Genomic DNA, 1153433 nt, shown 5'->3' with positions numbered 1-1153433 from the left:
GCAGTCTCTCTTTTGTCATTCAGAAAGCCCCATGTCAATTCAGATACATAGTTGAATGAAGTCTTCCAGGTTACCAGGGGTCTCCACTCTGGTAAGCTTGTCCTTAACACTCTCAGATAATCCCAGTCGAAATTTGCTCTGCTGGGCAGCAGGGTTCCATGTGGTATCAGTCACCCAGCAATGAAATTCTGCCGTGTAGCGTCGCCCTTGTTGAAGGTTATGTAACCTTCCTTCAGCTGTAGTACAGCAATTGGGATCATCAAAGATCTGATCCATAGAGATAATGAAGGCAGCAAGGTTATCGAGGAGATGACTGTTGGTCTCTACAAATGGTGAGGCCTATGCAAGCGCCTCATCAGTGAGGAGGTTGATGATAAAGAATTCCTTTTTTCCATCACTGGTAAACAAACTGGGCTGCATCCGAAAATAGATTCAACCCTGATTCAGGAAACCTCGGTTTTGGCAATGATCTCCACCAAACTTCGCTGGCAGTGGCATGCAGGCATCTGGCACTGAATTGCGCATTTCCAGAAGATTCCTCTGTAACCCCTCGATCTCTGTTTACATTCCAGCAACCCTCTCCTGGTAGGAGGAACAAAACTCTTGAAGCTCTGTGATTTGTTTCCGCAGAGTAGTTACTATGGAGTATATTTTGAGGCGTGATTATTCTGTAGCAGTCTCAGGCACTAAGTCCAGGTCTGGAGAAAAGTCACGGAAGAGCCAGGGGTCAGCAACGGGAGGTCTCGCGTCATGGTACAAATGGAGAAGGCGGGCAGCATTGTCAGAAGGGAAGCCAGAAGTCAGTATCATGAGGTCTCAGTTTTTTGATGGCAGAGAAGTAGGCAGCTTGATCAAGGCTTGTGGGGCACAATAATCACACAGTGGAAGGAGGGACAAGGCAAGGTTTTTATAGTGTGTCCTAATCAGGAACAGGGTGGAGTGAAGACAGGGAAATAGAGGAGCATGGCTAGGTTTCAGCAGGAGAGCTGTCCAAGATGGGCTAGTGGAGATAGCTGCCTAATGGAGTGCAGGAGGTCCTGGGTGCGAGCCCTAACAAAATGCGTTTTCATTAATTCATCAGAAGGAACTAAGGCAATTAAAAAATAAAGACAAAACACAAGGTTCACCCATAAACACAAGGTGACCTCCTGGACTTCCAATTTGGCTCCAAACCTGATGTTATATGGGATTGTGAGAGCCTGATATGGGGGATATGACTGTCTAATACAAGTTATGATCTGTGAAGAGGTGGCAATAGGCCTAATTGTAGTGTTGATCACTGTTAAATGTTTAGATAGTGGCCAGATGACCAAATATTTTTTGTACGCCTTCCATGGGAGCTCTTAAACAGTGTGGGATTGTGAGAGCCTGATATGGGGGATATGACTGGCTAATATAAGTTATGATCTGTGAAGAGTTGGCAATAGGCCAAATTTTAGTGTTGATCACTGTTAAATGTTTCGATAGTGGCCAGATGACCAAATATTTTTTGTACGCCTTCAATGGGAGGTGTCAAACAGTGTGAACGTTGCTATGCTGCAAGCAATAAAATTGGGAGATGCCATATCTGGAAAAGCTATTGTTGTGGACTGAGTTTGCATGTTGTGTGCCACCCATTTTATAAGGGAAAGGATGATCTGAGTGTGACTAATCCTTATTATGTCACTACAATTATTCACATTATATGTATGATGTATATAATTTTATATATATATATATATATATATATATATATATACACACACTCTTCAGATGTAGTATACTACAGTTCATGTACAAATAAATGAAAAGGAATAGTGTAAGCATTCACAACACAACCTAGCATGAACGTAAGATGTAGACTATCAAATGTGGACACAGGGATTCTATGTAGAATTCAGCCTTGGTGTACAGGTAAGCATCATGTTATATAATGGAGATGTAAGTTTCAAAATTATGTATGGAGAACATATATTAAATATAATATTAATACAGAGATTGATATAATTAAGTGTATGGGCCTTGTGGGTGCAGAGTGTTAAGGCATCAGAATGCAGTCCTAAGCTCTCATTCACGACCTGAAGGTTGCCGGTTCAATCCCCACTTGGCTCAGGTAGCCGGCTCAAGGTTGACTCAGCCTTCCATCCTTCTGAGGTCTGTAAAATGAGTACCCAGCTTCCTGGAGGGTAATAAACAAATTACCTAAAAGTGCTGCGAATTAAGTTGACGCTATACAAATAACAAGTCCTTTCCCTTAAGTAGCAGTGATGCAGATAAAGGTAAACAGAAAAAAAAACTGTTATTTGTATAGCATCAACGTATTCCGCAGCGCTTCATAGTGGGGTGCCTTATTTTAGGGATATCAGGACCCATACAAAAGCACTGAAACTGCATACATCCTGAAGAATGCAAGTATGATGAAAATAACAATAAGGGCGCCCACCCACAGGCGTTTTTTTTCCCTGCGAAATTCGCAGCATTTTTTTCTCTGCAGGGGTCTATGGGACTTGTAATGTTAAAATCGCGATCGCACAAAATCGCAATTTACCGCGAAATCGCGATTTTGCGCGATCGCGATTTTAACATTACAAGTCCCATAGACCCCTGCAGAGAAAAAAATGCTGCGAATTTCGCAGGGAAAAAAAAACGCCAGTGGGTGGGCGCCCTAAAGCAGTAGCTGCTGACAGTGTTTTTTCATGTAGTAATGTCCAGTGAAAATAAAGATAATATGTCACAGAACCTGTTTTTGTAAGGCCTTAGTAACTAAGCTTTGATCCTCAGTCATCTAAGCAGCCTTAATACCATCTATATTAAACCAAACAAGTTTTTCATTGCTCTTAATTAAAGGACTGTTCAACATCTGGCACTAATAGCACCATTTACAGAGGCCACTAACCTCATCCTCATTCATACATACAGATTAATGACTGCAAGGCATAAAAAATGTAGTTTTTTGAGCCAAAGCCAGAAATGAATTCGAAAGATATGGGAAATATAGAGTAAGAACTTTTCCTTCCTGCCCTATCAACTTTTGGCTTTGAGATGAAAAATGGACCCCAAAAAGCACCTTTTGGGAAAAAAAAATTTTCTTCTCAGAATAACTAAGGGGTCTCAATTAGAGCTGAGCGAACGTACTTGTCCGAGCTTGATGCTCGGGCGAATATTAGCGTGTTTGGGATGCTCGTTACTCTTAACGAGTACCACGCGATGTTCGGGTTACTTTCAGTTTCCTCTCTGAGACGTTAGCGCGCTTTTCTGGCCAATTGAAAGACAGGGAAGGCATTACAACTTCCCCCTGTGACGTTCAAGCCCTATACCACCCCCCTGCTGTGAGTGGCTGATCAGATGTCACCCGAGTATAAAAGTCGGCCCCTCCCGCGGCTCGCCTCAGATGCCTTGTGAGTTAGCTGAGGGACAGTGCTGCTGGTGCCGGAGCTGCTGTAGGGAGAGTGTTAGTAGTGAGTGTAGGCTTCAAGAACCCCAACGGTCCTTCTTAGGGCCACATCTATCCGTGTGGAGGCTGCTGTTAGCAGTGTTGCCCTTTTTTTTTTTTTTCAAAATCGGCTGTGCAGAGCATTGCGCCCTGCAGTAATACTACAGGGACAAAAGTGGTGGTTAGGCAGGGAGAGTGTTAGGAGTGAGTGTAGGCTTCAAGAACCCCAATGGTCCTTCTTAGGGCCACATTTAACCGTGTGCAGAACTGTGCAGGCTGCTGTTAGCAGTGTTGCATTTTTTTTATTTTTTTTTTAATCGGCTGTGCAGAGCATTGCGCCCTGCAGTAATACTACAGGGAGAGAATTGTGTAGGCAGGGCCAGAAGACATATATTATTGATTGAATATAGTCAGTGGGCCTTTTCTTTAACCAAAAAAGGGAAACATTCTATTTGGCCTGCCTCTGAAAGTCCTCAGCGTTCTGGGTACGTGTGTGGTGGGTGCAGAACGTAAACAGAAATCATACGCAGCCAGCTACGTTTAACAGCAGGCTTGCGCCAATTTCTTTCCTGCCTGGGAAAAATCACCGCTCTGCTGTAGTTAATAACTCTGCAACCCTGCAGTTCTGTGACACATTTGCAGGGCCAGAAGACATATATTATTGATTGAATATACGCAGTGGGCCTTTTCTTTACCAAAAAAAGGGAAACATTCTATTTGGCCTGCCTCTGACAGTCCTCAGCGTTCTGGGTACGTGTGTGGTGGGTGCAGAACGTAAACAGAAATCATACGCAGCCAGCTACGTTTAACAGCAGGCTTGCGCCAATTTCTTTCCTGCCTGGGAAAAATCACCGCTCTGCTGCAGTTAATAACTCTGCAACCCTGCAGTTCTGTGACACATTTGCAGGGCCAGAAGACATATATTATTGATTGAATATACGCAGTGGGCCTTTTCTTTACCAAAAAAAGGGAAACATTCTATTTGGCCTGCCTCTGACAGTCCTCAGCGTTCTGGGTACGTGTGTGGTGGGTGCAGAACGTAAACAGAAATCATACGCAGCCAGCTACGTTTAACAGCAGGCTTGCGCCAATTTCTTTCCTGCCTGGGAAAAATCACCGCTCTGCTGTAGTTAATAACTCTGCAACCCTGCAGTTCTGTGACACATTTGCAGGGCCAGAAGACATATATTATTGATTGTACGCAGTGGGCCTTTTCTTTACCAAAAAAAGGGAAACATGCTATTTGGCCTGCCTCTGACAGTCCTCAGCGTTCTGGGTACGTGTGTGGTGGGTGCAGAACGTAAAGAAATCATACGCAGCCAGCTACGTTTAACAGCAGGCTTGCGCTAATTTATTTCCTGCCTGGGAAATCAAATCACTGGTAATACACCATGCTGAGGGGTAGGGGTAGGCCTATAGGACGTGGACGCGGGCGAGGACGCGGAGGCCCAAGTCAGGGTGTGGGCACAGGCCGAGCCAGTGCGGTGGCCAGGGGTAGAGGCAGGGCCAGACCGAATAATCCACCAACTGGTTCCCAAAGCGCCCCCTCGTGCCATGCCACCCTGCAGAGGTCAAGGTGCTCTACGGTGTGGCAGTTTTTCACAGAGACGCCTGACGACCTACGAACAGTGGTGTGCAACCTTTGTCGCGCCAAGATCAGCTGGGGAGGCACCACCAACAGCATGCGCAGGCATATGATGGCCAAGCACCCCACAAGGTGGGACGATGCCCGTTCACCGCCTCCGGTTTGCACCACTGCCTCTCCCCCTGTGCCACAACCTGCCACTGAGATCCAACCCCCCTCTGAGGACACAGGCACTACCGTCTCCTGGCCTGCACCCACACCCTCACCTCCGCTGTCCTCGGCCCCATCCAGCAATGTCTCTCAGCGTAGCGTCCAGACGTCGCTAGCGCCACAGTTTGAGCGCAAGCGCAAGTACGACGACACGCACCCGCATGCTCAAGCGTTAAACGTGCACATTGCAAAATTGATCAGCCTAGAGATGCTGCCGTATAGGCTTGTGGAAACGGAGGCTTTCAAAAGCATGATGGCGGCGGCGGCCCCGCGCTACTCGGTTCCCAGTCGCCACTACTTTTCCCGATGTGCCGTCCCAGGCCTGCACGACCACGTCTCCCGCAACATTGTACGCGCCCTCACCAACGCGGTTACTGCCAAAGTCCACTTAACAACAGACACGTGGACAAGCACAGGCGGGCAGGGCCACTATATCTCCCTGACGGCACATTGGGTGAATTTAGTGGAGGCTGGGACAGAGTCAGAGCCTGGGACCGCTCATGTCCTACCCACCCCCCGAATTGCGTGCCCCAGCTCGGTGGTGGTATCTGCGGGGGTGTATGCTTCCTCCACTAAACCACCCTCCTCCTACGCAACCTCTGTCTCGCAATCAAGATGTGTCAGCAGCAGCACGTTGCCAGCAGTCGGTGTCACGCGGCGTGGCAGCACAGCGGTGGGCAAGCGTCAGCAGGCCGTGCTGAAACTACTCAGCTTAGGAGATAAGAGGCACACGACCCACGAACTGCTGCAGGGTCTGACAGAGCAGACCGACCGCTGGCTTGCGCCGCTGAGCCTCCAACCGGGCATGGTCATGTGTGACAACGGCCGTAACCTGGTGGCGGCTCTGCAGCTCGGCAGCCTCACGCACGTGCCATGCCTGGCCCATGTGTTTAATTTGGTGGTTCAGCGCTTTCTGAAAAGCTACCCCCACTTGTCATACCTGCTCGGAAAGGTGCGCCAGCTCTGCGCACATTTCCGCAAATCCCACACGCACGCTGCCACCCTGCGCACCCTGCAACATCGGTTTAATCTACCAGTGCACCGACTGCTGTGCGACGTGCCCACACAGTGGAACTCTACGCTCCACATGTTGGCCAGACTCTATGAGCAGCGTAGAGCTATAGTGTAATACCAACTCCAACTTGCGCGGCGCAGTGGGAGTCAGCCTCCTCAATTATTTACAGAAGAGTGGGCCTGGTTGGCAGCCATCTGCCAGGTCCTTGGAAAATTTGAGGAGTCTACCCAGATGGTGAGCGGGGATGCTGCAATCATTAGCGTCACCATTCCTCTGCTATGCCTCTTGAGAAGTTCCCTGCAAAGCATAAAGGCAGACGCTTTGGAATCAGAAACAGAGGCGGGGGAAGACAGTATGTCGCTGGATAGTCAGAGCAACCTCATGTCTATATCTCAGCACGTTGAGGAGGAGGGGGAGGAGCATGAGGAGGAGGGGGAAGAGACAGCTTGGCCCACTGCTGAGGGGACAGATGCTGCTTGCCTGTCATCCTTTCAGCGTGTATGGCCAGAGGAGGAGGAGGAGGATCCTGAAAGTGATCTTCCGAGTGAGGACAGCCATGTGTTGCGTACAGGTACCCTGGCACACATGGCTGACTTCATGTTAGGATGCCTTTCTCGTGACCCTCGCGTTACACGCATTCAGGCCACTACGGATTACTGGGTGTACACACTGCTCGATCCACGGTATAAGGAGAGCCTTTGCACTCTCATTCCCGAAGAGGAAAGGGGTTCGAGAATGATGCTATACCACAGGGCGCTGGTGGACAAACTGATGGTAAACTTCCCATCCGACAGCACTAGTGGCAGAAGGCGCAGTTCCGAGGGCCAGGTAGCAGGGGAGGCGCAGAGATCAGGCAGCATGTACAGCGCAGGCAGGGGAACATTCTCCAAGGCCTTTGCCAGCTTTATGGCTCCCCAGCAAGACTGTGTCACCGGTCCCCAGTCAAGGCTGAGTTGGCGGGAGCACTGTAAAAGGATGGTGAGGGAGTACGTAGCCGATTGCAGCACCGTCCTCGGTGACGCCTCTGCCCCCTACAACTACTGGATGTTGAAGCTGGACACGTGGCCTGAACTCGCGCTGTATGCCCTGGAGGTGCTTGCTTGTCCTGCGGCTAGCGTCTTGTCAGAGAGTGTGTTTAGTGTGGCTGGGGGAATCATCACGGATAAGCGTACCCACCTGTCAACCGACAGTGCCGACAGGCTTACACTCATCAAGATGAACAAAGCCTGGATTTCCCCAGACTTCTCTTCTCCACCAGTGGACAGCAGCGATACCTAAGCAATACGTAGGCTGCACCCGCGGATGGAAGCATCGTTCTCTCTCACCATCCAAAACGGGGACATTTCTGCTTCATCAATCTGTGTATAATATTCCTCCTCCTCCTCCTGCTCCTCCTCCTGAAACCTCACGTAATCACGCTGAACGGGCAATTTTTCTTAGGGCCACAAGGCTCACTCATCTAATTTTTCTAAACAATTTTTATACGTTTCAATGCTCTTAAAAGCGTTGAAACTTTAACTTGAACCAATTTTTCGTTCAACTGGGCTGCCTCCAGGCCTAGTTACCACTTAAGCCACATTAACCAAAGCGATTAATGGGTTTCACCTGCCATCTTGGTTGGGCATGGCCAATTTTTTCTGAGGTACATTAGTACTGTTGGTACACCAATTTTTTTGGGCCCTCACCTACAGTGTAATCATAGTAATTTCTATGTTCTTCGCCTGCACTCATGGTACAGAAAGGTGTGTGGGGTTGGCCTACACTTTAGCTACATAAATGTCTATACTGCAGCTACTGAAATGTGAAAGAGACTGTTATCTCCCTAAACTGCTGCAATGGGAATGTTACTGGGGCCTGTCTTGAGTGCTACTATTACTGAAATGGAACTAAGACTGCGCTCCCCCTATACTGCTGCTAGTGATATGTTAGTGGGGCCTGTCCCTAATGCTACCGCTGAAATGTTAATAATTGTGGGCTCTGCCTATACCGCTGCTAATGGTATGTCACTGGGGTGTGGAAACATAGGCTTCACAAAGACATGATGGCGGCGAGGCCATTTCCCACCAACGCTGTTACTGTTAAGGTGCATATAACCACGGACACGTGTAGAGGACACATAGTGCCTCCAAAACATCCCCCTCCTCCTCCAACAATGAAAACATTCTTGGCAAATACCTTTGCATTGGTCCGTCTGGTGGCAGTCCAAGAATTTCACCTTTAACGACACAACAAGAGAGCACCACCACCATCCCCCCGCCACGGCCCACTTAATCCTGGCCACATTCCGAAAACCAACTACATAAAACCGCGCTACCAGGTCCGCAGTCACCACCACATTACCACCAACGAGGTTACTGTTAAGGTATATATTACCAGTCAGACTGGGGCATGCAGTGTGGGCCGAAACCCACCTGCATTAAGCACGACATTACTACCTCAGCTGTGTTGGGTAATGCAATGGGATATTTTTATGTACCGCCGGTGGCTTCCTGGCACCCACCCATGCTGTGGGTCCACAGAGAATTATAAATGCATCTGTTTCCACTTCTAAAGAACCCCAGTCTGACTGGGGCATGCAGTGTGGGCCGAAGCCCACCTGCATTAAGCACAACATTACTACCTCAGCTGTGTTGGGCAATGCAATGGGATATTTTTATGTACCGCCGGTGGGTTCCAGGGAGCCACCCATGCTGTCGGTCCACAGGGACTTCACAATAGGGAGTTGTACCTGCCTGTGTCTATGAATTAAAAACCGTGGTCTGACTGGGGCATGCAGACACTTGACAGAATGAATAGTGTGTGGCACATAGGTTCCCCATTGCTATGCCCACGTGTGCAGCTCCTGATGGCGGTGGCACAGGATTATATTTCTCATTGCTTCTGTACAGCATTGTGGGCTATCGCCCCGCCCCTTTTAAAGAGGGTTGCTGCCTAGCCGTGCCAACTCTCTGCAGTGTGTGCCTGCGGTTCCTCGTCATGGCAGACGCACTTATAAATAGACATGAGGGTGGTGTGGCATGAGGGCAGCTGAAGGCTGCGCAGGGACACTTTGGTGTGCTGTGGACACTGGGTCGTGCGGGGGGGGGGGGGGGGGGGGGGGTTGGGCAGCATGTAACCCAGGAGAAGTGGCAGCGGAGTGTCATGCAGGCAGTGATTGTGCTTTGTTGGAGGTAGTGTGGTGCTTAGCTAAGGTATGCATTGCTAATGAGGGCTTTTCAGAAGTAAAAGTTGTTGGGAGGGGGGGGGCACTCTTGCCGGTATTGTGGCTTAATAGTGGGACCTGTGAACTTGAGATGCAGCCCAACATGTAGCCCCTCGCCTGCCCTATCCGTTGCTGTGTCGTTCCCATCACTTTCTTGAATTGCCCAGATTTTCACACATGAAAACCTTAGCGAGCATCGGCGAAATACAAAAATGCTCGGGTCGCCCATTGACTTCAATGGGGTTCGTTACTCGAAACGAACCCTCGAGCATCGCGATAATTTCGTCCCGAGTAACGAGCACCCGAGCATTTTGGTGTTCGCTCATCTCTAGTCTCAATTCCTTCAAACTTCCTGTCCACTGCCTGTAGTCAAGTAAAGCCTGTCTCTAACAGCAGACATACTGAGGTGTATTACAGTAAGTGGGAATGGGTCTTTGCTTGATGCTGTCTCAAGCTGCCCATAGAAGTGCATGGAAATGGGAATGTGAAGTAGGAGGTAGCTGCTGGAGGGAGATGGAGGCAGAAAGATTCACAGAGATATGGCTGCAGTTTCTAGTAAATCTTTTATCTCACCTTAGTTTCACTGAAGCAGAAGAATCACTTATGTTGATACAAGAGCGTTTCACTGAGTGGATTTTTTTTTATAACCTTAAAATATAACTTTTATTAATAAATCACTATAAAACAACCGGGCTTCAAACAAACAAAACACTTATATTGTCAAATAGCACCCTGAGCGGGAGAGATAGTTCCACTTGGAGGAAAATAGGACTCCAAGTAGCAATTTGTCAATCTTGCGGAGCACTATTTTGGAGCTGCTAAGTTGGTGGTCAGACGTGCCAAGCTAGAAACATAGGCAAACCCCTCAGCACAAATATGTAAGAAAGTGTTCCCATATAGCAGCTCCCAATTACTTCCTTAGTAGGTGGTCAAAATACGTAGGACTAGGAGCATCAACATGCACCTCAATAACAGAGCGCAAGAGGATGTCCCATTCTAGTAGCTCTAACTGAGAAATCTCCCTCCGGTGTTTAAAACTAAAAGAGAAAATATGAAAGGGGTCTTTCAATTTCAAAAGAAAACATCCCAAATTTTAAAAGAAACATCATAATAGGGATTATTGTCAGATGACCCTATTCCCACCTATCTTGAATGTCGTAATTGGTGAAATAATGGTCAGGGATTTGGTTCTATCTCCAATTTGACGCATTAAAGTCAATACATCTAAATCAACAATACTGAACATTACTCTTCCCTGACAGAAAACAGAAGACATTAAAAGGAACACACTATTTGACTATTTTGACTATATTGGGATTAAATTACCAAATAGGTTATCAGACTTATTCAAAACTAACATTCTACGGCTTTAAAAAGAAATGAAGGTATTGCTTCACTTACATGATCTCCCCATAATTTCTTGGTTTCGGAGGAAGAACCTTATTAAAACATACGTGCTCCCCAAACTGTTATATAAAATACAAATGCTCTCTATACATATTCCACAATCATTTTTAAAGAAAATTTGTTTGCTTTTCACACACTTCTTTTGGAACCACAGACGCCCCTATCTGACCTATTCTCTGATGACAAAGAAAAAATACAGTGGGGTAGTGGGTCTTCCAGACCTGGTAGAGTATTTTAAAGTGGTTGAATTGAATAGATGGCAAGACCTAACGTTTGCAATGAAAAAAAACACAGACTACAAAGGCTAGCAAGGAGATAGCTTCTTGAGAGATGTTTGGTCTCCAAGGCCTAGTGTTTACAGGTCAAAAAACTTCAGCCTGGTATTAAGAGGCATCTGTGAGACATGGGACCCCTTAAATTCTTCATGGCACTCGATGCATCATCAATTACTCCACTTAAATTACTGCCAGTTATAGCAAAGGAAACTATTATCCAAACAGAAAAATCTGGAATGTATTTGGAGGTTTAACAACTGGAAATCTACAAGTAATAAGACACAAAGCCCCCGTAGAGATAATTACTACATTAGTCCCAAAGAGCAAGATCTCTGGTTTACACCTAGCAGAGGTTATAAACTACATAACAAGCTTTAAAAAACAACACCACTCCTCAAGACCACTGACTGATTTTCAGAAACTAACTAGTAATACAGAGAAAAAGACAAGGAAGATAGGTTCACTAACAAAAATTTTTAACCAATGCCTCATCCTCCAGTAGGCCGATTTATATTTCTTCTTGGGAAAGACATCGGGTATTAAGATATTTAATGCAGAACTGAAAACAATTTTTAAGGTCACATATGGGGCCTCCCCATCTGTTCAACTGCAAGAGACTCATTATAAACTTCTAGCCAGATGGTATAGAACCTCAGAATGGCTTCATAAATACAAATAGAGTTGGACAGATGTTGGAGATGCCAAGAACACACAGGGTCTTATTTACATATATGGGGCAAATGCCCAAAGATTTAAAAAAATTCTGGTCAGAGATTGAAAGGGAAATGGAACTAATCCTAGAGAAAAAGGTGTTTTTGTCATCTGGTGTAATTTTCTTAAGTAGACCCAACATGTCCTTCAACCCTCTCAGAGAAAAATTAGCCTCATATTTAGTTGAAGCTGCAAAAGCTTTAATACCTCTCTTCTGGGGAAACCCAAAATCTCCAACGTTAGCTCATTGGAAAGACAAGGTTAAACAAATGTAAAGATTTGAAGAAATCATAAGTTGGTCCAACCAATCACAAACATCCTCTAGTAAAAGAGGGTCACCATGGCAGAAATACTCAACTCAAGCAGAACACAATTGACGTCCATCCAATATAACAAAAAAATATATAGCAATCCTTAATATGAAGAGTACAGAATACATGCAGCAAGTTGTAATAGAACCTCAAATTTATGGGACCGTAGAATTAAAGAAATGGTGTAAACCAGCAAGATAAGAAATAGTGCAACAATATCCTCCCTCCTCCCTTCCCTTATACCTGAGGATCCTGAGATCTCAACTAGAGATAAGTTAGTTGATTGCACTTGGAAGTTTGTTTATTGCCCTCACAACTGGGGTTATGTCAAAGACTGTTTTTGACTAATGTAATGAAAACCCTACCACCCACTTCCCCTAGAATAAGTGTGCCACCACTAGGTTTATTCCACCACTAAACAGGGTGGAATAGACCTATGGAATGCCTTGAGTTGCAGGGAAGGCATATAGTAGGTTTTTCTGATTATGACAAGGTATTTGTGTCACGAGTTGTAGGGAAAGGCACTAGAAGTCTATCCCGCTTATGACAAGAAAAGTACTTGTGTCACAAGTTGCAGGATAAACCTGAGGTGAGTTGCAAGGGGAGGGTAGAAGAGTATGTAATGGTTTTGCCCCTCCTCAATACAGACCAACCTAGCAGAGACAAAGTGTATCTTCATATGTGTATATATAAATATATGTATGTGTTCTTTATGTGTACACATTCCAAGTATATAGTATATTCACAATATTGGGGTATACTTATTTAAATACTACTGAATTATGATACTAAAATACAATAATTATGTATTTGACAAGCCTGGTAGGTACATTATAAATAAAATTAAATTAATAACAAGGATTTACTTAAAAAGTGTGTCACATTTAAAATGTGGGTACATTTGTGATGTCAGAGACATGCCTAATTGATATATTAGGGGTAGACATGCTTACAGCGTTATAAGCAGTAATTGAATATACCCTAAATGGTATTAGGCTCTTAATAAATCTGTGCAGTTCTTATACTTGAAGATTGCAACAACAATTTTTCCTCCTATTAGCAACTAATTTTTGCGCCTGTACCTGAGGAGTTATGGGCCCCTTATTGTTATGGTACCTTATGCGGTCATGGAAATACTGTAAAGAGCACAAACTAAACATCCTTCAGCTGCGAGGCTTACTAAATATGAGACCACCCTACTAGCACCCTCACATTCAAAATAGTTCTAAATGCAGCTACATTACTTCCAATAATTTGGCCTGTAATGCAGCTACTTAATGCAAAAATTTGGGGGAGTTAGAGAGTCAGATGTCCTCCCCACAGCCTGTGACCAGAGAGTGTAGGCCCCCTTCTGGGGCACCACGGCCCCCTGGAAACTACCCCCAAAGTGAGCGACCCTACTGCAAGCACTGTCAGGGCTATGACCTTCTAGAATGTACTTGCTGGAAGTTCAACAGGGTTTAACCTAAATCTAAGGATTGTGCCCCAAGTGGACTAAGTGTAGGTCCATCTCCCTCCAAATAGCTGTCAAAGTATGTTGGCCCAAGCCCTGAAGTTACATTGTACATAGACGGCATACTTCTTCCAGCCCTTTTAGATCCTGTGTCACAAGTCACCACTATTAAAAAAGACGATTTTGAAAAGTACTGGACCTTAAACGCTCTGATCTGCCCACCAAAACCACTGATCTATGTTATGGCTAGCAATGACCAGCCGGTACCCATGGTAGGGTATTGAGAACCTACCGTTCTCACTGGAAGGGCCAAATTATTGAAACAAGGATTCTGGTAGTAAACGTGCAAGATAGAAATGCTCCCTAGGATGAACATTCTGCGAAATTGTTAAGCTGAAATGCTGGAAGCCTTGCAAAAGTGCGTTCCCACAGCATGCCATGCCTAACAGATAGTGTTGAGAAAAATCAAAGTGGTGGCGGTGCGACAGAGGTTTGCCAATCCCAAAGGCCACATAGGTCAAGTCCGTATTAAACATGTTAGACGAGTGGTGCTGTCCACTGAGTTAGAGATTTGGTTATGGTGTCAGACCAGGCCTGAACATTAGGCAAAAGATTATCAGGCATTACTCGAGCCTATTCCTATTAAAAAGCATGCCTTCCTGATGGGATAAAAATCCCCAAAATAGTTGAATTTCCCATCTAAAAAAGTGTAATAAAACTTATACAATACATGTACCCCAAAGCTTGTCCCAAAACGAGCCCTCATACAGCTACATCAACAATAGTTTGGTCCTTGCAATGCAGCAATGTCACTCTTAGTCCTTAAAGCAAAAAAGAAAAGTCACTAAGGAACAAATACTTGTTAAAGGGGTTTCCCAGTCACTGGCCAACCCCTTTTTAATAGCGCCCCCTTTATTAAAATAAAAAACGGAGTCATATTTACCCCTCTGCAGCCGCCATGATCCCACGCTGCAGCCCACTGTAGTCCAAGAGATTCCTGTGATATGATGTCATAGAAAATCAGGTGAATGTTGCAGCTTCTTATTGGCTACAGCGTCACTGCCCATCTACTGGCATCGTCACTCACATCCCAAGTGCCATGATGTCAGCAGTTCAAGAACGTAACACTGCTGACTGTCATTGGCTGCAGCATCACCCTCATTTCTACTAGCATCATCACTCACATCCTAAGCACCAAGATGCCAGGAGTTCAAGAACGGAATGCTACAGCCTCCCATTGGCTACAGCAGTCACATTATTGCCTGTGACATTATAAACTTTTAACGCTTTGCAATGTCTTTCTTCAACATGCCATATCGTGTTGCTTTGTCGCTAACGCTTGTGCCATCTATATGTTTCTGAAAATGGGATCAATGAAGATTGGAGGTCATCCCACATAATATAAGCCCTCAAAGATGGAAAAATAAAAATGTTAAGGCTCTTAGAATATGGCAACATGAAAATAAATCTTAAAAAAATGTTTTTAGTGTACAAAAATGGCAAAGCATGACAACTGTATAAAAGTGGTATCGCCAGAATCATAGTGACCTAGACATGAACGTAGTAAAATTAAATTCAAAATACAAATAGCAATAAAATTTTTCCCCAATCCCTCTAAAAAAAAGTTAATAGTAATACATTGTGTATACCCCAAAATGATGCCATTAAGAATACAACTTGTTCCACAAAAAACAAGCTTTTGCATGGGAATGTCAACAGAAAGATTAAAAAGTTATGGCACTAGGAATGAGACAATAAATAAAAACTGAAAAATTAGTTGGTCTTTAAGACACAAACCAACTTGGGTAGTAAAAGGTTAAGAAAGTAATTCTGAATATTATGCAGTGTAACAAAAGCCAACTGATTGGTAGTATTTGCTTGCTATAACTATGTCGGTCCACTAGATGGAGATGTTACACTATTTATTTGACTGCCTACACTACTAAGAATCATAATAAAAGGTATCTACATTGTGTTTCTTGTGTTCCACTTTTTTTCAGATGCAAATGATCTGTTTATATCAGTTCATTCAGGATCATTTTTTTACCAGAAAAAACAAGGTACATTTTTGTAGAAAACAAAAGTAGATCCATAAAAACTGATTCAAGGCTCCTTCACACTGGCGATCGCAATATCACCAAGAGAAAATAACGACAAAATCGCATATGTGCTCATGAGATGTTTGAGCTCAGAGATGCTTCTTCTTGACAAATTATATTGCATTCTGCTACCATTTTCTCGCACAATTTTTTTCACATGATAGACAATGTTAAAAACACATCACAAGAAAATCGCACGTTCATGCATTGTGATGCGATAAAACAAAGGCTCCATAGTGAAATGTTGGTGATAAAAAAAGCTGCAAAACGCTAAATATATTTACATAGCTGTCTGAATAAGACAGTTCTAGTTTACATAGTAATCAAAGCCAAACCTGTCTGCTGTGGAATTTATACACACCTAGGGGGAATTTATTGAGACCATAATGCACCTAATGTATGAACAGGCTCATATATTGGGCGTATATTGGGCTGTCCATGTGACAAAAAATAAATCTACGCCAGCTACAGTTTCTGCCGTAAATTGTACATAAATCAGACAGGCGGACATGCCCTCTCCCTGCAGGACACGTCCCCTCCCAACAAGCCACAGATGATTTTCTCTGAATGGAATGAGCAGACGTAAATTGTAAAAAGTCACAACTTTGTGCTAAAATTTGCTACCCTTCTACGCCAATTTTTACTTGATAATAGTGTTTACATGTGTTGCATATAGCTAATGAATCATGTCCTGCAATGCAACAAGATATTATTTTTGAGTATAATAGGCCACTTACACACGGGCAACAGTGATATCGCAGCTATGTACACACGATTTTGTAGTATCAATAATGCTTTTTTCTTGGGAAAAATGTAGCATTGCGTCGCTGCTACCCATGATTTTCTCGCGCGATAAAATCATGCGATTTTGTAGTGAGAAAGTTAATAGGACATTCTAATGTTAAAAATCGCAAGTTCGTGCCATGCGATTCAATAAACAAGGAGGCCCCATAGAAAAGCAAGGACTACAAAGAAATTGCCAATTGCAGCTGTATAGAGCATGCCGCGATTTTGTAGTCTCGCAATGCAATTGCATCTCAATTATAGGTCTAACAAAGCCTTCGGAGTTTTGCATTTACATAAGAGTATTAGACCCACCAGGGGCTAATAGGCTCAACTGCTAGTGAGACTTTATAGTATGCTGTAATACAGAACTACTGCAGTGTACTATACAAGTGATCAACCATTTGCATGGCCAAGTCCTGTAGTGGAACGGAAAAAAAGTTAAAAAAAGTTTATGGAAATGTTTGAAAATTTTTAAAAAGAATGAAAAAGAAAAAAAAAATCAATATTTGCCAGAATGGCTGTTTTTTTTGGTCACCTTACCTCTAAGGGTGGACACCCACTGGCGTTTTTTTCTCCAGTGCGCTGCGAGACTAAAGTTAAAGCCTTGCATCGCAGTGCGAGAAAAAAGCCAGCATCACGCTGGGATATCGCCAGTCTTTTCAATGGGGCCAGTGGCAGTAGCGCTAGCCCCATTGAAAAGAGAAGCAGAATGTCGGGTACTTCTGCCACAGCTGTCACAGCTATGGCAGAAGTCCCCGGCATTCTATCCCATTGAAAGCACTGGTTTCTGCCAAGCCCCACAGTACGATTATCGGGGAAGGGCTTGAAATATAAGCCCTTCCTCGATAATTTGCAAAAAGTGTGTAAAAAAAAAAATTACTCACCTCTCCGGCGCTCAGACGAGTCCTGGTGGCTCCCCTGCACTGCTATTCAGCTCTTTCAGCAGTCGGGGATTTAAAAATCCCCGCCTCCTGAAAGGGCTGTGCAGATTGGCTGAGGGCTCAGCCAATAGCAGCTACTGCTTAGCTATTGGCTGAGCGCTCAGCCAATGACACATAGCCCTTAGCTATTCATTCATGTATAGCTAAGATATAGCTGAAAGAATAGCTAAGGGCAGTGTTGTCATTGGCTGAGCGCTCAGCCAATAGCTAAGCAGTAGCTGCTATTGGCTGAGCCCTCAGCCAATCTGCACAGCCCTTTCCGGAGGCAGGGATTTTTAAATCCCCGACTGCTGAAAGAGCTTAATAGCAGTGCAGGGGAGCCACCAGGAGGACTCGTCTGAGCGCCGGAGAGGTGAGTAAATTTTTTTTAGTTTTTTTACACACTTTTTGCAGATTATCGGGGAAGGGCTTATATTTCAAGCCCTTACCCGATAATCATTCCGCGGGGCTTGCCAAAGCAGGGGATGAAGGAAACTCCTGCCACAGCTGTCACAGCTGTCACAGCTGTGGCAGAAGTCCGCGGCATTCTCCCTATGTTTTCAATGGGGCTAGCGCTGCTGCTGCTGGCCCCATTGAAATCACTAGTAATATGCCGGTTCTATACCGGCATCTTTCTTGCGCTTCGAGGCGAGAGTTTTCTTTTGCAGCGCAAGAGAGAAAATATCGCTGGTGAGTGTCCACCCTAAAAAATGAAATAAAAGAGGATCAAAAAGTGTTGTGTACCACAAAATGATACTAATAAAACTATAGCTTGTCACACAAAAAATAAGTCCCTGTCAAAGGAAAAATTAAAAAGATAGTCTCCCTGAGGGTGGACACCCACTGACATTTTTTTCTCCACTGCGCTGCGACAGTAAGTGAAAAGTCTCGCAGCGCTGTGCGAGAAAAACCTAGTAAATCGCTGGAACATCGCCAGTCTTTTCAATGGGGCCAGCGGCAGCAGCGCTAGCCCCGTTGAAATGATATGGAGAATGCCGCGGACTTCTGCCACAGCTGTGACAGCTGTCACAGCTATGGCAGAAGTGCAGAATGATATCCCATTGCTTTCAATGGGATTGGCACTGCTGCCGATACCATTGAAAGCAGTGCTTTCTGGCAAGCCCCGCAGTATGATTATCGGGGAAGGGCTTGAAATATAAGACCTTCCCTGAAAATCATCAATAAGTGGTAAAAAAAATTAAAAAATTCTCACCTCTCCGTCGCTTAGACGTGTCCTACGGCTGCCTCCCCGGCACTGCTGTCCAGCACTTTCAGCAGGCGGGGATTTTAAAATCAGCACTATCTTAGCTATTCATGAATGAATAGCTAAGCACTATCTGTAATTGGCTGAGCACTCAGCCAATAGCTAAGCACTAGCTGCTATTGGCTGAGCCCTCAGCCAATCAGCACAGCCCTTTCAGGAGGCAGGGTTTTTTAAATCCCCATCTGCTGAAAGTGCTGGACAGCAGTGTCGGGAAGCCAGGTGTAGGAAGCGTCTGAGTGACGGAGAGGTGAGTAATGTTTTTAAAAAATTTTTTACCACTTATTGATGATTTTCAGGGAAGGGCTTATATTTCAAGCCCTTCCCCAATAATCATACTGCGGGGCTTGCCAGAAAGCACTGCTTTCAATGAGATCGGCAGCAGTGCCGATCCCATTGAAAGCAATGGGATATCATTCTGCACTTCTGCCACAGCTGTGGCACTTACAGACTTTTCACTTACTCTCGCAGCGCAGTGGAGAAAAAAACGCCAGTGTCCACCCTGAGACTACTTTCACACAGTAGAGAAAGTTGCACGAGTTTTCTGCAATGCGAGAGTCCGAAAAAAATCGCACAAATATGAAATATTATTTTCGATGTGCTCATTCCCATGTGCCAGGTTGTGAGAATTTAAAATCATTGCATGATCTATCTTGGTGCAATATGGCATGTTTTCCTAGGCCCCCAAAGTCTCGTATCGCCACGTGCTGTCTTGCGATTTTTCTGCCATGCGATGCATCTTCCCGCCTGTTGCTATGGCAAGTTATGCAAATTTAAGCAGATGTGCTGATCAGCTCCTGAGCAGTGTGGAGGCCTGTTAGTAGTGTTCTGAGGCACGCATGTATGTGGACAAAGAGTGGCTGATTTCTCTGGTGCAGGAAAGCCCTATCCTGGGACACCAGGAGGGAGGAATAGCATGTCGGTAGTCAGAGGGTCCTGGTGTGGGAGCAGGTTGGTGATCAGCTTTATGGGCACATTAGGAGTCAGCTTGCCCAGCACGCACCAAAGTGAGCCGTTTATAAATTTCTTATTGTCCATGTATTTAGAATACTTAAGTATCCCTGTGCATTTCTATTGTGGCCTGCATAGTCCGGAGGCCCTTTTTTGTAAATGTTTGTTTCTGGAACATGCCGTAAGTCTGTTCCTTTGTCTTATCCCCTCTCAATCTCAGTCTGGTCCTTTTCAAGGCTATAATGCACATACCATGTGAAATTGTTAATATGTTGTTGAATGTTTTTTTTTTGCATGGGGGAAGTGTCCTGTGGCTATATGTAGTGCGCTGCGGCATAGAGCTATCATATTTTCTCTCCTTAAAAGCGTGCTGCCCCCTTTTTGGCGGCATGTGCTCCCCTTCCATGCACGAGCCCTTTTTTATTGCAATAATATGGCTTTGCTTTAATGCACCTCTGTCTCAAGGCTGGCAGTTGCAGTGTTTGTGATAGAATGATACAAGCGTATAAAATATGCATTACCTTTTGCAATACAGGCTAATTTCTCATTTGTGCTGCTCCAAATTTGCTTTTTGTTTCTGGGATTGACGTATTTTGGTTTGCCCCTCAGCTGCACCGCTCAAACGCAGCCCTGTCTTAGCCTGCTATGCCTTGGCATTCTCAAATCATGTAGGTAGAGATGCGGTGGTCGTGTGATGCATAGAACTGTTGACTGCAAAATTACCCCAAAATCAACTTTATCTAATTGTTTTTTTTAACCTTTTTGCTGACAGCGGAGGAGCTTCACAAGAAGTGGTGTAGCTGCAGGGGCCAGTATAGAAAAGAATCGTCCACCAGACCAGCCAGTGGGTCAGGGGCAACTCGGAAGCACCACTGTTACCTCACCCTCCATTTGGCATCTCTTTGCCTGGTCCTAGAACTGTGCCCAAAAGTTTGTGTTTTACTTAATGCCTTGACCTTCATGTCTGCATTCTGCCATGTAATTTACTAAAAATGAAGCAGCTTTGGAACCTCAGACACCACCATTTAAGCATCATCACTTGTATTTATCTGATATATGCCCGGCCAGTGAGCCTTGAATAGTTTTTGGAGTTAAATGCAGTTTTGGTGAAAATGCCTCCATAGCCTCACTTCTCTATGTATGTCACGGAAATGTTACACTTTCCTAAGTGATGTTCACGCAGGTGCGTAAAGTGCTGTATCACCACTCTAAAAGTGTAGTTAATGCCTCATAGGTAGAGTGGTATTTTACAACAAATGGCAACTCTGCTCTCTTTTTTTTCCTTCAGGCAAAAAAAGGAGACAATTTCAGGTGCCTACCTTAATTTAGGCATGTAGTTGGGGGGCACTTAGGCTTTAACGCAGAGTTTGGTGCCAGTGTTTTTTTTTTACTCTAATGAGCCACAAATTTAAGTTCTCCCCTTGAAAATAGAATGCTTTCTCCTTGGCATCTACATACCAAAGGAATCTTTGTAATCTCAATGCCAAAGGCATGTATCAGGGGTAGTATCAATTGCAAGGGGCAAAGTTTGAGCATTTTCTCTACGCATCAGCGCAAAATCTGCAACTTCCTCGGAAGAGGTCTCCTTCCTTTAATATTGCACTGTTCTGACTAACCGGCCTTGCTCTATACCCGTGTTTTGAACCACTTTGCTTGTCCATATTAGCTCAGAACATGGTTGTTCCCATGGGCAGGAATCTAGCAAAAGCACGTAAACATTGGGTGCTTGTTGAAAGAAATGATTATGCTTCCCCTGGAGCCTGCAGTCCTGTCAATGGCCATGACATTACATGCCTTGGCCTTTTAACATGCCCGCCATCTATTTCATGTATGGCCACTGGGCTTGATATGCCATAGTAACTTATTTTCACGCAGACATCTTTGCTCTCCACTTTGTTGATTGTCCAAAAGCGTATTGCATCTTTTACATTAAAGGGGTTGTCCCGCGGCAGCAAGTGGGGTTATACACTTCTGTATGGCCATATTAATGCACTTTGTAATATACATCGTGCATTAAATATGAGCCATACAGAAGTTATACACTTATCTCCTCCGGTGCTGGCATCCTCGTCTCCATGGCGCCGACTAACGCTGTCTTCTCCTTCCATTAGACGCGCTTGCGCTGTGCGGTCTTCTGCTCTGTTCAATGGGGCCGCTCCAGCGTGCTGGCGCCGCCGAGGTCTTCTGCGCACGCGCAGACCAGTACTTACCCGAATCCCGGCGCTGCTGCGACTTCGTACTTACCTTGGTAAGATGGCCGCCGGGATCTTCACCCTCGGTGGACCGCAGGTCTTCTGTGCGGTCCACTGCCGATTCCAGCCTCCTGATTGGCTGGAATCGGCACACGTGACGGGGCGGCGCTACGAGGAGCCGCTCTCCGGCACGAGCGGCCCCATTCAGAAGAAAGAAGACCGGACGATTAGACGCTGAAATTAGACGGCACCATGGAGACGAGGACGCTAGCAACGGAACAGGTAAGTGAATAACTTCTGTATGGCTCATAATTAATGCACAATGTACATTACAAAGTGCATTAATATGGCCATACAGAAGTGTATAACCCCACTTGCTTTCGCGGGACAACCCCTTTAACATTGTCACCGCCTGCCTTCAAGACAGGCTTGCTGCCAAAGCACATATTCCTCTGGTGCAGTCAAATAAGCAGCATATTGTTGCACATACGCAGCATAGAGGGAGGAGACCTGCCGAGGGGTGGCAAAGGGACACTTTGCGGCTGCTTAAACTCTGTTTCATATGGGCCGTCATGGATATGGCAGTAGGTATGCAGCATGGAGACAGTCCTGAATTATGCCTGTGATGTGGTCAGGAGCCAGCTAGAGTGTTCCCTGGAAAGCATGCCACCTGGCAGCTAGTATACGAAACGCATACTCCACATATTGCCATGCCCTAGATAGTGGGTAGTTAAATACTTGACGCAAATTATTCAAGTGGTGATGAGGAAAGGTCGGCAACAGGCACTGCGTTAGTCCAAAACTCTCATCTGCAACCATTACAAAAGAAGCAGGAGGTCCAGTCATTCTCGAAGGTTGCACGGTGGAGGGAGTAACAACTCTTCTGACTGCAAGAGCTGACCCATATGGGAAGCCGTGAACATGCGCACATCCGCCATGCTCCCATAGGCTCCAATATCCACAACCACAAATTGATACTGACTGTTAGCCAAGGCTAACAGTACAACCACAAAATAATGTTTGTATTTGAAATATCCAGACCCAGATTACAGCGGCTTATGCATGTGTATATGCTTCCTGTCCAACGCACTCATAAAGTGTGGGAACTGTGCTGGAGTCCGGAAACCTTTAGCTATTTGGATCCAGTGTTCCGTAGCAGTCTGGTGTATCACTTCCCGCTGCAGCCTCTTCCATATTATCTCACACGTGTCATGCACGATTTTTGCAAGTGTAGAGATGTGAACGAGTTTCCCATGGCCAGGAATGTGAAAAAGAGGGGAAAGAATTAGGCCCCATCAGCAAGCAAACTCTGACCAAACACACCAGCAATTACGCGCTTTAGGGACGAGCGTGGTAAGTATACAGCGCCTGTTACAGACCTTTAATTATGACCAAAACAGAATTGCAGAATAGCTTTAACTCCGCTGCTCAGCCAGTATAACCGAAGTATGTTGGGCTCACGGCTGACTGACACTGCTGAAGGTTGGAGGAGAAAGGAGAGTCATGTTTTCCAAAAATTTGCCATGAACACAAGGTAGCAAAGAGTGAAATAAGCCAACTGCGAAGATATGACTGAATCTAGCCAGAAAATGCAAAGCACACGAACAAATGAAACCACTCTTTGCTCTCCTACAAAAAATATGTAAGTGCAGTACCTTACTCAGGTGAGTAGCAATTTGGCGAATTGAGAGGGGTCTGGACCTTCAAATTGGGTCATCACCTTCCCCTGTTTAAGTTTGTCGTCCAATAAAATCGTGCAAGGAAAACGCAAGTTGCTGCGATGCGAGATGTTTTTCAGGGAAAATCCCTCGCAGACATTGCGCATTCCATGATAAGATATTGCCACAAGTTTCTCGCAGCAATATCACACTCACCAATGTGAAATTAGCTTTAGTTTGCACTGTCTAACTTTGAGATAGCATTAGTAAATGTGCCCCAATGTATTCCGTTTGTGGTGACTTTTTTTATGACTTTATAAAGTAGTTGGCTGTAATCTTGAAAATAACCTGTGTCTTTTTACAAAGCATACAGTTTAAAGGGCTTTTCTGATCTTTAAAATTGATGTGTAAATGGTTTATATTCATCTGAAAGTAAATCTTGCATGCACACATGTAACCATGCTCCTTGTGTTCATGTTCCACTTGTATGTCTTCCAATACTATGAAAATATAGTTATCTCACCTCTCCTAAATTCTCTACTCTTTGTCTCTAGAGGGCATATGTTTCACATTTTGGGCAGCAGCTAGTCCGGGGTCAGTAAGCAGCAGAACAGCAGAGTAGTGTCTCAGTAGCAGATGTGTTGACAGGAAGAATTGAAAGTACTACCTAAGGGCTCATCCACACAGGACCTAATGTTTAGCAAGAAACATCATCTGCAGATTCGCTATGGAATTAGCATTGAAATCCATGTTGGATTCTTGACAAAATTCTCATGCATTCAGTGTAGATATTGCGGTAGATTCTGCTGCAGATCTCACATTGCTCATTTAATGGTGAAATCCATAGTGATAATCCGTAACATAAACTGACAGGCTATGGATTTAGACACTGTGCTGCATGCAATTTTCCGCACAGATTTTGCTCAAGGTTTTATTAAAACCTCATTCACTTTACTGTTACTGTAAGTACTGTGCATTTTCTGCTCAGAGAATCCAGGTAAAATAACCCAAAGAGTATACCCTTTTTCCATATAACAGATTGGCATAGAAGCATCTGTATACAAAGGCAAATTCTGTGAGAAGGGAGAGTAGAAAGCCCTGGCAGCATCTAAACAAAGGTGTAGCACCAAGCTGGCAAGATACAGACAATGAAGAACAACTACTTCTGAGCCGTTTTTAAATGATCCGTTCAGACATATTTATGTACTTTTTTTATATTTTTTGTAAAATATGTATTAATAAAACAGATAATTAAAATTACAGATTGTTTCCATTTTTTCCCCATAAGTAAAGACATACATTTTGCAATATCTGTTATTACCCTTTGCTAACATCTATCAGAGCTGTATGGCAGATGTGTGTGGAGATTGCATGAAGCAGGTTGAGGAGCTGAGCCTGCTCCATATCAGGGACTGCTGTGTTACACAGCTGACACCGAACTGCAAAGATAACTCTGATCTCAGGTATTGAATCCGGTACATACCACAGTCAATGCTGACCATAGCATCTAAATGGTTAGATGTAGGAAGGTGGCTCCCTCTGTGACATGAACGCCTCCCTCCATGCAATGCAATAGTTGGGTGCTGTTAAGGTAGACGGATGCCATGTCTTCCCGACATCCCCTATAGCTTATGGCTTTGGAACCACCTGTTGCTTATGGCCACCTGTTTGGAATCCTTCCATGTGTTTGTAAAGGAGTCCTTATTAAACAGTTATGCCTAGAACAAAAAAAATAAATAAATACATTTGATTTGTGTTGGTCATTTTAAAAATAGAGCTTTAATTGTGCCTCGAGAAATGAAACATAGTCAATGTCAAGTGATGAAGGAACATATTTAATGAGTACTACTGCTATTATTAGGAAATTAAATAAATATCCATCAGATAACAAAAAGAGCTTGGTTTGTTAAGGTACATCTGTTTTCTGTAGACGGTACGTGCTGTTGTGAGGAAACTGTGTTTGTTGCTAAGAAACTGAGAGAAAACCAAATCCCCGAGTGAGGGCTATGTACAGGCACACCTGCCCGTAGACTGGTTATTTGCTTAACTGCAATATGTCTTGCATAGATTACTGGGTGATTGGACATCAATGTTATTTAACTGAGTTGCCTTAAAAAGTCTATTTGTTTTAGGCGGATATATGACATAACATATGCGACATTACATAAGCATCCGTATGGAATATAGTATTCTATGCAAATCTGTAAAATTATTCATCAAATTCAGTGCATTAAAAGAATATGAAAAATTAAAATGAAAGGTGTATATATAAGTATGCTACAAATCGCATGTATGTAAAGCCCATGCTTTGCCTATAGGTTCCTTCACGTTTGCGATATTTTGTAGCATGTGACATTGCTAGTCAAAAGCCTCACGGGTTTCGCGATATGCACGCGACTTGCGAAGTTTTGTAGCCCATGTTACTCTATGGTGCCTTTCTCTCTTTAGCATTGCATCGCACGAAAATGTAGTTTTTACTGCAGTGTGATGCAACTTTGACAGTAGGAAATCCTACTGTCAAAGCCCTAGCTGCAGAAAAAAGAAAACATACATCACCTAAGAAGCACAGTCCGGCTCTGCTGCATCTTCCCTCCAGTGTCCAGCACTTGTCTTCAGCATCTCTTTTGGCTGTGGATTGGAAAATCCTCACCTCCAGGATGCGCTGCCTCTGATTGGCTGAGGGCCACGGCTCAGCCAATCAGAGCCAGCGCTCGATGAATCAATCACAGCCAATGAATGAAGGTGGGGATTTTCCAATACCCGGTCAGAAGAGATGCTGAAGACCAGTGTCGGGGACTGGGGAGAAGACGGTCCAGAGCCGGATAGCGTTTCTTATGTAATGTATTCTTTTTTTAAATTTTATTTCTCCAGATAAGGCTTATTTTCAGGGTAGGGCTTATATTTCAAGCCCTCCCCCCAAAAATCCTCACATGTGATGCTACAAAATCGTGGTATCGCTGCAAGAAAATGCAGCAATATTGCGGTGATATCGTGTCACCTGTGTGAAACAGGCTTTATACTGATCTTGATGATCTTGAGTTGCAACTCACATTTTATCCAACAGCTCCATTTGCTGTTATACAATCCTTTGAGTTCAAATCTCTCAACATTTCACCCTTGTTCAATGTTTGAATTTAGTGTATACTAGTCTGAGAACTATATGCATTCTTTTAGGCCCCCTTTCCACATGTCATATTTGCTATGAGCTTTCTGCAGCAGTAAACTCTCAACAAATATGCCCCAACTCCGCACCTAAATGGGAATGTGGAATCAGCCATGTTTTCACTGAGATATGCTGTGCGATTTAATATTTATATTTCAAGTCTTGAAATTTAGATGCTGCAGATTAAGAATCTGCAGCGTTTTAAAAAAAACACCATAGGAAGAATATTTTTCAAATCCCCTCCACATGGCTTGTACTGTAAATGCAGAACATACGGTCCATGTGAAGGTGGCCTTACTTTTTTACTATAGGCACTGTACAATAATGACATAGAAAAAACAAATATCCCAGTGTGCAATGCAGAAGAAAGCAATGAATTTTAGGATCTTAGTTGTTTCATCTAAAGCAATAACTGATTCTAGAATTGGCCAATAAAATCTGAATACAGTCTGTACCTCTGGATTTTGCAAAGTAAAGGCCCCTTTACACTGCACAATTATTGTGAAAACCACTCGTTAGATCAAGTGATAAATCACTGATTGGATCTTTCATGCAGACTAGAGATGAGCGAACACCAAAATGTTCGGGTGTTCGTTATTCGGAACGAACTTCCCGCGATGCTCGAGGGTTCGTTTCGAACAACGAACCCCATTGAAGTCAATGGGCGACCAGAGCATTTTTGTATTTCGCCGATGCTCGCTAAGGTTTTCATGTGTGAAAATCTAGGCAATTCAACAAAGTGATGGGAACGACACAGCAACGGATAGGGCAGGCGAGGGGCTACATGTTGGGCTGCATCTCAAGTTCACAGGTCCCACTATTAAGCCACAATACCGGCAAGAGTGGGCCCCCCCCCCCTCCCAACAACTTTTACTTCTGAAAAGCCCTCATTAGCATGGCATACCTTTGCTAAGCACCACACTACCTACAACAAAGCACAATCACTGCCTGGATGACACTCCACTGCCACTTCTCCTGGGTTACATGCTGCCCAACCGCCCCCCCTCCCCCCCCACAGCGCACACCAAAGTGTCCCTGGGCAGCCTTCAGCTGCCCTCATGCCACACCACGCTCATGTCTATTTAGAATTGCGTCTGCCATGACGAGGGACCGCAGGCACACACTGCAGAGGTTGGCACGGCTAGGCAGCGACCCTCTTTAAAAGTGGCGGAGCGATAGCCCACAATGCTGTACAGAAGCAATGAGAAATAGAATCCTGTGCCACCGCCATCAGGAGCTGCACACGTGGGCATAGCAATGGGGAACCTATGTGCCACACACTATTCATTCTGTCAAGGTGTCTGCATGCCCCAGTCAGACCGGGCTTTTTAATTCATAGACACAGGCAGGTACAACTCCCTATTGTGAAGTCCCTGTCGACCCACAGCATGGGTGGCTCCCTGGAACCCACCGGCGGTACACAGAAATATCCCATTGCATTGCCCAACACAGCTGAGGTAGTAATGTCGTGCTTAATGCAGGTGGGCTTCGGCCCACACTGCATGCCCCAGTCTGACTGGGGTTCTTTATAAGTGTACAGATGTAGTAAAAACTCCGTGTGCACCTACAGCATGGGTGGGTGCCAGGAAGCCACCGGCGGTACATAGAAATATCCCATTGCATTGCCCAACACAGCTGAGGTAGTAATGTTGTGCTTAACCCTTTCCAATCCAATTTGTATATGGTTTTCCTAGGGGGCTTACTCTTTTTCTGCTGTTATACAACGGCGCTATATGCTGGCTAAAGCCAGTACTGCATGAGCTGACACGTAGGATAGGCTCCAACAGCAGAGAGGCTGGCAATATACAGTAAGAGAACCCCGACGGACGTCTAGCAACAACGGAGCTGTACAGCCTTAAACCCTAATGTCTTCACAGGTCACACAGTGGACTGGAAAGGGTTAATGCAGGTGGGTTTCGGCCCACACTGCATGCCCCAGTCAGACTGGGGTTCTTTACAAGTGGACACATGTAGGTTAAACTCCCTGTGGACCCACTGCCTGGGTGGGTGCCAGGAAGCCACCGGCGGTACATAGAAATATCCCATTGCATTGCCCAACACAGCTGAGGTAGTAATGTCGTGCGTAATACAGGTGGGCTTCGGCCCACACTGCATGGCCCAGTCAGACGGGTTCTTTAGAAGTGTACAGATGTATTAAAAACTCAGTGTGCACCTACAGCATGGGTGGCTCCCTGGAACCCACCGGCGGTACATAAAAATATCCCATTGCATTGCCCAACACAGCTGAGGTAACGTCAGCTGTAATGCAGGTGGGCTAAAAATTAATTTGATTACACTGTAGGCGAGGGCCCACAAAAATTGCTGTATCAACAGTACTAATGTACATCCCAAAAATTGGCCATGGCCAACCAAGAGGGCAGGTGAAACCCATTAATCGCTTTGGTTAATGTGGCTTAAGTGGTAACTAGGCCTGGAGGCAGCCCAGTGTAACGAAAAATTGGTTCGAGTTAAAGTTCCAATGCTTTTAAGCGCATTGAAACTTATAAAAATTGTTCTGAAAAATTATTTGAGTGAGCCTTGTGGCCCTAAGAAAAATTGCCCGTTCAGCGTGATTACGTGAGGTTTCAGGAGGAGGAGCAGGAGGAGGAGGAGGAGGAATATTAGACACAGATTGATGAAGCAGAAATGTCCCCGTTTTGGATGGTGAGAGAGAACGTAGCTTCCATCCGCGGGTGCAGCCTACGTATTGCTTACGTATCGCTGCTGTCCACTGGTGGAGAACAGAAGTCTGGGGAAATCCAGCCTTTGTTCATCTTGATGAGTGTTAGCCTGTCGGCACTGTCGGTTGACAAGCGGCTACGCTTATCTGTGATGATTCCCCCAGCCGCACTAAACACCCTCTCCGACAACACGCTAGCCGCAGGACAAGCAAGCACCTCCAGGGCATACAGCGCTAGTTCAGGCCACATGTCCAGCTTCGACACCCAGTAGTTGTAGGGGGCAGAGGCGTCACCAAGGATGGTCGTGCGATCCGCTACGTACTCCCTCACCATCCTTTTACAGTGCTCCCGCCGACTCAGCCGTGACTGGGGAGCGGTGACACAGTCTTGGTGGGGAGCCATAAAGCTGGCCAGGCCCTTAAAGACTGTTGCACTGCCTGGGATGTACATGCTGCTCGATCTACGCACATCCCCTGCTACCTTGCCCTCGGTACTGCGCCTTCTGCCACTAGCGCTGTCGGCTGGGAATTTTACCATCAGCTTGTCCGCAAGGGTCCTGTGGTATAGCAACACTCTCGAACCCCTTTCCTCTTCGGGAATCAGAGTGGGCAGGTTCTCCTTATACCGTGGATCGAGCAGTGTGTACACCCAGTAATCCGTCGTGGCCAGAATGCGTGCAACGCGAGGGTCACGAGAAAGGCATCCTAACATGAAGTCAGCCATGTGTGCCAGGGTACCTGTACGCAACACATGGCTGTCTTCACTAGGAAGATCACTATCAGGATCCTCCTCCTCCTCCTCCTCCTCCTCAGGCCATACACGCTGAAAGGATGACAGGCAATCAGCCGGTGTACCGTCAGCAGCGGGCCAAGCTGTCTCTTCCCCCTCCTCCTCATCCTCCTCATGCTCCTCCTCCTCCTCCTGTACGCGCTGAGAAATAGACAGGAGGGTGCCCTGACTATCCAGCGGCATACTGTCTTCCCCCGCCCCCGTTTCCGAGCGCAAAGCAGCTGCCTTTATGGTTTGCAGGGAATTTCTCAAGATGCATAGCAGAGGAATGGTGACGCTAATGATTGTAGCATCGCCGCTCACCACCTGGGTAGACTCCTCAAAATTACCAAGGACATGGCAGATGTCTGCCAACCAGGCCCACTCTTCTGAAAGGAATTAAGGAGGCTGACTCCCACTGCGCCGCCCATGTTGGAGTTGGTATTCGACTATAGCTCTACGTTGTTCATAGAGCCTGGCCAACATGTGGAGCGTAGAGTTCCACCGTGTGGGCACGTCGCACAGCAGTCGGTGCACTGGCAGCTTAAAGTGATGTTGCAGGGTGCGCAGGGTGGCAGCGTCCGTGTGGGACTTGCGGAAATGTGCGCAGAGCCGGCGCGCCTTTACGAGCAGGTCTGACAAGCGTGGGTAGCTTTTCAGAAAGCGCTGAACCACCAAATTAAAGACGTGGGCCAGGCATGGCACGTGCGTGAGGCTGCCGAGCTGCAGAGCCGCCACCAGGTTACGGCCGTTGTCACACACGACCATGCCCGGTTGGAGGCTCAGCGGCGCAAGCCAGCGGTCGGTCTGCTCTGTCAGACCCTGCAGCAGTTCGTGGGCCGTGTGCCTCTTATCGCCTAAGCTGAGTAGTTTCAGCACGGCCTGCTGACGCTTGCCCACCGCTGTGCTGCCACACCGCGCGACACCGACTGCTGGCGACATGCTGCTGCTAACACATCTTGATTGCGAGACAGAGGAGGAGGAGGAGGAGGAGGGTGCTTTAGTGGAGGAAGCATACACCTCCGCAGATACCAGCACAGAGCTGGGGCCCGCAATTCTGGGGGTGGGTAGGACGTGAGCGGTCCCAGGCTCTGACTTTGTCCCAGCCTCCACTAAATTCACCCAATGTGCCGTCAGGGAGATGTAGTGGCCCTGCCCGCCTGTGCTTGTCCACGTGTCCGTAGTTAAGTGGACCGTGGCAGTAACCGCGTTGGTGAGGGCGCGCACAATGTTGCGGGAGACGTGGTCGTGCAGGGCTGGGACGGCACATCGGGAAAAGTAGTGGCGACTGGGAACTGAGTAGCGCGGGGCCGCCGCCTCCATGATACTTTTGAAGGACTCAGTTTCCACAACCCTATACGGCAGCATCTCAAGGCTGATGAATTTTGCTATGCGGACGGTTAACGTTTGAGCGTGCGGGTGCGTGGCGGCGTACTTGCGCTTGCGCTCGAACACTTGCGCAAGCGACGGCTGAACGGTGCGCTGAACTACACTGCTGGATGGGGCCGAGGACAGCGGAGATGAGGGTGTGGGTGCAGGCCATGAGGCGGTAGTGCCTGTGTCCTGAGAGGGGGGTTGCATCTCAGTGGCAGGTTGGGGCACAGGGGGAGAGGCAGGGGTGCAAACCGGAGGCGGTGAACGGCCTTCGTCCCACCTTGTGGGGTGCTTGGCCATCATATGTCTGCGCATGGTGGTGGTGGTGAGGCTGTTGGTGTTGGCTCCCCGGCTGAGCTTTGCGCAACAAAGGTTGCACACCACTGTTCGTCGGTCGTCAGGCGTCTCTGTGAAAAACTGCCAGACCTTAGAGCACCTCGGCCTCTGCAGGGTGGCATGGCGCGAGGGGGCGCTTTGGGAAACACTTGGTGGATTATTCGGTCTGGCCCTGCCTCTACCCCTGGCCACCGCACTGCCTCTTACAACCTGCCCTGCTGATGCCCTTGACTCCCCCTCTGAAGACCTGTCCTCCTGAGTAAGCGTTGCACACCAGGTGGGGTCAGTCACCTCATCGTCCTGCTGCTCTTCCTCCGAATCCTCTGTGCGCTGCTCCCTCGGACTTACTGCCCTTACTACTACCTCACTGCAAGACAACTGTGTCTGATCGTCATCGTCCTCCTCACCCACAGAAAGTTGTTGAGACAGTTGGCGGAAGTCCCCAGCCTCTTCCCCCGGACCCCGGGAACTTTTGAATGGTTGGGCATCAGTGACGATAAACTCCTCTGGTGGGAGAGGAACCGCTGCTGCCCAATCTAAGCAGGGGCCCGAGAACAGTTCCTGGGAGTGTTCCCGCTCCTGAGCAGGTGTTATTGTAGTGGAGTGAGGAGGCTGGGAGGAAGGAGGAGCAGCAGACAGAGGATTCGGATTGGCAGCAGTGGACGGCGCAGAACTGCGGGTAGACGATAGGTTGCTCGAAGCACTTTCTGCCATCCAGGACAGGACCTGCTCACACTGCTCATTTTCTAATAACCGTCTCCCGCGTGGACCCATTAATTGGGCGATGAATGTGGGGACGCCAGAAACGTGCCTCTCTCCTAATCGCGCAGCAGTCGGCTGCGACACACCAGGATCAGGAGCTCGGGCTGTGCCCACACCCTGACTTGGCCCTCCGCGTCCTCGGCCGCATCCACGTCCTCTAGGTCTACCCCTACCCCTCAGCATGCTGTATTACCAGTGATTTGATTTCACAGGCAGGAAATAAATTGGCGCAAGACTGCAGGCCAAATATAATTTTTGCCCTTTTTGGAAAACGAAAGGCCCCACTGCCTCTAGTGAATGAATTATCTAAGTTTAATAACTGTGCTGTGTCCCTGCTAATGTGTCACAGAACGTGAGGGTAGCAGAGTTATTATAACTCTTGGAGAGCAGGTATTTTTTTCCCAATTAAGGAAAGCAAATGGCGAAGCCAGCAGTAAAGCGTAGCTGGGTGCGTCTGATTTAGCAATGTTGTTCACGCAGCTCACACGTCTCCACCGCCCTTAGGACGGACAGAGGCTGGACAAATAGATTTGTTTTCAGTTTTTTTCCACCAAAAGGCAGCACTGCGTATATTCAATGAACATGAGAAGTTTAATAACTGTGCTGTGTCCCTGCTTATGTGTCACAGAACGTGAGGGTAGCAGAGTTATTATAACTCTTGGAGAGCAGGTATTTTTTTCCCAATTAAGGAAAGCAAATGGCGAAGCCAGCAGTAAAGCGTAGCTGGGTGCGTCTGATTTAGCAATGTTGTTCACGCAGCTCACACGTCTCCACCGCCCTTAGGACGGACAGAGGCTGGACAAATAGATTTGTTTTCAGTTTTTTTCCACCAAAAGGCAGCACTGCGTATATTCAATGAACATGAGAAGTTTAATAACTGTGCTGTGTCCCTGCTTATGTGTCACAGAACGTGAGGGTAGCAGAGTTATTATAACTCTTGGAGAGCAGGTATTTTTTTCCCAATTAGGGAAAGCAAATGGCGAAGCCAGCAGTAAAGCGTAGCTGGGTGCGTCTGATTTAGCAATGTTGTTCACGCAGCTCACACGTCTCCACCGCCCTTAGGACGGACAGAGGCTGGACAAATAGATTTGTTTTCAGTTTTTTTCCACCAAAAGGCAGCACTGCGTATATTCAATGAACATGAGAAGTTTAATAACTGTGCTGTGTCCCTGCTTATGTGTCACAGAACGTGAGGGTAGCAGAGTTATTATAACTCTTGGAGAGCAGGTATTTTTTTCCCAATTAAGGAAAGCAAATGGCGAAGCCAGCAGTAAAGCGTAGCTGGGTGCGTCTGATTTAGCAATGTTGTTCACGCAGCTCACACGTCTCCACCGCCCTTAGGACGGACAGAGGCTGGACAAATAGATTTGTTTTCAGTTTTTTTCCACCAAAAGGCAGCACTGCGTATATTCAATGAACATGAGAAGTTTAATAACTGTGCTGTGTCCCTGCTTATGTGTCATAGAACGTGAGGGTAGCAGAGTTATTATAACTCTTGGAGAGCAGGTATTTTTTTCCCAATTAAGGAAAGCAAATGGCGAAGCCAGCAGTAAAGCGTAGCTGGGTGTGTCTGATTTAGCAATGTTGTTCACGCAGCTCACACGTCTCCACCGCCCTTAGGACGGACAGAGGCTGGACAAATAGATTTGTTTTCAGTTTTTTGGCACCAAAAGGCAGCACTGCGTATATTCAATGAACATGAGAAGTTTAATAACTGTGCTGTGTCCCTGCTTATGTGTCACAGAACGTGAGGGTAGCAGAGTTATTATAACTCTTGGAGAGCAGGTATTTTTTTCCCAATTAAGGAAAGCAAATGGCGAAGCCAGCAGTAAAGCGTAGCTGGGTGCGTCTGATTTAGCAATGTTGTTCACGCAGCTCACACGTCTCCACCGCCCTTAGGACGGACAGAGGCTGGACAAATAGATTTGTTTTCAGTTTTTTGGCACCAAAAGGCAGCACTGCGTATATTCAATGAACATGAGAAGTTTAATAACTGTGCTGTGTCCCTGCTTATGTGTCACAGAACGTGAGGGTAGCAGAGTTATTATAACTCTTGGAGAGCAGGTATTTTTTTCCCAATTAAGGAAAGCAAATGGTGAAGCCAGCAGTAAAGCGTAGCTGGGTGCGTCTGATTTAGCAATGTTGTTCACGCAGCTCACACGTGTCCACAGCCCTTAGGACGGACAGAGGCTGGACAAATAGATTTGTTTTCAGTTTTTTGGCACCAAAAGGCAGCACTGCGTATATTCAATGAATAACAACTGTGTTGTCGCCCTGCCTATACAATTCTTTCCCTGCAGTATCAATGGAGGGTGCAATGGTCTGCAGAGACGATTTTGAGAAGCAAAAAAAAATGCAGCACAGCTAACAGCAGCCTGGACAGTACTGCACACGGATAAATATGGCCCTAGAAAGGACCGTTGAGGTTCTTGAAGGCTACACTCACTCCTAACACTCTCCCTGCCTATGCAGCACTTCTGTCCCTAATGCCGGGTGCAACGGTCTGCAGAGGCGATTTTGAGAAAAAAAAAATTGCCACTGCTAACAGCAGCCAACACACAGCTATCAGTGGCCCTAATAAGGACGTTTGGGGGGTCTTGAAGCCTACACTAACTACCAATTCTTTCCCTACAGCAGCTCCGGTACAAACAGCACTGTCCCTCATCTAACTCACACCGCATCTGAGGCGAACCGCGGGAGGGGCCGACTTTTATGTTCGGGTGACACCTGATCTTCCCAGCCACTCACAGCAGGGGGGTGGTATAGGGCTTGAACGTCACAGGGGGAAGTTGTAATGCCTTCCCTGTCTTTCAATTGGCCAGAAAAGCGCGCTAACGTCTCAGGGAAGGAAGTGAAAATAACCAGAACACCGCATGGTGTTCGTTACGAATAACGAACATCCCGAACACCCTAATATTCGCACGAATATCAAGCTCGGAAGAACACGTTCGCTCATCTCTAATGCAGACCATTAAGTCATTGTTGGTCTGCCGTTGCATCTGCTTTTGCAAACAAGCAGTCATTCATCTTCACTGACCAATGGTCTCTCCTGTGTGAAGGCTGTGCTCCTGGAACTTCATAGAACTACAGGTACCAGCAGCACAACCTAACACAGACATCCCAACTATATGTATTCATGCTGCTGCTGTATTTTATATCATGTGACCAGACAAAATGTTTTTAAAAACCAGTCTAGTTTTGAGTGCGAAAGAGGGGTATTAATAGCCCATTCTCACCTCAGGGCATATATTTATCCCTGGGTGAGAAGGGATTTCCGAGAATGGGCGTTCACTGTGATTGACAGCCAGCCTCTCATTGTTAATGTCTTAAATACTGCAAATAGGGTTGAAAGCAACATGTAAAGGGCTGACAGAGGGAAGACATTCCCTCTGTAATGTGATTGGCCTTCTGCCATGTAATTGTGGAGGGCCAATGTGTTGCCACATCAACTGGATGCCAGTCAACAACCTTTGGGTCTGCCATGGCCTGTGATAACCAATAATGCATTGCAGTACAGAAATACAGCAGTGTATTATCAGAGCGATCGTAGCAATACAGGTTCAAGTCCTCTACAGGTACATAAAAAATGTAAAAATAAATAAATAAAAGAGTTGCTTTTCTGTAGATGGCCAGAGGTAACAAGCTTTGAGGAATGTGCTGCAGTTTGTGTTGCTGATTTTGTATATGCACTTGTCTTTTTTTGTGTGGCTTTTCGACTGCAGAATATGTTGCTTTATTTTCATATATAACATCAGCAAATGCAAATTTCTAAGCAGGTTTGCAATGGAAATGCTTCAAAACCTGCAACTAACTTGTATTTCTGGATTTTGGTGCAATTTTTATTTTCTCCATTGCTCTCTATGGCTAAGGGCTTATTCAGATGACCGTATATCGGCCAGGTATTCACGCTGGCCGATATACGGCATCCCTCTCTGCAAGGGGAGGAGGCTGGAAGAGCCAGGAGCAGTGCACTGAGCTCCAGCCCCCTCTTTGCCTCCTCTTTGCCCCTGGGCACTATTTGCAATGGGAGAGGCGGGATGAGGTAGTGCTAAGTCACAAAAACTTAGCCCCGCCCCTGCCTCCTCTCATTGCAAGTAGTGCCAAGGGGCGGAGAGGGGGTAGGAGCTCAGTGCACTGCTCCTGGCTCTTCCAGCCTCCTCCCCCTGCAGAGAGGGACGTCGTATATCAGCCGGCGTGAATACCAGGACGATATATGGTCGTCTGAATAAGCCCTAAATCTGCGGTCTTTCCACACAATTTCCACAACATCAATAGACATGCTGTGTGTTCGTAGTTTGCAGCATTTTTCTATTTTCTTGCATAGAAAAATTATTTTATGTGTGAAGGGGATTTGTAAAATCTCATGCAGTTAGCTTGTGCTGTAAATGCTGCAGAATTTCCACAGCAATTCTACTAGCAGAAATTCTTGCTACTTCCTGTGTGACAGCAGCCTGAAACTTTTTAAAAAATATATATGTACCCCAAAAATGATACAAAAAAAACTACAGCACATCACACACAAAAACAGCCCCCACAGAGGTCCATCAATGAATGAAAAAATAAAAAAGTTATGGTGTTTTGAATGCAACAATGCAAAAAAAAAAAAAAGATTTTTATTGTTCAATAGTGGAAAAACCTCAAGAAAGTAAATAATTTCGCTAGTGTCATAATCGTACCAACATGCAGAAAAAAATGTTCATGTCATTTATACTGTGTGATTAATGCTGTAAAAAATAGCTGAATTTATAAAAGTTATGCAATTTATGATATGTGCATAAAATATAGTACCAATAAAAATGACAGCAGGAGGTCTTCTGCTGCATCCTTATATCCTGCTAACTTGTTGCTGGAGCAGTTGTTATGCAAATGTTTCTAGAGCTGACCCTTGGAGGAAGTTGCTATTGGCTTGCCTACTTTAAAATATCTTTTGATTGTGCAGTTTGGTGCAGTTGATAGCTGTGACAGTATTTGTTTAGCCCAGTAAATTCTTGCCCATTTTTTTCGGTCAGTGGTTTGTACTTGTTTGTTTTTGTCTTCCGTGGTTCATATTTCTGCATTGCTTATAAGCTTCATCTCTAGTTCCCAGAATCCTCTTGTTCTCAAAGATATTGTTTTAGACAGGGATGCCAGTAGGGGCAATCGAGGAATACTTAAGAACACTCTCTGTTGTTGAGGGAAACTGACAGGGCGAGATTTGAGAAAGACATACAGTAGAGAGAGCTAACATTTGGAAAGCACTTCTCTGTTTGTTATTTTTATTCCATTCCATCTGCTCCAGTCTTTACTGCCAGTTTCATCATATTCATCATTATCTTCATCTTTATCATCTGATTACCTCATTCTCTGCCTTTGACATCTAAAGGTGGTATCATTTGTGTTTTATTGTGCTAATATGTGTTTCCTTTCAATTTTTCAAAAAGTTGTTCAGTACATTATATGGTAGATTAAATAGTACTATTGAAAAATAAAACGCGTCCCACTAAAAACAAGCCCTCATACAGCAACGCTGATTGATAAGTAAAAGAGTTATGACTTTTTAAAAGTGGCAAGGAAAAACGAAAATGAGGGAAAAAAGAGCCATATTCTTAGGAGGTTGAGAGAAGGTTACAGGATTTACATCTGTCTTATGCTACTTTGTATTCTGCATGGCTGAGAGTTGTGATCCAGGGAAGACTTTTCTTTGATAATTCTAGGGATGCTGGCTCCTAGATTAATAAACAAGTACAATATTGATATAATAGTAATGAGTCATCCTTTTTACTAGTGAATTCTTAGTAGAATATTTGACCATTTGAAATTAGATTATTTGTTAGAGAGGTTGTAGGTTCCTGGCTACTGCTCCTTAAAATTAGTGATCCTACTGTGAAATCACTTTTTTTTACTATTATCACTACACCTAGGAGATTAGAGCCCTAGGGAATATAAGTATATGTGTATGGAGTTGGGTGTGGTATAGTATGTTTTATATTCCCTTTTCTTCTGGTCTACCTAGTGATGCAACCCATGTCTTAAATTATAATTTAATTATATGTGTAAAACATAAATAATAATAATTATTTACTATGGTTCAAGAGGTTAATCTAATTTTGTGGAATGAGGGATAAAACAGATAAAATATATGTTGCTTTTTTCCTTTATTGAACAATTTAAACCAGCTATTGTTTGAGTTTTAGAAAAACATATAACAAAAAATAATATATACTTGCTTCACCATTCTGTATGGACACATTCTTTTCATTCTGTGTACTCGGGTTATTTGCGTGGAGTAAGAGTACTGATGCATAAAAATATCTCTTTTTAATATGTCATCTTTTATTAATTCCATGTTTGTCTTAGATGTATTATTGCATAAAAGAAATATTTTTAGTGGCAATATGTATACCTCCCCCTTAGTATTTGAGCAAATGAATTAAGAAGGTGATGGTATTTATGGCTATATTCCCTGCTGTTCCTACATTAATTGTGGGTGATTGTAATAATTGGCTGGATCTCTGTTTGGCCAGATTTCATAAAGGCCCTATAGTGGCTTCTCCTTCCCTAGCTGCTTTAGGTTTACAAACCTAATGGAATTAGGTTTTTATGATTCTTGCATATTGAGAAATCCAGAAGTACCAATTTACATAATACTCTTTCGAGAATAGATTTCCCAGGTACCCCATGCTTCCTTACGTTCATAAAGTGGAATATGTGCCATAAACTTTGTGTGATCACTCTCCACTTCACTTGTCATTGACTATGAATAGTGGGATATTTGCTTTGGAAAGAATTTGGAGTTTAAATCCTTTTTGGTAGAACACGCTTGATGATAATGCTAGAATGGAGGAGGCTTTGTTGGAATTTTTTCATATTAGCTCTTCCTCAATGTATGTAGTGTTGGATGCTATAAAGGCATTTAAACATGGTCATTATATACAGAAAATTAGCTTACATAAGTTTAAATTTCAGGATGTGATTAGGGCCTTTCAGCGATGCAGAGCAAGCGTATATATATTCTGCCAATGATCAGGCCAAAGTTAATTGCAAAGAGACACAGTCTCAATTTGCAGATCATCTCAAAGATGTTGCAAAAAATAAGTATATTTTTGTGAAGCCGAAGATCCTTAGAAACATAGTATGTAAGGCCGAAAAAGACATATGTCCATTCAGTTCAGCCTATTAACCCCTCCCCCCAATGTTGATCAAGAGATAAGAAGAGAAAAAACAATGAGGTAGAAGCTAATTTTCCCCATTTAAGGGGAAAAAAATCTTCCTGACTCCAGACTGGCAATCAAAATAATCCCTGGGTCAACAACCATTCTTAAAATATTAATGATTATAATTAGAGATGAGCGAACACGTTCGGCTCCGCCCCTTTTTCGCCCGAACACCGAACTTTGCGAACACTTCAGTGTTCGGGCGAAAAAGTTCGGGGGCCGCCGTGGCAGCGCGGGGGGGTGCGGCGGGGAGTGGGGGGGAGAGGGAGAGAGAGAGGGCTCCCCCCTGTTCCCCGCTACTGCCGCCCGCGCCGCCGCGCATCTCCCCGCCCCCCGGCGGCACCCGGACACTTACGCGCGAACACTGCAGTGTTCGGCAAAGCCGGTGTCCGGGTGCGGATGTGTCCGTAACGGACACGTTCGCTCATCCCTAATTATAATATATAATACTAGCTGATATACCCGGCTTCGCCCGAGGTAATTTGGTACTGGTGTTTATCTGAAGTTCACACGGAAAATCATAGGAAGTCATCGTTACTTTAGAGATACCGAGGAAAAAAACATATGTTCACCATTTTGCATGGTTCTTTGCGTTACCCAGGAAACACCACGTGGAGGTAACCATGCGACGTTTCCTTTATATAAAATGACATCGGGAAGTGAGAGAATTAGATTACGTACGTTAAATTTGGATGCTAATTCTTTTGCGCTTAGAATTAAATAATCGACTTGGAACCCATTAACTTTTCCTATTTATGACATAATCAATGCTCGTGCCAAATTTCAAGTTTCTATGACATCGGGAAGTGAGAGAATTAGATTACATACATAAAATTTGGACGCTTATTCTTTTGCACTTAGAATTGAATTATCAAGTTGGGACCCAATAACTTTTCCTATTTAGGACATAGTCAATGCTTGTGCCACATTTCAAATTTCTATGACATCGTGAAGTGAGAGAATTAGATTCCGTATTTAACATTTGGACGCTAATTTTTTTGCGCTTAGAATTGAATAATCGAGTTGGGACCTATTAGCTTTTCCTATTTATGACATAATCAATGTTCGCGCCAAATTTCAAATTTCTATGACATCGAGAAGTGAGAGAATTAGATTCCGAACGTAAAATTTGGACACTAGTTCTTTTGCGCTAGAATTGAATAATCGAGTTGGGATCCCTTTACTTTTCCTATTTATGACATAATCTACGCTTATGCAAAATTTCATGTTTCTACGACATCGGCAAGTTGGAGAATTAGTGGCGAGTCTGTCAGTGAGTGAGTCAGTGAGGGCTTTTGTCTTTATAAATATAGATTCCATCACTCAAGGAGAGGGAAAGAAGCCTGGCCCTAACCTAGCAGGGAGTGTGGTCCCTGCCTAGAGCAGGGACATCGCCTCTATAAAGGCGGCCCAGCAGTCTTCTTTCTGGGCCCTGATTGTCCCAATAGGAATCCCAGGAGAGATGCACCAACACACAAAGCAAAACAGAAATGAAAAGGAACTAAACAAACTGAAAAGAAACCAGCAGCTACTTATTTGCAGGTTGTGAAATACCCAGCTCCAAGCTCCAAACTCCAAGTTCCCCACTGTGGAATGGAATAAGCAGCACAGGTCACCAGTAGAGGTGAATATATATATAGCCCCTCTGCTCCTGAACACTGGCAGAATGAATAGCAAACCACACCTCCAGCCTACTCTCAGGCATGGCTAATTCAGCATGCTTCCATGCAGCAAAGGCAGTAAGAACCAACAGAACTCTGCACATAGTGAATTAATCCCTAACCTGCTAAACAAGACAACAGGTCTTTGCCCTGTGTTGAGGCCACCATGCCACGACGTTGTCACAACCGACAGGTCACGACTAACAGTCTGGAGGGTATATTCTTTAGAATTTCAAATGCAACAGTTAAAGGGGTGGGGAGAAAAAAATGGGGTAGAGTTGAATGGCAGTTTAGTTTCTAAAATTATAGGTTTAACCCCACCCCAATTTATAGAGCTTTATGATGCTCCCCGTAGTTATTTTTTCCAGTTCCTTCAGTCACACCACACGTTTGTTGCTGAGGCCCGCTCAGTATCTGTGCTTACATTTCAACACCCTTTGATGAATTTTCTTAGGTGTTCTGGAGCTATGAAGTGTGCAATATCTTATTTATATAGACAGATGCTTTCTTACTATTTACAGCAGTTCGCAGTAAAGGTAAAAGAAAAGTGGGAAAAAGATTTAGGCCATATTAGTGAAGACAATTGGGGCTCAGCACTGCGCATGATTCAATGATATTTCTATCTGAAAGTCGGTGAGTATCACAATTGAATTTATTGCATAGAGTTTATGATACTCTAATAAAGTTTTTTAACATGAGTATTAGATTAAATTTAGACTATCCAAAATGTTATATGGATGGTGCAGATTTAAGGCATATTGTCTGGCATTGTGTAAATTTGCGTTACATTTGGAATAAGTTACAAGTAGAGATGAGCGAACACGTTCGGCTCCGCCCCTTTTTCGCCCGAACACCGAACTTTGCGAACACTTCAGTGTTCGGGCGAAAAAGTTCGGGGGCCGCCGTGGCAGCGCGGGGGGGGGTGCGGCGGGGAGTGGGGGGGAGAGGGAGAGAGAGAGGGCTCCCCCCTGTTCCCCGCTACTGCCGCCCGCGCCGCCGCGCATCTCCCCGCCCCCCGGCGGCACCCGGACACTTACGCGCGAACACTGCAGTGTTCGGCAAAGCCGGTGTCCGGGTGCGGATGTGTCCGTAACGGACACGTTCGCTCATCCCTAGTTACAAGTGATAATTTAAAAGAATTTACCTTGTCAATATTGATCTGGATTCCAGAATTTGCATATTGGGTATTGTTGATGGACATACTTTTTTGGGAATTCAGAGAGAGTTGTATCAGGACATAAGCTGACTACTGCCCATTGGATGCAGCTTGCCTCTCCACCCTCCCCAGACAATAGGAGATTTTGCCGCAAACATAAAAGATGTTATATCTGTTTGACTATGTTTGAGGAAATTTAAAAAGGATAGTTCACACTGAGTGCTGGTTGCATTGAGGTATTGTAGAAAAGGTGAAAAGATTATGGGACTTAGAGAGGGTGAGGGAGAGAGGTGAGTTGGGTGTTTCCTTTCCTTTCTTTTTTTTTCTTCTTTTTTTAAATCCTTTTTATATGTCTAAATATTTTTTTGTTGGGGATGGGGTAGATTATCATTTGCTTACATATAGTTGTGATTATTTGCAGTGTTTGGGTGAGGTGTATTATGCTTTTGCATGTATAAATGTGTATAAATTATAGGGTAATTGTTTTTAAATATATAACTTCCATGAAAATTATCTGTTTTAAAAAAAGAAAACAAAAAGAAAAATCCTTGGGTCCTGACATTCATGTGGTTGTTACTTTGCCATGTACCACCTCACTAAACATCATTGCTGGCAAAGTATACCCCTTCATGCTATTAGAAGTCAATAATGGCAGGATAATGTACCCTGCTGCACTGAGAAAATTGTTCAGGAATGGTTTGAGGAACATGACAAAGAGTGCAGGATGTTGATTTGGCCTCCAAATTCCCATGGTCTCAATCTGGTTGATCATCTGTGAGACATGCTGGAAAAAAAGTGTGATCCATGGAGGTGCAATCTTGTACCATACATGACTCAAATGATTTGCTACCAAAATCTTGGTGCTAGATATCGTAAGACAACTTTACAGGTCTAATGGAGTCCATGGTCTGCTAGGTCTCAGCTTTTTGCAATATGAGGAGAGTGAACACAATATTAAGCAGGTGGTTTTAATATTATGAATGAGCAATATATATATATATATATATATACACACAAACATTGGATATAAAAAGTTTACACGCCCCCGTTAAAAAGCCATGTTTTTTTATTAGAAAAAAATCCAACAAAGATGAATCATTTCAGATTTTTTTTCCACCTTCAATGTGACCCAATATCTTTACAATTCCATTGAAAAACAGACAGAAATCTCTTATGGTGGAAACATTTTAAATGAAAACTAAAATAATATGATTGCATAAATATACACACTTTAAAACTAATACTTTATTGATGTACCTTCTGACTTTATGACAGCAGTCTTTTTCTGTAGGTGTCTATCAGCATAGCATATCATGACTTGGCAATCTTTGTCCACTCCTGCTTGCAAAAGTGCTCCAAATCTGTCAGATTGCGATGACATCTCGTGTGTAGCGCCCTCTTCAGGTCAACCCACAGATTTTCAATGCGATTCAGATCTGGAGTCTGGCTGGGCATTCAAAACCTTTGCTCTTCTTCTGGCCATTCTTTTGCTGGTTTGGAGGTATGCTTTGGGTCGTTGTCATGCTGAAAGGTGAAAATTCTCTTCATCTTTAGCTTTTTAGCAGAGGCCTGAAGATTTTGTGCAAAAATGGACTGAGATTTGGAACTGCTCATAATTCCCTCCACCTTGACTAAAGCACCAGTTCCAGCAGCACAAAACATCCTCAAAGCATAATGCTGCCTCCAGCATGCTTCAATGTGGGTATTGTGCTCCTTTGGTAATGCTCAGGTTGCATTTGCACCAAATATACCTTTTGAAATCACAGAAAGTGTATTATCACTTGTGTCTGTTTGTGCTCCTCCATATAGCAGTCTGGACTCTGCATGTTTGTGGGATATGTGGTTTATATATCTGCCCTCTTGCTTCAATGTGTCAGTAAGCATGGCCACTTTCTGTGATTTTTGACTGTTTGATAATTCCTTTTCTGTGATTTTAACTATTAGTGTAGGGACCCACAAGAAGCGAGGACCCTTGCCGTGTGTTATGGGCTCACATATTCTAGCTAAAATATCAGCTAATGCCTCGCATTTATCGGTACTAAAATATAAAACATAAAGTGCGGCTTCAACGGTTGGGGGAACCCAGGGTGTCAGTGCTATTGTGGTATACGTTTGGGGTCCAGGGCAGCCCGCTGGTTTCAAATATGGCAACATTAATAGGTTGCAAGCCTGCATGGAGCTCTACATGTATCATGTGGTCTCACATCTTGTATTGACTTTCTTGTGCAGGAAATAACAAAAAGCAACCACCCCCTCATTATAAAGAGGGTTTGTGAGTGGTTGTCTCATCAGTGTCCTCACATTTGTCTGTTTTTGGCTCCTCCATATAGCAGTCTGGCCTCTGTATGTTTGAGGGATATGTGGCTTATATGCCTGCCCTCTTGTATAAACATACCTTTTGAAATTATTGCCAAAAAGTTCAACCTTGGTCTCATCAGACCATAATATGTTCTCCCACATACTTTTGGCAGACTTGATGTAAGTTTTGGTAAAATATATGGATGTTCTGCTTTGTTAGAAAAAGCACTAATGCATATACAAAGCGTTTTTCTCTAATGCATATACCTTATGCCCTAAACTCTATACCCTATTATTGTATCAATAAAGCGATATTTGCATTATGTACATGTTGGCCGAGTCTCTCTATTTGTTCTTGTTTTAGGGGGATTTTTTTTTTAGTAGTGGGCTTATAACTTTATATCTTTTGAAGAAAAGGTAACAATAGACTGTGGTTTATTTTGTCTCCTCCCCCCAGTGTTTCATTCTCATGTTTGCCTATTCGAGTAGAGTGATTATATTTTAGCCCATTAAGAGACCTAACACTATGATGCGAATGATAGGTCAGTTTCAGTATATAGTAGCGAAGAGTAGTGGCGATTTAGGTTTTAGCGCATGAGCTATACAAGGAAGGTCCATTCTTCTAATGGATTGAATAAAGACGCATCCTAGGATGTAATATTTTATGGAATAGATTCCCATTTGCTGCCTGCTCTGCTTTTCTCTGTAGAATCACTGTAAATAATGGCAGCTGGGTACTGACTAATATTTATCATGAGTTTAAAGGTCATTAGCTAAATCTGAATACAGCCACACCCTCAAAATATAAAAGGGTATTCACACTTATGCAACTACATTATATTAGTTTGTTTTCCAATGGAATTGTACAGATAATGGGTCACATTGAGGGTGGAAATAAATTTAAAATGATTCATCTTAACATTTTAACTGTGGAGTGTAGACTTTTTATCTCCACTGTGTTTATTGGAAATATTGGAAATACAGAAAATCTAAATAAACAGATCACACATTAACATTTCTGACTAATATACCAACAAGAGTGTGATGATACAGAAATATAATGGTTATTGCTGAGGGAAATCATTATCACTTAAAAGATACAGAAGTTTCTGTAACAGTAGTTCAGAAACATTAGAGGCGCCATAAACCTATAAAACATTACCAATAAAATATTACTGAGCAGCACTAAGTCTGTCTTGGTGACAAAACAAATGTTTAAAGTGCTAAGTGATCCTTCGATCATCTGTCATATTTACTTGCAATGAGAAAGGAGAAGTGATGTGGACTTGTGAGGATGATCTGTAATAGAAAATGTATCAGCATAAGAATAAGTGGAGCACGGTCTGCTAGAATCAGAATTTATAACAACGTTCTCTATCAAATGAAAGCAGTGGATAATATCATAATGTTTCATTTGATAAGAAAAGACTGTGCAGTGGTTAAGTCATAAATTAGCTTGAATTCAAAATTATGATCCACGTGAATATCATGTTATCATGCACTGAAACGTACCTGATATTTTGCAATGCTCCTCAGATATGACTCAGCTATAACAAAATACATTTTTGGCCGGCTGCACATGAGCGTTATTCACTCCGTGCATATTTGCTGCGGGCTGCCCATTGCCATGCACTATCTTGGTCAGTATGCACATGTAATAGACTGTAATAGAGCCTTTACATACACTACCGTTCAAAAGTTTGGGGTCACCCAAACAATTTTGTGTTTTCCATGAAAAGTCACACTTATTCACCACCATGCGTTGTGAAATGAATAGAAAATAGAGTCAAGACATTGACAAGGTTAGAAATAATGATTTGTATTTGAAATAACATTGTTTTTACATCAAACTTTGCTTTCGTCAAAGAATCCTCCTTTTGCAGCAATTACAGCATTGCACACCTTTGACATTCTAGCTGTTAATTTGTTGAGGTAAGCTTGAGAAATTGCACCCCACGCTTCTAGAAGCATCTCCCACAAGTTGGATTGGTTGGATGGGCACTTCTGGCGTACCATACGGTCAAGCTGCTCCCACAACAGCTCAATGGGGTTCAGATCTGGTGACTGCGCTGGCCACTCCATTACCGATAGAATACCAGCTGCCTGCTTCTGCTGTAAATAGTTCTTGCACAATTTGGAGGTGTGTTTAGGGTCATTGTCCTGTTGTAGGATGAAATTGGTTCCAATCAAGCGCTGTCCACTGGGTATGGCATGGCGTTGCAAAATGGAGTGATAGCCTTCCTTATTCAGAATCCCTTTTACCCTGTACAAATCTTCCACCTTACCAGCACCAAAGCAACCCCAGACCATCACATTACCTCCACCATGCTTAACAGATGGCGTCAGGCATTCTTCCAGCATCTTTTCATTTGTTCTGCGTCTCACAAACGTTCTTCTTTGTGATCCAAACACCTCAAACTTGGATTCATCCGTCCACAACACTTTTTTCCAGTCTTCCTCTGTCCAATGTCTGTGTTCTTTTGCCCATCTTAATCTTTTTCTTTTATTGGCCAGTCTCAGATATGGCTTTTTCTTTGCCACTCTGCCCTGAAGCCCAAAATCCTGCAGCCGCCTCTTCACTGTAGATGTTGACACTGGTGTTTTGCGGGTACTATTTAATGAAGATGCCAGTTGGGTACCTGTGAGGCGTCTGTTTCTCAAACTAGAGACTCTAATGTGCTTATCTTCTTGCTTAGTTGTGCAACGCGGCCTCCCACTTCTTTTTCTACTCTGGTTAGAGCCTGTTTGTGCTGTCCTCTGAAGGGAGTAGTACACACCGTTGTAGGAAATCTTCAATTTCTTAGCAATTTCTCGCATGGAATAGCCTTCATTTCTAAGAACAAGAATAGACTGTCGAGTTTCAGATGAAAGTTCTCTTTTTCTGGCCATTTTGAGCGTTTAATTGACCCCACAAATGTGATGCTCCAGAAACTCAATCTGCTCACAGGAAGGTCAGTTTTGTAGCTTCTGTAACAAGCTAGACTGTTTTCAGATGTGTGAACATGATTGCACAAGGGTTTTCTAATCATCAATTAGCCTTCTGAGCCAATGAGCAAACACATTGTACCATTAGAACACTGGAGTGATAGTTGCTGGAAATGGGCCTCTATTCACCTTTGTAGACTTTGCACAAAAAACCAGGCATTTGCAGCTAGAATAGTCATTTACCACAATAGCAATGTATAGAGTGCATTTGTTTAAAGTTAGGACTAGTTTAAAGTTATCTTCATTGAAAAGTACAGTGCTTTTCCTTAAAAAATAAGGACATTTCAATGTGACCCCAAACTTTTGAACGGTAGTGTACATCATTAGCTAGGGCCTTTATACAGTGTTATTATTAAATTAAACAAAAGTAAGTTGTCCAGTTTCATATAGCTGTCATGTAGTTTGCTCAGTGTCAGTCCAGCACAGAAAATAATAATCTTTATTTATATAGCGCCAACATATTTCGCAGCATTTGCAACACTGGAAAAACAGAAACAATACCATGGTTACATAACATAATCAAGTAAGAAATGTGATACAGGGTCAGTGGCGCTATTGCTCTCTACCAGCATCTTAGCTCATTTTCTATGTCAGCACATTAAAACAGAAGTATGTAAAACATGGACCTTATTTGGGACATTATATATTGTGCATGGATTTTAATATGTTACACTAGATATGCAATTACAAAACATATTAGCAGTATAATACATGTAGTGCAGACAGAATGCGGTATAGCACACATAGAACTGCATTAAAAGGTATCATATCTACAGAATTACTTGGTTTCTATTACTGAGAACAATCACACTTTGCTCTACTGGCTAACACGGTACTAAACCTTTTATTCCGTTAGAACTGTATTGCAATGTACATCAGAGGGATGCTAGTAAATAACTAATCTGTGCACATTAGTAGTACCTTGTATCACAGAAGGGGAAATATAAAAACAAGCTATCACTGAAAATGGCCACATACTTACTGACATAGGAGGGCAAACATGTGCACCAACCTCAGCATGCTGGCAGCCATACTGCAAAATGAGGGAGCCAATTACACCCGTGGAGGACACCGATGAGACAGCCACTCACACAGCCTCCTATATAGAGGGGGGGTAGCTGCTTGGTGTATACTTCTGCACAGAGTAGATACAAAGTGCCAGACCTTCTGATACATATGCACCATGCAGAATAGTGACCTATTAATGATGCCGTAATAGTTCAGCGGGTGCTCTGCACCTTAAAAAGTGAACCCCATTGGTACTGCCACCCTGGGCTCCCTCAGCATTTAAAAGCCACACTGTATGTGAATAATACATAATAAATGTGAGGTATTAGTTGGATTTTGGCCAAAATACTTGAGCTCACAAGCCAATCGTCAAGGCTCTTCGCTTTTTGTGAGTCCCTACACTAATATAAATGTATCACAGAAGGGAAAATATAAAAACAAACAATCACTTAAAACAGTCATATTCTTACTAACACAGGAGAGCAAACATGTGCACCAACCTCAGCATGCAGGCAGCCATACTATTAAGTACCTTAGCTACTTATGGGCTCTGCCCAATGTACTGTAATGCTTTAACAGGCGTTCTACAAGTGACTATTTATGCTGATTGACTATTTATTGTCAGTTGAATATGGTATCATGTATTGATGGCCCAGAAAAGATCATAAGATGAGAGGAAATACTGTAATCCAATTACATAACTTGAAAAACCACTACTTACAGTGTATATATATATATATATATATATATATATATATATATATAGAAACTCATTCATACATATTGTATCTTTTCCTGCAAAGCCTGTTAGAAATGGAGCAAATTCTTTACTATACTTCATAGCTAGAATTTACATCACAGGCATTTGAATTAGCAATTATTCAGTCAGTGGAAAAATGAAAATCGTTAAACAATCCTTATATTTAGCAATTGTTTGCCGTCACCTTTATTAACTAAAGACAAATTGCAAGCAGGCAACCCCCTTCCTCTGCACACCAGGTGCCACTAGAGGAATACAGGTGATGGTTATTGTTTGAAACTCCACAAAACGCCTGCTGTCATAAACTGCCCCTATATACTAGTATGGATTCCGCAAGGGGTTTTAAAAATCTGTCCCAGTTGTCACGTGACTCCTTTAGCAGTAGTGTTCTTGCTTGTGAATGTAATAGTTGAAGATAAATCATTTCTGGAGTATCTATGGAAGAGCGATTCACTTTGTAAAAAGTAGATGGCAGTAGTATACAACAAGGTTGTAGTCTTGTTTCTTCTTTAAATTTTACTTAGATTAGATAATATGCAAAACTAATTAAAAACTGAGTGTTAAATTAATCACTATTATTAATAGCAACCCACTTTGATTTACAAAGAAAACTGCTACCACACAAGAACAGTAATGACTTGTTAACAAAGTTAACTTCTTGGTAGTGTGCTTTCAGTAGGAATAAAGGGGCAGATTTACTATTCGTGTTGCACCAAAATTTTTGTGCAAATCATTTTAAACAACTATATTATTGGATTGTGCAAAAAGGACAGATTTTTACTTTGTGCCTTGCTAGAAACATTTGCAAAGGGGATAGAAAAGAGGGCACAAATGTGTTGAGTCGTTAAATGGATCAGAGTTAGTAGTGGTGTTCGTATTAGATGCCAAAAATGCTCTAAAGTATATCATGCAAGGGAAGGTGTAAGGAACAAATCTGAGTCTAAGATTCACTAAGTCTGTCACATGCAACACTGTTATAGATTTGGCACATTTTCTGAGCTCCCTAACTTTTTGCTATCTATATATTAGACAACCTTAGTAAATCTACCCCATAGTTTTCAGAATTGATATGAACATATTGCATCGGTAACAATATAAATAGAATATAGATATTGTGAGACAGTGACTGACAAAGTGCTGGAGGGTGGATACGTGCCACCGAGCGGCCTGGGCTCAGGGGAGGAAGCCAGCATTTGGGTGTCAGTAACACTAAGTTACTGACGCGGTGTAGTGTAATGCAGTGGCTCCAAGCCGCATAGTACGGGTCGGCTTTTCCTGGAGTGGTCAAAGCAAAGGGTGGGATGGCCACTCCCACATACCAGGTGAGGCTGGTACCAGGCCTTATAAAGCCTGGGCCTGCAGGTCCTGGGGAGATGTGGGCTGAGAGAGCGAGAGAGACGGCTCAGTGGAGCTAGGAGCCCGGCTAGCCCAGTTTGTGGCTGAGAAGGCCAGAGGTTAACAGGGAGACACCCCTAACCTCCACACCTAGGAGATGTGTGTGCTGAGACCTCTGCAGGTCTGAGGACCGGACTGGCTGTGCGCAGCATGCAGTATTTCTGACAGTGAGTAGTCAGGACCGAGCTATGTGTAGTGAGTGCTCAGATGAGCAGGTGTTCATTCCTGTTTTGCTTTATTTTGTGCTGAAATAAACCCAGGCGAAGCCCAGACTACGAACTTTATTCCGTGTGTCACTGTCTCTGGCTGTGGATGCCCTGGTTGCTACCTATCCTAACGCTAGTCCCTCACAATATGTATTTATTAAATGGTTCTGAGTACAGTTGAGACTGCAATTATAAGGCTCTTATGGTGACAAGTGCCATAATGTAGTAGGAGCCCATGACAAAAGAAGAGTCTGAGTCTTTCTGATTTGTCCCAATAATTCAAGATCACTCGTCTGCCTGTTATTACATAAATATGCTTGTCTTTACAGCATGTAATGTTATTGGTTGGAAAGACCTGAAGAAAACCTAAGGGGAAAAAAAAGCTATTTGAATCTGACATAACACTTTCCATATCTTTGATCTCAGTAAAAAGGTTAAGGCCTTAGTCAGACGGGCGTTTTTTCGCGCGATTTGCGGATCGCATGACGGATGCGCATCCGCAAATCGCGTGACCGGTGCCCGAAAATCGCCCGAAAATCTGCTGCTAGCCGCGTTTCATTAGAAATGGGCCGGAGCTGTCCAGCACATTGCATTCAATGGAGCCGGCAATACAGCGGCTCCATTGAAAGCAATGCGCTGCGGGCGAGTGTGGGATGAATTGTCGGGAAGGGCTTAAATATATAAGCCCTTCCCTGCAATTTATCCAGAAAAGTGTTAAAATAAAAAATATATACATACTCACCTGCTCCCGGCAGTCGGAGTTCCCCGCGGCCGGCCTGCAGTGGGTGTAAAGGGGGTGTGAGTCAGACCTGCCCCCTGATTGGCTCAGCGGGCAAACATCGTTCTTCTCTGCCACAGCTGTTACAGCTGTGGCAGAGAAGAATGATTTGTCTTCTATATGTTCTCAATGGGGTCGGCGCTGCTGCTGCCGGCCCCATTGAGCGCATATAGAGAAGAGAACAGGAATCGCAGATCGCAGATAGGTGCGATCTGCGATTTCTGTTCTATAATTTATCGGACGAGCGCATAAAAAGCGCTCATGTGTCCGATACCATTGCAAAGCAATGGTTTTAAAAAATCGCCGGACGCATGCGCATGCACAAATCACGCAAAAAAACGCCCGTCTGACTAAGGCCTAAGAGAGTCAACTAATAATAATAACTCTTATTTTATAGTGCATGCATGTTACATCAGTTGATATTGGGTTAGGTCCCCACTGGACAATCTAGCTGTATATTTTAGAGCAAGGGAGGAAACCCACGCAAAAACATGGAGAAGATACAACCTCCATACAGATGTTTGTCCTTTGTGGTATTTAGTCTCAGAACCCCAGTGCTGCAAGACAACAGTATGAGCCACTGAGGCCATATAAAAGATGTTTAGTGAATTTCATATAAAGACTAGAGATGAGCGAACGTACTCGTTCGAGCTAGATACTCGTTCGAGTATTAGCATGTTCGAGATGCTCGTTACTCGTAACGAGCACCACGCGATGTTCGGGTTACTTTCACTTTCATCTCTGAGACGTTAGCGAGCTTTTCTGGCCAATTGAAAGACCGGGAAGGCATTACAACTTCCCCCTGCGACGTTAAAGCCCTATACCACCCCCCTGCAGTGAGTGGCTGGCGAGATCAGGTGTCACCCGAGTATAAAAATCGGCCCCTCCCGCGGCTCGCCACAGATGCGTTGTGACATAGCTGAGGGACAGTGCTGTTGGTGCCGGAGCTGCTATAAGGAGAGTGTTAGGAGTTAGTGTAGGCTTCAAGAACCCCAACGGTCCTTCTTAGGGCCACATCTAACCGTGTGCAGTACTGTGGAGGCTGCTTTTTGCAGTGTTGCACATTTTTTTTTTTTTGGTATATCGGCCGTGCAGAGCATTGCGCCCTGCAGTAATACTACAGGGACAGAAGTGGTGGTTAGGCAGGGAGAGTGTTAGGAGTGATTGTAGGCTTCAAGAACCCCAACGGTCCTTCTTAGGGCCACATCTAACTGTGTGCAGAACTGTGGAGGCTGCTTTTTGCAGTGTTGCACTTTTTTTTTTTTTTGGTATATCGGCCGTGCAGAGCATTGCGCCCTGCAGTAATACTCCAGGGACAGAATTGTGTAGGCAGGGCCAGAAGACATATATTATTGACTGAATATATGCAGTGGTCCTTTTCAAAAAAATATTGGGCAAAAAATCTATTTGGCCTGCCTGTCACTGTGCTCAGTGTTCTGGGTCCGTGTGTGCTGGGTGTAGTAGTTCTACAAATAAATACGCAGGCAGCTAAGTGTTACAGCAGGCGTGTGCCAAATTATTTCCTGGCTCAGAAATCACTGCTCTGTTGCAGTTAATAACAGTGCGAAACTCTTTAGTTCTGTCACACACTCCAGGGCCAGAAGACATATATTATTGATTGAATATACGCAGTTGGCCTTTTCAAAAAAATATTGGGCAAAAAATCTATTTGGCCTGCCTGTCACTGTGCTCAGTGTTCTGGGTCTGTGTGTGCTGGGTGTAGTACTTCCACAAAATCATACGCAGGCAGCTAAGTGTTACAGCAGGCGTGCGCCAAATTATTTCCTGGCTCAGAAATCACCGCTCTGTTGCAGTTAATAACAGTGCGACACTCTTTAGTTCTGTCACACACTCCAGGGCCAGAAGACATATATCATTGATTGAATATACGCAATTGGCCTTTTCAAAAAAATATTGGGCAAAAAAATCTATTTGGCCTGCCTGTCACTGTGCTCAGTGTTCTGGGTCCGTGTGTGCTGGGTGTAGTAGTTCTACAAATAAATACGCAGGCAGCTAAGTGTTACAGCAGGCATGCGCCAAATTATTTCCTGGCGTTCTGTAAACGAAGTCAGCCTCCAACCACAGGCCAATAAGCGGCACATTTAATTATAGCGTTCTGTTTCTGCACTACTGCTAATACACCATGCTGAGGGGTAGGGGTAGGCCTAGAAGACGTGGACGCGGGTGAGGATGCGGAGGCCCAAGTCAGGGTGTGGGCACAGGCCGAGCCAGTGCGGTGGCCAGGGGTAGAGGCAGGGCCAGACCGAATAATCCACCAACTGTTTCCCAAAGCGCCCCCTCGCGCCATGCCACCCTGCAGAGGTCAAGGTGCTCTACGGTATGGCAGTTTTTCACAGAGACGCCTGACGACCGACGAACAGTGGTGTGCAACCTTTGTCGCGCCAAGATCAGCTGGGGAGGCACCACCACCAGCATGCGCAGGCATATGATGGCCAAGCACCCCACAAGGTGGGACGATGCCCGTTCACCGCCTCCGGTTTGCACCACTGCCTCTCCCCCTGTGCCCCAACCTGCCACTGAGATCCAACCCCCCTCTGAGGACACAGGCAGTACCGTCTCCTGGCCTGCACCCACACCCTCACCTCCGCTGTCCTCGGCCCCATCCAGCAATGTCTCTCAGCGTAGCGTCCAGACGTCGCTAGCGCCACTGTTTGAGCGCAAGCGCAAGTACGACGCCACGCACCCGCACGCTCAAGCGTTAAACGTGCACATTGCAAAATTGATCAGCCTAGAGATGCTGCCATATAGGCTTGTGGAAACGGAGGCTTTCAAAAGCATGATGGCGGCGGCGGCCCCGCACTACTCGGTTCCCAGTCGCCACTACTTTTCCCGATGTGCCGTCCCAGGCCTGCACGACCACGTCTCCCGCAACATTGAACGCGCACTCACCAACGCGGTTACTGCCAAGGTCCACTTAACAACAGACACGTGGACAAGCACAGGCGGGCAGGGCCACTATATCTCCCTGACGGCACATTGGGTGAATTTAGTGGAGGCTGGGACAGAGTCAGACCCTGGGACCGCTCACGTCCTACCCACCCCCAGAATTGCGTGCCCCAGCTCGGTGGTGGTATCTGCGGGGGTGTATGCTTCCTCCACTAAACCACCCTCCTCCTCCAACGCAACCTCTGTCTCGCTATCAAGATGTGTCAGCAGCAGCAGCACGTCGCCAGCAGTCGGTGTCGCGCGGCGTGGCAGCACAGCGGTGGGCAAGCGTCAGCAGGCCGTGCTGAAACTACTCAGCTTAGGAGAAAAGAGGCACACAGCCCACGAACTGCTACAGGGTCTGACAGAGCAGACCGACCGCTGGCTTGCGCCGCTGAGCCTCCAACCGGGCATGGTCGTGTGTGACAACGGCCGTAACCTGGTGGCGGCTCTGCAGCTCGGCAGCCTCACGCACGTGCCAAGCCTGGCCCATGTCTTTAATTTGGTGGTTCAGCGCTTTCTGAAAAGCTACCCCCACTTGTCATACCTGCTCGGAAAGGTGCGCCAGCTCTGCGCACATTTCCGCAAATCCCACACGCACGCTGCCACCCTGCGGACACTGCAACATCGGTTTAATCTGCCAGTGCACCGACTGCTGTTCGACGTGCCCACACAGTGGAACTCTACGCTCCCCATGTTGGCCAGACTCTATGAGCAGCGTAGAGCTATAGTGGAATACCAACTCCAACATGGGCGGCTCAGTGGGAGTCAGCCTCCTCAATAATTTACAGAAGAGTGGGCCTGGTTGACAGCCATCTGCCAGGTCCTTGGAAACTTTGAGGAGTCTACCCAGATGGTGAGCGGGGATGCTGCAATCATTAGCGTCACCATTCCTCTGCTATGCCTCTTGAGACGTGCCCTGCAAAGCATAAAGGCAGACGCTTTGGAATCAGAAACGGAGGCGGGGGAAGACAGTATGTCGCTGGATAGTCAGAGCAACCTCATGTCTATATCTCAGCGCGTTGAGGAGGAGGGGGAGGAGCATGAGGTGGAGGGGGAAGAGACAGCTTGGCCCACTGCTGAGGGGACAGATGCTGCTTGCCTGTCATCCTTTCAGCGTGTATGGCCAGAGGAGGAGGAGGAGGAGGAGGAGGAGGGGGAGGAGCATGAGGAGGAGGGGGAAGACACAGCTTGGCCCACTGCTGAGGGTACCCATGCTGCTTGCCTGCCATCCTTTCAGCGTGTATGGCCAGAGGAGGAGGAGGAGCCTGAAAGTGATCTTCCTAGTGAGGACAGCCATGTGTTGCGTACAGGTACCCTGGCACACATGGCTGACTTCATGTTAGGATGCCTTTCTCGTGACCCTCGCGTTACACGCATTCTGGCCACTACGGATTACTGGGTGTACACACTGCTCGACCCACGGTATAAGGAGAGCCTTTCCACTCTCATTCCCGAAGAGGAAAGGGGTTCGAGAATGATGCTATACCACAGGGCGCTGGTGGACAAACTGATGGTAAACTTCCCATCCGACAGCGCTAGTGGCCGAAGGCGCATTTCCGCGGCCCAGGTAGCAGGGGAGGCGCAGAGATCAGGCAGCATCTACAGCGCAGGCAGGGGAACACTCTCTAAGGGCTTTGACAGCTTTATGGCTCCCCAGCAAGACTGTGTCACCGCTCCCCAGTCAAGGCTGAGTTGGCGGGAGCACTGTAAAAGGATGGTGAGGGAGTACGTAGCCGATCGCACGACCGTCCTCGGTGACGCCTCTGCCCCCTACAACTACTGGGTCTTGAAGCTGGACACGTGGCCTGAACTCGCGCTGTATGCCCTGGAGGTGCTTTCTTGTCCTGCGGCTAGCGTCTTGTCAGAGAGTGTCTTTAGTGTGGCTGGGGGAATCATCACGGATAAGCGTACCCAACTGCCAACCGACAGTGCCGACAGGCTTACACTCATCAAGATGAACAAAGCGTGGATTTCCCCAGACTTCTCTTCTCCACCAGCGGACAGCAGCGATACCTAAACAATACGTAGGCTGCACCCGCGGATGGAAGCATCGTTCTCTATCACCATCCAAAACGGGGACCTTTTTGCTTCATCAATCTGTGTATTCTATTCATCCTCCTCCTCCTGCTCCTCCTCCTGAAACCTGACGTAATCACGTTGAACGGGCAATTTTTCTTAGGCCCACAAGGCTCAGTCATATAATTTTTCTAAACAATTTTTATACTTTTCAAAGCTCATTAAAGCGTTGAAACTTTCACCTGAACCAATTTTTATTTTAACTGGGCTGCCTCCAGGCCTAGTTACCAATTAAGCCACATAAACCAAAGCGATTAATGGGTTTCACCTGCCCTCTCGGTTGGGCATGGGCAATTTTTCTCAGGTACATTAGTACTGTTGGTACACCAATTTTTGTGGGCCCTCGCCTACAGTGTAATCCAATTAATTTTTTGCCCACCTGCATTACAGCTGACGTAACATCAGCTGTGATGGGCAATGCAATGGGATATTTTTATGTACCGCCGGTGGCTTCCTGGCACCCACCCATGCTGTGGGTCCACAGGGAGTTGTAAATGCATCTGTTTCCACTTCTAAAGAACCCCAGCCTGACTGGGGCATGCAGTGTGGGCCGAAGCCCACCTGCATTAAACATGACATTACTACCTCAGCTGTGATGGGCAACGCAATGGGATATTTTTATGTACCGCCGGTGGGTTCCAGGGAGCCACCCATGCTGTGGGTCCACAGGGAGTTGTAAATGCATCTGTGTCCACTTCTAAAGAACCCCAGTCTGACTGGGGCATGCAGTGTGGGCCGAAGCCCACCTGCATTAAACATGACATTATTACCTTAGCTGTGATGGGCAATGCAATGGAATATTTTTATGTACCGCCGGTGGCTTCCTGGGACCCACCCATGCTGTGGGTCCACAGGGAGTTGTAACTGCATGTGTCCACTTCTAAAGATCCCCAATCTGACTGGGGCATGCAGTGTGGGCCGAAGCCCACCTGCATTAAGCACGACATTACCTCAGCTGTGATGGGCAATGCAATGGGATACATTTATGTACCGCCGGTGGGTTCAAGGGAGCCACCCATGCTGTGGGTGCACACGGAATTCCCATTGCGGAGTTGTACTTGCCTGTGACTATTTATAAAAAACCGCGGTCTGACTGGGGCATGCAGACACCTTGACAGAATGAATAGGAGGTGGCACAGGATTGGATTTCTCATTGCTTCTGTACAGCATTGTGGGCTATCGCCCGCCCCTTTTAAAGAGGGTCGCTGCCTAGCCGTGCCAACCCTCTGCAGTGTGTGCCTGCTTTTCCTGTGGCAGACGCACTTATAAATAGACATGAGGGTGGCGTGGCATGAGGGCAGCTGAAGGCTGGGCAGGGACAGTTTGGTGTGCGCTGTGGACACTGGGTCGTGCGGGGGGGTTGGGCAGCATGTAACCCAGGAGAAGTGGCAGCGGAGTGTCATGCAGGCAGTGATTGTGCTTTGTTGGAGGTAGTGTGGTGCTTACCTAAGGTGTGCATTGCTAATGAGGGCTTTTCAGAAGTAAAAGTTGTTGGGAGGGGGGGGCACTCTTGCCGCTATTGTGGCTTAATAGTGGGACCTGGGAACTTGAGATGCAGCCCAACATGTAGCCCCTCGCCTGCCCTATCTGTTTCTGTGTCGTTCCCATCACTTTCTTGAATTGCCCCGATTTTCACAAATGAAAACCTTAGCGAGCATCAGCGATATACAAAAATGCTCGAGTCGCCCATTGACTTCAATGGGGTTCGTTACTCGAAACGAACCCTCGAGCATCGCGAAAATTTCGTCTCGAGTAACGAGCACCCGAGCATTTTGGTGCTCGCTCATCTCTAATAAAGACCATAGTAAATTACGTGTTATCCCATATTTATTAAGGCTGAAAATGTACAGTATGTAGGTCCTGTAGGTAAGATTTAACATTTTGGAATTGGCAATCTTTGGATAGTTTATTGCACACATAATTAGTTTAGATTTAGTAAAAACATTAATAGTAAAAGGAAATGTCAAGATATAGAGTGTGTAGTCCAAATCCCCCATTATTTGAAATGGGACAGTGATGCACATACTGTCGTACCTTCATTTAAATGATTTGTTGAATCACAGGGCACAGACACCTCACCACACACTGGCATCTTCTGTCTTGTTTCAGTGAAATGTGAGGAAATGTTTAAAGCTGCACACTTCCTTTAGTTAGGTTCACTGAATCAATATGGTATGATTTAAGCACTGTACAAATATAGCACTCTGTGCTATGGAAATAGACTATAGACATTTGGCACTATTAACGTAGCACGCCGATCATCCATTTGGCAGATGATATCTCTATATTTCAGTGGCAGCACAAGCAAAATACTAGTAGCTTGTATTATTCTAATAATTTTGTAGGCCAATAGTGGGAACCCATTTATCCTGCTTTATTATTGGATCAATATATCGGTCTGTTATAATGTGAGCAATCCCAATGAATATGGAATTGTTGCACTTTCTCTACATAAACATAGCTCTGTAAGGGGTGGTATGTGAAAGGCCGCACTTGTTGGTGCAAACACATGTGGCTTATTTCTCATGTAGAGGCACAACAAACTTTGCGGTTACTGTCATTTTATGTAGTACACAAGCCAAATGTTACAGTCTCATGCAGACCTATACAGATGGTAGTTTCTCTTACATTTGGTGGGCACAGTTTCTTTAACCTCTTAATGAACACCCACCATAAATGTATGCCAGGTAAGAGCCAGGCCTGCTCTATAGCCAGCAGGTGCGGCTGTTTCTGACAGCCTACAACCATCTGCAATGGCTGCAATCTGAGCTAGTTGTTGAATCAATCTTGCAACAGGTCTTGCTGTAGCTCATTCACTTCCTACACATACACTCACCAGAGACATAGAAAATGCAGGCTTGCTATGACTAAGGGCACTATGTATTCCTGAAACATGTAAGCAGCTATTTTTGTTTTGCTATAGATTTTATGGAAGTTTTGTTATAAAGCTGGTATATTAAAAGAATATTAATACTCCATATATAATAAAAAATGGATGCTGGAGTTTTCCTTATCCTGACTGTATTATTAGACACCAGTATTCTGATGTTTCCCCCAGTATATGGTTACGGTGTTCAAATCTGCATCTGAGGCTAGATTAGGAAGTTGTGTCACATATTCCATCACATTTGGTAGTAAAAATAGTACTGCGTGCAGAGTTTCCTTTTATACATTTTTTCCAAAATAACAGACACCTTGGTAGGACGCAATGCACTTTATTATAAGTCAATAGAATCTGTCAGGTACCATTGGTGCCATCTCTGTAGCCTTATTATGAAGTAAAGAGAAAAGGTATAAGGGCTCAGTCAAACGGGCGCTTCCGGGCATCGACGCGCCTGTCTTCATGCGCGAAGAAGACGGCTGCACTGCAGGTACGGACGACTCTCCGCAGCCCCGGAAGAAAGAACACATGACCGGCAATAGAGCCAGTCATGTGTTCTTTCTGCCGGCAGTGCAGAGAATCGTCCGCACCTGCAGTGCTGCCATCTTATCCTGCAGGAAGACGGGCGCCTCGGTGCCCCGATGTGCCCGTGTGACTGAGCCCTAACTAATATTAACTTACCTACAACTGATCGAATTGCCTCATGGATAACGTGATCATTCAATAGGAAATATCAAGAAGCTAAATTATCTAGTAAAAAAAGTTTAAAGCAAAGTAAAAACTTCCTGAGCCTTTTGTGAAAGTTTCAATTATTTCAAAGAGGCTCATAGGCTGCATTCCTTGTTGCTGTGGCAACTCAATAAGAACATCTAACAAAGCTTTACCAGAAGCTAAAAAAGGAAATGTAATAATCAATGAACTGCAGACTGTTATTTCTGAAGAGGTAAGTAACATAACTTTATGCCAAATATTTGCAAAAGATATAAAAGAGACAAATACCATTCTGTGACATACATTTTTTTGTTGTTATTTCTGGTTTTTCCATAGAACAATCCTATTATTATATTCTATAATATATCCTAATAAACATATTGCATATTATGTTTTCATGTGATGTTAAGGAGACACAGATGCATAGCTTATTACAAGACATAGCCCTGATAGAATAAGGTCTCTTGCAGAAGTCAAGATGTAATGATGCTGCCAAAAACCACATGGATGTATGAGTACTGTGGCCTCCTCATTGTATACAAGGCACAGCTCTGCATATGATGTTGTGATTGTGCCTGGTATTGCAGCTCAATTGCATTCACTTGAATGAGTGTGAGTTGCAGAAAGCAGTGTGATTGATGAGCATGATGTCACAGGCTAAAGAAGACACCATTGTACTTACCCGAACACCGCAGTCCCCTCCAGCGGGGGTGCCTGGAGTCAGACCCGGGCTGATGTGCTATTGATGTCTTATGCTAAGGATGGGTCATCAATATGTAAATCTTGTAAAACCTTTAAACTACAGGAAAAATTGGTTCAACAATTATATTAGAAAAATATTAGAGAAATGTATATATTCATATTCAAAAAGAGGATTACATATACTCATTAGGCCTCATGTCCACGAGGAAAATCAGGCCCACTGCGGATTCTTCATGCAGAATCCCGCAGCGGGTCCCTCCTTTCCCGCGGACATGAGGCTAAAAAGAAGATTAAACTTACCTGTCCGGACACTGCGGATCTTCCCTCCGTCGTGGCCGGATCTTCTTTCTTCGGCCCGCGCCGGGGAGCAGAAATTCAGGTGCGGGTGTGCCATGGATCCGGACGGCTTCCATCGGCTTCAATAGAAGCCTGCAGGAGCCGTCCCCGTGGGAGACCCGCACCAAAAATGGAGCATGCCGCGGGTGTTTTCCCGCACACGCAATCCGCGCATCAGGGGAAAATGACATTCGCAGGTATTTAACTACCTGCGGGTGTCCAATGCATACCTATGGGGCGCTGATCACGCTGCGGGAAAAATGCTGCGGATTTTAAATCCCATGTTAGCCGTGGACATGAGGCCTTAGAGGCTTGTTGCAGCCAATCCATTTGCAGACATTATTCTTCGTTTATGAAAGTACATGTTCCAGGTTTTTAGCAGAACTAAGTAGAACAGCATCAGAACTAAGCAAAAATGTCAGAGGCCAACGTTTTAATCCAAGCACAGAAGGGATTTCTGTGTGTCAAATCACAGCTAGACTGAAAGCCTCTAAGGGAACTGTAAGTACAGTAACAATTTAAAAGGTTGAAACTCGGTCAATTTGTATACTACAGTCAGACAGACCAACAGTGACTACACCATTAAAAGACCAATACATAAATCTCTGAGGGAGAGAACAGCAACTTCATCTCAAATACTGAATGTGCCAAACAAAGATACATGACTAAGGACATAGTACATGAATGAAACATAAGCGTTTGTTTTTTCGCAGCTTGGTTTTCATGCTGGTTTTTATGTCCTGTTAAATAAAGCCTCTTCAGATGACTCTGCCTGGTACTGCATCAACATTTTTCCATTGCTGTTAAGCCCTTAGCGACTAGAGCCACAGCTCATTGACATAGCTGTATGAAAGCATGTTTTTTTGGGGGGTACAAGTTGTATTTTCTAATGGCACCACTAGAGTATTGTATAAATTCTATTAATTGTTTGGGGAGGGGAGATGGGGGGAGGGGAGATGTTTTGGGGTTTTGTTTTTATGGCGTTCACCATTTGGTAGAAATAACATGGTAACATTCCTAACTGGATCAGCACGATTACTCCAATACAATGTTTATATATTTTTTATATTTATGTGCTGATTTTTAAAATTTGTTTGGTATTTTATCCATTTAAAAAGTGTTTTTTGGAAAGACACTTACTGCTGCACCTATTAAAAATGGAAAATTCTGTTTCCCTTGCTAAACTGCCGTGTGAGACTATATCATTACATAAATCAATGGTTGATTGAAACCTGCATTGTTGATCATTAATGGCTCTAAAGCAGCTTATAACCCAACAATGCAAAACAATTTTTGTCATTTTTTTTTACTCATTCTTGACTCCTCTATTTGCAGACCACGAGAGTCACTTGCTGAATATAAATATCCTTCTCAACAAAACGAACGCTACTAATCTACAAAAAAATCTTACTGTTCCAAGCCTAAAATGGGCTGAAAGTGATCCAAATCTGCAGCTCCTGGGAAACTTACAGATTTTTTTCCTTCTGGCTCTCACGACACTAGTAGAGATGCGGATTACAGCCCAGAACCAGAACAAACAGCAGTAACCTCTCAGGAACAATGTTCTCCATCACAACATTTCGTTTCTTGCTCTTCTACATCTGAGACAGCGTAACAAAGCTCTACTTCCAGAGATGTCACTAAAAGAGGTATTCTGGGATCCTTACAGGTCTCTCCCAACTCTAAAGGGCATCTAAAAAAATCCTCCATCCACTCATACTGGTCTACGAGTGCTATGCATGCAACCCCTATATTTGCGTCTGTTATGCCCCGACATCGCTGTGTTTCCTCCATTTCTCAGATAATTCCCAAGTTCCCCCAAGAGATGACCCTGCCTATGACAAATAAAATAAACTGAGGTCCCTAATCTACCTGTTGAAAGAATCCTTTAAAAATATATATACCTCCGAGAAAAATCTGTCAGTTGAAGCGTCCATGATGGGCTTCAAGGGCCGGCTTTCCTTCTGGGAGTTTATCCCATCCATACATGACAGGTTTGGCATCAAATGATATGAGGTGTGTGAAAGTACTACAGGATTTATCTCAAATTTTTTATATATGATGGTAGGAAAAGCCATCTTAATCCCTCAGATTGCCAAAACAACATTGGCATAAACAAGAAAATTGTTTGGGAGCTCATTGGGCCATTTTTACACAAGGAGTACCATGTATACACAGACAATCACTACAACAGTGTCTTACTATACAAATCTCTCAGTGCTGCAAATACAGGGGCCTGTGGGAAAATAAGGAAAAACAGAACGGGATTCCCACAACCACTGGTGTTCAGGTATGTGGATAGGAGAGTGTCATACACACTTGCAAGTGACCCACTGCTCACAGTCAAGTGGCATAACAAAAAAGACATCTGCATGCTCTTGGCTGTACACAGAGACACCTCAGTAGCAATAAGGGAGAGGAAGGGCTGTAATGGACGAAAGAAAACCTATTTGCGTCACAAACTACAATAAATTTATGGGAGGTGTAGATCTATCCGACCAGGTGCTTCAGCCATACCTGGTCGGATTGCTTTACAAGCAAAAGACCAGGGCCTGTTATAAAAAGGTAGCTATCTACCTTATTCAGATTGCTACCTATAATGCATATGTAATTTACAAAAAGTCCTAGGGAATGCTCATTTTCCTGCAGATTCATAAGCAGCTTGTTGAGTGCCTTCTGTTTGAGACCACCACAACTCAGCAAGCTTACAAGTAGGTTTGAAGGCTCACAGAGTGCCACTTTTTACAGCCCATCCCTGCCACTGAGCTCAAGAAACACCCCCAATAATAATAAGCACAAAAGAACTAGCGCTAGAACATTTGGGGTGCCACTCCCCAGTTTTCCCTGCTTGAAGCTAATAAAACAGTCATGAAAGTGGCATTTTTTAAATGAAATTTTATTGGCACAATACACACTTAGACAAATGGGCTACGGGGTCTAGATTTCAAAATAGGGTCATTTGTGGGGGGCATTCTATTGTTTGACATTTTTTCCAAATTGTTCCTACTTTTGGCATTTTAATAAATATACACAAATTCTAGCAGTCTATCTTTACCACCTAAATGAAGTACAATATGTGTGAAAAACAATGTCAGAATTACTTGGATATGCAAAACCTTTACGGAGTTATTCTATGTTAAAGTGACACTTGTCAGATTTCCAAAATTTGGCCTGGTCATTAAGTCACAAACAGGCTTGTTCACTAAGGGGTTAATGATAATGTTAGTTTTTAGTCATTTTCAAATCTTCTCTCCCTTTAATGCTATTTATGAAGTTTGGATATGTTAATATCCCCAAATTGTTATTCACCTTTAGTGCAATGGACACTAGGTGAACACTACTATATTGCTTTTCTGTTTTTTTTATTTGGTCTTCTGTTACTTTTGTTTTTGTTATATTTCTGAAAGGTTTTTCCTTATGCTATGTGTCCACCACTATGTCCATCATGACATCGTCAGCACAGTTTTTTTGTTTATTTATGCATCATGCCTATTACTATTTTTTAGTTAAATGTTAAGGGCTTGAACCGTCCATTTAATTGCAGTTTGCTATGTAGCAAGGCCCTCAAGCAACACACTGATGTATTCTTTGCTCATGAAATGCATTTTATAAAAGATAAACACCGTTAAGGTTTTCATCATAAATTCATACATTACCCAATGCAACCTGCTGTTTTCTGAATCTCATTTTTGATCCAAACCCCAATAGGTGAAAAAAGGAGTATTAATTGCAATCTTTAACTCTGTATCATTTTTCAGCAGGATTTATATGTAGATCCTTTAGGTCATTTTATATATTTTTTCTGTGTTGATTAATAATGCCTTTTTCACTTAAGTGAATGTATGTATATTTCCAATATAAGCAGCAAGCTAATTTTTTTTCACGTTTTGAAAGAAAATGTTAAGATACGATACAGCACTTTGATAGTTGGGGGTGACTTCAATTCATTCATGGATCTGACTCTAGATTCCATTTCTGGATTTAGATTACCTTCCCTTATAGTCCTGCTTTTGCAGAGAGAGGAACTTGATGATGTTTGGCGCTGTATTCATGGCTCTGAGAGAGACTATAAATTTTTATCTTTGCCTCATTCTTCTTATTCAAGAAGTAACTTATTTCTCTTGGATGCCAGAGTATTGAGGGAGGTTATACAGACAGAGATCAGAGCTATCACCTGGTTGGATAATTCCAATTGTCTTTATCACTAGACAAGAAGTTTCCCTATTCTCCTTCCTTGGAGACTTAAGGAATTCTTCCCCATCTAGAACATGAATCTAACTTGAAAACCAAATTAGAAATGTTTTTTACCATTAGCGCTCAGTCGGTTTCTAGCATCTTATCAGTGTGAAATGGGCATTCCCACTGAGAAAATGCTAGAAACTAACTAGCCTATTAGAGGGGGTTAATGAAAAATATTGTTCTATGGCTAAAAGGAAGAGGAAGGAAGAATTAACTTCCCTGACCTCTCAAATTAATACCATTGACCCGCTAAATAATGCTAATCCAACACCTCAAAGAACAGAAGAGACTTTTAGGTTGTGAGCCAGTCTTTGGTGGTAAAACATGATATTATATTTCAAAAAATTAATATGCAATTTTACGCACATGATAAATACTGGGTCACTTGACCAAACAACTTAAAAGTCTTAAAACTGAGGAATGGATTAGATATCCTTTAGACTCTGGCGGGCATAAAACTACTCATCCCCAAGAAATTGCTAATGCATTTGCCTCATATTACTTCTTTATTTATAATATATCTAAGAGAAGATGCAAATACACAACAACCCCAATTGAAAGAAATTTCACATTTTCTCCAGAATATTAATCTCCCATGCCTGTCACTAAACCAGTTAGCTTCTCTTTCTACACCAATCTCTAGGTCTGAAGTTCCAGGACCCATCAAAACGTTAAAACCTTTCAAATCTCCAGGCCCAGATGGCTTCTATAATGGTTCTTATAAAAAATACACTTACCTTCTGGTCCCCTATCTGGTGACAGTGTTTAATGAGGCAATGCATAAGGATCCCTTCCCCTCAGAAATGTTAGAGGCCCTTATTGTCACTTTACCCAAACCTGTCAAAGAAATTACTTCCCCAGCTAATTTTCCCCTTATTTCTCTATTGAATACTAATGTAGAAATGTAAGCTAAGATCCTCTGCATCTGACTCTTTTCTATTCTTCCGAAGTTGGTTGCTGCAGATCGAGTAGGTTTTGTCCCACAGAGACAGGCTCCCATGCAACCGATTGGTTCTTGAATCTCATTAAGACTGCTGAACTTGGTTGCATACCTTCTTTGTTCCTAGCTCTAGATGCAGTAATTTTATCAAATTCACTGGGGTTATTTAGAGGTTATTTTAGGGAAATTTGGTTTACCTAATCCCAGTAAATCTGCAAACTTTTCATTATATTAGGGACCATCTGCATTGTTTGCTTTTTTTTTCATCTGGACGCATTCCCGAATTTCTAACAGTACTCGACTCTTATTTTTGCCCTTCTTATTCCTGAACAGATTAGAATAAATAATAACATCAAAGGAATTAAATAAGAACATCATAAATACAAAATAAGAATATATGCAAATCATATCTTCTTAGCTTTAATGGACCCTATCTCTTCTTTAACCCCTTTAGGAGCAGGCTGTTTTGTACCTTAAGGACCAGACACTTTTTAGGGATTTTACTCATGTGGCAGTTTTACTGCCCTATTTTGTTTCCTTTAGCTACCAAAATTATTTTTGCTGTGTTTTTTTTCCCGTGACATATAGGGCGATTTTTTTAGCCATTTTCTAGTTTTATTGGGGGTAAAATGCTAAAAAAAAAAGATTTGTTTTAACATTTATAGTTTTTTTTTAAATTTGGTATATTTATGCTAAAATAACGTATGGGAATGGGTTTCTCTATTTGTTTCAGACGTTTTGATATATAATATGTATAGTTTTGGTTAACGGGGCGCACACCTTCTTTGGTGTACATCTTCTTTGAATAAAAGGTGGGTATTGATTGAGTCCTCCATCTTAGGAGTTTCTCTGATTTCTCTTTTGGGGGTTAAATCTCCCCCTTTTTTGCCTCACTCCTTACTGAGGTTGCTAATCTCGGCCCATGTCTGGCAGTATTATGTTTCTTCATCAGTATTTCATCATATACAACTATGGGAACAGGACTAAACATCAATTCTAACTGGAGGAATGCAGGATAGCTTTGTCTTGGACTGAAAATGTTACACATGGAATCGGGCATCGGGAGTTCTTGCAAAAAATATTTGGTAAAAGTTGGTATCTAACTCCTGCTAGACTCGCAAAATGAACAATTCTATCCATGAAACATGTTGAGAGGATGTGGCCTCAAGAGTACCTACTTCCGTATGTAGAGATCCTGCCCTGTCATTCGCTCTTTTCAGAATATGATTTTTAAATTTTGTGGCCCCGGACGCGACACTGGCTCTTTACTTTTTGTTTACAGATAAACTCCAATCTTCTTATTCAGCTATTATCTCCCATATCTGTCTTGCATCTCACCTTACAATTGCCAAAAAAGGAAATCTTCAGATGCACTTTTTCTGAATTTAAACTTTGAACTGTTTTCGATGTTATTTTTTAGTTCCTAAAGGGGACTTGAAGTTGGGATAGTTCAATTGTTAGGATAGAATACTGCATTAGTTATGTAATGCATTCTATTAAGCCTATCGCATCACCATAATAGATTCTGTGGGGGCAGGGTCTAATAGGATGAGTTAAATGGCAGACACAGAGACCTTTGTTAGGCTTCCAGCTGCCATGGAAACCCATGAAGGGTGCCAATGGGTGACAGAAGGGTTCCTCTCCACCCATCATCTGCTTACATGCTGAAATCACTATTGATTGTGGCATGTAAGGGGTAAAATTGCCATGTTATGAGGTTTATCCACACTTGGCTGTTAGAGTAGTCAGAAAAAGCCATTCCCTTAAAAAGATTTATGTTCAGGGTAAAAGCACATTAGTGAGGTCAGTAGAAAGGCATATGAGCCATCGCTAAGGGGTTAACATGCCTATCCCTAGGGAAGTCTATGCATTGGTGCTTTGAATCAAACAGCAGTGTACTCATTTTCTCCTCTCCTGTATAGTAGCATAGTATGTTAGGTCACAAAAAGACATGTTCATTCAGTTTGGCCTATTATCCAGAGGAAGGGGAAAAAAATGAGGTGGAAGCTAATTTTCCTCATTTAGGGGGGAAAATTCCTTCCAAACTCCAAGTTTTGCAATCAGAATAATCCCTGGATCAACAACCCTTCTTAAAGTAATTAGTGATTATACCATGTAATATTGTAAGGCATTCAGGGCTCGCTTAAACTCAGTTATCAAATTTGCCATCGCCATGTGCTCGGCAGAGAGTTCCATAGTCTCACTGCTCTTACATTAGGAACTTTCTTTCCTCTAGATATAAAGGATGCTCCCTTGTTACAGTTGCAGTCCTGAGTACAAATAGATCATGGAAGAGATCTCTGTATTGACCCCTGATATAATTATTAGAGATGAGCGAACACCAAAATGTTCGGGTGTTCGTTATTCGGAACGAACTTCCCGTGATGCTCGAGGGTTCGTTTCGAACAACGAACCCCATTGAAGTCAATGGGCGACCAGAACATTTTTGTATTTCGCCGATGCTCGCTAAGGTTTTCATGTGTGAAAATCTGGGCAATTCAGGAAAGTGATGGGAATGACACAGTGACGGATAGGGCAGGCGAGGGGCTACATGGTGGGCTGCATCTCAAGTTCACAGGTCCCACTATTAAGCCACAATAGCGGCAAGAGTGCCCCCCCCCCCCCCCCACTGTCAGCATAAAGATCGTCCTCCTCTGGCACAGCTGTAACAGCTGTAGCAGAGAAGAACGATGTTTGCCCATTGAATTCAATGGAACCGGCAATACAGCCGACTCCACTGAATGCAATGGGCTGCCGGCGATCGCAGGATGAATGGTCGGAAAGGGGTTAAATATATAACCCCTTTCCTGCAATTCATCCAGAAATGTGTTACACTAAAAATATATACCGGCGTATAAGGCGACAGGGCGTATAAGACGACCCCCCAACTGTCACCTTATACGCCGGTAATACAGTGGAGCAAAGAATAAAAAGCATTACTTACGTTTTTAGATGATCTGCGGCGCTCCTGCAGGCTGTCACTCCCTCCTAATCCACGGCAGACAAGCTTTCTCTATGAAAGCCTTGAAATCCCCGCCTCCAGAAACACAGCCAATCACAGCCATTCAATGACATCATTGTCATTGGCTGTGATTGGCTGAAGGCACATGTGCTTCTGGAGGCAGGGATTTAAAGTCTTTCGTGGAGAAAGCAATACTCTGCCGTGGACCAGGAGGGAGTCACAGCCTGCAGGAGCGCCGCAGATCATCTAAAAACGTAAGTAATGCTTTTTATTCTTTGCTCCACTGTATTACCGGCGTATAAGGTGACAGTTGGGGGGTCGTCTTATACGCCCCGTCGCCTTATACGCCGGTATATATTTTTAGTGTAACACATTTCTGGATGAATTGCAGGAAAGGGGTTATATATTTAACCCCTTTCCGACCATTCATCCTGCGATCGCCGGCAGCCCATTGCATTCAGTGGAGTCGGCTGTATTGCCGGTTCCATTGAATTCAATGGGCAAACATCGTTCTTCTCTGCTACAGCTGTTACAGCTGTGCCAGAGAAGAAGGATTTGTCTTCTATATGTTCTCAATGGGGTCAGCGCTGCTGCCGCTGGCCCCATTGAGCGCATATAGAATGCATCCATAGCGAGCAGCGGGAGGGGCAGATTTCAATACTCGGGTGACACCTTATCTCCCCAGCCACTCACAGCAGGGGGGTGGTATAGGGCTTAAACGTTGCAGGGGGAAGTTGTAATGCCTTCCCTGTCTTTATATTGGCCAAAAAAAAGCGCTAACGTCTCAGGGAAGAAAGTTTAATTTACCAGAACACCGCATGGTGTTCGTTACGAATAACGAACATCCCGAACACCCTAATATTCGCACGAATATCAAGCTCGGACGAACGCGTTCGCTCATCTCTAATAATTATACGTAGTGATTAAGTCATCCCTCAAATATTTTTTCTAAACTAAATAAGCTCAATTTTGATAACCTCTCTTGGTATTGTAGTCCATCCATTCCATTTATTACTTTAGTTGTCTACTCAAGCTCTGAAATGTCCTTCTTGAGTATTGCTGCCCAAAATTGTACACATATATCCTATGTATGGTCTACATACACATAGTTGTAGTGACTTGTAAAGAGGAAGAACAATGCTCTTTTGATGCACCCCATGAGCCTATTTGTTTTGGTAGCAGCTGCCTGACATTGGTTGCTCCAGTTAAATTTACAGTTAACTTAAATCTCCAAGTCATTTTCCATGTAAGCTTTGCCAGTGGTTTCCCATTTAATGTGTAATAGTGACATGTATTTCCCGTACCCATGTGCATAACCTTACATTTATCAGTTTTAAACCTTATTTGTCACTTTTTCTGCCCAAGCCCCCAGCGTATCCATATCTACTTGCAATCGCCTTGTGTCCTCTCTAGTGTTAGCTACTTTACACAATTTTGTATCATCTGCAAATATTGATATTTTGTTTTATAATCTTTCTACCAGGTCATTAATAAATATATTAAAAAGAATAAGGCCCAATATTGACCCCTGTGGTACCCCACTAGTAACAGTGACCCAATCAGAGTATGTCCCATTACTAAACAACTCTCTGTTTTCTATCACTGACCAGTTACTTACCAACTTACACACATTCTCACCCAGACCAAGCATTCTCATTTTATATACCAACTAGAGATAAGCGAACGTACTCGTCCGAGCTTGATACTCGTTCGAGTATTAGCGTGTTCGAGATGCTCGTTACTAGAGGCGAGCACCACGCGATGTTCGAGTTACTTTCACTTTCATCTCTGAGACGTTAGCGCGCTTTTCTGGCCAATAGAAAGACAGGGAAGGCATTACAACTTCCCCCTGCGACGTTCAAGCCCTATACCACCCCCCTGCAGTGAGTGGCTGGCGAGATCAGGTGTCACCCGAGTATATATATCGGCCCCTCCGGCCACTCGCCACAGATGCATTCTGACATAGTTCAGGGAAAGTGCTGTCTTGCTGGAGTTGCTATAGGGAGAGTGTTAGGAGTTATTTTAGGCTTCAAGAACCCCAACGGTCCTTCTTAGGGCCACATCTGACCGTGTGCAGTACTGTTGAGGCTGCTTTTTGCAGTGTTGCCCTTTTTTCTTTTTTTTTTGTATATCGGCCGTGCAGAGCATTGCGTCCTCAGTCTGCAGTAATTTTACATAGTATAGGGCCAGTAGTGCTGAGGCAGGGACAGTGAAAAAGGTGAAAGACATATACTGTCTATATAGGCAGTGGGCTTTTCCAAAAAAATTTGGGAAAAAACATTCTATTTGGGCTGCCTGTGACCGTCCTTAGTGTACTGCGTCTCTGCTGGGGGTAGTAGTTCTAATTAATACGCAGCCAGCTAAGTGTTACAACAGGCTTGCCCAAAATTCTTTCCTGGCTCTGCGTTGGCCGTTACATCACCGCTGTCATCCTGTCCAGAGGGAAACAGTCTGCAGTAATTTTACATAGTATAGGGCCAGTAGTGCTGAGGCAGGGACAGTGAAAAAGGTGAAAGACGTATACTGTCTATATAGGCAGTGGGCTTTTCCAAAAAAATTTGGGAAAAAACATTCTATTTGGGCTGCCTGTGACCGTCCTGAGTGTACTGCGTCTCTGCTGGGGGTAGTAGTCCTAATTAATACGCAGCCAGCTAAGTGTTACAGCAGGCTTGCGCAAAATTCTTTCCTGGCTCTGCGTTGGCCGTTACATCACCGCTGTCATCCTGTCCAGAGGGAAACAGTCTGCAGTAATTTTACATAGTCCAGGGCCAGTAGTGGTGAGGCAGGGACAGTGAAAGAGATATACTGTCTATACAGGCAGTGGGCTTTTCCCAAAAAATTTGGGAAAAAACATTCTATTTGGGCTGCCTGTGACCGTCCTGAGTGTACTGCGTCTCTGCTGGGGGTAATAGTCCTAATAAATACGCAGCCAGCTAAGTGTTACAGCAGGCTTGCGCAAAATTCTTTCCTGGCTCTGCTGTGCGTTCCGTAAGCGAAGTCAGCCTCCAACCACAGGCCAATAAGCGGCACATTTAATTACAGCGTTCTGTTTCTGCACTACTGGTAATACACCAGGCTGAGGGGTAGGGGTAGGCCTAGAGGACGTGAACGTGGACACGGGCGAGGCACGGAGGCCCAAGTCAGGGTGTGGGCACAGGCCGAGCTCCTGATCCAGGTGTATCGCAGCCGACTGCTGCGGGATTAGGAGAGAGGCACGTTTCTGGCGTCCCCACATTCATCTCACAATTAATGGGTCCACGCGGTAGACCTTTATTAGAAAATGAGCAGTGTGAGCAGGTCCTGTCGTGGATGGCAGAAAGTGCATCCAGCAATCTATCGACCACCCAGAATTCTGCGCCGTCCACTGCTGCAACTCTGAATCCTCTGGCTGCTGCTCCTCCTTCCTCCCAGCCTCCTCACTCCATTACAATGACACATTCTGAGGAGCAGGCAGACTCCCAGGAACTGTTCCCGGGCCCCTGCCCAGAATGGCCAGCAATGGTTCCTCTCCCACTGGAGGAGTTTGTCGTGACCGATGCCCAACCTTTGGAAAGTTCCCAGGGTCCGGGGGATGAGGCTGGGGACTTCCGGCAACTGTCTCAAGAGCTTTCAGTGGGTGAGGAGAACGATGACGATGAGACACAGTTGTCTATCACTCAGGTAGTAGTAATTGGAGTAAGTCTGAGGGAGGAGCGCACAGAGGATTCAGAGGAAGAGCAGCAGGACAATGAGGTGACTGACCCCACCTGGTTTGCTACGCCTACTGAGGACAGGTCTTCAGAGGGGGAGGCAAGTGCAGCAGCAGGGCAGGTTGGAAGAGGCAGTGTGGTGGCCAGGGGTAGAGGCAGGGCCAGACCGAATAATCCACCAACTGTTTCCCAAAGCGCCCCCTTGCGCCATGCCACCCTGCAGAGGCCGAGGTGCTCAAAGGTCTGGCAGTTTTTCACTGAGGGTGCAGATGACCGACGAACAGTGGTGTGCAACCTTTGTCGCGCCAAGATCAGCCGGGGAGCCACCACCACCAGCCTCACCACCACCAGCATGCGCAGACATATGATGGCCAAGCACCCCACAAGGTGGGCCGAAGGCCGTTCACCGCCTCCGGTTTGCAACGCTGCCTCTCCCCCTGTGCCCCAACCTGCCACTGAGATCCAACCCCCCTCTCAGGATACAGGCACTACCGTCTCCTGGCCTGCACTCACACCCTCACCTCCGCTGTCCTCGGCCCCATCCACCAATGTCTGTCAGCGCACCGTCCAGCCGTCGCTAGCGCAAGTGTTGGAGCGCAAGTGCAAGTATGCCGCCACGCACTCGCACGCTCAAGCGTTAAACGTGCACATAGCCAAATTTATCAGCCTGGAGATGCTGCCGTATAGGGTTGTGGAAACGGAGGCTTTCAAAGGTATGATGGCGGCGGCGGCCCCGCGCTACACAGTTCCCAGTCGCCATTACTTTTCCCAATGTGCCGTCCCAGCCCTGCACGACCACGTCTCCCGCAACATTGTATGCGCCCTCACCAACGCGGTTACTGCCAAGGTCCACTTAACAACGGACACGTGGACAAGCACAGGCGGGCAGGGCCACTATATCTCCCTGACGGCACATTGGGTGAATTTAGTGGAGGCTGGGACAGAGTCAGAGCCTGGGACCGCTCACGTCCTACCCACCCCCAGAATTGCGGGCCCCAGCTCGGTGGTGGTATCTGTGGCAGTGTATGCTTCCTCCACTAAACCACCCTCCTCCTCCTCCTCCTACGCAACCTCTGTCTCGCAATCAAGATGTAACATAGTAACATAGTATGTAAGGCTGAATGAAGACAATGTCCATCTAGTCCAGCCTGTCTATCCTCCTGTGTTGATCCAGACGAAGGCAAAAAACCCCAAGGGCAGAAACCAATTTAGACCTTTTGGGGAAAAAAATCCTTCCTGACTCCCTAATGGCAATCAGACTATTCCCTGGATCAACCCCTAATAGTTCCTACCTGCCTGTATACCCGGATTGACAATTAACCTAAGACTTGTATCCTATAATGTCCTTCCTCTCCAGAAAGACATCAAGTCCCCTTTTAAACTCCTCTATGGATTTTGCCATCACCACTTCCTCCGGCAGAGAGTTCCACAGTCTAACTGCTCTTATAGTAAAGAATCCCCTTCTATGTTGGTGATGAAACCTACTTTCCTCTAATCGTAGCAGATGTCCTCTTGTTACCGTCGCGGTCCTGGGTGTAAACAGATCTTGGGAGAGATCCTTGTATTGTCCCCTCATGTACTTATACATGGTTATTTGATCACCTCTTAGCCATCTTTTTTCCAGGGTGAATAATCCCAATTTGGATAGCCTCTCTGGATATTCCAGTCCCGTCATTCCATTTATTAGTTTAGTTGCCCTTCTTTGAATCCCCTCAAGCACTGTGACATCTTTCCTGAGCACCGGTGACCAGGACTGTACGCAGTATTCCATGTGAGGCCTGACAAGTGCCTTATATAATAGAAGGATAATGTTCTCATCCTTCGCCCTTATACCTCTTTTAATGCACCCCAAGACTTTATTTGCCTTTGCAGCAGCTGACTGGCATTGGTTACTCGAGTTCAGTCTACAATCCACTAGTACTCCCAGATCCTTTTCCATATCACTTTTCCCTAGTGGTACCCCATTAAGTGAATATTGGTGACATCCGTTTCTCCTGCCCATGTGCATAGTCTTACATTTTTCAACATTGAACTTCATTTGCCATTTTTCTGCCCAAGCCCCCAGCTTATCCAGGTCCATTTGTAGCCGCACATTGTCCTCCGTTGCATTAATTATATTGTATAATTTTGTGTCATCTGCAAATATTGATATTTTGCTGTGCAGCCCCTCTATCAGGTCATTGATAAATATGTTGAACAGAGTGGGGCCTAATACTGAACCCTGTGGCACCCCGCTAGCGACTGTGGTCCAATCAGAGTACGAACCATTTATTACCACCCTCTGCTTTCTATCTCTGAGCCAATTTTTTACCCATTTACACACGTTTTCGCCCAGTCCGAGCTGCCTCATTTTGTATATTAGCCTATTATGTGGCACGGTGTCAAAGGCTTTAGAGAAGTCCAGATATACGAGATCAATAGATTCTCCCTGGTCCAGCTTAGAGCTTACTTCATCGTAGAAACTGATCAGATTTGTCTGACATGAGCGACTCTTCATGAATCCATGCTGGTGAGGAGTTATTCCCTTGTTCTCCTTGAGGTACTCATCAATGGCGTCTCTCAGAATCCCCTCAAAAATTTTTCCCGTTACTGAAGTGAGACTTACTGGCCTGTAGTTACCAGGCTCACTTTTGCTCCCTTTTTTGTAAATTGGAACCACGTTGGCAATGCGCCAATCCAATGGTACTACACCAGTCTTGATAGTGTCTAGAAATATTAGATATAGCGGCCTAGCTATCTCGTCACTTAGTTCCCTTAGTATCCTTGGGTGTAATCCATCTGGGCCCCGCGATTTATCAATTTTAGTCTTCTTTAGTTGCTTCCGCACCTCCTCCTGCGTTAGGTATGAGATATTTTGTGATGGGTTCATTTTATTCCCCTGCATCTCGTGTGGCATTTCCTTTTCGTTTGTGAATACACTTGAGAAGAAACTGTTTAGTAGATTTGCTTTCCCTCCGTCATCATCAATGATCTCTCCTGCATTATTTTTTAAAGGGCCAGTGCTCTCCCTGCAAATCCTTTTGCTGTTAATATAGTTGAAAAATAGCTTCGGGTTGTTTTTGCTCTCTTTGGCGATCAGTCTTTCTGCTTCCTCCTTGGCAGTTTTGATCTTATCTTTGCATATTTTGTTTTTTTCCGTGTATTATTTTAGCGATTCTTCGCTGCCTTCTTGCTTTAGTAGTTTGAACGCTTTCTTTTTTTCGTTTATTGCCCCTCTTACCGTCTTGTTGAGCCACATTGGTTTCCTTTTAGTTGAGTTTCTTTTATTTTTAAAGGGAATGAACTGCTCACATGAGGTGATTAGGATCCTTTTAAACTTTTCCCATTTGTCCTCTGTACCATCATTTTTGAGGATGTTGTCCCAATTAATGGTACCGATAGTAATTCTGAGCTGATCAAATTTTGCTTTACTAAAGTTTAGTTTCTTTGTCGCTCCTTGATAAGGCTTCTTATTGAATGACAGCTGGAAGTTGATTATATTGTGGTCACTGTTCCCCAAGTGTCCCTCAATCTGCACCCCCTTTATACGTTCCGGTTTGTTAGTTAGTACTAGGTCCAGAATGGCCCTCCCTCTTGTTGGTTCCTGTACCAGTTGGCTCAGGTAATTGTCTTTAATTACTCTCAAGAACTTATCACCCCTGTGTGATTTGCAGGTTTCGTTCTCCCATGTTATATCTGGATAATTAAAGTCCCCCATGATAAATACTTTGTTGTGGTTTGACACCTCTTCTATCTGCCCTAATAGTAAGTTATCAGTTTCTTCTGTTGCTTTTGGTGGTCTATAGAAGACCCCTATCAGGATTTTGTTATTTTTTCCTCCCTGTATTTCTACCCACAGAGATTCCACCTGTTCTTCTCCTACCCCTATATCCTCCCGTAGCCTCAGCTTCAAGTTCGAATTGACATACAGACATACCCCTCCCCCTTTCTGGTTCCTTCGGTCCCTTCTGAAGAGATTGTACACCTGCAAATTCACTGCCCAATCGCACTTATCATCAAGCCATGTTTCTGTAATTCCGACTATATCATAATTTTCATCGGCCATTCTCGCTTCAAGCTCACCCACTTTACCAATCAGACTTCTTGCATTCGTGGTCATACAATTTATATAGTTTTTTTTGTTATTTAAATTTGTTTTGTTGCTATTCATACTAATGGCTAATCTATCACTTCTATCTGTACTAACCCCACCCCCTGCTCGACCCCCATTCCCTTTGCTTGGACCCGGGTCGCTAGTTACACTGGCTACCCCACTATTTCTCTTTTTGCCCTCCCCCCAGTCCCTAGTTTAAACACTCCTCAGCAGCAGCAGCACGTCGCCAGCAGTCGGTGTCACGCGGCACGGCAGCACAGCGGTGGGCAAGCGTCAGCAGGCCGTGCTGAAACTACTCAGCTTAGGAGAGAAGAGGCACATGGCCCACGAACTGCTGCAGGGTCTGACAGAGCAGACCGACCACTGGCTTGCGCCGCTGAGCCTCCAACCGGGCATGGTCGTGTGTGACAACGGCCGTAACCTGGTGGCGGCTCTGCAGCTCGGCAGCCTCACGCACGTGCCATGCCTGGCCCACGTCTTTAATTTGGTGGTTCAGCGCTTTCTGAAAAGCTACCCACGCTTGTCAGACCTGCTCGGAAAGGTGCGCCGGCTCTGCGCACATTTCCGCAAGTCCCACACGGACACTGCCACCCTACGCACCCTGCAACATCGGTTTAATCTGCCAGTGCACCGACTGCTGTGAGACGTGCCCACACGGTGGAACTCAACGCTCCACATGTTGGCCAGGCTCTATGAGCAGCGTAGAGCTATAGTGGAATACCAACTCCAACATGGGCGGCGCAGTGGGAGTCAGCCTCCTCAATTCTTTACAGAAGAGTGGGGCTGGTTGGCAGACATCTGCCAGGTCCTTGGAAACTTTGAGGAGTCTACCCAGATGATGAGCGGTGATGCTGCAATCATTAGTGTCACCATTCCTCTGCTATGCCTCTTGAGAAGTTCCCTGCAAAGCATAAAGGCAAACGCTTTGCGCTCGTAAACGGAGGCTGGGGAAGACAGTATGTCGCTGGATAGTCTGAGCACCCTCCTGTCTATATCTCAGCGCATTGAGGAGGAGGAGGAGCATGAGGAGGATGAGGAGGAGGGGGAAGAGACAGCTTGGCCCACTGCTGAGGGTACCCATGCTGCTTGCCTGTCATCCTTTCAGCGTGTATGGCCTGAGGAGGAGGAGGAGGAGGAGGATCCTGAAAGTGATCTTCCTAGTGAGGACAGCCATGTGTTGGGTACAGGTACCCTGGCACACATGGCTGACTTTATGCTAGGATGCCTTTCCCGTGACCCCCGCGTTACACGCATTCTGGCCGCTATGAATTACTGGGTGTACACACTGCTCGACCCACAGTATAAGGAGAACCTTTCCATTCTCATACCCGAAGAGGAAAGGGGTTCGGGAGTGATGCTATACCACAGGACCCTGGCGGACAAACTGATGGTAAAATTCCCATCCGACAGCGCTAGTGGCCGAAGGCGCAGTTCCGAGGGCCAGGTAGCAGGGGAGGCGCAGAGATCAGGCAGCATGTACAGCACAGGCAGGGGAACACTCTCTAAGGCCTTTGACAGCTTTCTGGCTCCCCAGAAAGACTGTGTCACCGCTCCCCAGTCAAGGCTGAGTCGGCGGGAGCACTGTAAAAGGATGGTGAGGGAGTACGTAGCCGATCGCACGACCGTCCTCCGTGACGCCTCTGCCCCCTACAACTACTGGGTGTCGAAGCTGGACACGTGGCCTGAACTCGTGCTGTATGCCCTGGAGGTGCTTGCTTGTCCTGCGGCTAGCGTCTTGTCAGAGAGGGTGTTTAGTGCGGCTGGGGGAATCATCACGGATAAGCGTACCCGCCTGTCAACCGACAGTGCCGACAGGCTTACACTCATCAAGATGAACAAAGCCTGGATTTCCCCAGACTTCTCTTCTCCACCAGCGGACAGCAGCGATACATAAACAATACGTAGGCTGCACCCGCGGATGGAAGCATCGTTCTCTATCACCATCAAAAACGGGGACCTTTTAGCTTCATCAATCTGTGTATTCTATTCATCCTCCTCCTCCTGCTCCTCCTCCTGAAACCTCACATAATCACGCCGAACGGGCAATTTTTCTTAGGCCCACAAGGCTCACTCATATAATTTTTGTAAACAATTTTTATACGTTTCAATGCTCATTAAAGCGTTGAAACTTGCACCTGAACCAATTTTTATTTTAACTGGGCTGCCTCCAGGCCTAGTTACAAATTAGGCCACATTAACCAAAGCGATTAATGGGTTTCACCTGCCCTCTTGGTTGGGCATGGGCAATTTTTCTGAGGTACATTAGTACTGTTGGTACACCAATTTTTTGGGCCCTCGCCTACAGTGTAATCCAATTAATTTTTTGCCCACCTGCATTAAAGCTGACGTTACATCAGCTGTGCTGGGCACTGCAATGGGATATATATGTATGTACCGCCGGTGGGTTCCAGGGAGCCACCCATGCTGTGTGTCTACAGGGACTTCACATTAGGGATTTGTACCTGCCAGTGTCTATGTATTAAAAACCCCGGTCAGATTGGGGCATGTAGTGTGGGCCGAAGACCACCTGCATTTAATGGGACATTACCTCAGCTGTGATGGGCAATGCAATGGGATATATTTATGTACCGCCGGTGGGTTCCAGGGAGCAACCCATGCTGTGGGTCCACAGGGAGTTGTAACTGCATGTGTCTACTTCTAAAGAACCCCAGTCTGACTGGGGCATGCAGTGTGGGCCAAAGCCCACCTGCATTTAACACGACATTACATCAGCTGTGCTGGGCACTGCAATGGGATATATTTATGTACCGCCGGTGGGTTCCAGGGAGCCACCCATGCTGTGGGTGCACACAGAATTCCCATTGCAGAGTTGTACCTGCCTGTGACTATTTATAAAAAAACGCGGTCTGACTGGGGCATGCAGACACCTTGACAGAATGAATAGTGTGTGGCACATAGGTTCCCCATTGCTATGCCCACGTGTGCAGCTCCTGATGGAGGTGGCACAGGATTGGATTTCTCATTGCTTCTGTACAGCATTGTGGGCTATCGCCCCGCCCCTTTTAAAGAGGGTCGCTGCCTAGCCGTGCCAACCCTCTGCAGTGTGTGCCTGCGGTTCCTCCTCATGGCAGACGCACTTATAAATAGACATGAGGGTGGTGTGGCATGAGGGCAGCTGAAGGCTGCGCAGGGACACTTTGGTGTGTGCTGTGGACACTGGGTCGTGCGGGGGGGGGGGCAGCATGTAACCCAGGAGAAGTGGCAGCGGAGTGTCATGCAGGCAGTGATTGTGCTTTGTTGGAGGTAGTGTGGTGCTTAGCTAAGGTATGCATCGCTAATGAGGGCTTTTCAGAAGTAAAAATTGTTGGGAGGGGGGGCCACTCTTGCCGCTATTGTGGCTTAATAGTGGGACCTGGGAACTTGAGATGCAGCCCAACATGTAGCCCTTCGCCTGCCCTATCCGTTGCTGTGTCGTTCCCATCACTTTCTTGAATTGCCCAGATTTTCACAAATGGAAACCTTAGCGAGCATCGGCGATATACAAAAATGCTCGGGTCGCCCATTGACTTCAATGGGGTTCGTTATTCGAAACGAACCCTCGAGCATCGCAAAATTTTTGTCCCGAGTAACGAGCACCCGAGCATTTTGGTGCTCGCTCATCTCTAATACCAACCTTTTGTGTGGCACAGTTTCAAGTGCTTTGGAAAAGTCCAGATACACAAGATCCAATGCCTGCTCCAGTTTATAACTTATCTCCTCATAGAAGCTAATCAGATGGGTCACTCCTGTCAAGCCATTCATAAACCCATGCTGATATGGAGTTATACAGCTAAAAAAAACCTTCACAGATTTAACTAAAATTAATCTGTTATTAAATAACTTATTAAAATCTAACTATTGGTACTTAGACAAAAACTTGAACATATTTTACTGACTAGATCAAGTATCTAGTTAAATATATGAGAAAAACACTATCATTGAAATAGTGGTAATTAAAACTTTTTATCTCTTCAATCCTTGTACCCAAAATAGTGTTGGGCTTTTGATGTAGGAAAACAGGGAGAAGATTCAGCAGACGTCTATAGCACACATACACTGTAGTGTCAAGTGTGTTTCCACTCTAGAGTATCCTGAGTTCTCAAGGGTGGAATATGTTACTTTGGAGGCAACTAAGCCAAAAAGGGGCTCTAGTTGTTGTTTAAACTAATCCTGGTCAAACTCGTTTTTCTAGCGGTTAATAAATCATTAGGGACCTCGGTAGACCTCCGGAAATGGTGTTAAACTATTTCTTATCTGACAAGTGTGTAAGCACCGTATATACTTGAGTATTAGCCGACCCGAGTATAAGCCAAAAAAAAAAAACTGGTTAAACTTATTGACTCGAGTATAAGCCAAGGTATACTCGAGTATATACTAGGTAAAAAAAACCCCTCCATACTCACCTCCCAGCCGGCGTCTGTGTCCCTGGGGGCGGTGCGGAAAGCTGCTAGAATACTCCCCTCTGCTGGAATCTGTCATCCTGACTCTGCTGTCAGGCTGTGATTGGCTGTGAATGATCGAGCACTGGCTGTGATTGGCCAGCGCTCGATCCAATCACAGCGCTTCCTTCCACAGCACTGACAGCGGGGGATTTGAAAGCTGAGCAGGGAGAGGACAGCGGGGAGAATTCTAAAGCAGCTTGCTTCAAACTGAATAGGCACAGACACATTCAACCAAGTGTATACAGTGAGAAAAGCTCATCTCATCCAAAACATAACAAGGAGTTCAAGATGTTGACTTGGCCTCCGAATTCCCCAGATCTCAATCCGATCAAACATCTGTGGGATGTGTTGGAAAAATAAATCCAATCTATGCTGCTAACATCTTGGTGTCATATACTACAGGATATCTTCAGAGGTCTTGTTTAATCCATGTCTCAGTAGAGACACAACAGTGCCACAATATTAGGCATGTGGATTTGATGTTATGGCGGATTACTGTATATATGCAGATGTAGAAACTGTTAATATGCTGTTGAACGTTTCATGATAACGTAACTACAATTGTCACATTTGTGTAATATTATTATTATATATATATATATATATATATATATATATATATATATATATATATATATAAATACACATACATATACACATACACAGCAGTGAAAAGTTAACTTGGAATTCTACAGTATATACTAATATTGCACATTATTTTCCCTAAAAGTTTACTATGAAAACCTAAAAAAGGCTCCAGTCATCAAATCTATGAGAAATGATGAATTTAATATGCTTTAACTTAGGCACCTCCATTTGCTGACTCTTTAGCAGAACTGGTAAATTAGGATAATGTAGCTTTACTTAACACTGAAAACAGTTTTCTAAAATGCTAATGATAGCAGATTTTGAGTTCCTAAGCTGCTGTTTCACAAAGTTTAAACCCCAGAAATTATCATAAATTTCTCATTTCAGAAAACCACGATTCATTGTTTTAACAATTTAAAGTTTTAGAATAAAATCTACGCAATCTATTCCATTTGTTACACTTATACACTGACTTAAATATCAATTTGTCTCTTTAACTGGAACGTGTCATCAGAAAATGACCTTTTGTTTAAATCATGCTTTTTTATTATACATATTTTTAAAGTGATTTTTAAAAATTATTCTCCTTACCACTGTGTATATTTAAAAAAAGATTCTAATCCTGGGAATGAGCTGGATCATAGTATATTTTTGCAAGCAATGCAATCACCATATGCAAGGGGAGTATACAGAATGACTAGGTACATAATGACTCCTAACGAGCATATCACCAAGATTGGGGCTTTGTCTCACTGCCATTAATGGTCTATAGGAGAGAGCAGTAGATAATACTGAATCAGACTTCAATATTGGCCAGTATTTAGTCAAAATAGAATGAATAACATCCCATTTGTTATTAGAGGTGGAAATAAATCTAATGAAACCATCTGATTATCTTGACTGTTTATTTAATTTTTATATCTTTGACCTAGGAATCCTTTTAGCATCTCTATATCGGGCTATATCCACGTTCCAAAAAACTATCCCCAAGATCATCTCACTACTGCTCAAATTTATCATCCAATGAGCAGATCAGCGTCATCCTGAGGAATTGACCAACTGGGACAGCCCTAATTGTTGAGCGAATATGGAAAGAAGATGCATGTAACAATGAATTAACCAAGGTCTCTTTTCAAAAACCGTCAGTTTGCAATATACTGTCAGAATCTTTTTCAAAGACAAAAACTCAATGTGAGATATATATTGGTATGTCAACTTGATATTCTGATCATTGAGATTACGATAAAACATACATATATCGTTAATTCTTCCTCAGACCCCTGCCAAATAAATAACAAATCATCAATAAAGTGTAGCCAACATAATACTTGCTCCGCAGCTTGTGAGCCAGATTGGACATTTGCTGCCCGGCCTCATTTGTTGCTTGGTGTGCATGTATGACTCTTTTTTTGTCTGTCTTCGTTCCAACCACTGAATGCCATGTGTCGGGCATCTTTTTGCTTGTGAATTGCCACGCATGTGCCGCTGTCTGCATTGCTATTTCCCTGTCATTAGAGTTGAGCGAAAATGCTCGTCCGAGCTTGATGCTCGTTCAAGTATTAGCATACTCGATGGTGCTCGTTACTCAAGCGAGTACCACACCGTGTTCGACCCCTTCCCGCATTAGCACTTCCTGCTGTGATGTGCCAGCATGCGCACGTACACAGCAGTATGTGGCTGGCTGGCTGACTGGATGAGAGAGAGAAAACAAAAAAAAGGTTGGCACCCAGCGGGTCCAATACAAAAATGCTCGAGTCCCCCATTGACTTCAATGGGGTTCGTTACTCGAATAGAGCTAATATTATGAAAAGCTCGACTCGAATAACGAGCACCCGAGCATTTTAGTACTCGCTCATCTCTACCTGTCATATGATCATTGGGAGAGGTATATTAGGAGGTGTGGGAGCGCTTGTTTATCACCCCTTGAGAAAGGAAACAAAACACATGGCCTTTTGATTCCATTGGTAGGCATTATTCTTATATGTGACTTTGATACTGTTTAGTTATATGCAGTTATCCTTATTATCATTTACAAACACTTTATTCTTGGAATATATGCATGTGAGTACCTAATCCGATGCTTTGGGACCTGTATATTAACATGAAATTTGCTTTACACTTTATTTTTGACCCACTGGATCCATGGTTTTAACATAGTCTTTTTGTGTCATTTGTGTTATATGTATGTCTTTAATAAAGTGATTGTTTGGCTTTATACTCATTGTTTTTTTTTGCGCTAATACTTAGTGTTGGAGTAGCCTTGTATTATGGGGAGTATTGATATATAATGGTGAATATGCTCAGCCCCTTTATTTGGAATTCCTGTATGCTTTTGTATGTGCTTAAATTGAATAATACTCTAATACTTCCCTTTCTGTACAGCAGCCTCATGGGAGGGGACTGAATAACTTCTATGGGAGAGTGTTTTCGGTATGATCTGTGACATATGCACAGGTCTCTGTGGAAGAAGGGGAGACTAGGTGGACTATGATATCACCGATCCTGAATGGTGAGTTCTGTGTACACATTCAGAAATATTCCCATATTTCATGTAAAGTAAATCATCTTACCAGATGACTTCTTTTTTTGAACTGTGCCATTCTGCAGATATTGGAATAACAATCTCCTGGTTGTTGACAGCTTATTAGCAGGGGATACAGCCAACATTGTTAAACAACAGCGATGATCATGTGGCCAGGATCTCAGGAGCATGCATGCTAGCGTGCAGAGGCATAACTTGAAGCTCCCGGGCCCCGATGTAAAACTTGTAACAGGGCCCCCAACTATAATGCTTTACTCATAGTATTAGGTTACCCATATGGAGAAGAGAGGCCTTATGGCCCCCTAAGGCTCCTGGGCCCGGGTGCAACCGTATCCCCTGCATCCCCTATAGTTATGCCCCTGCCAGAGTGATAGAATCCTAGCTGGCCAGTTTTCTGCTTGTCTACTGAGAACTATAAGACATCTATAAGATGGTTTCTGAGTATGTACAAAAGCATTGATGTCATATAGACTTTATTATTTGTTAAACTGTAATGAATCAAGGATACTGATAGTTTATTACTAGTGTTACTTGTTGTAAATGTCCAGGAGGTAAAATCTCCGCAAATTTCATCAAATCTGACCTATTGGCAAAAATCCCTAAAAAATCAAATTTCCCAAAATACCTGCTGGAAAGGTCAGAATGCAGCCAATTAGCACTTGATGATGCCACCAAATGTGTCTTCCATCTTGCATATGGGCAGCAATTTCATGACTTAACCATGTATAACATAGGTACAGTGTAACCAGTAGCCATTTTACAGCTGAGCACAGGACGGAGAAGCTGCATCCTGTTTATATGCCATCTTGTAGTGAAGTACACAGAAGGGCCTGTATAGGGCTGCAGACAGAACTTCTGGTACTGCAGTGAAAGGGTTAACGCCAATGGGTGTGGCAGGAAGCTACATAAAAGTCTCTTCCTGTCACACTCAAAAGTGGGAATGTTGGCTGCTAACCAGAGAAGTGGTGAGGGATGCCGCATCAGGGCTTTAAACCTGAGGGCCAGTGTGGACCAGTCTGGGCCATCATGTGTCTGATAGAGGAAAATGCCCTCTAGACACCCTAGGTGGGGTAGTGATGGTGGCCCAGTGAGTTTGTGAACCCTGGACATTTATGTACTTTGTATGCTGTGTATGTTGTACATGTTTGCTGTGGTGCTGTGAAAAATAAATGCGGGCAGGTGCCAGATTTAAAGGAGATGTCCCGCGCCGAAACGGGTTTTTTTTTTTTTAAACCCCCCCCCCGTTCGGCGCGAGACAACCCCGATGCAGGGGTTAAAAAAACCACCCGCACAGCGCTTACCTGAATCCCGGCGGTCCGGCGTCTTCATACTTACCTGTGAAGATGGCCGCCGGGATCCTCTGCCTCCGTGGACCGCAGGGCTTCTGTGCGGTCCACTGCCGATTCCAGCCTCCTGATTGGCTGGAATCGGCACGTGACGGGGCGGAGCTACACGGAGCCCCATAGAGAACAGGAGAAGACCTGGACTGCGCAAGCGCGGCTAATTTGGCCATCGGAGGGCGAAAATTAGTCGGCACCATGGAGACGAGGACGCCAGCAACGGAGCAGGTAAGTATAAAACTTTTTATAACTTCTGTATGGCTCATAATTAATGCACAATGTACATTACAAAGTGCATTATTATGGCCATACAGAAGTGTATAGACCCACTTGCTGCCTCGGGACATCTCCTTTAAAGAAATCCTTGTGTCTGAAGCCATTTTCTGCACGTGTAGTATCTATTCCAGTCCAAGAGAGGTCGTCGATCGGCAGACAGGAAGCTCCCTTGCCACAGCCTATATAAAATATTGTCTGTTGTTAGAAAGATATATTCTGCAAAGGATATATTGCTGCTGGTGTGAAAGCGTACAAATCAGCAGAAAAGTTAAATGGGGTTGTAGGAACCAGAAAAAGCATCATGATTATATGCCTAATAAAAAAGTGTTCTGTACATTGTAAGATATATTCTGCAGAGTGTATACTTCTGCTGCTGTCACCGTATATAACAGCAAATCAGAGAGACAAATTATACTTTGGGTTGGGAAACATTGCAGTTCTGTGTTTGTGGCCTTAGACTTGTTCAAAGTTGCGAATCAAGCTACTACTAATTATTTGCAGGCTTTACACAGCCACCTGTAGAGTGAGGGGAATTAAATTACGCTGCACTAAACAAGGACAGATTAGAATCTACAATGTATACACTCTGGCCTTTCGTTCTTGCATATCATGCTGCTCTGGGATTGTGGCAGAGCAGGTGGTATTTTTTGTGAATATGAAAAAAACAAACAAACCCAAAACAGGGAAACAGCAAACATCATAGTGTGCGTTAGCAGCCTCAAACGTTGTTCAAAGTCATGACTCCGGCCACTATAAATTATTTGCCTGTCTTATGCAGCTACCTGTGGAGTGAGGGGAAATATATTACATTGCACAAAACAGACACAGTTCAGAATCTACAATATGTACACATGATACATCCCCCTGCATTCAATTCAAGCCGAAACTATTCTGCTGAGCTCCTCTGTGCTGCTGTTTATCTGTTCTTACTGCATTTTTAATATGTTTTTACATGGTACATTCCGCTGCCTAAATGAAATTTTGCTTTTCTAGTTATTTCTGCCACACACCTTCCCCAATAGCTTCTTCACTTAGCCTTGCTGGAGATGTTTTTTTTTCTTTAACTAAGTTGATCAATAATCCCCCCCTTCCCTTTTAGTTTTATTAGGTATGCAATGCTAGCTTCAACTGCCTAGTCAATATAATTTAAGTAGCCACTGCCAGATGTATCCTTGTTGTCTCCTAAATATGATAAAATCAGTGTTGCCATCATAGCCATGCGAGTAAGCTGAACAAAGTGTGAGCTAGATCAAGTGTTTCACACAGTTAGACATGGCAGTTCAATAGGGTAGAAGACAGGTAGGCCGCAAACTCTGCCTAAATGCCTTGCGCTTCACAACTATCACTAATGCTGTAACCTTTAGCATTAATATGGTAAATATCAGCAGAGGGGAACTCAGCAAACTTGTAGCATGATAAAATCAGGTCCTTTTTATTTTATTTCTCCATCAATTACAATAAAGTGCTGCGATGTTTCGACCTGTTATAGGTCTTCGTCAAGCATAACAGGTCGAAACTCCGCAGTACTTTTTTTTGTAACTGATGGAGAAATAAAAAGGACCCGATTTTATCATACTACAAGTTTACTGAGTTCCTGTGTGATGATCTTTACCATATATATGCTAGCAATTGGAGGGTCTTCTAGTCCGGACCCATTTGTTTGATAGTGCACCGCCTGTGATTCCCTGCCGTATTGGATAGCATGGATGTGCTGCTGCCTATCTCTGAGCCAGTTCTTTACCTAGATACATATGTTTTCACCCAGACCAAGCTGTCCCATTTTATATATCAATCTATTGTGCGGCACAGTGTCAAATGCTCTAGAGAAATCTAGATATACAAGATCAATAGATTATCCCAGGTCCAGCCAAGAATTTACTTTATTGTAGAAGCTAATTAAATTGGTCTGACATGATTGACCCCTCATTAACCTGTGCTGATGAGGAGTTATTCCGTTGTTCTCATTGAGAGAGAAGAAGCCCCGCAGTGCTCGGAATTTCCCCTATAGCAGGGAGAGGGAGTGGAGCTATGGGAGATTTTCTCCATAGCAGGGAGAGGCGGAGCGGGGCTATGATGACCTTAATTACTCATAGCCCCGCTCTCTCTCCCTGCGATGGGGAAATACCCCATAGCTCCGCTCTCTATCTCTGCTCTGTGGAGCCCCCAAAAATATCCCATAGCACAGAGAGAGTGGATGGGTTAGAGAGAGTTGGCAGAGCTATAGGGCTTCTCCTAGAGAATACCCATAGCAAATATAGAAGGGGTGGGGCTAGATGATGGATCCCTTTAGCCTCATCCCCTCCTCCCACACTTGTGAGGAAGTCCTCGTGGAAAGCTCTATAATCCTGCCCCTCTCTCTCTCCCTGCTATGGGGAAATCACTTGGGGAGAGGTAGAGGTAGTCCCCTACTGCCCCCTGTTGCTGGGAATTGCCCAGCAGCAGGGCTGGAGGAATACCCCACAGCTTACAGCAGGACATTTAAAATGTGTTGCCCAGAAGCACATTTTAAATGTTCCATTGTAAATCCCTGTTAGTCCCTGCGGGGATTAACGGAACCCTCGGGGAGTCCCCTCATCACCATGGGGACTAGGAGTTTACAGCTGGACATTTAAAATGTGTTTCTGGGCAGCAGGTTTCAAATGTCCTGCTGTAAGCAGCTGGGAATCTATTTCATTAACTCCTGCACTCATAGAAGTCAATGGAAACTCCTGCACAACTCGCACCAAAGATAGGTCAGATCCTATCTTTGTTAGGTGAGCGCCGTTTTGCTCACCTAATATTCTTTCATGTGATCGCTTTTATAGGAACCCATTGGTTCTTTTAGAAGTGCTCTTTTTGCACGCCTATTGGTGCACAAAAAAAGCAGAGGCCTTAAACTGTAAAACAAAATGTAAAAGTATTGGGGTAAATTTATGAAGTCTAGTTTTTGGTACACAAGTTTCTGGTGTAACTTTGTCAGGCCATAATAGGCCATAATCCTTTTCAACAAGCATCGATACTGGTTAAATGCAAACCAATGGTGCTACAATGTTCAAGATATGGAACAGTTAGAACACAAACATAAATGGAGAGAGCACCAGAATTCCTAGGGTGGGTTATGACAGATATAAAGAAAAAAGTTTGATACCGTGTTAGCCAGTAGAGCAAAATGTGATTGCTTTCAGTAAAAGAAACCAAATAATCTTGTAGATATGATACCTTTGTAGTGGCTAAAAAAAGGGATGATGTTATAGCAAGCTTTCAAATCTATTTCATTATTGCCCAATAAAGAACCATATGTAGATTTGAAAGCTTGCAAAAAGATCATGCATTTTTGTTAGCCATTAAAAGCTATCGATATTATTTGGTGCTCTTACTGAGAACAATGACATTATGGGATATACAACACTTTTCAATCAAAACTGTCAAAATGTAAAGAGTTTTACATATTAATTTTATATTAATCGGAGCCTGTAATGCTCCAATCATCCAGCATTGTCCATGAAATTCAAATATGCAAAGTCTTTAAAAGGAAACTGAACCCTCCAATACTGGGTGCAGCCTTCTCCTCTGTCTCTCATGCAACTCCAGTACTCTGTAGCAACACACAGGTGTACAATGTTCCTGCCCTGAAAGCTACTGGTACTTCAAATGGCCAAAAAGACTCAGATACCAAAGCTTCTAAGGCTTATAATTATTTCCCAACTGGTATACATAGAGAAACATGGAAGATACAAGAACAAAAATGTATGGATCCAGGTTAAAAGTAGAAATTCACCAATACTTTATCATACTCACAGGAGTCTCTTCTTATAGAAACATATATAATAATACCGCATTCCATGCCCCTCCTTGGGGAAGCAACAAAAAACTAGTCTGCACTTACCACAAATAAAACACCACATCCAGGGAAACTCTAATGGATGGATACCTGACTATATATTATCACTGAACCACCTGTGACATATGGGTAAATGGAGTGCATGACATGTAGGCAGCCACTTCTACATAAATGCACATACAACAAAAACCAAAAGTCTGTACTTCCAACAAATAAATGAAATGTGAAGGTGCACATAAGCCATGGCCGCAATAACTACACTAGCAAGCACATGCTTCAGCATTCATGCACATTTAATATCTGCATAGAAAATATAAGGTTCTTTGTGCACTATTTGATCAAATGATGTGGATGCAGGGAATGAAGCTGTACTTGGTATTCCAACTGGAGAGTTTAGCTACCTTTAAAGGGGTATTCTGGCGATTCAAAGTGAAAGTTACATGCTTCATCAGGCGATAACATGTAATTTTGCATATTACATGTTTTACAAAGCTGTAGAGATATTGTTCTACCTGTGGTTTCCCCTTAAGTGGAAACGTTAGGGAAATTTTGAAAATGTTCATCAGTCTCTGGAATAACCCTTTAAAGACTAAAGAGAGTTTGGTCACACTGTACTCTTTATTGGATACACTTTCATGGGTAGCACTAAAGGACTGGAGCATTACAGGTGATTGATTGCTTTTCCTGTCTGTCCCAATTGTGGAGCTTTGGGATTAATTTTTGCCAGCTGACATACACTTCTAAAATACAAGTATGATAATAACCATAGGACTCTTTCAGATCCTAAATGTGTTCTGTGGGCAGAGTATAAATAGTACACATACTGTATCTCAGTGCAGGAAAAGGTTAAAATGAGACGTGACATCTGCACTAAGACATACAGTTCTGTGCAAAAAATGTAGGCAGGTGTGGAAAAAATGCTGCAAAGTAAGAATACTTTCCAAAATAGATGTGTTAATAGTTAGAGATGTGCGAGCATACTCGCTAAGGACAATTACTCGATCGAGCATTGTCCTTAGCGAGTACCTGCCCGCTTGGAAGAAAAGGTTCGGCTGCCGGCGCGGGTGAGAGGTGAGTTGCGGCAGTGAGCAGGGGGGGAGTGGGGGTGAGAAAGGGAGAGAGAGATCTCCCCTCCGTTCCTCCCCACTCTCCCCCGCTGCTCCCCGCCCGCCGCCGGCAGCCGAACCTTTTCTTCCGAGCGGGCAAGTACTCGCTAAGGGCAATGCTCGATCGAGTAATTGCCTGTAGCGAGTATGCTTGCTCATCTCTATTAATAGTTTATTTTTGTCAATTAACAAAATGCAAAGTGAATGAACAAAAAGAACCTAAATCAAATCAATATTTGGTGTGACGCCCTTTTTTCTTCACAACAGCATCAATTCTTCTAGGTATACTTGCATGAAGTCAGGGATTATTGTCTGACGTATGATTAACTAATTATACCAGACAAGTGATAATGATTAGCATTTTTATATGTAGGCTAAAACACAGTTATTAACCGAAACACAATTAGCTGTGTACATACGAGGCTTAAAACTGTGTGAGGAACAGCCAAACTCTGCTTCAAAGGTGAAGTTGTGGAAGACAGTTTCATGTCACAGGATTGAGCACAGTAGCAAGACACATGGTAGCTACACTGCATCATCAAGGTCTTTCCCAGGCAAAGATTTCAAAGCAGACTTGTGTTGCAAGAGGTGCTGTTCAAGCTTTTTGAAGAATCACAAAGAAACTGGCAATGTTGAAAACCGTAGACGCAATGTTCGGCTAAGGAAAGACACATCATGCTTACTTCCCTTCATAGTTAGAAGAAACTAGTGGGACTCAGGTACATCCATCTACTGTTCAGAGACGTCTGACCAGAAGTGGTCTTCGTGGAAGAATTGCAGCCAAAAAGCCATACTTTTGACATAGGAACAAGGCCAAGTTACTCAATTGTGCATAAAAACAAAGGAACTGGGGTACAGAAACATGGCAGCAGGTGCTCTGGACTGATTGAAATATTTGACTGAAAGCACTTTAACGAAAATCAGTTTGTTTCTGTTTTGTTATTGTGATAGTCGACTTACAGGCAGTGGAGCTTTGCCAACAGGATAAAAAAATAAATTATGTTTTTTTTTTTATTTACGAGAAAACTGATTGATAAAAAGTAAACATGCTGGTGAATTTCACATTCATAGAGGTAAAATAAGTATTTCTTCTAAATACTATAGTTGGTGCAGAAGTCATAGGATGCAGCACAGATTAGCTTTTCAACATTTTTTTAAACTACAGTATGTATTACAAAGGCAAGTCTTTGGTCTGTAATTTACTGTAGATGCAGGATTCACTATAGAGTACTAAGCACATATTGCCAGAAGTCATAAATTATTAAGAATTTAATGTTTTATTTTCAAACGTCATTGACTGTTTTCTAGAACCCAAATAATACAAGTTAGATTTCATAGCTTCTCACAGATGAATTGTCAGCAGAGGGAGTCCTTTTACCACAGAGCAACTTCTTGAGCTGTTCTGTACATCCTTTTAGCTTCTTTACTGTATGTAAGAAATCATGAAATATGCTCTGAAAAGAGTCCAGGAACATACAGTTAGTTTAGATATGTTCAGGTTGTCCTGATCCTATCAGCTACACAATTTATGCTGCTTATGTCAACAAAAATAATATCATGTTAGGATACCAGTGACTACTGAGTTCTGTATTTACGTGACAATAGTTACAACATGCTTAGAGCTGTGCAGTATTTTATAAGAAAATATAAAACAATACTGACCAAATACCCTTAATTTCTGCTATGTCCCAAGGTTATAAGTCATAATTGAAACAATATTCTACAGGTCTATGAACATCATCCTACATTCCATCCTTGTTACATTGTGTGCACTCCATCAAATTGGAATGGAACAAACAAAGGAAAAATACCAATACTCTGACCCAGAAACCCCATAATAGATTGACTTGTGTCCTCTAGGGAACTTTGTATTGCATTGCAATCACACTGCATTACTAAAGCTATTCTATATTCACAAAAAGGTTCAGTGGAATGCTAAATAGAAATGAACAAATCCTTTCCCTTGATTCACAAATCCATAGAATAAAATAATCTCAGACCTGATTCGTCCATGCAACCAAAGCAGCATAATGACAGTAAGACTGCTAAACAATTTGCAAATCGTAACTCAAATTGGGCATAACATTTCATTCATGTCTAGTGCTAAAGAAGTGTGTTTTACATTTTTCTGTCACTTTCCTTATTTACTAAGTATGGGGCACATTATTAATTATTTTCTACACATAGATTATACCTACACTTGTCATATGTTCTAATGTTGTAGGGGCAACACCACAAAGAGAATAATTCTCTACATACTGATACAAAGATAGCATGTGGATAACCCCCAACACATATCACAGCATACACAAAGCATAAAAAATGGTAGCAGCAACCAACCACAAGATTATGTGATTATGTGGTATATCTAATATAAACCTACATGCTTTTTCTTGCACCACACTTTGACCCCTTTGCTGTAACTTTGGTGTATGATGTTGGTGTCATTAGATGACACACACACTCACCGGTGCCGTAAAATCATCAAATGTGAGTTTAATACATTCAGGGACCTATCAGGCAGGTTGAAAGTTACAATGTTAAGTCTATGGGCGTGCGCTGCTGTGCTTCAGGCATGTGCTGGAATGAGTGAAGCGTTGCTAAGCAACACAGCATACACTGCTAAACTGCACCATACACTGCCCAACCAAGATGACAAAGAGACAGAGAGTGAGACAGAGAGAGAGAAAAAGAGAGAGAGAGAGACAGTGATAGAGAGACAGACAGAGTGAGAGCAATAGAGTTGGTAGGAAGTTGCTTAATCGCATGCTTTACCAATTCAAAAAATGTTTGTATTGAAAGGAAAAGGCAAAGGATAACAAGGTGGTAGAACGTAATCTACAAAAAAAAAAGAATATCTAGCTTCCCTCTGGTCACTTTCATGTAAAAGGTCCAAAAGATCTCATAGAACCTGTTGATTACCATTAGGCATTCCATCCACCATCAACGTTGTTCGAGAGCCAGAGAATCAAATTTTGGATAATCACTGTGAATTTATTCAGGGTTTGTGTTGGAGAAAAAATAAGACCTTATGTAACACAGACGCCTCTGTCACATCTGTCTCCTGAGACCTGTGGTTCTGTAGGTGCTCTGGAGTTCTTCTGCTCAGGTGTGTGGGGGGGCTCTGCTGGCTGGATGTGTGTGTCTCTAGTCAGCCAATCACTCTATGTCAGTACACCTAAAAGCTGTCTTCCAAGGTGTGGGCGTGGTCAGCTTTCTCTGTTCTCATTCTCTCTCTATGTGTGGTGTGAGCAGGTTCTATGTGCGGTGGCTGCAAGAAAGGTTTGTGCTTTGGGTTTTGTTTGGTTATGTTGCTGGACTCCTGGTTAGTGTACGGACTGGCAGTATAGCCAGGAGCCATGATGTGGCCCGCTAGCTGTCATATTTTGATCAAGATGTCAACAAATACCTGGTATTTAAAGCATTTACATCTGCTACTAGTGTTTGTGTATTGGCTGCTGTATGGTGTGATTCTGTCTCTGTTTCTTCTTATCCTGTCTAGTTTGTCCCTGTCTGTGGTGACATGTGTATGCAACCTAGCCTGGGTATGTGGGTTCTTAGGAGCAGCAAGGGCCCAGATCTGAAGACTGCTGGGCCGCCCTTTATTAGGGCAATGTCCCTGCTCAGGTAGGTCAGTGTCAATTACCCTAGTAGAAGATAGGGAATAGTGTTAATCTGTGGTAGTTTTACCTGGTGTGCCCTATTATTCTGAGTCACGTTCATGTAAACCTGGTGCTCTCTTGCTTACACAAACGTAACTGTCAGGATGTGCTGCTGGGATCTGTTGTACTATGTACTCCTAGCAGCACAGCTACAGGTTGTTGAGGGTTAATTGAGCTTGCTAGGTGTGGTACTTCCTGCTAGCCAATCTCCTGTGCTTACATATAAACCCAGCTCCTGATCAGTCGCTGGCTGGGCCCCAGGGTGAGCAGTCATGTTACTTCTGTGGTCTGTAACTTGTTATCAGTCATGTTCGGCTTGTTCCCACTCTGATCTGTGTTTGCAAGTAGGTTTGTTGTGTCTCTCTGCTTCCAGTGTGTCAGTTGGTGGATCCCTGACACAATCCCCTATGTCAGCTCTGTGGCTGACTGTTTATCCCCCCTGGTATGACCTGTTGCAAGCTTGCTGTGTCATCTGTGACCTGCTGGTTCATGTCCGTTTATACATTTATTTCCTGTCAGTTTTCTGTCAGCTTGCTGTGTGCCCTGTGCTCGGTCCTGTTCCTTATGCAAGCTTGCTGTGTGATCTGTGTCTTGCTGGTACATGTCCGTTTGTACATTTAAATTCTGTCAGCTTGGTATTAGCTTGCTGTATGACCTGCGATCTGTGTCCTGTCCTGTTGAGCCTTCTGTGTGAACTCTGTCCAGTTCTGCTGGACTCCTGGTTAGTGTAGGGACTAGCGGTATAACCAGGAGCCATGAAGTTGGTCCACTAGCTTTCACGTTTTGTACAAAATGTCAACTAAATACCTGGTATTTATATTCAGCTTATCATCAGTTACTAGTGGTTGCATTTTGTATGCTGTGTATTCTGGCTCTGTGTGTCCTGTTCAGTCCCTGTCATTTGGCATGTAAATGTGTCCTGTTCTGGTGTGTGGCTCCTAAGATCAGCTAGGGCCCAGTTCCTAAGACCACTGGGCCGCCCTCTTATTGGGGCGATGTCCCCACTTAGGTAGGGCCATGTCATCCTCCCGTGTAGCACAGGGTCAGTTGCCTGAAACCCATGTGAATACCGTGTGCAACCTGTGTGCGTCCATCCCATCCCCAGTCCTCTTGGTCATGATCGTGTGGGCCCCGTGCTTAGTTTGACCACACGATCATAACAGTAACATAATGCTCCTCTTTTAAAACTGGGAGGCATTATATTGCATCATGTTGCATGATGTTATATTATGTTAATGACATGTCTGTGTTACTGTCGGTCTTGGTTTATGTCTATACTCAATACTATGTCTGATGCACCCGTCCACTAGTGTTTGGATGCTTGGATCTTGTTCTGCATGTCTAACCTTCCGTTGGTGGGCAGACGCTCGAACCATATTCTGTCCCCTTTGTCCGCTGCTAGGCCTTTTTTTGTCTGTTCTTGTGTCTAGCCTTCTGGTGTTATTCACAGTATGATCTTGTTCTGTCACTTACTAAGTCATGTGAGTGCCTTGTGTGTGCTCAGTCTTTGGTTATGTCTGTCCACAAGTCCTCTTCACAGTTTACCTTTTGCTTCAGTTCCCTGTGTGTATGTACCTGTCTTTTAGGCTCTCTTCTGCTGTACAACCTGTACTAGGCCCGTATGAAAAGGTCCTGTGGGATGTTGTGTCAGTAGAAGTGGTTGACATCCTTTTCCCTCTGGCTTGTACACTCTTTTTGCAGACTTCTGTGACTGAGGCTGGTTATGTAAGGCGCAGAGGTTCTAGTTTGAGGTGCACAGTTTCTGACTCTTTCCTATTTGCAATCTTTGCCTTGGTGTCAGGGCCTTTTTAGATTAATCCTGTACACGTGCATGGTTAGGAGGAGTTGAATTTATTTTTTTTTAATATACTTTAACCCCTTAATGACGCTGCCCCCTTATTTTTTCTATTTTTGCTTTTTCCTTCCCCGTTTAAAAAAAAGTCACTCCTTTATTTATCCATCAACGTCGCAGTATGAAGGCTTGTTTTTTGTGGGACGAGTTGTATTTTTCAATGGTGCTATTTAATTTACCATATAATGTACTGAAAAATGTATGTAAAATGAGTAAAATGTAATGTGAGTAAAATGAAAAAGAAAATAACATTCCGCCATATTTCAGTGCGTCTTGTTTCTACGGTGCACAATCTGCAACAAAAATGACATGATAACTTTTTTTTTTTTTCAAAGATTTAATTTTTATAAATTATTTTCTGCTCACAATAACTTTTTTATTTTTCCATTGACATAGTTGTGCTAGGGATCATTTTTTGCAGAAGTCCTGTAGTTTATATTAGTACCAATTTGGAATACATACGACTTTTTGATCGCCTTTTTATTGCATTTTTTCTGGGAGACAGGGTGACTCAAAGAGTGCATTTCTGGTGTTCGTTATTTTTTTTTCCGGACAACATTCACCATATGGGGTAAATAATGCACTACTTTGATAGATCAGACTTTAACGGATGCGGCGATACCAAATATGTATTTTTCTTTTATGATTTAAATTTTTTTATTATAGATATGGAAAAAGGGGGGTGATTTAAACTTTTATTACTTTTTTTTTTACAATTAATAAAACTTTATTGCTCTTATCTTCACTTTTTTAAGCCCCCCTGGGGGACTACAACATGTGATGTTTTGATTGCTCCTGCAATTTGACAGGAAGTCTATAAAGCCATCCTTTCAGAAGGCCCCCGGCTGCCATGACACCTGTATGGCTCCCTGTGATCTCACGAGGAGGGGACTGTATGGGACTCCAAACATTGTTCACGGGATTTAAATGTGACTGTCAGAATTGACAGTGGCATTTAAAGGGTTAATAGCCACAATTAGCGACTCGGCTGATTGCAGCTATTGCCAGCGGGTGTCAGCTGTAAAAAAACAGCTGACGCCTGCACTGTATGAAGAGAGGTTGCCCAGCAACGTCTCTTCATACATAACCTGATGCTCCAGGACGTAAATGTACGTCCTGGAGCAGGAAGGGGTTAAGGGTCCAGAGGCCTCTTGATTAAAGGGGGGGTATTGTCTTTTCTATCTCCTGAGACCTGTGGTTCTGCAGGTTCTCTGGAGTTATCCTGCTCAGTTGTGGGGGATTATGCTGGCTGGGTGTGTGTGTGTCTCCAGTCAGCCAATCACCCCAGGTCAGTACACATAAAAGCTGTCTACCCAGGTGCGGGTGTGGCAGCTGTCTCTGTTCTCATTCTCTCTCTCTCTCTGCGGAGTGAGCTGGTTCTATGTGCTGTGGCTGCAAGAAAGATTTGTTTTTTGGGTTTTGTTTGGTTATGTTGCTGGACTTCTGGTAAGTGTAGGGACTAGCAGTATAGGCAGAAGCTGTGAGATGGCCTGCTAGCTTCAATATTTTGATCAAAATGCCAACTAATACCTGGCATTTATGGCATTTACATCTGCTACTAGTGTTTGTGTATTGTCTGCTGTATGGTGTGATTCTTGCTCTGTGTGTCTTCTTAACCTGTCTAGTTTGTCCCTGTTGGTGGTGACATGTGTATGCATTCTTACCTGAGTGCGTGGGTTCCAAGGAGCAGCAAGGGCCCAGATCTGAAGACCTCTGGACCACACTTTATTAGGGTGATGTCCCAGCTCTGGTTGGTCAGTATCAATTACGCTATAGAAGATAGGGAGAGGTGTTTTACCTGGTCTTCCCATTCTGGGTCACGTTTGTGTGGGCCCGATGCTCTCTTGCTCACACGAACCTAACAGTCTCCTCCTCTGAAAGTTAATAGGTGGATAAATTGATCATTTGAAGTTGGTCACTAGTCATTTCTAAAGTTTGTGTCCCAGTCTTTTTTTTCTTATGTTTACATCTACTCCATCAAATCCTCTGATTTCTGACTGTAAAAAAAAATCACTAGAACTCAATTTCTCAGTTTTAGATGTAATACCATTTGTGGCTGTATTGAGCCAAATGCCCATCTTATTTCCCAAGGGTTTTCATATATAGGCACAGTTATTATCACATTGAAATGTATTTGTTTTAAATGACTTGAATGACTTCCTTCTCAAATGTATTCAAGATGTCTGTCAATTTTAACTGTTTCCCCTGTTGTTCCATATCAAAAGTGGAAAATTAAGATTTAAGATTTTTAATCTGTATTTTAACCTGTCCCAACAGATTCTAATCATGTGCCTTTATTTCCCTAGGAACTATAACAAGACTGAAGTACTCCTCTAAACTATGACTTTCCCCCCAATTTTTAGTAACAGCCTCATGTAAATCAATCAATTTATTACATACCTGTGTAAAATCATAATCCACCACTTTAGTTACTACAGAACAAAATACCCTGGAGACCTGGCCATGCCACGCTGCCTTCCTAGCCTCCATAAAATACATTTTTGTCAAGAAGTAATCAAAATAAATGCATGTCTTTGAACAGAAAAATCAACCAGACAGCAAAAAAGGTAGTTGAAACATAAACTAACTGAACAAAGCGAAAACAAGCAGGTGGGCAATGCCATTAGACCTCATGTTGTTTGGCTGCTATGAACACATTAAGGATTATTGCATCCTGAGCAATAACTTTGTTCCATTTCTGATTTTAAGTGTTTTTAATGTTTGTGTCCTTGAATAAAGCTTTATGCATGTTTTTAGTGTGCATCTCCATTACTGTGTTTGCTTTCTTCCTTTTTTTTCATTAGCTGTTGTTTATTACAGGAGTTGCACCTCTCTTTAATTCACTTGGTGGTGCCCACCCACTTGTTTTTTTTCTTAAAACACTTAAAATCTAGTGAACAACTTAAAATGATAAATTTATCCACCCATGTACTTTTAGAGGATCGGTTTAAAAGGGTCTTAGTTTTTCTCCAACACAAACCCTGGATAAACTCACATTGATTAAAGCCCTAAGCTGTTGTATTTTGTAGAAGAACTAAAATTGGAGTGCGCTTAATAGTCCCTTTAATGCCCTTTTGTTGCGAGTACGGAACTCAAGCTAGCTAACAAGAGCTGTCATTTCAGAGTTTTCTAGCACTGTATCTGTGTAATATAACTTTAAATATTCCTCTGATTAATCTCTACTTATTAGTAAGGTAAACACACATACAATTAGGGATCATTTTTTTTCCTGATATTTTGTACAGTTCATTGGAAACTTTTGTTAGCCAATACCATTTTTTTACAGACTGCAAAAGTAAATACGGTGAACACATGAATACAGGAAAAATAATGAATCTAAAGACTTGCACACTGTCAGTCTGTCCCACTAGAGTATTCTAGGATTCTCCATTGGGCCCAGGCCATGGCAAAATAGTGGACTCCAAAAGTGCAGCAAAACTTAACTTTATGTGAAGCTGATCTTGGAGCTAATTGCTTGTCAATATCCCTATCAAACATGTTTGAGGAATTTAGGTTAGTCTGCAAAGTAGTTGAACAAGGATATTGTATATAAATAGTGAGGAAGACAATGAGCTTTCCAATTGGTTGGGGCTTGGAGGGTCCATAGTCACATGGTTACATTTCAGTTGCAGCCTGATGAGGAAGAAATAAAAAAAACAAGACCAATGTGAAACAAGGACTAAGTTTAACTAATGACTATATGGAATTGAATACAAGGTATTGGGATTTATCCCAGTACACTTTATGGATCAACACTTGAGTTGGTACATTTTGATATATGGGTACAATTCGAGGAACCTTTAAGTTGAATGGGAATTTAGGACACTTTTGTCTAGGATGACACTTGGGTGTCAATTCTCAATTTCACCCGGAAGCCCTATCTCTCACTTTATCTTTTTTATTTTTAGTTTTTCTGAATATCTAAGGGGGAATTGAGAATTGATTGTGGGGTATTTAGGCCATATGGCTCTAGCTGCAGTTACCTACACATCTTTATCAGGAGACTTAGCCTTTAGGTAGCATTAGACAGCAACCCTCCGAAGGTATTGTGACCTAAGTGAATCAACTGCAGCGTACGCTGTACTTAGTCACAACTGCTGGGATCAACATTGGGATTGGTGTGATTGCTTTAAGGGTTCCTGATGAAATGTCTATACTAGACATAGAAACGTGTGGAACCTTGAACAATTACAAATAGGATCAGTTTATCAAAACAATACACATCTCCAACAGTGAGGCATTATATACCCTGTGCCCCGTGGGAACTTAGAACTAGTTTTTTGAGTAACCAGACAGGCCTCTTTGCTAGTCTGGCTATCTCACACCCTTTAAGCAGAGTACTATTTAATTTCTGCTTTCTTACTGGCAGTTTTTGGATCAGAAGGAATTTTACTATTTATCTGACTTGCTTCATTTTTTCAAATAACAGAGTTGTTGTTGGCATAATACACCATCCCTTTCTGTCTGGATAAATCCAGTCTAAAGTCTCCATTGACTTTGGGTTGCCACAACAAATTCCGAACGAGGCAAGCCGATACAAGCAATTTCCCTATATGGATAGTGACCTATCCGACTCCAATCAAGTGAGCTGTGGGGGATATATGCTTGGTGTCTCTTTTTCTGTTTGCCTGCTTTTGTTGGCCCAGTAATTATTTTAATCAAGCTTAAAAAAGTTCTGTATTTTAATTGTCTATAACTGTGAAGAGTCACAATTAAAGAATCCCACCAACACACGTAGACACATGACTAAACTCTATCACTTCTTAAACACACTAATTGATCACGAAGCTTCCAAAACAGCACTCACCAAATGGACCATAGACATACCTGAACTGACAGTACCACAACTACTAAAAGTACTAAAATACCTCCCTTCGAGCAAATATGTTGAGATGAACCTAGAACTCTACCACTGAGCATTTATAACCCCCGTGGCAATGTCACAAAATGGGAATATATCCCAATGATAGGTGCTTGAGATGCCGGGAAGTGGGGGTGGGCCTCTGCTACTGTCTGTGAGATTGTGCCATGGTCCAGAGGTTCTGGGCCAGAGTGCATTTCTTTACCATCACAAACCTAACTTCAGGAGTCCCATTTGCTCCGATATGGGCAGTCTTTGGATATATTGACCTGGACAAACTGAGATGCTCGCCAGGAAGCCTAAGCTCCTACACTTCGCGGCCATGGACGGGGTCAAGACAATCTTACAGACATGGATCGACACAGCCCCCCTTGCCTTTAAACTGTTTCTAGAGAAGCTCTCCTTCCTTATGCGGATGGACTGGGTGGAAGCCTCCCTCCAGAGGGAGTCATGGGTGAAAAGGTTCTTTCAGGTATGGGAGAGCTTTATAGACATCCTACCAAATAGAGTGAAGACGGCCATAGAGGAATCCTTTCAAATATCCATATGGTATATGCAGAGATACATGTCAAGGGATCCCCAAACCAGGTGTGAGGGAGATTCACATGTTGGCTAGAGATTCATGATTGAGAACAATAACTCGGACTTACCTGAGAATATGCAAGAGAGGAGAGAAGCAAGAAATCGAACTAGTAATAAGTAGGGTGTCGACTTGGTTTATTGTTACTTATACTGTTGCAAAAGGTCAAAAGGTCAGACCTGAAGTTTGTCCCCCCCCCCCTCCCTTCAACCTCTCCCTCCCTGGTCCCTTCCCCACAACACATTTCTCCCTCTTCTTCCACTTTTCTCCTCTCCCTACACTACTCCCCATGCCCCCCTCATTCTTCCCTTCCATGCAAAGTAGACTGAGAAATATGACAGACAAAATTCCAGAATTCGAGAGAATCAATTGAAGGTCATATGACATGAATCCCCCCGGAATATAACCCGTACCGCCGTAGATATGATCGCAAGGTTATTGTCATGTAACTTGTATGCGAGGGAAAGCTTGGTGTAATTGTTAAAAGAAAAAATTCTTTCCATAAAAACAACTTGAATAAAAGGTTCTGTCTATCTGTTGTAGTTTTCATTTTCCACTTTACATACGGAGGATCATTTAAATATCCTCCATTTTATCTGCACTATTTAGTTTGCTCTATGGCTGATGTTCCTAGCTTGATTTTTGAGCATAAAAGTTAAAATTAGCCTGTTGTATTACATTGCATCAGTTATGCCTTGGGCATATGGTCTAGGAGAATAACATTTCAAAGAGTTGTAGAAGAACAGTACATTGTGCTCAGAAGCAATAGTGATGAAATATTGAGTACTAAATGATCACTCTTATTCTTGCACCACACAGTCAATAAAGAGGCAGTAGAAATATGACTCTCATTTCTATTTTATTACAATAAAAGGAAAAACGTACGAAATCTTTAAGTAAAAAAGTTACAGCAAAATGTAACATCTAAAATCAAGTTAAAGTGTCCATACACATTACAGCAAAGCTGACGGAACCAGATGACTATCTAGTGTGTTCAGACATCTATTGAGGAAAGAAGGATGGGGCATATTGTATTTCAACACTACCAATCCATTGACCCCACTGTAAATAAATTGTTGCCAGATGTGCATTGCCATGGCTTAGTCTAGTCTCATCATTGAAAACTATGCCAAACTCAGTGTGTATGTGTACTGGAAGTCAGGAAAAGTAGCTTTTTGGCGACAGGTGGTAGAAGTGTATGGTCACTATTAGTCTAAGGGTGGCTTCACACGTCATTCATTCGGGGAGAGCTGTCTGTGATTGGCTGAGCACCTCAGTAGATCAGCACCGCAGTGCAGGGGAGAGCAGGAGGACACTCGGCTGAGCCCCGCAAGCTGAAGCAAGGTGAGTATCTTTTTTTTGTTTGTTTTTAAAACCATGTTTACTTGATTTTCAGGGAAGGGCTTATATTTAAAGCCCTTCCCTGAAATTAATTGCCGGCAGCAGAATCCTCTACCGCAGCTGAAATGTGTGACAGCTGCGGTAGAGAATTCAAGAATTCCTCTGCTGTATCTGTCACAGATGTGGCAGATGTAGCAGCAGGGAATTCTTTTTATCAGCAGGATGAAGGAAACATCTGCCGCATGCGGCAGATATGTTCTTCATCCCAGCAGGGGTCACGGCAGCGGCAGAGAGATAAGTATATACATATATATTTTTTTTTACACTAAAATTTTTCTTTTTCAGGGAAGGTCTTATATGTAAAGCCATTCCCTGAAAAAGAATGCAGGGGTGCTGGCAGACCATTGTTTGCAATGGAGCCGCCGGCAGCAGCCATGGCTCCATTGAAAACAATGCACGGACCTGCATTCACACGTGTTTTTGCATGTATATGGGTGCGCACCTATGTACGTGCAAAAACTTGCTTGTGTGAAGCCACCCTAAGTCAGGTCTGCACAGCATGCAATCCAGCAGAGGATTTCTGGTGGCCCACAAACTGTGAAATGACACTAGCCTCTTGACATCATAGTCATGTCATATTGAGGACGTGGTAATGGCAAAATGAATGGAGGAGTTTAAGAGGGGACTAGACGTCTTTTTGAAGTGCTACGACATTGCAGGATATAGACATTAAATAACCAGTGGGGTTGTTGATCCGGGTCTTGGAGTCAGGTAGGTGTTTATGCTGCAGTAAATGCATTTTAGAGTAAAAAGTGTTATGAGATCCTGCTTAAGCTTTTTCTTAGGCTCCTAGCAATGTACAGAATAAACCTTGCATACATATTCTGAGTCTGAGTCTATAGGCTGGTTCACACAGGCATAAGCACATTTATGGGCTTCTACAGTGTGTAATATGCAGCAAGATAGGACATTGCGTGAAAAATATGCTCATGTGAACAAATTCATTGAAATCAATGGGTAATATTTATTGTGTATTAAATGCAAAAAATGTAATATGTAACATGCGGGGCAATTATGCTCATGTGAATGAGGCCCTAAATAGCAGCATGAACCAACGGTCCAGGCTCATATCTATTCATTAGCAGATAAAGAATACTGGGATTTGCAAAATACTTTAATCATTAAACTATAGAATAGTTTTTTAACAATTTACTTACAAATTGAACCGCTAATAAATTATCTGAAGCCCCAAGAGGTTTGCCGATTTTAATTTAGGCCTCTACCTACTGTCTCTGTACGTAACCAAGAGTCAGAGACAAAATGTGTAGGTTGTTAAAATGAACAAAATATGAACCCCTTAGTGACCACCCCTTGGCCTTTTGACGGCGGTCGCTAATGGGCTTTATTCTGATGTGCCATCTTTCTATGTCACTGCATCAGAATATAGTTGTGGGGTTGGGAAGTTTAATTAATCTCATCCACAGAAAAGAGAATAATTTGTTGATCGTTGAAGTCTAACCGCTAAGATCCCCACCAGTCTCAAGAATAGGGTTCCTCTGTACCCCTCCTTTTCACTGCCACTTTTTGTACCCCGACAGGGAGGAGGAGACGGAATGCAGTCCTGTTCATGCAAGCACTGACGCTCCATTGACTTTCAATGGGAATGTGGAAATAGTTGAGTGGCAAGCGCTCAGCTATTTCCCTCAGCCTCACTGAAATGAGTAGAGTGCTTGCACTCCATTCATTCTGATGTCTCTGTGAGAGAAGAAGCAACCCACTAACAACAGGCTAGGCAGGGGGAATACAGCACCGCCATTGTCGAGATCAGTGTGGGTCTCAGTAGTGAGACCCAAACCATCAACAGGTTATTCCCCATCCATTTTTTTACATAATCCTGTATGTGGTCCTTCAAGAACCATTCAAATATTTAAATTTCCTAGAACTCCATTTTAAAAATAGGCACCACATTTGCTTTGTCCTAGTCTACTAGCACTAAGCTAGTCAGTAGAGAGTTCTTTAAGGAATCTTGGGTGCAATCTATCTGGTCCTATAGCCTTGTTTATATCTATAATGTTGAACTTAGCTTGGACAATATCTATTGTCATCAAATTAAGTATATTAATGGATGTGTCCACATCACTGGCACTGCCTACATCAGCTACTGTTACTTCTTTTATATATACACAGCTAAAGAATCTATTTAGTAGAAACATAGAAGATTGATATCAGAAAAAGACCACATGGTACATCTAGTATGCCCTTATTATTTTCTTAAACTTTTTTTCTTAGGCTGGGTTCACATGGGGCGGATTTGCCACGGAAATTCCGTCCGGAATTTTGTCGCGGCAAATCCGCATGTGGCTGCTAATCCCAGGATTAGCCAGCCATGTGGATGAGATTTCTCAGAAATCTCATCCACACAGGATGGCAAATCCGCTGCGGCAAAGCCAGCAAAAGCCACTGCTGCGGCGCGGATTTGCTGACCGGAGCATTTTCATTTTTTTTTCCGCTGCGGCCGCGCTCTCCTCTATGGGAGTGCTGGCCGCAGTTGAAGAGCGAGCGGCCGGCCGCTTCAAAACCGCCGCGGGTTTTGAAGCAGCGGTTCTCCCAGCGGAAATCTTGCAGTTTTTCGCTGTGACCAAACTGCGAGATTTCCGTCCAGAATCCACCCCATGTGAACCCAGCCTTAGGATAGATAAACTGAATGGTCACTTTTAGAGATGAGTGAGCACCAAAATGCTCGGGTGCTCGTTACTCAGGCCGAGCTTTCTGTAATGCTTGAGAGCTTGGCTCGAGTAACGAATCGAGCCCTTTTTCAAGGTGCCTCATGCTCTGCATTGTTTTCAATGGAGCCGCGGCTGCTGCCGGCGGCTCCATTGAAAACAATGGTCTGCCGGCACCCCTAAATTGTTTTTCATGGAAGGCTTTTACATATAAGCCCTTCCCAGAAAAACAATAATTTTAGTGTAAAAAAATTACCCTCCGCCACTGCTGTGTCCCCCATGCGGCAGATGTTTTCTTCATCCCCGCTGCTAAAAAGAATTCCCTGCTGCTACATCTGCCACATCTGTGACAGATTCAGCAGATGAATTCTTCAATTCCCTACTGCAGCTGTCACACATGACAGCTGCAGTAGAGGATCCTGCTGCCGGCCCCCCAGTAATTGGATTTCTGGGAAGGGCTTTAAATATAAGCCCTTCCCTGAAAAAACAGTAAAAGTAGTGTAAAAAACAAAAAATACATACTCACCCACCTTAAGCTGCCGGGGCTCAGCCGCGTCTTCTCTGCGCTATCTCGGCTCTGTAGTGCTGATCTATCAGCAGGCAGGGATTTAAAATCCCCGTCTGCTGATAGATCAGCACCACAGTGCAAGGGATAGCAGGAGAAGACAGGAGAATTGAAGAATTCCTCTGCTGCATCTGTCACAGATGTGGCAGATGTAGCAGCAGGGAATTCTTTTTACCAGCGGGGATGAAAGAGACATCTGCCACATGCAACAGATGTGTTTTTCATCCCCGCTGAGGACATAGCAGCGGCGGACAGGTAAGTTTTTTTTTTCTTTCTTTCTTTTTTTTTACACTAAAATCCTTGTTTTTCAGGGAAGGGCTTATGTGTAAAGCCCTTCCATGAAAAACAATGCAGGGGTGCCAGCAAACCATTGTTTTCAATGGAGCCAGCTTGCCGTCAGTCATATGCAGTACAGTTTTTTTCTTCAATATTGTATGTCATCATTTAGCGATGTTAATTGCTTATGGGCTGTGGGTCGGATGGCCTTCATTGACTTCAATGGAAACTGTCCACACGAAGTCTGCGGCAAAATAGAACATGCTGTGATTTTTCCTCCGCTTGCGGAATACGCAATTCGTATCCAGGAGAGTGAGCGAAAAAGCAAACCTAAATGCTTTTCAATGACTGTATTTTGCCATGGATCCTCCATGTGAACACCGATTGCAGATTCCGCAGTGGGATCCGACCAAGTAAGTGCGGCCTAACTTGAATTTTCCTCAACCTTAACCCGAGAAATCATACCCTCATTTGTTAATGCTGCCATAAATCTAGAATGTTTTCTATTGGATAATCTAACAAACTATTTTTGACCTCACAGTCACCAAATCCTTGTTATCATTATTTAAGGGTCCCACATGCTTTGACCATGCTTGGATTTTTGAATTTATATTTTTGTTTAGCTAACTTTGGCAACTTGCCTTTACTTTTAGTCAGCGTTATTATCTTTCACGGATTTTATAAAGCTGTTTGTTATTTTCAAAAGTTCCATTAGTTTTGTATTTTTAAATGCCCTTCTTGTTATTTATTGCCTTTCTAACATTTGATTTGAGCCATACTGGGTTTAATTCTACAGTTTTACTCTTGCTACTCATAAAAATAAATTAAAATAAATTGTCGTACATAAACAAGTAATTGTTCTGAATTAATATTAATATACACTATATGGACAAAAGTATTTGGACACTGCATGTTTTTCAGAAAAAGTGCTTTATTTTTCTATTTAGTAACGTGACAGTTTATCAGACAAAAGGATGCATGTTCTTTTAAACCTTTTAGATCTTAGCTAGAGATGAGCGAACGTACTCGTCCGAGCTTGATATTCGTGCGAATATTAGGGTGTTCGGGATGCTCATTACTCGTAACGATCACCACGCGGTGTTCTGGTTACTTTCAGTTTCCTCTCTGAGACGTTAGCGCGCTTTTCTGGCCAATTGAAAGACAGAGAAGGCATTACAACTTCCCCCTGTGACGTTCAAGCCCTATACCACCCCCCTGCTGTGAGTGGCTGGGGAGATCTGATGTCACCCGAGTATAAAAATCGGCCCCTCCCGCGGCTCGCCACACATGCCTTGTGACTTAGCTGAGGGAAAGTGCTGCTGCTGGTGCTGCTGTAGGGAGAGCGTTAGGAGTCAGTGTAGGCTTCAAGAACCCCAACGGCCTTTCTCAGGGCCACATCTACTAGTGTGCAGTACTGTGTTAGCACAGTATTTTTTTTTTTTTTGTCCAAAATTGGATCTGCAGAGCATTGCGCCCTGCAATAGGCACAGAAGTGGGGGTTAGGGAGGGAAAGTGTTAGGAGTTAGTGTAGGCTTCAAGAACCCCAACGGTCCTTTCTAGGGCCACTTCTATCCGTGTGCAGTACTGTCCAGGCTGCTGTTAGCAGTGTTGCATATTTTTTTTTTTTCCTCAAAACCGGCTGTGCAGAGCATTGCACCCGGCATTAATACTACAGGGATAGAATTGTGTAGGCAGGGCCAGAAGACATTTATTATTCATTGAATACACGCAGTGGGGTCTTCCCTTTGCTAAAAAGGAAAAAAATTATATTTGGCCTGCCTGTGTCAGTCCTAAGGTCTCCGTGTACGTGTGTGCTGCGTGGACAACGTACAAAAATCAGACGCAACCAGCTACGCTTTACTGCAGCCTAGCGCCATTGTCTTTCCTGACTGGCAAATACCTGCTCTGCTACAGTTAATAACTCTGCTACACTATAGTTGTGTGACACTTTTTGAGGGCCACACCACAGATATTAAACTTCTTGTTTTTCATTGAATACACGCAGTGGGGTCTTCCCTAAGCTAAAAAGGAAAAAAATTATATTTGGCCTGCCTGTGTCAGTCCTAAGGTCTCTGTGTACGTGTGTGCTGCGTGTACAATGTACAAAAATCAGACGCAACCAGCTACGGTTTACTGCAGGCTTGCGCCATTGTCTTTCCTGACTGGCAAATACCTGCTCTGCTAGAGTTAATAACTCTGCTACACTATACTTGTGTGACACTTTTTGAGGGCCACACCACAGATATTAAACTTCTTGTTTTTCATTGAATACACGCAGTGGGGTCTTCCCTAAGCTAAAAAGGAAAAAAATAATATTTGGCCTGCCTGTGTCAGTCCTAAGGTCTCCGTGTACGTGTGTGCTGCGTGTACAACGTACAAAAATCAGACGCAACCAGCTACGCTTTACTGCAGCCTAGCGCCATTGTCTTTCCTGACTGGCAAATACCTGCTCTGCTAGAGTTAATAACTCTGCTACACTATAGTTGTGTGACACTTTTTGAGGGCCACACCACAGATATTAAACTTCTTGTTTTTCATTGAATACACGCAGTGGGGTCTTCCCTAAGCTAAAAAGGAAAAAAATTATATTTGGCCTGCCTGTGTCAGTCCTAAGGTCTCCGTGTACGTGTGTGCTGCGTGTACAACGTACAAAAATCAGACGCAACCAGCTACGCTTTACTGCAGGCTTGCGCCATTGTCTTTCCTGACTGGCAAATACCTGCTCTGCTAGAGTTAATAACTCTGCTACACTATAGTTGTGTGACACTTTTTGAGGGCCACACCACAGATATTAAACTTCTTGTTTTTCATTGAATACACGCAGTGGGGTCTTCCCTAAGCTAAAAAGGAAAAAAATTATATTTGGCCAGCCTGTGTCAGTCCTAAGGTCTCCGTGTACGTGTGTGCTGCGTGTACTACGTACAAAAATCAGACGCAACCAGCTACAGTTGAGTGCAGCCTTGCGCCAATTTCTTTCCTGCCTGGGAAATCAAATCACTGGTAATACAGCATGTTGAGGGGTAGGGGTAGGCCTAGAGGATGTGGACGCGGCGGAGGACGCGGAGGGCCAAGTGAGGGTGTGGGCACAGGCCGTGCCAGTGCGGTGGCCAGGGGTAGAGGCAGGGCCAGACTGAATAATCCACCAACCGTTTCCCAAAGCGCCCCCTCGCGCCATGCCACCCTGCAGAGGTCAAGGTGCTCTACGGTGTGGCAGTTTTTCACAGAGACGCCTGACAACCGACGAACAGTGGTGTGCAACCTTTGTCGCGCCAAGATCAGCTGGGGAGGCACCACCAACAGCATGCGCAGGCATATGATGGCCAAGCACCCCACAAGGTGGGACGATGCCCGTTCACCGCCTCCGGTTTGCACCACTGCCTCTCCCCCTGTGCCCCAACCTGCCACTGAGATCCAACCCCCCTCTGAGGACACAGGCACTACCGTCTCCTGGCCTGCACCCACACCCTCACCTCCGCTGTCCTCGGCCCCATCCAGCAATGTCTCTCAGCGCAGCGTCCAGACGTCGCTAGTGCCACAGTTTGAGCGCAAGTGCAACTACGACGCCACGCACCCGCACGCTCAAGCGTTAAACGTGCACATTGCAAAATTGATCAGCCTAGAGATGCTGCCGTATAGGCTTGTGGAAACGGAGGCTTTCAAAAGCATGATGGCGGCAGCTGCCCCGCGCTACTCGGTTCCCAGTCGCCACTACTTTTCCCGATGTGCCGTCCCAGCCCTGCACGACCACGTCTCCCGCAACATTGTACGCGCCCTCACCAACGCGGTTACTGCCAAGGTCCACTTAACAACGGACACGTGGACAAGCACAGGCGGGCAGGGCCACTATATCTCCCTGACGGCACATTGGGTGAATTTAGTGGAGGCTGGGACAGAGTCAGAGCCTGGGACCGCTACCCACCCCCAGGCCACAGTGAATTTAGTGGAGGCTGGGACAGAGTCAGAGCCTGGGACCGTCCTACCCACCCCCAGAATTGCGGGCCACAGCTCGGTGGTGGTATCTGCGGCGGTGTATGCTTCCTCCACTAAAGCACCTTCCTCCTCCTCCTCCAACGCAACCTCTGTCTCGCAATCAAGATGTGTCAGCAGCACGTCGCCAGCAGTCGGTGTCACGCGGCGTGGCAGCACAGCGGTGGGCAAGCGTCAGCAGGCCGTGCTGAAACTACTCAGCTTAGGAGAGAAGAGGCACACGGCCCACGAACTGCTGCAGGGTCTGACAGAGCAGACCGACCACTGGCTTGCGCCGCTGAGCCTCCAACCGGGCATGGTCGTGTGTGACAACGGCCGTAAGCTGGTGGCGGCTCTGCAGCTCGGCAGCCTCACGCACGTGCCATGCCTGGCCCATGTCTTTAATTTGGTGGTTCAGCGCTTTCTGAAAAGCTACCCCCACTTGTCATACCTGCTCGGAAAGGTGCGCCAGCTCTGCGCACATTTCCGCAAATCCCACACGCACGCTGCCACCCTGCGGACACTGCAACATCGGTTTAATCTGCCAGTGCACCGACTGCTGTGCGACGTGCCCACACAGTGGAACTCTACGCTCCACATGTTGGCCAGACTCTATGAGCAGCGTAGAGCTAGAGTGGAATACCAACTCCAACTTGCGCGGCGCAGTGGGAGTCAGCCTCCTCAATTATTTACAGAAGAGTGGCCCTGGTTGGCAGCCATCTGCCAGGTCCTTGGAAAATTTGAGGAGTCTACCCAGGTGGTGAGCGGCGATGCTGCAATCATTAGCGTCACCATTCCTCTGCTATGCATCTTGAGAAGTTCCCTGCAAAGCATAAAGGCAGACGCTTTGAGCTCGGAAACAGAGCCGGGGGAAGACAGTATGTCGCTGGATAGTCAGAGCACCCGCCTGTCTATATCTCAGCGCGTTGAGGAGGAGGAGGAGGAGCATGAGGAGGATGAGGAGGAGGGGGAAGAGACAGCTTGGCCCACTGGTGAGGGTACACATGCTGCTGGGCTGTCATCCTTTCAGCGTGTATGGCCTGAGGATGAGGAAGAGGAGGAGGAGGAGGATCCTGAAAGTGATCTTCCTAGTGAAGACAGCCATGTGTTGCGTACAGGTACCCTGGCACACATGGCTGACTTCATGTTAGGATGCCTTTCTCGTGACCCTCGCGTTACACGCATTCTGGCCACTACGGATTACTGGGTGTACACACTGCTCGACCCACGCTATAAGGAGAACCTTCCCACTCTCATTCCCGAAGAGGAAAGGGGTTCGAGAGTGTTGCTATACCACAGGGCGCTGGTGGACAAACTGATGGTAAACTTCCCATCCGACAGCGCTAGTGGCAGAAGGCGCAGTTCCGAGGGCCAGGTAGCAGGGGAGGCGCAGAGATCAGGCAGCATGTACAGCGCAGGCAGGGGAACATTCTCCAAGGCCTTTGCCAGCTTTATGGCTCCCCAGCAAGACTGTGTCACCGCTCCCCAGTCAAGGCTGAGTCGGCGGGAGCACTGTAAAAGGTTGGTGAGGGAGTACGTAGCCGATCGCACGACCGTCCTCCGTGACGCCTCTGCCCCCTACAACTACTGGGTGTCGAAGCTGGACACGTGGCCTGAACTAGCGCTGTATGCCCTGGAGGTGCTTGCTTGTCCTGCGGCTAGCGTCTTGTCAGAGAGTGTGTTTAGTGTGGCTGGGGGAATCATCACGGATAAGCGTACCCACCTGTCAAACGACAGTGCCGACAGGCTTACACTCATCAAGATGAACAAAGCCTGGATTTCCCCAGACTTCTCTTCTCCACCAGCGGACAGCAGCGATACGTAAGCAATACGTAGGCTGCACCCGCGGATGGAAGCTACGTTCTCTCTCACCATCCCAAACGGGGACATTTCTGCTTCATCAATCTGTGTCTAATATTCCTCCTCCTCCTCCTGCTCCACCTCCTGAAACCTCACGTAATCACGCTGAACGGGCAATTTTTCTTAGGGCCACAAGGCTCACTGATAATTTTTCTAAACAATTTTTATATGTTTCAATGCTCTTAAAAGCGTTGAAACTTTAACTTGAACCAATTTTTCGTTAAACTGGGCTGCCTCCAGGCCTAGTTACCACTTAAGCCACATTAACCAAAGCGATTAATGGGTTTCACCTGCCATCTTGGTTGGGCATGGCCAATTTTTTGGATGTACATTAGTACTGTTGATACAGCAATTTTTGTGGGCCCTCGCCTACAGTGTAATCAAATGAATTTTTAGCCCACCTGCATTACAGCTGACGTTACATCCGCTGTGTTGGGCAATGCAATGGGATATTTTTGTGTATCGCCGGTGGGTTCCAGGGAGCCACCCATGCTGTAGGTGCACACAGAGTTTAACCTACATCTGTCCACTTGTAAAGAACCCCAGTCTGACTGGGGCATGCAGTGTGGGCCGAAGCCCACCTGTATTAAGCACGACATTACTACCTCAGCTGTGTTGGGCAATGCAATGGGATATTTCTATGTACCGCCGGTGGCTTCCTGGCACCCACCCATGCTGTGGGTCCACAGGGAATTATAAATGCATCTGTTTCCACTTGTAAAGAACCCCAGTCTGACTGGGGCATGCAGTGTGGGCCGAAGCCCACCTGCATTAAGCACGACATTACTACCTCAGCTGTGTTGGGCAATGCAATGGGATATTTCTATGTACCGCCGGTGGGTTCCAGGGAGCCACCCATGCTGTAGGTGCACACGGAGTTTTTACTACATCTGTACACTTGAAAAGAACCCCAGTCAGACTGGGGCATGCAGTGTGGGCCGAAGCCCACCTGCATTAAGCACGACATTACTACCTCAGCTGTGTTGGGCAATGCAATGGGATATTTCTATGTACCGCCGGTGGCTTCCTGGCACCCACCCCTGCTGTGGGTCCACAGGAAATTATAAATGCATCTGTTTCCACTTGTAAAGAACCCCAGTCAGACTGGGGCATGCAGTGTGGGCCGAAGCCCACCTGCATTAAGCACGACATTACTACCTTAGCTGTGTTGGGCAATGCAATGGGATATTTCTATGTACTGCCGGTGGGTTCCAGGGAGCCACCCATGCTGTGGGTGCACACGGAATTCCCATTGCGGAGTTGTACCTGCCTGTGACTATTTATAAAAAACCGCGGTCTGACTGGGGCGTGCAGACACCTTGACAGAATGAATAGTGTGTGGCACATAGGTTCCCCATTGCTATGCCCACGTGTGCAGCTCCAGATGGAGGTGGCACAGGATTGGATTTCTCATTGCTTCTGTACAGCATTGTGGACTATCAGCCCGCCCCTTTTATGGGGGGGTCGCTGCCTAGCCATGCCAACCCTCTGCAGTGTGTGCCTGCTTTTCCTGTGGCAGATGCACTTATACATAGACATGAGGGTGGTGTGGCATGAGGGCAGCTGAAGGCTGGGCAGGGACAGTTTGGTGTGCGCTGTGGACACTGGGTCGTGCGGGGGGGTGGGGGTTGGGCAGCATGTAACCCAGGAGAAGTGGCAGCGGAGTGTCATGCAGGCAGTGATTGTGCTTTGTTGGAGGTAGTGTGGTGCTTAGCTAAGGTGTGCATTGCTAATGAGGGCTTTTCAGAAGTAAAAGTTGTTGGGAGGGGGGGGCCCACTCTTGCCGGTATTGTGGCTTAATAGTGGGACCTGTGAACTTGAGATGCAGCCCAACATGTAGCCCCTCGCCTGCCCTATCCGTTTCTGTGTCGTTCCCATCACTTTCTTGAATTGCCCAGATTTTCACACATGAAAACCTTAGCGAGCATCGGCGAAATACAAAAATGCTCCGGTCGCCCATTGACTTCAATGGGGTTCGTTACTCGAAACGAACCCTCGAGCATCGCGATAATTTCGTCCCGAGTAACGAGCACCCGAGCATTTTGGTGCTCGCTCATCTCTAATCTTAGCATATGCCCTCCCATAATTACATAGTGTAATTAGAACTTTACCAGTAATTTGATATGGCTACATAAAGATTAAAATGTGTCTATCATCCTAATGTTTTTTGTTTTATTTGCAGGGAATACACATTCCATTAGCAGACACAAGCTTTAATGGACTTTGTAAAAAGAGCTTAATTAGCTTATTCCGAAGTGAAACTGGGGGACCCAGACAAGTTTTGTATTGTGTGCAAAATATGTATAGACCACCTGCGACAATGGTGGAACGGGAAAAGGAAGTGCATGAAATTCTTCACAAAAGAAAATGATTTTGTTTTCTGCAACAATGTGCAAGGGTTACTCGTGAAACGGAATGTGAGAAAATACACACCAAGCAAATGGCGGTTGTTCTTAGATAGCTCCAAACAGTCTAAAATGTGTACTTCTACACAACAGAAACAGATTCAGGTCAATTCCTATTGGTCAGTCAGTTAGTATGCGGGAAGAACAGGCAACGATAGCCATAGTCCTACAGAAGATAGCGCATCGCGATTTACCAATGGATCATCTGAGTGGATTTGAAAATGGTGAATTTCCTTCTAGGGCAGCAGGGCAGGTACACAAAGAACCTATGTTTTCTATGTCTGTGGAACAGCAGAGCTAAAGATCAACACTGGGTAAGAAAACAGTGGCCTTTGAGAAAAATCATGGTTCCTGTAGAAAAAAATATCACAGAACCTTTGGTGGACAGAGAAAAGATCATATTGCCACCATTGCACATTCAACTTGGTTTGTTGAAGCAATTTGTAAAGGTTCTCAGGAGAGATGGAACATGTTTAAGCTACAAGTATACAAAATGTCCTGAGCTGAGCATGGGGAAACTAAAAGCAGGTATATTTGATGGACCGCATCTATGAATAATATTGAGGCACGTACGTGGTCATCGTTCTGTGTGCTTGTAAAGAATTTTCTTGGAAACAACAAGGCCTCTAACTACAGTTCACTCATGGAGAATATGCTCACTGCATTTTGTACACCTGGCTGCAACATGAGTATCTGTACAGTCATTTGGATTGATTTCTATTGTGTTTTGGTGGTCAGTGATGCACAGAGAGAGCAATTTTACCAAGAAATAGGGATCATGGAATAATGGTACCACAGACAATAAAATATGGTGGTAGACGACTGTTGGAGAATCCATCGCGAATGTCCAGGAACATGGCATCATAGGAAGTCACAGAAATTAGGTTTAACAGTGATACATTCCAATAAAAAACATTTTGTTTGTAGTTCCTTTTCTGAGCTTCCTGGAATATATTCTTCCAATACCATATATTTTTGGGTTGGCACAATGGCCGTAGAACCTAACAATATGCAGCAAGCCAGACTATAAACCAGAGGAGCTAAACTGTCGACTGCAGACTTATATGCAGCCACCCACTCAACCCAGCCCAGATTGAGGAGGAGTGACTGCATGCAACTAAATCTGCAATGTGAACGATACCACAGAAGCCAGCCAATAAATGGGTGCGTCCCACAATACAGGATTACAACTCATGCTGACATGGCAGTGGGTTGCCCTGTATCTCAACAGTGGGCCACACCGGCTGACATCTTGGGCTCCCCCAGAAGTGTATAGCAAACCGCATAAAGAAACTACTGATACACACTAATAAAATGCGGGTGTTGGTTAGCATTTTGGCCAAGACGCATAAGCTGACGGGCCGAACGGCAAGGCCACACCGTGTCCGTCATTTTTCAGTGAAATATGTTTTTGTGTTCTCCCTCATCTCTGTGATTTTGGTTATGTTTAGGACAGATCATACATTTTCAACATATTGGTTTGTTGCATACTGTGAAAAACACGGGGCAAATCAAAATTTATTAACACATGCAATCATCTCTCCTTTGGAAACATGGAGGTGCACACATCCTACCACCCCCATGCTTCCAATTGTTATTCTCTAATTTACATTCTGTGTACAAATGGGTGAATAAAGAAGCACTGACCTTGATGCACCAGTAGGCTTCTGATGGAATTTCTCCTAAAATAGTGTGTAGTCTTGGTATAAGTGGAGGTCTTCCTGAATGATTTTTTTTACAGCTTGTAGGTCATGAACCATCCGATTCTGACCAGGTTTCCCTAGCTTAGCCACTGCGTGCAGCCATATATTTACAGGAGATTTTATAGAAACTAAAATCCCCTGGTTCCCAAAAGACTTAATCAGTTCTCTTTGTTTCTGACAAAGAGGATACTGAGGAATGCTGGGTAACTTGGCTCCAGATTTAAGTTTGATAACCACTGGGTCTGCTTATTTAATCAGGCCCACTGGAACACCCATTTTAGCCCAAACATCCTGAAGAACATTTTCCGATTCTGGAGAAATGTCCTTTTCAAGAGGCTTAATGACTACCATCAGGGAAATCAGAGTCTCCAAAATAATAAAATTGTCTGATTCCACAACAGTTACAATACGTCTCTCCACTGGATACTGAATGTTAGCTTTTAACTTCATTAGTACATCTTTTCCAAGCAAATTGCAAGGAACCGAATCACTAATGATAAATGAAACAGACGGATCAATTGAACCTATAGTTACAGATGATTGTTCATCTTAATTCACTATAATTTGTTTACCCCATAATCCTACAAAATGAATTAATCCAGTAGTTTTGAAATTTAGGTGTTTGATCGCTTGAGAACACTGCGAGCAACTTTGGTATCCTATCTTTTCTTTTTTAGATCCTAACAATCTCTCTTGATGTGGCCCATTTTGTTACAATGGATGCACTTCACATTGATAAAATCTAATTTTCTTCCTTCCTTAAACTCTACTGTGCTAGTGTTTAGAATATTTCTTAGAATTGAACTGGCTATGCTCATCAGTTCTGAGACTTATTTGTTATGCCAGTCTGCATGACCAGAAATTAATCTGTCATGAAAATCGCTATTCAGGTCAGACACTAATGTAGTTGTTAATATCTTTCCCATTCCTTGATCCTCTAAAATTCCCACCTACTTCTTCTACAACCTGTCTAAACCTCTCAAAATATTATTTCACTAGTTCTTTAGCTTTCTGCTGAATATTGGTCACTCTAACCCATGATTGTCGAATAAAAACGCCCTAAATATTATCCCGAATCTGAGACATATTGTACAGCCTTCTGAGGGGTATTGCCCTGTTCTCCTGGCAGGATGAGCTTATTACATATTGCAGCTGTATCTATTTCCCCAGAAGTTGTTTTCATTATTTGCGAAAGATCCCTCCTTGTATTTGTCCAATGGAAAAGAATACTAATACGTAGGCAAATACACAAACAATAGATCATGCTGCATTTTTTTTTAAACTTCTGTAAAAAATACAGCCATATGATTAACCTTATAGATGAACAATAGCTCTGTATTACAGTCCCCTCAACGGAGACCTAATATGGAGCAAATACATGCTCATCTGAAAGTGACGTATTGCTGGTTTCAGAAGAGCATATAAAACATATCCATAATATAGATCTGTATTAGACACATATTTCATAGACATTATATCCATATATCATTAGTTATTCATGCATATTTGCTTTCATATTTTTATTCATTTCTATTGGTTAAACACTGACCTGTATTTGCCCAATAGAAAAGAATACAAATATGGAGGCAAATATGAAAAAAAATAGTGCTGACTTTAAAAAAAACTGCCAAAAGAAAAATACAGCCATGTGATTGACCCTGTAGATTTACATTAGCAACATATTATGATCCCCCCAACAGACCTAATATAAAGCAAAAATATGCTGAGAGCAGCCTAAGGGCTCATGTCCACGGGCAAAATGACATTTAAAATCCGCAGCGGATCTCCCGCGCGCGGATCCGCACCCCATAGGGATGCATTGACCACCCGCGGGTAGATAAATACCCGCGGATGGTCAATAAAAAGGAATTTAAAAAATCTGGAGCATGAAAAAAAACGTGCCATGCTCCATTTTAGTGCGGATCACGCTCCGGATGGCCCCCATAGACCTCTATGGGTGTGGGAGATCCGCTGCGGATTGTAAATACTAGTTTATCGGGTGCATGAGATCCGCTGCGGATTTAACCCCTACCCGCTCCAGGACGTACCGGTACGTCCTCGGAGCATGGTACTTACCGCAACAGGACATACCGGTACGTCCTGGGGATAGTGCGAGATCACATAAGATCCCGCGCTATCCTGCAGCGGGAGCCGGCTGTCAGTCACGGCCGGCGTCCCGCTGCAACAGCGGGGGGGGCATGGCCCCCCCCCCCCACCCGCATGCCCCCACCCCCACCCCGCTGTTAACCCCTTCCCTGCCGCGATAAGTAGATCGCGACAGGGAAAGAGTTGACAGAGAGATCGCGCTCCCTCGGTGTCTCCGGCCGGCGAGAGCCCGGCCTGTCGCCATGGCAACAGGACGCCAGACACTGGCGTCCTGTATTGCCTGTGCCTATAATCGCTGTATAGGCGATAAGGCATGGGGGAGCAGTAGCTCTGCCATGCCTTATGACAGCGATCATAGGCACAGTACTGCAAGTCCCTCAGAGGGACTAGAATAGTGTAAAAGAAAAGAAAAGAAAAATGTAAAAAAAATGTAAAAAAACACCTTTTTTTATGCTTTTTCTAATATTAGCATAAAAAAAGGGAAAAAATAATTAAAACCCCACATATTGGGTATTGACACGTCCGTAACGACGTGTACAAAAAGTTGAACGCGCTTTTTATTTTGTACGACAAAAAGCGTAAAAAAACACGCTAAAAAACAGAGGCAAAATGCTAATTTTTAGCATTTTGCCTCCCAAAAAATGCTATAAAAGTGATCAAAAAAGCCGTACATTCCCCAAAATGGTACCAATAAAAACTACAGCTCATTTCGCAAAAAATAAGCCCACATAGAGCTCCGTATTTAGAAAAATAAAAAAGTTACAGGACTTTGAATGCAGCTATAGAGAAACAAAATGATTTCCAATAAAAAGGGGGTTTTATTGCAAAAAAGTGTAAAAACCTAAAAAAAATATAACAATTATGGTATCGTTGTAACCGTACCGACCCCCAGAAAAAATTTAGTGTGTCATTTATGCTGCATGATTAACGCTGTAAGAAAAAGAAAAAGAAATCTATGGCAGAATTGATGCGTTTTCTCTCCCTGTTATCATAAAAACTTCTTTTTCAGTGGCCTTGCGTTTTTTTTCACGCGCAGATGCAAAAATGCCATCCGCGTGCATACACGCGTGAAAAAAAACGCATCCGCGTGTCATCCGCATGCAATAAAATACAATAAAATACTATTTTAAGCTCATCCGCACTGCATCCGCGGCCCAAATCCGCGTTACAAATCCGGAGCAGATTTGATTTTCCCCGTGGACATGAGGCCTAAGACAGAATAGGACATTATATTATAATGCACAGCTGTTTAGGAGTTGTAAGTTGTAACCAAAATTATTACTAAAAGCGTCATTTAGACAAAAAGAAATGGAAAAATCTAATAAAGGAAGTATAAAACAGAACTTGTAATGTCAGATTCATAAGTGGCATTCAGTTAGTACTGTCACTAAAAATTTACCATTCTTTAGGACCATGATTTCTGTTTAACTCAACCAAAACACTCCAAATTGACAAAAAGTGTTTTCTAAACTAAATATATTGCAGAGTGCACTGTACTAGTGGATATTTTTCATTCTGAAATAAGGAGGGAATTACATGTGAACAGTTCCATGTGTACCTTGTTGACTCGCTGATTGCAATTTAATTCAGAATATCTACTCTTTGTACCTTTACAGCTGACAATGCAATTGTTTAAACATCACAGTTTTCAGCCTTCAACTTATCGACAAAAAGAAATCAGAGCTAGTTCCTTCAAAGATAAAACATTCTAGAAGATGTACGGTATATTAGAATTCATAGGAAGGATCTACCATGTTTCCCCGGTATAAGACAGTGTCTTATATTAATTTTTGTTCAAAATGGTTTAACTTTTTTACATGTATAGCTGCCTGGACACTATTTAAATTGACTTTTTAAATTAACTGTTAGCAGGGCTTTATTTTGGAGTAGGGCGTATATTTTAAGCATCCTCAAAAAGTCTGAAAAATCATTTTGCATCCTCAAAAATTCTGGAAAATCATGCTATGTCTTATTTTCAGGGTATGTCTTATTTTCAGGGAATTATATATTTAACAAAATATTTGGCCGAATGATACTTTTGTTTGACTAAAGCTAAATTTAGACGGGCAAGTGTGATATTGGGACGTGAAATTCAGCTGATATGGTGCTAATGTGTGATGTCTCAGTGGAGATGAGGCGTTTTTGTATGTTTAAACCACCTCACATCACTTCATGAAAGAAAGCAATCCTCCGCTAAAAGGATGGATAAATCTTGCATCGCACTTGTGTGCACCTCGCACGTTATGCAGTGCTGTGTTGGCCCATTGAGAACAATGGTCAATGCATTCCGAGGTGTTTCAAGGGAATGCCCAAGGATAGGAAATGCTACAATTTTCCCCCGCATCGTATTGCATCGAAAAAAATTGCTCATGTGTATGACCCCATTTAAAGGAATGGGGTTCATATTTATGCGAGATTTGTGTGTCTCGAATATACAAATCTTGTACGAATTTGTCAGCTATGTGAAATCAGCCTTAACATGAAGCACATAAGTTTCTAAGATGAAATGTAATGAAAGTGCACAGTTCCTGTGAATATGCCATAATTGTTAAAGACAGGAATGCTCCTTTAAGAATGGAAGATATTTTTAATGCTACACTGAAATCAACTCCAATGGGATTAGTTTTTTCTAATACTTAAAAACTGCAGAATTTTGGCTTTTTTATTTCTAGAGCTTTTCTGTAGTGTCCTCCTTCAAAGACTCATGCTGAAGGCTGAATGTTCATTTTCTGAGAGGTATCTCTCACAATCAATTTTGGATTGGCCAAGTGCGAGTGTTTCTAGAATAAATTGCTGACAGACAGCTATGACAACAGCTTATCTTTAATTGGAACAGAGGAGCAGCATGTCAGTCCCATACATATTTGATGGTTAGATGATCCCAGTGAAAATGGCAGGTTTGGATGACATTCATCTACGAGGAATGTGTATGGCCAGCTTGAAATAATGGTTTTATCTTTACAATTTTATACAGTATAATGCTGGAGGCCTTTGGCAATGTAATTGTCTGGGGATATTTTCCTCCTTCAGAGCAGGCAGGCGCTCTATGTCTTGGACATATAAGACACACAAAGAAAGGAAAACAAAGGAAAGCAGAGTTACAAGCTTACACTCCTTGTCTTCACCAATTTTGAACCTCGATTCTTATAGTCATGCCTTTTATTCTTTATAGCTATGTGGTGTGCAGATATTTGCTTAAAATAATAGCAGGAATAATGCAATGTACATGAATAATCTTTCTCAGAATACAACTAATACTAAACTAGTTGCTATAGCAACACTTCAGCAATCCATTCAGGATCGTATCAATGCAGTAAAACTAGATGAGATGAAGAATAGATAAAGGTAAAATAATGAGTATCACAAGATTACTTAGACATATTTTGAAGATAGAATGCAAGTCAGTAACATCTTGGCAGCTCTTACATGTTGGAAATTTTAATTTAATGGTTACAGTTCCAAACCCTTCATCAGGTCTACAAGAAATGTCTATTATTTTATCTGAAAAAAAGCCTTGTGAGATGTCAGATTGCTCCTATGAGTTACTTTCTCAAAAAGATACATTTTGATTCTAAGTTCTTCCAAGCAAAGTCTTCATTTTGCATTTCATATCATGGTCAGATCTACAGTATATGTATATGGCCTCCTCAACAGCCAATGTAAAAGTGTACTTAAGTTTTCAAAGAAATTTCAAAAGCAGCCTAGGTCTTCATTGGCAATTGCTTTTCTCCTGTTTGCATCCAGTTTGAACTTAATCAATTAGGTTTTACATGTAGATTTTCCTAGATTCCTAGAAAAGAATACTCATCTATAGTAGCAATAGTAGATATATGTATCATAGTTTTATAATATACCTTCTTGATTGGTAAATCCATTTTTAATTATGTTATTAAATGATTGCATGACTCTGTATGTGTTTAAATATTGGCGCGTACTGCACTGTATTGTCTGTAACATCACATGGGTGTAATGAAGGATTCTGAACACAGACTGCTGCCTAAGTTTCCTTTTTATGCATTGTAAGGACTGTGAATCTAGCATACTGGGTGTTCACTATCATACGCACTTGTATTTTTCAGTGCTGCTGATTTTTTGCTACATTATATTATAGAACAGTAAGTACTGAACAGATTGATATATAGTTTTATAGGAAAAGATTTCTTTATAACTTGTATGTTATTCCTTTAACTCCCTGCTCATTCTGAGCTTAGAAGTCTAGTGGAAGTCCTATTAATAATTGACAGTAGAGATGAGCGAGCACCAAAATGCTCGGGTGCTCGTTACTGGAGACGAACTTTTCGCGATGCTCGAGGGTTCGTTTCGAGTAACGAACCCCATTGAAGTCAATGGGCGACTCGAGCATTTTTGTATATCGCCGATGCTCGCTAAGGTTTTCATTTGTGAAAATCTGGGCAATTCAAGAAAGCGATGGGAACGACACAGAAACGGATAGGGCAGGCGAGGGGCTACATGTTGAGCTGCATCTCAAGTTCCCAGGTCCCACTATTAAGCCACAATAGCGGCAAGAGTGGGCCCCCCCCCCTCCCAACAATTTTTACTTCTGAAAAACCCTCATTAGCAAGGCATACCTTAGCTAAGCACCACACTACCTCCAACAAAGCACAATCACTGCCTGCATGACACTCTGCTGCCACTTCTCCTGGGTTACATGCTGCCCAACCCCCTCCCCCCCCACCGCACGACCCAGTGTCCACAGCGCACACCAAAGTGTCCCTGCGCAGCCTTCAGCTGCCCTCATGCCACACGCTGGCCTCATAGTCACACCACCCTCATGTCTATTTATAAGTGTGTCTGCCATGAGGAGGAACTGCAGGCACACACTGCAGAGGGTTGGCATGGCCAGGCAGCGACCCTCTTTAAAAGGGGCGGGGCGACAGCCCATAATGCTGTACAGAAGCAATGAGAAATCCAATCCTGTGCCACCTCCATCAGGAGCTGCACACGTGTGCATAGCAATGGGGAACCCATGTGCCACACACTATTCATTCTGTCAAGGTGTCTGCATGCAGCAGTCAGACCGGGGTTTTTTATAAATAGTCACAGGCAGGTACAACTCCGCAATGGGAATTCCGTCTGCACCCACAGCATGGGCGGCTCCCTGGAACCCACCGGCTGTACATAAATGTATCCCATTGCAGTGCCCATCACAGCTGAGATAACGTCCGATTAAATGCAGGTGGTCTTCGGCCCACACTGCATGCCCCAGTCTGACCGTGGTTTTTAATACATAGACACTGGCAGGTACAAATCCCTAATGTGAAGTCCCTGTGGACACACAGCATGGGTGGCTCCCTGGAACCCACCGGCGGTACATAAATATATCCCATTGCATTGCCCATCACAGCTGAGGTAACGTCATGTTTAATGCAGGTGGGCTTCGGCCCACACTGCATGCCCCAGTCAGACTGGGGTTCTTTAGAAGTGGACACATGGAGTTACAACTCCGTGTGGACCGACAGCATGGGTGGCTCCCTGGAACCCACCGGCGGTACATAAATATATCCCATTGCAGTGCCCATCACAGCTGAGGTAACGTCAGGTTTAATGCAGGTGGGCTTCGGCCCATACTGCATGCCCCAGTCTGACTGGGGTTCTTTAGAAGTGGACACATGGAGTTACAACTCCGTGTGGACCGACAGCATAGGTGGGTCCCAGGAAGCCACCATAGGTACATAAATATATCCCATTGCATTGCCCATCACAGCTGAGGTAACGTCCGATTAAATGCAGGTGGTCTTCGGCCCACACTGCATGCCCCAGTCTGACCGGGGTTTTTAATACATAGACACTGGCAGGTACAAATCCCTAATGAGAAGTCCCTGTGGACACACAGCATGGGTGGCTCCCTGGAACCCACCGGCGGTACATAAATATATCCTGCTGCATTGGCCATCACAGCTGAGGTAACATCAGGTTTAATGCAGGTAGGCTTCAGCCCACACTGCATACCACAGTCAGACTGGGGTTCTTTAGAAGCGGACATATGGAGTTACAACTCCGTGTGGACTGACAGCATGGGTCGCTCCCTGGAACCCACCGGCGGTTCATAAATATATCCCATTGCAGTGCACATCACAGCTGAGGTAACGTCAGGTTTAATGCAGGTGGGCTTCGACCCACACTGCATGTCCCAGTCTGACCAGGGTTTTTAATACATAGACACTGGCAGGTACAAATCCCTAATGTGAAGTCCCTGTGGACCCACAGCATGGGTGGCTCCCTGGAACCCACCGGGGGTACATAAATATATCCCATTGCAGTGCCCAGCACAGCTGAGGTAACGTCAGCTTTAATGCAGGTGGGCTAAAAATTAGTAGGATTACACTGTAAGCGAGGGCCCAAAAAATTGGTGTACCAACAGTACAAATGTACTTCAGAAAAATTGCCCACGCCCAACCAAGTGGGCGGGTGAATCCCATTAATCGCTTTGGTTAATGTGGCTTAATTTGTAACTAGGCCTGTAGGCAGCCCAGTTCAAATAAAAATTGGTTCAGGTGCAAGTTTCAACGCTTTATTGAATTGAGAATTGAAACGTATAAACATTGTTTACAAAAGTTATATGACTGAGCCTTGTGGGCCTAAGAAAAATTGCCCGTTCGGCGTGATTACGTGAGGTTTCAGGAGGAGGAGCAGGAGTAGGAGGATGAATATAATACACAGATTGATGAAGCTAAAAGGTCCCCATTTTTGATGGTGATAGAGAACGATGCTTCCATCCGCGGGTGCAGCCTACGTATAGTTTAGGTATCGCTGCTGTCCGCTGGTGGAGAAGAGAACTCTGGGGAAATCCAGGCTTTGTTCATCTTTATGATTGTAAGCCTGTCGGCGTTTTGGGTTGACAGGCGGGTACGCTTATCCGTGATGATTCCCCCAGCCGCACTAAACACCCTCTCTGACAAGACGCTAGCCGCAGGACAAGCAAGCACCTCCAGGGCATACAGCGCGAGTTCAGGCCACGTGTCCAGCTTCGACATCCAGTAGTTGTAGGGGGCAGAGGCGTCACGGAGGACGGTCGTGCGATCGGCTACGTACTCCCTCACCATCCTTTTACAGTGCTCCCGCTGAATCAGCCTTGACTGGGGACCGGTGACACAGTCTTGCTGGGGAGCCATAAAGCTGTCAAAGGTCTTGGACAGTGTTCCCCTGCCTGTGCTGTACATGCTGCCTGATCTCCGCGCCTCCCCTGCTACCTGGCCCTCGGAACTGCGCCTTCTGCCACTAGCGCTGTCGGATGGGAATTTTACCATCAGTTTGTCCGCCAGGGTCCTGTGGTATAGCATCACTCTCGAACCCCTTTCCTCTTCGGGTATGAGAATGGAAAGGTTCTCCTTATACCGTGGGTCGAGCAGTGTGTACACCCAGTAATCCATAGTGGCCAGAATGCGTGTAACGCGAGGGTCACAAGAAAGGTATCCTAACATGAAGTCAGCCATGTGTGCCAGGGTACCTGTACGCAACACATGGCTGTCCTCACTAGGAAGATCACTTTCAGGATCCTCCTCCTCCTCCTCCTCTGGCCATACACGCTGAAAGGATGACAGGCAAGCAGCATGGGTACCCTCAGCAGTGGGCCAAGCTGTCTCTTCCCCCTCCTCCTCATCCTCCTCCCCTCCTCCTCCTCCTCCTCAACACGCTGAGATATAGACATGAGGGTGCTCTGACTATCAAGCGACATACTGTCTTCCCCCGCCTCCGTTTCCGAGCGCAAAGTGTCTGCCTTTATGCTTTGCAGGGAACTTCTCAAGAGGCATAGCAGAGGAATGGTGACGCTAATGATTGCAGCATCGCCGCTCACCATCTGGGTAGACTCCTCAAAGTTTCCAAGGACCTGGCAGATGTCTGCCAACCAGGCCCACTCTTCTGTAAAGAATTGAGGAGGCTGACTCCCACAACGCTGCCCATGTTGGAGTTGGTATTCCACTATAGCTCTACGCTGCTCATAGAGCCTGGCCAACATGTGGAGCGTAGAGTTCCACCGTGTGGGCACGTCGCACAGCAGTCGGTGCACTGGCAGATTAAACCGATGTTGCAGGGTGCGCACGGTGGCAGCGTCCGTCTTGGACTTGCGGAAATGTGCGCTGAGCCGGCGCACCTTTCCGAGCAGGTCTGACAAGTGTGGGTAGATTTTCAGAAAGCGCTGAACCACCAAATTAAAGAAGTGGGCCAGGCATGGCACGTGCGTGAGGCTGCCGAGCTGCAGAGCCACCACCAGGTTACGGCCGTTGTCACACACGACCATGCCCGGTTGGAGGCTCAGCGGCGAAAGCCAGCGGTCGTTCTGCTCTGTCAGACCCTGCAGCAGTTCGTGGGCCGTGTGCCTCTTCTCTCCTAAGCTGAGTAGTTTCAGCACGGCCTGCTGACGCTTGGCCACCGCTGTGCTGCCACGCCACGCAACACCGACTGCTGGCGACGTGCTGCTGACACATCTTGATTGCGAGACAGAGGTTGCGTAGGAGGAGGAGGAGGAGGAGGGTGGTTTAGTGGAGGAAGCATACACCGTCGCAGATACCAGCACCGAGCTGGGGCCCACAATTCTGGGGGTGGGTAGGACGTGAGCGGTCCCAGGCTCTGACTCTGTCCCAGCCTCCACTAAATTCACCCAATGTGCCGTCAGGGAGATATAGTGGCCCTGCCCGCCTGTGCTTGTCCACGTGTCCGTTGTTAAGTGGACCTTGGCAGTAACCGCGTTGGTGAGGGCGCGTACAATGTTGCGGGAGACGTGGTCGTGCAGGGCTGGGACGGCACATCAGGAAAGTAGTGGCGACTGGGAACCGAGTAGCGCGGGGCCGCCGCCGCCATCATACCTTTGAAAGCCTCCGTTTTCACAACCCTATACGGCAGCATCTCCAGGCTGATAAATTTGGCAATGTGCACGTTTAACGCTTGAGCATGCAGGCGCGTGGCTGCGTACTTGCGCTTGCGCTCAAACACTTGCGCAGGGTGCGCACGGTGGCAGCGTCCGTCTTGGACTTGCGGAAATGTGCGCTGAGCCGGCGCACCTTTCCGAGCAGGTCTGACAAGTGTGGGTAGATTTTCAGAAAGCGCTGAACCACCAAATTAAAGAAGTGGGCCAGGCATGGCACGTGCGTGAGGCTGCCGAGCTGCAGAGCCACCACCAGGTTACGGCCGTTGTCACACACGACCATGCCCGGTTGGAGGCTCAGCGGCGAAAGCCAGCGGTCGTTCTGCTCTGTCAGACCCTGCAGCAGTTCGTGGGCCGTGTGCCTCTTCTCTCCTAAGCTGAGTAGTTTCAGCACGGCCTGCTGACGCTTGGCCACCGCTGTGCTGCCACGCCACGCGACACCGACTGCTGGCGACGTGCTGCTGACACATCTTGATTGCGAGACAGAGGTTGCGTAGGAGGAGGAGGAGGAGGAGGGTGGTTTAGTGGAGGAAGCATACACCGTCGCAGATACCAGCACCGAGCTGGGGCCCACAATTCTGGGGGTGGGTAGGACGTGAGCGGTCCCAGGCTCTGACTCTGTCCCAGCCTCCACTAAATTCACCCAATGTGCCGTCAGGGAGATATAGTGGCCCTGCCCGCCTGTGCTTGTCCACGTGTCCGTTGTTAAGTGGACCTTGGCAGTAACCGCGTTGGTGAGGGCGCGTACAATGTTGCGGGAGACGTGGTCGTGCAGGGCTGGGACGGCACATCAGGAAAGTAGTGGCGACTGGGAACCGAGTAGCGCGGGGCCGCCGCCGCCATCATACCTTTGAAAGCCTCCGTTTTCACAACCCTATACGGCAGCATCTCCAGGCTGATAAATTTGGCAATGTGCACGTTTAACGCTTGAGCATGCAGGTGCGTGGCTGCGTACTTGCGCTTGCGCTCAAACACTTGCGCTAGCGACGTCTGGACGGTGCGCTGAGAGACATTGTTGGATGGGGCCGAGGACAGCGGAGGTGAGGGTGTGGGTGCAGGCCAGGAGACGGTCGTGCCTGTGTCCTGAGAGGGGGGTTGGATCTCAGTGGCAGGTTGGGGCACAGGGGGAGAGGCAGTGGTGCAAACCGGAGGCGGTGAACGGCCTTCGTCCCACCTTGTGAGGTGCTTGGCCATCATATGCCTGCGCATGCTGGTGGTGGTGGCTCCGCGGCTGATCTTGGCGCGACAAACCTTGCACACCACAGTTCGTCGGTCGTCTGCACTCTCAGTGAAAAACTGCCAGACCTTTGAGCACCTCGGCCTCTGCAGGGTGGCATGGCGCGAGGGGGCGCTTTGGGAAACAGTTGGTGGATTATTCGGTCTGGCCCTGCCTCTACCCCTGGCCACCGCACTGCCTCTTCCAACCTGCCCTGCTGCTGCACTTGCCTCCCCCTCTGAAGACCTGTCCTCAGTAGGCATAGCAAACCAGGTGGGGTCAGTCACCTCATCGTCCTGCTGCTCTTCCTCCGAATCCTCTGTGCGCTCCTCCCTCGGACTTACTCCAATTACTACTACCTGAGTGATAGACAACTGTGTCTCATCGTCATCGTCCTCCTCACCCACTGAAAGCTCTTGAGACAGTTGCCGGAAGTCCTCAGCCTCATCCCCCGGACCCCGGGAACTTTCCAAAGGTTGGGCATCGGTCACGACAAACTCCTCCAGTGGGAGAGGAACCATTGCTGGCCATTCTGGGCAGGGGCCCGAGAACAGTTCCTGGGAGTCTGCCTGCTCCTCAGAATGTGTCATTGCAATGGAGTGAGGAGACTGGGAGGAAGGAGGAGCAGCAGCCAGAGGATTCAGAGTTGCAGCAGTGGACGGCGTAGAACTCTGGGTGGTCGATAGATTGCTGGATGCACTTTCTGCCATCCACGACAGGACCTGCTCACACTGCTCATTTTCTAATAAAGGTCTACCTCGTGGACCCATTAATTGTGAGATTAATCTGGGGACGCCAGAAACGTGGCTCTCTCCTAATCCCGCAGCAGTCGGCTGCGATACACCTGGACCAGGAGCTCGGCCTGTGCCCACACCCTGACTTGGGCCTCCGCGTCCTCGCCCGCGTCCACGTCCTCTAGGCCTACCCCTACCCCTCAGCATGGTGTATTACCAGTAGTGCAGAAACAGAACGCTGTAATTAAATGTGCCGCTTATTGGCCTGTGGTTGGAGGCTGACTTCGCTTACGGAACGCACAGCAGAGCCAGGAAAGAATTTTGCGCAAGCCTGTAGTGAGACGTAGGTGCGTATGACTGAGCTAGTGGAATTCACAGCGCAGAAGCAGTCAAGTGTCCAAAGGCCACTAGTAGGCCTTAAGTATTTTGCTTCTATTTTTGTAAAGGCTGAGCTGAGACAGCAGACAGATACTGAGGGCAGCGTATATATGTATACTGTTTCCCTCTGGACGGGATGACGGCGGTGATGTAACGGGCAACGCAGAGGCAGGAAAGAATTTTGCGCAAGCCTGCTGTAACACTTAGCTGCGTAATAATTAGGACTACTACCCCCAGCAGAGACGCAGTACACTCAAGACGATCACAGGCAGCCCAAAGATAGTATTTTTCCCAAATTTGTTTGAAAAAGCCCACTGCCTATATAGACAGTATATCTCTTTCCCTGCCTCACCAGTACTGGCCCTATACTATGTACAAGGACTGCAGACTGAGGACGCAATGCTCTGCACGCCCGATATACAAAAAAAAAAAAGTGCAACACTGCTCACAGCAGCCTTAACAGTACTGCACACGGTCAGATGTGGCCCTAAGAAGGACCGTTGGGGTTCTTCAAGCCTAAAATCACTCCTAACGCTCTCCCTATAGCAGCAGCAGCATCAGCAGCACTGTCCCTGATCTCTGTCAGAATGCATCTGTGGCGAGCCGCGGGCGGGGCAGATTTAAATACTCGGGTGACACCTGATCTCCCCAGCCACTCACTGCAGGGGGGTGGTATAGGGCTGGAACGTCACAGGAGGAAGTTGTTATGCCTTCCCTGTCTTTCTATTGGCCAGAAAAGCGCGCTAATGTCTCAGAGTTGAAAGTGAAAGTAACTCGAACACCGCGTGGTGCGCGTCTCAAGTAACGAGCATCTCGAACACCCTAATACTCGAACGAGCATCAAGCTCGGACTAGTACGCTCGCTCATCTCTAATTGGCAGCTATCTCTATATGTACAGTCATATACAGACAGCTGTCAATAACTGATAGGACCGCCCATCGGACTGTTCACCTCAGAATTTAAATGAATAAAATACAAATTGTACCAAATCTTTTCCAATAAAACTATATCTTAATCCTGTTCTATAACATGCTGTCTGCAGAATGGACTGTACTTTCAATGTGACAGATTCCCTTTGATGAAGTTCATGTAACACAATACAATGTAATTTCATCTGAAATTTCACAAGTGAATGAATTATTATATACTGCTACTGGAATAAACCATTACTTGAGACTAGTGAGTGTCATGCTGCTTTTCTATTTGGAGGAACTTTTGAATGGGACTGCTGCTTGTTTCACAGACCATCACTAGCCTAACTTGTTTTCAGCTCTCAGAATCTGAAAGTTTGTATAGTTGTAGCGATACAACATTTCTTCATAGTAGGAATTCTGCAATTGTTTTGGCGAATTTTGCAATTTCATTGTCCTGTTGCCAGACTTTGCAAAATCATAGTCTAACTAACAATCTATTGTGGAGGGTACCTGATGTGATTTATAGGATTACCCATAGGGAGCCCAGTTCTGAAGGTACAGCTAGATGGGAATATTGAGGAGTAGAGTATTAAAGACCTAGTACTTTAAATAGAATGACAGCAACCTCGCACAAAATAGGAAATTTGTGAGTTTGCGTCTTTGGATAACTTCTGTGGGACAATAACTGGGAATGTTTCAGTAAATATAAGCATTTAGTAATAACTATCATTTTACCAAGTTCGTTCTCCCTGCAACTAAAAGTGAGAGCGCTCCTGAACTTACCTTTGATGTATGCCTCAAGGGGTCTAATATTTTTCTGTAGTGCCAGGTCTGGGTCTCTGGTGCTAATAATATCTAAGTATTTAAATTCTGCCCTTGATCAGGCTCACAGTAGGAATTGCTAAGGGTGGACATGAAAAGTACCAAGTCATTAGTGTATAGACCAATGGTATGTTGGATCTTTGAATATCCATATGTATATCGGAGTTAAATGATGAGGAATTGCTCATCTTATCACTCCTCTGCATCACTGAACCCCACAGAGACTCCAAAAATGTAAAAACTTTTTCCCCTTACACAAGGATTTAAATATTGAAAAAAAAGCAAAAAAACTCTGCATAAATAGTATATCCATAACAACCTGTATTATAAAATATTACATTATTTATCGAGCACAGAAAATTCCATTAAGAAATCCAAAATAGTTGTTTTCTGATCATCGTGTTTCCCCTAAACAGCAATAAAAAATAATTTTAAAAAATAAAATGCACCTCAAAATGGGACTGATAGCAGAGATCAAGAGAGTGCCGGCGGTCACAAGATTGCTGGGCAGAATGCTAAAGTAACACGTCCACATTTTCTCTTCAACCTCCTGATTTCGGCTGTGAGTGACAGCTGAGGTCAGGAGGCTCCTGGCGATCCCATGATCGCCGGGCAGAATGCGGAAGTGTTACTTCCACATTCTCTCTGCATTACATAGCGCTAATTGAGCGCTATGCAATGTGTAAAGGAGAAGGCAGAAAGGGTTAAAAACCCTTTCTGCCTTCTCCTCGGGGGTCCTCGATGAGTACCAGTGTAGGAGTGTATCTGCACCCGATGTGTCTGACGAGCGGGTGAAGATGCACTCCTGCACTGCAGGGGCGGGCCTGTTCCGACATCGGAGCTATAGAGGAATTTCATGATGTCGGAACAGGTCAGTCATTGGAGTGGAAAGGGTTAAAGCTAAAATGAATTACATCACTAAGGGGTTAAAAATGCACTTAGCGCAAGTTAGCTCTGCATCAAATGCATTACATGAGACATACTTTCAAAATCGACAATAAAAAATAAAAATAACCATTTAAAAGAATTAAGGGCTTTAGCTGTATTAAGGAGAGCCAAAGCTCAGTTCACACCCATCCCTGTTAATCTATGCAATAATTTCAACTTTGTGGATACCGTCCATCATAAGTCTACCGGAAAGGAAGACTAATTGGTCTGGACCTATGAGAGATAATATGACAAAGTTTAAACTGGTGGACAAAACTCCAATAAGGATTTTGTAATTTAAATTGAATAGTGAAATTGGCTTTTGTGATCCACATTTAAGAGAATTTAGTAATAGTACCAGTAGTAGTACCAGCTATACTCAGGGTAAGCAACTAGGATATGGTACATGCGGTGAAGTAGACAGCTGAAATGGAGTTTGACTGTCCTTGTCAGAGTATTCTCAAAATAGTGGATGTCATCCCACAATGTATTTTACCTCTCACCAATGCACATAACTCCTGATCATATAGTACTGAGGTCATCAAAGGTCCTTGACAATAATGAATTTTTACATAGTAGGCAAGATAATAATGACAATGTTAAACACTAGATGGAGCTATGACCAAGTACTTATGTGTATGATATATAACATAGCAGTGAACACGATGGTAATACTGTCATAACTGCAAACATTCCTACAATATATGGATGATATGTCCCATGTTCATGGAATATTGAGTATTTTGTCCTGGGGAAGCATGTTCTGAGCATTGCAGGGAAAGAGTTGTTTTGGTGAACTAAGTGAACCTGATTCTTCTGTTCAAAGGAAGTTTTGTTTTATGGATAATTCACTGTGCTTTCTCTTTGAGTTCCCTTAAAATGTGGCCACTGGAGACTTGCACCCTATTGCCAAATCTTCCCCTCTGCATGCAGTTTCACTTTTGATAAATGCTATGGTGAATTGGAGACACCCTTTTAAATAGTCCTTGCTAGTTTCCCAAATGGTAAATTGGATCAGGAAGCCCTGATCATCATTACCTTTTAACAACACAGGACATAAGTTTACATCCTCAATGTGGGGTACTTAACACAACAGGACGTGAACTTACATCCTGTGGAACCTTTTTTGTGCATTTTCCCCTATTGGTATAAAAAAATTGCACATATTTCATTGTATCCATAACAACCTGTGTGATAAATTAAACACGCACAAGTACAGATGTAGCAAACATCAACTTGACATTCAGCGCATCATGATAACTTAATTGCAATGTACTAAAACGACTTATCTAGTTAGGATAATAATTGCTAATTCTTTAGCATAATAAAATGGCTATTTTAACTGTGAATGAGGAGTTCCTATTAGAAAACAGGATTCAGCAAGTGATGGGTCAATCATATTACTTCTCTTATTCTGCTTAAAAGGACTAGTTAGCTCCATTATTCAGAACTCAATCAGATTCTTAAAGACTCACTCCCTTCACAGTGAAAGTTAGTGAAACACAGTAAGCTAAAGGTAAAGTCCTCTGGTAAAGCACAGAGTCATGACTGACTCCTACGGTATAGAGAGATTAACCAGCAGCACATAATTCCAACCAACATAGAAAGGACTAGAAAAGTGCAACAGCCACAGTAGAAATACAAACCACTATTCCCAAGTAGAATCCATAATAAAGAAGAGTCTGTGGCAGCATAAACAGGTGCAAAATAGATCCGTAGGTTTATTCCTCCATGCCAAGAATGACTCTTCTTTTCTAACTCCTAGGGTGACATCATTGCCTTCCCCAGTCATCTTTTACACCCCAGCAAGCAACTCATTTTACCAACCTCAGATGGTTGGAAGGCTGAGTCAACCTTGAGCCGGCTACCTAAACCACATGGGGATTAAACCCGCAACCTTGAAGGTCATGAGCGAGAGTATTTCTGCTGCCTTAACACTCTGTGTCACAGGAGGCTCATAAAACACAGTAGAAAGAGGCAATAAAGAAGTTTTATTTAAAAGGAATCTGTCACTTCCTTTTAGCTCTATAAGCTAAGCTTATCGGCGGAGAGCAGGTGCCCCGTTGAGTCCAGGAATTTAAGTGTAATACTTACCTTCCCCATTGTGTCCTCAATATGAGTGCTGAAAGCCGCCGCTGCAGTGCATTAAGCGGCACACTAAGTAGTCTGCCCATTTTAATTTCATAATGGGAGGCTTACTTAGCAGCCCTACTCAATGCGCTGCAGCAGCAGCTTTCAATGTTGTGGGGGAACAATGGGGAAGGTAAGTGTAATACTTACCTCCTCAGACTTAGCGGGTCACCTACTTTTAACCCATAAGCTTAGTCTATAGAGTTGAAGTAGGTGACAGTCTCTTTATCTAAAAACTAACAGGGAAATATATTTTAAGCTATTACTGATTACACCCCAAAAATCAGTAAAAGATACTCTTTAAGTATGCTGAAGATTTTACTTTAGTTTAAAGGAGATGTCCCGAGGCAGCAAGTGGGTCTATACACTTCTGTATGGCCATAATAATGCACTTTGTAATGTACATTGTGCATTAATTATGAGCCATACAGAAGTTATAAAAAGTTTTATACTTACCTGCTCCGTTGCTGGCGTCCTCGTCTCCATGGTGCCGACTAATTTTCGCCCTCCGATGGCCAAATTAGCCGCGCTTGCGCAGTCCGGGTCTTCTCCTCTTCTCTATGGGGCTCCGTGTAGCTCCGTGTAGCTCCGCCCCGTCACGTGCCGATTCCAGCCAATCAGGAGGCTGGAATCGGCAATGGACCGCACAGAAGCCCTGCGGTCCATGAAGACAGAGGATCCCGGCGGCCATCTTCAGCAGGTGAGTATGAAGATGCCGGACCGCCGGGATTCAGGTAAGCACTGTGCGGGTGGTTTTTTTAACCCCTGCATCGGGGTTGTCTCGCGCCGAACGGGGGGGGGGGGGTTTAAAAAAAAAAAAACCCGTTTCGGCGCGGGACATCTCCTTTAAATAACTTTAAGCTTTGTTATTATGGTATACCCTGAGGAAAACAAGCTTCTGAACCCCTGAACAAGGAAGAAAACTATACTTAAAGTCACAAAGGAAGAGCTTTTCTTGTCTTACTAGTTTGGTCAGCACTACTTTAAAATGTAAGAGCACCACTCAAATTCCTCATTATCTGGCACCCATACTGCTTTGAGTGGGAAGTTTGCTACTGCACTGTAGATATAATATTATCTGTAATGTTAAGTATCAGAAACTGGATATATTATGAAAAAAATGATTCAATGTACTGAAATAGAAGTACTGTTTGCTATACTAATCTCTGAAAAGTAATTTGTAGTGTAAATCTGTTGTAAGAAGATATAAAAGTGTAAACTCATAATATGTAACATTAGTACACAGTGGATTGAATACACCAGATTCCTCAGTTTTCACTGTTTCTGGACAACTAAACCAAAAATGATGGCAGTCAAACATTCTTACAGGCAGATTGTGATACTAAAAGTTAATCATAATGATTCTAAATAATCATTCAGAACAATCACTTGAACACATTATCAACATCACTGTGTTACAAGGGTATATTTTCTGGTGTAAAAATCAGTATTCTTCCCTATATTCAGGGTACTGAATTCAAATATGGCAACCAAAATTATCGGTCAGCCAAGATAATGGAGTTATAGATATCATAAGAAAGTAGAAAATTCAATATTCAATTGAATGGAAGTCTTCAAACAGAGCCTGGACAAATATCTGTCTGGGATGATTTAGTGACTCTGGGGGTCCCTTTTAACTCTACGATTCTATGATTCTGTTGTAACAATTTGTTCCAGTATATTGACCAATGAAACCATGGGCCTCCTTTATCAAAACTGTCTAACAGTAAATCCCGGAGAGATGCAGCGACTTATTAAATGAGCACGGTGAAAGATTTCACTAAGACATATGTGCAATTGAAAAACAGTATGAAGTAAAGCAAATCCCTGTGATGCCGGCTGATTACTGCTGGGATATTCCAAGGGAGAACACTGGCGGACAGAAAAGACAGAAGTGACTTCTGCAAACATTGGATCTAACTTCCCAGATTTTCATGCCACTTATGGAAGTTCTTTGTTATTATACATCTACCAGCTGGTGATCTCACGCTTAGAACTGTATGTTACGCCATTCAAGAATTGTTGTTTATAAGTACATTTATGACAAATTTTTTATGGGAATTATATCTACATTTTTTTATTCTACTGTAAAGGTTATTGTCTGCAAATCTATTCATGACAGTCAAAATGTGAACACTAATTTGGAATCAGCACCCAAAACTCTGTAAGAAAGAAACATTTTGTCTGGAAAAAAAAAAACTGTAACACAGAGAGTGATTTGTAAAATGATATGATCAAATCAACAGAAATGCATTATTACTTATCAGGCAATTGCCATCAAGACTACCCAAAAAATATAATACCATACACAGTAAAATCATGATGAAAATGATAGAATAAAATGAATAGAAGCAAAGCAACTAATTTCCCGTCCTATATTGAAAACAATCTGTTATCTCTGACATACATTGAAGACATAATTATTCAGCACACCACAGGTGCTGTGAAAAAGTTTATACATCATGCAGCAGAATAAAAAGGTTGGTACTGTTGGGCTTATAGAATCCCTAAACAGGTGGTCAACTGCTCATAGCTTTTGCTAATATATGCAATCAGGAGAGGATGTTATTTTTGATTAGTTTTAATCCAAATTTAACATGCCACATACCTAATTTTGCAGATTTCTTCAGTTAAAGGGTTGTGCATTACCAGAAAAGACTTTTATCACCTATCTGTAGGATAGGCAATAAAAGTCTGATTGGTGGGGGTATCACCACTGAGACCATCACAGATCCCAAAAATGAGGGTTTCGTGACCCCCTCTCCTCTTCACTGTGGGATCGCTCCACCCACTCACTGTGATGTGGAGACTGAATGAAACAGCGGGGGTATATGCATGTCGCCACTCTATCCATTTCAATGGGGCTAATGGAAATAGCTGGATGCAAGCGCTCGGCTATCTCCACCAGTTCCACTGAAGATGATTGGAGCAACACCATTCATGCCTGACTGCAGCTCCATTCAATCTCCTCCTTTGGGGGTGCAGTGAGCCTGCAGTGAGGAGAAAAGGGGAACACGGAACCAAGGCCCCCACAAGGAGGGGACTAAGCTTTTCCAAAGTAAGGGGGCCATGGTCACGGGTCTTGGGGGGGCCCGGGACAGGCAAGTAAGAATTAAATAATTTTAAAATCTGTAAGTATTATTATATTTTTAAAAGGTGTCTTTTGTAGAACTGCATTATTATGAAATAGGTTGTTCATAGACAACTAATATTTTAGCTTAGTAAGTTAGTTGTCTATGAATTAGGGAACCTTACAATAAGTGGAGATTTTTCAGGGATTTTTTAACCAGCAGGTTGGAATAATTGATGTTGGGAATCTGCCAACACTGTTTGCCACGTTCAGCATCACTCTAACAGAGACATTCACGTGATCATCCCTTCTTTTCTCATCCATTGCAATATTAGTTTTTGTATTTCCACTAAACAATGAGAATCTAACAACACACATACAGTTTTATTGAGTTTGTAAGTGATATGGTTGTTTTAGATAGTTGAATCATCTTATTATTCATTTTGTCGAGATAAGTAGAACAGGTTTTTCTTTAGATCGTTAATCTTTTAGTTATTCTGACTATAACAGAAAAGTGAATTTGATATGGTTAATAAATTAAAAACATTTTTTTTTTATCGATAGTGAATAGTGATGTTACTTTCAGATTTGGTGAAGCCAAAAGGTTAAGTTCAAACTACAAGCATAAATCAGGCTCCTTAAAACGAACAATTCAAGCTGAAAGATTGGTGAAAGAATCTTTGGTCGTCAAACTATTCCAAAACTTTTTAAGTCAAATACTGAAGAACAAGCAAATGAACAGCGTCAGCATGATTTACTTGCAACGTCTGTTGAATCTACCAGTACCATACTACAGCACAAATTCACTTCCAACTGCAGCCAACCTGTTCTTCTGCCGGGCTAAATTTAGAAATTATTGAAAATACTTCATCTTCTGAACCTGAACGAATCCCAGAGGATGATGAAAAGGAAGTTTCAACTGATATATTTTCATCTTTGAATCCTGATGATGACAAAAACGATGATGATACAAATCTAACACTGAATTATGATAACACAGCTCTGGACGACCCAGGAACGTGGCCATTAAAAATCACAGACCGACTGAGACTATTTCTTCTTATGCTGTTTTTTCAAGAATTCAGTCTCTTGCAAAAACTTTTTCAAAGGATGTAAATGGTAAACTCTTTCAGGATTTGCTGTTGTAAAAGAAAACAGCTGATGAAAGAACAGGGAAACAGTTTCCACACGAGTAGTTAATGTGGAGTAAATTAAAAGAAACTATGCATTATTTACCCTGTAACATTTTTTCTGATAGGATCAACAATACAAGTACGAGTAAATCAAAATTAAGCCAGTTATCCAAAGATGGCTTTCCTCCAAGTAAAGACTTTTTTCTCCAAGAATGGACTTTTCAGATATCATAGATAAGTTCAGCAAGAAAAAAGCCAGAATATTTCACAGCGCAGCATCATAGACAAATACAACAACTTTTATAGTTTACTTCCTTTTTAATTATATCTTCTTTAGTTATGTAAATTGTCAGCAATATCTTGTAAAATTCAAATCTTGACTATTTTTTTTTTTTTTTTTACTGTTAAGCAGCTAAACTCTAGAAAGACCAAAAAGGTCTTTTTGAACTTCCAGTTTGTCTTTTTGTTCATTATTTCTACTTTTTTTCCTATGGAGCCATGACATTTGATTACTTTCTTAACTAATAAAGGGAAGTACTGGGTTAAAAAAAAACTATGGGGTGTGCACCCCCTTTCCAAGATAATTCTGGAAAGCTGGAAAAAGCCTTCTGGAAGCCCTGCCATGAGAGGCAACAAGTAGCTGCTGGACATTCCTGAACACATTGCTGGGCTCTCATTGTCTCGCGTATGCAATGGTCCCCAAACCATCACACCAGCAATGAGAGCAGTGGGGGCAGTGTGTTGCTCCACAGCAAAGGCAGGATTGAGGCATTGCCCCCTGGGTCTCCAAACACGAACCGGCCATCATCAATGCCCAAATTAAATGTAGATTTGAAACTAAAGACAACCCAGTGCTACTCCATAGAAGTCAAGTTTAATCGTTCACAACACCACTGAAAACAGAGGCAATGGTGGGTGGGTGTCAAAGGCAGTACACATAATGGGTACTATGAGACCAAATGATTAACTAAATCATCCGAGATGGATGTTTGTCCAAGACTTCCATTGAAGAAGAACTTATGACCTCCCATGGCAACCTGTTCCACTCATTGATCACCCTCACTGTCAAAACATTTTTTCTAATATCTAATCTGTGGCTCTTCCCTTTCAGTTTCATCCCAATGCTTCCAGTCTTTTTTTCCCGCAAATTAGAATAGGGCTGATCCCTCTGCACTGAGACAGCCCATCAGATATTTGTAGACAGCTATGAAGTATCCTTTCAGCCTTCCTCTTTTGCAAGCTAAACATTTCCAGATCCTTTAAGCATTCCTTAAAGGACATGGTTTGTAGACCACTCACTATCTTGGTAAATCTTCTCTGAATTTGCTCCAGTTTGTTGAGGCCTTTTTTTAATTGTGATGCCCAGAACTTGACACAGTATTCGAGATGAGGTCTGACCAAGGAAGAGTAGAGGGGAATAATTACCTCACATGATCTAGACTCTATGCTTCGCTTAATAGATCTCAGAATTGTGTTTGCTTTTTTTGCTACTGCATCACACTATTGACTCATGTTCTGTCTGTTATCTATTAGTATACGCAAGTGTTTTTCACATGTGCTGCTGCTTATCTCAATTCATCCCATTAGGTATGTGCTTTTTTCATTTTTCTTGCCGAGATGTATGACTTTGCATTTCTCCTTGTTAAATACTATTCTATTAGTCTCCACCCACTGTTCAAGTTTATCCAGGTATTTTTGAATCCTCTCTCTCTCATTTCCAGTGTTAGTCAATCCTCCTAGTTTTGTGTCTTCAGCAAACTTGATCATTTTCCCCTCAATTCACTCCTCTAGATCATGTATAAAAATATTGATCAACACTGTTAGAGCTTTGTGGTACCCCATTTGAGACATTCTTCCCACTTTTTGAATACAATCACTCAGACAGTTCTGAATCCACCTAACCAAGATTTGGTCATTTTTTTCAATGAGGATGGTATGAGATACTTTGTCAAATTCTTTACTGACATCAAGATATACTAAATCTACTGCATTTTTCTGATCAAACAAGTCCATGATTCTGTCATAGAAGGAAATTAGATTTGTCTGGCATAACTTGTTTGTTACAAACCCTTGTTGGTTCTAGTTAAATACTCCATTCTCAGCCAAGCACTTATATACATGCTGTTTGATAATTTGTGCAAAGATCTTTCCTGGTATAGAAGTCAAGCTCACAGGCCTGTAGTTTTCTGGGTCCACCTGCTTCCCTTTTTTAGGAATTAGAGACAATTTTAGGAATTCTCAAAGATTATGGCGAGTGATCAGCAATTACCTCTGCTGATTCCTTCAGTATCCTAGGATGTAATTCATCTGGACCTGCAGACTTAAATTCATTAAAGTTAACTAAGTGTTCCCTTATCATTTCTCTGCTTATAGATAGCCTGCATTTTTTTATTCCTTCAATAGCACAGGAAAGATTAGTTGACCTTACATTTACTTTCTGAGAGAAAACAGATGCAAAATAGGAATTTAAAAGTTCGACCTTCTCAACATCATCTTTAACCAATTCAACACTTTCATCCTGTAAACAGCCTATAGCATTTTTTATTTTCTTTTGCATTTGTCAGACCCCCCCAAATCTTTTTTTATTGCTGTTGACTAGAAATAAGCAAGCCTTGCTCATCTCGAGTAACTGCCTTCTCCTCCGAGCGTACTCGGGGGGGGCAGCGGGGGAGAGCGTAGGGGAGAGTGAGAGAGATCTCTCTCTCTCTCACTCCCCCTCGCTACTCCCCGACGCTCACCCCCGCCGCCCCTCTGAGCATGCTCGGAGGAGAAGGCAGTTACTCGAGATGAGCGAGGCTTGCTTGAGTGACTGACCTTACCGAGTGTGCTCGCTCATACGTGTGGCAACCAGGTGTGACTTTGAATCAGCACCGGAATTCCGCAACCTATTTTCTTAAAACTCACATAAGACTCAGGGTCGTCCAGCATACTTTGCTAGAAGGTAGGGGTTTCCATCTTAAACCCCCTGCCTCAATCCCCCCTTTTACTCTACCTATATATCTGTTTATTACTCCCCCTGTTTTTTTTCTTTTTCCTCTTCTCTCTCCCCATTCTCTTCTTCGATCTTCGCTTTTCCTATTTAGTAGTTTTGGTTTTTTTGGATGGTACTAAGTTAGCTGCCTACCTCATTGTTGGGATCCGTTAGCACAATGCAACGCTGTAAACAATCAGCTATGTAGGTAGTTGCTCAGTCTTTACATTGAATAGCTCAATACTCTGTGATTTTCAGAAGGCGTTAAGGATGGCGCTGGATCCAAGTTTCTCAATAATGTCTTATCCTGTTATATGTTATATTTAAGGGTCCTGCATGACCTACTTGTTAATTTGTATGTATTTATATTTGCTAAAAATCAATAAAGAATGATTAAACAATATACTTCTACAATCAAAACCAGTGATTGGTAGTTACTAGTTATCATAGAGCAGTGAGCTGCAGGAAAATCCCAGGTCATCACCATTCACAAGTGATCCTGTCTATGTCTGCTGCTGTAAATGGCATCCTGTATTCTGTCAATGGATTTTCAGGTATCTGGAGCTCCTAAGGGAGCATTTCTGATAATAGTGCAATATCGAAGAATTCACACTGTAAACGAAGCACAAGGCAATAAAAAGGTATCAAGATTAAGTAAAATGTAGATTGACTCTGAAACCCAAAATGTGTCCATAAGACGTTATATATTTTTCCTGCTCTCATATTTGGCTTTAGAGATTATTGATTGTTATTCCTGAGAATTATGTTTTATTCTTTCAGAGAAATATACACTGTTCAAACCAATTAGAGGAGTGTTTTGTGAATGTGAAAAATTGTGTAGTAAATATGTCGAAATGCACAATGAATGAGTTTGTTTAGAAACACAAGTGAACATTCTTATTTATGTTTGATCTGACTTGTTTTAAAGGCGACATCTCTGAAATTAGCACAATTTATACATACTGAATATTCAATCTAGTGTTGTTTTAGGCTGTAATATATGACATGTTATTCCCTTTATAACATAAGTGGTTGTGGAGCAAGAAAACACTGTGTCAAGTTCATTTGCCTACTGCAGTGACAGTTCATGCAATCAGCCAATTTGCAGTTGAAATGTGACATACCTTTAATTGGCTCTCGCCATTTTAGAGATATCTTTTATTTTAAATAGTATCCATTTCTGCACATCTAAGTCATTCTGTTATACTGCAATTGATTCTCTGATTTTCTTTGAAGGCAGCAAATGAGCTTCTGTCACAGTTTATGATGCTGTGTTATAATTGAACGTCCATGGAAAAGGAGTATTAATCCTCTATTTTAATAAGCTGCAGTGACAACAGATCTCAAAGAAAAAAATGGAAGACCTTTGTGTTTATGTTCATGGGTAGGACCCAAGGGAAGGTGTGGGGTTTCCCCGAGGCCCTGGCTGGGACAGAATCTAGGGTACCAGTTTACACCTGGCTAAGTTTACAGTTAGGGGTCATCATACCCAGTTCCCATGTTTCAGGGCGAGCACCCACTGGCGTTTTTTTACCTGCGTTTTGCGTTTTGCGTTTTTCCTGCACAGGCATAGAGATAACATGTGTTCCTGTCCACTGGCGTTTTTTTTGCGTTGCGTTTGCGTTTTTAACATAGGAACTGTCAGTTGCATATGTGTCCTTATTTTTCTCCTAATGCACCCATGAAAGTCAATGGAAATTAATGGAAAAGCCGCGAAAACGCAGCGAAAACGCCGCGGAAAACGCGCGGAAAAATCACGGGAAACGCGGCGAAAACGCTGCGTTTTTTCCCGCGGAAACCGCAAACGCCAGTGGGTGCTCGCCCTCAGGAAGCAAGGAAATTAGGCTCACCTGTCCAGGTTCGGGCCACTTAAGGTCAGGTACGGGAAGATGCTTTACTTCATTGTAGAACCCCCTTGGAAGTGGGACCCAGTAGGATCACCAAGAAAAGCTTGTGTAGTCAGGCATGATGCTTAAAACTTTTATTAGTGAACAGTTAAACTTGGGCTGTTCAAGCCAAAATATATGATAAGCAACAAGTCCCTTGTCTTTGGATTAACAATGGAACCAAGTCATTTTTGAATGCAGAATTCTCATGTCGGGACTCAAACCTGGGACCTCCTGTGCTCCGGATGGTGTCTCTCCCCAGTGAGCTATCCAGCTTTCTGGACAAGCTCCTCTGCTGAACCTAGCCTTGTTCCATGCTCCTGTGAAATCTAGTTCCTGTCTCCCTGTCCTGGCCCCGCCCCGCTTCTATTCAGGCTCACTATAAAAGACTGACCCTGCTACTGCACCAGCGCGTGATTATTGTGCTGTGACCAAGCTCCTCTTCTCCTTCTCCACAAGAAGCGACCCAAGACCTTCTGATATCGACTCCTGGATTTCCTCCCAACAACACTACCCACTTCCTCCATATACACCATGACCTGAGACCTCCCGATAACAACTGCTAGATTTCTTCCCGACAAGCATACCCACCTCTTCTGTCTGCACTGAGACCTCCCGATAACAACTCCTCACTTTCCTCGCAACAACACTACCCACCTCTTCTATCTGCACCGCAACCTGAAACCTCCCGATAACAACTTCTGGCTTTCCTACCGACAATGCTACGCACCTCCTCCATCTGCAGCGCAACCTGAGGCCGCCCAGTAATGACTACTGGCTATCCTGACTACTCTCTAGATCTGCACAGCTACTACACCTGTGACCCCGACCCAGCATCTGAAATGCTACACCCCAGTAATTGTAATAAGCTCACAAAGTCCATAGGACAGCAGTTAACAGTGCCTCTTAGCGCAGCCATGCCATTTATACATTTAAATTAAATACTAATTTATATATTTGTACATTCCTTTTTTCAACTTACACAAAACCAAGCCACTTTAATACATAAGTGGGCTCTATGCAAAGTTTTCCTGAGCAGGCTGCAGTCCTGAATATTGTTAGCTGTCTTAAGATGTCTACTAGAGATGAGCGAACGTACTCGTCCGAACTGGATACTCGTTCAAGTATTAGCGTGTTCGAGATGCTCGTTACTAGAGGCGAGCACCACGAGATGTTCGAGTTACTTTCACTTTCATCTCTGAGACGTTAGTGCGCTTTTCTGGCCAATTGAAAGACAGGGAAGGAATTACAACTTCCCCCTGTGACGTTCAAGCCCTATACCACCCCCCTGCAGTGAGTGGCTGGCAAGATCAGGTGTCACCCGAGTATATAAATCGGCCCCTCCCGCGGCTCGCCATAGATGCATTCTGCTGATGCCGGAGCTGCTATAGGGAGAGCGTTAGGAGTGATTTTAGGCTTCAAGAACCCCAACGGTCCTTCTTAGGGCCACATCTGACCGTGTGCAGTACTGTAGAGGCTGCTTTTTGCAGTGTTGCACATTTTTTTTTTTTTTTGTATATCGGCCGTGCAGAGCATTGCGTCCTCAGTCTGCAGTCATTGTACAGAGTATAGGGCCAGTACTGGTGTCGGCTGGGGGTAGTAGTCCTAATTAATACGCAGCTTAGCGTTACAGCAGGCTTGCGCAAAATTGTTTCCTGGATCTGCTGTCTCTGTTACATCAGCGCTGTCATCCCGCCAAAGGGAAATAGTATACACAATATTATACGCTGCCTACAGTATCTATCTGCTGGGGGTAGTAGTCCTAATTAATACGTAGCTAAGCGTTACAGCAGGCTTGCGCAAAATTGTTTCCTGGATCTGCTGTCTCTGTTACATCAGCGCTGTCATCCCGCCAGAGGGAAACAGTATACACAATATTATACGCTGCCTACAGTATCTATCTGCTGGGGGTAGTAGTCCTAATTAATACGCAGCTAAGCGTTACAGCAGGCTTGCGCAAAATTGTTTCCTAGATCTGCTGTCTCTGTTACATGATCGCCGTCATCCCGCCAGAGGGAAAGAGTATACATAATATTATACGCTGCCTACAGTATCTATCTGCTGGGGGTAGTAGTCCTAATTAATACGTAGCTAAGCGTTACAGCAGGCTTGCGCAAAATTGTTTCCTGGATCTGCTGTCTCTGTTACATCAGCGCTGTCATCCCGCCAGAGGGAAACAGTATACACAATATTATACGCTGCCTACAGTATCTATCTGCTGGGGGTAGTAGTCCTAATTAATACGCAGCTAAGCGTTACAGCAGGCTTGCGCAAAATTGTTTCCTAGATCTGCTGTCTCTGTTACATGATCGCCGTCATCCCGCCAGAGGGAAAGAGTATACATAATATTATACGCTGCCTACAGTATCTATCTGCTGGGGGTAGTAGTCCTAATTAATACGCAGCTAAGCGTTAGAGCAGGCTTGCGCAAAATTGTTTCCTGGATCTGCTGTCTCTGTTACATCAGCGATGTCATCCCGCCAGAGGGAAACAGTATACATAATATTATACGCTGCCTACAGTATCTATCTGCTGGGGGTAGTAGTCCTAATTAATACGCAGCTAAGCGTTACAGCAGGCTGGCGCAAAATTGTTTCCTGGATCTGCTGTCTCTGTTACATCAGCGCCATCATCCCGCCAGAGGGAAACAGTATACATAATATTATACGCTGCCTACAGTATCTATCTGCTGGGGGTAGTAGTCCTAATTAATACGCAGCTAAGCGTTACAGCAGGCTGGCGCAAAATTGTTTCCTGGATCTGCTGTGCGTTCCGTAAGGGAAGTCAGCCTCCAACCACAGGCCAATAAGCGGCACATTTTATTACAGCGTTCTGTTTCTGCACTACTGGTAATACAGCATGCTGAGGGGTAGGGGTAGGCCTAGAGGACGTGGACGCGGGCGAGGACGCGGAGGCCCAAGTCAGGGTGTGGGCACAGGCCGAGCTCCTGATTCAGGTGTATCGCAGCCGACTGCTGCGGGATTAGGAGAGAGGCACGTTTCTGGTGTCCCCACATTCATCTCACAATTAATGGGTCCACGTGGTAGACCTTTATTAGAAAATGAGCAGTGTGAGCAGGTCCTGTTGTGGATGGCAGAAAGTGCATCCAGCAATCTATCGACCACCCAGAATTCTACGCCGTCCACTGCTGCAACTCTAAATCCTCTGGCTGCTGCTCCTCCTTCCTCCCAGCCTCCTCACTCCATTACAATGACACATTCTAAGGAGCAGGCAGACTCCCAGGAACTGTTCTCGCGCCTCCTACTCCACTCGAGGAGTTTGTCGTGACCGATGCCCAACCTTTGGAAAGTTCCCGGGGTCCGGGGGATGAGGCTGGGGACTTCCGGCAACTGTCTCAAGAGCTTTCAGTGGGTGAGGAGGACGATGACGATGAGACACAGTTGTCTATCACTCAGGTAGTCGTAATTGGAGTAAGTCCGAGGGAGGAGCGCACAGAGGATTCGGAGGAAGAGCAGCAGGACAATGAGGTGACTGACCCCACCTGGTTTGCTACGCCTACTGAGGACAGGTCTTCAGAGGGGGAGGCAAGTGCAGCAGCAGGGCAGGTTGGAAGAGGCAGTGCGGTGGCCAGGGGTAGAGGCAGGGCCAGACCGAATAATCCACCAACTGTTTCCCAAAGCGCCCCTTCGCGCCATGCCACCCTGCAGAGGCCGAGGTGCTCAAAGGTGTGGCAGTTTTTCACTGAGAGTGCATACGACCGACGAACAGTGGTGTGCAACCTTTGTCGCGCCAAGATCAGCCGGGGAGCCACCACCAGCAGCCTCACCACCACCAGCATGCGCAGACATATGATGGCCAAGCACCCCACAAGGTGGGACGAAGGCCGTTCACCGCCTCCGGTTTGCACCGCTGCCTCTCCCCCTGTGCCCCAACCTGCCACTGAGATCCAACCCCCCTCAGGACACAGGCACTACCGTCTCCTGGCCTGCACCCACACCCTCACCTCCGCTGTGCTCGGCCCCATCCACCAATGTCTCTCAGCGCACCGTCCAGCCGTCGCTAGCGCAAGTGTTGGAGCGCAAGCGCAAGTACGCCGCCACGCACCCGCACGCTCAAGCGTTAAACGTGCACATAGCCAAATTTATCAGCCTGGAGATGCTGCCGTATAGGCTTGTGGAAACGGAGGCTTTCAAAGGTATGATGGCGGCGGCGGCCCCGCGCTACTCAGTTCCCAGTCGCCACTACTTTTCCCGATGTGCCGTCCCAGCCCTGCACGACCACGTCTCCCGCAACATTGTACGCGCCCTCACCAACGCGGTTACTGGCAAGGTCCATAACAACGGACAAGTGGACAAGCACAGGCGGGCAGGGCCACTATATCTCCCTGACGGCACATTGGGTGAATTTAGTGGAGGCTGGGACAGAGTCAGAGCCTGGGACCGCTCACGTCCTGCCCACCCCCGAATTGCGGGCCCCAGCTCGGTGGTGGTATCTGCGGCGGTGTATGCTTCCTCCACCCTCCTACGAAACCTCTGTCTCGCAAGATGTGTCCGCAGCAGCACGTCGCCAGCAGTCGGTGTCGCGCGTCGTGGCAGCACAGCGGTGGGCAAGCGTCAGCAGGCCGTGCTGAAACTACTCAGCTTAGGAGAGAAGAGGCACACGGCCCACGAACTGCTGCAGGGTCTGACAGAGCAAACCGACCGCTGGCTTGCGCCGCTGAGCCTCCAACTGGGCATGGTCGTGTGTGACAACGGCCGTAACCTGGTGGCGGCTCTGCAGCTCGGCAGCCTCACGCACGTGCCATGCCTGGTCCATGTCTTTAATTTGGTGGTTCAGCGCTTTCTGAAAAGCTACCCACGCTTGTCAGACCTGCTCGGAAAGGTGCGCCGGCTCTGCGCACATTTCCGCAAGTCCCACACGGACGCTGCCACCCTGCGCACCCTGCAACATCGGTTTCATCTGCCAGTGCACCGACTGCTGTGCGACGTGCCCACACGGTGGAACTCTACGCTCCACATGTTGGCTAGGCTCTATGAGCAGCGTAGAGCTATAGTGGAATACCAACTCCAACATGGGCGGCGCAGTGGGAGTCAGCCTCCTCAATTCTTTACAGAAGAGTGGGCCTGGTTGGCAGACATCTGCCAGGTCCTTGGAAACTTTGAGGAGTCTACCCAGATGGTGAGCGGCGATGCTGCAATCATTAGCGTCACCATTCCTCTGCTATGCCTCTTGAGAAGTTCCCTGCAAAGCATAAAGGCAGACGCTTTGCGCTCGGAAACAGAGGCGGGGGAAGTCAGTATGTCACTGGATAGTCAGAGCACCCTCCTGTCTATATCTCAGCGCGTTGAGGAGGAGGAGGAGCATGAGGAGGATGAGGAGGAGGGGGAAGAGACAGCTTGGCCCACTGCTGAGGGTACCCATGCTGCTTGCCTGTCATCCTTTCAGCGTGTATGGCCTGAGGAGGAGGAGGAGGAGGATCCTGAAAGTGATCTTCCTAGTGAGGACAGCCATGTGTTGCGTACAGGTACCCTGGCACACATGGCTGACTTCATGTTAGGATGCCTTTCTCGTGACCCTCGCGTTACACGCATTCTGGCCACTATGGATTACTGGGTGTACACACTGCTCAACCCACGGTATAAGGAGAACCTTTCCACTCTCATACCCGAAGAGGAAAGGGGTTCGAGAGTGATGCTATACCACAGGACCCTGGCGGACAAACTGATGGTAAAATTCCCATCCGACAGCGCTAGTGGCCGAAGGCGCAGTTCCGAGGGCCAGGTAGCAGGGGAGGAGCAGAGATCAGGCAGCATGTACAGCACAGGCAGGGGAACACTCTCTAAGGCCTTTGACAGATTTCTGGCTCCCCAGCAAGACTGTGTCACCGCTCCCCAGTCAAGGCTGAGTCGGTAGGAGCACTGTAAAAGGATGGTGAGGGAGTACGTAGCCGATCGCACGACCGTCCTCCGTGACGCCTCTGCCCCCTACAACTACTGGGTGTCGAAGCTGGACACGTGGCCTGAACTCGCGCTGTATGCCCTGGAGGTGCTTGCTTGTCCTGCGGCTAGCGTCTTGTCAGAGAGGGTGTTTAGTGCGGCTGGGGGAATCATCACAAATAAGCGTACCCGCCTGTCAACCGACAGTGCCGACAGGCTTACACTCATCAAGATGAACAAAGCTTGGATTTCCCCAGACTTCTCTTCTCCACCAGCGGACAGCAGCGATACCTAAACAATACGTAGGCTGCACCCGCGGATGGAAGCATTGTTCTCTATCACCATCAAAAACGTGGACCTTTTAGCTTCATCAATCTGTGTATAATATTCATCCTCCTCCTCCTGCTCCTCCTCCTGAAACCTGACGTAATCACGCCAAAAGGGCAATTTTTCTTAGGCCCACAAGGCTCAGTCATATAATTTTTGTAAACAATTTTTATACGTTTCAATGCTCATTAAAGCGTTGAAACTTGCACCTGAACCAATTTTTATTTGAACTGGGCTGCCTCCAGGCCTAGTTACAAATTAAGCCACATTAACCAAAGCGATTAATGGGTTTCACCTGCCCTCTTGGTTGGGCATGGGCAATTTTTCTGACGTACATTAGTACTGTTGGTACACCAATTTTTTGGGGCCCTCGCCTACAGTGTAATCCAATTAATTTTTTGCCCACCTGCATTAAACCTGACGTTACATCAGCTGTGATGGGCACTGCAATGGGATACATTTATGTACCGCCGGTGGGTTCCAGGGAGCCACCCATGCTGTCGGTCCACACGGAGTTGTAACTGCATGTGTCCACTTCTAAAGAACCCCAGCCTGACTGGGGCATGCAGTGTGGGCCAAAGCCCACCTGCATTAAGCACGACATTACTACCTCAGCTGTGTTGGGCAATGCAATGGGATATTTCTATGTACCACCGGTGGCTTCCTGGCACCCACCCATGCTGTGGGTCCACAGGGAATTATAAATGCATCTGTTTCCACTTGTAAAGAACCCCAGTCTGACTGGGGCATGCAGTGTGGGCCGAAGCCCACCTGCATTTAATCGGATGTTACCTCAGCTGTGATAGGCACTGCAATGGGATACATTTATGTACAGCCGGTGGGTTCCAGGGAGCCACCCATGCTGTGGGTGAACACGAAATTCCCATTGCGGAGTTGTACCTGCCTGTGACTATTTATAAAAAAACGCGGTCTGACTGGGGCATGCAGACACCTTGACAGAATGAATAGTGTGTGGCACATAGGTTCCCCATTGCTATGCCCACGTGTGCAGCTCCTGATGGCGGTGGCACAGGTTTATATTTCTCATTGTTTCTGTACAGCATTGTGGGCTATCGCCCCGCCCCTTTTAAAGAGGGTCGCTGCCTAGCCGTGCCAACCCTCTGCAGTGTGTGCCTGTGGTTCCGCCTCATGGCAGACGCACTTATAAATAGACATGAGGGTGGTGTGGCATGAGGGCAGCTGAAGGCTGCGCCGGGACAATTTGGTGTGCGCTGTGGACACTGGGTCGTGCAGGGGGGGTTGGGCAGCATGTAACCCAGGAGAAGTGGCAGCGGAGTGTCATGCAGGCAGTGATTGTGCTTTGTTGGAGGTAGTGTGGTGCTTAGCTAAGGTATGCATTGCTAATGAGGGCTTTTCAGAAGTAAAAGTTATTGGGAGAGGGGGGGGGGCCACTCTTGCCGCTATTGTGGCTTAATAGTGGGACCTGGGAACTTGAGATGCAGCCCAACATGTAGCCCCTCGCCTGCCCTATCCGTTGCTGTGTCATTCCCATCACTTTCTTGAATTGCCCCGATTTTCACAAATGAAAACCTTAGCGAGCATCGGCGATATACAAAAATGCCCGGGTCGCCCATTGACTTCAATGGGGTTCGTTACTCGAAACGAACCCTCGAGCATCGCGATAATTTTGTCCCGAGTAACGAGCACCCGAGCATTTTGGTGCTCGCTCATCTCTACTTAATAGCTTACGTGTTTGCAGAATGATATCAGCCAGCAAATGTGGGTTTAGTCTTACGATGCTAAATAATATCTTGCACTTGGTGAAACATTTGCTTGTATAGCCAAAACTCTTTCATTTCTTTGTATTAATCTTTTTTACATTTTTCCTTGCCCCCATTAGGTCTTACTCAAATGTATGTGCAGGAGCCGGAGCAAGAAGAGGAAGAGATTCTGGGAGATAGGGAGTGTTCCCATACTGTTGTCTGATGAGGAAAAGAGCCACCCTACCCTACCGCAAGGAGAGCTGTTGCCGACGTGTTCTGTCACTGTACCACTCCCATGGCCAGCTCCCACCCTGGCAGCAGGCCTGCCCAGTCCATCTCCTGGTTTGCAGGTTGATCAGAGTGTTCTGAGATACCTGCAAACCAGGAGAGAAGAGAATTGCGCAGACCTGTACTGCCAGAGCTTGGCCTGTGACTTCATGCGGCTTTTTGGATGTTAGATATGTGGAGGTCGAGCGGGCTCATGTGGCACCCAGATAAGACCCAATACCAGAGCCTGGCCTGTTAGCAACTCAACCTCCTCCGGTGGCCTCCTCTCTACTGCAGGATATTTATGCCTCCCCGCAGCAGGTGGCAGCCCCCCACATTAGCAGCAGGAGTATGCCGCCATGCATCAGCAGGTGGCTGCCCCCCACATCAGCAGCAGAGGTTTGCTGCTACGCTCCAGCAGGTGGCTGCCGCCCCACATCAGCAGCGGTATGCCGCCATGTTTCAGCCATTAGCTGCCGCCCCATATAAGCAGAAGGGGTATGCTGCCATGCACAAGCGGGTGGCTTCCCTGCAGCAGTTGGTGTATGTGGCTCTACTGCATCAGGTGGCCTTCGCCCCCAGCAGCAGCATTATCCTGATGTATACCACGAGCTGCTCTCTGTCCTACTGCAGTTGTTACATGGAGGCCCACAGCACCAGGGGCATCTGGCCATGGGCCACGTGGTGCCTCCATGCCCCAAGCTATAGGCCCTTTTACAACTGGCCATGAGTCACAGACTTCTCCCTGTACACTCATTCCCAGTTACAGAGCCAGGAATATTTTTGTGGTGCATTTCCTCTGACTCAGCCATTTGATCCTGCACCTCAGGAATATTGCTAAAATCCAGCCATTCCTGACCACAGACACGCTAAAAAGACTCATTGTTGCTCTCATCCATTCCCGACTCGACTACTGCAACTCGCTGCTCATTGGCCTTCCCCACACCAGACTCTCCCCTCTCCAATCCATACTAAATGTGGCAGCTAGACTCATCTTTCTCTCCAGCCACTTCTCAGATGCCTTTTCATTATGCTAGTCACTGCACCATAGACTACAGAACTCAATTCAAACTCATCACTTTTACCCACAATGCTCTTTACGGTGCCACGCCTACATATATCATTTCCCTCCTCTCCATAGATCACCCAGCCTGCACGTTCTGCTTTGCTAAAACACTCAGACTAAACACCCTACTAATACGAACCTTACATGCTTGCCTCAAGGACTTTTCCAGAGCAGCACCAATTCTCTGGAATGCTCTGCCCCCAAAAATCTGGACAATCCCCAATGCATGGAACTTCAGACACGCCTTAAATATGCACCTCTTCACCTCTTCAAAGAAGTATACCAAACCAATACACACTCTGTCTCTCCCTATGGCTTTCCACTTTTGCCTATCATGTACCCTTCCTGCACCATACCTCCTGTATTACTCCCACCCCGTTTGTGTCCTAAAAACTGTATATCACATGTTATCGTCACATTGCTGTGTTACGCCTTGCTCTGCTGCCTGTCCCTGTACCTTCTGTTATCACCCTACCTCCTCTATTTCTAAATAATTGAATACCACATGTAACTTTTGTTATTTCTGTAATTTTCATATTGCTCGTGTTCCCCATGTGTCTCGAAAGCACTGCGAAATACGTTGGTGCTATACAAATAAAACTTATTATTATCATTTTTTATTATTATCTTGGCCTAGAACAAGAAGCTGCCCATAGCGCCTGAGCCAAGTTCAACTGGCTAAGTCGTTTGGCCAAAGTTTGCTCAAGCCAAAGTGATTGCTTTAGTGCACAAAAAAGCGTTGTGAACACTCATCTAGTTCACTTGGGATTACAAATATGCTCCCAGAAAAACAGCAAGAGTAGGAGGAGCCAGAGGTGTGTCTGATGTCATATCTGCATGCCTGTCCCCACATAATAGCATGTGTCCCATGCTTGCAGTTATGCAGCTTGGTACTAGACAGCTGCCATTTTGCTCAAAAGTCCAAACCAACCATGACTCATAGATCTCATAAACCCGACTGCTGGTCCAGCTAATTGACGAGCATGATTACGATGGGGAATATAGGCCGTATTTACCCCTGAATACCCAGAAGAATAGGATTCTGAGGCAAGTCACAAGGGCGATGGAGAGAAAGTATGGGACCGTGCGCAATAAGGGAGCAGCTCCAAAAGTAGTAGAGCCACTTCAAGTTGAAGGAGCCGGGCCAGTTGCGGGCCATCCGATGGGAGATCTGGCATGGGGAAGAAGGAAAGCTGCATGTGTTGGGGGGGGGGGGGCTGTATTTATGGAAGAAGTGATCACTGTGCAAGTGTCTAAGAGTCTCTGCAAATATTTTTTCCTGCAGATTGTGCGATTTTTGGGGGGCCAAAGTAATGCATCTTAATAGCAATTGTTTTATCCACGAGCACTCTCTTTGTGCATGGATCTTCCTTGCTGTGATCATTTTAGATATGGTAAACAGGAATTGGTTGTGGAGGGACACAGTGTTCTCTTTGTGTTCCTACTATAGTTTAGGATAATGTCTTTGACACATGTATGAAAAATGTGCATGTCCCCTACATTTTAGTCATGTAGCTAATGTGGATTTCAGCAACTACAATAGAATTTTGGACCAGGGTAGTTTACGTACTGTGCTAGGTTTATAATTAGTGTATTTCAGCTTTCCCTGTGTTAATATCACTCCATTGTCACACTGTGTCTGCGGCAGTGGGGAATAATATGTGGGGGCATTACCAGCTCTAGGGTCAGCTCTTTGATCAACCATTTTAATCTTCGATGTATTCCTAATGTTTATTTAACTTTTAATTTGTCCCAACAGAAGAGCAATGCAGGCACAGGTCGGGAAGTGGGTAGACAGCACCTGCTCTGGAAAGGCCACCACAACCTCAGACCCCTCCGCCACCAGCATCTGGGGGGGAGAGGGGGACACCCCGGTAGGTATTCAATCTCCAAGACATGTTGCTCATTATGGCTGCATTTATTTTGACTCCTAACATGCTGTTTGTCTTCTTGCCTTCAGAAGAGCTACCGGTATAGTTTTCCCCATAGTCGGATGCTTCTCCAGAATCGATGGCTCCTCTTCGCTCCCCACAGCCCCCGGTGGAGGAGCCTGAGGTCAGGGTCGTGGAGTCCCACTCTGTGCGTGATAAGTCTCTAACACATTTTGGTCACTGTGCCCTACAATATGGCTCATGTAGACAGAATGAAGATTTTATCACTATTGGTGTTTGCCCAACTGAAAGAGCTGGTGAAATATTCACAGTTGGGCAGTGCATTATTGTTGCACAAGTGTCTTTGACAGTCATATAGTCCTCATGCACTTTAGGGATCTTCTATCACCTTTCTGCTATTAAGCACTAAGCAATTGCCTTTAAAACCTTGCAGGAAGTAGGCAAGGCACCTTAATTTTTTGGGACTCCTGCCCAAGTATCCCACGCGATCTGTCCTTGATAGTTAAACGTGCTGAGCATTTTAACTGTTACCATTTTTTTTAATCCAAAAAGAATGGGAATTGAGTTATCAACAAAGCTGGCTTTAAAAAGCAATTTTTTTTTTTACGCAAAAGGGAATGCACCTGGCCCACCGGAACATGGCTTGCGGGGATTATGAAACAGAAGGACAGATTTTGTGTTCTTACGGGCCCAAGAAGCCAAACCTTAGGGAGCTTGGAGGGCAGGGAACGTGAAGCACTGTTTAAGAATTGTAACATCCCCCTGCATACTATAATACTTTTTCTCATTTGTTTTATGATGTTTCTAAAGGTCAATGTCACTTACACTTATTCTTTGTCCCACAGCATGGCAAGACATTCCACCTGACAAGAAGGAGGCTTTTTTTTCCGAGAACCTCTGACAGTGCACTCAGCATGTCACCTTCCGTGCGGAGTGTACTCGGAGGGATTCACGAAAGACTCACCTCCCTCCATCAGTAGGGAGAGCAGTTCTTCCGCTTGGGAGCTTGAGGTTGCTCCACTTCTTTGCTAGTCCCTACAGTTCCTCTCCATTGCCTCCAGATGTCTCAGAATCCTTGACTTCTGTGAAGTTGGGTTCAGATAGGGCCACTCTCCAATTTTTGTGCTGGCCCTTTATCTAGACTTATCACTTGGGCTTCCTGACATCTCAGTTGACATTTTTATATGTTTGGTCTCTACCATAAAAACATTCAATACTCACAGTTTTTCTTTAAAATCTTTATTATATATCAATCTAGCACATACAACAGATACAACCATCCTCATAACAGCCTAGAGGTATCTGCTATACCTTTCTCAGTACATCACATAAGTGTAAAGGAAGGTTAGTTGCTCAACCTAGCTGTCCAAAATGCAGACAGCCTGTAGTCAAGCTGGGGGAAATGAGTCGTATTAAAAAATGACAAACTTAGATACAGTTTTGATTTGTGTGCCCACACATTTTTGCCCTGTTGCCTTTATGTGGGTACCCCCCAAAAATTCGGAAAGGTTAGCTTGCGCTACACAAGTACAGCCATATTGCACATTCATCCTTCCTTATATCTGCTACCCAGCTGACATTGGCATAGAGTAATGAGAGCGAGTAGGCACATGTTGTGTGAAACAATATACGACTTCATTTAATGGCTTAAACTTTATACCATTACAAAGCAAGGCACCCTCTATTTTCTTTTCCTTTTAACAAGCCTTTATTTGGGGCAGAATTTCAGGTTCTTATGTCTACGACAAGGTTGTGCTCATAAATTTTCAGACTTTTTACTGATGAAGAAGGAAAACAACTGTTGCTTCAAGTTGTGTAAGCAAATCACAAGGCTGTTCCAACATAGATTTTCAAGAAGTCTGCTGTCATCTACCAGCCCCTGAAAAATAGAGAAGTTAGGTTTCAAATTGTGTGTATTCGATCATAAAAAACTTTGTGCCTGGAGAGAACAAATATGAGGTATTGGTTACTAAGTTGGCCACCTTCTACACATAGAAGAAAAGTGTGGGAACACACCAGCTGCTCTCAGACAAAATTAGGCTATGCCACTTTGCCAATTTAGGTTAAGCTCGCAACCCACGTCAAGGGTCCTCATAGTTTTCGAGTCCCTAACTAAACATGTGCCAATAAGCCAGCTTAAAAAATAAATAATGCTTTTTGGAGATATCAGCTCATCTACTTCTTTGCACATGGTTTATCTTCCATGGAACGGCTCCCTGAGGACTCAGAAAGTAGTCCGCATAGTTGTCCCTGACTTGGAGAGCAGATGCTGCTGGTCTGCCATACAGTATCGGGTTATACACAACTTCCCCAAGGAGAGTTGTAGGTTGAGCCCCTTCTGCATTCAAAACAGCATTGTTGTCTTGGCAAACGTTATGCAGAACCACACAGGCTCTAATTAGTGCACACACGTTGTCAGGTTTAAGCTGAAGGGCGCTGTAGAAAACTCTCCACTTGTTGGTGAGAATCCAAAAGGTACACTCCACAAAACTTTGGGCACATGCGAGACGGTAATTAAACACCTGCCTCCTGGTGTCCATGTCCCTGAGAACAAATAGACACAGAACATGATTCATCGGACCAAATCCCTCCCTCGCCACAAGGACAAATGGGGCAAGTGAACCTAAAGAGCCAGGAAGAACCCGTGGTTCTGTCAGGGACAGCTGGTCAGCCCAAAGTCGCCAACCCATTGTGGAAAGCTAGAAAATGTGAGCATCTGCAGCGCTTCCATATTCCATATCAACAAGCAGAAATCGATAGTTACTGTCAGCAACAGCCAACAGCACTACCAAAAAATACTGCTTATAATTGAAATACCTGGAGCCTGAGGGTGGCAGCTTATTCACACAACTGTGTTTGCTGTCCAGCACCCTGATGCAGTTCAGAAATTAGGCAGTATTAAGAAATCCCTCAGGGATGGCCAACCAATGTAGATGAGAGGGCAGAGCCATCACCAAAGGCAGCAGACACTGCCAAAGGACATCACAGGTCACCCGGACAATCCCAGCAATAGTAGATATACCCAACAGCAAATAGAATATGAATTCCCAGTGGCCAGGAACCTGCTGTAAGATGAAAAAGTACAATTTGTCAAGCTTTTGCTACACACCATAATTAACACATTTCTTGACAATGGTAACAACCAGAAACACATTTACAAGGTTAAAAATGCACAGTATTGGTTCTGTCAGTAGCTGACAATCTGGGTTTGAAAAAACAATAAAGATCAAGGAAAAATAACATGGCAATTAACCACACAAAACCAGAGACAATAAACAAACATAGTGTCAAAGGGATTTGATATAAAGTCAGATTAGAACATAGAACAGCAGATGTACCTACTGCAGAGTGACCAGGAGTCTTTCCTCAGGGGATAGTCCATATAATGGTAATCACAACAGCACCTTACAAATAGACCCCAATGTCAGATCCTTCGGGGGAGGCAGATACTGCGCAGCCGTGATGAGAATGAACTCCTCTCTCCAAACAGCAGAATACAAATGTACATGGCAGCAGAGCGGCTTAGATGTAAAACAGATTGCCTTTATTCCATCTTAAAACGATGCATACTGCGACGTTTCGGCCACCAAGTGGCCTTTATCAAGCATGATTGATAAAGGCCACTTGGTGGCTGAAAGGTCGCAGTATGCATCGTTTTAAGATGGAATAAAGGTAATCTGTTTTACATCTAAGCCGCTTTCCTCAGGGGATACACTCCGACGCATTTTGGTGTCCCTGCATGTAAGTCCTGAATGCACCTCCTCCAGAAGTTTATTGAACTGCTCCACCAACAAATGACTGAATGCGATGAACTTGTCCAGATGGCGCCTCAAGTCATCGGAAGGAGAATAGAAATGCCCTGGTCCAGCGTGTTTTTCACCTGCATGCAGCAGCTTACAGTTTGAATGACTTTAAAAATGCCACTTCTGATCGAGAGCCGAGCATGTTAAAAATTCATGCATGTGTAATTATGTTCCGTACGGCCAAACATATTTATGCATACGTTTGTGTAAATAAGCCCTTCAAACAATGGAAAGACTAGGTAAAGCCTGACAATCAGAGGGAAATCTTAAGAGTAAGTCTCTGTTTATATCTGTGTTCACATTCTGCCCTTTAATACAGATCCATCCAGGAATTATAGACACAATAGAGCAGCATACGTACCATATTGTAGTTGGTTCTTCTGAGTTCTGCACCTTACACAGCTCCGATCCTATGTTACTACCAATGCTGGGCTATAATATATGCGGTTTGTGTAACTGCTCAAACTCAAAGCTCTTTGGCAATGCATGGCTGCCTTAACATCCCCCCATCTTAATATTCCACACATCACTTAAAAGCAGGCTGTGGTGGACCACACTTACTGTAAGTTGATGGAACAGGGTATATTTTGCTTTCTACCTCAATGGGGTTGACAGTTTGCCATCCCTCTAATGAACTCTGTAGATTTTTTTTTTCTGTTGAATCATCTTTATTCACCTCTGAAGTTTGTCTCCCTTTTATTCTAGGACTCTATATACTTACATGCACTTGCAAACATATTTATTATTTCAGATCTCATGGATACTGCAATTTGAGGTTTGCCTGGTATATATGTTTGTATTTACTCTGTACAGTCACTTCAGCGGGGTTGATATATAATGGCCATACCTCTATTGCTATGTGTGGGTCTTTATATTAATTCAATATGGAGTCATATTATAGGCTTTGTTTCATCAAAATCTGTTTGCTACTTGCAAAGTTATAGCAATATCAGTATTTTCAATAACATTTTGTTCCCTCAATATCAAAGTTGTGATATTACAATTAATGCTTTGTTTTATTTAAACAGATATTTATGTGCACACATAATACAAAATATGATTTTTCCACTCTTAGTTTATGCATTCCTTGAAATACATTGGGCCACATTTATGACGCGTTCTTTTGCTGCCTATAGCCACCAATTACAGCACTCTTTTCATTTTGTAAGACCATTTTGAGAAATGAACGCTGCACAGTGATTGGCTGCTATGGGCAACACAATTTCTTTTATAGACAGTTTCATAAATCTCTGCATGATGTTTATTCAGTGGCAAAGTTTAGTTTTCATACTATGGGGCTAATTTTGCTTAATACGTGCCTTTTTTAAAATGTATTCTTTAATTGATTTTCCATTTGATTTTTTTGCTGATAATGCCTTGATGCTAAAAATCTTCCTTGAGTCCAAATATACCGGCCCCCAAAACAATGCACTTATATGGACAAAATAAAAGTTGCTCACATAGGGAAGCCCATTTTTTGCATTTTAAAGAGCAACTGAATCTTCTTCACACAGGGCGGACCAGCTATCTTTAGACACGTCACTTTGAAGTCTTGAATTGAGACAACAGGCAGCGGATTGTGTAATTGGTGATAGAGAAAGACATGCCTCCCAGCATGATGAAAAGTCTTCTGAGGGACAGGAAGTATGCCTCTCAATGCTTGCAAGAATCTTATAGAAAGAGGCAAAACCGTCTCTCTAGCAATAAAGTATGTCATCTTCACAGATCACAGATCAGCTTCTACAATGAAGTAAGTTCTAGGCTGGACCAGGGAGAGTCTATTGATCTTATATATCTGGATTTTTCAAAAGCATTTGACACCGTGCCGCAAAATAGGTAGATATATAAAATGAGACAGCTCGATCCTGGCAAAAACATGTGTATCTGGGTAAAGAACTGGCTCAGAGATGGAAAGTAGAGGGTAGTAATAAATGGATCATACTCTGATTGGGCCACCATTGCTAGTGGGGTGCCACAGGTTTCAGTATTAGGCCCCATTCTGTTCAATATATTTATCAATGACCTGATAGAGGGGCTGCACAGTAAAATATCAATATTTGCAGATGATACAAAATTATACAAGTTAATTAATACAACGGAGGACAATGTACGGCTACAAACAGACCTAGATAAGCTGGGGGCTTGGGTAGAAAAGTGGCAAATGAAGTTCAAGATTGATAAATGTAAGGTTATGCACATGGGCAGAAGGAACGGATGTCACCAATATACACTAAATGGGGTACTGCTAGGGAAAAGTGAGATGGAACAAGACCTGGGGGTACAAGTTGACTGTAGACTTAACTGGAGCAATCAATGTCGGTCAGCTGCTGCAAAGGGAAATAAAGTTTTGGGGTGCATTAAAAGAGGTATAGGGGCGAGGGACGAGAACATTATCCTCCCACTATATAAGGCACTTGTCAGGCCTCACATGGAATACTGTGTACAGTTCTGGACAACGGTGCTCAGGAAAAACATTGCAATGCTTGAGTGGGTTCAAAGAAGGGCAACTAAATTAATAAACAGAATGAGAGGACTGGAATACCCAGAGAGGCTATCAAATTTGGGATTATTCATCCTAGAAAAAAAGACGGTTAAGGTGCGACCAAATAACCATGTATAAATACATTAGGGGACGATACAATGATCTGTTTATATCTAGGACTGTGATGATAACAAGAGAGCATCTTCTATGTTTACAAGAACGAAGGTTTCATTACCAACAAAAAAGGGGTTTCTTTACTGTAAAAGCAGTGAGACTGTGGAACTCTCTGCCTGAGGACGTGGTGACGGCAAAATTAATTGAGAAGTTTAAAAGGGGACTAGATATCTTTTTAGAGCACTACAACATTACAGGATATAAACATTTAATAAGCAGAAGGGTAGGAGGCGGGAAATTCAATGCTTGTTTGAGAGAGGCCTTAGTCTTATTACTTTTTTTACTATTATGTTCCATGTTTATTGCACAGGCCACTCTATGCGGCATGTTCACAAGTAAGCTCTAAAAGTAACATTTATTTCCTCATTCCGGATGGGAAAACAAAGAAATGCGGTATATAAAGAAATTCTATAACACGAACAAAGCTGTGGACACAGCTACTTATGAATAAATGTAATTGTAATATAGATGGAGCTTCAGGTATAGCCTTTATACATATATATTATGTGACTATGTGCCAGAAAGGGAGATGTGTTTCCCCCAGATTTATCTCCCATGCAAGGTAACAGAAAGATGGTCTGTGTGAGCCACTAAAATTGATCTCACTGTGGAGACGTTAAAAACGCTTATTGTCGCCCTCATCCACTCCCGGCTCGATTATTGCAACTCGTTGCTGATCGGCCTCCCCTGCACCAGACTCTACCCTCTCCAGTCCATCCTGAATGCGGCAGCCAGGCTCATCTTCCTGTCCAGCCGCTACTCGGACGCCTCTGTCCTGTGCCGGTCACTGCACTGGCTGCCCGTTAAATACAGAATTCAATTCAAACTCGCTACCTTCATCCACAAAGCCCTCCACAGTACAGCGCCACCCTATATCGCCTCCCTCATCTCAATCCATCAACCAGCCCGGGCTCTCCGCTCTGCTAATGAAACCAGACTGAGCGCCCCTTTAATTCGAACTTCTCATTCCCGCCTCCAAGACTTCTCCAGAGCAGCACCGGTCCTCTGGAACGCACTACCAAAGGCTACCCGAGCAATCCAGGACTCGCAGAACTTCAGGCGTGCTCTAAAAACGCACCTCTTCAGGGAGGCATACCGCATTCCCTAAACAAACCTCTCTGTACTCCGCCTGATAACATGCTCCCTGACCTACTGACTGCAATCCCTGCTAGCCATCATAAACCGCTCCTGCAGTCACACCGTTTCTGCCGTCAAACGGCTAAATGTCTGACCATTGTCTATGTGTATAACATCGCTCACTCTCCACCTCGCCATACTGTGCACATCTCCAGCCCCTTTACCCTCTGTATCACCTCATTACTTGTAGTATGTAAGCTCGTTGGAGCAGGACCCGCACCCCTATTGTTTCAATCAACTGATTACTATATGTAACCGTGGTTCTGTAATGTTTGTATTTTGTCTTTCTGTATTCCCCCCTGTCTATGTAAGCGCTGCGGAATATGTTGGCGCTATACAAATAAAGTTTATTATTATTATTATTATTATCTGTGATTATGGTTACAAAGGTCTGGTGTTTTGCAAACTGGCAGAGAGAACCTCTTTATTTGGTAGTGAGGGCATCACTGTGTGTTACTAAGTGCTGGAGAGGCAAGGCGATATTATTTTGTTCATGTTGAGCTCGGTTTTATTACTACTGCAACCATGGTAATAAAGCTGGCAGTGTGAAGATATATGCTTGGCTATTGACTCCTTGATTGATGCGATAGGTGTTCTTTGATCCCAGCAAAGGTGATCCTGAGCTAATTGTGCCATAAGATGTATATACAATATATATACATATACCCACATATTAGATCTCACTATCTTGTCTATTTAGTTTGAGCTTTGTACTATGGCTTTTAGGCTGGGTTCACACAGAGGCCGCTAATCCCGGGATTAGCCAGCTATGTGGACGAGATTTCTCAGAAATCTCGTCCACATGGGACGGCAAATCTGCTGCGGCTAAGCCGGCAGAAGCCGCTGCTGCGGCGCGGATTTGCTGACCGCAGCATGTCCATTCTTTTTTTCTTTCCGCTGCGGCCGCGCTCTCCGCTATGGGAGCACCGGCCGCAGCGGTAGAGCGAGCGGCCGGGCCGCTTCAAAGCCGCCGTGGGTTATTCTGTGGCTGTTCTCCCGGCAGAAATCTCGCGGTTTTTGCTGTGGCAATCCGCCCCGTGGGAACCCAGCCTTAGTGTTAACTGTGTGCATCACATTTCATTTTATTTGTTGTAATTGGGTGTGTTTCTGAGCTTTGTTGAACCCTCACCAGTGAGTCAACCCCATATTGTTTTTAGTCTCACCCCTTCTGGTTGATGTGCATATACGCTCCACTGTAGTGTTCCAACATGGTGACAGCACCCCATTTTGCTGAATCACACAGGTAGGTTTATTACTGGATTCAATATTTCTACTCTTTTTTTAATTGTTTGACACCTCCTACTGAGGCTGTCTGCTAGGTTTAAAATGTCCTGTAGTAAAAACTTTATACATCTAGTTTATATAATTTGCAATTCATTTCAAGATTATTATGATTTTTATATAATAATTATTAGAGGGTGCTCGTTACTCGATTCGAGCTTTTCGTAATGCTTCAGAGCTCGTTTCGAGTAACGGACCCAATTGAAGTCAATGGGGTCTCGAGCATTTTTCAAGCTGACCCATGCTCCGCATGGGGGAGGTTGTGTGAAACACCTGAAAACATGAGAAAGTCATGGAAACACCCCAGAAACGGATAGGGAAGGGCAGGGGCAGCATGCATGGCTGCATCTGAGGCTCCCAGGTCCCACTATTAAGCCAAATTGGGGGCAAGAGCCTGCGGGTCACCCTCCTAACAACTTATTTGGGACAGACCATAAGCAGCAAGGCACACACGCTGGCACATCTTAGCTAAGCACCACACTAGCAGCAACCAAGGACAATCACTGCCTGCGGGTGACACCGCTGCCTCTTTTCCTGGGTTACATGCTGGCATTGCTGTCCAACCCTCCGCACGAGCCTGCGTCCACAGCGCACAAAAATTTTCCCTGCGCAGCGTTCAGCTGCCCTCATGCCACACGCTGGCTTCATAGCCACACCACCCTCATGTCTCTTTCTAAGTGCGTCTGCGATGAGGAGGAACCAGAGACACACATTGTAGAGCGTTGGCAGGGCCAGGCAACGGCCCTCTTTGAAAGTGTGGGCGATAGCCCACAATGCTGATGAGAATTGATAATAAATTGACGTCCGATCATAATTCCAATCCCGTGCCACCTCCGCCACAAAATTATCAGGAGCCGCAAATGTGGGCATAAAGGGGACTCAGGTGCCAGCACTTCTACAATTCTCCACAATGCAGCAGCGCATGCTAACACCAAAGATTCATTTGAAGCAGGAGGTGTTGCAAAAGTAGCGACCACAGGTATACAGTGACCCTGTGAAAATCTCATTAAATCCATTTTGCTTCCTGTGAACACTCAAATCCAGTATCTCGGATAACTGTGGTAATTTGTAGCACGAGAGATAATACATGCCGACCAACGCTGATCCCCAGACCCCAAGCAGGAGGAGGAGGTGGCATAATAAGCCCGAAAAACCGTGACCGAGGTAGGAACCACAATACTCTGTGTGGGAAGCACGTGAGTGGGCCCAGGATTAGGCTCGGCCCCAGCCTTTACCTGGTGGACCCAATGTGCAGGGAAACAATGCAATGGGAAAGCCGTCTGAACTCTGCATCCTACCCAAATCATTCAGTGTATTTGTGCCAGATAGCTAAAACACCGCAATGGGAAATCTTTGTGCACCCACAGCATAGGCGAGCCCCTGCAACCCAGGGATAGTATTAAATATGAAGAAATCAGAGTGCCCATACATGGCAGAGTTTCACCCCACCAAGGACCTCAGCCTGTGCCCACGCCCTCAGCAATCGTGGGCCTAAAGTGGACTCAGATGCTAGTACTGCTGTGAACATTGATGTATCAAGAGTATAGGCGAACACCTGAAAAAATGTGTTTACCAGGAGTATAGTGAAGCCCGGAAAAATTAGTTGGCTAAGAGTATAGGCGAGGGCCTGAAAAATTGGTGTACCAAGAGTACAAGTGTACCCCTGAAAAATTGCTTAAGCCCGAGGGCAGGTGAAACCCAAAAACATTTTTTTAAGATACAGCTCGTTGTTGCTTAATTTCTAACAGAGCCTGGAGGCAGTGCTCTAAAAGCATTGGTTTTAACAGAGCCTTTTGGCCTGCAGAAAAATTGTCTGTTCAGCGTGATGACATGCTGTTTGAGGAAGGGGAGGAGTAATATCCAAGAGGGATAGACCAAGATACTTCTCCACCCTATTTTTTGGGGTGATAGAGGATGCATATTTCTCCTGTTGCAGCTAAAAGAATTTAAATTACCCCACTGTACAGCGCTGAGAACTGCGGCTAATTCACCACACACAGAGACTTGTAGATACCAGAGGCTCTATGCTGTGACCGGAGAAAATTAAACCGCTGTCTTGCGCTGATACCTAGGGGTCATTTACTGCTCACAGAGACTTGTAGATAAGAGAGGCTTTATGGAGTGGCAGAAAACTATTAACCTAGTGGATAGTGCTGATAACTGCGGCTACCTCAACCCCCCCACCCCCCACCCCCAAGGAAAGGGCATTGTGAGACGCTCTCCACAGGGGCAGAAAGCTATAAAGCCAGTGGATAGTGCTGATAACTGGGGCTACTTCACCGCACCCAAGGAAAGGGTATTGTGAGACGTTCTGCACAGGGGCAGAAAACTATAAAGCCAGTGGATAGTGCAAATAACTGCGGCTACTTCACCGCACCCAAGGAAAGGGTATTGTGAGACGCTCTGCACAGGGGCAGAAAGCTATAAAGCCAGTGGATAGTGCAAATAACTGCAGCTACTTCACCGCACCCAAGGAAAGGGTATTGTGAGACGCTCTGCACAGGGGCAGAAAGCTATAAAGCCAGTGGATAGTGCTGATAACTGCGGCTACTTCACAGCACCCAAAAAAGGGTATTGTGAGACGCTCTGCACAGGGGCAGAAAACTATAAAGCAAGTGGATAGTGCAAATAGCTGTGGCTACTTCACCGCACCCAAGAAAAGGGTATTGTAAGATGCTCTGCACAGGGGCAGAAAGCTATAAAGCTGAAATGCTCTGCAGTAGCCCAGGAAATATTAGCGTACTATTTAGCGATGAGACCTCTGCCTAATGCACTGCACGCATCGAACGGTATAGTTGAAATGCTCTGCACAGGCCTAGATGCTTTAAAAAAAAAAGTGGTGTACTACTGCTCCCACTCCCAGCCAGCCACAGCAGTAATGCACACAATGAGAAGTAGCCCTAAGAAGGATCGTTGGGGTTCTTGAAGAGAGGATCCCTACTCTAACACTTTCCCTATATCACCAGCAGCACTTTCCCTAACCTCTGCCAACATGCGTCTGAGCATGCCGCGGGCAGCACCAGCTTAAGTATTCGGCAGTCCCCTGATCGGCCCACCTGGCACGTCACAGCAGGAAGTGGTAATGCCTCCCCCCATGTTTATTGGCTAAAAAATGGCGCTAAACATGCGGGGAAAAGAAATGAAATTGACTCGATTACCGCGTGGTGTCCGTCTCCAGTAACGAGCACTCTAATACTAGAACGAGCATCAAGCTCGGACGAGTGTGCTTGCTCATCTCTAATAATTATGCATAGACTTACTATCTGATTCTGGATTGTGAATACTATTGTGGTACTTTGGCAGGATCCAAAGACACCACACTTATAAAAAATTATATTTCACTCTTGCGTTCGGGGTTCCACTTTTCGCTCTGTTTGGGGAGCAGGAAAGAGTAATTCATGTGGCTGAACAGCTCAGTTTCAGGACAGAACCAAACTGCACTAAATGAACCCCATTGAATGATGTCCGTTCGCTTTCCGCTCAGCTGCCTGGCTTTTAAACAGAGGGAAAAAATGCTGCAATGAAACCTCCAACAGGAATTTCAGACTAAAATGTGAAACAGGCCTTATGCTGTAACAGCATTTCTCACAGTTCCCTTTTCCATATTTGGTATGAGATATATTGCACAAATAATTTAAAACAAGGTTCTGTCTGGAAGTCAGGATCCAGCTGGATTTTATCAAGTAAGTTTAAAAGAAAAGCATTCAGTATTTTATAGCCTCCTCCCTTCTTTGGCTCTGTCTTATTAATTACAACCAGTCTTTTAAGCACAGTATAATTAATTAAAAAAAAAATACTTAAAAAGTAATTGTAATTTCAGACAAATATCTGGACATATAAGTTTTTTCATAGTGCTGCTAGATTATGTAATCATTGTATTTCCCCCTCTGTCCTGCCTGGCTGTGGGCCCTGAGAAGAGAAGCTTCTGCCTTAAAAAAAACTGCATTCACCTTCTTTTCACATAGTGATCGCTCCATTCCCTAATTATCTGATGCACTGTTTCTCAATCTCAATATATTAGCTATAATAATGGGAACAATAAAGGAGAAAAGCCAGTTCCTTAAAAACACTTTTTTTATTCCAAAAAAATCCATAAAATCTACGCTCAGGTGCATTTCGAAAGACACCTTTCTTGATCACAGCTGTGAAGCCTAAGGCCTGTGTTTGCTGCAGTCAGTCTGCGTAGTCAGCTTGTGGCTGTGGCAGTGCGGGAATCTGAACGATAATTGTCCCATATACTGTAAATGAGCCATAAGGCAGATGCTCTTTCCAGGTCCTTTGGTAACTCCATAATTTTGGTGGTACTAGATAGAAGTCTAAACAGCTTACTTCATTCTACTTTCTGCTTTGCCCTCTGCTACCCATCTTGCACATCTATTTATTATTCATATCTTCAGGTTACATGGGCTTCCACGTTGTATCATCTCTGACCGTAGAGTACAGTTCACATTCCATTTCTAGAGAGCATTGTGTGTTCTCAAGAATTTTAAACTGAACTTCACCCTGGCATACCATCCCCAGTCTAATGGCGAAGTTGAACAAACAAATCAGTCCTTGGAACAGTATCACAGTCACTTCACATCCGCCCAGCAAGATAATTGATGTTGTCTCCTCCCATGGGTTGAGTTCTCTCTAATCACATCAACCAGTTTTCAGGGTCAAAACTATTCTTCATGGTTTACACTCAGCATCCCCGTGTGCTCTGACCTACTGCCTCCTCCACTGATATACCTGCAGACTAGGAATTTGCTTTCTCACGCTGCTGAACTTAAACAAAAAGTCACTAATATGAAAAGAAGGGATCTACCAATATACTCTCCTTGGGACCATGTATGGTTATCCACAAGAAACATGCGTCTCAGGTTGCCCTCGTTCAAGTTTGCACCCACTTCCTGAGCCTGTTACCATACAGCGCGGCACGAGGTCCCGCGGTCGGCGCGTGTCGCTCCGGCGGCCTGGAGCCCTGTGTCGAGGTTATCCCAGCAGCTTGGGGCGGCCGGTGGGCGGCGGCATGGGCATTCCTCCGTTCTTCTTATACAGCAGTGGGTGGAGTTGCCTCCTCCCACTCTCCGCCCCTGGGTGGAACCTTGTGGTTAAAAGACTGGCAGTGAAGTGAGCTCACGGCCAGTTATTGGTTCTGCATGCACCTAGCCAGTCTGTCTGCGGTTATCCTCAGCCAGTCCCTAGTTGCCGGTCAGCTCCTTCTGGTTCCCTATTGTTCTGTTTGTTCTTGTTAGTTCATTTAGCCTCTAGTCTAGTCTGGCCCAGTCAGCACTAGTTGCTATCCAGCATCCTTCCAGTTTTCCTGTGAGCTCCATCTCCAGCCTTGTCAGTTTTGTTGGTCTGATCCATCTGCCTCCCCTGTCGGCACTCTGTTCCCCCCATTAGGTAGCTTTCTTCTTGTCAGCCGCCAGGTCCCTAGCCAGGGCAGGGACCGCCGTCCAGTTGTCCGCCTGGGGTTAGCCAGGGCCGAGGCAAGTAGGCAGGGACAGTGGGGTGCGGGAAGATTAGGGCACCCCACTTGGCGCTCAGGGGGCAGAGTGCCGTAACATAATAACTGGCCCTTAAAATACTGTTTTTCTTTTCATGGCGGCGATCAGCGCCCTTGCAAACCAGCTGCAAGACCTGGTGCCGGTGATCAAGGATTTGTCAGCTCGCATGGTGGCCCAGGAGCAGTGGGCGTTGTCGCAGGGGCAGAACGCCTTTACCAGTCCCGAACCCAAGTGCCCTCTTCCTGAGGTATTCTCTGGGGAGAGGAACAAGTTTTTCGTTTTTCAACAGGCGTGTCGCCTGTTTTTTCGGATACGTCCCCATTCTTCCGGCTCGGAGGCCCAGAGGGTCAGGCTTATAACGTCCCTGCTGCAGGGCTCTGCCCAAACTTGGGCCTTTTCCATTCCCGAGGGTTCCCCCTCCCTGCAGTCGGTGGACTCCTTTTTTCAGGAACTCGGGGGTATCTTCGATGAACCGGACCGAGTGGGGTTGGCGGTTTCACGGTTGCTGGCGCTGCATCAGGGGTCACTTTGTGTGGAGGATTATTGCTCCAATTTCAGATGCTATGCTGGTGACACTGCATGGAACGATAGTGCCCTGAAGGACGTTTTTCTGCAAGGTCTCTCGGACACGGTCAAAGAACTGTTGATCTCCCATCCCGTTCCCGGGTCCTTAAAGGAGGCTATGGAGCTAGGGGTGAAGGCAGATAGGAGGTTCAGGGCTGGGAAGCAGGACAGGCAGGCCAGTAGAGTCAGGGAGGTCGTTTGTCCTGTTCCCTCCTCTTCCGTACCAGTCTCTGTTCCCGAGCCTATGGAACTGGACCCGCTGGACCCCAAGGAGCGACGCCGAGTTCGGTTATTGCATCATCTCTGCCTCTACTGTGGGAAAGCTGGACATCGGGTGATAACCTGCCCCCTGAGGCCTCAGCGTCCACAGTCTGAATTGGCAGAAAGACTCCTAGTCCTAGGCGATTGCAGGGAGGGTCGCCTAGGACCACAGGTACGTCCTAGACTTCTGATACCCTGCCAGGTTAGATTCCGGAACTTCTCCCGCCTAGGGCAGGCGTTTATTGATTCCGGAGCAGCCGCTAACCTGGTAAGCATGCGTCTCGTTGAGCCCCTGAGGGCTGAATTCGTGGCGCTGAAGACGCCAATTCGTTTTGCTAGCATTGATGCTACTCCTCTTGCTTCGGGCTTGGTACGATGGAGGACCCCAGTGTTACAACTCACGGTGGGGGGTCGCCATTCGGAAGGTCTATCATTCCTGGTGATGGAGAAAATGTCGGTAGACACGGTACTAGGGATGCCGTGGCTGGCGTTGCACAACCCCCAATTCGATTGGGCCACTGGGGAGCTAACCCAGTGGGGGCCGTCCTGCCATAGCCATCGCGCTTCCCTTCCTCCCTGCTCAGTCGATACCGCACTCAGTCCCCGAGGTCTCACTTACCTTCACACTCCGTCCGCCTGCCCTGCTGCTGATGTCGCCACCGATGCCCTGCAGGGGGGACAGAAGAAAGGGGTGGGGTCTCGTATGCAGTTGCGTTGTGAGGAGAGTCTGTCGGTATTTGAGCCGTACAGGGTGGGACAGAAGGGGTACCGGTCCTCTGGAAATCGCAAAAGGAGGGGTCGCAGGGGGTTCCATAAGTCTTTGTCGAAACCTGTTGTCCCTTCGGGCGTGTCCGCCCGTAGGGTGCCGCCCGCATTCCTCCGTTCTTCTTATACAGCAGTGGGTGGAGTTGCCTCTTCCCACTCTCCGCCCCTGGGTGGAACCTTGTGGTTAAAAGACTGGCAGTGAAGTGAGCTCACGGCCAGTTATTGGTTCTGCATGCACCTAGCCAGTCTGTCTGCGGTTATCCTCAGCCAGTCCCTAGTTGCCGGTCAGCTCCTTCTGGTTCCCTATTGTTCTGTTTGTTCTTGTTAGTTCGTTTAGCCTCTAGTCTAGTCTGGCCCAGTCAGCACTAGTTGCTATCCAGCATCCTTCCAGTTTTCCTGTGAGCTCCATCTCCAGCCTTGTCAGTTTTGTTGGTCTGATCCATCTGCCTCCCCTGTCGGCACTCTGTTCCCCCCATTGGGTAGCTTTCTTCTTGTCAGCCGCCAGGTCCCTAGCCAGGGCAGGGACCGCCGTCCAGTTGTCCGCCTGGGGTTAGCCAGGGCCGAGGCAAGTAGGCAGGGACAGTGGGGTGCGGGAAGATCAGGGCACCCCACTTGGCGCTCGGGGGGCAGAGTGCCGTAACAGTGCCCCTTTAAGGTCATAAAGCAAATTAGTCTTGTCAAATACAAACTCCATTTTCTGTTTTTATTGGAGAATCCAAATTCCTTCCATGTGTCTGTCCTTAAAGCCGCTAATGCTCAGCCAGTGTTCTCAGCTGTCTCTCCTGCACTGTCTGTTATCTCAGAAAATGAATACAAAGCACAATAAATTCTTGATGTAAAGAAGGAAAAAGGCAAATTATTTTACAAAAAGGCTACAGTCCTGAGGAGAGCTCATGAGATCCCCAAGAAATCATCAATGTCCCCTAGATATTTAGGATACTTTATTCTGCAAAAATGCAGTGGCTTAGGGATAGGTACTGCCATTGCTGCCGCTCTCTTGCCATACCCGTCATCACGTGCTGACATCCTACATGCTATGCCTCCTCTGCATCCTTGATGTCTACACATAGGGCTCCCACCCATCTTTTAAAGGTTTAAAGCATGCTTCTTAAATTAAGCATCAAACCCATAATTGGTCTTCTTCCACCATTTGTGACAAAGCCCCTGTTTGTGTATATTCTGGCTCAGACCCTTGCGGGACTTTGACTATTCTGACTTCTGTTCTCTCTTATTCACCTCAGCTCTGTATTTTGGACTTTGCCATTGCTTACTGCCCATCCTGTATTTCCTTTATTCACCTATGTTGCCAGCCCTGACCACAGCCTGTATTCCATCAGTACTTTGCCTCAGCCCAGTGCAACGTCAACAGCCACACTACCGGTACTATCTGGAGAAGTAATAGTTTGGGGATTCCACAACAGAGACTGTATGTTTCTTGGATGGTCAAGGGTGAAAACTGGGGTTCTCCAGGTGCTGCCTTCCTATATAGCCCAAAATCAAAAAGGTGTGTGGTGAGGTGGATCCACATCTGCCTGCCTGACAGCTGTGTGGACATGTGACTGCTGCAGTCTATCACTGTGTTTTATGTCAACACCATTGAGCTCACTGCTATAGCCAGCAATTAGCTGCAGTTGCCACCTGTCAACTTTATATAGCACTAGCTGATATACCCGGCTTCGCCTGAGTTAAAGGGGTTGTCCCGAGGCAGCAAGTGGGTCTATACACTTCTGTATGGCCATATTAATGCACTTTGTAATGTACATTGTGCATTAATTATGAGCCATACAGAAGTTATCAAAAGTTTTATACTTACCTGCTCCGTTGCTGGCGTCCTCGTCTCCATGGTGCCGACTAATTTTCGCCCTCCGATGGCCAAATTAGCCGCGCTTGCGCAGTCCGGGTCTTCTTCTTTTATGAATGGGATCGCTCGTGCAGGATGCCGGCTCCGTGTAGCTCCGCCCCGTCACGTGCCGATTCCAGCCAATCAGGAGGCTGGAATCGGCAATGGACCGCACAGAAGCCCTGCGGTCCATGAAGACAGAGGATCCCGGCGGCCATCTTCAGCAGGTGAGTATGAAGACGCCGGACCGCCGGGATTCAGGTAAGCGCTGTGCGGGTGGTTTTTTTAACCCCTGCATCGGGGTTGTCTCGCGCCGAACGGGGGGGGGGGTTTAAAAAAAAAAAAAACCCGTTTCGGCGCGGGACAACCCCTTTAATTTGGTATTGGTGTTTATCTGGTGTTCACACAGAAAATCTTATGAAGTCGTGGTTATTTTAGAGATACCAAGGAAAAGAATATGTTCACTATTTTGCATGATTCTTTGCGTTACCCAGGAAACACTATGTGGAGGTAACCATGCGACATTTCCCTTATATAAAATGACATCAGGAAGTGAGAGAATTAGATTACGTACGTAAAATTTAGACGCTAAGGCTTTTGCGCCTAGAATTAAATAATTGATTTAGGACCCATTAACTTTTCTTATTTATGACATAATCAATGCTCGTGCCAAATTTCAAGTTTCTATGACATCAGGAAGTGAGAGAATTAGATTACATACGTCAAATTTGGACGCTAATTCTTTTGCGCTTAGAATTAAATAATCGAGTTGGGACCCATTAGCTTTTCTTATTTCTGACATAATAATCAATGCTCGTGCCAAATTTCAAGTTTTTATGACATCGGGAAGTGAGAGAATTAGATTCCTACGTAAAATTTGGACACTAATTCTTTTGCGCTTAGAATTAAATAATCGAGTTGGGACCCATTAGCTTTTCCTATTTATGATCTTGCTAAATTTCAAGTTTCTATGACATTGGGAAGTGAGAGAATTAGATTACGTACGTAAAATTTGGATGCTAACTCTTTCGTGCTTAGAATCAAATAATCGAGTTGGGACCCATTGACTTTTCCTATTTATGACACAATCAATGCTCGTGCCAAATTTCAAGTTTTTATGACATCGGGAAGTGAGAGAATTAGATTCCGTATGTAAAATTTGGATGCTAATTAGAGATGAGCGAGCACCAAAATGCTCGAGCGCTCGTTACTCGAGTCGAACTTTCAGTGATGCTTGAGGGTTCGTTTCGAGTAACGAACCCCATTGAAGTCAATGGGTGACTCGAGCATTTTTGTATATGACTGGTGCTCCGCTAAGGTTTTCATTTGTGAAAATCTTAGCAAATCACCAAAGTCATGTAAAAAACACAGAAATGGATAGGGCAGGCCAGGAGCATCATGCAGGGCTGCATTTCGGGCCCCGAGGTCTCACTATTAAGCCACAATAGTGGCAAGAGTGAGACCCCCCCCCCCCCCCGCACTGTCAGCATAAAGATTGTTCTCCTCTGCCACAGCTGTAACAGTTGTGGCAGAGAAGAACGATGTTAGCCCATTGAATTCAATGGAGCCGGCAATAAAAAAAATGTATACTCACCTTTCCGCTGCAGCCGGAGTTCAGCCGCTTCTGGCCGGCAGTTCTCCTGAACTGCTCTGAGTAGTATTCAGCAGCCGGGGATTTAAAGTCCCCGCCTGCTGAAGGAGCTGCCTCTGATTGGTCACAGCCTCACCAATCAGAGGCAGCTCTCACTCACCCATTCATGAATTCATGAATGGGTGAGTGAGTGCTGCCTCTGATTGGCTCAGCGCAGGGACCAATCAGGGGCAGCTCTCAGCTGAATGACAGCTGAGAGCTGCCCCTGATTGGTCCCTGCGCTGAGCCAATCAGAGGCAGCACTCACCTATTTATGAATTCATGAATGGGTAAGTGAGAGCTGCCTCTGTTTGGTGAGGTTGTGACCAATCAGAGGCAGCTCATTCAGCAGGCGGGGATTTTAAATCCCCGGCTGCTGAATATTACTCAGAGCAGTTCAGGAGAACTGCCGGTCAGACGCGGCTGAACTCCGGCTGCAGCGGAAAGGTGAGTATACTTTTTTTTTTTTACACATTTTAGGATGATTTTTAGGTAAGGGCTTATATTTTTAAGCCCTTCCCGAAAATTCATCCCGCGCTCGCCGGAAGCCCATTGCTTTCAATGGAGCCAGCTGTATTGCCGGCTCCATTGAATTCAATGGTCAGTGCTCGTTTAATCGAGACAAGTACCACGTGGTGCTCGTTTCGAGTAACGAGCATCTCGAGCACCCTAATACTCGAACGAGCATCAAGCTCGGACGAGTATGCTCGCTCATCTCTAATGCTAATCCTTTTGCACTTGCAATTGAATAATCGAATTGGGAACCATTAGTTTTTCCTATTTGTGCCAAATTTCAAGTTTTTAAGACATCGGGAAGTGAGATAATTAGATTCCGTACATAAAATTTGGACGCTAATTCTTTTGTGCTTAGAATTGAATAATCGAGTTGGGACCCATTAACTTTTCCTATCTGTGAAATAATCAATGCCCGTGCCAAATTTCAAGTTTCTATGACATCGGGAAGTGAGAGAATTAGTTTCCGTACGTAAAATTTGGACGCTAATTCTTTTGCACTTAGAATTGAATAATCGAGTTGGGACCCAGTAACTTTTCTTATTTATGACATTATCAATGCTCGTGCCAAATTTTAAGTTTTTATGACATCGGGAAGTGAGAGATTTAGATTCCGTACATAAAATTTGGACACTAATTCTTTTGCGCTTAGAATTGGATAATCGAGTTAGGACCCATTAACTTTTCCTATTTATGACATAATCAATGCTCGTGCCAAATTTAAAATTTCTACGACATTAAGAAGTGAGAGAATTAGATTCCGTACGTAAAATTTGGACGCTAATTCTTTTGCGCTTAGAATTGAATAATCGAGTTGGGACCCAATAACTTTTCCCATTTATGACATAATCAATGCCTGTGCCAAATTTCTAATTTCTATGACATCGGGAAGTGAGAGAATTAGATTACGTACGTAAAATTTCGACGCTAATTCTTTTACACTAGAATTAAATAATCGAGTTGGGACCCATTAAATTCTCCTATTTATGACATAATTATCAATGCTTGTGCCAAATTTCATGTTTCTAGGACAGCGGGAAGTGAGAGAATTAGATTCCGTACGTTAAATTTGGACGCTAATTCGTTTGTGCTTAGAATTGAATAATCAAGTTGGCACCCATTACCTTTTCCTATTTGACAAAATCAATGCCCGTGTCGAATTTCATGTTTCTATGACATCAGGAAGTGAGAGAATTAGATTCAGTACGTAAAATTTGGACGCTAATTCTTTTACGCTTAGAATTAAATAATCGAATTAGATAATTAGCTTTTCCTATTTATGACATAATCAATGGTCGCGTCAAATTTCAAGTGAGAGAATTAGATTCCATACATAAAATTTGGACGCTAATTCTTTTGCACTAGAATTGAATAATCGAGTTGGGACCCATTAGCTTTTCCTATTTTGGACATAATCTATGATTGTGCCAGATTTCATGCTTCTACGCCATCGGGAAGTTGGAGAATTAGTGGCGAGTCAGTGAGTCAGTGAGGGCTTTCATCTTTATATATATAGATTAGTATAGCTCAGTAAAGAGAGAACAACCCCCTGCCCCACAGCGCACCCGAGTACTTTTCACCCGAGTAGTGAAGTACTCGAAAATCGCGGTGCTCGATTGCGAAATCGCCCTTACCGAGTACGTTCGCTCATCTCTAGTTGTGACAGATATAAAAATTATTCCCTATCCATAGTATTGGCTTGACTTTCAGATCGGTGGGTGTCCAATTGCTAGGACATCCACAAATCCCAAGGGCCAGGGTCCCCAAAGGTCCGCACATAAATGGTGGGGTGGTCGAGTATACGCACCACTGTTCCATGCATTTCAATACTGGAGAGAGCAGAGTACTTAAACTAATCTATTTATGGCAGTCCTATTTAAATAAATGAAGCGGCAGTGTGCATGCACAACTGCCAATCCATTCTTGCAGAGACCTTTAAAATCCCCATTATTGGGATTGATTGTGGTCCCAGTGATCACACTACCACCCATCTCAAGGTTGTCCTTTTAATCCTGCTACAACTCCTTTAAGTGGTCTACAATCCACCTGTAGTCTCAACACTAGTAAGCCTCCACTCACTGTAGCTCTGCCTCCTGTCCATCAGGAAGCTAGTACATTAAGAGCTGATTTCCATCAGATTGGTTCTATCAAATATTTTTTTTTCTTCAGAGTACCGTATATACTTGAGTATAAGCCGAGTTTCTCAGCACACAAAAAATGTGCTAAAAAAGCCCCCCTCGGCTTACACTCGAGTGAGGTAAAGAAAAAAAAACCTCAATACTCACCTACCAGCTGGCATCTGTGTCCCCAGCACGATGCTCTCCCCGGCGGTGCGGCCAGCTGCTGCAGTCTTCTGCCCGCTGTCTTCTACCTGGCTTGCTTTTGAAATCCCCGCCGTCAGCGCTGTGATTGGATCGAGTGCTGGCCAATAACAGCCGGCGCTCGATAAACCAATCACAGCCATTCAGTGATGTCATTCTCAATCAATTTTTTGTGGTAAAACTTATTGATTCGGCTTATACTCGGGTCGGCTAATACTCAAGTATATACATTATAACAATAAATGCAAGAAAACACATAAAAAAGAAGAAAATAAGGTGGACACAAAAGTATAAGTCCCCATTCACATGCCAGTATTTTGCATCAGTATTTGTAAACCAAAACTAGAAGTGGATCCAAAACACAAGAGATACTAACTTTCCATTATACTTTCTCTCTGCAGATTCCACTTCTGGTTTTGGCTCACAAATATTCTTCACTCCCTCCATGTGCTGCTCACATTTGAAGAGAAACTGTTCTTTAGAAGCTTTTGAATTTGGAAGTGTTTTCCATCTAAAGCCTATAAACAAATGAGGAAGTGGATTTGATGATCCCGATGTGGTCATGTCTCACAGTAGGTACAGTAGTAATAACATTATGTCCTCTATTTTATTTCAAAACATATGGTTTCTTTTTCATACTGCTAAAAGCTAGCCTGGCGCATGGGGTTAACAGCAGGTGTCCCTTTGGAGTTTGTGGCCACTGAGCAGTAGTTAGGTAGTTTAATAGTGCAATCTTGTACTTATGTAAATGGCTGCAGCAGTGAGATGGTTAATTTTTTTGGTGCTTCCAAGCACTGAGCAGATCATTAATTAGTTTCAGTTGTAAGTTGGGCACGAAGCGCTGAAATTTGCTACCAGGATAGCTACGAAGCTGATAAATAGAAGTGGTCTGTCCTGGCAATTTAGTTACCTCTCAAGAGCAGAAGCAAACAGAAGCACCTCAAGGACAGTAGTGTGTCAGTTTAAGGTGGCCAATGCAGTTCAGTCAGCTGGGCCCTGCTTGGGTTAAACTTGCATACTTGGAGTACTTGTTGAACAGGCTGCTTAAGAGAGCCAATGAAAAAAGAAGTGAGGAGTAGTTAAAGGGGTTGTCCCGCGCCGAAACGGGTTTTTTTTTTTTTTTTAACCCTCCCCCCCCCCCCCCCCGTTCGGCGCGAGACAACCCCGATGCAGGGGTTAAAAAAACAAAGAGTGCTTACCTGAATCACGGCGGTCCGGCGTCTTCATACTCACCTGCTGAAGATGGCCGCCGGGGTCAGCTCCCTCCGTGGACCGCAGCTCTTCTGTGCGGTCCATTGCCGATTCCAGCCTCCTGATTGGCTGGAATCGGCACGTGACGGGGCGGAGCTACACGGAGCCGGCATTCTGCACGAGCGGCCCCATTGAAGACAGCAGAAGACCCGGACTGCGCAAGCGCGGCTAATTTGGCCATTGGAGGCCGAAAATTAGTCGGCACCATGGAGACGAGGACGCCAGCAACGGAGCAGGTAAGTATAAAACTTTTGATAACTTCTGTATGGCTCATAATTAATGCACAATGTACATTACAAAGTGCATTAATATGGCCATACAGAAGTGTATAGACCCACTTGCTGCCGCGGGACAACCCCTTTAAGGAGATTTCTTGAAGAGCAGCCACTTCCACAGTTGGAGCCTAGTCAATCAGCAGCTTAGCGCCTGCTAAGAGACTATTGTTTTTTTTAGGTAGTGTAGCTAGCGCTTGCCTTTAGCGCTGACAAAAACATGGTACCAAGTTGTGCCACGTTTTCAGCAGCGCTGAAACCGTTGCCCATTCTTTTTAATGGGCGACACAGGGCTGAAAACGTCCAAAGATAGAACATGCATCGCTGTGAAAGCACAGCATTTTGCCACTTGTGTGAGCAGCCCCATTGAAATGAATGGGAGCGTTGTACAGTGTTTAGCGCAGCGCTGAAAAGGCAGCGCTAAACACTGTACAAAAACGCCTGTGTGAGGGAGGCCTTAAGAGCGTTGACTCCGGTGAAACTAGTAGAAATGCGCCCGTGGCTCAAGATATATCCAGACAGACAGACGAGTCAGTTAATAATGGAAGGTTTTGATCCTGGATTTCATATGCCTGCTTTTGAGGGAAGTGGTTGTATTAAATACGATCATTTCACATTTCTGAACCTTAAATCCTCAAATTGTCTGTGATAAAACTGTTGAAGAGATAGCAGAGAGAAGAGTGGCTGGGCCTTTCTTAGATCGACTTTTCCAGAACGTTAAGGTTTTACCATTAGGCTTAGTACCAAAAAAGGAACCTAATATTTAGAGGTTAATACACCATCTATCATTTCCTAAAGGTGTCTCTCTTAATGACAATATAGATAAGAGTTTAACTTCAGTATAATATGCAAAGTTTGACTACGCTTTGAATTTAGTATGACATTTTGGTAGGAATGCACTGATGGCGAAGTGTGGATATTAAATCAGCCTTCAGGCTGTCACCAATTAACACTGAAGGTTTCAATTAATTAGGCTTCTATTTTGAGCACCATTAGTACTTTGACAAATCTATGCCTATGGGGTGCTACTTATCTTGTGCTTACTTTGAAGCATTTGCTACTTTTCTTGAGTGGGTTATTAGACATGAGTCCAAGACAGAGTGCATCCTACATTGCCTGGATGATTTTTTATTTGTCAGTTCCCAGAATACTGATGAGTGTTTGGATATTATGACCAAGTTTTGTGAAATGGATAATCTTTTTGGTATCCCCCTAGCAGTAGAGAGCACGGTAGGTACAGAGTACATTTTTTGGAATTACAATTGACTCTAATTTGATGGAATTTTGTTCAGCAGATGCTAAGACTGACAAGTTCAAACAATTCTTTAGCATTTAGTTATGAAAGAAAATGGCAATTTTGAAAAGAAAATTCAATCATTACTTTGAATTTTTAATTGTGTTGGACAGGCAATGCCAATGGGCCGTATATTTTCCAGAAAAGTTTTGCTAGTGATTCTGGGTTTGAAAGTCACTTTTTTCACATATCGGATTGAAGGCATATTGGTTTGGGTAGAGTTCTTTGACAGTTATAATGGTAGGTCAGCGTTTCAAGAAAAAATATCTTAGATAGAGATTTGGAAGGTGTTTTTTTTTGTAGCTGCTGCAGGTAGTGAAGGGTGCGGTGCACATTGGCAAGGACATTGAATAGCAAGAAGTTGGCCTAAGTCTTGGGTTAGCAATAAATTGCTGAAATGTATTGTTCTTCAATTGTTTCCAGTGGTAGCTGCAGTAGTAGCATGGGTAGCCAATTTCAGAGTTAAAGAATTGTAATTGGGAGCGACAACAGAGGAGTAGTTTTTGCTATAAATTGAGTACAAAATCCATTTATGTGGTTACATTATTGAGCCATATGGTGTTATATTGCCTTAAAGGGGTTGTCCCGCAAAAGCAAGTGAATGTAAAAACACTTCTGTATGGCCATATAAATGCACTTTGTAATATACATAGTGCATTAAATATTGGCCATACAGAAGTTATATACTCCCCCCCCCCCCCCGGTGATGGCGTGCCCGTCTCGATGGCGCCGACCGAAGCCTTCTTCTGCCTCGATTAGACGCGCTTGCGCTGTCTGCTCTTCCATTCTGTTGAATGGGGCCGCTCCAGTGTGCTCGCGCTGCACGGGTCGTCTGCGCGTGCGCAGACCAGCTCTCCAGCGCGAGCACGCCGGAGCGGCCCCATTCAACGGGACAGAAGAGGCAGACTGCGCAAGCGTGTCTAATCGAGGCAGAAGAAGGCTTCGGTCGGCGCCATAGAGACGGGGACGCCAGCACCGGAGGGGGTAAGTGTATAACTTCTGTATGGCCAATATTTAATGCACGATGTATATTACAAAGTGCATTAATATGGCCATACAGAAGTGTATAACCCCACTTGATTTTGCGGGACAACCCCTTTAACTTAATATATGGATAAAAGGTAAATATAATGCTGGTGGTAAGAACAATATATCAGATGCATAATCACAATTTCAGCTGGAGCATTTAAGAACATTGACTCCCCCCAAGCGGATGTGATGGCGACAACCTGTCCAGATCATTTATGGGATTTAGTGTGGTCCTACGAAATTTAAGTACAAACTGGAGCCCACATTTTGGCTATATCAGAAAATAAAACACTGACATATCTATGTAAATAACTACAGGGAAGGTTGTCTTAGGTTGGTTTCACATCTGCGCCGGAACCTCTGGTCGGTGGTGCCGTTGCAGATCTAGCACAAATTACTGTAAGAAAAAGCACTGCATGAGTAAAATGCTGAGCGGAAACCGAAAGGACCCCATTACAGTCAGGAAACTGGAACCGGCGACACAGATGTGAAACCACCCTTATTCAAATATAAAGTCAGGCATTATCTTCTTCTGTAAATTGTTAAATACTAAATGTGTTAACACTTGTTTTTCAGTTAAGCAGGTTTTGAAAGGATATAGGAAGAGAACTATATTGGAAGACAGCAGGAGGCCAATCACATTTGATGTTTTGAAGAGCTTGACCTCCGTAACAAGCGTGGTTTGTAGCAGTCAATATGAAACAAACTTATGTAATGCTGCATTTGCTCTAGCCTTTTTCACAACCCTTAACCCCTTAATGACATGGCCTATTTTGAGCTTAAGGACCAAGCCTTATTTTTCAAATCTGACATCTGTCACTTTCTGTGCTAATAACTTTTGAATGCTTTTACTTATCAAGGTGATTCTGAGATTGTTTTTTCGTGACATATTGTACTTTATGTTAGTGTAAAAATTTCATCAATAAATTTTGTCCTTATTTGGAAAAAAAATCCAAATTTACTGAAAATTTTGAAAAATTCACAATTTTCAAACTTTGAATTGTTTTCTTTGTAAGATAGAAAGTCAAACACCACAACATAGTTATTAATTAACATTTCCCATAGGCCTACTTTACACAGCAATCATTTTTTAAGTGTTATTTTACTTTTTGCAGACTCAAAGTATATAAATTTAGCAGTAATTTTTCACATTTACTAGCAAATTTCAAAATCTAAATTTTTTAAGGACCAATGCAGTTCAGACATAGTTTTGCCGAGCCTGTATATCAGAATCCCCCATGAATTGCCCCATTTTAAAATCAGCACCCTTCAAAGTATTCAAAATGGCATTTAGAAAGTTTATTAACCCTTTAGATGTTTTACAGGAATTAAAGGAAAGTGCATCAAAAATTAGAACAGTTCCTTTTTTCTACTGATTTTCAATATAAAACCTTTTTTTTAATATAAAACAGTAGGAGTTAGCAAAGAAACAAAACTTGGAATGTATGACCCAGATTCCGCAGTTTTTAGAAATGCCCCATATGTGGACGTAGCCTGTTGTATGGGCACATGGTAGGTCTCAGAAGGAAAGGAGCGCTTCTTGTCTTTTTGAATGCAGATTTGGCAGGAATAATTTTCAGACCCCATGTAGTGTTTGCAGTGCCCCTGAGGTAGCAGTACATTTGAAACCCCCAATAACTGACCCCATTTTGGAAACTACACCCCTCAGGGAATTTATTAAGGGGTGTAGTGAGCGGTTTGAACCCACAGATGTTTGAGGAATTTTTTTTAACAGTTTGAGTTCAATACGAAAAAATCCAATTTTTCACATAATGTTTAGCTTTAGGCCCAGATTTTCATTTTTTACCAGTGGCAGAAGGAAAAAACGTACCCCATGATGCGTTACCCAGTTGCTCTCGAACACGGAAATGCCCCATATGTGGACGTAGCCTGTTGTATGGGCACATGGCAGGACTCAGAAGGATAGGAGCGCTTCTTGGCTTTTTGAATGCAGATTTTGCTGGAATAATTTTCAGAGCCCATGTAGTGTTTGCAGTGCCCCTGAGGTACCAGTGCATTTGAAACCCCCAACAACTGACCCCATTTTGGAAACTACACCCCTCAGGGAATTTTTTAAGGGGTGTAGTGAGCAGTTTGAACCCACAGGTATTTGAGGAATTTTTTTAACAGTTTGAGTTCAATACAAAAAAATCACATTTTTCACATAATGTTCAGCTTTAGGCCCAGATTTATATTTTTTACCAGTGGCAGAAGGAAAAAACGTACCCCATGATGCGTTACCCAGTTGCTCTCGAACACGGAAATGCCCCATATGTGGACGTAGCCTGTTGTATGGGCACATGGCAGGACTCAGAATGATAGGAGCGCTTCTTGGCTTTTTGAATGCAGATTTTGCTGGAATAATTTTCAGACCCCATGTAGTGTTTGCAGTGCCCCTGAGGTACCAGTGCATTTGAAACCCCCAACAACTGACCCCATTTTGGAAACTACACCCCTCAGGGAATTTTTTAAGGGGTGTAGTGAGCGGTTTGAACCCACAGGTATTTGAGGAATTTTTTTAACAGTTTGAGTTCAATACAAAAAAATCACATTTTTCACATAATGTTCAGCTTTAGGCCCAGATTTATATTTTTTACCAGTGGCAGAAGGAAAAAACGTACCCCATAATGCGTTACCCAGTTGCTCTCGAACACGGAAATGCCCCATATGTGGACGTAGCCTGTTGTATGGGCACATGGCAGGACTCAGAAGGATAGGAGCGCTTCTTGGCTTTTTGAATGCAGATTTTGCTGGAATAATTTTCAGAGCCCATGTAGTGTTTGCAGTGCCCCTGAGGTACCAGTGCATTTGAAACCCCCAACAACTGACCCCATTTTGGAAACTACACCCCTCAGGGAATTTTTTAAGGGGTGTAGTGAGCGGTTTGAACCCACAGGTATTTGAGGAATTTTTTTAACAGTTTGAGTTGAGAACGAAAAATTCACATTTTTCCAATAATGTTCAGCTTTAGGCCCAGATTTTCATTTTTCACCAGGGGCAGAAGGAGAAAACATAGTCCATAATGCATTACCCAATTACTCTCGAGCACGGAAATGCCCCATATGTGGACGTAGCCTGTTGTATGGGCACATGGCAGGACTCAGAAGGATAGGAGCGCTTCTTGGCTTTTTGAATGCAGATTTTGCTGGAATAATTTTCAGACCCCATGTAGTGTTTGCAGTGCCCCTGAGGTACCAGTGCATTTGAAACCCCCAACAACTGACCCCATTTTGGAAACTACACCCCTCAGGGAATTTTTTAAGGGGTGTAGTGAGCGGTTTGAACCCACAGGTATTTGAGGAATTTTTTTAACAGTTTGAGTTGAGAACGAAAAATTCACATTTTTCCAATAATGTTCAGCTTTAGGCCCAGATTTTCATTTTTCACCAGGGGCAGAAGGAGAAAACATAGTCCATAATGCATTACCCAATTACTCTCGAGCACGGAAATGCCCCATATGTGGATGTAAACTGTTGTTTGGGCACATGGCAGGGCTCAGAAAGAAAGGAGCGCTTTTTTTGAATGCAGATTTTGCTGGAATAATTTTCAGACACCGTGTAGTGTTTGCAGTGCCCCTGAGGTACCAGTGCATTTGAGACCCCCAACAACTGACCCCATTTTGGAAACTACACCCCTCAGGGAATTTTTTAAGGGGTGTAGTGAGCGGTTTGAACCCACAGGTATTTGAGGAATTTTTTTTAACAATTTGAGTTGAGAACGAAAAATTCACATTTTTCCAATAATGCTCAGTTTAGGCCCAGATTTTTATTTTTTACCAGGGGCAGAAGGAGAAAACGTAATCCATGATGTTACCCAACAGGGAAATGCCCCATATGTGAATCTAAACTGTTTTTAGGGCGCAGGGCTCAGAAGGGAAGGACTTAGCATGTGGCTTTATGTACAAGCTGTGCGAAGTACATCAGGGTAAAACGTCAGGGCAATAAAAAAATTAAAATTTCAGGGACGTGTGGTAGATCTTAAAACACTCATTTATACAGAGGCCGGGTTGTGTGGGGCACGTTTCACACTGGTATCTGGTGTCTTTTCTTATCCCCTGTTTGTAGCACACTCTGCACCTCTTTTGGGTCCTTCCCTTTGTCGCAGTGGAGGGAATTTCACTGAGAAAATGCTGCCCTGGTACAATTCTTGTGGCCTCGCTTCCAGAAGTACTGGGCCTCTCCCCCACCTCCTGGTCCCCAAATATTAGGTCCTTGATAACTTCCTCTTGAAATTCAAGGAATGTCCCCCTGTGGCCTGCACCTCGGAACAGCACGTAGGCATTATACAGTGCCATCTGTACGAGGTGCACGGCCAGTTTTTTGTACCACACCCGTGTTTTCCGCATGGCTCTATAGGGCTCCAGTACCTGGTCTGATAGATCGACCCCTCCCATGTACTTATTATAGTCGAGGACGCAGTCTGGTTTGGGGGTCTCTGCACTGGTACCTCGTACTGGGCAGGGGGTACTGCTGTGGCCGTGTATTGTCGTCAACATAAGGACATCCCTCTTGTCCTTATATTTAACGCACAATACATTGTCGCTGCATTGGGCCCGGCTCTCACCCCTTCTGAGCAGTTGCCCAAGCAGCGTCTTAGGGAGGCTTTTTTAAATTTTTTCCGAACAGTGCCACATGCCACTGTTCCTCTGGAAGCGAGGCACTGAAACAGGGGGACACTGATATAAAAGTTATCCAGGTACAGATGGTAACCCTGGTCTAATAGTGGGTGCACCAGTTCCCACACTATTTTCCCTGTTACTCCCAGCACGGGGGGGCATTCTGGGGGCTCAATTTTAGTGTCCTTCCCCTCGTAAATATGGAACTTGTGGGTGTACCCTGATGTACTTTCGCACAGCTTGTACAACTTCACACCATACCGTGCCCGCTTACTGGGCAGGTACTGGCGGAATTTTAGCCTCCCCTTGAAGTGTACCAGGGACTCGTCTACTGCAATGTTTATCTGTGGGGCATACGCCTGGGCAAACTTGGCGTTAAAATGGTCTATTACGGGCCTGATCTTATACAACCGATCGTAATTGGGGTGATCGCTGGGGGGGCACAGCTGGTTGTCATTGTAGTGCAGAAATTTTAAAATACACTCAAAGCGCGTCCTCGACATCGCCATGCGGAACATTGGGGTGTGGTACAAAATATCGGTAGACCAGTACGCCCTGATTGTTGGCTTCTTTATTAGCCCCATGGTTAGTATAAGCCCCCAAAATTTTTGTATCTCTGGTGCATCCACAGGGGTCCACTTATCGGGTCTGGCATAGCTGGAGGTGGGATTTTGTTGAATAAAATTCTGGGCGTACAAATTAGTCTGGGTAACAATGTGGGCAATGAACTCTTCTGAAAAAAAAAACTTGAAGAAGTCCTTCCCTCTGAGCCCTTCCGTGTCAAATTGAATCCCTGGGTTCCCAATAAAATCAGGGATCTGGGGTCTGTAATCTTCCGGGGTACTCCAGTGAGCATCTGATGCATTGGGGTCAGTGGCGGTCCTTGGACGCCTTCTCGGGGGTGCAGGGAGCTCAGACTCGCTGGATGAGGATGAGGATGAGGATGAGGAGTCGGAGAATGCCAAAAAAGTGGGGTCGTCATCACCACTACCTGAGTCCGAGTCTGATGCAATGATTGCATACAGTTCCTCTGAAGTGTACCTCCTGCGGGCCATATTTATATAAAATGGGGCACACGGGGAAAAAGTTTTATTAGATGGGACACTGCGGGATGGGGTGACCACGGGACGGGGGTCGGAAAGAACGCGGAAACTTATGTGGTGTATTCACGTAAGTGTTTTTTTTTTTTTCTTTTTTTTTTTTTTTACACAAACGAATACACTGACACAACACGGACTAACGACACACTACACACTAGACGGACTAACGACACGCTACACTAACTAATGACGGGTGACGGGACAGGTAACGAAATGGGAACAACAGGAACTTTTTTTTTTTTTTTTTTTTACACAGACGAATACACTGACAGTACACGGACTAACGACACGCTACACACTAGACGGACTAACTAAACGCTACACTAACTAATAACGGGTGACGGGACAGGTAACAAAATGGGAACAACAGGAACTTTTTTTGTTTTTTTGGTTTTTTTTTTACACAGACGAATACACTGACACAACACGGACTAACGACACACTACACACTAGACGGACTAACTAAACGCTACACTAACTAATAACGGGTGACGGGACAGGTAACGAAATGGGAACAACAGGAACTTTTTTTTTTTTTACACAGACGAATACACTGACAGTACACGGACTAACGACACACTACACACTAGATGGACTAACTAAACGCTACACTAACTAATAACGGGTGACGGGACAGGTAACAAAATGGGAACAACAGGAACTTTTTTTTTTTTTTTTTTTACACCAAGGGATACACTGACTACACGCTGCGCTACACTACACTGCTGATCGCACGCTACAGCTCACTCACTACACTTCTGATCACACACTACAGATCCCTCACTCACTACACTACACTGCACTTCTGATCACTCACTCCACTCTGCTACACTACACTGCCTGATCAATCACTCACTACACTCACTACACTACACTGCCTGATCAATCACTCACTACACTCACTACACTACACCACACTGATCACTAACACTCACTCCACTACACCACACTGATGACTAACTCCTCTCCACTACACTGATCACTAACTCCACTCTGCTACACTACACTCCACTGCACTACACTACACTCCACTCCACTACACTACACTACACTACACTACACTCACTCCCTGCCTAATCTACACTCTAATCGCACTTTATATTAAGAAAAAACACAGTAGGTGCTCTCTGTACAAGCACCGGAAACACACTGCGGTGCTTGCACATGGAGCCCCTACTGTAAACAGCGCGAAGTCCGCTGCTGCGCTGTGATTGGTCAGGGAGTTTTTCCCTGACCAATCACAGCGATCGTGGGGGAGGGACCGCTCTGATTGGTCCCCAGCCCGGATGCCTCACTTGTCTGCCGACGATATCAGCCAGGATCGCTGCTGTGTCGCCGCGATTGTCACCGCGGCGACACTTTAATGGCATGACGTACCAGGTACGTCATGTTGCGGGAAGTATCCCGCTACCATGACGTACCAGGTACGTCCAGGAGCGGGAAGGGGTTAAAGGAGATGTCTTGAGGAAGCAGTGAATTTTTTTTTTGCCCAGTCACCCTAATTAAGCATACATTACTAAGCCCCCCTGTAAATGACATTTCTAGCTGGTTTGTACTTACCGTTCCAGCGTTTCAGCAACTTATAAAAGTTTCCCCAAGATGGCCGCCGGCTCTTTTCCCGTCGCTCGCTGCAGCCCGACGTGTGCGCTCCCGAGACGCTGCCAGCTGTGTCTCCATGACAACACGACGCCCCGCAGCCGCCGACCGGACCCCTGGAGTGAACACGGCCGACCAGTCACCCACCGCCAGGCAGAAGGTAACCGGCGCAGCCCCCCCCCCCCCCCATCACAGCGGCAGCCCCCCTCCGGCCCAGCGCTAGTTCCCCCGGCGCAGCGGCAGCCCCCCCCGGCCCAGCGCTAGTTCCCCCGGCGCAGCGACAGCCCCCCCCCGGCCCAGCGACAGCCCCCCCGGCCCAGCGACAGCCCCCCCCCGGCCCAGCGCTAGTTCCCCTGGCGCAGCGACAGCCCCCCCCCCGGCCCAGCGCTAGTTCCCCCTGCGCAGCGATAGCCCCCCCCTGGCCCAGCGACAGCCCCCCCCGGCCCAGCGCTAGTTCCCCCGGCGTAGCGACAGCCCCCCCGGCCCAGCGACAGCCCCCCCCCCGGCCCAGCGCTAGTTCCCCCGGCGCAGCGACAGCCCCCCCCATTGCAGCCCCCCCCCCCCCGGCGCAGCCCGGCGCAGCGGCAGCCCCCCCGGCCCATCACTTACCAGGACAGCTGGATGGCGGGACAGCTGGGCGGCTTCTCCGGACAGCTCGGCAGCTCTGCACTTTCCTCTAACAGAGGAAGGTACAGAATGGCCGCTCCAGCGCGCTCCCGAGCAGTGACCGCCAGGCAGAAGGTAACCGGCGCAGCCCCCCCCCCCATCACAGCGGCAGCCCCCCCCCCGGCCCAGCGACAGCCCCCCCCCCCGGCCCAGCGCTGGTTCCCCCGGCGCAGCGACAGCCCCCCCCGGCCCAGCGCTAGTTCCCCCGGCGCAGCGACAGCCCCCCCCCCCGGCCCAGCGACAGCCCCCCCGGCCCAGCGCTAGTTCCCCCGGCGCAGCGACAGCCCCCCCAGGCCCAGCGACAGCCCCCCCCGGCCCAGCGCTAGTTCCCCCGGCGCAGCGACAGCCCCCCCGGCCCAGCGCTAGTTCCCCCGGCGCAGCGACAGCCCCCCCCCAGGCCCAGCGACAGCCCCCCCCCGGCCCAGCGCTAGTTCCCCCGGCGCAGCGACAGCCCCCCCGGCCCAGCGCTAGTTCCCCCGGCGCAGCGACAGCCCCCCCCGGCCCAGCGACAGCCCCCCCCGGCCCAGCGCTAGTTCCCCCGGCATAGCGACAGCCCCCCCGGCCCAGCGACAGCCCCCCCGGCCCAGCGCTAGTTCCCCCGGCGCAGCGACAGCCCCCCCCATCGCAGCCCCCCCCCCCCCCCCCCCCGGCGCAGCCTGGCGCAGCGGCAGCCCCCCCGGCCCATCACTTACCAGGACAGCTGGACGGCGGGACAGCTGGGCGGCTTCTCCGGACAGCTCGGCAGCTCTGCACCTTCCTCTAACAGAGGAAGGTACAGAATGGCCGCTCCAGCGCGCTCCCGAGCAGTGACAGCTCGTCTGCGCATGCGCAGAAGAGCTGTAGCGGGGAGCACACTGAAGCGGCTCGTGCTGAAAGGAGAAGACCGGACTGCGCAAGCGCGTCTAAAAAAGCAAGCTGCCAGCGAATTTAGACGGAACCATGGAGACGAGGACGCTAGCAACGGAGCAGGTAAGTGAATAACTTCTGTATGGCTCATATTTAATGCACAATGTATATTACAAAGTGCATTAATATGGCCATACAGAAGTGTATACCCCCACTTGCTGCCGCGAGACAACCCCTTTAACATTTCAGAATTTGTTGCCCAAAAAAAAGATATAATGCGAATTTACTGGTCCAGGATATAGTCAATGGAGAGCATACAGCTAAGGTAGAAAAACACTCCATGCTCTCAGGGATAGACGCCAAAGTTCCTCCATGATAATATAATACAAACTTTTTATTCTAATGCAACGCATTTCGTAGTATAGAAAACGACTTTATCAAGCATAAAAACAGTAAATTACTATTTCCTTTATATACACAGTAGAATTAAGAATAAAGCTCCTTTACTTGCGCTCCCACAGACATGTGGAAAAACATGGCGGTTTAGCATTTCTGGGTTCCCGATGGAGTTCTAACTACGTCATCACGCCTCTTGGAACGCAGCCTCTAACAAGAACAATCATGTGTTCCATAGTAAACGTGACCACGCAGTACACTTGTCTCAATACCTGTCCATCAAACTGGTCTATTGCCAGAGTATTACTTCATCTATATATATAAAATTGAATGTATGCGTGTCTGTCTGTCTGTGTGTATGTTTGTCCTTTATGCGCTACTACACCATTCATCCGCTCACCATGAAACTTTGGGAAGTTGTTGAGTACACTCCTGGGAAGATTATAGGCATAGTACAACTATCCTACGATAAATGGCGCGCGTGCGAGCGTCGTCGATAGTTACGCCCCCCCCCCCCACGTAGATCGTTTGATTTCCATCACTGCCCCTAATTCTCTCACTTCCCAATGTCGTAGAAACATGAAATTTGGTACGAGTATTGAATATGTCATAAATAGGAAAAACTAATGGGTCCCAACTCCATTATTCAATTCTAAGCGCCAAAGAATTAGCGTCCAAATTTTACGTACGGAATCTAATTTTCTCACATAGAAACTTGAAATTTGGCACGGGCATTGAATATGTCATAAATAGGAAACGCTAATGGGTCCCAACTCGATTATTCAATTGTAAGCGCCAAAGAATTAGCGTCCAAATTTTACGTACGGAATCTAATTTTCTCGCTTCCCAATGTCATGGAAACTTGAAATTTGGCACAAGCATTGATTATGTCATAAATAGGAAAAGTTAATGGGTCCCAACTCAATTATTCAATTCTAAGCGCCAAAGAATTAGCGTCCAAATTTTACGTACGGAATCTAATTTTCTCGCTTCCCAATGTCATGGAAACTTGAAATTTGGCACAAGCATTGATTATGTCATAAATAGGAAAAGTTAATGGGTCCCAACTCGATTATTCAATTGTAAGCACCAAAGAATTAGCGTCCAAATTTTACGTACGGAATCTAATTTTCTCGCTTCCCAATGTCAAAGAAACTTGAAATTTTGCATGAGCATTGATTATGTCATACATAGGAAAAGTTAATGGGTCCCAACTCGATTATTTAATTCTAAGTGCAAAAGAATTAGCGTCCAAATCTTACGTACGGAATCTAATTCTCTCACTTCCCAATGTAATAGAAACTTGAAATTTGGCACGAGCATTGATTATGTCATAAATAGGAAAAGCTAATGGGTCCCAACTCGATTATTCAATTCTATGCGCCAAAGAATTAGCATCCAAATTTTACGTACGGAATGTAATTTTCTCACATAGAAACATGAAATTTGGCACAGGCATTGATTATGTCATAAATAGGAAAAGCTAATGGGTCCCAACTCGATTATTCGATTCTATGCGCAAAAGAATTAGCGTCCAAATTTTACGTACGGAATGTAATTTTCTCACATAGAAACTTGAAATTTGGCACGGGCATTGAATATGTCATAAATAGGAAAAGCTAATGGGTCCCAACTCGATTATTCAATTCTTTGCGCAAAAGAATTAGCGTCCAAATTTTACGTACAGAATGTAATTTTCTCACATAGAAACTTGAAATTTGGCACGGGCATTGAATATGCCATAAATAGGAAAATTTAATGGGTCCCAACTCGATTATTCAATTCTAAGAGCAAAAGAATTAGCGTCCAAATTTTACGTACGGAATCTAATTCTCTCACTTCCTGATATATATAAATGAATGTCTGTCTGTCTGTCTGTGTGTCTGTCTGTCTGTCCTTTATGCATTACTACACCATTCATCCAATTGCTATGAGACTTTGGGAAGTTGTTGAGTACACTCCTGGGAAGGTTACTGGCATAGTACAACTATCCTACGATAGGTGGCGGCGTGCGAGCATCGTCGACAGGTATGCCCCCCAGACAAAGATCGTTTGATTTCCATCTCAAGCACGAAAGCAAAAGGCATTACAACCAACGGGATGAGTGTTCAACTACAAAATGATGCATCCGCCGAACGTTTCGCAAGACAATTGCTGGATATTGAGAATCCTGAGGTAAAATGAAAGCTGTGCTGTGATTGGTTGCTATTTCTTATACTGCTGAGGTAAAATGAAAGCTGTGCTGTGATTGGTGGCTACTTCTTATACTACTGAGGTTGCATGAAAGCTGTGCTGCGATTCGTTGTTATATATTATACCACTGAGGTAACATGAAAGCTGCACTGTGATTGGTTGCTATATATAATACCGCAGAGGTAACATGAAAGCTGCGCTGTGATTGGTTGCTATTTTTTATATTGCTGAGGCAGAATAAAAGTTGCGCTGTGATTGGTTGTTATTTCTCTTACTGCTGAGGTAACATGAAAGCTGCGCTGTGATTGGTTGTTATATTTTATACTGCTAAGGTAACATGAAAGCTGCGCTGTGATTGGTTGTTATATATTATACCACTGAGGTAACATGAAAGCTGCGCTGTGATTGGTTGTTATATATTATACCACTGAGGTTACATGAAAGCTGCGCTGTGATTGGTTGTTATCTAGATATATAAAAACGAATGAATGTATGTCTGGCTGTCTTCGCAGCAACGCGCGACGGGTCAGCTAGTCACATTATAAATTATAGTTTTCAACATCTCCTAAAACCAAACTAAATAAAAATATATAATATATAAGATATATAATATGATAATTCTCAAATTAAAAAATGTTTCAGAAAAAATATCCCATAAATAGTCATATAAAAAATTCATAATCCATAACTATAATAAATAAATATAAAGATAATTCATTCAATATTTCTTTCAATGTACAAAATAATAATTTAAATAACTCAATATACCGTATATTCCGGCATATAAGACGACCTTTTAACCCCGAAAAATGTACTGCAAATAGCTGCGATTTTTCTTTGGTGAGCACGCCGCACTGTACTCCGGTCATCTGCGCAAGTGCATAGTCTTCTAGGAAGTGAATACTTGAATGAAATGGCAAAGGCTGACGAGGTGGTCTTAACCCCTTAATGACGCGGGCATTTTTCTTTTTCCATTTTCGTTTTTTCCTCCCCCCTTTAAAAAAATCATAACTCCTTTATTTATCCATCCACGTCGCTGTATGAGGGCTTGTTTTTTGCGGGACGAGTTGTATTTTTCAATGGTGCTATTTAAAGTACCATATAATGTACTGAAAAACTTTTAAAAAACTCTAAGTGGAGTAAAATGAAAAAAAAATGACATTTTGCCATCTTTTAGTGCGTCTTGCTTCTACGGCGCACAAATGGCAACAAAAACAACATGATAACTTTATTCTATGGGTCGGTACGATTACTACGATGCCAAACTTGTATAGGGTTTTTTTTACTATACTCCTCTTTTTTTTTTTTAAAGACATAAAATTTTTTTCAATTATTTTCTGCGGTCATTTTGTGCGCGCAATAACTTTTTTATTTTTCCGTCAACGTAGTTGAGCAAGGTTTCATTTTTTGCGGGATGCCCTGTAGTTTCTGACAGTATCGTTTTGGAATACATACGACTTTTTGATCGCTTTTTATTGCGTTTTTTATGGGAGACAGGGTAACTAAAAAAATGCATTTCTGGCGTTCTTCATTTCTTTTTTCGAACGAAGTTCACCGTGCGGGAAAAATTATGTGGTACTTTGATAGTTCGGACTTTTACGGACGCGGTGATACCAAATACATATTTTTAATTTATTATTTAGATTTTTTAATAATAGATATGGCAAAAGGGGGGTGATTTAAACTTTTACAACTTTTTTTTTTTTTCAATTAAAAAAAAACTTTATTGATTTTTTTTTTTACTTTACTTTGAAGTCCCCCTGGGGGACTTTAAGATGCGATGCTTTGATCGCTCCTGCAGTATGACGTAATGCTATAGCATTACGTCATATTGCTTTTTGACAGGCAGCCTATGAAGCCACCCCAAGGGGACGGCTTGATAGGCAGTCTGCTAATGCAGCCCTGGGGCCTTTCATTAGGCCCCCGGCTGCCATGACACATGCACGGCTCTCCCAATCTCACCGCGGGGGGGCCGTGCGGGACCCCCGAACATCGTTCGGGGGATTTAAATGCAGCTGAATTGACAGCTCGCAGCTATTGCCCGCGGATGTCAGCTGTTATGAACAGCTGATGCCCGCACTGTATGAAGAGAGGTTGCATCGCAACCTCTCTTCATACATACCCCGACGCTCCATGACGTACCAGGTACGTCATTGGTCGTTAAGGGGTTAAAGGGGTTGTCCCGCGACAGCAAGTGGGTCTATACACTTCTGTATGGCCATATTAATGCACTTTGTAATGTACATTGTGCATTAATTATGAGCCATACAGAAGTTATAAGAAGTTTTTCACTTACCTGCTCCGTTGCTAGCGTCCTCGTTTCCATGGAGCCCGTCTAATTTTTGGCGTCTAATGGCCAAATTAGACGCGCTTGCGCAGTCCGGGTCTTCTTCTTTTCTCAATGGGGCCGCTCGTGCAGGATGCCAGCTCCGTGTAGCTCCGCCCCGTCACGTGCCAATTCCAGCCAATCAGGAGGCTGGAATCGGCAATGGACCGCACAGAAGCCCTGCGGTCCACCGAGGGAGAAGATGCCGGCGGCCATCTTCAGCCGGTAAGTAAGAAGTCACCGGAGCGCAGGGATTCAGGTAAGCGCTGTCCAGTGTTCTTTTTTAACCCCTGCATCGGGGTTGTCTCGCGCCGAACGGGGGGGGGGGGTTGAAAAAAAAACAAACCGTTTTGGCGCGGGACAACCCCTTTAATATGGGGGCAACAGGTTTTCTTAACAATTCTGGGCAAATGTGTCTTGGAAATGTACAAAATGTTAGCGCTGCTACTTTAGCGCGCAATAGAAGCTAAATAGCGTGTCACAACCCGACCAAACGGCCGTCTGACCTGAATGTAATCGCTTGAGGATTGTGTTTAAAAAGGTTTTTTTGTTTTGCTTTTTGGTTGTCCAAAAAAGCATGGTAGGTAAAATGCTCATTTGTCCCTTTTGCCCCACTTGTTTAACTCCTCAAAAATGCATTTCCCCCTAACAAAATCTAAAGCATAAAAATCACTTATTCACGTTTAAACATACTTGGGTTTCAAAAGGAGAATGGAAGTTCGCCTGCTGAATGCTGCAATTAAGTTGGAACTGGATTCATGTGTTTCACACCTGATGATGATGCTCCCCTTTGGTCAGGATTTATGTAAATGCGGTCAATAACATTCACCAAAAGATCTGTCCTTCTAAGTTTCCACAACTGTTTGCGATTAATTAGGGGTGTATGTTGCCCGCCTCTAGCCCTTATAAAAATCTGCTTGTGGCGTGGGTGAAGTACGACTGACATTTATTCCTCCCCCAAGGACTTCAAACAAGAGACTCCTTAGGTCTCCTGTTTTGAATCCCCCTCGGGATTCCTCTGGCCATTCTCCTATGGCTCTGCCTAGGCGTCAATCCCGCACTTTCAGTCAGGATCCTGTTTTGTCCCCACCTCGGTATTCTGATCGTCGCTCATGACAGAATCCCCCTAGGCTGACCCGTAGGAGGGGCCAAAGGAATCCCCCTCCAGCTACCCCTGAGCATCGGCGATCGCATCAGCCCCCTCCTTTTCTCCCTGGGGACATTGAGCATGCTGCATTGCAGTATTTCAGATCCCGAGCAGATGAGGATGTGGCTGATGCATTTGGTCGTTCGATCACCTGGCGCTTGCGGCAGGTGCCCACACGGCTACAGGGCATGGTGATGGTTGCCATGGAGACAGTGCTTGAGGCCGCTCTCTTGGAGAGTCCAGATATGGAGGTATTTTGGTTTTTGGACCACTGGCGTCTCCATGGTAGGGGAAGGCACCCAGAATGTGCGGAGTTTGAGGATCGGATGCAATATAGAAGAGCCAAGTCCCGTGCTTGGCGGGCTGCGCAACTCGACTATTTTACTCCACCACCGTTCGGAGACAGTAGGGAGCGCAGTTCCCCAGAGCAGGGGTGGGCTTTGATGAGGGGAGGCCCAAATTTGGTGACTCCCACTCAAATCCTTCCCGTTGATCCTGCCTCACAGCCACAGGGTTATTTGCTACCCCCCCCCCCCTTTGCCATCCTGCTTTGCTCCAGGTTGAGGATGATGTCTCGCCTGCTGAGGGGCCATCCAGGGGATCTCTGGGCCAGCCATCAGGTCATGTGGCTCTGGAAGTAAGCCCACCTCTACAGCAACCACCAACGAGCTACTTTAGCATACCACCTGTCTGGGCCCCCGAGGGTGACCCAGACACACCTGTGTTGGAGTGTCCCTCCACAGCAAACATTTTGCCATCCTCTTCCGGGAGCCCCAGGCGCCGTGGACGGCCTCCGCGTTCTGGGAGGGCTTCGTCCCGAAGTCGGCGCCAGAGTGGACGGAAAAATAATGTCACTTTTTGTTTAATTCCACTTTGTGTGTGTGAACACATTCTTGTTGTATTTGTTTATCTTGACTAAACTTTTATTTAACGAAAAAGGTCGGTGAATAAACCAGACCAAGTTTTGGGGCACAATAAAAAATATCTAATACGTTACATTGTGTATGGTGTGTTCAATACTTTTTGAAGATAATAACGGTGAATTGATGAGCATACTCCTGTGTATCAATGGTAAATGGCAGTTCTCTAGTCACGACAGGTATATATTTGTTGCCATTTTGTAAAGAAGCTTCTGGTGTGTTCATCTTTTATTAATCTCCATAGTTTAAGAATAGTAAAAGCAAGAGGTCCCAGGCCAGCACACATTTCTACAGCTAGAAAAATGTATGTTACAACACTCTGAAAGCGCTTTATAGCTCAGGACTATAGTCCACGTTATGTAAAAAGTGGGCTTCAAAAAATGTCATAGTGCATTTTGTAGCAGATGCATCCAGAATGCTGTGAAGTTATCAAGCCAGACTTCAAACAAGGTGTTTATTGATAACTCTGGCCACAAGTAGCCCATCACAAGCAAATTCACTCATACATACAGATTCTTGCCCACAAATAGCTAATGTGCACACTACAACCCAGCCTTTGCTTCTTTTTTAAATTTGTCGAAAACTGAGGACATGGCCTAATACTCTTTAGTTTATCACCACACACGACAATGTTATTTTTATTTCTTTGGTGTGGGGGTGGTGGTTAGGTAGCCTTTCCCACAAAACTTTTATGAGGCTTTAATTTTTTGGGCCCGTTTTTTCGCTGTCGGACGAACAAACGATATTAGTATGGCAGTACAAATTATTTGGCGAAAAATCGCCAGACTGTTCTCAGGGCAGAGTAAAGTGTGCGTCTCGCGTCATCTGTGCATGCCCCACCCCGCACCTGAACATGAGTCCCCTGCGTTCGTGGTACGCACGCCAGTGGCTGGGCAGCACCATTTTGTGGCCTATATCAGCACATTAAACATGACTGGGCGAACCTCACCATTGGGACGTCGCGAAACATGGCTGCTGGTCCAGATGATGGACCGGCTTGATTATGATGGCAATCAAGGGCCCTACATGCACCCCCACAAACACAAAAAGAAAATATTGCGAAAAGTCCGACGGGCAATGGTGAGCCAATTTGGGACTGTGAGGAGCCGCATCCAGCTGCAAAAGAGGTGGAGTGACTTAAAGCTAAAGGACCCTCGGCGTCTGGAGGCCATTAGGTGGCAACTAATGGGCAGCACATGGGCAACAAGAATGGATGTTACCAATATTCACTTAATGGGGTACCGCTAGGGAAAAGTGATATGGAAAAAGACCTGGGGGTACTAGTGGACTATAGACTAAACTGGAGTAACCAATGCCAATCAGCTGCTGCAAAGGCAAATAAAGTTTTGGGATGCATTAAAAGAGGTATAGGGGCGAAGGACGAGAACATTATCCTTCCATTATATAAGGCACTTGTCAGGCGTCACATGGAAAACTGCGTACAGTTCTGGTCACCGGTGCTCAGGAAAGATGCTACGGTATTGGAGGGGGTTCAAAGAAGGGCAACTAAACTAATACATGGAATGACGGGACTGGAATAAGCAGAGAGGCTATCCAAATTGGGACTATTTACTCTAGAAAAAAGAAGGTTAAGAGGCGACCAAATAACCATGAATAAGTACATGAGGGGACAATACAAGGATCTCTCCCGGGATCTGTTTATACCCAGGACTGCAACGGTAACAAGAGGGCATCCGCTACATTTAGAGGAAAGCAGGAAAAAGGGATTCTTTACTGTTAGAGCAGCTAGACTGTGGAACTCTCTGCCTGAGGACGTAGTGGTGGCAAAATCCTTAGAGGAGTTTAAAAGGGGACTTGATGTCTTTCTGGAGAGGAAGGATATTATAAGCTATAAATCTAAGATTATTTGTTAATCCGGGTATACAGGCAGGTAGGAACTATTAGGGGTTGATCCAGGGAACAGTTTGATTGCCATTAGGGAGTCGGGAAGGAATTTTTTCCCCAAAAGGGCTATTGGCTTCTGCTCTTGGGGTTTTTGCCTTCCTCTGAATCAACAAAACAGGAGGCTAGACAGGCTGGACTAGATGGACATTGTCTTCATTCAGCCCTACGAACTATGTTACTATGTAACTACGTCATCGGGAAGGAGGTAACCACAGTGTGTGTGTGTTTGTGATCGCAAAGTGTAAGCAAATTTACATGGTGGGCGTGGTTTGTTTGGGGGCGTGGCTTCTTTTTCACTAAGCATTATTGCCAGACATGCAAGTACCACTTTAGCTACAGGAGCAGCCTTTTGCAGATTCCCATCGTTAAATCAGCTATACCATGTTGTGTGAACTCAAGAACACCTTGAAGTTTATATAACTGATGTGTTTTTATTTGCATCACTTAAGGGAATGCGCCATGGCTATAAGAGTTGAGCATACATCATTTAAAGTGTTCATGTTACTATCCTAACAGATGCACCACAAAGTCACAGGGCACATCCTCACCACCACGGCAGCCAACACCTCCACCAGAACCAACTCAGGAGGAGCCACACGGTAAGTTTAATAGTCTGTGCAATTTTGGTTGAAACCCTATTGACATCCTAATTCATATCTTTATATTTACCAACAAATTTTTTTATACACTGCCTTGTTCTCCTTGTCAGCTGAAGAACCCCCTGCAAGTGAGCACACCTCTGCAGAGGGGTCCCCATTGAGCCAGGCTCCCCTGATGTCACCACATCCTCTGGTGGAGGTGGATAGACCCAGCCTGGACCCTTCCCGCCCTGTGACAGATAATGACGACACACTTGGGCCTCTAGAAAGTAACATCCTGGTTCAGATGATAGGCCGATAAGATATTTCTGACACTTTTGGGTGTACACACAATCACCAGAGTAGGCTAAATAAATGTTAACACACACAGTAGGCGATCAAAGTTCCCATTGACACATGCCTGATCAGGTGTATTTCTCTTTTGTCACAGTGTGGAGAGATGTTCCCCCTGATGAGAGGGTGGGCTGGTTCTTTCACGAGATCCTTCTATGCCACCTGCAGATAGATTTTCTGCAGAGTGGGCTAGACGGACTGCATGAAAGGCTAGCCAACCTCCATCAGTGGGGAGTGCATCACTTCCCGACGATGGAAACTAGGTCGCTCCACCCTACTGCCGACTCCCCACAGTCCCTGTCCACACCATCGCCCTTTGGATCTTTCAAGAGAAAAATGAAAATAATTGGCAAATGTTTGAGCCATGTTGGCTCCCTGCCAGGGTTGAACAATTTTTACAATAAATGTTATATTTTACATTCAAAAACAAACAAACGTGTTTTGAAGTCTTTATTAATAAATGTTTGTACACTATACAGATTTTGGGGGAAAACAATGGGAAACGGTGATTGCAGATGATAAATGGTTCAAACATGTTTTCATACATACACCCGAGTTTAAGTAAACATTTTTGCTGTACAATTTCCTACAAATAGGGCTATGTCATGCCCATACAAGGTAATAAATACTTACACTATTAATACACACAGTATGCTCCTAGGCAACTCATGGATATAACTTTAAATTCTTGCTTGACCATTTATCACTTCTCTTGAAAGGTACAAAGGCTCAACCAGAGATCCATAGTTTGAGGATTTGTTGAGTGGTTATAACTGCCACGGACAGCATTTCAACCCTCAATAGTCATTGTCAACACATTACACAGTGGGACAGGCAACAATAGTGAGCCAAATTCCAAAGTTAGGTGTTTTTAGTCTGTAATCTTCAATTTGGGAAGTGAGCATGTTGGCCTACACGAGCTGCATACATGTTTCCAACATTGTGCTCCTGATGTTTGACTTGTCTTTGCATCTGAAAAGCTAATTAAGGGGCCACGAACATTCTGGTAACATGACGTTTAAATTACAATACATTTCAAGGCAAGTGATATGTGCAAACATTTAGTCGGATTTCATGTTTCAAAACAAAAAGGTTGAGCTACTTAAGCTGTTACATCATTGCTGACCAGACGTTGCTACTATATGCTACTAGGAACACATTTGCAGCCTCAGACTTTTAAAGAGTGCCTAAGTTTGAAAGGGCGTTTCCTATATGGAGCTGAAGGTGGGCAAGTTAGTACAAGCTCGCCATCCACATCAAGGAGCCTCGTTATTTGCGAGTCCCTAACTAAGAGAATGTGCCAATAATAATCTAACTACAGAAAAAACGGGGCACAGCCAGCTTAAAAAAAAAATACAATCTTGAGAAACCAGCTCATCGGCCTCTTCGAGCATGGTCCAACTGCCACGGAAGTGCTCCCTGTAGAGATAGGAAATACTCCGCGAAGAGGTCCCTGACTAGGATAGCAGATTGTGCTGGCCTACCATACTGCACAGCCTCCTCCAAAACTTCGCACCCAAAAGCAGTGGGTAAAGGATGCGCAACATTCAAAACTGTATCATGTTGCCGGCAGAAATTATGTAGAACCACACAGGCCCTAATTACCGCAGCCACGTTGTCAGGAGCCAGCTGAATGGTACTTAGTAAGACTCGCCAACGATTAGCGAGAATACCAAATGCACACTCCACATAGCGCGGGGAACGTGTGAGGCGGTAATTAAACACCTGCCTCCTGGTGTCAATGTTCTTGCGAGCAAAGGGACGCCTGACATTATTAGACAGGTCAAATGCCTCATCCGCCACAAAAACAAATGGGGCTTCTGTACCTGACGAGCCAGGAATAGAAAGCTGCTGTTCCCTCAGCCGCCTACCCATTCTGGACGTTCTGAAAATGCGAGCATCACCAGCGCTTCCAAAGGATCCAATATCAACCAGCAGGAATTGATAAATACTGTCAGCAACAGCAAGGAGGACCACCGAAAAGAACTGCCGGTAGTTGAAATATTGAGACCCCAAGTTAGGTGGCTTCTGGACACGAATATGCTTCCAGTCAAACTCCCCAATGCAGTTTGGGAACTTCGCAGCGCTTATAAATCCCTCAGCGATGTCCAGCCAATCTTGACAAGAGGGAGGCGACATCACTAAAGGTACAAGACACTGCCAAATGACGTCATAGGTCTCCCTGACGATTCCACCAATGGTAGAGCGGCCAATCAAGAAAGTCACATGCAGTGAAGTAAACGAATTCCCAGTAGCCAAAAATCTAGAGAAAGGAGAAATAAACAAAAAATTACTAAGAAGGTAATAACTTTGCAACATGAAATTACCTTTCAATATATAGAACTGCATCTTTAACAAACATACTAAACATATACTCAGACAATTGACAAACATTGCACATTTGCGCACTGGCATTTCGTATACCTGTTCATTTGTTCACTAAATATGTTTGCAATATTAACCGTCTGTCCAAGGTAAGCTCATGCTATGACAAAACAACTTAGGTGCTACATGAAGTATTTACCCACCACAAGGAGCTTTAACGCCCCCCAAAAAAGGCGACAGAACAATGGTTGCACAGAAATTACAAATAAAGAAACATCACATACATTGTAAGTAACCAAACAAAACCCGGCTGTATTACTGCTGTAATATTGTGCAATTATCGCAAAGCCGTCAAAGCACTATTAATATTTGAAGCATGGTCACAGATCCACCATCACTTTATGAGGAGCTCACAGCGGAACACAGGTGAGACTATTTATTCTGCTGCATCACGCTCCCTTGATACAGACTACATCAAGTGCTGTCACACACTGCAGCAAGATGTGGCAAAGGACACCAATACTAAAAAAGGGATGAGGAAGGGGTGGGGCCGCTGCAATGACCAAGGGCCTTTGCAAATAAAGGTGGCTTATAATTTGCCTTTCAGGGCATTTCCAACAAAGATGAAAGCAGGTAGACATTGTGTGTTGGTAAGGAAGGATAGGCCAGATGTGCGATCGCCATGGAGCTTGTGATGGTGTATCAGCTGTAGGTACTAAGGTTTGCTAATGTGCAGGGAGGTCAAAGACACAGACTAAAGCAAACATGTATAGACAAAGCTACAAAGGCTACACAGGGAAGGGATGAAAGATTACGACAGATGATGTGACCTAGAGACAGAGGAGAACTTACCGCAGAGTGACCAGGAGTCTTTCCTCAGCAGAGATACTGTCACGCATGTTGGTATCTCTGTGGGTAATCCCGCCACGCACCCTTTCAGAAGTTCATCGAACATGGTGACCGACAAACGACAAAAGGCAGTGAACCAGTCCGGGTACTGCCTCAGGTCCGCGTACAGGGAGTGAAACAGCCTAATACGTTCACGCTGCTCCACCATCTGATGCACCCAGTACCTCCTAGTCCTCCTCCTCCTCCTGACCAGCCCAAGACTATCGCTAGCCCTAGGTTGGTCACTAGCAAGGTAGCCAAACGCATCCTCTGGCAGGCAAGCAGAAAGCCTACAAACATGCAACATTAACCAGGTAAAGAAAATATCATCTGGCGACATCTCTCCAACTCCAGCAATGCCACGCACATCCACGTCGAACCAGAAGCAGAATGAAGAACAGGCCTCATTAGCAGCTATTTATAACACCTTGTAGTGGGCTGCAGCATGATTACATGCACGACGAAAAAGTTCCAGACGATCAAAGATTCATGTGCATTTTGATGCGCAGGGCGACTATACTTAGGTCAGACGGTCATTTTGGTTGCAACGAAAAACGCTGCTAGGTGCATATTTTTCGCCAAAACGCCGGCCTCGGTCACTCGATTTTCTGGAGCACAAATCGTGCGAAAAACACCCGTGTGACTAAGCCCTTAAGCTTATTATCAGGGTAGGTCTTATTTTCAGAAAATAAATATTTTTTTAAAAATTCCCATATTCTAATTAAAAAATAAACGCAAAAGAGAAAAATGAACATAATTGGCATTGCTGCATTCAAGAAAGTCTGATTTAGGCCTTAGTCAGACGGGCGTTTTTTCGCGCGATTTGCGCATGCGCATGCGTCCGGCGATTTTTTTAAACCATTGCTTTGCAATAGTATCGGACACATGAGCGCTTTTTATGCGCTCGTCCGATAAATTATAGAACAGAAATCGCAGATCGCACCTATCTGCGATCTGCGATTCCTGTTCTCTTCTCTACATGCGCTCAATGGGGCCGGCGGCAGCAGCGCCGACCCCGTTGAGAACATATAGAAGACAAATCATTCTTCTCTTCCACAGCTGTAAGAGCTGTGGCAGAGAAGAACGATGTTTGCCCATTGAATTCAATGGAGCCGGCAATACAGCCGGTTCCACTGAAAGCAATGGGCTGCGGGCGAGCGCAGGATGAATTGTCGGGAAGGGCTTAAATATATAAGCCCTTCCCTGCAATTCATCCAGAAATGTGTAAAAATAAAAAATATATATATACTCACCTTGTCCCGGCAGACGGAGTTCAGAGCGGCCGGCCTGCAGTGGGTGTGAAGGGGGTGTGAGTCAGACTTGCCCCTGATTGGCTCAGCGCTGAGCCAATCAGGGGCAAGTCTGACTCACACCCCCTTCACACCCACTGCAGGCCGGCCGCTCTGAACTCCGTCTGCCGGGACAAGGTGAGTATATAGATTTTTTTTTATTTTTACACTTTTCTGGATGAATTGCAGGGAAGGGCTTATATATTTAAGCCCTTCCCGACAATTCATCCTGCGCTCGCCCGCAGCGCATTGCTTTCAATAGAGCCGGCTGTATTGCCGGCTCCATTGAATTCAATGCGCTGGACAGCTCCAGCCCGTTTCTAATGAGACGCGGCTAGGAGCAGATTTTTCGGGCGATTTTTTTGGCCCCGGTCAGGCGATTTGCGGATGCGCATCCGTAATGCGATCCGCAAATCGCGCGAAAAAACGCCCGTGTGACTAAGGCCTTACTGTATTAAAATAATGCATTATTTATGTCACACATGGTGAACACCATCAGAAATAAAAAAATACACAATGCCAGAATTGCGCTTTTTTTGGTCATCAAGAAAAATTTGAATAAATAGCAAAAAAGTTGTGTATCCCAAAATAGCACCAATAGTAACCAGAGGTAGTCCCGTAAAAAAAAGGCTTTACACAATTACATCAAAAATAAAAAAAGTTATATTCGTAAAAAGATATTTCATTTTTTTTAAGTAGTTAAAAAAACTATATAAATTTTGGTATTGTAATAATTGTACTGACCCCCAGAATAAAGCTATCATGTCATTTCTGTTACAGTGGATACACTGTAAAAGCAAGACCCCACCCCAAAATGGAGCAATTGTGCATTCTTTTCCATTTCGCTCCAGTTTAAAATTTTTGCATTAGATAGTACGACTGAAAAATACAACTTGTCCCACAATAAAAAAAAAGCCATCAGACATCTAGGTCGACGGAAAAATGTAAATGGTTTAATCTGTTGAAAGTGGAAAAGAGAGACCAAAAATTAAAAAAAACTATGTCATTGAGCAGTAAAAGTTAACCGGTCACCTCCCAAAGTTCTGTGTGCGCTCTCCCATAGACTTGTACAGGACAGCACACGCAGGAGACTCTGAAGTGTGACAACAACATCCCCCGACTCCCTGTCACCTCCCCTAACAATACCGTAACTTAGTTTATGGTGCTGTGGGGACATGATAGGTTCCCTTTAAACAGTGCAGAACTATAAGTTTCAGCATGCGGACATGAAAATAGTCTGTCTAAAGAAACATAGATGTTTCCCTTAATATCGTGTATAACAGCTAACTTAAAGGGGTTGTCCCGCGGCAGCAAGTGGGTCTATACACTTCTGTATGGCCATAATAATGCACTTTGTAATGTACATTGTGCATTAATTATGAGCCATACAGAAGTTATAAAAAGTTTTATACTTACCTGCTCCGTTGCTGGCGTCCTCGTTCCCATGGAGCCGACTAATTTTCGCCCTCCGATGGCCAAATTAGCCGCGCTTGCGCAGTCCAGGTCTTCTCCTGTTCTCTATGGGGCTCCGTGTAGCTCCGTGTAGCTCCGCCCCGTCACGTGCCGATTCCAGCCAATCAGGAGGCTGGAATCGGCAATGGACCGCACAGAAGCCCTGCGGTCCATGGAGACAGAGGATCCCGGCGGCCATCTTCAGCAGGTGAGTATGAAGACGCCGGACCGCCGGGATTCAGGTAAGCGCTGTGCGGGTTGTTTTTTTAACCCCTGCATCGGGGTTGTCTCGCGCCGAACGGGGGGGGGGTTAAAAAAAAAAAAAAAAACGTTTCGGCGCGGGACAACCCCTTTAATTGCTTAACATAAAACAAGGAAACCGTCCTATATATTTACAGATAGGGGGGACTTGTAGTGCCCAAAAGATGAATCTATGAGCAGCTCCACATGGGCGTATGCACTTTTGCGCCCAACATATTTGCGCTTGAACTAGGCTTTTTTGCACGCATATCGTTGCGTATTTTACAGTACTTTTTGTGCTCACGGGGCATGGTTTTTTGTGCATGTAACACTACCATGCCCAGATTTAAATGGCTGTTTCGCATAATGAGGTCCAGATATGTTCTTTTCCTCACGGAATTATTGCATCCTGTAGTGCATTTGCACACCTCCTCATAGAATTCTTTGGGGACCTTTAGTGTGCAAATGCACACAAAATGAGCATGCTGCATTTTTTTTGCACATGCAAAATGTGCACACAAAATCTAGGCTACAAAACATTGCTTATGTGGAAGAACCCATAGGAAAGCATGGGCTCTACATACATGTAATTCATACCACTGTCGCATAGCAACAAAATGGTGCGATAAAGTTGCCCATGTGAAAGCAGCCTCAAGGCCATGGTTTCCAATGGGTTCTTTCAGGCAACAAAACATCACTCATGTGAAAGAACCCATTGGAAACCCTGGGCCTCACATACATGTGTTTTGTAGCGATGATTTTGTAGCGAGATTTTGTAGCCCGTGTGAAACCAGCCCCCCACACGGGGGATTTTCTCACGCAATTTTGTAGTGATACGACAGTGCTACAAGCAGCATATATGTAGAGCCCATGCTCTCCCATAGGTTCTTCCACATGAGCGATGTTTTGTAGCCCATGTTTCCCTATAGAGCCTCGTTGTTTATCGCATAGCATGAACTTGCGATTTTCATGCTATGTGATTTTAACATTAGAAAGTCCTATTAGCCTTCTTGATACAAAATCGTGCAAGAAAAATCGTATGTAGCAGTGACACGATGCTACGTTTTTCCCAAGAAAAAAGCATCACGGACATTACAAAATTGAGTGTACATAGCAGCGATTTTGTAGCAGTGATATCACTGTTTCCTGTGTGGATGCGGCCTTAATGACACCATATTTCAGTCTAGCACCTCATAGGTGAACCACACTGGCACCCTGGGCTCCCCCAGCATTAAAAGACGAACTACATGTTACTGATAAATACGAGGTATTAGTTAATATTTTGGACAAAATATAGAAGCTCACAACCCAGCATCAAGGGTCCTCATTTTTCTTGTCCCTAAACTAACATCAATTAAAATCACAGAAAAAGGAAATATGAAAGGATCAAGAAAAAAAAATCACAGAAAACAGCCATATACTTACTGGTATACTAATACAAGAGGGCAGGTAAAGACACCACATCCCCAACATGCAGACAGCCAGTCTGCTAATCCTATTGGGTGCAGGGCTGCCCACTGGATTGAAATGTGGTGTCACTAATAGGTTGTGAGCCTGCGTGGTGCACTACACGTACTGTGTGGCCTAAGGCCTCATGTCCACTTGCACACACGGATTCCACTGCTGAATCCCGCAGCGGAATACAGCCGTGCCCGCGGACATGGAGAGGAAAATACATTTTCTTACCTGTCCAGATCCAGCGTGGGTCTCCTCTTTCTAATCTCCTGCTTTACCGCGTATCAGCGGCACGTCCACAGTGACAGCTGCGGGTGTGCCGCGGATCAGACGGCTGCCATTGACTTTATTGGAAGTCGTCCCGCAGGATACGCAGAAAAATGGAGAATGCCGCGATTTCTTCTCGTGCGTGCGATCCGCACGCTGGGAAAAAAGAAAAATCACATCTGCATGCTTTCAATTGTCTTGTGGATGCTAATGCGTCCCTATGTGCGCCTAGAGTTGTGGTTCTCCAGCGCGGAAGACTCTTACAGATTTTATAATTAAAATCCGTCCGTGGACACTGGGTCTGACACTCTGTATTAGCTTTTTTTGTGCAGGAATAAGTACTAAGCAGCCTCCCCCTCAATATAAGGAGGGTCTGTGAGTGGCTGTCCATCAGTGCTTGTACAGGTGCTATCTGCTCCCCGTTTAGCAGTCTGGCGATCTGCATGTTGGGGGATGTGGTGTATATATTTGCCGTCTTATATCAGTGAGTATATGGCCACTGTCTGATTTTTTTGTCTGTTTGTATTTCCCTTTTCTGTGATTTCAATCAAATGAATAGGTGCTATTTCCGTCGGATTTTTGGAACGATTTTTCAATTGAAAATTGGACAGAAAAAAGGTTAGGTGCATATACCATTATACAGAAAAAAATACACTGCAACACTACAAGTCACAGCATGCTCATTGTAAAAAGAACAGTATGCTTACTAGAGATGAGCGAGCACGCTCGGATACAGCAGTTACTCAAGTGAATAGCGATGCTCGCTCGAGTAACTGCTGTATCCGAGCGTGCTCGCTCATCTCTAATGCTTACTGGATACATTAAAAGGCTAAAACTGAAAAACAAGCTTTTTATACCATTAATAACGATAACTATTCTAGTACCTGTATTAGCAAAGGAATACAAATGTCTGTAGCACTAGTCCAAGCATGCACTTTGACAAAAAAACAAAACCCTGACTAATAACACAGTGGTCTATTCTTTTAGATAAAGTGATTAATTAATAATCTTATCAAATATAAAATATGTATGGGGCGTGAGAGAATGCTGCAGCCAATCAGGGAGCTCAGTGACCAAGAGCTAAGGTCTGTGACTGGCTGGAATCCGAGCCTGTGCCGGGCCGGTGATCCCACGTACCTGTCCGGATTCTTCTTAAACTGTTCTGCAGATGGTTCGGCTGGCACGCAAGCACAGTAAAGATTTTGCCACGCTCTTGCTAGGCAATGACGCAGGTCCCGCAACCTTTCGGCAATGATGATTGTAGAAGGGCCACAGGTCAAACGGCTTCCATTGCCTTCAATGAAAGCCGTCCGCACAGAATCCGCGTAAATATAGAACATGCTGCGAGTTCTATTTTCTCCGCAAGCTTAAAATCGCAATGCAAATCCACCCGTGTGCAGGCGGCCTTGATGAGACTTTCAAAATGAGTAGAATTGATCCGCGACATGAAGTGGAATTTGCTCTCCTGTGGATCCTTCCGCACTAAGAGCAAATTTTGATGCAGAATTGAAAATGGCCTAATTCTGCAGACAATTCGACATGCGGATTTTGGTGTGGATTTCCACAGTTGCAATTTCTGCTGCGTGTTGGAAAACAATTCCCTTCTCTGTAAAATAACTCACAGGAAAAAACCCAGATACGGGATATATAATAAAAGAAAAGGCTCGATCACCGTTTAACCTGGTAGCATGCAGCAAGCCAGATCACAATATAGAGGAGTAAAAATGTTCATGTGCAGACTGACTGAGCAGCTATTCAACTCAACCCAGGGTAGGGGAGGGGTGACTGCCAACAAACCCAGTCTGCACAATATGAATCGATTCCACGATGATCGCCATAGATAGGTGCACCACACATACAGGCGTACAACCCACAATGACTAAACAGTGGATTGCCCTGCATTAATAAGTGTGCCACACTGGAATGCCATCCTGGGCTCCTCCAGCATCTACAGCAAACCGCATGTACAGAAAACACACACTGATAAATGCCGGTGTTAGGCCCAAAACACGTAAGCTGGCGTGCCGTGGCAAGGCGACAATTAACTACATAAAGCCACAGAGGTGAGAAAAAATGTCCAAAGACATAACTCACAGAAAAAGAAGCCAGATACACGATATATACTGCAGGAAAAGTTCAATCGCTGTTTAACCTGGTAGCATGCAGCAAGCCAGATTGCAAAATATAGGAGCAAAACTGTGCACGTGCAGACTGATTAAGCAGCCACTCAATTCAACGCAGGGTGGGAGAGGGGTGACTGCTAACAAACCCAGTCTGCACCATATGAACGGATACCAAGATGACCTCCATAGATATTTTTTCTTCTCTGTTAAAGGTTCCTTAAGCTACATTCACAGAATTTTTTGCGGCCCTCGGAATGCATTGTCCATTGATTTCAATGGGACAGTCAAATACATGGCATGCCGTGCCATTTGCATGTGACTGCGATGTGATGCTTCACATCAAAATCAATAGGAATCACTTGCCGATCCTCCGACGGGCATGAAGCAAGTGCTAGAGGATTGCAATTTCACTGAAGTGTTGCAAAGCGTTTTTGCATTAAAACCCCCTTTTTTTAACGGGTAAAATGCACACTGACAAGTGCAATAACAGACCGGGTTTCTCAGCCCAATATTGCGCTTGCTCGTGTGAATGTAGCCTCAATGTGTGGCCATAAGGCCTCGTTCACATGGCTGACACGGCATTGCTGCGAGAAAATCGCAGTGATATCGCATTGCTGGTTCGTGCGATATCGCTGCTATTTCTCGCGGTGATACCACGACTTTGTAGCGCCACATGGGAAGATTTTCGGGGGAGGCTTGAAATATAAGCCCTTCCCCGAAAATACACCGTAGCTGGAAAAAAAAACCAAAACACATACATCACCTGTTCCACTACTGTCAAAGTTGCATCGCATCGCACGAAAATCGTGTTTTCGCGTGATGCGATGCAACTGGGAGAAAGGCTCCATAGAGAATCATGGGCTACAAAACCTCACGAGTCGCGTGCATATAGCGGGACCCGTGAGGTTTTTGTGTCGTTTTGTAGCATGCTACAAAGCACCACATGTGTCAAGTAGCCCATAGGAAAGCATGGGCTTCTCATACATGCGATTTGTAGAATTGTAGCAACGCTACAAAATCGCGCGACTTTGTCGCCCGTGTGAACGAGGCCTAAGGAGTGGATACATGTTACCACAAGCCCAAGCATGCATGTTCTAAAACTGTTGTCCATTAGAGACCTTTCACACGGGACGGTAGAAGGAGGCAGATGAGAAAATCCACATGTCTAGCTGTAGATTTTGATGTGTAATTACAGGACGGTTTTAAACCAGGTAGTCTGCGGATTTTGGTGAGGTTTTATCACGGCTTGGGTGCGTCGTGTGACCTTTTCCATCCTGTGTGAAAGGTCTTTAAGGCTTCTGCGCACAAGCGGTTTTTTAGCCTATATGCTGTCAGATTAAACATGGACTACATTAAAACAGTGTATGGCCCCATATTAATCACTGTGGTAAGACACCCCGGGTTTGTAAATAGACATTCGGATTCCAAGAAAAAACTTATGACATTTACGGTACAACTATAATCCAATTTGCGGTTGAGACTCATTTATTCCAGTCAATTTGGATACAGAAAAAAAAGGAAAGCACTCGCATGCCATGCATGTGTGGTCCGTTTTTCTTAAAAGATGCAGAAAAAAAATTAGACCAGTTTCCTTTTTTTTGTGTGGAGGTGAAAAATGAATGGCATACAGAAGTTAAAAAAAAGGGCACACGGACCACATACGATGGCCATGGAGAACTGCACATACTGCTGCAAAAAACAGACTTTTTTGTGCCTAACATGAAAGCACTTAGCCCTAAAGAGTTATTTTCATCTTGGCCATAGTCAAGATGGGAAACCACTATAGTTAGCGACCATCTAGCCTGAGCTTGCGGAAACAGCTGAACGCTTCAGCCCAGAGTAGTTTCCGTAGCTCTCATTGTAGCGAATGGGAGCTATGGAAACAGTGTAACACAGCACGCTATGCTGTTTCCATGACTTGGGAAGTTAGAAAAACAGTGTAGCATGCTATGTTATTGCCATAGCTCTCATTTACTTTAATGAGGACTATGGAAACAGAGCTGGGCTGGAGTGTGGTTTAAGGGCTTATTCACACGAGTGTATATGGGACAGCATTTTCACGGCCGGCTGATATATGCTACCATCTGATGCATTGGAGTCCTATGCATCAGACCACACAAGCGTGTTCCCACGGCGTAAAAATGCCCGGCTGGGCGCTTTTATGCCGGGCAGGAAAGATAGTCCTGGAACTGTCTTTCTGGCCAGACTACGGACGCTGCCATAGACTCCTGTGGGAGCTAATGGCAGCGGCCGGAGAATGGAGGTGGGAGGGAGTTTATCAGTGTGACTGCTAAACTCCCTCCCCCTTCTTTCCTCACCTCTGTTTGCTATGGGACTGTTCCCATAGTTGGCAGCAGACAATGGGCAGGAGCTTAGCTCTGCCCCACGTCGCCCCCTTTGCAAACAGCCGGAGGGGAGGAGAGAGTTGTCTCCCCTCCACCCGACGGCATATATGCCGAACCCGTGTATCAGATGGTAGAGTATATCGGCCGGCCATTAAAACGCCGGCCGATATTCACTTGTGTGAATAAGCCCTAAAACTGAGGTTGCCCGGTTTTCCCACCTCAGCCATGAAAAGTCGAAATATGCCAGAGTACTACAAGTGCCAGGATGAAAAGATCAAATTGTCCTTCTGTTGGCTAATATTGCAAGTTTAAGCCTGTGCAATATAAAACAGACCGCCAACTGACTTATTGGGTGTAAAAGAATTAACCTATATAAAACATTGTGGTACCATAAGTCCCAGCAAAGTCAACAGTCAGCTTACTGTACATTTCACAATGCTTTAATAGGCAATGCCTAAAATAAAGATTATGGCACTACAAGACCCAGCAAATAATGCAGAAGTTGGTTTCTGATTAAGCAGTCTATTTGCTTTTTCTTTTTTGTTAGTTTTTTTTCTGTGCATATTAATGAAGATAACTTATTATAATAATACATTATATTGCCAGGAGGTGCCCAGGAGGGGGGGGGGGACCGGGCATAGAAAAATCACAAACTGGTATAAAAAAGGCCAATAATGTGCACACATAAAACTGTGATTCAAAGGGGTAAATGGATTTGGGCCCCTGGATTGGCGCTGTCAGCACACAGGGGTGATACCCCCGTATGAAGTTGAGTTCAGCCTTGCCCAAAGTGGATCTGGCTTTGGAAGCTGGCATCAAACTGGGCAGATGAATAGGACCAACTTGGGCAAGGTCTGGGAGCTGACAGCTGTCAGTAGATGGGATGTCCCACGTGAGAAGCCCCCGCTAACCGCCAAGAGTGGGCTGTCAGTGTAAACATCCGCCAGGTGAGAAGGTTGTCTGTGTGGGCAGTGTCTGTGCCCTCCGCTGTGCCCACAACGCTTCCAGCGATGGAGCTCTCTCGGCCCACAGGCTGCTCGGCTGGAAACAATAGGTGGCTGCAGCACGCGGGTAATTACGGTAATGCAGGCTCGGGCTGTGGAGGGCGCTGCGGGAGCCTCGGCGCTGCCACTTGTGCGCTGCCACCCGATCAGTAAAGTTGCCGGTGTGTGCAGGGCGTGGTGTGCCCACAGCCAGACGGTGCGCTCAACTTTCCAGCAGCGCGTGCAGGAGCCTCCCCTCACTCCTCCCTGCAACTTACCCAGCTCATCCTCCCTCCCCTTCCCTGCCATCGGGGGAATAAATCAGGAAAGGAAACGGAGAGAGGGAGAAGGGAGCTGAGATCTCCTCCTAAAGTATCACTGATGGCGGCTGATCAGAGCCGGCTGCCAGAGTAAGCTGGGGCTCTGCTCATCTCTGCACTAGTGCTGCCTGGAGTTATTATCATCCTTTCCATCCCATCCCTCTATCTGATCCTGGATGCCTGTTAGATTGTGAAGATGGCTGCTTCCTGCTTTCTAGTCCTTATCCTGACACTTTTCCAATCCTTGCTGATCTGTCCTTCCTCCGAAGAATACTTTCCATCTGCTGCAACGTAAGTAACCGGGTTTCGTGCCAATTAAGCCTGAGATGTAAATGTGTCATGTGACCTAACATAAGGTGGCATGGGCATGGTTATGTATTTGGTCCTGGGGCACTTCTGCCTTTTATGCCAGTAATTAGATCTTGCAGTGATAGTGCATTACTTTTTTTTTTTAATCCCTGGGAATCTGCAAGGGAGCAAAACTGAAGTCCCAACTCTAAATATAACTGGCAGTTAAGCTGAGCTGGGAATAAAGTTTCATGATATCTCTTTATAAGGGAAGGTCATGTCTCTCTCTGCCTGGATGCTACCTTATGAAAGAACTTGTTTGATTAGGGACCTTTCACACAGGTGGAAAATTTCTGCAATACGCACCAAAAGACGCAGAAAATTCCACACCAAAATCCACGTGTGTGTGTGTGTGTGTGTATATATATATATGCAGGTTATGGAGCAAAAATCCACAGCAGCAAATCAATCTGCGTTTTTAGGTGCGGATTGCAAAAATATACCACTCGTGTTAAACCGCCCTTTCACACGGGATAAAGAGTTGTCCGCAGGATGTGGCACAGATGCGTATTTTGTCAATTAGTGCAGATTTTGCTGTGTTTTTATAATTCTGCAGAATGCGTTCTGCGGAACACCTTGCAGAATTAAATTTTTTTTCGGAGACTTCAATTGCAGAATTATATTTCCTTAACATTAGAAATCCAAACAAGAATTCCGCAAAATGTCCTTATTTCCGTAGCAGAAAGCTCTTTTGCTGTGGAATTTACTCTTGCAGGTTTAAAGTAAAGATGCACAGATTTTAACAGGTGCAGAATTCAAGCCCCATAGGGATAACATTGTGACGCAGAAATGTCCGCGTGGACTAATTCCGTCCCATGTGAAAGGTCTCCTAAAGTTCGCCTGCCCCTGCACTGCTCTTCATACAACCTGTGCTGCCTTCCCATAGAATATACAGCCAAACCAGGGACCCATCAAGCACGCTTGTTTTGACAGTTGTTGCTTCCTGGAAAAAAAGACCCATGAATCTCTGCTGCCTTTAGTCATAAATCAAGCATGTGTCTAGAATAGATGTGAGCAACACTGAGATGTCATCTGCCACCCCAGCTACAGTATATGACTGTGGGAGGGATGAAGGATGCTTCTATTACTTCCATACTGCACAACATCACACTTTAGAGATGGGGAATAGATAGCAGCTATCTGATGTATCAGTTCTTCCCTGAAATCTGTTAAATATCCATTTTAAGGATTCGCAAATGTTTGATGAATCCACTTTGCTAATTACAGGGGCTGCTCCCTGCATGACAGAGACAGAGAATAGGACTGTGCAGGAAAGGCACTTAACCAAACAAAGCCCAAGTCTTGATGTGATCTTCTCCTGATAGTATTGTGTGGCTTTGTAGGGCAGTGCAGAATGGAAGGGAGTTTTCACCGCTTGCCAGTAGTACATTTGTCCAATTAGTGCTGCTTGTGTGCTGTTATAAATGGATCCTGTTCCCAGGATTTATTCCATTATGTATCCGACCAAGGATAATTGGCAGCACATAGCACATACTTGACTGGGAAGCAGAGAATGTTTCAGTGTCAAAAATACGGGACTATGCACCAGTCATAAGCTTCTTGTGGCTGATTTTATAGAACTAAAAGGCGAAAAGAGAAAACTGATATTTTACATGAGCTTCACATTGTATTAGCTCATTTCCTGGCAATTAGAGCAAAACAATTGAAATTAGCCACAAAGCTCATTTCGCCACCTATGTTTTGCATTAAGTCTTCCAAAAAGAGATGATTCATTTTAAGAAGCTGTATATGAGTATATATTGGTAATTTGTAGTCTATAAAATCTCAGGAGCATCTTTAGATGTCTGAGTGCAATTCACCAACTCAGATGTCAGGAGCACATTAAATTTTCATTCACTGTTGTGAAAAGTGTTTACTATATTCCAGAGGGAGTTTATGCCACTACATCCAGCCAATGTTCCTTTATTTAATCCAGTATACAAGCTGCTAGAGAATAGTCCATGCTGTGATATTAGTTATGCAAATAAAGGAGCAGGAAAATAATAATAAACAATATGGACAGAATTTGTTACAAGTTTTATGCCTATGTTTAAAAAAAAAAAAAAGAAATATAAATATTTACAATATTATTTCAGATTGTTTGTATAATATATTTAAATTCACATGCCCAGATATTTATTGATACATTATTGCACATGTATACGTTGCGTACGATCAAATAGAACATTGGCGTTTCAAAATAATTTTGGTTATCTCAAATGCTTCTGTATAAAATTGCAAAATAATAAAGTATTCCTGTAAATTAGTTGCAATGTATATGAGTCGTGTTGGTTTGTATATTCATCATGTGTGAATATTATAGTAGCTTTTTATTTCTATATCATTTAAATGAATTTTCCAATGAATTTAAAATATAGCAATAAAAATGCTGTTATTGGAGGTTCTTTTTCGGTCATGTTTCCTAATATCCATCCATTCTGTGTGTCTGTGTTTCCAGATAGAAAGTGAGTAGCAATATTCAGATTCTGCTAAAGAAATATGGTCACTTGTTTTACAGTAGAACAGTTTGGAGATTCAGGGAACAGGTGGTGCTTTGCACATATTCTTTTCAACTTAAGCTGGTGTGTCATCTGCTGTGATGTATCAAATCTCTAACGATCTTGGACCATGTATATATGTAATTGCAATTACATCTAGAAATGAATTTATTTAAAGGGGGTGTTATGATAGGATTGCTGTATATTGGAGGTGAATGTGATTTTTTTGAAATATAGTATAGACAGAAATATAATATTGTGCAACATAGCCATATTATGCAGAAATAATGAATACAGGCATAAAGGTGTTAGCTGACACTACAAATGGGATGACACCGTTTTTTAGTAAATAATTTACAGTAATGATGAATGAATACATTCATGGTAAGAGAGAAGCATAGAAAATTCAGGTTCTCTTGTACTATGTAGACTTCTAAGAGAGGAATACTTCATGCTCACCCCAGCCTCTGCCCACACACACACTTAATTGTAAATGTAAATTATCTTCAAGCTTCTATTTCGGCATTTAGTACAGAATATGCCACCATGACATATTGGATGCTATTTGCACTTGATGTGTTGGATTGTTCTTACAACTTATATGACCCATGCATCACAAAGAAATTCACTGCACAGTTTACTCCTGATATAAGATTTTAATAAACCCTAGTGTATTTCATCTCTACAGACAACATAAATGTGTTTCCAGCACATTAGCATTCAAGAAAATGTTCATTCAACTGACGAATGCTTAGGAGAAAACGCTGCTTTATGTGTTGTAAACACGCAATTGCATGAAGACGCTGGATTATAATCTATATGGCACCTACCAGCCTTGTGTTACCTTGTCAATTTTAAGACTTTGGCTAATCCGCCTGGTTTACAAATAATTGGACATCTTGCTTTACCTTTCTGTATTTATGCTGTATGTTCCCTTCCTTGTATATGGCAAATCGCTATTGTTTCATATTTGTACTGCTAATTTATTTGTGGGGGCATTGTGAGTTATTTTTTCTTAGTATCATGCATGTTAAAATGTTGCATAAAAATGTTAAAATTAAAAATAATGTTCATTTAGGAAATAAAGGTATGTCTCCTGAATACAGTGGTCAAGGTGATTCTTCACATATTGCTAAAAATGTAATTATGGTATATATATATATATATATATATATATATATATATATATATATATATATATATATATATTAGTGTGTGTGTGTGTGTAATTTTATATATTTTCCTATACATTGATATATATTAGTCGCCTTGTCACAAATATTGAATATATCTATCTGATGTAGTGTATTCAGGTGTAGATAGATATATAAATATTATATATATATGTGTGTGTGGTAGAATATTTGAATACTTTCAATAACACATAAAATAAGAGTATTAAAATACATAATTATATGTATTAATATAGCGGTGCACACACAGTATGTCATGTTGGCCAAAAGCATTGTATACTTGTTGCCTATAAGTAAGAGATATGTAGTTCTTTGTGGTCGGTTGATACCTATATTTTCAGTGAATTGAGAACACAAATGGGATTTCATACAATAGCATGCTTAGCCCATAGCTAGTCTTAGCAATCTAAGTCAAATTAAATGGATGTATAAATATATCCAATGGAAAAAAATTGGCCCTTCACAAAAGCAGCTCAGTGCTCCCCAGAATAATCTGATTAGCCGATCTGTCTAATTTGCATGTAGATCCCTGAGGGCAGACAGTGAGCATGTGTTACATTAGACAGTTATACATCACCACACACTACGAAATCAATCACAGGGCTCATCTTGAAATGTACTGCTCTAAAACACATACACTGGTTTTGATGCCTGTGTCTGTGAATTTACTGAAGCAGGTCCAATGTGATTCTAATCTGGCCCTCTTTGTGCTATGTGACAGTTTGGTAAAATATGAATTTTAATTACATGTAGTTGGTTACCTTGGCTCTCCATCCTTCATTTATTACTGCATTGCTGTCTGGAGACTGACTTTCCCCTGCAGTCATTTCACTACTAGGTGTGATTTATTTATACAAATTAAGTAGCGGGTAGATGTGATACTTATGTATAGGCCTATAACCAATTATTATTTCGTTTATTTTGCACTTGCTAATCATGCAAGTTCTGCTGGAACATTTTAATTAGAGCTACTTAGTACATCACCAGGACCAGATTTTTTTTTTTAATTCCTGTCTATTACAAGTTTATTAAACACATTCACCACAATTGTACATTGTCTATTCAGTCCTTTATGTGAAATGTTCTGCTTTCTATAGCATAAGTGATGTGTAGATCAGTGCTTACTCAGTCTATGATAGACTAGATGCTTTTACAAAACAATGTAGCCAATTCAAATAAATTAGGAAATTTCAGTTCAGACTGAAGAAGGTCATAATAAATTACTAAAGCCATACAGTTACTATCTGTAGTATTATCAGTATTATACATGTTGATGAAGAGTGGAAACATATAATTTATCTGTATTATCACAGTCATAGATACACATTTTATTGTATATGTTTTTAAGCTGGATGTATATACATGGCTACACTTCTTCAATTTCATTGGCTTCCTCTTATAGATTGTCTGACTAATATTCTTATTTACTGAATAGTTGTACGTTTTACAAGATACAGCTTGTTTCGGGCTAGGTTCACACTGTGTTTGGGTACTACACTTGGCCTATATGTCTGAAAAGTATCCCAGCATATGCATCTGTTGTTCCCATAGACAAATGTTTGAGTGCCTTTTTGGCATACTTTTAGCTGGTTTCAGCGTATCTTTAGTCTCAACTGTATTGAAAAGCATAGTTGACTACACTTTTCAATACAGCTCTATTAGAAATAAACCCTATACTGTGCAGAATACATTTTAATCACTGACATGTACAACTGTCAAGGCATAGAGCTGCATCCACCTGGGGGATATATTTGGCAGCACCTTTAAAAAGGTCCTGCTGATATAAACATGCTGTGAGCCTAGCCTTATGTTTGATTCTTGTCTATACAGGCGGTCAACATTAGCTGTCTCTTCCATTAGCAGCCTAATTTCTTCTTTTGTTTATCATATGTAATTGAGACTCCTTTATGGGTTTGTACACACATGATGTAAACAAAAGCTGAATGTTTTATTTATGTGCAGTTTTTACCCAGTTGTTCTGTATCCTTTGTTTCCATTCTACCTATAATAAGCATGCCATCTTCTGCACAAACACCTGTCTACTGTGTGTTTAGCTTTCTATGTGAGTTGAATAGGTGGATGGAGTGTTAGATGTTGCAATAAACTCGTTCTTGTGCCTTTTGTGTTGATGAAGTTTATTGTAATGTCTACAGCACCTATTTCCATATAAATAAAAATGTTATAAAGCCTAGCAATTTGAATAGGTAATATATACAACATCATATTTCTTGAACTCTTAAACAATAATTACCTGAAAGTATTAACCCATTCAGAGGCACAGGAATTCTCGAGAAAGCCCGGTTTTGGTTCTGTTCACACTCTGCAGCCCTATGCTTAGCATATACTCTAGGAGAATTCCCTGTCATTTACACTAAACATATAACCCTGATGTATGTTACAGTATACAGTGACAGGTATGGTTCATTGACCTCCCTCCATTATTAGGAAAAAGTGTACAGCATGGTATACATTCCTTTTGCAGGATCTCTTTGTATTGAAAGACATAGTCAACTACGCTTTTTTAATACAGTCGAAAAAAGTATGCTAAGGCTCTTTTCACATCATGTTTAGAACATATCTCCAACGTATACCCCCAACAGAAAAAAAACAGTGTATTCTATTGGATAGACATATAGTGGGATACATTGCTAATATGTTCCCTTTATAAAGAAAAAAACATATAGCACGCTGGGTTTTGTTTTTTCTTTACTGTGCACCTTTTATATGGAACAGCATAGTCTACTAACTGTTTGCTACCTTTAAAAAAGTGCAGTATGCTGACGTGTGCTAGCCGGAGGGAGGCAAAAAGGACACAATTTTGTCCTCCATCACCTAAATGCAACCCTATGGATACATTTGGCATATACGCCGGGAGCGTTTCCCAATGCAAAGTGTGTACGCCAAATGTAGGTACTAAACATGATGTGAGCAGAGCTTTATGTTTGCATACTGCCCAGATGCATGCTGAAAGATACTCTTTTGGAGGCTATGGATATATTCGTTATGTATGTTGGGAACATTTTAGGGCAGTTGTGTCCACAGATCATCATAAGTCACCTGATCGTTGCATTGCCACTGTAGGTGCACTCCTTTGATGAAGCACATGTATGGAACAGATTTTGTAACAAGCATTCAGCGCACTTCTTATTAACCACCTTCATGTCTATAGGGCTAACATATTCTGCAGCACTTTACAAATCAGATGATACATGTAAACCAATAAAAGTTTAGGTAATAGGAGTAAGGGCCCTGCCCACAAGAGCTTGCAATCTATGAGGAAGCACGGGTGACAGAAAAAGGTAAAAGTGCTTGTTGTGTATAAAGGTCCAGCCATCTTTTGCTAAATAGACTACTATACATAAAGCAGCATGAGCTGGTCAATAACTAGTCTCTGTACTGATGTGTAGTACATTAGGGTGCTGAGATGTATGGATTGTAGGGGATACTGTTGAATGAGGAAAAATGTAGAAGACAGGTAAACCGAGAAGAATCAGATTAGTGAATGTGATAGTCTGAATACCAGACAACATCTCTTCAATAGTGTTCACTGTAGTAAAATAACAAACTGATCAGTACTCCGCCATCGGGGTCCAGTGTTGCAGCCTTGCCATGGTCCCGTTTTCTGTTGTGACAGTTGACATCATTGGAAGTCACATGACAGCTGCAGCTAATAAGAGGCTGCAGCGTCACTGCTTGCTCTCCTGGTATGGGTGCTCACATCTAGGTGCCATGCCGCTTGCAGAGCCATACGGTGATGCTGCACTCTCTGATTGGCTGTAGTGCCACCTAACTTCTGATGACATCAGCTGTCGCAACAGTCACGGGGCTAGGGTGGGGCTGCAGCACTCGATACTGGCGGCAGAAGAGGGGTAAGTACTTATCAGTTTGTTATTTTACTACAGTGAGCGCTGTTGAAGAGATGTTGTTTGGTAACTGGACAACCCCTTTAAAAAGATGCATTTTTTTTGTTTTGTTTTAGGGTACACTTAACCCTTTGCAATCCTTTTTTGGATTCAGGGTTTTCTAGGGGTCTCTGTCTTTCTGCAATTTCACAGTGGCGCCATCTGCTGGCTAGAGCCAGTACTGTGGTATGGGACATGTTGGAGAGGCCCTCCAACAACAGAGCGGCCAGTAATGTACAATAAGAATACCCTGCCGGACATCTTCAGACATCAGAGCTGCACAGCCTTCAATCAGAATGTCTTCAGACGACAGACAGTGGATTGGAAAGGGTTAATATTGTGGGTATTGCTGATTAAGCTAACTGACTGAATTAGTGCATTTAGCGCTAGTCATAGTTGTCAAGTTTCTAGGAAGAAAAACAGAGGAATAGCACAATGCAACGCTATATAAAGAAATGCTCCAAAAATCTTAGTTCATGGAGTGTGCAAGTATTTATTAAAAGAGGCACGTAAAGACTGGTGACCGCACCTCCTTAAGTCATTTTGAGATATATAGATTGTTTTGCCCTTGATTATAAGAAGTCCTAAGTAGTCTCGTACATGATGTCATTGTTACATTGTGCCAAAAAATCAGACGTGTGTTGCCTGTTTAATCCAGTACTTTCCATCACTCTTGGAAGAATTACTGGTCTTTTGTACTTGTGTGATTATGAGGGCTAATCCAAGACTAGTCAATTGAAATATATGTATAGGATGTCATGGGAATATTCAACCTACACTGCAAAGCAAACTAGTTTCAATACTATATTAGCAGAGAAGTTTTCTGAAGCAAAAAGGTGATATTTGACCCATATATGCCGCGGTTTGTTTTCCACGTGTGATTTCACCCAGACAAATCGCGGCCGTCTGCCTAGGATTGCGTTTTCCAATGCAACCCTATAGCAGCGTCCACGGGCGAAAATTCTGCGGAATCTTTGCCTGTGTGCAGGGGGCCTATCTATGGTTTTTAAAACCAGCTGCTTATATTCCAAAACATTTAAACAGCCTACATTCACCCATCCCAGGTCCACCCTGAGCCTCCAGTGCCACCTCTTCACTCTCCCCACGGAATCTGTTTGCCATTTGCAGAGTCAACCTGTGAATGGAGCTGCTGCAGACGATCACAGAGATCATTAGTAGACAGTTGAGCTCTGTGACTGACTGCAGAAGCCTGTGACGCCCAATCAAGAGTCTGACTGCAGCCTATAAACAGAAGGAGAGAGGTGAACTGCATGTTTGGGGACCCGGGACAGATGATTATAGGCTTTTGTTAATGGGTTTGTGGCATGGGCAGCTGGACCTAAAATGAAAATTTAATTAGAAAAACTGTGTGAAGGGATGGTATATTTCTAGGATATGCCATGACTTTTTGATCAGTGGGGATCTGACTACTGAGCCCTCCCCCCTCCCCTCCCCTGGTCCCCATCCCCACTCCTCCATCAATCTTCAGAAAGCACTCCAGTTCCTTCCCAGTCTTTTCATGCACAGTATATGGATAAAGCCAAAGGGATTTAGGTGCTTTTATTGTGTGGATCAGCAAGGGTCCCAAATATTCTAGCAGTATGCCATTACATCGCAACATGGAACCACCCCTATGAGAGGTAATTAAGTACTGACTAGGGGGATTTGAAGGAAGAAGAATTAAAATATCTGTTAAAAAAATAAAAATGCAATCTATAAATTTGGGCTGAAATTTAATTGATTACAAAGTACATAAACTTTGCCCGATTGCTTAGTATTTATTCTAAGGCTTTGGTCACATGGCACAGATTTGTTTCAGAATTTTTGGATCCATACGTCTAAGGGTGAACCCCCACTGGCGTTTTTTTCTCCACTGCGCTGCGAGAGTAAAGATAAAGTCTCGCAGCGCAGTGAGAGAAAAAAAACGGCATTACGCCGGGATATCGCCAGTCTTTTCAATGGGGCCAGCGGCAGCAGCGCTAGCCCCATTGAAAAGAGATGGAGAATGTCGGGGAGTTCTGCCACAGCTGTCACAGCTGAGGCAGAAGTCCGCGGCATTCTATCCCATTGTTTTCAATGGGATCGGCACTGCTGCCGATCCCATTGAAAACAATGGTTTCTGTCAAGCCCCACAGTATGATTATCGGGGAAGGGCTTGAAATATAATATAATCAGCAATAAGTGTAAAAAAAAAAAATTACATACCTCTCCGGCGCTCAGATGCATCCTCCGGCTGGCTCCTGTGCACTGCTACTAAGCTCTTTCAGCAGGCGGGGAATCCCCGCCTCCTGAAAGAGCTGTGCTGATTGGCTGAGGGCTCAGCCAATAGCAGCTAGTGCTTAGCTATTGGCTGAGCACTCAGCCAATGACACATAGCCCTTAGCTATTCATTTATCAGCAATGGGATAGAATGCCGCGGACTTCTGCCACAGCTGTGACAGCTGTGGCAGAAGTCCGCGGCATTCTCCCTATGTTTTCAATGGGGCTAGCGCTGCTGCCGCTGGCCCCATTGAAAGCACTAGCGATATGCCGCTTCTATATCGGCGTCTTTCTTGCACTGTGAGGTGGGAGTTTTCTCGTGCTCTTGCAGCGCAAGAAAGAAAATATCGCCAGTGAGCGTCCACCCTAAGTAGGATTTGCAGAATCCATGCACGTGATGTAGGAACAACTCCATTCTAATCACTGTGTTACAAAAAAATTTTTTTTTTTTTGTTTGGACAAAATTTGTTTTTCTTACAGTTTTGGGTGCTGATTCCAAATTTGTGCTCAGATTTTGACTGTCAGGAACAGATTTACAAACTGTAACCTTAACAGTAAATATGTTTTATAAATGCTCTCCTAAACAGTAAATCCTGAATGGGCTAACATACAGTTATAAGCACGACATAAGATCATCAGTTGGCAGATGGATAATATCAAAGAACTTTCATAAGTGGCAGGAAAATCTGGGAAGTTAGATCCAATGTTTGCAGAAGTCACTTATTTCTTTTCTGGCCGCCAGTGTTCTCCCTTGGAATATCCCAGCAGTAATCAGCCGGCATTGCAGGCATCCCCTTTCCTTCATACTGTTGTTCAATTGCACGTATGTCCTGGTGAAATCTGTCACCGTGCTCATCTGATAAGTCGCTGCATGTCTCTCGAATTTACTGTTAGACAGTTTTGATAAATAAGGCTCATGGTTTTAATGGTCAATATACTGGAATAAAATGTTACAATATTAAATATCCTACTTTCTTATGATGCCTATAACTTCATTAGCTTACCTAACAGACTATTTTGGTTGCCATATTTGGATTCAGCACCCTGAATATAGGTAAGAACATGGAGTTTTACACCGGAAAATACATCCTTGTAACCATGTTGTGCAATTGATTTGCAGTCGCAGAGATTTCTGAAATAAATCTGCCACGTGCCCCTGACATGTGCGTTGTACCACTCAGCCCAATGGGGATGTTTTCATCTCATAGTTGGAGTCTTTGACCTGGAAGTAATTTTGTCTATTACTTGCCTTGGCTGCTGTCAGTAGTCTTTTGTGGACGGCACTATAGGAAAGACTTGGTGCTTGCTTTGTAAGCAGGATTATTCAACATCCATCATGTAAAAGGTGTTTTCACATTTTTTATTAACATATTGTTGAATTAATTGGGGTATTGTCAAGTGTGATAGGGTCTAATGGCTAAAGCACAGCTATTGGTATTACTTTGCACCTCTAATGTTATTCAATAGATTATAGATAATAATGTAATTCCCTCTTTTTAACTAATAGGGGTTCAATATTTGCTTTACGTTGAAATTGACAATGGTGAATTTAGCTGTAAAAGTCTTTTAGCATTACGCCTGCATAATGAATTTGATCCTCTAGAGAAAGCACTTAGAGTCAAATTTTTAGTTTAAAGCATTTATGTATGAGGGCAGTGATTCCCAGCTACTGCAGTACAAGTAAGTGGGATCAGTGGCATGGTAAGATTATGTGACATGCATTTTTTTTTTTTTTAATAAAAGTATGTTTTTTTAGGCCGATTCTCACACAGGCGTTATTACAGCGTTTTAGCAGGCGTTTGAGACACCCGCTATAAAACACTCTGCTAAGCCCCTATTAATTTCAATGGCGCTTCTCGGACGAGCATTTTTAAAAATGTGGCATTTTTTACAAACACCTATGTGAGAGTGGCCTTATAAACTGTTAAATTCAAGATTTAGCAAAAGCCTATGTGCAGCACAACAAAGCTGTCTACAAGATGTGACTCATTCCGCCGAAGCTGATATTAGAGTTGGTGTGAATTACTAAAAATAGCCTGTTGACAGTATTTCTTATTGTATGTGAATAGTGGAGAACGCACATCCATTCCATAGCCGCCTATGATAGACACCTTATTCTCCAGTATCAATATTAAGAAGTCAGAGGTCACACAATGAACTCTAATAATGGAAGAAACTTCAATTCAAGTTCTGTCCATCTATCATAATGAATATTTTCACATTATTGTTCCTTGCTTGCTGTAGAATGCTCAGCCACCTTAGTTGATTAACTCTGGTATATCCCTCTCACAGCTCCCACGGATTTCTGGAGTGACTCAAATAACAGTGCATAATTTACATGTATTTCACACCATGCCTTAAAGGAAAAGTAAAGTGATGTATCACTGCTTTTCTGGATTTAAAAGAAGCTATAAGCAGATTGCTTGTATGCAGAAGCCACCCTCCTCCCCATCCATAAGCAGGTTCCCCCAGAATGTCTAATTGCTCCTTCAGTATATACTCTATCACCCATCAAAGCCTGAGTATATTAGGTCCAACATAGACATAATACCTTTTCCTATTCATGCCGCTGTTGCTTTCTCTCAAGGTCTATGATACGACTAGAACATCCAATACAAGACTTAATGAATTAGAAAGAGCACCAATTAGTCTGTATGATTTTTCTGTTTGACCACATGCTGTAATTTTAGTACTTTGTGCATCAATGAGATCTGTAAGGCACCTATAGCACTCGAGAGGGTTCTGTCTTTTATTTATTGATATAAGTATCATGATATGGATCGTGCCCCCTGGTTATACAAACACAAAGGGGAATATATAATTTGCGCTTTTTTTAAACCTTCATTTTGCTGTAGACAATGTTGCCTTTTTTGCGACAATTTTTTAAAAATGTCGCAGGCTGATGATAAATTAGTTGCCTTTTAATAGGTCTAGAAATGTGAAGTCCCTTTTTACGCCACCCAGCTAGTGAAGTGAGAGTGCAAAAAAGTTTGTGACCTTTTAAAAAGTTGCATTTCTTCAATCTATTTAAAAGCCTCAAACCACGCCCCTTTGTCTACACACTTTGGGAAAGTGGAGGGAGAGATGTACAACAGCAAATTTTTTAGCACAACTCTACTTGCATAAAAATGTATAACTTATTGAAACCAGAAAACGACTGTAAAGAGTTGATAAATTCCTCCAAAGTATAAGTGCACCAAAGATGAACCCATCCTCATCTATCAAATAACTGCACAAATAACTATTCCTTGTGTACTCATGATTGGAATAGTGCACTTTTCAAACAGTTCTGTACTTCAGATAGTAAAGTAGATAGGTAACCAGAGATGACTAGCGTTTTGATCACGACAACAAGATTAAATATGACACATAAGAATGACATATATGTTGAGTAATACAATTACTTTCCTACTTTTCCTATATTTCCCTACTTGTCTATCTGTCACCTAGTGCAGTCATGTATCACATGCATTAGAAAAACAAAAAAAGACCAGCAAAACAAAGACCTGTGTTTAATTTGACCATGCTATTGTACGGGTCACATCTGTGCATAAATATGACACACTTCAAGGTGGTCCCTAGAGGGTTCCTCTTATTTGCTATGCAGAGATTAAATTAATTCCCAGTAGACTAAGATATCATTGTCAGGCTTCACCGTGTAACTGAACGCAATTTAATGTGTGGCAATAAAATATAGAGAGGGAGGAGAGAGATCAAAGAGGCGCTTTGTTACAAGTTATACTAATATATAGAGTATAAAATGCCTCAAATAAATGCAACATATAATATAGTGTTACTTTGCAGCGTATGTCATCCATCCTTCCTAGAGCAGGAAATTAATGAAAGTGCTTTGCAGTCATATTTAATTTTAACTGGACCTGTTTTACTTTTTGATTTTACTTTTTTTTAATGCAAATTAGTAAGATAACTTTTAATTATAAATGGCTACGTATTAGATATTTTTTGAGTGAAAAGATACTCAGACATTCAAAAAGATCAATTACGTAGATGTTAAGATTTCAAGGTTAATTATGAAACGGAAAACTCAAATTATGAAACATGGTTATTATGTAAATGCTTAAATGATTGGTTATATGCCAGACAGTTCAGAAAATCAAAGCTGCAGGATTGTGAAGCCATTGAGCACTGTCAAAAATAATCTCTTGCTGACGACCAAAACTTAAGTTGAGTGTTGCGTTGGCTAAAAATGTATTAATGATTTATGCAAACCCCATATTCATCTGTCATTAAAACCACGAGTGATCAGTGCTCAAAAAGTAAATGCATTGGTGAATTGATGAGTGCTACAGATAAAAGTTCATCAAAGTTGTATGAAGGTCACATTTAGGACATGTTCTCTTTATAGACATGTTCTAACCTCAGTGGACATACTTTTGGACATGGCCAGATATTGGATGATGGCCAGTGCAATACTTATTAGTGACAGCCCATAGGGTGTACAGTCATCCAGTATATAACTGGACATTCCTATAGTGTACAGCTATCAACCTCCAGCAATTCTGTGCCGAAATAGCAGTACCATACATTGGCCAAATAAAAGTTGCCTAAATAACAAGAATATATAGTGCTGCCACCACCATGCATGGCAAAACCTTGTACTGTACAATAGCAGTGCCACGCAAAAATGCAAATAAGAGTTCATTCACATAAGGATTTTTGAGTTCTGTTTTCCTGCTGTCCTATAGAGCAGGAAAATGGCATCCACTGTCCATGCAAAACCGTTAGATGACGGAACTGAACGGCGCCAAACAGATCCCATTGACTATATTGGCGTCCCTTAGTTTCCAGTCAGGTTTTCAGCATTTTACAAGATGTTGTGCTATCATGTTCCGTTCGTTTTTAATGGAATTCAGCAACAGAATGTCTGACTGGAACCTCTGATGTGAACGAGGCATAATATATAATATATGGTGACCAAATAAAGTGATTTATCAATTGTGTTACATAATGTCTAAATGCAATTCAAATTTGTTGTAGCTTTGGGTGATACGTTTCCTGTAGCAATACTTCAACAGGGAAGGCTGATGCACTTTGTATAACCACATAGGCCACAACCCAAAAGTTGGCCCTGATTATACTATATATATATATATATATATATATAATGTGTTTAGGTATATTAAAGTTCGTGAACACACTCCCATTCAGATGGGTTTTTTATTCTGATTTCAATGGACTCCATTAATGTAAAGTTCTGCTGTATGAATCAGAACATCAGATATACACATCTGCTCTTCATGCACTTTTCATATTGTCAGCAGGAATGTTTCAGCTGAATTAAGGAGGCATGTGAATAAATTAGACTCTCCTTATATGAAAGTAGTACAGGACATAGCTTGGGGATTGCATACAATAAGCACGTAGACAGATCTGTAGAAGGGTAGTTTTTAAAAGCTGGTGAAATAATTCCACACATAATATAATATATACATATTATATGTATGGTATTCTGATGACATTAGGCAACAAAGTGATCAAGGTGGGTTATGTTTGTAATTAATCCTTTAACGACTAGCCATTTCTCAGGTTTTCGTTTTCATTCCAGCATTCCAAGAGCTATAACTTTTTTTTATTTTCCTGGCAATATAGCCAGGTTTTATTTGTAGAACAAGTTGTATTTGCTTATGATACCATTTTTAATGTACCATGTAATGTATTGAAAGACGTTTACACATTTTTAAGTAGGTAAGTTGGAAAAAGACACGTGCCATTTTTCAGGGGGTGGATTGGGGGTAGTTTGCTTTTGCGGCATTCCGGGTGTGGTAAAATTGACATGTTAACTTCATTCTCTGGATCAGTACCATTCTGACGATACTATGTTTATAGATATTTTTTATATTTTACTACTTTAAAAAAATGAAACGCTTTTATTAAAAAAAAATGCTTTACATCCTACTATTCAGAAACCCATATTTTATTTTATTCTTCTGTCGAGGGAAATGTGCTACAGCTTATTTCTAGTGGGGCAATTTAGATATACGTTTGGAATTATTGCAATAAGTAGAAACAGGAAAATGTTAAAAAATGTCACCCAGTCTCCAGAATACCCCTTTAAACCCTGCCATGGGCATGCTTAATATGGTTAAATACATGTCAGCCCCATGAGCCTTCACTAGGACCCAGGCTGGCATGCCAGTCATCGGCACCTGTTTGGGGACCCACTTGTGATCAGCTGATCTCTGTGGGTTTGACAGCTGAAAGCCCTGGCACTCAGTAGTTTGGACTGGGGTAAGCTGCAGGTAGCTGTTAGTATTATTGCACCCATTGTAGTATTATATGGCACCCATTCTAATACAGGGGCAAAAAAATGAAATATTTAGTATTGTGGCATTGAGTCATCCAACATGGGATAAAGAGGAATCACGGGTGGAAGAACCTACTATAGGGTTAATGCCTACGGATGGATTATCGCTGCGGAAATTGCGGCCAGACACCCGCTGCGAATTCTGCAGCAATATCCGTACAATAATGATTCTCTCCTGCCCATGAGCGGAAATCAACTGCAATTTTCTGCTCGCGAGGGAGAATTGCAACATATTCTATTCTGTGCAGAAAGACGCATGGACTGCTTCCCTTGCACTCAATGGAAGGCATCCGTCCCGCGATACTTCCGCTCTGAGCACAGAAGAAGTATCACGAGAATCTGCATCATCGCCCATCGTGTCATGCGCTGGACTGCGTATGCGTGCTGGCTCGTCAGATGGGATACTTGCTATGGATCCGGACAGGTGAGTATATGGTCTCTGGGGGGCGCCGGGTCTGATTCTGCTACGAGATTTCGCAGGCAGAATCCGACCTGGCCGTGGGCATTAGCCCTTAATGACACCCATATGCCCTGATAACAGACGTGAATACATATTGGACAGTAAAGATATGCTAGACACCAGGGCATTTATAAAGAAATCAAACTTCCCCATTTCCAAGCCAGTATGTCAGCAGAATACAGAGACCTTGCTTACACCAATCTATGTTCCTCATAAAGCATCAAACATAAGCCAGCATAAAACCGCCTGTAGTATGTCACCAGGAAGGCTGACAGCTAGCCGTAAGGAGTACAAATTTTCTATCTTTTAATAGGTCTCTTCTGCTTGTGAAAGGAGCAAAACCAACATTACATGTGTATTTGTATTAGGAATTCTCCATATTCAAAAATAGACTTTGAAACCACGTGCAAGTTTATTTACTGTAAGCATGTATGTAACTTCCTGAGAGCGAACATGGGATCCCAGTTTTCGAGGATTTGTTGAATGAGACATTCGAGTTCATTCAATGCTGCTAATTATAGATTGGTTGCATGTTCACCACATTACCCTACTCCGGAGTCATGTAATTTTAATGCTCTTCGTCTGTAAAACACCTAATTGTTCCATTTATGGAACAAAAATGAAAATTACAGTAGGAAATTCCCCCAAAGGGCTTGTTCACACTTGCATTTGTGATACATTAAAGGCATGCATTTTTCATGCAGACCGCATGTGCTTTTTGCGCAGACGTGTATATCTTTCTCTACAGCTGATTTTACTACATTACAGATTTTTCTTGCACAGAGCAAAAGGATCCTGTGTTTCGAGATTTTTTACAGAATATGTTATTGCTTAAACTGAAATTCCCTAATATTACTATAGGAGTATAAGCCCACTATGGTTTCCCAGCAGAATACAAATTGTAGATTACTTAAAGGCGGCCATACTCATTATGTAGAAGTAGGCTGTTTGTTGAGCAACTGTTGAATGAACAATCGTCTGGTGAACAGATACACATTTACACATTTTAGTCAATATTGGCTATCACAGTCATTGAAACTGGCCATACATGTTCAATGATACCGGGCAATGGATGAAAGATCTTTCTGGTAACAAAGACAAGAAATTCAAACATGGCCGACTTCTTTCCAGACTACTACTGTCTGTTATTGGTTGGCTGAAATGATTGTTATTAAATTTACCTGATGAACAACCATTTTCCATTTTCATCAACTTTAGCATAATTTGTTGGGCACCTTTAGATAATTAATAGTATTGGTCTGACGGTAAGTGGCATCCTATACCATGACACAATGAAAGTTGCAAGGAATTTGAAACTCTTTGACTTTCCACTCCCAGGCCTCATTCACATGACTAACGCATTGCGGCCGTAAATCACGTGAGTGAGGAATAGCCATAATCGAGTTACGGCCAAAATTCACATTCTCTCTGCCATTCACACAAGCGTATATACGCCGCAGCCTAGAAAACACTCGTCGGCATGAATCCTCAGAATTACTTCTAATAGTTAAATAGTGCCAGCTGTCATGTTTTCGCAGCGTTAGATGCTGCTAAACTCCCTCCCCCTCCCTTTTTTTGGAGCTCCCATAAGAGTCTATGGGAGCCGCCATCGTACATCAGTTGAAAGAAAGGGCAAGACCTATCTTTTCCAGCTGCATATAAAATCTGTAGATGCCGTTCTATCTTTTCCAGCGCAAAGTTTTTATGTGGCTAAAAATCGCTAATCTAAATGAATACATTGGAAACCAATGCTTCAGATAGTCACAATTTTTTTTATCGGTGCTAAATTAGCCACGTAAAAACGCTCATGTGAATAAGGCCTTATGGTCCTTTTTTATATAGGCTGAATCAGGCTCTAGTGTTCCTCTGAATGCTCGCTCACCTGACAGATGGTCCATGTAAAAAGGTCAATGAAAATTCATTGGCTGATCGACCCGTATATATGAGCATAAAAATGCTCACTGATCAGCTGCACATATCCCTGTGTAATCAAGAAGATATGCAGCCAATTAGTGGCTGCTGTATGGGGATGAACAAACGTGTTAACGATCAGTTGTCCCTAGAGAGCAGATAACCTGACCATGTACACGGAGGTGACAAGCACTGCCCTACGTGCGCATTGTCGGTCAGTGGTTGTTGGCATTGGCTGATTATCTGCCTGTGTAAAAGGACTTTTAGTGTGAATGACTAAATAACTGCTACTTAGGCTTGCCTTTTTTATCCATGATCATTAAAGCACCAATTATAAAATAAGCTTTCACAACTTCAAACCTGCACAAGGACGATATTGGGGTATATGACCTTTCCAGTGAAGCCTGCTGAGCATTATTATTAGGCTTGATAATGCCAGTGTGACTATAGTCTCCCTATACAAAACTGTATATTCATATGCTATATGACAGGACAGTTTGAATCCTCACATTATTTACAGTGTTCCTTTAAGTGATCATTAACTTCTCATACAAGCCGTGTTTATGTGAAAATCACTTTATTTACCTAAAATGATGCTTTTGTGCTAAAAATCCCTCTAAAGTGCTGGCCACTAGGAGTCTCTCTGCCTTCTAATTTACTGTCCACTGCTTGTTGTCAAGTGATGCCTGTGTCTAGAAACAGAGATAGTAAGATGATTAACAGGAAGTGGAAGGGGTGTTGTCTCATGCTTCCCATAGAGATCTATGAAGAAATGAGACTAACACAGATATGGTCTTGCAGTTAATTGGTAAGTTAGCTACTGCCTTACAGATACTAAAATTATATCTGTACTGCAGTATAACGTGCTCCATGAGGCTGTTACTTATGAGGGTGTGCTAGGGAGAGAGAAGAATGTATTCTGCTCTTCTTTGTGCACAGTATATATAAGACATCACAGCAGGGAGTACTGAGAATTAGAAATAGAGTCTGCAAAGGGGAAAAACAGGTGATAAATGCAGGATACAAGTCATGTAATACTATTATTCTTCCTCATGGACACACAGCAGCTTATTCTGAAAAGGCGCCTGATTGACAGCTACACTTTAAATTACAATGACTTCAGGTCACAATATTTTCAACATACATTAGTCTTGCCTGAGCTACCGTAACTTGAAACCATAGTCTTCAAAATGGAGATGATATCCAGCGAACGGAATAGTGCTGGACTGGTAAAAACCTCATTTATTCAACATCATTAAAATTCACCATAACTTCAGAGAGAGAGAGAGAGAGAACGCTTTCTTATATGTTACAGACTAGGTCCGTAATTATAGCATGAATTGATTAAGGACCCAGTCTGAAACATGGAAGCAAGCTTTATTTCTCTTCATGTGACGTTCTGGTGGATTTTAATGATTTTGAATAAATGAGGCTTTTACCAGTCCAACATGATTCCTGTTCTTGGATATCATCTCCATGTACAAATTGGAACAGTACTACTCAGAATTTGTCCATTCATGAAGTTCATACACTGTTTGAACTGCACGGGACTCTTGCCCTCAATATATAAATGAAGTACAGTAAAGACTCATACACTTAAATAGGCGCCAAATTACAGTTCTGTACAACTCCTAGATTATACAGAGCCATAATATGACCATGTGTATTAGCCCTAAAGCTGCCTTCACAGAGACAGTAAATGCTGCACGCTACGGAAATTCTACAGCGTTTACAGTACCATCCAAGTAAATGAGATGTTACTAATCTACGTCACGAGTAGCAAACTTTTTCTGTGGCGGATATTGAAGAAATTTGAAAAATACTATAGATAACAAGTCAACAGCATGTCTATTTATGTTGCGGAAAATGCTGGAAATGCAGCGGAATATCACCATAGAGATCAATGGAGAACATAAAAACTGCACCAAAATCGGCAATTTTTTTGTTGCAGATGTTTAAGCATTTCCGTTACAGAAACACACTAAGGCCTCTTACACATGAGCGTCATTTTGAAACTGAGTAGGTGCGCCAAAAAAGCGCGTCTAAAAGATGCACTTTTTTTTTCTGATGCCGAGATTTCTCCTTGTGAAAAGAAAGGACATGTCCTATCTTTTGATGGTACAGCGACTGTGGCTCCCATAGACTCCATTGGGAGCCGTCCGGCAAAGGAAGGTGGTGGCGGGGGAGGGAGGAGGAGCGGCATGCTTGCACATGCTGTTCGTTTACCCAATTTAACGCTCAGTGTTGTTTTAGTGCTGCTATCTGAGCGTTAAAACAACGCTTGTTTGAATAAGCCCTAAATCTGCATCTGTTGATGTTTGAAAATTAAGGCCGCCCTCTACGTGGCTTAATCACTGCAGGCATTTGGCAACGTAATACCCACAGCAATTCCACAAGAATTCCTTAGTGGCCAAATCTGCTCCTAAATGGTGCGCATTTGGCCACGGTTTCACCTGCGGAACTCAACCCTTGTATTTCAAGGGTTGAACCCCGCAGCATGATTCCATAACATAATTAGACATATTCTAAAAACGCTGCAAATCCTCTGCACCACGTGAAGGAGATTTTTTTTCAATCCCATATGCATGGCTTGTACTTTAAACGCTGCTGAATTTTAACAGCGATTCCAGAGCGGATGCTATGTGTATGAAGGTGGCCTAAGTTCTTAGTGTGAACTCAGTGCAGGAACTACCACTACTACACCAAAAATGAGCAACACAGAAAATCTACACATAAATGCAAGTAAATATATAAAATCTGCATCAAAAACCAAACCGCAGTAAATTCTGCAAAGCTCGGGAATTCTGCCCATCTGTGGAAAAACAATGGAAATTCTGCAGCAGAATTTTTAGCTCAGATGTCATGTGAAGGTAGCCTAAGGCCTCATTCACACGAGCGTTGCAATTTAACAATGGCCACATTGCAGCCGAAAATCGCAACAATTAAGAATAGCCGCAATCGATTCTGAGATTAATTAGCGTTTTCTCATCCATTCACGTCTTGCGTGAAAAAATATGCTGCAGCGCGGAATTCCGCCGGTCGGCAGAAAACCTCGAAATGACTTCTAAAGCTTAACCCCTTAGTGACGGGGCTATCATAAAACTATCTCCCTCCATACAGCGCGGGCATCAGCTGTTTATTACAGCTGACACCCGCGGGCAATAGCCGCGCTCGCCCATTCAGTCGATCGCGGTTATTAACCCTTTAAATGCCGCTGTCAATTCTGACAGCAGCATTTAAATCCCCCGAACGCTGTTCGGGGGTCCCGCACGGCCCCCCCCCCCCCGCGGTGAGATCGGGGGAGCCGTGCAGGTGTCATGGCAGCCGGGGGCCTAATGAATGGCCCCAGGGCTGCATTAACAGACTGCCTATCAAGCCATCCACACAGGGTGGCTTGATAGACTGCCTGTCAAAAAGCAGTATGACGTAATGCTATAGCATTATGTCATACAGCAGGAGCGATCAAAGCATTGCATGTTAAAGTCCCCTAGGGGGACTTCAAAGTAAAGCAAAAAATCAATAAAGTTTTTTTAATTGTTAAAAAGAAAGTTATAAAAGTTTAAATCACCCCTCTTTTGCCATATCTGTTAGTAAAAAATCTAAATCATAAAATAAAAATATGTATTTTATATCGCCGCATCCGTAAAAGTCCGAACTATCAAAGTAACGCATTATTTTTCCTGCACGGTGAACGTCGTCCGAAAAAAAAGAATGCCAGAAATACACTTTTTTAGTTACCCTGTCTCCCAGAAAAAACGCAATAAAAAACTATCAAAAAGTCGTATGTATTCCAAATTAATACTATCAGAAACTACAGAACATCCCGCAAAAAATGAGCCCTTGCTCAACTACGTCAACGAAAAAATAAAAAAGTTATTACATGCACAAAATGAATGCAGAAAATAATTGAAAAAAATTAAATATCTTAAAAAAAAAAATACTATATAAGTTTGGTATCGTAGTAATCGTACTGACCCATAGAATAAAAATATCAGGTCATTTTTGTTGCAGTTTGTGCGCCACAGAAACAGGACGCACTGAAACATGGTGGAATGTCGTTTTTTTTCCCATTTCTCTCCTCTTAAAGTTTTTCAGTACATTATATGGTACAATAAATAGTGCCATTGAAAAATACAACTCATCCCGCAAAAAACAAGCCCTCATACAGCTTCGTCATTGGATAAATAAAGGAGCTACGATTTTTTAAAAGGGAGTAGGAAAAAACAAAAATGGAAAAAAGCAAAAAAGCTCCGTCACTGAGGAGTTAAACAGAACCAGCTGTCTTTGTTTCCGAGTGCCTTGAAAAATCGACGACCGAAAATGGTTGGCAATTTGACATTTTGACGCTGCAAAATTTTTTTTTCTTTTTGCATGCGCCGGAAAATCGGCCATGAATCAGTGCCAATCAATGCATTGGAATCCAATGCTTCACATGTTCACGATTTTCAGCATACGTTCTGCCGCGGCTAAATCGCCCTTGTGAATGAGCGGCTATTTTTATTTTTTTTTTCCAAATAGTTTTTATTATAATTTGTAGTGCATACAGATAAAAGTCATACATTTAATCACATTAGTTACAATTATTTAGGAAGCACGTATGTATACATTTGTTTAGACATATACAAATTTCATACAGTAATAGGATCTGTTAGTCTAGATATAGTGTAGAGGTGATGAGATTTATATTTTCTCTAGATTATGTCTGCCATTGCTCTGTATATGCACATATACTTAAGTAGAGGTGATCTATTATTTATTAAGTTGTTTTTAACTTTTATAACATTTTTGAAATATATCAAACTGATAACATAAACTGTCGCCACGATTTCCACATAATATTGAAATTTTTCAGGTTGTTATTGGATTTAACATAAATTCTTTCATATGTATAGTGGTCTGCCAGGGTATCCAATAGATCCTTAATTCTCGGTGGGCATTCAGATCTCCACTGCCTAGTGATTACGAGTTTAGCGGTCAACAAGAAGTGGCAAATCCATCTCCGATGGAGTCTTGGAATAAGTTCACATTCTAATAGTAGTAACGCGAGTTGGGGACTACTCCTCACTCGTACTCTTGTTATTTTTAAAATAAGATCAAACACTTCTTTCCAGTATTCTTTAATTTTCGGACACTCCCACAGAATGTGAAGTAGTGTGCCCTCATTGCTATTTTGTGGCAGCCTGCAGTCAGTGGTTTTCCCTGCTACAGCAGTCTGCACCAGTGCCTGCGCTTTTGTGCTGTAGAAGGACTATAGCTGGCTTAAAGTGGAAGGTGAAAGGTTATCCCTTTTACCAGGTTTTAGATAGTTTAGACAAATGCGAATTGTCACCTATAAAGCATTCTTGTAGGTTTATCATAACTAGGAATAAAAATAACAAACAAGTTCTTCAGATATAAAATACAGCATATATTCCTGTATTTAATGGGAGAGTAATGCAGTAATAAAGCTGTTATGTCATACACACATCCAAGACTGATAGTATCGGAATTAGCACTAATGACTAATTTACCCTTCTTCAGCACGATCACTGTAATTATTGCAGCTTGAAGATGTATTTTGCTAAACCAGAAATAATCATCTGCTGATACTTCTGAAGTGTCTCAATGACCCTCCATCAGCAATAGGAACCTCATATAATTGTCACAGGGGCCCAGCTGTAAGTAAAGTACTTTCTTCTCGTTTCCTCTGGAATGTGATATTTACTATTAAGTTTAACCTATTAGTATACATTGTATCATCTTAGATTTAACTTGGCGGCCGAGGATTTATCTATTACATATTGAAGTGGCTTGACATTTAGAACAGCATTGGGGTATGTTCGCATGTTCTGAAAATGCTGCGTATTTTCCACAGCGCCAAAATCTGCAACATTTCCGCATCAAAAACCATGTCAGTATCCACACCATTCGGGCAGATTTTAACTCAAGATCCACCACTAATTTCAGACTGCTGTGCTCCTCTCCCCTCCCAATATTGCCCTCTACTGTACCCAGAGCACAGCGCACATGGGCAACTGCTACTGAACACCGCCAGATATGTGATGAGGAAGTGGCAGCACATGAACGCCGGCGGTGGCACTCAGTTGCCGGTGTGCGCTGCCCTCTGGGTACAGCAGCGGGCAATATTTGAAGGAGCGAGAAGTGCTGTGCAGGCTGAAATCAACTGTGGATCCACAGCTGATTTTAAGTGAAAATCCACACCAATGCTGCAGATTTTGACTGGGTTTTTCATGCGGAAATACTGCAGATTTTGCCATGGAATTTTCCGCTGTGGAACACCTACAGCATTTTCACTACGTGTGAACATGCACCTAATCAGCTTACCACGTTATAGGCGCCTTAATAGTCAGATAAATGATATGATATTGATATTATTATTAACACATTCATTCATTTTATATAGCTTTTTTTTATTATTCTGTCAACATTGTTACATGAGGGCATGTTTTTTTTTCTTCTGTGTGGATGTATTATGTTTTTTTACTTGCAGCATTTGATATATAATATAATGTATTGAAAAACTTGAAGCGACACCGGTTTTGACACAAAATTCTGTCCCATGACCAGAGGGGACAGAGGGTATATTACCTGCAGTTGATCTTTTCTGCAATCCCTTCCATCTGTCAGTTCCAAGCCCTGCTTCAGATTCCAAGATGGCCGATACAACCTTCAGACTAAGTAATCCCCACAGCGCATTGGCAGTGTTAGACTACCAGCACATTATACCTCCTCTATGTACAGCTAGATCTGCTCATGTAATCAGCTCTGGCCAGTCAGAGAGTAGTGCATTTTGTAGTGGGAAAATTGCTATGACAGACAAAACCCAGGCCCACAACTGGCAGATCGAAGGGGGGCAAGACAACTGTAAGTAATATATTCTCTGCTGTCCTAAAACTGAATTTTGTTCTGAAACTGGAGGGTCATTTTAAATTGGGGTGAAAGGAAAACCCAATTGCGCCATTGACTTTTGGGTTTAATTTTTACTGCAAAATGAAAAAAAGGTTTGTTACTGTGTTAGCTAGTAGAGCAAAATGTGAATCTTCTCAGTAAGAGAAACCAAGTAATCTTGTAGATATGATACCTTTTTTTGGCAAAAAAAAATACATGATATTATTGCGAGCTTTCGAACCTCTCAGGATTCTTCCTCAGGTATAATGATACAGATCTGTATAAATATACACATAAGAAAAGGCACAGACATAGCAAGACAATGTTATCTCTCCTTCAGACCTACAAATAAGGAAGATGAAACAATACCTTTGCAGCACCACCTTTTGGATAGCAGCATTCCTTCAAATCAATGTATGACTTTTTACCAAGTATGAAAGATTGGGAATAGCACCCCTTCTCGGTGTTCTCCTTGGGGAGAGACAATGCCATTACCTGACCCACTCACCCTCCTGGGTGTCTCCACACCCCCCCCTGTGTGCTCTCCTTAAGGACACCCCTCTTGACCTCCTTCAGACCTTTCATATTCTCCACTGATGCAAGAACCCCACTCCAAGATTCATTCCATCCTTAATGGTATCAAAAATGGCAATAAATTTATACTTTCTAATTCTTCTGTGATGCTGTGACTAATTAAGTATTTACTTCTCTACTCATCTTGTCTGACATTGTTTTAAGTGCAAGGTAGTCTCACTATGTCTGTGACTTTTCCTATGTGTATATTTGTACAGATCTGTTTCATTATGCCAAAAGAAAAATCCTGAGAGGTTTGAAAGCTCACAATAACATTATTCTTGTTAGCCGTCAAATGGTATCCTATCTACAAGATTACGTTTCTCACACTGAGAACAATCACATTTTTACAGCATTCACAGTGTGGTAAAAGTCAAATGCTTACTTTATTATGCCAGTCAGTATAATTAATAAATTTATAGAGTTTTTTTATGTTTTACAACTTTTGCAAAATGAAAAACCTTTTGAGGAAAAAAATAGCTTTGTGCTGCCATATTCTGAGACCCATAAAGTTTTATATATCCATTGATAGAGCTGTGTGATGGCTTTATTTTTTTAACATTCTGAGTAGTATACATCCGGCTTTTTGAGCACTTTTTAAATTTTTCTTATGAAGGCAGAGTGTCGAAAAATCCGCAATTTTGGCATTATACACTAATACATACATTTCACATAATGAAAACTGTAAATAAAAATGTGAATATGCAGTGGTCTTAGCTTTTAAGATACTTTTTGAACTTTTTAAAACTATTTTTAAAAAAGTTAATTGTTTTGTTTATAGGACTTGAACATGACCCCAGGCTATGCTGTAACATGTTTTGAATTTACATATAAATAAAGCATTTTAAGGAAAAACAGTGAGAGTCTCAAAAGGTCTTCATTTAATTGTACACTTCAATGTTCTACCATTAAGCCCTGTCACTATCAGGACTTAAAAGACTACAAAAAATGTCAGATCTGCAGGCCTTCACTAAGCCCCAGACAACTGTGTAAACCCATCAGCCCTCCGATATCAAGTTAGAGGTTCAAAGGGGCAATAGAGGGAGCCCCACCCCCAACTCTGACTAATGACTCAGGTGTAATGGACAACATTGACCACAGCATCTAAGTGGTTAAATGCCTGTGTTTGGAGTTAACTCTGATTATGGGTATACAACGAACTTGACTCCTGAGCCTGCTCCAACCCCTTCTTCCCCGTATCTGTATGATTGTCAACAGGTTAAGGTACATTCACTGCTTCGAAACATAAATGGTCAGGGCTCTCACTGAACAAATATACTAGCTCTCACTGCATAGACCTATTCAGAGATGGTAAAACCTCTATAGATCAGTGGACAGTTTATAGATCTATTTTGTATGGAGCAGAAATGCAGCACCAACAGAGATCTATGAAATCAGATTGTACCTTCTTATGCCTCCAATTTCTTATGGAGGCATGTAGAGATTTTTTTTCTCTTGATCTTTCTTATGGTTTTGTTTGGTGTCATGTTTCTTTACATGTAATATGACTGAGGCATTCTCCACCATATCTGGGAAAGCAAAGAATGACATACAGTATGCACTGCAACAGACATGGTGCCTATGACTCCATAGCTGATTTCAATTGCAGAAAAAATTAGCTACTGAACTTTTTTTCTGACTGAAGTCCTCAATAAACTACAATTTCCAACATCTCTTGCTTTGCAACATAAAACCGCCTAGTCCATTGTAAGCTTATAGATTCGGTCAAGCATATCTTTGCACTATAAGAGGGACAGGAATGGAAGCTTTCTTTCACTGTGATTGACTGCCACAGAGGCCAGAGGGTTGGATTCATTAAGAGACCAAGTGACAGCCATAGCCTCATGAAAGCTTGTAAGGCTGACAGTGGTAGGTCTCCGACAACTTCTTCCTGCCATAGAAAGACAGAGGCTGAATAGAAGAACGTCTGCACAATGTTGCTCTGTGTAAGAATTCAGGAGCTCTGTCAGATTATCATTTTTACTGGAGGTAGTCTTCAAAGTTTTTTGTCTTTAGTTTTCCAAAAATAATTCTTAGGAATTAGAGTAAGGAATTTACTAACATAGACATGTCATATGCAGGCGAGTAAAACGCAACACATTTATTAAGAGGTGTCAGCCTGTTAACAAGCTTGTAGTATCTTTGGCTGTCCAGGTGCCATAAAGGCCAACTTGTGCTATAATTTATGTCAATTTCTGGCATAAATTATATTAAATTTGACATGGCAAAAGAGGCCAGGCCCATCCATTAACCCCACTCCTTTTCGGGAAAGTTGTGAGCATAGTACAAAAATGAAAAATGATGGAAGTGTTTTCGGACAAAAGGGGTCCACCAACATTTGCAACTTTTTTACCAATGGAAATGAATGCAAATGACTTGGTAAATTCCTCTCCAAAATTCTCCTTCAGAAATATTTTATTATACCATTGATAGGTCTTACTTACATAAAGCTGGAAAACTTCTTTAATGTCTGATATTAGATTTGTAATGGTCTACCTTGAACATTTCAAGATAATCTGCTCAGTCTGATAGTTGGTGGTGATATAAACTGGATAAAATAATTCTTGGCAATTGCAACATCTCCAAATATAGAATGTTGAAGAGAGCTCAATAAGATTGCATAAATATGCTTCCTTGGCTGACTGACATACAAATGTGCAATTATAGAACAGTCCAGAAAGTGTCTGTACCCTGGAAGACTCATTGAAATGCTGACTTCATAGGTGGTCAATGTCATACTTGTGACAGCAATATTGCTGCTTAAGACCAAGAATTGTCATTTGCTTCTGACGGCATGAAGTCAATTTAAAAATTGGGACTTTGGGTTCCTGAATATAATAGTTTATGGGGGCATTTTTTTTTGTAAGTCTTTGCATTTTTTAGACTCATTTCATTACATCTCAGTTTGAAATATTTTTAAGAAGTCAAGGATTCTAACAGCATTTCAACATTTACCCGCAAAACAGCTGTTGAACACAGCAAGACGTACCTGGCCAAACAGGTCAATTCATGATTGGTTATGTGTCAAGTAATCAGCTCACATTCTTTCATGAAATAACTTGCTTGGCCAAGTACTTCTTGCTTCTCTCAATCCTGTTCACTTCAGTTTCACATATTTATCACATTTTCACCCCTAGTGTTGCTATTATTATGTATTATACAATTGAACCAAATTGCATATGTATTCTACCTGTTTTAGGATTTACATGCCCAATGTAGACCCTTTTGCAATAAGTACTCTGCATTTTCATGTGTAACTGAGCCGTTGCTGTCATTTGTTTACGTAATGACCACAAATAGGGTTAATGTAACCATAGCTGTTGAGCTTCCTGCTTTGGTCAACCACCAATACTATTAATAATGATCTTTTCCATACAAACATAGAGGTATTTTATTTGTCTGTGCTAACCACTAGAATTATAGCTTAAAGGGCCACATTTATTACGTAACTACTCCCCCAGTGTATATATATATATATATATATATATATATATATATATATATATATATATATATATATATATATATTGATTACTGTTAGCCCAGTCCCACATGACCAGAATTGATTTGCGGATTCCGCGATCATTTGATTCGCGGTAATACGCTGTTCAATCAAATGCATTGAATTACACAATTCTGCTCACATTAGGAGGTCGGAATTGCGTAATCCGCTCGCGGAAAATAGAATACAGCATGTTCTATTTTACCACAGATATCCGTGACATAGAGCCCATTGTACTCTATGGTGGCAGATATATTGCGTATGGGCAGCGGGTACCCATGTCATCCCTAAGTGATGGCGCAGAATATACAAACAAAAAAAAAAGATGTACTGCAGGGTCACGGCCAGGCTGACAGCTGGAATCCACTACAGGCCTCCGCCTGCGGATTTTACATATGACCCTGTGAGCCCAGGTTCACCATGGCTATTTGAACCTTACTATCTGAAACTTCCAGGAGTCTTTTTCTGCAGGTGGGTCATGTGATCTCATTCATACCACCTGGGGAATTACTTGACTTTATGTTCTCTCAAGAAGCCAGTTTTTCATCCAGCATAATTCCTGTGTGATAAGATTACATGGACTCTAACACACAAACTCCTTGGGGGGGGGGCAAACTCCTATCAAAGTTAATGCTGATTAGAGGTTTCTATCACACAGCTATAGTAAAAGATATCACAGCTCATGCTCTTGACTGTATAATTCTAGTTATTATTTTTCATTGAATATAGAAGAAAGAAGATAATGTCAGTTGTCTCCCAACAAACGCAAAAAAGCAGATTATTTTTGTTTTTATTTAAGAAGACCAATTTTCATTCTTTACAAGTTAACTTACTGTTTGTTACGATTACAGTTCTGTCTTTAGACAATATAACAGTATTACCACCCCGATCAGTAACTTTTCGACTTTGTTCTACCTATGTTAAAGGACTCTTATATAAAGACTTTGTCAGTGCTTACTAAGGAGATATTTAAATCTTAATCTTGTGTGATCCTCTTAAAAGCAGTACAACAAATACAGCATACAAACCAATATATGCAGCACAGGCTCACTTCATTGGCTGCTACTTAGTGAATGACCTGTAGTGATTGCTTGGCCTATTTATCAGAAAAATATGGGTCAGCTGGGTTCTTCACCTTAGAAGGGTTTTTAATTAGACCGACACAAAATAAAAGCAAGTCCTGCTAGACAAACACTACCACCTGGCAAAGTAACAGCTTGATGTATCTAATTTTGCAATTAGTCCATTCAAACCCAGTTAACTAAGCTTTCTTCAAGCAGTCTAAATCAAACCAATTGTAAGGATTTCATTAATTAAAAAAGGCAAACTCAAAAGTAGAAGCTGTTCAACTCTCAAACATTGAAACGAACGTGTTTATCGTTTTTGATTACTGAATCAGGAACACGATGACACAGGCTACCTAGAAACGGCCGGGTCAGATCTCGCTGCGAGAATTCTCAGTGGGATGCGACCCGTGCCCCGGTATTGAGCTTATACTCACCTGTCCGGTGTCTTCTCTCTCTGCACTGCGATGTGCCAGCTGGCTCACAGCCGCACATGCGCAGTGCAGAGCCGGCACGTCAGAGGTGACGATTCTGTGCGGGCATCTGCGAGGCTCGCACAGAAATAGGACATGCCGCGATTTGTTTACTGCGCAAATTTTCACACGGTTAAATCGCGGCTGTCTGCATAGGATTGCATTATCTAATGCAATCCTATGGCAGCGGGCATGGGTGAAAATTTTGTGGGAACTCCCAGCGCGGAATTTCCGCCTGTGTGCAGGAGGCCTTACTCATCATCCAACATTTTTTTCTATCATGATGTAAAGTGTTGTGGTTGCCCAAAAGCTATTCCAATTTAGTAAATAAGGAAAATGGATCAATATCTCTGCAGTGTCACCTATTAGATGGTAGCATTCATTCAAATCAGTGCTTAACCTTTTATACAGGTCTGTAGAACAATGACTGGGATTTAAAAACCAAGCCAGAATCCATACACAGACAGCTGTTTCGGGGGTTTTGCCCCTCATCAGTGTGCTGGAGAGGTATTGTTGCATATTATCTAACAGAGCATGGATGGACTTATAAGTCTCCTCACTCACCTTCTTGTTGCTTTCCCCGAGGGCTTATTCACATTAGCATATATCGGCCACCGTTTTCACGGCCGCCTGATGTATGCTACCATCAGAGCTGCCCCCCCCCCCCCTCGACGGCTCTCTGCCTCTCTCCTCCCTTCTGGAAAAACGCGTATATCCGCTCGTCTGACTGAGCCCTCACATGGTGCTGAAAAAAGTCAGCTCAAAATCCTAAGTGGAATTTACATGCACTGCAGATTTTACTTCCAGTGAAATATAAAAATCAAACTGCTCAATCTGAGCCACATAAATTGTCCTCTTGGTTAACAGCTGTGAGGACTCAAAAACTGACAGCAGCTCCCAGGAGCAGCAAATGTGATCGCGAAGGTTGTCACTACCCTACCCTCACATGCCATTGAGAAGTTCTCTTCAATGCTCCATCAGGTTTTCAATATGTTTGTGTAAGGGCATACAATATGACTAGTAATACATAGGAAGTCTCCGAGGTACTGTATCTGCTCCGCTAAAGTGAATCTTAATGGTTATGACATTAAAGGGAATCTGTCAGCTCAAACATGGTGCCCAATCTGCAGGCATCATGTTATAGAGCAGGAGGAGCTGAGCAGAGTGATGCATAGTTTATGGGGAAAGATTCAGTAGAACTTGTATTTTATTCATTTATCTCACGGAGCTATCAGTGATGGACAGCTACCCCTGTATGTACAGTCATACACAGATAGCTGTCAATCACTGATAGGACCGCCCATTGGACTGTTCAGCTCAGAGTAAGGAAAGACATACATTTAATAAAGTACAATTCATACTGAGTCTTTCCCCATAAGCTATGTATCAATCTGTTCAGCTCCTCCCATCCTATAACATCATGTTGGCACTTTGCATGTTCCAGCTGACAGATTCTTATGAATATATCTATAGTAAATTCTGCTAGTAGCTAAACTCATATGCTCATTTCGGGGTTATAATTCTTTATTTTAATTGGGGTCATGTCATTTTTGCTTGTATTGGTAAATGGAGGCAAAGCAACAGATGTGTTCCAGCATTTTTTTTCTTTGACGACATTGCCAGTCATTTAGTTGGAAGAAAAGTATTTCTCTACATTGGTATACTGTGTTTTATAATAAGCTGCGCTCTCAGACTAGTATAATAATCGTGTCATACATGATTCCCTATTAGATGTACTGGGGAACTGGTAATATCAATAAGGGTAAATACTCATCTGGTTAAACTTTTTCTGGGTATATTGTATCAATCCATGTATCTCCTATGCATATATATTTTAATAAGACTATGTTCGGATCCATGGCCATGATATCGCCCTACTGCTCTCCCCATATCCATGGCAGACATCCAGCTCTGGCCTTCTCTCTGCTTCCCAAAGGATGTGCATGCATGCACACACAGTCTTAAAGGGCCAGTGCACATCTTGCTATTTATCTTGATGAAGGTGCCTAAACTTCTGGGCTTTTTAATCCAGGTGAACTTTCTATTTATTTATGCTAACTCAGACTCCAGATGGTGAGCAAAATGGTCGCCAATGGGAAGAATATTTATTGTACTGAGATAGGGGGGGCTAAATATGATTATTATACTGCGAGTGCTGGATGTGTGTACTAGACTATGGCATTGTGTAAGATATTGGGGGCGCTTCACTCTGAATGTTTAAATGTAATTTCCAGCATAATACAATTAATATTTGTCATTGTAACATTAATTACATTTGTATTTATATTTGGTGACTAAAAACTTAATTTGGCTCCAAAACTTTTTCAGTTTAGGAGCCAATGGCTCCTAGGTTATTATTTTATTTTTCGAGCCCTGTGACTTTTTGGTTTCTGACTCTGAATATACTTGATTTCTCTGCATTTTCCACTCCTGACTTATTGTAGTGACCTTTCTCCTGTCTGCTACATGCCACGACTCCTAGCCCATTTTTACCATGCTGAATTTGTTCTGTATGCCCTGACCTCTGGACTGTGCCTTGTTTTGAAGTTATGCTGGCTGTCAGATGCTGAGATATGGCACATCATGGATCCCAGCATCTGAGTGGTGATACCAGGAGAATAACATGTGGCCGCTGTTGGCTCTGGTAGCCATTCCTAAACATAGATAGGCAAGACCATGGGGCTGCAGCGCTGGATTGCCAAGAAAGAAGATGTGTAAGTTAACATTACTTTTATTGTTTTTGGATCCATTTTTAAAAATTGTACCATACCCAGACAACCGTTATATATTCCATAAATAATGTTAGAAAAGCACCACCAGCTGCCTCTATTGAAGAGCCTTTCTGTGTCCAGTCTTGCTTCTCTGCAGTAATGCCATGTCCCTCTCTTATTTGCTCAACATCCATTCTGACGTCAACTTCAGAAGCAGCTGCTCACCACACCAAGGTTTCCCCTTGACAATGGGGCGCAGAGAGAAGCAAGAATAGGCATGTGTGACCACCTTGAAGCAATTAGTGAGGTGGACACAGAATAGAAACAGCGGCAATCTGTTTTTTTTTTAATATCTGAGGTTATAAACATATATTTTAATAACTCTAAATGCAAACAATGTTTATAGTTTAATGCAGTCCATAATAGTAGACATCCTTTTTTCATTGGACAACTGCTTTAGGCCTCCTGCCCACGGCCGTGTCAGACTCCGCCAGCAGAATGTTGCAGCTGAGTCCAACACGGCGCCCCACAAAGACCCCATACTCACCTCTCCGGATCCGCCGCGAGAGTCACATCCGGCGAGCCGGCGCGCATGTGGAAGTATCTTGTGACGGACGGCCTCCATTGACTACAATGTAAGCCGGTCGCGCGTTTTTTCGTGGCAAATAGAACATTCTGCGATTTCCTTCACGCTGCGGAATTCCACTGTAGAATTCCGCAGCATGAACATTGCGAGGCAAAAAGCTATTAGGTTCAGTAGAATCTAATAGCTGCGGAATAACGCCATTAATTTCCGCTGCGTGAAATGCGGCAGAAATCCGTCCATGGGAATTAGCCCTCTATGTGAAATGCTTGTGAAGAAGGGAAACTTCCATATATCCACCCTGAACTAACTCACCACTAGTCATATGATTCTTGCATCCTTCCACCTACTTCAACGTTCCTCTGTTTTGGCATCATTATATGTTTGTTTTGAGTTTGCTGAGATACTGAATACAGAAACATAATCTAAAAAGTAACATTCTACTATAAACAGATTATATTATAATGCTTTCAATAGTTGTCCCTATAAATAAGTATGTTGAGGGCACATAGAAGAAGTCAGTTGATGGGACTTTAGCCAATGATCAGTTGGTGGCTAGAATATTATGTAGGGTTTAGATGTAGAGAAGTTAATTATTTAGCACAATAAGCTGTTTATTGCAGAGCCTGATAGTACATCTGCTTGATGGACAAGAAAAATCTTTAACAGATGTTAGCAAGGTGAACATGAACTGCTGAGATGCGTCATCTTGTGCCAGTGGTTTCATTTGCATTTTCTGAGCATATGCATGTTATGCCCTGAAACATATGTTTAAATTTCGCAGAGAATGCCTGTGATCTTACTTGTTACATTAATGCCTTTCTGCTTGAAAAACATTGCTGTGAAAAGTGTAATATTTCAGACTTTGAGATCTAATAATTCATTTGCCAAAGGCCTCAGAACTCTTGGAAAAGGAGAACATATCATTTCTTGTCAGCTTTGTGTTTTTAGCACTAGGACCAGATTCACAATGTACAACTATATCCGCATTAGCATTTATTTACCTTTTATTTTTTTTTTTATTACTTTGTGCAAATGAGCTAAGGCTGGTTTCACATCTGCCTTGGAACCTCCAGCCAGTTTAGATCCAGCTGCAAATACCGGAACCAGCGCTTTTTTTCTTTCCCAAAAACAGGAAGTGAGGCGAAAAGTAGGCAGACCCCATCATAGTCAATGGGGTCCGCCCAGCGCTGTTCGTTTCCATCCACAGATGAGACCGTTCTACCACGGGGATTCCTTCTGGAGTCTTAAGTGATTATAATATATAATATTGCATCGCTCAAGAAAAGGTGTCCAGGTCCCTCTTGAACTTTTTTAGTGAGTTCGCCATCACCACGTCCTCAGGCAGAGAGTTCCACAGTCTCAATGCTCTTACAGTAAAGATGATGCTCAGAGGCAGTGTTAAAGAGGATGCAGATTAAGTAGTTGCCCACGGGCTCTAGTGGCTAAGGGGGTCTAAACTTGTTAAAATAGCACTAGTATTACCTGTGGAATTGAATTGGGCCCTGTTATAGATTTTGGATTAGGGCCCAGGAGTCCTAAGTTACATCTCTACTGATGCGTAAAATTATGGGCACTTTCATCAGTTTTTCAATTAGTTTTTTGGACTTGGTTCTGTTATCACAATCCAAAAACGTGACATGTGTTTATAGCATCTAGTAAAATTAGATATGTACTAAACGGATATAAATGAATGCATTTTTGGATCAGTTTGTAGCTCATGTAGATGACTACTTTCTGCCAAAAGATCCCATTCTTATATATTTTGTGTTAAAACATTTAGGCCTTTCTCACATAGGCACTTTTTACAGCGATTAATGCGGTGTTTTGAAAAATGTATTAATCGCGTTATAGCGCTCCCATTTAAATCAATGGGGCCTTGCAGACATATGTTCAATCAAAGACCTGGACGGCGCTTTCAAGCGCTGTCTGCTCTATATTTGTCGGTTTAGCGCACCTCATCACCCATCACAATGATAAGGTGCGCCAAAACACGCTGTCAGTTGCAGGGAGCTTTGGCTAAAAGCAAGAGTAAAGTTGCGGCGAAGCACCGCGTTTCAAATTGCGGTGCTTTGTGGCATTTGTGTGAGAGCGGCCTTAAAGAGTTATTTCCATATCAGAAAGTGATGGAAAATCACTAGGATACACCATGACTGTCTGATCAGTGGGGGTATAAGTGCTGGCAGCATCAATAATCCTTTGAAGAGATTGAAACGGCTGTAGTGTTGCTTTAGTATTGGATCCCCTTCAAAGGGTTTCTTTATGCAGTGGCACTCCTGGTTAAGGCTTGTGCATCCCTGTTCCTAGTTCTATACAATACCTTTCTGTGATGGGAATAACTTTCCAAGGTTTGTGCCATCTTGTGTTAGAAAACTTTTCAAACATATTCAGACTCTATCTGAAGTGTATATTCCAAGTAACAAATTATGCACCCCCCCCCCCCTCCCTCCCAGCCAGCCACATACTGCTGTGGACATGCGCATGCTGGCCTGTCACAGCAGGAAGTAGTAATGTGGGGAGGGGTCAAAACGGGGAGGGGGTCGAACACAGCGTGGTGCTCGCTCGAGTCACGAGCACCATCAAGTATGCTAATACTCGAACGAGCATGTTCGCTCATCTCTACTGAACACATATTTATAGTTATCTGTGTCACCAATAAAATCAACTGCTTATAACCCATTGCATGTCCCACTAGAGGACACATAGCCCATATGTACAATTAATTACATTTTTTGGTAAATTCCTTTTGGAGCATGTTTACACATAGCTGGTTTGTTGCAGATTTTCCAACTGGTGCCGATTTTGATGTTGATTTTGGTGCAGATTTCACCCTCTCATTTGAAAAGGTAGAATCCACATGGAAAATATGCAGCATAAATTGATATGCTATTCAAACTTCTTCTGCACCACATAGATGAGATTTCTTCAGTTTCATCCGCATGGCTTGTCATATGCATGGAAAATACACAGAATTTCCACACTGTGTGGACATACAATTATAGTGTTAAGGAAACTCACTATTTTCCAGGAAAGCTCCTATTTCCTTCGGGTTAAAGCGACTATCTACTCTGCTGACTTGGTAGGCTTTTTATAGGTTTTCCCACACAACTACATTAAAAAAGGTTGTGTAAATAAGTAAAACTTGTATCCATTAAAGGGGTTGTCCCGCGCCGAAACTGTTTATTTTTTTTTTTTCAATAGCCCCCCCGTTCGGCGCGAGACAAACCCGATGCAGGGGTTAAAAATAAAAACCGGAAAGTGCTTACCTGAATCCTCGCGCTCCGGTGACTTCTTACTTACCTGGTGAAGATGGCCGCCGGGATCTTCTCCCTCGGTGGACCGCAGGTCTTCTGTGCGGTCCATTGCCGATTCCAGCCTCCTGATTGGCTGGAATCGGCACGTGACGGGGCGGAGCTACGAGGAGCCGCTCTCCGGCACGAGCGGCCCCATTGAGAAAAGCAGAAGACCGGACTGCGCAAGCGCGTCTAATCGGGCGATTAGACGCTGAAAATTAGACGGCACCATGGCGACGAGGACGCTGGCAACGGAACAGGTAAGTGAATAACTTCTGTTTGGCTCATATTTAATGCACAATGTACATTACAAAGTGCATTAATATGGCCATACAGAAGTGTATAGACCCACTTGCTTTCGCGGGACAACCCCTTTAAGGCCGACTGCAGAATCTGTCTGTGACCCAGCGTACCTGCATTATCTGTAATGTGGATGACCGCAGAGGCTCGCCGTCAGTCATGTGCAGTACAGATTTTTTCTTTTCAATATCTGTATTTGCCGCACTGTCGCTAGGCAATGATGCGGGTATCCGCAGCCCATATGCAATGTTAATTGCGTATGGGCTGCAGGTCAGACTGCCTCCGTTGACTTCAATGGAGTCTGCCCGAACAGAGTCCGCAGCAAGATAGAGTATGCAGCGGCTTTTCCTTTTGCTTGCGGAATACGCAATTCGTATCAGAGAGTGTGAAGGAAAAAGCAAATGTACATACCTTTCAATGTGTGCAATTTGCTGCGGATCCTCTGCAAGAGGAAGTTGGTCATGTCAGGGGCATTAGCCTCAGTTCCCCTGCAGCCAAACCTTCTGACCACTCGACCTAGAATGGAGTGGATAGGCAGACACTGAAAATCCATAACCTGCACTCAAACCGCAGCTGAATTAGGACGGTCTCACATGAGCGAATTTGAATTGCGGATTCTGCGATCGCTGTCTGCCCTTATGATACGCGGTGATACACTGCCATTGACTTTCAAAGTTTCACTTACACGTGCGGGTAGAAATTGTGGAAAAATTGTAGCATGCTCTATTTTTTTGCCGATCCCACGCATATGTGCTTCATTGAGGTCTATGGATGCCTTTGATCCACAGTGCATGCACAATTACATTGCATATGGACATGAATTCTTTTACGGAAACGAGTGTGGACCCACTGGACCAACCAAGCAGTTTGGCTTTGGGCTACTCCCGGTGTGGTTGGCAGCTGACCCCTGGTGGTAAGATGGAAACTCTAGCGCTTTGCTAGTAAGGCAGATGGGGTCATGGGCCTATAAGTGGGGTAGGCATCCTGATAAAATTGGCCCCACTGTCTTCCTTTGGGGGGCTGACTATCCCGAACAGGACACAGGAGACACACTATATATGTACTATTATATTTATACTATGTATAAAGAAATGATTACAGCCAGGAGCTCTATGCTGGGTGACTGAGACAGGATCACACCAGAACAACATGCAAAGTCATAGAGCAGCAAACATACAAGATACGGGTCAGACAGAAAAGTCAGAGATAGCAAGGCAATACTGAGAGACAGAGCCTAACACAAAAACAGAGAAGAAGCAAGGGCAGAATAAAGAGAAGTACAGGGACAAGCAGATACAAGTCAGAGACAGGTGACCTAGGGATGCTGGGTGTCAGAAACTAACGCACACCAATACTCAGGCAAGGAGGAAGTGCATCAGCCCAGCATAAATAGAAGAGAAGTGTCTTTTAACCCTGCAGGTGGGATGAAAGCAAGGGAACTGATCAACTGCTTCAGTGCTGGAAGAAAACAGACATATAGAGGCCATATACACAGGAGGAGCAGAGCGATGCTCGCATCTGCCCGTAACTGTAAGAGGGCGGCAAACACAGGTAGTAGGCCTAACAGATTTGTACGCAAGTTGCTAGGAGACCAGATAACAAATGGTATAAAGAAAGCAAGAATTTGTTGGCAGACAATGCAGGACAGAGTCTGGGGAGCAACACAACCATCCAGACTGCTGTCTGCAGCCTCCACTTATTCTTCTGGGCTCCTCTTCTAAAAGAATAAGTGTTTTTTGTTTTTTTTAAGTGCTTTATACTACTTTAAAAAGGTAGTATAAAACCAGCCAAGCCAAGAGAGCAGCATCCCGTCCTGAAGGCCTGGCTTTCAGAACAGCTCTTTCCACAACAGCACAAGAGAATGTCACCTGAGTGATCGATTGGTGTTTTCAGGGGGTTTGGGCAACTTTCTGATGTGCAGACCATACACTGTCATACCCAGTACATCCACACGGAAAACCCAACGCATATGCGACCAAACGTGACCATACGCAATTTGCTTCTGTGATCTTTCACTGCTCTTCTGCTACAGATATCCGCACGCGGGATCCGATCCACTTCTGTGAGCCCAGCCTTATTCGCTACGTGTGAATAGGTTTTTCGAAACCTCTTTACATATATTGTATTGCACTTTGTAATCTACAATGTCTCAACAGGGCCTTTTAGTCTAAATATTTTCGAATGCGATTGTCAGCAGAGTAACTCCCACCATGTCATATTATATTTCTAATTAATTCATGGATGAGTTTGAAAATGACAAGTGAACATTTAATTGATGCGCCGTCTATTCACAATATATGTCTTCTTGTGGTAATGGAAATTTTCGTCTCTTTTTGTTTCAGTTACAGTAAATATTGAAAAAGTAATAGCCTTGAATTTGTTCTGACCTTCAGCGCACACTTTTGTTACTGGTAATTAGTTGAAGACATTTTGATACATTTATTACTGGTAATTAGTAAAAGGAAGGAGATGTTATTTCTAATCTTTCTTTTCAGCTCTACACAATCCCTTTTGTATTTAATATATACAGATAGTGCTCCATTTAGGTCACACAAAACAAAGTACAGATGGTGTGGTCATAACCGAACCTTTTGTTGGCAGGTCAGATATTGTGCTTCAGAGTCCACACAATCCTCAGCTTCAACAAATAGTGTTTTAATAATTTATGATGCTAATGGAAAACCCAATAACACATGCCTAGTGACCTGTCTATGTGGATGGCCGATACACAGTATTATATTCAAGCAATATTACCACAAAAGCTATGTGTTATGAAAAACTACGGTAGTCAGATTTAATAGGACCATTTTCAATCTGAAATCTTTCTTTTGTGTACCTTTCGGCATTGATTTTGGATTATAAAATTATTGTTCACTAAATTGTTAAAGGGGTTTTCCCATAAAATGAAATTGCTTCACAACCACTCTGACCTTCCTGATTGTTGCTGACCAGGACATGTGACTGCTGCAGCCAATCATGTGCTATAGAAGGTCACTAATGTTGTCAGTGATTAGGCTGCATCCGCACGAGCTTCAAAATCATCGCTACAAAACAGTGTAAAACAGGCCCAATGGAGGTTTCCTGGCAGTTTTCCTACAGATGTCCCTTTGTGCATCAGGAAAAGAGGCATAGCTTCTCAGTTGCACAGAGTGCTTGTAATTTAGGCCTCGTTCACACGGGTAGAAAGGTTGCGCAATTTTGTCGCATTGCGACAATGCTATATGTCGCATGTATATGAAGCCCATGCTTTCCTAAGGGTTAATTCACACGTGTGATGTTTTGTAGCATGCGACATCCTGACACAAAAACCTCACGGGTCCGGCAATATGCACGCAACTCGTTAGGTTTTGTAGCCTATGCTTCCCTATCGAGCCTTCCTTTCTGTTACATCGCATCGCACGAAAATGCGATTTTCGTGTGGTGCAATGCAACTATGACAGTAGGGAATCCTACTTTCAAAGTCATAACCGAAGCCCTAGCTGCAGGTAAGAAAAAAGTATACATTACCTTAGAAGGGCTGTCAGCCCAGCCACATCTTCTCCCGGTCCCCGTCACTATTCTTCATCATCCCTTCTGACTGGGGATTGAAAAATCCCCACCTCCTAGAAGCGCTGCCCCTGTTTGGATGACACTTAGCCAATCACAGCCATTTATCGAGTGCTGGCTCTGATTGGCTAAGCGTCAGCCAATTACAGCCAGCGCTTCCAGGAGGCGGGGATTTTTCAATCCCTAGCCAGAAGAGTGGAAGACTAGTGTCGGGACCAAGAAGAAGCTGCAGCGGAGCCCTGGACAGCGCTTTTAAGATGATGATTATTTTATTTTTTTCTGCAGCTAGGGCTTATTTTCCTGGTAGGGCTTATAATTCAAGCCGGCCTCCCTAAAAATCCTCACATGGGGTGCTACAAATTTGTACATGCAAATTATAATTAAAGAATTAAAATCTTTAGGTGTCTTCACGCCAGCTAGAAATTTAACTGTGAATTTGTTTGTGGCACAATTGTGCCCTGTGTGCTTGTTTTTGTATCTTGTGGGTTGAATTGAACAATCTTTTCATCTAATTTAGATTAGGTGGGTTGCTTCCCATTTACCATATGTGTTCTCTTTCAAACTACTGATTTGGTTCTATAAATCTCAGTACACAATGAAGAGTCCTCACAGATGGACAGATGTGACTGCTTTACTGCTATAGTCTAGAAAGTGTGTTCGCACTTCAAGTTACAATACATTGCATCTCGGCCTTTCAAGTAGGTGGGGATCTGCCTCGAGAACATGGGTTATATTGTTCCAATCTTTTAATGTTACAGATGTCTTCAATTGATAGTTTGTCCTTTGACACTGTGGGGTCTGCTTAGTTTTTGAGACTGTTTGTCAGAATATAATTAAGCTACGATGGCTTTCACACTTTAGATTTATTACATTTTCAAACTTTTTTATTCTTTTTTTTAAGTTTAATCTGTCTTTATTATTGTTAGTTTATAAAGTAGTAATCAATAAAGCAGACAATAATCATACTGTTCAAGAACAACAGATATATTCAAAGCAGTATATCAGAATTTCAAATTTGAACAGATTTAAATGGATATCTGAGCAGTAGTTTATGGACTAAGAACACTGCATTTACCGTATCCTATAAAAGGAGGGTAGTGAGTGGAATTGCTAGTACAAATAAAGAAGATTCCATGAACTCAGCAGTCAGGAATTAAGTGCATCACTTCCTTCTACAATGGACAAATGTTCTACATAGTAAATTAAATAGAGGGGAAAAATAAAAGAAGGATGGAAGTATTAAATGAATAGAAGAGAAACATAGAAAACCGCAGGAGAGGAGAAAGGGGACAGAGAGGGGAGAGAGTGCAATAGGGGAGAAACCCCACTTCAACATGATGCTGAACTGGGCCCGCCAAATCTAGCTCAAGAAATCCTGGAACTCTGGCATCTGCAAAAGAAAAGGACCAGGAGAATCAAGTAATTGTTAGAGTCCTGATGGTCTTCAGCTATGAACTCTTCCATATATATTAAATTATTCATTTCCTGGACAAATTCAACCATGGAGGGAGGGTGGACACTATGCTAGTATCTAGGGATAATTCCCCTTGTTGCTGTGAGAAAATATCGTAAAATGCCTTTTTTTTTATCACTGACATGCTCCCGGGTATGATGGAGAGCAGAACCAGCTGTGAAGATTGTGTGATTGACCAGTGCACAACCTTTTCGTACAGGGAAAATGCAGCATTCCAGAAGGGCTTCAGGCCTGGGCAATCCCATCAAATGTGCAGCATCATTCCCACCGCAGAGTTGCAATGCCAACATTGATCGAAGACTGAAAGATAGGTGCGATGTATGAGGTCTGGACACCAGTACCATCTAAAGAGAATGTTATAATTTTTTTCTTGGGCAGCGCAAGCTACCATAAATTTGTGCAAGAGCATGAATGCCCTGTCCCAGTCAGTGCTTGGAATTGAAATTACCAACTCTCTCTTCCAACGAAGAACAAATGAGGTGTTATTTGAGGAGGAATTTAACAACAAAATGTTGTATATGCATGAGAGACTATGAGTAGGAAGGCATTCTTGTAGGAACAGAGTTTCTATTACTGTGGGGGCGTCCAGCTACTGATAAGTATCTCAGTGGCATTTGAGAAAGGATGACAGATACTGGTACTCGACCATGAGAGACCTTTTATCCGGGTGTCTAGATTGAAGTGTAGGTAAGGAGGGCAAGACACTGTTTGAGACTATATCTGTCAGCCGAACGTTGTTGGACGAACTGCAGCATAGAAATGTATTTCCGTGTTGTCCAGGGGGGAATGCAGGGTTATGGAATAATGAGTACATTGCGATCTTTGCGAATTGAGAGATTCTTTTTGATTACGAGACTGTCCCAGATGTCTAGACAGGTTGTCACAAAGAGGCAATGTGACATAGAAGAGAGTCTGTCCCCAAGAGAAAGCCACAGTGAGGCCTGAATGTTTGGCCAAGTCATATCCATCTCCACACCCACCCATTGTTTGGAATGAGAACAAAAACACCATGCTAGTAATCTGGTTAAAGTGGCTGCTGAGTCATATAGTTTAAGATCCAGGACTCCCACACCTTTCGGGGGACTACATCCATCTTAAGAACGTTAATCCATCCGAACCAAGATAAATGTTTCTTGGAATGGATGTTCAGGTCTTGCATCATTCTTTCTTATAATGGGGCATAGTTTAACTGTTATAGTTGGGACATGTCAACAGAGATACGGACACCTAAATATTGTAATGAAGAAGTTCTCCATTTGAAAGAGAAGTGGTTGGCTAAGTGTTCAACTTCTCCAGCAGGGAAGGACATGTTTCATGCTTCGGTCTTGCTTATGTTGACCTTACAATTTACATAGGTGGCCATTTATTCATTTTTTATTATTATTATTATTTTTTACATTATAATTCCATGTTGTTCTATGTGTGAGACAGGTAATGTATTAAAACATAGCTGCAGTGTTTCGGATGTGACCTTATCTGATAGGATAGATGCTGAGCTTGAGAATAGTTCTCTATGATTTCACTTGCTATTTGTATATAAAAAGCTGTACAGAATACTGTCAGGACTCATAGACAAAGCTTGAGTCCTGCTTCCATGCACCCACACAGAGACTGACAGCTCCTACTGTATGATCTTGAATACAGAAAGAGCTGTCAAGCACTCTGGACTTAAGGCTTTCTCTGTAAGTTTAGGCAGCAAGTGAAGATACTGGTAGCATAAGGACAGATTCTTTTTCAATATGGGCATTTATCCAATGCTATAAAGGGTCTCCAGGCCTACAGAGCACCTATTGTACGGCTCATTGAACTGCTTAGCACCACTTCTGCAGGCAGGCAGTGAAAAGGATACATGGGCATCCGAGATAAATGCTTTTCATACCAGCACCACAGGTATAACAGGGCATGACTAGCATTAGTTGTTCCTATTCAGGAAAATATTTACAATGACAAGAAAAAGTAAGTGAACCCTTTTGGAAACACCTGGATTTCTGCATTGATTACTAGTAAAATATGGTCTCATTGTTATTTAAATCACAATTGCTAACAAAGGGCAGCTTCACATTAACGTAATTCGCCAATTGCTGCCCGCATGATACAGTCACGCAGCTCACAGCAAGTACGAAATGACACTATCTTGTCTATGTGCACGTAATATGTGCCAAGATAGAACATGCTGCAATCTTTATTGCACACGTATTTTGCATAATATGTGTGGCAGCCTATTGGCAGATTGATACAATGTATTATGCTTGCTAAAGTCGTGCGCATAATATGCTGTCACCACACGTTTGTGTGACGGAGCCTTTATGCGATCTAACTAAACTAATAACACACAAGCTGTTGTAACATTCATGCCTTTTACTGAATCCACATCGCAGGAGAAGAAGGAAGTGAACCCTAAAATCTATTAACCTGTAGATTCTCCCTCAGCAGTAATCACCCCCCCACCAAAAATGTATTCTTCAGCTGCAAATAAGATTTCAACACCATTGAGGAGGAATTTTGGATCACTTCTTCTTGCAAATGTGTTTAGTTCATCAATATTTCTGGGATGCCTTTGCATGCACAGTCCTCTTTAGGTCATGACACAACATCTCAGTAAGGTTAAAGTGGCTATCTAAGCTATAAAAATTGATGGCCTACCCTCAGTACAGGCCATCAATATCTGCTCAGTGAGATTCTGCTTCCCAGGAGCCTACCGATCAGCTGATTAGAGGGTTTGCAGTACTCGTGTGCTTGCTGCAGCCACTTCAATGTTTACATCAGAGTACTATCCTGTAAATGAACGCTGTATTTAAAAAAAAAATAAAAATAGCAGTCTTTTGAGTACTACAGGCTTGTCTTAATGAAGTCCCATTAAGGAGACAGCAACATTTGTATGAGACCTTTCACTAAGGCCTATATATACTCCTTACACTTGGTACATATCTCAACTGGAAAGAAGAAAGTAAACCGAGCATTAGATGCTTGATGCCCTGTGCAGAACGCCTCTGTTGTTCTACAGTATATAGGTACAATTCTTCCATGATTTGGTGTGTAGACCCTGCTTCAATTATTGTGTTGCATACAGGTTGTACAGCAAGAGTCTGCCATCTGCTAGCCTGTCACGCCCGTGTACTGATCAGATAAGTAGGACACTATAGAGTACTGTTGGCCTTACAATTCATTTGTTTCAGTCAGTCTACAGTTACATTTCTGCTTAAAAGATGTTGTCGATTTAAAGATTCATTTTGTCTGCAAATACACGTGATCTCCTAATTTCTGCACTGACAAAACATCAGATGAAAACATGTCATTATTCAGCAATGACTATATATTGACTGCTCCCGGAAACTGCAGGTTACCAAACACCCATGGGAGTACACTCAGTATGCCTGTGGAGGATGATGTGAGCTCTGGGGGCGGAGGTTAGTGCCCTGTCCAGGCATCACTGTACTGCCTCCTGATGCTGTCCGGTTGTGGTGTCTAGGTGAACAATGAATGGCATGTAACCCTGCAGGAGGGGGGCGGGAAGAGAGGTATTTAGGAGTTGAGGCGACACTCCGGTCTCGGAACAAAATTCTGTCCAGGAAACAGAGGAGTAGGGTATATTACCTGCAGTAGTTCTCTGCCGTACATCCATCGGTTCTGGGTCCTGTTTTTGGCTGACCAAGGTGGCCGACATAATCTTCAGACTTCAGTGCTATGGTAGTGTTAGACTATGAATGCACTATTACCTGCTCTCTGATTGGCCAGAGCTGCTCAAATGATCAACACTGGCTAATCAGAGAGCAGTGTGCATTAGGTTGTTAGAAAATTGCTGCAGCCATCTTGGGAGGCCGAATAGGGGGCCCAAAATTGGCAGATTGTAGGGGTAGCAGAAAACAACTGCAGGTATTATACTCCCCAGGACAGAATTTTGTCCCTAACCAGAAGGTCGCTTTGAGTATTTATTTTCAGTCACGTCATTTGTCCCATAAGAATTTTGTCTTTTTTTTTTTTAGGAAAACACCTTTTAGGCCTTATTCACACGAGCGCATATACGCGCCTATGTTGTTGCTTTTTTTACGCCCGGCCGATATACGCTACTATCTGAGCCATTGGTTTCCAATGCATTTGTTCACACAGGCGAATTTACAGAGTGTAAAAATGTTGCACTGTAAAAAATGGAAAATGCGCGCCAGAATTTATACGCTGGGTAAAAAGATAGTTCTGGTTCTATCTTTTGACCAATATACACCGCAGCTTCCATAGACTCAATGGAGCTGGGAAAAAAAAGGGAGGGGAGGCATTTTAGCAGCGTCCAATGCTGCAAAGAGCTTCCAGGTGCCCCTATATAGGCATTAGAAGTCATTTGAGGATTTATGCCGAGCGAGGGCTTTCCGGGATGCGACATATTTTTTTGCTAAAAACGTTGCACATGGCCGTGTGAAGGGACGAAAAATGCTAATTAAGCTCAGGACTTCATCGCGGAAAATCGTCCATTTATGTGAATTTACGGAGCAGTCATGCGAACGAAAAAGGAGCCCTTAAATGATCCATCAATGCAGGCATTGCAAATGTCTGAAAACATCAGGGGCAGAAGCCCTATATACATAAAATTAAATAGGTTTCAATTTGTTTCTATTCCATTTCAATTCTTTTAAATGGAACCAATAGCGTTGCAGACTCACATGTCATTCGATGTATATGCAACCACTGCAGCCAATCACAATGTCCTGATGCTGGACAGCATTAGGACGCAGTACAGCGATGCCTGGGCAGAGCACTAACCTCAGCCTCCAGGAGTCAGATCATCCTCCACAGGCACACGTAGAACACTACCATGGGTACTCGGTCACCTACAGCTTTCGGGAGAAGTCATTATTTCAGAACTTGTGGCCGCATGTTGTCTACAACTGGCCATGCAGTGTCCCCATAAACTAATATTGACCCTCAAAATACTAATTCCCTTGGACCGTCCCCCCTGCAGCCTAATGTTCCTGGCCCTAAATAAAAAGCTGCTGAACCCTTTCTCGACTTGAAACTTGCAGGGCCCTTCCTCCTGCAGCCAAATGCCCTTGGCCCTATTTACAATGTGGTCATATTGTTGTTGGACCCGGAACGCTGTCCATCTGTTTTGTTACTTTCAGGTCACGCCAAGTTGCTATCACAGTGGGGCACCCAACTCCTTCTGCCCTCCATTTCTGCTCTGAAGAAATGGATGTAAAGCAGGAGGAGGAGTCGGTATGTGAATAAATACTGCAGCGTTGTGATAGCGGCTCACCTGAAAGCATGAAAACAGATGGACAGCGTCTCGGGTCCACAAACAGCATGACCGCATTGTAAATAGGGCCAAGGACATTTGGCTGCAGGAGGATGGGCCCTGTAAGTCTCAAGGGCTGGGAGCATTATGCCCCTTTTTAGAGGAGCCTATTCTTGTTTGAACGAACGAGTGACATCACCGCTAACTCATTCTGCCTGTTTAGACAGGCAGATCGTCGTTGAGAATCCCTCACCTTTCGTTCAGTGTTCCACATTCCTATGTACAACACCGAGCGAGAAGTGTTAAAACGCAACAATACGTGAACGAGCCAACAATGATTTTTATGCTGGCTGAAACTGAATGACGAACGAAAGGTGAACGGTTTTCATTTATTGTTCGGTCGTTGGCTCGTGTTTTAAACTGAACAAGTATCGTTCATTTTTGCTCGTTTGAGGGATTACAATCATTACGGCTAAGCGCAGCTTTAGGCTGCATGGAGGAGGGCCCAAGGGGATTAGTACTTTGAACTGAAAGTAATTATATAGATAAAACCGCTCGTTTTCACAGATGGGCAGCTGAACGTCAGCACTATAATGGGGGACCTATTGGGGATGGGGGTCCTATTCAGTTGCCTCCCCCCCACCCCCATTGCCAGCCCTACTCTTGTCTTAATTAAATGTCACACTTATGTAATACAATGAGATCACCAGAAACACCATATTATATATAAGCTTAAAAAGGGTAAACAGTTGCTACCTGGTAGAGCAGCAATGTTCTGTTTGATTGTGGTGACAGTAAAGCTAATGTAAAAGCTATCATTACAGAACTAATTTGCCCTGTATCCATTTCGGTGTCCTCCCACACAATTTAAGCTTGGAACACTGCAAGTTAAACAAATCCTGAGCACAAGCACATAGCCCAACTCTGGAAAGCAGAAAAGGCATATCACATATTAAATAATCATTACGCTATATTTAGACCTGCAGCTGTCAGAACCCAACAGCACGTATCACAGCGCCCAAAGTCTCATAACAAACGGTTCAATTCTGTATGTTGCATATCATTGGCAAATAGGAATGTATTGAAAATGACGCATTGTTAGTTCTGGGTTTTCTCTTGCAGCGGTGCTGAAAGGGTTATGTAAATGTTGGCTCACCGGTGTCCTAGCAACCACATGCTGAGGTGCAGACTGAACGACACGCATGCTCCGTCCCCATGCTTTACACCCATTGAGAAGTATCAGGCCTGTGCATGAATGTGAGAAAACCGAAGAGCATCTTTAGCAGATTTCCTGCCCGAGGATTTTAAACTGATTACATTAAAACCAGTTTTCTCTTTACTGTAAGGTTTTCAAACTTAAAGGGTTGTGCTAAGTTATAAAGTTGTCCCCTATCCACAGGAAAAAGGATAACTTTATGATCGGTGGGGGTCCGACCTCCACTGATCTTGGGAATGGGGTTCCAAACGTCCCTGCATGATTGAAACAGCAGTCACAAAAGTGCACTGCGGCTCCATTCATTTCAATCATCGTGCCAGAGATTGCCGAGTGCTCTTACTTGGCAATTTTCAGCACTCCCATTGAAATGAGTGGAGCTGCTGAGCGCATGCGCTTGATTTATTCAGGGACCTTCAGTACGCATGTTCTTGAGATCAGTGGGGGTCCCAGCAGTCAGACCCCCACCAATAATAAACTTTATAACTTGGCACATGGTTAGGGGTTTACAAATGTAAAATAAGCTTACTATTATACTAACGTTTTGGAGATTGCCCTGTAAGCTGTGATGCTCTGACACTGTCTCAGCTAGAAGGGAATTTTGTCTTTTCTTATTTGTGTTTTGGTGATATCATAAATGGGACGTCTGTCTGGCTCACTTCTTTAGCTAGTCAGCCCATGTTTTTCATCATGGCTGATTATGGTTGTCTGGATGCCTTTGCTAATTCAGTACCAGAGATTACATTTTGACAGGGCCACTGCTTCCTATTATGGAATCGTATTTACTACACTTACAAAAATAGAGGTTAAAAAAAAATTTCCCCCTACATGCCCGTTCTATAACCTTTGGGCATACTGCAAGGCTTATCATAGAATGGCAGAGTTGAAAGAGACCTCCAGGGTCATCTGGTCCAACCCCCTGCTCAGTGCAGGATTCACTAAATCATCCCAGACAGATATTTGTCCAGCCTTTGTTTGAACACTTCCACTGAAGGAGGACTCGCCACCTCCCGTGGTAACCTGCTCCACTCATTGATCACCCTCACTGTCAGAAAGGCTTTTCTAATATCTAATTTGTGTCTCCTACCTTTGAGTTTCATCCCATTGCTTCTAGTCTTTCCTTGTGCAAATGAGAATAGGGCTGATCTTGTCCTGCAGTGCAACAGGTTTACTACCGTGTTTCCCCGAAAATAAAACACTGTCTTATATTCATTTTTGCCTCAAAAGAGGCACTAGGTCTTATTTTCGGGAGAGGTCTTATTATACTTACCTAGCAGGCTCGTCTCATCTCCTCCTGCTGCTCTCCACAGCTCCGACGCACTTCCCACAGTCCTCGGCCGCTCATACAACATCACTTGCTGGTTATGGGATTCATAAATCCCACCTCTAGGAAGTAATGGCTGTGATTGGTTCTTCGACCGCTGCTCAGCCAATCAATGTAGTGCAGGATGAACCAATGCGATGGCTGTTGTTGGTTCATCCAGCGTTGCATTGATTGGCTAAGCAATGGTCGAAGTATCAATCACAGTCATCCTTCCTGGAAGTAAGGTTTATGAATTCCGTAACCAGGAAGTGATGTTGTACAAGCGGGTGAAGACTGCGGGAACCATGCTGAACCTCTAGAGAGCAGCAGAAGGGACCTGGACCGAGCCTATTAGGTAATGTATTTTTTTTTAATGTAGTATAACTAGGTTTTATTTTCGGGGTAGGCTTATATTTCAAGCCTCCCTGAAAATTAGGCTAGGGCTTATTTTAGGGTAGGTCTTATTTTCAGGGAACGGGGTATAACTTGCACCAGAAATGTATCCTTAAACACTCAATTGCACTCGCATGATACCACAATGTGTGAACGGCAACACACCTCAAGAGAAGCAGAGAAGAAAATCCAGCATTTAATATGAATCAAATACCATTTCTGCCTTTGCTGCTTATCCATTTCCACAAGCCTTTTACGCATTTCAGGGCATTACTGGTTCTCAGTCCTAGCAAGTAGCATGTACCTGTATTTGTGAAGGGTTTTACTTATATGCAATACAGCCTGAAGGTTTATTTTACATATATTGGATGTTGGATCTTCTCTGTTGTACACCAAAAATTGGTGCAAGTAGAAATAGATTTTAACTGATGGAATGACAGCCAAAATGCACCAAAAAAGCATGCAGTTATTAATAAATATGGTGCATTTTAGTTCAACAGATTTGTTTTAAACAGGCATATGTAATACCAGTAGTCCTGAATGTGCCCCTTTGCATGTCAACTCAACCATGTTATTATTTGTTAGGCCATGTTCACACCTGTGTTGTTGTTTTCCGTTTCTCGCAGGTCTGTCAAAGTTTTTAGAGAACCAATGGTAAAAATGGAAGCAAAAGGGAAAACAATTTAATATATTTTTTACTCCTGATCCGTTTAACTTTTCTTTCCATTTTTTTTATGGATCTGTTTTAAGATGTCAGTATTGTTTTTTCTCCACTTTTTTGAGACCAGGAAGGTCATCTATCTTGCTTTACACATGCCCAAACAGAAAAACATATCCATTTAGAGAAATAGATGACGGACGCTAATGGAATACCTTCCTTTATACATAGACTTCATTGTTAAAAAAAAACAATCAGTTTTTCGGGTAATTTTATTTATTAACCCCCCCCCCCCCATCCCAAGCTAGGTACTCATTTTTACCAACCTTGGAAGGATGGAAGGCAGAGTCAACCTTAAGCTGGCTACCTGAACCTTGCGGGAATTGAACTTAAAAACTTCAGGTCGTGAATGAGAGCTTAGGACTGCATTTCTGCTGCCTTAACCCTTTACTCTTGTACATGCACTAAATCAACTGTAGTAATAGGAACAGTGTCTTCTTACTTCATCCTAATCAATTAATCAGCTTTATTTTCAGATAATCTTTCCATTCATTAGAATAATACAGTATGCCACCAGTTGTGAGTGTGCAGGAAGGTGTTACCAATGTGCTACTTTAAAACTAAATATTTTATTGTAATACAGATTAATTGTCACGTCTACACGAGTTGTACTGGTTGTGTAACCTGAGATACTACACAAACGCACACATAGAACACCAACAAGGGAACTGCAAACTGCTCTCACGGGCAGACATAACATAATGACTGAACTGACGACCAAAACACGCACCATACATACCTGCACACATAATCCGATGGAAAAGCTATAAAAGTACAAGGTATTAATTTGTGAATTGGCCAAGTGACTTAATTCCGCTAGACCATTTCAGGTGTCCTTATTGTCTCGTGGGTACCTACTCTGATAGGGCAACTTTTACATGAATCGTGCCTGCATGTGGGGTGCTTGTCCCAATAGGGATGACCCCATGCTGGAACCTAAGGACCTAGCATGCCCAAAGATAGTAAACGATCCAGCCACACAGGACACAGTTCACACCGACACATCCTGCGCCCTGCGCAGACACACAATACACATCACTGTTCACCCCAATAGAACCACATGCATGAATGCAAACACCAGGGAAAATGAGGACGACAGCTCCCTCTCGCCAGAGGGATTGGTATTTATATGTAACAGACCAGTGGTGATTGGCTGGCTGGAGAAACTTCACACCCAGCCAGTACAATTATACCACACCTGTGAAGGTATGCTCCTGGAAACCCATAGAAAAACAGGTCCCAGCAGCACATCCTAACATTAATTACTGGTTTAGTCATAAAAGGTGGGTAAATAAATGTACCCAAATGTGAAGGTAAAAGATGAGTTATATTGAAATGAGCAACCACCTTCAATATTTTCAGTTTATGCCATAAATGGCCTACCTCTTGGACCTTCGAATATCATTATAACGGGATCACAGGATCCCCGATTGTTATTTTGTGTCCGCTTTCCCCGGTGAATACAATAGACAGGTTACCTCCCTGCTTGCTCTGCTCTTTCTGTAACTCTCACAGACTTCTGTGTAGAGGGCTGCACACCTCTCTATTGAATTCGGTCGGCAAAGCAGCTGCACAGAATTGGTGACCAAGGACCATGAAGCACTTGTGCTCCCAATAAATGAGGATTGAACATTTATGGCATACCTTGAAAACAGTATATACCATCAATTTGTAAGATAAAGCAGTTGTTGACCTTATCCATCCAGCTAGGCTCTGTTTTACCAGAAATTGTTCCAATTCTTAAAAAAATAATTTTGAAGAGAAAACTTTTAACAGCTCAATAAATAATTGATAGAGATTACATTGAATTGTCTTTGTAGTCATTTCTTGTTCGTGTAAATTGATACAGTAACTCATATTTCCTTGAGAACATCTTGAATATTTTGGAGATGTACAGCGTATGTCTTCTTTAAGTGAGTGTATTTTTAATGTAGAAGAGCTTGGTATTTGGATTTAACATGCTGTCCGTGTTTGCTCGGTGCATTGTGTATTACCAGAGATCTGACTGTTACAATATAGACAAGGAAAATTAAAAATACATGAACAATTGGTTGAAGAAAAAGCTCATACAATAATCATAGAATTTGATATGAATGTGCTGTGCTTTCATTTTCATTGGGAAAAATAAATACAATAATGAAATTTGTGAGCGGATTCTCTGAAATACCACTTTGTGAGATGGAAGCTGGGACACATGGCATTTTAACCACTTAAAGTGTCAGCACATAATGATCTAAATGAATGGTCCTCATATTAGGTAAAGCTGAGAGACAATTCTAGGTTGACATCCATTAGTTTTAATATATAGAAGACTTTATTTTACCAACAGAGGCATTGGACAGAAACAAAAAACTTGCATCAGGGCTTGCCTGATCACTAGGGCTCCCAGAAAATTCTTTAAATGAAGTATATACTACAAATGGGCTACAATATAATGTAGCAATAATGGCAATTACAACTCAACGTAAACCACTAAAAAGAATTGTTATTCCGTTCTGAATAATTATATGTAAGAACCTATATTCTGTACACCAATAGGGGGAACATGAGTGTTTCCTTCTTAGAATTTTACATTGTGTTAACAAATAAAGCCGTATTCATATAGCTGAGATTGAGTTCCATCTGAGATGCTCTGGCACACCTCGCACAGCACGTGGACACGCTGTCCATGTAGTGTGATGTGTGGGACACTGCACATTGTTTGTCCTACTCTCGTGCAAGACTTGCTCAAAAATAGGATATGTAGCAACTTTTTTTTAAACTCAGACCACCGGTCCAAGTAAAAAGAATTGCTTGTGTGAAAGAGCCCATTCAAATAAATGGGTTCTTTTTCAGTGCAAGTTCTGCCAATCACGAACACGGACAGAACTCGTGTGAGAATATTGGCTGTGTGAATATAGCCTAAATCTAAAATTTGTAAGAGGTCAAAAGAGTTGCTATGGTTAGTAGAAAAGCACTTTATCAGCAAAGTCTGATGCTTATTTGTAACTTTGTAAATTAGACCCCTGATTGCAGTTGTGCGTTTGGCACGCAGCAAGTGCACGGTGACATTGCTTGCTTGTTGCAGGCCGATGATTGCCATGCACTGTCTTGGTGTGTATGCATATGTAATACGCGCCAAGATAGAGCATGCTGCAATCTTTATTCTGCACGTATTGCACACAATATATGCCATCGGCAGCATTGGAGCCTATGGCAGATTGGTACAGTGTATTCTGCCCTCAAAACCTGCGCACGGAATATGCTGTAACAACACGGTCATGTGAAGGCGTCCTTTAGAGTCAAGTTCCATGTTTGGACTTGCCAAATATACTTACCATTTGTAATGCATTACTAGATTCTATCTGCACCCACAGCATAAACAAGAACTAAATTCTGGTACATCATTCTAGCGAATGTCTGTAAGGCAATAGTCACACTGCATTTAAAGTACATTTTTTACATCTGCACCAAGAAAATCTCCTTATCTATATGCTGAACACATGGGCCAGAAGTATGCAAGTTTATTCCTTATAATTGTAAAAGATGTCTAGTGATCCCATTGTAAAATGATTTATATCATGCAGGGTATATTATTGTGTGGAATGTCTTTGCATTGAAAAACATTGTTTATGCTTTTCAGTGGCTTTAAACTTATGCTGATATATTCTAGCCAGACCTACTGTATTCCAAAACGACACTATTTTAGTATACTGCACACTGTATCTATAGACATCTATGGATGAACTTGTGGTCTAATCTGGTAATAAAATGACTGGGGAAGGCAATGGCAAACTACCCGGCAAAAACAGTCTGCCAGGAAAACCCCACGATGTGACGTCACCCGAGGAGTCAGTCATGGCTCAGTACTTGCACCAGGGTGTTACGTGTGCTGCTAAGACATGTTGTACTACTGTGCTTTCAGCAGCACAGCACTCTCAGGGTTAATGATTGAGCTGGCTGGGTGTGGTTCTTCCTGCAAGCCAATCTCCTGGGTCTGTGCTCACATATAAACCCAGCTGCTGGTCAGTCTTTGTATGGCCCCTAGGGTGAGCAGTTATGAATCCTTGTCTGTTGAAGTTTGCTGTGTGACCTGCTATCTGTGTTTTGTTGCAGCTTGCTGTGTGATCTGTGTCTTGCGGTTCATGTCTGTTTGTTCGTTTATATTCTGTCAGTTTTGTGTCAGCTTGCTGTGTGACCTGCAATCTGTGTCCTGTCCTGTTGCAGCGTGCTGTGTGAACTATGTCCAGTTCTGCTGGACTACTGGTTAGTGTAGGGACTAACAGTATAACCAGGAGCCATGAAGTGGCCTGCTAGCTTTCACGTTTTGTACAAAATGTCAACTAATACCTGGTATTTATATTCAGCTTCCTATCTGTTACTAGTGGTTACATTTTGTCTGCTGTATGCTGTGTATTCTGGCTCTGTGTGTCCTGTTGTTCAGTCCCTGTCATGTGGCATGTGAATGTGTCCTGTTCTGGTGCATGGCTCCTAGGATCAGCTAGGGCCCAGATCCGAAGACCGCTGGGCTGCCCTTATTGGGGCAATGTCCCCGCTTAGGTAGGGCCATGCCATTCCTTCCTGGTAGCACAGGGTCAGTTTACCAGAAACCTGTGTGCGTACCAAGTCCCCTTTGGTTGCGATCGTGTGGGCCCCGTGCTTAGTCTGCCCACACGATTGTAACACAGGGGACTTTATTTACCTATAATCTGAGAGGATTTACTAAATACTGGAATGTTGTATGGATAACAGGGTGCTGAATATACTAGGATGCCCCCCAAATCCTAGCCTTCTTAAACACTGAAGTCATAGAGCTACATTGAATCTGTCTGCTATGAATGACCCCCACAAAGGAATGAAAGGTGCTGTCTTTATTGTAATGTTCTGTTACAACTTAATCTGAGAAGAGCTGAGAATCTAGCACTCTCCAAAGCAGCTTTGAATCTGAAATCAATATATGAAATCTAAGATGCTGGCAGAGGGACAGGAAGGCAGTGTGGCCCCAATGAAGCAAGTCAGTTTCTATTAGGTGTAGAGTCTGCCATGTGTAATGTGGGATCGATCGAGAATCTCTCTGACAAAATTTGGATAATGGATTAGCAGTGGTGGAAATTAAGTGATTCCATGTGACTTATTCTGCTTTGAAGTAGATAATATAGTCAATAGTACTTAGAAGCAAACAAAAAATAGAGAAAGTATACTTGTATAAGTACATAAAATACTTGAGACTAGGTTAGGTAACTTGTACTCCATTTCTTGTCTTGTAAACTAGAAGGTTTTCTTTTTAATCTTGTTTATGGGGATATTCAATACTGGATTTACATATAAGGACCATATAGGAACAAAATGCCTTTAGAGTTTACACATAATATGCATATCACCACTGGCGTAACTATAGAGGATGCAGGGGATGCAGTTGCACCCAGGCCCAGGAGTCTCAGAGGGCCCATAAAGCCTCTCTTATCCATATAGGGAGCCCAGTACTATGAATAAAGCATTATAGTTGGGGGCCCTGTTACATATTTTGCATTAGGACCCAGGAGCTTCAAGTAACGCCTCTACGTTAAGGGGTTAAGAGAAGTTTGCGTTAAGGGGTTAAGAGAAGTTGGGAGGCCCAAGATAAACTTTTGCACCTGGGCCCATGAGCCCCTGCATATCAACATCATGCAATACCAGTATAATATTGCCATATATATCACACATAAAAGCTTTAAGTAGAGCTTCCAAAACATAGTGTTACAGCACCAGCTTCGGTTGAGGATCGGGTCTGGGGTGACCTTATACCATCAACCCAAGCCTGATTCGGCTTCACGCCTGTGCATGCTCAATGTCCTGTCGGCATTGGCTGCTGACAATGACACAACTGCTGTTTATGGGCAGAATAGTGGTCTGGGAGGTTTGGACTGGGTGATAGACAAAGTATTCACCAGATACACTTAACAGAGGTTCAAGGTTGAACCAGATGTCACTGACAAGACCAGAAACACCTTCAGACTGAATGTCTACATACAGGACACAGACAGGAATCAATAGACAGACAGGTATCAGACAGGAATCAGATAAGAGTCAGACAGGGAACAAAGAGGAGTCAAACGGAACAAACAGGAGTAAGATAGGTTTTCAATGAAGAGATCAGATAGCAAGTCAGACCAGAGTCAGACCAACTGAGGCAGGAGCATAACCAGCACCTTCTGAGGGAAGGGGCCAGAAAAAATATACACAGACTAATGGCGATTGGCGGGCTGTCCCACCTCCCAGGCAATAAATGCAGCCATAATAGCAGGAGATGTGACACTGTTGGTGTTTAGAGCTGAAATGACAGTGAGCATGCACTAGTGTGAGGACATAACTGACCGTGGCTGACGGTGTCCAGTCACCCCAGACCCGATTATCACTAAGTGTCTGGCGCCATTACAGTCTAATGAAGAAGGATCTCATAAGCAGTACCTACTCGCCATTGTTAGTATATGATAACAACTAATATATAGTGAAAAGAAACTGTAATTGTTCATTTGACAATTTTTTTACTTCCTGTTTCTGTTTATATGGTGCCCATAGGCATCAATAGGATCCTACTCTACCTCCACACAACGCTGCAGGGTATCCATGTGTCTTGGATCTGTGTATACTCATGTAAATTGACTCAAATAGCTAAATGCCATTTTATAATATGTGAATATTTTGTACATATTGCGTTGATGTATCCAGAAGAACATCAATGACAAAGTTATCTGTGAAGTAAACTCTTTCCAACGACTTAGTTATTTGGTGACATTGCTGTTGATCCATTTTTGCTATGAAAAGAGAATTATGTAGTATTTTACAAATTTTTAGTTCACAGAAATTCCATATGGGAAACGATTTCATAAGCTGTACTAAAAATGCAAGTCCTATGTGTGCCTACCAGTAAATTGCAGAGGGAAATGAGAAAATCTGAACTGTGTTTTCACTTAAATAGATTGTCTTTTAAGCAGCTGCTCATAAAAAGAGCTGCTTTATGTGGTGCGTTAATCAAAATGTCACCAAAAGCCAGACAAAGTGGTGTGCTTCATTTCAGGCATAGATATTGCTTTATTTATGGTGTCTCCCAAGACTGATTCCTGCCACCATTAACTTTTCAGCGTAGTAAGATAAACGGGAAAGTGACAACAATCCTATGTCAGAACTCCAACCTCTCACTCATAGGATGTCTTGATCTGTTTGTACATCTCCCTTAGGAATTACTGGGCAATTAGGTTCACCCACTGCTCACCGAGCCCCCTCTGTACATACAGAATTTATAGAAGAATGGGTAATTCTTGTTAATGACTACTACATCTGTTCAATTACACAGCTTTATATTGCTGCTTAATTAGGATTGTGTCAAGATAGGGAAGAAAGACTGAAAAGGGGAGGGAGTTGCCATAGAAATGTCACTAACTGGTTGTCAATGGGCTGTCTTTTTAAGGTATATTGAGTACTCGGATATGCATTGTGAATTTGTGACCCTGAACAGCTCCACCAGCCTGGGAAAAGAATAAAATGCTATTCCTGCTACAAAACAAATGCAAATCTCAGATTTGTGAACTATTTTTTCACACTTTATTGTGTATCTGCAGTTTAAAAAAAACGATTTCTGAGACTGATATAAAATATCTTTCATCAAAAAATTGTTTGATATAATATATAAGGTATGGACAGTGCTAAAATATATTTAAAAAAGTAATTGGTAAGAACAATTTATGATAAGAACATAATTCTATCACCTTACAAATCACTGGTCTGACCAGACATGGAAAATTGTTGATAGTTTGGGGCACCGGTACATATTAGAACTTGAGCTGGTTTAAAAGTTAGCAACTTAAATAATAAATAGAATACAATACCCAGAGAAGTTATCAAAACTAGGGTTGTTTATCTTAGAATCAAGATGCCAAAAGGGTGACCAAATAACTATGTATAGATATATCAGGAGTCCACATAAATGATATACATATAACCAGGACTGTGACAAGGGGGCGCCCTCTACATCTAGAGGAAAGAAGGTTTCTACACCGACATAGAAGGGGGTTCTTTACTGAAAGAGACTATGGAACTCTCTGCTTGAGAACGTGATAATGGCAAACTGACTAAAAGAGTTCAAGAAGCGCCCGGACAGCTTTCTTAAAGAAGTTTTCCCAAAATGATATTTATCCCATATGGAACCGGAGTTCTTCAGCCTCAGAGTTCCCCATGCGAATGGAGAGGTGGTGCACATGTGTGACTCCTGCTCTGTCCCATATAGAAGTGAATGCTTGAGCATTGATGCACTCAGCAATCTTCCTCCGTCCCATAGAAGCAAATGGATCAGTTGGCTTGTGTGTGCACCACAGCTCCATTCACATGGGGAATTCAGGGTGTGCAGATCTCACCGTCACTGGGGGTCCCAGCAATCGTATATTTATCCCCTATAAATGGATAAAGGATAAATGTAATTGGTGGTGACAGTTTCCCTTTAAGTGTAACAATATTATCAAATTATAGTCAATTACTGGAGATGAGTTGTTGATCCAGGGAGTTATTCTAATTGCCAGATTGGAGATGTGAATTAATTTTTTTCCCCTAAATTGAGGAAAATTGGCTTCTACTTCATGGAATCTTTTTGCTTTCATCTAGATCTACACTGCAGGATAATAGGCTGAAATGGATAGATCTACAGTAGGTCTTTTTTCAGTCTTACAAACTAGGTTACCATGTTAGAATAGTTGTACTATGATAGAGCAGGGCTAATTAGACCATAAAAGACAAATGCAACCTTAAACATCGATGCACTTGGCAATCTTCCTCTGTCCTATAGAAGCAAATGGATTGGTGGTCACAATTCCATTCACATGGGGAACTCATAATCAATATTGGCATAACAGGAATACCCCCAAATTAGCATAACAGTAGACATGTGTGTGCTATGTATATGCTAATTAAGTTTCACATTGATGGTTGTATGCCGAGTCATCTGATCACGTAGAGGTTAGAGCTTAACAAATATAAGAAAACGGCAACCTAATCAGAAAGAAAGGAGGGTGTTTTCTCTGCAGCTGTTAATATAGCGATGTAGCTCTTTCCTGCAATACTTGAAGTCAGGCCTCACACGTGGTTTCTGATGCCATTGATACACTCCTCTTTTCCTCCCTTTTTGAATTCATGCTGTTCCAAGGTTTCTGCAGCCCCTGATGCGTTGTCTCTTTCTTGCTTGTTCCTAAAGGCCAGCCTCACATGGGCAAGATTCTCGCGCGAAATTTGTGCATTGTAAGACGCACAAATGTTGCACAAATACGAACCCCATTCTTTCGAATGGGGGGTCATACACATTAGCAATTGTTTCTTGCATCGCACCGTGATGCGGGAAAAAAAACGTGGCACATCCTATCTTTGAGCGTGGTGTTGCATCTCCGATTGTTTTCAATAGGGCTGACAGTAGCATTGCAACGTGCTAGGTGTACATGGTGCGATGCGAGGTTTCTCCATTGAAAACAAGGAGGATCGCTACTTCCCTGGAGTAATGTGAGGCAGTTTTGATATAAAAATGCCTCACATTTGCAGGGAAATTGCATGTTGGCGAATGCGATGTTGGATTGTGATTCATGGGCCGATATCGCACTCGCCCATGTGAAGTTAGACAAAGAGTTGTCTGCTTTTTGTAACTGATGACCTGTCCTCTGAATAGGTCACCAGTAGTTGATGGGCGGAGATCTGCCGCTTAAGACTCCTGATCATTAGCTGATCGTCCGGCCTGTTATCAGTGCAGCGGGCTGGACGTTATTATCAGTGACCACTGCAGGAAGTGCTGGCATCAACTTCAATCCCATTGAAATCAATGGAAGCACTGTGGCACTACAGCTCTTCATGCTTCCTTATTGGTCATAAAGTCACATCTAGTGTGAGAACCAGGAAATCCCTCAGTAGTAGCGGTGCTGCCAATGATTTCAATGGGAGGGAAGTTGGGGCTAACACTTTTTCCCCTGTCTACTGATGACAACATCCAGTGGGCTAGAGGATCAGCTAATGGACAAGGAACCCTAGCTGCAGACCCCCATCAATCAACTCCTGGTGACCTATCATCCGTTAAAAAAGGACAGACAACCCTTTTAAGTTATTGCACCATGTTCGCTTGTCTCACTTGCTCGCAGTAATTTCACTTTCTTTGCTTTCTGTTGGACTTGTCCAATGGGTTTCCATTTTTCGGGGGCATTTCACATTCTTCACATGTCTAAATTATTCACCACACTGAATCACAAAGCATTTTATTTTACCAAAGTTTATACAATAGGCCTTGTTGATTGAAACTGTGTAAAAAACTTGTTGAACATATCACCCAATCGCCATTCTTTAAGTTGCGGTAGCAAAATGAAAGCTGTGCTGTGATTGGTTGCTTTGAGCAACAAACAGTTAACTGCCTCCCCACAGATACAGTATTTTAAGTTGGATCATGAAGGGTAAGTGTAGCAAGCTTGGTTGAGATCCATGACGGGACATAGGAGACTATAAAAAACAGAGAAATAAATATACAAACAAGCTTCCATATAACGTTAAAAGGTAGAGTAGTAGGAAGTGTGCTGGTCTTCTAACATAGTTTTTGAAAAGATGACCATTCACAATTAAGGCTTACCTCACAATTTGCTATAGTTTTTTTTGTCAGGCTTGTAAAAAAATGGCATACGTTTTTTGTACCATGCCCCCTTACCCGCAAAAAAGCACAAAAGTGAGGAGAATTCATTCAGAATGCTCTATTCGAAGTGAATTCCATATTTCACTATTGCCTTCCGGCTAACACCTGGTGGAGGAGCTTTTTGCCAAGAAAATAATCCGGCAAAAAACACCAGAAAAAAACGCTTTATGAAAACCCTTGTTTGTGTGAAAATGCTATGTGTGATGCTGCCCTAGGGTATTTCTTAGAGGAAGGTATATTTTTGACCATTTACAACAGGGTAAAATTAATTATATATGATCAAATATATAAATAACATTTAGACTTATTTTTCTCCCTTGGTTGTAATTGATGAGTGCCGCTATTAGGTACAAAAACCTTAAAGGGAATGTGTCATCAGAAAAGGACCTATTGTTTAAATGTGGTTTTTATGTTAAATGTAAAGTGGCATGCCACTTCCTGATGCGGAAACGTGTGGAAAGGCAATTTGTCACTTCTTGATGAGGAAATGTGTGGAAAGGCAATTTGTTACTTCTTCATGCTGAAACGCTGGAAAGACAATTTTTCCGAGTCTGTATTCTGCACACAGATTTTTCCCCAAAGACAGGGCAAAAAACATGTCAGAAAAACAAAGATTTTGACGCGGATCTTAAAGGTGTAATTATTTACCATGGAATTTTTCCATGCTGAGTTCCACCATGTGAACATACCCTTAATCCATTTGCAAATCTGCCTCAAAATTTGCATATTAGACGTGGATTTTTCCAGCATGTGTGAGATCATCCTGAGGTGCCAGCCTTAGTTTTTCTTATCAAAATTTCAGGCGTGGCACAAAAATATTCAGAGACTGAAATAATGGAAATCGAAATTTTCTACATTTAAGATTAAAATCATTTATAGACATTCAACTTTTTAGTCTGCCTGCACACGGGCAGGTCAGACCCCACATGCGGAATTCCCACAGCGGTGTTCGACCGGGTGACCCCTGTTTACCTGCCCGGCATCTTCTCCTTGGCGCACATGCACAGTACAGAGAATGCCGGGCCATTGTTATGGCGTTGGTCGCAGGAGCCGCGTCGATCTGCAGTGATGATTGCAGAATGGTTGCAGGACGGATGGCTTTCATTGACTTCAATAGAAGCGGGCCATCTGTTGCCCGCACAAAATCGCAGCCTGCCGCGATTTCTCCCCCACGAGCGGAAAATCGCAATCGATTTCTGTTCATAGGCAGGAAATCGCGTTTTGCCATAACATGCTATGGGCTGGATTTGCTGCAGAATCTGGAGGCGAAATCCTGCTCTGGATTTCGCAATGCAAATCCGTCCGTGTGCAGGAGGCCTTAATTTAAGAAATGTTAAGTGCATCACTTGTAGCACTTATAGCGTATATGTGTGTGTGTATATGCATATATATGCATATATATATATATATATATATATATATATATATATATATATATATATATATATATATATGCATAATATTAGTAAGTGGTGCTAAAAATGTCTTTCTGTATATTCTCACTATGAGAACATTGTAGCGGTGATTGTGAACATGGTATTTTTTCGGCTAGAACATACTAACATCTGTCTCCTGCCAAAGTTCAGAGCAGTGTGGTTATTAATTAATGTGCCATCTGCCCGGGCCCACTGCTCATTGTTTTGTATTGTCTCTGAAAGCTACAGCAGTGCTGCTGGATGTCTGCTGCTCTGTAGCTAAATGCCACCTATGTCTCTCTCAGTACGCTGTCAACAAATGCATATGGGAATACCCCCATTGTTTACTGGAAGGTTGTGTTATAGTGGATGTGGGTAATACTCCATAAATAGAGTATTAATCTGCATTTATAGGGGAGCTGATTCAGTTGGAGACTATATCCTTACAACCTCTTTTTCTCACTCCCATCGCTGGCACTGTGCCTCCTAATTGTAGCTGGCCTGCTGTCAGCTTCTCAGTTGCAGCCTGTTAAACAATCTTTTCTTTAACCAGTTAATGTGAAGTGCAGCCACTTACACATTTGACTTTTTTGTATTAGATCAAAAAGTAACTGAATAGTAGAAAAAGTATTGAAGCAGCACCCTATTAAAGGGCAATGTCATTTGTTAACACACATTAATGGCCCTTTTACGTGGGACGACAATCGGGTAACCGACTGCACGAACGCTGATGTCACCGGTAAGGTCGTTAGCGCTCGTGCAGAGTGTTTACACTGACAGACTTCCCCGCTGGATCGCGGGCTTCTCGCTTAGCGCTTCACCTTCTATGTGAAGCGCTAAGCATTTACACGGAAGGAGAAGCCAGTGATGGTTTTTATGCTTATTAAAAGTCAGCGATAACAACTTGCGAATGAATAGTCAGTGTTTTTTGTTTTTTTCATTTACACTGCACGATTATCGCTCAAACTATGAGCGATAATCATTTTGTATAAATGGACCATAAGGGCTTGTTTGAACGACCATATTGGCGTGCGTTTTTGCGCATGAAAAAATCCTGCATTCAGTATTCAAACAATAGAAGCCATTGATTTCAATTGGTTCACTCTCCTTTCTTTCCCAAGGATGCGAGGCGTTTTCATGTAAAAACAGCCTCACATCACTTCGCAGATGAAGGGAGACCTCGCATCGCAGCACGTGCACCTAGCACTTGGTGCGATGCTGCTGCTGGCCCCATTGAAAACAATGGGTGCTGCGATGCGAGAGCAGGCAGCGAGATAGAACATCGCAGGGCCATGCAGGAAAAATAATCGCTCATGTGTATGGCTCAATTCAAAAGAATAGGGTCCATATTTGTGTGAGATTTGTGCGCCTCGCAACGCACAAATGTCTCCTAAGGTTATGTTCACAAAGTGGAATTTTCATGCAAATTTGAAGCAGAATTCACTCCAATTCCATGTCAAATCGGAATCTAATCTGTGTCTAATTACCTTCAACGTGATGCTGTAGTCTATACGGTGGGGATCTGAAATCCATGTGTGGGAAAAAAAGATGTGAAATGTCACTTCTTGACTTGCATTTCTTTGCCATATGCAGAACCTGCATTGGGGATTCTGCACGCAGATTTTTCCATTAAAGGGCTAAATCTTCTATAATACATGTGCATATCTGTGGCAGAAATCCGTCAGTCAGAAGCTATAGCTCCTCTTTTCTGATATTCACACTTAAAGGGATTTTCCCACTTAAGATATGTAGACCCTATCCCCAGAATAGGGAATAAACATCTTTTTTCATATTGCTGGGAATGAAATGCTGGACACCCAGTGATCTCAAAATCTACTCACCCCCCACGTTGAGTTCCCCATATGAACAAAGCAGTAGTGTCAACTCTGTCATGTTGGGTCTGCACTAACCTGCTACGTGCCCTTATTTTCTACATATGTCTTTTTTATATTGTATGCAATCCTAGATAAGTTATGTTATTTCCATCTCATTGCTTCCTGTGGAGAAGTAGAGTGATGCTCATTTCGACATATTTCTGAACAGCGTTTCTGATAAAGAGTGTCTGGGAAGAACGGCCCTTGTTATGATAATTACAAAATAGGCAACACAGTGTGTTCAGTGACTTTTCTACAATGGCCAAGCTCAAACAGTGCAGATAACTTTTTTTATGTATTATATGGAGTAGTTGAGATCTGAAGACTGCCTGCAACTGGGAATCAAAACCTCCCCGAGGGCAGAGGTCATTCAGCAACAAAATTGATTTGCTGTGTAAGTTATGACAAATTGTGGTCCATGTTGGAAAGCCCCACTAGTAATAAAAAGCTTGTAGTAGAGTATATATTTATGTGCTTTTTTAGCCATGTAATTCTGTACCCGAGTATATATTGTAAACATACAAAACTTTATACTCAATAGATCTTAAATCAGAATTTTCTTTTGTTAAGTGTATAATTTATGTGACTGCCAAAAGTGACTGTTCTTTATATAACTAGAGTTTTCTTACTTCTTCTCTGTGACACTTTTTTATGTGCCTATTTGGGTTGAACATTTTGACAAGGTGGCATTCATCAATTTTATATCATTCACAACTGTGACTGATATGTTCATTGGCTGCTATGCATTCCGGAAAATTTCTGTTGCTTTTGGGTATGTGTTTTTGGGCTCTGTTCATAAACGTTTCTTGGTTTCTGCCAAATCTATTACATAATGGACCCTGTTGGCTCTGGATGGAAGTCATTGAGTTATAATGAGGTCCGTTGGCTACTGCAGTGGTATCAGTCAAAACTGAGCCTCCAACAGGGGTGTAACTATAGAGCATGCAGGGGATGCGGTTGCACTTGGGCCCAGGAGCCTCGGGGGGCCCACAAGGCCTCTCTTCTCCATATAGGGAGCCCAGTACTATGTATAAAGCATTATAGTTAGGGGCCCCGTTTCAGGTTTTGCATTGGGGCCCAGGAGGTTCAAGTTACGCCTCTGGCCTCCAACATATGATTCATGAGTAATATTGAGGCATAGGTGACTTCACATTGCAGTGTATTTAGTGTAAGTGCCATTTTATCAATGCAGGTCATGTTTTTGTAGCATGGTAGTAGTAATTGCCACTGTAACATGATAGGGGAAAAAAGCATAAAAAAACACTTGGAAAAGTACAAAAATACCACCAAAGACACATTTTTGTCCAAATGTTTAAGTTTCATGGCATCTTTTACAAGTCCAAAAGATTGCAACATGAAAGTATTTGTGAAGGAAGCTTCAAATATATGATAGAAATGAAAAAATGCAGGGGGTTGGAGAAAGCAAACCCAATAATGTCAAGAGCCTCAGACCCAGACTCTCAGAAAGGGTTACGAAAAAAGAATATATATAAACAAGTAGTTGATGAAGTCACTGCCAACCAGATGGACCCACCAACAATGGGCAAATAAATGTGCAAAGGTAGAAAAAAACTGGTATCTTTCCCCAGGTGTTCCCATGGGCTAGCTATTTCCATCCCTGGTACCACCAGGACTTTTGGGTCCACATCCCTAGCCCCAAGAGTGATGTCTTACCTAGCTTAACTGATAAAAGGGGTTCACCCCAAAACACATATTTGCTGTTTGTTAATTCATGTAGTAAAACAGAAATTGGATATTTCATTCCTCTGTCTTGTGATCTTCATTGGAGAGCAGCACCAAGATACCGGTTTGTTTAGCCTTTACACATCAAGGATATAATGATACACCTTTTTGCATAGATCTTAATGCCAAGAACTGCACACGGGTTAATGAAGCTTTTACTTTTTGCTGGAACCTCAGGGTTCTGCACTTTCTTATGAACATAAGATAGAGACGATAGCTGCTGGCACCATTAGAGGCTGTTCTTTACTCTGTGGTGCTTCGCTGGGGCTTATTTTATATATTGTATACTCTGAACAGAATTGATAGAAATATTTTTTTTTTCCCAAAGCAGAAAATATGAACCAAATTTGATCTGAGAGTTTCTGGTTCTTTAATCGATGACGCATGATTTAGAGAAGGGATATCAGGCTGGAGGATTTCTTGGTGATATCTTTAATACCGTCTTTGAATTTAAAGTGGTGACAATCATCCCCAGAAATAAATATAAACATAGACTGTGCTCTGTGTATTATATCCTTGGAGAATAGATGTCAGATGTTAGTTTTGTTGCTATAATCCAGGAAGGTAAATAACACATTTGTGAGCTCGGCTACATAAAGCTGCCTCTAGCTCATGTTTACCAGAATGTTAAACACATTTCAGTATTCCCTCGCAGTACAGTACTACTGGCTATTTATAGCTTCATCTTGGCACATCCCAGGGAAGGGACTCCGAAACCCAAAATATCTGATAGTGGCAACTTAAACAATTTTGAGGTCTTGGCTCCATTTTAAAACACAGTAACATTTGCTTTAAAAAGTAATGTGCCATCAAAAAATGACCGATTGTATAAATCACGTTTTTACATGAAACATAATGTTTAACAATTTTGGTTTTTTTCCTTTTATTTTGATGTCGTCATTTATATATAAAAACATCCTGATATCCACAGTTTCACTGTAGCTTCTAATAATAGTCTAACACTTCCTCTTCTGTAGAGAAAACTTTTCAGCAGTCATCTCATTATCATTACAGACAGGACTGAAATGAAGGATAAAACCTCTATATAGATAACTCAGCTCATTTACTCCCCCTCCCTACACAATGATTCTGCACAGAGCTTGCCTAGAACCATTTACTATAAAGGTTAATGGGTCCTCTCCTGTCCTTTTTTACATTCATTTTTACCTATATACACGCTACAGAATTTTTTCTCGCAGGCATGGACTGAATGAGAAAAAAATCATTGTCTTATTCTTGTCCATATCACAGACGAGAATTAGGAGATGCAAATGCATGTCAATGTGCAGGCAGTACGTGTATCAGACAGTACATGGCAAGATGCCTGTGAGGTGTCTGATGAGAATTGTGCCTAAGCTTCTCGGGCGCAACTAAGGAACACGGTAAATGTGCAGCAGGCCTTAAGGGACGTTTTGCAAAGGGGGTGGGGAAACTTTCATTACTTTTTATTGTTTGTAATAATTAGTAAAACTTTTTAAAAGTTATTTTAACTTTTTTTTAGTCCCCATAGGGGACAAGTACTTTCGCTGCTTTGATCACCATGAAGTGCTATAGCATTACATTATACTGTGATATGACAGGCACTCTATCTCTGCAATGGCAGCTCTGGGGTCTTCTTAAGTCCCCTGGCTGCCATGACAACTGCACAGCAACCCCCGAGCTCATCAAGGAGGGCCGTACAGGACCCCTGAATATCGGTTGGGGCATTTCAATGCCACTGTCAGAATTGACTGTGGCATTTAAAGGCATAACAGCTGCGATGAGCGGTGCGGCTTATCGCAGTTGTTGCGGATGGGTGACGGCTGTTAGAAACAGCCGTCATTCACATTCTATGGAGCAGGATCAACCCGCAATCTCTCTCCATACATACCTCGAAGATGCAGGACATAACTCTACACCCTGTAGCGTTAAGGGATTAAGCTGCTAGCTTCCACTATTTAGCATACAATAGAGCATTTAGTGAAAAGGCACATGAGCTCTTTCTATTTAACACAATAACCATACTATTCACAGATTTTCATTTTTATGTTAATTTTTGGTGTAAATGTTTTTTTTTACATAATCAGATGCAGTAAAGTGTGACATCCAGTAATTAAGCATGCATAAAAATAGTGCCACCAAAGAATAGTGTTGTATGGCTATGATTACTAGTTGCTACAGGTTTGTTTCTGTTACGGCTCTTTGATACTTTTCACTCCCTTCTCAGCCCTAAACCACAGCCCCCGGTGACGGATCTCAGTGCTGAAGAGTTGGCTGCTTACTTCAAAAAGAAAATTGATGACATCCGTCAGGAAATAATTTCCCAACCCCAGACTAGCCCTGACCCTAGTCTTGTCAGCACTGCATCTAGCTCCTGCTCACTGTCTGTACTCAGACCAGCGACAGAGGAAGAAGTCTCCAAATTGCTCTTCTCTGCTCGCCCCACCACCTGCGCTAGCGACCCCCTCCCCTCACACCTCCTCCGTTCCTTCTCCCCAATGGTCATCTCCCATCTCACCACTATATTCAACCTCTCTCTGACCTCTGGCATCTTTTCCTCTTCTTTCAAACACGCCATCATATCCCCACTGCTAAAGAAGCCGACTCTGGACGCGACTGATGCTGCCAACTACCGACCCATCTCAAACCTCCCCTTCATCTCCAAACTACTAGAACGGCTGGTTTACTCCCACCTTGTAAGCTACCTATCAGAGCACTCTCTCCTGGACCCCCTACAGTCTGGCTTCCGACCTCAACACTCGACAGAAACTGCCCTTACAAGGGTATCCAATGACCTACTGACAGCCAAATCGAGGGGCGATTACTCCCTACTGATCCTCCTCGACCTCTCCGCAGCATTTGACACTGTTGACCACAAACTCCTCCTCAGTATGCCAAGCTCCATTGGCCTAAAGGATACTGCCCTCTCCTGGTTCTCTTCCTACCTATCTGACCGCTCTTTCAGTGTCTCCTTTGCTGGCTCTACCTCCCCTCCTCTTCCCCTTGCTGTTGGGGTCCCCCAGGGCTCTGTCCTCGGCCCCCTTCTTTTCTCTATCTACACAGCCCCTATTGGACAAACCATCAGGAGATTTGACCTCCAATACCACACCTGTATGCTGATGACACCTAGCTATACACCTCTTCCCGTGACATCTCTGCACCTTTACTCCAAAACATCACTAACTGTCTGTCCGCTGTCTCTAACACCATGTCCTCTCTCTACCTAAAACTAAACCTCTAAAACTGACCTGCTGGTATTTCCACCCTCCACTAACACGACCTCCTCCTGACATCTCCATCTCAGTGTGTGGCGCCACCATAACTCCTAGACAACATGCCCGCTGCCTTGGAGTCATATTTGATTCTGATCTCTCTTTTGCCCCCTACATCCAATCTCTGGCCCGAACATGTCAGCTGCACCTCAAGAACATCGCAAGAATCCGCTCTTTTCTCACTGTGGACACGCTAAAAACGCTTACTGTTGCCCTCATCCACTCCCGGCTCGATTATTGCAACTCGTTGCTGATCGGCCTCCCCTGCACCAGACTCTACCATCTCCAATCCATCCTGAATGCGGCAGCCAGGCTCATCTTCCTGTCCAGCCGCTACTCGGACGCCTCTGCCCTGTGCCGGTCACTGCACTGGCTGCCCGTTAAATACAGAATTCAATTTAAACTCGCCACCTTCATCCACAAAGCCCTCCACAGCGCAGCGCCCCCCTATATTGCCTCCCTCATCTCAATCCATCAACCAGCCCGGGCTCTCCGCTCTGCTAACGAAACCAGACTGAGCGCCCCTTTAATTCGAACTTCTCATTCCCGCCTCCAATACTTCTCCAGAGCAGCACCGGTCCTGTGGAATGCACTACCAAAGGCTACCCGAGCAATCCAGGACTCGCAGAACTTCAGGCGTGCTCTAAAAACGCACCTCTTCAGGGAGGCATACCGAATTCCCTAAACAAACCCCTCTGTACTCCGCCTGATAACATGCTCCCTGACCTACTGACTGCAATCCCTGCTAGCCATCATAAACCGCTCCTGCAGTCACACCGTTTCTGCCGTCACACGGCTAAATGTCTGACCATTGTCTATGTGTATAGCATCACTCACTCTCCACCTCGCCATACCGTGCACATCTCCAGCCCTTTACCTTCTGTATCCCCCCATTACTTGTAGTATGTAAGCTCGTTGGAGCAGGACCCGCACCCCTATTGTTTCCATCAACTGATTACTATGTAACCGTGGTTCTGTAATTTTTGTACTTTGTCTTTCTGTATCCCCCGTCTATGTAAGCGCTGCGGAATATGTTGGCGCTATACAAATAAAGTTTATTATTATTTATTATTATTACCATTTCTACAGTATGCAGAAAGCTTGGTTCTGTTATCATATCTATGCAATAAGTTCTATGCACCACTATACTACTGCTATCACATTTACACACTTAATATATTCAGGTGATATGGCTAGGGACCAGAAAATAAACTAAATACTCCAGCTTCCCCATGTCTATGAAGCACGCCCTGGCCAAATGCAGTGCACATGCCTTTGGCTGTTTTCAAGCATACGTATTTTTAGCCTGTATTTGGTCTGCGTTTTATGAACTGTAATATAGAGCTAATGAAAATCTGTGAATCTTTTTTCACAGCTGTATTTTAAAAACAGCATGCACTACTTTTGTCCATTTTCAATGAAAAATATGCTGATTATAGTCTATGAAAAGTATTTCTTCTGTATTTTATTTCCCTTCTTAGTTGTATGCATTGGTAAAACCAATTAAAGCAAATAATGTTAAAATACAGATGTAATATAGATGCAATTTCATCTGCATTATGTCCATATTATGCATCCATATTATGAATACACTCATGTGAAACTGGCCTTTTCTAGCATTTCGTCTTCTGGCATAGAATTGCTTGATGCTCTCAAATCTAGCAAGGCCAGTAGAGTAAGACTGCTAAGGTCCTGCTTCTATCTGAGTCATATTATAAAGATAGTTGCTATATGTCACTAGTAATAATAGCATTCATAGGATCTGAACCCTTAAATAAAAACTTCCCTGAAAACATATTTTTCCATTCCTGTCCCCTCCATCAGATTGGCTGTCACACTCTGGAGGTCTCCTGTGTATATTGTACAGTCTTCCCTGCTATGCAGCCTACTGTCTGATGCTTATCAGGCACCATCTTGACGCTAGGGTCTGTTTAGACCTGCCAATTTCTTGTTTGAATGAGCGAACAATGTCAGAGTTCACTCCTGCAGCCTGATGTTACAGGCAGATACATCGTTGGCTCATTCAAACGAGAAATCGTTCGGTTGTTCACATTTGCTGTATAAGTGAATAAGAATGACTGAACAATCGGTATTTAAGCCAAACGATTAATTAACGAGCCAACGGCGATTTTTATGCCTGCATAAAATGAACAATGAAAGAAAACAAACAGTTTGGCATTTGTCACTCGATCGTTGGTTGTATTTACACTGAACGATTATCATTCATTTTCGTTCGTTTTTTGTACGATAATTATAATTTTTCTGTTTAAAAGGGCCTTATGTTTCACTTTCACATCAAATCCATGATGCAGAGCCACTAGCTAATGCTGTGATGATACCATTTCTGTCTGCTGGATGGACAGTGTAAATATCATTATCCTCTACTGCACAAATGTGCAGCATTTTACAGTGCCAGTAATACAGATTAGCTTTAAAAAGAACTCTTGATCACAAGCTGTGTAAAAAGTCTGCAGCATAAACGGACCTGCTCTGCAGATTTGAAATGTCATGTTACTTTATGCTGTGGATTTTCACCAACTGAGGGCTCCCACCCACTAGCGTTTTTTTTCACTGCGAAATTCGCACGTTTTTTTTTTCTACAGGGGGTCTATGGGACTTGTAAATTTTGTAAATTTTGCGCAATCGCGATTTTAGCTTTACAACTCCCATAGCCCAAAGACCCCTGCAGAAAAAAAAAAACGCTGCGAATTTCGCAGTAAAAAAACGCTAGTGGGTGGGAGCCCTGAAGGGGTGAAATCAAGAACAAATGCACATTTTGTTGCAGCAGATTCGCTCCACATTTTCTTCTGTGAAAAATGCACAGTGGATATGCTACGTAACATATGACTGGATTTAAATTGGGAACTCCGCGATCGTCATCTGCGTGGACGATGCATGGTAAAACACAGGCATTGAAAGGCATGGATTTTAGAATTTTCCTTCACACTTGCGTACCCGAATTTTGCATTCCTCGAGCAGAAAAAAAATCACAGCATGCTCTATTTTACAGCAGATTCCATGCGCACGGCCTCTATTGATGTCAATGGAGATCTCCAACCTGCAGCCCATACGCAATGAATGTGGCGTACGGGCTGCCGGTTCCCATGTCATTGCTAAACAATGGTGCAGGAAATGCAAACAAAAAACTGTACTGCGCATGACCACTGAGGCTCACAGTAAAGTGTTGAACGCAGGGTCACCGGCTAGGCTCACAGCCAAAATCTGCTGCGGGCCTCCTGCATGCAAAATCTGACCCGCTCTTATGAAGCTAAGGCTGAATTCACACGGGGGGGTAAACACTGCCGAATTTCATCAAGCAGAATCGCCGCTGAAATTCTGCAGCATTTACTGTACAAGTCACATCCAGGGAAGTTCAGAAACCCCCTTCACAAGGTACAGAAATTTTCTTCAATGAATCTGCAACATATTTAAAAAGCACTGTGGATTCTAAATGCGCAACATGTCTATTTATGCTGCGGAGTTCAACCACTGAAATACAAGGCTTGAATTTCGCAGCCGGTCCGCAATTAAAAATGTGCCCAAATCTACACAACTTGGGTGCGCATTTGCCCATCGCGGATTTTCTGATGAATTGCTGCGGATATTCTGTTGCGGAATGCCCACAGTAATTCGGCCCTCTGAGAAGGCGGCCTAAATATTATCAGTATTATGAATATTTCTTTCTTTGCAACAAGTTTGAATTATTTGTAGGAAATTCTGAGCGGTCTAGATAAGAAAAATAACCTAAACACAGGACTCCATGTATTTCTTAATTTGTTGCAAGGCTGGAAAGCAGTAAAGAAGCAAACACAAAACAGCCTTCTTTGTCAGCAATAAATTCACAGAGCATGAGAACTACAACCTTCACTGGAGAAACATTTTGCCGGTCACAGGGGAATCTCTTGAAGCACATTCTTATTCTTACAGTTCACTCAGGGAGGTGAGAACATAATATAAGCGAGAGAATATAAAGCTAAAAGAACAGACACTTCTCAATTGTAACAACCAAAAACAGTAAGCCAGCTTTATAAGATTGGGGTAATTAATGCATGAAGGATTTGGGGAGCAGGTAAATGACCTGATGAGGGAAGCAATACCTACGACTACATGATATACAGGCATGGTCTGCTATAGGTATGTGGATACAATTTTAATTTAAGACTAGTGTTTAGGACTTATGAATTATTGTCCCTTATGAAATTAAGTTGGATAACAAATGAGGTTCAAATAAAATCTATTGGGATAATTTTACATTTCAGGCAACTTTCTGCTCTCCATACAAATTAGATTTTTCTTCTTTACACCCAGCACGCTCCACCTTATTAACAGAATTCATGTTGTTTGCTTTATTTTGCTTTTGTAACCATGAAATTAAACTTCATGATATCATGTGAGCGCAGCACAAAGACCAGATGTTTTATTGCATCAGAAACTTTTTGTTATGAAATTAGCTACTTCATTATTACAAAATAAAAGATGAAGGTCATAAATAATAAGCAAAATATAACATTGTAACGTTCATTTACTATTAACTGCCACAAGCAATTTTTACAATGCTGTTATTTTGCTCATTATATTAGTGCTTCCAACAGTTCTTGTTATTAGCTGTAAAGCTTTGCTGGTTATGAAGAACATTACTTTTGATAATATTCGAACATGCATTTACTTGACAACAAAACAGTCTAAATTAGAGTTCTCTATTATCATCTCCCCAATCAATCTCAGAAGAACATATTAATATGAACACGTATTGTTGTGATGGAACAGTAATGGAGCACAATATTGTTATTTGAGCTATAGCGCCAACATGTTCTGCAACGTTGTGTAGAGGAACTAATTAGAGTTGAGCGAACATACTCTGCCGAGCTTGATGCTCGTTTGAGTATTAGCGTACACGATGGTGCTCGTTATTCGAACGAGCATCAAGCCGTGTTTGACCCTGCCCCAGTTTTTGGCTCCTCCCCTCTGTGACGTGCCTGTTTTGGCCCCTCCCTGCCCCTGGCAATTTTTTTCGGCTGGCAGGCAGGGGGAGAGAGAGAGGAACCTAGGGGGAAAAAAAGCTCGGCACCCTGCGTCCGACATACAAAAATGCTCGAGTCTCCCATTGTAGTCAATGGGGTTCGTTACTCGAGAAGAGCTCTCGAATTTTACGAAAAGCTCGACTCCAATAACGTGGACTTGAGCATTTGGGTGCTCGCTCATCTCTAGAACTAATCCTTCACATCACTTTCCATCTGCAATCTTTCCATCTCATACGCACGTAATGATAGACTACAGCTGGTTTTCTGTGAAGTTACTCAACCTGTCAGAACTGTGTTTTTAGAAGTTTTGAGCAAATCAGTAATACACTCCATGCGGAGAACATACAAACTCCATGAAAATATTGCCCTGGCTGTTGAACCTAGAAGCCATTTAGTTATTGAGCCACATTGCTGCTCATACAGTCATTTAACAAAGAGTAAATGTATTCAGTAGAATTCATTATATGTTATTAAGCATAATGATGATTATCACGCATAGAAAGTTAAACTCTAAGTAATAAATGTAATCACCAGGAGTGAAATAGAAATATCTGCAGTTGATGGTTCTTGAGGTGCACGTGGCTCTTAGGTTACAGTAGTATCAAGGATGTAATAACATAACTGAACCTTAGCCATAGGATAAATACATGTTACTGGTAATTAATACTAGAGGAATACCTCATGCTCAAGCCCAGATTACAGCTCTGTAGAACCTCTGAGTTGTACGGAGCTGAAAAGAGCACCCAAAGTCTTATTTGGAGCAATGCTGTACCTCCATATGCCTTTGATTTCCTACGGTGAGAGATTATCACCTAGAAGCAATACTACATATGTAAAAAATTTTTGCAGTATTACAGACGTATTCTCCCTAGAAGCATGACTGTGGCTGCATAGTAGCGCTTCCTGTACATGTCTCTGCCGTATGCATGAGACCCAAGAATAAGACCACTTGATCATATCTAAGAGACTCTCTTTTAATATATAGCATAAGATATCACCACTTACCAAATTTCAAAGTATCTGACAAACTAAAAAAGATTGGAGACCTCTGATATGCATTATAGACCATGGAGAGGTTTTTTGTTGTTGTTGGTTTATGACTGGAAATGCCAATATATTCCTGCACTGACAAACTGCGGAGACTTCTTTTTTCTTATGTTAAAGGGGGTTTTGTATGTAAAAACTATTGATAACCTATCCTCAGGATTGGTCATTTCTAGTTAATCGCCAGGGACCCGCTGCCCAGGATTCCCGGTGACAAATTGATTGCCCAGCCCACTATCGGTGCATTGGAGCCGGACTTTGTCATAGCGGACAGGAGTGGAAGTGTGATAGCTGGCTTCACTCCCCCTGAAATCAATGGGAGCTGAAGCTGGCTATTACACTTATGGTATTTCCGTGTCCAACATTATTGATTTCAATGGGAATGAAGCCAGCTATGGCATTTCCACTTTTGTTCCCTATTAAAATGTCTGGCCTGGCTGCACTGATAAGCAGGTCGGGTCATCCCCTCATTCCTGGGAATCCAGAGTGGCGAGTCCCTGGCGATTAACTATTGATGAGCTATTCTGAGGATAGGTCATCAATAGTTTTTTCCCAGAAAAATACTTTAGATTTAGAATTGACAGGTTTGAGAATGTTGTATGTGGACACAGATACCATTCACTTCTATTTATTCTGTGTATATTTTGATATTTGGATCACAAAGACAAAAAAAAAAGATGATATTTCAGAAAGGGATGTAAAACTTAAATTTAAAAGTGAGGGGTTGTTCATGAAGCATCTAAAAAGCATCAGAAATTATGTCATTCTCATTTTTATGGGATCAATAGTGTTGCTTCACATCCTTTTTCTTCACTTACTATGAAAAATGCAGTGCACAGTAACCTATCTATGTAATCCAACTATATATCTTTTCATACAATAAAGAGGTTTGTAGCTAGGCTCCTAATAGAAGGTTAATGTAAGTAAATACTGCTTCCCTCCATTCATCTATTATTCACAAAATCAGGAATAGGAACCACATTTTATCAATGAGTGAGGGCTCCTGTACACTTGCGTCTTTCTTGTACGTAGTGGCACACAGATAGATTAGACTACCCTGTTTCCCTGAAAATAAGACATAGCATGATTTTCCAGAATTTTTGAGGATGCAAAATGATTTTTCAGGCTTTTTGAGGATGCTTGAAATATAAGCCCTACTCCAAAATTAAGCCCTGCTAACAGTTAGTTTAAAAAGTCAATTTAAATAGTATCCAGACAGCTATACATGTAAAAAAGTTAAACCTTTTTGAACAAAAAGTAATATAAGACACTGTCTTATTTTCGGAGAAACACGGTAGGCTATTGTAGATGTAGGTTACTATGTAGAACCTTACATTTGTTGCTTCCATCATCCATTTCATCCTTCATCCAACCACTGTACTGGCTGTTATACGCATCCACACATACTTTGCTAGCCCATCAAATTAAAATGAAATGCTTGTTTTCAGGAAAACTCTCATCTGGCTTCAAGCATCTATAGAACTGCACTGAAATTTTGAAGAGTCCTCCATGCCTAGGTTGTGTAGTCATTAATAACCCCCCTCAACTTCTCACCTCTCTGTTATCCCTTTTCTATCCCGTTCTTGGCCAACGTTTATTATAGCATGGCACTCTTTGTCATTTGAGGTACTCAGAAACTGAGTTACGGAACATCTGGATATCCAAAAATTCATTATGATGTAAATCACTACGTCAAGTCTTCCTTCACCCCTAAACCACATTTTCCATGTTCTTTATGATGTTAGCAATGGCTAACCACACAAAGCTCAATATGTTTTATTGTTGATATCAAGTTTTACATCGGCTCTTTTGCTTGACAAGTTTTGGAAAATTATGTGCCTTGTTAGTTTTCATTCCTTTTTATTGAATGAACATACATTTTACTTATGTAGCCCCGGCTATGGTTTTATAATTCTCAATCTTAGTTGCCTTCATTTTCAGCATCTTCATTAGCACAGCCTGCCATTATTAATAGGGTTGTCTAACATTGAAGCGATTAATTGGGGATACAGTGCAAGTTCAAGTTGTTGGCGAAAAAGGAATTATGTAGGGAGAATGGGAATAGTGAAAAGGTTAGAATTTAATAGGCCTGCTTGTTACTAGGACAGCATTGGCTCAAACTTTGGTGTAGCTGCGGTTTGGTTGGAACTAGAGATGAGCGAGTATACTCGCTAAGGCACATTAGTCGAGCGAGTAGTGCCTTAGCCGAGTATCTCCCTGCTCGTCTCTAAAGATTCGGGGGCCGGCGGGGGGCGGGGAGCGGCGGGGGAGAGCGGGGAGGAACGGAGGGAAGATCTCTCTCTCCCTCTCTTCCCCCCGCTCCCCGCCGCAACTCACCTGTCACCCACGCCGCCCCCCGACTCTTTAGAGTAACGTGCCTTAGCGAGTATACTCGCTCATCTCTAGTTGGAACTAATTCAGGCGAAATGTTTTGCTGAAGTTCGGCTAACTGGCTAAACCAAACTTTTCAAAAGTTCACTCAACCTTACATTTTACACTAACCTTGACAGTAATCCCAATTTTACAGGCCTGAATGAAAGACTGTTTAGCAGCTTTCAAATAAACACTCAAAAGCATTGAAAATGACTACTTTTAAGAGCCATTTCTAATTCTACAACAAATCAGCTTTTGAGAGGCCTACAGTGGAGGCCTTGGAGACTTGCACTTAGTCATAAAGAAGTGCTATCTTCCTATCAGGTTTTAAAGTTTCACGGTTTTCTTCAGCTTTTAGGGCTAATTCATAAGACCGTGATACATACACAACCCCGCTATATGACAGAGCGGGGAATTTAAAAAATACAAAAGTCACACTGCACATAACAGTGTGTGTGATATATGCGGTCAAGTGCAGTGCACTCACTGCCATGTGCGGTCTCTGCCAACTCACACACCAATAATATGCTGCGTGACCCATAGGTGGCGCTGCAGAGGTATTGTTTCATCTTCCTAATTTGCAGGTCTGAAGGAGAGATAGGACACAGGCCTGTGACCCCTCAACACTAATTTAGTGATCATAAAACTGTCACATTCCTTACCAGTGGACTAATTAAGTATTTACTTCTCTGCTCATCTTGACTGGTATTGTTTTAAGTTCAAATTAATCTCTCTGTGTGTATATATATATATATATATATATATATATATATATATATATATATATCCCATCCAAATCTGTTTCATTGTGCCTGAGGAAGGATCCTGAGAGGTTTGAAAGCTTGCTCTAACATCAGGTATTTTTGTTAGCCATTAAAAGGTATCATATCTACAGTATTACCTGGTTACACTTATTGAGAACAATCAAATTCCACACAGTTTTTTACGCACACTGTCGTGTGAATAAGCCCTTAGGGCTCATTCAGAAGAAACGTAGTTTTTGGCGTGCTAACAACGCACAGAACGCGCTTTTATAAACAGTCAATCGGTTCCTATAGAAGCGTTCACATGGATGATTGTTAGGCGCGAAACTGCACGCACCTAACAAAGATAGGGCATGCGAGTGCATACTCACATGTCTGCTCAGAGGTGTGCACAAGGATAGGACATGTCCTTTCTTAGGTGCGAGCTGTGCAGGAGTTTCCATTGACTCCTATGGGAGTCTTGAAAGCACGCAGCTTGCACCAGGATCATGTGAAGTAGGTAGAAGCAGTCCGTTCATGCGATCTCTCTACAGCTCCTAATGCAACAATCTTTTTGTGCTGCTAGCAGCGTGACAGCTACATTCGTCTGAACGAGCCCTTATATACATATTGCATATTATGACACTGTTGTTAAATCATTGTGCAGAAATTGTATACATTATGTTTTCATATGTTTTGATATGCCCAGAGATGATATCCAAATTCAAGTGACTTTATTTTAGTCTATTTTAATGTATTTTATGCAAACTGGATGGCACCCAAATTCCTCCTTTCATTCACCCCTGCATAACAACCGAGCTCTGGTCACTGAAATATGTATGCTTTATCTAAATGTGTTGCAATTCTACTAATAGCTCTCTGGCAGATTAGATGATTCATCATGGTCCCAGTACTCTGTGTCTCACTTATCTTATTCAGCAGAATCATTATGTGAAAAAAATGGCATAGTAAAAAGAAATCTATTTAAGAGGCTAGAAATGTCTTGATTTCGCGTCACTTTAATTGGTTACTTTGTAATCCCGCTGATATGTTTTAAAAGTCGTCTTTTTTAATTTATGGTGTTGAATTGCTTCTGTTTATAGAGCTCTGGTGGAATATTCCACTTACTCATATCAAAGTACTATATATCCCAAACACTATTCATTTTTGCATACATTTAGCTACAACTGCATTTCATAGCTAAGCTTGATAAATATTATCAGTGCAAACAAGCAATTTCTTATCGCAGCTAGCTTTATAAAACTCATATACAAAATCATAGTCTATGACTGTGTTCACACAGTGCTAACCTCTCCATTTCGGGATCCAGTCTGAACCCATGAATACAGGATTCAAACAAAACCCCAGGACAATAAACGTTAATTGCGGAGACAGAGACTAATAAGGTCTCTATATGAGCAGGTTTCCATTGCTCCTCAACACTTGTTCCAGCCCAAGTAGTGTACTCACCTTTTCACTAAGGAAAGCCTATGGTCTGGTCTATTAGATAGTAGTTTTTTGGTCAATATTTGTAAAGGCCCCTTTACACGCAAAGATAATCTTTCAAATGACTGAAAGATTGAAGGATTAGCTATCTATTTGCATAAAGTGTTAATGGCCATTATTGCTTTATCATCTTCATTTGCATGTAAAAAGACCTCTAAGAGTTGTTTGCAGAGCCCAATGTGTGTTTAAACATACACCCAGCTGTGTAAACAGCTACCGACACATTCCATTGTTCTCCTTGAGGCAAGTATAAACATGCTGCAGGGAGAACATCCTGCAGTCTATTGAAAGATGAAGGAAATTCATTCAAATTGATTGTATTTGCTCAGTCCTTCAGAGGTGTGAACGATGGATTTTAAGTAAACCAAAGTCCCTTGTTCAAACGAAAAGTGCATCATGCCCACATTTACATGCAACCATTATCGCTCATTTTCATTCTTTTGGACGAATTTGAGTGATAATTGTTGTGTGTAAAAGGGCCTTAAAGGGGTTGTCCCGCGCCGAAACGGGTTTTTTTTTTTTTCAACCCCCCCCCCCCGTTCGGCGCGAGACAACCCCGATGCAGGGACGTACAGAAAGCTCACCGGAGCGCTTACCTTAATCCCCGCGCTCCGGTGACTTCTATACTTACCTGTGAAGATGGCCGCCGGGATCCTCTGCCTCCGTGGACCGCAGCTCTTCTGTGCGGTCCACTGCCGATTCCATCCTCCTGATTGGCTGGAATCGGCACGTGACGGGGCGGAGCTACACGGAGCTACACGGAGCCCCATAGAGAACAGGAGAAGACCTGGACTGCGCAAGCGCGGCTAATTTGGCCATCGGAGGGCGAAAATTAGTCGGCACCATGGAGACGAGGACGCCAGCAACGGAGCAGGTAAGTATAAAACTTTTTATAACTTCTGTATGGCTCATAATTAATGCACAATGTATATTACAAAGTGCATTAATATGGCCATACAGAAGTGTATAGACCCACTTGCTGCCGCGGGACAACCCCTTTAAGACAAACCCAGAAAAGGTTTCAATAACAGAATAGTTGAACATTTTTTCCATTATACTTTTTCTATATAGGTTCCAACCCTGGATCACATATACTAAACCAAAATACTGATCAATATAAGAACATTCAGGAGATAAGGGCCAAAAACAAGGCCTGCAGTCCAGCTTCACTGACAGATCCCCTTTTGAGCCTTTGGGTACTTTTACAGGGGCTGCTAGTCACCCAAGTGATTGCTCAAAAGAGCAATTATGGGCGACTGTCATCCCATGAAAACATAGGACCCAACAAGAAAAGTGAGTGAGGATCACTCACTTATCAGTGTTGCTTGGATTTCAACTCACCTAATGCAGTGAAACAAAACCCAAAGAACAATGGTGGAAATTCTAGGGAGGGGTTTCCGTCTCCTCCCAAAAAATATAATGAGTTGTATAACTTTTATTACATGTTCCGTGGAGTGATGCCATTAAAAAAACACAGCTCGCCTCACAAAAAAAAAAGCCCTCATATGGCGATGTCAACAAGTTATGGCGCTTGCAATGTGACTATGAGAATCACCTGGTCCTTAAGGCAAAAATAGTCTGATCACTAAGGGGTTAACAGGAGAAAACACTGTATAGCAGGGGACTGTGAAGACACATGTATTTTGTGTAGAATATTGTGATCTACCAATGGAAATCATGAATGGATTCTACTTTTGCAGGCAGTGTGTGGTCCATAGATATGAATTTTAGCCATTCGACAAGTGGAGGGTCTATTAACAAGTGGAACCCCTACATTAAATAAATCCAGGGTCATTTAATTTGTTAGGAATATGGTTTTAACTTCTTATATTATCCTAATTGTGACTGATTGAAGCTCCAGAAAATTTATAATTTACTTCACTATTTCTCTAGATGCTTAAATTCAGTTTTTTTTAACTGTACTAAATCTGTTCTATATTTTTGTCTCCCTAGCATTAAACAATGGGTTGAGAAGATGCAGAATGATCTTGTTACCTTGGCAAGAACAGCAAGTGGTGTGGATCAGCTTGCCGAAGTAAGTGAATAAATTCACTAGTAATGTTAGGGGATCTTAGGAGCTTTCTTCGGATTGGTTTGATTGGTAGAAAATGTTTTTAAGCTATGCTTCCACATTAAACCTCATCTCTAAGTAGTTTTAATGTCAGTGAGTGATATGGGTGCAGACATGTGATGTCGGTGGTGTTTTCATGGTACAATAAATATATTACAATTTTTATTATAAATTACCAAGAGTGGTTACTTAGTATGATCTCTACACTATACATTAGGATTCATGCCCGTGATCCTATTATGAATCTATTTGGTACAGATCTGTAATTTGACGCATATACAATTCTGTGAGCCTATATTATACCTTCTTGTACCTTTATATAAAATTTGTGAGAAATAAAAATTGTGCCGTAATACAGTAGTATTCTGCTTTAGAAGCAATGCAAGGGTACAATGCATCATGGAAACTCATGCAATACAGACCCATAGGGACTCTGCAGAGCCTTACAGGGTCAATGCATACAACATTCCTGTGTGCATGAGACTTTGGCTCCAGACAGTTTCTTTAAAAATGAAAAAACATTCCTCACCCCCTCCAGGACCTTTGTCTAGAGACCAGAACTTCAACAGTTTTGGAAAGAATTTGTATCCATTTTCACCGTGTACAAAGTTGATCGATTTCTTCATGCAGACACAAGGCTATAACTTCTGTCAAAGGTGTATCTACTAAATACTGACATTAAGGCCTCATGTCCACTAGGAAATTCAGACCCGCGCGGATTCTCCATGCAGAATCCCGCAGCGGGTCCCTCCTTTCCCGTGGACATGAAGCCTGAAAATTGATTTCTCTTACCTGTCCAGACGCAGCAAATCTTCCCTCCGCCGCAGCCGGATCTCCTTTCTTTGGCCCGGCGGATGTGCTCGGCACACCGGAAGCGTGCTGCGTGTATGCGCCGTGCACTCCTTTTTTTTTTAACTCCTGCTCTCCCGGGCTACCATGCCAGAGAGCAGAAATTCAGCTGCGGGTGTGCCGTGGATACGGACGGCTTCCATAGACTTCTATGGAAGCCTGCAGGAGCCGTCTGCGCGGGAGACCCACAGAAAATGGAGCATGCTGCTGGTGATTTCCCGCACGCGTGATCTGCATGGCAGGAAAAAAGGACATTTGCAGGTATTTACTTACCTGCGGGTGTCCAATGCATCCCTATGGCCGCGGAAAACGTGAGCGGGACGCCCGCACGGATTTTTTAATTATAATTGTCCAGTTAACATGAGGCCTTATGGGAGAATAGTTACACATTCAATAACTTTGTATTTAAAATTGTGCTGAATCACTTATTAGACATTTATTTTTACGCAGACATTACAGAGCCTTTTTCTGTTGATCAATGCTTTAAAAGCATAAGAAAAAAGACCTATCATTTCCTTATCATGTCCTTGTGTAAACGGGGCTGCGTAACTTTGCAGCTGTGGTCGGGCTGTCTCATAGCCTTTCTTTTGTTAATGCTCACCCCTTTTTCAAATCTGCTTAGATTTTGCTCCCAGTGCTTGGAATGTGTCAAGTGGGCGGACTGCACCGCAAACTGTCAATAAGTGTTGTCAGATTTGATTAACAGTGAGTGCTGGGAACAACTCACTTGTCACATTTCAAGCGCTGGTAGAAGAATCTAAGAAAAGTCAGCATGGATGAACAGGAGTGAGTATGAACAAAAGAAAAGCTGCAAGAGAGTCAGAAGGGCTATGGTCAGATATGCAGCCGGCCCTTGCTGACATGAGGACATGACAGATACTCTTTAGATGTACCGTAATTTAATGATATGACTCAAACTATAAAAAGCCCAAGAGGATGATTTTTTTTTTTATTTTGGATGTTTTTTTACAGGCTTTATGTAATTTTGCTGTTAGCTTTTTATTAGAAATTTCTTCTGAGTTGCTAGCTGTCTCATACTACAGGTATTACTTATTCTGTTTGTGCCAATTGTAATGCTTCATTTTGTATTAAATCTATTTGTTTTATTAGTATTAAAGGCATGGCTTTTGCTCTCTAGTAAGCTGCTAGCATTGGTGTATTTCGGTGTCAGCTTTTATGTTATTTTGTTTGAAGAAAGTAAAATCTGCTTCTTCATTTTTATGTTATTCCTACAAAGTCAGCTAAACTTTAAAGTTAATATTTAATCATGCCCTGTATGTTTTTACTGCAGTATGAGGCAACAAATCTTTTGTGTGTTTTTGAGAACTAGATATGTATGGAATCAAAAGCAGGAATGAAAGCTAACAGCAGTGTAGCTTGCAGTGTGTTGACCTTTGCAGTGTTGGAAGTACTGCATGAAAGGGCTTCCCAAGATGACTTACAGTACTTGAAGGCTGCACACTTCTAAGTCATACTGAGATGTATACTAATTACCCTTAGTCTTTCACTGGCCTTGCAGCCATACACTAGAACAGTTTTTTTTCTTTTAAGAAACGGTCTAGTGTCAATTTTATAACGGTTTGTGATTTTTCTTCAAAGTTCAGATACCTTCATATTAGTAGTAATCACTACTGATAAAATACTGCACTATGATAGAAAGAGCAAATATAAGTAAAGTACAGTGGATAACAAAATAAAAAAATATTGATCATTTTGGCGGTATTCCCGGACAGAGTATAGCTTTGTCGCTTTTAGGCTTATTACTGCAGAATGTCAGCCAAATGCTTATGATTTAATTTTCTTTCTATATTCCTTTACGTCATTTCTCCTTGCTCTTCTCTTTTAATGAATTATATTAGCCATTTCAGCTTCCCTCTTGTAATCTCTTTATGAGGGCTGGCTGTGTCCTTCGCTCTTCATCCTCCATTTGTCTTTAATCATCCTTTCTTTTTAGTATATTTTCCAGCTATTTATTTTCAGTTTGTCCTTAAAAGGGCATATGTAATCAGAAAATGACCACCTATATAAATTAAGTTTTATGTTAAACATATTTTTAAAGAATTTTTATTGAATTTATATATTTACATTTTTGATGTCATAATCTGTATTAAAGACAAATCCTAAAATCCTGTATTCTTCACACCGAGCACTAATCCTATTAAGGGTGGTTTCACATGGGTGAGAAAATCGCACAATTTTCGCACGATTTTCACCTGATGTGGGAGTCAGTGAAAAGCAGATTATGAAACTAATGATTTTCAATAGTTTCCTTCCGAACTACGATGTTTTCATTGATGCATTGTTGAGAGAAAACAAAATCAAGGCATGCTCTATCTTTCTACGCTTGTTTTTTTTTTTTTTTTTTTTTTTAATCTCCCATGTTTCCCTACGGAGCCTCCTTTTTATCGAATCGCAATGTAACAAACATGTGTTGCAATGCGATTTTAACATTAGAAAGTCCTATAGACTCTTGCGATTAAAAAAACGTGTTTTTATTGTGATTTTATCACGGGCGGCAACAATGCAATGTGAGATTATTCTAAAAAAAGAGCATTGCTGACGCCCAAAAATCACAGGACACAATTTTTCCGTGGCAAAGTCTCAATCGCCCGTGTGAAACTAGCCTAATTGTGTGATACTTCCTGTACTGTAGAGAAAACTTTTCAGCAGTCATCTTGGTATAATCATAGGAAGGATTACAATTAAAGATGATACACATATATATATATATATATATATATATATATAGGATCCACCATTAACAATAGGTGATAGTCACAACTTATCTACTTTCTGCACAGTTATCTCTGCACAGGTCACAGAGCATGCCTATAACAGTCTCCCATAGAAGCCAATAGGTCTCCCACTGTCCATTCTTTGAATGTCCCATGTGGCTAATAAAAAACATATCTCTAAATGTGCTAAATATTAACTGCAGCTCAAGCAAGATGGCAGCGACCATAATCATGTAGTAGGAGCATTGCTATGGTCTTAAAAAATGATGGCTCAAGTAATAAAAGGGACTCCTACAGCGGCCCTAGTAGTAATAGTGACTCCAGGAGTGATATTTACCCCTTATATTGGCTCCAGTAGTAATAGTGACCCCCTTAGTGGCCCCAGCAGTAATAATGACCCCTATAGTGGCCCCAGTAGTAATTGTGATCCCCATAGTGGCGCCAGTAGTAAGAGTGACTTCTATAGAGTGTAGGCCCTAGCAGGGCAGAATCGAGACCCACCCACTTACACAGTTTGCCCTCTGTGCACTGCAGCTGAGCTCCTCCTGTCTTTGGAGATGAATCAGTAGTAGATTAGTGCAGAAGTTGGTGTACCCCTTGACCATGGTTTTGCAGTAAAGATCTCCTTATCTGAACTGTCTAGCTGTCAGTCCATCATCATGTTGACTTTTCATTGAACTCATACAGTACATGTATCATTGTGGAGATTTCAAGCTGATGGTATTGGTTTATGACAGTGCCCCTATTTGGTTATGTAACTTTACCAAAATAACTTGTACAATTGCTGTTTGTTTAACTAGTCATCTCAGCACAAACATTTCATACATCACTTGATACAAGCATAACATGGGCTAAACTTTTGTTCCATTTGTGTTTATGCAGATAGTTTGTCAATGTAGTCGTTTTTCAAGCCTCCACAGTCATGGGAATCAAAAACAACAAGACTTCAGAGGAAACAAATATTGATTGACCTATATGTAGTATGAGACATCTTTCCTAACAGCAGGGCTGAAGAACATTTAGAAATGACAAAAACGGCAAAACATGTCTTACAAAATGTTATATTAAAGGGGTTGTCTGGTTACAAAGTCACATTTTAAAATTAGAGCCAAGTGACTTAAAACAATAAAATAAATGGTACTTGCCCGTCCTATTTCCCGGTGATCCAGCACTGCAGCCCCAGGATCCTCCCGGTCTCTGACAGCGGAAGTTAGGTGACCACTGCATTCCAGTCAAAGGACACAAAGTCACTATTCTGAGCTCGAGGCATCATGGCGCCCAGGTAACGAGCGTTGATGCCAGGAGAATGGGTGGTGATGCTGTGGCCTTTGATTGGCAGGGAGCAGCTACCTGACCTCTGCTGTCAACAGAGACTGAAAGAATCATGAGGCCACAGCACTGGATTACAAAGGTTGAGAATTATTAAGTACCCTTTTTTTTGCTTCAATAGTATTTCCTTACAAACAATAACATTCAATAACAGAGAAATACAGTTAGAACAGTCCAGTAGCCCTATCATTAATTAAGTTAGGGGATTAATGTAACAGCTATTGGTTGGAACAGAAGAGCAAAAGGGAAAAGTGGGTAAATAACTAGTACCAGGTAAAACAAAGAAAAGAGTTATGGACATGACTTCTGTAAATTGTTAGCTATATGACAGAGGCACAGAACTGTACCAGATTGGGAATTTTGACACTCAGATACACCCAGATACACACTAATTGCAAGAAATCCATGGTCTCCATACATTTTGAAATTTCAGAAATGTAGGTGTATTATTTGCAGATATTTTTTCATGTACATGTATTTGGTTTAGTGATAGATTCTCCTATATTTGAAATGTCAGTACTTTTTCAATGCCAGCATTTTGCCAATCCGAAATTTCGGTGGCATTAGGTGAGAACTATATTCAATATAGCTAGCGAGGCGAATTTTTGGTTTGTGAGACCCACCAAGGAAGACAGCATTGGAAAATGGAGTCCCAATACTGCTGGAGAGAAGGGCAGCTCCATAATACATGTAGTAAGAATCCCTTGCCAACTTATATGGCAAATGTATACAGTCTAATGCCTTTTGGGCAACCAGAGCAAGAAAGACTATGAGAATTTTTGGACTCTATAAAGTGTGCAACATTTAAGACCCTTCTGCTATTGTTTGAAGCCTATCAATCTTTCATAAAGCCAACTTCTTTGATCAAAGATAATAAGATGGATGTCAATCTAGATCCCAAGAGTTTTACATAAATTTTGATGTCTGTATTGCTTCCCTCTCCGGGGCATCCTGGATGGACAGGCAACAGGTGAATTCCCTTCAGCTGTTGAAAAAGGGCTTTGGAGTCGCCTTAAAGCCCTGGAGAATCAGGGTCTTTGCCATGAGTCAGCCATTTACATCAGTAGCCAACCTATGCCCCTTGTTTTATTGTTTTTAGTTATTTAGCTCTAATTTTGAAATATGACTTTGTAACCAGACAACCCTTTTAGCAGTAGAATAGCAAGTTTACATAGAGTTTATATGGGGCTAAAATGGTGCAAATGCTATAGACTCAAAAGCGGTTATATACAAAACTGATAATAGAATACAATGTAGCCTCAATGATTCAGATAAAGTAACTCATATCTCCTATTCCCCCCAACCCCATCCAGTTCTGAATCTCTGCTCATTAACTCATTCTCCTAGCAAACCACTGCATTTAGGAGTGTAGGTATATGGGATGCAGAGGTCGCAGTAACATCTGGATCTTGGTACCACATCAATATTATAAATGGCAAATGGTAGGCTATGTTCACATCTGCATTATGGGATTTTGTTTTCCTACAAAAGAGCAGAAAAGGGGAATCCCCTAGCCAAATAGATCCGTTTTATGGCTGAACTAAATGGTGCCATACAGACCCCAATGACTATAATGGGGTCAGTTCCCTTTCCATTCAGTCATCCAGTATTTTACTTGACGAAAAAAGTCCTGTATGCAGGACTCTTTCTTCTGTAATTTCCTGCCAGATTTGCACTAGAGGCCCTGAACAGGGGCTCCGAATGCGGATGTGAATATAGCCACAGTTTGTGATTTTTTTATTCTACAATTCACGTTATGCCTCTGACCTTAGAAGTAGGTAGCAGTCATGAACAGCTACTCATTGTAACCAGAAGATACATGAGACTTGCAGCCCTCGTTTGTACTTCTCCTGACTTCTCAAGCTAAACAAGTGTCCAGGCTTCAGTGACAAGTTTTATATTCCAGCAGTTAAAGAATAACATTCAGTACTGTGCAGCTGTGGAAAATAAGGCCACTCTCATTTTTTTGTAGCATTTAGTGGGAGTTTGTAACGGCTGCTAAAAATGCTGTTCTGAGCCTCCATTCATTTCACTAGGGCCTCTCAGATGAGTGTTTTAGCTATGCATTTCTAACATGTGCTAAAACAAACTCTGTATCTTCTATTTTCATGCATTCAGCGCGTTTTTGATGCATCACATCACCCACTGCACAGATGGAGTGCGTTAAAAACGCTGTTAAGCACTAACAAAAATGCCATTCTAAAACACTGATATTTTTACAAGCGCCTGTGTAAGAGTGGCATAAGAATTCTTTCAAAAACAGGAGTGCTAATAGTTTGTTTTATCAGTTAAGAAATTGCAAAGTCAATGAACAAAAGAGAAATCTAAAACAAATATTTGGTGTGACCACTCTTAGTCTTCAAAACTGCATCAATTCTTCTAGGTACACTTGTACAATATCAGGGATCTTGTAGGATTAAAATCAGGTGTATCAAAAACCATTTATACTAAACCGTTGATATCATCATTTTCGTATGTAGTATGGCGGGATTAGCTAGCGATCGTCTTTGCTGTGGGTCAGAGGACATCTTTTTTATCCAAAACACAGTCAGCAGCCTGAAATAAGTTGAAGCTGACAGATGGTCAGTTTTTTTGTGCATGGTTGCAAAATAAAACAGAAAACTAAACTGCTTTGCCTCTCTGGCACTAAGGCCAGTCTCACACAACCAGATTTGCATTACGGAATCCACGATCGTTACAATTTAAGAAAAAAATCTGTACTGTGCATATCTGACAACGAGCCATCTGCACCATTTGCATTACAGATTATCCATCCACAATATAGGTACATGCGGACTTTGGGCGGGGACAGGGCCGGATTCCACTGTGGGCTCCCACATGTAAAATCTGAACCATCCATATGCATCCGGCCTTACTAATAAATGCAACTCCTGTCTGAACAGCTGTTACCACCAAGGAGTGTAGTCGCGACAAAGCATTTGCATTCCCCTGAAGATGTCTGGGACTATGTTTCACTGTAAATTTATAGGCTTGTAAACCTAGAAACCACCTCGTCACTCTGCTATTTTTCTCTTTTATTTAAATTCATCCATTGCGGATTAATTTAAATTTTCTTTACATTAAGTAACATAGTGTATGAAAGGCCAAAAAAAGACATATTACCCCCCCCAATGTTGATCCAGAAGAAGGCAAACAATCTTCAATGAGATAGAAGCCAATTTTCTCCATTTAAGAGAAAAAAATCCTTTGTGACTCCAATCTGGCAATCGGACTAATCTCTGGATGAACAACCTTTCTAACAACCGTAATTTTTAGGGGATTTGAGGACTTGCTTCAAGTGTTCTTTTGTAAATAGAGACTCACTTCTATAACTCGTTACTCAGCTGCTCAGAGCCGGAGGAAAGTTTGCCATGTGATGTACCACATCTTGCAGATCCTGGTTGTCTTTATTTATAGCTGCAGTGACCAAGAATCGGGCCTTCAGCCGAGGAGACAGTGGGGTACAAGATGGCAGCGATTCACAGTCGCTCTACTGTCTCCTTTCCCAAAGATGAAAGTATAGCCCAGCTCGGTCACTAGCAAGTGAGATAAGAGTTCAGCAGACTTGATAACTGCAGTTCAGTCCTAGATTATTGTCATGACGCCAGTGTCCCTAAATAAGCCATACATTACTCGCGATAACTAAATGATTTAATAGACAAAAAAGTACTTTTCAAAACCGGGGACACATTTTCCAAGACAGGCAAATTACTTGTACTCCTCAACATGAAGATAAAAGCTTCAGAGCATATTTCTGAGCTCTACCTTTCTGAACACATTTGACAACAGAAGGCTCTTTTCCCAAAACATACATATCTTCAATTGCTGTTATCTGAAGGACACTTTCTTGTGTTATATGGTCTTCCCAATCACTCTCACTTTAGCTGTTAGCTGTAACAGGCTTCTGCACTTCCGTGGGGACGCGTGTGGCTCTTGCATTCCCATACCAACTCTTAAGCAGCATGTCCTGTGCTTTCGTCCCTGGTGGAGATAAGCCAGCCGCAGAGACATAGCTGCGGCCTGTCCCTGGCAGGAGCATCAACCCGTCTTTCCTGCGTGCATTTCCTTCAACATCACATCTTCTTCAACTCTCTCACTCATAAACTCCTCCCTATTCTCCCAAACCACCAATCACAACACACTAATGGGACAGGGAGACAAACAGACTTACTTAAAGACAAACAGATTTACAAATGATGGAGGGATCCTGCTCTGGGTCACTTTATAGCCTCAGTTAACAAAGTGAGCTGTGTCACCATCAAGCAATTTGCCTCTTGAAGAGATGCAATTGTAGGTGCTGAGTGGCATTGGCATGCTGTTGCTCTCTGTTTGCATCTTGCTGTGCTGGTGTAGCTTACACCATTGCCTTTATCATGTCATCCATTTTAAATATTTTGAAATGATTCTCACATCTGAAACAGCTGAGTATTTCTACATGTTCTTTAATTATATATAATCTGAAAATTAATAAAAACAAGTTATTGTAAACATCCAGTTTATTATTGCGCAAAAAATTCAACCACAATATACAGGAGCGTGTGAGACCCCACGTCCATGGAAGTGTAACAAATAAATCATGCCTACAGTTGAAGGTTAATGATGTCCTCAATGTTGAGAAATGCGGGCAGATACTTATCCATAATTCAATACCATCAAAGAGGCGTATGATTGGCTCCAAATGTATTTTGCAGCAGGACAATGACCCCAAACATAGAGCCAATGTAATTAGGAACTATCTTCAGCATAAAGAAGAACAAGGAGTCCTGGAAGTAATGATATGGCCCCCAAAGAGCCCTGATCTAAAAATCATCAAATCTGTCTGGGATTACATAAAGAGACAAGAAGAGTCTGAGCAAGCCTACATCAACAGAAGATCTGTGGTTAGTTCTCCAAGATGTTTGGAACAACCTCCCTGTCTTATTCCTTTAAAAACTGTGTGCAAGTGTTGCTAGAAGAACTAATGCCATTTTGATGGTGAAGGCTGATCACCCCAAATATTGATTTGATTTAATGTTCTCTTTTGTTCACTCACTTTACATTTTGTTAATCAACCAAAAACTATTAACACTTCTATTTTTGAAAACATTCCTACCCTGGTGCAAACACTGAGTCATGACTGACTCCTTGGCAGACTGCTTTTGCGGGGTGGTTTGCCATTGCCTTCCCCAGTCATCTTTTACCTCCCAGCAAGCTCATTTTACCGACCTCAGAAGGATAGAAGGCTTGAGCCATCTACCTGAACCACACGGGGATCGCAGCCTTCAGGTCATGAGTGAGAGCTTAGGACTGCATTTCTGCTGCCCTAACACTCTGCGCCACACGATTTCATGGGATTTGTATGACTGGCATTGATGTTAGGCCTGCACAATTGTATAGGCTTTGCAGTGTGAGTTATCTACATTGTGGCACAAATGTGTAGGTATTAAATGTGGATCGACTGCATTGTCTTCAGTAAGCAGTACAATTTGGGACAATGCCACAGAGTCACTAATATCTCTAGATTTATCTCTTCAGAGAGCACAGATCTGTCTTGAGATTACAACCAAGAATGGTTGCATGATGACATGAGTGCCTATGAGGTTCTATATGGGCATAGTTGAATGTCACAATGGTACAGTATCTTTCTACAAGACCATGGCTGGTCAGCACCTCTTCGTACACCTTAGGGTGGCTTCACATTTGCAAGGGAATCGCACGATTTCCCTGCGCTGAGAAATCTCAAAATTATGAAGCCAATGGCTCCCAATGACTCCATGCACATTTGTGATGTTTTAACACTTTCGGTACAGCATTAAAGCAAAATCGCGGCATGTCCATTATTTTTGTGATCTCGGCCATTGTCTCCAAAGGGGCCGGCGGCAGCAGCGCCAGCCCCATTGAAGCCAATGGATGAGGATTGCGATCCTCTGCCACTACTGTGCGACAGCAGTGGCAGGGGACTCTCCACAACGAGGATTTTCAGGGGGTGCTTGAAATATAAGCACCCTCCGAAAATAATCAATAAATGTAATTTTAAAAGAAAGTAAAAAAAAAAAAACATCTTCTGCGAAGTGCTGTCATCTCTGGCGTGTCTTCCTGCAGGTCCCAGCACTCTTCTTCTGCTGCTCATCTGGCTGGGGATTGAAAGTCCCCGCCTCCTGAAGTGCTGCCTCTGATTGGCTGAGCGCTGTGACCAATCAGAGGCAGTGCTGAGCTGGCATTCAATGCTGAGCGCTGCCATCGTGGAGAGTCCCCTGCCACTGCTGTCACACAGAACAAATCAATCGGAAAAGATCACTATTTCCTGCTGTGGCTGTGACAGCCATGGCAGGAGATTCCTTCAGCCCTGCAGGGATGGGAGGCTGTTTCCTGTGGAAACCCCTCACTTCCAGGGCTTTTGAAGGATTGCGAGAGCGATATCGGGGCGTCAATCACATCCTGATATCACTCTTGCCAGTGGACAGGAGCCCTTATTAAGATATGACTCATAATTACTTAGCAATCTATATTATTGAAAGACTCCCTGATGAATAAATACACTGGGATATTCTGGTTTATACTGGTGTTTCTATTTATAGTAAATTAAAAGATAGTTGTGTGACCCCAAATCTGGCAATCTTTGTCATAATTTATTTTCACAATGTGTTCTGATTTTTGCATTTACAGACAGACTATTTTCCTATAAAGAACAGTTATAATTCCCATAGTAGCAAAATTAAACTTTGCTATGGCATGTCTTATAATTTAGTGTTCTCTGTGATCTCTAGACCATAACAATAACATTTCCTTAAAAAGAGAACAAAATATGTGGAACTTTACAGTGTCTATTGCCACTAAGTCAGTTTTAGAAAATGAGCATGATGCTCACAGTACACATTTCGATCTGTATAAGCCCCTTTCCACTTCACTAAAGAATATCTGGACCATAATATATACTATACTACATTAACCATAACAATGTGATCCTGAGTAAAAAAATATATGGAACTGCAGTAAAACTTATGACAGGTGAATTGGATTTCCACTGAATATTTTGGACCCTTTCACAGTTTGAAATCACAATTTAAAAGCTGAAAGAAAGTAAATACAGTTAATATACAGTCATATCATCCATAAAGATAATTACATGATCATCCATAAAGATAACGGCACAATGTATAGGCGGTAGATGAAGGCCTTTTACATGGGTCAATATCAGAGTGCCAATTAACAAAGAGCGCCCAGCTAACTGTCCTTTTACATAGGCCACTATGGGGGATGAACAGTCGTTCATACAGGCATTTGCCTGGAACTTTATTGAAGAACAGAGTGCCTATCATGGACACTGCTACACTGAAGTGCAATGCTGTGCCACCCTTAATTATTAACATCAAGGCAGCATAACATTGGACTTACGTGTAGCGGTCACATGATGACCTGCTGACTGTCCTGGTTTGGAGGTATCGCGATTGTGGTTCTAGTTTGGGGCCTCTTACGGTGACCTGTGTGGGCAGGTAGCATAGTCAGATCAAGCCAGATGTCTGTACACAGGAATATCAGTTGCAGTACAGAAGAACAGGCAGGTAGTGTAGTCAGGTAGACAAAGGACGGTACACAGAAATGGCAGCAATAGGTTTAGAGTAGCAGGTAGGTGGTGGAGCTTGACTACAGGCAGAGAGCACAATAATCACTCAGGGAGGAAATGGGAAGCCAGGTTTATATAGGGTGTCTGATCAAGGGAGGAACCAGTCATTCAGACAGGAATGGGACTGCAGGAGCAGGGACTAGGATAAGGTTCAACAGGGGAGCTGTCCGGAACGCCGGATAGCTCAGTAGGGAGAGCTGCAAGTTTGGTCACAGGAGTTCCGGGGTTCAAGCTCTGACAAGAGCTTTTGTCCTTTAATAAAGTGCAGGTAATAAAACTTGAGAGATATAAGTGCCCTTACAGAGTACTATTTTAACTGTTCTCGACAGCACATCCCCCATCCACAGATATACTCCCCAAAATTCATTTTTTTTTGAGTGGCATAAATTACCTAATCTGCTGACAAACTCGCATTTGCTTGTTTGTCAACTAATCTTTACCCTGTTTACATAGGGCAATAATTAGGTAAATGAGCATTCCAATGAAAGCTTGCTCACAATTATCAGCCCATGTAAGAGGGCCTTTAGCTGGCCATGACAATGGAGCTGTACTATAATAAGCCACTTGTTAGTCAGTAGACAAAATAGTACACATGTCAACAGTAATATAACAACTGAGCTGTACCACCCAGGAGTTACAGGAAATTCTTGGGAAAAACCGCCACTATGAGTGACCACAAACATACCAATTACATGTATAGATATGTGGTCACCAGTAAAGGATGCCTAAAGGGTAAATGCAAAGCAGCAGGAGGAAGGGATTGTATTGTTAGACTGTGGAATACCGGTTTATAAGTGGAATTAAGCTAATAGTCCTGTTCATGTTTGTCTAATATTTTTCTTTCTACCTAACGGATGAAAAAGAAGATGTGCTTAAGGGTCCTCACACATGAACATGGCAAAGCGCCGCGACTTCGAATTAGGTGCTTTGCCACAATTTTACTTCCACTTTCAGCCGCAGCTTCCTGCGTCCGACATTGTTTTTTAGCGCACCCCATCATTGTGATGGCTAATGAGGTGCACTAAACAGACACTATAGAGCAGACAGCACTCGAAAATCATGATACTGGAAAGCGACACCCAGCGCCGTGATCGAATGCATGTCTGAGAGGCCCTATTGGTGTCAATGGGGGCATTATACCGCGATTAACATGACGCTGAAAACGCTGCATTAATTGCAGTAAAAAGCGCCTGTGTGAGAGAGGCCTCACTAGGTAATATTCATCTGTTGCCATGCCCTCATGATAGGAAGAAATAACTGTGACAGAGGAGTGACATACAATGAAAATAGATTTTTCTTTATTTCAATTTTTAATTGCATTTAATTAGAGATGAGCGAGCATACTCGCTAAGGGCAAATACTCGAGTGAGCATTATCCTTAGCGAGTACCTGCCCACTTGGAAGAAAAGATTCGGGTGCCGGCGGGGAGCGGGGAGCGGCGGGAGAGAGCGGGGGGAATGGAGGGAGATCTCTCTCTCCCCCCCCCCCCTGGTCCCCCCTGCTCACTCCCGCAACTCACCGCTCACCCGCGCTAGCACCTGAATCTTTTCTTCTGAGCGGGCTGGTACTCGCTAAGGACAATACTCGCTCGAGTAATTGCCCTTAGCGAGTATGCTCGCTCATCTCTACATTTAATGCACCTGAAGTGAAAATCATTAAAGAAAATGTCTATCTATCCATCTCATATCTATCTATTTAATGTCTATCTATCTATCTATCTATCTATCTATCTATCTATCTATCTATCTATCTATCTATCTATCTATCTATCTATCTATCTGCCTTACATTTTGCTAAGTTCTCAAAGTAATTCCCAGCACATCATAGAAAATTAGTTTAATAGAGTATTTATTAAACAGTATAGAATTTTAAGATAAGAATTAAAATATGAACAAAAATAGGAATAGGGAGTCAAACTGTGAAAAAAAATGTTGAGCATGCTGTATTCTTTTTTGCCTTCTAATGCTCGCTTCCATAACAGACTGAACTGCCGCAGGACATAATTAGCAGTTGGAACTCCTGTAGGCTATTTCCTATACTTGTTGAACTCTCCTTTCTCCTTTTTTGCACTAGTAAGTTGGGTTGTGCTGTCAAAGTATTCATGCAGAAGACTCTGATAAGTACGATAGTGGCATTTGTCCAAGGCACTGAGTGCCAATTAGTTGTTTAATTGATGGAAGAGATTCAGAAAGGATGGGGGATGCGTGCTTCAGAAAAGTAGCAGTCAACTACTTTTTACGAGTGACATTAAGAATAACATGTCAGACTGACATCATACTCTGATAGTTCTACCACTGTCCTTATAAAATGCTGCAAAGAAAAATCACCTTAAAATCTAAGAAGTACAATTATTAGTTATTGCTTAAGATAAAGTACTATTGCTTAAAGAACAATCATACTTTATCTTATGCTGTAGTTACACTGCGTTATATGCATTCCCTATTTGTTAGAATGTCATACATATTGAAGAGAACTGCATAAGTTTCAAAAAAAAAGTTAGTGAACCCTTTTTAGTTACATGGATTTCTTCATTGATTACTAATCAAATGTTACCTAAGTCAGAATTATAGCCAAACACAATCTAACTAAACTAATAACACACCAACTGTTGTACTGTTCATGTCTTTTATTGACCGCAATGAATAAACATCCACAGTGCACATAGTAAGTAAGTGAACCACTGAAATGAATAATTAGCATTTCCCAACTACAGTAAACATTTTCCTCCACCAAATGTTTACTGTAGTTGCAAATAAGATTTGTACAACATCAAGGATGAATTTTGAATCCTTCCTCAATGCAAATATGTTTCAGTGCATCAGTATTTCTATGATGCCTTGTGTACACATCCCTCTTCAGATCATGCTGCATCATATTGACAGAGTTAAGGTCAGGACTCTGACTTGGCCATTCCAAAACATAAATTTTCTACTTTTTTAGTCTTTCGTTAGTTGAATTACTTGTGTGCTTTGGGTCATTGTCTTGCTGAATCACACAATGTCTCTTCAGCCTGAGGTCATGGACTGCATTCTCTTACATTCTTCTATAAAATATTTTGATATACCTTAGAATTCATTGTTCCCTCAATAATCACAAGATGTCCAGGTACTGAGGCAGAAAGCAGCTCTAACAGCTTCACAGTTGGGATTAGCTTTTGGTTCTGGTGTCCAATGCTCCTTTTTCTCCAAACACAGCACATTTGTGTCTAAAAGTTCCACTTTTGTCTTAGATATCCATTGAATATTTTTCGAGAAGCATTGTGGATTGAAATGAGCGAGTACCAAAATGCTCTGGTGCTTGTTATTCAAGTCAAGCTTTTCGTAATATTCGAGAGCTCTATTCAAGTAACAAACCCCATTGAAGTCAATGGGAGAACCGAGCATCTTTGTATTTGACCCGTTGGGTGCCGAGTTTTTTTTTTTGTCTCTTTCTCTCTCAGCAAGCCACATACTACTGTGGACGTGCGGACGCTGGCACGTCACAGCAGGAAGTGGTAATGCGGTGAGGGGTCGAACTCGGCGTGGTACTCGCTCAAGTAATGAGCACCATCGAGTATGCTAATACTCAAACGCGCATGTTCGCTCAACTCTAATTGTGGAGCATCCTGGTGGTCTCATGCAAACTTGAAATAGGCCATAATGTTTGTTGTTTTTGTGTTTGTTTTTTTACAGAAGAAGGGTCTTTAATAGAGATTAGCGAGCATACTCGGTAAGGCGATATACTCGAGAGAGCATCGCCTTTTTCGAGTACCTGCTGGCTCGTCCCTGAAGATTCAGGGGGGCCGTAGGGGTGAGCGGGGGGTCGCAGAGGGGATCGGGAGGGAGAGAGAGAGGGATCTATCTCACTCTCGTCCCCGCTCCCCCTCGCTGCCCCGCGCCGCCCTGGACCCCCGCGGCCCCCCCCGAATCTTCAGGTACGAACCAGCAGGTACTCAAAAAAGGCAATGCTCTCTCGAGTATATCGCCTTACCGAGTATGCTCGCTCATCTCTAGTCTTTAACAATGGTTATATAGTCTTTTTCAGCTTCATGAAACATCTTCTAAGATCATCTGAAAGTTCCTTATATTGATGCATGTTTTACACTAATTAATCTTCCTTGGGGAAAACATATTCCTCAGTAACCAGGCTTTGTGTGCCTTTATTTAATGGATAAAGCACCTGCAAAAACCACACTTCAATCTGCTCTTTTTAACTGAAGCATCTTTGCCAAACTACTCTCGGTGAAGTCATTAATAACACAGAAGTTCACTTACTTTTTCAACCCGCATTGTGAAGTTTACTCCATAGATAATGGGAACAGTCCAACTGTTTGTGTGTTTTTAGTTCAGTTAGATTGTGTTTGAGTATAATTATAACTTGGGTAAGAAGACTACATTTCATTATTAGTAATCAATGCAGAAATCTAGGTAATTTCAATGGGATCACTTACGTTTGTTTGCAACTGTATTCTGTATATGGTATACAAATGATATAAAGTAAAGTAGGAGGTTGAGGTATTTTTGCTATTGAAATAATCGTGCCCAATAAATCCTCATGTTATGTAACTAGTCAGCTGGATTTTCTTTTTTGTATTACCACAATATTGTATAATGTAATTAGTTAGTACAGTCTGAACGACTATTACAAATTACAAAGTGTGTGAGACTGAATGATCCAAATGATCATTTTAATATAAAAATCTCTTCTAGCAGCTTGTAAACACAGTTGATATCTGGTCAGGATATAAAACCCTATTGACATAAGTACTTGTACTTAAACCTTTCTCCCCTCGATATTTTATCCCATCATATCATAAAACCAGATCCTGTGTTCTTATTCTATCATTTACCTTGGTAATTTCGTGCCAAAAGTGTCATGGCAGCCATATAGTCATTCTTGGCAATTAACTTCCCCTTTCCCCTAAAAATAAGACCTACCCGGCAAATAAGCCCTAGCACGAATTTTAAATAGTGTCTGGGCAGCTATACATGTAAAAAAGAAATATTTTGGAGCAAAAATTAATATAAGACCCTGTTTTATTTTGGGGGAAACACGGTATGAAGGAAATGGCATTCACATATAGCCTGAGATCCACCGCGCCACCCTGTATGTGATTCTACAATATCACTCAGTGGGTTGCTATAGTTAGGTTTTTCTCTGAGTGGCAGATTCAGCTGGTTCAGTTCCTATTGATCATTTGTTTCGATAATCTGTATACCCAATATAAAGATCTATTTTGACTAATAATAGTTCACATGATATCAGTGATAACCCAGACAATATATCATATCTCAGTTTTTGTTTTTTTATTTTTATTACGGACAATTAACAATTGTTCCAATAATAAATACATAATATAGAAATTGTAATGGCCATGTAGTTCAGACCTTTCTCTCCAGCAGCGATCGTCTGGGGGGAATTGTCTGCATATCTGTACATCTGCTCTACTTTAATAGTATAACCATTTAATGCAGAGGATGAGATAGCTGGGAAAACAAATATTAAATACATCAAACATATGTTGTTGTTTTTAACAGTAAACAATGCTATATGTAATCATCTACTATATTTAGATGTGAACAATAAATGAGTCGTCTATTCAATGTAGCTTGCATGTATTTTTTATAAACAAATCTAGCTACAAGATGACTTGTCATGTCAGTACACTATCTGTTAGTATTAAAAACAACATTTTTAGTATCCCTTACATACAGTATTAGAAATTGTATAGTTAAGCGGAACTCCAAGATACCAGTATATTGAAGCTCTATAGCCTCAGTTTTGTAGAAATCCTAACTGTTAAGAGAGTATTTTGAGTTCAGAAAATAAATGTTATTTGCTCTATAATGAAAAGTTGTACCATTTTACAATAGTTGTGTCTGAAGCCCTAATCTAGGGGATCCCATAGGCCCCCCTTGCCACTGTGGCAGTCACAGCTGTCCCAAGTGAATCCTCCCGGGGCTTTGCCCCTGCCCCACAACTCCAACGCTGGCCAATGTAACTAACAGTAGTGTCATCTTTCCTTCACTCACACTTCTACAGCCCACACTTTCCCATGGCTCATCCTGCACTGAGAACAGGAGACTAGGGGAGGAGTCAGTAGGCTCAGGCATGAGATCAGTAAGTGAAGGAAGTGAGGGAGGAATGGTTTTGATGTGTAATTAATAAAGAACATCCAGTGCACCATTTGCACATTGTTATGCTTGTACATCATGATCCTTAGCAATAATGACCTTCTCTAACACTGTCAGCTGTGGATTTCTGCCATAGTTATTCAGATGAATACCCATGTATCTGCATTGCAAATTTAGCCCTTTTCAATGGGGTGAAAGTGTAGGGGGGAACAGGCTGAACTTTTTAGCCAGAACCCATGAGGCTGTAGCTTTGCCCCTGGTTCTGTATCACTTCCTTCAGGAGCTCTGCTTGCTGTTATTCAATAGGAACCTTCATTGTTTACTTCAAATGGATACAAATCTGTCCTGGTCATGTGATGAACAGACAAGTACACAGCTCTAATAACTATATTTTAATGAGCTGTGAGCTATTTACATGACACGTTTAGTACAGAATATTATCCATTTCAAGTGAAGACTATGAAGGTTCCCATTGCATGACTTCAAGCAGGGAGGTTGAAATTTGAGAGGGATTGCTACAGAAGGTATATAGGAAATGTTATACCTTTTCATTATAAGGTTATAAAAAAAATCATTTGTTGAAAACAGAATTTTCTTTTAAATATCCTCATAGATTGTTTGCTTACAATTGGGGCTTTCTTTCTTCTCATCGCTCTTATTAGAGGGGTATTCCTATTTTAGAACTTTATGGCACATCCACGTGATATGTCATAAAAGTCTCATCGGTGTGGGACTCTCTTTTGGGGGGACCCGCACCTGTATTGAGTTAGATACTAAAGTGATAGAACAAGCTTTTTTGTTTTATAATAAGTAGCAGGATTGTCAAAGGGTAAAAGGTGGTAATGACGTAAAACAAATTGCCCCCAATATGCTGACCTTGATGAGGGACGTGGAGCAATGTACAACAACTCAGACTAGGCTCGACCTTGTGGTCGTTAGAAGAAAGCACTACAGTCTCAGATTTAACCTGACTTCTTTACTTCATTAGAACAACCAGCTGAGATATAATGTGTTTTGATTCTAGTAAGCCTCTTCTTCTGATATAACTGGTATGTGAACAATCGTGGCGGAGAGCAGTTCTTAGCTGCACATGGGTGGGAGTTGTCTCCTCAACTACCACCATGTGCAATAGTCTATTTGGTTACTAGGTTTATTTAAGCTACAGAGAAAATGGCATTTTACAGTTGTGTTGCAGCTGTCAGTTTTGCTATAGCGACAGCAGGAAGTGCCACCATGTTGGTTGTCAAAATTCAATTAGCTTCTGGGAAACTGATGACCAACTATCATTTTGTCAGCATATTCTATCAATAACAAAATGAAAGTTTTCGGAAGAATTAATTCAATGTTGGCAGCTAATATGTTTTTTTTTTTGCTAAAGCCATGACAACCAGATTGAAAACATCCATCATTTACATTGCTGGCTCTATTCATAGAACTGAGAAATTATTCTAAATTGAAAAAAAACTATTTGTATAATTTTTTTCTTTTTTATTTCATCACGAAACAGCTTTATTTCAGAAGAAATACATTTAGAATCCTTGTAACCAAGTACTGTAAGTGCTGAAACATTAGTCTTAGCAATATTTTAGGGATTGCCAACTGACATGCTGTATTTGCATGCAGTGTCTACACAGTAGATCTGAAGGATATTCTACATACCTAGAGATCAATGTATGCAACATATGCAGTTACCAACTCAGACATAGGACGTATTAAGCAGCAAGGGGGAAAAAATGAGACAGTGACTCTGCTGCTCCTCCTGGCAGAGTGGACAAAAATGGCGGTCATAGGGTCAGGCTACAGCAGTGGTAAAAATGATAAATAAACTAATAAAAAGAAAATAAAAATAGGTAGTTGTTGTAACCTGCTACCTGGAGAGTCGGATAGGGTAAGATTTTAATTGTCGTGACGCCAGTCCATTTATGTGTAGGGACCCAGTCAAGACAAAATCTAAAAAAAAACAAAAGGCAGATAAGCACTACAGTAAGCAGACATTAGATGAAAACAATTCCAGACTTTATTAGGAGATTGCTTTAGCTCAAGAGCAGGCACACAATTCCATTTACGGGGACATTATTGAGATCAGGAAGTCCAGGTGCCTCAGTCATTATAGATGTCATTAGTGGGCGTGCACTGTAAAGGGTTAACTGACAACGTTCCTTCCCTTACTTCTCTGCTTTGTGCTCTCGCTCTCTCTTTTGAACTCCCTTCTGTGCTCTCCTCTCTTCTCTAAACAGTTCTTGGTGTTCATATACTAGCACTTAAATGTTCTGGCTTCCCACCGCACTGGCTGTCAGTCAAGATGGAGTCATTTTTCCTCCCTCGTCTCTATCTCTGGCTCTCTTCTCTGCTGACTCCAGGACTAGACCACCTAACCCCACCCACTCTCTGTCTTTTTTACTCTTCCCACTAACCAATCCTGAGCTAAGGGAAAACTGACTATCCAATGCCATGCTAGCTAGGGGTGACTGACAGGTGTGAAAGCAGGTTAGGGTTTACTATGCACAGTTATGCCACGTTAGGTGGTAGAAACACCAGACATTAACACTTTAGTGTCCATTCAAAGAAATATACACAAAATTACACACATTTTCCATATTTACAGATACATATATACACTTTACATGAGGTAGCAGATAGTAATGCTGTGGGACTCCAACTGTAGGGTACTACACATACAGCACAGTATCAGTGGGTTCTGTGGAATAAGTGGAAAATTATCTATACAGGGTCAGTTCTCTGAGATTTTAGCCCAGCAATTGAATTAGGGATATTGTAATCGCATCTGTCATGTTTGAAGAAGGGTTAGCTGTACTTTTTTATGCATTTTTTTTACCAAAGTGGATTCCATAGAAAGGGAAAGTATAAGGGTGCATTTATACATAGTTAATTTGCTGTGAATGTTAGTGCAGATCTGCAGCAGATTTCACCCTTTCAATTCAATTTAAATTGGAGGGGTAAAAATCTGCTGCATATCTGCACCAAAATCCACAGCAAATCAATTACATGTGAACACACCCTAAGGGCGCAAAATGCAGAGAATAGAACCCAATGATATCAGGGGATCGTTCTCCTTTCCTTTTCACATGTGGGCTAAAATAGAACATGTGCTATTTTGTACGCATTTGCACATCAAAAGACCCTATAGAAGTCTGGGTAGAAATGCTGTAGAATTTCCTCAGCAAAAAATTTTACAGCAAGTTCTGCAACATATCCGCATCAAAAAACATCAAAATCTGCACCATCAGCTTGCAAAGGGTGAAATGTGCAGCATTTAAAACATTTATCCATGGCAGAATTTCTACCATATGTGAGTCCATCCTAAAGGAAGCACTTTCTGTGTATCCACTTTTGGTTATAAAGAAAAATACTGCAACAAAAGCTACCTCAACACAGCATCAAAAACATAAGTGATTCCAATCTAAGGCTAATGTGGTGTCCTGCAGCAACTGAAACTCGAGGCATACGCTGAGGAGCTGACGAAGGTAGAAATGGCATTTGTCACGGTGGCTTTACCAAATTCCTCCTCAGAGGGACGTGTACAGCCTGAGCCAAGGCATTGCTAAGCCTCTTCAAGGCAACACTGGGCCAGCGGTTACCTGTATAGTGGTGTAGTGGACTTGAGAAGTTGTCACTCATGACGCCAATGTTCCTTCACACCATTAGTTGTCTGACAGGAAAAATAATAGAGTCCACAGAGTTATAGTTGAATACCTCAATCACTGGGAACGGGCAGTGACTAGAATTTTACTTCTTTAAAGTAACTTTCACACACCAGTGCAGAAAGGACAGTTAAGCAAGGTCAGGGAGAACACAGGATGACACCAGGCCTACAGTCCTAGTTATCTGTATGACAGACATGCACACTTCAGGACACAGCATGAAACTGGGCCTACAGGCTGAGTTATCCGTACAACTCTGCTCCTGGACAGACACACCGGAGGTGGACAAAACACTCTGCAGACACTCACTTGCGCTTAGTAGCTTGAACAATGCACGGTGGGCTCCTTTCTTCACTCACACTCTAGGTAGGGGTTCTGGGATGGGAACATCAGGATACCTCTCCTCAGCCTCCATTCTTCACCACATAAGGGGTGACGTTACCCCCATGTGGCTGGCACTCTTTCTCAAGGAACCAAGAAGAACAGACAGCCATAACAGATGCCCTTTGCACACCTTTTGCAAACACATATATAGTGCAGCATCACGTGACAAGACAATTTGTTACATTTTCCAGACATATCCCAGACATTAACCTCTTACATGCTGCAGCTGTGCAATACACATAACTAGAGATAGACCATTTGCACAGTGCATCTACACTGAAGACATGACATGTATGACTATTATGGAGGTGCCAGATATACAGACTTTGGGCCACAACACTAACTTTACACATACGTGTGCAATATCGGGTCGTGAGTCATGGCCCTATATCGCACTCGCCAACATGCAATTTCCCTGTGGATGTGAGGCGTTTATGTCAAAATCGCTTTGCATTACTTCGGGGAAGTAGGATCATGGAGTTTCTCCGATTGTGTTTAATAGGGGAAATCTTGCATTGCGTCACTGGCCCCTTTGAAGACATTGGGAGATGTGATGTGAGAGCATGCCCAAAGATAGGATGTGTCGCTATTTGTTTCCAGCATCACTTCACAGTGTAAAGCGATGCAGAAAAACATCGCTCATATGATGACCCCATTCAAAAGCATGGGGTTCATATTTGTGCGAGATTTGAGCTTCTCACAATGCACAAATCTTGCGCAATTGTCTCACATGTGTGAAGTTGGCCTCGGGGCTCTTTCAAACATACTATTTACGAGTGAAAACTTCAGAAGTTTTTTCAGTGTGTTTTTCTGTGACACTTAAAGCATACTCTTACAGAGGTGTCTATGGGAAAAATGTCAGGGAAAAAAATACCGTATGCAGAGCATGCTGCATGTTGGGGGAAAAAAGGCACAATTTACAACAAAAATGTCACATCAAAAAATGCCTTGCATGTAATTTTCTTTTAGCGTTCACTTTAGACCTGTAAGTTGCATTTTGCCACAGGATTTTTGACCTCAAAATAACTGTTAAAAATGCTAACAAATTATCCTCTATGTTTTTGCGGGTGTCAAGAGATTGGCTGTCAACTGCAGATTTGGTAGACATGTCCTGAGGTGGTGAAGTCCATGATGTGATGAACAGTTTGTTTGTGAGTCCAGTTGCCAAGTCCCCAACTGTATTTCTTCTAGGTGATTATCCACCATAATTCAAGAATCAAGCTTGTGAACTAATTCAGTATATTTGTATGGCTACGAGGTTCCATATATCTTCTAGACGGAAATCAAATTCTCTTTCTGTTTTGACCATGATGTTATATAAAAAATCCATGCAGCTCGGATGGACATTATGTCTACTTTCTCTAATATAAGGCAAACCTGGATCACCTACAGTGTTTAGGTATTCTAGGCTTTAGGCATACTATAGCCACAACTTAATCTTGTCCACTGTTCTTTTATTCTTAACCCTATTAAGTACATTACTGGGCATCTATATGGATCCCTGATGACGTTTGGTTACTTTCTTCCTTTCTCCCCTAAAGGTGCATTTACAGTCAAAGATGATTGCTCAAAAAATGTCTTTTGAGTGATAATTTTGCATAAACTACTACTTGGTACTAATGCCTGTTAGTACCAATTAGTAGCGTGTGAGACACCAGCAGCTGTATTCAGAGAAGAAACCACTGGCTGTGAATAAATTCCCTTTGTTCTGCCATGGGGCTGACAGCTGGGACAATGTAATCAGCACTCCCAGGGCAGAACACAGTGTGTGGTCTGTCTTATAAGCTGTTCTGCCAAAGGATGGATTTCATGCCGAACTGAAATTCATCGTTTGTCAGAAAAGTGAAAGATGGACACTTTTACACGCAATGATTATCGCTCAAAAGTTGGCTTTTGAGCGATAATCGTTGTGTCTAAATGGGCCTTAACACATTTTGGTAATTAGATTATATCTACACTTTTATCCTTGTTATTTCTATACTTGTCGAGTTTGAACACATGCTTGGGCCCCCATGGGGATTTGTTATCTGTAATTGTTTTTTTTACGCTGATATGTAAGAGTTTTCTCGAAACTAAAAATGCCATGAATAATGCTATGAGACACTGTGAGCGCGTCCGGGCTAATATCAAAGCAGATGGATTCTATAGGCAGGAAAGGTATAAGGGACCTTTCACATGGGACAAAATTAGTCCGCAAGGACATTTCTGTATCATAATGTTATCCCTACGGGGCTTGAATTCTTTGTCTGTTAAAATCCACGCGTCTTTTCTTCAAAATCGCCAATTAAAGGGCATAGCACAATATATTATCCACGAATACGTTTTCTTACTTTCATCAGACTATTAGCTTAGATTATTCATTCTCTCTCATTCTGGCATCAATTTTGATTGCAATTTAATTTTTTGTATTAACATTGCAAAATTTTTAATTTTCTCTAGAAATGGGCAAATGGGACTTACTCGGATTAGAATGGGGTGCTCAGGGAAATCTCTAGACTTTATGCACATGGCTGTATTACAGTGATCCCTATATCGTACAAAACCTTTAGACCCCTGTGAGGCAATACTGTACCTCCATAGGTCTCCTGTTTCATATAAGTGCACAACAGGTTTTCCTATGAAGTCAACAGTATCGAATTATGGTATGCCCCATCAGATGCAGTATTATGAAGCTATAGATGACCTATTATAAAGAGCACAATATGGCAGCGCGCAGAGTGCCGATGACTTCCTAGCTGAAAGCATCACAGAACTCTAATTGCTATCCTACAGTCTCTTGCACATGACTAGAGTTGAGCGAACATACTCTGCCGAGCTTGATGCTCGTTCGAGTATTAGCTTACTCGATGGTACTCGTTACTCAACCGAGCATCACACCATGTTCGACCCCGCCCCAGTTTTTGGCTCCTCCCTGCTGTGATGTGCCTGTTTTGGTCCCGCCGCGACGCAGTGCGCGTCATTGGCAAATTTTTTGGCAGGGAGAGAGAGAGAGAGAGAGAAATCTCGGCACCCAGCGTCCAACATATAAAAATGCTTGAGTCTCCCATTGTAGTCAATGGGGTTCGTTACTCGAGTAGAGCTCTCAAATTTTCCAAAAAGCTCGACTCGAATAACGCGGACCCAAGCATTTGGGTGCTCGCTCATCACACAACTCTTAATTTGTGGTTCATATACTGTACTAGCTGATATACCCGGCTTCGCCCGAGTTAATTTGGTACTGGTATTTATCTGGTGTTCACACGGAAAATCTTATGAAGTCGTGGTTACTTTAGAGATACCGAGGAAAAACATATGTTCACCATTTTGCATAGTTGCGGAATAAGTTGGCGCTATACAAATAAAGATTATTATTATTATTTATTATAGTTCTCTGCGTTACCCAGGAAACACCACGGGGAGATAACCATGCGACGTTTCCTTTATATAACATGACATCAGGAAGTGAGAGAATTTGATTACGTACATAAAATTTGGACACTAATTCTTTTGCGCTTAGAATTGAATAATCGAGTTGGGACCCATTAGCTTTTCCTATTTATGACATAATTAATGCTCCTACCAAATTTCCCATTTCTATGACACCGGAAAGTGAAAAAATTACATTCCGCACGTAAAATTTGGACGCTAATTCTTTTGCGCATAGAATTGAATAATCGAGTTGGGACCCATTAGCTTTTCCTACTTATGACATAATCAATGCTCCTGCCAAATTTCCCGTTTCTATGACACCGGAAAGTGAAAAAATTACATTCCGCACGTAAAATTTCAATGCCAATTCTTTTGCGCTAGAATTGAATAATCAAGTTGGGACCTATGAACTTTTCTTATTTATGACATAATCAATGCTCGTGCCAAATTTCACGTTTCTATGACACCGGAAAGTGAGAAAATTAGATTCCGTACGTAAAATTTGGACGCTAATTCTTTTGCGCATAGAATTGAATAATCAAGTTGGGACCCATTAGCTTTTCCTATTTACGACATAATCAATGCTCGTGCCAAATTTCACGTTTCTATGACACCGGAAAGTGAAAAAATTACATTCCACACGTAAAATTTTGACGCCAATTCTTTTGCGCTAGAATTGAATAATCGAGTTGGGACCTACGAACTTTTCCTACTTATGACATAATCAATGCTTGTGCCAAATTTCACATTTCTATGACACCGGAAAGTGAGATAATTAGATTCCGTACGTAAAATTTGGACGCTAATTCTTTTGCACATAGAATTGAATAATCGAGTTGGGACCCATTAGCTTTTCCTATTTATGACATAATCCAGACCTGGGCAAAGCACGGCCCGCGGGCCACATCCGGCCCGCTGAATAGCTCGGACCGGCCCGCAAAGAGTGTCCTGGTGACTCACCAATGAGTCCGGTGTCAGCAACGGGAAGCAGCGAAACTAAGGGCTCATGTCCACGGGGAAAATCGGGCCCGCTACGGATTCTACATGTAGAATCTGCAGCGGGTCCCTCCTGCCCCGCGGACGTGAGCGCTGAAAATAACAATAAAAAGGAATTTACCTATCCGTAGCGGGCGGCGAAGCTCTGCTCTTCCTCACGGCCGGATCTTCTTTTTCGGCCGGCGGATGAATTCCTTACGCCGGCGGCACGTCGTCGACGTGCCGCGCGCATGCGCCGGGCACATCCGCCGAGCCGAAGCAAGGGAGATGCGGCCGTGAGGAAGAGAAGAGCTTCGCGGCCCGCTGCGGGTGAGTAAATCCTTGAAATTCCTATTTTAGGTCTCCCGCGGATCCGGACGGCTTCCATAGGCTTCAATAGAAGCCCGCGGGAGCCGACCCCGCGGGAGACCCGCACGAAAATGGAGCATGGTCCAGATTTTTCATGCTCCATTTTTTTTTTAATCCCTTTTATTGACGATCCGCGGGTATTTATCTACCCGCGGGTGGTCAATGCATCCCTATGGGGTGCGGATCCGCGCGCGGGAGACCCCCTGCGGATTTTAAATCTCATTTTGCCCGTGGACATGAGCCCTAAGTGATGCCACTGTAACTTCTGAGTGGAGATGGGAGTGCTCCTTACCGCTCCCCTCTCCATTGGCAGACACGGGGGCCGCGCCGTAAAACGGGGTGAAACACCGGGTGTTCACCGCGCCGTATTACAGCGCCATTCATTTTCAATGGCGGCCGTATTCTGGCCGCAAATCGGGCGGCTGGAATACGGCCCCATTAAGGCAATGTGCATGGAGCCTTCGTATGTTGGTCTGGCCCTCTAAAACCATTCCAATTTCTCATGTGGCCCCATGGGAAAATTAATTGCCCACCCCTGACATAATCAATGCTCCTGCCAAATTTCGAGTTTCTATAACACCGGGAAGTGAGAGAATTAGATTCCGTACGTAAAATTTCAACGCCAATTCTTTTGCGCTAGAATTGAATAATCGAGTTGGGACCCAATTACTTTTCCTATTTTGGAGATAATCTATGCGTGTGCCAAATTTCATGTTTCTACGACATCGGGAAGTTGGAGAACTTTTGGCGAGTCAGTCAGTCAGTGAGTCAGTGAGTCAGGGAGGGCTTTCGTCTTTATATATATAGATATCTATGGGTTTAAATACATAATCTGTAATTTTACTTTATTTTATTTCTGCAATATTCAGAAACACAAATTTATTCAAGGGATTTACACTTGCTTATATACTAATTACTATGCAATGAAACTACTGTACTTAAGAGCTGCAGCTTCTACACACGTTTCAATAAAAATGGTAGAAGATTAAGGCTTAATTCACAAATAGAGGAAAATTTACTTAGACCAGCACTTTATAGGCCGGTCTAAGTGCAGGGTGTGCCGGAATGAAGTGCGACAAATTTATTAAGTGACATGTGCCTCCTGATAAATGTGGCGCATTTCTGGCCAGTCAGCTCTTAATCAGCTAAGAGTGTATTTTTCCAATTTAGGTTTCTGCCATGAATTACAGCAAATCTCTTTGTGGAAGGCCACAATTTTTTTTTGTGGCTTTTTTTGGTCACGCATAGTTTATTTATTTATTTATTTTACCTTTTCTTCTATCAAGAAGACTATGGGAAAATGTCAGGAAAAAAAAACATACATTGAGCATGCTGTGATTATGAAAAAGTGCCATAAACCCAAAAAGGACACCAAAAGATAGAAATAAAAATGACAGAGAAAACCCACATTGCTTGTAGTGTGTTTCCTAATTTTTCTTAACTAACATCTAGATGTGACTTTTTTGCTAAAAACCCTTTGCAAAAAAAATCTGAAATTTTAAAACAGAGAAAGTTTTTTTGAAAAAAATTAAACCTTAAAGGACTTTTTCAGTGAGTATTAAAAGTTGAAAAGTTCAACTTTAGACAAAAGCTTTTTCTTTTTCGGGTATGTCCACATTGGGTGGATTTTCAACATGGATCCTCTGCACAGAAAATCTGCAGCGTTTTAAAAATTTCATGCTAAAGAAAAAAATTTACCATGGAAATGGACATGTGGGCAGAATTCAAATCTGCAGCACATCAACTATAGCAGCGTATTTTGGGTGCGGATTTCACCTCTGGGTGAATTCCGCACCAAATTATGTGTCAAATTCTGCATCAAAAGATGCAAATTTTGGGCTGTGAATCTGCGGCGGAATGTCAGCTGCAGGTATCCTGCAGCACCTCTGCCCCGTGTGGACATACCCTTAAAACACCAACTAACCCATGGGAAGGGGGCAGGAGAAAAGCTTTCAGTATTTAGTTTCCTTTTGTCAGATCCCTTTCCATATGAACCCACCCACATCAAAAACAGTGAAGCATGTGAACCAGCCTTAGTGTTTCAGATTATTCAGATTAGTTAGACAGAGGAACTAATTGAGGACGCATATACATTGTAACATTACAGCTCATTTGAAGTCTACACACTATAGTATGTTTGTTAGAAAGTAAAGCAGTGATGTATGAAAGTGAACAACACAGACATCCACTAATGGAGTTTCAGACAGCATAAAGACGCCCCATGGGATAGTATGAAATATAAAGCAACGAAATGATTACCGGCACAAATCTCATTGCTTATACGTAACACCTGTCTTTTAGCTTCTGAAATTCATGTACTTGCATTCTAATAAGCTTGTTTCCTCAATGCTTAAGTGAATGTGTCTTCCGGATTAATTGTAAAAGTGAATGCTATTAGGCCGGCTTCAAATAGGCGTATTTGTGTGTGCAATACGCAAAGAATAGAACCCATTGATTTTAATAGGTTCATTCACACTTCCGTATTTTGTGTGCACATTTTGGTCACGTGCAAAAAGAAAATAGAACATGCTCTGTCTTTCTGCGGCTTTGCACACCAAAGGTCTCCATAAAAGACAATTGGGGGTGCACCAATGAATTTGCAATATGCAAGAAGATGTGTGAACCACTGTGTAATTGCGCTGGAAAAAGAATATATCTGAAACTAATTAGCCATTTCAATTGGTGCATTTGTTTGCCACACGCAAATGAACATGACCTGCGGGCCAAGAAAGTACAGTAAAATATGCTGATATGCACACAAAAAAGCATAATTCAGGGCTCAGTCAGACGGGTGCTTTTCTGCGCGAATTTATGTGCGCAAAAATGCATGCGTAAAACATTTGCGTGACCTTAGCGGGCGTCACACTGAAAAAAACACACTCGGCTGCGTTTATGCGCACATAAAGTGCGCTGCCCACTATCCCCTGCTGCAGCTGTGACAGCTGCAGCAGGGGATTCCTTGAATGTGAAACCCCTAGATGCTGTCACATCCAGGGGTTTCACCTTTGGTCAATGGGGCTGGCGGCAGCAGCAGTGGCCCCATTGACATTCAGAGAAGATTGTGATCCTCTGCCACAGCTGTGACCAATCAGAGGCAGCTCTCAGCTGTCATTTAGTAGCTGACTGCTGCCCTTGATTAGTCACAAAGCTCAGCCAATCTGAGGCAGCCCTTTCAACAGGCGAGGATTTTAAATTTTAATTTTAAATCCCTGGCTGCTGAAAGCACTTTAGAGAAATGCAGGTAGAAGACCCAGTTGGATGCACCTGAGCCCCGACAGTTGTGGAGAGGTGAGTATATATATTTTTTTATTTTTTACACATTTTAGGGATGATTTTCAGGGAAGGGCTTATATTTAAAGCCCTTCCCTGAAAATCACTGCAAGGCTTTCCGGCAGCCCATTGCTTTCAATGGAGCCGGCTGTAGCATCGGCTCCATTGAATTAAAAGAGAGAACATTGCACTTCTGGGCCACAGCTGTCACAGCTGTGCCATAGGATCACGATCTTCACTGTATGTTCTCAATGTGGTCGGCGCTGCTGCCGCCAGACCCATTGAGCGCAAGGTGAAACCCTTGGATGTGAAAGCATCCAGGGGTTTCACATCCAAAAAAGACGGATGCTGCTGTTACCTGAGTTTTAAAATTCACTGCTCTATATTTACTGCTGCACATTTTTGTCCGCTGGTAAATATCAGGCATATGACTGCTGCCATTAAAAAGCATTGATTCTTAATAGATGCAGATCGCAAACGCAAGTGACATGCGCACATAAAAACGCCCATCTGACTGAGGCCTCAGTAGGCAAAAACGCAGTTCTGAGCTACTCGCAATTACTCTTGTGCTCGTGTGAAGCCGGCCTTACTATAGCATAATATACTACTGTATAAAACACAAAATAATATGTTGACAAATTTTGTAGCCCGTGTGCAACAGGTCTAATAAAGAAATAAATCTTATTTGTATAGCACCAACGTTTTCCGCAGTGCTTACAGGTAATTTATTAGCCCCCAACAAGCTGGGTTCTCATTTTACCGACCTTGGATGGATGGAAGGCTAAGCTGAGTTGACCTTCAGCCGGCTACTTAAACCATGCAGGGACTGAACCTTAGAACTGCATACTGCTGCCTTAACACTCTGTGCCACACGAGGGTCATGTGCCCAATGATGAGCACAACGAACTGAGAAAGCCAGTATACTCAGGCACAGGAAGTCCATGGCTGGGAGTTTAAATAGATGAACAACAACTGTGATTAGCCACAGAGCATGTGAAGTCGGTAATCCTAGGATGCACAAAACACGTAGGTTAAAAAGGTTAGAAAAATCAAGGCTTTGGATAGCATGATGGTTGCAGCTGCAAGTTACAATGGAGAAGATCAGGTTTCAAGTCCTGGCATGTTCAGCTCCTGTCAAACATCTTCTGCAGCTGTAAAATATTTTACCTTTTTACAGATGGCATAGTGCATGGTCCTAAGGGTGGCAGTTTTCAATAAGGCCCTTTTCTTTAACTGATGCCCATTTGGTGGTCTACTTTCATACTCCATGTCCAGATGCTGACTCAGTCATAGTCCTGACGTCTCACAGGCTACTTAACTGTCTCAAACTCATACTTTTTCATAGTTTTAATTCCGCCCCTTCCTCTGCACCAGCCATCTTGATAGGCTGATGCCAACAGCACAGGCATACACCCATGATTGCTCCAGAAATCTTGCTGCGTAACTAGTCACTCCTGTCATGGCTTGTTTTACTGCACATTGCCTTGTTAGCACAACATTCACAATCGCCTGACTCACTTCTTGGTTGGAAATCACTGCATTAAATAATCTAGAAAAAAAAGGCTACGTAAGTGCCTGGCATGGTCATGTGCGTGTGCCCTCATGTAGTATGTGCCAGCCACCATTGGATTCCCCATGAATCATGTTGTCTAGGGATGCTGCTCCCCAGTGCCATATTGCTTAACCCTTTCCAATCCACTGTCTGACCTCTGAAGACATTATGATTTAAGGCTGTACAGCTCCGATGTTGGAAGACATCCGTCGGGGTTCAATTACTGTATATTGCCAGCCTCTCTGCTGTCAGAGTCTATCCAACGTGTCACCTCTTGCAGTACTGGCTTTAGCCAACAGATAGCGCCGTTGTATAACAGCAGAAAAAAAGAAAGCCACCTAGGAAAACCAGGATACAAATTGGATTGGAAAGGCATGGCCTAACGAAAAGCACTTAATATTACTAGAGTACTGTTACTGCAGATTTTCAATTGATAGAGAATTCTCCACTTCCTTACAATACAATCAAACACTTAATAAAATCATTAGAAGTATGTCTGTGTGTGTTTCTCTGCTTCTTTCCCGCTCAGCTTCTGCTCCCTCCTTCCCTCTCTGTAGACTTATATGGGTAGAATATAAACTGATTCTTAGGTGAACTGATAATCCGCCCAGTCTCTTAAGAAGGATTTTAGCAGTGTTTCAGAGGGAGTGAACAATTTAGGTGGGAGGGGGAAGAGGAAAGGAATGAGATATATTGCAACGTTTTTCTATATTCTCTTGTACTGTTGATGTGCAAAATTTGTTGAAAGCACAGTGACAAATTAAAGTATTTTCTACATTGATTAATGCCGCTTTCCAGCTCTGCAAAACTGATGCATTATCCACAGGAGAGGTCATCAATAGCTGATCAGCAGGGGTCTTGGCATGGTATTTCAGGCACAGATCCCAATCACTTCAATTGAAGCTGCGCCTGCAATACTACGTTGGGCTACTTCACAATGTACAGAGCTATCTGCTTGCTTTTCCAAGCAGGGTAAACTGCTGGTCGGACATGTTCTTGGCCAGTAGACATCCACAATCGGTTACTGATGAAGTATCTAGTTGGATAGGTCATCACTTTTGCAGCACTGGAAAACCCCAGTCAGTGTTTAGTCCCCAAAGTGGGACATATTATTTAAAATAAATCCCTATACACATATCAATATTATGTGATGTGGAAACATGAAATGAATAATGTACTGTACAGTGTAATTTATTCAATAAAGGTATATGGAGGCTTGCTGTACATTCGTAAGCCTTGAGTTAAATACAGAAATTGTGTCATCAGACTCGTCTCTCTTAGAAGCAACAGAATATTTACAGAATACACCACCATATGGAACACCATACGGTGGTGCATGAAGAGTCCTTACCTCAGTTGTATGGATCCATGGGGACTTCTTGTGCCTCCTAAACACACAGGAAAATATGTCCATATATATACTAACCCACAAACATGTCTTATTGCTTTTAAAGTAACCTTAGTCATATCTCCATAATAAATATACGCTGCGGGTTACAATATCGGGCATATTGTATATTTTAAAAATACACACAACTCACCTCCCGTGAACTATGGCTGCACTGTGTCATGAACAAGCTTTGGCCATTCCAATTGCAAATGATTTATCATGATGGTTTCATCACTCAAGTAGTCAGAGTGAGTTGTTGGCTGGTGGTGATACTGAACAGAAACAAATCACTTGATTTGCAAGTGCTAAGCATTGTGACTTGGTAATTATCTTGCACTGATGGACATCATCACCAATTTAGCATGATGCAGGTCATTTCCCGTTGCTACACTGAACATGCAGTTGGCTGCCTGTAACAGCAGAAGTTAAGGAGCTGTGGAAGAAGTTGTACAACCTAAACTCTCATTGTACAATTAGCTAAATGCATGATATGTCATGGTTCGACTGTTCTACTATTTTTTTTGATACAGGATTTGCATAAAAATTTACTTGCAATTTGATATTTACTACATTGGCAGTTTCAAGTACCTGTTTCGATGGTTGTTGCTGTTGTTGGCCGTTCACGACCCTCGGCTACCCTAAAGCTCCCTCCATGTTTTTCAGTTTTGAGCTGCTTCTTTCACTTGGTGGATATCCATGCCAGTATCAGCTCTAACAGTATCAGCCATCGTGCTCTTTGGCGGCCAGGTCTTCTTTTGCCACTGATCTGTCCAAGCATTATAGATTTTTCTAGCGACACTGCTCGCATTACATGGCCAAAATACACAAGCCTGAGTCAGGCCATCTTCCGCTTGATGGCAATGCTCTTCAAATTTCCTCCTATAGTATTAGTAATGTCAATTCTTGAATTTTTTAGTTTAATCATTATTTGTTAGTAGTAAGTTATTTATGTGATGCCCTTTGAAGTGTGGCTGCACACACGCTACACTGAATGGACCAGTGTGTGTGAGTATGTTTTTCTGTCGGGCGCACAGAACCCACTGTGCTCTGCTGCTGATAGAGTTCAGGGATCACAATAATTTTTTTATAAACAATAGAACTATATTCTGGCCAGTAACTGTACTTCCTCTGCTAAACTTGGGATGCTTGGAAATTTAGCACTGTGGTATTTCCTTTATGGGTCAGTACCCCTAATAGCCTATTCACACAGGCGTATTTTCTGTCCATATTCAGTCCATATTTTTTATTGCCTAAATACAGACTGAATCTAGACCCATTGGATTAAACGGGTGTAATCAAATATGTGTTTTTTTAATGAAAATTAAAAATTCCTATTTTGTTCATCATTATTTATGGACCAAAATTGCCCATGAAAGTCTACGGGAGTGTAAAAAAACTAAGTGAAAATAGAGACAATGGAAAAAACTGACATCAATTAAGTCTTCTGGCTTTGTTTTTTTTTTGTGCACGTTAAAAACACAGTGAACTTGGATGCAACACAAACATAAAAACTTGCATTTGCACCAAAAATGCACATACAGAGAAAACTGTGTTTTTCATGGACCAAAATTAAATATATCATGTGAATGATGGACAACATCTTACAGAGTTACAGTAAACAGGTGAGGAAAGACTGAACAATACTCCAAACCCTGACAACCTATTGCAATTTAGAAATATCTGCTAAATTTTACATCATGTTCTTAAAATAAAATGTATTCTATACTGTGAGAAACGTATAAACAATATCTGGCAAAACTTGTACATTCATATAGTGAAGGGCCTTAAATAATTTAGCGTTTTTTCACACTATTAGAGGTGCCTCCACTTCCTTACCGCTAGGTCCAACCGCCAAGACCGCCATTAAACTTAGAGCAAGAGTATGCAGGGCTAATTGGCTATTGCTACAGCTCTCTCATAGATCTTCCCTACAAAACACTCCCATTCACAGATTCTGCACGAAATGACAACACAGCCCATTATCTTGACTGCCCAAGAAGAAGATGCCCCTTCAACCTGGTGATCTACAGTGGTATTAGAAATTAGATCCCCACAACTATGAAGTGATTGCTGCATATCCTAACAATATGCCATTGCTGTTTTATGCTGAGAATACCCCTTTAAATGCATATGTGCATGTATGTGTCCGTATCCTCAATATCTGCAATACATGACCCAAGCAACACGTTTTCACTTTATGATTCCCTCTAAAACGTCCATAAATATTCTTTTCTTTTGTGTTATAGAGATATCCCTGAACACTTTTAAAGGCCAAGGTCTCAACAGATTGTGGGATTGTATTTTAGTTCTGATACCACAATAAACGTTATTTAAGCTGTTAGAGCAGGAAGCATTAAGAATCGAAAGGAATCCTTTTAATATCTTTTAGTTGAAGGTTATACCATTGTTTCCTGGTTTTTCAGCATTTTTGTTTTGAAGAACAGAATGTTATAGAAAAAGATGTCAAGGTTTTTTGAGCTTGGAATGCGATCAACACGTGATCATGCTACAATAGCATGTTTTCCATTACAATGTCACGTGTTGTAGGCTGGAATTCAAATGAAGATCTTTTAAGTGTTATGCCTGTCAGTAATATTTTCTACATCTCCACTATATGATAACTAGAGCATTCCATTTCATTAAGCTTATATGACAATATTAGAAAAGAAAGAAAGTTTAATTTTTATTTAAGGTCACCTCATGTGAAGATTAACGTTGTCATACCAATGCTTAATTTAAAATAACTATCTTCTTAATTACATTTGTTAATTACATTTCTAAGTTGAGTGGAAGTATGTTTTTCATATATTGTGGCTCCTAGACTATGTAGATATAGGAAACTTTATTCTATGGAGATGTTTATGAGTGACTTTCTATATCACTGAAATGATAAAATCAACTGTGCTGAAATTATAAAATCACGTCCAAATGATCCTATGTTGTTCTCAATTTTACTTTCTTTTTTAACTTTAGATCTACTTGAAAAACAAAAATTTGTACACAGTGGAGGCCAATAACGCTCGGCAGTTGGTGGAAAGTGCGGCAACCAATATAGAAAAACTTCTAAGAGATCGAAACAAAGCACTTGTGGTGAGTCAGTTGAAAATTTATATTGAGCATTCAAATTCAACAGTCTTGACAGCTTTGACATTTATTATATTTGGATGAAAAAACACGTACAAAACTTCACAGTTTTCTCCCAATGCTTTTCTCTATTTACTTGAGTTCATTTAAACCTTATACTGTAGGTATTCTGTTGGACTGTACAATGTTACCTCGGGTTGCGAGCGCCTCAGTTTGCGAGCTTCTTGACTTGCGAGCAGGCTTTCTCCCGAATTTTTGCTCTGATTTAGGAGCAAAAACTCGGGTTATGAGCCTGCTCGCAAGTCAAAAAGCTTGCAAACTGGCTAGGGGGGGGGGCTAGTAGTCACCTACCGCTTGCATTTGGGTCCCTCGCGATGCTCTGTGGCGCTGCTGCAGGCTGTCATGTCCTCCTCCATGCCAACAGAGCATTTATTTCTGAAAGCGGGGCTTGAATGCCTTGCCTCCAGCAAGCTAATGCTCTGATTGTTTAATCCAGCGCCGTGTCAGCCAATGAAATCCAGCGCTGGGTTGACCAATCACAGCCATTCAATAATGTCTCATTTGGAATACTGTGTCCAAACTGGAGTAAGTTCAGAGAAGAGTTACCAGGATTGTGAGCAGTCTGCAAATCATGTTTTATGAGTAATTGTTAGATGATTTGGGAATGTTTAGCTTGCAAAAAAGAAGGCTTAGCAGAGACTTAATAGCTGCCTACAAATATCTGAAGGGCTGTCACAGTGCACAGGGATCAGCCCTATTCTCATCTTCACAAGGAAAGACTATAAGCAATGGGATGAAACTGAAAGGGAGGAGACACAGATTAGATATTAGAAAACACTTTCTGACAATGAGGGTGATCAATGAGTGGAACAAGTTGCCACGGAAGATGGTGAGTTCTCCTTCAATGGAGGTCTTCAAACAGAGGCTGCATAGACATCTGTCTGGGATTATTTAGTAAATCCTGCACTGAGCAGGGGGTTGGACCCGATGAGCCAGGAGGTCCCTTCCATATCTATCATTCCATGATTCTATGAGTTTGCTCTCTGGTTTTGACCTTTGCCTGTTTCCTGACTATTCTGATTTCTGTGCCCCTGACCTCAGCTGTGCTATCAGACTTCACGGTTTGCCTGCCCTTTGCCTGGATAATGTTATTGAAGTTGTGCTGCCAGGCCTAAGCACTGCTAGTTATATGGACAAGTCTCAGTTCACACTGCATTTTGTTGCTGTCCAGTGTCAGTAGCCACACAGCTGAAACTATCTTTGTGAGTAACAGCTTGAGAACCCCACAACGAAGACCATACCCTGCTTTGAGGAGTCAAAACTGAAAATAGGGGGTTCCCCAAGTGCTGCCTCTACTGACAGCCCAAAGTCAAATCTGTGTGTGTCAAGGCAGATTCACATGTGCCTGCCTAACAGCACTGTTGGTGACAAGTCTTGTGATGTACAAATTAGATCCTGCTACTATCTTTTTCATGATAGCCTTTACAGTACAATTACTATTAATGTACATTAGGGCATAGCTTTACCATTGTAATCAGCAGAACATGTTTACAATGTGTTTTCAATTTTTAGGACCTTATATGGTAAACAGTCTAATTTTGTGCCATTGAATTCCATGAGATAACATTAGTTATCCAAGGTAACCAGGACTGTCTGATAAACACAATGTTGTCTTATACTAAGTGTGCCAGAATGTCACATAAAAGTGTGAGAAATAGAGATGAGCGAGCGCGCTCGGATACAGCAGTTACTTGAGCGAGCATCGCTCTTCTCGAGTAACTGCTTACTGGTCCGAGCATGCTCGGGGATCTCTCCCTCCGCTACCCCCCACCGCCCGCCGTTCACCCCCGCTGCCCCCCCGAGCATGCTCGGACCAGTAGGCAGTTACTCGAGAAGAGCAATGCTTGCTCGAGTAACTGCTGTATCCGAGTGTGCTCGCTCATCTCTAGTGAGAAATGCTGAACATTGCCAAATGCTTTGAATGTCTTGAAGAACAAAGCCTGCAATATGTGTTCTCTGGTAGAACTCACAGAAAGTACATCAGACACTAGAGATGTAGTACATGTTAACCTGACATTTGTAAAAGTTATTTGCATGATATCTTAACCACAAAGTACTACAATGCTGTAAATCGAGTTATCATGATGCGACGGTCATGTTAGGCTGGATTAACAATAACGTATAATCTTCTTTTTGGCTTTCTTTACTTCTGTTCCATTTTTGAAGCAGAGAAATGGAATTAAAATGATATTAAACTCTTCCATTTTTACCGCCATTGATATTATGGGGTTTAAAAAACGGCAATATTTCTATTTGCTTCTGTTTCAATAGGTTTCTGTTTTCTTTTTTAAAGAGGACAAATAGCGCTTCAGATTGTGAATCCACCCCTAATGATTCTGTATGTTTTGTTCATTATTGCTTTACATACTTTCCATGAGGGTTTTTGGTATTTTTAAGGCAAGAATAATATAACCTACGGAGATATTGTTATATCCAAAAATACTGGAAACCCCTGACAGAAATTGTACGGACCCTAGATCTATTTGAAATGAAATCCCTCTTGGCTGTGAGGGCTCCATTATGAATGGAAGCAGTGATTGTCTACTGTAGATTGAATTAACTGCTTATAATGTACTGTTTGCATCAACCAGCAACTCAGCCTCTTTTAGGGTTTTATATATACAAGATTAGGCGTGGAAATATGTATCTATGTAAAAAATCATAAAAATGTCTAGCAACTAGAGCATACTCGATAAGACAAACTACTCGAGTGAGTAATGCCTTATTTGAGTACCTGCCTGCTCGGCTCTAAAGATTCGGGTTCCGGCAGGGGGGAAAGGGGCGCGGCGGGGGAGAGCGGGAAGGAAGGGAGGGGAGATCTCTCTCTCCCTCTCTTCCCCCCGCTCCCCCCTGCCTCACCTGTCACCCGTGCCAGCAACCGAATCTTTAGAGACGAGCAGGTAGGTACTCGAATAAGGCACTACTCGCTCGAGTAGTTTGCCTTATCGAGTATGCTCGCTCATCTCTACTAGCAACGTATCTTTTTTTTTAAGTGGCCAAATCATCATAGCAACTATAATCTGATCTCTTGTTATATAGACATCCATGTACATATTTGATCAGTACATTCAGAGTGAGTGATCAGTGCAGGAGACACGGGAAGAGGAGAAGTGGCTTAAAAAGAAGAAAGAGGATTTATTCTGTAATAAAAAACATTTGAAACTTTCTTATTTTGACTCATCTGTTGCTTTATGAAAAAAGTTGTTAATTTTGAAGTAATTTTTAATTTTTTTTTAATTAATACAGTATGGTTTAATTATCGATTGAAAGGCTGTCCTTGCTTATTGATAGGAATATTGGGCATTTTTGTTGAATATTTAACTTTTTCTCTGCGCAGCTGATTGTGGGTGCATGTATGATAGATCTATATTAAGCAATAAAGATGTTTTTCCATTAGGATAATCTGTGTTATGTTCTGCTAGAGAATGAAGATGTCATTTAGAGATGTTATATGGTCTGTTATCGATTTGAATAAGTGCATGTAGTGCTATATTTTCTATATAGTGCTTGTCTCTTGTGGTTGTTCTAAAAATTCAGTATTGTCAAAATCGGCCATAGAAACTTGAGTATTTCCTGGCATGCTCAGTGATCAGCTGTTGAAAAAATGGTTGGACCTTGGTTATAGTAAAGAGTGGTGTTTAGCCTAGTTTGCTCTTCATTGCAGATAGAGCCCTGATCTGATATTTGAATCACTTATTAACATATTCTTAATTCCTCAAGAGCTGGCTTATTTGGGGCCTCAGGGACCACACAATTTTATTTTCTTGAATCAATGTACTCCAAGAGACATAACTTTTTATCTTGTCATTGTATCTCTATGAGGGCTTATGTTGCAGGAGTTGTATTTTCCAATGACCGCATTTTGGGGTACATGCAATTTATTGGTTAAATTTGTATATTTTTGGGGCAGGGAATGAAAAGCAAAACCCAGCAATTTACTATTGTGCTTTTTTTCCTGGCTATTTTCCTTGCAGAAAAATTGTAAGTTTAGTTTATTCCACAGGTCATTACAATTTTGGCAGTAACAAACATGAACTATAAAAAAAGGAAACTTTAATGAAAATAGGGATTCATTAAGTTATTCGAGGAGGTTTTTTTAATTAAACTAATTTAAAGGGGGATTCCAGTTATACAAAATTAATGTCAAATCAATGATAATCAAAAGTTATTAAGTTTGCAATGTGATTTTGCTTTGGATTTTGTGTCTCAAGCTCTATAAACCATTACCTTCTTTTGGCACTTCAGAAGTATTTATTCACAGGTTGTCATAGATACGACCTGTAGGCATTCCAACACTACAGGTCAAACTTGCTCAGTAGGAACAACCAAGGATGGCTTTTTTCCTCTTCAGCTCTCGGGACATGACTGCTGATCAATAGCAAGGTAGCACTTAGCAGGGACGCACACAGGAAGGGAGAACAGAGTGGGGAATTGTGTGAAATGTAGTTTCAAGCTATATAACAGGGATGCAGATTTATACCCATAGTCAGCTGTGGATAAACATGGCGATAACACCTTTCATGTCTGTGATTTTTGAAATTTCACTTCAAAACCAGAATACCCCTTCAATGTTACCTAACGAACATTGTCTATGTGTACTGCATTTTAAATCTCCCTACTATCACCTCCATTTGCCGTGGTGTCGTGAATGACAAAACTGGACTACTGGAGTTGAACCTGGCTGTCTTCAGTGACGAATCCAGGTCTAGTTTGGGTATTGATGCAAGCGGAGTTCGTGTCTGTAGACCTAGGGCTGAGACCTTAATGCTAACTTTGCAGTGGAGCAGCACACTGCCACCACTGCTATTGTGATGGTCTGGGGGGCCATCACATACAACAGTTGGCCACTCCTAGTAGTGGTACGAGGCACAATGACAGCTCAGTGATATGTTCAGGACATCCTCCGGCCATGTATGTTGCCTCTCATGGTGGCTTCCAAGAGGCATTTTGCAGCAGGATAATGCTTTGCTGCACACAGCAAGAGTATCACAGGAATGCCTCCACACCATTGCCACACTTTCATGGCTGCCCGGTCACCAGATTTATCACCATTAGAACATGTATGGGACCATCTGGAATAACAACTTAAACAGTCTACAAGGTTGCACAATTTAGAGACTCAGTTACAGCAAATGTGGACCAAAGTACCACAGGATACCATATAGAACTTGTATGCCTCCATACCCACCGGTATCACATTTTGCATCCGAGCTGGAGGCTGTCCAACAGGGTACTAGAGCCTCCCTTCAGGTTTTCAGTTATTCACTGTAAATTATCCTTTTACTCTGATATTGTAATCACTTACTTATATCAATGTTGCAATCACACATAGAAAGTTTCATTTGATTCCAACAACCCCTGATTGTATATTTTATGGATGTAATGGTTTTTTTAAAGTATTTTTTTCTTCACAGCTCCTCATACTAGCTGCCTGTATCAATCAGTTTCCTTTCTCTCAGCTGGCTGATGTGAGAGTGAAGGGAGTTAAGTGCCACACAGGGCAGAACCAAAACTTTGCTTGGTTAACAACCACTGTTTTTTAATTACATTTTGTGCTTTACAATAAAAGGGTAAAACAATAAAGACCTACATGTAAAAATATGAGGTTAAAAAGGACAATGCAATAACAAGGTGACCTGCAATTAGATAAACAGCATAACCCGTAATCAACAGACTTATACTCTCGACCTACCAATTGTAAACATGCAAAGTTTGATTCAAGTCAAAGTGCTTAAGTGGGTTACACCTAAACAGAAAATAAGGGAGATGGAATAAGTCCTCCACAGTGCCACCTATTGAAAGGCAGCATTCCTTCAAGTCAAAGTCATACTTTTTATACAAGCCTTGTTACAATGACTGGGAATTAAAAGCAAAGCCAGACCCCATGTACATACAGCTGTTTCCTGGTTATTGCCCTTCATCAGTGTACAGTAGGAGTCTGGCTTTTGCTAGTGAGAGGCCTGGGACGGGGGTCAGAAACACTCTTTTCTCCTTAGGGAGAGCAACTATATACTATAAACTAAGTGAGGAGACTCAAATGGCCACGCACGCTCCTCTGGGTAATATGCAAATAAGGGAGATGGAATAAATTCTCCACAGTGCCACCTATTGAAAGGCAGCATTCCTTCAAGTCAAAGTCAGACTTTTTATACAAGCCTTGTTACAATGACTGGGAATTAAAAGCAAAGCCAGACCCCACGTACATACAGCTGTTTCCGGGTTATTGCCCTTCATCAGTGTACAGTAGGAGTCTGGCTTTTGCTAGTGAGAGGCCTGGGACAGGGGTTAGAAACACTCTTTTCTCCTTAGGGAGAGCAACTATATACTATAAACTAAGTGAGGAGACTCAAATGGCCACGCACGCTCCTCTGGGTAATATGCAAATAAGGGAGATGAAATAAATCCTCCACAGTGCCACCTATTGAAAGGCAGCATTCCTTCAAGTCTAAACAGAGACATGGCCAAGACCAAGGAGGTGGGACGTGAAAAAGAAAAAAAAAAACAGAAAAAAATGCCAGTGGTAGAGTGAATGGGAGGAGAAACCTTCTCTTGCTGGAGTTAAAGCAGAGCAAAGTAGTTCAGAAGTGCAAAACTAAAACTCCCATAAAGGGAGAATAAAGGTCTGCTATGTTGAAGGGGAGGACATAATCTACCCTCCCACTGCTCTACAAATTCAGCAGTCTCTTAACCTCAGAGAAGTCTGAAGAGATTTTCTTCCAAGAATGAGCAATGGCCTGCTTCATACCAAGAAAGTAAAAGAAAACCAGTTTCTGAGAGTTTGGGGATATGTTAGTAGTTTTCTTGTTTAAAGGGCCTCCCACGGATCCTTCTGTATATTACACCCCATTACTGGATAAATAAGAAAATAAACTCTAATCCGAGGACAGGTCCACCACATGTGTAACATTTTAAAGCAAACTTTATAGCGATCAAGATGATTGACTATCATGGTGCTCGCCTGCCCAGAAACAGACACTACTGTGTCATTTATCACTGGACAGATGCTAGGGAAGAGGTCATCTTTGAGATCATAATGACAAGCCTGTGCAAGGGAACGTTCTCCTGATTTGAAGTAGGACCTTAGATTTATGTGCCTGCTGAATGGAGTATGTGCTGATGTGATATAAATCTAAGTATTGTTGGCGTCTAGGGGGTTAACAGAATATCCTAGCAGTACAAGATGATAGAAATTGAAGATTTTATGGTAAATTGTGCCTTGCTTTGTCATTTTTTTTTTTTTGCTTATTAATGGAATAAGTAATAAAACACGTCATGGCCATTTCTCTTTGTTTCACTACACCATTATATCTTTGAATGTGTTTCAGACAATTTATTCTGTAAGTGCCTTGAATATTAAGTAGACTGCTATTATAATAATGTTTTCAGTAGGATTTAAAACAAAATCACAGTTTGGCTGCAATCAACAATTACATTAAAAAACAATACTTTTAATAGGAAGATGTAAAGAAAAATATTATTCCGCCACGCTCAACAAGGCTGACGTCTGCCCTTTTCTCGGCATGGGATGCTTACAGCTGGTATTGTACTGAAGCAATGCTCTATCATGATTGCCTGAGTGCTACTTGTATTGGTCAGCTGACAATAGAGAAGCCTAATGTACTAGGTGGTAATTCAAGAGCAGCGGCTCAATGCAACTTGTGATGGATTTCCTGCATTAATGCTTCATTAAGTAAGTACACTGTGATTCTTGTAGTAAATTTAGTTCAACCATTGTACAACAGATCATGGGTGAGAGTCAGAGGAAAATTAGAATCTGGCCCAGAGCCAAACTATTTGTTTTTTCTCAAATGAGAGAATGTGACTTGTAAGCGGCAAGGGGTTGTTAAGTCATTGCTGACCTTCTTTTGCATCAGGTTTGAAGCCTGTTAGCAGTAATGTGAAATAGCACATTTTCCGGCTGCTGAATTTAATAGGACTGTACAGCTCTGTATGTTAATGTTGCAACCCAAAAGAGCACAATTTATGAATGATAGCATCCCCGGTGACTTCGCCACATCTATATATTTTTTATTTATTTTTAATACTAGATATACACTGAACCTTTGTGACATCTATGCGAAATAAAATTGCAAAGTCTACAACGTTGGGGTTAATAAGAGCGTTGAATCCTTCATCAACACTAAGCATGATTATTACTAAAATAATTATTTCGCTGATGCAAAATGACCTTTTTTGCAAGTGAAACAGCATCAGGAAAAATTCCGTACCCCGTTGGCTGTGTTTACGACTGCTGTTTGCAGCTCTTCCCCGAAGATACTAAATAATGGGCAGAATGTGATGCACAAAACACACAAACCAATTCTACTCTGGACTATTATGTAAATAATATATCAAATAAAATTCTTCCTTTCTGCCATTTTTCCAAGGGTGGCAAAGTCAAAACCTGGGCAGAGTTTTATGAATTTATTTTGCTACATGTTTCTGCATACATTTACATAATCTAATCTGCAAATATAATTCTTTATTTTTTTTCAGTGCTGATAAAATGTTAATAATCCAAATGGGTATTCTAGGGTTATATAAACAGGTTAAAATAGCTGAGATGTATAGTGTGAATTGTGCAGGACTCCAATTTGACACTGCTGACAAAAATAAAGCATCATTCACCCATTCACATAGTTGGTGCTGCTTGGATGAAAGCTCTAAAACTGACCTTCCAAACAGTTCTAGCTAAGTGAACAGAACAAAAGGAACTAACGAAAGGTAGATGAATTATTCATTGTTTTATGGAATCAGAATATACTCACTTGATAAAGGGTCTGCATGGCTGATACAGTGCCATTATTGTAATTATACTTGTGCTATGTCTTGAAATGGAAAAAAGTGGGAATTAATTCATCATTTCCTAGTGTTTTAGTCAGCCCAATGTAAAGGGTACCTACTGTTCCCAGCAGCAGCATTGATCTAGAGCATTTTTCTAATATACTTTGGCTAAAATTAAGTGCATCATAGTTCTATCTGCTATGTAAGGAAAATGTTTCCACATCATTTACACTGATGCCTGTTGCTAAAAAAAAGTGTCAGAGTATGCTTCAGCTAATTGGGTTTTCCCACAAGTAACATTTACCACCGATCCATGGGATAGATGATAAATGTAGATCAGTGATTGCCTGACCACCGACTGATCACTGAGCTTGAGACCTCCATCCATCACCAATTCTTCCTTCTATGAAGGGCTAAATTAGGGAAGGATTTAATGGAATGATGGCCTGTAATTCGATCTGTTAGGTGAAGAACAATTACTGGGGCAAACTATGTTTATCTGCACTCCCTACATAATCCATTGGCCGTATCTACTGTCCATAGACAAGACAGCTAGAAGAATAAAAATAAAAGAGGAAATTTATTATATTAATAATAGCATTTTCCGTGGCATGTCATGCAACTAATATGTGAAGAGAGACGCCCCTCTTCATATATAAGACGCACCTCTGCACTTCCATGTGCCTACACTGAAATGTATGCCAAATCCACCCTGATGTATGTTTCTGGTATAATTTACACCAGTTTGTGGTGTACATTATAAATAAATGTGTTTGTCTGGGTGACTACGCCCTCTCCTGACAAACCCCACCCACTTTCCCAAAAGTTTTGCGGGCAGCACAAAAAAAAAAAAAGTTGCAATTTTTTGCGCAAATCTCCCAAAATACTTATGACGTAACATCTTTGTGACGTGCAGCGTGTAGAGATGAGTGAACCTACTCGTTTCTAGTAATTACTCGATCGAGCACCGCGATTTCCGAGTACTTTCGTACTCGGGTGAAAAGATTCGGGGGGAGGCGTGGCGGAGCGGGGGTAGCAGCGGGGAACAGGGGAGAGCCCTCTCTCTCTCCCTCTCCCCCCCACTCCCCACTGCAACCCCCCACTCACCCACGGCGCCCCCCGAATCTTTTCACCCGAGTACGGAAGTACTCGAAAATCGCGGTGCTCGGGCGAAAAAGGGGCGTGGCCGAGTAGGTTCGCTCATCTCTAGTAGCGTGTCCTTTAAGAGAATCTGACATCTTTCCTGACTTGTCAGTTTTCATAGATACTTGGATTTTCCATGCAATAACAATTCTGCAGCATCTTTTGTTATTCCCCCTAGAAATACATGAATAAATTGACTATTGTTATCAGTCAGAGATGTGTCACCTACGCAGTTTGACACTGTCCAGTTAGTCTGACTATACCAGAGTGTAAGAGCACATTCCTTTGATAGGGGAAATAGTAACACCCAGTTGTTAGTTTATGAATAAATGTACAGGAGGAATAACAGAGCACAAGCACAATGTAAAGTTATAAGAAAAGATGCTCCAGAATTGTTACTTTACTTTATGGGGAATATAAGTATTCATCAAAATAGACATGGCATGGGAACTGACAAGACCCCTTTAAGAATGAAATCTACAGCATTTAGCTAATACAATTGTCAGCTTTGAACAGTTGAAGGTCAATTTGCAAATAACACATTTACTACTGTGCAATAAGCCATTACTGTTACCTTGTGAATTGACATTTTAGCTTTTGTGAAGTTTTATCACTAGACACTGAGTGTTAGAACTGACATAAAGCTGGTATCGGGATCTAGTTATTTTATCTTATGAATTGTATTTTCTACATTTTTTTGTTGCTACTGTATATAATTTATGCACACAGCCTACATTAAGGAGTTTTGCATAACTGTGTCTTTTGATGTGTGATGCATAATAAAAGTGTTTGATGATTCAACCAGGAGCTTGCATTTGGGAACATCAGAGATTTATTTATTTCCTGTAACATGAATGAGCTTCTGTGTTAAAAACAATCATCCGGGAAAGTTCTGAACATACACACAGTGGGTGTTAATATATCTGTGTGCAGTACAAAAGATGGTACAGATGTAGCAATTGTTAACATAACCGGAGCATCATGATACCTCTGTTTACAACATTGTAGTACATTCGGGTTGAGTTATTACAATACTTTAAAGGTCAAATTAATGTTCACTACATTTGTACATTATATTTTTGTAGTAAAGTATATGAAACCAGATCTGAGGTTCCAGACTTCCAATAAAACATAGCTTTTATCTTATTATATTATAAAAGGCCAATTTCGGTTTCACAGAACCTTTAGTAAGCCAAGACAGAGTTTCTCCTATCGTTGTTTTGGCTTGATAAAGGCTTTGTGAAGAATAACAGCTACATTTTATTGGAGTTCTGGTGCATTGGGACTTGTTACATATATGGAGTAAGTGGCTGGGTGGAAGGCCACACTACATTGAGCATGAAGGAGGTGCAGGAGACCCACTTCAATCTTCTAAAAAGTATATATACAGTACTATATGAGTTGTCAAAATAGGGTTATGTACAGTTAATATAGTACATTAGATAAATCACACATATTTAAAGCATTCCTATCGTTCATGAAGAGCTCATAGGCCCTAGGCAGCTTAGATTGTTATTAGATGTAGTTCAGTTCATGGTGTGTGTGTGTGTGTAGCCTGCATATTTTGGGACTTCTCTTATGATCTGCATCATTTCTTCAAATGTTTTTCTCTCTTTCTGATGTGGTGTTGAGGATTCTGCTTGGACATCTGAGCCAATCAAATTTCTCCCTCCTTCTTCCTCTCTTCTAACACAGTTGACTGAAGAAGTAAATAGCTTCCTCATCCCAAACCCACTTCCTCATCTTCCATACTGTGTTTTCTGTTAGGGCTCACTCACATGAACATGTTTTGGCTGCATAATATGCAGTGCTAAAAGCCTATTGATTTACATTGGGCCATCCAGACTTGCGTTTTTTGCGCATTTGTAAAATAACACTGCATGTCCATTATGGTCTAATGGAGCATAAAATATGCAGTGAAAACACATGGTACCTGCAACATAAATGCGCTCATGAGAGTGAGCTGTAAATTGTATAACCATAAGAGGATTGCTTTGGTGACTGAGGAAGCTTCTGAACAGAGACTCTGTAGGCACATAAAGGTGGACTGTTGGCTTTTGGATTGTAACAAAGATATTAGTTTCCACAAATAAGAAAAAAGATATTTAATAATGTATTATATATTACCATTAGAGATGAGCAAGCATACTCACTAAGGCCTCGGTCACACAGGCGATTTTTCCCGCGATTTGCGCATGCGCATGCGATCTGCGATCTTTTAGAACCATTGCTTTGCAATGGTATTGGACACATGGGCGCTGTCATTCAATAGCTGAGAGCTGCCCCTGATTGGTCGCTGCGCTGAGCCAATCAGAGGCAGCACTCACTCACCCATTCATGAATTCATGAATGGGTGAGTGAGAGCTGCCTCTGATTGGTGAGGGCTGTGACCAATCAGAGGCAGCCCATTCAGTAGGCGGGGATTTTAAATCCCCGCCTGCTGAATACTACTCAGAGCAGTTCAGGAGAACTGCCGGCCAGCCGCGGCTGAACTCCGTCTGCAGGGACAAGGTGAGTATAGATTTTTTTATTATTTTTACACATTTTTGGATGATTTTCAGGGAAGGGCTTATATTTTTAAGCCCTTCCCGAAAATTCATCCCGCGCTCGCCGGCAGCCCATTGCTTACAATGGAGCCGGCTGTATTGCCGGCTCCATTGAATTGCAATGGGTTGGACAGTGCTCCTGTGATCGGCCCGTTTCAAAGAAAACACGGCTAGGAGCAGATTTTTCCGGCGATTTTTCGGCCCCGGTCACGTGATTTGCGGATGCTCATCCATCATGCAATCCGTACATCGCGGCAAAAAACGCCCGTCTGACCGAGGCCTAAGGCAAACTACTCGAGCGAGTAGTGCCTTATACGAGTACCTGCCCGCTCATCTCTAAAGATTCGGGTGCCGGTAGGGGATGGTGATGTCATTGCTCTGCCCCCTAGTGACACCATTGAAGGTCCTACAACATATATAAAGCACAGTATCTGACCGACAGAAGAACAACACAGTTAGGGCTCTTGGAAGGGGAGGACAAAAATAACAAAATCAGAATACAACTAAGCCATTATTGTCTTAGAAAACACAACTCAGCGGTCCTGAGAACACATTCACCTACCTCCACCACAGAGTTCTGGTGGGCTAAAGGACCTGTGATGATGTTATTGCTGTGGGAGTAGCAAAGCTGTGTGTGTGATGTGTGGGAATCAAGCTGCTGTGTGTGTGATGTGTGGGGATCATAATGCATGTACCATATAGCGAGGCTGTGTGGCGCATTGCGCCACCAGAAACCCTGGTACTTTAATTTCCTACAACTCAGCAGTCCTTCTGGCAGGACACACTGGCCTACCACCACCACAGAGATTCGGTGGGGTAAAGGGCCTGTGGTGATGTCACTGCTGTGGGAGGAGCCAAGCTGTGTTTGTCTTTTGTGGTAATCAAGCTACTATGAGTGTGTGTGTCACCAGAAACACTGCTACTATAATTTCCTAATAATTACTAGTGTACAGATATTACACACATCCTTTATCTAATTGGCTGTATGACCACTATAATAAATTATTCTAGTATGGTTTAATACCTTAGCTATTGGTCTATTTTGGCCATTAATGACCAAGCTATTTTTTTTCCCCATTTTTCACTGATGTATTCCAAGAGCCATAGACATTTGATTTTATTTTCTTCAGCACAGCCGTAAAAGGGCTTATTTTTTGTGGGGGGAGTTGTATATTTTGATGGCAACATTTTAGGGTACATATAATCTATTGTATAACTTTTAATATTTTGTTTTGGGAATTGGAAAAAAAAGCAGTTCCTCTAGGCCAATACGCTATGGCAATATCAAATTTTTATAGTTCTTTTTTATTATTTTTTTTCTACTTTTGCACAATAAAAGCACTTGAAAGAAAGTTCTTTGTTTTTTCTGTTGAAGAGCCGTAATGTTTTTTTTAGTTTTTTGTTACTTAAGCTGTGTAAAGGCTTGTTTTTGCAGGTAGAATTGTAATTTCTATGTTTTTATGTTCTGGTGAACATGTATCTTTTTGATTCTGATTCTGGGGTACCTATGGCTATTTGATACATTGTGTCCATTTTTTGAAAGCAGGTAAACAAAAAACAACAATTTGGGAATTTTTTTATCTTTATTTTAATAGGACTCCCCATCATGTGAGGATTGGGCATGCGCGTAACAGTGGGAGCCCGCTTCCACTGCTGCCACTTGGACATCATTTTTGCTATTGACTGTGGCATCTAAGGCGTTAAACAGCCTTAGATGCCACATGCCACAGGTTTCTGTAATCTTGGTTGCCAGAGCAGGAGCTTGGCTAACGGTAGACAGGCAAGCACCTGCAGTACTATATCTGCATCACCATTAAAAGGCATATTGCCAGGGTTATGGCCCTCTAGTGACATAAGGCATATTGGTGGTCACTTAATTATTAAATAACAGAATTTGGATAATAATATTCTATCAGGGGAATGCTGTTTATACATTCTTAAACTAACAGGATTTTACAATTTTATGCAAATTTAATGTAATCATTATATAGTGAATATTTTTAGATTCTCTAATTGGTGTTTCAGCTTCTCATTATTTATTAAGATCTTTACTTCCTAATAGTCTTCGTTCTGGGGGTCATTTTTAAAATGTATTAGCTTAGATTGTAGAATGTTCAGTTTACAAAGTATTGCTTTGACTGGATTTTGTGGGATGTATTTGTAAAACGTTTTATATGTGCAGAAAGTTTTTCCCGTTAAAGGTCTAGTCTATACTAGACATATCAAATCTCCAAAAATGGATCAATTCGCATGGTAAGAAATTGAAACATAAAGTTTAATAAATAGACCTTTCTATTATACAATGTTCATGCTTTATTTACACTTGACAACTCTCTAACATTCTTTAAATTTGCAGTAAATTAAAGCTTTTATTAAGTAGGGTAGTTACAAATCAAATCCAGACTTAAGAGTTATTGAGAGTAATGTATAGTGTTTTGTGAACTTCATTTTGGATGTCTCAGAGAATGTCTCATCTGTGTGACCTATTCATAAAAATGTCTCAAGATGTTTCAGTAATATGTCACACCTGAGACCACTTACAAAAGCTATTTGCCGTCTTACATTTTTTTTTTACACTGGTGTGCCTTGTAAATGTCTCTAAAACGCTTTAGAAATACATCCCTCAGTGAAAGTCATGTCTTAGAACTTTATGAAGAGCATAAAAATGTACTGAAATACATGTGAATGTCTGAAAGTACTTGGCATGTTCTGGTACTATTTCTGTCTTATGTCTGTACTTCTGAAGTTTTCGTTCTGTACCTTAATAGGAGAGCTATACTATCATAGCCATAGGGGTAATTTCATGTAATTATTTGAGTAGCAGATACTCAGCTTAGAAACACTGAAAAACTGTATATTAGTTAAGTTGCTCTGATAGATGGCAGCACATAACCTGCTAATTTAAGTTGCACAGCATGCTTTGGCCTTGATGTCATACTGTTCTACAGCTACAGGTGTTGCTGAGTAGCCACCACAATTGAGCCCCCACACATTAGGGGTCCATAGTCCATTAAATAAGATTAGATGGTGTAGCAATAATGCAATGACTTCTAAATGTACTTAAGCCTTTTCCGCAAACCTGACGTAAATAAATGTTGGATGTGCGCAGGGTTAGTATGGAGTAGGCTTGGAAGCCAAACTCGCTGCAGACATGGTAGGTGGTGGTTGTCTTTGATAACCAACAACTGTCTGCAGTGGCCACAACGTGGATAACGTTTAACGTGGCAGTTAACTATTTAGATGCCACTGGCAGTTCTGGCAGTGGCATTTAAATGGCTCAACAGAGCGAGGGGGCTCCTTCTGTGTTCCAAACAGCCCCAAATGAGATTGTGAAATGCCATTTGGGTGTCATGTTATCCCCAGGACTGTCATTTTGTTTTGGCCTATTAAGCTGTGCCTGTGGAATGGCTTTATAAAATACATGCAGAAATACAAAATACTGCAATACTGAAGTACTGCAGTATATTACCTAAGCAATAAAATGATCGCTTGTGGAAATCTCCTATGGGGACTAAAAAAAGTTAAAACAAGTTAGGGGGTTTTTTTGGCTGCTACAAAAGATAAAAAATATAAAACATTTTAAGAACCCTTACCCCACTTGTAACATGAAAAAAATCAAAGCAAAACAAAAAACATTTGTTATCACCGTCTGATCTATTAAAATAATGGATTATTTATCTCACTTGGTGAAATAATATACTCTGCCTCAGAATTATGATTTTTGGTCACTCCATCTGCAAAAAAAATGTAATACAAAAAAATCTAAAAGTCCTACATTAAAACCATGCCAAGAGAAGCTCGGTATGCAAAATATAAGCCCAATTACAGCCCCATCAACAGAAAAATTTAAAAAAGTTATGATGGCCAGACGATGTCAACAGAAAGTTATTTGTTTTTTTTTCTAAAAGAGATTTTATTGTTTAAGCTAGTACAATGAAAAAATAAATTATATAAATTTGGTATCACCGTAATCATACTGATCTATGGAATAAAGTTATCATGTTATTTTTAGCTCACCGTGCCATAAAAAAAACGGCCCAAAAATGGTATAATTGCATTTTTTGCAATTTCATCCCATTTAGAAATTTTTAAAGGTTTTGCAAGGTATATATTATATTAAGTGGTACAATAAGAAAATGGAACTCCTCATGCAAAAAATACCCAGCCCTTATATAGCTAAATCAATGGAAAAATAAAAAGCTATGATTTTTTTTAAAGTGGGGAGGAAAAATGAAAAAGGGATTTTCCAGCTCTAAACTATTGATGATTTACCCCAGAATAGGTCATCAATAGTTGATCAGCATGGGTCTGCTGGAGCTGCACACAGCTCTGTATTCAGATAGTACTGTAGGCACAGTTTCTATTGAAGTGAATGGGAACTGTGTTGGCAATACCATTCTGGGCAGCTGCACAGTGCATGGACCTGTGTCTTCCCAGCAGCTCTGTATGACTCCTGTCAACAGCTAAACAACATGGGTTTCAGGTAGTGTATCCCTGCTGATCAGTTGCTGATGACTTCTCCCGTGGATAGGTAGTTAATAGGTTAGAGCTGGAAAATCACAGTACAATTATATAAATGGGAATGTCACTTTTATATACAGCCGTATGTCAAATCACTGGTTGTCAGGTGAACAATAGCTTTGACTTTCTGTAATGAGGCTCAGCATATTTAAACTACAACTTCTGCTACATGATTAACCTCTTAACAACTGCCCATACTCCTTTTGATGGTAGCCATTAAGGGAATTTATTCTGATGCATATGCCTTTTAATGGCTCTGCACCCGAAGCCAAGTCTGTCCTGCCATGGGGAGTCGATGCACGGCTGCGGGATAACAGCGTGGCACTTGCTGAAACAGTGGGACCAGAGAAACAGCAGATCCTCGCTGTTTATCCCTTTACATATAAAGGGCTGACAGAGAGATGGAACTCTCTCTGTCACCTATGGGATCACCACGATGTGATTGTGTTGTCCTTATGGACTGCTATAGCACCCAAAGGCTTAAATATGGTCTTTGGGTCCGCTAGCTATAGTGGCCTCTGGCTGAGCTTCATGGCTTTATAAAAAACTGTTTAAAAAAAAAATTAAAGCATGAAAACCCCATTTTCCCCCCTTTAGTATGTAAAAAAACACAAATCTGGTATTTCTGCCTTTATAATAACCCAGAGGAAAAAAGTTAGTACATTATATAACCTGCACGGTGCACACCTTGAAAAAAAATGGCGGAGAAAACTAATTTTGCCTATCTTGCCTTACAAAAACTGGAATAGAAAGCGATCAAAACCTCATATGACTCAACAAATGGTACCATGAGAAAAATGCAACTCATCCTGCAAAAATTCTCTCACACAGCACCACTGACAAAAAAAGAAAAATATCAATGGTCTTTAAATGCAGCAATAAAAAAAAATACTTTGGGAAAAAAGTGTGAAAATCTATATAAATTTGGTATTGATATAATCGTACTGGCCTGCAGAATTAATTTAACACATTATTTATACTGCATAGTGATAAAAAAACAAACACACCAAAATTGCAGATTTTGATAATCTTGCCTCTAGAAAATAATAGAATAAAAAGCAATCAATATGTTAAATATTCCCAAAAATCGGATAAATGAAGACTAGAGTTCATTCCGCAAAAAACAAGCCCTTATCGAGCTCTGTCAATGGAAAAATAAAAGTACTATGGCTCTTAGAATGAGGTAACACAAAAGCAAATTTCTTTTTAAGTGTTTTTTGTGTACAAAAATATCAAAATTTACAAAAAACATATAAATGTGGTATTAATCATGCTGACTCAAACAATGTTATCACATTATTGACTTTGCAATGCTGTAAAAGTGCAATGCAAAAAACAAATGGCAAAATTTCTTTTTTATACCCCAAAATGATGGCCTTAAAAAAATACAACTTGTTCTGCAAAGAATAAGCTTTATATAGTTGTGTCGATAGAAAAATTTAAAAAGTTATGGCTCTAGGAATGCGACCATGAAAAAAGCTGAAAAATATGTTGACCATTAGGCCTTAGTCAGACGGGCGTTTTTTTGCGCGATTTGCGGATCGCATGACGGATGCGCATCCGCAAATTGCGTGACCGGTGCGCGCAAGTCGCCCGCAAATCACCCGAAAATCTGCTCCTAGCCGCGTTTCATTAGAAACGGGCCGGAGCTGTCCAGCGCATTGCATTCAATGGAGACGGCAATACAGCCGTCTCCATTGAAAGCAATGCGCTGCGGGCGAGCCCGGGATGAATTGTCGGTAAGGGCTTAAATATATAAGCCCTTACCTGCAATTGATCCTAAAATGTGTAAAAATTAAAAAAAATTGTATACTCACCTTCTGCCGGCAGCCGGAGCTCCGCGCGGCCGTCCTGCAGTGGGTGTGAAGGGGGTGTGAGTCAGACCTGCCCCCTGATTAGCTCAGCGCTGAGCCAATCAGAGGCATGCCTCACTCACACCCATTCATGAATTCATGAATGGATGTGAGTCAGACCTGCCCCTGATTGGCTCAGCGCTGAGAGGCAGCAGTCACTCACCCATTCATGAATTCATGAATGGGTGTGTGAGTGTTTTCAGCCTCTGATTGGTCTGGGCTGTGACCAATCAGAGGCAGATCATTCAGCAGGCGGGGATTTTAAAGCCCCGCCGGCTGAATAGTGCCAAGAAGCAGTCCAGGAGAACTGACAGCGGCCGCGGCTGGACTCCGGCTGCAGCGGAAAGGTGAGTATACAATTTTTTTAAATTTTAACACATTTTAGGATGAATTGGAGGGAAGGGCTTATATATTTAACCCCTTCCCGACAATTCACCCCGCGCACGCCGGCAGCCCATTGCTTTCAATGGAGCGGCTGTATTGCCGCTCCATTGAATTCAATGGGCAAACATCGTTCTTCTCTGCCACAGCTGTTACAGCTGTGGAAGAGAAGAATGATTTGTCTTCTATATGTTCTCAATGGGGTCGGCACTGCTGCCGCCGGCCCCATTGAGCGCATATACAGAAGAGAACAGGAATCGCAGATCGCAGATAGGTGCGATCTGCGATTTTTTGTTCTATAATTTATCGGACGAGCGCATAAAAAGCGCTCATGTGTCCGATACCATTGCAAAGCAATGGTTTTAAAAAATCGCCAGACGCATGCGCAAATCGCGGCTAAAAACGCCCGTCTGACTAAGGCCTCAAAGCGTAAATAGACTTTGTCACTAAGGGGTTACATTCTCAAACCAGATTTGCTCAGATTCCTGTTTCAAAGCTGAATGCAACGTAGTATTTTACCTGATCAGAAACTTTGCTCATCATCATTTGCTGATTAGTTTCAGATTTAGGTACAGTAGAGGGCAACCCCTGAGGGCTCAGTCACACGGGTACATTGGCACCCGTACACCAGCGCCGATGTGCCCGTGTGACTGACAGTTAGAAGACGGCCGTCTCTCTCCAGCGCTGATGAAAGAACACATGACCGGCAATAAAGCCGGTCACATGTTCTTCCTCCCGGCGCTGCAGAGAGGCGTCCGTCTTCAGGTACGGCCGTCTTCTAACTGTCAGTCGCCGATGTGCCCGTGTGACTGAACCCTAAGGTGTAATTATGTTTCTTGTTAGTACGAGCCGGTGTTGATAAGATTTTCTACCAGCTTGTACATTCTGTCTCGGTAGTAGTTTGTCTTTTCTTGACTTTTATATCACGGCAGTTATTTTATTCTGACAGTATACTACACCATCTTCTATGGCTACAGTACATAGAGTACATCTATTTACATCAGTAACTGTATATTCTTGTTTTGGGACTACAGATAAATTTGATTATTTCCGCCAATAAATTGCTGATAATTTTTCAAGTTGCTCCTTAGCACAAGTAAAACGTTTAAAAGTCACGGCTGACATTATAAAGGAGCTAACATAATATCTAGCACATAAAAATAAATCTAGTGAAATGAGGCTGAATTTGTTTCTGCCGCAATGAAATCTCTGCAAGCAGTAATATAATATTTCTACTAATTAATGTTCATCATCTTTAAGCAGCTAAAGTTTCTTGGTATCAAAGTGTTGTAGCGTACACCCTGAGAAGATATTGCTCATTAGTGATAGTTCTTCATGATAATTTTGTGTTTAATGTCTTCTAAGTGCTAGATTTCTTATTAAAACTTCAATCACCTTGCACTTGATTGTAATTAAAACTACCCTGGGCAATACATTGTTTCCCCTGTAAATATGGCAAACATAATTATCAGAAACTTTATAGTTCATGTATCGTTGGCTTTCATGCAGTGATTTGCTAAGGGAGGCAAACATGTAATTCATTCTAGACGTAATACTTACTTCAATAATTCATGCATACAGTATTTTTAACACCATTTCTTCGGTGGTTTTCATTATTAACCCTTTCATGACAGCCATACGACTATATACGTCCCAACTGCACATACCCCGTTCAGTCAGGACATGTGGAGATGTTGGCAGTGTGTGAAGAAATCAACCAGCATCTGAAGAAGTTGCCATGCTCTCCCCCACCTCCCTGCTGTTTACCAGCTGACCTCAACTACTCTTGCATCTACCCAGCCTTATCTACAGGGCAGATAAGGAACAGATAACTAGCACTTCTTAAAAATACCTTCTACTTGATAAGTCCCTCTTCACAGTGATCCATGCTGAAAGTACAGTTGCTTGCTGTAAAGACAGACACAATCACATATATAAAATGTGTGTGCATATGTGTTGAGAGCTTTAAAAAAAAAAAAAACTTTCTCTAGTTGTTATATAAAAATTGGGGTTACTGTGTCCATAAAGGTCTGATTTATTAAAATATTCCGTTATTAATCCCACTTGGTGAGGACTGTAAAGAAAAAAATTACACAATGATAGAATTGTGCTTTTTTGGTCATTCTTTCTCCAAGAAAAAAATGAATAAAAGTGATCATAAAGTCATGTATCCCAAAACAGTACTAATAAAAATTACAGGTTGCTCTATAAAAAAATGAGCTGCCAATCATTGGCTGGAGGGCAGGGTGGGTGTGGCTAGCTGCAGCTACTGAATATGCAGGACTACTTCTGTGCCTGGCTGCTACTAATAAAATGCAAGTTTCTCCAAAACTACTGCACAGATACATACAGCAAACTTATCACTGAAATCAATGTGACAGGAACTACCTTATAGTGCTCTCAGTGAGGGCAGAAGAAACACTGAGACAAATTCCTTTAAATATGCGGAACATTTATACATCTGTACTTCATTACTATTTAGTGTGAATTTTCCCAGTCTATTGAATTGATGTTAGGACTTGTAATTTGTGATTCATCTTTGCTTTAAAAGAAAAGATTGATTCCTTTGAAATACCTAGGTGTGACTTATATAGAAATAAAGAGATATGCATTTTATCCCTCTGTGAATAATACTAGAAACTGTATTATTATTACATTTTTAAGTGAAATAAGATTAGGTCTGTGAGTGGTAACTCCTTTGTTTCTCTTACTAGGAGCAATAACAATATCAACTATCAGAAAGAAACAGAAGATAAGTTAGGAACCAGAAAGTTCATGTCATAAGATGGATACTATAGGGTTAATATGGGAAGGGACAAATCCTTGTAGATAGGCTATATTTGGACACTTAGTTAGACACCAGCGTGTTTTTGTGCGTGCATATGCACGCACAAAAACACACTTCTGTTTGCAACAATTGATTCCCTATGGTGTGTGCACATGTCCATGCTTTACAGGCGTGTGCCTGCAAAGATAGGACATGCGCGCACCATAGGTAATGCACGCATTGTTTTCAATGGAGCCGTGGCTGGTGCCGGCGGCTCCATTGAAAACAATGGTCTGCCGACACCCCTGCATTCTTCTTCAGGGAAGGGCTTTACATATAAGCCCTTCCCTGAAAAAGAAACATTTTAGTGTAAAAAAAAATATATATATACTTACCTGTCCGCCACTGCCGTGACCCCCGCGGGAATGAAGAACACATCTGCCGCATGCGGCAGATGTATCCTTCATTCCTGCTAGTTAAAAGAATTCCCTGCTGCTGCATCTGCCACATCTGTGGCAGATGCAGCAGAGGAATTCTTCAATTCTCTACGGCAGCTGTCACACATGTCAGCTGCGGTAGAGGATTCTGCTGCCGGCAATTGATTTCAGGGGAGGGCTTTAAATATAATATATGAATGAATGATGGGCGAGAGCTGCCTGTGATTGGCTGAGTACCACAGTGCAGGAGACAGCAGGAGAACACTTGGCTGAGCCCCGGCAGCTAAAGCAAGGTGAGTATCTATTTTTTTTTTTTTTTAAACCACTTTTACTTGATTTTAAGGGAAGGGCTTATATTTAAAGCGCTTCCCTGAAATCAATTGCCGGCAGCATGATTCTCTACCGCAGCTGACATGTGTGACAGCTGCGGTAGAGAATTGAAGAATTCCTCTGCTGCATCTGTCACAGATGTGGCAGATGTAGCAGCAGGGAATTCTTTTAACTTGTGGGATGAAGGAAACATCTGCCACATGCAGCAGATGTGTTCTTTATCCACACTGGGGTCACGGCAGCAGCGGAGAGGTAAGTATATTTTTTATTATTTTTTTTTACACAAAATTTTTATTTTTCAGGGAAGGGCTTATATGTAAAACCCTTCTCTTAAAAAGAATGCAGGGGTGCCGGCAGACCATTGTTTTCAATGGAGCCGCCGGCAGCAGCCACGGCTCCATTGAAAACAATGCATGAACCTGCATTCACATGAGTTTTTGCACGTACATGGGTGCGCACCTATATACGCACCCATGTACGCACAAAAACACACTCGTGTGAAGCCACCCTTATGCAGGATACAATAGACTTGAATCAAGAATAATGCAAAAGCTGGAGTTATTGCCCATAATAGAGATTCAGAATTCAGCTCTATTGTATTGGCCTGATTTGTTGTTAGAAGTAACTGATTAACTTTTTGCATTTACTAGGCCCAATATTTTGTGGAGAGGCATTTCTGCAGAAAAGGAAAACTTCCAATGTGTTTTTACTATTCAAACACCATGGCATAGGGGAGGCTTAAGACAGGTTGGGGAGATCTTGCTCAGGATCTTCATCAAGGGCCAAAGAATTCAATAAACACCACTGATGCCAATTTCACACCTGCATTGGAACCTCTGACTGGAGATTCCGTCACAGATCTGGAGGAAAATGTCGGAAGAAAAAGCGCTGCCTGCAGTGCTTTTTCTTTCTGTCCAAAAGCCAGGCAGCTGGGCGGATAGTCAATGGGGTCCATCTGTTGCTCCCAGAATGGAACAGGAAAGTGGAATCCCCAACACAGATGTAAAACTAGCCTAACTGATACTTCTAGGTTTTAAAGGTTGGTCCTGGGAACGTCTTTATTTTCTTAGCATTACCAAGTGCCCAGATTTACATTCTTTTCCCCGTGTTTTGTATTTATTTGAGTAATGAATTATGCAGGTTTATAGGCTATGGGCACCTTTGACAAAGTAAGAAAAAAAAATTTCATATGTTAGTGGTTACTTTGAATTTAAAAAGTTGCAGGCTACACTATTCATTCAATCATTCATTCATTTTCAGCCCCCTTTCCTATTATGCAGCTTGCAACCTGCACCTACTTTCAGACTTATCTCCTGTGGGCATGTCTTTCCCAGAAGTAAATGCTGGATTTTAATTCTGTCAATCCAGAATTCTGATGCCTTCAGTAACATTTCTGGTGATAACTTCTTTTCATGGGACAACCCCTTTAAGTATCATATATCCATAAAAACTATTTTTTCCTAATTTACCTATTGATAATTATAACAATTGTTGGAGAAGTTAGGTAGATAGGCCAGCCAGCAATGAGCCTTAGGAATCAGACCGGAAATTGTGTAATAGTTTTACATATGTTAGCAGTTAGAGTTCAAGTAAATAGAGCAATAAATCAGCAGAATAATCAAAGTTGAAAACAATTTGGCATGTACATGGTAAGAAGATATTTTTCTTGTATGTATTTTGTGAACTAACAAAAATTGGCAGGGTTTCTAAACCACAATCAAAGGTTGTTTATTGTTCACCTGGATTTCAACTACCGTACTCCTAATATGTGCAATTTCCCATATGCTTAAGCAACGATAAGCCAAGTATAAAATTCCCTTTTTCTGGAAATGTTATCTCACTCAAGTGTAATAATGTTCAACCAGAATGTAAATTTCATAAAAAAACTTCTAATTTAATCATCGCAAGATAACCAATATACATCTTACAGCTGGAGCCAAACTAGTAATCTCACTTCTGCAGAGATCTTCATGGTAAAAAAAAGTGTTTTTTTAAAGACAGACCAGTTCTAATAAATAAAAGATAAGCGGCACTACATAGTTGGCCATTTAATACATTTCAAAATAGATGGGGTCCATGGTAAAAATTTTACAGGTCTATACTACACCTCTCCGTCACAAAATTGATGGCCTAACACACTTACTTAAAATCAATAGACACCTTTTTTGGAGGGAGAGGGGTGGCAGTTTTTCACTTAAATGAATGTACAAAATGTTGCACTGACAATCATTTTTGCTATAGCGTTTGAGTAAAAATTTTGCACTGCTAGCTTCCTGCTGCTTCTACTTATCACTGTATATAGAAACTGCAGTCTAAGACCGTCTGCACATGGCAGAGCCGTGCTCAGCATACGGGAGCCCGAAGTGGAATCCGACCCATGCATACCTGTTATTTCTGTTCTTCATCTGTACTGCGGATGGACCTGGCGGCTTGCTGTCAGACATGCGCTGTACAGATTTTACTTTTCAAACTTTTTTCTCTGCGATGTCGCTAAGCGATGACACAGAATCCGTGATCTGTCTGCAATGTTAATTTGGAATAGGCCACAGGTCAGACAGTTTCCATTGAAGCCATCTGTGCGAAATCCACGCAAAAATGGAGCACACTGCGATTTTTCCTCCACTTGCAGAAACCGCAATTGATTTCTGCAAGTGTGCAGAAAAAAGTGTTTTTCCATAGCGTGCTATGGACGGCATTAGCTGCAGATGCCTGCCGCGAATTCCGCAGCAAAAATCCGTTTGTGTGCAGGCGGCCTCAGGGTTCTTTTACGTGGGATGATTGTCAGGCATTTAATTTCACTACCTGGTTTTAATTAGTTAAAAAAATATAGGTTATACATTCCCTTGAAAATGCTGGTACCGAGATCAGTTCTAAAACTAGTTTACAATATTTCTGCAAGGAATCAAGAAAATAACTTTTTATGTCGTATTTACTTTAGCATAGACCTGACAGGCAAGATTTTTCTTGATGACTGTGAAAATAATTGGAAAAACTGTGCATGCTGTGTGCACAATTGAGTGTTGAAAACAACAGTTTCTCAAGGTCATTGATGAACTAATCTTATACATCTGTAGCCTATTGCTTGACTGTAATGTGTTTTCTTAGTTTCAGACATTTATAGTGGGGTCATTCATGTTACAAAACTCAGCTAGAGAACATCATCATTTTTTCAGATGACATTTTAATGTGTCACTGGTATAAAATACTAGCACTGGCTACTTTGTGTGTCAGGAACCAACCAGTCCAAAATATCAGTAATGGTAGATCCATACGGGGCGTATTTTTAGGGAGCAGATTTCCTACTAAAAATCCACAACAACTCTGTTTGCACCTCCAACAGATTTGCTTAACGAGTCCCGTTTAACAGGTGATGTTCTTAAGGGGTTATGGATAGTACATGGGGGCTGTGGAGTCCCGTCCTTCATGTGTTTATAACTAAAGTTCATACCCCATTCTTTTATGTAAAGGAATTACACGCACAGAAATTCCTTGATAATTACTGATTCTTAAATAGGGCAGCGCCTTGATGTTCTTATGATCAGTGCCCATTAATCCTCTTTCTATGAGTGGAACGCATTTACGTTCCATATGGCAGACATGTTTGGCTCATCATCAGGCTGAGCCAGAGCAATGGGGTGACGTCAGTGAGCTCATGGTTGTGCTGCTGTAGAATGTGCAGGGCAGTTTGAGCCAGGGCTCAATTACAGGAGCTATCATAGTACAGAATCCGAGTCACAAGAGGTGAAGTCACAGCCTCGGGCGTCACAAAATTAGCAACTGAATAATCCAACAGCATTCCAAGGAATAACCCAACAAAGGGGAGGTGAAGAAAATGCAAAGCCACCTGTGGAGCTACGAACCCTCAGCTCCAGTGCAGCAAATTGAGTCAAATATGAATGTGGCAGTATACATGTTGAAATAAAATTTCCGAAGCTTTATCAAGCCGCTTGATAAAGACCTAGGAGGGTTGAAACATTGCCTATTCATACAGCATGGAACAATAAAGCTTTGGTAATTTTATTTCACCATGCTGCCACATTCTTATTAGCCTCATGGTCACAATGATGAGTGTTGGCAGAAGAGTGTCACGTTGGCTACTGATCATAAGGGGTGTTCTAGGGAGCTCAAAAGTAAAAAAGCTATATTGTGTATAAAAAAAAGTTTTTTTGTTTTTTTTTTATTGCCGGTCATGCTATAAAAAAAAGAAAATAATCAATACTTGCTTTTCTCCTCCTCCCATAAGGCAGTGGACCATCTCCAATGAATCCCCATTGACATTACTAGCCAGTAGTCAGGTGACCACTGTAGCCAATCAGAGACCACAGCATCATTTCCTGTGCTCCTGGCATCAGTGCCAACATCCTTGGGTGCCATGATGCCAAGAGTTCAGAACAGGATGCTGTGGCCTCTGATTGGCTGCAACCGTCACTTGATCTCTGGCCAGTGCAGACTGTGGGAGATTCACCTGAGCCACTCTGTTGCTTTCCAAGGTAAAGGAGAGAGGTAAGTATTAATCACTTTATTATTCTATGGCAAATCCAGCCATTTAAAAAAAATACAAATACTCTGACAAGCAATATTTCTATTAAAGGGGTTAACAGCTAATATAATTATACTGTCATTCCTTTTTCACATATACTTCTCACAAAGGATGAATTTTGCAACAGTAATTTTATAATCTGTGTCCCATAGTACTGTATATTGAGTACTGGATTGAGCAAATGTGTAAACTGAATCCTCTTGCACACTAGTGCTGACAGGAATCCAAGATAGATAAAATATGTCAACCTCTCTCCGTATGAGTTGTCATTCTTCCTATCCGCTGAATGTGTTGTCTAATACGTTAAACATGCTAAAGTGTTGCTTCTGGTAAGTAATTATAGGTTCTCAATTGAAATAACACAGTCTCGCCTGCTGGATGGTGCTTGTCACACTGGTGAGAGCACAAAAGCATACGGAGACCAGGGGTTTACAAGAGAAAGCCTCCTCCCTGTGATAATGATAGAGCTGATTGTTGGACTGATGGGATCAGACATAACCTGATGGGAGGGGTGTTCAGCAATCACCTTGTATGAACAGCAATGCCATTCAACAAACCAGAAGGAACAGAAGATTGTTTAGTTGTATCAAAAAACATCCATCCTTTTGTATCACTGTTTTTCATAAACAATCATTTCAGAGGTTATATACTTGTGTGATGATCCCACTTTACAATTAGAGAAGAGGTTGTGCTAGGATGTGTAAGCACAAGATATAGAAATGTGCTCAGCACATCCTACAGCATTAAATGGGTAAGCTATAATCCTCCAACATTGAATTACACAGTATAAGCCTTGTCAGGGAATATTAGCAATGAGCGAATTTCCTTTATGACAACACATAGAGGACATAATTATCCTAAATCCATTTAACATCATTTTAAACATTAGTACTAGGTAGAATAAATGAAGGTATACAGTATATGCAAGATCTTCTCTGCATATTTCAAACTAGAAAGATAGCATATCTCTTAAACATTGCCATTGGCTGCTGCTTTCAGGGCCAGACTGGGATTAAAAAGCAGCCCTGACACATAAGTCCCACCTGCCCTCATATTGCCCCTTCCATATTGCAGAATAATAGTGGCATGCAATGCACACAAATGGTATTTAAGGCCATTCTCAGATGAGCATATTGCCTGTAACAATATGGATGAGTATTCCACCCAGAACATGGGTCTACTGACCCGAACTCGGAAGATCATGGGGATCAGTAGACCTGCAGTTGGGCCGGGATACTCCTCTATATTACAGGTTCATAAATGCATCCGCAATCTGCTCGTCTATAACTGGGTTTACTCTACAAGCTGAATAGGAGTTTGAGAATGAGGATAGTAAATATTATTTGGTGTTAACTGTTGGTTTAATCCAATAGATGGGGGCCTCTCAAACTTTTTCTACACTGATCTCACCAGCCAATTGTTGATAATGGCATAGCCTCACCAGCAAACAAATACTATTACACAGGAACAAATACCAACATGTAACATCCATATTACCCCCAGCAGAGCCAAACAAAAGCGACCATGCAGCGCACATACTATCAGCCCCTAGTTGTATCAAATACCACAGTGCAGAACAAAATATCACCCCATTGGCACTAAATACCACAGTGCAGCACAAAATATTGCCCAACAGCCCAATACAAATAGTACTACAGTGCATCACAAACTACCACTTAGATAGCACCAAACTAATACCACAGTGCAGCATAAGGTATTGCCTCAGAAATGCTAGATGAATACCACAGTACCGCACAAACTAACTTTTTATCTGCACCAAATACCACCCCCTCTCCCAGTTAGAGCAGCATTTTACCTCCTAATCACCTTTCCGTACTGGAATTGGCATTGTCCCTCTTCCGTCCCTCAGACGTGAAGCTGCAGAAGTGATGCTGGAGGTAGAGGGAGATAGATCTCTATAGGCTCCTTTCTTACTTCCTCTGTATTAGAGGTTTATTACCTACTTGTCCCTTCCATGTTTTAAGTTCACTACTGTACGTAATGTCTGATTTTTTTTTGTACATGTACCCTTTGATTTGTAAAGTGTTGTGGAATATGTTGGCGCTATATGAAGATTATTTCCTACATCCATGCACCCTTGACCACCTATTTTAGTTTTGCTTGTACATCAATCTATCTCATATCTATGAGTCTTATCTATCTATCTATCTATCTATCATATATATATATGTGTGTGTGTGTGTATATATATTTATATATTTTTTTTTTTTACTATCTCATATTTATTAATTCCATGTATCTATCTATCTCATATCTAACTATCTCATATCTATCTATCTATCTATCTATCTATCCATCCATCCATCCATCCATCCATCCATCCATGATATTTGTTGGTTGGCTGCCATATCTTAAATGTAGGTAATCTAGTCAAATCGATTCAGTGATAAATTATATTCTACTGTCCAAGGAGTGATAGCTGTGAAAAACACAGCTTTGTAAAGTAAAACTCCACCTCAAGAGTCATAATTGGCATATAATGTTATCACAAATTCCGTCTTAAGTCAGAAGTCTCCAGGCAGCCAAGTACAGCAGGCGGTAGACCTATGATGGGAAGGCGAAAATAGACTTTTGCAAGGCAACCAACATGCTATGGAGCAGCAGTAGCTGTTAAATTTAGGTCACAGCTATTAATACTATTACATCTGGATTAAAAATAAATTATCTGCTTTATTAAAATATAATAAGGGAGATCCTCTGGAGTGCTCATGTTTACATTGTGAGGTCATCAGTTAATGTCCATGCCGTATTGTCATTTGGAATCTTTCAATGCTTGTTAACACAAAAACATATGTGCTGCCAATGGGGATTACCTAGAGCTATTTCATAATAGGGTTTATGGAGTAGAGTAATTGGCAATACACATGGACTTTCTCTTCGAAATAGCTAATGTGTTCACAGCCAGCCTTCCTTTTCTGATTTCTGTCATGCTTCATCTGCCTCATTGTGTTGTGTTTGTTATACTATTTCTCATGCATGTAATTAACATTTAATTACACACGGTGAATCAAGTTTAAGGTCAGCTATTGATTGGTATTAATTAATTCTTTCTGAATTGCATTTGATTCCAGATTGTTCATCCTAAATATAGGCACTATCTGTACTATGGTATATAGTGATGTAATACAATAAAAAATAATTTTCGGCCATTTCTAGAAAACCATCACACCAACCATGAGATGCCTGTCTGCCTTTTATTGTATTGCTGTTAAAATGCAGCATGTGGAAGGTTTGGTGTTTTTTAGGTGTTTTTTTCCATAGGTATCTCAATAGTAATTAAAAAATATTTGTACAAAAATGCAATTCAAAGACTTAAATATGCATGTAAAAATATAATAGAATGCTGCAGGCATTTATAAGATGCATTGTAAAAATCCACAAACACCCTGTGTGAATGAGGTCTATGCGGATGTTCAAACATGACATGCATAGAGCTGATGTTAAAGGGGTTGTATGGTGGTACTTATTTTTTCCGTACAGGCTGACACACATGTATAACAGAGCTATATTGGCCTGTTCCACTGGGATAACTGTAGGGGATGTGGTTGTACCCGGGCCCAGGAGCCCTAGGGGGGCCATAAGGCCTCTCTTCTCCATATAGGGAGCCCAGTACTGTGAAAAAGCATTATAGTTGGGAGCATCATCTCTCCCCTGGTTGGGGGGCATCTAGAATGGGTGCTTTTTCCCATCCATTGTTTTAAAGACTTTGTGAAAATTTATACATTGATTTGAAGGAATACCGCCATCCAATAGGTGGCGCTGCAGAGGTATTATTCCATTTTACTTATGTGCAGGTCTGAAGGAGAGATAACACACAGGCGTGTCAGATTCCTTAGCAGTGGACTGATTAAGTATTTACCTCTCTGCTCATCTTGTCTAGTATTGTTTTAAGTGCAAATTAGTCTCACTATGTTTGTACCTTTTCATGTGTGTGCATTTGTATATATATATGCCCCATCCAGGTCTGATTCATTATGCTTGAGGAAGGGTCCTAGGAGGATCCAAAAGCTTGCTGTAACATCATGTATTTTTGTTAGCTTTAAAAGGTATCATATCTACAAGATTACTTGGTTTCTCTTGCTGGGAATGATCACATTTTGCTCTGCTTGCTAACACCATACCAAGCCTTTTTTTGGTATGTCCTATAATGGCATGTGGACATTACACAGTTATAACCACAGCTCCGGACTCACCTCTATGAGCCAAAGCAGACTCAAGGCACCCATATATTATATGGACTACCATTCATGTAAATAGCTGCCATGTAGTATTACATTTCCCCTACATTACCTTTGCATGAGAAATACATAACCAAATGAATCTTTCTCACGTAGAAGTAATCTGCTTGCCATAAGTGTCGGGAGTTCTCAGATTAAAGGGGTTGTCTGTGAAGAGAAACCCCTTTTAATATATTAGTGATTTAAAGCATAGTTGTATTAGCAATAACCTCAAGTGCTGAGTTATTTTGATGGACATTGCACAATATCATGTCCAATTCTACTGCCAAGATCTTTGAATTGTTTACAGTTCAGTCTAGGAGTTAATCCCTAGCATGGTGTGTTTTGTAAATTATTGATTAGCCAATTTGTCCAATGTAACAATGTAAAAGAAGGTATTAGTGAATGAAGACAATGCACTGTTTAAGTTATCGACTTGCAAGTGATATCAAGGTGAGTACATCAATAAATTGCAACAATGTACAGCATTGTGCATAATCTGGAAAAGTCATGTTAATTAATGGGAATTTACTTTAGAGGACAATCGGATTACCTGACAGTGTTATAGGTAATAGGAATAAAATAGATGTACTATAAGAAGTAGTAAAACATTAACTATTAGTCATTTTCCTTTATAGCTAAAGAAGTTACCTGTTTTAGAAAACCCATTAGAAAAATGACTAAAGGCCCTTTTAGACTGGACAAGTGTCTAGCAAACTATGCCTGACACTCGTCCCCACACATACTAGCTCCCGTGCACCTGCACGGGAGCTAGTATCGCTGGCTCACAGCGAGGTGGCTGCAGGAGATTTCCCTCCTCTCACTCCCCCGCCCCTCTCCATTGACATGACACAGCAGCATAAACAATGGACTATGAGCTGATCACTCATCGTTCTGTGTAGATAGCAGCCGTTCAATATGAATGGCTGCTGAGTTATGTCAATGGAGAGGGGTGTGGGAGCGAGGAATGAAATCTCCTGCAGCCACCCCGCCCCCTGCTGGCTACTCTGTGAGTGAGCCAGCAATACTAGCTCCTGTGCAGGAGCACGGGAGCGAGGACACACAGGGACGAGTGTTGGGCACCGTTTGCCCAGCATTCATCTCATGCAAACCCAGCTTAAGGAATAGTAACCTTAATAACTTAATGAAGTAAAGGGGAGTGAAGGGGTCTCTCATTCAAGGCTTCCCTCAATTTGCCCCAACAACAAAGAGCTCTGCTCTCTCTGGAGTACCTGACCGATTTGTGCATTAGAGTGACTGCCAATTGATGCCAGTTGAAATTGTACACTTGCTGTACACTATACAGTAAGTTCTAGCTGATCAGTGGGCTCCCAAAAGATGGACAAGCAGTTATCACTTATCTTTGGGAAAGTACACTACTGCCCTTTTTTCCTGATTGCTTAACTAGATTTACCTATAAATTTGCTTGACTTTCCTTGTACAACTCAGGTTGAATAGAGTTCTTCTCTGCTGATATAACATGATCTCCCTGAGATATATAATTCCCTGACTGGTCTCCAAGATACTGTATGCAGTTTAACCAAAGAGCTAGAGTTGTGTAAACTTTTAAAAGAAAAATAAAAACACTATGAACCCACACATAAATATTAAAAGGGAACCTGGCAGGAGCTTTTGGACCCCTTAACCGAAGTGCACAGATGTCTCAAGGTCAGTACACCTTGCTTCATTGTGCATGTGCTGGCTGGTGCTGAAGCTGGCTTATTATGATCTATCCCAGAAAGAGGGACATCAGTTAAACCAGAGGCCTTAGTCACACGGGCATTTTTTGCCGCGATTTGCGGATCGCATGACGGATGCGCATCTGCAAATCACGTGACCGGGGCCGAAAAATCGCCGAAAAAACTGCTCCTAGCCGCGTTTCAATAGAAACAGGCCAGAGCTGTCCAGCGCATTGAATTCAATGGAGCCGGCAATTCATGAATGGGTGTGAGTGAGAGCTGCCTCTGATTGGCTCAGCGCTGAGCCAATCAGGGGCAGCTCTCACTCACACCCACTCACACCCACTGCAGGCCGGCCACACTGAACTCCGTCTGCCGGGACAAGGTAAGTATATATATATTTTTTATTTTTACACATTTCTGGATGAATTGCAGGGAAGGGCTTATATATTTAAGCCCTTCCCGACAATTCATCTCGCGATCGCCGGCAGCCCATTGCTTTCAATGGAGCCGGCTGTATTGCCGGCTCCATTGAATTCAATGGGCAAACATCGTTCTTCTCTGCCACAGCTGTTACAGCTGTGGTAGAGAAGAATGATTTGTCTTCTGTATGTTCTCAATGGGGTCAGTGCTACTGCCGCCGGCCCCATTGAGCGCATATAGAGAAGAGAACAGGAATCGCAGATCGCAGATAGGTGCGATCTGCGATTTCTGTTCTATAATTTATCGGACGAGCGCACAAAAAGTGCTCATGTGTTCGATACCATTGCAAAGCAATGGTTTTAAAAAATCGCCGGACGCATGCGCATGCGCAAATCGTGTGAAAAAACGCCCGTCTGACTAAGGCCAGAGTGAGTATTCGGGAGAGTAGCACCACCTCTGTGATCAGTCAGCGCCAATTTGCATGCATTAAAAAAACTCTCTAAATTTGGTATTGCCATAATCATTTCAACCCATCTCGTCAATTTAACTGCACCGTGAATGCTGTAAAAACGAAACCCAGATAAAAATGATGCAGTTGTGTTCTTTTTCCATTTCACTCACTGAGAATTTTTTTAGTTTTCCAATACTTTATATGGTGTATTATATGGTGCCATTGAAAAATACAACTTGTCCTGCAAAAAAATCACGCTCTTACGTAGCAACGTCTATGGAAAAATAAGTTATGTTTTTTGAAAGTAGAGCTGTAAGAATGGAAAAGGAAAAAAAATGGCTTCAGTGGGAAAGGATTAAAGAAAGTGATTTCAACCATTTTCAAAAATCACAGTGTAACTAATGCTAACTGCAGTATATCTCTAAAAGAGAACGAATGTCATATACTTACCTTGCAAATCCCGTACCCTTCTCATACTAACTGCTCTATGTCCACAATGACATGTTATGTTAGGTGACAAACCTCTAGGGAGCTGTAAAGCGGCCATATTATCGTCATCGTACAAATATATTAATACAGTTATCAAAAGTTTCAAAAAGAAGAAAAGTAATACTTTGTTTTACTTCTCACTTTATTGAGAAATGCTTTTGTTAACGGTTTGATGCACTTGTTGATATTTCTTCGACACTGTGAATTTAGGTATTAAATGAGGGCTATATAAGGACTTATGAATTGAAAATTTGGGGTAAAATTGTAAGCACATGTGCATTTTTCATATTTTCTATACGTTAATTAGGACAAAGCAGTATGTGTGTGAAATAAAATGTAACTTGGCACCTGGCATAGTAACGGAAACATTACGCCTCTTACATAACATCCCTATGTCACCGCAAATACATTTTATCAAGCTGAACTGCTATCCTGAAGTCTGGGTAATCTCATTTTGAAGCCTTAGGCACAGGCAGAAGCACAAGTTATGCATTGAAATCCCAGATGTAAACGTAGGCAAAGGAAACAAACTGCATCATGTATATGAAAGAAATGTTTGTTATTAGACACAATAAGAAGTTTTAGTTTTGATGAATAAGGGATGCATTTCTTTTTGATAAAGTTTTCTTCCAGTTTTCATCCCATAAAATAGTCTATTCCCATAGCAGCTGACAACATTCCTCCTTGAAGCTGCTACAAAGCAGACAACTTGATATGATAACCAAAACTGACTGTCATTACTAGACTATATAATCCATCAGCTACCTCCCATTTCCAGGATGCGACACAATAGCTTCAACACAGATTCCTCCACTTTATAGATAATGCACTTATAATTTAAAACAGGATGCCAGAATACAGAATTACTTGTGCTGCCTTTTTATAAAAAAAAACGTAAATATGTGATTCTAGTCATCATTTTTCCACTTTTTTACTCCCCATATACTTGGTGTTTTATTAGGTGGAATATACTGAAATTATCTGGCAAATTTACTTCTAACATTTCTTTGTAAAGCCGACAACATTTTGAGACTTTTTGCCATAACCCAAATGACTTTTTGTTGGAAAATTATTTTGTTACTAGAGATGATAGTTTGTCCCCTATGGTTTGCTTCATCAGGACAACCAGTTTTAAAGGAATACTAAACCTAGAAATGAATACTAAAATTAAGCAAGAAAAACAGCTACTCCTACTGTTTCTCAATCTGTGGTATATTTTGGATGGTCCTGAAATAGTCTTCTAGAAAGCCTACAGACAATACAGGTGTTAATCTGCTAGTGATCTGTTCCATTTTTGGCTGAGGGCAGCCGTGGGAGTGGAACTTTGCACAGGAGGTGGGGCATAACAATCTTTTTGTCTTACTGTAGAGGGAGATACTGCTGGTCCAGAAAGTTGTCTCACAGTGAGAGGAAGGAACAAGGGGAAAAGGCTGATGTAGAATCTCCTAGAACACACAGATATTTCTTTATATTGAACATTCTCAGTTTTAATTGTCATACATGACTAAATGGGATAGCAGGAGGAAGCACTGTAGTTTTTTTTTTAAATTGTGCAATTTCTGTGTTTTGTGTTTCCTCAAATTAAAGCTAGTTCAACAATGAACCTATTTCTAAGGATCCACTTCTGAAACCATTGACAAACAGCTGATATCGCTGGAGACATTGTGAATAGAGATGAGCGAACGTGCTCGGCCACGCCCCTTTTTCGCCCGAATACCGCGATTTCCGAGTACTTCCGTACTCGGGCAAAAAAATTTGGGGGGCGCCGTGGCGGCACGGGGGGTAGCAGTGGGGAGTGGGGGGGGAGAGGGAGAGAGAGAGGGCTCCCCCCTGTTCCCCGCTGCTACCCCCGCACCGCCACGCCTCTCCCCGCCCCCCGGCGCCCCCCGAATCTTTTCACCCGAGTACTGAAGTACTCGAAAATGGCGGTACTCGGGTGCGTAAGTACTCGAAACGAGTACGTTCGCTCATCTCTAATTGTGAATCAACATACATTTCTATTCAAAAGATAGACAAAAAAAAAATCAAGCTCATAAATCAGTATAAACCAAATGGGAAGAGCACGGAGATGCTTGACCAAACATTGTAGTAAACATGTAACAGAAAAAATCCAGCTCATACAAATGTTTTGAAAAAAATGTTCGTTAAAAACAAACAAAAACTTTATTCAATAAACATACAAAATTGTAATAATCGTTACATGTAAATGCGCACCCATCGTGCACTTTTCGTTAGTCATTCGTTCATCGTTGTTTTTAAGTCTGCTTAAAATCCATTGTTTGGTAGTTCACTTATTGTTTAGTTTAAATGAAAATTGTTCAGTCGTTTAACGATTTTTACCTTATTTTTTTTACCTTCACTGATGCACATGCCATTCAAACAAAATACTGTTCAATTATCATTTATTGTTCATTTTTCAACGATAATCGCTACGTTTAAACGGTCGTCTTCAAAAGCAAAACCATCGCTCACTTTTGACACTTTTAATGAATTTTGATCGATAATCATTGCGTCTAAATGAGCCTTAAGTTGTAGGAGTTGTCATAAGAACGTAAGACCTGTAAATAGTTTATTATGTTCTTCAACACTATGCTTAAATAATAGGTCAATATACCATGTTACCTTCTAATTACTTCTTCTCATTTTCAGTCTTCTGAAGTAAATCTAACACAATTTGCTGATAAAGTGGGCAAATTTATTGTGGGCGACTTTAATAACTGTATGGTTCCCTGTTTGGATAGATTTAACAAAGACTAGAGTTGAGCGAATATACTTTGCCGAGCTTGATGCTTGTTCGAATATTAGGATACTTGATGGTGCTCATTACTCGAGCGAGCATCAAGCCGTGTTCGGCCCCGCCCCAGTTTTTGGCTACTCCCCGCTGTGACATCCTCTTTTGGCCCCTCCCCACCGTGACGCAGAGAGAGAGAGACAGAGACCTAGGAAAAAGAAAAAGTGTCGGCACCTGGCGTCCTGCATACAAAAATGCTCGAGTCTCCCATTGTAGTCAATGGGGTTCGTTACTCGAGTAGAGCACTCGAATTTTACGAAAAGCTCGATTCAAATAACGCGGATTCGAGCATTTGGGTGCTTGGTCATCTCTAATAAAGACCCTGTAATAGCTTCTCATTCCCAAACTACTTTTGCACATTTGTTACTGAAATTAGGTTTTTGTGATCTGTGGAGGTTGAGAAATCCAGAAGTTTGACAACACTCTTGTTATTCCAGTTCACATAATAGCCCATCTAGAATAGATCTCCCGATAGATACTCCATTTATCCTTCCTTAGGTTCCTAGAGCGGATTATCAACCACAAACTGTCTGATCAGTTTCCATTTTATTTGTCAGTGATTATGAATGCTGGGTGATTTGGTTTAGATAGAGTTTGGAGGTTAAATCCCTTTTGGTTGAACCTGCTTGATGGTAATGCTAGAACAGAGGAGGCTCTTTTGGAATTTTTTCAGATCAATATTGTCTCTTCCTCGGTGTCTATAGTGTGAGGTGCTATTAAACCATATATACGGGGTCATTATATACAGAAGGTTAGCCTGCTGAAGTCTAAATCTTGGGATGTCATTAGGGCCCTTCATTGACAAGCTTTAGATGCAGAGCAAGTGTGTATATATATTCTACCACTAATCAGGCAGAAATTAATTGAAAAAAAGTACAGTCTAAGGGTGCATTCACACGAACGTATATCGGCTCGGTTTTCACGCCGAGCCGATATACGTTGTCCTCATGTGCAGGGGGGGGAGGCTGGAAGAGCCCAGGAGCAGAAACTCAGCTCCCGCCCCCTCTCTGCCTCCTTTCCACCCCTCTGCACTATTTGCAATGGGGAGAGGCGGAATGGGGGTGGGGCTAATTCCCAGAACTTAGCCCCGCCCCGTTCTGCCTCCTCTCATTGCAAATAGTGCAGAGGGGCGGAGAGGAGGCAGAGAGGGGGCGGGAGCTGAGTTTCTGCTCCTGGGCTCTTCCAGCCTCCCCCCCCTGCACATGCGGACAACGTATATCGGCTCGGCGTGAAAACCGAGCCGATATACGTTCGTGTGAACGCACCCTCAATTTGTGGATCCTCTGAGAGGTGTTGCAAAAAATAAGCATCTTTTTTATAAAGCGGAACATCTTTGGGGAAGGAGAAGCCAGGGTTCATTTTTTGACTTCTGTAATTCAGGTATCCTCATTTTATGTGGCAACATTGAATTGGCCTGATAATTGTTTGGTTGTAACCATGTTTTTCCCCCTATTTTAAAAACTTTTATGCTTGTAAGTTGAAGGAGGTTTGTGAGGATCTTTGTGAATATTTGGCTTGTGTGCAATTGCCATCTTTGTCTAAAAATCAGAGAACGATATTGCAAGCTGTTTTTAAACTAAATGAGTGAAGGGATGCAGTAGCAGCACTTCCTAATGAAAAGACGCCTGGGTTAGATGGTCTTCCAAATGGATTTTTTAAGCGCTATCAGGACAAGTTTCTGCCACAATTATTGATGGTGTTTATAATTAATCATTACATAAAGGCGTATTTCCACCATCAATGAAAGATGCTATGATAGTTTTAATTCCTAAACGAGGAAAGGATTTGTCTCTTCTTGACTCCTTTCATCCAATATCTTTGTTGACCACTGTTGTTAAAATCTTGGCAAATGTACTTGCAAATAGATAACTTTTAATAATGACTCATTTGATACATGAGGATCAGTCTGGTTTTATGCCAAACAAATACACTTCTATTAATTTAAGGAGTTTATATCTGCATCATTGAATTTGTGGGAACTAGGCTTTTTTTTTTTTTTACTTGATGCTTCTAAGCTTTTGACAATGTCAAGTCGAACTATTTTTGGGCTGTTCTTCATAGGGTGGATTTTGGTGAAAAATTTGTGGCATGGGTTAAACTGCTTTAGGGCTCCTGCACCCTGGTGAGAGCAATATCAGGCTTTGATTCACGTCTGATATTGCTCTTGCAAATCTTCAGAAACCCCCTGGATGTGAGGTGTTTTTACAAGGAAATCACCTCGCATCCCTGTGGAGGTTACCTTAATCTCCAAGGAGATTGTGTGTTCTCCCATTGCTTTCAATAGGGCAGCAACAGTGCTGGCCCCATTGAAAGCAATGGGAGAAGATAGCGATCCCCTGCTGCAGCTGTCACAGATGCAGCAGGGGATTCCTTGGATGTGAAACCCATGGATGCTGTCAAATCCAGGGGTCTAATCTTTTTCTCAATGGGGCCAGCATCAGCGCCCACCCCATTGAAAACATAGAGAAATCTCCTGCTACTGCTGTGACAGCTGCAGCAGGGGATTCCTTCATCCCTGCGAGGAGTCCTCTCATCACTGAACACTGTGACAGTGCTGTTCAGGGATGAGGGGACTCCTCACAAGGGTGAAGAAATCCACTACCACTGCTGTCACAGCAGTGGCAGGAGATTGCGATGATATCCCTAGTTTTTCAAAGGGGCCAGCACTGCTGCCGCTGTCCCCATTGAGAACAAGGCTAAGCCCCTGGATGTGAAAGTCTCACATCCCTGGGGATCTGAAGGTATCTCCTGCTGCAGCTGTCACATCTGTAGCAGCAGGGGATTCCTTCAGACCCCCAGGTGAGGCTGTCACATCTGCAGCAGGGGATGGCGATCATCTGCTATTGCTCTTAATAGGGCCAGTGCTACTGCCGCCGGCCCCATTGGAAACAATGGGTGAGATCACAAAAAGAATGGGCATACTGCGATTTTGCTTTCACGCCACATCGCAAGCGTAAAAGCATTGCAAATGTGAAGTGAGCCATTGGGAACCATTGGCTTTATAATTTAGCGATTTCTCCCAGTCTCACGGTGCTAGGAAATCATGGGATTTCATCAACAGTGTGAAGGCACCCTTATTTATTTTCAGGGGCAAGAGTGAGGGTAAATGGTTGTATTTCTGGATGGATGAAGTTGGAGAGAGAAACAGGAAAGGTTGTCCCCTTTACCCTCTTATCTTTGCCTAGGCGATTGAGCCCCTAAGTAGCTTGATAAGGCAATCACCTGATATAGTTGGATTGCAGTATGGAGAAATTGAGGAATGTATCTTACTTTATGTAGGTGATCTGTTATTGTATGCAGGGGATGTGAATAGATCAATTACTCCTATTATGTCCATTTTGGAAATATTTGATAAGATGTCTGGTCTCACTATTAACTGGACAAAGAGCATATACAATTAAAAATAGTGAAGGGACTTAAATATTTGAGAGTTGTGGTATCTTCTAATTCTCAAGACTATATTACTGCCAATCTGCTTCCATTAGTATAAAGGTTTGAAGATAAGGTCTAGGTCTGGAATCATCTCCAGTTGTCAATAATTGGCAGGGAAAAAGTGGTTTTGATGCCACAACTTCTTTGTATACTTCAAAATTCTCTGGTTTGGATTCCAGCAATATATTCCTTTAGACTCCATGTGATATATGGGAGTTCATTATGGAATAAGAAATCTGCTAGGATTAAATTGGAGACCCTCCAAAAGATAAATGATCCAAAAGGATAGAAATTCCAAATGCTTAAATATATTTTCTGGCATCTCAATTGCAACAGTTGACAGGGTGGGGAGAAATAAATAAGGTGGGGTTGAATGGCCAATTAGTTTCTAAAATGACCCCGGGAGCTGGATGGAGTGATCCCGGATACAGCACCTGAGGGGGTATTCTTTTCTTGTGAGGTATATATGGGTTAATTATGTGGGTGTTACCAATTGTGGGTGGGACGCGGGACGCAGCCCTAATTGGTGGGATACCATGTGATGTGGCTTTACATGTGTGCACTTTGGTGATGTTTCCTTAAGCTTGAAAAAAAACGTGGAGGTCGAATCGTAGCTTTCTGCACGTTATGGGAGAATAAAAAGCTCTTCTGCTTTGCACCAATATATGCTGCCTGGCTTTCTCCTTTAACAACTTTGTGATGTTATATTATACGTATAACTGCATGTTACCCTATTCAGTATTTTTTGTTTATAAATACTATTATAAAACATTTATTTACAACTATATCTACACTTCTTTATTCTACTGCTAAGGTTATTGTCTGTAAATATTTTCGTGACAGTCAAAATCTGACCAGAAATTTGGAATCGGTACCCAAAACTCTGTAAGAAACATATAAATTGTATTCAGAAAAAAATAATACACGTTTTTTGTAACACAGTGTAATTAAATTATGTAATAAATTTAAGCAGATATCGCAACTAGATGGATTTACTATATACAACCCCTCTGGAGGAACCCTAAATTGTCAGAGTTTTGTTTTAGGCTGGAGGGATTTTCATCATGGGAGAAGAGAGGGGTCATCTTTTTGGGACAGGCACATTCTGTGGGGCTTTTTATAGTTTTAAACAATTTAGAAAGCTTTATGGTGTTCCCACAGTTATTTTTTCCAGTTCCTTTAGTTACGACATGCATTTGCTGCTCAGATCCGGTCAGTATCTGTGCTTACGGTTCAACACCCTTTGGTGAATTTACTTAGGTGCTCTGAAGTTACGAAAGGTGTAAGATCTTATTTAAAAAGACAAATACTTTCTTATTATTTACGGCAATTCCCAATAAAGGTAAAAGAAAAATAGGTAAAGCTTTTTGGCCATATTAGCAAAGATAAATGGGCTATAGTATTTTGCATGATTCCAATGATATCTCCATCAGAAAGTCAATGAGTATTGCAATTGCATTTTGCGCATAGAGTTTATCATACTCCTTTTAAATGGTTTAATATGGGTATTAGATTAAACTCAGACTATGCGACTTGTTATATGGATGATGCAGATTTAATCTACATGGTCTTGGATTGTGTAAAATTGTGTGAATTTTGGATTGGGGTACTAGAGATAATTTAAAAAATATCTTGTCGATATTGGTCCTAATTACAGAACTTGTATACAGGGTATTATTGATTGGCATACTCTTTTGGGAATTCAGAGAGCATCGACAATAGAAGGTTTTGTTGCAAAAATAAGAGCGGCTATATCTTTGGAAAGAGGAATATATAAAAAAACGAAGCTGTTTGACTAAGTTTGAGCAAATTTGGGAAAGATTTTCTGATATATATATATATATATATATATATATATATAATGGATAGTTCATATTGAGTGTTGGATGCATTGAGGTATTGTAGAAAAGATGATGGAATTTGTAGGAGGCGGTGAGAAGGTGAAAAAGTAATCTTTTTGTGCATAGATTTTTTTTTAGAGGGTATGGGGGTGATTATGATTTGTTTATATGATTAATTTTATTGTTTGGGTGTGGTAGTAATATTTTATTTGTATGTTATATATTCATGTATAAATATCATGAAATAAATGGTTATTTGCATTCAAAAAGATAATTTCAATGAAAATGATCTGACTAAAAAGAAGTTGGCATCCCATATGGTTTCATACATGTTCTATTGGCGATAAATCTGGCGTCCAGCGGCAGGCCACAGAAGTCTGGCAATATTGTGTAGGCATTACTGTGCCACCCTTGCTATGTGTGGCCGAGCATTATCCTGCTAGAATATTCCTCCATGTCTGGTATAGCACTGTTGCACTATGCCCCCAAATCTGGATATAAGTGGATCTTCTTCCTATCTACATTACAACAATACCCCTCATCACATTTCAGCTGATTAAAGTCCCCAGGCATTCTCCAAGCATAAATCATGAATAGAAAAGTTTTGTAAGCAGAAACTTCTTTAACATCAAGCTCTATTCCCGTTTTAAAAATAATATATTTCATTATTTCAATGAAAAATAACAGCCTTTCTGATAAAATTGTGCACTGAATCCTTCTGATCCCTTTTGTGAAATCTAATTTTGCTGGTGCACTATGCCATCAGAGATCCCAGCACAATTGAGACAGGCTAAAGCTTGTTGAAGAATAGAAAATAAGATTGGTTCATCGGCTGCAGGCAAAATTTCAGTCTATGGATCCATTTACCCTTCCCTCCCTCCTGCTTTCTTCCTTTTTCAGTCTACATTTCTCTTCAGGTCAGGGGCTTGTAACGTAATTAAAATTTGAATTATTTATGAAGAGCCATTTAAGTGGGCGGCAGGCAGATTAGTCAGAATCTCTGTGACATCCAGACGCATGCCTGCTTCTCCAGCACACAGTGAATGATGTTTTGCCTGGAACATTTACTTATGAATCTGAATGTATCGTCTTGCCTATTTTTCCAGTAAGCTAAGAGTTGTGTTCATGTGGACTACAATTAGTCTTACTAAATGACCATATTTGACATTTATTTTAATGGTTGGTTATAGACTTTCAGGCTAGTTTATTTTATTAAACATTTAGATTTTTTTTTACCTTGCACAAAACAGATATATTGTACGATATCTTACAACCTCACATGTCAATAGTGTTATAAAACCAGTCTCTGTACAAGAAGTAATTGCTTACTTTAGTTTTATCAGTACTTTCACATTACCATGACAATATAAGTGATTTGATATCTTAGGGACATCTAATTAAAAAAAAAAAATTTTAAAAATAACAAATTATTGAAGTTTTTGATTAAAAGTGAATTTTCCCTCAATATTTAACCATAGAATTATCATGAGTTGTAGAATGGATAATTAGATTTGCTCAAAAGCCAATGAAGTTTTTCTTTCGCAAGTCAAGTTTTTAACTGCAAGTATTTCACAATGCTGTGTCATTGTTAAAGAAAGTGTGATAGAGGTTTTTACTCTGCATGACTAGTGCGGACTTCCTTCAGGCTCAGTATAGACATCAGTGATTCAGTGAGTAAGAGTATCTTTGACAGGACGATCCATCTGTTGAAACTGTAAATAAGACCTAGATATGTGTAATGTGTCAGTGATAGTGCTCAGTCAGAAGTCAGTGATGAAAAGAACAGGATGTTACTTACTGGTGATAATCCCTATTGAGGGTAATGATGAATTGGAAACAATGGAAATGATTTCATGAGCAAAATAACAATTATGTATCAAATTGTGCCTGAAAAGTAGTACGCGGCATACGTCAATTTACTAGGGTATGTATTTTAGACATTTTTTACACCTTCCTCGTCAGTTTTTTATAATGTCTAGAAAAGCTATTGTAACTAGGAGGACTATGAAAATGTGACTAAGATTTCTAAAAACATGCATTTTTTGCATATGGAAAGAAATTCTACCAAACTCAATGAAATTTATCATGCAATGTGCCATTTTGATGCATTTAGCATAGCTTGTGACTTTTTAGCAATTTGCAAACACCATTTGCGTGTATTTTCTGCGCACATAATGCACACTTCTAAAAGAACCAATGGGTTCCTATGGAAGCGTTCATATGCGCGGAATTTGAAGTGCAAAACAGCACACACGTAAAAAAGCTTGGACATAGGTGCGTGTTTTGCAGGAGTTTCCATTGACTCCTATGGGAGCAAAAGTTAATGGAAACTCCTGCGCAGGGAACAGATTCCCCGCTGCTTACAGCAGGGCATTTAACAGGTGCTTCTGGCTAGAAGCACCTTTTTACATGTTCCGCTGTTAACCCCATAGTCCCTGTTGGGATAAGGGGACTCACGGAGGGTTCCGTTAAGCCCCACGGGAAGTCCCCTCATCACTGAACACTGTAACAGCACGGTCACAGTGTTCAGTGATGAGCGGACTGCAGCAGGAATGAAAGAATCTACTGCTACAGCTGTGGCAGAGGACCCAGATGCTTTCCCATTGCTTTCAATGGGGCCAGTGCTGCTGTTGCTCCATTGAAAGAAACGGGATGAAGGCAACCCCCGCAGCGATGATTTTCAGGGGTGGGCTTGAAATATAAGCTCTACCTCAAAAATCATCCCAAATCATTGGGAGAGGGTATATTTCTACTGCTGTCAACATGTATAGCGGCAAAGCAGACAGACAAAATGCCTCTTCTAGCATGGGGAATATTGCAGTTCTCTGTAGCCTCAGACGTTGTGCAGTCACCAGTCCAGCCACTATGAATTATTTATAGGCCTTACTCAGCTAGCAGTAGTTTTCTGCAAACTAGTAAGTTAGCTCATAGGTCACAAAAAGAAACTACACTAAAGGCGAACCAAAGAAACTAAATAAAAACTAAATAAATGAAAAGGAAACATGAAGAAAGCAAGGGGTAGGGTATATGTTGGTGGGGATGGTGGAGCTAGTTGAGGATGCGCCAAGTTGGCATTTTAAGCGGCTCCCACTGAAACAACAGCTCCACGTTCTGCAGGGGTTCTGCTTCTGTCATGTTTCTACCTGCTCCTCTCCCAAATGAAAAATATGTCAATATGAAAATGCGAATCTACATTTCTTATGTTTCCACGGGAAAACACACTTTGCCCTCAAGGTGCTTTTGCTGCTGGGGGTGGTGGAAATGCTGTTGCTCTCCTTCTCCTACTTTTACCATGTTTCTTCCTCTTTCTCTCAAATTTTTTTTTTCTGAAGCACAAAAACAGCTGTAGCTCTATAGGTTCTTATTGGAGAAGGTCCATACTTGGGTGTTATGTTCACCTAGTGGAATTTGTCCTTTCCAAACTGTTTGGCATTGCTTTTAAAACAAGCACCACTCCTGTTGTCTTGTATAGTGAAATTTTTGGAAGCTCTACAGCTGTTCCTTAGAATAGGCCCGTGCTTGAGTGTTGTTTTTGTGACCGGCTGCAGGTGATGATGCAACACAGGTTCAGAATGGCGATGACAGACTGAGGGAGAGGTGGAACCTTTTTTTCTTTAAAATCATTTTTACTGAACTTTTGCATAATAAACAGGTTACACTCCATAGGAGATTTTGTGTTTCCAGTGCTACAATTGTCTCCTGCACCACTGTAAACTTATTTTGTATGTATGCTATATAGCCCAAAAAATAATAATTTAGGAGGCTCTATGAATATATTAGCTGGTTTTTCGAATTTATTTGCTAATTTCAGCATGTTGTTTGACTGAAATGGTCTGAGGCTGTGTTTACACGGGCGAGTGTGATTTTGGTCAGTGAAAAAACGACCAATATACTTGCTATTTTTATGCATTTTTAATGCATTTGAAAAATGCACATTTTTTTATCACGTTCTACGTTTCTCTGTTTTACACTTCCTGGTTCTTTTTTTTCATATGGTCTCCATAGCAACCAAGCACAATGTGTGTTTTTTCATGCTCTCATAGAAAATAATGGCCAATTCTTCGAAAAGAATTGCCCATTAAAAGGACATGCAGCTAGATTCTCGCCTGTGTGAATAAGCCCTGAGGCTGTATTTACACAACGCAGTGTGTTGTAGGCCAGTTACAAACTGACCTTTTCATCTGTAATGTTCCTGTATGCACAATCCATTTTTTGAGATACACACTTATAATTCGCATCATACTTAGATCTGTTTTAATTGTGCATTTTTATGCACTTGTAGTTCCAGTAGTAAAGTGAGTGAATAATGTATTGCGCTCACATGGAAATCACATAGGGTACAAATGCTGTGTTTTTTCATGCACCGTTAGAAAATATTGGGTGATTCCTACAATTTACAGAAAAATAAAGCATGCTGCAATTTTTTGATCTTGGACTGTAGGTCACAGAGAAAAATTGCTCATTTGTATCAACCTAAGAATCAATGGATTCTTTCCCCATGCAAATTCTGCCCATCTTGCAATTGGGCAAAACTTGTACAGGGAAATCACCCCTGGAAATACAGCCTAAAGGTCCATTTACATGGAGCAATGATTGCTCAAAAATCGCTAAAAAGTGATCATTTGAGCGATCATCCTTGCATCTAAATGCGCGCCCATCGTGCACTTTTCAGGCACTGCTAGCTGATCGTTAAATTCAGTCCAACACAAAAATCGTTGCTCAGCCTTATCAGCAGTTCTCCGTGGGTAGTGCTGATGGCATTGTTTCCCACTGGAGAACAAGGGAACTGAAAGCAGATAAGAGCCCTCGGGCTATTAACTGCATTCAGCTAAAGGCTTCATTTGCACACTAAATTGCCATTAGGTAGCTGAGTAGCTGTTTAATAGTTTATGCAAAATGATCGCTCAAAGCTGTCCCTCAAACTGTCTTTTGAGTGATCTTAAAGTGATCATCACTCCATGTAAATGGGCCTTGACAATTAGACTCACTGTATATATTTCAGTCCTCCTTGAAATGAACTGTTCATTTATTCCGACCTGTTGTGATGTGTGTTGTCTTTGGTGGATGTTCTGTATGACCTCAACTAAATGTAATGTTTGATTTGCTCTAAAGACAAAAAATAAGAATAGGAATATAATGCACAAAACCAGCCTCAACATACTGATGAGAAGCTGATTAATTATTTGTGCAGCCCAAAATTGTATCTAAAGTTTTTCTGTAGCTCTCGGATGGATACATTTCTCTTTTAACCTTGTGTAAACACACATCTAATCAATACGGACTCCACCTCCATATCTGACATCACTCAAAATTTCTTAATGGATTGCAGGGCAGCACACACCTTTGAAGCGCTTGTTAAAGCATTCCCCAGTTGACTTGATAGATCTGTTATCTCACATAAGAAGAAGCCTCTGGTTGTGCTGGAAGTGTAACCTTTGATATGATTACAGTGGAAGTCTGAAGTAAAGGCCATTTTCTCTTTTTCATAAAACACATACAAGCAATCACAGAGATGATCCTGCATTGGTGGATTATCAGTTATGTAGACCCACTTGTGTGCAGTAGACTGCTGGAAATAATGCTCTAATGAATGAAGACTATGTACACTATTGTACATGTAGAGAAGTTATACAATGGAGTGTAATATAGGGATACAAAGTGTCTGATGACATTGGCACTAGTAGGAGTATTACAAGCGGGCATCTTGGTGAGAGAGATGATTGCTAACATGTTGGCATATTCTTTAAACTTCCCCTTCCTTGCATTTATTCTTTCCCTTCCATTCTGAAGATATGAAACTGTCAAGCACTCATGTAAGAGGAAATCCCTGTGTATATAGATTATGTAGATGAAAATGAAGTGATTAAAGTCTTAGGCTGGGTTCCCACGGGACGGAAATTCCGCGGAAGTCTTGCAGCTTGGTTGCATTGAAAAGCCGCAAGATTTTCACAGAAGAGCCACAGCTTCAAAACACACGGCATTTCACCGTGGGTTTTGGAGCGGTTTGGCAACCAGCATTATGTTGCGTTTTTTTCTACCCATAGAGAGGAGTGAGGCCACAACGGAAAAAAAAAATTGACATGCTGCGGGTGTCAATTTCGCACCGCCGGCCATCCATCCCAAAGGCCCCAGGGCTGTTTTGGTGGAATGCCTATCAAACCATGCCCGTGGGGTGGCTTGATAGACGGCCTGCCCTATCCCAGTATGATGTAATGTTGTGACATTACATCACACTGCAGGAACGATTAAAGCCTCACAAGTTGTTGTTCCCTCTGGGGACTAAAAAAAAGTAAAAATAAGAACAATAAAGTTTTACTACCGTATATACCGGCGTATAAGGCGACGGGGCGTATAAGACGACCCCCCAACTGTCACCTTATACGCCGGTATTCAGTGGAGAAAAAAAAAAAAATTTTATTACTCACCTCCCCCGGCGTCCTGTCGCGCTCCGGCAGGATGTCGCTCGCTCCGGCAGGCTGTCGCTCGCTCCTCGTCCCCGCTGCAGCATAGCTTTCTGAATGTGGGGCTTGAAATCCCCGCTTCCAGAAAGCTAATACACACGCCGGCAGCCATGACATCATTGAATGGCTGTGATTGGCTAAAGCACACGTGGCTTCAGCCAATCACACTATTCAATGACATCATTGAATGGGTGTGATTGCTAACACGTGCGCCTTCAGCCAATCACAGCCATTCAATGATGTCATTGAATAGTGTGATTGGCTGAAGCCACGTGTGCTTTAGCCAATCACAGCCATTCAATGCTGTCATTGCTGCCGGCGTGTGTATTAGCTTTCTGGAAGCGGGGATTTCAAGCCCCGCATTCAGAAAGCTATGCTGCGGCGGGGACGAGGAGCGAGCGACAGCCTGCCGGAGCGAGCGACATCCTGCCGGAGCGCGACAGGACGCCGTGGGAGGTGAGTAATAAAATTTTTTTTTTTTACACTTTTTTTTTTTTGTATTACCGGCGCATAAGACGACCCCCGACTGCAGAGCAGATTTTTCGGGGTTCAAAAGTCGTCTTATACGCCGGTATATACGGTAATTATTAAAAAAAAAGTAAAAATTCAAAAAAAACCCACTTTTTGCATAATTATGATAAAAGAATTTAATTAATAAAACAAAAATACATATTTAGTATTACCGCATCCGTAAAAGTCCAATCTATCAAAGTATTGCATTATTTATCCTGCACAATGAATGTCCTCAGAAATGTGCTTTTTTGGTAAGCCTGTCTCCAAGAAAAAATGTAATAAAAAGCAATCAAAAAGTTCCATGTATTCCAAAATGGTACCAACGCAAACTACAGGATGTCCCACAAAAAATGGGCCCTTGCACAACTAGGTCAATAGAAAAATAAAAATGTTATTGCGCTCAGAAGATGGCGGCACAAACTAATTTTAAAAAAATTAAGGGAGCACAGCAAAAAAGACTATATAAGTTTGGTATCGTAGTAATCGTACTGACCCATAGAATAAAGTCATCATGTAATTTTTGTTGCAGTTTGTGCGCCATAGAACCAAAACGCACCGAAAGATGGCGGAATTTCTTTTTTTTTTTCATTTTACTTTGCTTAGAATTTTAAACGTTTTTCAGTGCATTATATGGTACATTACATAGTACCATTGAAAAATACAACTCGGCCCACAAAAAAAACAAGCCCTTATACAGCTACGTCAATGGATAAATAAAGGAGTTATGATTTTTTAGAAGATGAAGGGAAAAAACGAAAATGGGACAAAAAAGGACCGCGTCTTTAAAGGGTTAACCCCTTGAGTGGCACGCCCGGAAAAGTTCCGTGACGAGCTCCACTGCTCATAGCGATATACCCCGGAAGATTTCCGGGCTATGTATCACTATGGGAGCTGCAGAGCACAATGCCACAAGCTGTGACTGTGTGCTCTGCCTGCACAGTCCCACAGAGAACAAAGCAAGGGCTTTGAAAAACCAGCAGAAGATATTGCCGACATGTCGGCAATGTCCTGCTTTGTTTACAGGTTGCCATAGAGACCATCGGCTTGTCAGAAGCAAGCCGATGGTCTCTGTGGCAGGGAGAGCTTGGTGCTTGGCTGTGAGAGGACAGCCAGGTACCTGCTCTTACAGCAGAGATCAGAGAAAACCTCCGATCTCTGCTGTGTTAACCCTTTACATGCTGCAGTCTATGTGACTGCAGCATGTAAAGGGCTGTCACTGCAGCATGTAAAGGGCTGTCACCATCGGACCCCTGGAATGTGATCAGGGGTCCTGATGGGTCCCTGTGGAAGTCCCCTAAAGGGACAAAAAAAAAATAAAAAATTTTAAAAAAATTAAAAAAAAAAAAAGTTTAAAAATTATTAAAAAAATAAAAAAAACACTTGTCTCCCTTTACTTTGTAAAAAATAAAAAATACAATCACACATGTGGTATCCATGTGCGTCGTAATGACCCAGAGAAGGAAGTTAATACATTATTTAACCCCTTAATGACATGGCCCCTTTTTTCTTTTTTCCCCATTTCTTTTTTTCTACCCCCCTGTTTAAAAAATCACAACTTGTCCCGCAAAAAACAAGCCCTCATATGGCCATGTCAATGGAAAAATGGAAAAGTTATGGCTCTTGAGACGCAACTGCAAAACTAGTTGAAATTCAATGATTAGACCATTTTAAAAAACCTGCCCTGGTGGGCACGACAGGGTGGTAGGAAACCTGCCACTCAAGGGGTTAATAGTTATACTAGGGCTCTCTAGGGCTCTGCATCAAGTTTTTCAAGGCTTGATTTTCTCTCAAAAATGGAATGCTGGACACTTCCCTTGTGTAAAAAAAAGCTGCAAAATATTGTCTGTAATATTGCTCTGTGCATGAGACCTTAGGGCTTCTGCATATGGAGAAGCTCTGTGCACATACTCTGTACTACAGAGGCCCTAAGGGGTCATGTTACAGTCCTGTAGGAACTGCATGATATCAACTGTATGATGCCTGTGTGAAGCACTGTATTCTTCTCTATAAGCAATGCTTCAAGGGAAGAATACCTTCATAATATTTAAGTCAATGGAGCTAGCAACATTTTTTCTTTTTCTCAACTTTTTATTATCTGTTGTATCTATCTTTCTTTCTCATATCGATCTATTAACCTCATATCTATCTTTCTATCTCATATTTATATATCTAACTATCAAAAATATATCTATTAATCTTATATTCATCTATTTATTGCATATCTATCTATCTGTCTTCTCTGTCTATCTCATATCTATTTGTTTCTCTTTATCTATCTATAATCTATATATCTATCTATCTCATATCTATCTATTTACCTATCTCGTATCTATCTAATCTATCAACTATCTAATCTATCAACTATCTAATCTATCATCTATCTAATTTATCTTCTATCTAATTTATCTTCTATCTATGTCACTATCTATCTCATATCTAGCTATCCTGTATTAATCTATCTATCTCGTATCTATCTATCTAATCTATCTTCTATCTATCTATCTATAATCTATTTAATCTATTATCTATCTGATATCTATGTATCTTGTATCTATCTATCTTGTATCTTTCTATCTCCTATCTAATTATCTATCATCTATATATCTATCTAATCTATCATCTATATATCTCATATCTATCTATCTCATATCTATCTACCTAAATCTCTATCATATATATATATATATATATATATATATGTATATATATATATATATATATATATATATATATATATATATATTAATCTCATATCTATCTTTCTCATATCTATGAGTCTTATCTATCTATCATATATACCGTATATATCTTACTATCTCATATTTATTAATTCCATGTATTTATCTATCTATCTGTCCTATCTATCTATCTATCTATCTATCTATCTATCTATCTATCTATCTATCTGTCTTATCTATCTATCATCTATATATCTCACTATATATCTCATATCTCTTTGTGTCTATCTATAATCTATATATCTTACTATTTATCTTATATCTGTTTATCTATCTCGTATCTATTTATCTATCTATCTCGTATCTATCTATCTCATATCTGTCTATCTAATCTATCAACTATATAATCTATCATCTATCTATTTAATCTATCATCTATCTAATCTATCATCTATCTATCATCTATATATGTTACTATCTATCTCATATCTAGCTATCTCGTATCTATCTATCTATCTATCTATCTATCTATCTATCTCGTATCTATCTTCTATCTAATTATCTATCATCTATATATCTATCCTCTATCTATCTAATCTATCATATGTCTATCTATCTCATATCTATCTGTCTCTATCATCTTTATATCTAACTATCTCATATCTATGTATCTCGTATCTATCTATCTCATAGCTATCTATCTCGTGGCTATCTATTTAACTATCTATCTATCTCATATCTATCTGGCTCTCTTTTTATCTATCTATCTCGTATCTATCTATCTATCTATCTCCTATCTGTCTATCTATCTTGTGTCTATCTATCACATATCTGTCTATCTATCTCCTATCTAATTATCTATCATCTATATATCTATCTTATCTACCATCTATATATCTCATATCTATCTAATCTATCATCTATCTAAAATATCATCTATCTCATATCTATCTAATCTATTATCTATCTATCTAGCTCATATTTAGCTATCTCTTATCTATCTTGTATCTATCTCTTTCATATCTATCTTTCTATCTAATTATCTATCATCTATATATCTATTTATCTATCTATTAATCTCATATCTATCTTTCTCATATCTATGTGTCTTATCTGTCTATCATCTTTATATCCTACTATCTCATATTTATTAATCTCATCTATCTATCTATCTATTTCCCCCCACAAAAACAGCAATTCACTGATTGCAATGAAAATAGAATAAATCTCCAAGAAATGTCAGTAGTTATGTATATGTTATTTCTACAGCTGGGGAACTTGGTAGACCCCATAACAGCTGTGGTTCATAACAAACTGGAAAGAGAGCTATGGATAATATAAGGCTGTCTTGTTCTCAGAGTAGTTAATTACAGTTCTTGAGATTAACTAAAACATTGTAATGCATGTAAAAAAACAACACAGACACCCTGATCCGCTCCATGAATATTCACAGTGAGAGGATGGGGGTGGGTTCCAACATTCTGGAGATAGAATTGTGCAAAGAGAGTAAAACGAATTTCTATGAAGAGAAATCTCATTTGGTTGCGTATGGCTAACAACATTTTTAACCTATGTAACCTTTCATGGCAAGATATTGTACATGAAAATCTGGGACCTATTCCCCGTGGAAGTTATTAAAGGCACATTTGAATTGTATAGCGGATTCTGCAATAAGCAACCAGAATTGCCAGGGGCCTTGCTGCATGACAAAAACAAATTATCTTTGGTGGATGATAGAACAGGGTTAGGCCCAAGAGAAATGCACAACTGAGCTCTACCTGCAAAAATCTGGTATGTGTGAATGGGGGCCAATAACACTGATGTAATAAATGGAAACAACAGTGCCAAATGCAGATTTTGCAGATGGCTTCCATCTGATGTGGCCTGACATTTGAGAACAGTGTATTATGCAGACTCATGCAATGATTATTAATATAGCTTTTTAGCATCTGCTAGATAAGAAATCAAATATTAGCATACAGTATCTGTTAGAAGATACTCCTGTATTGTAGTAAATAGATTTTAAATAATAAATTTATACCTTCTTTGTATCATACATTTGTATTACAAATTGAATTCATCATTCATATTTCTGTTTTCATGTATTTTGTGATTTAACAATGCAGATAATATATGTAAATCCTTCATTATAAACCGAACAGTTTCTCATTTGGAAGGTGCTTTACATATTGGTTGCATTTGAATCACTTCCTTATCACTGCAGAGCTATATACTTTGCCAGCAATAGGCTGCTAACTGTGATCCACTATATAAAAATATGGTAACTGCTTTAAAGGGGTTTTGTAATTAAAAAAAAAAAATTCTAAAGTTTAGTTTTAAAAAAACATATAATCACAGTTGAAAAAAAAACATTTTTCCATAAAAAGTTTGTTTATTTTATAGGGATAAAAAAAAACCAAATATGACATAGCTGCATCAACAGGAAAATACACATGATTGGTAGTTTTTGAAATCCTGGCCTTGGCTAGTCTGATGATGAGCATGTCTCATTTGAAGTCACTCTGATCGCTTGACTTTCTTGTTCTAATATGGATTCATACTGAAACTGATCCACAAAAAACTTGCTCACTTAATTTTATACTGACTTTGTGTCTAATTTCCATACAGGGAAGATCCAATATTGAAGTCAGGCATTTCTAATAAAATGGCCATTCACTATAGATTTTTCTATTTTACATTAATTTTACCGTGTGGGATCTTTTGAGAAGTCATTGCAAATAGCTCTGTAAAACCACATAAAAACCTCTTCTTTCCCATCTCTTCTCTCAGCAGAGGCGCCCATACAATCTCAAGCATCAGTGTGTTCTATCATGTCAGTAAGCTACATGTTACCAAAGCTATATCTTTCCCCTTCCTTTTAGTGGGCTACTGATAGTTCACGCTCACTTACTTTATACGTATTTTATATATTTTCTCTCTTCTATAAGATAGCAAACTTTCTAGAAGACAATTTTCACTACCATGTTTGGGCTCCTTCATACAGGTGTGTGGTGACAGCATATTACGTGCGCTGTACCAATATGCTATACCAATCTGCCGTAGGCTGCCATGTTGCCACTCACACATATTGCGTGAAATACAGCATGTTCTATCCTGGCATGTATCATACGTGCATACACGCCAAGATGGTGCATGATGATTGGCGGCATGCAGCAAGTATGCAGTGAATTATAGCTATGTGAGCCCAGCCTTAGATGGTCATTATTTTCTAGCCTAACCTATTGTCAGGGTCAAAAGAAATGAAACAGATTGGTTACATTTTCAAACTTTAAAGACAGATCAGATTTATTTCAATAACAAGCTGTATTCACCAGTCTTTGGCCCCAACAATCCAACGTTGCAGCCCGACCCTTGTTGACAGGGGAAGTCATTTGACCGACTGCCAATTAGAGTCCCCACCATTGCTGTTCGGAACTCCTGGCATCATGGTGCCCAGGATGTGAGCGCTGAAGCCAGGACAATGGGCAGTGAAGCTGCGGCCTCTGATTGGCAGATGGCTATTACCTGCCTTCTACTGTCATCAGAGACTGGGAGGACCATGAGCTGCAATGCTGGATTGCCCGGACCAGAGATGGGTATGTTTTGCTGTATTTGTTTTTATTTGCACCCGTCTTTAAAGTTTGAAAATGTAATCGGACAACCCTCTTAACTTAAAAACTAAGCATCTTAAAAATGCTTAGCACTATTTGCATTATCATTTATTTATACATTTGCAATGTACAGGTTAAGACTTTTACAAATACTAGAATGCTTCTAGTATTTTTAAAAGTCTCGACCTGTACATTGCAAATGTATAAATAAATGATAATGCAAATAGTGCAAAGAATTTTTATGATACTTAGTTTTTACGTTCTAGATGTTGTACGATTACACACATTCTAGTTCATGATATGTGAGAAAGATAGTTTTGCATTATTGTCATTATTACTTGAATAAACTGCTTGTCTCCATATTGACGAACGCATGCGGTAGATCTTATCATTTCCCAATCATAAGTTAACTAATCTGTGTAGGTAAATCAATTATTAATAATTATGTATTGATGGAAATGAGTAGACCTATTAACTTTTACCGAACATATAGTCTTAGAGAGAGCAATGTAGTTATCTTATGCAGACTTATTACGGTATCAGGTAGCATTTTCTATAACACAAATAATACCCAAATAAGAACAGTAGAAACCATTCCAAGTAAGACATAATCAGCAGTGAGTCTGCCATAAGTGAGGAGAATATCATGCCTCAGGTGGTAGGATACAAGTGGATACACTGCAGATTGTACTCATCATCCTCCTTTCTCCGCTCTGGGTACAGCTGACAGGTGAAGGAGAGTACTGTGACAGCTGGAATACTAGGGACAGAATAATATTGTGTCGGACTCAACTTTCAGCTACTGATATAATTTGCCTTTTTCCTTTCTATTCAACTGTCAGCACACACTCCTCTATTAACTCTGTAGTTAGTTGCTTCATTCCTGTTGGTGGTACTTATCTTAAAAGAACAAGAAATGAAAGAATGTATATTGCACATAGTAGGAAAAAAACACAAGGCAGAATTATTGAAAAGCACAAAAAGATTCAAAATAGTTAAAAAATATGCACACATGAACCTCTCTGAGACGGCTGCATCACTAATACATTGGAAAATATGCACAAAAAGTTTTTTTTAATAAACATGGTTTTCTCCATTGAAGTCAACAAGGAAAAAACATGACAAAAATGACAAAGGTAGAAACAGAAGGAAATTGTATGAAGTTACATAGTTGCTTAGGTTAAAAAAGGCACTTGTCTATCAAGTTTAACCTTTCTAAGATCTAATCTAGCTTTTTGATCTGGAGAAACACAAAACTAATTCCCTTGGCCCATTATAGCTACGTTTTCCTTACAGTAGAAAAAGTTACTTATTGACGCCACAAAGCAGTCCAATTTATCTGAATACATTATGCTACTAATCCACTCTGATCAACCATACCATTAGAACCACTTTCAGGTGACTTGAATACATTGATTGTCTTTTGATAAAGGCATCAGTCAAGTGGTAGGATTTATATTAGGCAAGGAGTATTGGAGTTCTTGTTGAACTTGATGTGTTGAAAGCAGAGAGAATGGGCAAGCATAAGGATCTGAGCAACTTTGACAGGGGTAAATTGTGTTTGGTTGACTTTTCAATGATAGTATCACCAAAACGGCAGGTTTAGTATGCGGTGGTTAATAATTATAATTGGTCCAACTATAGAAGTAGCGATAGGGTCATAGGTGCCCAAGGCACTATGTGCATGGGGAGCAAAGGCTACTTGTCTGACCTAATCCCACTGAAGAACTATTGTAGCATAAATTGCTGAAAAAGTGAATGTAGACTGTGATAGAAAGGTCTTAGACAGACTGTATATTGCAGCTTGCTGCATGACTGCAGACTGCTCAACATGCCTATACTGACCCCTGTCCACCACTGAAAGCGCCTACAGTAGGCATGTGAGGATCAGCAAAAAACATGGAGCAATGGAAGAAGTTGGTTTGGTCTGATGAATATAATGTTTTCTTTTACATCATGTGGATGGCCAAGTGTATGTGCATCACTTACCCAAGGAAGACACCGGGATACACAGTAGGAAGAAGACAAGGCAGTGAGCAGAGTCATGATCTGGGCAATGTTCTGGGAAACTTTGTCTTCTGCCATTCATGTGGCTGTCAACTACCTAACATTGTTGCAGACCTAGTACACACTTTCCTGGCAACAGTATTCTTTAATGGCAGTGGCCTTTTTCAGCAGGATAATGCACCCTGTCACACTGCAAAAAATTGTTCAGGAATGATTTGAGAAACACGGTAAAGAGTTCAATATGTTGATTTGGCCCCAAATTCCACAAATCTCAGTCCGATCGTACATATGTGGGATGTGCTGGAAAAACAAGTTCAATTCATCAAAGCTCCACCTTGTAACTTACAGGACATAAAGGATCTGTTGCCAGTGTCTTGGTACTAGATCTCACAGGACACCTTTACAGGTCTTGAGGAGTCCTTACCTCAATGAGGCTGAGCTGTTTTGGTGGCACAAATGGGACCTACATGGTGCTGGGCAGATGGATTTACAGTATGTTGCAGCTGATCAGTGTATATTTAAGAAATAATAAAAAAAATGCAGTATTCACTATAAGCTGCTTCGTTCAGAATAGAACTAAACTATAAAATGAACTAATTAAAATATAACAGAATTAGAGTTTAGGCTGAGAAGGGTGCAATACATAACCTCTATAGATGTACTCCAGACAAGACTGCTCAGAGGACATGCTAGTATGCTGACAATGAATGGTCCTACACATGAGAGATTACTCTTTACATGTTATATTTATACTAGTTGTCTTATTGATTATGCCCTTTTGCAGGTTTGCTGTAGGCGTATTACATCTTTTATTTGGCTTCCTGCAGTTCATGTATGTTTTCAGCTCTAAGAAGAATCATCTTGCAGGACTCAGTGCTGACATGATATCCTTACCTGTACTACTTTTTTGACAGGATACCAACATAATTGCACCAGCACAGTCTGGATGAAATGTTTGAGTTTACAGTCATGTTTTTCCTCCACAATAACATAATTCTGCATTTCTTACTTATGTCCAAAGTGGAAAACAATCTTAATTATAGTATAGTAAACCAATGTAATGCTGGCAATCTGTTGGAACATGATGTCCAACAACTTTTTTGCATGCAGTGTTTTCCACTGCAGATCTGCTTTCATTACTGTAATTATTATGCAGTTCATTGTAGAACATTAAAAAATCTCAGTTTACTATTATGCTTCAGAGTGTTAATTAAAAAAATATGCAACGTTTATAGCTGCTTCTTTCTGTTTGATCGTCTCAGGTCCATGTAGCCAGGGATCACCATCCAACAGCAATTATGAGTAATGACAGCACAGGGCTATACCCATTAACTATAGTTTACAAGATGTGTAGTAGTTGGGCATGTGGCCCATTCTTTGAATTTTAATTTACCAACTTCTGGATTGTTGCACCCTATAGACTCTTAACTCCAACATGTAAGCCATGTGTGAGTGATTCTGCCATAGTAGTCAATGACACCCTGTACTTATCTATCATAGGCTTTATTCACATGGGCCACAGCCTGGAATTCCGTCAGCCGGGGGGAGAGAGTTTAGCGATGCTATACTCTTTTCCCCCTCACTCCTCCTCCCTTTGCCAGCTGTCCACGGCAATAGAAGCTCCCATAGAAGCCTATTGGAGCTGCTCGCAAAGGGAGGGGGAGGGAGGGAGTTTAGCAGTGCTAGGTGCTGCTAAAGTCCCTTTCCCTCCCTCCCCCTCCCTTTGCTGGATGCCCCCTTAGGCTTCTATGGGAGCTGCCGGCTGATCGCAGGCAAAAGATAGGGCAAGACCTATCTTTTCCGACCGTGCGTATAAGTGGCCAGCTAGAATCGGCGGCGTATGCGCTAACTTTTCCGGCTGGCGGATTTTATGTGCCAGAAAATCATCCATCCGAATGAATGCATTGAAATCCGATTCTTCAGTATCTGTACCTAGTATGCATCGCAGTAAACTATCTTTCATTAATCCTCATATTGCCAAATATATGTAATTAGTTCAAATCTTAAAACTCTCTGATATTTTCTAACCATTAAAGGGGTCGTCTCTTGAAGACAACCTCTGACTATCTGTCCTCTTATGACATATAAACACTGTTGATGGCGTTCCCCACATCAGACTCCACTTTATCAGTCAGAGAGGAGAGGCACTGCATAAATGAGGTATCCATTCTGAATGGAGCCATCCATCCACTCTATGACATGTACGGCCATTCATCTGCTATTTCATCAGCCAACGCCGGGCAAGGTCATGTTGGCTGTGACTTCTCTGAGAAAACCAGCTGATAAAGCAACTCTTTCAAAGAGGATCTGTCAGTAATCTAGACAAGCCTGTTTTAGTAAATACGAGCCCTTCACAGTGACAGGCAGACTAAAATATAACTTTTATTAAGAATTAACATAAAATAATAACTTGGGCTAAAAACAAACGAGACAAACATGAAGACAGAGAATATTATAGTCAGGTGGGTATATAGAGTATTAGAATCACCCAACCTAGACTTCAATTGAGACTCAAAAGTCGCTAGTGATGCATCAGATGGTACGTAATTTGATAAGTGTAAAATTACAAGTATCAGGTATAGATCTGGGAACACTTTAGTACTGGAGCAAAATTGCTCAAAAAACGTACGACAATCCCGATGATCTAGTCGTCACTAGGGATTAATCGATCAAATGGCCAACCAAACGGGGCCACAAAACCTATAATATATAGGGAGAGTGTCACGCACACTCTCAAGTTACTATCAATCTTAATAAACTCCTATATCATCAACCAACCTGAATGTGACCACTTCTATCTCAAAATTATAGACGATCGCTACACTGATGCAAGAGTGTGAGGTTTATGGTGGGGTGGAAGGCGTGGAATCTCTCATTGAATTTTATTAGTTCTTGTTCAGTGTTGGTTCAGATGATTATGATGTCATCAATGAAGCAGAAGTAGACCAATGGTTTGTTGTGGCAGGGGGCCAGAGAGTCACTCTCCAGTCTTGCCCCATGAAAAGGTTGGCATATTGCAGTGCCATTTTACTGCCCATGGGCAGATGCTAGGTGTTATTCTGTAAAAAATGCCTTCCCTCACTGTCTAGTGTTTCACTGTTTCAGGCCTTAGTCAGACGGGCGTTTTTTGCCGCGATTTGCGCATGCGCATGCGTCCGGCGATTTTATAAAACCATTGCTTTGCAATGGTATCGGACACGTGAGCGCTTTTTATGCGCTCGTCCGATAAATTATAGAACAGAAATCGCAGATCGCACCTATCTGCGATTCCTGTTCTCTTCTCTATATGCGCTCAATGGGGCCGGCGGCAGCAGCGCCGACCCCATTGAGAACATATAGAAGACAAATCCTTCTTCTCTGCCACAGCTGTAACAGCTGTGGCAGAGAAGAACGATGTTTGCCCATTGAATTCAATGGAGCCAGCAATACAGCCGACTCCATTGAAAGCAATAGGCTGCCGGCGTGCGCGGGATGAATTGTCAGGAAGGGCTTAAATATATAAGCCCTTCCATGCAATTCATCCAGAAATGTGTTAAAAAAAATATATATATATATACTCAGCTGCTCCCGGCAGCCGGAGTTCCGTGCGGCCGTACTGCAGTGGGTGTGAAGGGGGTGTGAGTCAGACCTGCCCCCTGATTGGCTCAGCGCTGAGGACAGAGACAACGTCGCAAGGGTGTGCACACTGCGTTTGTCATATAAACTATACTATGCTTTAGTCTTCATGGACTGTATCACTCACCGAACCTCTTAGCTCATTGATTTGTATGCATGGCTGTATATATATATATATATATATATATATATATATATATATATATATATATATATATATATACATACACATAGTAATTCAGTGTCAAAGATTCAAACCTTAACGTTATTGTGTAATATTACTTTTCTATAATGATGTTATATAGTGATTTAGGCATTACATTAGCAAATTACTATATTGATTTTTCTTTGCTGTATTTTTTTCCCGCAATTGAAGACAAAATGAAGTAGAGTATAGAACCAATTGGCCCTCTTGTGGTTGGTTTTAATATTACAGCCTGTTGTTTTTTCTGTAACTTAGATAATAATTTAGGTAGACGCAATGAATTATATGCATACTATTTATTTATACACATTTCATAGTACAAAACTAAAAAATTGAATGTTGTTTTTTTTGTAATTTAGAGGCATTTGGATTTGCTTTTGATATATACATTTCAGGATTGAATGCTTGAAATTCGGCTTTTACACGATATAAATATTGCAGTTGATGCCTAAGTATGTGCACATTGTACATTTTGTAAGTGTAATATTTAAGGAGCAAACAATAACAGAGCAAGAATATGTTGCACTCCACCTTAAGAAACAATCATATAAGCAGTAGAAGAGTAGAGATCTAGTAATATTAAAATATAACTTTTAATTGATATGCATTAAAATGAAAGATCGATATATAAGATTAAATAATCAAGCTGCCCAAAGCAGTACTAAAGAAAAAAGGACTTAATGGATATGTGTACGAACAACCACAAAACCTGATAGTGCATCCAGGAATAGATCAGAGTCAACAAACAGAATAAAAATGGAACAATCTTACCACTAAATGGAGAGCTCACACAGAATGCTGATCCCAGTAGTGCTCTGTGATCCACGATGGGCTTATACAGGACGACCGCCATGTCTTTAATACATGCAGAGAAGGAGAAAGGGAGATACCTGGGAAGGGGGTGTGATAGTGTGGGGGTGCATTCTTGGTGAAAGTGTTGACCGAATTGAAGGGACACTTAAAGGGGTTGTCCCGCGAAAGCAAGTGGGGTTAAACACTTCTGTATGGCCATATAAATGCACTTTGTAATATACATCGTGCATTAAGTATTGGCCATACAGAGGTTATATACTTACACCCCCCCCCCCCCGGTGTTGGCGTCCCCGCCTCCATGGCGCCGACCGAAGCCTTCTTCTGCCTCGATTAAACGCGCTTGCGCAGTCTGCCTCACTGTCCCGTTGAATGGGGCCACTCCGGCGTGCTCGCGCCGCACAGGTCTTCTGCGCATGCACAGACCAGCTCTCCGGCGCAAGCACGACAGAGCGGCCCCATTCAACGGGACAGAGAGGCAGACTGTGCAAGCGCGTCTAATTGAGGCAGAAGAAGGCTCCGGTTGGCGCCATGGAGATGGGGACGCCAACACTGGGGAGGGGGGGGGTGTAAGTATATAACTTCTGTATGGCCAATATTTAATGCACGATGTATATTACAAAGTGCATTTATATGGCCATACAGAAGTGTTTAACCCCACTTGCTTTCGCGGGACAACCCCTTTAACCAATACGGCTACCACAGCGTTTTGTTGTGATACGTCATTCCATCTGATTTGTGCTTAGCTGGAGCATCATTTGTTTTTCAACAGTTCAGTGACCAAAAATACAACTCTAAGCTGAAGCTACCTCACGAAAAAGGAGAATGATACAGGCCAGTGTCAGAAGAACTGGTCTCCTACGTTCCCTAACTTAATCCCTAGAGAGATGGTTTAGGGGGAGTTGGAAAGAAGAGTTGAAGAAAAGCAGTCAACAAGTCCTAAGCATACATGAGAACTTCTCGAAACCTGCCGGAAAAGCATGTCTGGTGGCTACCTCCTAAAGTTGGTAGAGCTATTGCTAAGAGTTTTCCAAGCTGTTATGAAGGCAAGGGTGGTTACTCTTTGAAGAATCTGAAATATATAAGATATTTGCGGAATGAATAATGTAACTGCTAACATAGCTGTAGAGAGAATGACATCACTAACATCAATCCCTGACCCTAATGGGGCTCTACTTTCCCTTACTTAGACACACTCACTATGGACAATTTCATAGATTGATAATAATTAATGTATCTGTATGAGCTTGGAGATTAGGAGAAAACTGGAGTATCAGGAGAATGCATGCACAGGGTTAACACATAAAATTAATGTAGATTTTCCCTTGGTTAACTCTGAGGGAACCCCTCTAATTGATACAATGGAGTAGGTTTTTATAATTGAATAGTGACTTTTTAAAGTATTATATCACTAGTTGTAGTTAACACTGTCATTCCTCAATGTAGATTTAGGGCTATTCCATTGGCTTCATATATTGTTAGATGTTAGAAAAGTAAAGAACTGCTAAATATATTAAAGTGCCTTTCAGGCCTAGAAAAACAAAGAATGGTCAAATCACTTCTCTGACTACCTGATACACACTGTGCATTAGTATGCATTGGTAGTTTAAAGCCCCATTTACATGGGACGACTGTCGGGCAAACGATGCCCAACACTCATGCCTGCATGCACATGCTCCCGTGCTGTTGCACAGGAGCGAGTATCGTTGCTTCAAAGCATGGAAGCTGGAAGAGATTTCACTGCTCGCTCTCCCCCACACTTCTCCATTCACTTAACACAGTGGCTGCTCAGTACTGAACGGTTGCTGATTATACTGAATGATCATCGTTCAGGATTTTATGCAGCTTAAACAATGAGTGATAATCTTGAACGATAATCGTTCAGTGTAAATAGCAGTCGTTCAGTACTGAACGGCCGCTGTGTTAAGCGAATGGAGAGGGGCAGGGAAGAGCGAGGAGAGAAATCTCCTCCAGCCTCCCAGCTGTGAGTCAACGATACTCGCTGCCGTGCAACAGCACGGGAGCGAATACATGTGGGGATGAGTGTCAGGAATCGTTTGCTCAACAGTCTGTCCCGTGTAAATGGGGCTTAAGACACTACATGCTGATCTGACTGGCAAGCACTGAATATTTGAGCAGCAATGATTAATAAAAGCAGCTGTAATGTCCTATACTAATGATGTATACTATGCACATGCACAGTGTGCACCAGATAGTCAGAGAAGCTGGTGTGACCATCTTTGTTTCTCCAGGCCCAAAGGTTCACTTTAATCATAGTACAGGTGCTCCCCGACTTGCGAACAGGTTCCGTTCCGGGAGCCCGTTCGCAAGTCCGTTTTGTTCGCAAGTCGAACAAATGGTAGTATGGAGCGGGATCACGGGTGGATCCTGCTCCATACAACGTCGGGTGCCGGCTGTTCTTACAGCGGGCACCCGGCGGCAGCAGTTCCGACGTGCCACGCCGCTTGTCAGAACTGTTAACACTTTAAATACCGCTCTGACAGCGGTATTTAAAGTGTTAACAGTTCTGACGAGCGGCACAGCTCGTCAGAACTGCTGCCGCCGGGTGCCCGCTGTAATAAACAGCCTGCACCCGACGTTCAGGGGGCCCGTACAGCGTCCCACGATGAGATCGTGGGACGCTGTGTGGTTGCTAGGCAGCCGGGGACTCCTGAAAGGCCCCAGGGCTGCCTATGCAGAGTGCCTATCAAGCGCACGGCTTGCTAGGCGCTCTGCATAGACAGCCCTAGGGCCTTTCAGAAGGCCCCCGGCTGCCCAGCAACCGCGATGTGACCGGACAGGCTTCTATCAGGCTTGATAGAAGCCTGTCCGGTCCCTGCACTGTATGATGTAATGCCATAGCATTACATCATACTGTGCAGAACAGATAGTTCGTATCTAGCGAAATTCGTAACTCGAATGTTCGCAAGTCGGGGACTATCTGTAATTGTCTCTGGCTAATAAAACAGTCATATCCTGCATATATACACTTCATATTTCATGTATTTGCATCAGATCTGTACTCTAAATATCTTTTGCATATACGTTTTTGTGCTCATCTATCACATGTACCATTTATAGGGTTTAGTGGCACTCTCTCCCATTCTTGGGTATAATTTACTATAATTTTTCGAAACTAAAAATTGTACAATTTCCAATTCGCTTAAATCCAACATACTGTAAAAGTCATCTATTTCCCAGACTTTTGCACCTTAGTTCATGAGGATATTGATGACTTTCTCATTTATATTATAACTTATGAGAGTTGTTTCTGCATCCATCTTGTGAGATTACATTTTTGTGTTTCCTAAGCTATAACCTTATGTCACAAACAAGAATATGTCTTCGTTTTTATGAAGACACAAAGGCCATAAATCTTTCAACATGGAAAAGAACACTGTATTTCTTTATGTAAATGAGTTTACTGTAATCTAATTGTTTTGTATCTCGCTGAAATCTCATCATTAGAAGAAGTTCTAGACATTCTCAAGAGTTTTACACCATCTGGTGACATTTTGAGGTCCACCTATTAACTTTAATGAAATAGCAATTGGAAATGCTTGGAAGATTAAGAGCTTATGTGCTGATCTATAAATGAAATGTGGTAAAGCAATAAGTAAAGGTCTCTACTTGCTTGACAGCCAAGGTTCACACATAGAAATGTTTTATTGCTGATCTGCAAAATTACCAAATTCCTAAGGGACCTTTCACACAGGACGGAATATTCCGCAACAACGTTGTGGTATATGCCATCCTGTGGAAAATTCACTTATTTTCACGTGGATTAGCAGCCCGTGTATTGAGACGCTCATTTGAATAGCTTAATTGGCTATATTGTGTTGAATACACAGATAGCACATGGCCAAAAAATACGCACATCTGAATGGGTTCTTCATTGCGCCCAAGAATTTGCAAATGGCAACTAAAACTCACATCACCATCTGCAACTAGCCCTACCGTTGCTCTGCAACTTTAAGGGAAAAAAAATCCCTTTTATCTCATGTTTGCTAGCCTTGCCACCCGCACCCACAGAGCATACAGATGCTCCCACACAGGGCAAAATGAAGCGTGAGTTCCTCAGTCTACCTCCGACTTACTACAGTGCAGGGTCCTGGTCACACAACATCTCTCTATATCAGAGCTTAGTTCTGACTTTGCCTCCCTCATTCGGTGTCCTTCTTCAGGCACTACTGCCTCCTACGGCAAGCCGCTGGGATGTGGTGAGGGATTCATTACAGGTCATCTTCTAGGCAACTTCTAGGCATGTGGTGGTGAAAGAAATAAGAAAGGTTAGAGGAGGATGAAACAGATTCAATCCAGTGACTGCCGTGGACCGTGCAAGCAGTCCTCATTAGTTGATTAGTTATTTAACATTGGGGGTAATAGGCTCGACTGCATGGACATATGTCTGTTTTCAGCCTTACATACTATTTTACTATGTATCATATTCTAAATCTCCAGAAGAACCAACCTGTATGCTTGTGTGATGGTAAAACCACCTTGATGGTATCCTTGGCATTTGTAGTACCTTCCACTACATTCTGTTTAATGACTGTTCAGGTCTAGACCATAACAACTGATTCTAGGCTAGATGGTACAGACTTAAGATTTTCCATTGCCCAATTGTCGACACGAATGTCTCTCTGAAAGCTTATTCATTCGACAATCAGCCTATGTAAAACTGTCAATAATCAACCAATGAATGAGCAATTCACTCGTTTGTCAGCTGATCTGTGACTTTCAGAAAGCATAAAAATGCTCACTGTACATCTGTACAACTGTTGTGTGAACAGGCAGACTATGGGAACAGGCAATCATAACTAGGATCGCTCTTCTCAATAAGCCTATTCTCAGCCTGTGTGAACAAAAATTAAATGAGCACAAGTTGACGTGCATGGAAATCGACACTTATTACACTGGACTGAGAATTTGGCTGATGTAAAAGAATCTTTAATTTATCACTATGCGTTTCCCTGAGACGCTATATATTATAGGGTCCTGGAACAGAACCAGGCAAAAGGCTAATGTTTGGCATAATATGGGTCATTTTCTGCATATTACTGTATCAGTATGAGCCTGGGTCATATATCATTCGTCTCTGCATTTTCCCATCTTTAGAGTATGTACACACGTTGCGGAATTTCCACAATTGAAAAGCCGCTGTTGATTTTAGTGTAGATCTAGATCAAAATCTCCATGTTGTTACTTTTGGATTTCGCCAAAGATTTACCTCTGATTTTACCCCCTCATTAAAAGACATAAAATCTGCTTGAAAACGCACACCATCAATGGACATGCTGTGGATTTCAGGTGACATGTCAGTTCATACTGAGGATGTTTTCCGCAATATGTAAATGAGATTTCTCAAAATCTCATCCACATGGCTTGTACTGTAAATTGCTGCAAACTTTCTGCAGCCGATGCTGCTGTGGAAAATCCACAGCATTTCCACTATGTGTGAACATATTCTAACTGTTGGTAAGCATGTCCTCTTCTGCTGCTGTCTTCTCCCGCCCTCTGCTGCTGCCATGGGCAGTTTTAGGATATGTTCACACATGGCAGATTTGCTGCATTCAACCATGGATTATACTACTTCAAGTGAATTAGTGAAATCCATGCCAAAATCCATGTGTTGCATGAGAGTTTGCTGTGGATTTCAGCCATTCAAATGAGGCGGTGAAATCTGCATCAAAATACTGCATGTTACATGTGGATTTTAACATGGGTTTTGGTAGAAATCTGCACCATATCTGTAAACATAGCCTTACAGTAAACGAGGCCCTGACAAAGAATGATAGTGGATAACAGAAGATTGACAGGGAGTGACCAATACGATAGCAGCAGAGGCAAGTGATGAGCAGAACCATGGGCTCTAGGCTGTATAGAAAGTGTAGGCCCCCTGCGGCCCAGGATTTGAAGTTAGTCCATAGGAAATTGAAAACTATCGGCTGTAAAAGCAGACAAGGAAGAATCAGGAGTAGATGAGGGCACGGCCCACAGCCAAAGGTTTTTCTTTTTAATTTGAGCATTAATTAGATATGGATTTAAATTTGTCGACTAAAACATTTTTTGTCTGCTACATTTTTGATTTTAGGAGCCAAAATCTCTTAGGGCTCAGTTAGACAGGCGTTTGTTCGTTGCGCATGTTTTGTGCGTTTGCGATTCACATCTAATAGAACCAATGCTTTTCAATAGCAGCGGTCACATGTCAGAATTTTACATGTGCAAAAAATTCATGCCTTCAAAAGATAGAACATATTGGTGGAAATGGACAAGGTCATGCTGGATGTGAGTTGACAGGCTGCAGTCAGTCTATCTGCATGCGCAGCAGGCTGCTGTAGCCAATCATAGACCTCAGCCCTCAAGCGCTTCTGTCTGTGATTGGCAGCAGCTGCCTGTGACATCCCGTATACAGGCTGCTGCAGCCTGTAAACATTACGTCACAAGGGAGACTCTGAGATGTCAGCACTGGAGATGCAAAGACAAGGGAGAGGTGAGTATAAGCTTATTTATTATTTTCTATGATGGGGAACAGATTATTTTTAATTATCTTGGACAATGCCTTCTAAACTTAAAAAAGTTGCTAATTTAGTTCAAGTACATGTATGTAAATCTACCTAGATGTTTTCACAACTACAAACTATGAAATTAACCCCTTTCCAACATTTACCATGCAGGGTCTGAAAACGCATTGTGATTTCTACTTCAATAATATTACTTTAGCTATGATATGCCTTTTGGGGGACTTTAAAACTTAATTTTGGAATTGATGTCTGACATTGTGAACTCTTATACTGCCATTCAACAGTTTATTATAGTGTGATAAATAATTTATTTTGGTCCATATCTGAAGTACCTATTGTAAAATATTCTTATGGTGGCTCTTGGCAAATTTGTAAAATACCCTCCTTGGTGACCGCTGTCTTGTGGATTCATTGACCTTTCAATTACTGTTTACTGGAAGGGGGATTATTCTAAGCTTCATCCATTAAGCTAATTTATTAACTGAGCAGTTAATGAATTGTTACTAAATGGGTTATTATAGAGTGAGTGACTATTTATTGCTTGCTTTATCTGAATACAAGTTGCTAAATTTTTCTTCAGCGATTACTGAGCTGCCACTCAGTGGTCTAATTTAGTATTGAATCAAGGTCTTGAGAAGAAATAATTAATTTTATTTGATTAACACTGATTTATAGCTGTCTTCATTATGTGAATTGTACTAGTAATAATCTCAACATTCTAATGTACAATGCCCTATTTCCCCTTCATCTAATCACCTTGGTTTAAGATAATAGCAATACTATGGCTAAAACCAAACCATGTTAAACCCCAAACTTTCAGTGCCACATCCATTATCCTGAAGTCCAAAGTTTCATTAAACATCTCTCCAGTCGTGTCCAAATGCCACTGCTATTTCAAAGCAGTGGGCATGTAGACCTTCTTAAATTTGATCTGAGGCATGTGAATACCACTTTGGAAGTGGTAGTGTGGAACTACACCATCTGACCTACCCCTACACATACACTTCTCCCACATCCCAACATGCTGAGTAAACTTTAAACCCCTTACCAAGCTATCCTGAATACCTGACTGAAAAATGTCTGGCCCAATTAAATTTAGATGTACCCCCACCTTGCTGCAATAGGTCAATGATGTCTCCTTCCAGCTTTGTGCCTAATGGGCACCCCACCGTTAGCACAGATATGTTTTGACACCCAAGCGTTTAATAGTGTCCTGCCTCATTCAATGGCCTGAGAACACCTTGCTGCTTTCCAAAATAAACCAATGAAACATCAAAAGTCCTGCTTATGGTGATAAGCTTTGAAAATTGTCAAAAGCTGTTAAAGAGGTGCCTCTGCTATGCACCAGAAAATTGTTACTCTCTATGCATATGTTTTGAAAATCATAAACCAATGCCACTGGACAAAAGTCAGAGCCCGATACCTTAATCAAAATCCACACACTACACCTCAACTGAACTGTTTTTGATTTTCTAATGCAAACTATCATTCTTCCGATGACATCAAAACATCACTGACTACTAGGCCACCTTTTTTGTCCTCACTCACTGGAACCAACTCGCTTATATGCAAAGCTGCAAAAAAATGCCAAGGTGAATGCCATGCAAATGAGTTCCCCTATTAACCTGTTCATTAAACTAAAAGAGACTGGCCTGTGGTTATCACTGCCCTATGTTATGATCGTGTGAGCAACCTAAAGCACGGGAGCCCACATGATCATACCCAAAGGGGTAAGAATGGATGGGATGGACGCACACAGGAAGCACCAGGGTCACACAGAATTCACACAGGTCTCAGGCAACTGACCCTGTTCTACGCGGGAGGATGGCATGGCCCTACCTAAGCGGGGGATTCGCCGCAATAAAGGGCAGCCCAGCGGTCTTCGGATCTGGGCCCTAGCTTATCCTAGGAGCCACGCCACAGAACAGGAGACATACACATGCTACATGACAGAGACAGAACCACAGGATACACAGCATACAGCAACCACAATGCAACCAATAGAAACAGATAAGCTGAATGTAAATACCAGGTATTGGTTGACATTTTGTACAAAACATGGAAGCTAGCGGGCCACTTCACAGCTCCTGGTTATACCGCTAGTCTTTACACTAAACAGGAGTCCAGCAGAACCGGACAAAGTTCACACAGAACGCTGAAACAGGACAAGACACAGATAGCAGGTCACGCAGCAAACTGACACAAAACTGACAGAATTTAAACGTACAAACGGACATGAACCAGCAAGACAGAGATCACTCAGCAAAGCTTGCAACAGGACAGAACAGAGCACTGGACACAGCCAGCTGCAACATATAGAAACCCAGACAGACTCCACCCAGAGCTCACATGCACACAGATGGAACTCACAGCAAGTCTATGTGTCCTCATACCAGGGGGAATAGACAGTCAGCCACAGGGCTGACATAGGGGGCTGTGTCAGGGATCCACCAACTGACACACTGGAAGCAGAGACACAGACCTACTTGCAAACACAGATTAGCGTGGGAACAAGCTGAACATGACTGATACAAGTTACAGAACACAGAAGTAACATGACTGCTCACCATGGGGACCCAGCCAGACTGACCAGAAGCTGGGTTTATATGTGAGCACAGATCCAGGAGATTGGCTAGCAGGAAGTACCACACCCAGCCAGTTCAATTAACCCTCAACCACCTGTAGCTGTGCTGCTAGGAGTACATAGTACAACAGATCCCAGCAGCACACGTAACACCCGCCACTACTTATTCCAGACTTTTAAGCTCTGCCTAATTGCAAAATACTTTGTAACTTTCCAAACCGCAAGCAACTTTAACATGAAAGCTTTACCAGACATACTTTTATGCTCCGACACGGCAGAGGAGCCATATATACATAACAATTCCAAGTGAATCAACGTACCTGACAACAAATCCCTTTCATTCCTTGGAACTACACCCTCAACACAATCCAACTAACCTTTCCATGTTTTACAGTGCCTTCAATAAATGACACAACTGAGTTCCAAATGAGATTTACAAGTTGCTCTCTACCATCCCCCATAATAGATCTGGGCAACACGTTCCCTCCGCATCTGCTGGCAGATGAAGATCCCTGAACAGCGGGAGTTGAAAATGAGCCTCCACATTTTGAACACCTAAAACGTTGAGGCTTTAAAAGTCAGAAGGCAGTCAGATGTGAACTCTACTATACAGACCCGACCTCAGAAAGATAAAGACAAAACTGCTGAAACAAATAGGATGGAAAGATTCTCCAGGTTTTCATGAGCTTTTTATAGGAGGAGTGAGGACAAGAGCATGAGAGATGAGTGAAAAGTTGGATGAAGTAGAACAGAGAATGTGAGCCATGGAGGATAAAATGTGGCTAAACACATTAAGCAATTGCCTACATCTAATGAATGGTTATCTGCAAAAACAACTATTCCTGAGAAATAGATCTTGAAAAATTAGAGTTTTGTTTTTTTCTGGAGAAAATTGAAAGAGAATTGTGCGGTCATCATTAGAAAATAGCTCTTAGAAAAAAATAGAAGAGGAGAGACTTTCAAGTCTGTTTGAGACAGAAAGTGATCATAGAATATCACTTTATCCTGCAGGGAGACCCTGCATGCGCTGTTTAAACTTTTCTGTTCAGGAGAGAGAAACTTAATTTTGAGATCGACCAGATGTGGTGTAGCTAAGGAATTTAATAGTAGTAGGATAATTCTAAAGAGACACATCATGCTACATTTAAATAAGCAAACATTAAGAGGAGAAGCAAGAAGTGGTGGTACTCCTTGCTGTTACCTTCAAAGCTTAAGATAGTCCATCAGGAGCAAAGTTTTTTTTTCTCCTGGATACAGCTAAAGCAACTAATTGGCTAGATCTCAAATACCTTCAAATGATGACTGGTGGGTTTTGCCTAAGTTGGTTTTTGTCGAAGAGCAAGTTTATTGGTTGATAAAATACTAAGCTAAGAGGATTATCTGCTCGCGTGACTCTTGACAGTGACTACAAATGAGCAGCCATACACAGCTATTGCTGCTCTGGATCCAACAACACATGCGGTCCCCAGTATTATATTATTAAAGCTTTGCTTGTTTTGATTAGACACTGCCAATGCAGTTAATGACTGACAGTATGGGCTAGGTTTTGCCACTACCGTTAATATGTATTAACCATGCTGCTATTGTAGCTAGAGTTATTACTAGTTTGGAGAGTATCTCTTTATTATGCAGGTTTACTTCAGTAGTCACTGATGAGCCCATGAGGTTTATTGGGTGAAACGTGTTGGGACAATAGATGGGATCTTTGACTGTTATCCCTACTGGATTATTGTGGGGCGCTTGGGTTGGCCATAATCAGGGTGGTCACATTCATATCGCCATCCAATAGGTTTTTATGTATCCCAGGCCTAATGCTCTGGGATACAGTTCACTTTATTGCCCACCTGTAAAGCATTTGGATACTTGAAAGGCGACATATATGGAAATGGAGAGAAATGTAGGCAGTAATAAAGTTGACACCTTGAATAGGATAATACATAGAGATGAGCGAGCACCAAAATGCTCGGGTGCTCGTTACTCGGGACGAACTTTTCGCGATGCTCGAGGGTTCGTTTCGAGTAACGAACCCCATTGAAGTCAATGGGCGACCCGAGCATTTTTGTATATCGCCGATGCTCGCTAAGGTTTTCATTTGTGAAAATCTGGGCAATTCAAGAAAGTGATGAGAATGACACAGCAACGGATAGGGCAGGCGAGGGGCTACATGTTGGGCTGCATCTCAAGTTCCCAGGTCCCACTATTAAGCCACAATAGCGGCAAGAGTGCCCCCCCTCCGCACTGTCAGCGTAAAGATCGTTCTCCTCTGCCATAGCTGTAACAGCTGTGGCAGAGAAGAGCGATGTTTGCCCATTGAATTCAATGGAGCCGGCAATACAGCAGGTTCCACTGAAAGCAATGGGCTGCCGGCGATCGCGGGATGAATTGTTGGATAGGGCTTAAATATATAAGCCCTTCCCTGCAATTCATCCAGAAATGTGTTACAATAAAAATATATACCGGCGTATAAGGCGACGGGGCGTATAAGACGACCCCCCAACTGTCACCTTGTACGCCGGGAATACAGCGGAGCAAAGAATAAAAATCATTACTCACTTCTCCTGGTGTTCTGCGGCGCTGCTGCAGGCTGTCGCTCCCTCCTGGTCCCCGGCAGAGCATTGATTTCTGGACGCAGTGGTTGAAATCCCCGCCTCCAGAAACACACGTGCCTTCAGCCAATCACAGCCATTCAATGACATTGCCTTATACGCTGGTATATATTTTTATTGTAACACATTTCTGGATGAATTGCAGGGAAGGGCTTATATATTTAAGCCCTTCCCGACAATTCATCCCGCGATCGCCGGCAGCCCATTGCTTTCAGTGGAACCTGCTGTATTGCCGGCTCCATTGAATTCAATGGGCAAACATCATTCTTCTCTGCCACAGCTGTTACAGCTGTGGCAGAGAAGAATGATTTGTCTAGTATATGTTCACAATGGGGTCGGCGCTGCTGCCGCCGGCCCCATTGAGCGCATATAGAGAAGGGCAGATTTTAATACTCGGGTGACACCTAATCTCGCCAGCCACTCACTGCAGGGGGGTGGTATAGGGCTTGAACGTTGCAGGGGGAAGTTGTAATGCCTTCCCTGTCTTTCTATTGGCCAGAAAAGCGCGCAAATTTCTCAGGGAAAAAAATGAAAGTAACCCGAACACCGCGTGGTACTCGTTACGAGTAACGAGCATCTCGAACACCCTAATACTCGAACGAGTATCGAGCTCGGACGAGTATGCTCGCTCATCTCTAATAATAAAATGATAAAAGATATCATCATTCAGGAACACAGGTTGCTGTGTCACACCTAATGGAAGGATATTGCATATTTAAAAATGTTTGTATAGAAAATGAGTTTAGAAGCTACATTCAGAATGGAAAGTTGTTGATCATTTCCTTAATAAGTAAAAGGTTCATTTCAGGAAGACAAATGGTAATAATTTAGTAGCATTTATGCTAAGACAACTACAGATGTTATAGAATGTGGTAGGTTAATTCATTTTGATGTCATATGTTTGAAAATGAGGACAGAATGCCCATTGGTTGTCTGAATATGTGCGTATAAGATGCTGGGGAGGCAAGGTGCAGTAAAACACTTCCGCAGAGCTGGAGTTAGAATTCTATTGATTACCCTCCCTATGTTAATGAATAGTCTCTGTAAATTGCTCTATTTTACAAGTGAATAGGAAACAACACTTGTATTCTTGTATTAAATGTTTTTAGTAAATGTTTGTTGTAAACAAATCAATAAATCAATGAGAAAATTGAATGCGGAGAAATGGCCAAGAACTACTAATAAAAACACTGCTTTAGAAAACCGGGAAAAAGTACCAAGTTGGCAACAAGCATTGGCATTAACATATATTGTACTGAGAGAGTCAGACATGTACGGAATATATAGTTTAAGCCACCGTGTATTGTCAGTTACAAATACCAATGGGTTCTGTTATTTTTTCAGGTTAATACCAAAAAGGAAAGTATGCACAGCTACACAAAAACATTTTTAAAGTGTCCTCAAATTCCAGAAGAGTCTGAAATATTATAGATGTAAAAGAAAATAACAAATAACTGGCTCAGATGTGTGTTTGTCTATTCTGTTCTGTTATTTTTTTCTCTTCTACACAACAGAGAGAACACTCAAAAGACTGATAGTAAAGATCTTGGAGCATTCGCCAAATAGTTTTTCTAATAGCTTCTCTGTATCTTAAGAGCCTATCCATTGATGTGTGTTATGGATTTCCTTATTTGGTCTCAGTGATAATGTTTCTGGTATTCACATCTAGATGGTAAGTAGAGATGAGCGAGTATACTCGCTAAAGGCAGTTGCTCGAGCGAGCATTGCCTTTAGCGAGTACCTGCCCGCTCGAGATGAAAGGTTCGGGTGTCGGCGGCGGGCAGGAAGCTGTGGGGGAGAGCGGGGCGGAACGGAGGGGAGATCTCTCTCTCCCTCTCTTCCCCCGCTCCCTCCTGCTGACTGCCGCTACTCACCGCTCCCCCGCGCCGGCACCCAAACCTTTCGTCTCGAGCGGCCAGGTACTCGCTAAAGGCAATGCTTGCTCGAGCAATTGCCTTTAGCGAGTATACTCGCTCATCTCTAATGGTAAGCTTTGTCATAGGATGTAGATAATTCCTGTCACAATATTTTATAATAAAATTATCATCCAACTTGTCCTTTTGTAATATACCATATTAAATGCCTCAAATGGAGAGATGCACACACCATGTATAGGTAGTCCAACATTCCGTCGCAAGTGAATCACACCAACTGGTTACTGTCATGTTTCACCTCCAATAACTATATCATGTGGATGTTTCGGGATTCCTATTTGTCCTAGGCATTGCCACAGCTTATCGTATTCAATGCAATTAAAGGCTTTGGTGTAATTTATAAAGCATATGTACATTCTGGTATTTCCAGGCCTTTTCCATTATCTATCAGAGATTTGCAATTTGGTCTCTTGTTCCTTTGTGATAACCGGCTTGGGCATCAGGGAGTTCCCATTGCACTATCACCGTAATGCGTTTTTGTATAATCTTCAGTAGGATTTTGCTTGCTATTTTTGGAAGGCGGCATAAAAAATAACCTTGCCCAATCTTTTGGCCACAATTTTGTTTCCTAAATCTTGTCACAGAGGGCTATTAGCATCTGGATTGTCAGGGGCTTGAGCAGCCCGGCAGTTATGCAATTGCTTCCAGGGGCTTTTCGATTTGGTAGCTAATTCAGTTCCTTCTTAACTTCATCCTCCAGAATATTAGATACTAACTCTGTTAGTTCTTCTGTTTGTGGTTGATGGTTACTGCGATTGTTTGCATACAGTTCTTCTGTATATTCCTCCCATCTATGCCTGATTTCTTCAGGATTGTGGAATTCCTTGCCATTCTGATCAAAAATAAGGTTGTATTGAGCAATGTAAAAGGAGCACAAGTCTTTTTAACAGGACTAAAGAGCTCTTTGGTATGTCCTTTTTTGTTAACTTCTTCCAATTCCATGCAGTGTGCATTCCAAACAGTTCTTTGTCTTCCCTTTCTTCATGCTGAAGCTGGAAAATCATCATTATTTCTAGTAGCTATTGCTTCTTGTTGCATGTCGGCAATTCGGATGGCATCAGCTGATAGCCAGGTTGTTTTGCTTGTTGATTTTTTGCATTATATATTTTCATTTGCCGTTTCGATTGTAGTGCTTTTAATTTCCTCCCATAGTTCGTCTGGCTCTCTTTCAAAGGTATTAGGCAATTCCAAATGATTCTCTACTTCTACTGCATAGGCGAAAGGTACTGAGTCAGTGTTGAACTTCAGTGCCACTGCTGTTCTGTGATTGCAGAAATATAGTTTGACTTTGGCAACCAGCAATTGGTGGTCAGAACAACAGTCTGCGCCTAGAAATGTTTTTGCTGCTAGAACTGAACTTTTCCATTTTGGGGGGCACAAGATCTAATCGATTTGATTGTAGAGACGTCCAGGTGAACAAACAGCGTTTTGGTTGTGCGAACAATATGTTCATAATCGTTAATCAGTTTTCTTGGCAAAATTGGAAAAGCCTGTTATCAGCATCATTTTGTTCTCCTGAGCTAAATTTCCTTGCTGTTGGTGTTTCTTCTGTACCAAATTTTGAATTGAAACCGCAAGTGATGTAAATGATATCCTTTTTGGGATTTACTGCAAGATTTCTTGGACATCAGCATACATTTTTTTGATTTGTTCATCCGTTGTCTCAATTGTAGGGTCATCAATTTGTATTACGGATATGGCACAAGGTGGATGTGGATGGTGATGATTCTATTGCTAATGGCACAGAAACCATGGGCAGCTTTATTAATCTTTTCGTTAATGATAAACCATTCTTTCAGATTCTTTCCTTTCCTGAATAGTAAATGTGAAATTACCACTGGTAAAGCATCCGTTCCTTGTCCAGTGAAGTTAACTGATCCCTCAAAGATCGATGTTTAATCTTTGCATTTCGTCCTTTATAATGTCTAATTTGACAATTTTAATTCCATGTACATTCCACGTTCCAATTTTATGCATTTTAGTAAATCATGGGCAATCTCAGCATGCTGACAGCCAGATGGATTTTGTCTGTCCACGTCACATATTCCCAAGTCACATGGAACACACCGTTGCTCTTCCCTGGGAACATTGTAGGTGCTTTTCAGCCCGGGGATGGACGGTGGGGCTACCTTCTAGCACCATATTTTTAAATGTGCTTTGAGTATGAATCCATTAAGTCTTTTGGTAATATATAGTGGAATAGGTCACCACGTATTTCTCCACGCCTCCCCATTTTTTCAGTTTTGGGAGTGGAACATAGCTGTGTCATGAACCTTGTGTTTAGTCAACAACACAACCATGCGGCTGGGTTCCGTGAAACTCTAATTAATCCAAAAAGCCAAAGTAGATCTAGACTTTAGGCCAGATGTATATGGAACAGAATCTTAGCCTGACACCTAGGATTTTGGAGACGTCTTCCACAGACATCTTTATATTCATTACGATGATCAAACATCATTAGATATTTTGTCATCTGTGATCATCTAACCATCTTACACATCTTTTAATCTTTAAAAATAAGTTAGCTCTGTGTCATGCAACTTCAAACTGAAGGTTACTTTAAACTGAAGGAGAGTAGACTGCTAATAATACAATAGCTCCACATCAAATTACCAGGTATAGACAACCTAATAAAAATAATACATTGACAAATTTGCATGTCAATTGAAAAGTGAAAAACACAAACATTTTGCTTCTCCTTTTGCCTGATTTTTTTTAAATATTTGCAATGTTAATTAACTTTTACTTTTAGTGTTCCGTAAAAACAAAATTATTTGAGGATATCATTTAAAGTTGAAAAGGAAATGTCATTAGTCATTCAGTATCTCAAAGTTTGCTGTCAAGTTCAGATATAGAACAGAAGTGCAAGCCATAGGACTATAGAGACAAGTTACCACCCAGATTGTGATGAATGAATGAAAGCCTTGGATTGCTGCTGATTCAGGTAGAAAATCAGCACAAACCAGATAGAATGCTTGATGCATAGCTATAAAACACCACTGTCTTCAAGGTCCTCAGTGTACACTATATAAATGAAAATGAATCAACTGGTTGGTGTGCACAGTGTGAGAAGATCAACATTTGACGTCCAAGGTCCACCCTATCAATTTATATTCATGTTAATAGACACTAGCTGTTTGGTACAGATAGACTTGTTTAACATTTTCAGTATATTTAACAGGAACACATTTTTTTTGCCTAAAAACATATGGTCTCCAATCAGCTACATGATATATATACCTGTCTAACAGCTAGTTTGGTAATTTTTTAAAAATTGTTCAAGCCCAACCTGGTTCAAGGTTAATGAGAATTTCAGCTGTGGGTTGACAGGTTGACATGAAGCTCAGTCAGCTGTGACTAGGATGAGTGATACATACGGAACGGAAGTCAATATGTTAACGCTCAGAGTTAAAACTGTACGCCTCAACGAATCACTTGCAGCTGTCTATTGATTGAAGCAAAACATAACGTTAAATAGAAACAGCTCTTATTTGTACAACACTGCTAATTGGAAGCTGAACTTCAGAGGTGATTCATCAGTACTTTTTCAGCTGCACTTTGGCTATTGATTTTGAGTAAAAAAAATAGAACGTGGAATTGTATGTGATTTTTCTCATGAATTATTTTAAAAAATTAGATGTTATAAAACATTTTCAAAGTGTTACCAATTTCAGTTCACTTTTAGGCCTTAGTCACACGGGCGTTTTTTCCCGCGATTTGCGGATCGCATGACGGATGCGCATCCGCAAATCGCGTGACCAGGGCCGAAAAATCGCCCAAAAAAAATGCTCCTAGCCGCGTTTCATTAGAAACGGGCCGGAGCTGTCCAGCGCATTGAATTCAATGGAGCCGGCAATACAGCCTGCTCCATTGAAAGCAATGCGCTGCGGGCGAGTGTGGGATGAATTGTCGGGAAGGGCTTAAAAATATAAGCCCTTCCCGGAAATTCATCCAGAAATGTGTAAAAATAAAAAAAATATATATACTCACCTGGTCCCGGCAGACGGAGTTCAGCAGTGGCCGCCGGCAGTTCTCCTGAACTGCTCTGAGTAGTATTCAGCAGCCGGGGCTTTAAAATCCCCGCCTGCTGAATGAGCTGCCTCTGATTGGTCACAACTAGAGATGAGCGAGCACCAAAATGCTCGGGTGCTCGTTACTCGGAACGAACTTTTCGCGATGCTCGAGGGTTCGTTTCGAATAACGAACCCCATTGAAGTCAATGGGCGACCCGAGCATTTTTGTATTTCGCCGATGCTCGCTAAGGTTTTCATGTGTGAAAATCTGGGCAATTCAAGAAAGTGATGGGAACGACACAGCAACGGATAGGGCAGGCGAGGGGCTACGTGTTGGGCTGCATCTCAAGTTCACAGGTCCCACTATTAAGCCACAATAGCGGCAAGAGTGGGCCCCCCCCCTCCCAAAAACTTTTACTTCTGAAAAGCCCTCATTAGCATGGCATACCTTTGCTAAGCACCACACTAGCTACAACAAAGCACAATCACTGCCTGGATGACACTCCGCTGCCACTTCTCCTGGGTTACATGCTGACCAACCGCCCCCCCTCCCCCCCACAGCGCACACCAAAGTGTCCCTGCGCAGCCTTCAGCTGCCCTCATGCCACACCACCCTCATGTCTATTTAGAAGTGCATCTGCCATGAGGAGGAACCGCAGGCACACACTGCAGAGGGGTTGGCATGGCTAGGCAGCGACCCTCTTTAAAAGGGGCGGGGCGATAGCCCACAATGCTGTACAGAAGCAATGAGAAATAGAATCCTGTGCCACCGCCATCAGGAGCTGCACACGTGGGCATAGCAATGGGGAACCTATGTGCCACACACTATTCATTCTGTCAAGGTGTCTGCATGCCCCAGTCAGACTGGTAATATGTACCTTAACAGTAACCGCGTTGGTGGTAATGTGGTGGTGACTGCGGACCTAGTAGCACGGTTTTATTTTGTTGGTTTTCGGAATGTGGCCAGGATTAAGTGGGCCGTGGCGGGGGGATGGTGGGTTGGCTCTCTTGTAGTGTCGGTAAAGGTGAAATTCTTGGACTGCCACCAGACGAACCAATGCAAAGGCATTTGCCAAGAATGTTTTCCCTGTTGGAGGAGGAGGGGGATGTTTTTGAGGCACTACGTGTCCTCTCCACGTATCCGTGGTTATATGCACCTTAACAGTAACCGCGTTGGTGGTAATGTGGTGGTGACTGCGGACCTAGTAGCTCGGTTTTATTTTGTTGGTTTTCGGAATGTGGCCAGGATTAAGTGGGCCGTGGCGGGGGGATGGTGGGGGGGCTCTCTTGTAGTGTCGGTAAAGGTGAAATTCTTGGACTGCCACCAGACGAACCAATGCAAAGGCATTTGCCAAGAATGTTTTCCCTGTTGGAGGAGGGGGATGTTTTTGAGGCACTACGTGTCCTCTCCACGTGTCCGTGGTTATATGCACCTTAACAGTAACCGCGTTGGTGGGAAATGGCCTCGCCGCCATCATGTCTTTGGGAAGCCTCTGTTTCCACACCCCAGAGACATACCATTAGCAGCGGTATAGGCAGAGCCCATAATTCGTAACATTTCAGCCGTAGCATTAGGACAGGCCCCACTAACATATCACTAGCAGCATTATAGCGGGAGCGCAGTCTTCGTTCCATGTCAGCAATAGTAGCACTCAAGACAGGCCCCAGTAACAATTCCGAAGCAGCAGTATAGCGGGAGCGCAGTCTTCGTTCCATGTCAGCAATAGTAGCACTCAAGACAGGCCCCAGTAACAATTCTGAAGCAGCAGTATAGTGGGAGCGCAGTCTTAGTTCCATTTCAGTAGCTGCAGTATAGCCAAGGCCCAAGTTACATTTATGTAGCTAAAGTGTAGGCCAACCCCACACACACTTCTGTACCATGAGTGCAGGCGAAGAACATACAAATTGCTATGATTACACTGTAGGTGAGGGCCCCAAAAAATTGGTGTACCAACAGTACTAATGTACCTCAGTAAAAATTGGCCATGCCGAACCAAGATGGCAGGTGAAACCCATTAATCGCTTTGGTTAATGTGGCTTAAGTGGTAACTAGGCCTGGAGGCAGCCCAGTTTAACGAAAAATTGGTTCAAGTTAAAGTTTCAACGCTTTTAAGAGCATTGAAACATATAAAAATTGTTTAGAAAAATTAGATGAGTGAGCCTTGTGGCCCTAAGAAAAATTGCCCGTTCAGCGTGATTACGTGAGGTTTCAGGAGGAGGAGCAGGAGGAGGAGGAGGAATATTAGACACAGATTGATGAAGCAGAAATGTCCCCGTTTTGGATGGTGAGAGAGAACGTAGCTTCCATCCGCGGGTGCAGCCTACGTATTGCTTACGTATCGCTGCTGTCCGCTGGTGGAGAAGAGAAGTCTGGGGAAATCCAGGCTTTGTTCATCTTGATGAGTGTTAGCCTGTCGGCACTGTCGGTTGACAGGCGGGTACGCTTATCTGTGATGATTCCCCCAGCCGCACTAAACACCCTCTCCGACAAGACGCTAGCCGCAGGACAAGCAAGCACCTCCAGGTCATACAGCGCTAGTTCAGGCCACGTGTCCAGCTTTGACACCCAGTAGTTGTAGGGGGCAGAGGCGTCACCGAGGATGGTCGTGCGATCGGCTACGTACTCCCTCACCATCCTTTTACAGTGCTCCCGCCGACTCAGCCTTGACTGGGGAGCGGTGACACAGTCTTGCTGGGGAGCCATAAAGCTGGCCAGGCCCTTAAAGACTGTTGCACTGCCTGGGCTGTACATGCTGCTCGATCTACGCACCTCCCCTGCTACCTGGCCCTCGGAACTGCGCCTTCTGCCACTACCGCTGTCGGATGGGAATTTTACCATCAGCTTGTCCGCCAGGGTCCTGTGGTATAGCAACACTCTCGAACCCCTTTCCTCTTCGGGAATGAGAGTGGGAAGGTTCTCCTTATAGCGTGGGTCGAGCAGTGTGTACACCCAGTAATCCGTAGTGGCCAGAATGCGTTGAATGCGAGGGTCACGAGAAAGGCATCCTAACATGAAGTCAGCCATGTGTGCCAGGGTAGCTGTACGCAACACATGGCTGTCCGCACTAGGAAGATCACTTTCAGGATCCTCCTCCTCCTCCTCCTCCTCCTCAGGCCATACACGCTGAAATGATGACAGGCAAGCAGCATGGGTACGGTCAGCAGTGGGCCAAGCTGTCTCTTCCCCCTCCTCCTCATCCTCCTCATGCTCCTCCTCCTCCTCCTGAACGCGCTGAGATATAGACAGGAGGGTGCTCTGACTATCCAGCGACATACTGTCTTCCCCCGGCTCGGTTTCCGAGCGCAAAGCGGCTGCCTTTATGGTTTGCAGGGAAGTTCTCAAGATGCATAGCAGAGGAATGGTGACGCTAATGATTGCAGCATCGCCGCTCACCACCTGGGTAGACTGCTCAAAGTTTCGAAGGACCTGGCAGATGTCTGCCAACCAGGCCCACTCTTCTGAAAAGAATTGAGGAGGCTGACTCCCACTGCGCCGCCCATGTTGGAGTTGGTATTCCACTATAGCTCTACGCTGCTCATAGAGCTTAGCCAACATGTGAAGCGTAGAGTTCCACCGTGTGGGCACGTCGCACAGCAGTCGGTGCACTGGCAGATTAAACCGATGTTGCAGGGTGCGCAGGGTGGCAGCGTCCGTGTGGGAGTTGCGAAAATGTGCACAGAGCCGGCGCGCCTTTACGAGCAGGTCTGACAAGCGTGGGTAGCTTTTCAGAAAGCGCTGAACCACCAAATTAAAGACGTGGGCCAGGCATGGCACGTGCGTGAGGCTGCCGAGCTGCAGAGCCGCCACCAGGTTACGGCCGTTGTCACACACGACCATGCCCGGTTGGAGGCTCAGCGGCGCAAGCCAGCGGTCGGTCTGCTGTGTCAGACCCTGCAGCAGTTCGTGGGCCGTGTGCCTCTTATCGCCTAAGCTGAGTAGTTTCAGCACGGCCTGCTGACGCTTGCCCACCGCTGTGCTGCCACACCGCGCGACACCGACTGCTGGCGACATGCTGCTGCTAACACATCTTGATTGCGAGACAGAGGAGGAGGAGGAGGAGGAGGGTGCTTTAGTGGAGGAAGCATACACCTCCGCAGATACCACCACCGAGCTGGGGCCCGCAATTCTGGGGGTGGGTAGGACGTGAGCGGTCCCAGGCTCTGACTCTGTCCCAGCCTCCACTAAATTCACCCAATGTGCCGTCAGGGAGATGTAGTGGCCCTGCCCGCCTGTGCTTGTCCACGTGTCCATAGTTAAGTGGACCTTGCCACTAACCGCATTGGTGAGGGCGCGTACAATGTTGCGGGAGACGTGGTCGTGCAGGGCTGGGACGGCACATCGGGAAAAGTAGTGGCGACTGGGAACTGAGTAGCGCGGGGCCGCCACCGCCATCATAGCTTTGAAGGACTCCGTTTCCACAACCCTATACGGCAGCATCTCAAGGCTGATAAATTTGGCTATGTGGACGGTTAACGATTGAGCGTGCGGGTGCGTGGCGGCGTACTTGCGCTCGCGCTCCAACAGTTGCGCTAGCGACGGCTGGACGGTGCGGTGCGAGACATTGCTGGATTGGGCCGAGGACAGCGGAGGTGAGGGTGTGGGTGCAGGCCATGAGACGGTCGTGCCTGTGTCCTGAGAGGGGGGTTGTATCTCAGTGGCAGGTTGGGGTACAGGGGGAGAGGCAGCGGTGCAAACCGGAGGCGGTGAACGGCCTTCGTCCCACCTTGTGGGGTGCTTGGCCATCATATGTCTGCGCATGCTGGTGGTGGTCAGGCTGTTGGTGGTGGCTCCCCGGCTGATCTTGGCGCGACAAAGGTTGCACACCACTGTTCGTCGGTCGTCAGGCGTCTCTGTGAAAAACTGCCAGACCTTAGAGCACCTCGGCCTCTGCAGGGTGGCATGGCGCGAGGGGGCGCTTTGGGAAACACTTGGTGGATTATTCGGTCTGGCCCTGCCTCTACCCCTGGCCACCGCACTGCCTCTTGCAACCTGCCCTGCTGCTGCCCGTGCCTCCCCCTCTGAAGACCTGTCCTGTGTAGGCGTTGCACACCAGGTGGGGTCAGTCACCTCATCGTCCTGCTGCTCTTCCTCCGAATCCTCTGTGCGCTGCTCCCTCGGACTTACTGCCCTTACTACTACCTCACTGCAAGACAACTGTGTCTCATCGTCATCGTCCTCCTCACCCACTGAAAGGTCTTGAGACAGTTGCCGGAAGTCCCCAGCCTCATCCCCCGGACCCCGGGAACTTTCCAATGGTTAGGCATCAGTGACGATAAACTCCTCTGGTGGTAGAGGAACCACTGCTGCCCAATCTGAGCAGGGGCCCGAGAAAAGTTCCTGGGAGTGTTCCCGCTCCTGAGCATGTGTCATTGTAGTGGAGTGAGGAGGCTGGGAGGAAGGAGGAGCAGCAGACAGAGGATTCGGATTTGCAGCACTGGACGGCGCAGAACTCTGGGTGGATGATAGCTTGCTCGAAGCACTTTCTGCCATCCAGGACAGGACCTGCTCACACTGCTCATTTTCTAATAAAGGTCTCCCGCGTGGACCCATTAATTGGGCGATGAATGTGGGGATGCCAGAAACGTGCCTCTCTCCTAATCGCGCAGCAGTCGGCTGCGACACACCTGGATCAGGAGCTCGGCCTGTGCCCACACCCTCACTTGGCCCTCCGCGTCCTCGGCCGCGTCCATGTCCTCTAGGCCTACCCCTATCCCTCAGCATGCTGTATTACCAGTGATTTGATTTCCCAGGCAGGAAATAAATTGGCGCAAGCCTGCAGGCCAAATATAATTTTTTCGCTTTTTTGCAAAGGGAAGGCCCCACTGCGGATATTCAATGAACAATACGTTTAATTCATAACTGTCGTGTGGCCCTGAAAAAGTGTCACACTACTTTAGTGTAGCAGAGTTATTAACTCTGGCAGAGCAGGTATTTGCCAGTCAGGAAAGACAATGGCGCAAGCCTGCAGTAAACCGTAGCTGGTTGCGTTTGATTTTTGTACATTCTCCACGCAGCACACACGTACACGGAGACCTTAGGACTGACACAGGTCGGCCAAATATAATTTTTCCCTGCTTTTTTGCAAAGGGAGGGCCCCACTGCGGATATTCAATGAACAATACGTATAATTAATAACTGTGGTGTGGCCCTGAAAAAGTGTCACACAACTTTAGTTTAGCAGAGTTATTAACTCTGGCAGAGCAGGTATTTGCCAGTCAGGAAAGACAATGGCGCAAGCCTGCAGTAAACCGTAGCTGGTTGCGTTTGATTTTTGTACGTTCTCCACGCAGCACACACGTACACGGAGACCTTAGGACTGACACAGGCAGGCCAAATATAATTTTTTCCCTGCTTTTTTGCAAAGGGAGGGCCCCACTGCGGATATTCAATGAACAATACGTTTAATTAATAACTGTGGTGTGGCCCTGAAAAAGTGTCACACAACTTTAGTGTAGCAGAGTTATTAACTCTGGCAGAGCAGGTATTTGCCAGTCAGGAAAGACAATGGCGCAAGCCTACAGTAAACCGTAGCTGGTTGCGTTTGATTTTTGTACGTTCTCCACGCAGCACACACGTACACGGAGACCTTAGGACTGACACAGGCAGGCCAAATATAATTTTTTCCCTGCTTTTTTGCAAAGGGAGGGCCCCACTGCGGATATTCAATGAACAATAACTGTGTTGTGGCCCTGCCTACACAATTCTGTCCCTGTAGTATCAATGGAGGGTGCAATGCTCTGCACAGACGATTTTTTGAAAAAAAAAAAATGCAACACTGCTAACAGCAGCCAGCACAGTACTGCACACGGTTAAATTTGGCCCTAGAAAGGACCGTTGAGGTTCTTGAAGGCTACACTCACTCCTAACACTCTCCCTGACTAAGCACCACTTCTGTCCCTAATGCCGGGTGCAATGCTCTGCACTGCCGATTTTGAGAAAAAAAAAAACCACTGCTTAGCAGCAGCCTGCACACAGGTAGATGTGGCCCTAAGAAGGACCTTTGGGGTTCTTGAAGCCTACACTAACTCCTAATGCTCCTCCTACAGCAGCTCAGGCACCAGCAGCACTGTCACTCACTAACTCACAAGACATCTGAGGCGAGCCACGGGACGGGCCGACTTTTATACTCGGGTGACATCTGATCGCCCCAGCCACTCACAGCAGGGGGGTGGTATAGGGCTTGAACGTCACAGGGGGAAGTTGTAATGCCTTCCCTGTCTTTCAATTGGCCAGAAAAGCGCGCTAACATCTCAGAGAGGAAACTGAAAGTAACCAGAACACCGCGTGGTACTCGTTACGAGTAACGAGCATCCCGAACACCCTAATATTCGCACGAATATCAAGCTCGGACGAGTACGTTCGCTCATCTCTAGTCACAACCTCACCAATCAGAGGCAGCTCTCACTCACACCCATTCATGAATTCATGAATGGGTGAGTGAGTGCTGCCTCTGATTGGCTCAGCGCAGGGACCAATCAGGGGCAGCTCTCAGCTGAATGATATGCGCTGAGCCAATCAGAGGCAGCACTCACTCACCCATTCATGAATTCATGAATGGGTGTGAGTGAGAGCTGCCTCTGATTGGTGAGGCTGTGACCAATCAGAGGCAGCTCATTCAGCAGGCGGGGATTTTAAAGCCGCCGCGGCTGAACTCCGTCTGCCGAGACCAGGTGAGTATATATATATATTTTTTTTACACATTTCTGGATGAATTTCCAGGAAGGGCTTATATTTTTAAGCCCTTCCCGAAAATTCATTGTGCGATCGCTGGCAGCCCATTGCTTTCAATGGAGCCGGCTGTATTGCCGGCTCCATTGAATTCAATGGGCAAACATTGTTCTTCTCTGCCACAGCTGTTACAGCTGTGGCAGAGGAGAATGATTTGTCTAGTATATGTTCTCAATGGGGTCGGCGGTGCTGCCGCAGGCCCCATTGAGCGCATATAGAGAAGAGAACAGGAATCGCAGATCGCAGATAGGTGCAATCTGCGATTTCTGTTCTATAATTTATCGGACGAGCGCATAAAAAGCGCTCATGTGTCCGATACCATTGCAAAGCAATGGTTTTATAAAATCGCCGGATGCATGCGCATGCGCAAATTGCGCGAAAAAACGCCCGTCTGACTGAGTCCTTAAGGTGATATATATTTAGGACCTTGGACAGTCAAGTATGCTGAAAGTTTGTAGCATCTATTAAACTCAGGTGTACATATTGTCAATATTTATGACTTTTCCCATAAGAGAAATTAATGTAATTATTTCTGATATAGCCTAGAATTCAACGTAATGACCTAGAATTCAATTAACTTTTCTTGCACTATTAAGGTCCATTTACACGGGACGAATGTTGGGAAAACGATGCCCAACTTTCCTCCCCGTGTGTCTTCCCTCCTGTGCTCCTGCATGGGAGCTAGTTTTGCTGGCTCGCTCACAGAGCAGCCAGCAGGGGGGCAGGGAGGCTGCAGGAGATTTCTCTCCTCATGCTTTTCCACCCCTCTCCATTGACTTAACATAGCAGCTGTTTAGTATTGAACGGCCTCTATTTACACTGAACGATGAGCAATCAGCTCATCATCCATTTTTTATGCTGCATAAACGATGGATGATGAGCAGATTGCTGATCGTTCAGTGTAAATAGCAGCCATTCAGTATTGAATAGCCGCTATGTTATGTCAGTGGAGAGGAGCAGAGGAGTGCAGGGAGAGAAATCTCCTGCAGCCTCCCCACTGTGAGCTAATGATACTAGCTCCTGTGCAGGTGCACAGGAGATAGTATATGTGGGGATGAGTGTTGGGCATTGTTTGCCTAACATTAATCCCATCTAAAAGGGCCTTTAGAGTGCTTTTAGACAATTGGAATATTTACAAAAGACTCCCTGAAGGGCACAGCTTAATCTACACTTCCAAAATTCTGCTCTAATCCCCGCATGTCTGCATGTGGATTTTGGTGTAGAAATTCCCACATTTTTCAGTGTCTTGTGGAAAGGTAAGAAATGTAATGACTTGACTGTTGCATCTTCCTGTCAATTAGGTATAAATTCCCAGAACTATACTTCATGCCCTGTTATCCTGTTTGGATTTTAACCTTCTAACGCTAAAAAAAAAATATATATTTTCTAGATATTCCCAGGTGCTGGACTTCTCTATTTTGAACTAATTGATTGGCTCAGGGAAATGATCAAAGTCCACTTTTACTGAAAATTGACCATTTTAATTTGAAAGTTTCACAACTCATCAAGCCTAAAGTATACAATGAAATGGAATTTTGAACACTGTGATACATTACATGCATGGAACATCTATATAGCTAAAAACATGGCTGAAAGTTATATAATAAAAAGAAAACATTTTTATATAGTCATGTGACTGGACCTTGATTGTTCTTGATGAAAGTGCAGTGAACTTTGATAATTCTTCTAGCAACTGTGTTTTCTTTACAAGGCTCTGGAATGTACTATCATTTTTTTCATTTATTTGCCTTCACCAACAAATTCTACAGCATTAATTTACAAACTGGTAGGTTCTGTTTAAGATGCAAAAAATGTGGTCTTTGATTATTTTTTTCCCAAGCCCTTCATTTGATCCCTTTGTTCCCCAACATGTCCATGCACAGAGGAATAAATGCCTGTGATGAGCTGCTTTTTGTATGTAATTTCTCTGATAAGCATAAGCTGCCAGGATAAGTGGGGGAAGGTAAATTAAGAAATAGATTTCAATGGACATCACCAGGCTACATGTTCTTATAATCAATGTAGCTGCTGTAAAACATATCTCTGTATTTTCGTAGCAGCAGTTCAGACAAGATGGCTGCCCCATACTCATGTGCAGATAATAGAATAAAATGTTCTACAATCAGAAAATCAAAAACAGTTTAGAAGAAAAGAATAGCAGTACCTGGTTTTAATTTGTAAAACAATATAGGTGATAGATTCCTTTAAGTAAGGTAATAACACCCATTTATGTGGTAGAATTAATGGCCACCAAGAACATGTCAATCACGGAACTAAAAGAAGCGGAGAAAGACAGGAATGTGTGGAGAACATTGATCCATTGAGTGACCGAAGGTCGGGTGCGACTGAATGGATAATCATGTAGAAAAATATGGACAATGAACAGTTGGGAGAGTTTTCATATCTGACTGATATTGTGCTTTCTGTATAGGGATACTGTTACTTCTCCATGAAAGTTAATTTATTTAGTCTATATTCATTCTCATAGTATCATGTTTTGTTCCTTGAATTAATCTCACTTTTGACATCTTCGTACTGTAGCTAAAGCAGCTTCATGTTTTTGCATTATTAGCTGTCAGCTTATTTAATTATCCACTAAGCGTCCTTTTTTAATTTTTAAGCCTAGTAAATGTATTGTTCCCCTCTGTAGCATTTGAAGCACTAGCCTATAATATTGAAATGTCCCCAGAGAACTTTTAAGTCACAGCCAGCCAATAAATAGCACCAGCTTTGCAGAGCCTAAGGTATTGACAGATGCTCTAAATTGCATCCAGCACAATCACTACCTGCTGTGGAGAGAGGATGATTATTCAAGTCATAGCACTGTTAATTTATTCCTTTACTGCACTCTGAGACCTTACATTTGTCTTTTTTAATAATTTTGCAGCATATATAATGTAATGTGAGCTTGAAAAGTGATTATGATTTATTAATTTGTGACTTCATCTACCTTCACATTTCTTCCATAGGTGACAAAGATAATATAGTAAAGAAAGTGTTGTTATATAATAAGAGACACTAATATCCTTTGTAATACATGTGTGATATAGATATGATTTCTCTAGAGTAGTAAGTATACTGTAGGTTTACAAAGAAATAAAGTTAGAAGCAATACCTATTCTGGGCCAGAATCCAACCAACATGTTTTCTACAAAGTCTTGACTACCAAAATGCAGCCATTAAAGAGGTTTGCTGGATGGCCCTTTTAGAAGACAAGCCACTCTGATTATCAGCTGATCCCATGGGTCTGGCTGAAAAAAACAAGCTGCTATTTGTGAAGCAAGCTGAGGATGGTCATACATTACCCCTACAGAGGCCACAACGCCTACTGTCTAGAACGGCACCCATTAAAATAAATGATCAACCATTAAATACTTTCGATTTTCATAAAATATTTGCCTATCTTAATAGAAGATATAAAGAAGGGTTTTCTAGTGGGTAGAATTCATTTAAAGGCAATGCTGTATGGCTTATATATTGAAGAAAAACTCTGGTGAAAAAATCACCATCATGGGGGTGTAGCTTAATGGCAGATGAGAGGCTCCAAGGAGATCACGGGCATCAGCCACTTTCTCTGCATGCTCCCAGGAAGATCAAGTGTCTTGCCACCCTAAACTGGAAATTGTGAGTCATGGTGCACATTCTGAGGGCACCTTGCAGCGCTAGAGCAGCTGCAGTCAGCAGAACTTGATGTGGCCTACTCACTGCTGCATCAATGGCCTCTCCTGCCTGGCCAGGCTGGTGGTTCCATGGAACACCTTTCCCAAGGCATCTGTGGGGGTTCGCCTGGGCCTCCTGCTCTCGTGGTTGAGGTCCCTGGCCAGGTTTTGGGACCCCAATGGAGGTTCCTACATGCCCCTGGAGGAAGTTCTTCTTCCCTGTGGTCATCATTTTGGATGTGCGGTGGCACTAAAAGTGGTCTACACTGAGGCCTGCAGTCCCATACTAAGCATAGACTTATCACTTCTGGCCCCTAGGAATTCTTCAGCTTTTAAAGGGAACACCAAAAAGTAAGTGGCAGAGCTGGAGCACCCTCCTTTGCAACTAGCCATTATTTTCTAAATTTTTGGGGGACCATACAACTACAACCCCATGTAAAAGTAGGCCTATATCCTTATTTGTGAGAGTAATCATTTTAGTCTGGCCATTCTTATCTTTACTTGACATTCAAGCCTGCTGATTTATACAGCATGGAAAGTTTATTGTGATTTTTTTTATGCTGCTTAGAGAAAGTAGATAAGGGTCAACTACCACCACTGTCATCCTTACAATTTCAGCTTTTTCTTAAAATCCAAACTAATGATCTCCTATATGTCATAGCATTTGAGAATGCTTGTGAAATTAATACAATGGATGACACCTAGTGGCTATTGTGAAATGAATCTTCTAAATTACGTTCAGTATCTCTAGTGAATCTGTCACATATTTATGTAGATCTGATGTGAATCTTTAACATCTACACTCCCCTAGAGCAGTTATATTTTAAATAGACAAGATGGGAAAATCCTCAAAAGTTTTGCAAATTGAAGTCAATAGAGATACCAAAACTCCTAAGAAGACTCAGGAAAATGCTACATTATCTAAAAGCTATCTTTTGAAAACCTTCAAAATGATAAGTTAAGGAATGTGATATTGGAAGATAAAAATATGGCTCATGCCTCTTTTAACCCTGATCCAGAGAGTGACATATAAAAGCATTACCTACTACCGATTGCATCAGAGACCTATTAAAGAATTTAGCCAAACTGTCAAGGAAAAAATCCCAGAGCTCAGGAAAGATGTTAAACAAGTCTATGCAAGGGTTTAAACCATAGAAGATACATGCACCCAAGTAATTATCCAGAGAGTGACAGAGATTCTTACTGCTAAGCATACAGAACTTTATCTTCAAATTTTGCATATTGATGATCTAGAAAATCCCTCTAAAAGGGATAGTTTGCATAGAAGAGCAATCCTAGAAACAGTACCAGATAAAGATATCTTGTCTATTTTAAGATTTCCCAACTGGATTTTAAATGAGTCTATTTAAAAGAAAGGAAGATATTGAATACCCGTATTTTTCGCTTTATAAGATGCACTTTTTCCGCCTCCAAAGCGGGGGGGAAAAGTTCCTGCGTCTTAAAAAGCGAATGTGCCGAAAATTCGTTCCAATCGCCATTTTTAGAGCAATCGTGAATTTAACGCGCGGACGCGATTTATTTAGCGCGATTGCGCGTTAAATTTGCGATCGCACGAACAAATGTGCGATCAGTTAGAAGATTTCTCTCCTGTCAAAAAAATATATATATTACTCACCTCCCCCGGCATTCTGCGGCGCTGCTGCAGGCTGTCGCTCCCTCCTGGTCCCCGGCAGAGCATTGCTTTCTGGACGCGGAGCTTGAAATCCCCACCTCCAGAAAGCTAATACTGTGAAGTAACATCATTGCGCCTTCAGCCAATCACAGCCATTCAATGATGTCATTGAATGGCTGTGATTGGCTGACGGCGTGTGTTAGCCAATCACAGTATTAGCTTTCTGGAGGCGGGGATTTCAAGCCCTGCGTCCAGAAAGCAATGCTCTGCCGGGGACCAGGAGGGAGCGACAGCCTGCAGCAGCTCCGCAGAACTCCGGGGGAGGTGAGTAATTATTTTTTTTCCCCTATTTTCCCGCTCTAAAACGGGGGTGCGTCTTATAGACCGGTGCGTCTTATAAGGCGAAAAATACGGTATATTCATAAAGATATACAGAATTATTTGAAAGAAAATGTAGGAAAAAAATGTAAACACATCGATACTATGGGGGGCACATAAAGTAGTGATCAGGGGCCCCTTAATTGAATCAGGTTCCAGGGAAAAGAAAGAAAAGGGGAAAGAAACTAATTATTTACTTGAGCAGATAAAAATATTTGGGATTCACCATGAAAAAGGTAATTCTATAAATGTGGAAAAGTAGCTGTTTGATTTACAAGTTAAGCTTAAAATCTTCTTAATCAAAAAACATTGAAATATCTTTTCTATGCAAGATATAAGCATTATGTTTTTTCAGATCAATGTGGGAAAAGCCTTGTGGCCCTAATTAAAAAAACAAAATATTAAAACTTTAATTTCTAAGATGAAAGACAAAAATGATAAAATATACCATAAAACAGAGGAAATAGCAAGAATTTTCCACTGGTAATATGTGGACTTATACAACATTAATGGGACTTCGAATAAAAGCTCAAAAATTTCTCTTAATGAACAGATAACACTTCAAGAACCCGAAGCCTCCATCAACCTATGGACTAATGGTAAGAGCCCAGGTCCAAATGGATTCAGCTCCTTTTACTATAAAACTTTCAAGAATATTCTAGTCTCATACCTCCTTCCATATTTAATTATATTAATAATGCTAACCTCTTCCAAAAAGAATCTCTCTCAGCCCATATAACCCTTATCCCTAACGAAGAGAAAGATATTGACATACGTGTGCACCTAGGTACAAGCAAAAACACGCGTGAGCACAGCTGCGTGCTTGCTGTCAACGGAGCCGTGGCTGCTGCCGGCGGCTCCATTGAAAACAATGCTCTGCCGGTGCCCCTGCATTCTTTTTCAGGGAAGGGCTTTACATATAAGCTCTTCCCTGAAAAAGAAACTTTTTATTGTAAAAAAAAAAAAAAATACAGGCATTCTCTTCAATGGAGCCGCTGCTGCTGCCAGCGGCTCCATTGAAAACAATGGTCTGCCGGCACCCTGAATTGTTTTTCATGGTAGGGCTTTACATATAAGCCCTTCCATGAAAAACAATAATTTTAGTGTAAAAAACAAAAAAACTTACCTCTCTGCCGCTGCTGTGTCCCCGGCAGGGATGAAGATCACCTCTGTGGCATGCGGCAGATGTTTCCTTCATCCCTGCTAGTTAAAAGAATTCCATGCTGCTATATCTGCCACATCTGTGACAGATGCAGCAGAGGAATTCTTCAATTCTCTACCGCAGCTGTCACACATGTCAGCTGTGGTAGAGGATTCTGCTGCCGGCAATTGATTTCAGGGAAGGGCTTTAAATATAAGCCCTTTCCTGAAAATCAAGTAAAAGTGGTTTAAAAAACAAAAAAAATAGATTCTCACCTCCCTTCAGCTGCCGGGGCTCAGCTGTGTCTTCTCCTGCTGTCCCCTGCAGCTGTCCCCCTGTCCCCTTCATGTATGAATGGCTGTGATTGGAGCATCCAGCACTGGCTGTGATTGGTTGAGCGGGCTGTCACTCAGCCAATCAGAGCAATTTCTTGCTGGAGGTGGGGGATTTCAATCGCCTGTCACTAGCAAGATGCTCTGTCGGCTTGACAAGCCTGCACGGAGCTCCAAAGAGTGGCCCCTGGGACACTGATGACACCTGCTAGGTGAGTATATTGATTTTTTCTCCTCTCAGGCAGTGTAGCTTGAGCATTTAACGCTGCCAATAATGCAGTATCAAGTTGTGCCACGTTTTCGGCAGTGCTGAAACCGTTGCACATTCATTCCAATGGGCAACACAGGGCCGAAAACGCATGTGTGAGCAAACACGTTGAAATAAATGGAAGCGTTATACAAAGTTTAGCGCTGCGCTGAAAAAGCAGCGCTAAACTCTGTACAAAATGTGGCTTGGTGTATTTTTTGGGATGTCAATTAAATTTGTCCAAAATGATTTGCACCAAAATTTTGGCACAAGTGGTGCAGGATTACATGCACAACAGGAATAGCAAATCTGACCCATTTGTGTGCTCTGATTTTCTAAAAACCCAACATATCATGCTTTCTGAACTAATTTGCAGAATTGTCAAAAATATTGCCCTATCTAGAACTTATTTATCAAATTTAGCATCTACAGATTAATAAAACCTGCAATTCAGAGACCAATATTTTAATCAATACATGCATGCTGATTGCTGTACGGAGGGGATGTGTGATGCATGTCATTAGAAAACTATGTTGGTATCCATAACCGTATGTTAACAGACTATCATGTTCTAAATATGTTTTTTATTCTTAGTTATACACTTCAAACTCCATTACCGCCTTAGATACTCCTCAATATAGCTAGTGATTTCACATTATCATAGGAGAATGTAAGTGAAATAATCAGCAGTATTGGATTCTTACGTCACATTTTACTTGCAGTGTTGTAGATTTAAATAATTACATGTTTAACAGGAGGCAGATCTGTTCCTTCTACTCACAGCAATAATTAGAACCCTACTGTTGGCATGCAGAGATAGAATATTTGAGGTAACAACATCAACAACCTATCTGAAAGATGTACGATTCCACTGAGTATTGTTTAATCAAGCAAAGCTCTGCTTTAACAGATGGGTCCTAAAAAATCTGAGTGATGTGATCAGGAACTTTTGAGAAATTTGACTTCTGGAGAATTTGAATTGGCAAATAATTCCAAAGCATACATTCGAGAGATAAAAATAATACTGAGCTCAGCCAAGAAATACAGACATCTGCAAGGTGGAGTATCTCTGAGTTTAATCACGGGCCTAAAACTACATAGATTCTACTGCAAATGGCATTTTAAGAAATGTAAATGAAGAAACCAGTAATAAACGATGGACAAACCATACGCTAGACTTACATATTCTGATTTTGCCCTAAGGCCTTAGTCAGACGGGCGTTTTTTCCCGCGATTTGCGGATCGCATGACGGATGCGCATCCGCAAATCACGTGACCGGGGCTGAAAAATCGCCCATAAAAAACTGCTCCTAGCCGCGTTTCAATAGAAACGGGCCGGAGCTGTCCAGCGCATTGAATTCAATGGAGCCGGCAATACAGCCGGCTCCATTGAAAGCAATGCACTACGGCCGATCTCACGATGAATTTTTGGGAAGGGCTTAAATATATAAGCCCTTCCCTGCAATTCATCCAGAAATGTGTAAAAATAAAAAAATATATATATACTCACCTGGTCCCGGCAGACGGAGTGCAGCCGCGGCCGGCGGCAGTTCTCCTGAACTGCTCTGAGTAGTATTCAGCAGCCGGGGATTTAAAATCCCCGCCTGCTGAATGAGCTGCCTCTGATTGGTCACAGCCTCACCAATCAGAGGCAGCTCTCACTCACACCCATTCATGAATTCATGAATGGGTGAGTGAGTGCTGCCTCTGATTGGCTCAGCGCAGGGACCAATCAGGGGCAGCTCTCAGCTGTCATTCATGAATTCAGCGCGAAAAAACGCCTGTCTGACTAAGGCCTAAGGGTGTATTCACATGGACAATTTTCCCATGCGAGTTATGTCCGATTCAGCGACGGACAGAACTTGCACAGAAGAATAACCCAAACATTAGAATGGCTTTATTCATATACTGATTTGTCTCTTTGACTTATAGTCCGAGTTTGAAAAATCACTTGATGATGTCCTATTGTTGTCTCATTCATAGATGATAATATACATGTAATATGCAGTGTTCCGCACATTGGACAGCACATAGATAGGGTGTCCGTGTGCTGTCAACTTGTTCTTAAAAATTTTGGGTGCAAGTCGTTATCGGTCATATGTGTGAATTCAGACCACATCCCAATTACTATTAGGCCAAAAGACAAAGCTACAAATATAGGAAGATAGAGGCAACCCTTGCAGTAAAATACTAAGTGTGTGTGTGTATGTGTATATATATATATATATATATATATATATATATATATATATATATATATATATAAGGAGAGAAAGAGTGGTATACTCCTAAAGCTGGGCTCTCACGACCGTATGCATAAAACCCTGTGGAGCCAGTTGTGAGCTGGCCTGTCATCGGGTATGGCAGGGATATTGTACTGCGCATGATAGCGTAACTAACGCACGCCGTCATGCACAGTCTTCCTTTTTTTTTTCATTTCACGCACTGTCACATCACTGTGGCACGTATATACAATGTAATTAAGTATGGGCAATGGTGTTTATGCGCCTATAGAGCTCTCTCATGTAATACGCAGCAATATAGAACATACTACATTCTTTTTTGCACTCACATATTACGCAATAAATACATGAAAATGAGAGTGAAATAGTGTAAGGCAATGTATTTGATTGCTTGCGAATTACCACATATCACCTGCGTGTACATCATGCGCGTAATATGCAGTAAACATATGCTTGTGTGAGCCCGGCTTTATAATGGTGTCTATGATAATTGTTTACGTTATGCAGTTGTAGCGTTTGTCAATAGGGTATGTATAGTGAGAGTGGTAGGAAGGAGTTACAAATAAGCCCTATTGTCTTTCCCACCAGAATATACGGGCAAAATCGCGTGAAAAAAAAGCGCAATAAAAAAAATCGGAGGCAGCAGCGATTTTTTTGTGAGAAAAAGCAGCGCTAACGCTCAAAAATCGCGGGAACAAAGACATGATTTTGCTACAATTGCACGCGATTTTGTAGCGTCAGCGATGTTTCCTATTGTGAAAAAATCTCGCATTGCGTTGCTGCTACCCACGATTTTCTTGCGTGATTTTATCACAAGAAAGCTAATGGGACTTTCTAATGTTAAAATTGCATTGCACAAAAATCACAAATTCGTGCCCTGCCATGCGATAAACAAGGAGGCCCGATAGGCAAACATGGGCTATAAAACATTGCAAATCACGGCAGTATAGAGCATGCCACGATCTAGCAACATAGCATCAGACAAAACATAGCTAATGTGAAGGAAACCATGGGCTTCATATACATGCGTTTTGTAGCAATGTCACATTACTACAAAATTGCGCGATTTTGTAGCCCGTGTGAAAGCAACCTGATATGGATAATCCAAGCAATTGAATTGTTCTTTTAAAAAAAAATGTGTGGTCCTGTTTGCTAGATTTTGTTTATTTTGGACTATCTACATAGCGACTGTGTAATTTATGGTTTAGGGATCCACCAAAAATTAGAAGAATGTTCCATGCAAATGTGGTGCAAAACGCTTTCTATCTTGCAGTGCATCCTAATAAACCGTGTAAAGTGGTGTGTCAAATAAAATAAATCTTCTTGCCATAGCAACAGCACAGTACGAAATTACACTCTATGGCTTGTCCCTTTTAAACCGGGCCGAGGTTTCAAATTTAATTCTGCATCACATTTGCTCTTGATTACCTCTCTTGGTAGCCATTACAATCTTCTATTGCCATGCGTTTAGGAGAAAAGATGACTGCTTGCACAATGTGATAATGTTTAGTGAACGCTTTGTGTGTTTCTTTCCCTTACCATCTTGAAAACGAAGGGGGAACGAATTCTTGTAGATTGAAGATACTTTCATGGATTTAATATGTCTGTACTAAATCTGATTTGTACTAGATTAATAACTTAGAGGACATATTGTAGCACAGACACTAAACCCGTGATATTCTATGGAAATATTCCATCACTACACTATATAGTCTATGGATAAAGAGAAATGAACGCTATGATATGAACTACGTTCAGAGAAAGCCTGTGCTGTGCTTCAGTATCATTACAGACACCTCATCAAGGGATCTGGAATCGTTCTTCACTGTAAATGTGAAACCTTTTCGCAACGATCGCATGTCAGTTTTGAGTGTGACTCGGTGGTACCACACCAGCTGGTCTCTGCAGTCGTGAAATGAAAAGGTTGAAGGGTAGCAGCTAACACCTAGATTTGACAGGACTTAGATTGGGTAACAAGAGCTGTGGCTGACCCTTTGACTTTTGCGTGTTATCACAATAAGTTCCCAGGAGAGACATATGGATAATTACTGGATTGAAGAGCAACAGCCTGTCGGATATAAATAAATGAGGATACTTTCCAGGTTCTGGAGTGAACACAGCATCATCAATACTAATTTTATACATACTGGAATTAAGTTTCTGCAGAGCACAGAAGCAGGTGGCTTAAATCTGTAGCCATTAATATGCTATAGGAAATAATGTATCACTGCTTTGCTTTAACATAACACACATTAAAATGCCACTGCTTCTTTTTTTGACTAATTGAAGCTAAATAATGTATAAAGCAGGTCTGCATTAAAATTAGATAACAGCCAAGTGTTTGTTTTAGGATAGACATTTATTTCCTGCTGCTGCTTATATTGTGCCACCATATTCTCCGGCGCAGTACAGGGATTATCATCATTGATATCAGTCTCTATCCATAATAGGGCTCACTATCTAATGTACCTATCTCACACATATGCATATGCACTAATATCAAATTCAAGAAAATCCCAAAAATGTGTAAGTATGTTTTTACCAGCTTGGGAAAAATCATTTAACAAGCAGAAAATCTACAACACAAACAGGTAGAGAACTAAAGGGGTTCTGTCATTAAAGAAAAGAAAAAAAAACTTCCCTATTCCTTCCCCGTCAGTCTTCTTACCGCATCTTCTCCTGGCTCCTGCAGTCCCCTCGGGTCACCTCATCGCAAGCCGGCCGATTCTTCTACTTCCAGTGACAAAGCGAAACTGCGCGATAGGCATCCTGTGTAGATGCAAAAAAATCGTCTACTATTTGTTCACTTTTTATTATCTCTGATTTTCAGTCACTATAAAAACCAGCAAACATAGAACATCGGTGACCGATTTTATATGCAGCATCGAAAGATAGGTCTTACCCTATTTTTTGCCAAGATATGCTGGAAGCTCCCATAGAATCCTATGGGAGCTGGAAAAAAAGGAAGGGGGAGGGAGTTTAGCTGCATCCAATGCTCAGAAAAGATTACAGCTGACTCTAAGCATTAGCAGTCATTCCGAAGATTTCTGCTGACCGAGGGATTTCCACACTTCAGCGTATTTTTTTGCTGTTACGCCGCAGCTGTTCATATGAATGGATGAGAAAATGCGAATTAAGACTTAAGGACATGATTGTGGCTTTTCTTCTTTTTTATGCGATTTTTGGCTGTGATCAGCCGACAATAAAAAAGCATACAGTTTTGTGAAAGAGGCCTTAATCAGATTTGAATCTAGCATCTCAGTGCCACTAGTATCGCGTTTTCCCCGAAAATAAGGTCTCCCCCAATAATAAGCCCTACCCAGATTTTCAGGGGGGGGGACTTGAATTATAAGCCCTCCCTGAAAATAAGTCTTAGCTACACTACATGGGAAAAAAAATAAAAATACTCACACCACAGGCGCCGTCCCTATCCCTCTCACTGCTCTCCAGCCGGCATTCTTCCTTGTCCTCCTGAGCACTGAAGGAGCTTTCTCATCCTGGGAACGTGAGTTGAATACCCCGCCTCCAGCAAGAGAATGATGTGGTTTGCTCAGGACCGCAGCCTGAGCCAATGACAGCCGGTGTTCGATGAGCTAATCACAGCCATTCAATGATCTGCAGTCCTGAGCCAATCACAGCATTCACTGGCTGGAGGTGGGGTATTCAACCCAAGTTACCAGGAAAAGAATGCTCTTTCAGCACTGGGGACGACACGGAAGATTGCTGCAGCGCCTGCAGAGCAGTGAGAGGGACTGGGATGCCGCCTGGTAGATAATTATTAGGACACCCCCCGAAAATAAGACACTTGTTCCTCTTTTAGGGCACAAATTAATATAAGACAGTGTCTTATTTTGGGGGAAACACAGTAGGTGTATTCATTTTGCTGTTGTAAATAGTCACATTGTGCGTAGCATATCAAGTTGCTAAAGCTAACTATTATTATTACTAACATTATTGTTTCATATATTGTACATCATATCTATATTGATCCTCTATGTACTCAGAAAGTTGTGTGATTTTAGACATTATTTGGTCAACCCAAACCCATATAAGCTTCTTATTCAGGGCAGGCTATGAATTGGAAGTGATTTTTGTAAAATGAGATCAGTGATATGTAAATGTTGTATAATGGCCATGACTATAGTCAATATAATTTATGTTCTCTCGAAGTTAGGAAGCAATTAGATACATCAACCTTGAGGAATACAGAAGGTGTTCAAGATGCACAATTAACAGTTCAGTGAATCTTCCGTTCATAAGTTCATTGATTTTGTAATAAACCTTCCCTGGCACTACCACTTTACTGGCTTAACACGTTTTTTAAAATGCACAACCATTTCGCTAAATATGCAAATGTTACATTATGCTTGAAATTAATCTGTAAAAATAAGATCTTGATGCAGCTCACAAATATCCGTTCTCATAATGTTTGCAAAGGCAACCAAAGCTACCCATTAAACCAGAAAATCAAGCGAAATGAAGATAGCATACAATACTTTATTCTCATTTACTATTTGTCACTAATCAGCTCAAATGGCTTCTTCCATAAATACAATTACATTGAATATTCTTGCCCATACTGAAATGTCTGTGAAAAAAAGCTCTATATCTCAGACTGAGTAATTAAAACCAACCTAATTCTAGTATACACTGTAAGTCCTGGTATTCATATATGCCATAGGTGTAAGCTTCATTCTCCCCTTGTGTAAAGTTGTACATGTGTCACTTTAAGAGCTTTACTGTTGTCCCATTTTACTTGAGATCTTATGTTCTTTGTACAATTAATTACTTAATATATTTGCATACATTTTTGTTAGCATGTAAAGGATCAGTGGGCGACTGTGTGGACACTGTCATCAGACCCCGCTTGCATTGGAGGTGGAGGTGCAAGGTGCCAACATGGGCTCACATTGATCCCAATGCTGATTTGGTGGCCGGAAGACCTGTTGAAAGGGGGTGTTTTCTCATCATTGCATTGAGGGTGCCAGAGTAGGCTACTCATAGTGCCTGAGCAATGTGAGAACAGTCACCGATAAGTGTGCTGGTTGTCTTTAAGCAGGTGTGAAGTAAGCAACAGAAAGCCTGAGCACAGCTTCACAGTAACTAACTGCTATAAGACTGTCATTGTGATGTGAGGAACCAGATCTGGAGATCCAAAGAGCCAGAGTGGTGTTGCATATGTTCCAGTCCTGTAGTGTGAGTGAATTAAAGTTCAGAGGGACAGTATTACGCCTGGAGGGCTCTCAGGAGAATAGCCAAGTGTGTGAAAGTATCTCTCCTCCTGAGTACATTGGCAGTTCAAATGTTATCTAGTGTGAAGTCATTACTGTTGTATATACTTTTTATATTGCCATTTGTTCTGCTATACATGTTGAACCAAGTACCCATCTTCATTTAGACTTGAACTGTGTTGGCCAACTGGTAACATGGGACACTTTTATTATGTCACGTATTGTGTGATGTACATGTTACAGTCTTCCAGGAGTCTGTGAAACATAGTACCATAGTAACCACAAGGACTTGCAGAGGCATAGGGCAAATCGATACAAAGTAGCTGGTATAACCCTGCGAGAGATGCCTAGTTGGAGCAAGCTGTGACATGCTGTTGCTTTCCACTGACTCACAGCAGAATAGTTAGACAGGCGGGAGCTAATAGTGCGTCCTGTGAGCACCAAGTGTGTCCTGTAACCATCAAGCATTCTGTACCACGAAATGTATTTTACAACTGTCTGTGAGTTCTACTTGAATTCAACCTTTGTTGATTGAAATGTAAATGTTTTATATGTTCTTTTACCCACCTATTCACTTGGCGATACGTTTTGTCGTCAGCATGTAACATTGGAGAAAACTGTTCACTTATTAAAAAGACTCACTATAACAATTTGTCTGCATTTATTAACTAGCTTGGCATAGCTCACTTTGACCCTTGAAAGGTTAAAAAAAGCATCAATATGTGGGTGGGTATTGTAGTTACTTTGCCCCGAATTATTTTTTTGAAAAACATTGTTTTCACAAACCCTTCCCTTAATCTGTAAAACAAGGTAATATAAGGCCGCCTACACACGGGTGGGTCAGACCCCGTATTCGGGATTCCCGCATCGAAGTTCGACCCAGTGCCCGGCCGGTGATCCGAGCTTACCTTTGCAACGTCTTCTCCTCTGCTGTGAATGTGCCGGTCGGAGCGCCAGATGGCACATGCGCATTAAAGAGGATGCTGTGTCATTGCTATAGTGATGACTTGGCCGCCTCTGCTGCAAATGTGCCAGCCGGAGCGCCGGCCAGCACATATGCAGTTGAGAGGATGCCGCGCCGTCGCTCTGGCGATGACACGGCTCCTGCGCCTATTCTTCAGTGATGATTGCAGAATGGCCACCGAATAAACAGCTTCCATTTACTTCAATGGGAGCTGGCCGTGCGTAGCCTGCACAAGATTGCAGCATGCTGCGATTTTTCCTCCACGAGCGGAAAATCACAATCGATTTCTGCATGTGAGCGGGAAATCATGTTTTCTCTGCTATGGACTGGATTTGCTGCAGAATTTGGAGGCGGAATCTTGCTTCGGATTTCGCAATGCAAAGCCGCCCATGTGCAGAGGGCCTGAAGCTTTTCATAGAGGAATATTATAAATAACTACAAATATGAAGATTGCTCGAGTTCAGCTGTACTCCTCAGTTTAATACCTTGTGTAGACAGGGGACATCATATACTGTCTGTCGCAAAGAAAACCTGAGATATAGATCTCTATCATTTCTAGCAGTATTGTTTCTATCAACATATACTGCACACAGTTTTACTTCTACAGGGTGTATGATTGAATTTATGTATGGAAACATATGGGGTTCAAACTGTGTAAAGCTGTTCTGCAGCAGTCGCACCATGACATTGTTCAGTACAGATACAATTAAATAATCAGATTCTTCCAAAAAATAAATTGAGATGGAGAACCTTACGTATTTCTAGTATTATAGTAATAATACTGATAATAACTAGTTTATCCAGATAAATATGTAAGAATTCTGTTTATTGCACCACTCCTTACTAAATTTGCTCTGTAACTTGGTATCGTATTTAACCCTTTTCAATCCAATTTTGAATTCAGCGTTTCCTAAAAGGCTTTCTCTTTTTGCTGTTATACAACGGTGCCATCTGCTGGCTAAAGCCAGTGTGTGTGCGCCAGAGAGGCTCTGACAGCAGAGTGGCTGGCAATAGACGGTAAGAGTACCCTGTCGGACATCTTCTGACATTGGAGCTGTACAAGCTTCAATCAGATTGTAGGAAGACGTCAGACTGGATTGAAAAGGGTTAAGTGGTAATGCTATTTATATTATATTGACAATCACTACCATTCATAGTTGATAAAGCAATATACAAGCGAATTATTTCTCAAATTTACACCCATTCATTGACACAGTTATTGAAAGGTTATTTTTTTTCATTACATAATGATATCCTTAATGTCAAGACTGTTTGTTTATTTCAGCGGCTTTAAAGGACATATTTAATAATAAAGATGCTTGTCTTTTATATTTGCAAAGTGCATTGACTGAGGGACTTGATTGACAGTCTGGGCATTCCACATCAGCCATCACTGCAGCAAATCCCTAACCTCCGACTGTCTGCCACTCACTTCCTCACTGTCATCAGAGCCTATTATAGATGTCCGTTATTTATTCCATATATTGAGCCATGATGGATTGCCCTCTTGGGACTTTTAGGGCATCTTAATAACACTCTGCCAGAGTTCTCCACCATAAATAATTTGAAAGGCAGTATGCTAAATGTAATAGGATCATGAAGCCCAGATTTATTAACACATGAAAAGCGTCAGTCCACAACATATTCTTGAAGTACCTTTATTTTCTGTCATTTTCAATGATACTTGTGCTTGCCGGCTACATTAATGTAACATGGAAGATACATTCATTCAATTCATATCATAGAAAAAATAATTGAGATTATATATGTATGTATAATTATGTATGTGTATACACATCACTTCTTACATGCATGTTTTTCCATATAGCATAATAACTTATACAGTTATCATTAGACCCAGACCAAGCACTTTCAAAGGAGTTCATTGGAAAACGTGAAAAGTTTCATTTTAATGACAATAATATTAGTGATGATGATAATATCAATAAAAATGCTGTATTCAGAAAAAAGGAACACGGTAGAAGACGATCTGCAGCTTTTCCTCTTAAATCTATGAATACAAGCATATCTGGAATGCTAAGTTAATTTTAAATTATTTTGTCCAGTTGTTCCATAGTCTACTGTACTCTGTATCTACTTAAAATGTGGTCAATTCATTATGTCTTTCACTTGGAAGTGAACGCAAATGAAAAGTGCTAATTTAAATTCAGTCCTTTATTTACAAATGTATTGAATCATTCATTCATTAGGAGGGTATCATGGGGACGTTTCCTTACACCAATAACCATATTGAACTTCTGCACTTAAATTTAGAGTTTAAGGGCAGACTTTGGATGTAATAGCTGAATAGTTTGTCCTAGTGTGAACTGGCCTAAAGCAGTCATTCTATACTCTGCCACACAACGAAAATTCATTTGCTAAGACTAATTTAAATAATTATGCAGAACCTGCACCATCTGTTACTTGTGACTCCTGCAGCATTGAGGGTCTGTTTAATTATACACCATACATCGTCCTAGCTGGTTAGATTGATTAACTGCTGAGCGCAGGTGCTTTACCAGTTATGTTAACCAATCTATCAACTGGTCCTTTAATCTGGGTTACCATTTATTATTAGTTATGTGTTTTATCTAGTGAGCGATTTGTGCAATTTCATAGTGTAAAATAGTGTCAGTTACAATATCTGTAATTTAGTAAGGGCACAATAAATAAGTGTAATTTGAACCTATAATTACATGAGGCTCATGCTCATGCCTTGCCACCTTAAGTGCTTAAGGCCCTTTTGCAAGCAGGCTATTGTTCAAAAATCACTGGATTGTGCAAATTTGAACAATAATCGTTCAGTATATACATCGCAACGATTGAGCGGCGAACGAGAATTTGTTTGCTTCTCGTTTGCCGTTAATTTTATACAGGCATAAACATTAGTGTTCGTTCACACATCTTTGCGTGCGAACAGCGATCAGTTAGTCGTTCACATTACAGTGAATGTAAACAACTGAACGATATGCAAACGTGATTCCGAACGTATTTGCAAACAATTGATCTGCCTGTATAAACAGGCTGCATGAATGAACAACATCCTTGTTCGCTCGTGCAAACTCTTTATCGCTCCGGGTAAAAGGAGCTTTAAGCTAAATTGCTTTTATGTTTCAGATCCCAAGGATTGGTATGCAGGTTCCCAGTAATCAGCAATATGTCCTTCTGAACCAGAGCTGACAGAAACATGTTTTGTGAGAGTAAATGTACAAGAAGCATATTAGCTGTGGATTTTCCACATTGATTTTGTGACAGAAAATGCACTATGTAATAGAGTAAGCCAATATCACCCCAATATTGATAATTAATGACTTGTACCAGCAACAAGGCACTTATCAATACAAAATATACTCCTCTACTGGAAATATTTTAAATCATTAGTAACCGCAACATACACACACAAAATAATAATAAACAGAAAATGTGTGTCGTCTTTAGAGTCAAGGGTTATACAGCAGGTATTACTGCAGTACTTGATTACTGCAGTTTGTTGATTCAAACTCTAATGCTCGTAGTACCACATAAATAGATGAGTTGCAGGGATAAACAGCCTAGATTGGAGGCGATGTTCTGATAACACACTATTCCTATAAAAGGCCCTGCGATCACCCTATCTATCTGTGGAGCGATCGTCCTGACAAGAGCGCCCCCACTCAATGAAGGCTAACTCTGCTATAACCCTACAAAACCGTAGGGAAAACACTGCATCCAATCCCAAAGTGTTTCTCCTGTATAGATAATTGATAGGATCATCAGGGAATATTCATAATATAGAGGGAAATGGAGAGCAGATATAACCGCCATCCCTCACTGATGTGGACATCATGATAATCGATGCTAACTAGAGATGAGTGAGCGTACTAGGTAAGGACAGATACTCGAGCGAGTATCGTCCTTTTTGAGTACCTGCCTGCTCACTTGCAAAGATCCGGGTGCTGGCGAGGGTGAGCGCTGTGTTGCGGGAGTGAGCGGGGGGGGGGGGGGGGAGAGAGAGAGATCTTCCCCCGTTCTGCCACGCCGCCCCCGTCGGCACCCAAATTTTTGCGGGCGAGCAGGCAGGTACTCAAAAAGGACGATACTCGCTCAAGTATCTGTCCTTCTTGAGTACGCTCGCTCATCTCTAATGCTAACTTGTCATGAGAAGATACCAACCAGACTTATATAACACAAAACTCCACCTACCCCCCTCAGTAAGCCAATCATAGATGCCAAACACCAAGCACACATTTTTTTTCAATATGCACAAAAAAGCATGCATAGTTTCACAGCATGTCAGTGGAATGCACGCCAATTTTTTGCCATGTTTAAATGGTGTCACTGCTTGCGCATGCGATTGTAAGACATATGCACGTTTCCATACATACGTACGCTCATGTCAAGGAAGCACCTTATCTAATAAACGTACACATGAACCGTGACATGGAACAAAAAAACATATCTGATAAACGTATGCATCAGATTTCATCCGTTCAAATTTCATGCCTCATAATGCTTTCACGAGTGCTCAGATCAGCGCATGTGTGTGGGGGCCGCAAATATCGGCAAAAGGATATAAGCATATGGGCGAATCACACTAAGTATACCTATTAATGATATTCCAAATGCTGCAAAAACCAGAGCAATGTGAACAAATGATCCAAGGAGCAAATAACACCGCAATCAATTTCACTATAATTTTGGAACCTAAAGACAGATTAGCAAATGTCTAAGAGGGGTGGCAATAGGAACAATAATTGTAAGTGTCACATATAGACAGATGAAATATAATCTGGACATATTTGTGCTTGATACCCAGTATGCTTTCCTCCTTTAATTAAAAAAAAAACCTATCTATATAGGAAACTATTGAAAGAAAGAGTCTTGATCAAACCATATGGCACAGTAGGTATATCTATCACAATCTCCCCTTCTTGGAGATTTCTTGATCACCTCCAGAATAGTGAATTTTAAGATGTCTGGATTACCTCTATGTTTAGCCTATAAATGTGTTGTAAAAGGGGTATCTTTCCCCCAGAGTATCACCAACCCTCCTTCTAAACTGCCTAGTCTAGGGGGCAGAGACAAAAAACACCCCCTGTCTCACAATTACAAAAATCTTGTATGTAATAAATCTGATTGGTAGTGTAATTAACAATACATTATTTTTCAAGATAAAAAGGAACCCAAGACACCTATGACACTTAAACATGCCAAAAGGTTTTCAATCCAACCAACTATTAGTCATATAGAGAGGTTGATAATGACTATGGACCATTCTAAGTGAACTTGTTTTTTTGTGATCAGGGGCTCTGTGCCATAAACCAGAGCAATAGACTTGGCCTGCTACCAGATTTTTTAATGCAATTTGGTCCCCCTGTGCTCCTGAACGAAACAGGGCTTATATTCCTCTGTCTAGTTAGAATCTGAGCCTAGGGTTCCATTAAGCCAGCCTTTGAGCACTTATTATTTTGTGTGGTGTCTATATGTAAATTGTCTGTTTGCGTCCAGTTTATTCATATTTATTTTTCTTTAAAAAAGATTAATAAAAGTTATGCTTTAAGGAATCAGTCCAGTGAAAGTTTGTTAATTACAGTTGATTCCTTTGCCCCTATGAATCCTGGCACTATATCCACAGTTTATTGCCGGTGTGTATATAAAGAATCAAACATCATCCCAATACTGTCATGGATCACATGTATGCTCCAAGAATAAAAATTCTGATGTCTTTATTAATATACACAATTCATATAAACCACATGCATATAATAAAAACAGGAATAAACACATACAGACATACCAACTGGAGGAGCAACCCACTATACGCCCGACACAAAAATATAATATAAAAATGGCATATACATATTTGTCATGCAATTTATGGAACTAAGAACTGTTATATAAATCTCCTGAATTCCTGTAAGTTACTTCCCGTTCTGCAGAATTTCTCATTGTCAGTTTTCCCTGAGTTCAGCTCCAGAGTGAATGTAGTCTTCTGATTATGATGTCTTGCATATACAGCACACATAGAGAACAGGTTGTACGGTGGGTGACCCACAAGGTGACGGGTTCAATACAATCCCTTCTCTCCTTCTATGCAGTTAGTTAGTGGCTAGTTGTAGACATCCTTCTATCCCCATTGTCTTAAACACATTGTGCATAGCCCCAGTCACAGTTCCAATAAAATTGACCTCTTAATTGTCACGATCTCGGCCTGAAGATACTTGTAGCAAAATAATATACCTATCAATAGCTTCAACACTAGATAAACATCCTGGCCTTAACTGCATCACACTCCTGTCACAGCCTTACACTTCTTGTCAACTTCACATCCATATACAGACTAGCCACAATCCCACATGAGCAAATCAACTTATTCACATCCTCCCTCTTTCATACTAGTCAAGGCCAGTTACCATTAAGTTCCCTATCAATCATTAAGTTTGGAAGTGTCACTCTTCATAAGAAATAGTCTAACTAAATCCCTGAGAGCCAGTGCACATCAACACACCAAAGAACAGTGTGCTTGTCACAAAACATATGTGACAGGAGGGATACACAGGTTAAAAACAAAAGCATAAACAAAGCAAAACATGGCAAGAATGCTTAACTACTATCTATTAACCAATAGGGGCTTGTCCATTATTTACACATCTGCAGCATACCCTCAAGCAGCAACAGCAGCATGGAGGACATTACTTGGCAGTACTGAGCAGTGTAGCTGTAAATTCAGCATTGTGGTGAGATAAACTGTAGCCATGTCTCTACATTTCTGTCTCCCTCTAGCAGAACCTTGCTACTCCTCTCTCTCCACTCTCTATTGATTTCTCATGGCTGCTATTGCAATCTATTTTTTCATTGTACAGACTTTGTACTGAATATATTAGTACCTTTAGGCTTCATGTCCACTGGCAAAATCGAATTGTGGGTTCCACTGCGGAATCCGCATTCAATTTTGCCCATAGGGTTCCATTAGCCATCCGCGGGCAATTAAATTATAATTTGCACCCGCGGGTGGCAATTTTAATGGGTTTGTGTTTTTACCTGCACGTGAGAGAAAACGCAGCATGCTCCATTTTCTGCGGGTCTCCCGCGCAGACGGCTCCTGCAGGCTTCCATAGAAGCCTATGGAAGCCATCTGGTCCCGCGGTACACCCGCAGCTGAATTTCTGCTCTCCGGCGTGGGAGCGCGAGAGAAGCAGGAGTTCAAAAAGAAAGAAAAAAAGAGTGCCCAACGCATGCGCGCGGCACGCTGCCGGCATGCCGAGCGCATCTGCTGGGTAGAGAGAAAGAAGATCCGGCTGCGATGGACAGGAACCCGCAGCGTCTGGGCAGGTAAGAAAAAATCTATTTTCAGGCCTCATGTCCCCGGGAAAGGAGGGTCCCGCTGCGGGATTCTGCATGGAGAATCCGCGCGGGCCCGAATTTCATAGTGGACATGAGGCCAAGAGTGAGTGATCAATGTGGGACACATGAGAAGTGTTCAACTTGAGAAAGCTGCATTTTTCTCTAATAAAATATACTACAAAGTTTCTTATTTTTGCTTGTACTGATGATTTCTGGAAAAAAAAAGCTTAGTTACTCTAAGGCCGCCTGCAGACGGGCAGAAATTCCGCGGCGGGATTTCCAGAGGAATTTCCGCCTTTGCAAGCTGCCATAGGATTGCGTTAGCAAACGCAATCCTAGGCAGACGGCTGCGGTTTGGCAAACAAACCACAGCATGTTCTATTTCTGTGCCCGGCCGCCAGCTCCGGTCTGCGCATGCGCCGGCTGCATAAAAAATCCGGAGCTGTGGGGCGCGGGTGAGTACGCTCTGCTCTCTGCAGGCGCTCGGGTCGGGTCCCGCGGCGAGAATTCTCGCTGCCAGATCCGACCGAGCCATCTGCAGGCAGCCTAAAGAGGATATGTAGAAATTTCAGTTCTGTATGCTGCTGTGAAATAATGTAATATGAAACAAATTCCTTTATCTTGACATTCTTTTTTGTTTACCTTCAAACATGGTTCAACAACTTCAACTGTATATTCTTTAACTACTGTACCTCTGTACTTTAGAAAAATTCAAGCAATCCTTAATGTTGATTCAGTAAAATTTCCCTGCTAGGACAGTAAAGTAACAACTTGCTTCACAGATGAAATCAATAAATTTTTTTTGCTGTACTTCAGAATTGTGTGGAATAGGGCGCATGCACACAGGCAGGTCGGATTCCGCAATTCAAATACGCCAGTGTGCGTTCACCCCTATTCTGTTCAAACATTTTGTTTTGTTTCATAATGTTGTTTTACTTTACTATTAGAGATGAGCGAGCATGCTCGTCTGAGCTTGATGCTCGTTCAAGCATTAGCATACTCGAAAGTACTCGTTACTCGAGCGAGCACCACGCGGTGCTCGGGTGCTCAAGAAAATGTCACCCTCTCCTCCCCACATGTTTATTTTCTGTTAAAGTGTATGCAAAATAGTATTTTGCATATACTTTAGCAGAAAATAGACAGTGTAAGATGAGTAAAGTCTTGTTATATAGTGCGGATAGACAGGACACTCACTAAATTATTTTCAATGGAGCCGCAGCTGCTGCCGGCGGCTCCATTGAAGACAATGGACTGCGGCACCCCTGAATTGTTTTCAGGAAAGGGCTTATATGTAAAGCCCTTCCCTGAAAAACAATAATTTTAGTGTAAAAAAAAAACGTACCCCTCAGCCGCTGCCGTGATCACCGCGGGGATGAAGAACACATCTGCCATCATGTTTCCTTCATCCCCACTAGTAAAAAGAATTCCCTGCCGCTGCACCTGCCACATCTCTAATAGATGCAGCAGAGGAATTCTTCAATTCCCTACTGGAGCTGTCACACATGACAGCTGTGGTAGAGGATCCTGCTGCCTGCTCCCTGTCATTGGATTTCAGGGAAGGGGTTTAAATATAAGCCTTTCCCTGAAAAAACAGTAAAAGTAGTGTAAAAAAACAAAAAATGGTAGTGGTTGTCTTCCCTAAGATAGCAATTGAGGGTATGGCTGGAGGGCTCCAGCTCCTATGGTTGAATGGGAGGGCAACACTTTGTCTAACTTGGTGAGGTGCATTTAGAATTGACTCTTCTTCACTGCTGCAAAATTTGTGCTGTCACCTGAGCTGCACTGCCCCTACTGCTCTCTCTGACAGTATTCTGCAGCTCTTTCTTAGGTCATTGACACTCCTTGTTGCTGCATATCCATTCTCTCTCTTTCTCCCTATAGCTCATCACTCTCCTTTCCCAATCCCTGAACTTCACATGCCCTGCTTCTTCTTTCTGCGGTACATCCTCCTGCTTCTTCACCCACTCTCCTGGATTACTATACTCCAGGTCTGGGCAACAAAAGTCAATACAGCTGGCATTCCCAGTTGAGATTGTTAATATGGCCTGCCTGTTGAGTATTTTCAGTCTTCCATGTGGTTTTTACAAAGTTATGATATATGACTTAAAGGGATTGTACCACGATATAAAGTTATCTGCTATCTACAGGATTGAGGATGACCTTAGGATCAGGGGAAGTCAGACCACTGGGACTTTCAGTGATCCCAAGAATGGGGGTCTTGATGGATGCACTTGTGCACTGCCACTCCATTTATTTCAATTACAGCACTGGAAATGACAATGTATGCATATTCTACACTTCATTTATGTGTGGGACCATCAGGACCCTGTTCTTGGGATCATGGGGGTCCCAGCAGTTGGATCCCCATCAATCATAAACATATCAACAATTATGTGGATAACTTTATATCTTGTACAACACCTTTAACCATTAATTATAGTTTATAGAAATGATTTAACCTTCTAAATATACCTGTACTTCAATGATTCAGACTACAAAAGGACTCATTAAAATATATGATATTATTGGACATCGTTGCACAGTTTCTGTTTCTTCTTTCATTTTACCTTTTTAAATAAATGAGTGTTACAGTCAAGCAATGTCATCCTTCCATTAAGAATAAAAGACCACATGTTCTTAACATCAATACTTTGAGTCCAAGCTTTGCTGAGTGTTTGAATGGTACTTTACTATGTTCTTTGATCTAGCTGGTGATTATGTTAAGGTGATAGACATTCTAATTAAACACCTTTTGCTGAAAGAATATAAGTATATATGTGACTTCTGTCTCTAAGTATTGTTTTAGTTGGGGTTATATGACATATTGCTAAAGATCTTTCTTTTTGAATACATAGTGAAATGGTGACCTCCAATTCATGTACATCATACAGAATAATTAACAGTTTATTTTCCGGTTAGGTTGTAAAAGCTTTATGTATGTGTTTTGCACAATCCGTCAAAATTTGTATAGAATCATCTAATATTAACTTTCCATAAATAGTACATATGACGATACAAAGTTTTAATACATAGTCTATTAATGCAAAATGCCCGTTTTTCTACTTATCAAACCGCAATCCCTTTCCCCCATGTCCTTATATCTCTGCTCAGTCTGTGCTCAACAGTCCAATGGGCGGTCCTGTCAGTGATTGACAACTATCTGTGTATGGCTGTACATATAGCTTTCAATCACTGATAGGACCGCCCATTGGACTGTTCAGCTCAGACTATGCAGAGGATTAAATGAATAAAATACAAGTTATACTAAATCTTTCCTCATAAAACTATACATCAATCTGCTTAGATCCTCCTATGCTATAACATGCTATCTGCAGAATAGACTGCATGTTCAAGGGAGTATGTCACCACCACCTTTTTGCAACCCTCATTGAACCATAATGTAGTGTCTGTCACACTGGTTTCAATATGTTTCTACATGTATTTGTGGAGTAGTTTTGGAGAAATTTATTAGTAGACAGACATAGAACTAATGCTGCATATTCATGAGCTGCAGGTTAGCCACACCCACCCTGCCCTCCAGCCAATGATTGGCAGCTCTCTCTCTCTATTCACAGACAGCAAGCAGTCAACCAATGGCTGAAGGGGAGGGTGGGTGTAGCTAGCCTGCAGATCGTGAATATCCTGGACTATGTCAAGTAGTCCTCTATACATGTGCTGCCACTTATAAAATGCAAGTTTCTCCAAAATTACTGCATGGAGACATACAGCAGATATATCACTGCAAGCAGTGCGCCTTTCACTGTGTTATGCTGGTGTCAGTGAGGGGTGAAAAAAAATGGTGACAGAGTCTCCTTAATAGAGTTGTCAGTGTCTATCTGTGTCTCTCTGCTGCTATCTGCAGTAGCCCTCCTCTTACCTTCTCTGCTTTCCATAGACATCTATGGTCAGCTGTAATTTGATCTCTCAGTGAATTTGAAAACCAGTCTCTTGATAGCTATATGGATATTGTCAAGTAATTCTGAGTAAGGCTAGGTTCACACATGGCAGATTTGCCACGGAATTGCCCTGTGGAATTTCGCTGCGGCACATCCGCCTGCAGCCTCTTATCCTGGGATTAGCCAGCTATGTGGATGAAATTTGTCTAAAATCTCGTCCACACAGGGAGAACAATCCGTTGCAGCAAAGCGGGCATTAACCGGCGCTGCAGCGCGGATTCCCGGGATGCAGCATGTCAATTTTTTTTTTCCCGTTGCGGCCTCGCTTCTCTCTAGGAGAGAGCCGCTCGCAATAGAAAAGCATGCGGCGAAGCCACTCCAAAACTTGCGGCCAAGTGCAGCGGGTTTTGAAGCTGTGCTTATCCTGTGGAAATCTCGTGGTTTTTCGCTGTGGCAAAACTGCAAGACTTCCGCAGAAAATTCACACTGTATGACCCCAGGCTAAAAAGTTAAGGAGATGCGAGGGGGGAAGGAGCCTGATTAGTAGAGAGAGACACATTTTTTTGCAAGAAGCTGTATTACATAACTTTTTTAACTTTGCTTCGCACTATTGATTTATAGAAAGTTGTTTATAAGGTGGTATACTTTTATGGCTGGAGACAATAAACACACACATATCTTGGGAATTTTCTGGTCATAAATGCTTGGATGAACTTGATACCTCTACTTGTATGAAAAGTAAGATCAAAAGGGCTATTCTGAAGATTTGTGACTGAAACTCCAAACATATTTCTTACTGTAATTCTTAAGGTCAATATTCCACAACAATAACTCCTAGTCTATCAGCTCTTAACCCTTTAGTGACCCCTCCATAGTGTTTTTTACGTCCTGCTTTGCTGAGCTTTAATCCCAAAGGCCATAAAAGCACACTTTCTCTGGCCGTAAGAACACGCTTCCCTGCAAACTGTAGCTCCATGATGTCAGTTACTGGGGGTAGCCAGAGCTGTCATAGTTGGCCGGAGGAAGCCAGTAATCGCATAAAAGTCAATATAAAGTTAAAAAAAAGTTATATATTAAGTCAATATAAAGTTAAAGTTTCAGTTCCCCTTCTGGATCAGATCCATAAGGGAAGCTGAGGATACTCACCCGTGATGTCCTGTGGCATTCTGGTCCTCCATCTAGCAGATAATGGCAATCACGTAAACGTTAAAAGACAGTTGAAATTTGATGCTCCTTTCAGTTTTGGCCCCATTGTGCATGCGGACACAAGATTAGGGACACAATGTGTATGTCTCTGAGCACAAGACAAATGGGGTGATATATTTTGCAGTGAAAGTCTTTATTTATACGTGTGCTGTAAAAAAAACCCTGTTTTTAAAAAGATATAATTGCCAAAAAAACGAAAATCATAATTTTTTCCTTCTGCTTTGCTTAGATTCATTCAAAAACTGTGGGGTCAAAATACACAGTACACCCCTAGATGACTTTGTTAAGTGGTCTAGTTTTTAAAATGCGATCATTTCTGAAGGTTCTGCATCATTTTGGCTGCTCAAGAACTCTAAAATAGGGCCTAAAACACCTGCAAGCAAAATGGTTAAAAAAACTAAAGTTTTTCAAATGTGGAATCCAAAATAAAGTAAACATATGGAAATATATGTCTTATCAAAAATTTGTACAGTACGTTTGCACATATTTGAGATATTGCAATTGAAAATGTGAAAAAAATGACAATTTTTTCAACATTTTCCCAATTTTGGCATTTGTCATAGATATACACAAATTCTCTTGGTCTATTTTCACCAGCTAAATGAAGTACAACATGTGGCGAAAAAACAATGTCAGAATCACTTAGATATGCAAAACCTTTACGGAGTTATTCCATGTGAAAGTGACACATTGTCAGATTTCTAAAATTTGGCCTGGTGATTAAGGCGCAAACAGGCTTGGTCACTAAGGGGTTAACAGACCATTTCTCATTGCCACCTTTTATTCTGGGTATCTGCATTTGGTCTACTTGTTCAAGCACACGTCTTTCGAAATTATTTCTCGACTGCTTCTGTCTTCATATATGCAGTTTTCCCGTCCCGCTGTCTCTCAGGCTTCTTTCCTACCAAATACCACTGGTAATTTTTAGTTGTCATCTGTTCTCTTTTTAAATTAAATATCAGAGGCGGGAGACATGTAACATACTAATGTGAATGAGGACTTGATCTGATTTGATCCTTGATTAGCAACTGAGGAGAGTGAAAAATGTCATATGTGAATAAAATAGAAGTAGTTTAATAGTTAATATACAGACATGTATACTCCAGCTGTCTACAATCACATTGTTGAAGTTTACTAAGAAGTCTGAAAAGTATCATTAGTTTTTATAACTATGCTTATTCTCATCACAATTTTCCATAAATGCTCGATGTATGACATGGGAATACATATTTTCAGTGAATTTTATTTCTCTGCATGTTTATAGTTTCCAACCAGTGTACAAATTGCCATTTAAATTACCTTGCAGAGATGTTAGAGAATATCATCAGTAAATTCCATTGAAAGAAATAAAAGTGTAATAATACTGTACTATGCTTACTTGACTATACTAAGTAATACATTTTGATATTGACATCAGCACCCTGTTATTCTAGTGGGCAGTATGTAGTGTGTATAATGAAGACAGATATTTTCCCATCCAGTGGCCATTGTGTGGATGCCCATAATGCCCATACCGGCAGAGCTATTGCTGCCAGTACCAGTGAAAACCATCACAGTGCTGATCCAGGCAGTATGGGCATCCACACAATGGACACAGGACTGGAAAAGATCTGTCTTCATCCCTCTACCAAAGAAAGGCACCTGTGACCATAATGCAAACCTGTGATGGACCATGAAAACAGCTTGAGAATACCAAAAGAATATCTACATGTGCTTCATCGACTAAATCAAAGCCTTTGACTGCATCAACCATGACAAGCTATGGCACGCCCTACAAGAGCTGGGCGTATCAGCACATCTAGTCAAGTTAATGAAATCACTTTAGACCAATCAAGAAGCCACTGTGAGGACACAGTATGGGGACACAGATTGGTTTGGGATCAGCAAAGGTGACCGACAGGGCTACATCCTCCGACCCTCTTTGTTTTACATATATGTGGAAGTGATCATTGTTAAAATGGATCTAAATGAATTGAAAATCAGGGTGAAAATAGGTGGCAGAAACATCGACAATCTCCGTTATGTGGATGGCACATCTCTGCTTGCAGAAGCAAAAGCAGGTCTGAAGCAACTGATATGTAAGATTACCATTGAAAGTGAGAACATGGCCAAATTCAAATCAAAATCAACAATAAGGTCATAGAATGCGTGCTTTCCAAAGGACTGGTGCTGCTCTGGAGAAGTCTTGGAGTCGGATGAATATGGACATTTGGCTTTTAAATACTCTTTCAGGGCCTGATTATTTAATATTATGAGAATAATTATTTTACTCATGGCCTCCTGTTAGGTAAATTAAAGGGGTTGTCTCACGCCGAAACGGGTTTTTTTTTTTTCAATAGGCCCCCCGTTCGGCGCGAGACAAACCCAAAGGATGGGTTAAAAAAAAAAAATATATATATATATTACTTACCCGAATCCCCGCTCTGCGACGACTTCTTTCTTCCTTCTCCAAGATGGCCGCTGGGATCTTCACCCACGATGCACCGCGGGTCTTCTCCCATGGTGCACCGTGGGCTCTGTGCGGTTCATTGCCGATGCCAGCCTCCTGATTGGCTGGAATCGGCACACGTGACGGGGCGGAGCTACATAAGGACGCGGGACCAGCTCTCCGGCACGAGCGGCCCCATTCACAAGGCAGAAGACCGGACTGCGCAAGCGCGTCTAAAAACACCAGAAGACAGCGAATTTAGACGGATCCATGGCGACGGGGACGCTAGCAACGTAGCAGGTAAGTGAATAACTTCTGTATGGCTCATAATTAATGCACGATGTACAATACAAAGTGCATTAATATGGCCATACAGAAGTGTATAACCCCACTTGCTTTCGCGAGACAACCCCTTTAAGAGCTATTAACACTGCAGGTTTCAGTAGTGGAGGACTGCAAAGTCAGACATTGTAAAGAATTGATCATATAGGCAAACATTGCTTATATTTGGCTTCCTTACCATGAATATTTGATAGAGAATCTCCAAGGAGCATATTCTCTGCTATAATTGTGTGGTGGGAATAAGAACAGAATAAGGCCCTTTAAAAAGATTTTGGTAATTATTGAATGAACAGATTAGCTTGCAATAAGTTAGGCCAACTAAGGTCTCTTCAGAGATCTTTCACATGAGTGGAACATTTTTGCAATACACACCTAAATCTACTGTTGCAATTTCCACTCCATAACCTGAACACGTCTTTGGGCTTTATTCCCACGAGTGCATATATGGCACGTTTTCATGCCCAGGCGTATATACGCTGCCCATGTGAAGCATTGGTTTGCAATGCATTCGTTCACTTGGGCGATTATACTGCGCATAAATACGACGGCAGCGTAAAAAAAAGAACACATATGCGGCCGGCGCATATACGCTCAGCTAAAACATAGTTCTGGAACTATGTTTTGGCAGTATACGTCGGCGGATCCCAAAGACTCCTAAGGGAGCAGGGAAAGTGAAGGGAAGGGGAGGCATTTTTGCAGCGTCCAAGCCACTGGAAGGCATCCTGAGGATTTTAGCAGAGCGATGGTTTTCTGGGGCGCGGTGTACTTTTTCGCTAAAAACAGTTGTGTGAATGCATGAGAAAATGCTGCCCATGATCGCGGAAAAATGCCTATTCAGGCACTTATACGGAGCGGGTGTGAAAACGTAAAAACGCCATATGTGCTCGTGAGAAAGAGCCCTTAGGTGCATATTGCAGAAATATTCCACTTGTGTTAAAAGTCCTTCAGAGCTCATGCCCACAACTGTGTTTCTACCATGCATGCGGCCGTGGGTATGGGCCCCTTAAGCCGCCTGCGGCTTAGAAAACCCTTGTGCAATCATGTTCACACATCTGAAAACAGTCTAGCTCGTTACAGAAGCTACAAAACTGACCTTCCTGTGAGCAGATTGAGTTTCTGGAGCATCACATTTGTGGGGTCAATTAAACGCTCAAAATGGCCAGAAAAAGAGAACTTTCATCTGAAACTCGACAGTCTATTCTTGTTCTTAGAAATGAAGGCTATTCCATGCAAGAAATTGCTAAGAAATTGAAGATTTCCTACAACGGTGTGTACTACTCCCTTCAGAGGACAGCACAAACAGGCTCTAACCAGAGTAGAAAAAGAAGTGGGAGGCCGCGTTGCACAACTAAGCAAGAAGATAAGCACATTAGAGTCTCTAGTTTGAGAAACAGACGCCTCACAGGTACCCAACTGGCATCTTCATTAAATAGTACCCGCAAAACACCAGTGTCAACATCTACAGTGAAGAGGCGGCTGCGGGATTTTGGGCTTCAGGGCAGAGTGGCAAAGAAAAAGCCATATCTGAGACTGGCCAATAAAAGAAAAAGATTAAGATGGGCAAAAGAACACAGACATTGGACAGAGGAAGACTGGAAAAAAGTGTTGTGGACGGATGAATCCAAGTTTGAGGTGTTTGGATCACAAAGAAGAACGTTTGTGAGACGCAGAACAAATGAAAAGATGCTGGAAGAATGCCTGACGCCATCTGTTAAGCATGGTGGAGGTAATGTGATGGTCTGGGGTTGCTTTGGTGCTGGTAAGGTGGGAGATTTGTACAGGGTAAAAGGGATTCTGAATAAGGAAGGCTATCACTCCATTTTGCAACGCCATGCCATACCCAGTGGACAGCGCTTGATTGGAACCAATTTCATCCTACAACAGGACAATGACCCTAAACACACCTCCAAATTGTGCAAGAACTATTTACAGCAGAAGCAGGCAGCTGGTATTCTATCGGTAATGGAGTGGCCAGCGCAGTCACCAGATCTGAACCCCATTGAGCTGTTGTGGGAGCAGCTTGACTGTATGGTACGCCAGAAGTGCCCATCCAACCAATCCAACTTGTGGGAGATGCTTCTAGAAGCGTGGGGTGCAATTTCTCAAGCTTACCTCAACAAATTAAGAGCTAGGATGTCAAAGGTGTGCAATGCTGTAATTGCTGCAAAAGGAGGATTCTTTGACGAAAGCAAAGTTTGATGTAAAAACAATGTTATTTCAAATACAAATCATTATTTCTAACCTTGTCAATGTCTTGACTCTATTTTCTATTCATTTCACAACGCATGGTGGTGAATAAGTGTGACTTTTCATGGAAAACACAAAATTGTTTGGGTGACCCCAAACTTTTGAACGGTAGTGTAGGTGACCTACAGAGTGAGAGTATGTAAGTATAATACTTACCTTCCCCATAATTCCCATGGTGTGAGTGCTGGTAGCCACTGCTTAATGCATTGAGCAGCTTTACTAAGTGGTCTGCCAGTTATAATTTTATAGCGGGCGGACTGCTTAGCAGCACTGAATTGCAGTGGCTGCTTCCAGTGCTCAAACCGGGAGAATGACTGGGGAGGTAAGTATAACACATCTCCAGACTCCACAGGGGGGATGTATTTTTCTATCTTCAGATGCTACCGTTATACAACAGCTCTATCTGCTGACTAAAGCCAGTACTGCATGAGGTGACACGTTGGATAGGCTCCGACAGCGGAGAGGCTGGCAATATACGGTAAAAGAACCCCGACGGACGTCATCCAACATCGGAACTGTACAGCCTTAAATCATAATGTCTTCAGAGGTCAGACAGTGGATTGGAAAGGGTTAATAGAGACCAGATATACAGTATACTTCCAAGCATGGTAATAAATCACTGCGAAACTAATTTTGAAAGTGAGAGACTGTAAAAACATAGGATTATTTGCACTGGAAAAAATACTTGCTAAGATACAAAAGCATTAAAGAAAAAAATCTTAATGACTCCTTGATTCTTCACGTGAAGGAGAAGTAACAATGAATGCTATTAAGTCAGCATCTCGCCATCTGTTTTTCCCCCATCAGTCTGGAAAGCATATAAAAGGTGTTATTAACAAAAAACTGCTTTATAACCTCATTTCATCATTATTTTTCATCACTCCATTATTTATGTGTTAAGAAGCTATGATCTATTTGCAACTACAGTGTCTGTCTTGTCAACAGGTACAGGTAGATAATTAGATTGACCATTCTTCTTTCATCATTATCAGAATGACTCATTAGTATGGTGCTCTAGACAGATGTAGCATCTCATGAGTAGCAAGTGTGGCATTCTTTGTTTTCTACAACTCGAGTCTTTGGGTATGTTTATAGAAGAAATCACATCCTCTATGGAACTCTAGGCCATTACTTGATGTAACTGTTTTTATGAATTTATAAGTTACTCATATAAAATTAAGATAAAATCCCCAATGAGTACCTGTAAAATCAGGTGTAGTGGGACATGATTTATTTATAATATGTATCAGGAAACGACAGAGAGGCAGACATTAACAACTCACTGTATGCATTATTTAAAAATGAACCATCACAAAGCAATAAGTTTAGCAAAACAATGCTTCTTAACTCTACACAAAAATATCATAGCATAAGTTAGCTTTTGGCAGAATTTAGATTCCCAATGCCCCCAAAACAGTTCTAACAATTTCACCTTAGTCTGAATGAACAGACAACAGCCCTCTGAATGAAAAGAGAAGTTAAGGCCCATTTAGACACAATGATTATCGTTCATCTTTTGAGCGATAATCATTGTGTTTAGGTGCATGGACATTGTGCAGGTTTTGGTAAGCAGTCGCTCATCGTTGTCTTAAAGTATGCTGAAAGACAACAATCAGCCTTATCTGGAATTCACAGCGGGATACAGCTGATATTATTGTTTCAGCTGTATCCTGCTCCCTGAATACAGGCTGGGTATAAAGAACACATTGGTCCAGCTGTGTTCTTCATACTCCACACGGAGCGCACAGCTGTATACCAGCTGAGCGCTCCGTGAACAGGCAGGGTATGAAGAACACAGTTATCCAGCTGTGTTCTGCATACCCTGCTCAGAGCGTTTGGCTGTGTAACATCCGGGTACTGTGAGCAGAGAATAGCTGGATGCAGAAGACAAGAGGTCCCACTTGTCTTCTGCATACCCCAGTCGGAGCACTCAGCTGTATAACAGCCAGGCGCTCCGAGCAGAGAACATCTGTATGCAGAAGACAAGCGGCCCCGTTTGTCTTCTGCATCCCCCGCTCGGAGTGCAAAGTGATCACTCAATGTTTGAGCTATCATCTTGCGCTTAAAGGCACGCAACGATTATCTCTCAAAATACATCTTTTGAGCGATAATCGTTGCGTCTAAATGGGCCTTTACTTATAAAGAGATGTCCCAATTTAGATATCTCTCAGTTCCCAGCCTTCATTGCTGTAGGTATTATTACTCCTTCCTTTCTCAGTCTATCACCGTCGCATGCTCTTAAGCTGTTTCTCAGACTGCAGTTTTACGGACAAGAACTTGCTGCAGAATGGTAGCAACAAATATGGTTAGTGCTACCATTTACGTTCTGCTTGTATCTAGTGTACATATTCTAACTCTGTCTGAGGGACCGGTCTCTATTTACAGTTGGCAGCTGTGCTTAACCAATCTGCCATGCTCATAGTCAGTTGCTGATCCTCTTACACAGCTTAGATACTGCTTACAATGTGGCTGCTTCCTCTTCTAGTGATGGTTCCTGGCAATGCATGCTCCGCTATCATCTCCTATGTTGACAGTTCATCTCACTGTATCCAAATTCTAGGCACTACCACTTTCTCAAAAGTCCCACAGTCACACAAACTGGGGTGAGCCTGTAGAGCTTATGGTCAATCCTATTACATACTGTTGCTGCACCACAGCATCCTCCCACTCCACACACATCTCTTGACGCAGCTTTTTCCTGCGGGAGCTGCAACCGACCAATTAGAGAATATGCCACAAGAGGAAATAACTTGATCCAATTGCACAAGCTGGCAACTAGAGGTCATTAGACCTCTAGAGGCTGTTCTTTGGTTTCCATTGGCCTTTTTACATTTGAAAGCCATAACAATTATCTGTGTATTTTACGCACGTCCCAACAGGGTAGTCGTAAGGCACATAAAACGAAATAATGGGATTTATTTAGTCTTGTAATAAAGACTAAATTTCCCGTTACAGTCATAGAGATGCAGGAATCAGATACTCGAGAAGTCATTTAATAGGGGCATAACAAGCTGGGTCTTACTTTCACTAACAAAATTACTTTTCTCTATAGTTAAAAACATTGTACCGGCTCTCCCAATAGTTGACAAATAGCTTTACAGTTAAAGGGGCTGTCTCCTAACAGACATTTATAGCATATCACTAGGACATGCCATTAATGTCCAATCAGTGGAAATGTGACTTCTGTGACCACTATCAACCGCTTGAATAAAGAGGCAGAACTAATAAAGCGTTGCCCTACAACTCTTGACAAGTTTTAACAGAGGTACATGGTCGAACCCAGCCCAGTACCTTGCTTATGCAAACAGAATATAGAAATTAAGCACAAGCAAAAAAAGTCATGCTGGTAAGAAGAAACAAAGTATTTATGGTTTCTCTATAGTTGCTATGAAATATACAAAAATAATTCTCTAACTTGAGTTCTACAAGTTGCCTGCATCTGTTAACAAGTCTGCATAATATTTTACATTTCTGAATTAAATTACAGATCTACTCCTTGTAGAGTAACGTTCAAAACATACACAATACCTTTTAACTTGTGATGTTGTGCTCTCCTGAGGAAACCAGGTGTGTGACTGGGATAGACAGGCAAGTTGCACATTACCTGCTTAGCAGACTGATGTGTCTAGATGTCAGGAATTTATTTAACAAAGTATAGAAAAGACTGCAGTATTAATAGATAGGACTGTCTGTGGTCTGCTTTTCTTGTGAGTTATCAAGTGACAATTCTCAGTAGTCCTGCAGCTGAAGAAAAGGTATAAGGAGAAAAAATGCCTATTTTGAACAGAATAGCTTTTACTGAATGCTGGTATTTTGGTAATCTGATAACAATATTGGAAAATTTAGTGTTAATATGGACATGAAGAAATTGTAAGCATAATTTCAAGACTATTTATAGGTAAAAAAGGTCAATCCTTGCAAACAAATCAGATAAATTACTTGAATGACACCTGATAGTGATTCCACCCAAGATGTGTCATTTATAATAGAAGTATCTACTTATTTGACAAGGGCGGCTTTAGGCTCCCTTGGACACCAGGACTTAAGTTTGACTTCTTCCTCTGCTCACATATCGCTACACCCATAAAACACGGGTAAAATATAAATAAGCTAGAGCATAAAAACACAAAATGTATGCTGTGAGATGAAGAGGTTTTCAAAAAATCTTAATTTCATGTTAGTCTGCCACAAGGTGTCTGTCTGTGGCCACCCAGTGGTTGTGTTGAGCATTGCACTCTGCCTAGGGATTTGCATATCACAATATCATATTGAATTGACTGAATGAGAAATTGGAGTCCTTAATCGAATTGAGCTAAGATAAGGGTAGACACATTTGCATATCATGAGTATATCATTAGTATTTTATTAAATTAATAATGATTCCTATATACACTTTTACAAAATGTAAACTGAGAATATTTGAATACTAATGTATATTAATTAATTGATTCGAGTGAATTTTCAAAATAAACTGTTGTGTGTAAATGAGCAATAACACTATACATGGCCATTATAGGCCTTATACCCTGCATTATTTGTAAGTATTCCCTGACCTCAGCTCCTGAGTGGGCAAAGATTAGCAGTTATGATGTCTCCCATATACTGCACAAATAAAAAAAGGTTCTGCTCCCCTATCTCTCTGTAGCTCATCCTTAAAAGCAACAGCATCACAGAGAACATTATACAGCAGTACTGAGCTGTGTAGCTATGAATCCAGCGCCGGAATAAGACAGTGTCTCTATATTTCTCTGTCTCTCACTTTGCGGATGCTCCCTTTTTCATCTACTCCACCATTCTCTGTAGACTTCAATGGGCAGAAACTGTAAACTGATCTCTCAGTGTATGGACTCCTGTGTACAGATCAATGAATTGAGAGTGAGTGATCAATGCAGGGCACAGAGTAGGAGATGAGCCTGATAAGTTGAGAAGGAGAATTTTTCAGTAACGACGTATACTTCAAATGTATTTCATTCCTGCAGCTCCAAACCTGGAAGAATCTGGCAGAGGTCACACTCTGTTCAGTGCGCATGTAACTACTGAGTCACATACCATTCATGGCATAATCACCGCAGAAGTCTGAGATTGGGTTAGCAGTCATGTGCACAATGAACACGTAACCGCTCCCTACTTCTGGGTTTATTCATTGACAGGGATATAATCTATCTCCCCTCTTTGAAACTCCACTACAAGAGAAAATCAAAACATAACTTTTATTGGTATCACAACTTTAAAAACAAACTGAGCTGATATAAAATATACGCACTTTGCTAGGGAATAGTGTGGCTAGTTTTAATTATATTTCCTAAAAGCAGCCAACACCACTATTGACTGGAAAAGGGGATCGCTACAGTAGCCACTATAAGAAATGATTAATAAATCCTAAGCCAACCTGATGTTGGAACAGCATTGGTATTTGTTATCAATCAGTCCCTCTGATAAACATGTCTTATTCCTACACTTGACCTACATGTTTCAACCAATTTGATACTAGCTGCCTCATAAATAGCTATAGTATAGGACATAAATACTAGGATGAAAAAAAAGCACACAGTAATAAAGGATGTCCAGCCTTGATGGTAGACAGGGCACCACATTGATAGTAGCCATAGTGCTACTATTGATATGTTGCCCAGTCTACCATCAAGGTTGGATGTCCTTCATTATTTTTTTGCTATTTTAGGTATTCTAGTATTTATGTGCTATGCTGAGTCTCCTTGTAAGGCTCTACATAGGGGTTAATTAGCGATAGGTTTTATGCAGAAGGACTGATTGATACAAATGCCATATTGACATTGGGTTGGTTTAAGATTTCTCAATCATTTCCTATAGTGGCTACTGTGGTGAACCACCCTTGCAGTCAATAGTGGTGTTGGCTGCTGGTTAAGGAAAATAATTAAAGCTAGCCAGACTCTTCCTAGTACACTGTCTATATTCATATTATCTTTATCAGTTTGTTTTGGTTTTAAAGTTGTAATACCAATTAAAGTTATGTTTTAACTTTCTCTCACAGTGAAGTGACTTATTCTGGGTTTGAATCCATGGGGACCAGGGCTTCTGTGCTGGATGGGAGAGCACCGAAGCAGTTGAGTATGGATTAGTTCTTTATCTTCAGTGTTTCATGACCGTAAGGTTTTTTCTTTGACTCCCAGAAAACTCTAATATCAAATAACTCTGCTAAAGGGGAATGACAAAAGATTAAAAACTAACAGAAAAATCTGTATGACAATAATTTGTTTTGAAGTTATGTTGGGATAAATAGTTATTTATATATTTGATTTCCTGCATATTATTTTTTAATTTTATATTTATATTCCTTTTATATTATTTTATGTGGCCTGCCAGCCATGCATTAAACCTTAAAGGGGTTATCCAGGCAGTGCCCACTGGGATACACCTGGGTCAGAGTGGAAGCGCTGCTACAACCCCTGTGTAGCGACTGACACTTGTAATTGTAGGCACAGCTCTCATTTAAATCAATGGTACCCCAGTCTGAAATTACAAGTGCAGCTCCCATTAATTTTAGTGAGAGCTGTGCATCGTATTACGAGCATTGGCCACTACATAGAGGTTGGAGCAGCACTTCCGCTCTGATCGCAGTGTATCCTAGCGACTACTGCTTTGATAACCCTTTTAAAGGAATTGTAATCATCTCGCCTGCAGCTGCAGTCCAGCGGCACAGTGCAGAGTCTGTGACTGTTGACTTCTCCTGAATGCTGACAGGTGAGAGGTTAGCGGTTAGAGGCTCAGCAGTGGCTGCTTCTGAACCCCTTTGCTTCCACCAACAGTATATATACATACTCATTGTTCATGCACCTTCAACTAGGGCAAATACATACATTCCTCATGTTAGTGGCAAATCTCATTGAATAGTCCTCTGGCAGTAGTGGGTAGGCACTTTGGTAGTTTGATCCTAATAAAGTGATAGGGAGTTGAAAAGAGCAGCTTTCAACCATAAAAAGTGATAAACATAGCATCCAAAGTGAGCTAAATTACCAGTTAATGACAGAAGACCTAAAATAGGGACTTTTTATTCCTAAGTATTATATTACTGAAATAGGTAAAAGTTCACATATTTGGCGTAGTTATACAGAAGACTCCAAGAAGATTATTTGTTGTATAAATTTAGATTTTCAAATTTAGCACATCGAATTAAAAATAGAGCAAGTGAAAACAATTTGAATTTTATACTATTTCTGTCCATTTTCCACTATAAAAAAAACCCCTAAAATGGAAAGGTGCTGGCCCTGTCCTGATGCCATATCAAAGCCCAATCTATGCCACAAAAAATATTAAATGTTGATGTAGACATATAGGCATCAAAGACCTTGGTCATGAAGGGGTTCAACTTAAAAAATGTCTTGTTTAACTCTTTATCACACCAACTGTTAGAAAAATACAATTGCTAAGTGTGTACAAATAATAAAAAATAAAGCCCTGTCAAGGAAAAGGTGCAAAAATTACTTTAAAAAATAGATATTTTATCCGTTTAATGAGCCGAAGTAGAAAATAGCTAAAAATAACCTAGTTACTAAGGCCCAAAATTTTGTGTTATTAATGGGGTATATATTTCTAAAATGTTGATTTTGTGTATAGTTACACATTTTCTTCTCCATGCAGAAGATTATTCTAACCAAGAGCTGATAGCATTTAAGTAAAGGTTGTAAAAGGTCATCCTATCCATCAGTAGTGTACATACATAGTAAACTCCTGTAAAATTGTGCATTGATTTTATTTTTCTCTTGAAACTGCCTGAAACAGTGGGATGTACTGCTTCCTATTTGGCAAGTTAATGATTTAGAAGGCCGCTCAATAACCTGCACTGCATGATGTTATTGTCTAAATAGGGTATCCTAAAAAGTGAACACATCATATGTGTTGCTCTGAAAGTAGAGGGGAGATTTATCTATTCATCAGCACAGTTTTTACAAAGCATTTTCTTTTAATAGGGAGCTCTGTTCATTAAAATACTTAGATGACCTGTTAAAATGAACATATTCTATAAATTGTAGAGGATTTTCCATAATTACAATAATATTAACTTAAAGGGAACCTGTCACCTGCCTAAAGCAACGTAAACTAACTTATGTCTGCTATTAGGGCAGGTAACAATGGGCTGGCTGCTCTATTTTTCAAACTCGCCTCCTTCCTGGTTCCTGCCTGTCCTCATGGTGGCTGAAAATCATATTCTTTGCAGAGTCCCGTGCACTTGCTCTCCTATACAAGTCTATTGGAGAAAGCACGCATAGGACCCTGAAGAGCGTTAGATTTTTGGCTGACAAGCGGACATTACAGGTGGCAACCACAAGAGGCAGCGGTTGAGTATGAAAAATACAGCAACCGGCTCCTTGTCGCCTGCCCTAACAGCACACACAAGTTAATTTATGGTGCTTTAGGCAGGTGAAAAGTTTCCTCTAAAGTTTCTAATAATGGCCACAGATTGATCTGCAATTGATTACACTTTACATGCAACAAATGGCAATGTGTTTATATTGTAATACCAATTGCAAACCAAAATAATTGCCCAAGGGGCAAAAATATAGCCCAGATGATATACATCCCTTACTAATTAATGAGATAAAATAAACGTTTTAAGGTATAAATTAATAAAAAATGAAATATCGAAGGACCATATTAAAAGCCTAGATCCACTGAGTTGTGTTGAATATATATTCCAGGACACAAATGTGTTCTACCATCCATAATATTGTTGTGAACTCAATTGTCTGTAATAGAATCAACTAAGTGGAGCCCACAGCAGCTATGAGGGGGGATGGGGGGGGGGGGGGGGGGTTGTGACTTGTTATTTGTATAGTGCCAACGTATTCTGCAGCACTTTCAGGTAATTTATTTATTACCGCCCAGCAAGCTGGGTACTCATTTTACTGGCCCTCAGAAGGATGAAAGGCTGAGTCAACCTTGTGCCGGCTGAACCACGCAGGGTTTGAACTCACAACCTTCAGGTCATGAGCGGGAGCTTAAAATTGCATACTGGTTTCTTTGCTTAACACTCTGCACCACATGAGGCCCATAAGCTAAAGAAGCTAAAGAAGCTTCAGACAGGGAGCTCATGAATCTCTTGAAAGCACTGCTTGGTAGAGGACCTAGTCTAGATCCATGAGTTCCCTGTCTGCAGCTTCTTGGGCTCATAGTTGTTGTGTGCTCCACGAAGTTAATTGTTTTTACAAGCTTTAGTCAGTTTATTCCACTACTGAGTTTACAACAATACTATTGATTGTGGAACATATTTGTGTTTTGCAATATATACTCCGCACAGCTCGGTGGACCTGGGCTTTCAACATGTTCCTGTTATGTGTGGTTTTCTTGCTTTATATGTTAATAAAATTTGTTATATTTTATCTTAGCAATTAGTAATGGACATATATCATTTGAACTATATTTGTGTCCCTTTGGGCAATTATTTTGCGCTGCTTAATAAATGTATTGCCTTGTGTCCCTTTAGGGTCTCTTCTTTCATGTGGCTTAATAGGTGCAGTGCACTGGATGCTCATAGCCTTGAGGGTACTTTGATGTACTTTAAATTATGAGGTACTTCAGAATATTGAAGGACATTGCTGCATTGTATATACAAGTATTGTGTTTTAATGCCGACCGGAAAAAAAAACAAGTTATTGTTTTTTTGTTTTTTCAGCGCCTTGCAGAAAGGGCAGAAGAGATACAAGGATTCCATCAATGGAGAGATGAGTTTAGGGTAAGTTTTGCACATATAATTGTAGAAAATGTTAAAATGTAAGTATATTTTTGAAATTTACAGCCCAGCATGGTGGTTTATTTGCTTTGTTTTTCCTTTGTAGATTTTTCCACTGAATATTGTCATGGAGTATGCCTTTTCCTACATTATACAGCCATTTTGTTTAAGAAAACAGCATTTCCTTTTCCTTGTGATTTTCAGATTTTCTATGTAGTTTTGTTACATTTTTATTTTTTAGGTCAGTGAGGATAAGCTAACATAAAAAATATAAACAGTAAAAATCTTTCTGCTGTATCATAAGCAATAGATGCAAATGTTCAGAATAATAGGTAGTATGTAAAACTTTAATATTTATCATCCGAAAAAAAATACTTTTAAAAACATGAACTAAAGATGTGAAATGCATACCATCAAATACATCAAATAATGCAGTACTTTATCATAAACCACTGTGCCTGAAGTGTAACTTGAATTTATGAGACCTGATGCAAACTCTCTAACAAGGCCTCTCAACTTTGATGTAATTTTCTCTTTTGTAACACAGGGGCCTTTAGTTCCCCTCAGGCACTATTTCCTGGGGACAATTGCAGTTTCTACACCCCCTACAGTTACGCTGCGGCACTTCACAGCTTTTGGAGAACCTTTATTTCTGTTGTGAAATGAAAGCATGTATTTTTAATTATTACCATTTTAGCTATTTTACGCCACAATGAAAGATAAAGGGCAAATCTGTTTTACACAGTGCATTAATAATGTGTATATTTGTTGTATCTTATTATTATTCAGAAAAATTGTAGGTTACCAATTATCCGAGTTGTATTTTATCGGTAAACCCCCATTCCCCATGCACTAGCATAAAAAATAGGCGTATACTCACCTCTCCCTTTTGTGTCCCACACCGGAGCTTCGGATCTCCCCTTTTACGTCACGTTTACAGGCTTTCCCTATTGATCGCTGAGCCTTGTCATTGGCTGCAGCAGCCTGTGACATCCCATAAACAGGATAGACTGCAGCATGTAAAGGAGTGGAAGACGGAGTAACACCATGGGACACAGCAGAGACACAGTGGAGGGAGGTGAATATATGCCTATTTGTTATGTTAGTGCATGGGGCACTGGGTTTTACAGAAAAAATACAACCCTGTAAGTTCCCTGATGTTATTGAGAGATATTTATAAGGTTGGTATTTAGCTTCAAGGCATATTAGGCCTCATGTATGTTGGAAAATAAGGTGAAATGTCTGCTGTATTACCCAACATGGGACAAGGAAGAAGTATTGTTATGTTTGTGCAGGCCATGGGAACAGGAACCTACATGAACACAACCTCTTTAAAGCTGAAAGGAAAGGTGAAGGGAAGGGTATACACTTACGGAAAGACATGGTACACACCAAACATAGAATCGAATGTGCAACCAACACAGACAACGCCAGCAGGTGGTCACTTTGATACCCACCAGACGGTAATATATTTACAAAATGTACTAACACAACAAAGCAGATGGGAATATATATAAGTACGAGGTATTAGTTAGTATTTTGGCTAAAGTACCTAAGCACACAAGCCCATGTTAAAGGTCCTTGGTACCTACTCCAACAGGATAACTATACTACAAAAAGGGAACCCTGCCTACAAGCAGGGCAATCATCCTGATAAGGATAGCCCCACACAATAACCTAGGTAACAGCAGTTTTGCAACAGATGTTAATAGGCAGGAACACCAGAGAACAATATAGCATGCAACAGATGTCTGTTCACAATTCTATTAGGGTTCTTTGCCATGGTTTCCATTATATATTCCAGAAATAAAAAAAGAGTGCACTATTTTTCTGCAGTAAAGTGATGAAAACCCTGACAGAAATCGGACAGAAACCACTATACTCAATGGGTTTCTTCAGGTATTGCTGGTTTCCATCTTTTGCCTATTTTTGGTTGTTTTTCTATTCCATGACAAAACATAAGAATGGAAATTTTAAATGGAAATATGAACCCAGCCTAATTCTTTTCTTTATATTTCCTTTATCTCTTGAATGTATTTCTGATTTCGGCTCAAAAAAGTTAATGAAAAACTGCCATGAAAACCTGTTTGAAACTGCGTTGAATCAACCACACTTCATTCATCTGTAAACCCTTGCTCTTTTTAGGCTGGTTTCACATGAGTGAATTACAGGTACATTTATGCACTCCTATTACGGATGAATGTCTTGGCCGATTGCCAGTCTGCTGACACAAATTCACACCATGATAATTATCTATGATCCTATGAGTACAGGTCAGTAGACCCATGGTTGTGCCAGGAGACTCCTTCTTAAATGAACCTGTAATATGGTCATATGAAACTGGCCTTAATAACAGTAATGGAAATTGACATTTTCATTGGTACAACTATAATGAGATGTTCATTAGGAGATCTATGAAAAGTATCTAACAGGAGAACTGTCTTTGTTGTGCACAGCAACTAATCACAGTGCAGTATTTATTTACAAGTGCCCTATGAAAACTTAAGCTATTGCTATTGGCAACAAAGACAATTTTTTTGATATACCATTTTCATGAATCTTTATTCAGTTCCAACAAATTGGCCAAATTGCATTCAAGAATTGCTCCCACTAAATTTCTTCTTTCGCTTTCATAGGTAGATTCTAGAATATGTCTAGTCTTGTGTGCCAATAAATATCACCATGTGCAAGTAAATCAGAAAATATTATTACAATTAACCAATTAAAATAGTAGAAAAGTTCCTTTAAACTACCAAGAAGCAACCACAAACATAAGCTCTTGAATTGTGTGCATAGTTCATTTGCAAGCCAAGAGGTAAAGTTGCAAGGCAAGTGAGAACGGCACATGAACATTGCCTACCATTGCAATGTTTTAGGGGCTCCTCCCCCTTTCTCAGGTATACGTGTTGTGCTACTCACCACCAGTATTTATACAACAGCTTGATTACATTCATCTGTTAAAAACACATACAAAAATATATCAAAACATTAAAGGGTTTTATTATTAGAACAAAACTCCGCCCCCCAGCTGGGCCCTGCCTAAAATGAAAATGTGCCTGTACTTGTAAGAGGAGTGACCTGCACCCTCTTTATAGAGAGCAGTGGCTCTGCCATTGTACTGAATGGCTGAAAGAGCCACATGTTAAGCCCCACCACTCAGCTATGAGGGTGGGCAAGAAGACAAGAGACCAGTGCATGCACTGAGGTGCCTTCTGCCAGCCAGAGCCATGGCCAAGGAGCTTGGAAGGAGGGATGTGACAAGCACCATGGGTCCCATTTTGCTGGAGCCTTACATGAGGCTATAGAGTGGGCTTCTGTCCCTATGATGCAGACTGGTTTTGTGGGGTTAATGACCGCTGTATACCTGGATTGCAGGACACCACACAAAGATGCTATGCATGTAGATATGTTATGGGATGGAACTGGTGTACTGCATTTAATGCAGTTGTATTTGATGTACCTTATGCACTTTAGTGGGCGGAGCTCTGAAATGATTTATAGAGATGGTCAGTATTAAATGCAGACCGCACCTACGGTGCATTGAGGCTGTGATGTTACAGTATGTCATGGACCTCCAGAAATAAAGTATGCAGAGTATGATGTAAATGGACAGTTTTATGAGAAACTGAAGTGCCTTGCTGGACTGAAATTGACGCATAATGTTAATGTGGAGTGCTGGAGAAAATGTATTCAATATGCCAGTACCATTCTGTCCTATGGAGCGGAAACATTCATCCAGTTGCTGCTTAGTAAAGTTTACTTTTACAAAAAAAACTCTAGCCACTATCCCAACCTGTCATTTGCTGTGTCATCCTGAAACTGTTGTCGCACCACCACCTGCAACATACTCACCTCTTACTCAGTCCCGAGTCGCCACTTGTATTGCCAGGTAGGTAGACGGCCATGCAGAAGCACATAACTGCTGTGGTTAATCAGGACCCACCATTGTCACTCATGGCATTAGTACTGATGTGTTGGGCGCCATGATGGCAAGAGTATAAGGACGTGACATTGCGGCCTCTGTCAGCTGTGTCCTGGGCTCCAGGAGAGGTGAGTATACCCTCATTTTTTATTTTAAGCAGGGAGACATTGTTCTAATGACAAAACCTTCTTAACACTGAGGAATAAATTATCTTATGCTGATTAAAATAGGTCAATTATTTTCACCTAGCATAAAAATCAAAAGATAATAACTCCATCCCAACACTATCTGCAGCACTTTCTCTGTTCACAAACAGACATTCAGGTTACACACACCATTGGCTGGCGCTCAATCCAATCACAGCCCTTACTTACACAATGTTGACGGCAGGGTAATTCAAAGATGAGCAGGGATATGACAGCGGGGAGAAGTCTCAAGCAGCTTGCCTCGCAGCCGAGAAGACCATCGCGTCGGGGACACAGACGCTGGCTGGGAGGCGAGTATTGCGTTTTTTTTACCTAGTATATACTCTAGTATAGCTAGGCTTATACTCGAGTCAATAAGTTTTCCCAGTTTTTTGTGGTAAAACTTAGTGACTCAGCTTATACACGGGTCGGCTAATACTCGAGTATATACTGTACTGTAATTTCTGAGAAAAAAAAAATCTCTCTCAAATACATGCATGAGTATATTGGCTAGAGTTGGGGCCACAGGGGAACCCCCAGAACAGCCCCGTAGCTGCAAGTAAAGCCTTGAACCAAAACTGAAATCATTTTTAAACATAGCAATTTCCAAAGCTGCAATGAGAAAATGTCTTAGAATTACTGATCGACACATCCTCACATAATATCTCTCTCACAATATTGACAGCTTCTGTCTCAGGAATATTGATGTTTAAAATACACAATTAGGTAACTTCAGAAGTGTCCGTGTTTTGGACCCTCTCCAAAAACATGCAAGTGTCACTCAGACACCTAGGCAAAGTCTTGACAAGCTTTTGTAGAAATGAGTCTGCATAAATCATACATAGAAGTGTTGAATTTACCATCATGTGATTATTATGCTAGATGAAAATTATTGATCTACTGTTATCAGTATAAGAGAATTTATTTCTCAGCTTCAGGCCCAGATTTGAATTGCGGAATCCACGTGGAAGATCCGCAGTTCAAGCTGCCCATAGTGAACCATGGGCGTCCACACTGGAATTTAGACATGCAGATTTGTTTTCTGGATTCCACATGCGGAAAACAAATTGCAACATGCTCCATTTTAATGTGATTCCTGCATGGATGGCTTCCATTAAAGTTATTGGAAGCCGTCCGATCCACGGCCTCTCCGCAATTGACATTGCAGACAGGCCATGGATTCCATGGGAAAGCAGAAGTTTAAAAATTAATAAATTAAAAAAAAAATATATATATATATACATATGAAACATATGCGTCGGCGTGTCGGCCAGCACTTTCGCACGCATCCGCCATACAGAGCCAGGTAGGTAGGCAGGATCACAGGCTGCGGGCGGGGTGGACATGAGCCCTTAATGTTGTAATACATTTTTGTATATGTTTTTAACAGATTAATGTAATCAAGATTTTGTATAAATCAGTCAAGGGAAGGAGCCTCCGAAACACTACTATAGTGGGCAGTGTGCATGTGCCTAGCTCACTGCCTCTGGACTTTACCTCTTGGCTTGCGAATGAACTATACACACTCAGGTGATTATTGTTGGCAAATGTGTATGTGAAGAACATACACCCTTAGCCCTCTTCCCCACGAGCATGTATCAGCCGGCCGTTTGCACGGCCGGCCGATATAAGATGTGATCTGATACATTGGATTCCAATGCATCAGATCACATGGCTCTATTCCTGAGACGTAAAAGAGCCCAGCCAGCCAATATAGTGCCGGGCATTTATACGTCGGGCCCAAAAAAGATAGTCCTAGAACTATCTTTTGGGGCGGAATACGTCGTCCGCTGCATGGGCTCCTATGGGAGCCAATGACAGCAGCTAGAGGTGGGAGGGAGTTTAGCAGCATGGCTGCTTAACTCCCTCCCTCTGCTCTCCTCCCCGCTTGCAGGGTCACCTCCGCTCCCCTCTCCGCTGGCTCTTTGCAATGGGAGGGGGCGGGATGGGGGCGAAGCTAGGCTCTGCCCTCTCCCCACCCCTTGTCCGCAGCCAGCAATGGGAGGAGGCAGGACAGGGCGGTGCTTAGCTCCGTGTCATGCCCCACCCCCTCCCATTGCAAACAACACGTGAGGACGAGAGCAGAGGTGAGCCTGCGAGGGGGAGGGAGAGGAAAGGGGCGACGGCATGGTGACCTTGGTGTATATGTGTTGGGGCCCATGCCGTCTGAACGGGCACAAAAATGGTAGATTTGTGCACCCATTCACAAGCTTCTACGCCCCAGATGGTAGCGTATATTGGCTGGCCGGGAAGACGCTGGCCAATATACGTTCATAGGAAAGAAGCCTTAGACCAAAGAGCACAGCAAAAGGGAGAAAAAGCACCAGAAAAAATGCTGAATTTGTACGGCTTTTCATATTTTCACATAGACAACTGGCATCTGGAGACAATATTTTTTGCTGCAAAAAAAGCCAGTGGGACATGAGCCTTACACAGCTTTCCCCCTCATAAGATAATGTTTTAATTGAAGTATCTTTCAAATTAGCATATATGCTTTTTTATGTTTTAAGAGTAAAACTAGCTCTTTTGTGTTTGGGATTAGCATTTTGCATTTAGATTTCTTATTTGTGCTATATTATACAATACCGTGCTGTATAAATGCTACTACTGCTACTGTGCTACAGAAGCTCTTCTCTCACAATGCAGATCAATAAGCCTTGGGTGCCCATGGCTCTGTCACAAGTTCACTGTCTGTTGTTCTTTGGACCACTTCTGATAGATACTAACCACTGCATAGCAGAACTTTCCACAAGACATGATGGTTTGAAGATGCTCTGACCTGATCATCTTGCCATCACAATTTTTCTCTTGTCAAAATCACTGATATCCTTACATCCATTTTTCATTCTTCCAACACGCCAACTTCCAGAACTGACTGTTCACTGTTGCTTAATATATCCTGCTACACGATAAGTGCCATTGCCATGAGATACAGACAATACCAATTCCAGTTGGTTTTTGTGATGACTAGTAGAGTAAATATATGAGCTAAATCAATCATCTTTTTGTTAAAGTCAGTCAGCTAAGCAGCAGCACATGTGAAAAGACTTGGGTATGCTAATAGATCACAGACTGAACATGAGTCAATAGTGTTATGTAGCAGCAAAAAAGACACAATTCTATTATGTATTAAGAGAAGCATAGAGTCTAGATCACTAGTTATCCTCCTCTACTCTTTCTTAGTCAGACCTCATCTAGAATACTTTGTCCAGTTCTGGGCACCCCAATTTAAAAAAGACCGGCAAACTGGAGCAAGTTTACATAGTAAAATAGCATGTAAGGCTGAAAAAAAGACATATGTCCATTAGAGATGAGCGAGCACCAAAATGCTCGAGTGCTCGTTACTCGAGTCGAACTTTCAGTGATGCTCGAGAGTTCGTTTCGAGTAACGAACCCCATTGAAGTCAATGGGCGACTCGAGCATTTTTGTATATGACTGGTGCTCCGCTAAGATTTTCATTTGTGAAAATCTTAGCAAATCACCAAAGTCATGTACAAAACACAGAAATGGATAGGGCAGGCGAGGAGCAACATGCAGGGCTGCATTTCGGGCTCCGAGGTCTCACTATTAAGCCACAATAGTGGCAAGAGTGAGACCCCCCCCCCACTGTCAGCATAACGATCGTTCTCCTCTGCCACAGCTGTAACAGCTGTGGCAGAGAAGAACGATATTAGCCCATTGAATTCAATGGAGCCGGCAATACAGCCGGCTCCATTGAAAGCAATGGGCTGCCAGCGAGCGCGGGATGAATTTTCGGGAAGGGCTTAAAAATATAAGCCCTTACCTGAAAATCATCCTAAAATGTGTAAAAATAAAAAAATAAAAATTATGTCAGCATTAAGATCGTTCTCCTCTGCCACAGCTGTAACAGCTGTGGCAGAGAAGAACGATGTTAGCCCATTGAATTCAATGGAGCCGGCAATACAGCCGGCTCTATTGAAAGCAATGGGCTGCCAGCGAGCGCGGGATGAATTTTCAGGAAAGGCTTAAAAATATAAGCCCTTACCTGAAAAAGAAAGATTTTAGTGTAAAAAAGAATAAAAATACAGGCATTCTCTTCAATGGAGCAGGTACTGCTGCCGGCGACTCCATTGAAGACAATGGTCTGCTGGCACACCTGAATTCTTTTTCAGGGAAGGGCTTTACATTTAAGCCATTCCCTGGAAATGAATTAAAAGTCATTTAAAAAACAAAAAAATTAGATACTCACCTCCCTTCAGCTGCCGGGGCACAGCCACGTCTTCTCCTGCTGTCCCCTGCACTGTGGTGCTGAACTGCTGTCATTCAGCTGAGAGCTGCGCTGAGCCAATCAGAGGCAGGATTCACTCACCCATTCATGAATTCATGAATGGGTGTGAGTGAAATCTGCCTCTCATTGGCTCAGCGCTGAGCCAATCAGGGGCATGTCTGACTCACACCCCCTTCACACCCACTGCCAGCTGGCCACAGCTGAACTCCGTCTGCCGGGACCAGGTGAGTATATATATATTTTTTATTTTTACACATTTCTGGATGAATTGCAGGGAAGGGCTTATATATTTAAGCCCTTCCCGAAAATTCATCCCGCGCTCGCTGGCAGCCCATTGCTTTCAATGGAGCCGGCTGTATTGCCGGCTCCATTAAATTCAATGGGCTAACATCGTTTTGCCGGGACAAGGTGAGTATATTTTTTTTTTTACTTTTTACACATTTTAGGATGATTTTCAGGTAAGGGCTTATATTTTTAAGCCCTTCCCAAAAATTCATCCCGCGCTCGCTGGCAGCCCATTGCTTTCTATGGAGCCGGCTGCATTGCCGGCTCCATTGAATTCAATGGTCAGTGCTTGTTTAATCGAGACGAGCACCGCGTGGTGTTCGTCTCCAGTAACGAGCATCTCGAGCACCCTAATACTCGAACGAGCATCAAGCTCGGACGAGTATGCTCGCTCATCTCTAATGTCCATCCAGTTCAGCCTATTACACCCCAATGTTGATCCAGAGGAAGGCAAAAAAAAAACACAATGAAAGAGAGGAGACTTAATAGCTGTCTACAAATATCTGAAGGGTTGTCACAGTGCAGAGGGATCAGCCCTATTTCACAAGGAAAGACTAGAAGCAATGGGATGAAACTGAAAGGGAGGAGACACAGATTATATATAAAAAAAAAGTTTCTGACAGTGAGACCTCCCTCACACATGAACGCGTCAAAGCACTGTGATTTAAATTGTGGTGCTTCGCCACTTCTTGCTTTCGTTTTCAGCCGCAGCATCGCTGCGGCCAACACCGGCTTTTAGCACTCCTTGTCATTGATGAGGTACGCTAAATACGCTAAATACCCAAAAATAGAACTGACTGTGCTCAAAAATGGAAAGCGCCATGATAGAGCGGCTGTCTGATTGAAAACAATGGAGCTAAATGCTGCAAAAATTATCTGTGTGAGGGAGGCCTGAGAGTGATCAATGAGTTGGACAGACGAGAGGTGGTGAGTTTTCCTTCAGTGGAAATCTTCAAACAGAAGTTGGACAGACATCTGTCTGGGATGATTCAGTGAATCCTGCACTGAGCAGGGGGTTGGACCAGATGACCCTGGAGGTCCCTTCCAACTCTACCATTCTATGATTCTAGCTTAAAAGTTTTGTCCATTTCTGCATTTTTAAGGGTACGTTCACACGGGTCGGAAATGCCGTCGCCAATTACATTGCATTTCCATATCTGCAACAGAGTCACAATCCGCACCATTGGTACAGATTTTGACTTGAAACCAGCTGCATATCCACAGCTGATTTTGGCAGATACAGTACAGCACTCCTCTCACCTCACAATCCTTTGTATTATTGCACTCTTTTGCCTGAGTTCTTAATGTAAGAATGACCGTTGTTCATGTGCTTTTTTACAGAGCAATTGTTGTTTATGTTCATGGTTGCTGAGGTGCACAGCTCCCTGCAAAGATTATTGGTGTTAAAAGTTTATTATTGTTAAAAAATAAAAAATTGCCTGCTTATTCCAAATGATAATTAATAAAAAGCAACTATTTTTAGGTGAGCTGAAACAAAGTGACTAGCAACTAGTGAAAAAATAATCACTCGTCACCCTGTATGTGACTGTGATTACTCGAAACCACTGGCATAACTATAGGGGATGCAGTTGCACTTGGGCCCAGGAGCTTTAGGGGGCCCATAAGGCCTCTCTGCTCCATATAGGGAGCCCAGTACTATGAATAAAGCACTATAGTTGGGGGCCCTGTTAAAGGTTTTGCATTGGGGCCCAGGAGCTACAAGTTACGCCTCTGCTCGGAACAACTATCCTATCACAATCATTATAAATCTATGTAGAGAAAACACAACGATACCTTACTTTTCAACATAATGGTCTTCTGTGTTTGGACAGTTTCACATTGTTATGTGCAGCATGTATGGCCAGGCATTGTCATACAAAATCAGCACAATTTGTTTAGCAATGTCCACTTTTGACAATGTTGTTCGGAAATAGTGTCTCATTTTATCCTATGAAAAAGATTAAATATCTATTCTAACTATTTGAAAGGGACAACAATCATGCACAGTAGTAGAATCACTGACAGATGAAGTGAATAACATTAATGTATCTAATTTAGTCTTGAAATGGATGTGTTGGAATGAGGAAAAGTAAGCACATATGGGGATCTATGCAACCTTGACAAGGGCTCAATTCTGGATCAGAACATCTCCAAAATAGTAGTTCTTGTAGGCTGTTCCCAAAATGCAGTGGTTACTACCAAACAAAGGTAGTTCAAGGAAAGACAACCAGCAAACAGGCATGAGCACCCAAGTCAGATTGATTTGTGTAGTGAGTGGAGTCTGATTCCTCAGAAGAGTTACTGCTGCACATATTCTTGAAAAAAAGTTTTTGCTGGCTATGATAAAAAGTGACAGGACATACCGTAAAGTGCAGATTTTTATATATACTGCTGCATATACTACAGACTGACCATAGAGCGTATGCTAATTCCTGTCCACTACTGATAGCACCTACAATGGTTACATGAGCATTATATCGGGACCCATGGAGCAAGGGCATGGGATGATGAATGACATTTTCTTTTACATCATTTGGATGACTAAGTATAGCCGTTGCTTATTTTGGGAAGACATGGCACTAGGATGCACTTTAGAAAAAAGGCATGATGGTGAAGGTAGCGTACTGCTCTGGGCCATGTTCTACTGGAATACCTTGTGTCCTGGCATTCATATGCATGGTACTTTGACATGTACATCCTTCTAAAACACTGTTGTAGACTAAGTATACCCTTTCATGACAACAGTATTTCCTACTGTTAGTGGTCTTGGTACCAAATACCACAAGTCACCTCCAGAGGTCTTGTGAAGTTTATAACTCAATGGCACATGGGTGCTTTTGCTGCATAAAAGGAACCTAAATAGTATTAGACAGGTGATTTTAATGCTATGGCTGGTTGATCTAGATGTGCCTGGAAAACTGCTTCAATTTTGCCATTATGGTCAGCTAATGTATGTGGAGTATCATTTTGTTTCTTTTTGTTTGACCATCACTAAAATCATTACATCATCTTTGTACATGTTGCAAAGTCATAATAAAATTAGAACCTCATAGAATTACAAGTTAATTCCAAATTTCATTTTGAACAATGTGTTTAGGACCTATGGGTTGTACCTCTCATTTAATCCCCTCATACAGTATGATCACCATTGAGCATTGAAATATTCAAGATAGCAAGTGATATAGTAGTCATATCTGGTAAAAATTATTTTATGACTTCTATTTGTACAGCATATTGTAGAGTTAATTCCATTAATGGGGTTTTCCACTTATACAGTTTTATAGGCTTTTGCATAATTTCAGTTATAAATGCCATAATAATGAAATCAATGATGATTCAACTGCTTGGACTATCACCATCCCAAGTAACAAGTCTTGTTCTTAGCGGAAAAGGGTCGGCACACGTGTGGTCAAGCAATATTGAAATGAATGGATAAACATGCAGTTCCATACATAATGTATTAGTAGAAGTACATCAAAAGAGAATCTACATAAATTCCTATTGTATCTACTTAAACATCAGTTGCTTCAACCATCACACTATAACTGCGTGTATGAATAAGATGCATTTTACAATTCATTTTTTTTCTTGCAAAACATTTTGTTTCTATTTTAGTCATTTTGCTGAATTATACTAATTAAGTGACATATGAACCTTTATTTTGTTCCATTCTGCAGTAAAAGTTTAGCAAGATATGTAGGGCAAAAGAAAGTAACATATGTTGTTCAGTTCTTTTGGGACAGGCAATGAATGCAATAACTCACGAACAGGAGATTTTGAAGGGCGCTTTGTAACAAAATTGAACTGAATATCTTTTTTACAGTATGTTTAAACCTAATTCTAATTCTAGACATGTTAAACAGTACACACCTGTGAGCTAGAAGCTTTTCTCAAGGTACTTTGGTGGCCCTTACCATCTGTGACAATCCTTAAGTAAGCTACTGTATGACATAATTTTTTAATATAGTTCAGCTCACAAACAAATTAGATGAGGTCTTGTATATGGATTGCAGATGAATGAATGACAGTGTGAGTAACATTTTGCTATTTAGCATGCCTACTAGAGATGAGCGAACGTACTCGTCCGAGCTTGATACTCGTTCGAGTATTAGCGTGTTCGAGATGCTCGTTACTAGAGGCGAGCACCACGCGATGTTCGAGTTACTTTCACTTTCATCTCTGAGACAGCGCGCTTTTCTGGCCAATAGAAAGACAGGGAAGGCATTACAACTTCCCCCTGCGACGTTCAAGCCCTATACCACCCCCCTGCAGTGAGTGGCTGGCGAGATCAGGTGTCACCCAAGTATATAAATCGGCCCCTCCCGCGGCTCGCGACAGATGCATTCTGACATAGCTCAGGGAAAGTGCTGCTGATGGTGGAGCTGCTATAGGGAGAGTGTTAGGTGTAATATTAGGCTTCAAGAACCCCAACGGTCCTTCTTAGGGCCACATCTGACTGTGTGCAGTACTGTTGAGGCTGCTTTTTGCAGTGTTGCACATTTTTTTTTTTTTTTTGCATATCGGCCGTGCAGAGCATTGCGTCCTTAGTCTGCAGTAATTTTACATAGTCCAGGGCCAGTAGTGGTGAGGCAGGGACAGTGAAAGAGATATACTGTGTATATAGGCAGCGGGCTTTTCCAAAAAAATTTGAGAAAAAACATTCTATTTGGGCTGCCTGTGACCGTCCTGACTGTACTGCGTCTCTGCTGGGGGTAGTAGTCCTAATTAATACGCAGCCAGCTAAGTGTTACAGCAGGCTTGCGCAAAATTCTTTCCTGGCTCTGCTGTGCGTTGCACATCACCGCTGTCATCCTGTCCAGAGGGAAACAGTCTGCAGTAATTTTACATAGTCCAGGGCCAGTAGTGGTGAGCCAGGGACAGTGAAAGAGATATACTGTGTATATAGGCAGTGGGCTTTTCCAAAAAAATTTGGGAAAAACCATTTTATTTGGGCTGCCTGTGACCGTCCTGAGTGTACTGCATCTCTGCTGGGGGTAGTAGTCCTAATTAATACGCAGCCAGCTAAGTGTTACAGCAGGCTTGCGCAAAATTATTTCTTGGCTCTGCTGTGCGTTACACAACACCGCTGTCATCCTGTCCAGAGGGAAACAGTCTGCAGTAATTTTACATAGTCCAGGGCCAGTAGTGCTGAGCTAGGGACAGTGAAAGAGATATACTGTGTATATAGGCAGTGGGCTTTTCCCAAAAAATTTGGGAAAAAACATTCTATTTGGGCTGCCTGTGACCGTCCTGAGTGTACTGCGTCTCTGCTGGGGGTAGTAGTCCTAATTAATACGCAGCCAGCTAAGTGTTACAGCAGGCTTGCGCAAAATTCTTTTCTGGCTCTGCTGTGCGTTCCGTAAGCGAAGTCAGCCTCCAACCACAGGCCAATAAGCGGCACATTTAATTACAGCATTCTGTTTCTGCTCTACTCGTAATACCACCAGCATGCGCAGGCATATGATGGCCAAGCACCCCACAAGGTGGGACGAAGGCCTTCACCGCCTCCGGTTTGCACCACTGCCTCTCCCCCTGTGCCCCAACCTGCCACTGAGATCCAACCCCCCTCTGAGGACACAGGCACTACCGTCTCCTGGCCTGCACCCACACCCTCACCTCCGCTGTCCTCGGCCCCATCCACCAATATCTCTCAGCGCACCGTCCAGTCGTCGCTAGCGCAAGTGTTTAAGCGCAAGCGCAAGTACGCCGCCACACACCCGCACGCTCAAGCGTTAAACGTGCACATAGCCAAATTGATCAGCCTGGAGATGCTGCAGTATAGGCTTGTGGAAACGGAGGCTTTCAAAAGCATGATGGCGGCGGCGGCCCCGCGCTACTCGGTTCCCAGTCGCCACTACTTTTCCCGATGTGCCGTCCCAGCCCTGCACGACCACGTCTCCCGCAACATTGTACGCGCCCTCACCAACGCGGTTACTGCCAAGGTCCACTTAACAACGGACACGTGGACAAGCACAGGCGGGCAGGGCCACTATATCTCCCTGATGGCACATTGGGTGAATTTAGTGGAGGCTGGGACCGAGTCAGAGCCTGGGACCGCTCACGTCCTACCCACCCCCAGAATTGCAGGCCCCAGCTCGGTGCTGGTATCTGCGGCGGTGTATGCTTCCTCCACTAAACCACTCTCCTTCTCCAACGCAACCTCTGTCTCACAATCAAGATGTGTCAGCAGCAGCACGTCGCCAGCAGTCGGTGTCGTGCGGCGTGGCAGCACAGCGGTGGGCAAGCATCAGCAGGCCGTGCTGAAACTACTCAGCTTAGGAGAGAAGAGGCCCACGGCCCACGAACTGCTGCAGGGTCTGACAGAGCAGACCGACTGCTGGCTTTCGCCGCTGAGCCTCCAACCGGGCATGGTCGTGTGTGACAACGGCCGTAACCTGGTGGCGGCTCTGCAGCTCGGCAGCCTCACGCACGTGCCATGCCTGGCCCATGTCTTTAATTTGGTGGTTCAGCGCTTTCTGAAAAGCTACCCACACTTGTCAGACCTGCTCGGAAAGGTGCGCCGGCTCAGCGCACATTTCCGCAAGTCCAACACGGACGCTGCCACCCTGTGCAACCTGCAACAGCAGTTTAATCTGCCAGTGCACCGACTGCTGTGCGACGTGCCCACACAGTGGAACTCTACGCTCCACATGTTGGCCAGACTCTATGAGCAGCGTAGAGCTATAGTGGAATACCAACTCCAACATGGGCGGCGTAGTGGGAGTCAGCCTCCTCAATTCTTTTCAGAAGAGTGGGCCTGGTTGGCAGACATCTGCCAAGTCCTTGGAAACTTTGAGGAGTCTACCCATTCCTCTGCTCTGCCTCTTGAGAAGTTCCCTGCAAAGCATAAAGGCAGACGCTTTGCGCTCGGAAACGGAGGCGGGGGAAGACAGTATGTCGCTGGATAGTCAGAGCACCCTCATGTCTATATCTCAGCGCGTTGAGGAGGAGGAGGAGGAGGGGGAGGAGCATGAGGAGGAGGGGGAAGAGACAGCTTGGCCCACTGCTGAGGATACCCATGCTGCTTGCCTGTCATCCTTTCAGCGTGTATGGCCTGAGGAGGAGGAGGAGGAGGAGGAGGAGGATCCTGAAAGTGATCTTCCTAGTGAGGACAGCCATGTGTTGCGTACAGGTACCCTGGCACACATGGCTGACTTCATGTTAGGATGCCTTTCCCGTGACCCTCATGCTACACGCATTCTGGCCACTACGGATTACTGGGTGTACACACTGCTCGACCCACGGTATAAGGAGAACCTTTCCACTCTCATACCCGAAGAGGAAAGGGGTTCGAGAGTGATGCTATACCACAGGACCCTGGCGGACAAACTGATGGTAACATTCCCATCCGACAGCGCTAGTGGCAGAAGGCGCAGTTCCGAGGGCCAGGTAGCAGGGGAGGTGCGGAGATCAGGCAGCATGTACAGCGTAGGCAGGGGAACACTCTCCAAGGCCTTTGCCAGCTTTATGGCTCCCCAGCAAGACTGTGTCACCGCTCCCCAGTCAAGGCTGAGTCGGCGGGAGCACTGTAAAAAGATGGTGAGGGAGTACGTAGCCGATTGCACGACCGTCCTCCATGACGCCTCTGCCCCCTACAACTATTGGGTGTCGAAGCTGGACACGTGGCCTGAGCTCGCGCTGTATGCCCTGGAGGTGCTTGCTCGTCCTGCGGCTAGCGTCTTGTCAGAGAGGGTGTTTAGTGCGGCTGGGGGAATCATCACGGCTAAGCGTACCCGCCTGTCAACCGACAATGCCGACAGGCTTACACTCATCAAGATGAACAAAGCCTGGATTTCCCTCAGACTTCTCTTCTCCACCAGCGGACAGCAGCGATACCTAAACAATACGTAGGCTGCACCCGCGGATGGAAGCATCGTTCTCTATCACCATCAAAAACGGGGACCTTTTAGCTTAATCAATCTGTGTATTCTATTCATCCTCCTCCTCCTGCTCCTCCTCCTGAAACCTCACATAATCACGCCGAACGGGCAATTTTTCTTAGGCCCACAAGGCTCAGTGATATAATTTTTGTAAACAATTTTTATACGTTTCAATGCTCATTAAAGCGTTGAAACTTGCAGCTGAACCAATTTTTATTTTAACTGGGCTGCCTCCAGGCCTAGTTACAAATTAAGCCACATTAACCAAAGCGATTAATGGGTTTCACCTGCCTTCTTGGTTGGGCATGGGCAATTTTTCTGAGGTACATTAGTACTGTTGGTACACCAATTTTTTTGGGCCCTCGCCTACAGTGTAATCCAATTAATTTTTTGCCCACCTGCATTAAAGCTGACGTTACATCAGCTGTGCTGGGCACTGCAATGGTATATATTTATGTACTGCTGGTGGCTTCCTGGGACCCACCCATGCTGTCGGTCCACATGGACTTCCCATTAGGGAGATGTACGTGCCTGTGTATACTTATAAAAAACTCGAGCCTGACTGGGGCATGCAGTTTGGGCCAAAGCCCACCTGTATTTAATCAGACGTTAGCTCTGCTGTCCAGGGCACTGCAATGGGATATATTTTTGTACCGCCAGTGGGTTCCAGGGAGCCACCCATGCTGTCGGTCCACACGGACCTCACATTAGGGAGTTGTACCTGACTGTGTCTATGTATTAAAAACCCCGGTCTGACTGGGGCATGCAGTGTGGGCCGAAGCCCACCTGTATTTTATCTGATGTTACCTCAGCTGTGCAGGGCAATGCAATGGGATATATTTATGTACCGCCGGTGGCTTCCTGGCACCCACCCATGCTGTCGGTCCACACGGAGTTGTAACTGCATGTGTCCACTTCTAAAGATCCCCAGTCTGACTGGGGCATGCAGTGTGGGCCGAAGCCCACCTGCATTAAACATGACATTACCTCAGCTGTGATGGGCAATGCAATGGGATATATTTATGTACCGCCGGTGGGTTCCAGAGAGCCACCCATGCTGTCGGTCCACACGGAGTTGTAACTGCATGTGTCCACTTCTAAAGAACCCCAGTCTGACTGGGGCATGCAGTGTGGGCCAAAGCCCACCTGCATTAAACATGACATTACCTCAGCTGTGATGGGCAATGCAATGGGATATATTTATGTACCGCCGGTGGCTTCCTGGGACCCACCCATGCTGTCGGTCCACACGGAGTTGTAACTGCATGTGTCCACTTCTAAAGAACCCCAGTCTGACTGCGGCATGCAGTGTGGGCCGAAGCCCACCTGCATTAAACATGACATTACCTCAGCTGTGATGGGCAATGCAATGGGATATATTTATGTACCGCCGGTGGGTTCCAGGGAGCCACCCATGCTGTGGGTGCACACGGAATTCCCATTGCGGAGTTGTACCTGCCTGTGACTATTTATAAAAAAACGCGGTCTGACTGGGGCATGCAGACACCTTGACAGAATGAATAGTGTGTGGCACATAGGTTCCCCATTGCTATGCCCATGTGTGCAGCTCCTGATGGCTGTGGCACAGGATTATATTTCTCATTGCTTCTGTACAGCATTGTGGGCTATCGTCCTGCCCCTTTTAAAGAGGGTCGCTGCCTAGCCGTGCGAACCCTCTGCAGTGTGTGCCTGCGGTTCCTCCTCATGGCAGATGCAATAGACATGAGGGTGGCGTGGCATGAGGGCAGCTGAAGGCTGCGCAGGGACACTTTGGTGTGTGCTGTGGACACTGGGTCGTGCGGGGGGGGGGGGGTTGGGCAGCATGTAACCCAGGAGAAGTGGCAGCAGAGTGTCATGCAGGCAGTGATTGTGCTTTGTTGGAGGTAGTGTGGTGCTTAGCTAAGGTATGCCATGCTAATGAGGGCTTTTCAGAAGTAAAAATTGTTGAGAGGGGGGGGCACTCTTGCCGCTATTGTGGCTTAATAGTGGGACCTGGGAACTTGAGATGCAGCCCAACATGTAGTCCCTTGCCTGCCCTATCCGTTGCTGTGTCGTTCCCATCACTTTCTTGAATTGCCCAGAGTTTCACAAATGGAAACCTTAGCGAGCATCGGCGATATACAAAAATGCTCGGGTCACCCATTGACTTCAATGGGGTTCGTTATTCGAAACGAACCCTTGAGCATCGCAAAATTTTCGTCTCGAGTAACGAGCGCTCGGAGCATTTTGGTGCTCGCTCATCTCTAATGCCTACCTACCAGACTCCTCCCAAATCACATGATAATTTGGGAGGAAATGGCTTTTTAGGGTATGTTTATTCGTTTTGTAACTTTTGTGGCTTTTTTTATTGACGGAAAGATTCCAGTTATTTTGAAAAAAAGATTTTAAGAAAAATACATCCTTATATGTAATAGGAAGAGAGGATCGATTAAAGGAAGTAACACTTACATTAAAAAATACCTCCACCTGAATTTAAAGAAGACAAAAATTATGACAACTGCAAAAAATGACCAAATTCAAATCATAATCAAAATCAACAATGAGGCCATAGAATGCGTATGAGACTTCATCTTCCTCAGTTTGAAAATTGACCAGGATGGAAAATCTATGCCAGAGATTAAATGTAGGATAGCATTGGGGCGAAGTGTGATGCTAAACATGGACAAAATCTGGAAAAGTAGGTATATCTGTATAGCAACTAAACGAAGGATAGTGCAAACCACCGTTTTCCCCATAGCCTTGCATGGATGTGAAAGCTGGACTGCAGAAAAAGCTGGTAGAAGGAGGATTGATGCGTTGGAGCTGCAGTGCTGGCGAAAGCTGCGTATGCCCTGGACAGTGAGAGTAACAAACAGAAGTCCTGAATCGCATAAGACTTGATTTATCGCTGGAGAGCAAGATGACCAGACTCAGACTCACGGATTTTGGCCATGTACTGGAAAGAAGTCAGCCATGCCTGAATTTTTTGCCTGATAGTTTTTATAAGTGATCTTTCAGCAACCGGTGATATTTCTTTAACTTTTTCAGAAAGGTGGTTTGTCCAATGCTTGTTATCATTGAACAGGTATGGCCAGTTTGAACAACTGTAACAGCTAATATGGACTAAAATGTGTATGGTTACATCTGCAAAATCAGACAGTATTTTCTTCTAGAGTAGTTTGTTTAGACAGTTGTTTGTTTAGACAGTTGTTCAGTCAACAGCCTACATCTATCTTGTGTCTATGGGCACCCTTAGTATGCCCATTTACAAATATATTAATGATTTGCACTAAAAAGAACAGGTTTTTCTCCCTTGCTAGACACTTTTCAAAAGTGTCTAGAAAAGAAGGCACAAATGTGTCTAGTTGTAAAATACTTGCTCCAGTTTTTAGGCACTTAAAACTGGTCTAAAGAGGATCACTAATGTGGCATCAGCCATTTTTAAGCCCTGGCTGCCATGGCCCCCCACTGATACCCAGTGATTGTGTCACGGGAGGGGGGGGGGGCAGAGTGAGCCCTCCACCTCTATTAACCACCTAGATGCTTGTGGTTTGCATTGACATCAGCACCTAAGGGGGGTTAAACAGATGAGATTGGGGTTATCTTTTCTCCCAACTGTTAGTGCTTGGGAGTCAGTTTGCACAAGAAAGTGATGTAATGGGCACAGTTTCGGATCCGGTGCCATCACTGTGCTGTAATGCTACAGTAGCCCATTGGAGCCACAGTACAAAGAAGAAAAGGGTTAAATCAATAAATACCCATTGCTAACTTTGTAGTGTTCAGTTTTGCATTGTGACTGTGGCAACATGCCTGCAGTCTGACTAGACAGCTCACTTCCTAGGGTAAAACAGCTCTCGATGCATTATAGTCTTATCACAAGATTAGGAAAGACTCATTTACCAGCAATACTTTCCAATTACAAGGCCAAAGCAAAAAATTGAAAACTTGAATAACTATATTACATTAAATATAGTTTATTCATGCTTGACCTATTCAGAACATCTACAGCCATTAGATATGAAATAAACAGCTTTCTCTATGTGGTTCATAGTCTCAGGTCACGTTGCGCTAGTATTCATAAGCATATGATCTGGTTTCCTTTGTACCATTAATAGTAGTTCCTTGTACAGAGCTGCATTATATCCCTAAATTTGAAATGTCTTGAACAGAACAAATATGACATATTTTATAAGCTTTCAATAACATAAGATCCCCAAATGGCCATATCAGTAATTGTTATGGCCACAATCTTACAATGGTCCCTCAACATACCATAATATATCTTAAACATATTTCAAAATCGTAATTCTATGAAAAAACGGTAATTGGTTGCAAAGCTTCCAAGAAATACAAAATGAAACTTAAAGAGAATGAAGCTGATAACTAATACAGATATAGGAAGTCCTTGTATATAAAAATCAGAAAGAGCTGCTGGAAAATGTAAATTTCTTTCTATATAGAGAACAGTAGCTCCTTCGTGGTATGCGCAGTGCATAGTGCAACAGAAAAATAGTATTAAACCACCCTCACCTAGTGTCCCAAGTAGCAGCTCATCCGGGTACAGGTAATACGTAGTACAGGAAAGGTAGTGCTGCACTAGACAGCCAATCATTGCATGCATGTTAGTGGTAATACAAGTGTTTCGCAAGGGACCTGTCCATGTTACTTGGCTATGTTTTCCAGCAAAGTGTACATGCTGCAGATTCGGACTGTCCATGACATTGCATGTGAATCTGGTTTTAACATGAACAATCACAGTGTCGCCAAAACCATAGCCATGACATGCATTTTTTTCATTTGCCGATGGCTTTATCTGGTAACTAGTGAAGGCAGAAACATGTTTAGAAAAATAGCCCAATATTTTATAGCAGTCACTAATTAAACTCTGTGAAACGAGATACCTCTCACACACATAAAGCAGACCAATGTGTAATACAATACCTTCCTAACTACCTCACTTGTTCCCTTCATGTGTTTTAAAAGGGTTTTCCAAAATGTAATTATATTGGTGACAGGAAGGATGGGGGGGTGAAAATATATATAATCCGGCGTATAAAGCGACTGGGCGTATAAGACGACCCCCAACTGTCGCCTTATACGCCGGGAATACAGTGTAGAAAAAAAAAACAGTACTCCCCTCCCGTGGCGTTCTGCGGCACTGCTGCAGGCTGTCGCTCGTCGCCAACAGAGCATTGCTTTCTGGATGCGGGGCTTCAATGCCCCGCCTCCAGAAAGCTAATCCTGTGATTGGCTAACTAAGGCAGCGTCAGCCAATGAAAGCTGGTGCTGGGTTAGCCAATCACAGCCATTCAATGACATCATTGAATGGCTGGGATTGGCTAACTCAGACGGCGTCAGCCAATCACAGCCATTCAATGATGTCATTGAATGGCTGTGATTGGCTGACGCCGCGTGAGTTAGCCAATCACAGCATTAGCTTTCTGGAGGAGGGGATTTCAAGAAGATATATATAAGGGCCAAATAATATCTCCACACCATGTTCACTAGCTTTACTACGACATAGGGATGGAATATTGCTACCCTACTGTAACTGAAATTTTTCACTGTCTCTTTTTTACTCCACCTGATGACTTCTCTTAGTCACATTATATCTTTGACACGTCAATTTCCAAGTCTCTAGGCTTTGTTCCCCGAATGTTAATACAATCCCCCATCCATAATGTCCCAGACAGTAATAATGCCATCCATAATGGCCTCCATTAAGTAATAATGCCCCTGTTTAGTAGTGTCCCTCATGTTCCCTTTATGTAATAAATAATGCCCCTTATGGCCCCCTATTTAGTAATAAAATGCCCTCATAGCCCCATTTAGTAATAATGGCCTCTTAATAATGCATGGTGGGGCCCCATTAAGTAATAAATAATTCCCTTCATGGCCGTGTTAGGCCAGCTACCCATCACCAGGAGCCAACAGCGGAATCCGACTGTGTGCCCAGCTGGCATCTTCACATACCTGACATTCTTCTTCTTTTCCTGTACTGCGGATGGATTGCAGGGCAAACTGTCGGACTTGCGCAGTTCAGTTTTTTTTTTAAATCCCTGCTTTTCCTGCGTCATTGATCGGCAATGATTGCAGAAGAGCCGCGGAAAATTGCAGAAAATCGCAATTGATTTCCGCTTGTGTACAGGAAAAAATGCATTTCCATAGCATGCTCTGGGCGGTATTTGCTGCGGAATCCAGAGGCGGACGCCGAATCCGTATTCCGCAATGCAAAATCAGGCCATGTGCAGCAGGCCTTATCAGTAATGCCCCTCATAGCACACTTAAGTTCCAAATAATTTCCCCTATGGCCTTCATAATTAATAAATTATGCCCCTTATGCCTCTTAACTAATGACCCTCAAGTCCCCTTAAGTGATAAAAATGCCCCTAATATCCCCATTTAGTAGAAACAGCTATTATATACGAGAAAAAGTAAAAAAAAAACTGTCATACTGCCATACTGACTTCTGTCGCTCCTCCCACTCCCACCCTCTGCAGTACATGCCGTACTGGTTCCTGGCTGACTTCCAGGTAGCGTGTTTGCCTTAGCCAGTCCCAGACCTCCACGTTGGTGAGGCTGAAGACTGGCTGTAACGATCTTGTGTTTGTCATGTGATTGCTTTACCTGGAAGCAAGTCATGGACCAGTGTGGCATGCACTGCAGAAGCCGGGAACAGGAGGAACAGCAAAGGCGAGTTTAACTGTTTTCTATTTTTCAGTTTAAATCACTTCCACCATCCCATGTCTGCACTGGCCCTAGGACTCAACCAGCCTACTAGGATTTTTCCCAGTGGGTTCAATGCCCAGTCTGCCCCTGACCACAGGTTCTCAATGGGTGTGAGATCTGGGGAATTTCTTGACTATGGATGCAAAATTTAAATGTTTTGTTCACCTAGCCACTGAGTTATCACTTTTATCTTGTGACGCGGTGCTCCATCATGTTGGAAAAAGTATTGATCATCATCAAATTACTCCTGAATCATTGAGATAAGTTGCTCTTGCAGAATGTTTAGATACCATTCTTTATTCATGCAATTATAGAACACTGATATGTCAGTGGAACTCTCCAGTAAAAGTCATAAGGCAATAGAATGAAATATCAAACTTCTCTTTTATTTAGTTACTTAAACACCAGCAATAAATATACATTTCAGGGTTGATTCCTTCATACGTCATGCTGGGGAGTACATTACTAATGGGAGTAGACAGGTATGTTTTTGAGTCTCCCTGCCCCTGGCGTCACCAGCCTGTTGGATAATTACCTCTCCACTCAACCTGATGCACATATCTATTGGTGGCTTTTAATTAAATAAAAGAGAAGTTGGATATTTTATCCTATTGCCTCATGACTTTTACTGGAGAGTTGTGCCAAAATACAAGTATTCTATACTTGCATATCTAGCCTGCCCTCCTTTGGTGTGTCAGCCTAGGTAGCAGCGCATCCATTTCTTGTTTTCTATAACACTCCTTAGAGCTTTTGGGTCATGGGCTTATACCTAGGACTCAAGATTTTGACACCTTTTAGGTTTGCCCCACCCCTTTCTTTCATCGTAAGCTATTCTTTATTTATGGCACAATTTAGGCAAAATTGTGAGTGATCTCACTCTATATGAATTGTCTCTGGATGCTTTACTGTTGTCATGACACAGGACTCTTGGTAGCACTCACCTTTTCTTCTCCGGACAATTATTGTTCTGGATGTCCCACATAGTCTGAAGGGAGCTTCATCAGAGAAAACACTGTTCAGGGATTGGACTGCAGAGGACTGAGCTAAACTTATTTTCTTGGAGAGTGCTGAATCTGCGGAGAAGATCTGCAAATCCAGTGGAGAAGCTTCTGTTTCCGTGGTACTGTCGATTTCCCCACCAGCGGTGCTTAACCAAGTCGGCTAATAGGCTCAACTAAAAATTCAATCAGTAGCCTGTTGTGTTCCATTAAAGCTCAACTGAAGACGAGGCTGTGCCTCGAAATGTGTTTTTCTGCTGGTCCTAAATTTTTATGCAATAAAAAAATATTATTTATTCTTCAACTGCCACTTCTATTTGGAGAGTTGGGTCAGATTTTAGCTACTTCTCCTTCAGTGATTATCATAGTTACAGTCGCTATATCTTGACCGCAGACATGGATGCACTATTGACATAGACGCCGTTCTACTAGTAACTGTCTAAAACAGCATGCTACTGTATTTTATTAAGCTTATCAACACCTGTTGTACTATTTTAACACTGTAACACGCTGCACTGGTCAAAATACTGAGTTTGGATCATTTTGCTTAGTGATGAGCATCTATCCCATATTCAAGTCTTACAATATATCAGCTTGTCTCCGTGTACAAAGGAAATGTACAAGATTGCTAAAAACCCTGAATCCAATGGTTAAAATACAGACCAACTGAAATGTGTGTTTGCTATTATGAGAGTTAATGTTTCTGTGTTCCAAGGCATCCACAGTCTGTATTCATTAACAGGAACACTGTCAAACTCTGAAAAAGCCGAGTGCTACACTCCTCTCTCCGAACAATTCTGTTTCCATTTATAGCCATAAGCCTTCATCCTGTAATTCATCAAGCTTAAACTGCTTCTGACACTGACTTTTTTTTCCCTATGTCTTTTGCTTTTTTTTCCTGCAGTAACAAAACAAATGATGTCTCAAAAGTGCATATGTAGATGCATAGGTTGTTCACTGTCAAACTTCAGCTGCATAAGGGCTTGTTACATGGGCATCAGCGCATTTCAGTCGTACAAATTACGCCCGACCGAAATGCGCTTATGCCCATGTTTTTTGCCTGCTCCAGTATGTATTTGTGAGCGCATGTGCGCCGCATGTTTGCACACACAAAAACATGCGCACAAAATCACATTGATTCTGTGCATATATGCGCAGCGGATACACCGATTTTTACACATGCCTATTGATTTCAATGGGCTCTTGTAGTGCGCAAATGTACACCAAGATAGGTCAGGCTGTGTATTTTTTCACGCGATCGTACATCACATGAAAAAATATACTCATGTGAATGAACCCATTAAAATCAATGGGTTTAATTTGGAGATGAGCGAGCACCAAAATGCTCCAGTCCTCGTTATTCTAGTCAAGCTTTTTGTAAAATTCGAGAGCTCTATTCGAGTAACGAACCCCATTGACTTCAATGGGAGACTTGAGCATTTTTGTATGGGACCCGACGGTGGCCGAGCTTTTTTTTTTCTTTCTGTGTTAGTTCGTTCTCTCTCTCTCTCTCCCCATCGCCAAGCCAGCCACAAACTACCGTTGACGTGCGCAGTGTCGCAGTGGGGAGGGGTCAAATCTGACACGTCAGAGGCAAGGAGGGGACAAAACTGGGGCGGGATTGAACACAGCATGATGCTCGCTGGAGTTGTGAGCACCATCGAGTATGCTAATACTCGAACGAGCATCAAGCTTGGAAGAGTACATTCACTCAACTCTAGTTCTATTCATTGTGTGAATGAACTTTAAAGCTAGTCACCGTGGTCAGTGTCAAAACTGCAGGATTTTAAGATTTTCTTTTTAATATAAAGTGTGGCATTGAAAAAAAAAAAAAAAAAAAGAATTCACCAAAAGTTCTTGAGCGATCTGATCTGTTTAACATAAAAAGCAAATTTACATAATAGGTTATTTTCTGGTGATACATTACCATTGGGGAATGCCTATTGTAAAATAAATCACTCCATGGGCAGCTGTTGATGTACAGGATAGTATAATGTAATATGGCCAGGAATTGTTGTTCTTACTTGCATTTTTTGGCTTTTCCTGTTCTGATTGTTTTCAGGTGTAGTCCTATCATAAAAATCTTGTATTAAATCACATCACAGTCTACAACCTACCTGTCTTAAAAGTGGCATATGTGTGGGTGTAGATGCATACCGTATATGTAGCTTTGAACCCACTGTCCCAGTTCTTCTCACTGCGAGGTTACTGTATGGAAACTGAATGGAGTGCTGGTCCTACAAGCGTACATTCCCTTTCAATTGGACTGCAGAGATAGCCATGCGGCACCCGCTACTGTATTTCCATCAGTCCTATTGAAATAAATGTGCTGACCATGCATGCTTGTCAGCACTCCCTTCATGCTGAAGCGACCCCCACAGTGATAGACAGAACAGCACATGGGATTCCTGTTCTGGCGATTGGTGAGACCCCCACAGATCAGCAAGTTATTCCTTATCCTGTGGATAGGGGATAACTTGTGATTATGGTGCAACCACTTTAATAAGCATTTTGGAACAGTTTCGTATTAATTGTTTGTCATTATCTGTGTATATCATTAGGCGTGTTTGTCCATGACATACATACATAATGCAACTGGACAGACAATTTGGCTTGTTTTCACTGGCAGTAATATATTATTTGTTTCTTTTAACTTGATAGTAAATAAATGAATATCATCAAGCTCCTGCAAATTATTTGCATGCAGTAAGGTTTATTATGTGTCTCATTTTTGGATGCGGCTCAGGGACCTGTGACAGAGCTGTCACTCAGATATTCCTGTGTGAAAAGAAAAAAGAAAGACTATTCATGAAGTAATTGGTCCGATTCCCTAAACAGATATGATGCAATTATATTGGATATCGTATTTGATTGCTCTGAAATGGATGGTTAGAAAAACCAATTTTGTATCCTGCCTTCATATTAATACTCATTTATACATGTATATTATTAAACATTAATTTCACTGTGTTTTTATTTATAGTGTACCTATCTTGTGGATGGGTGATAAAAGTTGATTTTGGTATGACCCCTTTAACATGAATATAATAGTAATGTCTACAGCTTTTTTATATAGCATGAATACGTTCAGCAAGACTTTCCTTTAGGTTTCCTTCTCGCTCTTTGTTTAACGTTTCATTTCACTTAGAAATAAAACATGGATTTCCAACATTTTTCATAGCATTTCGTAAATATTTTTATGCATTACTTTGTACATTTTTATGGCTTTTTAGCATATTGGAAAAAATGTAGAAAAAAACTACCTATATTATGCTGTGTTTTGAAAAAAAATGCCACTAACCCCAAAATATGCCAACAAAATGCTACAAATAAAGATGAATGGTTTGTAGTTTTATATTTAAATATAGACTTTCATGTACCATTTGGTGTTTCTGGGTTAAAAAATGCATGGAAAATGGCACAAATGTGCATTTTTCCTAAAAATGCTTTGTGTAAATCCATCCTAAGGGCTCGGTCAGACCAGCATTGTTTACTCACTGCTAAGCAACGAGTAAACCATGCTACTATCTTTCCTGAAAAGACCGCATGAACAGGCTGCTTCTAGCTCCATTGAGCAGCCCTTTCACACGATCCATGGGGCGGGCTGAGTGCTTCCACGACTCCCATAGGAGCCTATAGAAAGCAAGCTGCACCTCGGTGCACCACGGAGCTGACATGCTTGTTTGCACTTGCTGTCCTTTCTTTTTTAGAACCGCAGATTCTGCGCTTCTAAAAGGCGTTCATATTGGCATTTCCATAGGAACCTATTGGTTCCTATATCAGCGTGGTTTACTCGCTGCTGTACCAGCGAGTAAACAACGTTCCTCTGACCAAGACCTAAGGCCAGTTTCAGAAAAGCATATTGTAATAGACGTACTATAAATAACATTACTACCATATCTCATCAGTATTTCATCTGTTTTTGCCCCATATATTTTATTTTCTACCAGAGAATAGCTGATCCATATTTGCCAAATAGAAAACAATAGCAATACAGAAGCATAAATGCAAAAAATAAGTCCTGCAGTGTATTTATTCTGTTGTATACCACAATAAGGCTTTTTACTGACCTCACTAAGGAACTATAAACCTGCACCTGTATCTTTTTTAAGATGGTGGCATGGCTGACTACTAACAGCCATTAGCGGACAAACCTCAGATCCTGGCAATATAACTCCTTACATGCCACAATGAATAGCAACTGTGGCATGGGGAGGGGGCTCCTTCTGTTACCCATCTGCACTCTACAATACAATTGCAAGGTACCAATGGGTTCCCAAGGCAGCTGGAAGCCTGACAAAGACCTACATGTCTGCCATGTAACTCAGCCTATTTGTCCCTGCCTCCTACAGAGTCTAATAGACTATTGTCATAGGATTAGTAGAATGCATTACATAAGTAATGCAGTGTTCTACTATAGCGATCAAAAAATTGCATATTCACTAAAAAATAGTGTAAAAAAATCCAGTAAAATAATGCATTTCTAGTCACAAAAAAAATGTATCTAATAGATAAAATACAAAAAAAATTAAATAGAAAAGGCTTATAATAGGTATTACCACATTCGTAACAATGCCGACAATGAAAGTATTTTGTTATTTGTCTTTTATGGTGAATGTCATAATAGTTTCAAAAAGTAATGCCTGAATTGTTAGTTTCTCTTGTTTGCCTGGTATCAATAAAAACTACAACTCTTCTCACAGAAAACAAGCCCTCACATCGTTCCGCTGCCATAAAAATAAAAATGTTGTGGGTGCTTTTGGATGGAATGATTATCATTTAAAAAATAAAAGGAAAAGAATCATTCGGTCTAAATGCAAGCCAATAACTGAACAATGAATAAGAATCGTATGCTTCTCATTCGCCATTTAGTTTCTGCAGGTCTAAAAATTGTTGGCTCGTTGACCTGTCATTCCATTTAAAGCCTTCTCGTTCAGTGTTTTACATAGGGAATGTGAACTCTGTACAAGAAGTAAACAATTCTCGTTGAATGAGTCAATGAGAAGTCTGCCAGTCTAAACAGGCTGCACAATCGCAAACGAGATGGTTAAGTTACCAGCTCATTCACTCGTACAAACAAGAATTGTGCTGTGTAAAAGGAGCCTTATAATGCGATAAAGATTCAATTGTTTTTCTTAAAAGCATGTCTTTATTATGCAAAAGTAGTAAAAATGAAAAAAATCTCTATAAGCTTGGTATTTCAGTAATCATGCTGATCCACATAATACAATTATCATATTATTTTTACTGAATGATGAGCTCTGTAAAAACAAAACCCCAAAACAATGGTAAAATTTCTGCGCATTTTTTCCAGCCCCCCCAAAAACGAAAAATGTCATAAAAGTTATACAGCACATTAGTTGTACCCCAGAGGGTGGAAATTAAAAAATGCAACTCGCCCGACTAAAAGCAAGCCCTCATATGACTATGTCAATGAGTTATGGCTTTTGCAATGTGATAATGAAAATCACTCAGTCCTAAAGACATGGAATAGGCTGGTCTCAAAGGGGTTAAAAAACAGCCATGAAAAATATGGCCATGTGAATAGATTTATAGATTTGCTTTAGCCCCGTATAACTGTCTTCAAAACATGGCCCAAATACAGAGCCAAAGTACACTTGTCAAAAAGCAGCTTTAGGCTTTATTGAGAAGCACCAGTCCTCTGGAATGCTCTACCAAAGGCTATCCGGGCAATCCAGGACTTACAAAACTTCAGGCATGCGCTAAAAATTTACCTCTTCAGTGAGGCATACCACATCCCTTAAACCAAACCCCCTCTGTACTCCGCCTAATAATATGCTCCCTGACCTATTGGCTGCAATCCCTGCTAGCCACCATCAACTGCTCTTGCAGTCATACCGATCCTGCGTCACATGGCTGAACATCTGACCATTGTTTATGTGTATAACATCCCTCACTCTCCACCTCACCACACCGTGCACATCTCCAGCCCCTTTACTTTCTGCATCACCCCATTCTTTGCAGTTTGTAAGCTCATTGGAGCAGGGCCCTCACCCCTACTGTTTCCATCAACTGATCACTGTATGTAATCGTGGTGCTGTAATTTTTGTATTTTTGTCTTTCTGTATTTCCCCCTGTCTTTGTAAGCGCTGCGGAATATGTTGGTGCTATTCAAATAAAGATTATTATTATTCCTACAAGCATATATCAGCTGGCTGTTTTCACGGCCGGCTGATATACGCTGTGATCTTATGCATTGGTTTCCAATACATCAGATCACATGGTCGTATTCCTGAGACGTAAAAGTGCCCGGCCAGGTCAATATAGCGCTGGGCATTTTTATGTCGGACCCAAAATATAGTCCTACAACTATCTTTTGGGCCGGAATACGTTGGCTGCTGCATGGGCTCTTATAGGAGCCCATGACAGCGGCTGGAGATGGGAGGGAGTTTAGCAGCATGGCTGCTAAACGCCCTCTCTCTGCTCTCCTCCTCGCTCGTTATTTGCCGAGCTCCGCCCCTGCCCCTCCCCACCTCCTCCCATTGCTGGCTGCAGACAAGGGGCGGGATGGCGGGCAGAGCTAGGTATGACTGCAGGGGCAGTTGATGGTGGCTAGCAGGGATTGCAGCCAATTGAATAGTTAGTTTTTGAAGTTCATGTGTTGGAAAGAAAGCTTGCTGTTAATGGGGCCGCAAAGCCTCAGACCAGTCAAAGTGTCCATTTTGGCTCCTCTCTACTGCCAAACTAGTTGCAATAGGTATGTCTGGTGTGTGTGTAGTGCTGCCACATTCAGGAAGAACTTGTAAACTGACAGAATGTAGACAACAAAACTGTATACCAGCTCTAAAGACATAACACATATGACCTTCCCTCGCTCAGGATGTCTCACAGGCCATTGGAACATCTGTTAGCACCAGAATCATTCATAGGGAACTATACGTGAAGGGTTACCATGGACGAGCGGCTGCACAGAAGCGCAACACCATAGCTGTAATTGCACAGAGGCACCTGGAATGGCTGGAGAAAAGAGCGGTTTCTATGCGATTGCATTGTCCTAACAGTGAAATTTGGACGAGGTTCTATTGTGATGTGGGGGTGCTTCTGCTGGAAAGGTCTAGGGCCATTGGTTATAGGGAAATCCAGCCTCAACGCCAATGGATACAGCAACAGTCTGGATAATGTGGCATTACCTACCCTGTGGCAATACTTTGGAATAGCTCCGGGTTTCTACCAACATGACCAAGCACCATGTTACACTGCACACAATGTTGAAGCTCGGTTTGAGGAGCAGAATTCCTACAAACTTCATTAGCCAGCCCAAAGTCCAGATCTCAATTCCATCAAGCATTCTTGGTATGAAATAGAACACTGTATCAATGCACGCCAACATGCCTGTCATCCCTCGCATTACTATGTGAAGCTCTTCTCAAGAAATGGAGACAAATCCCTCCACACATCTATCAGAGCTTGGTGAGAAGCATGCCTAGGAGGGTCATTGCAGTCATTGAGGCCAAAGGCGGCCCAACACCGTATTGAAAATTGTGAATAAATTAGAATTTCATCACCTTCTATGTGTGTTCCAATGCTTTTGTCAATATAGTGTATGTTAATGCCAAGTGAGCAATATGAGTCTGGTTGTTAGGCCTTCCAGTGATCTGTTGAGCATAAGGGCCATGCCCACTTTTATTTCTCTTAGCAGTACCTCTCCTGAACATACACATTATTTTGATTGTAGTTTAGGAAATTTGATGTACGGAATGTCTGATCTTAGTGTGTAGACATGCATTTACTGTAGTTGTGACTAGTCACAACTAATCTCTTTTTTTCAACTAAATCTATAAGTACTAGCAGCCATGTTTTATTCCTGAATTTTACTAAATCTCATATTTTGCCACTAATTTCAGAGATTATTATTTCAGTCATTAGGTTAACATTAAAATGGCAGCTAAATTTTGACTCAGATTAACTTCTAAAACAGAAAAGGGATGCACAACTTTTTCTGATCTGAGGGCCACATTGCCATACTGAACCACTTCGAAGTGCCGTAAGGGTATTCCCATCTAAGACTTTTATGGCATATCCTAAATACAGTGGGGAAAAAAGTATTTAGTCAGATACCAATTGTACAGGTTCTCCCACTTAAAAAGATGAGAGAGGCCTGTAATTGACATCATAGGTAGACCTCAACTATGAGAGACAACATGAGAAAACACATCCAGAAAATCACATTGTCTGATTTTTAACGAATTCATTTGCAAATTATGGTGGAAAATAACTATTTGGTCATCTACAAACAAGCAAAATTTCTGGGTCTCACAGACCTGTAACTTCTTCTTTAAGAGGCTGCTTTGTCCTCCACTCATTACCTGTAGTAATGGCACCTGTTTGAACTTATCAGTATAAAAGTCACCTGTCCACAACCTCAAGCAGTCACACTCCAAATTCCACTATGGCGAAGACCAAAAAGCTGTCGAAGGACACCAGCAACAAAATTGTAGCCCTGCACAAGACTAGGAAGACTGAATCTGCAATAGGCAAGCAGCTTGGTATGAAGAAATCAACTGTGGGAGCAATAATTAGAAAATGGAAGAGATACAAGTCCACTGATAATCTCCCTCCATCTGCGGCTCAACGCAAGATCTCACCCCGTGATCAAAATGATCACAATAACGGTGAGCAAAAATCCCAGAACCACACGGGGGAACCTAGTGAATGACCTGCAGAGAGCTGGGACCAACGTAACAAAGGCTACCATCAGTAACACACTGCGCCACCAGGGACTCAGATCCTGCAGTGCCAGACGTGTCCCCCTGCTTAAGCCAGTACATGTCCGGGGCCAACTGAAGTTTAATAGAGAGCATTTGGATGATCCAGAAAAGTATTGGGAGATTGTCATATGGTCAGATGAAACCAAAGTAGAACTGTTTGGCAGAAACACAACTCGTCGTGTTTGGAGGAGAAAGAATGCTGAGTTGCATCCAAAGAACACCATACCTATTGTCAAGCATGGGGGTGGCAACATCAAGCTTTGGGGCTGTTTCTCTGCAAAGGGACCAGGACGACTGATCCGTATACATGAAAGAATGAATGGGGCCATGTATCGTGAGATTTTGAGTGCAAACCTCCTTCCATCAGCAAGGGCACTGAAGATGAAACATGACTGGGTCTTTCAGCATGACAATGATCCCAAGCACACCGCCAGGGCAACGAAGGAGTGGCTTCGTAAGAAGCATTTCAAGGTCCTGGAGTGGCCTAGCAAGTATTCAGATCTCAACCCTATAGAAAATCTTTGGAGGGAGTTGAAAGTCCGTGTTGCCCAGCGACAGCCCCAAAACATCACTGCTCTTGAGGAGATCTGCATAGAGGAATGGGCCAACATACCAGCAACAGTGTGTACCAACCGTGTGAGGACTTACAGAAAACATTTCACCTCTGTCATTGCCAATAAAGGATATATAACAAAGTATTAAGATGAACTTTTGTTATTGACCAAATACTTATTTTCCACCATAACTTGCAAAGAAATTCGATAAAAATCAGACAATGCAATTTTCTGGATGTGTGTTCTCATGTTGTCTCTCATAGTTGAGGTCTACCTATGATGTCAATTACAGGCCTCTTTCATCTTTTTAAGTGGGAGAACTTGTACAATTGGTATCTGACTAAATACTTTTTCCCCCCACTGTATATACTATAATAGATCAAAATAAGTTTCACTTCCAGGACCCTCCCCTATTGAGAGAAAGGGGGTTACCTCTTCCCCCATTTAGCATGCCAGAGAGGAGGAGACAATGCATGTGGTTCTCTGCATTGTAGATAATGGATGTTGAGATAATGGCCTGGCATTTAATAAGTCCTAATGCATATGGGCAGAGCTGCATGTATATACAATGCCTTTAACTCATAAACTGATTTCTGGAGTGCCAAACTGGCTGAGAGACTATGTTTTCCTTTTATACAGGGGACCCAGACATGGCTAAACAGTGCAGCCTTAGTACTTTCCTGTTGCCCTACTATGTGCCAGTCCTCTTCATCCTGACATGAAAACTAAATGTGAGCAGACACACAGATCTATCTCTGCCCTGGGGCCATACAGAGTGCAATTGTGGGCCGCACGTGGCCCCCAGGCCACATGTTGTGCACTCCTGTTCTAAAACTATATAATTATGGGTTTTATGGATGTGTGAAAGACATCTACTATTACTTGTCAATGTCATCTTGAATAGTTGAAAAAAAAAAAATGGTTAACAGAGTTTGTCAGTTTATATGGCTAAAGGGCCCTTATGTGGTGTTTATTTATGAAGTTGAGTCTTGTCATATTTTCACATTACGCAGTTTAATCATCAAAACTCTTTAGATAGCTTTCTAAATCGCTAGTTGAGTTGTACAGCCCACATATTGTTTAAAATATAAAAGTCCTCCAACACAAAGTTCATATGAATCATTACCAGTATTTGTAATGATGCTGAATATATATGTGGTGTTTCAAATGCAGGCTGTTCTTTTTTCTTGCCAAGCCTACTATATATTTATGATTCTGAACTATGAAGACAGCAAAAAAGTCTAAAGCTAAAATACAGTAATATATTGTAAATCACTACACCTTGCTGTAAAGTGATTTTAAAGCAATTGTTTGATCAAATACCGAAGTGATGGCTCCCTTGTCGAGAAGACCTCAATTCTCATGTGTGTCTGCACTAGAATCCTGGACGGTAAACTACATTTTGGGGATAATTACATTTTCTTTACTGCAGTCTGATTTTGTAGATTGATGTAATGCTACTGGGAAACTATCTCTGGTATGTAATATGGGAGAATAAATCATGGAAACTATAAACACTTATTTTTATAGTAACACTGCAAATAGCATAGTTGCCCTGTATGACTCGTAGAAGCCAACAATGACTAACCAAAAATGTGCATGTAGAGAATGATTAATCTGATTAAATAGTAAGAGATCTGCCTGCCTGTCTGTCTAACATGTTATTATAACTTTCACAGGGTTCTTCTCCATTTTTCTCAGATTCTTGAATGGCCAATTTGCCTGGTTATTCAATCATGCATTTTTTCTGCCTATATCTAGTTCTATGGGTACTTTAGAATCTCATTAAAAGTGTATTCTAGTAATATAAAGTTATCCCCTATCCACAGAATGGTGGCCGATTATGTGCACTGCAGCTCCATTCATTTGCCTGTCTCTCAGGGGGACATGCCCCCCCCCCCCCCATTCTGGTGATCAGTATTGGTACCCTGCCAATCAATCACTTATCTCCTGCCCTGTGGATAGGGGATAATTTAATTTTACTGGAACACCTTCTCAAGGTCATATAGGAAAGTAGAGTAAGAAAGGCTTCATTCATTCAGCATCCAGTGTTAACCCTTTCCAATCCAATTTGTATCCTGGTTTTCCTAGGGGGCTTACTCTTTTTCTGCTGTTATACAACGGCGCTATATGCTCGCTAAAGCCAGGACCGCATGAGGTGACACGTTGGATAGGCTTCAACAGCAGAAAGGCTGGCAATACACAGTTAGAGAACCCCGACGGATGTCTTCCAACATCGAAGCTGTACAACCTTAAATCATGATGTCTTCAGAGGTCAGACAGTGGATTGGAAAGGGTTAATATTCAGCAGAAACATTTGGGCATGATTGAACTGATGGACTTGACAATTTTGAATTATCATATGTGGATTTTGGGTGGCCTCCCAATGTCCAAATCCCATGGAGAGTCCATGGCCATCCAAAGTGTCCATATAATAAACTCCTACTTGTCCCAGCTGATCCCTCCTCCCTCTGCATGTCTCAGAGGGGCCAGCGTGGGGAAAGGAAGGAGTAAGAAGAGAGTGCTAGGCAAAAAGGAGCAGGACTGACAAAGTAATAGTTCTATACAAAATGGCTGGCACTGAGGCAGAGAAATGAGACCTAAGGTCGTAATAGGAAGCATCAGCGTGCAGGCACATAATCAGGCTACATAGTAAAGCCAGAGGAGTGAGACTCTTGAGATAGTGGTATAGCACAGCAAAAACATATCAGCACCATCAAAGGCAGCATGCACTTGTGTGGGTTTATTGTTTAAAGTGGTTGACCACTTTCTGATGAAGTTTATAAATTGTCATAAACAGTACTGAACTAGCTTGACAACTCTAAATTCATTAATTTCTTGCTACAGCACTATTAGTTTAAAGCCCCTGTTGGCAATAGATAAAGAGTATAAACACTGGATGGCAGCTGCCCCCATGTCTATAACACTCAAGGTGATGACTGGCAGATGATTAAATCATATGACTTATTCAATGACTGTGTCGTCTTCTGCACAGACGCTGAAAGCGTAAATGTACGGTGCGGGAGTTGGGATATCAGCTTGGGTTCACTGTGGCTATGTACTGTGACTCCAATCTGCTATGCTTCAACTAAATGGGTCTGAGGGGGAGCTTGGTGGTTGAACTCCCAGCCGGTCATTCTACAAAGTTTATGGTTGATTAGGGTTGTGGTCCCTGCTCCTGGAGAGATGCTACGTAGTACAGATGTTTCCCTAGTGGGAAGGAGCTCCAGGAGGTGAGGTAAGGGTGAAACAGTAAAATTCCCTTTTTTATTGCAGTTCCAGGCAAACAAGGCAAAGTCCAATACAGTCCAATTTCCGTATATCAGAATCCAGAGTTTGGTGACTGGAGATACCGCCATCAGTATAATGCAGCATATCTGGCACCTTTACTCCTCTTTCCTCAGAGTTAGGAACTGCCTGGCTATCTTTTATCCAGCTTTCTTCTTCTTCTAACTACATCTCTCCTGCAATGCATTCTCTGATAACGGAAGGAGACTGAAATATCTCTGTATCTGTTTTCCTTCTACTGAACTCTCCAAAGATAGGTAAAGCTATTTATGAACTCTGGTTCCTCCCATGAGTATAGGGCTCGAGGCTAGACAAAGGTCTAGTTTACTCTCAGGCATATCGGCACTCACTGCAATGATATAGCTGTATCTGCCTTGTTTCTTGCTAATGTCAATGTATATATGTATTTTTTTCATGGACACTGAGTCTATGTGGCATTTGACGCATGGGCAGAGGGGACTACGCATACTCTGTTTTGCCTGTTGATGTGCCAGCAACTGCACTCTATAGAACACCCTCTGCTACTATATCCTATTGGATAGATTACTCCCTTTGAGCTGTCATCCATGATAGAACCACTGCTCATTGGTGCTGCATAGACATACCCTCATATTGGCTAGAAATCTAATAATCACACCCTCTCAGCGCAGCACTGCCTTCACTGTAACCTACCTGAACTCCTTTTATAAAGCCTGTGTAGCAAAACATATTGGGAGGACATGTGTTACATGATTTTTTAGATTAGGTTTAAGGATGGCTCTGTTGTTGTTGTTAGTCGTTTAGTTATTCACAACCCTCGATGACCCTAAAGGCAAGCTCCATCCTTGTTTTTTGGTTTTGCACTGCTTTTTTTAGCTGTGGGATATCCATGCCAGTATCAGTTTTGACAGTATCAGCCATCGTGCCAGATCTTCTTTTGCCACTGATTTATCTAAGCATAGATTTTTCTAGTGACTCTGCTCGCATTAGATGGCCAAAATACATGAGTCTGAATCCGGTCATCTCGCCCTACAGTGATATATTGGGTCTTATACGATTCAGGACTTTTCTATTTGTTACTCTTGCTGTCCAGGGCATACGCAGCAGCTTTCAGCAGCACCACAGCTCAAACGCATCAATCCTCCTTCTACCAGCTTTTTCACAGTCCAACTTTCACATCCATACATAGCTAAGGGGAATACGATAGTTTGCACTATCTAGCATTTAGTTGCTATGCCGATATCCCTACTTTTCCAAATTTTGTCCATGCTTAGCATTGCGCTTCACCCTAATGCTATCATATGTTTTATCTCTGGCATAGATTCTCCAGCCTTATCAATTTTTGAGCCAACGAAGATGACGTCCTGCATGCATTCTATGACCTCATTGGCCATTTTTTGCAGTTGTCATAATTTTAGTCTTCTTTAAATTCAGGTAGAGGCCCATTTTTTCACTTTCAGTTTTAATTGTACATATCAGCTGTTACCGACCTGCTTCTGTTTCTGCAAGCAGAGTTGTGTCATTTGCATAATGGAGATTGTTGATGCTTCTTCCACCTATTTTAACCCTGATTTCCAATTTGTCTATGTCTATTTTCTGCATTATCACTCATAAGTTAAAGAAGAAGGGTGAGAGGATGCAGCCCTTGGTTGCCAACAGTTATGTAATTTCCCCAAACACTGCATCTTGTGTGAATATATTAGTGACTAAAGACAACTGCCCTTACAGTCTGCCTAGCGATATACATTTAGTTCATTTATGGGCTCAGCCACCTATTCCTTAATTTTAAGCCTCAGTCAGACGAGCGTTTTTTTAAGAGCATGATTAAGCGTGTTTAAAAAGCGGCTCAATTAGAACCAATGCTTTCTAATGAAAGCGTTGACATGTACGTTTTTTAGAGGCGCTAATTAATCGCACCTGCACAAGATAGGACATGCAAGTGCAAATTTCCCCGTTTATGCAATTTTTCTACAAGCGATGTGCGTTGTTTTTTTAAGCGCTCCTATTCATGTGCTAAAGCATTGCTTGTCTGACCGAGGCCTTCAAGCGCGCATATTTTGAGCGTATACATGTCAATAAAGTTTATCATTTTATATCATTTTCTTTTGGGAAGGTATAACTATTAGGCTATTTTTTCTGCCTTTGGCAATTTTTTGGAAATTATACCCCCTGGTTTAGACTTGATGGTCCTCCAGTCTGCTATTTTTAAAGAAACATAACCATATTATAAAATTATGTACAATATTTTTGTAGTGACCGCTTTAGGTCACTACATAAATATTACTATGGTATGCTGAGACTTGTAGTACTTCAGCATTTTTGTACACATTTATCTAACAATAGGTTCCGGTGTGTAGTGATTCATTTTAGATCATACTGGGACTTGTAGTACATCGGTGTTCCAGCGTTTAATTATTCATTTTCAATTTTTTTTTAAAAATAAAAATTAACTAAATCATTTCTTGCCTCTCCTCTGTTGCAATGCTGTTCTTTCTAAGCTCCTGACTTAGGCCCCCTGTCCACGGGCATTGCGGTATTCTGCGGCAGATCTCCGCCGCCCGGGAGCAGGAGCCGGCAAGCGAATCTCCGCTGTAAGCCTATCTGACAGATAGGCTGATCGCGGAGAATAGCAGGAATTCGCAGCATGCTGCGAACTGCCGGCTGTGAGCGGAGAATCGCAATGATTCTCCGCTCGTGGAAAGAGGGCCGGCGCTTTCCATAGCAATGCTATGGAAAGCTTCAGACAGCGTGATTCGCCGGCGATTTACCACCTGCGAAATCACGCCCGTGGACAGGGGGCCTTGAACGGTTAACAGGCAGAGAGAGGATTATAAAGGACGACACTTTGGAATACTGTTTAACTACAATTAAACATTACATCACAGAAATGTAGTGTTGGTTATAGCCATGACATAGCAGAACAACAGTGGGGAATGGGATGGCCAAGTATGAGGAATAGCTCAGGGGGTGTGGTCTACTTAATTTACCACTTGTCCTTAATGCCAGATACAGTATAACTATGCAGTTGCATACGTCTGCCACTGACTATTGTAAAAAATAGATTTGTTATGTAGTATTTTATTAGAAATAATGCAAAGATGTATATATAGAGATGTCACAAATGGCAAAGAAAAATTTGGCACACTAAGGGCCCTTTAAATGAGAAGACTTGCAGGCGCAAAAGCGCAGCAATAATCACTCTTGTGCATCACTCAGTAAATGGAGGTGTAGGGTGACGGAAATCACTCTGGCCACCGCCTCCATTCACAGTAAACATAGATGAGTACAGGCTGATCATTGTCGGAATCTTTATTGCTGCAGAAACAGAATGACAAACAATTATCATTCGTTGTTCTGATCATCCGGGCATTTACACGGAACTCTTATTGTTCAGATGCCCGCACTCCTGCAAATCCAGAAAAACGTTCAGTTTTAAAAGGCCCCTTAGTTAATAGCATAGCGCCAAACATCTGTAGACTTTTTGTCTAGGATGGCTACTTTAATACTAAGTGAACGAGGGGTGTGCTAAACAAGTAGCATGAGTCAACTATGCTAATGCCATAGTACAGTGCGACACTACATCTATAGTGCAAACATACACCCATATGAAACTAATATTATTTTACATCACGGTATACATGTGGAAAGGCCATTCTCCTGTCAAAATGCATATTGCAGACATAGTCCATAAACATAGTGTGAATACAATTTAGCTACTCTAACCCCCCTCAATGATATACATGTATATCATAGGTCACAGGGTTAGTATGGAGTAGACTCAGTCCAAATCTGGTGGGTGCAAACTGTGTTTGAGGGTGGCTTCACGCGAGCGTGTTTTTCTGCGTACATAGGTGCGTACATAAGTGCGCACCCATGTATGTGCAAAAACACCCGTGAATGCAGGTCTGTGCATTGTCTTCAATTGAGCCGTGGCTGCTGCCAGCGGCTCCATTGAAAACAATGGTCTGCCGACACCCCTGCATTGTTTTTCAAGGAAGGGCATTACATATAAGCCCTTCCCTGAAAAACAAAAATTTTTGTGTAAAAAAAATAAAATAAAATAAACTTACCTCTCCGCCACTGCTGTGTCAACTGCGGGGACGAAGAACACATCTGCTGCATGCGGCAGATGTTTTCTCCATCCCCACTAGTAAAAAGAGTTCCCTGATGCTACATCTGCCACATCTGTGACAGATGCAGTAGAGGAATTCTTTCATTCTCTACCGCAGCTGTCAGACATGACAGCTGCGGTAGGGGATTCTGCTGCTAACACCCCGTCAATTGATTTCAGGGAAGGGCTTTAAACATAACCCCTTCCCTGAAAATCCAGTAAAAGTGCTGTAAAAACAAAAAAATAGATTTTTCGGCGTCATTCATTCGGCAAGAGCTCCCTGTTATTGGCTGAGCAATATATTATATTTAAAGCATTTCCCCGAAATCAATTGATGGGGTGCCAGCAGCAGAATCCTCTACCGCAGCTGTCATGTGTGACAGCTGCGGCAGAAAATTAAAGAATTCCTCTGCTGCATCTGTCAGAGATGTGGCAGGTGCAGCAGGGAATTCTTTTTACTAGCGGGGATGAAGGAAACATCTGCCGCATGCGGCAGATGTGTTCTTCATCCCCGCAGGGGGCACAGTAGTGGTGTAGAGGTAAGTTTATTTTTTATTATTTTTTTTTTTTACACAAAAATTTTTGTTTTTCAGGGAAGGGCTTATATGTAAAGCCCTTCCCTGAAAAACAATGCAGGGGTACCGGCAGACCATTGTTTTCAATGCAGCTGCCAATGGCTCCATCGAAAACAATGCATGACTGCTAAACTCCCTCCCCCTTCTCTCCTCCTCTCTCCTTCTCTCTGGCTGTTTGCAATTGGATGGGACAGGATGGGAGCGGAGCTAAGCTCTTCCCCATCTCACCACCTCCCATTACTGGCTTCAGACAAGGGGAGCGGGCAAGAGCTTATCTCTGCCCTGTGTTGCCCCCTCCCATTGCAAACAGCCGGAGGGGAGGAGAGAGGAGGTGAGTCGGTGAGTGGGAGGGAAGGGGGAGACAGCTTAGCAGCGCTAAGCTGTCTCCCCCCACCCAGCAACATATATGCCAAGCCCGTGCATCACATGGTAGCGTATATCGGCCAGCCATGAAGACGCCAGCCAATATTCGCTCGTGTGAATAAGCCCTGAGGCAGATGTAAATAGGCTAACACTGAAAGGTACAGTATACTGCAATACAGAAGTGTGGGACTGAAAATATAATGTAAAATTAAGCTTACTAAAATTTTAAAAAAGAACGATTTAAATCTAAACATTAAGAATAAACATTTTTGGTATTGCTGTATTTATAAAAGTCTGAACTTTTAAAATATCACATCATTTGTCCAGCCCGGTAAGAGCTGTAAAAAATGTAACAAAAAGTGATCTAAAAGTTATATGAACCCGAAATCCAGATCAATAAAAACTAACTCATCCAGGACAAAGAAGCCCTCACACAAAGTTATGGGCTCAGAACATGGCAACATAAACATTTTTTAAGTTGCTTTTAAGTTTTTTTAAAGTAGTATAACATGAAAAAAAAATTAAAAAATTGATATCGCTGTAATCATATTGACCCAGAGAATAAATTGAATTTATCATTTTTACTGCACTGTGAATGCTGTAAATAGAAAACCTCAACAATCATGGCGCAACTGTTTTTTTTTACCATTTTACATCACTTAAAATGTTTCAATAGCTCTTCAATATATTATATGGTACTATTGAAAAATATTATTCAACCTGCAAAAAACAAGCCCTCATTTGGCTATGTTGATAGAATAATGAAATTATATTTTTTGAAAGCCATAGCTGAAAACTACTAAATCCGAAACCCCCAAATTAACGAATGAATAGAATTTTCATTACTTTGACAAAGAAGGACCATTCGAAGACTAAAATTTACATCACTGGTGAATATTATACTTCAATGTTTTCAGTTTAGTATCAAAATCTAAAATAACTGAATTATTCAATGTCCACAGTCTCGAATATTTGCACTCATAGCATAATATATATTAGCTTATACCAATGTTCTTATTTGCTTTTAGGCATGTTTTTTATACTTGCATCATACTAAAAGTATTTATATCCATCACACTGCCACAATGTTCTTTCAGTGCAGGAGATTCATATTAGTTTAAATTTTCTTTTCAAATATTCATGAAGACTTTTCACCATAAAAAAGAATGCTATAAACCATTCACAACCCATTAAAATTTAATGATATATTTTCAGTTGAAATTAGCACTTTTTCACTGTGGGTAGCAATATTTACATGGCTTGATTTGTGAGCGTGAAGGTATCCTTCGGGCTATTGCTTGTCACCTTGCAAATGTAATATGACAAGAGTTATAGAAGCATGGCTATTAATGCTAGGGAATGGTATCCCTGTGCTGTGCTTAGATAGTGACTGCAGAAAACATAAACAGACTGTTGTCTAATAAATTGGTTAATATGCGCATAACTGAAAAATGAAAAATTATCTAAGGTCCCTTTTATAATTTTTTGTAGCTTTGTACACTGCAACAATTTGTCTATCTACAATAAATGTGTTTCTTTACTCCTATGTTCACCTTTTACACCTGACTTAACCTGCTATGTTTGATCTGAATGCAAAAAAGAGAAAAAGGGGTCCATCTCATCCAATCTCGAAAAATTGATAAATAAAAACAAACTTATATTTGACATGCTTCTAAAAAAATATTAAGGTTTGTAGACCAAAAAATGACCAAAACACGTGAAAAAAATACTCTAAACCCACCTATGCATTTCCAGCACCATTGAGAACCCCTAGACGTAATAAGTACACATGTACATGACTACCACTTAAGCACTAGAAGGTTCAGTGTGGCAGCTTTATTGCACTACACATGTGCCTGTGTACTGATGCTGAAGGGCTGGTCTTTCACATATACAGCAGTAGACATTCGCAGGTTAGTTTGTTTATGTCTTGGGGTTATTTCATTACTTCAAAGAAAGCGCTATGTTACTCAAAGATCATCTGCAATTTTGGATCAATCTGAAATTCACCTATTCTGCTTATGTGAACTATTTTATATTTTGTGGTTTCTGTGTGTACAGGTGTTTTTTGTGGGTGTGTCTTCATTTTGCTGAAGTTTGCAAAATGATTGTAGAATTACAACCTTACACTTACAGCTTTGATCTCATGATCATGTGGCTTTAATTGGTACCATGTGATGACTTCTAAGGGTTTTAAATATACTGTGGTGTTTTTATTTCCCTTGCTACAACTAAGAGCACTGGGTGACACCGGAAATGCTTCAGTGAGTTTAGAGAAGAATTTTTTTACGCTTTATGGTCATTTTTGGACTACACAGCCTAAACAATTTTTTAGAAGTATGTCAAATTAAAGTTTAGTGTTTTTCTAATTTTTATCCAAATTGGATGAGCTGGATCTCTTTTTTTCTTTTTTGCATTCTTTCTGTGCATAGTCAAGCGTCTCTGTGCTTCTGTCCTTTGGCAAGGTTGGCTGGTGACCTGTTGTTTTTCCTTTTTTTCCCCTCTTTTGTATGGTTTGTTTTAAACAGGCATACATTGCAATATTGTACTTTAACTAAGAAATTACCCACAGATTAACATCATGTCATGCTTAGGTTTAATATTCTGCTTAGAATCTTGTAGCTTGCTGTATACTGAATAATTATTAAGTATAGTGTATAAAACATCATGCATTAAGCTTTTATGACACCTTTAGTGGTGGCTTCAGGCCGACAGAATTGTATTATGTACGACGTATTCAGCATCGGAGGTCCAATTTGAAGCCTAAGGGTGCATTCACACGAACGTATATCGGCTCGGGTTTCACGCCGAGCCGATATACGTTGTCCCCGTGTGCAGGGGGGGGAGGATGGAAGAGCCAGGGCCAGGAACTGAGGCTCCCGCCCCCTCTCTGCCTCCTCTCCGCCCCTCTGCACTATTTGCAATGGGGAGAGGCGGGACAGGGCGGGGCTAATTCCCGGACTTTAGCCCCGCCTCCTCTCATTGCAAATAGTGCAGAGGGGCGGAGAGGAGGCAGAGAGGGGGCGGGAGCCTCAGTTCCTGCTTCTGGCTCTTCCATCCTCCCCCCCTGCACCCGAGGACAACGTATATCGGCTCGGCGTGAAAACCGAGCCGATATACGTTCGTGTGAATGCACCCTCAATTGTATGTGTAGGAGATTTGGAGCTCTATATTAGAGAAACTAAGCTCCAGCCACTATATATAGAGAGAAATTAATTAGTACATAATTTTCTATTTAGAGTAAAGACATAATCGCATTTGTGCTTAAGACTAGACATTTGGTATTATTATTGACAGTTAACATTTAGTATATTTAAGCTGTGAAATACCAATCACTTTTTCTTATTTTGACTTTCCCAATAATAAGAATCATTCCTTTTTAATTTCCATTGTTTAGGTTATTAGAAATATTGTTGGAAAATATTTTGAAAAACTTTCCAAATAATAGGATTCATGTTGACCTGATCTTTTTATCACCATTGATTGCCACTGTAAGGGCTTAGTATTGTTTAGATAGCAGAATTTTCATGATTTTTTATGAACATCTTAGATGATATTGAGGCACTTGTGTAATATAACTTTAATAATTTACCAGGGTTATTCTATAGCAGAATAGAAGTCAAGGTTTTGAAAAGATAAGGCCCTTTTACACGCAACAATTATTGCTCAAAATTCATTCAGATGACCAAAAATGAGCAATAATCGTTACATGTAAACGCAGGCATCGTGCACTTTTGATTTGAACGATGATTTTAAGTTTAACTTTAGTTTAAGTTTAACTTAAAATCCATCGTTAAGCCACTGAGAGATAAAGCAAACACATATATCTCTCAATAGACTGCATGCAGTTCTCCCCACAGCATGTTTACACTAGCCAGGAGAGAACAATGTAATCTGCCGGAAGCTGTGAGGAGAACAGTGCTGCTATTTGCTATTTGATGGGCGTGTGTTTAAGCACATGCTGGGCTCTGCAAACAACTAGTAGAGGTCCTTTTTCATCCAAATGAAGATAATAAAGTGTTAATGGCTATTAACACTTTATGCAAGTAGATCACTAAATTTTTCAATTTGTCAGTCATTTGAAAGATTATCTTTGCATGTAAAAAGACCTATAGATAGGTAGATAGATAGATATGAGATAGATAGATAGATATGAGATAGATAGAAAGAAAGATATGAGATAGATAGATAAATATGAGAGATAGATAGATATGAGAGATAGATAGATAGATAGATAGATATGTGATAGATAGATAGATAGATAGATAGATAGATAGATAGATAGATAGATAGATAGATATTAGATAGATATGAGATAGATGAATCATACAAACTGGAACCCATGATCATTGAATTCTAGATTAATGGAGTAAAAAAAATATTGCAAGTTAGAAAAACCCCTTTTCCCATCTTCCCCCTAAAAAATAAACAATGTAAAACCCACATAAATCATATTGCTTATGTTTTTATTGTATTATATGGTGCATTCAATGGTACAATTAAAAAAATACAACTTGTTGCACAATAAAACATGCCTGGATACGGCTATGTCAATGGAAAAATAAACAAGTTATGGATCTTGGAAAATGGGGAAAAAATAAAAAAAGAATAATCTCTAGTCTTGAAAGAGTTCATTTAAAAAATACAAGGTGAAATGTTGTTTTTAAATATGTGCTTTACTTTAAGGAATGTATCATCTGTAGCGTTTCTACAAATTAAAACCAGATAGTGAAACATATTCTTTAATTCTAAATGATTTTATTTTCTAATTGTAGATTTTTATTCTATTTCCTGTATGTAGCTATTAAGGCTTCCATCCTGAAGAAGCTGCTTTTAACAATATTTTAAAAACATGTTTGCAACACCACATGGACCCTATACACACTGGACAGAAGGGGACTCATTGACATTTACAGAGGTCAATGTGTAGGGAGGGGAATGGAAAAGCTGTGATCATCACCTGTTGTGAATGGTGGATCCTGTATTATCTATCTTTGTACTCCCGCCTGTGAAGATGAGATGACTTTTGAGAAGTGATTTCTACAGAACAGGAAGTGTCAGCAGGCAGAGTAAAAACTGCAGGATTACAGGATTATTTTTAAATTAAAACATATTTTTCAAGATTTTTTTAAACAATAGGTCATGTTCTGAAGCCACATTCCTTTTAAACACGTAAATGTATTTTGTCACCAGCAATCCTAAGAGTCAAATATAGTGCAAGAGGTATTTGTAACTAATGGAAGAATAGAATGAAGCTGCTGATCCATTGGCTTTAAAAGTAAATATAATTTCCCATGCTGTTTCACCGCTCATAGAGAATTCTTCCAACCTTTTCTGCTAAAATAGAGTTTCAAATTAAAAACTAGGGAACAAAAAGAGAAGAAATCAGATTATAGATAGCCTATTTCTTAAAGGTATTCTGAGAGCCAGCCAGGTGCATTTCTATTGAATTATTCAGCATCATATACTTTTATCATTGGAGAGATTTTGGTCTTTTGTTATTTCCTGCAACATCACTGATAAGTGTATTTTATTTTTCCACTATTTTCCATAGTTCCGATGTTTAATTGCCCTGGATGTAATAAAGTCATTTCAGTGACCAAATAATATAGTTGTTCCTAGCATTGCAAAATCTATATGTACTTTATGCACCATATAATTATTTAAGTAGATAAAGTAGCTTATTTGATAGCAGTTTCATTAGATAATAGAGGAGAGCAGCTGAACAAAAGCAACTGAAATTCTACTGTGCTATTTGTGGGGGAGGCAGCTCTGTTCCTATACAGCTTTTGTTTCCTATATAATCGCTAAATGCATCTGCTATTTATTCGGTAATGTACTGTAAAGTCATTCTGTGTATGTATTATATGCACTAAAAAACATATACAAATATCTGCTAGAGACTAAATTATATACAATGTGTATTGGCTATAGAAGTAGACAGTACTGGTGCATCTTGTCTTCACCAGAGTTATGGGTGGAGACATGGGCTGGCCAGCTGGAGCTACAGGGAGCGCCCACAGCTCTGTATTAGCTATCGGATACACACCTTCACCTAGCTTTTGGTGCGTTGTTATGGCCACAGGACGCCAGATACAGGCGTTCTGCTTTGTCACTCAGGAGAAGAAGCTGCCGGTTAGGGGTTAGGATGATGGTGAGGAGTTAGTGTTCATTTGACGCGTAGGGTTAGGAATCATCTAGCAGCTAGGAACGTTGGTAAGTCAGCCACAGCGGGGAGCCGCGTCACCCACAGTGGGAGTCAGTGGGTGTTAAGTGGTCGCGACAAATTCAACATTACAGCGCTGGCCGGAGGAGCAGACATGCTGGAGACCGGGGGTTAAGTGGTTGGCCCGAAGTAGATCGTTGAGCAGAGCCAGGAGCAGCAGAAGAATCACAGTTGCAGCAGCTTAGCAGAGCAGGGGCACAGCTCACCTTGGTGCAGATTGGGACGAAGTACACCATCAACCAGGGCCAGGAGCAGCAGGAGGATCAGAGTTGCCGCAGCTCGCCTCAGTCCAGATGTCAATCTGCTAGCCAATCCGGAGCTGTGGGTGTTCCCTGTAGATCCACCCACCAAGCCCATGTCTCCACTCATAACTCTGGTGGAAACAAGATGCACCAGTACCGAAGTAGACATATATTTGCTGTATTTGGTATTAAAAATTTCACAAATTATTTAATACATAATAAAAGTATGTTCAAAATCTGAAATGCAATAATGTTTGCGAGTGCTACACTGTCCATGCCATTGATGGGGAATTCTCATCTTAAAGGAGTATTACCACCTCAGCCAATCATGGCTGGGGTGTGAATAGCTGTTCTAATGCCTCGACCAGTGCTGGCTGGGATTATGGAAACAGTAAAACTGTCTGTTTTATGCTATTTCTAGAACTCCCATAAAAGTGAATGACAGTTCTAGAAATGGCATAACACAGCAATCTACGGTGTTTCCGTAACTCCCAAATTGCAGAAACAATGTAGCTCAACCAGCTTGGCTATTTCTGTAATCCCGGGCACCATGTTACATGTATGTTTCTTTTTTCTTGTACTGCAGTATGTAATTAAATTTATTAAAAAGTTGGAGTGTTACTATATCTAAACTATATTTTATAGTTAAAATGTCAATTTTTATCTGTTTTTGACAGGCTAATGATATAGTTTACTACAATGCAAAGGAGGATCAAATGGATGTAAGTAATTATGTACACTTATTTGCTTCTATAGTGTCAACCTCAGTTGTCAGAGATGTGTAAAAAATAATCCTTTAGCTGTTATTTTCCTTGTGACGTCAAGGTTTATTCACCTTTGCAAATTTAATTTGAATGACGCGTATTTTCCATTAAACTATGTCATGTTTGAAAAATCAACTCAAGTTATTTATTAATGACTGCCTTTTACTTGACTGGGAATATAAAAAATATCAACCCATATTTTTGTAAACTTACTGCTAGCATTAAAGAGGTATTCCAGGACTTTAAGTATTGTTGACTTATCCTCAGGATAGCTCGTCAATAGTTGATTGACGGGGGCTGATCAGCTGATCATTCGCGGTAAGTGCAGCCGGCCAGTCATTATCACCACCTCACTCTTATTAAAATCAATGGGAGCGTTGCCTCCTATTACTGTTCCAGCTCCTCATTGTGGCCAGGCCTGGACGTCTGATCCTGGATCAGGTAATCAATAGTTAAAGCCTGGAATGACCCTTTAAAGCTGCAGCTACACATTTGAGAATTTTGATGTGGATTTGCTGTTGATTTAAACCCCCTCATTTGAAAAAGTAAGGTCTGTAGTGAAAATCCACAGCAAAAATTGACATGCTGCAGACATAGCACCACAGGTCTATCTATGTAAGAAACACACAGCCATATTGAAACAAGGGTACAACTGACATTGGATAGCCTATGGACACCTGTTTATGTGCTGTCCGATATATATAAACCCTGCACATCGAAATGCTCTACTCTTGTCCATGAAAATGGGCAGGAATAGGACCTGTTATGAGTTTCTTAACGTGGATAATAAGTAAGCTCATGTAAAAATCGATCATGTATATAGCTTCAAGGCTTTAATGGGATTGGGTACTGTCTGTAGAATTAAACAAACAGCACTTGGCCAAAAAATTCAGTCCTGTACCTTTTAGGCCGCTTTCACACTGGTAGAAAAATAGCGCAATCTTCTTGTGATGCGAAGACGCTACAAATTGCATATATGTGAAGCCCATGCTTTCCAATGGGCACTTTCACAGAAAGAAAAATCGTGCCATGCCCTATACAGCCGTGATTTGCAATGTTTTGTAGCCCATGTTTCCCTGTGGAGCCTACTTTTGTGTTGCATTGTATCACATGATATTGCGGTTTTTGTGTGGTGTGATGCAACTTTTACAGTAGGAAGTCCTACTGTTTGTCCCTAAAATAAGCTCTAGCTGCATAAAAAAACCCAGCTGACTCTGATTGGTTTTTCGAGCGCTGTGGCTCAACCAATCACTGCATCACTCGATGAATCAATCACAGCCATTGCATTGCATTGAGCGCTGCAATAATTGGCTGAGCAACGGTGCTCAAGAACCAATCAGAGCCAGTGCTTCCCAGTGGCGGAATTTTTGAACCCCATGTGCAGGAAGCGCTGGCTGAAAACTACAAACAAATGCCGCGAAACTGCCAAAGGAGAAGTGCGGCAGAGCGCACAAGCGCCTGTTAGGTAATGTATTGTTTTTTTTTAATGCAGCTAGGGCTTATTTTCAGGGTATGACTTATATTTTAAGCCCCCCAAAATCCTGGCAAAAAAGCACTACAAAGTCATGAGACTCTGTAGCGCCACAAAATCGTGATATTGGCATGAGAAAACACAGCGATATCGCAGAGAACACAGCTGCGATTTTCTCGCAGTGATATCGCTGTCGCCCATGTGAAAGAGGCCTAAGTCCTAAGCTATGTATTTTTCTGCAGTATGTTGATGTAAGATGTGTGTCCTGTAAAATGCTATGGATCTTCCACAGGCAAATCACCTCTGGCAAAATCTTATCTTCCTGGGAATAAGAGAACCAGACACTGAAATCCATTATTCATGATCCTTTCCCTCCCATAAAACATCTGTCAGTGGAAGGTTGAGCAGCTTCCATATAAGATTTGTCCAGCCCTACCAAAATCAGGATGAATGGATGATTAACTTCTAATGGGCCCCCATAACATTTTAAATATTATTCTGGTCTTCAATGTAATGACTTTAATTGTTTGGCTTAGGAAAAGGGTGACTAAAGGGGTTGTCTGTCCAATTAGAATTTAAAAAAGGCTCAAAACGGTGTAGAATGATCCCCCGCTGCTACCATTCCATTGTTTCCCACATTGCTTCCCAGTGTTTGTTGCAGTGGCTATATGTACAAGTCAAGAGGGACCACGGAGTAGAGATTAGTGCGGACCCGAGAAATATGGGAACGGGAGCAGCAGAGTATGATAAATTTGTCTTGATTTTATTATTTGTCAGATAAAAAATGAGTAGCACACTCAAACAGCAAAACTGACATTTGATAACATAAACAATATAAGAGATCCGGGAATGAGAATCCATGTATGTGTAAGACAAGAGCTAATTATCACATCTAACCAGATGAATGCAATACAGGTACAAGACTAAAGCTCCATTTACACAGGACGAATTTCGGGCAAATGATGCCCGACACTCGTCCCTGTGTTTCCTCGCTCCCGTGCTGTCACACGGGAGCAAGCAAAGCTGCCTCACTCACGGAGCGGCCAGCAGGGGGCGGAGCAGTGCAGGAGATTTCTCTTCTCTCGCTCCCCCGCCCCTCTCTATTGAGATAACACACGATGACATGGATTCCGCGGCCTGTCTGCACTGCTCATTGTAGAAGGGCCGCGGGACAGAAGGCTTCCATTGACATCAATAGAAGCTGTCTGTGCAAAGCCTGCAGCAAAATAGATCATGTTGCGATTTTCCCCCGCGAGCAGAAATTCACAGTCGATTTCCGCTCGTGGGCAGGAAAAAACTGTTTTACATAGCATGTTATGGGAAGCATTTGCTGCGGGATCCAGATGCAGACACCCAATCGGGATCCCACAGTGCAAATCCGCCCATGTGCAGGCAGCCTAATAATGTTTTTTAGAGTAATCCTCCTCTGGCCACATTGATACTGATGTGCTGAGGTTTTATATACACGCTCGTTACTCTTCTTTTGTCTGACATTTCAGTTTTTAGTTTGTTGTCTTACAGCACCTATTTATCCAGATTTTTTTTATTATTATTCAAGCTGTTCCTATTTTCTATCATTGTCATACTCAACTTTATTATTTGAGACTATTCTGGGCCCTTTTTTAAAAAAATGTAATTGGCCAGATAAACTTATTAAAGCCATTATTATCTCACCACTACACATCCCACTGTACTTAGTCTTAGTGTCATGCCCCTTTGTCTCTTGCCAACTATGCTCTCTGCTTTTTTTTAGAAATCTCATACTTTTACCGTTATAGTCAAAGGCCAATCATGTGACCTAACAAAGGCTGAGCTAATATGTTCTTTTGATCTGCATTCATATGAACCATTTATGGCATTTATGGCATATCTACCTTAAAGGGGTTGTCTCGTGAAATCAAGTGGGGTTCAGCACTTCTGTATGGCCATATTAATGCACTTTGTAATATACATCGTGCATTAATTATGAGCCATACAGAAGTTATTCACTTACCTGCTCCGTTGCTAGCGTCCCCGTCGCCATGGATCCGTCTAAATTCGCTGTCTTCTGGCGTTTTTAGACGCGCTTGCGCAGTCCGGTCTTCTCCCTGGTGAATGGGGCCGCTCGTGTCGGAGAGCTGGTCCTCGTAGCTCCGCCCCGTCACGTGTGCCGATTCCAGCCAATCAGGAGGCTGAAATCGGAAATGGACTGCACAGAGCCCACGGTGCACCATGGGAGAAGACCTGCGGTGCATCGTGGGTGAAGATCCCGGCGGCCATCTTGGTAAAGGAAGAAAGAAGTCGCCGCAGCGCGGGGATTCGGGTAAGTAATAAACTTTTTTTTTTTTTAACCCATCCCTTGGGTTTGTCTCGCGCCGAACGGGGGGCCTATTGAATAAAAAAAAAAGCGTTTCGGCGTGAGACAACCCCTTTAAGTATTATTCCAAAACACTTGCAAAGCTCCTTGCAGCTACTAGTGCAGAGGAGTGAGGAAGATGATTGGTGAGGTTCCTTATTAGAAGCAAGTAGTAAAAGAGGTTTCGAGTAAGCACATGGGGAATATGACCCCTGGTTCAGCCCAATATGAAATACCTGGCCAGGGTAGAGTTGATGGATTCATGGGACTGTGTTAGCGTTAGCATTATATAGTTATGGTGCCATGGTTTAGGAAATGCAAGGCCTTGCATAGTTCATGGTTAGGATTATGTGTGCTATACTGATGTGTGATGTGTACTGTATGATGTGTTTATGATGATGGATGTGTAATGTTGCAGTGAGCCACATGCCATAGAGTGGTAATATGGATTCTAGTAGTGTATGAGGCAGGGATTGTTACCGCCATTAATGTGTGACAATCTCTGGATATAAGTGACGTCTGCATGTTTAAGTGTTCTGTGTGTAAGGGCGCTGGAGTATTTGAGTTCGGGGCCTATGGCTAAAAGATAATTTATGTAACAGTTATGCCACAAGACAACAGAAGTTGCAAAGAAGCTGATCGTTATGCCAGAAGTCAAGTGCCTTGCTGCTGCCAAGGAGAGAGATATGCTGGAGATGTATGTGTCAGTGGATGGTGACGGCAAAGTACATTTTGTGTCACAAATAATGTTAAAGTACTGTTGCTTTAAGGAAGTTTCTACCAAGTTATTATGTAATGTTAAAGTACACAAACCCTCCATGGAGCGAAATATATTCATTCGGTAAAGCATATATAAAAAGTGCCATCTCTGCTTCCGTCTGTCAGCTGCAGTGCCATCCTGAACCTGCATCGCATCACCACCCACGACAATAATATTGATTTTACTAAGTTTTATGTATTCAGTTTGCATTTGCAATTTTGTGTAGTTTTCTAGGCACAGAAAAAGAAGTAAATAGTGTATTTTTTATTTTATTTTGCAGTGTAATGTATAGCTTTATGTGTAAAATTCTCCCCAAAACAGAACTCAGATTAAAAAAGAACAAAAAACCTGAAACCCTTGAGGCCGGGCTCACATGGGTGCAACTGCACAAATCTGCCACGTATTTGCACGGCTAAATTGTGATTTTGCCTGCCTGTTTCACACTCTCCTGTGTGTATTTGTGTGTGCAAATGCATCACGTGTTTGCACACACAAAAAAACTCACATTGATTTTGTGTATATGTGCAGGGAATATGCAGGTTTTCTTTGTATGTTGTGCACATTTACGCAAACCCATTGATTTCAATGCGCACAAGATCGGTCATGTCATGTATTTTTTTCATGCGATCACACATCACTTGAACAAATACGCTCATGATTGAACCCATTGAAATCAATGGGTTCTATTCGCTGCGTATAGCAATGCTATATACAGTGCAAGGTAAACTCTTGATGTTGTGTTGTTGCCATAAATCTGTCTTAGATGAAAAACAATTTTATAATGTACTATTAATAATAATTTGCTGTCGTTTCATAAATGATGAACCAAAATCTCTGTGACCTAATTTATCAAATAAGCTTCAAAAGACTTTCAGAATGTACTAATGAGCATCTGGAGGCTATGGGTGTTTTCATAATCCATACATGTTTTATTTACATACTTTCAATGTAAAATGTAATATATACAGCTAGAAATAGAGGTAACTGTATCTATTCATCCATGTCCAGCCAACCATCAATTCAAAAAGTCATAGTAAATTCTCCAGGGCCACCTGATAATTCAGTGGTTATGTGTAGTGCTCTAATGCTATAAGGTAGTTATAAGGGGCCATAGACGTTTATAGTAATACATATAGTGGTATACGGTAGTGATGGGACTAGTAACATTATTGGTAGTTTAGAGTGGCAAATGATAACATTGGTAGTGTTCTTGGTGAGTAGAAGCAGTAAAAGTAGCATCCATGGTAGTCTATTGCAGTCAACAGGTTTATGATAACATCTCTGATAGCCCCAGCAGAAAGTCTTATGTTCCCCTTTGGCTCCTGGATCCCCAATGTTTATCCACTACATCCCACTATATGGATGGCTTTAAGTAATAAAACAGGTACCATTGAAACAATAAGTTCACATAGTTTATGGGCCAAGTAGACTGCAGGATTATCACTCAAAATCCATTCAAACAAATGAATTTGAGCAATAATAATGTAGTGTAATTGCAAAAAAATTGCTCACTATTCATTCACTTGTCTTTATTGCTGACTTTTAATCAGTATATAAACTATTGCTGGCTTCTCGTTCGGTGTAAATGTTCCCCATTCAGCGCTTCACATAGAAGATAAAGAGCTGATCAAGAAACCTATGAGAAGCCCGCAATCCTACAATAAGTCTTTCTGTCTAGGCACTCTGCACGAGAGCTAACAACCTTGGCAGTGACGTCAGGACTGGTGCAGTCGTTTAGACCACTGTTCCCCAACTCCAGTCCTCGGGGACCTCCAACAGGTCATGTATTCATGATTTCCTCAGTATTGCACAGGTGATGTAATTATTGTCAGTGCCTCAGACATTGCCACAGGTGTTCTTACTATAGGAGATCCTGAAAACATGACCTGTTGGTGGTCCTTGAGGACTGGAGTTGGGGACCCCTGGTTTAGACGACTGTCGTCCTGTGTAAAAGGGGAGCATTAGATTCTGAAAAAGCTGCAGTTCTCCAGCCCAGAAACTGTTGTATGAATGAAGCAGTATCTATCATATGGAAGAGGAACTTCTCTTTTATTTCCAGGACAGGAAATAAAGGCACCACGTTTTAGACAGCTGCCTGATACATGCCACCCTCATTGTAAGAAAAAAAAATCAATCACCTAAAAGGAGTTGTCTGAATCAAATGATACTTTATATCTTTAATTGTGAGGTTGATATAAGTAAGTGATTACAATATCAGATCAAATCAATTTGTCGCTAAATGCTCCCCAGTTCTTCTCTGTAGCAGTCCAGTTGCATCGCTCATGACAGCACCACAAACAGAGGTGATGGTGGGTGTCAAAGGTAGTTCACGTAATGGGTGCCATGAAACCAAATGTCCTTCACCTATAACGATGTTGCCCCCTTCTCTGGATGTTGGACAATGAAATAGTTGGAACTGCTCATGACTGTTGAACAATCAGATGATCCTCTCTACAGGTGGTCTATCGAGGGCATCATGATGTGTGCATGCCCTCACACATCCACTGGAACCAATACCTCCTAAAACTCTAAACAAAACGGCCCAGGTGGCAGGCAATTTGTGGATTCGACCATCCAGCTTCCCACAATCCAATAATGTGCCCCTTCTCAAACTTTGTTAAGTGGGCAAAATCTCTTTGCATGTGTAGTAGAGGCAAATAGTTGTCAACAAGCTCCACACAAATATTAAAACAGGTCCACCACACATAGGTAGCCTCTGAGAGCCTTTTTATAGGCCAAATGTGCAACCATTTTATAGGGCCTCAGGTGTCAAGAACATTCATTTAATCATGGCACAACTGTAATCATTTGCATGTCTGCCTGAGATGTAACTGCATGCCAAGTTTTGTAGCAAAATGACGATTGTGTCTATGTGCTTTATTTTTTTTTACATAATCAGTGTGTGCAAATCCCAAACTTATAATAAACAATCAAACAAAAGCAATATAGATAGCTCAGCATAACTAACATGACAAATGTTTTTTTTTCAAATTCAACACAAAATACCACTTTTAATGGCTACTGCAGACTCTGAAGAATTCAACACCCCCTAGTAGAATCACTCATAAGAGCACACTTTTGCAAATAGATGTTGTCTGAAGCACATCTGATGCAACTAATCAAGGGCTTAATTTGTTCATCACGAGTGTGTGGGATAAAACACATCAGATACCCAGATTGGATAGGGCTTTGTTGATTGTGATGTTTGATTGCATGTTAGAAATATGTCAAGAGAATGGTCAAAAAGTTAAGATAAGAGAACATTACACAAACAAGGACAAAGGATAGAAAAGATAGATAGCAAATGCACTCAATGTTTCTAGAAATACAGTTGCGAACAGGTGGTTAAAAACCCTTGAGTGACTGCAAAAGACCTGCAGCGAGATTTTGGTGGTAGCAGGCACTGAAGTTTCCATTTGTACAGTAAGACGCACACTAAATACTGAAAATCTTCATTCCTAAACACACGGACTTAGACCTCTACTGATCCAAAAGCACAAGAAAAGTAATCTCCAATGTGCTCAAAACCATATAAATAAGCTACAAAAGTTTTGAGATTCTTTTCTGTGGTGCAATAAAATAGGAACTTTTCAGGTTTATAGACCAGCGGTATGTCTTGAAGAGGAAGAATGAAGCATAAGTTGAACAGAACAGCCTGCCTACAGTGAAGCATGGTGGTGGCTCTTTGATGCTCTGGGATTGCTTTGCTTCCTTCGTCACTGTAGAGGGCATGATGAGTTAAATTAAGTGTCAAGACAATCCTAAGAGAAACTGTCATGCTTTCTGTGTGCCATTTACATGCAGTTGGCTATGGAGCTTTCCTTGCCATGGTGATTAACAAAATTGCTCTTTTTAACAGAGTAAAGAAGCTAGTGGGTAGGTTGTCCTATCAGCTCACCTCACCAGCAAACATAGCTATTTTCCGACAGCATGTCTACTTTTGCACACACAAATTAGGAGCTGCTTTAAGGCCTCATGTCCACGGGTGGATTGGATAATGCATGGGGGAGCCTGCAGCAGAATACAACCCTGCCCGCAGCTGAGAACACTGCTTACTCATCCGAGTCTCCTATATGCCTGTCTGGGTCTTCTATTTTTTTCACTGCGGATGTGTGAGGAAGCGCCGTCCGGCGCACCGCCACACATGTACAGTGGAGTTTGCTTTTTTTTAAACTCCTGCTTTCCCACAGAAACCGCAGCCCATCCGCAATTGAGTTGCGGACGGGCTGCGGATCGGATGGTTTCCATTGACTGTAATGGAAGCCATCCGTGCGGGAACCACACTGAAATGGAGCATGCTGCGATTTGTTTTCCGGATCAAAAGGTCTGCATGCTTTAATTCATGTGCGGATGCCCATGCTTCCCTATGGGCGGCTTGACTTGCACATCTTCTGCAAATCAGATCCACCCGTGGACATTGGGCTAAACAATAGGTTTTTGATTTGCAGGCATACAGTAGTGGGGACCTTATTAAATTTCATGTGTAATACTGAAAAAACTGTTAAACAAAGGAATTTCTGTATGTGGAATTCTATAATACACAAGTGTAGGTTCATATTTAGATTATTTGTATAATATGTCAAATTCTTTGAGACGCAATGCTTCTGGTTTATCATCTCTTGCTTTCTAGCTTGTTGTTGCAACTGTTCAAACAGCCGATCCATTGGAGTAGAACACTTAAGGTCACTGCTTAGCTAACCTCATTCAGGGCATAGTTTCTTATTGGGTAGCCTCCATTTAATTTTCCCTGACTTCTGCATTGTGGTTCTTGGTGATAGCAGTAACAACATGTTGAGGTCTAGTACATTGTCCTAGTCTATTTTGTTCCAGTCATTGTGGTCTTATTCCTATGGCTATGTCTTGTTAACACTTTAGTTTCCTGCCTTGTGGTCTTGTCTGCTCATTCTCTGTTTTGATTTGTTCATTGCTCAGCTTCCTTGTTTGAATTATTGTCTGGGTCCTAATACACTTTTGTTCTCAGGGACAATATTTCAGATAAAGGTCACCAGTAGAAATAATTGAGCGTTACTTCAGGACAGTGGTGTCTGCTGTTAGGGTCAGTGCCAAAGATTAGGAAAGGATTTAGGGAAAGATGTAGGGAGAGCTAAAATTTGGGACAAGATTTCTTTGGTTATTTCTGTTTCATATCATCTAACCCAGTCTCCACTGTCGATTCCAACATCATCATCTGCATCCTCATCTGGTTACTATCAGCTTTTGCCTCTGCCATTTAATGGTGAGTTCATAGTGCCTAGTATTAGTGTTTTTCTATTGTAATGTTAAGTACTTTACATCTATTAGTCCTATGACTGTTTTGTTGTTACACTGTTCACCTTTACTGTAGATCCTAGAGGTATCTGAGCACTGGGAGACACAGTACCCAATAAAGTAAAATATATCCTGTGTCAAGGGCCATTATCTTTCTATTTGGAATTTGTTTAGGAATATTCAATCATAGTTTTGTGACTAGCACATACTGGCCAAATATATAGGGGTGTCCTTAACAAAATGTTTACTAAAATAGCTGAAGCAATAAAGTCAAAGTCAAGTCAGTTATGGCAAAGTAATGACTTTTAAGCTATACCTGTGCATTAATGTGTTAAATAAACGTTGAATGGACATTAGAGAATTCTGTAAAATACAATATTCACGAGTTTGTTTTTTTTCAGTGCAGACATTTATATGCAAATCACTTCCAGCATCAATCTGTATTTCTCTTATACTGAATATTTTGACATCAATACAAAGACAGACCAATACCTTATTCCCCTTACATAATCGAATTTGAGCTGACTTCAAGTCATTTAGATCTACAGTTATGCTGTGTGTTTGCTAATAGCTCTTGTGCTTCCTCTCTGTCTCCCTTTCAATTAACTGCACACATTTCTCCACAGCAAGGGCTCTGTGCCTAATTGACAGCGCTGATTTATGAGAGCAGAGTACTACTTCACTTAGCGTTTTTTTGTTCAGTTTGTGTTCCTTTTGTCATAATATAAAGTTTGCATTTGCACTTTATATCTGTCCATTATAATCAATGCAGTGATCTTCTCTAACCACAACACTTAGTGATACATTGTTTTAAAATAAAGTAGATTAAATGGCCAATTTCAATATGTCATGTGTTATGAGATCCATGTTGAGAAATCAGATTCTGGAGTGCTAGAGATTGAAAGATCAACATTCATTGTAAGTCTTTTTATGTCAGGTTTCTGGCACATGTGTCACTGTGAATGAAATAGCATTCACACCTACGAAATGTATTACTGTGAGACATCCCAATCCATTCTCAGCCTTATGCAAGTGCTGGGACAAACTGATGGCTCTTCTTGGTAATAAATCAGCGAGATTACATTTGCATAATTTTTATTTTTGTCCCAAATGAAGCAATACAAGATATTAACTTTTCCAAATACTGTTTTAGCAAAATAACTCTACTTCTTCATTACAATAAGTAGAGCAGAATGCAATTGTACTTTATCTTAAAACCACCTTTTTCAGAAGACCACAACCTTATTGATTTGTGACAGATTTTCAGTTCCAGCATATCTGATGCATACTTACCTCCCTTTTTGACAAGACCACCCCTGCCCAAACATACACTTTTTGGTGCTAGTTTGGGTGGTTGCCACAAAGAGGTTTCACCCTCTTCTAGTAAAACTATACATACCAAACTATCTATGTACTTTAACACATATAGCACCCAACTCTTCTGATTTATATAGGATTTTTTGGCAGGGTCTCAACAGGCAGGGTTTATGCAAATGTTCCTAAAAATGAGAGTTAAAGGAGAATTTAAAGGGGCTTGAGTGAATGGGCAACAGTGCTTAAAATGTCTGGTGATTGAGTATTCAAATGTTGGAAGGTATGCTTAAAAAGGACTTGTCACTATTACAAACCTTTTAAAATATAGGCGCTGGTATAATAATCTATATAGATTTACTTATGTGTTCAATTACACCTACTAAACAAACTCCTAACATGCAAACAGAAGGGCCAAAAATAATGCAGTTCCTGGTTTCTCTGGAGTCCCCTGGTGTATTTACCTTATGTCCAATTTGAGCGGTTTTCCTAAGTTCTAACCTTCCTGTTCTACAATTGTAGAGATCGTAGTTAGTAGGTCTGCTTTGCAGACCTACATAGCTTTGGCACCAGAACTTTAAACATGCATGAATATGTGCATGAATTTTTTTACTTCACTTATGGTATTTTTCTTGAGATTTAAGTTATTTCTGTGTTAGTTGTGTCCAATTTTACTGCTGCAGTTCTAATGGCAATCTGTTTTCCCCTTTAATCTTGTTATTCTTTTTGCACCCCTTTTACTCCCACCTTTGACCCTCCGTCCATTACGTTAATGCACATTTTTGTATGTTGAAAAATTTTAATAAAAGTAAGTATAACAAAGCAAATTCTACTTTAATCTCCGCTTCTCATTTGGTTGTATACTTTCTTATAATGCAATTAAAACTGAGAAATGCATTTAAAAAGATAGTCTATATGTGTCCCAGAAAATCAGTCACTCCCTCCTCCTCACAGCTTCTGTGTCTGCCTTTAAAACAACTCATGGCAGTAGGGGCCTTCCCCTTTACCCTGGCTGCAGTGGGATACAAAATACACCCATTTGACTAAAATCTGCCTAATCAGCCATTCACTAGCCAAAAATGGAACAAATCAACAGAAAATTAATCATTTTGTTTCCTGAAGCATTTTTGCATGTTGCAAACAGTCTTATAAAAATTCTGTAGACCGATAATGTGGACAAGTTTATATCCAGTTTACTTTTATCATTCATGTCAGTGTTTAGTGTTTCTTTAAATGAAATCAACTAGTGTCACACCTCAACAGAGGGCTGATAGGAATTAACTGTGTCTAATTCGAAACTTGGAATGTTTACTGACACCGTAGGTGAAGTATAGCGCATCCTCAAGATGTTCAGAAAGTTTGGGCCAAAGCCACAAGTCTTTATAGCCAGGAAAATGTATTCTCAGTTAAGAGAGCTGAAGACCTTCTTCAATTCTAAAGATAGTAACATTCCCTTCTCTTGGGAAAGGTTACTATCCCAGTTAGACTACACTAAGGAAATAATATCTACAACTCTGTGAGTCTGGTCTCCCACCTGCTGCCTTGGTATAAAGCCCACCTAGTCTGGATGTATATATGCAACTAGAAAGAATTTAATTATCCTTCTCTTTTTAAAATCATATTATTTTTATTGAGGTTACATTTTTGAATGCAGTTGCTACTTAATTTCTATACATTTATACTTACATAAGCATCCTATACACAGAACATAACTATCCCCCTCTCAAACAATACAATTGATCTTAACTATATTCAAAGGAGTTCTACCTATTCCTCCCCTAGATAGTCTTCTTGCCGCATCTTCTCCTCACCAATCTTCTCCTGGCTCCTCCAGTCCCCTTGGTCATGTCACCGCAACCCATTCAAATTTACTTCTTCCTTTGATATAGCATCTGTTTGTTACATTTCACTTCCTATATGAACACTTGCTGCAAGATACCGCAGATGTTCAGTCGCAGCGATAGTCCACGCCTGTGTGCTAAAACAGGCTGCTGAGAATTCGGCATTTTCTGCTAGGCAGTGAATGCTACCTCACTAGTGACATAGCTTACAATGAAATGCAGAAAGCAGAATGTAGCAAATGGATGCTGCATCACAGAAAGAAGAAGATTTGGAATGCTTGCTGTGACATGACCTAGGGGACTGGAGGAACCAGGAGATCAGTGAGGAGAAGATGTGGTAAGAAAACTACCTGGGGAGATTTTTTTCTTTCTAATGACACAACCCCTTTCAGAAAATCATAATCTCTCCATCACTCCCTGAAAAATTAAATAAAAATTTAGACATGTAGACAAAACTAACTCTTCTCTACTTTCTGACCTCTCTCTCACCTTCTCCAAAGGGCATCAGCTTTTCTATAATACCTCTAGACAATCAGCACAGAATATAAACTATTCATTATATATATCAGACCACCTTCCCCAAATTTCCTTAAACTTGGTCAAACAGCTTTCCAAAGCTATGACCTCTCTTATCTGTTCAACAAAATGTATTTCTGTCGTGGAACAGGGGGTGGGGAAGTTGGGGGAGCACGTTGCATCCAACAGGCAGTAATCAGCTTCTGCATCTGATACATTGCTCTCTGAATTCTTGAAAACGAGTATGCCCATCAATGATATCTAATCATGAGATTCTAGGATTACGACCAATATCGCCAAAATATGTTTTTTTTTATTATCTCTAGTACCACATTCTAAAATTCACAAAATTTTACACAATCCCAGAACATATACATTAAATCTGCACCATCCATATAGCATTTTGGACAGTCTAAGTTTAATCTAATACCCATGTTAAACAATTTTTTAAAGGAGTACGATTATAAACTATGGAGAACTTCATAAAGCTCACTAAATTGTTCAAAACTTTAAAAAAGACCCCAGAATATTCCTATTCTAAAACGGTTTCTTCAGTGATGAAAATTGCTCTAACTTAGAAGAAAAATCTGACAATTTAGGGTTGCTCAGAGGGGGTGTATATAGTAATTGCATCAAGCTGCAAAATCTGCTTACATTTATTTCATAATCTAATTATTAAAATAATTGTTGTATATGATCCCTTTTTTCCTCCTTTTATCCCTCTAAGGGTGAAGTCACACGAACGTATATCGGCTCGGTTTTCACGCCGAGCCGATATACGTTGTCCTCGTGTGCAGGGGGGGGGGAGGATGGAAGAGCCAAGTGCAGGAACTGAGCTCCCGCCCCCTCTCTGCCTCCTCTCCGCCCCTCTGCACTATTTGCAATGGGGAGAGGTGCGACAGGGGCGGGGCTAATTCACGAAACTTAGCCCCGCCCACACCCCGCCTCTTCCCATTACAAATAGTGCAGAGGGGCGGAGAGGAGGCGGAGATGGGGCCGGGAGCTCAGGTCCTGCACTTGGCTCTTCCATCCTCCCCCACCTGCACACGAGGACAACATATATCGGCTCGGCGTGAAAACCGAGCCGATATACGTTCGTATGACTTCACCCTTCACACATATGGTAATAGGGGAACTGCAAACTTTCATTTTAAAAGTAATTTGCCTTTAGACTCCACCCCGTCAACTGTTGTAATTGAGATGCCAAAAAATAGACCCAAATATTTGAAACTGCCAACCCTCCAGACTATTCTTCCCTTTGAAGAGTCTCCAATTTAATTCGAGCAGATGTATTTTTGATAATAAACTCCTAAATATCGTATCGAGTTTAAAAAAATATTGTAATGGAATCAGAGAGTTTTGAAGTATATAAGGAAGTTATGGTAGCAAAACCATTTTAAGCTTTTCCCTATCAATTAGTGAAAATGAGAGGCAATTCCAGACCTTATCCTCAAGTTTTCATACCAATAGAAGCATATGTAGTCTTGAGGCTTAGGGTGCGTTCACATGAAGCCCTTCCTGAAAAGCCATTTACAGCTGCCGGGGCTCAGCGGCGACTTCTGGTGCTGTCCCCGGCTCTGTAGCGCTGCTGAGCTATCAGCAGCCGGGGGTTTAAAATCTCCGCTTGCTGGTGGCTCTGATTGTGTTTCTCTGAAGTGCTCAGCCTGAAAAGCCATTGACGGGGATGCCGGCAGCAGGATTCTCTACCGCAGCTGTCATGTGTGACAGCTGCAGTTGAGAATTAAAGAATTCCTCTGCTGCATCTGCCACAGATGTAGCAGGTGTAGCAGCAGGGAATTCTTTTAACTAGCGGGGGTGAAGGAAACATCTGCATGCGGCAGATGTGTTCTTCATGCCCGCGGGAGTCACAACAGCAGCGAAGAGGTAAGTTGTTTTTTTTTTTTTTGCACTAAAATGTTTCTTTCTCAGAGAAGGACTTATATGTAAAGCCCTTCCCTGAAAAAGAATGCAGGGGGCCGGCAGAGCATTGTTTTCAATGGAGCCGCCGGCAGCAGCCGCGGCTCCATTGACAACAAGCACTCAGCTGTATTCACGCGTGTTTTTGCTCGTACCTAGGTGCGGACGTATGTACGTACCTAAGTACGCCCAAAAACACGCTCGTGTGAACGCACCCTTAGAAGATACCAGAATGATAGGTTAATTGTGGAAAATCACAATGATTTTAGTGTTCTCCTGCGGCTGCTCCTGCCGTGGAAATCCGCTGCGTTAAAATACAAGCCTTGTCAACATTGATTTAAAAAGCAGTTCTCGTCTCACAAAGTTGATGACCAGTCTAAAGATTCAGGTAAAACCTCCTTAAATTAATAGCAATTGATTTTTTGCAATGAAGCCCAATTGATCTTCATGTATTAAATGAGTCATTACTAAAAGTAATCTGTTTGCCAGTACTTTTGCTAAGATTTGAACATCAGTGGTCAATAGAGATATTGCACTATAGGAATCAGGAAGAGACAAATTATTTTCCGGTTTTCGAATTAAGACAATCTTAGCATCTGTCATTCATGGTAGAAGTAAGCCACAATGCAATAATTCGTTCAACTCTATCAATGTGTGGCAGAAACATATCTTGCTAATTCTTAAAAATTAATTTGGAAGACCATCCAACCCAGGAAGTGGTTTTCATTAGGAAGTGTTGCTACTGCATCCCTCAACTCATTCAGTGTCAAAGGAGCTTCTAATATTGCTCTCTGATCATCAGACAAAATTGGCAATTAAATAGCTGTCATTCAATAGCTGAGAGCTGCCCCTGATTGGTCCTTGCGCTGAGCCAATCAGAGGCAGCACTCACTCACCCATTCATGAATTCATGAATGGGTGAGTGAGAGCTGCCTCTGATTGGTGAGGGCTGTGACCAATCAGAGGCAGCCCACTCAGCAGGCGGGGATTTTAAATCCCCGCCTGCTGAATACTACACAGAGCAGTTCAGGAGAACTGCCGACCGGCCGCGGCTGAACTCCGGCTGCAGGGACAAGGTGAGTATATATATATTTTTTATTTTTATACATTTTTGGATGATTTTCAGGGAAGGGCTTATATTTTTAAGCCCTTCCAGAAAATTCATCCCGCGCTCGCCGCCAGCCCATTGCTTTCAATGGGCCGGCTGTATTGCTGGCTCCAATGAATTGCAATGGGTTGGACAGCGCTCCTTTGATCGGGGCCTTTTCACCGAAAACGCTGCTAGCTGCAGATTTTTCAGGCGATTTTTCGGCCCCGGTCACGCGATTTGCGGATGCGCATCTGTCATGCGATCCGCAAATCGCGGCAAAAAACGCCCGTCTGACCGAGCCCTTACACCTTGAAATTGCATCCGTTTTTTTGTATGTCCATTGAATAATCTGGAAAGACAGCTATGTGATGACTGTCTATAGTTAACATTTTCACGTATTTAGCTTTCTTTTAAATGACCCAATCTTTGTAATGCCGGAGATTTATCAAAATAGGTCTCAGCGTGGCACCAGGTGGAGGTGGTTTAGCAGGAACTCTTTGAGTCCCTTCAAAGACAAAGGAAGCTCACAAAGTATCTTCCCCAATAGTTGATTTCAGCAATCTCTCCAAAAATTCTTTTGGATACAATCCTTCCACTTTTTCTGGAATCTCCACCAGTTGCAAATTATTTCTTAGTCTATTTTCCAGATCATCTGTTTTATATTGCAAAGTACGGAAAAACTGCTCACATTTACTAATTGTATCCTGCATAGGAATAATTGTTTCTTCAATTTTATTAATACGTGTCTGTGCTTTAGACAATGTTACTAACTAATTCCAGGAAGCAGCACTGTGGGAAAATCAGGTCTCAAGAAGACTTCTTTAAAGCTTAAAAGCGCATCTTTTATTCTGGTATCCGCAGGTAAAAGAAAGAAAGCTACGTTTCAACCGGCACAGCGGTCTTTGTGCTTGTTCTTTAGACAATCTCTCAGTAACTTTCTGCAAATCGTGTCTTATAAACCCAACATCCTCTTCAAGGCTACCGACCTGAGCAGAGAGGGAAGCCAAAGCAGTATTGCTTTAAGTCACAATTAGAAAAACATTGAATAGAGGAGTAGGTCCATTTTGTGTATCATTTAGCATATCAACAAAACTAACTCGTGCTGAAATGGAGAACGATGTGGCCTGTAGCATGATGTGAGTAGTGAAGACCCACCAGAGCCATCACCTGTTATACTGGCTTCCTAGCTTTGATTTCTTTCTGATGTGGTATTTTTGACTTTACTGTGCTTGCTACAGAATTTAGTTAAAGTAACCGCAAATAAACTGGCTTTATGGCCACTTCCACACGGGTGATTTTTGTAGCCTGCTACATTGCAAGACTACAAAATCACAGCATTCTCTAAACAGCTGTGATTTGCGATTTTTTTTTGTCGCCCATCTTTCCCTAAGGAGCCTCTCTGTTTATCGCATTGCATCAAATAGCACAAACTTTACGATTGCAGGTAGTAGCAGCACAATAATACATTTTTCTCAATAAAAAAGCATCACTGACACTACAAAATCATGTGTACATAGCAGCGATATCGCTGTCCCCCATGTGGAAGCTGCCTAAACATAAATGACCCTAAAGGAACATGCTATATCTGGACTTTGTCTGCCAAGGGTTGCTAATGGTTCCATAAGAAGGGTGAAGAGGGCCAATGAGAGTGGGCATCCTGTCTTAATGTCAGAAGGTAATTTAAGATAAGTGACTGGGAAAAAATATAAAACTCTAAGGGATTTAATAAAAGGCTCTGAAAAAAACATTTTACCCAGACCAGAAAACATATATGACTACAAACACTATTAAAGGCCATTGAATGCCTTTTTGATATCCAAAAGAAGCAGCAACACTGGGGTAGTTGTACTATATGCCAAATGTATTATATCTAGAATCCTATGGATGTTGATAGAAGCGTGTATACCTGGTATAAACCCCACCAGGTCATTTTGTATGAGCCCTGGTAGCAGAGAGTTAAGACAACATGCCAGTATAGAGGTGAACATCTTGGATTCTATATTTGTAAAAGAGAGTGTTGATAATTAGTAAATTGTGTCTGATTTTTGTTGGGTTTGAGGATAACTGTAATCCTGACCACTAGGAAGTGGAGGCATGGGGCGCCTACTAAAAACAGGGTTGCAGTAGTTAGCTATATGCAGGGTAAGTGTGGTAAGAAATTTCTTATAATGGAGGGCTGTAAAGCCATCTGGGCCTGGTGCTTTCCCAAGCTTCAGCATCTTAACAGTTTCCTCCTCATCTTCCTCAGTGATTGGGGAGTTCATAAGAGATCAGGCCACAGATTATATAGTATAGAGTTTTGTGCAGTTAAGTAGTTCATCTATAGCCAAGGAACGATCCAGTAGAGGCTCATTTTAGGGGATGTATAAAATCTATGGAAAACATCATGGATCTTTGAAGGATGAGAAGAAGTCACACATGGTTTAATCTGAATACTGTATACTTGATTAATCTTTTGTCTGTTCCGTAATAGCTGGGCTATTAATTTTTCAGGCTGAAAAGCCCATTTATAATAAAAAGAACTTTCATCCTGTGCAATGCTTTCTTTGTACAACCGTAGAGTATAATATCTAGCTGAAGTTTTGTGTCCTGCATACCCTTGTATAAATACAAGGAAGGGTTTCTATAATGCATTATAACTAATTTGGAAAGTTTATATTCTAGAGCAGTCTGAAGCCTTGTGCATCCTTTTTTCATATTAGAGGCAATGCTAATAATTTTCTCTCTGAGAAAAGCTTTGTGCATGGACCAGGCTAGGCCTAGATTAATATGCTTAGACATATTCTCCTGAAAATAATTTGAAGTTCCGAAGAGATTTGTTCCATTCTACCGGGTTCGTGAGAGACTCATTCAATTTCCATCCGTAAAGAACAAAATTTCACTCTTCAAAATCAAATACTGCAAGAACTGCATCATCATTGGACCAGGCACAGTCAATGTGTTTAGCATAAAGAGAAAGCAACCCAGTGCATCTAGGTATAATGATGGTGAGACGAGATAGAGTATGTCTATCCCCGAAGAGACTCATTGTGCTCCCTGCAGACATCTGCTAGGGAAAGATCCTGAAAATGACAAGGGATGGAACGTCGTTGAACTCCAGTCTGTCTTAACTAAACAAAGTGGGACCTGTCAAGTTTGCCATTCACTACAAAACTGAAATCCCCACACCAAAGCAAATAATCATATTGCAAACCCCAAAGCATAAAACACATAACAAAGAAAAATGAAAGGGGGTGTCAGTAGGAATTTACAAAGCGGATCTTTCTATCATAAAGAGAAACTTCTAGGACAATATAACACCCTGCAGAATATAACACCCTGCAGAGACACTATAAAGGGAATGTGTTCTGAAATGTAATGACAACCCTCTCTACTTGTGGTAATATGAAATGCCTTGTAAACTGTTAAGTACTTGTAATGCAGCAACCTGGGAACATAGGCTTTTGTAATATGGGATTCTTGGATGCATATAACATTTGCGGAAAACCTACTATAATCTAGAAAAAGATGCCCATTATCACCTCTAATTTTTACATTGGTTAGGGCTCCCACACACTTGCGTTTGCGTTTTTTGTTAACACGATTGTTAATGGGACTTTCTAATGTTAAAAACGCAACGCAGTGCAACATTAGAAAGTCCCATTGATAATCGTGTTAGCAAAAAACGCAAACGCAAGTGTGTGGGAGCCCTTATGGAGCTTTTAGCAGAATGGATGAGGTTGACCAAAGAAGTAACCAGAAACATTATAGACAAGCATAAACATAAGATTTGCCTCTTTGCTAATATTGTCATTGGGTTATCCAGTACTCTCCTTACCATAAATTGGTAAAATACTCAATAAATTTAGCTGTATCTCTTATAAATAAATAAAGATTATTATTAGTAGTAATAAGAATGATGGCAGAATTGCTGATTTTTTTGTTCATCCTGCCTCCAAAAAATAGCAATTCGCAGAGGCAGTAAGTGCGACTATATATTTACATCAAAGCCCGTCGCAGATATAGACTAAAAAAGAAAATTTTACTTTTATTAGAATCCTTTAAAACACATATAAGTGGGCTGACAGACAAACAACATTAAAGACAAGGAGACATAAACTGGATTGGATAGTCAATCACTATCGGTAAAGCCAATGGTGTATTGTAACTGTGCGATCTCAATAATAGTCAGTCAAAATCGGCATACCCGATGGTGTATCGTAACTATGTGGTCTCAATACGGATCTCCTTTAATTATATGTACAAGTTTCCAAACACAGTATGCAAATAATTGAGTTCTGTGTGGGAACTGCAGTCTATATTGGATTTGATCCAAGACAACAGAGTGGCCCAGATAAATGGGCCTATATGTTAGATTATAAGCTAGGATCGATCGTCAATTTTGGATCGATACTAGATCAAAGTAATCCACTAAGAGATGTAACAGCTCGACGCGTTTCCCTGCTGAAATAACGAGCAGTTCATCAGAAGCTATAAATAAGTAACCCTGAGAATCATTGGATTGTTATTAGGCAGCGGACTATTTAATGTCGATCCTTGTCAGACTAAATATAATGGTATCCTTAAGATTACGAGAGACACCTGAATGTGATTTAGTGTCTGTCGTAACAGAACAGAAAGTCTAGATAGACTGAGAGTTGAAGGGGTAATAATAAACCCAAATGTTAGGGGGAGTAAGATACACTCAGACAGACCCGCTCAATAAAGAGCATGGATAGGAGTCTCAATCAGAGAGATAGAACAGCTGATATCAAGATAAAGATGGCCTAGTAAAGAGTGCCCTATTCCTGATAGAAAGTCATTATATTGAGCCTAAAATCAAACTCTCAAATGCAGCTAGGATACCAAATAAAAATAAAAAGAGAAATCAAATGATAAAGCCTGTGGCTCTGATGGTGAACCAAGGCATATGACCTGAGTTCGATCTGTATTTGCATCCATATTTGCTGTCATTAATTTTATTGTCTACTGGGCACATTCTGACAACCATCACAGAAAGATTTGGGCTTGGTGAAAAAAATGAAGCCAGTGATCGTCTGGTACAGTACTGCCAAGTAAATCAGCTCAGGATAACAAACACATGGTTTATGCAACTCAAACACCGACTGTACATGTGGGCATCTCCCCATGGCCTCCATTGAAATCAGATTGATTACATGCTGTGTTATCATCATTCACAAAGTTTAGCCGTTGCAATAAAAACCTTTCCTGGTGCTGACTGTGGCACTGATCATGAACTCCTTGCAGCTAAGCATCTCACCTATAAAAAGCAGAAGCAGAATGCTATTGGTTGCACGAGCAAACCCTCAGAATAGCCGATGAAAGAAGAGCAGCAAACAACTCAAAGCAAAAGCCGTGAAAGGCCATATGCGAGGCCTATTCAAACAGGTCAAGATGGCCCGAAAACCTTTCTCTGCATGCAACGACACAATCAAATTATATTGAAAACCTGCAATGGACCATGGAAAAAGTTTGCGAATACCAAATTAATATCTAAATGTGCTTCATCGACTATATCAAGGCCTTTGACTGCGTCCACCATGACAAGCTATGGAGTACCCTACAAGAGCTGGGAGTATCAGCACATCTAGTCAAGCTGATAAAATCACTATACCAATCAAGAAGCCACTGAGAACACAGTATGGAGACAAAAGATTGTTTTGGGATAGTCAAAGGCATCTGACTGGGCTGCATCCTCTCACCCTTTAACCTATATGCGGAAGTGATCATGCGGAAAATGGACCTTGACAAATTGGAAATCGGGGGAAAATAGGTGGCAGAAATATGAACAATCTCCATTATGTGGATGGCACAACTCTGCTAACAGAAGCAGGTCTGAAGCAGCTGATATGGAAGATGATATGGCCAAATTAAAATCAAAATCGACAATGAGGCCATATAATGCGTGCGAGACTTCATCTTCCTTGGTTCAAAAATTGACCAGGCTGGAGAATCTTTGCCAGAGATAAAACGTAGGACAGCATTGGGGCGAAGTGCGATGCTAAACATGGACAAAATCTGGAAAAGTAGGGATATCCATATAGCAACTAAATGCAGGATAGTACTAACCACCGTTTTCCCCAAAGCCATGTACGGATGTGAAAGCTGGACTGCGAAAAAAGCTGATAGAAGGAGGATTGATGTGTTTAAGCTGCGGTGCTGGCGAAATGTGCTGCGTATGCCCTGGATGGCAAGAGTAACAAACAGAGAAGTCGTGAATCATATAAGACCTGAATTTTCTATAGAGGGGAAGATGTTCAGACTCAGAGTCACCTAGTGTGGCGCAGAGTGTAAGCTCTCGCCTACGACCTGAAGGTTGCAAGCTCGATCCCCGCATGCATCAGGTAGCCGGCTCAAGGTTCACTCAGCCTTCCATCCTTCCAAGATCGGTAAAATGAGAACCCAGCTTGGTGGGGGGTAATAAGTAATAATTACCTGAAAGCGCTGCGTAATAAGTTGGCGCTATACAAATAACAAGATTTATTTATTTAAGATGTATTGTGACCATGTAATGCAAGCATTGTTGCTAGAAAAATCTATAATGGACAGATCAGTGGCAAAAGAAAACCTGGCCGCCAAAGGACACGATACTGTCAAAGCTGATACTAGCATGGATATCACACAACTGAAAGAAGCAGTGCAAAACCGAAAAACATGGAGGGAGGGAGCCTTTGGGGTCGCCAAGAGTCATGAATGATTAAAAAGCTATCATCAACAACATATTCCCGATAGAAAAAAATACTAATATGGAGACAAAAATGGACAAAAATAGGTTGTGCTGCATTTTTAAAAGTCTTCTTTACAAAATATGGTTAGGTGAAAAGATGCATAGATTTTACATTAGCTCTGTATTACGGTCTGCAAACCATGGAGTTAAAATATGCTGGTCTGAAAGGAGGTTAACATATATGTGCGAAGAAATTATAGTGGTTATTTTGAGAAAAGCGCATTCAACAATATTTAAATGTTTCTGTAATTTACACTTATATGATCCACATCAATCTAACTAGTAGGAATTAGTTAGGATTTAACTACAATCCCCAAGGTGGAAGTTAGTTTAACATTTCCATACTGCCGAAGAGCTTCTTGAAACTGTTATCACTGAAAATTGATTTTTCAGTTTCTTACTGTAGGTGTGGAAATAGTCACTAGAGATGGGCAGTGTATTGGTATGGTGTAGTCCAGACTCATCTACTTCAAGTTTCTGCTTCAGTTACATTTGTTCCAATTAACCCACTGCTCCTGTAACTGTAAATAGTGTCCCAGTAGAGCAACTCACCTGTCTATATGCATGTTTGATTTCTCTAATCTGTATACATAGGTATCTCAGTTGGGAATATCATGTATACAAGTATTGTAGCTCCATTTACTTTTAGAAAGCTTTTATCTATTTTGTTTATAAAGTATATTTCTTTTACATAGACCAATCATGTAGAATGTATCAAAATAATTACCCAAGAAAATGCTTATAGAAATGCTGTGACTAGGGATATCATCATGAAACTGTGTATAAAGAAATGCTGAATAGTTTTCTGCTGTGTAATACTGTGAGGTTCTGTAACCTTAAGTGTAACATATGGCCAAACATGCAAAAACCAACCAATGCAAGTAAGCCTTTAGGATTACGTTGCCTAATTCTTACTTTGCTAACTTTCAAGGCCTGTTTGAAGGGGCTGCAATTTGATGGCGAGTGGTGTGGCCTCTTTTCAGACATATGACATCATATCCATTGGTCACATGGGCAATGCAGAGCTCAGTCATCTTCAAGTGAATAGGATTGAGCTTCATTATCAGGCAATTATTGGCGGAGGTGCCAGGAGTCAAACCCCCACAGTCTGCTATTGATGACCTATCTTGAGGATAGGAAAAGGGTTGTGCCAAGATGTAATGTTATTCCCTATCTACCAAAATTGATTGTAGTCCTAGCTTTATAAGTAAGTCTAAGGCCTTAGACGGGCGTTTTTGTTCACGCGATTTGCGGATCACATGACAGATGCGCATCCGTAAATCGCGTGACCGGTGCCCGAAAATCTGCTCCTAGCCGCGTTTCATTAGAAACGGGCCAGAGCTGTCCAGCGCATTGCATTCAATGGAGCCGGCAATACAGCCGGCTCCATTTAAAGCAATGCGCTGCGGGCGAGTGTGGGATGAATTGTCGGGAAGGGCTTAAATATATAAGCCCTTCCCTGCAATTCATCCAGAAAAGTGTTAAAATAAAAAAAATATACATACTCACCTGCTCCCGGCAGCCGGAGTTCCCCACGGCCGGCCTGCAGTGGGTGTGAAGGGGGTGTGAGTCAGACCTGCCCCCTGATTGGATCAGCGCTGAGCCAATCAGAGGCAGGTCTGACTCACACCCATTCATGAATTCATGACGGGCGAAAAAACGCCGTCTGACTAAGGCCTCAGAAAGAAGCTATCGGAAACATCTGGTTTAAATAAACAATTTAATTGCTGTGATATGTATTATATCTATATTAACCTGAAAATTTCCATATAGTAATCCTAGCCTTCAGAGGCAAATTGCCGTTAGCTTTTCACTCTTTCATTTCCAGATCACTCCGCTTCTAAAAGAACATTGGTTGTGATCCATGTAAGTTTAATTATCCCTCCATTCTCTGGGTTCCTAGCTTTCCTAAGATGTATTGATTTTTTTTTTCTGCTCAGTGCACAGCACTCCAATATGCCATTTACTAATCTTTCAACTCCTATTACAGTTGAAGCCTAAAATGTTCTTTTTTATGACACCTCAAATGCCATGTAGTAATGTTATACAGTCTGTGCCATACATAACATATTTTTCAAAAACACAATAAATATTGACGCATCCTTAAAAGTCTGATCTTGTAAAAATATCACATTATCTATCCTGTACGGTAAATGCCATCAGAAGTATAATACACAATGGCAGAATTATGTTTTGTTTTGGTCACACCCCATCTCCTAAAAAATGGAATGAAGAATAGAGATGAGCGAACGTACTCGTCCGAGCTTGATGCTCGGGCGAATATTAGGGTGTTCGGGATGTTCGTTATTCGTAACGAACACCACACGATGTTCGGATGTTCGTCTATATGCGCTCAATGGGGCCGGCGGCAGCAGCGCCAACCCCATTGAGAACATATAGAAGACAAATCCTTCTTCTCTGCCACAGCTGTAACAGCTGTGACAGAGAAGAACGATGTTTGCCCATTGAATTCAATGGAACCGGCAATACAGCCGACTCCACTGAATGCAATGGGCTGCCGGCGATCGCGGGATGAATTGTCGGAAAGGGGTTAAATATATAAGCCCTTTCCTGCAATTCATCCAGAAATGTGTAAAAATAAAAAATATATATATACTCACCTGGTGCCGGCAGATGGAGTTCAGCGCGGCAGGCTGCAGTTCTCCTGAACTGCTCTGAACAGCTGTGAGTAGTATTCAGCAGCCGGGGATTTAAAATCCCCGCCTGCTGAATAAGATGCCTCTGAATGGTCACAGCCTGACCAATCAGAGGCCAGCCCTCACTCACACCCATTCATGAATTCATGAATGGGTGTGAGTGAGGGCTGGCCTCTGATTGGTCAGGCTGTGACCATTCAGAGGCATCTTATTCAGCAGGCGGGGATTTTAAATCCCCGGCTGCTGAATATTACTCACAGCTGTTCAGAGCAGTTCAGGAGAACTGCAGCCTGCCGCGCTGAACTCCATCTGCCCGCACCAGGTGAGTATATATATATTTTTTATTTTTACACATTTCTGGATGAATTGCAGGAAAGGGCTTATATATTTAACCCCTTTCCGACAATTCATCCCGCGATCGCCGGCAGCCCATTGCATTCAGTGGAGTCGGCTGTATTGACGGCTCCATTGAATTCAATGGGCTAACATCGTTCTTCTCTGGCACAGCTGTTACAGCTGTGGCAGAGGAGAACTTGCGGTGTCGTTCCCATCATTTTCTTGAATTGCCAAGATTTTCACACATGAAAACCTTAGCGAGCATCGGCGAAATACAAAAATGTTCCCGTCGCCCATTGACTTCAATGGGGTTCGTTATTCGAAACGAACACCCGAACATCGCGGGAAGTTCGTTTCGAATAACGCGAACCCGAACATTTTGGTGTTCGCTCATCTTTAATGAAGAACGATCAAAAAGGCATATGTACTCCAGCAATATACGTAAAGAAACTGTAACTTGCTCCCCAGAAAATATGACTTGGTGGGAAATAGAAAAAGTTATATTGGTCAGAATATAGCAACAGAAAGCTGTTTTTAAAAAAGGTAATCTTTTTTTTTTTTTTAAAGTAGTCCCACATAGAAGAAACTATCTAAATTTGATAATGCAGTAAACATACAGAACTCTGGCATAATGTTAACATGAGGTTTTGACCACTCTGTGAACATCATAAAGATATCTCTTTTGTAATATTGCATTTATGTTCATTTTGTCCCACTTAGTCTTAAACGTTTTTCAGTACATTATAGAATACATTAAATGGTATCCCTGAAAAATATAACATCCTGGATGCATTCTTACTGCGTTTTTTTTTAATTTGCAGTTGAAATCTGTAACAAAAAACACCATGTGTGAATGCAGCCTAGAGAGCCCAGCACATCATGCATTACTCAGTCATCCAATTTATGTGCAGTGCTTCTTTTGAGCTCCTGCAATTGAGCTGCAAGGGCTTTGAATATTTGTTCCCCCACAGGTTACAGGTCCTAGTAGTTGAACTTTAGGAGTCTTCTAATGAACAAAGAAATTTTACAAAATGTTTTGAAATGTTCTTGGTTTTGTAGTAACCCATGAGAATTAATAGCTGTATCTGGGGTTGTTTAATTTTATCAAAATCATATTTTTTTCCAAGATTTTTCAACCCCAATTCCAAAAAAAAAGGAGACGCTGTGTTTAAATGTACATAAATGTAAAGAGAAAAGGAAACCATATTTTATTCGTAATAGAATATGGAACACATGTAAGATGTTGAAGATTAGACATTTTTCCATTTCTTTTTGGCAAAGAAGATCCAGGTCTGTTGAGCAGGTGAAGAGGGGATGCTACAAAATAGTAGACACGACCCTGGCCCAACTTTTTTTCAGATGTGTTGCCGCCATCACTTTCTTAATTACCGTATATACTTGAGTATAAGCCGAGTTTTTCAGCACATTTTTTTGTGCTGAAAAAGCCCCCTCGGCTTATATTCGAGTCAGGTAAGGGTTAAAAAAAACCCAACTCCATACTCACCTCCCAGCCGGCGTCTGTGTCCCCGGCGGCGATGCGGCAAGCTGCTTTAGAATTCTCCCCGCTGTCATCTTCCTGCTCAGCTTTCAAATCCCCCGCCGTAAGCGCTGTGAAAGGAAGCACTGTGATTGGATCAAGCGCCGCCAATCGCAGCTGGAACTCGATCATTCACAACCTGTCACAGCGCTGACGGTGGGGAATGACAGAGCCGAGCAGAGAGGACAGTGGGGAGGATTCTAGCAGCTTGCCGCACTGCCGCCGGGGACACAGACGCTGGCTGGGAGGCGAGTATTGCGTTTTTTTTACCCAGCATATAATCGAGTATAGCTCAACTTATACTCGAGTCAATAAGTTTTACCAGTTTTTTGTGGTAAAACTTATTGACTTGGCTTATACTCGGGTCGGCTAATACTCGAGTATATACGGTAGTTAATTTTTAAAATGAAATGGTAAAAGGTCTCTCTTTCTCCTTCTGATATGCGTTCTATTGTGAATAAAATATAGTTATATGAGATTTCCGAATCATTGCATTCTTTTTTTTGCTTTACATTTATTTACGTTTTACACTGCGCCCCACCTTTTTTGGAATTGGGGTCATCGTATGTTTCTAGAGGTGTTGAGACTGGCTACTCTGAAAATCTTGCTTATAGAACAAGCAAGAATAACAGAAGTACCATTTAGTATAGTGATTTTTCCAGAATTACAAGAGTTCTGCTAGTATAATCATGCCTATATTCCCTCCTGCAGTAGAAGATATGCCATTTTTATATTATGTCCTCATATGTAACAGATAAATTAATAACTCAACTCTTACCATTTAGTCTGCACAACACATCTGAAAATAAAGATGTACAGTATAAAACAGGATCTGTCAGCCTACTGTGTGTTCTGTGATGCTCAGTGTGAAAAGTAATATTTCTGAAATTATTAGTATGGACAGTCAAAGAGGAAAAAGTGCACTCAAATAAATTGTCATTTTCTGATAATAAATTGCCTTTTGAAGTGGGTGAAAAAAATGGATGGCAGGGAAGCAAGGTTCAACCCAAAGGTGATAACAAATTATATCTTAAAAGCACATAGCCATTGAAAAGCTATCGAGAGGGTAAGAAAAAGTTCTGCGTCACAGCTCATTTAATTGTGGGACCATAAAACCTTCACATCTATGTTTGTATTTCTGTTGTAATATTTTTTTAAGTGAGAATTAATCCCACCATGTCTGTGCCTTGCCATAAGTATGTGTGTGAATATATATATATATATACATATATGCATGCCTCTTCGGATCCAATTCATTATGCCTTGATGAAGGACCCTGTGAGGTCCGAAAGCTCGCATTAACATCATGTATTTTTGTTAGCCATTAAAAGGTATCATATCTACAAGATTACTTGGTTTCTCTTACTGAGAACAATCATGCTTTGATCTACTGGCTAACGCCGTATCAAACCTTTTTTCCTGTTTTATTAATACCGCTTAACATATTGTTTTTAAGTCATACTGCAGATGTATTTCAGCTGCCTGCCAGCCACTTTGTATGCCCATGCCCTAAAGGGGGATTCTTGGATTGAGGAAGCGAGTTTGGTCATGGGACCACTCCAATTCATTGCTACCTTGTTGTTCAGATCTTGCAATTACCCTTGGGAGTATATCACTGATTTGTCCATTTAAACTCAGTTTGTACTAAATTTTGTGTTACCTATAGAGATGAGCAAGCGTACTCGCTAAGGTCAAATACTCGAGCGAGTATGAGTACCTGCCCGCTCGTCTCAAAAGATTCAGGTGCCGGTGGGGGTGAGCGGTGAGTTGCGGGAGTGAGCAGGGGCAGTTGGGGGGGGGGGAGAGAGAGCTTCCCCCCCGTTCCTCCCCACTCTCCCCCGCCACTCCCCGCCCCCTCGCCGACACCTGAATCTTTTGAGACGAGCGGGCAGGTACTCGCAAAAGGCAATACTCGCTCGAGTATTTGCCCTTAGTGAGTACGCTTGCTCATCTCTAGTTACCTATGAAAGGATGTAGTGGCATAGTATCCATCTTCCAATCTGAATATTTGTCTGCTAGAAAATAGGGGGGATTTAACAATTACAGAGGATACGAAATTGGAGGGTTCTATCCATTAATTTCTATGCAAAGTTGATTCTACTCTCTGCCTGACAACAAAACTTGCGGTCAGGACTTGAATCTGGGAGCTCTCGTGTTCCAGGCATTGAGCTATTAGTCCTCTAGATAGCTCCCATGCAAAACCTTGCCCTTGTTTCTTGCTCCTAGTTCCATGCTCCTGTGTTTCCCTAACTGGCTCCACCCTGCATTTTACCTAATTAGTCTCCCTATATAAACCTGTCCCTGTCCCTCCCTCCTTGTGTGAATATTGTGCTTCTAGCCTCTATTCAAGCTCTTCCACTTGCCTGCTCCTCTTACAAAAGATAATTGCTCCAGTGTACTGATCTTTGGTTTACTTGACTACTCCTCTTGCCTGCCCCTCTCTATTTCTTAGCTGCTTCCTTGTACCGACCTCTGGCTTGCTTGACTACGCTACCCGCCCAGACCAGTTATAACTAGGAACTCCAAACTGAAACCTGATGACTACATTCGCTTTGGATATTATTTGATTTTGAATGTCTTAATGTTGATTGAAATTAACTGATAGAGCTGATATTGGCAGTAGAGTTTTAATAAACTTATACATTTCAGGAAGTATCACTAAACAGGAATTCATTTTTATTGTATGTTATTTTCTCATATGCCATTGACAATCACTTCACATATCTATATTTCCTACCCATCTAATTTTTGGGGCTTTTGCAAAATCAATCTTTTTTCACTCCATAATACCTACTTTGTCTATAAGGTCATTTAAAGCTAAATGATTTTCAATAATGTAGTGTTTATCCTTTGTAGTGTAGTAACATATTCGGATGCAGGTAACTGGGTTGCAAATACAATGTTCTTATGAACAACATAACAGCCATGGCCTTTATCTTTCCTAGTAGTGTACATCAAATTGCATGAGCACCTGAACACTGGCTTTTACAGAATATCCAATTCATGGCTAGGTTTCCACAGCAACATATGTGGTAAAATTGCAAGATTACCCTGATTTATGCTCTTACATCAATGTTTCCATATAAGAAAATTAAGAAACGACCATTATAAAAAATCTGACCATCTAACATATCAGAAAAGCCATGGAGTTCGTTCTATGCAGAAAAAGTGGGTAAGACTATGGGGCAGATTTACTTTTACTGTCTAATAGACTAGACAGTCTTTCCATGCAGTGTCTCTGCTGAATGATAAATTGGGCATATCTTTAGCTTGTCTAGTCTAATATTTTTATCATGCATCTATTAGTTGGCTTAATTTATGCCAAATTTTGCCAAATTTTGAAAATTATGCATTAGGGCTCAGATGAGCGAATTAAAATGGATCTATTAGAACCAATGCTTTCCAATGAAAGCGGTCACATGTCCAGTTTTTACATGGCTTTAAAATTTGCTCTGGTAAAAAATAGGACAGCATTTTTAGATTCACACAAAAACGCAGTTTTCATGTGAATCGATGCAGTAGGATGTAAATCAACAGTAAGAAATCCTACTGTCAAAAATAGGTGATTTGTATATATATATTTTTCCTGCAGCTAGGGCTTCTTTTTGGGGTAGGGCTTATATTTCAAGCCACCCCCACCCCCCAAAAAAACCCTGCCTTCATCCCATTGCTTTCAATGGGGTGGCAACAGCGCTCCTTTGCCACAGCTATGGCAGGGAATTCCTTCATCCCCATGGGGAGCCCCCTCATCACTGAACACTGTGATAGTGCTGTCACAGTGTTCAGTCATGAGGGCACTCCTCGCGGGGTTGAAGGAATCCCCTGCCACAGCTGTCACAGCTGTGGCAGAGGAGCGCAGTCTTCTCTCTATGTTTTTAATGGGGATGGCGCTGCTGCCGTAGACCCAATTGACAACAATGTGAAGACCCTGGATGTAACAGCATCCAGGGGTTTCACATTCAAGGAATCGCCCGCTGCAGCTGTCACAGCCACAGCAGGGAATAGCAATCCACTCTAATTGCTTTCAATGGGGCCGCACTATATGTGCGAAGTTTAGGATTGTGCAACTGCACAACAAGTGCGAATAAAAATCATGTTACGTGTTTTTTATACATGCGTTTTGCGTTTCATTTTCACGGACCTATACATCCGTGAAAAACACGCTCGTCTGCCTAAGCCCTTAAAGGTGAAGCCCCCTTTTCCATAAAGGCAAAACCCATTGTCAGGTACCGCAAAAAATGTTCAAACATATTTAAAACACATGATAAACGATGTGCAAAACATGTTTTCTGGAACAATTTATACCAGAAAGTTGGTACATTTTCAATAGCAAATCTTCCCCTATGTGTTTATAACTCATGCTTGTAATGTAACAAAATTATAGCACCTCATTGAGATGTATGTTATATGGTTATTGCTCTCCAGATTGAGAATGAATAATTCTGTTATCTTGGAAAGAATGAGAAAGTGAGTGTTGGTGGTATAGTGAATATCTTTTTCCATGTGTTTGCTAAAAAATTAGTAGAGGCACCATAAACAGCATAGTGGCCCTTTTACATGGGATGACAGTTGACTAAATGACCGCACATGTGCTGACATCACCGCTAAGGTCATTAGCGCTTAGATATTTATAATAATTATTATAATACAATTAGGGGGTCAGTCGAGTAATGAAAATGATAAGGACTATTAATTGTCTAAAACAATGAAATTGTAATAAACATTTGCACTTTTAATTTTTCAAAAGGCTTGACAAAGGTCCCACTCCTTAATGTTGGGTGATTTTGGAGCAATTGCTGGATAGTCCTTATTTCAAGTTGTGGGTATTATATGTAGTTGTTGCATGACCTTTAGGTCTATCCTTGAACTTTATACTTTAAGGACAAGTTCCAACGATTAGTTAGTTCTTCCTTAAAATGTTAGTGTCCGGGCTGAACTGACTTGTACATACTTATCATAAACACAAATTGGCTTATGTTAGACTATTCTGATGTAACTAAGAAAAAAAGGATGCAGATGGATTGATGAGCTAAAGTGTGATGCACACATACTGGAATAATCTCTGTACAATAATTCTTTATCTAATTGGTGTTCTCATACACTGCCAGATAGCTGACAAATGATCAGTATTTTACTTTTAAACCCAACTGCATTTCCCTGTGTGTATCTACAGTCACTGAGATGGCAGAAGCCATCAGATGTCAGTGATGTACTGTTCTTAGTTGACACTGTTTTTAAAATGAGACTGCATCTTTTATCTTTCTGTTAACCGCTATTCAAAAGAATCAATTTAGTATAGATTTATGAAAAAATGAGCATAATAAAATTATTTTACCATAGATAGATATAGAAATACAGCACAGTGTAATGTATCTCTCTCCAAAGCCTGAATAAAGTAACTGTGAATTCCACTAAATTAGAGATGACTGAGAAAAGATGAAAAATTAATCTGTAGCCCTCCATCCTATGGGAGTTTTCTGTGGCATTTTTGATTGAATTTCAGTCCCTGCCTCGTGAGACAAATTGGTTGCGGTTGTATTTTAATTGTTTTTTGCTGCATCTGAGGATTACATTTCCAAAACTGTTCAATTTTGCACTGAGACAAGACCATTGCAGTTATGAAAAAATGCAGTAGTTTGCCAGTGTACTGGACGCAGTATTTTTTTGACAAAATGTATGCATTTAAGCCATGAGCATAATATATTTTGTTTTCTCATGTTCATCTAAAAATGTATGTGATAAAGGAAACAAGAGCTATATTATAGTAAGTACATATGTATACACTGCTATGTACAAGAAGTATTAACTCATCATTGTCTAGGCGTAGAGTAAAAAAGTTAGCTATATTCAGAAGTAGAGATGGTCAAATATGTGAAAATTAGCTTCACTCATGTTTCACCAATTGATACATTTCCTCTTATAATAACTAAATCAATATACCAAAAGAGTGAGCTGTTATGTCTTACCAGTGCTAGATTGGAGCTGCAGGTATAGTAGCCATGCTGGTCACTGGAGAGTAGCCAAGGTAGTCGGGAGTCATTATCCGTGAGTCACGGTATGCAGTACAATGGGAAGAGATGGAAGCATAGTCAAATGGAAGCTAGAAGTCAGCAGGACGAGGTATCGGTATGCAGTACAATGGGATGATACGGAAGCGTAGTCAAATGGAAGCCAGAGGTGAAAAGCAGGAGGTATCAGTATGCAGTACAATGGGATGACACAGAAGCACAGTCAAATAGAAGCCAGCGGTCAGCAGCAGGAGGTATCAGTTCAGTTTCAGATGAGCAGGAGAAAGAGGAGCTTGAACAAGGTGGTGGAGCACAATAATCACATGCTGGATCTGAGGCATTGTCGGGCTTTTATAGGAAGTCCCAATTAGTAGCAGGGTGGAGCCAAGACAGAGATAAAGGAAGTGGGCTTAACAAGAGCAAGGAAACCTAGGACAAGTCTTGGTTTCAACAAGGAACTGTCCAAAACTTGGATGGCTGAAGGGAGAGAGCTGCTGACTGAAGCGCAAGAGGTCCCGGGGTTGGAAACCTGACACCTGTATTTAAATGCACTGTATCACTGAGAAAGTGCCACACCAAGAAGATTTTGTTGCAGACTTTTGAAATTTTTTTAGAGTTTTCTTAGACAAATAAGTTATAGAAATTGTGATTTTGAGCCAATCACATGATCATGGAGTGGGAAAAAGTGAGAAAACTAGTATAGAAAGCTAATTTTGGAGATTTTGTGTCTGGATGAAGATTAAGGAGTCAAGATGCCTGTAAGAGGCTATAGGGAGCCATTTCATCAATTGGAAGAGTGTACTGAAGGTTTTATTGTAGGGCTATGTACAGCCAGTTTGTGTTTGCATTGCATTGCTGCAGAAAATCAATGTGGAGATGATGGCCAGAAGAATGTGCATTGTTGTTGTGGGACTGGAGCACTGAGCAAAACCTAACAGTCAATTATCAATTAATATTTCATGTTATTATTAATGGATTCTTCTAATATTTAATTTTGTATGTTCTATGTTGTAGAAGCTATGTTTCATGGCAGTATCTAAATTATCTAATCTAATAATAAGTAGCTCTGATTATCAATCTCTTCCAACCCCTATAGAGGAGTTCAGTATACATTTGTGACAACACCAAATACACTTATATTTTCAATGTTTGGGTATGATATTTAATAAAGTTTATTATTAGAGATGAGCGAGCACCAAAATGCTCGGGTGCTCGTTACTCGAGTCGAACTTCCCGCGATGCTCGAGGGCTCGTTTCGAGTAACAAACCCCATTAAAGTCAATGGGCGACCCGAGCATTTTTGTATATCGCCGATGCTCGCTAAGGTTTTCATTTGTGAAAATCTGGGAAATTCACGAAAGTGATGGGAACGACCCAGAAACGGATAGGGCAGGCGAGGGGCTACATGTTGGGCTGCATCTCAAGTTCCCAGGTCCCACTATTAAGCCACAATAGCGGCAAGAGTGCCCCCCCCCCGCACTGTTAGCATAAAGATCGTTCTCACCTGCCACAGCTGTAACAGCTGTGGCAGAGAAGAACGATGTTAGCCCATTGAATTCAATGGAGCCGGCAATACAGCCGGCTCCATTGAAAGCAATGGGCTGCCGACAAGCGCGGGATGAATTTTCGGGAAGGGCTTAAAAATATAAACCCTTACGTGAAAATCATCCTAAAATGTGTAAAAAAAAAATAAAATTCATGTCAGCATAAAGATCGTTCTCCTCTGCCATAGCTGTAACAGCTGTGGCGGAGAAGAACGATGTTAGCCCATTGAATTCAATGGAGCCGGCAATACAGCCGGCTCCATTGAAAGCAATAGGCTGCCGGCGAGCACGGGATGAATTTTCGTGAAGGGCTTAAAAATATAAGATGAATTCATGAATGGGTGTGAGTGAGAGCTGCCTCTGATTGGTCCCTGCGCTGAGCCAATCAGAGGCAGCACTCACCCATTCATGAATTCATAAATGGGTGTGAGTGAGAGCTGCATCTGATTGGTGAGGCTGTGACCAATCAGAGGCAGCTCATTCAGCAGGCGGGGATTTTAAATCCCCGGCTGCTGAATACTATTCAGAGCAGTTCAGGAGAAGTGCCGGCCAGACGCGGCTGAACTCCGGCTGCAGCGGAAAGGTGAGTATACATTTTTTTTATTTTTACACATTTTAGGATGATTTTTAGGTAAGGGCTTATATTTTTAAGCCCTTCCCGAAAATTCATCCCGCGCTCGTCGGCAGCCCATTGCTTTCAATGGAGCCGGCTGTATTGCCGGCTCCATTGAATTCAATGGGCTAACATCGTTCTTCTCTGCCACAGCTGTTACAGCTATGGCAGAGGAGAACGATCTTTATGCTGACATTTTTTTTTTTTTACACATTTTAGGATGATTTTCAGGTAAGGGCTTATATTTTTAAGCCCTTCCCGAAAATTCATCCTGAGATCGCCGGCAGCCCATTGCTTTCAATGGAGCCGGCTGTATTGCCAGCTCCATTGAATTCAATGGTCAGTGCTCGTTTAATTGAGACGAGTACCGCGTGGTGCTCGTCTCGAGTAACGAGCATCTCGAGCACCCTAATACTCGAATGAGCATCAAGCTCGGACGAGTATGCTCGCTCATCTCTATTTATTATAAATATGTATATTTGTGTTTTTCAGATGATTTTGCCATAGAGGAGTTTTGCCCCAGTTGAGCCCTACCTAAAATAACAAGGGCATACAAACCTCTTCTGGGGCCTCAGAACGCAGCTGACAGCCAGTGCTGACATCAGTGGTGTCTTCCGGGTAGACAGGCTGGTCAGAAGCACGTGAACGCTGCGTTCAATCAGAGGCTGCAGCATCATCATTGGCGCGCATATCCTGGTCACAAGGAGTTCGGAGACGGGATGCTGCAGAACTAGATTTTAATATTTATAAGCGATTATATTATTCAGCTACTGTCGTGAAATAGCTATCTAAAAAGGAAATCTGAAAAGAAATCCATTGATAATAACATGAAATATTAATTGATAATTGACTAAAGTTTTGCAAGTTGAATTTTAAATATACTGTGTAAATTATAGATATATTTTTTATTTGTAAACATTTAAAATCCTCACTTTAGGATTGTTTTCCCTATGGGATATATATGGGGATATTAAAGAATAAATTCTGACAAGCTGCAGAAAAAGGTATTTCCCTTTAAATGCGTTTTACACATTGCTTTGTGATCTAATTTTCCTGAAAGCCTATTTCTTGTGTGTGATGACAAAGGTGAGCCATCTAATCTTGGCAAGCTGGCAAGGTAGTGATTGGGTTCAAGAGTCTGTAGCAGCTGAGCATAAATTCTTTGTCAGTAGGCATTGCTTAGTGTTTGCTTCCTCTAAGGGTCAAGTGATATATTCTGCAAATAAAATACTTGCGTTATTTAAGAATCATGTGACTCCCTATGTCCGATTCTCTTTTGGAGGGCAGGAGTGTGGAATAGATTATTTATATGTTTTATTTATATACTATATTGACCATTTTATTCCATAAGGAGAGAGATGAAGATGCGACTAAAGAAGCAGCATGATTACAATTGCATACGGTATTTATGATGCTCCACCATTGCTAGGAAACTTAACACATTAACAGTTTGTCTCTGACATAAACAGGACCTGTTACCTTTTCTGCATAGTAACGTAGTAGACAATATCCTTCTAGTTCAGCCTGTTTCAACCCCCCTCCACCCTCTTGTTGGTCCAGAGGCAAAAATTAAACCAACGAGCCAATTTAGCTTATTTGGAGGAAAAAAAATTCCTTACTGTCTCCATATAGCAGTCAGAATAATCCTGGATCAACATTTGAGTTCCTACCTAACTCCAAGACCCGGATCAACAATGCCGCTGGTCATCTAATATCTATATCTTGTAATATCATAAGGTTCTAGAAAGACATCTAGTCCCTCTTAAACTTCTCTATCGATTTTGCCATCAACACATCCTCAGGCAGAGGGTTCCACAGTCTCACTGCTCTTACGGTGAAGAACCCCCTTCTGTGCTGATGATGAAACCTGCTTTCTTCTAGATGTAGCAGATGCCCTCTTGTTACCGACGCAGTCCTGGGTATAAACAGATTATGGGAGAGATCCTTGCACTGTCCCCTCATGTATTTATACATACTTATTTGATCGCCCCTTAACCGTCTTTTTCCAAGGGTAAATAATCCCAAATTTGACAGCCTCTCTGGGTATTCCAGTCCTCCCACTACAATTAATAATTTAGTTGCCCTTCTTTGGACCCCTTCAAGAACTGCAACATCTTTCCTGAGCACCGGTGACCAGGACTGTACACAGTATTCCATGTGAGGCCTGACAAGTGCCTCAAATAGTGGAAGAATAATGTTCTCATCCCTCGCCCCTATTCCTCTTTATTTGCTTTTGCAGCAGCTGACTGGCATTGGTTACTCCAGTTTAGTCTACAATCCACAAGTACCCCCAGGTCTTTTTCCATATACCTTTTCCCTAGCAGTACCCCATTTAGTGTATATTGGTAACATCCGTTTCTCCTGCCCATGTGCATAATCTTACATTTATGAATATTGAACTTCATTTGCCATTTTTCTACCCAAGACCCCAGTTTAGCTAGGTCCTTTTGTAGCCGTACATTGTCCTCCGTTGTAATAATTACCTTATATAATTTTGTATTGTCTGCAAATATTGATATTTTACTGAGCAGTCCCTCTATCAGGTTATTGATAAATATATTGAACAGAATGGGGCCTAGTACTGAACCCTGTGGCACCCCGCTAGCAACGGTGGCCCAATCAGAGTACGATCCATTTATCACCACCCTCTGCTTTCTATCTCTGAGCCAGTTTTTTATCCAGATACACACGTTTTCTCCCAAACCTAGCTGTGTCATTTTATATATCAGCCTATTATGCGGCACGGTGTCAAATGTTTTATAGAAATCTAGATATACGAGATCAATCTCTCCCAGGTCCAGCCTAGAACTTACTTCATTGTAGAAGCTGATCAAATTGGTCTGACATGCTTGTTTTAGTAAATGTTTGCATTCCCCATACAATACCCATTCTGGAGCATCTTTTTAGGGCTCTGTATTGTGACATTTTTCTCTTGTTCTTGGAAATGTATGAATAAATGTGTCCCTAAACAGTCTTTTACTGTCAGCACTGATTGGACAATCTGAGACTGTGTAGGTACACCCCCACCTAATAAGGGGCCATTCACTTGGGAGTATTTTCTGTCCACATTCAGCCTGTATTCTTTAATGACTGGATATGACCCATTGAATGAAATTGGTGTATTCAGAAGTGGGTACTTTACATGCATTTAAAATAATAATAAAATAACTACAGCATGTCCTATTTTGATCCCTATTCAGGGACCAAAATATCCCATAAAAATCTATCAGAACTAAAAGGGAACCTGTCACCTGCCTAAAGCACCATGAACTAACGTATGGTGCTATTAGGGCAAGTGACAGGGAAACGGATGAGGTATTTTTCATACCCACTACCTGGTTCCTGTGGTGCCCAATTGTAAAGTCTGTGCATTTGACACAGTCAGGCACAGTCTTGTGTGTGTCCTCTTCTTTACAAGTCAATGGTAGTGCAGGTCTCCCTAAACAATTACCCAGGTTCATATCCAGTGCTGGAAAAGGTCAGGAAACTGTACTTGCACTTTTGGCGTTCACACCCACCTGGCTCTCTTCTGGTGGAGGGGCAGTCACAGTTCGACCTACCACCCAATCACTTTATCTGTGATGTGCCTACATGGTGGAATTCTATGTTGCATATGTTACAGAGGCTTAGCCAGCAGCAGAGTGCCAGATGGTGTACGCTGTTAGCAGTACTGTATAGAGTACTGTATAGAGGTTGGTCACTTCACACCTGTGGAGTGGCCTCAGATCAAACATTTGTGCCTTTTTAACCTCTTTGTGATCAAAATGGCCAGTTGTGATAACATAAAAATCAGTACAACCATCCCTTTTGTCTGCCTTCTGGATGCTACAAGTTCTCAGGGACAATGATGTGTTGTCACAGGAGGAGGAATTGATATCAATCTCCCCTTCATTTAGCCAGAACTTTGTTACTCAACACCATAGGGAGGGTGACTTTTTCCGCCCATGGGAGAAGTATGAAGAAAGATGAGCATGAGGAGGAGGAAGAGGATGGGGATAATTTAGGCCAGACGATGGGGATGGGGCTTTACTTTGTTCCTTTCATCCATCACTAACCTCGGCTATTCCATCTGGCCAATGGGGTGTTCTTAAGTCTGACCACGAGTAATGTGGGCCATCACCCTTAGGCATTTTGAGGCATATGAGTGCTTTTATATTGCAGTGCTTGCAGAAGGACTGTTGCATAGCCCCCATCAAAACATCATATTATTACTGGGTGGTCATCCTTCTTGATCCATGCTACAAGGCCAAAATAACAAATCTCATTCCAGTAGTGGAAAGTAGTGGAAAAAATTAATCTGGACCAGGACAGACTGTTAAGTGGCTTGAGCAGAGCATTTTCTCATAGCTACAGGGACGTATCTGCAATGGTTTACAGCTCTGCGGTTCATGGTGGACAAGCAGGAAGCCACTACAGCTGGACCACCACCAGTGGCAGGGAAAGTCTATCAGAGGTGTGGATTAGTTTGTTCAGCCTGTTGCAGCCTGCAGCACTTATCCATGATAGTCCAAGAGTATGTTAGCTCTTGCATGGATGTACTACATGGCGCTGGCCCCTTTGACTTCTGGGTGTCTAAGCTGGACAAGTGGCCAGAACTTGCACAACATGCTTTAGAGGTGCTTGCCTGCCTTGCTGCCAGTGTGCTATCAGAAGGAGCATTCAGCACAGCTGAAGGTGTAATAGCTGACAATCACATCTACCTGACCACAGACAATGTAGGTTGGCTGACATATATAAAAATGAACCAGGCATGAATTTCACCTTCATCTGCACCACCATAACATATTCCACTCATTAATTAGCATACTGGCAAGTTTCAAACATATATGAATGAGCATAGATTTATATCACATTCTGTGCCCTCAAAGTTCTTTTGCCTAAGGGCAAGTAAACAGTACAATAATGAGTGTCTGAAGGCAATAGTGAAGCATTGTGGAAGTTCATTGTAAGATTAGGGCTGCATTTCAGCAAATAGAGTTGAAAATTTGGTCAGGATTAATGGTGTCCTCAATGCTGAGAAACAGAGGCAGATACTTATCCATAATGCAATACCATTATGGAAACATCTGATTTGCTCCAAATTTTTTTCTGCGGCGGGACAAAGACTTCAAACACACTGCTAATGTCATTAAGAACTTTCTACAGCTTAAAGAAGAATACGTGGTCCTGGAAGTAATGATAGAGCCCCCACGGTGATATATAGCACTTCGGAATAAGTGTGTGTTATATATATTGGTAAAATAAATATATATTTGTTTATAATGTATATATTACTTTTATGCTGTTATTTTTGTATTAATAATTGTTTTTCTTTACTAACTATATGCAAAATCTTTTTAGACCGAGAATGACAGTGAACCAATAAGTCTTCGCATCAAGCCTGTGTTTCAAGATGATCCGGTCTTCCGTCGGCAAACATCATACCAGCACTCTGCTGTTCATATTCCTACGGATATTTACGAGGGCTGTAAGTAATTTTCATCTGTATTAATGTTTCTTTTTCATATATTGCATATTTAAATATTTTACAATCTTGTGCAAAGTAATATAATTTCCTTATGCATACATATGTTTATGATATCTTCATTGTTCTACCTGGAATGTAATATTTTTATATAATATAAGTAGTAACTGATAAATCTACACACATATGATAGATCTATTATATTACTTTAGAGTTTAAAAACAACAATTTCAACTCACTAATTAAAAATACATTGCCAAAATATATAAATGTACATGCTTTTTTTCGAGAGTTATAAATAATTGATTTTACAGTAAACAAGCTGAATAAATATATGACATATTTCAGGTTTAATACTCAATGTCAAAAAGCCATGGTGACTTAAGGCCCATTTAGACAGGATGAGTGTCGAGCAAACAATGCCCGTCACTTGTCCCTGCACATACTAGCTCCCGTGCGCCTGCACGGAAGATAGTATCGCTGGCTCACAGCAGGGCGGCAGGAGGAGATTCCTATCCTCGCGCCCCGCCGTTCTCCATTGCCTAAACATAACGGCCGTTCAGTACTGAACGGCTGCTATTTACACTGAGCAATCAGCGATCTGCTCATCATCCATGAACGATGGACATTGAGCTGATCACTGATCGATCAGTGTAAATAGCAGACAAAAGGAAAGACTAGAAAAAATGGAATGAAACTAAAGGAAGAGACAGATTAGAGATTAAAAAAAACCATTTTGACAGTGATGGTGATCAATGAGTGGAACAGGTTACCATGGGAGGTGTAGAGTTCTCCTTCAATGAAAGCCTTCCAGCAGAGACTGGACAGGCATCTGCCTGCGAATATTTAGTGATCTTGCATTAAGGAAGGGGTTGGATCCAATGACCCTGGAAGTCCCTTCCTATTCTACCATTCTATAATTTAATGTAGTCTAGACTTTTACACAATGATGTCATTCACTGAGTGGCTGTAATTGGCTCATCCAGCGCCAGCTGTGATTGGCTGCTGGCGCTCGATTAGCCAATCACAGTGCTCACTTTGCTGGAGGTGGGGTATTCAAAGCCTGGTCATCAGAAAGAAGCTGAGATGGCAGATGGGGAAACCATTGCAGTTTGCCGCAGTGCCGTGGGAGACCATCGGGTGCTGTGGACCAGGTGAGTATTGATTTTATTTTTTTATGCAGGTTAGCTAGGTCTTATTAATGGGGAAGGCCTTATATCTCAAGCCTTCCCAAAAACCTGGGGTAGGTCTTATTATCAGGGTAGGTCCTATTTTCAGGGAAACGTGGTAGGGCAGTCGAGCAGCTAGAACCTTACATCAGACAAGAATGGGACAACTCCAAGAATTGGTCTCCCAAAACTCCAGAAATTGGTCTCCTCACTTCATAGATTTTTCTGACTGTTGTAAAAAGAAGAGAGGATGCTACACAATGGTATGCTTGGCCTGTCTCAACTTTTTTAAGATGTGTTGCTGCCATCAATTTCTAAATGAATTAAGTTTTTAAAATGAAATGGTGAAGTGTCTCACTTTTACCTTCTGACATGTGTTCTATGTTCTATTGTGTATAACATATGGTTAGATGAGATTTCCAAATCATTGCATTCTTCTTTTTTTACATTTATTTACATTTTACACAGCTTCCCAACTTATTTGGAATTGGAGTTGTAGTATTGGTGATAGATGTTAATCACTAAGTACCCCACAGCTGGGACCTCATTGATCACATGTATAGGGAATTGAAGTCCATTTTACATGGCAAGGAGGAATTGTCTAGAGCAGTGATTAAACATGAGTGCTGCTGCTCCACAAAGGGATGTACTCTAGGGGGTGATTTTTTATGCCTTGCTAGACAGCTGGGCTGCTGAGCATTGTGAACATTTAGCTCAGCAGCTGTGCAGGCTAGCTGCTTACCCTCTTACTCTCCTACTGGGAGACACATGTTCTTCACTCTCAGATAATCTTGAATGTGCATACAGTGGTCACTATTTTGGAAAGTCTGCAGAAAATTTGCTGGCTGAATGTATGGATAGGCATGAGATTATGTGGACTCCCCAGTAAAAAAAAATAACAATGGGAGAAAGACACTTATCCCAGGGCAGTTTTTAGTGAGTGCAGGGGAGAATTTGTTCACAGGGAGTGCACAGGCTCCTAGACCTGATTTGGTTATTTAGCAGGTTATTTATCCGTATGTAGGAGTATTAATGCTGGACCAGCCTTAGGCCCTCCTTTCTTTCATTGGGTGCTTCTGTTGTCCTCCATGTGACAGATTTGTCACAGCTTTAATTCAATTTCTTGCCTTCTATGAGAGAACAGAAAAATGGAATTCATAAAGTACAAGTGAAAGCAGAACCTGTCTAATAAATTAACTTTGTCACCTGTCCAGTGCAGACATAAATGAAGTCAGCAACTTTGACAGTTGTGAAATGTTTATGTCACAAGCCGGTTAATGATTTATTACTAGAATTTTATATAACCCTTCCTTGAAAAAATCCTGTGTATGACCTGGGTCCACACAACCCTCTGACCCTGCAGATGCTTGTGAAAAAGAATGGAGTCCCCCATGTTTTTTAATTTAGGGATCCCAGTGATGGGAACCCCAAGAATCTAATATTTATGACTGATCCTATATTGTTAGAGGGCAAACCTCATAAATGCATTCAACAATATAGTTTTAACAATAGATGACTAGTAAGGTTATACAAGCAGAGCCATGTGCATGTTATCAACTTTTACAAATGTGAACTTGCCATTTTTTTGTAGATAGGATCGACCTGAAAACTGGACAGAAATAGCACCCATTCATTTAAATGCACACAATTTTTTTTACTCCGACTGATAGAGTAAAGAAAGATTGCATCATGTACTATTCTTGTCCGATTACCAGGCAAGAATAGTACATGTCAATGTGCTGTGTTCAGCACATCGGACAACACACTGACAGGATGTCTGAGGGCTGTCTGATGCGAGTTTCGCCCAAGAATCTCAGGCACAACTTTTTAATTGCCCATGTGCATGTACTCTTATGTAACATTAAAGGTAGAACATCTGATGCAAAAAGTATAGCAGCTGTCATATCCCTCCCGCACATAAAAAATACAGATTCACACTTCTAAAAAAAAAGACACAAGTGTGACTGCAGCTTAACATAGAATGATTTGAATGAATTTGGCAACCAACTGGAATATGTCATCAGGCAGAACTAAAGAGTAATAATAGTAATAATAATAATCAGTGGGGAAATCAGCTGGTTGCCTTTTGTCAAATCAGAAAATTTCACAATTCATTTCATGGCATGCATGAACTTTTCAATACTCACTGCTGTGCTCAAAAAATGATTCAAATGACTTTGTAAAAGAATATATGCTATATATAAGCTAATATCACTTTTAGGTCCAATGTCCACAGGCAAACTTGAATTGTAGAATCTAAGCAGCAGTTCAAGCCACTTATAGGAAGACATGGGCATCCGCAGTTGAAGTAACCCCTTTAGTGGCAAATCTCTGGGGCTTGCTGCACTGACCATGCAGTTAAACCCCGGAAGATTTCTGTGGACAGATCTAGTGCTGAAATGTGCAGAGCACTGAGCTGTCATTTGAAATTTTCCGGGGTTTTTATTTTCCAAAATTGGTATAATGTATTCTTTCATTACAAAAAAAAATGTTGCAATGTGATTGTTGCATTCCTTAATAAATACTTGTGAGATTAATTTGCATTGTTGACTCATTTACAAAACCTGCCCTGTGAGGCGAGACATGATAATAACAAACCTGTCACTTCAGGGGTTAAAGCATGCGGATTTGTTTTGCAGGCCTTATGGTCCGGAAAACAAATTGCAGTGTGCTCCATTTTGCTGCAGTTCCCACATGAACGGCCTACATTGAAGTCAATGGAAGTCGCCCGTACTGCGGCCATCCGCAATTTAATTGCGGACGGACCGCGGATTCCGTGGGAAAGCAGGAGCAGTGAAGACCTGGACATGTAAGAACTGTTCTCAGCCGTGGGCAGGGTCGGATTCCGCATGCAGAATACAACCCGCCTGGGGACATGAGGCCTTAATTTGATATAAGAAGTAGAGATGAGCGAGCGTACTCGTTAAGGCAAATTACTCGAGCGAGTATGGGCATTTTCGAGTACATGCCTGCTTGCTTGAAAAGATTCGGGGGCCGGTGGGGGGCGGCGGGAACAGCGGGTGGAAACGGGGGGGAGATCTCTCTCTCTCTCCTTCCCCTGCCCCCCGTTGCTCACTACCACAACTCACCGCTCACCCCAGCCGGCTCATCTCTAATAAGAAGCCCTAATGGTTAGTCAGTTGAACCGTATATAGAGTACCATCCCTTAGAAGTATTTTTTTCAATGTACCTGGACTTACTTAAATAAGAAAATCTCAACATTATTTTTTCACGGAATTGTAAGCAGGAAATCATGCAAACTCAAGGCACTTGCTTTCTGTAGCATATGTTAGCTGACTGTTCAGTTGTCTACAGCCTGAATGGTTGATGCAGAGGTATAGGTGGGGGTATGGTGAGTGGGGCAGATGCCCCAGGTGCAAAAACTGAAGGGGCACTCTTCTGTACACCGCACAGGAGCCATGGGAGCTCAGCAGCTTATTCAAAACGTGGGTCAGCTAAAGAGTAGCTACTGACATATAAAGAAGTAGGCAGTCTGCTTATTGGCTGAGCCTTCTAAAGCTGCTGAGTGGCCATGCTTCCCGTGTGGCATACAGAGCTGCACAGCAGGGAGCTGCAGAAAAGGAGTCAGTCTAAAAAAGGAGGTCTGCAGAAGAGTAAGATAAACCTTCCATATCAGTGTTGTTCAGGCTCATAGCAGTCGTTGCGGGGGTTAGCAGCTAGAAAGTGTGTTTTTATTATTTTTTTGCATTCACATGCCTCTTAGCACTGATGTAGATCTCAGTTACAACATCTTAGAGCAGGGTCAAATCTCATATACAGAGTTTAAATTTATGAGATCTAACTCTAAGGGCTTAGACACATGGGCACATCCGGGCGCTGATGTGCCCGTCTTCCTGCATGAAGAAGACGGACAACTCTACGCAGCGCCGGAAGAAAGAATACATGACCGGCAATGGAGACAGTCATGTGTTCTTTCTCAGCACCTACAGTCTTATCCTGCAGGAAGTCGGGTGCATCGGCGCCCGGATGCGCCCGTGTGACTAAGCCCTTAGGTCCTTAACTTATGATATATACCTGTTAATACCCTCCTGCTATCAGCTGGAATGACACTGCTTGGAGTATAAATTAATGTGTAACAATATCCTTTCAGAATACTATGTTAATCCTTTAAATGCCAGCCACTTTTGGACTTTCTTTGTACGATTATTATCCCTGCATTCCAAGAGCAATAACTCTTTTTGTTCGGTATGAACAGTGCGGTATGAGAGCTTGTTTTTTGCTGGACAACTTGCTTTTGTAATGATCCCATTTTATGTACCATATAATATATTGGAAAACTTAAAAAAGAAATTGTGGTTTGAAATTGGAAAGAACGCATATCCAACAATTTTTGAGGGGGTGCTGCTTTTTTAGTGTTCATTGTCCTGTAAAAACAACATGTTATCTTCATTCCATGTGTCAGTACCATTACAATGATACTATATCTATAGTTCTTTTTTATGTTCCGGTACTTTAAAAAAAAATCACATTGATTTAAAAGAAAAAAAAGAGTTTTTTGTAATCCTATTTTGACACTCATTACTTTTTTTATTTTTACATCAATGGTGCTATATGAGGGCTCATTTTGTGAAGAGAGAGATTACGTTTTTATTGTACTACTAGTTAATTACCCAGCGTTGCCCGTTTATTTTATTTTTAGACACGAAAAAAAATTAAATTTGTGTGTATGTGTGTATATTATATATGAATATATATATATATATATATATATATATATATATATATATATATATACACTACCGTTCAAAAGTTTGGGGTCACATTGAAATGTCCTTATTTTTGAAGGAAAAGCACTGTACTTTTCAATGAAGATAACTTTAGGCCTCCTTCCCACGAACGGATTTCCGCCGCGTAATTCGCGGCGAAAATCCGCTGCGTTGCCCGCAGCTATTAGGTTCTATTGAACCTAATAGCACAATGCTCACGATGCGTAATTCCACCGCGGAATTACGCACCGCGATTTCTCCCGTCCTCACCCGCAGCATGCTCTATTTTCTGCGGGTGAGGACGGGCTGTACGCACTGACGGCTTCCATTGCAGTCAATGGAAGCCGTCCATTCACGCTATCTCCCGCTGTAACCAGCGGGAGATAGCGTGAAAAAACGCTTTCCCGCCCACCGCCGAGCGTCATATGACGCCAAATGACGCGGTCCGGCCGCGTCACGTGACACGGCCGGCCGTGCACGTGACACGGCTGGTGACGCGAGGGCGGTGGGCGGTGACGGGCGGTGACGCGCGGCGGTGGGCGGGGAAGCGATTTCACGCTATCTCCCGCAGGTAAGTATAGGGGCTCTGGGGGGCGCCGTGACGGGCTTCACAGCGGAATATTACGCTGCGGAGCCCGTCACGCTCGTGGGAAGGAGGCCTTAAACTAGTCCTAACTTTAAACAAATGCACTCTATACATTGCTAATGTGGTAAATGACTATTCTAGCTGCAAATGCCTGTTTTTTTGTGCAAAAAGGTGAATAGAGGCCCATTTCCAGCAACTATCACTCCAGTGTTCTAATGGTACAATGTGTTTGCTCATTGGCTCAGAAGGCTAATTGATGATTAGAAAATAGAGATGAGCGAACGTACTCGTCCGAGCTTGATATTCGTGCGAATATTAGGGTGTTCGGGATGCTCGTTACTCGTAACGAGTACCACGCGGTGTTCCGGTTACTTTCAGTTTCCTCTCTGAGACGTTAGCGCGCTTTTCTGGCCAATTGAAAGACAGGGAAGGCATTACAACTTCCCCCTGTGACGTTCAAGCCCTATACCACCCCCCTGCTGTGAGTGGCTGGGGCGATCAGATGTCACCCGAGTATAAAAATCGGCCCCTCCCGCGGCTCGCCACACATGCCTTGTGACTTAGCTGAGGGAAAGTGCTGCTGCTGGTGCTGCTGTAGGGAGAGCGTTAGGAGTCAGTGTAGGCTTCAAGAACCCCAACGGCCCTTCTCAGGGCCACATCTACTAGTGTGCAGTACTGTGTTAGCACAGTATTTTTTTTTTTTTAGTCCAAAATTGGATCTGCAGAGCATTGCGCCCTGCAATAGGGACAGAAGTGGGGGTTAGGCAGGGAGAGTGTTAGGAGTTAGTGTAGGCTTCAAGAACCCCAACGGTCCTTTCTAGGGCCACTTCTATCCGTGTGCAGTACTGTCCAGGCTGCTGTTAGCAGTGTTGCATATTTTTTTTTTTTTCTCAAAATCGGCTGTGCAGACCATTGCACCCGGCATTAATACTACAGGGATAGAATTGTGTAGGCAGGGCCAGAAGACATTTATTATTCATTGAATATACGCAGTGGGGTCTTCCCTTTGCTAAAAAGGAAAACAATTATATTTGTCCTGCCTGTGTCAGTCCTAAGGTCTCCATGTACGTGTGTGCTGCGTGTACAACGTACAAAAATCAGACGCAACCAGCTACGCTTTACTGCAGGCTTGCGCCATTGTCTTTCCTGACTGGCAAATACCTGCTCTGCTAGAGTTAATAACTCTGCTACACTATAGTTGTGTGACACTTTTTGAGGGCCACACCACAGATATTAAACTTCTTGTTCATTGAATATACGTAGTGGGGTCTTCCCTAAGCTAAAAAGGAAAAAAATTATATTTGGCCTGCCTGTGTCAGTCCTAAGGTCTGCGTGTACGTGTGTGCTGCGTGTACAACGTACAAAAATCAGACGCAACCAGCTACGCTTTACTGCAGCCTAGTGCCATTGTCTTTCCTGACTGGCAAATACCTGCTCTGCTAGAGTTAATAACTCTGCTACACTATAGTTGTGTGACACTTTTTGAGGGCCACACCACAGATATTAAACTTCTTGTTCATTGAATATACGCAGTGGGGTCTTCCCTTTGTTAAAAAGGACAAAAAATTATATTTGGCCTGCCTGTGTCAGTCCTAAGGTCTCCGTGTACGTGTGTGCTGCGTGGACAACGTACAAAAATCAGACGCAACCAGCTACGCTTTACTGCAGCCTAGCGCCATTGTCTTTCCTGACTGGCAAATACCTGCTCTGCTAGAGTTAATAACTCTGCTACACTATACTTGTGTGACACTTTTTGAGGGCCACACCACAGATATTAAACTTCTTGTTTTTCATTGAATACACGCAGTGGGGTCTTCCCTAAGCTAAAAAGGAAAAAAATTATATTTGGCCTGCCTGTGTCAGTCCTAAGGTCTCCGTGTACGTGTGTGCTGCGTGGACAACGTACAAAAATCAGACGCAACCAGCTACGGTTGAGTGCAGCCTTGCGCCAATTTCTTTCCTGCCTGGGAAATCAAATCACTGGTAATACAGCATGCTGAGGGGTAGGGGTAGGCCTAGAGGATGTGGACGCGGCCGAGGACGCGGAGGGCCAAGTCAGGGTGTGGGCACAGGCCGAGCCAGTGCGGTGGCCAGGGGTAGAGGCAGGGCCAGACCGAATAATCCACCAACTGTTTCCCAAAGCGCCCCCTCGCGCCATGCCACCCTGCAGAGGTCAAGGTGCTCTACGGTGTGGCAGTTTTTCACAGAGACGCCTGACGACCGACGAACAGTGGTGTGCAACCTTTGTCGCGCCAAGATCAGCTGGGGAGGCACCACCAACAGCATGCGCAGGCATATGATGGCCAAGCACCCCACAAGGTGGGACGATGCCCGTTCACCGCCTCCGGTTTGCACCACTGCCTCTCCCCCTGTGCCCCAACCTGCCACTGAGATCCAACCCCCCTCTGAGGACACAGGCACTACCGTCTCCTGGCCTGCACCCACACCCTCACCTCCGCTGTCCTCGGCCCCATCCAGCAATGTCTCTCAGCGCAGCGTCCAGACGTTGCTAGTGCCACAGTTTGAGCGCAAGCGCAACTACGACGCCACGCACCCGCACGCTCAAGCGTTAAACGTGCACATTGCAAAATTGATCAGCCTAGAGATGCTGCCGTATAGGCTTGTGGAAACGGAGGCTTTCAAAAGCATGATGGCGGCGGCTGCCCCGCGCTACTCGGTTCCCAGTCGCCACTACTTTTCCCGATGTGCCGTCCCAGCCCTGCACGACCACGTCTCCCGCAACATTGTACGCGCCCTCACCAACGCGGTTACTGCCAAGGTCCACTTAACAACGGACACGTGGACAAGCACAGGCGGGCAGGGCCACTATATCTCCCTGACGGCACATTGGGTGAATTTAGTGGAGGCTGGGACAGAGTCAGAGCCTGGGACCGCTCACGTCCTACCCACCCCCAGAATTGCGGGCCACAGCTCGGTGGTGGTATCTGCGGCGGTGTATGCTTCCTCCACTAAAGCACCCTCCTCCTCCTCCTCCTCCTCCAACGCAACCTCTGTCTCGCAATCAAGATGTGTCAGCAGCACGTCGCCAGCAGTCGGTGTCACGCGGCGTGGCAGCACAGCGGTGGGCAAGCGTCAGCAGGCCGTGCTGAAACTGCTCAGCTTAGGAGAGAAGAGGCACACGGCCCACGAACTGCTGCAGGGTCTGACAGAGCAGACCGACCACTGGTTTGCGCCGCTGAGCCTCCAACCGGGCATGGTCGTGTGTGACAACGGCCGTAAGCTGGTGGCGGCTCTGCAGCTCGGCAGCCTCACGCACGTGCCATGCCTGGCCCATGTCTTTAATTTGGTGGTTCAGCGCTTTCTGAAAAGCTACCCCCACTTGTCATACCTGCTCGGAAAGGTGCGCCAGCTCTGCGCACATTTCCGCAAATCCCACACGCACGCTGCCACCCTGCGGACACTGCAACATAGGTTTAATCTGCCAGTGCACCGACTGCTGTGCGACGTGCCCACACAGTGGAACTCTACGCTCCACATGTTGGCCAGACTCTATGAGCAGCGTAGAGCTATAGTGGAATACCAACTCCAACTTGCGCAGCGCAGTGGGAGTCAGCCTCCTCAATTATTTACAGAAGAGTGGCCCTGGTTGGCAGCCATATGCCAGGTCCTTGGAAAATTTGAGGAGTCTACCCAGGTGGTGAGCGGCGATGCTGCAATCATTAGCGTCACCATTCCTCTGCTATGCATCTTGAGAAGTTCCCTGCAAAGCATAAAGGCAGACGCTTTGCGCTCGGAAACAGAGCTGGGGGAAGACAGTATGTCGCTGGATAGTCAGAGCACCCGCCTGTCTATATCTCAGCGCGTTGAGGAGGAGGAGGAGGAGCATGAGGAGGATGAGGAGGAGGGGGAAGAGACAGCTTGGCCCACAGGTGAGGGTACACATGCTGCTGGGCTGTCATCCTTTCAGTGGGTATGGCCTGAGGAGGAGGAAGAGGAGGAGGAGGAGGATCCTGAAAGTGATCTTCCTAGTGAAGACAGCCATGTGTTGCGTACTGGTACCCTGGCACACATGGCTGACTTCATGTTAGGATGCCTTTCTCGTGACCCTCGCGTTACACGCATTCTGGCCACTACGGATTACTGGGTGTACACACTGCTCGACCCACGCTATAAGGAGAACCTTCCCACTCTCATTCCCGAAGAGGAAAGGGGTTTAAGAGTGTTGCTATACCACAGGGCGCTGGTGGACAAACTGATGGTAAACTTCCCATCCGACAGCGCTAGTGGCAGAAGGCGCAGTTCCGAGGGCCAGGTAGCAGGGGAGGCGCAGAGATCAGGCAGCATGTACAGCGCAGGCAGGGGAACATTCTCCAAGGCCTTTGCCAGCTTTATGGCTCCCCAGCAAGACTGTGTCACCGCTCCCCAGTCACGGCTGAGTCGGCGGGAGCACTGTAAAAGGATGGTGAGGGAGTACGTAGCCGATCGCACGACCGTCCTCCGTGACGCCTCTGCCCCCTACAACTACTGGGTGTCGAAGCTGGACACGTGGCCTGAACTCGCGCTGTATGCCCTGGAGGTGCTTGCTTGTCCTGCGGCTAGCGTCTTGTCAGAGAGTGTGTTTAGTGTGGCTGGGGGAATCATCACGGATAAGCATACCCACCTGTCAAACGACAGTGCCGACAGGCTTACACTCATCAAGATGAACAAAGCCTGGATTTCCCCAGACTTCTCTTCTCCACCAGCGGACAGCAGCGATACGTAAGCAATACGTAGGCTGCACCCGCGGATGGAAGCTACGTTCTCTCTCACCATCCAAAACGGGGACATTTCTGCTTCATCAATCTGTGTCTAATATTCCTCCTCCTCCTCCTGCTCCTCCTCCTGAAACCTCACGTAATCACGCTGAACGGGCAATTTTTCTTAGGGCCACAAGGCTCACTCATAATTTTTCTAAACAATTTTTATATGTTTCAATGCTCTTAAAAGCGTTGAAACTTTAACTTGAACCAATTTTTCGTTAAACTGGGCTGCCTCCAGGCCTAGTTACCACTTAAGCCACATTAACCAAAGCGATTAATGGGTTTCACCTGCCATCTTGGTTGGGCATGGCCAATTTTTTGGATGTACATTAGTACTGTTGATACAGCAATTTTTGTGGGCCCTCGCCTACAGTGTAATCAAATGAATTTTTAGCCCACCTGCATTACAGCTGACGTTACATCCGCTGTGTTGGGCAATGCAATGGGATATTTTTGTGTATCGCCGCTGGGTTCCAGGGAGCCACCCATGCTGTAGGTGCACACGGAGTTTAACCTACATCTGTCCACTTGTAAAGAACCCCAGTCTGACTGGGGCATGCAGTGTGGGCCGAAGCCCACCTGTATTAAGCACGACATTACTACCTCAGCTGTGTTGGGCAATGCAATGGGATATTTCTATGTACCGCCGGTGGCTTCCTGGCACCCACCCATGCTGTGGGTCCACAGGGAATTATAAATGCATCTGTTTCCACTTGTAAAGAACCCCAGTCTGACTGGGGCATGCAGTGTGGGCCGAAGCCCACCTGCATTAAGCACGACATTACTACCTCAGCTGTGTTGGGCAATGCAATGGGATATTTCTATGTACCGCCGGTGGCTTCCTGGCACCCACCCATGCTGTGGGTCCACAGGGAATTATAAATGCATCTGTTTCCACTTGTAAAGAACCCCAGTCTGACTGGGGCATGCAGTGTGGGCCGAAGCCCACCTGCATTAAGCACGACATTACTACCTCAGCTGTGTTGGGCAATGCAATGGGATATTTTTATGTACCGCCGGTGGGTTCCAGGGAGCCACCCATGCTGTGGGTCCACAGGGACTTCACAATAGGGAGTTGTACCTGCCTGTGTCTATGTATTAAAAACCGCGGTCTGACTGGGGCATGCAGACACCTTGACAGAATGAATAGTGTGTGGCACATAGGTTCCCCATTGCTATGCCCACGTGTGCAGCTCCTGATGGCGGTGGCACAGGATTCTATTTCTCATTGCTTCTGTACAGCATTGTGGGCTATCGCCCCGCCCCTTTTAAAGAGGGTCGCTGCCTAGCCGTGCCAACCCTCTGCAGTGTGTGCCTGCGGTTCCTCGTCATGGCAGACGCACTTCTAAATAGACATGAGGGTGGTGTGGCATGAGGGCAGCTGAAGGCTGCGCAGGGACACTTTGGTGTGTGCTGTGGGGGGGGAGGGGGGAGGGAGGGGGTTGGGCAGCATGTAACCCAGGAGAAGTGGCAGTGGAGTGTCATGCAGGCAGTGATTGTGCTTTGTTGGAGGTAGTGTGGTGCTTAGCTAAGGTATGCCATGCTAATGAGGGCTTTTCAGAAGTAAAAGTTTTTGGGAGGGGGGGAGCCCCACTCTTGCCGCTATTGTGGCTTAATAGTGGGACCTGTGAACTTGAGATGCAGCCCAACATGTAGCCCCTCGCCTGCCCTATCCGTTGCTGTGTCGTTCCCATCACTTTCTTGAATTGCCCAGATTTTCACACAAGGAAACCTTAGCGAGCATCGGCGAAATACAAAACTGCTCGGGTCGCCCATTGACTTCAATGGGGTTCGTTACTCGAAACGAACCCTCGAGCATCGCGAAAAGTTCGTCCCGAATAACGAGCACCCGAGCATTTTGGTGCTCGCTCATCTCTATTAGAAAACCCTTGTGCAATCATGTTCACACATCTGAAAACAGTCTAGCTCGTTACAGAAGCTACAAAACTGACCTTCCTGTGAGCAGATTGAGTTTCTGGAGCATCACATTTGTGGGGTCAAATAAACGCTCAAAATGGCCAGAAAAAGAGAACTTTCATCTGAAACTCGACAGTCTATTCTTGTTCTTAGAAATGAAGGCTATTCCATGCGAGAAATTGCTAAGAAATTGAAGATTTCCTACAACGGTGTGTACTACTCCCTTCAGAGGACAGCACAAACAGGCTCTAACCAGAGTAGAAAAAGAAGTGGGAGGCCGCGTTGCACAACTAAGCAAGAAGATAAGCACATTAGAGTCTCTAGTTTGAGAAACAGACGCCTCACAGGTACCCAACTGGCATCGTCATTAAATAGTACCCGCAAAACACCAGTGTCAACATCTACAGTGAAGAGGCGGCTGCGGGATTTTGGGCTTCAGGGCAGAGTGGCAAAGAAAAAGCCATATCTGAGACTGGCCAATAAAAGAAAAAGATTAAGATGGGCAAAAGAACACAGACATTGGACAGAGGAAGACTGGAAAAAAGTGTTGTGGACGGATGAATCCAAGTTTGAGGTGTTTGGATCACAAAGAAGAACGTTTGTGAGACGCAGAACAAATGAAAAGATGCTGGAAGAATGCCTGACGCCATCTGTTAAGCATGGTGGAGGTAATGTGATGGTCTGGGGTTGCTTTGGTGCTGGTAAGGTGGGAGATTTGTACAGGGTAAAAGGGATTCTGAATAAGGAAGGCTATCACTCCATTTTGCAACGCCATGCCATACCCAGTGGACAGCGCTTGATTGGAACCAATTTCATCCTACAACAGGACAATGACCCTAAACACACCTCCAAATTGTGCAAGAACTATTTACAGCAGAAGCAGGCAGCTGGTATTCTATCGGTAATGGAGTGGCCAGCGCAGTCACCAGATCTGAACCCCATTGAGCTGTTGTGGGAGCAGCTTGACCGTATGGTACGCCAGAAATGCCCATCCAACCAATCCAACTTGTGGGAGATGCTTCTAGAAGCGTGGGGTGCAATTTCACAAGCTTACCTCAACAAATTAACAGCTAGAATGTCAAAGGTGTGCAATGCTGTAATTGCTGCAAAAGGAGGATTCTTTGACGAAAGCAAAGTTTGATGTAAAAACAATGTTATTTCAAATACAAATCATTATTTCTAACCTTGTCAATGTCTTGACTCTATTTTCTATTCATTTCACAACGCATGGTGGTGAATAAGTGTGACTTTTCATGGAAAACACAAAATTGTTTGGGTGACCCCAAACTTTTGAACGGTAGTGTATATATATATATATGTGTGTGTGTTTGTGTGTACTGTTTTGATTTAAAGATCTTGTGTCCATAATCATATCTTTATCCGGGTGTTTGCTGCCAGTCCTGTACTCCTCCCCTGTGTCCCGTTAGGGATAGTCAGGCTCAAGAGGAAGACAGTGGGGCCGTTCTTATCAGGACGCCTATCCCGCTTATAGGCAGGAGTTCCCCCATCTCCCTTGCTAGCAAAGAGCTAGATTCTCCATTTGACCACAAAGGGTCAGATGCCAGCCACACTGTGAGTAGCCCAAAGCCAAACAGGTTGCTTGGTCCAGTGGGTCCACACTCGTTATTCGTAACAGTTAGTTATGTCTCTGGGTGGATGCATACTGTATGTTAGAGTATCTGAAACAGTAAATAGGGTTCAGATGAACAGTAATGATGCTGTATGAAGTTTACTATTCACCTAGCTGCTTTGCTCTATTTTTGGATTGCTTCACAGGTAACATTATAATGGAGGACTATTATTTAAACAAGTTTTCTAATATATCCACACAAGGTACATTTTAATTATTGTATTCTTCATCTTGACATTGTGATGGACATAGTCTATTTGTCTGTTATGCTTCATTGTGTAGCACAAGCAGGGCCCTGTAATAAATCAGTGTCCATTTATGCTTTGTTCTCTTGATCGCGCTCAGACTTTGTTGGTGTTGCAGCATTTTCAATAGTTATAGCAGTTTCCATACTCAGCAGCTTTGGTGAGGTTTAAAGTTGTTGAATGTCAGTCTTTAAATTCTGATATAGTAATACGCATCTAAAACTCTGCATTAAAATGCTCTGTTTCATGCATAGAAATGGTAAATGCCTGTACATAAAGGTGAGGACTGTTAGCTGTGTCTTTGGTACTTAGTTCATACTGTTCTAATTGAACCAATATGTACAGAGTCTAATCACCTTTATATCAGAAGGTGAAATGATCATTACAAATAAGCCTATAACCCTCAATCTCTGGAGAATCATAAATATAAGTAAACCTAACATATTATAATTGTACAGTCATACACATTGCCCAAGACCTTTTATAAATAAATGCACTTGATAATAACGTTTGACTTAAGCTATTAACTGAAATTATAGTGGTGACAACTATGAAATGCACTTTATAATTGCTGAGCTAAGTGTATATGTGCTATTCTAATGAGATTTTTCGATAAATGCAATATGCTATTTAAGCATTACCGAAATACTAAATGTATCTGAAAGTAAGCAAATGCTGTTATCAAGCACTTAAAAGTTTTCTTTCTATCAGTATACATTACTAAAGCAGACATTTATAGAAAAGCATTTAAGGTCATATTTATTGCCCATTTGATCTCTATAAATACTTTTTTAGACAATACCTAAATCACTTTGATAGCTGCAAATTATAACACTTCAGTTGCAGACCACATCTGTCTATATATATATATATATATAATTTATTTTTATTTTTATTTTTTTTCAATTGAAAACTGAGAAAACTTCATTTATCTTTAGGATATAGTTCAAACAAAGTAGGAGGAGGCACACACTGGGAAGAATTTTATTCTTAAAAAACAAGTCACATAGAACTACTTGGCACTGAAGAAAGAAAATATTATGAACTAATTGGGATTTGTATGTAGAACTTTTTTCTGTATTTACTCTCTTCATGTATCTATTTAGTGGCGTTAGTAGGACTGGATATACAGTTGTTGTGCCAGGACACAGGATTACGCTTATGACACATTTAGGCCTTAGTCACACGGGCATAAATACGCGCGTATATACGCGCGTATATACTCGCGTGTATACGCGCGCATATACTCGCGTATATACGCGCGTAAAAAAAACGCATGACCATGTCCATTGCCACCAATATGTTCTATCTTTTGTAGGCGCGTTTTTACGCGCGTATATACGCGCGTAAAAACGCCCGTGGGTTTTTATGCGCGTATATACGCGCGTATTTACGCCCGTGTGACTAAGGCCTTACACTTGCACCCAGGGCCTCTGGTTTGTTTCCACTACTTGGCTCATTCCTCGAAGGCAAACAACAAAAACACTGGAAATGTTATCTGAGCAGCGCTGGATGGACCCCATTGGCTATAACAAAGTCTTCCTGGTTTCCGGCATGCAGGTCAAAGTGTTCCTAGACAAAATTGCCCCATGTTGTTGCTATGTTATTTCATCCAGGATTTTGTTGAAAAGAGCCTCTGATGCAGACTTTAACCTTATACTCAGTAATTGCAAATATTAATAGTTATATACGTGAAAAATTATACCTGAATTTTCCTGTCAAACCCACCCAATGTCCTGAGTGCATGTGCTCACAGCAGCTGAATCTGCTAATTTAAATGTTAATGGGTTTTCTAGAATTTAAAAAATTGACTAAAAACAGGAAATGGCATAAAATTTAAAAAAAGCAACGATTAATCATCCGTTACATGCTAGCTATTCCAGGACTGCTTCTCCAGTGGTCCCTGCTGGTCCTGCAGTGATGACATGTACATCATTCACATGATGCTGCTGCAAATCTCTAGCCTCAATAGTAATGCTTACATGTATAGTGCATAACTGCTGAGGTCACTTAAAGGCTGCAGCCTTCACCCGAGTTAATTTGATACAAGTGTTTACGTGTTGTTCCCACGGAAAACTTTATAAAGTCGTGGTTAATTTGAAGGAACCGAATAATAAAATATGTAAACACATAGAGGAGCATTAGATTCTCCTCAGGCTGCATGTACCAATGTCCCTCTGCAGAATGTGCCACCCCTCCCACCCTCTTCACTTAGGACCTAAAGAATGCTCGCACCAAATTTCACGCTTGCACGACTCCAGGAAGTTCCATTACATAGGCGTGCACTTAATTTTGCAATTAGCATTGAATAATCGAGCTGTGACCCCTTTACTTTTCCTATTTAGGACCTAAAGCATGGTTTTGCCAAATTTCATGTTTGGGAAGTTAGAGAAGAGAAGTTAGAGAATTAGATAAGGTACCTTACATAGGGGTGCACTTACTTTTGCAATTAGCATTGAATAATTGAGTTGTGACCCATTTGCTTTTCCTATTTAGGACCTAAAGAATGGTTGTGCCAAATTTCATGCTTGTACGACATTGGGAAATTAGAGAATTAGATTAGGTACATTACACAGGGATATCATTACTTTTGCACTTAGCATTGAATAATCAAGTTGTGACCCCCTCACGTTTCCTTTTTAGAACCTAAAGAATGCTCCTGCCAAATTTCATGTTTATATGACAGTGAGAAGTTAGAGAATTAGTGGCAAGTCAGTCAGTGAGTCAATCAAGACAATAAACACGTTCAGCAGCACTCACGTTTCTGGCTGAAACAAGCCGAGCAGTATAGTTTAAACACACAGATGCAATGCTTCTGGCCAGATCGGATCCTAATTCAATAGTACTCACAATATAATGCAAAAACGCAAAGAAGGCAGCATCCATGGCTGCTGTGGATGCTGCCTTCTTTGCATTATATAGTGAGTCAGTCAGTCAGTAAATGAAGGCTTTCATATATATATATATATATAGACTAGAGATGAGCGAGCACCAATGCTCAAGGGTTCGTTTCGAGTAACGAACCCCATTGAAGTCAATGGGCGACCCGAGCATTTTTGTATATCGCCGATGCTCGCTAAGGTTTTCGTTTGTGAAAATCTGGGCAATTCAAGAAAGTGATGGGAACGACACAGCAACGGATAGGGCAGGCGAGGGGCTACATGTTGGGCTGCATCTCAAGTTCACAGGTCCCACTATTAAGCCACAATAGCGGCAAGAGTGCTCCCCCCCCCCCGCACTGTCAGCGTAAAGATCATTCTCCTCTGCCATAGCTGTAACAGCTGTGGCAGAGAAGAACGATGTTTGCCCATTGAATTCAATGGAGCCAGCAATACAGCAGGTTCCACTGAAAGCAATGGGCTGCCGGCGATCGCAGGATGAATTGTCGGGAAGGGGTTAAATATATAACCCCTTCCCTGCAATTCATCCAGAAATGTGTTACAATAAAAAATATATACCGGCGTATAAGGCGACGGGGCATATAAGACGACCCCCCAACTGTCACCTTATACGCCGGCAATACAGTGGAGCAAAGAATAAAAATCATTACTTACTACTTCTGACGTTCTGCGGCGCTCCTGCAGGCTGTCGCTCCCTCCTGGTTCCACGGCAGAACATTGCTTTCTGGACGCAGGGCTTGAAATCCCCGCCTCCAGAAACACAGCCAATCACAGCCATTCAATGACATCATTGTCATTGGCTGTGATTGGCTGAAGGCACGTGTGTTTCTGGAGGCGGGGATTTCAAGCTCTGCGTCCAGAAAGCAATGCTCTGCCGTGGAACCAGGAGGGAGCGACAGCCTGCAGCAGCGGCGTAGAACACCAGAAGAAGTGAGTAATGATTTTTATTCTTTGCTCCACTGTATTGCCGGCGTATAAGGTGACAGTTGGGGGGTCGTCTTATACGCCCCGTCGCCTTATACGCCGGTATATATTTTTATTGTAACACATTTCTGGATGAATTGCAGGTAAGGGCTTATATATTTAAGCCCTTCCCGACAATTCATCCCGCGATCGCCGGCAGCCCATTGCTTTCAGTGGAACCTGCTGTATTGCTGGTTCCATTGAATTCAATGGGCAAACATTGTTCTTCTCTGCCACAGCTGTTACAGCTGTGGCAGAGAAGAAGGATTTGTCTTCTATATGTTCTCAATGGGGACAGCGCTGCTGCCGCCGGCCCCATTGAGCGCATATAGAGAAGATTTATGGCCTTAAGAAGGACCGTTGGGGTTCTTGAAACCTAAAATCACTCCTAACACTCTCCCTATAGCAGCTCCACCAAGATACCACTTTCCCTGAACTATGTCAGAACGCATCTGTGGCGAGCCGCGGGAGGGGCAGATTTTAATACTCGGGTGACACCTAATCTTGCCAGCCACTCACTGCAGGGGGGTGGTATAGGGCTTGAACGTTGCAGGGGGAAGTTGTAATGCCTTCCCTGTCTTTCTATTGGCCAGAAAAGCGTGCAAATTTCTCAGGGAAGAAAATGAAAGTAACCCGAACACCGCGTGGTACTCGTTACGAGTAACGAGCATCTCGAACACCCTAATACTCGAACGAGTATCAAGCTCGGACGAGTATGCATGCTCATCTCTAATATAGACACAATGTAATTATTACAGGCGCTATTGGAGCCCTCAAGGGGGAATTAAAGAGTAAGTAATGGTTATTTTATTATTTTAAAAACCACTTCTCCCTTCTCCTCTGGATCCTCGGCTGTGTTTGACAGCCAAGGACCCGACCTGCTCCTGCTTGATTGCAGGAAAAGAAGCTTTAATCCCGCACAGTAGTTCTACTTTTGGATGGGATTAAAGCTGTATACTTACCACACTTGGTCCTTAAAGGGCTATATTGCCCTTTCTGGAGACATCAGATAATAGCCTGGGTCAAAAAAGCTAAGGAATGTATGATTTTGTGTTAATGTATTTTTCCGTGTATAAGACGCATTTTTGACACATTTCTTAGTCAAAAAATCCCCTGTGTCTTATACACGGGATGCCAACATTACAATGTAAGGTTGAAAGGGATCTGGCAAAAACTTACACTAACATGTCGACTCAGTACAGAGCAGAGAGAGCAGCGGCAGGGAGAGGGTGAGCGGTGACTAGGTTAGTATGCCCAATGCCGTTCCACACACAATACATATACACTACATAGCATTATACACAGCACACACACACATGTAGAACCACTGTATACTCACCAGCCATGTCCTGTCAGCGCTGGCCAGCCGGGTCTGCTTTGTCCCCATAGCAACCTGTAAACAGGAAGTGAAGGGGGAGAGCTGCAGAGAACCTGCAGGCAGCGATGAGAGGACAGCTGGTGAGTATAACAGGGACTTTTAGTGATGTTTAAACATAGAACAGCACTACATAAACATGTGTACTATTCTATGTTTAACAAATTAACATTTTTTTTCTGAGTTTTGGGAGGGAAAACTAGGGGTGCGTCTTATACGGGGGGGGGGGGTGTTTTATACACGGAAAAATACAGTAATTAATGCGGTATTATGCGGTAAAATCCACACAGTTTAATGGCCAGTCACACAGTGACTGACTTCATTTTTGGTATAGATGTGCATATACAGAGAAAGCTGTTAATCATTGTGAAGTGGGGATGGAAAGCAAGACTCACGAACTTACTGTGCATATGGGCATGCACTTACATGGCTTTTTTACGTGAACAACTGTATTGATTGCTATAATAATAAAACTATATATGGCTGAGCTTAGCACTCCATTATGTGCTGTCCTCAAATAGAACAGCAAAAATAGATGTATTATGTCCATACAGCTGCACAGCAACATATAGAATGTACGTACAGTTAGATTTCCCTGGTTGTGTAAAGAATGCAGGGGGTGCTGGCAGCATTCACTAACTTCTCTTAAAGCACTAAGAAAATGATTAACATCTGAGTATTGCTTCATATACATATTAGGGTCTCCATTTTTAAATCTGAAATTGTTAGCTATTAGAAGAAACTTATTAAGAGATGCTATTGGGAATTGAGACATCATCTGCGTGGAAATTGTATTCCCCAAAACACTGCAAAAACATTTTAGCATAATTGTGTTGAGGAGGGGAAATTAGATTGTGAACCCCACTGGAATTGTTACTATACAAACAAAGAGTAATTATGCAAAAGGTACAGATAGAAGATAATAATTGTATGGCTACAATTATTAAAGTTATTTACAGATTAAAGGGAGTCACTCAGAATGAAATGCTAAGTACCAACATAACAGCAGCATGCAGTGCACAAGTAACAGTGTCATTTATGATGCCACATGCAGTGCCCAAAATGCTATTACAGTATCCCAACACGTGTGTCATACTGTACCCAAAGAACAGTATTTAGCCTCTTGGTTTCAAAGTCTGTCTATGGTAGTTGCCTTTCTAGCCCATTCAGTGGCAGGTATATTATTACCATGTCATGCCTCACAGGGCAGGTTTTTTAAATGAGTCAACAATGCAATTTAATCTCGCAAGTATTTATTAAGGAATGCAACAATCACATTGCAGCATTTTTTTTGTAATGACAGAATACATATAAATTTATATACTTATAAATACAAACCCTGAAAGATTTCAGATGACAGCTCAGTGCTCTGCACATTTCAGCACTAGAGCTGTCCACAGAAATCTTCCAGGGTTTAACTGCATGGTCAGTGCAGCAAGCCCTGGAGATTTTCCGGGCATGCCACTAAAGTGGTTAAAAGGTAGTATAGATGGTGGAAGCCTATTATTATGTAGTGATGTTTATACCTTTTTTATATACTAGTCAACTAGACATAAGGCTCAATTACATTTTTGGTAAATTGCTAACATGGTTTGCAAATACAGTATATCAATGTTATTAAAGTTTCTAAAAAAAACTACAGTTGGAATATTATGCATCCATTAAATATATTTTTGCCACTTAAACTATATGACAAAGTCTCTCAAAACTTCAAACATTAGTCAAGGATGGAAAATATATTTGCATTGTTTTCAGCGTGATTTGATAAACAACTCTCCAAATTAAAATAAAAATGTTAACCATGTTTAAAAAAAAGAATCCATCTTAAGATCCCGTTTTAATTTTAATTAAGAAAGTTCACAAGACATATCCTTAGTGGCATCTCTAATTTAGAATTGTTTAAGCATCTAATATTCTAATGAGTTTTATCTTGTCAATTGCATTGAAATTATCTTGGTATTCATGAATGTGTTATCCAAAATATAATTCTGTATACACATATAATTATCAGCAATTAGTTGGAAGCATATTAATTATGTGTTGCCCTACTTTCATATCTCTTAGTTTATAAATATTTGCTTTAATCTTTGGATTCTAATTTCCGCAAAAATGTTAGATCAATCAAAATATATTTTCTTTCCAAAATTGTTAATGCTATAGCTACATTAGAATGTGTCATTGAGGAATAACCTAGATAAATATGTACACAGTACATGATATAAGCTTTGTATATGAAAACTTTGTTATTTTGCTATTTTACCATTTCTAGGTGCTTTAAAGTTGGGGTTAAAACTTATTATTATTATTCACTGATATCAAAGATTTCTAACGTGTGAACCTGTAGGATTCAGGATATCATACAGCAGATGCAGTAACAAACATGTATAGTATTTAATGAAACAAAACATGGAAATAAACAATAAGATAGCATTAATAATTTAGCAATTTGACTTTTACCTTTAAGTGACTGTGCCCTAACTACTGCTAGCTAGATCATAGGAATAATGCTAACTTGCAAGCAATTCATAATAGTAGTGTTTTGCTAGCATTATCAATAACACTCAACTAATATTGGTACAGCTTCAAAAAATGTCAGATTGCAGAGTATATGACACAGCTGAACTAATTGAGCAAAACCAGTGATTTGGTGTAGCTCTCCAAACCAATCAATGTACTGCAAAGATAGAACATTAATTTCTCCTTTATTTAGCAACCAACATTAAAATTTAACAACCAATGTTAAGTTTCAGCTTTGAGGTAGAACCTCTTCATCAGTCTAGCTGGAATACATACAGTTAGAGACCAGATGGGGATATAGTTCTAACTGCCAGAAAAAAGAATGCTGAGAAGACCGATGGAAGGTGTGGCAGTCAGTGGCATGGAGAAGTGGGTGGGTGACCTGCTTATGAACTGGCTTTTACTGTTTCTTTGGTTGTACACTTAGCAGTCTTACTGAGGCTAGCCTCACTTCCAAGTTGTTACCAACAAATTCTCTACTTCTCACTCAGTCCTTTGTGCGGTTTCAATCCAGTCCCCTGATCTCTTGGATGAAACAACCTGGCTCCGGTGTGCTTTTTGCCAGCAGCCTTTTGTCCTCCTACCTGGCTTCACTTCTCAACACATTCGATCTCACTTCTCTTACAGTCCCTGCACTCTTATTTTGCAGCAAGAATTGTCCTCTTTATGTCAGAGCCTCATTCAATCAGCAAGCATCCTTTGAACATGTTCAGTGCTGGTGCAATTTGGTACACACAGTGATTTTGTCACAATTTTGGCACACATGCACATTCCATCTCCGTAGCAAACTAACCCTTTAGGGTGAGTCCTTTACAAATCCTGCGAGTACAATGACAAGCTGAACACATGGTGAATGACAGAAATTCAAAGACATCAAAGCACACCAAAAACAGAATCCCTCTGCTGTGTACCACCTCCTCAGGAAGTGTACTAGGCATATATTGTAAGCCCTTCCAGCACTTTCTTCTTCTGTAACCGTTTGTGACTCTTTTAGTTTATGTTCATTGTACTTAGTGTTTTTCCCAAGTAATGTATTTAACCCCCTTTTTTCATATGTACACTTTTTATCTGGAAGAGAATGACTGAAACCTGTATCTTCAAATGAGTCTTCATTTGCCTCTAATGGGTGCTTGGCATCTTAAAGCACAATTTCTCATTAAAAGTTAGTAGGCATTTTCATGGTATATTCATTGGTTTTATTCTCTGCAATCTTTCTTGCCAGTTTAGTAAATAAAGGAACACACAGATTTACTTTAGTGGGCTATACTGAATTGAGGTCAGACAATACTTGTCTACTTTTTTTGATTATTGAATTCCAGTGTTGTGTGAGTCCTTGGCAGCAGCACTACGAATGTGTTTGCCCTTTCAGAATTTACTTCAAACTAGTTCCTATGGTTACAGCTCTGTGTTAACCATCTTAATAATTCTCAGTAACTCAGCACTTCTTGACTTGGAAAATTTTAAGTACTTTTGCATATCTGTCTACTCCTACCTGACCTGTGAAATTGCTTGAAGTAGATCATACATCTGTTGTGATTATCCATTGTAGCACTGAATAAAATAGATATTTACAGATGTAGAAAAAAAAGGTTTTGCTTGCCACAGGAAGTTATCACAGTCAAGTTACTTTAAACAATTGAAAAGCTATTATCTTAACACAACAAAGTGCAAAGTTATTAAAAAGGCAAATAAACTATAGCAAAGAACATTTTAAATGATGCTGCATCCGTACCCATTATTCAATGTCAGGAACCATAAATGAATCTGGTTTTCAATTGCTTTAGATAAAGGAGGTTTAAAGCTGTTGAACATTTTTTGCTGTACTTTGTAAGTCAATTTCTCTTATTTTTCAAGAGTTCTGTTTACTTTCAGTAATTTGAAATATTCATTATTTCCATTTAAAAGGGTTGTCCCAGCCTTCTTGCACCTGCATCCTCTTCCAGCTTTGCAGTTCCTGAGCCAATTCTGACCAGTCTTGGCTTATTTAGAACCACTCTTCCCACAAGAGAGTGCCTGAGCAATCGGTCTCTATTGCATGCAAAAATGTCTAGTGTTATGATAATTGTCCCAGTTTTGATCTATGCCTGCCTGTTCAACCTGCTTTTCCTGTCTCCATACCTGACCTCAACATGTTTATTTACCCCTTTTTACTCTGCCTGCTGCCTGCCCTGACCCTTGTCCTGTCTTCACTGTTACGCAAGAATTTTGCTATCCTGACCTTGGCTCTGTTCCATAGCCAAAACTGTGTCTACAACCACTTGTATGATACTGCAGTAAACCTGACCATGTTGTATCAACTGCTTCTTGACCAGAATTTTTGGTAGGGTTAAAACCCAAACCCAGTCCTCAAGATCCCCCAACAGCTCAGGACTTGAGCATATTCTGTAGAGAGAACACCTTGAGAATGTCTGAGGAATTTCATCACCTGTGCAATACTATGGAAAATCTGAAAACATGACCTGATAGGAAAGCTGGGAAAACTTAAAAAAAAAAAATTAGTGGGGAGAAATGAAAAAAAAAATGCAATTGTGCAATTTTTGGTGGGTTTAGTTTTTGCAGCATTCAATGACATATGAACTTTGATCTATGGGTCAGTATACCAAATTTATATCTTTTTAAACGTTTTTCTATTTTTAAAGTAAATAAAATTTTTACTGAGACCTGTAACTTTTTAATTTTTTTAATCGATTGGGATGTGTTATGGCTTATTTTTTGCAGGATGAGTTGTAGTTTTTGATATTACCATTTTGGGGTGCATATATCTTTTTGACCACTTTTTATTCAAATTTTTTGGGACCCAGGATTTAAAAAAAAAAAAAATCACAATTCCGACATTTTGCTCTTTTATTTTTTTCATTTGAAACAGTCACAATGTGGAATAATTATTGTCATATTTAAAAAGTGTAGACCAGTATTTCCCAACTCCAGTCCTCATGGACCCCCAACAGGTCATGTTTTCCTCAGTATTGCACAGGTGATGTAATTATTCTCGGTGCCACAGACATTACCACAGGTGTTCTTACTATAGGAGATCTTGAAAACATGACCTGTTGGGGCTCCATGTGGACTGGAAATAGGAAGCACTGGTGTGGAGCTTTGCATACACATCAATACCAAATTTGTTGGGGTTTTCAATTCTTTAATTTTTTAATAGCAAAATGGGAAAAGGATGGGTTTTGAACTTTACTATTAATTCAACTGTTAAAAAATGTTAGTAAATCTTTTTTACACTTTTTTATCTCATAAATTTTTATTGAGGATTTTTTTCCAGTAGGTTACACATGTAAAAGCTTAGGGATATGACAACAACATCAAGACATTCAGACAATGTGCAGCGTAATATATGTATACCTAAGATAAGAACTTTAGATAGAACAAAAGAGCAGGGAACAGCAAACCAGTATATATTATAAGCTTGACTGTTAAAAATATAAAAAATATTTAAGTTGAATCTTTAACCCCTTAGTGACCACCCCATAGTGTTTTTACGTCCTGCCTAAGTGGGCTTTAATCCCCGAGAACATAAAAACATGCATCATCTGGGGATTAAAGCCCTACAGGCTCTGGACGTAGCAGCTCCAGGCTGCTGGCTCCTGGAGGTAGCCGACAACCTGGAGCTGTTATTGGGGGGATTCACACTTTGTTGTCTTCATCTCCTAAATAACGCTGATAACTTGATTTTTTTCATTGAAAAGCAAAGACAGACAGACAGACTTTCGTTTTTATATATATAGATTTAAAAAAATAATCACCGCTGCAGGGGACCAGTGTATTATTTAACTTTTGTCACAGACTGAAATCCGAGTTTTATTTCTTTTTTTATATAAAACTTAACCTTTAATAAATTATATACTAAAAAAATCCTAATCAGGAAAGAAGCTTTCATAAAAGAACTGTTAATCAAGTATGCAAATAGTGCATCTTCTTATTGTCTGTATACCTCATTGGTCATCTTCACCAGCACTTTATTCAAGACAATCTGTTGTGAAGTATGCACAGACCATTTTGTAGAGCTCTGGTTTAGTTTCACACCAGTTTTTGAGAATTAATGCGCACCCGATAGTGTTTTATGCGCTCACTCGCCCTGATTACTAGGTATACAGATCAGGTAAATGAAGTATCTATAACCCCTTACAAAATTATTAAATTAGTCACAAAGAGACGAATAATCTCTTTTTTGGTTCTTTTCTCCCATATATGCTGTGCTCAACGCGTTTCCTCGCTTGCGCGATTCGTCAGGAGCAAATGTAACGAAAGGGAAAAAAGGGGGGGTCAGCACTACCCATTGGAAATATATCCCAATAGAAATGTATAGGTGCACGCTAAACCATGGCTGCAACATACAGTAAAGGCAGAAACCAAAATTGGCAGCAGCACGCAAAATAAATTCACTATCAGAGGTATACAAACCTATAATCTAACCACATTAAATAATGCAAGGTTCTTAGTATATAATTTGATCAAATTACATTGGCCCATCTACCAACGTTCAGGTGACCAAGCTCTCAGATGGGTCCTAACATTAATACCAGGTGGATATCTTAACCTGGGAAAGCTGAGTTCCTACCTCTCAAAATGCTTCTCTCTTGGGACTAAGCCTGCAAATAAAACCGGGGAGGGTAGGATACTATATAGATGTTCCAATAGGAGGGACAGGAGGTAGATGGGCGGCAGGTGTGCACGACCCAGTGAAGGCAGCCAAAGCTTCACAATATTTGTATAGAAAGGGAAAAAAGGGGGGGTCAGCACTACCCATTGGAAATATATCCCAATAGAAATGTATAGGTGCACGCTAAACCATGGCTGCAACATACAGTAAAGGCAGAAACCAAAATTGGCAGCAGCACGCAAAATAAATTCACTATCAGAGGTATACAAACCTATAATCTAACCACATTAAATAATGCAAGGTTCTTAGTATATAATTTGATCAAATTACATTGGCCCATCTACCAACGTCCAGGTGACCAAGCTCTCAGATGGGTCCTAACATTAATACCAGGTGGATATCTTAACCTGGGAAAGCTATGTTCCTACCTCTCAAAATGCTCCTCTCTTGGGACTAAGCCTGCAAATAAAACCGGGGAGGGTAGGAGCAAATGTAACTAAATGCATAGAACCACACGATATAGTCACGATCTACGACTCTTCATTCAAAAGTGCCTTAATCCCAAAAGTTCTTCAGTTACCAATAGGATTAATTGAACGGAGTGCGTAAGATCAAGAAAAATGACTAGCGTCTGCATACTCAATTACAAAATGTGGATTATGAGTTTGTAACGCTACACAACCGAGACGTCATCCATCAAAAACGTCTTTTTTGGTTGCAATTATACTGCACATATGCTAGTGTCTATTTCTAGAACACTGGATAGGCTACCAGAAGTCTGCCTAGAGTACTATTAAGAGGTATGACAACAATCTGTCTTAGATGCCTGGCAATTTTTCAGTCAAGCTAATCTAAAATAGTCCCTAGATTTCTAAGGTTGCAAAACCCCAATTTGTCAGGGTAGTGGTATTTAACCTCAAGCCCCTCTCTATGCTCAGGCTCTGGTGCTAATCACCAGTAACCTGGCTTTGTGGAGTAGTCAGCAGCACACAAAATAACAAACAGAAGAATTCTGGCAGCAGCTCCAGCCTTGGTGGTAGGCTGGAGGCATCTCGGATAAAACTCGGATTTCAAAAAAAAAATATATATATAGATAACAACCAATCACAGCACAGCTTTCATGTTACCTCAGCAGTATAAGAAATAGCAAAAAATCATGGTGCAGCTTACATGTTACCTCAGCAGTGTAAGAAAGAGCAACCAATCACAGCACAGCTTTTATGTTCCCTCAGCAGTATAAGGAATAGCAACCAATCACAGCGCAGCTTTCATTTTACCTCAGCAGTATAAAAAAATAGCAACCAATCACAGCTCAGCTTTCATTATACCTCAGCCGTATAAGAAATAACAGCCAATCACAGCGCAGCTTTCATGTTACCTCAGCTGTATAAGAAATAGCAACCAACCACAGCGCAGCTTTCATGTTACCTCAGCAGTATAAGGAATAGCAACCAATCACAGTGCAGCTTTTTATGTTACCTCAGCAGTATAATATATAACAACCAATCACAGTGCAGCTTTCATGTTACCTCAGCAGTATAAGAAAAAGCAACTAATCACAGCGCAGCTTTTATTTTACCTCAGCATGCCCAATATCCAGCAATTGTCTTGCAAAACGTTCGGCGGATGCATCATTTTCTGGTTGAACACTCATCCCGTTGCTCGTAATGCCTTTTGCTTTCGTGCTTGAGATGGAAATCGAACGATCTACGTCTGGGGGGCATAACCGTCGACGATGCTCGCACACGTGCCACCAATTGTAGGATAGATGTACTATGCCAGAAACTGTTGCAGGAGTATACTCAACAACTTCCCAAAGTTTCATGGCGATCGGATGAATGGTGTAGTAATGCATAAAGGACAGACAGACATTCATTTTTATATATATAGATGTTGCAATTGTTAACACTAATGGGAGAATCACACCAGAGGGCTTAGTCACATGAGCGCATCGGCGCCCGTGTTACTGCAGGTAGGAGACGGCCGCACTTCAAGACGGATGTCTCTCTGCAGCGCTGGGAGAAAGAACATGTGACCGGCTTCATTGCCGGTCATGTGTTCTTTCTTCAGCGCTGCGGGGAGTCGTCCGTCTTGAAGTACTGCCGTCTTCTTCCTGCAGTAAAGGCTCAGTCACACGGGCGCATTGGCGGCTGTGTACGGGTGTCGATGCGCCCGTGTGACTAAGCCCTAAGGCTGGGCTCATATGACCATATGCGAGTCACGCAGGGTTTTAACATTATAGATCCGGCAGTGAGCTGGCCTATTGCCGTGTATGGCAGCAATATTGTACTGCACGTGACAGCATATTTCACGCACACTGTCATGCACAGTCTTCCTGAGGTTTTTTTTCTTTAAATTTCCCATATATAAGCCGCCCATAGAGAACAATGGACTCTCTTGCACGTAATATGTGACAAAATAGAACATGCTCCGTTTTTTATTTTGAGCTCATGTATTACGCAATGCTTACATGCAAATGTGAGCAAAACAGAGTAAGGCAATGTATTTGATTGCCTGCGAATTACTGTGTATCACACAGGGGTACATCGCACTCATAATATGAGGTAACCTTACACTCTTGTGAGCCTAGCCTAAATATGAATGTTTACTCATTTGCAATGTAAAATACAGTGTATTTTATTTACTGTATATATTGTTACGTTCCTTTTTGCACAATAACTTTACTTTTTTTTGTTTGCATATAAATCTAGTTCCAGTTACAAGAGAAACTCTCTCACTCTCCCCCCCCCCCCCCCCGCTGCCTTTACCGAGCGTGCTCTCTCACCTCTAATTGGGAGCCCTCTGTGGGCCAACCAGTGTACTTCATTATACACCGTTATACACAGGGTTAACAGCTGTCAGTAACAAACTAACTACATGCAGCCAGTCATGTCTATAAGAACTGCAGTGGCCTACCCGCCCAAATACTATGGTGTGTGACTGTGAAGTACAGAGACACTGGCAAGCAAAAGGGAGAATCCCGAGGTGGACCCTTACAGTTAAGCCACTGCTGTTTCTTCTCCAAATTGTAGGAGAGTCACTGTGGAGAGGAGAGCCAATGGGGAGTCTAAGCCAGCGATCCCCCTTATTGGTCCAGCACTTAGTAGTCCCAGCTCCAGGCTGACCACGCTGATCACGTAACATACTGCCAGCCTAGATGTACTAAGTAGAGCAGTGGCAAGGTGCCCAATGCCGTGCTTAGCTTTGTCTCTCCCTTCTTCCTCTCTAATTCTCTCTTGGGCTGCAGCTAGGCCAGTGCCTGGCAGTAGTACTGTGAGTGAGTCTGTGTAAATGAATGATACGGGTGGTCCAGTGAAGACAGTAGTTAATAGACTTGCCAGGTCAGCTACATTTATTTATAAGTCATCAATTCAGTGCTGCCTGCCTCTGTGTCTCAGGTGGGTGTTACTTGATCCCTAAGGGTATGTTCACATGGCAGAATTTTCACATGTGCGAATACCGCCTCTAAAAGCTGTGGCAAAATCTGTGGCTTTCTGACATGTTTTTTGCTGGAGCTCTGCACCTAGATTTAGCCATATCAATGGGCAAGATCCAATTTAAACGCGTTTCATCGCCCAAAACAATTCTTCTTCCAGTGTGGTCCAGAGATGCCAATAGGATGCACAGCCCAAGTCTATACAGTTACATATATCTGACTCCCATGACTTCCATTGTAAAAAAAAGTGTAGCTTTCTGTTTTTGTGGAATCTTTGTATTAAAATCTGACCTTAATATAATAAACAATACCAGCCAAATGTAAACTGGCCAAACATATGCTGAAAAACAATCTTTTGGTTTATACTTGGCTAATAATGTTTATGTAAAACATAAATCATAAATGTGCACAAATCTGGCTGAACCAAACAATAGCCCTAACTTGAGCCGTAAAGTAAATGTCATTTTTTTATACAACGGGTATAGAAATAAAGTGCATTCTATCACAAAAAAGGAAGAAAAAGAAAAGTACAACATTTGCATATGAATTACCATTATTACGTATGTTAGCACTATATAAATAAAGATTATTATTATTATTACCTTGTGTTAATAGTATAAGTAATTATAATTTGTGTTGTGATGTGGAAATATGTTGATGCTACAGTAATACTAACAGCAAATATTTATACAGCCTGGCTCATTTTATCTCTATAGTTCATCAAGTTTCATAGTTCACTTTTCTAAGGTAAGCAAGTGGCAATCGTTTTGGCAAATACCTTTCATTGTGTGAGTTATAGGATTTATAATGTTACAATGAAACATATATAACAGGCCCAGACATAAAGCCATATGGAGTTATCAAAACTATTGAAATATGAATCCGGTGGTTTGTCAATTAGAAGCCCTGAGACTGCTGTTGCCTAGTAACTAACCTAGCACCAACAGCGGTCTGCTCCAACAAAAGCAGAATAATTACAAAGGCAGGTCCTTTAAATAAGGAGAATCACCCAGAACTGATAAGGTTACTATAATAATGTGTAGAACACCCATTTATCCTCTTCCTCCTTCCTTATATTGTAAAAATGTATAACTCATCTGCAGAAAGTTCTGGGGTTGAGTGGTTTTACTAATGCTGATCACATAGAATCAAAAATTGTAACATTTTTTTGCTCTTCGTGAGTGAATTGCATGACTATTAATTCAAAAAATGCTCACTCACCCTTAGATTTTACAATGTAGCTTTACCTACTGCACAGACGATGTTAAAGAGGACCTGTCACCTCTCCTTACTTCACTGCTTTAATAAATGCAGTGTACTTGTATGTGCCATGAAAATCAGATTGGTCCCTGCGCTGAGCCAATGAGAGGCAGCAGTCACTCACCCATTCATGAATTCATGAATGGGTGTGTGAGTGAGAGCTGCCTCTGATTGGTCAGGCTGTGACCAATTAAAGGCAGCTCATTCAGCAGGCGGGGATTTTAAATCCCTGGCTGCTGAATACTATAGAGAAGCAGTTCAGGAGAACCGCCGACGGCCGCCGCTGAACTCCGGCTGCAGCGGAAAGGTGAGTATACATTTTTTTTTTATTTTTACACATTTCTGGATGAATTGCAGGGAAGGGCTTATATATTTAACCCCTTCCCGACAATTCATCCCGCGCACGCCGGCAGCCCATTGCTTTCAATGGAGCCGGCTGTATTGCCGGCTCCATTGAATTCAATGGGCAAACATCGTTCTTCTCTGCCACAGCTGTTACAGCTGTGGCAGAGAAGAATGATTTGTCTTCTATATGTTCTCAATGGGGTCGGTGCTGCTGCCGCCGGCCCCATTGAGCGCATATAGAGAAGAGAACAGGAATCGCAGATCGCAGATAGGTGCGATCTGCGATTTCTGTTCTATAATTTATCGGACGAGCGCATAAAAAGCGCTCATGTGTTCGATACCATTGCAAAGCAATGGTTTTAAAAAATCGCCATGCGCATGCGCAAATCGCGTGAAAAAACGCCCGTCAGACTAAGGCTTTAGGCTGTGTTAGAATTTTTTTTCTTTGTATTTGGTGTATATGCCAGGAAAGCTTTTGCTTCTTACACCAAACGTAGCCATAGGCTCCTGTTCACTTCATTGAGGCTGCTATGCTTTTGCATGCCTTCTTTTTTTAACTGTATAGTAAAACAGGCTGCTATATTTTTCTATACAGTGGGCCATCATAAAAATGTATACTGCCTGGTACACCCTAAAAGCATTGGGGACTGTGGGCAACATATGCCACACTATGGACACATTAGAACTCTGTATTACATGAGATTTCCTAGTAAACACTTAATGAGAACAGAAATCTATACTGTGTTCAGACAATTTTTTGATACTCTTCCAGGAAGAATAATGGAAAATAGGTTGCGACACAGCGACCATGCACATGACCAAGCCTGACCATTTTGTATTTCTGATTTAGCCAGTTAAACAAACATCATCAGTTTATTATACTATAGATCTATCAAGCATAGCTTCTTATTACAATGTACTTGGCAATACTATAAAATTGCATTATAAGCATTTATAAAATATAAACCTTCAAAAATGATTCCAAACTGCAATCAGAGAGAATACTGATATGTGCAATTAAGCATTACAACTGTCAGATAGTAGGAGGTTTCAGTTTAGCAACAGGAAGCTATCTATATACAGTCAGACATTTGTAAGCCTCGTATCAGTAGGCAGAGCAGTTTTGATGTAAACGCTCCTGGGATGAGATTGAATTAGGTTATTGAATCACTGATGGTTAATTTTAGCAGTGCAGCTGAAATGTGAAAATATAAATTACATTTATTTGTGTAGGCAGAAAATGAAGTGATGATAGGTATACATTTTACAGGTAAAATGCTTATCTGACAAAATATTGATGCTCAGCAGTATCTGTTTTCAGTCCTGAAGCTGTCCGTAAGCTTCCTAGGGGCAAAATAATGGAAAAAGATCTGTCAAAACAGTATGAGGTATGTCAGGGTAAATTTCTCTGATGTTTGTCAATAAATAGGAGCTAAGAAATACTAACATATACTCTAGCGATAGCTCCTAAATAAAAAATTGGCTGGAAAACTCCTGTAGAAGCCATACTGCTAAAGTTTGATAGCCCGACTGAACGATAAATTAAGTGCACCTGAGATCAATGAATAAATCCACTAATTTGATCAATCTAATATAATTTTGTAATGAATTAATAGAACAAGTTAGTATTTTCTCCACTTGTTTGCGTGGGTTTGCGCCGAGTACTCCGGTTGCCTTTCACACTTCAAAAACATACTAATAGGCATATATAGATTGTGAGCCTCCATGGGGATAGGACCCAGTGTAAGTGGAAACTATCTCAGTACAGTGCAGCACAATATGTATGCGCTATATAAATGAGTAAAATAAATGAATTACTACAATTACATTTAATATTGCATTTTGCTATTTCAGCTTTCCAATGAAAAGTTCATTTTCTAAGTTTGTGTATGCTATTAGAAATCGTAGCGTTTCTATTTTCTTTTCAAACTTGTAGCTCATTTTTCAACCATTGACTCATCTATGACAGGTAATACAGTCAAGGGAACAAGCTGATCCCAAGTACAGAGTTGTTGGGATTATTTACAGGTTTTCAAGACAGTCTGGCCATAAAGAAATTGTAATATAGAAAACATATTCCCCATCTCCCTTCGGCTGAAATTAGAGGTGTGCTTGACTAGTTCAGTGTGATGAGTATAACGTGACAGAACACTTAGAGGCTGAAGGAAAGAAGCTAATGAAATTTTAAATTGGAATAGTTCTCAAAACTGGCTGACAGAATAGTTTAAAAAATCGGAGAAGCTGTAGTGTTTTAATCTGTTTTGTAATTTTATACGTTTTTAAAGGTTGAAACCTAACAGCTTTGAACTCCATGGATTTACTCTTACATTATGATTTAATTATTTCTGGTATTACAGTTACACTCACCAGGAAATGTGTTAGCGACGTGCTTATCACCTTCTCCATACAGTTGTTAGTTGTCAACTGTACACAGACATACTTCAGCTATGCTCCTCCCAAAGCTGGGATTCCTAAAAAGGGTTTCCCAAGACTAAAAAGAAATAGATAGATAAGATGGAAAAAATAAGCAGGAACTTTTAACATTGAAAAGGCAGGGAGCAGAGTGGTTGTGTTTAACTGAGGGGCCATTTAACAGATTAGTAGTGGGTTTTTTATTATTTTAATCAATTCATCTCCCATAACGTTTTTTATTTTAGAAAACTAAAAAAAAACAAATAACATATTGTAACAAGGCATTCATTTATAATTTTTAGGCCTAATCAACACTGGTTTTCAGTTCAGGTTTTTTTTGCTATAATATTGTGAAATTGCTGCAATTTTCCTTTAGTTACATAGAAATATGGGAATTCTAATTTTAACAAAAAAATCTTCAAATGTTCAAGTATGTTTAGAAACCAATAAAACTCCATTAAACAAATTCCTCAGTCATCATAGCATATGCATCACCCAAATATTTGAACATGTGAAAATTTTACTTGGTAATTATTCTAGCTATCATATCCATTTCATAGAGGTAATTTATAGGTGTAAGTCTCTATCTATTTTGTGCTTAAGCATCCCATAATTCCCATTGGTGCATCCAGCTAGGGAGGGTATGTGAGTCTCTCCCACAATTCTTATCCTCACTGTCTCTCTTCAAGAAAGGCATATGTGCCCACAAGGATCTCACTTCCAAAACCAGGTGTAACACTGATCAGGGCCGTAAAGAACAGATCAATGTCTCAAGCCAAGTCATTTTGTAAGATAAATGAAAGATATATTGCAATATAAAAGAGTAAAAATCTAAAAGATTAGATTAAAACTTAAAAGTCTAAAAGTGTAAAACAATAGAAAATAATGATATGAAAGTTTACAATATAGCTGGGAAGATTAAGTTGTAGCAAAACTTAACTTGCTGTGATACCTTTCTGTGATGTTACTTTATGTTAGGCAATTAAAAAGCTATTGTGATTTTATCTTAGCACAACAAAAGCCATAGTAAAACCTATTGAAAAGATAATAAACGGTGGCACAGAAAGTGTATTAAGAGTCAAGTTAAACGTTGCTACATTTGTACGATGCCAACCATGGTGCTGGCAGTACAAGAATTTCTACGTGACGATACCAGCAGACAAAAACTCCTGTCCAGTGGGTATGATGTCTTACAAAACAGATAATCATGTGTCTAAGCAATAAGAATTATCCCAATCAAATGCCCTTCTAATATCTACATCCTATTATTCTAAGGATAATGTATATATTGATTCAAGCTGGTTAAGCTGGACTAAATAACAAGGAGCATGTGATGTACAGCCTTGTAGTTGCTAAAATATGTGCAAATAGCTGATAAAATAGAAAAAGGCACAAACTTAATATATTCCACTTTGCTACACTCTGACAGGAAAGAGTCATAAAGTAGATCATGTAATACATATACGTACATCAGATATGTACTTCTGAGGTATACATAACTGTATGTCATACATCACTCATAGACCACCTTTGTAAATAAAAGTTTGTCATGTGGTCAGATTCCAAAGAAAAATAGAGAAAGCGGCTCCTTCCTACAAAGTGAACAAAAAATATTAAACTGACATACTTCTTTGGCACACAGTGGAGATGTAGGGATTTTTGGACACGTTAAGCAAAGGAAATGGAAGTATTTCCTTGTGCATACAAGTAAAGTACATGCAGACACTGAATAAACCATATGTAATGGCCCTTATTGCAACCTCAGCGTAATGCCTGGTTTAGACATAATGATTCTTGCTCAAAAGACATCTTTTGAGCGATAATTGTGTGCATTTACAGGGCAAAGTGATTGCTCAAACGTCAGTTTGATTGACAGTTGTGAGCCATCACTTTGTGCTCCAAGCGGGTTATTACAGAAGACAGCTGGAGTGCTGTCTTCTGTATACTCCTGCTGTGTTCACGGAGCACACAGCTGTTATACAGCTGAGTGCTCCAAGTGGGATATGCAGAAGACAAGGGGGGCTGCTTGTCTTCTGCATCCAGCTGTTCTTTTCTTGGAGCGCTCAGCTGAGCTCTCCGAGTGGGGTATGCAGAACACAGTTGGAGCGCTGAGTTCTTCATACCTCGGCTATGCTCATGGAGCAGGATACCAGCTGAAACAATAATATCAGTGGTATCCCGCTGTGAACTCCTGATAAGGCTGATTGTTCTCTTTCAGCTTGCTGAAAGAAAATGATCAGCGACTCGGTAATGAAAACTGCACAATGTCAGTGCAGTTAGACCCAACGATTCTCGCTCAAAAGACGGCTTTAAGCGATTTCTGAGCTAGAATCGTTGTGTCTAAACCAGCCTTAAGATCAGTTTACTCTTACAATATTAGCAGGTACAGATGTAGCAAATGTTCAGCTTGGCTCTCAATACCTCACTGCAGTTTTCCGTCCCATGTACAGACAACACAAAACATTTATACAAATAACATATGTATCATGATTAAAAATTGACCAATCAGTGCTAGCAGATAAATAATGGCATTATATGCTACACCTGTATCGCTATCATGGTGCAATTACGGTGGCTTCCTAGTCCTCAGCTGCCCACTTCCATATCCCATGACGTCCATTGTAGTGTTTCTCTATAGCTATCGCGCATGAGTGCTAGAGTCATGTCATCATCACAGTGAGAACTATCGAGGAGTCAACTGCCCACTCGCACGACTACCATTTCTCGGTAGACTTATGCTGTGATGATCAGGAGAATGGAATGCCATTATCAATCATGATATATGTCTTACTTGTATAAATGTAGTCTATACATGGAACTGGCTTGACAGAGGCTCCAGAAAGAGGAGCTGAAACGTTGCGCCTTTCCAAGTAGGTGTTGTGAGGAATAAAGATATTGTTTTACTTCAGATGCTGCCAGACATTCATTTACATTGGTGTCTTGACTCTCAATACCTTTTTGTGCCACCTTTATTTGCCCTTTCAGTTGTTTTCAATGGGTGGTGTTCTGATAACAATATCTCTTCAATTACTTGAGATTACTTGCTACAGAAAGTTATCACACATGTAAAATTTTGCTACATATGTATAAGTGCTGCACATGTAGTTTTATGTGACTGTTTAAGACTTAAAGGGGTTCTCAACAAGACAAATCACCTTTTAATAAGGAAGCTTCTCTGGTGATTAGCTGTTCATTATGGTTCTTCTTGGGCATGGGGAAATGGAGCAAATTATATGTAGTGTATAATGATATAATTTCAATCAAAAGAGTCAAACAGGTCATACATCTGTAAGGGCTGTAGATTTTTTTTTCATTTTAGCTTTCTTGTAATATAAGGTTTCATGAGCCCTAGAACTCCCCCCTATGTCCATATGTGCTGTAATTAAACCTGGTAACATTCTTTTGTTGCTCTGATCCTGCACATCCGAATATCCATCATTCCAAACACAGACACTGTGCGAAGCACATGTACTGTAAGTAATCTTACAGCATATATTAAGGATCAAGCAAAAAGAAAACAGTATGTATAGTCATCTTTCAAATCTGCTTATGTTATACCTTATGACAAAAGCTTTTAAAGCTTGACTGCATCGCTCGCTCAATGTCAACTGCACTTCAGGTGATATCAAGTTATTGTGTACAGTGAGTCGTTCATATAGGATAAAAATGAGGGTTAGCTTTAGACGTTTTCTGGGCGAGGGCTTATTCTACTATTTCATCTTTATTAAGTTTGACAGATCATAGATAAAATAAGACATTGCCTAGTTGGGGAATCAGTCCATATACAAAGACAGCTGTTGTGTTCCAGGTAGAGAAACTTTTCAATGTTTGCACTTTTGTTGTACAAGGTTAGGAAATGCTTGTTTGCAAATCTAGTCATATATTCTAACAGCTCACACACATGGTTGGTTTAATGTTAAATTAAAATTACTAGTTCCAGTTTCTTTCTACATCCTTTAGGTTTTTTATCTTTTGTGTGGATTCAGTATTAGCTTCCAGAAGGCTTCTAAATTCAATGCAGTAATATCTTCACGGAATAGTTGGGGATCCATGTATAAAAACTGTCACAGAGAAAATGTGGCCTAGTTCCCCATAGCAGCCAGAGCGCAGCTGTCATTTTTCTAACATAGAATAAAAAATGAAAAAGGTGATCAATTGCTTTGCCAAGTAGATGACAACAGTTGCTACAGTTAACAAACTTAGTCACAAGTTAGCTATGAACTGTGCTCACCTTCTGTCATCCACAATAATTCAATATGCTGTGAAGGCCAACGTTACACTGCTATGAACGATACTTAGATAAGTCTTGAAGCATATGTCTGTTTTTTTCTTCATACTTTGTAATGGGCTACTTATTGTAGAAAAAAAAGCTACAATGGGCGAGATTCACCTGCTGTCTGGTACAGTCTCTGAATTTCTGTGTAGTATCTCACATATCCACCAAAGGGGTGCACCTTTTGTTGGTTAATAAGGTATGCTTTAATGGACAATGACAAGTTGCTTCTGTTCTGAAAATCAGCAGAGAACTTTTGTAAACCGCACCTGGTTTATAGATAGAAAACTGCGTCTCCTTATAGAAATGATTCCTGAGATTTGGAGTTCTGACATGGCATGTACAATGTTATTTGAAAAGATACATAAAGTGATAAAATAGTTATTCGACTATTCTCTATTCAGTAGAATGAAATCCAGCCAACAGCTAAGGCTAGAGAAATAGCGTTAAAACTATTTAAAGGATTTCAGTAGACAACTTTTTGCAAATGACTTAAGAGTGGTTGTCAGCAGCTTAGTCGTTTCTGAGCCTCGGCAAACCCCAAAGGCGAGCTCCCACCATGTTTTCCGGTTTTCCACTACTTCTTTCAGTTGTGTGATATCCATTCCAGTATCAGCTTTGACAGTATCAGCCATCGTGTCCTTTGGTGGCCAGTAGAGATGAGCGAGCACGCTGAGTAAAAGCAGTTACTCGAGCGAGCGTCGCTCTTCTCGAGTAACTGTATACTCGTCCGATCTCTCTCACTCTCCCCGCCGCCGCCCGCATTTGCTCGGATGAGTATGCAGTTACTCGGGAAGAGCGATGCTCGCTCGAGTAACTGTCTTTACCAAGCGTGCTCGCTCATCTCTAGTGGCCAGGTCTTTTTTTGCCACTAATCTGGATTTTATAGATTTTTCTAGCGACTCTGCTCACATTACATGGCCAAAATCCATAGGCCTGAGCCTGGTCATCTAGTGCGTATATGTAAATTCATATGAAATGTGTGTGCATTATACTGCGTTGTACATGATTTCTTATTACCTATTAGTAACAACAACATATTTCATAGTGGTGTGGTTTTAATTTCTCATGCATACACACATACAGTGTTATGGCTAATAGTAGAAAAGATCAATAAAAGTAACTGTTTTTAGATATTAATAATAGGCTTTGGTGTAGAAACAAATCAGTGATGATGAAATGATGGCTGTCAATGCATTCTGTTTTGTGTCTAACACTTGTTTTACTGAAATGCTTGTAGCTTTCTGTGTTATGATCTTGTGTTACTATTATAAGCACATGTGGAGAAAGGCATAAAAACATTTAAATAAAGATTTTACTGCATTGGTTCCTAAGGCAAATGTCAGAATTCATTTAGCAGAACCTGACTTTTGTGAGACTAATGCTTTAGGCTGTCTGGTCATCACTTCCTCATGGAAGTTCCCAGCATCCTGCACAAATAAGGGTAATTTTATTCCCTGCTCTGCAATGACTTGCAGCTTGAAGTCTTGGACATGAACTGTCTGTAAAAAGCTATCTTCCCTGACATCTCAATTCAGCAAGGTAGAATAGTTCAGAATGATTAAGGGTTCTTATGCTAGAAGTAAATAGTAAATTTTCAGATCATACAACCACCATAAGGGTCTATATTAGAAAAAGGGTCATATTTAATTTTGTGTTCAGCGAGTTAACATTTTAATGAGATCAAGACTATTCTGTATTTCTACTTCCATAGTGGAGAATTAAAAACTAGTTAAACAGTTCATAAATTTGTACTATATGTCCTGGCCACAATATCACAATCCAGAAGCACTAAACATCCTCACTACTATTAGTACAATGCACCATATCTGCTTGCCGAAGGTGCAGGGTAATCTTAAAACTATTTGTTTCCTCTAAGCTATGCACTCTAGAACTGATAAGGTGAAAACTTGCAAACTCTGCAGATAGGTAGAGCTGTTATTGTTAATTCCAATTAAAGGAGATGTCTCGAGGCAGGAGTGGATTTTTTTTTATTGCCCAGTCCCCCTAATTAAGCAAACATTACTAGGCCCCCCTGTAAATGACTTTTCTAGCTGGTTTGTACTTACCGTTCCAGCGTTTCAGCAACTTATAAAAATTTTCCCAAGATGGCCGCCGGCTCTTTTCCCTTCGCTCGCTGCAGCCCGACGTGCGCGCTCCCGAGACGCTACCAGCTGTGTCTCCCTGACAACCAGACGCCCCGCAGCCACCGACCGGACCCTTGGAGTGAACACGGCCGACCAGTCACCCACCGCCAGGCAGCAGGTAACCGGCGCAGCCCCCCCATCGCAGCGGCAGCCCCCCCATCGCAGTGACGGCCCCCCCCCCCCGGCACAGCGGCAGCCCCCCCATCGCAGCAACAGCCCCCCCCCCCCGGCACAGCGGCAGCCCCCCCATCGCAGCGACAGCCCCCCCGTCACAGCGGAAGCCCCCCCATCGCAGCGACAGCCCCCCATCACAGCGGCAGCCCCCCCCCGGCACAGCGGCAGCCCCCCATCACAGCGGCAGCCCCCCCCCCGGCGCAGCGGCAGCCCCCCCGGCGCAGCGGCAGCCCCCCCGGCCCATCACTTACCAGGACAGCTGAACGGCGGGACAGCTGGGCGGCTTCTCCGGACAGCTCGGCAGCTCTGCACCTTCCTCTAACAGAGGATGGTACAGAATGGCCGCTCCAGCGCGCTCCCGAGCAGTGACAGCTCGTCTGCGCATGCGCAGAAGAGCTGTAGCGGGGAGCACACTGAAGCGGCTCGTGCTGAAAGGAGAAGAACGGACTGCGCAAGCGCGTCTAAAAAAGCAAGCTGCCAGCGAATTTAGACGGAACCATGGAGACGAGGACGCTAGCAACGGAGCAGGTAAGTGAATAACTTCTGTATGGCTCATATTTAATGCACGATGTATATTACAAAGTGCATTAATATGGCCATACAGAAGTGTATACCCCAACTTGATTTCGCGAGACAACCCCTTTAATATGTTGTTTTAACTCTTTCCTTTCAAGAGGGAACAGCTTAGAGGGAACAGTGGTAGTATCATTATGTGTGACATTGCTTTCTTATTGTCTTATTTTGCCACTAAGACCTTATTCACATGAACGTTTCTACACAGCTAATTTAGCCGCGATAAAAAAAAATTGTGATCATCTGAAGCATTTGTTTCCAGTGTATTTATTCATATGAGTGATTCTTAGTCACATAAAAACGTTGTGCTGGGAATAGTAGGACAACAGCGAGTGATTTTATACGCAGCTAGAAAAGATAGGTTTTGCCCTTTCTTTTGCTGAGATACACTGGAAGCTCCCATACGCAATGCATGCATGCAAATGTGAATAGATCAATGAAAATCAATGTACTTTAATTGGATCAATTCACCACATATTATGCGCATACATCCCGAGTGTAAAATGCGTTTAAATTACGCTTATGTGAGCCTGCCCTTAGTGTTCAGCAATTCAACATTGTCTTTACATTGTATATTTATTGTTTATAAAGTCTTCTTTTGTTTAGCTTATAAACAGCAGTTTCCTGTGTCATCAATGGAAGCCGTCCACGCGAAATCCGCTCAAAAATGGAGCATGCTGCGATTGTTCCTCCGCAATTGGAAACTGCAATTGGTTTCCGCTTGTATGCAGGAAGGATCACTTTTCCATAGCATGTTATTGACGATATTTGCTGCAAAACCCGAAGGCGGACACCCGCCCACCCCTGGATTCTGCAATGCAAATCTGCCCATGTGCAGGCAGCCTTAGGGCCCTTTTACATGCAATGAAAATGTAAAATGCATTTAAATGAAGGAATTAGCTCAGACTAACAGCTGTTTTAACGATGGATTTTGTGCAGGCTGAAATCCTTTGATGAAAGAAAAGTGCATGACTGCCCGCATTTACACATAATGATTATTGTTCACTTTCGTCCGTTTGAACTAATTTTGATCGATAATCGTTACGTGTAAAAGGGCATTCAATCTTTTTATTGCAGTAAGATAGATAGATAGTTCATTTTTATTTGAAAGACGAGAGGGAGAAATTGAATCCCTTGCAATGTCTGCAAAGTATAGCCAGCTTCATTATTACGACAAACACGTAACACATTGGAAATGTCACCACTGTCAAGAAATACTTGGCTTACAGAGTCTGTAATGGCAGTAAGAAGGCAATGGCAGATGCAGTTCATATAAAATGCAGCCATTCTATGTTCATTTCTGCAGCCAGCATGACATTTTTAGAAAGGCCAGGGCACCTGGAACTGCCAGATATTTTTTTTAATAACACCGTATTAGGAGAATACTAATTTGTTTTGTATGTGAGAATACAAATTTTAAATAAACTGACAGCATATCTGTACCTACATTTGTTTATTCACTATTGGCATACAGCTGCAAGAAAAGGTAAAGGAAGTGTTTAGAATTGGCTGGATTTCTGCATTGATTACTCTATGGTTTGATTGTTATCTAAGTCATAATTATAGGCAAACGCAATCTAACTAAACTAATAACAAATAGTTGTACCATGTGTCTTATATTGAGCACATTGAGAAAACACCCATAGCAAAAAGCAAGTGAACTTGAATTTATCAACCTGTAAATCCCTCTTTAGCAGCAATTACTTCTACCTGTAGCTGCAAATAATATTTGCACAATGTTGAGGGGGAAATTTGGCCCATTCTTTCATAAATGTGTTTCAAATGAACAATATTTCTGGGATGTCCTGCGTAAACTATCCTTTTCAGTTCATGCTACAGCATCTCAATAAGGTTAAAGCCAGGCTCACACGAACAGGTCAGATTCCACATGTGGCTTTCCGCAGCGGAAGACCTCCGATCATTCACTAAAAGTAATTGTCAATGATCGTGGAAAATTGTGGATACAAGCGTTTTTCTGTGTGTATGTACGCTATGCACAGTGTATTGTCCGCGTGTAAGAAAGCTCTATCTATCTCTTCCAGCCGACATTCTGGTTCTTCTTTCTATTTTCCCTTGAAGTTGGGAGCGTTTCCGCTACTCATACGCAATGTTTTTTTGTGTATGACCAAACCCTTACATCCATTGACTTCAATGGGGCTGTCCGCATGGAATCTGCTCTACAATAGAGCATGCTGTGATTTTTCTTCCGCTTAGAAAATACACAATTCATATCCGTGAGTGTGAACGAAAATGCGAAAATGCTTGCTTTTCAATGCCTGCTTCTTACCACTGATTGCCCATGGCGGAATTCACAATCGAAATTCACCTGTGTAATCCCAACCTAACCTGGCTATTCCAAAACACGAATCATCTTCTGTTTTATATGCAGAAATGCTGTGAAATTTGACACAGAATTTTCCACTGTTAAAATTCTGCAGCATTTGCACCCCATATAAGCATACCCTTAGTCATTGTCTTATTGTTTCACCCAGTGCCTCTTTAACTTGAGATGATGGACTGCTGCACTTACATTCTTCTGTAAAATATTCGGACACCTTAGAATTCATTTTTCCCTCAATAATCAGAAGATGACCAAGCCATGAGGTAGCAAAGCAGCCCCAAATCATGATGACTCCTCCACCATGCTTCACAGTTAGGATGAGGTTTTGGTATCAGTGTACAGCATTCATTTTTTACCTCTGAACATTTCCACTTTTGTCTCATTGGCCTATAGAACATTTTCCAAGAAGCACTGTGGAAGATCCAGGTTCCTTGGGCAAATTTCAGACAGGCCACAATGTTATTTTTTGGAGAGCAGTGGCTTCCTTCATAGTATACTTCCATGAACAACATTCCATTTCACAGTTTTTTCTAATAGCGGACACATGAACAAAGGTTTTTACAGCTTCTACAGTCTTCAGTGGATTTTTGTTGTTACCTTTGGGTTCTTTCTCCCTAGCTTCAGGATTGCCCATTGTGGGAGAGTAGCAACAGTCCTGAATTTACTCCATTTGTAGATAATTTGTCTAACTGCGGATGTACACCCAGGTCCTTAGAAATGCTCTTGTATCCTCTAGCATCATGTGTCTCGATAACACATTTTCTGAAAATTGTTTGCATCAAAACATAGTTCACACTAACCAATATTTCTTTAGAAGTAGAGATGTGTTAGTAACTAGGCTTTATGTGCCTTTATTTAATGGGCAATCACTTGTGAAATCCACACTTTCAATCTCATCTCAATAATTGAAATGCCTTTTGCCAATTAGCTCTTGGAGACATCATGAACGCACAGGTCCACTTACTTTTTGTTCCTTGCACTGAACATGGTGAGTAACAGACATGAACAGTACAACTTTTGTGTGTTTGTTTATAATTGTGACTTTGATAACAATCAGACCACATTTTATTAGTAATCGAAGTACAAATTCAAGTAATTCCACAGGGTTAAAGGGGTTGTCCCACGCCGAAACGGGTTTTTTTTTTTTCAACCCCCCCCCCCCCCCGTTCGGCGCGAGACAACCCCGATGCAGGGGTTAAAAAAGAACACCGGACAGCGCTTACCTTAATCCCCGCGCTCCGGTGACTTCTTACTTACCCGGTGAAGATGGCCGCCGGGATCTTCTACCTCCGTGGACCGCAGCTCTTTTGTGCGGTCCATTGCCGATTCCAGCCTCCTGATTGGCTGGAATCGGCACGTGACGGGGCGGAGCTACACGGAGCTACACCGAGCCCCATTGAGAAGAGAAAAAGACCCGGACTGCGCAAGCGCGTCTAATTTGGCCATTAGACGGCGATAATTAGACGGCAACCATGGAGACGAGGACGCCAGCAACGGAACAGGTAAGTGAATAACTTTTGATAACTTCTGTATGGCTCATAATTAATGCACAATGTACATTACAAAGTGCATTAATATGGCCATACAGAAGTGTATAGACCCACTTGCTGCCGCGGGACAACCCCTTTAATATCCTTTTTCTTGCCACTATATTCGTAAATGATGATTATGTAGCAGTTGTCAAGGAATATTTTATAAGAAAAACGTATTATTTTACACTTCATATTCCTAACTTTATAGGTCTGCAAAATGCTTGAAGGACTAAAATCTTGTTGTGTTCTCTTTGGAGAGTCTTTGCATTGAATTGCAAACAGCTATGTAATGATCCCATTGTGATGTATTAATCTCAGTAAATATCCTGACAGGCCACAGCATGCTTTGACAAGGGCAGATAAGCAGAAGGTACACATAATAAGGACATTAGGAAGATGAGTGTGCTTCAGTACATATGCTTTATGTGACTTTTTGTTTTTGCTTCAGCTTTATCCTCGCTATGCCCATACCTGTCCCTGTAGCACCGCATTAGCTATGTCTACATTTTGTAAAAGCATGGGAAAACAATGATGGTTTAACAGTCAAGTTTAATCATTTGTAAAGAATGCTTGGGGAGGTAAAATGTTCTAACACTGGCTTGATGAGAAATGAGCTACAGTGTATTCCAAAAAATAGTGCTTATTAAGAGATTGGAAAGACAATTTAATGACTTACTGTACTAGTAAAAGCAGAATAAGCAACATTTTCTTAATTTAGAAATATAATTGGTACTTTAACAATTTCTTAAATGAAGGCAGATATCAAATAGCATATGTAAGGTTTTGTTAAATTCTCTCTGATGTCCTGAGTAACAATTAATTTAATTCACTCCCAGTCTTTTCTGTAATTCACAGACCAGACAGTGTTGGCGCCTAGTAACACGTCTTCTTCTATTCTTTTGGAAAAAAAATATACACAAATGTTATTAAAGTTGAAGGGTTTTATTAACCAGTGATTTAACATTTGTTATTTCATGTTCTCTTTTGGTTTCATAGACTGTTTTTTTTCTATTAGGTATGACCTGTATCTACCAAAAATGGAGTAGACCCATGTTACATAATAGCATGAAATTCTTAGGTAAAAGATTTATCATAAAATGTGGTATATAAAGAGCATTACAGCATTTGGCATTTTGCTGAGGCTTTATATGGAATGGGTTGTCGGGATTTTTAATGGATTTGAAAGGAAAACTAACCAAGAAAGGAATGCTAAAAAATAGTATATCAAGTAGGAAAAAAGACAATATCCAGTCACTGTAATTAGGAAAGAGACAATGGTAATAGAAGCAAGTTCTTTATTGTATGTGTAAGATACAACGTGTTTCAGGACTAGACCTATCATCAGGTATAAACATCATGCCGAGACAAAGACATTTTAAATAGAGTAAAAAGCCACAGAAAAATCACCAAGGTAAAGCTAATCAAAGCCAGACGTTGAAATAAAAAAACATGCATGATAAATAAATGAAACCACTAATGTTATAAAATATAATTTATCAATAGTGTTAAGTGAACCAAACCAGTCAAACTTTGCTAAAAGTTCAGTTTGCAGCGAACCCAAACCTCTATTCCAGGGCTCGATCAGACAAGCGTGTTTTACACGCTGCCGCAGCAGCATGTAGAACCACGCTTCTGTAGCAAACATTAGGTTGCTATGGAAGCACTCACATAGACCCTTTTTAGAAGCTCAGAATCTGCGCTTCTTAAAAGGAAAGGACAGCGAGTGCTGACTCGCCTGTCAGCTCCATGGTGCACGCTTTCCAGGGTGATTACCATAGGCTCTTATGGGGGCTGAGGAAGCAGGCTGCTTGCACCATGGATGTGTGAACGGGATGCTCCATGGAGCTAGGGGCAGCCTGTTCACGCACAGAATTCCTTTTATATGCAAATGAAGATGATAAAGTGTTAATGACTATTAAATTTTATATAAATAGATCGCTAAATCTTTCAATCTTTTAGTCATTTGAAAGATTATCTTTGTGTGTAAAAGGGCCTTATTTCTGCAGAATTTTCTGCATCTTTCCCAAATAGTCAAGTAGAACTCCCTTAGAGAACATGAGGGTTGTTGTCCTCCTAACCCTCCCATTTCTGAAAATTAAAAAGCTGAGGGGTGTACTTAAGTGGAATGTGTCATCCGAAAATGGCCTGTTATATGATTTTTTTAGCTTATATTTTTATTTAAATTTTTGGTGTTTTTTTTTAAATTTTCCATGTGCTAAGCACATTATCTCCCAGCATAATCGTGATCTTACCTTCCTCTGACACTATGGTATTGAAAGGAATTTTTATCCCATACGCGGAGGCGATAGAAAGAGGAAGCTGTTACACAGAAAAGCTTTGTGGATCTTTGAATTGCACACTAGATTTCCATCTGGTTTAAATTTTAAGAACGATTTATTATACATTTTTACTGAGGGGGAATATGGGCAGAAGGATGTATTTTTATTTTTGTTTTTAGTTTTTTTTTCTGTTCTTCTTTTATCCTCTCCCCTCATTTCTTCTGACACTCATGGTGTTAATGAGACATTTACATAGCATGTGATGAGATCTGCTTGATTGGGTAGTATTGGGTAGCTTTTAAAACTGACATTTTTTCCTTTACTTGAATGCTATAAGAAAGAGCGTTAACACTGGAATCGTGTAGACACTATTATGATCAAACTGCCTGAATCATTTTTATGATGCAAAAAAGTTTTGCATCATAAAATGCAAGAGCTACAGCAATCTTTAGATAATGCACACCAAATAGCGGACCTGTGTATTTCTGCACCTTGTGGGGATCTGAGGAATGAGACATGTGCAAATATTTCTCGGGTGGAGCAATCGTGCTATAGGGCGGCTACACGTATTGGTATTTTAATAAAGGCAATCCTGAAAATGTTCCCAGTGTCAATTGATCCCCTTTTCCATCTCACCCTTCAAACATTCTCTTATCAGTTTAATCAACACCTCTGAAGCCAGATAGTGTTTGTGTCATTTTTAGTTCCTCCGCTTCAGCATAGAGTTGCTGGATCTTAGCAGCTTTTTCTCTTTTCAATCAGGTATCATGCTTCATCAATATATCACTAACAACACGGTTTAACACTTCTCACTGCAGAGCAAGAGATGTCTGATCTGCAAGAAAATTGGAGATACCCGTGTTGATGTCTCCCTTGCAGACCACATCCTTCAATAAAGTACTTGCTGAGTTTCCATGTCCATTACATGGTTTCCATTCCCAGTAGCTCCAACTGTAAAAAAAACTGGAGAATGATCAGATCACACAGCAGAGACGACTGTGGATTGTGGTCCAAACGTTAAGGCAAACTGATATATGAAAAACATATCTAATCTGCTATATGTGCCATGGGCTGGTGAGAAATACGTGTAATCTTTCTTTTGGGGTGAACAATTCACCAAATGTCTTCTAAATGATGGCTCAGTGAGGTTGATTTAGCTAAGGAAACCACTGAGCATGGTATTGAGGATCTGCCAGACAAAATGTCCAGGGAAGGATCCATGGTCATGTTAAAATCCTCACCTATCAATAAGAACCCTGCTACAAAAGAGTCAACCTTCAATGAGATAGTCTTTCATTTCTTGCCTTGATCAGCATTTGGTAAGTATATGCTGCCAATAGTAAAGATTTTGGCATTCAGCTTCACAAATGTGAATCTGCCTTCCTAACAGACCAATGTATCAACAAGGGTATGTGATATGGACCTATACAATGCTATAGATGTACCCCTGGATTTGGAGTCTCCAATTGTTTTTGTGACGCATTAAGGCCTTTAGCATTATGAGAGGCCAATTGAAGTGAATTCCCTGACATGATGGCAGTACGGCTCTAAATGAAGAAGGGAGTAAAAAAGAAAGAAAAATAACAAGGGGGGGGGGGAATAAAAAGGAAAAAAGAGGTAGGAAGAGAGGGGGGGACAAAGAGAAAGAAAATAAAAAAAGAGGATGAATGTGAGAAGGCGTTTAAAGAGATAAATGAAGAAGCAGTGAGCTCATAGGCAAGCCCACTGCAACCGCATAAAACCTAACCTGTACAGTTATAAACATCTCTGAAAGAGGGAAAACAATGCCAGTAGGTATCAATACTAAAAAGTATTCATATGCCAAGTGGATTGGACTAAATGAGGTGGCAGTCACGTGACTTGCAGTGATCATATGGTGACTACTGTTGCCAATAGGAGGTCCAACACAAATGTCATCTGTGACATCCTATGAACAGGCCCAGGGCTCTTACATTAGAAGCCCACGTGACATTTTCAGAAGACCCGGTGACGTCACCTGTCATATGATTTTAACCAAAGAGCTTTTTTTTCATGGCACACATCAAAGACAGCTGCTCTGCCGCACAGAAAGCGATTTATGGTTTACAATTTGATACAAACTATTCCTACTGGTGTCTCAACATTTTTAGATTACTTTCAAATTCTCTGATTCTATATAACCAGGGTTGGAACAGTCTGCATTACAACACCTTCTAGGGCAGGATTTGGACAGTTGTGCTCTTCAGGACAGAGCATATTGCTACCATAATAGCAAGAGAAAGTAAACTAATCAAAGAAGATAGACAATTATAACCTTTAGAAGTGTAAGTCTGTCCTACAGAGAAATTGCCAAAAAAGCCAATGTGACTGGCAGTACAGTTTCTTGTATCCTCAAAGGGCATTGGGAAACTAGAGAAAACTCTGACAGAAGTAGTTCTGGTAGACCAATGGACAGTTTTTAAGAGTCAAGAGTTTGCATGATTAGAGCCTAACAGCACAGAATCTTCAAACACAGCATAATACAGCAACAAATAAACAAGTTTCCATTTCTATGGTGAAAAGAAGACTTCTATATGCAGGTTTGGCAGATAAAGCATCAGTAAGGCTAAGTCAGAACTACTTAAGAAGACCAGAAGAACCTGATAGGCTTTAAAAAATAGATTGGCCTGCACAGACTTAAACCCATTGAGTTGTTTGTGATGAACAGAAGGGTGAAAGCAAAGCAACCTACAAGTGCAGCACATTTGTGGGAACTTCTGCAACAATATTGAGAAGAAATTTCTAAACAATAACCAAATGCAGTTGTAGAAAGAATGCCTCAATTATGTAAAGCTGCTATAACAGCCAGAAGTGGATACTTTGAAAAGACAAAAATCTTGATTTAATTTGGTTAAACAAAATTAATGCATTATTTTTATGCATATTAGTTGATTTGTCCTCTGCTTTCATTTATACAGTTTGAGATATTTAACTCTATAGATATCAATGAAAACTGGAAAAATTGTCCTAGTAGATTCATGTTATAAATTTGTTTATGTTACACTTTAAAATACTTAAAATATATATATATTTATAGATATTTATTTTGCGTTGAAGTCTCATGTACATTATTATATTCACTTAAGCTCTGTAGGAGCAGCTCCCGTTCTTGGACTCTTAGATATCTGGCCCACCCACTCATTTATAATGATACGTTTCCACTGTAACAGCTTTCCCTGACGTTAGCAACTGATCGCTGGTTGTTATGGAAGCCGGATCTGTGCCGTGCTGCCTTTTATATGAAAAGTGCATTTTCTTCAGGATGCAACCCCTTTAATTAACAATCTTGTCATAAAGAAGCCATGGACAATATAAAAGAAAGTTGTTATGCAGAAGATATACTGTGCATAAAGAGGTGACAGTTGTAATAGTGTTGACAATATAAATTCCAATTTAATCTACTAAGAAATTGAATTGTATTTTATATGAAATTCATCGCTATCAAGTGCTAATAAACTTATAGAAAAATAATTAATAAAACTCTTTTATCTGTCAAGATGTCTAGTTTTACATTTCATTAAATTGATAGTCAATTTGTTTTGTAATTGGATTTGTTATATTTCATCTCATATATCAGCAGAGTTCCCTCACCTCATGTAGAGCAATTAATTATAGACAAATGTGTGAAGATGTCATAGCTGTACATAGTGACACCTTTCAACCTAAGCTGATCTTTTATCTTATGATAGAAAGGCAAGAACTCGGAGTCTGTCTTCCTTTGTGCTCCTGTACCTAATAGCATACAGTGATATTGTCCCTTTTATGTTACCACTGAGACTTGTGTAGCTCGTATAATGTTAGCTTTCTTGCCTCCTAGAAAGGCTCTTTTGACAAAATGTACCTGTGAAGTTAATTTGTCAGTAGCTTAATAGTAGTCTAGTACTGAGTAATCTCTTTACTATGATTAGTAGTGTTCCCTCAAAGAATTCTACTTATGTAATGTTCATACTTGGGATGCACTGACAAAAGAGATGAAGACATAATGCAATACCTACTGCACCCAGAGCAGTAAAAAGTTTAAGATTTTGTCAAAGCCAATGTACTACAAAATTAAACTGTCTTGTAGGATGCCTTCGCATATGATGGATTTGCTGCAGGTCTTCCATAGCAGAAGACCTGCAACAAATAGGCTAAATATTGACATGGTGCAAATATTGACATGGATTTTATTGAAGATTTGCGGCAGCTTTTAATCTTTGTATTTCAAGGGTCGAAAATCGCAGCAAAAACTCACAACATGAATAGGCATACTGGGAATTTAGAATCCAGGGTGCTTTTCAAAAATAATGGAGATTTGGTGCAGACATTTTCTACTCCATGTGAATGAGATTTTTTAAATCTCATCTACATGACTTGTACTGTTAGGGCTAATGTCCACCGACAGATTTCTGCCACGTTTCACGTGGCGGAAATCTGCGGCATTATCTTGCGGCTATTAGGTTCTATTGAACCTAATAGCTTTCTGCCTTTCAATGTTCACGCTGCGGAATTCTACTGTGGATACTTTTGCTGTGAGCACACTGAAGCACTGAATAAAATGCAGTGTTCAAATACTTTTCTCCATATAGTGTAATATTACCATATAAACATTTCACAAACAAGGAGTAATCAACATACTGCAGAGTCGAAATAAGTGTACAGGAATAAATAAGAGCAAATTTGTCAGTAAACTTACTACAGTCACATTCAAGTTCACAGAATAATGGCTAGTGAACATCATTGAAAAATGAAGTCACATATAGTATCTATACGATTTAGATACTAAAATATTGGATTCTTTGTAAAAGACTCAATGTAGTATTCAGATTAAGCTGCTGGTTCTGTAATATGGGACAATCAGTGATGTATGGAATGCCTGGGGTAATATGTACAGCAAATTTGTGGATATTTGGTCATGTACCTTGTAGTAAATGATAGCGACAGCCAAGCAAATTAGAAATGAGATTCCTAAAATGTAGCATCCTTGAGAGCGAAAGGAAAACAAGCTACTGTAAATAGATACTTGAAAACTCAGCACAGAATTCATTCATTTACACTTATCGTATCAGATGACTTCCTCAGAGAAGTTCTTTTTTTAATGGTTTATCCCACAGTAGACATTTATCACTTATCCACAGGAGTGGAAATAACTGTGTGACCACTGGGGGCCCAACCTCTGGGACCACCATGATCACTAAAAAGAGCCTAGAGCCTCCCATTTCTCCTCACTGCACAACCTCAGTATTGACTAGTTTGATTGAAGTGATGGTCACACATATGCCCTATCACTTCATTCAATGTCTAACTGAGCAGTGAACTTGGCTTTTTCCATTAGCCCTATAGGGACATGAGTAACCACTGCAGCATTCAAACTCATCCACACTGCAGTCATGCAATGAGGAGGTGCGGGGCTTATAACTGGATTCCAGAGATTAGTGGGGACCAACATCGAACACATATTTATCACCTATCCTGTGGATTGGTGAGGCAACCATTTTATAATAATATGAAACTATTAATAACAGCAATATTAAGAAATAATTGCAATGCGATACAGTCCTTTAATATAATAGATTTCTCATAGGGAGGACATAGCATAGATGCCTTTTCTTCTGCTTGTAATCAAGAAAGTGACCACAGCAATTACTGCAATACTCAAGTCAGGAAGGGTATTTTTTCTCCATAAGGAGAGCACCTAGAAGGTGTATGAGGAGACAACTGGAACATGAGTGAGGAGACTTATAAGCCATCCATGCTCCTCTGGGAAATATGCAAGCAGGGAAGATGGAACAATACCTCTGCAGCGTGATATTGACTAGCAGGTGGCACTGCAAAGGTATTATACCATTTTCCCTATTTGTGAATTAACCAGAGAAGCATAGATGGCCTTATAAGTCTCCTCACTCACCTTCTAGGCACTCTTAAGGAGAAACAATACGCTTCCTGACCCACATATATAGGCCTCTCATTAGCCCAGCCAGAAACCTGCTGTACAGTGATGAGGGTCAAAAACTCTGGAACCTAGTAACATAGTATGCTAGGCTGAAAGAAGACAATGTGCAAGCAGTTCAGCCTGTTTCTACCTCCATCCCTGACCCCCTGTTGATCAAGAGAAAGGCAAAAATAAAAACTGGGGAGAAGCCAATTTACTCTCATTCTGGGGGAAAAAATTCCTTCCCAACTCCATAATGGAAGTTAGAGTAATCCTTGGATCAACATTTGATATCAACAACCCTTCTGGTTATTTAATGTCTATATCCTGTAATGTTGTAGTGCTCTAAAAAGACATCTAGTCCTCTTTTAAACGCCTCTACGGATTTTGCCATCACCATGTCCTCAGACAGAGAGTTCCACAGTCTCACTGCTTTTACAGTAATGTTGGTGATGAAACCTGCTTTCTTCTAGACGTAGAGGATGCCCTCTTGTTGCCGTCATTGTCCTGGGTATAAACAGATAATGGGAGAGATCCTTGTATTGTCCCCCTCATGTATTTATGTCTTCTATTGTATTCCAGTCCTCCCATTCCTATTAATTTAGTTGCCCTTCTTTGAACCCCTTCAAACACTGCAATGTCTTTCCTAAGCACCGGTGTTCAGAACTGTACACAGTATTCCATGTGAGGCCTGACAAGTGATTTATATAGTGGTAGAATAATGTTCTTGTCCCTCGCTCCCATACCTCTTTTAATGCACCCCAAAACTTTATTTGTCTTTGCAGCAGCTGGTTGCTCCAATTGAGTCTACAGTCCACTAGTACCCCCAGGTCTTTTTCCATCTCAATTTTCCCTACCTCCGTTTCTCTTGCCCATGTGCATTACCTTACATTTATCAATGTTGAACTTCATTTGCCATTTTTCTACCAAGCTCCAGCTTATCTAGGTCCATCTGCAGCCATACATTGTCCTCCATTATATTAATTATCTTGTGTGTGTGTATGGCATTCTGGCTTGGTTTTCAATTCCCAGTCATTATTATACGGCTTGTCTAAAGAGTCTGACATTGACCTGCAGGAATGCTGCAGAGGTATCGTTCTATCTTCCCTATTTACAATACCATAATAACAGTGATTTTCACCAGTGTAGAAGAGCCCACCATGGAAAAACAATGCAAGCATCACTTGCAGGATGAGACTCAGCCATAATGAATGCCCTACTTTGCTGTGATAATATTGCAGACGTATGATAAGAAAATGTTCTAGCATATAACAATATATTACTACAAGCAAATAGTGGAGTTCACAACTACTGTGGAACTTCATATTGAGATTACGTGCTCTTATTTTTAGAACAATATGCATTTAACATGAGAAACAGTAAAGAGAGTGCAGGTGACCTCTTTTTACATATAAATAATTACCATGTAAGTGCATGGATGTGAAACAAGTACATATTCTGATTAACCTAGTAAATGTTTATTTGCTGAAAATGTCAGCAGGCTCTTGAGTTTCCCATTTATGTTATGTGCATACCAGCAGCTATATATAGCATTAAGGAAAGCCTGTCTTCTTTTGGCAGACAGCATGACCCAATTATTTCTGTATTGATTGTAAACCAGCTTTTACAAATGGTAATGGAAGGGATATTGCACAGCTTGTGCAGTTATTATTGGTTTTGTTGGTACTGAACATTTTATTTCCATACTGTATTATTGGATTTTTCTACATTGTATATTGCACTAATGCATTTTCTTTCCTTATGAAGCTATTAATAACATTCACTAATATATACATAGACTGTGGTATATATGGTCAAAATGTGAGATGTTTCTCATGAATTCTGAATACATATCTGGACACTAGGGTAAAAGAGACATTCATGTTTTTGCACTATTTGATTTTACAAGTATTTGCAGAAAATACAGTTTTCTTCTGTTGTAAATTAAAATATCTGTGCTTTAAGTTATTGAATGGCATCCTTGATTGTTTACTTTTAGAGGATGAACATATGTCTTTGTCAAATGATGATCACACAAGTGCAACTGTACTTGTGGTATTCCCCAGTGGTTCTCGGTGCATGGTTGGCCAATAAACAATAGATGCAGGGCGTTCATTAAAGACTTCTCCTGACCCACTTGATGTAGACTGAGAGCAACAAAACTCTCAGTCTACAGTCTCTCAGGCACAATTATTAGTCCTTCCCTACATAGGTGCCACCTAGGGACACACACTTCTCCTATCTCTTTATGCAACTGTAAATATCTCACTTGTAGAAGTCGACTGGTTGCTCCAAAAGCCATGTTGTGACTTCAGAAATTAGAGGCTCATCATCTGTAAAATGCTTGCCCTTCAAAAATGACTTCATTGTTGGAAAGAGGGGGAAGTCTGATGGTGCAAGATCGAGTGAATAAGGGGGATGCGGTAAAATTTCATAGTCGCAGCATCGTGCTTCCATCTGGGCAGCATGTAAGTTGTGAACTGGGGCATTGTCTTACAGAAGGTGGACACCTTTGGTGAGCATGCCATGTCTTTTGGTTTTGATGGCGACTCGCAATTTCTGCAGCAGTGAAGCATAGTGTAATAGCAGTAATAGTGGTACCCTTTGCTAGGAAATCCATCAAAAGTACTCCCCACTGGTCCCAAAAGACTGTGAGCATGACCTTGCCTTGCACTGACTGGACTTTAGTCTCTGCATCATAGTGATGGACCCAGCTTTCATCCTGTGTGATTGGTCTTTTGAAAAAGTCCTCCTGGTTTCCATGGCATATTGTGAAAAGAGCCTGGGAGCATTTGACTTATTCCTACTTCTGAAAGAGTGTGAGTAGCTGGGGAACCCAGCAAGCAGATATCTTATGCATATGAAGATGGTCTTAGATGATTTTTTCCATGGACCCCACACTAATCTTGATATTTTGGGCTAGGTCATGAATGGTTACACAGCGATTTTCCAAAATGGCAGCCTCCACTTGCTGTTTCATCAATAGCAGAGTGGAGTTTCCCTGGAATTGGAGCTGTTTCCCCTGAAGTCCAACCACTTTTGAATTAACGATGCCAGTTCTTGACTACATCATATGATGGGGAATCCTCCCCATAAACCTTTTTTAACTCATCGTAAGTCTTCCTTGGTGTGTGGCCTTTCAAGTAAAGGAACTTGATGACTTCTCTGTATTCCACTGGGTCCATTGTTAGACTTCACACCACTTCAGCATCTGAAAATTGGAACATAACCTGTAGAGACTTATATCATTACACATGTGCAGTTTGAGCATCCTGCAATAAATAGAAGTGGGTCAGGTGAAATCTTTAATGAATGCCCCTCGTATTGTAGTCTTATAGGCTTCTCTATTATTTGTTGCAATTTCCTATTATAGAGCAATGGACGTTACAATAATTTAAAACAGATCCAATGCAAATCCACAATTCTGCCTCCATAGTGTTATAGAAGCGAAATGTGACTCCGTAATAGGAGAACTGTCTGTTGGAGGAACACAGATTGAGTACATTTTTGCTGATTCGCTCATCACTACTTTGCAGCTTGATTGTTTAGTTGCTTGTAGTTTAATCTTTTACAGTTTAGGCTTCTATGCAGCTTAACTGCAGTAACTGATCATGGCTGTCTCTTAATGGAGCAGAAAAGCGACCAGCAGCAAGCACTGAGGAAAATGAACAGCAGGCAACCAACTAACCCCCCTGGGATAGCAATCTAAATAGTATTTTTTTGTACTGCAACTAGCATTCAACAGATTATAGAACTAAAGACCCTAGTAGATAGTGAGCAAAAATGTGTCTTATGTGATTTAAAACCAATTGCCAGTATGAAAAATAATGCCCTATTTCCACTTTACTGAATAGAATGATTTTGTTGTGGAAAAAAAAACCTAACTTTTATTAATTCCATGATAAATAGCCAGAACAGGCTTAAAAGCTTGACATGAATTCTGCAATGAACTGACCAACAGGTATAAAGAAATTGCCTCCCTATTTGCTGTCATTGGCTTTATTCTTTATGATGCAAATATGGATCCATATTTGCCCAATAGAAAACAAGTATAATATAAAATAGTAATCCTTTGGGGCCTACTGCTGGCCAGTCCAAGGATCATTACACTGTAGAAAAAGATCTCTATGTAGCCATAGATACAAAATGATTGCCATAATATTCCATCCTTTCACCTTTTGCATGAAAAAATGCAGCTTCGTGCTCATGCTCATTTTATAGTCTGATCAACATGTTAAAGTTCTAATACGTAAATGTAATTCTTTGCTTTTAAAGTCTGAAAATCTATTTGTGATTCCCTTTTGAGTGACATAAGGTATAGACTGCCAACCTCAGAAGGAGTTGCTTTGTCAAAGTATCACACTTTTTGGTTTTCATTCTTTTAGGTAGGATGTCCTTGGCTGTAGAAAGTACTTTCTGCAGATGTACATTTAAATACAATCAGGGTTTCTATTTTTCCTGTAAGTAGTATTTTGTCAATATCAAGTATGGCCTACAGCAAGTCTTCAGTTATGTCTTTCTCTTAGCAATAATTCATTATTATGATCCATTTAGTAGAGCAGGTTTATTGCTGTAGGAGTATTCTCATCAGAGAAAGCCATTTTGATAATGTAAAGGCAAATGTCGTCTGCATTTTAACTTTGCTTTGTAAAGAACCACAATGGCATAGAATATTAGAGGCTTTGAAATTGGTATTTAGCAAATGAGAAATGTGTTTATATTTATCTACAATTCAGGAGCAGCTTGACATTTGTATCTGTGTTGTTTATTATATCATGCATGTCAATGTACATTTTCTATGGACTTGTTTGTAAATAATTTGTATGTAAACATCACATTCTGATATCAGAACCAAGCAGAATATATAGGGATGAATGACATTTCTTGTAGATGCAGTCTGTCACTCCTTATTGACTTTTAATATTTTTTTTTCAGCAAGAAGTCAATATTCACACAATAAATCCTAATCTAGACCAAAATGGGAGCCTTATTTTGTTCTGAGAGAGGCATTCTTCTAGGGAAGCCTCCCAACACCCTTTTGTATAAGAAGACTTTTACTGATAAACAACAATTGATAGTTTGAGAAGTTGTGCAGCAAATATCTGAATCCTTTCCATAGTAATATACATATGGTAGTAACATAGTATGCTAGGCCGAATGAAGACAACGTCCATCTAGTTCAGCCTGTTATAGTTCCTTCCTGTCTGTAAGACCTGGATCAACAACCCGCTGCTCCCCTAAAATTTATATCCTGTAATATCCTTCCGCTCTAGAAAGACATCTAGTTCCTTCTTAAATTCCTCTATGGATTTTGCCATCACCTCGTCCTCAGGCAGAGAGTTCCACAGTCTCACTGCTCTTACAGTAAAGAACTCTTTTCTGTGTTGGTGATGAAACCTGCTTTCTTCTAACATGTAGCAGATGCCGTCTTGTTATCGTCGCAGTCCTGGGTATAAACAGATCATAGGAGAGATCCTTGTATTGTCCCCTAAGTTTACAGGGGCAGTATAAGTCCAAGTTCAGACTACAAAGAGATTTACTACATGGACCTTCAAGCTAATAATTTTAAAATATAACTTTTATTCTAGATAACTAAATTTAAAAGAAGAAGGACAAAACACACATATATTAGATCAAGTGAGGAATTATGATACGAGAACACATGCCACTCATGTGTAATGACCAACAAAGTTTGAGTCAAACAATAAGGCTCAACTTGTATAGATCATTGGTCATAAGACATGACTTTAATAGTCCAATTTTGTCAGTCGTGTGTCAAATCGTAGAAACAGGCTGACACACGATCGTGTATCGTATCATTGGAAGAACTGACACACGTAAGTTTTTCGACGAGAAAGAAAAGCGTTACCCTACGCGTTTCCCCCACCTAGTGGGTTCTTCAGGGGTTTCAATACGCTATTCCCAGTGGTATACTGGGTTGTGGCTAAGAAGATGGTTCTCAGTGAAACCTCATAAGTATCCAAGACCAGTAAGGTCAGGTCTAGAGGTATCGAAATTAGATCTGTTGGAATATAACAGTAGCAAAATAGAATGCAGTTGAAAAATGCTTTCAAGTGCGTTATATTCCCAGACAGGTCCAAAGAATAACCCAGATCGTGACAATGATAATCACGACTAGGGTCAATTCAAGAACATATCTATCCTCAATGTTCAAGATTTGGCCGGGATGATAACCCCCGGTTCAATATAGCCGTCTGATACAATCAAAGAATTCAGTCGCTAAAGTCCTATATATTTTTCTGCAGGTATATTAGCAGATAGATACTGCCTAAGATGGTTGTTTGATAAGCTAATCCCTGCAATAGGAACCTCAGACAAAAACTGAAATCAAAATAAAAGAAAAAAACGGCGGCATGTCAGTCCTAGTGGTGGGCTGACAGCATAATGAATTACCAGTCCTCAGGGCTTTAAGTAAGAGTCAGATAGTCACGCCTATTGTGGGTGTGCTTCACTTCAGCCAATAGATGTTGGATTGGGAGTTACACCTACTAGAAAGCGTTACTATGGTTACCAGGGTGTTCCTCTATGTGTGCACCACTTCAATCACACGTTGAAGGACTTACTGTGCCAAGTACCATTATATATGTTACCAGGAGTGACACGTCTTAACCGAAGAGAACCATCTATTTACCAACAATGTCATCTTATGGGCGAGATACATAGATGACATCTTTATCCTTTGGTCAGGTACGGAAAACACTTTCGGTGACTTCGTTGAGAAACTAAACATCAATAATCTCAACTTGCACTTCACGGCTGAGTGTGACGAGAAAACTATCACCTTTCTCGATCTTAAAATCTCTAGGGAACAAGATGGTACTCTCTCAACAACTACATTTCGCAAATCTACGGCAACCAACTCTCTATTGACCTGGGATAGCTATCACCCCTACCCGCTACGCAGAGGGATCCCAAAAGGTCAGTTTTTGTGCATACGCCGTAATTGCTCTTCAGATGGCGAATTTGTAGCTGAGGCCGATAAACTATCTTCTAGGTTCAGACAGAGGGGTTACCCAGAAAGTATAATCTCTGAGGCGTATAATCATGCAGCCAAGAAAAACCGATGTGAATTATTGCAATTGCGGAGGAAGGAAAATTTAACACCAACCAGGATCATCGGTACTTTTGATACCGGCTCCTCTGCTGTCAGAGGAATTTTGAGCAGTTTTTGGGATATCCTCAAGGACGATGAGGATATTAGTGACCTTTTACCTTCAACACCACTAATTACTTTCCGCAGAGGACGCAATTTACGTGATCGTCTTGTCAGAAGCCATCTCAAACACGAGATACCGACAAGTATGTGGTTGGGCAGACATAATCTGAGAGGGACTTTTACATGCTCAGGATGTGCAGCATGTCCATTTATCAAAAAAAGTTCTACGTTCCAGAGTGCCAGCACAGCCACTGAATTCCGTAATCGTGAATTCATCAATTGTCGGTCCAAAAATGTTGTATACCTGGCAACATGCTCGTGCCCTTTAAACTATGTGGGCAAGACGACCCAGCAGTTTCGGCGCTGCATTCTTGCCCACATAGGGAATATTAGGCGCAATGAACAGACACCACTAGCAACACACATGTGGGACATACATGGGGGCGACGAAACACAGGTCCATTTCCAAGGTATTGAACATATTCGTCATGACGGTCATCGTGGCGACACCAACAAACTCCTCTTGCAAAAAGAGGCGAGTTGGATTTTCCGAATGCGCTCTGTGTCCCCGGCTGGACTAAATGAACAGTTGTCATTCAACTGTTTTATTTAATTATTGCGCCCTTGCTTGTCGCTACTGGTAACGTGTTTTAACATCAATTAAGTTATTCATTATCAGAAGAATGACATACTTCGGGATGTAGCCATCATGCTATATATATCTATCATCTATGAGAATTCAAGTACATCTCTATTCTCCGCCAAGTCTATATATGATGACTCATAGTTTATTTTGTATTCATAAAATCAATTACAGTCCTTTATTTCACATACATCAACTAGTCATGTCTATCAGATACTTACCTTGTAATGCGAGGTCCACTGCTGGCAAAATATCCATTCCACCTCTTTTTTATATATTATTAAAAGATTTTGGATGGATGAGCATATTTTATTATTGCATTTTCATATTCAAGGTATCTGTATGTGACTTTTTTGAATTTAATCTTGTTTCGGGTGATGCCTCACATGATGCATAATGTAACATCAACTGTATATCACAGACCCCTGAACGCTATGGAATGCCTCTTATAATGCACAATGCGATATCACCTTTAGATCAGGCTCAAACTGTGGGGTCTCTTTGTGCTTTTTCATCAGTTTCTCTTAGGTACCGGAATGCCGTCTCTATAAGAACCCCCGCTATGGCGGTGTTGTCCACTATGAACTATTGGACTTTGCATTACCGGCGCTTTGACAGGTATCTGCGCAGTATAAGTGCCGCCCTCTAGTCCACCCCTCATGTATCACATGACAGCGCATCATTTGTACTGTGAGAGGGACTTTAGATGCGTTGGTACCGCCCCGGAGACCATCCTTTTTGAAATCACGTGACGGTCCCCATGACGTACAACGTCACGTGACCTACGCGCTGACTACGGAGTGACGCTTTTTTCATGTCCGTACGTCATGACGTCATGACGTCATTGAATATACCTCCGGTACGCTGATGATAGTTACGGGCTCCTACACGATCGTCTTCATTTATTTGTGTTGAGTCCTTGGCATTTGGCCTAGTAAGTGCTTCCTGGTAACATATATAATGGTACTTGGCACAGTAAGTCCTTCAACGTGTGATTGAAGTGGTGCACACATAGAGGAACACCCTGGTAACTATAGTAACGCTTTCTAGTAGGTGTAACTCCCAATCCAACATCTATTGGCTGAAGTGAAGCACACCCACAATAGGCGTGACTATCTGACTCTTACTTAAAGCCCTGAGGACTGGTAATTCATTATGCTGTCAGCCCACCACTAGGACTGACATGCCGCCGTTTTTTTCTTTTATTTTGATTTCAGTTTTTGTCTGAGGTTCCTATTGCAGGGATTAGCTTATCAAACAACCATCTTAGGCAGTATCTATCTGCTAATATACCTGCAGAAAAATATATAGGACTTTAGCGACTGAATTCTTTGATTGTATCAGACGGCTATATTGGACCGGGGGTTATCATCCCGGCCAAATCTTGAACATTGAGGATAGATATGTTCTTGAATTGACCCTAGTCGTGATTATCATTGTCACGATCTGGGTTATTCTTTGGACCTGTCTGGGAATATAACGCACTTGAAAGCATTTTTCAACTGCATTCTATTTTGCTACTGTTATATTCCAACAGATCTAATTTTGATTCCTCTAGACCTGACCTTACTGGTCTTGGATACTTATGAGGTTTCACTGAGAACCATCTTCTTAGCCACAACCCAGTATACCACTGGGAATAGCGTATTGAAACCCCTGAAGAACCCACTAGGTGGGGGAAACGCGTAGGGTAACGCTTTTCTTTCTCGTCGAAAAACTTACGTGTGTCAGTTCTTCCACTGATACGATACACGATCGTGTGTCAGCCTGTTTCTACGATTTGACACACGACTGACAAAATTGGACTATTAAAGTCATGTCTTATGACCAATGATCTATACAAGTTGAGCCTTATTGTTTGACTCAAACTTTGTTGGTCATTATTACACATGAGTGGCATCATAATTCCTCACTTGATCTAATATATGTGTGTTTTGTCCTTCTTTTAAATTTAGTTATCTAGAATAAAAGTTATATTTTAAAATTATTAGCTTGAAGGTCCATGTAGTAAATCTCTTGTATTGTCCCCTAATGTATTTATACATAGTTATTTGGTCGCCCCCTAGCCGTGTTTTTTCCAGGGTAAATAATCCCAATTTGGATAGCCTCTCTGGGTATTCCAGTCCCTTCATTCCATGTATTAGTTTAGTTGCCCTTCTTTGAACCCCCTCAAGCATTGTTAACAGGAATAAAACTCCTTCCTGCCAAGCAAAGAGCATCATTGCTGCATCTTATGAGAGCCAGGCCCTATGAATTACTGCCTTATGTAATAGTTCCTTTTGAGCAGCATTTACATTTTCTAATTGTGCTGCCAATAATGATCATTTTTATAATGGGATGAGCAGTTAAAATTAAAAATAAAGTTTATAGGAGTATCAGTTATATGGCTTATCTTTTTCTTCCTTCATCTTAGTCTATAATTGCAACAACTGGGAATTGAGCAATCACAATGATTATTAGCGAGTGTAAACTACCTTTACTCCCATCATTGGGGAAAAAATGTTGCATGGAGGCTAGTCCTACAGTCCTGTTTTATTTTTAAGCAATATTATATATGGCTTTTGATATATTTTAATACTAAGAAGAGACTTGAATTGTTCTTTAAGGCTTCCTAAACATGGGCGGGTTGGACCCCGCATGCGGGATTCCCACAGCGGAGTTCAAACCGGTGCCCAGCCAGTGACCCCAGCTTACCTGTCCAGCGTCTTCTCCTCTGGTGCAAATGTGCCGCTCGGCATATGTGCAGTACAGAGGACACAGTGCGTTGCTATGGTGATGACGCAGCCTTCTCTGCTACAAATGTGTCAGTTGAGAGGATGATTGCAGAAAGGTCACGGGACGAACAGCTTGCATTGACTTCAATGAAAGTCGGTTGTGTGTAGCCCACGCAAACTAGGCTGGGTTTGCTGCAAAATCCAGAGGCGGAATCCCGCTCCGGATTTCGCAATGCAAATCTGCCCGTGTGCAGGAGGCCTAAAGTTTATAAGGATGCTAAATGCATAGTACTGTTTGATTCTTCAAAATCCCCAAAGATGTTATGAGTGTGGCATTAATCAAAATGTTACAGCGAGCTGAATGCTGAAGTTACACTGATTAGGCTTCCTTATGTGGCTGTGCTCATGTTCATGCCAATAGAAAAAAGATAAAAAAGTTTAGAAAGAAAGCTATAATTTAAAATGTTTAATTCTTTTCATCATTCACCCACTGGGGCCCAATGACCTTTCTAAAGCAATGAATCACTGTCCGGAGCTGTCTAAAGATCAAGTAGTAGCAGTTTGTTGCTAATCACATTAATGCACCCTAGAACTCTTTGAAAATGTTGAGCAACATGCTTAACTCTTGAGTGTATTCTTGTGTATGTCAATAGAACAATTAGAGTTCTTTAAAAAATAAACTGACATGATTTGTGTCACAACTAAAATAAGCAAAGATATTAATGCATGTGTTCAAATGTAAGAGGAAGTCACAGTGCAAGACATAGGTGTAAGAATGTGAAGTGACTGATGAATATGAGGTTGTCAGAGTACTAAATAATTCAGAGATGATCATTTTCAGGATATTGAATTTTCCATACTGCATACATTTTCCTTAATGTATCTTCTTAGGCCAGCTCTCAAAACCAGAAGTCCTTTAGTAATTTTTACGGCTTTAAAAATCTTCCTTATGATGAGCCCTTTCAAAGAGTCTTCTAAATGACAGATATTGGTAAATATAATCAAATAGGCTTGTGTACCTCGACTTGTGTGACTTGGGAATACTTAGGGAACCAAAATAACTTAAAGGGGTTGTCCTGCGAAACAAAGTTGGGGTATACACTTCTGTATGGCCATATTAATGCACTTTGTAATGTACATGGTGCATTAATTATGAGCCATACAGAAGTTACTCACTTACCTGTTCCGTTGCTGGCGTCCCCGTCTCCATGGTGCCGTCTAATTTTCAGCGTCTAATCGCCCGATTAGACGCGCTTGCGCAGTCCGGTCTTCTCCCTTCTGAATGGGTCGCTCGTGCCAGAGAGCTGCTCCTCGTAGCTCCGCCCCGTCACGTGTGCCGATTCCAGCCAATCAGGAGGCTGGAATCGGCAATGGACCGCACAAAAGACCTGCGGTCCACCGAGGGTGAAGATCCCGGCGGCCATCTTCGCAAGGTAAGTAAGAAGTCACCGGAGCGCGGGGATTCGGGTAAGTACTACCCGTTTTTTTTTTTAAACCCCTGCATCGGGTTTGTCTCGCGCCGAACGGGGGGGCTATTGAAAAAAAAAAAACCCGTTTGGCGCGGGACAACCCCTTTAAGCAGTGCCTAACTTAACATAATAGCAGAGCACAGGATGGCTGCAGGGCCCCTGATTGGAGGGAGCTCAACACTGGGCTTGTTTTTTAGGCAATGAGTTAATGCTATTTGGTAATGTTTTTTAGCCTTTTATTTTACAGAGTTTACCTTGTAGTATAATAGACATGGTTATTTTATAGTGTGATTACAGAAATACTCAATTTATATTCTTTTTATATGTTTGCTACTTTGACACAAAAGATCCTTACCTATTCTATTTTTCAGAACTGTATTGGGGCTTGATATTTTGCAGGATGAGCTAACATTTTCATTGGCACTATATTCAGTTTCAAACAATTTTTTCATTGCTTTCTTAGGCCTTAGTCAGACGGGCGTTTTTTCGCGCGATTTGCGCATGCGCATGCGTCCGGCGATTTTATAAAACCATTGGTTTGCAATGGTATTAGACACATGAGCGCTTTTTATGCGCTCGTCATATAAATTATAGAATAGAAATCGCAGATCGCACCTATCTGCGATCTGCGATTCCTGTTCTCTTCTCTATATGCGCTCAATGGGGCCAGCAGCAGCAGCGCAGCTCGGCGCTGGAACCAATCAGGGGCAGCTCTTACTCACACCCATTCATGAATTCATGAATGGGTGTGAGTGAGAGCTGCCTCTGATTGGTCAGGCTGTGACCAATCAGAGGCAGCTCATTCAGCAGGCGGGGATTTTAATTCCCCGGCTGCTGAATACTACAGAGAGTAGTTCAGAGAACTGCCGGCCGGCCATGCTGAACTCCGTCACCGGGACAAGGTGAGTATATATATATTTTTTTTATTTTTACACATTTCTGAATGAATTGCAGGGACGGGCTTATATATTTAAGCCCTTCCCGACAATTCATCGTGAGATCGCCCGCAGCGCATTGCTTTCAATGGAGCCGGCTGTATTGCCGGCTCCATTGAATTCAATGCGCTGGACAGCTCCGGCCCGTTTCTATTGAAACGTGGCTAGAAGCAGTTTTTTCGGGTGATTTTTCGGCCCCGGTCACGCGATTTGCGGGTGCGCATCCGTCATGCGATCCGCAAATCGCGGCAAAAAATGCCCGTGTGACTAAGGCCTTATGGTGTGTTTTGGGATACGAGATGTACAAAAAAACACAACTCTGGAATTTTTATTTTTTTGTCACAGTTCACCAGGCCATATAAATGACAACCTTATTCTGTGGGTCAGTACTATTTCAGTAATACCAAATTTATCTTGTTTTTCCCCCTTGTTTTACTACTTCTGTGTAATAAAACAATGTCTCATAGAAGTAAAAATATTTGCATCAGATAGCCATAGCTTTTATTTTTATGTCTATGGAATTATATGAGGACTTATTTTTTTTCAGGACTCATTGACGTTTTTATTAGTATCATTCTTAGGTGCATACAACTTTTTTATTCAATTATTGAAGGAAGACAGCCTAATATATATATATATATATATATATATATATATATATATATATGTGTGTGTGTGTGTGTGTGTGTGTGTGTCTTCCTTAAATTTCTTCAAACTTAGTCAAACAACCTCTTTTTTATATTATTCCCATTTCCAAAGACATAAGTTCTCTTATCTTTGCAACAAAATCTCCTATCAAACCCGTCAACATTGCCCAGTATACAATTTCTGGAATTAAGATCAATATCAATAAGATATATTTTTAAGCATCTCTAGCACCCCATTCCAAAATTCAAACAATTTTACACAATCCAAGACCATATACATTAAATCTGTACCATTTATATAACATTTCGGACAGTCTGAGTTCAATCTAATACCAATGTTAAATAACCTGAATGCAGTACAATAAACTCTATGCATTAAATATAATTGTAATATTCATTGACTTTCAAATGGAGATATCATTGGTGTCATACACAAGCCTGCGACCAACTTATCTTGGCCTAAATATTTTTTTCCTTTTGCTTATACTTGTATTTGGAATTGATGCAAATAGTAAGAAATCATCCATCTATATAAATAAGGTATTATACCCTTTGTAGCCTCAGAACACCCAAAAAAAATCCACCAAAGAGTGTTGAACCGTAAGCACAGGTACTGAGCAGCAAACGCGTGTCATAACTGAAGGAATTGGCTAGAATAACTATGGGGAACATTATAAAATTCCTTATATTATTTGAAACAATTAAAAAAAAACATAGAATTTACTTATTTCAAAAAGGTTACCCCTCTCTTCTATGGTGATAATCCCTCAAACTTAAAAATCTCTGGCAATTTAGGGTTACTCTAAAAGGGGGTGTTTATAGTAAATTTACCTAGTTGCCAAATCTGCTTAAATTTATTCCATCATTTAATTCTTAAAGTAATTGTCAGTTATAATCCCTTTTTTCTTTCTTTCATCTCTCTCTTAATGTGTCATTTTAGAAACTACAACATGTCATTTTAGAAACTAATCTGCCATTCAACCCCACCCCATTTCTAGTATCACCCTTTGATCATCACACAAGTTTGTCATTTGCACCCAGGCTAAATATTCAAAAGGATCGTCACAATCCAAACTTAGAAGCATATAGGTTTTTAAAATAGAGAAAAATTGCCTCCTTTTATAAGCAAATAATTATCAGGCCTTTTCAATGCTGCAATAAAAGATAATGATTCTTGTGACTTAATTATAAAAACCAAGAAATGATCCCCTGCTTCTCTTTCTCATACATTTTCAACTTCCTAAAAAGAGGCTTATTTTTTGCAACACCTCTCAGACAATCTGCAAGTTTGGACTGTGCCTCTTTCCAATTAATTTCTGCCTTATTGGTGGGAGAATATATATAAATATATACTTATGGGCTGATCTTCTGTATATAATCACCATGTATAAATACCTTCCTAGCATCCCACACTATAGACATTGAGGAAGAGCCAATATTAATCTGAACAAATTCTAACAGAGCCTCCTTCTTTCTAGTATTACCATTAGGCAAGTACAACGAAAAGGGATTTAACCTCCAACCTTTATCCAAACCAAAACCCCCAGCATTCATAATCAATGACAAATAGAGTTAAGAGTGATTAGTTGATATTCTACTCTACAAACATAAGGAAGTATAAATGGAGTACCTATCAGATTTATTCTGGAAAGTGTATTATGTAAACTACAATAGAAAGAATATTGTATATATATATATAGTTCATGTTTACCAATCTAGGAGGCAGCATCCCTAGAATTGTCAAAGAAAAAAGTCTCCCCTGGATCACAACACTCAGCCATGTAGGATACAAAATAGCATAAGGCATCTGTAAACCCCGTAACTCTTAAGATCTTTTTAGATGTCCATTGAATAATCTGGAAAGACATCTTAAAGGGGTTGTCTCGCGGCAGCAAGTGGGGTCATACACTTCTGTATGGCCATATTAATGCACTTTGTAATATACATCGTGCATTAAATATGAGCCATACAGAAGTTATTCACTTACCTGCTCCGTTACTAGCGTCCCCGTCGCCATGGTTCCGTCTAATTTCGGTGTCTTCTTGCCTTTTTAGACGCGCTTGCGCAGATCCGTCTTCTCCCTTCTTCTCCCTTCGGCTCCGCTCGGCAGCATCGGCATTTTGGCTCCGCCCCCTTGTACGCATCATCGCGTAGCTCCGCCCCATGATGTGTGCCGGTTCCAGCCTCCTGATTGGCTGGAATCGGCACGTGACGGGGGCGGAGCTACGCGATGATGCGTACAAGGGGGCGGAGCCAAAATGCCGATGCTGCCGAGCGGAGCCGAAGGGAGAAGAAGGGAGAAGACGGATCTGCGCAAGCGCGTCTAAAAAGGCAAGAAGACACCGAAATTAGACGGAACCATGGCGACGGGGACGCTAGCAACGGAGCAGGTAAGTGAATAACTTCTGTATGGCTCATATTTAATGCACGATGTATATTACAAAGTGCATTAATATGGCCATACAGAAGTGTATGACCCCACTTGATTTCGCGAGACCACCCCTTTAAACAATGATTGTCAATAACTATTTCATTTCTCTTACATTTTTTAAAGTAATGCCCCGACCTTTATAATGCAGGAGTTTTATCAAAACAATTCTTGGTGGGGAACCAGGTGGAAGTGGTTTAGCAGAAACTCCATAAGGCCTTTCCACAGCAAAGCAAGCTGAAAAACTATTTTCCCCAATAGTTGATTTCAGCCATTCCTCAATAAATTCTCTCCGACACTATCCTTCCAATTTTGAAGGAACACCCACAAGGCGCAAATTTTTTCTCCTTACTCTATTTTCCCAGATCATCTGTTTTATCTTGCAAAGTACAGATAAAGGGCTTGCATTTACTAATTGTATCCTGCATAGCAACAATTTTGTCTTCCATTTTATTAACACGTGTCTTTCCTTTCGACAATCTCTCAGTAACTTTCTGAAAATCATGTACCGGTATTATAAATCCAACATCCTCTTTCAGGCCACTGACCTGAGCAGAAAAGAAAGCCAAAACAGTATTGCGTTTAGTCATATGTAGGATTCAATGCTAGGTCTAGTCCTGGAGGGAGTCAAGTTGTCAGTTACAGCCAGCTCCTGCTATGAACACTGCAGGCTCAACTCCTGAGCCCTTATAGATGTAGGGTAGTTTACGCTAACACCTTGGCAGCTGTGACGCAGATATCTATGTTGCATGTGAGCTGAAATACAAAGACACTAAGAAAAAAATCTAATATGCAAATATTATATAGTTTTAGATTCATGTTAGAGAAATTGTAGGAAAGAGTGATGTAACCATACTCGGTTCTATGAGTTATATTAAAAGTAAGTTTACGTGGCATGCGGCCATGGAACTACATATTTATATTATTAACATTATTTCAGATATCGTAGTGAGGTTGATCACAGCACACACAATACCTTTGACATTAAGGGAGGAATGTCCTGGAATATTGGTGTCTGCTCCTAACCGATCCTGGATCAGTATAATATACAGTCCTGACTTGACAAAGACCCGTTGTGTTTGGGTCGAAACGTTGTCTAGGTGGGCACAATAAAGCATTGATTGGCGTGCTGCTCTTCATCCACTACTTGAATTTACATTATTTCAAATATTGGGAAGTAGTATTTTCATTATGATATATTGTAGTAATTCCTTGGTTAGCTGCATGAGCTGATTAAATGCTTAGAGTTAGCAAAATACTTTCCTAATACACATATATGGTTAACTCTAAGTAACATCAATTTAAATGACTCATTTCAAAAACACTTTCCTAATACACATACATGGTTAACTTGAAGTAAAATCATTTGTTAAAATCTTATTTCAAAATATATCAATGGGATGTGACTTTACAGAATATAGATTAGTAAAAGTAATATTGGTCTGTGTAAATGGTCCTATAGCCTTTCTGCACTTTGTGTCTGAGCCTTTTTGTTGATGATACACAGCAGGAAGTTTTCCTGATGTATACCTCTGAAAAAAGTATATGACTTCCATAAGGCCCCACTGTAAAAAAAAATACTTAAAAGTTTACAATTTTTGTGGTGGCCCTCTGTATGGGAAAGCGCAGTCTATAGTGTTGAAAAGCATGTGTGCTGACTCATACAACCCTGAGGGAGGCTAAAAGGACACTCTTTTAGCCTGCATGATGTAAATGGAGCCCTTTTCGATAATCTGATTTAAACATCGGACGTTTTTACCGAAGTATATATCATTGAGCTCAGGCACTCTAACTGTAACGTTACCAACATATGGAAATATCTGATATTTCCACATCAATTTTAATATACCAATTTAGGTACAGTATTTTACAGCTATATAAAGGGTAATGATTTTTTTCAGCCATCAGGATTACATAGATTAGATCTGGAGTGCTTATAGTCCCCCATCTAATTAATTGATACTTTACATGGAGATTAAATTAGATTCCAGTGGCTGAACCCAGAATGGATTCCACGTGCCTTTTAATATTTACATATATTTTCAGTTCTTAAATTGAAGTCCTTTTGTTGAAAGTTAATTTGTGCAGTGCTTTTCAAGATAATATGTTGTATCCCCATAGATCCCTTTTTAATCATTGTAAGGTCTGAGCATATGAAGCATATGAGGAACTTTGGCAAGGAAGTAGCGGTTCTCTGTTATCTTTCACTAAAGCAGACTTTTTTATTTTATCTGCAAGGGAAATTGTAACCAGACAGTTTTAAAAAAGAGCATCTATAACATGCTTAAATATTTTGCCTCAGCTGGTGTTCTCCAAAATTACTCCATTTGGTAATTTTAGCACCTCCTGGCATGACTGACAGTGAGGCACTTCATGGTAGTGAATGCTATTCCTGTTTGTGCATTAGTGATGAGGCTACACACACTTAATTCTTCTTGGGTAATCAGACTAGGATGTACTGTACTAAAAGAGTTATTTGTTCCGACAGTTATCCCTTGCACTACTCATCACTAGCTTTTGTGAAATGATCACAAGGGCAACCAGACTATGGAGACATCCTGGGACCTGAAAAGGGTCTTTAGTTGTCTTTTAAAGCTTGTTAGAGCATACCAGTTCCAGTGAAATGTCCTAACAGTTGCCTTTGCATGTTTCTGAGTCAGTACATTGTAGAGAAAAAAAATGCTAAATAAAGTCAAAGTCTCTTTATGGGATAAAAAAACCCAAAACATTAAATCAAGGTGTAAAAAATGGGCAATTATATTTTATTTAATAACAACCATAAAATAAAGTAAAAAATATATATAATTATATGTTTTTCAAGAAAATCCAAATAATGTAAAATTATCCTCATATGGCATTTCTATAACCATAATAATAAATACCATAACTATATACTTTAATTGAATGATATTGAAAAGAAAAAGCTAGGAGGGGTAGGGATTTGATGGCACTGTGGCAGGACATTTATTGCCAAAGCTCCGAAGAAGCTGAGGAAGACCAAAGACACAGCTGGAGTATCTGCTGGAGTGCAGGCGACAAGCAGATCTATTTTTCAGGCATCCTGGAGTCTCCATGGTGTTGCAGCCTAGGCCCAAAGCTGCAGGCTAATTTTCAGATCACCCTTGGCTCCATCTGGTGAATGGGCCAGGGCTTCATACCACAGAAACGGCACAGCAAAAAGCATGGGTGGGCTGTAATTTTTCGTAAGATGTATAATGGTCATTCTTGATTTATCTGTTCATAAGCTAGGAATAACTTGCTGGAGATAAATATCTTTCTATATTCAACAAAGAGAGCATTACCAATCTACAAAAATCTTGTTTTTCCCAATCTAAAATGGGCTGAAAATTAGCTAAAAGTACAGCACCAAGAAAAGCTTATAGATTTTTTTTCCTTTGGGCCTTCAGGGCACCAGTGAAGTTGTGGACTCTTATATCCATATTTCAGAATTGGAACCAACAGCGAGTTATTGGGAGCCAAGTTCTACATCATAGTGTTGCCCAGCTTGCTCATCCCCATCTGAGATAGCGGAACAAAGACTTGCTTCCAGAGAGGTCACAAAAATGGGTAATCAATATTCCTTACAGGCATTCCCCAACTCTAAAGGCCCTTCTTGCAACAAAGGAACTCCTTCTACCACTGCAAAGAATACAAACACAGAGAACCTCTAATGTAATTTATAATCTTATCCAAGCATAAACAATCCTCTAACTATCAACACATTTAGGTATCTTTAAAAGAACATTTTGTATCTTTAAAAGAACATTTGGTGACATAATTGACTCCCTAAATAATGCTAACCCCACACCTCCAAGAACAGAAGAGATATTTAGGTTGCAGGCCAAGCTTCAGAGTTTAAGCATAATATTGTTTTTCAAAAAATTAAAATGCAATTTTACACACACAACAACCATACTGAGGCACTATAGCTTAAAAATCTTAAATATAAGGAAAGGATTTAATATCTTTTAGACTCTGATGGGCATAAAATCACCCATCCCCAAGAAATGGCTAATGCATTTGTCTCATATTATGTTTCCCTTTATAATTTAAGAGAAGATACTAATACATTTCAACCACAATTGAAAGAAATTACAAAACTACCTCCAAAGCATTAATTTCCTATGTTTATTTTCTGATTAATTAGCCTCTCTTTCTACAGCGATCTCTATATCTGAAGTTTTAGAAGCCATCAAAATGTTATAACCTCTCAAATGTCTGGGCCCAGATGGCTTCTCTAGTGATTACTATAAAACCTAGTCTATCCTTTTGGCTCTATATTTAGTGATAGTGTTTAATGAGGCAATGGCTAAAGGCTCCTTTCCTTCAGAAATGTTAGATGCCCTTATTGTCACTTTAACTGAACCAGCTAAAGAAGCTAATTCCCCAGCTAATTTCCGTCCTATTTCCCAATTAAATACTGATGTAAAAATTTATGCTAAAATCTTTAGCACCCAATTTTTTGATATGCCAATGTTAGTGCAGATCAAGTAGGCTTTATCCCGTAGAAATGGGCCCCTAATGAAAACTGCCAGTTCCTGAATCTCATTAACACTGCTGAGCTTGGTCACATGCCTTCTTTATTCTTGGCTCTAGATGCAGAGAAAGCATTATATTGGATTCACTGGGGTTATTTAGAGGCTACCTTAGGGAAATTTGGTTTCTCTGGTCCCACTAAATCTGTGATCATATCAAAACTCTGCAAGAGTTTTTTCATCTCGGTAAATTCCCCCCTTATTTACAATGTCTAACCGTACTCGACAGGGTTACCCTCTTTTGACCCTTATTTTTGCCATTCTTATGCAATCTCTGGCTGAGAAGATCAGGACATCAAGAACATAAAATAGGTTTACATGGAGATGACGTCGTTTTAGCTTTAAAGGACCCTGTTTCTTTATTAAAACAGGTCCAATCTGCAATTTCTGAGTTTGGGAAAATTTCATACTCTGCTAGGATGATGGGATTGATGATACAAATAGGAAGTGAATAATTTATTATTTCCCAAATGTATGGAGTGAGTATTCCGAACTCTATTTAGGCATCTATTTAACAAGCCCCTGCTCCTGTGCATTCACTAAGAATTATTTGCCCTTGCTTAGCTACATTCCGCAACCCTTAAATAACTTTTTTAAATGCTTTATTTCTTGTGCAGGAAGGATTTGAGTGGTTAAAATTATGATTTTGTCATGCATTCTTTATATTTTTAGAACTGTAGTGATTCCTATCCCAAAATCCTTCCTTACTAAACTTCAGACTATTCTAATCAATTTCATTTGGGGTAGCACTTATACTAGAATTAAATTCCTCATTTTAGCTAAGCCCTATGAAATAGGTGGTATGAAAGCCCCTGATAGTAAATGTTATTTTCATGGAGCGATTTTGGACCAAATCAAACATTGGTGGACATCTTCTTCAATTAAAAGATGGTTGGTTATTGATTGAGTTCACAATCTTAGGAGCCACTCAGATTTTTCTTCTGAGGGTTAAACCACCTCATTTATCTTCCTGTTCTCCGAGACATAAGCCAAGCTCACTGAGCTTGCTGATTTTGGCTCACATGAGCATTATGTTTCCTAATCATCATTTTTAGTTCCAATCTCGGTCCTTCTTTTACATATTTTATCCTCCATTCTCATGGACTTTGAATTTGTACTTTGGGAATGTTGAGCTTAAGAAAAATTTGTGATTTATATGGAAAAAAAAATTTCCTTCACTTGGCAAGTTGCTTCCAATATCTACTGTTATGATTTTGCCTTTCTAAGATTGCAACACGCTGTTCACTTTGTAGACTTTCATAAACCTACCTGTCCCAAGTCCCCTTTTATTATATTTTACCTGCACACTTGGGGATCCAGGGGTATTTCCATCTTTTATGATGAGTTTTTTTCCATAGATTTTCACAACAAATCTTTACAAATGTGACTATGGAAACAAGTCTTTAAACATCAATTCAAACTGGAGGAATGGAGGAAGGCTCTATCTTGGACTAAAAAAGTCTCCTATGGTATCAGGCATTGGGAGTCTTTGAAAAAAAATATTTATGTGCTGGTATCTAACTCACCAAAACGAACAACAAATATGTTGGAGAGGATGTGGCTTGAAGGGCACCTACTTCCATATGTGATGGTCTTGTCCTGCCATTCATTCTTTCTAGAATAAAATATCTTGTTTATACTGTATCATGTAATTTCGTGGTTCCGGATTCAGCTCTGGGTTCGTTTTTTTTTTTGTTCCCAGACAAACTCCCATTTGAAATATTATTTCTCATATCGTTCTAGAATCTCACCGGGCATTTGTCAAAAAATGGAAATTTTTATATGAACATTCTTTGAATTAAGTTATTAATTCTTTTCCTCTTACATATCATTTGGAGGAACTATCTTTCTTTGGATATGTTACTAAAACCTCCTCATTTTCCTCCTGGGCACCTTGGATGGAGTATCTAGCTAAAAATAACTCATAATGTACTCATAGCATACAGATTTACATATTGCTCTACTATCGGAAATGCATGGCTTGTGCCGGGCTTGTATACCAGTGGAAAGAATATGGCTTGTTATTTGTGCGGATGTGTTCTCCTGGTTTTTCATGTTTCTTTTTCTTTCTATGGTACTCAGAAATCATGCACACTTTACTATTATTATTAACCTTTATTCATTATTTTTTTTACACTAATGCAATTATTATATTCGTATACATTATTTTATTTTTATTTTTTTTTCGAAATTATTGTTCTTTTATTGTGATATGTGCACCATGTCCTTGTTTAGGCCTGGGCTGTTACCTCTCAAGTTTGTTTTGTTATGTTAATTATTTCAAAATCATTTCAATGAAGAAAAAAATATGTTTAAAAAGATTTAAAGCCCCCTTCAAAATGTAAGAGAATTATTTTTCACTTGTTCCCCAGAATGAATGTAATGCAATTCAACACTGATGTATTTATAATGTAGAACTGTACTTGTTAACAATACAACAAAATTAGAACAAGATTAACAAATGCAATTAGGCAGCCAAAATACGTTAAACCTTATCCTTGTCCATGAGTCTCAGGCAACAATGGGTTGGAAAAATACTAGAGCTCCTCCCCCCTCTTATATGCATTCTTCCCTGTCTGGTATTTACAGTACTATTTTACACAATCTAGATTTTTGTTTGTGAGTGAAGAGGTTTTTGAACATTTACAAAGAGCCTACAAATACAGGCTTCTGGAAGATGAAGAAGCAGCCAGTAATAAGTAATGTTACAACATTTCAGATATTTACATGTACTAATGATTTAGATTAAGTAAAAAAAAGGTTACTTACATTCAATTTAGTGGACAAAAAACTGTTAAACATATTACAAACAATATAGTGACTGTCTTATTTTTCAAACTACATATTGTTTTCACTGTATTTCAGCCATTTTGTATAAATTATTTATCACAGTTTAAAAATAACATTATGTCCTACTGTCTTATCAGATCATTATCATGAACACTTGTCTAGACCTAGAAAGTCACAGAATGTCATGTGTCTAAAAATAAAAATGCGAAAATGAGATGTACAGCATATAGTATACAGCATTTTAAATGAGTTGGACAAATCACGTTAGGGGGAAAAGTTAATAGGTTATCAAGATAATAAAACATCACTTAGGAAGACATGACATTGCTATGATTGGTCATAGAATTTCTTGAGTTAGTATGTGGAAAATAGCTTTGTACAAAAGATACAGTAATTTAAGGGAAACATTTTCACACAATTTGAACTCCAGCAGCTGTTCTACATGTACCGATGTCAAGGCCAGATTATGAGAAGGGCACATGAGGCCACCATTTCGTTATTGATGTCTAAGTGAGTCCCTGTCTTTACTGATTCCATAACTCCCAAGCTGCATGGCACATTTCATAAATGAAAAATAACAATTGTTTAGTTCAATTTATTATGTCTTAAACTTTTTTTGGAAAAAGCATAGTTGCATTGATTTCCAAAAAGGGTTTAGAATAAAGCTTGTCAAGGCCAGAAAGATTCCGAAATATAATAAAGAGAAACAAAATCAAGGATATGAACATTTTAGCAATAGGGAGAAAGCATTACGTTAGCTAATTCACTAATTTTTTTATTTTTCTTTTGTTTGCTCCGCTAGTGTTAACAATAAACGTGTGGGAGTTTATAAAACTGAAGGCCATTTAACTGAGACTCTGCCATATCTGTAACAAATTCATTATTCACATCACATGTAATACCATTTTCAAGTGAAAGACAAAGACTGCCTATTAGTGTTTAGTTGTTAGTGCTGTTGCTGTGCATTGCTGGAGTTGTAGGTTCAAATCTAACCAAGGGCAGCATTTTTATGTTCTCTTTGTGTTTATTCTTCTTGTTGTTCTCCTGCGCTGGAGTAGACTAGACAGTTGTGGTGGCTCAGTTGTTAGCGCTGCTGTCTTTCAGTGCTGGAGATTTAGGTTCAGATATGTCCAAGGGCAACATCTGGATGTTGTTTTTATGTTCTCTTTGTGTTTATTCTTCCTGTTCTTAGGGCTCCCACCCACTTGCGAGGGTGATAGTGCCTTTTTAAAATCGCTGCAATATCGCAGTTGCCAACGTGCGATTTTTGTGCGATTGCGCTGCGATTTTTCTCCCACTAAACTCGCATCGCAAAGCTCTATGTATTGTGACTGTCCTGCGTTTTTTTAACGCTGCGTTTTTGACACTGTAAACTTAATTATAGAGCAAAGCATCGCAGAGCAGTCGCGCATGCGATTCTGCGATGTGCGATGCGGTTTTTCGGCGACCATTGATTTGCATGGGCGAGGGAAAAATAGAACATCGCACTAACATAGGGCAGTCGCAAGCAATAAAAACCGCAACCGCGCTGCGAGAAAAAAACCCAAGTGCGCATAGCCACATTACAACTCATTCGTTTCAAACTACAAAGTTTTAGCGCTCTATTGCAGCGCTGCAAAAACGCAAATCGCTAACGCAGGTGGGTGGGAGCCCTTATCCTCCTCCAGGACAGAAAAGATAGGTGAGGTGGCTAAGTTCTTAGCAGTGCTGGAGTTGTAGGTTCAAGGATGACCAGGAGCAACATCTGGATGGGTATTTTATGTTCTCATTGTGTTTATCCTTTCTGTTCTTTCCCTCTGAAGCAGAACAGACAAGTGAGGTGGCTCAGTTGTTAGCATTGCTGCCTTTCAGTAGGGGACTAGGTTTGAATTTGACCAAGGACATCATCTGTACATGGAGTTTAAAGGGGTTGTCCCGCGAAACAAAGTGGGGGTATACACTTCTGTATGGCCATATTAATGCACTTTGTAATGTACATTGTGCATTAATTATGAGCCATACAGAAGTTATTCACTTACCTGCTCCGTTGCTAGCGTCCTCGTCTCCATGGTGCCGTCTAATTTTCAGCGTCTAATCGCCCGATTAAACGCGCTTGCGCAGTCCGGTCTTCTCCCTTCTGAATGGGGCCGCTCGTGCCAGAGAGCTGCTCCTCGTAGCTCCGCCCCGTCATGTGTGCCGATTCCAGCGAATCAGGAGGCTGGAATCGGCAATGGACCGCACAGAAGACCTGCGGTCCACCGAGGGTGAAGATCCTGGTGGCCATCTTCGCAAGGTAAATAAGAAGTCACCGGAGCGCGGGAATTCGGGTAAGTACTATGCGGTTTTTTTTTTAAACCCCTGCATCGGGTTTGTCTCGCGCCGAACGGGGGGGCTATTGAAAAAAAACCAAAACGTTTCGGCGCGGGACAACCCCTTTAAGGCTCAATGTCCACTTGCACGCACAGATTCCACTGCTGAATCCCGCAGCAGAATCCAGCCGTGCCCGCAGACATGGACAAGAAAATACATTTTCTTGCCTGTTCAGATCCATCGAAGATCTCCTCCGTGGCAGCCGGATCTGCTTTCTTCAGCATGGCAGATGCATCCAGATGCGCCAGTGACGTGCTGGACACATGCGCAGTGTAATTTTTTTTTAAATCTCCTGCTTTCCCGCAGATCCACGGCATACCCACAGTGACAGCTGTGGCTGTGCCGCGGATCAGACGGCTTCCATTGACTTCAATGGAAGCCGTCCTGCGGGATCCGTAGAAAAATGGAGCGTGCTACGATTTCTTCCCGCCTGTGCGATCCATACACCGGGGAAAAAAAAGTCACATCTGCATGCTTAAAATTGTTTTGCAGATGCTATTGCATCCTTAAGGGCGGCTTGTTTGCTGATCTTCCGCGCAGGTTCCACACATTAACCCCTTGAGTGGCACGCCCGGAAAATTTCCGGGGATGAGCTCCACTGCTCATAGCAACATAGCCCGGAAGCTGCAGAGCACAATGCCACAAGCTGTGACAGTGTGCTCTGCCTGCACAGACCCACACAGAGCAGTGCAAGGGGTTTGAAAAACCAGCAGAAGGTATTGCCGACATGTCGGCAATGTCCTGCTTTGTTTACAAGTTGCCATAGAGACCATCGGCTTGTCAGAAGCAAGCCGATGGTCTCTGTGGCAGGGAGAGCTGGTTGTTAGCTGTCAGAGGACAGCTAGGTACTAGCTCTTACAGCAGAGATCAGAGAAAACCTCCGATCTCTGCTGTGTTAACCCTTTACATGCTGCAGTCTATGTGACTGCAGCATGTAAAGGGCTGTCACTGCAGCATGTAAAGGGCTGTCACCATCGGACCCCCGGAATGTGATCAGGGGTTCTGATGGGTCCCTGTGGAAGTCCCCTAAAGGGACAAAAAAAAAAATTTAAAAAAAAAGAAAAAAAAAAAAAGTAAAAAAATTTAAAAAAAAAGAAAAAAAAACACTTGTCTCCCTTTACTTTGTAAAAAATCAAAAATACAATCACACATGTGGTATCCGTGTGCGTCGTAATGACCCAGAGAAGGAAGTTAATACATTATTTAACCCCTTAATGGCATGGCCCCTTTTTTTCTTTTTTCCCCATTTCTTTTTTTCCTCCCCCCTGTTTAAAAAATCACAACTTGTCCCACAAAACCAAGCCCTTATATGGCCATGTCAATGGAAAAATGAAAAAGTTATGGCTCTTGAGACGCAACTGCAAAACTAGTTGAAATTCAATGATTAGACCATTTTAAAAAACCTGCCCTGGTGGGCACGACAGGGTGGTAGGAAACCTACCACTCAAGGGGTTAAATCCACCTGTGGACATTGGGCCTAAATGCTCTCCCCATGTTTGTGTGGGTTTCCTCTCACATTCCAGAAATATACTAATAAATGCATTGCCCTTTGAGTACTGTATATTTAGAAATTAGGGAAATGTGAGAAACACTGATTTATTGTAAGTACTGACTATTTTGGTACTGTGCAGTCTAAGGCCTTAGTCACACGGGCGTTTTTTCCTGCGATTTGTGGGTCGTATGACAGATGCGCATCCGCAAATCGCGTGACCGGGGCCGAAAAATCACCCGAAAAAACTGCTCCTAGCCGCGTTTCAATAGAAACGGGCCGGAGCTGTCCAGCGCATTGAATTCAATGGAGCCGGCAATACAGCCGGCTCCATTGAAAGCAATGCGCTGCGGGCGATCTCACGATGAATTTTCGGGAAGGGCTTAAAAATATAAGCCCTTCCCTGAAATTCATCCTGAAATGTGTAAAAACACAAAAAAAATATATACTCACCTGGTCCCAGCAGACGGAGTTTTAAATCCCCGGCTGCTGAATACTACTCAGAGCAGTTCAGGAGAACTGCCGCCGGCCGCGGCTGAACTCCATCGGGACCAGGTGAGTATATATTTTTTTTGTGTTTTTACACATTTCAGGATGAATTTCAGGGAAGGGCTTATATTTTTAAGCCCTTCCGAAAATTCATCCCGTGCTCGCCGGCAGCCCATTGCTTTCAATGGAGCCGGCTGTATTGCCGGCTCCATTGAAGTCAATGGGCAAACATCGTTCTTCTCTGCCACAGCTGTTACAGCTGTGGCAGAGGAGAATGATTTATCTACTATATGTTCTCAATGGGGTCGGCGCTGCTGCCGCCGGCCCAATTGAGCGCATATAGAGAAGAGAACAGGAATCGCAGATCGCAGATAGGTGCGATCTGCGATTTCTGTTCTATAATTTATCGGATGAGTGAATAAAAAGCGCTCATGTGTCCGATAGCATTGCAAAGCAATGGTTCTATAAAATCGCCGGACGCATGCGCATGCGCAAATCGCGCGAAAAAACGCCCGTCTGACTGAGCCCTAATATGGTAATTAAGAGGAATAAATAAACTAGATCTTTTTCTACCTGAAATTAAATACGAGGAAGATCAGAAGTAATCCATGGATGAATGTAGTAGAGCTGTGTGTGTAATGTGTGGGGTCAGTATGCATGAAGTTAAGCTGTGTGTGTAATGTGTTGTGTATGTAATGTGTGGGGTCAGGATGGATGTAGTAGAGCTGTGTGTGTGATGTGTGGGCATCATAATGGATGTACTATGTAGCACAGCTGTGTGGTGAATTGCGCCACCAGAAACACTGGTATTATAATCTCCTAATAATTGCTAGTATGAGTTTATATGTGATTGGATAATTGTGAACACAACTACATCCCCAAATATAAAAGGGTGTTCACACTTATGCAACCACATTATTTTAGTTTTTGCCATCCTGAGTGATTTCAGTTTGTTTTCCATTGGAATCGTACAAATAATGTACAAATACTGAAGGTGGAAATAAATCTAAAATGATTCTTCTTTGTGGAAGTACATATGTAAAAACATATGTACTTCCACAAAGGATAGAAAACACCTACTGATTTTGGACTAAATAAATGCATGCACACAATATTAGTAGGTTTCAGCTAGGCTTTGCACACCAGTTTCATGTATTGAAGGCAGTATTCTTTGCCTCTCCACTATCCAGCTACCACATATTAAACAGACAAATGCACAGGTCAGCTATGAATCGTCCATGCAGTGCCATACACACAATTGCATGCCAGATATTTTTCCAATTCATATCAATGCTGTAAAATAAGATGTATACATACCTACATACACACTATCCATAAATGTAACCATTTTTTTGCTCATTTATCCATGGTTATACATTTTGTTCACAAATAAACCATGAGCTCCCATCTATGAATTGATAACATTCTACTGCCCAACGCATGACAGCCATCAGAGCAGTAACAGGTAGAGGGAGAAGTCAGCGGCACTGCACTGTGTTAGTGAGCATGCAGTGTACTCTTCTAAGGTTACAACTGTGGCTGCTCATACAAGCAGCCACAGTTGTAACCTCAGAAGAGTACACTCGTAACTGGGTGATCCTCTGCTCCCTACTGCCTGTCTAGCTCATAAATATCCATGTGGCTCAGACAGAATGGTCAGGACAGGAAGCTAGGAGCCTCTGACCATGGTCATTACATCAGAATAATTCTCAAAATCAGGACAGCAGAGATGATGTGACACCCTATTTGATGCATAAGTACTCATTTAAGGTAAACAAAAGGCATTGTTGAATGCTTTACTGAGGCAGGCTGTGGTAAAAGGCTAGAAGTTTGTAAAGTCCTGGAATACCACTTCAAGGGGTTTTGTCATTAGAATTAAGAAAAAAACAATACTTACCTATTTTTTTCCAGGCCGTCTTCTTACTGCACCTTCACCTCACTAAATGTCTCCTGGCTCCTCAAGTCCCCCTGGTCTCATCACCTCCAGCCGGCCAGATTCTCTTCTTGCTGTTTTGGAGCGTCCATTAGCTGCAATTCACTTCTTTCAGGACAGTGAATGCTACGAGTGACATAGTCTTCACTGCCTAGCAGGGAATGCCGAATTCTGAGCAGCCAGCTTGCGTGTGTGATATCTCACTGCTAGTGTTTTATATAGTATATGAAACACTAGCGGTGAGACATCGTGCATGCGCAGTTGCGCTAAAGGAGGCTCCTGAGCATTTGGCATTCCATGCTAGGCAGTGGATGTTATGTCACTAGTGATGTAGCGTACATTGACCTGCAGGAAGGAGAATGCCGTCAATGTATGCTGTGTCACAGGAAGAAGAGGATCTGGCTGGCTGGAGGTGACGTGATGCGGTGGACTGGAGGAGCCAAGAGATCGGTGAGGTGAAGATTTGCTAAGAAGACTGCCTGGGGAGGAATAGGTAAGTAAAGATTTTTATTTTTTTTTGTAATTACAGAACCCCTTTAAGGGTTTTAACATGATATAGTATGCTCATGAGCTATTTGTAATTAGCCAAAATGGACCTATATAAATACATTTCTATAGTGGTGATGATTATTGTTATTATCTATAGTATATGTTATCAAAATAGGCATAGTTACCTTGTATTCTCAAGCACTATAACAGTAATAACTTGGACTTTTATGTAACTCTCCATTTCCAGGTACCTGACCACAAAGCTTTAATTTGTTCATGCTTCTGAATACAAATCTCATCATAGCTCAGGTTCACTATGTAACTGACCCAGTACATGAATATTCATGCACACATAACTGATTTTTCTCAGAGTTATCACATCCATAAACATGAAAATCTTGTTAAGTTACACTAATGAGCACTGTGTTGGGAAGCTATTCCCCATTCAGCTTTAAAAGGCTAATAATACCACTGTTCCATAATGTCTTCTTGTGTTCTTTTTATAATGGTCTTTCATTGGAACCTGTCACTAGCCCTTATGTTGTTGTGTTACTATTAACTTATTTATTTTGCCATAGATTTAATACTACTGGTAGATATAAAGATTTAATAATACATTTGCAAACCATTTGCTCTTTTTTTTCAGCTGCCATAGTGTTAAATGAACTAAACTGGACGGCTGCGCTGGATGAAGTCTTTAAGGAAAATCACAATGAAGATAAAACACTTCTTTGGCAGGTGTTTGGAAGTGCCACTGGGCTAGCTAGGTATTACCCAGGTAAGTAAAATCAAATAGTTTTTTTTAATACAAGATACTACAGTGGCATAACTAATAACATTCAGAAATAGAAATCAGTTACACATTACTCACAGAAAAAGAGGCCAAATACAAGAGATGCACTGCAGGAAAGGCTCGATTGCCGTTTAACCTGGTAGCATGCAGCAAGCCAGATTGCTATGTAGAGGAGCAAAAATGTTCAGGTGCCTCTGATTGATCAGACACTCAACTCAACCCAGGGTGGGGGAGGGGTGACTGCCAACAGACCCAGCTTTCACCATAAAAACTGATACCAGGAAGACCACCATAGATATGTGCGGTACACAAACAGGGGTACAACCTGCACTAACTAAGCAGTGGATTGCCCAGCATTAAAAGTGTGCCACACTGGCATGTCAGCCTGGGCTCCTCCAGCATCTAGAGCAAACCGCATCCATAAAAACCACACACTGATAAATGCGGGTGTTAGTAAGTATTTTAGGCCCAAAACACGTAAGCTGGAGTGACACGGCAAGGCTACCACGCATACGCCAGAACCTACGCTCTCTCACAAAAAACTACATAAAATCACAGAGATGAGAAAAAATACTCAAAGACATAACTCACAGAAAAAGAGACCAAATGCTATGTAGAGGAGCAAAAATGTTCAGGTGCCTCTGATTGATCAGACACTCAACTCAACCCAGGGTGGGGGAGGGGTGACTGCCAACAGACCCAGCTTGCACCATAAGAACTGTTACCAGGAAGACCATATGTGTGCCACACAAACAGGGATACAACCTTTTTCAGTTACACATTAGGTTTAGAAATATTCAGGAAGAAATTAAAACCTATTGAATAATGTGATCTTCTTAACCTGGTAATACATGCTAGATGCATATCAGTCAAAACTGCCCACTTTGGTGACTGCATAGTGTATATTGGTGCCTCCCAACGTGGATTGGCAGTTGGATTTCAATTTGCCAATCCTTTTATTCTCATGGAGATAAACTGCCATCAGAGAGGTTTGGAAGAGCCGTACTCTCTTTTCCACATTCAGAGCACATGCATACTCAGCTTAGCCGAGTGTGCATGTGCATGAAGTGTCGGGATTAGGCTAAAGCCCCATTTACACGGGACGAATGTTGGGCAAATGATGCCTGACACTAATCCCTGCATGTACTCGCTCCTGTGCTTTTGCACAGGAGCAAGTATCATTGGCTCGCAGCAGGGCAGCTGGAGGAGATTTTACTCTTTGCTCTCCCCTGCCCCTCTCCATTCACTTAAAACAACGGTCGTTCAGTACTGAACGATCATCGTTCAGCTCACCTTTCATTGTTTAGGCTGCATAAACGATGAAAGATGAGCTGAACGATGACCGTTCAGTGTAAACAGCAGCTGTTCAGTACTGAACGATCGCTGTGTTAAGTGAATGGAGAGGGGAGGGGGAGAGTGAGGAATGAAATCTCCTCCAGCTGCCCTGCCCCCCTGCTGGCTGTTCTGTCAAAGAGCCAGTGATACTTGCTCCTGTGCAGCAGCATGGGAGCGAGTACACACAGGAACGAGTGTTGGTCATTGTTTGCCCGACATTCATCCCGTATAAATGGGGCTTAAGCCTAGTTGTTCAAAGACAGCATTGGATTGCTTTGAAATAGATATATAAAACATCCTTAAAGGAAGAAAATCTGTTGTTTACATATTTGTAATTGGAGAGCTGAAACCATTTGAGTCCATTTTGCCATGTTTTCAGGAGAGCAACAAAACCCTGTAATAAATTTACTTGTGCTTTGTGGTGTTCACTTATAGTTGTTCTACCCATATAGGGCTCTACAGACTGCAAATACAAAATCCTTACTTTGCAGGGTGTGTATTATTGAGCAGTAAAAGTTTGTCTAAGGGCTCTTTCCCATGAGCGTATATCGGCTGGTGTTTTTTTGGCTGGCCGATATACACTATCATCTGGGACATAGAAGCTTGTGAAAGGGCGCACAAATCTAACATTTGTGCGCCGTTCATAGGCATGGGCCCCGGCGCATATACGCCGAGGTCACCATGCCATCGCCCCTTTTCCCTAACTTCCTCTCGCAGGCTCACCTCTGCTCTCCTCCCCAATCGCTCTTTGCAATGGGAGAGGGCGTGGCGGGGCAGAGCTAAGCGATGCCCCACCCCGCCTCCTCCCATTGCAAAGAACGAGCAGAGAGGAGCGCAGAGGTGACCCTGCGAGGGGGAAGGAAAGCAGAGGGAGGGAGTTTAGCAGCCATGCTGTTAAACTCCCTACCACCTTCAGCCGCTGCCATGGGCTCCCATAGGACTATCTTTTAGGCCCGGCGCTATATTGGACTGGCCGGGTGCTTTTAAGTCTCAGGAATATGGCCATGTGATCTGTTGCATTGGAATCCCATGCATCAGATCACAGCGTATATCGGCCAGCCATAAAGACGGCCGGCCGATATATGCTTGTGGCAAAGAGCCCTTTGGCTGCCTGTCCATGGCCGTGACGAAATACCGCTAACTATATTCTGCCGCTGGGGAGGAGGGGGGAACATTAACACATCTCTGTGATGAGCCTATCTAATAGATAGTTTCACAGCGGAGAATCACGGCAAATCGTAGCATGCCGTCATTTCAATCTCGCGAGCAGAGAATCGCTATGATTCTCCACTCGTCGACGTCGGGCTGCGCTTTCCATAGCTAGCCTATGAAAAGCGTTGCATGCAAGGTCCGCGGGCGATTTATTGCCGCAGATCTCGCAATGACAACTCGCCCCTGGACAGGAGGCCTTAACCGGATAGTCTTTGGACTGAACTTTCTATTGAACAGGTTGTCTACTTTATGTGTGGATAAAATATGTAATAATTTTTCAGACCCAAGAAGTACATGTTCACCCACTCTGATTGGTATCACTGCTAATCAAGCAGTTGTCAGTCCTTTGTACACTAAGGTTGTTTTATTATAATAATAATATGAAATTATTATTCAAAACCAAGGAACATAGTGCTTTTTTAATTCATCAGAACATGGACTGAACTACTTTTCCCAAAGATCGAAGCTATTTGTTCCATTTTAAGAACAGAAATGAAACGAAATGGAATCGAACAGATACATTTCAATTATTTTGAAAGCCCATTGAAATCAATGGAGGAAAAAATACATAGTAGCAGGGTATGTAAGACCAAAAAAGACACATGTGCATCTAGTTCAGCCTATTACTCCCTAAAGTCTGGAAAGGAAACATTTAATTCAAGTATTTTTTTTTCTCTGCAACAAAATCAAAACAGACTTACAGCAATCAATAGCACTAGTGTGAACAAGGCTTTACTGTGATTATACAGTATATTATATGCAGCTTATTTAATTGGTGATGATATAACCAGCATCTTATCTTTTGTTTGTGTGATTGGAATTCTCACTAACCTTTGGTAAAATCTGTTCATCTTTATGCTGTTACTGCTCCTTGGGTCCTTTTGCATGGATCAAATAATCGTTTTAATGAGTAAACAATCACTCACTCATTTGCTTATAAACTATGTCCATTCCACACAGATAGTTGTCACATTCGCCCTGAAGGCAATATGCACCACATCCAGGATAAACATAAGCTTTTGTTCACACAGGGGACTTAGAAAAGAGATTATGACCTTGCTAAAGGTGGCCCCACGACTCATGCCTCAGCTATTGACTTTAGCACCTAAAAGAAGGAAAATACAAAAGGACAACAAAAGTACCACTTTGCATAACAGCAGAATTAAATAACAAACACCCTTATGGCCCATTTACCGGTACAAATGTCAGGGAAACAATGCTCGACACTCGTCCCTGTTGGTACTCGCTCCCATGCTGCTGCACAGGAGCGAATATTGCTGGTTCTCTAAAAGAAAGGCCAGCAGGGGGCCGGGTCGGCAGGAGGAGATTTTACTCCTTGCTCTCCCCCGCCTCTCTCCATTCACTTAACACAGTGGCTGTTCAGTACTGAATGGCTGCTGTTTTCACTGAACGGTCATCGCTCAGGATTTTATGCAGCTTAAGTGTTAAGTGAATGGACAGGGGTGGAGGAGAGTGAGGAGTGAAATCTCCCCCAGCCGCCCCGCTGTGAGCCAATGATACTCGCTCAGGTGCAGATGAGTGTCGGGCATCATTTCCCCAACAGTCCTCCCGTGTAAATTGGGCTTTAGTTTAGCAGCAGAACTCCAGTGAACAAGTCCTCACTCTACCAAGACTGAGACAATATCTAGCAACAACCACACCCAAAAGCAGCCTCATATAATGACAATATATAATAATTTGGTGCCTGAAATTGTAAACCTTATTCTGGATATCTTTGTGCCACTGATTCCGAAAATGTCATTCATTTCATTCTAGGAGCTCTAGTTTTTGAGACATTCTCGATTTCATTGTTATATTGACTTTATTTTCCCACCAGCATTTGCTTACTATTAGTACATATGATACATATTGCCACCACTGCACATCAAACTTTGCTTAATGAAACAATGTGTAAAGACATTGAAGGGAAATGGAATATGATGAGCATGGAGAAGCTAAAAGCATGTAAATTTGATGGACCACAAATTCAGGAACTCATGAAAAAACAGCAATTCCAAGATTCATTGGACAACTTTGAGGCACATGCATGTTCAATGTTTTGTATGTTTGTAAAGCATTTCCTTGGAAACTATAAGGCGGCAAACTTTGGTGAATTTGTGAAGAATATGCTTACTCCTGTTTTTGAACACTTGGTTGTAACATGAGCATCAAATTGCAGGACTGCAGTCATTTTGCATCGATTTTCAGATTATCTTTGTGATGGTGATGAGCAGGAGGGAAGATTTCACCAGAAAATAAGGACCGTGGAAGAACAGTACTGCGGACGATGGGTTAAGCATATGATGGCGGACTACTGTTGAAACATCCAGCATGATTGTCCAGGAATAGCTCATCGCAGGAAATCACAAAAATGTAGTTTCATCGACATGTCTCAAAGAAGAAAGTTTTACTTCATTTGTATTTTAGGCTTCTTGGGATTTATCTTTGTTCCTTCAGGTTTTGATTGGCAGTCATTACATGTATAATACAATATGTTCACATTTATACATTTATATGGACATATATCATATCTTGATATTAAAGGGGTTGTCCCGCGGCAGCAAGTGGGTCTATACACTTCTGTATGGCCATATTAATGCACTTTGTAATGTACATTGTGCATTAATTATGAGCCATACAGAAGTTATAAAAAGTTTTATACTTACCTGCTCCGTTGCTGGCGTCCTCGTTCCCATGGAGCCGACTAATTTTCGCCCTCCGATGGCCAAATTAGCCGCGCTTGCGCAGTCCAGGTCTTCTCCTGTTCTCTATGGGGCTCCGTGTAGCTCTGTGTAGCTCCGCCCCGTCACGTGCCGATTCCAGCCAATCAGGAGGCTGGAATCGGCAATGGACCGCACAGAAGAGCTGCGGTCCACGGAGGAAGAGGTTCCCGGCGGCCATCTTCACCGGTAAGTATAGAAGTCACCGGAGCGTGGGGATTAAGGTAAGCGCTCCGGTAAGCTTTCTTTAGGTCCCTGCATTGGGGTTGTCTCGCGCCGAACGCGGGGGGGGGTTGAAAAAAAAAAAAACCCGTTTCGGCGCGGGACAACCCCTTTAAGATCTGATGGAGAAAAAGAATGTCATTTTCAGAATCTATGACCCCAAAATATTCCCAAAAGTTCTAGCATCTCAGTCACCAAAAATTGTGTTCCCCTGTGTAATCATTCTGTGCAAAATGGCCCTCAAACATGCAGGTTGTTAATCCAAACACGGGGGAGACTTAAAAAGAGAGAATTATTAGTCTTTTTCTTATACCATACTATGCTATACTTTTGAATTCTTTTTGGATCCATTTCTGATTTATTTTTACAAGGCATATGCTTTTTTATTCTCGGTATGTATTTTGGATTTTTTGTGTGAAAGTCATTAACGGGGGCTACGTGTAATCTTTTCAATGGACACCGTCTATACTTCTATGTTCATATTCAATCAAGCATGTCTCTGAGATGAAACGTAGAGGAAAAAGAAAAGCCAGGCATGGTTACTAGAGCCTTTTACACTGAACTATTATTGTTCATGTTTTCACTGGATCACGCAAATCTATGGTAACTGGGAGAGGGGAATTAGCATGTTAGAGGTAGCTGGATTGGTGCCCACATCCTCCAAAGCCTTCACTTGGCAACTCCTTCAAATAAAGGGTCAGTCTTCTAGAGCAGTGGGACCATAAAACTCTCTGGCTGAGGACATGGTGATGGTGATCTCAATAAAATAGTTTAAGAGGTGCCTGGATGCCCTTCATGAGCGATACAATATTACATATATTAAATTCAAAAGGGTTGTTAATCTAGGGATTATTCAGATTGGAATCAGGAAGGAATTTTTTACCTTAACTGGGGAAAATTGGCTTCTTCCTCTGGATCAACATTGGGGGTTAATAGGCTTAACTAGTCAACTGCTACGCGTCAAATCTTTGATGATCTGAACAGCTGTGCCACAGCTGAAGAGAGTTTACATAACCTACGACAAGGGCGATGTTCCATTGCAGAGTATACAGTAGAATCTTGTCGCTGGGAGAATGATACCACGTGGAATCCAGCTGCACAATAGAGCGAATTCCACGGAGGGTTATCTGAGTGGGTAAAGGATGAATTTGCCAGAGGGAAGACTCATAACCTGGAAGACTTCACTCAGCTGTGCATCTGGATTGACTAGAGACTTTCCGAGCGAAGAAAAGAGAGACTGCGGGATTTGGGCACCAGCACCCCTTATTCCTTTAGTCAATCCACATTGAGTCCTCTGCCAAGGACTGAAGTCGCACTAGAAATAATGCAGCTCATTGTCATCCACAAACCCCTTTCCACCGCTGAAAAAGAAAGACGCCGTGCTGATAATCTGTGCCTTTATTGTGGAAACTCGGGGTATTATGCTTTAAACTGCCCAAACAAGTTCCAAAGAACTCTTACTTTAGCCAACATCAAGGCCACAACCAATCTAGCTGTCACGAAACAAGAAGATGTCACCAGACACACCTTTGCCCTGGTAATTCAAGATGGTGTGCAAACCCTTTCCTCTTTCCACCATTTGTCCTCCCAATAGAGATCTTAGTAGTAATCAGAAGACGCAGCGTTCAGCGATGTTGGATTCAGGAGCAGGAGGAAACTTTATGGATTTAAAATTCGCTCATGACAAAAACATTGGCACGAGACTTAAGCCCATACCAATTGATATGGAAACCATGGATGTGTCACCCTTGTCCTTAGGGCATGTCACACAGGAGACGGTCAAACTAGAGCTTGCAGGAAACCTGACCATCAAGAAATGATCAGCTTCCAGCTCATCTCATCCTCTTGCTTACCGGTGATTCTTGGGATTTCTTGGTCCTCTACCTACAATCCCTCTATCATCTGGGGACCAAGGACCATTGCTTTCCATTCAGAAATATGTATAGAGAATTGCCAGATAGCAAGACCTCGAGGATGGTCAACAGGACTTTGAGAAATTACCAGTTCATTACCAAATGTTCAGAGAAACCCACGCAGCAAGAAGAAAGCTGACCAGCGGCTGCCTCATTGGCAATATGACTGTCCTAATGATCTGCTCTCTGGATCTTTTATTCAATTTGGGTGTATCTACAACTTTGCAGAATCAGAGTTCGAGTCCCTCGGGAACAATTGTATGAAAATCTAAAAGAGGGCTTCAACCGACCCTCTTCCTTACAAAGGAGTTTCACCAAAGGTACGCAAGAAAGCGAGCCCCTGGGATGTCTGGAGGCCGTTCTGTAAGAGGGGGTGCTACTGTCAGGATTTCAACCTGCAACCTCCTGCACCCTGAGTGGCAACCCTTCATACTGAGCTATTCAGCATGCTGGATAACTGCCTCTGATTCTTAGTCTTATTTTACTTGTCCTTGTCTCTTGTTCCTGGTTCCGTGTCTTCCCTGTCTAGCTCATTCCATGTCTTGTTCCTTCCCAAATTAGCCCTCTATATAAACCTGGTGCTGCCACTCCCTCTTTGCATGATTTTTCTGCCTCACAGCACTATTTGACTATGCTTCCACATCATTCATTGTACTGCAACTGTAACTACCTGCTGATGACCTCCAACTTCGTCCTGACTACTCTCTGGTCCCACACGCCTACTAGACCCGTGGCTCCTATCCAGCGCTAGTAAGACATTACAATGAGTGATAGTCACTGGGATGACTGTTGGGTGTTTAAGCACCTGACATTCGTCCCATGTAAAAGAACCATTAAAGATACAAACCTGAAGGATCCATGTGGGCAGTTGACAGTCATATGAACTTCATGGGACTTAGTACTGCATGGCTAACAGGGAATAGATTTTTATTGTGTATGAAACTGAATGCTGCAGCAATGAGAAACACAATTCTAAGGAGAGGCATTTATAACCTATTTTTTATGGGGTGTAATTTGAAGACTCTGAATGCAAAATTCGTAACTCGGCCCTCCACCTACCATGACACATTTATACTATGATGCTTGAAGGAAATTATATGCCATTCCCCTCTTCAAACACCAGGCCTGCGTGTATATTCAACTTCTGCATGCTTTATAACTACTGCCCTGATAGTTATGAATTTTCTGTTCTGTCACTGCTGTAGTTTGAGAATTAATGAACAAGCACAGAGAATTCAACAAGAATTTTATGAAAGGGAGATACATATTAGCAGATGTGCTGTACAGTGCTTTTTTGTTTGTTTTTAACTAGCCTTCTTTTTATCTTCTTGGTTTGCTCATGACTCAAGGGATGGTGAACAAACAGTGTAACATTTTAGTTATGGAAAAAAATCAATATTAAAAGCTTTGCTATTCTAAAAGCTACTAGCTTTTTACAGCAGGGTCTGGCTTTTTCTCATGTAAAACAGGACTATCTGTAGAATCAAAAATAAATCACAATGTAAAAAACAAACAATTGCATTGCCCTACTTATGATTCTTCTAGATATTTCATGATGTTCTGTTTTATGTAATACAGAGGACATGGACAGTAAAGTATTGCTGATTCTATGAGGGAATTTTTACTTTTTCTGGTCAGTGTGCAACATTTTGATGAAGATTAAAAGGTTTCCTGATAACAAACAGTAAAAACCATTCTATTGGACTTTTATTGGACATTTTAGGGCACATTCAAGCTAGTGAATTTTGAAACTCTCAGTTTTTAGTTTTTTTTATGTTTTTTTTTTCACAATGGTCACCAATAAAGATGAGCGAACGTGTCCGTTACGGACACATCCGCACCCGGACACCGGCTTTGCCGAACACTGCAGTGTTCGCGCGTAAAGGTCCGGGTGCCGCCGGGGGGCGGGGAGATGCGCGGCGGCGCGGGCGGCAGTAGCGGGGAACAGGGGGGAGCCCTCTCTCTCTCCCTCTCCCCCCCCACTCCCCGCCGCACCCCCCCCCCCCCCGCGCTGCCACGGCGGCCCCCGAACTTTTTCGCCCGAACACTGAAGTGTTCGCAAAGTTCGGTGTTCGGGCGAAAAAGGGGCGGGGCCGAACGTGTTCGCTCATCTCTAGTCACCAAGTATTCACAATAGGTTGACACTTCCTGTTTTGCAGAGATCACTTCTCAGAAGTCATCTCATTGTTAACACAAATAGAATTACGGGAGGCAACACCTACAGATGCAACACATCTAAATATGAAAATTGTGGCATGCTATGTAGGTAATGTGTACCCGCACTATTTGTAGCCTGGCAAGCAATAAAATAAAAGGGTCTACATAATTACTGTACAGCATCAAATAAATGTTTGGTGCAGATTAAGTGTGTCAAAAATTCATTTGGTACATATTGCATCTGTATATTTTAAAGCTGGACACAGGTAGCACACTGACAATGAGTATGGATGCTTATCACGTCTTCCTCTATTTCCTACATAATAACCTCTGCACATTTCAAAGTGCGCGCCAACAAGCCTGTGCCATAGAAGTGAATCATTTTCTGCCTTAAGCCCCATTTACACGCAAAGATTATCACTCAAAATTTGTTCAAACCATGCCCGTTCGGCGTGATTACGTCAGGTTTCAGGAGGAGGAGCAGGAGGAGGAGGATGAATATTATACACAGATTGATGAAGCTAAAAGGTCCACGTTTTTGATGGTGAAAGAGAACAATGCTTCCATCCGCGGGTGCAGCCTACGTATTGTTTAGGTATCGCTGCTGTCCGCTGGTGGAGAAGAGAAGTCTGGGGAAATCCAGGCTTTGTTCATCTTGATGAGTGTAAGCCTGTCGGCACTGTCGGTTGACAGGCGGATACGCTTATCTGTGATGATTCCCCCAGCCGCACTAAACACCCTCTCTGACAAGACGCTAGCCGCAGGACAAGCAAGCACCTCCAAGGCATACAGCGCGAGTTCAGGCCACGTGTCCAGCTTCGACACCCAGTAGTTGTAGGGGGCAGAGGCGTCACGGAGGACGGTCGTGCGATCGGCTACGTACTCCCTCACCATCCTTTTACAGTGCTCCCGCCGACTCAGCCTTGACTGGGGAGCGGTGACACAGTCTTGCTGGGGAGCCAGAAAGCTGTCAAAGGCCTTAGAGAGTGTTCCCCTGCCTGTGCTGTACATGCTGCCTGATCTCTGCGCCTCCCCTGCTACCTGGCCCTCGGAACTGCGCCTTCGGCCACTAGCGCTGTCGGATGGGAATTTTACCATCAGTTTGTCCGCCAGGGTCCTGTGGTATAGCATCACTCTCGAACCCCTTTCCTCTTCGGGTATGAGAGTGGAAAGGTTCTCCTTATACTGTGGGTCGAGCAGTGTGTACACCCAGTAATCCGTAGTGGCCAGAATGCGTGTAACACGAGGGTCACGAGAAAGGCATCCTAACATGAAGTCAGCCATGTGTGCCAGGGTACCTGTACGCAACACATGGCTGTCCACACTAGGAAGATCACTTTCAGGATCCTCCTCCTCCTCCTCCTCAGGCCATACACGCTGAAAGGATGACAGGCAAGCAGCATGGGTACCCTCAGCATTGGGCCAAACTGTCTCTTCCCCCTCCTCCTCATCCTCCTCATGCTCCTCCTCCTCCTCCTCAACGCGCTGAGATATAGACAGGAGGGTGCTCTGACTATCCAGCGACATACTGTCTTCCCCCGCCTCTGTTTCCGAGCGCAAAGCGTCTGCCTTTATGCTTTGCAGGGAACTTCTCAAGAGGCATAGCAGAGGAATGGTGACGCTAATGATTGCAGCATCGCCGCTCACCATCTGGGTAGACTCCTCAAAGTTTCCAAGGACCTGGCAGATGTCTGACAACCAGGCCCACTCTTCTGTAAAGAATTGAGGAGGCTGACTCCCACTACGCCGCCCATGTTGGAGTTGGTATTCCACTATAGCTCTACGCTGCTCATAGAGCCTGGCCAACATGTGGAGCGTAGAGTTCCACCGTGGGGGCACGTCGCACAGCAGTCGGTGCACTGGCAGATGAAAGCGATGTTGCAGGGTGCGCAGGGTGGCAGCGTCCGTGTGGGACTTGCGGAAATGTGCGCAGAGCCGGCGCACCTCTCCGGGCAGGTCTGACAAGCGTGGGTAGCTTTTCAGAAAGCGCTGAACCACCAAATTAAAGACGTGGGCCAGGCATGGCACGTGCGTGAGGCTGCCGAGCTGCAGAGCCGCCACCAGGTTACGGCCGTTGTCACACGCGACCATGCCCGGTTGGAGGCTCAGTGGCGCAAGCCAGCGGTCGGTCTGCTCTGTCAGACCCTGCAGCAGTTCATGGGCCGTGAGCCTCTTCTCTCCTAAGCTGAGTAGTTTCAGCACGGCCTGCTGACGCTTGCCCACCGCTGTGCTGCCACGCCGCGCGACACCGACTGTTGGCGACATGCTGCTGCTGACACATCTTGATTGCGAGACAGAGGTTGCGTAGGAGGAGGAGGGTGGTTTAGTGGAGGAAGCATACACCGCCGCAGATACCACCACCTAGCTGGGGCCCGCAATTCTGGGGGTGGGTAGGACGTGAGCGGTCCCAGGCTCTGACTCTGTCCCAGCCTCCACTAAATTCACCCAATGTGCCGTCAGGGGGATATAGTGGCCCTGCCCGCCTGTGCTTGTCCACGTGTCCGTTGTTAAGTGAACCTTGCCAGTATCAGCGTTGGTGAGGGCGCGTACAATGTTGCGGGAGACGTGGTCGTGCAGGGCTGGGACGGCACATTGGGAAAAGTAGTGGCGACTGGGAACTGAGTAGCGCGGTGTCGCCGCCGCCTTCATACTTTTGAAAGCCTCCGTTTCCACAACCCTATACGGCAGCATCTCCAGGCTGATAAATTTGGCTATGTGCACGTTTAACGCTTGAGCGTGCGGGTGCGTGGCGGCGTACTTGTGCTTGCGCTCCAACACTTGCGCTAGCGATGGCTGGACGGTGCGCTGAGAGACATTGGTGGATGGGGCCGAGCACAGCAGAGGTGAGGGTGTGGGTGCAGGCCAGGAGACGGTAGTGCCTGTGTCCTGAGAGGGGGGTTGGATCTCAGTGGCAGGTTGGGGCACAGGGGGAGAGGCAGCGGTGCAAACCGGAGGCGGTGAACGGCCTTCGTCCCACCTTGTGGGGTGCTTGGCCATCATATGTCTGCGCATGCTGGTGGTGGTGAGGCTGGTGGTGGTGGCTCCCCGGCTGATCTTGGCGCGACAAAGGTTGCACACCACTGTTCGTCGGTCATCTGCACTCTCAGTGAAAAACTGCCAGACCTTTGAGCACCTCGGCCTCTGCAGGGTGGCATGGCACGAGGGGGCGCTTTGGGAAACAGTTGGTGGATTATTCGGTCTGGCCCTGCCTCTACCCCTGGACACCACACTGCCTCTTCCAACCTGCCCTGCTGCTGCACTTGCCTCCCCCTCTGAAGACCTGTCCTCAGTAGGCGTAGCAAGCCAGGTGGGGTCAGTCACCTCATTGTCCTGCTGCTCTTCCTCAGAATCCTCTGTGCGCTCCTCCCTCGTACTTACTCCAATTACTACTACCTGAGTGATAGACAATTGTGTCTCATCGTCATCGTCCTCCTCACCCACTGAAAGCTCTTGAGACAGTTGCCGGAAGTCCCCAGCCTCATCTCCCGGACCCCGGGAACTTTCCAAAGGTTGGGCATCGGTCACGACAAACTCCTCCGGTGGGAGAGGAACCATTGCTGGCCATTCTGGGTAGGGGCCCGGGAACAGTTCCTGGGAGTCTGCCTGCTCCTCAGAATGTGTCATTGTAATGGAGTGAGGAGGCTGGGAGGAAGGAGGAGCAGCAGCCAGAGGATTCAGAGTTGCAGCAGTGGACGGCGCAGAATTCTGGGTGGTCGATAGATTGCTGGATGCACTTTCTGCCATCCACGACAGGACCTGCTCACACTGCTCATTTTCTAGTAAAGGTCTACCGCGTGGACCCATTAATTGTGAGATGAATGTGGGGACGCCAGAAACGTGCCTCTCCCCTAATCCCGCAGCAGTCGGCTGCAATACACCTGGATCAGGAGCTCGGCCTGTGCCCACACCCTGACTTGGGCCTCCGCGTCCTCGCCCGCGTCCACGTCCTCTAGGCCTACCCTACCCCTCAGCATGCTGTATTACCAGTAATGCAGAAACAGAACGCTGTAATTAAATGTGCCGCTTATTGGCCTGTGGTTGGAGGCTGACTTCCCTTACGGAACGCACAGCACAGCCAGGAAACAATTTGCGCACGCCTGTAGTGAGACGTAGGTGCGTATGACTGAGCTAGTGGAATTCACAGCGCAGAAGCAGTCAAGTGGCCAAAGGCCAGTAGTAGGCCTTAAGTATTTTGCTTCTATTTTTTTTAAATGCTGAGCTGATACAGCAGACAGATACTGTAGGCAGCGTATAATACTATAATATCAGTGTACGTTCATTTCTGCATCATCCTACTCCAAGCTGAACTGCTATCTCCCTCTGCTTAAATCCTCTGTGCTGCTTGCTTGCTGTGAATTGTGTATTTTGCATTTCATCTGTTTGCATCGGTACGTTCATTTCTGCATCATCCTACTCCAAGCTGAACTGCTATCTCCCTCTGCTTAAATCCTCTGTGCTGCTTGCTTGCTGTGAATTGTGTATTTTGCATTTCATCTGTTTGCATCGGTACGTTCATTTCTGCATCATCCTACTCCAAGCTGAACTGCTATCTCCCTCTGCTTAAATCCTCTGTGCTGCTTGCTTGCTGTGAATTGTGTATTTTGCATTTCATCTGTTTGCATCGGTACGTTCATTTCTGCATCATCCTACTCCAAGCTGAACTGCTATCTCCCTCTGCTTAAATCCTCTGTGCTGCTTGCTTGCTGTGAATTGTGTATTTTGCATTTCATCTGTTTGCATCGGTACGTTCATTTCTGCATCATCCTACTCCAAGCTGAACTGCTATCTCCCTCTGCTTAAATCCTCTGTGCTGTTTGCTTGCTGTGAATTGTGTATTTTGCATTTCATCTGTTTGCATCGGTACGTTCATTTCTGCATCATCCTACTCCAAGCTGAACTGCTATCTCCCTCTGCTTAAATCCTCTGTGCTGCTTGCTTGCTGTGAATTGTGTATTTTGCATTTCATCTGTTTGCATCGGTACGTTCATTTCTGCATCATCCTACTCCAAGCTGAACTGCTATCTCCCTCTGCTTAAATCCTCTGTGCTGCTTGCTTGCTGTGAATTGTGTATTTTGCATTTCATCTGTTTGCATCGGTAAATGAAACTTTACTTTTAGTCATTTCTGCCATCCACCTCCCCCAAATGGCATCTTTCACCCATCCTTGCTGAGATGCTTTCCTTATCTAAGGAGAGCAATAAATTTCACCCCCCCCCCTTTTTGGTCATTAGGTTTGCAATGCTAAAGTCAGCTGGCCAGTCAATTGGAACCTGATTAGCCACTCCCAGCTGTTTCCTAGTCATACCTTAAACTTTTACTATAATATCAGTGTAAGCATGCATGCCACGCGGGTGGCTGCCACGCGAATATAATGCTGTTATGAAGTATGCTGTAGAAAGTATGAGACAGTTTGACCATGGCAGTTCGACCAGGTAGGCCACAAACTCTGCCTACATACTTTGCACTTCAAAGCTATCGCTAATGCTGTCACCTCTGTTCTCATTCTTGCTCTCAGTTTCAGAACTTCTTTCACGTGCCCACCTCTGGGGCACTCTATACACATTAGCCCCTCTCTCCTGTCCTCGCCTATGCACAGCTCTCATGCACTCTTTACCTTCTTGCTTAGCCTCAAACCCCCTAGTGCCACTAACAAAAATAACAGCCGCCCTCATAAATCTCCTAGCCATCTGCTAACCCTCTCTATCCTGCTGCTACTAGCTGCTGGGGATATCTCTCCCAATCCTGGCCCACCCTCCACTGCTCCTAGCTATTACCCCATACCGGGCTCACTAATAAAATCCCCAAGCCCAACTGATAGCCCATGCATAGCCTCCCCTGACTCCTTTAAATGTGCCCTCTGGAACTGCCAGTCAGCATGTAATAAACTGCCCACCATCCATGACTTTTTTACTGCTAAATCTTTAAACCTGCTAGCTCTAACAGAAACGTGGATCCAGCAGTCTGACACGGCCTCCCCTGCTGCATTGTCTTACAATGGCCTGCAGTTCTCCCATACCCCGAGACCAGATGACAGGCGTGGCGGAGGAGTAGGTGCTCTTCTTTCCCCGAAATGCACCTACCAGGTCATCCCCCCTGTACCCTCACTCACTTTTCCATCATTTGAGGTACATATGCTACGGCTTTTCCGCCCGCTGTCCATGCGAGTAGCAGTTATCTATCGCCCCCCAGGTGCTCCTCGCCTGTTTTTGGACCACTTTGCTGCCTGGCTCCCCCACTTCCTATCCTGTGAAATTCCAACCCTCATCTTAGGTGATTTTAACATCCCCACTAATGACCCTATGTCCCCTTCTGCCTCTAAGCTTCTTTCACTCACCTCCTCCCTTGGTCTCTCTCAACTCACAGCCTCTCCCACTCACAGGGATGGCAACACTCTTGATCTAGTCTTCTTCCGTCTCTGCTCTGTTTCCAACTTCACTAACTCCCCTCTCCCACTCTCGGATCATAACTTCCTCTCTTTCTCTGTCACGCTCCCTACCATCTCTCCAGACCCACTTACCTACAGTACCTACAGGAACCTTAAGGCCATTCACACCCAGGACTTTGCTGAATCCCTACAGTCCTCTCTGTCCCCCATCTCTCTCCTCTCCTGCCCCAACCTGGCTGCCGCTCACTACAACACCGCTCTCAAACATGCCCTGGATGAAGCAGCGCCCCCCAGAACCCGAGCCATTCGATGTAGAACACGGCAACCCTGGCTCACACCTCATACACGCTTCATCCGGCGGTGCTCTAGAAGTGCTGAACGGCTGTGGAGGAAATCGCAAACGGCACCAAACTTCCTCCACTACAAATTCATGCTCAGAACCTACAACCTCGCCCTCCACCATGCCAAACAAGTCTACTTCACCTCTCTAGTCTCCTCATTATCGCACAACCCTAAACGGCTCTTTGATACTTTTCACTCCCTTCTCAGCCCAAAACCGCAGCCCCCAGTGACGGATCTCAGTGCTGAAGAGTTGGCTGCTTACTTCAAAAAGAAAATAGACGACATCCGTCAGGAAATAACTTCCCAATCCCAGACTAGCCCTGACCCTAGTCCTGTCAGCACTGCATCTAGCTCCTGCTCACTGTCTGTACTCAGACCAGCGACAGAGGAAGAAGTCTCCAAATTGCTCTTCTCTGCTCGCCCCACCACCTGCGCTAGCGACCCTCTCCCCTCACACCTCCTCCGTTCCTTCTCCCCAGTGGTCATCTCCCATCTCACCACTATATTCAACCTCTCTCTGACCTCTGGCATCTTTCCCTCTTCTTTCAAACACGCCATCATATCCCCACTGCTAAAGAAACCGACTCTGGACGCGACTGATGCTGCCAACTACAGACCCATCTCAAACCTCCCCTTCATCTCCAAACTACTAGAACGCCTAGTTTACTCCCGCCTTGTAAGCTATTTATCAGAGAACTCTCTCCTAGACCCCCTACAGTCTGGCTTCCGACCTCAACACTCGACAGAAACTGCCCTTACTAGGGTATCCAATGACCTACTGACAGCCAAATCGAGGGGCGATTACTCCCTACTGATCCTCCTCGACCTTTCTGCAGCGTTTGACACTGTTGACCACAAACTCCTCCTCAGTATGCTACGCTCCATTGGCCTAAAGGACACTGCCCTCTCCTGGTTCTCCTCTTACCTATCTGACCGCTCTTTCAGTGTCTCCTTTGCTGGCTCTACCTCCCCTCCTCTTCCCCTTGCTGTTGGGGTCCCCCAGGGCTCGGTCCTTGGCCCCCTTCTCTTCTCTATCTACACAGCCCCTATTGGACAAACCATCAGGAGTTTTGGCCTCAAATACCACCTGTACGCTGATGACACCCAGCTATACACCTCTGCCCGTGACATCTCTGCACCCTTCCTCCAAAACATCACTAACTGTCTGTCCGCTGTCTCTAACACCATGTCCTCTCTCTACCTAAAACTAAACCTCTCTAAAACTGACTTACTGGTATTTCCACCCTCCACTAACCTACCTCCTCCTGACATCTCCATCTCAGTGTGTGGCGCCACCATAACTCCTAGACAACACGCCCGCTGCCTTGGGGTCATATTTGACTCTGATCTCTCTTTTGCCCCCTACATCCAATCTCTGGCCCGAACCTGTCAGCTGCACCTCAAGAACATCGCAAGAATCCGCTCTTTTCTCACTGTGGAGACGTTAAAAACGCTTATTGTCGCCCTCATCCACTCCCGGCTCGATTATTGCAACTCGTTGCTGATCGGCCTCCCCTGCACCAGACTCTACCCTCTCCAGTCCATCCTGAATGCGGCAGCCAGGCTCATCTTCCTGTCCAGCCGCTACTCGGACGCCTCTGTCCTGTGCCGGTCACTGCACTGGCTGCCCGTTAAATACAGAATTCAATTCAAACTCGCTACCTTCATCCACAAAGCCCTCCACAGTGCAGTGCCCCCCTATATCGCCTCCCTCATCTCAATCCATCAACCAGCCCGGGCTCTCCGCTCTGCTAATGAAACCAGACTGAGCGCCCCTTTAATTCGAACTTCTCATTCCCGCCTCCAAGACTTCTCCAGAGCAGCACCGGTCCTCTGGAACGCACTACCAAAGGCTACCCGAGCAATCCAGGACTCGCAGAACTTCAGGCGTGCTCTAAAAACGCACCTCTTCAGGGAGGCATACCGCATTCCCTAAACAAACCTCTCTGTACTCCGCCTGATAACATGCTCCCTGACCTACTGACTGCAATCCCTGCTAGCCATCATAAACCGCTCCTGCAGTCACACCGTTTCTGCCGTCACACGGCTAAATGTCTGACCATTGTCTATGTGTATAGCATCGCTCACTCTCCACCTCGCCATACCGTGCACATCTCCAGCCCCTTTACCCTCTGTATCACCCCATTACTTGTAGTATGTAAGCTCGTTGGAGCAGGACCCTCACCCCTATTGTTTCCATCAACTGATTACTATATGTAACCGTGGTTCTGTAATGTTTGTATTTTGTCTTTCTGTATTCCCCCCTGTCTATGTAAGCGCTGCGGAATATGTTGGCGCTATACAAATAAAGATTATTATTATTATTATTATTAATATTATGTATACTCTTTCCCTCTGGCGGGATGACGGCAATCATGTAACAGAGACAGCAGATCCAGGAAACAATTTTGCGCAAGCCTGCTGTAACGCTTAGCTGCGTATTAATTAGGACTACTACCCCCAGCAGATAGATACTGTAGGCAGCGTATAATATTATGTATACTCTTTCCCTCTGGCGGGATGACGGCGATAATGTAACAGAGACAGCAGATCCAGGAAACAATTCTGCGCAAGCCTGCTGTAACGCTTACCTGCGTATTAATTAGGACTACTACCCCCAGCAGATAGATACTTTAGGCAGCGTATAATATTATGTATACTGTTTGCCTCTGGCGGGATGACGGCGATCATGTAACAGAGACAGCAAATCCAGGAAACAATTTTGCGCAAGCCTGCTGTAACGCTTAGCTGCATATTAATTAGGACTACTACCCCCAGCAGATAGATACTGTAGGCAGCGTATAATATTATGTATACTCTTTCCCTCTGGTGGGATGACAGCGCTGATGTAACAGAGACAGCAGATCCAAGAAACAATTTTGCGCACGCCTGCTGTAACGCTTAGCTGCGTATTAATTAGGACTAGTACCCCCAGCAGACACGCAGTAAACTGAAGACGGTCACAGGCAGCCCAAATATAGTATTTTTCCCAATTTTTTGGAAAAAGCCCACTGCCTATATAGCCTGAATATCTCTTTCCCTGCCTCACCAGTACTGGCCCTATACTCTGTACAATGACTGCAGACTGCGGACGCAATGCTCTGCACGGCCGATATACAAAAAAAATAAATTGTGCAACACTGCTAAAAGCAGCCTCAACAGTACTGCACACGGTCAGATGTGGCCCTAAGAAGGACTGTTGGGGTTCTTGAAGCCTAAAATCACTCCTAACACTCTCCCTATAACAGCTTCAGCATCAGCAGCACTTTCCCTGAGCTATGTCAGAATGCATCTGTGGCGAGCCGTGGGAGGGGCCGATTTATATACTCGGGTGACACCTGATCTCGCCAGCCACTCACTGCAAGGGGGTGGTATAGGGCTTGAACGTCGCAGGGGGAAGTTGTAATGCCTTCCCTGTCTTTCTATTGGCCAGAAAAGCGCGCTAACGTCTCAGAGATGAAAGTGAAAGTAACTCGAACATCGCGTGGTGCTCGCCTCTAGTAACGAGCATCTCGAACACGCTAATACTCGAACGAGTATCAAGCTCGGACGAGTACGTTCGCTCATCTCTAAAAATAAAGTTTGTTTCAGTATAGACTTCAATAAGAAAAGACAAAATAATGTCAGACATTTCCTTTACCTGTCTATTTCTAACGCGTTACTGAGAGCCATGGGTTGTTTGAGGCACTGTTCATCAATTCTGGTCTTCAAGTGCCCCTTACAGGTCGTATTTGCAGGATTTCTTTCAGCATTGCATTTATAATATATTGATTATCAGTGTATCATGAATTGTCATGGGGAGCCCACTTTGGAATATCCTCAAAGCATGCCTCTTGGGGGTGCTAGAAGAGAAAAGTTGTGAATCACTGCTCTAAAGTGCTTGACATGTACTGCATTTACAAAGACATGTCAGGAAAATAGAGTGCAAAATAGGGTTTCAAGGGATTCAACTTACTAATATATTTTCTGCTAAAATGCAGCTCTCATTGATCTTGGGAATTATCACCATATGTAAGATAGTTTTTATTTGCAATACTTTTACCTTGCAGTGCAAAATATACATATTCTAAATGGTCAGTCATTTTACTGTCATGTTTATTATTGTATAGAACTACTTAAAATATCTCCAATAGTGTGCAAATTATTAAGAACATTGGTTAGGGAACTCTCAGAAGTGCTTTGCTTTAGCTTTTTTCTCCAACAGTATACTGAATCCCTACTGCTTTCAAAAAACTGCTGCACTTTGCAAACTAGAGTCAGTAATACAATTAAATAAACATCTCTTGATTAGGATACATTACTATAAATGAATCCAATATTACATTACATCCAATTTATGCAATCCATGTACTGCTAACTGGCGTAATGGCTCACACCATTATGAACGAGTGTCCAGAGGGATTACAATTAGCAAGTCAGAAAGCATGTTTGGCTTAAGGGTGAAATAGGTGCAAAGGGGTCATTTCAAGTATTAATATTACTAAAGATCATTCTTAATTGTAGTTGTAATATCTGTAATAACTATTAATCAATACTGAATGCAGCATATTTTTCTCCATTAGCAATTAATTGCTAAAAGACTAATTTGTCTTTCAAAAGCAAGTGCCTACACAGAGTTTTCTTGTAGCATTCTCCACTTTTCTACCTCATGCATATAACATGCAGCTCAGTATGGCCCAGGCCATAATCTCAAGAAACAAGTTTGCACATGTAAATGTAATGTATTTCTGACGGAACAGTAAGGCTGCCTTCACATATGGCAAAAAAGCTGCAACATTTCTGCTGTTGAAATCTGCGGAAATTCTACAGAAATTACAGTACAAGCTATGTGGAGGAGATTTCTAAAATCTTTTTCACATGGTGCAAAGGTTTTCGAGAACCAATGAGCATTAAATGGGAGGGAATTGTTTAAAAAAGGCCAGAGGTAATTAGGGTTTGGTGGCATGCGCTCGCCAAACAAGTGCAGATCTTCCTGCAAAGGTGTTGTCTAGTCGTCGAAAGACAACAATTACCTGTTTACACCAGAGGATTTTTAGGTGAGCTGAAACAAAGTGACTAGTAGATGAATTCTCACTTGTTACTTGGTTGGTGGTCATGTTTACACGGAACAATCACTTACATTTGCTCTATCAAGCGACTCTTTGGCTTTACGTGGGACAACTATCGTCCACTCTTAGTCTATGATGGTTTTGGGCTGGATTCTATAATTCCAGTGAAGTAAAGTAGTAAAGCTGCAGCACTGAAGGAAATCAAAGAATGAAATAAAAATGTTATGCATTCTTATATAAAGTTCCTCAAAGTCGGAATCTCCTTGTTGTAAACGTTATTGTAGATACACAGAGTACAAAATAACTGCAATGTTTTTGGCTACCTCTGAGCCTTTTTCAAGCACAATTACAGGCTTCTATACTATACGCACAAACGATTTACCAAAATATATGTAACACCAATTAACGCAGTTTGTCCTCCCATTTCCTTCCATGCATCTGTGCATCAATAGATCATGCGTCTACGATTGCTATAATTTTCATCCAATACCTTCTTAATATGTGTTGAATTTGGGTGACTGGCTCATAATCCGTGAGCTCCATGGAGTCCAGGTGACCCCACTTTTCAACTACGCATGTCATTCTTACATTGTCCTACTGCGCTTGTCAATCCTTCTTGAATATACATGTCCCATCTGTTCTTAGCATTCATAGCAACTGGTATCTGGACACTTTGAGAAAGCAATTGGTGAAACTCACGTCGGGCTGGAGGAACGCACTACTGGAGTATCTGTAGTCCTCCTTTTTTATGCATATTGGATTGAATTATTACTTGTATAAGGACTGACTACTTCTATATGTTTTATACCAATGTATTGGTTTGTCTATATATAATATTACCAGTTTGTGTGAATCTGTTTATATGGAAGCTGCATACCATGTTTTTAAAAAATGTTGTAATCTTGAGGTCTAATAAAATTCTGTTGATTATGCTCCTGTGTCTTGTGTGTTGGACATGGAATATTGTGTACACTTTTGGGCACTGATACTCAAGAAGGACTTATTGGGGCTTGAGCGGGTACAAAGGCAGGCAACTAAAGTAATAAATGGAATGGATGGACTTAAATACTCAGAGAGGCTATTAAAATTGGGATTATTTAGTTTAGAAAAAAGATGTTTGAAGGGCGACCTAATAACTATAAAAAGAAAAAAATTGAAAAGGTAGGTAGCGAGAGTTGTTTATTACTGAGCATTTCCTATGCATACTAATCTAATAGACATTTATTTATTGCTCTTCTCAACTTGTTTCTTTGATTAATTTTGTTCTTATTTTGCCTAAGATAAGTAATCATTATAATTAATATTAATACAAATAGCTTTGAAAAATATAGTATAATTGTAGTATATATACATAGATGTGGTTCTAGTAAATTACACTGTGCAACACAATTTTTGTAACAGATAAGCAGATAGGTGACTTAAAGTAATTTTAGTGCGCTGAATTCAAATATGATGTCCGTTTTTCCAGTTTTACAGAATAATGTAATCCAATTGCCATTGTACTTTATTTTTTGAAAATATGCCTATACAATTAATCCAGTCGGCTCGCCATTAACCTTGCCTAATAAAAAAAATAACAGAAGTGATTGCGCAACTATTTTGCAATTGCTGTTACACACTGTGTGCTTTCTGAACACTATAAGGGTAGGTTTATGTAACATATAGGGTATGTTTCCACACTGCGGATCATCCACCAGTAAGTTGTGATAATGAACTGTGTTTTTACAGGTCATTGGTTAGACTGGGACTATTTTCCAAAATGTAACAACTATATGACTGAGTGGCACAGATATCTGAACAACCCAGACAATTTCTGCTATGTCTGCAGACAGTTCACAACAAACACAGCTGAGGAAAATAACATCCTCGGTACAGTGTGCCTACCATAAATATTTTGGAATAAAGCTTGGTGACCAAGATAAGAAGTGGGCACCGCCATGTGTGTTATGTAACACTCATCTCACACATTGTCTGAAAGGCAAGAGTACAATGCAATTCGCCATTCTGATGGTATGGTGAGAACAAAGAGACCACCATACTGACTGTTATTTCTGCATTACAAATACCAAAGGTTTCTCCAGTAAACAGAAGTATAAAATTCTGTATCCAGATATACCTTCTACAATAAAACCTGTGCCTTATGGTGCCAGATTACCTATTCCTGATCCCATGGGAGGGTTGCTATTGGCCTATGGTGGTCACTATTACTACTGGGCCAATATAAGGGACACTGTAACTACTTGGGCCACTATGGCTGTCAGTTATCACTGTGGCCACTATGAGGGTCACTATTACTACCGTACTAAGGCCACTGTGGGGGGGTCACTATTACTACTTGAGCTACTACAGGGGTCACTATTGGGGCTCATTCCCATGGACATAAGCGCATTTCAGTCATGCAAATGTGATATGTATTTCCACGACTTAAAATCGCTTATACCCACATTTTTCACCTGCTCTAGTGTGTTTTAAGTGCACAAATACACTGCATATTTGCACATGCAGAAAAGAACGTAGACAGGCTAATTGAAATGGTGTGCAAATAAGCAGGTTTTCTGCATACTCACTGTGTATGTAAAGTCTTACTGGCACTGGATTCGAGCCCAGGTGTTGTAGCCGAGCCAGACTAAAGAGTAGTAGGGAGGAAGCTGGGTCGTTAGCAGGTGGTCATAGTTGCAGTACAGAGGATGAGACAGGAAGCATAGTCAAGTGGAAGCCGGGTCATTAGCAGGTGATCATGGTTGCAGTACAGTTGTTGAGGCAGGAAGCGTAGTCAAGTGGAAGACAGGTCATTAGCAGTTGGTCAAGGTTGCAGTATAGAGGATGAAGCAGGAGCGGAGCTTGATTACAAGTTAGGAGGTCAATAATCACACACTGAGGGAGTGGCAGGGTTAGCCTTATATAGGAAGTGCAATCAAGAACAGGGGCAGGGTCAGGACTAGAAAGCAGTAACTAGGTAACTGGGAAATACAGAACAAGTCCTGGATAGCCTAGCACAGAGAGCTGCAAACTGAAACGCAAGAGGTTGTGGGTTCAAGCCCGGACAGTGTATTTATGCCCCTTCATTCACTTCAATGAGTTATTGAAATGTGTAATACGCTTGTAACAAGGTCATGCTGCCTATTTTTTCATGCAATTATACATGATGTGAAAAAATATGCTCATGTGAGCGAACCAATTGAAAGCAATGGGTTCTATACATTGCGTATTATGCACACAAGACATCTAAGTCATTAAAGACCGTTACAAAATATGATGGGTGAATTTTCCTGGTTCTTACAGAGAGAAAGTAATGTTTCTTACAGGAGGAAGTCAAGATCCAAGCATCATTTTTCACCCAAAATAGTCGAATAGTAATATTCCAGATGCCCAAATTGTTATCATCTTAACCAAAGGAAATGGTTCATAACTTGAAAATGAGACATTCTGCTAGTACTCAGTTTTACCTGTGTAATCAGAAGATTTTAATTTTACAAGAACATATCAATTACTTTCTGTTATGAAAATAAAAAAAAATTGTTGCACAGTGTAATTGCTACTGTCTTGAAAATACATATATACTTGAATAAAAATAAATGTAAAATAATTTAAAAAAAAGAACTAAACTATTCACTGTAATATATTATTTTCATTTCTCACATAGATTATTGTTATTATACAGTAATACTGTATGCTGATAATGTAAATCTATATTACATAAGAGATATATTGATTGCTAAGCTTCCATTTCCTCAGCTAGGTATTATGGTCTTAACTTCATAAAGATAGCATAAAGAAAATAAGTAAAATGATTAATTAAAAATAATAATTACTATTTCATATTTAGCTTCTCCATGGGTGGATAAGAGCAGAACTCCAAATAAAATTGATCTTTATGATGTGCGGAGAAGACCATGGTGAGTAGACTTGGTTTATTTACTTTATATAGTGTTGTGCTATACTCACTAGTAGGCAGTGGATACATTCTATTAACATATCTGGCTAAGAAAATGAGTACTCATGGATCATTTGGTCTCAGTGCTTCATTATGTTTCACTATCAAAGCTCACTAAATAGTATTGTTTACAGATCACAATCTAATGAATCATAGGTGTTGAAGTGGTCTATTAAAATGACTGTGGTTTCTGCTGAGCTTTGAACAGGATTTAAAATGTGACCTTTTATTCTACTAGTTAATTGGAAACTGTAACCCTAAATTGTCTAAACAGCACAGAACTAAACATGGGACCTCATTAAGTATTATGTATCCTTTCATTAATACTCTCTAATTGAATGTGTATATTCCTTTTTTCATAACTAAGCCAACAATATAAAATAACTTGTCCAGCTAATAAATAATATCTTCCTGTATTTTTCTTTTATTCATCAATGACCTATAATTGAATATGCATATTATTTTTATTTAAGTAAATAAGCCACTGATTAAAATTGCCTTTCTGTGAAATAATTACTAACTTCCTATGCTAGTGCTTCATAAGCATTGTCGAACATATCTTAATTAGTACCTAATTTGCAAAACACCACAATTTTTAATCTCATTGTGTTTAATTGCAGATGATAGGTGCATAGTTACCCATATACATTGATAAATATATACACAGATAGCCAAAGCTATGTATTTAAGTCATTCTAGAGGCCAGTTATATGAGTAGCATGTCTGTAGCTTCTATAATTAGATATATCAATTAGAGAACTATGCTCCATACAGCTGCATCCTTGGAATTCTTTTGTCATACTCTGTATTATGAGATTTAAAATAAATGTTGAGAGGTTGAGTAGCAAGGTAACTACATGATGTTCTCTACTTTTATATTCGAGCAATGCCGTACCTAAAGCACTTTAGCCTCAGTATAACAGAAGATCCTCCAGGTTCCCTTTTCAAAAGACCTTTAGTTTATTGCTAAAACATCCTTGTTATACAGTTAATTGTGTTCCACTGAAAATTTCTCCTGATACTCAATACTAGAATACATACAATACCTGCAATTAGTACAAGGTTACCATAAGTGGATACATGGAAAATGTGGTAAACACATTAGTAGGCAACAGAGAAAAAAACTATTATAATGCAATCCATTTTTCAAAACAGCTGATCTCTCTGACTGTGTCATTTAACAAACAATGCCTGCAAATTGGAACTGTGGAGCTTCATTCAGATTTCATTATGCGCAGTAAATATATTAGAATTAAATAGCTTATTTAATAATTTCTATTCAATCTCATATGCATGCAAAATGGGAAATGATACATTCGAGTGATGTAGTCAAAATAACAAAATACATATTACATTTTATAACCGTGTATAGATGAAAACTAAAACTAAATTACTTTTGTCTAATAGAGATAGCGTTTGTAAGCTGTTTTGCTGTTTATTTGTAGGTATATACAAGGAGCTGCATCTCCAAAGGACATGCTTATTCTGGTGGATGTGTATGTATACTTTATTTAAACTTTTGGGGACATTTTTGCATTTGGGTGTTTTTTTTTCTCTGTCATTTTTTAACTTTCATGCTTTTGATAAGTGTTTACAAATATAAACATTTAAAAAAAAATAAATAACAACTAGAGATGAGCGAACGTACTCGGTAAGGCCGATTTTGCAATCTAACACTGCAATTTTCGAGTACTTCACTACTCGGGTGAAAAGTACTCGGGGGCACTGTGGGTGAGCGGGGGGTTGCAGAGAGGAGTGGGGGGGAGAGGGAGAGAGAGAGGGCTCCCCCCTGTTCCGCACTGCTACTCCCTGCTCCACCACGCCCCACCCCGCCCCACAGCGCCCCAGAGTACTTTTCACCCGAGTAGTGAAGTACTCGAAAATCGCGGTGCTCGATTACCGAGTACGTTCGCTCATCTCTAATAACAACCCTCAAGTGCTTTATTGTTTATTTAAAGCTTTATTGAAGCACTCAAATGTTAGTTGGTGATCTAAGGCTGCTCTCTCACAAGCGTGTTTGACAGCTTTTAGTGCAGCATTTGAAACGCCCGCTAGTAACACTATAAAATCCCTCCAATGGGGGATTTCAATGGGGCTTCTCAGATGAGCTTTTCAAACGCTGTCTGCTCTATTTTTGAGTGTTTCAGCAATCTTTACAACACCTCATCACCCATTGCAATAATGGGGTGTGTTAAAAATGCTGTCGAATGCGTTTTTACTTCTGCCTGTGTGAGAGCAACCAAAGTAATATAATTAGATGGCATATTTTACAGCTACAGGTCAATTTATAATATCCCAAGTCCATTTAGGCATGTGTTCATTTGTCAAATGCGGATGTGAACTGGTCCTGTACGCATAAAAAGTACAGTACTATACGCTAATATGCATGCAAATCTACCCCATCAACCTCAGTCACTATGCAATTACCTTGCATTGAAGCGTGGGCAACTACACATACAGTCATCTGTTGCCACCCTTAAGGCAATGGGATAAATGTCAATGAAGACAGTTTCACATTAAAAAAATATATTTTAGTGTCTATATTAAGCCAGAACAACCAGACCTCTACTGATCAAGACTTTAGAAGATCAAAAAGAGATCCACATATTAGAGCTGTAATATGGACTCTTAAAAGTGTTTCTGTATTATAGTAATGTGGCCTGAGGAGGCATTTATTCTAATCTAAATCACAGATATTTTCTTAAAATAAATAATTGACCCCTTTCTGACAAATGCCATACATGTATGGAGCAGTGGGACAGTGGTTACTGCATTGCACCAGACATGTATGGCACTGGTTACTAGGAGGTTAAAAAGCTGCACCCTTTCCCCCTCCTCGGCTGTAGCAGGATCACGGCTATAACTGATAGCTGGAGTCCTGCTGCCACTACCAGGATTGATCTTAGCTCCCATCCCTGCGATTTAACCCTATAGATGCTGTTGTCAGTGCAGACAGTGGCATTTATGTAGTTTGGCGACTGAGGGGACATCCTCCTTCACCCCATAGGCATTCCTGCAGTCAGACCGCTAGGTGCCGATGATTATCATGGCAGCTAGTGGCCAAATCATGGCCTCCAGGTCTGCAATATACATTGGCCTTGGATGGTCAGTTCTAATGCGTCTTACACTCAGTGTAGAAAGTAACAGTTTGTGATAATGCACTGCACTACATACAGTAAGTAGTGCAGAATATTATTTAAGCGATCAAACAATTGCATCTGAAAGACCCCTTGTGGGACAAGCAAATGTAGTAAAAAAAGTAATTAAAAATGTTTTCACAAAAAAAAGACATGATTTAATATGAGAAAAAAAAACTCTACAAAAATGTTTTTATTGCATTCATTATGACCCTATTGTAATGTAATTCTGTTGGATAGTAACTATTTAATTTTCTATGAAAAGTGATAAAATAAAAAAAAACCTTTTTAAATTTTGTATTGCCATAATCGTAATGACCCACAGAAAAAGGATAACATTATTTATACTACTGTCCAGGGAATCGTGTATGAGAGAAAAAGAAATAAATAAAAAGCAATGTCAATTTTTTGTAGACCTCCGCTCCCAAAAAAGGAATAAAAAATTACCTAAAAGTTATCATATATACCTCAAAATAGTACCAATGAAAGTGCAAGCTTGTCCTGCAAAAAATAAGCTCCATAAAAGAAAAAAAATAATAACATTTTGACTTCCAGATTATGGGGACACAAATTATAGAAAATAAACAGATTTTTTGTGAAAAGGTAGCAATTAGAGATGAGCGAACGTACTCGTTTTGAGTAATTACTCGATCGAGCACCGCGATTTTCGAGTACTTCAGTACTCGGGTGAAAAGATTCAGGGGGCGCCGGAGGACGGGGGGAGGCGTGGTGGAGCGGGGCGTAGCAGCGGGGAACAGGGGGGAGCCCTCTCTCTCTCCCTCTCCCCCCCACTCCCCGCTGCAATCCCCCACTCACCCACGGCGCCCCCCGAATCTTTTCGCCCGAGTACGGAAGTACTCGAAAATCGCGCCGCTCGGGCGAAAAAGGGGCGTGGCCGGGTATGTTCGCTCATCTCTAGTAGCAATGCCTAAAACTATCAAAATTGCCATAATTGTATCAACCCACAGAATAAAATTCCATGTCATTTATACTGTGCTGTAAGGGCATGTTTATAAAGAGCGGATTTGCTGTGGAATGTCCATAGCAAACATTCTGTAGATCTGAAGCAGATTCGAAACTGAAAGTCTGCATTCAAAACCTCCACCATTGCAAATCGGACATGGCATCTAAAAAATATTCCACCTAAATCTGCACTCCAAAAGCTAAATAGCATTTTGTTTTCTGAGCCCTACCATGTGCCCAAAGAGCAGTTTGCATTCAAATTTAGGAAATTTCTGTACTCAAGAAATTGGGGAACAAATTTTGAGGTGATTTCTTTTCTAGTGCCGCTTGTAAAAGTGAAAACTTTAGGGCCTAACCTACATTTTTTGGAAAAATTGAAATCGTTCATCATTTCCAAAGCCCAGTTCAAAATATGTTTGGGATCAAAATACTCCATATATCCCTTTATCAATTCCTTAGAGGTGTAGTTCCCAAAATGGGGTCTTTCGGTAGGTGTTTTTTATCTCATGGCAACTCAAAGCCTTTGCAACCTGGAAATGGTGGCTTAAAAATGACCCAATAAAAGGGAAGCCCCAATATCCACAGGGTACTCTTTAATTTCTGAGGTGTTAGAGTTATTCTGCACACCTGGGCTTCATTGGGTATTTTTGAAAACTGCAAATCCAGGGTATATTGAGTTTTCTTTATCTGCTAACTTTTGCTGTGTTACAGAAAAAAAATGTATTAAAAAAAAAAATGTGCAAGAAAAATGTAATTTTCAAATTAATCCTCCATTTTGTTTTAGTCTTCTGAAACACTTAGAGTTAACAGACTTCATAACTTTGAAAGGGACAGTTTTTAAAAAGAGGTCCTTTAATTGGATTTCTAATATATAGCGCGTACTTCAGAACTAAATTGGTCTCTTGAGAAATAAATTTTGGATATGGTCTGCTAAATTCAAAAAAATAAGCCTTCTTCTGCCCAAAAGTTGTATTCAAATGATCTGAATCCCCACACAAGTTGGGTCTGAATATGGCCAGTGGTGCTCCCACACCCATTCCTTTTTCGCAGCCTTGATCAAGGGTCCTTTTAGCTGGGATGTTTGTTGTGTGCTTAATTACCCAACAGTCATCTCTTTCACACAAGAGCAATGATCGCTAAGTAAACGGAAGCGGGGCTTTTAGCTGCCTGCCTCCATTCATAGTAAACAGGCAGTTGTTCATAGACTTTATGCATGCACAAACTGAACAACGAACAATAAGCAAATTAATTATTGTCATTGAGTTGCTGGTAGAACTTGCATTGAACGATTATGTTCAGATTTGCATGATCCATCAAGAATCTGAACGATAATTGTTCCTTGTGAAAGGGCCCCAAAAGAGCATGGGGGAAGGAAGCACTACTGTGCATGCCCTTGGCTGAAATTTCAAACCCAACTGATAGGATGTACAATGGGCATGCATTAATAAATTGGCTAATACACTAGTAATTCTGAATAGCTCTAATAGAAGAATGAACTGGTGAAGTACTGATAAAGTAGAAGCTAGCAAAAAGAAGAGAGCATATTTTCTTTAAAGTTTCTATAGCTAGCCTGCTGGCATACCTACCTATATCAGAATTGATAGTAGAGCCATTTATCAATGCTTGAATGCATTTACATGGAACAGAATACATTAATACAGTGGATCCTACTATCAAATCACTATTCAGTTAGGGAATTTTAAATTACAAGTTGATAGAGTATCTCATAATAGGGCGCCCGATGGTAGCTGGCTTCATTTATTCTGTCGGTTTCAATCTTATGGGTCTGATAAAAGTAATAAGTAAAAAATCTGTATACTTTTGTATGAAACTAATGATAACTAATAGCTGCAATGGCTTATTTGGTTTATTGGAATTGTCTTTCATTGCTAACAAAATGTGATCCAATGCTTAACATGGAACACTTCAACTGGATAGTTTGCTTGCATATTATCGATTCCATTCCCTAAATGTTCATAAATTCTTTTGAAATGTATTTATAGTTGTATATTTTGAATGAAAAGTCAGAGATTGGGTCTATTAAAAACATCTCTTGCTTTCCATATGGGTCTCTTTGTTAGGTTAATGTCAGGGGGAAAAGCATCAAGCCTGATGTGTCTAGTAGATTGCTTTGTACTAAAAAAAATCTATTCTCTAGTTTGTCACTTTGATGGAATAGATTGCATCTGATGTTTTAAATGGATTGAAATACTTTTATATTACTGAATGTGTTTCATCAGCATTTGCAATACCTCCTGTTTGAGCTTTGCCCTGAAGCAGACAAGCTGCCATTTAGATCCCTTAAAATGCCTATTATCCCAAGGAGGAAGAAATGGACGTTCATGAAGAACGAAGAAAAGCTTTTCAATTAATTTCATTGACATTGCACCTGAAACTGATTAAGATATTTCAAACTGATTTATTTTTGCAACCCCTCTCTCATTCTCATGTCTCTTTTAAAGGAGCGGGAGTGTCAGTGGACTGACGCTGAAATTGATAAGAACCTCTGTGTCTGAGATGTTGGAAACTCTTTCAGATGATGATTTTGTGAATGTTGCTGCTGTAAGTAACTCTGTTAAAAAATGGAAGACTACTGTGCTTTTCTTCCATAGTTTATAGGTATACATGTGTTCTTTATGATACAGTACATCTCATTTAGGAATTACCAAGTTTATGAACTTGAACTAATGCAATTGGAATTGGTGAAAACCAATGGATTGACAATGCTTATCCTTGTGTTATATCTGTAGTTATGAATCTAAATCAACTAAACACTGGACAAAAGATATGCCTGTGTAAAAGACCCCGTAATTTTAATTATATCAGTCATTGTATACAATGAAAAATGCTTTTCTTGGACTAGAACTAAAACACCATTTTTGGGGACCATGGTAAATGGTGAGAAATCAAGCCATAAGCAATAGCACATATCCATAACTGGGAATTATTGGCCTCTAACCCTATGTATCCTAGACAGTATAATGTTTGTAAACATTTGTATTCATTTTAAACATCGATCTGATTGAGTTTGCACCGTGCCACATTTCTATAACAAAATCTATTAGATACCTCAAGTACACATTTCACCCTATTCTCTTTTATCTGTAAAGCAATGGTTAAAGGAACATTCTGACCAAAACACACTATTGTACTGCCTAGTGCAGGACCTAAAGATAATGACAGAGTTCTATATCTCAATCCCTTTTGTAATTCACTGCCCTGCCAGGCCATGTACTAAGTATGACACAGTGTATGAGTTTTGCCCAGAATGCCCCTTTAGAGGAAACCTGTCACCTGCATAAAACACCACAAACTAACTTATGGCACTGTTAGGCAAGGTAACAGGTAGTCGGACGCAGAATTTTTTATACTCATCTGCTCACTGGTTTCCATAGTGCCCGCAATTAAAGTCTACATGCCGGATGAAAATCTGACTCCTTTTGGATTACCCTGTGTGCACTTTCTTATACAAGTCTATGGGATAGCGCACAGCTCTGAAAAAAGTGAGATTTTTGTCTACCGCGCAGACTTCAATAGTGGGCACCATGGGAATCAGGAAGCTGATGAGTATAAAAAATACAGCACACGTCTCCTTCTCACCTTGCCTAATAGCACCATAAGTTAGTTTATGGTGATTTAGGCAGGTGACAGGTTCCCTTTAAATGGGCTTTATTGCATTTCATGACTCTCATACCATAGAATTAAGATGTTTCAAGTGACAATATACAGAGGCTAAGGAAACACACACTTTTCAATCTCTTTAAATGAGACTGATGCAAAGCAATCAAGACACAATCCCCAAATATCTCTCCTACGCGCGCTTCAGACATGCAGTCCTCCAAATGCCTACATCTATCTTGAGAATTAAGATAAAAATAAAAGTGGCACTACCAATCATGTTGTTAGCAGAACCTTACCTATCATTATTCATGGTCACAGCTAAAAGATTAGGATATACTTTCTTGCCAGTGAAGGCAGGAAAATGACACTGTGACTTAATCAGCCGTATCAGGATTTATGCTGAAGTCTCAATGAACAAGAGGCTTAAATATTAATGTGCAGAAACACTTAAGTGCAGTGTTTTTAATTATATAAATGCATTTGTTTCTTGGTAAGCTGTAGTACGTGAACCGTGCAGTGGCAATATAAATCACCTAAGGGTTAATGTGTCACATCTTCCCATCTTAATTTTCATTTCTGCTAAAGAAATTGCTGCTCTTTGCATGTGAATAGGAGCTTGCTGTTCCGAAATTTGCAAATGGACGGAAACCACTAGAGCTGAAAGCCTTAAGGGGGTTCTACCAGAAAACACTTTTACATGTCACCATTACACACTAAATAGGAAACCACTTTGCAAAACTGACATTGAAAAGGACTTGGGGATTTAAGTTAACTGTAAACATAACTGGAGCAACCAGTGTCAGGCAGCTGCTGCCAAGGCAAATAGGATCATGGGGTGCATCAAAAGAGGTATAGGGGCACACGATGAGAACATTGTTCTGCCTCTTTACAAGTCACTGGTCAGACCACACATGGAATATTGCTTACAGTTTTGGGCTCTGGTACTCAAGAAGGTCACATCAGAGCTTGAGCAAGTTCAAAGATGGACAAAAAAATTAATAAATGGAATGGGCAGACTACAATACCCAGAGAGGTTATCAAAATTGGGGTTATTCGCTTTAGAAAAAAGCCGGTTGAGGGGCAACCTAAAAACTATGTATAAATATATCAGGGGACAATACAGAGATCTCTCCCATGACCGGTTTATACCCAGAACTGTGACTGCAACAAGGGGGCATCCTCTACGTCTAGAGGAAAGAAGGTTTCTACACCGACATAGAAGGGGGTTTCTAACTGTAAGAGCAGTGAGGCTATAGAACTCCTTGCCTGAGGATGTGGTGATGGCAAATTTAATAAAAGAGTTTAAGAGGGGCCTGGACGCCCTTATTAAGCGTTACAATATTATAGGAGTAGCTGATTACATGCCGCTAGTTCGCCCATGTGTTGAGAGTTTCAATGTGCAAATATTGCGCCACAAACTGAAATCTATGCCACCTTGGGGCTGGTGTAGATTTCCACTATGATTTATGGCAATTTTTGACATAATTTTAGAAAATAAGCTTGGCAGTAGAAGGCTATGCCTCAATGCACTAAACCCCTCCCATTTATTTTGTCAGTTTTTAAAAGTGACAAGAAAAGTTGAAAGGTACAAAGTTTAGTGCAAACATGAGAAACATGACGATTTGCACCTTTTTTTCAGATCAGAAAGCTGGTATAAAAGTGTTGTTAAATCGTCCCGCATATTTATATTGGCATTATAAGCACCTCCATCCCTGGTTACTTGAAGTGTTCTTAAGTTGCTTCATGCTCTTTTCTACTCATTTTGTGATGCTGTGTACTGTGTATAATGCTAGCCTTTGAAATGGTCTGCAGGTTTAGACCTTTTCACAGGCAAAGATAATCTTTCAAATGACTGAAAGATTGAAAGATTTAGCGACCTATTTACATTAAGTGTTAATAGCTTTAATGGCCATTAACACTTATTATCTTCATTTGCATGTAAAAGGACCTCCAAGAGTAGTTTGCAGAGTCCAGCATGTGGTTAAACACACACCCAGCTGTGAAAACAGTTGCCAACACATTCCATTGTTCTCCTTGCAGCTAGTGTAAACATGCCAAGGGGAGAATATCCTGCAGTCTTTTGAAAGATGAGCAGAATATATTGAAATGGAATGTTTTTGCTCAGTCTTTCAGTGGCTGAATGATGGATTTTAAGTGAACTAAAATCCATCATTCAAATGAAAAGTACACAATGCCCATGTTTACATGTAACAATTATCGCTCATTTTCATCATTTTCATTTGCATGTAAAAGGGCTTTTACTTTCCATCATCCTTGCATAACATACAATAGAACAATCAGTGATAGACCATTAATTACGAGAAATAAATAACAATTCATGCCTGTAACAAAGGTTCCCTCCTCTTTGCTAAATGTCAGTCCCACTTAGCTCTGACTTGTATTTCCCATCGACTTTAAGGGAGCAATGGCCATGTGTGAGTATAAATAGCTCCAATGAAGTCTGTCCGTATTCTATGTCATTTTGGACTCTGAACAACAGGCAGAAGTCAAGTAGAGCCAAAAGGGTCTGGTTTATTACTGGGTAATATGTCTCCTTTATTCAGAGTATTGGTAGCATTTTCACTTCAAGGTAATTTAATAAGGAATTCAATTGGAAATAGCGATCCAAAGAGACTTCTCATAGAATCCATCAGTAGGCTCCTTCTGTCACTTTATGACATTAGTCACACTTGGTTACTGGTCGTATTGTTTTCACAATTATGCTTTGTGCTGTTTGTCGAAAGAACATTTTGTTCTAATCTGTGCAATGTTTCATTGCTATTCTCCTCAATATATATGTGGAAAACTACGATCGAAAGCTATCTTTCAAAGCTTTCAATAGATGTAGAAATGAATGATAGCTGTAAACAAATGTGTCTCATTGTTCAGTGGTCCAGACTGCTAAAGATGAAGAATACCTCTTGTTTGAATGTGAATAGTGACACTGCTGTAGAAGTACCACAATGCTTTATTCCACTGCGGGAGATGCTGCACTTACATATTGGATGTTGCTAAGTAATGATTAGAAGTACTGCGCAAAATGATTCAATCTCAATGAAGCTTTTATATTTTTTATTCTTAGGTTCTAATGACTAACCAAAGCATCTCAGAAAGTTTTCAGACATATTGTGTAACTAAATTAACTTTATAATCCAATTTAGTCTTGTTCAGGAATATTTATTATATAGTTATATAATTGCAATTATATAAATCACAAAAAAAAATATATGTATGTTAAAACTTGTTTGATAAGTATGATAAGTAAGTCATTTCAAAATAATCTTCAAAAGTATTATTCCAGAACAAAGTCACTGCAGATACAAAGTTTGTAGTAAGGGATGAACGGAGACGCATTCATATTCTAGGAAAGTGCTCACTTGGGAGCAAGTTTTATAATAAAGCAAGGAATCTCTGGTAGGTCTCAAACTTGATGCTACTTCCATATCCACCCAACAGCTGACATTGAGGTTGAAGCTAAAGGACAATGAATAACTGCTTATATAATTCCTTAATATATTTGTGCATATGAATATGCACACTTGAAGAGCAAAAATAATGAAATATAATCTGGTGTTCTGTGTACGTGAACAGCGAAAAGTGAAGGCAGAAATGACTTGTAACCACGTTTGCATTTCTTCTCACCATATTCTTAGTGATGTACTTTATGAGTTTTCTATAAAAAGACACTCTGATTAAAGCACATTTTCCAACCCTGCCCCTCTTACCTGATTGATTGTCACACTCTGGAGGTCTCCTCTGTGTATTTCAGCCACTTCCATGCAGTGCAGCCCCCCTGTCTGATGTTTATCAGGCACCATCATGGGCGTGAGCTTTTTACTTTCACTTTCAGATTTATCCCATTTGGTCACAGCATTAGCTAGACTATACCATTTCTGCCTGCTGTGGGGAAGTTTAATTATCATTATCTTCTACATTCACCTACAGACCTCCTACACCTTTCAGGATTAGGAGCTGTGATCTCCTATACCATAATTGTGTGACAGGAGCTGTGTGATCATTAGTAACTGTGATAGAAGAGTCTGTGTCCTCTGGGAACCTTCTGTGGTAGGGTACATGCAACAGCATAACACAGACTGTGAAACTGACTAATTTAGAACATAAACTCAAGTAAATCTGAGCTGATCAGAATTGAGATCACATGACTATTTGAGGGGAAAGAGACCAGGAGTTTCAGATGGAAAGGAATAACAAAACAAGATAACCCTAGCTCACAAATATATACTGGGAGAATAGCTATATATGAATACAAATGTGCCGGACTGGCTCTTTAAATAATATATAGAAAGCAACAGTGTTAACAAACTAATCCCAGTGATCATGTTAGCTATAACGTAAGACATAATATAAACTTATAAAGCCCCAAGTGTCTTTTTCAACTTGTATAAAATAAATAAAAATAAATTGTTAAAGAAAAAAATTGTAAAAGGGAAAAAAATGGACCAACAACAAAACCAAAAAGTTCTATCCATTAGTAAAATAAAAAATTATTTAAGACAAAGACATACACATTTAGGGTGGGTTCACACGAGCGTGTTTTTCTGTGTACATACACACGCACAAAAACACGCTTCTATTTGCAACACTGCATTCCCTATGGTGTGTGCACATGTCTGTACTTTGCAGGTGCGTGCCTGCAAAGATAGGACATGCGTGCACCATAGGGAATGCACGCATTGCTTTCAATGGAGCCTCAGCTACTGCCGGTGGCTCCTTTGAAAGCAATGCTCTGCCGGCACCCCTGCATTCTTTTTCAGGGAAGGACTTTACATGTAAGCCCTTCCCTGAAAAAGAAAAATTTTAGTGTAAAAAAAAAAAATGCAGACATCCTCTTCGATGGAGCCGCTGCTGCTGCCGGCGGCTCCATTGAAGACAACGGTCTGCTGGCACACCTGAATTGTTTTTCAGGGAACAGCCTTACATATAAGCTCTTCCCTGAAAAAGAAACATTTTAGTGTAAAAAAAAAAAATGCAGGCATTCTCTTTATTGGAGCCACTGCTGCTGCCAGCGGCTCCATTGAAGACAACGGTCTGCCGACACACCTGACTTGTTTTTCAGGGAAGAGCTTTACAGATGCAGCAGAGAAATTCTTCAATTCTCTACCGCAGCTGTCCCACATGTTAGCTGCGGTAGAGGATTCTGCTGTCGGCAATTGATTTCAGGGGAGGGCTTTAAATATAAGCTCTTCCCTGAAAATCAAGTAAAAGTGGTTTAAAAAACAAAAAAAATACATACTCACCTTGCTTCAGCTGCCTGGGCTCAGCAGCGTCTTCTGCTGCTGTCCCCTGCACTGTGGTGCTGATCTATCAGCAGGTGGTATTTTAAATCCCCGGCTGCTGAAAGAGCTGAATGTGATTGGCTGAGCACCTCAGCCAATCACATTCAGCTCTTTCAGCAGGTGGCGATTTTAAAGCCCTTCCCTGAAAAAGAATTCAGGGGTGGCAGCAGAGCATTGTTTTCAACGGAGCCGCCAGCAGCAGCCGTGGCTCCATTGACAACAAGCACGCAGCTGTGTTCACGCGTGTTTTTGCTCGTACCTAGGTGCGCACGTATGTACGTACCTAAGTATGCACAAAAACACGCTTGTGTGAACCCACCCTTAAAGACAACTTTTCATATCACTGTACATGATGCAAAATAAGTCTTAAAAGCATTAAAAAAGTTATTCAATGTTTTAATAATTTATACCTTTTTTTACTAAAACCCTAAAATATATATTTTAATAAATAGAAGCAGACAAATTCCATACTTCCACTCTTTCTTCCCTGATATGAGGATTGCCCCTGTGCACTGGATATGTGATAGGCGCGAGCAATACAAACAATGTGTTTTTCAATATTAATAGAAATACTGTGCTTCTTTTTCAGCATTGTAGCTGCAGCCAGTGAGCTGTCTAGCGCTTGGGCATCGGGTAGAAATTCTTTATTTACTAGGAAGCTGCTGTCTTTAGACAAGGAGTCTTTTCAGTTTAGACTTGAACGTGCACATTACATAGAAAACATCCTGACAGGCTGCACAATTTCTGTAATGTGCAGACTTTTTTCATTATGGAAACTGACAATATCAAGTTTTTCATAAAATCTAAACGCCTCTTTCAGTTACCACAATACACTTTAAGCTCATGCACAGGAACATGAGTTACCAATTGTATGACTGCTTTTCATTTTCACCAAGATTTTACTTAACTTTATAAGCAAGTATATTAAACAGTATTGAAATCTAAATTCAAGAATACCTGTTGTTTAAAAAATAGTAAATAAAGAATGTACCGTAAGTAGTAAAAAAGAAAAATGCAAACATTTTGATATGTTGTTTTCTAGTATAATCTAGCATATTGTTGTGCTACATTGTATAAAAATAGAAAATATGATATGAAAAAATTAGTTTTTTTCTAGTGCTTTGTTCTAGTTGAAAGCATGCAAAAGGTGAGGTAAGGACAAGCTGTCTAGTAAGACAGTGGTATAACTAAAGATCCTTGGGCCTAGATGTTAATCTAATAGCTGTCATTGTGCTCAAACAGAGCAGAGAACCTAGAAAATCAAAGGTAATGTAAGGGCAGCACTTCCATGCTGGAAAATGGTGTCTCACAGAGGAAACATACAGCAGAATAGAGTACCCACCCCATGCACTATAGGGTTGAATGGTGATCTAGGTTTGGTTAAGTAGAACCACAAGAAGTCCTAGTATTGCAACTGTAATATAAATGATGCTACCATTCTAACCATATGAAAGAGGCCTAAGGCTCAATTTTAAGAAATAATTACAATTATAGTTCAGATCTGAAAGCCTGTGAGCCTTTGTAAGACTAACATAGAATTGTAGGGTTGGAAGGAACCTCCAGGGTCATCTGTTCTAATCCCCTGCCCAATGCAGGATTCACTAATTCATCCCATACACATGTCTGTCCAGCCTCAACAATACAATTATTGTTGAGTGGTAATAATTTTTACTACTGTATTGTATAACTAATAGGATCAAATGCTAAAGGAAACATTTGGAGTATGTACTATAGGGGTAGTCTCAAAGTTTAGCAGCCAATTGTTCATTGAAGGTAATAAAAATTTGTAGATTGTGCATGAGGTCTTCTCTACTCTCCGGTAATGGCAGATGTTGGGGATCAAATAATCAGGCATGATTATATTCAATGTAGCCAATTCTCTGTACCTGAGAGAGATACGCTGCAGCCATAAGTGGCTAACTATTCTTCATTGAAAATAAAGCTGAGCAGTCAGCAGAGCAGGTTTGCATCTCTATGGTGAAGTTCAGTGGAATAGCTGTCAATAGAGCAACAGTATCAGGCCAGGTTTATGCCCCTTTTGTGGACAACAATCAGGACCTTGCTGGTAACTGTGAAGGCTGTATAGCACCTGGCTAGGATAACACATTGGTTTGGGTGTTTGCTGTTTTTTTTTATATTAAATGTCACCTGTATGAATTTGTGAGAATGAAAACTGAAAGGTTCTGCTTAGCAATGAATGCCTCTAGCAAAGTGCTCAATCTTTACTATTTAATTCTAGAACTGTGCTGTAGATATTGTTTTTCCTTTTAGTTTGATAACATATAGACAGATTTCAATGTCAGATTTTGTCACAGAGCAATCAAAAGTTCAAGATCTTTGTAACAAAGCAGAGTCATCTGTTTGACTTCCACAATATATTAACTGATATATCAAGACCTGGCAGTGTTAGAACAGGTTGGATTGTCTACATATATTAAATCAAGACTTACCCCAAAGTACTGACATGTCAGAAATGTCATGTTCTATAGCTTAATGAGGGGAAATACTCTTGATGAGACAATCATTGTGAACTGGTAGAAAAGAAAAGCACAACTTATTAATGTATTCAGACATCCAGGTTATATAACGAAGACAGATCAGTAATTGGACTCTTTGCAGCCCAACAGTCAATCAACTGCCCAGTAACACAAAGGCCAAACTTCAAACCTTGACAGGAATAAACTATAATCTGACACATCAGAGTCATCCCAGGTCGCTGAATATATAGATACAAGATGGGATGCCAGCAGGCTTATGTAAGGGCACCTTTTAATGTGATGCAGTAAGAGAGAGGGACCCAAAGAACAGTCAACTAGTCATGGCAGCCATGCCTTTTCTAAGCTTCTCAGCCCATTTAAGATGCAGCTGACATTGAATGCTACACATTTATCTTTCTCTCACTACCACTGTCATGTATGTCACAAGCAGAGTAATTACTTGAGAAAAGAAAGGAAAAAAACAAAAAATGAAAGGCTTTCACTGTGAGGTTTCATCCACCTTAGTAATAGTATCGATCTAAAACATCATTACCAGAGATGAGCGAGCACCAAAATGCTCGAGTGCTCGTTACTCGAGTCGAACTTTCAGTGATGCTCGAGAGTTCGTTTCGAGTAACGAACCCCATTGAAGTCAATGGGCGACTCGAGCATTTTTGTATATGACTGGTGCTCCGCTAAGGTTTTCATTTGTGAAAATCTTAGCAAATCACCAAAGTCATGTAAAAACACAGAAATGGATAGGGCAGGCGAGGAGCAATATGCAGGGCTGCATTTCGGGCTCCGAGGTCTCACTTTTAAGCCATAATAGTGGCAAGAGTCAGACCCCCCCCCCCGCACTGTCAGCATAAAGATCGTTCTCCTCTGCCACAGCTGTAATAGCTGTGGCAGAGAAGAACGATGTTAGCCCATTGAATTCAATGGAGCCGGTAATACAGCCGGCTCCATTGAAAGCAATGGGCTGCCGGCGAGCGCGGGATGAATTTTCGGGAAGGGCTTAAAAATATTAGCCCTTACCTGAAAAAGAAAGATTTTAGTGTAAAAAAGAATAAAAATGCAGGCATTCTCTTCAATGGAGCCACTGCTGCTGCCAGCGACTCCATTGAAGACAATGGTCCGCTGGCACACCTGAATTCTTTTTCAGGGAAGGGCTTTACATATAACCCATTCCCTGGAAATGAATTAAAAGTGATTTAAAAAACAAAACAATAGATACTCACCTCCCTTCAGCTGCCGGGGCACAGCCGCATCTTCTCCTGCTGTCCCCTGCACTGTGGTGCTGAACTGCTGTCATTCAGCTGAGAGCTGAACTGAGCCAATCAGAGGCAGCATTCACTCACCCATTTATGAATTCATGAATGGGTGTGAGTGAGATCTGCCTTTGATTGGTCAGGCTGTGACCAATCAGAGGCAGCTCATTCAGCAGGCGGGGATTTTAAATCCCTGGCTGCTGAATACTACAGAGAGAAGTTCAGGAGAACTGCCGGCTGGCCGCAGCTGAACTCCGTCTGCCGGGACCAGGTGAGTATATATATATTTTTTATTTTTACATATTTCTGGATGAATTGCAGGGAAGGGCTTATATATTCATTGTGAATATATAAGCCCTTCCCCGAAAATTCATTGTGCGATCGCCGGCAGCCCATTGCTTTCAATGGAGCCGGCTGTATTGCCGGCTCCATTGAATTCAATGGGCTAACATCGTTCTGCCGGGACAAGGTGAGTATATTTTTACACTTTTTACACATTTTAGGATGATTTTCAGGTAAGGGCTTATATTTTTAAGCCCTTCCCAAAAATTCATCCCGCGCTAGCCGGCAGCCTATTGCTTTCAATGGAGCCGGCTCCATTGAATTCAATGGTCAGTGCTCGTTTAATCGAGACGAGCACTGCGTGGTGCTCGTCTCGAGTAACGAGCATCTCGAGCACCCTAATACTCGAACGAGCATCAAGCTCGGACGAGTATGCTCGCTCATCTCTAGTCATTACTTTATACAGAAGTACAGTGCCACAGTAACGGGGTTATATGGGTCCGACAGTCACCAAGCTGTGATGTACGGCACCCGGGGTTAGACCAAAGGTTTGAATTATTTCCAGCTTCCCGGATCCTGCCCTTGTGCAATGTGGAGTCCAAATCACACTCAACATGGCCTAGCATGGTCCAACACACTTTGCTGCTACCACTGACTGTTTCTGACAGGTGGGTCAGCCACCTCAGTCCTGCTTACTGCTCGGATATGAGCCTGCTTAGTCTCCACCCGTCTCCACTCAAGGGCTGGCTGATACAGTTTAAAGCATTGTCCTAAAATAGGTTAGCAGTCCTGAGATAAGAATATACAAAAGGAGATAGTTACACAAAGGATAAGGAGCAAATAAATACACACTAAACAGTCAAAAATAATAAGGAATAAAATAATAGAAAATACCAGTCTAAGAAGTTTTTTTCAAATAGTCCTGGTGTGAGAAGTGTGTTAAAAGATGCATAGAATGGGGGAAGATGTCCCTTTAGTTTTAAAGTCCCTATAAGGTCCCACCTCTGCCGTATTCCTTTTGACTGAATGCTGGCTAAGAAGAAGCGCAGATCTTTTAGACAGAAACCTAATTTAATATTTTGGCCATATTTTTATAGGAGGCACTCCAATAGGGAAGCTATGGCTGCCATAGACATATTTCATATTATGAATTTACCTACAACCTTCATACATTAATACAATGCTGTGTGACTGTGTTTGCAAACTTTTTCAACAAGTATGGACAACATAAATACTTTGCTGCCACCTAGTGTCAATCTTTAAGAATGCTTATCTTCAATCCATTTGTTCTAATTATATTCATGGAACAACTGTAATTTTAGTAATTCAATGACCTGGGGTTCTAAACTTCTAGCATGGCTGTATGTTGTGCTATGGCATGCTAAGCACTATAATTCTTATTTAATTTGAACATATTCATGAGCTCTCTGTTTTGTTTAGTCTACAGCTTATAGGTCATTGCAATCAATCAAGCACCATATCAATATACAATACTGTTATATCACATTGATCTATTGTACTATTGGCATGCAACCTGTATATTCCATATGAAAATGGAACAAATACTACTTCATGATGATATAACGGTAGCAAAAAAACTTCAATTCTGTTATTTATGTAATGAAGCAAGCAAATATGAATGGATAGATTAGATGAATAGTGAAATAAACGGAACAGTCAAATGTAATCCCTTTGGGTTGGTAAGGATAAGAAAACAGGAATTAAAATTTTCCAGATACTATATCAAAGACAATTGCTTATCACAGGAAGATCCCAGTGGAGTCTGCTGAATCCAAAAGCCTCTCCCTCCTCCCATATGTAGAAAACATTTCGGAAACTTGTCATGCAGTATTCACCTACTCTTGTTCTGAGGTATCCACCAGAGATCACGAGATAGATAGAGAGATAGATAGATATGAGATAGATAGATTGATTAAATATGAAGTATATAGATAGATATAAGATATCACATAGATAGATTACATATGAGATAGATAGATAGATAGATAGATAGATAGATAGATAGATAGATAGATAGATAGATAGATAGATAGATAGATAGATATGAGATAGATAGATCGATTAGATATGAGGTATATAGATAGATATAAGATATCAGATAGATAGATAGATAGATAGATAGATAGATAGATAGATAGGAGACAGATAGATAGATAGATAGATAGATAGGAGACAGATAGATAGATAGATAGATAGATAGATAGATAGATAGATAGGAGATAGATAGATAGATTAGATATGAGGTATATAGAAAGATATAAGATATCACATAGATAGATAGATAGATAGATAGATAGATAGATAGATAGATAGATAGATAGATAGATAGATAGATCTTCAATAAGGGCCATAAATAGATAGATAGATAGATAGATAGATAGATAGATAGATAGATAGATAGATAGATAGATAGATAGATTAGATATAAGGTATATAGATAGATATGAAATATCAGATAGATAGATTAGATATGGGATAGATAGATTTTTATATATATGTAAGAAAAAGACTGAAGTATTATTAAACATTTGGTACAAGAGTTACTGCATCATAATTACTTCATAGTATTACCTGTTCCAGCCGTGTTGCCACATAATCTATTTGTGATCTTCTGACATTAGTTGCTTGTGGAGTTTTTCCATTTACAAACAAGGGAGAAGCTGTATCTCTTTTATTTATTTTCTGGTGCGACTAAAATGCACACGGTCAGCAGGTTACTAATTAATATAAATCACCCATGTGATATCACACTGTCATGGGGATAATTCAAGATGAATTACTGCAGGTCATCAAAAATGGCTGCTAATGTGAACATTCTGTTTACCTGTTTAATTGTATAAAAGAAGATTGTGAAATTCCGTGTAGTGTAATGAATAAAATAAATTGCTTACTTTTCGTGAACAACTATCATTAATGATTAGTTGTTGTAAATAGTTTGAAAAAAGGTTTCAGCATCTTCTGAAAACCTATTGAATATTGAGGTGCTCATATATTCCTAATAATGGTCAGATTGTATTTATACAGTATATATCTCATCATATTCGCCATGAGTAGTCATGGTTCTCATTGACTTTTAATGGGTTTATCAGAGCCTTGTTTTGTTTTTAAAAACAACTTCTAAAAAAGAATTATAGAATGCTCTTTAAATAGAATCTGTCATTAAAATATGACCTATGGTATAAATCAAGCTCTCATTTTAAACATTTTTTTAAAGAATTGTCAGTGGCTTTTTAAAAAAAATGTCAGTTTTATTAATACCTCTATATACATAACATCGGATCTACCATTCACAATAGGGGATGGTCACATCCCCCTAGCTTATCTACTCCCCCTGCCTGCACAATGACCTCTGCAAGGGTCACAGAGTATGCCTAGAACAGTCTCCGGTAGAAGTCAATGGGTCCCCTCCTGACCATTATATGAATAGCTATATCAGCTGTATAGCAACTCTTTAAAAGCTGCTGTAAAGCATATTTCTGCAGCAAAGGCAAGATTGCAGCCCCCATAGTCATGTACAGACAATAAGATCTACAGTCAGAAAATTAAAACATAATAGAAAACTAGAAGATATTTCACTGTCTGGTTTTAATGAGTAAAAATAAGTGATACATTCCCTTTAATGTGACTAAGTGAACAGGTCATTAATGTTCATCAATATGTAACTTCAATGCTGAGAGATCATCTCTTAAAACTATAGGCTCAAAGCTTAAGGTGAGCATATGGCCCCATGCTACATAAGGCACATGTGAGCAAAGCATTGCCCACACACAGGGGCCAATGGCAATATTACTGGTACATCTTCTGGCTATTGGCTCACGTGGGTGTGCAGGGTTTCTGCTGCATGTGGTTAATGTAGAGTGGGACTGTACTTTTATACTACTGAAGGGTTTTGTAAGGTGCAGTGTTGAGAACTTTTCTAGATCCAATTAATCTGGCAGTAGTGCAGCCTAAGAAATTGGGTTTTAAAATTCAAGCAATCATATTTCATCAAAAGAAATATGATATTAAAACAGTTTTCCCATTTTTAATGTAACACCCATTGAGAACCCCTTGTGGTTAATCTAATTTAAGTGGGAGAGTTATGAACACTTTTTAAAGTACTTTTCTAGTTGAGTTTCTCCATCGATAACTTAGTTGCAGAGTTACCTACTAACATCACCTTCTACAAGCAGGAGTATAATGGTTAGAAATGAGCTCACCTACAGTAACACCACTAGTAATTATTAGGAAATTATAGTACCAGTGTTTTTTGTGGCACAATGCGCCACACAGCTGTGCTACATGGTACATCTATTATGATCCTCGCACATCACACACACAGCTCTACTACATCCATCCTGTTCCCCACACATCACACACACAGCTCTACTACACCCATCCTGTTCCCCACAAATCACTTACACAGCTCTACTACACCCATCCTGTTCCCCACACATCACACACACAGCCCTACTTCATCCATCCTGACGCCACACATTACACACAGCTCTACTACATGCCACACACAGCTGTAGTACATCCATCTTGATTCCCACACATTACACACACAGCACATTACACACACATTTCTACTACATGCATGTTGACCCAGCACATCACACACACAGCTCTGCTACATTGTACATCAATGAACATCCATCTTGACCCCACACATCACACACAGCACATGACACACTCAGCTCTGCTACATCGTGATTCACACACATCACACACACAAACAGCTCTGCTATTCCACACATCACCAGACTCCTGCATACAGTGATCACCTTTGGTCATGTGATTCCTGACTCCACCCACACAGGTGATCACATGACAGCGACATCATCACAGGCCCTGGTGGCTGCTGTTGCTTATCCAGTATACAGTACTTTCTATCAAACTGCACAATGGCTCCTCCCACAATAGTGACATCACCGCAGATCTTTCAGCTCGCTGGATCTCTTTTACCAAACTGCACAATGGCTTCTCCCACAGCAGTGATGTCACTGCAGGTTCTTCAGCCCACCAGATATCTGAGGTGACGATAGGCCAGTGCCTTCTGTCAGCTCCACTGAGTTTGATTGACAGTATATCGAGTTGTAATAATACAAATAGTGGTACAACTACTTTTACTCAGGCCCATTGCATAAGAGTATACTAGGGCTTAGTTTAGGTGTCATATACTGCATTTAGAGCCAATGAAATCAGATTCTTTCCTATAATATGTGGGAAACTATGTCCTAATCTCACTGGTTGGGATCTGATCTTGTCGTTGCAACTAAGTAATCATAGATTGAGCTGTATTACAATTCTACTGATGTGAAATGGACCTTAAGCAACATCAAGTGATGGTTAGTAGTATCATAAAGCAAATATTTCTCCATAAAAATGAATGACTTGTTTACATCTCAAGGCATCAGACCATTTCTATATTCATAGGTGCAGAGGGAAGTGGAGAAAAGTGGGAGTTTATACTTTGTGGATGCATTTTGACTTTAGAAGATTAGAGTGAAACATTTTGATACTAGACCACTGTTCATTTTCTGTTACATTGCAATGTCTGGTTTAGATTCTTGCCATTTCTATCTGTTATATACTGGTAAAGTATGTTTTATTCAATTGGGAATTCTTTTGTGTTCTAACCCATCAATTCATATGGAATATGTTCATGAATAAGTTATACTGAACAATAAACTTATTGTGCATCAAGTCCAATTTTTGGTAACTTGCACAATTTATCCCCCTAGAGGTTTTTTAGGGGTCAGTTAAAATAGAGAGATTGCGTAGTCAAGCGAAGTCAACTGTGCAGTGGCTTGACCCCTTCTTTTATGCTTCCAGTAGGTCAACTAAATTGTTTCCCCATGTCAGTTCTCATATGTATTTCATATAAAGTTTAATATTGCTAAGATACAGTTTGGCAGTTGATGTAATACTAACTTTGCTGGAATAGGTTTACTGTAGTTGGCTAATGGTTTCATGTCAGGTTTTATATGTCCTCAAAGTGATAATTCTCTTTTAGGTTTTTCTCTTAAGTGGGTCAGAAAATGAAGTCAGTGGACCTTGTGGATGCTCTTTTTCACCATTGTATGTAGTTTAAAGAAGAAACAAGTTTTAAAATAAACCATAAAATCTAGTTCCATGCATTTATTGTAGGACAATCTACACATACAAGATAAAAGAGTTATTTTTAAAGAATAGGTATATGAATCAACGTTCTAAAGGCTTTAACCAATTTGTGTATACAGCTCCTATGCACACCTATGTTTTTTTTCTGCTTACAGACTCCTCTTGCTAACATAGAAACAGTTGAACATGAGAAAGAGCAAGAAGAGTAACATATAACTGCAGGATCATAATACACTCTGTTGTAATCTGTAATTATGGAAATACATTTGTCTGCACAGGAGCTGTATGGACAAAAACTGCAGGACCTTTTTTAAATCCAGACTCTTTACTCATCCCTTTAGATGATCACGAGCAATAAAACTTATCAGAAAAAGGGTTCAGATCCTGAATGCCTGTAATAATTTCCACAATGCATACAGTTATGTATCATGTACAATTTTGTCATTTTCTTTTATGCTTTTGATATACAGTACTTCAGAAGAATTCACCATACATAGGTGGGCCTAACCAGCTAATCAACATCTAACAGATTGAACAGGTGGCAACAAAAAGCATCAACGGCAGTTTCATAGCTTTTTAATTGAGAATTGAGCCAGTAGAATATATAACTCGTACTATATTCTGTTTTCTTCTAGAATACTTTTTCTGTATTGCAAAAAAGAATCAAACCGACCATAAGGTTAGAACATGCATCTGCTAACCTGTTTTCATTTCTTTATTTTAGTTTAATAGCAACGCTCATGACGTCAGCTGCTTCCACCATCTTGTTCAAGCAAACGTTAGAAATAAGAAAGTTCTTAAAGAAGCAGTCAATAATATCACTGCCAAAGGGACAACAGACTACAAGCAAGGCTTCAAATTTGCTTTTGATCAACTTCGTAATGTAAGTATTTAATACAATGACAGTCGTTTATCACATAAGTATAATAATTGCCACCCAAGAGTTTCATTCATATATTACCAATAAAGTCTGTAAGACTCTTTCTTATATTCTTTAACTGCTTCTGGAGAGAGCAAATTCTGCAGAAATACTTAGGGGGCTAGATTTCTAAAAAATCAGCACAATGCACAGTGATCCTGGTATATGTTAATGATGGTGTTAATAGACTTCAATGACATCACTGCCCTTAACATATATCCTGGCAGTTTAAAATATAGTTTAGTAGAAGCTTTGACTTGCTGTACCATATTTTCCAAAAGGGTTTAATGATTTTCCTAAAGGAGGGAAATACTATATATGTGAACGTTATTACATCTTATACTATGCTATATTACATTGTATACTGTAAATGGGAAGCCTATTGCATACTATACTATACTAAACTATATCCTATACTATACATGTAAAGGTTATTACATTCATATCTACTTATCCTTTCAATATCTACTCATACTATTCTCCCACATAGCAAAGCTTTTAGGTTATGGTTCAGACCTTCATTCCAAGCAAACTGACTCAAAGTACTGTACAGAATCAATCAACAGTTTGTGGTGAACTTGACAGGAGTTGTTGCTGGTTACTGCTGTCCTGTGTGTGGCTGACGTTGTATACCGTAAATACTGTAATTACAATCAGAGTTGGGTGTTAGTCAAGTATTATTTAAAAATTCACAGATACCAGATGATCCCATGGCTATCAGTACCTTCAAGCAATGTCAACTAAGTCCAACTAAGCCATCACGGCGTACCAGCAAATTCCACCTAACTCCCCAATCAGAACAGTACTGCTTTGGAAAATGCTGTAATAAATAGCATGTTACTTCATATAAACTGAGGCTTTCTACTGGCCAAACCCTTCTCATAAAAAAGCCGTCCCAATGATCAGCTAATTGCCTTGGGTCCACTTCTCCAACCATTGGTGATCGACTGCTAACAGTGAGGAAGCAGTTTCCTCTGAAGGAGAATTTAGTATTATATGGAGGACCATGCTTAGACTGCTAGCGTAGGAGCTGCTCTTCACAGCTGCTTTCTGCTCTTACTTTAATAAGGGGTCACAATTAAGGAAAACAAAACTAGGCATTGCAACCAAATGCTCTCATAGGGCATGTGGAAATGTATTGTCCAGATAGGGCAACACCTATAATGCAATGTTTCAAGCATATAATTGCATACAGACATTACAAATAGCAATGTAATTTATGAGGAATTAGCCTTGAACACTTATAAACAGAGTAAATAAAAAGCTTTAAAGAGATACATTTTTAGATATTATGGTTAAAGGATAGTTACTATCTTAGAATTACATGCTAATGTCAGCATGTAGAGTACAAATGGTATTCAGTTTACAATAAAAATGTAATCAATACATTAAGTACTTGACTAAACCCTTTATGGTTTGGGGTTCTATTTGGAGATATTGGTGAAAATTGTCTGAAATGGTCTACTTTTATTCATTAGGAGTACGGGATTAAAGAGGTGGTATGATTAAAATATATTTTTTTAATGGCTGGGCAAGTGATAAAATATAAAAAGACAGCATACTCACCTGTCTGTGGCCCCCCCGGGACCTAGCTGAGCAGCACTTGCTGCTCTGTTGCTGTCATCCTGAGAGTAATGATGTCAGGGATTCGTTGTGGCCTCCGGTGACCATCCATGATAGGGAACGGGGCAGCGGAACCCACTGAACTGGATCCTGGGGGGGCCAAAGACACTTGAGTATGCGCTCTTTTTATATTTTTTCACCTGCTCAGCCATTATTTTTTTTCCCTGTTTTTACACAAACCCTTTAAGGCAAGCAAACACCCTTCATATTAAATAGGAGTTGGTATCAAAATAAAAAGAAAGGAATTGCTACTTATAAAATACCAATCAAATCTTTCATTTAGGGCCCTTATTGAAGATTTATCTATCTATCTATCTATCTATCTATCTATCTATCTATCTATCTATCTATCTATCTATTAAAAAACTCCAGGTTAAACTTAGGTTACTTTAACATGGGAGCTGTGAGGTCCTATAAACCTGCCATGATTGCTCAGCACTGTCATTGGCTGCTGTAGTTTATTTGTAGACGGGTTTAGCCTGCAAAGTGACATCACAGGGAAAAGAGTTGGCGGAGGAGCGGGGTGAGGTGAATAACAGCTGATTTGGTATTTTAATGCATGAGGTTTTAAACTCTTCAAGCTTTTACACAGGAGCAATAATTGCTCAGTGGATGGAGGTGGAGTGCACTGGAGATTTCTTCCGGCCCCCTGCCTCTATTCACGCATGAACAAATGCCTGTTTCGATGGGCTGATATTAATGATTCACGCTCACTTGCCCTGTTGGATCCCATGTTTACATGGTCTGACTGTTGACCCTTGTAAAAGTACTGTTACTGCAGATACTATGTTATACCTAGTGCAAGGTTTGAGAGGGCAGTTAATGACAGAGCCCGGAAACATCTCTTGAATCATGCAGTGCCCCTTCTGCCCTGCACTAGGTTTAACACAATATTTTATAAGTTTAGCCCGCAATGTTAATTTGGCTAAAGATTTTTTTTTGTAATGAGCAATTGACAACAATGCCTTTTAATTTTAATATAGTTTAAACAGGTGGTGTTAATTCACATATTTGTACTGTATGTTTGTATCTTGTTCTTAATTATTTCATACAACAATCACATTTTCCCTTTGAATCCCTTTCTGATCATTTCTCCTTCAAACAAAAATGCCGTATAAAATGTTTTCATCTTCCCAATGACTGTAATGAAGGCTTTCCTTTCCAAATAGCACTCGCCATTTATAACAGATATACTTATTAGTCAAATAATATTGTTACAGTTTGGCCTATAAAATTAAGAGGAAGAGAAGAACTGTGCAAGATCGTGAGGCTGATATATCTGGGGAAATTAAGATATGGAGAGTCACAGACTCTGGGGAAATAGAGATAATCAGTCTTTGCTGGAATCAGTTATGTATGACTAAATAATAATTTGACATTCTATATATCTTCCCAGGACAGCTACCCCACAAATAAGAAATATTACATTTCATTAAACTATAAAACAAGCATATGGAGCTCCAGGATATGCAGTACAGTATGCATCCACCAAAATGATATTTTATCAGATGTTTATTATGTTTTGTAAGATTAGGTTAAATCATCCCAGATGAACTTTGTAAATGTAAAGTAAATATTTGTAAATATTACAGATTGTAATTTAGATGATTTTCGTTAATATGTGTCATATTACTTTCTGTATATATATATATATATATAGTATCTTCCTGAGTAAAGTAGGCAGATGTTTCTGTTAATCGCTGAAGATATCCACATTGTCTTAAATTTCACCAGGAAAGAGAAACAAAAGCGCAAGAGGATTATTAAAATATAAAACTTTAGTTAAGCAGGTCTTATTTTACTTTTACTCATTTTAGCTGAGCACTCTAAACAAACAAAGATTACAGTTGAGAGTGACTAACCATGTACACTGTTATACAATGGACTAGACAGGAGCATAGAGACTGGTAGAGAAATGAGGAGAAACTGATATGGCCTTGAAAATGTCTGTCCTATCAGAATAACCTCTGTCAGTATGGCTTATTAGGCCTTAGTCAGACGGGCGTTTTTAGCCGCGATTTGTGCATGCGCATGTGTCCGGCGATTTTATAAAACCATTGCTTTGCAATGGTATCGGACACATGAGCGCTTTTTATGCGCTCGTCCGATAAATTATAGAACAGAAATCGCAGATCGCACCTATCTGCGATCTGCGATTCCTGTTCTCTTTTCTATATGCGCTCAATGGGGCCGGCGGCAGCAGCGCCGACCCCATTGAGAACATATAGAAGACAAATCATTCTTCTCTGCCACAGCTGTAACAGCTGTGACAGAGAAGAACGATGTTTGCCCATTGAATTCAATGGAGCCGGCAATACAGCCGCTCCATTGAAAGCAATGGGCTGCCGGCGTGCGCGGGGTGAATTGTCGGGAAGGGCTTGAATATATAAGCCCTTCCCTGCAATTCATCCTAAAATGTGTTAAAATAAAAAAAAATTGTATACTCACCTTTCCGCTGCAGCCGGAGTCCAGCCGCGGCCGCTGTCAGTTCTCCTGAACTGCTTCTCGGCACTATTCAGCCGGCGGGGCTTTAAAATCCCCGCCTGCTGAATGATCTGCCTCTGATTGGTCACAGCCCTGACCAATCAGAGGCAGGTTTCACTCACACACCCATTCATGAATTCATGAATGGGTGAGTGACTGCTGCCTCTCAGCGCTGAGCCAATCAGGGGGCAGGTCTGACTCACACCCCCTTCACACCCACTGCTGGACGGCAGCGCGGAGCTCCGGCTGCCGGGAGAAGGTGAGTACATATATATTTTTACACATTTTAGGATGAATTGCAGGGAAGGGCTTATATATTTAAGCCCTTCCCGACAATTCATCCCGGGCTCGCCCGCAGCGCATTGCTTTAAATGGAGCCGGCTGTATTGCCGTCTCCATTGAATGCAATGCGCTGGACAGCTCCGGCCCGTTTCTAATGAAACGCGGCTAGGAGCAGATTTTCGGGCGCTTTGCGGGCGACTTGCGCGCACCGGTCACGCGATTTGCGGATGCGCATCCGTCAAGCGATCCGCAAATCGCGTGAAAAAACGCCCGTGTGACTAAGGCCTCAGAGAGAATATAGAGGGGGCCATCATTCAGGACAGACTAGACCACTATGGAGAGGTGTTGTAATAGATGGCTCTTATGCTGAATTCTCACAAGCGGATATCAGCCACCGTTACCATCTGATGCATTGGATTCCAATGCATCAGATCAGATGGGCGATTTTCCGCTGCGTAAAAGTGCCCGGACGTCCAAGTGCATTTCGGCTGGGCGCTTTTACACTGGGCAGGAAAGATAGTCCTGGAACTATCTTCCTGGCTGGAATATATTGGCATAGACTCCTATGGGAGTTTATGACAGCTGCCATAGAAGGGAGCAAGGAGGGAGTTTAGCAGCTAGTTGCTAAGATCCTGCCCCGTCCCGCCCCCTCCCCTTACCGAGAGCTTAGCACACTAGCTCCCGCCCCCTCCCCTTGCTGAGAGCCGGTGAGGTTGCAGAAAGGGGAAGGCAGTTTACAAGAGCTAAACTGTCTTTCCCTGCCCAATCGCTTTGCGCGCTTGGTGTATATGCACCTGGCTCGGGCCGTCTGAAGGGGTGCACAAACGCCAGATTTGTGTGCTCATTCATGCTTTTTTATGCCGCCAGTGAGCGAACGTAAAAACGCCTATGCCAGTGTGAATAATCCCTTACTCTGAAAAAAACGCATCACAAAATTGTACTATGCAACAGTGTTGCCCTTTTATCTGTCCTTTCTTTTCACTTTCCCTGCAAGTATCACCATTTCTCTCAGCATTAACAGACCCTCTGCAGACCCATTCATTTTCTCGGCAACCCCTTTAATAGACGTAATTATTTTTTTCCTAACAGAGAACATTTTGATAAGAGTAGTTTTAAAGGGAATCTGTCAGCTACTTTGAGCCCTATAAACTAAGCTTATAGGCTCAAAGTAGCTGACACACTGAGTCCGGGGGTTTAAATTTTCATATATACCTTCCCCGTCGTTCCCCCATTGTTAGTGCTAGAAACCTGCTGTTGAATGCATTGAATAGACTACATAGGGTTGCACTAATTAGTCCTCCCATTCTACATGTAGATTGGAAGAACTATTAAGCATGAGCCATGTCTTCTGCTCAATGCATTCAGCAGTGGGTTTGAGCACTGATAATGGAGGAATGGCAGGGAAGGTAAGTATAAAACTTACATTCCTGGACTCTGCAGGTCAGCTACAGTACCTTAAGCTCATAAGCTTAGTTTATTGGGCTCAAAGTAGCTGACAGAGATTGGTCATATGCCAACTGTTACATAAATTATGTTTATAGGTAAATCTGGCCCAGTCGTGCAATTACGCTGATATACTAAATCATGCCATAGTTTCAGACATATGATTGTACTTGAATAAAAGTGAATAGTGACCTTGACTGGTGATATTTGCCATTAACTTCTACTGTAGTCCAACTCACATGTAGAAAACTTGCATTGCTGTATTCAAATCCATTTTAAATATATTTTCCATTTTATGTATTCAGTATACAATTTCTTTCTTAAAAATGTATAGCTGTAAGGAAAAGTAAGCAAACCCTTTTGAATTACATGGATTACTTATGCAAATTGCAATTATACATAAATACAATCTAACTGAACTAATAACAAACAAATTGTATTGTTCAGTTGTTTGTGTATTAATTGCATGACTATTTGTGTGATATTCATTTAGTTAAATTGTGTTTGGGTAGAATTGAGACATAGATAAGAATCAATAACATTTTATTAGTAATCAATACAGACATCCAGGTAATTCCAAAGGGTGCACTTAAGGTGCACTTACACACAAAGATGATCCCTCAAAAGATGCCTTTTGAGTGATCATTTTGAATAAACTACTACTTGGTACTAATGCCTATTAGTACCAATTAGTAGAGTGTGAGCTGCCAGGAGCAGTATGCAGGGAACAGACCACCTGCTGTTCTCTAAATAAATTCCCTTTGTTCTGCCATGGGGCTGACTGCTGAGACAGTGTTATCAGCTGTAATCAGTGCTACCCGGGCAGAACACAGCGTGCAGTCCGTCTTATCAGCTGTTCTGATAAGATTTTATACCATACTAAAATTCATTGTTCGGCAGAAAAGTGAAAGATAGGCACATTTACACAGGATGATTATCGCTCAAAAGATGGCTTTTGTGCGAATTTTGAGCAATAATCAATTTGTCTAAACGGGCCTTTAATTTTTTTGGAACTGCAGGTGTACTGTACCTATTTTTGATAAATATTTTCTAATTCAAAGGAGACTTAGGCCTGATGTCCATGGGCTGTCTGATTCCACATGCAGAAGCCCACAGTGGAAACCAACCCTATTTGCGGCTAACGACTTTGTGCACCTGTGTCTGCAGACGGCGGCTGCGTGGATTTCTATTTTTCCAGGACATCTGTACTGTGGTGCTCCGCACGGTTTGCCGTCAGACATGCGCAGTACAGATTTTTTATTAAATCTCCTGCTCTTCCGCAGAATCCGCGACCCGTCTGGCTTCCATTGAACCGCAATGAAATGCAGTGAAATAGAGCATGCTGCGATTTGTTTTCCGCATCAAAAGATTCACAAAACAAATCTGCATGCTCTAATTCAGGTACGGACGCCAATGCTTCTTTATGGGCGGCTTGAATTGAGGATCTTCTGCGTGGCTGCCCCACACGGATTCCGTAAATAATAATAATAATAATAATAATCTGGATAAATGCAAAACAATACAACAATTGCAACAATTACAATGTGAGATACATTGCGTTAGACACAAATGGGTTGAGGGTGGTACAGGAGGTGCAGGGGTTGGGGAACACAGGCAATAGGAAATTTTATGTACAGATCATTTATCAGAAGGCAAACAGGGTGGAGCACCATATGGAGGGGCAAGGGACTAGGTCCCGTAAATCAAATCCACCCGTAGACAACCAATAATATCTATGAGGCTGGTTGTTGTTGTATTATTTTCATTATCTCATGGTTACTTACTAACCTCTAAGATATTTTTTTCATTTGGTTGATATTATCCTGCTTGTTTAAAATGCAACTGTAAAGAGGTTCCCTGAAGGTTTACTAGCCTGTATTTCTGCTGAGTATATCCCCTACTTGGGTTATTTATGGGAAGTGTCTGAACTATGTTAATAGGATGCTTTTTTAATTAAATATCAATGATAATCTTCTTTGCAGACAAACGTATCCAGAGCCAACTGTAATAAGATCATCATGCTGTTCACTGATGGAGGAGAGGATAAGGCAACAGAAACATTTAAGCTGTATAATAAGAATAAAACAGTAAGTACTTTCCTAGTACAAAATGTATGCCATTGGAATATGTTCAAGTATACTTGCCAGGACTTCTTATTGTAATCTAAAATCTGCATAGACAGCATTGGACAAAGAGATTTTAAAGACATCACCCTTGGAGATATCACTTTCTCTGGATTTACCCATGTTGCAGACAGACACTATTTCCAAGTCAGTCAGGTTTTAAGATGCTAATCAGATTATCAAAATTTGCTGTTCAAATTCAATCCATTCAATCTTTTGTTAGTTTTCTTTATTGAGGGTAACAGGGAATTTTACAGCCGTATCACTGAACACTCCTAAAATGCTCATCACAATGGAACTCTTTCTGGATAATGCATCAAATAATAAGTATTAACTAAGTTATTTAAAGAACGCCACAACAAAAGTCAACTCAAAACATTCAACATATCAAATCCACTCCTGCTGATTAAGAATGTACCCAGTAGGGACTACTTAACCATATACTTAAGAAATGTACCAGAGCTACTAAATGTGTTATTAAATAGAGTCAGTTATGTTTGCTGTGCATAGAGAGAGAGAGTACATTTAGTATATTTGGACATTTTCACTCTATCTACATGTCTCCTACATCTATATATATAAAATTGAATGTATGTCTGTCTGCGTGCGTGCGTGCGTGCGTGCGTGCGTGTTTGTCCTTTATGCGCTACTACACCATTCATCCGATCGCCATGAAACTTTGGGAAGTTGTTGAGTACACTCCTGGGAAGATTATAGGCATAGTACAAATATCCTACGATAAATGGCGCGCGAGCGTCGTCGAAAGTTACGCCCCCCCCCACGTAGATCGAATAAGTAAGCCACCTGCTATTGTGATGTCATCACTGATGTCATCAACATCGGACGCCCTTGAACATGCCCCAACATGTTCTATAAAGCTGCATTGTGATGTCATTAAGGCTCTATTATGACACGTACAGCTTGGAACCACTAGAGCACGCCAGCCAATTACCATTGGAGTTGGAAGTGGGTAAACAAGTACTAGGATATCTTCCTAAGAAGCCACAGCAGCCGGATAAATTGTATGTTCCACCCAACGGCTATTTTATTCAGCCCGCAAGGGGGAAGCAGCGGCCTACAAAATCTAATTCGATAGATAGATAGATAGATAGACTGTATGCAATAACCCAGATAGATAGATAGATAGATAGATAGATAGATAGATAGACTGTATGCAATGACACGTACAGCTTGAAACCATAAATACTAGAGCACGCCAGCCATTTACAGTCAGTCTCCATTGAAGTTGGAAGTGGGCAAACATGTACTAGGCCAGTGATGGCGAACCTTTTAGGGACCGAGTGCCCAAACTACAACTCAAAACCCACTTATGTATCGCAAAGTGCCAACACGTCAGGGGGCGGGGCTTATCACAACGTATGATTTTACCCCCGTCGTTCTAAAAAGGACAAGGCTGTTTCAGAATAGACCGGGTGCAGATTCTGACTGCTTTTTGGACGCGGAAATACTGCAGAATGTGCTCAGCGGAGATTTCTGTGGAAAATTCTGCAGCATTTCCGCGTCCAAAAAGCAGTCAAAATCTGCACCCGGTCTATTCTGAAAGAGCCCTGCCCATTTCTGCCACATGTACACATACCCCAGCGGTAATAGTGACACCTTCACCCCAGCGATAATAGTGACATCCCACAGCAGTAATAATAGTGACACTCCCCCCATTAGTAATAAGAGTGCCATACCCCAGCGGTAAACCTCAGTGGTCGCTGCTGCCGTCATCTAGATATATAAAAACGTAGTATGTATGTATGTCTGTCTTCGCAGCAACGCGCGAACATGCCCCAACATGTTCTCATAAGCTGCATTGTGATGTCATTAAGGCTCTATTATGACACGTACAGCTTGGAACCACTAGAGCACGCCAGCCAATTACCATTGGAGTTGGAAGTGGGTAAACAAGTACTAGGATATCTTCCTAAGAAGCCACAGCAGCCGGATAAATTGTATGTTCCACCCAACGGCTATTTTATTCAGCCCGCAAGGGGGAAGCAGCGGCCTACAAAATCTCATTCAGGTAGGTAGGTTCAGTTCTTGGAGGTTGGGGAATGCTTATGGGCAAGGCCTTATGTCTCATCCCAATTCGATTATTCAATTCTAAGCGCAAAAGAATTAGCGTCCAAATTTTATGTACGGAATTTAATTCTCTCATTTCCCAATGTCATAGAAACTTGAAATTTGGCTCGAGCATTGATTATGTCATAAATAGGAAAAGTTAATGGGTCCCAACTCGATTATTCAATTCAAAGCGCCAAAGAATTAGCGTTCAAATTTTACGTACGGAATCTAATTCTCTCATTTCCTGATGTCATAGATAGATAGATAGATAGACTGTATGCAATAACCCAGATAGATAGATAGATAGATAGATAGATAGATAGATAGATAGACTGTATGCAATGACACGTACAGCTTGGAACCATAAATACTAGAGCACGCCAGCCATTTACAGTCAGTCTCCATTGGAGTTGGAAGTGGGCAAACATGTACTAGGCTATCTTCCCAAGAAGCCACAGCAGCCGGATAAATTGGATGTTCCACACAACGGCTATTTTATTCAGCCTGCAAGGGGGAAGCAGCGGCCTACAAAACCTCAGTGGTCGCTGCTGCCGTCATCTAGATATATAAAAACGAATGTATGTATGTCTGTCTGTCTTCGCAGCAACGCGCGACGGGTACGCTAGTACAATATATAGTGTAAAAGGTATTTGTCTACTTCTCAATTTATTATATTTTTGCTCATTTGTCACATTTAAATGTTTCAGATCATCCCACTAATTTTAATATAAGATAAAGACTACGTAATAGATACCTACAAAATGCAGGGTTTATATGATCATTACATTTATTGAAGACTAGCTGGTATACCCAGCTTCGCCCGAGTTAATTGGGTACAGGTTGTTGTTCGCACAGAAAATTTTTTGAAGTTGCGGTTACTTTAGAGGAACCAAAGAATAAAATATGTATACACATAGAGCAGCGTTAGATTCTCCTCAAACTGCATGTACCGATGTCCCTCTGCAGAATATGCCACCATTCTCCTCACTTTCTACCCTAAAAGGTAACACCCCTTTATATTCAAATTTTACCCCAGACTGGATGTTGCAGCTCCTTCCCTGCAGTCCATGGCCACTTCCTTATGTATTTTACATCCTTTCAGTATATACACATAGAGGTCAGGTAGATTTTTCTCAGTATATACACACAGAGATCAGTTATATTATCCTCAGTATATACACATAGAGGTCAGTAAATTGTTCTTAGTATATACACACAGAGATCAGTTTTATTCTCCTCAGTATATGCACACAGAGGTCAGTTATATTTTCTTCAGTATATACACATAGAGGTGAGGTAGATTGTCCTAAGTATATACACATAGAGGTGAGGTAGATTCTCCTCAGTTTATACACATAGAGGTGAGGTAGAGTCTCCCCAGTATATACACATAGAGGTGAAGTAGATTCTCCTCATTATATACACACAGAGCTCAGTTATATTCTCCTCAGTGTTTACACATAGAGGTGAGGTAGATTCCCCTCAGCATACAAATCATTTCCATAGGTTTTATGGTTTCTGAGAAAAGAGCTGTTATGTATCGTGGATTTTCACAATGTTGCATGCTTAGAATTGAATATTGAAGTTGCGACCCCTTTACTTTCCCTATTAGAACATAAAAAATGGTTGTGGCATATTTCATGTTTGTGCGGTTCAGATGTGTGTTATTAGTTACATTACAAAGGGAGTCACTTGCTTTCACACTTGGAATTGAATTATCAAGTTGCGACCCCTTTAGTTTTCCTATTTAGGACCTAAAGAATGGTTGTGCCAAATTTCAAGTTTGTAAGAGACTGGGAAGTTAAAGAATTACATTAGGTACATAACATTTGGGGTCACTTACTTTTGTACTTAGAATTGCATAATCAAGTTGCGACCCCTTTACTTTTCCTTCTTAGGATTTAAAGAATGCTTGTGCCAAATTTCACATTTGCACTACACCAGGAACATAAATAATATAAGCAGTCACTTACTTTTGCACCTAGAATTGAATAATCAAGTTGTGGCCCCTTTATTTTTCCTATTTATGACCTAAGGAATGGTTGCGCCACATTTCATGTTTGTGCGATACAGATGTATATTAATATATACACTGAATATGTAGTGAGCCTTGTGTGGCGCAGAGTGTAAGCTCTCACCTATGACCTGAAGGCTGCAAGTTCGATCCCCGCATGATTCAGGTAGCCGGCTCAAGGTTGACTCAGCCTTCCATCCTTCCGAGGTCAGTAAAATGACAACCCAGCTTGGTGGGGGGTAATAAGTAATTATTACCTGAAAGCGCTGCGGAATAAGTTGGCGCTATACAAATACCAAGACTTATTTTATTTATTTATACATTACATAGGGGTGCCAATACTTTGCACTTAGCATCGAATAATCAAGTTGTGACCCCTCAACCTTTCCTATTTAGGACCTAAAGAATCGTTGTTCCAAATTTCATGTTTGTATGACACCGGAAAGTTAGAGAATTAGATTGGGTACATTACACAGGGGTGCCAATACTTTTGCACTTAGCATTAAATAATCAAGTTGTGACCCCTTTGATTTTCCTATTTAGGACCTAAAGAATGTTCCTGGCAAATTTCATGTTTGTATGACATCGGGAAGTTAGAGAATTTGTGGCGAGTCAGTCAGTGAGTCAGTCAGTTAGGGCTTTTACCTTATATATATATATATATATATATAGATTATGAATAATTCAAAACCTATATCACCCACCTGAAAAGGTAATTTTGCACACCCCCTCCCCCATCTTAATAATTGGTTGAGCTGGTTGTGCACCCTTGGCAGTAAGAACTGCAATTAAACATTTGCAATAACTTGCAATAAGTCTTTTACATTGCTGTTGAAGAATTGTGGCTCACTCGCCTTTGCTAACAGTATATTGTTTTAAATTGGCTACAGCAGAGAATTTTTGAGCATAAACTACCGTATTTATCGGCATATAAGACAACTGGGCATATAAGACGACCCCCAACTGTCGACATCATTGAATGGCTGTGATTGGTTAACGCAGCACCAGCTTTCATTTGCTGACGCCGCGCTGAGTTAGCCAATCAGAACATTAGCTTTCTAGAGGCTGGGCATTCAAGCTCCGCATCCAGAAAGCAATGCTCTGTCAGTGTGGAGGAAGGAGCGACAGCCTGCCGCAGCGCCGCGGGAGGTGAGTATTGATTTTTTTTCTACAGCGTATTCCCAGCGTATAAGACAACTCCTGACTTTGGAGAAGATTTTCCTGGGTTACAAAAGTCATCTTATACGCCGGAAAACATGGTACCTGTTTAAAATATTGTCACTGCATCTCAATGGGTTTCAAGTCAGGACTTTGACTCGGCCATTTCAAAAACTTAATTTAGTTTCTTTTGAGCAATTTAGAGGTAGACTTGCTGGTGTACTTCACATCATTGTCCTACTGCTAGAGATGAGCGAGTATACTCACTAAGGCACATTACTCGAGCGAGTAGTGCCTTAGCCGAGTATCTCCCCACTCGTCTCTAAAGATTCGGGGGCGGGCGGGGAGCAGTGGGGAGGAACGGAGGAGAGATCTCTCTCTACCCCCCGCCCCCCTCGCTCCCCGCCGCAACTCACCTGTCACCCGCGCCGGCCCCGAATCTTTAGAGACGAGCGGGGAGATACTCAGCTAAGGCACTACTCGCTTGAGTAATGTGCCTTAGCGAGTATACTCGCTCATCTCTACCTACTGCATAACCAAACTGGTCTTGTTTAGGTCACAAAGGGATGGACAAACCTTCTCTTTCAAGATTTTCAGATAGAGCAGAATTCATGGCTCCATCTGTTATCACAGTTGTCATAGAAGTAGAGCAGCCCCAGACCAATTCCCTACCACCACCTTGGTATGATGTCCTTTTGAAGAACGTGATGTTAGGTTTATGCCAAATTAAATGGAAACCATATCTTCCAAAAATTTCCCTGTCTGATTTATCAGATTTTATATATAAATAAATATGCCACATATTAACGAAAATCTTCTAAATAACAATGTGTAATATTTACAAATGCTTTACAATTGATCTGGGATTATTTAACATCATCTTATAAAACATAATAAACATCTGACAACATATCATTTTGGTGGATGCATACTGTACTGCATATCCTGGAGCTCCATATGTCTGTTTTATAGTTTAGTGAAATGTAATATTTCTGCTTTGTGGGGTAGCTGTCCTGGGAAGATATATAGACATATACAGGGTGATTATAATTTAAGTATCTTTATTCAGAGATATCTAGAGACATCTATTAGGCATAACTGAACTAAAGTTAGTAATAATACTATCCGGGACATATTAGCTTACAAATCTAGTCTCACCACCAGATGCAGGATTTTCAGCACTGTTGAGTGGGCCATGTCTGAATGTCTTGAAACAGCACATGCACTGCTTGTACCCTTACCCTTGAGTAAATGAAGTATGCATTTTGTCACGGCAAATTCCTCAGTTTTCCTTTCTATCAAGGTTCAACTTGCTGCAACCTGTCTTCTCGTTCTTAGTGTGTTGCTTCCTTGCATTTACGCCACAGCTACACAGAGACTTTTTGTAGCACTAGTGATTGACAGCTGCAGTTCACAAGCTTGCATACAACTTAATACCATGTTTCCCCGCAAATAAGTCACTGTCTTATATTAATTTTTGCTCCAAAAGAGGCACAGTGTCTTATTTTCGGAGGGGAATGGGGGTGTGTCCAACTCAACTGGTCCGCGGTGTCCTGGTGCCTCATGTTGCTGGTCTCCGGCGGCGATGCAGCAGTCTGCAGTGTCCTCCACACTGAGATATCCTTTTCTTTCTGATGACGGGGCTATGAATATGCCACCTCCAGCAAAGTGAGCGCTGTGATTGGATCAAGCGCCAGCCAATCACAGACGGCACTCGATGAGCCAATCACAGCCATTCAGAGATGTCATTCACTGAATGGCTGTGAATGATCGAGTGCCGGGGTATTCAAACCTCCGTCACCAGAAAGAAAGGGATATCTCAGCACAGAGGACACAGCAGGGACTCAGATGCTGTGGGACAGGTGAGTATTGATGGTTTTTTTCATGTACTTTAGCTAGGGCTTATTTTCAGGGGATGGCTTATATTTCAAGCCTCCCCCGAAGCTCCTTTAGCTAGCATCTGTAGCTCCATAGTTAAAATCAATCAGAAGCGCTACAAAAAGTCTGTGTAACCCAGGTCCTATACTTATACGTTAACTCATACCATGAAAAAAGGGCAATACATTATCCCGGTCATATAATAAAAATCTATACTTTATTCATCACTTTAAAGAAAACATAATATAGATACCGAGTTTTCAAAAAGAACCTTATACAAAAGACCACACTATAAGGATAGTATTAAAAGCGAGGGGCCATAGTGAAGAATATGTGAGGTGGAGACGTCTATATCTTACATAGTTTCCATCACTGTCAGTCACTGGATATAAGGGTACTGTGCTTTGTTTCACATATTCTCTCCTATGGTGTTGTCCAGATGCTATCCTAGTTTCCATCTCCCCCATGAAGGATGGAACCAGCACTGATTTCATGAAACCAGCCTTACTATTAGCAACAGCAACTGCCTGCAGCAGCTTCCTTCCCTTCCCTTCCCTTCCCACTGCATACATTTCTATGGGCAACTTGAAACAACAGCCTCACGTACTCCCTGTGTGCTATCTTGGTGTATAAAGTGATTTGCACTTTGGTAGTTATTACATTGGTTATCATATTAATGCACGTTTTCTCAAAGCACGGTGAACACTTAACTCATTATTTATGATGTTCACTGAACATTGTAAAAAAAATATCCTATAAAACCATAGCAAAATTGCTATTTTTTCAATCCTGCCAATAAATGAATAAAAGTTATTAAATACATTATATATGCACCAAAATGGTTCCTTTAAAAACTGACTGCACAAGCTACAAATTTGTACTGATACACTGCTACAAATGTTACAGTGAAGACAAAATAAAGGTTCATTATTCTGTAACACGGAAGAGGAGCAAAAAATGATTGACACTTAAAGGGAACCTGTCATCACGTTTGAGCCCCATAAACTATGTTATGGGGCTCAAAGGTGATGGAATTGGAGGGTGGGAGTGTTTCACAGTCACCCAATACGCCGTTTTTATACTGTGTCCCTACGAAGTGACTCTTTTTCACCTGGCTCTATGCAAGTGCTCTCCAATAGAGATGAATGAGAGAGAGCGCACAGAGCCGGCTGAAGAGAGTCACTCTGTGTGCGCGCACTATATTTGCGGGGACCCAGGAAGGGGGTATTGGGTGAGTCTGAAACACAGCTCTCCGGACTCCCTGATCTATTACCTATGAACCCCATAACATAGTTAGTTTATGGATCTCAAAGGTGATGACAGGTTACATTAAGGCCTGTTTCATACAGGCGACGGCAAAAAATTGCAGTGATATTGCATCTGTGTTCTGTGTGATATTGCTGTGTTTTCCCATTATTTTGTGTTGCACGACTTTGTAGCACTCTTTTGCCGGGATTTTCAGTGGGGCTTACAATATAAGCCTGAGGCCTCAGGCACACGGGCGCATCGGCACCCGCTGCGCCCGTGTGACTGTCAGTGAGAAGACGGCCGTACCTGAAGACGGCCATCTCTCTGCAGCGCTGGAGGAAAGAACACATGACCGGCAATGGAGCCGGTCACATGTTCTTTTCTCCAGCGCTGCAGAGAGACGGCCGTCTTCAGGTATGGCCGTCTTCTCACTGACAGTCACACGGGCGCATCGGCACCGGAGTAAGGGTGCCGATGCGCCCCTGTGACTGAGGCCTTACCCTGAAAATAAGCCCTAGCTGCATTAAAAAAACTTTAAAACACAATACATCACCTAACAGCCGCTGTCCTCTCCACTGCACTTCTCCTTGCAGGTCCTCAACACTTGTTGGAAGTCTTCTGCCAGCGCTTCCTGGATTGAAGGTTTAAAGTCCCTGCCTCCAGGAAGCGCTGGCTATGATTAGTTCTCGAGCTCCGCTGCTCAGCCAATCACAGCCATTCAATACAATAATGTATTTTTTTATGCATCTATGGCTTATTTTAGGATTTTTACAGTAAGACTTCCTACTGTAAAAGTTGCATGGCACCGCTCCTAACGAAAACCGCATTTTCATGCGATGCAACAGAAAGGAAGGCTCCATAAGGAAATATGGGCTACAAAACCGTGCAAACCATGGCAATATTTAGCAATCTGCTGGTTTTTTTTCTTGCAATGTAGCAGGCTACAAAAGATCGCTAATGTGAAGGAACGAATTGGAAAGCATGAGCTTCACATACATGGAATTTGTAGTAGTATTTCATTGGGACAAAAATCATGCGATTTTGTCTTCCGTGTGAAACCGGCCTTAAGGATAGAATTAGTTATGTCTTTATGGGGTTAAAATGCACATCTGTGCTGTATTCCAGCTACTATATATTTATTCGAGACATGAGTTCAAAATCTACAATTAATGCTTGAGAAAGGCGCACTATAGCGCTGAAATGCATCACATATTGTATTTACTCTTCTAATAAAAGATGAACATATATATTAGTCCGAGCGGCCAGATTCCATCCTCGTCCATTAAGTGCAGAGATTTTTTTGCTTTTTCACTTTGACAATTAAGAAGAAACCTTTTCAGGAGGGTCTTACTAATTTTAATGTGACCTTTAAGGACCTAAAGATGCATTATTTATTTTTTTTAGAATAGTGTTAAATTGTTCGGTTACGTGGCCTTGCCACTCCTGTGTGATTTATAAAAACTTACAATTTATAGTAGGCTTGGAGAACGCTTTTTTTAAAAAAAAACTCTTGATAATTGTTATGAAATGTAAAATAACTGTAGTTGCCACTAGGTGTCAGTACTGAGACACTGTAAAAGCTAGGTGAATGCAGTTTGCAGACTTCCAGTATGAAAGCCATGTAATTCAAGGATTAATTCAGTTTAAAAAGGGTATGAAATGTTAGTTAACTGTAGATGTTGTCCAGTGATCAAACTTTTACACTATATAAACTAAATATGTATTCTTGTGTTGCAAACTGCTGCAATTTGTTAACATATTTTGTGCAGATTTAAAGGTGCTGTAAAGTAAGAATTATATTCTTACTTACACAGATTATATTCATCCCCCTTCCTGCATATTGCCTATTGTATGAAGTATTTGTATGCAGCATCTAACCAGCAGCTCTATCACTGTAATGTGTGTAACCATCTTTATGGAAATGTTAATATTGTAATGACTACAGAGCATTTCAAGTCTAGTACATTGCCTTATTTACAGTATGAAGCACTAATGTAGAGAGATGCACTAGGACCAGTTGCATGAGGAGTCACTTCTTGAAGAAACACCAAGAAGCAGGGATGAGTCTAGTCTTTTATTGCTCAAGGTGAATGATGAAATAGAGCCCCCATCCTCTTAACTAGAGTTTAGAAAAAATGGGGAAGTCATAACTCTAAAGTCCCTACAGAGTAAATGCCAATTAAGGGCCTATAGTGCAATTACTAGAGAGAAGCAGAAACAATTATATGTGGGTGGCATTTCAACAACTGTGGCAGGTAACAGCAACTTGTATACTAATGTCTAACCTTAGGCCGGGGTAATATAAATGGGTTGGATTCCACATGCGAATTTCCGCAGCGGAGGACCTGTGATCCATTGTGGAAAGTAATCGTGAATGGTCGTGGAAGATCATGGATGCGTGCATTGTTACGTGTGGATGGACGGGTATGCACAGCATATCATCCGTATGATGATACCCTCTTCTCTCCCTCTCTCTCTTCTCTCTCTCTTCTCTCTCTCTCCTCTCTCTCTTCTCTCTCTTCTCTCTCTCTCTTCTCTCTCTCTCTTCTCTGTCTCTCTCTCTCCTCTCTCTCGCCTCCAGATGACACTTTCTATATGAACTTATGAGCGTTATCGCCACTCATACGCAATATTAATTGCGTATGGGAATGCCAGACACTTGTATCCATTGACTTCAATGGAAGCCGCCCGCGCTGAATCCGCAATAAATGATTTTTCTTTCACTCGCAGAATACACAATTCGTACCAGGTAGTGTAAAGGCAAATTTAAAAATACATGCCTTTCAATACCAGATCTTCCATCTGGATGGCGATCATAGAATTTGCAATTCAGGTCCGTTCGTGTGAGCCGAATCTTAGAGATAAGCACAGAGGTAGAATGTGCAACCGGAGCACTCTATTTTGACTGGTCTTGCACTGCAGAGTTAGGATCCTATATGTAAAGTTGTTGCCCCATGCAGTCCAATAAAATGAAAATCAATTTCAATTAAAAGCAAAATTCCACGGCTGATGATCAGGATTTCTGCAGCGGATCTGTAACTCTATAAACATGGATTCACATATAAATTAGCTCTATTGAAGTTAAAGGGAACCTGTCATCAAGTTTTTACAATCCAATCCAAGCTATGCATGTAAAAGTGTTAATAATGAGCTTCCCATATTGCTAATATTGTTATAAGTGTCCAGGTACCTTTACAATCTTCTTCTTAAGTTTTTAAGTGCTGTATTAAAAGGAGATGAAAAGAGTCTGATTTTTTTCCTGCATAGCCACGCCAGGCACACCCTGTGTTCTTGATGGAGAAATATATTAATTGTCCTCCTTGGATGGCGAAGCCTGTCTGCGGTTGCGCAGTAGTGTTCTCCTTAGGCCCCCTGCACACGAGCAGAAATTCCACGGCGGGATTTCCCGCGGAATTTCCGCTGCTGGAAGCCTGCATAGGATTGCATTAACAAACGCAATACTATGCAGACGGCTGCGATTTGGCCGCGCGAAATATCGCACAGCAAACAAATCGCGGCATGCTCTATTTCTGTGACAGAAATGTCACTCACCCCCCGCCGGCTCCGGTCTGTGCATGCATCGGCTGTGCAGCAAGCCGGCACATCAAACAGCCGATGAGTACGCGCTGGTCCCTGCAGGTGCTCGGGTCGGGTCGAGAGTTCTCGCCGCCGGATCCGACCCGCCCGTCTGCAGGCGGCCTTACTTGCTTAGCCTTCAGGAGCCTAGAGCGTATGCACCTTGAGGACCATTACTCTCCGTGTCACCTGACCTCTCAGACACAGTCTGCCTCTTAATGCTTTCCCCTTATCTGTAGCAATGTAGGTGTTATCATAGGGAACACTGCATTAGTATTGTCAGAGTGCAGTGCAATCCAAAGGTCCTAGAATGAAGCAAAATATCCTTTGAGCTTTTGCAATGTGGAAAAGAATTGTAATACTACCCTGTTTCCCTGAAAATAAGACCTACCCTGAAAATAATCCTTGACCTACATAAAAAAGCCCTATCCCAAAAAGAAGGGCTTATTGCACTACATAAAAAAGAATACATTACCTAGCAGGCTCGGTCCAGGTCCCTCCTTTCTAGAGGTTCAGCGCTGCTCCCGCAGTCCTCAGCCGCTCATACAACATCACTTCCTGGCTACAGGATTCATAAATCCCACCTCCAGGAATAGATGGCTGTGATTGGTTCTTCGACTGCTGCTCAGCCAATCAATGCAGCGCTGGATAAACCAATCACAGCCATCGCATTGGTTCATCCAGCTCTGCATTTATTGACTGAGCAGCAATCGAAGAACCAATCATAGCCATCGCTTCCTGGAGGTGGGATTTATGAATTCCGTAACCAGTAAGTGATGTTGCATAAGGGGCAGAGGACTGTGGGAAGAGTGTCAGTGCTGTGGAGAGCAGCAGGAGGGACCTGGACTGAGCCTGCTAGGTAAGTATAATAAAACCTCCCCCGAAAATAAGACCTAGTGCCACCTTTGGGGCAAAAATTAATATAAGACAGGGTCTAATTTTCGGGGAAACATGGTAGGTTGGAAATATAAACGTTTCATATCTGGGTGACAGTGTGTGTTTCAGCGGTGAAATGGACTGCTCTGAAGTGCTTATGTTGGTGGTTACACACTGCCAAGTATAATTTTATTACTAAAAACTTGATGACAAGTTCCTTTTAAATGGTAAGTACTCAGCATGAAAAAAATGATGATGCAGCAGGTTCTGAAATCTGAATCTTTTTTTTTATTCTTTAGGATCATTTTTCCTAACATGTATTTTTTGGTGAAATTGCAATGGATTTAGTCAAGATTTCCACGCATAAATCTAGATAGTCTAGAATCTAACAGATGATGCTCCGCTGCCCAGAGCAAGCTGATGCAATTATGACAACAGATGGAAGAATCATATTCACAATGCCCAGTTTAGATTTAATCCTCAACTCTAGTGCTCCAAGAGAACTATGCAAATAAGGGAGATGGAACAATACCTCTGCAGCACCACCTATTGGAAGTCAATGTTAGACTCTTTATACAAGCCTTGTAACATGACTGGGAATTGACAGAAACTAGAGATGGAGTTTGGTGGCAAATCTGTAATCGTAATGTGAAAGAAGTCTTAGTGTGCAGTCCAGCAAACACTAGTCCACAGCACCACAGTCCACATGTGTACAGCTCCATTAGTCTATGGATGAACATCTTTGCATGATTCAGTTAAATAGAGCCTCTCGTTGCATGTTTTTGCTGATATTTATGTTAGTGGAAAAAATGGCCTATTTTCAACCATTACCGAAGATCAATGGTCATTTTCCTGGGGAAAAAAACACAAATGCTGCCATTTTTACTGTTTTTCTCTAACAGTGTTGATAGTGATTTATTGCTATACTACAATATTAGGATGTTGGGCATAACAGCTTTCCACATGTGCAAAAACTTGGAATTTGAAAATGCAATATTCCTGGTTATTTTTTTTTCTTAACATCTAGTACATTAATCAGCATTAACAGTATGAAAAAGTATGAAACAGCCAGATGCTGAAGTGTCCTCAGAAGTCCAAAACTATTAAATTAGGTCTCCAAACACCTGCTGGTGCTGGGCTTGGAAGGGAAAGGAAATTATACAGGATAATAGCATGCCGGCAAGTGGCTACAAGGCAGTTAGACTATCCATCATATACAGACTTCTGAAAATCTCTTGAGAAAGAACAGAGAGTTTTAATTCAGCGTGGATATGTAATCCGTTTCACAGTCTTACTCTTTGGTTCCTTTGAATAATGTAACAGTAAATTTAAAACTGCCTGGTACTGCGCTAAAAAGATTAAGAAACACAAATCATGTGACCTACCAAGGAGGTCTCTTACAGAAGACTAGAATCTGACTATTTTTTCCATATATTTACTTGTTTTATTGCATGTGAGATCAGCTATGTCATGTGGTGTCTAGTTTCTTACCATGACAAGGTAATAGAGCTATTATGTGTTTTTACTGGGGTTATCCTTGCACTACTTGCTTGCACTAGGGAGTATACAGATGTAGCATAATTGCATTTGTCAATGAACTTTTTTTCATGAACAGCCGAATTATTCACTAAGTTAATGACTTGATTTAAATATAGTTCCATGGAAGATCACAAACATCACATAGTAAAGAGTTATGTTACACAACAAACTTGAAAAACTCAAGTCTACCTCATTCTGATGCTCTCACCATGCATTTGGTCAAAAGCTTGTATCTTGGGACTTTCCCTGTTCCTATATTCTTGATGTATCTACTTGAGGGGAGCGGTAGAGTAATGTCCACATATGAAAGCATTTGATTCCTTTGGCTGTTACATAGCTGATTTATCCGATCTGTATATCTGTGGGCATACATATAGTAATGGTTTTACAGTAGATATATTGACCTTTGGAAAAGTTAGAGTATAAAACACCACTGATAGTGCTAATCCCCAGAAGCAAGGGATTTGGCATGTTAAAACCAAACATACCCTATCCTTATTTTCCCAGACACCAGAAATCAGAAGATAGTTGTGCTGCTTCCATACACAATAATTCCCCCACTCCCCCAATATGTATCTGTAGTTTATTGCCAGCGTATCAATAAAAGCATCTTTACATGCTGCACATTTGTTGCAGAAAGTTCCATTCTTCTAAATTGGGCTATTTCTGCAGCTTGGGCAAGGATTTCTGTAAGCCCTATTAGGCTGAATGGACAGTCATGTAAATTTCAGCAACAAACCTGCCATGTGTAAATACATCCTACAAATATTCGTTTTGAACTTATTAAAATACATATTACAGATGACATCCTATATCAACAAGTATAAAGAAAAATAAAGCACCTCCAAAAAAGCTTATTTACTCAATTAGGAAAAAGATCTTAAAATACCTTCTCCCCTGCTCAGTAAGTTAGAGTCATGTCCACCACTGGGTTTTATTATGGGTGCTTTGCACACACACAGGATGTGTGGTGAGGGGAGTCTATGAAAGTCAATGCAGTTTCATTGATCCATGCACACGGGCATGTAGATACTGTATATCGATACGAACGAGAAATAAATCACAGCATTTGCGTTTGGGCAGCGTTTTCATACGCATCCCCACTCTGAAACTCTGAAGTGCAATACACAGCAATACGTGGTCTCTCCCAGTTCTCTGCGTGTTTACAAAATGGTAAAACGCTGTGGGTAGACCCGCAATGGTTTAAACGTACACCTAACATGTACACCTATGCACATGAGTCATCAAATGGTCACTTCTACCCTTAAGTCAGATGTATCAGCGACCTTTCACACGTACGGAATATTCATAAAGGATGCACCTAAAGACATAGAAAATTCTGAACCGAAATCTGCATTCATACTTTGTATACATATATTACTGTGGATCAAACATCTGCAGCAGGAGATTAAGTTACATCTTTAGGTGAGTTTTAGGTGCATGTGTGAAAGGTCCCTTAGAAGTTTACCATACTTTCTTCTTACTTTTGCTAAGGGGATATTATACACTAGCTAAAGTGGCCATGGTTTATCCTAACCTTACTAAGCTTTCTTGGAGATTATGTGGGGATGACAGTTCACTATTTCACAGGTTTTGAGAATGCCCAGTAATCACTTATCTTTGGTCTGCTGGTTTCTGACTGATCTCCTCAATCACCGTAACAACGTTCCTTTAGACCCAGCCCTGGTTCTTTTTTGTTTGGAAGTGAAAAATATGTTCCTGATGTAAAATGTTTAAACTGCCACATACTTTTATATTTAAAGCTTTAGGCCCCCTGCACACAGGCGGAAATTCCGCGGCGGGATTTCCCTCAGAATTTCTGCCTGTGCCCGCCTGCATAGGATTGCATTGCAAAACGCAATCCTATGCAGACTGCCGCGATTTGTCCGTGTGAAATTACACGTGGAAAAGAAACCGCTGCACGTTCTATTTCTGTGCTTGGTCTTGCAGAGGCCCGCACAGGAATGTCAGTAGTGCCAGGCTGGCTCCGCTCTGCGCATGCGCTCGCTAGCCAGCAGCCGGCACATCACAGAGCCGGAGCCGCGGGAGCAGGTGAGAGCCGCACTGGTCCCTGCAGGGACCCAGCCGTCTGCAGGCGGCTTTAGATAGTGAATAATTGAAACATCACCACTGTTCCTTCATTTAGGACTGTTCTTGAAATGGTTTCTTTGCACTCTACATATGAAAGCTTACTTTCTCTCAGGCAAAATCAATTGTGTGCTTTCAAGAGATATTGAAACCCTTAGAAATTTCAATGTCAGAATGTAAAGTATTAATAAAATTGCTATCATTGGTATATTCCATACAAGTAACAATAATTTTTAATACAAGTGCTGCTCTCCATCATCGGTGTAAGAGGAGACAAGAAGAGTTGTCTATAAGAGTCCAGTCTACGCGCTGTCCATATCTATTTGGAAACAAGTAACCAGTTTATTCTGCCCTAGAAGAGATTTTGCAAGTTCTAAGCTGACATTGTTAGTAGAGATCCAGTTATCTCAGTGACTGCAATCTAATCTAAAGATTAATACTTCCTGTAAAATAATACACTGACATCCCTTTTCTATGCCAGATTTCCAGCAAAACGTTGTGTACATAAAGCATGTGACGTGTCAGAGTCCTGTTTCTTTGCAGGAGGTCAAATCAGAAATGTTATGGTAAATCCTAAAATAGCAGCACAGTAACATTAATAAAAATTTCAGTAAAATAAATAATATATTTCGGTGGATCTGTATGCTCTCCTGATATGTCTATTTAATAAATGCTTATAACTCATTCTTATGCCATTCCTCTGTTGCTTTTCTTAAAAATTTCTGAATAAATTGACAACTAGTTGGTACCTCTGCTTGTCAAGGGGCTATGTTCTACCTAGTCTCACACTAACAGTGCTGAATGCACAATATCGAATTGTGTAGGGACCCGCCCTCCGCTGGTAACAATGAAATGCCAGTTTATTTATTAATTTCTAGTAGGAATGCCAGAGGAATGGCACAACACAGAGTTCTAAGAAAAGATGTTTCAGAGGGGTTATTTCTTGCAGAATAAAATGATTTGGTAAAACAGACAAGCCAAGAGAACTGACAGATTGTCTTTAAATGTGTACTTAGGAAAGCCTCAGTAACCCCTTTCCCACAGCCATACAACTATATATATCCTAACTGCTTATGCCCCATGCAGTTAGAATGTATATAGATATCCACAGCATATGATGTGTATAGAGCGGCTCAGGAGCAGAGCAAAACCTGCAATATCTGATCCTGTAGTCATATCCCTTTCCATTCGTAACCCACTTATTGCCAAAGGAGCAAATATACAGTGATCATAATTAACCTACAGGTGCTCAGAGGTCTCAAACGAAAAACCTATAGGGCAGAACCCAATGAAAGCTGGTGAGTAGACTCAGTCGGGGAATGGGGGGGGGGGGGGGTAAATTTCTTTTGTGTAAAGAAAAATAGTATGACAGGGTAATATTTAGTGCTAAAGCTAAATGGTATGGCATAATGCAGTTGGTGAAAGAATTGTGTCAAGCTGTTATTCAGATCGGTAAGTACAGCTGCAGTGCTGTGACTCTCCCATTGCCTGAACATGTCCTGCAGGTTAAAATTTATTATCAACAAGATGGTAACAAATTCATAAAACACAAGTAAGGAGCACACATTGAACCATATCTGAAGGAACATGTGCATTGAGTGCACATTGGACCATGTCTATAGGTTTTTACAACATTACACATCCCTGAGCCATCATACAGTAAATATAATGCTGTTTTAAATTATGTGTAAAACATAAATAATAAATATCATTTACCATGAATAAGAGGTTAGTATAATTTTGTGGACTATATGGGACATAGGGGACAAAACTAAAATATATACTGTTTTTTACCTATTTAACAATTTCAACCATTTTCTTTTGTATACTTTTTCACCATTCTATATGGGCAGATTCTTTTTCATTCTGTGCACTTGAGTTATTCAAATGGAGTTAATGTACTGATTCATAAAAAAATCTGTTAAGGCTGGCTGTCCACGGGCGATGCGGTATCCCACGATGAAGCTCCACCGCAGGAGCCGCTGCCCGGGAGCAGGTGCCACCGGTGAATCTCCGCCGGTCAGCCCTATCAAATAGGTAGGCTGACCGCGGAGAATCAGGGCAATTCGCAGTATGCTGCGAATTGCCCGCCGCGAGCGGAGAATCGCAATGGTTCTCCGCTCGTGGACAGGTGCCGGCGCTTTCCATAGCAATGCTATGGGATGCGTCGGCCGGCGTCATTCACCGGCATTTTACCGCCGGCGAAATCACTGCCATGGACAGGGGGCCTAAGTGTGAGTCATCTCTTATAGATTCTATGGGGAGATTTGTTTGTCTTAAATGTATTATTGTGCAAAATGAATATTGTTTGGTGGCAATATATATCCTGCTTCTGTATTCTAGCGAATGTATTAGGAAGGTGATAGAATTTGTGTCTATATACCCTACTGTTTCTACATTAATTGTGAGCGATTTTAATAATTGTCTGAATTCCTGTTTGGATAGATTTAATAAAGGCCCTATAGTTGCTTTGCCTTCCCCAAACTACTTTTGTATGCTTATTAATGGAATTAGGCTTCTGTGATCTGCGGAGGTGGAGAAACCCAGAAGTTCAACAATTATATTGAATATTGCCATTTAAGTCTGTTCCGTTTCATTTCCATTTTCTAAACAGAACAAATAGTGCAGTCAGTGTGAACAAGCCCTTAATTTGAGAAGCTGTTACTTAAATGTTTAGATAAGTCAGTTACTGCCTTTACCGAGGTCAGTGTTTAAGACACTGAATTATTTCTCTAAACTTCTGTGGAAGTATCTGTATATTAAGAAATGTACATTTACTTGTCTTTTGTGTCTGGTATGTCTCAAAAGGTTTCTATGGTTTCCCAAGTAAAGTCATGCAGATGGATGATCGAGATCTGTTAGTATTTTACATTTTTCACTCTGTTCTCTTTCCACAAAAACTCTTCCAATTACTTATTATCTCTCTATTATCATTAGAGGTGATCATGGGCAATTTATAGTGTTCTTGTTCACGTGACCTCTTACAAGCTAAGGTCAGAAAGTAAGCAGTCCCTACCTTCTCAACAGTTGTAAATAGGTTAGTGATTTTGGAAATACACAAAACATTCCATTTAAATATGTGAGATTGACCCACTGTGAATAAGCTTTGTGCCAAAAACACAGTAAAGAGAATTAGAAAAATAAAAATACAGAAATACAATTTAATTTGGGCTGAGTTGTAGCTAGCCTTCACCCAGGGCAAGGATTCAGTTTACTTCCCTAGCCTTGTATTTGAATATCCTAGCCATGAGTGGAATTTGGAAACTCACACTGTAAACTTTCACCGTTCTGATTTTTGTGATTGTATATAAAACATAACTTTTAATCTTAAAGGGTTAAAAAATTGCCTGGACACACACCAACATAACAAGAGAAAAAAATACTTCTCCTAGAAACAGTCCTCTGGATCAGTGATCCTTAGATTCATATCCACGGTTTCGTCTATATAGACTACAGGCCAGTGTATCAACTAAAGGACCTTGTCTTATTATTTTTGATATTAAGCTAATTTGTAGATCCCAGATGACCAGCAGCCATATGCTGCATATATACAATTGGGGTAAATGATCATAACTATAAGAGCAGGTCAGGAGGCTCTGCATAATCTCTCTGCATTTTTTGTTTTATTCTATGTATCGTGGCTGTTGGGCAAGCTACCTATTTAGGTGATTGAGTTTGCAGCTAAGAATAGTAATGGGATAACAGCTTAGGGATAGAGAGGTAATTAGAAAAAGGACATTAGGGGAAATTTACGACAGATACTCGGTCAATCATTGGACCTGTGTCTATTTCTCTAAACCTTTCTAATACAGTCCACTGACACGATCAGTAAAAGAATGCTTACTTCATACTAACATGGTGCAGGTTCCTAGATGTTTGTACCCACATTCTTGGGTGCTTATTGGGAACTACACCTGATCATTCCTACTGGGTTTAGTAGGTGTATAGCCTGTGCGGAGTGTGTTGTTATTGCTCTAATATCTGTATGAGCGAAGATTACACTCCCCTGTGCTAATTTCGTTAATATAAAAAATAACTGGTTCCTGATGAGTTGATTTGTAACAACAGAAACGCGGCGAACCATATTACTGAAGAACCGCCTAAATTACAATAAAAATAAAAAATTAAGAATCATTTTGACTATTTGCTCTTATAGTTATGATCTTTTAACCCAATTGTATATAATCACCATATAGTTGCAGGTCATCTGGGATCTAAAAATTTGCTTAATATCAAAAATAATAAGACAATCAATACACTGGCCTGTAGTCCATATAGACGAAACAGCGGATATGAATCTAAGGATCATTGATCCAGAGGACTGTTTCTAGGAGAAGTGTTATTTTCTCTCCTGTCTCTACCATAATAGTGTGCATGAATAAGCGCAGCCTAAACCACTTTATGTAGACTAATATCGGTTTTATAAGTGTGTTGGTGAGATATGAACGATACCTACACATAGAATAAATATACACTCATGATATTAACTATATTTGGATTGGATTCAATTGTACCTGTTGTCACTCTATTAGTGGGCTGTGCCTTTTATTCGGTGACACAATCTTGTATGTTGTATGTTGGTGTGTGTCCAGGCAATGTTTTAACCTTCTAACATTAAAAGTTATGTTTTATATACCGTACAATCTCAAAAATCATAACGGTGAAAGTTTGCAAAGTGTTACACTGATTTTTTTTTTTGCCTCATTGATTAGAATTTGGAAACCCAGCAGCCCATCTAGTAGAATCTAACATAGAATAGTGGTTAATATAATATATAGAGAACGTCAGATAAAATAAAACTTGCAATGGTGAGACAGTGGCGTTCATCTGTCCTTGGAATTCATGTGAATAATTGTTTGAGAATTAAGTGTGATTCACAACTCAATATGTAAAACACTGTGCCGTTGGTCATCGATGTACATTTGGCCTCTTAATACAGCAGTGAATTATGAAACCTTTGCTGGGGGTTTAGACATGCAGTAATCTACAGTATTATATAGTATATGTTTAAGGCCGCCTGCAGATGGCCGGGTCGGATCCTGCAGCGAGAATTCTCGCCGCGGGACCTGACCCGAGCGCCTGCAGAGAGCAGTGCGTACTCACCTGCGCCCCTCAGCTCCAGATCTTATATGTGCCGGCTGCCGGGCAGCCGGGGCATGCGCAGACCGGACCGGCGGCGGGTGAGTGACTTTTCGGTGCGGGGCTCGCAGGACATACCATGGTTTGTTTGCCGCACGAGATTTTGCGTGGCCAAACCGCGTCCTTCTGCAGGTGCGCTAACTGACGTTCTCCTGTTTCCGCCCTCTGCTAACTGACCTCATCCATCTCAGTGCTTGACACCACCATAACTCCCAGACAGCACGCCCAGTGTCTTGGGGTTATATTTGACTCTGATCATTCCTTTAACCCTAATCCAATCCCTTGCCCGAACGTGTCACCTGCACCTCAAGAACATCACAAGAGTCCGCCCTTTTCTCACAGCATTGCCCTCATCCACTCTCAGCTCGATTATTGCAACTTGCTGATCAGCCTCCCTTGCGCCAGACTCTACCCCCTCCAATCCATCCTGAATTCGGCAGCCAGGCTCATCTTCCTGTCCAGCCGCTGCTCGGACACCTCTGCTCTATGCTAGTTATTGCACTGGCTGCCTGTCAAATACAGAATTGAATTCAAACTCACTACCTTCATCCACAAAGCCCTCCACAGCAAGGTGCCGCCCTATATTGCATCCCTCATCTCAATCAACCACTCAAATAAAGATTATTATTATTATTATTATGCTGCTGTATATTGTCTGTCCAAAGTTTTGTTCGCCTTTACTTTTGTTCCTATAATTTTACAACCCTCCTCTCAAATCCTTACAGGTATAGTAGTTATTCTGAAGCTGAAAGGTTATTTGTATAATATTCTTGTGCTTTCTGTTGTCTGAGTAGCACAAACTTTAAATAACTTTATGTCACTTTGATGAGGCAATCTATTGTTGAGCGAACAGAATTTCCAGTTATGGTTTGAACACTTGTGGCCATATGGATTTCTAAGATGCATCTTCCTTCATCCCAACTGAAAGTCCTGTGGTTGCTAGGCACCTTGCATTATGGCTACCAGCAGAACACATTAAAGAGCTTTTCTGGGAAAATACTATTGATGATATCCTCAGGATCCCTGGTGATCAGGTGATCATCCAGCCCACTGTTGGTGCAGCGGTGCTGGACATCAACATTGGGGTTGGAGCAGGAAGTCACTGATGCGGCTTCACTCCCATTTTAATCAATGGGAGTGAAGCCGCCTCTCAGACTTCCAGCCCCTACCTCAATGACAATGTCCTCAACAATCAACTATTGATGTCCTATCCTGAGGACAGCATATTACAGCTACAAGTCCATATCACTACTTGTCAAAATGGCACAAAAATAGTTTTATGTAAGTCTCCTGTGTATATTACAGTCACTGCCATGCAGTGCAGCCTCATGCCTGATACTTCTACCATCTTAATGCTGATATTTTACATTGCTTTCCCTTTCGTTATTCTGTGCTATCCACCCCATGATGCATCAGCACAACATCACATGAGCAGCTACAGCATGTACTATCTCTGCCTGCTATGAGAATACTGTAGTTATCATAACCTTCTATATTCAGCTAAATAAGTTACAGACAATAAGTATACAGTCATGGTGCTGAACTATCATCTTCTCCATTATAACTGTGTGATAGGAGCCTCTAATCATCAGCAATAACTATGATAGGAGTCTACATGCCTCCCTCTGAAGAACTTATGTGGTAGAATGCAGGAAATATGCTATGAAAAACTGACTTTTTGAGAGGAACATAAAACCAAGTAAATCTCGGTTAATTAGAGGAAAAGAACTGCAGCAGTTTTGGATAGAAAGGAATAACTAAATAAAATAATACTAGTGACTTATATATATACCGGGGGCTGGTTACATAATGAATGCAAAAAATTACCAGAATGGCTCTTTAAAGCAAATATAAAATAAAAATAACTAATAAGGAATGTATTTTATCAGTGTTTATTTAGCCATTGGGAACATATTAAATGGTGGTACAACCTATTATATAAGATGTTCATAGAATAAATGCACTATACATCTTAAATACTTTTCATGCCTAGATGATGATGTCAGTATTGACTGCTTTTTTTCCAGGTTCGTGTATTTACCTTTTCTGTCGGCCAGCATAATTATGATAAGGGACCCATACAGTGGATGGCCTGTGAAAACAAAGGTATAGTACATGGGAAATTACTTATTTTACTATTAATGTGTTTTTGTATGTGATAATGAAAAAGATTTGAGAGATTTTTGTGCTCATCCACTGTAACTCCCACCTGTGTGGTATGGATATTTTATCTAATATTTACCTCAGTGCTATAATAAGCCCCGAAATTCTATCTGAAATGTTTATTTTTACAATATGTGTCTTATTTCCATTGCTGTCAGTTAAGTCAGGAATGTCTAGTTTCACAAAAAGCTCTGTACAGTATTAACATTTCTTATTATATTTATACAATACAGTTGATATGGGGCCGTGTTGCTACACTGAAAATTACTGTAGGTTTTACATTTTAATTAGTAAGATATTTATATGCACACATTTGCCCATTTTTTAAGCTAGTAAGACTGAATTAAGCAGTTGACATGTGTTCAATATAATCTACACTAATTTAAGATGAAATTTCAAGGTCAAGACCTTGATATCCAGGCATTTAGATCATTGAAGCATAAATGGGAAAGAGTATTTAGCACTGAGGCTGAGGTCTATTGGCACACGTCTGGTTTTACTCATCTAGGAAAGGAAACTTAAGACAATTATCTCAGTGTCCATAGTAAATTATCATTTTCAACCTGTTCCATTCTGCGTTCAGAAGCTGAAAGCCTGACCTATGCTTTTTTTTCTTCAAGAAAATATACTACAACAGTGACTCAAATTCATGTTGTCCATATATCTCTTTTATTAGCTTGTTGGCTTCTAACTTTTATTCATCTTCTCCTGAAATGGATGGTAGCTTTCAGGATATCAGAGACAGATGTAATTTGGACTAAGAGGCACAAAATAACAGACTTCTATGTGTGATACGTTTTAATAGTAGACATAAAACAAAGGTGAGGACAGGCAAACTAATGCAGATTACATGGATTTGTTCATCATACATAGTATAAGATAAAAAGTCATAGATTTACAATTTTTTTTGTTTACTCATACCCATTGGTTATACTCTGTGGTGCCAACATATTCCACACCACTGAAAAGCGATTGTCACCATTGACACTAGTCCCTGTACCCAATAGAGCTCGCATCTAATCGCTGCAATTGCACCCACACACTTACTGAAAGCTAGTTAACCTTTTAGCATGTTTTTAGAGTGTGGGAGGAAACCCATAAAAACACCAGAAGAATATACAAACTCCTTGTAGATGTTGACTTTGGTCTAATCCAAATGAAGCTTGTTAAAGACTGAACATCTATGCTTCCAGAGACCAAACAACAAAGTGGTTACATTATATTTTATATATGTAATTAAAAAAACAAAAACAAAAAAAACCAGAAATAATTATTTTGAGTCTCAAAATAATAGAAGAGTTTGGGATATCAAGCTTATATTATAGCATTCATTGATATACTTAAAAGGGTAACTGTTGTAAGATGACATAAACCCATTCAAGAATATCTCAATTCATTATATGTATATATATATTTTTACTAACTGCTTTAATAATTCACTATTCTGCTCATATTTAATATTCTGTTGTAAGATACTAAACATATTCTTTGTCCTTTACACATCAAGATGTAGAGTAATTCTTCCGATGTTGATTTGCACAAGGCCTGATGTAGAGGCCTGAGTAGTAATGTAAACCTGGTACTTGTAGTCAGCTTTGTCTTATTGCTATTATACTAAGTACATTAATCATTCTGTGTTGAAGCACATGTTGTGGTTTATATTCTATGTGCACATTGTGATTTTTAATAAAAATTCTAGTTAGCTATTAAAATGTATCGCATATGGTATAACGAGTGATTGTATCTCTTATTCCAAAGAATATTTATTTCTGTCCATTGCCTTACTTGGTACTAAGCTTCTGTCTGGACGAATGTGATATTTTAAGAGGACATAAATAAAAAGATAATGAATACATAGTAAATTATACCCCCTATGTGAGTCTTCAGGGGTCATTTGCCTCAGTATATGTGTTACAGTTACCTTATGACCATTTTTTTTACTGATGATTTAGATGTTGCTTTATTGTACTGGACATCCACATTACCCACATTCATTTCCTAGTCAGCTTGAATAAGGCTTTTTTCAAAACTGAAACAAAGATGGGGGAATTGCTACTTTATTTGCAACTATAGAACTATACTCCTTTTCCTACATTACTAGTGATTAGAAATGAGCGAGCGTTAAGGCAAGATACTTGAGCGAGTATTGCCATTTTCGAGTACATGCCTGCTCGTGCCAAAAGATTTGGTGGCCGGCGGGGGAGATCAGGAAGGAACGGGGGGAGATCTCTCTCTCTCTCCTCCCCCCCCCCTGCTCCCCCATGCTCACTCTCACAACTCACCCCTGCCGGCCTCCGAATCTTTTCTCACAAGCGGGCATGTACTTGAAAAGTACGCTCGCTCATCTATACTGGTGATCTTCTGCTTATACACAGTAGGCTAACTGAACAGGAATTTTAAGATATGGGAAATGAAAAGAGCAGCAGTCAGATTTCAGACTACTACAGAATTCCAACAGACAAAGCTGCAATCGCTGATCGTTGTTTTACTTTAATAGAGTTGACCAAAAAAATGGCAATATGCTTACTATTGTGTTAACATAGAGGGTGCAGGTAATGCACCATATCCTTCAGCATGCAGACAAACTGCTATCAGGAGGGGCACGGGTGCAAGTCACTGATAAACAGCCACACACACATCCCTCTACATGGAGGGCAAGCTGCCCAGCACCATACTTGCACATAAGTAAAAAAATATAGACAGGGTGTCAGACCACAGAGTATGTATATGCACCATGCAGTCTCACAACCTATTAGTGACACCATATTTCAAACCAGCGGGTTAGCCTGCATCCCATAGGTGAACCGCACTGGCACTGACACCCCAAGCTTCCTCAGCGTTCAAAGCTGCACTGCGTGTAAAAAATACGTATCAACAATTCTCGATAAATACAAGGTGTTGGTTAATATTTTGGCCAAAATACACAAGCTCACAAGTCCCGTCAAGGCTCCGCGTTCACTTGTGATTCCCTACACTAACATAAGTGAGAGATAGAAAAAAAATGAAAAAGGACATAAGCAAACAAAAAGCACAAAAAATGGCCACATACTTACTATTGTGTTAACATAGGAGTTGCAGATAATGCACCGTATCACTCAGCATGCAGACAGCCAAACTGCTATAAGGAGGAGCACAGGTGCAAGTTACTGATAACGGCTGCTAATAGAGTTGAGCATACGAAAGCCAAGGATTATAGCGATAAAATTAAAATGAAACTGCTGCTACTTACAAAGGCTCTTTTTATATTAGCAGATATAGCACTGACAATGATTGTTCTTATAATTGCTTATTTTTATGATTTTTATTTTTTTTATGATTGTTCATCCCCATAAAATATCCCCATTACTGGTAGCCCATCCCTTCTTTACATGAGGAGATATGACATTGACAACAATGATGTTTTGTGCCACATGAAAGATATTTTTTAAAATTTTTTATTTATACACTCACCTGACAAACCGGTGATTACTCGATCATCGGGTAATTGGCAGGACATTCAAATGGGCCTATTATCAAGCTATTGAACATTTGAGTGAAGCCTATGTCTAATAATCGGCCTGTGTAGAGGGCATAGATCAATGTATGCAGTCTTCGCTTTGCTTAGTTCTATATATTTATTTTATTTGAATTAGAGTAGTATACTCATACTCTATGTTTTGGTTGTGGTATGATCATATTGCATATTAATTCCAGACAGTATGTAATATGAACACTATATAATAACCCAGTGGATTAGGATTTAAGTGATGAAGCTTATAGCTGGTAAGATAAGATAAACTAGATTCAAATTCTGTAGATAAGCACAATGTTATATTTTAAACAATAAACCATAAATTTTAAGCAATTATTGGATATTTGTTGTTGAAATATAATATGTATCCTTAATGAAATAAGTTAGAAATATTTTGACCATTTTATTATTCACTATGACAGAAGGGTTCTTGTTTTTTAATTTACTGTTTCACTGGAAAGGACCCACTTGATGTAGCATAAAGCTAGTGGAAATGTAATATCTTACTTATTCACAAATCTTGGTGACTGGAATGTGCATAAGAAAATCATTTCTAAAACTTTAATACCATAATTAACTATAAGACCATTTAATTTATTGAAGTAACTATTTTTTATGCTATAGTGGTCTATAGATTTTATTAGTTAACTCCTCAATTAAACAGATAAGGAGGAGACAGGAAAGGGTTTCCTTTTGACATTTTCATAACTATAGTTTTTTTATTTTCCCATTTACATACATATTTGAGAGCTTGTGTTCTGCAGGACAAGTTGTATTATTTAATAGCACTAACACAATAATTTGGAGAGCATATTTCTTAAAGTTTAACTTTTGTAAATTTGTTTTGGGGTAAAGCAAAAAAAAATATATATATTTATTGTGTAGTCTATGCAGCAAGTTATCTGTATTCATTGACTCATAATTAGAGATGAGCGAACACGTTCGGCTCCGCCCCTTTTTCGCCCGAACACCGAACTTTGCGAACACTTCAGTGTTCGGGCGAAAAAGTTCGGGGGCCGCCGTGGCAGCGCGGGGGGGTGCGGCGGGCAGTGGGGGGGAGAGGGAGAGAGAGAGGGCTCCCCCCTGTTCCCCGCTACTGCCGCCCGCGCCGCCGCGCATCTCCCCGCCCCCCGGCGGCACCCGGACACTTACGCGCGAACACTGCAGTGTTCGGCAAAGCCGGTGTCCGGGTGCGGATGTGTCCGTAACGGACACGTTCGCTCATCCCTACTCATAATGTTTACTCAGTACTAAATGTTTATAGCTTTTTATGTTTAACTCTTATTCAAAAAGTACCATTTTTATGAAAAATATTTAATTCTTGTTTTTATAGACTTTTTTTAATAACCTTCTTAAACTTTAAATTTATATTCCGATGCTTTAATACTGGTTAGTGTAAAAGTGAGAGGCATGTACATATTGCAAATGCAGGGACCTTTGTTAGCCACTGGCTGTCATATTTAACCAACACCTCACGCAGTAGTTCAGCGATGGGATGAAAGGGCTCGATATGGAGATGACAACAGGCACCCCTCCTTTGTTTTGATCACTTAAATGCTGCAGTCAAATTTGATCACAGCATCTAAGGAGTTAAACTTCTGGAGTTGAAGTTATGTTCAGTCTCAGCCATTTGGGCAAGAGGCCGACTGTCAGGCAATACTTTTCTTCTGCAGATGATGGTAAAGCATAGTTTTTGCATCCACATCATCCTCAGTAAGCTGTGCATTTATGTCCTTAAAAATAGATCTTCAGTGCCATAAATGTACTGTATGGTGCATGGTGCCAAAGGGTTAAAATTCCTTCCAATGAAACTGAGCTGTGCTGGCTGCATTATAAAAGCTGTTATTTTATTGGCCTAGTAAAGTAACTAAAAGATCAATTTTTTAAGGATTTGTTAATCACAACCACATAAACAAAATTGTTAATTGGAACTCAGAGCCCAGTGGAAAACTGTAAAGCTTCTAATAAATACCCCACCTAACATGTAGCATGTATAGTAATGGTGGTAGAGAGAACTTTGGGCCTCCTCAGGCATCATAGCACTAGTGCAACCCTCTGGGTTTAGTTATGTAGGTAAGTCTAAGGAGTTTTCTTTTCTTTAGAGTAGACATTTTTGTGAAAAATAAATTACACACTGAAAGACGCTCGTAGGCAGCCTTCTGACATGGGGGAATCACTGTGGGCATTCAGCAACCGAATACTGCAGCAAGTTCACAAATATGCACCTTAATGATGTGGATTTGGCAGCATTTTTACTTGGGGACGAGCTGTAGAAATTAGCCATTGTATTTCAAAGGTTGAATTCTGCAGTGTGATTACACATCATAGACATGCTGTAGATTTGTTGTGTAAAATATCCACACCATGTGAAGATTTTTTTAAATCAGCTCCACATGGCTTGAACTGTAAACTTGCAGAATTTCTGCAGCGATTCCGCTAGCAAAAATTCTGCAGCGTTTCTACCATTTGAGAAGGTGGCCTTACAAGAGGTCATCTGTTATTTTGTTGTTAATTAGTTAAATAAATGATACTGTAGATAGATAGATAGATAGATAGATAGATAGATAGATATGAGATAGATAGATGGATAGATAGATAGATATGAGATAGATAGATAGATATGAGATAGATAGATAGATAGATCGATATGAGATAGATAGATGGATAGATAGATAGATGTGAGATAGATAGATGGATAGATAGATGTGAGATAGATAGATAATGTGCATGAAAAACATAATATACACAGTTCTATTTCATTGTTTCACTTGCATATTTCAGGTTATTACTATGAAATTCCATCCATTGGAGCAATTCGAATTAACACCCAGGTTAGTAATTTACTTTTGGTATCTTAATGTATTGTTGTAACACAGAAAACACCAACTGCCTTTGTATTCCAGCATCAAAGCTTTGTATGTTATACACTTTTGCAAAATAAACATGTTTTCAAAATAAAAATATGGTGCCCTTCTAAAGTGATAGTGATCCCTCTGTGAGCACACAAAGTAATATTGGTTTCTTAGTGCCCCTATAAAAGTATAGTTGTCACTGTGTGCCCCGTCCTCCAAATTATAGTGGCACACTGTGCCCCCTTAAAGTAATAGTTGCTTCTCAGTACCTCCACAAAGTTTAACCGTCCCTTTGTGCCCCACCAGTAATAATGGTTTCTCTGCAAAGTTACAGCGATCTCTCACTGCCCCTTTAAATTTATAGTGATCTTTCTCTAGTCCCGCAAAGTTATACTGGTTAGAGGTCTTATCAGTATCTCTAGATAGCATAATGGTATCTGTGTCCTCCTCCCTCCAAGTAATAGTATAAGTTGGAAGATATCCCAGCAGTACATTAATTATACCACTCCTGTGGATGGATCAATTACATAAGAATGCAGCAGCCATCCAGAGCCAGACCACCTGCGTAGTGTATCATCAATCCAGAAATAATATGGCAGCATCCATAGGTGCATTAAAACATAATACCTTTTATTCTCCCATAGTAAAATCGAGCGACATTTCGGTCAGCAATTAGACCTTTGTCAAGCATATCAACACTCTAAGTAAATAGTAGTCTTTTTGTGCCGCCACAAAGAAATAGTATTCTCTCAGTGCCCTTACAGGTCAATAATGGTTTATTGGTGGCCCCAAATAGTAATAGCAATTTCTCTGTGTGTGTTCCACTCACAGGTAATAGTGGTCTTTCTGTGTCCTCTCTAGTATTAATGGTCCCTCTGTTCCCATCACTCAATAATAGTGATCCCTTTTAACCCCCTGAAGTAGCACTCTGCCCCCCCCCAAGTGGCAGTTTTGTGACCCATTTGTGACCCCTTCGAATAATTATACTAGTGTCCCCTCTGTGCTCTGAATTTGACTTCCTCTACCTTTGCAACAATAATCTGATCTTCACACATTGCGGCACTGACACAAAGCAGTGTGTGCATCCAGCATCTCCTTACCTTTTTCCTCAGGATCTCTTCACCAGCAGTAGAGGAATAAAAGAGGAGGAGATATGAGAAGAGGATAAACAATACACAGACTGCTGTATGCCGGCACTCCAATGTCTCATGGCCCTTTTAGAACGATTCTCTCTCAAAATTCATTCAAAGACGTTTTTGAGCGATAACCGTTGTGTCTAAATGCACGGACATCGTGCAGTTTTCGTGCACGAGTCGTTCATCGTTCAATTCTAGTTTTCTTGAATTGAGTGATGAACTCTTATCAGCAGTGCAGGCTGTTATTACACTCGGCAACGCTGATAAGATTCTTTCAGCTCGTGTCCTGCTAGTACTTCAGAGCGGGACGCGAGCTGTAATATTGGGGAGCAATACAGCTGTTTGCTTATGCAGAACAGCTATATTGTTCGCCGAGTAATATCAGTGGTGTCCCACTCCACCTGCGTAGCTCTTAAGTAGCTACTTAGCTACTATAGACTATGCAAAGATGATCGCTCAAAACTGTCACTCACACTATCGTTTTAGTGACTTTTGACCGATCATCTGTCAGTGTAAATGGGGTCTAAGGAAGAGATTAATGTTGTGAAGGTACAGACAGTGTGGTGGACCAGCCCCCCTCATACAGGTCATGTATGTTGGGACCCAGGTCAGGCGGGCCTGGCCTCCTCTAAAAGTGTGGGCCCTATAGCTGCCACTTCAGCTGCTTCAACAGTACTTCTATCCTTGATTATAGAACTCACTTCAAAGTTCTATTATGTTTCTTGTTTAGAAAGGACTAAGAGTGCAGAAACTATCAGTAAGATCAATTGCACACAAGCATTATATGGGCACATTTCTACATCATAGGGATTTAAGATAGTGTTAGTTTTGGTCATTAGACCTGTGGTTGGGTTGGGGCATCAGGAGTAATAACACCCATATTACATGTGTGTAAAATTAGTCTAAGAAAAAGTTTTAATTGTATGTACAGAAGGTTCTTAAAAATATATTGCCACTAAGTGAACACTGTATTACACCAATCTAAATATGTTGATTATAGTAAATAACATCAAGTACATGTTCCAATATGCTAACATTCAGACATACAATAAGGAGTCTAGGATTTTTTAATGTTTCTTAATTGCAGGATGGAGTTAGTGTTTGTAACATGCAATGATAGGTGCACATATGTGTCCAATATAATGGCCTATTAGAGTGTAAATAATCTTTTCTGAGATTTTAAACACAGCTGCCCAGCCTGACCTAAAGTTCTGCTGGGTACATTAATTGTGAGCAGCTGCAGTAACATAAACACTTTGACACTAGGAAGACTTCAAAAGTTTATTCAACATTTTAACAGACCTACTCATGATGTTTTCTGATAAAACACTTACTGTTTTTTTAATGTTAAACATAAATTAATTACTAGTTGCTATGAATAGAGATGTTGCAATGAATGAGGCCTGGGGAGAGGATAACAGTGTCTAACCTAATACAGAAACTCATCCAGTATAAACCAATGGCGTAGCAATAGGGTGTAGAAGTTACAATTGCTACTAGGCCCATAAGCCTAGAGGCACCCACAGGCCACTCGTCAATGTAAGCATTATAACTGGGTGGTACACAGAAGCAAAATGTGATTTTGCTAATTTCGCAATAATGTAATCATGTTATATAAAGTAAATTTACTTAATATACCGATAGTCCCCTACTTGCAAATGTTCGACTTACGAACTTTACAACATATGAACAAAATTGTCCTGCAGTATGATGTAATACCATAGCATTACATCATACTGTACAGCAATCAGACTGGCATTCTATCTAGCCATGCCACAGGCACTGTTTGATAGGCACTCTGCATAGGCAGCCCTGGGGCCTTTCAGAAGGCCCCCGGCTGCCTTGGCAACCGCACAGCAACTTGCAGTCTTACCGTGGGGGGCAGTGCGGGACCCCTGAACGTCGGGTGCTGGCTGTATTTTACAACCGACACCAGCCCGCAACAGCTCCAATAAGCCACACCGCTCCAATGTGCGACACGGCTTATCTGAGCAATTGCGGGGCGAGGGGGAGTGTCAGCTGTAAGAAACAGCAGGCACCCGCATTGTATGGAGTGAGATCAACTCACGATCTCCCTTCATGCAAACATTTCTTCGAAGATACAAATAAATGCATTTACGAACAGCTTCCTGAAACGGAACCTGTTCGTAAGTAGGGGACTATCTGTACTTCATTTTTATATAACATATAGATTAGAGATGAGCGAACGTGTCCGTTACGGACACATCCGCACCCGGACACCGGCTTTAGCGAACACTGCAGTGTTCGCGCGTAAGTGTCCGGGTGCCGCCGGGGGGCGGGGAGATGCGCGGCGGCGCGGGCGGCAGTAGCGGGGAACAGGGGGGAGCCCTCTCTCTCTCCCTCTCCCCCCCACTCCCCGCCGCACCCCCCCCGCGCTGCCACGGCGGCCCCCGAACTTTTTCGCCCGAACACCGAGGTGTTCGCAAAGTTCGGTGTTCGGGCGAAAAAGGGGCGGGGCCGAACGTGTTCGCTCATCTCTAATATAGATCCTTTATTTATATATGATGTCATTGTCATGCAATGTCATTGTTTCTTGATAATGAGTCCATGGCTAAGTAAATTTCAGGTATTCATTTACATACCCATTAGGTGTCAGAAGTATACATTATATTTAAAGAGGACCTGATACTAGATAATATTAGTAAGGATGGTTACATGGCTCTGCAGCTGTGACCCCATTGACTTTATCCACCTTTTTTTCCATACTCTACTCCTTTTCCCAGGCAGACTTTTCTTAGGTGCAGCGCCACGCACTGTCAATGTGTCAAATGGACAGTCAGTACCCATTGACAGTAGCTGGTTGGGGTTACCCAACCTGGCATATTGACAATGCCAGGAACTGGACCTAAGAACAGCCTGTCCTGGTGAGTATGAAAAAGAAAACGGTGATGGAATCAGTGGGGCTTCAGCTGCACAGCCATGCAGTCAGCCTCACTGATTTCATCTTGTGACAGGACCTCTTAAAAGTATACACTTCTGCTGATCAGATAGTTTTTTTTCTAAAATTCTCATAATTATGGTGAAATGCCAGAAAAAACTGGCTTGGACAGGGCTGCATAATAAACTACCTGCCCCACTGCCACCAGAAGCAAAGAAAGAAGCACAAAAAAGACAAAGCATAAAAGGACAGATTTCCATCTACTGTCTACTGGAGTATATATAAGAGATTGTGTAAGACTAGGGGCTGAATATATGACTCAGATGTATGAAATGTATAGAATGACACGTTTCAATTCAGTTGGGATTCAGTTCCCTCACAATATTGGCTAATTGTCATCCAAAAGAGTAAAGATAAGCTGTTGGATATTAAGTGGTCAAATGCTATTCTGGCACAAGGGATTATGTTTTATACAATCAGAACCATTTTATATTGAGATAAAAATGCACTAAATGAAAGTAAAAACAAAGGTTCACTTTTTAAACTTCATTTTGCAGTTTTTTAGATATAATGTACATGAAAATTAAAACAACTTGGCAAATATATTCATTTGACTTGTACTAATGTGACTTGCACGAGTCAGTATCATTGCCCTTTCCCAACCACAGATGAATTCATCAGTTAAGCTGAAATTTTCTAGCACCCCCTGCTGGCTTAGTGTCTTCATATAACTTTGCTGATGCATATTTTAGAAAGGGACATCTTTATTACAGTCATCGCATATCATAAATCTGTACGTGAAACCCTTTCAAGAGATATAGCAATGGGATCTAAGCAGTATGTAACCTTTTACTGCATGATAATGAAAATTGAAATATTCCATGTCATGTTCAACTACTAATGTTTATGTCTAATGTTACAGCGGAATGGCTATTTTCTAATCTACAGCAGAGCTATGTCATTGAAATCATTTCTCTTTTTGACAGGAATATTTAGATGTCCTTGGAAGACCAATGGTTTTGGCTAAAGAAAGGGCAAAAAAAGTACAGTGGACAAATGTTTATTTGGATGCTTTGGTAAGAATATCATGGAGTCAGGAAATGTACAGAAATAGGTTTGACATATAGTACACAATGTGGATTAACACTAGCACAATAGGAAATCTATGGAGACTTACAGGGCACTTATTATAGGTTAGTAAGACCTGGGACAATATAATTTACTTATGGTATAATGCTTGGAAACTATAGGAGTATGGTCGTTTGCCACAATTCTCACATGATTTACAATGTTGCTATCAATCAGCACAAAAAATACTATGTTACTCAGCAATCACTGTGTCCATAGAGTCAGTCATGCAACCAGTATCTTCGAAAGCCTTACAAGTTTGCATGATCTAGGGGCTCAGTTACAGCAAATGTGGACCGATATGTACATATATATCTAGTACCCTGTTGGGCTGCCTCTAGATTTGATGTAAGATGTGATACGGCCGGACATGGGGCATACAAGTGGCAGACATGGAGGTGTATCAGTTCCATATGGTACCCTGCAGCATATCGGTTTACATTTGCGTAACCGTGCCTCTAGATCATGTAAACTTGTGGATATATGTATATGTAAATATATATATATATATATATATATATACTTAAATGTCTATGCTATCTCTTTTTGTGCCATTTCCTGCAATCTAGAATATACAAATCATGGCCCAAAGCATAATAGATATTTTACATTATTGTATTCTGGTCTGGGACCGTTGTAGGAATCCAGTACTATTCTCAATTAATTCTAGTACATTGAAAGGACTATTTCACCAAAATGTTTCTTACTAATTAAAACAAGATAGAGAAACACATTCCATTTTTTATTCTCCCTTCTCCCTTTTGACTACATCCGGTGTTTTTTCACCTCGCGCGACCCGGATGTGACGCTTATTGACGTCTGCTTCCGGCCATTTTCCGCCCTGGAACGGCGGTCACGTGTTGCCCCCATCATTCCTAGCGTGGAGCCCGCAGGACATATGAACTCTCCTTCACTTCCGGGTCCTGAGCTGACCCCTCCGATGCTAGGCACTTTTAATTCTCTACATATGTGTCATGAATTAACCATTACTAGCAATTTTGGCACTTCTGAATTGCACCTGATGTGCTGGGAATCACCTCCTCCTCTTGCCCCATCCTGTGGAGTCACATGTGAGCTTGTCTCCTCTATGATTGGTTTGTGTGGCATTTATATACTAGCTATATCTCTCAGTGTAAATGCTTGACAAAGTCCTTTGCATAGGACGAAACGTTGTTGTGCTCTGTCTATGGAGTTGTTTTACCAATAAAGATGACTTGGATTTTTATCCGCTGAGGACTTCAGAATTTTTCTATGATAAGCTCCATCGGATGCTGCTCTACTTGACACTTCCCTGAGCAATAATCATTGTGTTTAAATGGGCCTTAATCCTGCCTGTGATGTTAGTGACATGACTGCTGCAAGGCTTCCTCTACAGATAAGGAAGTATTAGACTAGTATTATGGTTTGTGTTTATTGTGAGGATATTTTTAAAAATACAAATTTTGACTGAAAATTAAAAATAATCACCAAAAATTCTTAAATACGTTTAAGACAAAATGTAATTTACATAATAGGTCATTTTCTGATAACACCTTCCCTTTAAGATGAGTAATTCAGAGCCATAGGAAAAAAGTATTATGAACTCCATGTGGCTGCTAATCCACATTGTGAATATTATAGTGCTTGCAAATGTTTAAGAGACCTGCCTGTAAAGTGCCATTTACCTACATACAGTAGCTAGCTTATCAGCCTCAATGGCTCAGGTCTCAGGTATTAGCTGACCAGAGATGACCATCTGTAGACAAATCTGTTTTAGCCTTTCCAGTACAGAGCAGGGCTCTGGTAAATTACATAAATGGCATCTCAGAGACATTATTCTGTATTTTGAATGAGCTGTTATCAGACTACTGATAAAGAAAGACAATTCAAGCTGATTACAATCTTCAGTACATTAGGGCAAGCACTAAATCTCGCACAATTGTTTATGACCCGCTGTGAAATATAGGCATCCTTGACATCCTTCACACTCCTTAGTCACAGCGGACTGATTCCAGACCTCTGGCCTTTCGACATACTGCACATTGCTCTGAATAACTCTATTGACCATTGTATTATGGTTTAAGTCCTGGTCAGCAAAGATTCTGCAGTTTGTTCTTTTTTTCCATTTGAAAATCTGCTTTGTAATTTGATTTCAGTGTCATAAAAGCGTGTGTTTGTTCACATTGTAATTAATCGTAAAACATTATAGAATCATTTCAGATAGTAAAAAAAGCTTGATTTTTAGCATGTTACAGAAAAGCAACTAAATTGATTGTATAGGTGAGAACAGCCATCTGTACAAGGTTTGCACATAGTAAGCACACATAGCGTTTTTAGCCGCGAGGAGAGCAATGCAGGTGTTTGCACAGCTGGGAGTGTGTTTAAACACATGCTGGGCTCTGAAAACAACTCCTGGAGGTCCTTTTACATGCAAATAAAGATGATTAAGTGTCAATGGCCATTAATGGCCATTAACACTTTATGCAAATAGATCGCTAAATCTTTCAGTCTTTGGGAAGATTATCTTTGCATGTAAAAGGGCCTTTAGGCTGCTTTCACACTGGTGTGAAAATTGCACAAGATTTGTCCATTGCAACACCCAATGTTTTCAATGGGACCGGAGGAACCATCGTGAGGTCTCCCATTGAAAGCAATGTAAACAATGGGTAGCGCTCCAGAGGGTGGATATATTAGAGGTTGCTAAATTTAATTGAAAAGGAAAGCACTCACCCGACGTTACTGGATAGCCCCTATGGGGTCCCGGTATGTCTAAGATCCAGGATCACGTGTAGCACTAATAAATCCCAGGTCACTCTGGAAGATCAGATTGTAATACACCGGTCAATTATGGCATCCCTTCAGGAGAGCATCGTGGTATGGTTCCAGGTATACACAGTAGCCGGGGAAATATGAATTTATTTTTCCACATGCAACATGTTTCAACTTTAAAAAAAAGGCCTCTCAAGCATAAATTATGCTTGAGAAAGGCTTTTTATTAAAGCCGAAACGCGTCACATGTGGATAAATAAATTGTCATATCTACCCTGTTGCCATGTCTGTGATACCTTTCCTGTCTGGGATTCAGGGTTGCTGGGGAAAAGGCACCCCTGTGAGTAAGTGCTTGCCTGTATACCTCTCACCTATTACATACACTGGAGCGCTAGTATTTTTTACTATTTGTCAGTACTTATTGAAAACAAGGTGAGAAACTCTGTGATCCTCCACCATGGCTGACAGCTAAGACAGGAGGATTGCTCTTTCCTCAAAGTGACTGTTTTAACATGAAAACTCCGCGCATCTTCAGGGAATTTACATGGTGGGGAGCACGATATGGGGGGTGGGGTTCACGGCTTCACATTGTGCTCGCCAGTGTGAAGTTAGCCTAATGATTCTTTGAAATGTGCTATCCCAGAAAATCAGGTTAATTCCCAAAGCCTATCGTTTTAAGCATACCCTAAAAATATATTTTTTAGGGAGCCCCACCATAATCTCTCTCTTCTCCATTAACCCTATTTTACATTCCTCCTAAGTACCAGACCCCTTTCTTCCATCTGTATCATTCCACACCCAGTATACCCTAATACACTTCATATCTGTAAATACTTAAATAGCAGCTTCTTAGAATTGCAGATTATTATTTTATCTATGTTGGTACTATAGTTTATAAATAAAGATTAGTAGTAATGAATATAACTACAATCCAAGCTAATTAATATATTTGGCTGCATTTATTTCTTGCTGATTCTGTTCTTTAGCTTCTGTTATTTTGCCAGTATTTCTGACAAAGCATATAGTATTGCCTCTTATCATTTTGTTGCTTCTCTCCCAGTGTAAACATTTGCAGGAAATCCAAGTAGTTAGCTACATTTAGAATCTTTCCCTTCACTACATGCTAACTAAACTTATTGTCAATTCTTTAAATCTTCTTAGAATTGCAGTAAAGTTTCTCGACATCTCTGGTGTATCTGACAGGATACAGCACAGAAAACTGCTACTTACTGGATTTATTTGTTATATCTTTCTGCTTAACTGACCAACAGTTCATTGGCCAGATCTTTTTATAGTCATGTGCTTTTACTGGAAACCTTAAGGACATTATGTAACACTTTATTTGTACTTTAACGATGAATCAGCTTAAATTAATGTTAAGTGAAAGACAGGACAATTCTGTATAATGCCTATTAGGGCATATATATATATATATATATATATATATATATATATATATATATATATATATATGTGTGTGTGTGTGTGTGTATATATGTGTGTGTGTGTGTGTGTGTGTGAGCCTGATGCATTTAGCAGAGTACAGAAGCACATGGAATTCTTGTGACTTTTGTATAGCCTGCTGTACCATAGGGTGCTGACAACATACCAGGCCACAATCATGAACACGGGGGGTCCCAAATGTCCCTAAATGAATGGAGTGGTAGTGATGCATGTGCACTACTGTTCCATTTAGTTTTATCCATCAAGCATTTGTCCTTGGCTATCTCCTAGAAATGAATGGGAGTGTTAGTGTGCATACTTGAGACCATAGTTCCATTCATTCAAGGACACTTCTTGTGAGCAATGGGGAACCCAGCATTTGTACTGCCACTGATCAAATACTTATCACCCACCCCCTGGTTAATAGGTTAGTTTTGTGGAACTTTATCTTTAACTTGTAACTTATAGGTTAGTTTTGTGGAACTACATCTTTAACTTGCCTCCATATGGTTTCATATACTGATTACTTCTCTTTAAATCTAACATTAAAGTACCTTAACATGTGAAATAAAGACTTTGATATTTTTAAATTGTTACAATTAAATCAAAATTGCTATGTAGTGTGAATTACAAAAAGTCGGTCTTCTATTATTCTTGAACTTAAATGAGCCTAGTTGTGCAGTGATACAAAAGCTTTCTTAAAAAAAAATATATTTAAAGAGGATTATCCCATCAAAAATATTTATCACTTATGCACAAGATAGGTGATAAGTGACTTATCGTAGAAGGTCCAACCACTGACACACAGAGATCATGAGAATGGTGCTGCCTAAATCAACCTAATGAATGGAGTAGAAAAGCACATGCATGCCCACCACTTCATTTACTGTCTATGGTGATAGCCATCACTTGCTCTATCTCAGTTCCATAGAAGTGAATAAAGCGGTGGCAATGCATGTGCGCCACTGCTCCATTCGCTATTATTCTTTGTGAGTTGTCATATATTACACTGATTTTATCCCTAGATGTACATCATCCACTTGACTATTTCAGAATGTTTAACCTTGCATAAAAAGTCTCTTCATGCGCATAGGCCTATTGATATACATGGTGGCCATAGTCCTGGTAGATACAGTTCCTGATCATGTGCATGAGTCCTAAGCTAGCTAACAAGTTCTGCAACTTTTTTTTGTTGTGCACCTTTACTCTAAAAATGACATTAATTTCTACAGACATCAATGGGAATTCACACTGTTTTGATACAAAACTGCATCATTAACAAGCTTTAGTCAGGAGGAAAAAAAGATCATGCATTTGACACTCACTAAGGTTGTATGATATACTTTAGTTTTAAGTTCTCTCAGAAGTCTGTTTACAGTAACCTCAAATAAGGTTACTGTCTATGATGCTTATTATGTGTATGAAAACACTTCCCATATCATTAGTATTTTATACAGTAGAAAAAATGTGGCTCAATTTACAGTATATGCTTGTCTTAATTGTTAGGAACACAATATTTACTGCCTAAAAGAATAATATGGATCATAAAGTTCAGGCATTGTGTGAGAACTGAATATTGCTGCGGCTGCAAAACTGAAAAAAATTGGTAATTTTGATTTTTCTTTATTTTTGAAGGAGTTGGGCCTTGTTATCACCGGCACATTGCCTGTATTCAATGTGACAGGAGACAGAAAAGAAAATAAAGTAAGTTTTACAAATCAATGTCTTATTATTTAAGGGCACCACTCTGTTAGCATAAGTCTGGACCTTGAAAACAAGGGCCTAAGACACCAATTATAATTTGTTATTATAAAAGGTTGACACTATTTAACATACTTCTAATTTTGCAATTACATAACTTTGCAATTTACCCACTAGTCTATGGACCAGTCTGAGGGGAAAATAGACTTATAATACCTTTATTATAACATCACTCACCTCCTTATGGAGGTGTTTCAGTTTTGATGGATATAATAATTTATGATAAAAGCAGGCAAGATGTAAAAAATCTACCTGAAAATATGTTCCTAATTTCCTTTTCGGATTATACCTACTGTAGCCTTGAACACAGAGGATTTACATACTGCAAAAGTTAGCTTGCTTTATGACTCCATGGGGGTATAATTCATAGCAACACATATTTAAGCTCATCCCTGCTAGTTTAGAGACTTTTATTACACAGACTTACCAGTGCTGCATTCACAGCTTGGAGAACTCATATGTTAAAAGTACATTGTTAGTAGTGAAGGAGATGATGAGATGATATGTGTGCTACTTGAAACAGACATTTAAGTGTTACAAATTTCACTTGATCATTGCAAATTTTTTATTATATTTTTGAACAAAGTATAAAACAATTGGTGAGTAACCATACAGAAGATAAGTTTCCTTAAATTGTCTGCACTGGGAGCATTACAGACAAGGTAAAGGCCTGGCCACGGCCATACTGTAACAGGTGATAAAAAGTGAGGGAGAGAAAGGGAGGGAAACCAAGGGGGAGAAGGAGAACCTTTTTTAACTGAGCCACACAAAAAAGAAGGGGTAGTGTACGAGGCAGTGGGGCTCTGTCTAAGGGGTTAATTAGTTCATTACAGGAAGATCAAAAATCTGCTATTTTGCAAAGGAAGGGTGTAGTCCACCCATAGGGTCCATACTCAGGAATTACTTGTGTCAGTCAAGAACTATTAATATTAGTTTCTCATGGATTATATACCAGTTCATTCATCTCTTTACTTTGGAAGAGTTTGCCACAATTGGGCAATGATTTGTTTAGTAGCTAGAAAAAAAAGGAGAACACTCTCTGTGAGTCTGGGGGACTGTTTGCAATATGTTTATTGAGTAGGGCTTCCAATGGGTTTTTGTGTATGTTGCAACCTGTTACAGAATAAATTAGTGAGTAGACTCTGATTCATAATCTTTTAACTCAAGGGCAGGAACACCAGATATGATTTATGTTATTGGGGATGGGCATTCACAAAAACAATTAGAGGGGTATCCTGATACCACATGGGATAAGCCGGTGGGGACAAAATACCTGCAGAATAGGACTTTAAAAGAGGTCTCAAGCATTAGTGTATTCCCAGCACTTTTATTAGTCGACTCCTAAATCTGGGACCAGTCGTCATTGGTGAGGCTTCTTTATATATCTGTCTCCCACTGATAGACATATGACAGCTGTGTGTAGTGGAAGTAGTGGATGAGTTGAGTTGTAAATATTAAAAAAAGCTCAGAGGAAGGTACGTTATGGTTATTTTGTTGGGTGAGAAATTAGGTCGTACCTTCCAAGGAATGTAAGTGGTATATTTTGGTGAGACCACTACCTGTCAAAGCTTGAAAGGTGTAGGGAAGCCATTACTTATTTGGAATAGAGGATTTCATAGAAAGGACATACAAGGTAAATGTTGGGAGATCAGTCTACCTGAATATTTGATGGAGACCCAGATTTTAAGAGAATGTCTTATGATGGAGTTAGTAATAAGGGGTCTGTGTATCGGTGTGGTCCACAAGATTGAGTCAATAGTGGGAGGATAGATTTCAGGGGCCTCTATGGTAAACCAAAGAGAGTCATAGATTTTTGAGTGAAGGAGAGCTAGTTGAACTTTTTGGGATGCTTGGTAATATTTAAAAATGTTTGGAATGCCTAGACCTCTAAAGAGATATACTAGTTTGGGAAGAAATGTCATTTTTAGGAATTCACTCTCCCTATGGGCTGAGTCACACGGGCGCATCGGCACCCGTGTTACTGCAGGTAGGAGATGGCCGTACCTCAAGACGGACGTCTCTCTGCAGCTTCATTGACGGTCATGTGTTCTTTCATCAGCGCTGCAGAGAGTCGTCCGTCTTGAGGTACGGCCGTTTTCTAACTGTCAGTCACACGGGTGCATCGGCGCCGGTGTACGGGTGCCGATGCACCCGTTTGACTGAGCCCTATCCGTGAAATTTGATAGCGACTCCAATTTTCTAAAAATAGTCCAAATTTACAGAGAAGAGAAGGGCAGTTCCGGGCATATTGTAATGTCTAATAATTTGTTAGACAAACACCAAAGTATGCCATCGATCCAGATAATCAAAGAGAAGTTTGATTGAATGTGATAGACTTGGTGTGGGGGTAGGGTAAGATTAAAGTCTTTTGATTTTGCATTGTTGTTTGTTAAACCTGAAAGTAATTCAAACCTGGACTACTGGCATTCTACTAGTCAATCAGGAATAAAAGTGTGGGGACAGGGCACTAACACTAGAATATCATCTGCGAATACACAATTTGTTGCGGATTTGAATGGCTAAACTAAAAAGAAGATGGGATAAAGGGTAATCCTGCCATGTGTCCTGGAGAATAGGAATGGTGTCTGAAGAGAAACCCTTATAGCAACTAAAAGCTTTAAGCCAGGTATATAACGCTTATAGCCATGTGAGAAATTCAGTAGGGAAGTTCCAATGATTAAGTACCAAGAATAGGTATCAAACGCTTTATATATGTTTAGAGAAAGCAACATGGCAGGGATGCCCCTAGAGCAACGTGTGTGTGTGACATGGTGAATATTGTCTGGGGCCTGACATCCTGCAACAAACTCTACCTGATCTCTTTCAATCATTAAGCAGAGAGCAATACTTAAGCATGATGCTAAGATCTTAGTGATGAGTTTTTGATCATTAAGAATTAAAAATTCACTCTGTTAATATGATTAGGAATTAATATTAAGGTTCCTTCATGTAATATATAAAACTTTTCATGCATTGTGCATGCAGTAATGGCTCTTTTTTCTGAAGGCTGGGCCAATATACAGCCCATTGTACCACACCATATCAAGTAATTGTCTAAAATAACTACAATATACTTGTAGTAGGGCAAAAATTTACTTTCTTGATAGGTGGCATTTTATGATATTAACACACTTAATATTACTGAGCTCTTTTAGTTATACCCATTCTACTGTTAAGGAAATATTACAACTGTGTATCCCTTTAAGAACATACTCTAGTAATTTGTAATAATTACTACTGTATGTATAATATAGTGGTACATTAGTAATTTGTATCCTTAAAATGGCCACATTAATAATACAGAGATGGATACATATTCTGACTGCGTAGCATATAATTTACTTATGTATACAATAATTAAATACTATTAATTATATCCAATACTATATAAAAAATACATATCAGATATTTTGAAACATTTAACAACATAAAAAATCAGGGCATTAGATCTACCACTTTCCTACAAATGATACCCCAAGAGGAGTTAGGGCATACTTAAAGATGAGCAGAGGCTAGTTTCATCACACTGATATGTTGGCTATAGATGCTGTTCATATGGCAGCAAAGAGCAGATTTTCCTGGAGATGTAATACAAATGCCATTAGGCCAAAAGTGAAAAAGGAAAAAGTGTTCAGATGGGTGAACACTCAACAATGATAGGATACAATGGTGAATGATTATCACAAAAAAGCATAGTAGCTGTTTCACGGTAAAAGGGCAAGCAACTTCAATTACCTTTGCTAAAACTCCCACATTAGACTTTACAAATTGGTGATTTACAATATTCCAGGCACCCATTGCATCAGATCTACATAAATCATACCAGAGTAATTAAACTCTTTTTATCTTAATTATTAGTGAAGGTAAACATTAAGATGTATTCAGACAGGCAAAATCTGCCTCTAATTTGAGTTTAATCAGAAATCCACATTGGAAATCCATGCAGTTAAATTCTTGCATTCCACAATCAATGTTGATTGCAGCATGTAAGCAGTCAACAGAGGGAGTGAGCTCCCTCTGTGATGTCATTGGCCCTTCACCATCCAATTGCTTAGGGACAATAGGATGCCATGGCAGTTTGACACCTGACAATAGTCTTTGTCTGCTATGGTTTGCTTGTCATGTCAAAGTACACTTTGTAAAAAAAAATAATCAAGCAATTCGAAGGATTTGTTGTTTTGCTGCAAAACTTGGCATGCAGTTACATCTCAGGCAGATATGCAAATGATTAGAGTTGTGGCATTAGATAAATGGTCTTGCCACCTGAGGCCCTAAAAGTGATTTTAGCCTTGTGATTGAATCCTTGGCCTATAAAAAGGCCCTGAGAGGCAACTTGTGTATAGTGGATCTCTTTTTCCACTTATGTAGAGCTTGTTGACCACTAGACATGGCTCTACTATACAATTAGGCCTTAGTCAGACGGGCGTTTTTTCGCGCGATTTGCGGATCGCATGACGGATGCGCATCCGCAAATCGCGTGACCGGGGGCCAAAAATCACCCGAAAATCTGCTCCTAGCCCTGTTTCATTAGAAATGTGCCGGAGCTGTCCAGCGCATTGCATTCAATGGAGCCGGCAATACAGCCGGCTCCCTTGAAAGCAATGCGCTGCGGGCGAGTGCGGGATGAATTGTCGGGAAGGGCTTAAATATATAAGCCCTTCCCTGCAATTCATCCAGAAATGTGTTAAAATAAAAAAAAGATATATACTCACCTTGTCCCGGCAGCCGGAGTTCAGCGCGGCTGGCCTGCAGTGGGTGTGAAGGGGGTGTGAGTCAAACACCCACTGCAGGCCGGCCGGGCTGTATTGCCGGCTCCATTGAATTCAATGGGCAAACATCGTTCTTCTCTGCCATAGCTGTTACAGCTGTGGCAGAGAAGAATGATTTGTCTTCTATATGTTCTCAATGGGGTCGGCGCTGTTGCTGCCGGCCCCATTGAGCGCATATAGAGAAGAGAACAGGAATCGCAGATCGCAGATAGGTGCGATCTGCGATTTCTGTTCTATAATTTATCGGACGAGCGCATAAAAAGCGCTCATGTGTCCGATACCATTGCAAAGCAATGGTTTTAAAAAATCGCCGGACGTATGCGCATGCGCAAATCGGGCGAAAAAACGCCCGTCTGACTGAGGCCTCAGATAGATTATTGTTGCTAATTACTTCAGAAAGTGTGTTGATCCAGGGATTATTCTAATTGCCAGATTGGAGTTAGGAAGGAATTTTTCTCCCATAAATCAGGAAAATTGGCTTCTGCCTCTGTTTCTTTTTCTTCTTCTGGATCAACATTGGGAGAGAAATTGGCTGAACTGGATGGACATTTGTCTTTTTTGGCCTAGCATACTATGGAACACTTCTATGTACATTGCAGTCACTTCTATGCAGTGTAGCATCCTGTCTGATACTTATCAGGCACCATCTTGATGCTGAGATTTGTCCTTACATTCACTGTTCTGTGCTATCAATCCCATGATGCCTCAGCACAACATCACATGAGCAACTAGAACTTGTACTATCTTTGCCTTTTATATTCACCTAAATATGGCACATACTGTAAGTATAAACTATAACTGTGTGACAAAACCATCTGATCGTCAGCAGTAACTGTGATAGGACTGTCTGTGTCCCCCATTAAAAAGATTGTGTGGTAGGGTCTATTACACAGGGATTATGCACACTGAAAAACTGACAAATTTGAAAATGCATAAAGCCAAGTAAATATCAGGTGGTCAGAATAAGATCACATGACTCCCCCAAAGAGTAGGACTCCTGTAAATTTCAGACAGAAAGGAGTAACTAAACAAGGTAATAGTAGCCAAATTATATATACTGGGGGACTACTTACAGAATGAATGAAAATAAATTACCGGAGTGGCTCTTTAACAGATGTTCACCTATTTTTGGCTATGCAGTGTATCGGTATAAGATACCCACTGAAAATTTAAGTGAATCTTAGAGTATATCTATGTTTTTGTTATGCTTTCAAATCTGCTAGTCATCTGTTTGCAGTTCTCTCCTCTTGCTCCTGCTTTAGAAAAATAAACCACTGTGGTTTTAGACATGAGACATTATCCCTATGACAGAGAAGTTCGGTCATTTTTTATCATGGCACGCAATATTCTGTACCGTAAACTGAAATCTAGCATGTGAAATCTCATTGTTGATTTCTAGTGGTTATTGATGGTGCTTTTAAACTACCCACAGTATAAATCTTAGAATCATTATTAAAGCATTTGTTTTATTAGACTTTCTAATCTCAGAAGGGAAAATCACTCTGGGCTTCCTGACAAAAGTCCATGTAATATAAACTTGGCCACACACATTAGATATTTTTTATTGGTTCCATGGGACCAAAAGAAAACTCTAATGTTTAATTGAAGTCTGGGGGAAAATACAATCAATAAGCCTTATTTATGTAGGAAGTATATTAACGTTCAGCTACTTACATCATTATTATCATTTATGATGAACCCCAGGAGTTATGTAACCTTTTTCAGATACTATGATGCATTAATATCCTGTTAGTTACTAAAGTTTATGATCTTCAATCTATTCACAGCTAGCTTTTTTAATGTGATCTAAACTAGTATGTTGTCTTTTTTTGTGCCTTATGTTTTCAGAACCAATTAATACTTGGTGTTATGGGCGTAGATGTTTCTTTAAAAGATATTAAAAGGCTCACTCCCAGATTTACAGTAAGTTCTTTTACATCCTGCTTTACATCTTTTAATATACTGCGTACAATACTGTTTAATATTTATTTTAGTCTGTTAAGTACCATGTGTATTATTTGTCTATGTCTCCTGTGCTGTTAAATCTGACAGGTGAAAAGATACATTTTATTTGCATGTAGAAGTATGCCATTAGGCTACATAACAGACATGAAGTACAGCTAAACTACTGTGTAGTCTAAAGAAAACCACAAGAATTTTCTATAGGTATAGAAATTAATTAAAAATAATTACGGATATCTCTAAGGTAAAATGGCTATTTTTAATGCATACTGTAGGTTTTCCAGTTTTTATCATTTCCACATAAGTAAATCTAATATATTAGGAATCAGCAGCACATGTATAAAGTGCAGTAATATGTTTCCAATTTAATTCCATACATTTTTCCTCAGCTCTGTCCTAACGGATATTATTTTGCTCTTGACCCTAATGGTTATGTTCTGCTCCATCCAAATCTTCAACCAAAGGTATGAATGTATATGTTAAACTACAAAAAAACTGTAAATATTATTTTATGTAACTGTAACCAATATTTAACAGTGAGCAATGCAACTTTATATTTAATAATTATTTTTGTTTAATATGAGTAATGCAAATTCAATCTAAAAAAAAGGAATAAAAAATACCAGTACTAGCAAACTAACTAAATGTAACAAAAAATAATATGTGAAAATAAAAATAACTAAAATAAACATGGACACACTTAATTTTTATTTTTGAAAATGGTATCAAACTACTGATTTTTTTCTACTAGGAACCCTAAAGTGAATTCAGGCTACCAATACACTTTAAAGTTGTTGTAAATATTGTTATACAACAGAATTCCTTTTATAATGTGTGCTGTGTTAACTTGGTAAAAAAAACATACGAAAGGAGACTGTAGCACTCTCAAACTCTACACAACATGGTTTTAATATACTATTTAATTTTATCTAAATGAGAACAATTTTGGTGATCATCAAGATCTTTTCCATTTGATATGACTTTTCAAGTCATGTGGACTGTAACTTCTACATAAATTTATTAGTGTTGTACAATGCAGAATTTCAATTCATATAGAAATACTACACAATGGTAATTAAAGATCCCAGAATTTTGATCCATTTGTGCAATTCTGCTTTACTACATATTGAAGCAAACCAACATCTTCTTACTTAAAGTTAGATTTACTCAAGCATAAATATTCTTACAAACATTACATTGCTCGTTTACTACTTCTTGGTTGGACTTTGTATAGTAAAGTTCAACACATTTCATTTTACAGAACCTTTTAATGTATGCATTTTGTAGTAAATTCATAACATTTCACACATTGTAACTTATCATATTAGCGTGCATAATCAGATCAGCAGTAAATGCAGCCTGTATGACTGGTATGCCTTTCTAGGCAGTTATACATGATAACTGTATTAACAGTGATGTACAACCCTAAGAGATGGCCCCACTTGGAACGCTTTTTTCTAGGTTAATGTGTTATCTTTTCAAAGTAGGGATTTAATAACATGCAAAATTATTTTGTGATTGTAATTTCTTCTCTCAAGGCTAGAATGCTTTAATATTGGACATTCATCTGTTCACAAAATGAAAGGGGTTATCCAGCTCTATATGACTGATGACCTATCATCAAGATAGGGCATCAATTGCTGATCAGTGGAGTGCGCTCTGCCTATTAGCTATTTGCTGAGACAGGTATATTCATGCAAAGAGCTGATGTCTGCCTTAAGCACACAGCTCCATTAGCACTACAGAGACCTGGTATGGTATTGCAGGCACAGTTCTCATTCATGTCAATGGGAACTGTGCCTGCAATACTGTCCCAAGTCATTGGAATTTGTATGCAGCTGTTTATTTCCGGCTGCATACACTGACACAGGCCTTCAAACAGCTGGTCAGTGGGGTCCCAAGTGGTAGACCCCCACCGATCAGCTATTGATGACCTATCCTGAGAATAGATAATCAGTTATTTTGAGTTGGGCAAGCCCTTTAACCACCCATGTAAGTACTGGGTTTTTGCACAGGTAATGCTGAATAGGTCATCTAATTAAATAACTACTTGGATTGTATAAATGAGTTCACAGCACAATATTCTTTGAAAGTGTTATACTTTGACATATTAGAGGTTATTGGCCAGATTAGGAGAAAAGGTGCACATTTAATCCATATAAAAGCAATTTTGTTGGTCTTCTAAATCATTTACACAATATATGTCTTGTTAAGTCAATTAGGACTGTAACTTCTATATAAACTCTCAGTCTTTTATAATATAGTGTACATAATGTCAGTGTATTTAGACATGCATTGTATTTTTTATTCATTTTGATTTTTGAAGTGATCCTGCAATCCTGGACAAATAAAGATGGCTGCACCACTTCCCTGACTAACTGATGCACACTGTGCATTAGTGTGCATTGCTAAGGCCCATTTAGACACAACAGTTATTGCTCAAAAGATGTCTTTTGAGCGACTTTTGAGCAATAATCGTTGTGTCATTTACAACGCAAGATGATCGCTCAAACGTTTCCCACTTGTCTTCTGCATCCAGCTATTCCCTGCTCAAAGCGCCTGGCGGTTATACAGCCAAGCGTTGCGAACGGAGGATGCAGAAGACAAGCGGGGTGTCCCTGCTAGTCTTCTGCATCCAGCAGTTCCCTGCTCAAAGCGCCTGGCTGTTATACAGCCAAGCGCTGCGAGCGGAGGATGTGGAAGACAAGCGGAGTGTCTCTGATGTTTTCTGCATCCAGCTGTTCCCCGCTTGGAGCACCCGGCTGTTATACAGCCAAGCACTCTGAGCAGAAGATGCAGAAGACTAGCGGGGTGTCCCCGCTTGTCTTCTGCATCTGGCTGTTCTCTGCTCAGTGCGCCCGGCTGTTATACAGCCGAGCTCTCCGAGTGGGGTATGGAGAACAAGGTGGACCGCTCTGTTCTTCATACCCAGCCTGTCATCAGGGAGCGGGATACAGCTGAAACAATAGTATCAGCTGTATCCCGCTGTGAATCCCTGATAAGGCTCATTGTTGTCTTTCAGCATGCTGAAAGTCAACGATGAGCAACCGCTTAACGAAAACTGCACGATGTCAGTGCAGTTACACACGAGTATCGCTCAAAAGACGGCTTTTGAGAGGATTTTGAGCAATAATTGTTGTGTCTAAATGAGCCTTAAATCTAAGACACTACATACTGCTTTGATTGACCAGTGTTGTCCATGTGAAAAATGCTGGCCAGTTAGAGTATCATATAGTGTCTTGGTCTATCAATGCACACTAGTGTGCAGTGTGAACTAGATAATCAGAGAAGTGATGCAGCCATCTTTTTTTATACAGAACCAGAGGATTGCTTTAAGGAGCTTTATATAAACTGCATTTGTTTAACATACAGTATTTTATGTTAGGGAAGATTCAACAAGCTCAATATTTTACTTTTTCTAGATTAATTATTGTTAAAATGATACGCTAGAATGATATGGAAAATTATCAATTGCACAAGAAAAGTGTCTTAAGCCACTGCAAAATGCAACTGAAAGCCCAATTTTAGATACATAAATATATAATTATATATATTTGAATATTTTTTTAAAACCCTCTGTTGTCGTATGGCAATCAACAATGTTCCATATTTGGTTTTGGGTCTTGACTTGAACTATACAGAACAGTTTTGGTCAGGTGGCTAAAATTAAACACAAAGTTTTATATTCTACTTAATATTATTATTTTAATTATAGTGTTTTTGGCATAGACAGTATTGGAAAAAAAATCTAAATTAAAGGCAATGGACACCTTTGAGGGCCATTTTTTTTCATTTAAATGCATATATTGTGCGCTGACATTTTTTGCAATAGGGTTTAATTAAATTTTTTGAATCATTTGACTTTTTGCTGCTTCTACATATCACTGTATATAGACACCGAGTCTAGGTCTCAATAGGAGAGCCATCAGTGAAGTTGGACTGACAGCCTGAATTTCAGCCATTATCTTTACTCTCCTGCACAACTTTGTTGTGGTCATAAATTTAACTGATCAGAACGTGCTGGAGAGGAGAGAGCAGAGGAAACCTAACCCATCAGTCCGTTTGCATTAAACATTTTTCCATCTGTCTATAACAAACACTTATATGCGTAAGATGTTTTAATTGATATTTTTTGTAGTAAAATGATATAATATGATCTCCCCACACTATCTGCCTAGGAGCATTAGGGAAATGTGAATGAGAGCATAATGAAGCAGATTTACTATTGCCTATGTGTCACAATGTTGGCATTATTTGTTCCTAATATTTTTTTGCATTCTTTTCTCTACACATTTAGCATTCTTTGTGGCTAAAAGAATATTTCTCTGTGAGATGCTTGACAACTGGGATTGTTTTGGCCTAAAAAAATGACATGTCAAAGTTCTGTCTTTGTTTTAGATACATTTATCAAAACGTGCACTTGTTTTCTGGCAAACATTTCAGCCGCAAAACAAACCAAGTAAGGTTTGGTATAAAGTTGGAAATTAACACATATTCCACTGGGTAGCGCATTTTGTGCGCTAAGCTTTAAATATAATGTTTTTTTAATGCCAAACACAGCATACATGTTTTATAAAATGTCATACTTAAATGCATATTCCTTTTTTTTTCTTTTAACTTAATTTATTCCAGTTGTAGTCTCATGTCCACACATCATATAAATTTGTTACTTTGTGGATTTAAAAAAAAATAAATAAAAGATGGGTAGTCAACCACTCATCCATTCCAAAATATATCCATTGCATAATGGTTGAAATCCATGGGACAAATCAGCGACTTATCAGGGCTTATTTACACGAGCGTATATCGGACGGTGTTTTCACGGCCGGCCGATATACGCTTCCATCTAAGCAGTTCCCCCTTCCCTCCCCCTCACTGACTCTCTGCCTCTCTCCTCCACTGACCCGTTCGCATTGGGAAGGGGCAGGATGGGGTGGAGCTCCGCTCCACTCTGTCCTGCCCACTCCCATTGCTGGCTATGGGCAAGGGGTGGGAGGGGGTTGGTGCTTAGCTCCATCCCCGTCCCGCCCACTCCCATTGCAAACCGCTCAGGGAGAAGAGAGAAGCAGAGAGCCAGTGAGGGGGAGGAAAGGTGAGGTTCTGCTCAGATGGAAGCGTATATTGACCGGCCGTGAAAACGCCGGCAGATATATGCTCATGTAAATAAGCCCTAAGGCTGTACTCAAATTGTGGCTGCAGTGCAGTCATGGTGTGTTCTTTACGACGTTTTCCAAAATTGTACCAAAACCCCTCTACAAATAAAATTGTGGTGTGCACAAACACCAAGAAACACACATACAGCTGATGCACGTCAGATAAAATGTATGCTGCAAAAACTGTTGCCTACTTAATTTCACAAAATGAGCCACAAAAAAAAGGTTCGTTAAAATGTCTATGCAAAGAGAAAATTTATAAAAATAGACAAAAATGTGGCACCCTTGCACCAAATTGAAGAAGGTAGAAAAGGCACATACATAAGACTAGCTATGATAGTCCACCCTTAAACAACATTAGTAAATCTGCCTCATTATGTTTCATTTTTAATATTTTTTTCCTGTGGATTACATAACATTAACATTTTTTAACATTGCTGTAGAGAGAATGCCATTACATGAGTCCGAATGGGGCTCACAATCAAAGTTCTCAGCCTCAAACACACATATACACTAGGGCTAATTTAATAGGAAACCAATTAATCAGTATGATTTTAGACTGTGAATAGAGACAGGAGTACCTAAGGGAAACTCATTTACCATGGGGATAGCATACAAACCCCATGCTGATGTTTTACCCAATGTGCAAGCTATATCCTGATACCAAAGGGAATTCAACTTTCTTTACTACTACAGCCTATAGGCTTAGGTATCCCTATGATAAATTTGAGGAAAAGAAGACCTGGTTATCAGGTAAAATGGAATGGCAATGGACGGTTTAAAACTACTAATTTAGAAGGCTGTATTTTGTACTGATCATAAGCATGCATTATGGCTTCTATAATGTAGTAGCTGTTTTGCAATTTTTGAAAATCAGATTAAAAAGCTTTAGCAAAATGCTTTAAAAAAAAAATCTGCCGTTGCCAGCCTACCAACCTGCTTTATGAGTGTATAGATAAACATATGCTCGCTTTAAAGAAAATGTTAATGAGTGATATTGCGGAAACAAGAAAGGAAAATAGTATTTATAAATGTCACAAATCTTGAGAGGTTAAATATAGTAATATTATCTTATAGTTCTCAGTTATGTGTCTACTCGTATTCCTATATTCATATATTAATAATTCACAGCACAATCAAGGTGAGGTTAAGTAATGTAATGTAAAAGATATTTACCAAGTGGTAAGTAATATCAATTGTTGTAGAGGGATTTTCTGGGACTTTGTTATTGATCACCTATCATCAAGATAGGTCATCAGTTGTTGATCATCGGGGGTCTACCACCTGGGATCCCCACTGTTCAGCTGTGTGCTGGGCTGCTGTACACTTTTCAGCACCCCAGATTGGTATTGCTGGCACAGCTCTCATTAATTCAGTGCTTTACCCACCTGGGCTATTGCAATGTGGACAGAGTTTTCAGCTTCCTGCTTTGTGTGTACTGACAATAGCCCGGTAAACAGCTGAATAGTGGGTATCCTGAGCGGCAGCCCTCCGCCAATCAATTTTTGATGACCTATTCTGAGGATAGTTCATAAATAGTAAAGTCCCAGGAAACCTCTTAAATTTGGGGATTGATGGATATGTCTCATTGGCTTTTTTGGATAAACATAATGAAACATACCATTAAAATTATTTGCTATTTATAAATGAATACTTATTTTGTTAAAGGCAGTGCTCACGGGATACATTGGGGTCAGAGTTGAAGCCGCTGCTCTGACCTTTGTGTAGTGATCAGCGCTCATGATTGCAGGCACAGCTCTCATTGAAATCAATGGGATCTGTGCCTGCAATTATGAGCGCCGGCCACTAAATAGGGGTCTGAGCACCAGCTTCCGCTCTGACCCGGGTGTATTCCAGCAGGTGCTGCCTGGAAAACCCCTTTAGGGTGAAAGCACAGATGCAGTTTTTGTGTCACTTTTCATATAGTTTTTTTGAGTTAAACACACAAGTGTATGCAAAGCAGAAAAGTACTAGACTTTCCTTTATACTTTTCCTTTTTTGGGTCCACTTCTAGCTGTAGCTAAAAAAATCTTCATCAAAAACTGCCACAAAAACGGAATGTGTAATTCCAGCCTAATGGGATTTTCCAATTTAAAAATACCATTTTCAATTACTTACTTAGGGAATTCACCCATTTTGGACCCTCGTCAATATACTGGAGTGGAGAATAGCTACAAAAATCATCTTTCTCTCTCTGGATGACTCAGTTTGTTCCTGTATTATGTGGTTAAACCATTGAGTCCAATGTCAACTACAATATGTAACACTTTATCTTCCCTGTAGAGGTACTGCAGGGAACCAGAAACTACCTGCTAGGTTTTTGATACAGTTTAAGCCTGTCTCACACGGGCTACAAAATTGTATGATTTTATAGCGATGCAGCATCGCTACAAAACGCATGTATGTGAAGCCCATGGTTTCCAATGGGTTCTTTCAGGCTACAAAACATCTGTCATGTGAATGAACCATTGGAAACCAGGAGCTTCAGATACATGTGCTTTGTAGTGATGTCGCATCGCTACAAAATCGTGCAATTTTGTAGCCAGTGTGAAACAGGCCTTATAGTTGAATGATAGAGGCCCTAAGAGAGGAACACCCTGTGATTAGATTATCATCAGAGGGTACTTCTAAAAGAAGTTTAAAATGAACCTCACCTTTATGTGTCTGTCATTATAATAGCATAGCATACAGTATTACCTCTTTCAAGCATCTACTATTCTGATAGTTTAGTAAGTGATTGACCCAAATCCAAAGAAAATGCCCTTTAGCTTCATTGTATTTAGGGGTAACATCTGAATGCAGCTTCCTTTGTCTGGTGCATACACTATATTGGCATATAAAAAAGTAATTTTTGGAGCTTGTATTTATGCATGTATTATTTGTTTCCGAATATCATATTGATTAGCTTTTGGCTAAGCACTACTGCATACACCTAACACAAATTTATATAGTTAGGTTTTCTCTGATTGTTCATGGGGGTAACTTTTTTCTGCCACTTTTTTTGCAAACCTGTGTACCTAACAGTGATACAAATCTCCACATATACTGTCTGTAATAGTGCAGATCCCTATTAACCCTTTCATAATTTAAGTAGTAGTAAAATAAGATAATTTAGTTTGGTAAACATGTTAAGTTGATTTATGGGTATTGGGTATATGGGTTTAAATAAATATCCATGCCATCATGCTATAAATTTGAATTCCATTTAGGGTGAATTCACACGCCCAAATTTGTTGATGAAATATCTATGTTTGAAAATGTGTTCCATACATTTGAACAGGGTTTTATTCTGCAGCCTGTGCATGGTTTTCTACAGTCCTCATTTGAATGAATGGAACAGTCAATGAATGGAAATGTTGTTAACAAATCTACCAAGTGTGAAATCACCCTTGTAGTCCATCATACATTGCATGGAATGGTTTATTTTATTTTGAAACTCGTTTAACTAGTTCCTGACTGCCTGTAGACAAAAAACTTCCAAGTGACTCATGTCTGGTAAGGAAGGGGAGGTAAAACGCCAGGAAGTGGTTAATATTCAACAATTTTGTTTGATGTCACTATCTGTTTATTTACTGTAGCATGTTATATTTTTATATTACTTTATTTAAACATTATCAAAACATATTTCACTGTCATCTCTCTGTTCATTTGTAGAAGCATTTTTATATTATTTTCCATATATTTATTGAATGAAATCATCATAAAATAGTGAATTTCTTATTATATTATTTTCTTCTTTCTTCTGCTCTTTTTTTGGTTGGAATGGAAAAATGTCTATTCTGCATTGGCATTGCATGCTGCTTGGTCTGGTCCTTCTGTTCATTATCCAATGCATGTAAGAAACTGCCTTTTTTTCTTTTGCGTTTTGGTCATTTGGGCTTTTATATTTATTATTTGTGTATTTAACATTTATTTATAAAAAAAAAGAGGAGGATCCGAAATCTGAAACTAGTAATTATCTTTTAATTTGTAAATATACTTTGTAGTAAAGCACAGAAGTGTCCGTCCTTACTTTTCATCTGGCCTAAGATGTGTGGTGGGGAATGACCAACTTTGAAAAAAAAGTGTCACAAAATGTCTGTGCTCTATGAGTCTTTGTGTGATTACCCAGTGATTGTGATATGAATTCCTATCTGTCTAGGGTTTTACTAGCATGTCATGTTATTGTGTTGTATTTGTATAATGAGAAGTTGGAGTTCTTAACCACAGTAAATTCAATAAAATGTAAGGGCGGACACGTATGTGTGAAGGGGCTCTTTAACTTTTAAATATAATTATCAAGACAACCCTCTATGAGACATACTAATGGTGGCTTTACATAGGCAAACTACTGGCTGAAAAATCTCTCAAACAAGCTATTTTGACTGATAGTTGCCTGCGTAAAAACAGCACTTAACAAGTTGCTAGTCACTTCATTTCAGCTCACTGAAATGAAGCAACTAGTTTGGGACTTTTCACTCAGTGTGAACAGGCTGTTTTTCATCTTTGAATGACTGCCTGTTCACATTGAATGGATTCGGAGGCAGAGGCGGGCAGCTGGAAGAGATCTCCAGGGTGCTCTGCCCCCATTAAGGCCCTATTACACAGAATGATTATTTATTAATAAAAAATCGTTCAAATGAGGAAAAATGAACAATAATCATTCAGTTTAAATGCAGCCAACGACAAACGATAAATTGTCCACTTTTAATTCATCATTCATTTTGTGCAGGCATAAAAATCATTGTTGGCTCCTTCACTAATGATTTGGTTTGAATACCAGTCGTTCAGTCATTCTCATTCACATATACAGTGAATGTGAACGACTGAACAATTTCTAATTTCAATGAGATAATGATCTATCTGCCTGTACAAATGGGCTAACCGAGTGAACTCTGACATTGTTTGCTTGTTTAAATAAGAAATTGGCATGTCTTAATTGGCACCAACTAAATACTATTTATTCTTAGGCCTCGGTCACACAAGCGTTTTCTCCGCGCCTAAATAGGCATGCAAAAAGATCGCCCCTCTCATGTAGAAAGGATCACGTGAATAGGTTAATTCCAGCTATTTGAAGAAGCCCGTTCACACGATCGGAGGTGCGTGGTGCGTGTTTTCCAGCTCCTATAGGAATCTATAGAAGGCACGCTCCAAAGATAGGACAGGTCCTATTTTTGCGCGCCCTACGGACCTTAGATGCGAGTTTTACTCGCATGTCCTATCTTTGGCAGGTGCGAGTATTTTGCGCGTCTAAAAATAGTTTATGTGAACACTTCTATAGGAAACCATTGGTTCTTTTAGAAGTGATCTTTTTGCGTGCCTATTCATGCGTGGAAAAAACGCTCTCGTGACTGAGGCCCTATTGTCAACCTACATAAAATTAATTAGTAGTTACTAGTAGTCGAATAATGTAGTTACAAGGATATTCTGGAATGCAGTGACATCCAGCTTGCAATGAGGACTGGTTATGGGAATTTATGTGTCTTTTTTATTTATTTTTTACTCAGATCTCCTTAAAAAATATATATATATATATATATAATTCAAAAAATATATAAATGTATCATTACAAATAAATAAAAATAAACCTCCATGTAAACTGTCTCAACACCTCACAGGAGTTGGCATGAATTTATGGGATTTGTAATCCCAGCATACACAGTGCAACTGCAGAAGATTTAGCTGTTACAGTAGTTTAATTTTCACTAAGAACGGCTGCACACGGCAGTGACGGGCTCTGCCGCAGAATTCCGTGGCGGAGCCCCTCACGGCGCCCCCCAGAGACCCCCAAACTTACCTGCGGATCCGGCGTCCTCGCTCGTGCATGACGCTTCGGCGTGACGCACCGCAGCGTCATGTGACACGCCGGCCACGTCACATGACACGCCCACCGCAGCCGGTGGTAGGCGGGGAAGCGGTTTCACGCTATCTTCTGCTATGCTACAGCGGATGATAGCGTGACGGACGGGCTTCCATTGACTGCAATGATGAAAGCCATCCACGCGTACACCCGCGGCATGCCACGGGTGAGGACGGGGGATTTCATGGTGCAGAATTCCGCGGTGGAATTCCACACCGTGAGCCCTGAGCTATTAGGTTCAATAGAACCTAATAGCTGCGGGCAACGCAGCAGATTTTTAGCGCGAATTACGCGGCGGAAATCCATCCGTGGGAAGGAGGCCTAAGGATGACTACCCACTACAGTTTTTTCCTGCAGGGGTCTATGGGACTTGTAATGTTAAAATCGCGATCGCGCAAAGTTGCGATTTCGCCGTAAATTGCGATTTTGCGCAATCGCAATTTTAACATTACAAGTCCCATAGACCCCTGGAGGAAAAAAACGCTGCAAATCTCGCAGTGAAAAAACAACTGTTGTGGGTAGTCAGTAGTCACCCTTAACCAGCTCTTTAACCCAGCAGTTACTGATCAGTAGTTGCTGTACTAATATTACCTGGTTAACTGCTGGGTGAAAACCCTGGCAGCACTGGTTTAGTGAAAGCGGCAGGATCTTGCAAAATCAGTAAGATATCGAGCTCTCAGAACATATTGTGCTTTAGGGGCCTGTGGGAAAGGTGCTGGGTTTGCAGGGATTGCAAATCCTGGAAGTTTGTGCCTGACTCCTGTGGTGAGTTAGGCACTTTACATGGAGGTATGGGGTGTTTTTTTCTGAAAAATGTTAAGGTCCCATATTTAAAAAGAAATGTATTTGTGGGAGATCTGTATAAAAAGTAAATAAAACTAATATGTTAATTCCTGTGGTAGTTCTTTAAGGTCTATTTACACTTACATACAGATGCAAGTGCCAGGATAACATTGGATACAATGTCTTTACATTAGATAGATAGATAGATAGATAGATAGATAGATAGATAGATAGATAGATAGATAGATAGATAGATAGATAGATAGATAGATAGATAGATATGAGATAGATACAAACAAATATCTCTTTAACTGGTGTGGAGCTTGAAGACTTCCCTAGCCTGGCAGAAAGTATGCATACTGAGGTCTATGTAAGACATTTAATTTTTTTTTAACTTTAAGTATACTGTATTCTACAATACATTAGCGCCTTAGTATTCCAGATAAATGTTTGGTATGATTTACCTATCACAGTTTTCAGCATCACAGTTAGGGCTCAGTCACATGGGTGTTTTTCGCACAATTTTTTGTGCGCATAACTGATGCGCTCAAAAAATCGCGTGACCGAAGCCAGCGGCATGGTGGAAAAAAATGTTGCTAGCAGGGTTTATCTGCCCAAAGGGCTCGGTCACACGGGCGTTTGTATGCTCAAAAAGAGCGCTGCCCGCTATCCTCTGTCACAACTGTGTCACAGCTGTGGCAGAGGAGAACGATGTTCTCCCATTGAATTCAATGGAGCCGGCAATACATCTGCCTCCATTGAAAGCAATGGGCTGCCAGCAAGCTCTGTATTAATTTTCGGGGAAGGGCTTTAAATATAAGCCCTTCCCTGAAAGGCATCCTAAAAAAGTGTAAAACAAAAAAAAAATCAATACTCAACTCTCTGCAGCTGCCGAGGCTCAGCCGAGTCCAGCCGACTCTTCTCCTGATCTGCTTTCAGAAGTATTCAGCAGGCGGGGATTTAAAATGAATTGATGAATGGGTGAGTGAGTGCTGCCTCTGATTGGCTGATAGCTGTGACCAATCAGAGGCAGCTCTCAGCTGTCATTCAACAGCTGAGAGCTGCTTCTGATTGGTCACAGTGCTCAGCCAATCAGAGGCAGCCCATTCAGCAGGTGCGGATTTTAAATCCCCGCCTTCCGAATACTACTGAAAGCAGTTCACGAGAAGAGGCGGCTGGATGCAGCTGAGCCCCGGCAGCTGCAGAGAGGTGAGTATTGATTTTTTTTATTTTTTACACTTTTTTTAGCATGGTTTTCAATGGCATTATATCTATTTGTCACAACCAGAACTTATTTATATGATGGAATGTCAACTAAGCTCAGTTGGCTCCATAATTGTGTTTTGTGAGGCCATATTTAACAGTGAGAGTCAAAACTATAGGTGATGTCAACTTTTATCAAAAGATATAATGAATGAACAAGCAATTTGGTAATAGGGATAAGTTATACTGAGAGCACTTTTGTTAAATATTAGCTACATTTTTGCATAATTCTATAGATAAAAGTTAGAAAAGATAAAAAGTGAAATACCTCAGTTTTTGATGCCTTGTACTAGCTAATAAAAAGATGTTGATAAATAGCAAGCTTTTGAAGCTACATAGATCTCTTCATCATTCATGGTTTAACACAATCTGGAGTCACAATTTTATATACAAAAGAACTTAGGGCTAGTGTGGCAAATAGGGCAATGATGTGAAGCAGAACTATTGGTATATGGAGGCAGTAACAAAAAATTATTAAACCATTTGGGAGATAAGGGATGTGAAGGGTATATTGTACTCTGATTGAGAACTGTCCCATGCTTTTGATGGTCGACACTCGTCCCTGCACATACTCGCTCTGGTGCTGCTGCATGGGAGCTAGTATCGCTAGCAGACAGCGGGGCGTTTGGTGGAGATTTGTCTCCTTGCGCTCCCCCGCCCATTTCCATTGACTTAATATTGCAGTTGTTCAATACTGAACTACTGCTATTTACACTAAACAATGATCGTTCACCTCATCGTTCATTGTTTATGCTGCATACACAATGGACAATAAGCTGAACGATCATCGTTCAGTGTAAATAGTAGCCGTTCAGTATTGAACAGCTGTTATGTTAAGTCAGTGAGGAGGGATGAGGGAGCACAAGGAGAGAAATCTGCTGTAGCCTCCCCGCCCCCTTGCTGGCCGCTCTGTGATATTTTCCAATAGGTGGCACCAGTGTATCATTTTAAGGGTGGACACCCACTTCCGATTTTGTTCCCTGTGACGCGACAGCGATGATTATGAAACCAATGATTTTCAATGGTTTCATACTCATTTGTGATGTTTCAGCAGAGCTTCGCATCGCAGAGAAGAAATCTGCGATATCGCTCAGTGTTTTCAATGGGGCCAGCGGCAGCAGCGCTAGCCTTATAGAAAACAAAGGGACTATATTGCAGACTTCTGCCACAGCTGTGGCAGGAGTTTCCGTCACTCCCACGGGTGCCGCAGGGATGAAGGAATCCTCTGCCACAGCTGTGACAGCTGTGGCAGAAGTCCTGGATGATATCCCATTGCTTTCAGTGGGGTCAGTGCTGCTGCCGGAACCATTGAAAGTGGTTTTGTGGCAACCCCCGCAGCCTGATTTTCGGGGAAGAGCGTGAAATATAAGCCCTTCCCTGAAAATGATCTCTAGCTGGTTAAAAAACAAGAAAAATCTTTACTTGCCCTTCCGCTGCTCAGGCGCGTCCTCCGTCTGGCTCCCCTGCACTGCTGTCCAGCACTTTCAGCAGGCGGGGAATTAAAAATCCCCGCCTCCTGAAAGGGCTGTGCTGATTGGCTGAGCGCTCAGCCAATTATAGGCAGCGCTTACCTATTCATTGATGTTACAGCTGTGGCAGAAGTCTGCGATATACTCCCTTTGTTTTCAATGGGGCTAGCGCTGCTGCTGCTGGCCCCATTGAAAACACTGGCGATGTCGCAGCACTTTTTTTGCGCAGCGAGGCGAGTGTTTTCACTTGCTCTTGCAGTGCAAAAAAATGAAAACGCCAGCGGGTGTGAGCCCTAATTTCCATAAATCAATGCAACACATTCATTCCTGACCTGAGTGTGTTGTATCTTGCCAAGAATTTCTACTCTGTCTCTCCTATCTTTGAGACTTGAAATTAACTTTTAATACCAATATTTTCATGTCTTTGATGGGTATAAATATGTGACTCTTTAGATTTTTTGTTTAACCATGCCTGATGAAGAAACTTAAGCAGTCTCAAAAGCTTGCTGTTTTTCATCATCTTTTCAGACAGGCATTAAATGGAATTTATAAACTAGAATTAATATAAAAGAATTATCATTGTTTTTCTTTACTTGCATGGTAATAGTGTTCCATATTTTAGCAGTGTGTTATTAGAAATGTTATCATTTTAATAAATTTATATAATATATTGCTGAAAATAGTTATTGCCTCATAGCGCAACAAATCCAAAGGGGTAAGTTACATTTCTAGTTTAGTTTAGCTTAGGTTCTTTTTATAGATTGTGGTAGTTTGATCAAAGCATGGCTGTTTTTTTACACTCTTTAATTCTCTGCCTTAGAATCCAAAATCACAGGAACCGGTAACACTTGACTTTCTGGATGCAGAGCTTGAAAATGAACATAAAGTAGAGGTAAATTATCATCTTTATCCCAATTCAATACTTGCACCGTATTTCTTGTAGATTAACCTCTTAGAGTAGCTTTTAGGTTTTTTTCAGCTATCATGTTTTTATTTTAGCATAGACTTAACTACAAAATCATTTGATCACTTCTACAGATGTAGCAAAGTTTAACATGACTTTTAATATATTACAGTTACTTTATGTGCTGTTATTTATTTGCCCCTTAAATAGCATTGTCAGTGGCTTGTGCTGTGTTAAGATAAGATGGCAATAACATTTCAATGACCTTAAAAAAGATAACCTGTTACAGAAAGTTATGGCAGTCATGTCAATCTTGGCTACATCTGTAAAGTACACTAAAATAATTCTTTACTGCAGTGAAATGGTCCTAGGGATGCAATGATTTTCGGGGGGGGGGGGGGGGTTCATCTCCACTTTTCAAAAATCATACCTTTTTTTTTTGTTCCGTTTACATGGCCGTATGAGGGCTTGTTCTTTTCCATGGAGAGCTGTAGTTTTTATTGATTTCATTTTTTAGGTACATTATGATGTACAGCTAGAGTTGAGCGAACATACTCTGCCAAGCTTGATGCTCGTTTGAGTATTAGCGTACTCGATGGTGCTCGTTACTCGAACGAGCATCAAGCTGTGTTCGTCCCCGCCCCAGTTTTTGGCTTCTCCCCACTGACATGCCTGTTTTGGCCCCTCCCCGCCACGACGCAGCGTGCGTCATTGGCAAATATTTTGTCTGGCAGGAGAGAGAGAGAGAAACAAACCTAGAAAAAAAAAAAGCTCGGCACCCGGCGTCCCACATACAAAAATGCTCGAGTCTCCAATTGTAGTCAATGGTGTTCGTTACTCGAGTAGAGCTCTCAAATTTTACGAAAAGCTCAACTCGAATAACGCGGACCCGAGCATTTGGGTGCTTGCTCATCTCTATGTATAGCATAACTTTTATTTATTTTTTTGGAGGGCAGGGGGAACAAACACAAGTCTGCCATTATTTCTTGGGATTTTGTACAGCATTAATCATGCCACATAAATGATGTGACAACTTTTTTCTGAGGGTTTTGTATCATTGCGACAATACCAAAATTTATTTATGTCCCATAACCTTTTTCTTTTTCTATCAACAGAGCTCTGTCAGGGATTGTTTTTTGCATTACCAGCTGTACTTTTTATTGGTACCAGTTTCGGGTACATATAGCTTTTTTTATCACCTTTATTACATTTTTTGAGGCTTTCTTTAATAGCACTTTCCTTGCAAGATAAAATGCAATACCAAACATGTTTTTTTTATATTTCTTCTCTTTTTAACAAAAGAAACTGAGCAAAAGAAGGTTTTCTTTTATTTTACATTTTTAATGTCCATATAATCGCCCTGACAATACATAGCAGTACTTCTGTACTGCAATGTATTATCGCTAATCATAGCGATCATAGGCCATGGGGCATCTATTGCAAATTCCTGCAGAAATGATGAGAAAAAATTGTGCTGAACCTCACTGAGCACCGATCCGCTAATTAAAGAATCCGTAGCGCTCAGGTTAGCACTGCAGCTTCTTCTCAGGACTGTGACTTCACATTCATCAATAATGTGGCCTGAGAGTATCTCAGTTCCATTCAAGTGAGTGGGATTGACCTGCAATACCTGGCACAGCTGCTATACAATGTATGGCACTGTAAGGTCACGCTCACAAGAATACAGTGATGCCAATTTTGTGGTGTCTATTTTTTTTACTTTATAAGAGGGATATTTTTTCATATTTTTAACTTTTTAAAACTTTGTTCACAATTTATTTTAGTCCTACATGGAGACTTGATTGTTTTATTCAAAATTCAGCAGTTGGTCTACACAGACAAATGACTGCTTACATTAAGAATTTAAACTGGATTTTTATTCTTTTTAGATACGTAATAAAATGATAGATGGAGAAATTGGAGAACGGACCTTTCACACATTAGTCAAGTCTCATGATGAAGTAAGAATCTATATATAAACATTGTAAATTAAGACTTATTGTTTGCTTCAAAACCTGCATGTGTTAATTTAACAGAAAAAGATCTGTTTTGTGTCAACAAAATAATCTTAAAATGTTTAGAAAGACGTAATAAAGTCTCAGTCAAACGGGCATTTTTTGCTGTGCATGTTTTTTGCATTTGCATCTATATAGAACCAATGCTTTTCAATGGTAGCGGTCACATGTCCAATTTTTACATGCATAAAATTCACGCCTGCAAAAGATAGAACATATGGGTGTTAATGGATGTGGTCATACGTTTTTTTTTTTACGCACGCAATGCGATTTTTTTTTCACGCGCAATTAAACGCATGTAAAAAACGCCCATCTGACTGAGCCCTAATAGAGAAGGAGTAAATAGAATTAAAATGATCAAAATAATTTGTTTTTACTATTTTTTAGAGGTATATTGATAAAGCGAACAGGACATACACTTGGGGGCCAGTGAATGGAACAGATTATAGGTATCTACATTTAAACCTTTATCTTAATGTACCGTATATTCCAGAGTAAAAGGCGACGGGGCGTATAAGACGGCCCCCCAACTGTCACCTTATATGCCTGGAATACAGTGGAGCAAAGAAAAAAAAAATCATTACTCACCTTCCCCGGCGTTCTGCGGCGCTGCTGCAGGCTGTCGCTCCCTCCTGGTCCCCGGCAGAGCATTGCTTTCTGGACGCAGGGCTTGAAATCCCCGACTCCAGAAAGCTAATAATACTGTGATTGGCTAACACACGCCGTCAGCCAATCACAGCCATTCAATGACATCATTCAATGGCTGTGATTGGCTAAAACACACGTGCCTTCAGCCAATCACAGCCATTCAATGACATCATTGAATGGCTGTGATTGGCTAACACACGTGCACCTTCAGCCAATCACAGCCATTCAATGATGTCATTGAATGGCTGTGATTGGCTGACAGCATGTGTTAGCCAATCACAGTATTAGCTTTCTGGAGGCGGAGATTTCAAGCCCTGCATCCAGAAAGCAATGCTGTGCCGGGGACCAGGAGGGAGCGACAGCCTGCAGCAGCGCCGCAGAACGCCGGGGGAAGTGAGTAATGATTTTTTTTTTTACACTTTCTTTTTTTTTGGTATTACCGTCGTATAAGACGACCCCCGACTGCAGAGCAGATTTTTCGGGGTTCAAAAGTCGTCTTATACGCCGGTATATACGGTATTATTGTGCTCTGTATGCAGCTGATCTAATATCTAATGTTTGCATTTAAATGACCTTGACATCTTAGATCAGCAGTAATATATAATTACAATCATTGTCCAAAAATCAAGCACCTAAAAGGAGTTTTCAGAATCAAATGAAACTTTCTCTGTGTGATTGTAATGCTGATATAAGTTGATGTAAGTGATTACAATATCAGAGCAAAAGGATAATTTATTGCGGAAAACAGGATAATTGAAGGGAAGCTCTAGTACCCTGTTGAGCCGCCTCTAGCTTGGATACAAGATGTGAGAAGGGTGGGCATGGAGGCTCTGATACCCTGTTGTACCGCCTCTAGCTCAGATACAAGATGTGATACAGGTGGGCATGGAGGCTCTAGTACCCTGTTGTACCACCTCTAGCTTGGATACAAGATGTGATACGGGGGGCATGGAAGCTCTAGTACCCTGTTGTACCACCTCTAGCTTGGATACAAGATGTGATACAGACGGTCACGGAGGCTCTAGTACCCTGTTGAGCCGCCTCTAGCTTGGATACAAGATGTGATACTGGTGGACATGAAGTCTCTAGTACCCTGTTGTACCACCTCTATCTTGTGTAAAATGCCATATGGGCAGGCATGTATGCTCTAGTACCCTGTTGTACCAACTCTAGCTTGGATACGAGATGTGATATGGGCAGGCATGGAGGCTCTAGTATGCTGTTGTACTGCCACTAGCTTGGATACGAAATGTGATATGGGTGGGCATGGAGACATGCTGTGTGTAGCCGAGCATTATCATTCTTCATTTTTTTGACAAAGAGTGTATTTGCATTCAGTGCAGCTCTTCTTCCAATTTTAACAAAATTGATAAACATAACATATTTGATTACGGTATGTAAAAATATAAAATTGCACGTTTTGAATTTTTTGTTTTATGTTACAGTACATTCACGGTAAACATTCTAGTTTTATATCATATGATGGAATACAATACACTAATATTAGCCATAACAGTTAAAACACTGACAGTGAAGTAAATAATAATGGTTATGCTATTACAATGGAAGCTATCAAGGGGTGGGATATATTAGACAGCAGGTGAACAGTCAGTTATTGAAGTTGATGTGTTGAAAGCAGGAAAAATAAGCAAATATAAGAATCTGAACGACTTTGAGAAGTCATGATGAAGGCATGAAGAAGAACAAAGTAATAGGTCATGGATGCGTAAGGCTGATGCACATGAAGGGCAAACACTAGCCTACTTGGTTCAATGGTTCATTCTACTCTGACACAGATAGCTTAAAACATCATTTTGCTATCACAGCTGGCTGCATATGTGGCTCTACAGCCACAAAGAAGTTAGAGAGCTCAGTCTTGCCCCTGTACACCACAGAAACGTTCCTATAATGAACACGTGATCAGAACGTGGGAAGAACTTCACTATGAGAAAATGGAACAAGGTGGCCTTGTCTAATTAATCAAATTCCCTTTTACAACATATGGATGGCTGGGTGTGTGTTGCTTCCCTTGGGAATAGATGACACCAGGATATGCTATGGGAAGAAGGCAAGCCAGCTGAGGCAGTGTGATGATCTAGGCAATGGATGCTGGCACTCATATTGATATTACTTTGACACATACTACCTATGTAAACATTGCTGCAGACCAACAGTATTCCTTAATGTCAGTGGCCACTTTCCATAGAATAATGCACCCTGCAGCACTGCAAAATTGTTCAGAAATGGTTAGACTTGGCATCCAATTTTCCCAGACGTCAATCTGATCAAGTAGCTGTGGAATATCTTACTAAAACAAGCCCAATCTATGGACGTCCCACTTTGCAACTTACAGGATTTTAAGGATCTGCTGCCAAGTACTTGCTGATAGATATCACAGGACACTTTCAGAGATCTTATGGCATCCGTGCCTCAATGAGAGGACATTTACAATATTCGACAAGTAGTAATATTTTACGCTGTTTTTAGAGAAGATGCAAAACCATTAAACTTTATACTTGCACTGAAGGCTTTTTTCACTCTAATCAATAATAAGACTTAATTCAGAGAAGAAAGAAAACATTCCCAGGAAAAGGTTGAGGTTGCATTCCTTCTTCCCTTCTCTTGGAATACACATGGTTTTTATAATAAATGTGGTGTGACTGCTGCCAAGTCGCTTTTCTTTTTGTCTGCTGTTAGTAACAAGTTGAGCTATGTCTGGTTGCTCAGGATACACTACCTAACAATTTGGTGGTGGATCCCTAACAGCTCGTCTTTGTCAGATTACAAAAATCTTCAACTGAAGGCAGAATTGTTATTGAATCATCTTCATATCTCCTACATTTTTGCTAAATATATTTGAGAAATGTTTTAAACTCACATTTTCTTAAAAATTGTAATGCCATTTGAAATTTCATTTTAATTGTAATGTATTTTAAAAGCTATGGATAAACACCAGTATTTTAAAGCCTTATTTTTAATATATACTGTCGTATGTGCATTTCCTACAGATTGCTTGTTCACTGACATACAACATATTGTTATGCATATTTTTACACCTTTCTAACCTCATGAAAGAATGAGTAATATAAAGGTATATTTAGACGGTGGTACATATAATACAGTTTTGTGTGGAAGCCTCTTGTATCTGGGTTATATGTCTTTAAATCTTCTGCATTCTAAATGTATTGAGACATTGTATCATCATCAAAATTTCTCAGTTATATAGTTATATAAACTACTGCATGAAATATCAAATATCTCTCTGTAACAATATGTAGATTTTTAACAAATTTTCTTAGGCCTCGCTCACACAAGCGTGGATGTGCTTTAAATATAAGCCCTTCCCTGAAAATCAACCCTAGGTGGTGTAAAAAAGAAGGAGAAAATACTCACTTCTTTACCGCTGTCCGGGCTTGGAGTGTCTAGCCGCTTGGTCCCCAGCACTGAAATGAAGTTCTTTCAGCAGGTGGGGATTTAAAATCCCCACCTCCTGAAAAGGCTGCATCTGATTGGCTGAGCGCTCAGCTAATCACAGGCAGCGCTTAGCCATTCATTCACAGCCAATCACAGCGCTCAGCTTTTATTCAGTTAATGGACGAGTGCTGCCTGTGATTTGCTGAGCACTCAGCCAATCAGACGCAGCCTTTTCAGGAGGCGGGGATTTTAAATTCCCCATTGGTGAAAGAGCTTCACTACAGTGTCGGGGACAAAGCAGGGAAGACACGCCCGAGCCCCAACAGTGGCAGAGAGGTGAGTATATATATATATTTTTTTTGCACAAGCTAGGGTTGATTTGCTTGGAAGGGCTTATATTTAAAGCCCTTCGCCGAAAATCATTGCAGGGGTTGCTGGCAGTCCATTGCTTTCAATGCCGTGACAGCTGTGGCAGGGGATTCTTTTCTCTCTGCAGTGTTCAGTTACAAGGGGACTCCCCACAGGGAATATTTACATGCAGCATGGACATTCCCGGTGCACGCATGTCCTGTCTTTTGCAGGTGCACACGTTTTCAATAAAGACTTGTGGACACTATCTCTATGAAGACAGCATTTTTCTGCACGCGTTTTCATGCCTGTAAAACACAGACATGTGAACACACCATATTGAACCAATTGTTCTAATAGATGCGCGTTTTTTGCATGCGCGTATGTACATGCAAATACACGCTCGTGTGAATGAGGCCTTACACTGTAATTCCAATACAAGTTAAAATAAAATTGGAACAGAAATTTTAACATTTTTTTTTAGACTGAGCCACTCCAGAGAGAATGCTAAAAAAAAAAAGATATATATGCTCCATGCATTGAAGTTTCTTACAACAAAATTTCAGGAACGCGTTTTTGTAGTTTTGAAGAGAAAAAAATCTTGATGGTGACCAACTCTATTCACCATTTAGTGGTATCAAATATGATCAAATACATTTTATATGGTTCAGGTAACCGGTTCAAGGTCGACTCAGCCTTCCATGCTTCCGAGGTTGGTAAAATGAGTACCCAGCTTGGTGGGGGGGGGGGGGTAATAAATAAAAAATTACCTGAAAGCGCTGCGGAATAACACGATTTAATTTTTTTATATATTTTATAGACTTCATATAATGAATTGGGTGAGAAATCTTCTTTGGGACATACAATTTGTTCAGCTAAACAATCATTAATTAGTTTATCATTAATTTATGATTAATTATTAATTAATGATTGTTTAGCTGAATATATGTTTGACTCTGAACAGTAGCAGTCTGATGTTTTCTAATAGGCTCTGAATCAAATTCTGATTTGTAGACATTTGTCTTTTCACAAGTCAGACATTTGTCTTTTAGCTAATTGATTTTGTGAAGCCATAACTTAATGACTTCATTTAAAGTGTTGTACTGAGAAGTCATCTGTTATTTGTTCTACTTCATAGCTCAGAATAATGTCACAAACATTACTGGATATTAAAAAGTAATTTCAAAATTTGTTATATATAATAATCCAGATTTACATAATATCAGTTATTTCCAGTTAGAATGCATAGATTTTTTTTCTTTTCCCTTTATTTTCCTAAAGTATATATTCTTCAGATAAAATGCACAAGTAGTCAGAACCTTCTTACAGTGGTTGACTGTATTGGCCATATACTTGTTAATGGGTCTGTCCATCACTACACTATTGGTAATCTTATCCTGGGGATAAGTCACGAATAGATGATTAAAGAGGACCTCTTCCAATCCGCTATTTTCTTGATACTATCAGTGTGTTTGTGGGGGTGGAGGTGGGGGGTGGGAGAAGCAGATAACACTGTACATATTGCAGTGGGCCTGGTTAGTAATGCAGGCACTGTTCCCAAATGGGTCATTTTCTAATTACACATTCTCTATAGGTCCATATGCTCATAAGTACAAGATAGAAAGACTTAGGTCTTTTTGTTTTACATTTTTATCGATGAGCAAGTCTTGACAAATTTATTTCACTCTCACAATGCTTTTTGAAAATAATAGAAATTGTGGGCATTTCACTTTTTCATGTACTGCTGAAGGGAAAATAAAGATGCACATGCAGAGTAGAAAAAAACTCAGGCAAACCTGATGATTTTGGGGAGACCAGACAATGATTTAATGTTTATGGGAACTACCCAACTCTCCTTCAATGGGGTTCAACACGCCCAATCCTTTTTTTCTTTGTAAAATAATCTTGTGTCAAAGGTGTCTGGCAGTGGCTTATTCCCCTCATACCACTGACATAATCATACCGTATGTTATCAGCCGAGCCTGTGCGTTCATGGTGTAGTTGGGAGGAAGCATTATTTAATGTAAACGTTCTATATTTAAACCTCTTTATTTGAAGTTTTTTCAGGGGGAACACTAATTATAGTAATTTAATTTAAACATGTGGTTGTGAATGCGGATAGAAAGTATCAGTGAATGGAATGAATGGGATGTCCAAAAAAGGTCCTATTCTTTTAGAGGTCAAAAATGAACATGTGACCTATTGAGAAAGGTGTGTTATTGGTTAGTTAGATACAATGGGGCTAAATAAGAAGAATTATGAGTGAAAATGCAGCAGGTGCTTGTATGACAATGGCTGTAGTGAAGATGGGCCATTTCTCATTATGTGAGGGTGTGGAAAGCTCGTGGCAGAAAAGGCAAATTTAAACTATGTATAATAGAGGATTACTAAGCAACTGTTTTTTTATAAAAACGTGGATAATAACATTGTAACTGAGTGCAGGGAGCCTGTGCAAAGTCTTGTGTGTAGGGAAGTTTTTTATGTTGTGGTAATTAATTGTAATAAAGGACAGTGCATGTAAAGAAATACAATATAAATAAAATATATGGCACAATGATTAAGTAACAGTTAAAATATGTAAATACATCAGTATCTAAACAGCATCTATTGTAAATGTCTGGTTTGTGCAAAGTCTGTATTAGCACAGCAGCATGCGATAGATAGGATCTTCCAAAGCAGCAAGATATCGAGCTGTCAGAACATATTGTGCTTTAGGGGCCTGTGGGAAAGGTGCTGGGTTTGCAGGGATTTCAAATCCTGGAAGTTTGTGCCTGACTCCTGTGGTGTGTTAGGCACCTTACATGGAAATATGGGGTGTTTCTTCTGAAGAATTTTAAGGACCCATATTCAAAAAAAAAAGTTGTATTTGTAGGAGATCTGTGTAAAAAGTAAATAAAACTGATATGTTAATTCCTGTGGTAGGTCTTCTTTAAGGTCTGTTTTGACTTAAGACCCATTTATAGGAGCAGATAATCGCTCAAAGATCGCTCAAAGGACAGTTTGAGCGACAGCTTTGAGCGAATATTTTGCATTAAAAAAAATTGGTATTTAAGTAGCTTCTCCGCTACTGAAATACCAATTATGTATGCAAATGAAGCCTTCCCTGAATGCAGGCTAATAGCCCGAGGCTATTATCTGCGCTCTGATCCTTTGTTCTTAACGGGGAAACAATGCTATCAACACTCCCCCCCCCCATAGAGAACGACTGATACAAGTGAGCGATGATTTTTAGGTTTGCTTGATTTTAACGATCAGCTAAAAGTGCCCATTTACATGCACCGATTATCGCTAAAACGATCGCCGATTAGCAAATTTTTAGCGATAATCGTCCAGTGTAAATGGGCCTTTACATACAAATGAAAATGCCAGGATAACATTGGATGCAATATATTTACATTACAAAGATAGATAGATAGATAGATAGATAGATAGATAGATAGATAGATAGATAGATATTGCATTATGTACTCCTAAATCAACTTATATTTGTGTTTTAGTCTTGCCCTAGTGCTGCCTTCCTACAGCTTTTATTACATTAAAGCTAAACTTGAAGAAACAATAACTCAAGCAAAATGTAAGTACTGGGATAATTGCTAGCTAACAAAAATGGACTTCGATTTAAATGTAGCTGATACATGCTCTGTTTATGATATCACTAATTAATGATATTGGTGCTTTCATGAAAACTATAAAAGATTACAATGATTCTTATACACTGCTGCTCAATCTTAATTTCAAATCTACTACTACTCTATAATATTAATAATGTCTACATACCCTGAATGGCCACTTTATTAGAGACACCAAGTAGCACCTTGAACGTCCTTTCAAGATTCAGTCATTTGTTATGGCATAGATTCCACTAGGTGTGGAAATCTTTCTGCAGGAATATTGGACCTGGGGTTTGCCAAGAAGACATTCTCCATACCATGACTCCACAAGCTTAAATTGCTGACACCTGTCAGGAAACGTTCATCCACTCATGCAGCTTGCACCAAGTTCTTCCACTCTCATCAGTATGGTGCAACAGAAATCTGGAGATTTCTGGATCAGTGAACGATTCTTTTTATCCTTCACTGATCCCCTTCATCAACAAGTTGCTTATCTACTTAGGATCCCCTTTCACTGGATGTTTTTCCTCGATCATACCATTCTTGCTATACTTACTCTTGACACCATTGAATAAGAAATCTCACAAGATTAGCAGTTTTTGAAATACTTGTCCTGGCTAATCGAGAAAGGATAACCAGGCCTTGTTCAAAGTTGCTCAGATCTCTCGGTTTTCCCATTTTATTTTTCCCATTCTAATGTGGATTTGTACTAAGACTGATCCATGGAAAACTGATTGAGTTGATTTTATGCTGCACTCTGGGGTCACAAATCTAATTTCTATGTAAGGGAGCTCCAATTCTGAAAGGCCAGATGTCTCTAATAAAATTGCTCTTCAGTGCATATATCAATTGCCTTGTTAATATATATTCTAAAAGGCAGCTTTAGCCTTGCAGGTTGAGAAGTAGATAGTTTATATTCTTTCTACAAGAATATGAACATATTTTCCATATTTCTGCAACTAAAACCTTTTGTATTACATTAACAGAATCATTGTTCAATCTTCGTTTGCTGATCTCTCAAGGATCCCTTTGCAAATTTATATTTATGGCTAGAAAATAAAGGCTAGATTCTGTTAAAGCCAAACCTTTTTAACCTGCCGAATAAGGATCTACTCATGCTATGTTTGTGTCAAACTTTATCTGGGTTACATTAGGTATGATACAACATAAAATGACAAATGCTGCACATTCCTTTCACATGTCTATACTTACAAGAAAATGTTACCATTTGTTGGCTAACACAATCTAAAGCCAGGCAGTAACTATATGAACCCACTGTTCCAGTTTTGGAACATTGGCAGATAAGCAGTTAATAATGTGTTGTACATATTTGCTTCCCATTCCCTTTATTGATTCGGATAAAAGAACAGACTGGTATTGTATGGCCTCTACACTCATGTCTGGGCTCATGTGATTATCACCTCTTACAGACAGCTAGGACACTTCCACTAATATTTTATATGATGTCTCACTTGTAATGTCAACATGTAATGTTAAGTTGAAAATTGGAGCATATGTACCCTGAAGACCACATGTTAGAGTTGAAATACGCCTAGCAAAAAGTCCAAAAGAAATAAGTAATCAAATAGGGTTGAAATTGGAAATATTTAGAACATCCACCAATTTGGCCAGCAGATACAATGTAGCCATTATTATTAAATTTGCTTAGCAGATCCTTTCAGCAACACGGTATTACTAGGACAGTAATACATTCCTGTTGTGATGGGTGTTTGTCTTTTCTTTCCAGACTTCAACTGAATAAACCTTTGATCTTGTTACAATATCTTTATTCAAGAATTTCATTGAATAAAATATTGTTTGTGACCCCCTTTACCTCTACCCTGTTTTTCCTGTTTTTTTTCTCTTGCTTTCTCTCTATGATGGATAATCACAGCCAAAAGGGGCAAAATGAAGGGCAAGTACTTCCTTTATGCTTACTCTGCTAGTCTTTACTATTCTTTCAGTGCCCATTTCACTACTTTTTAGCAACCTAGAATGTATTATTTCATAATGTATGAGATGCATGGAGCCTATTGTGTAATGCGAAGTAAAAAAAATTCTAGGTAGGTTTTTGCTTTACAGTTTTAATTGCTTCATCTTTAAAAACACAAGCATGTGATAATGCATCGGTTAGTGACATGAAAATATATTTACAGAAGCACTCCCCTTTTTTATTAAATAATTTTTGTAGTACCTCATGTGTAAAGTAGTAATGATTTCACTGGTCTTCAAAAAAAAACTATTTTATGTTACAAGAACAAAACACACTGTTTCTGGAAGATAATTCTTCCCTGAATCCAGATCTCATTTCAGAATTTCTGTATCAGCCTCTGTTTTCATGTGATAATGGTTTTTGTAAATGCTTGCCTCGGCGTATGTAGCTATTATATGTATCTGGCAAAATGACACGCTTCTGTTACCTGTCACCTTCCTTGGAGAAAAATTCAGAAAAAATAGCATGTCGGTCATGAAAAACACTCACTTTCGTATTACGAGAAAGAAGATTCCATTCTTTTAATCTCAAATCTAAAAGCTCAGCCTGTTGCTTCGACAAATTTAAATTACCCACAAGATCGTTGAGATCCCCTTGAGTCAAAAAGAGGGGCTCAATTGATTCACAGAGGTCCTGAAATGTTGGGTCGATATGCATATCCGCTTCTCTATCTTCTGCATGTTTGTCACTGTATTCATCTTCACTAATAATCACATTCTCAGGAGGCACTGGTACTGGCAATTCTTCACTGTGACATACAGGTCTTCTAGCAGATGGTAAGTTAGGATATGGCACAGTTTTTGAGGTGATTCCTGCTATTTTTGGCAGACAGAAATAACAGTCTGTTGTGTGATCCGTTGGTTCCCTCCAAATCTTAGGAACAGCAAAGGGTGTGTGACGTGTTCCTTTTAACCAGCCTGTGGGGAGCCCATTTGTGGTCCCGCTCACCAATCTTACACCCGAAATATAGTTTGTAGCACTTTTTTACAAGAGGATTAAGTTTTTGTTTTTGTGATTATAGCGTAAACTCTCCCCAGATATAACAAAAAGAATTTGGGCTTTTTGCACAGGCACAAGGCATTTCTTCTGAATTGACACAAAACACAAACCTTCACAAACGTAGAACTATAAGCAGTCACTTCCAACAGCAATTGTTGACTGAACTCTCAATGCTGAGATACAGGTGGCCACTGACGCAACAGAACATGTTGGTACATGTTCGAGCATGACTCATGGGCAATGTTGCCAAACCTCCCTTATTTCTTGGCGGTGGCTTTCTAAACTAAGGGTTTTCTATTGTAATTCCTAGTATATTTCAATTGTTTTTCTACAATTACAACTGCTGAATTAAATTAACCCACAGCAGAATACCAAAATGCAGCCTTTTTAATGGATTTCTATAATAAGGGTAGCGTGTCACAAGAAAACTGAGCCCGATAGGCAAAAACTGATTTCATTTTCGAATTCAGCACTCATGACTTAGCTAGGAACACCATTCACATTCTTTGTAACAAAAATGCTGTTTACCAGTGCTTTCAATCACTCTGCATTGCTTTCCTTTATTCCCAACTACAAAACTTATTTATTCTTTCTGGCACCATTTCGTGTCCTTTTCTTCTCATTGTTTAGTGACCTATGAAGTACCTCCCTCAACTAAATGCTGACCTCAGCATTCCGCTGTCTTTTCAATGTCACTCCTCCTCCCCCTGTCTACAGGGGCATGTATTCAGTGGAAGGTGTTTCAGACAGTTGATCTTTGCAGAAAGGTATATCAAAAGCCTCTTACCATGGTTGGCCTTAGCTATGTGTGACCTATAGAATCACATAGCGGCCACCAGTTTGCAAGATGGGGGGTTGTGACAGTGGGCACTGTTCCCTTTATGCTCCATGGGAGAGCAGCTTCTTAGTTTTCCACTCAAGAGCATCTGACAGCTTACCAGGAGGTTTCTTCTTCTCTACTCTAGAGCACATCAGAGATTAGCAGTATAGCATGTCTGCCCGTGTCTCCACTCAGTCCTTCCCTTCTCCAGCAAACCTCAGTTGCAGGGCTCAATTAATTGAGTTTGTGAAGGTGTCAGAGGAGGAAGGGCTGGCAGCAGCACACCTGGTGTTGTACACTATACAACTCTAAAGCTGTGTGAAGTCACATATAAAGGTGGAGTGAAAGACAGGTTTCTGTTTGCGTAGGGCGAGGGAGGACAGCCTATAGGCAGATGTCTACAGCTTAAAGAAGGTCACTCTAGGAGGTGGTGACCCCCTGCCAGCACATTACGGTTTGTGTGGGAGTTCACTATCAAGTCACATGACTGCAAATAACCACTGATAGCAACAGAGTGGAAATTCTTTTTGGCATTAGTAATTCCTTTTTAATTAGGAAAACAAAATTGGGGACTGCTTCTTTAATGTTCCAACCTAGACTATATTTGAATATACATTCATATTTCAGCTTTTTCTGTATTGCCTGAATATACCTATTCAGGCAATAGGGAAAGGATTCCACCATTGATGTATTTTATTCATTTTTAGGCATCAGAAGGACCAAATGGGAAAATAATGTATTCATTATATTAAATTCAGCTTTTTATTCTCTTTCAGACTCTGAAACACTGAAGCCTGAATATTTTGAAGATGTTGGCTCCACTTATTTAGCTCCAAGGTTGATGCATTTTCCACTGCATTTTAAAGCATTAGATGTCTTATTCTCCTTTTTGTTATTCTTTGAATGTATCAAGTTCTTACTGTGGTCAAATTTGTACATATATAATTTTAGATTATCGACTCAAGCCTTTATTAACTCATAATAATAAAGCTGATGATAAGAATTTTGTGCTTCATCTGCTTTTCTGAAGTATGAAATATGCCCTTTATTCATCTGTGTTCTGATTTTATGTACATGATCAGAATGAATCTGCTATACATTGAATCTATGGAATTAACATACTTATTTAATTATAACAGGGAATACTGCACTGATCTACAGATATCCAGTAATAATACAGAATTCCTACTGAATTTCAATCAGTACATTGACTCCAAAACACCAAGTAGTCCATCATGTAAGTAGATTTTTTGTAAATGACTAATTAATAGAGGCTGTATTTTTATGTCACATAATGCGCCAGTGCCAATTATATGCATTTAGTTTCAACATTTTCCCATCTCTGTTACACAAGCTCTTGAATTCAGATACTGGTATTTAATACCAACTATCATCTGCTAATGATTACTAAAATGATATGCATTCTTGTTTGCAGAATGAAATATAATGGTCTATCCATAGTTTAACTATAGATAGTCCATAAAGCATTCTCTTGGACATTTTGCCATGGTGGAAGAATCATGGTTATATACCTAAATTAGGACATCTAATAGAAATAAGCACCCCTGCTTCTCACTGAAGAAAGAATGCTGACTATGGGCTTAGTCAGACGGGCGTTTTTTCGCGCGATTTCCGCATGCGCATGCGTCCAGCGATTTTATAAAACCATTGCTTTGCAATGGTATTGGACACATGAGCGCTTTTTATGCGCTCGTCCGATAAATTATAGAACAGAAATCGCAGATCGCACCTATCTACGATCTGCGATTCCTGTTCTCTTCTCTATATGTGCTCAATGGGGCCGGCGGCAGCAGCGCCGACCCCATTGAGAACATATACTAGACAAATCATTCTTCTCTGCCACAGCTGTAACAGCTGTGGCAGAGAAGAACGATGTTTGCCCATTGAATTCAATGGAGCCGGAATACAGCCGGCTCCATTGAAAGCAATGGGCTGCCTGCGTGCGCGGAATGAATTTTCGGGAAGGGCTTAAATATATAAGCCCTTCCCTGCAATTCATCCAGAAATGTGTAAAAATAAAAAATATATATATACTCACCTGGTCCCGGCAGACGGAGTTCAGCCGCGGCCGGCGGCAGTTCTCCTGAACTGCTCTCTGTATTATTCAGCAGCCGGGGATTTAAAATCCCCGCCTGCTGAATGAGCTGCCTCTGATTGGTCACAGCCTGACCAATCAGAGGCAGCTCTCACTCACACCCATTCATGAATTCATGAATGACAGCTGAGAGCTGCCCCATGATTGGTCCCTGCGCTGAGCCAATCAGAGGCAGCACTCACTCACCCATTCATGAATTCATGAATGGGTGTGAGTGAGTGCTGCCTCTGATTGGTCAGGCTGTGACCAATCAGAGGCAGCTCATTCAGCAGGCGGGGATTTTAAAGCCCTGGCTGCTGAATACTACAGAGAGCAGTTCAGGAGAACTGCCGCCGGCCGCGGCTATACTCCGTCTGCCGGGACAAGGTGACTATATATTTTTTTATTTATTTTTACACATTTCTGGATGAATTGCAGGGAAGGGCTTATATATTTAAGCCCTTCCCGAAAATTCATCGTGAGATCGCCCGCAGCGCATTGCTTTCAATGGAGCCGGCTGTATTGCCGGCTCCATTGAATTCAATGCGCTGGACAGCTCCGGCCCATTTCCATTGAAACGCGGCTAGGAGCAGTTTTTTTGGGCGATTTTTCGGCACCGGTCACGCGATTTGCAGATGCGCATCTGTCATGCGATCCGCAAATCGCGGGAAAAAACGCCCGTGTGACTAAGGCCTAAATGGCAAGGGGTGTAATCACTAAAAGAGGTGATGTTTAATAAATCAGAAACTGCCTCCTCCTTCAGATGCACTAACATTAGTGTCTAAAAACATGTACAGCTAAAAGATAATTGTGCAATCATTTGCAGCGTGGGTATTATTGTAGAGATATGCTTTCCTGCACTTGCAATTCCAGTGATTATTATTGGTCCCAGAAAGATATGTTGAGTCCTACTTCCTGGAAAACTTTCTAATTCCTAAACTGCCCTCTAGTTTTCATTTACATTAAAGGTCAGACTCCAGCGTAAAATAAGGGTGTGCGATAAACTGATGTTACTCAGGGCTTGTGGGCAGCATGTTATCTAAAGACAAGTGGTCCATCTTTCATGGCTGATTTACTGGGAGAGCGTTTATGGCTGTATCCTCATGAACAATTAGGGCATCTAGTGGTTGACCTAATTCAAAGAGGACTGTCACCATTGCCATTTACTTCAGACCATGTGGGAACAAACATGAACTTGTCAAATTTAGCATACCCTAAATTTAATAATTCAACAGAAACTTTTACTTAAACTGTTCTTAAAATGAATCTGCCAGGTGATGTATGCTGCTCTATCTGAGAGCAACATGTAATAGAAGGAGAGATGCTGATCTCTATAATATCTAGTTTTATGTGATTTGGGGCATGATTTCTGAATAAATCTTGACAGGATTTCTAGGAAAGACTGTTAGAGTACTTTATGGTGCAGGAAACGCTGTCAATCATCCTGATTGGATAGGCTAATTAGGACCCTCACTGTCTCTATTAAGAGTTCTATCCTGATTTACGCTTTTATTTAGAAGTCCTGCTTCAAATTGTATAAACATAGCATATCTCTCTCCATTATATGTTGTTCTTATATAGGGCAACACAACTTACCTGATAGGTAAGATTTAAGAGAGGTGACCTACAAAACTGAATTATCCCCTATCCACAGCTAAGGGATGGTGTTAAGTTAGTATGGGAATCATGGAGGTTTGATCGCTGGGACCCCTATGGAACACTTACACTTGACTACAGCAGTCAGACCCCCACCAATCAGATATTTATCACTTATCCTGTGAAGGGGTGGTATGTTACTTCAGTTTGAAAGTGCTTTAATGTCTAATTTGTATCTGTGCTAAAGGCTGATTTATACACATTGATTATTGCTCAAAATTCATCAAAATTCAACAATAGCTTTTGAGCGATCATCTTTGTGTGTAAATGTGTGCCCATCATGCACTTACTGTGCCCCCCTTATCCATTGCTAAATTCAGCTCAGCATAAAAGCCATCCTCCCAGATAAGAGGGACCGCATGCTGAGTTCTCCACGGGGAGCGCTGATAACATAGTTATTATCTGGCAGAACAATGGACATGAATTTAAAGAACAGACCACCTGCAGTTCTGTATATACATCTCCTGGCAGCTGATTAACATGCAAATAATGTTAGTTAGCTGCTAATGGACATTAGCAGCTAATTACATTATTAGTGCCTAATGCAAAATGATCGCTCAAAGCTGACACTTTCTGACAAATTTTGAGCAATCATCTTTGTGTGTAAATGAACCTTCAGGGATTACCCTTTCCTGCTGTAATATGGAAGCACGAAAAAAGCACTCACTGGCTGAACAGATCCATCTTATGATAACACCAAATGGCACCGATTGGACCGCATTGACTAAAATGGGTCTGTTCAGTTTTCATCCAGCATGCGAAACTATTTCATCCTGTGTTTAAACAAAGTAGACTTGATATTTCAGTTTAATTTCTTACATAGCAGAGATGCTTAGTACCTTTTTGATTGTGCCAATAAGATACTTAACATTTCTTTTGAATTTCAAAATCAAAATAACTCTATGTAACTAAATAATCTTCTAATGCAAAGTGTACTGCTGTTTAGTTTATGGAGGGTTTCAGTTCTGTTGCCTATCAAAATATTTTTGTGGTCTATTAAAGCCATTTAGAAGAGGAAGGTATAATTTATCTAATTATATTTATTAGTAAACACTGTACAGTATAGTATTCCAGTTCTGAATGGAACAAGTAAAATTGCTACGGCCATAAAAGTATATAGTATAAAAAAAGAGGACAAAATAAGAATATGTCTGCCTTGAAGCACACATAACTAGAATCAGGTCAACTGGAAGAGCAGATTATTTCAACTATTAAAATGTTAGATATAGTCCCTTCCACTCCAATGTAAAGAAAGTGAAAACACAATTTTTCATATGGTGTGAGGGTAATGCCCACCCTAAGCTACAAGTGCTATATAACTGAACCGTGTATCAAGTGCAATAAATCCCATAGCACATGGCAATAATAAAAATAATGCAGAAATACCCTATTGCATATTTAAAAAAACTGAGGGAAAAAAACCCAGCAGAATTTGCTAAGTTTTAAGGAAGAGATGCATGGATTGATATGTAGAAATCTTATAGGCTTTCAAAACAGCACACATAAGCTGTATTGGTGCTGCCATACCCGTGCAACTGATGATAATGGCTTCCTCACAGGCATCGGTTTTATTCACCATAAATCAATGTGTAGGAAATTCTTTTGGTCAAGAATGCAGTTCCAGTGGTTACCCATTGTACTTGATCCGCTATAGTTCACAAATTATAGATTATAGATTAATAAAAGGGCACTAAATGTGTATTAAAAAGGTCTCATAAGGCTACTTCACCAACGGGAACTCTCGCCCATGATTCAAATTAATGTTGGTGCTATGATATTGATTGCAGTAGTTGAACGTTCTGAATCTATTCATGTTTGTGGGTAGCTGTAATGAACTCGTTGACACAAATAATAATATAGTTCATGCAACATTGTTTCACATTTCCTCCTTCTTTAACAAACAATATGTACAGTACACTATCTTTTCTTATGTAAAATGCATGCGTCTTAAGTGACTTCTGTCCTTCCTAATTGTACTGGTCAGGAAATGGCATAGGTTATAATACTGAACTTTATCTCAAATATTAGCTATACTACTGGGAAGTTATGTAAACTGTTTATCTTAAGAGTAGTTATGACATTTTCCTGTTCAGACACGTAGACCACAAGAAATCTGTTCAAAGAACAAGACAAGTGATGGTTCTTATTTGCCCACTTAGCATTTTCTTATTCACCCCGAAAATAAATGTATTCATTATTTCCTTTGTTACTATGTAATTGCTTTATATCACATATATTGCTTCCCTTAGAAAATTTGCTTAAGCAGATAGAAAGAACTGATCCAGCAACTATAGTAACCTATTACAGACCTTGGAAGTCATTAGTCATCCTAAACAAACAGTTTTCTTTCTAAATAACAAATGGATAAGATATTTAGCCAATTAGAAGTTTGAGGCAACACTAAATATAAACTCAGCAGAAAATGCAAGTAAGGGTACGTCTACATGGGATGTATTTTCCACTGTGGGAAATCCACAATGAATCAAATAGAAAATCTGCATTTATTGCATGCCGTTTTGCCATGGATGTTGCTGACTTCACCTCATTCATTTCTACAATCTGTGGTGAAGATCTACATAATAAATTTACATGCTGCAGATCTTAATTCTGCACTGAAGGTCAATTAATGGATGAGATTTCTGAAATTACATCCACTTGACTTGTTCTCTAATATGCTGCAGATTTTCTGGATAGAGTTCAGCAGTGGACAAAACGCAACAAATAAGCCATGTGTGAATGTACCGTAAAGCTTAAAGTACCTTTACACTGAGCAACTGTGTGGCATCCGCATGTACCTGCCTTTCTGTATCTTCATCTGTACTGTAGATGGTCCGCATGGCTCGCTGTCAGACATCCGCAGTACAGATTTCTTTTTAAACTCCTGTTTTTCCCGCTATGCCTAACTATGACACGGGAAAAGTAGCTAAAATGTATATTTCACAATTTGTGCATTTCCCCCACTTTGTCGTAAATTAGTTTTACATTTTATGGTCAAAACTATTTGTACTATTTAGCAAATAATAAAGGGTTCCTTAACATTACATTAAAACTGTACACTAAATCAGTTTGTACCATCTTCTGTATGCACACCTCCTTAGTTGGAAGCAATATTGATCTGGGACTTGATATTTGCATCTTGCTGTTCTCTTGCTGTCAATGCTTTTGCCTCAATATTATTGGACAGCTAATGGAGAATCTAACATTCTGCTTTTCTTCCTTCTTATTTATTTAACATAATGGATTTTCTGTAAAAGTTTCCTTGCTTACCAAAAGTAAAGAAGGGAACATAAGAGTTAGACAAAATGCTCTTAATTAGAGATGAGCGAGCACCCAAATGCTCGGGTCCTTGTTATTCGAGTCGAGCTTTTCGTAAAATTCGGGAGCTCTACTCGAGTAACGAACCCCAATAACTACAATGGGAGACTCGAGTATATTTGTATGTGGGCCGGGTCCCGAGTTTATTTATTTTTTGGTCTCTCTCTCTCTCTCTCTCTCTTTCCTCCCTGCCAGCCCCAAAATTTGCCATTGATGTGCGTGCTGCGTCACGGCAGGGAGGGGCCAAAGCGGGCACGTCACAGCGGGGAGGAGCCAAAAACTGGGGCGGGGTCGAACACAGCGTGATGCTTGTTCGAGTAACAAGCACCATCGAGTATGCTAATACTGGAACGAGCATCAAGCTAGGCAGAGTACGTTCGCTCAACTCTACTCTTAATGCCTTAAGGTTTTGTGAATTGTACCCACATGGTCAGTTTTCTTATTAGAGTTTGGTAATAAGACCAGCAACCTTATGACAATGGTCATTTTGTATACTGCAATGTTTTACACATTCTCACACATTTACCTTGAATTATTTTTCACATTTAAAAGGCAATAAGGACCTGATTAACAGAGCTCTACTGGATGCAGGATTTACAAATGAACTGGTACAGGCTCACTGGAAAGGAGCATTACCGTGAGATACCATTTTATTATTTATTTACAATAATCATTAAAATGGATAAAAGAGAGACATATATATTGTTATAAGGGTGAAAAACACTATTTAACAATTTTTTGTGACTACTTAAGAAATTACAGTATTTACTATTCACAGGTAAATGTCATGTTTGTATGCCATTTATTACAGTAGCATGAAGATGGTTCTGTAATAAAATAAATTCTAGACATAGATTAAAAAATCATTTAAGAATTTTAACTTTTTCTATTAACTTTATAAAACTCGAACTTGTGATAGTTTACAAATAGTATTTAGTGAATGTATTAATGCTCCCTACTTTACATTCAGTATCATATATTCTTTTTAGATAGTATATTATAGAATAAATCACTTCTCCAATCTGAATAACAATTTTTGTCAAAAGTTTTTATAGGGCTAACACTTAGCTTTGGAAAGCAACTTCATTTTCTTTAGAACTAGGATTAGGTAATGTCATTGAATTTGCTGATGTGTTTTCCTTAGATTTGGCTATTTAAGAGCATTAGTCACATCACAATTTCTCAAACTTTATATGTATGATTCAGATTCAGATTAATAAATCGAAATTACCCTGGTATTTCACTCTGTTGCATACGGTAACATGCTTTCTATCATGTAATAGTACTTTGAATGACATTTAACTTTATATAATAATTTATTTTCAGGAAAGGAATTATAGCTAGATTTGTAGCAACTGATGGTGGAATTACCAGAGTCTATCCAAAGAGGTAAGGGGAGTATGCAGTGGCTAAGTATATAAATAATGCCTCAGACAATAGTATTCACTAATGCAATACACACTATAAGCATTTTAATTCTAGAGGACTTTTGAACTCATTGCTGTACTTTATGATGGGCGAAGCATGGTTTCATTTATCAGGTCATATGAATTCACAGAACACGAGGTGCTGGTCTACTGAGAAGGCCCACCTAACTCATGAAACACCACTGCATGACCAGAAAATTTGTGTTTGGTGAACAGTGTCAGGCCCACTATTTGTGTTCCTGACACTGTACACCAAACACCAATTTTTTTTGAGTCAACTGGTAATACTATGGTTTATCGGGGCATGTTTTTGGGCCATATTCTTTTTAATATATTTATTAATGACCTGGTAGAAGGATTGTGTAGTAAAATATAAATATTTGCAGATGACACAAAACTATCTAAAGAAATTAACACAAGAGAGGATGCAAGGAGATTGCAAGACTATCTGGATACATTGGGGGCTTAGGCAGAAAAATAGCAAATGAGATTTAACACTGATGAATGTAAAGTTATACACATGGGTAGAGGAAATACATGTCACCATTACACACTAAGGCCTTAGTCAGACGGGCGTTTTTTCGCGCGATTTGCACATGCGCATGCGTCTGGCGATTTTTTAAAACCATTGCTTTGCAATGGTATCGGACACATGAGCGCTTTTTATGCGTTCGTCCGATAAATTATAGAACAGAAATCCCAGATCGCACCTATCTGCTATCTGCGATTCCTGTTCTCTTCTCTATATGCGCTCAATGGGGCCGGCGGCAGCAGCGCCGACCCCATTGGGAAAATATAGAAGACAAATCCTTCTTTTCTGCCACAGCTGTAACAGCTGTGGCAGAGAAGAACGATGTTTGCCCATCGAATTCAATGGAGCCGGCAATACAGCCGACTCCATTGAAAGCAATGGGCTGCCGGCATGCGCGGGATGAATTGTCAGGAAGGGCTTAAATATATAAGCCCTTCCTTGCAATTCATCCAGAAATGTGTTAAAATAAAAAATATATATATACTCACCTGGTCCCGGCAGACGGAGTTCAGCGTGGCCGGCCTGCAGTGGGTGTGAAGGGGGTGTGAGTCAGACCTGCCCCTGATTGGCTCAGCGCTGACTAAGGCCTTAAGTTGTATTATTACGCTGTGAAAATATTGATTTGTTTTTACCTTATGCAACTATGCGCATTTCTAACATTATTTTTTCTTTGATTTTATAGTGCTGGTGAATACTGGTATGAAGATGCTGAAACATATGAAGATAGCTACTACAAACGCAGCTTGGACAATGACAATTATGTATTCACTGCTCCTTACTTCAATAGTAAGTTATTGTGCTCTAAAAACAGAAATGTGTACTGTTTTATTGGGTGAAGATTCGCAGCCAACATTTACATAAGAAACACTACAAATACTGTACATACTAATATTTTATTAGCTTTCTATGAAATTTGCATTAGTAGGTGTCTGAGATGGAATTTAGATTAAAAGTCCCATGGGGGACAGACACTGATGTGAGTGCTGAAAATCTCTATACATTTGCAGAATATTTTCTTTCTTTTTAAGATGTAGATCAAAAATAGTGTGGTTAGCCAAAGCCAATAAAGGTATAATCTCTACAATACTTTTTTCTTTTTATACAAGAGTATTTAACATCACTTGTTATTTAAGCAATGAGAAATAAACAGCACAAATAGAAATCTCAGTGGATTGGGGTAACTATTAAGTTGATGCTAATTAGATGAATTTGATTGATTATAGAATGAGCAAGGGCCTATAATTCATTATCATTTGGCATTAAAGAGGTTAGTCACTTTACAATTAATATTACATTGGTTATAAATTTGATTCTGAGCATAATTACTAAAGTACTTTGTATTCATGCACTACTCTGTTCTGCTGAGTTTGTGAATGGCCTGCCCCTTTATCCCATCCTCACTGCTCCTCTGTCCATAAGATGGCTGTCTATGGAGGAACATAGTGGTCACACGCCTCCTCGATAGGAATATATGGCATGTAGGAGAAATGGAGGAGGTTGAGTGATGTATATTATTACATGTCCATTCATAATTAACCATCTTATGGGTGGAGGAACAGTGAGATGGGTGAGGGGATGAGACTAACAGGGGGTGAGACTTCACAGAACAAAGAAACAAAAAAAAAAGAGAACAGTGCCTTAAGATGATTAGTGTATAAACTTAAGTGAGAAAAAGATGGACTTACTGGGTGTTTGGGTAATAAATAGAGATGAGCGAGCACCAAAATGCTCGGGTGCTCGTTACTCGGGACGAACTTTTCGCGATGCTCGAGGGTTCGTTTCGTGTAAAGAACCCCATTGAAGTCAATGGGCGACCCGAGCATTTTTGTATTTCGCCGATGCTCGCTAAGGTTTCCTTGTGTGAAAATCTGGGCAATTCAAGAAAGTGATGGGAACGACACAGCAACGGATAGGGCAGGCGAGCGGCTACATGTTGGGCTGCATCTCAAGTTCACAGGTCCCACTATTAAGCCACAATAGCGGCAAGAGTGGGCCCCCCCCCTCCCAAAAACTTTTACTTCTGAAAAGCCCTCATTAGCATGGCATACCTTTGCTAAGTACCACACTACCTCCAACAAAGCACAATCACTGCCTGCATGACACTCCACTGCCACTTCTCCTGGGTTACATGCTGCCCAACCGCCCCCCCTCCCCCCCACAGCGCACACCAAAGTGTCCCTGCGCAGCCTTCAGCTGCCCTCATGCCACACCACCCTCATGTCTATTTAGAAGTGCGTCTGCCATGAGGAGGAACCGCAGGCACACACTGCAGAGGGTTGGCACGGCTAGGCAGCGACCCTCTTTAAAAGGGGCGGGGCGATAGCCCACAATGCTGTACAGAAGCAATGAGAAATAGAATCCTGTGCCACCGCCATCAGGAGCTGCACACGTGGGCATAGCAATGGGGAACCTATGTGCCACACACTATTCATTCTGTCAAGGTGTCTCTGCATGCCCCAGTCAGACCGGGCTTTTTAATTCATAGACACAGGCTGGTACAACTCCCTATTGTGAAGTCCCTGTCGACCGACAGCATGGGTGGCTCCCTGGAACCCACCGGCGATACACAAAAATATCCCATTGCATTGCCCAACACAGCTGAGGTAGTAATGTCGTGCTTAATGCAGGTGGGCTTCGGCCCACACTGCATGCCGCAGTCAGACTGGGATTCTTTACAAGTGGAAACAGATGCATTTATAATTCCCTGTGGACCCACAGCATGGGTGGGTGCCAGGAAGCCACCGGGGTACATAGAAATATCCCATTGCACTACGTATTCTCTCCACGTGTCCGTGGTTATATGCACCTTAACAGTAACAGCGTTGGTGGGAAATGGCCTCGCCGCCATCATGTCTTTGTGAAGCCTCTGTTTCCACACCCCAGTGACATACCATTAGCTGCGGTATAGGCAGAGCCCAGAATTAGTAACATTTCAGCCGTAGCATTAGCGACAGGCCCCACTAACATATCACTAGCAGCATTATAGGGGGAGCACAGTCTTAGTTCCATTTCAGTAATAGTAGCAGCCTACACAGGCCCCAGTAACAATTCCGAAGCAGCAGTATAGTGGGAGCGCAGTCTTCGTTCCATTTCAGTAATAGTAGCAGCCTACACAGGTCCCAGGAACAATTCCGAAGCAGCAGTATAGGAGGAGCATAGTCTTAGTTCCATTTAAGTCATTGTAGCAGCCTACACAGGCCCCAGGAACAATCTCGAAGCAGCAGTATAGTGGGAGCGCAGTCTTAGTTCCATTTCAGTAGCTGCAGTATAGCCAAGGCCCAAGTTACATTTATATAGCTAAAGTGTAGGCCAACCCCACACACACTTCTGTACCATGAGTGCAGGCGAAGAACATACAAATTGCTATGATTACACTGTAGGTGAGGGCCCCAAAACATTGGTGTACCAACAGTACTAATGTACCTCAGTAAAAATTGGCCATGCCCAACCAAGATGGCAGGTGAAACCCATTAATCGCTTTGGTTAATGTGGCTTAAGTGGTAACTAGGCCTGGAGGCAGCCCAGTTTAACTAAAAATTGGTTCAAGTTAAAGTTTCAACGCTTTTAAGAGCATTGAAACATATAAAAATTGTTTAGAAAAATTAGATGAGTGAGCCTTGTGGCCCTAAGAAAAATTGCCCGTTCGGCGTGATTACGTGAGGTTTCAGGAGGAGGAGCAGGAGGAGGAGGAGGAACATTAGACACAGATTGATGAAGCAGAAATGTCCCCGTTTTGGATGGTGAGAGAGAACTATGCTTCCATCCGCGGGTGCAGCCTACGTATTGCTTACGTATCGCTGCTGTCCGCTGGTGGAGAAGAGAAGTCTGGGGAAATCCAGGCTTTGTTCATCTTGATGAGTGTTAGCCTGTCGGCACTGTCGGTTGACCGGCGGGTACGCTAATCTGTGATGATTCCCCCAGCCGCACTAAACACCCTTTCCGACAAGACGCTAGCCGCAGGACAAGCAAGCACCTCCAGGGCATACAGCGCTAGTTCAGGCCACGTGTCCAGCTTCGACACCCAGTAGTTGTAGGTGGCAGAGGCGTCACGGAGGACGGTCGTGCGATCGGCTACGTACTCCCTCACCATCCTTTTACAGTGCTCCCGCCGACTCAGCCTTGACTGGGGAGCGGTGACACAGTCTTGCTGGGGAGCCATAAAGCTGTCCAGGCCCTTAAAGACTGTTGCACTGCCTGGGCTGTACATGCTGCTCGATCTCCGCACCTCCCCTGCTACCTGGCCCTCGGAACTGCGCCTTCTGCCACTAGCGCTGTCGGATGGGAATTTTACCATCAGCTTGTCCGCCAGGGTCCTGTGGTATAGCAACACTCTCGAACCCCTTTCCTCTTCGGGAATGAGAGTGGGAAGGTTCTCCTTATAGCGTGGGTCGAGCAGTGTGTACACCCAGTAATCCGTAGTGGCCAGAATGCGTGTAACGCGAGGGTCACGAGAAAGGCATCCTAACATGAAGTCAGCCATGTGTGCCAGGGTACCTGTACGCAACACATGGCTGTCCGCACTAGGAAGATCACTTTCAGGATCCTCCTCCTCCTCCTCCTCCTCCTCCTCAGGCCATACACGCTGAAATGATGACAGGCAAGCAGCATGGGTACCGTCAGCAGTGGGCCAAGCTGTCTCTTCCCCCTCCTCCTCATCCTCCTCATGCTCCTCCTCCTCCTCCTGAACGCGCTGAGATATAGACAGGAGGGTGCTCTGACTATCCAGCGACATACTGTCTTCCCCCGGCTCTGTTTCCGAGCGCAAAGCGGCTGCCTTTATGGTTTGCAGGGAACTTCTCAAGATGCATAGCAGAGGAATGGTGACGCTAATGATTGCAGCATCGCCGCTCACCACCTGGGTAGACTGCTCAAAGTTTCGAAGGACCTGGCAGATGTCTGCCAACCAGGCCCACTCTTCTGAAAAGAATTGAGGAGGCTGACTCCCACTGCGCCGCCCATGTTGGAGTTGGTATTCCACTATAGCTCTACGCTGCTCATGGAGCCTAGCCAACATGTGGAGCGTAGAGTTCCACCGTGTGGGCACGTCGCACAGCAGTCGGTGCACTGGCAGATTATACCTATGTTGCAGGGTGCGCAGGATGGCAGCGTCCGTGTGGGACTTGCGGAAATGTGCGCAGAGGCGGCGCACCTTTACGAGCAGGTCTGACAAGCGTGGGTAGCTTTTCAGAAAGCGCTGAACCACCAAATTAAAGACGTGGGCCAGGCATGGCACGTGCGGGAGGCTGCCGAGCTGCAGAGCCGCCACCAGGTTACGGCCGTTGTCACACACGACCATGCCCTGTTGGAGGCACAGCGGCGCAAGCCAACGGTCGGTCTGCTCTGTCAGACCCTGCAGCAGTTCGTGGGCCGTGTGCCTCCTATCTCCTAAGCTGAGTAGTTTCAGCACGGCCTGCTGACGCTTGCCCACTGCTGTGCTGCCACGCCGCGCGACACCGACTGCTGGCGACGTCCTGCTGCTGCTGACACATCTAGATTGCGAGACAGAGGTTGAGGAGGAGGAGGAGGAGGGTGCTTTAGTGGAGGAAGCATACACCGCCGAACATACCACCACCTAGCTGGGGCCCGCAATTCTGGGGGTGGGTAGGACGTGAGCGGTCCCAGGCTCTGACTCTGTCCCAGCCTCCACTAAATTCACCCAATGTGCCGTCAGGGAGATGTAGTGGCCCTGCCCGCCTGTGCTTGTCCACGTGTCCGTAGTTAAGTGGACTTTGCCACTAACCGCATTGGTGAGGGCGCGTACAATGTTGCGGGAGACGTGGTCGTGCAGGGCTGGGACGGCACATCGGGAAAAGTAGTGGCGACTGGGAACTGAGTAGCGCGGGGCCGCCGCCACCATCATAGCTTTGAAAGCCTCCGTTTCCACAACCCTATACGGCAGCATCTCAAGGCTGATAAATTTGGCTATGTGGACGGTTAACGATTGAGCGTGCGGGTGCGTGGCGGCGTACTTGCGCTCCAACACTTGCGCTAGCGACGGCTGGACTGTGCGGTGCGAGACATTGGTGGATGGGGCCGAGGACAGCGGAGGTGAGGGTGTGGGTGCAGGCCAGGAGACGGTAGTGCCTGTGTCCTGAGAGGGGGGTTGGATCTCAGTGGCAGGTTGGGGCACAGGGGGAGAGGCAGCGGTGCAAACTGGAGGCGGTGAACGGCCTTCGTCCCACCTTGTGGGGTGCTTGGCCATCATATGTCTGCGCATGCTGGTGGTGGTGAGGCTGTTGGTGGTGGCTCCCCGGCTGATCTTGGCGCGACAAAGGTTGCACACCACTGTTCGTCGGTCGTCAGGCGTCTCTGTGAAAAACTGCCAGACCTTAGAGCACCTCGGCCTCTGCAGGGTGGCATGGCGCGAGGGTGCGCTTTGGGAAACAGTTGGTGGATTATTCGGTCTGGCCTTGCCTCCACCCCTGGCCACCGCACTGCCTCTTGCAACCTGCCCTGCTGCTGCCCGTGCCTGCCCCTCTGAAGACCTGTCCTGAGTAGGCGTTGCACACCAGGTGGGGTCAGTCACCTCATCGTCCAGCTGCTCTTCCTCCGAATCCTCTGTGCGCTCCTCCCTCGGACTTACTGCCCTTACTACTACCTCACTGCAAGACAACTGTGTCTCATCGTCATCGTCCTCCTCACCCACTGAAAGGTCTTGAGACAGTTGCCGTAAGTCCCCAGCCTCATCCCCCGGACCCCGGGAACTTTCGAATGGTTGTGCATCAGTGACGATAAACTCCTCTGGTGGGAGAGGAACCACTGCTGCCCAATCTGAGCAGGGGCCCGAGAACAGTTCCTGGGAGTCTTCCCGCTCCTGAGCATGTGTCATTGTAGTGGAGTGAGGAGGCTGGGAGGAAGGAGGAGCAGCAGACAGAGGATTCGGATTTGCAGCACTGGACGGCACAGAACTCTGGGTGGATGATGGCTTGCTCGAAGCACTTTCTGCCATCCACGACAGGACCTGCTCACACTGCTCATTTTCTAATAAAGGTCTCCCGCGTGGACCCATTAATTGGGCGATGAATGTGGGGACGCCAGAAACGTGCCTCTCTCCTAATCGCGCAGCAGTCGGCTGCGACACACCTGGATCAGGAGCTCGGCCTGTGCCCACACCCTCACTTGGGCCTACGCGTCCTCGGCCGCGTCCACGTCCTCTAGGCCTACCCCTACCCCTCAGCATGCTGTATTACCAGTGATTTCCAAGCCAGGAAAGAAATTGGCGCAAGCCTGCAGCCAAAATAGAATTTTTTCCCTTGTTTTTCAAAGGACAAGCCACACTGCGTGTATTCAATGAATACTACTAAGTTTAATAACTGTGTTGTGGCCCTGCAAATGTGTGAGAGAACTGCAGTGATGCAAAGTTATTCGCTACAGCAGATCAGGGATTTCCCATGCAGGAAAAAAATTGGCGCAAGCCTGCAGTAAAACGTAGCTGGCTGCGTCTGATTTTTTTTAACGTTCTGCACGCAGCACACACGTACCCAGAGCCCTGAGGACTGTCAGAGGCAGGCGAAATAGAATTTTTTCCCTTGTTTTTCAAAGGACAAGCCACACTGCGTGTATTCAATGAATACTACTAAGTTTAATAACTGTGTTGTGGCCCTGCAAATGTGTCACAGAACTGCAGTGATGCAAAGTTATTCGCTCCAGCAGATCAGGGATTTCCCATGCAGGAAAGAAATTGGCGCAAGCCTGCAGCCAAAATAGAATTTTTTCCCTTGTTTTTCAAAGGACAAGCCACACTGCGTGTATTCAATGAATACTACTAAGTTTAATAACTGTGTTGTGGCCCTGCAAATGTGTCAGAGAACTGCAGTGATGCAAAGTTATTCGCTACAGCAGATCAGGGATTTCCCATGCAGGAAAAAAATTGGCGCAAGCCTGCAGTAAAACGTAGCTGGCTGCGTCTGATTTTTTTTAACGTTCTGCATGCAGCACACACGTACCCAGAGCCCTGAGGACTGTCAGAGGCAGGCGAAATAGAATTTTTTCCCTTGTTTTTCAAAGGAAAAGCCACACTGCGTCTATTCAATGAATAATGTATGTCTTCTGGCCCTGCCTACACAATTCTATCCCTGTAGTATTAATGCCGGGTGCAATGGTCTGCACAGCCGGTTTTGAGAAAAAAAATAAAAATGCAACACTGCTAACAGCAGCCTGGACAGTACTGCACACGGATAGATGTGGCCCTAGAAAGGACCGTTGGGGTTCTTGAAGCCTACACTCACTGCTAACACTCTCCCTGCCTAACCACCACTTCTGTCCCTATTGCAGGGCGCAATGCTCTGCAGATCCAATTTTGAAAAAAAAATAAAAAATACAGTGCTAACACAGTACTGCACACTATTAGATGTGGCCCTCAGAAGGACCGTTGGGGTTCTTGAAGCCTACACTAACTCCTAACCCTCTCCCTACAGCAGCTCCAGCACGATACCACTGTCCCTCAGCTAACTCACAAGGCATCTGAGCCGAGCCGCGGGAGGGGCGGATTTTTATACTCGGGTGACATCTGATCGCCCCAGCCACTCACAGCAGGGGGGTGGTATAGGGCTTGAACGTCACAGGGGGAAGTTGTAATGCCTTCCCTGTCTTTCAATTGGCCAGAAAAGCGCGCTAACGTCTCAGAGAGGAAACTGAAAGTAACCGGAACACCGCGTGGTACTCGTTACGAGTAACGAGCATCCCGAACACCCTAATATTCGCACGAATATCAAGCTCGGACGAGTACGTTCGCTCATCTCTAGTAATAAATGGTTTGGTGCTACACCAAGGATTCAGGCACAACTCAAACGAACAATCCAAATCACAGTCCACCATCCACAAATGAAGAAACACTTGGGTGGGCACTAATGTATCCCACAGGACCCTTCAGGTTTTGGTATATAGTATAACAAAAGAAAACAGAAAATACCAGTGCTCAAGGGGTCAATGGTAATATGTCTGATATTTTAAACCTCAAACTAACTGACTTCGATAAGGGGTAGTGAATCTTTGAGTACTCCTCTCCAGCATCACCCATCTATGTTTAGATACTGTAGGTCAGAGTTGCAAGATATCAGACTCCACAATGTCACAAAGATGACATAGGTGTTAATTGATAGCTAAATACACAGTGCAGTGCGTTTCTGGGTTATTACTGCTTCACCTTTCTTAAGCAAATATAGTAAGAGTGTCATTGTCAAATATATTAATTAACACCACAATTGCCCCACTCGAATACCTTCATTAAAATTTAATTTGAAGATTCGGGAGCCGCCGCAGCTGACAGGTGAGTTGCGGCGGGGAGCAGGGGAGAGCGGGCGGGAGAGAGGGAGAGAGAGATCTCCCCTCCGTTCCTCCCCGCTCTCCCCCACCGCTCCCCGCTCCGCGGCGGCCCCCAAATCTTCAGGGACGAGCAGGGAAATACTCGTCTAAAGCACATTACTCGAACGAGTAGTGCTTTAGCGAGTATACTCGCTCATCCCTAATTGCATGCATTCTGTGGACGAGATGCAATGTAGTAGGCTAATTCTAAATGAAGTTCTGATAAACAATATGTGGTGCACCCAGCTAGATGTTAAGAATGCAATGGCTGGGATTTAATATAATATTACAATAAATATAATAATGTTATGAATTAAATGAAAGTTGCTCCTAAATTAACTAATAGACATATTAATACACATTAAAAACAAATGTGTTTCACACAGGCAGAGAGGCTTAAGAAAACGTTATTTATTTATCAATAAAACAATTGTTTTAGGTTTTCCGTCTGTAGGTTTTTTTTCTGTGACTTATGCATTAAAACTAATTTGCACTTGTGCTAAAAACAGATTGATAGATTATAAAAATATTTGATAAAAATATGTTTATATACATGAATACATATTTAAAAGAATATGTATATGTTCTATAAAAATGGCTATACAATATGAATTAAAAATTGTATAACAAATGATGTTGAAGACACATAAAATATAAACATACTGGACAATAAGAAGAATTTTAAAAATCCTATACTATATGCCTAAAAAATATAATAAAATTAACTGAACATTACTAGAATTGACATAGTGTGTATCCATCCTGACCATGAGATATTCTAATCTAGCTAAGTGAAATGCATGTCACATCCAACGGGTGGGCCACATACATTTTCTAGTTCCTGGAGCACAAATACTCTAGAATGCTCACAACAGGGAGCTAACCAACCGTGGTTCTCCTCAGACCCCTTCTGTTACACAGTCTGAATATCTTGTGACAGCTGGAATGCATGCTTATTGGAGTCATGTGTATGGAATACTATGCTAATGTAAGTTATTATAAACATTATGTATTTGGCAGTGACACTCTTAATATATGTGTTGAGAGAGAGGGGCAGTTAAAACCCAGAAACTCTTTGCACTGTGTATTTGGCTTAAAATGGGAAGATGGAACAATAACTTTACAGCACCACCTATTAGATGTCTATAGGCCTCTCACTAACCAAGCCAGAAACCTACTGCTCACTGATGAGGGACAATCACCCTGAAACAGTTGTCTATGCATGGTTATCTTTTCTCTCTGGAGAAGATTCTGGCTTTGGTTCACAATCCCCAGTCATTGTTACAAAGCTTGTTAAAAACTCTGAGATTGATTTGCAGGAATGCTGCCTTCCAATGGTTGGTACTGAAGAGGTATTGTTCCATCTACCCATTTGCATATTTCTCAGAGGAGCATGGATGGCCTTCTAGGTGCTCTCCTTAAGAAGAAACTTTACCCTTCTCGACCCATCTTTGGCTGTCAAAAAACACCCATGTCATCTATGTGGCACTGTGGAATTGGGTACCTGGGAGCTCTGACCTACAGTGTCTGGACTCAGATAGGTAAACTTGGAAGGGGGCACTGATGGTCTTACTACCCCCTTATTAAAGTCAGTTATTCTGAGATTTAATTGACATTGATCCTTGTTTTCTTTCTCTAGGCGCAGCAGGTTGGGCAGTGCATGAATATAAAGTACATTATTAAGTTACTCAGAATCACAATTACATTACAAATATTAATTGAAAAGTATCTAACCCATTTAAATTCAGTTTCATTATCATCTATTAGCTAATAGTCTAAACAGTCTTTAGAAGGAATAATTCTGTTTGGTTTCTTTTCAAATAATAAAATTGGTAGTACATAAAAAGCATAGTATGGCCCAGCAGTTTACCAGTAGGGATTCCCACACTTCTGTATTCTTTATTATACATGATCATACATAGCGTACTGACTTAACAAACCAATTGTTTTTTTTCATTTCTTTTTCCTAGGATCTGGGGTTGCCACTTTTGAAAATGGAATAATGGTGAGCAAGGCAGTGGAAATAACCATTGATGGTAAACTGCTTAAACCTGCTGGTAAGTAGTAATGTGTGTGTATAATAGATGTTTCATTATACCTACTGCGATGAAAGGTAGCATGACTGTACTGTATATATGTGGTGGCGACAGTGTTAGGGCTCATGTCCAGGGGTGGGTTGGATTCTGTATGCAGGACGCCGCATCAGAATCCGACCCTGCCGACGGCCGAGAACCCTGCTTACCCATCCGGTTCTTCTTTTTTATGTACTGTGGATGTGTGCGGGGGCGCCGACCGGGGCACCGGCGTACATGTGCAGTAGAGTTGTTTTTTTGTGTAATTCCTGCTTTCTCATGGTATCCGCGGCCCATCCACAATTATTATTGTGGACGGGCCGTGAATGGGACAGCTTTCATTGACTTCAATGAAAGCTGTCTGTGCGGTAACCGCACTGAAAGGGAGCGTGCTGTCTAACTCCTGTTTTCCCATGGAATCCGCGGCCCGTCCACAATTATTATTGTGGACGGGCCGTGGATCGGACAGCTTTCATTGACTTCAATGGAAGCTGTCTGTGTGGTAACCGAACTAAAAGGGAGCATGCTGCAATTTTATTTCTGCAACCAAAGGTCCGCAAATCAAATCCACATGCTTTAATTCAGTTGCGCGTGCCCATGTTTCCCTATGGGCAGCTTGAACTGCAGATCATCCGCACAGGTGCCCGGCATGGATTCCACAATTCAAATCCACCCGTGAACATTGGGCCTTAAAGTAGTATTGCATTTATTGGATAACATTTTACGTTCCAACTGATGGATCAGTGGGGGTCCAACTGTTAGGAATGCCACCAATCCTGAGTGCAGGGGACCCATGTCACCTCTATTTCACAATGCAAGGTTGCTTCTTTGTATTTGTGTAACATAGCAATGAATGGGATGCTGGTCGTGCATGTGCAGCCGTGGCTTTAATCATTTCAAAGGGGCAGACAGATAACAGAGCGCTATGGTTGGCTATTTTCATCAGCCCCATTGAAATGAATGGAGTGACACCGCACATGCATGGGTGCAACTCGATTGATTTCAATAAGACAGACAGAGATAGCCAAGTAGAAAGCGTCCAGCTATTTACTATCAGTCCTATTCGCTGCTAGGGAGAAGCAGTCCTGCATTGCAAAATAAGGGGGACATGGGTCCCTTTTTCTCGGGATTGGAGGAGTTTTTGCAAAAATGGGCAAAAAGTGTGATATTTACCTTGTAAAGAGAGTAAAATTCAAGTGTTGCTTCAAAATATTTAAATGACCCAGTCTGATATAGGTAGGACATTATTTGTAAATCAATCATTAGTGTCCTCGATAAAAAAAAGAGACTACATTTGAGTCAGGACTTGTCAATGAGCGGGAAGGGTTGCTAGGAAAGGAAGTGAATCACCAGCCCTAGAGATGACCAATTACTTTTAAAACTGTTCTGGAAAAATCAGACTGCACACTCCAAGTCTTTGAAGCTGCAAATGGAACAAATTGGTGTCAAGTTAAGTTGCAGGACTGTAAGGAAGAGGCTGTGCGATGCAGGTTACCAAGCTTAACAATCCAGTCAATAAGTGTGTTTACCAAGCAGAAAAAGATGCGCAGACATAATTTATATTTTAGTTATTCATAAAAGAACGCACTGTTCACAAAACATGTACAGTATAATTGCACAATACAATTTATATTATTTTTTGGAATAATTATGTGGTAGGTCACTCTGAAAATAAAGTTACTAGACTTTAAGAATTTCGTGTCTATCTGTTTTAGTTGTTGGAGTAAAAATAGATTTTCAAAGTTGGATGGACAATTTTACGAGTGCTACCACCAAAGAACCGGTAAGACTTATCTATGTGTGGTGTTTATGCTGGTATCATTGTAGTAGACTGTAGTGTCTTCCATTAATGCATCTATTCTTCAAACAGCATGTAAAATTAGAGAAAGGAAATCTGAGTAAACCAAATGAAAGTTGATGTCCAGGTCTTGGTATAGTCATAAAAACAGCATCTAAGTGAAGACTTTAAAACACATTGGTAGAAGCAGATTATGGAAAAAATCTATGTGTTTCAATTCTTCAGTGGGGTCCTTACTCATGGCTTGCTCTCCACAACTAAACCAAGGGGTAAAAAGAAAAAACTAACATGTCACACCTCCACAGCAGTCATGTGATAGTGTCATACATTCATTTCCTGATACAATGAATAAGCTGCGATGATACTTGCAAGGCAACAATAAATAGTAATAAGAACATTGTTTATACAGGATCATTAAATCCGTACATAAACTTAAACATCTGGGGAATCTTGCCAGTGCAGTTCTCTGCCCTAGATCTTACAACTCCAATCTCGTCCCCATGTGGCATTTTCACTATCTTAATGCTGTATATTTTTAAATAGTCTGTATTACCTGATGTTTAGTATAGAAATCCTCAGATGCTGCAGATATATTAAAGATTGCTGCATTTTTGATATCTAATATGTGTTTGGAAATTTGACGATGCAGAGACCATTCGATGGAGCCTATGTATTGTGGATTGTATTTTGTACAGATGATAGAATAGATGACCTGTAATAGCACAATTGCTAAGGTTGTTAATTTTATAGGATTTGCCAATATAGCAAGGTTTGATCTCTTTTTGTATTTTGCATTTATGGCCACAAACCACATCTAGTGGTAGCACACTTGTAAGAACCCATGCTTTTCAGCCAGGTTGTTTTTGTGTCAGATTTAGCACTGGTCACCCATACTAGGAGAAATTCTATTCCCCAAATAGACAAACAAACCTACATCCATTCTTGAGTAAGTTCTGCAGGGTATTTACCAGATCCTTACTAATACTTCCCTGCAAATGAATTAGAATATTTCAAGTGGGGATGTTATGTCAGAGTACAGAAGACTTAAATTATGGTAATAGCAGCAAAAAATAAAGTAAATAGAATAAATCTAACATGAAAAATAGTTTTATATAGTAAGCTACAACTGTACTAATCTGATTATAGAAGGAATGTTATACAGATTAGTTTTGCTCTAGTTCAGTCCATTGACACAGGAAGCGCAACCACATAAGTTGAATACTGATCTAATGAGCAGTTAGATTGTCTTGCTGTGACATTTAACATCTTAATAAGTGCCATTCTCTCTTGTTTTAGAGTACAATCTGTGTTATTGGGCATCACATATACAGACAAGAGCATAGCATGATTTTTTTATAATGTTATTCGAATAATTACTAAATTAACTAGTAAAAATTCTTTTGACATAATATTGTACATTTAAATAACAAATGTCTGCCATTAACACAAACTCAACTTAACAATGTGATTTTCTGCCTGCCTTTGGAACAATGTGCTGTTGTCTTCTGGATACTCCCAGAGCTTGATCATATTTCTCTGTGTCTTTTTAATGAATACAATTTTCCATTTCCCCTCTTCAGTGCAAGATGGATGAAGTCTGTAACTGTAAACTGGACAGCTCGGTAAGAGTTCTCAAACTTGTATAAAATAAAAATCTGGAGCTACAGCTGTGTTTTCCCAGTTGGGGCGGGCCTGTGATCAGTGATAATTTTGAAGGAAAATGTGAAATATACTATTTCAGGAAAATGTGCCATTTGGAGTTTAAATTTTAAAAAAAGAGATTTCATAGCCAAAACAACTGTGTCTATTTATTTTTGTCTGAACACATACAATGATCAATTTATTGTATATTTTGAAGAAATAAAGTTATATCTGATGGGGTTAAAAAGTTAATACCTACCATTCAATTTTTTATGTAGTCTACGCTTGTAAAATAATGTATTTGCTTTTTATATAGGTACTGTACAAATCTATGGTTGCTGTAACTATATATGCTAGCAGTAGACTCTTTTGTGGATGCTAAAAGTAGATTCCAATCCACCACTAGAACTGAGAGTAGGGACTAGTAGATTTTCATACTTTGTCAAAAGTGAAAAAAACTGTATCCTCAGAACTTTTCATTTCAGTGTGCCCTTCACCACTAACATTTATGAATCATGTAGAGTCTTAACTATAAATTGGTAGAGACATTCCCTGATAACTGATCTACATTGTAGGGTACAGAGTGAGTCAGAGTAAAGAAGTAGCATGTATGAAGAATTCCATTTATGGAGCAAGTGCAATGAGTGTACACTGCTATCATGGGGGCTCTAGAGCCTTTGAAAAAATAGACCATGCAAAGAAATGTAATTTCCCAGTAATTTGGAATATCATTGAACCCCTGCTCCACAGGAAAATAAAGTGCCGCATGGTTTGGAAAATAATTTCTCATTCAGTAAAATCAAAAATATCATGATTAGTTTTTAGAGTAAATGAGGACAGTGTTGTTATAAGAGATGGGAAGAAAAGAATTCTCATGAAACTTAATATTTTACAGCAATTGGACTGCATAATTCTTGATGATGGTGGCTTCCTATTAATGTCAAATCAAAAGAGTTACAACACTCAGGTATGGATATGCATTTAATTTCTATTGGGACAGGGCCTATGAGTCTCCAGACCTCACAGTTGTTTATATTTGCACTACATTACACCAAGTCGAGCCAAAAAGGGTCTCTTTGGTTTCCTCAGAACATTTTTGAAGATAACTGTTTGTGAAGTATTTATCGATTGGGCATTTCAATGTTCTTATTCATATTTCTAAACCAAGAAACACCTTACATGATGAAATATTATTTTACACATAAAATTTAGGAAAAATGGATTACAGATGCTAAATAGAGATGAGCGAACGCGTTCGTCCGAGCTTGATATTCGTGCGAATATTAGGGTGTTCGGGATGTTCGTTATTCGTAACGAACACCATGCGGTGTTCTGGTTACTTTCACTTCCTTCCCTGAGACGTTTGCGCGCTTTTCTGGCCAATTGAAAGACAGGGAAGGCATTACAACTTCCCCCTGCAACGTTTAAGCCCTATACCACCCCCCTGCTGTGAGTGGCTGGGGAGATCAGGTGTTCGCCTAATATAAAAGTCGGCCCCTCCCGCGGCTCGCCTCAGATGCGGTGTGAGTTAGATGAGGGACAGTGCTGTTTATACCGGAGCTGCTGTAGGGAAAGAATTGGTAGTTAGTGTAGGCTTCAAGACCCCCCAAAGGTCCTTATTAGGGCCACTGATAGCTGTGTGTTGGCTGCTGTTAGCAGTGGCATTTTTTTTTTTCTCAAAATCGCCTCTGCAGACCGTTGCACCTGGCATTAGGGACAGAAGTGCTGCATAGGCAGGGAGAGTGTTAGGAGTGAGTGTAGCCTTCAAGAACCTCAACGGTCCTTTCTAGGGCCATATTTATCCGTGTGCAGTACTGTCCAGGCTGCTGTTGGCTGTGCTGCATTTTTTTTGGGCTTCTCAAAATCGCCTCTGCAGAGCATTCCACCCTCCATTGATACTGCAGGGAAAGAATTGTATAGGCAGGGCCACAACACAGTTATTATTCATAGAATATACGCAGTGCTGCCTTTTGGTGGGAAAAAACTGAAAACAAATCAATTTGTCCAGCCTCTGTCCGTCCTAACGCCTGTGGACACGTGTGAGCTGCGTGAAAAACATTGCTAAATCATACGCACCCAGCTACGCTTTACTGCTGGCTTCGCCATTTGCTTTCCTTAATTGGGAAAAAAAATACCTGCTCTGCCAGAGTTATAATAACTCTGCTACCCTCACGTTCTGTGACACATAAGCAGGGACACAGCACAGTTATTAAACTTCTCATGTTCATTGAATATACGCAGTGCTGCCTTTTGGTGGGAAAAAACTGAAAACAAATCTATTTGTCCAGCCTCTGTCCGTCCTTACGGGCGGTGGAGACGTGTGAGCTGCGTGAAGAACAGTGCTAAATCATACGCACCCAGCTACGCTTTACTGCTGGCTTCGCCATTTGCTTTCCTTAATTGGGAAAAAAAATACCTGCTCTGCCAGAGTTATAATAACTCTGCTACCCTCACGTTCTGTGACACATAAGCAGGGACACAGCACAGTTATTAAACTTCTCATGTTCATTGAATATACGCAGTGCTGCCTTTTGGTGGGAAAAAACTGAAAACAAATCTATTTGTCCAGCCTCTGTCCGTCCTTACGGGCGGTGGAGACGTGTGAGCTGCGTGAAGAACAGTGCTAAATCATACGCACCCAGCTACGCTTTACTGCTGGCTTCGCCATTTGCTTTCCTTAATTGGGAAAAAAAATACCTGCTCTGCCAGAGTTATAATAACTCTGCTACCCTCACGTTCTGTGACACATAAGCAGGGACACAGCACAGTTATTAAACTTCTCATGTTCATTGAATATACGCAGTGCTGCCTTTTGGTGGGAAAAAACTGAAAACAAATCTATTTGTCCAGCCTCTGTCCGTCCTTACGGGCGGTGGAGACGTGTGAGCTGCGTGAAGAACAGTGCTAAATCATACGCACCCAGCTACGCTTTACTGCTGGCTTCGCCATTTGCTTTCCTTAATTGGGAAAAAAAATACCTGCTCTGCCAGAGTTATAATAACTCTGCTACCCTCACGTTCTGTGACACATAAGCAGGGACACAGCACAGTTATTAAACTTCTCATGTTCATTGAATATACGCAGTGCTGCCTTTTGGTGGGAAAAAACTGAAAACAAATCTATTTGTCCAGCCTCTGTCCGTCCTTACGGGCGGTGGAGACGTGTGAGCTGCGTGAAGAACAGTGCTAAATCATACGCACCCAGCTACGCTTTACTGCTGGCTTCGCCATTTGCTTTCCTTAATTGGGAAAAAAAATACCTGCTCTGCCAGAGTTATAATAACTCTGCTACCCTCACGTTCTGTGACACATAAGCAGGGACACAGCACAGTTATTAAACTTCTCATGTTCATTGAATATACGCAGTGCTGCCTTTTGGTGGGAAAAAACTGAAAACAAATCTATTTGTCCAGCCTCTGTCCGTCCTTACGGGCGGTGGAGACGTGTGAGCTGCGTGAAGAACAGTGCTAAATCATACGCACCCAGCTACGCTTTACTGCTGGCTTCGCCATTTGCTTTCCTTAATTGGGAAAAAAAATACCTGCTCTGCCAGAGTTATAATAACTCTGCTACCCTCACGTTCTGTGACACATAAGCAGGGACACAGCACAGTTATTAAACTTCTCATGTTCATTGAATATACGCAGTGCTGCCTTTTGGTGGGAAAAAACTGAAAACAAATCTATTTGTCCAGCCTCTGTCCGTCCTTACGGGCGGTGGAGACGTGTGAGCTGCGTGAAGAACAGTGCTAAATCATACGCACCCAGCTACGCTTTACTGCTGGCTTCGCCATTTGCTTTCCTTAATTGGGAAAAAAAATACCTGCTCTGCCAGAGTTATAATAACTCTGCTACCCTCACGTTCAGTGACACATTAGCAGGGACACAGCACAGTTATTAAACTTAGATTATTCATTCACTAAAGGCAGTGGGGCCGTTCGTTTTCCAAAAAGTGCAAAAATAATATTTGGCCTGCAGTCTTGCGCCAATTTATTTCCTGCCTGTGAAATCAAATCACTGGTAATACAGCATGCTGAGGGGTAGGGGTAGGCCTAGAGGACGTGGACGCGGCCGAGGACGCGGAGGGCCAAGTCAGGGTGTGGGCACAGGCCGAGCTCCGGATCCCGGTGTGTCGCAGCCGACTGCTGCGCGATTAGGAGAGAGGCACGTTTCTGGCGTCCCCACATTCATCGCCCAATTAATGGGTCCACGCGGGAGACGGTTATTAGAAAATGAGCAGTGTGAGCAGGTCCTGTCCTGGATGGCAGAAAGTGCTTCGAGCAACCTATCGTCAACACGCAGTTCTGCGCCGTCCACTGCTGCAAATCCGAATCCTCTGTCTGCTGCTCCTCCTTCCTCCCAGCCTCCTCACTCCACTACAATGACACCTGCTCAGGAGCGGGAACACTCCCAGGAACTGTTCTCGGGCCCCTGCTCAGATTGGGCAGCAGCGGTTCCTCTCCCACCAGAGGAGTTTATAGTCACTGATGCCCAACCATTCGAAAGTTCCCGGGGTCCGGGGGATGAGGCTGGGGACTTCCGCCAACTGTCTCAACAACTTTCTGTGGGTGAGGAGGACGATGACGATCAGACACAGTTGTCTTGCAGTGAGGTAGTAGTAAGGGCAGTAAGTCCGAGGGAGCAGCGCACAGAGGATTCGGAGGAAGAGCAGCAGGACGATGAGGTGACTGACCCCACCTGGTGTGCAACGCTTACTCAGGAGGACAGGTCTTCAGAGGGGGAGTCAAGGGCATCAGCAGGGCAGGTTGCAAGAGGCAGTGCGGTGGCCAGGGGTAGAGGCAGGGCCAGACCGAATAATCCACCAAGTGTTTCCCAAAGCGCCCCCTCGCGCCATGCCACCCTGCAGAGGCCGAGGTGCTCTAAGGTCTGGCAGTTTTTCAACCTTTGTCGCGCAAAGCTCAGCCGGGGAGCCAACACCAACAGCCTCACCACCACCACCATGCGCAGGCATATGATGGCCAAGCACCCCACAAGGTGGGACGAAGGCCGTTCACCGCCTCCGGTTTGCACCCCTGCCTCTCCCCCTGTGCCCCAACCTGCCACTGAGATGCAACCCCCCTCTCAGGACACAGGCACGACCGTCTCATGGCCTGCACCCACACCCTCACCTCCGCTGTCCTCGGCCCCATCCTCCAATGTCTCGCACCGCACAGTCCAGCCGTCGCTAGCGCAACTGTTGGAGCGCAAGCGCAAGTACGCCGCCACGCACCCGCACGCTCAAACGTTAACCGTCCGCATCGCAAAATTCATCAGCCTTGAGATGCTGCCGTATAGGGTTGTGGAAACGGAGTCCTTCAAAAGTATCATGGAGGCGGCGGCCCCGCGCTACTCAGTTCCCAGTCGCCACTACTTTTCCCGATGTGCCGTCCCAGCCCTGCACGACCACGTCTCCCGCAACATTGTACGCGCCCTCACCAACGCGGTTACTGCCACGGTCCACTTAACTACGGACACGTGGACAAGCACAGGCGGGCAGGGCCACTACATCTCCCTGACGGCACATTGGGTGAATTTAGTGGAGGCTGGGACAGAGTCAGAGCCTGGGACCGCTCACGTCCTACCCACCCCCAGAATTGCGGGCCCCAGCTCGGTGCTGGTATCTGCGGAGGTGTATGCTTCCTCCACTAAAGCACCCTCCTCCTCCTCCTCCTCCTCCTCTGTCTCGCAATCAAGATGTGTTAGCAGCAGCATGTCGCCAGCAGTCGGTGTCGCGCGGTGTGGCAGCACAGCGGTGGGCAAGCGTCAGCAGGCCGTGCTGAAACTACTCAGCTTAGGCGATAAGAGGCACACGGCCCACGAACTGCTGCAGGGTCTGACACAGCAGACCGACCGCTGGCTTGCGCCGCTGAGCCTCCAACCGGGCATGGTCGTGTGTGACAACGGCCGTAACCTGGTGGCGGCTCTGCAGCTCGGCAGCCTCACGCACGTGCCATGCCTGGCCCACGTCTTTAATTTGGTGGTTCAGCGCTTTCTGAAAAGCTACCCACGCTTGTCAGACCTGCTCGTAAAGGCGCGCCGGCTCTGCGCACATTTCCGCAAGTCCCACACGGACGCTGCCACCCTGCGCACCCTGCAACATCACTTTAAGCTGCCAGTGCACCGACTGCTGTGCGACGTGCCCACACGGTGGAACTCTACGCTCCACATGTTGGCCAGGCTCTATGAACAACGTAGAGCTATAGTCGAATACCAACTCCAACATGGGCGGCGCAGTGGGAGTCAGCCTCCTCAATTCCTTTCAGAAGAGTGGGCCTGGTTGGCAGACATCTGCCATGTCCTTGGTAATTTTGAGGAGTCTACCCAGGTGGTGAGCGGCGATGCTACAATCATTAGCGTCACCATTCCTCTGCTATGCATCTTGAGAAATTCCCTGCAAACAATAAAGGCAGCTGCTTTGCGCTCGGAAACGGGGGCGGGGGAAGACAGTATGCCGCTGGATAGTCAGGGCACCCTCCTGTCTATTTCTCAGCGCGTACAGGAGGAGGAGGAGGAGCATGAGGAGGATGAGGAGGAGGGGGAAGAGACAGCTTGGGCCGCTGCTGACGGTACACCGGCTGATTGCCTGTCATCCTTTCAGCGTGTATGGCCTGAGGAGGAGGAGGAGGAGGAGGAGGATCCTGAAAGTGATCTTCCTAGTGAGGACAGCCATGTGTTGCGTACTGGTACCCTGGCACACATGGCTGACTTCATGTTAGGATGCCTTTCTCGTGACCCTCGCGTTGCACGCATTCTGGCCACGACGGATTACTGGGTGTACACACTGCTCGATCCACGGTATAAGGAGAACCTGCCCACTCTGATTCCCGAAGAGGAAAGGGGTTCGAGAGTGTTGCTATACCACAGGACCCTTGCGGACAAGCTGATGGTAAAATTCCCAGCCGACAGCGCTAGTGGCAGAAGGCGCAGTACCGAGGGCAAGGTAGCAGGGGATGTGCGTAGATCGAGCAGCATGTACATCCCAGGCAGTGCAACAGTCTTTAAGGGCCTGGCCAGCTTTATGGCTCCCCACCAAGACTGTGTCACCGCTCCCCAGTCACGGCTGAGTCGGCGGGAGCACTGTAAAAGGATGGTGAGGGAGTACGTAGCGGATCGCACGACCATCCTTGGTGACGCCTCTGCCCCCTACAACTACTGGGTGTCGAAGCTGGACACGTGGCCTGAACTCGCGCTGTATGCCCTGGAGGTGCTTGCTTGTCCTGCGGCTAGCGTCTTGTCGGAAAGGGTGTTTAGTGCGGCTGGGGGAATCATCACAGATAAGCGTAGCCGCTTGTCAACCGACAGTGCCGACAGGCTTACACTCATCAAGATGAACAAAGGCTGGATTTCCCCAGACTTCTGTTCTCCACCAGCGGACAGCAGCGATACGTAAGCAATACGTAGGCTGCACCCGCGGATGGAAGCTACGTTCTCTCTCACCATCCAAAACGGGGACATTTCTGCTTCATCAATCTGTGTCTAATATTCCTCCTCCTCCTCCTCCTGCTCCTCCTCCTGAAACCTCACGTAATCACGCTGAACGGGCAATTTTTCTTAGGGCCACAAGGCTCAGTCAAATAATTTTTCAGAACAATTTTTAAAAGTTTCAATGCGCTTAAAAGCATTGGAACTTTAACTTGAACCAATTTTTCGTTACACTGGGCTGCCTCCAGGCCTAGTTACCACTTAAGCCACATTAACCAAAGCGATTAATGTGTTTCACCTGCCCTCTTGGCTGGCCATGGCCAATTTTTGGGATGTACATTAGTACTGTTGATACAGCAATTTTTGTGGGCCCTCGCCTACAGTGTAATCAAATTAATTTTTAGCCCACCTGCATTACAGCTGACGTAACCTCAGCTGTGTTGGGCAATGCAATGGGATATTTTTATGTACCGCCGGTGGGTTCCAGGGAGCCACCCATGCTGTAGGTGCACACGGAGTTTTTAATACATCTGTACACTTCTAAAGAACCCCAGTCTGACTGGGGCATGCAGTGTGGGCCGAAGCCCACCTGTATTACGCACAACATTACTACCTCAGCTGTGTTGGGCAATGCAATGGGATATTTCTATGTACCGCCGGTGGCTTCCTGGCACCCACCCAGGCAGTGGGTCCACAGGGAGTTTAACCTACATGTGTCCACTTGTAAAGAACCCCAGTCTGACTGGGGCATGCAGTGTGGGCCGAAGCCCACCTGCATTAAGCACGACATTACTACCTCAGCTGTGTTGGGCAATGCAATGGGATATTTTTGTGTACCGCCGGTGGGTTCCAGGGAGCCACCCATGCTGTAGGTGCACACGGAGTTTTTAATACATCTGTACACTTCTAAAGAACCCCAGTCTGACTGGGGCATGCAGTGTGGGCCGAAGCCCACCTGTATTACGCACAACATTACTACCTCAGCTGTGTTGGGCAATGCAATGGGATATTTCTATGTACCGCCGGTGGCTTCCTGGCACCCACCCAGGCAGTGGGTCCACAGGGAGTTTAACCTACATGTGTCCACTTGTAAAGAACCCCAGTCTGACTGGGGCATGCAGTGTGGGCCGAAGCCCACCTGCATTAAGCACGACATTACTACCTCAGCTGTGTTGGGCAATGCAATGGGATATTTTTGTGTACCGCCGGTGGGTTCCAGGGAGCCACCCATGCTGTAGGTGCACACGGAGTTTTTAATACATCTGTACACTTCTAAAGAACCCCAGTCTGACTGGGGCATGCAGTGTGGGCCGAAGCCCACCTGTATTACGCACAACATTACTACCTCAGCTGTGTTGGGCAATGCAATGGGATATTTCTATGTACCGCCGGTGGCTTCCTGGCACCCACCCAGGCAGTGGGTCCACAGGGAATTATAAATGCATCTGTTTCCACTTATAAAGAAACCCAGTCTGACTGGGGCATGCAGTGTGGGCCGAAACCCACCTGCATTAACCCTTTCCAGTCCACTGTGTGACCTGTGAAGACATTAGGGTTTAAGGCTGTACAGCTCCGTTGTTGGTAGACGTCCGTCGGGGTTCTCTTACTGTATATTGCCAGCCTCTCTGCTGTCGGAGCCTATCCTACGTGTCAGCTCATGCAGTACTGGCTTTAGCCAGCATATAGCGCCGTTGTATAACGGCAGAAAAAGAGTAAGCCCCCTAGGAAAACCATATACAAATTGGATTGGAAAGGGTTAAGCACAACATTACTACCTCAGCTGTGTTGGGCAATGCAATGGGATATTTCTATGTACCGCCGGTGGCTTCCTGGCACCCACCCATGCTGTAGGTGCACACGGAGTTTTTACTACATCTGTACACTTATAAAGAACCCCAGTCAGACTGGGGCATGCAGTGTGGGCCGAAGCCCACCTGCATTAAGCACGACATTACTACCTCAGCTGTGTTGGGCAATGCAATGGGATATTTCTGTGTACCACCGGTGGGTTCCAGGGAGCCACCCATGCTGTGGGTCGACAGGGACTTCACAATAGGGAGTTGTACCTGCCTGTGTCTATGAATTAAAAAGCCCGGTCTGACTGGGGCATGCAGACACCTTGACAGAATGAATAGTGTGTGGCACATAGGTTCCCCATTGCTATGCCCACGTGTGCAGCTCCTGATGGCGGTGGCACAGGATTCTATTTCTCATTGCTTCTGTACAGCATTGTGGGCTATCGCTCCGCCACTTTTAAAGAGGGTCGCTGCCTAGCCGTGCCAACCTCTGCAGTGTGTGCCTGCGGTCCCTCGTCATGGCAGACGCAATTCTAAATAGACATGAGCGTGGTGTGGCATGAGGGCAGCTGAAGGCTGCCCAGGGACACTTTGGTGTGCGCTGTGGGGGGGAGGGGGGGCGGTTGGTCAGCATGTAACCCAGGAGAAGTGTCAGTGGAGTGTCATGCAGGCAGTGATTGTGCTTTGTTGGAGGTAGTGTGGTGCTTAGCAAAGGTATGCCATGCTAATGAGGGCTTTTCAGAAGTAAAAGTTGTTGGGAGGGGGGGGGGCCCACTCTTGCCGGTATTGTGGCTTAATAGTGGGACCTGGGAACTTGAGATGCAGCCCACCATGTAGCCCCTCGCCTGCCCTATCCGTCACTGTGTCATTCCCATCACTTTCTTGAATTGCCCAGATTTTCACACATGAAAACCTTAGCGAGCATCGGCGAAATACAAAAATGTTCTGGTCGCCCATTGACTTCAATGGGGTTCGTTGTTCGAAACGAACCCTCGAGCATCACGGGAAGTTCGTTCCGAATAACGAACACCCGAACATTTTGGTGTTCGCTCATCTCTAATGCTAAACCTTTGTATAAACTTGGCATACAGAATCGGAAGATAACATGTAGTTTAATATTTTGACTTGCAATGGATGAGTTAAAACTGCTTATATTGTACAGTAATAACCTTTTTAAGCAACACTATTCTCCTGAACGTGACATTTCTAAAGTAGGTTTATGAAAATAATGTTGGCAGCATTAATATTTAATGTTATATTTAACTTTATTTCTTGTACTTGAAAGAGTTGTAAATTTGCAAAATATATTTTTCCTTTTTTAACACATTCTATTATATATGTTTACTACAAATATGACTTTATTTTATGTTTTTAATTTTCATTGAAGTTTTTTTAACCATTGAAGAAAAACAAAGAAAAACGCAACAGCAAATAATTCTATTCAAAGCAAAGGATTTATAAAGCAATCAAAATAAATGGGATATAGATCACATATAGCATTAAAATATAGCCTCGGACAAATCAGAGTAACTCAAGTACACACCATGAACAACAGATTGAACAAACGCCTGTAGAAGGAGTATCTAAGAGTCCGGAGATAGTGTAAAAGATGGATAAACTTTAACGTGTGGTCCTATAATACAATAAAATAAGAAAAGTATAAATGTATCAAAACTATTTTAAGAAAAAGAAAAGCAAAACACTGCATTCAACAGGTGTTGACAAATATGTCTTTATATTTTGCTGTCCACCCATACTAGCTCTAGAGTTGCTGAGCTAACAGCAACCCCCCCCCCCAAAAAAAAAAAAAAACAAACAAAAAAAAACTGTATATTAGTGGATACTATCTAAGTAAAGGGCTGGGACTTTAATACTTCAATTCCAAGGGTTGTCTCATCATCTAGATAGAGAAAAAGGAAATAGAGCTAACTATTGTCATAGTGCCAGCAGATGCATCTGGGTTCAAAGTTAGATTTAGGGTGGCGTCATAAGCCTGAGACCATGTGATACACTTGCTAGCACATGTGTAGTTTCATTTGGGCACTGGACACCGAGGAAGAAACAATTCCCATCTTTCTGTGGGCTTAATAGGCTTGCTGGGCTGGTTGTTTCCCCATCCGGCTTATCAATGACTTATTTTAGATATATAAACCTGCTCCTCTGAGCAGAGGATTATACAATTGTGTTTCTGTGTATCTCTGGTAGTGGTGTGGAGTAGTTACTTTTTGGTCTGTGTATTTGTCATCTCTAGTTCATTCAGCTGAGAGCTGCCCCTGATTGGTCCCTGCGCTGAGCCAATCAGAGGCAGCACTCACTCACCCATTCATGAATTAATGAATGGGTAAGTGAGAGCTGTCTCTGATTGGTGAGGCTGTGACCAATCAGAGGCAGCTCATTCAGCAGGCGGGGATTTTAAATCCCCGGCTGCTGAATACTACTCAGAGCAGTTCAGGAGAACTGCCGCCGGCCGCGGCTGCACTCCGTCTGCCGGGACCAGGTGAGTATATATATATTTTTTTGTTTTAACACATTTCTGGATGAATTGCAGGGAAGAGCTTATATTTTTAAGCCATTCCCGAAAATTCATCCCACGCTCGCCGGCAGCCCATTGCTTTCAATGGAGCCGGCTGTATTGCCGGCTCCATTGAATTCAATGGGCAAACATCATTCTTCTCTGCCACAGCTGTTACAGCTGTGGCAGAGGAGAATGATTTGTCTACTATATGTTCTCAATGGGGTCGGCGCTGCTGCCGCCGGCCCGATTGAGAGCATATAGAGAAGAGAACAGGAATCGCAGATCGCAGATAGGTGCGATCTGCGATTTCTGTTCTATAATTTATCGGACGAGCGCATAAAAAGCGCTCATGTGTCCGATACCATTGCAAAGCAATGGTTTTATAAAATCGCCGGACGCATGCGCATGCGCAAATCGCGCGAAAAAACGCCCGTCTGACTGAGCCCTTACTGCGCGAATATGCAGTGGGATTTGCAGGCTTCCTGTGTATTCACTGCATATTTGCCCTGACTCATTGCTTCTGTGCCTTATTTTGGTGTTAAATAGGACATGCAAGTATTTTTTTCATGTGACCACAAGTTGCATGAAAAAACGCATATGTGAATGAACCCATTGAAATTAATTGGTTCTCTTCACTGCATATTACGAGTGTGAAAAATATGCACATAATATGCGCCATAAATATGGTCGTGTGCATGAGCCCTTACACATTTTGAACTAAATGTTCTTGCTCGTGTCTATGGCATGTTTGGATGGATTACTAATAAAGAATACCTCCTTTTAGTCCTGTGCCAGATCCTATTCTTTTGATTCTAGACAACATTTGTACAGATGCAACACATTTTATCTTGATTGTCATATCATGCCACTGAAAGTTATATTAACCCATTAAAAAGCTGTTATCACATCTTAACACACACAAAAAAAAAACTTGTAAATTAATTAAAAGTGTAAATAAACCACTCTGATTGCACAGCACACTGTTAACAGCCTAGCTAAAGAAAAACCCATCTGTAAGTTACTAAAAGCAAATCATTGCTTTATCACTCCAATATTAATAAAGTGCACTTTTTTATAATGCAGAACAAAGTATCTCATTACTATACTTGAAATATATTTCTGAAATGCTTGTCTTTGGATAGGAACAGTTTTCTTAACCCCTTAGTGACCAAGCCTGTTTGCGCCTTAAGGCCTTAGTCACACGGGCGTTTTTTCACTCGATTTGCGGATCGCATGACGGATGCGCATCCGCAAATCGCGTGACCGATGCCCAAAAATCGCCTGAAAATCTGCTCCTAGCCGCGTTTCATTAGAAACGGTCCGGAGCTGTCCAGCGCATTGCATTCAATGGAGTCGGCAATACAGCCGGCTCCATTGAAAGCAATGCGCTGCGGGCGAGCGCTGGATGAATTGTCGGGAAGGGCTTAAATATATAAGCCCTTCCCTGCAATTCATCCAGAAATGTCTTAAAATAAAAAATATATATATACTTACCTTGTCCCGGCAGCCGGAGTTCAGCGCGGCCGGCCTGCAGTGGATGTGAAGGGGGTGTGACTCAAAGCTGCCCCTGATTGGCTCAGCCTGAGCCAATCAGAGGCAGGTCTCCCTCACACCCATTCATGAATTCACCGCGGTCCCCGCTGACATCTCCTGCCTCCCGGCTACCTACAGGAGCCGGTAGCCAGGAGATTTTAAATCTCCCAGGCCGCCAGGCCTTCTGCGCATGCGGCTGACGTTATGCCGCCTGGCGCGCATGCGCAGAACGCCGGCTTCGGGGCCCGGAGGACCAGGAGAGCGGGGAGCAGTGCGGCGGACTCAGGTGAGTAATTTCAGCTGCCCTGATGGATCCGATCCATCAGGGCAGCTGAATCTTTAACTTTTTTTGCACTTTTTGCAACTTTTATGCGATCGGCGCTATCGATTGGATAGCGCCGATCGCATTGCCGGGGGGGGGGAGGGTCCCTGCAGCCCGGGATGACAGCTCCATGCTGTCGGCTACCTGCGGGCACCGACAGCAGGGAGCTGTCACATCCAGAGCCCGAGGGGCTTTATTCTCTGCAGGACACATGTTTTTACATCCTCAGAGAATAAAGCCCACTTCGGGAGGACGTAAAAACACTATGGGCTGGTCGTTAAGGGGTTAACATAAACCCTGGTAAGCAAAATTAGCACTACCATTACTACAACTTCCGTGGATTAAAACAACACTATATACAGCTGTTTTTCCAACTAGTAACACTGAGGACATCACAATCAGTTTATGACCAGTGAGGGTCCAGCATCTCTTCCAGGAAAAGAGAGGTAGTAACAAAGTAAAGCACAGCTGTTTTTTCAGACTCTGTACCATATTTAACCGTGTACTCTGTACATTTGCTATATATCAGTATTTTCTTGAGTAGAACTGGTTTGCAATTCACAGCAATGTTTGGTGAGAGAGGTACCACCGCCATTCACATGTTGATGGCATATCTACTCAAAATAATTTAATTTTTTGCTGGGAGAAAAACCCCTTTAAATAATAATCTGTTTATTATTAATAGCTCTGAAATGAGTATACTGTGTATATATACAAATGCATGTTTTTTATTGTATTTTAAAGGATAATATAGATTTGTTTTTCATTTACTTTTAGCGTTCAGAAAGTTAAATTTGCTAACTTATTCCTTAAAGCTGTGAGGGTATTATGTTTCGTTTACATAATATAACACAATGGATTGAACAAAGCTGTTTGACACTATATTAAATCATAGCCACTGCTTTAAGGTTCATTTACACAGATGGTTGCTCAAAATTTGTCAGAAACTGACAGTTTTGAGCGATCATTTTGCATTAGCTACTAATTAGCCCTTTAGTAGCTAAGTAACTTTATTTGAATGTATTTAGAGAACATCAGGTGGTCTGTTCTCTAAATACATCACTATTGTTCTCCAGCAGGACAGCTGCTGAAAGAATGTTATCAGCACTGCCTGCAGAGAACTCAGCATGTTGTCTGCTTTATCAGTCCCAATGGATTTTAAAATGAGCAGAACTCAGTGATGGACGAAAAGTGCACAGTAAGTGCACGATGGGCACACATTTACACACAATGAGGATCGCTCAAAATATGGGTTTTGAGCGATCATTGTTGTGTGTAAAAGGGCCTTTAGAGTAGATTCAGACAGAGACAGTTTCTCAGAGTGCTTTCATTTTTGTCTTCATGACCTTTCTTTTACAATAGTTCAAAAATGCTATGGATACAGGTAGTTTTTATTTCAAAGTCTATAGTAAAATATTGAAAAGCGTACATAAACAACATTCTGATTTTTGATACTTTTGTATTTCTGGCATCAGCAGGTTTTTCTCAGAATGTTGCATATTTTAGGTATGGCATTTTTTCTGGTGTTTTTCCCATAGGCTTCTCTAGAGGGCTTGAAATTTGCCATGAAAACACATGTATGAAATTTCAAGAAATAAAAAAAAATCACCAAAAATGCTTATAAAAATTTAATTTAAACACCTGAAATGCATACAATTTTTTGCAAGTGTTTTACATGCTGAAAAGTTATGTGTAAAACAGATTTTACTTATTTTTAAGAACTTTAGTTTCTAAAGGCAGAGCTAACTTTATAGGTTGCTTTCCAGACAAATTTCTGCCATATATCAGACATAAAATCATAGTTAGATGGGATCTCTAAGGTCATTGGGTACAACCCCTTGCTCAATGCACTATCACTAAATAATCCTATCCAGATGTCTGTCCAGCCTCTGTTTGAAGACTTCCATTGAAGGAGAGCTTGCTACATCTTGTGGCGACCAGTTCCACTGACTGATTCCCATTCAAAAAGTTGTTCTCTAATATCTAATCTTTGTCTCCTCCCCTGTGGTTTCCTCCCATTGCTTCTAGTCTTTCCTTGTGAAAATGAGAATAGGGCTGATCCCTCTGCACTGTGACAGCCCTTCAGATATTTGTAGACAGCTATTAAGTCTCCTCTCAGCCTTCTTTTTTGCAAGCTAAACATTCCCAGATCCTTTAACCATTCCTCAGAGGACATGATTTGCAGACCGCTCACCATCCTGGTAGCTCTTCTTTGAACTTGCTCCAGTTTGTCTGTCTTTTTTAAATTGGGGTGCCCAGAACTGGACACAGTATTCCAGAAGAGGTCTAACTAAGAAAGAGTAGAGTGGGTTAATTGCCTTACATGATGTAGACTCTATCCTTTTCTTAATACATCCTAGGATTGTGTTTGCCTTTTTTTGCTGCTGCATCACATTGTCTCATGTTCAGTCTATGATCTATTAGTATGCCCAAGTCTTTTTCACATGTGCTGCTGCTTAACACAATTCTTCCCATTCCCTACATGTTGTTTTCATTTTTCTTACCCAGATTAAGGACCTTGCATTTTTCTTTGTTAAATACCATTCTGTTATGTATACTATTGTAATTTTTTAAATAAAAAATATATTTAAAAATGTCAAATGGATCCATCAGAAAAAGATATTCAGTGTCATACAGTTGGCATTTTTGACAATGAAAGCCTATAGGTGTGCTTTGAGCCATATGTAGCTAAAATGGATTAAAATAAAACATAAATTACATTTAAAAATATATGTCTGTTATTTCTAGATTGGCAGATTCTTTGGAGAGATTGACCCAAGCTTGATGAGAAAGCTTGTCAATATTTCTGTTTATGCATTTAATAAGTCTTATGACTACCAGTCTGTATGTGATCCAGGTGAAGAGCCAGCAAAAACAGCTGCCCCTCGCTCTGTGTTTGTGGTATGTAATATTAATTAGCATCTTTATAGCAAATGAATTACTATTTCTGGATAATACGTATGTCCTTTCATTATAGCCTACTATAGCAGATCTTCTAAACCTTGGATGGTGGGCTTCTGCTGCTGCTTGGTAAGTTATAATTTACAAGACCTGATTGACTAAGGTTAATTTATGATTAATATATCTTTGCCATAATTGATATGTGACTTACAGAGATTCTGTCATGAAAGTAATCCCATTTAGTAAGCATTATTAGAGCTTATGAATCTCATAGGGAGTCCTTTTATTGCAGTGCACTTGTGTTAGCCAGAACAAAGAGTAGCTGACTAACAGTGTCCCCCTAGTGGACCAGATCTATCCATGTTCAGGTGTTAGATGGTTGCAGAGGTGTAACTTGAAGCTGGGGGCCCCAGTGCAAAATCTGGAACTGGGCCCCTAACTATAAAGTGTTGATAGTATTGGTTTGCAATATGGAGAAGAGAGACTTTATGGGCCCCCTAGGCCTCTTGGGCCTGGTGCGGCGGCAACCTCTGCACCCCTTATACTTTTTGCCCCTGGATAGTTGGTTATTTCAGGGGAAATGTATGGCTCAATGAAGCTTTCTGTAACAATGAGGTTTCTAAAGACTGATCAGATGGTTGCTAGAGCAGCTTTATTTTTGAAGTGGGATGGTTTTTATGAAACAGCCCCTTTATTTAACACCCATTACCTTTGATACAACTACACTATTGAAGAACAATTACAGGCACAACCTATGCCTGTAATATTTAGTATACCAAAAAAATAGTATACAAAATATTTTAATGTTAGCAGTTCATTAAAATTTCAGTAAGTTAAGTGTTTCTTAATACTTTTTCTTATACAAATTTTTTTATACCATGTTACCACAGGATAAATTAAACTAGTTGCTACTAGTTCCTGACTTATTGTTTCTGTCTAATAAGTAATAAATATTCTTTGTTTCAATTTATCTGAGTACACCAGTGGCCTGTTCATGCGTAATACAGTTGGCCACATATTCACGTACAGGTGAATAGTAAAATAGTTCAGGCAAAAAAAGTCAACAAAATTTTAAAGGGGTTTTCCAAATTGTAGTAAAACTGGGGAGAGGGCAGCAGATAATTAAAAATAAAAATATTAATCGTACTCACTTCTCTGTTCCCCTGCATATCCAGTATTGTGGTCCTTGACCTCTTTGCCATTCTTTGTTTATTTAGCTGGAGCAGTGATGTTCCGTTCTGTATATACACATGATTTCTCTGTTTATAGTGCAACACTGCTCTAGTCAGTGATTGGCTGTAGCAGTCACATGTGTATACAAACACATCACTGCTGCAGTTTCTCAAAAAAAAACCTCAAGCGAAACCAGGAGCAGTGGCGGATTGGAGATAAGTTATTTTATATTTAATCATCAGTTGCTTTTTCCCCAATTTTACTATAATTTTGAAAATTCCAAATAACTAATTACAATGAGAAATACATGTATTCATTTATTTAAGGATTGTCACATAGACACATTTACAGCCTGTAATGTGGGTGCAACTGTAAGGACCCTTTTAGTTGGGCCAATCATCCTTCAGATTCTTGCTGGATCACTGGAATCTGAGCAATAATCTTTTAGTGTAAACGCTTGGATTCATTTAGTGTTCAGTTTCTCCAGGCATAAAAATCAAACAACGATCGGCCTGTATAAACAGGCTGTCATTCAACTATGAATGATGGCCGGTTTACTGTGAATGGAGGCAGGTAGCCGGAGTGGTCTAAAGCCCGCTTTGCCTCCATTCAGTGAACGATGCTTGCCCATGTGTAAAAGCACAGGAGCGATTATTGCTGGAACAACTGCCTGGTGCTGAAGTGCCTGCCAGTCATCCCAAGTGAAAGAGCCTTTAGGAGGTAACCTAATTTCACTCCTGCAATCTTGCACGCACTCTTCACTGAGGTTGCGAATTAAGGATGAAACAAGATAAGAACAGACTTCAACACTTCAAATTCTTAGACTTTCCGGTGCTTGGGTGAGAGTAAGGGCTCAGTCAGACGGGCGTTTTTTCGCGCGATTTGCGCATGCGTCCGGCGATTTTATAAAACCATTGCTTTGCAATGGTATTGGACACATGAGCGTTTTTTATGCGCTCGTCCGATAAATTATAGGACAGAAATCACAGATCGCACCTATCTGCGATCTGCGATTCCTGTTCTCTTCTCTATATGTGCTCAATGGGGCCGGCAGCAGCAGCGCCGACCCCATTGAGAACATATACTAGACAAATCATTCTTCTCTGCCACAGCTGTAACAGCTGTGGCAGAGAAGAACGATGTTTGCCCATTGAATTCAATGGAGCCGGCAATACAGCCGGCTCCACTGAAAGCAATGGGCTGCCGGCGAGCGCGGGATGAACTTTCGGGAAGGGCTTAAATATATAAGCCCTTCCCTGCAATTCATCCAGAAATGTGTAAAAATAAAAAATATATATATACTCACCTGGTCCCGGCAGACGGAGTTCAGCCGCGGCCGGCGGCAGTTCTCCTGAACTGCTCTCTGTAGTATTCAGCAGTCGGGGATTTAAAATCCCCGCCTGCTGAATGAGCTGCCTCCGATTGGTCACAGCCTCACCAATCAGAGGCAGCTCTCACTCACACCCATTCATGAATTCATGAATGGGTGAGTGAGTGCTGCCTCTGATTGGCTCAGCACAGGGCCAATCAGGGGCAGCTCTCAGCTGAATGACATGTCATGCGATCCGCAAATCGCGGGAAAAAATGCCCGTGTGACTAAGGCCTAAGAGAGAACAAGTCTTGCACACTTCAAGCATGGATCCAAAAACACTTTTTATGGTTCAACTTACATTTTATACACTTTGGGGTTTATTTATATTGACTTTTATGCTAGTTTCTAATGTAAAAATGTTGCCACATTTGCGCAAAGTTTGACTGAGCTAAAATTTTGTGATTTTTTTTCTTTTTGGTCTTCCACAATACTTTTCAAAAAAATGGGCATGGCTTGTTGGGAGGGGGTGTGGCTACCCTCGGACTAATATATTTATGTGTAAATTACACCAGAAATGTACGCCAAATTGGACCTGGCATACATTTCTATGTAGGCACACAAAGGAGGTAAGATGCACCTATTACATGAAGAATTATATGTCTCTTTGTATTTAAGTGCATTGTGCACTTGTGGAAATTTTACTAAAGAGGTATTCCCATCTTAGGAATTCTATTTCAATGTGTTCAAAATCACAAAACAATGCACCCACCAATAAGATTTTTATTTCCAAAATGCTCAGTTCTCTTGGTTATTGTAGATATTGCAGTGCATTGTTTTGCGATTTCTAACACATTGGAATAGTATTCCCAAGATGGAAATGCCCCTTTAAGACCAGTGTTTCAAATGCTGGTCCTAATAATTTCCCCCTCCGTCTTGGCATTAGATATCTAGGGCTGTACCCAAGTTTATTAGCCTAATAAAGTATTTGTGAATGAATAGTGAGGTGACAAAAGAAGAAGCACCATAAATATTACATAACAGGTGGTCCTTTTACGCATTTCACAAAGATTTCTCAGGCTATATAAGAAAATGTTATTTTTGCTTAACTTCTTCATTTGACATCCTACCCATTGCTGTAGTTCATAGTTCAGTACATCCAGCAATATAATAAAAATTCCTGGGCACTTCGGCCTATTCCATAAGTTTATGATCTTCAGTCAAGAAGTGAACCATGTTGTAACCAGTTGCACACAGGCATGTTACCTCCAACACTACAATAAATTATTTTTTTCTTGAATAGTTATTTTTTATTGACATTACTAATGTATTTATTAATAAACATTTATTTCAGGTCATTATTGCAGCAGTTGTTATTGACTCTTACTTTCCCAAAGTACAATGAGGCAGGTATGTGTGCTTTTCACTGCTATTTCTCTTTATTGGTATAAATTACTGTGTGCTACAGTAGATTCTTGATGTATTTATAGCTATGAAATAAGCATGGCTCATTTTGCCTAATGTGTTGGGAAAGTGTTTGCCTCTTTCCAAATGTTTCATATTATTTCATAATTGCGATATTTAATAATTGAAGGGTTTTTCCCATCTCCTTAATTATGGCATATTGTAAAGATATGCCATTTGTGTTCAGTGGGAGTCTGACCTCTTGGACTTTCGCCATCACCCCTAAGAACCTCACTGGTCCTTAGAATGAAGGGGTTGCAATCCTGAGTTAGTGCTGCATCCCCATAGTGTTTTTCTATTTACATCTGTGCTCTTGTCGACCAGCTCTACAGGGAACACCAGTTCAGCTCCGTTTAATTAAATGGAACTGTGTCGCAGTTCCCCTGCACTGGAGTGCCCCTGTAAATGTGCCATTTCCCAACCTTCCTAAAGCTGATATTTCCATTTCAGTCTGTGTCAAAAATCACAATCTCTGGGTAGCATGCCTGCTGCACTGGCGAAAGCTTTAACTCAGATCTTTCCTTCACTTTCTATATTCAACCATTTACACACTTATGTCACTTGCACCTCAAAATTTCACCTTCAGAATCTGACCTCTTTTTACTGTGGAAACAGCACAAAATCTTATCGCTGCCTCGATTCATTCTCTTCTTGACTACTGTAATTCGTCACAAATAGTTTTTTTCTTCATGAAACTCTCCTGTCTCCAGTCTATCCTAAATATAGCAGCCATGCGTATATTTTTCCCCAGCTGCTACACTGATACCTCTACCCTATATCATTCAATGCACTGGTTGCCCATACACTTTAGAATACACCCTAAACTCAGCACTGTCTTCCATAAAGCTCTTCACAGTTCTGCACAGCCCTATATCTTCCTCCCTCATATCTGGAGGAGAGGGCACTATTACTTTTTGGGGTCACAGAGAGTACACTATTACTTTCTAGGGGCCATATATGAGGCACTGCTATCATGTGGGGCCACATAAGATGCACTATTACCTTGTGGAACTACAAAGGGGACATTATTACTTTTGGGACCACAGAGGAGGCACTGTTACTTTGCAGGCCACCGATGGGCATTGTTGCTTTGCAGACCACAGATGGGCACTGTTACTTTGTGAGGGCATCAAGAACATAGAGGAACTATTATTTAATTGGGAATTTAAGATGAGGTAATAGGAACCGGATGGGGTGTCTGTCACAGATGAGTCATGGCTAAGAGACGTCATCATGGTAGACTCAGCCCAGATAAGAAAATCAGAAACGGACAACACCAATCAGAGACAACATCACCTGTGATCAGTGTGTAGAGCTGGTATTTCCCTTATATGTAGTGACTGCATTTAAACATATGCTAAATCCTGAACTGTTGTATCTAGTCTCCGCTGCTTTTTCTTATTTTACCTTATAGGTTGTTGTAAGCTCTTCCGAACATGGCCATCACCCATATTGTTCAAATTGTTTAGTAGAGTAATATTGTATGTAATATCTTTTATGTTCATAAACACTTTGGTTTGTAAAATGTTGCTAAGTATGTTGGCACTATGTAAAGATTATTATTACTTTTATATCATTTTTGATATCAGCTGTATATGCCATTAACTACATTTACTGTAAGTGGCTAAAATATATTTTTCTAGACAATGCACAAGACACAGGATCTGTTTTGTCTAAAGTATGATTTATTGCTGTGGATTAGGATAAAAAAATGATTTAAGAGACACTTTCCTCTGAGGTACCGCAAATCTTTCAAGTGACTTCTAATTTGTCTGGTCATTTAAGTACAGTATTAAGAGTACAGTAGGCACTTGTGAGGTAAAGCAGTTATACACTTATCAGTGAAGTATAATTTATCTCTGTTTCTTATTTATTAACACAGAGAAGTTTGGGAGTTATTCAGGTCACTGTATACTGAAATGGAAAACAGTTCATACACTAGCAGATTTGCTTAAATACACAATATAAATGTACTGTGGCGTACTAAGATGTCAAGTACAAGCATAGTATTTTGCAAACTTTGTATTGTGTATAACATTCACATGTGGAATATTTGTGTATGTGTTTATATTTATGTCTTTACTAGAGATGAGCGAACACCAAAATGTTCGGGTGTTCGTTATTCGGAACGAACTTCCCGCGATGTTCGAGGGTTCGTTTCGAACAACGAACCCCATTGAAGTCAATGGGCGACCAGAACATTTTTGTATTTCGCCGATGCTCGCTAAGGTTTTCATGTGTGAAAATCTGGGCAATTCAAGAAAGTGATGGGAACGACACAGCAACGGATAGGGCAGGCGAGGGGCTACATGTTGGGCTGCATCTCAAGTTCACAGGTCCCACTATTAAGCCACAATAGCGGCAAGAGTGGGCCCCCCCCCTCCTAACAACTTTTACTTCTGAAAAGCCCTCATTAGCAATGCATACCTTAGCTAAGCACCACACTACCTCCAACAAAGCACAATCACTGCCTGCATGACACTCCACTGCCACTTCTCCTGGGTTACATGCTGCCCAACCCCCCCACCACCACCACAGCGCACACCAAAGTGTCCCTGCGCAGCCTTCAGCTGCCCTCATGCCACACCACCCTCATGTCTATTTATAAGTGCGTCTGCCATGAGGAGGAACCGCAGGCACACACTGCAGAGGGTTGGCACGGCTAGGCAGCGACCCTCTTTAAAAGGGGCGGGGCGATAGCCCACAATGCTGTACAGAAGCAATGAGAAATAGAATCCTGTGCCACCGCCATCAGGAGCTGCACACGTGGGCATAGCAATGGGGAACCTATGTGCCACACACTATTCATTCTGTCAAGGTGTCTGCATGCCCCAGTTAGACCGGGCTTTTTAATTCATAGACACAGGCAGGTACAACTCCCTATTGTGAAGTCCCTGTCGACCGACAGCATGGGTGGCTCCCTGGAACCCACCGGCGGTACACAAAAATATCCCATTGCATTGCCCAACACAGCTGAGGTAGTAATGTCGTGCGTAATAGAGGTGGGCTTCGGCCCACACTGCATGCCCCAGTCAGACTGGGGTTCTTTAGAAGTGGACACATGTAGGTTACACTCCCTGTGGACCCACTGCCTGGGTGGGTGCCAGGAAGCCACCGGCGGTACATAGAAATATCCCATTGCATTGCCCAACACAGCTGAGGTAGTAATGTCGTGCGTAATACAGGTGGGCTTCGGCCCACACTGCATGCCCCAGTCAGACTGGGGTTCTTTACAAGTGGACACATGTAGGTTACACTCAGTGTGCACCTACAGCATGGGTGGCTCCCTGGAACCCACCGGCGGTACATAGAAATATCCCATTGCATTGCCCAACACAGCTGAGGTAGTAATGTCGTGCTTAATGCAGGTGGGCTAAAAATTTATTTGATTACACTGTAGGCGAGGGCCCACAAAAATTGCTGTTTCAACAGTACTAATGTACATCCCAAAAATTGGCCATGGCCAGCCAAGAGGGCAGGTGAAACCCATTAATTGCTTTGGTTAATGTGGCTTAAGTGGTAACTAGGCCTGGAGGCAGCCCAGTGTAACGAAAAATTGGTTCAAGTTAAAGTTTCAACGCTTTTAAGAGCATTGAAACTTTTAAAAATTGTTTAGAAAAATTATTTGAGTGAGCCTTGTGGCCCTAAGAAAAATTGCCCGTTCAGCGTGATTACGTGAGGTTTCAGGAGGAGGAGCAGGAGGAGGAGGAATATTAGACACAGATTGATGAAGCAGAAATGTCCCCGTTTTGGATGGTGAGAGAGAACGTAGCTTCCATCCGCGGGTGCAGCCTACGTATTGCTTACGTATCGCTGCTGTCCGCTGGTGGAGAACAGAAGTCTGGGGAAATCCAGCCTTTGTTCATCTTGATGAGTGTTAGCCTGTCGGCACTGTCGGTTGACAAGCGGCTACGCTTATCTGTGATGATTCCCCCAGCCGCACTAAACACCCTCTCCGACAAGACGCTAGCCGCAGGACAAGCAAGCACCTCCAGGGCATACAGCGCTAGTTCAGGCCACGTGTCCAGCTTCGACACCCAGTAGTTGTAGGGGGCAGAGGCGTCACCGAGGATGGTCGTGCGATCGGCTACGTACTCCCTCACCATCCTTTTACAGTGCTCCCGCCGACTCAGCCTTGACTGGGGAGCGGTGACACAGTCTTGGTGGGGAGCCATAAAGCTGGCCAGGCCCTTAAAGACTGTTGCACTGCCTGGGATGTACATGCTGCTCGATCTCCGCACCTCCCCTGCTACCTTGCCCTCGGTACTGCGCCTTCTGCCGCTAGCGCTGTCGGATGGGAATTTTACCATCAGCTTGTCCGCAAGGGTCCTGTGGTATAGCAACACTCTCGAACCCCTTTCCTCTTCGGGAATGAGAGTGGGCAGGTTCTCCTTATAGCGTGGGTCGAGCAGTGTGTACACCCAGTAATCCGTTGTGGCCAGAATGCGTGCAACGCGAGGGTCACGAGAAAGGCATCCTAACATGAAGTCAGCCATGTGTGCCAGGGTACCAGTACGCAACACATGGCTGTCTTCACTAGGAAGATCACTTTCAGGATCCTCCTCCTCCTCCTCCTCCTCCTCAGGCCATACACGCTGAAAGGATGACAGGCAATCAGCCGGTGTACCGTCAGCAGCGGGCCAAGCTGTCTCTTCCCCCTCCTCCTCATCCTCCTCATGCTCCTCCTCCTCCTCCTGTACGCGCTGAGAAATAGACAGGAGGGTGCCCTGACTATCCAGCGGCATACTGTCTTCCCCCGCCCCCGTTTCCGAGCGCAAAGCAGCTGCCTTTATGGTTTGCAGGGAATTTCTCAAGATGCATAGCAGAGGAATGGTGACGCTAATGATTGTAGCATCGCCGCTCACCACCTGGGTAGACTCCTCAAAATTACCAAGGACATGGCAGATGTCTGCCAACCAGGCCCACTCTTCTGAAAGGAATTGAGGAGGCTGACTCCCACTGCGCCGCCCATGTTGGAGTTGGTATTCGACTATAGCTCTACGTTGTTCATAGAGCCTGGCCAACATGTGGAGCGTAGAGTTCCACCGTGTGGGCACGTCGCACAGCAGTCGGTGCACTGGCAGCTTAAAGTGATGTTGCAGGGTGCGCAGGGTGGCAGCGTCCGTGTGGGACTTGCGGAAATGTGCGCAGAGCCGGCGCGCCTTTACGAGCAGGTCTGACAAGCGTGGGTAGCTTTTCAGAAAGCGCTGAACCACCAAATTAAAGACGTGGGCCAGGCATGGCACGTGCGTGAGGCTGCCGAGCTGCAGAGCCGCCACCAGGTTACGGCCGTTGTCACACACGACCATGCCCGGTTGGAGGCTCAGCGGCGCAAGCCAGCGGTCGGTCTGCTGTGTCAGACCCTGCAGCAGTTCGTGGGCCGTGTGCCTCTTATCGCCTAAGCTGAGTAGTTTCAGCACGGCCTGCTGACGCTTGCCCACCGCTGTGCTGCCACACCGCGCGACACCGACTGCTGGCGACATGCTGCTGCTAACACATCTTGATTGCGAGACAGAGGAGGAGGAGGAGGAGGAGGAGGAGGGTGCTTTAGTGGAGGAAGCATACACCTCCGCAGATACCAGCACCGAGCTGGGGCCCGCAATTCTGGGGGTGGGTAGGACGTGAGCGGTCCCAGGCTCTGACTCTGTCCCAGCCTCCACTAAATTCACCCAATGTGCCGTCAGGGAGATGTAGTGGCCCTGCCCGCTTGTGCTTGTCCACGTGTCCGTAGTTAAGTGGACCGTGGCAGTAACCGCGTTGGTGAGGGCACGTACAATGTTGCGGGAGACGTGGTCGTGCAGGGCTGGGACGGCACATCGGGAAAAGTAGTGGCGACTGGGAACTGAGTAGCGCGGGGCCGCCGCCTCCATGATACTTTTGAAGGACTCAGTTTCCACAACCTTATACGGCAGCATCTCAAGGCTGATGAATTTTGCTATGCGGACGGTTAACGTTTGAGCGTGCGGGTGCGTGGCGGCGTACTTGCGCTTGCGCTCGAACACTTGCGCAAGCGACGGCTGGACGGTGCGCTGAACTACACTGCTGGATGGGGCCGAGGACAGCGGAGATGAGGGTGTGGGTGCAGGCCATGAGGCGGTAGTGCCTGTGTCCTGAGAGGGGGGTTGCATCTCAGTGGCAGGTTGGGGCACAGGGGGAGAGGCAGGGGTGCAAACCGGAGGTGCTGAACGGCCTTCGTCCCACCTTGTGGGGTGCTTGGCCATCATATGTCTGCGCATGGTGGTGGTGGTGAGGCTGTTGGTGTTGGCTCCCCGGCTGAGCTTTGCGCAACAAAGGTTGCACACCACTGTTCGTCGGTCGTCAGGCGTCTCTGTGAAAAACTGCCAGACCTTAGAGCACCTCGGCCTCTGCAGGGTGGCATGGCGCGAGGGGGCGCTTTGGGAAACACTTGGTGGATTATTCGGTCTGGCCCTGCCTCTACCCCTGGCCACCGCACTGCCTCTTGCAACCTGCCCTGCTGATGCCCTTGACTCCCCCTCTGAAGACCTGTCCTCCTGAGTAAGCGTTGCACACCAGGTGGGGTCAGTCACCTCATCGTCCTGCTGCTCTTCCTCCGAATCCTCTGTGCGCTGCTCCCTCGGACTTACTGCCCTTACTACTACCTCACTGCAAGACAACTGTGTCTGATCGTCATCGTCCTCCTCACCCACAGAAAGTTGTTGAGACAGTTGGCGGAAGTCCCCAGCCTCTTCCCCCAGACCCCGGGAACTTTCGAATGGTTGGGCATCAGTGACGATAAACTCCTCTGGTGGGAGAGGAACCGCTGCTGCCCAATCTAAGCAGGGGCCCGAGAACAGTTCCTGGGAGTGTTCCCGCTCCTGAGCAGGTGTCATTGTAGTGGAGTGAGGAGGCTGGGAGGAAGGAGGAGCAGCAGACAGAGGATTCGGATTTGCAGCAGTGGACGGCGCAGAACTGCGTGTTGACGATAGGTTGCTCGAAGCACTTTCTGCCATCCAGGACAGGACCTGCTCACACTGCTCATTTTCTAATAACCGTCTCCCGCGTGGACCCATTAATTGGGCGATGAATGTGGGGACGCCAGAAACGTGCCTCTCTCCTAATCGCGCAGCAGTCGGCTGCGACACACCGGGATCAGGAGCTCGGCCTGTGCCCACACCCTGACTTGGCCCTCCGCGTCCTCGGCCGCGTCCACGTCCTCTAGGCCTACCCCTACCCCTCAGCATGCTGTATTACCAGTGATTTGATTTCACAGGCAGGAAATAAATTGGCGCAAGACTGCAGGCCAAATATAATTTTTTCCCTTTTTGGAAAACGAAAGGCCCCACTGCCTCTAGTGAATGAATAATCTAAGTTTAATAACTGTGCTGTGTCCCTGCTAATGTGTCACAGAACGTGAGGGTAGCAGAGTTATTATAACTCTGGCAGAGCAGGTATTTTTTTCCCAATTAAGGAAAGCAAATGGCGAAGCCAGCAGTAAAGCGTAGCTGGGTGCGTCTGATTTTTCAACGTTGTTCACGCAGCTCACACGTGTCCACAGCCCTTAGGACGGACAGAGGCTGGACAAATAGATTTGTTTTCAGTTTTTTTCCACCAAAAGGCAGCACTGCGTATATTCAATGAACATGAGAAGTTTAATAACTGTGCTGTGTCCCTGCTAATGTGTCACAGAACGTGAGGGTAGCAGAGTTATTATAACTCTGACAGAGCAGGTATTTTTTTCCCAATTAAGGAAAGCAAATGGCGAAGCCAGCAGTAAAGCGTAGCTGGGTGCGTCTGATTTTTCAACGTTGTTCACGCAGCTCACACGTGTCCACAGCCCTTAGGACGGACAGAGGCTGGACAAATAGATTTGTTTTCAGTTTTTTTCCACCAAAAGGCAGCACTACGTATATTCAATGAACATGAGAAGTTTAATAACTGTGCTGTGTCCCTGCTAATGTGTCACAGAACGTGAGGGTAGCAGAGTTATTATAACTCTGGCAGAGCAGGTATTTTTTTCCCAATTAAGGAAAGCAAATGGCGAAGCCAGCAGTAAAGCGTAGCTGGGTGCGTCTGATTTTTCAACGTTGTTCACGCAGCTCACACGTGTCCACAGCCCTTAGGACGGACAGAGGCTGGACAAATACAATTTTTTTCAGTTGTTTTACAAGCAAAAGGCCGCACTGCGTATATTCAATGAATAATAACTGTGTTGTGGCCCTGCCTATACAATTCTTTCCCTGCAGTATCAATGGAGGGTGCAATGCTCTGCAGAGGCGATTTTGAGAAGAAAAAAAATATGCAGCACAGCTAACAGCAGCCAGCACAGTACTGCACACGGTTAAATATGGCCCTAGAAAGGACCGTTGAGGTTCTTGAAGGCTACACTCACTCCTAACACTCTCCCTGCCTATCCAACACTTCTGTCCCTAATGCCGGGTGCAACGCTCTGCAGAGGCGATTTTGAGAAAAAAAAATAATTGCCACTGCTAACAGCAGCCAACACACAGCTATCAGTGGCCCTAATAAGGACCTTTGGGGGTCTTGAAGCCTACACTAACTACCAATTCTTTCCCTACAGCAGCTCCGGTACAAACAGCACTGTCCCTCATCTAACTCACCAGGCATCTGAGGCGAGCCGCGGGAGGGGCCGACTTTTATATTAGGCGGACACCTGATCTCCCCAGCCACTCACAGCAGGGGGGTGGTATAGGGCTTGAACGACGCAGGGGGAAGTTGTAATGCCTTCCCTGTCTTTCAATTGGCCAGAAAAGCGCGCAAACGTCTCAGGGAAGGAAGTGAAAGTAACCAGAACACCGCATGGTGTTCGTTACGAATAACGAACATCCCGAACACCCTAATATTCGCACGAATATCAAGCTCGGACGAACACGTTCGCTCATCTCTAGTCTTTACCCAACATTTTCTCCTTTTACATTCATTTTGGACTTCTATCAATTCTATTCTTAGTAGTTAGAACACAGCATAACTCTGAAGTAATCATGTATTTTACATACTTACTTCTATATCTACTTCTTTTTGCCGTAAAACATTTTATTTCGTACAATCATCCTAAAGTGTAAATGTTATTTATTCTTTTTTTTTACCAGATGTACAGAATAGTCAATTCTAAGCATGTTTAATTAATCTATTCTGTTCATTTTTCCTTCACAACCCCACCTCTGCTATGCAGCTAGGTGACGATATTGCTAGAATAGAAAGTTGCTAAAGAAATCTCTATTTACCCGACTGCACAGCAGAAGAGAAAGCTGCAGCTGTACCTGCACTGTCCTCAATAGTGCAGCTGCAGACACAGCTGTTCCCATTATAACTGGTCAATAAATTTTTATGTGCTCAACATGAATATTACAGTCAAAACGCAAAATTGCCTCTCTTTTTTTTGTAATCTGCAATAATTGTTTACATCACGAAATGCATGCCAATAGTAATAGGCCTCTGGTTAATACCTGTAAAATATCAAGTCACAGAGTATAGAAAAAACAGCGATCAGCGCCTACTCACACAAAACAATTTTCAAAACTGTGAGATACTTTTTAGAGAGCGGGTTATCCCGCAGAAACGCGTAGCAACTTAAGGAATAAATCATTTAAAGTTATCTTGCGGACATTGTGTCCTTTATTGTTGCTGGAACCCAGAGCGCAGGGGAAATTTTTCTTTTGAGTACGAGAAGTCACAGAGTATGTCTTAGATTTATTTGCCTGTCTCTTGTATAAGAGCATTTCAGGAGTGTCCAGCAGTAGTCAGCCAGCATGGTAGTGTCCAGCAGTTGTCAGCCAGCATGGTAGTGTCCAGCAGTAGTCAGCCACCATGGTAGTGTCCAGCAGTAGTCAGCCAGCATGGTAGTGGACCATTTTCCTTGCTATTTTTGTTCCATTTTTGCGATATCTTGATGAAAACGTTCGCCATGTTCATCACTAATAGAGATGAGCGAACGTGTTCGGCTCCGCCCCTTTTCGCCCGAGCACCGAACTTTGCGAGCAATTCCGTGCTCGGGCGAAAAAAGTTCGGGGGTCGCCGTGGCAGCGCGGGGGGGTGCGGCGGGGAGTGGGGGGGAGAGGGAGAGAGAGAGGGCTCCCCCCTGTTCCCCGCTGCTGCCGCCCGCGCCGCCGCACCTCCCCCCGCCGCCCGGCGCCGGCCGAATACTTACGCGCGGACACTGAAGTCCTCGGATAAGCCGGTGTCTGGGTGCGTAAGTGTTCGTTAAGAACACGTTCGCTCATCTCTAATCACTAACCATATCACAGTTGTCTGGAAAGAAATCCAGATGGGAATGAAGGAAGTGGATCTTTAGAGACATATTGCGGCCAAGTTTCTAATACTGCATCAGCATGTCTTGTACTAGTTCCTTGTAGTTTTCTGCCCTAACGTTCCCAAAAAAGTTTGAAGACATTGGGCGAAAAGCATTCCATGCTTGCTTCGCATCACTCGGCAGCAAGTTGTTGAACTGGTCATCTTTGAAGAGTCCTTGAATCTGAGGAACCACAAAAACTCCCTCTTTAATCTTTGCCTCGCCGAGTCGAGGGAATTTTTCATGAAGGTATGGGAAAGCTGTCGAAGTCCGGTCAATAGCTTTCATGAAGTTCTTTATCAAGCTTAGTTTGATGTGAAGGGGTGGTAGCAGGATTTTATGAGCCATGACCAGAGCTGGGTGCTGGATATTCTTCTCTTCAACTGCCATATTTTGTCTACGAGTCCATTCCCTCCTCAAGTAGTGCAATTCCATTGCTCAGCTATCCCACTCACATAGGAAACACATGTATTTTGTTTGTCCCTGCTGCAGTCCCATTAAAAGGGCAACTACCTTCAAATCACCACTGAGGTGCCAGCTGTACTTGTTATACTCAATGGAATTCAGTAGCTGCTTTAAGTTATAGTATGTCTCTTTCATGTGGACAGCATGATGTAATGAGCTCAGAGACAGTGACTGAGCACATGATGGTGACATCATCACAGGTCCTGTAAGAAAACGGTTGCTATCTGGCTTAAACTGTAAGTAACTGTAAGGATGTTGTTACAGTCCTACTGGATAAATTTACACTGTGAAACACAGAAACTGAATTATATGAAATATCTTCAAAATGAGAGCCAATAAAAAATTTTCATGGTCATATTCGTGTTCAGCACACCATAATACTACAGATTAGGACCTTTTTAAGTCAGTTACGATTTCAATGTTGACCAGTGATGAAGCTTCTTTCTAGTTTTTATTCGGCCTTAAAACATAATCATTTCTTCTGTGTCCTATATCTGTCCCCAGCGATGTGTTTAGTATATCTCTTCTGCCTCCACTGCTTTTTCCTCCCCTAGCGGAGCTATGTGTATGGAGAAGCCTTTCTAGCTTCTCCCCTTCACATCGTGCCCATTTCCCGCCATGCCCAATGCCCTTTCTGTATCTCAGTGCATCAAGTGGTGACATATAGTACCGTAACCTGATGCACTGAGACCCTGACGGTACACCGAATCCAGCAGGGAGCAGGCACGCTGTGAAGGAGAGAAGCCATCTAAAGCATAGAACAGCTTTTTCCATAAACAGCACTCCACTGGGAAATTAAAACAGCGGAGACAGAAGAGATATACTGTATACAGCACTGGGGGCAAATATGGGGCACAGAAGAAAAGATTATATTTGGAAGGCTAAATAAAATGTGTAAAGCAAGCTTCATTAATAAAATGTTATAGTGAGAACAGATGTTTCTGCAGACAGCTGGAGCGCCCTCTTCTGCTATGCAGTTAGGTGAATACACATTTCCCTAGCAACGTCTTTACCCTTTACCTAGCTGCATAGCACAAGAGGGGTTTTGATGGAAAAATGTACATAATCGATTAATAAAACATATTGCAACAATACTTAGAATCACCTATTTTGTACATTAAAAAAAATCAAAGTTACTCTTATACACAGGCCTATGATCAGGCTTGAGTGTTCACGCAAACATTCATTTAGGAGATCATCAGCCCATCTGAATATACCTGTAATCAGCCGACAATTGAGCAATCATATGTGTCAAGCATATCACACTTCGTCCCCACCCCCACCCCCTGTGTACACAGTTGGATTTGATGTAAATGAATGCTATCAGAATGAGGATGGATAACAGTTTTAATGATCGTCTATCTCCCTACTACTGTTCTTCTCATGTAAATGGCAATAAAGAGCACCAATCGAAGTGCTGTTTGTTGATTGGCGCTCATTATAATAGACAGAGAATTGGTCTATGTATAAGGCCTTCTACAGACAATGATTATCGCTCAAAATTCGCTCGAAAAAAGCCATTTTTGAGTGATAATCGTTGTGTGTAAATGTGTGCCCATCATGCACTTACCGTGCACTTTTTGTCCATCGCTGACTTCAGGTCCGCATAAAATCATCGTCCTTCAGGATGATAAGATAAGACGGATCGCACGCTCCGTGGGCGGCGCTGATAACATTCTTTAACAGCTGTTAACAGCCGCTGTCCCGCTGGAGAACAATCGTGATGTATTTAGAGAACAGATTACCTGCTGTTCTCTAAATACATGCAATGAAGTACTAAAGGGCTAATTAGCCCATTAGTACCTATGCAAAATGATCGCTCCAAACTGTCAGTTTCTGACGAATTTTAAGCGATCATATGTGTGTGTAAATGCACCTTTAGTGATTAAGAGTTTATCTTAAAGACTTATCGACACAGTGTTTTTATCATTTTTATTTTTAGAAGCTATGTCCTCTTTTACAACCTTATTTTTGTATCGCTCCAATGCATCTAAAAAGATAAAATAAGAACTCGTAATAATGCAAATTTTAAAAAATGTATAATTTTGGATCTATAGCCTCTGAGAACACCTATGTGACTGCATGGTAACATGGGCAATCGTCCTTCCCTTTTTCCACTAAGGCCTTAGTCAGACGGGCGTTTTTTCACGCGATTTGCGGATCGCATGACGGATACGCATGCGCAAATCGCGTGACCGGGGGTGAAAAATCGCGGGAAAAATCTACACCTAGCCGCGTTAATCGTCGCAGCAAAACGCCCATCTGACCGGAGAAAAATCGCCGTGCGCACCAAAATGCGCATGAAACTTAGACTGGCCGGCGAAAAAAACGCAGCTAGCTGCAGTAAATGATTTTGGTGCGCACATAAAACGCCGAACGCAGATAGGCGCGATCTGCGAATCGTCGTGTCCTATAATTTATCGCATATCCGCATAAAAAGTGGACATGTGACTGATACCATAGCGAACCATTGGTTCTATATATGCGCAAATCGCGCGAAAAAACGCCCGTCTGACTAAGGCCTAATTCTTACTAATCTGCATTTGATAGGTTGGAAACAAGTAGGAAACAGATGGATGCCAATATGGCTGAATGATCAGAATACAGTGTGTAGTCTGTTAATATGGACACTTTTAGTTATAGAGATTCAAATCTAACCAAGGGCAACATCTACATGCAGTTTGTATGTTTTCCTCCTGTTTGCATGAGTTTCCTCTGGGTACTCCAGTTTCCTCCCACACTTCAAAAACATACAGATGAAATTAGATTGTGAGCCCCCATGAAGACAGGGCCCAATGTGGGTCTGTGTACAGCGCTCTGAAATATGTGTGTGCTATATACATTAGTAAAATAAGTATATAGGAAATATTGCTTTATTCTAGATGTATTGGAACAATAGAAAATAGTTGTAAAAGTTGACATAGTCCTCAACGTCATTAAATTTGTTTTTAAATAATAGTAGATGGCTGTACAGAGCAGAAAGTGCATCATCTGGCCTACACAAATAATGAATAATACAGGCTACTACTTATGTAACTTACAGTCTGCTTCTTCCCGGGTTACACTGTGATTCTTAAGTTAACAGAGACCTCAGTGCAATGTGGTAGTATAGGAAATCAAAGCAGCTGTTAAGTGAAGGTCAGAGAAGTACATGTTGAAATTTGAGGAAACTGATATGTTCTTACATAGCCCCAAATCTGTGGGTGATTTAAACTGTATCCTTGGAGCAATTTGTAATAATATCACTTGGCTCTAGTAAGAGACCTGAGGGAAACTACACATGCTGTATACAAAAAGCCAAAGGACAACAATGAGTACAATTCAAAGATATGACATATGTAGTGGAGACATGTCAGTGTAACTATTCTGCCCCGGGAATATATAACCATTTGATCATAGTATTCTTATAATAGTAACAGCAAAAAATAACACAACTTTGCAGTTTAAAGAAAGCTATTTTATCCGAGTTCTGGATCTTCAGTGTATCCATCTTTTCAAACATGAAAAGTTACTAAAAATGCTAGAATTGAAATACAGTAAATGTTACTCTTTAATAGAATGCTAGAATGAAGAAGCCTATTTATGAAAACTGTCTTAAACAAAAATCTTTGTTACCCATGGCAACCAATCACAGAGCAGCTTTAATTTTTCAAGGAATGAAAGCTGTGCTGTGATTGGTTGCTATGGGCAACAAATACATTTTTTATTTAAGACAGTTTTATGAATCTCACCTGTAATTCCTAATTTTACTGGCTTAGTTTGCAAATAATAGGCTTATATTTACTGATATATCAGTGTCTCGTGTAGTAAGCCACAATAAAGACACATGCTTATTATTTTAGTATCCTGAGCTACATAAACGGAATACAATACTGGTTTTCATCTTAATTTTGTTGCTCTCCAAACAATGGTGCAGCTTTCTGTAGTCATCTTTTTTCTACAAACCTTCATCTGAGAAATTGTAAAACTATACATGGATGACAATCAAGACAAGAATGCTAGCTTTTAGATGATAGATCTGTCTTAAGGTCTATTTACATGGGACGAGCTGCTGGGCAAATGATGCACAGGAACAAGTATCACTGGCATTTAGTCGTCTAAAAAGAGCATTTACTACTGCCCCGGTGTTAGTACAGCCGGACGCCGCACGGAGACCATTTTTCGTTGAGGTAGATGTGTCTGAGGTAGGAGCAGGAGCTGTGTTGTCTCAGGAAGTCAGTGCGAGATCTGGGTATTGCCCATGTTCTTTTCACGGAAGTTTAGCTTGGCAGATCTCTCTTTCTCTCCCCCGCCGCCCCTTGCTTAGCCCCGCCGTCCCCCCGAGCCTGCTCGGACCAGTAAGCAGTTACTCGAGAAGAGCGATGCTCGCTCGAGTAACTGCTTTATCCGAGCATGCTCGCTCATCTCTAGTGGTCAGTGAGAAAACTGTCGTAGATAATTGCATTAAAAAAATCAACCAATTAAAAAAAATATGTTTAGAAAAAAAAATCTGACTTACATTATACCACTTTCTATTTCTATATGCATTTTACAAAAGGCCATGTATTGGAAGGTGTATTGAAAGCTTGGGAGAATTTTACAGTTTTTTTCAGCAATTTTTAGCTTTAAACTGAGACTGAGAGAGCACATACAAATAAAGACAGCTGCAAGACAATGATTCTAATGAGGAATGTGATCCCACACAGGGATGTCGTCTCCACAGTTGCTGTAATGTTAGTATGCAAGGAAATGGAACAGTCATGAAAATGAGACTTGAGTAGATGATTAGTAGTGTCAAGAAGCACTTGAGGGGGGCCCTTACTTTTATCTTAGTTATGGAGCCCCCTGTTTACAATGAAGCCACTATGCTTACTTACTTTGTGTTATGTCTTTTATATTGCGTTGATAAAATATATTAAACAGAAAAAATGAACTATTATTTGTGTGAAGGAGAAGTTGTTGAAAGTAATGAGAATAATTATAAGGCTGGGTTCACACAGGGCGGATTTGCCGCAGAAATTCCGTCCGGAATTTCGCCGTGGCAAATCCGCCTGCGGTCGCTAATCTCGGGATTAGCCAGCCATGTGGACGAGATTTCTCAGATATCTCGTCCACACGGGACGGCCAATCCGCTGCAGTTAATCCGTCCGAAACCGCGGCTGCGGCGCGGCTTTGCCGTCCGCAGCCGCGGCTTTGCCGACCACAGCATGTCCATTCTTTTTTCTTTCTGCTGCGGCCACGCTCTCCTCTATGGGAGCGCTGGCCGCAGCGGAAGAGCGAGCGGCCGGGCCGCTTCAAAACCGCCGCGGGTTTTTCCGCGGTGCTTCTCCCGGCGGAAATCTCACGGTTTTTGCTGCGGTCAAACCGCGGGATTTCTGGCGGGAATCCGCCCCGTGTGACCCCAGCCTAAAGATACCATAACAGAATTTGCTATGATTTTTTTCAAAGTTCTGAGACTATGATTAACTTTCTTAACAACAAACATGTCTTACAGCTGAGTTTGATGACGATGACATTTCTTCAATTTTGGCAAAACAGAGCTGTATAACTGAACAAACCCAATATTTCTTTGAAAATGATAACAGATCTTTTAGTGGATATCTAGAATGTGCCAACTGTACAAGGTAATGGAAACATTTCTTACATGAGACTATAGTGTTTTTGTCTTTAGAGATATTTGCTTCTCATCATTTAGTGTCAATATTAAAGGGGAAATTAGACATTATATTAAATTCTGATCTGTTTGGCTTCAGCAGAACAAACCTAATTGTAGTACCAATCATCCATGCAAAGACTTATCTAGGAGACTGATAGGGCATGTGCCTAGAGTGTTCGTTAGCTTGAAAATCACTGACAAACTAGGGCCCAGATATTCAGATTTAGGCTTCTTTCACACGAGCGTATGCATTATCACAGTCACCCGCCTGCGCCATAAAGTTGCGTGAATGAAGAAAAGACACGATCAAGTCTTGAGGTTAATTAGTGTTTTCTCATCCATTCACTTGGCCAGGTGTGATGTATTAGCGAAAAGATACGCCATAGCCCGGAAATCCCTCGCTTGGCATAAATCCTCGGAATGACTTCTAGTGCCTAAATAGAGGCACCTGTAACCTTTTCCCTGCATTGGACACAGCCAAACTCCCCCCCCCCTTTTTTTGCAGCTCCCACAGGAGTCTACCGAAGCCGCAAGCTTATATCGGTCGAAAGACAGAGCAAGGCCTATCTTTCCGTCGGCGTATAAATTCGGTCGCCAATTTTGGTTGCGTATGTGCTTTTTTTTCCAGCACAACGTTTTACACGGCTAAAAATCGGTCATCTGAATGAATACATTGGAAGCCAATGCTGCAGGTGTTCATGATTTTCCCTTGACGTAAAAACACGGCTAAATAGCCGCATAAAAACACTCGTATGAATAAAGCTTTAGAACTAAAGCAATGAATTTAATCTTTACTCCAGGTGAAGAAAAACCTAGCTACAAATCTGAATCAATGGAAAGCTGGTATTGAAATGGAAATTTAAAAACCATCTTAGGCCTCAGTCACGCGGGTGCATCGGCACCTGTACACCGGCGCCAATGCGCCCGTGTGACTGCAGGAAGGAGGCGGATGTACCTGAAGACGGCCGTCTCTCTGCAGCGCCGGAGGAAAGAACACATGACTGGCAATAAAGCCGGTCACATGTTCTTTCCTCCAGCGCTGCAGAGAGACGGCCGTCTGCAGGTACGTCCGTCTTCTGGTGTCAGTCACACGGGCGCATCGGCGCCGGTGTACGGGTGCCGATGCACCCGTGTGACTGAGGCCCTATATAGAGCTCCATGTAAATCCTATTGATCTATTGATTTGTTCAGTGCATGTATCAACATTTCTCAACTGATGGATCTTACAGAGGTAGCACAATTTCAGAATTTGTGGGTGTTCCAAAAGCCTAATCCTAGCCAATCATATTTTTAGGGCATGTTTAATTAAAGGGCCCCCCGGTGATTTTTTTTTCCATTCATTATATAGCTGACCTGCCAGTTTATGTAAGTCAGCTGGTGTTACCTTGGTTAGTTATTCCTTTATATCTGAAACTTATTACTTCTTTCTCCTTAAATAGCCATGTGATCTCAATTTTGACCAAGTCAGATTTACTTGGGCTTATACTGTCTGAATCTAGCCAATTTCTCAGTCTGCGTGATGCTATTACATAGACCCTACCACTGAAACTGCTTAGAAGATGACACAGAATCTCAATTACTGATAATGATCACTCAGCCCCTGTCGCACAGTCATAATAGAGGAGAGCACAGCCCATCCTCCTGACTGTATGCTTATGGTCTGTAGTTTATTTAGGTGAATATAGAAAGTAATAATGATTAAATTATTCCCCCAGCAGGAAGAATGGTACAGTCTCTAGCTAACGATGTGATGTGCTGATACATCATGGGATAGATTTGAAAATGAAAGTTAAAAAAAATTACTATCAATATGGGGCCTGATAAGCATCAAATAGGAGACCACACTGCATTAAAGTGGCTGTAGTACGCAGAGGAAACTTCCAGAGTGTGACAGCAGTAAAGTGAGGGGGGCAGAGAGGGAAAAATGTTTTTTATTAACCATTGTGGTCATTGAATGAAAGTCTTTTTGTGAGCTAACTCCTGTAAATTAGTGTAAATATGTGCAATGATATTATATATACATATTATTTTTTATATTAACTGTCATCTTTGTTTTGCTCTACTGTTGGTGACAAAATGAATATATTCATTTTTTTTGCAGAATTTATCATGTTGAAAAGATTATCAACACTAATTTATTATTCATAATAGTTGACAACCAGCACACATGTGAGTTTTGTGAGCAGCAACCTCTAATACAGGCAGAACAACGCTGTATCCTTTGTATTAAAAATAACAGTATGTGTTACCGCTTTATGTAAGTTATCATCAAAGTCAAACTGATCAAGGTAACATTTCCTGGCCTGAGAAAGTTTCCCTATTGTGATAGACATACAATTTCTTTCTTTCTTTCTTTCCTTCTTTCCTTCTTTCTTCTGAAATACAGTATGTTTGAGATATGTAATATGTTTTAGATCATATTTTCAGTTGTAGTCTTCTCTATATGTCAGTGGTATATAGCTTTTTTCATAATGCAATTTGGTCTTAGAAGAAAATATTCTACTCAAAATATATCACAACTGTTTTTTTTAATGAGTGGAATAAATCCTATAAGTATCCAAAAAGTAAGGCATCCCTGAAGTTCATCAGCAGATACAAGCTTGCGTGACACACGTCTCAGCTGGCATTGTCCACTGCCACTTTTCCAAGAGGTAATAAGGGGAAGATTAATCAGTCACATGAAGGCTGTGCTCCCCAATTAGTAGTTTGTGTTAGGAAAAGTAACAGAAATTGCATAGAGATGTAGCAATCATTAGCATGACTGGCGCACCATGATAATTCTATTCATAGCATTGCAGTACATTGTAGTTGAGTTATCCTAACGTCTTGAATGTCAAGTTAACATTTTAAATCTACACATGTCTTTTTTTTAAACCAGACAACAAATGTACAGAGGTGTACAAAATAATTTCATGCCTCTTCTGGTCTATTCCATTAAAGCTTGAGAAAGAATCCTGCGTAGGTTGGAAAGCTCGCTGTAACATCATGTATTTTTGTTAGCCATTAAAATGTATCATATCGACAAGGTATCATATTTCCATTCAGAATTTAATACTGAAAACAATAATTAAACAGCATAAAACCTCTGTGACCTGTTGTAATTAAATTTAAATTGAATTACATTTTACAACTTTTTGCTATCATTTATAACAGTTTACTGTTATATGCAGTTCACGATTTTATGTAGATTACTTGCTGTTTTCAGTACCAAACACCAAATGGAACATGTATTGCAATGTTTAATCATGTACCATTCTCAAATATATAAGTAAGAGTTCGCTGAAGATTTTAATACTTGAATGTACTGTACAGAAAAGGAGAGCCTTGCCTGAACTCATTTATGGTCTACTGAGAGGAAAATTGAGACAGGAGACTGAATTTTGTATTGTGATGGGTTTATATATCTCAGTTCAGTTTAATGACAGTTCAGAGTACCGTAAATACAAATAAGAAGTAATACCCCAAACAGCCACCAATATTAAAGGGGATACAATATTGAAGGCTTATCTTCACAATAATGCATTATTGGATTGTTGGGGGTCCGACTCCTCAACCCTTTATCAATCAGCTGACTGAAATGGCCAATGTGCTGTAGTGAGAGCCATATCTCCTTCATTGTATAACAGGCACAGCTGCCTAATTTTGGCATTAGCTATGTAGTAGCTAAATTAGGTCATCAATATTGAAGTCCCAGATAACCATTTTAAGTTATATGTTTGTAAATTGTATGAAATTTGTATTTTTTTTCAATGTGAAATGCATAGCTTGTATCTTTTATACCAAATTCTTTTCCCTGACGGAATCCTAAAGCTAATGGGCCAGATCCATGCCTGCTTGCTCAGAATCCAAGGTATAGAAAAGGTCCAGATGCTTGCTTTGATCAAGATGACTCGGTAAGTCTTAATGCTAAGTGAGGAGCCTTAATCAAGAAGCAAGTGATCAATTTCATCAGAAGGTGATGTAGGTTGAGATTCTCTGGATAATATCACGCCTTGATTTTTCACAAACAATTGTTTAAAATGCTGCGCTAATTTCTTTATTAGTAGGGTTGAAATACGAGTCCCCAAAATGACTATATTCTCAGTGAGGCATCCTCTAATTATTTCACATCTTTATTTAGCTTATGCAATTTTCCGTAATGTGAGAGTTTTTATGCTGGAACTCATAAATACTCATTATGGTGTATTTTCTGCATCTCTTAAATTCTGCATGTGTTTATTTTAATTTTGATCTGTAAGTTGTGTCTCATCATTAATGCTTTTATGATTGCTGCATATCATACATTACTTTCACACAACAAATCTTTGTTTATAGAATAGCAGACTTTTGCAGTCTAGGTAGATTTGATATTATTTGGAACTTTCTATATTTACATGACATAGAAAACCATTAATATTTGTGATAATATTTTATAAATATAATGTAGTACAGTATACAGCATATTAACTCTTTCCAATCTAGTGTTGGCCCTCATCCGACATTAAGATTTCCCTGCATGGTTCTGATGTCAGACAAGATCAGACATACGCTTCCAACAGTATGCAGGACAGTACTCCGATGTCGCAGGCTGTTCTGCATATGTATGTTACAGTATACAGGATAACGCACCGATGGAATGCTCCATTAGAGAGCTGTCCTGTATACTGTAACATGAATATACAGAACAGCCTCTGACATTGAAGTGCTGTTTTCTTTACTATAGCCTAAATATGCAGAACAGCCTCTGACTTTAGAGCCATTTTAATGTAGGATGAGGGCCAACACTGGATTGGAAATTGTTAATTTAAAAAGAATGCTAATAAAATTATCATAATAGTTTATCTTTATGTGTTTCCTTTGAGTAATTCCAAGGAAGCCACAATGCGCTTTCCTGCCTAAAATAAATAAGAGCTTGGGAGTGTGCGAGTAGTAGGGAAATTGGACTCGAAAGGGTTAAAAAGACATGCTCAGACTCATTAATGTAAAGTTACCTATCTTCACAGTGTACTTTCTCACCAAGTGTGCAATTCTTACCTCTGGATTTGGATAATAGTTAAAGGGGTTATCCTGATTCTTATTATTGAAGTTCACTAAAACTGAGTGTCTTATGTGCTTAAAGTGTCTTGGGGTCCACAGAGACTGGAACAGTACACTTAGTAAGAGGTATATGGCATATCCCAGCAGTAGCTACCACTTAAATATGTTCTCAGGTACCACAGAAGGCCAGTGAACATATGTTAAATGTGAGGACATCATCCACAAGTTACAATGGAATATATTAAATAAATAAATAAATCCAAGGAATAACCTAAATAAGGTAACGTTATAAAAAAAGAAGTTGCCTGTTCATAGTTGATTATTACTGCACATGCAGGTACCAGTTTTGTTTCCAATCTTGTTGAGATTTGAACCAAAACTTTAAGGGAATGCCTATGGGAAATTGATATGTAAATATGTAGAGTTAGGTGGAAATTTTGACATTTGTAATAGTTGAATTTAATATTAATCACACTTATATCTGAATAAAGCTAACTACTCCACAGAACTGCTACATCAACACGGCGGGGTCTCTTGTTCTGCACGTTGTGTGAAAATACTGTATCTTATGCATTTATCTTAATATTCATGCATGTTGCTTTTTTAAGGAATTTGGTTTCATTTATTTTCAGCATCGTTAGTGTTTGCCTTGAATATATTGTTGTACTTTTCTAACTGCTTGCCTACTGCATGATAAATCATTGTGTGTGTCTTTCTTTATGTTCCCTTTCTTTTTTCTACATACTGCTTTGCCTATAAATGATAGGATGAGCCTTTATGCACAGTGAATACTGCCTCTTCAATGATGACCACACCTATCTTCATTTTACTGCAAGTATTTAAATATTGGGAAATTGTTCAATATATATATATTGATGTCACTTCCAGTTGTAGCAGATCCTATTATGGAGCCATATAACACTAAATAAAACATTCTATAAAGGCTACTCCACACTTTGGACTCTATTGTCTTAAATAGGAGAAATACATTCCTGTAATAGGTAACTTGAGGATTATCCAGTCTGCAAGCTAGAAAGTCTTCCAAGAAACTTTCAACCTTACATGCAACATACATTCCATTTAAAAGTATATATGATGTATCACCTGTATTTTTAATACCAATTAAGACCAAATAGTGAAACGTTTTTCATTTTTCTAATCTGTTTAATTTTCTGTTTGTAGATATTTTTACTCTATTTTTCTGTACATGACTATTGCCGCTGCCATCTTGCTAAAGCTGCAGTTAACATTATTTATAGATATGCATTCCAGCAGCCTCATGGGCCATAACTTGACATGACTTCTATGGAAGAGTGTTCTAGGCATGTTCTGTGACTTGTGCAGAGATCATTGTGCAGGGAGAAGGAGGAGGAGAGCTGTGATTTTCACCTATTGTGGGCGGTTCCTGTGTTATCTATATATATGAGTCACCTTTCATTGTAATCCTGCCCGGGAAGATAATGAGATGACTGTTGAAATGTTTTCTTTACAGAACAGGAAGTGAAAGCATATTGTGAGGGCTTAGTCAGACGGGCGTTTTTTCGCGCGATTTGCGCATGCGCATGCGTCCGGCGATTTTTTTAAAACCATTGCTTTGCAATGGTATTGGACACATGAGCGCTTTTTATGCGCTCGTCCGATAAATTATAGAACAGAAATCGCAGATCGCACCTATCTGCGATCTGCGATTCCTGTTCTCTTCTCTATATGCGCTCAATGGGGCCGGCGGCAGCAGCGCCGACCCCATTGAGAACATATAGAAGACAAATCATTCTTCTCTGCCACAGCTGTAACAGCTGTGGCAGAGAAGAACGATGTTTGCCCATTGAATTCAATGGAGCCGGCAATACAGCCGGCTCCATTGAAAGCAATGGGCTGCCGGCGAGCGCAGGATGAATTGTCGGGAAGAGCTTAAAGGAGATGTCCCGCGCCGAAACGGGTTTTTTTTTTTTAAACCCCCCCCCCGTTCGGCGCGAGACAACCCCGATGCAGGGGTTAAAAAAACAAACAGCACAGCGCTTACCTGAATCCCGGCGGTCCGGCGTCTTCATACTCACCTGCTGAAGATGGCCGCCGGGATCCTCTATCTTCATGGACCGCAGGGCTTCTGTGCGGTCCATTGCCGATTCCAGCCTCCTGATTGGCTGGAATCGGCACGTGACGGGGCGGAGCTACACGGAGCTACACGGAGCCCCATAGAGAAGAGGAGAAGACCCGGACTGCGCAAGCGCGGCTAATTTGGCCATCGGAGGGCGAAAATTAGTCGGCACCATGGAGACGAGGACGCCAGCAATGGAGCAGGTAAGTATAAAACTTCTTATAACTTCTGTATGGCTCATAATTAATGCACAATGTACATTACAAAGTGCATTATTATGGCCATACAGAAGTGTATAGACCCACTTGCTGCCTCGGGACATCTCCTTTAAATATATAAGCCCTGAACAGTCCACTCACACACCCATTCATGAATTTATGAATGGGTGTGTGACTGCTGCCTCTGATTGGCTCAGTGGGACCAATCAGATGAGAGGCAGCAGTCACTCACCCATTCATAAATTTATGAATGGGTGTGTGAGTGGAATCTGCCTCTGATTGGTCAGGCTGTGACCAATTAGAGGCAGCTCATTCAGCAGGCGGGGATTTTAAATCCCCGGCTGCTGAATACTACTCACAGTTGTTCAGAGCAGTTCAGGAGGACTGCCGCTGGCCGCGCTGAACTCCGTCTGCCGGGACCAGGTGAGTATATATATATTTTTTATTTTTACACATTTCTGGATGAATTGCAGGGAAGGGCTTATATATTTAACCCCTTCCTGACAATTCATCCCGCGATCGCCGGCAGCCCATTGCTTTCAATGGAGCCAGCTGTATTGCCGGCTCCATTGAATTCAATGGGCTAACATCGTTCTTCTCTGCCACAGCTGTTACAGCTGTGGCAGAGGAGAACGATCTTTATGCTGACAGTGTGTGTGTGTGTGTGTGTGTGTGTGGGGTCTCACTCTTGCCACTATTGTGGCTTAATAGTGGGACCTGGGAACTTGAGATGCAGCCCAACATGTAACCCCTCGCCTGCCCTATCCGTTTCTGTGTCGTTCCCATCACTTTCTTGAATTTCCCAGGTTTTCACAAATGAAAACCTTAGCGAGCATCGGTGATATACAAAAATGCTCGAGTCGCCCATTGACTTTAATGGGGTTCGTTACTCGAAACGAACTCTCGAGCATCACTGAAAGTTCGACTCGAGTAACGAGCACCCGAGCATTTTGGTGCTCGCTCATCTCTACAATAGACATATAATTATGGCAAACTTCATTCAATTTGACAAACCTTCTAAGCACTCTCCAATAAATTCTACGAAAAATGCAGAAACACACTAAAGACACACATACATTTTCTCTAATGCAGTGTTTCCCAAAGTCCAGTCCTCATAACCCCCAACACGTCAGGTTTACAGGATTTCCATAGTATTGCACAGGTGATGTAATTATTGTCAGTGCCTTAGATATTGCCACAGGTGTTCTCTCTATAGGATATCCTTAAATCAATTCAAATGCTGCTGTAATAAATTAGGGTCGGCTGCCCAGTCAAATCAATGTGTGGCCATGTAATGCATGTAGTGTTGAGTCTGCCAGAACACAAGCTGTTTTGTAATAGCTCCTCTGACTGGTAGATCCCTTCTGTGATGTCCACGTGCAAGACTGGCTTTTTATTGAAGTTATATTTATTCTCTACAGTAGATTGTTTTGTCTTTAGTAGTTATTCAAAAATACTTAAATGTTTGTTGTCATAATACATTCTTTGTCGAAACAAAATCAAGAACCTTGAAGGTTTTGTCATTTTGCTGCAAAACTCGCCATGTAGTTACTAAATTTTTTGCTCTATAAGATACACCTAGGTTTTAGAGGAGGAAAGTAGGAAAAAAAATGTTGAACTCCCCCAGACCAGACAGTGAGGGAGGTATTACAGGAGGAATAAAGAGCAGTAGTACCACCTCGGAATGAAGTATATACCACTTGTCAACCTGCCATTCAGGATCCAGGGACAACTGAGTATAAATGTAAATCTTATTACTTGTCACCCAGCTTTCCAAGAGCCCTGAATGCCATGTCTGACTAGTTATAGCAATGTATGTGGTATACATGCTTGCATAACTCTGCAGTTGGCATTCAGGATCCTGGAAGAGCCGAGTGACAATGTAATGATGATTCCATTAGTTGTCACACAGCTTTCCAGGAGCCCTACAAGGCATGTCTCATTATGGTGATGCATGGTGTATACATTTTTGCACAATTAGGCATAAATGTATACATTAGACAGGCAGCTCTTTCTTCCCCTCCCCCTCCTTTTGCTATGTAACTGGCAGATGTGAGAGCCAGTCTATATACCTGCAGCTCATTGATGAGGCGAGGCTAGGTGTGGGAAGGCAGCAGTTTTTTTCTCACTAAGCAGCTGTTGGCAGGTGCTGTTATAGAGCGGACCTGCAATCCTAACACACTATGAACTCCATAGCAGGAGCCCCCAGCCCATGCAACAGCTGATTACTGAGCTCCCTGCTGCTCCCCCACCACCTAGCAGTCAGCATGTTGGGCATGCCTTCTGGTCTCCTGCTGTGCCTGCTTTGTATGCAAACGGCCAGCAGCTCTGTGAGAAAGATTTATGAACCTTTTCAGCTGCCTGCGGGGTCCGATTTCAGTACATTCACTCTATAGGATGCACCAACTCCCCCCCCCCCCCTCCCTTTTGCAGGAAAAAAAATTGTATCTTATGGAGCGAAAAATATAGTACATCTCAGGCAGATATGCAAATAATTAGAGTTGTGGCATGATTAGATGAATAGTCTAGCCACCTTGGGCCCTTGGCCTATAGAAAGGCTCTAAAAAGCTACTTGTGTGCAGTCAACCTCTTGTTCGGCTTGTGTAGAGCTTGTTGACAACTAGACACCTCTATGAGGCAATCAAAGAGATTTTGGTGAGTTACCAGAGTTTGAGAGGGGCGCATTATTGGAATGTGAGAAGGTGGATGGTCATATCAATGAATTGCCCTCCACCTGGGCCATTCTGACCAGACTGTTAGGAGGTGTGGAGACCAGTGGATGAGTGAGAGCATGCACATAAGGTGACCAGGATCAGTATACCCTCAACAGACCACCAGTAAAGAAGATTGTCTAATCATCTGACTTGCATAAGCAGCTCTAACTTTTTTGTTGCCCATCATCCAGAGACAGGTGGCACCATTTTTACAAGCCCTTGTGTCTGTTAAAGCCATTTATAGGCATTTGGTTGAAGGACATTTGGTCTCATGGCACCCATTACTTGTACTTCCTTTGACACCCACCTATCTTTACCTCAGTTTGCACTGATGTTGTGAATGAAAAATCTGGACTGCTACAAAGTGGAGCAAGTTGTCTTCACTAATGAATCCAGGTTTAGTTTGGGCACTGATAACAGCCATGTTCATGTCTCGAAACCTAGGAGTGAGTGCCTCAATCCTGCCTTTGCTGTGGAGCAGCACACAGACCCAACTGCTGGTGTGATGGTCTGGGGGGCAATCCCATATGACAGTCGGTTACCCCTAGTAGTGGTACAGGGGACAATGACAGATCAGTGATATGTTCAGGCCATCCTGCAGCCACATGGATAAAAAGGGGAGGAAAACCTGAGAAAACTCAGACCTCAAGGTTGGATTTCAGAAAGGCAGGTTTTAATGAACTCAGAAAGAGGGTAGGAAGAATCCAATGGCTGGATGTTCTTAAGGACAGAAATGTCCAAGAAGGTTGGCAAATATTGCGAAATGAGATTCTCAAAGCACAATTGTTAACAATCCTAAAAGAAGGAAGAGTGGGAAGCATTTAAAGAAATGAGGATGGTTGAACACAGAACTTGCACACATGTTAAAAAGGAAGAAAAATATGTTTATCAAATGGAAAGCGGGGAATATCTAAAGAAGAATATAATGCGGTCTACAGAAACTGTAGGGCAAGTGTCAGAAAAGCTAAAGCTAATAATGAATTGAGGCTTGCAACAGAGGCCAAAAGTAATAAAATAAGATTTTGGGGGTATGTCAAAAGAAAAAGAAAAGTCAAAGATGCTATTGGATGCTTACAAGATGAAAATGGTGAATTGGTTAAGAATGATGTTGAGAAGGCCGAACTTTTAAATTCCTATTTTGTATCTGTCTTCTCTCAGAAAGTAGATGGAACATCAACTGATCTTCCCTGTGCTATTGGGTAAATGAAAGAATGCAGGCTATCTGTAAGCAGAGAGATGTGAGGGAACACTTAGCTAACTTAAATGAATTCAAGTCTCAAGGTCCAGATGAATTACATCCTAGGTCCTAGGATACTAAAGGAAGCAGCGGAGGTAATTGCTGAACCACTTGCCATAATCTTTGAAAATTCCTGGAGAGCAGGACAAGTCCCAGAAGATTGGAAAAGGGCAAATGTTGTTCCTATCTTCAAAAAAGGGAAGAAGGTGGATGCAAGAAACTACAGGCCTGTGAGCCTGACTTCTATACCGGGAAAGATCTTTGAACAGATTATGAAACGGCATGTATGCAAGTACTTAGATAAAAATGGAGTAATTAACCAGAGCCAGCATTGGTTTGTAACAAATAGGTCATGCCAAACCAATTTAATGACAGAATCACAGACTGGAATGATCAGGGAAATGCGGTGGATATAGTATATCTTGACTTTAGTAAAGCATTTGACAAAGTATCTCATACTATACTTATTGACGTGTTGCCTCTCATAGCAGGGCTTCTAATAGGCATTTTCTAGCACACAGCAAGAGTGTCATTGGAATGCCTCCATAACATTGCCACACTACCATGGTGTGCCTGGTAACCAGATGTATCACCAATAGAACATGTGTGGGACCATTTGGGATGCTGACTATGACAGCCTACAAGTCTGCCCAATCTAGAGGTTCAGTTACAGCAAATGTGGACTGATATGCAGCAGTATACCATATGGAACCTGTATGCCTGTAACTTTGATATGAATTCTAGCTCATCCTGATTAAAAATCCACTTTATTTCATAAATATTAAAAAGGGAATGATAACCACCACTATAAAAATCTCTCTGACGCATTACTGTTGCATAATTGCATTTGTCGTAGCAGAGGTGTAGCACCAATACGCCATTTAAAAACTATATAGATAACAGACACTTGAACATTATTAGGTCACATTATAGAGCAGTTACCAACTCATAATAAAATCTCAAATTTGTTACATAATAGCCAAATATATTAACTATAGCCCTACAAAAAAGATATGGTAATCCATGCATAACATGACATTCATAAACAATCATTGATATTGCAATAACCTAGAAATATATAATATAAATATCATATGTTGATCCGTACATGGATACCGCACATCATATGTTGATTGTGCCGCAAGCCACGCATATTACCCAAAACTTCAGTTTAATTATCTTACACGTTGATAGAAAACAAAGCTGGAATGCTGTTGTCTATAGTTCCCTCACTTATGCGATCGCAAACAAATGGCATCACAAGTGCACTGACATCCCCTCTCAACATGCTCACTGCAGTCTGGACCCTACAAGGAGTGCTGGTGCCACTGTGATAGACATGATGATTAGTCAGTGTAAAATGTCTATTGATTTGTACTAAACTAGAGGTATTACGCAGCTGTAGTGACTTTAACTCTTAGAGGCTAATGACTGCATAATTTCATTATAGTAATTGCTGGACAATGGTGAAAAGATATGTGTTTTGTGACTTCAGCCTAATGTGGAACTCTGCTGCATAAGGAAAGAGTTAAATCACAGTGTTATATGTTATTGCTTGTGTTCATCTTGAGTGTTTTCCCAGTCCTTCCCCATCCCCCCATACAGAATCTTCTTCAACAAAGAGATACTTACTTTCAGTTTCAGGTTTGAGCACATGTTTGTAAGACAAAGACTTGCTTATACATTGGAGTTGAGAGAAGGTGGGCAGGAAGGAGGGGGGATTCTATATGATCCGACAAATGAGAATCCTATATGTTACTGATGTAATCTGTTGCACGCCCATTAAAGGGCAGGTGTTATGCTTTACAATAAAAGGGGCTGTCTGGGTGTTTCTGCCCAGAGAGCCATTTTGGATATGAGACTGATAGCTTGTGTCTGATCTGAAGAAAAGAAATAAAGTCTCAGCGCCTCAAAGAACATAAAACATGTAATAAATGTAAAAATCGGTGAGTGACAACTCACCTGGTGCACAGTGCGCTCCTAATTAAAGGAGCCACCGGCACCCGATATCCACGTTTGCCTTAAGATAGATCCTGGTCTTCAATCCTGTATTAGCAGGAGAGACGTCCCGGGGTGTAAAGCCTTCAGGCTTCCGATATCCAAAGCAGTATATAGGAAAAAAGACCCCCGCGCTCCGAGACCAGGAGCTCCGTGACATAAATTAAATACCTTTTATTGCGACGCGTTTCAACGGTACACAGCCGTCTTTCTCAAGCATTACATACATAATAAAATACACACCTTTATATACATAAATGAATCAATCCTTACTCATTACACCTGGCTCGAATAGACGCCGCGTCCCGGCGCCATCTTGAAACCACGTGGAGTAATCCAACAAACATTCCACGTGATGATACACACGTCATCTATTATATTCATAAAACAAATCTTTGCATCACTATTATATTCACTATTAAAACCAAATCCCATGGTCAAAAAATGAACTTGCTCCATAAAATTATATGTCAAATAGCATATCGTAATTATCAATAGACTATTGTTCCTATTATATTTAATTTTTTTCCTTTTTAATTGTATACTAACAAAATATGGTTGTAAATATTTGTAAACTCCAACCATAAATATTCATATATAATAAATATATGTAAAACAATCATAAATAATGCATTTTCAAAATAGACTATCTATATGAATGAATTATTTGTTCTTATTCATTCATATAGATAGTCTATTTTGAAAATGCATTATTTATGATTGTTTTACATATATTTATTATATATGAATATTTATGGTTGGAGTTTACAAATATTTACAACCATATTTTGTTAGTATACAATTAAAAAGGAAAAAAATTAAATATAATAGGAACAATAGTCTATTGATAATTACGATATGCTATTTGACATATAATTTTATGGAGCAAGTTCATTTTTTGACCATGGGATTTGGTTTTAATAGTGAATATAATAGTGATGCAAAGATTTGTTTTATGAATATAATAGATGACGTGTGTATCATCACGTGGAATGTTTGTTGGATTACTCCACATGGTTTCAAGATGGCGCCGGGACGCGGCGTCTATTCGAGCCGGGTGTAATGAGTAAGGATTGATTCATTTATGTATATAAAGGTGTGTATTTTATTATGTATGTAATGCTTGAGAAAGACGGCTGTGTACCGTTGAAACGCGTCGCAATAAAAGGTATTTAATTTATGTCACGGAGCTCCTGGTCTCGGAGCGCGGGGGTCTTTTTTCTATATACTGCTTTGTGTCTGATCTGGTCGATGATGTGTGCACACTATACAATTTGGAAGCTACAAAATACCCCGAAACCTGCTGGAGAAAACCAATGTCCAGCTCACCACTAGTACCCCAATGGGAGCACGCATATAGCTCAGAAATGCACTATGCTGGTGGAAGTAGTTCCATCACAATATACATACAACAAAAACCAAAGCAGAAACACTATTACCTTGGTTATTTGATTACAGAAATGTATGCTTCATCAGGAGAAATAGTATCACTAAAACACCCGTACCTTCACCCGACATATGCACTGAAATAAAATGGGAGTGCTGGGGCCTTTAGTGCCTCAATTTATGCAAGCACAAGGTTTAGAATTAGAGATGAGCGAACCTACTCGGCCACGCCCCTTTTTCGCCCGAGCGCCGTGATTTTCGAGTACTTCCGTACTCGGGCGAAAAGATTCGGGGGGCGCCGTGGGTGAGTGGGGGGTTGCAGCGGGGAGTGGGGGGGAGAGGGCTCTCCCCTGTTCCCCGCTGCTACCCCCCGCTCCGCCACGCCTCCCCCCGCCCCCCGGCGCCCCCCGAATCTTTTCACCCGAGTACGGAAGTACTCGAAAATCGCGGTGCTCGATCGAGTAATTACTCGAAACGAGTATATTCGCTCATCTCTATTTAGAATCCACTGTGCTAGGGGCAGTAGTTTCACTGTAGTGTTAACTGAAGAAATCCATTTCTTTACACCCAAACACAGAGGTCAAATAGGCTATAAGGCACTAAATATTATTATTGATGGCATATCAAAAAGTGATATAGTGTGCATGATCACATAATTGAGGAAACTATAGATAACAGCATTCCTGCTTTGGTTTTCATCACACATGTAAGGTTATTAAACTGAAGTTTTGGGTAATATATGTGTCTTGTTTTAGCACAATCGACATGATGTGTGGTATCCATGTTTGGATCAACATATAATGTTTAGACTTATATATTTCTATGTGATTGCAATATCAATGATTGTTTATGAATGGCATGTTACGCATAGATTACTATATCTTTTTTGCAGGGCTACAGTTAATATATTTGGCTATTATGTAACAAATTTGAGATGTTATCATGATGTTGGTAACTGCTCTATCATATGACATGTTAATTGATGTTTAGGTGTTTGTAGTTACTCATTTGTTTTTTAAAACAACTTCTTTGTGGTTTACCTCTGCTACGACTTATGGCACAGTTATGTGCCAAAAACATGTCAGAATGGTTTTTGTAGTGATGGTAATCTTTCGCTTTTTAATATTTATGAGATAACATTTTTAATAATTTTCTGGGTCTCTGGATGAGCTGGAATTCCTTTCAAAGTTGCTTGCTTATCTGGATGGTCAAATAAGTCCATGCTCTCCTGTGGATCTGGAGTGGGCTAGTGAGCTGGTTCCTCTCTTCCTATAGTACCTTTTGTTATGCCTCCATGTCCACTCATATCACATCTTGCATCCAAGCTAGAAGCAGCCCAACAGGGTACTAGAGCCTCCATGCCCGCCCATATCACATCTTGCATCCAAGCTAGAGGCAGCCCAACAGGGTACTAGAGCCTCCCTTCTAGTGTTCAGTTTTCCGCAATAAATTATCATTTTGTTCTGATATTTTAATCACTTACCTATATCAACATTACAATCACACACATAAAGTTTCATTTGATTCCGCCAGCGACTGCTTGATTTTTTTTTACAGTGAGTGTATTAATAACATTTGACTTACTTGATCCATGCTGGGAATTAATGTCATATGTATTCTAATTATACCTTATCTTTTTTTCCCTATAGGAGGATGACACTGATTGTGGTGGTGTATCTGGTTTGACTCCTTCGCTCTGGTCCATGATAGGCATACAGTTTGTTCTGCTCTGGCTTTTATCTGGTAGTAATCACTGTCAATTATGACCCTGAAAACCAAAATCTACATTTCTTAATTCAACATCCTGCCAAAAGATTAACCTTGGATATACCTTAAATGAGGTCACTTAATTGAGACAATTGAAGAATGGCTGTTTCTATGCTGTGACTTATTCATCTGTGAAAAGATTCACAGAGACACCTACAAAGTCTGCATGTCGGAGTGTCAAATTCTCAGTGGCAACATGTGTGAATGCTGCATCATCTATGCCATCGGAACAGAAATCTACAGTAAATGTGCTTTATTGAACAATTGATCTCTTTGTTGCATCGTCAATGACATTATGTAAAAGGGCTCCCTTCAATATTGCTTCTGTGCAACATGATTTGTAAAATTTATTTGATCTTCAATTTGTTGCACCCCAGCCCTATATGCGTCTACTTGTGTACATCAAATCTATTTTATTATTGTGCACTGTGTTTAGAAAAGCACTATTGCTTTTAATATATAAATGTATGTGGGGAAAATGAAATGCTCCTGTTTTAGTCAAGTAAAAATCTATTGGTTAGTCTTTAAAAAAAAAAAAAAGAAGAAAAAACAAACTGAAATGCCTTATATTGTATATTGAATGGCTTGATTTGCCAAATAGGAGTACAAACATAAAGACATATATACTCAAATGGTTTTATGAGCATCAAATATCAAAAGGTGAATACGTGTATACTGTACAATATTTGCATATTCATTTGGTGGGTGTTTGAGAGCTTGACCTTTGTGAATCTTTTTGGGTGCTGTGAAACTTTTTTAGTTCTAGTTTTGTACATGTGGTTCTATATATCAAAGCTAACCAAGCTTTCTCCTAACTGGGAGATATTCAGTTGGAAAGATTTTGGTTAGGTCCTTTACCAATGGTATTTAGCATGCTCATGCTGCTGCTATTTTATTTTTTTCGGATGAAACTTGTAGTCTTTTCTGAGTGAATATTTTGTTGTTTGAAAACTTGAGCACTGCAATATTATGCTAATCAATTAGCTTTTATGATGACTTCCCAAGTGTAATCTGCAATTGAATACAGATAGTGTAAATGAATGTACTATAAGGGTATCATTGTATAGTATGGTATCATAAACATTTATTTATTCTATTACTTGCTTTTCATAGCCAACTACATAAACTCAGCTGGATCTATAACATCCAAAAACTAATGGCCAATGCATAATGTAGCAAGTAGGTGATGAATACCCACCATTTCAGAACATTTTATTCCTAGAAATTGTTTGTCTCTTCCACTTACCCTAAATTAAAAAGGCCATTTTATCAGGATTGCCATCCAATCCACTATATAATATAAATTGTTGTTTTATTATTTTGCTTTTTTTTTCATTTTTAATTAATTCAGTTTCAAAGATAAACAAAATATAATTTAGACATTAAAATTGAGACACCTAATGTGTTCTTGATTGTCAAATCACTTAAGGAAATTGTTAAAATAAATTTATTTAGCTACATATTAAGATTTTAACCCTTAGTATTTTCCTAAGTGTTATTCGAGCCAATGATCAGCAAAGCTCAAACTCTCAAAAGTTCTAGGCTCATAAACAAACAAAACACTACCACCACTGACATTAAATGTATTATTTCAAATTGCAGATGCATCCAAAATGTGTAATTTCTATTTTTATTTAAAAAGATTTTGTGGTTCTCTTTGGTATGTCATACAACTTACATTTACAGTTAAATGCATATATTTTATAAACACTAGTGCAGAATATTAAAAAATGTATTTACATACATCATAAAAGAGTAAAATATGAAGAAACAAATTTATAGTTTAATTTTTGTTTATAATGCTACATATTTCTATTGAGCTATGAATTTCATAATTTTTGATTGTTATGCACTTTCAGTGCATTGTTACATCTAAAGAAAAATATATAAATATCTATATATATATATATATAGATATATATATATAATTAATAGCATTAATAGAATGATGCTGGTAATACTTAAATGCACTCTAAATATGTAAAGATTTATAAAATAATATACTTTGTTTTCTCCAACAAAATTATAGCCATCTATTCATATCCCTTAAAGTCGATTATAGTAATATAGTAGTAACATAATACGTAAGTTTGAAAAGACACATATATTCAGCCTATTATCCTTTTAGTGTTGATCCAGAAGAAGACAAAAAAAACATGCGTTAGGCAAAAAAATTACTACCAGACTTGAAATCTGACAGTTAGAATAACTCTCTGGATCAACAATCCTTCTAAAGTTAACTAGGGACTATAACATCTAATATTTTTACACTCAAGATATGTATCTAGACCTCTCCTAGTGAGTTTGCTATCACCATCCATTTCCTCAGGCAGAGAGTTTGATTGTCCCACTGCTCTTACAGTAAAGAACCCCCTTTTATGTTAGTCTAGAAACCTTCTTTCTCTAGACATAGAGGATGCTTTCTTGTTACAGTTATAGTCTTTTGTATAAATAGATTATGGGAGAGATATTTGTATTGACCTTTGATATATTTATACATAGCTATTAGGTCACCAGTTTGTCCTTTTCATCAAAATTAAATAATCCTAATTTTGATAATCTTTTTGGTTATTGTAGTCCACCCATTCCATTTATTACTTTAGTTGATAGCCTTTGAACCTCCTCAATCTCCAATATGTATTTCCTGGGCACTGGTGCCCAAAACTGTACATCATATTCCCTGAATCGGGATTTCAAAAGAGAAGGAACAACGTTCTTGTTATATTTAGCTATATCTGTTTTGATGCACCCAATGATTCTGCTTGCCCTTGCAGCAGTTGCCTCACACTGGTTGCTGCAGTTGAATTTAAGGTAAACTAAAATCTCCATGTTAGTTTTACCTAGTGGTTTCCCATTTGGTATGTACGTTTGACATGCATTTTGCTTTTCCCTGTGCATAACCTTACATTTATCAGTGTTAAACCTCATTTACCATTTTCTGTCCAAGCCTCCAACTTATCCAGATTGTTTTGCAACCTTATACAGTCCTCTTGTGTTAATTAATTTACACAATTTCATATCATCTGCAAATATTGATATTTTACTATGCAATCCTACAATGAGGTTATTACTAAGTATATTAAAAAGAATAGGAGTCAGTACTGATCCCTGTGGTGCCACTAAAATATGTGACCCAATTGTAATATGTACCATTATTAACCAAAATCTACTTTCTGTCACTCAACCAATTACTTACCCACTGACACAAATGTTTCCTCAGACCAAGCATCATAGTCTATCTATGACATTGCTTAATTTTTTTTTGACCCAGAGGTGTATGACATCAGGCCTATTTTCATCTTTTTAAGGTAGCTCCACTCTTCTTCCTGGGTTAGACTGGTTACATTTAATGAAAAGTTTACTTTATCACTGTCCATTACACCTAACATTTAATTTTATTTGAATACAGCAGAGAAAAAGCTGTTTATTAGATTTGCTTTCTCCTTATCACTTGCTACAATTTTTCCCTCATTACTTTTTAAAGGGCCAACACTTTCAGTTTTACTCTTTTTTACTATTTATATAATTGCAGAACATTTTCTGGTTAGTTTTTCTGTTTGGCAAAGAGTCTTACTGTCTCCACCTTTGTTGATTTTTTTTTTTTTGCTTTTTACATAATTTCATTTTTTTCCTTATAGCAGTTCAGTGCATATTCACTGCCTTCCTATTTTAGTAGTTTAAATGATGACCTTTATCAAGTTATGGATCATTATGTGAACATGAAATCATATTTATATTCAAGAACCAAACTGGTTTGTCTCTTTGGTTTATGCAGTAGTATAAAGTGGCAAGCATTACAGATGTAGCAAACTTTAGATTGACACTTGACACATTAAATACACAGTTTAAGTAAACTTTAACTTAACTTCTTCAATGACTTTTGGTGTGTTAAATGTCAATTTAAAGTTTTCTTGAACAATACATTTAACACTTTAAGTGTCAAGTTAACATTTCCTACATTTGTATAACTATGAAGTCAATGTAATAATAAACCTTGACCAGCTGACAATGCCATGACCCTGATACAGAGAAACAGTGCTCTAATGATGAAATGAAGCTTGCTTAGCTGATTATGGTTTCCTTTTGAAGACATCTTTTCCTATGAAAAACTCAAGCTAGAGTTTACCCTTATATTCCATTTTGTACATATTTTGTTAGATTTTTATATAATTGGTGGACATCTGCTTTTATAAATATAATAGCCGAAGGATGATTTTGCTTAGTCTTTTTGTACACCAACATACCATATACCAACTTCATCCCTTTATTGTAAGCTAAGAAATAATTATTTATTGCCAATGCTGCCAATTCTTTCAAAGAATAATATTTCTGAAGTTGTATAAGTGTCAGTGTGCTCAAAATGAGAAGCAACATTTGTATAATTAGAATATAGTGTAATGAATGAGATTTTTGAGCTGAAAAAATCTAAAAAAAAAATCTAAAAATGGTCAAGTTGAATATAAGAAAAATGAATTTCCTTTCTTATCTTGCTTGCTTTTTCAAGCCCTGTTTACAATGATGTGTGTGTGCGCAAATGATTTTTCTTTGTGTGTTTTTATCCAAAAATATAGCAAACAATATAATCAATATTTTCCATATCAGGTCATGGGGTGCTACATTGATAAATTACTAACAAAATGCTGTGTATTAATAAAACCTTTCTTCCCATTTCAGAAACAACTAAAACTAGGTTCACATTAGCCTTGTCTTCTCTTTTTAGGCATATATTGTTAAAAAATCCTACCGAAGGGATAAGCAACATGCAGACTGATGCCATGCAACAGTTTGTATTGAAAACAAATGTAGTGTCCTGCATTTTTGGATCCGGTAAATAAAATAAAAAACTGATACAATCTTTTAAAAATGGAGAACTGTTTGTGCTGTTCTTTAATAAAGCAGCAAGAAAACACTGGTGTAAATTAGGTCCTAAATGGTTTGTTTAGGATTAGAAAAAAAATGCTATGCTTTTTTCAGGAACAGCACCACTACAAGGGCTTTGTCTGGTATTGCAGCTCATCCTCATTCAAGAATATCTATCCTGGACATCCCTTTTAAAGAGGACCTGCCATGTCCTCATGTCAGAGGGCTGGCTGTATCTAAGAAGAGTCATATAAAAAAAGAGCCCATACAGGGGAACAGTGGTGAATATGAAAGAGAGAACTACATCTTTAAGTCATTGTGGCAACAGTTCCAAAGCTATACAGCCAGCCCTACTAACACATAGACATGACAAGTCTTTTAAGCTGGGATCACACAGTTTATGCGCAGTATTTAAAGTATTTTTAAGCCAAAATCAGAAAAAAGGGTCAGTCTTTGCTTTAATTTTTCTTTCTTATTGGATCTACTCCATTTTGGCTAAAAAAAACTGTGACAAAAACTGCCTTAAAATCTACATATATGTTTCTAGCCTGATGATTTTGTTATGATAGAATGCATCAATTATTATATGAAAAAGTATGAGCAAATAATTTGTTTTTTTAGCAGTGTTAAAATCATAGTAGAATTTTACTAAATGTGTTTTTATTTTGATGGTTTGATGAGCAGATGCCTTTGCAGTTAAAGCAAAGAGTTAACACTTTACAAAAACATCATGCAAAGCATCATGCAAGTATAATGATACCATTTATTTAATATTACTTGACATAAATATTTTGTAATAACATAATTTCCTAATTGTACAGTTTTACCTATTCATATGATGAAACCTTTGTACTCACCTATATAATTTGTATTCATATGGGAATTTCCATCACCAGTAACTTGAATACTTACAGTATTTAGTTTGCATTTTATACATCCCTTCCCTTTTTGAGAACAGCCGACTTAAGACACAGTAGTAGATTTATCAAAACTAGTGCAGATATGGAAGAGTTGCCTGTAAAAAACCAAGTCCACCTTTCAAGAAAGGAGCAACTTATTTGACAACTATTCTACTTTAACCTGGCACCAGTTTTGATATAAATCTTCACCATACGTCATCATTAACCATTATTGGAGATGGAATGGTGATTTTGTTTGCATTATGCAAGTGAATACATTCAATAAAGTTCTCTATACTATTATTACAGGGAAACTATTTTCAGACATTTTCATATTTTTATTATATCTAAGATTTAATGTTATAATTTTTTTATTGGGAAAATATTTTACTGGCAATCACTTTATTCTCTAAAGTAATTTTTTTCTTTAGTTTCAAGATTGTAAATATGTGTCTTTCCTAAGGACAGAAAAATACAATCCATCAGTAACTGCTAGCCAAAGGATGAAGTATAACATTGTATATTTAATTTACATAGAAAAAGCCAGCATCACTGCCAAACCATTGAATGTAGTTTCTGTTTCTATCGACATTGTAGCAAACTTTCTTTGGCAAGCCTGAGTAGATATTCTTATACCTGAAGGCATTTAGTATATTATTATATGCTGTATATTCATTTAGATATTTCTACCATTTGTATACTTCCTTCCTTTTTTGTAATAGCCTTGTTGGGTAAAATCTCTATTAAGTGACCTTTTGCACCTCTAGTGTAACCTTTTCTTAAACACTTTGAAATAAAGATTCCATGTCATATCATCAATCACAGATTCAACTTGGGAAAGCTAAAGTTGGATGAACTCATTGATTTTATGTTTTAGACAAAGAAGTCAGTTATAAAAACTGTAATTTATAAATGTAATGTTCTTCAAAAACATTAATATATAATACTGTATATACTGTTGCTTGGCTTGCTATAGTGACCCACAACGATCGTGAGAATGAAGTAGCAACAGCGCTGAGAAAGTATTTTGATTCTGTGTTTCACAGGTACCTGTATGGACAGCCATTATAGTGTCCAACTATGCAGCTAACTGGAAAAAAGAGCCAACAGGAGACAAAGTGCCCAGCACCTACTTTTGGCTGCTGGCAATTTGTATTAGTGACTAATGTCTATGATGAAACATCCCTTTTCAGCTACTGATTAATAATAATTGTAAGATGACTGAATGATGTTTCCACATAATTTGCCGGATTTGCGGAACCCCTTGAGTTCTTCTCAAGATTAAAGTGTTTTAGAAATGAGAAGTAGTTTAATGTGTCATAACATTCAAATTCATTTTTACAATGTGAAGATTCTTCCTTTATTGATAGTTAAAGACTAAATTTCTCCCAAATGAATACAATGACTTCCGTCTTATTGTTCTGAACATTATGCAGTAGCTCTATGTTCTACTTTGAGTTAGTAACTGTATAAATATATAATTTGCAAATTCTCTGCATAGACACTTTTTTTTCTTATATTTTTAACTTGAACACTTTTATTGGGCCTGACAAATATAATGATATATTTTGTAAAAAATAATGTGTATTTATTGTGGAAAATGGCAAATTAAAATAAAAGGTTTCAATTTCAACTCACAAGAATTAATTTATAATTAAAGCCAGGTGGATGATTCAATATACTGCTCCGTATCATAGCAGAAACTTTTATGGAAGAGAATGACCCCGTACAATGTATTATTTCTAGATATCACTTTACAACACATCCCTCATTGTTCATTTTATTAAAGAATACATGAATGAAAGTCCATATTTTCACAGCTATTTATCTTTTGTATGTAACATTAGACTGCAAGATAGACTAATAAATCCAAAGGCTTAATCTCTTGTGCATTTTATTGTGTTAAGGAACCATTCTTATCCATTTAGTATACAACAGGAGGACAAAATGATGACAGCAGAGATATGCTGCTGAGATCTTTACAGTTTTAAGTTTTAGAACACGACATTGGATTAAAGTGTTTAATCGAATTTTCTGTTTTAAACAAAACCACTCATGCATTTTAAACTGTGCTTAAAATAATGTATCATAGTAAGATTAATAAACATTGAAATCTATAAACATAGTAATATCTCTAAGAGGTTTATAAAGAATTCTGAAACAAGTCTACTTCATTTGGCATATAAACACACAAACATACCATATTGGACTATGGATTGGTATGTTACTGCAGTTCAGCCACTTTCACATTAATTGGGCTAAGCTGCAATTCCAGATATAACTTATGTACAAGATCAGCCCTGTTCTTGAGAAAAGCAAAGTAGATCTTTTTTTACAAATCCGATACACTTAAATTATACAATTCAAAATATTTTCATTTAGATTTGAGTACACATCTTAATGACTATTCACTCTAATGCAAGAACTCACCTATTTAAATTCTTTTGTAAAGAGAAATAACTTGTTATCATATGAGCAATTGATCATATGCAGAAGGCATATCTATCACAAAGAATGCTTGCAGCCTTTTTGCTTGTTTTTTAATTCTTTATTTAAGAAATTATATTATAACAGTATCAATCATAAAAAAAAACCTAATAAAATCAGAGAAAAGACAGTTTAATGGTATCAGAAAATACATTTAAGGTACAGAAATACAGCCATGTTACAAAATTTAGGAGTTCTGTCAAGACAGAAACTGGGACTGCTGCTATAATTCTTGAAAAAATCTGATAGGCAGAAATATACAACATAAACAAGGAAGGTTTTTCACTGTAGCATGTATAGTCCAAATATATTAGGCCTCCTTCCCACGGACGAATTTCCGCTGCGTAATTCGCGGCGGAAATACGCTGCTTTGCCCGAAGCTATTAGGCTCTATTGAACCTAATAGCTCAGGGCTCATGGTGCGAAATTCCACCGCGGAATTCCGCACCATGAAATCACCCATCCTCACTTGCGGCATGCTCTGTTTGCCGTGGGTGTACGCGCAGACGGCTTTCATTGCAGTCAATGGAAGCCATCCGTCACGCTATCTTCCGCTGTAGCACAGCGGAAGATAGCATGAACCCGCTTCCCCGCCTACCGCCGCCGCGTCATATGACACGGCCGGTCGCGTCATGTGACGTGGTGGGCATGTCATGTGACATGGCCGGCGTGTCACATGACGCTGCGGCGCGTCACGCCGAAGCGTCATGCGGGAGCGAGGACGCCGGATCCGCAAGTAAGTTTGGGGGTCTTTGGGGGGCGCCGTGACGGCTGTGTGCAGCCGGCCTTAGAGGAACCTTGTCACTGTTTGGACCTTAAAACGTAACTTTTAATAATATCTTTTAAAATAAAGCAAAACCTAACAGACACACATAGTACATAAATTCATATATCAGTGATAAAAAATATTTTTTAGTTAATCATATTTGATAGTGCCACTATGGAGTATCCTGGTTGTGATTCTATTTTAATTACCCCCAGAGGCATAAGGGAGTTTTGAAGTAGTATTTACAATCAGAAGAGGTATGTTGTCTGTGTGATATTAGTCACAGAAGATCCTAAAGATTACAAGAATGACCAATGGTTCTGTCACAATTTGAAATAATTAAATTCTAGATGGTTAAGTAGGTCTATTATGGTCCGACGTGTTTCGCTCCGCGTTGGAGCTCCTCAGGGACCTATATGCTCAATAGATATGCCTCACTGAATATTGTTGGTATCACTTCCCCGTGTTATATCTTTTAGTTATGATAGAAGATAGAGCAACATTAGATGGTAAGTGGTAGTGCAGAGTGCAGATATCACATTGTACTGAACACAATAGTTCATAGAGAAAACTAGAAGCTGACTGTAGAATATCATCCGATGTTAGATTTTAATCTCAGTCAGCAGGCGTGTCTGTTCAGTCACCACCAATTACTTATCCCCTGAATTAATTTTAATAAATAAATCCCTTGCTTCAGGGGATAACATGTCTGATTAGTTATGTTGCACTAGTAAGATCCTTTAACTGCCTTATCTTGACAGATTACTGACTGCTCTCTTTATTATTGCATTATCTCTCCAAATATTAACATCCAGTGGCATATATAAAGGGGTTAATAGATCCTAGATATATTTGGATCATAACCCCATATATTTTCTCAATATTAGCTGCTAGTAATAGATGGTGGATATATTGCTTGATAATCAAAGTTTTCACAGCCACTTGATTTTGTAGTGGCAATGAATACCAGCAGTACAAAATAAAAGAAAAGAAGGAAGGGATAGAGAAGCAGTAAGCCCAACTGCCTTGACGGTAGGCAATTGGTATTATCTTTGTGATAAATGGGCCTTCAGACTAAACAGTCATCAAATGTGCCAGATTTATCACTGAATGAATGTCTATGTTTAGACCTCCTATTAGTTGTCTTAGTATATGCCAAAAATTGCATCAATCGCCAATTTTGGTGCAATTTAGGCCACACACCCTTTTTCAAGCAAGTTAGCAAAACTGTCTGAAAATGTCTAAAACTGCATGATAAAGATGGTACAAGCATGTAAAACAGTTTGAACACTTGTATTTTGAATAGTAAAAAACCTCAGTGTGTCTATCGAAAAAAGCAAAATATACTATATGTATACACATATTAAAGGGGTTGTCCCGAGGCAGCAAGTGGGTCTATACACTTCTGCATGGCCATAATAATGCACTTTGTAATGTACATTGTGCATTAATTATGAGCCATACAGAAGTTATAAAAAGTTTTATACTTACCTGCTCCGTTGCTGGCGTCCTCGTCTCCATGGTGCCGACTAATTTTCGCCCTCCGATGGCCAAATTAGCCGCGCTTGCGCAGTCCGGGTCTTCTCCTCTTCTCTATGGGGCTCCGTGTAGCTCCGTGTAGCTCCGCCCCGTCACGTGCCGATTCCAGCCAATCAGGAGGCTGGAATCGGCAATGGACCGCACAGAAGCCCTGCGGTCCATGAAGACAGAGGATCCCGGCGGCCATCTTCAGCAGGTGAGTATGAAGACGCCGGACCGCCGGGATTCAGGTAAGCGCTGTGCGGGTGGTTTTTTTAACCCCTGCATCGGGGTTGTCTCGCGCCGAACGGGGGGGGGGGGGGGGGGGTTTAAAAAAAAAAAAACCCGTTTCGGCGCGGGACAACCCCTTTAACTATGAAAGGATCTTAAGGTATCTTAAAGTGGCTTTCCAGGATGAGGACAGGAGGGGCAAGGGGTATATTCTGTGCAGTTCTTCTCTGCTGCCCCTTTGACCCACTGTTTTTTGGCCCCGTTTTCAGATGTCCAAAATGACTGCAGAAATGTTTTAGCTACCTAATGCATGCTATACACTGTTCTTTGATTTGGCAGCACTGATCACATGAGCAGCTCTGGCCATTCAGAGAGCAGGTATAGTACATTGGTAGTATAACACTACGATTGCACTGTGGGAGGTAGTATGAAGATTGTGTCAGCCATCTTGGACAGACTAAAGTAGGACCAAAAGCTGGCAGATTGAAGGGATGGCAGAGAAGAACAACTGCAGGTAACATGTCCACCTCCCCCTCCAGGCCAGGGACAGAATTGTGTACAAAGCTGGGGTGTTGCTTTAAGGAGTTGATTTAAAATTTACTTATATCTGTACAACTTTCACTACGATTCACAATTTTTTAAGAATAATGTGTATGGTTTTTCAAGTTGGATATTTCTGCTAACCTATAAATTTGCTACATTTTATTAAGACATTCTTTAGCTTCAGAAAAACACACCCTCACACAATAAAAGGGAAATAACAGCTTTGCAGGACTTTGAGGTGAAGTATAAGGGAGATGCAAGAATGATAGTAGCATCTCTGCATACAAGGGGAACTAAGTCAAGCTCATTTGTTTTAAAGATTGCTCAATCTTTCTAGTATTTTTAGTAAAATCACATTTCTACCATATGCACATTACTAACTGTGTGAGATTTGTATCACCAGAAAGATTTATTACCTGATAAGGTGATAGTAAATTTCATGAACCTTATACTACCCTAAGGCTCAATGCGGGAGATCCACAAATCAAGCCACCCATAGGGATGCATTAGCATCCACAAAACAATTAAAAACATACAGATCTCATTTTTTCTGGACATGTGGAAAAAAATCGCAGCATGCCATTTTCTGCGGATTCCTGCATGGACAGCTTCCATTGAAGTCAATGGAAGCCGTCCAATACGCAGCTAACATTGTGGATGGGCCCTGGATCTGCAGGAAAGCAGGAGATTTAAAAAAAAAAAAAACAGCATTGCGAATGTGCATCCGCCATGCAGAAGAAAGAAGATCCGTCCGGGACGGAGAAGACTCACACCGAAGCCAGACAGATAAGAAAATGTCCATGGCTGCGGGCACGGGTGCAATCCACTGCAGGCCCATGGACATGAGACCTAAAAAGAGTTTGAAAGGATCTTCATGGATATATACAGCGCAAAAAACTGTGGGATTGAGAAAGAGCAAGTTTTGTGTCCTTTTCAGAGAAATGCCTAATTTTTCTCCCAAAATAAAAGATAAGAAGGCTTAGTAGACTGCAGAGATAGGTTTAATCTATTATACAGTACACTTTGAAAACTGATTTGGGACAGGTGTGACAAAGTTTAGCTAGAGACTTAGGCTGGTCTAACATGACCAGATTTCAATTGCAGACTCCACAAGAGTTTAAGCTGCGGTAATATACAGTTCAATCAAATGCATTGAATTACACAGTTCTGCTTACATTAGCATTTCCTAATTGCCTAATACACTTGCGAAAATTAGAAAGCAGCATGTTCTTTTTTACCGTGGATATCTGCGACATAGAGACCATTGTTCTCTACGGTCGTGGATATACCCACAGCCCATATGCAACTATATTGCATATGGGTTGTGGGTATCTGCATGCATCACTAAGTGAAAGTTCAAGAAAAAAAAAAAGATTACTGCGAATAACCGTCTGCGTGGTGAGTACACGCACAGTACAATTTTGCTGCTATACAGGCCTTAATGTGTTAAGATAACTTTCTGTGCCCTGTTTGTTTATAGTTTTAATTGCTTTACAATGTTGTTAATTTAAGAGAACAATAGGTTTTTAGTGGCTTAAGATAAGTCATGAAAGTTATCATACTCAAGTTAAACTTCGCTATATTTACAGGTTTCAAATCTTATAAGATTTCAGATATAGCTAATAGAGATGAGCGAACGTACTCGTCCGAGCTTGATACTCGTTCGAGTATTAGCGTGTTCGAGATGCTCGTTACTCGAGACGAGTACCACGCGATGTTCGAGTTACTTTCACTTTCATCTCTGAGACGTTAGCGCGCTTTTGTGGCCAATAGGAAGACAGGGAAGGCATTACAACTTCCCCCTGCGATGTTCAAGCCCTAAACCACCCCCTGCAGTGAGTGGCTCGCGAGATCAGGTGTCACCCGAGTATATAAATCGGCCCCTCCCGCGGCTCGCCATGGATGCATTCTGACAGAGATCAGGGACAGTGCTGCTGGTGTCGGAGCTGCTATAGGGAGAGCGTTAGGAGTGATTTTAGGCTTCAAGAACCCCAACGGTCCTTCTTAGGGCCACATCTGACCGTGTGCAGTACTGTTGAGGCTGCTTTTAGCAGTGTTGCACAATTTTTTTTGGACAGCCATTATCTGCTATTTATCCTTCTCTGCAGAAGTATCGCATCCTGGTGTATAGTGGGGATGCAGACATGGCCGTCAACTTTCTGGGCATTGAATGGTTTGTGAATGGACTCGACTTGGAGGTAAGCAGACTTAAGTGATCATGTAGGATACTGTATTAAACATTTTCTGCATCTTTCATACAAGTTTTATATCTGCTACTCAGTAATTCTTTGTGATTTGTATTCACTTCTGTATGTACAGCAGGTGGGTTCCAGGGAGCCACCCATGCTGTCGGTCCACACGGAGTTGTAACTGCATGTGTCCACTTCTAAAGAACCCCAGTCTGACTGGGGCATGCAGACACCTTGACAGAATGAATAGTGTGTGGCACATAGGTTCCCCATTGCTATGCCCACGTGTGCAGCTCCTGATGGCGGTGGCACAGGATTATATTTCTCATTGCTTCTGTACAGCATTGTGGGCTATCGCCCCGCCCCTTTTAAAGAGGGTCGCTGCCTAGCCGTGCCAACCCTCTGCAGTGTGTGCCTGCAGTTCCTCCTCATGGCAGACGCACTTATAAATAGACATGAGGGTGGTGTGGCTATGAGGCCAGCGTGTGGCATGAGTGCAGCTGAAGGCTGCGCAGGGACACTTTGGTGTGCGCTGTGGACACTGGGTCGTGCGGGGGGGGGGGGGGGTTGGGCAGCATGTAACCCAGGAGAAGTGGCAGCGGAGTGTCATGCAGGCAGTGGTTGTGCTTTGTTGGTGGTAGTGTGGTGCTTAGCTAAGGTATGCCTTGCTAATGAGGGCTTTTCAGAAGTAAACGTTGTTGGGAGGGGGGCACTCTTGCCGCTATTGTGGCTTAATAGTGGGACCTGGGAACTTGAGATGCAGCCCAACATGTAGCCCCTCGCCTGCCCTATCCGTTGCTGTGTTGTTCCCCTCACTTTCTTGAATTTCCCAGATTTTCACAAATGAAAACCTTAGCGGAGCATAGGTCCCATACAAAAATGCTCTGGTCGCCCATTGACTTCAATGGGGTTCGTTACTCGAAACGAACCCTCGAGCATCGCGATAATTTCATCCCGAGTAACGAGCACCCGAGCATTTTGGTGCTCGCTCATCTCTAATAGCTAATGATACATGAAAAAGAAACTACATATATTGTTGAGATGAGTTATATGCATACAGCTGAGTGATTTAGATTTTAAAATAGAATTCCATTTCATATGGGAAGGAATTTACCCATTAGAAAGTAAGGAGGAATCATTTATCCTGTGTAATTCTTTCTTTCCGTCAAAGGAATCATGAAATTGTGAGTTTAAATAGGGAAGGAGCAAGCTGGAACCAAGCGATAGAGCCAAGGTGATAACGTTAACTGGTCATTTAATAGTGCTTTAAGGATGGTAGTGGTAATACCGCTCATTAGTGATTCAATATTTTAGGTAAAGTTTGAATCCATAGGAAATGTAAATTTTCAGTTCCCATAAGGTGAAGCTCCATCTCTAGATTTAAAGATTGATTGAAACTCCATAAAACCCTACACTGTAAATACCCTCCTCTCCTATATTATAGGCAATCTTCAAATTTGAGGAACTTTATGGTCAGACACACAAAAATAAACTTAGCCCTGCAATGTAAGGAGCTGCAAAACCTGCTCACATATACTGACCACAGACAGCATACGGTTTCCCAACACCTGGAAGGAGGATGACATACCTGGGACATTCGCATGCTCTACATCAAATGTTGTGTGACCAATTCTGTGCACTACTTATCCGATTAGGGGTATTTATATTGGAGAAACAGGATAAAAGCTGCAAGCAAAGTTGGAGTCTCATCACCACACAATTAAAGAAAGAAAGAAAAAAAGACCAAATTACCTGTGGCTTAGCACTTTGGTAGTCAAGCACATAACAAAATAAATATGACAATTACTATATTAAAAGATCACTTCAAATCTTAGTGCCACAGAAGACTTTGGAGATACAAATATATGACCATCTTTGATACTCTCAACACAGACCTTAATAATTTTCAAAATATCACAGAGGCAGAGGAATCAAGAATAATTATAGAATTTGTCACTGAAGAGATTCCCAAAATGTAACCTTTAATTTAATTATTGAAAATTCTGCTTCCAAACAAACAGACACATATGAGAATCAATGTGTGAATATCCCCACCACCTTGCATCTGATCCGAGTGGCTTATTAGAACCACCAGATCAGACTATTAAACTTATAGGGTAGACAACCTCTACCCATTTCCCTATTGATGTAGTTATGGGGTAAATGGGTGGGTTCATGCAATATCACTTCCCAACCTCTTAGTTGATACCCTCAAATATCAATTGTTCTAAGTTCCTATTACAACCACATAGTAAGTGTGTCGGTGGTGTTAGCACTGGAACATGGAATCTCCCACTGGGGTAAATGATAGAACTGGGGTTTGTTCCCAAATTAATATGGCAATATATAGATGCCAGATTAGATGTCACAACTGCATCCCAATCATTAGGGATACAGCCTAAGGGCTGTTTCCCACTAGTGTATATTGGTGGGCCATTTTCACGGCCTGCTGATATATGCTGTGATCTAATGCACTGGATTCCAATGCATCAGATCCCATGGCCATATTCCTGAGACGTAAAAGTGCCCGGCGAGGCCAATATAGCACTGGGCATTTTTACATTGGGCCAAAAGATAGTCCTGGAACTATCTTTTGGGCCGGAATATGTCCTATGGGAGCCCATGGCAGTGGCCGGAAGTGAGAGGGAGTTTAGCAGCATGGCTGCTAAACTTCCTCCCTCTGCTCTCCTTACCTTGTGCAGGCTCACCTCTGCTCTCCTCCCCGCTCGTTCTTTGCAATGGGGAGGCGGTACAGGGGCAGAGCTAAGCGCCGTCCCATCCCGCCTCCTCCCATTGCTGGCTGTGGAAAAGGGGCGGGACCTAGGAGGAGCTAAGCTCCCACCCTCTCCCCAACCCTTTTCCATAGCCATTAATGGGAGGAGGTGGGACGGGACAGCGCTTAGCTCTGCCCCCATCCTGCCCCCTCCCATTGCAAAGAACGAGCAGGGAGGAGAGCAGAGGTGAGCCTGTGAGGGGGAGGGAGGGGAAAAGGGCGACGGCATGGTGATCTCGGCGCATATGCGTCGGGGCCCATGCCTTGTAAAGGGGCGAACAAACATTAGAATTGTGTGCCTGTTCACAAGCTTCTACGCCCCAAATGATAGTGTATATTGGCCGGCCAGGAAAACGCTAGCCAATATATGCTTGTGGGAATAAAGCCTAATCCAGATCAAGCGTTTCACACTCATTTTTGTTGTCCAACTCTACTAATGGCTATCATGGAACATAAAGCATTTTTATTTTTAGTGTCCACTGACCCACGTCAAAAAATGTGCCGGACTAGCAGGCGTTCATATCTTTCACGATAGACAAAAATATCTCTAGATAGCTAACCAACAATTAAAGGGGTTGTCCCGCGGCAGCAAGTGGGTCTATACACTTCTGTATGGCCATATTAATGCACTTTGTAATATACATTGTGCATTAATTATGAGCCATACAGAAGTTATAAAAAGTTTTTTACTTACCTGCTCCGTTGCTGGCGTCCTCGTCTCCATGGTGCCGACTAATTTTCGCCCTCCGATGGCCAAATTAGCCGCGCTTGCACAGTCCGGGTCTTCTGCTTTCTTCTATGGAGCCTTTCGTGCAGGATGCCGGCTCCGTGTAGCTCCGCCCCGTCACGTGCCGATTCCAGCCAATCAGGAGGCTGGAATCGGCAATGGACCGCACAGAAGAGCTGCGGTCCACGGAAGAAGAGGATTCCGGCGGCCATCTTCACAGGTAAGTATAGAAGTCACCGGAGCGCGGGGATTAAGGTAAGCGCTCCGGTAAGCTTTCTGTACGTCCCTGCATCGGGGTTGTCTCGCGCCGAACGGGGGGGGGGGTTGAAAAAAAAAAAAACCCGTTTCGGCGCGGGACAACCCCTTTAAATTGACTCTGTCATTGGTTATTGTAGTGTTCAATGGTGTATATAGATATATAGGCTGGTTCTTAATTTATATAGGTTCGTAGACTGCTTTGACGCGTTTCTGCTGATTCAAACGACTCTTCGGGAACCCAAACTAAAATTAACATTCTATTTGATAGTACTTATACAGGGCACATATTTTTTGACCCTGACTGATAATTACTTCGAAGGTGCATTAAAAAATCCTCAATATAGGAATGCCAAGAAGATGCCTAATTAGGCACATCCCACAGAGAACAATGTCCCTCGCCTAGATTCTTTTTCTCAGTGTACTATAAAAAGGAGGGCTACTAGTTTTATACTTGAGAACGATCTCTTAGTATTCTCAGTGCCTAATCCTATCTGAGCTGTACGACGCAAAACAAAAAAGAGAGAGAATCCGGCATAGCCTCCAGCCTTGATATTCACACATTTATTCTCATATATGTTTGTTTGGAAGCTGAATTGTAAAGAATTAAATTAAAGGTTACATTTTAGGAATCTCTTCAGTGACAAACTGAATAATTTTCAAGATTTAATGTCAGGGTGGCTATCTGAGAAATCTGGTGCAGAGATAGAACACAGTACCCCCCTTCCCCCTGACATCAATTTAGAGACCATAAAACTCTTGCTGTTCTGTTATTGTTTTAAGTTCCAATTAATCACATCATGTCACATCTGGACCCTTTTATGTAAGTAAGTATATAGATTTGAAAGCTTGCTGTAAGATCATCTTTTTTTTAGCCAATTAACCCTTTCTAATCCACTTTCTGACGTCTGAAGACATTCTGATTGAAGGCTGCACAGCTCTGATGTCAAAAGAAGACGTCCGGCAGAGTATTCTTACTGTATATTACTGTCCGCTATGTTTTTTTCCATTGCACTCCGCCTACAATGTTTTTTAAGTTTTTCAATACATTATCTGGCACATTAAATAATACCATCAAAAAATACAACTCGTCCTGCAAAATACAAGTCCTTTGACAGTGGAGGCGATGGAAAGAGTTATAATTTTTTAAAAAGGGGGAGGAAAAACCGAAAATGGAAAAAAAGGGCCATGTCTTTTAGGGGTTAATATTATTCAATAACAGTATAGTGATGTTTAAACAATTAGTTATGGTCTTTGATTAGCCAGTTACCCAGATTATATTATTTCAGAATCTTTTCAGACAGAAAAGGTTTATCTGCTTCAGGCCTGTCTCACATGGGCTATAAAATCTCACTACAAAATCTTCGCTACAAAACGCATGTATGGGAAGCCCATGATTTTCAATGGGTTCTTTCACGAGATGTTTTGTAGCCTAAAAGAACCCATTGGAAACCATGGGCATCACATACATGCGTTTTGTAGCGATGATTTTGTAGCCTGTGTGAAACAGGCCTTAGGCGGCATCCACAGGGAGATACGATAGCGACTTGAGAAAATCACATCAATATTGCATCAGTGGTCTGTGCCATATCGCTGCATTTTTGCACAGCAATAACACTATTTTGTGACACTACAAATTTGCATGTGGTGCTACAAAGTCGCACAACTTTATAGCGCCACCTGCAAGGATTTTTTTTTTTTGGGGGGGGGGGGTGCTTGAAATATAAGCCCTACCCTTAAAAAAAAAAAAAATAATACATCATCTAAGAAGCGCTGTCCGGTTCTGGCAGGGGTCTCTTCTCCACATCCAGCACTCATCTTCAGTCTTCTCCCAGCCCTTCCTGGAATAGAGGATCAAAATCTCCGCCTCCAGGAAGGGCTGGCTGTGATTGGTTTACAAGCATTGGGGGCTCAGCCAATCAGAGCCAGAGTTCGATATACCAATCACAGCCATTCCTTCATTCATTCATTTCTTAACAGAACAATGACAAATCTGATTTCAAATTCATCATATCAAATCTTGAAGGCTATGATTAACTTATTAGGAGATCTGTCAGTTTTCCATTAGGGTCAGGCTGCTTTTGAAAAGTGCTGCAGGCCATTCTATTCTTGCCATAAAAATATCATAAGAAACAGTACACAATGATAATGTGAACAAAACCATTACTATAATTAATTTTAGTTATATCATTTTTAATAAAACATTTGCTACTGTACTTCCGTTATTAAGTATTGCTAAGTGTCTGCTAGATGAGCAAATAATATTAATACTTAATTAAAATGTATCTACCTGTCAACATTTTTGAACTGTGCACAGTGAGAGACATTCAGCTGGTGTGCTAAAATTGAATTAGTTTTATTGAGATGTGATCATTTCAAAGAATATTCTCTACACTTCAACAGTTTAGTACCTCAGGAGATTTGCAATTAGTGTGTAAATAACCAATTACATTGGAAATATCTGCTATAAGGTGCCATAATGATACATAATTTGTAATATTTTTAGCACTTTCAGATAAAAAAATGGAATATAGCAATTTTATACCAAAAGAAATAAAAAAATGCATTAAGAGCACCCCTGCTGATCATAGAGAAAATGTACAGAAACAAGTGTACATAAATAAGTCTCTTGCTATTATGTAACAATGTCCTGCTATAAACATTACATAAAGCAAATCCTTTTTTTTACATCCAGAGTAGAGATGAGCGAGCACCAAAATGCTCGGGTGCTCGTTACTCGGGACGAAATTTTCGCGATGCTCGAGGGTTCGTTTCAAGTAACGAACCCCATTGAAGTCAATGGGCGACTCAAGCATTTTTGTATATCGCCGATGCTCGCTAAGGTTTCCATTTGTGAAAATCTGGGCAATTCAAGAAAGTGATGGGAACGACACAGCAACGGATAGGGCAGGTGAGGGGCTACATGTTGGGCTGCATCTCAAGTTCCCAGGTCCCACTATTAAGCCACAATAGCGGCAAGAGTGCCCCCCCCCTCCCAACAACTTTTACTTCTGAAAAGCCCTCATTAGCAATGCATACCTTAGCTAAGCACCACACTACCTCCAACAAAGCACAATCACTGCCTGCATGACACTCCGCTGCCACTTCTCCTGGGTTACATGCTGCCCAACCCCCCCCTGCACAACCCAGTGTCCACATCGCACACCAAAGTGTCCCTGCGCAGCCTTCAGCTGCCCTCATGCCACGCCACCCTCATGTCTATTTATAAGTGCGTCTGCCATGAGGAGGAACCGCAGGCACACATTGCAGAGGGTTGGCACGGCTAGGCAGCAACCCTCTTTAAAAGAGGCGGGGCGATAGCCCACAATGCTGTACAGAAGCAATGAGAAATATAATCCTGTGCCACCGCCATCAGGAGCTGCACACGTGGGCATAGCAATGGGGAACCTATGTGCCACACACTATTCATTCTGTCAAGGTGTCTGCATGCCCCAGTCAGACCAGGGTTTTTTATAAATAGTCACAGGCAGGTACAACTCCGCAATGGGAATTCCGTGTGCACCCACAGCATGGGTGGCTCCCTGGAACCGAACGGCTGTACATAAATGTATCCCATTGCAGTGCCCATCACAGCTGAGGTAACGTCCGATTAAATGCAGATGGGCTTCGGCCCACACTGCATGCCCCAACCTGACCGGGGTTTTTAATTCATAGACACAGAAAGGTACAACTCCCTATTGTGAAGTCCCTGTGGACCGACAGCATGGGTGGGTGCCAGGAAGCCACCGGCGGTACATAAATATATCCCATTGCATTGCCCATCACAGCTGAGGTAATGTCATGTTTAATGCAAGTGGGCTTCGGCCCACACTGCATGCCCCAGTCAGACTGGGGTTCTTTAGAAGTGGACACATGCAGTTACAACTCCGTGTGGACCGACAGCATGGGTGGGTACCAGGAAGCCACCGGCGGTACATAAATATATCCCATTGCATGGCCCATCACAGCTGAGGTAATGTCATGTTTAATGCAGGTGGGCTTCGACCCACACTGCATGCCCCAGTCAGACTGGGGTTCTTTAGAAGTGGACACATGCAGTTACAACTCCGTGTGGACCGACAGCATGAGTGGCTCCCTGGTCCCCACCGGCTGTACATAAATGTATCCCATTGCAGTGCCCATCACAGCTGATGTAACGTCAGCTTTAATGCAGGTGGGCAAAAAATTAATTGGATTACACTGTAGGCGAGGGCCCCCAAAAATTGGTGTACCAACAGTACTAATGTACGTCAGAAAAATTGCCCATGCCCAACCAAGAGGGCAGGTGAAACCCATTAATCGCTTTGGTTAATGTGGCTTAATTTGTAACTAGGCCTGGAGGCAGCCCAGTTAAAATAAAAATTGGTTCAGGTGCAAGTTTCAACGCTTTAATGAGCATTGAAACGTATAAAAATTGTTTACAAAAATTATATGACTGAGCCTTGTGGGCCTAAGAAAAATTGCCCGTTTGGCGTGATTACGTCAGGTTTCAGGAGGAGGAGCAGGAGGAGGAGGATGAATAGAATACACAGATTGATGAAGCTAAAAGGTCCACGTTTTTGATGGTGATAGAGAACAATGCTTCCATCCGCGGGTGCAGCCTACGTATTGTTTAGGTATCGCTGCTGTCCGCTGGTGGAGAAGAGAAGTCTGGGGAAATCCAGGCTTTGTTCATCTTGATGAGTGTAAGCCTGTCGGCACTGTCGGTTGAAAGGCGGGTAAGCTTATCTGTGATGATTCCCCCAGTCGCACTAAACATCCTCTCTGACAAGACACTAGCCGCAGGACAAGCAAGCACCTCCAGGGCATACAGCGCGAGTTCAGGCCACGTGTCCAGCTTCGACACCCAGTAGTTGTAGGGGGCAGAGGCGTCACGGAGGACGGTCGTGCGATCGGCTACGTACTCCCTCACCATCCTTTTACAGTGCTCCCGCCGACTCAGCCTTGACTGGGGAGCGGTGACACAGTCTTGCTGGGGAGCCAGAAAGCTGTCAAAGGCCTTAGAGAGTGTTCCCCTGCCTGTGCTGTACATGCTGCCTGATCTCTGCGCCTCCCCTGCTACCTGGCCCTCGGATCTGCGCCTTCGACCACTAGCGCTGTCGGATGGGAATTTTACCATCAGTTTGTCCGCCAGGGTCCTGTGGTATAGCATCACTCTCGATCTCCTTTCCTCTTCGGGTATGAGAGTGGAAAGGTTCTCCTTATACCGTGGGTCGAGCAGTGTGTACACCCAGTAATCCGTAGTGGCCAGAATGCGTGTAACGCGAGGGTCACGAGAAAGGCATCCTAACATGATGTCAGCCATGTGTGTCAGGGTACCTGTATGCAACACATGGCTGTCCTCACTAGGAAGATCACTTTCAGGATCCTCCTCCTCCTCCTCAGGCCATACACGCTGAAAGGATGACAGGCAAGCAGCATGGGTACCCTCAGCAGTGGGCCAAGCTGTCTCTTCCCCCTCCTCCTCATCCTCCTCCCCCTCCTCCTCCTCCTCCTCCTCCTCAACGCGCTGAGATATAGACAGGAGGGTGCTCTGACTATCCAGCGACATACTGTCTTCCCCTGCCTCTGTTTCCGAGCGCAAAGCGTCTGCCTTTATGCTTTGCAGGGAACTTCTCAAGAGGCATAGCAGAGGAATGGTGACGCTAATGATTGCAGCATCGCCGCTCACCATCTAGGTAGACTCCTCAAAGTTTCCAAGGACCTGGCAGATGTCTGCCAACCAGGCCCACTCTTCTGTAAAGAATTGAGGAGGCTGACTCCCACTGCGCCGCCCATGTTGGAGTTGGTATTCCACTATAGCTCTACGCTGCTCATAGAGCCTGGCCAACATGTGGAGCGTAGAGTTCCACCGTGTGGGCACGTCGCACAGCAGTCGGTGCACTGGCAGATGAAACCGATGTTGCAGGGTGCGCAGGGTGGCAGTGTCCGTGTGGGACTTGCGGAAATGTGCGCAGAGCCGGCGCACCTTTCCGAGCAGGTCTGAGAAGCGTGGGTACCTTTTCAGAAAGCGCTGAACCACCAAATTAAAGACGTGGGCCAGGCATGGCACGTGCGTGAGGCTGCCGAGCTGCAGAGCCGCCACCAGGTTACGGCCGTTGTCACACACGACCATGCCCGGTTTAAGGCTCAGCGGCGCAAGCCAGCGGTCGGTCTGCTCTGTCAGACCCTGCAGCAGTTCGTGGGCCGTGTGCCTCTTCTCTCCTTAGCTGAGTAGTTTCAGCACGGCCTGCTGACGCTTGCCCACCGCTGTGCTGCCACGACGCGCGACACCGACTGCTGGCGACGTGCTGCTGCTGACACATCTTAATTGCGAGACAGAGGTTGCGTAGGAGGAGGAGGAGGAGGAGGGTGGTTTAGTGGAGGAAGCATACACCGCCGCAGATACCACCACCGAGCTGGGGCCCGCAATTCTGGGGGTGGGTAGGACGTGAGCGGTCCCAGACTCTGACTCTGTCCCAGCCTCCACTAAATTCACCCAATGTGCCGTCAGGGAGATGTATTGGCCTTGCCCGCCTGTGCTTGTCCACGTGTCCGTTGTTAAGTGGACCTTGGCAGTAACCGCGTTGGTGAGGGCGCGTACAATGTTGCCGGAGACGTGGTCGTGCAGGGCTGGGACGGCACATCGGGAAAAGTAGTGGCGACTGGGAACTGAGTAGCGCGGGGCCGCCGCCGCCATCATACCTTTGAAAGCCTCCGTTTCCACAAGCCTATACGGCAGCATCTCCTGGCTGATAAATTTGGCTATGTGCACGTTTAACGCTTGAGCGTGCGGGTGCGTGGCGGCGTACTTGCGCTTGCGCTCCACCACTTGCGCTAGCGACGGCTGGACGGTGCGCTGAGAGACATTGGTGGATGGGAGCGGAGGTGAGAGTGTGGGTGCAGGCCAGGAGACGGTAGTGCCTGTGTCCTCAGAGGGGGGTTGGATCTCAGTGGCAGGTTGGGGCACAGGGGGAGAGGCAGCGGTGCAAACCGGAGGCGGTGAACGGCCTTCGTCCCACCTTATGGGGTGCTTGGCCATCATATGTCTGCGCATGCTGGTGGTGGTGAGGCTGGTGATGGTGGCTCCCCGACTGATCTTGGCGCGACAAAGGTTGCACACCACTGTTCGTCGGTCGTCTGCACTCTCAGTAAAAAACTGCCAGACCTTTGAGCACCTCGGCCTCTGCAGGGTGGCATGGCGCGAGGGGGCGCTTTGGGAAACAGTTGGTGGATTATTCAGTCTGGCCCTGCCTCTACCCCTGGCCACCGCACTGCCTCTTCCAACCTGCCCTGCTGCTGCACTTGCCTCCCCCTCTGAAGACCTGTCCTCAGTAGGCGTAGCAAACCAGGTGGGGTCAGTCACCTCATCGTCCTGCTGCTCTTCCTCCAAATCCTCTGTGCGCTCCTCCCTCGGACTTACTCCAATTACTACTACCTGAGTGATAGACAACTGTGTCTCATCGTCATCGTCCTCCTCACCCACTGAAAGCTCTTGAGAAAGTTGCCGGAAGTCCCCAGCCTCATCCCCTGGACCCCGGGAACTTTCCAAAGGTTGTGCATCGGTCACGACAAACTCCTCCGGTGGGAGAGGAACCATTGCTGGCCATTCTGGGCAGGGGCCCGGGAACAGTTCTTGGGAGTCTGCCTGCTCCTCAGAATGTGTCATTGTAATGGAGTGAGGAGGCTGGGAGGAAGGAGGAGCAGCAGACAGAGGATTCGGATTTGCAGCACTGGACGGCACAGAACTCTGGGTGGATGATGGCTTGCTCGAAGCACTTTCTGCCATCCACGACAGGACCTGCTCACACTGCTCATTTTCTAATAAAGGTCTCCCGCGTGGACCCATTAATTGGGCGATGAATGTGGGGACGCCAGAAACGTGCCTCTCTCCTAATCGCGCAGCAGTCGGCTGCGACACACCTGGATCAGGAGCTCGGCCTGTGCCCACACCCTGACTTGGGCCTCCGCGTCCTCGCCCGCGTCCACATCCTCTAGGCCTACCCCTACCCCTCAGCATGCTGTATTACCAGTAGTGCAGAAACAGAACGCTGTAATTAAATGTGCCGCTTATTGGCCTGTGGTTGGAGGCTGACTTCCCTTACGGAACGCACAGCAGGTCCAGGAAACAATTTTGCGCAAGGCTGCTGTAACGCTTAGCTGCGTATTAATTAGGACTACTACCCCCAGCAGATAGATACTGTAGGCAGCGTATAATATTATGTATACTGTTTCCCTCTGGCGGGATGACGGCGCTGATGTAACAGAGACAGCAGATCCAGGAAACAATTTTGCGCAAGGCTGCTGTAACGCTTAGCTGCGTATTAATTAGGACTACTACCCCCAGCAGATAGATACTGTAGGCAACGTATAATATTATGTATACTGTTTCCCTCTGGCGGGATGACGGCGCTGATGTAACAGAGACAGCAGATCCAGGAAACAATTTTGCGCAAGGCTGCTGTAACGCTTAGCTGCGTATTAATTAGGACTACTACCCCCAGCAGATAGATACTGTAGGCAGCGTATAATATTATGTATACTGTTTCCCTCTGGCGGGATGACGGCGCTGATGTAACAGAGACAGCAGATCCAGGAAACAATTTTGCGCAAGGCTGCTGTAACGCTTAGCTGCGTATTAATTAGGACTACTACCCCCAGCAGATAGATACTGTAGGCAGCGTATAATATTATGTATACTGTTTCCCTCTGGCGGGATGACGGCGCTGATGTAACAGAGACAGCAGATCCAGGAAACAATTTTGCGCAAGCCTGCTGTAACGCTTAGCTGCGTATTAATTAGGACTACTACCCCCAGCAGATAGATACTGTAGGCAGCGTATAATATTATGTATACTGTTTCCCTCTGGCGGGATGACGGCGCTGATGTAACAGAGACAGCAGATCCAGGAAACAATTTTGCGCAAGCCTGCTGTAACGCTTAGCTGCGTATTAATTAGGACTACTACCCCCAGCAGACACGCAGTAAACTGAAGACGGTCACAGGCAGCCCAAATATAGTATTTTTCCCCAATTTTTTGGAAAAAGCTCACTGCCTATATAGCCTGAATATCTCTTTCCCTGCCTCACCAGTACTGGCCCTATACTCTGTACAATGACTGCAGACTGCGGACGCAATGCTCTGCACGGCCGATATACAAAAAAAAAAAATTGTGCAACACTGCTAAAAGCAGCCTCAGCAGTACTGCACACGGTCAGATGTGGCCCTAAGAAGGACCGTTGGGGTTCTTGAAGCCTAAAATCTCTCCTAACGCTCTCCCTATAACAGCTCCGGCACCAGCAGCACTTTCCCTGATCTCTATCAGAATGCATCTGTGGCGAGCCGCGGGAGGGGCCGATTTATATACTCGGGTGACACCTGATCTCACCAGCCACTCACTGCAGGGGGTGGTATAGGGCTTGAATGTCGCAGGGGGAAGTTGTAATGCCTTCCCTGTCTTTCTATTGGCCAAAAAAGCGCGCTAACGTCTCAGAGAGGAAAGTGAAAGTAACTCGAACATCGCGTGGTGCTCGCCTCTAGTAACGAGCATCTCGAACACGCTAATACTCGAACGAGTATCAAGCTCGGACGAGTACGTTCGCTCATCTCTAATCCAGAGCAATCTCAGCAGTATGGTAATTTGAGAATTATGATTTTTCTTTCCTGCTTATTCCAGAATACCTGTTGTTGCTCATTCTTTAAGAAAAAGTCCAATTAAACAATTTTCATTACCTATTCCCAGAGGTAGTTGATCATCATGTGTCTGTCTCTGTGAACCATTACCTTTCTGTAATACACATAGTATTATGGCTCTGTGGTAGGTTCCTTTCTGAGTGATAAAAAAAAGTCTTACATAATGTAACTTTCATGCTCTGGATACATTCTCCGGTGATTTGAAAAAGTTACAGTAAACAAGTAAAAATTGGCAAACAAAATACATAAGAAAAATTGTAAACTAGTAATTCTTATTTTCAAAAATTGTGCACAAAAATCTACAATGTGCTTTGTATGCTGAATGCACTCTTTCCATTTTCCTTTTAGAAATAACATTGCTTATAGGGGTTATCCACTTTAAAACTAATATTAAAAAATGCAAAGGTCCATTCGCCTTTATTAATGAAGCCACCCCCTCCAAGTCAGCCAGCCTACTCTCATACGATGGCTGTAGCTATGGGATGTGGAAAAGAGTGAACCATAGGGGAATTGGTGCAACACTACTAATGAATCACAATTTTAGGCCAAAGAAGCTACCTGACTCCTCTTTATTTGAATACACAACCAGTTTATGACCCGTTTCGGGGACACAGCCCCTTTCTCAGAATAGCTGGGTTGAACACTAATTGTGAGGTGAAAAATAAAAGCAAGAGATAAGATTAAAAATAAAACCGAAGGGAAATCATATATGATTGTAAATACATAATCAATTTTTATATGAGATTGATCACTAATATGTAATAACAATGTATGGGATTACATATAGTATATCACTAACATGGTAAAGTACAAAAACGTAAAGATAAAAAACAATCTGCTTATATTGATAATATAAGTGGATGCATATAGTCACTGGTATACTAAAGCAAAAATTTAAAAATTATAAAATAACAGACCATATGCATAAAAAATTCCTAAAATATTCAATTCACACTTCCTTTGAGTTCACCATCATCCAGTTTTCCCCTCTGATGCTCATATCAGGCAGAGAATTTTCCTCCAACTGCATCAGCTGCATGGCTAGACTCTCTTCTTACAGAGGTTAGAGTTACAGTGCATACACTAAATAGGGTTTCCCTTTCAACCCAGCAGTTTTATAGCGCCTGCATGAAATGGGGTAATCCTGTGAATTACGTCAGGGCATTCACCCGACACCTATGTGTGCATATTAATGATATATGTATTCCCGTATATTATTATTATTATTACATATTTCATAGTGGTTAATCTCATGTATAAATTGATTCTGTATTTACAATCATATATTATTTCTAGAGATGAGCGAGCACCAAAATGCTCGCGATGCTCAAAAGTTCTTTTCGAGTAACGAACCCCATTGAAGTCAATGAGCGACTCGAGCATTTTTGTATATGACCGATGCTCGCTAAGGTTTTCATTTGTGCAAATCTGCAAAACCTACGAAAGTGATGGAAACGACCCAGAAACGGATAGGGCAGGCGAGGGGCAACATGCAGGGCTGCATCTCAGGTTCCCAGGTCTCACTATTAAGCCACAATAGCGGCAAGAGTGCCCCCCCCCCCAACAATTTTTACTTCGGACAAACCCTCATTAGCAAGGCACACCTTAGCTAAGCACCACACTACCTCCAACCAAGCACACCGCTGCCTCTTCTCCAGGGTTACATGCCACACACTGGCCACACCACCCTCATGTCTATTTATAAGTGTGTCTGCGCTGAGGAGGCACACACTGTAGAAGGTTGGCAGGGCCAGGCAGCGACCCTCTTTGAAAGCGTGAGCGATAGCCCACAATGCTGCTGAGAATTGATAATAGATTGACGTTCCATCTTCATTCCAATCCTGTGCCACCTCCGTCAGGAGCTGCAAACGTGGGCATAAAGGGGAGTCCGCTGCCAGTCCAGCACTTCTACACATCTCCACAATGCAGCAATACTCGGTGTGGGAAGTATGTGAGCAGGCCCTGGGTCAGCCTCTGTCCCAGCAAACACCTTGTGTGGCCCAAGGTGCTGCGAGTGACATAGCAATGTAACTCCATGTGTCCACACACTACTCATTCTGTTTGGGTGTTGAATGCCTCATCGACAACACAAGGGGTAAACCATCTGCACTCTGCACCCTACTCAAGTCTGTCAGTGTTTTGGGGACAGACAGGTACAACTCCGCTATGGCAAGTCTGTGTGCACCCGCAGCATGGGTGGCTAGCAGGAACACACAGACAGTACAGAAAGAAATCCCATTGCAGTGCCCCGGATAGCTAAGGTTACGTGAGAGGAAATACATGTTGGCTGCGGCCCACACGCCATGCCCTAGACATTCTGATTTTTTTTTTTTTAAGTGCCAGACACGTACAACTCTGCTATGGCAAGTCTGTGTGCACCCGCAGCATGGGTGGCTAGCAGGAACACACAGACGGTACATAAAGAAATCCCATTGCAGTTCCCCAGATAGCTTTGGTTGCGTGAGAGGAAATACATGTTGGCTGCGGCCCACACGCCATGCCCTAGTCAGTCTGGGTTTTTTTGGGGGGCCAGATAGGTAGAACACTGCGATGGGAAGACTTAGTGCACCCATAGCATACACAGACCTCTGTAATATTCCTGTAGCAAAGGTATAAGCTGACCCCAGTAACAGTTATGTTGCAGAAGTCTAGGGAGACCCCAGTAACATTTCTGTAGTAACAGTATAGACAGACCCCAGTAACATTTCTGTAGTAACAGTATAGACAGACCCCAGTAACATTTCATTAGCAGAAGTATAGGCAAACCCCTGTAACGTTTACGTGCCAGAAGTATAGGCAGACCCCAGTAAAATTTTAGTAGCAAAAGTATACGCAGACCCCCTAGTAACATTTGTGTAGCAGCAGTATAAGCAGCGCCTGTAACATTTCAGTAGCAGCAGTGTAGGCAGAGCCCAGTATTTGTAACATTTCAGTAGTAACAGTATAGACAGACCCCAGTAACATTTCTGTTGTAACAGTATAGACAGAGCCGAGTAACACATCTGTAGTAACAGTATAGGCAGACCACAGTAACATTTATGTAGCAGCAGTATAGGCAGACCCCTGTAACATTTACGTGGCAGCAGTATAGGCAGACCCATGTAACATTTCTGTAGTAACACTATAGACAGATCCCAGTAACATTTCTGTAGCAGAAGTAGAGGCAGACCTCAGTAACATCCTTGTGGCACCAGTATGGGCAAACCCCAGTAAAATTTAAGTAGCAGCAGTAAAGGCAGACCCCAGTAACATCCTTGTGGCAGCAGTATAGGCAAAACCCTGTAACATTTACGTGGCAGCAGTATAGGCAGACCCCTCTAACATTTAAGTGGCAGCAGTATAGGCAGACTCCTGTAACATTTATGTAGCAGCAGTATTGGCAGACCCCTGTAACATTTCAGTAGCAGCAGTATATGCAGACACCTGTAACATTTCAGTAGCAGCAGTACAGGCAGGGCCCAGTATTTGCAACATTTCAGTAGTAACAGTATATACAGACCCCAGTAACATTTCTGTTGTAACAGTATAGACAGAGCCGAGTGACATTTTCGTAGTAACAGTATAGGCAGACCCCAGTAATGTTTCTGTAGCCGCAGTATAGGCAGACCCCTGTAACATTTATGTAGCAGCAGTATAAGCAGACCCCTGAAACATTAATGTAGCAGAAGCATAGGCAGACCCCTGTAACATTTTTGTAGCAGCAGTATAGGCAGACCCTAGTTCCATTTCTGTAGAAGTAAAGGCAAACCCCAGTAATATGTCTGTCGCCGCAGTATAAGCAGACCCCTGTAACATTTCTGTAGCAGAAGCATAGGCAGACCCCAGTACCATTTTTGTAGCAGAAGTATAGGCAGACTCCTGTGACATTTAAGTGGCAGCAGTATAGGCAGACCCCTGTAACATTTATGTGGCAGACGTATAGGCAGACCCCAGTAACAGTTATGTAGCAGCAGGAGGCTGACAGCGGTTATGTAACGCACACTGCAGTCCCCAAAAAATAATATGCAAGGCTGCAAAAAGGCCTAGCTGGGTATTAGTGAGGCAACTCCCAGCAGCCACGCAGTATAATGCACACGGTCACAGGTAGCCCTAAGAAGGAGCGTTTTTTCAAATTTTTGAAAGTATATGCAGAACCCCTGAAACATTTACGTGGCAGAAGTATAGGCAGACCACAGTAACATTATTGTAGCAGAAGAATAGGCAGACTCCTGTAACATTTAATTGGCAGCGGTATAGGCAGACCCCAGTATAATTTCTGTAGCAGCAGTATAGGCAGACCCCACCACCACCATTTATGTGGCAGAAGTATAGGCAGACCCCAGTAACATTTTTATAGCAGAAGTATACGCAGACCCCTGTATCATTTCTCTAGCAGCAGTATAGGCAGACCCCACCACCATTTTTGTAGCAGAAGTATAGGCAGACCCCTGTAACATTCAAGTGGCAGCAGTATAGGCAGAACCCTGTAACATTCAAGTGGCAGCAGTATAGGCAGAACCCTGTAACTTTCTCGTAGAAGAAGTATAGGCAGGCAGGCAGACCCCAGTAAAATTTCTGTAGTAATAGTATAGGCCTACCTCTGAAACATTGGGATACCATGAGCGTAGGCGAAGGCCGGAAAAATTAGTTGGATAAGAGTGTAGGCGTGGGCTCCAAAAATTAGTGTACCAAAAGTACAAGTGTACCTCTGAAAAATTTATCAATCGAGAGGGCAGGTGAAACCCATAAACATTTTTTTAAAGATACAGCTCACTGTTGCTTAATTTGTAACAGAGCCTGTAGGCAGATCTGTTGAAAAAATTGGTTCATGTAACAGTTTCAATACTTTTGAAACTTAGAAAAATTGTAAAAACATTGGTAGATGTAGATGAGCCTTTTGGACCGCAGAAAAATTGGCCGTTCAGCACGATGACGTTGTTTCTGGAGGAGGAGTAGGAGGAGGAGGACTAATGTCAGAGACAGATTGACAAAGATAAATGCGCCGTTTTCCCGGTGATACAGAAGAGTGCTTTTATCTGCATTTGCAGTGAAAAGAATCTTTAGGTTCCGCTACTCTCCGCTGGTGGAGAAGAGAAATCTGGCGAAATCCAGACTTTGTACATCTTTATGAGTATAAGCATGTCAGCACTGGCAGTTGACAGGCGGGTACGCTTGTCCGTGATGATTCCCCCAGCTGCACTAAACACCCTCTCTGACAAGACGCTAGCGGCAGGGAAGCCAGCACCTCCAGAGCATACAGCGCTAGTTCGTGCCACGTGTCCATCTTTGACACCCAATAGTTGTATGGAGCAGAGGCATCACGGAGTACGGTGGTAAGATCGGCTACGTACTTCCTCACCATCTTTTTACAGTGCTCCCTCCGACTCAGCCTTGACTCAGGAGTCTTGACGCAGTCTTGCTGGGGAGCCATAAAGCTGGCAAAGGCCTTGGAGAGTGTTCCCCTGTCTGCACTGAACATGCTGCCTGATCTCCGCACCTCCCCTGCTACTTGGCCCTCGGAACTGCGCCTTCTGCCGCTAGCGCTGTCAGATGGGAAGTTTACTATCAGTTTGTCCACCAGGGCCCTGTGGTATTGCATCACTCTCGAACCCCTTTCTTCTTCGGGAATGAGAGTGGAAAGGTTCTCCTTATACCGGGGGTCGAGAAGGGTGTACACCCAGTAATCCATGTTAGCCAGAATGCGTCTAACGCGAGGGTCACGAGAAAGGCAGCCTAACATGAAGTCAGCCATGTGTGCCAGGGTGCCAGTACGCAAGACATGGCTGTCCTCACTAGTAAGATTACTTTCAGGATCCTCCTCCTCCTTCTCCTCATCCGCAGGCCATACACGCTGAACAGATGGGAGGCAAGCAGCATGGGTACCCTCTGCAGTGGGCCCAGCTGTCTCTTCCCCCTCCTCCTCCTGCTCCTCCCCCTTCTCCTCCTCCTCCTCCAAAACGTGCTGAGATATAGACATGAGGGTGCTCTGACTGTCAAGCGACATACTCTCTTCCCCCGTCTCCTGTTCCGACCGCAAAGCGTCAGCCTTTATGCTTTGCAGCGAACTTCCCAGCAGGCATGGCAGAGGAATGGTGACGCTAATGATTGCAGCATCACCCCTCACCATCTGGGTAGACTCCTCAAAGTTTCCGAGGATGTGGTAGATGTCTACCATCCATGCCCACTCCTCGGTAAAGAATTGGGGAGGCTGACTCCCACTACGCTGCCCATGTTGGAGTTGGTATTCCACTATTGCCCTACGCTGCTCATAGAGCCTGGCCAACATGTGGAGCGTAGAATTCCACCGTGTGGGCATGTCGCACAGCAGCCGGTGCTCTGGCAGATTAAACCGATGTTGCAGGGTCCACAGGGTGGCAGCATCCGTGGTTGACTTGCGGAAATGTGCGCTGACCCGGCGCACCTTGCCAAGCAGGTCTGACAAGTGCGGGTAGTTTTTCAGAAACCGCTGAACCTCCAGATTGAAGACGTGGGCCAGGCATGGCACGTGTGTAAGGCTGCCGAGCTGCAGAGCCGCCACCAGGTTACGGCCGTTGTCACACACGACCATGCCCAGTTGGAGGCTCAGCGGCGAAAGCCAGAGGTTGGTCTGCGCAGTCAGACCCTGCAACAGCTCGGGGGCCGTGTGCCTCTTATCACTTAGGCTAAGTCGTTTCAGCACGGCCTGCTGACGCTTGCCCACCACTGTGCTGCCGCGCTGCGCCACACCAACTGCTGGGGACGTGCTGCTCACATTTCTTAATTGAGAGGTAGAGGTTGCGTAGGAGAAGGAGGAGGGGGAGGTTTAGAGGAGGTGGCATAGACCGCCGCAGATACCCAAACCGTGGAAGGACCCGCTATTCTGGGGGTGGGTAGGACGTGTGCGGTCCCAGGCTCTGACTCGGTCCCAGCCTCCACCAAATTCACCCACTGTGCCATCAGGGAGATATAGTGGCCCTGCCCGCCAGTACTTGTCCACGTGTCCGTGGTAAAGTGGACCTTCCCAGTAACCGCCTTGGTGAGGGCAAGATTGATGTTGCGGGAGACATGCTGGTGTAGGGCTGGGACGGCACACCGGGAAAAATATTGGCGACTGGGGACCGAGTAGCATGGGACCGCCACCGCCATCATGTTTTTGAAAGCCTCCATTTCCACAAACCTGTACAGCAGCATCTCCAGGCTGATCAATTTCGCAATGTGCATGTTTAAAGCTTGAGCGTGCGGGTGCGTGGCGGCGTATTTGCGCTTGCGCTCCAAGGCATGCGCTAGCGACAGCTTTATGCTGCACTGAGAGACATAGCTGGATGGGGCTGAGGACAGTGGAGGTGAGGGTGTGGGTGCAGGCTGGGAGGCGCTCGTGCCTGTGTCCTGAGAGAGGGGTTGGATCTGAGTGGCACAGGGAGAGAGGCAGTGGTGCGACCTGGAGGCGGTGAACGGCCTTCGTCCCACCTCGTCGGGTGCTTGGCCATCATATGCCTGCGCATGCTGTTGGTGGTGAGGGTGGTACTGGTGGCTCCCTGGCTGATCTTGGTGCGACACAGGTTGCACACCACTGTTCGTCGGTCGTCCGCGCTCTCACTGAAAAACATCCACACCTTTGAAGACCTAGGCCTCTGCAGGGTGGCTTGGTGCAAGGGGGTGCTTTGGGAAACAGTTGGGGGAGTCTTCGCTTTGGCCCTGCCTCTACCCCTGGCCACCCCACTGCCTCTTCCAACCTGTCCTGCTGCTGCACTTGCCTCCCCCTCTGAAGACCTTTCCTCAGTTGGCTTAGCGAACCAGGTGGGGTCAGTCACCTCATCGTCTAGCGGCTCTTCCTCCGAATCCTCTGTGCGCTCTTCCCTCGGACTTACTGCCCTTACTACTACCTCACAGATAGATAACTGTGTCTCATCATTATCATCGACCTCCTCACCCACTGAAAGCTCTTGAGACAGTTGCCGGAAGTCCCCAGCCTCATCACCCGGACCCCAGGAACTTTCCAAAGATTGGGCATCGATCACGACAAACTCCTCCAGTGGGAGAGGAACCATTTTTTCCCAATCAAGGCAGGGACCCGAGAACAGTTCCTGGGAGTCTGTCTGCTCATCAGAATGTGTGATTTTCATGGAGTGAGGAGGCTGGGAGGAAGGAGGAGCAGCAGCGAGAGGATTCAGAGTTGCAGCAGTGGACGGCGTAGAAGACTGGGTGGTCGATACATTGCTGGATGCATTTTCTGACACCCACGACAGGACCTGCTCACACTGCTCATTTTGTAATAAAGGTCTACCACGTGGACCCAAAAATTGTGATATGAAGCTGGGGACCCCAGAAACTTGCCTCTTTCCTAATCCCGCATCAGCCGGCTGCCATTCACCTGGACCAGGAACTCGGCCTGTGCCCACACCCTCACTTGGACCTCCCCGTCCTCGCCCGCGTCCACGGCCACGTCTTCTAGGCCTACCCCTCAGCATGGTGTATTACCAATAGAGCAGACACAGAGCGGTCTGAATAATTATGCAATTAGTGGCGTGCAGTTGGAGGCTGACAGCGGTTATGTTACGCACACTGCAGTCCGCAAAAAATTTTACGCTGGGCTGCAGAAAGGCCTAGCTGGCTAATAGTGAGCCACTACAACAGTAATGCACATGCTCACAGGTAGCCCTAAGGAGGAGTGTTTTTTCAGTTTTTTTTTTAAAAAAAACCAGCAGCCTAGATAGCGTGTATATGTCTTTCCCTCTATCAGCGGCTGTGGGCGTACGCTGTGCATGAAGTTAACGGGACGCACAGAGCGGTGTAAAAAATTAGGCAATTATTGGCCTGCACTTGGAAGGACACAGCGGTTATGTAACGCACACTGTAGGCCGAAAAAAGTATACGCTGGGCTGCAGAAAGGCCTAGCTGGCTAATAGTGAGCCACTACAACAGTAATGCACACACTCACAGGTAGCCCTAAGCAGGAGCTTTTTTGGGGTACTTGTTGACAGGATTCTACACTATCACTGTCCCTGCCTGACCAGTACTGCCCCTATACTCTGTATAATTGGTTGCAGACTGACAACGCAATAGTTTGCAGAGCCCAAGATGAAAAAAAAATTGGTGCAAAACTGCTCCCAGCTGCCACAACAGTAATGCACATGGTCAGAGGTAGCCCTAAAAAGGACGGTTGGGGTACTTGTTGACAGGATTGTACACTACCACTGTCCCTGCCTGACCAGTACTGCCCCTATAGTTTAATACGTACGGCGCGTTTCGTCCTAATAATAGGACTTTATCAAGTACATAACAATTGCTTCTAAAACCTCTACATTTATAATAAAATCTTAAATTACCATTCCCTGTGTGTACTGCGCCATCCTGTGCCTCCTCCAGCGTCCTGCGGCGTCCCGCCCCTTGTGTGCGTGCCTGGTGACGCAGTGTCACATGGTGTGTGGACGTCACGTGCTTGGGCGCTGCTCCATGTGTAGGAGGTGACTGCGGTCCGGTCCGTCTGTACTTTCTCCTACACATGGAGGTAACTCTATTCTGAACTTGCTCCAGTTTGTCTATGTCTTTTTTAAAGTGGGATGCCCAGAACTGGACACAGTATTCCAGGTGAGGTCTGACTAAGGAAGAGTAGAGGGGGATAATTACCTCATGTGATCTAGACTCAATGCTTCTCTTAATACATCCCAGAATTGTGTTTGCCTTTCTGCATCACATTGCTGACTCATGTTCAGTCTATAATCTATTAGTATACCCAAGTCTTTTTCACATGTGCTGCTGCTTAGCTCAATTCCTCCCATGCTGTATGTGCTTTTTTCATTTTTCTTGCCCAGATGTAGGACTTTGCATTTCTCCTTGTTAAATACCATTCTGTTAGTCGCCGCCCACTGTTCAAGCTTTTTTAGATCTGTCTTCCCTAGTGTTAGCTATCCCTCCTAGTTTTGTGTCGTCAGCAAATTTGATCAGTTTCCCATCAATTCCCTCCTCCAGATCATTTATAAAAATATTGAACAACACTGGGCCTAGGACAGAGCCTTTTGGTACCCCACTTGATACATTCTTCTACTTGGATGTGCAGCCATTTATGACCACTCTTTGAGTACCATCACTCAGCCAGTTGTAAATCCACCTATCAGTTACCTTGCCAATCCCATATTTGGTCATTTTTTCAATAAGTATGGTATGAGATACTTTGTCAAATGCTTCACTAATGTCAAGATATACTATATTCACCGTATTTCCCTGATCAATGCAGTCAGTGATTATGTCATAGAAGGAAATTAGATTAGTCTGGCATGACTTGTTTGTTACAAACCCATGCTGGTTCTGGTTAATTACTCCATTTTTATCCAAGTACTTGCATACATGTCATTTAATAATTTGTTCAAAGATTTTTCCCGGTATAGAAGTCAGGCTCACAAGCCTGTACTTTCCTGGATTTACCTTCTTCCCTTTCTTGAAGATCAGGACAACATTTGCCCTTTTTCAATCTTCTGGGACTTCTTCTGTTCTCCAGGAATTTTCAAAAATTATGGTGAGTGGTTAATGTCTGATTTTGCACTTGATCACTTTCACATACCAGCCTCCAGATGTAGTCGCCCATCATATTCTCATTGTATTGTTCTTGATAGTGTAATGAAAAAAAATATATATATATAGTATGAATTTAAAGTACGCAGTAGCAGACAACGTCAAGATAAAATAAGATTACCAAGAAGGTAATAGGCAGCATTGATGCCTTTAATGTAATATTAATATATAAAGTACTCATGGACTATATATATATATATATATATATATATATATATATATATATATACAAACAAGTGAGTTTTGAATTAATACCTACGCTACAGGATAATCATGAAATGTATTAGATAAATCACATGACCATGTTCTTAGCTATGTACAGGGACACATATGCTGAGATGAGATAAGAACTTTGAGCTACTTGGCCTCTTGGCACTCAGTCAAGAGGTTATTCACTGCGGCTTAATAGTTTCTTGAAGGTATGCAAATGAAGAATCAGAATGTATCCAGTGAATGCTATATATTGTCTAAGAAGTAACCAATCAAAGGTCGGATTGAGAACTGTCCAAAGAGCTATGATATTTCTTGTAATAATGAGATGTAACCAATGGACATGAAGAAGGGTTAAATTGACCAATGAAAAATGTTGGATTAAAAACTAACCAATAAACTTGCATAGTTAATTGTCCAATGATGTTGTGACACCCCAATGTAAGGGGGCTATAAATAAAAGCCGCCTGACCCAGGTCAGGTGGGAAATCTTTGATGAATCCATAACTGTGTGGGCTCTGTCATTTAATTCCTTCGTCATATGACGTACTGAAGTCTTGGTGTGAGCAGCCCTACTGCACAGGCCACCTGGACTTCAGCTGCAGGGTACACTCTGCTGCCACTCAGCAGGCTATTGCCATAACATGGAGGCTGGAATCGGCACACGCGATGGGGGCGGAGCTACGCAATGACGCATAGAAGGGGGCGGAGCCAGAATGCCACTCGTGCCGGACCGAACAGATGGGAGAAGACCCTTCTGCGCAAGCGCGTCTAATCAGCAGATTAGACGCTGAAATTAGACGGAGCCATGGAGACGGGGACGCCAGCGCAAGGAAGGTAAGTGTATAACTTCTGTATGGCTCATATTTAATGCACAATGTATATTACAAAGTGCATTAATATGGCCATACAGAAGTGTATAACCCCACTTGCTTTCGCGAGACAACCCCTTTAAGCCCAAAATAGGCCATGTCATGAAGGGGTTAAAGTGCTCCATGAAGTGTTTTGAGTGTATAAAGTCAGTATGTTTTGATGGAAAAATTAGGTTCTGAAGAAGATTGCAGAAGAGAGGTAGGTGGAAAAGAGTTAATTAGAAAATGTGATAGGCCTCCCTAAAGAGATGTGTTTTTACACACAGCTTGAAGCCCTGGATATTGGTGATTATACTGTCTGTAGTAATGCTTTCCAGAGAACTGCTGCAGCCCAAGAAAAAGCAAGCATGCTGCCTAGGAGTTATTGGAATACCACACACTGAGATGGAGTTATCTTGGTTAGTAGATGACAGAAATACAAGAAGTTCAGTTTGTGAAATATTTAGTTTCAGTGAGAGAGAAGACATGATGTTAGAAATAGTTGACAGACAATCACTGGAGTAATGAAGTAGTTCAGGGGTGATGTGTCAGGAAGAGATGTATAATTGGGTGCCATCAGAGTAGGAATGGTACTGAAAGTCAAATCTGCTGATGGTTTGTCTAATAGGGGCTCTGTGGATGGAAAAAAGAGAGGACCTAGTAATAAACCCTAAGGAACCTCAACAGCCAGAGGAAGAGGGGAAGAAGTGCAGCCAGCAAATGATACACTGAATGAGCCATCAGATAGATACTGTAGTAAGTATACCAAGAGAGGGCAATGTCCTTATGGCCAATAATGTGGAGCCAACTGATGATGAGTTAGTGATCTATGGTGACAAATGTTGCAAAGAGATGTAATAAAATCAATACAGAGTAGCTGCTATTAAATTTAGCTGTAAGGTCGTTTGACACTTTAGTAAGAACAATTGCTTTAAAGTACAGAGTACAAAAGCCAGATTGTAAAGGTTCTAGAAGAGAATTAGCAAGGAAATACAGTAATTGATTAGGCAAGAGTACACAAGTGGTCTAGGAATATACAGATGAAAGGGAGATTAGAGATGGTTCGGTAGTTAGGAGCATAGGATGGGCCAGGACCTTTTTTTTAATAATGAAGAAATAATAGCATATTTAAAAATAGAAAGAAAAATGCCAGAAGAAAGAAAGGTTGAATATTGTAATGAACGGACTAAAGTCAGACGGGCAAAAACTCTGATCGAGGTATTAGTGAGTACGGTCACTAATCCAGATAATTGAGATACTAAGAATTGTGGTCCCTTCTCTTACATTTACAGAAAATAGCTAACCAACATACATCTATCACATGTTCTGAGGATAAGTGTTATATGTTTTTGATAGAGATGAGCGAGCACACTTGTCCGAGCTTGATGCTCATTTGAGTATTAGGGTACTCGAGATGCTCGTTACTCGAGACGAACACCAAGCAGTACTCGAGTCAATTGCATTTCCTTCCCTGCATGTTTAGCGCCATTTTCTAGGCAATAGACATGCGAGGAAGGCATTACCACTTCCTGCAGTGACGTGCCAGCCCTCTGCCTGCCAACAGCAGTGAGTGGCTGGACCATTCAGGTGACCGCCGAGTACTTAAAGTGGTCCCGCCCGCGGCTCGCCTCAGACGCATGCTGGCACAGGTTAGGGATAGTGCTGCTGCTGATATAGGGACAGTGTTAGAGTAGGATGCTGTCGTCAAGAACCCTAACGGTCCTTCTTAGGGCTACTCTTCATAGTGTGCATTACTGTTGTGGCTGGCTGGGAGCAGTAGTGCACCAATTTTTTTTTAAAAGCATCTCGGGCTGTGCAGGCCATTTCAACTATAGCGTTCTCAGTCTGCAGTGCATAACACAGAGTTTAGGGACACAGCGACTTCTATAGGGAAAGTTATACAGTCCTGATCCTCTGTGCAAGAGCCCCAATGGTCCTTCTTAGCGCTACATCTGACCGTATGCTTTACAGTTGTGGCTGGCTGGGAGCAGTAGGGCACTGGCTTTAGAGTCTTTTCCCACTCCATACAGCCTCTCTTATCTACACGTCTCTGCCAGCAGTAAATTACCCCTAGGTATCAGCGCAAGACAGCAGGTTAATTTTTTCAAGTCACAGCAAAGAGCCTCTGCTATCTACAAGTCTCTGTGTGGGGTGAATTAAGCCACAGTTGTCAGTGCTGTACAGTGGGGTAATTTATTTGGGCCCTGCTCTATTCTTAAGGGTCAAGGATGCGGACGCGGGCGTCCAAGTGAGGATGTGGGCACAGGCCGTATTCTGCCCAGCAGAAATCGAAGTAACATAATAGCCCATTTTAGGTGTTTAGTGGTTACAGCACCATCTAGCTGTGTTAAAATGTATTACACCTTGTTTTTCTATCATAAAGACTGATGCATTATGGTTAGTTTGCAAGGCATTGTGGGAAGAAGGAACTTTCAGCTTCAAGACAGAGACAGACCTTTGCACCCTCCTCTTCAAAATCCACCATCCTTGTAAAAGTATATCTGGTAAGAAAGCTACCTTTGTTTCTGAGACACTATATTATGCAGAGCTGTTCAGTGGTCAGTTGTGTTGTTACTCAGGGAGTTATAACTGTTTAGTTAGCCATGCAGCACTATGTGTTGCAGCCATTTTACCATGTACCTCCATGTTGCTGTTATGTAATGTTATGCATGCTTCCTATGCATCATACACATAATGTCAATTATCTGTATTCTTATAGTTTTACCACACAATCACACATTATCATCGCATCAAATGCACACTCGTATGCTACGATCTGTTAACCAATAAACCTGTCAGATTAAGAAGAACAGTTTGTTTATTTGGAAGGAAGAAATGGTTAAACTGAATGTCAGACAGCACACTGTGTGAACGTGTAAGAAGAGAGAACAGGCCGAGTTCCTGGGCGTGGTGAATCACAGCCGGCTGCTGTGGGATTAGGAGAGAGGCAAGTTTCTGGGCTCCCCAGCTTTATATCACAATTTACGGGTCTGCGCGGTAGACCTTTATTACAAACAGAGTAGTGCGAGCTGGTCCTGACATGGATGGCAGAAAAAGCGTCCAGCAATGTATCGATCACCCAGTCTTTTACGCAGTCCACTACTCCCTGCCTAGGGACTGCAACTCTGAATCCTCTGGCTGCTCCTCCTCCCAGCCTCTTCACTCCATGAAAATGACATATTCTGAGCAGGCAGACTCCCCGGAACTATTCTCGGGTCCCTGCCATAAGTGGAAAAAACGGTTCCTCTCTCATCTGAGGAGTTTGTCGTGACCAATGCTCAACGTTTGGAAAGTTCCGTGAGTCCGAGTGATGAGGCTGAGGACTTCCGGCAACTGTCTCAAGAGCTTTTTGTGGATGAGGATACTTAGGTTTGCTAAGCCAACTGAGGATAGGGCTTCAGAGGGGGAGGCAAGTGCAGCAGCAGGACAGGTTGGAAGAGGCAGTAGAGTGGCCAGGGGTAGAGGCAGGGCCAGAGTGAAGAATCCCCCAATTGTTTCCCAAAGCACCCCCTCGCGGCAAGCCTCCGTGCAGAGGGCTAGGGGTTTAAAGGTGTGAATGTTTTTTAGTGAGAGTGAACAGTAGTGTGCAACCTGTGTCGCACCAAGATCAGCCGGGGAGCCACCACTACCAGCCTCACCACCACCAGCATGCGCAGGTATATGATGGCCAAGGACCCCACATGGTGGGACAAAGGCCATTCACTGCCTCCGGGTCACACCACTACCTCTTCCCCTGTGCCCCAACCTGCCAAACAGATCCAATCCCTCTCCCAGGACACAGGCACGAGCGCCTCCCGGCCTGCACCCACACCCTCACCTCCACCGTCCTCCACTCCATCCAGCAATGCCTCTCAGCGCAGCGTTCAGCTATCGCTAACACAAGCATTGGAGTGAAAGCGCAAATACGCCGCCACCCACACGCAAGCACAACCTTTAATCGTGCACATTGCCAAATAATCAGCCTGGAGATGATGCCATACAGGCTTGTGGAAATGGAGGCTTTCAAAAACATGATGGTGGCGACGGTCCCGTGCTACTCGGTACTCATTCGCCACTATTTTTCCCGGTGTGCCGTCCCAGCCCTACACCAGCATGTCTCCAGCAACATAAATCGTGCCCTCACCAACGCGGTTACTGGGAAGGTCCACTTAACCATGGACACATGGACAAGTACTGGCGGGCAGGGTCACTATATCTCCCTGACGGCACATTGGGTGAACTTGGTGGAGGCTGGGACCGAGTCAGAGCCTGGCACCGCTCACGTCCTACCCTCACCCAGAATAGCGGGTCCTACCTCGGTACTGGTATCTGCGGCGTTTTATACCACCTCCTCCAAACCCTCCCCCTCCTCCTCCTTTGCCACAGTTATCTCTCAATTAAGAAGTGCGAGCCCGTCGCCAGCAGTCGGTAGCGCGCGGCGCAGCAGCACGGCATTGGGCAAGTGGCAGCAAGCCGTGCTGAAACTAATCAGCTTAAGTGACAAAAGGCACACGGCCCCCGAGTTGCTGCAGAGTGGAACAGAGCAGACCGACCTCTGGCTTTCGCCGCTGAGCCCGGCTAGGTTGAGTGTGTGACAACAGCCATAACCTGGTGGCGGCTCTGCAGCTCAGCAGTCTCACACACGTGCCATGCCTGGCCCATGCCTTCAATCTGGTGGTTCAGTGGTTTCTGTAAAACTACCCCCACTTGTCTGATCTGCTCGGCAAGGTGCACCGCTTCTGCGCACATTTCCGCAAGTCCACTATGGACGTTGCCACCCAGAGGACCCTGCAATGTCGGTTTCAGCTGCCAGAGCACCGGCTGCTGTGCAACATGCCTGCACACTGGAATTTTATGCTGCACATGTTGGCCAGGCTGTATGAGCAGCGTAGAGCAATAGTCGAATACCAGCTGCAACATGGGCGTTGGAGTGGTAGTCAGCCTCCTCAATTTTTTACTGATGAGTGGGTATGGATGGCAGATATCTGCCAGGTCCTCGGAAACTTTGAGGAGTCTACCCAGATGGTGAGCCGCGATGCGGCAATCATTAGCGTTACCATCCTGCTGCTTTGCCTGCTGAGAAGTTTGCTGCTAAGCATAAAAGCTCACTCTTCGCGGTTGGAACAGGAGACGGGGGATGACAGTATGTCGCTTGATAGCCAGACCACCCTCATGTCTATATCTCAGCGCGTTTTGGAGGGGGAGGGGGAGGAGGAGAGGGGGGAAGAGACAGCTGGCCACACTGCAGAGGTACCCATACTGCTTGCCTCTCATCTGTTCAGCGTGTATGGGCTGAAGAGGAGGAGGAGGATCCTGAAAGTCATTTTCCTAGTGAGGACAGCGATGTGTTGCGTACTGGGACCCTGGCACACATGGCTGACTTCATGTTAGGCTGCCTTTCCCATGACCCTCATGTTAGACACATTCTGGCCAACACGGATTACTGGGTGTACACCCTTCTCGACCCACGGTATAAGGATAACCTTTCCACTCTCATTCCCAAAGAGGAAAGGGGTACGAGAGTGATGCAATACCACAGGGCCCTGGTGGAAAAAGTGATGCTAAAGTTCCCATTTGACAGCACTAGTGGCAGAAGACACAGTTCAGAGGGCCAAGTAGGAAGGGAAGAGCGGGGATCAGGCAGCATGTCCAGCGCAGGCAGGGGAACACTCTCCAAGGCCTTTGCCAGCTTTATAGCTCCCCAGCAAGACTGTGTCACCACTCCCCAGTCAAGGCTGAGTCGGAGGGAGCACTGTAAAAAGATGGTGAGGGAGTATGTAGCCGATCATACCACCGTCCTTCGTGATGCCTCGTCTCCATACAACTATTGGGTGTCAAAGCTGGACACATGCCCCGAACTTGCGCTGTACGCCCTGGAGGTGCTGGCCTGCCCTACCACTAGCATCTTGTCAGAGAGTGTGTTTAGTGCAGCTGGGGGAATCATTGTGGATAAGCGTACCCGCCTGTCAACTGCCAGTGCCGATATGCTTACACTCATAAAGATGAACAAAAGCTGGATTTCGCCAGACTTCTCTTCTCCATCGGCGGAAAGCAGCGGAACCTAATGATTCTTTTCGCTGCAACAGGAGAAAAATGCATCCTCTATCACCACAAAAAAAGGGGGAATTAGCTTTGTCAATCACTCTCGGATATTATTACTTCTCCTCCTCCTCCTAAAACAGCATGTCATCACGCTGAACTGCCAATTTTTCTGTGGCCCAAAAGGCTCTGTTTAAAAGTTTTTTTTACAATTTTTCAAAGTTTCAAAAGTATTTATACTGTAACAGAAACCAATTTTTTTCACAGGGCTGCCTCCAGGCTTTGTTACAAATTAAGCGACAGCAAGCTGTATCCTTAAAAAATGTTTCTGGGTTTCACCTGCCCTCGCGGTTGAGCAATTTTTCAGGGGTGCTCTTGTACTCTTGGTACACCAATTTTTCTGGCGTCGCCTATACTGTTATCTAACTAATTTCTCCGGCCTTCGCCTACACTCTTGGTAACCAAATGTTTCCAGGTGTTCGCCTATACTCTTGGTACACCAATGTTCCAGGGGTACGCATACACTCTTGCTACAGAAATGTTACAGGGGTCTGCCCACTGGCGTAACTATAGTGGATGCAGGGGATGCGGTTGCACCCGGGCCCAGGACCCTTAGGGGGCCCATAAGGCCTCTCTTCTCCATATAGGGAGCCCAGTACTATGAATAAAGCATTATAGTTGCAGGCCCTGTTACAGGTTTTGCATTGGGGCCCAGGAGCTTCACGTTACGCCTCTGGGTCTGCCTATACTTTTGCTACAGAAATATTACTGGGGTCCGCCTATACTCTTGCTACAGAAATGTTACTGGGGTCCGCTTATACTCTTGCTATAGAAATGTTACTGTGGTCTGCATATACTCTTGCTACAAAAATGTTACTGGGGTCCGCCTATGCAGTTTCTACTAAAAGGTTTGAAGGGTTCACCTATACTTTTGCTACAGAAATGTTACTGGGGTCCGCCTATACTCTTGCTACAGAAATGTTACTCGGGTCTCCCTATACTTTTGCTACAGAAATGTTACTGGGGTCCGCCTATCCTCTTGCTATAGAAATGTTACTGAGGTCCGCGTATACTCTTGCTACAGAAATGTTACTGGGGTCTCCCTATACTTTGGCTACAGAAATGTTACTGGGGTCCGCCTATACTCTTGCTACAGAAATGTTACTCGGGTCTCCCTATACTTTTGCTACAGAAATGTTACTGGGGTCCGCCTATCCTCTTGCTATAGAAATGTTACTGAGGTCCGCGTATACTCTTGCTACAGAAATGTTACTGGGGTCTCCCTATACTTTGGCTACAGAAATGTTACTGGGGTCCGCCTATACTCTTGCTATAGAAATGTTACTGGGGTCCGCCTATACTCTTGCTATAGAAATGTTACTGGGGTCTGCCTATACTCTTGCTATAGAAATGTTACTGGGGTCTGCCTATACTCTTGCTATAGAAATGTTACTGGGGTCCACCTATACTCTTGCTATAGTAATGTTACTGGGGTCTGCGTATGCTGTGGGTGCACAAAGACTTCCCATCATGGTGTTTTACCTATCTCGCACAAATACACTGACTGACTTGGGCAGAAATGTGGTCCAAGGCCGAGGTCCTTGGCACGGTGAAACTCTGCCATGTTTGGGCACTCTGATTTCTTTATGTGTAATACTTTCCTTGGGTTACAGGGGCTCGCCTATGCTGTGGGTGCACAAAGACTTCCCATTGCGGTGTTTTACCTGTCTGCCACAAATACAGTGACTGACTAGGGTGGAAATGTGGGCCGAGGCCCTTGGCAGGGTGAAACTCTGCCATGTTTGGGCACTCTGTTTTCCTGTGTAATACCATCTTTGTGCACCCACAGCATAGACGAGCCCAAGGAACTCAAAGACTTCCCATTGCGGTGTTGAGCTATCTGACATCTACACAGAATGGAGTGTATGGGGACACATGGATTTCCAACAGCTATTTAACTCAAGGCACCTTGGGTCACACAAGGTGGAGGCTGGGACCGAGCCTGACCCAGGGCCCGCTCACGTACTTCACACACAGAGTATTGTGGGTCCTACCTTGGTTATGGTTTCTCAGCCTTATTATGCCACCTCCTCCTCCTGCTTGGGGTCTGGGGATCAGCACTGGGCAACATGTATTTTCTCTCATGTTACCACAGTTATCTGAAACTGGTTTGGGCCAAACAAAAGGAGCGTTACTGCATTAATGAGACGTTCACAGCTGCACTAGCATCCGAGTCTGCTTTATGCCCACGATTAATGAGGGTGTGAGCTGAGGCCGAGGTCCTTGGCATGGTGAAACTGCCTTGTTTCGGCGCTCTGGAATCCTTGGATTCGCCTATGCTGTGGGTGCACAAAGACTTCTTATTGCGGTGTTTTACCTGTCTGGCACAAATACAGTAACTGACTAGGGTAGAAATGTGGACCGAGGTCCTTAGCGGGGTGAAACTCTGCCATGTTTGGGCGCTCTGATTTCTTTATGTGTAATACTTTCCTTGGGTTCCAGGGGTTCCAGGGGCTCGCCTATGCTGTGGGTGCACAAAGACTTCCCATTGCGGTGTTTTACCTGTCTGCCACAAATACACTGACTGACTAGGGTGGAAATGTGGGCCAAGGCCCTTGGCAGGGTGAAACTCTGCCATGTTTGGGCACTCTGTTTTCCTTATGTGTAATACCATCTTTAAGTTCCTTGGGCTCGCCTATGCTGTGGGTGCACAAAGACTTCCCATTGCAGTTTTTTTACCTGTCTGGCACAAATACACTTACTGACTACGGCAGAAATGTGGGCCGAGGCCGAGGTCCTGTGACGGAGGTGGCATGGGATTGGAATGATCGTACGTCAATTTATCATCAATTCTCAACAGCATTGTGGGCTGTCGCCCATACTTTCAAAGAGGGTTGCTGCCTGGCCCTGCCCACCCTCTGCAGTGTGTGCCTCCGGTTCCTCCTCATCCACTACACACTTATAAATAGACAGGAGAGTGGTGTGGCTATGAAGCGAGCGTGTGGCATGAGGCCAGCTGAACGCTGCGCAGGAAAAATTTTGTGTGCGCTGTGGACGCAGGGTCGTGCGGGGATGTTGGACAGCAATGCCAGCACGTAACCCAGGAGAAAAGGCAGCGGTGTCACCTGCAGGCAGTGATTGTCCTTGGTTGCAGGTAGTGTGGTGCTTAGCTAAGATGTGCTAGCGCGTGTGCCTTGCTAATGAGGGTTTGTTTGAAGTAAATTGTTAGGGGGGTGACGCCAGACTCTTGCCCTCATTTTGGCTTTATAGTGGGGCCTGGAAGCCTCAGATGCAGCCATGCATGCTGCCCCTGCCCTTTCCTATCTGTTTCTGTGGTGTTTCCATGACTTTCTGATGTTTTCTGGTGTTTGACAAGTCATCATCTATGCTGAGAATCGGTCCCATACAAAAATCCTCGAGTCGCTCATTGACTTCAATGGGGTTCATTACTCGAAACGAGCTCTCGAGCATTATGAAAAGTTTGGCCGAGCACCCGAGCATTTTGGTGCTCGCTCATCTCTAGTTTTTGACTTTTAGCATTAATATTTCAACTTTTGAGTGTCTATCAGCTGGAGCAATAGCAGTGTTTTCTGCTCCATTCAGTCTCCTCCTCACTGAGGGGGGTGCAGTAATCCCACAGTAAGGAGCTCAAGGAACATGGGACCTCATTATTGAGAATGGCAGGGGTCTCACCTGTGGACAGGGGATAACTTGCAATTGCGATACAACATTTTAACAATAGGCATAGCAGTGCAGTTACATCCAAAGGCACAACTTGAAATTCCTGGGCTCCAATGCAAATTTGGCAACAGGGTCATAACTACAACATTTATAACTCTGATGACTTTTTATATGTCAGAGGTGGCATCGGGCCCCGTCAAGCAACAGGGCTTGAGTATAACAGCTTCTTCTGAACTCCTTTTTGCTACTTTCCTAGCTGTATTCAAGTATTAAGAACTACTATTAAACTACTTTATCACATGTTTATGATTTTTGTTTTCAACACTGTTTCGCTTTCTGTGCATATAGCATTCATTACTTAAACACACAAGAGTACATGGGGTCATGTACTCACTCACGTCCCATGAGTTTAATGGGTTGTCTTGGACAATTTTCCTTTTGCAATAGTGATAAGGCTAAGATTTGTTAGACTTCATTCCATTTAGATTTCCAAAAAGATTACTCTGTATAATTTCTGGTCAAGCCATAGATGTTTGTGCTGAATGACTAATAAATATTCAAGTCATTTATTCCAGATGTTACTCTATTAGTCAGCAGCCAATAAACTCAAAAAACTTACAACCCTAAAAAATATATATATTCACCCTATTTAAGGTAATTTTAAAACAAACCAAAATACAGCATTTCGCATGGCATCACAGACCACAATCTGTATAGTCAGTTGATGTTTATACCGGTTTCCATAATTAAGGACCATTAATATTGTATGTAACAGATTTCTGTAAAAATACTTATATAGCATGCAGACTAGAGAGTCAGTCTTCAGACTATTATTCTAACAAAAACAGTGATTCAGAATGACTCACTAGAAAGGGTCAAAGATGCAAACATTGTAGGAGTGATGTGTAATGATGTTAACTGTGCGCTCAATGTTACATATTAGGTTACTGACACGTTGTATAATCTATGTAGGATGTTATAGGATTTTAGATTGAATAAGTAATGCGCTAAAGAGAATCAAGATATTTAGTTCAGAATATTGTTTGCAATGGGCTTTTCCTCATCTAATATTACAGATGCATTTGAAAACAATGTTCACTTCCGTACTGAATGAGAAGAGTGAACACATAATTCTGAAGGAAGACAACAGCTCTGAAAGGTTCTAAATTGGATCTATATCAGGTTTTAAATGCATAGTAACTGGGTTTCAGGTTGACATATATGTCCTTATTGAGCCATTACAGATATTTTATAAGAGCTGATTAAGTGAAATGTGATCTATAACAGGATATGGATGCTCTCAATGAAACTACAAAAGTCACATCCTTCCAAAAAAAGATGTCTAGATTGCTGCTTAAGCTTTACTGAATTAGAGTACTTGGGATTCATGCATATTCTAACTTTTCCATCCCCTATTTGCATACAGTAATTTTGCTGTAGCATGGTCCATAGGGCATTATAAATATTAGTTCTAGGAAGTCACATACTAGTCACAACAGAGCATAAAGAAATTTAAGAAATATCATCTGCTGAGGTACATTGTATAGGACGTATACTTCAATGTATATAGCTGTAATGATAGTTAAAGCAGTGTTCTGAGAAATAAACACATTACTGTAGTTGCAGTGGGGTACCCAACAATACTCACTGTTGACCGCACTGCTCGGTCTTCTTTTTAGTGCAGTGGTCAGAAGGTTGTTTACCCATGACACCACGGCAGTCATTAGGAGGTCTTGTCATGGGACATTATCAGTGATATTCCGTAAACCTGCCAGGGTTTCTACAATAGCAACCCATATGACAGGTTTACGGGAAGTCACCAGGACAGAAGGCCGGTGACATTACCTGTCAGATTTTGTGGCACCAGAGCACCAAAACAGCACTCCAGCACTCTAGTGAGTATATTACTTTTATATAGTTTTGGATGCCGGGACCCAAACTACATAAAAAAATTAAGTTGGACAATCTCTTTAATACATTAAAGGGGTTGTCCCGCGCCGAAACGGGGTTTTTTTTTTTTTCAACCCCCCCCCCCCCCCCCCGTTCGGCGCGAGACAACCCCGATGCAGGGGTTAAAAAAGAACACCGCACAGCGCTTACCTGAATCCCCGCGCTCCGGTGACTTCTTACTTACCTGCTGAAGATGGCCGCCGGGATCTTCTCCCTCGGTGGACCGCAGGGCTTCTGTGCGGTCCATTGCCGATTCCAGCCTCCTGATTGGCTGGAATCGGCACGTGACGGGGCAGAGCTACACGGAGCCGGCATCCTGCACGAGCGGCCCCATTGAGAAAAGAAGAAGACCCGGACTGCGCAAGCGCGTCTAATTTGGCCATTAGACGCCGAAAATTAGACGGGCTCCATGGAAACGAGGACGCTAGCAACGGAGCAGGTAAGTGAAAAACTTCTTATAACTTCTGTATGGCTCATAATTAATGCACAATGTACATTACAAAGTGCATTAATATGGCCATACAGAAGTGTATAGACCGACTTGCTGCCGCGGGACAACCCCTTTAATGTTACAGTACAAATCAAAAGTTTGGACACATCTTTTTTTTTTTCCGTCGTTCTTCCTGTTTTTTTTTCTTATTTTCTGCATTGTAGATTAATATTAAAGACGTGCAAACTATGAAGAAACACATATGGAGTTAAGGGGAAAACAAAAAAGGGTTAAATTGGAATATGTTTTAGATTTTAGATTCTTCAAAGTAGCCCCCTTCTGTTTTGATGACAACTTTACACACTCTTGGCATACTCTCAATCAGCTTCATGAGCTTGTCACTGGGAACGGTTTTCAATTAACAGCTATGCCTTGTCAAGAGTTAATTTGTGGAATTTCTTGCCTTCTTAATATGTTTGAGATCATCAGTTGTGTTGTGCAGAGGTAAAATTGGTACACAATGTCATACAGTGTTTAGCCCTACTTAACTTCTGTTCTAATCCACATTATGGGAAGAATATATTACACTGAACCTACCTTTTGCTAGAAATTTTTGTAACAACAAATATTAGGGCCCGGTCAGAAAAGCGTTTTTTTTTTTTTTGTTTTTTTTTTGTTTTTTTTAAGCACATGAATAGGTGCGCTAAAAAAATATCACCGGACACATGTAAAAGACGCATGACCGAAGCTAAAAATTGCACATAAATAGAACTGCCCCATTGAAAGTAATAGGAAAGAGATGATCGCTAGTCACAGTGTTCAGTGATGAGAGGACTTCCCGCAAGGATGAAGGAATCCCTGCCACAGCTGTCACAGCAGTGTCCAGAGCTGTCCAACAGTTCAGGTTATTACAATACTGTGAGCTGTACTCTGACATTTTCGGCCTCCCTCACACTAGTGATGCATTATCACACAGATCGCATCGCGTGACAAAATTGTGGCAATGCAGTATTACCGCAATCTAATTCCTTTTGTGTTTCCTTTTTTTCAGCTCTCACAGCAATCTATAGGAGCTCCCTGCAATTTCCATCAAAACATAGGACATGGCCTATCTTTTGACGCTATGATGAAAAATCGTGGCTGAAAATTTGGTGTCAAATTGGCAATTTTTAGGCTCCCTTTTTGCCGAGTGAAAAAAATCACCCATGTAAATGAATGCATTGGAATGCAATGCTTTACATGGTAGCAATTTTCTGGTGATGTTTTTTTACAGCTAATAGCTGTGAGAAAACACTCGTGTAAAAGAGGCCTTACAGAGGACTGTTGGAGCTTTAGGAGCAGTACAGTACGAAAAGTGCTAACAGTATATGACTCCTATTCTAGCAAAACATAGCTTGTAATGGGATCTTTCTTCAAAATAAGGATCTAGAAGTACTTATTAACTCCTTCCCACCCTTTTTCAACTTTTTTGTTTTACTCTTGTTCTTCCCACTTTCAAAAAATCATAACTTTTTTATTTTTTCAATGACATACAGCAGCTAGACGAGAGCTTGTTTTCTGGGGGGTGGGAATGTTTTTATGATGTTCCAATCCTGGCCATGAAAGCCATGTTTCAGCAGTGAAAGACAGCCAACACCTGCTATGTATAGAGCAGGCACCGCTCCTGAGTCTGCTTGATACACTGACAACTGACATCCACCATACGTGTATGGCAAATGTTGAAAATTAGTTCCAAAACTCTTTGGGCCTACGCACATAGTGATTTGTAACCAAGTTGATTGAACATGAATTAAACCTTTCCAATCCACTGTCTGACGCCTTCCTATATTCTAAATGAAGCTTGTACAGCTCTAATGTGAGAAGACGTCCGATAGGGTATTCTTACCGTCTATTGCCAGCCACTCCACTGTCAGAACCTCTCTGGCGCGCGCACACTGGCTTTAGCCAGCAGATAGCACCATTGTATAAAGCAAAAAGAGAAAGCCTTTGAGGAAAACCTAAATCCAAAATTGGATTGGAAAGGGTTAAAGGAAACATGTGTCCTATGAGAAATAAGCATAATAGACTGTACAGAGATAGAATGTCAGTAGTTGTCATGTGATGTGGATTACATGAACCCTTCTATGGGTCCACACTGTACATCCATGTAAATGTTAATTTTTGAAAAACACCATGCTTTCTTATGGTAACTTTCTACTCTTGAAACATTGCTTCTAGAGGAGAATATGATGCCTCATGGAGGTACCATACTAGGTTACACAGAATGCCTACAGGTATATAACAGGGATATGTAGGGATTCTGTGTGCTGCCACACATACAAACCTAAAAACCTGAAAAAAAAAGTCCAAGCTAATAGATTAATTGGATATGTAGTTGCAGTATAATTAAAGGAGATGTCCCGCGCCGAAACGGGTTTTTTTTTTTTTTAAACCCCCCCCCCGTTCGGCGCGAGACAACCCCGATGCAGGGGTTAAAAAACCCACCCGCACAGCGCTTACCTGAATCCCGGCGGTCCGGCGTCTTCATACTCACCTGCTGAAGATGGCCGCCGGGATCCTCTGTCTTCATGGACCGCAGGGCTTCTGTGCGGTCCATTGCCGATTCCAGCCTCCTGATTGGCTGGAATCGGCACGTGACGGGGCGGAGCTACACGGAGCTACACGGAGCCCCATAGAGAAGAGGAGAAGACCCGGACTGCGCAAGCGCGGCTAATTTGGCCATCGGAGGGCGAAAATTAGTCGGCACCATGGAGACGAGGACGCCAGCAACGGAGCAGGTAAGTATAAAACTTTTTATAACTTCTGTATGGCTCATAATTAATGCACAATGTACATTACAAAGTGCATTATTATGGCCATGCAGAAGTGTATAGACCCACTTGCTGCCTCGGGACAACCCCTTTAACTCAATAATTAAAAGTGACCAAAGATGAACTGCTTTCTATTTAATGCAAAGTTTTGCTAATCAAATTCCATAGTTCATCTGCTCTTAACAAGGTAAAAGGTCATACCGTGATATTTTACATGGTTTATAGGCCATCACCAGATTGTATCTCTGAAATAATTATTGAGCTGATGAGCTGTGAGTTGATCAGGTACAGAATAGAATGTTCACTTTCTGTCTGCTTTATACTGTACTGGAAACAAAAATGACTAAATACAGTGTCTGTTTATTCACAAATGTCATTACAAACAAAGCCAATCAAAGATTCTCTCTGCAGTGAGCTGAGAATTATTGTTTCAGTCCTGCAGACAATATCTCAGGAACTTTTTTTGGATAAAAATTAAGATCTACACAGACATAATGCAGATGTTTCTGATTAACACAAATCCACTGGGAAATAATAAGACACTGAAAAACATAATGAAGCAAATGTTCTCTCCTTTCTCACTAAAAAGCATTAACCATATTCTTAGTGGTGTGTTTGAAATCAAACAAATGATTATTAAACTCAGAACTGATGGATTTGTTTGCAAAGTAAAATGAAAGCAATTTAGAAAATGAACATATTCTAAGATCTCCTATGTGAGCAGAACTGTTTTCTAAAAGAGCAACTCTTGTTTTTGCCAAGTTTCCAAACACATTATACATCTAAGCTATCTCTCTCTCTCTCTCTCTCTCATATCAAATTATCTATCTCATATCTGTCTTCCTACCTATCATCATGTATATCAATCTATGTATTGTTTTTTGAGTTTACTAGATTGACCCAATGCTCGCTACGCGAACATAAAATGTTTCAAAAGTGGTGCTTGTGAACTTCTAAATCTGCTTGGAAAGGTGATTATTTAGAGTTTCACTTTGTATTTGGAGCAGATATCTAATATAAAAAAGCCTACAGGTCTTCCTCTGTTTGTCTGTCTTTCTCTCTGTCTGTCTCCCTCCATCTATCTCCCTGTCTGTCTCTCTCTCTCTCTCTCTCTCTGTTCGTCTGTCCTCTCATTGCCTGTCACTCTGTTTGTTTGTCTGTCACTCTGTCTGCCTTTCTCTACCGGTCTATCTGTCTCTTTCATTGTCTGTCTCTCTGTCTGTTTCTGTCTGTCTCTCTTTCTGTCTTGGTATCACTCTGTCTCTCTGTCTGTCTCTTTCATTCTCTTTCTCTCTCTGTCTCTATTGCTCTCTCTCTCTCTGTCTTTCTATTGCTCTGTCTGTCTGTCTATCACTCACGTTCTGTCTGTCTATCGCTCTCATTCTGTCTGTCTGTTTTTTCGCTGTAGTTCTATCTATCACTCTTGTTCTGTCTATCACTCTCGTTCTGTCTGTCTATCACTTTCTGTCTATCGCTCTCTCTCTGTCTATCACTCTCTCTCTCTGTTTCTCTCTGTCTCTCTATTGCTATCTCTCTATCGCTCTCTCTGTCTATTGCTCTCTGTCTCTCTGTTTCTCTGTCTTTCTATCTCTCTCTGTCTCTATCACTATCTCTGTCTCTCTATTGTTCTCTCTTTCTGTCTGTCTCTCTATTTAGCTCTCTGTCTGTCTCTATCACTCTGTCTGTCTCTCTATTACTCTCTCTCTGTCTATCGCTCGCTCTCTGTCTATTACTTTCTGTGTTTCTATTGCTCTTTCTCTCACTGTCTGTCTCTCTATCACTCTCTCAATCTCTATCGCTCTTTCTCTCACTGTTTATCGCTCTCTCTGTCTCTATCACTCTCTCACTCTCTCTATTGCTCTCTCTCTGTCTGTCTCTCTCTTTATCGCTCTTGGTTGGGCAGTGTATGGTGCAGCTTACAAGTGTTTGCTGTGTTGCTTATCAACGCTTCACTCATTCTAGCACATGCCTGAAGCACGGCAGCGCCACCCATAGACTTAACATTGTAACTTTCAACCCGCCTGACAGTCCATGAATGTATTACACTCACATTTGATGATTTTACGGCACCGGTGAGCGTGTGTGTCATCTAATGACACCAACATCATACACCAAATTTACAGCAAAGGGGTCAAAGTGTGGTGCAAGAAAAAGCATGTAGGCTTATTTATATTAGATACAATAGTTTTAACAGATATCCCTATTTACACTGTCACCCACTTACACAGTTTACCCCATTGGTAAAATTGGTGACACATATTCCTTATAAGACATGGTTTTTGTTTTTGCTTCCATGGTTCAACAAACCTTATGTTCTCTAGTTTATTGTAGATGATAGATAGATAGATAGATAATGCTAAAAGGGTGATAATTAAATGCATAGTCGAATATTCTTTTCAAAACAACTGTATACAAAATTGCAGATGCAGTGGCAATGATATAACATTAATTAAGTTTCTTGAAAAACATGCGTACATAGTGTGGTATTCATTACAACTACCACTTCCTTTTTACTGATTTGAAGACTTTGTGAGTGACAAATTAAAGGTCTTATGTGTAACTGAGGAAAACAAATCAATCCAACTTTTGTCAATGTGAAATAAACAAATTCTGCTCTTGATCTCTTTTACTCCTTTTGAACATCTGATTTTAGGTAAACTGATTGTGCTTTGCAGCCAGTATTTACATTTGCATGACTAATACACAGGGGGATTTGGGGGCTAATAACTATGGAACTCTGTGAAGATTACACAAAGATGATTAATTATCCTGTGACTATGTTACTGGGTATCCTACAAATGAGATCACAGAGCAAGACAGCACAAAACTAAGCAATGCAAGTACAGTAGTCCACATCCTTGCAATCAATCCAAGTAAACATAGCTTGAAATGAAAGGAGAGAACCGACACTTGTATATTAGAGAATTACATACACAGCCATTACCTAATTTCATTCTATGAACAAAAAGTAATCTGTTATCAGAGCAGGCCCTATCTGACAGCAGAAAGACTATGAAAGACAGCATGTTCTGCACTGAAGGCAGAATATGGCTAATGTATAATGTTTAACATCTATCAAAGAGGATGACCATGTTTCTCCAGTCTAATTCTATCATCAAGAGAAGGACATTCTAAGAAGGTGTTCAGCAATGTGTTATTTCATATGTAACTGAAGTTTATTTTCCTGATAATGTCAATGTGTTTTGTTATGCCATGTGTTTATAAAATATGACTGGCTATCCGGAACATTTAGGATTAAGAAATAGCATAGGCACCTCCTTGTGTATTTGTACTGTCTGCCTTTATGTTAAGACTATGTTCACATCTGCATTTAGGAATTCCATTTTCCTGCCTCACTATGGGAGCAGGAAAGGGGAATCCTTTAGCAGAAAGGACCTATTTTGTGAAGGAACCAAACAGCACCAAAGGACCCACTGGCTATAATGGGGTAATGTTTTTGTCCCATAATGCGAACGTGAAAATCACAAACGCATAATGGCATGAAACTTAAAGGGGTTGTCTCGTGAAATCAAGTGGGGTTCAGCACTTCTGTATGGCCATATTAATGCACTTTGTAATATACATCGTGCATTAATTATGAGCCATACAGAAGTTATTCACTTACCTGCTCCATTGCTAGCGTCCACGTCGCCATGGATCCGTCTAAATTCGCTGTCTTCTGGCGTTTTTAGACGCGCTTGCGCAGTCCGGTCTTCTCCCTGGTGAATGGGGCCGCTCGTGCCGGAGAGCTGGTCCTCGTAGCTCCGCCCCGTCACGTGTGCCGATTCCAGCCAATCAGGAGGCTGGAATCGGCAATGGACCGCACAGAGCCCACGGTGCACCATGGGAGAAGACCCGCGGTGCATCGTGGGTGAAGATCCCGGCGGCCATCTTGGTAAAGGAAGAAAGAAGTCGCCGCAAAGCGGGGATTCGGGTAAGTAATAAACTTTTTTTTTTTTAACCCATCCCTTGGGTTTGTCTCGCGCCGAACGGGGGGCCTATTGAATAAAAAAAAAACCCCCGTTTTGGCGTGAGACAACCCCTTTAACCATTGATTACAATGGTTTTGTTTTCATCATGGGGATACTCGCTTGTCAATACTATGTGTGAGAAAAGATAGGACTTGCCTTATCTTTTTTGCATGTAGCTAATACTATGTGTGAGAGAGATAGGGCATGACCTATTTTCCCATTTTTCTTTCAAACCAGTTGTGCATGTGATGTAGTCACTTAGGGTGTAGTGGCCCTTGCTGGTTTGTTGGTAGATCCAAGTAGCCCACAGTAATGGAAGCTATCCAGAGAAAAATGCAGGACAAGTGACACTGTTTTCTCGTAGTAAAAGCAGGCGAAATCCAGAAGTATTAAAGAGTGCAATTGTATTCCTCTCAAATACAATACATTCCGAGGCATAGAGCCCCATGGTCAGGTACAGTGAGACATCAATAAAACTTGTGAACAGGAGTCTCTGATATTTTGTTTGGTTTGTAAACTGCTTTATAACATGTAGAAAGGCAAAACAATAGGTACGTACTGAGAAGGCCAAGTCTCTTCCCCATATTGCCAAATCCCAAGAGACTATTAATTCTTCAATAAAGGAACCAGCTGTCCAAGACCAAACATAACTAATAAGTGCTCTCCCATAAGATACTGTAGGAATTTTTAGTCTCAAAGTGGGAGCTAAGGCTTCATTCACCCACACAATTTTAAAGTGGATTTAGGCATGAATTCAATACCCAAAAGCATGGCGAAATCTTCTCCATTATAACATTTTACTGAATATTATGAAAATACACAGAGTATGGAGTGAACTACTGTGCACATTTTTATATTTTATATACAGATTTTCAAATCCAAGTTGCAGAGAAGAATTGAAATGTTAATTCTTGGTGCAAAATCCACAACCAGGCAGCGTTATGCAGATTTGCCCCTTTAACTTGGACTTAATGTACATACGGATCAACATAAAAATTTATAGCGGAACTTTGAGGCTTAGCTTCACAGTTCTGTTGCAGATTAAACTGTCAGATCCAACACTGACTTGATAGTTCATATGCACGTGTGAACATACCCTTACCATCTAAAACAGTTACTCTGAAACTTGGGCAGCCACTTCTCTGTGTGCCTCTGTAGTAGACGCTGTTCTACTGTATGCCAAATCCCTATGCAATGCTCTCCTCATCAGAGGAAGAATGATAGCAAGTAGGGGGGTGCAGAACTAGCCCAAAGGTTATTGAAAAGAAGTGGAGAGAAACGAACATCAGATTTCTCTGCTTTACATTCAATTTTTAACACCGGACAAACGATGACCTAGTTTGCTCATTCACTCGGACAGTCAGTTTAAATGCAAAGATAATTTTTTTTTTTTTAACAGGATCATTCAGTCGTACAGTTCTCTGTACCAGTGAATGAGAATGACTGAATGATTGGTATTAAATCGAATGATTAGCGAACGAGCTAATGATGATTTTCATGCTTGCATAAAATGAACGATAAACGATAAGTGAAAAAATTATCATTCATCATTCAATGATTGCCTGAGTTTACACTGAACGATTGACGATCAAATTCTATAATCCAGTGAGTTTTTAAACCATAATTGTTGTAAAAGCACCTTAAGCTTATGGGGTAAAAATTGGTGATGCGCTGAGTATGGAGGGGTGTTATACTTATCTTCTCCGTCATTCCCCAATGTCAGTGCTGAAAGCCACCGCTCAGTGCATTGAGTGGCACGCTAAGTAGTCAGCCTGTTTTAATTTTATAATAGGTGAACTACTTAGCAGTGCCACTCATTGCATTGTGGTGGCAGGTTCCAGCTCTGACACTGGGGGAACGACAGGGAAGGTAAGTATAACACTTACATCCTCTGACTTTATGGGTCACCTACTGTCAGCCCATAAGCGTAGCTTATAGGGTTAAAAGTAGTTCACAGAGTCTCTTTTAGAACATGACCTATTTTGGAATTAAAGACAAGACAATATGGGGGGGATTTTAAGCTTCGCTGTTATATTTTTCCTTCAACATGAGGGCTTGGTAGTTGCATAATGAGCTGTAGTTTTTATTGGTACCATTTTTAGGTACATATAGTGTATTATATAACTTTTATTACATTGATTAGAGGGGTGGGAGAAAAACACCTCAGTTCTACCATTGTTTTTGGCTTTTTTTTACGGCGTTAATCATCCAACATAAATGACATGACAAATTTGCTCTACATGTTGGTATGATTACGACAATATCAAAATGATATTTTTTATTGTTTGTTAGGTCTTTCCATTTTTGCACAATAATAAATCTTTTTTTTTTTTAGAAATTTTTTTGGGATCGTGGCATTCAAAGCCCCATAACTTTTTTTTATTCCGTTGATGGAGCTTTATGAGGGCATGTTTTTTTGTGACGAACTGTAGTTTTTATTGTCACCATGTTGGGGTACATACTTCATAGCTATCTTTTATACCTTTTTCTTGGGAGGCAAAATGAACAAAATAAGCATTTTTCAAGTTTTTTTAAACATTTTTTCCATCCAGGATAAACAGTGTGCTATATTTATTGTATAGGTTGTTATGGATGTGACAATAACAAACGTGTGTTTTTTTTTCTTTTTTAAATAAGAGGAAAGTGGGCAAAAATGTTTATTATCATTATTAATTTTTTTTCACTATTTTTTTCTTACACATATTTTATGTCCCTGTAGGTAACCTGAACCCACAATCATATGACTGCTATTGTAATGCATATCAGTATATCAGTATTGGAGTGTATTATCGTTATCGCTAGCGATCATATGCCCTGGTAAATCTGGATGCCAGGCATTGGCATCCAGTTGCCATGGCAACCTATCAGCCCTTCGCGATTACATTGTGACAGGTCGAAAAAGTCACAGAGGGAGCACTTTCCCTCTAGGAACCCTTTGCATACCGTGATCAACATGGATTGCAGCGTGTAAGTGATTAACAGCAAGGATCAGTGTTCTTACCGATCTCCACTACAGATGGCACGGGCTGGGCTCAGTTTCTGAGCCTACATCATACACAAAACTTATATTTATGTCCCATTGCTTTAAGTACCAGGCAGCCAAGATGTAAACTTACATTCTATGTCCTTAAGGGGTTAAACAGCTTTTATATTCAGACCAGCAATAAACTCTAATCAACAAACTTTTTTTCCTGATGATTTTTACTATCAAGAGACAGCTTCAATTAAAAGGAATAAAGTGCATTTCACTAGCCAACACAAACAGTCTTATCACTCCTTTTAAGAATTATGCCTTTTCTTTCAGTCACTGGCTTGTTAAAAGACTAGGTTGCATATCCCTTGGGTACAAAAGTGGAAATTGGATCAGAGGATAATGGAGTTAGTTGGAGTTAAATTCCACATCAAATTCTTGGAAACAATGTGCTGACATGTATGATAATGATGACCATTTAAATAGTGTTTGGGTTTTAATATGATTTAAAAAACAGTTTTTAATCTAACTAGATAAAATATCAACAGTAACTTAGTCATTAGCAATAAAGTAAAAGCTATGATCAGAGAAACAGCAACTAAAGGAAAAACCTTCACATAGGTACCGTAGTAAATTTTATTTTAGGCATATTAGATAGGAAATTAGTTAACCCTTTAGTGACGTAGCCTGTTTGTTCCTTAACAAATTCATTTTCCAGCGTTTTTTTCATCGTTGCATTTCTAAAGCCATAACTTTTAAATTTTTCCATCGACCTAGCCATATGATGGCTTGTTTTTTTTGTCGGGCAATTTGTATTTTTTAATGACATCATTTTTAGGTTACAGGACCCTGTGATCACATCATAGGGGTTTGATTGGTGAGAGGGGGCACCCTCCCTCTGTCAGCATTTTACATGCTGCAGTTGTGCTGACAGCGACATGTAACAAGTTAAATAGCAGGGATCAGAGGTTTTTCTTGCCCCCACCGCTTCAGCAACTGCCAGACTGTTATCCAGGTCTCCCTGTGCCAGGCTTCTGATGCAGCCACCATAAAAAGACGGTGCGTTAAAATAAAGCCCATTAACAATTGCTGTCAAAAACATAGGGGCTGATTTAGGGGGTTAAACAAGACCATCTTGTGAATTATACTCTATAAAGGACTTTCTGTGTCATGGGCACCAGGGCCACTACACTGATATACCCGGCTTCGCCCGAGTTAATTTGGTACAGGTGTTTACTAGAGATGAGTGTACGTACTCGTTCCAAGCCTCTTTCTGCATTCATTAAAACCTGTCTTTCTGAAATCCAACCTTGAGGTCTGAGTTTTCTCAGGTCTTCCTCCTCTTTTTATCCAAAATTCAAGGATAGCATGATCACTGCCTCCTAAGGTCCCAGTCACTCTTACTTCCTCAACCATTCCCTCCCTGTTGGTAAGAATTAGGTCCAAGATAGTTGTTAGCAAGAGCAGATAAGAGTTTGTTGGATCCATTACTTTTACCTGAGAGATTCCCAACAAATGTCCGGATAGTTAAAATCTCCCATAATCACTATGTCATGCTTTTTTGAGAGCTTGGCCATCTGATGTAGAAAGAGTTCATCAATATATTCTGTTTGTTCAGGCGGCCTATAGTAAATGCCTAAAATGGTGTCCTTTCTGTTGTTCTCTCCTTGTATTCTAACCCAAACAGTTTCTACAGAAATACCATGCTCTGAAGCTTGAATCTCGGTGAAGATTAATGTTTTCCTAACATACATTGCAATAGCTCCTCTCCTTTTTTTTTAGGTCTGTTTCTTATAAATAAGTTGTATCCTTCAAGCCTTTTATTCCAATCATGTGTATCATTCCACCAAGTTTCCGTGATGCCTATGACATCATATTTCTCTTTTTGTGTTAGGAGCTCCAATTTTACTTGTTTTATTCCCATGCTCTGGTCATTTGTGTAGAAACATTTTAGTGTGTGATCGGTGTCTCTTGCTCCTCTACTTTTTTTTCTTAATTGTTTATCTTTCTTCTGTCTATCCACATCTAATAGCAAGGTTCTTAAATGTTTTAATTAGCTTTATATTTTTACCTGGCCTTTCACTTCCCTTCCCATATGGTTGTAGTTTAAAGCTCTTCTAATGAGGGTAGCAACGTGCCCACCAAATATATGCTTACCTGTTTTTGAAAGGTACAACCCATCTCTAGCAAGCAGTCTATCGTATAGGTAATTCACTCCATGGTCTAGAAATCCAAATCTTTGCTGACGGCACTATCGACGTAGCCAGTTGTTTACCTCTGGAATCCTGTTCCATCTTCTTATTCCATGGTCATTCACTGGGAAGGTGGATGAGAAGACCACCTGTGCTCCAAGTTCCTTCACCCACTTTCTAAGGTCTTCAAAGTCTCTGCAGATAGTTGCAAGGTCCTTTTTTACAGTGTCATTTGACCCTACATGTATTAGTAGAAATGGGTGGTGTTCTGTAGGACTGAAGAGTCTTGACAGCCTATCAGACACATCTTTGATCTGTGCACCTGAAAGACAGCACACCTCTCGTGAGGTGTCTGGTCTGCAGACAGCTGCTTCTGTTACTCTCAGTAGGGAATCCCCCTCAACCACCACTCTCCCTTTCTTGTTCACAACAGCACTTCTTTTTTCCCCATTCAAGAGGACTCTGTGTACTTACTACACAGCACTTTGTGGGTAGAGACATGTCTTGCTGTACCTCTTTCTTCTCTGCTCTGTTCTTTGTGGGTAGAGTCATTTATTGCTGTACCTCTTTCTTCTCTGCTCTGTTTTTTTGGGTAGAGTCATTTCTTGCTGTACCTCTTTCTCCTTCTGCTCAAAAACCAGTACCAGGTCCTCCTGTGTGAGAACCTGGTACCGCTTCCCGAGCAGTATGGGTGCTGCCTGACTCCTGATCCTCCTGCTTCTTTGGGTCACATGCTTCTATTCCTCTGCTGCTGCAGGTACACTGGACATTTCTTTTCCTTCAACATTTTGAAGACTTTCTTCTGCTCTGTTAAGGAAATCTTCACCTTCCTTAATGAGCTTCAATGTAGCTATTCTCTCCTGAAGACTATGCACCTTTTCTTCCAGTAGAGACACAAGCTTGCATTTCTGGCAGGTGAAGTTTGGCTTTTCCTCTGGTAGGTCTGTAAACATATAGCATATGTTGCAGCTCACCATATGGCTCCTCTACTTTTCCATGTTGTCAAATGATGTCTACTTCAAAAAGTCAAGAATTGTAGTGAAGTTACTACTGATAGTGAAAATACTACTAAGTTTACAACTTCACACGTGGTCTGGCGATGTCCTTCAAACAGCAGCTAAACCTGGCTAATCCCGACAATCATCCCGCTTACAGTGATTCCTTGCTCTTCCCAGAATGCACTGGAAATATGCAAATGAACTTTCTGCAGCTCCAATCTCTGGTCAGTCTATACCACCTTAACACATTGCATTCACCCTCTCCAACAAGAAGAAAACAACGCACCTGAAGAAGTTAAGGATTTTCCCTCCCTTATGATCTGAGTTGAAACAACAATGTTTTGAACTATTTGACATGTTTTGAGATGCAATATCTTAGATTGTATATCCTGTTGGCTTTCTGGGGGGTGTGCAGGGACGGGAGGACTCCAGGGGGAAGTCTCATGGTTGTGGCCTTCCCTGGGCCCTGCTCCGTGGTGCATCACTGGGGCAATAGGTGATGTTGTGGACGTTGCATCGGACATAGTAGGGTCCCACAGTGGTCATAAGAGGTATTGGTCCATCCAACTAAACTTAACTCAAAGTAAGCGTAAGCTTTAAATATGGCAAAGCAAGCAAGAATAGAGTACTGAGACAACTAGGAGACAAAAAAAGAAGATGTAAGATTAAATGGTTGATAACTGGAGATGAGCGAGCATACTCATCCGAGCTTGATGCTCGTTCGAGTATTAGGGTACTCGAGATGCTCGTTACTCGAGATGAGCACCACGTGGCACTCGAGTCAATTCCATTTCCTTCCCCGCATATTTAGCGCCATTTTCTGGCCAATAGACATGCAGGGAAGGCATTACAACTTCCTCCTGTGATGTTCCAGCCCTATCCCACCCCCCTGCAGTGAGTGGCTGGTGAGATCAAGTGACCGCCAAATATTTAAAGCGGTCCCGCCCGCGGCTCGCCTCAGACACACACTGGCAGAGATTAGGGAGGGTGCTGCTGGTGCTATAGGGAGAGTGTTAGCGTCATCAAGAACCCCAACTGTCCTTCTTAGGGCCACATCTGACTGTGTGCATTACTGTTGTAGCTGCTGGGAGCAGTTCTGCACCAAAATTTTTTTTTTTCATCTCGGGCTGTGCAGGCTATTACAGCTATAGCGTTCTCAGTCTGCAGTCAATTATACAGAGCATAGGGGCAGTGCTGGTGAGGCAGGGACAGTGGTAGTGTAGAATCCTGTCTACAAGAACCCCAACGGTCCTTCTTAGGGCTACCTGTGATTCTGTGCATTTTACTGTGTGGCTGCTGGGAGTTGTAGTGCATCACTATTGCAGAGCAGACCTTTTTGAAGCCTTGCATATAATTTTTTTCTGGCTGCAGTTTGCGTTACATAACCGCTGTCAGCCTACAACTGTACGCCAATAATTCCCTAATTTTTTACACCGCTCTGTGTCTGCCGTCAGCTTCACGCACAGCGTACGGCGATAGCCCCTGATAGAGGGAAAGTCATATACACGCTATATAACCTGTATTCTTTTTCAATAAAATTACAAGAAAAGCTCCTTCGTTGGGCTTCCCCCGACTGTCTGAAATTTACTGCGTGGCTGCTGGGAGTTGTAGTGCTTCACTATTACGCAGCTAGGCTTTTTTGCAGCCTTGCGTATAATTTTTTTCTGGCTGCAGTTTGCGTTACATAGCCACTGTCAGCCTCCAACTGTACGCAAATAATTCCATAATTATTTACACCGCCCTGTGTCTGCCGTCAACTTGACGCACAGCATGCGGCGACAGCCACTGATAGAGGGAAAGTCATATACACGCTATATAGCCTGTATTCTTTTTCAAAAAAATTACAATAAAAGCTCCTTGGTTGGGCTACCCCTGACCGTCTGAAATTTACTGTGTGTCTGGTGGGAGTTGTAGTGAATCACTATTGCATGGCTAGGCCTGTGTGCAGCCTTCTGTATTCTTTGTTTCTGCCTGGAGTTAGCGTTACAATACCGCTGTCAGCCTCCAATTGTATGCAAATAATTCCATAATTATTTACACCGCTCTGTGTCTGCTCTATTCTTAATCCACCATGCTGAGGGGTAGGGCTAGGGGACGTGGACGCGGGCGAGGACGCGGAGGTCCAAGTGAGGGTGTGGGCACAGACCGAGTTCCTGGTCCAGGGGAATCGCAGCCGGCTGCTGCGGGATTAGGAGAGAGGCAAGTTTCTGGGGCCCCCAGCTTCATATCACAATTTTTGGGTCCACGTCGTAGACCTTTTATTACAAACAGAGCAGTGTGAGCAGGTCCTGTCGTGGATGGCAGAAAATGCATCCAGCAATGTATCGACCACCCAGTCTTCTACGCCATCCACTGCTGCAACTCTAAATCCTCTCGCTGCTGCTCCTTCTTCTGCCCAGCCTCCTCACTCCATGAAATGACACATTCTGATGAGCAGACAGACTCCCAGGGACTGTTCTCGGGCCCCTGCCTTGATTGGGAAAAAATGGTTCCTCTCTCACCTGAGGAGTTTGTCGTGACCGATGCCCAACCTTTGGAAAGTTCCCGGGGCCCGGGTGATGAGGCTGGGGACTTCCGGCAACTGTCTCAAGAGCTTTCAGTGGGTGAGGAGGACGATGATGATGAGATACAGTTGTCTATCAGTGAGGTAGTAGTAAGGGCAGTAAGTCTGAGGGAGGAGCGCACAGAGGATTCGGAGGAAGAACCACTGGATGATGAGGTGACTGACCCCACCTGGTTTGCTAAGCCAACTGAGGACAGGTCTTCAGAGGGGGAGGCAAGTGCAGCAGCAGGACAGGTAGGAAGAGAAGTCGGGTGGCCAGGGGTAGAGGCAGGGCCAGAGCGAAGAATCTCTCAACTGTTTCCCAAAGCACCCCCTCGCGCCAAGCCACCGTGCAGAGGCCTAGGTGTTCAAAGGTGTGGATGTTCTTCAGTGAGAGCGCGGACGACCGACGAACAGTGGTGTGCAACCTGTGTTGCGCCAAAATCAGGCAGGGAGCCACCACCACCAGCATGCGCAGGTATATGATGGCCAAGCACCCCACAAGGTGGGACAAAGGCCGTTCACCGCCTCCGGGTTACACCACTGCCTCTCCCCCTGTGCCCCAACCTGCCACTCAGATCCAACCCCCCTCTCAGGACACAGGCACGAGCGCCTCCCGGCCTGCACCCACACCCTCACCTCCGCTGTCCTCGACCCCATCCAGCAATGTCTCAAAGCGCAGCGTGCAGCTGTCGCTAGCGCAAGCGCAAATATGCCACCACGCACTCGCACACTCAAGCTTTGAACGTGCACATTGCCAAATTGATCAGCCTGGAGATGCTGCTGTACAGGCTTGTGGAAATGGAGGCTTTCAAAAACATGATGGCGGCGGCGGTCCCACGCTACTCGGTCCCCAGTCGCCACTATTTTTCCCGGTCTTCTGTCCCAGCCCTACACCAGCATGTCTCCCGCAACATCAATCATGCCCTCGCCAACATGGTTACTGGGAAGGTCCACTTAACCACGGACACGTAGACAAGTACTGGCAGACAGGGCCACTATATCTCCCTGACGGCACATTGGGTGAATTTGGTGGAGGCTGGGACCGAGGCAGAGCCTGGGACCGCAAATGTCCTACCCACACCCAGAATAGCGGGTCCTTCCTCGTTTCTGGTATCTGCGGCTGTCTATGCAACCTCCTCTAAACCCTCCCCCTCCTCCTCCTACGCACCCTCTACCTCTTAATTAAGAAATGTGAGCAGCACGTCGCCAGCAGTCGGTGTGGCGCAGCGCGGCAGCACAGCGGTGGGCAAGCGTCAGCAGGCCGTGCTGAAGCTACTCAGCCTAGGTGACAAGAGGCACACGGCCCCCGAGCTGTTGCAGGGTCTGACAGAGGAGACCGACCTCTGGCTTTCGCCGCTGAGCCTCTAACCGGGCATGGTCATGTGTGACAACGGCCGTAACCTGGTGGCGGCCCTGCAGCTCAGCAACCTCACACACGTGTCATGCCTGGCCCACGTCTTCAATCTGGTGGTTCAGCGGTTTCAGAAAAACTATCACCGGAAAAATGGGGCATTTCTCCTTGTCAATCTGTCTCTGACATTAGTCCTCCTCCTGCTACTCTTCCTCCAGAAACAACATGTCATCGCGCTGAACGGCCATTTTTTTTGCGGCCCAAAAGGCTCATCTACATCTACCAATATTTTTACAATTTTCCTAAGTTTCAAAAGTATTGAGACTGTAACATGAACCAATTTTTTGAACAGATCTGCCTACAGGCTCTGTTAAAAATTAAGCAACAGTGAGCTGTATGTTTCAAAAAATATTTATGAGTTTCACCTGCCCTCTTGGTTGATAAATTTTTCAGAGGTACACTTGTACTCTTGGTACACTTATTTTTGGGGCCCACGCCTACACTCTTATCCAACTAATTTTTCCGACCTTCGCCTACGCTCATGGTACCCCAATGTTTCAGAGGTTGGCCTATACTATTACTACAGAAATTTTACTGGGGTCTGCCTGCCTATACTTCTGCTACAAGAAAATTACAGGGTTCTACCTATACTGCTGCCACTTAAATGTTACAGGGGTCTGCGTATACTGCTGCGACAAGGATGTTACTGGGGTCTGCCTATACTGCTGCCACGTCAATTTTACAGCAGTTTGCCTACATTGCTGCCACAAGCATGTTACTGGGGTCTGCCTATACTGCTGCCACTTAAATGTTACAGGGGTCTGCCTATACTTCTGCCACAAGGATGTTACTGGGGTCTGCCTATACTGCTGCCACGTAAATGTTACAGGGGTCTGCCTATGCTTCTGCTACTGAAATGTTACTGGGATCTGTCTATACTGTTACTACAGAAATGTTACATGGGTCTGCGTATACTTCTGCTACAAAAATGTTACTGGGGTTTGCCTATACTGCTGCCACGTAAATGTTACAGAGGTCTTTCTATACTTCTGCTACAGAAATGTTACTGGGATCTGTCTACACTTTTACTACAGAAATGTTACAGGGGTCTGCGTATACTTCTGCTACAAAAATGTTACTGGGGTCTGCCTATACTGCTGCCACGTAAATGTTACAGGGGTCTGCCTATACTTCTGCTACTGAAATGTTACTGGGATCTGTCTATACTGTTACTACAGAAATGTTACAGGGGTCTGCGTATACTTCTGCTACAAAAATGTTACTGGGGTTTGCCTATACTGCTGCCACGTAAATGTTACAGGGGTCTTTCTATACTTCTGCTACAGAAATGTTACTGGGATCTGTCTATACTGTTACTACAGAAATGTTACAGAGGTCTGCGTATACTTCTGCTACTGAAATGTTACTGGGATCTGTCTACACTGTTACTACGGAGATGTTACAGGGGTCTGTGTATACGTCTGCTACAAGGAAGTTACTGGGGTTTGCCTATACTGCTGCCACTTAAATGTTACAGGGGTCTTCCTATACTTCTGCCACAAGGATGTTACTGGGTTCTGCCTATACTGCTGCCACGTAAATGTTACAGGGGTCTGCCTATACTTCTGCTACTGAAATGTTACTGGGGTCTGTCTACACTGTTACCACAGAAATGTTACAGGGCTCTGCGTATAATTCTGCCACAAGGATGTTACTGGGGTCTGCCTATACTGCTGCCACGTAAATGTTACAGGGGTCTGCCTATACTTCTGCTACTGAAATGTTACTGGGATCTGTCTATACTGTTACTACAGAAATGTTACAGGGGTCTGCATATACTTCTGCTACAAAAATGTTACTGGGTTCTGCCTATACTGCTGTCACGTAAATTTTACAAGGGGTTTGCCTATACTGCTGCCACTTAAATGTTACTGGGGTTCGCCTATACTGCTGCCACGTAAATTTTACAGGGGTTTGCCTATACTGCTGCCACAAGGTTTTTACTGGGGTTCGCCTATACTGCTGCCACGTAAATTTTACAGGGGTCTGCCTATACTGCTGCCACATCAATTTTACAGCGGCTTGCCTATACCGCTGCAACAAGCATGTTACTGGGGTCTGCCTATACTGCTGCCACGTAAATGTTACAGGGGTCTGCCTATACTTCTGCTACTGAAATATTACTGGGATCTCTCTACACTGTTACTACAGAAATGTTACAGGGGTCTGCGTATACTTCTGCTACAAAAATGTTACTGGGGTCTGCCTATACTGCTGCCACGTGAATTTTACAGCGGCTTGCCTATACCGCTGCAACAAGCATGTTACTGGGGTCTGCCTATACTGCTGCCACGTAAATGTTACAGGGGTCTTCCTATACTTCTGCTACTGAAATATTACTGGGATCTCTCTACACTGTTACTACAGAAATGTTACAGGGGTCTGCGTATACTTCTGCTACAAAAATGTTACTGGGGTCTGCCTATACTGCTGCCACGTAAATTTTACAGGGGTTTGCCTATACTGCTGCCACAAGCATGTTACTGGGGTCTGCCTATACTGCTGCCACTTAAATGTTACAGGGGTCTGCCTATACTGCTGCCACAAGGATGTTACTGGGGTCTGCGTATGCTTCTGCCACCTAAATGTTACAGGGCTCGGCCTATACTGCTGCCACGTAAATTTTACAGGGGTTCGCCTATACTGCTGACACAAGGATTTTACTGGGGACTGCCTATACTGCTGCCAGTTAAATGTTACAGGGGTCTTCCTAGACTTCGGCCACAAGGATGTTACTGGGGTCTGCCTTTACTGCTGCCACGTAAATGTTACAGGGGTCTGCCTATACGTCTGCTACAGAAGTGTTACTGGTATCTGTCTATACTGTTACTTCAGAAATGTTACAGAGGTCTGCGTATACTTCTGCTACAAAAATATTACTGGGGTCTGCCTATACTGCTGTCATGTAAATTTTACAAGGGGTTTGCCTATACTGCTGCCACAAGAATGTTACTGGGGTTTGCCTATACTGCTGCCACTTAAATGTTACAGGGGTCTGCCTATACTGCTGCCACTTCAATTTTACAGCGGTTTGCCTATACTGCTGCCACATTAATGTTACAGGGGTCTGCTATACTTCTGCTACTGAAATGTTACTGGGATCTGTCTACACTGTTACTACGGAGATGTTACAGGGGTCTTTGTATACGTCTGCTACAAGAAAGTTACTGGGGTTTGCCTATACTGCTGCCACGTTAATGTTACAGGGGTCTTCCTATACTTCTGCCACAAGGATGTTACTGGGGTCTGCCTATACTGCTGCCACGTAAATGTTACAGGGGTCTGCCTATACTTCTGCTACTGAAATGTTACTGGGATCTGTCTATACTGTTACTACAGAAATGTTACAGGGGTCTGCATATACTTCTGCTACAAAAATGTTACTGGGTTCTGCCTATACTGCTGTCACGTAAATTTTACAAGGGGTTTGCCTATACTGCTGCCACTTAAATGTTACTGGGGTTCGCCTATACTGCTGCCACGTAAATTTTACAGGGGTTTGCCTATACTGCTGCCACAAGGATGTCACTGGTGTACGCCTATACTGCTGCCACGTCAATTTTACAGCGGCTTGCCTATACCGCTGCAACAAGCATGTTACTGGGGTCTGCCTATACTGCTGCCACGTAAATGTTACAGGGGTCTGCCTATACTTCTGCTACTGAAATATTACTGGGAACTGTCTACACTGTTACTACAGAAATGTTACAGGGGTCTGCATATACTTCTGCCACAAAAATGTTACAGGGGTCTGCCTATACTGCTGCCACAAGGATGTTACTGGGGTCTGCGTATATTTCTGCCATGTAAATTTTACAGGGGTTTGCCTATACTGCTGCCACAAGGATGCTACTGGGGTCTGTCTATACTGCTGCCACGTCAATTTTACAGCGGGTTGCCTATACTGCTGCCACAAGGATGTTACTGGGGTTTGCCTATACTGCTGCCACGTAAATGTTACAGGGGTCTGCCTATACTTCTGCTACTGAAATGTTACTGGGATCTGTCTACACTGTTACTACGGAAATGTTACAGGGGTCTGCATATACGTCTGCTACAAAAATGTTAGAGGGGTCTGCCTATACTGCTGCCACAAGGATGTTAATGGGGTCTGCCTATACTGCTGCCACATAAATTTTACAGGGGTTCGCCTATACTGCTGCCACAAGGATGTTACTGGGGTCTGCCTATACTGCTGCCACTTAAATGTTACAGGGTTCTGCCTATACTGCTGCCACAAGGATGTTACTGGGGTCTGTGTATAATTCTGCCACATAAATGTTACAGGGGTCTGCCTATACTGCTGCCACGTAAATTTTACAGGGGTTCGCCTATACTGCTGCCACAAGAATGTTACTGGGGTCTGTTTATACTGTTACTACAGATATGTTACAGAGGTCTGCATATACTTCTGCTACAAAAATTTTACTGGGGTCTGCCTATACTGCTGCCACGTAAAGTTTACAGGGGTTTGCCTATGCTGCTGCCACAAGGATGTTACTGTGGTCTGCCTATACTGCTGCCACTTAAATGTTACAGGGGTCTGCCTATACTGCTGCCACAATTATGTTACTGGGGTCTGCATATACTTCTGCCACATAAATGTTAGAGGAGTCTGCTTATACTGCTGCTATGTAAATTTTACAGGGGTCTGCTTATACTTCTGCCACATAAATGTTACACGGGTCTGCGTATACTGCTGCCACTTAAATGTTACAGGGGTCTGCCTATACTGCTGCCACTTAAATGTTACAGGGGTCTACCTATACTTCTGCCATGTAAATGTTACAGGGGTCTGCCTATACTACTGACACTTAAATGTTACAGGGGTCTGCCTATACTGCTGCCACAAGGATGTTACTGGGGTCTGCCTATACTGCTGCCACGTCAATTTTCCAGCGGTTTGCCTATACTGCTGCCACAAGGATGTTACTGGGGTCTTCCTATACTGCTGCCACGTAAATGTTACAGGGGTCTTCCTATACTTCTGCTACTGAAATGTTACTGGGATCTGTCTATACTGTTACTACAGAAATTTTACAGGGGTCTGCGTATGCTTCTGCTACAAAAATGTTGCAGGGGTCTGCCTATACTGCTGCCGCGTAAATTTTACAAGGGGTTTGCCTATACTGCTACCACAAGGATGTTACAGGGGTCTGCCTATACTGCTGCCACAAGGATGTTACTGGGGTCTGCCTATACTGCTGCCACGTCAATTTTACAGCAGTTTGCCTACACTGCTGCCACAAGGATGTTACTGGGGTCTTCCTATACTGCTGCCACGTAAATGTTACAGGGGTCTGCCTATACTTCTGCTACTGAAATGTTACTGGGATCTGTCTATACTGTTGCTACAGGAATTTTACAGGGGCCTGCGTATACTCCTGCTACAAAAATGTTACTGGGGTTTGCCTATACTGCTGCTACGTAAATGTTACAGGGGTCTGCCTATACTTCTGCTACAGAAATGTTACTGGGATCTGTTATACTGTTACTACAGTAATGTTACAGAGGTCTGCGTATACGTCTGCTACAAAAATGTTACTGGGGTCTGCCTATACTGCTGCCATGCAAATTTTACAAGGGGTTTGCCTATACTGCTGCCACAAGGATGTTACTGGCGTTTGCCTATACTGCTGCCACTTAAATGTTGCAGGGTTCTTCCTATACTGCTGCCACGTCAATTTTACAGCGGTTTGCCTATACTGCTGCCACAAGGAGATTACTGGGGTCTGCCATTACTGCTGCCACGTAAATGTTACAGGGGTCTGCCTATACTTCTGCTACTGAAATGTTACTAGGATCTGTCTGTACTATTACTACAGAAATGTTACAGGGGTCTGCGTATACGTCTGCTACAAAAATATTACTGGGGTCTGCCTATACTGCCGCCACAAGGATGTTTCTGGGGTCTGCCTATACTGCTGCCACGTAAATGTTACAGGGGTCTGCCTATACTTCTGCTATAGAAATGTTACTGGGATCTGTCTATAGTATTACTGCAGAAATGTTATAGAGGTCTGCGTATACTTCTGCTACAAAAATGTTACTGGGGTCTGCCTATGCTGCGGCCACGTATATTTTACAGGGGTTTACCTATACTGCTGCCACAAGGATGCTACTGGGGTCTGCCTATACTGCTGCCACTTAAATGTTACAGGGGTCTGCCTATACTGCTGCCTCTTAAATGTTACAGGGGTCTGCCTATACTGCTGCCACAAGGATGTTACTGGGGTCTGCGTATACTTCTGCCACATAAATGTTACAGGGGTTTGCCTATTTCTGCTGCCACATGGATGTTACTGGGGTCTGCCTATACTTCTGCTACAGAAATGTTACTCGACTTTGTCTATACTGTTACTACAAAAATTTTGCTAGGGTCTGTCTATACTGTTACTACTGAAATGTTACAAATACTGGGCTCTGCCTGTACTGCTGCTTCTGAAATGTTACAGGGGTCTGCCAATACTGCTGCCACATAAATATTACTATGGGGTCTGCGTATACTTCTGCTACTAAAATGTTACTGGGGTCTGCCTATACTTCTGGCACGTAATTGTTACAGGGGTCTGCCTATACTTCTGCTACAGAAATGTTACAGGGGTCTGCCTATACTTCTGCTAATGAAATGTTACTGGGGTCTGTCCATACTGTTACTACAGAAATGTTACTGGGGTCTCCCTAGACTTCTGCAACATAAATGCTACTGGGGTCAGCTTATACCTTTGCTACAGGAATATTACAGGGGTCTGTGTATACTATGGGTGCACTAAGTCTTCCCATCGCGGTGTTCTACCTATCTGCCCCCCCCCCCCAAAAAAAACAGACTGACTAGGGCATGGAGTGTGGGCCGAGGCCAACATGTATTTTCTCTCACGTTACCTCAGCTATCCGGGGTACTGCAATGGGATTTCTTTATGTACCATGTGGTACATTCCGTGTCAGCTCAACCAACGCTCCCGGTCGACCATCTCAGATTTCAAGATTTCAGATTTGCGCTTCCTTTCTGCTCATTTTTCACTTCATCTTTGCTGGTGCACAATCAGTCACTTGTAAACTATAGTTATTTATTACACAAATGCTAGCCTTAGATAATCTTAGTATCCAATATGGATAGAGTGCTAAATAACCCCAGTGATCACTGTAATATACCACAATCATTATGCAACACTCAGTGATATTCTGACCATCTTAGGCCAAAGCTTGGGGCTCACCTGAACTCGCCATGCAATTTTTGATCACATAAGTTTCTTGAGCACAAAAAGTTGTCTCATTCCAAAAATAATTTACCTTCTCATGATTTCTAAACTAATTATACATCCATGCAAAACTTACACTTATTTTATTATTTGACCTCCGCGAGTGCATAGGACCTTCACAGGCATTGATATTTTCCCATCTAGAAGGTCTGGGAACAAAATGAAAAACATTGAATCTTCTAGAGCAAAAAATTATCTTCCAAATAGAACAAAAATGAAGAAAAATAAAAATGGAGTACATTCCGATTTTCGCCTTTGAAAAAGGGAAAAATTAGCAAAAAAGTGTTTTTTGCCATTTTTGACTCATTGTATCTTAAGAGCTATGCATCCTTTTGGGTCCATAATGTGAATAATGAGAAACATTTCTATGGAGTACACATTGATAAATTCATAGCTGAGTTGGATTGCATTGATTATGAGTTATTACTGCTTAAAATATGAATTTTATTTTGCGCGATAGAATTTTTCAGCTACTTTGACATGCAATGGTGGCAGAATGATGAAAAGAGTGGCAGTCTGAGTAGCTTAGCTGGATTCAGCACCAAAAGTTCTCCTAGTGTGTGAAGTTTCATTGCTCTAGAGTCATTGGAACTGGCTTGGCAATGGATTGAAATCACCACTTTTTCAGGTTGCGCGCTGTAATCACATGACAACCCCCTAGATTAAGACCTGTAGCTCGTGAACCAAAGCACTTTGAAGCCTAATATTCTGGCTATCTTAGTTTAGGGTCAGGGTCTATCTTTGTGCAAAGTTTCATTGAAATCTGAGATGGTCGACCGGGAGCGTTGGTTGAACTGACATGGAATGACCCATCTGTGGCTTCCTGGGAGCCACCCATGCTTTGGGTGCAAACAGACTTCCCATAGCGGAGTTGTACCTGCCTGGCACTTTTAAAAAAAACAAACTGACTAGGGCATTGAGTGTGGGCCGAAGCCAACATGTATTTTCTCTCACGTAACCTCAGCTATCCAGGGCACTGCAATGGGAATTCTTTATGTACCGTCGGTGAGTTCCTGGGAGCCACCCATGCTGTGGGTGCACACAGACTTCCCATAGAGGTGTTTTACCTGTCTGTCCCCAAAACACTGACAGACTTGGGTAGGGTGCAGAGTGCAGATGGTTTACCCCTTGCGTTGTCGATGAGGTATCCGACACCCAAACACAATGAGTAGTGTGTGGACACATGGATTCCCCATTGCTATGTCACTCGCAGCACCTTGGGCCACACAAGGTGTTTGCTGGGACAGAGGCTGACCCAAGGCCCGCTCAAATACTTCCCACATCGAGTATTGCTGCATTGTGGAGATGTGTAGAAGTGCTGGGCTGGCAGCTGAGTCCCCTTTATGCCCACGTTTGCAGCTCCTGACGGAAGTGGCACAGGATTGGAATGAAGATCGAACGTCAATCTATTATCAATTCTCAACAGCATTGTGGGCTATCGCCCATATTTTCAAAGAGGGTCGCTGCCCACCCCCTGTAGTGTGTGCCTCCGGTTCCTCCTCATGGCAGATGCACTTATAAATAGACATGAGGGTGGTGTGGTTGTGAAGCCAGACTGTGGCATGAGGGCAGCCGAAGGCTGCGCAGGGACACTTTTGTGTGCGTTGCGGACACAGGGTCGTGCGCGGGGGGTGGGGGTGGGGGGGGCAGCATGTAACCCAGGAGAAGAGGCAGCGGTGTGTCCTGCAGGCAGTGATTGTGCTTGGTTGGAGGTTGTGTGGTGCTTAGCTAAGGTGTGTCTTGCTAATGAGAGTTTGTCCGAAGTAAAAATTGTTAGGGGACAGGGGGGCCCACTCTTGCCGCTATTGTGGCTTAATAGTGAGACCTGGGAACCTGAGATGCAGCCCTGCATATTGCCCCTCGCCTGCTCTATCCGTTTCTGTGTCGTTTCCATCACTTTTGTAGGTTTTTCAGATTTTCACAAATAAAAACCTTAGCGGAGCATGAGTCATATACAAAAATGCTCGAGTCTCCCATTGACTTCAATGGGGTTTGTTACTCGAAACGAACTCTCGAGCATCGCGGAAAGTTCAACTCGAGCAACGAGCACCCAAGCATTTTGATGCTCACTCATCTCTATTGATACCCTTTTAAGGGAAAACTGGGTCTGACTCATTGGGTGGTGCAGTGCATCTCCCTTTAGGGGTTATGGAGTCTCCGGGCATTGAGGGGCCCCCTCTGGGGGTGGTGGGCAGTTCTGCTATTGTCCCAGCATTTCCTAGGAAAGTGCAAGGGTTTTTTTTGACAACTTTAAGATTTTTGAATTTGTTGCTGACTAAAAGGTTCACATGATACAAATATCAAAGTGACACTAAGGTGCATCTCGTTCTCCACTTAATTAGTTATTTTGTTATCTAGTTGACCAAGTGTTTTCGGAGCAGGTTAAACCTGGCAACCAAACTGTACTTACCAATTACTAAGGTTAAAATCTATACCCTAATTCTTAAATACTTTTTACCACTTTCATAACCCATTTGCTCTGTCCCCATCCTAATACACCTCAATAAATCCCATCAAAATATATGACTACCCCCCTCATATACCCATACTCTCCCAAACAGAAGGAACGACATTCAAAACTTTCAATACAAAAGGACTCAAGTCGCCAATGAAAACATCATCTGATCTGGCTATTGAAAAAGTCTGGTACCCAAGTAGCGTTCTTCCAAGAAACACATTTTAAAAGTGACATACTCCCCATCCTCCCAAGAAATTACTTTTCGCAATGGTACCATAGTTATAAGCCAATGTCAGCATCTAAGGGTGTATCTATAACTCTTCATAAGGGTCTCTCATTCTGTTGTGAGCAGCAATACACAGACACATAAGACAGGTATATTTTTGTAAGAGGCACAATTTATGGGGTACATTGCATGCTAGCAAATATATATGCTCCCAATACACACCAAACTAAATGGTTGATTAAAACACTCAGTAGGCTGAAATCCTTTTTAGTTGGCCATGTAATATTAGGAGGTGATTTTAAAGTAACACTAAACCCTCTTCAGGATTCGTCAAGAGGCAGGTCCCAGGTCTTGCAGGTAGCCTTGAGGAAGATACACATGGCCCTCCAAGATCTTAAGTTAATAGATGCTTAGCGCTTCATGAAACCCATGTTGAAGGACTACACCTTTTACTCATCTGTTCACTTCTCCTTTCAAAGACTGGACTATCTCTTCACATCTGCTAAGTTACTTAAATTTGTGTTACAAACACAGATTGATAGTATTAGACCATGTCCCAGTACACGCTATTTTAAACATCCTACCAAATGGCCCTAGGGAATGGATATGGTGTCCAAACTAGTCTATTCTGAGAAAGGAGGAGACCCGATCAGAGATAAACTTGAGATTAGTAGAATTCTTTAAAATTAACTCTAGAGAATATGAAAATTTCCCTATCATATGGGAATCACGTAAAGCATATGTCAGAGGTATCTTTATCTCTATTGGATCTAAATTAAAGAAACAAAAAGAAATGGATAACATTCTTACACAGATAGCTGATCTGGAGTGGAAGGGAAAGCTCTCAGTTCTTGATAAGGTGCAGCAAGAGTTAAACTCTGAGAGAAAAACTAAAGTTGTATTTGATCTGAAGCATGCTAGATCGCACTTTTTTTTACAAACATAAGATTTACGCGCATGGAGATAACGGTGGTAAACTAATGCTACTTTAATAAAAAAGGTGAGAGAAAAAACCTTTATTAAGGAAATCAAAAAAGAGTCAGGGGAGTCGATCTTATCATCCTCAGGTATAGTCTTAGCTTTTCAAACCTATTACACCAGACTTAGCAACCTAAATGAGGGAGTGACCCAACTGAATTTAGATAATAAACTTAAAGGGGTTGTCTCGCGCCGAAACGTTTTTTTTTTTTTTTTCCATAGGCCCCCCGTTCGGCGCAGGACAACCCCAAGGGATGTGTTAAAAAAAAATATATATATATTACTTACCCGAATCCCCGCTCTGCCACGTCTTCCTTCTTCCTACTTCTTCCTTAACCAAGATGGCCGCCGGGATCTTCACCCACGATGCACCACGGGTCTTCTCCCATGGTGCACCGTGGGCTCTGTGCGGTACATTGCCGATTCCAGCCTCCTGATTGGCTGGAATCGGCACACGTGACGGGGCGGAGCTACGATGACCAGCTCTCCGGCACGAGCGGCCCCATTCACCAGGAAGAAGACCGCACAGCGCAAGCGTGTCTAAAAACACCAGAAGAAAGCAAAATTAGACGGATCCATGGCGACGGGGACGCTAGCAACGGAGCAGGTAAGTGAATAACTTCTGTATGGCTCATATTTAATGCACGATGTACATTACAAAGTGCATTAATATGGCCATACAGAAGTGTATAACCCCACTTGCTGCCGCGAGACAACCCCTTTAAGGAAACTAATTGATTCTTAAGCAAGCTACGTCTACCCTCACTAAGTTCAGAGAAGGTGAAATATCTGCTTATACCCATCAACCCAGAGGAACTTGGCTCAGTGATAGACAGCTTTCCCAATTGCAAGAGTCCAGGCCTGGACTTTAATACTAAGTTACTATGAAACCTTCCAGCAGACTATAACACCGCATTTTCTTCTCACCTTGAATGAAATCATACATAGCTCTCCCCTCCCAAGACAGTCACAAGAAGCTCACATTACACTGATTCACAAAGAAGGTAAAGACCCAACACATTGTAACAATTATAGACCAATATCACTTCTAAATTTAGATGTAAAGATATGGGCCATACTCTTCACTCCTAAAATTGGCAAACTTGTACCTGATCTGATAGTAGATGAACAAACAGGATTTGTGAAAGGTAGAGAGATAAAAAACAATAGAGCTATACTTCTACACGCTATACACTATGCAAAAAAAAAGAAAAAATATACCTATAGTTTTTCTAGGAGTAGACGCTGAAAAAGCCTTCGATAGGGTGGACTGGTCCTTTATGAAAGCAGGGCTGCATACGTTTAACTTCCCAGCACAACTGATCAATGCAATTCTTTCCTTATATGTCCAACAATATGCAAGACCTATAGAACTAAGGGGTTTAATGTCTTATTGAGAGGTATCTGCGAGACTTGAGACTCACTTAGTCCTCAACTAGCACTCTCACCATTACCTTCCACCCCCTTAAGTTACTATCATATACAATTAAGCAACCCACTCACTCAACACCAGAAAAAATCTGGAATACCTTTAAGGATCTAACTATTAAAGACAAACAAGTAGTCAAACATAAAGATCCTGTATCCATAATAAATACACTCACACCTCTCAGAAATGTTTCCTGTCTTCACCTTGCACATCTTACAGCTGTGATAACAGAATTTAAAAATTAGCACACATCTTCGCGATGACTAACAGATTTTGAAAAATTAATTAGCAATCAAAACAAGAATGCCAGAAGGATCACACTCTTAGCAAAAAAATTTCACCTTCTCACATGCTACTAGTAGACCGACTTTTATCTCATCTTGGGAAAGGGAACTGGGCATCAAGATAACGGATGTAGAGATTAGAACATGTTTAAAATGCCATGTGGAGTCCCCCCATGCGCCCGTCTACAAGAGAACCATTACAAATTATTACCTAAATGGTACAAAACCCTAGAGTGGTTATATGCATACAAACTCTCGGCGACAGACAAATGTTGAAGATACCAGGAACAAGTAGGATCATACGTACATATATGGTAAGATCAAAAAATGTTGGTCAGATGTTGCGAATGAAATGGAAGTTATACTAAAGAAAAACATCCAGCTCTCCCCCTGATCTAATTATCCTTAGCAGACCCAATGTTTCCTTCAACCCTCTAAAAGATAGGTTAAGTTCGTACTTAATTGCAGCAGCAAAAGCTTTGATTCCTCTCCTATGGGAAAACCCAAATTCCCCATCAGTAGGAAAAAGTTAATGAAATTTGTGGCTTCAAGGAGCTAATGAGCTGGTCCAATCAATCGCATTCGACATTCCTCAAATATGGTCTCCTTGGAAACAATACTCAACACATACCTCTAGAACAATATTGCTAAAATTCTGCAAAATCATACTCTCTACCTACTTGATATCTGGCTAAGGTGAAATTAGAAGAATTAAGTATTTTAGTGTAACGTTTCTTTGGATAATGTTTTATGTCCAATTTGTTGCACAAATAAGGTGGTTTTCTTTTGTGTTACATACTCCACCCCTCAATCCTCCCCTCGCCCTCCACCCTCCCAGTTCCCCCTCCCCCTCTCTTTGCTCCTTCTTTTTCTATTCTTCTTTTCTTTTCTCCTTTCCCTATCAATAAGCACTGCATTTTTGTACTTTTCTTTCTTCTCCACATGTACTCTCTAGATTTAGGAGATGGAGTATTTGTGGGGAAACTAAGACTTTAGGCCATTGAATTTAACTTAGTTTTGCGGTACTTTCTTTAGCCAGGAAGAAAACATAATTTAAATCTTGTTTAGCCATCCACTCCGTCAATCTTTTCTGTGTGAAATACGGTGTATTAACTGCTTCCTGCCACAGGGCATAACTGTACATCCTGGCTCCCTGGTACTTAACGTAACGGAGCGTACATTTACACTCTGTGGATAGCATGAGATCATAAGAAATCTTGTGCTATCAGCTGTCACCAATAGCTGACCTCCCCCTGCAACAGTGGGGGTGCATCAGGACAGCGAACCCCACTGTTAACCTCTTTCCTGCCGCGATCCATGTAGATTACGGCATGTAAAGGGTTCAAAGAGGCAGCACGCTCCCTCTGTGATGTCCTTGAACTCTCACGATGTAATCGCGGAGAGCCCGACGAATTGCCATGTCCACAGGATGCCAGATACAGGCATCCTGCATTGCCAGTGCCTATGATCGCTAATACAAGCGATAAGGTATTGCAGGACAGAAGTACTGCAATGGATTATCATAGCGATCAAAGCTGCTATTGTAAAAGTCTCCAACAGGGACATCAAAGGTGTAAAAGAAAAGAGAAATATGTTTAAAAAAAACTTTTTTGTGCTTTTTCCATATTAGCATAATTTTGTTTTCATTAAAATTCCACATATTTGGTATGAATATCAATAAATTGAACATGCTTTTTATCCTGCACAGTAAAAAGCGTAAAAAGTCCCAAAAAACTGACGCAAAATGCTTACTTTTTTCATTTTGCCTTACTTTTTTCATTTTGCCTCCCAAAAAACCCAATAAAAGTGATCAAAAAAAGCTGTATGTACCCCAAAATGGTACAAATGAAAACTACAGCTCATCTTGCAAAAAATAAGCCCTCGTACCAAAGACCAAGTAATGGTGGTGATAGGTCAGATTTTCAGATGCCTTTTTTTTATATTTACCCACCTCCCGGTGTCTGCGCAGTCACCCACGAAATTCAGCACTTGGACCATGTCGGCTGTACGCTCACACTCCCATTGACCTCTCTGGGAGTGTGCACACGTAACCTGCAGCTTTGAGTCCACTGCACAGTCCTCAGGTCAACTTTCAGGGCTAAAACAGGGCACACCAGGAGTTGGGTAGGTATGAAAAATACCACCCCAGGCTCCTGGGAACAAACATTATGGTGCTCATAGCTGGTGAGACGTTCCCTCCTTATACACAGTTGTACCAAGCTTTAAATTGACACTTAATAAAAGCCATTGAAAGGCCAGTTTCAGGCAATGCATACTAGTTTGGGAATTTTTACGCAGAAAAATTCCACAACTGTGTAGAGTACAATGTTAGTGAATGGGATTTTAAAAATCCTTATTCATTAACAGCAGAAAAAATCCACTGCAGATTCAAGTCATGCTGCAGATTTTCAAATCCACAGCATGCTCTATTGGTTGTGGAAAATTCATAGCAGATTTCATTCATTTTTATGTAATGGGTGAAATCTTGCAGCTAAACCTGCACCAAATCTGCAATAAAATCATATGTGAATTTCATTGCAGATTTTGGTGCAGAAATCCAGCTGATTTTTTGCCCGGTATGTGAAAGTAGCTAAAAGGTCAATTTAAAGGTTGAAGCAATTGTGCATTTATTGTATTAAGAGTCAACTTTACATTTTCTGCATGTGTATCATGCAGTTTTCTCTGCTGTAGAGCAGATGTCGTGGTATTCTATATGTCCACCATGGTCAATGCTTAGCAAAGAACATTGCAAAGGATTATTAATAGAGATGAGCGAACCTACTCGGCCATGCCCCTTTTTCGCCCGAGCGCCGCAATTTTCGAGTACTTCCGTACTTGGGTGAAAAGATTCGGGGGGCGCCGTGGGTGAGTGGGGGGTTGCAGCGGGGAGTGGGGGGAGAGGGAGAAAGAGAGAGCTCCCCCCTGTTCCCCGCTGCTACCCCCCAATCCGCCACGCCTCCCCCCGCCCCCCGGCGCCCCCCGAATCTTTTCACCTGAGTACGGAAGTACTCGAAAATCGCGGTGCTCGACCGAGTAATTACTCGAAACGAGTATATTCGCTCATCTCTAATTATTAACTAGAAGAATTTGAGGGACTTCCAATTAAATAATTGAAACAGAGACCTCAGTTTTAATCTGTGTTTCACTTCAGTTGGACATTTTGCTCGATTCAAAAGATATTTCTTTCTAGAGTTTTTCTAGCAAAACCATATTTACTTTACAACTTGCTTGGATAGATGCCTTAGTCATAAATTTCCTCCACCATTTAAGAGACAGATTATTGACAAAGATAGTGCAACAAAGATAGTAAAACATAAATTTCAGTAAAAGTTATAATCTTGGCTGAAATGGAAGAAAAAAAAAAGATCTTTTGAAATCCCATCACAGAGCTGTCAGCTAGCATGTGATGGTCAACAGACCTGCATGTAGCATGTCTCTTTAACCCCTTCCTGCTGCAGCCTTTTTACATTTTCTGGTTTTCATTTTTACATCCGCACTTTCAAAAACTCATAACTTTTTTATTTATTTATTACCTACTTGATTTTTGTGGGCCAAGTTATATTAATCAATGGTAGCATTTATCATAGCATATAAAGCATTAAAAAAAACTTCAAAACATTTCTAAGTGGGGGGAAATGAAAAAAATACAACTTTGCTTTTTTGGTGGGGAAAATGTATTTTTAGGGATTTCACAGTGTGGTAAAAATAACATCTTTATTCTGTGGGTCAATATAAACAGAGTTACCAAATTATATCCTGAAGCATCGCATGTGCACTTTATTGTAATGGAAATACTATACAGTATTATAAAAGTAAAGGTATATACTTTTACATATACAGTAAAACCTCTACTAACGTTGGTAATCTGTTCAAAAGCATTCGGCTTCACCTGAAACCATTGCTACTCAAGGTAATTATTTCCATAGGAATCAATGTAAATCCAATTAATTTGTTCTAGACATTCCAAAAAACACACCAAACCACATTTAATGGAGAATAAATATAGTCTTTAGTACCAAAAACAATAATAAATGAATATAACAGACTACTGTAAAGAATAAATGAACATTTAACATGTTGTTGAACATGTTACTGTGTGTTATCTGGGGTGTTACATAGGACTGGAGGTCACATCTACTACATCATCTGTCCTCAGCATTATCACTGTGTTCTCTGTGGTGTTACATAAGACTGCAGGTGACATCATTATCTGTCCTCAGCATTATTCCAGTGTTCTCTGTGCTGTTACATTGGAGTGCAATTGTACAGTATTGTACTAGTGTATTACCTGTTGTCGATGATGGAGAACCCTCGGAGAGTTGCCTCATCCTCGCGGGAGCTAACAGGATTTACAGTGGGACATTTAAAATCTGATTCTGGGTAGAAGATTTTAAATGTCCTGCCGTAAGCAGTGGGGTATTACCTCAGTCAGCAGAAATCTTCTTTTCCTGCACAGGAGTTTTCATAGACTCCATAGACTCCTGCACCCATAGAAGTCAATTTAACCTCCTGCGCAGCTCACACCAAAGGTAGGTCAGGTCCTATCTTTTGTCTGCACCACGGAGCTACATGTGACCTGTACTTGCATGTCCTGTCTTTGTTAGGTGCACGCTATTTCACATGCCTAACATTCTCTCATGTGAATGCTTCTACAGGAACCCATTGGTTCCTATTAGAAGTGCATTCTGTGTGCTGTTAGCAGCGCAAAAAAAGAGCTCGTCTGAACAGAGCTTTAATATTTCTTAACTTTGCTAATAATTAACTTTATTTTTTTTATTAATCTTAGATTTTACTTTTAGTTTCTATAGAGAACCTGAGTTAGAGATCATCTGTTTGCATGTACAATGTACTGTAATTCTTCCATCGTGGGTGGCTACTTAGCATTATATTTGCACATAGATAAGGTATAAAAGGATGTCAGTTGTGTATCATGCAGGTTTACAGCCTATTAATAACGCCCCATACAATAAAGGATGGTGGACTGCCCCACACCTCACAAGTAGAGATGAGCGAGCACCAAAATACTCGGGTGCTCGTTACTCGGGACGAACTTTTCGCGATGCTCGAGGTTTTTTTTTCGAGTAACGAACCCCATTGAAGTCAATGGGCGACCCAAGCATTTTTGTATATCGCCGATGCTCGCTAAGGTTTTCGTTTGTGAAAATCGGGGCAATTCAAGAAAGTGATGGGAACGACACAGAAACGGATAGGGCAGGCGAGGGGCTACATGTTGGGCTGCATCTCAAGTTCCCAGGTCCCACTATTAAGCCACAATAGCGGCAAGAGTGGGCCCCCCCCTCCACTGTCAGCATAAAGATCGTTCTCCTCTGCCACAGCTGTAACAGCTGTGGCAGAGAAGAACGATGTTTGCCCATTGAATTCAATGGAGCCAGCAATACAGCAGGTTCCACTGAAAGCAATGGGCTGCCGGCGATCGCGGGATGAATTGTCGGGAAGGGCTTAAATATATAAGCCCTTCCCTGCAATTCATCCAGAAATGTGTTACAATAAAAATATATACCAGCGTATAAGGCGACGGGGCATATAAGACGACCCCCCAACTGTCACCTTATACGCCGGGAATACAGCGGAGCAAAGAATAAAAATCATTACTCACTTCTCCTGGCGTTCTGCGGCGCTCCTGCAGGCTGTCGCTCCCTCCTGGTCCCTACATAGAAAAATGTACAAAAAACATCTCTGTTAATACAAAAAACATACAGTAATTAAGAAATTTTGCCTACTACTTCAACATCTGAATTAGTAATATGGGCTGCTAATGTAATGTGCTGTAGCAATTTCACGGAGGCATTTTTGATGCTAGCTCGCTTGTCACCCAGTAAATGAGCGGAACTAATCCACAGGAACAACCTACAATAGAGGTAATTAGATGAGTCACCTTCATCCAAAAGGACCGAATGATGAGGCAAGCGCACCCAATATGAAGGCGGATGCCTACTCCATCGCAGCCCCGGAAACAGTCGCATTGCATGAATTCTAGTCAGGTCCATATAGGCTCTGTGGAGTACTTTTAGTGATGTTTCAGTTAATGAGACTGCAGTTAATGATTCCATCATTCTAAAGTCAATAAGGAACCCAAATCCTCCTCCTATTGAATCATATATATGAGGGCTCTTTCACACGAGCATATATCGGTACGCCGTTTTCACAGTCGGCTGATATATGCTATGATCTGATGCATTGGATTCTAATGTATCTGATCACATAGCCATATTCCCACGACGTAAACGTGCCCGGCTGACCAATATAGTGCCTCTGCATTTTTACATCGTTTTTAGAAGGGGCACGTCATCAGATCTTGGTACTCACAGACCATAAGAACCTGATTTATTTAGATTCAGCTAAGACGTTGAATGCTCGGCAAGCCTGTTGGGCTCTGTTCTTTTCTTGCTTTAACTTTCTGGTTACCTACCGACCCGGTTCACAGAACGTGAAGGCTGATGCCTTATCTAGGAGTTTTGGTACTCTGGAACCTTCTGAGTCTGGGCCTGAAACTATCCTCTTCCCTTGGGTGGTTCTCGACGCTATCTCCTCTGACCTCTCACCTCTAATTCTGGCTGCGCAGTAGTCTGCCCTTGAAGTCGTTCCGGAAGGCAAACTGTTTGTTTCTTTACCTTTGAGGTTGAAGGTGTTAGGAGACACCTGCCTCGGTCCTTGCCGGTCACCCCGGTATCCGGGGAACTCTATAATTACTTTCCAAAATCAATTAGTGGCCTCATATGATTAGGGATGTTCGGGCATTTGTCACTGCTTGTCTGGTGTGCGCCAGGGGGAAGAGTGTCAGGAGACATCCTGAGGGGCATCATCTTCCCTTGCCCATTCCGTCCAGGCCCTAGTCACATCTGTCCATGGACTTCATTACTGATTCTCCGCCGTTGCAGGGGAATACTGTCATTTGGGTCATCAGGGATCGGTTCTCCAAGATGGCACATTTTCTTCCTCTGGGCAAGTTACTAAACGCTAAACTGTTAGCTGAGATATTTATCAAAAAGGTGGTGCGATTGCATGGGATTCATGAGGACGTGGTCTCAGATAGAGGTGTACAGTTTATCGCTCGCTTCTGGCGAGCTTTCTGTAGGAACTTGAATATTGATTTATCCTTTTCGTCAGCTTTTCATCCCGAGTCGAACGGGCAAACCGAGAGGATGAATCAAGAATTAATTCAATACCTACAACTGTTTGTTTCAGACAATCAATCTCAGTGGGTTTACTTTCTACCTCTCGCCAAATTTGCCATAAACAATCATGTAAGTTCGTCTTCCCAGGTCTCGCCGTTCTTTTGTATTATGGTTTCCATCCTCTATTTTCTTTCTCTGCGCCATATGTTTCTGACACGCCATCTGCGGATTCTGCTATCGATGAGCTGTGCACAGTTTGGGCCCAGGTTTGTAAGAACCTTCCGGGTTCCCAGGGTAAACTTCTTGCTCAAACTAACAAAAGACGCACGATCTCTGCACCCTTCGTGGTTGGGAAACAGGTTTTACTTCCCTTTTTAAAATTTGAAACTGAAGTTTCCATCCTTAAAGCTGGCTCCCCGCTTCATTGGTTCATTCACTATTTCTCAGAGGTGATTCCTGTGGCGTACAGACTATCTCTCCAGCAGTCATAGAAAATTCATGATGTCTTCCACAATGGGTTACTGAAGAAATATGTAACTCCAGTTCTGCCAGCCCAGAGCCCGCCCTCTCCTACTCTTGTTCAAGGGGAACTGGAGTATGAGGTAGAGTGCTTGATTGATGCTCAGCATGTTAGAGGTGTTCTACAGTACCTGGTACACAGGAGGGGTTTTGGCCCTGAGGACCGTTCATGGGTTCCCAACCAAGACATGCATCCTCCACAATTGGTCCAACGGTTCCACAGGGCTTTTCCTCTCAAACCTGCTCTGGGTTGTGGGGGTCTGGTGTCCCCCTGTAGAAGGGGGGGTACTCTCAGGACCGGCGGCTCACATGTCCTCCGTGCCCTCACCACCGGTCCTGTCACACAGGCAGCTGCTGTGCAGCACAGGGGAGCCCTGGTCCTGGTTACCTCCCATGGTTGCTGCGCTCGTCCTTGCCGCTGGGTTGTTAGGGACGCTGCGGGCACTGCTCGGTGTTGCGTCCTGGGCGCCATGGCAAGCAGGCTTGCATCCTGAGCCTCACCTATCTTGCAGGGCTGGGGGCTGTTCCCCAGTTACACCTGTGTGATATTCTGTTGCTGTCAGACTCCTGTCCCAATCGGCTGCTGGGGCGGGAGCTCTGGCAGCATTTAAACCTGTCTGTGTGTGCTGATCTATGCTAGTGTTAGTTTGGACTTCAAGCTGCACCTGTGTTTTCTTTGCTTGACTTCCGTTTGACTCCTGGTTTTGACTCTCTGCCTTCTGGACCCGACTTTGCCTATAGCCTGACCATTTTGTACCACGCACCCTCCTGTTGCCAACCCAGATCGTCTGACTTGCCTTAGTGTTTGTTTGTCCCTGTGTTTGTTGTTGTCTGTCCCCGTGTCTTGCTTCCATAGTAAGGGCAGGGACAGTCACCTAGTTGTTGCCCTAGGAGTTAGCCCAGGGGGGCAAGTAGGTACAGACAGGGGTGTGGGCAATTTTATGGACTTCCAGTATCCCGGACCCCAGTCCTGACACAAACCATTTTAGTTATGTGCTCATAACAATAATTGTTAAAGGTCATCCTTTCGAATTGTATTGCTAAAAGTTAACATTGTGTATGTTTGCATCGTTACTCATTTAAACCATATCCTATAGTTAAAAACTTAAGAGCACTGATAAAAAAAGAGTATTACAAATTTTCTCAGTAAATTTCAACATGTTAAAAATAACAATTTATACAGTTAGAGCCTTACATGGCAAAGAACAACAATGATCATAATGCATTATTTCCTGTAAAAGTATGAATTGTAAAATAGATAATCCAATTTTATTTCAAATAACAGTCAACAGGAAGAAGATATGACGCATTTGTGGCTTCAAGCTGCACAATCTACATCAGCACATGACTTTACTCCAGATGTTTGTGTCATTCTTGAAACGTTCTCCTATCTGTATTTATGTGTCACTCATGTATTTTAAAATTACAAAATTGTGTTTTTTCCCTCATTCTATGACTTAAATTAAAGGAATTTCAAGGATATATAAATTGCATTATTTACATTTAGACTGTTAGATAATTTACCCTAGTAGTACTTCATTAATTCTAAGTTCAAATTACTTTCTACTCCCCACCATTCTTAGGGCTTCTTTGCTTGCCTAGGACCAGAAGGGAATGGCAATGTGAGACTGGAGATAAATTAAAGGTTTATACACATCTTTATACAGTACATATGTAACCCCATTTAACATATAATTGGTACCTTATTATCTAATTATAGTGCTTTAAAATGGCAAATATCAATAAACCATTCTTTAAGTAAACCATTTCTACATGAACAGTCATTGCAGTTTTTGTGCATTAATCTGACTTCCCTGTATAAAAGGAAGTAGAGTAAAGACTATAGATGAGCGAGCGTACTCGGAAAAGCACTATTCGCTCAAGTAATTTGCTTTATCCGAGTATCGCTGTGCTCGGGTCTGAAGATTCGGGTGCCGACACGGAGCGGGGAGCTGCAGGGGAGAGCGGGGAGAAACGGAGGTAAGATCTCTCTCTCCCTCTCTCCCGCCCGCTCTCCCCTGCTCCCCGCTGCGACTCACCTGTCAGCCGCAGCGGCACCCGAATCTTCAGACCCGAGCACAGCGATACTCGGATAAAGCACATTACTCGAGTATGCTCGCTCATCTCTAGTAAAGACCCATTTACATGCAAAGATGATCGCTCAAAATTCATTCAAAAGATAGTTCGAATGACAGTCTGCGTGATCATTTTAAAATAAATTACTAATCGGCACTAATGCCCATTAGTAGCTTATTAGCTTCATTTGCATGTAAATGAAGCTCCCTTCACTGTATGCAGATAACAGCGGGTGGTCTGCTGGCTGCATACAGCTCCATTGTTCTCCTATGGTACAGCAGCTGAAAACAATGTTATCAGTGCTCCCTAGGAGAATCACAGTGTGAGGTCCCTGCTATCAGCTGGCTGGCCAAATTATGGTTTTTATGCTGAACTAAAAATCATAATTCGGCCAAAAAGCTAACATACAATGATTATCGCTCAAAAGACATTGAATGAATTTTGAGTGATAATCATTGGTTGTAAATATGGGTCTTTAGATATTTTCAAAGTTGCTTAGAGCAAATAATCAGGTTTTAGCTTTAACTTCACTAGGGTATTCAAATTGAAAGATAAAATAATGCATTTGATTGGCTGCTAAAAACAATTACTCGTTTTGTTTTACTTGGTTTTTTAAATTATTTGTATTCGTTTATATAACATGTATATTCTGCAACTCTGTATAAAGCTTTTTATCACTTATATTGGTTCCATGCCCCTACTAAAATAAACAGCAATATCGACTGCTGATTTTCACAATTCAGTAGCTAGTGCACCCTGAAAAAAATTCCAATATTTAAGACTACAGTTGTATAATAACAATAAATATATAGAGACTGGTCTTTTGCATCCAAACAAAAAAAGAATGTTTAAAGTTATACAAATATTCTGTTGCTAATTGAAAGCAATATCACTGTTTTCTAAATTTTCATAATTACATTGATATATATGCCTCATTGCTCTGGGCTGACCTTTTTAAGAATAAATCTGCTGTCGGCATACTGTTATGGGGGCATATTTTGCAATAAACACTTTTTTGGTATATGTGATTTGGATGCAACAAATGATCGAATACTTTAAATTCAATAGTGTAAGATTTTGCTAAAAGCCCATTGATATTCATTTGGCAATTTAAAAAAAAAAACATGTCCTATTTTGGCGCATAATATGGACCATTATCATAGTCTGGTATAGAAAAAATTAATTATAGTCTTTATTTATATAGCGCCAACATATTCCACAGCACATTCGAAGACAGGGTGAACAGGGGGAAAAAAACACAGTTACATCTAGTAATCAGTTGATGGAAGCAATAGGGGTGAAGGTCCTGCTCCAACGAGCTTACATACTAAAATTAATAGGTTGATACAGAAGATAAAGGGGCTGGAGATGTGCACAGTATGGGAAGGTGGAGAGTGAGGGGTGCTATACACATAGCGACCCTCTTTGAAAATGTGGCCGATAGCCCACAATGCTGATGACAATTGATGATAATAAATTAACGTACGATTATTATTCCAATCCCGTGCCACCTCTATCATAAAATTGCCAGGAGCTGCAAATGTGGGCATAAAGGGGACTCAGGTGCCAGCACTTCTACACATCTCCACAATGCAGCAATACTCTGTGTGGCTTAGTCCCAGCCTCCACCTTGTGTGACCCAAGGTGCCATGAGCTACATAGCAATGGGAAATCCATGTGTCCCCACACAGTTCATTGGGCTCGCCTATGCTGTGGGTGCACAAAGATGGTATTACACTAGAAAAATTTCACCCCGCCAAGGACTTCGGCCTAGTCAGTCAGTGTATTTGTGCCAGACAGGTAAAACACCGCGATGGGAAGTCTTTGTGCACCCACAGCATAGGCGAGCCCAAGGAACTCAAACATCGTATTACACAAGAGGAAATCAGAGTGCCCAAACATGGCAGAGTTTCACCCCGCCAAGGGCCTCGGCCCACATTTCTGCCAGAGTCAACCAGTGTATTTCTGCTAGACAGGTAAAACACAGCGATGGGAAGTCTTTGTGCACCCACAGCATAGGCGAGCCCAAGGAACTCAAACATCATATTACACATGAGGAAATCAAGAGTGCCCAAACATGGCAGAGTTTCACACTGCAAAGGGCCTCGGCCCACATTTCTGCCCTAGTCAGTCAGTGTATTTGTGCCAGACAGTTAAAACACCGCAAAGAGAAGTCTCTGTCCCCCCCCCCCCCCTGAGCTTAGGTAGACACCAGTAACATTTCTGTAGCAAAAGTATAGGCGGATCCCAGTAACATTTCTGTAGCAAAAGTATAGGTGAACCCTTCAAAGCTTTCTGTAGCAACTGTATAGATGGACCCCTGTAACATTTCTGTAGCAAGAGTATAGGCAGACCCCAGTAACATTTCTGAAGCAAGAGTATAGGTGGACCCCAGTAACATTTCTGTAGCAAGAGTATAGGCGGACCCTAGTAACATTTCTGTAGCAAAAGTATAGGCGATCCCCCTCAAACCTTTCAGTAGCAACTGTATAGGCGGACCCCTGTAACATTTCTGTAGCAGAAGTATAGGCAGACCCCAGTAACATTTCTGTAGCAAGAGTTTAGGAGGACCCCAGTAAAATTTCTGTAGCAAGAGTATAGGCGGACCCCTGTAACATTTCTGTAGCAAAACTATAGGCAGACCCCAGTAACATTTCTGTAGCAAAAGTATAGGTGAATCCCAGTAACATTTCTGTACAAGAGTATAGGCGAACCCCTCAAACCTTTCAGTAGCAACTGTATAGGTGGACCCCAGTAACATTTCTGTAGCAAGAGTATAGGCAGACCCCAGTAACATTTCTGTAGCAAAATTATAGGCGGGCCCCAGTAACATTTCTTTAGCACTGCCGTTCATGTACTCCCTCACCATCTTTTTACAGTGCTCCCTTTGACTCACCCTTGACTGGGGAGTGGTGACACAGTCTTGCTTGGGAGTCATAAAACTGTTTCGCGGTGAGACCTCAGTTTAATGCACTGCAGACTAAGAACGGTATAACTGTAATGTTCTGCACAAGCCTAGATGCATTAAAAAAAGAAGGGTGCACTACTGCTCCCAGCCAGCCACAACTATATTGCACACGGTGAGAAGTAGCCTAAGAAGGACCGTTCGGGTTCTTGTACAGAAGATCACGACTGCAAAACTTTCCCTATATAGGCAGCTCTGTCCCTAAACTCTGCCTAATGCATTGCAGACTGAAATTGCTATAGCTGGAATACTTTGCATTAGCCTAGGAAATATTAGATTTCTGTTTCACGGTGAGACCTCGGTGTTATGCACTGCAGACTGAGAACGCTATAAGTGAAAGGCTGGGAACAGGCCTAGATGCATTAAAAAAAGAAGGATGCACTACTGCTCCAAGCCAGCCACAACTATAATGTACAACAACTGTATGTGAGAAGCAGCACACACTTTTACCACAAACTTGGTGGGAAGCGAACAGCTGATGCACGCTCCAAGTGAATCCCGACCACAGATCCAATCTCCAAGCACTTCCAAAGAAAGTATAAGGAGCAGCAGACTGGTGCAAAAGTAGAACGTCACATCCTCAGAGCACAGAGGGTGCCTCTTTATTAAATTCCACTGAGAAACATAGACAAGGTTTCGGCTGGACACCCAGCCTTTTTCAAGCTACACTAACACTGTGAAACAGACAAATATATACACACCCCACCAATGACATCACAATGAGCAAGGTAAATAAAACCCACCTGAATCCCAGGTGGTTATCAGGTAATCAGGGCCCATGGTGTTTCCATAGAAACGCTGTGTGGCGTCTGATAAAGCTACAATAGCCACAATACTATTAACCTCTTAATGCCTGCTTATCACCCATCAGAAAAGCCTGCTATACAGAATAGTGCTGTGCCAATATACCCATGTGCAAGAGATATCACTTAAATTGATCTAGCTGGTTCATTACTAATCAGCCATTTAAGGTAAATTTAGTAGCTTAGCGAAAAAATGCACATATCGCAAAAGAGATCACATGAAAATAAAATCTTTATTAAGACTCTTCTAACTTTCACTCATATTATGAATATAGCATAAAAATATTGCTATTGTTATAGAAAAGCCATAGGCATCCAGACACAGCGCTACATACCAAAGGGACAACCAACATCGCCCGTAATCCTGAAACAATACAAAAAGTGTATTAAAAACAATACTAAGTGTTAAAACTACAGATTCAAATTAGGCATATTCATATAATAGGCAGTGGATTATAGTCAGGATTTAGACCAAACGGTGAGAAGTAGCTCTAAAAAGGACTGTTGGGGTTCTTGTACAGAATATTACGACTGTAAAACTTTCCCTATATAGGCAGCTCTCTGCCTAAACTCTGCCTAATGCACTGCAGACTGAGAACGCTACAGCTGAAATACTTTGCAGTAGCCTAGGAAATATTAGATTTCTGTTTCACGGTGAGGCCTTGGTGTTATGCACTGCAGAGTGAGAATGCTATAAGTGAAAGGCTGGGAACAGGCCTAGATGCTTAAAAAAAATTGGTGCACTACTGCTCCCAGCCAGCCACAACTATAATGCACATGATGAGGAGTAGCTCTAAGAAGTACGGTTGGGGTTCTTGAAGACAGAATCCTACGCTAACACTATCCCTGTATAAGAATCAGCACTTTCCCTAGCCACTGCTGGCATGTGTCGGAGGCGAGCCACGGGCGGGACCAGTTTAAGTACTTGGTGGTCACCTGATTGGCCCAGCCACTCACTGCTGTTGGCGGGCAGAGGGCTGGCACATCAAAGCAGGAAGTGGTAATGCGTTCCCTGCATGTTTATTGGCTAGAAAATGGTACTAAACATGCGGGGAAGGAAATGCAATTGACTCGAATACAGCATTGTGTTTGTCTCGAGTAACGAGCATCTCGAGTACCCTAATACTCGAACGAGCATCAAGCTCAGATGAGTGTGGTCGCTCATCTCTACTAATGATGGATTTCATGCAGAACTGAAATTCATTGTTTGGCAGAAAAGTGAAAGATGGGTGTATTTAGACAGGATTATTGCTCAAAAGATGGCATGTCAAAGTTGCAATAATTGCAATAACTTACTCATAGGTGATAGTTTCACTCACCCACATACTGGGAAATCATATAAAATCTGGAAACACTATACGTGCCGGTCGGACTTTGTAGTGTATATGATCACTTGTCCATGTGGTCTATGCTACATAGGAGAAACGACCAATGAAGTGAGGGTTCGGATTAATTCACACAAGAGTACGATTAGAACAGGCAAAGTTGAGCTACCAATACCAAGACACTTTCATGATATAGGACATTCCATCAGTCAGTTAAGATTCAGAGTTATTGACTCAGTGCCCATTGGGGGGGGGGGGGGGTGATCGAGAAAGGCAGCTAAAGCTACTGGAAGCAAGGTGGGTTTACAGTCTGGATACCATCCACCCCAGGGGTTAAATGTTGAGTACAACCCTCTATTGTATACGCTATAACATCTATAATAAACCATTGAGATAGTATGTGACTTTGTACATATTTTTTAATGAGCTATATGCTAATTTTGCAATATTTGTTTTTATTGTTTTATAGTGACTTCGTGGGGGGCTGAAGATCCACTAGCTGGGCTGTTTTGTCTGGAGTCATCAGGAGTTCTTTTCAGGCTGTTTACATATGTTATTTAGTGAGACTTTGTTCAATAAAAGTGATGTCTGTTATGTATTAACATTACCATATGTAATCGCTCTTGTTTTGTGACTGCCGAGTACTACAGAGTCTATGGGTGTTTACTCTGGGCTTTGTTCACACTATTGTTATACTGGTAACTAATTGGACATTATGTAGTTGCTAATATTTATGTAGTGCTACCTGATTGTCTACATTAACTAGAGGTGATAATTTTTACTATGGGTCTTTTGTGACCCTTAGGTCATTACTCAGTGACAAACCCTGAATCTCCAATGCTAATGTCTGTAATGGGAGTCTCTGACACATGCGCGTTTGAGGTGAGGTCCCCGATGTGTAGGATTTGAGATGATTCTCCGCGTGTGCTATAGATCAGGTAATTTAGGAGAGCGGTCATGTGAGTTCCTTACGAGTGACCAGACGTGACGTTGAATAGTCCTGTGACAGCAGTATGAGGGACTGGAAGTGACGCGGAGTGGTCATGTGAGTGCAGTGACTGTAAGTGAGGTGGAGAGGCCCTAGGTTGGTTGCTGGCAGTTCCTACAGTTCCTGCATTGTTACTATCACGGGAAGTTGAGGAACCATGTGCCTGTGCAGTGAATACCCTTTTGAGGCTACGCATGCGCATTGTATTACCCTAGATGCTGGAAACGTAAATATGATCAATATACTCCTGATGGACCCCTGATGGCATTCAACTACAGCTGGGATGGATTGGAGGCCTGCCCATTCAGATGCTTTTCAACTGGTGATAATTTGTTTGTTGATTTTTTTACTTTGTGATTGGTGGGGGCATGTATTTGTCTTGTATTTAAGTGTGTTATATGTAATGTGTCAGTCATTGGCTTGATAAAGACTGACTGTGTTCAGTCAAAACGTTGCTGTTTTATATGCAAGGTTGTAGCAATAAAAAGGAACTTTTATGAGAATATCACGTTGTTTGTGAAATCTCGTACCCCGGATGCTGCTTCACTACTGATTGATGTTACATTGATATGGGATGACGGGTCCTCATCTGGAGAGTGTGCATCATTGCCAACAAAGGCTCCCTTGTGAGCAGAAGGTGGATTATTTCTGTGTGCTGCATCCATACTCATTGGTAATATTTTAATAGTTACCTTGCAACCAGAGCAGATTTATTTTAGTTAATATATTTTCAGCTACCTTGAGTGGCAGGACAGATCTTAGCAACTATAAACCATTCAAGTGATCACCTGTGTCCATGCAGAAATTCTGTAGCTCATCTTTTCTTTATCACTTGAAGCAATCTATTTAATGCTGATATCTGAAGAAGCAAAACATATAAAACATAATGTACCTAAGTACAAAAACTAGAGGTAGTTAAAAGTATACTTTTAAAAAATATTTTTACTACAAATAAACTGGAAATTTAACATAAATTAAAAAATGAATTATTGCCACATAACATTCCCTCTGTCATTTAAATCATCCTAAGAGACTCATAAGCCACCATAAACTTTTTTTTTACAGGGACGCACAGCAGTGAAGCTATTTTATTGCCTGGCTTACAGAAAACAATAACTTCTAAATGAAGCTTCCTTTACGTATTGTATGTTCTAATATACAGTACTTTTCAGTCTATGGAGACTACTCTTTGTAGTAATTTTATTGGCTTAGCCTAAAAATGGCATCTGTGTCTCAAAGATATACGATCGCACATGTTGAAAATCTCACACATAATTTATTGATGAATGAAAGAATTGCTGGTTTGGTTTATCCTGACAGTTTTAGTAAGGTGAGGTTAAAACCTCACCTTAATTTAGCACAAAATTAGAAGCAACCGAGAAATTCATAAAACAATTCAATTTAATTTTAAGTTTTTGAGTTTAATAACTTTGTATTTTGGAAGTTCTGCATGTAGTGTTGCATCTACTGTATATCCTAATAAAGCAATATTTAATATGCAGGCATGGCTGCAACTACTCTGAATCATTTAAATTCTCAATTGCTTGAAGTTACATGTTATTAAAGTATTCTTAACATACTATCATTTATTTTTTTCCATAAATCAATAGTATATGTGAGGATAAGAGACTTTATAATATATCTTATTCCAGAAAAATGACTTGCTTCACTTCTCAGGTTTGTCTTCTTCCCTGCCTCCTGCAGTGAACACTCATTCTGAATTCACATTTAAAGGGGTTGTCCCGCGGCAGCAAGTGGGGTTAAACACTTCTGTATGGCCATATAAATGCACTTTGTAATATACATCGTGCATTAAATATGAGCCATACAGAAGTTATATACTCACCTTCCCTGCGCTGGCGTCCCCGTCTCCATGGTGCCGTCTAATTCCAGCGTCTAATCGCCCGATTAGACGCACTTGCGCAGAAGGGTCTTCTCCCTTCTGGTCGGTCCGGGCACGAGCAGTGTTCTGGCTCCGTCCCCTTCTACGCGTCATCGCGTAGCTCCGCCTCGTCATGTGTGCCGATTCCAGCCTCAAGAATGCCGTCATGTCAGTTTGTGTGCAGAGCAGGCGGGGCGGTGGGGAAAGAGCAGACAGCAGAGAAAAATCTGTCATTCTGCTCTGTATAAGAGATAGCATGGACTTTTCTTCATGTCATCACCCCTTCCACAATCAATCAGAGAGTCATATTTGCTCTCTGATTGTCATATATGGTGTCTTTTTTTCTAGGATAAGGAATGAGAAGATGAATACTTTTGTTATTCCAGCATATGTGCTGGTCATTGCTGACTGTGGCATCTAAATGTGTACAGAAAAAAATTACATTAAAAATATATTTTTTTCCCCTTACACAATGCTTTAAAAAAAATTTTTAAATGTTAAAAACACACACATAATTGGTATTGTCACATACATGATTACTACATGAAAATCTGTGACTATATCTATGTATATAAATTTTTACTGTATGTTTAGATTTCTTGGTTTCTTCCAATATCTTGTTTGGTTGGTGCTAAAAAAAATGTTTATGTCAGTTAAATCGAATTCTATAAATAAATTTCTTGCCACTGATGCAAAATTTATTAGATGCTCCCAAAGCATTTTTTTGCGGCATTAACCCTTTCCAATCCAATTTATATCCTGGTTTTCCTAGGGGGCTTACTCTTTTTCTGCTGTTATATAATGGCGCTATATGCTGGCTAAAGCCAGTACTGCATGAGGTGACATGTTGGATAGGCTTCGACGCCAGAGAGGCTGGTAATATACAGTAAGAGAACCCCGACAGACGTCTTCCAACATCGGAGCTGTACAGCCCTAAATCATAATGTCTTCAGAGGTCAGACAGTGGATTAGAAAGGGTTAAAGGTGTTGTCTCATGATTACAAACCCATTCCTTATACCCTTGAATGGTATGTTATCAATGTCAATCTTAGCTGAAGCAGAAAGCTGCTAACAAAGCGTTGTTTTTCCTCTTGGTGGATTTTGCCTGCCTGTAAATTTTATGGTTGGCCATTCCTTTGAATGACTGGTATGTAATACTTAACTTGCCCTTCTGTGACTGCTTCACTATTCCCAAGTAATATCAGTCTTTGGTCCCATTTATACACCAAGTCATGTGTGTGATCTCTCTCTGAAGCTCTTATACCTCCAATGCAGGTTACAAGTTCTGTGCTTGTTTTACAACCCTAAAAATGTCCAAGAAAGAAATTTTCTTTATTACATTAAATATGACACCAGTTCTTACAAACGTTAAAATAATTACAATGTAGACACAAAAACAATGGTATATATTTTTATAATATAGCACAAATCTAAAGTGATATATAAAATAAATCAGGGTCCTCATCTGTCTTAGGCTTTTACAAAGACAAATTGCTAGCAGAAATAGAAAGGATCGGCTCTGGTTGTAAACAAAAGAGGACAATGAGGAGAAGGAAGATGCAATTATCCTATGACGAAGACCAGAACATGCACTAAGAACTAATGACAGATCTATTGTTCCACAACTTAACTTCTTAACATCAAAATGTGTTATAGAACAATGTCTCTTGTTCACCATAGTAAAGCAAAAACTAAAACCTAAATATGAGAATGAATGGTATACCTTGATTTCAACTCCAAATGGCCCTTTACTGGATATGATAATAGAAGTAAATATATTCCCGTAGCTTCTGGAATGTTTGTGATTAGTTCATTAGTATATTTCTCTTGCTCAAATAAAACAAAATCCTTTCTGTAAACATGTCCAATGAAAAGACATACAATGTGCTGTTCAGATTAATACCTCCTCCATTCAATGCAGCAGATGAATGAGAGGCTAAAGTGCTGTTTAATGAGGAATTCCTTGGGCATCTTTTCATGTTAGAGTCCAAAGGCTTTAATTATTGTTTACTAAAATGCCAATCGCAGAAATGAGACCTAAAATTTAAAATGTATGTTGGATAAACATTACTGACAGTTGAAAATTGCTTCCAATTTTAGTATTTTAGTTACATACAAAATTTTTGCATCAATGTCATTAAGGTCAAAATTTCAAAGTTGTTGTTTGGGTAAAGGAACTGTCTTGCCACAATTTTTCATGCATCTTACGATTATGTGTCAATATATGGATTCTCTAAACTGCAATCCAGTTGGTGTTGGCTAGACAATGGGTGCAATGTTTAAGTGATCCTTGGGATTCCACCCTTAACCCTACAAGGAGATGGCACTGAAGTTATAATAGAGTGATCAGGTAGTTAGCCAAGGTTATCAATAGGAGAACACCATCAAAATGATGTCACCGCATTCATGAAGAGTGTTAGATAAGAAAAAAAAATAAATTACTTTACTTCTCCATCATAGAAAATATGCACATTTTCAGTTGTATGTGAACTCGTGTCAAGCATGGAGAAATAGGAGAATTTTAAGGATACTAGAAGCAAAACTCTGGCACTTGTGTCATTTCCAGAAAAAAAAACATTGTATTTAAATTTCATGGATAAAAACATCTTCCAAAATTCTACTTACATGTTTCAAATACAATTCTTATTAACAGCATATGTTTCCAGGTTTAACTGCGCCTGTCCATGCACCCAGCAGGAAGTGTATCCATGCAGTGAGCTGTCGTTTTGAGTACCATTACAGATACCGTCACATTATTTGGATGGTGAGGATTGCTCCAGTGGATTTGAGAGGCAGTGAATTGTGCATCCCTACCTATATAAAGTTTATAAGAGAGATCTTGTGCTGTGGGCTGCTACTTGAATTTATCAACAAGAGGGCTAGATGGAAGCATAGTAAAGAGTCAGTACTAGGAGTCAGACAACAAGTACCAGGCAAACAATCCAAAGGTCAAGGCATTGGGGTAGCCAGGAGCAAGGTCAATGTCAGGGTCAGGAACATTTGAAGCTTGTAGTAGTCAATAGAAGTGCGCATGAATAGGAGCCAGGAAAGATATGAACCTCTATAACTAAGCAAAGACCAGCTATGTTTATTTACAAATGAACCACCAAGGCTGGTGTCATCTTCTGGCACCGATTGCTTACCAACCAGATGACGCTATGCAAAGTGATCGTGAAAACCAATGAACCCCTATGACAGTAGTGCCAAAGTAAGGGAAGAAGAAGTGTCCAGTTGCCTAGCTATCAAGCACAGCTGTTAGAATTGGTTGATGGAGTAAGTATGCAATTGTATATGGATGGTCGTAAAAGGCTGAATAGATTTACCCATCTTATTGAATACTAAACTGGGGGTTAGCCAGCATTCTCATATAATCTTCAAAGAACGTCTCATCTTCCAAGAGTAGATGAGAAGCCTTGATATTTTTTTGATTAATTTAAAGGGGTTGTACTAGAATTTCAAGTCTCACCACTGAGACCCCCACTGGTCTCCTGAATGGGAATCATGTGTCCTGCTCTTCTCTCATTGCCGGGGCAGCTTTCCCGCCTGCAGCAACATCACTCTGAATGGAAAGCTGGCCGCACATGCGCAGTCAATGCTCCACTCATTTCAATGGGGCTGACGGAAATGCCCCGAGCGGGTGCCGCTGAAGTATCTGCCAGTCCTATTGCAAGTGAATGCTGTCCATGTGAGATCAGCACTTCATTCAATCTCCTTCTCACTGCAGAGGTGCAGTAACTCTACAGTGAGGAGGACGGGGAACATGGGACCTCCATTCTTGAGATCAGCAGAAACCTCAGCAGTGAGAGCCCCACCAATCAGCAAGGTATCTTTTCCACCAAAAAGACTTAATATTTATGACAAATGCACCACTTTGTTATTCATTTTGCCAAGTGAACATGGTCAGCTTTATTTATGAAATATGATTTTTTTAAGTCACATAAATAGATTCACCTGTACACTAACAGCATACTGGCATGAGTGTAAATGACAAATCTAAACCAAAGGCACCACAATTTCTCCAACATAAAATACAACAATTTTAACAAATAACTTTGTAAAATAAATTGACCCTCAAATTTAAAGTTTTGAGCCCTCTCCTGTAAGCTTGTTATCTAAACTACATTCTGGACTATATCTACAACTTACACTAATTGAATTCATACTTTTATATAAGTAGCTGATGTGTGAGTTTTTTAGATGCATACCATGGATGTGTCATTACAAAAAGCTGGAAAAATGCTCTATTTTCATACACTCTATGTTCTTAGAGTGTATGTATGTAAGATTTGCAATAATAACAATTTATAATCATGTCAGACTAGAAAAGTATGGCTGTTTTACTGCACTGCCATAAATTCACATATAAATGTTTGCATATGCATGCTTTATTCATGGTCATTGGCCACTATTTACCCATATTAACCCTCATTGGATACATTTAACCACTTTACCTGTTTATCCAGTGTACAGGTCAAGTTATTTTAGCTTGTAATGATTTATAAATGTTGATCTGATAATACATATGCACCTCAGGGAATACTGAGAATATTGACACAGTGCTGAAAGATTAGATGGGAGCGGACAGATAATTCCTCTAAAAGTTAATAATACATATATGAGTAGAACAGGTTGTATGGCTCTGGGTTCTCACCAACAAAATGTATAATACTTTATGAGTCTGCCAATTCTAATATACAAAGACTATAAGACTATACAAACTCTATTGTATCAATACAGACTATGAGCAGCAGGTGGAAGTAGAGCAGGCAGTCTAGGAATAGTTTATTCTGAATTGGACAGCTCGTAAAAAACAAGTTAAAATTCTATAATTTATTAACTTATGGCACTATTTTAAGATGGATTGGGCTACGGGAAAATGAAAATAAATCTAGACCTACTGTATGTATTTAAACTGTACCTAAGTTTGAGGTACCACTACGGCTTTTTCGCCCACTGTCCATTTGAGTAGCAGTTAAATACCACCCCCGAGGTGCTCCTTGCCTGTTTCTGAACCACTTTGCTGCCTGGCTCCCCCACTTCCTATCCTGAGAAATTCCAACCCTAGGTTATTTTACTCCCACTCACCAGGATGGCAATACTCTTGATCTGGTCTTACTCCGTCTCTGCTCTGCTTCCCACTTTACTAACTCCCCTCTCCCACTCTCTGACCATAACCTCCTCTCTTTCTCTGTCAAACTCCCTAACATCTCTCCAGACCCTCCTACCTACCATACTTACAGGAATACTGCATCTACCTCCTGCTCACTGCCTGTACTCAGACCAATGACTGACAGAGGAAGAAGTCTCCAAATTGCTTTCCTTTGCTCGCCCCACCACCTACGCTAGCGATCCTCTCCCCTCACACCTCCTCCGGTCCCTCTCCTTAGTTGTTATCTCCCATCTCACCACTACATTCCACCTCTCTCACCTCTGGCATCTTTCCCTTTTCTTTTAAGCATGCTATGATATCCCCACTGCTAAAGAAGCTGACTCTTGACGCGACTGATGCTGCAAACTACTGACCCATCTGTAATCTCCCCTTCATCTCTAAACTATTGGAACACCTGGTTTACTCCCACCTTGTAAGTTATCTATCAGAAAACTCTCTTCTTGACCCCCTACAGTCTGGCTTCCGACCCCTACACTCGACAGAAACTGCCCTTACAAGGGTGTCAAACGACCTTCTGAGAGCCAAATTGAGGGGCGAGTACTCCCTTCTGATCCTCCTCAACCTCTACGCAGCATTTGACACTGTTGACCACAAATTCCTCCTCAGTATGCTTCGCTCCATTGGCCTGAAGGACACTGCTCTCTCCTGGTTCTCCTCCTACCTATCTGACCGCTCTTTCAGCGTCTCCTTTGATGGCTCTACCTCCTCTCCTCTTCCACTTGCTGTTGTGTCCTCCAGGGCTTGGCCCCTCCTTTTCTCCATCTACACAGCCCCTATTGGACAAACCATCAGGAGATTTGGCCTCCAATACCACCTCTACGCTGACGGCACCCAGCTATACACCTCTTCCCATGAGATCTCTGCACCTTTCCTCCAAAACATCACTGACTGTCTGTATGCTGTCTCTAACACCATGTCCTCTCTCTACCAAAAACTAAACCTTTCTAAAACTGACTTACTAGTGTTTCCGCCCTCTACTAACTGACTTTATCCAACATCTCCATCTCAGTGTGTGGCACCTCCATAACTGCCAGACAGCACGCCCGCTGCCTTGGGGTCATATTCAACGCCTATCTCTCCTTTACCCCCTACATGCAATCTCAGTCCCGAACATGTCAACTGCACTTCAATAACATTGCAAGAATCCACTCTTTTCTCACCGTGGACAAGCTAAAAATGCTCACTGTTGCCCTCACCCACTCTCGGCTCGATTATTGTAACTCATTGCTGATCGGCTTCCCCCGAACCAGACTCTACCCTCTCCAATCCATCCCGAATGCAGCAGCCAGGCTCATCTTCCTGTCCAAACACTACTCGGATGCCTCTGCCCGGTGTGGCTGCCTGTTAAATACAGAATTTAATTTAAACTACCTTCATCCAGAAAAGCCCTCCACAGTGCAGCACCGCCCTACATTGCCTCCCTCATCTCAATCCATCACCCAGCCCGGGCTCTCCACTCTGCTAATAAAACCAGACTGAGTGCCCGTTTAATTTGAATCTCTCATTCCAGCCTCCAAGGCTTCTCCAGAGCAACACCAGTCCTCTGGAACAGACTACCAAAGGCTATCTGGGCAATCCATGACTCACAAAACTTCAGGCGTGCTTAAAAATGTACCTCTTCCTAAACCAAACCCCTCTGTATGCCACCTGATATTGCTCCCTGACCTATGGACTGCAATCCCTGGTAGCCACTATCAACTGCCCCCTGCAGTCACACCGTTTCTTCCATCACACGGCTAAATATCCGACCATTCTTTATCCGTATAGCATCCCTCACTCTCCACCTCGCCATACCGTGCATATCCCCAGCCCCTTTACCTTTTGTATCATCCCATTATTTGTAGTATGTAAGCTCATTGTTTCCATCAACTGATTACTACATGTAACCGTGGTTCTGAAATTTTTGTACTTTTGTCTTTCTGTAATCCCCCCTGTATTTGTAAGCGCTGCAGAATATGTTTGCGCTATACAAATAAAGATTATTATTAAATAGCTTTTCAGAATATGCTGCTGTGTTTGTACATGAGGAATAACACTCTTTCTGGAGAGTTATGTGAATTGTAACTTGTATCGTTCTCCATTTTCCCCCGCGTAGGGTGTATATCTGTTTTTACATTCTCTTGAGGACTGCTGCTGTGCTGTATCTATAGACTGTATATGATAACTACAGAGATCTTTAAGTACCTTTACACTGGTACCTATACTGCTGCAAATTTGGTGATAGCTGTCCCGTGTACACGTGGCCATCGACTGAACATTGAGTGAGAAATCACTCACTTCTCAGAATTGTTTGGTTTTTAGCTTACTTAAAAACCAAGCGACTATTGGCCTGTGTAAATAGGCAGTCATTCATATATGAATGACTGCCTGTTTGCAGTGAATGGAGGCAGGCTGCAGATTTCACCATTAGCTCTGCTTGCAGCTCTCCCTGCGTGGGTGCATTTCTTTTCTCTCCTCCCCTTCTTCTCTGCTCTTTGCATCCAGCTCAATGAGCACTGATGACTCTGTTCTGCTGTTCTAACATCCCCTTGTGAAACAAGAGCTAGCAAATAGTGGACAGCAAGCTATATAGAATGGAGCACCTTAGAGCAATTTTTCAGTACAGAAACACGATTTTAGGTAAAGTACATAGCACTTTTGCTAATTATCACAACTGCCTATCATATAAGCACAAGTTTGTTTTTCAGTTAGTGACAATTTAAAGCTAAAATACATAATAATGGGGTTGCAAATGGTAGTAAGAGTGCATCATGTGATGCACCTAAAGTTTATAAAGTTTAGATTTTTCTTGTGAACTACAAATATCAAGTATTATCATCTCTGTTATCTTTTAGACTGTTTTATATACAATTTGTATTTTAAACATGTGACAGAAAAGTTCAGATTAGTCTCTAAATAGGCAGTACTTGATAATAAAAAACATTTGTCATCCATGGAGTATGAATAGACTTTCACAATACAAAATGTGTTTTTCTTACTAAAGCGGCAATAAGTCCCTAGAGTTCTAAAAGGCACACAGTCCCTGAAATAATTGTATTAATAGCTTATTATTATTCATGTGGTTTTTGTATTATCCAATCCCTTTTGAGATTAATTGACCCTTGAGACACAATTGACTTGCTCGTTTCGGTGGTAGGCTTTTTTTTAAAGGCATTTTTACTCAAAGGCTTTAAAATGAACTTGTCTGCTGTCGATGAATAGTGGCTTTTCTTTGAATACATTCCATTGAACTCTGCTGTAATTATTTCTTGACTGCTGTTAAAGAATTTATAATATCAGGACTCTTATTTATAAACTGACACATGACATTGAATAGTATATACAGTGTTATGTTCCCGATACATGTGAAGAACTGAATAAATAAAAATTAGAATGTGACCCTATATTTTATATCACTTGTATGGTGCCTTTAACCCCTTCACTCCTGAGTTATTTTTCATTTTTGTTTTTCTCATCCCCGCTTTCAAAAGATTGCAACTTCTTTATTTTTCTTTCAACATATGTATATGTGGGCTTGTTTTCTGTGGGACAAGTAATATTTTTCAATGGTATAGTTTAATGTACCATATATTGGACTGTAAAACCATTAAAAATGTTAAAGTGGTATGAAAAGGAAAAAAAACAAACAATTGTGCCGTGTTGGTGGCATCTTGTTTTCATGGTGTACACAGTGTGGCAAAAATGATATATTTACTTTATTCTGTGGGTCAGTATAATTAAAAAAGAAATTGCTTTTTGTCACCAACTGAGGCCCGTAAATTTTATTTTTCTGTTGATGGGGCTATGTGAAGGCTTGTATTTTCTATTGGTACCATTTTGGAACACATATGACTTTTTTGATGACTTCTTAAAATTTTTCTTGGAGACAGGATTACCAAAAAAGTGCAATTTTAGAAGTGTGCTATTTTTGTAGGATAAATTGTATTTTTTTTGGATGCAGCACTACTTGGTATTTTTATTTATTTTTTTTATATTTATTTTTCATCTTTCGCACTAATTAAAAATAATGTATATAACTTACTTTTTAATCTTCTTTTAGTCCCCATATGGGCTTTGAACAAGTAATCATTAGAGATGAGCGAGCACCAAAATGCTCGGGTGCTCGTTACTCGGGACGAAAATTTCGCGATGCTTAAGGGTTCGTTTCGAATAACGAACCCCATTGAAGTGAATGGGCGACCCGAGCATTTTTGTATATCGCCGATGCTCGCTAAGGTTTCCATTTGTGAAAATCTGGGCAATTCAAGAAAGTGATGGGAACGACACAGCAACGGATAGGGCAGGCGAGGGGCTACATGTTGGGCTGCATCTCAAGTTCACAGGTCCCACTATTAAGCCACAATAGCGGCAAGAGTGGGCCCCCCCCTCCCACCAATTTTTACTTCTAAAAAGCCCTCATTAGCAATGCATACCTTAGCTAAGCACCACACTACCTCCAACAAAGCACAATCACTGCCTGCAGGACACTCCGCTGCCACTTCTCCTGTGTTACATGCTGCCCAACCCCCCCCCCCCGCACGACCCAGTGTCCACAGCACACACCAAAGTGTCCCTGCCCAGCCTTCAGCTGCCCTCATGCCACGCCACCCTCATGTCTATTTATAAGTGCGTCTGCCATGAGGAGGAACCGCAGGCACACACTGCAGAGGGTTGGCACGGCTAGGTAGCGACCCTCTTTAAAAGGGGCAGGACGATAGCCCACAATGCTGTGCAGAAGCAGTGAGAAATATAATCCTGTGCCACCGCCATCAGGAGCTGCACACGTGGGCATAGCAATGGGGAACCTATGTGCCACACACTATTCATTCTGTCAAGGTGTCTGCATGCCCCAGTCAGACCGCGGTTTTTTATAAATAGTCACAGGCAGGTACAACTCCGCAATGGGAATTCCGTGTGCACCCACAGCATGGGTGGCTCCCTGGAACCCACCGGCTGTACATAAATGTATCCCATTGCAGTGCCCTGGACAGCAGAGCTAACGTCAGATTAAATGCAGGTGGGCTTCGGCCCACACTGCATGCCCCAAGCTGACCAGGGTTTTTAATTCATAGACACAGGCAGGTACAACTCCCTATTGTGAAGTCCCTGTGGACCGACAGCATGGGTGGGTGCCAGGAAGCCATAAATATATCCCATTGCATAAATATATCCCATTGCCAGCGGCACATAAATATATCCCATTGCATTGCCCATCACAGCTGAGGTAATGTAATGTTTAATGCAGGTGGGCTTCGGCCCACACTGCATGCCCCAGTCAGACTGGGGTTCTTTAGAAGTGGACACATGCAGTTACAACTCCCTGTGGACCGACAGCATGGGTGGCTCCCTGGAACCCACCAGCGGTACATAAATATATCCCATTGCAGTGCCCAGCACAGGTAACGTCAGCTTTAATGCAGGTGGGCAAAAAATTAATTGGATTACACTGTAGGCTAGGGCCCCAAAAAATTGGTGTACCAACAGTACTAATGTACCTCAGAAAAATTGCCCATGCCCAACCAAGAGGGCAGGTGAAACCCATTAATCGCTTTGGTTAATGTGGCTTAATTTGTAACTAGGCCTGGAGGCAGCCCAGTTAAAATAAAAATTGGTTCAGGTGCAAGTTTCAACGCTTTAATGAGCATTGAAATGTATAAAAATTGTTTACAAAAATTATATGACTGAGCCTTGTGGGCCTAAGAAAAATTGCCCGTTCGGCGTGATTACGTGAGGTTTCAGGAGGAAGAGCAGGAGGAGGAGGATGAATATTATACACAGATTGATGAAGCAAAAATGTCCCCGTTTTTGATGGTGATAGAGAACGATGCTTCCATCCGCGGGTGAAGCCTACGTATTGCTTAGGTATCGCTGCTGTCCACTGGTGGAGAAGAGAAGTCTGGGGAAATCCAGGCTTTGTTCATCTTGATGAGTGTAAGCCTGTCGGCACTGTTGGTTGACTGGCGGGTACGCTTATCTGTGATAATTCCCCCAGCCGCACTAAACACCCTCTCTGACAAGACGCTAGCCGCAGGACAAGCAAGCACCTCCAGGGCATACAGAGCGAGTTCAGGCCACGTGTCCAGCTTCGACACCCAGTAGTTGTAGGGGGCAGAGGCGTCACGGAGGACGGTCGTGCGATCGGCTACGTACTCCCTCACCATCCTTTTACAGTGCTCCCGCCGACTCAGCCTTGACTGGGGAGCGGTGACACAGTCTTGCTGGGGAGCCAGAAAGCTGTCAAAGGCCTTAGAGAGTGTTCCCCTGCCTGTGCTGTACATGCTGCCTGATCTCTGCGCCTCCCCTGCTACCTGGCCCTCGGAACTGCGCCTTCTGCCACTAGCGCTGTCGGATGGCAATTTTACCATCAGCTTGTCCGCCAGGGTCCTTTGGTATAGCATCACTCTCGAACCCCTTTCCTCTTCGGGTATGAGAGTGGAAAGGTTCTCCTTATACCGTGGGTCGAGCAGTGTGTACACCCAGTAATCCGTAGTGGCCAGAATGCGTGTAACGCGAGGGTCATGAGAAAGGCATCCTAACATGAAGTCCGCCATGTGTGCCAGGGTACCTGTACGCAACACATGGCTGTCCTCACTAGGAAGATCACTTTCAGGATCCTCCTCCTCCTCCTCAGGCCATACACGCTGAAAGGATGACAGGCAAGCAGCATGGGTACCCTCAGCAGTGGGCCAAGCTGTCTCTTCCCCCTCCTCCTCATCCTCCTCATGCTCCTCCTCCTCCTCAACGCGCTGAGATATAGACAGGAGGGTGCTCCGACTATTCAGCGACATACTGTCTTCCCCCGGCTCTGTTTCCGAGCGCAAAGCGTCTGCCTTTATGCTTTGCAGTGAACTTCTCAAGAGGCATAGCAGAGGAATGGTGACGCTAATGATTGCAGCATCCCCGCTCACCATCTGGGTAGACTCCTCAAAGTTTCCAAGGACCTGGCAGATGTCTGCCAACCAGGCCCACTCTTCTGTAAAGAATTGAGGAGGCTGACTCCCACTGCGCTGCCCATGTTGGAGTTGGTATTCCACTATAGCTCTACGCTGCTCATAGAGCCTGGCCAACATGTGGAGCGTAGAGTTCCACCGTGTGGGCACGTCGCACAGCAGTCGGTGCACTGGCAGATGAAACTGATGTTGCAGGGTGCGCAGGGTGGCAGCGTCCGTGTGGGACTTGCGGAAATGTGCACAGAGCCGGCGCACCTTTCTGAGCAGGTCTGACAAGCGTGGGTAGCTTTTCAGAAAGCGCTGAACGACCAAATTAAAGACGTGGGCCAGGCATGGCACGTGCGTGAGGCTGCCGAGCTGCAGAGCCGCCACCAGGTTACGGCCATTGTCACACACGACCATGCCCGGTTGGAGGCTCAGCGGCGCAAGCCAGCGGTCGGTCTGCTCTGTCGGACCCTGCAGCAGTTCGTGGGCCGTGTGCCTCTTATCTCCTAAGCTGAGTAGTTTCAGCACGGCCTGCTGACGCTTGCCCACCGCTGTGCTGCCACGCCGCGCGACGCCGACTGCTGCCGACGTGCTGCTGCTGACACATCTTGATTGCGAGACAGAGGTTGCGGAGGAGGAGGAGGAGGAGGAGGGGGGTTTAGTGGAGGAAGCATACACCGCCGCAGATACCACCACCGAGCTGGGGCCCACAATTCTGGGGGTGGGTAGGACGTGAGCGGTCCCAGGCTCTGACTCTGTCCCAGCCTCCACTAAATTCACCTAATGTGCCGTCAGGGAAATATAGTGGCCCTGCCCGCCTGCGCTTGTCCACGTGTCCGTTGTTAAGTGGACCTTGGCAGTAACCGCGTTGGTGAGGGCGCGTACAATGTTGTGGGAGACGTGGTCGTGCAGGGCTGGGATGGCACATCGGGAAAAGTAGTGGCGACTGGGAACTGAGTAGCGCGGGGCCGCTGCCGCCATCATACCTTTGAAAGCCTCCGTTTCCACAACCCTATACAGCAGCATCTCCAGGCTGATAAATTTGGCTATGTGCACGTTTAACGCTTGAGCGTGCGGGTGCGTGGCAGCGTACTTGCGCTTGCGCTCCAACACTTGCACTAGCGACGGCTGGACGGTGCGCTGACAGACATTGGTGGCTGATCTTGGTGCGACACAGGTTGCACACCACTGTTCGTCGGTCGTCTGCACTCTCAGTGAAAAACTGCCAGACCTTTGAGCACCTCGGCCTCTGCAGGGTGGCATGGCGCGAGGGGGCGCTTTGGGAAACAGTTGGTGGATTATTCGGTCTGGCCCTGCCTCTACCCCTGGCCACCACACTGCCTCTTCCAACCTGCCCTGCTGCTGCACTTGCCTCCCCCTCTGAAGACCTGTCCTCAGTAGGCGTAGCAAACCAGGTGGGGTCAGTCACCTCATCGTCCTGCTGCTCTTCCTCCGAATCCTCTGTGCGCTCCTCCCTCGGACTTACTGCCCTTACTACTACCTCACTGATAGACAACTGTGTCTCATCGTCATCGTCCTCCTCACCCACTGAAAGCTCTTGAGACAGTTGCTGGAAGTCCCCAGCCTCATCCCCCGGACCCTGGGAACTTTCCAAAGGTTGGGCATCGGTCACGACAAACTCCTCCAGTGGGAGAGGATTCGGAACCATTGCTGCCCATTCTAGGCAGGGGCCCGAGAACAGTTCCTGGGAGTCTGCCTGCTCCTCAGAATGTGTCATTGTAATGGAGTGAGGAGGCTGGGAGGAAGGAGGAGCAGCAGCCAGAGGATTCAGAGTTGCAGCAGTGGACGACGCAGAAGTCTGGGTGGTCGATAGATTGCTGGATGCACTTTCTGCCATCCACGACAGGACCTGCTCACACTGCTCATTTTCTAATAAAGGTCTACCGCGTGGACCCATTAATTATGAGATGAATGTGGGGACGCCAGAAACGTGCCTCTCTCCTAATCCCGCAGCAGTCGGCTGCGATACACCTGGATCAGGAGCTCGGCCTGTGCCCACACCCTGACTTGGCCCTCCGCGTCCTCGGCCGCGTCTACGTCCTCTAGGCCTACCCCTACCCCTCAGCATGGTGTATTACCAGTAGTGCAGAAACAGAACGCTGTAATTAAATGTGCCGCTTATTGGCCTGTGGTTGGAGGCTGACTTCCCTTACGGAACGCACAGCAGAGCCAGGAAAGAATTTTGCGCAAGCCTGCTGTAACACTTAGCTGGCTGCGTATGAATTAGGACAACTACCCCCAGCAGAGACCCAGTACACTGAGGACGGTCACAGGCAGCCCAAATAGATTTTTTTTCCCAAATGTTTTTGGAAAGGCCCACAGCCTATATACACTAAATATGTCTTCTGTCCCTGCCTCACCACTACTGGCCCTGGACAATGTAAAATTACTGCAGGACGCAATGCTCTGCAAGGCCGATATACAAAAAAAAACTAAATGTGCAACACTGCAAAAAGCAGCCTCCACACTACTGCACACGGTTAGATGTGGCCCTAAGAAGGACCGTTGGGGTTCTTGAAGCCTAAAATAACTCCTAACACTCTCCCTATAGCAACTCCACCAAGACAGCACTTTCCCTGAACTATGTCAGAATGCATCTGTGGCGAGCCGTGGGAGGGGCCGATTTATATACTCGGGTGACACCTGATCTCACCAGCCACTCACTGCAGGGGGGTGGTATAGGGCTTGAACGTCGCAGGGGGAAGTTGTAATGCCTTCCCTGTCTTTCTATTGGCCAGAAAAGTGCGCTAACGTCTCAGAGATGAAAGTGAAAGTAACTCAAACATCGCGTGGTGCTCGTTTCGAATAACGAGCATCTCGAACACGCTAATACTCGAACGAGCATCAAGCTCGGACGAGTACGTTCGCTCAGCTCTAGTAATCATCTATTTATTTAAGCAATATACTGCAATACCTTAGTATTGCTGTATATTATATTTCTGCAGGCATTCTATAAAGACATGCACAGGCACGTCTTAATAGGAAGAAATACACGGGAAGCCTGGAAGCCAAATGGAACCTCAAGATCCCATTGCAGGGGGCCATTCAAGAGACAGACACAGCTTCTTGCCTCTGTCAGGCAATATAAATGTCACTGTCAGTTTTGGCAATAGCATCTAAATGATTAACATAACAACCATGATTAGTGTTTTCTCTTTTTTTTGCTGTTAACAAAAAACCCGCTCCCAAACCCGCTTCTTACAGACCCAACTGCCAGAGGGCGTTAAAAAGTTCAATATACTGCCTTTTTACTAAATTAATTACAGCCTGTCTCAAATGTAATGCCAACTTTAAATATGCTTTTCCAACAGATATTTGCTCTGGCATATATGTAAATGTAGTATAACCCAAACTTTATTATACATTGCTTCCTGTTCTGCTAATAGGATCCAAAAAATAATAGTCAAAAATTTTGAGTTGTACTAACACTTCATTATTACAATAATTGTCTTTTTCCTGCAGAGGGACTGAGCTGATGCTTTACTTACATGTTCTTACATTGGTGATGTGTAAGCTGGAAAAAATACAAGCTCACCCAGCCTCACTGATTTTCTCCCATTGAATGCACAGACACAGAAAACTGCTGTTTGAACACCATAAACAAAGATCCTCTAGCACCTCGGGAATATGGACATAGTTTTTTTTTCCATGTGCACAATCATAGAGTAAAAACTGCATGGGATATATAACAAGTGTGTTTTGAATGAATCTAATCTACAATTATGCACATGGAATAAAGTTATTTTCACATTCCTGAGGTGCTAGAATGGCTTCCTCATTTACATTGATGATTGACAGATTGTATGCTAGATTTGACCAGATTACTATCGTTTAAACATTTTCAATTGCTTTGTTGGTTTCTAAATCACTTCTTGGAGTGAAGTTTTCAGACAACATACACATAGGTTTTGAAATACTGTATTTGGATAACTTTAAACATTCAAAATGTTAAAAATAAGAAGAAGCTGTTGCTATAACTGTACCAGAGTTAGTTTTTAAACATTAAAGGGGTTTTCTGAATTATTTATTTTTTATAGTTTTGGACCCCCTTATTGCAAAGCCAGACCGCTGTTTCCGAAACTGCGGCACCTGAGAAGTGACGTCATCCAACCAGTGGGCCCAGTAACATGCTGTAAACCTGTCATGTTGGCTTCTAACATAGAAGCCCCCTGGTAGGCTGAGGGATGTCATCAGTGATGTCACTGTGAGGCCTTCTACTGGCTGCAGTGGTAACTTGGGTAATCAACCCATGTAACTGCTGCAGCTCTTGCAAACAGAAGACCAAAGGACTAGAGAGAGCCCAGCAAGGAAGCTGTGCTGCAGCAAGAGGTGAATAGTGTGTTCATTTTTTTCTGTACTCTGCAACACCTTAATGTTACCAATGCTACCAATAGCCTCTGTAAACCCCTCTAACAGCTTCCCGCCCCTTGATATGTACTATTGATTTGATATGATATGATATATGTACTATTATATCATAGGCAGGTGGATGTTAATGCAAACTGTCATACTACTACAGTATTGCATTAGCAGCTTAATTTTTTTAACGTATCAGTGTTAGATTAAGGATGGCTGCTGTCTTTGAAAAAAAGGGATCTATTACTGCAGTCTCTCATTGATGATCATAAGTCACTCATTACTGACTGACTGATCAATATTTCCATGCGTCACAAAGCAGTGCAGAATAGTGATTGGCACTGTCCTGGGTCACTTTTCAGGGATTACTAATATTTTAACACGTTCTGAACCTCTATAATCATGGCACAATGCAGTAAATATCTGCAAATGTTGCATGTTTGTGTGCCTCTGGTGACACTGAATATTAGGTAGTGAAAGAGCTTGAATGTGAAAAATTATTACATTTCTCTTCAGCTCTATCTGCTGAGCATTTAAATTCTAGAATACATCTGTAGGTTTAAAATACTCAGTACACCCCTAGATGGATTCCTTGTGGATTGTAGTTTTCAAAATGGGGTCACTTCTTGGGGGGTTCCATTGTACTAATACCTCAGAGGATGTCTCTGAAATATAATATGGTACCTGAAAACCATTCCAGCAGAATCTGTGCTCTATTAGGCTCAAGGTGGTCCTTCATGTCTGAGCTCTGCTCTATTCCCACAAAGGCATTTGTCACCACATATATGTAATTGTCATACTCAGAAGAAATTTTGTAACAAATTGTAGGGTGCTTTTCTTCCTTTTACCCCTTGTGAGAATAAAAACAAGAAAAAAGCAAAAAACAACACCAGAGCACAAAGGGTCTATCTCCAAATCATATATATAATGAATAAAATAATGAAAAACAGGCACTTATTTGATAGGGGGGTTTGATGGACATCCAGACCCTCCTTTTAATCCAAGAGTTGCTGCTGTTATCATGACCAAGTACATGAAATAAAAGAGATGCATTAAGAGCAAGAGCCGTGACCTGGAATTACTTTTACACCTCTGATGCTGCCTGATGCTGCTTTCTAATATTGGACATTTGTGGATTTCATTGGGATTGTGAGTCCTATCCCGTGTAAGCTAGCACCTGATTTTCCACTCCATCCTGTTGGAATATTGGTGACTGCGGTTGACACTGTTACTGTGGTTGTGAAGTTAATCCAAGATTGCAGTGTATTAATGTCTTAGCTGATGTTCCAGAAATAATTTGACCAAATCCACTTGTGTTTGGAAAGAATTATTTATTTTATAGAAAATAATTATTTATCTTAAAGAAAACAAAGCAAAAGAGCAGGCAGGCTAGGACGTCTATACGCAGGCTATACGTTTCAGAATCTTTTTTCAAGCACTTGAGCATAGGGATTAGCAGGTAATATATATAGAGAAAGGTTAACATGGGAGAAGGAAGTAATTGCGTATGTCAAAATGGTGCACGCTTCTGCTAATGAAACGTGGCGCCCAGGCATGCATTTCAACCAAAAGGCACCAATGTGAAGTGTGTGTTCCAATGACATGACCGCATCGCTATTATATTAGCATGTCCCCACTGCGTGCAATTGGTTAACCTGCTGCTTGTGCCAGGCATGCAAATGGATGCACCAACGCTATTTAAAACGTTAGAAGTACTTGAAGTTCATGAACAACATACATAATAACATGAATAAAAACAGTCCAAATGACATTATAAAAAAAAGAAATAATAAAAATGGGCCTGAAATATTTGAATTTGGACAAAATCAGTATACAATTATGCAATTATTATGTAAACCCTATTTGGGAAGGGACCCATGCATTAAAATGTGTAGAATATGATAAAATATTATACTTCTGTTGTAAAACAGAATAAGTGATAAAAAACAATTAATCGCCAGCCTACCACTAAGGCTGGTGATGCTGCTACTTTGTTATTTTTGCTGCTGATAGGGTGGTGGTTGGGTCAGGGCTCTATGGGACTATAGGGTCTGGCTATACAGCACTAACTACTGAATAGAACCTCTCACTCTCTATTCAGCCTGGACTGCATTAATTTGCTTGTCCTCTTGTAAAGGTGGATTATCTAGCATTAAGAATATCTACTACCAATAGGATGCATGGGTTCCTGACAAAACTACCTTATCGTAATAGAAATGCGTTGAGCCTGAAACTTTAATATTTGGAACTGGAATTTTTTTGAAATCCAGAAAATAGACATTCTTAAGTGGAACATTGTTCCATAGATAACCACCGGGTTATCATATTTTAGGAGCAGTATTCTAGGGGATTGAGGTACTCTTGGAGCACCCACAATAAATATATATGTGGCACCAACCTAGACTGCCACAAGTGCATTCCAAGAATTTACACACTATCATCCCCACACTATCATCCCCTGGTTGATCCATAGACCCTAATACTCCCTTGTCGTAGCACCTGCCTGGTGTTTGAAAAGCCTTTCTGTTTGTATGTCATATGAGATTGAGTTTTTAAATATATTTAATAAAGGTTATATTTTAGAGATTAAGAATCCTCACCGTGAATATTTTTACGTTATCCAGTTGATTCTTCTGCCCCAGTGAAAAATATGTATAAAATATATATAAATAAATACAAAAAATATAAAAGTACTGCAGGTGCCATCACTCTATACCTTCTCTAGAACTTTACAGCGGCCATTGGGTACAAGTGCGTTGAGACAAAAAATCCAAAACATTTCTTTTGTTCTTAGACGTGAAAATTGCCTTGTGTCTTTTCTAGAGGTGTGATTCACATTTGCATGGCATTCCTGTTGTGAAAATTATGAAAATGTCTTGACACACTGTCTTTTAAATAGCCATTTAGCATGCTCAAACTATGTTTATTGGCTCTGGTTCTTAAAGGTTTTATGATTCTTCCAATATCTCTAAAGCCACATAGGCATTCCAGTAAGTAGATAAAGTTCACAGAGCCACAGTTCAAGAATTGTTTCAATAGGATGGGATCTTTTTCTTGTCGATAAAAATGTATTTTCTTCCATGATGGATATTATGACGACACCTGCAGTTTTTTTTATCCTGCATCTGAAAGAACGCCTCAGGAGCCCAATAATAACACTCCTGAATGCAGGTTTAGTGAAAGTTCTATTATGGGGACAAAAAGTGGTTGAAATATTATTTAGGGTTTTGTTCCTGTTTGTCTATTTGACAGAGAGTCACATCTGCTTCTTGTCACGTCTGCAGGCAGTGTGTTGGCCTGTCAGGAAGGGTAGGCCATCCACACCAAGTGAGTCTTTCCTTTTTTATTTTTTAGCTCCTATTGTATCTTCCAAGCGCCTAAGGCGCTGTCCTTCTTTGAATTATTTGTCCTTGTGAGAATAAAAAACATTTGGGGAAAAACAATGTATTATTGGATTCATGGCCAATTCTGATAAGTTCTATGAAATACCTGGGGTCAAAATGCCTACTACATGCCTATCTGAGTTGCTTGTGAGGTGTAGTTTCCAAAGTATTTTTTCTAGGGCGGGTGAGGGGGTGTTTCTTCTGTTTTTGCATCTTAATAGCTCCACAAACCTGAATAGTGTCTAAAAAGCATAGCAATAAAAAGGGAGAATTGTTTAGGCGAAGAAACACACGAAATGGTCATTAGACACATGTAAATCTTTACTTTGTCTGATAGGTCAAAATTTGATATTTTTTGATTCAATCACAATGTCTCTTGAGGAGCAGAAAAGGTGAGTGGATGGATTCAAGGTTCACATATATACAGGGTAATTTTCTTCAAATTTGTAAAAATTGTTGCTACATCTATAAGCTTTCTGATGTCCTAAAAAATAATGCCAATCTAAAGCAAACAACTAGTAAATGTTGATAATTAATTAATGTTTGATATGACTGTCTGCTAAGTTTGAAAAATGCTAATTTGTTAAAATATTTTGTGAATTTCAGATTTATCTTATGAATAAACATAAAATTTGCCACCAAAAAATCTACTATGTGGCACACAAATAAAACTATCCAGAATCACATGGATCAAGTGAACGCATTAAAATGTTATTCCCACCATAAAGTGACACGTGAAAAATGGAACGGTGTCCTGAAGTCCAAAATAGGCTGCATCCTTAAGGAGTTAATTACAGATTAGCCTTTCCCCAAAGTGCATTGAAAAGAACATGCAAAATTAAATATGCATTATTATTCTTTGTTCTGGTTTGGTTTAGTCCGTGCAGAGTAAAGAGAATTAATTTCACTTGGGACATTCAACTTGCTTTCAAGTCACAAGGAATCGCTTATAAAATGTGAAATGTAGATGCAGAAAAAAAAATCAATTTTTCATTGCTTTGTGATAGAATTTGCCTAATATTGTGCTGCCTGAAAATTTTAAGTGTACCTAACATTCAGTCTTTTTAAAACATTTTAATAGGTCCAAAATTCCAAGCTCAATAATTCAAATTCATATCACATTTCCCTGCTTTCCATGGCCATAGAGTTAAATGTTAAAATTTTGTCTGCTTGCAGTTATCACTTGGCAGAGCTTAGAAACGTACTGAAAGCCTACATACTGTATTACTGAACATATTGGCAGCTCACTAAATTTATCTGGAGTACGCCCTCTTAAATCTTATGATTTATCTCTATAGTTGTGCAAAGCTACTAAACAATGTGTACAGTGAATTCTATTCTACACTTACAAGTAATTTTTTTTTAAAAACACTCAATTTTTGAAAAATATTCTGCTGAAAGTCGAAGGTATTACTCTTAATTCTTAGGGACAGAACTATGATTTCTGCTCTCTAACAGAAAATCCTGAAGGATAATAACCAGTCATCATCTCATGATTTGATGCTCAACCACACGGCAACGATTCAGATTACAAGAGCAAGGTCACCTCTGAATGGCTCAAGAGAAACAAAACTAAGATTCTGGAGAGGTTCAGTCCAAAACATGATTTGAACTCAACTGACATTCTGTCAGGGCATATTTAAACAGATGTGTAACAGCTACTATCACAGGGCAGTTTTGATGTCCATACAAATGGCCCAGGTTGCCTAGATGAATAACAAGCAAGTTAGTAACATGGTAATGCGGTTTGTAAGGTTAAAAAAAGACATACATGCATCCATTTCAGCCTATAATCCTGAAATGTTAATCCAGAGAAAGGCAAAAAACACATGAGTTGGAAGCCATTTTTTTTTGCACTACCCAACTCCAAATCTGGCAATCAGAATAATTCCCTGGACCCCCTGGAGTAATCTAGTGATTATAACATTAATGTTATTGCACTCAAAAAAGGTATACAGGTCCCTATTGAACTCTTGGCAAGTTCACTGTTATCACTTCAATAGATGTCACATGAATCAAAGGTGGAACTCTTTAGGCAACATATGCCCCATATGGACGAAGCAAATATTTCATTTCACAGTACGGACATCACAACATTAAATGGGTTTAACATTAGTAGTGTGGGAATACAGTATTTGTTTTGCTTCAAAACAATGAAAAGCTAAAAAACTATGCATTTGACAATATACCAAGATATTTTAAAGAGAGTTTCTGGTCATCTGAAACTAAAGTGTAAATGTGTTACATATTGTGCTATGATCCAAAACACAAAAGCAAGCTTACATCTGTTATGAAAGAGGCCTGGCTTGAATCTTCAGATGCTATATGAGAGAACCTGAAATAAACAGCACATGTACTTCTTCACACTTAGTGTGATAAATATGCAATAATAGGGGGGAATTTACAAGGCAGTAAAATAAATTCTTTCTTATAATAAAGATGTGAAGCACTCAAAGAATGAAATATACAAAAAAAAGATTGAAGGCAGAAAAAGTCCATGTGGTCCATTTAGACTGTTTTTATATTATTTTATTTTTTTCTTAGGATAGATATATGCTTATCTTGGGCATGCTTACATTCACTTACTATTGATTTTCTAACTACCTTTGCTGGAAATTTGTTCCAAGCATTTACTACTCTTTCCATAAAATAATATTTCTTGACATTGCTTCTGATCTCTCCCTTCCCCAAATAATTTCAGATTTTGCCCTTGTTCTTGTGTTTAGTTTCCTAATAAAAACACTTCCTTTCTGAACTTGTTTTTATACCTTTAACATGCTTAAAGGTTTTGCTCATAACCCTTCTCCTTTCCCTTCTTTCCTCCAGGGTATACAAATTAAGCTCTTAAGACTTTCCTGATAAGTCTTGTTCTTGAGACTTTCCACCATTTTTGTAGTCTATCTTTGAACTATTTTATCAATATCTTTCTGTAGCTGAAGCATATAGAGCTGAACACCATATTCTGGATATGGTTTTACTAGATCTATATATGTAGGGGATCACAATCTCCTTCTGTCTTTTGGTTAGACGTCTAGCTATGCAGCCAAGCATTTGACTTGCTTTCCCAACATCTGGGAAATTTCAATAATTTGGAAGGTATTTTTAAGTGCGCTCAGGAAAACCATCAAACACTATGATGAAACTGGCTCTCAAGAGTTACATCTGCTGCAGAGGATAAGTTCATTATAGTTATCAGCCTCAGAAACTGCAAATTAATAGCAGCTCAGATTAGCCCACATAAATGTTTCACAAAGATCAGGTACCAGACACATCTCAACATCAACTGTTTTAAGGAGACTGGAAGATTCAGCCCTTTTATGGTCAAATTGTTGCAAAGAAGCCACTACTGAGGAACATCAACAAGAAGAAGAGAATTGTTTAGGCCAAGAAACACAAGAAATGGTCATTAGACAAGTGTAAATTTTTACTTTGTCTGATGAGTCAAAATTTGATATTTTTTGATCCAATTACAATATCTTTTGAGGAGCAGAAAAGGTGAGTAGATGGCTTCTACATATGTGGTTTCCTCCATGAGCAAAGTATGGAGGAGCAGGTATGATGGTATGGGAGTGCTTTACCAATAACACTGTTGGTGATTAATTCAAAATTCAAGGCACACTTAATCAGCATGGCTATCACAGCATTCTGCAGCAACATGCCATCCCACACCTCCAGGCTAAGGGCTATTTGACTAAGAGGAGAGAGTGATGACATATCTTCCACAATCACCCAACCAAAACCCAATTGAGATGGTTTGGAAAGAGTTGGACCCCAGAGTGAAGGAAAAGCAGCCAACAAATGCTTAGCACCTCTGGGAAGTCCTTCAAGACTATTGAAAAATCATTCCAGGTGACTACCTCTAGAAGCTGATTTATAGAATGCAAGAGTGTGCAAAGTAGTTATTGAAGGAAAAGGTGGCTACTTTAAAGAATCTAACATATAAAACATGTTCTAGTTAAACTATTTTTGCTTACTACTTAATTCCATATGCCTTCATAGTTTTCTTGTCTTCAATATGAATCTATAATGAAGAAAAACAAACGAGAAAAACTAAAGATTGAAGAGGTGTGTCCAAACTTTTGACTTGTAATGTAACTCACTATTTTTTCCACTGAAAAAGTATAACATTGAAACACATTAAAACTGGGCTGCACAAATGTATCTATCATATTCCAGAAGGAATAAATATCTGTTTTGACTGCACAAGTGAAGTGGCCCTGCAAGAAAAAAATATATCTCTGGAATGTTTCTATGAATAAAATAACAAAATATATAATAATATATAAAGTAACATAGTCATAAAGTTAAATAATAAGGCCATCAAAAGAAAGTGTCAGGCCATAAGAGTCCTCACGTTCTGTACATTTCTCTCTGTCGGAAACAAAAGTCTACCTACATATATAGAATTCTCTATAACCCTTCAAGCAAGACACCTGTTTGCATAGACACATAAATGCCCAACTAGGTCATCATTATTACAGTTGTGAATTTATCAGTAGTGATTGTCTAAAAGTGTTGATATAGTACTGATTGCTATACCATATGCTGTTGTGTTATGTGAGATAATACGGGACTGTAAGAAATGCATGTTTTGTGTGATGAAGTAAAGCAAACTGAAAAAAACTATACATGTCTAAAGAGGGTAAAATAGCCAGATAACAAGAATCTTTGTGCAAGCATCAACTAGAATTCTGAACAGTCTACTAGATTTTCCAGTGCTGCTAGAACCTGATAATGAATAATTAAAATCAACATCAAACGCACACTATGTTTTGTTTCCAAGTGGAAACATAAGATTTTATGGATGGCTCTTTTATTAAGTTCACTTTCTCAAGCACATCAACTCCACAATGTGTACCTAGAAAATAGTTTGAAAATGGTCATGAAAAGCATGATATAGGAAAATTCTATTTTTTTTTTAATAAATGAGCACTAAAGGACCTCAGGTGTGTCACATGATCAAAGTAAGCAATGTCAGATTTCCTGACATCCATCCGGCCATAAAAAGGGGAGGGACCTGGCATCATAAAAGCCCAATAAACAGAGCAGAGCGTCCCAATGCACAAGATCAGTGCTGTGGAACTGATAGGTGACATTGCAGGGGGCTGACACATTGGCTAATAAATAGGGAAGGTGGACTCCTAGTAAGCAGTGTCTCCTGGCATACAACAAATTTGTGGGTTACTGTAACTTGTGGGTCACAACGTGATCACATCCACTGTCATTAGTTGAAATGAAGCAGGCTCATGGAAAATCACACAAGTGTAGAGCTTGATTGCCAATTTGATTAATTCTCTTGTTTAAGTGGCATTTACTCACATAGACTTCCTTTCAGGGCCAGACTGGAACTGAAATTCAACCTTAGCATTTGAAGGGACACAGGCTCACTTGCCGTGCAGTAAATGTGCAATACAGTACTTTTATCTTGTATATCATATATGCAGATACTGTATATAACAAGTGACATAGGGTACCACCACAAACATATATATCCCACTGCTGGAAAAGTTGTGTCCATTGTTATGCCAAACAGTGAAGTGTGTATGAACAGGTCTAGTAAAATAAATAGTCCCCCATGTGAATAAATAGATACCTTGCTTATAGGGGCATTTCAGACAGAAGCATTTACCACCATTCACTGAAATCCTGGCTATTTTAATGCTAAGTGCTGTGGGTAATATTATTCGCAGCATCTAAACAGTTATATCAAGGAAGATGGTGTTGTGTCAGTTTGAAGCCTGTGCATCTGTTGGGTTAGAGCAGATCCGGTTGTATCTGATGGCCCGGCTGTAGCCCAACCCAACAGACAGAGAGGAACATTTACAGAATCTCAAAAAGACATTTTTAATTCAGGGCTACCATCTCACCTCAGCTGATGACCAAATCACCAGAGCCACAAGGATACCCAGAAATCAACTACTCCAATACAAGGAGAAAGAAAAAAACAGACGTGTGCCTCTGGTAGTGACCTACAAGTCACAGCTAGAGGTACTAAGGAAGACTAAGAAAGACTGCAAAGAAACTCCATTATACCATACAGAAGGATGACTGTCTGTAAAGCATATTCCCGGACCCTCCCCTCCTATATCATAGGTAACCTCCTAATTTGAGGAACTTTATAATCAGGAGTGAATTGCCTTCTGACACACAAAAAGGAACTTATCCCTGTAAGGTAAGGAGCTGTAAGACCTGCTCACATATACTGACTGCAGACAGGATACGGATCCCCAACACACAGCAGGACTATAAGACCCCTGGGACATTCACATGTTCAACATCCAATGTTGTATACCTGATCCTGTGCAGTAAATGTCCTGTTGGGGGGGGCTTTATATCGGGGAAACAGGACAAAAACTGAGAGCCAGGATGAGATCTCATTGCCACTTATTAGAGAGGGAAAGACTAAATTACCTGTGGCAAAACATTTTTGTGGTCAGGGACATAGCATATGATGAGAGTTATCATACTGAATGGCAATTTCAAGTCACAGCGTCACAGAAGAATTTGGGAGTACAAATTTATGGCAATGTTTGATACCCTCAAGAATGGGATGAATCTCAGCCTGCGATTCTTGCATAAGTGGAAAATATGAAAGGTCTGAAGAAGGTGAAGAGGGATGTCCTCTTCCCAATCATTTTTTTTTAAACTTCATAAAAATTCAGAACTTGACTTGTATTCATGTTGCCATCCAATAGGTGGTGCTGCATCTCCTTCCACAAGCGGGTTGAAGGAGAGATAAGACACATCATAAAACTGTCACATTCCTGAGCTCAATGGACTGATTAAATATTTATGTCTCAGCTCAGTTTGTCTGTTGTTTTAAGTTTTGCGTATAAACAGTCTCAAATTTTTGTGAACATTTGTATTTCAATCAAGAGGAGGTGTCCTCTCTGTATTTGTATATTATATATGTGCCCTATCCAAACCAGTTCCATTTTAGCCTGAGGAAGGATCAATAGAGGATCCGAAAGCTTGCTGTAACATCATGAATTTTTGTTAGCCATTAAAAGGTATCATATCTACAAGATTACTTGGTTCCTCTCAGAACAATCACAATTTTTTAAGTGAAACAAAACAGCATATACACAAATCAGCAACCGGTAGACTAGAAATACTCACCATAAATACCAGGGAACCTGTAAGTCAGGAGAGAAATACCCTCCAAAGAAACCCTGTATAGTGGTATTGTCCTGATTTACAACACCTGAAAAGAAATCTGATGTGAACTACTCCTCACAAACTTCGTTTTGGTGTGGTTATCACTGCATTCTGAATGTAAAAAGAGAATGCACACTGGTACTAATTCGCAAAAGCATGCATTGCTCCAGCCGGAAGCGGCGGTGTGAGAGGGGACTGAGGGGCAAATTGTGACATCACATGGCTGGCTACAATGGCCACTCCTGCCCAAAAGTTTACTATGCGTTACAAAGCCTAGAACTGGCTTCTTCATCTGGGAAAAAACCTGTTGTTGTCTCCATCTTAGTGTTGCAAATACAGTAGATGTTGGTGAAATTTGGTTTATCCTGCTTATATACCAGGCTGTTTTACCTCCATTAGAGCCAATCATTTTTTTTTACATCACCTTCCAAGAGCTGTAACTTTTTAAAAACTTCTTTGTAATAGCCATATAACGTCTTGTATTTTTAACAGTACCATTTAATGTTTCATATAATGCACTGGGGAACTTAAAGTTTTTTTTTTATGTGGGTCTAAATAAAAAAAAAATGTGATTACGCTACTGTTTTTTTTCTTTACGTTTTACATTTACAGTGCAGTAGAAAAAAAGCTTCATGGGTCAGTATTATTACAACAATACCAAATGTATATTTGTTTAACTACTTACAAGAAAATGTTAAAAATATATTTTTTGTTTCTATATTTTGAGACCAGTAGCTTCCTAATTTTTCTGCCTATGCGCAGTGTGAGGGCTTGTTTTGGGCAGTGTGAACTGTCGATTTTATTGGTGCTATTCTCTTCAATCTTTTTAGAGAAGACAGTGTATTCAAAACACACAATTCTGGCATTGTGCATTTTATTTTTAGAGGATAAATACTTACATATTTTAATAGTTAAAACATTTACAGATGCAACAATACCAGTTATGTTTATTATTGTTAGATTTTTTTTTATTGGAAATGAGTTTTTATTACATTTAATATTCTTTTTTAGATTTTTTTAAATTTCACCAAAATTAAACTTACATTTTTAGTGATGCTAGAAGACTTAAGCATATAATCCCTTGATCATTTGTACAATATACTGCAATACTTCTGTATCTCAGTATAATGTAGTTTTCTCTGTTGTCTATTAAGTCTTGCCACAGGCCCCCCAGGTGATGGCTTAGCTACTGCAGTCAGCATTGGCAATGGCATCTACGTTATCAAATACCTGTGATCAGAGATAGCGCCATTTCATATAGCTAGCACCCACCAGGTATTGAGCTGGCTCAAATCTGAAGCCTGCTCCAGGTAACCAAGGCAATGCAAGTAATTGGTAATTAAGGGGTTAATGTATAAAAATGTTAAGGGAACTACTGTCCTATACCGTAGTAAAGTTTAATATACTGTTATAGATTATGTAGTTCATTGTGTTATATGTTTACATAGTTATGTGTATTGTTTTTTTTTCTTTATTTACATCCGTTGCATTATTGTGGTGTGTGATGGTATAGTGATTATGTAACATACAGTAAACCAGGCCAGAAGGCCACATCTTTGAGAGGATCACCTCCCCCATAAAGACTAGATTTCTCCGTGTTGATTTGTAACTACAGTAAAGTCTTTGGCGTTCAGCCTCTTTTAAAAAATTACCTTCGATTCAGACCAGTGACTATCCTATTTGAGAAAATGCTCCTTCTTCCAAGTGTTCTTTTTGGCAAGATCCTTGCCTGCATCACTGTGTTCAATTAAAATAAATGCAGTGTGGGGCAGCAGAGCTGAGCAGAGCAGGGCAGGAAGCAAGAAGGGAGGGAAACAGACCATATCATAAGCAGGGAGGAAAGCCCTAATTGGCAGGAGAATACATTAGCGATGCTCAGTTGAATGAGAATGAGAGGAGGGACTTTGCTAAGGACATAGGAAAGTAGATCCATGCTGGGGACTGAGGAGAGGAGTCTGTGGATATCACACAGTTTTCTATGCTGTCCTGCAGTGTTCTTTAACCTGTAGCTATTCAGCTGTTATGAAACTAAAACTCCCATCATGCACTACAAGACACTGGTAAAGAAAGCTGGGAAACTACAAGTAGGAGATTGCTGCTGTATGATGTTTGAATATTGATTTTAGAAACACATACTGTACATGACAATTCTAGGTACAGAGCAAGACAATATACAATTGTACATGAAAGGAAATAATTGAAACTGTCATAATGCAGTTATGCTATATGCAAATTACATCTTTAAAGACATAACTTTAAAGGGGCACTACAGTAAACAAAACATTTTTCTGTCTCTGCCCCCTCACATGATTGTTTGTCACACTCTAGAGGTCTCCTATGTATAATGCAGTTACTTCCATTAAAGGGGTTCTGTCATTTAAAAAAAAATCTATACTTACCTTTTCTTCCCCCATCAGTCTCCATACCAGATCTTCACCTCCCCTATCTTCTCCTGTCTTCTGCAGTCCAGGGTGGTCACTTTACCTCCAGCTGGCTGATTCTTCTACTTTCTGTAAAGGTTACATACATTGGTTGACAGTCTTCTGCCTGCCAGCCAATGTACGTTACGTCACAGCTCACAGGTCAGCTGGGGGAGTGCCGATCTTCTTCAGAGATAGCTAATGCGAGCTGACTCTGAAATAGATTAGAATGCCTTCCGAGGCAGTGAACGCTACAGCACAGGGACCTGACCTTCATTGACCTGGCCGGAAGGAATGTGAGGAATGCGGGCTTCATAACAAGACGGCCAGCGTGGGGTGAGGTGACCTTGGACACTGGAGAAGCTCAGCCAGGAGAAGATGCGGCAAGGATTTTGACGGGGAAGAAATAGGTGAGTATAGTATAGTTTGTTTTTTTTATGACAAACCCCTTTAAGTGCAGTCCCCTGTCTAATGCTTATTAGGCAATAACTTGATGTGGAGATTTTTGCTTTCACTTTCACATTAGCACAACATTACATGAGAAGCTAGAGCCTATACTATCTATGCTGCAGGTAAAACACTGACATTAAATTCTGAATTCACCAAAAGAGCTACTGCCCATAAGTTTACAGTTAGAAGGATGGGCTATGATCTCCTCCTTTATATCTGTGTGACAGGAGCTGTATGATCATCAACAGTAACTGTGCCCCCCTCTAAGCAGTTTCTGTGGTATGGTCCATGTAATAGCATAACACAGACTGAGAAGCTGACTAGAAACACATAACCCCAAGTAAATCTGAGTTGGTCAGAATTGAGGAGAAGGAGGCCAGGAGTTTCAGACAGAAAAATATAACTAATCAATGTAACACCAGCCAACTTATATTTACTGTAAGACCAGCAGCATAATGAATTTAAAAAATTCACCGGAGTTTCTCCTTAAAGAGATCCTATGACCATTCCTAACATGTCTGCTTTAGTACCAAAATATTAATACTTGCAATAAGCATAAAATAACAATTCTAGAACATCTTTCCTTGGAACTCTGTATTGTGCCATTTCTCTGTTATTCCACTTAGAAATTTTCCTTGACAAAAGGTATGTATCTGATACAGATACTGTTAGTACTAATTGGACAATGTGAGAATGTACTGGGACAAAGGTACAAGTGCTATCACCAGCTGACAATTTACTCATTAACCCCCTACCTCTCCTGCACATACAGTTATGTCATGGAGGTTCAAGGTTTGCATGAAGTGGAATCGGGAGTTGATCTTGATCCATACAATGCGGGTGGCGGCTGTTACTTACAGCTGACACCCATCTGCAACAGCTCCGATAAGCCCCACTGCTGATTGGAGCTGTTAACCCTTTAAATGCCGTGGTCAATTTTGAAAGCCGTATTTAGATGCCCTGATCGATGTTTGGGGCTTCTGAACGGCGATGAGATTGTGGTGTGCCATTCGGTTGCCAGGGCCCTTTTGATAGCTCCCTCCCATGGGCATAAGATAGCAGCAAAAAATAATTACATTTTTCTCCAAAGATATTTTATATCTTGGTATCATAATAAACATACTGACCAACAGAATAAAGTTATAATGCAATTTTTGCTGCAGTCTGTACACCTTAGAAACAAGACCCACCACTCCCCAAAGATAGTGGGATTTTGTTTTTTTCTCCATCACACTCCAACTAATTTTTTTTTTAAAGTTTATCAGTACATTATGTGGTGCATCAAATAGTACCGCTAAAAATACAACTCATCCTGCAAAAAACAAGCCCTCAGACGTCTGCGTTGATGGATAAATAAAAGATGAGTTCAGAGATGTAAATTTTATATTTAATTTCCCTGCCATTCTCCTGCTTTTAACTCTCAAACCTGCCACTGCAATGCATTCTGCAGACTACATAAGCACACACTATGTAGTCCTCTCATTCTGTTAGAGTGCCATTTACTCCACTGGAAGTGTCCGTGGTGGCTTTGACACGGAGGGAATGACAGAGAACATAAATATAAAACTTACATCTTTGAACTCAGTGTGTCAGCTACTTTGATCCCATTAGTTTAGCTTATAGTGTTCAAAGTGCTTGACAGAGTGTCCTTAACTTCTTAGAGAAATAAAGGCCCTTTTACACGGGATGATTATCATTCTGGTCGTTAGAAACCCTGCGCTCCCGCAGAGTTTTGAGCGATAATCGTCCAGTGTAAAAGCATGCAGAAACTGAATGGCTGGATGAGAATTTTTAAGGCTTAAATCCTGAACGACGATTGGTTGGTGTAAACAGCAGCCCTTCAGTACTGAACGGCCGCTGCTTACAGGGAATGGAGAGGGACGGGGAGAGCGGGGAGAGAACAAGGGCTTTTACTGAGGAACGACAGAATACGGTTATCAGAGAGGATGCTTCAAAATTGTTACATTGTAGGTATTACAAGTATATATTAAAACTAACCTGTCAGTAGAGGGGGCAGGTCTTGTTTAAAATGCATTTAATCATTTTGTGTATTTTTTGTGCACTATAAATGTTTGCCGACTGTATATGGTGTTTTAACCTGTATTTTATATAAATTTTTCTTTGAGTGGACCACTTCCATAAAAGAGCAAATTTTTTGTGCAATTTTGGGTGGTCATCTTAAAGTAGTTTCTATATTTAGTAAAGTTGAAGAAAGACTTAAAGGGGTTTCCCAGGGAAATCCCATTGATGTTCTATCCTCAGGAAAGGTCATCAATAGCAATAGTTAATCGTTTACGGTCTGCCACTCAGGATTTTGACAGATCAGTTGAGCATGTGTCCACTGTCAGCATTGCTACAAACAGGGGTCAGAGTGGAAACTACTGCTCTGAGCCCAGGATAGTGGTTGGTGCTTTTAACTGCAGGCACAGCTGCCATTTATTTTAATTAGACCTCAGCCTGTAGTTACAAGTGCCAGTGACTAGGCATGGGTCAGAGCAGCAGCTTCCACTCCAACAACTGTATGTAGCAGCACTGACAGTGGGCGCCTGCTCAGCTGATCTGCCAGGATCCCAAGTGACAGATTCTGAGTCATCAATTTTTGATGCCTTCTCCTGAGAATAGGTCATCAAAAGTATTTTGCCTGGAAAATACCTTTAAATTAATTTACTTCAACCTATTATCCCACAGTGTTAATCCAAAGGCAGGGAATACTACCCAATGAGATAGAAGCCAATTTGCTTTACCTTTATAAAGAAAAATCCTTCCTAGCTCCAAATACTGTAATCAGAATAAATCCTTGCATCAGAGACCCAAGGAACTGAGCGCATATGTGTGCAAGTGTCTGTATCAAAATGTATCAGATGTTTGTGCAGTGTAACAGTCACTTGGATTCACTAAAAAGGCTTTATTCTTTTGATGGGTAACCCTTGCAGTTGTATTTTTATGTTTAGGTCATTGTGGATTTTCTTTTTTATTACTATTATATCATAACCTTGTACAGTCAGACACACAGATGGAGGAGGATACATTTCCACACAATGACTTAAGGCCTTGTGTCATTGAATACTGAGAGCTTTCTTTCTTCTACTGTGGGTGGGGATGGACTGTAAAATGTTATCTGAATGAAAGTCTTCAGAAGTGAAGTCTAAATGATCAGATTTTGGATAAGATTGCTATGCCTCTTCCTCTGGGATACATAAAGCCCTGCAGTACCAGTGGAGCTGCCTTTAGGGGATGCTACTACTAAGCAAATATCCAATATATCTGTTACATTCAAATCCCTATAACAACTGACATTGTAACCTACAAGCAACTGAGAACTTTTACCAGTGCTCAGCAAAGAAACCATTCTTATTATTGCAAAGGGAAAGGGGAGGAGGAGTCATCCAGCTACAGCCGGAGTACTAAGAGGAGCTGCTGAGAAGCACATCACTTTACTGAATGGTGCTCTGTGGTCAGTCAAAATCCTTGTGACATCTGCCAGTATGAACATGTGGGCAGCAAAACTCCTACTTCTTTCTCTATTCATCTTATGTACAGGTGAGTACAACTCTTTTATATTGCTCCATTTCTGCAAGCATTATACATGTTAACACGCTTTCTAATTTATTACTGTAGCTATATAGTTTTAAATAGGTCTATTTCTTATTTGTAATTATCTATGATATTGTTATTGTTGAATTAACCATTACCATGTATCAACTGTTATTTTCATTATAAGCTTCCATAATATTTATTGTTAGATATGTTGCATTATCTACTTTGTTTGGCATGTGTATTTGTTTTAGTCTTTTGGAATCAGTACGTCTCTTTTTATAGTTTTCTTGCACTGATTGTTGATATGAAGCAGACACTGCAATTTTCACATATTTTTTGTGATTTTATTTAAAATGTAATTATTTTATATAGATGTGAATGCAATGTGAATATGCATTTCATTAAAAATCTAACCTCCAAATACAAAACAGCAGGCTGGTTTGCATCTCTAATTTTATTCCGTATACTAAAATATTATAGTTTTATAGGCAAAGCCAAATGAAACTTAAGGAAAAGTTGTATGAAATTAATCAAACAGAAAATTTGCCTCTGGCCAGCATATTTTTCGTTAATAAATCTGATGTGCACTTTATCTTGGTGGCAGATCAAGGAAAGATTGATACCCTACTGACCTGTGAGGTCACTTACTAACTGGGTGAACTAGTGCAAATGAACTGCATCAGATTTAGATCACTGAATTCTTTCAATGGTCTCAGTAGCATTATTCTTTTTAATAAATGTTGTACTTTTGGCTGTACAACCAAGAGCAAAATGTGTCAAGTTACTGAGTCTCATGCATGTTTGAAATACCTATCTGGAGGCTATTTTCAAATCACTAGTGTGTATGCGATGACTATTAAATCAATATATGCATGCTGCTCCACGTACATTCATTGGGTTATGGAAATAATTTTGCATATAATGAGATGGTAATGATTAAAAAGCTCTGTGCCTTAGGAACGGAGGGGTTAAAAGTACAATTGTTTGTGAAACAGAAACATTCTTCAGCTCAGCATTAACCAGCAAATTTCCATTGTAACCCGTGGATATGAATCCTTTATGACGCGATCTGCGATGCAAAATCATGTCATTTTCCTACAATTGCTGTGTTTAAAGGAGAATCATCTGTGAGAAAGAATTGAGGCTAGTTATTTCCATTTAACTAGAGATTTGCATCATAAAATATTTGCAGACATTGGGTATTACAGTGTTCTCAATATATGCCACAGAATTTGCATGGCTATAAACAGATGTAGTTCGAAGTATATTTCATTAAAGTTCTCTTTTTTCATGCGTTTGATCTTAATATCTTTGGTTTATATCAATATAGTAACATATTGTAGCTGATTTAAAATAAATGGTTTGCTGTGGGATTTAAATGTTTGGCACCTTTTATATATACAGGGCTTTTCATGAAATCTGATTGCATCCATTCAGCTGTTTTTAATGTTCTTATGCATATTGCGTTATATTGCCTTACTCACTAAATACAAATTTTAATATCTGGTATTTGGCGTATTGCATGCTTTGAAGCTTAAAAGTTTGTAGCAATAAATGGATATTGTCAATGTATATTAATAATTAAGCCTGAAATATTTAATATGGGCCTGCATGTATCCAAATTAATTATATACATGCATATAATGCTGATCATATATATATATATATATATATATATATATATATATATATATATATATATATATATATATATATATATATATATATATATAATCAGCATTATATGCATGTATGTAATTGCTTTGGATACATGTAGGCTCATAAAAAATAAGCAAACATATATCAGTATTATATACATGTATGTGATTACTTAAAAAAAATGTATGTAATTACTTTGGGTACATGCAGGTTTGTAAAAGATAAATACGTAAATACATATTGTGTATATACATACTTTAGATATATGTCTCATTGATTTTTTAATACACCACCCCAGTGTGTGATAAACTTTAAGGAAATCAAGGCACAATTTATTTGTAAACAATGTGTATGAGTACAAAGTGAACAGCTGATCGTTGGGGTTCCCGAGTGACAGAACCCTGCCAATCAAATATTAATGACCTATCATGAGGCTTGGTCATCAATGGTAAAGTTCTGGACAGCCCCTTTAATATACAGCCACACACATAGTAACACATTAATTTTAGGGTGACTTCTGAGCTACAAACATAATAAAAATTTAACTATCTCAATAGTTGATTGAATGGATGTAAATATAATTTGTGTGCAATTTTTTTGAAGGAAGGATTTCAGGCTTAAAGTATGAGGAAATAAGATATACCATAGAACCATACCATACTCCTAATCACAGACAAAGTAGTTGTTTCAGCTAAATTAATCCATGTACCATCTAATATCTGGTCACTTTGCCTCTAAACATTTATCCTGTGTCAATTTAGACAAGGATGCCCAGTAGTATATCCTGTTGCCACAGATGTTTATACAAAGAAGGCATAAATTATGACTCAGTGAACCATAATAAATACCAGTAGTGTTTTATGCAGGATGTAACAATTGCTTCTTTTCGAAGTGAACGCTTATAGCATACTTTTTACAAGTAGATTGTCTATGTCCCCTCTTGTAATAGGCGAACATGATAATGAGATATAATTTGTAAAATACTAGGCAACTAAAGAGACACTTAAGTACTAACAGCTGATATAATCATTCAATGCAATGCAAGTATTATTGTGGGAAAAATGTATGGAAGGGTCACAAATTTTTTAAATATCTACTAAGTTTGACTACTCCAACTATATATAATTGAAAGTCAAAGAACAGTATTGAAATGTCATTATAGGATAATTTGAAGAAAAGTGTATATTTATTCAAGTAGAGTAGTCATGTCTATGACTAACAATCCGTGACATGTACAGTACTGTAAAATAGATTGTTCTTTTATAAATAATAGTGTTGAAATGTCCATATGTATGTAAACTCATAATTTACATGGTCTTTATTTGTTGAAAGCACTCAGCCATACCCTAGCACATATGAATGTGCCTAATTTCTCTGCAATGAGTAAGCAATGTACATCTGAACATCAGACATCCTTTATGGCAGCTTGTGCATTGCACTTGGTGGAGCTGGAGTTGGCGTCGCGCCAGTGGCCTAGGCTTAGTGCAGTTGTATGTTGTTATCTGTGGAACATATGAATGTCAGTAATGCTATTTATAACATTTTGAGGTTTCAGAAATATGGCTTGAAGCTTTAAGAACAGAACATTCCCTAAAGAATTAGATCACTTGCTAATTCAATTAAATAATGAGAGAGCATATTTATTCATGTACAGGAATTTTGCCAATAGACAGTTATACATAGCAAAAATTTCTGTATTTTTGCTACCGCAGAAATATAATATTATTGTCAATCATCACAATTACATATTGCTGTTAATGACCCCCACCATTGGAGATCTCCTACTTTGCTAATCTTATCAATGTGGAGGATCCTTGAACAAAGTGGATTTAATGAGGTGGATAATTAGCGAGGATTTGATGCCCCAACTTTGTCTTCTGTTGTTGGGAAACATGCCAACATCTTATCCGAATTGTAATGGTTATTCTTAATCAGCCCTGGTACACGAAGCATTTGTAGTTCACTGAATGAGAAGCCAAGATGAAAAGTGATCTTTAGCAGTTGTAAATGCCTTTTACCTGATTCCTATATACTGGCTAACATGGTACAATAATATTTTTTCTTGAAATGAGTGGAAAGAATAAGTAAATACAGTTATGTATATTTGACTTAAGTTATCACCATGCTGTGCAAAAAGTTACTCTGAATTTTAGACACTTTTTTATGTCTCATTAAACAGTTTTGAAGAGTGTCTAGGAAAGGGGATGTAACTAAGAGGAGTCATAAAAGGCAACAATTTGTTAATGTCGGAAGTCATTCTTGTTAGCTATGAAACTTTTCATAGAATCAGTGTCTTTGTGCTGCAACATTCAGCATGCGATATTCAGAAGCTTCTTATGATCCTGCCATTGATATCTTTCTTCCTAAACTGTGCATAGAGATAACACTGTCAATTAGCAGCAGGGAAGGGTTCAATGCAGCTATTGAATATCACAGAATACACAGCACATAGTGGACCATATGCTGAGCTCATGATGCAGTGTAGAAATAATCATTTATTAAAAGTAAAGTAACTAACAAGTAAGTGACTCAATCAGGTGCTGTGATCAGGGTCTCTGTCTATAGATCAAGCTACACTCAGATAGAACAACATGAAAATGGTGACAGATTAACTTGAAAGAACAAGAGCCCCTGCCAATCATCTGATTATAGGGTTAGTGGTGCCCCGAAGAGCACTGCAACCTCTTTATTGTATACCAGATACCACAAATTGCAAATTGTTCCTGGTTTTGCAGCTCAATCACATTAACTTGAATAGTACTTAGCTGCACAAAGGCCATTGGACCAATGAACATAACGCTGCAGGCCAAAAAAGAGGCAATAAAGGTTGCATCAGTGCTGTGTTCCCTTCACAAAGTTAATGCAAGGAGTTGGACCTCATCGTTCTGACATTGATTACCTATTCTAAGCATGGGCAATCAATATTTAAAGGACTGTCCGGTTACTAAAGAACACCCCTCTAATAGGGCTGTCCGTAGTAAACTAATAAACAGAGTTGAGTGAATGCTGCAACCAATGAAAGCCTGCAGCATCACTGCTTATTTTCCTGGAATTACCACTCCCATCTTGAGCGCTGTGATGCCAGGAGTTCAGGAATGTGATGCTGCAACCTCTGATTGGCTGCAGTGGTCACCTGACGTCTAGTAACAGGTACTGCCGCAATAACCGCCTGGACCACAGCAGGACTGCAGCTCTGGATTCCAGCAGCGGTGGAGGGGTAAGTGCAGCTCTGTTTATTATGTTACTACAAACAGCCCTACTAAAGGGATGTTGTCCAGGAATTTGACAACCCCTCAAGTCCCAGATAACCCCTTTAACTCACTTTCTATGTGAAGGAAAATGTAGCATTTGTATCAATAAAATGAGTATTTTAATTGTCTTCATCTTTTCAGTAAGCTATGAATAGTTATCAACCATAGGTATATTTTATATTTACCGGGTGCTCCATCCCAGTGCTATATTCTCACTAGAGGTGCACGTGCAGAAAGAATCAACCTGCTGCCGCATGCTGACTTCGCCAGGATACAATGCTGGAACGGGGCACCCAGTGAAGTTTGAAAGATACCTCTCTGGACTCCCCGTTCCATCACCTTTAAGCCTCATACATTAGTTTATGGGGCTCAAATGTCATGACTGAGTCCTTTTAAAGGTCCACTGAGTCATATACATGGATATTCATTATTATTGCTACATTTAATAAAAATAGGATTACAATGTGAAAATCGTCCACTTTACATTGGTGGCAAAGAATATTCGACCCTTAATGCTACAAGTTTCTCAGTGCAAGATAATAACCATGGCCGAGATTTAAGACAGCATTGTTGATTAGATTACAGAGGCATAGGACTGATTTTAGATTTAGTGTGGCCCTGAGCAAAATCAAAAATATTGTCCGAAATCTTGAATTATTGTACCAGCCACATAGTCACATTTATTCATTTCAGAAGGTAGGGTGAAGAACACTGCAGTGCTGATCTCTAGCATTCCCAATGAAAAAATGATATAGCTATATAGTTACCAAATTATGATATGCTGGGATGGAGACGATCTGTCTGATGCTGAATATGTTACGCTGTAAGACGGCTATTTACTGAGCATTGCCACCCGTCAGGTGATGCGGAAATGGGAAACATGGTGGCATTCAGTAGCGCTGTCTGGTGACAATGTGCGCTCTGTGCACTTGGGCTGACAGCATGTGACTGTGGGTAGCGGATCGAACACAGTCTACCACCACGCCCGAAGACTGCCATTTGGAGGGATAGGGGAAAAAAATGAAAAAATAAATAAATTAAAAAAATATATATATATATATATATATCTACTGCCCCTGATCCCATGAGTAGTGGAGCAGCTGCCTTCTCTCCTGGCCTGGATAGTCAGCAGCCTGCTGCATGCATCATGATATAGTGATGTATTTGTGCCATCTGCTGACTGTCAGGGTGTGCTGCTGGGATCTGTTGTACTAATGGGTTCCAGGAGCACATTTTCACAGGTTGGGGTTAATTGAGCTGGCTGGGTGTGGTATTCTCCAGCAACCAATCTCCTTTAGTCTGCAGCACATATAAACCCAGATCCTGTCAGTGCTTGCCTGGTGTTCAGAGTGAGCAGTCATGTTACTTCATCATGCAGCTCGCTGTGTGACTTGTGTCCTGTTGTCTGTCCTGTATAGCTTTCTGTGTGACTTGTGTCCTGTTGTCTGTCCTGTACAACTTGCTGTGTGACTTGTGTCCTGTTGTCTGTCCTGTACAGCTTGCAGTGTGACTTGTGTCCTGTTGTCTGTCCTGTTACAGCTTGCGGTGTGAACTGTGTTTAGTGCCACTGAACTCCTGGTTAGTGTATGGACTAGCGGTATAGCCAGGAGCCTTGAAGTGGCCCACTAGCTTCCATGTTTTGATCAAAATGTCAACTAATACCTGGTATTTATATTCAGGTTTACTATCTGCTATTAGTGTTTGCATTTAGGCTGTTGTATGCTGTATTTTCTTTCTCTGTGTGTCTTCTTGTTCTGTCCACTTGTCCTTGTCATGCGGCATGTTTGTATCCTGTTCTGGTGGCGTGGTTCCTAGGGGCAGCTAGGGCCCAGATCTGAAAACCGCTGGGCCGCTCTTTATAGGGGCGATGTCCCCGCTCAGGTAGGGCCATTTCTTCTTCCCTGTAATTTAGGGTTAGTTATCTGAAACCCATGTGTACTCTTTGGTCACGATTGTGTGGGCCCCGTGCTTAGTTGCCCACACGATCATAACACTGACATTGTGTTAGTGGCCTACGGCCTATGGCCTATAGGTGAGAAAGAATGACAGGTAATATCGATACCTTTTTTAAAAATCAAAAAGGCTGACTAGACTGAAAAGGGGGATTTATTTGGTAGCATGGCTTAAAACAGTGAGGTTTGCTAGCTATATCTGAGAATTATTCATTGTTAGTAAAGACTGTTTTAAGAAAGTGTCTAGTCAGACAGTGTCATTTGATGTCAGGAATAAATAGCAATATGTAGCACTGGCAGCATATCTTTAAAGGAATTCTGTCACTAGGTTCATGCTGTCCAAACCATGAATCATGTTACTCGTGGTTTGGACAGCAGGAACCTGGTGACAGAATCCCTTTAACCCCTTAACGACCAGCCCATAGTGTTTTTACGTCCTGACCAAGTGGGCTTTATTCTCTGAGGACATAAAAACATGCGTCCTGCAGAGAATAAAGCCCCATGGGCTATGGACGTGACAGCTCCATGCTGTCGGTGCCCCCAGGTAGCCGACAGCATGGAGCTGTCATCCTGGGCTGTGGGGACCCCCCCCCCCCCGGCATTGCGATCAGCGCTATCCAATAAAGTGAAAAAAAGTTAAAGATTTAGCTGCCCTGATGGATCGAATCCATCAGGGCAGCTGAAATTACTCACCTGGCTTCCCCGATGTCTGCCGCAGGTAAAAAGGTCCTCCGGGACCCAGCGCGGCTCTTCTGCGCATGCGCGCCGGACGAATGACGTCACACGCATGCGCAGAAGAATGGGAACCCCGGGGAGTTTAAAATCTCCTGGTTCCCGGCTCCTGAAGGTAGCCAGCAACCAGGAGATGTCCCCGGGGACCGCGATCGCCGCTATCCAGTGGATAGTGGCGATCGCAAAAAAGTTTTAAAAAAGTAAAAATAAAGTTAATTTCACCTCCCCTCATGGATCGGATCCATGAGGGGAGGTGAAAATACTCACCCCTGGTCCTCAACGGTGTCCCGGTCTTCCGGGACCGGAGTCCCCTTCTGCGCATGCGCGCCCGATGATTGACATCGGATGCGTGCACAGAGGGGCTCGAGCCCCGGGAAATTTAAAATCCCTCTGCTCCTGGCTGCCATGTGTAGCCAGGAGCAGAGAGATGTCACTGCAGAGATGATTACTGTTATCCAATGGATAGCAGTGATCATTTAAAGTAAAAAAAAGTGTAAAAAAGTAATTTTAAAAAAAAGGGTAAAAAAGTTAAAAAAAAGTTTAAAACGCTTACATTTCATCTCCCCTCATGGATCATATCCGTGAGGGAGGATGAAATTACGTACCTAAGGCCCCCGGATTTATCCGCGGACCTTACCACAGCTTCTGCGCACGTGGCCGTCGCCAAAGCGGCAGACGCATGCGCAAAAGCCGTGGATTGCTAGGATAACTTAAAATCTCCCTGCTCTTGGCTACAAAACTTAGCCAAGAGCCTGGAAATTTCACGGGGGGCCGCGGTGAGCGGTTACTGACCACGTGTTCGCCGTTATCCAATGGATAGTGGCGATCACGTAAAAGTTTTTAAAAAAAAGTTAGTTTCATCTCCCCTCACCAATGCGATCGGTGAGATGAGATGAAACTTTTTACCGGAGGCCTCTGTATTTGCACCCCGACGCGATCCTCATCCGTGAACTTACCCGGATTCTGCACATGCGACCGCCGGCAAAATACCGGACACATGCGCAGGAGTTGGGGAGCCCAGGAAACTTAAATTCTCCAACGGTCGCCGAGAGCCTGGAGCATTGACGGGTGGCCTCGTTGAGTGGTCCCCGGTCACGTGAGAAAAAGGTAGCGAATCGATCTACCTTAGGTCGGTCTCACATGACCGGATAGGAATTACGGATTCTGCATGCGTCTGATCCGCGGTATTACGCAGATCAATCGCATTGGATTGCACAATTCCGCTCACATTAGCGGGTCGGAACTGCGTAATCCACTCGCAGAAAAGAGAACGCAGCAGGTTCTATTTTACTATCCGCAGCATAGAGCCTATTGTGCTCCATGGTCATGGATATACCCGCAGCCCATACGCAACTACCTTGTATACGGGCTGCAGGTACCCGTGTCATCGCTAAGCGACGGTGCAGGAAATCCAAACAAAAAAAAATTTGTACTGCGAATGACTGCCTGTGTGAGTAGGCAGTTATGCGCAGTACATTACGCGGCCGTACGCAGGTTCACAGCCAGGTTCACAGATGGGATCTGCTGCGGGCCTTCGCAAGCGGATTCTGCCTACAGCCGTGTGAGCCCGGCGTTATTCAGACCGCTACCAGTAATACGTATTTTACAAGAAGCCCAGGGAACGCTTGCCTTCCTGCAGTTCCAGGAGCACCTTGTTGAGCGTCTTCTGTGTGAGACCGCCGCACCTGATCAAGCTTACAGAGACTCACAGAGCGCCACTTTTTACACCCCATACCCGCTACTGAGGTCAAGAAATGACCCCCAAAAAGCATGAGAGGAGGGGGGATACACGGTTTTATTGCCCCATGGGCCCATTCGAACCAGCCTCCGTAATTACCCCTGTCTTCAGAAATACCACACAGTTCACATTATTACTTTTATCTAAGATTTGCGAACGCCGAAAAGGGTGCGAAGGGGGGGGGAGGATATTTTTAGGGAGTCAATTTTTATTCCGTACAAATAAGCAATGGGGCCTGGAGTTTATTCAGTTGTGCCCTGAAATCCAACAGGTGTTCCCTCCTTTATAGGCCTTGCCATGGGTCCTGTAAGTAAATTAGGGTCACAAGGGGTATGTTTTTGAACACGGGACAAATGGGGATATCCATTTGGGGGTGAATGTCTTCATTCCTATGTACCCTGTACAAAAAGACTGTTTTTAAATTTAAAAAATTGCCAAAAAAATTGAAAATCGTAACTTTTTCCTTCTGCTTTGCTTAGATTCATTCAAATACTGTGGGGTCAAAATACGCAGTACACCCCTAGATAAATTCATTAAGGGGTCTAGTTTTCAAAATGGGGTCATTTAAGGGGGTTCTTTATAGTTTTAGCCGCTCAATGGCTCTATAAGTGGGCAATGGGGCATGGAATTTATTCAGTTGTACCCTGAAATCCAACGGGTATTCCTTTCATTGTAGCCCTAGCCATGTGTCCTGTAAGTCTATTAGGGCCACAATGGGTATGTTTCTGAACACGGGACAAACAGGAGTATTCATTTTGAGGTGCAAGTCTTCATTTATACATGTGCTGTACAAAAAAACCTGTTTTTAAATTGATGCAATAGCCCAAAAAATGAAAATCGTAATTTTTTCTTACTGCTTTGCTTAGATCTATTCAAAAATTGTAGGGTTAAAATACACAGTACACCCCTAGATAAATTCGTTAAGGGGTCTAGTTTTCAAAATGGGGTAATTTGTGGGGGTTCTCTATGGTTTTGGCCGCTCAAGAACTCTACAAGTGGGCAATGGGGCCTAAAAGGACTTCAAGCAAAATCTATGTTCTAAAAGCCACCGATTACTCCTTTCGTTTTGGGCCCCGTTGTGCATGCGGATATAATATTAGGGCCACAATGGGCATGTTTTTGAAAACAGTACAAACAGGGGTATCCATTTTGGGGTGCAAGTCTTCCTTCATATGTGTGCTGTACAAAAAAAGCTGTTTTTAAAATGACAGAATTGCCAAAAAAACGAAAATCCCAATTTTTTCCTTTTGCTTTGCTTGAATTTATTCAAAAGCTGTGGGGTCAAAATACGCAGTACACCCCTAGATAAATTTGTTAAGGAGTCTAGTTTTCAAAATGGGGTCATTTGTGGGGGTTCTCTATGGTTTTGGCCGCTCAAGAACTCTACAAGTGGGCAATGGGGCCTAAAAGGACATCAAGCAAAATCTATAGTCTGAAAGCCACCGATTGCTCCTTTCATTTTGGGCCCCGTTGTGCATGCGGACATAAAACTAGGGCCACAATGGGTATATTTCTGAAAACAGCACAAACAGGTGAATCCATTTTGGGGTGCAAGTCTTCCTTCATATGTGTGCTGTACAAAAAAAGCTGTTTTTAAAATAACAGAATTGCCAAAAAAACGAAAATCCTAATTTTCTCCTTTTGCTTTGCTTGAATTTATTCAAAAACTGTGGGGTCAAAATACACAGTACACCCCTAGATAAATTTGTTAGGGAGTCTAGTTTTTAAAATAGGGTCATTTGTGGGGGTTCTATATGGTTTTGAGCGCTCAAGAACTCTACAAGTGGGCAATGGGGCCTAAAAGGACTTCAAGCAAAATCTATGTTCTGAAGGCCACTGACTACTCCTTTCATTTTGGGCCCTGTTGTGCATCCAGACATAAGATTAGGGCCACAATCGGTATGTCTCTGAACACGGGAGAAACAGGGGTATCCATTTTTGGGTGCAAGTCTTCCTTCATATGTGTGCTGTACAAGAAAAGCTGTTTTTAAAATGACAAAATTGCCAAAAAACGAAAATCACAATTTTTTCCTTTTGCTTGGCTTGAATTAATTCAAAAACTGTGGGGTCAAAATATGCAGTACACCCCTAGATAAATTCCTTAAGGGGTCTAGTTTTTAAAATGGGGTCATTTGTGGGGGTTTTCTATGGTTCTGGGCGCTCAAGAACTCTACATGTGTGCTATGGGACCTAAAAGGACTTCAAGCCAAATTTCTGTTTTGAAAGACACTGACTACTCCTTTCACTTTGGGCCCCTTTGTGGACTCAGATATAACATTAGGGCCAAAACGGGTATATTTCTGAACACGGGAGAAACAGGGGTATCCATTTTGGGGTGTAAATCCTCATTTTCATGTAAACTATAGGAAAAAAATATGTCTTTAAAATGACAGATTTAAAAAATTTGAAATTTTACTTTTTCTCCCCTAAATTAAATTAATTCCTGAAAAACAACTGTGGAGTCAAAATACTCATGACATCCCTCAGTGAATACACTAAGGGGTGTAGTTTTTAAAATGGGGTCATTTGTGGGGGTATCTATTATTCTGACACTCATGAGCCTTTCCAATCTTGGCTTGGTGTAGGAAAACAAAGTGTTCCTCAAAATGCTAAAAAGTAATGTTAAATTTGTATGTCTCCTAAATGGTTAAAAAAAACCGAATGTTTTTCCAATGTGCCCCCAAAATAAAGTAAATGGGTGGAAATATATATCTTAGCAAAACTTTCTATATTATGTTTGCACATATTTAAGATATTGCAGATGGAAATGTGAAAAAATGACGATTTTTTTCAAAATTTTCCCAATTTTGGCGCTTTTAATAAATAAACACAAATTCTATCGGTCTATTTTTTCCGCCTAAAGGAAGTACAACATGTGGCGCAAAAACAATGTCAGAATCGCTAGGATATGCAAAACCTTTCTGGTGTTTTTCCATGTTAAAGTGACACATGTCAGATTTGCAAAATTTGGCCTGGTCATTAAGGCGCAAACAGGCTTGGTCACTAAGGGGTTAATAACAGTTGCACCAGTAGTTATGGCAACGATCACCACTGTAACTTTCATACTATTGCTTTCCTGCAATAAAAGAAATGGTGGAGTTGGCGTAGTGATCCAGAGGGTCCAACAGGGCATTCCGAAGGTTAATAGGTCCTAGGGACCTCGCAATGAGCCCTTATAGGGACAGGGAAGGCACCCTTTGGGGGGAAAACCCTATTCTCCCAGTAAAGGATGCTCTTTAGGGTTAAATTAAATCTGCCTAGCAAAAGTACCCCTGGTGATTGGCTGCTCTAGATAATTTTTGGGTTGGTCAGCCTCTCTTTAAGATAGAATTTATATGACTGGGGAAAACTGGCCATGTGATTCAGATTGAAAACTGTAAGAGTTCCTGTGATTGAAAGAGAGAGTAGGAGGAGGGAGCCGAGCACATGCAGTACACAGGGGAAGGGAAGTGGGGAGTTGGTGGAGAGAAGTGATCAGAGAAGGAAATGCTGGAGAGAGGAGCAGAAGCCAAGGCCTGGCTGAGGAAAGAGCCCAAAGTGGGAGAGGAGTCTATTTGAACCCTGCCAAGAGACACCTGAACCAGGGAAGTCCCTCATGTAAGCAGGAAAGATACCGGACATCGCAACTGTGAGTGTAAGAAGTCCCTGTACATTCAGGAGTTAGTTACCCCTCAAGAAAGTCTGCGCCATACTTCACATCTCGTAAAGGAGTTCAGCCCCCAAATTTAACCCATTTCTAAATTTGCTAGTTTCATCTGGGAGAATAACACCAGAGTCCAGTAAGTGTCCCACTCAGTTTTCCAACATAATCTTATTATACATTGATTGCTGAGAAGTTAATTGTCCTTTTCCATTTCCATGTGTGAATATATTGTAGATTTTACCAGTTGCTTTACCAAGCGTCGCGTGAATTGTACTCATCTTGCCAATCTAAGTAAACTATGTACCTTCTGGTTTACTTTACCACCATCCGTCTTGTCTCCTTATTCCACTAAGGAAATACATTACATTAGGGCACTGGCATCTCGATAAACACCAATTAATTTAACCAGAAACCTCTTTACAATCCCCCCTACAGCTCAAGCTACCCTTATAGGCCGAGTAGCCACCACAGTGACCAGGCAAAAGTTGCTGCGACCCACTTGAAATAACGCCCCATTAACTCCTGTTTGCTGCATTGGTACTTTGAGATGCTCCCTACGCTGTGCTGACTCCTAAAACTTTACTTTAGCGTTTGTTACTAAAGAGAGGAGGAAGACCTCATCTGAATCAATGGGAGCCATGAATGCAGTTACAAGCGGCAGCCGAACATGGGAGGTCAACGTGGAGGCTTCTGCTATGACCTCTGCTATTGCGGCACTGACAGCATACACCCGCACAGCTGATTGGTCTGGGTCCCAAGCGACAGACCTCGGCTGATCAACTATTGATGATGACATATCCTGAGGATTGGTCATCAATAGTATTTCTATGGAAAGCCCCTTTAAGCTAGAAAACGTAGTGTATAAGGCTGAAAAAAAAAACATGTCCATCTAGTTCAGTCTCTTATCCTGCACTGTTGATACAGAGGAAGGAAAAAGGAACAATCATAAAAAAGGCAATTTTCCTAATTTTAGGAGACAAATTCCTTCTGGACCCCAAATCTGGCAATCAGAATAAACTCTCGATCAACAACTCTTCTGAAGTAAGCTAGCGACTATAACGTGTAATATTGTCATACTCAAGAAAGGCGTCGAGGCCCCTCTTGAACTCTTTAAGTGAGCTCCCTACAGAGACTTCCATGGTATTATGTAGAATCACTGAGATACTATATGCCCCAGCATAGAATGGGAATAAATGCACACTGCAACAGTAAGGCACTACAAGTATAACCTATGAATAAATGCATGATGGAAGCAGGGATCCTCTATCCTGGGGCTTAGGTGCGGTCACTCATGTGGGCAGACTTTACCGCAGGGCAAGACTCTTCAGCTTGACAGTATTGGGGATGGGCTTACCTCTGGCACAGCACAATCTCCTGTGTATTGATAATGAAGTGGGGAGACAGAAGTTAAAGCTAAGGTGGGAGCAGTTACAGGAAGAGGATGCGTGCAGAGGAGGAAGAAGGGACCCTGTGCAGCCTGACTGATAAGGAACTGATGCAGCAGATGCCGTTGGAGAAGTGTTGGTGATGCAAAGCAAGGTTCCCCTTTGTGGATGGAGCCCTTGCAATTACACAGGATCCTCCCGTCCAACTCTGCCCCTATCCACTATGCAAAACCTATGCTTTGGGGCCCCCACCTCCCAAATAGTATGATATAGTACTAATGTTTTTCATGTGGCATAGGGCCTTTCAGACCTCTCAGGTAGCAGGGCTCTGGTGCAACTGCTACTTCTGCATCCCCTATATCCAGAGGCGTAACTCGAATCTGCTGGGTCCCAGTGCAAAACCTGGAACTGGGACCTAAACTATAAAGCTTCATTGATAGTATTGGTTTGCAATACGGGAAAGAGAGACTTTATGGGCCCCCTAGGGCTCCTGGGCCCAGGTGCAACCGCACCCTCTGACTCCAATATACTTACGCCCCTGTCTGTATCTACATTCTTCCTGATTTTAAGTGGCCCTGCGCTGCATATTCAGTATGACATCATTTTGTCTAAAAAACATAATATAGTAGCATTCATTACATAGTAAATGCAAAAATATCTTCATGTTATTCCTCATTATAATGTATTGTTTTAGATTTCGAGAGCCTTCATTGTTTGTAACGGCTTGGCGAGCCAATACATTATGTAACAATGGGTTAGAAAAAAAAGAAGATTTATTTTTTCATTGACAATATGCAGCCTACTGTCCTCCTATCCTCATCCGACTTGGTCCTTCTAGCTGAATTGAAACAAGCATTCCAGGAAATGTTTTTTTATCTCTGTCCTGTTTGTAAACTATAACTGGTAAAAGGCAGTGAGAGCAATTCTTGTACCGTTGGCTTTATTGCAGTATTAGCAGGATTATTGCAAGTCATGTGACCTGAACTGTGACTACCCGAATCCAATGGCATCTGCTGCGTGGACTGGAAGTCAGTCTCTCTATGTAAGACTGCAAGCTAGAAGAGTCAGGGCTTCTTCAGACAAACGCATACGCTCGCTGCTATGGAGCATATTTGCGCATGAACCAGTCAAAAGTCTTTTTTTTTAACGTTTAAACTTTACGCCATTTCATGCGAGGAAAAAAAAGCAGAAAGATAGAGCTGGACCTATCTTTTCTAGCACGTATAAAAACTATGTGCGAGAAAGATGGGGAAAGGCCTATTTTTTCTTGTTCATAGGAATATTGTGTGAGAAGCATGCCCATGAAAACGAAACCATTGAAATCAATAGCTTTGCGGGCGTGATTCTCACATCCACAAAATGCTCCAAAAACACAATCATCTGTTTAACCCCTCACATTGAACGTCTCTTAGCGTCTCAAAATGTTGTGTGTGACAGCAGCTTCTAGAAAGCCATAGGAAAACATAATGCCATGCTTACAGAAGTTTACTAAACATTAGTCCAAGAAATGCCTGTGTTCACAGCTGTGGTCTTGAAAGTTTAAGGGCTCCTGTCCACGGGCGAAATTTCACAGTGTTTTCCGCGGCGATAATTCAGGTGCGTGGAACTCAGTGAACGCTTTCCATAGCCTTGCTATGGAAAGCGCTTCTCCCCTGTCCACGAGCGGAGAATCAGTGCGATTTTCTAATTGCCGCGATTCTCCACGGTGAGCCTATCTGTCAGATAGGCTGACAGTGGAGATCCGTCTGCCGGCTCCTGCTCCCGGGCAGCGGCTCCCGCAGTGGAGATTCACCGCAGGATTTTACAACGCCCGTAGACAGGCAGCCTAAAGTAAATGAGTTGCAGATTAAAGAACAGATAGCTAACACACATACGCATTTGTCTGAAACTGAACAGATTTTCTATTGTAAATAATGCCATAACTCTGGGAGCACTGTTATTTTGCATATACTGTATATTACCACAGAGTTTACAGGGATAATTTTGAGAATAAATGGGGAAATTAACTTTTATGGTGACTCTTCTATATCTCCATATGCCTCCAATTACATATGCAAGTTGGAGTTAGTACAATGCCTCTGCAGCACCACCTATCGGAAGGCAGCTTCCATTTATGTCAGTGTCTGACCTTTTAGTTAGACTTGCAACATGAATAAGAATATAAGCCAAAGCAGAATCTTCCCCACTTGCATACCAAATTACCCAGAGGAGCTCTGCAGGGCCTATAAGTCTCTGTGTGCCTATTTGGCACTGTCCACAAGGAGAAGAGCTCCTGCCCCATACAGTTTCATAAGGAGACAGAGTTTCTGCAGGATTTGGTGTGTATCTGACAAAAAATTCATAGAATGCATCATGATATTCCATATACTAAGTTATTACCCTAGGAGCACAGCTTCTGTTTGTGATCTGCCCTGGTATTCTTATTATATTAGTAGGGGTAAAAAATAAGGGCATGCAGCCAATAGTTTGTAAAAGTAAAGTTGGTAGAAAAAACTTTTAGATACAGTGCCTTGCAAACGTATTTACCCCCATGAGGTATGTCCCATCCTAACCTGCAAATAAAATGAATTTTATTTTTCATTTTATGTAATGAATTTGACAAAATAACCAAAATTCTTAGTGTGAAATGAAAAAAGAATTACCTTATCTAAAAACTGGAAAGTTGTGAGTGTATATGTATTCACCACCTTAGCTATGAAACACCTAAGTAACATCTGGTACTACCAGTTAACTTTAGGTGTTACATGATATCAGTAAAAATACACTTGTTCTGAAAGACCCCGAGTCTGCAATGCTAATAACATGTAGACCAAGGAGCTCTCCAAACAGGTCAGTAGCAAATATATAGGTGACTGTTGGGTTATAAGAAAAAAATAGTCCAGACTTTGAATATTCCACAGAGCACTACTGAATACATTCTAACAAAATGTGAAAAATATGGAGCAACTACAAATCTAACAAAAGAAGACTACCGACCAAAACTTACAGATCAAGCAAGGAGGGCATTCATCAGATATTCAACAAAGACGCCAATGATAACTCTGAAGGTGCATCAAAGGTCCAAGTGGAAATGGAAGTATCTGTCCGTAGGATCACTATAAGCCATATAGTCTACAGAGTGGGGCTTTGTAGAAGAATGTCCAGAAGGGTCTCTGGTCTTTTAAGACTAAAAACTGACTTTTGGTCATCATGGAAAGCACCATGTGCTGTGCAAAACCAACACTTTCCTCCGCCCAAAGAACACTATTCCCACAGTTAAGTATGGTGCTGGCAGCAACATGCTGTTGGGATGCTTCTCATCTGCAGGGACTGGAAAACTGGTCAGAATTGAAGGAAGGATGGATGGCAATAAATACAGGGCAATTCTTGAGGAAAACCTGTTTCATTCTGCCAGAGATTTGAGACTGGGATGGAGATTCGCTTTTCAGAAAGACAATGACCCTAAATATACTGCTAAAGATGCACTGGAGGGGTTTAAAAGAAAACATCTCAATGGCTTGTGATGTCCTAGTTAAACTCCAGGCCTCAATCCAATTGAGAATCTATGGCATGACTTGAAGGCCGCTGTACACCAACACAACCCATCCAATTTGAGCAGTTTTGCTTGGAAGAATGAGCAAAAAATCTCAGTGTCTAAATGCGCTAAGCTAATACAGACAAACCCCAAGACTTGCATTTGCTATTGCAGCAAAAGGTGGCTTCACAAAGTATTGACTTTAAGGGCTCAGTCACACGGGCGTTTTTACGTGCGTATATACGCGTGTAAAAACGATCGCAGTACACATGTTCAAAAGCCGTGTGACCATGTCCATTGCCATCCATATGTTCTATCTTTTGTAGGTGCTATTTTTTTTTTTTTACGAACGTTTTTACGCACGTATATACGTGAGTGTGACTGAGCCCTAAGGGTCTGAAAACTTATGAACATTAAAGAGTTTGTCCAGGAATGGTAAAACATGGTCATTGCAGCCTGTGGAAATTCATCCTAGGACTTGAGAATCCATATGCAGACTGGAGAAGGAAGGGAACAGGACAACTGGTGGGTGCCAGGAGCCTAATGGATCATTTACAGGATAATGCAAGTGCAGCAGAGAGGGATGTGACTGTGTTCAGAACACTATAGTGTGAGGCTTGAGCCCCCCCACATGGTCTCACACCCTTTCCCGTCAAGTCTACACATAAATTTTTCCATCCTAGGATGGTTTTCCACCGCCTGTACTTCATTACAAATATACATACGTGCTAATTAATTCCTGGTCTTTAGGGTGCTATTACACAAGTGCTTTGTTGCATTTACCCAAAAACTGCCAGCCTGACTCAGCAATTAGTGCTATTTTATTAGCGTTAATGGCACTATTGTAATAGCACCCGTAGTTTGCTACAAAATAGTCACTATTGTAGTTAAACCGAATCAGTCTATCGTGGTTAGCTCTGATAGGATTGTATAAACCAGTTAGCATCTTCTTCGCTTTTAGCAAAGCTAGGTCTGCACAAGTTTACAACTTCTGGGTGTAAACAATAATGTATTTCATTTACTGACACCATGCTGAAATTTTAGAAAATGAATAGAATTGAAATATAAGATATCTTAGAAAGTTTTAATGATTGAGCTTTATTTACATAAATGCCTAAAACCCCCTCTACATACTTTAGGTGCGCCTTGTAGGGCTATGAGGACTTGCACACTGATGAAAAATAAGACATATTCATGCATGCCAATGTATTGCCTGTCCATAAATCGGATAGCACACGGACATGTGTCCATGAGTTGCCCTATGCGAGTTGCGCTGAAGTGGTCTTAGTTGGAAAGAACCATAAGATTTGTAGCACTTGTGTTTACTTTTGACAAAAGTTTGGCAAGGTTAAAAATAATGCAGATTGTGTCCCATAACTATATGGAGTAAGAAAGGGTGAATTCCAGTTTTGTATTTTTTGGATACATTAAAAAACAGCATCTAATATTTTTATGCAGTTCTCAGTGTTTCAAGATAAATACAGGAAATTGACCAAAGCAAAAGTTATCTGCGGAGCATGCATCATACCGGATGTAAAGATCATGTAGCAGCGAGCCCTGAGCTGTCAGTAAAGTCACTCACTGATTGCTTGTGCTTTTAAGTAAATAGCTGTATATGCCAAAGAAAGAGGAAGTCATTTCCGCGTTGCCAGCAAGAAGGACGTAATAGCAATTGATTTGTAATACATTTCTGGAAAATAAATGTCAAGTCATTGCGGTAGCAAAAAGAAGCTCACTGGAAAAGCAGGCTAATGAATGAATCATTTGGTTTATTGGCGTGTTTATATTGTTACTTGCTCATGATTGCAATGTTTCTGTAATATTCTTTTATTGTTAATCTCTCCCTTCTGGAGGTTTTGATAGTTTCTGTTGCTGGTTTTAAAATCTACTAGTTAACAAATCACACTGTGAAGCCTCGGTCAGACGAGCGTGTTATTTTGCGCGCCTACGTGCGTGAAAATAAAATGTGCAAAATGCGCGTTACCGAAGCTCCGAGCTTTTTTTTATATGTGTGCAAAATAGTGTGTAATGTAATTATGCACAGCTTGCACCTGTACAGAGTGCGGTTATTTCTTTAATGCACAGCACGATCTTTTGGAGGTGCAAGTTTTTAGCCCCTCTAAAAAACGGACATGGGAACGCTTCATAGGAAACCAATGGTTCTAATAGACGCAATTTTTTGCACGCACATAGGTGCCTAAAATAACACGCGCGTCTGATCGAGGCCTGAGTGTAGGAACTTGCCTAATATACCTTGTTAGAGCTTAAACATACAGGCGCATGCGCAAATATGCTCGCCGTAATAGAGCGTATTTGGGCATGCTGCTTTTTTAAAACGCTATTGCGTGTGAGAAAAGAAAAAAGTTGGAAGATAGGGCAAGTCTTATCTTTTCTCGTGCATACTAACATCGTGCGAGAATCACGCTAGTGAAACAAAACCATTGAACCATTGGTTTTGTTTCATCACTTTTTGCGGTCGTAATTTCTGCAAACACGGTCGTGTGTTTAAGCCCTTAGGCCTCGTTCACACGAGCGTGTATTTGTGCGTGTGTATGTGCACCCAAAAGCAAGCGTCTATTAGAACCATTGTTTTTCTATGGTGTGTTCACATGTCCGTGTTTTGTAGGCATGCAAATTTGCACAACTGCAAAAGACAGGACATGCGTGCACCATAGGTCCGTGCTGCACATAAATATTTCCCGTGGGGATTTCCCTCGTCACTGAACACTGTGACAGCACTGTTACAGTGTTCAGCGATGATGGCACTTCCGACAGGGAGTAAAGAATCCCCTGCCACAGCTGTAGCAGAGTATCGCAGTGTTCTCCCATTGCTTTCAATGGGCTGCTGTTGCTGCTGGCCCCATTGAAAGGCAACCCCTGCAGTGATTTTCAGGGAAGGGCTTTAAATATAAGCCCTTCCCTGACAATTATCCCTAATGTGTAAAAAAAAAAAAATATATATATATATACTGAGCTGTCCGCTGCGGTTGGGGCTTGGCGCATCTAACCACTTGGCTCGCCAGCACTGTACTGAAGCCCTGTCAGCAGGCGGGGATTTTAAATCCATGCCTACTGAAAGGGCTGTGTCTGATTAGCTAAATGCTCAGCCAATCACAGGCAGTGAGCAGCCATTTATTGAATTCCATGAATGGCTGAGCGCTGCCTGTGATTGGCTGAGCGCTCAGCCAATCAGGCGCAGCCCTTTCAGTAAGCAGGAATTTTAAATCCTCGCCTGCTGAAAGAGCTTTAGTACAGTTCCAGTGAGCCAAGCGGCAAGACGAGCTGAGCCCTGACAGCGTCAGAGAAGTAAGTATATATATATATATAAACATTTTTTTTTACACAAGCTAGGGATGATTTTCAGGGAAGGGCCCTTCCCTGAAAACCACTGCAGGGGTTGCCGGCATCTCATTGCTTTTAATGGGCACACAGCTTTGTTCACACGCTTTTTTTTGCACTGTGTTTTAAAAATGCTGAATTTTTGTCGTTTTTTTCCTCTCTATTGGTATTCACTGCTATTATTTTCTATTGGGCAAATACAGATCCATATTTACCCAGCGGAAAATAAAACCAATGACAACAAATATGGAAGCAAATACAGATCAAACAATAATAGAATACTGATGACATATGGTTACAATGCTTTTTGTAATACCGTCATATTACAGATGTGTTACAATGCGCTCTTATGAAACTAGCCTTAGGGCCTTCACACAGGTGTCAACATTGTGCAAGACTTGTGCATTGTAAGATAATATGCACAAATATGAACCCCTGTCACTTCCATGCGACACATTAAAGCGCCACTCCTCAGAAAGGATGCAAACATGTCCATTTTAAACCGCAATCACCGACAAAGTATTGCATAGACCATTAGCACCTCTTCAGGCTAATATGACAAGATCCCTATCCCTTACTAACCAGGGAAAATGGGGAACCCCGCCTAAAAGTGGTGTCATAGTTCTGATAAGGTCGGCCCCACGGTCTTCTTCTAGGATCTAGCTATCCCTGATCAGGGAGCTGGAGAGATGCACTAAACACACAGAGCACGATACTGTTCACACACATGCTGAACACAGAACAGGACTATACATAAAGCACATGTCTGGCACTCTGCACAGACCCAACATACGTCGCTGTTCCCACCAACATACAGTGTAACACATACCACATAGAACAGGACTGTACACACCTCATGTCTGGTCACCTACACAGACATACAACACAAGTCACTGTTCACACCAACATACAACAGGTAGTGCATACAACACGGACCTCACCCAGAGCTCACATACAAACCATAGCCAGTCCAAGTGTCCTCACACCAGAGGAATAGAGAGAGTCAGCCACTGTGCTGACATAGGGAGCAGTGTCAGGCATCACCCATCTGACACGCACATAGGACATCAGACATCTGGGGGCCGCACCTGCCCAGGGACAGGGAGAAACCTGTGGGCCGCCTGCACCTGTGTGGTCACCGTACCACACACTACACAATCCACGCACCCGAGAATGCAAGGAGTGGAGGGACAGCAGGGGCCCAGACCGTCTTCAGGGGAGAACACAGAGGGACACTACAGACAAGCATTCACAACACCAGCTCTGAGTGGGATAAACAGTCATACATAAGGCACTAAAATGACCAGCAATTTCTCCCAAGAGTTTGCTGGTATTTATCTGCTGCAGTCCAGGAGGATTGGCTGCTGGAGAATACCACACCCAGCCAGCTCAATTAACCCCTACCTGTGAAGGTGTGCCCAAGTAAGCTTGTAGAACCACAGGTCCCAGATGCACAACCTTCACAGCCCTATTCTTTTGAGTGGCATCATACACATGGGCAATGTTTTCTCTCATGGCACCACGATGGGATGCTATGTAGGAAAAAAAATCGCAGCATGGTCTATCTTGTGTGTGCTCTCACATCGCAGCGGCCAGTGTTATCAATGGGACCGGCGGCAGCATCCCACCATGTGCAAATTGCACACGATGCTAGGTCTCCCATTGAAAACAATAGGAGAAACTCTGCGAGCCTCCGCTATGGGGGACAGCCGTGGCAGAGCTTCCCTGCATTCCCGAATTGATGTGAGGCTGTTTTCACATGAAAATGCCTCGCATTCTCAAGGATTTCACATGGATGGCAAGCGCAGTATGGGGACAGGATTCACGGCCCCAGATCGTCCTCATCCATGTGGAGTTAGCCTTAGAGTATGTCATGCAGTTTTTTCGTCAGTTCTTCATGTGTTTTTTTTAACCAAAGCCAGAAACATAGAAGAAGCACTCATACTTCTGTCTGCTGCATGCACTTCTGACTTTGGCTCAAAAAACTGTGTATCCATCCTTACTATGTTGTGGCGCAGCGACCATCTTCTACTGTAAAATACTGGGGCAACCAGTAAGCAGCCTGCATCACCTGCATGTTTATAAGATAAAAGGCTTTAATGAAGTAAGGGAGTCTCTGGATCGATTCAGATTCTGTCCAACAAGCCCAAGATTTACACAGATGATTTACTTTGGCAAGTGTTGGTCTTGGGATGGGGCTGTGTAATAGGAACCCAAAGGGCTATTGTGCTTTACTTAATGATATTGCTCATTGACTCTAGGGATTGGTAGGGGTTTCAATGGTCACACTATCAGTGATTACATATTAGCAACATGCCAGCAGTGTTAGCATGCCATTACTAATTGAAATCTGTAGAGTAGAAACTGGAAATGTGCATCATAATTTTTACCTACATATACATTAAATATTTTGCATAGTTTAATACATATATTCTCACCGATTGGGAAAAGTAAACCAGCAAATCACAAACTATTTCTATAGTTCCTCTCAGGCATCAGGACCCGGTTGCAACTGCTGTCTCTTTACCTCTTCTTACATTAGGTGCATTGTGCATGGGGATCATATTATGATTGTATTTGAAACACCAGTCCTAATACATTCCCCTCATAATATCCATTATTGCACTTAAAAAAAAAATCAAGAATCTAGAAGATGGAGTTGTCTAAATCGATTAAAACTTTCTGTTTGATTGTAACATTGATATAAGTAAGTGATTAGGGAGGGTCTAGTGCCCTTTTGGGCCAGCTGTAGCTTGGATACAAGATGTGATATTGGCGGGCATGGAGGCACACAGGTTCTATATGGTATCCAGCGGCATATCACTCCCTATTTGCTGTAACTGAGCGTCTAGTTCGCGCAAACTTGTAAGCTGTGGAAGTTGGAGTCCTAGATGGTTACATACATGCTCTATTGGTGATAAATCTGGCGACTGGGTAGGCCATGGAGGTGTGATAATGTTGTGGGGACATTCCTGTACCACTCTTGTGTGTGTGGCCGAACATTAACATGCTGGAAAATGTCTCCTGGAAGCCATCATGAGAGGAACACATGTTGCTGCAGGATGCCCTGAACATATCGCTGAGCTGTCATTGTCCCTCATACCACTAATAGGGATGACCGACTGTCGTATGTGATGGCCCTGCAGACTATCATACCAGTAGTTAGGGCAGTGTGCTACTCCACTGCAAGGGCAGGACTGAAGCGCTCACCTCTAGGTCTCCAGATCCAAACACAGCCATCGTCAGTGCCCAAACTAAACCTGTATTCATCACTGAAGACAATCTGTTTTCAGCCAAGCTCCTCAAATTGGTTCTGATAAACACAAGAGCCTGTAACGATGGTGTCACCTGTTTCTGGATGTAGGACAATAAAACAATTGTAACTGCTTGTGCTTGTTGGACAATCAGACTGGTGGTTTGTTGAGGGTGTCCTGAGCCCTGTTGCCCTGTGTGTGTGCCCTCATGCATCCACTGATCCCAACACCTCCTAAAAATCTGGTCAGAATTGCCTGGGTTGCAGGTTATTCATAGATATGATCATCCAGTATCTCACATTCCATTAATTCCCCCCTCTCAAACTCTATTAAGAGGGCCACATCTCTTCAATTGCATCATAGAGGCATCTAGTGGTCAACAAGCTCTACACAAGAGGAAAAAGAGGTCACTAAACACAAGTAGCTTCTCAGAGCCTTTTTCTAGACCAGGGGTGGAACCACTTTTAGGGCCCCAGGTGGCAACTGGTCATCTAATCACACCCCAACTCTAATCCTTTGCGTATCCGCCTGAGATGTAACTGCATGCTAAGTTTTGCAGCCAAATGATGACTCCATATAGGTGCTTGACTTTTTTTTTTTTACAAAGAGTGTATTTATACAATATAGTCACTGATACGGGAAGTCATTCACACTCAAAGGAGAAGGATCCATCAGAACAGAGCGAAAATGCACATATATATTATTTTAGTATAATTAAAGAGCAAAAAGTTATTTTTCAGTGTGCCTATCATTAGAAAATAAACACAATCTCTCTCTGTACTTTTAAAATAGTGCAGAACTGTTGAAATGACACATTTCCTACTCAATTGCTGCTGAACAGGTGAGCTCTTACTGGTCTGATGATAGTATTGTGCACGTAGTATCATGTCTCCACACTTCTGTTGTTCCTTCCCTCACAAAGAGAGGAAGAGACAAACTGCAGCTGCACACCCTCCTCCTTGTCTTCTACTTTCTGTACTGTAAGGCCTCATGTCCATGGGGAAAATCAGGCCCGCTACGGATTCGCCATGGAGAATCCGTAGCGGGTCCCTCCTGCCCCGCGGACATGAGGCATTAAAATAAGAATAAACTCACCTCTCGCCCGCTCCGGATCTTCCCTTCGCCGCGGCTTCATCTTCTCTCCGTCACGGATCTTCTTTCTTCGGCCCGGCGGATGCGCAGGGCACGTCGGTAGCATCTAAATGTTGAAACTAGTTTACATATCAGTTAGAAAATAGTGTCCTCCTTATTATATTTACTGATGTGCTGTAACATAATAGGGCTAACCTCACACGGGCGAGTACGATATCGCGCTCACCAACATGCGATTTCCCCGCGGATGTGAGGCGTTTTTATATCAAAACTGCCTCATATCACTTCGGGGAAGTAGCCATCGTGTCAGCCGCAGCTGAGATTCGTGGAGTGTCTCCCAGACCTTGCATCCAACTATGTGCACTTAGCACGTGGTGCAAAGTTGCCGCCAGACCCATTGAAAACAATGTGCGATATGATGTGAGGGCACGCCCAAAGAAAGGTTGTGTCGCAATTTGTTTCCTGCATTGTGGTGCGATGTGGGATAAGATCACTCGTATAGAATGGGGTTTATTTTTGTGCAAGATTTGTGCGTCTCGCAATGCACAAATCTTGTGCAATTTTTTCGGCCATGTGGAAACGTCCTAATAGTAACGTGAACTTTCTCGTAAGTTTACTATGTATCTTGAGTTCTAAGCACTGTCTATGTTTAAAGGAAATCTATCAGTTGGGACATGCTGTCCAAACTGCAGGCCCCATGTTATAGAGCAGGAGGAGCTGATATATAGTTTTATGGGGAAAGATTCAGTATAACTTGTATTTTATTCATTTAAATTCTGAGCTGAACAGTCCAATGGGCGGTCCTTGCAGTGACTGACAGCTGTCTGTATATCACTGTACATACAGGGGTAGCTGTCAATCAGTTAGGGCTCCTTCAGATGGGCGTATACACAATTTTGCATGCTTAAGCATAACCAATGTGTACCGTGGAAGGGTCAGTAGATGAGTGATTTTTTTATTTGTTTTATTCACGCGCGTATATAGGCACGGGAAAAAAAAATCGCACATTGCGAGTAGAAAAAATTGCGTAACAGGGTGCATTTGCACTCACATGTCCTATCTTTTACAGGTGCAAATTTTAGGCGCTTCTTTAAAACAGACATGTGACCGCTTTCATTGGAAAGCATTGGTTCTAATAGAGACGTTTTTAAAACGCGCCTTTACATGTGTGAAAAAAACGCTCGTCTGATTGAGCCCTAAAAGGGACTTTTGCACGCACGAAATGCACAGGAAAAAAAGAAAGTAAGACAAACCCATTGGAATTGATGAGTTTTATTCTCTGTGTATTGTGCACATAAATACATCTGTCTGAAGGAGCCCTTGGAGCTTTTACAGATGAGCGTATGTGCAAATACACTCCATTGTGGTGAGCGTACATGAACGGTGTTTGGAGATGGCACCAAACAGGCTGATACGTATGAGTTTCACGGCTCAAAAACCTGTGCAATCATGTTCGTCTATTTAAGCCCTTATACTTTCCCCATAATCTATACATCTATCTGCTCAGCTCCTCTTGGTCCATAACATGCTGCCTGCAGTTTGGACAGTGTGTTCCAGCTGACAGACTCCCTTTAAGGTCACCTATCAGTATTATGAACATGTTTGTTATGGCTCTTTGTAGGTACACATATGTATATTTTTAAGCGTAGCTAACTGTAAATGTAATTTATTATATTGGCAAAGTCCAGATATCGTTTCGCTAAAATAAGACCTTCCATAAGTAATTCTAGCAATAAAGCAACTCAGTCATGACACATCATGAAACAAAATACGGTAAACAAACAAAGGGAATGAGAAAAAAACGAGGTCAATCCAGGCAAACAAATTGATTGTTTTCATAGTAAATCCCAAATTTGTCATCTTTGCTTTATTTACATGAGAAAATATATCATTTATGTCAAGTATTCTTCATGATCTAAATCTCAGTAATCAATGCAGACAGTCATCCCAGCAACTGAAATGCTGAGCACACACTAACTGGAATCCAAGACATCACTTTGACTTGAGACTGTTTTTGTTTTTGGTAATTTTAAACATTTCAAGGAAACTGAAAAGACAGTAATGACTTTTGGAAAATGTTTTGATAGGTGATCTCTGAACTAGACAGAAATCAGTAATGGTTCTTTCTGGTAAGTGCAAATAATATTAAATATCAGTACATATCTCCATCACTTGCCATAACTGTCCTGCAACATGAAGTGTTACAGCTGTGCATCGAGCTCCCATGTACTCCAGGCTGGAGCTGAAAGACAAATATACAAACTACAGTATGCAACGGTCCTTGTAAAAATAGCATATAATGTGCGTGTGGGCCGCGTGCAGTTGTGTTATTTCTAATATCGAGAATTAAGGGAAATTGTTTAAATCCAGGAAAAAAATGTTGCATTCTTTAGAAGTGTTTGTTTATATAAAATAAGTCTTTATTTTTACTGTACTCATTTCCCACTTTTAAAGATAGATGATAAAAGTTAGATTGATTGGTTTCTGACCACCGGGACCCCACAGATCGCTATAAGACCGGTTTTACTCAAATGGATATGCAGATTCTGCAATCACCATCCGAGCAGAAAAAAAAATTGCAGCACACTCTATTTTACCATGAATTCCACATGTATGGAGTGCATTGATCTGTATGGATTTGTTTGATCCACACTATATAAGCAATTAACATTACGTTTGGACGGGATTCGCTCTCATGTTGCTGGGAGACCAGATAACAAATGGTATAAAGAAAGCATGGAATTTGTAGGCAGGCAATGCAGGTCAGAGTCTGGGGAGCAACACACCATCCAGGCTGCTGTCTGCAACCTCTTCTAATTCTTCTGGGCTCTTTCTTCACAAGAATAAGAGTTTTGTTTTAAATGGTTTATACTACTTCTAAAACAAGTAGTATAAATCAGCCAAGCCTAGAGAGCAGTATCTCATTCTGAAGGCTCGCCGAACATCTCTCACCACGACAGCACAAGAGAATGTTACCTTGGCGGTCAATGGAGCAATAGAAGGGTGTTTCCAGAGGGTTGGGCAATTTTCTGATGTCATTCCCCACACCCAAGTTATAAAAGCTATTTAGTCTAATTAGTGCCCAGTGTGTTCTTTTCCCTTTGACATTGCACAGCGTATTGGGCAATTGCGCGAGTCTTGGGTGCCTCTACGAGACCTTTTTTCTGCAAATGTGCACTTAAGTAGAGCAGGCTGCGAGGGGTTTTTTGCGCATGTAAAATCTGCTCATAAAAGCAAAAATGAAAATGAACCCACTGAAAACAAAGGGTTCGATTCTCTCGGCATTGTGTGCCCTACTTAACATGCTTGACAATTACTCCATCACAGCTGTGTGGCTTAATGCAAAAATGTTATTATGTATTGAACATTTCAACACACATATGATTTTTCATGTGATTTATATGTGATTTTTGTTATTTAGGCTAGGTGTAGTCTGTGTAATACCCTCACTCCTACGCAGAAACACCTCATTCGTATGGCCAGGGGAATCACCCTATCCTGATTTAAATGGCTAATTAGCCTAATGAGATGCCAGTGATCATAGGCATTGGCATAACTATAGGGGATGCAAGGAATCTGGACCCAGGAGCCTTAGTGGGCCCATAAGGCCTTTCTTCTCCATAGAGGGAGCCCAGTACTATGAATAAAGCATTAAAGGTGGGGGCCCTGTTACAGGATTTGCATTTGGTCCCAGGAGCTTCAAGTTATGTCTCTGGGTTAAGTGAGTAAGAGACGTTGGGGGTCCCCAAGATAAAATTTAGCACCCAGGCGCATGAGCCATTAGCTACATAGCCGTATGTGCAGATGTGTGTGTTTGCACACCACCCATAGACCTCTATGGGACTCTTTAATGAGCAAATACACACAAAATAGAGCAGATGCAGGAGCAAAAAAAAAGTAAAAAATGAGCCCAATGAAATCAATGGGTTCTTCTCTCCACGTTTTGTGGGCGTGATTTTCCCACGTGAAAAAAACTGCAAAAACAAGCTTGTCTGTCAAAGCCCTAAGGCCCACAAAAAGAAAAAAATTTCATCCATGTGTAGCTACATGTGGCCTCCGTATTCAGTTTGTGTGTCTGTGTTGTTTACTCCCTGAAAAACCATGAAACATTCCCAATTTTTAAATGTATCTTTTTTTAAAAAGCGGATATCACACGGACTGCACATGAATAGCATTCATGTGCTGTCCGTTTTTTTCGTAACCCCATTGACTTGAATGGGCGAGTCTCATTCGTCGAAGGGATCAGAACAGTGCATGTGATAAGGTTTTTTTCACTCAATCCATGTCTGTGTGAAAACCTCACTAGTGTGTGTTGCCACATTGAATAACATAGGTCTGTAGGCTGTTTGTGTAGAGTCTGTTTTAAAAACTAACTACACATAGATGAAAAAAAACTGCTAGTGTGCTGGGGACTTACTGTAAGTAATAATTGCATGTGCTGAGGGAAATTATATTATTCACTGTGACTCCAAAGAATCAGGACGTTTTCCTGGAGTCTTCTAAAGAACTATTGTATTTCCAATGATAATGATGTCCTGATGAGGTTAGAATGTCAAGCCCAATTGTTGACAAGAAGAAATACTAGCCCCTGGTCACTTATATTTTTCAAACCGCAGAGAAATAGTGAATGTTAATGAATAGAAACAATGCTACATAATACTGAGTAATGCAGAATTACTATATTTGCAAGTTCAGAATGTTTCCCAACTGACAGCACAGTATAAATGAAAAAATATGTCTGCCAAGTTTCTTCACCAAAAACCACCTGCTGAACCTATTGAGACCATTTAATAAATAATGCAGTCAATCACAGCTTATCATATTGATCACTTAATATCATCAGAGCAGTATTGTAAACCATTTGGGACTAGTTACCAGTGCCAATGAATGACTTAAAGAGCATTGAGATGGGCGAAATATTGGGCATGAACATTCACTCGAATGTTCGTTTTCCTGATAGACAGCCTGTGTAAATGTGCAAGATAAGCTGACAAACTAACAAACGCTGGTCTGCTCAGTTATGTGAGCCAAGTGCCTTTCTGCACACATCACTGTTTTACCCAAACCGGGTAAGGACTATTCACAATGCACTAGCTATAGATGCATTTTCCTTATAAATATTGATATCAAACTATACTCTAAATGTGTGGTAAACCAACTTAGTCCTATCCTTTCATCACAGATACATGGAGATCAGGTGGAAAGTATTGGGGGTTGAGAAGCCAGGGATAATACAAATAAAACACTACTCTTGATCAGGGGAGGTATGAAACTTAAGTTCTCCTTTTTGTTTAATCTCCATTGATGCCAAAAAGGCCTTTGATGGTGTACACTGGGGTGTCTTAAGAGCATCCCTCAAACAGATAGAACTAAGACCAGGTATTATAGACAAAATATTCTCTCTCTATAATAAATCTTCAACCCAGGTCAGAATTAATGGAATCATCTCTACTCCTTTCTCCACTGAGAACAGAACCAAACAGGGCTGTCCCCTCTCTCCATTGCTTTTTTTACTGGTTAGGGAACACCTGGCTATGGCCTTAAGATGGAACCCTAGTGCACATGGTCTCGACAGTACACATACTATATGTCACCCAACCTCGTATCTGCCTTCTATCAATCCTCTCAGAAATCCCAAAATATGGGAAACGTAGTCATTTTAAAATAAATATCACTAAGTCAGAAGCATTAAATATCTCTCTATCTGCTCCTGAATTACTCATCTTTCTCAACAGTTTCCGTTTAAATATTTAATCAAATATTTAGGTATACTAATTCCCAGAGATCTCTCTTCGTCGTACTCTTTAAATTACCTCCTCCTACTAGACCGTACAAGAAAAGACTTAAACACCTATGCTAAAAATATCTTTTAGTCCTATTAGGGTGGACACCCACTTGCGTTTTTCTTGCTCGTTTTTTTCACGCGATATCGCTGCGTTTTTTTAACGCGATTGTCAATGGGACTTTCTAATGTTAAAAACGCATCGCACAAAAACCACAAAGCACAAACTTACAATGCATTTTTAACATTAGAAAGTTCCATTGACTATCGCGTTAAAAAAAGCAGCGATATCGCGTGAAAAAAAACCCGCAAGAAAAACGCAAGTGGGTGCCCACCGTTATTGTCCTAAAGATGCACATTATTCCTCGTTCTCTCTACCTATTTCATACCCTGCCTATTCAGCCCCACAGGATTTTCTTTAAACGCTTGCAATCAGCCTTCAACCAATTTGTTTGGCAAAGCAGGCATAGCAGGGTAAGCTATTGAACCCTTTCGAGGCCTTAAAACTCAGGAGGATCTGACCTCCTGACACTAAACTCTATCATATGGCTGCTGTTTTATTGAGACTCGTTGATTGGTACTTCCATGGGGGATCTAAACAATGCGTAAAACTTGAGATTGTCATGGTGGGAACTTCTGTAACACCTTTGAACAAACCTAATAACAATATTAAACACTCTCTTTTCTCGCTAATTTTCTCACTATATAGCAGGGTTCCCCAACTCCAGTCCTCAGGTACCGCCAACAGGTCATGTTTTCAGGATTTCCTCAGTGTTGCACAGGTGATGTAATTCTTGTGAATGCCTCAGACATGGCCACAGGTGTTCATATTATAGGAGATCCTGAAAACATGACCTATTGGTGGTCCCTGAGGACTGGAGTTGGGGAACTCTGCCATATAGGACAAAATTACCACAAAAAAGGCCCCTTAACTGCACTTTTCCACAACTTTGCCTTTTGCATTCCCCAAAGATTCCTATAGTACCTTAGGTGTGCAAAAGGGGACAAAAATAAAGCATGCCATGTGTTTTTTTGCCAGACAAATGCATGTCCAAAATCGCTGAATGTGAGGAAACCCACTGAAATCAATAAGTCCTACTGTCAGCGGTTTGTGCAAGAGGTTTTGCTTGCACGAAAACGCAGGCAATATCATCCATCTAAAAAAGAGCCTTATAGCTAATTATCTGCCTATGTGAAAAGCAGTGAATGAATGCCAATCGACATGCTTCGTCGATCATCACTTGGTACAACTAATTCTTTGCCTGTGTGAATCGGCCTTTAGTATTACTCTAAAATACCCAAAGATTGGGCAAAAGCTATTTGTTCTTTTCCCCCTGGTTAAATGTTTCAGAACTCTTTTAAACATACTTAGTACTGTAGTTATGAATTTGGAATATTAATTTAACTATGTGGATGGGCATATTTGTGAGTTAAAAATAAAAAGCATCGTACCCCCATAGCACAGCTGAAATATGTGACTGGTGTTTCACGGGTTTTAATATTTTAGTCAAATTAAGGAAAAGCTTTAAAAATAGAGAGAGGGAAAAAATTGTAAAGTCAATCCTAGGGATATTTCCTTTTCTGTTGCTTTCCAGTGTTTCCTGCAATGTCAATCAATCATATCCTTGTGGTTAGGCTTCATTGAATCCCACTGGGGCTTCTGCCATACACAGCAGTGTGTTCAGCATGATATGTAAACCACTTAACATTTTCTATTCTTATATGATTTCTCTGATGCATTTCTGTCATTTTAGACTTTTAAGCACCATCTTTTGTTTTCTTTCAGTATCTATTAGCTATTTTAGATTTTCTGTATACTAGAATACCGTAACTAATGGAATTTGGACAAGTCAAAATGTGTTCTATCTGAAATAGTTACATTACAGTGAATACCTGCTGTGGATAATACTCATATGTTAGAAAGGACCCCAATGATAAAGTGATCACAGGAATACTTGTCAGCCATTGTTCAATTTTTCAGCAGACTCATCCCATGAGAAATTAAGTATTACCCTTTACTATAAAGATCAATGGGATGTGCAAGTAATACATGGGCAGATTACATCCTCTTGGTTGAGAGAAGCTAACTGTAGTCACTTTCCACTCTGACTTAGGCTGAGTGTATCTTAAAGGGGTTGTCCCGCAAAAGCAAGTGGGGTTATACACTTCTGTATGGCCATATTAATGCACTTTGTAATGTACATTGTGCATTAATTATGAGCCATACAGAAGTTATCAGAAGTTATTCACTTACCTGTTCCGTTGCTGGCGTCCTCGTCTCCATGGTGCCGTCTAATTTTCAGCATCTAATCGCCGGATTAGACGCGCTTGCGCAGTCCGGTCTTCTTCTTTTCTGAATGGGGCCGCTCGTGCCGGAGAGCGGCTCCTTGTAGCTCCGCCCCGTCATGTGCCGATTCCAGCCAATCAGGAGGCTGGAATCGGCAATGGACCGCACAGAAGCCCTGCGGTCCACCGAGGGAGAAGATCCCGGCGGCCATCTTCACCAGGTAAGTAAGAAGTCACCGGAGCGCGGGGATTCAGGTAAGCGCTGTGCAGTTTTTTTTTTAAGTCCCTGCATCGGGTTTGTCTCGCGCCGAACGGAGGGGCTGTTGAAAAAAAAAACAACCCGTTTCGGCGCGGGACAACCCCTTTAACTTCGTATTTGGTTCATGTTTTAACAACTGTATTACAATGCTACTGCAAGTCTAGGTATCTGTTCACATATTTTACAAATGCAGCATGACCTATTTTTTTCCTTTTTCGCCTCCGTATTCGTGCTATTTTCTATTGGGAAAATATAGATCTGTATTTGAGATGTAAAAAATAAAACAATTGACAGCAAATATGGCAGCAAATACAGATTAAATACTGATAAAATATTAACGACATATGGTTGCATTGTTATCTATAAGATGTTCGTATTATGGATTTATATTGTGCACACAGGGCTTTGCAAAAACGCTGCGTTTTTCAGTGCTGCATTTACTGTGGTTTCAGCAGCCCTGACATGCATTAAGCACAGCTGAAAACACAACCTAGGAAGCTGAATGGCAGAAGGAGGGAGGCCTTATACTCATCTCGAAGGCGCCATCTGGGACTCTGCCGCTGTTCTCCGGTGTCCCTGCAGGCTCCCGGGCACTTGTCATCATTGATAGAGCATCTCTTGAAAGTTAACAGGGTTTAAAGACCCCACCTCCAGCAAAAGATTGCTCTAATTTGCTGAGCCAGTGCTCAATGAACCAATCAGAGCAATCTCTCTTGCTGGAGGCAGGGTCTTCAAACCCCATTATCATCAAGAAATGCTCTGTTGGTGATGACAAGTGCCTGTAAGCCTGCCCAGAGCTCCAGAGCGCAGTGGGAGGGACCTGGACAGCGCCTGCTAGATAAGTATTGCTTTTTTTTCACGTAGTGTAGATTTTGGGGTAGGGCTTATATTTCAAGCCCCCCCCCCCCCCCCTCACTCCCTCACCCTTTAAAAATCAGCCTGCATTTAAAGGGTTCTGTCAGCAAAAAAACCCCAAAATTCTATACTCACCTGTAGCTCACCGAGTCGTTCACCACACATTTCCTCATCTTCCCATGTCCGTCTTGCAGGCTAAATAAGTCAGAGCAGAAGCTGGCAAAGTTCCAGTTTCCACAACTGCCTCGACCACTTCTGCCAGCTTCTGCACTGCCTTATACAGCCTGCAGGACGGACATGGGAAGACGAGGAGGTGTCTGGTGAATGGCCTGGTGAGGTACAGGTGAGTATAGAAATTTTTTTTTTCTGACTGAACCCCTTTAACACTACCAAAAACGTGGTACCAAGTTGTGCTGTGTTTTCAGCAGCGCTTAAACCGCTGCCCATTCATTTCAATGGGTGACACAGGGCTGAAAACGATCAAAAATAGAACATACATTGCTTTCAAAGCACAGCGTTGAAAATACTGCATTTTATCGCTTGTGTGAGCAGCTCCATTGAAATGAATGGGTGCGTTCAGCGCAGCGCTTGGAAAGACAATGCTTAACGCTGTACAAAAATACCTGTGTGAGGGAGGCCTAATAAGCAATCAACTAAGAATTTTCTAATGAGGTAAACCAGACAATGCCTTTATTAATCAACATCACTATATTAGGATGTTATAGGATACTTATTGGTGAAAGATAAAAATTAATAATTCTGGTAGTATTGTAACTATTGTGGTGTACTGTTACAGTAATCTGTAGCAGTAATGTCTACTTTAATTTTGGAATAAGAATAGAAATACTTAGTATGACAATATGCTATTCCTTCAGAAACATATTTTAGGTAGTTGTGGTGACTATACATGAGTTGTTTACATGAAGCTACAGAATATAAAGAGCAAGGGATATGATTGTACATTTTTTTTCTATTCTTGTGATATTCCCACAGTGGGCAGAATAAGAAAACGCAACAGCCTGCATGATTATTCAAAGACTCCAGACACCACCTTATTAAGAAACAACAAGGAGCTTAAGATGAAAACAAAATTTTTCAACACCACTGAGAATTGTGCCAAAAGATGCAGTCGGAATAAAGGGCTAGACTTTATGTGCAAGTAAGTAGACAACGTATACTAATGTAATCACTATGTAATATTGATATAATGCCTCACCCTCCTTTGTGTGGGAACTTCACAGTGCTTCAGAGTGTTACTTGGAAGATCCTAATCTAGTTTTTTTTTGTTCATGTGCTAAACATATGTAGGCTTGGCCGCATACACTCCAGGCTTGACTTTCATCAGTTGTCTGGTAAATGTTTTTTTTAAATCCAAAGTTTTATTGAGTTTTAACAAGAACGTACATGACATATACAATCAGGCGAGTCAGAGTTCCTGGATCCATTAGTAAACAACTCACAGGAATGTGCCACACATTGCAGGGAATCCAATGCTATTCTCTAAGCATAAGTATAAGTCTAACTCGGCGAACGGGTGGACAAACAATGACTAACAAGACGGGGGGAGGAAGGGGACGATGGGCAGGAAGGGAAGGGGGAAAGGAAGATCAGGGGTGGGGGGTTAGGGAGCATTCTGTATGGGCATTTCCTCTCAATGGAAAAGGGAACTCTCCAGATATACCTAGGCCGAGACTCCGGCATCCGCCTCCTCCTCTCCGTGGGTCTGGGGGATGATCTCAGAGCGTATTTTACGCCATGGGCCCCATATCTCCAGGAATTTTTCATGTGAGCCATTTGACCAGCTGGAGAGTTCCTCCAGATTATAGGTCCGGTCCATCCTGTCTCTCCACTGGGAAAAAAGAGGCGGAGACTTCTGCAGCCACAGTGGAGGGATAAGTGCCTTCGCCCCGTCAATTGCATGCGCTAGTAGTCTGTGCCTCAAAGGGCTAAATTCCCCCGAGGGCCTCCACAAAAACATTGCCTCAGGAGTGAGTGTAAAGTTGGGTAGGATCCTTTTCAACGAGTCGGCTATCTTTTGCCAAAAGGTCGACAAGAGTGGACAGGTCCACCATATATGTAGGTATGAACCTGGGCCATTATCACATCTCCAGCATTTGTTGATGGATGTAAGCTTATGGTCGGCTAGCCACTGTGGGGTCCTATACCAGCGGACTAGTAGTTTATAGTGTGCTTCTTGGCTAATTATACACGAGGATAGTCCATGTGCTAGTTTTAGAATTAGCTGGGTGTCCGAGGAGGATAGAGTTATATTAAGCTCCTTCTCCCATGAGGAGAGGAACGCTGGCTTACAAGATAGGGAAGGCGGGAAGCACTGCTTGCGAAGATACGCTATTCGTCCAGCGGATGTGCTGCCCGCCCCCACCGCCCTCTCAAATGCTGTGTGGGGTCTTGTAGATGTGTGGGTTCTCTTGAAGTCTTTGATTACACCCCCCATTTGAGCACTCTGGAGGTAAAGCAGTGGCTGGTCGGGCAGTAGAGTCTCCACTATCTCCATAGGGTTAAGATGGGATAGAGATTGAAGCTCCCCTACGCATTTACTACTGAGTTTTTGCCAGAGACTGGCAGAGCAGGGATCTGACGGGAGGCCCATCAGTGTTGGGAGGGTGCATAGTGGGGCGATTGGGGAAGGAGACGGCGCCAACACCTCTGCATAGGAATCCCATGCTTCGGCGGGGCCCCTCAGAAGCAGGCAGTAGCCCCTTTTCCTATAGACAGACTTTTTAGGGAACCATAATGATTCCAACAAAGTGGGGCCATACATAGCTTTAATCAACCGGAACAGCAGGGGGTCTCCCGATGGCATGGTCAATTTCGCCCAGTAGCTGATGTGAGATGCGGTATAGAAGTCAGAGATGCTCGGCAGCCCCATCCCTCCCTCCTCCCTCCTTCTTATCAAAAGGCTGTACGGCAGCCTGGAGCTCCTTTGTCTCCAAATATATTTGGTAAACATCTTGCGGAGGGTATTGAAAAAGTTAGTTGGCAGGTGGATCGGGAGGGACCGGATCTGGTATAGGATCAATGGGAGTATGTAGGATTTAATTATGTTTTTTCTCCCGAACCAGGAGATATAGGGAAGGTCGTAATTATGTAGCAGGGTTTTAACTTTAGTAATTAATTGTGGGAAGTTGGCTTCGAAAAGGTCTTCCAACCTCCTTGTCAGTCTCACTCCCAGAAAGTCTATTGCAGTGTTGGACCAGGAGAACGGGGAGTCCGCCATTAGAGTCGCACAGCGAGCTCTCGGGATCGAGACATTCAGAACCGTAGATTTGCTAAAATTTATTTTAAAGTTCGAAAGGACTCCGAACTGTTCCAGACAGGCAACAAGTCTGGTAAGACCGGTTTCCGGGTTTGTGATTAAAAAAATGATATCATCCGCAAAGGCGGCTGCGGACAAAGAGCAGTCTCCCACTGTGAGTCCCCGTATCTCCTGATCCACCCTGATCTGTAGGAGCAGAGGTTCCAGTGCCAAGACAAAGAGGGAGGGAGACAGGGGGCAACCTTGGCGTGTGCCATTTTTTATTTCGAAGGGGGGTGAGAGAATATTATTTATTTTCAATCTAGCAAACGGTTCAGCGTACAGGGAGAAGATGGCCGCGACGAAGGAAGGGGGGAAATTGTAGTGTAGCAAGACTGCTTTCATATATTGCCAGTCGACTCTATCAAACGCCTTTTCGGCATCGGTACTTACTAAGGCGAGTGGGATTTTGTTTGTATGGGCGAACTGCATTGCGTGAAGGACGCGGATGCAGTTGTCCCTCCCCTCCCTCCCCTTCACAAAACCGGCCTGCTCCCTATCCACCAGATTAGGAATGAGGGCTTCCATACGCTTAGAAAGGAGTTTAGCCCATAACTTGGCATCCAGGTTAATTAGGGAAATGGGACGGTAGCTGCCGCACAACTCCGAGTCCTTATTTTCTTTCAAGATCAACGTGATGTGGGCCTCTTGAGTCTGTCTCGGGAGACTGCCGCCACTCAGGAGGGCATTAAACATTTCTGTGAGGTGTGGTACCAACGTGGTGCGGAAAGATTTATAATAAATGAGGGGCAGACCGTCAGGGCCCGGGCTTTTGCCTGGGGGGGAGGAATTCAATACTCCATCAACTTCCGTTTCCCTTACAGGGGCCACAAGTTGATTGGCTAATTCTGAGTCTAATTTGGGGAGGGGTAGCTTTTTTAGGAAATCCTCTATTGGTTTACTCATCTCGCTATTGTCGTTTTGGTCCTGTTGCGGTCGTAAATTATAAAGTTGGGAATAAAATTGTTGGAATTCCGCAGCGATATCTATAGAGGAAGTGGCTCGGGTGCCCGACTGTGTTTTTATTGAGTCAATTTGGTTCCTAGAGCGGGCTTTTTTAATCATGGCAGTCATATACTTGCTGCCTCTGTTTCCTTGGGCGAAGGCTATATGTTTAAGGTATAGGCATCGTTTGTTAAATCTTGTTTCTAGGCAGAGATTAAGTTCTTTTCTGATGTCTGCGAGTGTGGAAAGGTTTTCTTTGCTGGCAGAGAGTTTAGTAGTATATTCTAATTTGGAAATACGTTTCAGCAGGTCGTCTATTTCTTTTTGTTGGATTTTCTTTTTCCTGGATCCGAGAGCTATCAGAACTCCTCTAATAAAAGCTTTGTGTGTCTCCCACACCACTGGGGCCGATTGATCCCCGCCCATGTTGAGTTCAAAGAACTCCTTTAATTGTCTTTCAATCTCAGCTTTGTCGTCTGCGGAATCAAGGAGGGAGGTATTCAGCCTCCATCTCCACTCCCGAGGTGAGTTACAAAAGGGTCTGAGATCTAAATGTAGTGGTGCGTGGTCGGACACAGTGGTGGCGGCGATAGAGGAGTCTATTAGCAGTGGGAGAAGGTTAGAGGCTATGAGGAAGTAGTCCAGCCTTTGAAAAGAGGCATGAACATGGGAGAAGAAGGTGAAGTCCTTTGCGGATGGTGAGCACTGACGCCAGGCGTCCACCAAGCCCATTTCTGAGAGACATCGTAATAGGCGTCTCAGCTTGGGATGTGAGATCTGGGAGCGTCCGACTGATGAGTCAAGCAGGGGGTTTAACGTCAGATTCAGATCTCCACCCAGAATGATGGGACCCTCTGCGAATTCCCTAAGGGTCTCTAATTGTCCTAACAACCACGTCACCTGATTCGAATTTGGGGTGTATAAGTTAGCCAAGGTAATTTTAAAATTATCTAAGCGTCCTCTCAAGAAGATGGCTCTACCCTCTCCGTCAGTGTGCTGTGCATCGCATTTAAATGTGATTGACCTATGGAATATGATAGAGACTCCCTTTGAGGCAGATGTCGGATGAGGATTGTGGAAGCCCTGTGGGAACTGTCTACCCGGTAATGCAAGGCACTTACCCTCCTTGTAGTGGGTCTCTTGTAAGAAAGCGATCTTAGTGCCGTATTTTCTCAGGAGTTGTGCTACGTTATGTCTTTTAAAAGGAGAGTTGAGTCCCTTCACGTTGAACGAGGAAAGGCGGAAGCGGTCGTCCCCAGTAGGTACTGGCGGGGGCATCGTCAGTTTGGGCGACTCACTATTGTGGGGAGAAACAGAATGTTTAGCAAATCAGAAAACACTTTATCAGCGGAAGGGGGAGGACGGTTGTGAGAGGGGGATAGGGTCAGACACTGAGGGAGGGTAGGGATACACAGAAGGGATAAAAACACTGCAATATAAATGCAAAGTATGAGAAATGGAAAAGACCAATTTGTCCTAGGACGGTCAGTGGGGGGCGATGTGCAGGACGGTATCCGTCACAGAAGTGACCACTGGAACTCTCAGTTAACCAGATGGGGACCGAAATGCACTAAGCCTGCCCTGGGCGACTCCTAAGGACCATTCGAAAATTTACAACTTGAAATCAACAGTAACGTTTGATTAAGCGAAAACGGTAGAGGGGGAGGGAGAAGGGGAGGGAGAAAAAGAGCAGATGGGAACTCTAAGCCTACAAATCAAAAGCTTGGAGGTTAGTAAAACTACCGAAGTTCCACAGACGGTAAGACAATGCTTCTCAACAAGTTAGGTGGAAAAGACAAGGTAATAAAAATGAGTAACAATAGGGGGTAAACCCCAATTTTGCTGTTTGCCCTGTTTAGGACTGAAGTCGCTCTGCTCTGCTGCGGCACAGGTGTCTCAGCCCAGCAAGCAGAGGCCTAGCGGGGGAGGCCACTTCTCCAGGAGACAAACGGGCCTGAAAAGTTCCTCAGTCACCCGCCGGAGTAGGGTCACGACTCTTTTTCTTTTTGTTCTTGGGTGATTTAGCTGGGGGCGCCATGTTCCAATCGGTTGTTGAAGGTAGGCTCGTGAATTTTGGCAGCTCAGGCAGGGGGAGCCAGCATGGAAGGTCCAGTGCCTCCATCTCAAGGAACTGCCAACAGGCCTGGAGGTCCTCCGGATCGCGGATATTCAGCCGTCGGCCTTTATGGGTGATGCCCAGGCCGAAGGGAAACAACCAGGCGTATTTAATCCCCCTTTCTCTCAATGCCTCTAGGAGCGGACGGAAAAGGCGGCGCTTTGCTAAGGTTGACGGGGCCAAGTCCTGGAAAATCTGTATAGGGGCCTCAGAATATTTCAAGTCCCTGTGATTTCTGGCAGCCCTTAGGATTGCAAAGGCGTCCTGAAACGCGAGGACTTTGCAAATGACATCCCGTGGTGGCTCTGCAGACGCCGGGAGGGGTCTAAGGGCTCTATGGACTCTTTCGATCACAATGGGGGCCGCTCTCTCCGCTCCGAGGAGGAGTGCAAAGATTTCTTTGGCCACCTTGTTAAGGCAGTCCGCAGCCCATGTCTCTGGCAGCCCCTTGATGCGTATATTAGACCGTCTGTTTCTATTCTCTAGATCTTCCTGCATCAAGAGGGCTCTATTGATATGGTTGTGATGTTCTTTTAGGGTGCGTGTTATTTCCGTGGCATGTGTAATAATGGTAGAGGAGGACAACTCCAGGTCCTCTACTCGTCTACCCAGATGTTTAATGTCCTCCTTAATTTCTCCTAACTCAGTCATAATGGGGCTCAGTGCTTTCATGAGGAGCTCCTTCATGAAGCCCCTGGACACTGCTTCTCCATCCTCACTGTCCGAGGCTGCTCCCTCCTCCCCCTCCTTACTGTTAGGTGCAGCCGATAGCTGAGCCGGCGCCATCTTTGCTGGAAACAGCGGAGAGCGGGGGCCCTTCTCCTTAAGATACCGCTGCAAGTCGGACTGCCCTCTGTTCGTCCGCGGGGTCCCTGAGGGTTCCGATCCCCTCTCCCTCCCGACTCTCTTCATTTCAACGCTGCTGATTGCTGCTAGAGGTCCTGCAGAGGAGTCTTGCCGGAGGAGCTGCACTCTCACACGGCCATTTTCCTCAGCGTTCAGGCTCCGCCCCCAGTTGTCTGGTAAATGTAACAACTATTTGTTGTGTTCCTTAATGGTTCACTGTTAATTCATAAAATGTTAAATTATGAATAGAACTACACTGATCAGCCAAAAAATTAAGACCTATTAAAGACTAATAATGAGTATTTCCCATTGTGTTGCCAAAACAACCCTGAACTTAAAGACATGGCATCTAAAGACCACTAAAGGTGTCCTGTGATATCTGGCACCAGCACATAAGTCTTGTTAGTTGGGAGGTGGTATTTTCATGGATCAGAATTGTTTTTCCTGAACATCCCACAGATGCTCGATTGGATTGAGATGTGGGGAATCTGGAGGTCAAGTCAACATCTTGAACCTTTTGTCATGTTTCTGAGACCATTCCTGAACATTTTTTTCATGGTGGCAGGGTGTATTATCCTCCTGAAAGAGACCATTGCCATTAAGCAATACTGTTGCTGTGAAGGGGTGTACTTGGTCTGCAACAATGTTTAGGTAGGTGCTATAGGTCAAAGTAACATCCCTATGAATTCCAGGACCCAAGGTTTCCCAGCAGAACATTGCCCAGAGCATCAAACTGCCTCCCCGGGCTTGCCTTCTTCCCATAGTACATCCTGATGTCATCTCTTCCTCAGGTAAGTGATGCACACACACTCGGCCATCCACGTAATGTAAAAGAAAATGTGATTCATCGGACCAGGTCACCTTCTTTCATTGCTCTATTGTCTAGTTCTCATGCTTACATGCCCATTGTAGGCAATTTCAACAGTGGACAGGGGTCAGCATAGGCACTCTCTGATGCACTGTGTTCTGACATCTTTCTGTCATAGCCAAGATGAACTTTTTCAGCAATTTATGCTACAGTAACTCTTCTGTGATATCGGACCAGACAAGATAGTCTTCACCTCCCACATGCTTTAATGAGCCTTAAGCACCCATGGCACTATCTACAGTTTATTAGTTATGCTAACATGGCCCATATTTGGTGAGAACTAACTACTGCATACCAAAAACACCATAAAAGACCTGCCATTTTGGAGATACACTGATCCTAGCCATCAAAATGTTACACCTGTCATGTCACTCATCTTTACGCTTTCCCAATTTTGCTGCTTCCAACACAGTGGATTTAAAAATTGATTCTTCATCTTCTGCCTTATACAGGTTGACCCATGTAAAAGTAGCATGGCACCATACTCTTATGTAAGCTGACTAACAAAAACTCTCTTTGTTGCCCATAGCAACTAATTACAACACCACTTTCAATTTACCTCAGCAATATAAGAAATTAAAGATATGCTGTGATATGGTCAACAAGAACACATTTACTTTAAGGCCTTGGTCAGACGGGTGTTTTTTCGCGCGATTTGCGCATGCGATCTGCGATCTTTTAGAACCATTGCTTTGCAATGGTATCGGACACATGGGCGCTTTTTATGCGCTTGTCCGATAAATTATAGGACACAAGAAATCGCAGATCGCACCTATCTGCGATCTGCGATTCCTTGTGTTCTATTATATGCGCTCAATGGGGCCGGCGGCAGCAGCACCGACCCCATTGAGAACATATACTACACAAATCATTCTCCTCTGCTACAGCTGTAACAGCTGTGGCAGAGAAGAATGATGTTCGTCCATTGAAAGCAATGGGCTGCGGACGAGCGCGGGATGAATTTTCGGGAAGGGCTTAAAAATATAAGCCCTTCCCTGAAAAGCATCCAAAAATTTGTAAAAATAAAAAAAATATATATATACTCACCTTGTCCGTGCAGCCGGAGTTCAGCCGGGGCCGGCAGTTCTCCTGAACTGCTCTGGGTAGTATTCAGCAGCCGGGATTTAAAATCCCTGTCTGCTGAATGGGCTGCCTCTGATTGGTCACAGCCCTCACCAATCAGAGGCAGCTCTCACTCACCCATTCATGAATTCATAAATGGGTGAGTGAGTGCTGCCTCTGATTGGCTCAGCGCAAGGACCAATCAGGGGCAGTTCTCAGCTATTGAATGACAGGAGAACTGCCGGCCGGCCGCGCTGAACTCCGGCTGCACAGACAAGGTGAGTATATATATATATATTTTTTTTTACACATTTTTGGATGCTTTTCAGAGAAGGGCTTATATTTTTAAGCCCTTCCCGAAAATTCATCCCGCGCTCACCGCCAGCCGATTGCTCTCAATGGAGCCGGCTGTATTGCTGGCTCCATTGAATTGCAATGGGTTGGACAGCGCTCCTTTGATCGGGGCCTTTTCCCCGAAAACGCTGCTAGCAGCAGATTTTTCGGGCGATTTTTCGGCCCCGGTCACGCGATTTGCGGATGCGCATCCGACATGCGATCCGCAAATCGCGGCAAAGAACGGTCGTCTGACCGAGGCCTAAGACAGCTTCATAAAAGTGTGGTGCCAGGCTACATTTCCATGGCCCACCTCGTATATCCTACTCCTTAATAGGTGCTATTGGCATGAGATACTAAATGTACTTACTGTGTGTATATATATATATATATATATATATATATATATATATTTATTTATATATATATATATATATATGAGATGTTCAAATTAAAGGGCCCCTCCAATGATTTTTTTTAAATTCATTATGTACCTACTTCCCCTATATATATATATATATATATATATATATATATATATATATATATATATATATATGTGTGTGTGTGTGTGTGTTGCTTGTATTACCTTGGTTAGTTATTTTATCCAAAACTTCCTATAATCTTTCTCTTCAGGTCGATCATGTGATTTCATTTTGACCGCCAGAGAATTTCTTGACTTTATGTTATGTCAAGAAGTTAGTTTTTCAGTCAGCATATTTCTTGTGTGATGATACTACATGGAGTCTACTACACAAGCTCTTCATAGTGGGGAGCAGAAACACCTATCACAGTTACTGCTGATTAGATGCTCCTGTCACACAGTTATAAAGAAGGAGCTCACAGTTCACCCTCCTGCTATATAATTATTGTCTGTAGTTAATTTAAGTGAATATAGAATACAGAAGGTAATGGCAGCATCCTCCCAGCAGGCAGACGTGGTACTGGCTGATGCATCAAGTGTTATCAGAGCACAGAGAAAGTGAGGAGAAATAAATCTCAGCATCAAAATGGTGCCTGATAAGTATCAGTCAGGAAGCTACACTGCATGGAAGTGACTGCAATGTGACATCCAGAGTGTGACAGGCAATCAAGTGGGGGGCAGTGATGGAAAAATTTGTTTTCACTGGAGTAGCCCTTTATTGTTCTGACAAGGGGAAATAGTGAGATAAGCTTTGTCACGTTGAAATGCTAAGAAACTCAAATGGACAGCAGGGTGAAAAGTAATTTAAAACTAATGTAAGCATAAAATATGTTTATATTTGTAATTGAATGATTTAGGTGCAAGAAGAGCAAATAGTTTACTCCAACAAGTTTTTGACATATCCTCCTGCTGCGGGAATGCAAAGCAAAGAATGCATCGGTGCTCAGCAGCAATTAATTCGTCCAATGTTAATTGTTGCTCTGTGCCCATTATTCTTTGATACAGGGTAATGATGATGTTACTCAAAAGTATAGCATAAACAACATACTTCACTTACCTCAAAGGTACAAATAGAATGGTGTGTGATCTGGAGAAGGACCATACCATGTAATTTTGCCCACATGCAATGCAATGACACGACTCATAAGAGAGTCCTTTAGCTAGTCTTGATTGGCTTATGTCAGGTGTACTGGGGCACCATCATACTGAAAGTATATTTCGCAAAACTGTGCAAGGTGTAATTGTTCAATAAAGGTGTCAATGTGTTGCCGAATGAGCTGCAAATAATGTTTCCTGTTGAAGTCTTCCTCATAAAGAACCAGGCCAATTGGCTATTGGCTGAGCATGCCTAGCCAGATGTTAATGCTGAATTCTCGCTGCTTGTGACCTATCTTACCCCAACATGTTGAATATGCATGTTGAATGCCCCATCTTTGCTGAGTTTGGACTCGCCTGTCCATATGATGCAGTTTGTAAAATTCAGATACTACTCCACCTTCCATAACAGCCAGTCACAGTAAATAATGCAATGCTCTGCATCTCAGGAATAAAGTTGCTGCTGCAGTGTTTCATAATATGGATAAAGATTGCTAACACCGGAAAAAAGGTGTTGCGTGCTGCTGTTTGAATACTGGATGTAGGATTTTGCTTGAAGAAAGTAAAAACTGCGGCCTCTGCAACTGCATAGCCATTCTGTGGCCATGGCTGCCTTCGAAGGTTTCTGGCATCGTACGGAACAACTTGTCCTGTCAGGTTGACTCCTCTGACAAGTTGTTGATAAACATTCATTATATTTTTGGACAATTTTGGTACTTTTCTGCACAAAACTTGTGATCTTCTAGCGTTTTGTCCACTGGCAGCTAACAGAGGAGAATGAAAAGCACACACTGGCGGCAAGAATCAGGCAGGGGAACCTTATTGAATTCCAGTTGGGGCAGGAAACAAACCCATCATCCAGCTACTTGAATTTTACAGTGTGATGGCATCAGCAATGAGGTCAAGCCTACCTCAGTATTTGCTCGGTTACAAGACTGAATGGGACACTTTACATTACCAAAAGAAAGAGGAATCTTCTTCTGGTAAGGGAGATGTTACTAGTATATGCTTCTGTTGATAGGTGAATGTCTACGGAACACTTCTGAGGTGGTATGCCAGCAGATGTTGTTATGGAAGGTTGCGTTTGGCTCCAGTTACTTTTTTTCAACAAGTTGTTCAGTTATTAAGTCTACTTTGGGATTTTTGTGATGGCTGATTCATATGAATAACATGCAGCTGTGAAATTGTATTTCCTTTTGGGGAAACAAAACAACAGATATGGATGTTATGCTACAAAGAACCTATAAGGAAGCTGCCATGAGCAAAACACAAGCTTACGAATGTTTCAAACTAGGTGAAATGTTAATTCATGATCAAATGCATTTTTGGACATGCTGTGGCAAACAGCTGACTGGTTCTTCCATCACAACAATGCACCCCCCACCCTCCACAGAGCACCAAACAATTTTTGGCAAAAAACAGTATAACACCCCTGCCTCACCCTCCACATTCACCTGAACTTGTTCCATTAAACATTTTTTTATTTCCTCGAGTTAAAATAAACCTCAAAGGAAAATGTTTTATGGGTATTGAAATGTTACCCCATCATTTGAATCATTTATCACAAAATAGGTGAGATACTGAATAATTTGTTGTAAAAAATACCCACTGGAGCTGAATGCAACCTTCCCCAACAATGTCTACAGGCATACCGCCTCAGAAGGGTTCCATAGACATTCACCTAGCAACAGAAGCCTATACTAATAATGTCCCGACCACCAGAAGTAGATTCCTGTTTCTTTTGGATACCCCCTCGTGTGTGTATGTATATATATATATATATATATATGTGTCTATAAATTTCGAACATATTTATGGCTGCGTGGCTACCATTGAATCAAATTTTGTATAGGGCTTGTACCCAGTTTTCCCAAATTGGGAGCTGAATTTGGTAAATTCTGGCTTGGTAACAATCTCTTAGCAAACTATACTGGCAGTCATTTCATAATGAATAGAGATAGAATAAAGAATAGATATAGGCATAAGCAGAAGATAAAAACTTGCTTACAATCTGTGTACTGGTGATTTATTGAGTATTTTAGGATTACGTGTTGTGTTTTTTTTCCTCAGTACAGACATATACTGTGTGAAAAGGCAGTAAACAATTTCCCTTTGATACTTTATGGGCCTTAGAATCTGTAAACTGAACAATGTAATATTCAAAAATACCATGGTTTATATTGCAAGGCTTTGAACTGCTGTCAGTATTTCAGAAAATTGGAATTTGTGTAGTACAAAATATTAATGTTAAGTGAATTTAGAACAGAAACGTGAGAACATAATTACCTAGACATACTGATTAAACTCGTTCTGGACGTACTACATTTACTCTTGAATTCTCATGGCTTATTCGATGATGCATGTCATGACATTACTGTACCAAAGGTAGAAGCATGCAGGTAGTTTCTGAAAATGTAATCCACTCACGATTGTACTGTGAACGGCTAGATACTATAATTCGGCTGCATGACTGTGGTGCATAAAATACAGTCAAAATCTTTAATAAGTCAACGTGCCCATATAGAGTTAAAAATATGAGTCAGTCTACATTTTTTTCTTTCCTGCCACCCTACTTTATTTGAATGAAGTACAAATGATTGTGGTTTACTAAAGTGGTATTAAAAGAAGTCTGTATTTAATGCTAATACATGCATTATTCTCTCCAGGGCGTTTGCTTTTGATAAAAACATAAAGAGATGCCATTGGTTCTCTTTCAATAGCTTGTCAACAGGAATAAAAAAGAAGCTAGATCATGCATTTGATCTTTTTGAAAAAAAAGGTAACGTTTATTTATACAAAATGTTTTAAATGAAATAAATGCTGTATAATTACATTTATGATGGTTGTTTTTGTGTGATTTTAATATTTGTATTATGTTAGCTTGCATACGGTATAACAAAAGTTTTAAAAGTATTTTAAGTATTACACTATATTGATAATGAAATAATCCAGTGGTAATATATTAATAGATTCAGCATTCAGAATGCATTTGAAATATATTAACATATTTAATTGCTACATTGTAATTCATGAATTTGCTTATATGACTTTTAGATGTTTAGTTATAAGGCTTCAGGAAATATGGATCATTTGCATTTATTGAGATGTAAACTCTGTAAGGAAAAAGGGCATGCATACTAAAAATTCAAATCAATGGTTGCAATGGTACTCTTAAAAAAAGGGTTCTCTGCCCTGGTTGATCCACTCCTTTGCTACTGGTTAATAAAATACTGTACTGTCCAAAGAAAAAAAGAAGAAATACTGGGCACAGCCCTTCTCATGAATCACTATTGAGACCAGGAAATTAAACCTGACTCATTTTTACTAAGTAGAAAACAAGCACATTGATGGGTTACAGGGACAAAGCCCCTTCCTCAGAATAGCAGGATAGAATGTGTCCCCCTAGACATATTTAGGAGAATAGAATAAAGCAGCACTTGCTATCTTCTCTTCTCCCTAACGCATCTAGTCCATCCGCTACTTAGTAGCTATGTTCTATCCAGCCAATTTGCTGTTTTTCTGCTTAATAATAAAGAGTCAGGTTAGATTTCCTGGTCTTAATAATGATTCATAAGAAGGGTTGCTCCATTAGCTGAGTGTTTCTGATTTTTTCTTGGACTGCACTACCATGCCCCATAGCATGACTGTGGTGTATTTTGGGCTGACAGCCCCTTATAATTGTATTATACCTAATAATTTCCTTCACACTGTATCACACCAATCGGATCCTACACCCAGTCGGAGTAGCGCCACTTCCTTTTGCACCCTCTTTAAAAACCCCTGCTGGACTCTCCTTTTTAAATAGACTGCATTATTATCAACAATGGGGCCCTCCATCAGAACCTGGAGGGAAAACAAACACCCAGCCATTGTCATGGGTAATTGTAATCAGTCCCCTCTCTTCCATGAACACCACTGATCAGGATTACGGTCTTTTCTGTGACTTTTTTAAGAATTAATGACTTCTATTTCACATGGTGTGAATGCTATGCTCATGGAGCATAAATGGTGTATAGATTTAAATATAAAATGGATTACCAAATACACATCTAATAACTGTACTTTCTGGGGAAAAAACAGATTATATCCGTGACTGTATTACTGGAAAAGGCAGCAATTACAAAGGTTTGCGGAATACAACAAAAAGTGGCCACACCTGTCAGTCATGGAATTCAATGAACCCACATGAACACAGGTAGGAATGAAATTACAATATATGTCTTACACGAAAAGATAATCAGTGATATTGTTATTCAGAACTATTTAGTATTAAATATTATAAATACTTCTTAAACTTTTTAATATACTTTTCACTCCAACTCTTCTAACTAGTTCCTTTTTATTTTGGTGTACTTGATCTCTTGACTTCAAATGTCTGTACAAACCTTAACAATGTTATAAAAGGTTAAGTTAGACGCAGTATTATAGAGGTAACAAAGAAATATGGGGCCTTTATTAATTTATTCTCTAGACAAGAATCTAGAGGTATAATTACATCTTTTCAATATTGGGAGGGTATTGAAATGAATAATTAGATATACAGTATTCCTAAGTTTGATTGATATGAATGATACTTGGCTCAGGATAAAGTGGTTGTGGGAGGATTACGAGTCAAATTATTATTCCTTTTCTATTTTTTCCTTTTCGGACAAAAGCAAGTACAAAAAATGCAGTCTGTAACATTAGGGCTTTTATGTTTTGTGTGAAAGAATTGAACTGTATTGTCAGATACACAAGTCATTAAAAGTATATGAATATACTAACAGAGATTACATACATACAGAAATATAAAGTTAACTCACTAATTTAAATGTAATGTGTCACCAGAAAACGGCTTATTGTTTAAATTATGTTTTTTAGGTTAAACATATTTTTAAAAATTGTTTGGTGATTTTTAAAATTTTCTATGTTACAGTTTATATTTAGAAAAAAATCAAAAATCGTGCATTTTTCAACCTGACCACTAAAACTAATAATAGCCTAAAGGCCCTTTTACATGGAACAATTATTGCTCACAATTTCTCCAAATGGGCAAAAATGAGTGATAATCGTTACATGTAAACACGGACATCATGCAGTTTTCGTTTGAACGATGGATTTCAGTTCACTTAAAATCCATCATTCACACCTCAGAAAGACTGAGCAAATACATGCCACTTGAATGCATTTTGCTTATCTTTCAATAGACTGCAGGATGTTCTCCCTGTGGCATGTTTGCAGAGCTGGGTGTGTTTTTAAATACAAGAGAACAATGTGGCTGTTTGCACAGCTGGGTATGTTTTTAAACACAAGCTGGGCTCTGCAAACAACTGCTAGAGGTAGGAGGTCCTTTTATGTGCAAATGAAGATGATAAAGTGTTAATGGCCATTAATGGTCGTTAACACTTTATGCAAATAGATCATTAAATCTTTTAATCTTTCAGTCATATGAAAGATTATCCTAGCATGTAAAAGGACTTTAACATATCCAGTTCATGTTCTATTTAGAAATCTCTTCAGCAATCATATTTTATATACATAACACAGGATCCACCATTCATATTATGTAATGGTAGCAGCTTATCTACTCCCCTTCCTGTACAGTCACCTTTGTACAGATCACCGAGTATGCCTAGAATGTCAAAGTCAACGGGTCAGGTTCAGTCCATTGTGAAAATGTCTCAAGAATCTGTTGTAAAGCATCTCTTTAAATGCTCTTAACAGTAATCCAGGTAAAATGGAAGAACCCATATGAATGTACAGGAAATAGAATTTAAAAATATACAATCAGAACATAAAAGCAAATAAGAAAATGGAATATGTTTCACTGTCTGGTTTTAAATAGATGAAAATATAGGTGATACATGCCCCTTAACACAAGCGTCAAATCATCTATCATTCAATTTCCCCAAACCAGGTTCTGTAGTTTCTCCATGCCTGAAAGAATAGCTCTGATTTGAGGCTTTTTGCATTACTATAGATTAAGATACTGTAGATAAATTGGCTAATGACAGTTGATTGGTAGTAACAAGTGGCAAGTTTTTGGTTAAAATATTTTTAAAGATTTTTTTTATTGCTTCAATGCCGCAAACTATATTAAAAATAGAAAAAAACTAAAATCCTGCAGTTTTTACACTGACCACTTATAAAATGCTTAGTGCTAAATAAGATATAACTTAAGGGTACTATTTTTAAAAAAAATGGAGTACTGTCTCAAACTAAGACATAAGCTAGACTAGACTATGTGGAACATAAGCAGGAAGCATGCTACTGAGTATGGTAGTATTGTGTGAAAAAGGAATACAGTAGATAGCTCATGTTACTGGCACTGTGTAAAAAGCAGACTTTCAAGGGTGTACGTACCATAGAGGCAAACCATGCAACTGCTATGGGGCCCTTGGAGAGAGAGGGCGCCAGCTGAGATTGCACCATCTCTTTTTCTACTGGATAGCAAGACCATATGCTGGACCTCTTTCAAAAAGGAGATGGAGAATTTGCCCAAGGGTCATTGTAAAGGACACGGAACAGGAAACAAACACCAAGCTCTACTGTTTTGAGTGTCAAAACAGGCAAATTCTTTATTTATTACCCCCAAACTGGGTACTCATTTTACCGACCTCAGAAGGATGGAAGGCTGAGTCAATCTTGAGCCGGCTACCTGAACCAATGCAGGAATTGAACTCACAACCTCCAGGTTGTGAGCAAGCGCTTTGGACTGTATTTCTGCACCATACGAGGCTCAGTTTATAGAATGTGTGAGGTTTTTAGTACAAAAATATGCTTGATACTTTCCTGAGGCGCTGTATAGAATACCTAGCCAGTGTGATATCACGCAATAAAAAAATACAAAGCTTTATTATAAAAGGTAGTTAAAAAACACCAAACCATGAATACCGCCATAAGGTGACAGCTAATACATTTTGGACAGTGTCCTTAGTCAGGTTGTCTACCATGGTAGTTGTTTTTCTGGTATATTGGTAGTGAATTGTTTGCGTCCCAGACAGGTCAGTCAATTTTTTTATACACCTATGTGAAGTTGAATTTGAGAGTGGGGATTAGTTTGCCAGATATTTTTTGCCCATGAACCCATGGTTTTATTTTTTATATGTTTTAGATGGACGTATGTCCCTATTGGTTGCTGTTCATGGGTAATTGCGGTATTTAGCGGGTGCGGCCATCACTGCTCGGGGACGGCTGTCTTTGGTTTATATGAATAGCTGTGCAGGCTCTATGTGAGTTCATTATACATGGGGACATAATTAAGAGGATGCTATGTTCTCATGCACACTTGTAATAGTTCTAAGAAGGCAATGACTTGCTTTTGTTATGGCATATGCATATGAATATCACAGCCATTATGTTTCCATTGTCTTGGCATGTAGCTGTGGAGACATTGTTTTCATGTTTCCATAGTTGGAACTTGTATACACCAATGCAGGCCAGTAACGCTAATTTCATGTAAGGCTTATTATAACAGTTGCTGTCTGTGTCTCTGATAGTTTCTAATCAGACATATGTTTGAAGGCAATTAATTTACTGCTGTTTGAAGACTGACTGGGAAGTGTTGTTCATTAGACTGTTGATATGATAATTTTTACCATCATCAAAAATGTGTTCCCCTTCTTTTTTATTCCCAGTACGCTCATAGTATATACTGCATATATTTATAATCCATTTTTGTGGCTGTGTGTTTCTGCATACTGAGGCTGGGTTCACACTGGGCGTATTTCCGGCGGAAATCACGCGGTTTGGCCGCGAGATTTGTAATTTTTTCGTGCTTGATATCACTTTGGATAGTTGTTTTCATACATGTGTTCTTACCAGAAAGTAGAGCAGAATCCCTGCATGTTACAAATAGCAGCATGTTCCCATTGCAGCCAGTGTTTTGACTTACTTTGTTTATAGAATTCCTAGGCACTATACAGAACTATAAGTACAATTTTAGGCAACGTATGAAAAGGGAGTCATGAAAGGGTCTTGATTAAAAAAGACATATATGAAAATGCAACAAGAAATACAAAACTAAAAGTACAAGACTTCCTTACTAAAAAAAAATGCAAGAAAAACTGCATTGACTTAGCAGCACACACTGTTTGCATCTCTGTGTTCTTTGGGGGCCCACAGAAGTGGTGAGTAAGCCCTCATCTGTCTCTAGCTCTCTTTTGCTAAGTAAGTTGGATTTCCGAAGCAGTAGAGGCTGGGGAAGATGAGAATTTGGATGGGTTCTGACTAGAGATGAGCGAGCACCAAAATGCTCGGGTGCTCGTTACTCGGAACGAAATTCCCGCGATGCTCGAGGGTTCGTTTCGAGTAACGAACCCCATTGAAGTCAATGGGCGACCGGAGCATTTTTGTATTTCGCCGATGCTCGCTAAGGTTTTCATGTGTGAAAATCTGGGCAATTCTACAAAGTGATGGGAACGACACAGCAACGGATAGGGCAGGCGAGGGGCTACATGTTGGGCTGCATCTCAAGTTCCCAGGTCCCACTATTAAGCCACAATAGCGGCAAGAGTGGGCCCCCCCCCCGCACTGTCAGCGTAAAGATCGTTCTCCTCTGCCATAGCTGTAACAGCTGTAGCAGAGAAGAACGATGTTTGCCCATTGAATTCAATGGAGCGGCAGGGATTTAAAGCCTTTTCGTAGAGAAAGCAATAGTCTGCCGGGAACCAGGAGGGAGCAAGAGCCTGCAAACACCAGGAGGGAGTGACAGCCTGCAGGAGCACCGCAGATTGTCTGAAGAAGTAAGTAATGCTTTTTATTCTTTGTTCCACTGTATTGCCGGCGTATAAGGTGACAGTTGGGGGGTCGTCTTATACGCCCCGTCGCCTTATATGCCGGCATATATTTTTATTTTTACACATTTCTGGATGAATTGCAGGGAAGGGGTTATATATTTAACCCCTTCCCGACAATTCACCCTGCGCACGCCGGCAGCCCATTGCTTTCAATGGAGCGGCTGTATTGCCGCTCCATTGAATTCAATGGGCAAACATCGTTCTTCTCTGTCACAGCTGTTACAGCTGTGGCAGAAAAGAAGGATTTGTCTTCTATATGTTCTCAATGGGGTCGGCGCTGCTGCCGCCGGCCCCATTGAGCGCATATAGGGAAGATTTATGGCCTTTAGAAGGACCGTTGGGGTTCTTGAAGCCTATAATAACTCCCAACACTCTCCCTATAGCAGCTCCAACACGATAGCACTTTCCCTGAACTAATGTCAGGATGCATCCGTAGCGAGCCGCGGGAGGGGCAGATTTCAATACTCGGGTGACACCTAATCTCGCCAGCCACTCACTGCAGGGGGGTGGTATAGGGCTTGAACGTTGCAGGGGGAAGTTGTAATGCCTTCCCTGTCTTTCTATTGGCCAGAAAAGCGCGCTAACGTCTCAGAGATGAAAGTGAAAGTAACCCGAACACCGCGTGGTACTCGTTAAGAGTAACGAGCATCCCGAACACCCTAATATTCGCCCGAGCATCAAGCTCGGACGAGTACGTTCTCTCATCTCTAGTTCTGACACCTGTCCTAATGAGCCCTGGCAGTGGATGCGACACTACCAGAAACACATAATGGGTGGCAGTGCATAGGGCTCTGAGGGTGGCAGTGTCAAGCTGACAGACAGAGCTATACCTGTTCAGCCTTGTATGCAGCCAGCCTGCAGGCGCTGTGTTCTCTGGAATCTGGATTGTTTGTCAGCATGACCCAGACTGACCCTTTTAGTGACTGACTGGGGTACTACAGTAGTGCACCTTAGATGAGGATGAGAGTTGGATTGTGGGACATTGGAAGAAAATTATGAGGTTTGAGGGTGTAAAGGGTGCAATCATATATTTTGATATAGGGGAAAAAATGGGGTGCCTGGGTGGAAGGGGTGGCAGTACACTGCTTGGCGGGGGTATTTTATACTTTGCTGGTTTGTCGTTTTAGCATTGCAAAGTATGCCTCGATAATGGGGGAAATTCTAATCATTTCATACTTTAACATCCTATTTTGGGCATTTTATAGATTGCCTTGACATTCTATAATGTGACTCATTTCAAACATTGCTTGTAACATATACACTTCCTGTCCATTAGTTTATGTTTCATCATGTCTAGAGGTTGTTATAATCAATGGCCACAAATGTATTACTGATGACTAGATATTTGTAATAAAGGTCTGGCTTGTTCACCCAATGATTAGTTTACAATTCTGTCTAGCGAGAACTAATGCATGTTGCTTTGATAATGATTGTTTTCACATCATGCTGTACAGTCAGGGCTCACAAATAGAGTAGTTGCACGCTATTTTGTTTATTAACCCCAATAAAAAATATGATGTCATTAGTGCAGACTAGTGTAGAGCAATTCTAAAAAGTAAAAATTAAACACTTGAACATTTGCTGCTTGTTAATGTGTGGGCTGACATTCACAGAAGAACTTCATCGCAACATCTGTTTTTAGGAAGATGGTTTCCATGTTTATGTCAAGAAATGTATTGTGTAGTAATTTTGGGCTATTTTCTGCATTTTTTACAAGAGAAGTTTGTAGCACTGTTCTGTTTTATGTCATTTCCGATCTCAAGAACTGAGAAACGTAAACTGAGTCAGCCCCCTTCTCCTTAATGACTTATTTCCTCTTTATTCGTATTGGTGTACGCAAGTGATGGTTAAAGGAAAATTAACTATCTTGGCACCAATTGTATTTTTCCCTAGTAGAATACACATGGAGCAGGTCTGTGATCAAGATGTTATTTGGGTTTTTTAAAGAACTGTAGCATACAATATTAGTGTATTGATTCTCCTTGCCGGGGTCCTTTAGAATCTAGGAAATTCTTATAATTATGTATACTTAGAAATATGCACAATGTTTCTGTCCAGAAGAAAGAAAACTATGTCTCCAATACCATCAATAGGTAGCTAACCTGTATGTCAATGTTCTGTGCCTTAATCCCTTCCTGCAATATGATGTATAAGGGGGAAGTGGTGTATTACTGCATAAGGCTGCATTCACACGAACGTATATCGGCTTGGTTTTCACGCCGAGCCGATATACGTTGTCCTCATCTGCAGGGGGGAGGATGGAAGAGCCAGGAGCAGGAACTGGGCTCGCACCCCCTCTCTGCCTCCTCTCCGCCCCTCTGCACTATTTGCAATGAAAGATGGTGGGATGGGGGCGGGGCTAAGTGATGATAATTAGCCCCGCCCCCACCCCACCTCTCCTCATTGCAAATAGTGCAGAGGGCTGGAGAGGAGGCAGAGAGGGGGCGGGAGCTTAGTTCCTACTCCTGGCTCTTCCAGTCTCCCCCCCTGCAGAGAGAGCCAACGTATATCGGCTCGGCGTGAAAACCGAGCCGATATACGTTCGTGTGAATGCACCCTGAGAGTGTAATCTGTAATCACGCTCTTGTTATACCGCAAATTGGATTTGCAGGGTGTTGATTAATGCCCCCTATTGCCTAGATGATTATATCACCCCAAATCATGAAAAGCGGAACAATACTTCAGTTTTTGCACTTAAAAAATTTAACTCAGACTTCAGTACACATAATTCAATGTATTTTCATGTAAATACCACAGGCTTCCTGTCACGCCACTAGTTCAGCCTGATTTGTTTCCAAAATGTTGCTATGGCTTTTTGCTAACTACAAATACAATATCTGGATAATTAATAGTGGATTGTATATGCCTGAAATCATGAAGTATTTACAATGAAATACATTGGATTATGTATACTGAAGCATGAATTAAGGAACCTTTCAAGTGCAAAAATTAAAATCTAGAGTGCTGTTTCCCTTTTTCATGGTTTTGGAATATACATGACCGTGAGCACTCAATTGGTTGTTGAAATGCCCGTTTGAGTACGACATTTCAGTTAAATTTATCATTTCAGTTGATCATTTACAAAATTTCAGATCACCGATAAAATTTTAAAAGGAGTGATTGACCTTCGTAATATGATAAGATAACATGAGTGGTCAGAAGATACTATATATCGTTTTAGGTAAAGCCAATCATTTTTGTAAACTTCCATACAGGTCTATACAATAGAAGACCAATTGATATATACTATCTATAATATTATCCCTAGAGATATTTAAAGGGGTTGTCCGGCCATAAACATTAGGTCTCATTACTTCTGTTTGCCCATTTCCATGCACTTTGTAATATACATTGTGCATGGAAAATGAAGCAAACAGAAGTTTTGGACTTACCTGAAGGGATGCCCCCCCCTGTGTTGCTCCTCCGTCATCCCTGGTTACCACAAGAATCTTCTCTTCTTCTTGTCGGGCCGCAGCAGCTCTTGTCGGCGCGGGAACGATCCCCTTCTCATCCGCGCATGCGCAGTTCTTCTCTCTGCAGCCGGGACCGATATACGATCTTCTTGTGTGCGGGGGGGGGGGGGGGGGATGGAAGAGCCTCAGAGCAAGAACTGAGCTCCCGCCCCCTCTCTGCCTCCTCTCCGCCCCTCTGCACTATTTGCAATGGGGAGAGCCGAGGCGGGGGCGGGGCTAATTCTCGGACCTTAGCCCCGCCCCGTCCCGCCTCTCCTCATTGAAAATAGTGCAGAGGGGCGGAAAGGAGGCGGAGAGGGGGCGGGAGCTCAGTTCCTGCTCTGAGGCTCTTCCATCCTCCCCCCCCCCCCTGCACACAAGAATATCGTATATCGGTCCCGGCTGCAGAGAGAAGAAGTGCGCATGCGCGGATGAGAAGGGGCTCGTTCCCGCGCCGACAAGAGCTGCTGCGGCCCGACAAGAAGAAGAGAAGATTGTTGTGGTAACCAGGGACGACGGAGGAGCAACACAGGGGGGGGGGGCATCCCTTCAGGTAAGTCCAAAACTTCTGTTTGCTTCATTTTCCATGCACAATGTATATTACAAAGTGCATGGAAATGGGCAAACAGAAGTAATGAGACCTAATGTTTATGGCCGGACAACCCCTTTAAGTGTATGTTTACTCAGTTTTCATATACAAATCCTAATCATTTGCAAAGCACTTTCATCAAATTTGTACTTGTAAATTCTGTAAACTAAACATTGCATTTCTCATGCTAAATCTTTGCTAATTTTACAGCTATTTTGTTTAGAAATTATTTCACAAAATGCTTGTATGTAATTACAAGATAGCAATGTCCAATGTATATTAGAAGCATGAAATTTAATAATATACATTCAATCATCACCAAAAGTCTGCTATTGAGTGATGTTTTACAGTGTCGTTTGCTAATTAATATTGCGGATTTGATATGGCTAATATTACTATTGGCATGACATATAGTGCATGGTATTACATTAATAGAGGATATCCTAAAATATCTTTACAGCAGTAGTGCATGTTAAGTTTTCATACTATTATAACACCACTTACTACAGCGCATACTATAATGTCATTTTAAAACTAGCTTTTTGCATTCGAGATACCAAAGTAAAGACCTCAGTGAAAACTATTGTCGAAATCCTGAAGGAGGAGAAGGAGGACCATGGTGTTTTACAAAAAACCCAAAAGTTCGTTATGAAACATGCAATATACCATTGTGCTCAAAAGGTAAAATTTACTACAATTCTTAAATGTTGATAAACAGAATATATACTGTACTGCTGCATGGATTTTACACCACAATAGAAAATCATGTAGGCTGTTTCTAAATACTAGATTGATGCGATGTTCACTACGCGAACATAGAATGGGTTCATTCCCATTTGCGATGTTTCCCTGAATGAAACCGTGTTGCAATGCTATGCAAAGAAAAAAATTGCAATTTGTCCAGCGCCGGCCCCATTGAAAACAATGGGAGAACATCCCAATCCCCTGCCACGGCTGTGACAGCCGTGCCGGGTTATTCCTTCAGCCCCACAGGGATGCCAAGCTGTTTCCATGTAAAAATGCCTTGCATCCAGGGTTATCCACATGGATTGTGAAGGCGTTATCAGGCCGTGATTCACGACCCGATATTGCCCTCGCCAGTGTGAAGGACCCATAACTTTCCCTAGCAGCACTGTTGGCTAAAGCACAACAGCGCCGCTAGACTTAACATAGGAACTTTGACCTTGCCTGACAGGTCACTCAATGTATCAAACTCAAATTGTATGATTTTACGGCAGTGGTGACGATGCCACAAATCTAATAACACCAAAATCATCCACCAAAGGTCACGCAAAGGAGTCATAGTGTGGTGCAAGAAAAAGCCTGTAGGCTTTTTTGTATTAGATTAAGAGAACCCATGCACCTAGCCATAATCAGGCCTTGTATTGAATGAATCCTGTACACCTTGACATTTGTATTTTGTAGGACCCTGAAGAACCTTCTTGTGGCGTGCTGCAACACATGGTATACCACACACAGCATTCTCCATTAGAAGCATTGCTTCTAGGGGAAAATAATGGAGCACATAGAGCTCCACAGAAACACTATACAAACCTCAAAACAAGTTCATGCTGACCTCTTTTGTTATCTAAGGTCTCAAAACAACCTAGTTCTTATCCTGTTCAAGAACTAGGTTGTATAACTGCAGACACAGGCAAATACGGATCACGTTAGTACTAATACATTGTTCCAAACAGATAGATTTTACTTTTACAATGAGTTGGAGTTGTTCACATGCCAAGATTTTTATTATACTCATTCTAAAGTTATACAACTATAAACTATATCATGGAGTTGAAATAAAGATTAGAGAAATACTTTGTAATTTAATTCTATAAACTCTTCTCAAGAAATGTTTCGATCGTTGTAGGTAGGGTAGTTTCATACAGATTTGTCTTCATCCTCAGATGCATTTTTACTAGAGATGAGCGAACCTACTCGGCCATGCCCCTTTTTCACCCGAGCACCGCGATTTTCGAGTACTTCCGTACTTGGGCGAAAAGATTCGGGGGGCCCCGTGGGTGAGTGGGGGGTTGCAGCGGGGAGTGGGGGGGAGAGGGAGAGAGAGAGGGCTCCCCCCTGTTCCCCGCTGCTACCCCCGCTCCGCCATGCCTCCTCCCGCCCCCCGGCGCCCCCCGAATCTTTTCACCCGAGTACGGAAGTACTCGAAAATCGCTGTGCTCAATCGAGTAAATACTCGAAATGAGTATACTCGCTCATCTCTAATTTTTACCTTTCTCAAAACAAAGAAATAATGAAACTATCTTGCTCTAGTCTCCTAGAATTAAAAATGTCCACAATATGGTGGTCCCAGAGGAATGAAATACAGCTCTAATAGAAATAGCATGGGCAATGTTGTATTCTTGTTGTATTCATATACTTATTAATTGTTAAGTCCAAGATATTCAATGATATTGGAGATAAACTGCAGTCCTAATCTATTTGAATTTAAATTAGACTCAATGTTCAAAAAATTCATTTAGTGTCCCCATGCATAAGATAAATATAAATTCTATGAAGCACAACCAAAGGCTGCCCATTCCTCAGATAATTCAGTAAACACTGCATGTTCTTTCCACCAGCTCAGAACAAGGATTTGCATCTGTAAGGGCACACAGACTCCGTATAGCAGAGCCCCTGTATCATGTGTAATAGCAATGCCCACTAATCTCCACAACATATCTATTATATCATAAATGTTGGACGATAGTGCAAGGACAAATGGCCGCAGCACCGTGTATATATATATATATATATATATATATATATATATATATATATATATATATATGCAGCATGTGTTGGTGCCTGCAACAATTGATCATCCCTTTAACAGAAATGTGCCCTTTTGGCAGACCATACAATGTAGCTGACCCTTTAGGCATTGTGAAGACATATTTATTCTGGTTTATTAATTCTTCGTCCTTAGCATTTGATAAAAGGCTACTTAATTTCTTAACAAAAACATCTGTAGAGTCACTCTCCAGTATAATGATAGCAATTGCTATTCTTGAGCATCCTCTGACATATCACAATGAATAGTGCTAGATGTTATCAGCTATAATTGCAGGAAGCAAATAAAACTATCAGTTGTGAATAGCAGAGTAATGTCCCATTTAGACGGGATGACAATCATCTAAATGACTGCATAAATGCTAACATCACCGCTAAGGTTGTCATTGCTCATGCAGAGTGTTTAGACAGGCAGAGATCACTGTGAGCGGGAAGCGTTTACACTCAGCAAGAAGCCCGTGATCCAGTGATGATTCTTATGACAGCGATAACGAAAAGTGAATGAATAGTAAATCATTTTTTTGCATTTACAAAGGGTGATTATTAATCATTTTCATTCGTTTGAACGAATTTTGAGCAACAATCATCCCATATAAATTGCCCCTATTAGGGGTTGATAGCAGCTATTTAGGAGAACTATTTTGCTAAGGGTGCGTTCACACAAACGTATATCGGATCGGTTTTCACGCCGAGCCGATATACGTTGTCCTCATGTGCAGGGGGGGGGGGGAGGCTGGAAGAGCCCAGGAGCAGAAACTGAGCTCCCGCCCCCTCTCTGCCTCCTCTCCACCCCTCTGCACTATTTGCAATGGGGAGAGGCGTAACGGGGGTGAGGCTAATTTCCGGAACTTAGCCCCGCCCCCGTTCCGCCTCCTGTCATTGCAAATAGTGCAGAGGGGTGGAGAGGAGGCAGAGAGGGGGCGGGAGCTCAGTTCCTGCTCCTGGGCTCTTCCAGCCTCCCCCCCCTGCACATGAGGACAACGTATATCGGCTCGGCGTGAAAACCGAGCCGATATACGTTCGTGTGAATGCACCCTAATAGTGATAGTGAATTTTGAAAAATTAATCCTATTTTTGCATTATTGTGTCTTACTTTTCACTAGACTAAAATGTGATTGTTCTCAGTAAGAGAAACCAAGTAGTCTTGTAGATATGATGCCTTTTAATGGCTAACAAAATGACATGATGTTATAGCGAGCTTTCAAGCCTACTTAGCATTCTTCCTCAGACTTAATCGAATAGATCTGAAAAAGCATATATATATATACACATAAGATCCCTAGGACATTCACATGTTCCATGTCCAATGTTGTAGAATATGATAAATCTGTAGCACAGATAACATACAGGGCTAGTGACCCCCTAACACCATTTTAGAGACCATAAAACTTTTACATCCTTATCAGTGGACTAATTAAATATTTACTCCTCCATTCATCCTGTTCCGGTATGTTTACGTGCAAATTAATCACATCATGTCTGTGCTTTTTCATATGTATGTGTATATTTGTATGCTTCTTCGGATTTATTCCATCAATCTGAGGAAGAACTCTAAGTAGATTTGAAAGCTTGCTATAACATCATGTCTTTTTATTAGCTATTAAAAGGTATCATATCTACAAGATTACTTGGTTTCTCATACTGAGAACAATCACATTTTGCTCAACTGACAAACACGGTACAAAACATTTTTCTTTTTTCCACTACCTATTCTTTGTCTCATTGTACGGGGCTTCGAGGGATGAAAATAAGCCTCAATTTCTTCAATGTAATTAAAATATATATATATATATTGGCTCCAATTTTAATTTTGAAATAAAGGTTAAATTTTAAGTTCTTTAATTCATAAAATGATAGTAATTGAAGATTAGACTGATGGACATATAGGTGCAAAAAGAATTATCAGTGAAAGGTTCCTATTATTTTGCGATTTCCACTCCTATGTTGATCTATCCCCATCTATTGTTGCAGCCTACAAACCCTCTATAGTCTGGTTCTGCAGCCATACTCTCTTCTTTTTATTCTCTACTTCTCATCTATTTAACAAATATATTAACAAGATGAATTCTAAGGGACTATGATAGCAGGATTACACTACCTAGAGTTTGAAGTCTGCATCTCAGACTCATTTACATACAAAAGCTGTAGACCAGTAGGGGATTTTTAATCAATACTATTTGCAAACTTGTGTTTGTTTTTAACTGCATTGGAGTAATAGAAAATTGATTGTAATGGTGGGGATAGTCTTTAAAGGTGCCCATACATGCTGTGGATGACCTGTTACTGCTTTTAAGTCCAGATGCAACCTTGCAATTAGTAGTGATCCGTTTACTGTTATAGCCAATCATTTGCACCATGTCTAGGTACACTAATTTTTCAGAGATCTTGTGGTAGAGAAAACAGCATAAAACAACATTTATTAGTAAGTACACAACAGCAACTGGTTGGAAAACATTCTAATACACAGTGTTTGATTTATAGCATTTGAATTCCATGGTTTCGCTGCATTGTTCCCTAAATCCAAACCAGCTGGCATGGTAGAAACACAATGGTTACAGACATATGCTTTTTATGCCTCATAATATCCGAATAAAAATGTGATAAAACATGGTTTTAATAGATTTAATGGCAACATCTTCTGAAAATAATCACGATTGCACTCTAAAGAGTTGTACATTTGTGAATAGCATCATTTTATTTTTATAACTGATGACTGCTTGGGAAAATATTGCAAGATTCAGGTATATTTTTCCTATCTTAAATACAGTCCTTCCATTACAGGTGGTTGAGTTTTCTCTACTTTATGAGAGGCAGTTAAATTAAAGGACAGTTCATTCCCATAAAAGTGTATCTTGTATCTTCCTTTGATATTTCTCCAAATGTTTTCACAAACTTGGTAAAAACATGTTTAAGACTGTCATCATCGCATTCACCTCCTTTTCAGTTGGTCACGATATGAGCAGAAAGAAAAATTTCAGCGCTCAGGCAGTGTTGTTATTTCAAAGGGAATGGTATAGAAGCATATAACTTACTTCACGGAGGTGCATTTGATAAGGCACCCCCAGTCCCGGTCGGCGTGTAGATAGTAATAGGCAACAGGAATATTCCCTATAATCTTCCCACCCTTAGGCTGGAACCAATGGCCCCAAAGTTTATTTCTCCCTTGTCACCAATTGGTCACGAATAGATCCATAGCTCACTAGTACTGTTGAATGAGGAGACCTTTGCCCATCTAAAAAAAAGCATCAAGCACCTTATTGTGTGCCTCCAAGATGTCAAAAGTAACACTGGAACAAGAAGCCCAATATTGTTTTTTTAATTAAAAAATACTTTAAAAAATAAGAATGAACAATAATGAGTATTATAGATTGTCAGAAACATTTTTTTCTACCCTATATTTATTAACTACTTAAATTTGATCATATTTAGGTTAAAAAAACATATAATTCAATTATTTATGCCATTGTCTCTGTAATTTATTAACTTGAGCTAGAAATTGCACCCTTCTAAGATGAATAACTGACCACTAGGCCAAAAAAATGAATTATTATATTTATGCTACTAATGGTGATTGGTTCTGACTGGTTGAAATCTATTCCATTGGTCAGAAAAATTATTATTCACCTTTTAAACTTTTCTTGAACATTAGAAATAACATTTGCTTTAGTATTGGCCAATGAAAGTATGTGAGACAATGTAAATAACGCACATTCTCGTTAATATGTTCTTTGAACTATCTTTTTGTATGCTCCTTTCCCAATAATCATATTAAATGCATAACAAATTGTAATTAATTTCCTACTGATACAAGACCAACATTTGTTATGTATTTTTGGGTAGGAAATCTGTTTTATGTAAACATTAGTTTACAAAGGACAGTTATCCTTACACATTGCTTAACTTCAAGTGATCGTATTGACAAATGGCCTTTGTGAAAGTAAATTAACAAAATTCCAAAAAATATGGCTGTCAGTGTCACAATTTGAAATGTAGTTGCTACATTAATGTTTAGGCCCTGCTGCTTAGCGTGCGTCTCTCCTGGTATCTGTCTAGGCAGATTTGGCTGATAGAAACTGGTCATATCACTGTTAAGTATATCATTTGTGGCAGCACAATTAGTAAATGTAAATTACGCGAATAACATCCGTGTTTACTATAGTTCTTGCTGCCTTGTTTGCAGCTCGATGAAGAGTCGCTGCTAGACTACAATGGCGATGACCGCCTGCATGGAAGATTTTCCTAGCCATCGGGCTTCATGGATCACTGCCTGTAAAGCAATCCTTGGTAAAGATTTTGATTTTTCAAACCACCAATCATCTGTATGTGGTTTGGAAAATCTTAAAGTAGAAATGAGCCTTAAGAAAATATTGAGCTTGTACAATCCAACATTTTTCAGACATCATAAATTCTGTAAATGTTTTCAATTTTTAAATATTATTAGAATTTATTTTAAATGTGGGAAATAAACATATGTAAGATTTTGATAGTTAGGTTAATGATATTGGCGCGCATCATCACATCAACTATGTTATTGGTCGGTGGAATACTTACTCAACTTGGACGTAAAACCTCTGTGACAAGTCAAATATGCTTAAATAGTAAAACATCCATAGAAACAACTTAGTTCAGAATTATAAAGCACGCTATTGTAATAAGTATCCTTTATGCTACACTACACGACAAATCAAAGTTTTTCTCTACTGACCGATTTTCTTTACGTTTCCTCGTGGGAAGTACCTTTAAAGAAACACTTTCAAGCTCACCAGACCTTATTTATCAAAACAGAAATGTAGCCTTGCCGATCATAGCAACCAACCACAGTGCAGCTTACATTTGTTTTATAAAAAATCTAATCTCTCATTAGTTGCTATAGATAAAACGGTTAGCTGTTAATTTTGATAAATAAAGTTGAGTGTTGGGGATGTCTCATGACTACAACCCCTTTTTAAATGGAAATTATCCCAGTGATCAGTTTATTGTTATGTGCTCATCTCATCTAGCCCCTGGTGATCTGCTGTAATTGTTGGTGAATACCATAACTGACCTTACATACCCTTTGTAGCTGCTGCTACAGGGAACACAGAATATTACATGGTAGCCTTTCAAATGAATGGTTGACCACATAATGCATAGGCAGCCTGGGTCCATCAAAGTGTCAGTCGCCACTAAATTGTGACTCTTTATTCTGGCTCATACAAGGGTTCTGAATGAGGACAGGGTCTCTCATAGTCAGGAAACTCCTTTAAAATCTAAAGTTTTTTGGTTGACAAGGCAACTTTATTCTTTACTAGTAGTAAACTATAATGCTTTATTGTTTTAAGTCTGTAAGCACACAAAGATACAAAAGAATAGCTGAGAACATATGTGTTCCCATGTGCTGCAAATTATCCTCAAGAAAAAAGCAAATTCTTGAAAAGACATCTATGTTAGCAAAGGAGAGATGGATTCTTAAGAAAATCATTATAACTTCAGCTTACTGTGTCTTATTCAAACCATGGCAATGAAATAAACTAATTTGACATCTTAAATAAAAACCATAATATATATGCTGCAAGCACAATTTCTAATGGACCATTTGCAATTTCATTGAACTTACAATATTTTTGGCTGGTGAGTTTTCTAAAAGTTCTTTAAAAAAATCTCCGTCTTTGTTCAGTAATTTACACCATGCAAACCTTTATAACATAAAGTTAGCTTAAAACATAAACATACTGTACACCAGTTCAATGTAACCCACCCCAACCACCCAAGCGGGAGAGAAAGAAAGGAAAAAAATAATAATACAATATTCTTGTGTTCATATGAACGTAGATAACCCCAGTTCCCTCTGCCCTGGAATTAATTTAAAAGGGTTGTAGAGGATTAAAAAAGCACGGCTCCTTTAAAAAAAAAACAGTGCTACCACTGCGTATACATTGTGTCTTGTATTACAGCTCAGCTCGATTGAAGCGCATAGGGCTGAGCTGCAGGACCAAACAGAACCCATGGACCAATGTACTGCTATATTTGGAAAACAACAGTTCTAATTCAGAAACAAAATATTGGATTGAACGGAAATGTAAATGGAGGTATAGTCTGAGTCCAACGTAATGCTGACTTGATGCAATTTGTTTCGAAATATAAGAAATAATTAAAAATATAAACTTGGGAGATATGATGTGACCTATAGTATTTCTCAAAACCTTTCGGACCATCATCAATATATTATTCCATTGATCAATTGTTAAACCTTCCAAGAACTTTCCTATTCTTCATTCATTTGCATGGTTAAAGCTAATGCCCATTGAGAAGTTGAATACACTTACTGTATATACCTATATTACTCTTTCTTAAGCCTTTTGGAACTTTTGCAGTGTCATTTCACATATTCTTTGTCTTGGAATTAAAAGCATGTTTATAACTTTTTTAGTTTTTTTAAGTAATTCATTCATTTTTACCTATTCAAACTGTTCATGTATGATATCATCATTACAGTGGAATGTGTGACCTGTAATGGTGAACACTACAGAGGACCAATGGATTATACAGAGACAGGAAAAGAATGTCAGCGATGGGATTTGCAAAGGCCTCATAAGCACAAGTTTCGCCCAGAGCGGTAAGAACTGCAGACAAACCATTTAGTATTGTCCAAAATGCTTTTATGTGATGACTGACTTACAAAATGAAAGAAATACATCCATGTGTGTGAAATGTTTTCGGCAGTCCTTCTTTCACCAAACATAACGGTCTATATCAATACAACTTGACAGCTGTCCACAATATGACATTTCCACAAAGTATTATAATAAATGAAACTCCCCATAGATGTCATCATTTCTGACTATGCCTGTATCTTTATAGATCTGACTATCACTGTCTCCGTCTATAGGTTTATGAAAGCAATGTAATATTTCATGTCAAACATATCACTCTTCATTTCAAAAGTTGATTGATCACATTTACTTATTCATGTAAACATAAATTGTGTAGCTAAGGCACATTGGGACTTAAAATTACTTATCGTGAAACAAAGACAGTGCCGTTATACCATCTTATATTGAATATGCATAAAGTTTATGATTTTGTTTAGACTTTTCTAAATGACTTCTCTTGTTGACTTTTGAGTGCACTTACAAAGTTTGTTTTTTGTACATTGCATAACATGGCAGATATATCTCTGGGCCAAGTTTACTGAAGATAGTCTATATAGGTGTGTAGATGTGTGCCAGTAGTTGCTTTGCTTTTTATCACATATTTCATTTAGATTCATTAATCAGATTTAGGCCTGTAGAAGTGAAATAATGTGATTGTCATGTTTTTCATGTTGTAGATGTTTATTTCTAAAAGCTTTCTTGGGATTGCCCATGTTTGAGACAAATACTTCCTTATTGTATTGTTTCTATAGTACAAAGTGAGCTGTATAGTAAATGCAATAAGCAAGAGTTAAAAAAAACAGAGAAAGATCTTAGAACATTACAGTCTCTAGGATGAAATTCAGTAGAGCCCCCTCTTAGAAAATGACAGGGAAGATTCATACAAAGTCTTATTTGAGTGTATAGTGTCAACGTTTTCCAGCAGTAAGACCTTTCATTAAATTCCCCCCTGTCTGCTAATTATGTCCTAGTCTACACAGAAAAGCCAACAAGTAAACTGAAGAAAATGGGAAATGTTCCTTTATTTCATGTGTTCTGGTGGTAAGTGTGAACACTGAAATATTGCAGTATAGTCTAATGTACATACACTATGTGGACAAAAGTATTTGGACACTGCATGTTTTTCAGCAAATATGCAAAGCCTGAGTTTGCCGAACGGTATGCTGGGAAGGGCATGGGTAAAATAAAAAGCTGCTCGTTTTGTAATAACCATTCATCCGATCGAGCACTTGTGGGACGAACTGGACTGACGGGTACGACCCCGCCACCCACGCCCATCTTCATAACAATCTCTTCTCACAGCCTTACACAAAGAATGGCGAGCTATTCCTCCCCAGACTTACAGAGAACTTGTGGAAAGTACGCCTCGACATGTTACCGCTGTAATACAAGCAAAGGGAGGGCCGACACGTCACTAAATAGAAGAATAACGCACTTTTTCAGGACTGTCATGCTGCCGCTTGTTCTAGTTATTTTATGATTTCATTCTGCTTTATCTGATCCTGATAGGGGGGGAAACCTTACAACCCTTCACTAGGCTGAGAATTTGCCTGACTGCAGAAAAACCCTATTTAGTGGGAGCTATTCTATTGATAGCTTTTGAGTATATCAAAACTCACCTACTAAAAGGATCTAATAGACAGCGATGTATTACCTGGGGAACCTTTTTTTAGTGCGCAGACTATCTGGGTATTGACCAAGACATCACTCTAAGTGATAACTGGGCACTGTTCCTCTAGGAAATATTATTAGGCTATTAAGTACCGCATATCAGCTTAAGAAGTATTATTGCAGCGATCACTCCTCATAGTGGGGTGCTAATTCAATACAGTACCTTACCTATACTTACTCATTGCCTCTAATGGATTATAGTCCTAATCTATAAACAATTTTCTATACTCAGTTGATGACTGATAACCCTTTCTCCAGGGAATCATCCCAGGAGATACTTGAGCCCCTGAGGAGCCCACGCAGTGGGCGAAACGCGTAGGGCAATTACAAGGTCTATTTTGTACATAAAAACATCTGGGCAATTACAAGGTCTATTCTGTACATAAAAACATCTCATGTCTATTATACATTGGACTATATGAGTTGCATGTAGATTCCGGCTGATTACGACATCATGTTCAGGTTCGGAAAAAATGCATAGGTTTTTTGGAACATTAAAACCAAAACCCCCCCCCCAAAAAAGAGCTATCTTTTGGACGTAAAAGACATAATAAAGAAAACGTCCAAGATCGATACTGATCTTGAAGTGTTACTGTATGATACAATTTCACATTCCCTACCGGATAGTGGATTTTTTTTTTTTTGTTGTTTGTGTGTCCATAAGGTTTTAAAGCAATATTTATTAAAAGTTAATTTTTATGAATTTATATTTTTGGGTCCTAAAAGTGAACTTTTTCTGAAAAACATTCAGTGTCCAAATATTTTTATCCATATAGTGTATGTGTAGCACTACCAGCATTTAATTTCACGTCACATTTGAAATTCTAAAATAGTTGTGATGTTTGGTAATGTTATACGTAGTTTTTTTTAGCTGTCTATAAGAAGAAAGGTTTCTTGAAATACTGACACACTGCAGTCATGCTGGTAAACAATTTCCTAGCTTCCAGTCATAGTTACACTCTTCTTTAACAGCATAATCTAAAATGACTCTGTCCAGACACAAATGTCACTTTCTCTTCAATCAAGTGTCCATCACAGTATCCAGAAGATTGAATTACACATCAATGTTAAATTCAATATCAACTTTAAACCATTCATAGAACCTAGCCAGGAAATATATCTATATTACAGAAATCAATATAGTTACTTTGAAGTGACAACAAGATTGATCTGTTATTGCTTGTCTCTTATGTTTATCAAAATCCATACATAGAATGTGCAAACAACCTCAAACTTTGAAATGACTTGGCTTTCTTCAAATGGGAGTTCAATACATTTTTCATACATTCAACCTAATATATAGAGAGAATTGACCATATGCTTTCAATTATGTAGACCAATTAATTTTGCGAAAAATGACAAACTGTGAGCCATGTACAGTATATGGAAGCTATGTGTAACTCTAATAGTGGCATGCTCTTTTACAAAAAAAAAAAACGGTGTTAAAAATATGTTGTAGAAGAATAATATTTCTAAGACATAGCTAATCAAATCAGTCCAAGCTGGCATTGTAATTCTGATATTGTGTTCCTTGAGGTGCATGTAAGGAAGGTAACACTAACTAAAGGAGAGAATGCCACACAGCAAAGGTTCAGCTTGATGGTGGTTAATGCCATCAGAACTACTCCTCAATTCCAGAACAGGAGATTCTCTTTTTGGCTGTTGGAACATGACATAGGATTACACTGCATGTGAATAAATGGTATGAGGCTAATCTAAGGTGGGCCCCATATATTCCAAAGCAGTTGAATGAGCAAACTGTCTGGTGTTAACACTCTTAATTTAAAGACCTTTTGCATAGCTCGGTGGTTCCTGTGTTTGAATCAAAACAATGATGACACCTACATTGAGTCTGTATGTATCAGTGGATAATCAGATTTCCTCTCACACTCCAAGAATAAATGCACTAATAGGTTAAAGGTGTTGTACCACAATTGTAAGATATCACATATCCACAGTATATGGCATAACTTGCTGATCAGTGGGGTCTAGCCATTGAAACCCCCACCAATCTTGAGAATGGGGGTACCAGGTCCCCTCTCCTCCTCTCTGAGGATTTACTGCATCCCCAGCAATGAGGAGGAGACTGAAGGGAGCACTGGTCATGCAATTGCACTAGTGCTGCATTCACCTTCAATGGGACTGCAAAGATACCCAAACAGCACCTGCTCGGTTATGGTCATCAACTGCATTGAAATGAATGGAGTGCATGCTCGGCAAGTGCTCCCTTTATGCTGACATCACTGGAGGAGGAGAAGCAACTACCACACACTGCAGGAGGAGAAGCAACTACTACATTGACAGGCAAAATGAGACATGCAATTCCTATTCTACAGATCAGCAGGGGTCTTAGTACTGAGACCCCACCAATCAGCAAGTTTAATCGCGCAACTGGGAGTGGGGTCCCATGGCTCGGGATGACAGCTCCATGCTGTCGGCTACCTCCAGTAACTGACAGCATGGAGCTGTCACGTCCAGAGCCTGCAGGGCTGTGATTCCCAGAGGATGCATGTTTTTACGTCCTCTGGGAATTAAGCCCAGCAGGCCAAGATGTAAAGAGGCAATGGGCTGGTCACTAAGAGGTTAATAAAGGCTGAGCCTGCAGTTACAAACTTCAGCCACTACACTGCTGTCAAAATAGCAACTTCTGCTCTTACTTCTGTGTATTGTTAAACTTAAAACAGGCACTCAATTAGTAGATTGGTCAAGGTCCATCACTCAGGATCTCAACCGATCAACTATTGATGACCTATCCTGAGGATTGGTCATTGATAGTATTTTCCCAGAAAACCCCTTTAAGAAGTTGACTGAATACATAAAATGTAGTATTGTTTCTTTATGAGACAAACAACACAATTTACATAAATTTATATGACAATGAATTCTTCTGTGGCTGCATTCCCACGAACGTATATCGGCTCGGTTTTCACGCCGAGCCAATATACGTCGTGCTCATATGCAGGCTGGGGGAGGATGGAAGAGCTAGGAGCAGGAACTGAGCTCCCGCCCCCTCTCTGCCTCCTCTCCGCCCCTCTGCACTATTTGCAATGAAAGGAGGCGGGACGGGGGCGGGGCTAAGTTCTGAGAATTACCTCCGCCCTGTTCCGCCTCTCCCCATTGCAAATAGTGCAGAGGGGCGGAGAGGAGGCAGAGAGGGGGTGGGAGCTCAGTTCCTGCTCCTGGCCCTTTCATCCTCCCTCCCCCTGCACATGAGGATGACGTATATCGGCTCGGCGTGAAAACCGAGCCGATATACGTTCGTGGGAATGCACCCTTATTCTATTGATCCGTAACACTTTCAATTCCAAGCATTTGATTGGATCCAGGTGCAAACGTTTGCTGAGTTAAAGACAAATGATTACTGGCCTCATCCATTTTATCCTTAATCCAACTATGAGGGCATGACCGTGTACATTTAGGAGTGTCTAAGGGCAACTAGGATAATCTGTTAAAGTAAAATAAAACAGTACTGCAAAGCAGGACTGGATATTTAATCATTTGCAGTTAACAGCCAAGGGGACTGCATTGTTAGGCATTTCCCAGCTGAAACATTTCTGCTTCATGGTTTCCTTTTAAATATGATCATTATTCAAAGGGACAGATACATTTTTATAATCTATGAGTACTCATAATTCTCTTTTGCAGACTCCCTTTCAAGAAAGAATTTAGCAATATAGTTATATCTGCTAACAGATTAAAAGCTAAAGAATTTCAAGTTGGATTTTGAAGCATAAAACTGACATCTGATATTAAACAGTGAACACTTATGCACAAGACATGGATCATCTTACGGTGACTGAACCTGTTGTAGCTTTACACTGAACACCGAGAAATATGTCATGCAGACTACAGCGGACATAACTTGCTTAACCAAGGAAGGGTGCTTACAGGATGTAAACTGATGAATGCTGTGAATTAATTACAAATACGAATATTTATAATAATATATCCCTTTAAGTCATACTTATGGAGCTAAAGTTTAATAAATATAAGTTAAATTAAACATCCTGGGCTATCTTCATATTGCTCCATTTAAGCAACCTTTCTCCATATGTCCAATTAGCTCCCTATATTAACTATAATTCCCTAGTAGTGGGGTGTTGCTGTCCACATCCTCACATCTTCAGCTGATATACAGTAAAGGGGATTTAGAAGCTGGTCCTGCAGCTATATTACCAAAGCCTCACATTCTGATATGGGGCTGTAGAGTTTGAAGGTATGATGTTCTTAATGATATTAAACTTCTTAATATTTACAGTAAATACAGATGTGTCCATCCTTAACTTTCCATAAACTTTGTTAAGGACTTCAGTTTCACAAGTCATAAATTCAATATATTATCACAACATGCTAGTAAAACTCTTAATAGGCAGTGGCTATACATACTGTATGAAAAATATAGCATATACATCTCCCAACAGAGTATCATGATATCTTATTTCTTTTTAAGCCTGGTCATTTCTTGCCACTCATCTCAGGATGTATTGAGCCAAGAGGAAAAGTGAGGAAGAACACATCTGTAGCTTTCAGCAGAGAAATAAAAAAACATGGACAAAAGTAAAAGATGCAAGTACTAGAGACTAGAGACTTAGGATAATCCTTACATAAAATGACACAATTACATTGTGTTTCATTAAATTACAACCCTATATGTAGAAAGACAATTTTCGCTTGTGCCCCAATGAACTAAAATAAGTGTAAAATATATGATTGGAAAGCAGAAAATGTGTGTGTGTATATATATATATATATATATATATATATATATATATATATATATATATTAGTTTTTTTCAGACTTCCCTTAGGTTTACTGTGATTCATAGTTTTTGTGCTATTGGAGAAGTTGTATTTGGCATCTGTGCAGTTTGGGGCTGTGCTAGATACACATTTTGGTAAGCCTACAGCTGCATAGATTTTTTTATAGCTTTTCAGATCATTTAAAATAATGCTGTACAATAACAAGAAGCCTAAGCCTGTGGATCCACCTTGTAATAACAGGCTTGTTTTTATAGAGAAATTACATACTGCAAAACATTAATTTTCCAACTTAATCTGTGCAGCTGCAAGCTTACAAGACTGTTTTTGTCATGATCCTTAGCAAGAGCTATAGATGCAAAATCCTTTTCTGTTTATTCACCATATGCAGGGTAACAAATATTCAAGTACAAAAAGTATAAAGGCAAAATTAAATGTTAAAGTTATTTAAAAAAATATGTCCTCATGCAGTAACATTGGATATGTGATTATTCATAGGCTATTGACCTGTCCAAAGAATTTACTGTTGGACGTTGAGTTCAGTAGATCTTTCAACTTGGCTAACACCAGGAAACATCCTCTAAATGGAAGTCCTGCCTTCTGTAAACATAAATGATCATAAACACAAAGTCCATTAGTTGCCTTCTGTAGCTAGGCTTCCATTTTGTCCCTTCAAGCTTCTGTCTGACACCAATTATAAGCCTTATGAGCTCAGACTCATCTGGAAATTATCAAGTTGGGCAGTATAAGCTTGCATCTGGGGTTTGCTCTTGCATGTCTTGATTATTATCTTGCCTTCCATCATTGAGCGAGATTTACCAAAAGTCACTCTAGCACTGGATAAAAGAGAGCAGTTGCAAATAGCATTTCTCAGCTATCATTGCTTCCTTAAAAAATAAAAGCAGTAATATAATCGGGTACTATGGGCAACTACACCACTTTATTCTTGCACTAGTTTTCATAAATATACACCCTACTGTACATCAACAACAAGAGCACAACGGTGGACAACTAATATACCAGTATACTAGTCGAGTGTGAGTGCTGAAGTGTTATCTGCCCTTTTCTAAATATGATGGTTTATTGTCGACTAATGTACTTTTGGTTAGTGAGTATTGATGATACCAGTTAATATAATTGTCCAAACATTGAAATGAGGGTTAATTGGAGAATACTAAGTAGGTAGCGTCTGCATTTTAATGACCTTTTCTTAACTACTGCACAATGAAGCAAAATCAATCTATATATGTTCCTTATCCATACTCTTAAATATTTTGCGTATTCACTGTCACAGCTTGATTTCCACGCTGCAGCAGCAAGCGGCTCTTATCTCCATGACATTTTACCCTCATAGTTATCCTCCAGCTTACCTTCACCCATGGTATAAAAGGTTCAGAATATGGCAGTACAATGTGACAAACGTACTATAACTAAAATAACAAATATGAAATTTGTGCACTACCTCTCTATGATTATCAAGAACTATCTGGCCTTAATATTGGATATTGTCTGTGCTCTCTTTTTGTCCATGTTGCTTTCACAAAAGTAGAAAAGTACTTTTGCATTGCGGTACATAACAAATGTCAACCAAAGAAATAGTGAACACTCCAAAATTGTAAGCATTATTAGTAGAGATGAGCGAACGTACTCGGTAAGGGTGATTTCACAATCGAGCACCGCGACTTTCGACTACTTCACTACTCGGGTGAAAAGTACTCGGGTGCGCCGAGGGTGAGTGGGGGGTTGCAGAGGGGAGTGGGGGGGAGAAGGTGAGAGAGAGGGCTCCCCCCTGTTCCCCGCTGCTACCCCCCGCTCCGCCGCACCCCCCCCTGCCCCCGGCGCACCCGAGTACTTTTCACCAGAGTAGTGAAGTACTCGAAAATCGCGGTGCTCGATTGCGAAATCGCCCTTACCGAATACGTTCGCTCATCTCTAATTATTAGCTCTTTAAAAATTCCATTGCTCTATAGATTTAATAAGTCTATATGGGTATTTTCGAATCATCTATCTGTAGAAAAAAAGCAAGCGGATAGCTTTTTTTTGGACAACCCCTTTAACCCCTTGAGTGGCGGGTTTCCTACCACCCTGTCATGCCCACCAGGGCAGGTTTTTTAAAATGGTCTAATCATTGAATTTAACTAATTTTGCAGTTGCGTCTCAAGAGCCATAACTTTTTCATTTTTCCATTGACATGGCCATGTAAGAGCTTGTTTTTTGCGGGACAAGTTGTGATTTTTTAAACAGGGGGGAGGAAAAAAAGAAATGGGGAAAAAAGAAAAAAAGGGGCCATGTCATTAAGGGGTTAAATAATGTATTAACTTCCTTCTCTGGGTCATTACGACGCATGGATACCACATGTGTGATTATATTTTTGATTTTTTACAAAGTAAAGGGAGACAAGTGTTTTTATAATGTTTTTACTTTTTTTTTTTAAATTTATTTATTTATTTATTTTTTCTTTTGTCCCTTTAGGGGACTTCCACAGGGACCCATCAGGACCCCTGATCACATTCCGGGGGTCCGATGGTGACAGCCCTTTACATGCTGCAGTCACATAGACTGCAGCATGTAAAGGGTTAACACAGCAGAGATCGGAGGTTTTCTCTGATCTCTGCTGTAAGAGCTAGTACCCAACTGTCCTCTGACAGCTAACAACCAGCTCTCCCTGCCACAGAGACCATCGGCTTGCTTCTGACAAGCCGATGGTCTCTATGGCAACCTGTAAACAAACCAGTGCAGGAGATTGCCACATATCGGCAATATCTTCTGCTGGTTTTTCAAAGCCCTTGCACTGCTCTGTGTGGGTCTGTGCAGGCAGAGCACACTGTCACAGCTTGTGGCATTGTGCTCTGCAGCTCCCATAGTGATACATAGCCCGGAAATCTTCCGGGCTATGTTGCTATGAGCAGTGGAGCTCGTCCCGGAAAATTTCCGGGCGTGCCACTCAAGGGGTTAAAGGTTGGGGTAACTATGGATTTAACAAGCTATGGTCTTTCACATGGCTGGAGGTGCTTTACGTGTGACCGCTGGCACTGTAAAAATGCATGAACAGGTGCACAAATCTAACGTTTGTGTGCCCGTTCAGATGGCACGGGCCCTGGCGCATATACGCTGAGGCCGCAATGCCATTGCCTCCCCATCCCTCCCCCTTGGCGGCTCACCACCTGTCTCCTTTCCTACAACTGTTTGCAATGAGATTGAGCGGGAAAGGGGCAGAGCTAAGCAACCGCCCCCTCCCCACCCTTTGTCCGCAGCCAGCAATGGGAGGGGGGAAGCTTAGCTCCACCCCGTCCCATTGCAAACAGCTGGAGGGGAGGAGATAGGATGAGAGAAGAGGAAGGGAGTTAAACAGTCACGCTGCTAAACTCCCTCCCACCTCCGTTCTCCAGCCGCTGTCATTGGTTCTCATAGGAGCCCATGCAGTGGCCGATGTATTTCGGCTGCAAGATAGTTCCAGGACTATCTTTTCAGCCCAGCATGAAAGCACCCAGTGCTATATTGGCCCGATCAGGTGCTTTTATGCCGTGGGAATACGGTCATGTGATCTGATGCATTAGAAGCCAATTCATCAGATTGTGGTGTATACCATAAAAAATGGCGGCTGACATATGCTCGTGTGAAAGAGCGCTTAAGTGTCAAGTTAAATTTTGCTACACATTCTATCTATCTATCTATCTATTATATATAGCTGTAGCTAAAGGCCGTCTCTTGATCGATAATCATTGTGTCTAAATGTGCCCATCTTTCACTATTCAGTTGAACAATAGTTTTAAGTCCTGCTTGAAAACCATAGTTCAGCAGAACAGCTGATAAGCAGGACAGCACACTGTATTTTGCTGGCAGAGAGCTGTGTACATTGTTACAGCTGTTCTCAGTTCTCAGCCCCACCAGCAGCACAGCTGATAAGCAGGAATGCAGGCTGTGTCTGCTGTCCATGGTGCTGAATTCTCCATGGGGAGCCCATGGCTGAACAATGGAGCTAATTACAGAGCTCAGACTCCAGCTGAGTTCTCTAACAGCTCCCAGAAGCTCATTTGCATGCAAATGAAGCTAGTAAAGTAGTAATAGCAATTAGGGCCTATTAGTACTTTATGCAAAATTATTTCTGATCCTTCAATCTTTTGAAAGATATCTGTGTGTATAAATGGACCTATAGAAAGCTTTAAATTCGCACTTCACACATTAAATAGACATTTGCAGCTAAATTAACAATTGACAAATAATACAAGAAAACCCACTAAACAGTCAAGTTTTCTCCTCCAACTTTTAAAAAGTCTTTTTTTTTATCCATTGATGTAGTTGTCTGGGGTCTTTTTTGTGTGGATTTGTGTGGAGTTAGACATTTTTAAAAGTTTTTCAGTACATTACATGGCGCATTAAACAGTAACATTGAAAAGTACAAGTGGAGGGATTTGGAAAGATGAAATTCTGTGATCTTTGGTGGTCTTGTTTTTATGGAATTCACACGATGGAAAAAAATGACATGATAAATATATTCTAAGGATTGGTATTATTATGACGATACCAAATTTATATAGTTTAAAAAATAAAATATCCTTGGAAATCATAAAATTATTTTTGACAGCCATAACCTTTTTTATTGTTTTTCTGACATAGTTGTGTGAATGCTTGTTTTTAGTGGAATGCCATATAATTTCTACTAGTACCATTTGGAGTATATACAAATTTTTAATAACTTTTTATTACATTTTTTCTTAGAGATTTGTTGACGAAAAGAGTGCAATTCTGGGGTTGTATATTTTTTTTCTGGATAATGTTCACCATGGTGTATAAATAACGCATTCCTTTAATAAAACAGACTCCTCTGGATGTTTTTTTTGTTTTTTTTTTAACTTTTATGGCTCAGTCAGATGAGCATTTTTTTCCCACAGAGTATAGGTCCATGAAAATGAATACCAAAATGCATGTTTAAAAATCATGTGACCGAAGCGGCAGACGCATTTTCAAATTCACACTTCTGAGGTCACATGATAAAAAAATTTGCACATAAATCTGCAGTCCCATCGCTATCCCTTGCTGAGGCTGTGACAGCTGCAGCAGGGGATTCTTTGGATATGAAACCCCTGGATGCTCTCACATCCAGGGTTTTTAACCTTGTGGTCAATGGGGAGGGTGGCAGCAGCACCAGCCCCACTGAAAACATAGGGAGAAGTTCGCAATCCTCTGCCACAGCTGTGACAGCTGTGGCAAATGAGCATCTTGTTCTCACATTGCTTTCAATGGGGCAGGCACTACTGCTGCCCTATTGAAATCAATGGGAAGAAGGCAAGCCCTGCAGCAATAATTTTCAGGGAAGGGCTTAAATATAAGCCCTTCCCTGAAAATTATCCCTAGCTGTAGACAAATAAAAGGTAACTTGCCTAAAAGTGCTGTCTGGCTCTTCTCTCTATCCCCGGCAGTCATCCTCTGTATTCTGGTGGCCAGGGATTGAAAAATCTCTGCATTCAGAAAACACTGCTTCTGCTTGGCTGAGCACTGTGACCAATCAGTGGCAGAGTTCAACCATTGAATGACAGTGGAGCACTGCCTGTGATTGGTCCCTGCGCTCAGGCAGTCAGAGGCAGCGCTCAGCCATTCATCACAAGGTGAAACTCCTGGATGTGAAAGCATCCAGGGGTTTCACATCCAAAGAATCCCCTGCTGCAGCAGTCACAGCCGCAGCAGAGGATAGTGATCCGCTCCATTGCTTTCAATGGGGCCACACTACATGTGCGAATTTTAGGTGGATTTGCGAAGTGCTGACGTATTTTTTGCAATTGAGCCCTCAAATAAATTGTAATTTTTCCGTTAATTAATCCATCAGCAAAAGAGTCATTTACATGGGGCAAATATCATTCAGAATTGTTCAAAGTGACGCTCTCCCGACGGAATTGATCAATAATCGTCTCGTGTAAATGCAATGTTCAGTCGTTCAGTTTTTACATGCAGAAAACTGAACAATGCGCCATTCACTTCTAAGTGACTGTCTGCTTAAAGTGAATGGAGGCGGGTGGGGGGAGAATGCTATCTGGCTGCTCCGCCTCCATGCTTGCAGCACTTTCAGCACAGGAGTGAGCATCAGTGGGACGCATTGTCGGGCATCTTTTGCAAGACAACTCATCTTGTCTAAGTGGAACAGAACTCTGCCTGTGTAAACACTCTGAACGAGCACTAACGCCCTTAGCGGTGACATCAGCACTCATGCAGTTGTTTACTCGACTGTCATCTGTGCTGGGGCGAAAGCGCCTGTGCCCACAGAGAGGGTTCTGAGTGCCTCCTCTGGCATGCATTACATAGGTTCACCACCACTGCCATAGTATTAAACTATACTGTGATCTGACAGGAATTCTATCAAGCCATGCCTTCTATTAGCAATAGCACTGGAGGTACTACTAGAGGTTAATCCAGGGATTAGTCTAGCTGCCATTAGGGAGCCGGGAAGGAGTTTTTTTTCCCCGGAAGGGCTAATTGGCTTCTGCCTCTTGTTTTTTTTTTGCCTTCCTCTGGATCAACAAGGAGGTTTAATCAGGCTAACTAGATGGACATTGTCTTCATTCGGCTTAACATACTATGTTCAGACGCTCCCAAGCTGTTATTCCTAACTTTCCGATAGGTGGTGATCCCAGTGTATCCGAGAATGGGAATCTTGTATGTCCCCACGTGAATGGCAGTTGAACATGTGCACTGCTGTTTCATTCATTTCAATGGCACTTCCAGATATGGCTGGGCACTTGAACTCATCTGTCTCTGGTAGCAACTCTGAAATGAATGGATGTATTCTTAACTGCCATTCCATTCATACAAGGTCTGCCAGACCCCTGTTCTTAAAATTAGTGGAGGTCTCAGCGGTAAAGATATTCCTCTTTCTTCAGTTAGGGGATAACTTTAAATGTTGGCACAGACCCTTTTTTGCAACTGTGCAGTATCTATCTATCTATCTATCTATCTATCTATCTATCTATCTATCTATCTATCTATCTATCTATCTATCTATCTATCTATCTATCTATCTATCTATCCGTCCATCCTTGAAAAGATTAATCATATCTGAAGCAAGATAATTTCGTGATTGTAAAATACTTTAAACAAATCGTCAACAAGTCTACTGACCAATGAATTCAGATATAGGCTATTTTGGAATTTAGATTTACTATCTTTGACTTCCCTTCCAAAAATAATTAGAACCAGAGCTATTTGACAACTGTGCATTTCACTCTCCAGTAGTTTGCTATCTATACAGCAGCTTGATGATTGGCTATGCAACATACATTAAAAGAAATAACCTTGATCCTCATGATGCTGATTTCAGTATAAAAAATATTTAACTTTTTGCAATCTCACCGTCAGAGTTAAAGCTTACATGTCATTGATATGAATGGGCACTGTATAATGTTCAATTTTCCTGTGGTGGCTCTGCAAGGAAATTGAACACTAAGGGTACCTTCACGCATAGCGAATTTGCTGCAGGCTTGCTGCAGCAGAAAAAGAACAGCAAATACACATCAAATCCATATGTAAATGGTGTGGATGTTTCTATGGTTTTACTTGCAGATCTGCTGTAGATTTGAACTCTTGTGTTTCAAGGATTAAACTCCACAGCATAGAACCACAACAGAAATAGGCGTACTACCAGTTTAGAATCCACAGTATCTTTCAAAAACACTGCAGATTAATCAGAGAACTTTTCCACACCATGTTTAGGAGATTTTTGAAATCTCCTCCACATTGCTTGTACTATAAATACTAAGGAATTTCTGCAGAAAAATCCACTGCAGAAATTCTATAGTATTTATGCAACGTGTGAAGCCAGACTTATTGTCAGTTTTCCCCACAGATTACAGATGATTACTGGGGGCCCAGAAGAAGGACACTTTGTGTTAAACTTTTTGTCAAGGCAGCCTTCTAAGGTTAGGGTCATATCAGCTTTTCATATTCTGGTAAAACATACAGGATGTTTTGTATCATTTTTTAAGAAAAAAAAAAGACTTTTTTTTACCGGAAACAGAAAACTTTAAGAGCAGCAGTCTTTTTTCTGACTAATCTGTTGCATCAGTTTGAGTCTGTTTGTATTCATTTCTTAAGGATCCATTTTTTCACATTATTAATAAGATTTCATTCATATCTGCTTCTGAGGCTCAATTAGGAACCTGCATTGAAGATTCCATCAACAGTACTGGGAAAACGCCGTACACCATGACAGAAACCAGACAGATGCTATTATAGTCAATGGGGTCCATTAGGGACCATTGATGTCTGGCACATAATGGATCAGAGTTTAGGATCTGTTTTTTTTAATAGCTCAGAAAATCAAGACTGTCTTTGTGTCTATCCTTTTAAAAAATGGGTGCTGATGGGAATTTACCAAACTGAGACAAATGAACCCTTTTAATACATGGCAGAAGCCCTATTAAAACTGTATAAATCCATTAAGAGATCCTTTTGAATAAATAAAAAGGTCTTTGCAGCAGCATAGCCAAACATGATGTGAGCATACCCTAAGAAGTAGGTATTGCCCAAAGCAGAATGTCTCTTCAATTGGTTTCTCCCAGTATTACTCATAGTTCTTGCAGTAAATAACTGTCTTCTACAGTATAAGCAATTATAGCAACACTCTTAACTATTTTTTTTAACACTGAAACATAAATATCTACTGTAACTAAAGTTCTTTCTTTGCTTAAAGAGTGGATATTTTTTATAAAGCAACTCTGACTAGAATACCATCCTGATGGTTAATGTATTGCTTCATATGACATTGACCTTTGAGTCTTATATTTTAATGCATGATTGCTTTGATTTTAACAAGAAGAACGATAATAACAGGAGTGATTTAAAAAGAAATAATGACCTTAATCCTCTTAAAGCCCAAGTAGCAAGCAGAAGATCACAAATCTCATTACCGGTTGAAAGGATGGGTTTTCCTCCTGTTATCATCAGCTTTCCTAATGAGTTGAAATACCATGCTGTGTTTATGAAACCCACACCTAATTGGGTACTTTAAGAATGAAAGGTGATCTGGGTCTGTCAGTCTCCTTGGATGACACATGTGTTCATTTTTTTAACTGCAGATATCCTAACAAGGGTTTGAATGATAATTACTGCCGCAATCCTGATGGCAAGGCAAGACCATGGTGTTACACGCTTGACCCTGACACCCCATGGGAGTTCTGTGCAATTAAGCCCTGTGGTGAGTAGTGACCAAATATATCCCTCTGTGTGGCTTACTTTATCTTTATTAGCATACCAGACTGCAAATACACAGTAGTAAAGATTGGTTTAACTTTACTTCTAACTTTTAAGTAAAACACATTTGCAAATCAAAATTTAATTTTACATTTTACTTGACTAGATATCACAGGCACAACTTTACTATTGCATGGAAATGAAGTATTCTTTATAAAAGGCAAAGCCTATTGATTGTGACTAGAGATGAGCGAGCGTACTCGCTAAGGCAAACTACTCGAGCGAGTAGTGCCTTATGCGGGTACCTGCCCGCTCGTCTCTAAAGATTCGGGTGCCGGTGGGGGGCGGGGAGTGGCAGAGGAGAGCGGGGAGGAACGGGGGGGGGGAGATCTCTCTCTCACTCCCCCACCCCCCGCTCCTCCCTGCTCACTCCCGCAACTCACCGCTCTCCCCCGCCGCCACCCAAATCTTTAGAGATGAGCGGGCAGGTACTCGCATAAGGCACTACTCGCTCGAGTAGTTTGCCTTAGCGAGTACGCTCGCTCATCTCTAATTGTGACTCATTTCATGACAAGTATGCAATCCCAAAAAAGTATGTTCCCCCCAAAAAATCTGTGCTCCTCCTGAAAAAGTATGTACTGCCTTCAAAAAGTATGTACCCCCCCAAAAGAATTTGCCACACCCAAGAAGAACAATTTGATAATGTAAATGTTGTCCATGAACCAGCGCAAGACAGCTCAATTGTGATTTACTATTGAAAATGCAGCAGAAAACACTGCGACATGCTATGCACCACATTTAAGATGTTTTTTTAGACACTTTCAGATACTTTTTTCATCATATCTGAAAAAGGAGAGTAGCTTTGTGGGAAAGTGCATGGTTTTGGTGAATGGCACGTGGCCTAAATGCAACCATGCACACCAGAATTTGGAGCAAAAGCCAAGGCAAAACGTAGCCAAGTAATAGGTGGTATAAACTAGAGAGTCTCAAAATGTGCCATATTTATCATCCAGCATGATCCACTGTGATAAACTCACACATTTTAAGACTGTCTTGTTTAAGTTTGTGCTGTTTAATTATTAGGGCTGTTTTACACGAGCATATATCGGCCACAGTTTAACCGCCAACCGATATACACTACGATGTGAGGAGTAAAAACTCATGAACAGATGCACAAATCTAATGTTTGTGCATCCGTTCAGACAGAATGGGCCCCGGCACATATAAGCCGAGGCTGCCATGCCATTGAGCCTTCCCTCCCCCTCGCGGCTCACCTCCTCCCTCCTCCACATCGGCTGCTTACAATGGGAGGAGACGGGGTGGCGCTAAGTACTACCCTGCCCGACCTTCTCACATTGCTGGCTGCGGACAAGGTGCAGGGAAGGGGCAGGAGCTCTGGCTTTTAGCTCCACCCCATCCCGTCTCCTCCCATTGCAATCAGCCGGAAGGGAGGAGAGAAGAGGGAGGGAGTTTAGCAGTCACGCTGCTAAACTCCCTCCCACCTCCCTTCTCCTGCTGCTGTCATTGGCTCCCATATGAGCCCATGCAGCAGCCGATGTATTCCGGCCCGACGTAAAAACGCCCAGCGCTATATTGGCCGGCTGGGCGCTTTTAGATTGCGGGAATATGGCCATGTGATCTGATGCATTGGAATCCAATGCATGAGATCACAGCGTATATTGGCTGACCGTGAAAATGGCAGGCCGATATACGCTCGTGTGAAAGAGCCCTTAGACTGTATTAGTAAATCTACCAAAGAAATCTTTCAATGTTGATGACTGATTTGTAAATAATTGCAAAACATTCATGCATGATAAGAAACAATAAAAAACAATAAAGAGTAAACAGCAAAAGAACAAAAAAAATCTAAAAACCTAACTCCCACAAAACAATAAAACTATAACAAAATACTCTGAAACCCATGGAAAAACCAGGAGGTCTATATTTTTTGCACTAGGAGGATTATTATCCTGCAAACGTGCCTGTATTGTGTATTTTAATGTTTTATGAAAAATTAAAGAAATGACAACAGATTTTGGAGCCCCTTGTAATTTTTTTGCACAATGGGCTTTATAACTAGCTAGCTTGTTACCCGTGACTTCGTCCATGTGGAATTTGTTTTTTTCCATCTAATCTGTTTTTTGCTGTATATTGAAACATAAACAGTTGAACTAGTGAAAGGAATATAACTGCAATCTGCTGTCAGCATAGTTCTGTACACTGCATTTTTGGTCTTGTCATCTTTTGTAAGTAAACCATTTCTTACATATCTGAGGTAAAATAAAAGTTGTGCTGTGATTTCTTGGTATTTCTTATACTGGTGAGGTAAAATTAAAGCTGCACTGTGATTAGTTGCTATGGGCAACCCAGACTTTCTTTAACGCTTTAGTGACGGCCCCATTGCCTTTTTACGTCCTAACTAAGTGGGCTTTAATCCTAGAGGACGTAAAAACATGCATCCTCTTTGGATTAATGCCCTCTTAGCTGAGGACGTGACAGCTCCATGCTGTCGGTGCCCGCAGGTAGCCGACAGCATGGAGCTGTCATCCTGGGCTGCAATGGATAGCGCCGATCGCAATAAAGTGAGAAAAAGTTTTTAAAAAGTTAGATATTCAGCTGCCCTGATGGATTGGATCCATCAGGGCAGCTGAGATTACTCACCCGCCTTGTCGGAGGTGTCCGGCGGTGCACTGGTCCTCCGGGACCCGTCGCCGCTCTTCTGCGCATGTGCGCCAGACGTAGGATATCACACGCATGCGCAGAAGGCCAGGAGCCCCGGCAAATTTAAAATCTTCTGGCTCCCGGCTCCTGAAGGTAGCAGGGAACCAGGAGAAGTCACCGGGGACTGCGGTGAGACATCCCTGGGCCCAGGATCACCGCTATCCAATGGATAGCGATCACAAAAAAGTTTAAAAAAGTAAAACAAAGTGCCAGTTTCACCTCTTCTCATGGATCCGATCCATGAGGGGATGTGAAAATACTCACCTCGGGTCCTCCGCAATGTCCTGGTCTTCTAGGACCCGAAGACCCCTAAGGCCCCGGATTTATCCACGGACCTTACCCCAACTTCTGCGCACGTGCCAGTCGCCAAAATGGCAGACGCAGGAGCAAAAGCTGTGGATTGCCAGGGTAATTTAAAATCTCCCTGCTCCTGGCTACAAAACGTAGCTGAGAGCCTGGAGATTTCACTCCAGGCTTGATAAAGACTTCTAAAGTCGAAACGTCGCCAGCTGTATGGAGCAATAAAACTCTCTATTTTGTTTGCTACACCATTGATGCTGCCACTGCTTCTCTATTTTGGACAAATTACACTGGGGATTAAAGATCCATTGTCCCTTAAGTGGCTGCTGCATTATGCATTTACCATAACCTCTGCACTCTTTTGTGCATATCGAGGTGTGCTGTGGGACTCTCTTTGTGCTACAATGTTATGTTAGTGACCCGTCTGTGTTACTGGTGGTCAGGTGTGTCTGTTAGTCTTGACTGTTGCATTTGTCAGTCATGGCTTATGTCTCTGTATTCCGTCCTATGTCTGATCCACCCATCCACTAGTTATTGGATGCCCAGTTCTTGTTCTGTATGTCTACCTGTCCATTGGTGGGGGGACGGTCGATCCGTATCCTGCCCCCTTTGACCATTGGTAGGTGGATGTTAGGGCTTTGTCGTGTCTGTTTGTCTCACAACTGTTGCATTTGTTTCTGGTGGTGCTCAGAATGTAGCGTTTTTGCATGCATTGTGTGGAGCGTATTACCCTGTATTCCCTGAATATGGTTTGGGCATCTTCTGTCCCTCCCCTCCTTGCGTTTTGGGGTGCATGCATAGAGTAATTTGCTGTATGGTGTCCACACAGGTTTCTCCCTTTCCCTTGGCAGGTGCGGCCTCCAAACATCAGATGTTCTTGTGCGTGGTGCAGGCTGGTGTTGCCAGCCATGTTGTTCCTTGTATGCCAGGTGTGTGATGCCTGGCACTCCTTACTCTTGTACAGTGTGTGTGGTGGCTTCATACAGCTTTGGTTGTATTGGTGGCATGCATGACTTCTGATGGTGTTAATTTGTTATGTTATGCAATATGTTGTCTTTATGTTGTGCTGACTTACTCCTGGGTATGACACTGTCTGTATTAGTATTTCCTTCTCCTGCTGACCACCTGCCATCTGCACTAGCCTTGTACGGATAAATTCTGTGCATGCTATGTCAGCAGGAGGGATTTCCATCTTTCCCTTCTCGACTGTGCACTCTTTTTTCAGATTTCTGTGATTGAGGCCAGTTGAATAAGGCGCAGAGGTTCTGTTTAGAGGTGCACAATTTGTGAATCCTTCTTATTTGCCATCTTTGCTATGGTGTCAGGGCCTTTTTAGATAAATCCTGTACACGTGCGTGGTTTGGAGGAATTGCTAAAAAGAATTTTATGCCTTAAGGTTCCAGAGGCCCTTTTTTAAGGGGGGGGGGGTAGTGTCACGTCTATCTCCTGAGACCTGTGGTTCTGCAGGTGCTCTGGAGTTCTCCTGCTCAGGTGTGGGGGATTGTGCTGGCTGGGCGTGTGTGTGTGTCTCCAGTCAGCCAATCACTCTTGGTCAGTACACATAAAGCTGTCTTTCGAGGTGTGGGTGTGTTCAGCTTTCTCTGTTCTAATTTCTGTGTATGATGTGAGCAGGTTCTATGTGTGGTGGCTACAAGAAAGGTTTGTGTCTTATGGTTTTGTTTGGTTATGTCACTGGACTCCTGGTTAGTGTAGGGACTAGTGGTATAGCCAGGAGCCATGATGTGGCCTGCTAGCTTCCATATTTTGATCAAAATGTCAACTAACACCTGGCATTTATAGCATTTACATATACTACTAATGGTTGCTTGTTTGCTGCTGTGTGGTGTGATTATGGCTTTGTGTATTCTTATTCTGTCCAGTTGTGCCTGTTGGTGGTGGCATGTGTATGTGTCCTATCCAGGGTGCGTGGGTTCCTAGGAACAGCAGAGGCCCAGATCCAAAGACCGCTGGGCTGCCCTTTATTGGGGCGATGTCCCAGCTGATGTAGGTCTGTGTCATTTATCCTAGTAGAAGATAGGGAGAGGTGTTATTCTGTGGTAGTTTACCCAGTGTTTCCTATCAATCTTGGTAACGTTCGTGTGGGCCCAGTGCTCACTAGCCCACACGAACGTAACACCTTCAACACACTTCTTGTATTTACAGTATAGCAAGAAGGGCAGTGTCGTGCTCCTTCACTTAGGGCATATGATCACAAGAGGGGAAGACAATTTGATGTACCAAAGCGTCACACAAGAACACTTTTATAATGGTCAGTACTAAATGATAAACACAGTGTAGGAATAACTGACTTTTAGCAGGTTTCTGCTAAAAATGAGCCAGATGTATATTGCCATGGGTCTTTTTCCTTCTTTTATCATCTTGGACTTACTCATGATTCTAGAACAGACTAGGGTCAGTTTTTAGTCAGACCTAATCTGGCTGGTGTAGGGTGAATTGTTAAGTACGGTTTCTGTACCTTTATGCCGTCTCTCTTCAGGTACTTAGGCCTCTGCTGTACCTTTCTAATCTTTGCCAGTTGACTTCTAGTCACTTTGGGTATATCCTCTTATTGACTCTGGTTTGCTGAGCGATTGTCGCTGAGTGACTATTGAGGGGTGTCTTCCGAGTATATTGTACTGCTCTATAAGCAAACCTTTAGCAGTACTGGTATATAGTCACTCTAATGTGGTTCTCCTAATATACTTATGACTGCTAAGTAACAATGGTTGGGATAATAACCATACTCCAGTCTAAGTTTATGGGGTTGCTCCACACCGACCTATTATCGATCTAGTGGGGTGTTGTGCACCTCATATAGGCACTCATATATAGCCAAACATATAGGTATCAATCAACATCTGGTTTATTTTTTTGCACTAAGTGAAGCAGCACAAGACTGCCCTGCTCGCTATACTGTAAAAACAAGAAGCGTGTTGACTGTGTGTAGATTCTTGTTATCCTCCCCAAGATCCATTATTGGACAAGTGGGGACCTGGCTTTGTTTGTGAACTTTTATATTGTCTGTTGTACGTTTGTCCGTTACCTAGTTTATATTTTAATAGAACCAATAAAAGTTATTTTTTGTACTGTATATACACTTTCATGCCAAAAGCCATGGAATAACAGTATGTAAATCAATTATTAAGTGGTGTTACCTCAAAGTGATGCTTGGGAACATCCACACCTCTGTAAGTTGTGAGGTGTTATCTTGTGAGTAAGGCCAGCATGTTCACAGCAAGGTGACATGAATTATCAGAGTTTGAAGGAGGCATACTAGCGGATGCCAGACAGATAAGACATTCTATTTTTGAAGTAGTGCAGGCATGTAAAATGCCTCAATCCACAGTTTCACGTGTGTACAGGGAATACATTACAGAATGCATTACCACCCACAGCGGACAGTGCAGTGGCCACTGACAGATGAATAATTAATTATAGCAACCAGCAGCATCTAGCTAGAATTATCAGTAAGAGCAGACAAGTGACTCTGGCTGAAATTACATATACACTCAATGCAGGAGGCCCCACAAGCATATTCCACAGGTAAGTGCATCATTCTTCAGTTCCTATGGGATATGGGAGCAGAAGACCCACCAGAGTGCCTCACCTGGGTTTGTGAGATTGCTAACTGGCCCCTAGAGAACTGGCAACATGTGCTGTAGTCCGATAAGTCATGTTACCAGTTGTTTTGGATTGATGTCAAGGTTTTGTATGTGGTGGAGACTCCATAAAGCAATGGATCCCAGTTGTCAACAATGCACTGTGCAGACCGCTGGTGGTTCCATAATGGTGTGGGTTTTGTTTTCATGCATGGCTTGAGTTCACTAGTCTGCCTAAACATATGATTGACCAGTGCTTGCTACATTTTACTGCTTGGTGAACTTTTGCAGCCCTTCATGGACTTCATGTACCCCCTTAATAATGGGATATTCCAGCAGGATAATACATCATTCCATCAAACCGAAATTGTCCAGAATTAGTTCCAGGAGCAGTCTGTGGAGTTCCTCGGAATGTTGTGGCCTGCATGTTCACCCAATGAGCCCAACTGGGATGCAGTGAAGAGGTCTATTCACACCTGAGATTCCGCACTTATAAACATCATGTAGCTGTGGTTGGCTATCCAAATGGCATGACTCAACATCCCTCCAGAAATGTTCCATCCACTTGTGCAATTTATGCCACTTTGAGTTGCTGCGCTTTACCAAGTTAGTGGGGGTCCTACACAATACTAATTCATGTCTCATGACTTTTGGCATGTCAGTGTACATTATGCAAAATTATTTTGGGATCTGGTCTGGTGTGACATATCAATGCCTAGCTATGTGTTACATTGTTTTTGAGCCTGTAAAGGTTAAAGCTTTTACCTTTACAGGCTCAAAAAGTGTGTCTTTATATGACATAAAAATGTGTCTTTATATGACATTTAACATAACATTTACTTAGAACTGGTAAATGTTCATGCTTGAGGGGGGCTTATTCAAATATTTGCTATGGGGCCCAACTATTTCTAGTTGTGCACCTGATTGTGTTCTATTGGTTGGCAGCATGGCTCTTGCTAGTTTGAGCTGCCAGTCAATTACAGGAGGGCACTAGGGCAGGCCAGGGACAATAAGGCAATAAAGCAACTTGTCATTGGAGGGCAAAGTTGAAGTGGGCCAGCTGGCTACAAGGCAGGACTATGCTTTTCTGCCATTTTATAAGCCGAGTTCTGAAAATGTTTTTTTCACTGAAAGAGTAGTAGATGCTTGGAGCAAACTTTCAGTTATGGTTGGAAATTCAACAGTACATGACTTTAAACATGCCTGAGATAAATATATATCCCAAGAATAAAATATAAAGGAAATAATATGAGTAGACTAGATGGACCATGTGGTCTTTTTTCATCTCAGTCTTCTGTGTTTATTAGACTATGTTGTTTGCATTTTCCAGAACAAAATAGTACTTGACATAATATCCAGTAAATGAACACACTGTAGAAATGATCTGGCATGCCTTACAATAGGATTGCCAAAACAAATATTATAATGCATCTGACAATATCATGGATTACAATGTGAACTTGTATACCAGATTTTTAAGCGCTATGGGAGCAGCTGCCCATTAAATGGTATTGTGTCTTTATTTTGACTTAGAAGAAAGATTTGAGGCCTGTTTGTGACCTTGGAAAGAAGCTGCGTCAACAGATTCGGTCACTTCTAATGTGCTATGCTATGGTTTCCCTTTATCTGCCTGTGCTAATCAGCACCAACCAACAATGAGCTTGTCGATCGTCACTCGTTAATAATGTCTACAAAGGGAAATGATCAACTGTACGGGGCTGAATAGTCATTAATATGATTGGTCATCCCCATACAGCTATCATTGGTCAGCTGTGTATCTTCCTGTTTACACAAGAAGATGTGCAGCTGACCAATGAGCATTTTTATATTTGCATAAAACCAGAAAAGAGTGTGGGAATACACACTGATCTATAAATTACAATAAATTTATTAAAAACTCTACTGATGTGACAACAGCAATGATTTGAGCAGCAATATTACATGGCCTGATGATCAGGCAAATGTTCTTATTTGATTATTGGGCATGTAAAAGGGTCTGTACAGGGCTTTTTGAATTTTTACTATTGATGACATGTCTCCAGGGCAGGTCATCAATGGATAAACGGACGGGTCCATTCTCAGGATTCCTACTAGTCAGCTAATTCTCAGTGCCACTGCCACTATGGACAGTGCAGGAAGCAGATCATACTATCCATAACACAGTGGCCTGGGCAGGTATTGGAAGCACATGTCTCATTGAATTCAAGTCTTCTGCCCTCAATAAATGCAACAAGCATACTTTAATTCAAACAAGTGAGATAGCACTTTACTAATGTCATTATATTTCAGCACATCGCGTCATCGACCCCACAAATATAACAACAGATTGTGTAAAGAGTCAAGGAGAAGGCTATCGAGGAACTGAGAGAACAACATACAATGGCATTGTGTGCCAGCGATGGGATTCCCAGTTTCCACATCAACATAATTTTACTCCAGAAAACTACAAATGCAAGTAAGAAAATTATTTTTTACAAATATGTATCTGATGTATCTAGGCTCTGCAGAGGGACATTATATAAGTAGACACATTCTATTCATTTCTTCTGCTAGCTGAACTACTGAGAATTGGACATAGGAAGGCTTCGATTTCATCATACTTATAGAATTACATTGGAAGTACTGTAATTTGTGATGATAGATTATTTAATACAGATGTTCCTCAGGCCTTACCCGAGTCATCTTTGCATGCCTCCTTCATTGCCTGACATATAGCAACATTCTTTGTGTCAAGAGAGTTGCTGTAGATCATAGTAAAGAAGAACTTAATCTATCCAATAAGATTGGTTAGAGAGACTACTTGGTGAAGTTAAACATCTTATTGTGTTGCTGCAGCAAATATCAGTTACCCAAATGTCAGAGGTGGTTTAACAAGGATCCATTTTATGAGGAAATTAAATAGATGATACTCTAGACCTGTATTATGGAATGGCGGCCTGTTTACTGTGAATAGAGGCGGGCGTGCTGGAACAACCCCTGGCTGACTCTACCACCATTAACTCAGTGATGATTGCTCCTGTCTAAAAACACAGGAACGATCATCGCTGGGATGACCTCTTGGGCATCTGCGCCCGACAAGTCATCTTGTGTAAAAAGGCCCTCAGTAAGAGAAAACACACAGCAAAAATCATATCGACAATGCAACAAATTAAAAGTAACTGCATTAAAGGGGTTGGACCACAATTTCAAGTTTTAGCCATAAGATAAGGATTAACTTGCTGACTGAGGGGGTCTCACTGCTGAGGCACCTTTCGATCTCCAGAACAGGACTTCCGAGTCCCACATTGCCTGTCACTGCAGTGGTTGCTTCTCCCCTTTGCAGTAACATCACTGTGAGTGGAGTCCTGATTAAGCATGTGCAGTCAGCGCTCCATTCATTTCAATGGGCCTGATGCAAATACCCAAGCAACTGTCGCTCAGGTATCTCCACAATCCCATTGAAAGCGAAAGGAGTGATAGTGTCCTCATCACTGCAGGGGGTACACTAACACCACTGCAGGGGATACACTAACCCCACTGCAGGGGGTACACTAACCCAACAGTGAGAAAGATGGGAGGCATCGGGCCTCCGTTCTCAGAACTGGCAGGGAAAAACTGTGGATAGGGGATAACTTGCAATTGTGGAACTCTAGTTTGGTAATATAGCTCAGTCTAATCAAAATGAATGGAGCCGTGCTTCAATACTACAGCCAATTGACAATACGTTTGCTATTCCTGACCATTTTTTTTCTAGCCTGTAACAAGCCCATTTAGCTTTATTTATATAAACTCCAAAAAATACTTAACGCCTTAAGGACACGGCCTATTTTGGCCTCAGCAAGTACAGATTGTTTTTTTTCATTGTTGCTTTTCAAAAGCCATAACTTTTTTATTCTCTTGGTGACGTAGCCATATGGAGTATGTTTCTTGTGCAATGATTTGTATTTTTCAATGGCACCATTTTGCGGTACATTTGACCTATTAGATCATTCTAATTAACTCTTTAATGGGGAATGGAAAAAATGCATTATTTCTATTGTATTTTCACTTATTAAATTTCATGATTTCACCGCGTGGAATAAATAATGTCGCCTCTAATCTACGAGTTACAATGGTTACTGCAATATCAAATATTTAGTTTTTTTTAATGTTTTTCTACTTTTGCACAATCAAAGCCTGTTGCATAGAAAAATAATTTTTTTCTTACATTGCTATCTATTCACAGAGCTATAATAATAATTTTTCTGTTGATGAAGCTGTATGGGAGCTTATGTTTTGCAAGGGCAAGCTGTAGGGTTTCTTTTGTACTATTTTGAGGTACACTCAACTTTGTGATCCCTTTTATTTAATCTTGAAAGCAAATGACAAATTACTATATTTTTTAAGTTCTTGAATCTTTCAACATATTTTTAAGATTTTATTAAACTTAATTTTTTTTGTCTCACTACGGGATTTGACAATGGAATTAGTTGATCGCCTGCCTAGCACACTGCAACGTCTGTATTGCCATGTACTATACAGTCATACTGACCATTAAGCTTAGTAAACTCTGCCTCTGGGCACAGCAACCAGTTACAGTCCTTGATCATGTCGCAGGGGAAGATGGGTTGATAGCAATACCTAAGGGATTAAATTACCAAGATCAGAGCTCATCACAGCAATTAGAGCGGAAGCACAACAATGTTTGTCAGATAAGCTCTTGCCTCTGATCTCCTGGTTACAGTGGCAGTAATTAAGAGATCTTATGACGTATATATCTGGCATTGAGTGGGAATAAAGCCCACTCATTATGGACATATATGTCATATAGATGGAAAAGCGAAGAGAAAAATTATTTTTGGTACTTACAGTCTCAGAAGAAAATAAATGGACCTTTTTGTAATTACTGGGGTTTCAGCATTGATTGCTAATGAAAATGGTTTGTTACCTAAGTCACAATGTAACTAAACTAATGACACACAAAACAGTTGTACCATCCATGTCTTTTATTGAGCACAGTAAGTAAACATCCATAGTGCATGGAGAAAAAGAGTAAGTGAACTTCTGTGTTTATGAGTTATCTAAAAGCTAATTGGCAAAGATGTTTCACCTAAGAAGATCAAATTAAAAAAAATTGTGAGTTTCACAGGTGCTTTGCCCATTAAATAAAGGCACATTAAGTCTAGTTATTGAGAAATCTGTTCTTTTCAAGAAAACTTGAATAGTGTGAACTATGCCTTTATGCTTTTAGGAGATTTCAGAAGACATATTATAAAGACATGAAGTTGTCAAAGGCTACAAAGCATTGCTAAAGACCTGGGTATATATCAATCCATAGTAAGAAAAATGATCTATAAATGGAAACATTTCAGGATCGTTGATACTCTTCTAAACATAGGTGTTCTATTAAAATCACTCCAAAAACACATTGGACAGTCTCGAAAGAGGTGAGAATAAAACCCCAAAACTAACAGCAAAAGATTTAAAGAAGACTTTACAAACTGCAAAAAACCTACACTACCGTTCAAAAGTTTGGGGTCGCCCAAACAATTTTGTGTTTTCCATGAAAAGTCACACTTATTCACCACCATGCGTTGTGAAATGAATAGAAAATAGAGCCAAGACATTGACAAGGTTAGAAATAACGATTTGTATTTGAAATAACATTGTTTTTACATCAAACTTTGCTTTCGTCAAAGAATCCTCCTTTTGCAGCAATTACAGCATTGCACACCTTTGACATTCTAGCTGTTAATTTGTTGAGGTAAGCTTGTGAAATTGCACCCCACGCTTCTAGAAGCATCTCCCACAAGTTGGATTGGTCGGATGGGCACTTCTGGCGTACCATACGGTCAAGCTGCTCCCACAACAGCTCAATGGGGTTCAGATCTGGTGACTGCGCTGGCCACTCCATTACCGATAGAATACCAGCTGCCTGCTTCTGCTGTAAATAGTTCTTGCACAATTTGGAGGTGTGTTTAGGGTCATTGTCCTGTTGTAGGATGAAATTGGTTCCAATCAAGCGCTGTCCACTGGGTATGGCATGGCGTTGCAAAATGGAGTGATAGCCTTCCTTATTCAGAATCCCTTTTACCCTGTACAAATCTCCCACCTTACCAGCACCAAAGCAACCCCAGACCATCACATTACCTCCACCATGCTTAACAGATGGCGTCAGGCATTCTTCCAGCATCTTTTCATTTGTTCTGCGTCTCACAAACGTTCTTCTTTGTGATCCAAACACCTCAAACTTGGATTCATCTGTCCACAACACTTTTTTCCAGTCTTCCTCTGTCCAATGTCTGTGTTCTTTTGCCCATCTTAATCTTTTTCTTTTATTGGCCAGTCTCAGATATGGCTTTTTCTTTGCCACTCTGCCCTGAAGCCCAAAATCCCGCAGCCGCCTCTTCACTGTAGATGTTGACACTGGTGTTTTGCGGGTACTATTTAATGAAGATGCCAGTTGGGTACCTGTGAGGCGTCTGTTTCTCAAACTAGAGACTCTAATGTGCTTATCTTCTTGCTTAGCTGTGCAACGCGGCCTCCCACTTCTTTTCTACTCTGGTTAGAGCCTGTTTGTGCTGTCCTCTGAAGGGAGTAGTACACACCGTTGTAGGAAATCTTCAATTTCTTAGCAATTTCTCGCATGGAATAGCCTTCATTTCTAAGAACAAGAATAGACTGTCGAGTTTCAGATGAAAATTCTCTTTTTCTGGCCATTTTGAGCGTTTAATTGACCCCACAAATGTGATGCTCCAGAAACTCAATCTGCTCACAGGAAGGTCAGTTTTGTAGCTTCTGTAACGAGCTAGACTGTTTTCAGATGTGTGAACATGATTGCACAAGGGTTTTCTAATCATCAATTAGCCTTCTGAGCCAATGAGCAAACACATTGTACCATTAGAACACTGGAGTGATAGTTGCTGGAAATGGGCCTCTATTCACCTTTGTAGATACTGCACAAAAAACTAGGCATTTGCAGCTAGAATAGTCATTTACCACATTAGCAATGTATAGAGTGCATTTGTTTAAGGTTAGGACTAGTTTAAAGTTATCTTCATTGAAAAGTACAGTGCTTTTCCTTCAAAAATAAGGACATTTCAATGTGACCCCAAACTTTTGAACGGTAGTGTATGTTCATGTGTTCACTATTAGAAAAACACTGAGCAAGAATGGTGTTTATGGAAAGACACCACAAAGAAAGCTTTTGTTTGTCAAAAAATATGCAATTTGTCTTGAGTTTGTCCAAGACCACACGGATGTTCCGCAATAGTTTTAGGGAAGCATTCTATGGACAGATGAGGCAAAAGTGAAACTTTTTTTAGCACAAATGCACAATACTATATTTGGAGAAAAAAGAAAAGTGTATACCAACAACAAAATCTAATTCCAACTGGAAGTACCTTCATGATTTTGGACTGCTTTGCTTCCTCGGACCTAGACACGTTGAGGGAACAATTAATTCTAAGATGAAACAAAACCTTTTACAGGAAAATATTAGGGCAGCAGTCCATGACTTCAAGCTGAAGAAACAGGGCATGCTAAAAAACAATGGCACAAAGCACACAAGTAAATCAACTACGAAATGGCTTAAGAAGATTTTTGTTTTGGAATGGCCAAGTTCTGATGTTTACCCTATTGAAATTCTGTGGCATGACTTGAAGAGAGTTTTGCACACAAGACATTCCAGGTATATTGATGAACTGAAACACATTTTCAGGGAGGAATGGTACAAAATATCTCCTCAGCATTATAAAAATCTTCTTTGCTGCTACAGGAAACTTTTGATGGGGGTGATTGTTTTTAAAAGGGGATCTACAGATCTAGTAAAAGAAATTACTTTTTTCTCTCTACACTGCGGATGTCTGCTCAATGTGTTCAATAAAATACATGAAAGTTTTTGTATGCTATTAGTTTAATTAGATTGTGCTTATGTATAATTGTGAGTTAGAGGAAAAAATCTGACAATATTTCATTAGTAACCAGTGCAAAAATCCAGGTAATTCCAAACAATTCTCATTCTTTATTATGCAACTATATAAACATTGTCTATCAAAAAAATATGAATTCCTTGTTTTTAACAAAATAAACCAATAATATGTCTTGGATAAAGACTGTGGACACATGACACTGAATACTGATCAGGGCGGAAAAATTGTATGCACAAAAGTGACTTTTTAAAAACTGCTCACTTACAAAAAATTCAATCTCAACAATGTCGTAAAAATAGCAGTTTATTCCTAAGCAAAGAAATAACACTGTCAAAATGTTACTTTATATCCCATGTGAATTATTAGAAAATATATATTTAGCACTGCTTAATGTTTAATATGAAATCGTCCCACATATTAAGCTTTTGTGAAATCAGTCAATTTCTATTTTTGATCTTAGGCTGCATAAACCAGGACACTCATTATTTTAGTCGGGCGAATTACTCTACTATAACATAATTGCCTGAATACAGAAAGATGAAGTTGTGCCTTTGAGTAAAATAAAAACATGATGTTATTAGCGGGCTTAAAATTGTGATGCTTAATGAGTTTTGGCTGTGGAAGATATATTGCACAACGTTCAGTAATATTGTATGTGGAACCCAAACCTCCATTAAAACACATAAGATAAAGTAAGGTAATTTTATGGGTGGAAATGTCAAACAGAGGAGCTGATTGTTGGGCAGATATGTTGATTATATTGTAGAGTAAACCCCTTATGAAATATTATACTTAATAATTATGACTGGATGTGCACCATGATTACTTTATGTTTTGAAATTATGGGGGCATTGCTAAAACATCAGCTTGTTGGGCTTGTAACTGTTTGATATTTTTATTATGTGGCATGAATACTCACGCTTCTCTAACAAATACTACTTGCTTATTTTACATTGGACTGAAAGGGGAATATACAGGCAGCAGTTAAAATTAGACTAGTTTGTGGATGTGGACCTGCTATGCCACTGACTGTTTTGGCTTTAGGCAGCTACTGAAAGTTGCTCTAAGGGGTCATATAGTTTTCACCCTTCAACTCCTTTTTAAGGATACTATCTTTGCTGCAGGGAACTCCCAAGTCATTTCCCCAACAGTAGTCTCACTGCAGTGGCAGCTGACCTTAGCTGGTGAAGTTACCAAAATGTGATATTAAAGGGACAGGCAAGGACGTAGTTTGTATAACAGGCCAAGGTCAGTATGGGTGGCATTCATGCAGTATGAAGAATCAGGCTGCATGTCAGGGCAATTTTTAATCAGGTAAGACACAGTCAGAAAACAGACTGAGGTCAGGATAAGCAGGAATCAAGAAACCTGAGTAGTAAAGCAGAGAGTGAAAATTAAGAAGCAAGTAGATACTGGAAAACCATCACTTAGATCACTATGAATCTTATTGCTCAGGTATCCTCCAGTTGAAGAAGGTGCTTTTATGGGTGAAGGAGACAGCTGGAAGGATAATAGGGCATTTGCTGTACAACAGGTGCAGAGGATGCCGATGTCTGCAACCAATGGGAGGTGGAGGTTTAGGAGAGGCACCGCTAGCCATGGCTGCTGGCCATTACAGCTAGAGCCTGTTTTCTTCATATAAAGTTCGCAGCATCAATATAGTTATTAGAATTTTGAACATTTTGCCTGTTTCATAAGATGTTATATTGTTTAATGTTGTATTATAGGTGGTGGCTAGTTCTCCTAGAGATTTAATTATTTTATGATTTACTTATATGAGCTCAGAGTGAGGTTGGGGGAGAAACCAAGGTGAGAGAAGGTAATGAGAAATACTGAATACCTGAGCTCAGATGTCATATTTGTCCTGGACTGCTGACAAAGCCATGTGTGTATGGTACCGGAGCAGTCAGGAAAGGTGTATATGCTTGCTACTAAGGTGGCTTAGATGCAGGAGCAGACTGAACAAATGTATAGCAGTCAGAGCAAGGCACTCTGAGCCCCTCTAACAGCACCCAACTTGAAGCTGGCACCGTCCTGAAAGGGACAACCCCACTACTTGCATGAAGCCAAGTCCAGAGTGAGAGGATAACTAGAGTACAGAAACCGGGAACAAACAGTAACTGACAACACATAAAATACAAGAATACACAGGGTACAAAACAAACAGGAACACAGGAAACTAACCAGAAGACAGGAGCCAGACAACAGACAGGTAATCTGAGGGTGATTACTAGACCAGAGATACAGAAATATAACCAGCGCTTTCAGCCAGGAAGAGCTGGATTACATAGGGAAAGGGGAGAAGCTGATTGGCCGTCAGAGCTGTCAATCAACACAGACAGCACAGCAGCTGACATAATTAATAAACCAACTGGTCGACTGACAGAGCTGTCAATCACCAGCCACTACCTCAGCTAACAGCAGCAGGGATTATTAACCTTAACTATTCTGGACAGGAGATATTAACCCTAACTAGTCAGGATAGAACTGCAGAAAAGGTGTGCTGGCAGTGATGTGACACCAGAGGAGTGTATGGTGATGCGATAGAAAAGGAGCATGCATAAGCAAATAATAGAGGTGTAGCTACTAGAAATAATAGGTAAGCAGAAACAATAATCTGTCAGAGTAGAGTAGAAAAACACAGAGAACAACCTCATCTTAGACACTGAGTTAAAAAAAGAAAGGAAATACAGCCACCATCAGACTGAAGCTCGTTTCAGCTGCTGATGTTCAAGAACTGTACTTCCTCCTTAGTAAAACATGAGTTTTCTAGCCTTCTCAGTGTGTCTGGACTGATTAATAATTTGGAGTTACACACTGCCACAAAAACCACCTATGCCAGGGGACAGTAACTGTTAGTGCACCGTAACATCAACCCCATTATTTCACTGTGTAATAGACCGACTTTGGGTGCTACCAATTTGTTATTCAGTGGCAAACCAGCCACCTGAAGCATCGTCCACATCTGGATGCATCACATAACCGGTACTACCCGGCTGCTGTTATGCAGTCTGGCATTTTTCCATGCAGGGCTATTTCATCCAGGATTTTTGTTTAACCCCTTAACGAGTGCCCCATCGGGAAACTACGTCCTGCCTAAGTGGGCTTTAATCCTAGAGGACGTAGTTTTATGCATCCTCTTTGGATTAAAGCCCTGCAGGCTCTGGACGTGACAGCTGCATGCTGTCGGTGCCCGCAGGTAACCGACAGCATGGAGCTGTCATCCCGGGCTGTGGGCAGTCCCCCCCCCCCTGTCATTGCGATCGGCGCTATCCAATGGATAGCGCCGATCGCAATAAAGTAAACAAAACTGTGTAAAAAGTCAGATATTCAGCTGCCCTGATGGATCGGATCCATCAGGGCAGCTGAAAATACTTACCTGGCTTGTCCGCGGTGTCCCCCGGAGATCTGGTCCTCCCGGACCCGCCGCCGGCCTTCCGCATGCGCGCCAGATGATGACGTCATGTGCATGTGCAGAAGCCCGGAAGCCCCTGGCAAATTTAAAATCTCCTGGCTCCCAGCTCCTGAAGGTAGCTGGGAACCAGGAGGTGTTACCGGGGACTGCTGTGAAAAAGTAAAAAAAAAGTAAAGTTTCACCTCCCCTCATGGATTGGATCCATGAGGGGAGGTGAAAATACTCACCCCCGGTCCTCAGCAGTGTCCCAATGTCCCGGGTCATTGACATCGGGCGCGTGCACAGAGGGGCTCGAGTCCCGGGAAATTTAAAATCCCTCTGCTCCAGGCTGCCATGTGTAGCCAGGAGCAGAGGAATGTCACTGCGGACATAATCACTGTCATCCAATGGATGACAGTGATCATGTAAAGTTAAAAAAAAAGTGTAAAAGTAAAAAAAAATTTTAAAAAAGGGGGTAAAAAGTAAAAAAAAAAAAGTGTAAAAAGTAAAAAAAAAAGTTTAGTAAAGTTAAAAAAGCTTGCGTTTCATCTCCCCCCACGGATCATATCCGTGAGGGAGGATGAAATGACGTACCTAAGGCCCGCGCATTTATCTGCAGACCTTACCCCAGCTTCTGCGCACGCCGCCAAAATGGCAGACGCATGCGCAAAAGCCGTGGATTGCCAGGATAATTTAAAATCTCCCTGCTCCTGGCTACAAACCTTAGCCGAGAGCCTTCACGGGGGGGGGGGGGGGGGGGAGGGCGAGGCGCGGTGAGCGGTTCCTGATCACGTGTTCGCCGTTATCCAATGGATAATGGCGATCACGTAAAAGTTAAAAAAAGCTGAAGGTTCATCTCCCCTCACCGATGCGATCGGTGAGATGAGTTGATTCTTTTTACCGGAGTCCTCCGTATTTGCACACCGACGCGATCCTCCTCCGTGAACTTTCCCGGATTCTGCACATGTGACCGCCGGCAAAACAGCGGACACATGCGCAGGAGTCGGGGAGCCCAGGAAACTTAAAATCTCCTTACTCCCAGCGACCAATGGTCACCGTGAGCCTGGAACAGTGACAGGTGGCCTCGTTTAGCGGTCCCCGGTCATGTGATAAAAAGGTAGCGATCTACCTTTGGCCGGTCTCACATGACCGGATAGGAATTACGGATTCCGGTAATACGCAGATCAATCGCATTGGATTACACAATTCCGCTCACATTAGCGGGTCGGAATTGCGTAATCCACTCACAGAAAAGAGAACGCAGCAGGTTCTATTTTACTGCGGATATCAGCAACATAGAGCCCATTGTGCTCCATGGTCGTGGATATACCCACAGCCCATACGCAACTACGTTGTATACTGGCTGCGAGTACCCGTGTCATCGCTAAGCGACGGTGCGGGAAATGCGAACAAAAAAAAAGTTCTGCTCATGACCGCCTGTGTGAGTACGCAGTTAAGCGCAGTACATTACGCGGCCGTACACAGGGTCAAGGCCGGGCGTTATTCAGACCGCTAACTGTAATCCGTAATTTACAAGAAGCCCCAGGAACGTTCGCCTTCATGCAGTTCCAGGAGCAGCTTGTTGAGCGTCTTCTGTGTGAGACCGCCGCACCTCAGCAAGATTACGGAGACTCACAGTGTGCCACTTTTTACACCCCATATCTGCCACAGAGGTCAAGAAATGACCCCCAAAAAGCATGAGAGGAGGGGGGATACCCGGTTTTATTGCCCCATGTACCCATCCCAACCAGCTTCCGTAATTACCCCTGTCTTTGGAAATACTACACAGTTCACATTATTACTTTTATCTAAGATGTGGGGAACGCCGAAAAGGGCAGAGGATTTTTTTAAGGTGTCAATTTTTATTCCGTACAAGTGGGCAATGGGGCCTGGAATTTATTCAGTTGTACCCTTCAATCCAACGGGTGTTCCCTCCATTATAGGCCTTGTCATGTGCCCTGTAAGTAGATTAGGGCCACAATGGGTATGTTTTTGAACACGGGACAAACGGGGGGATCCATTTCAGGGTGGACGTCTTCATTCCTATGTACACTGTACAAAAAAAATAGTTTTTAAATTGACAAAATTGCTTAAAAAATGAAAATCGTAATTTTTTCCCTCTGCTTTGCTTAGATTTATTCAAATACTGTGAGGTCAAAATACACAGTACACCCCTAGATGAATTCGTTAAGGGGTCTAGTTTTTAAAATGGGGTCATTTGTGGGGGTTCTTTATCGTTTTGGATGCTCAATGGCTCTACAAGTGGGCAATGGGGCCTGGAATTTATTCAGTTGTACCCTGAAATCCAACGGGTGCTCCTTCCATTATAGGCCTAGCCATGTGTTTTTTAAGTAGATTAGGGCCACTAGAGGTATGGTTCTGAACACGGGACAAACAGGGGTATCCATTTTGGGGTGAAAGTCTTCATCCCTATGTGTGCTGTACAAAAAAAGCAGTTTTTAAAATGACAGAATTGCTGAAAAAACGAAAATCACTTTTTGTTTCCTTTTGCTTTGCTTGAATTCATTCAAAAACTGTGGGGTCAAAATATGCAGTACACCCCTAGATAAATTCGTTAAGGGGTCTAGTTTTCAAAATCGGGTCGCTTGTGGGGGTTCTCTTTGGTTTTGGCCGCTCAAGAGCTGTACAAAAGTGCTATGGGGCCTAAAACGCCTTCAAGGAAAATTTGTTCTGAAAACCACGACTACTCCTTTCGTTTTGGGCCCCGTTGTGCATCCAGACATAAGATTAGGGCCACAATGGGTATGTCTCTGAACACGGGAGAAACAGGGGTATCCATTTTGGGGTGCAAGGCTTCATTCATGTGTGTGCTGTACAAAAAAAGCTGTTTTTAAAATGACAGAATTGACAAAAAAACGAAAATCACAATTTTTTCCTTTTGCTTTGCTTGAATTCATTCAAAAACTGTGGGGTAAAAATGGGCAGTACACCCCTAGATAAATTCGTTAAGGGGTCTATTTTTCAAAATTGGGTCATTTGTGGGGGTTCTCTTTGGTTTTGGCCGCTCAAGAGCTCTACAAAAGTGCTATGGGGCCTAAAATGCCTCCAAGCAAAATTAATGTTCTGAAAGACACCGACTACTCCTTTCATTTTGGGTCCCGTTGTGCATCCAGACATAAGATTAGGACCACAATGGGCATGTTTCTGAACACGGGAGAAACAGGGGTATCCATTTTGGGGTGTAAATCCTCATTTTCATGGGCACTATAGGAAAAAAATATGTCTTTAAAATGACATATTTGCAAAAATATGAAATTTTATTTTTTCTCCTCTAAATTGAATTAATTCCTGAAAAAAACTGGTGGGGTCAAAATACTCATGACACCCCTCAGTGAATACATTAAGGGGTGTAGTTTTTAAAATGGGGTCAATTGTGGGGGTATCTATTATTCTGACACTCATGAGCCTTTGCAAACTTGGCTTGGTGCAGGAAAACAAAGTGCTCCTCAAAATGCTGAAAAGTAATGTTAAATTTGTACGTTCTCTAAATGGTTAAAAAAAACACAATATTTTTTTAAGTGTGCATTAAGAACAACGTAAACAGATGGAAATATATATCTTATCAAAAATTTGTACGGTATGTTTGGTCATATTTGAGATATTACGGTTGAAAATGTGAAAAAATGACAATTTTTTCAAAATTTTTCCAATATTGGTGCTTTTAATAAATATACACAAATTATATCGGTCTCTTTTTACAATCTAAATGAAGTACAACATGTGGCAAAAAAAACAATGTCAGAATCACTTGGATATGTAAAGCCTTTACGGAGTTATGCTACGTTGAACGACACATGTCAGATTTCCAAAATTTGGCTCCGTCACTAAGGCGCAAAAAGGCTTCGTCACTAAGGGGTTAAATTAGCAATGGAGCCTCCAACGCTGATGTGAAAAAGGCCTAGTATGATTAGGATTGTAAGGTGATTGAGTAATAAAATATCAAATTCTGCAGATGATACTCAACTCTTTAAAGTAAGTAACTCAAAGAAGGATTATATTATATTGCAAACAGATTTGGATACATTGAAAGCGTGGACAGAGAAGGGGCAAATGAAGTTAACATCAAAAAATGAAAAGTTATTCTCTTGGGAAGGTAAAATACATACCACCATTAGATGTTTAGGCTTCCTTATTTTTTCTCATAATTGATGACAGAACCACTGGGACATTTGGCATGGCAATTATAGTATGGAAATTGTACTGCTCCGAGTCTAGGAGAAAAAAGTTTAAGTTAAACCTCTGCCAGGAGTGGAACATTTTGAAGCATATTTCTCACATTTTATTATGTTTATGTTGCGCCAAAATATAACTCATGGCTTCAAGACGAATTTTACTCATGCATATCATTTTTGCCTCAGTGGAGTTCATAGTCTAATTTCCTATCCATAGAAAACTTACAGATGCTTGGTTATTTTAATGAGAAGCAAACAGTGATGTTAGTTGTACGTGCTTGAATAGAACTCTGGAATAGAATAGAATCAAAAGAAAGCCACATCTATTACTAAAGCAAATAGATGGAGCAGCAAATCACAATGAGGTAATTATTATGGGGACTTTAACTATCCGGATATAAACTGGAAAACTGAAACCTGTGGATTTAATAAAGGAAACAAGTTTCTGTTAGTAGTAACTAAAGATACTTACCTTTTCCTGATAGAATAATAGGGGTGTAGGTCAGGAGGCACCTAGGAAATAGTAACCATAGTAGCATAAATTTCCACTTATATTTCAATAGGATGTTTCATTGGGGAGCCACAAAAATACTAAACTTCAGAAAGGCAAGGTTTGATCACCTTAACCTAATTAATAGAGATGAGCGAACGTACTCGTCCGAGCTTGATGCTCGGGCGAATATTAGGGTGTTCGGGATGTTCGTTATTCGTAACGAACACCACACGATGTTCGGATGTTCGGGTTACTTTAACTTTCTTCCCTGAGAAATCTTTTCTATATGCGCTCAATGGGGCCGGCGGCAGCAGCGCCAACCCCATTGAGAACATATAGAAGACAAATCGTTCTTCTCTGCCACAGCTGTAACAGCTGTGACAGAGAAGAACGATGTTTGCCCATTGAATTCAATGGAACCGGCAATACAGCCGACTCCACTGAATGCAATGGGCTGCCGGCGATCGCGGGATGAATTGTCGGAAAGGGGTTAAATATATAAGCCCTTTCCTGCAATTCATCCAGAAATGTGTAAAAATAAAAAATATATATATACTCACCTGGTGCCCGCAGACGGAGTTCAGCGCGGCAGGCTGCAGTTCTCCTGAACTGCTCTGAACAGCTGTGAGTAGTATTCAGCAGCCGGGGATTTAAAATCCCCGCCTGCTGAATAAGATGCCTCTGATTGGTCACAGCCTGACCAATCAGAGGCCAGCCCTCACTCACACCCATTCATGAATTCATGAATGGGTGAGTGAGGGCTGCCTCTGATTGGCTCAGGGCAGCTCTCCTGCCCCTGAGCCAATCAGAGGCAGCCCTCACTCACCCATTCATGAATTCATGAATGGGTGTGAGTGAGGGCTGGCCTCTGATTGGTCAGGCTGTGACCAATCAGAGGCATCTTATTCAGCAGGCGGGGATTTTAAATCCCCGGCTGCTGAATACTACTCACAGCTGTTCAGAGCAGTTCAGGAGAACTGCAGCCTGCCGCGCTGAACTCCGTCTGCGGGCACCAGGTGAGTATATATATATTTTTTATTTTTACACATTTCTGGATGAATTGCAGGAAAGGGCTTATATATTTAACCCCTTTCCGACAATTCATCCCGCGATTGCCGGCAGCCCATTGCATTCAGTGGAGTCGGCTGTATTGACGGCTCCACTGAATTCAATGGGCTAACATCGTCCCTATCCGTTGCTGTGTCGTTCCCATCATTTTCTTGAATTGCCAAGATTTTCACACATGAAAACCTTAGCGAGCATCGGCGAAATACAAAAATGTTCCGGTCGCCCATTGACTTCAATGGGGTTCGTTATTCGAAACGAACACCCGAACATCGCGGGAAGTTCGTTTCGAATAACGCGAACCCGAACATTTTGGTGTTCGCTCATCTTTACTAATTAACTTAAACCATGTCCTCAAAAATAAGAGCTCAAACAATAAAGGAGAAATAAGATGGTTACGAATGGGAGAAAACCAATATAGCTCAATAAAGATGTAAAGGGGGCAATAAACAGCAAACAGAAATAATTTGTACTAATAAAACAAGAAGGCAATGAAGAAGCATTAAAATAAGAAAAAATAAATAAATTACGTAAAAGGCAAATAAAAGCAACATAGGTGGAGAGATTAATTGCCAGAGTAACACTAATCCGAAACTTTTTTTTCAAGTATATAAATAGTAAAAAGATTAAAACCAAAAGTGTTGGCCCTTTAACCCCTTCATGACGAGGCCTATTTTGGGCTTAAGGACGCAAGAATTTTTGGTGGATTTTCTTCTCCGTTTATCAAAAGCCATAACTTTTTTATTTTTCCGTCGACGCGGCCGTGTAAGGGCTTGTTTTTTGCGTTTTTTGCGAACTGGAGTTTTTATCGGCATCATTTTTGGGTACATTAACTATATTGTAAAACTTTTTTTTTTTTTTATGATAGCAGGGAGAGAAAACGCATCAATTCTGCCATATATATATATTATTTTTTACAGCGTTAATCATGCAGCATAAATGAGACATTCCATTTTTTCTGCGGACCGGTACGGTTACAACGATACCAAAATTATTACATTTTTTTTAGGTTTTTCCACTTTTCTGCAATAAAAACCCTTTTTTTGGAAATCCTTTTTTTTTTTTTCTAAATCGCTGCATTCAAATCCTGTAACTTTTTTATTTTTTGATGTACGGAGCTCTGTGAGGGCTTATTTTTTGTGAGACGAGCTGTAGTTTTTACTGGTACCATTTCGGGGTACATACGGCTTTTTTGATCACTTTTATTGCGTTTTTAGTGAGGCGAAATGCTAAAAATTAGTATTTTGCCTCAGTTTTTTAGCGTTTTTTTCCATGCACAGTCAAAAGCATGTGCATCTTATTGTACGCGGCGTTACGAACGCGACAATACCAAATATGTGGAGTTTTATTGTTTTTTTACTTTTTTTATGCTAATCTGAGAAAAAGCATAAAAAATGTTTTTTACTCTTTTTTTACATTTTTTTAATTCATTTTTTTAATCTTTGTTTTTTTTTGCAACAATTGTGTCCCCCCTGGGGGACTTTGACCACTGCCCTGATGATCGCTGTCATAAGGCTACTGCCATGCCTTATCGCTTATACAGCGATCTCAGGCACTGGTAACACAGGACGCCAGTGTCTGGCGTCCTGTTACCATGGCGGCAGGCTGGGCTCTCGCGATAACATCGCGAAAGCCGGCTGGAGACACAGAGGGAGTACGCTCCCTCTGTGAACTCTTTCCCTGCCGCGATCTACTTATATTGCGGCAGGGAAGGGGTTAACAGGGGGGGGGGGGGCTGTATTGCTGGCTCCATTGAATTCAATGGGCTAACATCGTTCTGCCGGGACAAGGTGAGTATATTTTTTTTTTTTACTTTTTACACATTTCTGGATGAATTTCAGGGAAGGGCTTATATTTTTAAGCCCTTCCCGAAAAATTCATCCCGTGCTAGCCGGCAGCCCATTGCTTTCAATGGAGCCGGCTGTATTGCCGGCTCCATTAAATTCAATGGTCAGTGCTCGTTTAATCGAGACGAGCACCGCGTGGTGCTCGTCTCGAGTAACGAGCATCTCGAGCACCCTAATACTCGAACGAGCATCAAGCTCGGACGAGTATGCTCGTTCACCTCTAATAATAATGTAACAATCGCAGAAAGTTCTGCTGCTGCACTCATTCACACCTCACAATTATTGCACAAAGCACTTCATATAACGATTATAATTCACATGATAATTGTGCCATGTAAAAGGACTTTAACATTTAAAAAATGGTATCCTAAAGTGCCTCAATTAAATTTCCACATAACTTCATAACAGCATGGTTTATGAGAGTCAAACAGTTATCCTGTCAAACAAATCAACTTCTACGAGGAGGTGGGTTTTGGACTGGACCGTGGAGAGTCATAGCATCTCATATTTCTCAATTTTTGCCAAGTGTTTGATACTATGCCACATAGAAGGCTGATATATAAAATGAGAATATGTGGTTGGGGAGAAAATGTGTGTAAGTAATTGGCTCAGTGACAGAAAGCAGAAGGTGGTTATTAACCGTACATACTCTGATTGGGTCAGCACTGGGCCCTATTCTTTTCAATATATCTATTAACTAACTTGTAGAAGGATTGGGCAGTAAAATATCAATATTTGCAGATGATATAAAACTATGTAAAGCAATTCACACAAGAGAGGACAGTATACGGTTGCAAATGGATCTGAATAAGCTGGATGCTTGGGCAGAAAAGTGGCAAATGAGGTTTAACACTGATCAATGTAAGGTTATGCACATGAGCAGGGGAAATACACATCACCATACACACTAAATGGGAAAAGACTGTAAAGATGTCACCATTACATACTAGATGGTAAAACGGACATGGAGAAGGATTGGGGGCTTTTAGTTAACTGTAAACTTAGGCCCCTGCACACGGCAGAGCTGGATTCTGCTGTCAGGGTTGGCGGCTATTGGGGTTGCCGTGCCCGCACTGCTGACACTGTCGCTCCTGCGGCTGGTGTGCGCTGGTTACCACTCCTGGTCGCACGGCTCCTATACGCCGCAGAGGTGCTAGAGACGTGGCGGCTGCTGCTCGGCATCGCATTCCTGTTGCTGTGGCAGCTGGCTGCATTTCCTCTGGCTTAGTCTGTCCTGCTAGTGCTGGGGGCGGTTCTCCCAGCACTCTGTCATTATTCTGCTGCAGTCAGGCGCTCCGCCCCAATCAGCTTCTGGGGTGGGAGCTCTGACAGCATTTAAACCCCTCCGTTGCTTCCTAACACTGCCAGTTTTTAGGCTTCCTATCACTCACCAGCGTTACTCTGCATTCCAGATTGATAGTTATTTGACCTCGGCTTTTCCTCTGACCTGACTTTGTCTCCTCCTGCCTGTACTGTGTTTTCCGGACTGACTTTTAGTGCTTGACCTTTGCTTGCTCCTGGACTACTTTGCTGTTTTCCCTTTCTGCTGCGCTCTGGTTGTTTTGTTTGTCTGTTTATTTGTTCTCTGTTTCCAGAGATTATGGTTTTCCCCGTCAATTTCCCTAGCCAGTGTAGGGACCGTCGCCCAGTTGCCGCCCTGGGGTTTAGCCCAGGGGGACAAGTAGGCAAGGACAGGGGTTGTGGGCTGCGTTGCAGGGACCCCCGACTTCTGCTTTTCCTGGTATGAGGGTTAAAATTCTAAGTGCAACACCAATCGGCCCCACCCCACTTGCCCCGCTGCCGGCGGTAAGAAGAGACACCACACAGGGATCTGGTATCATTCCTCACACGGGAGAAAAAACTGCGCACTTTATTACAGATTACATGAGATCTTATACCCTCTTGTCCCATCCCCACACGGGGTGATGGGCTCATAACCATATATGGGAAGTCCGGATTTCCGCCTTAGACAGTGAGGCGCCTCTGGCTTATACAGAAAATTACGTATTTAATTAACTCCAATGCAAAGAATCGCCCACTTAATTCCAAGAAAGCGGCTTTAAGCATGCAGTCTTCGTATCTCTTCCTCCCCTCCTCCACTTCGTCCTTCGTCTGGTTCCTTTGGACATTCTTCCTCTGTTTTGCCTTGCAAAGCATCTTGGCATATCTGATGTAAGGCGACGTATTAAGTTTTTTATAGTTAGTACAAATGAGAATAAAGTTAGTATACATAAAAAGAAAGGCATATAACTATATCTATATAAATGTATATATTCCAGTGTTTTCTTTTCTACCTACAAGGATATATATGTATCCCTCTCAAACCCCCCTAAAAAACTTAATATGGAGATCAAGCAACAGACCTTGCACTCTTCCTCGGTCGTCTCTCCCTTGCGTCAGGGTTTCTCCACTGCCCGTAAGTCCCTACTTCTAAAAGGGAGGGATCCCTACCTAACCTCAGAAGGAGGCCATGGATTCCCTGGGCTTATTTCCGGGCCTCCATACCCTCTATCTGTACAAGTTAACACCCAACAGGGTGTGCCCTCGCCGGAACCTAAGGTCTTCTGCACTTTCCCTAGGCAAATGGGAAGTCCACTGACAGTCCATCTTATGAGACTGAGGCAGACACAGTACTAGTCCATCTCTCCATTCTTCTGGTAACGTATCTGGTTGGCATTATCGGAACTGGCTCTTCATCTTTTTTCAAACAAGGGAAATTTTGGTCTCATATTAGGGATAATACACAAACAGGAAATTACATATCCCACCTCTTTCTGCTAAAATCATATCCACGGCCACTCTATTTTGGAACGCCATGGATGCAGTGGGCCCTAACTGGTCAGCTAACCCTTGCAAAGCATCTCTGGTGTAGTTTACAAATCTCTGCTGATTGTAAAAGATAAAATTCATCCAATCTACATTATTATTAACAGTGATGATAGCAAATAAGAAATCAAAATCTGCTTTAACCTGATCTCTAGAATTGAATTCATCTGGCACCCCCCTTGGCACTCCTATTGCATCTATGTGTACATGTGGATCAAAGTTACCACCTTGAACGTCAACGTCTCTCTTAGCACGATGCGGTGTTGGATTCTCACCCTCAGTGTACTCTTCATATTGCACATTTGATTGTATTAATTTGTTCTGAAACAGGGGCTAGTGTACAGTAGTCAAAGGTGTGTGTTAGAGGAATTGTACCACATTATAGCATTTAAAGGATATGCAGGATCATTAGTTCTTTCAGTGCGAAGTGTGGATCCAAGTGGGCTTTCCTTCGAGCTTGACTGCAGTTGGCGTGGTGAACAACATCTGGTAGGGACCTTTAAACCGGGTTTCTCGCTCAAACTTTTTCACATAGACCCTGTCACCTGGTTTCAGATTGTGACACTCATCTGTAGGACCTTGGAGAAAAGCAGAGACTGCAGAATACATTGCTAACAATTGCTTGGAGAAACCTAGGACAAAATTAACAAGAGAATCATTCCCCAAACTCTGCTACTGTGGCATGTACCCTCCTAGGAAAAAGAAAAACTAATAAAAGACACTCAATTCAAAATTTTACCCATTTTCTCTATTGCCTTTTGTATCTACTTTCCCACTACTCCGCGGATGGTAGGGTGTGTGAAAAGCCTAGAATATACCCAAAACAGACATGATGTGTTGCATTATTTCACCTGTGAAGTGTGTACCTTTGTTTGACTCAATCACTTCCGGTACCCCATATCTGCAGATTACCTCATTCATGAGCTTCTGTGCGGTTACCTGCTTATTTACTTTAGTAACAGGGTAGGTCTCCAACCTGAAAAGAAATCAACAACAAGCACATATTCATGCTTCCCAACAAGTGGGAGCTGAGTGTAGCCAATTTGCAATCCCTGAAATGGGTAGAGTGGTCTAGGCAAGTGTGATGTGGCAAATTTTACTTCTGCCCTGTTGCTTTACGGCAAAAATCATGCAAAATTGGACAAATGATGCAGCAGCTACAGAAAACCAAGGAGCCACCCGTCCTCGTTCAAGCGTCGTCATCATTGCTGCTTCGAGAGGTGCGTCTTTTCGTGCGTCAGCTGGGCCATCATGGGGCACAGGGACTATGGTAAGCAAGTGCTGTTGACTGTTCACCATACGCCGTCCCTTTTTAGTCCATTTGTAGTTATAATCAAAGTCCAAGTTCAAATCAAAGTCCAAGTTTTATTATCAAAGTCCAAGTGTAGTCAAAGTCCAAAATTATTGTTAAATTCTTCTTTTCTTCTTTCTTCCACGGCTTGAGGGCCGCTGCTTTTGCTGTGTGGTCTGTGATGGCGTTGCCTCTCGCTTCTCCGGTGTAGGAATTGGTGTGAGCTTTCCACTTTGTCAGGTAGAAGTAGGGCCTCCATGAGACTGCACCGCTGCATCATTCTTAATTGGCTGTCCTGCTGAGGTAAAAAAACTGTCTGGCCTTCCATGTTGTGCCTTAATCATGAGCTATGCCAAATACATACCGGGAGTCAGTGTAAATGTTTGCCGTCTTACCTTCCTCCACTCTACACGCCTCCGTGAGTGCTTTTAATTCCGCTTCTTGTACTGCGACATGCGGAGACATTCTGCTTTTTAGGACATCTTGTTGTGTAACCACTGTATATCCAGTATGGAGTCGTCAATCACCCTGGTACCATCTATAAAAAACAACTCAAAATATGCATTATTAACAAGGGCTTTCAGTAACTTTTTAAAACTTAAATTTTCTTGTTGCATCACTGCTGGACAATCAGGCTGGTATTCTATTTCAAATAGATCAGAATCTTGTTGCAAAAAATTTAAAAATGGCTTGCAAAAATTTTAAAAATGGCTGATTTGCAATACCTAAAATGGCTGATTTGCAATACCTAAAATGGCTGACTTGCAATACCTAGATCACCTACGCCTATTCCTCCCCCCCTTTGAAACAGGGTATGCAATTGGAACAAGAGCACCCGGTTTCAAGGTAGTATAACATTGTAAAAAGATTTGGTGGAAGCAGATAAGGCCTGTAAGATGTTAGCATCACTAACAGAAACATGAGTTACATCGGGGAAGAATAATCTACAAAACATCTACTAATATTTGAAATGTGATATCCCTTTAAGTGAATTCATTATTAGTCTGTTCCTGCCTGCAATTTCTTATCAAAATCTGAGACAGGATAAAAAAAACAAAACAAAACAAAAAAACTAGCTGCTCAAAATTCTCCCCCCTCCCTTGTGCAGGAGGGATGAAACATTATTACGTACTATTACATCATCTAGCTCCACCCCTTCGATATTGGCTCCGTGCGTCCGTCTTCTCAGAACCATTTCAGCTTAACCGTCCACACGTAACACGGGTCACTAACTCTCATCCATCCATGCGCTCAAGTTTGCTCCATCACCCCCCTTGAAGGTGTACCAGTCCATACAGATGCACAGACAAAAAAAGTTTGGCAAACATACATACGTCAGCTGAAAAACATTGAGGTGAGTGCTTTTAATTTTATAAAGTACATAATTCTATTGAAATGAGATTGTGAATGAGCGCTATCTTTGACAAATTATGTGAAAAAGTTTGCTGAGTGACTGAAATATTCTATATTTCTTATCTACTGAAGCTATTATATGCTGTATTAAACGCTGAAGTATTTAATTTCTGTGACCCTGAATTTGGAGTGAATTTGAAAGCCCCCACCTTTTTCAAAACGAATCTCTTATCTCTCCGCGACTATGAAACACAGTTTTAGCTCAAACTATTGAAAAAACATTTGAACTCATAATTAACACATATCCTGGGACCTTGCAACATTCATTTTCAACCCCTGTATAAGTAAGAATATACATTGGAAATTACTATATTTCCCTGCCTACTAAGACAGTATAACTAATTAAATTCATTTCAATTCATTGCAAGCAAGCAAAGATATTAACCAAGGTTGTTATTACATTTTCTCTCTCGCTGTTATCTTCCGACCTTGGAGACTGAACAGACTTTGCAGCTACATGTAAACAAACCCTTCTCCCCTTCAGCTAACTATTTGCACTTACAGTATATATATATATACACATATATATCCACCTAGTATGGATTATACATTATCTATTATCTATCTTGTATTATACACATTTTTTTCCTTTCTTTACCAACAAATCACGTGCATTGTAACTTACTTATCGACTTGCTTGCTTCTCATACTTCTCTCCCCTACCTAACTGCCAATATAACCTTCAATAGACACTCTCCTGACGCCCTCTTGATCACTTACTGTACTTTTCAACATTTCACTTACGGATACTTTCTTAAACAAATAATGTGTACATACGTAACTTACTCTGACTATCTATCTCTCTCTAGCAAACCTTGGTCTTCCAAGGCACCTCTGGGTCCTAAAGACCTCCTCCCAGACACCATTTTGTAATCTGCCATGCGGTCGGTGTCACACATTTTCATTAGTTTTCTTACATTCTACAGATTCATCCACACGGCGGCAGCCCTTGAGGGGCTCTATCTTCTTTAATAAGGTCTTACGCATATTAGAACATCAACAACATTAAAAAAAAAATAACACGCTCCATAGAATGCATCCCTCTTAATTCTCAAATTGTCAGCCCCTTATATACCGGCAGAACAACCGAGGGTCCCTTCTCCTTATGGAACCAGCCCCCATAAAATGCATCTCTCTGAAATCAAATCGTTAGCCCCATATATAAGGCAAAACAACCGAAAGTCCCTTCTCTTATGAGGCCTTATCTCACAAAATGCATCCCTCTCTGCTAAACCATTAACCACTAACTAAACTAACCTGAGGGTCCCTTCTCTTGTGAGATTAAATGAAAAGTAAGAGAAAAAAAAATTCTGCAGATACAACAAACAACCTTCACTATCGTTAAAACACTACGGACTTCAAAGTACAAATAAACTACAGACTAATTTCTGGGTGAGCCATTGGTGCGCATATCACGGTCAGTGGTCCATGACGGCAAACCCGGAGCCCACACGAGTTACCGTGTAGAACTCTTAACCCAACCCGTCCGGTCACAAACCACAGATAGTCCATCCTGCTGCAAGACTTCGCAGTGTAAAACACAACATAAATATATGTTTGTCTTACCTGGAGTTCTAAGTGAGTTGATCAGGCTCGGTTTGCAGTAGGACGGTTTCTCAGTAGCGTGGATCCGGGTGAATTGCGCTGTAAGCTCCGGTTTTACCGCCCCAGTTGGTTGCGCCATTTATGAGGGTTAAAATTCTAAGTGCAACACCAATCGGCCCCACCCCACTTGCCCCGCTGCCGGCGGTAAGAAGAGACACCACACAGGGATCTGGTATCATTCCTCACACGGGAGAAAAAACTGCGCACTTTATTACAGATTACATGAGATCTTATACCCTCTTGTCCCATCCCCACACGGGGTGATGGGCTCATAACCATATATGGGAAGTCCGGATTTCCGCCTTAGACAGTGAGGCGCCTCTGGCTTATACAGAAAATTACGTATTTAATTAACTCCAATGCAAAGAATCGCCCACTTAATTCCAAGAAAGCGGCTTTAAGCATGCAGTCTTCGTATCTCTTCCTCCCCTCCTCCACTTCGTCCTTCGTCTGGTTCCTTTGGACATTCTTCCTCTGTTTTGCCTTGCAAAGCATCTTGGCATATCTGATGTAAGGCGACGTATTAAGTTTTTTATAGTTAGTACAAATGAGAATAAAGTTAGTATACATAAAAAGAAAGGCATATAACTATATCTATATAAATGTATATATTCCAGTGTTTTCTTTTCTACCTACAAGGATATATATGTATCCCTCTCACTGGTATCCTGACATCTGTATGCAGGAACCCGCAGCGGTATCCGGCTCTGGAAGCAGCAGTGTCCACACGTACCTGTCATTTGTCCTCTTCCTCTGTACTGTGGATGGTCTACACAGCTCGCCGTTGCACATGGGCAGTACAGATTTTTTTTCTAATATTTAGTTTTCCTGTTCTTTTGCTAGGCGATGATGGGGAGTCCGCGACCTATCTGTAATATTAAGCTGTCCGTGCGGATACTGCACAAAAATGGAGCATGTTGCAATTTTTTTCTCTGCGAGCGAAAATCGCAATTGATTTCCTCTCGTATGCAGGAAGAATCACTTTTCCATAGCATGCTATGGACGGTATTTGCTGCAGAACCCAGAGGCGGACACCCAGCCCGGATTCCGCAATGCAAATTTGCCCGTGTGCAGGCAGACTTAACTGGACCAACTAGTGTCAGGTAGATGCTGCAAAAGCAAATAGAATCATAGGATGCATCAAAATAGGTATACAGCACCTGATGATCACATTGGGTCAGACCACACATGAAATATCATCAGTTTTGGGCACCGATGCTCAAGAATGACATACTGAAGCTTGTGTGATTCAAAGGTGAGCAACTAAGATGATAAATAGAATGGGTGCACTACAATACCCAGAGGTTATCGAAATTGATGTTACTTGGTTTAGAAAAAAAGATGGCTGATGGGTGACCTAATAACTATGTATTGAAAGACCAGGAGTCAATACAGAGATCTCTCCCATAATCCATTTATACCAAGGACTGTGACTGTAACAAGGGGGTATTCACTATGACTAGAAGAGAGAAGGTTTCTACATCAATATAGAACTCTCTACCTGAGGATGTGGTGATTGTAAACTCGCTCAAAGAGTTCAACAGGGACTGGATATCTTTCTTGAGTTATAGTCACTAATTCACTCCTGAGGGGGTGTTGATCCAGGGAGTTAGTTTGATTGCCTTAAAATAAAGAAAATTGGCTTTGACCTCATGGCTTTTTTTTTTTTTGCCCTTCTCTGAATTAACATTGCAGAATGATAAGATGAACTGAACATAAGTCTTTTTCAGCTTTATATACTATGTTACACAAGAAAATTGAAGGCTGTTTATCTATATCTATCCAACTCCTTTATCTAAACACGTAACTGCGCCTAATTGTTGGAGTTAAAAGATTCCTAACTTTTCAAATGATTTTTCAATAGGAGCTGCTGTGTGTGGGAGGATTAACACTATTTCTTGATTATAAGACTTTTCTGTAGTTTTCCCCATTTTCCCCTCTGCAAAGTGTATATCTGATTCTCAGTTTTCTTAGGACTGGTGGGAGGAGCCTGGCTGCTGTGCTGTGTTCTATAGACTGTATGCACAGAACTATAGATCCCGCTTTATGAATGTTTGAAACATACAAAGACATAAAATCTTGTTGTAGTACAGTGTACATCCAGAGTGAACAGTGGAATTGTGATTTCTGCACATAAAACACAGTAAACAGTAAACTATTAGCTGCAGTCAGTGAATATATGCATTTGTCTCTCCCATTTGCTCTCTATTCATTACAATTCAATGAGCAGAATGACTTATCCCCCTCCTCTATTTCCTATTCTGTCCTTTACAAGTCTCCTGTAAATCATTTGCCAGCAGGCAGTGGACAGCAAGCTACTGTAGGAGACCCCTAGTGGCCAACACTTTAGAGTGATTTTTAGTACAAAAACTTAATTTAGGTGAATAAAGTAAATAGCATTTTGCTAGTTATCATATTAACAATCATATAAGCACAAGCTGTCTAAAAGGTAGGGATCATTTAAGCATGTAGGTTTTTGGTATCAGTAAACTGTGAAAGGAAAATGAGTAATTCCTAGAAAAATGAGTCATGTTCTTCAAGCCACATTACAACATCACGACTCTATAAATTTGTTGTAAGAGTATACGGTGTGAGTTATATATACAATTTGTCGGTGGGGGAAGGGGAGCCTTTCTGAGCATACAGCAAGATTAGTCCCAGTATAGAAAACTGACCATATGCAGGAATATAGAGGAAGCACATAAGATACGTAAATTACTTCAGCATTCAGGTCATAGATCATATTAAAAGCTATGTTAGAGGGTGAGAGAGGAAGCGGCCGAATGCACTGTGTCCACTGATGAAGTGTAGGTGGATTTATATATTGGACACTAAAGGAATGAATGAGGAGCTAGATAATGCAAGCTGCAGGGGGAGAATAACTTACTGTTACATTATCAACAGTATGTATTTTGTTACCATGCATATCTATCACATAGTGAAATATGTATTGCTTTTGTATGTATAGACAGTACACTGTTGAGTTGCTTGGAATAAGCTACATGTTACCGTGGGAAAAGGCTCTGCTAAAAAATTAATCTTACTTTATCGTACCCTTTCAATAATTATGTGTTTCTGAATCCACAAGAGGTGAATGTGTGTTCACAGATATTTCTTATAAATAATTTTCAGAAATTGGTCAAAGTTGTAGTATGGGTTTCCTAAATGACGTACACATTTCCTGTAGAGAGAAGGTCAATAATCAAGAACAAAGTACATCATCATTGAATTCCATAGTTTTACCTATGAGAACACAATTTAATCTGTAGAAGGTCTTAAAATTAGGTAAATGCAACCTCAGATGAATAGCACATGACAAATTGCACCATGTCATTATTTAAGAAAAAACAGTCCAAACTGCAGAAGCAGTGTGTGAAAATTAAGTACATCCTTACTGCTTCCATAGGAATTAAAAGGGTAAGTACCAGGCAGGTGCTGTCAAGCAAATTCCCTTGATTAACAGATTATCAGCAAGTGTGCCCACCTTTATAAGGCCACGGTCAGACAAGCAATTTTTTTTGTGCACTCCTACGTACCCCCCAAAAATTGCGTCTATTAGAACCATTGGTTCAGTATGAACTGTTCACATGTTTGTCTCTTAGAGGCGCAAAATACTCACACCTGCAAAAGATAGGACATGTGTGTCAGTAAGGTCCGTGCTGCGCATAAAGTTGCAGATGTGACATTAATGCCCGCGGGGAGTCCCCTCATCACTGAACACTGTGACAGCACTGACACAGTGTTCAGTGATAATGGGATTCCCCACGGGGACGAAAGTATCCCCAGCCACAGCTGTCACAGCTCTGGCAGCAGATCATGACGCCATCTCATTGCTTTAATCCAATGGGATTAAGGCAACCCTCACATGGATTTTCGGGGAAGGGCTTAAAAAATTAGACCTTCCCTGAAAATAAGCTCTAGTTGCTTGAAAAAAAAAACATATACATCACCTCTCCGGCGCTGTCCAGCTCTGCCTCTTTTTTTTCCTGGCTCCCCGGCCCTCTACAATTTTCTCCTGGTCAGGGATTTAAAGATCCCCGTCTCCTGAAAGCACTGGGTCTGATTGGCTGAGCGCTGTGACCAATTACAAGCAGCGCTCAGCTGTCATTCAATGAATGGCTGAGCACTGCCTGTGATTAGCTGAGTGCTCAGCCAATCAGACCAGCACTTTCAAGAGGTTGTGATTTTTAAATCCCCAACCAGGAGAAAATGCTTCAGAAGATTGCCGGGGAGCCAGGGAGAAGACGCGGAGAGGTGATGTTTATATTTTTTTTATTTTTTCAAGCAGCTAGGGCTTATTTTCAGGGAAGGGCTTATATTTCAAGGCCTTCCCTGAAAATCCATGTGGGGGTTGCCTTCATTCCATTGTTTTCAATGGGACGGCAGCAGCGCTGACCCCATTGAAAGTAATGGGATAGCATTGCGTTGCGGTCCTCTGCCACTACGCGGAGCTTCAGTCACGGGCATTTGGCAGATCCATCGAGAGCATTTTTTTTGCACACATAGGCACGCAAAAAAAATTGCTCATTTGACCAAGCCCTAAAATCAGAAGTTTTAAATGTTGCTGGTCTAGAGCATTCAGGCACATGTCAACTTAATCCCAAGGAGGAAAAACATCAGCAATAATCTTAGAGAAGCAATTGTTGCTGCTCATCAGTCTGGAAAGTGTTATAAGGCCATTCCCAAACAATTTGGAATCCATCATTCTATAGTAAGATAGATTATTCACATGTGGAAAATATTAAAGACTGTTGATAATCTTCCCAGGAGTGTGGACATTCACCACAAATTCACCACAAAGTCAGATCGTGCAGTAATGCAGTAACATAGTATGTTAGGCTGAAAAAATACATATGTCCATATAGTTCAGCCTATTAACCCCCCAATGTTGATGCAGAGGAAGGCAAAAAGAACCCAGTGAGGTAAAAGCCAATATTCCTAATTTAAAGGAAAAAAATTCCTGACAGTCGGAATCATCCTAGATCTCAAGCCTTCTGAAGTAATTAATGACTAAAACATCCAATATTGTAATGCTCAAGAAAGGCATCCGGGCCCCTCTTAAACTTTTTTAGTAAATTCACCATCACAACGTCTTCAGGCAGAGTTCCATAGTCTCACTGCTCTTACAGTAAAGAACCCCCTTCTATGTCGGTGTAGAAACCTTCTTTCCTCTAGATGTAGAGGCTGCCCCCTTGTTAAAGTCATAGTCCTGGGTATAAATAGATTGTGGGAGAGATCTCTGTATTGTCCCCTGATATAATTATACATAGTTATTAGGTCAGATGTCTTTTTTCTAAAGTGAATAACCACAATTTTGATAGCTCCCCTGGGTATTGTAGTCTGCCCATTTTATGTATTACTTTAGTTGCCCAACTTTGAACCAGCTCTGATATGTTGTTCTTGAGTACTGGTACCCAGAACTGTACACAATACACAAGACTGCCCAGAGAAAATGCAAAACATACAAAAGCTACATCTCAGACTCTAGAAGTCTCAGCATGTACAACTGGAAAAAGACTGAACAAGTCTATGGCTTGTTTGGCTTGGTTGCCACAAGATAGCCTTTTCTTTCTAAAAATAACATGGCAGAATGGCTAAAATTTGCAAAATTGCAACTGAACAAACCACAAGACTTCTGAAACAATGTACTTTAGACAGACAAGACCAGAGTGGAGATGTTTGGCCATAAAGTGCTGCGCCACATTTAGCAAAAGACCAAAAAAAGGATATCGACATAAATAACTCATACCAACTGTTAAACATAATGGTGGAGGTGTGATTATTTTGGTTTTTTTGCGCAGCCACAGGACCTGAGTACCTTGCAGTCATTGAGTCAAAATCATGAAATCCATGAAAAAACATGAAATCCCCTGTATACGAAAGTAACCTAGAGTCATATGTGTGGCCATCTATCCAAAAGCTGAAGCTTGGCCGAAACTGGGACATGCAACAGGACAATGATCCCAAGCATAACAGTAAATCTACCTCAAAATAGCTGAAAGAGAAAACAATGGCCCAGTCAAAGTGCAGACCTCAACCCGATTGAAATGTTGAGACCTTAAAGGTGTGGTCCAGTTGCTGGATCAAATCCCTTGAATATGGCTGACTATAGTAAAATAACAAACCGAGAAATACCTGCCTCTCTGCAGGTGTTGGGATTCAGCGTTGCATCCCTGCAGTGGTCCCTGTGTTTGTTGTACCAGCTGACGTCACTGGAATTCAGGTGACCACTGTAGCCAATCAGAGGTTGCAACATCACTGCTCGTTCTCCTGGTATCAGCGCTCACATTCTAGGTGCTATGATGCCAGGAGTTCAGGAACGTGATTGGCAGCAGCGGTCACATGAATTCTGGTGACATCAGCTGTCACAACAAATGCCAGGACCATAGTGGAATCATTCCAGGACATTTAATTGTTCCCCCTTAAGCCACTCCAGTCTAGCTTTAGCAAAATGTTTAACCTCTTAAGGATGCAGCCTTTCTGCACCAGTGCTACCTCCCAATAAACCCTGGACATGGCTATTAGGCTGTAAGCCTGGACGGTGTACTACACGTATGTGTGACTGGCACCCTATACGAGCTTTGTCTGTGTGCAGGTATAATAATAAGCACCCCTCCATTGCATGGTTAGTGTTTCCCTGGTTGATCAGTATTTTGCACCAGTGGTACCTCCCCCATATTGCATTTTGTCTTCTACATGCTGCTGGGAACGTGTGCCTGTCTTTGTATCTCTATCAGTAAGAATGGCTGCTTTTCAGTGATTTTTGTTTGGAAATGATAGTTTTCTAGCTAATACTTTGCAATGTTAGTATAGGAACTCACAATACACAAGGTCCTTGGGCATGGCTTGCGAGCTTATGTACGGTATTTTGGCCAAAATATCAACTGATACCTAATATATATTTGCAGAAGCCTTTTCACCCTGAGATTCTGGAGGCATCCAGGGTGTCACTACTTTGTGTTGTCCACTTTGATAGTTTGGGACAGCCCACCTGCTCTAATAGTATGGGTGTAAGTAATAATCTGAAAGCCCATGTGGTGCACTAACGTATCTGTGTGACTGGCACCCTATACAAGCCTTATCTGTGTGCAACTACACTACTACCAGTGTATGGTAGCCATGTGAGTGGCTGTTTATCACTACTTTACACCTGGGCTGCCGCTTTCATATTGCATTTTGCCTTCTGGAGCTACTGGGAATGGGTGTTTGTATCTGCCCTTATACCACTGTATCAGTTAGTATGGCCTCTTTTCAGTGATTCTTAGAAAAAGGATGACTGCTTTTAATTTTGGTTTTGGTAGCTTTAAGAAAAATAAACATGTTATTTGCAATGGCTTACAAACAATGTATGGAAAAGAGCAACTATATAAAGAAAACAATAAAATTACATCTGTGCGCTTTACATGAGTGCTAATTGCCATATTGAAAACAATATTTTTTCCTACGTGAAAGACAACCATTATTTCTGTGTAGAAAATAACTAACTAGGAAGTGTAAGTAATAGCAAAAGACATAGTATGAAAGCAAATGAGCGTTTGAGAAAAGGAAATTACTGTAAATTGTGTGGTGTCTGCGGAAGAAGGACTGATGTAAGTGATTTAGGTCTGTTTATAGGGCTAGACAGTATGGCTAATATACTCTTGGCATATCCGCTACACTAGGAGATAGTTTTTGTCGGAAAGTATGTGTATTGTGAATTTAAAATTTTATCGAGCAATACATTCACTTACGAAGGGAAATAAGACAGTTCATGCACCTAGGACAATCTAGACTAGGCATGTTGGATTTTTACATGCCACTATTTTGTATCACAAGTGGATAAGCGGTTGCCAGACTTTTCATCATAAGGGCATGGACATGCATGCTTGGATTGGCTGAGTAAAAATCTTAATGAGAGTTTTATTCAACAGCTATAGTCTATGGTTGACTTTAGTTCTGAATGTAAATGTATTGTAGGTAGGTTCAGCTTTTTAAACTTCAATGAACTTTATGTCATTCATTGAAATAAAAAATAAACTGGAATAAAATAAATTGGAATGAAAACATCATAGTTTTCTGCATTTTAAGCAACAACAAAAATGAGCACATTAACCCCTTAATGACGCGGTCCTTTTTTCTTTTTCCATTTTCGTTTTCTCCTCCCCCCTTCAAAAAAATTGTAACTCCTTTATTTATCCATAGACGTCGCTGTATGAGGGCTTGTTTTTTGCGGGACGAGTTGTATTTTTCAATTGTGCTATTTAAAGTACCATATAATGTACTGAAAAACTTGTTAAAAATTCTAAGTGGAGTAAAATGAAAGAAAAAAATGACATTTCGCCATCTTTCAGTGCGTCTTGTTCCTACGGCGCACAAACTGCAATAAAAGTGACATGATAACTTTATTCTATGGGTCAGTACGATTGCTACGATACCAAACTTGTATAGTTTTTTTTTTACTGTACTACTCTTTTTTTTTTTCAAAAACATTTTATTTTTTTCACTTATTTTCTGCGGTCATTTTGTGCGCGCAATAACTTTTTTATTTTTCCGTCGACATAGTTGAGCAAGGGCTCATTTTTTGCAGGATGTCCTGTAGTTTCTGATAGTACCAATCTGAAATACATACAACTTTTTGATCGCTTTTTATTGCATTTTTTCTGGGAGACAGGGTAACCAAAAAAGTGCATTTCTGGCATTCTTTATTTTTTTTTTCGGACGACGTTCACCGTGCAGGAAAAATAATGCACTACTTTGATAGTTCGGACTTTTACGGACGCGGTGATATAAAATACATATTTTTATTTTATGATTTAGATTTTTTTATAATAGATATGGCAAAACGGGGGTGATTTAAACTTTTTTAACTTTTTTTTTTTTACAATTAAAAAAACTTTATTGATTTTTTTTTTTACTTTACTTTAAATTCCCCCTGGGGGACTACAACCAGGGATGCTTTGATCGCTCCTGCAGTATGACGTAATGCTATAGCATTACGGGGATGGCTTTATAGGCAGTCTGGTAAGGCATCCCTGGGGCCTTTCAGAAGGCCCCCGGCTGCCATGACACCTGCACGGCTCCCCCGATCTCACCGCGATGTTCGGGGGATTTAAATGCCGCTGTCAAAAAATAATAAACAGCTGACGCCCGCACCGTATGAAGAGAGGTTGCCCCGCAACCTCTCTTTATACATACCCCGCCGCTCCATGACGTACATATACGTCAAGGAGCGGGAAGGGGTTAAAGCCAACTGTGTAATGAAAAATTATGCGGCTCACAATGCCATTCTGTGTGACCCCCAAATATCTGGTCACAGTCATACTTGTGTGTGGTGGCTGCTCATATATATATTTTTCAGGTCATAGAGAAAAGGTTGGAACATATTGAGGGACTAGGGACATGAAAGGGCCCTGTTACATCTGTATCAGAGGCTCCCATATGAAATCCAGGACTAATATCGCTGTCTGAAACTGATCAATTTCTCAGTCTGTGTTATGCTGTTACATGGACCCTACTACAAAAATTGCCTAGAGAGAGATACAAACACTCTTGTTACAGTTACTGATGATGATCACACAGGTCCTGTCACACAGTTATAATAGAGGAGATCACAGCTCATCTTCCTGACTGTATACTTATGCTCTGTAGCTTCTTTAGGTGAATATAGAGGATAATGATAACTAAGTTGTACATCCAGCAGGCAGAATGGTATAGCCTTTGGCCAGTGACATAACTTGAAGCTCCTGGGCCCCAATGCAAAACCTCTAACAGGGCTCCCTATATGGAGAAGAGAGGCCTTGTAGGCCCCTTGAGGACCCTGGGCCCGGGTGCAACCGCATCCCCTGCATCCTCTATAGTTACGCCAGTGCCTTTGGTCAATGCTGTGCTGAAACATCATGGAATTGATTTGAAACTGAAAGTAAAAAAATCTCACCATCAAAATGGTGCCTGATAAGTATCAGGCAGGAGGCTGCACTACATAGAAGTGGCAGCAATATGTAAAGGAGACCTACAGAGTGTGACAGGCAATCACGTGAAGATGAGGAAGGAATGAAAAAATGTGTTTTCGCTGCAGTAGCCCTTTAAAATATATTTATTGATATAATTCTATCTTGCATAAGAAAATAATATATTTCTGTACACTAAATTTTTAGAGATCTGAGTGAAAATTACTGCCGAAACCCTGATGGATCAGAGTACCCATGGTGTTTCACAACAGATCCAAATGTTCGTATTGGTCACTGTTCACAAATACCTAAATGTAAAGCTTCTAATCATAAAGGTAAATAAACATTTCCATTATCATTCTTTGCATACTATTTAAAATGTAACAGCATTAGGCTGGGCTCACATGAGCGTAATCTCATTGCGTATTATGTGCGCAGTGCTGCTCACGCGCAGACAAAAACGCAACTATATCAGGGATACGCAGTTCCTTGCACCAGTAAAATACTGCGATTTTTATGCAACATTTTACCATACGATCGTGTGAGCCCGGCCTTAATATTTTATTGAAGGTTTGTTAAAATAAATGTTTCATTAAAGAAGTTGTTGAATACATATTGAATATATCTATGAACAGTTTTAGATTAAAAAGTCAATCTAGCCTATATTTTTAAGGTACTTAATAAAATATGTGGGGGCTACATGAAATACAATATCCAGTAAATGTGATTGTTCTTATTCAGCTTTTTGATATTTTATGTGAACCCCTTTTATTTTATATGAAGCGATGGTAACACTAAAACCAGGCAAAAATAAAAATGAAAGAATGTACAGCAAATTAAAAGATGCTAAAACAAAATGTTATTTTTGTTCTAAGATCTTAGTAGCTAGTCTTAACTGGTGACTTGAGCTTGATGAGTGTGAGAAAGGTCACAATAAAGATGACAAGCATGAGATCTGCATGTGTGACTGTGATACATTAGGCTGTATCAAGTCATTTATTATCATGCAAACAATAGAAGGAAGCAGTATTTTTTGTTTTTATCTGATTAGTTTTACAGAACTCTGCCAGAAGGTAGAACTTGAGGGATGTATTATTAGGCTGAGGTCAGATGAGCGTGGTTTACACGCTGCTAAACAACGTGTAAACCACGCTGCCGTCATCCTGAAAAAGATTGCATGAGTGGGCTGTTTCTAAGTCTGTGAAGCAGTCTGGTTACACATCCTTGGTGCAGGCTGCGGGCTTCCATGACTCCTATGGAAAGCATCCTGCATCGCCGCACACCACAGAGCTATTCTTCTTTTTTTAAAAGCACAGATCCTGTGCTTCTAAAAAGGGTCCATGTGAGCTCTTCCATAGCAACCTATTGTTTGTAAACCACGCTGCTATACCAACCAATAGGTATCAAGCGTGTAACAAAACCATCCTTGAAGTGAATGTGAATATGTTTGTGTTGATAAATGTGTCTATATGGATAATAAAGAGCGGTGTAGCAGAGGGAAAAGGAGAAGAAGTGAGAAAAGGTTGATCTGTGAGACGTTTTGTGGTAATACACAAGCAGATGAGTTTAGGATTGATGGTTAGACATTACAATGTTACTTTACTAAGAGAAAATATTTATTTGTTTTACTAAGAAGTAAAATGATACATAAGTCATAAACACTTAACACTAGCATTCTTCATAATACTGATAGACAGAATATACAGGTAGAATATGAGATTTATCTATTTAATTGAAAAATTAGTTCAAGTGTGCTCTGAGGATTGGGTTAATCAATAATATAGTATTATTGATTAACCCAATATTAACCCTACATATAGTATTGGGAAATAACATTATATGATTATATACATAACTGCATATTCTTAGATCATAGAGTAGAGTTTAGAGCTAAAAATTAGAGATGAGCGAACACCAAAATGTTCGGGTGTTCGTTATTCGTAACGAACTTCCCGTGATGCTCGAGGGTTCGTTTCGAACAACGAACCCCATTGAAGTCAATGGGCGACCAGAACATTTTTGTATTTCGCCGATGCTCGCTAAGGTTTTCATGTGTGAAAATCTGGGCAATTCAGGAAAGTGATGGGAATGACACAGTGACGGATAGGGCAGGCGAGGGGCTACATGTTGGGCTGCATCTCAAGTTCACAGGTCCCACTATTAAGCCACAATACCGGCAAGAGTGCCCCCCCCCCCTCCCAACAACTTTTACTTCTGAAAAGCCCTCATTAGCATGGCATACCTTTGCTAAGCACCACACTACCTCCAACAAAGCACAATCACTGCCTGCATGACACTCCACTGACACTTCTCCTGGGTTACATGCTGACCAACCGCCCCCCCTCCCCCCCACAGCGCACACCAAAGTGTCCCTGGGCAGCCTTCAGCTGCCCTCATGCCACACCACGCTCATGTCTATTTAGAAGTGCGTCTGCCATGACGAGGGACCGCAGGCACACACTGCAGAGGTTGGCACGGCTAGGCAGCGACCCTCTTTAAAAGTGGCGGAGCGATAGCCCACAATGCTGTACAGAAGCAATGAGAAATAGAATCCTGTGCCACCGCCATCAGGAGCTGCACACGTGGGCATAGCAATGGGGAACCTATGTGCCACACACTATTCATTCTGTCAAGGTGTCTGCATGCCCCAGTCAGACCGGGCTTTTTAATTCATAGACACAGGCAGGTACAACTCCCTATTGTGAAGTCCCTGTCGACCCACAGCATGGGTGGCTCCCTGGAACCCACCGGCGGTACACAGAAATATCCCATTGCATTGCCCAACACAGCTGAGGTAGTAATGTCGTGCTTAATGCAGGTGGGCTTCGGCCCACACTGCATGCCCCAGTCAGACTGGGGTTCTTTAGAAGTGTACAGATGTAGTAAAAACTCCGTGTGCACCTACAGCATGGGTGGGTGCCAGGAAGCCACCGGCGGTACATAGAAATATCCCATTGCATTGCCCAACACAGCTGAGGTAGTAATGTTGTGCTTAACCCTTTCCAATCCAATTTGTATATGGTTTTCCTAGGGGGCTTACTCTTTTTCTGCCGTTATACAACGGCGCTATATGCTGGCTAAAGCCAGTACTGCAAGAGCTGACACGTAGGATAGGCTCCGACAGCAGAGAGGCTGGCAATATACAGTAAGAGAACCCCGACGGACGTCTACCAACAACGGAGCTGTACAGCCTTAAAACCCTAATGTCTTCACAGGTCACACAGTGGACTGGAAAGGGTTAATGCAGGTGGGTTTCGGCCCACACTGCATGCCCCAGTCAGACTGGGTTTCTTTATAAGTGGAAACAGATGCATTTATAATTCCCTGTGGACCCACTGCCTGGGTGGGTGCCAGGAAGCCAGCGGCGGTACACAGAAATATCCCATTGCATTGCCCAACACAGCTGAGGTAGTAATGTCGTGCGTAATACAGGTGGGCTTCGGCCCACACTGCATGCCCCAGTCAGACTGGGGTTCTTTAAAAGTGTACAGATGTATTAAAAACTCCGTGTGCACCTACAGCATGGGTGGCTCCCTGGAACCCACCGGCGGTACATAAAAATATCCCATTGCATTGCCCAACACAGCTGAGGTAGTAATGTCGTGCGTAATACAGGTGGGCTTCGGCCCACACTGCATGCCCCAGTCAGACTGGGGTTCTTTACAAGTGGACACATGTAGGTTAAACTCCCTGTGGACCCACTGCCTGGGTGGGTGCCAGGAAGCCAGCGGCGGTACACAGAAATATCCCATTGCATTGCCCAACACAGCTGAGGTAGTAATGTCGTGCGTAATACAGGTGGGCTTCGGCCCACACTGCATGCCCCAGTCAGACTGGGGTTCTTTAGAAGTGTACAGATGTATTAAAAACTCTGTGTGCACCTACAGCATGGGTGGCTCCCTGGAACCCACCGGCGGTACATAAAAATATCCCATTGCATTGCCCAACACAGCTGAGGTAACGTCAGCTGTAATGCAGGTGGGCTAAAAATTAATTTGATTACACTGTAGGCGAGGGCCCACAAAAATTGCTGTATCAACAGTACTAATGTACATCCAAAAAATTGGCCATGGCCAGCCAAGAGGGCAGGTGAAACCCATTAATCGCTTTGGTTAATGTGGCTTAAGTGGTAACTAGGCCTGGAGGCAGCCCAGTGTAACGAAAAATTGGTTCAAGTTAAAGTTCCAATGCTTTTAAGCGCATTGAAACTTATAAAAATTGTTCAGAAAAATTATTTGACTGAGCCTTGTGGCCCTAAGAAAAATTGCCCGTTCAGCGTGATTACGTGAGGTTTCAGGAGGAGGAGCAGGAGGAGGAGGAGGAATATTAGACACAGATTGATGAAGCAGAAATGTCCCCGTTTTGGATGGTGAGAGAGAACGTAGCTTCCATCCGCGGGTGCAGCCTACGTATTGCTTACGTATCGCTGCTGTCCGCTGGTGGAGAACAGAAGTCTGGGGAAATCCAGCCTTTGTTCATCTTGATGAGTGTTAGCCTGTCGGCACTGTCGGTTGACAAGCGGCTACGCTTATCTGTGATGATTCCCCCAGCCGCACTAAACACCCTTTCCGACAAGACGCTAGCCGCAGGACAAGCAAGCACCTCCAGGGCATACAGCGCTAGTTCAGGCCACGTGTCCAGCTTCGACACCCAGTAGTTGTAGGGGGCAGAGGCGTCACCAAGGATGGTCGTGCGATCCGCTACGTACTCCCTCACCATCCTTTTACAGTGCTCCCGCCGACTCAGCCGTGACTGGGGAGCGGTGACACAGTCTTGGTGGGGAGCCATAAAGCTGGCCAGGCCCTTAAAGACTGTTGCACTGCCTGGGATGTACATGCTGCTCGATCTACGCACATCCCCTGCTACCTTGCCCTCGGTACTGCGCCTTCTGCCACTAGCGCTGTCGGCTGGGAATTTTACCATCAGCTTGTCCGCAAGGGTCCTGTGGTATAGCAACACTCTCGAACCCCTTTCCTCTTCGGGAATCAGAGTGGGCAGGTTCTCCTTATACCGTGGATCGAGCAGTGTGTACACCCAGTAATCCGTCGTGGCCAGAATGCGTGCAACGCGAGGGTCACGAGAAAGGCATCCTAACATGAAGTCAGCCATGTGTGCCAGGGTACCTGTACGCAACACATGGCTGTCCTCACTAGGAAGATCACTTTCAGGATCCTCCTCCTCCTCCTCCTCCTCCTCAGGCCATACACGCTGAAAGGATGACAGGCAATCAGCCGGTGTACCGTCAGCAGCGGCCCAAGCTGTCTCTTCCCCCTCCTCCTCATCCTCCTCATGCTCCTCCTCCTCCTCCTGTACGCGCTGAGAAATAGACAGGAGGGTGCCCTGACTATCCAGCGGCATACTGTCTTCCCCCGCCCCCGTTTCCGAGCGCAAAGCAGCTGCCTTTATGGTTTGCAGGGAATTTCTCAAGATGCATAGCAGAGGAATGGTGACGCTAATGATTGTAGCATCGCCGCTCACCACCTGGGTAGACTCCTCAAAATTACCAAGGACATGTCAGATGTCTGCCAACCAGGCCCACTCTTCTGAAAGGAATTGAGGAGGCTGACTCCCACTGCGCCGCCCATGTTGGAGTTGGTATTCGACTATAGCTCTCCGTTGTTCATAGAGCCTGGCCAACATGTGGAGCGTAGAGTTCCACCGTGTGGGCACGTCGCACAGCAGTCGGTGCACTGGCAGCTTAAAGTGATGTTGCAGGGTGCGCAGGGTGGCAGCGTCCGTGTGGGACTTGCGGAAATCTGCGCAGAGCCGGTGCGCCTTTACGAGCAGGTCTGACAAGCGTGGGTAGCTTTTCAGAAAGCGCTGAACCACCAAATTAAAGACGTGGGCCAGGCATGGCACGTGCGTGAGGCTGCCGAGCTGCAGAGCCGCCACCAGGTTACGGCCGTTGTCACACACGACCATGCCCGGTTGGAGGCTCAGCGGCGCAAGCCAGCGGTCGGTCTGCTCTGTCAGACCCTGCAGCAGTTCGTGGGCCGTGTGCCTCTTATCGCCTAAGCTGAGTAGTTTCAGCACGGCCTGCTGACGCTTGCCCACCGCTGTGCTGCCACACCGCGCGACACCGACTGCTGGCGACATGCTGCTGCTAACACATCTTGATTGTGAGACAGAGGAGGAGGAGGAGGAGGAGGAGGAGGGTGCTTTAGTGGAGGAAGCATACACCTCCGCAGATACCAGCACCGAGCTGGGGCCCGCAATTCTGGGGGTGGGTAGGACGTGAGCGGTCCCAGGCTCTGACTCTGTCCCAGCCTCCACTAAATTCACCCAATGTGCCGTCAGGGAGATGTAGTGGCCCTGCCCGCCTGTGCTTGTCCACGTGTCCGTAGTTAAGTGGACCGTGGCAGTAACCGCGTTGGTGAGGGCGCGTACAATGTTGCGGGAGACGTGGTCGTGCAGGGCTGGGACGGCACATCGGGAAAAGTAGTGGCGACTGGGAACTGAGTAGCGCGGGGCCGCCGCCTCCATGATACTTTTGAAGGACTCCGTTTCCACAACCCTATACGGCAGCATCTCAAGGCTGATGAATTTTGCGATGCGGACGGTTAACGTTTGAGCGTGCGGGTGCGTGGCGGCGTACTTGCGCTTGCGCTCCAACAGTTGCGCTAGCGACGGCTGGACTGTGCGGTGCGAGACATTGGTGGATGGGGCCGAGGACAGCGGAGGTGAGGGTGTGGGTGCAGGCCATGAGACGGTCGTGCCTGTGTCCTGAGAGGGGGGTTGCATCTCAGTGGCAGGTTGGGGCACAGGGGGAGAGGCAGGGGTGCAAACCGGAGGCGGTGAACGGCCTTCGTCCCACCTTGTGGGGTGCTTGGCCATCATATGCCTGCGCATGGTGGTGGTGGTGAGGCTGTTGGTGTTGGCTCCCCGGCTGAGCTTTGCGCAACAAAGGTTGCACACCACTGTTCGTCGGTCGTCAGGCGTCTCTGTGAAAAACTGCCAGACCTTAGAGCACCTCGGCCTCTGCAGGGTGGCATGGCGCGAGGGGGCGCTTTGGGAAACACTTGGTGGATTATTCGGTCTGGCCCTGCCTCTACCCCTGGCCCTGGCCACCGCACTGCCTCTTGCAACCTGCCCTGCTGATGCCCTTGACTCCCCCTCTGAAGACCTGTCCTCCTGAGTAAGCGTTGCACACCAGGTGGGGTCAGTCACCTCATCGTCCTGCTGCTCTTCCTCCGAATCCTCTGTGCGCTGCTCCCTCGGACTTACTGCCCTTACTACTACCTCACTGCAAGACAACTGTGTATGATCGTCATCGTCCTCCTCACCCACAGAAAGTTGTTGAGACAGTTGGCGGAAGTCCCCAGCCTCATCCCCCGGACCCCGGGAACTTTCGAATGGTTGGGCATCAGTGACTATAAACTCCTCTGGTGGGAGAGGAACCGCTGCTGCCCAATCTGAGCAGGGGCCCGAGAACAGTTCCTGGGAGTGTTCCCGCTCCAGAGCAGGTGTCATTGTAGTGGAGTGAGGAGGCTGGGAGGAAGGAGGAGCAGCAGACAGAGGATTCGGATTTGCAGCAGTGGACGGCGCAGAACTGCGTGTTGACGATAGGTTGCTCGAAGCACTTTCTGCCATCCAGGACAGGACCTGCTCACACTGCTCATTTTCTAATAACCGTCTCCCGCGTGGACCCATTAATTGGGCGATGAATGTGGGGACGCCAGAAACGTGCCTCTCTCCTAATCGCGCAGCAGTCGGCTGCGACACACCGGGATCAGGAGCTCGGCCTGTGCCCACACCCTGACTTGGCCCTCCGCGTCCTCGGCCGCGTCCACGTCCTCTAGGCCTACCCCTACCCCTCAGCATGCTGTATTACCAGTGATTTGATTTCACAGGCAGGAAATAAATTGGCGCAAGACTGCAGGCCAAATATAATTTTTGCCCTTTTTGGAAAACGAAAGGCCCCACTGCCTCTAGTGAATGAATAATCTAAGTTTAATAACTGTGCTGTGTCCCTGCTTATGTGTCACAGAACGTGAGGGTAGCAGAGTTATTATAACTCTGGCAGAGCAGGTATTTTTTTCCCAATTAAGGAAAGCAAATGGCGAAGCCAGCAGTAAAGCGTAGCTGGGTGCGTATGATTTAGCAATGTTTTTCACGCAGCTCACACGTGTCCACAGGCGTTAGGACGGACAGAGGCTGGACAAATAGATTTGTTTTCAGTTTTTTCCCACCAAAAGGCAGCACTGCGTATATTCAATGAACATGAGAAGTTTAATAACTGTGCTGTGTCCCTGCTTATGTGTCACAGAACGTGAGGGTAGCAGAGTTATTATAACTCTGGCAGAGCAGGTATTTTTTTTCCCAATTAAGGAAAGCAAATGGCGAAGCCAGCAGTAAAGCGTAGCTGGGTGCGTATGATTTAGCAATGTTTTTCACGCAGCTCACACGTGTCCACAGGCGTTAGGACGGACAGAGGCTGGACAAATAGATTTGTTTTCAGTTTTTTCCCACCAAAAGGCAGCACTGCATATATTCAATGAACATGAGAAGTTTAATAACTGTGCTGTGTCCCTGCTTATGTGTCACAGAACGTGAGGGTAGCAGAGTTATTATAACTCTGGCAGAGCAGGTATTTTTTTTCCCAATTAAGGAAAGCAAATGGCGAAGCCAGCAGTAAAGCGTAGCTGGGTGCGTATGATTTAGCAATGTTTTTCACGCAGCTCACACGTGTCCACAGGCGTTAGGACGGACAGAGGCTGGACAAATAGATTTGTTTTCAGTTTTTTCCCACCAAAAGGCAGCACTGCGTATATTCAATGAACATGAGAAGTTTAATAACTGTGCTGTGTCCCTGCTTATGTGTCACAGAACGTGAGGGTAGCAGAGTTATTATAACTCTGGCAGAGCAGGTATTTTTTTTCCCAATTAAGGAAAGCAAATGGCGAAGCCAGCAGTAAAGCGTAGCTGGGTGCGTATGATTTAGCAATGTTTTTCACGCAGCTCACACGTGTCCACCGCCCGTAAGGACGGACACAGGCTGGACAAATAGATTTGTTTCCACTTGTTTTTCCACCAAAAGGCAGCACTGCGTATATTCTATGAATAATAACTGTGTTGTGGCCCTGCCTATACAATTCTTTCCCTGCAGTATCAATGGAGGGTGGAATGCTCTGCAGAGGCGATTTTGAGAAGCCCAAAAAAAATGCAGCACAGCTAACAGCAGCCTGAACAGTACTGCACACGGATAAATATGGCCCTAGAAAGGACCGTTGAGGTTCTTGAAGGCTACACTCACTCCCAACACTCTCCCTGCCTATGCAGCACTTCTGTCCCTAATGCCAGGTGCAACGCTCTGCAGAGCCGATTTTGAGGAAAAAAAAATGCCACTGCTAACAGCAGCCAACACACAGCTATCAGTGGCCCTAATAAGGACCTTTGGGGGGTCTTGAAGCCTACACTAACTACCAATTCTTTCCCTACAGCAGCTCCGGTATAAACAGCACTGTCCCTCATCTAACTCACACCGCATCTGAGGCGAGCCGCGGGAGGGGCCGACTTTTATATTAGGCGAACACCTGATCTCGCCAGCCACTCACAGCAGGGGGGTGGTATAGGGCTTAAACGTTGCAGGGGGAAGTTGTAATGCCTTCCCTGTCTTTCAATTGGCCAGAAAAGCGCGCTAACGTCTCAGGGAAGGAAGTGAAAGTAACCAGAACACCGCATGGTGTTCGTTACGAATAACGAACATCCCGAACACCCTAATATTCGCACGAATATCAAGCTCGGACGAACGCGTTCGCTCATCTCTACTAAAAATCCTTCCTTATGCCCTAATAAGGTTATGCTCACAATTGGCACATTTTATAAGAAATTTCTGTTTCTTTCATCTGAATAAGGACTTTCAGAACTTTGCACATGCTGTAGAAATGTCTACATTCAAAACTGCTGTATGAAAACATACCCTAAAGCAGTGGTCCCCATCTTGTTGCCATATTCAACTTTGAGGGATGATTGGGAGCCACAATGATGTCAAAAATGTTAAAGAGGCTTTCTTATGTCCTGTTTTACCTGTCATGCAGACATGTTAGGTGTGGCACAGCCTGGAATGAGTGGTGAATGGATTGGTGGTGCGCATGTGTGACCAGCCACCGCTATTCACTTTAGAATGAGCCGCTGCTGGAGTGTCTGCATGACAGGTAAAGTCTGTCATGAGACAACCCATTTAATATAAACAATATATGTGACATAATGGTATTATCCCATACTAAAGCAGCACCAATGTGTTGATATATGTCAGTAATATTGTTAATGTAGACACTAGAGTTGAGCGAACGTACTCTGGTGAGCTTGATGCTCGTTCGAGTATTAGCGTACTCGATGGTGCTCGTTACTCGCGAGCATCAAATCGTGTTCGACCCCGCCCCAGCTTTTGGCTCCTCCCCACTGTGACGTGCCTGTTTTGGCCCCTCCCCGCTGCGACACAGCGCGCATCATTTGAAAATTTTTGGTCTGGAGAGAGAGAGAGAGAGAGAGAGAAACCAAGGAAGAAAGAAAAAAAACTTGGAACCCTGCGTTCCACATACAAAAATGCTCGAGTCTCCCATTGTAGTCAATGGGGTTCGTTACTCAAGTAGAGCTCTCAAATTTTACGAAAAGTTCGACTCGAATAACGCGGACCCGAGCATTTGGGTGCTCACTCATCTCTAGTAGACACCATTGTTGCCAGTGGACATAGCCATAACTCAGGAAATCTATGACAAGCCATACAGAAAGAGGACGTGAGCCACATGTGGCTCCAGAGCCACTGGTTGGGGACATCAACCCCTTTAACTAAACAAGTAGTTGAATATTAGAAGGTTAATGTAGCTGAGTTTTGAGTTGTAATTGTCATTGGGTTGGCATTTATATTATACATGTGTTAGTCATAAATGTTTATGAGAAGTATTTCTAAGCCAATTACTGTAAAAAGTGGCTGTGTGTATTACTCTATATAGCAAATTATAAGAATATGTGCAATATTGCTTTTTAACACATTCCATTTTTGTAACTAAACTACAGGATTTTTGTAAACCTTCTGCTCCCTGTATTCGTATATCTAACGCACCATAAACAAATGAGTAGGATCTTTCTTTTCCAGATGGCTTTTCCATTTTAATAAAAGGAGCTTTAATCCATTTGTGTATTTATTTAGCCTTTTGGTCTTCGTTTCCAATCAAAGACTTGTTTGGTTTTGGTTGTAAAGCATTTTCTCTTCTCTTTTGTATAAAGTAAAACCACTGGAGCAGCTGCTACTCGGAGTCTTTGCTGTTTACCTTTGGATGGTATTTTGTGTCAACCTCAGAATTTCTTAGCTTTAATATATTTTTGGTACTTTCAGAGTGTTACTATGGCAATGGCATCACCTACAGAGGGACTATATCTAGAACTCGATTCAGGCTTCCATGTGCTATGTGGGAGAAAAATATGGTGGATGTGCGAAGGTATGCAAATTTAATATTTTCCTGTCCTGGCATGAAAAAATTTAAACTCAGCAAAATTATATTTACATTTATGTAAAATAGGATATTTATTATTATTATTTTGCATAGCCATAATGATATATGGGTTTTAGTCATTTATGCTTCTATTACTTTTATTAGAATTTTTAGAATAAATGCTAATGAAATATTATTTATCTACATAGATAGATAAAATTTGCTAAATTATATCTTATATTTCAGACATACTTTCCGGGAGCCAGATGTTTCTGTACTTGACAAAAATTACTGTAGAAATCCTGACAATGATGCTCATGGGCCCTGGTGTTATACTGATAATCATCTCATACCCTGGGACTACTGTCAGATTTCTAGATGTAAGTATTGTACTCAAGGTTTTCATCAAGTGATTAACAGAACTTGACTAAATGAGGAGGTTTCCTGAAATATTATAAAGTGAGATTAGGATAACATTTCATTTACATCGTATATCAAGTTACTGTGAATGTATCTGGAATATAGAAATCTTGAAATGAATATTACATTTATTGCCTTTTTTCGTGAATGTACAAACATTACAGTCAAAAGACGGTTGTCAGTTTTTAAGCATTAGATTGTACAGAATTACATCATTTTTATTCTTATCTTCTAACAAGATAAAGATTCTGATATACAGAGGTGTGGCAAATGCAGAGAAAGTATTAGAGATACATATATTATACTGTAAAATCTGTACATTTGACTCTTTAGAAAAAAATGGGGCTTTGAGTATATTCTTCTCAAATGCATCAGACATTATTAGGGTTGTCCAGTTTTGGGTGGTGGTGGTGGTGGGGGGGGGGGGGGGGGTAAGATGAAAAGAAGTACAATAGAGTTACCAATGCTTTGGATGCAAAGCTGTGCAGCCATGCCCACTGATCACAGGACATGACAGGTCTTCTTTAACTCCTATATACCCCAGGACATACATGAATGTCATATGTGTGCAGGGTTAATATAGCTTCTGAGCCCGATCCATAAAGGTCTAGTGTTGGCTGTCTTTGACAGCTGACACCCAGCCACAACAGCTGCAATTGGAGTTCCCCCTGATCATGGCTGCTAACTCTTTAAATGCCAATGTCAATTCTAACAGTGGTAATTAAATAGCCCCACCAGTGATCCCTGTGATGAGATTTTGGGGTTCCATCCAGGTGCCATGTCAGATAGGGACATTCTGAAGGTCCCCAGGGCTGCCTAATAAGATTTGCCTGTGGCACGTCTTTATAAATAGCCTGCAGAAATACATGAGTATTGAATAATATAGGATTGCAAACGATTGCAAGTATAGGTTCACTTAGGAGAATTTTTAAAAAAAAAAGTAAATATAAGTGAAAAAAAGTTTTATATATTATAAAAGAAGAAATATATTAAAAGTAAAAAGTAAAAAAGCCTTTTCCCATATTTAGGGCTTATTCACATGAGCATATATCAGCTGGCGTTTTCATTGCCGGATGATATATGCTACCATCTGATGCATGGGCTTGGCGTATATGCCGTCACGCGGGGCGAGACAACTTATCTCTGCTAAGCTGTCTCCCCCTTCCCCTCGCCATCTCTCTGCAAGAGGAGGAGGCGGGACGGGGTGGGAGCTAGTGTGCTGAGCTTTCGCTTCCTCTCTGCCCCTTTACGCTGTTTGCAATGGGAGAGGGCAAGATGAGGTGGAGCTTAGCTCTGCCCCCGTCCCACCCCCTCCCATGGCAAACAACGGCAAGGGGCAAAGAGGAGAAGAGAAGGGGGAGGGAGTTTAGCAATCATACTGTTAAACTCCCTCCCACCTCCCTTCCCTGGCCGCTGTCATTGGCTCCCATAGGAATCTAAGGCAGCGACCATAGTCCAGCCAGGAAGATAGTTTTAGGACTATCTTTCCTGCCCGGTGTAAAAGCACCCAGCAGGCGTTTTTACGCCACAGGAATAGTCCTTTGTGATCTGATGCATTGGAATCCAATGCATTAGATGGGTAACATATATCGGCTGGCTGTGGACATGGTGGCTTGTGTAAATAAGCCCTTATAGTAAGATAAATGAAAAGCAAAAATCCTCCAAACATATTTTCTATAGCCGCGTTCATAAAAGTCTATCAAACTAACACATTATTTATCCCGCAAGGTGGACATGGTCAGATAAAGAAGGTAAACAACAACAGAATTGTGCATTTTGGTCAACTCTTCTCCAAGACTAAATCTAATGTGCAATCAATAAGTTTATACTCCAAAATGGTATTAATATAAACCACAGGTCATCTCACAAAAAAAAATGAACCCCCACAGAGTTAAACTGACAGAAAAACAAAAAAGTTGTGGCAGTTAGAAGATGGCGGCAGAAAATTTTAATTTTTTTAAAGATATTTTATGTTCTAAAAGTAGTATGGCAAAACAAAAAAAATAAATTTAGTATAGTTGTAATTGTACTGATCCACAGAAAAATTTATCAATTTCTGCCACTGTGTTTCTCATGAAAACAAGATTCCCCCTCCACCCCGCAAAGATGGCACAATAGTGTTTTTGTTCTATTTAACTATTCTTAGAATTTTAAAAAGTTTTTCAGTACATTATATGGTACATTAAATAGTACCATTGAAAACTACAACTCGCTCCACTACAAAGAAGCCCTCATACAGCTTTATTGATGGAAAAATGCAGTAGAGCGCATGACACGCCGGCCGCGTCACATGACGTGGCCACGGGTAGGCAGGTAAGCATTTTCATGCTATCTTCCGCTGTGCTACACAGCGGAAGATAGCGTGACAGACGGCTTCCATTGACGGCAATGGAAGCCGTCCGCGTGTACGCCTGCGTCAAATAGAACATGCCGCGGGTGACTGCTGGCGCTTTCACGGTGACGGAATTCTGCGGTGGAATTCCGCACCGTGAGCATTGCGCTATTAGGTTCAATAGAACCTAATAGCTGTGGGCTAATGCTGCTGAATTAGGCCTTATATGTTCTTGTGATATTGATAAGTTGGTTTGGGATTTAACATATAAGTCATGTATTCTTATGCCTAACTAGAATCATTTGCATGAGAAATTTAGAGTCAGATTAGTGCAGATGAGTGTCTAAATAATCAGTTGTAGAGCTCATTGGAGACGGCTGTTACTATTGCATTGGGAAGCTGTATAGTTCTGTATAGCGATGTGAAAATAATAATTTAAATATGGTTGAATTCAAGCAACATGAAATTGCTCTATAAGGAGTTGGTTAGATATTACAAGCCAACTCTTAGATCTTTTTGACATCTTTAATGTTGGGGCAGAGTTTGATGGAATGTGATAATTAATTCCAGAAACAGGGTGTGAGGAGAACAATGCAGAAATTTTAAGTATTCTGTGAGATGTTAAATACTCTTGCATAAAGAAGACACAAAAATTAGAGAGGTTCTACCTTTATTGGTTGACCAAAAAAATTATATTTTCAAAGATTCAGAACACAGAGGCCCCTTCAACAGGCATACAGCAAATGAAAAACTGAGAGAAGCACAGCATTTAAAAGTTGAATCAAGATATTCTACATGGGGTAAAAATCAATGAGATAAGCCAGAACAATAAGAGTTAAGATTGAGTGCTTGTAGTCAGCAATTTCCCGCACTATCATTAAAATTAATGGAGCAGGGGTGCACATGTATGACTGTCCGCACCCACTTTCTTGGGATCTATGGGGGTTCCAGTGTTAGGACCTCCACTGATTTTAAAGTTATTCCCTGTTTTGTAGATAGGGAATCATTTTAGATTTTTGAACTACCCCTTTAAATACCAAAGTGATATTAAAACAGATACCAAATTACTGGACAGTAGAGATGAGCGAGCACCAAAATGCTCGGGTGCTCGTTACTCGAGACGAACTTTTCGCAATGCTCGAGGGTTCGTTTCGAGTAACGAACCCCATTGAAGTCAATGGGCGACCCGAGCATTTTTGTATATCGCCTATGCTCGCTAAGGTTTTCATTTGTGAAAATCTGGGAAATTCAAGAAAGTGATGGGAATGACACAGAAACGGATAGGGCAGGCGAGGGGCTACATGTTGGGCTGCATCTCAAGTTCCCAGGTCCCACTATTAAGCCACAATACCGGCAAGAGTGGGCCCCCCCCTCCCAACAACTTTTACTTCTGAAAAGCCCTCATTAGCATGGCATACCTTTGCTAAGCACCACACTACCTCCAACAAAGCACAATCACTGCCTGCATGACACTCCACTGCCACTTCTCCTGGGTAACATGCTGCCCAACCCCCCTGCACGACCCAGTGTCCACAGCGCACACCAAAGTGTCCCTGCGCAGCCTTCAGCTGCCCTCATGCCACACCACCCTCATGTCTATTTATAAGTGCGTCTGCCAGAGGAACCGCAGGCACACACTGCAGAGGGTTGGCACGGCTAGGCAGCTACCCTCTTTAAAAGGGGCGGGGCGATAGCCCACAATGCTGTACAGAAGCAATGAGAAATATAATCCTGTGCCACCTCCATCAGGAGCTGCACACGTGGGCATAGCAATGAGGAACCCATGTGCCACACACTATTCATTCTGTCAAGGTGTCTGCATGCCCCAGTCAGACCGGGGTTTTTTATAAATAGTCACAGGCAGGTACAACTCCGCAATGGGAATTCCGTGTGCACCCACAGTATGGGTGGCTTCCTGGAACCCACCGGCGGTACATAAATATATCCCATTGCATTGCCCATCACAGCTGAGGTAACGTCTGGTTTAATGCAGGTGGGCTTCGGCCCACAATGCATGCCCCAGTCTGACCGGGGTTTTTAATACATAGACACTGGCAGGTACAAATCCCTAATGTGAAGTCCCTGTGGACCCACGGCATGGGTGGCTCCCTGGAACCCACCGGCGGTACATAAATATATCCCATTGCATTGCCCATCACAGCTGAGGTAACGTCAGGTTTAATGTAGGTGGGCTTCGGCCCACACTGCATGCACCAGTCAGACTGGGGTTCTTTATAAGTAGACACATGCAGTTACAACTCTGTGTGGATCGACAGCATAGGTGGGTCCCAGGAAGCCACCGGCGGTACATAAATGTATCCCATTGCAGTGCCCTGGACAGCAAAGCTAACGTCAGATTAAATGCAGGTGGGCTTCGGCGGTACATTAATGTATCCCATTGCAGTGCCCTGCCCAGCAGAGCTAACGTCACATACAATACAGGTGTGCTTCGGCCCACAGTGCATGCCCCAGTCAAAGTGGTAATATGTACCTTAACAGTAACCGCGTTGGTGGGAATGTGGTGGCGACTGCGAACCTAGTAGCGCGGTTTTATTTAGTTGGTTCTCGGAATGTGGCCAGGATTAAGTGGGCCGTGGCGGGGGGATGGTGGGGGGGCTCTCCTGTTGTGTCGGTAAAGGTGAAATTCTTGGACTGCCACCAGACGGACCTATGCAAAGGTATTTGCCAAGAATGTTTTCATTGTTGGAGGAGGAGGGGGATGTTTTTGAGGCACTACATGTCCTCTCCACGTGTCCATGGTCATATGCACCTTAACAGTAACCGCGTTGGTGGGAAATGGCCTCGCCACCATCATGTCTTTGGGAAGCCTCCGTTTCCACACCCCAGTGACATAGCATTAGCAGCGGTATAGGTAGAACCCAGAATTAGTAACATTTCAGTGGTAGCATTAGGGACAGGCCCCAGTAACATATCACTAGCAGCATTATAGGGGGAGCACAGTATTAGTTCCATTTCAGTAGTAGTAGCAGTCCAGACAGGCCCCAGTAACAATTCCGAAGCAGCAGTATAGGGAGAGCACAGTCTTAGTTCCATTTCAGTAATAGTAGCACTCAAGACAGGCCCTGGTAACAATTCCGAAGCAGCAGTATAGAGGGAGCACAGTCTTAGTTCCATTTCAGTAGTAGTAGCAGTCTGGACAGGCCCCAGTAACATATCACTAGCAGCAGTATAGGGGGAGCACAGTATTAGTTCCATTTCAGTAGTAGTAACACTCAAGACAGGCCCCAGTAACAATTCCGAAGCAGCATTATAGGGGGAGCACAGTCTTAGTTCCATTTCAGTAATAGTAGCAGTCAAGACAGGCCCCAGTAACAATTCCGAAGCAGCAGTATAGGGGGAGCACAGTATTAGTTCCATTTCAGTAGTAGTAGCAGTCAAGACAGGCCACAGTAACATTCCCGTTGCAGCAGTTTAGGGAGATAACAGTCTCTTTCCCATTTCAGTAGTTGCAGTTGCAGGCCACAGTTACATTTATGTAGCAAAAGTGTAGGACAACCCCACACACCTTGCTGTACCATAAGTGCAGGCGAAGCCCATAAAAATTACTAGGATTACACTGTAGGCGAGGGCCCAAAAAAATTGGTGTACCAACAGTACTAATGTACCTCAGAAAAATTGCCCATGCCCAACCAAGAGGGCAGGTGAAACCCATTAATCGCTTTGGTTAATGTGGCTTAATTGGTAACTAGGCTTGTAGGCAGCCCAGTTAAAATAAAAATTGGTTCAGGTGCAAGTTTCAACGCTTTAATGAGAATTGAAACGTATAAACATTGTTTACAAAAGTCATATGACTGAGCCTTGTGGGCCTAAGAAAAATTGCCCGTTCGGCGTGATTACGTGAGGTTTCAGGAGGAGGAGCAGGAGGAGGAGGATGAATATAATACACGGATTGATGAAGCTAAAAGGTCCCCGTTTTTGATGGTGATAGAGAACGATGCTTCCATCCGCGGGTGCAGCCTACGTATTGTTTAGGTACTGCTGCTGTCCACTGGTGGAGAAGAGAAGTCTGGGGAAATCCAGGCTTTGTTCATCTTTATGAGTGTAAGCCTGTCGTCACTGTCGGTTGACAGGCGGGTACGCTTATCCGTGATGATTCCCCCAGCCGCACTAAACACCCACTCTGACAAGACGCTAGCCGCAGGGCAAGCAAGCACCTCCAGGGCATACAGCGCAAGTTCAGGCCACATGTTCAGCTTCGACACCCAGTAGTTGTAGGGGGCAGAGGCGTCACGGAGAACGGTCGTGCGATCGGCTACATACTCCCTCACCATCCTTTTACAGTGCTCCCGCCGACTCAGCCTTGACTGGACAGCGGTGACACGGTCTTGCTGGGGAGCCATAAAGCTGGCAAAGGCCTTGGAGAGTGTTCCCCTGCCTGCGCTGTACATGCTGCCTGATCTCCGCGCCTCCCCTGCTACCTGGCCCTCGGAAATGCGCCTTCTCCTACTAGCGCTGTCGGATGGGAATTTTACCATCAGTTTGTCCGCCAGGGTCCGGTGGTATAGCATCACTCTTGAACCCCTTTCCTCTTCGGGTATGAGAGTGGAAAGGTTCTCCTTATACTGTGGGTCGAGCAGTGTGTACACCCAGTAATCCGTAGTGGCCAGAATGCGTGTAACGCGAGGGTCACGAGAAAGGCATCCTAACATGAAGTCCGCCATGTGTGCCAGGGTACCTGTACGCAACACATGGGCCAAGCTGTCTCTTCCCCCTCCTCCTCATGCTCCTCCCCTCCTCCTCCTCCTCCTCAACGCGCTGAGATATAGAAATGAGGGTGCTCTGACTATCCAGCGACATACTGTCTTCCCCCGCCTCCGTTTCCGAGCGCAAAGCGTCTGCCTTTATGCTTTGCAGGGAACTTCTCAAGAGGCATAGCAGAGGAATGGTGATGCTAATGATTGCAGCATCGCTGCACACCATCTGGGTAGACTCCTCAAAGTTTACAAGGACCTGGCAGATGTCTGCCAACCAGGCCCACTCTTCTGTAAAGAATTGAGGAGGCTGACTCCCACTACGCCGCCCATGTTGGAGTTGGTATTCCACTATAGCTCTACGCTGCTCATAGAGCCTGGCCAACATGTGGAGCGTAGAGTTCCACCAAGTGGGCATGTCGCACAGCAGTCGGTGCACTGGCAGATTAAACCGATGTTGCAGGGTCCGCAGGGTGGCAGCGTCCGTCTTGGACTTGCGGAAATGTGCACTGAGCCGGCGCACCTTTCTGAGCAGTTATGACAAGCGTGGGTAGCTTTTCAGAAACCGCTGAACCACCAAATTAAAGACGTGGGCCAGGCATGGCACGTGCGTGAGGCTGCCGAGCTGCAGAGCCGCCACTAGGTTACGGCCGTTGTCACACACGACCATGCCCGGTTGGAGGCTCAGCGGCGAAAGCCAGCGGTCGGTCTGCTCTGTCAGACCCTGCAGTAGTTCGTGGGCCGTGTGCCTCTTCTCTCCTAAGCTGAGTAGTTTCAGCACGGCCTGCTGGCACTTGTCCACCGCTGTGCTGCCACCCTGCGCGACACCGACTGGTGGCGACGTGCTGCTGCTGACACATCTTGATTGCGAGACAGAGGTTGCATAGGAAGAGGAGGAGGGTGGTTTAGTGGAGAAAGCATACACCGCCGCAGATACCAGCACCGAGCTGGGGCCCGCAATTCTGGGGGTGGGTAGGACGTGAGCGGTCCCAGGCTCTGACTCGGTCCCAGCCTCCACTAAATTTACCCAATGTGCCGTCAGGGAGATATAGTGGCCCTGCCCGCCTGTGCTTGTCCACGTGTCCGTTGTTAAGTGGACCTTGGCAGTAACCCCGTTGGTGAGGGCGCGTACAATGTTGCGGGAGACGTGGTCGTGCAGGGCTGGGACGGCACATCGGGAAAAGTAGTGGCGACTGGGAACCGAGTAGCGCGGGGCCGCCGCCGCCATCATGTTTATGAAAGCCTCCGTTTCCACAAGCCTATACAGCAGCATCTCCAGGCTGATCAATTTGGCTATGTGCACGTTTAACACTTGAGCGTGCGGGTGCGTGGCGGCGTACTTGCGCTTGCGCTCAAACAGTTGCGCTAGCGACGGCTGGATGCTGCGCTGAGAGACATGGCTGGATGGGGCCGAGGACAGCGGAGGTGAGGGTGTGGGTGCAGGCCGGAAGACGGTAGTGCCTGTGTCCTGAGAGGGGGGTTGGATCTCAGTGGCAGGTTGGGGCACAGGGGGAGAGGCAGTGGTGCAAACCGGAGATGGTGAACGGCCTTCGTCCCACCTTGTGGGGTGCTTGGCCATCATATGTCTGCGCATGCTGGTGGTGGTGAGGCTGATGGTGGTGGCTCCCCGGCTGATCTTGGTGCGACAAAGGTTGCACAGCACTGTTCGTCGGTCGTCTGCACTCTCAGTGAAAAACTGCCAGACCTTTGAGCACCTCGGCCTCTGCAGGGTGGCATGGCGCGAGGGGGCGCTTTGGGAAACAGTTGGTGGATTATTCGGTCTGGCCCTGCCTCTACCCCTGGCCACCGCACTGCCTCTTCCAACCTGCCCTGCTGCTGCACTTGCCTCCCCCTCTGAAGACCTGTCCTCAGTAGGCTTAGCAAACCAGGTGGGGTCAGTCACCTCATCGTCCAGCTGCTCTTCCTCCGAATCCTCTGTGCGCTCCTCCCTCGGACTTACTGCCCTTACTACTACCTCACTGATAGACAACTGTGTCTCATCGTCTTCGTCCTCCTCACCCACTGAAAGCTCTTGAGACAGTTGCCGAAAGTCCCCAGCCTCATCCCCCGGACCCCGGGAACTTTCCAAAGGTTGGGCATCGGTCACGACAAACTCCTCCGGTGGGAGAGGAACCATTGCTGCCCATTCTGGGCAGGGGCCCGAGAACAGTTCCTGGGAGTCTGCCTGCTCCTCAGAATGTGTCCTTGTAATGGAGTGACGAGGCTGGGAGGAAGGAGGAGCAGCAGCCAGAGGATTCAGAGTTGCAGCAGTGGACGGCGTAGAAGTCTGTGTGGTCGATAGATTGCTGGATGCACTTTCTGCCATCCATGACAGGACTTCACACTGCTCGTTTTCTAATAAAGGTCTACCGCGTGGACCCATTAATTGTGAGATGAATCTGGGGACCCCTGAAATTTGCCTCTCTCCTAATCCCGCAGCAGTCGGCTGCGATACACCTGGATCAGGAGCTCGGCCTGTGCCCACACCCTCGCCCGCGTCCATGTCCTCTAGGCCAACCCCTACCCCTCAGCATGGTATATTACGAGTAGAGCAGAAACAGAACGCTGTAATTAAATGTGCCGCTTATTGGCCTGTGGTTGGAGGCTGACTTCACTTACAGAACGCACAGCAGAGCCAGGAAACAATTTTGCGCATGCCTGCACTGAGACGTAGGTGCGTATGACTGAGCTAGTGGAATTCACAGCGCAGAAGCAGTCAAGTGGCCAAAGGCCACTAGTAGGTCTTAAGTATTTTGCTTCTATTTTTTTAAATGCTGAGCTGATACAGCAGACAGATACTGTAGGCAGCGTATATTATGTATTCTGTTTCCCTCTGGCGGGATGACGGCGGTGATGTAATGGAGACAGCAGAGCTAGGAGACAATTTTGCGCACACCTGCACTGTGGCGTAGGTGCGTATGACTCAGCTAGTGGAATTCACAGCGCAGAAGCAGTCAAGTGTCCAAAGGCCACTAGTAGGCCTTAAGTATTTTGCTTCTATTTTTTTAAATGCTGAGCTGATACAGCAGACAGATACTGTAGGCAGCGTATATTATGTATACTGTTTCCCTCTGGCGGGATGACGGCGGTGATGTAACGGAGACAGCAGAGCCAGGAAACAATTTTGCGCACGCCTGCACTGTGACGTAGGTGCGTATGACTCAGCTAGTGGAATTCACAGCGCAGAAGCAGTCAAGTGTCCAAAGGCCACTAGTAGGCCTTAAGTATTTTGCTTCTATTTTTTAAAATGCTGAGCTGATACAGCAGACAGATACTGTAGGCAGCGTGTATTATGTATACTGTTTCCCTCTGGCGGGATGACGGCGGTGATGTAACGGAGATAGCAGAGCCAGGAAACAATTTTGCGCACGCCTGCTGTAACGCTTAGCTGTGTATTAATTAGGACTACTACCCCCAGCAGACACGCAGTACACTGAAGACGGTCACAGGCAGCACAAATACAGTATTTTTCCCCAATTTTTTTGAAAAAGCCCACTGCCTATATAGCCTGTATATCTCTTTCCCTGTACCACTGTCCCTGCCTCACCAGTACTGGCCCTATACTCTGTACAATGACTGCAGACTGAGGACGCAGTGCTCTGCACGCCCGATATACAAAAAAAAAAATGTGCAACACTGCTCACAGCAGCCTCAACAGTACTGCACACGGTCAGATGTGGCCCTAAGAAGGACCGTTGGGGTTCTTGAAGCCTAAAATCACTCCTAACGCTCTCCCTATAGCAGCAGCAGCACTTTCCCTGATCTCTGTCAGAATGCATCTGTGGCGAGCCGCGGGAGGGGCAGATTTTAATACTCAGGTGACACCTGATCTCCCCAGCCACTCACTGCAAGGGGGTGGTATAGGGCTGGAATGTCACAGGAGGAAGTTGTAATGCCTTCCCTGTCTTTCTATTGGCCAGAAAAGCGCGCTAACGTCTCAGAGATGAAAGTGAAAGTAACTCGAACATCGCGTGGTGCTCGTCTCGAGTAATGAGCATCTCGAACACCCTAATACTCGAACGAGTATCAAGCTCAGACGAGTACGCTCGCTCATCTCTACTGGACAGGCATCTTGTAGCATTTTTTTTTAAATATGCTGCAAGTTATTTTAATTGGAAGAGACCTATCATTGAAAGCCAAAAATGTCATTTAATGAACATTACAAATGTGTGCAGAATTATTAAATATCTTTCTTCTAGGTTGAGATAGGATAGTTTAAAGTTACAGTCTCAAGATCAAATACTGCATTGCTGGGAGTCATTGTATGCTCTCTTCTGATTTCTGCCAGGTGCAGTGGTATCACAAAGGTCTTAGGCTGGGTTCTGACATTGTGGCATGTAGTTTCCACAAAACTATAGGAATTTGCAGTAAACAAAATGTGGTTTTGCTATGCAGTTCTCAGCCATACAGCACCTTATCGCCCTCCAGTGGTCAAAACGTGTGACCTCAGCCCTATGAGGGTTCAAATCACTGATCACATAGTCTACTGGACTAGTGGAAACATATTACTGTGAAAACATCAATGTATTTGGCTATCTTGATTCATACAAGTATCACTGACAACACTGCCCACATTTGGCAGTGTAGCTTACTCGTACTGTGTCAGGCACCCATAACTACTTTCTGCAATTTACCTCTCTAGGCACTGCACTTCTAGTGCCTAATAAAAAAAATATATCAGCCTGAAACAAATATTAACCAGATGCATTTGCTTTCCAGGTGAAGGAGACACGACCAGCACATTGGCAAATATAGACAGTGAGTCAAATACTGCTAACATTACTCTTATGTTCTTGTTAAAATGTTTGCAAACATGAATGTTGTGTAGAACATATAAGCAGGGGCCGCAGTATTTCCTGTGTTTGTCTAACTTTATTAGAAAAATAAACATTAATATTTTTGAGTAAAATTAGTTGCAGATACTAATAGTGCATGTAAAATAGTTTATGGATTGAGCATGCATATTTTCATTTATACATGTTACGCTCAGGTGCAGGTCTTATTCACCTTGCCTACACGGAAGTGCATGATCGGATACCGGTCACACCAAACGTCCTATCACCTATGGAGGAAAGGGATTACACCAAACATAAACCAAAGGAGCTAGCAACAAAAGGGAAAACAGGAAGACAGACCCTACATTAACATCATACGGCCAAATGCTTACCAACACAACAAGCTGATGGAATATGAATAAGTACGAGGTGTTAGTTAGTATTTTGGCCAAAGTACATAAGCTCACATTAAGGGTCCTCGTTATCTTATGAGTCCATACTCTAACAAGACAACTAAACCACAGGAAAGGAAACCCTGCCTAAAAGCTAGGTTATCGTCCCAATAAGGACAGCCCTACGCTGGAACATAGGGACACCTGTGTAAATCCAGATAGGAACAGGCAGGAACACAAGATGAGGGCATAACATACAACAGGCATCTGTACATCGACAGAGACAGGGAATTCCAAAATACAACATAATACACACCAAACATTTCCACACCTACTGAAACTGTCATTGTTCACACCAAGTGTCTGCACACCAACAGTCACTGAACAGGTCATTGTTCACAACAGGTATCTGCACACCTACAGACACAGAGGAATCCCATCCAGAACCTCCTGCATGCATACATACACGCATAAGGGGCAGAGCATCAGACATCACCCATCTGACAGGTAAGGGACTAAGGTGTCAGACCTCATCCATCTGAGAACGTAAAGGACATCCGATGTTTGGAACCAGACAGAAGGGTAAGGGAGCAGAACATGAGAAAAGGGGAATCACGTGTCCAAACCATCTTCATGGAAGTTTGTGGGAGAACGTCTCAAAAATGCATTATCGTACGCATGACTCCAGACACCAGAGTTCTGAGAGGGAAGGATGAGAAATGAATAATGACCAGGATCCTCTAGCATGAGGGGCTGATATTTATATATGCAGATGCATGGGGATTGGCTGTCTGGAGAACTCCACATCATTACCCAGCCAAACCAACGACACCTGCAGCAATGTACTCCTGGAAACCCATAGTACTGCAGGTCCTAATATGTGCTTGCAACAATCAGATAGATGAAAATAAATAAATTGACTGTGTAATTTCATTGTGGTTTTAGATCCAGGCTCATGTGCATCAATAAAAATGGTGAGAGTTGTGAATGGAAATCCAACGCTGGGCAAAAAAGGATGGATGGTCAGCCTGAGACAAAGGTAACTCATCATCCTCTATGCTTAGTGATGTGAGAAAAGCAAGGTGATAGAGACTCACTCCTTCACAATCCGATATAAAATAACATAGTTGTTAGTAATATATCCATGACAATCAATTTATTTTCAAAATGATTGCTCTTCAGCTCAGCTCCGAATGAATCTACATGATGAAACTAATAAAATTGCAGGCTACCTTCCAACTACATACAGTAGTAGAAAATATCATCATAACGAATGCTACAACAAATATCAAATGACCCCAATTACTAGGTGACTTTTCAGGTACATCTAGGTTTTCTCATTAAAGGGTTTGTCTGGTTACAACATCCCTTTTATAGAGCTCCCTGTATTAAAAAAATAAACTAAGCAATACTTACCTTTCCGCTGCTGGGATCCACTGCTGCAGCCCCCCTACGGCTGTGACACTTGTGATGGCTGACGTCACACTGAAAATTAGTTCTGCTATGTGCTTTCAAAAATTTAAAAAAGTGCCATAATTGCTAAATGGAAACATATTAGGGCAGCCTCTCATGAGCGCATTTGCAGCTGCAAAACCTGTGCCCGCAATGTGCAGCAAATCGAACTTATTAACTTCAATGGGTTCCTTCAAATGTGGTATTTTTCAGTTGCATTTTAAGCACGGAGAAAAAACGTGACATGCTCTATTTTTCTGTGCAATTGGACACGGAAGGCCCCCGTCTGCCTGAAATCCCAGTGTCAACACCTGGGCCTTCTAGGTCAGCTGACTAAGTAGGCTATCCCGCATACTCAAACATGGTGCTGCTGGGACCAAGCCAATGTGAGCAGTCACAGCATTGCACTTAAGTACAGCAAAATGTGCCCATGCGGGCGCAATAGTCCACGATCGTGCATCATGCATAGCACATATATGTCCCACAATAACGAGCATATATGCACTTACATACGTGTGCGGCCTCCCTGAGTCTGCAAGTCAGCTCAGACGATAAAAAACTAAAAAATATGCCTAAAGAAGATATATTCTCATATGCAGGTCTTCTGATGCAATTTTTGAAGCCAAAATCAGCCTTGGATCATAGAATGATAGAATGGTAGAGTTTGAAGGACCTCCAGGATTGTCTGGTCTAACCCACTGCTCAATGCAGGATTCACTAAATCGTCCTAGATAGATATTTATCCAGCCTTTGTTTGAACACTTCCATTGAAGGAGAACTCACCACATCCCGTGGTAACCTGCTCCACTCGTTGGATGGTATGAGTATGATCTCATAAGTATGGTATGAGATACTTTGTCAAATGCTTTACTAAAGTCAAGGTATACTATATCCACCGCATTTCCCTGATCAACCCAGTTGGTGATTCTCTCATTGAAGGAAATTAGATTAGTCTGGCATGACTTGTTTGTTACAAACCCATGCTGGCTCTGGTTACTTACTCCATTTTTATTCAAGTACTTGCATACATGCCGTTTAATAATTTGTTCAATGATCTTTCCTGGTATAGAAGTTAGGCTCACAGGCCTGTAGTTTCCTGGATCCACCTTCATCCCTTTTTTAAAGTTAGGGACAACATTTGCCCTTTTCCAATCTTCTGGGACTTCTCCTGTTTTTCAGGAATTTTCAAAAATTATGGCGAGTGGTTCAGCAATTACCTCCGCTGCTTCCTTTAGAATCCTAGGATACTAAAGGAACTAATTTATCTGGACCTTGAGACTTGAATTCATTTAAGGGCTCAGTCACACGGGCGTTTTTACGCACGGATATACGCACGTAAAAACGTTTGTACTGCGTTCGTCAAAAAAAAATCGCACCTACAAAAGATAGAACATATGGGTGGCAATAGACATGGTCACGCGTTTAGTTTTTTTTAATGCGCGTATATACGCGCATAAAAGCGCCCGTGTGACTGAGCCCTAGGTTAGCTAAGTATTCCTTCACCATCTCTGCTTTTAGATAGCCTGCATTCTTTTATTTCCCCAATAGCACAGAAAAGAAGAGTTGATGTTCCATCTACTTTCTGAGAGAAAACAGATACAAAATAGGAATTTAAAAGTTTGGCCTTCTCAACATCATTCTTACCAATTCACCATTTTTATCTTGTAAGCATCCAATAGCATCCTTGACTTTTCTTTTGCTTTTGACATAACCGCAAAATCATTTTTTATTGCTTTTGGCCTCTGTTGCAAGCCTCAATTCATTATTAGCTTTAGTTTTTCTGACACTTGCCCTACAATTTCTGCAGACTGCATTATATTCTTCTTTAGATATTTTACCCTCTTTCCATTTGCTAAATATATCATAAAAGGAACGTAAAAGGAGAAAAACTATAAAACTAAGATGCTTCTTCTCCTCTTTCTTTATTCTGCCCTTGGTTTTGGCATCAAAAACTGCATCAAAATACCTGAACAAAACCTGCATGTTTGAATACATCCTTTTGCTATGGGTCCTTATGGAAAATTTGGAAATTGGTACACCAATGCATAAAAGCAACAGCTGAGTGAAACTGCATAATATAAAAACATATCTATATAGTAAGTTGATTTTTTTTTTACTTTATAATTATTATCTTACTACTGTACCTGCCAGAAGGTAATAATTTTCACGTAAGGGTAATAGAAATAAATATGGACACAATATAAAGTGTGGTTTATAAAGTAGAAAAAGCTTTGTATATGTGCAAATATTAGGGCACCTTATACCATTGTTATCACAAGTTTCAAATGTCTAAGTGCATACTATGTGCATAATTGTACTCAGCATGAAGTCTTTGTTCATACCCGACACATCCTTTGTAACTGCCTCTTGAAATAAAAGTATGCAATGCACTTTATAGAATAAACCAACGTTATTATGACTCATGGCATGTCCTGACATGTAAAATAGTAGGCTTGCCTCCCCTCTCACAGACTCCTGATTTTATAGCCTTCAGCCTCCTCTGAGCCTATAAAACAAATACACATCAGTGGTTGTATTAAGGTTGGTTACATGCATAGGCAGCAGCTTGCACTATATTGGCAAGTGAGCTCACTGACTGATACATACTTCACTTTCAGATATAAAAGATTAGAATAGGGCATAACTAAATCATATTTTAGTTTAAGCAGATGTTTCATCCCCCTATCGAAAAACAGATCAACAGGAAAAAAAGAGAAGAAATAACAAAAACAAACAAGCATTTATATTATCCTCTTGTCTTTCCCTTGCAATAAAGATCAGCCGTAAATTAGTCTGGGATTCATCCAGTCCAGCTCTCTGAAGTTTTAAACATCTGGGTGATTTGGAGTAACTGTGTAAAGCTAACCTATTTTTTAATTGCTGCCCTTTTTGCATTCTAGCGCTGGAGTAAAAGTAACATATCTTGTGTTAGCCAAAGGTGAATTGAAACAAAATGCTTTTTAGTGATCAAATAACATTTAAATTCTTGGATAGCATTCATGATATGTCATATACACTTATTGTCAAAAAAAATCAGGCTTCTAGGAGTTGTCAGGAAGGAATGAGACTTTCTATGTGTGATTGTAATGTTGGTATAAGTGATTACAATATCAGAGAGAAGGGATAATTTATTGCTGAAGACTAAACACTTGAAGGGAGGCTTTAGGACTCTGTTCGGCCATCTCTAGCTTGGATAGAAGATGCGATACAGGCAGGCATGGAGGCTCTAATACCCTGTTGTACCACCTCTAACTTGGATACAAGATGGGATACTGCCGGGCATGCAGGCATACAGTTTCTTTATTGTATCCTACGGCATATTGGTACATATTTGCTGTAGCTGAGGTTCTAGATACTGCAAACTCATTTGCTGTTAGGGTTGGTGTCCCAGATAGTTCCATACATACTTTCACTGGCAATAAATCTGGCGACCAGATAGGTCATAGAAGTTTGGCAATGTTGTGCAGGCATTCCTGTGACACCCTTGCTGTGTGCAGTCAGGCATTGTCCTGCTGGAAAATTTCTCTGGGAAGGCCTCCCATGAGAGACAACACATGTGGCTGTAGGATGTCCTGAATGTATTGCTGAGCTGTCATTGTCCCTTGTACCATGCAATGATGGTGCCACCCAGAGGCGTAACTTGAAGCTCCTGGCCCCAATGCAAAACCTGTAACAGGGCCCCCAACTATAATGTTTTATTAATTGTACTGGGCTCCCTATATGGAGAAGAGAGGCCTTATGGGCCCCCTAAGGCTCCTGGGCCCGGGTGCAACCACATTCCCTGCATCCTCTATAGTTACGCCCCTGGTGCCACCTATTTCTGGATGGCAGAGAATGAAACAGTTTGAGCTGCTCCTGCTTGTCAGACAATCAGATGACCCTATCTATTGGGGTCTATCAAAGGCATCCTGAGCCTGGTCGCCTTGTGTGCATACCCTCACACATCCACTGGTCCCAACACTTCCTAATAGTCTGGTCAGATCGGCCCAGGTAACAGACAATGCATCAATACAACCATGCAGCTTCTCACATTCCAATAATGCGCCCCTCTCAAACTCTGTTACCTGTGTGAAGTCTTTTTGATTACATCATAGAGGCGTCTAGTGGTCAATAAGCTCTACACAAATGGAAAAAGAGGTCACTACACATAAGTAGTATCTGAGAGCCTTTATATAGGCCAAGAGTGGAACCTCTTTCAGGGTCTCAGGTGGCAAGACTCTTCATCTAATCACACCACAACTCTAATCATTTGCATATCTTCCTGAGTTGTAACTGCATGTCGAGATTTGTAGCAAAACGACAACTGTTTCAAGGGGCTGGATTTTTTTACAAAGAGTAAAAAAAAATAATATCCCCCCCAACACTATAATATTTTAAATTTTAAACCTACCCTAAAAATACCTGCACAAGCTCCATTTTAGATTCACACCATCATAGTTCACATTTAACTGTGGCTCTTTATTTTATCTTACAGGAATGGACATAAATGTGGAGGATCTCTTGTAAATGAGAAATGGGTTCTCACAGCAAGCCAATGTTTCCTCTCTGGGTAAGCATCAAAGTTTTTAAGTTGTCACGTATGTCTACATGAGACTATTATCACTCGAATCACTGGAAACAGCTAATTCAGTTGATATTTGTCCCATGTACATGAAGCCATTAATAGAGCACTGATCCGAATGCTTCTCAGCCTCCATTCTTTAAACCAAACCTAAATACAAAGATAGGTCACGGTACACATCTAAGATAACATTAATTCAAGAGACTAAGAGGAGATGTTTGGCTTATAGCAGTACCATCTAAGTTGGATCTTTCAATATACTATGTGCCATATGGTCCCCCATCCTCCTGCAGCTATATTCACTAATCACTGATTATCACTGTTATGCCACTTTCACACATGGCCTCCGGCAAAGCACCGTGATTTTACTTTCGTTTTTGGAGGCGGCATTCCTGCCTCCGACAGCGGCTTTAGTACACCCCATCATTGATGAGGTTTGCTATAGACAAAAAATAGAACAGACAGTTCTCGAAAATCACAGCGCTGGAAAGCGTTGCATTCCAGCACATCTGCGAAGCACCATTAAAATCAGTGGGAGCGTTATACCACAATTACCGTGGCAAATTGCGGAAAAAGATGTCTGTGTGAGAGTGGCTTTAGTCTACAGTAGTTGCTGTCACTCAACAGGGAGGAGGCACTAGTGTCCTTACGAATACATTGGACTCATAAGCTGACATCCACCACACTCATTTAATAGGGTTATTAGACAAACAGAACTTGGATTTATAGGTTATGTTCATATGATCAGAAATTCCATTGAGAAAAAAATCAAATAGAAAAGTCCAACTATTGGGTGCATGTTTTCCCGAACAACCGGTGACTAGGAATCATCCACAGTCCACGCACACTCGCAAAATCTAATATGTGCTACCACATTAACTATGCATTGTGGTTACCCTACTGGCCGTGTTCATGTGCACTACGGTATTTAGTCATTACAAGTCATACTTACAGATATATTTGTGATCATTATTATAGAGATGTCGACCTAAAAGACTATGAAATATGGCTTGGAATCCACAATATCTACAGCAGGACACAGCAGCATAAACAGGTTTTCAATATTTCACAGCTGGTACATGGACCAAAAGGATCACATCTTGTTCTTTTAAAACTTTCCAGGTAGGTTAATTGGAGTTTCTTGTAAAGTCACAATGGCCACAATCTCTAAACACTCAGCTTTTAAAGTTTATAGGAATGCCACTGAATCTGTAACTGCATTTTTCATTAGATACCAGTACCTATAATATAATTCAAGTTTTTGAGCTTCATTAAAATACAAAATCTTAGAATGTTTTTTTCTTACAATGATCTAGGGATGAGACATAAGTATAAAATGTAACTGAAGTATATTATGTCTAAGTGTAAGGAACATGTGTTTCTCATAAAACTCAGTTCTTCAGAAGACATCACAGCAAGACGTATGTTCTTAAATGTACAGTGACTCACCCCGTACCTCACTTACTAGCACATTCTACTGCCTATAACCTACTTCAGCTGCAAAGGATGTGCGTTAGCCACAGAAAATGTATTATTAAGTCACATGGAATGCTCAGCAGTGATACACAAGAAGGGGCGCCCTTTAAAAGACAAAGGTACTATTGAGAAAAGTTCTCATTCTGAGGGCTTATAGACATGGCTGTGACTTCTTAACATTTTACGGGTGTGAAAATCACATCCGCTGAACGTGCCAAAACAAATTCATTGATTTCAATGGTTTGGTTCTGAATAGTGTGATTATCGCGCGATTTAAGAACGCATGAAAAAAGATGGGACTTGCCCTATCTTTTACACACGTCATTTTTCTATGTGCGAGAAAAATAGGGCAGGACCTATCTTCCTGCTTTTTTTTTTAACTTTTTTTTTTTACTGTAGCACAAGATTTAAACAGTAAAAAAAAAAGGATTTTGATGTGTTCATGCGAAAAACGCTCCATAGCCGCTTGTGTATTTGCGCACACACTCATCTGCTTTAGCCCTGACTGTGTATAGCTGGTTATTTGTGTTATGCAAAAACCTGCATCAATATAGCGTGTGTTGAAAGCACCTTCAGGGTGCCTACCCACTGGCGATTTTTTTTCCTGCGATGCTAAATTGCGTTTTTTCTGAAGAGCAATTAGCATAGAATGTGTTCTTGTCCATTTGGCGTTTTTTTTTCCGTTTCGTTGCAATTTTTCACATAGGAACTGTCAGTTGCATATGTCTCCTTATTTTTCTCTTAATGCACCCATGATTGTCAATGGAAATTAACGAAAAATGCCGCGAAAAAGGCGTGAAAAACGCCGCAAAAAAGGCACAGAAAACGTGCGAAAAACGCTGCGTTTTTCACGCACGAAAATCGGCAACGCCAGTGGGTAGGCGCCCTCAGACTATAGGAAAAACAGGTCACACAGGCAGTTACAGGTCTACAGTTCTCATGGCAAGATAAAGGGTGTCTAGGATAAGGACCAGTTAACTTCTCAGGGCCTTCTGCCAACTTCAGACAAAAATAAAGGTGTCACCACAACAGTGGAGGGGCACAAGTATAGAAACTGCCTGTGACAATGTCTCATTCAAAGACTAATGGGAAATGTAATGTTAGACATTTGTGAGCATTAGATGCAAATAAGGAAGATGGAACAATATCTCAGCAGCGGCACCTATTGGATGGCAGCATTCCTTCAAATCAATGTAAAACTTTTTAACAAGTCTGTAAAACAATGAGGAGGAATAGGAAACTAAGCCAGAAAACCATACACAGACAGCTGTTTCAGGGTGTTTGCCTCTCATCAGTGTGCAGTAGGTTTCTGGCTTGGCTGGTTAGAGGTCTGTGATGTGGGTCAAGAGGGGTGTCATCTCTCCTTAAGGAGAGCACCCAAAAAGTGTGTGGAAATACCTAAGTGGTGAATGGGTTGGAGGATGGCATCATCTATCCCTAAGGAGAACACACAGAAAGGGGTGTGAGAAGATACCTGAAAAGTCAGTGAGGAGACTTATAAGGCCATGCATGCTCCTATGGGTAATTTATGCAAATAAGAAGGATGGAAGAATACCTCTGCAGCGTCACCTATTTAATGGCAGCATCCCTTCAAATCAAAGTACAACTTTTTAACAAGTCTTTAAAACAATGATTGGGAATAAGAAACCAAGCCAGAAAACCATACACAAACAGCTGTTTCGGGGTGTTTGCTTGCTCAGTTTGCAGTAGGTTTCTGGCTTGGCTGGTGAACATCAGATAGCACACACAGTCTGTATTTGTGTACTATATGATGTTATTTTGCACCACGGCTGACTGTGTATTACCTAAATAAATTGTATTACCTTTAATAGTAACAAAACACTAAATTGCTGACAAAATCCCATCAACACTTGATGTTTTAGTGTGAAATGTCATTGTATGTCTTTTTACATATAAAGATTGATTTGGACTGTCTCCATTTTACTCTTACAGTAGATTGCTAGTATGGGTTCCTTATAGGTAGATGTGGCTTTAATACACAAATATGAAGTATATGGTCATAGTTTGCTATTTATATGATTTGTAGATGTACTTATTTTTCCAAAATTAATTGTATTTTTATTTCTACAGTTCAGCAGTGCTTAATGAGCATGTCGCACTTATCAAATTGCCAAACTATGGATGTATAATTCCAGAGAAAACAGTTTGTGCTGTGTATGGATGGGGACACACCGGAAGTAAGAGTTTGTATATTCAATACTTTTCTATTACTATTATACAATATTCTAAATTATATTATTATTAGAGATGAGCGAACACCAAAATGTTCGGGTGTTCGTTATTCGGAACGAACTTCCCGCGATGCTCGAGGGTTCGTTTCGAACAACGAACCCCATTGAAGTCAATGGGCGACCAGAGCATTTTTGTATTTCGCCGATGCTCGCTAAGGTTTTCATGTGTGAAAATCTGGGCAATTCAAGAAAGTGATGGGAATGACACAGTGACGGATAGGGCAGGCGAGGGGCTACATGGTGGGCTGCATCTCAAGTTCACAGGTCCCACTATTAAGCCACAATAGCGGCAAGAGTGCCCCCCCCCCACTGTCAGCATAAAGATCGTCCTCCTCTGGCACAGCTGTAACAGCTGTAGCAGAGAAGAACGATGTTTGCCCATTGAATTCAATGGAGCGGCAATACAGCATGTTCCACTGAATGCAATGGGCTGCCCGCGATCGCAGGATGAATGGTCGGAAAGGGGTTAAATATATAACCCCTTTCCTGCAATTCATCCAGAAATGTGTTACACTAAAAATATATACCGGCGTATAAGGCGACCGGGCGTATAAGACGACCCCCCAACTGTCACCTTATACGCCGGCAATACAGTGGAGCAAAGAATAAAAAGCATTACTTACGTTTTTAGATGATCTGCGGCGCTCCTGCAGGCTGTCACTCCCTCCTGGTCCACGGCAGAGTATTGCTTTCTCTATGAAAGGCTTTAAATCCCTGCCTCCAGAAAGACACGTGCCTTCAGCCAATCACAGCCAATGACAATGATGTCATTGAATGGCTGTGATTGGCTGTGTTTCTGGAGGCGGGGATTTCGCCTTGAAATCCCCGCCTCCAGAAACACAGCCAATCACAGCCATTCAATGACATCATTGTCATTGGCTGTGATTGGCTGAAGGCACGTGTCTTTCTGGAGGCAGGGATTTAAAGTCTTTCGTGGAGAAAGCAATACTCTGCCGTGGACCAGGAGGGAGTGACAGCCTGCAGGAGTGCCGTAGATCATCTAAAAACGTAAGTAATGCTTTTTATTCTTTGCTCCACTGTATTACCGGCGTATAAGGTGACAGTTGGGGGGTCGTCTTATACGCCCCGTCGCCTTATACGCCGGTATATATTTTTAGTGTAACACATTTCTGGATGAATTGCAGGAAAGGGGTTATATATTTAACCCCTTTCCGACCATTCATCCTGCGATCGCCGGCAGCCCATTGCATTCAGTGGAACATGCTGTATTGCCGCTCCATTGAATTCAATGGGCAAACATCGTTCTTCTCTGCTACAGCTGTTACAGCTGTGCCAGAGAAGAAGGATTTGTCTTCTATATGTTCTCAATGGGGTCAGCGCTGCTGCCGCTGGCCCCATTGAGCGCATATAGAATGCATCCATAGCGAACCGCGGGAGGGGCAGACTTTCATATCAGGCGGACACCTGATCTCCCCAGCCACTCACAGCAGGGGGGTGGTATAGGGCTTAAACGTTGCAGGGGGAAGTTGTAATGCCTTCCCTGTCTTTATATTGGCCAAAAAAAAGCGCTAACGTCTCAGGGAAGAAAGTTTAAGTAACCCGGACACCGCATGGTGCTCGTTACGGATAACGAACATACCGAACACCCTAATATTCGCACGAATATCAAGCTCGGAAGAACACGTTCGCTCATCTCTAATTATTATACATTGTTACTTAAAACAATATTATTTTATTATTGCTTCAATATTTGCTGATAAAACATACTAACCCAAGGTCATCATCAGCACCCATCAAGATTAGGCAGATGCCAGGTCTATTGTTGCTGCTGTCTGAATGTATCTTGTGTACTGCATACTGTATGTACTCAGGGACTTTTTCAATACATTAGTGGGCCCAGTGCAAAGATGTCATGAGTGGACTCCCTGTCCTAGACTCAAAGGCCAGGTACTAGGGAACAGATAATTTACTTGACATGCATTTCATCCCAATACTACAGTTGTTTTTACCCCTACTCCCATCCCCCCACCACATACATTATCTATTAGACACCTGGGGGTTAGTCACTCACTAGAATTAGTGTTATCTATCTTGATCAGCCAAGCGATTAAATTGTCCTGATTTTATTTTGAACTGATTTTTGGCAAAAATCATTGGAAAATCAAATTTCCCATAATGCCTACTGCAGAGGTGACTGTCAAGCCAGTCGGCAGCTCGGGCGCCTTGCTAAATGTCACAAAATATGTCCTTCATATTGCATATGAGCTGCAATTTCATTGGATGCCTGCACCACATGACCTAGCCACATATAACATAGGCACAGTGTAACCAGCGGTCATTTTACAGTTGAGCACAGAACAGAGAAGCTGCATCATGTTTCTATGCCTATATAACATGTGGTCTGTTGTTAGGGACAGATGTTCTACAGAACAGAAGTCATGGGGTTGGCCCCTTTGACTTATGTGTGTCTAAGGTGGGCGAGTGGCTAGAGCTTGGACAACATGCTTTAGAGGTCCTGCTTGCCCTACTGTCAGTGGGCTATCAGAAAGGGTGTTCAGCACAGCTGAAGGGAGTGAAAGTTTTATGGCCCCTGAATTAGTGAATACTACCACAGAAATACAAACATATTTAAAAAGTCACTGATAAGGGAGTGAAGGTTTTATAGACCCTGACCTAGTGTGAGGGAAGGGGGGCTCACCAGGCCAGCAGTGTATCTGTGCTATAGATTTCTCATACTTCCCAATCACGCATAAATCCTCATAAATAATTTAACCCTCTATTAAAAGTGTCAAAAGTTGTTATGAATTTATATTCTCAAATTCTTCTATGGCTTTGTGACTTGAAATTACCTTTCAGTATCATATCTTTCATATCTTCTATGTCATGTCCATGACTAGAGAAATGCTCAGGTAATTCTGTCTTTCTCTGTTTAATTGTGTTTCTCTTGCTGGGAACAATCATGTTTTGCTCAAATGGCTAACACGGTACCAAACGTTTTTCTATATAGAAAGTTCCAGCGCCACTCCATGCCTTCAAAATTAGTACTGCAACTCTATGACTTATAATGTAATAGCACCCCCTCTCTGGAACTATATAGTACTAGTGCCCCCTCTCTGAACCTATAAAATAATATTGACCCTCTCTTCTTCCATAAAATTATACTGACCCCGTCAGCCCCCACAAAATAATAGTGCCTCACCTTTGTCTCTACCAAAAGTAGTAGTGCCTCTCTATTTTCCAAAAATGTAATACTGCAATTTATTTCCCCCTTGCCGCCCCCCCCCCCCCCAAAAAAAATTAAATAAAATAAAAATTCTAGCCAACAAAGAAAAATCTTCCTGTTGTCTACTAATAAAAATGTTATGGTTATGAATGTGTGAATGCAATCAAAATAAGAAATAAAAAATCACAAGCTGTGTTGCATACAGCCCCTTCTCACCATCTCAGGGTGTGTTCACGTGTCTATTTTTCTTTACATTGTTTTGTTATATATATATAAATACATAATAATTACATATACATTACTATTACATCGTATACTGGGCAGATGAAAGAAGTTGGGGCATAAAAAGGACCTCTGTGATTCTAGATGTCCCTTTTTAAAGCACATGTCCATGATAGGCCGGGCTAATGCAAATAATTAAGAGTCAAATTGGAATGTACAATGTATGTTGAAATAAGACTGTCCCCTCTACCTAGAAAATTACAACAGAAGTAGAAGCAAAATTAGAACATAGACCCATTAGGTGCCTCACTGTTTCACATGCAGAATGTTCAGTGTTCTACATGATTTTCCAGGAATGATTTGATAGCTTTTCCAGTAAAGTACTACAAATTGGGAATTCTGACTTCAAAGGGGTTGTCTGTTTTAGAAAATGTGTTTTCAAATATTCTACCATGGAATTCTGTACTAATGAAGAAGAGTCTCTTTTTAAAACCCAAATCTATTAGCCAGAGCAGAGGGCATTTACAAAAAGCTTTTCTCACCATGGGGGATCTGGTGCTTTTATGTTTTGTGCATTAAACTGACAGACCATTGTTTTCAATGGGAACTATGTAATGCTTTTTTGCCTTGTGATAACTCTGGACAGGAATTGAATCAGCCATGCTTCTTCACACTACATTACTACAGATATTCACTAGGAGGCCTAGAAGTAGTAGGCTGCTTTCACACCTGCGATAGGACTTAGTGCAGGGTTTCCATTTTTAGAAGGGAGAAACTGCAATAAAACTGAAAAAATCTGATCAATTTTATTACCCATTGATCTCTGAGGGGTTTCAAAAAAGAAAACAGAAAAAAAAAAGAAAGGCTTCAGTTTTTTCCCCGTTCTGTTAGTTTTTCGTTTTATTGGACTGGAAAATAGCATAGTCTAAAGTAGTATTTTTCAGTCCAAAAAACTTGACGGAATGGAAGCAAACAGAAGCCTTCCTGTTTGGTTTCCATTTTTTGAAACCCATTGAAATCAATGAGGACATAAAATGATCCATTTTTTCCCATTTTTATTTTCTCTCCTCCAAAAATAGAGCAGAGAGATGGAAACCTTGAACTGAGCTCTAAGGCAAGTGTGAAAGTAACCATACTCTGTGATTACTGTATCATCACAGAGCCCTTCCAACAAAAAATATGTTTACTTTTAATTGATTTAACTGATTTCTTTAATTTGGGATTTTTGGAATTTATCTTCCTTTAGGAAACGAAGTAATTCCTAGTCGTCCAGGCTTTTATTATATGATTACGCAAAAGAGAAAAGTTCTCCTTAACTATAAAGTTTAAAAAAAATACAGAATTAATTGGTATATGACACATATTTTATGAAACATTCTTAATAAAGTTGTTGTTTTCTAGCAAACAATTATGATGGCCAGCTTCATCATGGAAAAATGGTTATTGTAGGAAATGAAAAATGCAGTGAATATCACAAGGGGAGGATTACAGTCAATGAGTCTGAAATCTGTGCTATTAATGAAACTGCCAACATTGCACCCTGTGAGGTAAGACAATGAGGAACATTCATTTAGAATAATCGTACGTTTGATGTTCAGAAACAAGCATATTTTCATTTCTGCTTCATTTTAATGTTTTCACTGTACAATCTTATTAAAATCTACATTTCTATCTATCAAACACTGTGAGACAGAACGTTAAGTGAGGGAAAATGAGGAAATGCTAAACTTTGAAGAATTAGAAGAGCTCCATATCTTATCCAATGGGAAATAAAAAAAACATTCTGTAAAACTGAAGAGTAGAAGCAAATAAGGATAGCTGCACTTACAGCAGACGCAAACCTATAGACCTAGTTCTAATAGTACCAGATGTACGTTAATGTAATCATGAGCAGGAACAGAATCTTATTCTGTCATTTTTGTAGATAAGAAAAACATTAGCCTCTAGACAAATTAATGTAAAACAGTAGATGAGTGGAAAGCCAAATATGATAGCTAGGGTAGAGAAATGGCTTTTTCAGGCATAACTTTTTGCAGCATTTTAGGAAAATCATTTATGATCATCAAAGATCTGGAAAATCAAGTTTCTAGGAATCTCAAAAGAAACAATTATAAAAAGGTCTCAATTGAGAAAATGCAGCTGTGTCTTTAATATACAAATGGCGTGCAAAACAGACTGCCTGCTCTGGACAACCTACACTATTTTATTTATTAGTTCTTCTGCTACAAAGTGCTGGGACCCCCACTACGGAGGCTCTGAGAATAACTTTTAAGGAACAGTTATGTAAGTGCACATTTTAACTGCAACCTTGGAATAAATAACAGACATGAAAGGGCTCCCATTAAAATGCTGGATTGTACTTCTCAATTGTATTTGCTTCTCCACTGCAGAGAGCTACACTAAATATATCCCTCAATTTTACGTAACAGATAATCTATATATATAAAGCTGAAAGCCCTCACTGACTCACTGACTGACTGACTGACTCATTGTCTGACTCACTGACTCGCCAAAAGTTCTCCAACTTCCCGATATCATAGAAACATGAATTTTGGCACGAGCATAGATTATCTCCAAAATAGGAAAAGTAATTGGGTCCCAACTCGATTATTCAATTCTATGCGCAAAAGAATTAGCATCCAAATTTTACGTACGGAATCTAATTTTCTCACATAGAAACGTAAAATTTGGCACGGGCATTGAATATGTCATAAATAGGAAAAACTAACGGGTCCCAACTCGATTATTCAATTCTATGCGCAAAAGAATTAGCGTCAAAATTTTACGTACGGAATGTATTTTTCTTACTTTCCAGTGTCATAGAAACGTGAAATTTGGCACGAGCATTGATTATGTCATAAATAGGAAAAGCTAATGGGTCCCAACTCGATTATTCAATTCTATGCGCAAAAGAATTAGCGTCCAAATTTTATGTACGGAATGTAATTTTCTCACATAGAAACGTGAAATTTGGCACGGGCATTGATTATGTCATAAATAGGAAAAGCTAATTGGTCCTAACTCGAATATTCAATTCTAGCGCAAAAGAATTAGCGTCCAAATTTTACGTACGGAATGTAATTTTCTCACTTTCCGGTGTCATAGAAATGTGAAATTTGGCACGAGCATTGATTATGTTATAAATAGATAAAGCTAATGGGTCCCAACTCGATTATTCAATTCTAAGCGCAAAAGAATTAGCGTCCACATTTTACATATGGAATCTGATTCTCTCACTTCCTGATGTCATTTTATATAAATGAAACATCGCATGGTTACCTCCCGTGGTGTTTCCTGGGTAACACAGAGAACTATGCAAAATGGTGAACATATGTTTTTCCGGTATCTCTAAAGTAACCACGACTTCATAAGATTTCAGTGTGAACACCAGATAAACACCAGTACCAAATTAACTTGGGCGAAGCCGGGTATATTAGCTAGTATATATATATATATATATTGGGAAAAGCGCTGACGGTGTTTTGTGGGAATAAATATTCCAAAGACAATAGTAGTAGTAGGAAGGGACTCATCTGGTGCCCGCAGTCTGACCCAATGTACAAGCATTGGCCGCTGCACCTATTTGAGGCATCCCTCTAACTTCAAATTAGCCTGCTCCCTTTAAACCAGAGATGATAAGCAGCGGGAGATTTTCACCCGACACCAGCCAGTCCCCGGGACAATATAGCAAGGAAAATATTGAAATACATTATCCTGTGCTACTTTTGGAGCTGAGCAAGCTCCTCTTCAAATGAAGTTTAGGAACTTACTACTAATAGTAGTTGGTGGTGTGATTCTTCCGTGGTCGGGTCTATACAGAGGTTTGCAAGTCTGCTTGGAAGTCCCCTGTGGAGTCCTACGTGGTATAAAGGCTTGCATTTCATGACTTGGGGTTCTCCATGGAAGGGCCCTCCCACAAAAATAACTTCATTTGAAAAGGAGATTGCTCTGCTCCCAAAAGTAGTGCAGGATAACTTTTTTTCAATTGTTTCCTTGCTCAATTTTAAGTAAAAGAATCATGTGTAGTGTATGTCTTGTTATCCTTAACATAGCCTAAATAATAGCAAAAGTCTATGTTAGACAGGCCATTTTAACCAGCGCTGGATTTACATCTTAGTAGCCTGCAGACATAGAGTGTCTGATGCACTATATATTCCACCAACCGATATTTATTGTTTAATTCTAAAAAATATCTCCTGCTAATGATCATTATCATCAATGTCCTTCCTTCCTATGGCACCTTGTGAGATACATCCTGAACTGTAAATATTACAGGGTGTCCCATACATTTCTCAGACAGTGAAAGGATCATGTATGGAGTTAAGTGCCTCTGTATGATCTACATGCAGCTGCATTCAGTTCATTGAGAAAGGAATCAAAGAGGGGTTTTCTTTACAAATATAGAATAAAAAGACCTCTTAGTTTTTAAGTTCAATAGAGCTAAATAAAAAAATATTATCCTGGAAAACTTTTTGAAGTAATGTGCGATTTAAACTATAGCAAAGATTGCATTGTTTACTATACAGTACATTTATTTTCCATCTATATGCTAAAATAGTCATCTTTTCAGATACAGTATGTCTGTTTTGATAAATACTTGCCTCCTCATGAAATAACAATTGTGAATCATCTTTTCTTATAACTTTACATTGTGCCGTTTCTCTCTTATTCCTTCCATTCCGATTGTGAAAGGGGTGTGTCCCTACATAGGCTGACTGTCAGCACTGATTGGACAATGTCAGAGTATGTAGAGACACACCTCCAGCTGGTAATGCCCACTTGTCAACACATTCAAAATTATTGGAACTTCATAGTTATGCCGTCTCCGCAGACAAAAATGGTGTGGGCTTCTGTTCATATTTTTATCCCTGTTTTTCAACCCTAACCTTACTTTATATATGTGCTCTTGACAAGATAACATTTAGCACCTTCTGCAGCTTGTCTGTACGCCTCTCATTCCCCCATATATGACTATGAACCATTTAGATATAACTGTTAAGTGCCTCTATGTAGGTAAATCCAACCTAAAAAGTTTCCAGTGGAAAAGAGTAAAGGCCCTTATTCTTTAAGTGTGCTTCTATCATATTAAACATAATAGTACATGGCACTATTCAGAGAAAGATGCTTAATATGGAGAATTCTAATTAAATATTGAAAAACTAGCTTCTCATTTAGGCATTTAACTAATAATGTCCATGAATATTGTATCTTGTAAGTGAATTGAACGATAACTTATTATATAATGTTTTATTAAAAAAATATTAGACCTGTAAATATGAGAAAGAAAAGAAAGTAAAAAAAATCTATTAATGCAAAGCTTGACAATATTTATTTGCATCTGCTGTGCTTTTTCTTTCCATAGCGTGATTATGGTGGCCCTCTTGTCTGCGCGGAAAACAAGACAGATATGGTACAAGGCGTCATTATACCAGGACGTGGTTGTGCTGTCCAGAACAGACCGATTATTTTTGTTAGAGTGGCTTATTATGCTAAATGGATACACAAGATTCTCTTAACTTACAAATCTGCATAGACAATACAATTATCACTATGATAACATTAATTATGATTCCCTAAGCTTTACTTGATAATCAAGTTGTACTTGTGCTTTGTAATTAATTTATTGTCATGTTCTCTTATTGCTGAGATGTTTGGTTGATGTGGTGACAAATTTCCTGAGTATACTTGAACAACTTTTATATGAACAATAAAAAGAAATGTAGTTACACAGACTTTAAGAATATGTTTACACATTTCCGCAACCAGAATACAGTCAAAATGCACACCATAAGTGCTCACAGCTGATTTCAGCAGACATAGCACTCACCTCCGAAGTCTTCAGGTGTCAGTGCACCCCTTCACCCGGCAGCCTCTAGTGAGTGTAGTGTTGCTGCCCGGATTATGTGGAAGTACCATCACCTGACCAGTGATACTATGCTCAGTACAGACCACCAGGCACCAGGTGACGGAGTGCGATGGCAGCCAAAGACTTCAGAGATGAGCACTGTAT

At 42.0% G+C, this 1153433-nt stretch overlaps 2 protein-coding genes across 2 annotated transcripts; both read left to right on the top strand.

The window, feature by feature from the left end:
• Positions 1–214258: 214258 nt before the first annotated feature.
• CACNA2D1 (calcium voltage-gated channel auxiliary subunit alpha2delta 1) lies at positions 214259–854647 on the top strand. Its single transcript, XM_066592011.1, has 38 exons — positions 214259–214532; positions 297982–298063; positions 334712–334828; positions 465738–465797; positions 514767–514811; positions 556125–556251; positions 641081–641212; positions 666388–666457; positions 667941–667991; positions 673058–673157; positions 690391–690549; positions 698400–698504; positions 722154–722232; positions 728582–728631; positions 733674–733763; positions 739642–739710; positions 746385–746459; positions 746888–746962; positions 761826–761897; positions 763799–763870; positions 764312–764373; positions 771832–771908; positions 776534–776594; positions 776897–776994; positions 783376–783460; positions 784150–784212; positions 785465–785568; positions 796056–796142; positions 797873–797940; positions 799536–799577; positions 800492–800563; positions 815931–816083; positions 816160–816212; positions 819920–819975; positions 836235–836364; positions 838498–838610; positions 840207–840289; positions 852713–854647. Exons 1-38 carry the CDS (start codon positions 214438–214440, stop codon positions 852827–852829), a joined length of 3249 nt encoding a protein of 1082 aa, XP_066448108.1. The 5' UTR covers positions 214259–214437; the 3' UTR covers positions 852830–854647.
• A 129293-nt stretch (positions 854648–983940) lies between these two features.
• HGF (hepatocyte growth factor) lies at positions 983941–1153212 on the top strand. The gene is made up of 19 exons (XM_066592010.1): positions 983941–984056; positions 1019788–1019953; positions 1032466–1032578; positions 1033880–1033994; positions 1043156–1043298; positions 1051885–1052005; positions 1067537–1067655; positions 1076561–1076726; positions 1110421–1110548; positions 1121549–1121651; positions 1121892–1122025; positions 1133829–1133867; positions 1134682–1134783; positions 1135222–1135315; positions 1140203–1140277; positions 1141268–1141411; positions 1143857–1143963; positions 1148825–1148970; positions 1152786–1153212. The coding sequence occupies exons 1-19, from the start codon at positions 984002–984004 to the stop codon at positions 1152954–1152956; spliced, it is 2241 nt and encodes a 746-aa protein (XP_066448107.1). The 5' UTR covers positions 983941–984001; the 3' UTR covers positions 1152957–1153212.
• Positions 1153213–1153433: the final 221 nt, after the last annotated feature.

This window comes from Eleutherodactylus coqui, chromosome 2 (assembly GCF_035609145.1).
Source record: "Eleutherodactylus coqui strain aEleCoq1 chromosome 2, aEleCoq1.hap1, whole genome shotgun sequence".
Classification (NCBI taxonomy): Eukaryota; Metazoa; Chordata; class Amphibia; order Anura; family Eleutherodactylidae; genus Eleutherodactylus; species Eleutherodactylus coqui.
Note: the sequence above shows the minus strand (reverse complement) of the source record. Positions and strands in the feature narration are given on the sequence as shown.

Excerpts from the sequence above, each read along its gene's own strand:
- CACNA2D1 (XM_066592011.1), top strand. The coding sequence starts at position 214,438 with ATGGCTGCTTCCTGCTTTCTAGTCCTTATCCTGACACTTTTCCAATCC. Across the intron at positions 783,461-784,149 it reads CACTGGAAAGGAGCATTACC|GAAAGGAATTATAGCTAGAT; the intron begins GTGAGATACCAT and ends ATTTATTTTCAG. Across the intron at positions 797,941-799,535 it reads GTGCTACCACCAAAGAACCG|TGCAAGATGGATGAAGTCTG; the intron begins GTAAGACTTATC and ends TCCCCTCTTCAG.
- HGF (XM_066592010.1), top strand. The coding sequence starts at position 984,002 with ATGAACATGTGGGCAGCAAAACTCCTACTTCTTTCTCTATTCATCTTA. Across the intron at positions 1,052,006-1,067,536 it reads CACAAGTTTCGCCCAGAGCG|ATATCCTAACAAGGGTTTGA; the intron begins GTAAGAACTGCA and ends TTTTAACTGCAG. Across the intron at positions 1,135,316-1,140,202 it reads ATGGTCAGCCTGAGACAAAG|GAATGGACATAAATGTGGAG; the intron begins GTAACTCATCAT and ends TTTATCTTACAG.